The following is a 1153433-nucleotide window of genomic DNA, read 5'->3' as shown; positions in this document are numbered from 1 at the left end:
AATGGATAAATTCCTGGACACTTACACCCTCCCAAGACTAAACCAGGAAAAAGTCGATCCCTGAATAGACCAATAACAAGTTCTGAAATTGAGGCAGTAATTAATAGCCTACCAACCAAAAAAGCCCAGGACCAGATGGATTCACAGCCAAATTCTACCAGAGGTACAAAGAGGAGGTGGTACCATTCCTTCTGAAACTATTCCAAACAGCAGAAAATTAGGGACTCCTCCCTAACTCATTTTATGAGGCCAGCATCATCCTGATACCAAAACCTGGCAGACACACACACACACACACACACACACACACACACACACCAATTCAGGCCAATATCCCTGATGAACATCAATGCAAAAATCCTAATAAAATACTGGCAAACCAAATCCAACAGCAAATCAAAAGCTTATCCATGATGAAGTCGGCTTCATCCCTGGGATGCAAGGCTCATTCAACACATGCAAATCAATAAACATAATCCATCACTTAAACAGAACCAACGACAAAAGCCACATGATTATCTCAATAGTTGCAGAAAAGGCCTTCGATAAAATTCAACATCCCTTCATGCTAAAAACTCTCAACGAAGTAGGTATTATTGGAACATATCTCAAAATAATAGGAGCTATTTATGACAAACCCATAGCCAGTATCATACTGAATGGGCAAAAGCTGGAAGTATTCCCTTTGAAAACTGGCACAAGACAAGGATGCCCTCTCTCACCACTCCTATTCAACATAGTACTGGAAGTTCTGGCCAGAGCAATCAGGCAAGAGAAAGAAATAAAGGGTATTCAAACAGGAAAAGAGGAAGTCAAAATGTCTGTTTGCAGACGACGTGACTGCATATTTAGAAAACCCCATTGTCTCAGCCCAAAAACTCCTTAAGCTGATAAACAATTTCAGCAAAGTCTCAGGATACAAAATCAATGTACAAAAACCACAAGCATTCCTATACAACAAAAAATAGACAAGCAGAGAACCAAATCATGAGTGAACTCTCTCTCATTCACAATTGCTACAAAGAAAACAAAATACCTAGGAATACAACTTACAAGGGACATGAAGGACCTCTTCAAGGAGAATTACAAACCACTGATCAAGGAAATAAGAGAGGACATAAACAAATGGAAAAAAAATCCATGCTCATGGATAGGAAGAATCAATATCATGAAAATGGCCATATTGCCCAAAGTAATTTATAGATTCAATGCTATCCCCATCAAGCTACCATTGACTTTCTTCACAGAACTAGATTAAAAAAAAACTACTTTAAATTTCATATGGAACCAAAATAGAGTCTGTATAGCCAAGACAATTCTAAGCAAAAAGAACAAAGCTGGAGGCATCACACTACCTGACTTCAAACTATACTACAAGGTTACAGTAACCAAAACAGCATGGTACTGGTACCAAAACAGATACACAGACCAACGGAACAGAACAGAGGCCTCAGAAATAACACCACACATCTACAATCACCTGATCTTTGACAAATCTGACAAAAACAAGCAATGGGGAAAGGATTCCCTATTTAATACATAGTGCTGGGAAAACTGGCTACCCATATGCAGAAAACAGAAACTGGACCCCTTCCTTACACCTTATACAAAAATTAACTCAAGATGGATTAAAGACTTAAACGTAAGACCTAAAAATATAAAAACCCTAGAAGAAAACCTAGGCAGTACCATTCAGGACATAGGCATGGGCAAAGACTTAATGAATAAAACACCAAAAGCAATTACAACAAAAGCCAAAATTGACAAATGGGATCTAATTAAACTAAAGAGCTTCTGCTCAGCAAAAGAAACTATCATCAGAGTGTACAGGCAACCTACAGAATGGGAGAAAATTTTTGCAATCTATCCATCTGACAAAGGGCTAATATCCACATTCTACAAGAAACTTAAACAAATTTACAAGAAAAAAACAAACAACCCCATCAAAAAGTGGACGAAGGATATGAACAGACACTTCTCAAAAGAAGACATTTATGTGGCCAACAAATATATGAAAAAAAGCTCATCATCACTGGTCATTAGAGAAATGCAAATCAAAACCACAATAAGATACCATCGCACGCCAGTTAGAATGGCGATCATTAAAAAGTCTGGAAATGACAGATGCTGGAGAGGATGTGGAGAAATAGGAACATTTTTACACTGTTGGTGGGAGTGTAAATTAGTTCAACCATTGTGGAAGACAGTGTGGTGATTCCTCAAGGATCTAGAACCAGAAATACCATTTGACCCAGCAATCCCATTACTGGGTATATACCCAAAGGATTATAAATCATTCTACTATAAAGACACATGCATACATTATGTTTATTGCAGCACTGTTTACAACAGCAAAGACTTGGAACCTAACCAAATGCCCATCAATGATAGACTGGATAAAGAAAATGTGGCACATATACACCATGGAATACTATGCAGCCATAAAAAAAGAATGAGTTTATGTTCTTTGCAGGGACATGGATGAAGCTGGAAACCATCATCCTCAGCAAACTAACACAGAAACAGAAAAACAAACACTGCATGTTCACACTCATAATTTGGAGTTGAACAGTGAGAATACATAGACACAGGGATGGGAACATCACACACCGGGGCCTTTCATGGAGTGGGGGGGAAAAGGGAGGGAGAGCATTAGGACAAATACCTAATACATGTGGGGCTTAAAACCTAGATGACGGGTTGATAGGTGCAGCAAACCAATATGGCACATTCATACCTATGTAACAAACCTGCATGTTCTACACATGTATCCAAGAACTTCAAGTAAAATAAAAAAAAAAGAAGAGTTAGATATAAAAAGAGTACAAAATGCCCAGAATAGTCCAGAAAGACAGCTGATGACCTTTTCCTCTAAAATATCTTAATATCACAGTACCAAATAGCCTAACTATGTCAAGCCAAGCATATAACTACTATTAAACAGGAAAGGAATCAGGTAAAAAACAAACGACGAACAAGAAAAGCTGATGGAACAGTAACAATTTGTGTTCTGAACCACAAATGAGAACACAGAAGACAATTAACTGTTGTATTGTAGTTAGGATTATACCACTGGTAAGGGATTACACCTTAGCCCAAGGTAATAGTCACAAGAAACTCTCAGGGCTATTTCAATCGCAAAGCTGCTATAATTTCTACAGTGATCGCACATGTTATCTTCTGCCTAGGGACTAAATGGATCCTGCTACAATGGCTGTAAATTGCACATCCCTAATTTAAGTCTCCTCTTGGCTGAAGCAGCTCTGGGCTGTGATTTGACCAGGAGACTAGAACAGCGCTACAGTACAGAAGGAATGCAGACCACACCCAGGGAACCCAATCTCATTTCTTTGATTACTATGCACACAGACTTGAGCTACTGCTAAATAATAGATTTAAGAACTATTGAAATGCCTTCCCCCATTTCTCTACTCCTGAAGCAATGGGAAACCATGGCTCACTGAAACGATGGAGTCAGAACCCAAGTTTCCCCAAAATACCATAACATTCAACCACACATCCACTAAATAAGAGTAAAAATTATCTTGGACACTCTTCCCCCTTCTTAAAAAACTGTTGAGGTTACATATCTAAAAGCCATCATAGATACTTAGGCCTCCTAATTAAATGTATAAATGTATGGAAACTTAAGAGAAAAAAGACTACTTGCTCAGTTATAGAGCCAGCATGTATGCACACACACACATACACACCACTTATTTGATCATTTGCTAAATGTGCAAACTCTTCCTCTGTCTACAGTTACACACTAGCATATCTGTCTCATAGAGGAAAAAAAAAAAATCAAAGTCATTGGCTGCCAATTTCCTAAGAGGTGAGGAGAAAGCGAAGCAACTGAGAATGAAAAGACTGCTATGGCTTTGACAAGATGAGCAAATGGCTTCTAACAGCCCACAAACTACAGACACACACACACACACACACACACACACACACACACACACAAAAAGCATCTGCTTGATGAGAGAGTTCTAAAAGCCCAACTAAATCTCTATCTGATGGTAAAAGTGAGCCTAGATATTTGGTAGGAAAAGGAGAAAGCACTAAAGAAAAAAAATGTAAAAGAAAACATTTTGTGAGTTACATGATGAAACCAAGATCATTTATATATTGTCCAAGTTATCATGAACCAATTAAGCACAAAACAAACAACATGTGACACAATCCCAAATAAGACTGCCATCCCCAAGCAGTGCTTTCAGAATTTTAGTACGAATTCCCTAAAATAATGTTTAGTTCACAAAAGACGGTCAGGAGATAGGAAGCCCCAATCCCCACATAATAATCAAAGTGACAAAGACTGCAAAAAGGATACAGAGAAAAAGGCGCAAAGGATAAATCCATAGTAGATGCGTTTCTTTGGGGATGACATTATCTCAGTGGCTACAAATTGCCTACTTACAAACCACTACACTACAGGGTGGAGTGATGATACAGGCAAGCCTGAGTGAATAGCTAACCATACAGTCCCACAGCCTTCCTTGGCCTAATGAAGGGAAGACAGAGATGAAGCTGAACAAGGGGCTCCCACCTCATTCTTGTGCCTGGGTCCATTCAGCCTCAAAAGTGGTATAACCAGACAGCATTCACCACTATCATCCATGAACTCAAGGACCACTGGCACAGAGGAGAGACTAGGGTGTTGCCTGCACTCTTAGGCAAATGAAATTTCATATATTTGCCAGTTGCCAGAACACCTAAGACTGAAAGTATTGCCGTGAGCAGTGGCTCACGCTTGTAATCTCAGCACTGTGGGAGGCCATGGTGGGAAGATCACTTGAAGACAGGAGTTCAAGACCAGCCTTGGCAATGCAACAAGACTCTGTCTCTACAAAAAATTTTAAAACCAGCCGGGCATGGTGGCACACGCCTGTAGTCCCAGCTACTCAGGAGACTGAGGTGGGAGGATCACTTGAGCCCAGAAGCTCAAGGCTGCAGTGAGCAAGGATCGCACCATTGTACCCCAGCCTGGGCAATGAACTGAGACTGTCTTTTTTTTTTAAAAAAAAAAAAAAGGAAAAAAAGTATAATGTATAAAATTACAAATTTCCTTTGTGCAAAATGACCCTATTTTTCCACAAATCTCAGCTCCACTGGTCTCTTGTGAACTAAGTAAACCAGTTCAGACAACCAAGAGTGTCTTCACTGACTCACCCTAGGGAGGGACATGCCAAGGACACAGTGACAAATGTCTCCCTTCATCCTTCCTCTGAGTTTCAGTCTAAGATGAGGCAAGTAGAAAAAATCTTTTCTTGTTAGTATTCACTACACTTAAATTAAAAACCGAAGTCTCGGCCGGGCGCGGCGGCTCATGCCTATAATCCCAGCACCTTGGGAGGCCAAGGCGGGTGGATCATCTGAGGTCAGAATTTCGTAGACCAACCTGACCAACATGGAGAAACCCCATCTCTACTAAAAATACAAAATTATCTGGGCATGGTGGCTCATGCCTGTAATCCCAGCTACTTGGGAGGCTGAGGAAGGAGAATCTCTCGAACCAGGAGGCGGAGGTTGCCGTGAGCCAAGATGGCGTCATTGCACTCCAGCCTGGGCAACAAGAGTGAAACTCTGTCTCAAAAAAAAAAAAAAAAAAAAAGTCTCATATTTTTAAAAAGTGATCTGAAAACTCTCATAAAGTATCAGATACAAATGGGTAACCTTAGTAACAAGAATGAGAAATAAAATGACTATCATTTTTAGTGCTAGGTCTATGTGCCCTGAAGCATAATACTAACACTATTGTAGTCAATTGTTACAGCAGATTTTGGGGGCATCTTAGAGGTGGAGATTTTACCACCCCATTTTACAGATGTGGAAGCTGACCCAGAAAGGTCATGAGACAAGAAAGTGGTGGAATTGTGATCTGAATGCAGAAAGGTCTTAAGGCAAAGCCCACATGCTCACATCCCATATTTGTTTGGGAAAATACATTTTTTCCTAGTTCTATACTTTAAGTTCATTCTTGGCTCAAGATTCATACTTTTAGGGACTGGTTTTTCAAAGCTTCCTTAAAACAAGTTAGGCTTAATGAATTTGTTCAGAAAATTCTTTGAGAGCTCCTTCTGAGTTCAGGCCTGCCTCAATTTTTCTTTCTCTATTCGTCTCCCTAGACACATCGGGTCTCACAAGCTGAGTCTTCCCTGGGGCTCTTACTTTTCCAGGTTCTTGATCTGATTGGTAAGATATCCTGACAGTTTCTATGGGAATCCAGACACATCTCTCTTCTGGATCTATTTCCCCTTCCCCTACATAGTCCCTTCCTGTACCATGCAATCAAAACCCTTCTCTGCCAGGACAATAAGCCTCACCACACCACTCACATATCAGAGAGGGCTTCCACCTGGCCACACCCCACAAGAGTAATCTACAAAAACATCTTCATCTGATCCTGTTGAGTAAGCACCTTGGAACATCACATTGAAGCAGACAAATCACTTGGCTACCTAAAGTTCAACATCAATCCAAAGTGCCACCGAATCAAAATGACTTTAGTCCCTGAACAAACAAAATACGATCATAATGAAAAGATATGCACAACACATTCATAGGAGCACTATTAGTAATATGCCCAAGCAAGAGACTACGTAAATGTCCAGCAACTGTAAAATCGCTATACAATTGAATAGCATTAGAGCAAAGAGAATGCAAAAAAAGTATTGTATACAATATTGTAGATCTCACAAACATAATAAGTAAAACAAGCTAGACACAAAAGAATATTCACTGTATGATTCTATTCATAAAAACAAACTAAACAAAGGCATCACAAGGCAGCATACCGGTTGCTCCTGGAGCATGAGGGGAGGAGGGCTCTGGGGTGCTGGTAATTTTCTACTAATCAAGGTGCTGATTGCAGAAGTGTGTCCATTTTGTAACAACTATTCCATCAAGCTATCCACTTAGCGATGTGTGCACTTTCCTCCATGCATAAGGTCCCTCAGCAAAGAGCTGACTGAGAGACTCTTGAGAGCATCTGGTCCATGCCCCTTGGTTGGCATAAGATCAACTGTTTCCCATGGATGTTAGATAGCTCATGGACACAGAGGAAATTCATTAAAGGACTGGAAGGAACTGGACATCAGATCTCTTAGCTCCCCACACAGGTACCAAAGCTGTGTGACAGGATGTTTCTCTAACTTCCTTGCTTTCTGTGACTCCAGACAAAGTTTAGAAGGATGAGGATCACATTCCTCTTATGAACACAATCCAGGAGGTTCCAATCTCTTATTTACATCCATGCCAGGAAGAGCATCTAAACACGTTTAAGGATATGGCAAATCAGAGAAAGTCAGACAGTTCACATTCACTGGCTAGGTGACCGTCAGCACGCTCCTTACCTCTCTCGTATCCTCATCCAGACCACGGAAGTGTTAACTGTTACCCTGCAAGGGTGCCTTGAAGATAAGGTAATAAGTAGTGTCAGGGCCATGCCTGGTACACGGCAAGCATTCAGAAACACTATTTGTAGAATGAACATGGAATCAAATTAATCAAATGCCTGTCACTTGGTAGAAGCTCAATAAATAGTAGTTATTATTACTGAGCAAGAGAAATAGGGAGAAAGTGGGTAAATATGCCTGTGAGAAACCAACACCTCATATTCTAAGCCTACTGGGTCATTAATGGGTCAACTAGCAATTCTCGCTGGTGTAGATAAGGCAGTGAAATGGTCTGTGAGGTGAAGAGTGATGAAGGACTTGAGAATAGGGCTGTGCTTTTTATTTTATGTTCTACCAAGTCTGTGTTTTCCTTCTCAGTGCCAAATGAAGATTTGCTCACTGTCTGCCACACCACGTCTAAATCCTACAGCCACCTATGTTATTCATACTACTCTTAGAATTTACAGGTTTTAAAAGGGCGAGCAGATACAAACACTCCTAGACTTAATGAGTAGACTCACTAGAGTCAAGTAACTTTACTCCTGGAAAAAAATTCACATACACTGAGAGGTAATTGCAGGCTTTAGAGAGGTCTGAAATGAACCATGGCCAGAAGTTACTTCACTTACATTTTTAAAAAGCAGGTTTAATACTGATTTTGTTTTCAGTTCTTCAAATCTTGGATGTATTTAGCAAGCTAATCCACACAAGTTCTTTTATACTAAAAAGAAACAAATACAAAAACAAGTTAAAACTGATTTCAAATTATAGCACACCAGAAAAAATAAAAGCACCAAATGGCTAATTATTATATTAACAAAGAACATCAAACTAGGTAACATGAGTGTAATTAAAAACAACAAAACATGTGTTAAGGACTGACTTCCATCCATCCTTTCTCTCCTATCCTCCTTCTTCCATTCTTCCCCATCTAGCACTCCACCCTTCTCTGCCTTCCTTCCTCAGTTACTGGACAACCTCAAATATTCCCTGATGACTGATTTTTTCTGCTGAAACCAAGTAGCGCATGGTAGGTACGCTATGAATGTTTGCTGAGTAAATGAATGAACCGTGGTTTTGCAATATTTTGTTGTTAAGATTTAAAAAATAAGAAATGCCCACAATTTATTATTTTGTTATCCAACAGGAACAAGTTGTAGACAATATGTAGAAATACATATATTGTTTCTGAATTGAGTTTCTGATTCTCTTATCTCTTTTAAATAAGTCATGCTTATGGGAAAATCCCCATTAGTATATATGGGCACATACATCTTCACCATGATACAGTAATAAAATATATTTTGGTACTAAAAGAATATTTAAGAAGAGTAAAATTTCCTTTTGAGATGCTCTCTCTTCAAATACCTCAGAACTACCTGCACCCAAAGGAGAAAGCAAGGTGTCTCCAAGTTAAATACAAGAGATATTGCCACATGTGTTTTACAAATGCATACAGAGTCAGGGCCAGTCCTAGACAAAATTATGACGTACGGATGTGGCTGTTTCCTTCCATTTGTCCTTTTGAGGATTCATTAACCCCGGATGTTTAATCAAGTAAGGAAGCAAAAGGATCAACTCCAAGGTTACAACAACTTAATGGATATCCTTCATGAGGATATTTTTATTTAAAAAAAAAAGCTTCACAAAAGGCAGTTGCTTAACAGTGAAATAAAATGCATTACTGACTATGGAACTTCAGGAATGAATGGGGGTGTGGATTTTCATCATGGAATTTCTCAACACCCCATTAAATCACATCAGGTAAGTATCTGTCCATTCTGCTTTCTCCTACCACTGGCTTCATATATGGCCCATATATACACACCAATCCCAGCAAGTTTTAAGCAATTTATTATATACAAACAGGCAAGCTCAATTTTAAGACTAGGGTGTGCTCTGAAAGTAAACAGTCATGTTAATGAGCAGTTTTCAAAGTGAGCTCCTAGGACTCCCACCCTAAGATGCTTCAGAGAGCAGAGGCAGAAGTGAGTGGATGTGCAGCCATGGGCACAGCGATTTCACTTTCATCTGTTTCAGACTTAGACCCAAGATTATTTGGGGAAGTGGTTCCTTAAGCTGCTTATGAAAGAGCTGAAACAATCGATGTAACCAAGTAACAATTAGATTAAAAGCTAGTGCAGAAAATCCCAGTCAGTCCACAACACAGCTGACTAACACCAAAATCCAACCACCACTTGTTATAGGGCCTTTATGGTAAAATACAAGTCCCAGCCTGAGCCCCAGGGCAGAGGTCAGCCCAGGTCTGAGCAGACAGGAGCTGGGCCTTCTCTTCTTCCCTACTCAGCCCCCTCATCTCCTGCCCTGGAACATCATGAACAGAAGGAAGGGCACTTACACTTCCATGAGGACTGAGTCAACAGTAAGAGGGCAAGATTACGGTGCAGGGGGCCTGTGGATGTTCACAAGATGGAGAAGCAGAGGTCTCCAGCAGAGAACAAGACATGGTGGGTTTCTGTAAGTCAGACACTTCCCAGGCCCTATCCCGATCCCTACAGCTTCTTTGCTGGGAATTCCACGTGCAAGGTTTACACACTTCACCTGGATCAGGGCTCTTGGCTAGGAATAAGAAAGGAGAAAATAGAACAGTTTAAAAGGAAGAAAAAAATACCTATGTTCTATGAAATCCAATTCAAAACAATATGTAAAATGAAAAAAAGGGGGAAGATTGGGGGAGCATTATGAGAAAATAAGCATTGCCTAAATGTGCTCCAGAGAAATTCACATTGACTAAGAAGCACTGAGTATATTCAATCCCTCCCTCAGCACAGAGCTCTAATTATTTGGCCCTGCCAGGACTGAATACAAAAAATATTTATAAACATGAACCATTATATTTTTTGAGTTTTCATCATACTAAAAAGTAAGTATAAGTAAAAGTAGCTGTACGTGATGGCCCACTAAGAACAAACGAAAGACTACTGTTGGAGTACAACCTTGGCAGGCTGAGGTGGGAGAATCACTTGAGCCTAGAGTTTGAGTCCAGCCCAGGCAACATAGCAAGAGCACACTTTGAAAGAAAAGATAGAAAGAAAAGAAAAGAAAAGAAAGAGGGAAGGAAGGATGGAAGGAAAAAGAAAGAAACATAAAGAATGAAAGAAAGAAAGAAAGAGGAGGGAAGGGAGGGAGAGAAGAAAAAGAAGAAGGAAGAAGTAGAAGGAGGAAGAAGAAGAAGGAAGAAGAAGAGGAAGAAGAAGAAAAAGAAGAAGCAGCAGAAGCAGCAGCAGGAGGAGGAGGAGGAAGAAGGAAGCAGAAGAAAAAGAAGGAAGAAGGAGAAGGAGAAGAGGAAGAAGAAAGAAGAATAAGAAGAGGAAGAAGAAGGAGGAGGAGGAAGGAAGAAGAGGAAGAAGGAAGAAGAAGAGGAGAAGGAAGAAGAAGAGGAAGAGGAAGAAGGAGGAGAAGGAGGAAGAGGAAGAAGAAGAGAAGGAGAAGAAAGAAGGGGGAAGAAGAAGGAGGAGGAGGAGGAAGAAGAAAGAAGAAGGAGAAAGAAGAAGAGAGAAGGAGAAGAAAGAAGAAGGAAGAGAAAGAAGAAAAGGAGAAAGAAGAAAGAAGGAGGAGAGGAGGAAGAGGAGGAGGAACACAGGAGGAAGAAGGAGAAGAAGAAGAAGAAAGAGGAGGAGGAGGAGAAGGGAAGAAGATTTACAAGTTTACATTTATTTTGGACTTCAATCTTTGTATCTTTGTCTTAAAAAGTTTCTGAGGCCGGGCGCGGTGGCTCACGCCTGTAATCCCAGCACTTTGGGAGGCCGAGGCGGGCGGATCACGAGGTCAGGAGATCGAGACCATCCCGGCTAAAACGGTGAAACCCCGTCTCTACTAAAAATACAAAAAATTAGCCGGGCGTAGCGGCGGGCGCCTGTAGTCCCAGCTACTTGGGAGGCTGAGGCAGGAGAATGGCGTGAACCCGGGAGGCGGAGCTTGCAGTGAGCCGAGATCCCGCCACTGCACTCCAGCCTGGGCGACAGAGCGAGACTCCGTCTCAAAAAAAAAAAAAAAAAAAAAAAAAAAAGTTTCTTAGATGAGCAGTTTCATGCAAAAGGTTCATTGGAGAGTGATCTGGGAAGAGACACCTGTAAGGCAGAAAACAAGGGAGGATGAGGCAGATGGAGAAGTGGGAGGAGTGGTTTTAACTGAGGCCTAGCTGATCCTACAGGTTGCCCTGGGGCTAGAGTGGTTCTTTAGAGTTATCCCAAATTGGGGAAAGGAGCCAGGATATACACACACACACACACACACACACATATATATATATGTGTGTGTATATATATATGTGTATATATATATATGTGTGTGTGTGTGTGATATATATATAATATATATATATAATATAATATATATATATAATATAATATATATATATAATATTATATATATATAATATAATATATATATAATATTATATATATAATATATATATATATAATATTATATATATATATATAATATAATATAATATATATATATATATATATATATATATATTTTTTTTTTTTTTTTTTTTTTTTTTTTTGAGATGAGTCTCGCTCTGTTGCCCAGGCTGGAGTGCAGTGGTGCGATCTCGGCTCACTGCAAGCTCCGCCTCCCAGGTTCATTACATTCTCCTGCCTCAGCCTCCCGAGTAGCTGGGACTACAGGCACCTGCCACCACACCTGGCTAATTTTTTTGTATTTTTAGTAGAGACGGGGTTTCACCGTGTTAGCCAGGATGGTGTCGATCTCCTGACCTCATGATCTGCCCACCTCAGCCTCCCAAAATGCTGGGATTACAGGCGTGAGCCACCACCCCAGCCGGGGCCAGGATTTTTTTATCCTTGCATGAGCCACACCTGGGAGGCATTGTAATCTTGGATCAAGGTGGTCCCCTGCAGCCAAGGGCAGTTTCAAATGAAGGATGAACCTATGAGCCAGCACTTCCAGCAGCTTGGGAATGAGTACATCATCCCTGAAGATGAGATCAAGATGGAGACCATAATACCTACCTTCTCCTTACAGACACATTTAAATTGGGACACATTCTCTTTTCATTCTTCTACTCATTGTATATCAGGGCAGTTTACAGAGCACCTTATTGCAGCCATCCCAGTCTCTTTACATATCTCCCCTACTTCCTTTTCTTTGGGACTATTCACATTTATACAGTCAGATATCATTTTATAATTTTTCCCTTTTTTCTGTTACATACGCTGTATTCATCTGTTCTCACGCTGCTAATAAAGGCATACCCAAGGCTGGGTAATTTATAAAGGAAAGAGGTTTAATGGACTCACAGTTCCACATGGTTGAGGAGGCCTCATGATCATGGTGGAAGGCAAATGAGAAGCAAAGGCACGTCTTACATGGCAGCAGGCAAGAAAGAATGAGAGAGCCAAGAGAAAGGGGAAACCCCTTATAAAGCCATCAGATCTCATGAGACTTATTCACTACCACAAGAACAGTGTGGGGGAAGCTGCCCCCATGATTCAATTATCTCCCACCAGGCCCTTCCCACAACATGTGGGAATTATGCAAGCTACAATTCAAGATGAGATTTGGGTGGGACACAGCCAAACCATATCATATAGTGTTTTTCTGAATCTTTATAAATCTGCTTTTTTAAACCTATACATTCTGTTAGAATGCTATTATTTCATAGTAACTTTCTCCCATATAACCAATCTTTTCTTTCTTGTTGGTTAGAAAAAAATTTTTGAATATTATTTGCCATTTTGGTTTTCTCTACTTTCTAAGAATGTTTTAGTTAGAGTTATTGGTTGCAAACAACAGAAAATAAATCTGGCTCCGTTAAGGAGAAAAATAATTTGGGGAAGGGTTAAAGGTTGCACAATAAGCAAGAAAACTTACCAAACTTAGGCATGAAGCTAGACAGACAAAGCACAGCCAAGATCCTGCCCAAAGAGCCATTGGTGTAGGATGTTCTGCTGGCAATGATCCTGCGGGAGAAACAGCTGTGCTGCTGGTGTCTGCTGCCTCTGGATGCTAACTCTCAGGCCTCTGAACTTACAATGTCTCTGTAGATAAAGTAACTGTACTCATGTTACAGTCCATGCTCTAGCTACCAGAATTAAGGAGAAAGGCTGGGCCAGGCAGGGTGGCTCGTGCCTGTAATCCCAGCACTTTGGGAGGCCAACGCAGGTGGACTGCATAAGATCAGGAGTTCAAGACCTGCCCGACCAACATGGTGAAACCCCATCTCTACTAAAAATACAAAAATTTGCCAGGTGTGGTGTCAGTTGCCTATAATCCCAGCTACTCAGGAGGCTGAGGCAGGAGAATGGCTTGAAGCCAGGAGGCGGAGGTTGCAGTGAGCCAAAGTCGTGCCACTGCACTCTAGAAGACAGAGCAAGACTCTGTCTAAAAAAAAAAAAGGAGAAAGACTATCATTCCCCTGCAGCTTCCATGTAGTAAACAGAGACTGGCATTCCTTATATTTCCCCTTGTGACTCTCCCAAAGAGGAAGGTGGTCATATAATGAGCTACCAAAATAATAAATGACCATTAACACAAGACTCAAAAAATGCAAGAATTTTAGCTGCACAAGGTGGCTCACGCCTGTAATCCCAGCACTTTGGGAGCCCAAGACTGGCAGATCACCTGAGGTCAGGAGTTTGAGACCAGCCTGGCCAACATGGCGAAACCCCGTCTCTATTAAAAATACAAAAATTAGCCGGGTGTGGTGGCAGGCGCCTGTAGTCCCAGCTACTCGAGAGGCTGAGGCAGGAGGGTCTCTGGAACCCAGGAGGTGGAGGCTGCAGTGAGCTGCGATCATGCCACTGCACTCCAGCCTGGGAAAAGAGTAAGAATCTGTCTCCAAAAAAAAAGAAAGAAAGAAAAAAATGTAAGAATTTGTCAATAGTATCCCTTTAAGATAATTAGTTTTCAGAATGTTGGTATATTTGGATTCTTACATGCCACTTTTACTTGCCCCTCTGAAATGTTTATAATTTATGTTAGGAGAGCATCTTTTTAAAAATAATTAATTAATTTGAAAAGTTTTTGTAGACAAGGTCTTGCTGCATTGCCCAGACTGGTCCTGAACAGGGTTCAAGTGATCCTCTCACCTCGGCCTCCCAAAGTGCTCCAATTACAGGTGTGAGCCACTCAGATAAGGAAGCATTTTTTTATATAATCTGCTGTTCTATGTCCTTATTATACTCCAACAACAATAGCATTTTTGTTTGTTTCTGTTTTTATTCTAGTCTGAGGTCTTATCAGATGTTACAAATGTGTTCTGTGGGGGAAAATAATACGTCTTCAATCATATAAAATGAGAAGTGCCATCAACTATAACTCTCTTTTGAACACAGTAGCATATGAAAGGTTTTGAGAAATCCAGAAGTAAAGAGGTAGATGTAGGCTGGGCACACTGGCTCATACCCGTAATCCTGGCACTTTGGGAGGCCGAGGCAGGAGGATCTCTTGAGGCCAGGAGTTCAGCAAAAATGGGACTGTGGCTCCCAGAATCCTGTGCGATCACTGGAATTCCTAGCTTCCTGCAAAACAGCAGTGGCAGTGTGGTGTTAGAAGTCTCAGCAGCACAGCACTCATGGGATCTGAGCAATGTTCCTTTCCCTTTTGCTCCTCCAGCCTTGGGAGTTGGCAGCTTCCAGTACTTACTGATATCTGGGTAGCATCCATTCACCTTTTTGTCTCTTCAGCTCCACTAACACTTTTGCAAACTACCCGCTGTGTTAATGGCTCAGTGTTAGAAATACCTAGAGTGGTTTCTGTTGTTCTGATAGATCACTTAAATATACAAACATGGTATTTTCCCCCAAGAAAACATATTAACATGTTGTATGACTACAGTATTTTGTACACCATATTTTGGGAAATACCTAGAGTTATTTATATTGTTCTGACTAGACACTGAAATATACAAACATGGTACTTTCTCCCCAGAAAACCTATTGACTTTTATGATGATGATATTCTGTATGACATAATTTATTTAGGAAATGCAAATAGCCCAAATCTCCTTCACTTTTGTTTTCTAGTTGTTTTTTCTGCAAATAGGCACTTTGACTACTATACTACTATTATTATTCACATTATATTACCTTTTTTTTTTTTTGAGACAAGTCTCACTCTGTTGCCCAGGCTGGAGTACCGCGATCATGGCTCACTGCAGCCTCAACCTCCTGGGCTCAAGCAGTCCTCCCACATCAGCCTCCTGAGTAGCTGGGAGGATCACTTGAGACCAGGAGTTCAGGACCAGCCTGGGCAATGCAGCAAGACCTTTTTAATTAATTAATTAATTAATTAATTAATTACTTTTTAAAAGATGCTTCCCTAATATAAAAATACAAATACCATTGTATTTTTAGTAGAGACAGGGTTTTGTCATGTTGCCCAGGCTGGTTTCAAACTTCTGAGCTCAAACAATCTGCCTGTCTTGGCCTCCAAAAGTGCTGGGATTACAGGTGTGAGCCACCACACCCAGCATATTACATATTTTTAACCAAAGTTTCACTTAAATTCTATATTCCATATACATGTTCCACCCAAGAATTCTTATTGATACCTATAAAATCAAATATCAAGCTTATTTTATTCACCATCATTCTGTCTACTGATATATGGATATAACTCTCAACCAACCCATTTATTTATTCTTGAGATAACTTATATGCAGAGTAAGGTGCATAAATCTTACATATACAGTTTAATGAATTTTTACATAAGCATCAACTAAAGATACAGACATTTCCAGCATTCCACAAAGCTTCCTCCTGCCATTCCATCAATACTTCATTAAAAATGATGACTATCTGAATTTTACCACAGATTAGTTCTACTTGTTTTTGAACTACATACAAATGAAATCATACAATATATTATTTTTATGTCTATCTTCTTTCAATATTTTGTGTGTGAGTTCATCTATGTTGTTGAATGTGGTTTGTTCATTTTTATTTCTGTATCATTATTATATCACTATCATTCATTCACAATTTATTTATTCATTTGACTCACGATGAACATTTGAATTTTTATCAGGTTAGGGCCATTACTGTAATTGCTATGAACACATTCATCCATGTCTTTTGGTGGATATAAGCACTCACTTCTGTAGTGTTCATACTCAAGAGTGGAATTGCTGGTTCAACGAGTTTGTGTATGTTTGGCTTTGTAGATACTGCCAAAAATTTTTCCAAAGTGGTGTACAAATTTGCATTCCCATGAGCAACGTATGAGAGTTCCATTTGCTCTGTATCCTCACCAAAACTTGGTGTTGACATTCTGGTGGAGGTATAGTGGTATTTCATTATGGCTTATATTTGGCTTCTTGATACCTAAGCATGATGAACAAACATGTTTTACATTTAGTGGCCGTATGGATATTCTCTTTCTTTGAGGTACACACTTCTACTCGTTTAAGAATATTGAGTTGTCTGTCTTTTTATCATTAATTTGCAGGAGTTTCTTACAGGAGGAGCCTTTGAAAAGTTCATGGAAAATGTGTATTATGAAAAAAAACTATGCATGGATTTATTTGTTTTTGCACCAAAATAAACTCATACTAAACTTAATATAGCATGTCTGAACAGGATCTAGTTTAAAGTCCTAAGAAGGATAAGACATCAATTTGAAAAGAGCCCTTATCAGAGCAACATGAATTCAGCTAAAATTGAAGAAATAACAAGACATGAAATTTATGGTGAAGCTTAAGTGGAAGAACAGTGAAACTATTGATGTTTTACAAAAAGTTTATGGGTACAATGCTTCAAAGACATTAGCAGCCTACAAATGGATAACTCATTTTAGGAGGGATGAGGTGATATTGAAGATGAAGCCTGCGACAACACACCATTCACATCAATTTGCAAGAAAAAATGTAATTTTCTTCACGCCCTAATTGAAGAGGACTGACAATTAACAGCAGAAACAATAGCCAACACTACAGATATCTCAATTGGTTCAGCTAACACAATTCTGACTAAAAAATTAAAGTTGAACAAACTTTCCACTGGATGGGTGCCAGAACCATTGTGCCCAGATCAGCTGCAGACAAGAGCAGAGCTTTCAATGGAAATTTTAAACAAGTAGGATCAAGATCCTAAAACATTTAATCGAAGAATTGTAATAGGAGATGAAACATCGTTTACCAGTACAATCCTGAAGACAAAGCACAATCAAAGCAATAGCTACCAAGAGGTGAAAGTGGTCCAGTCAAAGCAAAAGTGGACTGGTCAAGAGTAAAGGAGGGCTGAGCACAGTGGCTCATATCTGTAATCCTAGCACTTTGGGAGACCAAGGCAGGAGGATCACTTCTCAGAAATTCCAGACAAGCCTGACAACATAGTAAGACCTTGTCTCTATAAAAAAACTTAAAAATTAGCCAGCCATGGTGGTATGTGGCTATAGTCCCAGCTACTTGGGTGGCTGAGGTGAGAGGATCGCTTGAGCCCAGGAGGTTGAGGCTGCAGTGAGCCGTGATCGCGCCACTGCACTCCAGCCTGGGTGACAGAGCAAAACCCTGTCTCAGAAAAAAAAACAAAAAACAAAAAAAAACGAGCAAAGGTGATGGCAACATTTTTGGGGGATGCTCAATGCACTTTGCTTATTGACTTTCTGAAGGACCAAAGAATGACAATATTGCCAGGCATGGTGGCTCAATGCCTGTAATCCCAGCTACTTGAGAGGCTGAGGCAGGATAATCGCTTCAATCTGAGAGGCGGACGTTGCAGTGAGATGAGATCACGCCACTGCACATTAGCCTGGGCGACAGAGTGAGACTTTGTCTCAAAAAAAAAATGACAATATTATGACAATGCTTATTATCAGGGTTTTGAGAAAGTTAGCCAGTTAGCAGAAAAATGCCTGGAAAGCTTCACCAGAGAGTTCTTCTCCACCACGACAATGCTCCTGCTCATTCCTCTCATCAGTCAAGGGACATTTGTGAGCATTTTGATGAGAACTCATTATACGTCTACCTTACAATCCTGATTTAGCTCCTTCTTACTTCTTTTTGCCTCAAAAAAATCTTTAAAGGGCACCAATTTTTCTTCAGTTGATAATGTAAAAAAGACTGCATTGACATGGTTAAATTCCCAGGATCCTCAGTTCTTTAGGGGTGGACTGAATGGCTGGTATCACTGCTTACAAAAGTATCTTGAGCCTGATAAAGTATGTTGAGAAACGAAGTTTATGTTTTATCTTTTAATTCCATTTTTCATGAAGTTTTGGAGTCCCCTTGCATAGTCTATGTATGAGTTTTTTATTGGATATATGTATTAAAGATATTTTCTCTCAAGGCCAGGCACAGTGGCTCACACCTGTAATCCCAGCAGTTTGGAAAGCCGAGGTGGGCAGACCACTTGAGGCCAGGAGTTCGAGACCAGCCTGGCCAACATGGCAAAACTGCATCTCAAATGAAAATACAAAAATTAGTGGGTGTGGTGGTGCGACTGCAATCCCAGCTATTCAGGAGGCTGAGGCACAAGAATTGCTTGAACCCAGGAGGCAGAGGTTGCAGTGAGCTGAGACTGCCACTGCACTCCAGCCTGGGCAATAGAGCAAGACTCTATCTCAAAAATATATATCTATGTCTATAACTATCTTCGCTCAGTCCATTGCTTTTCCACTCAATTAATTCTGTCTTTTGATAAATAGAAGTTCTTTATTTTTTCCTTGAGACAGGGTCTCACTCTGTCACCCAGGCTGAAGTGCAGTGGCCCAATCATGGCTCACTGTAGCCTCGACCTCCTGGGCTCAAGCTAATCTCCCACCTCAGCCTCCTGAATAGCTAGGACTACAGGCATGTGCCACCACACCTGGCTAATTTTTTTTAAATGTTTTGTACAGATGGAGTCTTGCCATGTTGCCCAGGCTGGGTCTTGACCTCCTGGGCTCAAGCTATCCGCCCACCTTGGCCTCCTAAAGTGTTGGGATTTCAGGTTTGAGCCAACACACCCAGCCTGAAGTTCTTAATTTTACTGAAGTATAATTTATCAGTCTTTTCTATTACAGATAGTACATTTCTGTCCTGCTTATGATATTTTTCTGTACACTAAGGTCATGAAGATATTTTCTTATATTTTCTTCCAGAGCTTTATTTGGACTGGTCTAAACCTACATCTAGGTATTTGACCATCTCGAATTAATTTTTTATAGTATGCAGTAGGAATGAGGGTTAATTTTTTTCCATATTGAAACCCAGTGGACCTGGCACCATTTATTGAAAAGACCATCCTTTCCCCTGCTGAATTGTAGTGGTGTCTTTCTTATAAATCATGTGACTCTTTTCATGCAGATCTGTCCCAGGATCAGCATTCTGTTCCACTAATCTGTGTGTCTATTCTTGAACCAATATTATACAGTCTTAGTTATTATAGTTTCAAAGTCAATCTTGTTATTTCTTGGCCCTTTGCATTTCAATGTATATATTTTCAAGGAGAATCTTCAGTCTAGTTAAATGTAATTATCAAAAATGCTTGGGTTTAAGTGTACCATCTTTCTACTCGTTTGTCCCATCTGTTTTTTATTCCTTTATTTCACCCTTTGTGCCTTGTTTTGTATCAAACTATTGTTATTTCATTTTTCTCCTCCATCAGCTATTAGAACTACAGGTGTGTGCCACAGTGCCTGGCTTCATTTTTTTTTCTTTTTTTGAGACAGAATCTTGCTCTGACACCTAGGCTGGAATGCAGCGGCATGATCTTGGCTCACTGCAACCTCTGCCTGCCAGGTTCAAGCAATTCTCATGCCTCAGCCTCCCAAGCAGCTGGGATTATAGGCAAGTGCCACCATGCCCTGCTAATTTTTGTATTTTTAGTAGAGATGGGGTTTCACCATGTTGGCCAGGCTGGTCTTGAACTCCTGGCATCTGCCCACCTTGGCCTCCCAAAAGGCTAGGATTACAAGTATGAGCCATGGCGCCTGGGCTGTGCCTGGCTTTCTATTAGCTTTTTCAACAACTTTATTGAAATATAATACGTATATCATGTAATTCACCCATTTACAGTATACAATTCAATGGCTTTTAGTCTATTCAAAAAGTTGTGCATCCATCACCTCAATTGCTTTCACATTTTCATTGCCACAAAAAGAAATCCTGCAGCCCTTAGCTATCATATTCAATTCCCCCATACCCCCAGTCCTAGGTAACCACTAAACTAATTTTCTAACTCTATAGGGTTGCCTATTCTGGACATTTTATATAAACATTTAGAAAAATGTACACAATGGGTATTCGTGTGGTATTATCTGAGTGTGTGTGTATATATAAGAGAGTAAGAAGGAAAAAAGAGAAACTTCTGAATAACACATGGAGTGAGGAAAGAATGGGAAGGGAGAAAAAGTGGGCATAAATTTCTATATTTTCATGGGTGTGGACAATTGTGCACTTAAAGATCAGATTTATGTTTATAAGAAAAAAACAACTCCATTAAAAAGTGGGTAAAGGACATGGGCAGACACTTTTCAAAAGAAGACATATGTGCAGCCAATAAGCATATGAAAAAAAGCTCAACGTCACTAATCAATAGAAAAATGCAAATCAAACCCACAAGGAGATACCATCTCACACCAGTCTGAATGGCTTTTACTAAAAAGTCAAAAAAACAACAGGTGCTGGTGAGGTTGCAGAGAAAAAGGAGCACTTACTCACTGTTGGTAGGAGTGTAAATTAGTTCAACCATTGTGGAAAGCAGTGTGGCGATTCCTCAAAAAACCTAAAACCAAACTGCCATTTGACCCAGCAATCCCATTGATGGGTATATACCCAGAGGACAAATTGTCCTATCATAAAGACATATGCATGCGTACATTCAAGGCAGCACTATTAATAACAGCAAAGACATGAAATCAACCAAAATGCCCATGGATGGTAGACTGGACAAAGAAAATGTGGTACATATACACCATGGAATACTATGCAACCATTAAAAAGAACAAGATCATGCCCTTTGTAGGAATGTGAATGGAGCTGAAGGTCATTATCCTTAGCAAACTAACACAGGAACAAAATGTCAAATACCACATTCTCACTTATACGTGGGAACTAAGTGATGTGAACACATGGACACAGAGAGGGCGACAATAGATACTAGGGCCTGCAGGAGGGTGAAGGGTGGAGGGTGGGAGGAGGGAGAGGATCAGAAAAAATAACTAATGGGTACAAGGCTTAATACCTAGGTGACAAAATAATCTGTACAACAAACTCCCATGACACAAGTTTACCCATGTAACAAACCTGTACATATACCCCATACTTAAAAGTTAAAAAAAAGAAATCAGATTTATAAATTAGGATACTGAATTCCAGGTTCTTGGTAAAGTGTCTTAAAAGAAACTAATGTTGCACAGATGTACCGACAATCCTAAGCATAAAAATTTTGGTTCTCAAATATCCACTGAAGAAAGACTAGCACATATTTTGGCACTGCAATAAGAATCAACAAGCTGAAACCAGTTTTTTCCTTCAAAATACTTCAAAGGAAATGTACACCTCAGCCACTCCTATCCTTTTTTCTAGAAGGTAAATAAAGATGACTGATGCATTTGGTGATTAAAAGCCTGTATTGTTTTTAAATGGACAAAAAAGGCCTTGTAAGGATTTTTAGTTTCATTATTTATAATTAGTTTTTCTTCTTATTTCAAGGAAGTGCCAAGCTTGTTCCTTAGAGTCTTTGCACTTGCTGTTCCCACTGAATGAGTCCTGGTTCTTTGCTCAGTGGTTTCCTCTAATGATCAAAGTATTGAGGGCCAGGTGCAGTGGCTCATGCCTGTAATCCCAGCACTTTGGGAGGCTGAGGTGGGCTGATCATTTGCGGTCAGGAGTTCGAGACCAGGCTGGTCAACACGGCGAAACCCTGTCTCTACAAAAAAATACAAAAATTACCTGGGCATGGTGGCACACGCCTGTAATCCCAGCTGAGGCATGAGAATCGCTTGAACCCAGGAGGCAGAGGTTGCAGAGAGCCAAGATCGTGCCACTGCACTCCAGCCTGGGCAACAGAGGGAGACTCTGACTCAAAAAAAAGAAGTACTGAGCTCATATGCCACCTCCAAAGACAAGCCTTTCCATTTAACTATATCTAAGCCTTCCCCACTTCTCACCATCTCTTCCCATCTCCTGTATCCAATCATCCTGTTTTATTGTTTTCTTAGCTGTTACTTACACTATCTGAAATTGTCTTTTTTATGTATTTATTGATGGAATAAATGTTCTTCTCCTCTCTCTATAATGTCATTTCTATAAGAGCAAGAACCTTGTCTGATGTATCCATTGCTGTATCACAGCAGTGCCTGCATACAATAGGGGCTGCAATAAATATCTGCTGGATAGATTAATATATAAAAGAACTTTTCTAGTATCCTCAATTTTTCAGGCCACTGTGCTGAACTCTCTACAATACTGTCTCTGTCCTATTATCATATTAAGGCAACAAAACAAAATATAGTCAACAGAAAATTAAATAAACTCAACAATTAAATAATGCAGGCTTTGTTCAAGAAGAGTCAAAGTTCAATATCACACACTTTTTAATTAATTTATTTTTTTTTTTTGAGACAGAGTCTCGTTCTGTTGCCCAGACTGGAGTGCAGTGGTGGGATCTTGGCTCACTGCAACCTCCGCTTCCCGGGTTCAAGCAATTCTCCTGCCTCAGCCTCCTGAGTAGCTGGGACTACAGGCATGCACCACCACTACTGGCTAATTTTTGTATTTTTAGTGGAGACAGGGTTTTGCCATGTTGGCCAGGCTGGTCTCAAACTCCTGACCTCAGGTGATCCACCCACCTCGGCCTCCCAAAGTGCTGGGATTACAGGCATGAGCCATTGCGCCCAGCCTCATACACTTATTTATTAATTCTATAAATCTTCTTAATTTGGCGAAGTCTAAGACCACGTAAGAGACTGAGCTTGTATGATGTTTCTGATTTCTACACTTACAAGACATAAATGAAATTTGTAGATTTAGAATGACATATTGGGAAGTGCCTTGTTTGGAATCACAGGAACTGCCACACACAGGCTCTGGGTCAATGGACAATTAACTTCTGAGCCTCAGTTTACTCTCAGAAATAAACTCAATTTACCCTTAGGGATACTGTCTTAGTCTGATTTGTGCTGCTATAACAGAATACTACAGACTGGGTAATTTTAAGGGAATAGAAATTTATGTCCTCATACTTCTGCAGGTGGGAAAGTTCAAGATCAAGGTACCAGCATCTGATGAAGGTCTTCTTGTTATGACATCCCATAGCAGAAGGTGGAAAAGCAAGAGACCTTGAGAGTCAGAGAGAAACAAATGGGGTGCCAAACTCGTCCTTTTATGAGGAACCCTGTCCTGCAATAATGAACCCACTCCCACAATAATGTCGTTAATACATTTATGAGAGCTCTCATGGCCTAATCACCTCTTAAAGGTTCCACCTCTTAGTACTGTTACAATGGCAATTAAATTTCAACATGACTTTTGGAGTGGACATTCAAACCATAGCAGATACCTACCCCACAATAACTACAGGGATGTTGTGAGGCTTAAGAAATAAAGCAAACTGGTCTGGCATGGTGACTCACACCTGTAATCTCCGCACTTTGGGAGGCCAAGGCAGGCAGATCACTTGAGCTCAGGAGTTCAAGAGCAGCCTGGGCAACATGGTGAAACCGTGTGTCTACAAAAAATATTAAAAATTAGCAGGCCAGGTGTGGTGGCTCACGCCTATTATCCCAGCACTTTGGGAGGCCAAGGTGGGCAGATCACAAGATCAAGAGATTGAGACCATCCTGGACAATATGGTGAAACCCCGTCTCTACTAAAAATACAAAAATTAGCTGAACATGGTGGCGCACGCCTGTAGTCCCAGCTACTTGGGAGGCTGAGGCAGGAGAATTGCTTGAACCCAGGAGGTGGAGGTTGCAGTGAGCCGAGATCATGCCACTGCACTCCAGCCTGGTGACAGAGTGAGACTCCATCTCAAAAAAAAAAAAAAAAAATTAGCTGGGCATGGTGGTGTACCTGTGGTCCCTGCTACTTGGGAGGCTGAGGCAGGAGAATCACCTGAGTGCCACTGCACTCCAGCCTAGGCAATGGGAGTGAAACTCTGTCTAAATAAATAAATAATAAAATAAACCAATTATAAATAACATTTACTGGTCATTTAGTACCAGACTAAATCCTTTATATTTATTATTAATATAAGCCACATAGGATCATGTGGTTTATATTCATAATAAATGTAAAGGATTTAGTAAGTATTTAGCAGTATGTTATTGTTATTTTGTATATATGGTAACTGAGACACAGAGTGATGATGGGACTTAACCACGGTCACATGATGTGTAAGTGGTGGTATAGCCAAGGTTCAAACCCAGAGCCTGTGCTCTCACCCATTGTTCTTTACGTTTTCCATATAGTAAAGAGTTTTTCAAGGATGATTTGTCAAGAATGCTTTGACCAAGAAGTTCTTGCAGCAATAATCAGGAGTTTGCTTAGTAAGATTCTGCCTTTCCTAAACTCAACTCATGGCTACTAAACCTAAAGCCAATGCTACTGGTATTCTCGATAGCTGCATCTGATTCCCAGCAAAGTCATGAGACTAAAATGCAATGCTGAGTCATCCTATATGTCCCAGGTTCTGCATAGTGTGCTCTACTTGGCAACAATTCCCTTGCTTTGCTTTAGCCAAACTGAAAAAAGAAAAAAAAACAAAAAAAGCTGACATTGCACTTAAATCTCAAGTCTGAAAAAGCCTTTCTGAATTCCTATGGATCAACTGTTATTAGAATAAGTACAAATCAAGGGAATTAAGTTTAATCCATCTAATAAATAAAGAGAGCCTTAGCCAGGGTTAGGGGGAAATCTGTTCCAGCAGTGTTCTAAGGAAGAATAGGCATTTACTGTACTCTTTGATTACTTGCTGACGCATTTAGAATAAGCCAGTGTCTGAGAGAGCATTCTATGTGAGGATGCAACTTAACTGTCTTCTAAAATTACAATACATATTTAATCTCTTATTGGATTTTTTTTTCTTTGGAAGGGACTTGTTCTCAATAATTTCTTCATTGTGCTGAGAACAATAATTTTAAGATTATGGATATAACCATGGTATCTAGGAGTTTTCTTACATTTTTGGCTCTGGCAGAAGAAAATTGTAATTTAAGAAAAATTCTCCAACTTTTGCCAATTTGGGATCTGAAAAATATAAATATAATTAATGTAAAAAGTCTGGATAACTCTAACAAAAAATGCACCTCTTTTACTCTCAGAAGAGTTATGTGATTTATGAGGGTCACCTATATTGCAAGAATTCTGTTTTTTTGTTTAAGTAGAGATGGAGGTTTCACCATGTTGGCCAGGGTGGTCTTGAACTTCTGGCCTCAAGTAATCTGCCTGCCTCGGCCTCCCAAAGTGCTGGGATTATAGGCATGAGCCACCATGCCCTCCCAAGAAATGTTTTTAAATATGCTTTGTTTTTATAAAATTTGGGTTGGTATTGATGGGTTTCATTAAGCAATATTTCAAAAATAACAATTGTTAATATTATCACTGGTCTCACCATAAATATATCATAAAAGTCTCTAAATATTGGGAAGCTGTCAAGCTCATAGGGAGGATACAAGTTTTCCAAAATTCCAATTTTCACTTGAAAACTCAATTTTTTTTCACTAGTAAACAATACTGTTCAGTTGTGTTCCCAGAAGTGACAGGAATACTTGCTTCATTTTATGAGATAAAATGATATGATGGTCTGGTTATAAGTTTAGTTTACTTCAATATTTGGTGTTAATGGCTCTCAAAGCTAAAAAAGATCCTGCAGAGAAGTATGGATTCAAATGGAAGAGTTAGCTTCACTTACTAAATCAGAGTATTAATTTTTCACTCCATTCACCAATTAAAAAGATATGTTAATTACCCTGATCTAATCACTACAGTATATGTATTGAAACATCGCTATGTACCCCATGAATATGTACAATTATTATCTGTCCAGTTATAAAAACAAAACAAAAAAGAGGAGCTAAAAAGGAAGATTTTTGTTTAAGTAATAAATTTATATTTTCTTCGATGTCAATAAATTACTCTTGGAAGCAATAAAAGGTTTTGCATTTTCATATTTTAAACAAATAGGTTTAAAACTAACTTTTTGAAAATATTTAAAAATAGAGCAGATAAATTTGTTTTAGCAACAGATAGGAGAGTTTTATAGATGGACATACATCATTTTTGACAATAAACTCTTGTAACGATGGAAATATTTCCAAATATCTGTTGTCAAAATGCCTTTTATCTTGGAGTTTTTTTCAAAATGTGGATATATATTTTCTCACTCATTGTAAAGTGCTCCCTTTTCTTGAAGGTGAAACATTAAACATGTTTTGGTATACATTTGTTTTATTTTGTTTCTCATTTTTATTTCCATACAACCACTATGAAACAGTTTTACAGTGTTATAAAAAAAAGTTAAATACTATATACACCTATTATATGATCCAGCCATTCTACTCCTTAGGTATTTACCTAAGAGAAATTAAAGCTTAAGTCCATACAAATACTTGTATGTAAATGTTCATAGCCACTTTATTTGTGTTTGGCAAAAATTAGAAACAACCCAAATGTCTGTCAACAGGTAAACTAATAATGGTTTAGCCATACAGTGAAATATGTCACAGTAACAAAGATGTAAGTAACAAAAAGGTATGACCTATTGATACATATAAAGTACATACTGTAGATTCCACTTGTATAAAACTCTAGAAAATGCAAACTAATGACAGAAGGAAGATTAGTGGTTATCTGGGGTAGGGAATCAGGAGCAAGGAGGGGAGAGAAGATAGAATTTCATAGGGGTATGAGAAAACTTTTGAGGGTGATGAATATATTTATCATCTTGATTGTGTTGGTTTCATTGGTATATACATATGTCAAACTCATCAAATTGTACAGTTTAAATAGGTGCAGTTCATTGCATGTCAATTGTACCTCAATTTAAAAATGAAATGAAAAAACTACAATGAGTTACCATTATACACCCACTAGAATGGCTAAAGTTAAAAGACTTTGCCCACTGCTGGTGAAGGTGTGGGGCAGCTGGAACTCTCCTACACTGCTGATGAGAATGCAAAAGAGTACAATGACTGGAAAATAGATGGGCACTTTCTTGAAAACTTAAAACACTTTTGCCAAATATCCCAGCCATTCCACTTCTACATATTTATTCAAGAAATATGGGAACATGTCCACACAAAGACTTGTATATGAATATTCATAGCAGCTTTATTCATAATAGCCCAAACCTGGAAATAGCCCAAATGTCCATCAACAGATCAATGGATAAACACATTTGATAGATCTATTAAATGGGATACACTATTCAACAATAAAAAGATTGATACACCAACGAGATACATAAATCTCAAAATCATTATACTTAATGAAAGTAGCCAGACCAAAAAAAAAAAAGAATACATGCTGTATTATTCCATTTATATAAAATTCTAGAAAATGCAAACTAACCTATCAGAAAGCAAATCAGGAGTTACCTGGGGATAGAAGGAAGGATAAAACTAAAAGGAGCAGGAGGAAACTTTTGGGGTTGATGAAATGTTTGTTGTCTTGATTTTGATAATGGTTTCATAGATACATGTCAAAACTTACCAAATGTGGAAGGCTGAGGTTGCAGTGAGCTATGACTGTGCCATTGCACTCCAGCCTGTGTGGCAAAGCGAGACCCTGTCTCAAAAACAAAAACAAACAAAAACTTAGCAAATTGTGCACTGCACACACATACATACAAACACATATGTAGTTTATTGTCATCAATTAAACTTCAATAAATCTGTAAACAAAAAAAGTGGAATATGATCATTGCTAAATGCTATCAATGAATACTTTGGGGGGGAAATGAAAGGCTAAGGGTATTAATCATCGACTGAAGGCAAAGTGTGAAAGCTAGAAGGCCTCTTTGGCAGCAGATGCTCATCTCTTGTAGTCTGGAGGCAGAAAAAACTGAGGATCAGATTCAGCCTTTAATTCCAAGAGTAGTGAACAAGCTCTAGAAATATATGATTCTCAACTCAGGCAAGTTGGCTTCATCAAGGTCAGGGAGGGTATTGATGGGAAGGACTGTGATCTTAAGACTTGGAATGGGTCCTCTTGGTTAATATGCTGAAAATCTTGAATCGCACTTCCCCTGATTCCTCCGGGCTGGCACAAGCAGCCTTCTCCTCTCCCTCTCTTAAAGGTTAGCTCTACCCATTTCCTGGAAGATGATGCCAAGTCCTCTACTTTGCAAGATAAATGCCACCCCCCACCCACCCACCTCTGCCCAGGATACACACCTGATATACTTTGGATGTGTGTCCCCACCCAAATCTCATATAAAAAATCCCCAATGTTGGAGGTAGGCCATGGTCAGAGGTGATTGGATCATGGTGGCAGATTTCTCATGAATGGCTTAGCACCATCGTCTTGGTACTGTCATCACAACAGTGAGTGAGCTCTTGTAAGATCTGGTCATTTAAAAGCATCTCCCCCTCATTTTCTTGCTCCTGCTCTGGCCATGTGATATGCCTGCTCCCCCTTCACCTTCTGCCATGGTTGTAAGTTTCCTGAGGCCTCCCCAGAAGCCAAGCACTTGTTAGCACTGTGCTTCCTGTACAGCCTGCAGAAACGTGAGCCAATTAAACCTCTTTTATCAATTACCTAATCGCAGGTATTTCTTTATAGCAATGTGAGAACAGAGTAATGCAACCCCCACCTCACATTCTGGCTACCCAATAAAAAATTAGGATCAATCATGATATAACACAGCTTGGGGGTGCTGGGTCTGTTATGGAGGAAAAGGCGCTGCAGGTCCTAGTTAAGATGTACTGGCAAGAGCTGAGAAAATACACATGAGACTGGAACATGAAAATGCAGTCAAGGAGAATAATGTTGGATAAGGGAGAGTATATCGACATAAGGATGGATCATTCTCCTGTCATATTACATTCAACATCTTGGGTAACAACTGGTTCATAAAACTTCAAAAAATGTAACAATCTTGTGAGAGTTGATGAGAATAAATCCATCTTGTGAGAGCTGGTTCTAGACACCAGTGGCTAAGTCTGATGGTTGATGTTGGTACCAAACTACGCTACATGATGGCAATGGGAATAACAGGATCCCCAAACAAAAGGTGCCTGGTGGCAAATCTAAACCATCAGAACCAAAATAGGCTTAATTACTGTAATAACAGCAAAGTCTGAGTAGCAAGTAATGGAGTTTCCGACCCTCGGAGAGCTATGAAGATTAAGAGAACATGAGTCCCTAAGGGCAAGAGAGACAGGCAGCATTGCAATCAATGGAATCAATTAAATGGGATGCTATTCAAAAATAAAAAGATCGATGCACTAACAATCTGTGTAAATCTCAAAATCATTGTACTTAATGAAAGAAGCCAGACACAAAGAGTACATGCCATATGATACACAACAAAGATAGATGACTAAAATCCTGAGAGCACTTCCCAACAAAAAGTCATGATGTCTTCCCTGTTTCAGAACTTGAGACCTTTTTCAGATTCAGAACCCAATGACTGAACAACAATGAGGATCTTGCGTGAGAAAAACCCTATAATGCAAGTGTTTACAATGATTCTCTCATACCTATCCCAAAGAGACCTGTGGCCATTTACTCAGGTTACTGTATACAAGGGAAAGAGACAAGCCAAGGCATTTTGAGGAGTTTGTTGGTGGCAGAGTCTGTTTTGACATTAATACCTAAGAATTAATGCAGAATTAATTCAAAGGGGCATTATCATGGCCACCTTGTTGGGGAAAAGGGTTATGGTTGCCAGATGATACATGGGGTCCTTGCAAAGATCCCACTCACAGTAGGTTCACTGGTTTCATGACCCATCAGTGATTATTTCCCTGGTCACTGACTTTGTAGTTAGCACAACCCCCACACTGGTTTCTTAACCAATGGTGTAAGAGCTACGGAAGTGGGGAAAGCCAAGTGGAGACTCTGAAACTGTCCCTCTCATCCTGTCTCAGCCAATATAGTAAATTTTAAAAGAATACGGCATTGACAATATTGTACATAAAAGACAAATATTATAAATAATTGTAAAAATGTAAAAAAATTATATTGTAAATTAAAAACAATATTGCCTGGGACTATGGTAGACGTTAAAGTCATCCTTAAAGACCCAAAAGTTGCAGGCACTGTGATCCCCATCAAGTGCCTACTTAATTCACCGGTCTGACCCTATAAAAACCAGATATGTCTTAAAGGATGATACTAGACTCCTGCTCATCTATAAACTGATTTACATTCCATAAAAATACCATGAGGTCTTTTTTTGATTGGTAGGCTATTAATTATTGCCTCAATTTCAGAGCCTGTTATTGGTCTATTCAGGGATTCAACTTCTTCCTGATTTAGTCTTGGGAGGGTGTATGTGTGCAGGAATTTATCCATTTCTTCTAGATTTTCTAGTTTATTTGCACAGAGGTATTTACAGTATTCTCTGATGGTAGTTTGTATTTCTGTGGGATCGGTGGTGATATCCCCTTTATCATTTTTTATTGCATCTGTTTGATTCTTCTCTCTTTTCTTCTTTATTAGACTTGCTAGTGGTCTATCAATTTTGTTGATCTTTTCAAAAAACCAGCTCCTGGATTCATTGATTTTTTGAAGGGTTTTTTGTGTTTCTATTTCCTTCAGTTCTGCTCTGATCTTAGTTATTTCTTGCCTTCTGCTAGCTTTTGAATGTGTTTGCTCTTGCTTCTCTAGTTCTTTTAATTGTGATGTTAGGGTGTCAATTTTAGATCTTTCCTGCTTTCTCTTGTGGGCATTTAGTGCTATAAATTTCCCTCTACACACTGCTTGAAATGTGTCCCAGAGATTCTGGTACGTTGTGTCTTTGTTCTCATTGGTTTCAAAAAACACCTTTATTTCTGCCTTCATTTCGTTATGTACCCAGTAGTCATTCAGGAGCAGGTTGTTCAGTTTCCATGTAGTTGAGTGGTTTTGAGTGAGTTTCTTAATCCTGAGTTCTAATTTGATTGCACTGTGGTCTGAGAGACAGTTTGTTATTTCTGTTCTTCTGCATTTGCTGAGGAGTGCTTTACTTCCAACTATGTGCTCAATTTTGGAATAAGTGCAATGTGGTGCTGAGAAGAATGTATATTCTGTTGATTTGTGGTGGAGAGTTCTGTAGATGTCTATTAGGTCCCCTTGGTGCAGAGGTGAAGTCCTGGATATCCTTGTTAACCTTCTGTCTCCTTGATCTGTCTAATGTTGACAGTGGGGTGTTAAAGTCTCCCATTATTATTGTGTGGGAGTCTAAGTCTCTTTGTAAGTCTCCAAGGACTTGCTTTATGAATCTGGGTGCTCCTGTATTGGGTGCATATATATTTAGGATAGTTAGCTCTTCTTGTTGAATTGATCCATTTACCATTATATAATGGCCTTGTCTCTTTTCATCTTTGTTGGTTTATATTCTGTTTTATCAGAGATAGGATTGCAACCCCTACCTTTTTTTGTTTTCCATTTGCTTGGTAGATCTTCCTCCCTCCCTTTATTTTGAGCCTATGTGTGCCTCTGCACATGAGATGGGTCTCCTGAATACAGCACACTGATGGGTCTTGACTCTTTATCCAATTTGCCAGTCTGTGTCTTTTAATTGGAGCATTTAGCCCATTTACATTTAAGGTTAATACTGTTATGTGGGAATTTGATCCTGTCATTATGATGTTAGCTGGTTACTTTGCTCGTTAGTTAATGCAGTTTCTTTCTAGCATTGATGGTCTTTACATTTTGGCATGTTTTTGCAGTGGCTGGTACTGGTTGTTCCTTTCTATGTTTAGTGCTTCCTTCAGGAGCTCTTGTAGGGCAGGCCTGGTGGTGACAAAGTCTCTCAGATTTGCTTGTCAGTAAAGGATTTTATTTTTCCTTCACTTATGAAGCTTAGTTTGGCTGGATGTAAAATTCTGGGTTGAAAATTCTTTTGTTTAAGAATGTTGAATATTGGCCCCCACTCTCTTCTGGCTTGTAGAGTTTCTGCCGAGAGATCTGCTGTTAGTTTGACGGGCTTCCCTTTGTGGGTAACCCGACCTTTCTCTCTGGCTGCCCTTAACATTTTTTCCTTCATTTCAACTTTGGTGAATCTCACAATTATGTGTCTTGGAGTTGCTCTTCTTGAGGAGTATTTTTGTGGTGTTCTCTGTATTTCCTGAATTTGAATGTTGGCCTGCCTTGCTAGGTTGGGGAAATTCTCTTGGATAATATCCTGCAGAGTGTTTTCCAACTTGGTTCCATTCCTCCCATCACTTTCAGGTACACTAATCAGACATAGATTTGGTCTTTTCACATACTCCCATATTTCTTGGAGGCTTTATTCATTTCTTTTTACTCTTTTTTCTCTAAACTTCTCTTCTCACTTCATTTCATTCGTTTGATCTTCAATCACTGATACCCTTTCTTCCAGTTGATCAAATCGGCTACTGAAGCTTGTGCATTTGTCACGTAGTTCTCGTGCCATCATTTTCAGCTCCATCAGATCATTTAAGGACTTCTCTACACTGGTTATTCCAGTTAGCCATTCATCTAATCTTTTTTCAAGGTTTTTAGCTTCTTTCTGATGGGTTCGAACTTCCTCTTTTAGCTCGGAGAAGTTTATCTCACACCCGTTAGAATGGCAATCATTAAAAAGTCAGGAAACAACAGGTGCTGGAGAGGAAGTGGAGAAACAGGAATACTTTTACACTGTTGGTGGGACTGTAAACTAGTTCAACCATTGTGGAAGACAGTGTGGTGATTCCTCAGGGATCTAGAACTAGAAATACCATTTGACCCAGCCATTCCATTACTGGGTATATACCCAAAGGATTATAAATCATGCTGCTATAAAGACACATGCACACGTATGTTTATTGCGGCACTATTCACAATAGCAAAGACTTGGAACCAACCCAAATGTCCATCAGTGATAGACTGGATTAAGAAAATGTGGCACATATACACCATGGAATACTATGCAGCCATAAAAAAGGATGAGTTCATGTCCTTTGTAGGGACATGGATGAAGCTGGAAACCAACATTCTGAGCAAATTATCGCAAGGACAGAAAACCAAACACTGCATGTTCTCACTCATAGGTGGGAATTGAACAAGGAGAACACTTGGACACAGGAAGGGAAACATCACACACTGGGGCCTGTCGTGGGGTGGGGGGATGGGGGAGGGATAGCATTAAGAGATATACCTAATGTAAATGACGAGTTAATGGGTGCAGAACACCAACATGGCATATGTATACATATGTAACAAACCTGCACGTTGTGCACATGTACCCTAGAACTTAAAGTATAATTAAAAAAAAGAAGAAAAAAAATACCATGAGGTAATTACTAATATTATCCTCATTTTACAGTTGCACTGAAACATAGGTAACTTGCCCAAAGTCACACAATTCAGTGGCAATGCCGGGGCCAGGAGGCACAAAAGCCTATATTATTAATCACACTTTCATATTGCGTTTCCATATAGGACTATCCTTCGGCTATGAAGTGGCAGTTTCTGATGTGTGACCTGTCAACATACACAACACATGCACATGCACATAGAAGATAATTTATCATCCAGAGAAAGTGCTCACATAACTTTCTTTGTGGTTGATGCCAGTGCTTCACTTCTTTACGGTGGGCCTAAATGGACACATACCACGAAGTTGTGTCCATAATCTTTTGTTTTCAGACGAAATAAACATTTGGTCATCATATTCATGTTACTGGCTCCAGGAAGATACTAGCTCAAACTAGAATCATAACACCAGCTTTGACTGGATTCCAGGGTAATCTTAACTTGTGGCCACTGCTATCAAGCTAGTTAATCCCCAGTAGTCTTTTGAGTCACGAAACATCCTTTCCAACCATTTCCTCCAACCACTTCCTGTATAAAATCAAAGTTCACGCCTGTAATCCCAGCACTTTGGGAAGCTGAGGTGGGCAGATCACAAGGTCAGGAGATCAAGGCCATCCTGGCTAACACGGTGAAACCCCGTCTCTACTAAAAACACAAAAAATTAGTCGTTCATGGTGGCACGTGCCTGTAGTCCCAGCTACTCGGGAGGCTGAGGCAGGGTAATCACTTGAATCCGGGAGGTGGAGGGTTGCAGTGAGCCAAGATCACGCCACTGCACTCCAGCCTGGGCAACAGAGCAAGACTCCATCTCAAAACAAACACACACCAAAGTTCAGGGTCAAACTGCCCTCTTGTGGTGAAATATTGCTATCTGTTTGGTCTTCAATACTTGCCCTTTGCATGTTAAGTTTTCAGTCTGTCTGGCATTGATTTTTTTTTTTTTTTTTTTGAGATGGAATTTCGCTCTTGTTGCCCAGGCTGGAGGGCAATGGCGCGTTCTTGGCTCACCACAACCGCCGCCTCCCGGGTTCAAGTGATTATCCTGCTTCAGCCTCGCCAGTAGCTGGGATTACAGGCATGCACCACCACACCCGGCTAATTTTGTACTTTTAGTAGAGACGGGGTTTCTCCATGTTGGTCAGGCTGGTCTCGAACTCCTGACCTCAGGTGATCTGCCACCTCGGCTTCCCAAAGTGCTGGGATTACAGGTGTGAGCCACTGCGCCTGGCCGTCATTGATTTTTTACTTTTTTTTTTTTTTTGAGATGGAATCTCGCTCTGTTGCCCAGGCTGGATGGAGTGCCAGGCGCATCATCTCGGCTCACGGCAGCCTCCGCCTCCAGGGATCAAGCGATTTTCCTGCCTCAGCCACCTGAGTAGCTTAGATTACAGGCACGTGCCACCACGTCTGGCTAATTTTTGTACTTTTAATAGAGATGGGGTTTCAACATGTTGGTCAGGCTGGTCTTGAACTCCTGACCTCATGATCCGCCCGCCTCAGCCTCCCAAAGTGCTGGGATTTTTAAAATATTTTTTATAACAGCTTTATTGAGGTATTATTCACATACCATGCTTTAAAAATATACAATTCAGTGGTTCTTAGTACATTCACAGAGTTGTGCAAACATCACATCTAATTCCAGAACATTTTGATCACTCCTCCCAAACTCCATAGGCATTGACTTTAATGTAATGGCATATAAATATATAGAAATACATATAGAAACCAATTATTCTAGCACCATTTCCATTCTTTCCCCAGGGACTGCAACATCATCTGTCATAAATCAACTTTTCATGTCTGTGTGAATTTGGTTTTGATCTCCCTATTGAGAGACTGGTGTACAGTATTTGTCTATCCCTGCACAAATTATTAAAGCAAGTTTTGCCATTCTGTTATCCTTCCTCATGAATATCTTGATTACTTTTGGCCCTAACTCATCAAGTTCCACAGAAATCCCAATTGGAATCTTAGTTAAAATTGTGTTGTCTATGGACCAGTTGAAGAAAACTGACACATTTATAATACTGACTCTGTTCCATAAAGATGGTATTACTTTCTACTTATTTTGTTTAAAAATGTTTTAAATGAAGCTTTATAATTTTTTTGTTATACGCATCCCTAGATATCTTACATTTTTGTTATATTCGTTGTATTCCTGAATCCTTATTATTTAATGTCACTGAAAATGTACTTTAAAAAAAAAACAACGTGTTTTTCTTACCATTTGTTGCTGGTATGTTACATATTGTTTTTTGGGAAGCCTATCCATGGAATCTTCTTGATTTTCTATGTAATTATATCATCTTTAAGTACTGAGAGTTTTCTTTCCTTTTTATCTTATAATTTTTATTTCTTTCATGCTTAGATGTGTTGGTGAGAATCACCAGCTTAAAGATGAGTAGATGTGGTGGTCTTAATAGGAAGCTCTGTCTTATTCCCAAGCTGAAAGGGAACAAGTTTGATCTTTCAGTAAGATGGTTACTACAGTTTTGTACATACCCTTTATATTTTAAAAATTCTTTGCTGTTTCTCCTCTGCCAAGAGTTTTTTCATAAATGGATTTTGAATATTATCAAATGCTTCTCGCAAATCAAGATAGATGATCATACTGATTCTGATTTTGATCTGTTAGAATGGCAAATTACATTACCATATTTGATCAAATCAAAGATTCTATAAATTTTAAAACACGTCATTATTTTATGTTTCAGCAAGGAAGAAAATAAAACAGCTGCCCTTTGAATATTCCAATTTGTAATATGTTTTTTTAAAAGGGCATCTCTAAATTGATAAAAATACAAAAAATACATTTTCTAAAGACAGAACTGCCATGCATTCCTGAGATTAAACATACATTTATTGTGATATATGCAATTGTTAATACCCACTGTCTCTAATTTGCTATTTTTCCATGTTTACTGAATGGGCAAAAACTGGAAGCATTCCCTTTGAAAACTGGCACAAGACAGGGATGCCCTCTCTCACCACTCCTATTCAACATAGTGTTGGAAGTTCTGGCCAGGGCAATTAGGCAGGATAAGGAAATAAAGGGTATTCAATTAGGAAAAGAGGAAGTCAAATTGTCCCTGTTTGCAGACGACATGACTGTATGTATAGAAAACCCCATTGTCTCAGCCCAAAATCTCCTTAAGCTGATAAGCAACTTCAGCAAAGTCTCAGGATACAAAATCAATGTACAAAAATCACAAGCATTCTTATACACCGATAACAGACAAACAGAGAGCCAAATCATGAGTGAACTCCCATTCACAATTGCTTCAAAGAGAATAAAATACTTAGGAATCCAACTTACAAGGGACGTGAAGGACCTCTTCAAGAAGAACTACAAACCACTGCTCAAGGAAATAAAAGAGGATACAAACAAATGGAAGAACATTCCATGCTCATCGGTAGGAAGAATCAATATTGTGAAAATGGCCATACTGCCCAAGGTAATTTATAGATTCAATGCCATCCCCATCAAGCTACCAATGCCTTTCTTCACAGAATTGGAAAAAAACTACTTTAAAGTTCATATGGAACCAAAAAGGAACCCACATCTCCAAGTCAATCCTAAGCCAAAAGAACAAAGCTGGAGGCATCACACTACCTGACTTCAAACTATACTACAAGGCTACAGTAACCAAAACAGCATGGTACTGGTACCAAAACAGAGATATAAATCAATGGAACAGAACAGAGGCCTCAGAAATAACGCCACATATCTACAACTATCTGATCTTTGACAAACCTGAGAAAAACAAGCAATGGGGAAAGGATTCCCTATTTAATAAACGGTGCTGGGAAAACTGGCTAGCCATATGTAGAAAGCTGAAACTGGATCCCTTCTTTACAGCTTATACAAAAATTAATTCAAGATGGATTAAAGACTTAAACGTTAGACCTAAAACCATAAAAACCCTAGAAGAAAACCTAGACATTACCATTCAGGACATAGGCATGGGCAAGGACTTCATGTCTGAAACACCAAAAGCAATGGCAATAAAAGCCAAAATTGACAAATGGGATCTAATTAAACTAAAGAGCTTCTGCACAGCAAAAGAAACTACCATCAGGGTGAACAGGCAACCTACAGAATGGGAGAAAATTTTCGCAACCTACTCATCTGACAAAGGGCTAATATCCAGAATCTACAGTGAACTCCAACAAATTTACAAGAAAAAACCAAACAACCCCATCAAAAAGTGGGCAAAGGATATGAACAGACACTTCTCAAAAGAAGACATTTATGCAGCCAAAAGACACTGAAAAAATGCTCATCATCACTGGCCATCAGAGAAATGCAAATCAAAACCACAATGGGATATCATCTCACACCAGTTAGAATGGCAATCATTAAGAAGTCAGGAAACAACAGGTGCTGGAGAGGATGTTGAGAAATAGGAATAGTTTTACACTATTGGTGGGACTGTAAACTAGTTTAACCATTGTGGAAGTCAGTGTGGTGATTCCTCAGGGATCTAGAACTACAAATACCATTTGACCCAGCCATCCCACTACTGGGTATACACCCAAAGGACTATAAATCATGCTGCTATAAAGACACATGCACACGTATGTCTATTGCGGCACTATTCACAATAGCAAAGACTTGGAACTAACCCAAATGTCCAACAATGATAGACTGGATTAAGAAAATGTGGCACATATACACCATGGAATACTATGCAGCCATAAACAATGATGAGTTCATGTCCTTTGTAGGGACATGGATGAAATTGGAAATCATCATTCTCAGCAAACTATGGCAAGGACAAAAAACCAAACACCGCATGTTCTCACTCATAGATGGGAATTCAACAGTGAGAACACATGGACACAGGAAGGGGAACATCACACTCTGGGGACTGTTGTGGGGTGGGGGGAGGGGGGAGGGATAGCATTAGGAGATATACCTAATGCTAAATGACGAGTTAACGGGTGCAGCACACCAGCATGGCACATGTATACATATGTAACTAACCTGCACATTGTGCACATGTACCCTAAAACTTAAAGTATAATTAAAAAAAAAAGAAATAACAAATCACCTTAATCCAAAAAAAAAAAAAGAGATTTAGTTATTTTTAATTTTGGTACTGTTACTGTAAAATTTTGACAAGAGCTTTATACTTTCTGTATAAAACTGGAATTCAAAGAAACCGCATATTTAGCAAAACTCACAACTCACTATTCTCATTAATAAAACTCTCTAGGCTTGGTGGCTAGAAGGTTTTATTACTGCCTGTTGTTTTTATTTTGTTTGAGACAGGGTCTGTCAACAAGTCTGTCACCAGGCTGGTGTGTGGTGTCATGATCATGGCTCACCGCAGCCTGTACCTCCCAGGCTTAAGCGATCCTCCCAACTGAGTAGCTGGAACTTCAGGCATGCACTACCAAACCGGGCTAATTAAGAGTTTTGACAGCTGGGCGCAGTTGCTCACGCCTGTAATCCCAGCACTTAGGGAGGCCAGGGGCAGGCGGAGCACCTAAGGTCAGGAATTCAAGACTAGCCTGGTAAACATGGTAAAACCCTGTCTCTACGAAAAATACAAAAATTAGCCAGGCGTGGTGACAGGTGCCTGTAATCCCAGCTACTCAGGAGGCTGAGGCATAAGAAGCACTTGGACCCGGGAGACGGAGGTTGCAGTGAGCCGAGATCACGCCACCGCACTCCAGCCCGGGCGACAAGCGCGAAACTCCGTTTCCAAAAAAGAGTTTTGACTATTGAGTCAAATCGGGTGTGGTGGCTCATGCATGTAATCCCAGCACTTTGGGAGGTCGAAATGGGCAGATCGGTTGAGCCCAGGAGTTTGAGATAAGCCTGGGCAACACTGCAAAACCCCATCTCTACTAAAAATACAAAAATTAGCTGGTGGAATAAGCCTGCCATCCCAGCTACTCGGGAGGCTGAGGTGGGAGGATAGCTTGAGCCCAGGAGGTCAACACTGCAATGAACTGTGATTGTGTCACTGCACTGCAGCCTGGAAGACAAGAGTGAGACCTTGTTTATCTATTTAAATTTATTAAATTATGTATTAAACTTTTTTTTTGAGACGGAGTTTTGCCCTTGTTGCCCAGGCTGGAGTGCAATGGCGTGATCTCGGCTCACTGCAACCTCCGCCTCCCAGGCTGTACCGATTCTCCTGCCTTAGCCTCCCGAGTAGCTGGGATTGGATTACAGGCGCCCACCACCATGCCTGGCTAATTTTTTGTATTTTTAGTAGAGACGGGGTTTCTCCATGTTGGCCAGGCTGGTCTTGAACACCTGACCTCAGGTGATCCACCCACCTTTGCCTCCCAAAGTGCTGGGACTACAGGTGTGAGTCACTGCGTTAGCCAAATTTAAACTTTTTTTGAAGTTTAAAGGATTAAGTTTGAAGGATTTAAAGGACCATTTAAATTTTAAATACATTCAATCAATAGTCAAAACTCTTTTTTCAGCCATACTCTTTTTGAATCTCAACTTTGGGCTTTGTTTTTTCTACAGTATGGTTGTTTTCTTAATTTCTGCTGTTACCTTTATTATTTCTTTCTTTCTCTTTCAGTTAGATACTTAGCTTGTTAATTTTCAACTTTTTATCCTAATACAAGCAAGAAAGGTAATACTTGCATTTTCTCCTACATGCTGTCTTGGCCGAATACCACAAGTTTCTATGCATAGTTTGTTTTCATTACATTCTGAATTATGCTCTAATCTTTCTGATTTCTTCTTTTGACTCCTGAGTTTTATCTCTTAGTATTGGATTTTTACTATTCATCTTTATTAATTTTATCCTGAATTGCACACAAGGTGATCTGAAACAGATTTCTTACCTCACAGTAAATGAGTGCCTCTGCTCTTTTTGCCCCAACCTTACCCCTGGGGCTATCAATGAGAGTCCATGAGATTTTTTTCCTACCCAAGTGAATGAGGTCAAGTAAAACAAACAAAAATCCAGACTAGGTATAGAATGACTCTATTTGAAATGATTATTAAAATAGTGCTATGCTCTGAATGCTTGTATCCCTCCCAACCCCACAAATTTGTACGTTGAAATCCTAACATACGAATGATGATGGGTCGAGCCTTTGAAAAATGACTAGGTCAAGAAGGTAAAGGCCTCATGAGTGGGATTAGTACCTCTAAAGAGGCCCAAGAGTTTCCCTTGCTTCTTCTACCATGTGAGGACAGTGAGAAGGTGCCCCCACCAGACACCAGACCTGCCAGCACTTTGATCTTTGACTTCCCGGGCTTCAGAACTGTGGGAAGTAAATTTATATTGTCTATAAGCTATCAGCTTATGGTATTTTGCTATATATAGCAGCCTGAATGGGTGAATACAAACAGGGAGAGAGGAACTATTGCAATAGGGTCAGGGAGACTATTGCAATAAGGAGAATGCTTCAAAGGTAAGATCTGCAAGCATCTCAAAGATCAGATAGAAATAGGCTTTTCTCTTTTTCTCTTACAGGGAGGAATAAACAGGCTAGAAAAAAACTAACGTGGAGGAGAGGAGCAGGTGACGTTAATGGGACAGCTGAGCAGGGAATGTCCTTCCTGGTGGCTAGTCAATTTTCAGGAGGGGAAAAGGAGGGACTATTCCACAGTCCAGTGCTGGCTCAGGCTGAAGGTGGATCAAAGTCCAGTGGCTTACGGGGAAGGGAGAAGCATAAAATTGGGTCAAGTTAAAGGGCATTTTGTCCAGATTAGTCTATGGGTACAAATAGTTCAACTAATTATTTTGAGGCAAAGAATGGGATTTGGAGGGTCTGAGTCTGGCTTTATCATAGGTAAATGAAGGTGTTACTCACAGTTCTAGTGGTTCTTTGCAATAAGCCATTTCCTGAAATGTAACAAGAAGGAGGGATTTCTTAACTGTCACTGTTTTCCAGAAGCACAGGGCTCAAGTAAAGGTTAATACTGTAGTCAGTGGCCATGTACCACATAAGCAGGAGACAGGGAGACAAGTTGGGGAGTGTTTTCCATGTCATACTACTACCTCTCTACATTTAGCATGTCCTCAATGGGACTATTCTTGCTGGCATTTGTGTATAGGGGAATTACAAGTATAAGGATATCTATTCCAGCAACACATCTGAAGTAGAAGCCATGATCACAATGCATCATCAAGCCAACCTGAAGGGTCTTAGCTACCAAGTTCTATTTATCTCCCCACCTCACTGGTTACCTTGCCCAGCCCCCAAGTTGAAATTCAGATACCCCTTCTCCTTACTGGACCAGTTACGATAGTAACTTAGGCACCTGTATTCAAAGACATCACGAAGCTTTTCATTCCTCCTTTCCCATAGGCTTCCAGAAAATTTCAACAGGGGCGTAGAGTCTGTGGTCCTTCAAGAATAGAGAGAATATGGCTTCAACCTAAGGATTTTTCTCCTTTAAACAACTTAGATATGGGTAAAAGAAGAAAGAGGGACCAGGGAATGCAAGACACATCCGTCGTTTTTGGTCCTCTCAAAGCTGGGTACCAGGCAGTAAGGTCATTGCTGATAAATCCATTTTGGCTTTGAGAACCCCCTAATCCAACAGTCATATCCACACAGCTTTCCAAGTGGGGCCAAGGGGTACGCACGCCTTGGCTGACCTGGACTTAACTGGCACTACAATAACCTCATTTAGCAATAAGGGCTTTAGGGTGATGTGGTTAGTGTTTTCTTTATCCTCTTTCTCCTTTCATTCTTTCACTTCCCTAACTCCTCCCATATTTTGTGTAAATGCTAATTCTTCGATCAAATTCCTTATTCCTGTAATGTTTGTAGTAGCATTTTTTTTTTCATGGCTACATTCCATTGACTCTACCTCACACTGACATGTTTTGCTACCAGAAGTGGTAGCAGAGACACAGAATCTTAAGGATGGAAATCTGGAATTTGTTCTCTGATCTGACTGGATTAAAAAGCAATAATGTTTCCATTGCCAAGGTAATTGACAGTCTATGGTAAAAGTTACTTATCACTTGTAGTCACTTGGTTTGTTAACTAATGCCCAGACACAGGGTTTACTTATATTAAATCAAAGTGAAATGCCAGAATACCCTTCCTTGGTATACAGGGAATGGTATCAAGGACATAGAAATTTTGGGGTGAAATTATTATACATAACTTACTCACTCACATCCTATCTTCTCTGGAAGGATCCAGAGGACACTCTCTTCATTAAGGCTTTAAAAAAAATCATCGGCAGGAGGTACCATTCTTGAAAGGCTCTAATGGCCAATATCACAGGTCAGGAATGATAGTAAAGGATACTCCCATTGAAATTGGCTCCTGGCCGGGTGCAGTGGCTCATGCCTGTAATCCCAGCACTTTGGGAGGCTGAGGCGGGTGGATCACCTAAGGTTGGGAGTTCGAGACCAGCCTGACCAACATGGAGAAACCCCGTCTCTACTAAAAATACAAAATTAGCCAGGCATGGTGGTGCCTGCCTGTAATCCCAGCTATTCGGGAGGCTGAGGCAGGAGAATCACTTAAGCCCGAGAAGCTGAGGTTGCGGTGAGCCAAGATCGTGCCATTGCACTCCAGCCTGGACAAGAGTGAAACTCCATCTCAAAAAAAGAAATTGGCTCCTTAAATTCAATGAAGATGACGGGAGTTAGGATGTAGTTAAGGCACAAGTGGACAGATTTAGCATCCAGAAACAAAGAGAGTTTGGTTACCATAACTGGCAGCAGAGCAAGATGGTAATCAAAATGGTTTCACCCACAGAAATCTTTAGGGTTAACTGATAGTGGTGCCCCTAGAACTGAAATAGAGAAGCAGGATATTAAACTTTTCTTAACATATGAAAAAAGCAAACTGTAGGTCTAGTGAATAAAGGTCTATTTTTAATTACAAGCCACAGCTTCTTATCCAGTTTTTAGATTTAAATCAGCTTAGATCATTGACATTTAATTATTGCTGTATTAATGAAATAAAATAAAATTTAGGTTTACTATTGTTTTATTCTGTTTCTCGTTCCTGGGTTACCTGAATCTTTTTTAGTATTCCACCTTAATTTATTAATGCTTTTGAAAATAATCTGTAGTTTTTTAGGGAAAAATCTGTGTCGCTCTAGGGATGATACAAATACTTAATTTCTTATAGTCTACTGTATAGTATTAATATCTTGAGGTTAGCAGTTTGGCATTAGCCTGGGCAACAGAGTGAGACCCCATCTCTAAAAAAAAAAGAAAAAAAAAATTAGCTGGACGTGGTAGTACATGCCTGTAGTCCCAGTTACTGAAGAGGCTGAAGTGGGAGGATCACCTGAACCCAGGGTGAAGCTGCAGTGAGCCATGATCACAGAACTGCACTTCAGCTTGGGTGACAGAGACTTCACCTTAAAAAAACAGAAACAAGAACAACAAAAAAAAACTGTATATCCTCTACAGAGAATCACATACAACAACGTTAATTTTTTTCTTTCAAATAACAAATGTAATTTTTAAAACCTCAAGAGAAGTCTATTATATTTACCCTATACATTATGCCTTCTTTATTCCTGCCATTCTAAGTTTCCTTCTGCTATAACTTCCCTTCTTTTTAAAAAGCTTCCCTTGAATTCTTTTAGAGCAGGTTTACTAGTGATAAATCCTGTTAGTTTTCCCTCATTTGAAAAATGTCTTGACCTTTTCTCTTTGTACCTTTTTGACTCCTTTATAATACTTAGGTACTTTGAATAAGTTTTCTGACTGAATCTTCTCTCCCCCCAAAACTATAATGAAGAGTACAGATTTATGCCAAATATCTGATAGCAAAGTGTTTTTAATAAACATCAATTAAAATACAGTTAAAAGTTCAAAAATTTTCTATGACTAGCCAATAAATTGCTGCAACTTTTACAGCTAACGCTGGTGTTCCTGAAATTTGAAACATAGTACTTTTCAAGAACTGTGGAAAAGCTTGATTACAACAAAAATAACAGGCAGAGTGTTCTATTGTTCCTGTTTTCTCCTGAAACTTAAACTCTGAATAGCAACAGATTGCAGCAAATGTAGCTCAGCATATTCTGAAAAATACAGCCCCAGGAAATAGCTAGTTAAAATGTGGACCACATTTCAATTCCACCTTTCCAGTGGAGATTATCAGTAGACTCAAAGAGATCCAAGGGTTGGATGAATAACCATAGTTGAAAATGCTGACACAAATTATTATTTGGCAATAATAAACTGAGGTGAAATGATGCCAAGTAACTGATGTAGTGGAAGTATGTTCTGGTCTGACTAGAATACAGCAATAAAAGTTGAGAGGTTAATAAGGGCAAAAGAACCTTCAGATAAATGGAGAATGAGAAAGAATTGATGATTCAAAAAACATACTTCATTGTGATGACAAGCAAATTAAGGATGAAAAAAAGCAAGGTGAAAAGAAATAGGAAAAATAGTTCAGGATGTAGAAAAATTCTTTCACAACAGCCAGGAAATTCTCTTGACAGAGGATCTCTTGGTAAAATAAACGTGGAGATGAACTAGAACAGGTATGAGGTTCTAGCAGAAGAAACATTTGCATAAATGTGACTTTCTTATCCAGCCACACTAACTCTATTTCTTAAAAGCAACACAATTTCCAAAACTTTCTTGCTCAAAGCTCAGATTTACACAATGCCACCTCTAAGAGGCAGGACACTAGCCCAAACTAAAATGTCCCTTATGTCTGTTCTTACTGTCTTCTCCTTTGGCTTGAGAGATGTTTTGATTTGTAAAAGTACTGGCCAATACAACAAAATGGAGACATAAATTATGTCATAACAGAATTTTACATATGTTTCCTTATATTATGTTCATTAATGTATTACATGCCTTAATAATTTCACTCAGTTAAAAAATGATGGTATGATGCTTTAAAGCTGATTCAATCATGATTTTATAAGCTTATCAAGAGTGAAAATAGAAGACTATTAAAAATAGCTAAAAAGGTAATGTGTCATAGTGTTTAATGTTTCTGTAATTGTTGGTAAGGCTTGTATCTAAGTCTGATGCAGAATTCTTAATGGCACTCAAACAGTTCTTTTCTCAGCCACATGGTATCCACTGATGCTATGAGTCTGGAAGAGACTGGCTATGGGTACCACTTCTTGTCTTCAGCTGTGACTGTGCAATATCAGCAAGTGCGCTTTGTATCTTCTCCAGAAGCATGTCTCCTCGATAAACAACATCCTCCAGACATGTAGCAGCTTCATGGTTTTCTTCTTCTAGCTTATACAAGCTAGCAGCCTTTATAAGACACAAATTTTAAAATCTTTAGAGTTTAGAAAGAGAAGCTGTCACAGATGTACTTATTTTTAAATCTGGATGACTTTGCAATCATTGTGATATGTTTTTCAGTAAAGAAATTCTAAAAATCAGACAACTTTTAAGAATTTTCCCCATGTGAATTATTAAAAAGAATGACTTTTCAATTAGAGATCTCTAGATATCTTTAAGTGACTCCCTTACACATTACGTTTAGACACCATTATTCTACTCCAATTGTAGAATGCCACCCTCCTCTCATTCTTCACTAGGAAAAGAGACAAAATTGAGGAAAATAAGAGGTTTCCTTATAATGGAAATTTGAATATTATAACAAAAGGTGCTATGATTTGAATGCATCCCCTCCAAAATTCATACATTAAAATCTAATCCCCAATGTGATGGTATTAAGAGGGAAGGGGCCTTTAAGAGGATATTAAGTCATGAAGGCAGAGATCTCATAGATGGAATTAGTACCCTTAAAATATGGCTTGAGGTTGAAGAGGGAGCTCTTGCTCTTTTGCCCTTCTGCCTTCAGCCATGTGAGGAAACAGGAAGAAGGCCCTCAACATGGCCCTAAACATGGCACCATGTTTAATAAAAATTCATTACTCATGCACAGTGAGTAATAAATGCCTTGATCTTGGACTTCCCAGACTCCAGAACTGTGAGAAAATAAATTTCTGTTCTTTATAAATTACTGTCTCAGGTATGTTGTTATAGCAGCACAAATGGACACAGACAAAAGGTACTAAATCTACCTCCTTTAATTCAAAATTCTCTATTACTGGTAAAATTCTCAAAGGAATAGAGGCTTACCTGTAAAGCAGCTGTAGATTCTTCACTGGGTAAGGAATCTATCAAAACATCAATGTCTTTTGCTGTTCGTGCAATCAGTGCTGCAAAAAGCTGGGCATACTCTAGAGAAAGATACTGCTAGATTAGGATATTAGAAAACCTCAAGTTTTCAGAAACAAATTTTAAGTTAATGAAACCAGAAACTTCATATAGCTTTTTCTGCCCTAAGATTCTAATGATTCGGCCAGGCGTGGTGGCTCACGCCTGTAATCCCAGCACTTTGGGAGGCCAAGGCAGGCGGATCACGAGGTCAGGAGTTTGAGACCAGCCTGACCAACATGGTGAAACCCCATCTCTACTAAAAATACAAAAATTAGCCAGACGTGGTGGCATGAGCCTGTAATCCCAGCTACTCAGGAGGCTGAGGCAGGAGAATTCCTTGAACCCGGGAGGCGAAAGTTGCAGTGAGCCAAGATTGCATCACTGCACTCCAGCCTAGGTGACAGAGCGAGACTCCGTCTCAAAAAAAAAAAGAAGATTCTAATGATTAAAATATACACCAATCCTGTTACACATTTAGCTCAAATTGGGAATTAAGCATAATGTATGTAATTTCATTTATTATGACAATATAGTGGTCACCTGAATAAAGAAATTTATAAATGGGATGCCTTCCTTGTTAAGGTCCCTCACTCAGCTAAATTAATACAAATTCTCCTCTAAAGGAGTAACAATCTATTATCTGACATGAACCAGAATTATGAGATGTTAGGTGAATTGACTGTAAATTTTTTACAACAAACAAAACTTGTAATATTCTCAAACAACAATAATTTTAGAAATAAAATAAGCTGAATTTCTCAAGAAATCTAATTTTAAAGGATTACAAAAAATGTGAGAGTCAAACTAAGAGAAGCTAAGAAAACCTGTTTACCTTCTGTAGGGTTAGCTGGCTGGTCTTTGTTAATTGCTGTCTGAATATTATTGAAAGAGGCAGGAGGACCACATTGCTGCAATACTCCAATGGCATTACAAAACTGATCTGCAAGCTTAGGCCAAAGAAAACATATCAAGGTTAGAAAGGACTTATCAGTTTTAAGGACTTTATTGGTAATGGCAACAACAATAAGTTTCTGTAATGATAATCTCTGAGCAAGGGAATAAAACAGAAAGGAGTGATTGTTGATAAAATAAGCCAGTTATTATTAATGTTGATTAAACGTTTTAATTCTGCAAAGAAACTAAGTTTGGTATCAATCTAGGTAAAGTTAAATTTGATATAAATCTAGTTGAAACAGTTGAAATACAAAATAATCTTTCTTTTCTTGTGATAGTAAAATGATAAGAGAATATTGGCCAATACTTATTGTAAGCCACAAGTAAAGACTTTTTGGGGATAGTGATGGAAAAGAGCAAATTTGACTTGTAAATATCTATGGCACCATGTTTAATAAAAATTTATTTCTCATGCACAAAGTATATGATTCCTTTTCTGAGACTGGAGTAGTTACAAGTGTAAAGAAATAGTGAGGAAGAGGCTGCTCAGAAAAGCACCTTAAGTAAGCAGAAATGTATTTGTTCAAGACTCAATTTGTAAACTCTTGTACTCTAAAAGTATTCCTTAAGTACTTTTAAAGATTGGGAATAGCAATTCCTTACCATCTCCAAATTAAATACACCTATCTTCCCTACCAATTTCTCTCACCTAGTCTTGACCTCTCAAACCTCCTATTTCTAATAAGTATTTCCACTGGGTTTCTCTGCCATTGTTTCAATGACAGAACTCAAAGGCAACTGTTTCCTCTTTTTAATATTTAATTTGTATTGAAAGTCTCCTAGTCAACCAATCTAACTTCAGATTCTTACTTTCCTTTGATCTTCATATTCTGCTAATACTACAAATCTTTCTCTTTTCCTTCTATCACTGTTGCTTAGTTCAACCAATTATCTCACACCAGAATTATTACAATAGTCTTCTTGTTGTTTTCCAGTTCACCAGGTTATTTATTTTAACCTGATCAAAACATTTAAGCTTACTCCACCACTGTCTTCAAGATAAATCTCCAACTCAGGCTGTTTTGAAGCTTTCAATAATCTAAGTCAACTCTACTGACTCGTTTTCCACTACTCCTTCATATTTATCTAACTAGTCATAAAGTCACTTATGACTAAATGGCTTTGCCCAGGTTTTGCTAATTGTAATGGAGCAATAAGTGCTCAGATGCTATACAAACCTAGATCCTGATCCTAGCTCTATTAATCCAAGCAGCATTTTTCATTTTTAAATTGGATACATTCTCCTATTATAGCATTGTTGTAATAGAGGAAACACACACAAAAAAATATTCAACACAGTGTCTATCTTTTCCATCCTTCAAAAGCTTTTAAGATCCATTTAGTCAACAAAAATTTATGGAAAATAACTAAAGTACTGCATATAAACACTACAGAGACATAGTGAATGCGACATAGCTTCTGCACTCACGGTTTTCAGAGGGTAGAACAAATGTTAAAAGTTATACAAATAATTCTGATTAGGATAAATGCTAAGAAGATTCCCCCTATTTTGGTTCACATCACTCCATATTCCAATTTACATCAGAACCTGAAGCTGAAAATACTCAATTCATTATAACTCCCTAACCACATACTGTTTTTCCATCACTTAAATGTCTCCTGAGTATTTGACATTTTTTAACCTCCTTTAGGAGTATCTCTTTGTAAACATGATGGTGCTTACACACAGTAGGCACTCATACTAGTTATCCTAAAGGCTTTTCTCCAAAATCCAATTATCATTATGCCTAACCTGGAGTTAAGGCCATATTCACTCTGTCCTTATTATCCTTCTAGTTACAAGACATGTATGAATATGCAAAATTTTCCCTAAAATAAGATTTCTATCCAGCAGCATCATTACAATTTGATTTCGTAAAACCTCAAAGGAGTAGTTCCCTGAGGAAGGCTGGCTGGCAGCCCAGGCAAGTCCCTGCAGGGTAGAATTTATCTTGGTGAATTCAACACTTAGAGGCTGGTCCTCTCAGCTTAAAAACTAGTGTTATTCACCCAGGGTAGATCAGTTTTATCACAAGTAGATTCACACTCTTCAAGTGTACAAATTCTGATGTATTAAGAAAAATGCCAAGTTATTAGCTTACAGTGAGGAAAAAAAAAACTGGCAAGGAAACCAGGTACTTAGGTTTTCCTATCAGCATGTTTTCTCTCTAGCCCCTTATCTAGGACATTAAATCACAATCAGACAATGAGAAACATAACTATCAATGGAAAACTATTTAGCAGAAAACAATCTAACTCGTAATGGTAATAAGTACACCCATTGCCGCATGGGAATACCCACTGACGTCTTGGTCAACGGGATGCACATATTATGTCAGTCCCCTATGGTTATAATAAAGCTGAAAAATTCTTATTGCCTAGTGACATCGTAGCAGTACTAACGCTGTAGCGCAATGCGTTCCTTAGTGCTTGTGGTGATGCTGCTGTAAATCAACCTACCACACTGCCAGTGTATGAAAGCATAGCACATACAATTATGTGCAGTCCATGACACTTGATAATGATACTAAATGACTTTGTTACTGGTTTATGTATTACTGTTTTATCGTTATTTTACATTGTACTTCTACTTATTAAAACAAAAAAAAAAGTTATCGCCAAAACCATGCATTTCTCAGAACATGACCCCTTCATTAGGGGCCCATGACTGCGCATCCTCTGGCTTTGCTTCTACTTTCCACTCAGGCATAGTGTGGAGGAAAAATAACCAGAAGGAACAAAGCTGGGGAGCTACTTACTAGACTTGGCCTTTAATAGAGAGTAGAATTTGGGGGAGACATTAAAAAGGACTTGTAGGCCGGGCACGGTGGCTCACACCTGTAATCCCAGCACTATGGGAGGCCGAGGCGGGAGGATCGCTTGAGGCCGGGAGTTTGAGACCAGCCTGGACAACATGGTGAAACCCCGTCTCTACTAAAAATACAAACATTAGCCGGGCGTGGTGGAGGGCGCCTGTAATCCCAGCTACTTTGGCTCAGACAGGAGAATCGCTTGAACCCGGGAGGCGGAGGATGCAGTGAGCAGAGATCGCGCCACTGCACTCCAGCCTGGGCGAAAGGCACTGTCTCCAAAGTAAAAAAAAAAAAAAAAAGAAAAGAAAAAAGACTCAAATAAGCGGAAAGACATACGAGGATTAGAAGATTTCCTATCATAAAGATGTCCCCAAACTGATGTATTCTGAGGGATGGCCAAGAGGCAAGAGATGGAAGGATACTCTGGGCCCAAAGGAACGAGCTAAGATGAAAGAAAATCTCTCACCTCACCTCAGCATCGCTCCCGCACCAACCTGAAAGCGCTGGTGAAGGAATACTCTCGGCTGACATTTCATTACAAAAACCCAGTCATCCAGAGCATGAGATCTCCCTTGGTGGATTAAAATTGATGAGGAAAGAAAAAAGCTCCTGCTTCTCCTCCCAACCCCCAAAAGAAAGAGAACCCGTAAGCACCACTGACAAGAAAATAAAACTGTCCTCAGGGAACACGACAGGACCGCGCAGCCCACAAGTCCTGGCGGCCTCACCCGGACAAGAACGATCTTCCCGGTCTCCTCAAGCGAAAGAGTCTGCTCCCTCCCGCACCTTCAAGCACCGCCCGGCAGCCGGCCTCAAACCTCCGAGTTCGCGGTGGCGCCTCCCGAGAGAGCGCTTTATGCCGAAGCCCTGTCTCTCAGTCCGCTCCCCACTTTCAAGTTTTGCCTCTTGGGCCCCTTTCCTCCCTTGCTTTACCTCAAGAAAGAGAAAGACAGAGGCTAATCGAATGAAATTCCTCACCGAATTCACAGCGTCCTGAAGCTGCGTGAGCCGATCCGCCATGTTCCTACCGCAGCAAACAGACGCCAAAACAGCTGCTCTTCCGCGACTGGGCAGCTCTGGCACGCGTCATGGCCAATCACAGGGCTGCGTCCTTGGAACGGGTGGGGTCGGAGAGAACTCCCCGCCCCGTCAGGAGTGGGTGGTACTCCCGAGGCGGCCTTTCTAGAGCGGGCTACACCTGAGGAGAGGCTGGATCTTTTGAGTAACTGGGGGAATGGTCTGGGGTCCAATCGCTTTGAAATACAGTCCAAGAGCCGAAATACTCCCCTTGGGGTTGTTAGGTGTTAAAGGCTTCAGAGATTGTTGGATTCTGCGGGGATTTTTTTTTTTTAAGTAATTTCTCGTACCCTCTCGTGTTTATTTATTGACCAAATTGAAGAGTAAATATATTTATTTTTATTTATTTATTTATTTATTTATTTATTTATTTGAGACGGAGTCTCGTTCTGTCGCCCAGGCTGGAGTGCAGTGGTGCGATCTCGGCTCACTGCCAGCTCCGCCTCCCGGGTTCACGCCATTCTCCTGCCTCAGCCTCCGGAGTAGCTGGGACTACAGGCGTCCGCACCACGCCCGGCATTTTTTTTTTTTTTTTGTACTTTTAGTAGAGACGGGGTTTCACCATGTTAGCCAGGATGGTCTCGATCTCCCGACCTCGTGCTCCGCCCGCCTCGGCCTCTCAAAGTGCTGGGATTACAGGCGTGAGCCACCGTGCTCGGCCAAGAAAAATTAGCTGCACAATTTAGATTTAGAGTTGGGACTTATTGAGAGTTTAAGTGTGAAAAGTGATAATCGAAACTTGGTATTTAAGGAAATTTAGCCTGAGGATAGTCTGGTAAGAAATGAGTTTGGAATCGGCAAATAACAGGTTTGTAGACTTCAAAAAACTCTCATATCCTCTTTCTCAGGCTGATTATCCGTGATTACCTTCCTGTGGCTGCGGGGAAGGTGGAAGACACAGTCCCTGGGGAACTCAGCTTGTTGGATTTATCCCAACACTTACTGTGAAGCACCACTTCTGCTTCACACCAATGCCCCACCCTCAGCCCCAAACAGTCTACAGACTTACTGGAGCCTCATTAAGAACGTGGATGAGGCATGTTCCCCATAATGGGACTAATGAGAAATCACTCTGTAATTTGTTTTCACTGTAACTTGGGGGGATTCTACAACCTTCTCCTCCCACCCTCACTTGAGAGTGTACCTTACGGAATGGCTGCCACATGCCAGGAAGTATATCCAGTGCTCAATTTGCAAAGATGAATAAGCCAAGGACTCACTAAGGAAGGTTTTGCAGTTGTCCAAGATTAAGATGAGCTGGGCCTAGAATAGGGTGTTGACCCTGATAAGCGGGGAAAGAAAGACTAAAATATATTTTTGAGAAAAAAAATTAATATGGATTGGTGACTGATTGGATATAGTTTAGTCCACTCCATAAGAATACTAAGTTTTGCAGCCTGATTGAAGGGAACTTGGGCAGTTGAAGTAGAGAAGCCACTTCAAGACATTCATATTGTGACACAGTTTTTGTCCTGCCATTATCTTCCTAATAGGTCTTCTGTGCCTCCACAGAGACCTCAGGTTGATGTCCAACTATCTCTGCCTGGTTTTCAAGATTTACTATAATCTGGCTCCAGCAAACAGACCCAGCCTCACCTCCTGATAATTTTCTGAGTGAAATAATCTGTTTCAGCCAAGGTCCCTGACCCCTTGGTTTTCCTGGTTCTTCAGCCTCTTTCGGCCACGGATCTTTTTAAGAATCAGATAAAAGCTGTGGACCCTTTCCCCAGACCAGACTCTCAACTTAGCCTACATTTGAAAAGGGGTTTAGGAAGCTCTTGAAGCTGTAGACTTCAAGAATAACCCACCTGCCAAATATAGTCTGTGCATCTAGCTCAGGATTTCTCAATGGCTGCACTCTTGACTTTTCAGGCTAGATTATTCTTTGCTGTGGGATGCTGACCTGTGCACTGTAGGATGTTTAGAGCATCCCTGTCCCTTACCCCTGAGATGCCGGTAGCATCCCCCCAATCCATTTATGCCAACATAAAGTATCTCCAGATAGTCCCAAATGTTGCTGGGGGGCAAAATTGCCCCCAATTGAGAACCACTGGTCTAGCTCTTTCCTCATTCTTTACCTTTCCCAAAGCAATTTCTTTCCTGCTATTTAATCCTTACCCTACCTTTTTAAGCTGTACACTTCTCATATAAATTTTATGAATTGCTAGAGTCCATAGGGACCTCTCCTTTCTTCCTTTCATGATTTGGACACTTTCTCATATGCTTTTCCATTTGCTTCTGTTGCATCGCCAACTGGATTATATGGTTTTAGGAGCAGGAACCCAGTATTACAGATCTCATATTTTAAACACACAATTTTGGTGAGTACTTTCTTTGAAACTTTATATTATTAAAAGTTTCAAAGATATAGAAAAGTAGACAGTATAGTGAACCCTCGCATACCCTTTACAGCTTCAGCAGTGAGCCACTCAGTCAATCTTGTAAATGCTTTGGTTTTTATGACTGTAGCAACTATTTTTTAAGAAAAACACCTTTAGCAATTTTTAAATAACTTTAATACTCACAGTTGCAATTTATTAAATATCTAAACTGTTCTTAGTGCCGGGATGAATAACTATAAATAAGCATTTTTCTATACCACACTCTTTGAAATTCCCTAAACATGTTCTGCTGTTTTACAAAAATGCACACCATATAAAAACACCTATAATTATTTCTTCCTTGTATGAAATGCCTACACTTCCATCCACATCTCCACTTTGCTCCCTTGGTGATTGTCCACACAGTACTCAAACCTTATTTTATTATTTATTTATTTATTTGAGACAGAATCTCACTCTGTTACCCAGGCTGGAATGCAGTGGCACGATCTCAGCTCACTGCAACCTCTGCCCCCAGGGTTCTAGTGATTCTCCTACCTCAGCCTCCAGAGTAGCTGGGATTACAGGTGCCCGCCACCACACCTGGGTAAGTTTTTTGTATTTGTGTAGAGACGGGGTTTTGCTATGTTGGCCAGGCTGGTCTTGAACTCCTGACCTCAGGTGATCCACCCGCCTTGGCCTCCCAAAGTGCTAGAATTACAGGCGTCAGCCACTGTGCCCGGCCTATTATTATTTTTTTTACTTGCCACTATACTAGTGAACAAAATCTTATTTTAAACATCTCTTTATAAAAGCCTTTCCTGAATTCTGAAAGTTAAATGCTCCCAATCTTTAACACAATTGTTCCTTACACTTCTGTTATTGCACTTAGCATACTGTGCTGTAATTATTTGTACATCACGCTAATTCACCCACCAGTCCATGGGCTACTTGCAGGCAGAAAACATATTCTGTTTCCATATTTCCAGTACCTAGCACCTAACTTTTAGCCTGGCACATATTTATCAACCAAATGAATGAGTTTCCTAGCATAATAATTTCCATATAATAGCTACTAAACAAGCATTTACTGAATTTAACTTAATGAACAAAGAATGTAAATTACTACCCACAAAAGAGCATAAGAATTAAAAAATACAGGATGAAGGTGAGATTAGAGTGGGAAAGAATGAATGGGCAAATTTCACAGAGGTTCAATCCTGCCTTTTCCCTGGATCCCCACTCCCAGCTCCATTTAAGGTATTTTAGGTTTTATTTAAAAAGCTAGGGTAAGTTTTTTCCCTTCCTCCTTCTCTCCCTCCTGCCCTTCCTTCCTCTTCTAAATTTTAACAGACTTTTGTTTTATTAGATACAGGGTCTTGCTCTGTCACCCAGGCTGGAGTACAGTGGCATAATCATGGCTCGCTGCAAACTCAAACTCCTAGGCTCGAACAATTCTCCAGCCTCAGCCACCTGTGTATCTAGGACTACAGATGTGCCCCACCATGCCCAGCTAATTTTTTTTTCTGGTTGTGTGTGTGTGTGTGTGTATGTGTGTGTGTAAGAATGGGGATCTCACTATGTTGCCTGGGCTGATCTTGAACTCCTGGTCTCCAGAGATCCTCCTGCCTTGGTCTGCTAAAGTACTGGGATTACAGGTATGAGCCACTGCGCCTGGCCTAAACAGACTTTAAGCCTCTAATGATGCATATCTTGGATTTGGGAATCTTTCAGTTTCTGCATTTCCTTTCAATACATAGGAAAAATGAACTAATCTGCAAAGCTGCTAAGCTTGTTTGCTTCTCAGCTCTCCAATGGAACTCTGACATGAGCATGGAACCCCAGCCAATCATCCTCCCAAGCTGTCACAATACTGTACTTAGAAGCCAAGGTAATGAGGCCCTGTTCTGATTGCTGACACATTTGTCATCAACTGTCATGCATGCACAGGCAACTGCAGGCCTGGGGAACTGCGATGCAAAGGTATGGAGGAGAGAGAATAGGCTCAGTTCAGGAAATTGAAATTAATTCAATGTGGCCAGCATGTAGAGGTCTGATTTTAGTTGCAGCAAGAACCTAGGGAGGTGAGCAGGAGTTGCATCACAAAAAGCATTTATGTGTCATACTCAGGAAGGTGGACTTATATCTTGAATGCTTTTATAAGAAAACCTTTAAAATTATATGTATCTTTTACAAAATCATAATTTCTTATTTAAAAATGATACACTTCAATGTAGAACTTTTACACAGAAATGTGCAAAGGAAATCATTCTTAATTTAACCACCTAAAGATAACTATTTTAAACATTTTGGCATATATTTTTCAACCTTTTTTTCTATGTACATAACCAGGAATGCATACTACAAAGAAAACAAGGCAGGCACAGTGGTGTGAGCCTGTAGTAGTCCCAGTTAGTCTGGAGGCTGAGGTGGCAGGATTGCTTGAGTCTGGTGACAGACCAGGAGCACCGTCATCTCGGACAAACACCGCCACTTTAAGTTCCAGCTCCCTTTCTAGCCTCATGCATTTCAAGGAAATCACTTCTCTTCTAACTATAAGCAGCCAGAAAGAGCAGACAGTAAAACACAGATAAGACAGCTCAGGCACAAAGGGAGGTGGGGGGAAATTCTCTTGGGTAACTGCCAAACTTCACCCTCATACAATGGGCCCCAGTAAAACAGTGGGCCTTAGTAAGTACATTCCTTTCCCTTCAGGTGCACTAAGATAGGGAAGCTAAAAGCAGACTCGGGGGTATGCCTGCAGCTGCAAAAAGATGTATGGGAACAGACACACAACTCTCCCTCCCAGATAAGCACAACAGACACAGAAGCAGTCCAAGCCTCTGATAAACTCTCCCACCCTAAATCCTTAAAAACTCTTATTAGTCCGTAAGAGAGTGTGCCTCTAACCTAACTGGCCAGAAGCCCCTTTCAGGTTTGTTTTCTCTAAAATAAACTTGTCCTTGACTTCTAAGCCACCTTTCCTGTTTCTTTCTTCTTTAATTCTTACATCTGGGAGTTTAAGGCCAGCCTGGGTAACATAGTGAGATCTTGTCTCTTAAAAAAAAATTACAGGCCGGGTGTGGTGGCTCACGCCTGTAATCCCAGCACTTCAGGAGGCCGAGGTGGGCAGATCACAAGGTCAGGATTTCCAAACCAGCCTGGCCAACGTGGTGAAACCCCATCTCTACTAAAAAAAAATACAAAAATTAGCCGGGCATGGTGGTGTGTGCCTGTAATCCCAGCTACTTGGGAGGCGGAGGCAGGAGAATTGCTTGAACCCGGGAGGCAGAGGTTGCAGTGAGCCAAGATTGCACCACTGCACTCTAGCCTGGGGGACAGAACAAGACTCCATTTAAAAAAACAAACAAACAACAAAAGTATCCATTCCTCTGAGTCAATAAAAGATGTATGTTAAAAAAAAAAAAAAGCCACGTACTATATATACTTATTGCATCATAACTTGCCTTTTCATAAAGACTTCAATCAGAATATAAATGAAGGGCTGCACAGGATCCTCTTATAAAGCTCTATCATAGGTTATTTAACTCCTAATTGTTGGGCATTTAGGTTGTTTTAGATGTTTCTGCTACTCTAAATAATACTCTATGAATAGTTCTGTACACTATTTTTTTTTAAGAGATGGGGTCTCACTATGTTGCCCAGGCTGGAGGGCAGTGGCTATTCACAGGTGCAATCATACAGCACTGCCCTCTTGAACTCCTGGGCTCAAGTAATCCTCCTGCCTCAGCCCCCTGAGTATCTGGGACTACAGGCGCATACCACTTCCCCCAGCTTATACTAATTTTTATATGTGTATTTAATTATGTACTTAAATCTAAAAGTGGATTATACCAAATCTACAAAAATAAGATTTTTAAACATTTTTGATGCCGATTACTTTATTAAAGTGTATATTCCCAGTATCCCTACCTAAGAATGCCTCCTTCTTAGCTCTTTTATCCACACTGGATGTTTTATACTTTTAAAATGTTTACATCTTAGTTTGTTAATTTGATTTTTTTATTTGTTTACTAGTGAGATTGAACTTTTTTCATGTATTTACTGGTAATTTGTATTTCTTTTTTGGGGTGAAATTCCCCATTCATGTCCTTTGCTAATTTTTTTTTTTTGGTCAACTTGCCTTTTCATATTGTTTGTGTGTTTACTTTAATAAAATTTAAATATTTATGTAAAAAGCATTTACGTAGCCAAGTCTACCAATCTTTTCCTTTATGGTTGTTTCCTTTGCTGTTTTGCTTCTTAGAAAGCTCCTCCCATTTTGAGATCAATTTATTAAAAAAAAAAAAGAGCGCCCTCTTCTGCTAGCTCTTTTATGGTTTTATTACTTTGGGATTTTGTTTTCACAATTAGTGTGAGATAGAGTTCTGCTTCTCTCTGCCCATAGTGCAGCTAATCAGTTAAGAACACAATTTATTGAATAATCCATCCACTGATTCAGATGCTACCCTTATCATAATTGTCCCTTTCATCTTCCTTGGATTTCATCTACTGAGGGTTATAGGAATAGGGGCATGTGGGAGAGTGAATAAGCACTACAGAAATAGATAGTGCTACCAAAGGTGTGAAAATTTGGACCAGGCAGTGGGAAAGCAGAGAAAGAATTGTGCCTATGACAAAGATTATTTGCTTGGCCAAACTCTAGTACGGCTTCTGAATCTTCTGCTAGGTCCATCTGTGCACTTCTTTGTAAAAATCCAGTTTTAGCAAAGAACCCCCTTTCCTCCATATCTAATCAGTTTTCTCACCCTGCACCATCCCCCAGGTGATGTTATGTCTTCAGAAGTCCTGTTAGGTCAGTTTCACCAAATGCCCCTTACCTCTGATGCTTCCTCTTAGTAATTTTCCATCCACTGAACTCCATACTGCTGGTTGGCTATAAATTCCCTCTTGCCCACGCTGTATTCGGAGTTGAGCCCAGTCCCTCTTCCCCACTGCAAGACCCAGTTGCAGTGGTCCCTATGCCAATTGAGACAGTCCTCAATAGTCTTCGTTCGGTGCTTTAACAAGTATCATTGAATAATTTTGTCTTTAACACTTCTTCACATTATGGTCACAGCTATATATTGTTAGCTTAGTAGTGGACTAACTGAACATGTAATTTCCAAGCTATAAGTTGCTCATCAAAATATATAAGTGAAAAAAATTAAAACCAGGGAAGGAAAGCAAGACAATCCTCCCCAAATAACGTTAAGTCTATGCGTCTAATTCCACATCATCGATGAGCCATCTGTCACATGGACTACTGTCCCTCAAACAGCACTCAGGTATGAGACTTGAGACGAAGTTCAGACCAAGGCCGTGTCTTCGAGGATATTTCGCTTAGAGAAAACGAAACTACTTTTAAATGTAGTGCTTATGACTAGTGCGGTAACCACTACACAAACAGCATTCTCCTGGCATTTTTATGCTAACATAAGCCTCAGCAGCGAAGACAATTGCTACCGGGGGAAATAACCTTCAATTGTGTTTTTAGCAACTGATTCCTCTTTTTTGCTGTTGTAAAGGGCCGTTAAACACGGAAACAGGAGCCTGGCGACGTTAGTCCGCAACAGAAAGTTATTTTGTACTTTCACAGTGGGTTTGCCTACTTGGTGAGATAAAAGTGGGGCAAGACCGGGCCTCAAGCCAGGACTTCCTGGGGGCTCCCGGGAGCACCGCAGGCTGCGCGTTCCCCGCGCGCCGGCAGGAGGCGCGCGCTGCCTGGAAACGCCCCAGCGCCGCCCGCGCCCAGAGACCCGCCGCTGTGACGCAGCGAGAGCCCGGGAGGAGGCGCGGGAACGCGCGTTGGGGGTCAGGTGCCGGAAGAGGAAACCTCTCGCTGGGGCTAGGAGTTCGGCGGGGCGCGCGCCGGCGGCTGCGGAGCTGGCAGGTGCGAAGCGTCTGCACCTGGCGGGCGATGGCGCCCGATGCGGGCGCCCCGGGATAGCGTGGGCGAGGCTGCGGGGCCCCGGCGCGCACGCCCGCACCTCTCCCCAGCCCTGGCGTGGGCCCAGCCCGGCCCAGGCAGCAATGGGGTTCCTGCAGCTGCTGGTCGTAGCGGTGCTGGCATCCGAACACCGGGTGGCTGGTGCAGCCGAGGTCTTCGGGAATTCCAGCGAGGGTAAGGTCGGGGCGCCTGGCTTCTGCAACCCAAAGTTGCTTTTGCATTTCTTGCGAGGTCAAAATCCGCCAGGGGTCTGTCAGCCTAGCAGGGAGATGGTGCTGGGGGCGTTGGTACACGCTGGGTGGTGAGTCCAGAACCGGCACGAATGGTGTTTCCTGCAGCGGAAACACTCATGGCTAAGGAGGTCTTACTATTAACCTCCTCATTTAGCGGAGGAAATGGGAAGAGATAAATAATTCTCTTTTTTTAACACAGTATTATCTCCCTTAGGGAGCAGCCATGTTTGTGGCTTTAATTCAACTTACTAAAGCGCCTCTTTGCTGCCCAGTGGACTGTCTGAGCTTCTGGACAGCAAGACTTGGGGTGGAACTAGCGGCTTAATGACTGATGGCTCTCAAGCTGCATGGAATTTTTACACCCCCAAATCTAGAGGCTTTTCAAACTGGTTATGTTCTACAGAGTTTGAGAGGGAAAATGAACCCATAATGAGGCTTTATTTTTAAAGAGCCTTTACCATCTAATTTATTAATACCATCTGGAGACAGGAAAACATTCCATACTCACAATGAGAAATAAAGGACTTTCTGAATTACAGATACATAGACATACAGATAGAATGTGTATACCCTCAATTCTACAAGTTCAGCCACAAATGAAAAATAAACACAGAAACACAAAAGCTTGCCAGTCCAGGTATCAGAGTTGTTCTCCTTACTTGAGGGCAAGAAATTTCTAATCGATTTGACCTTAAAAAAGACAAATGGACAAAAACTGTGTTCTCTGTTGTCTCATATCCAACAGGAAATAGATCTCTATGAGATATTAATTCGTTTACAGAGATCACAAAATTCCCAATCATTGCAGCTACCAACAGGAAATAACTTGTCATCCATAAATGAACTGTAAAAAATAACAATTTAATAGAGAGTAAAACTAAAATGAGAAAAACAAGAATCAACGAAGTTCTATTGCCACTTCAAATTCACCTGTGGGAGCCAAGAAGCAACATGCCCGGGCTTGGCTCCCTATGAGTACACCATTTTTGATGATTTCAGGTGACTTTTTTTTTTTTTTTTTTTGACGGAGTCTCGCTCTGTCGCCTAGGCTGGAGTGCAGTGGCATGATCTTGGCTGACTGCAACCTCCGACACCCGGGTTCAAGCAATTCTCCTGCCTCAGCCTCCAGAGTAGCTGGGATTACAGGCGCCCGCCACCACACCCAGCTAGTTTTTGTATTTTTAGTACAGGCGGGGTTTCACCATGTTGTTCAGGCTGGTCTCGAACTCCTGACCTCGTGATCTGCCCGCCTTGGCCTCCCAGAGTGCTGGGATTACAGGCATGAGCCACCGCGCCCGGCCGATTTCAGGTAATTCTTGTTCATCTCAGTGAGAACTCAGAATGGGATGTTAGATTGTAAGTCTTGTGCTTGGTGAATGGGTTTGGGCAACAGCTCATGGTTTGTTAATATAAAATGTAAAAGGCACTAGTTGTGCCAGGCAGATCATCATGTGCTTTTCCATGAAACTAAGCACATTCTGTTTTGTTTTGAGGTTAATAGACTAGTTGCAGTTCTGAAACATAATATTTTCTGAATAATGTGATTGTGTTGCTATGCACTTATCTTTGAAAAGCCCTTGTGCAAACTGAATTCTAGGATCTTTGTATATAGGACTGAGGCCAAAGCTGAAAAGGGCAACTTTTTTTTTTGCAGAAAAACCTTGCTTATAATAGGGCACTAACATTCACTCTGTATAGTGTGTGCCAGGTGCTTTCCACGTGCAGTGTTATTTAATCCCCACCACCCTACAATGTAATGATCTTCCTCCCTTGTCAGAGGAACAAATGAACAGCTGCTAGGGTTACAGATAGGACTTGAACCCAGGTGAGTCTCCCTGCAAATTTCATAGTCCTTCCACTTCCGTAAAGCTGTCTTCCAATAAGAATATCTTACATGGCATGGTGCTTTGTACTTAATCCTTCTGTGAATCCTCATTCTTCAAAATAGCCTTATGATGGAGGTAGAAGAGATGCTATCTCTATTTTAACAGGTGAAGAATTTGAGATATTAGAGTTTTTAGTTGATCGAGGCCAGCCCCTGAGTCAGGAGAGCAGGCGTCCAGAACTTTTTCTTTCTACTTGGTGTTAGTATTTAATACCTAGAAATTTTTATACAAAAGTTAAAAAATATGAATAAATTGAGAAATTAATTTTTTTCAGACACTGCTTTTTGCCTCTTTGCTATGATTATAGCACTGATATTCCTCAATGTTATTCTTTTTGCCTTGCATTGGTATTGTCATTCTGTGCAGAAGAGGGACAATGTGGGGACTTAACTGCTGAGTGATAATAAAAGCTGATATTCTCCACATCTATCAGCTAAAAATCAGTATAGAAAGGTAGAAGGACATAGTTCAGGACTTGCATAATCCTCCTAGAAAATGGCTGGATTGATGTTTGATGATGATAATTCTGATAACCATACAAACTGAAGAAATTGAGCATCTGCTGTAATTTAGGAGGATTTACCCATCTTTGGCAGGATGAGCTAACTTGCATGACTTCTGTAGTGGCCTGAATGCTAAATAAATCTTGGAACGTGGCAGATGGAGTTCCTAGAATGTCTGAGGAGGGTGCTTTCTGTGACCAGTAGGCACATGAGATGGATCATACTTTTAAGCAGTTTTCCCTTCTCTTGGAGTCCCAGTTCACTGCTGCCTTTAACATCTTTCATTTGTTTAGATTCATATCCAGTAACTCCCGTGGAATTTCATAGTAATTGGACTTGAGCACAGCATCATTTGGGCCTTTCAGTCTTCTTGCTATTGATGATGCTTTACCAAGGTAGCAGGCTGTTCATGGTTAGTTGCAAGTGCTGTCTTTCTCTAAAAAGTGTGTGAAGCTAATATGTTCATTTTTGTGTTCCCTTTCAACCTTTAGGGCTATTGAACATTTGTAAGAAGATAACAATGAGAAATTGGGAGGGGCGGTTGACTGCTGACCAACTCAAGTAGCTGAACCATTTTTGTTTTTAATGTGAAGAGAATTATGAAGACTAGGCTATGATGGATTTCTCTTAGAATTTGGTTGTTGTGTTGAAACACAAACAGTAGAAGTAAATTTTAGTAAAATAGTAAAAAGGAAGAGTTGGAAATTTTTATGGTTGCCAGATTAGGATCTGATTCGGAAAGAAAAAGGAAAGTATTAGGATTGGGCAGCTCTTTTTAAAGTGGAATTATTGGAAAGAAAAAGTGATTCTGGGTAAGAATGGAAGATGGGTGTGAAAAATTGTTTCAAGTCCCTACTATAGGTCAGATGGCAAAAAAAGCCATTTCTTTTTAGAGGAAAGCTAATGTAAGTGCCCCAACTTGATGTTAGCCATTTGCTTTGTAATATCTTTTGATGTGCTGTCTTTTTTCCTCCTACTCTGCAAGTCATAAGATATAATTATGCCTCATAAAATGCTTCTAATAAATCCTTTTCCATATGCCTTAGAGGTGAAGTTAAATTCCTGTTAGCTTCTTCAGGATATTTTTTGAGTATGTGTCTTCTTTTGCTAAATCTGTTTTTATGAGCAGAAATTAAATGAGTTTCTACCAGACTGAGCTGTTTAAGTTGTCTTGACTTTCAGTATCTTTTGTTGTCACTCTTCGGAAGTCTCTTTCTCAACGTAATGCTTATGATGTGCCTGGAATTTCTGTGAATGCCCTGTACATGTTAGTTCCTTTCTTCCCACTAATTTTTTCGTAGGGCTGCTCTGAGTGCCTGATTGTCTTTCTTTCTTTCTTTTCTTTCAATAAGGAGATGAATGTGTGAAGCACAGGAAAGCTAATGGAAATTAATAAATGATGCTTTATTGTGTAGCCTTGGGCAGTTTAAAAGTTGTTTCCCATTTGTTTGATACTTTCAGCAGCCAACTGATGGCAGCACAGTTACCTCAATTTTACTTTGAGGGAACTGAAGCCCAGAGGAAGTACATTACTTGCCTGAGGTCACATAGTTCAGGCATCATTTAACAAACATTTACTGTATGCCAGTTAGGTGACTATACTGTGTTAGACGTTGGAACATCAAAAATGACAAAATCCTGCACAGCCAGGAATCAAACCACAACTGGTTTGGTTAAAGCAATCTTCTGAAAAAAATTGTACAATGGATGTTAGATTGCCAGGGTTACACTGCCAAAGTATTTTCACACAGATGTTAGGTTAGAGATAACTAAGACTGGGAAAAAAATACATATTTATCCTTTGCTTGTTTATCAAACACTATGTTAGGAGTTCTCAAACCCAGCTAAACATTAGAATTACATGGAGAACTTTTTATAAAAGATATATTGGTGAAGAGACAGCTAGAAATAGACATTTAAAAGAAAAAGCAGGGTCGGGTGCTGTGGTTCCGTCTGTAATCCCAGCACTTTGGAAGACTGAGTGGGGGAGGATCTCTTGGGGCCAAGAGTTCAAGACCAGTCTGATCAATATAGCAAGACCTCATCTCTACAAAACGTTAAGAAATAAAATTAAAGAAAAGAAAAAGTACATTTAAAATAGCCTCAAGAAACATTACGTATTCTGGGATGATAATCATGGGATATGTAAAGACCTCTACAGAGAAAATAACATAATACATCTCAACATTCTTTAGATAAATTGAGAAACTAAAGAAATAGAGGAATATCGGAAATTCATAGATTACAAAATTCTAAAGATAAAGATATTTTAAAGGTATCATTTCTTCCTAAATTAATGTATATATTCAGGGCCATCCCAATCAAAATCCCAGCAGGTTTTTTTGTGTGTGTGTGGATATTGACAGGCTGATTTCTAAAACTTATATGGAAATGTAAAGGATCAGAAATAGTCAAGATAAATTTGAGGAGGAAGAACAAATTTGGAGCAGGAGTTAAGAGAGTTGTAATATTTGTGTTAGGATTGGTGTCTATAGCTAGACAAATAAGCCAGTAGAATGCAATTGAGACTCTAGAAGCAAACACATATGTTCACTTGACTTATGTGAAAGGTGGAACTGCAAAGCAGTAGGGTGGGGAGATGGTGGTATTTTTAAATTATTTTATTTGTATAAACTTATGGAGCACAAGTGTAGGTACAGGATATATTGTGCAGTGAAGTCAGGGCTTTTAGTGTATCCATCACTGGAATTATGTACATTGTACTCATTAAGTAATTTCTCATCTTCAGGCCCCCTCCCACCTTCCTCAGTCTTCAATGTCTATCAGTCCACAGTGTAGGCCCATGTGTACACATTACATAGCTCCCATTTATAAGTGAGAGAACATGGGGTACTACAGGGTGGTATTTTTAGTGAAGGTTGCTGTCAAGTAGATGAACATATGAAACAATGAACTGTGACCTCTATCTTACACCATGTGTAAAAATCAGCATCAGCTTGATTTTTAGCTCTAAATGTGAAAGATAAAACAAACTTCTGGAAGTTAACATGGGAATGTATCTTCATGATCTTGGTATATGTTGACAAAGATTTCTTTAAAATGACACAAAAGGGACTAATCATAAAGGAAAAACCTGAAATTGACTGCTAAAATGAAAACTGTTAATCTAAAGGTAACAGAGTGAAAAGACAAGCAACAAGAGTGGGAGAATATATTCGCAACGTATCTGTCAGAATACTCATATCTATGATGTATTAAAAACTCCTAAAATTGAAGAAGGACAGTTCCATTTTTAATATGTGTAAAAGACTCGAACAGACTGTTTCACAAAGAGGATATCCAAATAGCAAATAAGCAAAGCAAAGGTTTCTTAACACCCATGAGTAATTAGGGAAGTGCGAATTAAAATCACAATGAGATACCACTATATACTCAGCAGATAAATGAATGATACCAGGTGTTGGTGAGACTTCTGGGCAATTGGAACACTTTCCTACAGTAAGTTGATGCGGTATACATTGGCAAAACATTGTTGGAAGACTGGCAGTATCTACTGAAGATGAGAATACCCTATTACCTGATAATTCTACTCACAGGTTCCACCCAACAAAAATGTGTATATGCGTGTACCAAAAGACATGCACAGAAAATGTTTAGAGTTATTTATAACTCTAAACCAGAAATACAGATGTTTATTAACAGTAGAACAGATAATTGTGGCATGTTATTTCATGAAGTATACAATTATGGTAATGAGTTATAGCTACCTATAGCAGCTGGAATGAATTGCACAAACATAATGCTGATTTTAAAGAAGCCAAACACACAAAAATTGTGCTGTAAATTCTATTCAATTGAATTCGTCCAAATAAATTCCTAGTGTTTGAACTTAGGACCCTATTTCCCTCTGGGGAGGAAAGAAGATGTGATTGGGAGGGGCCACAGGGGGACCACTAAGATGCTAGAATGCTGTTTAGGTGCTGGTTAATTCATGGGTGTGTAAACTTTCTGTATTTCTCTGCATAGTATTTAATGGATATTTGTTTTTTAATTGATACCTGGACCTTAGCCCCAGGGATTTTGATTTAACTCATCTGGAGAGGGTCCCAGGCAGCAGTGTTCTGTTTTTTTTTTAATCCCCTCCAGATGATTGTAATGGATAGCCAGGGTGTATAATCACTGTATTATAATTTCTTATGAAAAGGACACCTTATGGTCACTATAGAAATTTAAGAAATAAAGAAATGTGTAATGAAAAGAAAAAAAATCACTTAAAATACACCCCCAGAGATACTTCCTCTTAATACCCCTACCTATTTTGTCAAGTGACCAGGTTTTACATAATGTATACAGTGTCCCTCCCTTTTATTTCCTGGCTTCTGCCTGGTTCGCACTGTAGGCATTTGAGGAAAGGAAGATGATGAGGCATCATTTTCCTGTAGCTTTTGGGAAATCCAGGAAATAACAGATGAAAGTTGTAATTATTCCTGAAATTCAGGTATATTTCTTGAAGAAGAATTCAGAAGCAAAGACTGCAGATTAATTTTTGGTCCTAATCATTGTGTATTCTCACATGGTCTATTTGTTTTTATTTCTGGATATCTTAGACTAGAACAAGACTTTTTAGGTACAGTTTAACCATTTAAGGTCAAAGGTCATCTGTTACACTGTCACAGCAAAAACTCTCTCAAATAGATTTATTGCCTGACACATACGCTTTCTGGAATAGTCTTCCACAAAATCAGAACTATTTTATTTCTTATTAATTTATTATTCATGCTATAATGGTAACAGCCTAGATGTTCATTAATAGGAGATTGGGTGAATAATTATGGTACATACCCAGAATGGAATACTCTGTAGCTTTTAAAATGGTAAAGCTAGCATTATCTGTGTTGCTATGGAAAGATATATAAGACCTGTTAAATGGGCAATATCAAACATATTTATATCTTTTTCCATCTATGCGGAAATATGCATGCTTATATCTGCCTAAGCCCTAAAAGATATATCCCAACTGTTAGCAGTGGTGATTTCTGTACATTGTACTTGCTGGAGGAGTTGACTTTCTGTTTATTTAGCACCTTTTATAAGGATTATATATTTTCTAGAAAAATATTACCATTTTAAGGGAAAGCAAAACAGTGACAGAATGTTGAGAGAATGTCCCATTTTGTCCCTTTTTTTTTCTAGTGTGTGTTCCTATTTTATAAACATTTAAAATGTAGAGTTGGCCTGGCGTGGTGGCTCATGCTTGTAATCCCAACACTTTGGGAGGCCCAGGTGGGCGGATCACGAGGTCAAGAGATTGAGACCAGCCTGGCCAACATAGTGAAACCCAGTCCCTACTAAAAATACAAAAAATTAGCCGAGCGTGGTGGCACATGCCTGTAATCCCAGGTACTCAGGAGGTTGAGGCAGGAGAATTGCTTGAACCTGGAGGTGGAGATTTCAGTGAGCTAAGATTGCGCCACTGCACTCCAGCCTGGCGACAGAGCAAGACTCTGTCTCAAAAAAAAAAAAAAAAAGAAAAAGAAAAAGAAGGACAAGTGTAAAAAAAAGAAAAATCAGCCGGGCAGGGTAGCTCATGCTTGTAATCCCAGCACTTTGGGAGGCTGAGATGGGCGGATCGCTTGAGGTCAGGAGTTCGAGACTAGCCTGGCCAACATAGTGAAACCCCGTCTCTACTAAAAATACAAAAATTAGCCAGGCGTGGTGGCACATGCCTGTAATCCCAGGTACTCAGGAGGTTGAGGCAGGAGAATTGCTTGAACCTGGAGGTGGAAATTTCAGTGAGCTAAGATTGCGCCACTGCACTCCACCTAGGTGTCAGAGTGAGACTCCATCTCAAAAAAAAAAAAAAATCAGTTAAAATATACTCCAAGAGATACCTGCTTTTAATACCCCCCTACTTATTTTGTCAAGTCATCAGTTGTTTAACAATGTATTTTAGTTTCCATGGTTCTGTGTTTCCGTACTGTCTTTCCAAAGTTTTGTTTCTCCAAGTATTTTTGAGTTGTGATTCATCCTCATCCTGGGTGATAGGTTAAGGGAAGGTTAAGAAAAGTTTACCATGAAGGCTTCTCTAGTTGATGGCTTCAGTCTCTTCCAGGGCTTTTAAAGGTTCTGTATACTGTTCTGATGGAAGGCTCATGTCATGGGAGATAGACATGAGGATTATTAGAACATTTTCTAAAATAATATCAAAGGGCAAATTTAAGTGATAATTACAGAAGCCTTGGATAACCTTTATGAATTTGTTTGTGTCAGTTTTGATCATGGTGCCCAACAACTAGAGTGCCTAGTCCATGAGTACCTTATAAATATTGCCAAATAGGGAAAATGAGAACAAAAAGGAAAAACTGAAGATGTAGACTAGAAAAGGCAGGATAGTAAGTGAGTTGAATGCTGTGAACAGTGAAAGGATAGAAATCTGATTAATTTCTAGGAAAGCAGACTGATACTGCCAATACGGGTGGGAATTTTTAAGACTTGGAGGATGCATGATGGATGGGACCAAACTTGAAGGGCAATAAATGAAACATTTTTAGTGTAATTTACTGAAATCCATATAGTTTTATGTATAATTTGCTTTTCTAATAAAATAATCATGATAATGGGAAGGCCTGGAAAATATAAACATGTTTTTCTTGTTTCTTTTTAAAAAGAAAAAACACGTGCACACAAACTTTTTCCAGACTTCCCTACCCAGATTCTATTGGCCATTCCTTAATATTTTAACCTCTGTTCCAGCTGGAGTTTGGTCCATTTAAAATGTAAAATGTCTTTCTGGTACCATAAATAGGAAATATGCTATCTTCATTTGTCATTGTTAAAACTATTACAATTTTCTCTAGAGTTTTAGAAATGAAATTGTAACGTTTTATTCTATCATTTTTTTAAAAAAACATTAAGTTATGAATGTAATGTAGCATCACAGAGCTTAGGGAAAATATATAGAGGTTAAGATTATTCTAGTCTTAACACTATTTGTGTCTTTTTTTTGGCTGTTCTTCCACAGGCTACTCATTCTTGATTTTTTTGGTTCTGTTTGGTTTTAAATCATCCAGTGGAGCTTTCGTATTAAAAAAAAAAGTGTTGAAAATTGACCTTTTTGGGACATGGTATATAAGAATGTGTTATTAAGTTATTTAGTATCTGAAATGTTTTACCGCCCACTGACTCTAATTACCTTCTAAAATAAAACATGACAGTTCCACTATGGGACTCGGGTGAATTATAATCTTTTTTCATCAATTCCTTTTCATCTATATTTAATCTAAATCTTTTGTCTGTTTGTTTAGAATTGAACCCCCAAGACTGCTTATGTGAAACTTGGGATCTTTTCTGCTGTTCATGCAGACAGATACTGACTGTAGGATGGGGGGTGGGGTAGGAATCCAGGACCGCACAGGAGTAAAAGCAACCTAATTAAAGGATTATTTGAGAGTTAGATTGAAAAAAGATGAGCTGGTGTGCAGCTGGCAGAAACACATCACAGAGAAGTGGGGACAGAGTCAGTGAGATGCAGACCATGGAGGCAAGTAGACAGATGGGACAGGCCTGGAGGAGGTGTTGAAAAACTGTTCTTGTTATAACCTATCTTTTTTATGGACTCAGTTTGATCCTTAAGCAAACAAAAGCTCTCTTTTCCAGAATGCCTGTGGTTCACAATTTTATGTGCAGTGCCTGGTGTGGGTGCTCATTGGACATTTTTGTCAGTATTGATTTCACCTTCCTTTGCAGTCTCCATTAGACAGATGAGGAAATTGAGGCTTAAGGGGATTTAAGGAACGTGCCTAAAATCACACAGCTGGTAAACACCGGTATTAAATTGCAGCCACCTGTGTCTCTTCGGGCTACGCTGACTTCAGAATTCACTAGACGGTTATGGTTCTTTAACACCAGCACATTCATGATTGTTAGTAGCCCCACAGGATTGTCATCTTTAAATTCAGGGACTCTGTTCCAGAGATCATTGTTATTGCTGCTACCAGAGGGGAAGTTTCTCTGGGTTCCAGGAGCCTGTCTTCAGCATACCTTTTGAAATACCTCTTGCATTTTAGTTCTGAGCTCTACCATTCACTGGCTGGATGACCCTGGATGGGCTGCATCACTTTTTAAGCCACATTGTCTTTAGCAGTGAAATAGGAGCAATAACCATATTTACCTCAAGGAGTTTTTCTGAGGATTAAATTCCACATTCATTTATGAATATGATTTCTGCAAATTGATATGAGAGTACAAGTGTTGTAATGAAAAGTTTATCTCGTTGTAGGTCTTATTGAATTTTCTGTGGGGAAATTTAGATACTTCGAGCTCAATAGGCCCTTTCCAGAGGAAGCTATTTTGCATGATATTTCAAGCAATGTGACTTTTCTTATTTTCCAAATACACTCACAGTATCAGAATACAACTGTTTCCTTTTCTCCGGTAAGTGCAAAGAATTATTTTAGTAAAAATCATTTCTATATTTTGGGGGTCTGGTATTTAGTATGAGCATTAGAATTTGATATCTCTATCTCTTTTATGTTTATGATCTTATGTCTTAAATTTTAAAAAATCAAGATAGGATGTTTTCAAGTTAGTGACTGAGAGTATCTCAGGCCTTTCTTGAGTGTGGCAGTCTCTGACCTAAAAAGGGGTAATGGAGAGCTGAGCTGGGGAGAAGGGCACCCTGTGACAAATGTCACCACTATGCAGGCAAGTTTTCTTCGTGAATTCCCACCTTTTCATTTTCTTACTTTAGTGGGGCCTTAATAACTTTTACCTGAGAATATATGTTTAATGGGTTTTCATTGTTGTTTAGCTATAGTATTGAACTTTACCAAGAACCCTATAATATCAACTTTATTCTTTGGACTCTGTCACGCAAACAACAAAAAAATTATAGTGCTCAGTTCATCCAGCCCTGTGCTATGCCTCCAGCAGTATTAAGGACTCTATTATAGATGTCATCACTAAACCCCTTAACCTCAACCTCAGCCTTAGAAAGTTTTTAAAATTCTCTGGGTTAGTTTAAGCTATGAAGAGTCTGCCATTTATATAATCTTTTACAATCTATCTGCATTTAGTCTCTATGATGCCCTAGACCAATACATGCATTTCACCTTGTATGAAGTTATACTTCTTTTTATTTGTCCTAAGCCTATATTATAATATTCTGGAATTTGGTAAACAATTCTGTCTTAATCTAATTCATATGTAAATTTTTAAAATTTTTATTTTTTTTTTTAGAGATAAGATCTCACTCCATCACCCACGCCGGAATGTGGTCGTGTGATCATGGCTCAAATTCCTGGTCTTAAGTGATCCTGGAACTACAGGCACATGTCACCACACTTGGCTAATTTTTAACATTTTTTTTTTGTAGAGATGGGGTTTTGCTCTGTTGCCCAGGCTGGTCTTGAACTCCTGGCCTCAAGTGATCCGCCTGTCTGGGCATCCCAAAGTGCTGGGATTGCAGGCATGAGCCACTGCGCCCCAGCCCATATATAATATTAGAGGCATTGGTCACACTATCTTTCTTACTATTTTGTGTATTTTTATTCCTGCCTTCTTTCCCCTACCATAGAGGTTTGGAAATTGTGTGCATGTGGTTGTGCACGTGTGTGCGTGTGTGTTGTGGGGTATGTGTGTAGGGGGGTAGTTAATAGACTAGAAATGGAAGAATTCAGCTTAGGAAAAAAGGAAAGGAATAAATAGTATTAATTACAAGAGATACCGATGTCACACATACGTCGAATTTGCCCAAGTTCTTTGCAGCTAAAGCAGAAGGTAAAGCATGTTAAATTTCATAACTTCCTTAGAAAGGAAGGAGCATGCCAGTTCCTCAGGGGAGGCCAAGTTTTTTATGGCACTGAATTCAAAAGACAGCTTCCTATTCAGACTCTTACATAGGAGACTTAGTAAAATGGCACATAGATGAGTTCTTTCTTCTTCTCTTTTTTAACTAGATCTATTAAAACAATTTTTAATTGACAAACAGTGTGTTTCTTCCTAATGACATTACAGCAAGACAACATTTGAAGGAAAAGAGAGAGGATGGGTGAAATAAGGGTTTATATTTGTTGAACGCCTGCTATGTCCTAGGCCAGTGGTTCTTAAGCTCCTGGAGCCATAGACTGCTCAAGTCTATGGACTCAAATATAAATATAAAATTTCATGGGGCCCTTCAAAAACTCAGACTCTCAGGCCCCCAGTTAGGAACCCCTGTGTTTGGTTTCCATATGGTTAATTCTCATTAAAGCTCAACAAATTAGTAGTGATGCCTATTTCTACATCTGAGGAAGCAGAACTTGGATAAAGAGATGTCAGCATCACCAGTGATAAAACAGACCTAGCTGGCAGCATCTTGGGCCTTGATTTCTATGCAGAAAGGGTCTTAGTTGTCCTTAATTATCATTTTATTTCTTGGACTGCCTTTAGTTCCCACTGTTATATTACTTAGAAGATGATGGCCAGAACTGCACATGGCTCAGGAAGTGAGTGGTCTGTGTAAAGAGAAGTGCTTCTGTTTCCTGTGCCCTTCCTAATAAAGTGTGGCACTTTTGTTTTTTTTGAGTCGTGATGGCAATTGGCTCTTTGAAACTGTTGACTTGATCATTTATCAATTAATATTTGAGTCATTCTTTCTTATGCTTATCAAATTGAAACTACTCTGCTACCTTTTCCTTCCCATTTCCTTAGCTTTGATAGAACCTCTTGAGTCTGTTACCTTTTAGCTTAGCATTTTATTATTCAAAAAACTTTCCAAGCAGATGGGAGTGGGGGATGGTAGAGAGGAAGTGTGTGAGGAAGGATTAGGAAGGGGCACAAGGAAACTTGGGGTGATGCATACATTTGCTATTTTGATTGTGGTAATGGTTTCACAGGTGTCTGTATATCAACACTTAAAAGTATACTTTATGGGCCGGGCACGGTGGCTCACGCCTGTAATCCCAGCACTTTGGGAGGCTGATGCTGGCGGATCACGAGGTCAGGAGATCAAGACCATCCTGGCTAACATGGTGAAACCTCGTCTCTACTAAAAGTACAAAAAATTAGCCAGGTGTGGTGGCAGGCGCCTGTAGTCCCAGCTACTTGGGAGGCTGAGACAGGAGAATGGCGTGAACCCGGGAGGCGGAGCTTGTAGTAAGCTGAGATCGCGCCACTGCACTCTAGCCTGGGTGACAGAGCGAGACTCCATCTCAAAAAAAAAGAAAAATTATACTTTATGTACAGTTTATAGTTTGTCAGTTATAACACAATTTAAAAGGTACCTCGAAAACTGAACTCCTTGGGGCCAGGTCTCATGTTTTTGTCCTAGTGGTCTTAGAAACTAAGATAAAACATTATTTGACATAGTAAATCTTAATTCAAATTAATTGAAACACTTGGGAATTTCACTGTGCATCTGCTATTCCTGATCAAAGATTATTTTTACAGACAGAATGTTTGTGTCTTCACAAAATTCACAGTTGAAATACTCATCCTCAGTGTGTTATATTAGGAAGTGGAGTCTTTGGGAAGTGATTAGGTCATGGGCCCCCATTTAGAGCCCTCATGAATGGGATTAGTGGCCTTATAAAAGGGACCCCAGATATGTTTCTTGCCCTTTCTCTGTCATGTGAGGATACAACAAGAAGTTGGGAGTCTTCAGCCTATAAGACAGCTTTCATCAGAACCCGACTGTGTTGGCACCGCTATCATGAACCACCAGACTCTAGAATTGCGAAAATAAATTTCTGTTGTTTATAACCACCTTACCTGTGGTACTTTGTTATAGCAGCCTTAACTAAGACAATCGTATATTTTTCAAGAATGCTTTTTCCATGTATATGTGTGGGCATGTGAACATAGAGATGAAAAGAATTCCCTGGTTATTTAAGGAAGGTTTTTTTTTTCTATTTGTTTTGGGAAGATTTGGAATAGGACATGCACACTGGATCAGCTCAGTAATTTATGTTTTGGTCGACTTCCTATTCATGACAATGTTTCTTCTGGACTGCAGACTCTCCTTTCCAATTCCTCGGAAACAGGCACTGCCAGTGGACTGGTTTTCATCCTTAGACCAGAGCAGAGTACATGCACTTGGTACTTGGGGACTTCAGGCATACAGCCTGTCCAGAATATGGCTATCCTACTCTCCTACTCAGAAAGAGGTAACCCTTCTGTCTTCTCCTCCCTCTTACTCTTTGGAATATGGAATGTGTTCATGAAACTTTAAGGAAAATTATCCTATTGAGATTGTTTGTTGCAAGTATAATTTATATAATCGGATTTTTTTTTTTTGAGATGGAGTCTCGCACTGTCACCCAGGCTGGAGTGTAGTGGCGCGATCTCGGCTCACTGCAACCTCTGCCTCCCGGGTTCAAGCGATTCTCCTGCCTCAGCCTCCCAAGTAGCTGGGATTACAGGCGCCCGCCACCAGGCCCAGCTAATTTTTTGTATTTTTAGTAGAGATGGCGTTTCACCATGTTGGCCAGGCTGGTCTCGAACTCCTGACCTTGTGATTCGCCCGCCTCAGCCTCCCAAAGTGCTGGGATTGCAGGCATGAGCCACTGCGCCCAGCCTATAATCAGAAATATTTTATAGTAAGAGAATTAGCACGATGACTGAAAGCTCAGGTAGTGACTAGGAGAACATGTTTATTCATTCGAAAAACATTTAGGGAGCCCTTGGAGAAGCAGTAATAGTTAAGGCAAGACATAGTCCTTAACAGTTTAGTTGTTCTAAGCAGAAGCAGTAAGCTCGACGTCATGAAGAAAAATGATTTGGAGAATGGCACGTTGTGAGTGTGGCTGCAGCTGGAGTGTGGAGGGCCTTGCATACAATTTGAGGTTTGTACTTTATTTCGAGGTAGGTTCTAAGGAGGCATAGAGTTTTTAAGCAGAGGAATGGTGTAGTCCATTTCATCTCTTAGAAAGCTAACTCTAGAAGTAGTGTGGGGATGGATTGGAGAGGGCGCAGCAGAGTCAGGACTCAGCACAAAATGAGAAATGAGGATCTGAACAGAGGCCATGAGAGGCGGGATGGAGAAGAGGAGCAGGATTTGAGATATCCAGAAGGTGGAATTGATACAACACAATGACTGGTGGTTATGGAGTATAAGAGGGAAGCATAGGTTTCCTATTTGGGCAGCAGGGAAATAGTGATACAAAATAGGTGTAGGAACAGGGTTATGGTGGTGCTGGATGTTTTGGGAGGTGGGACGGAGTAGGTGATGACTTCAGTTTGGGACACAGTCTGAGATGCTTGTAGGACATTTGGATGGAAATGCAGAGTACATAATTTAAATAAGGGCCTGGAGTGGAGGGGTGAGATTAGATTCCCAACTAAATAGCTGTTAATAAAAGCTGTGGCAGTGAGTGAGATTATCCAGGCATGTACTTGGATATTTAGGGCAAAAAAATCATAGCAAATACTTTACTAGTGCCTACTATGTGTCAGGCACTGTTTCTGGTGGATAATAACTCCTGAGGAATAAGCACAACACTGTGGAGTAGTCAAGAAGGTAGGAAGAAAGCCTGGAGTTTCTGCCTTTAAAAGGGAGCAGGCCGGGCACGGTGGCTCACACCTGTAATCCCAGCACTTTGGGAGGCCGAAGCAGGTTGCAGGTATAATTTATATAATCGGGAGTTTGAGACTAGCCTGGCCAACATGGCGAAACTCTATCTCTACTAAAAATACAAAAATTAGTCAGGTGTGGTGGCAGGTGCCTACAATCCCAGGTACTCAGGAGGCTGCGGCAGGAGAATTGCTTGAACCCGGTGGGCAGAGGTTGCAGTGAGCTGAGATTGCGCCACTTCACTCCAGCTTGGGTGATAGAGCAAGACTCCGTCTCAAAAAAAAAAAAAAAAAAAAGGAAGTGGTAAGTTACAGTCTACGGAGAGGTCAAGAGAACTGACTGAAAGTGTCCGTATGCTAGAGCAAGTAGGAGTCAGCGGTGGCCCTTTATGAGAGTCACTTTAGTGGCACAACAGGGATGGAGGAGTGAAGGTGAGGTGAATAAATTTAGACTACTCTTAAAGCTTGGGGGTAAAGGGAAGGAGAGGGAGCGCTAGTTAGGAAAGGAGGGAGAATCCAGAAGATTACTGGAGTAGAAGATAGGAAATGTTAGCTATAACAAAAGGCTAATTACCTGATAAGAAACCATAGACTTAATTAAGGCTTGCGTCAAGGACAGTGTACAAAGAAAAATTATGAACAGAGGAGCTTCAGCTGGCATACATACCATTTGTGGTGTGGTAAAGATCCATAAGTGCAGAAAAAGGAGAGTATGAAAGAAGAGCATAGAATTTGGAGGAAGATTCCAACATGATATTGAAACATATATACACACTGTGTATCTGCATTCCAAACCTGGCCAGAAGTAGTCAACCAATAGCCGATCTTTTTAACTCTAGAGGAAAGGTTGGCAAACTACAGACCATGAGCCAGATCCAGCTTGCTGCCTGTTTTTGTACATAAAGTTTTACTGAAACACAGCTATGCCTCTTCCTGTACGTATTGCCTGTGGCTGCTTTCCTGCCACAAGGACTGGGGTGGGTAGTTACTGCAGAGACCATCAGACTGACAAAGCCTAAAATACTATTAGGCCTTTTACAGAAAATTTTGGCTCTGCCCTGCTCTAGGGCCCTGAACCTCAGTTAACTCTACCCTCTTTAACCTCAGTTCATGAAATAGTATACGACTAGAAGCTCTACGTTTATATTTAACTTCTATTTGGGAAGTTTTTGTAAGAGTAGATAGAGTTCTGTTTTTCTGAGTATGATTTGGATATGTAGGAATTGTTTGTTTAGTAACTTCCCTATTTCTTATCCAGATCCTGTCCCTGGAGGCTGTAATTTGGAGTTCGATTTAGATATTGATCCCAACATTTACTTGGAGTATAATTTCTTTGAAACGACTATCAAGTTTGCCCCAGCAAACCTAGGCTATGCGAGGTACGTCTGTCTCCCATGTCTGAGAAATGCTTTTAGAATATACATGACGACAGTTGTGTAGATTTGACCAGCTCTCTCAAGTCCCTAATTCTCTGTAGTAAAATTGAGTTAATTTTTGGGGGGAATTGATGTAATTTAAACTTCACTATTAATATTTGGACTGTCATTTACAGTTAATATTTTCCCACTTCATTCTTGTGAACTCTTTTTATTTGAAGAGCCAGATGTGAGTCTATTATGAGCTTGAAAATACATCCTGGTTTTTATAAAGCACTTTAAATATAGATAGCACTCAGTAGCCCTGAAACATCCTTTTATTTTTATAAAGATTCATTGTTTTAATTAAAGCTGTGCCTCAGTTTCTGCTTTAATAGTAATGATAGCTAACATTTGAGAACACTTGAATGCTTCCTGTGCATTGTCCGTGGTGCTGAGTGTTGTTATGTTCTTTGCCATTTAATCCTAACAATTTTATGAAGAAGGGCAATTGCTGTTATTTTACAGAAAGTTTCCCTAGGGGTTATGGAGGTTACCCTACTTGCTAACAAATGACAAATCTGCTATATTCTTCTTCTTTTTTTTTTTTTTAAATCAAAGATGAGGTCTTTCTATGTTGCCCTGGCTGGTCTTGAACTTCTTAGCTCAAGCAATCCTCCTGCTTCAGCCTCCCAAAGTGCTGGGATTACAGGCATAAGCCACTGCACCCAGCTTTTTTTTAAAAAAAATTTTTTTGCCTCCCCAGAGCTGTAGTATTTTACTCTAGGCCTGACTGATATCAGAATCCAGTTATGTAATCACCTTTGCCTGTTGGTGTTTGTCTTAGTTTGTGGTGCTGTAACAAAGTAGCACAGACTGGGTGGCTTATAAACTTCTTTCTCATGGTTCTAGAGGGTAGAAGTCCACGATCAGGATGCCAGCACAGTTGAGTTCTGGTGAAGGTTCTCGTCCAGGTTACAGACTGCTGGGTTGTCATTGTGTCCACACATGACAGAAAGAAGGCTAGAGGGCTCTCTGGGATCTCCTTTATGAGGGCAGTAATTCGATTCATTAGGGCTTCACCTTCATGACCTAATTACCTTCCAAAGGTCCCACCTCCTAATATCATCACACTGGGAGTGAGGGTCTCAGCATATTAATTTTGGGGAGACACAAACATTCAGTCCATAACAGTGCATTACTTTTCTTCAGAATACCAATTGTTGCCACTGCAAAAGGTGAACTGTTAAATTGTAATTATTGTTGCAAGTGTTTGAAATTAGGGCTCTTGGTTCCTTTTTATAGATGGGACTTGCACCACAAGAGACTGATGTTTCATTTTGTTGGTTGACTTTAGAGGCGTAGATCCCCCACCATGTGACGCTGGGACAGACCAGGACTCCAGGTGGAGGTTGCAGTATGATGTCTATCAGTATTTTCTGCCTGAGAATGACCTCACTGAGGAGATGTTGCTGAAGCATCTGCAGAGGATGGTCAGTGTGCCCCAGGTGAAGGCCAGTGCTCTCAAGGTAAATCTGAGTCCCATGATTTGTGTGGCTGGATTGTGACACCTTTGTCAGAGTTGAGAAGGGGAGAAGCTACCAGGATCTTATTTCTTTACTCTTTTCTCCTTTTTGGGGGACACTCACTTTATTCTCTTTTGTTATCATCTTGGGAGTCTTTGCTGGTGATATCTCAAAATGATGTTGGCCTTTGAGGAGATGCATGTAAATTATGTTACGTTTTAGTTGCAGCCACATCTGTGACTTGGTAATCTGAAATGTGAATGGAAGGAGGTGGTAATTTTCTGTGTACTCCCACGACTACTGGGTAAACATTTTTGGCAAGTATGAAGATTACATTGTTTTGAGAAAAAAATAATGAGAAACTGCTTAAGGATATACACATTGGCATTCATATTTGAACCCAAACTCAAAGTCTAACTTGGAGTAAAATTCTTCTCTGAGCTTTTGAATCCATGTAAACCCTTGCTCCCCAGGTGTGGACCATGGACCAGTGGCATTGGCATCACTGGGGAGTTTGTGAGAATTGTAATTCTTAAACTCCACCCTGGAACTACTGAATCAGAATTTGCATTTTATATCCCTCAGGTGATTCTGACTGGGTGCAGTGGCTCACGCCTGTAATCCCAGCACTTTGGGAGGCCGAGGCGGGTGGATCACCTGAGGTCAGGAGTTTGAGACCAGCCTGTCCAACATGGTGAAACCGTGTCTCTACTAAAAATACAAAAATTAGCCAGGCATGTTGGTAGATGCCTGTAATACCAGCTACTTGGGAGGCTGAGGCAGGAGAATTGTTTGAACCCAGGAGGTGGAGGTTGCAATGAGCCCAGATGGTGCTGTTGCACTCCAGCCCTCAGGTGATTTTTATGCATATTAAATTTTGAGACTCACTGCAATAGATCATTTTTGTGGAGGGCAGGATTTTATCTTTATGTCTTGAAAAGTGCCTAACAGCAATATAATATATGAGGTCATCCTTCAGTCTAATGGTTGATGGGTGGAGTTTTTCTAGACAGCGTCATTGTGCTTATTCACAAAATAAGAAGCTCTGTTAGTAAAGTTTATTAGTTGCTTTATTAGATATGACATTTTAATACTATTATTATTTTTATGAAGAATATAAGAACTTGTATAATAGGCTTTTTGTAGGTTACTTTTAAACTTTTAGTTAAAAGAATATTTTGTACCAGAATGTGGGGAAACCCTCAAAGACTAATGAGGGTATGTCAAAGAGATTCAGGAGCCTGTTTGAAGGGGCTTGCACTGCCAAATTTGGGGCAGTTCAAGAATCAAGAAAAAGACTGTGGTTGTCAGCCTTGAATAAATACAAATGAAACCTTCCTCAGTTGCCACCACTGGAGGAGACTCTTACAGCAAATTACTCTAAAAATTGATAAAGAAATTTAGCTTGCCTTTTTAAAGGAGGAACTAATTCTTCCCCAGTTGGTGAGAGAAAGCTCTTTGCAGAAGAGTGCTGGCTAATATATGTAGAAGAAATAATAGAATTAGATGATCACCATTTTGTGACCCTCAATGAAATAATTCCAGCAAGGATCAGCAGGTGAAAGGTTTTTGGGGAACAGGATATTTCTAGGGTGTCTAAGTAGCATCCTTAGATTAATTCTCATTGTAAAAGGAGAACCACTTTAACATGGAGTGACCTTATAGTCTCCACCTATTCCAGGTGGGCAAAGCTAGTTTCACTGAAAATGGATCAGCCTGTATTACGTGCTTATGTAGTGCAGTCTGACATTATCACCATCACCTGTGGTATATTCTAGCAAAAAATGTCTAACCTGAATTTAGTCCATTGGATTCCCTATTTACAGGAAATATGGGGGATAAAAGAATAAGTTAGACACAAAATTGTGGAATACTTTATGAGAATACTGACTTCACATCTTCTACAGTCATTGGGTAGCTGGGAGAGAAAGGTGGGACAGACTGCTCTGGATTACTGAGATTGGCCGTAAACACCATGCATGGAACTTGGTTTGATCTTGGGTAAGAAGGAGAAAAGCTAGAAAAGATGTTAGGAGCCAGGAACAGTGGCACACACCTGTAATCCCAGCACTTTGGGAGGCTAAGGAGGGCAGATCACTTGAGCTCAGGAGTTTGAGACCAGCCTGGGCAACGTGGCAAAACCTCACAGCCACTAAAAAAACCAAAAAGTTCCAGGCGTGGTGGTGCGTGCCTGTAGTCCCAGATATTGAGGAGGCTGAGGTGGGAGGATCGCTTGAGCCTGGGAGAAGTTGCAGTAAGCTGAGATCACGCCACTGCACTGTAGCCTGGGCGACAGAGTGAGACCCTGTCTCAAAAAAAAAAAAAAAAAAAAAAGACATTAGGGAAAATCTGGATCATTTATTAGCTAATAAGAAATTATTCATTTTCGTAGGTGAGCTAAGGTATTGTTATATAGGAGAATATTCTTATACAGATGGTCCCTGACTTATGATGGTTTGACTTATGATCTTTTGATTTTAGTTTTGATAATTTCCTGAGCTAGCAATATACAGTATGATACTCTTGCAACGCTGAGCAGTGGCAGTGAGCCATCGCTCCTGCTTAACCACACGGGTAATAGCTAACATTTTACAGTGTACTGTATTCAATAAATTACATAAGCAATTAAACACTTTATTATAAAATAGCATTTGTGGGCCGGACATGGTGGCTCACGCCTGTAATCCCAGCACTTTGGGAGGCCAAGGCGGGAGGATCACAAGGTCAGGAGATCGAGCCCATCCTGGCTAACAGGGTGAAACCCTGTCTCTACTAAAAATACAAAAAATTAGCTGGGCGTAGTGGTGGTGGCGGGCGCCTGTAGTCCCAGCTACTCAGGAGGCTGAGGCAGGAGAATGGCGTGAACCTGGGAGGCAGAGCTTGCAGTGAGCCGAGATGATCGTGCCACTGCACTCCAGCCTGGGCAACAGAGCGACATTCCGTCTCAATAATAATAATAATAATAATAAAAAAATAAAATAGCCTTTGTGTTAGATGATTTTGTTCAACTGAATCTAATGTAAGTGTTCTGAGCACATTTAAGGTAGGCTAGGGTAAAGCCATAATGTTTGGTGGGTGAGGTACATTAAATGCATTTTGACTTTACGATGGGTTTATCCTGATGTAACCCCCTTGTAAGTCTGTACTTAGACTTACATCTGTACTGAGTAACTTGTTACTCAGAGTGTGGTAGGTGTTTGCATAGCATTGGCATCATCTGAGAGCTTTCTAGAAAGGCACAATTGCTAGTACCACGCTGACCTAAGAATCAGATCTACCTTTTAACAAGACTGCCCCCTGCGATTCACAAGCACGTTAAATTTGAGAAACACTGTGGTAGGACATGCACAGTGAAGTGTTTAGAAGTGAAATGTCATGATATCTGTAACTTACTTTCAGCAGGAAAAAAGTAGAGTTGGGGAGAAACTAGTGATAGAGAAGCAAATGTAAAATATTAACAATTGTTGATATTAGGCAGTATATAGTCTATTTATTGTGTTATTCATTCAACTTTTCTGTCTGGTTTAAACTTTTCATTGTAACTTGGGAGTAATATTAACAGTTTGTTGAACTTTACCAGACCTTTGCCCAGGAAGCAAGTTATTGAAGGCTAAGCAGTATTTTTAAACAATGGTAGTCTGATGTAGGAGGGCTCATAATAATTTTCTCCTAAAACCCTAATATTTATTTTTCTCAAATTAGTAGGAACATAGGTATTATGGTTCTATAAAGCATTTGTTTCTTCTATTTTATAGTTTACAATGGAATTTCTGAAGTTAAGAACTACTGGCCGGGCGCGGTGGCTCACGCCTGTAATCCCAGCACTTTGGGAGGCCGAGGCGGGTGGATCATGAGGTCAGGAGATCGAGACCATCCTGGCTAACAAGGTGAAACCCCGTCTCTACTAAAAATACAAAAAATTAGCCGGGCGCGGTGGCGGGCGCCTGTAGTCCCAGCTACTGGGGAGGCTGAGGCAGGAGAATGGCGTGAACCCGGGAAGCGGAGCTTGCAGTGAGCCGAGATTGCGCCACTGCAGTCCGCAGTCCGGCCTGGGCGACAGAGCGAGACTCCGTCTCAAAAAAAAAAAAAAAAAAAAAAGAACTACTACTACATAACAAAACCTCATGTAATATTTTCTTGTTTCAGAGACTGTTAGACAAAAATAAGTGGGTACTGTCTGCGAGATGTTAACAGACTGTCTGCGTTAGTCTGTGGCTAACATTGGACACATCCTCTGTGTTAGGCATTGGGCTGTACACTGAGGAAAGAGCAGTGCACAAGAGAAATACAGTTCCCATCCTTGTTTATAGTCTAGCAGAGGTGAAAAAACTTTTTTCATGGTCGTAACTAGCATTTATACATTGTTTATATCGCATTTTCCTTAAACTATTAAAAAAAACCTTTGGAAGCATTTTGTGTGAGAGCTTGTTTACATTAGCACATACAAACCATGTAAGATGGCCTTTTGACCATATTAAATGGGTTGGTGTATATTTTAAGCAAGAATTATAATTTATGAATATACCATTTAATATTACACGTAGGTGGGATTATCACAGAATAGCTTAAAAAAATCCCCTAAACACTAATCATGTGTTATTTTTGGCTTCAGGTGGTTACCCTAACAGCTAATGATAAGACAAGTGTTTCCTTCTCCTCCCTCCCGGGACAAGGTGTCATATACAATGTCATTGTTTGGGACCCGTTTCTAAATACATCTGCTGCCTACATTCCTGCTCACACATACGCTTGCAGCTTTGAGGCAGGAGAGGGTAGTTGTGCTTCCCTAGGTGAGTATGTGGCTTTAAACTTTTACAAATTCTCCTTTGGCCTTGCAGATAATGCTTTTGTCTAGTTCTCATTCATTCAACACATACCTTTTGAGCCCCTACGTTATTCCACTCTCTGTTCTAGGCACTGGGACATAGCAGTAAACAAAACAGCAAAAATACTTGTTCTGGAGCTTATATTATAGTGAGGGAGATGAGACAGACAAGATAAATTTATAAAATATGTAATACGTGAGAAAATGGTGAGTGCTAAGAAGATAAATAAAGTAGGAAAGGGAGATAACACATGCCAGTAAGAGGAAAATTTGAGATAGATAGCATGGCCAGGGCAGTCCTTGATGCACCACGCACGTACCTGGGTGTGGCATGTACCAGGCAGAGGGAGCAGCCAGGATGAGGGCCTGCACCTGGGAGCCTGTCTGAGGGTGTGAAGAACTGCAGTGATGACAGGGGTTGCAGGAGAACGAGGAGGGCAAAGGAAGTAGAGGTGAGGTGAGAGGTGCAGGGGCAGGCAGCCTGTGTGTGGCCTTGTAGACTGTAGTATGGGATTTTGCTTCTATTCTGAATGAAAGGGAAAGGCATTGGAAGGTTTTGAGCAAATGGTGCCATGATCTAAGATATTTTAATGAGATCACTGGCTGCTTTTTGAGAAAAGACGGAGGCAAGAGCAGAAATGCAGATTGGTTAGGAGGCCACTGAAGTAATCCAGGGGAGAGATAACTAGGTTAGGTAGAATGGGGGCAGTGAAGGTGTTGTGAGGGGTGTGTGTGTGTGTGTGTGTATTTAGCAGTTTATCTTGAAATGGTTTCTCAGAAAATATGCAAAAATAGTATAAAGAATTTCTGTATAATCTTCATCCAGATTCCTCAAAGCTTAATGTATTAGGCTATTTGCTTTTCATTCTCTCTTCTTCTCTCTCTATATGCAATTGACCTTTGAACAGTGTAGGGGTTGTGGGGGAGCCGACTCCTGTGCAGTTGAAAACCTGTGTATAACTCTTTTCTTTTTTTCTGAGACATAGTTTCACTCCTGTTGCCCAATCTGGAGTGCAGTGGCATGATCTTGGCCCACTGCAACCTCTGCCTCCCAGGTTCAAGTGATTCTCCTGCCTCAGCCTCCTGAGTAGCTGGGATTAACAAGCACACACCACCATCCCTGGCTAATTTTTGTATTTTTAGTAGAGTCGGGGTTTCACCATGTTGGCCAGGCTGGTCTCAAACTCCTGGCCTCAAGTGATCCACCCGCCTTGGCCTCCCAAAGTGCTGGGATTACAGGCATAAGCCACCATACCCCACCCGTGTATAACTTTGACTTCCCCAAAATTAACTACTATTAGCCTAGTGTTGACCAGAGAAGCCTTATTGATTACATAAATACTTGATTAACACATATTTTGTATGTTATATTTATCATAGACTATAGTCTTACAATAAAATGAGCTAGAGAAAAGTAAATGTCATTAAGGAAATCATAAGGAAGAGAAAGTATATTTACTATTCATTAAGTGAGAGTGGATCATCATAAAGGCCTTCATCTTCATCGTCTTCACATTGAATAGGAACAGGAGGAGGAAGAGGAGGGGTTGTTGTTGCTGTCTCAGGGGTGGCAGAGGTGGAAGGGGAGGTAGGAGAGGCAGGCACACTCAGTGTGACTTTTACTGAAAAAAAGTCTGTATGTAAGTGGACCCATGCAGTTCAAACCCGTGTTGTTCAGGGGCCGACTGTGTATGTATAGATACGTACACACACACACACACACACACACACACACACACACAATTTTCTTCTCTGAACCATATGAGAGTAAGTTGCAGACATAAAGACCTTTTTGCCATTAAATACTTCTGTATTTATTTCCTTACATAACCATAGTAAAATTATCAAAATTACGAAGCTAACACTGATACAGTAGTTATTTAATTCACACGTTAGCACATTTACTAGTTGTTCCAATAGTGTCCTTTATAAGTAAAAAAAAATTATTTTTGGCTGGGTGCAGTGTCTCACGCCTGTAATCCCAGCACATTGGGAGGTCAAGATGGGCGGATTGCTTGAGCTCCAGAGTTCAAGACCAGCCTGGGCAACATGGCGAAACTCCGTCTCTACAAAAAATACAAAAATTAGCTGGGTGCGGTGGCACATGCCTGTCGTTCCAGCTACTTGGTAGTCTAAGGTGGGAAGATCACCTGAGCCCAGGAAGGTTGAGGCTGCAGTGAGCCGTGATTGTGCTTCTGCACTCCAGCCTGGGCAACAGAGTGAGACCCCGTCTCCCCGTCAACAAATTTTTTTTTCCCCTGTCCAGGGTTCAGTTTAGGATCCCACATTGCATTTAACCGATGTGTCTCTTTATAGTTGTATAATCTGGAACAAGTCTTTTTTTTTTTTTTTAATTTTAATCTTTTAAGACCTTGACTTTTTTGAGAAGTACAGAATATTTATTTTTTTTAGAATGTCTTCAATTTGGGTTACTTTGATATTTCCTCATAATTAAATTTTGATTATGCTTTTTTGGCAGGAATACAAAGGAAGTGATGTGTCCTTCTCAGGAGACACTTGTCTCTTTATTTATTTGTCTCTTTACTGGTGGTGACATCCTTGATGACTTGGTTATTGGTGTCTTGCCAAGTTTCTCCACTGAAGTAACTGTTCCTTTTTTTAAGTGTCTTTAGGGGAGGTACTTCGAGTGTCAGTAAATATCCCATTCTCAAACTCTCACTTGCTAGTTTTGGCATCCAGTGATCTTTGCCTGAAACATTTATTACTAGGTGGTTGCCAAATGGTGTTTCTCTAATGTATCACTCCTTCTATGTTTATTTGTTGCCATCCTGCTCTGAGGAAGGGTTTTCCCTCCCCTGCCATTTATTTATCCATGTATTTATTTTAAACCTGGACCTGTAGATTCCTATTTTATTCTCTGGATGAAATCCTTTACTATCATTTATTTTCATGTTCAAATTGTTCCAGATTTGGCTCATGAGTGGCTGGATATGTTTGGAGTACAGTGTACTGATGGATTGGATGAGGGGTTTGAGAGAAAGAGGTGTAAAGGACTTTGTAGTTTTTGGCCTGAGCAACTGGAGAGAGAGAGCGACCATTCGCTGAGGTGGGAAGCACTGTTGGAGGAGAAGGTTGGGAGGATACATTAAGAGTTCAGTTTTGGACAAGTTCAGTTTGAGAACCCTATTGAGCATTTATGTGCAGATGTTTAACTGATGGTTGATTATATATATAAGCCTGGAATTCAGAGGAAAGTCTTAGCTGGAGAGCATCTTGGAAATCTTCAGACTGAATATATGGCATTTAAGGCCTCATGCTAAATGGTGTTATCTATAAAGGGGAGGCAGAGGTGGAAGGGGAGGTGGGAGAGGCAGGCACACTCAGTGTGACTTAGAGAAAAGGGAGGGGTCTGAGGACTGAGCCCTGGGTGCTCCAATGTTTAGAGCTTAGGAAATTGAAGATCCTACCAATGGGCTGAGAAGCTGCAGCCAGATTGGTAAAAGGAAAGTGATGTATGTTGAAGCCAAGGGGAGACAGTATTGCATGGAAGAGAGAGTAATCAACTTTGGCAGATGCTGCTGATAGGTCAGCTAAGAAAGAGACTGAAAATGACCCTTGGATTTAGCAACATGGAGGCCATTGGTACCAGTGAGAGCTGTTGCAGTGGAGAGGTGGGGTAGGCGCCTGACTGGAGCATATTCAAGAACAAATAGGAGCTGGGAGCACAGAAACTGGAGAAAGTTCAAGTAGCTCTTTCAAGGAGCTTTGCTCTAAAGAAGAAAGTCTATTAGTTGTGTTCAAGCGAGAGATTATGGTTCTCTACCTCTGCTAGAGCCGTATCCCGCTGTTAAAGAAAAAAAAAATCAGTGACACTAGTTAAAGCACAGTGAGGAAGATTTTATTCAAGGTGGGGGGTAGTATTACAATAGGCATAGGGACCACTGTGATGGAATTTTGCAGTGGGGAAGAGAGATTGGGCCCAACTCTTGAGTACAACATGGGCTACTGGGAATTTGTAGCCAAGCAGTAGGGTGGGAGTCAGTGGATGGAAAATTTCTAAGAGGAAACATGAGGGGCAAGGGGGCATTCTGTCTGCACTGACCTAAGGGGATTCTTACTGAAGACAGACCAGGGTGGTCAGACATCACCTGGGGGATGGATGGTGGAGGATGAAGAACTCGATTAGATATCGAGGGTGATTTGATATCAAGCATAGGGGATTCTTGCTAAGCTGACTTATCAGAGTTCTTGCTGAAGCTGGATTTTACAAAGATGTGCGCAGATGGGCCTAGGAGGGGGTTCAGGAGACTGAAATTTGGCCAAGCAGGCCGGGTGCGGTGGCTCACGCCTGTAATCCCAGCACTTTGGGAGGCCAAGGCGGGCGGATCACGAGGTCAGGAGATCGAGACCATCCTGGCTAACACAGTGAAACCCCGTCTCTACTAAAAAAAAAAACAATACAAAACATTAGCCGGGCATGGTGGTGGGCGCCTGTAGTCCCAGCTACTAGGGAGGCTGAGGCAGAGGCAGGAGAATGGTGTGAACCCGGGAGGCGGAGCTGGCAGTGAGCCAAGATCGCGCCACTGCACTCTAGCCTGGGCGGCAGAGCGAGACTCTGTCTCAAAAAAAAAAAAAAAAAAAAAAAAACGAAAAAGAAATTTGGCCAAGCAAAGGCTCTTTGTCACCACTCAGTCTTCCACTCAAGACAATCTTCCACTCAAGATCCTTGAGGGATACAATGCAAGAGACCTTGGCAGATATGTTTGTGTGTGTGTATATATATATATATATATATATATATTTTTTTTTTTTTTTTTTTTTTTTTTTTTTTTGACAGTCTCACTCTTGTCACCCAGGCTGGAGTGCAGTGGCATGATCTCAGCTCACTGCAACCACTGCCTCTCAGGTTCAAGTAATTCACGTACCTCAGCCTCCAGAGTATCTGGGATTATAGGCGTGTACCACCACACCCTGCTAATTTTTGTATTTTTAGTAGAGACCTGACCAACCATGTTGGCCAGGTTGGTCTTGAACTCCTGACCTCAGGTGATATGCCCGCCTCGGCCTCCCAAAGTCCTACAGGTGTGCGCCACCTTGCCTGACTAATTTTTGTATTTTTAGTTGAGATGGGGTTTCACCATATTGGCCAGGCTGGTCTTGAACTCCTGGCCTCAAGTGATCCACCCGCCTCAGCCTCCCAAAGTGCTGGGATTACAGGCGTGAGCCACTGCGCCTGGCCATATATTTTTAACCGATGGACTGAAGTATGTCTGGGTTCCTCCATTTCTTTCCCTTGAACCCTTCATGCAAAAGCCCCTTCTAAATAGAAAGGCCCCCAGGCCTGTCTCTCTCTGTTAGGCTTAGGAGACAGAGAGCTCTGATCCAGTTGTTCTTCCCGCCCAAAGTTGAACCTTCCTAGTGATGTTAGTTCTATTGTTACTCTCATTTTCAAGATTGATGAGTATTAGAGTGCTTTTCCTGAGCTTGGAGTAGGGAGACTATATCCATATTGCCTCCTAACTAAAACCTTGCCCTGTGGTTCATAACCCTTAGCAATACTGTCATAGTTAAAGACACTTTAACCTTCAACTTGCTCCTGTCCTAGTCTATTCACTCCTTTCATTCCCCCAGAGTGAATGCCTGTTTTATGTCTTGTTTTATCGTAGATTCTGCTTTTGATGGAACCTTCCATACCCTCTCATTTTACTTGTATAATTGTTTCTCTCCCTCCTTCCTGGTATTGTGATAGGGGATTTAGTTCCCCTCTAATGTTATGGAAGAGTATCTAACTGTGTCTTAGTTTTTATTGGGTTGGAAGACCTTGCTGTCTTGGTGATTATACTTGCTGAAAAGTTCACGGGATTTTCATTTGAGAAAATCATCCCAGCAAATTTAATGGTTTTGGTGTAAAAATTAAATTCTAGAATGATAGTCAACCACAGGTCTGAAATAAACAATGTGGTGTTTTTATCTTTCGTTTAATCTTTCTGGGTTTTTTTTTTTTGTTTTTCGTTTTTTGTTTTTGAGATGGAGTCTGGCTGCGACATCCAGGCTGGAGTGCAATGGCCTGATCCTTGGCTCACTGCAACCTCTGCTTCCTGGGTTCAAGCAATTCTCCTGCCTCAGCCTCTGGAGTAGCTGGGACTACAGGCATGTGCCACCAGGCCTGGCTAATTTTTGTATTTTTAGTAGACGGGGTTCTCACCATGTTGGCCAGGCTCATCTCAAACTCCTGACCTCAAGTGATCCGCCCACCTCGGCCTCCCAAAGTGCTGGGATTATAGGCGTGAGCCACTGCACCCGGCTGTTGTTTAATCTTTCTTATGGGCTCCTTATTCTCAGAAAAGCTGATATTTAGGTATTATATCCCCTGTGAATTCTGCTCTTCTGTCTGTGTTTCTTATTTTACTGTATGTCTTCATGGTTTCTCCATTCTGAGCACTCTTAGGCATTTTATGTATTTTGATTTGTGGCAGCCTTGTTTTATTTTAGCATGAGATTGTATAGATGTCTTGTTTTGGGTTTTAGTTCAGGGATTATTTTCTTGGGTTTATCTCATGATGGTGGGTGATGAATTTAGTGAGCATATTTTTCTCTTCAGTAAACTAAATGATACCGTGCTTCATCATTGGTTGTAATGCAACATTTTTCTCCAAGGCAATATGTATAATTGATAAGACTGGTAGTAATTTGTGTATGTGTAATAAATATTATAATAAATAACTTATAAGTGTAATACATGTTTTTAAATTGTGAGTTTCGGTTTAAATTTTTTATTGTGAAAAACTTCAGCGAGCCTCCATACACCAATTATCCAGCCTTAACAATTTTGATTTATGGCCATTATCTTGTTTCAGCTGTGCTGTACCTGCTTCTCTGCCTCTCCACCTCATCACCCTCCTTTATCACTGGATTATTTTAAAGCAAATCCCTGGTCATCATGTTACTCACAAATATTTCAGTATGTATACCTTAAAGATAAGCACTTAAAAAATAGAACCACCGTGTCATTAACATAATTTTCATTTTAAAATATTGAAAATATTTCTTTAATAGCATCAAATTAACAGCCAGAGTTTGCTTCTGGAGTCATCTCAATTGTTTTCCACAGTTTGTTTGAATCAGGTTGCAGATGAGATCTATACACAGTATTTAGTTGATGTGTCTTTTAAATCTCTTTTAACCTGTATTCTCCCTCCACCCACCCCCACCACCTCCCCCCCACTCCCTGCCACCTTTTGTCCATGCAGTTTATTTGTTGAAGAAACAGGATTATTTGTTTTAGGAACACTCTCTCTCTGTTTCTCTCCACTTTACCCAGGAATATGTCATAGGAAGTGTTCCATACCGCTATCAGCAAGCATATATTGTCTGGATTCTCTTTTTGTTATAGCAGCAGTTGTTGATATTGATTGTCTACATAGGTTCATTCATTAGGGGTGGCAAGAGTATTTTAAAGATAAATTTGTAATATACATGTATGGGATAAATTATGTCAGTTCACTTAGCTTTTTTGATGAAGGTTCGTTCTATAAATATTAATACAAAGTATCAAATTGGATGTATTATCCACTAAATTTTCATTATTTTTTAGGAAGAGTGTCTTCCAAAGTGTTCTTCACTCTTTTTGCCCTGCTTGGTTTCTTCATTTGTTTCTTTGGACACAGATTCTGGAAAACAGGTATTATGTCCAATGTAGTTGCTATTTCCATTTTGCAGTCTTTTCAGTGTTGCTGGGGAATGACCTGTGAGGAGAGTAAGCACTTACTTATCTCTACTATCTTCATAGATTTGTAGCTGGGGTCTTGTAGTCGTGAGTCTACTGAGTTGCAATGCATTTTTATTTTTTTCTATTCTCCCTACAGCGGAGTATAACCTTCTCTTATTAACAGGGGAATACAATTATGCAGTGAATTTTATCAGCTGCTAGATCTGTTAGTTGACTAAAGATAACCGAGATTAGACATTGGTTGTCAGGGCCGGGCTCAGTGGCTCATGCCTGTAATCCCAGCACTTTGGGAAGCTGAGGTGAGAGGACTGTGTGAGGCCAGGAGTTTGAAACAAGTCTAGGCAACATAGTGAGATCCCTTCTCTACCAAAAAATTAAAGACAAATTGGGGCTGTGTGTGGTGGCTCACACCTGTAATCCCAGCACTTTGGGAGGCTGAGGCAGGCAGACTGCTTGAGCTCAGGAGTTTGAGACCAACCTGGGTAACTCGGTGAGACCCTGTTTCTCCAAAAAATACAAAAAATTAGCCAGGCTTGATGGTGTGTGCCTGTAGTCCCAGCTACATGGGGAGGCTGAGGTGGGAGGATTGCTTGAGCCCGGGAGGCAGAGGTTGCAGTGAGCCAAGATTGTGCCACTGCACTCCAGCCTGGATGACAGAGTAAGATCCTGTCTCAAGAAAAAAAAAAAAGAAGTTGGTTGTCTTTGTAAAAATATGTGTGGATATTGGTGATGGCGATTGACTTGGTTTCACATGAATCAGGCTATGGGGCTGCAGTGTACAGTGAGTTTGAAATGTCTGCTCAGTCCTGAGAGATTCAGATGCCAAAGGGAATGCCAGCATCAACATCAGTGAAACACACTGAAGAACTGGGATGTAAATCATGCTCACTGAATTGGTTTGAATTATTTGGGCTGCTTTTTATATAAGTGATGTTTTCGATTATTAAAAAATCCTTATTTAATCAACAAGTTGTATAACTGAGCATCAAGGTAGCTCAAATGTAATCCTGATCTAATAAAGCTCTTTAAACTTATGTTAAATTGTTTGAAATAGCAACTCCTTTCCTGCTATTATGACACTTTTTTTATTAATTGGGAAGAGAGTATTGTAAAGAATATATAATATCTCAACATGTAGAATGATTCTGTAACAAAGAACTTAGTTGCTAAGCTGTGGTCTCAAAGTTATCACTAGCTTTTTTTTTTTCTTTTTAAAGAGATGGAGTCTCACTGTGTCTCCTAGGCTGGAGTGCAGTGTAGTGGCTGTTCACAGGTACAATTATAGTGCACTACAGCCTCACATTCCTAGCCTCAAGTGATCCTCCCACCTCAGCCTCCCAAGTAGCTGAGACTACAGGCACAAGCCACCATGCCTCACTCTGGGTTTTTTTGGTGTGTTGATATGTATCATTTTATATTTATTGAAATTGAGATACAGTACAAGTATTACCAAGAACAGCTGTGAAGAATTTAAGAAAATAGGTAGAGCTATGGCCTCCATGATCAGGATTAGGCTTATTTGTGGGAACAAAGTTATCTGTATACTTGCATTACCAGGTGTTTTAATGGATGAAGGTAATGATTGATCATTCTAAACAGGATAGGATGAATTAAAAGAAGATATAAAAGTTATATTTTGCTTTGGGACAGTTTGGGTTTCTTTTACCTTTTACATTTTATTTCTGCTTACAAAACTATTAAAATTTAATGTGTAATTTCGTATCACATACACGTGACAAAGTGCTATTCTTATTTTAAGCAGAAAACATAAATATATTAAAATGAGCTATGAAATGAACAAATAACAATTTAACAATGGAAACTGACCTATATACAAGAAAGTGTATCCTGTAGTTGGTACTTTAATATTGTATCTGTTTAATAATAATTACTCCCATGGCTGCTGAATTTCTTCTGCCTTTTAGATTTTTTTTTTCTTCTGAATGCTGTAACATGTAAATTCCAGGAGCTTAAGCATGTATTTGTAGATTAAATATTTAAATTGCACTGTAAAAAGGGTGCTTAACCATAGCTTTTGTTGTTTTGCTTTTTTCCTTTCCTGGTGGTTTGCCACTTAGAATTATTCTTCATAGGCTTTATCATCATGGGATTCTTCTTTTATATACTGATTACAAGACTGACACCTATCAAGTATGATGGTAAGTGAAAATTATATAGTTTAACTGGGTATTCAAGAAGGCAGGTGCTGTGTTTTACTTCACCTTTCCTTCTACAGTTTGGCCTATATTGTGTGTGACAGCCTATTACTTATGTAAAATAATGGTCCATCTAGTCTCTGAACACCTTTTCTGAACTACTCATTCAGACCTTCTGGGTTTTTAATCTGTATGGTGAATTCCTTGGTACTTAGGGAAAGGAGGGGCCATATTGATTATAGACCTGTGTTCTGGCTATGTGATATGTTGAAGATATGAGATGTACAACAAGCAAAATGTTGAGGTTTTCTTTACCTGAAAACAGATACCTCCCTACCCCATTATGTTTAACAGAATGCTTGTCAACTTTTCCTTCTCAATCCCAATTTATTGACAAGCCAAGCCTGTCACTGGCCCTGTGAGGTTTAGCTCCCTAGCTAATTTCCTTGTCTCAGCCCAGACCCCTCCCTAGAGAGGGTTGCTCTATGCTGGCTTCATGGCACCACTGAAGAGCCCTCAGTGCCTGACCTACAGAAAGCTGAAGCTGGCACTGGTAACGGTATTGTATGTCTAAGGCACGCGGTTGGAAGTACTGCCGGTTATCCAGCAGTTCATCCTCTCTCTTTGTACAGTGAATCTGATTCTGACAGCTGTCACTGGAAGCGTCGGTGGAATGTTCTTGGTAGCTGTGTGGTGGCGATTTGGAATCCTCTCGATCTGCATGCTCTGTGTTGGACTAGTGCTGGGGTTCCTCATCTCGTCAGTGACTTTCTTTACTCCACTGGGTAGGCGATATGTAACAGATGTTTTGTGTGTTCGAGTGACTGTTTGAATACTGCCTAATTGGATTTGCATCCTGGAGTGGTGTTGCATGTCAGTGCTTCTCCTGTGGAGTTCTGGAAATCTGCATTGATGGTGTGACACTTTCAGACAGCACCAGGACTAGTAAAAGTCCCTCCTTCCTCAAAGGCACAGTAGATGAAATATAGAATGTCTTTAGAGGTAGCTTTGTATCTATTTGTTGTGATAAGTGGTATGTGTTTATTAGAAATAATGGAGGTAAAGGAAATAAGGAGGTAAAGGCTCTGATGGCAGCTGAGTCGGGGAACCTGGTACTTTGTTTCTGGTCTTCTGTTGTACCCTCAACCTCCACTCCCATCCGCTGCCAAACCCCAGGTGTCCCTCAGGTACTTAATCACCCTGGGGCAGTAGCACAGGGCTGGTTCTGGGGTTTTTTTGGTGTTTTTAAAAAGTAATTCAATTGCTATCAGTTTTTAAAATCTGGTTAACTTATAAGTTAACTTTCTTTGCCATTGTTTAATAACTTACATTTCCTGATTATTGTCAAAAACAAACAAAAACAGCATCTGTACTCAAAAGTATTCTATTTGGTTGTTTCCTTTCTGTGACAATGTTCTTAAAATACTAGAATAAAGTTGATGGGACTGTTAGACATAAAAATAGCCATTTCATGAGGCTGTCAACTCTATAGAGAATGCAGGATATAATAGAGTACAAGTCATGTGTCCCTTGTCTCTCTGAAGACTTTTTTTTTCTAAGACTACTGGATAGTCTGATGAAAAGCAGTGTTGTGTAGGCTTGGCGAAATGACAGATTCACATGGGGATGTTTTTGAAATACAGATTCAAGGCTCTACCCTACATGTGCTAAATAAAATACTTCCTAATGGCTGAGCATGGTGGCTCATGCCTATAATCCCAGCACTTTGGGAGACCAAGTGGGAGGATTGCTTGAGCTCAAGTTTGAGACCAGCCTGGGCAACATAGTGATTCCCCATCTCTACTGAAAAAAAAAAAAAAAAAATTAGCCAGGTGTTGTAGTGCACACCTGTGGTCTCAGCTACTCTGGGAGGCTGAGGCTAGAGGATTGCTTGAACCCGGGAGGTTGAGGCTGCAGTGAGCTATGATGGTGCCATTGCACTCCAGCCTGGGCGACTGAACAAGACCCTGTCTCAAAAACAAAACAAAAAGACCACAAAAACCAACTACTACTTAATGGGCTTCCCCTCTTTTGTTAATGCTTAGAGGATGGAGGGATGATAGGTTATAATTTCTAGTAATTTAATGTACTTTTCATGAGGAGAATGAGCATAAATTATAAAGTCAGGAAAAAACCTTCTATATGCATTCTGGCTCTGTCACTAGTTCCCTTTCTAGCTTATAACCTTGGACGATGTATTGAAACTTTGTTCCATCATCTGTGAAACTATCTCATAGGATAGATGTGAGGAATGAGAAAACAGAAATAAAGAGGTCTCTTAATTTTCAACTTTATAAAGTAGTCTAGAGCAGTTGTCTCTAAACTTTTTGACATAACTATTCCTATTGGTAAAAATAATTTTAGCATATACCCTTTATATATGTTTGTTTATGAACTATCTCATAGCTCAAGGACCGTTAGAGTGATCATCTCCTCAATGCTAGTGGGTGCAAACCCATATTTTTATTTTTTAGAGACAGGATCTCTTTCTGTCACCCATGCTGGACTGCAGTGACACTATCATAGCTCACTGCAACCTCAAACTCTAAGGCTCAAGCCATCCTCTTACATCAGCCTCCCAAGTAGCTGGGACTACAGGTGTGTGCTGCCATGCCTGGTAAGCTTTTATTTTTAGTAGAGACAGAGTCTCACTGTTGCCTAGGGTGGTCTTAAACTGGGCTCAGGCAGTCCTCCCACCTCGGCCTCCCAAAGTGTTGGGATTACAGGCTTGAGCCACTGCACCTGGCCTACCTATATATGTATACACACACACACATACACACACACACACACACACACACATTATTTTTTTCCTGAGACGGAGTCTCACTCTGTCTCCCAGGCTAGAGTGCAGTCGCGCAGTCTCAGTTCACTGCAACCTCCACCTCCCGAGTTCAAGTGATTTTCCTGCCTCAGCCTCCTGAGTAGCTGGGATTATAGGCACACACTACCATGCTCAGCTCATTTTTATATTTTTAGTAGAGATGGGGTTTCTCCATATTGGCCAGGCTGGTCTCAAACTCCTGACCTCAAGTGATCTGTTCACCTCGGCCTCCCAAAGTGTTGGGATTACAGGCGTGAGCCACCATGCCCGGCCAAGAGGCCTACCCATATTTTTAAGCATTAGCATTTAAAAAATATTTGGCTGACCACTACAATCTGATTAGATTGCTAGTTTTCACCTTATGTGGGAAGCAATGAGCTTATTCTCTGAAAGGGTCCGTTCTTCACATGCATGCATCGTAACTATTTTCAATACTTAGATTTCTTGAAAGCCTTTTACAAGAAAGCCACATATGTATTTTGTGAAGGTTAATATAGTTAAACTAGAGAATAGAATCTATAAGTTCACCTCAATGGCATATTGCTGTTGGCTTCAGAGAATATGGAGTCTCAAGGTCCAGTCCTGTAGCCTAGGGACTCCCAGTCTTCCACTCTGACCTGGATATGTAGGTCTTGAGGTATGGGGCCATTTACAGATGGACTGAATGGTGGTGCCAGTGTCAGTATTAAACAGCAGTCAGCCTATTCTTGCTTTTTAAACTTAATTTATAAAGAGGAGTTCTCATATATTTGTTCTGGGTCGGCCTAAGTTGTGCAGCATTTTAGAGTCCAGCAGCAGGAGAAGGGTTTGGGAAGAGCAGATAGTTGGTTGGTTCCTCTTTCCTGATACATGAGGAAATCACATGTCACAGTGTGCAGTGGCATGACAGGACATGCTTTGACGGTAAAAATCTGTTAAGTGGACTCACTGTTTACATTGGGTTCATGGCTTAACTTTGAATGCCTTTTACTTGTATTTTTTATTTTGCAGTATGAAATCATGAAGTCAGCAATGTAGAGCTAACAGGTGATTTAGAGCTTGGAGATATAATTCAATGTCATTTTGAGGGTTAGGAAACTGAGGCTCAAGTTCACAGAGCTAGTGAATGGAAGAGCTTGGACTATTCCAGTGTCTTCTAAATGATTTTGTTAATAAGTGCAGAGCGTTGACCTGCTTGGTTCCTCCCACCCACCTTCTAGAACACATCCTTCAAAGAAGATTGTATTGACAGTTAAATGAAGAAAATTAGAATTCATTTCTAGTTGCCAACATATTCCCTGGTTGTTACTTTAAGGCTTTGATGTATATCTGTGTTCAGATGTTCCAAGAAACCAACTCTAACTTGGTAAAGCTGTTGTTTACTCTTAGTTTCTTTTTGCTTTTTCAGGAAACCTAAAGATTTTTCATGATGATGGTGTATTCTGGGTCACTTTCTCTTGCATAGCTATCCTCATTCCAGTAGTTTTCATGGGCTGCCTAAGAATAGTAAGTGTTTCATCAAAAGTTAGATTTATTGATTATGTTATCCTGTGTGTTCAGCTGATCACTTATTTCATCATTTTGCATGTTTTATTCACTGGGGAGGGCTGTGTTACCTGTATCAGATGACTGATTCTAAATAGCCTTGTTACTGTGAAAACGAAGTTCTATTTATGATTACCACATGGTGTTTGTTTTTTTCTTTTTTTTCCACCAAATGGAGCATCACAGTCAATATGCTTTTAACAGTGGGAGCAGAGAAGGTAGTGCTTACTCTAGTACACCAACCTGATGGGTCATTAGTTTCAACTGGCTTCAGAAGAGTGATTCTTCCTCTAATTAGATTTTATTGTTGAAGTTCCTTCATATGGAAGATATTTTCCATAGTATTTGGATAAGCTGAACTGTGTTTTAAGAACTCATATGGATGTTGAAGGTTGTTTTCAGTTTATCTTTCCAGGGAACTTCTGTTCAGCTCTGAGTGGGTCTGGTCCTTTTTCATGCCTGAGGGAGCAGATGTGATTGCCTGTGATTGAAGCCAGTGGAGAGTTATAAACTATTTTTGTTCTAACATGGATGATGCCTAAACTCTTCCACTCTTCCACAGCTGAACATACTGACTTGTGGAGTCATTGGCTCCTATTCGGTGGTTTTAGCCATTGACAGTTACTGGTCCACAAGCCTTTCCTACATCACTTTGAACGTACTCAAGAGAGCGCTCAACAAGGATTTCCACAGAGCTTTCACAAATGTGCCTTTTCAAACTAATGGTAAGACTCTTAAATCCAAAAACCAGTGTGACAGCACAGTAGGAGTCTTGACCCACCTATGCTAACCAGAGCACTTGGAAACTAAATTTAAAGAAAGTCAACTGGGACAAAAGGAGGGAACACAGCATACAATGCTGTGAGAACCCTCTGTTATGATAACTCAGGATCATGGGAGTAAAGCATTTAAAATTTTAAGATGAAGATAAAAATCTACTAAATGAATTTCATTAAGAAATTTCCAAGATTATTTAGGTTTACCTGGTCATTCTCAGAGGGGAGAAAAATACTGACAGTAAAGATGTTTGAGACTTATGGGTGGGGATGGAATAAGGGATGAGAATGACAACCTGATTTAATGTTAAGTTATTCCCTTGTTTCCCTCCTTTAATGAAGCATGCAGTTTGCTAGTTGAAAGAGTTTTTAATTAGTAAGCATATAGTTTCCCTCACTTGTAAGATTCTATCCATTACAGATTTTCTATAAATTTTTTGAAGAAAAAAATGACTACCACATGAATTGTTCAGATTGTAAGATATGTTGACTTCAGAAATGTTGACATGTGGAGAGTGAAAAAGCATGTCCTAGAATTGAAGATATATTGCATAAGCACAATTGTGATTGTTGTGATTTTATTTTAGGGCAAATCTTTCCCTTTACTATCCAGAGCTTTCCCTTTGGATAAGAGGTTGATGGTAGAGACCTTGAAATCCTTGAAAACCTTAAAACTCTTGCAAGTTTTAAGTACCAGACAGTGTTTTGCCAAGCTAGAAGCTTTACTAGAAGCTGAGTACGATTGGTTGAATCTTTTCATGCATTCCTATACCTACACTGTGAGTGCAGTAGGGCCCCATGTAGAGTGGAATGGGAAAGAAATGAGCGTGGTGGAATCTGATGTTCCATGATGTACATATGTGAAGTGTAACTAGATCACTGCCTTCCTCCCCGAACCCCCTCTGAAAAAACACACAAACAACTGTGGGTACTTGTTACATAATGTTGGAAGGCCAAGGATCCAAACAACTGATTTTTTTACAACCTGTCTGGACTTTCAAATGCCTGTAATAGAAAATTCCTAGTTTCAAAAATAAGACTGTGGCTTCCCTACTGATTCCTTGGTTTGTAACTGAGGAACTACATATGTGTTTGGACTAACTCACCAGAAAGTCTATTAGAAAGGAATATACAGATTTAGTCCATGAAGGGTTGTATTATTATGTTAGATTTTAAAATACTAGAGTTCAAACTGTACTTTTTCTACTGTTTTTTAGACTTCATTATCCTGGCAGTATGGGGCATGCTGGCTGTAAGTGGAATTACGTTACAGATTCGAAGAGAGAGAGGACGACCGTTCTTCCCTCCCCACCCATACAAGTTATGGAAGCAAGAGAGAGAGCGCCGAGTGACAAACATTCTGGACCCTAGCTACCACATTCCTCCATTGAGAGAGAGGCTCTATGGCCGATTAACCCAGATTAAAGGGCTCTTCCAGAAGGAGCAGCCAGCTGGAGAGAGAACGCCTTTGCTTCTGTAGATGCCCAGGGGCTTGGTCAGTGTGCCTCAGCTTTGGAGTTCATGCCTGGAGTGGTTCAACAGTCTCTGGTGCAAGTCTAATAAGAGATCAGGCATATATATCTGTTCTTTGCATAATATTATGGTGCCCTTATTGATATATGGTAAGGGTGTACTAGGGGATTAGGATGATTGTAAGAGAATGAGAAAGATGACCAAAAGGTTGGTGGTAGGGAGGCTTTTTCTTATTTCCAAATACTTGAGAAATTACCTTTTGGTTTACAAATCTATGATCAACTTATTCCATTAAATAGATACATTAAAAAAATTAAAAACTGATTCTTCTGCAGAGCACTGGTGTTTCTTTTTATAACCCCTTGAAACAAGTCTCTCACCTGAGCCTGTCTAAACTTTCGGAGGGAGTTTATTATTGAGTCTTTATCTGTGACAGTATTTGGAGATTTAGGGATTTGATACTTAGGCCTTTGAATTTTAGAATACAAAAAGAGAAGCAAGCCAGACATGGTGGCTCACACCTGTAATCCCAATACTGGGAAGCCAAGGTGGGAGTATCGCTTGAGCCCAGGAGTTTGAGACCGACATGGGCAACATGACAAGACCCCATCTCTACAAAAAAATTAAAAAATTAGCCAGGCATGGTGGCACATGCCTACTCCCAGCTCCCAAGGAGACTGAGATGGGAGGATCCCTGGAGCCCTGAAGATTGAGGCTACAGTGAGCCTTGATTGTGTCACTGCACTCCAGCTTGGGTGACAGAGACCCTGTCTCGAGAAATTAAAAAAAAAAAAAACTTATTTTCTTACTAAAAGCAGTCTGATTACTTAGTTGCATGCCCTTCTTAGTATCATACATTATCCAAAAGTTACCCTTTGTTTTTTTTTCAGTATTTTTTAAAATTTTTAAGTTGTGATAAAATACACATGAAATTTACCTTCTTATTCATGTTTAAGTGTACAATTCAGTAGGTTCCCTTTGTTTTTGCCTTTTATTGCTTAAAATGGTAATTGAAATAGCTAAATTATTATTTGAAAATAGGCCAATTTATATAGATAATAGAATTTTATAAGGGTGATTTATATTCCAAATAATGGCCCCCTTTTTTTTTTCAAGGCCTTTTCAAATAGTGTCAACAGGTGATCTTTAATTTAACTGCATTAGATGACATATGGATTACTTTTGTTTTTAGGAAATAACCCCCACCTTAATCTATATTGCCGACCAGGTGCGGTGGCTCAAACCTGTAATCCCAGCATTTTGGGAGGTCGAGGCGGGTGGATCACCTGGGGTCAGGAGTTCGAGACCAGCCTGGCCAACATAGTGGTCTCTACTATAGTATAGTAGAATATATACTACTACACCCTGTCTCTACTAAAAATACAAAAATTAGCTGGGTATTGTGGCAGGTGCCTGTAATCCCAGCTACTCGGGAGGCTGAGGCAGGAGAATCGCTTGAACCCAGGAGGCAGAGGTTGCAGTGAGCCAAGATCACGCCACTGCACTCCACCCTGGGCAACAGAGCGAGACTCCGTCTCAAAAAAAAAAAAAGTCTGTATTGCCATTAATAAGAAAACCTTAGAAAAATTTGTACTTCATAGTTCTTTCTGCTCAATTAGCTGTTAGCATTAGTGTAAAATATAGTTTTTAATAATTTCTGTACAAAGCCTTTGTACAGAAAGGCTTCATCCTTAAAGTGATGAGAATGGAGTCAAAAAGGATTCAGGTGTTTAGAGGAGCTGCTTTTCATTAGGACCTTGGAGAGTCCCCTCAGTTTTGACACCCTTGTTTCACCACAAGAAAGCACCCGACACCCTGGGTTGCATACTTACTACTCAGGGGCTTTCCCCCCAGCTTTCAGAGCACTGAATTATTGTGAGCTGGTGACTCTGCAGGCCTGAGTGGTATTAGGGTTGTGGAATGTTGTTGCATACACGTTTATGAGTTAACCACTATTTAAATGATGCTGCTTTTTAAAGTTTTTTCAAAGTACAATAGATTTTTGAAGTTTCAGGTAACTGGAAAAATATTTAACTTTTGCTTTAAGTGTTTGGGGCAGGATAAAACAACATAGAAAATATAAAACAATTTTTGCTTTGAAAAATACAGTGCAGGTGACCATTTACTGCTTATTCTGTAATCCTTACTGTCTATAATTAACTTCAGTAACACTGAAACTTGATGAAAAGTTTTAAAAAATTATTTACTGTAGGGACAAAGTTATATGGAATGTTTGTTATTTTCTATACTATCTGAATGCACTGCCAGTGAAGACTGTAAAGACAGAACACACTATTTTGGAGGGAGGATACTAATTGTTTAAAATTTTTCATCATTTGTGAGTGATAAAAAGTTTGTATAGTTTTTATAATAAATCCCTATTTTGAAAAAAATGCTAAAAAGCCTCATTAAATATTTTCATAAAATTTTTCAGATTATATTTGTACCACAGCAACAAGACATGACGAGTTTCATAGCTATAAAAGTTATTTAATATGGGCAAACAATATAGTTCTTCATTTTTAAAAAATCACAAAGATAATAACAGGAAATGAAATCTGGGGCAATGTGTTAAAAGACTAATTTGGTGTTATTAGCACTTCAGGTGTGTCAGACTAAAGAAAAGTAGTAGTTAACAGGAAACTCTGTTGAACTGTTCTTTAAAATGTTTTCAGAAAGTTCTGATTAATCTGTTATAGGTTAGCTACCAGGTTGCCAAACCATACTAGGTATATTGTACCACAGGCCAGTTGAGTTTTCTGTAGCAGGTGAAATAGAAAACTGATTCCAACAAAGAAATTGCTAGAATATTAAACCTTCAAAGGACTTCAGAGGTCATGTTCACTGACCTCTTTAATACCTGAGGAAATTCTTAAGTTAATGATATGAAGTCAGAGAGTTATCAACTAACAGTGCTCAGACCAAAACTGGGATGCCTGACTCCCTATCCAAATGTGCTTTACACTCATCATGATACAGATGTAAAACCAGGTATTTTCTATTTTCTTCTGCTAACGAATTGATAGGATGTTTCTAATATAAGTATTGCTACGATCGTTCTTTTTGAAAATTATTAATTTTACACAGTGAAAGCATGTTTTTCCAAGTTAATTATCTGAAGTAATGGACCATTTATTTCAAATGATTGGTACATAATATTTAACATTTCCAATATCCATATCTCCACAATAGAAACTTGGTCCGAAGTTCACTCCTAGGTGATGTACTTAATACCTGTTAGTAACATTCATTCAAACCCAGAGTTCTTGGTTCTAATTTCCTGAGAACAGGGCCTTGCCCTAGGGCACAGCCCCTCATTGCATCCCAGCCCTTGTTGGGAGGGCAGCTACCTATGGTTTGCTGATAGACTAAACTGTGCCCCCCAAACAAATTTATATGTTGAAGCCCTAACACCCGGTACCTCAGAATGTGACCTTATTTGGAGACGGGGCCTTTAAAGAGGTTTCAAATTAAATTGAGACTATTAGGGTGGGTCCTAATCCAGTCTGACCAGTGTCTTTGTAAGAAGGGGAGATTAGGACACAGAAACACCAGGTGCATGTGCTCACAGGGGAAAGACCGTGTGAAGAGCAGTAAGAGGGGAGCATCTGCAAGCAGAGGAAACCATCCCTGCTGCACCTTGATCATGGACTTCAGCCTCCAGAACTGTGAGAAATTATTTCTGTTGTTTAAGCCATTCAGTCAGTGGTATTCTGTTATGTCAAAAGAATACACATTACCCTGACTGTTGATTGAAATGCCTCTTGGCAATTTGGCCATTGTATTTGCAAGGACCACTCTTTATGAAATTGACACAAAGAGGGGCTTAAGTTAGTGGGAACTCTGGACTTACCCAGGGACTACCATGTAATCATTACACTGGAGAGGTTGGCAGGTCTGGATCAAGCTTAAGATTTTTTAAAAAATTGTTATACAGGAGTGGCGTGGTGGCTCACGCCTGTAATCCCAGCACTTTGAGAGGCCAAGGTGGGCAGATCACTTGAAGTCAGGAGTTCAAGACCAGCCTGGCCAACATGGTGAAACCCCGTCTCTACTAAAAAATAAAAATAACGAGCCGGGCATGATGGCACATACCTGTCAGCTACTTGGGAGGCTGAGGAGGAAGAATCACTTGAACCCGGGGGGCGGAGGCTGCAGTGAACTGAGATCGCACTATTGCACTCCAGCCTAGGCGACAAAGCAAGACACTGTCTCAAAAAAATAAAAATTATATATATATGATAGTGAGGCTTTGACTTAGATCTCACATTCACTCATTAAATATTTGTTGAGTTCCTGGCCAGGCATTGCCTTGAGCACTAGGAAGATGGAAAACACAGGCATGGTCTTTGCTGTCTGGGACTGGAGTGTGAGACAGATACTAAAATAGTTACACAAGATGTGTAATATGCAATGAAAATGTATAATGGGATAGGGCTAGAAAGTGGGATGCCAAGGAAGGAGTCCTTGAGGAAGTGACATTCCAGCTGAAACTTGGAGGTTGAGTAGGAGTAGCCAAAACCAAGTATGTCATGTGTAGGAAGGGGAGTATTATTAACAGAAGCCTCAAGGCCTCCCCTTCTCATTGTAGAGAGCTGTAAAACCAACACATGCCAATTGTAACCTTGGGTCTGCAACCTAAGTTTAACTCTTAAAACCAAGTTTTGTTAAATCTCACACTGACAATGCTGATAACAAGCTTATCTTCCCAGGTACAGAATAAGGATGAGACAAAATCAACCACTCTTCTGCCTACCCTGAAACAGATGAATAACTGAGTCTTTACTCCCTTTTTTCAGTTTATCTTATATGAAACATAGATTTACTGAGCGTTAATCAGAGCCTCACAAGAATGTAATCATTTGCCTCACTGCCTAACCCCTCTCCCTTTTCCCTCCTCACTCTCTCCCCTAAATAATGAGTTTCCAAAACCCTCTTTAGAAAGCTCAGGTCACAGATGCTCATGTGGCTTGCGTTTTTTCTCTGGCATGTCTTTAAACTTTGGCCCAATAAACCTCTACTGATTTAAGACACTTGCCTCAGTCACTTTTTTTGGTTAACAGGTTTTCTGATTCACAAGAAACTTATAATGACCTCTGGAAAGACAGAGGTTGTAGGAAGAGGTTTACTCTGAATTGTAAATTTTTTAGTATGCTAAGATTTTTAACAGTGTACATTTATTTTTTCATTTAAAAAATAACAAAACATGACCTAACAAACTTCTGGGAATTTGCACGCTAGAAATTACAATAAATAAAGTTATGTATATGGATGTTTACTGCATTATTTTGTATTAAACTTTGCAAACTATCCATCAGTTGGGGGAACTGATGAATAAATTACAACTCCATAATGGTAGCTACAAAAATGCTTGATTTACAGGCATCAGAAACTGACTGGCTAATGCAAACAGTACAATTAGCTGGAAGAATACTGATGCTGTTTGCTTCAGGACATTTCCCCGTATGCATCTGATTTTTACATATTTGTAATTATATGGGTAATTTATGTTAAGCTTTTTAATGCATATTTAGGTACTTTTTTCTTCTTGTTGCTAGCATCTTCAAGCCATAGACTGTAATCAACTGTATTGAGTGAATATTGACATTTAACTATTCCCCTACTGTAGGATATTTAGGTTGAATCCAATTTGTATACTTTAACACTACCATAATGTAGCTTTGACCAGGGGTAGCAGTGGAGGAGAGAAATGGTAGGATTCTGATTTATTTGGAAGGAAGAGCCAACAACAGGATTTGCTGATGAATAGGATGCACGATATGAGAAAGTGGAGTCAAAGTTGCCACCAAGGTTTTTGGCCTTAGCAACTGCAAGGATGGAGTTGTCATCAAGCAGGATGGGAAAGAGTATGGAGGCGTTCTGGGAGGTTTGGAGTTTGGCTTTGGACATCTTAAGCATAAAATTTCTCTTTGACAGTCACAGCTGCATGAATCCGGGGTGAGAGGTCTATGCTGGAACTGTGAATTTAGGAGCCATCAAGCATAGAGGTGGTATTTAGTCATGAGACTGGGTGAGATCACCAGTGAGTAGAGACACTGCACAGAATAGGTATAAGGACTAAGCCCAGTGGCTCTCTAATGTTAAGAGGTCAGCGAGAAGAAACAAAGGAGACTGAGGAGCAGCCAGAGAGGTTAAAGGAAAAAGTGTCTCCTCAAATTCCAATTAGAAATTATCATCTTCATCAGTATTTTACTAAAAAATGTTCTCCTATTTCACTCTGACAATGAAAAAAGGTAGTGACCACCAAAATTATGGATCTACGATTGTCCATTTTTCATTGAAGCAATTTTTTTTTTTTTTTTGAGATGGAGTTTCACTATTATTGCCCAGGCTGGAGTGCAATGGTGAGATCTCGGCTCACTGCAACCTCTGCTTCCCAGGTTCAAGCGATTCTCCTGCCTCGGCCTCCCAAGTAGCTGAGATTACAGGCACCCACCACCATCCCTGGCTAACTTTTTGTATTTTTAGTAGAGACAGGGTTTACCATGTTGGCTAGGCTGGTCTTGAACTCCTGACCTCAACTGATCCACCTGTTTCGGCCTCCCAAAGTGCTGGGATTACAGGGAAGCAATTTATTTCTATAAAATTTTAGAAGTCACCTTGATATTAAAGAATATAAAATTAGAGCAGAAATTGTGAGGTTATAAATTGGTTTTTAAGAACTTTCTTATATAAAATAAAAATATAGTTGATAGATGAAAAACAATAGATGTCTTAGTTTCCTAGGGTTACTCTAACAAATTACCACAGGCTGGGTGAATGAAAACAACAGAAATTTATTTCCTCACAGTTCTGGAGGCCAGAAGTCTGAAATCAAGCAGGCTTGGTCCTTTCTGGAGCCCGTGAAGAACCCATTCCATGCCTCTCTTGCAGCTTCTGGTGGTGGCTAGCAGTCCTTGCGTAACTCATTGCCTCTGTCCTCATGCTGCTATATCTGTGTTTCATATCTCCTCCTCTCTTATTGTAACGACACTAGTCACTGGGTTTGGAGCCCACCCAAAATCCAGGGTAATTATATCCTGAGATCCCCTAATCACATCTGTAAAGACTATTTCCAAATATGGTCACCTTCCCAGGTGTATCAAGTTAGGACTTAGACTTACCTTCTAGGGGACATGATTCAACCTACTACAAATGGTAAGAAGTTCTGCAGGATCCACACTAAGAAGCTGCTAATTCCTAAGGAATACAGATAGAGGTCACTGCTAAGTAGTTTTGCACTAAGAAGAGACAAAAAACCTTAAAATTAAACCATATATAAGAATAAGGGTAAGCACTTTTCAAATTAAATTGGAGACCATACCAATTTTAATCATTCATCTTTAATAATAAAATAGGTTCCTATGCAGTACATACCTCAAACATAAACTTAAGGTTCTGTTTAACAACAACCAAAAAAAAAAAAAAAATAGGATGGAAATGTGTCACTAAATAACAAAGTAAATGTCTTTAAACATGAAGACCTTAAATTCATATCCAAGCAAAAAGACGAAGAATAAGTTAACCCAACTTGTTTACAAAAATAATTATTTATCAAGTAAGCTTTTATAGTAGAGCTGCCTCAATGAACTGCCTCAGACTTAATCTCAATGGTGTAGCTTGAAATAGATTTCCTTTATTAGCAGGGATAAGAAGTATCTGAATGAATGTGTCATTAAATTAAGGAATACTTTCCCAAAAACAATAAAAAGTTTAAAAATAAAAACTGTCATTTATTTATAAAATATCAAATAAGGCCTCTGACTGAAAAAAAGAAATCTATATAATGTTTGGGCCATTAGCCCTTTTCTATTCAATCAGTCTCATCCACCCCATTCACCCCAAACTTAAGATAAAAAAATTCTCAAGTGTAGTTTTGAATTTTACCAATATATGAAATTATACATAAAATTACCATATAAAGTAATATTTAACAAATTATATACTCAAAGTATAATTTTCCATTTGTCTTAATTTTAATACGTATTCAACATAAATGAGTACAATATATTTAACCATGTTTGACACTCTTCTTTTATCCCTTTTTAATACAATCACCACAACATAAGAAAATTTAGGTTTCAACTGATGTTAAAGCACATTTCTGTATCTGGTGGTTTTTAAAAAAATTACATATTATATATTTGACATTTTAAAAGACAACAGAAACAAATCCACAGATTACTCCACCTTTACCCCCACTTTCAGCTGAAAGGTTTTAAGAAAAATCTTGCAGGTTATGAGGACCAGATGGAGCTTAAAAACAGATCCGGAACTTTTTTTTTGAAATTGTATTTACTTTTTTTTTTTGTATCTCAAGAATACTTAAAGGAAAAAAAAAAGGGTTCTATGAGCCAGAGGAATTCCCAATTCACTTTGAAATTACCATACCTATCTTGCCATATCAAACATTTCAATTCTGTTAACTAAATGAACTACATAATATCCTTAAAAATCAGCCAGAGAAGAGAAAAACAAATCTCGTCTTCATTATTGACTTTGAACCAAAACTTATTCTTTCAAAGGAGTAGTTTAACCTACTAAATATGTCTATTATAAGATCTTCTTTCTTAGAAAGTAGTATTCCTTCTTTTTCATTCCTGAAATGGTATTTCTTACACTTAAACAAGTTATGGACAATTGTTAGCTAAGTATCAGTTATGATAAATTGCTAAAATTAAATTATCTGTTTAAGGTACATATAACACATTCCTATAGCCTTTAAAACTGTATTTTCTTTCACAAAAATTTAAATAAATGTGAAAGTAGGCAATCACTAGAAGTCTCATGGTACATAAACTTTGCATCAACTTTGACGCCAAATAAGGATGAAATTTAGCGTACAAATCCTCCGTTCACAAAACAGTGGCAAAAATTTATATTTTTAAATTGGTATAATTTTATGCATTCTCAAACATTTACTGGGAATATTCAAGTTTACCTAATTAATCACCCAGAAAGCCAGCAGTACTGCCAAAAGCTCTTGGTATATTCAGTAGTCACTGTGAAAACTTTTCATTTCTTTACCATTTGGCAATGGCTCAGTTTCTATTTTCCAATTATGTTTTGGAATAAAGTCTATGACCATTAACTATGCATTTTTTGTTGCTATCTCATAGCCCGTGCACTGTACATATTTACAGAGAAAAAAATAAAGGATTGAATTTTCTGTCCATTCATTCATTCACTTATTTGACCATTTGGAGCCATGTAAGAAGCTCACAGACTCAGAAACTCTTCAGCTCTTCCTCAGACTCAAATCACTGTTGGTCACTAATGCTGACAAAGAAGTACTTTCCGACGCATCATCTTTCCTTAGGTTCAAAAATGATTCTCGAGTTATTTGAAGGATCTCTCTCAAGCCTTTGTTTTCTTGCTAAAAGGCAAGCAAAAACAAAGATGCAGTCACTATCTACAAGGTAGCTACAACATCACAAACATATGTTAGGAAAAACTGAACATATGAAGGTATAACAAACAAGCAAGGTCTGTAATTGGCATTAATCTACTCAATGATATATGCAGTTGGCAACTTGAATCTAAAGAACACTTATGCAGCTAGGAATCGTGTTCAACATCTTCCACCACTGCAAAGCCTTCTTACTTAAGCAGCTATAATTGTAAACAGAAGCTCAGAAATTGCCTTATTTTACAATCACATTAGAGATGAAGAAAATAACATCTAGATTTATTTTTATATAAACTCGTAAAGCCAGTGAATAGGCTAGAATCTCCTAGTAATTTTTAGTATTTTTATTACTTTCCATGATAGCATGGAATGTAGGACAAGTTTAGCTCATTGGCATTTGAGAGCAGCAGGGTAGGGGTAGCTGATGATATTTTTCAAGAAGGAAAGTAAGTGACCAAATCTGGCACTGGTAAATAACTTTGCTTTCTGGCCTCCTTTTGGTTAGTTACTGTAAAAAAATTTGTAGACATTTAACAATAACCTTTCATAATTTGTTCTCTATCACTTTATCTTCAGTCTCACTTTCTAAATTTTAGTAGTCTAAAGCAGGTTCCCCGCCGTGATTTCAAAATGAAGCTCTTAAGGCATAAAAGTCTATTGTACTGATTTCAGTTATTCAGAGACTGGTACTTTCACTGTCATAAAATAAAGGACAGATGACAAAGGTTTTTAGAATCCCCAGAAAAATAAGAGTGCCCCTAAATATTTGTGGATTAAAAAAAATTTCCCTGTATCACTATGATCTCTAATAGAATAAACAAAATTTTAAAAATGACTCAATTGAAGAAGTACATTCACTTCATAAGATAAGCAATATAGAATGAAACATCAATTTTCTACATTACTGGTATATTGTAAGTTACTAATAATCCTAGATTCTTGCATCACCACATAAATGGTCTTGCATAATATGCCCACATAGACAGCATCCAGGAGAACATTACCAGTACCCAAGAAGAGTAAATATATATTTAAAAATGGGATATATTTTCTGGCATAAATCTTTATATGGACAGTTTTCATCTACATTTGCAATGTAAAACTTACTTCAAGTTGAAATATTCGTTCTTGTTCCTTGCAACCCTGTTGCTCGTCAATTTCAATGGCTTTCCTCATTACTGCTGCCATTTCAGTTATCTGGTCAACATGTGCTTGCAGTTCCTGAAAAAGAGGGATGGGAGTTGGAAATCAGCAAAATACTTTTTTATTTTTGGATCCTCTCCTTTTTATAAAATCTGCAGTACCACTTAACATGAATATTCTTACATTGTCACTTAATATGAATAAAACAAATATTAACAATGAAGTTGGTTGACCACAGATGTGCTTTTGAAATCAAATTTGTTAGGACTAGAATTAAGAATAAGCAGCACAATATAACTAAACCTAGCAGCAAGAAAAATACTCATATTTTACATTCCTCTCACCACAATGATCAGCAACTTTTTCTTTTTTTTTGCACTTACATACACTATTGTTCAAAGTAACGGGAATGATAAAAATTGCCGACGCATTCAATCTCTTTTCCTCCCTGAAGTCTTCAATGATTTAGAAATCTTTTCTGTATTGTTCAGGCCTATAAAGTTATCTCAATCCAATCTGTAACCTTTTCTAGGTCATAATCCTCTTTGAGAGCAGGAACTGCATCTTTACATCCACCTACTATCTAGTGTATGGTATATGGTAAGTATTGAATAAAATGAGCACAATTCTGCTTTTCAGTATTAAAATATTAAATGGCCTTCTTTGCTAACTATTGAAAATATAGTATCAGTATAATACAGACATCCACATTTGTTAGGCGCAGCAAGTAGCATAAATTCTTCCAATCTCATTTTCTTATCTTGCACACCTATGATGTGCCAGTACTATGCTAAACAACAGGAATACAAAGACTGTCAAGACATGTCCCCTGATCTGAAGAAGCTTACAGTCTAGTGAAAGAGACAGACAAAAAAGGTTTAAAATCAACAGAAACTCGAGAATAATCATTTTCTCAATGAACAGCTTCTATAGACCATTATTCACAGCAACTGAGAGGTATTTTATCATATTAAGCCTAAGACTTAAATATAAAAGTGAATAACTCCCCAAATAAACAGTCTCTTCAGTAGTTGTGTATATATATATTTGTAAAAAGGATTTAACAGTACTCCAAGAAACCCACGGAACTAATAAGCTGGAAGAAATGACAAGGTAGTATCTTTGGCAAAGCACATTTAATAACCTCTTAACCAACAAAAATGTAGGTCCTTTTCATGGGGAAACCTATACACTGCTAGTACTCAGCAAGAAGGTACTCTAAAAGGCTAATCTGTGCTGTCCAAAACAATGTTAAACTTAATTAAAATCAATACATTTTTAAAAATTAACAATTCAGTCCCTCAAACGCATTAGTGACACTGCAAGTGCTCAACAGCCACATGTGGCTACTGGCTTCCACACTGGACAGCACAGATAAAAAACATTCCAATCATTTCAGAAAGTTCTACTGGATAGTTTTGAATTAGATTATGGTAGGAAGAATGATATTAAGACAAGTATCTGTCATATTCTGCAAGTTAACCATTAAAATTCCTCCCATTGTCAAGGAAGCATAATATGTAAAAGCAGGTTAAGTACAGATCATTGCAGCTGCAAACTGAGTAAGGGTAATGAGTAAAAACTTTGAATACCAACAGCATCCTCAATTTATGATTTGGTCAGTCCTATGGCACTGACCTAAGTTAAAAAACTACACAGAAAGCAAGCATTTCTTTTTTTTTAGACAGAGTCTCGCTCTTGTTGGCCAGGCTGGAGTGCAATGGCACGACCTCGGCTCACTGCAACCTCCCACTCCCAGGTTCAAACAATTCTCTTGCTTTAGCCTCCCGAGCAGCTGGGATTACAGGCACCCGCTATCACGCCTGGCTAACTTTTTGTATTTTTAGTAGAGATGGGGTTTCACCATGTTGGCCAGGCTGGTCTCCAATTCCTGACGTCAGGTGATCCACCCACCTCAGCCTCCCAATTACAGGCATGAGCCACCATGCCTAGCTGAAGCAAGCATTTCTTTGCCTTTAAAATAGAAGGAAAAAAACTACTGATTTTTTCAGTACCAAGTCTAACAAAGCTCATCATGAGAAAAAACCCAATACTTCAAATAGGGCAGCACTTTTATAAAAGGTCATGGTAATGGTTCACTTATTTAATTATAAAATCTTCAGAGAAGTATCACAGATTTTTTAACAAGCACAAGAGGCAAGATCTGTGCTTTCAAAACTGTCTGGAAGACAAGAAGTGTCACCAACATAACCCTTGAACTGTCTTGAAATGTCTTTCATTTCTAACTCCCTGTCTAGGTTTATTCCTCCTTTATTCAATAAAGACCTGCCACAAGTGAGTTAAAAAAAAATTAAGACACAATGGAGAGAGCACTACTATACTTAATCCTAACATCTAAACAAAGGCATTTTAATTTCATTTGCAAAATCAAAGGACTACAAACTATCCACAATCTGAATTAAAACATTTAATACTTTGACCTTATGAAATCAGTTTAAAATTAATGCCAAGAAAATATCTTTGATGTCCAGAAAGGAAATGACTGTTTCACAGCAACAACTAACAAGAGCAAATAAATAAAGCGTTGGACTGAATAACCTATAAAACCTGCAAATATCTAACAGGCTGTACATGATACAATACACAGAAAATTAATGAGAGATTTAAAGTTTCTACACTGAACAGCATGGCTATTAAAGACACAACATTCTTTTAATAAATTTCATTTATTTGCTGATCTAATCTGGGAGGGAAATTCAATGTAAAAGCACTTTTAAAATGGACCCCCCTTCCATCCACACCCCAAAAGTTGACTGTTTATTTAGTGTACATTCTGATTTGCTTCCAAGTGCCTTCTCTCCAGTCCATGTTGAGGTGCTTCAAGGATGTGTCGAGATGCATCAAGGAAGAATCCTTCGGACTTGTTACGATGTACCATGTCAATCTGTAGTATAGAGTCATTATAATGTTAATACGGATATCATCCGTAATTTAAAAACTGAATGAGTGTTAGTTCATGCGTGTTAGCCAACTGTTTGAAATGTTTGCTTTTTTAAGATTTCCAAAAAGGCATCTGTTCAAAAATAACATGAAAATTAGTATTTGGGTAAAAATGAGCTCTCAAACTTTCTACTGATTTTTTAAGTATGTGCTCAAAAACTTCTAGTTAAGGGCAAAGTTCTGTATTATAACAGTCTCAAAAGGATCTCTTACTCCAATCCAAAATGCTGTTATGTGTAACTCTGTTTCTTAGCTCTAAATGTGTTGTAAAATTACTTTTGTGTTTAGGCATATCAGAGCACTAGTACCTAAACACACCCTACAATACCATACTTTTTGTGCTTTTATTATACAAGTTTCTCTGCCCACCCACCCACTTCTGCTTGTTTACCTACCTGCCCATAATTAATTCAAGGCTGGACTGAGACAGACTTTCTTCCCTTCCTTGTTACCTTTCCAGATTTTCCTTATGACAGTTAATATTGTTCCCTCTAGCGTTCCAGTAACAATTCATCTACTTTGGGATTCATCACGCCCTACCTTATAGTAGATTGTTATGTTTGTGTCTGTATCTCCCACTATACTGCAAGCTTGTACATTCATCTTATTATTTCCCATAACTAACCCAGTGCCAGTATTAATGTTTGTTTAATTAAGTCGAAGTGTCTCCTTTTTGGGAAAAATCAAAATCACAAACATTAATATGTATTAGTGAAAATTAATAACAAATAACTGAATAGTCATTTTATGGGAGGCAAGGATCATCTGAACTTAGATGAAGAATTCAATCTACATAATAAAAAAGGATGGCTTACAGCTATCTTAGGAAATGTTTAACCTTACTAATTAATAAACCAGCTCTGGTGAATAGTAAAATCTAATATATTTTAGGAAACATTTGCTTCTGTCATAGTTGCTACCAGATGGGACCTGCAAGCTATAGTTATCCTATTCTAAGCACTTTTTTTGTAATGGTATTCTTCGCTTTAGATCTTTAACATTTTATTTTTAGGTTATAAAACATACAAACCTTTTAGAAATTCTCAAGATTATATTTATCTTACAAATAATATTAAGTCAACTCCTTTTAGTGCCTTTAAAAAGTCTTAGTTACTATAGTTATTATTATACCTTTAAATTTAAATGATTTTAGAATGGTCTCATTAACAATAGTTAAATTTTGTATTCAAAAGATCACCACTTAAACATCCCTGGATTGCCATTTGATTAGGAGATGAATAGCATAATTAGAAAACATTAAACACAAATTTTTAATTTAATTTATTATTTTACTGGTTGACACAAGAGGTACCTATCATTAGGTTTTCTAATATAATAAAGGCATATAAAGAGCTATTTGATAGGTATTTAATTCTAATAGAATTAATTACTAATAAGTTAAAAACACGTACAAGCACCAAAATGGAAGAAGTATTTTAAAGAATCTAAAATGTGTTTCAATAATAGATAAATATGAAAATATGTCCTTTCCTATTTCTGTTGTAACAAATGGGGAAAAGAAGGCTCATAATCACTGTTTCTTAAATAATATTGGTAATAATAATAGTCAGCTCACCATTATCTAATACAGGTAACAGTCTAGTTTCCACAATCTAGTTTATTATTTTTATTTCATATCAGCAACTAAAACTCAGTTTAAAATAAATATGTGAGAAAGGATTATTCTACTTGTCTTCATAGCAGTTGCCATAAAATATGCCATAAAATATGGGGACATACCAAAGGGAATAGACACAGGGATGACAAAGGGATGAACAGCAGGTAAAACACTAATTTCTAACTACTTCAGCTTTGTTTCTAAAAAATGATGTCAACTGGTATACAATACTGGGGCAAGGGAGCAAAATTTTACTATGTTGGTTCTTCTCCTGAACCCCATGTTTTTTCCATTATAATAAACAAGATCATTTATAGTCTGGATGAATTAGCCTTATTCAGAAAACAGTCTTAAGAAAAATCTACATTAAACTGCTTTCAGATTTTAAAAAAGGTTTCCATTATTTTTTGTTTTTGCAAGAGAAGTCAATACACAAATTTATTAGAAAAAATGTTTCTTAAAAAAATTTCTGTTTTTTAAGAGACAGGGTCTCACTCGGTTGTCTAGATGGGAGTGCAATGGCATGATCGTAGCTCAATGTAACCTCAAACTCCTGAGCTGAAGTGGTCTATCCACCTCAGCCTCCTGAGAAGCTAGGACTGCAGGCATGTGCTACCACACCCGGCTAATTTTTTTACTTTTTGAAGAGATGGAGTCATGCTATGTTGCCCAGGCTGGTCTTGAACTTCTGGCCTCAAGTGATCCTCCTGCCTTGGCCTCCCAAAGTGCTGGGATTATAGGCGTAAGCCACCATGCCCAGCCCTTTAAGAAATATTTCTTAAAAGTATATAGCCCTACAAAAATAATGTTGAAGAGACCAGACTTACCTTTATATCCAAAATAAAATTTATTTTTCAACGTACAAATTAAAGTTTCTAAGAAACAGTGAGAGTTTATAAATCAAACAGAAAATGATATATAACAAGAAATGGAAAAATAAGAAAAAGGAGAAAATGTCAATTAAAAAGATGAAACATTCAACATCATGTTAAAATGCCATTACTAGATACCTGTGATTTTTTTCAAAAAAAATCTGAACACAGAATAATCAATCGTCTCTCTTTTCCATTTCAGGTCACATTTATAGAATGGATTACCTTGGAGTGCTGCTCTTTTAACTTCATTATTATACCCGGATCATCTTTTTTGCTAGCCATTAGCAATCTAAACATTTGTTCTCGGTACTTGCTCATTATAAGTTCCAAGGCCGACTGATGTTCTTCCAGAGATGTACGTAATTCTATCAAGAATAATATTGTATTTTATTCCAACTTGAGTTAAAAGTACACAAAATATTCTCTTCCACTAAGCAACTTATGAACGGGACATTTTAAAAAGAAAACACAATGCACAAAAATCTAGCCATATAACAATAAGAGACACCAAATGAAGTCCCGTATTAGTTTTTTGAATATTTTAAGCTTGTTTCTTGAGAATCATTTCAACAAAGATGTACTAAACAGCAATTAATATCGGCCAAGGCTCCCTCTATATTAAGGGCCACAGACCTCAAGAGTCTAGTAGAGAAAACAAGCATGTGGTAGGTGGCAGAGTGGAGTGTTAAGTCAAATAGATTTAAGAGATGTCTATGGGAAGAAACTGGTGGAAGCTTTGTAGAAGTACAGTGTGAGTTCCCTCAGTTGAAAAGTGAAGGAATGGACCTTCTAAGCAGGTAGGCATGAAAACAGATGACGTGTTTAGGAAGTGATTGGTGTTGGCAAGAGCAAAGAGTTCACAGTGAAGAAAGCTGTGGGAAGAAGATTTAAAAAAAAGGCTGGGAAATGATTTTTAGGGACCCTGTAAAAGGTAATAAGTATATAATGAAAGTTCTTAGGCAAAAGAATTACATGATCAGACTGATTTTTGAAATATCAATCTGATGGTTATGTTGAAGACAGATTGGAAGGGGGAAGAGAGACTGGAATCAGGGAGATCAGTTTGGACATTTCAGGCAAGAGACTGAGCATCTAATCTGGGGGCCAATGCAGTGGGACTGCAGAGAATGAAGCTGGGTTATTTCATAGCTAACAACAGCAGTGCTAACTGGATATTAAGGGTGAGAATCTAAGAGGATGTCAACCAGGCAGATGTTCATATGTGGGACAGGATAAAGAGCAATAAATACGATTTAGGAATATAGACTAGAAATGGGATTAATGTCAAAAAGTAACGTATCTTACCTTTGTTTTCTTGTTGCAACTCTCTGATTTGTCTGTTTTCTTGCTGGATTCCCATAACTAACGTGGACCGTGGCCGATGTCTCGCGACTTCATTAAGTTCTTGAATTTCTTCCTGATACTAATGGGGGAGAAAAACATGTGGGATGAAAATACCTGCAAATATATATATATATATATATATGATATATAAATATAAATATATCTGAAATATACATATAAAAAATCTGATAAGAGCTTAGTATCCAGAATATATAAAGAACACTTACAACTCAACAATAAAATGAAAATAACCCCATTTTTAAAAGTGGCAAAGGATTTGAATAAACATTTATCTAAAGAAGATATACAAATGGCCAATAAGCACATGAAAAGATACTTAATTAACCTAACTAGTCATTAGGAGAATGCAATTCAATATATCCCACGAGGATGACTGTAATGAAAAAGACAATAACAATTGTTGGAGAGGATGTGAAGAAACTGCAACCTTCCATACATTGTTGATGGAATGTAAAATGATGTAGTTCAGGGGTGTCCAATCTTTTGGCTTCCCTGGGCACATCGGAAGAAGAATTATCACGCTGCACATAAAATACACTAATGCTAACGATAGCTGATGAGCTTTTTTTTAAAAAAAAAAAATCTCATAATGTTTTAAGAAAGTTTGTGAATTTGTGCTGGGCCGCAATCAAAGCCATCCTGGGCCATATGCAGCCAGCAAGTCACAGGTCGGACAAGCTTGGCATAGCTGCTTTGGGAAACAATGTGGCAGATCCTCAAAAAATTTTAACAGAGTTATTATATGACCCATCCATTCTACTTCTACATATATACCCAAGAAAACTGAAAACATATGTCCACACAGAAACTTGTACACAAATATTCATAGCAGCATATTCTTACCAGCCAAAAAAGTAAAATAATCCAAATGCCTATCAGCTGATGAATGGATAAGCACAATGTGCTGTATCCTTACAATGCAATATTATTTGGCAATAAACAGGAATGAAGTACTGATACATGCTATAACATAGATGAACCTTAAAAACATTATGTTAAGAAGCCAATCACAAAAAGCCGCATATTTTATCATTCCATTTATATGAAATGTCCAGAATAGGCAAATTCAAAGAGATAGAAATATTAGTGGTTGCCAGAGACTGAGGAAAGGGGAAACTAGAGAGAGACCACTGATGGATGTAAGGTTTTGTGGTGATGAAAATGTTCTGGAATCAGGTAGTGGTTATACTGCATAACCTGCAAATGTGTACTAAAATCCAATGAACTGTACCCTTCAAAAAAGTAAATTTTATGGTATGTGAATATCTTAATAGAACATGTACAAAAGAAATGCAAAAAGATTTTCCATTAAGAAAATGAGAATCTTATTTTAAAATTGCACTTATTTATTTTCAAGGCATTCTCATGAGACACTTAGTAACATATTCATTATAACACTCCTGGTTCTTAACTTCAGATGTCAAACTCCTTTTTTAACAACTCAATACCAGATATATGTTCACTGAAGTGCCTGAGTCTAGCTGGACAGTTGGTTAGGGATGCAGGTAAATCTGTTTAGGGCAACACAGTTGTAAAACCAAATAACTAAACTTGCTCCACTATTTCCAGTAGCTTTGTTAAAAATACTATCCCAGAATTGCTTCCTTTTACAAAATAGATGAGGAGATTTGGCTGTGAATATACATTTTCCCCCTCTGATTTCCATCATAATGTCAGAGATTTTATAATTTTCTTAAATGACTTGAAAATTTTTATCAGAAGAAGGTTAAAATAGTGTCTAAACTCCGTGGCCCATGGGAATATTCTGTTATACAATAGTAAAAATAGCAAGAAGAAAGCCCTTATGTATTCTTTAATTGGTAGCACTGAATGAAAAATAAGGTAGCAAGTATGGGTACAATAACTGCACAGAGTATAAATCACATATTACCTTGCATCATTTTCAAAAGCTATTTTGTTGTTAAACAGCATCACCTAAGTACTTTTATAAAGAAAAATATGAACATTTCTACATTATACAAGACAGAACAAAATGTGTACCAACATTAGTAAAAGGTATTATCTGGTCTTTGTCAAATGTTTCTAGACCTAACAAATTCATTTATTTTCTAAACTCAAATGTGCAACTCTGTCAGCAAAATAAGTGATCAAATCTAGGGTTTAGAAATATATGTCTAGGTATATCACCTGAACACGACAAAATTAAAGTAAACCTGAAACACACAAGTCAAGCTACTTTAAAATTTTAGAGAATGTTGAAAAAAATTAGATACTAATTAGCCAGCAATACATAAATGTCAATGACTGCTTTTGATAAATGGAATGAACAAGAAAGAAAAATCAAACCTGTTTCATGGCTTCTACTCGCTTGTTGAGAGCTGTGGTTTGCTCAATCAGAGATTCTGCTGCATCGTCATGATCTCTTAATCTTTCAACAAGAGCTTTAGCGTCGGCAAGTGCCTTCTCAATTGTGCAACTCATTTCTAAAGATATATCTATAATTAAAATTAAAATCAAGACTCAAAATAAAGTCAACATATCTCTTTATTTTAGCTTCATGTCAACACAGATATGCTTCTTAAGCCACATTTGTTACAGTATTGTTCACTGTCCAGGGAGGAAAAAACACCTAAGAACACTGTGGTTTTGCTTCTGTTAGGATACTACAAACTTGAAAGTAAATTTATACTATTACAAAAAAATTAGAACACAGTTAAAAGATTTGCAGACAGAACTAGAACGCATTTAAAACACTCTAAATTTACAGTGGGGAAAAAAGTACATGTCCAAGGAATATAATGTTATATAGAAATTTGCCCTTTATGAGGGCATTCCCTATCTTGTCACTTTTGAGGAAGATCATTTGGTTTACTGGTCAGTATTCTGGGGTCAATGACTGTCTGAAAACTTTGACTGTAAGAATGCTTCCTAACCTCTGCTTGGTCAGGTGACTTGACACACTGTTCACAAACACTGCTGACCAGCCGAAGTGGCCTCAATGTGTCATGCTACATTAAAGTCTCAACCTCTTCTTGGAAGAACTTCTGCTTCTTACATAAAGTTGCATTATAATTCTAACTCTTGCATCTTCCTTAAAGTGCAAAAAAAAGTTTTGACTTAGGACAAAACTGGTAATTACAGGAAACTTCTGATATGCTAAAATCAGTAAGCAATATGTTTAAGAGTAGCTGAAAGAAATATGAGACAAAACATGAAACAGTCAATTGTCAGCTTCTTCAACTGGTATGTAGAAACCTCAAACAAAATTTTAATAATTTTAAAGTCTCTTTCCAAAACTTTAAGTTTCTCCTGAAACTTACACTTACCCTCCTTGAAATCTTTTATCTTCCTTTTTTTTTTTTTTTTTTTTTGGAGACACAGTCTCGCTCTGTCGCCCAGGCTGGCTGGAGTGCAGCGGCGTGATCTCGGCTCACTGCAAGCTCCACCTCCCAGGTTCACGCCATTTTCCTGCCTCAGCCTCCCGAGTAGCTGGGACTACAGGCACCTGCCACCACGCCTGGCTCATTTTTTTGTATTTTTAGTAGAGTCGGGGGTTTCACTGTGTTAGCCAGGATGGTCTCGATCTCCTGACCTCATGATCCGCCCGCCTTGGCCTCCCAAAGCGCTGGGATTACACGTGTGAGCCACCGTGCCCAGCTGAAATCTTTTATCTTTCTACTAAGTTTTACCTAACGTTCAATATAAGTCATCCTTTCTTCAGGGTTTCCTCAAAAAATAAAATCACACTAAATTACCAGGCCAGAAGCCACGTCTACAGAAGTTAAATTAAAATTTGGTGTAGATCCAAGTGAAGGGTTATAAACAAAGACTTTCATCAACTTTATTAAAACAGCAATTTGCCACAGAATTCAGGACTTTGTTATATACCACTGCCCTGGACTACAGATCTGTACCAACTAGTCCAATTAATGATTATCCCCTCCAATACAAAAAAAAAAAAAAAGCAACAAGTAGCAAAGAGAAAATTTAAATAACTCAACAGTATAAAATATTTCATAAAACACATCAGGCAATTTCAGAAGACTTTCTCCTGTTATTTAAATCGCCAATTTAGAAAATGTCCAATATATGATCAGACATTTCCAGAGAGCCTTAAGAAGTAAACAAGCTGGAAATTAATATAACTTCTGGCTCTCTAGAGAAAACCACCACAAGATTTGTCTTGTAAGATTCAGGAGGTTTAGATAAGGATGCTTGAAAATATGAGGAGTAAAAGGGCCATTAAAGGAACCAATATTGTCTGATACTGGCTAATACCCAAAAGGACAACTACCCAAAATCTATCCGAAGATGCCGTTCTGAGAGAGGCATTAGTGCCCAACAATACCCTGTACTTCCTCTAAATTTCCAAAGGAAATTATCTAAAACTGTAGACAGACAACTTTCTTATTTGTTAAGAAAGTTAACATAAATAGGTTAAATGGACATCACTATAACTCCCATTAATCCCATTACTATAGAACATCGGATCCTTCTGAGTAAACTTTTAAAGCTGTCTGTAAAGCAAAATTAAAAAAAAAAAAAAAAAAAAGGACGGGCACTGACTTGTACTAAGAAAAATGAAATAACCAAAAAAATTGGTTTTATAGTAAAAATAATAGTTTATAACAGATGGTGAAAGTAATAAAAGACAAATTTGAAACTCTACAACAAATTGTAAAAGATTTGAGAGAAAATAAAGTTTACCTTGGTTTAATAGAACTCAAGTAATAGAACTCTCTAACAGTCCTAATCTGTAAATGATATTGTTGGGACTACTATAAGAAGAACCCTTCTTTACACACTAAAACATAACATCTACAAATGCAATAGACAGGATCTGTTTCCAAATAAAACGCAATAAGGTCCTATATATGATCAGATAGCTAAATAGCCCTCAGTCTAGATAGTCTTCCTACATAATCATAAATCTTTTTGAGTACAAAAATAGTACCCTGTGTCCTGGGAGTATTAACAACACGACATCAAAACCCCACTGTCTATTATATTGTATACCTTGGGCTGGGCGCAGTGGCTCACACCTGTAATCCCAGCACTTTGGGAGGTCGAGGAGGGCAGATCACTTGAATTCAGGAGTTCAAGACCAGCCTGCCCAACATGGTGAAACACCGTCTCTACTAAAAATACAAAAATTAGCTGGGCGTGGTGGCACACACCTGTGATACCAGCTACTCAGGAAGCTGAGGCAAGAGAATTGCTTGAACTTGGGAGGCAGAGGTTGTAGTGAGCCAAAATTGCACCACTGCACTACAGCCTGGGCAACAGGCTGTCTCAATAACTAACTAAATAAATAAATACAAAAATTAGCCGGGCCTGGTCGGGGGGTGCCTGTAATCCCAGCTATTTGGGAGGCTGAGGCAGGAGAATCACTTAAACCCAGTAGGCAGAGGTTGCAGTGAGCCATAGCACCACTGCACTCCAGCCTGGGCCTCAGAGTGAGGCTGCATCTCAAAAAAAGAAAAAAAAAAAATCGTATACCTTAATTCAGCAGCTAAGGTTTAGCTTCCCTGCCTCCGAGCAATTATAAACCTCAACTGAATTAATCAAAGCATCTTCAGAGGTTATTCTAGGTCTTTAAACCTCATGTTACCATGCATAGTAAATCCCTATTGCTAAAGGAAACCATCCAAAATTTCTATCATTTGAGTAATCATGAAATATTGCTACTCTCTCTTTTTCATATTACCATTCACTGTGTAACAGTATTAATCCAGCAACCTTTACCTACTGCAAGGAAAATCTCATGATTGTGATTCCATAACTCAAGAAGTATTCAAGTCCAAAACAAAACTTTTGAATTTTCTAGTACCAAATCCTGACTTTACTGTTTGTTAATGGGTTTTATCTTAAAAACAAAAATCAGCAGTATCAGGCTTGATATGCAACAGGTACATCAGTCACTGTGATAAAATTCAATTTCTTACCAGAAGCCAGACTGATCAAATGACTTAACTGTGCTCCACTAAGATGGAGCAACTTACTGAAAGTAAATATATACATGAATAGGTGATATGCTTTTAGAATAATCCACTTCTCTGAAATGCTGCAAAGAAAAGAGGTTTCTCAGATATCCTTTTAAAAACAATGAATACAGGGCAGGTGCGGTGGCTCACGCCTGTAATCCCAGCACTTTGGGAGGCCGAGGCGGGTGGATCACGAGGTCAGGAGATCGAGACCATCCTGGCTAACACAGTGAAACTCCGTCTCTACTAAAAATACAAAAAAAAAATTAGCCGGGCGTAGTGGCATGCGCCTGTAGTCTCAGCTACGCAGGAGGCTGAGGCAGGAGAATAGCGTGAACCCGGGAGGCGGAGCTTGCAGTGAGCCGAGATTGTGCCACTGCACCTCCAGCCTGGGTGACAGAACGGGACTCTGTCTCAAAAAAAAAAAAAAAAAAAAAAAAAACAACGAATACATTAACTACTTGATGGCTTGATGGTAGCTGCCTAATATAACTGCTATCATAAAGGTAGAAACAATATTGTAGATACCATAGAAATACCTTAAAGTTCGTTACTATAAGCGGGATGCTTTGACTAAATGTCCTTATGCAAAAGCCTCATATGAAACTGTAAAATAAACCCATGAAGAAGTTAAAAGACTCCATGATAGATACACAAAATTTGGCCTGTCAAATTTCAAAAGAACCATTGTGACCATCAAGTTGTAAGATCCATGAAGATAAAAACTGACATAATCAGAATGGCTACTTGATAGTACCACATAACACCTCAAACAGGGCCAGGCACGGTGGCTCACTCCTGTAATCCCAGTACTTTGGGAGGCTGAGGCAGGTGGATCACCTGAGGTCAGGAGTTCGAGACCAGCCTGACCAATAATGATGAAACCTCATCTCTACTAAAAATACAAAAATTAGCTGGGTGTGGTGGCATGCGCCTGTAATCCCAGCTACTCGGGAAGCTGAGACAGGAGAATCGCTTGAACCCGGGAGGCAGAGGTTGCAGCGAGCCAAGATCGCATCATTGCACTCCAGCCTGGGCAACAAGAGCAAAACTCTGTCTCAAACAAAAAAAACCTCAAACAGATACTACTCCATGAAACATTTCATTTAAGTAGAAAAAAATGGCCACAATATTAAACACGAATGGGAAAACTTACCTTGGATAGCATAGGATACTGGTTAATTCATGCTTCATTTGTAAATAAATTAATCTGGAAAAACTGTAGGCCAGGTGTGGTGGTGCACACCTGTAATCCCAGCACTTTGGGAGGCTGAGGTGGGTGGATCACCTGAGGTCAGGAGTTCGCGACCAGCCTAACATGATGAAACCCCATCTCTACTAAATACAAAAAAATTAGCAGGGCGTGGTGGTGCAAGCCTGTAATCTGAGCTACTTGGGAGGCCAAGACAGGAGAATCGCTTGTACCTGGGAGGTGGAGGTTGCAGTGAGCTGAGATCGCGCCATTGCACTCTAGCCTGGGCAACAAAAGCGAAACTCCATCTCAAAATGAAAAAGAAAAACTGTAATGGTGAATCAACGACTAAAACCATTCCTGAACAACTTTCTGAACATCTCTAAGAAGATTTTATGGAGTTGCCTCTCTCCATGGTTTAGAAATATTTATTATTATTTTTTTAAGTTTAGTTATTTTTAGAGGCGAGGTCTTGCCATCACCCAGGCTGGAACTCCTGGACTCCAAAGACCCTCCACTTCAGTCTCCTGAGTAGCTGAGACTATATAGGTGCATGCCACCATGCCAGGCAATATTCTTAAATATTCTAGTATGTTTACGTTATGAATACCTTAGAAGAGTCCCCTACCGAAAAGACACAATATTCACAATGACTAAAATACTGTATTTTGTGTATTCTCCCAAGCGCATTCTAACTTGTCATCCAATAATATAAAAACATATTTAACTTCAATAGTTGAAACTTATACATTTCGATGATGTAACACTTTGCTTCCTTCTAAGAAACCTTGTCTTCATCATTCCCAGTCCTCAGGAAACCCCAGGCAGGAGTTTCCAACAAGATCTAACTCCAGACACGTTGTAGTCACATTTCCAAAAACTAAAGACAAAGAGAAAATCTTGAAAGCAGCCAGAGAAAAATGACATATTACTCATAGAGAACAATTTGAATGACTGTAGGCTTCCCAACAGAAATGAAGGCCAGTAAAAAGTAGAACAACACTTTCAAAATGCTGAAAGAACAGACCTATCAACCCAAAATTCTATATCCAGCAAAAATATGTTTCATATATGAAGGTGAAATAAAAGTCATTCTCAGCTGAAGAGAAAGAAGAACTTATTTCCAGTAGACTTATTATAAAGAATACTCTTCAGTTAGAAGCAAAGTGTTATCAGAAGGAAACTTAGAACATCAGGAACAAAGGAAGACCAACTGAAATTGTAAATATCTGGGTAATTATTTTCCTCTTAGTTCTTTTAAATGTCTAATGTTTAAAAACAAGAATTATAACATTTATCTAATGAGATTTTTAATTTATGCAGGCAAATATATAACTACAAGAAAAAGGGAGGAGGCTAAAAAGGCCTATACATTGATCAGATTTCTACATTTCACTTGAAGTTGTAAAAATATCAATTTTAAGTAGACTTAAAAATTTACATATATTGTAATTCCTAATAAATCCCTAAAATAACTGCACAGAGATAATAGTCAAAACTACAATAGATTAATTGAAATGAATTAAAAAGTGTTCAATAACCCAAAAGACAGAGAAAAGGCAAAACAAAGGAATATCAAAGGAACAAAAAGAAAACAAATGATAAGATGGCAGAACTAAATCCAAACATGTTAATAATTTCACTAAATATAAATGTCCTCGACATTTATATTTAGATAAGATTAAGACAGATGATCAGAATTTTAAAAGAGGACCCAACTATGCATTGTTTATATAAAATTCACTTTAAATATGATATGGGTAGGTTAAAAGTAAAAGGACAGGCCGGGCATAGTGGCTCACACCTGTAATCCCAGCACCTTAAGAGGCCAAAATCGGAGGATTGCTTGAGCCCAGGAATTCAAGACCAGCCTGGGCAACATGGCAAAACCCTGTCTCTACAAAAAATTTAAAAATTAGCTGGGTGTGGTGGCACATGCCTGTAGTCCCAGCTACTCGGAACGGTGAGGGCGCAGTCAACCCTGGCTGTGCCACTGCACTCCTGCCTGGGTGACAAAGTGTGACCCTGCCTCCAAAAAAAAAGTTAAAAGGATGGAAAAGAGGATATACTGTACAAATATTAGTCAAAAGAAAACCAGAGGGCTAATAAGAACATGAAAACATGCTCAACATAACTAGCCATCACTGAAATGCAATTCAAAACCACAATGAGATATACCTACTAGGATGGCTATAATAGAAAAGATAGTAAGTGTTGGCTAGGATATAAAGAATGTGAAATGGTATAGCCACTTTGGAAAAGTCTGACAGTTCTTCAAAAGGTTAAACATGTGATCCAACAATTCCACTCCTAGGTACATACCAGGAAAATGAAAGTATGTCAATGCAAAAAACTGTACATGAATGTTCACAGCAATATTATTCAACTGATAAATGAGTAAATATGATGTGTTCATACAGTGGAATATCTGGCAAAAAAAAAAAAGTAGGGGGGAATGATGCCCTGAAACAGGCTACAACATGGATGAAAACTGAAAAAATTATGCTCAGTGAAAGAAGTCAGTCACAAAGACAATGTATCACGCCATTTATATAGTGTCCAAAAGAGGCAAATCCACAGAGGCTGAAAGTAGATTAGTGGATGTCTAGGACTGAGGGATTAGGAAAAGGAAGGAGGAATGGGAAGTGACTGTTAATGAACATACGGTTTCTTTTTGCGCGGGAAAAATGTTCTAAAATCAATTTTGTTGATGGTTACACAACTCTGAATATACTGAAAACCCTAAAAGTGTACACTTTAAATAGGTGAATAGTATGGTATGTGAATTACATATCTCAATAAAGGTGTTATATTTAAGAAAAGAGCTAGAGTGGCTATATAATATCAGACAAGGTCAGGCGCAGTGGCCCACGCCCATATAATCCCAGCACTTTGGGAGGCCAAGGCTGGCAGATCATGAAGCCAGGGGTTCCAGAACAGCCTGGGAAACATGGCCAAACCCCACCTCTACTAAAAATACAAAAAATTAACCGGGCGTGGTGGTACACACCTGCAGTCGCAGCTAGCTGGGAGGTGGAGGTAGGAGGATCACCTAAGCCCAGGAGGTTGAGGCTGCAGTGAGCCACAATCACGCCACTAAACTTTAGCCTGGGCAACAAAGTGAGACTTGCCTCAAAAAATAAATAAATATCAGACAAAGTAAACTTCAGAGAAAAGAAAATTACCAGGGACAGAGGAACATTACATGATGATAAAATGCCCAATCACCAAGAAGACATAAGCATCCTAAATGTATATACAACTATAATTAAAGAGCTTCAAAATACAAATGCACTAACTCAAACAACTGAAGGGATATATAGGCATATCCACCCTTACTGCTGAAAAATTAAACATTCCTTTCTCAGTAACTGGCAGACTTTGTACACAAAAATCAGCAATATAGGCAAAATGAACAGCATCCACTAACTGGCTTGAATTGATATTTATGAAATGCTACAACCAACAACAGCAGAGTACACATTCTTTTTAAGTGCTCAAGATATTCATGAGGATAGATCACATCCTGGATCACAAAACAAACCTTAACAAATTTAAGAGAACTGTAATCATACAAATTATGCTTTTTTTTTTTTTTTTTTGAGACGGAGTTTCACTCTTGTTGCCCAGGCTGGAGTGCGATGGCACATTCTCGGCTCACTGCAACCTCTGCCTCCTGGGTTCAAGCGGTTCTCCTGCCTCAGCCTCCCGAGTGGCTGGGATTACAGGCTCATGCCACCATGTCCGGCTAATTTTTGTATTTTTAGTAGAGATGCGGTTTCACCACGTTGGCCAGGCTGGTCCTGAACGCCTGACCTCAGGTGATCTGCCCGCCTAGGCCTCCCAAAGTGCTGGTATTACAGGCGTGAGCCACCACGCCTAGCCAGTACAAATTATGCTCTCTGATTATAATGAAATTAAACTAAAGTAAGTAATTAAGAGATAACAAGAAAAATCTCCAAACATCTGGAAGTTAAACAATGTACTTCTATATAATAAGTCAAAAAGGAAGTTTCTGGAAATTAGAAGATACTTTGATCTAAATAAACATGAAAATACAAAATATCAAAAATTTTGGCATGTATGTAAAACTCTACTTTGAAGCAAATTTATAGCATTAAATGTTTATATTAGAAAATTAGAAAGATCTCAAATCAATTATGTAAGCCTCAACCTTTAGGAACCTGGAGAAGAAGAGCAAAATAAACCTAAAGTAAATAGAAAGAAATAATAAAGAGTAGAAATCAACGAAATTGAGAACAAGAAAGCAACAGAGAAAACCTAATGAAATAAAAAGCCAGTCCTTGGAAAAAAATAAAAATTGAAAAACCTCCTGAAAAATTAACCAAGAAAAAAAGTCAGCAGACATAAATTACTAATGGAAAGAAGGGATATCAGGAAAGATGAGACATCACTACAGACCTCTAATTCCTTAAAAGGATAAGTGAACACAATAATAAATTCCATACACATGAATTGGATAATTTAAATGAAATGGACTAATTCCTCAAAAAACACAAACTACATAAAGTCACACAAGATGAAACAGACAACTATGAATAATCCTATTATAATTATTTTAAGAAACTGAATTTGTAATTAGAAATCTTCTGCAAAAAATCTCCAGACCTGGATGGCTTCAAGGACAAATTCTATCACACATTTAAAGAAGAAATAACACCAATTATTATACAATCTCTTAAAAAAATAATAGAAAAGGAAATACTTGTAATTTTAATCTCATAAACTGATGTCAGTATTACTGATACCAAAACCAAAGAGAATACAAGAAAACCACAGACTAATATCCTTCATTAACATAAATAAAAAATCCTTAAGGAAATATTAGTAACTCAAATTCAGCAACTCATAATGAGAGTAATATACCCTGACCAATGGGAGTTTATCCCAGATTCAAGGCTGTCTCCAATGTAATCCACTGAAGAAGAAAATCACTTATGCATACCAACTGGCATATTATTAAAAAATTCCGCATACTTTCATAATAAAAATTTTCTGCAAGCTAGAAGAGGATTTTTTTAAACTGAGAAAGGGCATTTTCAGAAAACTTACAGCAAACGTCATACTTCATAATGAATGACTGACTGCTTTCCCAATAAAATTAGGAACAAGGGAAGGATGTCTGCAGTCACCAGTCCTGTTCAATACATTGGTGTAATAAGGCTAGGAAGGGGGGAAAAACCATACAGGCTGGAAAAGAAGAAATAAAACGGCCCCTTTTCACAACCAACATTGTTGTCTATGTAGAAAACCCCAAAGAATCCAAAAAAGAACTCCTAAAACTACTACATGATTTTAGCAATGTCACAGGATACAAGCATAAGAATCAACTGTTTTTCTATATACTGGCAACAAACAAATGGAAACCAAAACTTTTTTTTTTAAAACACACATTTACAATAGCAAAACAAAACAAAACAACAACAACAAAAAAACACAAAAAACAAACCCTGAGATTCCTGGGCACAAATTAAAACATATGCAAAATTTGTTTGCTGATAACTACAAAATGCTAATGAAAGAAACTAAAGAGGATCTAAAAGAATGGAGAAACATACTGTGTTCATGGACTGGAAGACTCAACATAGTAGGGAAGTTTTCTTTTTCTTTTTTTTGAGACAGAGTCTTAGTCTGTCGCCCAGGCTGCTGGAGTGCAGCGGTACGATCTTGGCTCACTGGAACCTCCGCCTCCTGGGTTCAAGCGATTCTCTTGCCTCAGCCTCCAGAGTAGCTGAGATTACAAGCGTGCGCCACCACGCCCAGCTAATTTTTGTATTTTTAGTAGAGATGGGGTTTCGTCATGTTGGCCAGGATGGACTCGAACTCCTGACCTCAAGTGATCCTCCTGCCTTGACTTCCCAAAGTGCTGGGATTACAGGTGTGAGCCACTGCACCCAGCCGAAATGTCAAGTTTTCTGTAACTGTTGTACAAACAGTGCAATTTCCAGTCAAAGTCCCAGCAAGATTTTTTTAGAGAAATTGACAAGCTAATTCTAAAATTAGCTTGGAAATGCAAAGAAACTAGATAACAACAAAACAACTATGAAAACAAAAAAAGTTGAAGAAACTATTTGTTTTCAGTTTTTTTCACACTACCAAAGTTTAAGACTTACTATAAAGCTACTTCAATCAAGGTGGCATAGAGCTGATAGAAACAGAAAAGGTTTAGAGACAGGGCCATACAAAAATGGCCAATGGATTTTTGAAAAAGGTGCAAAGGCAAGTCAAAGGAGAAAGGTTGGCTTTTTTCAACAAATGGTGTTGGAAGAACTGGACATCTATATGCCAAAAGTTTAATCCCAACATAATTCCTACACTTAATACAAAAATTAACTCAAAATGGACCATAAGTCTAAATATAAAATTAAAAACAATAACACTTTCAGGAAAAAAATAAGAGAAAATCTTTGTGACCTGGGGTTAGGCAAAGGTTTTTGTAAACATGATACTAAAAGCATGATTCATAAAAGAAAAATTTGATAAACTGGACCTCATCAAAATCACAAACTTTTGCTCTGGGAAAGACACTGTTTAGAGAGTTTGAAAAGACAAGCTACAGGCTGGGAGAAAATATTTCAAATCACTTATCCAACTAAGGACTTGTATCTAGAATACAAAAAAGTCTCTCAAAACAATAAGAAAATAACCCAAATAAAAATGAATAAAAGACTTTACTAGTGAACCAAAAAGATATGGACAAATAAGAAACATGAAAAGATGTTCAACATCATTAGCCATTAGAGAAATGCAATTAGAACCATCATGAAACCTGTCCTCTTAAAATGACTATCTATTTCTGCATCAATACCACATTGCCTCAAATGTAACAGCTGTAAAATAAACTCTCCCTATCTAATATGTATAAGTCACTGTTTTCTTCTTTAAAATTGCTTCACCTATTTGCCTTCTCTCTAACCTAATTCTATCCAAATGGATCTCTAGAGTACCCTAGAGGAAAATCAAACTGTTACGTAATAATTTTAATTAATTCAAACTGTTGGTAGCTTTCTGAATCTGAGCAATAACTAACTACCTTATACTGTCATTTGGGCAAGAGGACAAGTGTTATTCCCACTTTACCAATGAGAAAATAGACCCAGGAATTCCAAATCTAAAAAGCTGAGTGGCTCACGCCTGTAATCCCAGCACTTTGGGAGGCCAAGGCGGGTGGATCACGAGGTCAGGAGATCGAGACCAGCCTGACCAACATGGTGAAACCCTGTCTGTACTAAAAATGCAAAAACTAGCTGGGTGTGGTGGCGCACGCCTGTAATCCCAGCTACTCTGGAGGCTGAGGCAGGAGAACTGCTTGAGCCCGGAAGGTGGAGGATGCAGTGAGCCGAGATCGCACCATTGCACTCCAGCCTGGGCGACAGAGCAAGATTCCATCACAAACAAACAAACAAACCAACAAAGCTGAATGACAGCACCACAAAGCAAGGAAAGAGCCAAACTAGTACCAAAAATAGAATTTCTGATCCCCAGTCTAGTGTCCTATTCCTAAGCCACACTGGATTCCCAGGGTCCTGTTTGCTTTTTACCTGTATAGAAATAATCTCAATCTCATCAGGTGGAAAACGAAAAAAAGTAAGTTCTCTGACCCTACCCAACACATGGAACATCCAAGATATTTTTTAAAATTTTCAAGCCAGCCATAGAAAAGAAATGGGAATGTATATGAAGACAGATTTTAAAGAATAAAAAAATTTCAAATATTTTCCAGACATAACAGCCTAGCAACCATTTTAATTAGGTGTCACAGTTAATTACAAGATCAATGAATGTTTACTGATTGGCTTTTTAAAGTTGTAATTAATATCCACTTTATGAAAAACACTCTCTCCTCTCCAGATTGCATAATGAAATACTACTATCAAAATCAACTACATTTAAAATTTGTTAACTATAAAAACCTACCTATTCAGGGAAAGGAATTATAAGCAGCAGGTAGCTCAAAGCATAATTTTTTTTAGCATTTCAGAAACACAGTGACAACAGTTTCTAAGAATTTGCATGTTCATTTCCTGTACGTGAAACCACACACACAAAAGTTTAAAATATTTTATAATATGCATTTACTTTATCACCTTTTTTGAAGACCATTGTGCTTCCCCTCTTTTTTGGCCAGGAAGTGGAGTGGGAGGAAGAAGACTGTTTTCCAAACTCTCTAACAAGTTTCAAATTTTAAAAAACAGACTACAGTAAAAAAGGAATATTCTAAACTTTTCGGCCTATTTTTATAGTGCCTACCTTAACTGGCCATAATACACTTACTTACATTATTTTCTATAGGCGGGTCCAAATTACAGGTGAATCTCTTTTTTTTTTTAGCAAGTTAAAAAATTTTTTTTTCTTTTCTGCATTAGTCACATTCTCGCCCACTTTACCACCCAAAGACTTTTGCAGTCAGACTCCTGGCAGAAGGCTTAGAACATTCTGCTGCTGATAAAAGAGAAACCACCACCCACCCAAGACAGCAACTGCCAGCTGTTTACTTTTAGATTTTGGTTAAGAAAAATTTAAGGAAATTCAAGTCAAAATTTTCAAGCCAACCTCAGAAAATAAATAGGAATATAAATGAAATGTAAGAGAAATTAAAGACGAAAAAAATTTCAAATATTTTCTAGGTAATTAATAAAAGCCTAGCAACCATTTTAATTAGGCATCACATTAATTGTAAGATCAATGAATGTTTACTGATTGGACACTTCTGTTTCCCTTATCTGCAAATCCACTACTCCTACCACTACATCTACACAGAAATATTGTGGCTACTGATACACCACAGATCTGTCTTTAAATGTCAACAATCTAGTTTAAATTTTTTCATGTTCAGGTATGTGTCTCTAATATTAATTAGTACATAATATGAACTGACCCATATGGAAATAAAAAAACCAAAAGGTATAGTTATGGTTTTCATATAAACTTATAATCTTATGAATGCAAGAAAGAACGCATATAAATTACATATAAAAATAAGCATTTATAAAGGCACATCGCTGTATGTGAAAGCAAAGAAAATTTTCACTGTCCTTGAAAATAGTGGAATGAATACATGTTTGGAACTGTATAAAGACACTTTCTGAAGAAAATTAATTTTTAAACTTGGAAGAAAGATTTTGGAAGTAATGACACTGGAGGATTTTTTTAAAATTACACGTTCCCTTAGAATTGTGGCTGAATATAAGTTTCACATACATATGTTCAAAGAGTTGTGACAGTTCAAGAAGGAACTAACCTAATCTAAACCAGTTATTTCTAACCTACAGGCTAAGGAGTCAGTAGAAGAGTTGCCTGAATGCACATACTCCAAGCACTGTCTGTAGTCTAAAACATTTCTGCTCCATTTCTCAAATATAAATAGATACTGTAAAAATAAAATACAAAATCATTTAAAAGCATAGTAGTTTTCTGTCATTATACATAATTTCAACCAACAATTACTAAAAGTCCAATTGCATGTGTATTAGAAGTACAGGGTTTCTCATAATCAAAATAGGTCGGGACCTTTAAGCTAATGTACAGAGTTCCTTCTGGCCCAAAATTCTATGATTTTAAAGGATGAAGAACTCTTACGGTGAATTCCTTAGAACTATTCCATTTCAATAAACATACATATGTATATATAAATAATGCTTGCTATGTGCCAAGTACTGGACTTTTTCTCAGAGATGAGTAAGACATGATTCCAGACAGACCCAGGTTCAAATTGGCAGGAGAGACAGAAACAAATAATACAACCTAATAAATACTGCAGAAGAAAAGTTTCAAATGCGTTGGGAGCACAGCGGTATCAATGTCACCTGGGGGAGTCTGAGAAGACAATGATTTATGAATTGGGTTTTGACAGGTGGTAAAATAGAGGAACAGTAAACATCCTAGACATCCGCACGTACAAAAGTACAGAGCTGTCAAAGCGCATGGCATGTTTGGGGAAATAGCCAGTATAGTCTTGTATGGTAGGATATTAAAGCAGGACTAAAAGGTAAAATGGATTGGGGCAGACTGTAAAAGATCCTGAATGATGATGTGCTTAACAATTAGGATTTGATGCTGTCAGCAATACGGTTACTAAAAAGTTTAAGGAAAGGACAGAGATAAATATGTATTTCAGAATAACTCTATGGAAGGATTATAGTAGGGAAACCAGTGGAGGGCGGGGGGCAGAGGGGGCAACCGCACTAATTCTGGCGAAAAAAAAAATAATACAGTGCAGTGTTAAGTGGAAATGAAGAACCAATGATGATTCCTGGTTTTCTAGTTCGGATAGCAGGACAGATACTGGAACCATTATCAGAGATGGGATAGAGAAGAAAGGCAGGAAGAGAACCAGAAAAGAGTAATACCCCTTGGAGAGCAGTTTCAAGAAACAAGTTATCTTCATTAAACGCTGCAAACAGGTGACTGAAAGGGTCCCCCGTCCGGTGGTGAACTCGCAGGTGGGTAAGGCAGGATGAAAGCAGATACGGAAGGTGTGTCCACAGGGTTAGAGCCAAGGCTTTTCATTGAACTTTCCGCACCGCATCTCCATTAAGAGGAGCTCGGAGTCGGGGGGCGCGGAGAGGAAGTCCGGCTCCCAGGAGCAGGGAGCCCGCGGCGGGAAGCGGACAGGGCCGGGCGCCGGTGGTTCAAGAGGCGCAAGGCACCGGCCCCGGCGAAGGACTGCCCCGGCAAAGGACGCCTCCGACTCGCCCACCCCTGCTCCCGTCCCTGGATTTAGTCCACTTACTCTGCTCTTAGTCCCTCGCAGCCTTCAGCTGTGGCGATGCGGACTCAAACCCTCTACCAACCGGGACCTATGCACTCAAGGGAAGAGACTCCGCGCCCCCCTAATCCGCCTCCTCAGCAAGCAGACGCAGAATCGGACGGAGGCAGCGGACGGAAGGCCGGGAAGCCAGTGGCGTTCAACGCCATCACCGGCGGGGTAGACACCTCCGCCGACCGCCTCCGACCGGCGCTCCCGGAGAACTCCAGCCTCGCGAGATTTCTTTCCTCGCGTTACTGTGGGGCAGAACCGACCACTCTCCGCTTTGCCCCAGAAGGCAGGGCGGGGCCCTTCTATGTCCCTCCCTATTCCTCCCTTCCCAGGCTTTCGCTCGGCCTCTCGCAAAGTCTCGCGAGTTTTTCCAGGGGAAACCGGCCTGGGTGGAGAGACAGAGAAGGGGAGACCGGGTGGGTGGGTCGTACGCTTAGGGGGCCGTGGTTGGTACTTCGCTGTTGGGGAGGCTTTCAGGTCGCCCAGATCCTGCTTCCCAATGGGTGACTGGGAAAATTAGCGGGTGGAAAATCTCGAGGGGTGGAGGCTTTTTTTTTCCTCCTTGGCCCCGCCCTCTTCCTGTTCGGCGACTGGGACGCCTGGCCCTACGAGGGGGAAGGGAGGCTTGGCCGGGCTATCGGAGAGCGCTGTGCGCACGCGCGAGCCCGAGTGCGTGTGTGTGTGTGCACGCGCACGCGCGCTCCTGCTCTTAGGAAGCCTGGGAAGGACCGGTGTGCTAGGAGATGATCGGGGAAAGCATAGTCCCCTGTCTGTGGCACCAGACACTCCCGACTGTGCGCTGACTCTCCCCGCCCAGCCAGCAGCCTTTTCCAGAGAGGCTGTGGTCCATAGCCTCTGTTCGTTTTCACTGCAGGACCAGGCACGAAAGTAAGCGAACCTCGATCCTGAGGTCTTCCCTATCCACTCACCTTGTATTTTCCACCCCCCACCCTCCAGCAAAGTGGGTCTAGAAGGTTTCTCAAAGAGAGTTTTGCATGAAGGGGAGATGCGTCTTGAAAGCAAGAGGTGAAAATAGCTGGATCGTAAGAAATCAGTTCGTTTTGATTTAACACTTTGGCTTTGCTTGCCATGTGCTTTTCGAATGTGGATTGTCTATTCAGTATAAGATTTTGTTAGCGAAGCAGGGGAGTACCGTATGCTCTGTTTTAATAAGAAAAAGTTTTAAAAGTTTTAAATTTCCTTCTACACACCAGTGTGATGGTAACAACTAAGTTTTTCTGCTCTACCTGGTAAATTACTGTGATGTTTCAAAAGCTAAGGGGAGAGTGTGAAGTTGGGGTCCTTATCCTAAGGCGAAGACCTGATGTGCGGTTATCTTAGGAGATGTTTATCTTTGTTTTGGCCTTTTCTTTTGCTGTCACTCCTCTTTCCTGTTAATTCCGCACCCCTACCCGCCAGTCCCCCTTCAAACGTTTTTCTTGGAGGGAAGTGCAAAAATGCTGGCTTGGGGTTTATATGTGACTAATGTCAATTAGCAAGGATCATAAAGTTGTATTTCAAGAGTCTTTGTCACTTATGTTTCGTATATGTAAGGGAATCAAATACAATTAAATGTCAAAATGTTTCCCTCTGACAATTTTAAGTTCATTTTAAAAGCAAAACCAAAAATGCATGCACTGGTATTTTTGTCTGGGCCTGGTAGAGTGACAGCCTAATATGGTGTATTGATACCCTTGCTTTCTGGTCATGACCTCATTAAACTGTCCTTTGTCGGACAGATTTCTTTGAACATATTATTCATGTTCCCTACCAAGTCTTCTTGAGGGAAAGACAATCTTCTTGAGAAAATTAGAAAAAATGTAAGATGTTATGTACAAATATTTGGCTAATATGTTTTTCCCCTTACAGGTTAAAACAAAATGAAGATTTTTTCTGAATCTCATAAAACAGTGTTTGTTGTGGATCACTGCCCTTATATGGCAGAATCTTGCAGGCAGCATGTCGAGTTTGATATGCTGGTGAAGAATAGAACCCAAGGAATCATTCCTTTGGCCCCCATATCTAAATCATTGTGGACTTGCTCAGTAGAATCTTCCATGGAATATTGTAGAATAATGTATGATATATTTCCTTTCAAAAAGCTGGTGAGTGTGAAGTACAAACAAAATCATGATTTTGGGGATGTACTTAACTGCATAAATGAATTTTTATATGAATTTGCTATAGATAATGACTGTGTGTTTATTACTTAAAAATGTGGTACATAACGCTGCCCTTTGGGATTAATATATAATGGATATTTAATTGGGGCCAGTAATAATAACAGCTAACAATTATTGAGCACTTTACATGTGCCAGACATATTTCAAAGTGCTTCATATTTATTAATTTCCGTAATTCTCATAACAGTCATGTTAGGTAGGAACTGTAGTTATTGAAGCAATATTCAAAGTATGTAACAACCAGTATAGAACACAGACTGACCATTGAGAGCTGCTGTCAAACTGTGCTGGCATGTAGCAGCTGACTGTCAGTCTTGTTTGTTGCTTCCCTGTTGCAGATCCGGAAACTGAGGTAAAGAGAAGAAACTTGTCCTGAGTCACATAGTTACGTAGAGGCAGAGCCAGAATTTGAACCTAAGCTGGCTAGCTGCTTGCAATTTTAGCAAATATATACTAAACTGCTGTATTGTTTGGCCATATTAGAAAGAAATACTTTTAAGAATGCTAAGTGGATATGGTTTATCAGTAAGAAGAGAAATGGATGATTGACAGAAATTACAGGTATTAAAGTTTAATCTTAGATTTCAGTATCTTAAATGTCTTATTTTGGGAAAGTCATTTGTTTAGCCACAAGTGGAAGACTTGCTTTCTGTCTTACTCGAAGCGCTGGGACCTAGCCAATTCTTAGACTGAGGAAGGTAGGGCAGTAGAGTAAAGGTGAACATAGTCTGATATTATACATTCACATATATTCCAAATTAAAATATAAGCCCTTCTTAAAATTTGTGTGCATTCTGTGTGTGATAAAAATATATAATGAGAGGGAATGTAACTGATTTGGAGCGCAGGCTTCGGTTCAGACCTTGGCGTGGTTAACTACTAGCTGTGTGACTTTGATCATATTTCTTAATCTCTCCAAGCCTCAGTTTCCTCCCGTGTAAGTATAACACTTACTTCCTCGATGTAAGCTTTAAAAGAGATAAATCTACGTAAAGTGACTTGTAAAATATATCCCTGTCAGATAAGCCTTGGAAGAGAAGACCAATTATCAAACTTCTTGGGGGAGGAAGGAAAACTGGTATTTCATCGATATATAGGGAAAAAGATCATAGATTAGATCGTGTTGTCCAGAGTAAAGAAAGAAATCTAACCCTCTAGCCAAAAAGGAACATGGGTCAGAATCATCATTTGATAAGTTTTCCAAAATGTTCTTTGTCATTATCTTACCTGATAGCAGGTAATTTTAAATTTTCAAATTTGCATTTTACTTTAAAACTTAGCGTAAAGACCATATCCATTATTTTGGCTTTCGGTGCCCTATATGATCCAGCTCCTGCCTCTTTCTCTGAGTTTGTCTCCTCTCCCACTGCCTGCTCTGACTTTCACCCTTTCCAGGGTATATGCTTAGATGCCTTTGCATTTGTTATTTGCCGTACCCAGATTGTCTATCCCTGACTTTACGGTGGCTGGTTTTGGATTGCCTTCAGTTGCCACTTCTATGGAGAGTCCTTCTGTAACCACCTAATCTAAAGTAGCTAATTAACTTATTTTTCATAGCGTTTATCACTCTCTGAAATTATCTTGTTCATTTATTTGTTTGTATTCTTCCCGCAGTGCCTTCTGTCCTAGTAGACTCCCCTCCCCTGACTTTCCCCACATTGTGAGTGACAGAACTTTTTTATTCATCACTCTATTCCCATGTACTCAGTGCCAGCAATAGCACCTGGCATATACTACACATTCTGTAACTATAAAAAGAAGAATGAATGAATCAGTGAAACAGTGTTACAAATTGCATATTACTTGAAAATATGTTGGTGATTGAGTGAAATTAGAGTTGAATACTAATTGTTTCTTTGGAATCTATTAGGTGAATTTTATTGTGAGTGACTCTGGAGCACATGTTTTAAATTCTTGGACTCAAGAAGACCAAAATTTACAGGAGGTATGGTTAGATTTTGAGCTGTGGCCATTTGTAAATTATCTAAATGTGGTAATACTTTTTAAAAAAATGACTAATTTTTTAAATCACTCTAGGATTTGCATATAGTGTTAAAATGCCAAGTCATATGAAAACAGCTATCCCCATTCTAGGCTTTCCCTACACCCAGCACCCCCAAGCAAACTTCCATTTTTTAGTAGTTGTCATATTTACTTCCAGATTTCTAAATAACATGTTTTTATTCCTGTTTATTGAGTTCTCTGTTTATTTATCTACTTATTTATTTATTTTGAGACGGAGTCTTGCTGTCACCCAGACTGGGGTGCATTGCGCCATCTCGGCTCACTGCAACCTCTCCCAGGTTCAATAGATTCACCTGCCTAAGCCTCCCGAGTAGCTGAGACTACAGGTGTGTGCCACCATGCCTGGCTAATTTTTGTATTTTTTAGTAGAAATAGGGTTTAGCCATGTTGGCCAGGCTGGTCTTGAACTTCTGACCTTCATATGTCTAATGCCTGTCCCCTTCCCTTGTGTTCTCAATATTAATATGTCAGAATTGTTGGTTATTTCAAAGTTTCATGTTGGCATTATAACATCTACGTAAAGTATTATTCACTGTTAAGCCAAGTAATATATATGGTTAGTTCCTTATATAGCTTTTTGTTTATTCCTGGAATTATTTATTATCTCCTTTTTCTCCCCTTCATGTGTTTTGTTTTCATAATATCCATTGCTGCTTTTTCTCATGCTTCTACAAAACTGCCCAATATTTTGATCATAAATGTGTTAGATAATTCAGCAGTTTGATTTTGTCCCCTGAGGAACTTCTTGGAGCACAGTCTTCTGCTCCAGTTTGAACTGGCTGCTTTCTAGGCCCACTGCACTCCTATCATCCTTCTCTCCCTATTTTTCAGATCCCATTTTTTTTCCTCTCTTTTTCTTTGTGTAATCTTTTGTTTTGGTAGAACATAACCTCCGGGTTGCCTGTAGTTTACCTTGCCCCTTGCTGATACTTTGGGTGTAGAAATTCCGTGTTGGAAATAACTTTTTCCTCAAAATTTTGAGGGCATTATATACTCCACAAAATTATGTGTTTTATAGCCTCCAATGCTGAGAAGCCTAACACCATTTTTCTTTATAATTTCGCACTGAAAGCTGTTAGAATCTCAGTGGTGTGCCTTGGTGTTGGTCTGTTCTCATCCATTGTGCTAGGCTTTGTATTTTCCAGTACAGGGAAATTTCCCCTGCATTGTTTCATTGATAATGTTCTTGTCTCTGTGTTCTGTGTCTTTCAGGAATATCCATTCCTGGGATGTTAGACCTCCTGCATTAAATTCCTTACTGTTTTTCTCACTGATCATCTCATTGTCAGTCATTCTGCTTTTTTGACGCTTTTAACCCTTGTATAGAACTCTCTATTTGATTGTACTTTTAATTTCCAAGAACTTTGACTTATACTCTTAACTATGTCTGTTTTTGTCATATCCTTTTCTTGTTTTATGGGTGTAATTTTACCTGCAGGTATTAACATTAGTTTATTTGATGTTTTCTTTTGTGCCTTCTGTGTTCTCACAGTTCTTTTTTTATGTTGAGGCTTTTCTTAAATGCCTGCTGATAGTTAGCTAGACAGTCTTATTTAAAAGCAAGGCACTAAATGGCAGATTAGAAAATCTACATGTTATGGAGTAGGTATTGCTGACTATATACTTCATTGTAGTTTTAGCTGATTGTTTGCACTAGGGAACCTCCAAATATTGGAGTTGACAGATGGTCTCTCTGGGACTGTTCTTCTACTCTTTTATCTGTATGACAACTTGGTTGTCAGCTCTCTGGGAGACGGGAGAGGGTAAGTTTATACCATTTCCTCTGTAGCAGTAGCCATATTTCAGATGCACAGTAAGCCTCACATAGATAGTGGCTACTGTATTGGACAGCACAGATAGAGAACATTTCCATCATCGCAGTAAGTTCTATTGCGCAGTAGTGATTTAGTATCTTACCTTTACTCTCTTATGTGCTTTTGGTATCCATATTTGATACCTTTCAGTTTCAGTTCTTCCAAAGAATGTGATTCTGTATCTTGTGGGGTAGGGGAGATGTAGTCACTTACACGGGTAGGGTGTAAGTAAGATCTGGGAGTCAAGTTGTTCCTTAAACTGACTTCAAGCTATTGACGTTTTTAGTATCTTGCCTTTCCCCACTGTGTTTGGTAATTGGTGCCTCTAGTTCTTGAACTTCTCCTGGATTCTCCAGTTCTGAACTTCTCCTGGATTATTTTGCCTTTTAGTTTCCATGGGCACTTAGATTTCTGCATATTCAGTCCTATTAAGTTCATCACCACTCCTTCATCCATTTTTATATATTCTTGTTGATGTCTATCTTGTTCATTGTTGTCTCTTCTTCCACTCACTTCACGCTTGTGGGTTTATGCTTTCTTTTTTGGTTTATGAGTGTTTTTTTTTTTTTTTTTTGAGACTGAGTTTCACTCTTGTTGCCCAGGCTGGAGTGCAGTGGCACGATCTTGGCTCACTGCAACCTCCACCTCCCAGGTTCAAGCAATTCTCCGGCCTCAGCTTCCCAAGCAGCTGGAATTACAGGCGCCTGCCACCACGTCCGGCTGATTTTTGTATTTTTAGTACAGATGAGGTTTCACCATGTTGGCCAGGCTGGTCTTGAACTCCTGACGTCAGGTGATCCACCCGCCTCAGCCACCCAAAGTGCTGGGATTACAGGTGTGAGCCACCACGCACAGCCCGGGTTTATGTTTTTTAGTAAGTAAAATCTTTTACTTCGATTTTAGTGGAGGAAGCAGAAATCAACTCATGCTCAACTAGTTAGGTTTATGTTTTAACATTATTTGTCTAAAGATACTGAGTTACTAGTAGCTTATGTTCTTTGCCATCATTTAGTTGGATAGAAGACTTCAGTCTACAAGGTCCTTCCCTGATGAATGTGAACAACATGAGAAACAAGGCTTTAGTGAAATAATTGAATACATTATTTGAATTATTTAATGCCAAAATTTTTTTGTTAACGGGTGCTATGCAGTGGTAACAATCCCATCCAAGGTGTTTTTATTATTTTTTGTTTGTTTTCTTTTTCTTTTATTTATTTTGAGACAGAGTCTCGCTCTGTTGCCCAGGCTGGAGTGCAGTGGCGCAATCTTGGCTCACTGCAACCTCTGCCTCCCGGGTTCAAGTGATTCTCCTGTCTCAGTCTCCCAAGTAACTGGGACTACAGGTGTGTGCCACCATGCCTGGCTAATTTTTTGTATTTTTCGTAGAGATGGGGTTTCACTGTGTTAGCCAGGATGGTCTTGATCTCCTAACCTCAAGCGATCTGCCTGCCTCGGCCTCCCAAAGGGCTGGGATTACAGGCATGAGCCACCGTGCCCGGCTTCTTTTTCTGTTTTTTTTTTTAATTTAATTTTATTTTATTGTTCTCCGAGGTTAGTTTTAAATAGAATGCTTTTAAAGAAAATGTGTTTTATCATACTGTTTGGTCTTAAAATGTTTGTGATTAGTATTATAATATATGTAAACAAAGCTAACCTTTCATTCTTTTGAGGTAATTCACTCAGTAGGCTTTGATTGGCTTGGCTTTGCACTAATATCATTCCAGAATGTTCTTAATATACTATTACCTGAAAAAACAATTTTAAGAATTCCATACGTTTCCACCTTACTTTTTTAAATACTGTGAAAGAAGTGTTTACCTTTTTCAAGAGGTACTGTGAAAGAAGTGTGAAGGCTTTCTAGTAGTGTATGAATAAAAATAAGTACATATCTGTGTAGATTTGTACCTACTGACTGCACCTCTGCAGTGCAGTAAAAGTGTGCATTTGATGGATAGGTATGCTAGTCATAAAGGAATTATTACTTCTTTTGCTTTCCCAAGGTGAAGGTACACGATATCCCATTCATTGCTTTTAAATTTTGAATGGAGGGGGAATCTCCAGTTGTGAAAGCAACTATATAGCAAATCACTGGTGTTCAAGAATGTATAAAAGAATGTACATTTTGTATAAATTGTGTATAATCTTGTCTATATTTAATGTTTAGCTTTGGTTATCCATGTCACACCTTTTCCCTATGTTAAACCTTTCTGTGTCTCTATGTCTATCTTGTGCCAGTACCGTACTATCTTGGTTACCATTGTTTTGTAGTAAGTTTTAAAAATAGGAAGTGTGACTCTTCTTACCTTGTTCTTTTTGAAGATTGTTTTGGCCAGTCTGGGTCCCTTGCAATTCCATATGAATTTTAGAATCACGTTATCAATTACTACAAAGAAGTTGGGGATTATGTTGACACTGTAGGTCAGTTTGGATAATATGGCCATCTTAACAATATTAACTCTTCCAATCCATGAGCATGGTATGTTTTTTCATTTTTTAGATCTTTAATTTCTTCAACAATGTTTTGTTGTTTTCAGAGTATAAGTTTTATAGTTCTTGTTAAATTTATTTCTAAGTATTTTATTTTTGATGCTGTTTTAAGTGGGATTTTAAAAAATTTAGTCTTCAGATTATTGTAAGTATATAGAAATACAATTGATTTTTGTGTATTAATCTTGTATACTACAGGTTTGCTGAACTTGTATATTAGTTATAATAGTTTTTTAGTGGATACCTTGGGATTTCGTAAATTCAGGATCATGTCATCTGCAACATAGAGTTTTACCTCTTTCTTTCCAATCTGGATTCTGTCCATCCTCTCTCTCTCTCTTCCTTCCTTCCCTTTTTCCTTCTTTCTTCCTTTCTCTTTCTTCCTTTCTTTCTTCCCTTTCTCTCTCCTTCCTTCCTTTCTTTCTTCTTTCCTTCCTTCCTTTCTTCCTTTCTGTCTTTCTGTCTTTCTTGTCTCTGTTTATCACCTAGGCCAGAGTTCAGTGGCTGAACTCCTGGGCTCAAGCGATCCTTCTGCCTCAGTCTTCTAAGTAGCTAGGACTATGGGTGTACATCACCCCACCTAGCTGATTTTTTAGTTTTTTTTTTTTTTTCTTTTTATAGAAACGGTGTCTTGCTTTGTTGCCCAGCCTGGTCTTGAACTCTTGGCCTCGAGCAATTGTCCTGCCTTGGCTTCCCAAAGTACTGGGATTACAGGCATGAGCCGCTGGGCTTGGCATGAATTTCTTTTATTTCTTTTTCTTTCCTATCACCTTGGCTAGAACTTCCAGTACAGTGTTGAATGGAAGTGATGAGAGTAAACATCTTTGTTACTGATAAGTAGGGAGAATTCATCCAATCTTTCACCATTAAGTATGATGTTATCAGTAGGTTTTTCATAGGTGTCCTTTATCTTCTTGAGGAAATTCCCTTCTGTTGCTAATTTTTTTAATTATGAAAAGGTTTTGGATCTTGTCAAGTGCTGTTTCTGTGTTTATTGAGATGATCATGTGATTTTTATTTTATTGATATATGATGTATTGTAATAATTGATATTTGCATATTAAATAAACTTTGCATTCCTAGAATAAATCCCACTTGTTCATGGTGTATAATTCTTTGTGTGTTACTGGATTTGGTTTGCTACTATTTTTTTAAGAATGTTCATGTCCATATATGTAAGATACATTGGTGTGTAGTTTTCTTTCTTGTGATATTTTTATCTGAATTGCACATACTCTTGTCAACATAATTGTTTTCCCTTTTACTTAGCTAATGGCAGCATTAGCCGCTGTTGGGCCTCCTAATCCTCGGGCAGATCCAGAGTGCTGCAGTATTCTGCATGGCCTTGTTGCAGCAGTGGAAACTCTCTGCAAAATTACTGAATACCAACATGAGGCTCGTACTCTACTCATGGAGAATGCAGAACGTGTTGGAAATAGAGGACGAATAATCTGTATTACTAATGCAAAAAGGTGAGGTGTTGATTATAGCAATTCTTTCACTGTGGGAATTTTAAAATCCTGTTGTAGTTTTTCAGAATAGTAGAGACAGCATGTTTACATGTTTACGTTTAAGCATATTACAAGTGGCCTTTCTGATTTTTTTCTTTTTTTTTTTTTTGCCTTTTAATATTGAGGCTGTGTTCCATTCTAAAATAAAGACTTATCTCATTGAAAACTGTTTAGATTGCCATCATGTAGGTAAATTTAACATTTTTTCTCACTGGTTTTTCAGCTAGTTGTTTAGTGGTATGACTTAGCACACTAAAGATAGTCCTTAGTGAAGTAACTTTAAATGTCTATAACACCATATTAAAGCGGAAGAGTGTTTTGAATTTTTTCTGTTACTGTTTATTCCTTTAAATTTGCTATATCTTTTTTATGCCATAGTGATAGTCATGTGCGAATGCTTGAAGACTGTGTCCAGGAAACGATTCATGAACATAACAAGCTTGCTGCAAATTCAGATCAGTGAGTATAATTCATAAATGAAATAAATATGTTCATGTGGATAGATATATGTTATAATTATTTCCAATAACTTGACTGGTAGCGTTTCCCTGAATTCTCTATTGACTCAACAAATTAGTCAAAAAATGTATGTTTGATCAGAAACTTTTTTTTCCATTTTCCCTTTCACTTTAATTTACTTTTCTCCCACAAGAAAGGTGATCAAAAGGATAAAATAATACATAAATTTATAATGTGTATTTGTTTTGATGGTTTTTTTCTCATAGTTGTGTTTCGAATTTGTAAAATGTGTTGGGTGTAGTGGCTTATGCCTGTTATCCCAGCACTTTGCGGGGCCGAAGTGGAGAGATAACCTGAGCTCAGGAGTTCAAGACCAGCCTGGGCAACATGGCAAAACCCCGTCTCTACAAAAAATATAAAAATTAGCCGGGCCTGGTGGCATGTGCCTGTAGTCCCAGCTACTCAGGCAGCTGAGGCAGGAAAATTGCTTGAGCCTGGGAGGCAGAGGTTGCATTGAACCGAGACTGTGCCACTACACTCCAGCCTGGGCGACAGAGCAAGACCATGTCTCAAAAAAAATTTAATTTAATTTAATTTAAATTTAAATTTTTAAAAAATTGTTAAATGTGCAAGTTGTTAGTGGCGTTATTCAGTATGTACCACATCTAAACATAAGTAGTTGCATTGTGTGACTTTTTAAAAAAACTTTTTCTGTTTCTGAAAAGGAAAACAGTTTTTTTTCCTCTATACTCACACTAGTACTTTTGATCAAATGTGTGGGTTTTTCTTCCGCACCAATTCTCCAACTCTGTGAATACCAACTGTGTGTCCTACAATTCAATTATGACAATCCTTGGAGTTAATACAGACCCCACAGATTAGTTATTGCAGACTCAGTTCCACAAGACTGTAACCCACTTAGACACAAATCTCGACTAGTGGTTCCCCACACTTTCGTCTGACTTGGCTACAAGTTAGGTGTTTCCACAACCCCCTCCTCATGTTCAATACTTTGTTCTGATGGGCTCACAGAACTCAGGGAAACACTTCAGTTTTCTGATTTATTATGAAGGATACAGATGCACAGACACATGAAGTGGGTGAGGTTGGAAGGATCCCAAGTGCATCAGGTTCTGTCCCTGTGGAGTTGGGGTGTACCACCCTCCCAGCACATGGATGTGTTTACCAACCTAGAAGCTCTCTGAGCCCCATACTTTAGGGATTTTTATGGAGGCTTCATGTAGGTGTGATTGATTATTAACTCAGTATCTAGCTTCTGTCCCCTCTCTGGAGGATAGCAGAGTGGGGCTGAATGCTGCTGAGCTTCTAATCATTGCTTGTTCTTTCTGGTGACCAGACCCCATTGGGGAGCTGTCCAGGATCCCACTAAAGTTGCCTCAGTAGAAGAAAAGATGCTCCTGTCATCCAGGAAATTCCAATGAACTTAAGAGCTATGTGTCAAGAACTGGGGTCAGAAACCAAATATTAGAGCAAAAGATGCTCCTAGCACCCCTGTCATTTAGGAAGTTACAAGGATTTTGGGAGCTCTGTGCCAGGAAGCATGAGCAGAGACCAATATGTATATTTGTGATTGTGTCACAGCTAGTAAAGACATGTTTGGAACTATTGCAATGTGGACTTTTTTAGAGTGATTATTAGTTTTCTTAGGTGCGGTCATAGTGTTATTGTTATGAGTAGGATTGTTCTCACTAGGCGAAGCAGGCTGAAGTGTTCAGGACTACACGTCAAGCCCTCTGCAACTTACTCTCAAATGGTTTAATTAAAAAGTGTACATCTACCTAAGTATAGTATATAGAGAAAGCAAATATAGCTAACAGTGACTCTAGGTGAAGGACATACGTTGTTCATTGAATAGTACTTTTCTTTCAACTTTCCTGTGGGTCTGGAAATTTCAAAATAAAAAGTTGGGGGAAATTTTTAGCATTACCAATCCTATAACTTGGAAATAACTAATTATAGCTAATGGTTAGTATTGCCTGATTTTATCCTTAAGAAATATTAGTATAAGGGAAATTAATACACAATATATTCATTTTCGCTGTTGCAGTTATCTATTGAAAATTAGACTTAATTATAAGAGTTTTCTCTTTATCCTTCAGACACTCACAATTATTATTTTTTGCATTTAAATTAAATTTGTATACTCATTAAGTGTTCATACAGGTATAGCAATTACATATACTGCCTTTCTAATATTTAGCTTTTGGGTTAACAGTAATATCTAATTGTAGCAATATGATGTTTTAATATGTTAAGGTTTTAGTAGTTTACCTGCTTGAATTCTTTACATACTATGTATTCTTAAATTTTAAGTCAAAAATTTCTCTTTAAGTCTCATGCAGATTCAAAAATGTGAGTTGGTCTTGATCCACACCTACCCAGTTGGTGAAGACAGCCTTGTATCTGATCGTTCTAAAAAAGAGGTGAGTGTTGAAATAATGAAAGAAAAGACTATTGTGGTTAATAATAATAAATACTGAGAAGGGTTATCATTAAAATGATCCATTGCCAATATTTTCTGCCAAGAAAATATTTTGAGTTTTCAAAGTAAACCTCTATGTCAAGACATCTAGGTTGGTTCTTTATGGTATAATTGTGGATTTTAAAGTGTTTCCTATTCTGCCTGCCTTTTCATGTTTGTTTATTTTATCAAAATGTGTTACAAACCATACATAGTTTGTATTGTTCCTAAAATTTTATTTTAGTGATTATTTTTATTCTGTAAAAATCTTTTTCCTTATTAGAAAAGCAATACACTCTTTAACAAAAAATATTCCAATAAAAAATTAATTTTACACATTCAGAGGGAAAAATCTTATTTTCCAACCTTGGTTTTACTTTTTAAATAAATTTGAATAATTTTAAAGGAATAGATGATCCTGTTGATTGTCAAATAGATCCACATCATAATATTCTCTATCAGTAATTTATGTTTAGAAATATAGATATATGTCCTGGTTTTTCATTTTGCATTATTTAATATAAACATCGCTAGTATTACTTTTGTCCATGAATTTTTGTAGTTAAGTGGTATTTTTAGTCATTATTGCCATCATTGTGTTTTTAAGTGGTTTCCAGCATAAGCCTCTTTTTTATTAACTTTTTTCTGCCTCTTTTGATAATGTGGCAATGTTAGTTTTATTTTATGATAATGAAAACTTATTTGTAATTAATATTATTGCCCTGGAATGAGTAAGATTTTGTGTTATCTTGTTGTACACTACTTCTAGCTGCCTTATTTATTGGTGACAGAATGAAATTTTTGTGGCGATTTCCACATTCATTCTTTTAGTTTTATCTGCAGGGTTTTGTCCTCTCAACAAAATAAATTATTTTTTCTGCAGTGTACTTCAAATCATTTTTGCATATAGATAAAAAGACGTAAAAATTGTAAAGAAATATATTTAAATATTTCACTCTAAATTTCAGGAGGACAGGGATTATGTCTGTTCACTGCTGTGTTCTGTATACTCACAGTTTCTGGTATCTAGCAAACTGATTAATACATATGTGGTGAGTGAATGAATGCATGAAAATGTATTGCTAAAATAATTGTCATGGTTAATTTATGGATCCTTTTTTTCCAACTTCTAAAAAGTTAAAAATACTTAATTTTAATGGATTTATACTAAAATATTTAGCAGTAGGTCACAATGAATTAATATTTTGTGGATTATTTTTCTTGTATGTTTTTCTGTAGTTGTCCCCGGTTTTAACCAGTGAAGTTCATAGTGTTCGTGCAGGACGGCATCTTGCTACCAAATTGAATATTTTAGTACAGCAACATTTTGACTTGGCTTCAACTACTATTACAAATATTCCAATGAAGGTAGGCAGTTCTTTTTCCTGCTATTTTGAAAGCACTGCTTTGCTTTTTAAATATTTGTTTGAGGCCAGGCGTGGTAGCTCATGCCTGTAATCCCAGCACTTTGGGAGGCTGAGATGGGAGGATCACTTGAGGCCAGGAGTTTGAGACCAGTCTGGTCAACATAGTACGATCCCATCTCAATATTAAAAAAATAAATAAATAAATAATTGTTGGACATGTATTATTTATTTTAATTGAACCTTTACCTTTTCTCCCCATATCGTATTTTCTGTTTTGCTAGCCCACATTCAATGTCTTTGACCAGGTCAGTAAATACTGAAAAGCAACCAGAAAGGATCACAGAATAAAATGCTATATTTTTGTTTTCTAATAAGAACACGTTATGTGAGCTCTCTTAAAAAAAAATGCTGTCATTGTTTTCATCAAAATATAATTTCTATTTTAAATTATTATTCTGTGATTCTTTTCTTGACAGCTGTGTTATTAGATTTTGCTTACTTTGTGTATTCTAGTGGATCTTTTATTCTCTATGTTTTTGTTGTTGCCCACCCAGTATAAAGGTGTTTATAGCTAATAGGTCTAACTAGGGGAAAATAGCTCATAGTTTTAAATCAGTTTATTACTCTCTAACTGAAAGACCATAGATGTGAGCTCTGTGATTTTACTGGTGGATTTTTTAAGGAATCTATTGCTAGCTGTTCATTTTCATTATATTAACATTATCATTAAGTTGTTTTAGGGCTAGCACAGTGCCCGGCCCATAGTAAGCTTCAAATGGGTTTTTACTGAGTGGAATGGAATTTAATTGTATTGATTATGTTTACAAATATAAGGTAGCCACTATATCTCAAAATTCAAATTTTTCTTACATTCCAGTTTCTATTTTCTGCCACTATATTATGAACAATAAATTGCATGAGAATTATAATCTTTTCATTGTTAATTTCTTAATGCCATTGGCCGGTTTTTCACTACAAATGTTAGGCTTACCCTGTAGAACCTTTTGGATGCAGAAGTAAATAACATAATAGGTACACTTTAATATATATAATGTCATGTGTTATAAGAAAAATACTCTGATAGCTTGCCTGTTAATTTTGATCATATTTGTGTGCTACTGGTGTGACTCTTCAATCTTTGTGTTTTTTGGTAAACAGATAATGTTGAAATTCCTATTTCCTATTACTGAAAACAAGTTACTAAACTTGTTTATTAGTTTATATTTTATATAATTGATATTTGGTAATTCACTGTAGGTATTTAAAGATGCTATTTCCTCTTTTTAACAATGATTTCGCTTTAAATTTATGTAAATTATTTCAATTACATTATATTTGTATATTAAAAATATTGGCAAGACTGCATTTGGAGTAAAAAAAATTCAAAATTTCTGAGTTAGTCATCTTTGTTAATTCTGACATAATGTAAAAAAATCATTAAATACTTTATTACCTGTATATTGCCAGTTGTTTTTTAATGGAGTTTATGTTGCATGGAACACTTGCATCTTTAAATAGATTATCCCATTATTTTAGCTAATTATTATTGAATGTATTTGCCCTCATTTTAAACAAAAAGCAAATGAATAATTAATAATTTTATTATTTTGAAAGCAAAACCAAGTTTTTTAAAATGTTTGAAATTTTACTTCAAGGAAGAACAGCATGCTAACACATCTGCCAATTATGATGTGGAGCTACTTCATCACAAAGATGCACATGTAGATTTCCTGAAAAGTGGTAAGAGACATTTGAAAGTATTATTTTGTATGATCTAACATATGAAAGCATATTACAGTAGCCCCCACATCCTCAGGGAAGACATTCCAAGACCCCCAGTGGATGCCTGAAATCTCAGATGGTCTCGAACCCTATACTGTATACACTGTTTTCTCCTATACGTACATACCTATGATAAAGTTTAATATATAAATTAGGCAAAGCAGGAGATCAATAACAATAAGAATGAAATTGAACAATTATAACAATATATTATAATGAAAGTTATATGAATGTAGTCTCTTGGTCTCTCTCCCTCTTTCTCAAAATATCTTATTGTACTGTACTCATCGTTTTTGGGATGATGTGAGATGATAAAATACCTACATGATGAGATAAACTGAGATGAATGATACAGGTATTGTGACATAGCATTAGGCTACTATGGACCTTAAACACAAGCACTATGATACCTCGACAGTGGATCTGATAACCAAGAAGGCTGCTAATGGACTTGTAGTGTTTATAGCATATATATGCTGGACAAAGGAATGATTCACATCCCAGGCAGGACACAGTGGCATAGTGTGAGACTTCATCATGCTACTCAGAACAGCATGCAGTGTAAAACTTATGAATTGTTTATTTCTGGAATTTTGTATTTAATGTTTTTGGGCTGCAGGCCGGGGGTAGTGGCTCACACCAGTAATCCTAGCACTTTGGGAGGCCAAGGTGGGCAGATCACTTGAGGTCAGGAGTTCGAGACAAGCGTGGCCAACATGGCGAAGGCCCGTCTCTACTAAAAATTAAAAAATTAGCCAGGTGTGGTGGCGTGTACCTGTAGTCCTGGTTACGTGTGAGGCTCAAGCAGGAGAATCTCTTGAACCTGGGAGGCGGAGGTTGCAGTGAGCTGAGATCATGCCACTACACCCCAACCTGGGCAACAGGGTGAGACTCCATCTCAAAAAATACATATATATCTTGGGGCTGCAGTTGACCACAGGTACTGAAACCACGGAAAGCGACACAGCAAAGTCGGGGGACTACTGTAACAGCTTTGAGAAGTTCTTCAGTACAAACCAGACTGACTAGTTCATCCCTGTGCAAACTTATCTGTCAGTATCACCTATTAATGGCAATGGAACTAGTGTCCTGTGGAATTTACTTCGGAAAAGACTGGGCTAATAGAACAAATACTGAGAAAGATAGCCATGGCTTTCTCAAACTCATTACAGTTTCATTTGCAGGCAAACAACCTTGAGGAAGGGAAAAGAATAGGAGCAAACTCGAAAGAGTGATAGACTTTCAACTTGGCCTAGAAATTAAATTTTGAAATTTAAGTTAGTTTTTTTTCCTCTAAAAATTATTTCAATCCATAGATCTCATCTCCCAAACTGATTTCTGCAACTGTATTGGCTTGGTTTAGGGGAGAAGACTCTGGAGTTAGGAGATAAGTTTTAGCTAAAGCTTTGCCACCAACTGGCAAGACCCATATGTTTCTAGATGTATGTTTGCATGCTTATGAATGAAAGATGCTGGATTAGATGAGCTGTAGTATTCCATTCAATTCTAAAATACAATGAAAATTTTAAGATGTTGAAGGTCATTTTAAAAGCCTTTAAGCTTTGACATTTGGTTAAATTCTTTAGAATGTTTTCTAGTAAATTGATGCTGCCAGAGAAACGGTTGACTTTGATTATGTTGTATGCATCTTCTGAAGCATAATCATGAGCCAATTGTGACATTTGTTACATGTCTGAGGAATCTTAGAATAAACCTAATGAACTGCTAACATGAAAGAAACTATTATGATGCAGGGATATATAAACGTTTACCAAAGGAATATAGAGAACTTGTTTTTGAAAATATATTACATGGAAATTGCTACGAACCTGTGATGTGATATCAATTTTTAAAATGTTATTTTAAAAACTTACAAAAATGGGCCAGGCGCAGTGGCTCACACCTGTAATCCCAGCACTTTGGGAGGCTAAGGCAGGTGGATGACGAGGTCAAGAGATTATCCTGGCCAACATGGTGAAACCCCGTCTCTACTAGAAAATACAAAAAATTAGCCGGGCATGGTGGCGTGCGCCTGTAGTCCCAGCTACTCGGGATGCTGAGGCAGGGGAATCGCTTGAACCCGGGAGGCAGAAGTTGCAGTGAGCTGAGATCATGCCACTGCACTCCAGCCTGGCGACAGAGCGAGACTCTGTCTCAAAAAAAAAAAAAAGTGTCAAAAATATCCTTTGTAACACAAAATAGTTCTTTAAAATAGTTGTTGACTTGGCCTGTAGTTATATGCATTACATGTGGACACTATGTGTCAAAAGTTATTTTAACAATAGGAACAGAGTGCTGTGGGAGCACGGAGGAGGCTGCCTGTGGTTGTGCCAGTAAGAGTTAGGCAGGTTTTACTGAGGTGGTAACAGTGTAGCTAGGTCTTGGTGAGTAGGCTTATACTTTAGCCCAGATACCTTCCCTAAGTTCCAGATCTTTTTTTTTTTTTGAGACAGAGTCTCGCTCTGTCGCCCAGGCTGGAGTGCAGTGACGCGATCTTGGCTCACTGCAAGCTCTGCCTCCTGGGTTCACGCCATTTTCCTGCCTCAGCCTCCCGAGTAGTTGGGACTACAGGTGTCCACCACCATGCCTGGCTAATATTTTGTGTTTTTAATAGAGACGGGGTTTCACCGTGTTAGCCAGGATGGTCTTGATCTCCTGACCTCGTGATCCGCCCCCTCAGCCTCCCAAAGTGCTGGGATTACAGGTGTGAGTCACCGTGCCCGGCCCCTAAATTCCAGATCTTTATATTCTACTTCCTAATTGTATCTCTTAGATGTCTCTCAGTCACCTACACTTCAACATGCCCAAAACAACTTAGGAGCTTTGCCACCTGAACTAGTCTGTTTCCTTTTTCAGTGAATGGCCCTGTTGTCTGTTCATTTATGTAAGGCAGAAAACCTCAGAATCGTTTTTGAGACATCTAATCCATCATCACATTTTCTTGATTTTGTCTACTAATTTTTCTCTCGTACATCAAAATCTCCATCTTAGCTACCAATAACATTTCCCTAATCCAGCCTTTTATTTCCTTACCTAGTATCTCACAGTAGCCTACTAAATGGCCTGTCCCTATCTACTCTTTACCCTCTAGCTACAGTAACTTTCAGAATGCTAATCCTGACCATGTTCTCATGACCTTAAACCCGCCCCGTGCCTATGCTTTTCTGTTGCCCTTAGGAAACAACAGAGCTGTTTAAATGTCTTACAAGGCCCTTCATTGTCTGGCCCCCTCCCCCTTTTTATTCTCATCTCAAAGCATACTAATCTTCTCTGTTTCAGCCACACAGATCTAATATTTTTCATGCTTCCTCCTGCCACAGTATCTTGGTATCCATTGTTCTTTTGCCTGAATAGTCTTTCCTCTATTTCTTCTTCTTTTTTTTTTTCTTTTTTTCTTTTTTTAATCTGAGACAGAGTCTCACTTTGTGACTCAGACTGGAGTACAGTAGTGTGATCATAGCTCACTGCAGCATCGACCCCTCGGGCTACAAGCAGTCCTTCCACCTCAGCCTCCGGAGTAGCTGGGACTGCAGGTGCATACCACGAAGCCTGGCTAATTTTTGTATTTTTTCCATAGAGACAGGGTCTCACTATGTTGCCCAGGCTAGTTTCCTGACCTCCTAGCAATCCTCCCACTTAGGACTCACAAAGCACTGAGATTTTAGATGTGAGACACTGCATCTGTTCCATTTCTTTACTTAATTTCTACTCATACCCTTATAACTCAGACCAGTCTTCACTTCTCAAGGAAACTTCTCCTGGTGTTTTGGAATAGGACAGATCTCCCTCTACAGGCACTCATAGCACTGTAGATTTTCCTTCAAAGCCTTGTCAGCTTTATGGTTGCACATTTGTTCATTATTATTAGATTAATATCTTCTTACGTATTTACTTTCCAGATCCCTTGGTTTGTGTTTCTTCTAACTAAACTTATTAGAATTCAGTATGGTTGTGCATTTTAGATTCCTTAAGCTTTTTCTGAGTACTTAACCATGTCATTTTATCATTTAATAGTGTGGGCAGGGAAGAGCAGTTGTAGATGCTTGAGATTTTTTAAATTCTTGCTATTGACTTTCAGTGCAATGACCTAAATGATTGATTAATGATGAATGTGGAGGAAAATTACTATTTATTTTAATCATAGATAATATCTTTGGTATTTGTCCAGGGGACCTGATAAAAAGATGTTGTCTCAGAGATATTTTCCCTTGGAGAGTTTAAACTCATTTGGAAATCTTGGTAAATAATTTGAAGCTTGTGATCTACTTGATAATGTTAGTGTTTCTCTGACATTTTTTTCATTGTTGTTTTTAAGTGAACTTTTAATTTTAGAGTAGTTTCAGATTTACAGAAAAATTGTGAAGACAGTACAGAGTTCCGGTTACTCCATACCCAGTTTGCTCTATTATTATTTTTTGCTTTTATTATTATTATTATTTTATTTATTTTTTTGATACAGAGTCTCACTCTGTTGCCTAGGCTGGAGTGCAGTGTCGTGATCGCAGCTCACCGCAACCTCTGCCGCCCAGGTTCAAGCGATTCTTCTGTCTCAGCCTCCCGAATAGCTGGGATTACAGGCACCTGCCACTGCGCCTGGCACATTTCTGTAGTTTTAGTAGGGACAGGGTTTCGCCATCTTGGTCAGGCTGGTCTTGAACTCCTGACCTCGTGATCCACCTGCCTCAGCCTCCCAAAGTGCTGGGATTACAGGCATGAGCCACTGCACCCGGCCGCTTTTATTATTTTTTAAATTAAAACATAATTGTACATATTTATGGGATACAGTGTGATGTTTTGATACATGTATACAATGTGTAATGTCTCTGACATATTTTTAAAGGTGATTCGCATCTAGGTGGCGGCAGTCGAGAAGGCTCGTTTAAAGAAACAATAACATTAAAGTGGTGTACACCAAGGACAAATAACATTGGTAGGTATTTAAGAATAACTGAAAAAGACGAAATCAAAAGGTTCTTAAGGTATTATATGGGGGTCAATTTATTCTGTTTTGCATTTTCGTTTTTCATTGTTTCAGGACTCAATGAACTCAGTGAAGAAGTTTTTTTTTCTTTCTTTTAATTGTGGGAATATTTCTTTATATTCTTTCAAATCAGTGTTTTCTTCTATTTCAGAATTACACTATTGTACTGGAGCTTATCGGATTTCACCTGTAGATGTAAATAGTAGACCTTCCTCCTGCCTTACTAATTTTCTTCTAAATGGTAACTTTAATTATTTAATGGTTTTGACTGAAATTATTTATATTATTTGAATTATTTATTATTAAATTATTATTTGAGTGAAATTATTATTAAGAATATGAACTCTGGAAAGCTATATTCATCACTGTAGCTTTGCCATTTATTTGCCAAAGCTGTTTTAAACTTATGTAATTTGAAATACCCTTTAACAGTTTTTACTAACATTTAAAAGATGACTTTAGGTTTGGCTTTCAGGCTATTGCATCTAAGCAGGTTTTATTTAATAAAATTGTGAGTATTTTTATTTAAAAAATTTGACCTTCAGAGTCTAAATTGATTTGTTTTAGAAGCTATAATTAGAAAATAGATTTGAAGAATTAAATAGAAGCTAGAATAATATAGACCATTTATCTTGGCCCATTGAATTTTAAATCAAATCAAAGGTGGACTTACTTATATTTGAACATGATACCTTTATCATAAATAAATATTATGTTTTTAGTATTATACCATATGATTCTTACCTGTGACCTTAAATCTCTGGTTTCATTGTGTGAAAATTTTTTACAAGTCTTAATTATTTGATTCCAAATTAAAAGCTTCTCTGGTAATTCTTATGATCATCTCAGGTTTTGGAACTAGTGATCTAAAGAGTCAGTCTGTCTTTATCATAAGGTTATGTCATTCTTAGTTAAGCATAATTTGATTATCAGACTAGGTGAAATTCAGATTAACATTTGGACATGTAGAATAGAAAGTAGTTATGATTACAGTGTGGATGAGGAACTGTTGTGTAAGTGAACTGAGACTGTGCCTTCTCCCCAAATGTTCTGTAGCATTAATAACCTGAGGATTATGGAGCAGTTGTCTCACTTTTCTTCTTGAGGTCCAGGAGAAAAATTCAATATGTACATGTAATTGGATGAACCATATAGCCAAACGTATTATGCCAGAGACCACTATAGTTGTTGTGAGAAACTGTATTAACTATGTAACCTTGGAGTAACTGAGATAAAGTTAAGGCTAGAATTCAGATTTTTAGGCATGGAAGAGTAGATACACTAAATTAGCAATGCTGGTTAAAATACGGGGATCAATAAATAAAATGAAAAAATCTAGACATAAATCTCAAGGAAATAAATGAGAGCCCATTTGAGTTTCATTACTGATAGTGTAATCTTGTTTTTGACAGGTCGTTCTGTTTTATTGGAACAACCACGAAAGTCAGGTTCTAAAGTCATTAGTCATATGCTTAGTAGCCATGGAGGAGAGATTTTTTTGCACGTCCTTAGCAGTTCTCGATCCATTCTAGAAGATCCACCTTCAATTAGTGAAGGATGTGGAGGAAGAGTTACAGACTACCGGATTACAGTAAGACTCTAATATCTATAAATTTTAAGTTTTGAATCTGTCATCATTCAGCAAGTAGTTATCGAGTGCTCGTTAAATGCTAAGGTCTGTGGAAAAAAAGAGACTGGAAGAAGTTGATTATTATTTTAATTAGGTGAATTTCCTGCAATATTTGCTCAAAAATTCTATTTATCATTGTTTAATCTTATTGTATATTCAGTATATACTGAGATGTATCTGAATTGCAATGACACGCTGGAATTGTAGGAAATAATAAATTGATTTGAACTAATATTTTAGGTGAAACTTAATTTCTAGTAATTTAAATGGCAAACAGAAACCTGGAATATTTGGATTGCTGCTACTTAGAAATAACATAAACTTTTGTATTATTGGGAGGAACATAAAAGGAAATTTATGTCCATTTTTGGTAGAAATTCTGTTCTAATCTTGATTTTTCATTCTCCCTCCTCTCTTTCCTATTTGGTATTTCATAGCTATTTACTTCTTGAGGTGGTTGTAAAAACTAAGTGTGATTTATATATATGAATATGCTTTGTAAACCACAAACTGTTATATACTGTAAGTAACTTTTTAATTAGGATTTTTTTAAAAAACATAATATTTAAATAAGGAGAAGCCTAATCAATATTTATTGTAGAAAATTTAGAGAATATAGATATCGTAAAAAAACACCCACACCTGTAAATTACCTATAATTTCATCATTCACAGATAACTATTGTTGACATGTTTATGTTATGTCAAGGTAGTTTTTTTGTTTGTTTGTTTGTTTTGAGACAGAGTTTCGCTCTTGTTGCCCAGGTTAGAGTGCAGTGGCGCAATCTTGGCTCACTGCAACCTCTGCCTCCTGGGTTTAGGCGATTCTCCTGCCTCAGCTTCCCGAGTAGCTAAGATTATAGGCGCCTGCCACCATGCCCAGCTAATTTTTGTATTTTAGTAAAGATGGGGTTTCACCATGTTGGCCAGGCTGGTCTCGAACTCCTGACCTCAGGTGATCCACCTGTCTTGGCCTCCTGAAGTGTTGGGATTACAGGTGTGAGCCACCGTGCCCAACCTCAAGGTAGTTTTTAAATAAGCAAATGGGTCTTCTAATGTGATTAACTGACTCTTTTATCTGTGTGTGATAGAAAAGTTAAATTACAGAAGGGGAAAAAAAGTGTTCCTTGGTTTTTACAAAAGGTGGGGAAAACATACCATGAATGCATTTATGTTTGAGGCTTTCTTCATTTTCATCATATAAAGGCTGATAGGTTTCAAGTTCAGAAAGGATAAAAAAGTAGTGGAGTTAAGGGATACTGTTAGAAAAAATGTTTTGTTGCACATCACAGGACAGAAGACATCAGGGAAACAGACTAGTACATGTAATCCATACTGAAACATTAGACATAGTTTCTAATTTTATCTTATTTGGTTATCATTAGGATTTTGGTGAATTTATGAGGGAAAACAGATTAACTCCTTTTCTAGACCCCAGATATAAAATCGATGGAAGTCTTGAGGTCCCTTTGGAACGAGCAAAAGATCAGTTAGAAAAACATACCCGTTACTGGCCTATGATCATTTCACAAACCACCATTTTTAACATGCAAGCGGTAAGTGTTAAGTAGCTTCAACTTTTCTTATAGATTAGTTATATATTCTTTATAGAAATCAATTAGACAATTTGTAATTTATACCATTTCTTAAGCAAAGAATGAAATATATGAGCTTGCTAAAGTTAAAGAATTAATAATTAAAAATTGAAGTGATAGTTATAGATTCCTTCACCATGATAATCTTTAAAATCCTTTCGAAAATCAAGTTCTGCCTAGATGTTTTGATATTTATTTTTCAAGACAGATTTTCTTTTTTCTTTAAAAAAAATCTAACAGGTAGTTCCATTAGCCAGTGTTATTGTGAAAGAATCTCTGACAGAAGAAGATGTGTTAAACTGTCAAAAAACAATATACAACTTAGTTGATATGGAAAGAAAAAATGATCCTCTACCTATTTCCACAGTTGGTACAAGAGGAAAGGGCCCTAAAAGGTACATTTTTTTTTCTTTCTTACTTTATAGATCACATTTACTTGATACATATTGTTTCTCAAGATAACTTATTCCATATGTAAATTCTATTTGAGGACATGTTTATATATATATTTGAGATGAAATAATACAAAATCATAGAAATGGATATATTGTAGCCTAGAATTTCACTATTAAGTACCAAGTAAGAGGAAGGAAGTCCACATTTCATTATTTGTTTTTACTTTACCACTAGAAAGTGACACTTCAATATTATTTAAAGAGTATTTCCAAATCTTTGCTGCAGAGATGAACAATACCGTATCATGTGGAATGAATTAGAAACCCTTGTCAGAGCCCATATCAACAACTCAGAGAAACATCAAAGAGTCTTGGAATGTCTGATGGCATGCAGGAGCAAACCCCCAGAAGAGGAAGAACGAAAGAAACGAGGAAGAAAGAGGGAAGACAAAGAGGACAAGTCAGAGAAAGCAGTGAAAGATTATGAACAGGAAAAGTCTTGGCAAGACTCAGAGAGGTGACTTCCTGGCATTGATATAGCACCATGGTGCCTTTTGTTATATCACATTCTGCATAGAACACTTTCATACATTCAAACCTGATTTAATAGTAGTTCATTTAATACATGTTTATTCATTTTCATTACTGTAATTTTATCATTCTTAAAATCTAGAGGATCTTTCTTGGGCACAAAAAAGTATGAATTTTTACTGTTGGGGCAAAGTTAGTGTTAGTTTTTCCTAATTAACTTCTGAAAATCATAATGCATGATGTTTGGTATCAGTATGTGCTTTATGTGTTGTGAACTTCACAGACATAATTTTATTCCTCTGTTCACTAAATATTTACTGAATGCTTATGATGTGCCAGGCATTTGGCACAAGATCCCTACCCTTGAAGAACATACAGTGTGATGCTAGAGACAGACAAATTAGTGATTGCAGGCTGGGTGCAGTGGTTCACACCTGTAATCCCAGCACTTTGGGAGGCCGAGGCGGGTGGATCACTTGAGGTCAGGAGTTTGAGACCAGCCTGGCCAACATGGCAAAATCCTGTCTCTACTTAAAAAAATACAAAAATCAGCTGGGTATGGGGGTGCATGCCTGTAATCTCAGCTACTCAAGGGGCTGAGGCACGAGAATCACGTGAACCTGGGAGGCAGAGGTTGCTGTGAGCCGAGATTCCTCCACTGCACTCCAGCCTGGGCAATAGAGTAAGACTTTGTCTCAAAAAAAAAAAAAAGTGATTGCAGCAAAGTGTGGAAGGTGCTATTATAAAAATAGGCATAGGATGTCCTTGGAAGCACAGAAGAAGGGCATACAGTCTATTCTGAAAATGTTTCTTAATAGTATACTCTTTTCCTTTAGTTTGTGATTTATATTATGATGTCAGCGTTAAATCTGAAAAACATAAAAGTAATAAAGGCTTATAAATAGAAATAGCGTATCCTCTGGCTATATCCTCTATCCACTTGCCAGAAATCAGACCAACACCAGGTCACTTTTTTTAAAATTAATTAATTTTTATTTATTTTTTTGAGACAGAGTCTCGCTCTATCACCCAGGCTGGAATGCAGTGGCATGATCTCGACTCACTGCAGCCTCTGCCTCCTGGGTTCAAGTGATTCTCATGCCTTAGCCTCTCAGGTAGCTGGGATTATAGGTATGTGCCACCATGCCTGGCCAATTTTTTGTATTTGTAGTAGAGATGGAGTTTCACCATGTTGCCCAGGCTGGTCTCGATCTCCTGACCTCAGGCGATCTGCCCATCTTGGTCTCCCAAAGTGCTTGGGATTACAGGCATGAGCCACTGCGACTGACGAAAAACACATCTTTTTATGATGGAAAATTTCAAACATATGTAGCAAAAGAACAGATAGTTACTCATCATCTACCTTCAATGATTAACAATTCATGGCAGATCTCATTTCATATATATCTTCATCCACTACCTTTACCACTACACCCATAGGAATATTTTGAAGCTAATTCTGGAAATCCTGTAATTGTATCCATTAATAATAGAATACTTTTATTCTCTTTGACTTTAGAAGCTCATGTTTTCCTTAGGGCTGCTGAGCTTCTGAAACACTACTGGCTCACTGTAAGAGGGAAAAAGTACTATCATTTAGGTCCCACTGAGCTTCAAGTACACTCTTGTATATTTTGCAAGTGTTTTTGTTCTCTGATGAAACTCTAAAAGTTTAGAGTTAAGTTTCTGATTTGCAGAACATAAATACATCTACACAATACATAGACTAGAGAATAAATGGGAATAAACTTATTAATCTTATTTGTAATTTGAAATTCAGTGTTATTTTGTTCCTATCTTTAAAAATCAGAATTGTGCAATTTCTTCTGAAGATCACATCATTTCCTACCTTTTAAATTTTAATTTAAGTATCTTCTTTTTTTTTATATTTTACAGCTAATTCCTGAATCATTGCATTATTATTATGAAGGAAAAGGGAAACTTGTATTTAATTCATTAATTTCTGTTACCTGGTTTTAGATTGAGATTTTTGATTAGTCCCTAGGTTTATTTTATGAGATTAGCCATCTTTTATAAAGGTTGATATGCAAAGTTAGTTTAATTATTAGACCATTAGACTTCTAAAAATTTGAACTTTACATTTCATTATTTGTCCCTCTAAAAGATTAAAAGGAATCTTAGAGCGTGGAAAAGAAGAATTGGCTGAAGCTGAGATTATAAAAGATTCGCCTGATTCCCCAGAACCTCCAAACAAAAAACCCCTTGTTGAAATGGATGAAACTCCACAAGTGGAAAAATCAAAAGGTAAGGTACAGCTGTGGTAACTAGGTTTATAAAAAGTTTTCCAGGCCGGGTGTGGTGGCTTACCCCTGTAATCCCAGCACTTTGGGAGGCTGAGGCAAGCAGATCACCTGAGGTCAGGAATTCAAGACCAGCCTGGCCAGCATGGTGAAACCCCACCTCTAATAAAAATACAAAATTAGGCGGGCATGGTGACACACACCTGTAATCCCAGCTACTTGGGAGGCTGAGGCTAGAGAGTCGCTTGCACCTGGGAGGCGGAGGTTGCAGTGAGCCAAGATCGCACCATTGCACTTCAGCCTGGGCGACAGAGCAAGACTCTGTTTCAGAAAAAAAAAAAATTTTCCAATGAAGCTCTGTTTTGTACAGTGTTATTTAATATTGTTGTGTATGTGAGGAAGAGTTCTTAAGTATTTGTGGGTGTTGTTTAGGACATTCTCTGTTTACAACCTGTATTAGTCCAGTCTTATGCTGCTAATAAAGATAAAAATACCCAAGACTGGGTAATTTTTAAAGGAAAGAGGTTTAATTGACTCACAGTTCCAGCATGGCTGGGAGGCCTCAGGAAACTTACAGGCATGGCAGAAGGAGAAGCAAACATGTCCTTCTTCACATGGCAGCAGCCAGGGGAAGGGCAGAGCAAAGGGAGAGGAAGCCCCTTATAAAACTATCAGATCTAGTGAGAACTCACTCACTATCACGAGAACAGCATGGAAATTTGGGTGGGGACACAGCCAAACCGTATCACAGCCTTAGAGAATACAGGCAGTAAATATATTTGTCAGTGTTAAAAACAAAAACAAGTAGTGTTATACTTTCATTAATGAAGCCTTTGGAAAATAAGCATATAAAGTTTGTGTTTTAAGAAATTTTAAATATGTAAACTTGAATCTGTTTATGTTCCTGATACTATAGTAAGAGCTGAGATATTGAATACAAACTCTTTTGACCCTAAACTCTTACGAAACCTAGAAATATGTAATATCACTCATTTATTGCTATATTAAAATGTGTTTGAGTTTCAGTGTAGTTATTATTATAAACAATATTTTCACTGTAAAGCCTCTTAATCTCTTATAGGCTAAAAAGTTTAGTTTCCTCTTGAAGGAATTCTAGGCACCAAGGATATGATTTGGGATTGGCAGCTCCTGAAATCGTTCTAGGCTTTAGTTATCTTGAAGGCAAACTAGATTTAGTCTTTTTAGGATACATGTGTAATGGTATGCCGTCATTAGACTACCTGATGTCCTGCCACTATGCCTCTCCTAAGGCAGTAGAACCAGCTTATGAATATTGGCAGCTCATCCTAGGGAGAAGGTAGGCTTGTTTGCTTTTTATATGCTTGTTATAGTGTATGTATATAGTGATACATGTTATATTCTTCAGTTCACTAGTTTCTTTGAAGCCAGAGATCACCCTTGAGGTGATCTTATTATATTTGCCTTTCAGGCATTTGCTAGAGGGCCCAGAAAATAATAGGATTTAAATAGATGTTTTTTGATAAATTATTTCTCATATGACAAAATATACCACTCTTCATTAGGATGAGAAATTTAGGTCTACTCTAAACAGTGTTTCAGCATTGCTTGGTAAATAGAACTCTAAGGAGTATTACTGAGGCAGAGATTGCAGTGAGCCAAGATGCCACTGCACTCCAGCCCAGGCGACAGAGTAAGACTCCATCTCTAAAAAAAAAAAAAAAAAAAAAGAGTATTATCTATACTGGCAAAAATTGCAAGCACCTAAAAGCCATATTAGTAGGAAAATGACTGAATAATGGTGTGTCCATAGGGTGGTATGTATGTATTTATTTATTTATTGAGATGGAGTCCACTCTTGTTGCCCAGGGTGGAGTGCAATGGCACGATCTCAGCCCAGTGCAGCCTCTGCCTCTTGGGTTCAAGTGATTCTCCTGCCTCAGCATCCCGAGTAGCTGGGATTATAGGTGCCTGCCACCACACCCAGCTAATTTTTATATTTTTAGTAGAGACAGGGTTTCACCATGTTGGTCAGGCTGGTCTCGAACTCCTGACCTCAGGTGATTCGCCTGCCTTAGCCTCCCAAAGTGCTGGGATTACAGGCATGAGTCCCTGCGCCCAGCCCCCACAGGGTGGTATTTATATAACCCAAGAATAATTATTGAATGAATGTGTAAATAAGTTTTTTTAAAGCAGGTTACATAAACATATGTACTGTGATCTCAATTTTAAGTTTTCATACACATATGTACTAGCTTGTCACTTAGATGAAATATCAGCTATCATTAAATTAAATGGATCCCTGATGTTTTTCGCCCTGGAAATATTATATGAAATAGCTCATATGAGAAGCAACTTGATTGCATATTACTGCCTTTCCTTGTAACTTTCTATTTGAGGCTGATATTTGAAAAGTGTTTGTTTTTTCCTTCATTCTATTTTATGACCTAAATTGCATGTCTCTTCTGATCAGCAACTGATCTGGGCCTTTTATTATACCTCAGTTTTATCTGCTTTGGAAAATGACTTTCCAGGCCTCCCCAAAGTGAATTTTGTGCCTGCTGTATACACTGTACTTAAGGCTAGGCTATTCCAAATGTGCCATCTAGATTTGGCAAACGTCTATTCAACTCTCTTTGTATGATGCAGTAACAAAAAAAAAAAACCAAAATAACCATTTGTTGATATAGATTGGCACTGAAAAAAAGACTAAAATTTTTAGTTGTTAGAGCAGTGGCATTAGGATGATTTTATTTCCTCCTTTATGTGTTTTATTGTTTTCTAAATTTGTTCTCATGAACATGCATTAGTTTTATAATAAGAAAACTAAGAATTTTAAAATATATATGACAATATTAGCTCTTTTTGATGTACAGTTCTGTGAGTTTAGACAATGCATACCGCCATCACAATCAGGGTACACAACAGTCTGTCACCCCAAAAGATTTCCTCATATTGACCCTTTGTAGTCATCTTTCACTCTCCTCCTCAATCCCTGTAGTCATCCTTCACTCTCCTCCTCAATCCCTGGTAACTACTGATATGTTTTCTCTTCCTATAATTGTGCTCCCTGTAATTTTTCGGAATGTCTTATAAATGAAAGAAAATGTCATGCCACCTTTTGAGATTGGCTTTTTTCACATAGTATTATAATGACTAATTTTATAAGAAACTGCCAGCTTATTTTTCCAAAGTGGTGGCACCATTTTGCATTCCCACCACCAGTATGTGAGAGTTCTGGGTGTTCTGCATCCTTGTCCAGTTGCTGTTGTCAGGGTTACTGTTTGTTTTGTTTTTGTTTTTCATCCTATAAGGTATGTAGTGGTATTTCATTGGTGTTTTAATTTACATTTCTCTCATGATTAATGATGGTAAAACTCTTTTCCTTTGCTTATTTGTTGTCTGTCTTCTTGGGTGAAAGGTCCATTAAAATATTTTGTACATTATAAAATTGGATTGTTTCTTATTAGTGGATTTTGAGAGTTGTTTATTTATCTGGATACAAGTTCTGTGTTGGACAGGTGATTTGCAAGTATTTTCACCCAGTCTGTGGGTTGTTCTTCTCTTATAAATGACTTTTGCACAACAGAAGCTTTTTATTTTGATGAAGTCAAGTACATCCATTTTTGCTTTTATGATTATGCTTTAGGTGTTACATGTTAGAAATCTAACCCAGGGTCACAAAGGCTGATTTTCTTTTAGGAGTTCTGTAATTTTAGATTTACATTTAGGTCATGATCAATTTTTGAGTTATTTTCTATAAGGTACAAAGTATGGGTCAATATTAATCCTTTTGCCTACGATGTCCTAATGTTCCAGCAGCATTTATTGAAAAGACTATCCTTTCTTCATTGAAATATTGTACATTTATCAGAAATTAGTTGACTATGTATGTGGGATCTGCTTCTGGATTCTCTTTTATATTCTGTTGGTTTATGTGGCCGTCCTTTCACCAATCCAGTACTGTCACAGTCACTTCAAATTAAGTCTTGTAATGAGGAAGTAAGAATCTTCTAACTTTTGTCTTCTTTTTCAAAATTGTTTTGGCTATTGTAATTCTTTTGCCTTATCATATTGTGCAGGAAAGAGTTAACATAGCAGGCCTGAGACTATTATAATTAGAAAAGCCTGCTTGCAGGTTTGGCTGTTGGCTGGCATCTGGGAACTTGGCTTTTGAGATATTGCCTAGATAATGAACTGAACACCTGCTTCCCTTCTGAAAGTCTGGAACTTTGGTCATTGTGGTTAGGCAGAGAATACCTACCTGATCAGCCCCCAGTAAAAACCCTGGACTCTACTCAAACAGGCTTTACTGGCAGAAATATTGTGCACATGTGGCTGCATGTTTGCCTATGGAGGTAGTATGCACTCTGCATAAACCTCATTGGAGAGAGTGAGCATGGGAAGCCTGCAAATGGATTCTGCCAGTCTCCACCTCATGTGTTCCTTCTGCTTACCGATCTGGCTGTGTCTCCTTACTGTAATGCTGTAATCATTCTTAACCAGGAGTGTAACTTTACATTTAGTCATTTGAGTCCTTCCATCAGTCACTGAACTAGTGGTTGCTCTTGGGGACCCTGAAACACATAAATTTTAGAGTAAGAGGAAAATGATTGCCTTAATCGTGTAAAATGAACTACAGAATTAACTGCCTTAATTGTGTAAAATGAACAACAGAATTAAAGGTAAGTTTGGAAATTTGGAAATTTGGAAATAATAAATTATTCTATCTTTTTTTTCTCTCTCCTTTTAAATATAACACTAGGGCCAGTGTCGTTATTATCCTTGTGGAGTAATAGAATCAATACTGCCAATTCCAGAAAACATCAGGAATTTGCTGGACGTTTGAACTCTGTTAATAACAGAGCTGAACTATATCAACATCTTAAAGAGGAAAATGGGTTTGTGTTACTTATTGTCAAAATTGGTTTTGTCAATTGCCTGTATAGTACCTTAACAATCATTGCTTATTTGTAATAATCAGCAGTTTTTTATTACTAATATTATGAACTAATACATGTTCCCCATAAGCAGAAAAAATTAACCTCTTTGATTCTTGCTTCTAAAAGGCTTAGTTATATTGATTGTAACCCTGAAAGTATTTACTCCTTAGAGCATTTCTTTTTAATGCTTAATAAACATTACAGAGGGAAAAATCATACCACTTAGGATATAATGCCAGTCTCTGTAAAATAACAGAGGAAAATGTTTTCCTATTAAGGAATACAATATTAAGAATATTGATTATAGTAAAATAAATCTCAGATCTGATTATTTTGATTTTTTTAGAAGAAATCCTCTTAATTTGTTGGTGGAAATACATTTATTTAGTGGGGAAGGAAATAAATTCTTGATGAAATTGTAGAGATTTTTTCCTTAGTTTTGCTTGGAAAGGGAGAGTGTGGTATAGTCAAACAAACAAACAAAAAACAGTGGCCTTTGACTTGTAACCTTGGGAAAGTCACTTAGTCTCTCAAGGCCTCAATTTTCACTGTAAAATGAAGAAATTGGCCTAGCTAGAGGAACCCTGATGTTAGTCCTTTCCTAAAATGCTGATGTTCTGTTCTGTGAATATATTATTTTAATTTTCATGTGAAAGGTAGATAAGGAGACAAAATGTTAATGAATATTTATTTTATCAACTCGTTTTTTTCTTCCTATTTCAGGATGGAGACAACAGAAAATGGAAAAGCCAGCCGGCAGTGAAGAGTGACTTGAAGAACTAAATTTAGCATATTGCAAAAATATTTTGTGCGGAATTCGATATAAGTACTTTTACAGCAAGATGGTATAGTTATGTTGCCTGGACTGGTTTTTACATTTTTAAAATATTTCAGCTGTCATTTTTGTACTAATTATAAAATTGGCACATAATTCAAAAATATACATTTGAGATGATTTGTCCTCCCAAATTATACAAGTTTATTTTATGGTATAAAGTGTTCTCTCTGGAAATGTTTTTAAAAAAATTCTTAGGCTTCTCTTTGCGAAATAAAACTATTAAAATATTTGAAATGCAAAACATTGGAGAATTACTTTAGAAGATACTTTAGTTACTTAATGACTGAAAACAACCTATAGGAATTTTTAAAAATTTGATGAGAGTTTAAGATTTGCAATACTTAATATAAAATTTTGCCTATTAAGCTGCATCATATATTGTGCTTTTCTAAAAAAGAACATTGTTTTTATCTTGTTTTAAGTTATTTTGCATATGTGTTCTTACCCATTTAAAAGTAGAGCTTTCAGGTAGGTTGTATAATTTTATATTTACTAGTATTGGGTAGTTTTACTCTTTATATTTTTCTGCAAAATATTTTCCATCCATTTGCTTTTCTTATTGAAAGAGAAGCGTAAAGGAAATTACTTCACAGATTTAGAAGAAAGAAAAGTTACTAGGTTGATTTTATCTCTGGATAGAATCTTAGTCTCATTTCTCAGAGATGTCATGGTTACATGTTATATGTTTCTTGGGCCTTTTTCCTGTGCTGCTTCATCTAGAAGTTTATAACATGTTACAAAAGGTAGGTTATTTCAATGTTAAATGCTAATTGTAAGTTTGCCATTTTTTTCCTTGAGTGTTTATTAGAGAAAGGAAGCTCTTTATACAGACTCAGTATTTTCTTTTTTTTTTTTTTTTGAGACGAAGTCTCGCACTGTCGCCCAGGCTGGAGTGCAGTGGCGCGATATTGGCTCACTGCAACTTCTGCCTCCCGGGTTCACACCATTCTCCTGCCTCAGCCTCCCAAGTAGCTGGGACCACAGGCGCCCACCACCACGCCTGGCTAATTTTTTGTATTTTTAGTAGAGACAGGGTTTCACCGTGTTAGCCAGGATAGTCTCAATCTCCTGACCTCATGATCTGCCTGCCTCGGCCTCCCAAAGTGCTGGGATTACAGGCCTGAGCCACTGCACCCGGCCCTCAGTATTTTCTATTGAAAAAAAAAAAAAAACAACTGGTCTTTACACAGGGGTTCAGCAGCCTTCCAGGTCAGCCTGGTGAAATTGACATTGCTCTCCTTTATCAACTCCTGTCTCATTCTCAGTCCTCTTCCCTCAGATAGAGCTACTTTTACTCCATTCCACTGTGTTTAGATATACATTGACACAAACCATACACAGGCAGGGCCAGGCCTAATTAACATCTTAGACTTTCGGGGTTTAAGGAACCATAACCCAATAGCTAATTAATAGATCATATTTACTTTTCAGTGGGCTCTGACCTTTTATTTATTTATTTTTAAATTATACTTTAAGTTCTGGGATACATGTACAGAACGTGCAGGTTTGTTACATAGCTATACGTGTGCCATGGTGGTTTGCTGCACCCATCAACTCATCATCTACATTAGGTATTTCTCCTTATCTTATCCTTCCCCTTGTTCCCCCACCCCCCCGACAGGCCCCAGTGTGTGATGTTCCCCTTTCTGTGCCCATATGTTCTCATTGTTCAGCTCCTACTTATGAGTGAGAACATGCAGTATTTGGTTTTCTGTTCCTGTGTTAGTTTACTGAGAATGATGGTTTCCGGCTTCATCCATGTCCCTGCAAAGGACATGAACTCATCCTTTTTTATGGCTGCATAGTATTCCATGGTGTATATGTGCCACATTTTCTTTATCCAGTCTAACATTGATGAGCATTTGTATTGGTTCCAAGTCTTTGCTATTGTGAACAGTGCTGCAACGAACATACGTGTGCATGTGTCTTTATGGTAGAATGATATGTAATCCTTTGGGTATATACCCAGTAATGGGATTGCTGAGTCAAATGGTATTTCTGGTTCTAGATCCTTGAGGAATTGCCACACCGTCTTCCACAATGGTTGAACTAATTTACCCTCCCACCAACAGTGTAAAAGCGTTCCTATTTCTTCACATCCTCTCCAACATCTGTTGTTTCCTGACTTTTTAATGATTGCCATTCTAACTGGCATGAGATGTGATCTCATTGTGGTTTTGATTTGCATTTCTCTAATGACCAGTGATGATGAGCTTTTTTTCGTATGTTTGTTGGCCACAAATGTCTTCTTTTGTGAAGTGTCTATTCATATTCTTCGCCCACTTTTTGATGGGGTTGTTTTTTTCTTGTAAATTTGTTTTAAGTTCCTTGTAGATTCTGTATATTAGCCCTTTGTTCGATGGATAGATTGCAAAAACTTTCTCCCATTCTGTAGGTTGCCTGTTCACTCTGATGATAGTTTCTTTTGCTGTGCAGAAGCTCTTTAGTTTAACTAGATCCCATTTGTCAATTTTGACTTTTGTTTCCATTGCTTTTGATGTTTTAGTCATGAAGTCTTTGCCCATGCCTGTGTCCTGAATAGTATTGCCTTGGTTTTCCTCTTGGGTTTTTATGGTTTTAGTTCTTACATTTAAATCTTTAATCCATCTTGAGTTCATTTTTTTTTAAGGTGTAAGGAAGGGATCCAGTTTCAGTTTTCTGCATATGGCTTGCTGGTTTTCCCAACATCATTTATTAAATAGGGAATCCTTTCCTCATTGTTTGTTTGTGTCAGGTTTGTCAATGATCAGATGGTTGTAGATGTGTGGTGTTATTTTGGAGGCCTCTGTTCTATTTTGTTTGTCTATATATCTGTTTCGGTACCAGTACCATGCTGTTTTGGTTACTGTAGCCTTGTAATATAGTTTGAAGTCACATAGCATGATGCCTCCAGCTTTGTTCCTTTTACTTAGGATTGTCTTGGCTATACGGGCTCTTTTTTGGTTCCATATGAAATTTAAAGTAGTTTTTTTTCTAATTCTGTGAAGAAAATCAATCGTAGCTTGATGGGAATAGCATTGAATCTATAAATTACTTTGGGCAGTATGGCCATTTTCACGATATTGATTCTTCCTATCCATGAGCATGTAATGTTTTTCCATTTGTTTGTGTCCTCTCTTATTTCCTTGAGCAGTAGTTTGTAGTTCTTCTTGAAGAGGTCCTTCATGTCCCTTGTAAGTTGTATTCATAGGTAATTTATTCTCTTTGTAGAAATTGTGAATGGGAGTTTGCTCATGATTTGGCTTTCTATTTGTCTGTTATTGGTGTATAGGAATGTTTGTGATTTTCGCAACATTTATTTTGTATCCTGAGAGTTTGCTGAAGTTGCCTATCAGCTTAAGGAGTTTTTGGGCTGAGACGATGGGGTTTTTTAAATATACAATGATGTCATCTGCAAACAGAGATAATTTGACTTTCTCTCTTCCTATTTGAATACGCTTTATTTCTTTCTCTTGCCTGATTGCCCTGCCAGAACTTCTAATACTTTGTTGAATAGGAGTGGTGAGAGAGGGCATCCTTGTCTTGTGCCGGATTTCAAAGGGAATGCTTTCAGCTTTTGCCCATTCAGTATGACATGGGCTGTGGGTTTGTCATAAATAGCTGTTATTACTTTGAGATAGGTTCCATCAATACCTACTTTATTGAGTGTTTTTAGCATGAAGGGGTGCTAAATTTTATCAAAGGCCTTCTCTGCATCTGTTGAAATAATCATGTGGTTTTTGTCATTGGTTCTGTTCATGTGATGGATTACATTTATTGATATGCGTATGTTGAACCAGCCTTGCATCCCAGGGATGAAGCCGACTTGATTATGGTGAATAAGCTTTTTAATGTGCTGCTGGATTCAGTTTGCCAGTGTTTTATTGAGGATTTTCACATCGATGCTTATCAGGGATATTGGCCTGAAATTTTCTTTTTTTGTTGTGTCCCTGCTGGGTTTTGGAATCAGGATGATGCTGGCCTCATAAAATGAGTTAGGGAGGATTCCCTCTTTTACTGTTGTTTGGAATAGTTTCAGAAGGAATGGTACCAGCTCCTCTCTGTACCTCTGGTAGGATTCAGCTGTGAATCCATCTGGTCCTGGGCTTTTTTTGGTTGGTAGGCTATTCATTACTGCCTTAATTTCAGAACTTATTATTGGTCTATTCAGGGATTCGACTTCTTCCTGGTTTAGTCTTGGGAGGGTGTATGTGTCTAGGAATTTTTCCAGTTTTTCTAGATTTTCTAGTTTATTTGGGTAGAGGTGTTTATAGTATTCTCTGATGGTAGTTTGTATTTCTGTAGGATCAGTGGTTCTTCTTTATCATTTTTTATTGTGTCTATTGGATTCTTCTCTCTTTTCTTCTTTATTAGTCTGGCTAGCGGTTTATTTTGTTAATCTTTTCCAAAAACCACCTCCTGGATTCACTGATTTTTTTGAAGGGTTTTTCGTGTCTCTATCTCCTTCAGTTCTGCTCTGATCTTAGTTACTTCTTGTCTTCTGCTAGCTTTTGAATTTGTTTGCTCTTGCTTCTATAGTTCTTTTAATTGTGATGTTAGGGTGTCAATTTTAGATCTTTCCCGCTTTCTCTTGTGGGCATTTAGTGCTTTAAATTTCCTTCCGAACACTGCTTTAGCTGTGTCCCGGAGATTCTGGTACATTGTGTCTTCATTCTCATTGGTTTCAAAGAACTTATTTATTTCTGCCTTAATTTTGTTATGTACCCAGTAGTCATTCAGGAGCAAGTTGTTCAGTTTCCATGTAGCTGTGTGGTTTTGAGTGAGTTTCTTAATCCTGAGTTCTAATTTGCTTGCACTGTGGTCTGAGAGACTGTTATGATTTCCATTCTTTTGCATTTGCTGAGGAGTGTTTTACTTCCAATTATGTGGTCAGTTTTAGAATAAGTGTGATGTGGTGCTGAGAATAATGTATATTCTGTTGATTTGAGGTGGAGAGTCCTGTAGATGTCCATTAGGTCCACTTGGTCCAGAGCTGAGTTCAAGTCCTGAATATCCTTGTTAATTTTCTGTCTTGTTGATCTGTCTAATATTGACAGTGGGATGTTAAAGTCTCCAACTATTATTGTGTGGGAGTCTAAGTCTCTTTGTAGGTCTCTAAGAACTTGCTTTATAAATCTGAGTGCTCCTGTATTAGGTGCATATATATTTAGGATAGTTAGCCCTTCTTGTTGCATTGATCCCTTTACCACCATTATGTAGTGCCCTTCTTTTTCTTTGATCTTTGTTGGTTTGAAGTCTATTTTATCAGAGACTAGGATTGCAACCCCTGCTCTTTTTTTGCTTTCCATTTGCTTGGTAAATCTTCCTCCATCCCTTTATTTTGAGCCTATGTGTGTCTTTGCATGTGAGATAGGTCTCCTGAATACAGCACACTGATGGGTCCTGACTGTTTGTCCAATTTGCCAGTCTTTGCCTTTTAATTGGGACAGTTAGCCCATTTACTTTTAAGGTTAATATTGTTATATGTGAATTTGATCTTGTCTTTATGATGCTAGCTGGTTATTTTGCCCATTAGTTGATGCAGTTTCTTCATAATGTTCATGGTCTTTACAATTTGGTTTGTTTTTACAGTGGCTGGTACTGGTTTTTCCTTTCCATATTTAGTGCTTCCTTCAGGATCTCTTGTAAGGCAGGCGTGCTCTACCAACTGGGAGACAATTTCTATGGCTGGATTTTGAACTGTGCCAGTAGCTTTCTATATTACTCCATGTTGTTGATTGTTAGGCTCTCCAACTAACAATTTTTTTTTTTTTTTTTTTTTTTTTTTGTGATGGAGTCTTGCTTTGTCGCCCAGGCTGGATTGCAGTGGCGCAATCTTAGCTCACTGCAAGCTCCACCTCCCAGGTTCACGCCATTCTCTTGCCTCAGCCTCCCGAGTAGCTGGGACTAGAGGCACCCACCACCGTGCCCGGCTAATTTTTTGTATTTTTAGTAGAGACAGGGTTTCACTGTGTTAGCCAGGATGGTCCCGATCTCCTGACCTCGTGATCCGCCCGCCTCGGCCTCCCAAAGTGCTGGGATTACAGGCGTGAGCCACCACATCTGGCCTCTCCAGCTAACAATTCTACAGGCTTAACTAGATGTTCTTTGGGCACCCACTTCACCCTCCAGAGATGGTTCATATTGAGGATTTAACTAATCAAGAGACGTGGACGAAATGTAAATTAAAAAATATTTATCACTCATGGTTTTATTCCATTTTTTGCTGCTATAACAATATCACAGACTGGGTAAATTATAAAGGAAATAAATTTATTTAGCTAAAAGTTCTAGAGGCTGGGAAGTCCAATATCATGGGGCCACTCCTGGTCAAGTCACTTGTGCTGTATCATAACATGGCAGATGGGCAGGTGAGCATGAGAGACAGAGGAAATTGGGCCAAACTCCATTCTTTTATCAGGAACCCACCCCTGCAACAATTAACCCAGTCCTGTGATAATGGCATTCATGTATCCATGAATGGGGGCTCTCATTGACTAATCATCTCTTAAAGATCCCACCTCTTCATACTGTTACAGTGGCCATGAAGTTTCCACATGAGTTTTGATAAGAACATGGAAACCATAGCACTCATCTATACTGGAATCTTAAGTCCAGACTTAATGATTGTGGGAATCAAAGTTACACTAACAGAGAATATATGTACTTTCAATTATATTAAAACATTCTACTGACTAAAAGTTATTTTTATAATGTAAGGCAAAATTTTTACAGCACGCTTATTATCACATGGTATGTGTGACAAACGATTACACACAATCATAAATACAATGAGATTTTACTCCAGAAAGTTCCAGTGTATTGGAATATTGTTCAAAATCACCATATGGACATGTGTAGCCATCATTACAACTTGCACAGAATTATTAATACATACATTGACATTAATGCTTTGGGTAATAATTAAGAATCAGCTTGAACAATACACAGCTTGGTTTTGGAGGACTATCAATCATTTGAATTCTTCAGTACTGGCATTTACCGTGAACTAAGGTGCTCTTATCTGAGAGCAAAACAATTTACAGTACTTTAAGATTGTTTTATGAAGCAGTGAGTTATTTGCTTTGTTATTTCTGGCACATTTCAATTAAAATCATTAGTGTAATTTCACGTATGTGGAGAACAAAAGCTTCCAAATGGTAATTTTGTTACAGAGGTGCTGCTAGATGTGAGCAAATCTAAAAATTTCCATATCATAAAGATGGGAAGCATTAGACTTAGGAAATTCCAGGATCTGAATTTATTCTTAAGAAGTTTGATTTCATTGAGATCTCTATTTCAGTGATTAAAATGAACATCTTAGATTGAATCATGAAATTACCATTTTTATATGCAAAGTATATTGAATATTTGCAATTTGTTATGGTACAATATGTATGTTTGTCTTTATATCCTGTCTGAATATTCAATAGAAACTACATTTAGCAGCTGGTGTATATTGAAACAAGTTCCCCCTAGAGAAAGGTACAAATTTAATTTAGTGTTTAGTTAGAAATTTTCTTATTTGTAACATTTTAAATGAATTCCACAGCTGTTTTGAATCAGTTGAAAGTGAAAAGGCCCAAAGGAGAAAAGGCGATATTAAGTGCCCCTATAATTTCTTAGTAAGAAATAGGGGAGTAAACAATAAACTCTTTAGAAGATTAAAAAGAAAGTAGTGTCTTATTTTAAAATAGATAATCACCTTAAGTTTATGTACTTACCAAGTTCAAGAACAGGCCTTGAGGATCAAGTTTAAAGGGACAGAAGAGAAAAAAAAAGGTCAAAGAGGTAGGCATAAAGTGCCACGGGAGCTGCAGAGATGTTCAGAAGCAGAATTAAAACAATGCATTTGGATATGCCAACCAAGATGCTGGTAATGACTTCCAAAAAGCCATTTCCATGGAATGGTGGGAATAGAAACAACTGCAGCAATTAAAATGTTACATGAATGAAGTTAAAAGTAGAGGATGGTGAATGTTGTCAGCTGTTTCAGAAATATGGTAACAAAAAATGCTCTTGCTTATAGCTTGGTAGAAGAGAAATGAGAGAAGTTTTGTTATTTTTTGGTAGTCTTTTTATATCATCCAGTGTGTGGATTTTTAGAACAGTGGCATGAGCTTGTTTGTAAGTGAAAGGTAAAATACAACGAAGAGGTAAAGATTCCATAATTCTTTGCCCATACATAGTAGAACATCAACCTATTTGTGTATTTATTATTGTTAAATTAATCATGCCTTTATGTGGAGGGTTGTAATGAATGCCTTGAATTGGTGGTTTATAGCACTTCTCACATTTGGAGATGGGCTTGTCAGTGGTGGAATTGCTGACTGTAATGGATGAATCATTACATGAATTGTTTATGGTAGTGGTGGCCTGGTTGACAAATTTATAATTGACTATCCAGGCTTTCAAGGGGAAATAACTGATGTAATTGATTATCTAGGCTTTCAAGGGGAAATAACTGATTAGAATTCACTGGGAGTATATTAATACAATTAACACAGAGGACAAATTATCGCTAATCTTTTGACAATCTGATGGTTGATTTTACCTAATTTCCATATTGATTAGTCCTATTTCTTGAACAGTAGTTGATGCATTTAGATTTCTGATGACATTATTTACTCTTCCTCTGACTAATGAGATCCATTTCATAATGAAATAGGGGTTGATATTTTGGAGGTAGGAAAAATATCTGCTCTTGTTTCCATGCCAGGGATCACATTTTCTCTGTAAGCTTGATGTTGAGAAGACAGTGGTAACCCTCTCCATAACTGAGGGGAAGGTGGAACTTCACATTCCAGGATGGGTGGCTTTCAGGGCCTTAGCACATCCATTTCTTGGTCAGTGTTACTTGTTAGGGTTCTTCCTTGAAACACCAGGGACTGAGGAACAAGGAAAGTCTGACGACTCTTACAGAAATGCTAAGCTACACTTGCTGCTGCTGCTACCACAACTAGTAGACACGTACTTGCCAGCAAGGCCGGAATAACATTTCTAATCCAGGGACTATTTTCTGTGTTCGATGAGGTTAGAATGCTGTTTCCAATTAACCCATTGTCTAGCTCCAGAGTAAGACAGATTCCACTATATGTGATGTTCTCAACTGTGCCAATTTTGTATTCCGGCAGCATAGCATATACAAAGTTTGGATGGACATTTCCGTCAGGCCTCCTTAGTTTAAACATTATTTCCTGGATTTCTTTGTTAGGACACCATTTCAGAGAACTGCTGTTGACTAAACATAAGGCCCTATTATACCAGGATATGATAGTAGACCCTGGTCTCAGGGTAATTAATACGATCTGTTCAGGGTTACTAGAGTTTAGATAGTCAGTGAGTTTAGCAAAAAATAAACCAATTCTCTCTCTCCTTTTAATGAATGAGTAGAAACTGTTTTTTGTGCGCAGAGTGTAAGTGTGGCAGGGACTACTTCTGGGTAGCTTCAGTTCAATGGTCAAAGGCATCTGAGCAACCAGACCCCCGGAATCAGTGGCACAGAGAATAAATTCCTGAGGGGAATATTGGAAATCCAGTTCTAGGGGATACCCATACAATATTTGATGAGTCATGTTAAATTGCAGCCAGCTTTCTGGGCCCGAAGGATACTCATTTACTGATTTTATTTCAAGTGTCAAGTGAGTTGAGTTGCCATCTTCCTGGTCATAAAATGTGTCAGGAGGGATCGGGAAATGAAATGTGTGCCCAACAGTTGCTGTTATCAATTGGATTGAATTAACAACTGTTGGAAATGTGTTGGGTTGACCTAGAAGAAGCAAACAAGAAATAAATTTCAACAAATACTACTCTTTATTTAAATGCTTAAGGTTGTCTTGATGGTTAACTTGTTTCCTCCCTTAGTTTTGCATAGGGCAGTAGGAACACTTCTATTGATCTCCTCTCTGTCTCCCTCTCTCTGTCTCTCTCTCTCTATATATATATACACACACACAAATATATATATATACAAAGATATATATATACACACAAAGATGTATATATACACACACATATACACAAAGATATTAGTATTACTAACTAATCAAATCTGGTTTAGGGGACTTCAGAAAAACAATATTTTGGCAAACAGCCTAAATTCTTAAACTGATTTTTTTGTTTTTTGGTTGAAAGTTGAACAGGAAAAGTTTTTTGTTTTTTTTTTTGAGATGGAGTCTCGCTCTGTCACCCAGGCTGGAGTGCAGTGGCATGATCTCGGTCACTGCAAGCTCTGCCTCCCGAGTTCACGCCATTCTCCTGCCTCAGCCTCCCGAGTAGTTGGGACTACAGGTGCCCGCCACCACGCCCAGCTAATTTTTTTTTTTTTTTTTTGTATTTTTAGTAGAGACGGGGTTTCACCGTGTTAGCCAGGATGGTCTCGATCTCCTGACCTCGTGATCTGCCCACCTCGGCCTCCCAAAGTGCTGGGATTACAGGCGTGAGCCACCGCACCCGGCCCAGGAAAAGTTTTAAGATCAGTACATATAAGTTAGATAATGGTACACGTAAGTTACATAATTGAACAGAATCATAGCAACAAACTAGTACTCCAATTTCAATTAACATTTAAATCTCAAACTACAAAACATTTCAAGCTCTGCATAGATACATTTTGGTGTTTTCTGAGGAAGATGAGATAACATCACAAAAATGGGGCTATGGTGCAATATAACAAAGGCAGGTGGCTTTAGATATTGTGGGGAGCATTAAGTTGGAAAGAAGAGTATCACGCTACTGAAAAAAACTCAATGAATCAAGAAGATAGAGTAGTGCAGTCACTTGATAAATAGACTATTTGAAAGTGACATCTAAGTACTGTTGCATATTTAATGGGATTGATTAACAATGTAAGTCGTAACTACTAGGGAGATCTGTTTCTACTGAATTTCAAACAGCATCAAGGTCCATCAGCCTTACCATTCCATGATGATAGAATTGCTTACCTGGGTGTGACGTGGTCTCAGGTTTCTGAGATTCAGAATGCAGAGCACATGTTCTCAGCATCTATGTTACTTGAAGCCAGTCATATTTAGTGACAGGCAAACTGGTTGTACCTTGTCTAATATTTCTGTAAACTTTGTAGTTACTCCAAAGGAACCCCTTTGTTGTTGTTGTTGTTTTGTTTTTGTTTTTTGAGACAGGGTCTCACTCTGTTGCCCAGGCTGGAGTGCAGTGGCACAGTCATGGCTCACTGCAGCCTCAACCTCCCAGGCTCAAGTGATCCTCCCCCTCAGCCTCCTGAGTAGTTGGGACTACAGTCATGCGCCACTACGCCTGCTATTTTTTTTAATTTTTAAATTTTTGTTTGTTTTTGTAGAGACAGGCTCTCACTATGTTGCCCAGGCTGGTCGCAGTTTCATGGGCTCAAGCAATCTTCCTGCCTCAGCCTCCCAAAGTGCTAGGATTCAGGTGTGTGCCACCACACCTGGCCCTTAATTTAGACATTTAATTTAAACAAGGAAATCTCCCCCAAATTAAAGATCAATGAAAATTTCCATGGAAATTACCATACAAGTATGTTTTGATTTGAAACAAATTCTAAAGCAATCACTCTGATATGAGTTAGCTAGTTCAGAGAAGAGAAGATGAGCAGAGATGATAGCTTGCATTTAATGAACCATGTGCCAGGCACTGTGCTAAGTACATACTTCATTTTATCTTCACAACAAATATATTGGAATAATTATCCTCAGTTTATAAATGATAGAAGTAATATACTAATGTGAATACCTAATATTACACATATAGTAAATTATACAGCTAGATTTCAAACCCGTTTCACTATAGATACTGAGTTATTAATCATCATACTGCCTGTTTGCAGTATATCATGAGATAAATAAACTAAATGAAAGAGGATGGTTTTAACTTTAGTTATAGAGTTTGAATCTGTTAGCAAGCATTTTTCTAACTCTGGTGGTCTGTAAGACTGCAACAGGGCCAGGCACGGTGGCTCACGCCATAATCCCAGCACTCTGGGAGGCCGAGGCAGATGGATCACCTGAGGTCAGGAGTTTGAGACCACCCTGGCCAACATGGTGAAACCCCATCTCTACTAATAATACAAAAAAAATTAGCCAGGCTTGGTGGTGGATGCCTGTAATTCCAGCTACTCGGGAAGCTGAGGCAGGAGAATTGTTTGAACCCGGGAGGCAGAGGTTGCAGTGAGCCAAGATCACACCATTGCACTCCAGCCTGGGCAACAAGAGCGAAACTCCGTCTCAAAAATAAAATAAAGACTGCAACAGATGAATGATTTAGGAATAATAATAACTGGACAGAGTAATGGCTTGAAGCTCCTTCCAGGTTTGTGAGTCTTTGATCAATCTATTGTAAACACAATACACATTAAATAATGTGTATAAGGCATAAGATGGGTACTGTATTTTGTTATTGACTTTTCTTTTTTTTTTTTTTGAGATGGAGTTTCGCACTTGTTGCCCAGGTTAGAGTGCAATGGCGCGATCTCAGCTCACTGCAACCTCTGCCTCCCGGGTTCAAGCGATTCTCTTGCCTGATCCTCCGGAGTAGCTGGGATTACAGGCACCTGCCACCACGCCTGGCTAATTTTTTGTACTTTTAGTAGAGACGGGGTTTCACCATGTTGGCCGGGCTGGTCTCAAACTCCTGACCTCAGGTGATCCTCCTGCCTTGGCCTCCCAGAGTGCTGGGATTACAGGTATGAAACACCACACCCGGCCTGTTGTTGACTTTTCTTACATGATATATTCTTAAAGTTTTTTCTTCCTAAAAACAACTCTATTCCTTGAAAAAGTTGGAAAATATAGACAAATGTAGAGAAGAAAATCAAGCACATGTAATTTCATCACACGGTTACCACTAGGTTACTCTGTTTTAATTATTTAGTTGGTTGCTGCTTGTTAGTATAAATATTCTCTGAAAAATATGGCAAAGAGAAAGCTCAACAACTCCCACAATCTTACCTTGTACCTTATTAAAGTCAGAGATAGTCCTGTATCTTGCTGTTAATACGTTTTTGGAGGTATGTGGGTAACTTATAAACATGTCAGTAGAATCCAAGTTAAGTACTGTATTGCCTGGCAAAATCTGGCTAGTTCTTGAGAATCCACTGAAAGCTAAATGTTCTGTGCCTCAGAACCAGTCACTAAGAATATGCATCATAGTTTTTGAGCCCATATTTTCAGGTAACTCAAATGCATTTGAAAATTTAGACACCTCAGAAAGGGACAGTTCAGATAAGTCATGTAATTGAGTAAATGATGGGGTCTCCTTAGAATATGACTGAGTTTTGATAATCACATCACCATCACACAATGAGCCTTCATCTACGAGTTTGCTGATGAAACAATCAGTTTCCATGGGCAAAAGAGTTGAGTCAGATGTACTATTCCATACAAATTTTGTATTTATGCTCATGCCAGGAGCTGAAATTATTTCTGTAGGAATGATGAATGAATGAATCTGTTGAGAAACTTCAGGAGTGTCAGATGTGTGATTATGCTCATGAAGGTGCTGTTGACTTAGCTGATTTGACAGGAGTACTTGACTGAACTCAAGGGGAAAATGGGAGGCTGCCAGTGTCTCCCTTGCTGATGCTGTAGGTGTCAAGAGACTGTCAGGTGAATGTACAGATTTTTCCCAGTCGACTGGAACAGAGCCACTCCATTTGCTGAGAAATGTTGTCATTGAAGACAGTACTTCTGAAGGCATGGCTATATCCTGCATTACTGAGGGCTTAAGAAAATGAGAGTACTTGGATAATGAAAGGAGAGCTTGTGAATACCCGGCTTGACTAATTGATTCTGAGACAAGGTCGGGTAAAATAGTGTGCTTTTGTATTTCTGTCCCGTGGATTAGGGTGTGTCCTTTTAGTTCCCACTCTGGAGAGTCTAGATTTTCTACTGACATTGACACTGTAGAAGTTCTACCCTGAAGGAAGTCAAAATCTGTGAATGCAGTAGCCATTAGTACCATCGAAGGAGTGACTTCAGCAAAAGCAGCAGAATATTCAAGGTTTGTAGTCAAGGACATTTCCTGTAGCGAATTCTGTGACACTGCTGTATGCTGTGGCCTTTTAGTCTTTGTGCACTTTTGGAATAAACTCCTTGCAGTATTTGGAATAAAGTTGGGATCAGGGATAGGAGTGATCTGTCTCAAGGCAGCACATAAGCTGGGAATTGGCGATGCCTCATCTTTGGGCATCCAGTGAGTCACTGAGGTGGGTAACAAAACAGAGAAAGGTTTGCTTAGCTTTGTAATGAGTTCAGTTGGCCCCATCGTTGAAGTGGGGATTGAGCTTAACTGCCTGGGTCTTCTTGTTTGAGATTTTTGAAGTAATCTCCAACCTTCAATTGTATATCCTAAAACTTGGGCAAGATACTTAGAGGAAGCTTGCTGTTGAAACACTTGCATTAGCTCTGGCAGTACTGTGGAAACCTTATATCCCATAGGCCAGTGGAATTGTACAAGGTCACCTTGTAAAGTGATGACATGCCTAGGATCTTCAGCCATCACTGGAAGATTCCACAGATGCTTGTTTATCTTGCTTCTGAATGGGCTCATCGTCACTGAAGAAGGATCTAAGTGGAAATAGTCGGCCAGCGTGTATACCAAAAAGAGACGCTCTTGGACACCAAGAGCTTCAGCAGCTGCTTTAAGAGTAATTTCAGCTATAATGGCAGAAAATTCCTTTGAACCTCCTTCGGCCCTAATGCTGAAGATTTAAAACAAAAACACAGCATGGATTACTGCTTGACTAGCAATCCCTTATTTTTATGTATTCCTTCAGAGTTTATGTGGTATTCTCACATACATCCTCTCATTGCTACATCCAACAACTAGGAGGGAAGAGAGGGCAACTATTATTTTTCTTAGTTTATAGTTGAAGAAGCTAAGTTTCAAAGTAGCTAAGTACCCAAAGACGTAGAGTAAGCACCTGATCTAAATCCAGTTATTCTAACTTCAGATGGGAAAGTAGGGGATTTCAATGGAACAGCTGTGGGTTTTGGAGTTTAAAAGTTTAAACTCCAATTTGTCGGTTAGACTGGCTACATTATTTTGAGGTATTTAACTGATCTGAGTCTCGGTTTCTTCAAATAAAAAAGAGGAATAGCACTTAACTTGCAGGGATGTTCTGAATCTTAATTGAGGTAAGACACTTTGCGAGTGAGCTGGCACACTGATGAGCCTTTCACTACCCTGGGCCTTTACTGTTCCTTTCTTTCCCTTCTCTTTCCCTCCCTCTGGCCTTCTCTATCCTTCCTTTCCTCATGTTCCTCCCTCTGTCCTTCCCTTCATTATTCCTTTTGTCCTTTCCTTCTCCATATCCCATATCCTTCCCTTCCTTTCAATTTTCTTTATCTCTCCCTCTGCTTTGCTTGTTATATTTCCTTTTTTTTTTTTTTTTTCCAGAGTCTGGCTCTGTCTCAAGGCTGGAGTGCAATAAGTGGTGCGATCTCGGCTCACTGCAATCTCCACCTCCCAGGTTCAAGCGATTCTCCTGCCTCAGCCTCTGGAGTAGCTGGGACTACAGGCACGCATCACAACGCCCAGCTAATTTTTGTAATTTTAGTAGAGATGGGGTTTCACCATATTGGTCAGGCTGGTCTTGAACTCCTGACCTCAGGTGATCCACCCACCTTGGCCTCCCAAAGTGCTGGGATTACAGGCACGAGCCACTGCTTTGTTACATTTCTTTATCTCTCATCTTTTTTGCAGCTAGACCAACAGCGGGTCCCCTCTCAGATACAAGTACTGGTCAGTGGCCCCTGCAGTTATTGAATGTGCTCTTTTCAGTAACAGCCCATGGTGAGGCTGCAGTTCAGAGCTGGCGTTGGAAGCCAGCGGCTCTAGAAGAGTGTGGTTTGCTGAATGGAAACCAAAGTAGTAATTCTCACAGGACCAGAAAGGCTCTGAGGGTGGGACAGCCCGGTTGAAATGAGCAGTCATTTCAACCTATAATGCATTTCTGGCTAGCTAACTTTTTCAACTTTAGAAATCCATTATGGGCTGGGTGCAGTGGCTCACACCTGTAATCCCAGCACTTTGGGAGGCCAAGGCGGGTGGGTCGCTTGAGGTCAGGAGTTCAAGGCAAGCCTGACCAACATGGTGAAACCCTGTCTCTACTAAAAATACAAACAAATTAGCCGGGCATGGTGGCAGGCGCCTGTAATCCCAGCTACTTGGGAGGCTGAGGCAGGAGAATCACTTGAACCTGGGAGGTGGAGGTAGCAGTGAGCCGAGATCACGCTACTGCACTCCAGCCTGGGTGACAAAGCTAGGCTCCCTCTCAAAAAAAAAAGAAAGAAATCTATTATGGACATTACTTCATCCAGTTTTTGCCAACATCCTCCATCCAAATTAAAACAACTAAATTAGTTAAAGCTACTAATTTAGTCTCTATATGTTATATATGGTTCTGTTATTGCAGTCATACTTTTAAATATTTTTCATATTTTTTAAAATTTTTATTTATAAAATAAATTTATTAAAAATATTTAAAATGTTATTATAAATGATAAAATATAATAAAATAAAAAGGAATAGTAAAAATTTAAAATTTGTTACAAAAATTTATAAAAATAAAATCCTTTCTTAATTTTTATATTTTACATTTCTGTGTACCCTACTGGAATACTACACTATGAGTTGCTTGACAGCAGCTTATTCATATTATCTTCAACTCCTATCTCAGGAGTCTTGTATAAGACGCTTAGGCACTCACCAAATTCTTATTGAATGAATGAGTGAGTCAATGAACAAAAGAACGAAAACAGATGGAATGACATATATGAAAGTACTTTATAAATTGTGAATTGCTGTGTGGGAGTTAGTTATTATTGGCCTGATCTATAATTTTCACAATTTTGCATAAAAATTCTTTTAGAAGATAGAGGTAACTTTCTAGAGAGAAAACTTCAAAGTTTAGGTTGAAAGAGAGAGTAAATGACATGGTTATGTCTACATTTGAAAATAATTTGAGGAAGATAAAAATACTTGAATGTGAATTGTTAGGCTATGTAGAACTGCCTTTTAACCTTTTAAAAATAGATAATACATGAACACAATATAAAAATTCAAAAGGTAAAATAGGAGATTCATTGCCCAATCTCCTAGTTTCTTTCACTTACGTTACCAGAATATTCAGATACGTTCTATGTTTTTATAGACGAATATGTATACAAGAAGCTGCCTTTCAAAAGAGAAAAAGAGAAAGGACTGTTTTCAGCTAGTACGTGGTCGATGAGTATAAAATAAAATGATATGAGAAATAAAAACTTAGTTCTCCAATTTTCATTTACTTGGGAGTTGTTTTCCCATTCAAGGGATTATTGTAATAAGCTTTGTTTTAAGGTTTTATTGTTTAGCAACATTGTGAAAACATCTCTATGTCTTCTGTTCCTCATTCTTTTTTAAATACAAGATTTTATTTCTTCAAATCCTATCCTTGCTTTTTGACTACACTCATAAACTGAGCACTACACACAGCTACTCTGGTACTTACCCATTGGGAGAAGGAACCAAGCTTCCCCTCACCTCATTCCCAGCCAGCACATGAAGGGTAAAGATGAAAGCTGTTTGTGTTTGCTGAAAACAGAGAACCCCAGATACAAGCACCATGATTTGGTAATTTCCTCCCTCATCTTCTAAGGGCAGTCCTTGCAAGGTCTTGGTGGGAGAATGATATTCCAGCCATCTTGGCAGTTTGACATCATGAACTAGGGTAACCTGTTCAGGTATACACGAAACATAAAGTCTGAACTTGCCTTTAGGAAGAGGTTTGAAACTTGCTTGCTCTGTCTCTGTGGCAGCGCATTAATACTAAGAGTTAGCCAGGGCATGGTGGCTCACGCCTCTAATCCCAGCAGTTTGGGAGGCCGAGGCAGGCAGATCACAAGGTCAGGAGTTTGAGACCAGCCTGACCAACATGGTGAAACCCTGTCTCTACTAAAAATACAAAAATTAGCTGGGTGTGGTGGCATGCGCCTGTAATCCCAGCTACTCAGGAGGCTGAGGCAGGAAAATTGCTTGAACCCGGGAGGCGGAGGTTGCAGTGAGCCGAGATCATGCCACTACACTCCAGCCTGGGCGACAGAGCAAGACTCCATCTCAAAACAAACAAACAACAACAAGAAAACAAAAACAAACAAAAAAACCTAAGCGTTAAAGACCTCTGCTGAGGTACGAATGTCAAGTTTCCTCACAAACCCGTTTTTTTTTGTTGCTGTTGTTTGTTTTTTAAATCCCTAGAAACAGATATCTTTTTTCGTCTCAGGTTTATAAAGTCCTTATAAAAAAAATACAAACTTTTACTAGAAACCAGAAAATATCATTAGGCTCATTAAAATATTTGGCTAAGTATTTCTCTAAAAATTTTTTTTACCAAAACCTAACAACTACCTAATATAACTGACGATTAAGGTCTGTCTTAAAAATGCTATATTCTATTAAAGTATTAAGTTGCTCTTCCCAAACTGGGTTCCCCGTAATCAATTATTATTTATGAGCCTTTAAAAATACTTTTATTTTCTCAGTTAATGCTCTGAGACACCAACATAAAAATTATTATGGGAGTCACTTGGAAAATTTGGGTTCTATTTATTTTAATATCTATAAGAACACAATGCTGAACAGATAGGTTAGAGATACATAGATGCTTGCCTGAAACTGACTTATTTTCCCATGGAAGGCATAGGGAGATATTGGATAAGAGAATAATTTTCCAATAATAGCAACCGTGTCTGGCACACCATGATGAACTTGGATCTCTTCACATGAGTAGTGGGTAGTCACAGCTAGCATATTCACAAAGAAAGATGTCAGCACCAGCACAAGGTATGGTATTGCTGAAACTCTTCTGATCCATTTCAGGGGCAAATGGGTGCCAGTGATGTCTGCCCCCATGCTTTTCCTACCAGTATCCATTGCCTCAGTATAGTTAGCTCTGCCTGGGTAACTGGATATCACTTTACTGAACCTTACACTGTTTAAAAACAAAAGCAAAAACATTTGAGCTCAATTAGCACTTCTTGGGAGGAGGAAATAGATTTTATCTATCTTTGGAGCAATATTTAAAGTTTAGAATTCTTTTGTTTTCATATATCATTTGCATCAACTAATGGAGAGTTAAAATGAAAACCCCTACTACCTGCCAACATCACTGCTCTGTGGTGACTATGAAACGAGTAAGAGAAACCATAGATGCATTTTGACCTTGTGTCTGCCTTGCACTGCTCCTGTATCCAGCTCTACTTGGAGTTTAATATTGACTCTTAAGAGGACAAATTAATTAATGTAATAGTACATTGAAAATGTAAAACAAACAACAACAAACAAAAGCCTTCTCAGCATTGGCCTTATTCCCATTTTTCCTCTGTGACCCTGTGATAGACATTAGAGGTTTCTGCCTTTCAGAAGCTTTTTTTTTTTTTTTTTTGAGATGGAGTCTCACTTTGTTGCCCAGGCTGGAGTGCAGTGGTGTGATCTCGGCTCACTGCAACCACCGCCTCCCAGGTTCAAGCAATTCTCCTGTCTTAGCCTCCCGAGTAGCTGGGACTACAGGCACACGCCACCACGCCCAGCTAATTTTTGTATTTTTAGTAGAGATGGCATTTCACCATATTGGTCAGGCTGGTCTTGGACTCCTGACCTCAGGTGATCCACCTGCCTTGGCCTCCCAAAGTGCTGGGATTACAGGTGTGAGCCACCACACCTGGCCTAGAACCTTTTCATCTATGTTCCCTTTTCAGTAGTAACAGCCTTTCTTTGGGAAAATTTCCCTCTCCTACCTCATGATGAGCTGATAGCTGCCAATCAGTCACCCATCTCTTTGGTCAAAGGAGTAAGCAAATGATTCAGGCCTGCTCAATCATAATACTCAGCATCTCTTGCTAGGGGAAAAGACCCATTTGAGTAGGAGACCTGGGCTCAGCTCACCAGAGTCTTTTACTGTTTTCTGTGATTTTATATGGAGACGCTGGGGCACAAAATCTCTCACTTTCTCTCTGGTTGCTCTGATGTTGCCATGTTAACCTACACCATCACTACTACTATTACTACAATGATGACTATCACTACTGTCAGTACCTCTCTTTATTTCCTCTGTCCACTCTTTCCTAGCCCTCTCTCAGTCCACCAAGTCCAGCTTCGCTGATTTCTGTTACTTGCTCTGAAAAAGCTCAGCGATACACAGGTACCCTTGAAAATGTCGAATAACCACTTGTTTCAATTGTCAATTTATTTCCTCTTAGCTCCTGTATCCTCTATCAATAGGCTAAAAGCATTTGTCCCTCGTAGTGAGCACAATTTTCAGACTTGCCAGCAGAGGGCGATAAAGAGACACTGCGGGAGGAAAGAGGCGCTCTTGGTTTCAGCCCACGTTGTGTGAACCGGTATATCCAGTGGCACTCCGCTGCAGCCACTCCGCTCCCTTGGTGATTTGTATGCAGCCCAGCCCAGGCCTAGTGAACCACTTCATCATGACGCTCCTGACAAGGACACTGGCATGTTCCAGACCTCACGTTGGCAGTGACACCCCAACTCTCTCTGTGCACCTGCCCACCGGCCTTGGCTCATCTGTGCCCTGGAGGGCTGTTTCCTGCTGCCTGGTGGCTGTGGACCAGCTCTGGCGCAGGCAGCCCAGCTGACTTCTCTGCATAAAGTGGGCTGCATCCATACTTTCTCTAATGAAGTCTAAACCTCACCCGTGTGGGTGGACTTACCTCCAGGTTTTCCTTTCCTTGGGTACTCTCTTTCTCTCTTTTTTTCTTTCTTTTTTTTTTTTGAGACGGAGTCTTGCTCTGTCTCCCAGGCTAGAGTGCAGTGGCGCCATCTCGGCTCACTGCAAGCTCCGCCTCCCAGGTTCACGCCATTCTCCTGGCTCAGCCTCCCGAGTAGCTGGGACTACAGGCGCCCGCCACCACGCCCGGCTAATTTTTTGTATTTTTAGCAGAGACGGGGTTTCACCATGTTAGCCAGGATACTCTCGATGTCCTGACCTCGTGATCCGCCCGCCTTGGCCTCCCAAAGTGCTGGGATTACAGGCGTGAGCCACTGAGCCCGGCCTCCTTGGGTACTCTCTATTACCCCTAAGACACGCTTTCCAGTTTCTTTCCTTCCTTTCTTTCTCTCTTTCTCTCTCTCTCTCTTTCTTTCTTTCTCCCTTTCCCTTTTTCTCTTTCTCTTTCCCCTTCCTTCCCTCTCTCGTTCTTTCTTTCCTTCCTTCCTTCTTTCTTTCTTTCTTTCTTTCTTTCTTTCTTTCTTTCTTTCTTTCTTCTTTCTTTCTCTCTTTCTTTCTTCCTTTCTTCTCTTTCACCGGGTCTCACTCTGTCACCCAGGGTTGAATGCAGTGACTGTGATCATGGCTCACTGGAACCTCCACATCCCAGGCCCAAGAGATCCTCCCACCTCAGCCTCCTGAGTAGCTGGCCCAGGAGATCCCAGGCCCAAGAGATCCTCCGACCACAGCCTCTTGAGTAGCTGGGACCACAGCCACCACACTTGGCTAATTTTTTAATTTTTGTAGAGACAGGGTCTTGCCATGTTGCCCAGACTGGTCTTGAACTCCTGGGCTCAAGTGATTCTCCCACCTTGGCCTCCCAAAACGCTGGGATTATAGGTGTGAGCCACTATGCCCAGCCACCAGTCCTCTTTCCATCTTTTTTAGTTACTCCTCTGTCCTAGTTTAGCAATTTATATTCAACTTCTTCTGTTCAAATTACTGAGTGGTTTCTGTCTCCTGATTGGACCCAGACAGATTAACCCTTATTCTTACCATTTCTTGACTCCTAGTTTCTGTGACCAGCTTGATTTTTGTCTTACTTTTATATCATCATCATCATCATCATCATCATCATCATCATCATCATCATATCTCTGAAGTGTGCAAAATGGGAGAAACAATGCCTGTCTTACCCAATGCTGCATATATGGGAGAGTTTGTAAATTATAGGGTGATATTTTATGTTTGCTGTATATATTCCCGAACAACACTTCCTTATCTTTGCTGGATTTTCTTCCATCCCATCCTCTCTCTAAACATTCCCAGGAGGTTGGTGCTTGGCTTTTGCCTTCTCTCTGTACCTTGGCTTTCCCAATCTATTGCTTCATCCTAATCTCTTGCTTGAACTCTCCCCCTACTCCACCCTGCCCCCGTCTCTCCTACTGTCATCACTTATTCTCCATGGTCTTCATGCTGGAAGATAAGGACCTACATTTTTAACTTTACGGTCAAACTTTATTCATTCAACACACATGAGGGCCTATCATGGGCAAGACACAGTTGTAGGTGCTGAGCACAAAGGACTGAACAAGACAGGCAAAGCCCCTGCTCTTACGGAGTTTACATTCCACAATTTAACCCTACTCTGATCTTCCAGACTTCTCTCTCTACATTAACTTGTGCTCCAGGGGAAAGTGAATGTCTCAATGTTATTTTTCTGCCTTTCTACCAATTATCCCACCTGCAGTGACATCCAGCCCCTCTGTCTACCCAAACCCTGTGTGTTTTCCAAGACCTAGTTTATATCCATCCATGAATCCTCAGTAGAAAACTCCAAAGCACTTCTTACAGCAGTGATTCACAACTATTTCCAGTAGCAACATATCTGAGAGATAACACATGTTCTTTTTTTTTTTGAGACTGAGTCTCGCTCCGTCGCCCAGGCTGGAGTGCAGTGGCACGATCTCGGCTCACTGCAAGCTTCACCTTCCGGGTTCACGCCATTCTCCTGCCTCAGCCTCCCAAGTAGCTGGGACTACAGGCACCTGCCACCACGCCCAGCTAATTTTTTTGTATTTTTAGTAGAGACGGGGCTTCACTGTGTTAGCCAGGACGGTCTCGATCTCCTGACCTCGTGATCCACCCACCTCAGCCTCCCAAAGTGCTGGGATTACAGGTGTGAGCCACCACGCCCAGCCAACACATGTTCTTTTGTAACAGTGGCTCCATATGCATTGATTCTCAATGAATAAAGGGAGATTTTTTACCAGAATCTCAGCACTTAGGCATGGAGAGCATGTATAGTTTCAAAGAATTGCTCCAGTGATTCTGGTATGTCTCCATAGAGGGTGTCCTTCCCTCTATGGAGTTCCTTCCTTCTTCTCCACACCCTGTTGAGAATCACTGGTATTGGTTATAGGTGTCAGAAACATGAGTCAATTGAACCATTCTTCCTGGTGGCAATTGCAGGAGAATTAACAGAAGTAACTACCCTTGCTTGCTTGGCTTTCAAGAGGGAAACTGTTTTAGTACATTGGGGCTGCTATAACAAATTACCATAGACTAATTGGCTTATTAACAACAGAAGTTTTGTTTGTTTTGTTTTGTTTTGTTTTTGAAACAGGTTCTGACTCCGTTGCCCAGGCTGGAGTGCAGTGGCATGATCTCAGCTCACTGTAACCTCCACCCCCCATGTTCAAGCGATTCTCCTGCCTCAGCCTCCTGAGTAGCTGGGATTACAGGCACGTGCCACCACGCCCAGCGGAATTATTATATCTTTTATTCTTACACTGATGACGTAGCCTTTTGGGACCCCAGTTTAGATTCTTCCCTTTTGTGGGGACCTTAGGCTTTGTTTCTTGTCCCCCGTGTACCATGCAGCCATTTAAGTAGGGATGCAGTCTTCAAGGTCACTCAGGAAGTCTCAAGGACAAAGCTTGCTTACCTCTTAAGGTGCCTGCCTTTGCTGGGTTTGGAGAGCTAAGTATTCTTGCTTTCTGCTGTCTCAAGAGTTTAAAAAGATACTTTTATCCAGCGTTTTATTTGTTTCTATTGGGAAAGTCATTTAGGGTATCTAATCTGCATTACTACTGAAAATGGAGAAGTCTGGTAAAATTCCAACTTGAATGCAATTATTTTTATCAATAGGGTTTCTTTTTTGACACAAAGAACCCAGTGACTAGAAAGCCTCCCAATTTGGATTCAGTTTAGCAGAGAGAGCAGAGGAGAATCTATTACAAGGTAGAGGGACTGTAGTTCTAGCTATTTTCTTTAGGTCTTTGTGGCTGCCAGGGCACCTGGAACCTGATTATTTGCTGGCTTTCAGAATTGACTACTCCAGATCTGTATCATTGACACTGAAATGTGAAATGTGAGTTTTGAAAGAGATTTGGATGAAACTCCCCCTAGTAACTTACTGTTTATAAACAAGTTATATGGAGTTAAGTGAGAGATCCACTCTGGGAGTGGTGAGTACTTGATACTAGATAGGATAATGTAAACTCCACTGATAGGTGTAGCCAGGTGTGCTGTACTAACACCCAGAGAAAACAGTTCTCCTTGCCTTACCTTTTTTCTTTTGACTTGCTCAGTTGTCTTGAGATCAGTACAGATACTGTTTTCTGAGAACATTTCTGAAAAATAGTTTACTTTTTAAATTCATTTGAGCAAACTACTCTCAACGGCAATAGCAAGATGATAAACGCTGTGTTCTCAGAAAAAGGCAAATGACTATCTTCCTCTTTCTTCCACTCTAGGGACAATGAAGCCTGGTGTAGTGAGAGTTCCTGGAGCAAACCAACAAAATGAGGCACACTCCATGCTCTGCTTCTGCTGCCTGGAGCCCACATTGACCCAAGATTTCTTCCAGCTTAAAAATGCTACCATTTTAAAGAAAATGTGGCACATATACACCATGGAATACTATGCAGCCATAAAAAAGGATGAGTTGATGTCCTTTGCAGGGACATGGATGAAGCTGGAAACCATCATCTGCAGCAAACTAACACAGGAACAGAAAACCCAGCACTGCATGTTCTCACTCATAAGTGAGTTGAACAATGAGAACACATAGCCACAGGGAGGGGAACGTCACACTCCGGGACCTGTTGGGGGGTAGGGGGGAAAAGGGAGGGAGAGCATTAGGACAACTGCCTAATGTATGCAGGGCTTAAAACCTAGATGGTGGGTTGATAGGTACAACAAACAAACTGCCATGGCATATGTATACCTGTGTAACAAACCTGCATGTTCAGCACGTGTATCCCAGAACTTAAAGTTAAAAAAAAAAAAAAAAGCTATCATTTCTCTGATGTACTGCAGGCTGCTAATAGAAACTTCCATGATCGCTCGGAAAGCAGTTAGGTGAATGTGGCTTCTCAATATATGGTAAGCAGCTCATGGCCAGTGACAAGACCATCTGCTTCCCCTACAAGTCTTGTTCAAGTAGGCAATCCACGATACTGGCCAAAAAGACACCGGTAAGCAGTTTAGAATGCCTGAGTAAAAGCTCCCACAAACAGCAGATTTTTCAACAATTTTATAAACACTTCTTGGCCGGGTACAGTGGCTCACGCCTGTAATCCCAACACTTTGGGAGACTGAGAGGCGGATGGATCAACTGAGGTCGGGAGCTCGAGACCAGCCTGACTAAGATGGAGAAACCCTGTCTCTACTAAAAATACAAAATTAGCCGGGTGTGGTGGTGCACGCTTGTAATCCCAGCTACTCAGGAGGCTGAGGCAGGAAAATCGCTCGAATCTGGGAGGCAGATGTTGCAGTGAGCTGAGATCACGCCATTGCACTCCAGCCTGCGCCACAGAGCATGACTCCATCTCAAAACCAACCAACAAACTAACCAACCAACCAAACAAACAAAATTTCTTGAGTGCCTACTATGGTCTGGTTTTGTGTTGAGTGTTAGAGATAAAACAGTGGACGAGACCAATCCCCTCCCCACTTGCGCAGCTCATAATCCTCTAGTGGAGGACGTAGACAAGAAAAGAGGCGATTCTGTTAGAGTTTGGCGAGTGCCAGGATAGGGGTGGTAGATGCTGCTACCTAAACCATCTCTGTGTCTACTTTACTGAAAGGATTACTGGCTGTCCACTGAGCTTTTTAGTCAAAATTATAATACACATCATAACAGCACATATAATATGGTATGCTGGAAATGAACCGCCATACATAAAAGAGGAGATTTGGAGGATGGGGGAGGGTGGCAAGAAATGATGTTGGAAAATTATAATTATTTGACTTTTTTTTAACCTTTCAGAGGGTTTTCAAACACATTATATCAAGAGAAGTTGTTTAATAAATGATACATTGGTACATTTTCCTGGCATGCAGAACACATAGAAAAGAGTAGGGAAAGGAAATAAAGAACATTTTTCATTTGGAACTAAGAAATCAAATTTTAGTATTTTTTCATGGCCACGAAAGTCTTATTTTTAAAATTAAAATCCTTATGTAGAGAATATTTGACATCTTCATTGTGAGCTCTGAACATATCCCTTTTCTAATGCAGCCACGTAAGCGAATCAGACATTAATGGACCAAAAAGTTCATCAACACACAGGCTTGTCAATGAACAGGAATGGCACGAGCACCAGAATGTGTTGGTGTTTTCTCAGGAATAAGAGTTAAATAAAGCTCGACTCTGTCAGTGGCACACGGCGCCAGCACCCTGGCCCACAGACACTTCACGGTTTGGTAGTTCCTGCTTGTCAGCACCTGTGCTTCTCTATGCTTCTTTGCTTGAGCTCTGGGCACAAAAGTGGAGTTTGATAGTTAAGTATTTTAGCAACTGTCTCCATGGTGACTGGGCCAGGAAATGAGCTTTGACCTGACTCTATTTTATGTATTGGGAGCCCGGCTCCAGGCCCTGAGCCTTCTTCTGCACCTTGCCTGGAGAAGCTGCAGCTGGCATCCTTCCCCTTGGGCCCTGGCCATCTGGCCCACTTGCCAGGGATTGTTTTCTCCACATCAGGAGATCTGGGCAACCACTCCCTTCTGAGAGGCAGCTGCGAGGGAGGGTGTGGGAGTGGAAAGCCTATTTTAAGTAGGGAATAATGGGAGACACAAGGCTTCCCAGGACAGCTTGGTGTGAAAAGAAAATTTTATTTCAGTTGTTTGATATCTTCAATGATATTCTTCTGTGCAGTATGTCTTTGTCAGTACTAGTTCTACCTGGAATGTTTATACTTATTCCCTCTTTTTGAGAAAAACATCTTGATTCAGTTAAAAACATTCCATTATTTTAGAGGGCTAAGTTTTCAGTACTGGGCTCTTTGCCTCACATTGACAGGTCACAAAGAGAAGTTGTCTTAGTGAATGGGACATTAAAGACTGTGTTTTGATGCGTTCCAGGAAAATGAAATGCCATCTCCTGGGACATAGTCTGTGGGTGGGATGCTGTGTGGGAACCCTGAGCGCCAGTGACTGTTAGTATTGGTGGGAGTGAGTTAGGCATCCGGAGGGAGGAGGGATAGAACAGAAAAGAAGGTTAACTTGCCCTACCTTATTCATTTTGCTTAGGGCATAATCAGTACCATAGCAGATTCATCCAGAAGTAATTTTCCTAATCACCAGAAGGGGGACCTGGCTGACTATAGTCAGGTGATTGCATTTTTTTTTTTTTTGGGAGACTGAGGCAGGAGAATCGCTTGAACCTGGGAAACAAAGGCTGCAGTGAGCTGAGATCATACTGCTGCACTCAGCCTGAGCAGCAGAGTGAGACTCTGTCTCAAAAAAAAAAAAAAAAAAATATGTTCTTAGTGGCATCTGGAATGGTGAATCCTTTCCAGAAGGATTTCAATTTGCTTTGTCCAGATCCATCAGAGAAATCACTATCTGTGGCAGCAATCGCCGTACAAAATGCATTTCTTAAATAATAAGACTTGAAATTCAAAATGCCTTCTTAATCCAAGGGCCGCAGAGTGAATGTTGCGTCAGCAGGCAAGAAAATAACATTAATCTGCTTGTGCACCTCCAACACAGTTCTTGGGTGACCAGGTGCATTGTCAATAAGCAGTAATATTTTGAGAGTAATCTTATTTTTTTCTGAGCAGTAGGTCTCAATAGTGGGCTTAAAATATTCCATAAACCATGCTGCAGAAGATGTGCTGTTATCCAGGCTTTCTTGTTCCATTATTCAGAAATCACAGGCAGAATACATTTAGCATACTTCTTAAGGGCCCTAGCATGTTCAAAATGGTAAATGAGCATTGGCTTCAATTTAAAGTCACTAGCTGCATTAGCATCTAACAAGACAATCTGCCTGTCCTTTGAAGCTTTGAAACTTTGAAGCCAGGCATTGACTTCTCCTCTCTAGCTCTGAAAGTCCCGGGATGGCATCTTCTTCCAATAGAAGGCTGTTTAATCTACATTGAAAATGTGTTATTTAGTGTAGCCATCTTCCAACAATGATCTTAACTAGACTTTTTTTTTTTTTTTTTTGAGACAGGGTCTTGCTCTGTCGCCCAGGCTGGAGTGCAGTGGCACGATCTTGGCTCGCTGCAACCTCTGCTAACCAAGTTCAAGCGATTCTCCTGCCTCAGCCTCCTGAGTAGCTGGAATTACAGATGCCAGCCACTATGCCCAGCTAATTTTTGTATTTTTAGTAGAGAAGGGGTTTCGCCATGTTGGCCAGGGTGGTCTGGAACTCCTGACCTCAGGTGATCCACCTGCCTCGGCCTCCCAAAGTGCTGGGATTACAGGCGTGAGCCACCGTGCCTGGCTTAACTAGATCTTCTGGATAAATTGCTACAGCCTCTCCATCAGCACTTGCTGCTTCAGCTCGCACTTTTACGTTATGGAGACAGCTTCTTTCCGTAAACCTCATAAATCAACAGCTGCCAGCTTCAGACTTTTCTTCTGCAGCTTCTTCACCTCTCTCAGCCTTTATAGAATTGAAAAGAATTAAGACCTTCACCTGAATTAGGCTTTGGCTTAAGGAAATGTGTTGGTTGGTTTGATCTTCTATCCAGACCACTAAAACTTTCTTCATATCAGCAATGAGGCGGCTGTATTGCTTTCTTATCATCGGTGTGTTCACTGGAGTAGAACGTTTAATTTCCATCAAGAACTTATTCTTTGCATTCACACCTTGGCTAACTGTCTAGCACAAGAGTCCTGGGTTATTATTATTATTTTTAAATCTATCTTAGCTTTCCACATGCCTTCCTCACTAAGCTTAATCATTTTTAGCTTTTGATTTAAAGTGAGAGACTTGAGACTCTTCCTTTCCTTTGAACACTGATAGGCCATTGTAGGGTTATTAATTGGCCTAATGTCAATATTGCTATGCCTCAGGAAACAGGGAAGCTAGAGGAGAGGGAGAGAAATGAGAGAATGGCTGATCAATGGAGCAGTCAGAATACACACAACATTCACTGATTAAGCTCACCGTCGTATAGGGGTCTCGTTCATGGCACCACAAAGCAATTCCAATAGTAACCATCAAAGATCACTGATCACACATCACCACAACAGATACAATAATTTTAAAGTTTGGGCCAGTTCAGTGGCTCATGCCTGTCATCCCAGCACTCTGGGAGGCCTAGGGAAGAGGGCTGCTTGAGCCCAGGAGTTCGAAACCAGACTGGGCTATGTAGTGAGACAGCTCTAAAAATATATATTTTTTAGTTTGAAATATTATGAGACTTACTAAAATGTCAAACAGAGATAGAAAGTGAGCACATGCTGTCAGAAAAATGGTGCAGATAGATTTGCTTGATTGAGTTTGCCATAAACCTTCAATTTTTTTTAAAACACAGTATCTGTGAAGTGTAATAAAGAGAGGTGACAATAGAAGTAGGTACACCTGTACAACGTATTTGCTCCTGACTGCCTTAACCTAAGTTAGAAAATCATCTAACATGGCCAGTGCAGTGGCTCATGCCTGTAATCCCAGCACTTTGGGAGGCCGAGGCGGGCAGATCACCTGAGGTCAGGAGCTCAAGACCAGCCTGGCCAACAAGGTGAAACCCCATCTCTACTAAAAATACAAAACTAGCTGGGTGTGGTGGCAGGTACCTGCAGTCCCAGCTACTTGGGAAGCTGAGGCACAAGAATTGCTTGAACCCAGGAGGTTGCAGTGAGCTGGGATTGCACCACTGCATTCCAGTCTGGGGGACGAAGCAAGACTCCATCACCAAAAAATAAAAAAAGAAAATCATCTAAGACTCTCCTTTCCCCAAGTCACACACCTCTATCTTTCCCTCCTTTGGGCCCAGGGATCATATCAGCTGTCTTCTATTCTTCCACCTGGGCCTATTTTCTCTTGGGCCTTCTGCTGAACTGAATTCAGCTCTTCAACTTCTCTTCACATCTCTTCATTCCCTTTTCAGACACCCCCAAAAAACTCTTGACTTTAGAAAAATATTTGTAGTCTTTAGGAACTATATTGAAGTAAACACATGAGGGTAAAAATGAAAAAATGAAACCAAACATCAGAAAGTTACTAAATTTAAGAAAAGAAGGATGAAAGCGGAAAAGTATGTATCTGCAGTTCCCAAATGGGTGTGCAGTGAAATTTGTTTTGCTGGGCAGCAGTAAGCAGGCAGGAAACTGTTTTGTATTCAAAGCTTGGAAACTCTGGCTTAAACCAAGTTGTGTCAGTTTATTTGTTGCAGACCTTCTTTGATCCTTTAACATGCCAAAATAATTTTGAGTTTGCATGAGGAATTTTAGGCCTTGGTGTTCCCAACTTCTCTGACCATGTTATGGCATGGTGATAATATTTCTTGCAGCGATAGCTGTCCTTGGCCAATTGTAGATGAGGTGGAACCTGGTCTGTCCTACGTGCAATTGTCTTCCACTTATACTCATAGTATAGGAAATTCTTCTTCTAGGAATTGGCGCTATTCACACTCCTCTCCCAATCCACTCCCCATTTCTGAGACTGGTTTTCCCTGCTTGTGTCAGCAAAACTTGTCCTTGGTCCCTTTCTCCTTTTGCCTGACAACATAAGTCAAAGAGGTGGAACAACAGCTGTTGTTAGGCCGCTGAGTCTCTAGTGGTTCAAGTGACAACATTTCCTCAAAGAAATTGGCTGTGTGGTCAATTTGTTTTTGTCTCTTCGGCGAGGGTCATCTCTGGGTCATTCCTGCAGAGGTGATATATGGGGAACTGGAAACTATTAAGTAAGACTGAAAGAGCTGCTGTGGAGTGTGCTGCACAGAGAAGAGCCATACACATACTATAACTTGTGTTGGACAGGAGGACTCTTGCAAAGGATTCAACCAATAAATGACGCTCATCGAAAAAACTTCTGCTTCAAACTAAACAAATCCCAGGGTGAAAGTTTATGATCAGAGACTCTGAAGAGTATAAGCAGGGAAGTCCCATTAACTCACCAGGAATAAGGTGCAGGCATTTTCAATCAAAGGTAAATTTGGGGTTCTCCAAATAGGATGACCTCAGTGAATATGATGGCTTTAAAAGCAGGGGACAAACCGAAAGGGACATATTGTCCGTAATGAGTTTCTTTTTTCCTCTGGATTTCCATTTGTAAGCCTCACATACTGTTCCTTCCTTGGACTATTCTATCTGAAGTAGGACTGTCTACTGCAGGTACAACTGTAGTGATATGAACACCAGGTCACATATGTAACTGTATAAAAAATCTATGTTTATTTTCCTATAACGCAATCTAATTTTTGTTTGAGCCTCCATCCCTTCAATGTAGCAGAAATGCACCTCTGTCAATTTGGGGAGGTCCCCCACCCTTCCCAGGTTGCACCTAACTTCTGGAGGATGCAGAATTTTTGTCCCAGTGACAAAAAGTGGCACATGGGGGTATAGGGTTTGAGTCTGGTCTCTGGTCATTTTCCGGTCTAGGGCATTCACTGTGACGGCCAACACTAGAGTCACAAAAAAATCCCCCAACACTCCAGCTCCCACGGGGCCCACCCCCTCAATATTAATCTCTGGATGCACCTCAAAATCATTTCTCTTCCGGGATATTCTTGCTTTATCTCTTTGATCTGGGAATCCACAGACCTGTCTGAAGCTTGAGTAATCCCCCCTTCTCATCTGACACTTGAATGGGTGAGGGAGGAAGGGAAGGGCCCTTCTCAGTGGTCACCTTCACATCCCTGTGCTCCTGACTTCTAACCCCTTCCTTCCCCCACAGCTGGGAAATCTCTGTGTAATCTTGCATGAGATTTCTTTCTCTCGCTTAACAAATAGGCTTCTAAATCTTACGTACGCCTGTATCTTTCCCATTCCCCATGGGGACTTGAGTTTTGGAGACTCAAAAGTCAAAAGAATCTCATTTGTTTCTCTACTTTCTGTTAACTTACACTGCCTGGGGGTAGTGGAACTCAGAATAGTCTATCTGAGAGACTTGAAAGATGGTAAGAACGAGATCAGAGAAAATATTACAGGAAAACAGTGACTAATGCTTCAAAAGTATGTCCTACCCCATAATTATTGATTAATTCCCTAAGAGAAGTGGCTGGGATGGCATTTGGAACAAAGACGAAACCTTTTGATATGTGCTAAATGGCATATAGAAGCTGTAATATAACACATGGGAGATCTTAAGAAAAAATATTATTTGTAACAAATAGAAATTATTTAGGATATGCGCTAGATTATATGGAGGTCCCTCTCTCTCTACTGTGACTTGGCTGTAGAACCTGAGGCTCCTTGCTTCTCCTTCTAAGTACCGGCTTTCTCATTTGTTAAGTGGTGATAATAACCCTGACTTCACAAGATTTTTGTGAGAATTAAATTCAATTAAATCATCAAGGAGATGCATGATAGCCATTTAGCAAATGCTTGTTTGTCCTTTTGCTCTTTCATCCATTCACATGTTTATCTTTTCTCATCAGATATGCACACCCTACTTCTCCATAGCAAGACCACAGCCACTGTTAATGAACCTTGTGTAATATGTATAATAGGTGGTTGGGTGGGTGTGGCTCCATCCTACCCACTTATCTCATCCGTTACAAATGTACACCCTAAGTAAAATCCATAAAGGTAAGCCTTGGGTTCACTATTCCTATAGAGCTGATGAAACAAATGCTTATGACTAAGACCTCCCCATGGCCCTTAGTGGTTCCTAATGAATGAGTTTTGAGTAGAAACATTATCTTTAATGACAGCCTTTAAGCATGCACAGCACCTGCCTCCGCATCTCTTTAAGTGAACATTATCAGTGATGTTTTCTAGGCTTCACATACAGCATTGGAGGAGATAAAATCTTAGATCTAGAGTGGAATTCATAACTGCTATTTTTCTTTTTAAAATTGAGGTACAATTTTCACACAATAAAGTGCACAGGTCTTAAGTGTTCAATTTAGTGAGTTTTGACAATTCCACACAGCCATGTAACTGCTATCCAAAACAAAAATTTAACATTTTCATTACCCCAGACATTTCCTTATGCTCCTTTCCAGTCAACTGTCCCCCCAGCATGGCAGCATTTTTCAGTATGACAGCTCCCACATATTCTTAGGGGTGCTTTCTATTTTATTTAACATTGAAACTCTCACAACTGCCTTCTGTTGGAAGTAGGCTAATAATGAGAGCCAACACTTGCTAAGAAGAGATTTCATGCATCATCGCACTTAATATTCATAACTATCCTGTGAGGTAGGAACTATTATTTCTTCATTTTACAGATAAGGAAACTGAAGCTTAATGAGATAAAGTTGCTCACGGGTCAATGAGCTCTTCAGTAGCAGAGCTGGGATTTGAACTCAGATTGGTCTGATTCCAGACCTTGACTTTGTAACCAATATGCTACTGTGCTAAGGAGCAGAGGTGCCTCACGGTTTAGATAATGAGTGCGATTTTTCCCAGGTCTGGATTTTGTAAGAAAGGAAAAAAAGTATAAGTTGTTTATATATATATGTGTATATATATACACATATATATATACATATTCACAGTATAATCCCATTTCATTTAATATACTTATGAGACTTGTTCCCCTTTCATTAAATTGTGCCAGCAAGATTTTTACTAGTTGACTGTTAAGAACTGGTAATAGTAATAATGATCATCATAATGATGACTTTTATGAGAGCAACCATTTTTTAATACTTAACTATGTGTCAGGTGCTGTGTGAAACACTGCACCTAAATTTCCTTATTTAGTTCTCGTAATCACTATAATGGTAGTGTCTGTTACTAACATTTTTTTTTTTTTTTTTGAGACACAGTCTTGCTCTGTCACCCAGGCTGGAGTGCAGTGGCACAATCATGGCTCACTGCAACCTTGACCTCCTGGGCTCAAGTGATTCTCCCACCTTAGCCTCCCGAGTAGCTGGAACCCACCATGCCCAGCTAATTTTTTAGTTTTGTAGAGATGGGGTCTCGCCATGTTGCCCAGGCTGATCTTGCACTCCGGGGCTCAAGCATTCCTCCCACCTCAGCCTCCCAAACTGCTGGGATTACAGGTGTGAGTCACTACGCCCAGCCCATTTTTACAGGCTAAAAATGTGAGGCTTAGAGAGTCTGAGTGACTTGCGAAAGCTGCACAGCTAGAAAGTAGTGGAGCCGATTTTGAATCTTGGCAGTCTACCCAGAGAGCCTTTACTTTCAACCACTACATCCTCTTGATCCTCTGCATATGCCCTCGGTCCTGTTGATAAAGAATGGTCTTGGTTCCTGCCTGAAACAGCTTTCATCAGAATTAAATATGTGTGTGTGAATTCTGCCAGCTGGCTCTTTTTTAGATAAGATCATTTTAGTTCCAAACACTTAGGTCCACCTGGGCTTTAGAACGTGGGAAATAGCCAGGCTGGCCCTGGGCCAAGTTGTGAAGTAAAGGAAGTGTGTCTGGGACATTTTATCCTCCTCTGCACGTTGCCATACCCTCTAAAGATCCTATCAACCAAAGACTGCTCACCTTTCAATTCCTGGAGCCCAAGTCTTGCCAGAGGAACTGAGTCCTTCAGCTGTGGGCTTGTTGAGAGCCCTGCTTTTGCCCCTCCCTTGCCCCAGCCTGGGGTGGCTTTTCCCATTTATATCGAAGCCAGTTTCACTCTAGCTTTCCTGTCCAAGCCTGTGCTGATACCCTTAGGTAGGGAGGCTGGTAGAGGCTCTCCGGACATCCGAGGCTCTCTAGAAATAGGGCCTTTATCTATTTTTGGCAATCTCAGAGGTGTGTCTTCCAGTACTGATAGGAAAGGCAGGCAGGGCAACCTTACTGATAACAACAGCTCATCTGCAGATAGCATTGAATCTGTGTGCTGTGCTGTTCTGAGTGCTTTATAATACATATTAGTTTATTTAATCCTCAGTACAGCTCCAGGCAGTGTGTTTGTCAAGGCAAGAGACAGGGGTCACACAGGTGGAATTCTGAAGAGAATTTAAGGAAGGGACTATTTACAGATGAGTAGGTAGATTTAAGTGAATCCATGAGGGATGGGGAGGCATCCAGGAAACCAGCAGCAGTGGGCAGCTGTTCCCAGCCCTGGGCAGAAGGGGCAAGCCAAGGACCTCGTGTAACCGGAGCCTGATGAGGAGCTGCTGTAGGAAGGGCAGCTCTGCGGAGCTGTCTGTGTCTAGAGGGATGTGGCCAGAGCCCCAGTGGTGTGTGGGCAGGTGAGGAGTGAGGGAAACGCTGACTGCTCTCTCTTTCCTGTTTCCTTCCCGTTTCCCATTGGCTGAAACAACCAAAAGCCTGAGGTCAAGGGGTCAGTCCAGGTGATACAGGCTTGATGTGTCAGTCCCCAGAGGGCTCAGTACAGGGCCTAAAGGCACACCGAGAATAATCAGCCCATGAAGGAAGTGAGGCACAGAGAGGCTGAGCCATGGGCCCACATTCAAGGAGCTGGGAAGTGGCAGAACCAGGATCTGAACTGAGGCTGATAAATCTGCTCTTAACCACTCCACCACACTGGCTCTAGCATTTTCTTTCACACTTACGTAGTGTCTTACAGTTTTCAGAGAGATACTGGTGCCAAAAGACCTGAGAAACTACTTTGGAAGGTGCCCCAGTCGTATTATTCCCATCGAATTGATTCTAGTCTGACTCTAGGATCAGACTTTTGGTGTCACTATTAGGTAGAACTACTGGGATGAATGTAGTCCAATCTATGTAAGTTGTAAATTAAAAATAATATCATAAGTCCCCCACCGAGTGGAACTGTTTTGGCCAAGGGGACCCCAGAAAAACCTTAAAAACTGAGTTGCCAGGCCAGGCTCAGTGGCTCACATCTATAATCCCAGCACTTTAGGAGGCTGTGGCAGGCGAATTGCTTGAGCTCAGGAGTTCGACACCAGCCTAGGCAACAAAGTGAGACCCCGTCTCTACAAAAAACACAAAAATTAGTTGGGCGTGTTAGCACATGCCTATGGTCCTAGCTACTCGAGAGGCTGAGGTGGGAGGATAGCCTGAGCCTGGGAGACAGAGGTTGTAGTGAGCTGAAATCATGCCACTCACTCCACTGGGCAACAGAGCCAGACCCCCTCTCAACAAACAAACAAACAAACCAACAAAGTTGCCAGCCATGATGGGACAGGCGGTCAGACACGCCTTGTTATGTCCCCTCTTTTTTGGAGGTTAAACAAAACAACTGACCAGCATTAATGTTAAAATAGAGATCGTAAGACTGACAGAACAGACTGTGGCAAGAAGATATTAAATTATAAACAAGACCTTAGGCCATGCCAGGCAAAGGTGAAGTCAGACACCACTACATTTAAAGAACAGACTATGTTCTAACTGCCACAGAGCTTTTTTCTTTTTCTCTAGCAGCTATACAAGCACTAGCCTCCAGATAAGCATTATTAAAACTATCAGTAGCTCCACCAGATGCTGACTAACTAACCCCTGGTCACTGTTCCACCAGCCATCACTGCAGCTCTGACTGGACAAGAGATTGATTTCAGTCAGTGATCTCCTGATAAGAAGACCACTGACCATGAACTTGGTCCTGGTTGGTTTACAGGGACCGTGCACTTGAATGCCTTCATGTCCTGAAATAACCTTTTGACATATAGAACCTGATTATATACATTTAAATGTTAAGTCTCCACCCAAAGTAAACATGAGTTGAATGTTATATGTGTGTTTGTTCAATAGGCATGCCTCAGGACCAACTTCATGAATATTCATAGCTCCTCGTGTGACCTGTTGAATATGTGTGTTTAGTCAATGGTTCAGCATAAAGCTTCTACTCCAACCCCTCCTTCTTTGAAGCGCCTGTCTCTGGTCTTGGCCTAAGGCACATTTCCCAGCCTGTGGGATGGCCAGCCACCTTGCAGGCTGTAATTCTTTCTTTTCTTTTCTTTTCTTTTTTAAATTATACTTTAAGTTCTGGGGTACATGTGTGGAACGTGCAGGTTTGTTACATAGGTATACATGTGCCATGGTGGTTTGCTGTACCCATCAACCCGTCATCTACATTAGGTATTTCTCCTAATGCTATCCCTCCCCTAGTCCCCTACACCCCAACAGGCCCCAGTGTGTGATGTTCCCCTCCCTGTGTCCATGTGTTCTCATTGTTCAGCTCCCACTTATGAGTGAGAACATACAGTGTTTGGTTTTCTGTTCTTGTGTTTGTTTGCTGAGAATGATGGTTTCCAGCTTCATTCATGTCCCTGCAAAGGACATGAACTCATCCTTTTTTATGGCTGCATAGTATTACATGGTGTATATGTGCCACATTTTCTTTATCCAGTCTATCATTGATGAGCATTTGGGTTGGTTCCAAGTCTTTGCTATTGTGAACAGTGCTGCAATGAACATATGTGTGCATGTGTCTTTATAGTAGAATGATTTGTAATCCTGTGGGTATATACCCAGTAATGGAATTGCTGGGTCAAATGGTATTTCTGGTTCTAGATCCTTGAGGAATTGCCACACTGTCTTCCACAAGTTGAACTAATTTACACTCCCACCAACAGTGTAAAAGCGTTCCTATTTCTCCACATCCTCTCCAGCACCTGTTGTTTCCTGACTTTTAATGATTGCCATTCTAACTGGCATGAGATGGTATCTCATTGTGGTTTTGATTTGCATTTCTCTAATGACCAGTGATGATGAGCTTTTTTTCATATGTTTGTTGGCTGCATAAATTATCTTCTTTTGAAAAGTGTCTGTTCACATCCTTCACCCACTTTTTGATGGGGTTGTTTTTTTTTTTCTTGTAAATTTGTTTAAGTTCTTTGTAGATTCCGGATATTAGCAGGCTGTAATTCTTTACAAGAAATAGTCTCCTTTCTAAATTATAAATTACATGTTTTTTTAAGTTAACAAAACACATGTGTGTCTTAAAATTTTTCCCACCGGTGACAGAGATCCTAGTGATAGAGAAAAAGGCTTTATTCATCTGTTTAAAAGGTCCCTGTAAATAGTAGGCCCTAAACAGAAATTACTCATGATAGACACAGGTGACATTGGTAGGGCTTGGCCAGTTCAGTCAGTTGATAACTAAGATGGTCAAGTTTATGAAACAGAAAGATCACAAACTAGCAAGTGTTGGAAAACTGCTGGTAAGACGGGGAGAATAATTTTGTTTCAAGTTAAGAAAAACTGACACTTGTGGTTTCCGTGTGAGAGGAGTCAGTACTCAGTTTGAGCAACTTCTGCAAAAAAAAAAAAAAAGGTACCCTCCTGGGTTGAATCCAATTGAGGCAAGCCAACTGATAAAAAATACAAGCATTGTGTGGAAAGGAGATACTAAAAAACACTCTTTTGTGAAAAAGATACAAACTTCAATCAAGATAAATAAAACCATTGGAATAAGCTCTTCTTATATTAAAGAAGTAAAGTCTTAAGATAGTCTTTTATGGTTTATTATTTTATTTCTAATTAAGTTTTATTGTAATAAAACTTTATTTCTAAATAAAATCTTAATTAGAAATTAATGCTTAGCAAGCTTACTAAAGTACACTTTTTTTCCTCCTTTTTGAGACAGGGTCTTGCTCAGTTTCCCAAGCTGGAGTGCAATGGTATGAACATAGCTCACTGCAGCCTCAACCTCCCAGGCTCAAACAATCCTCCCACTCCGGCCTCCTGAGTAGCTGGGACCATAGGCGTGTGCCACCCCACCTGGCTAATTAAAATTTTTTTTTTTTTTTATATAGAGACAGGAGCCTCACTAAGTTGCCCAGGCTGGTTTCAAACTCCTGGGCTCAAGCAGTCCTACCACCTCAGCCTACCAAAGTGTTGGAATTACAGATATCAGCCACCACACCCAGCTAAAGTACACCTTTAATGTTAGGCAGACAACAGTTTCTATGAAGAAAAAGGGTGAGAGAGCTGCATGTGGTGGCTCATGCCTGTAATCCCAGCTACTGGGGAGGCTGAAGTGGGAGGGTTGCTGGAGTCCAGGAATTTGAGGTTGCAGTGAGCTATGATAGTGCCACTGCACTCCAGCCTGGGCAACAGAGTGAGACCTTGTCTTTAAAAAAATAAAAAGAAAAAGGGTGAACTTGGGAAGGAGAGTAGGATAGAGGAGATAGAAAAAAGAGATTAAAAGTATGCATTGTCTCTACTCTCTTACCTTGGGAGGTAAGGAAAAAAAACATGTCTGTTGGGGTCTGACAATACATTATCACCATTTACATTTTAGTTGTCCCTGAGTTCTGGTGGAAAGGCAAAGTTATCCTTAATGGGGGGATTACTTCTAAATTGCAGGCTGTAATTTTACAACAGTTCTCCCCTGTAGACTCATGTGCCTGCCAGAAAAGTAGGGCTTCCGTGAGGTATTCACCCAATTGCCCTTCTCTGGAATCTGGGGCCCACCTTTGGGAACTACATGTCTCCTGGCATCAATTCATCCTCAACAGGTAGCTACCCTCCCACCCCTGCAGCCCACACTCTTTCCTGTACTTTTCTTGATCTAATTGCCTGGACCCTCCCTGCCCTAGATAACTGGTGTCTCTTAGAGTGTCTCCAAATGTAAGAAACACACCTAGGCAGACAATTTTAAAGTAAGGGAGGTTTAGATTAGATTTTTAAAAAACAAGTATTTTTTAAAATTAATATTTGAATTTTTTGATTTAATATTAATTTCTCCTTGATCTCTGCAAATCATGAAATGCATGAAGGTAACTTCAACCAAGCCAGTGTGATGAGAAACTGACATCTTTACCAGAGAAGAAAATGTTGAAAGTAGTTTCAGGGCTGTCATATACCGAGTCATATCTTTTTAACAAAAATATTGTAATTATATTGTGAGAGTCATTGTATTTTATCTCATTTCATAATCTTATTGCTCTTACTCTCCCTCTCATCTCCAAAATCTCTCAAAAAATAACAAGTACTTTCATTGAATCATTACTATATGCCAGAAGCAATGTAACTTCTTCACATGCATTGACTCATTAAATAATCATAAAAATCCTATGAGATAATAACCCTTTTCTTTCCAATTTATGGATGATAGAGGCTGGGTGTGGTGGCTCACACCTGTAATCCCAGCACTTTGGGAGTCCGAGGTGGGAGGATCACTTGAGCTCAGGAGTTTGAGACCAGCCTGGGCAAAATAGTGAGACCCTGTCTCTACAAAAAAAAATGTTTTAAAAATTAGCCAGACGTGGTGGTGCACACCTATAGTCCCAGCTACCCAGGAGGCTGAGGTGGGAGGGTCATTTGAACCCAGGAGTTTGAGGCTGCAGTGAGCTGTGATTGCCCTGCTGCACTCCAGCCTAGGTGACAGAGTAAGACTCTGTCAAAAAAAAAAAAAAAAATATATATATATATATATATATATATATATTTATATATATGTGTGGTATAGTTATATATTATATATAAATATATATAGAGAGAGATGATGGAAATAAGGCTCAGAGATGTTAACATTCCCAATAATAGACAAACTAGTAAGAGGAGAACAGGGATTAGATCCCAGAGGGTTATGCTGCTGGGCCCAAACACCCAACCACTAACTTCAACTGTCTCTGCAGATTTTTGATGAGTTACACTGCAGAAATGGTCAGCCTACTTCTCATCTTTGTTCTGATTCATGCTGCTTATAAACATGGCTGGCAACCTAAGGCTTCATACACATGTCCTCTTCACTCCTGCCCTGTGTCCTAATTTCCTGTCATCTGTGTTCCTTATGTTCTCCTTGAGGTCCTCTCATGTGATGCCATAGTACTCTGAGCACTATGTCCAGGGAAGCTTACTTCTCAGCTGGTTGGTGGATGCACTGCTGATCATCCTCCCTGTCTAGATATCTGAATCTTTAGGAAATCTCATGTCAACCAGAGATAGAGGAAAATGGGAAGACTGGGTCTCCTGGATCTGATTATTCCCTGTAGATACTGGAAAAGGGACTAGCCTTCTAAGAAGAGCCACTTTGGATTTCTTATGAAGCTGTGGCCCTCAAAATTCTTGAACACTACCGTAAGAAATAGATTTCTGTTGCAACTTACAACACATATATTTACATACAGAGAATTGAAAATAACATGTCATAAAACAACACTTACTTACTATGTAGAATGTGCTCTGAAAGTTTCTATTCTGTTCTATTCTTTCTTTAAAAAAAATACTGGTCGAAATCCAGTAAATTGACTTCACAATTCACTGATGAGTCATGATTGGCAGCTTAAAAACACCATCATAGGCCAGGTGCGGTGGTTCATGCCTGTAATCCCAGTACTTTGGGAGGCCAAGGCAGGAGGATCACCTGAGGTCAGGAGTTCGAGACCAGCCTGGCCAACATGGTGAAACCCCATCTCTACAAAAAATACAAAAATTAGCCAGGTGTAGTGGCACATGCCTGTAATCCCAGCTACTCGGGAGGCTGAGGCAGCAGAATCACTTGAACCTGGGTGGGGAAGGTTGCAGTGAGCCAAGACTGTGCCACTGCACTCCAGCCTAGGCAACAGAGTGAGACTCTGTCTCAAACAAACCAAAAAAAAAAAAAAAAAAGAAACCCAAAAAACACAGCCATAAATAATTATTTCTAACTCAACGTATGATGGTTTTTCATGAATAATAGATTTAGCGCAAAATATGAATTCATTTATTACATTTGAAAAGCTTTTTCAAATGATTAGTGCTTTCCTCTGTTCCATGTACTTGCTAGAGATCAGCATGGCCATCAGGGGGAGCAGCACGTGGGAAAGATGTTAATTAAGATTAGACATAAAGGCTGAGGTTGTGTTCTTATGTGAACACGTGATTATGACCTTTACTTACATGTCAGCTAAGGTTACCCCTACAGTACTGCTATAATCCTTTAAAACATGAAGATTTGGTTCCTTACATCTTGGGGTCAATAGGAACAATTTGCATATGGTCTGGGTTTTGGAGAATTGGTGTTTATTGGGTTAGGTATTATAATAGTATTGTGGTTATGGGTGATATTTAATGATGTCTGTAATTTAACTTAAAGATGAGGACAGGCAGGTAGAGAAGCAGCACAATAGCTTAGCAAGTGGTGGCTGCTGCAGATGCCGTGTCATCCCTCTCCTGCTTCACCAGTCCGCTCTTAACTAAAACTCCAGTTTCTGGGGATGGGTAAGACAGGGGAGGGGAGAAACTTCCACTGACTCACTGAGAGTTAGATGTCCAAAAAGCTGGTGTCAACGGTTCTGGTTCCAGGATAGATGGAGTAAGCGCACTGCTCCCTGTCTCTCCTATGGTGTGCAGCTATAAAATCTGAAAAGAACACTGGAACTAGCTCTCTGAGGACTCTGAAAAGTAAATAGAATCAGGCAGGTTGGGAACAAAGACTAGAATTTGAAGTAACATGAGACTGGCAGTGAGTTTACTTTTTTTTTGTTTTTGAGACAGAGTCTCACTCTGTTGCCCAGGCTGGAGTGCAATGGCACCATCTCAGCTCATTGCAACCTCTGCCTCCCAGGTTCAAGTAATTCTCATGTCTCAGCCTCAGCCTCCCAAGCAGCTGAGATTACAGGTGTGCACCACCATGCCCAGCTAATTGTTGTTGTTGTTATATTTTTAGTAGAGACAAGGTTTTGTCACGTTGGCCAGGCTGGTCTCGAACTCCCGGCCTCAAGTGATCCACCCACCTCAGCCTTCCAAAGTGCTGGGATTATAGTCGTGAGCCACGGCACTTGGATGAGTTTACCTTTTTTTAAAAGAAAAAATTTTAATATTACCCAGCCTAGATTCAAGGCTGCCTGCAATCTGGAATTGAACATCAGTGTGGCCAGAGAGAGAGAGAGCTCCACGAGAAGCCTCTAATTCAAGTTTGATGAGCAGGAAACAGGTTAGACAAAGGCAGAATCTGTAAAAGAAAACATTCGTCAATTAGACTCCATTACACTTAAAACTTTTGCTCTGTAAAGACATTACTAAGAGAATGGAAAGACAAAGTTCAAACAGTGAAAAATTTTATAAATCACACATTCAACAAAGGCTTTATATTCAGAAAATTGTAAAAACAAATAACCCAATTCCAAAACACGAGCAAGGCCGGGCGCAGTGGCTCACACCTGTAATCCCAGCACTTCGGGAGGCTGAGGCGGGCAGATCACTTGAGGTATGGAGTTCGAGACCAGCCTGGCCAACATGGCGAAACCCCGTCTCTACTAAAAATACAAAAATTAGCCAGGTGTGGTGGTATGCGCGTGTAATCCCAGCTATTTAAGAGGAAGAGGCAGGAGAATCGCTTGAACCCAGCACGCGGATGCTGCAGTGAGCCTAGATCGTGCCACTGCACTCCAGCCTGGGTGACGGAGAGAGACTCTAATAACAACAACAACAAACCATGAGCAAAAGACTTGAACAGATCTACTTAAGAGGATATGCAGAAGACAAATAAGCACATGAAAAATGTCCATCTTTAGCCCTTAGGGAAATGCAAATTAGAACCACAATGAGGTATGACTATACACATATGAGAATGGCTGAAATAAAAAAAAATAGTAATAATACCAAGTGCTGGCAAAGAGGTGGGGCAATTAAAACTCTCAAACATTGCTAGTGAGAATGTAACATAGTATCCCCACTCTGGGTTTTCAGTTTCTTATACAGTTAAGCAGTTACCATATGACACGGAAACACTGCTAATGGGTATATGGGTATATACCCTAGAAGAATACAACTATGTTCACATAAAAACTTACACATGAATGTTTATATCTGTTCCATTTATAATTGCCCCAAACTGGAAACAGGCCAACTATCTTTCAGTGGGTGAATGGAAAAACTGTGTGGCGTTTGTATTTTGGAATACCAGTTCTGCGATACCTTGGAGAGATCTCAAAGGCATTACTCTGTGTAAAAGATACCAGTCTTGGCTGGGCATAGTGGCTCACACCTGTAATCCCAGCACTTTGGGAGGCTGAGGAGGGTGGATCACCTGAGGTCAGGAGTTCAAGACCAGCCTGACCAACATGGTTAAACCTCGTCTCTACAAAAATACAAAAATTAGCCGGGCATGTTGGTGGGTGCCTGAAATCCCAGCTACTCGGGAGGCTGAGGTGGGAGAACCGCTTGAACTCGGGAGGCAGAGGTTGTAGTGAGCCGAGATTGTGCCACTGCACTACAGCCTGGATGACACAGCAAGACTCCATCTCAAAAAAAAAGAAAAAAAGAAAAAAAAGATGCCAGTCTTAATAGGCTACATATTATATGATTGCATTTATAGCACATTCTCAAAAAGACAAACTTATAGTGACAGAGACCAATTCAGTGGTTTCCAGGAGTTACAGGTGCGAGGAGAGTGTGATTACACAGGGATTCTGTGAGAAAATTTTTTAGGGGCAATGGAACTATTGTATCCTGATTGTGATGGTGGTTACATGAATCTATACATGTATTAAAATTCATGGAACTGTATACCAAAAATATGAGTTTTATTGTATGTTGATTGAAAAATCAAAGTTTTAAAAGATGAGTCAAAATTGCTAAAATGTTAACAATTTTTAAATATAGAAAATGGGTAAAAGAATATTCATTGTACTCCTGCCTCTACTTTTCTGTATGTTTGAAATTTTTCAAAATGAAAAGTTAATTTTAAAAAGTTTAGTCAGAATAGTAGTTTACAGCACAGCGTGACACATCAGACAGCTTCGATTTTTTTATTATTTAGGTTTAAGTTCTGCCTCTGCACCTAACTAGTTATACTAGCAAGTTAGTAAACCATCTAAGACCTCAGTTTCTGAGTCTGTCAAATGGGGATAGCAATAGTATCTACCTCTTATGGCTTTTGTAAGGATTGAGTGACTAAATAGTTACTACATACATATAGTAGGTACTGATACATGTTATCCGTTATTGTTTTATTATCTTCAACTGTTGATATAGATTGGAGGTTTAAACATTAATTCTTTGACAGATTTAATAAAAGTCTGTCTGATTCTTATTCTAGAACATAAGTCAAATATGACATAGAACATCACTGTTTTTCCACTATTATAGAAATTCTTTACTTGATTTCCTTCCAGTCTCAGAAAAAGGAAAAGTTGATTAAGAAAGTACTTGGATACTACGTTGGGAATTGTTGTTTTCTAAGATCATTATTAGTACGCTAGTATTCTAGAAAATCTTCAAGAGAAGAGAAGGTAGATTAAAATTAGTTTTAATATAATTTTAATTAATTCATTAAGTAATTTTTGAGATGAAATCTTGCTCTGTCACCCAAGCTAGAATGCAGTGGCACAATCTTGGCTCCCTGCAACCTCTGCCTCCCAGGTTTAGGCACATCCAACCTCAGCCTCCTGGGTAACTGGGGCCACAGGCACTTGCCACCACGCCTGGCTAATTTTTGCATTCTTTGTAGAGATGGGTTTTGCCGTGTAGCCCAGGCTGGTATTAAACTCCTGGGCTCAAGTGATCCACCTGCCTCAGCTACCCAAAGTTCTGAGATTACAGGCATGAGCCACCATGCCCTGCCTTAACATAATTTTTAACAAGGATAAACAATATACACATATTCTAATAGCTCCTGAATATTATGTAATCATTCTGTTTTTTATAAGAAAAAAATTATTTATACTCATCAAACTGAAGCCTATGAATCCATTATTGGTCCTGTGCAAGTTTCTAGATCAGATTAGTAAAGTAATGGTTTATGAATGACTAGAAAAGAAAGCTGTGATCATCAGAAACCAGCACAGATTAACAAAGAGCAAGTTCATTGTATTAATTTCATTCCCTTCTTTGAGGGAGTTACTACCTGGAAAGTGTGGACTAGTTCAAGGCATTTTGTGAAAGTCTTATGATATTCTTTTGGATATAATTGAAAAATATAGGCTGGTGCGGTGGCTTACGCCTGTAATCCCAGCACTTTGGGAGGGCAAGACGAGAGGATCACCTGAGGTCAGGAGTTTGAGACCAGCCTGACCAACATGGTGAAACCTCATCTCTACTAAAAATACAAAAATTAGCCAGGCATGGTGCCATGTGCCTGTAAGTCCCAGCTACTCAGGAGGCTGAGGTAGGAAAATTGCTTGAGCCTGGGAAGCGGAGGTTTCAGTGAGCTGAGACCACATCACTGCACTCCAGCCTGGACAACAGAGCCAGACTCTGTCTCCAAAAAAAAAAAAAAAAGAAAAATTGAAAAATATAGACTAAATGAAATATAAGATCACGAATAAATGATGGTTCCCCAAACCAAGAGGGTTTCTTGGTTTTTCCCTTTGTCCTCCCCTATTCAACAATTTGATGATTTAATTAATTACACAGGAAGACACGCTTATAAAAATATCGGAAGATTCCATGAAGACCAAAGGACTGTGCACAGTTGGATATCAGAAGCAGTTTTAAATTAATTCTTCGTAACTGAAGGGTGAGATGAAGCAAGCAAAATAAAATTAATGAGAATAATCATTAAGATTTTGTTCTTATGTCCAGAAAATCAACTATATACATGTAATATGTAGTTTAACTACAATATATGTAAGTAAGACTTTGCAACTTTAGCTAAATATGAGTGTATTAGCTTCTTATTTCTGCTGTAACAAATAACCACACCCTTAGTGGCTTAAAGGAACATAAATTTATTCTCTGACAGTCCTGGAGGTCAGAGGCTAAATGGGCCAGCAGGGCTGCGTTCCCTCTGGAGGCTCTGGGGAGAACTGGTTTCCTTGCCTTTTCCAAATTCTAGAGACTGCTCACATTCCTTGGCCCATGGTCCTGCATTACTTCAGTGACCACTTCGATGGTCACATGTCCTTCTCTGACTCTGACCTTCTTGCCTCCTTCTTGTAAGAATCCTTGTGATTATATTGACCCACCTAGATAATCCAGGATAATTTCCCCTTCTCAAGATACTTGATTTAACCACATCTGCGAGGTCTTTTTTTGCCATGTAAGTCAACATATTCACAGGCTCTAGGGATTAAGACGTGGACCTTAATAATGGTCCTTTGGGGAACCATTATTCAGCCTACTATAGTGAGTCAATAGTGTGATTGCCATGAAAGTTGTGGAATCATTAAATGCATTGATATTTTCAATGAAATATTATTTTGATAATATGTAATAAATAATATAGCAAACAATAAATATATTTATATAACATATATTTATAATAAATACAACATATTTATATAACATAATATTTTTATAACATATAGTATATATTATATGTAATAAATATTACATATACAAATACAGTACTCAAATTATATATATATATAAATATAATACTCAAATAAGAGATTATAATTTCACTCTACCCTTCCTTATCAGAGAATACTGAGATAATTATCTTCAGCTCTGGGCACTACACTTTAAATTATAATCATACTGAGATACAATCAGAGAAATATTATAAAAGGACATAAGAAGGTGAAAAGAAAGGAAGTTGAGATGTGCACTGGAGAAAAAAGTTGCGTAAGTGTATGATAGCTACCTTCTTTCTTTGAAGGGTGAGCATATGGAATAAACATTAGCTTTGTTGTGACAAATTTTGATGGGGGTAAATCCGGAATTGCTGGAAACAGCAGGCAGATGATTTCAGCGGAATGGAAGAAAGTGCCGTCCAACCTGCAATGGGTTCTCTTGACAGCTATTGAGTTCTCTGTCACTGGAGACTCTGCACAGACTCCTTGTGATTTATTTTTAAAAAGTGAAAACACATGGAGAGTACTAAGCCAGATCAAGGTCAATACCCCTCCCACATTTCAGGTTTTGTGATTCTAATGACTAAATGTTCCTGCTTCAGGGAAGGCAAGAGAAACAACCAGAGCAGCAGAGCCAGGCAGCAGATAAGGCCTTTGTAATGGGCTGAATGGGCTGTTTTGACGACTGACAGTTTTACGATGGAATAACTTCCTCTGTTTGTCCTATAATGAGTGTTTGTACCTTGAGTTTGCAGCAAACTCCTTGCCCTGTGAACATTTCCAGATGGATTTCAAAGAAAGGAAATGGTTTTGCTTAAGTGACAAACTAACAGAATTCCTGCTGATTAATTTTTTTTCCTTATTGTCTTTATCACAGGCAATAGGTAGCTATTTGTTTCAGGGCACTAAATCTAAAGTCTTATGATTTCAAGATAAAAGTTCACATTAATTTTATTTACACAGTCTGTGATTTCCTTCATGCCTAAACTTTATGTGAATTCTTTTATTTTGAATACAGAAATATGAACGTTATTATTCCAAAAACATCTTAACACCTTCTCATAGCAAGTGTTACTTTCCGAGGAAGTTGTCAATCTACTCACTTTCTATTTTACAAATAAGAATTTTCCTCTCACTCTTTTTGGTTATTTTGCACATTTCCCTCTCTTTCTTAACCCTACCACTTTCTCTTACTGTTCCCTTTGCTTTGTCCTAGTTCATTGCGAACAAAAGGCATTAGACTGAGCGCTCAGATATTTTCCACAGCAATCCTGTGAACATTCCCACTTCTGCACCTATCATCTTCCTGCTCCTTCTATTTTAATGAAAGAAGTGTCCCTCCTTCTTGAAGGGTCAGTCCCATCATTTGCTCTCTGGATCCTCTTCCATTTCCAAGGACTTCACCAAAACTGTTCTTGGCAAGCTCATTAGTGACCTCCAAATTGCCTAATTCAAAGGACACTTTTCAGTTCTTATCTTAATTTATTGCTCAGTAGCATTTGATACAGTTTTATATTTTTAATCTCATCCTGTCTAGTGAGTTTCAGTTCTATATATCCCAGTTAATTTACAAACATTACCAATTGGATGTGTCAAGCATCTGGAACTTCAGTCGTTCAAAACTGGACTTTTATCTTCCGACTCTTCCGAGAAGAGCCAAACCTATTTCCCTCCTGTTTTCCACACCTCATTTAGTAGCCCTATCATTTTCCCCATTGTCCAACCCATATGCTGGAAGCCATCTTTGATTTTTTCTCTTCCTTCCCACCTCCATCCAATCCATCATTAAATCTTTTGATTCCACCTAATTTTAAGCAAGTCAACTTCTTTTTCTACCACCACAGGCATTCATACCAATATTATTTCTTGCCTAGACTACTACATTAGCCTTCTCACTTGTGCACCTACATTAATTCTTGTTCTTTTGGGGTCCCTTCTTCACACAGCAGACAAAGCAATCTTGTGTCATATGTTGCTGAGCAGTAGGCCTGCAAGGTGTCCATTAGACAAACAAGTACAGATGTCTAGGCAGTTGGATATAGACTTTGGGGTTCAAGTTGGAGTGGAAAATTTGTGAGTGAAGGTAGACTGAGAAGAGAGAGGTCCAATGTCTGAGCCCTGGGGCACTCTATTGTTTAAATGTTGAAAATATAAAAAAAGAACTAGCAAAAGAGACTGAGAAGTAGTGCAGTACAAGGAAAACCAGTAAGTGTGGTGTCCGTGGAAGCCAAGAAAATGTATCAAAGAGGAGGGAGCCATCAGCTGTACAAAATGCTGCCAGTAGGTCAAGTAAGATGAAGACACATAAATAACTGATCATTCCTTTAGCATCATGAAAGTCACAGGTGACCTTGACAAGAGCAGCTTCAGTGGATTAATGGGGCAGAGCCACAGAGTTTAAAAGAAAATGGGAGGGGAAAAACTAGAGACAGTAAATATACACAGTTCTTTGTGAGAGATTTTCTGTAAGGGGATTAGCTGGGGTTGGGGTGAGTTCATAACAGCAGGATGAGAGGCATAGAAAATGGCACAGATGCATTGGCAGGTGCTTGTGGAAATTCCGTTTTGATTGCTTCTATTTTTTCCTTGAAACAGGAAGCAAGACTATCAGCAGGTTGAGAGTAAGGATTGGGGAGAAGGTGTTGGCATTTGAGGAGGGGAGGGAGAAGGCATGAAGTAGTCATCTAACAGAAAGAATGGATTAAGAGAATGTATTATGACTCCCACACTCACTTGAGGTTCAGTAGTTATGAATTCAGAATGAGACTGGCCAGTGTGGTTTCACATTTTTCTCTAGTCATATGAGTTGGGGGTGCAGGAATAGAGTAGGCTGAACATTGGATTTAACCAGGGTTGGAGTTTATCAGGTGAATAATACAAAGAAGAAAAGGACAAAGAGAGTTGAAGATAGTGCATGGGAATGATTGTAATAATTAACTGTAATCCAACTGAGTTAGAAGGGAAAATAGGGCATGTGAGAGGCTGGTTACCACGTAATAGTGGTGAATCAATGGGATTATGGGGTTGAAGGCTGCTGGAGTTAGGGTATTTAGGGGGTGCAAGTAGAAAGATAGGATGTAGATGCTAGTAAGGGAGTAAGCTGCTTGAAAATGATATTGGGCCAGGTGCAATGGCTCATGCCTGTAATTCTGGCACTTTGGGAAGCTGAGGTGGGTGGATGGCTTGAACCTGGGAACTCAAGACCACCTGGGCAATACATGTACACTTCATCTCTACAAAAAATTAGAAAAAAATTAGCCAGGCATGGTGGAGTGCACCTGTGGTCCCAGCTACTTGGGAGTCTGAGGTGAGAGGATCACCTGAACTCAGAAAGAGGAGGCTGCAGTGAGCTGTGATAGTGCCACTGTACTCCAGCCTGGATGAGAGAGTGAGCCCCTGTCTCACAAAAAGAAAGGAAGGAAGGAAGGGAGGGAAGGAAGGAAGGAAAAAGAAAAGAAAGAAAGAAAGAAAAGAGAAGAAAAGAAAGAAAGAGAAAGAAAGAAGAGAGGGGAAAATATATATTATGGGTTGTAACTATTGGTAATTGGTAATGATGGATCAACCACATGCTTATAGAGTGACGGGCTAAAGCAGAGAGGAGGAATTGGGATTAAGCGAAAGACCAGGTAGGTCATTTATATAGATATTGAAAGTATTATGAGTTGTGACCAGAAACGTGTTGGCAAGAGTAACAGTTAGCTAGGAGCTAAATCTGCAAGGAATTGAGGATGATTCAGGGGTCCATAGGTAACTGTGGCAAGGATGAACAATGTATATTTATAGTCTGATTACATCAAATATTCAAACCTGGGAGCCACAGGGCAGTAAAACTAAAAAAAAAAAATAATGCTAGAATGTAATAGATCTCATAGAATAGTACAAAGTGCTCTCAGAATACTTGTTAAATGGTTTGTTAAAATATGTATTGCTGGGCCTCACCCCTCAGAGTTTCTGCTACAGTAGTTCTGGGATGGGATCTGATAATTTGCATTTCTAACATATTCCCAGCTGACGCTCTGATGATGGTCCAGGAACCACACTTTGAGAGCCTGTGTGCTAGGAACATTCAGAAGGGGAAGGGGTTGCTTCTGGTTGGAGAGATCAAGGAAAGTTCCTGGAGAATATTTTTTATTTATTTCTCTGCATGTGGTTAGAAACAGTGGCTTGACATAATCAAATACCATACATTGACTAATTAGAAGAAAAGTTGTACTTTTATGTTGGGTTACATATTTCCCGGCTCTGCAAGTCAGAAGCATAGAGGAAATGTAGTTCCTTCATTTGTCTAAAACCTCACTGTCTGCTGCTGATCTGATCAACGCACGGCTCCACCTGCTGGATGGCCAGGAAACGGCCACTTCAGTCACTTCTTTAAAATTTGATCCAGTGACAAAAAATGTAAACAATCTCTTGAGGTAAATGTCTACTCTCTTTTGAAGAAAATGTGTGATCTTTCAGATTTCACCTGGCGGTATGTGGTTTTGTGACCTTGTGGCTGTGGGGGGCTGGGGTTCCGAGGTCCACGTGATGTCCTCGTTCTGTGCTCAGGCCTCTCTGGCGCAATGTCTCTTGTCAGGTTGCTGCCCGTTCTGTTGGCACTCCTGGCTGAGGTCCACCAGAGGTTTAACCTATGTCTGGGTCACTTTCTCAGTTTGATGGAGCCCAGTGGTTCTCCTTGACTGACTTGGCAGTACCTTGCTCATTGTGGTCCTTTCTGAGTTTCTGCCCTGTTCTCTATCTGGCCCCTGGCCCAGTGGATGATGGGATCATCTCACCCTTTGCCACAGAATTGGGAGGGATTTGCTGCAGTGGCCCTGCGGCAACCCCACTGGGTCTCAGTTCATGTGCCTTCACATTCTCACTCTCGGGACCAGCACTTTGGCTCCTATCTGAACCATATAGGAGTAGAGGTAAACCTGGGGACCTGGCTTTAACCTCCCTTTCTGCCCCATTACACCGAGTCACAGCTTTTTCTCTGACATGGCACCCCACTTGTCCGCATTAGTGTGAGGAGTGCCCAAGAGGCAGCCTCCCCTCCAAACCCTACTGGAAGCAGGGCAAGACCCCTGTCCCCAGCATGGGCCTCAGCTGAGCTTTAAAGACCCAGCGTGAGCAGGTCAGAGCATCGCACTTGGCCTCCTTGCTTCCTCTCTTGTCCTTTCTTTTACTCTATTTCATGCATTCTAAGATGCACTCTCCAACCCCCTCCATATTTTCACATCTTTGAAATGGGGTCTTAGAATTCCTGTCATGTTCTAGTTTAATTAGCAGAATGTTTTTCTTTCTTGGTGGTATGGTGGTGCACCTTGTAATCAATGCTGTCTTAGACTCTATCAAATGCAGCATGTCTTCATTTCTCCTGTATCACATTTTCCTACCTTTCACTTTAGCCGCAGTGCTGAGTGCATTAATGGCACCAAAGGCACCTTCCCTACCCTGTGGCAGATGGTCTTTGTTAAGTGGGAGACAAAGAATTTAGTAAATTCTTTTGCCACCAGCCTGGATTTCTAGCTTACTGTCTTGATCAAGAAGCCCCCAAAAGTCCATTCTAGCCATTGTACAATAAGCCTGCAGGCTTGATATCTGAGGTAGAAACCTGATTTAAGGGGTTGGGAGGTATAAAATGGCTCCATTTAATACTTGCAAAATGAATACGATACCTGTTACACATTTAAAAATCAGAGCAAAAAATACTTTCATAAGGGTATTTGCTGATAGTGATGGCAACAGTTTCAAATATGTGGTCATCTCAATAAATTTTAATTGCTAATAATAACTAAATTTCTAAAATTAATTGGAAAGTATTAATATAGATTGAACTATCTTTAAATTCCTTATAATTGAAGTAAGCATTTGAAAAACAAAGCACATAAAATGTATTCATAATGGAAATATCTATTGCTTAGATATTCCAAATTCCATTTGGAAACCAGCTTTTCTCACTAAGGAATAGATATTATCTAGGATTGTCCCATTTTTATAAAATATATTATCTGTATAAATATACATAAATAACAAATGCTAAAAGGGGCCAGGCGCAGTGGCTCATGCCTGTAAATCCAGCACTTTGAAAAGCTGAGGCAGGTGGGCCACTTGAGGTCAGGAGTTCAAGACCAGCCTTGCCAATATAGTGAAACCCCATCTCTACTAAAAATACAAAAGTTAGCCAAGTGTGGTGGCACACACCTGTTGTCCCAGCTACTCAGGAGGCTGATGTAGGAGAATCACTTGAACCCGGGAGATGGAGGTTGCAGTGAGCCAAGATCACACCACTGCACTCCAGCCTGGGCAACAGAGCGAGACTCCGTCTCAAATAATAATAATAATAATAAATGCTAAAAGAGTACACCGTGATGATTAGAGCACTTATCTCTGGAAGGATAAATGGGAGTTTTTTCCCTCTAATTAATCTTTATTTTCTATTTTTCTACTAAAGCATGATTTATTTGTACATTATTTAAAAATTAGGCATAGTTACTACAATTAGGATTAACAATGAAAAGATAGATTTGAAAAAGAAAATTATGATTTAATTTCTGATTTATGGATGAGTCACCCAATTTGTTTGGTCCTTAGTTTTTTCATTTCCACATTGGGAAAAAGATGATATTCATCTAGGTGTGGAGATGTTACCAAGTCTGGGAGTGTCCTGTTTGCAAAATCAATAGGAAAATTGAGTTCAAACAAAACAACAAAATAGAAAGGAAAGCACATACCTAAGCTTAAACTCAAGAAATTGGCTATTTCATAGGGCATGAATCATCCAGAGAGCTGCTTCAGTTCTCCACCTTGTTTTGCATTGTTAGTAAACACCAACAGAAACATCCACAAAACTAAGTGTTTTCATTTACCTACAAAATCTTAAATAATTTAAAAATATTAACTGAAGGTTATCTATAGAAATAGTCACCTTATTATTGCTATTTTAGGGACATTAAAGATAATTAATTTTGTTCATTCAGTCAGTTCTCATACTAGGATTGAGTAATATAAAGTTCATGATCATTGATTCCTTTCACTTCTCTCAGGCACACCCTCTACTCCTATAATACATCTTGGACTATGCAGTATGTTGAACAAACCGATGAATAAGGAATTTCCTGTTCGTCTGGAATAGTCAAGTGTTATAGTGACATACAAGAATTTTCATTTTAAAGTTAATGGTGACATTACAGAATGTCTTCCAGGAATATAGATTTGATCTTTAAACATAATTTGTTGCAAATTTACATGGTAATTTCCTCTAGATTACATGGAATTTGGCAATATAAACTTTGGCATTGTCCCACATAGAGAACAGTTACATTTTCTGCTAATAAAGTCCAATTTGAGAAATTCCTCTGTTAACTCAGAATGAAGATAAAAAATCCAATGGTGGACAAGCTAAGTACACAGCTGGAAGCTCTTAGGGTGTTTTTCATTACAAATTAGGAGATTGATAATAATTGAGAAAATACTCTTTATTTTCTTTGCCCAGAAATGTCACCAAAGAAACAAATTCTAGTAATTTAATTATATACCTCTCAGTCTTGCTTGCATTTACTCTTATCCTTCTTATTTTCAGACCTATAATGACAGCATTTCCCCCCTTTCTTCACTGTACCTATTTGAGTACAGTTCAACTGAGTACGAAAGTAATTCTGAAAATTCTAAAAATTATTAAAATATGTGATAAGTGGCAAAGTTGTTCTAAGCAGTCCTTATTAGGTTAGGCTGATAATTTTGTTATTAGAATTTATGTTTAATATTAATATTTACACAAGTCTGTGTCTTTATACATAGACCATGTTATTGAGAAGGGATTGTGATACGGAGGTTTTTTTCCTTGCTGGGCTTCAATGAGTGCAGGTGAGTTGAACATTGCCAATGAACAATAGGTAGTTGATGATAAGTGACATATGCTGATTTGATAATTACTACAATTTTCTGCTTTGGTTTGGCTTTGCAAACATTTCTTTATTATCCACATTACTACAGACTAACTTTAAAAAGGCATAAGACCAACTGTGTACCCTCAACGGCAATTTTTGCAAATATGACATGAACCCAAAATATACCATATATCTGATTAAAATTAATATGCAAATTTTAAGTCTGTAAAACTTTTTAGAAATTCATAATTTTGCCTTCTTTAGAAGTCATAAAACACATTTGCAAGTGTCATTATATTAAAAATACACTTCCAAAATAATATTCGATTATAAGATGTTCACACACACGAAGCAAACACTATGCATCTATTTCAATTTGGGATGAATAATGAAAACAGATAATAAAAAAATTGGCTTTTATAAGTAGAAAATACTGTTTACAGAAATGCTGAACCTTATTGCTTAGCTATTTTGTTGAGCTAATATATATATATATATATACATATATATATTTTGGAGAGAGGATCTTGCTCTGTCAGCACCCAGTCTGGAGTGCAGTGGTGCCTGGTCCCATCAAAGCCCACTGCAGCCTCAAACACCTGGGCTCAAGCAATCCTTCTGCCCCTGCCCCCTGAGTAGCTGGGACTACAGGCACACGCCACCATGCCTGTCTAATTGAAAGAAAATTTTTTGTAGAGACAGGGTCTTGCTATGTTGCCCAGGCTGTTAATATATTTTGTGATTGAAAATATTTAACATTCTTCTATTTAATACAAATAACTCACCTACCTTTTCTGTAATTGATAGTCTCTACAATTAATAATTTTCTTAAAATATTACGTTTTGAGGGTTTTTTTTGGCATGTATGACTTGGAGGACGTGTGTCATTATACTTATTGTTTATAAATGACCATGTATGGTTTGATTCTTTTTTTTCCCCCTCAGAGTATTGGTTTTCTAAACTCTTATTTCCTCCACCCCACCACGTGCTTTTTAACAACATATATGACCATATCTCCCTGTTACTGGAATGTGGCAGCTCAAGAAATTCAGGGGCTTAATTTTTATTGTGAAGTTGAAGCACAGTCCAGTTTAATTCGGCTTAACATTTTGTTTAGAAAATAAAGAGGAAAATAACCATTTTAGTAGTGGAGGAGATTTTGCCTGCTTCTCACTAGGGTTAGCTCCTGGAAAGAACATGAGAAGGGAGTTGTTCATTTGCTATTTTGTCTCAGTAGGCACCATGCCTTTGGGAGTGTGAGTACCTGACGGTTCTTGATGAGATTCTAATGCTTAAAAGGTAATTTTTTCAGCCTGGGCAACATAATTAGACTCCGTCTCTACAAAATATATAAAAAAAATAGCCAGGCATGGTGGTGCACACCTGTGGTCCCAGCTACTCAGGAGGCTGTGGTGGGAAGATCACTTGAGCCAGGGATGTTGAGGCTGCAGTGAGCCGTGATGGCACCACTGCATGCTAGCCTGTATGAAAAGTGAGACTCTCAAAAAAAATAAAAAAGTTTTGTTCTTTAGTTAATTCAGTTTTTACTTTAATTCTGATTTTAGATGTCAATCATCAAACAAGATGTAACTGGACTGTGTAATTCATAAAAAATTAATATTAATTTTTCCTTTTCCCCTTAGACCATTCTACATGGCTTACAAAAATGGTCTGATGTTTTATAAGGGATAGTTAAGTCCAACTCCTTGCAGGATCATGTATAACTACCACTTAACATAATGATTGCCACACAGTAGTTGCTCAATAAATATTTGCTGCATGAGTAAAATGACTGCCAGTATATCCCATTAACTTTCAATAAACAGGTACTAATTATTCAATTTATTTTTGAGACAGGGTTTGGCTGTATCCCTCACGCTGGAGTGCAGCGGTGCGATCTCCTGAATAGCTGGGACTATAGGTGCGCAACACCATGCCAAGCTTATTTTGTTTATTTTTTGTAAAGACAAGGTTTCACTATGTTGCCCAAGGCTTGGGATTACAGATGTAAGCCACCACAGACCAGTTACATTTTAAAGCATTAAAATGTTCATATCTGCTTGCTTTATGAATAGAACATTGTCAGATGATAACATAGTTTTTTCCCCCCCAAATCCTGTACCTGATTGGCTACAAGTTGACCCAGTCATGGTGCACACCAGTTTAGAGAAAAATGAAAGCTGATATTTTTATTAGTGTGGGGGAAGAAACGGGTGAATATTAAGAAGTGGAGGCTGGACGTGGTGGCTTACATTTATAGTACCAGCATTTTGGGAGGCTGAGGTGGGAGGATTGCTCAAGCCCAGGAGCTTGAGACCAGCCTGGGCAACATGGTGAGACCCTGCCTCTACAAAAAATAAACAAAGTTAGTCGGGTGTGGTGGTGTTATGCTCGTGTTCCCAGCTATTTAGGAAGCTGAGGTAGGAGAATTGCTTGAGCCCAGGAGGTTGAGACTGCAGTGAGTCTTGATCACACCAGCCTTGGCAACAGAGGGAGACCCTGTCTCAAAAAAAAAAAAAAAAGAAAAGAAAAAAAGAAAAAGTGGACTAAGGTGAAAGCATCTAATGCAACACTGACTTAGACAAAAGCTATATTATTAGGTTAGTGCAAAAGTTATTGCAGTTTTGCTATTAAAAGTAACTTTTGCACCAACCCAATAGAAACAACCACGATGGCTGGGAATAGTGGTGTGCACCCGTAGTCCCAGCTACTCAGGAGGCTGAGGCACAGGATCGCTTGAGCGCAGGAATTCAAGGCTGCAGTGAACTGTGATTGGGCCACTGCATTCCAGCCTGGGCAACAGAGTGAGACCTTGTTTTTAAAAACAAAAAACAAACCAAAACCATGAATGGTGCCTGATGACTGATGCTGTTTGGATTGATGGGATGTGTCTTAGCAGGGTGAGAGTAGAGAGAAAGAGATCTCTCTCCCAAAATATTCATCTTTGGTCGAAGAATAGGCTGACAAGAAGAAAATCTATAAGGAAAAAAAAAAGTTAGATAAACATCAAGTTAGAAGAAAATACTAATGACTAACAACCAGATGATAATTTTAAACTTTAAGAGTGAAAGTAAAGTTAATATAGAATTTTTTTTTTTTTTTTTTGAGACAGAGTCTCGCTCTTTCGCCCAGGCCTGACTGCAGTGGCGCTATCTCGGCTCACTGCAAGCTCCGCCTCCCACGTTCACGCCATTCTCCTGCCTCAGTCTCCCGAGTAGCTGGGACTGCAGGCGCCCACCACTGCACCCGGCTAATTTTTTTTTTTATTATTTTTAGTAGAGACAGGGTTTCACCGTGTTAGCCACGATGGTCTCGATCTCATGACCTCGTGATCCGCCCGCCTCGGCCTCCCAAAGTGCTGGGATTACAGGCGTGAGCCACCGCGTCCGGCCCAATGTAGATTTTTAATATAGTTGCTGAAAAACCAATATAATAGAACTTTATATGGATGTGTGTATGCCTGTGTGTTGGAGGAATGACATATATTAAGAATCCTTAGTATCAGAGACATAGGCAATTATGGAACAACTCTAGGAGAAAATATCCTGGACAACTGGGAATGGAGAAACTGTGGCCTGTGGGTAAAATAGCATGCTTTTCGGAAGCAAACAGAACAGTTACTGCTGGCTTAATCTACTGCTTAATCTACCTGCCTACCCTTTAGTTCCACACATTGCCATTTACACTTTCTTTCAGAAATTCCACAATACAGATGCTTAAATAGTCTCAAGGAAGTGAGCACATATTCAAAACCTGGTGTCCTGTTATCTCAGTTTACATACAAATATGGGTAGGAAGTGACGTATGGAGCAGGTGTCTATCATTTCAGGGAAATGAAAGTCCGTGTGAAGCAGCTGTGATGGGTATATTCGTACTATTTGAAAAAAATTTCGAGTTTTCTCTAGTGTAAACCTATTTCAATGGAAAAATACTGGATTAGATTCACACCTGTCTTAGAACATTCTTCAGAGTAGATGGAAGCTGATTTGGAAGAGCTTGGGGAGCTAAGTTTAGGTCCATATATTTGACTTATCTCTAAAAAGCTCCTATTGAAAAGAGTTTAGCATCTTACCTCTCTGTCAGTGTCTCTGTATCATTTATTGCAAGCTTTATTCAATGCAAAGCCTGCTCCAGTTTGATAAGCAGAGATTGTAACGGTGAGCGAGGCCACATCTGTGCTTAGCCGGGAGCTCATAGCTACCGCAAAAATGGTAACAAGTTTAGTTGCAACACTTTCCTGGAACATGGTACTCAGAAATAAGCAGACACCAGACACTGATAAGGTTGTCATGGAGAACTACATTCCAATCTTCAGAAATCTGTTTCTGCCAGGAAGGGTGGATTCAAATTCTACTGGCTTCTTGAATTTCCACATGTACTTTTTTCCTCTGAGATATTCTGAAAGATGCCAGGAGATACTGGCCCAGGAAAAATGAATTGCTAAAACGCCACGAAGCTGTATGTGCTGTCCTTATGATTTCATTACAAAGAACATGATAATCATTTTCTTAAAAATATGCACCTATAGGAAAAGATCAATTAAAACACCGAGAGGGAATTTCCCATCATGTCTTCTGCGCAGCGGAAACTAATGATTCCCTCTTTTACTGCTCTGCCCTCACTCTACTGTGCCATTATCAGATTTTGCTGGAAAAAGCCTTCCTTATAATTTTGGGGGGAATTTTTTTTTCTTAAAAGCAAATGCCATTTATTGTGGAACAGTTTATATTTTTCTTTAAAAAATAGATCCTCTCTAAAAGAAGAAAGGAGAAAAAATTACCATAGTTTTATTATAGTAGTATTTTTTGTTGATTATTGTTTTTTCCCTAGTGATTCAATCTTGCTTTTAAAGTCATCATATAGGCAGGGCGAGATGGCTCACACCTTTAATCCCAGCACTTTGGGAGGCTGAGGTGGGTGGATCACCTGAGGTCAGGAGCTCGAGACCAGCCTGGCTAACGTGAAACCCTGTCTGTCTCTACTAAAAATACAAAAATTAGCTGGGCGTGGTGGTGGGTGCCTGTAATCCCAGCTACTCAGGAGGCTGAGTATATGACATATATTAAGAATCCCTAGTATCAGAGACACAGGCAATTATGGAACAACTCTAGGAGAAAATATCCCGGACAACTGGGAATGGAGAAATTGTGGCCTCCAGGGGGCGGAGGTTGCAGTGAGTCAAGACCGTGCCACTGCACTCCAGCCGGGGCGACGAGCAAAACTTCGTTTCAAAAAAATAAAAAAAAATAAAAAAATAAAAATAAAGTCATCATATAAATCATTTTACATATTATTACATATTCTTAGTAAGAATTGCTTACTATACTCCCTGGCAGCTGCTACAGTGTAATCACTAATTTGCTACTGTTCAATATTTATTTTCTTCTCCATGCTTATTATTATTACTATGATAAACATAATTGTGAATAAAGCACTTTTCATACATAGGATTATTTCTTTAGGTTATATTCCATATGTCCACATTGCCATTAAAATGGTTGTACAAAATATGATATTGGCTGTTTGACTAACAGCATTGGTTACAATAACTAAAAACTTTTATTTTGCTAATCTAATGCATGAGAAATGATATCTCACTATTATATTACTTTTATTTTTTTGCCTATAACCAACCTTTTGCCTATAATATTTGTTGCAAACTATTCCCACTTTGTTGTTTTACTTTCAGTTGAGTTTTTTGTTACATTTTAAAAATAGAAGAAAAAATACATATATAATTTACCATCTTTACCATTTTAAGTATGCAGTTCAGTGGTAGTAAACACATTTATATCGCTTTTTGTTCCCTTCACTCACCCTTTCCCCTTCCCTTACTGGTGTTAGAATTTTTACATAAAAATTTAAAGTTGTAAGAATTAAACTTACTTCATAATTTGCTTTATGTTTTTATATTAATGCATATGTATTTCTAAGCATAGGTATCCCCTGTTCTTAAGATGGTAAATATTCAATTCCCTTTATTTTGGTGAATTTTGAATTCAGATGAATACATTAAGTCATTAAATATAAAATTAATTAATTTATTTTTGAGACAAGGTCTCACTGTGTCACCCAGGCTGGAGTGCAGTGGCACCATCATGTCTCACTGAAGCCTCAAACTCCTGAGCTAAAGAGATCTTCCTGTCTCAGCCTCTGAGTAACTGGGACTATGGATGTAGTTTTTAAAATTTTTTAAATTAAATTTTTTTTTTTTTAAGATGGGGTCTGGCTATGTTGCCTAGACTGGTCTCAAACTCCTGACCTCAAGTGATCCTTCCACCTTGGCCTCCCAAAGTGCTGGGGTTACAGGCGTGAGTCACTGCACCTGGCCCTGGATTTATTTTTAAGATACGTGATAGCTTAAAACTGCTAAACTAGTATTCTCCATGTAAGTAAATAACATCATTTCTTGTATAATCTCATGCTTTCCCATTGATTTCTTATACTTTCTTTTTTATATATTGAGTTCTTACAAATAATCAGGACTGTAGACTGTGGTACTGTGCCTATAGGTACAAAAAACAGGTACAAAACAGCTTCCTTCACATCTAGGTGTTCACTCTGAAACAAAAAGTACAACTCAGAGTTCTTGCCTTAAACAAATTGATGCTAATTAGTTGGGTAATCAGGATGTATACATCCGAAATAATGCACTAAAGTAGACCCACATTACTGCATTTCAAACTAGATTCATAAATGAGAGAAAACAAAGGTAAACTTGGGGGAATCACAGGGGTGAGAAAAAGGACTCCAGGAAGTTTTCCCTGGATTTATTCTCCCTGGTTTTGCCCAACCAAAGTATTATGTCTTCCCAAAAATCAGGAACCACAAGCATGGCAGCATTCTCTGGTGTTAGATGGCAGTTTTCTCTGTGGGTTTTATCCGCTACCTTCTTTGAAGAGATAAAAAGCTGTCAGCTTGTGGAAAGCAGAGTTCTCATGTGACAATTGTGGGTGGTTTTATAGCACCAGGCTGGAAATTTAGCCATTTTGTTTCTTTTGTCTCAAAATTTGCTTTTCCCTGATGTCTGAAACGTGTCTGTTAAAAAAATTGATTTCTTTCTCTTACACATATTTTTTAAAAAATTCAAATTCCTTGAAAAAGAAAAATTTAATAATTATCAAGAATTTTGCCCTGGCTCAGTGTGGCTCATGCTTGTAATCCCAGAACTTTGGGAGGCAGAGGCGGGTAGATCACTTGAGGCCAGGAGTGCAAGACCAGCCTGACCAACATGCAATACCTGGTCTCTACTAAAAATACAAAAAATAGCTGGGTATGGTGGTGGGGGCCTGTAATCCCAGCTATTCCAGAGGCTGAGGCAGGAGAATCACTTTAACCTGGGAGGCGGAGGTTGCAGTGAGCTGAGATGGCACCACTACCCTCCAGCCTAGGCGACAGAGCAAGACTCATCTTAAAACAAAAAACAAAAAACAAAAACAAAAAACAACAAAAAAAGAATTCGCTACAGTTGATGGAAGGGATTGATCTGTAAATGGCAGAGCTGGTGGCCCAGAGGCTCTGGAGACAGCTCTGGTGTGGGCTCAGTCACTGGCATGTCTTATTGCATAGACAGAAACACCTCTGATGCTTGGTTTTCTTATGACATTTCATGCTGCTTTTCTCACAGATAATCATAATCATAATAATAGCTAATATTTATTGAAGTTGGATGTGGTGGTTTATGCCTTGTAGTCCTAGCTCCTTGAGAGGCTGAAGCCAAAGGATTGCTTGACCCTGGAATTCTGGGATGCAGTGAGCTATGACTGCACCACTGCACTTCAGCCTGGATGACAGAGTGAGATCCTCTCTCTAAAAAACAGCAAAACAAAACAAAAAACATGAAAGGTTATTAAGCACTTTATGCCAGGCACCACATCAAGCCCCTTAAATGTAACTTCTAATTTAAACCTCACAAAGACCACATGAGATAGATACCATTATTGTCCTCATTTTACAGATAAGTAAAACGAGGCCCCAGAGGTTATGTATTTGCATAAAGCCTGGTAGAGAGTAAATTGTGAATTAGTAACTCATCCCAGGTCTATGCAATACTTGTGTCCTTAACTATTGTGGCATACAGGTATGGGATTCATTTAAGTGCCTGATAAATGCTTTCTGACATCTACATGGGAACATTAAATTGTATTTGGGGAAGAATCACTGCAAATTGAAGTAGGCAAGATTTTAGATATGCATACTTTTTTTTGAGACAGGGTCTTACTCTGCCGTCCAGTCTGGAGCACAGAGGCGTGATTTTGGCTCACTGCAATCTCTGTCTCCCGGGTTCACGCCTCAGCCTCCTGAGTAGCTGGGACTATAGGCATGCACCACCACGCCTGGCTAATTTTTGTATTTTTGGTGGAGATGGGGTTTCGCCATGCAGCCCAGGTTGGTCTCCTGGGCTCAAGCAATCCGCCTACTTTGGCCTCCCAGAGAACTGGAATTACAGGTGTGAACCACAGTGACTGGCTCATTTTTTTCTTAAAACTCCCCATTCTTTTCTGTTATAGAGACTGGGCCATTTTCTCTTTTCTTCAATATTTTGATGATTCTCAGCTCTAATTGATCATGGTTCTTAGAACCAAATGGTATCAGTTGTATCAGTTCTTCATAAAATACTTCTAATTACAACACCTCTCCTCTTTTTCATTTCCAAGCCCTTACAGAATTATGACATTAGGGTCAGATCAAGCCATAAGCGATTCAGCAGCAAGTAGTGTAAATACTTCTAAGAACTGTGACCCTCAAATAATATATATATATAATATTCACCATATGATTATGGTGAATATATATAATATTCAGAAGAATATTTTAATGGGATGTGAAGTTGGGAGTTTCAGTGGAGGCATCGAAATACCATCAGTAAGACCAAGATGCAAATTTTGAAAGGAAATATTTGACCACAAGGGATACAATGCTTAAAAATCTTTCTCCCAGACCAAGGATATGAAACAGTTGGGCTGTTGGAGATGTGAGTGTTTTGGAATGAGCTACTGCTCTGTTGCGTCTCACGCCGTACATACCCAGTGCAGGAGAGAAGAACGTGTGCATGCATGTGTGTGTGCGTGTGTGTGTGTGTCAGTCATGGGGAGGGAAGTCTTTGACTCTCAGATCTAATCTAGTGAGAAGAACTTCAAAGGCACCACATGGAAAGCTTATATTTGTCTCCTGCAGGTAGGGAAACACAGTAGATTGATGTCAAACTCTGGCTTTGGAAACAGAGAGGTTAAGGGTCAAAAGATGTGATAGACAATATTTTTGAGATGAATGTCAGACTTTTTGTTGCCTGGAGATTGGCCTGCATTTCCAGAGTTTTCCCAGGCTAAGATTGTTTCTTCTGGGCCACATCTTCAAAACAGATCTGGTTTGGGATTATTCTTAAATTCCTGTCCACTAGACAACACTCTGAGAGTGATCAAAACTGACACTGTCAACAAAGAGCAGATATAGCTATACATCGTGTGCCTAAGGTTAGGGTGCCCTGGGAAGAACACAAAATCACTTTTGTAGTATTCTGGCTAGAAATGCTTCATCAAATCTAAGTGTGAAATACAAGACAAATCCAATTATGGAACAGCCTATAAGTAAATGACTTGTATTCTTTTTTCTGTTTTTTTTTTCTGTTTTTTTTTTTTTTTTTTGAGACAGAGTCTTGCACTGTCATCCAGGCTGAGTGCAGTGGCGCGATCTCAGCTCACTGCAACCTCCACCTCCTGGGTTCAAGCAATTCTCCTGCCTCAGTCTCTTCAGTAGCTGGGACTACAGGTGCCTGCCACCACGCCCAGCTAATTTTTGTATTTTTAGTAGAGACGGGGATTCACCATGTTGGCCAGGATGATCTCAAACTCCTGACCTCCAGTGACCTGCCCGCCTCGACTTCCCAAAGTGCTGGGATTACAGGCGTGAGTCACTGTGCCTGGCCAGATGGCTTGTATTCTTAAAAAATGTCAATGTCACTGAAGCCAAAGTGTGGCTAAGGAATTGTTATAGATTAAAAGAGACAAAAAAAACATGAAAACTGAATGCTATATGTAATTCTAAATAGGATTCTGTCCTGGAAGAAAAAAATGATGTAAAAGACACTATTGAGACAGTGGTATATCAGAGTTAAATTTCCTGAACTCGATGGTTGTTCTGTGGCTATATCTTTGTTCTTAGGTATACATGAAGTATTAAAAGGCAATAGGGCATGATGTATGCAACCTACACTCAAATGGTTCTGAAAATAAATTGCATGCGTACGTGTGTAAAGGCAGTGATAAAACAAATGTGGCAAATTATAAAAATTACTGAATTTAGGTCACAGGTATTCTTATAACTTTTCTGTAAATTGGAGATTATTTCTGTAAGTTTGAGGTTATTTCAAAATAAAAATTAAAAACAGATCATTTTCTGAGCCACTAGCCAAGGTTTGTTTCAACCTCTTCTCCCCAACCCCTACCGACATACAATCACCCCCTTCAGGAATGTTAGTAAGTCCCCACCAAGACAAGCTAAATCAGAATCTCAGGAGCTAAGGCCCAAGGATTTGTGTTTTAACAAGTTCTCCAGGCGGTTCTTATGTGTACTAAAGCTTGAGAAACACTGGTTTAGCCTAGTTAAGAACCATGCTTGGAGTTGGGGGTGGGGTTAACCCCATTGGGCTGTTACACTATGGGGGAAAGGTGGCTGGGGATAGGGGAAATGGCCACAGGATCTGTCTCACATGACTGTTAAGATGATAGTGGCTGAGATGGTTACATTCTCCCCTATCCCGCCCACCTTTTTCCTTTTAGCTTTGACCCAGAGGCCTTAAGGACACATTTTTAGTCCAACATTTCACAACAGGAGGTATACGTGACTAATGTATATTTATTAGAGAGCAAATTCACAAAACTCTCCACACTGAATACAAATTGATTATGGTGAATTAGCAGAGTTGTTCATTTTTGGCCTAGTGAGGAGTAGCAGAGATTTTTCCTTGGGCATGGTGGGCTGCAGGTCCCAAGCCCTGCCCCACAGGGAGGCAGCTGAGGCCCGGTGAGAATTCGAGCACAGAGCTGGCAGGCTGGCACTGCTGGGGGACCCGGCGCACCCTCCGCAGCTGCTGGCCCAGGTGCTAAGACCCTCATTGCCCGGGGCCGGAGCTGGCCGGCTGCTCCGGGTGCGGGTCCGCCCAGCCCATGCCCACTCGGAACTCGAGCTGGCCCACAAGTGCACTGCAGCCGCGGTTGCCGCCCGCGCCTCTCCCTCCACACCCCACAGCAAGCAGAGGGAGCTGGCTCCGGCCTCGGCCAGCCCAGAGAGGGGCTCCCACAGTGCAGCGGCTGGCTGAAGGGCTCCTCAAGCGCAGCCAGAGTGGGCGCTGAGAGCGAGCTAGGGCTGCCAGCACACTGTCACCTCTCACCTACAAGAGCCTGGCCTTGGATGTTCTAATTGGAAGTGATTTGGTATGTCAGATTTGTTGATCTGTCTGAGTAGGGAAAAAGGAATTGGAGATTGATAGAAACATTGATGGAATGAGGGGGATCAGTGGAGCCGTTTACATGCCCAGTCTTTGGCATGGTAAGGATGCCTGTATCCAGAACTACCTACATAAATTTTCATGGCTCAGTGAAAAATAAAATTGTGGGGCCTCTTGTTAAAAAATAATCAAGAATTTCAGGATAGCACCAACAAAACATCAAACCAATCATGGGGCCCTGTGCTATTGCACAGGTTGCAACACCATGAAGCAGACCCTGCCTAAATCTCATGTGGTCAAAAGGAGGCCAGACTTGCTAGAACCCACCCAAGAGGTTTGTTGGCCTGTGGATAATAGTGTCAGGGGTGGAGCTGAAGGGGTTGGGAAGAAGTCAGGCTGGGGCAAGCTCTCCCACTTCGAAGAACTGTGCACTGCGAGGTCTTTCAGAGCTTTTAAAATCTTCATCCACATGCCCAGCATAGAACTGCTATTTGACAACCACCTGACAAGAAGGCCTCTGCAACCAGTCAGAGTTTACTAGATGAGCAGTGGAGTCGTGAGGACTGAAATTGCAAACCCAGGTCAGAATGATATGTTTGCTCATTTCATCCTGATCCTGCATTCCCTTCCCAACACCCAAGAAGCTAAAATGTGAAGATGTAAGGGAAGGAGTAAAAGAGAAGACCACATCCCTCCCTGATGCTGGCCTATTGATCTAAGGAAGTCTGGAATGTGTGTGTGTGTGTGTGTGTGTGTGTGTGTGTGTGTGTGTTTTGAGACAGAGTCTCGCTCTGTCACTCAGGCTGGAGTGCAGTGGCATGATCTCGGCTCACTGCGACCTCCACCTCGTGGGTTAAAGTGATTCTCGTGCCTCAGCCTCCAGAGTAGCTGGGATTACAGGCATGCACCACCAGGCCCCGCTAATTTTTGTATTTTTAGAAGAGATGGGGTTTCACCATGTTGGCCAGGCTGGTCTCGAACTCCCTACCTCAGGTGATCTGCCCGCCTTGGCCTCCCAAATTGCTGGGATTACAGGCGTGAGCCACCGCACCCGGTCATGTGTGTGTATTTTTAATAACCAAAAATGACAATGACTCTAAATCTAAGAGCTCTCCTTGAAATATTATTAAAAGACAGAACATGTAGATTTGATAGAACATTTCCCTTTGTTGAAAGGGAATGATTTAAAACCCCATATTTTATTTGCACCTCATGAAGCAGACTGCTCAATAAACCAGTTACTATTAAAAATTATATTTAGGCCAGGCGCAGTGGCTCATGTCTGTAATCCCAGCACTTTGGGAGGCTGAGGTGGGCAAATCACCTGAGGTCAGGAGTTCGAGACCAGCCTGGCCAACATGATGAAACCCCATCTCTACTAAAAATACAAAAATTAGCCAGGCGTGGTGGCAGGTGCCTGTAATCCCAGCTACTCAGGAGGCTGAGGTAGGAGAATTGCTTGAACCCAGGAGGCAGAGGTTGCAGTGAGCCGAGATCGTGCCACTGCACTCCAGCCTCGGTAACAAAGAGCAAAACTCCATCTCAAAAAAAGATTATATTTATTACAAGGCAGGGAATAAGAAAAGGGATTCACAAAACACTCAGTTGACAGATAATAGATTGCAAACCCTTTCACTTCTAGTGTTGATCTGAGGATATCCAAGTGAACACTGAATGTAAATTACCCTGAAAACATCTCCGCTAGAAGAACTTGTTACTGAAACCTTATTTTTAATATAGGCAATCCTTTGGGAGTAAACATTTCAAATATTACATCCTGCTCTATTTATTATCTCTCCCTATGGGTTTTTTAGGGCATGATAACTTGGGCTTTTGCTGAAGTGACTCATAGTCTCAGCACAGGAGACTTTTTGAATATCATTTGGTGGACTGTTCTCATCATCCAAAGTAATAAACATATTTAAGCATTCAAAAATTCTAAATTATTTATTATTTCATTTATCTACCAAATATTTATTGAAGTCATAAATGGGTACTGCTAGTCCCCATGAGGGGTAAAACATGAATTAGACACTGTTCTCATTTTCAGGATGTTTCTAGTTTGGTAAGACTCAAGATGTACAGATATAACAAGAAGGCAAGGTGGAAAGTGTTGAGAGGTACCTTAAAAGGTATGTGCCCTTAGACCAGGCAACTGAGTCCCTGACCTGGGCTCTGAGTTTTACAGGATCTTCTGGATTAAGGGGACACGCTCACCAGAAGCCTGAACTTCCTCCTCTAGCTTCTAAACTGTGTCCTGAGTGTCCAAGATCCCAGAATCTCATACATAAATTCATTTCCCCAAGTATAGAGACAGAAGCTGGAAACGTGGGCCAACTCTCTCTACACTACACCACCTTTTACAGTTTATTAGTTAATTAGCAACCTTTAATATTTAGACTACGTAATAAGGGCCTCTGATACTCTCGGCATGGAAACCCACAAATGTTAGGGGGCAAGTTGGCCTGGCTATGGGAATTCAGGAGGAGGCAGAACTTTGCCTTGGCAGTATATAGGAAGTTCCACTGGGGAAGGAGAACTTGGGCATGCAGAGGTGGGAGAAGGGAGAAGAGGAACTTCTGGAAGAGGGAACATCACACTCAAAGACATGAGACTAAAAGTGCCAGGTTACATGTGAAAAGTCTGGCTTTCCTGGATACCAGGAATGGAAGGGCAGAAACTCAGGTTGTAAAAGGAGAAGGAGACCAGATCATGGATGGTGTGGAATACAGGACATGGTGAGTGAGGGTTTGGCAAACTGTCTCATATTCTTAGTATAGGAGAGTCTATTTAGAGTGACTGACGTTCACATCTAACACTCACATCAGCAGGTAGGCCTTACTGTAGACAATAAGCTGTCATTGGAGGTTTGAGCAGTTTTGATGAGATCAACTTTGTAAGTATAAAGCTCTGGCTTGCTATGGGATAGCAAGTGGGAGAGACTGGAAGGGTGGAAACAGGCAACTGTGTAGAAGAGGGCAATGATATAGGAGAAGGTGAAAAAGAGACATATTTGAGATAATAGAAAGGAAGAACTAGGTAGAGAAACAAATAAAAAGTGATCCCAAGACTTTGTATGAATCCCTTGGCCACCCCTTAGGCCACCTCTCTGTGGCCAGCTAACCATCTTTGCCATGCCAACACAGAAGAGTGACCAGCTCCAGTCCCCAGACTATATTGGATACCTCTGTGGGTGTTGAGTGGTGGGTGGTAGGGACAGGGTGAAGAGGAAGGAAGACATTGGATTTGGGTACATGGTTTGAAGTTTGCACCTGTTCATTAGCATAAACAACCACTACTTATTTTGTGTGTGTTGTCCGCAGATAGTTTGTGACTTGAAACAAAGATTATTCACAATTTTGATCAATAATTTGGGTACACGGTTTGAAGTTTGCACCTGTTCATTAGCATAAACAACCACTACTCATTTTGTTTTGTTTTTCGAGATGGAGTTTCGCTCTTGTTGCCCAGGCTGGAATGCAATGGCGCGATCTCGGCTCACTGCAACTTCCACCTCCCAGAATCAAGCAATTCTCCTGCCTCAGCCTCCCAAGTAGCTGGGATTACAGGCACCCACCACCACACCCAGCTAACGTTTTTGTATTTTTAGTAGAGACGGGGTTTCACCATGTTGGCCAGGCTGGTCTCAAACTCCTGAGCTCAGGTGATCCCCCCACCTCTGCCTCCCAAAGTGCTTGGATTACAGGCGTGAGCCACCGTGCCTGGCCAACCACTACTCATTTTGTATGTGTTGGCCACAGATAGTTTGTGACTTAAAACAAAGATCATTCATGACTTTGATCAATAATTGAGCATCCACTGGATGTATAGCACAGTAGTGCCGTGCAATATGGGGAACAATACAATGTAATGCACAGATCTCTTGGATAAACAGAAACTTCCATTTCCAGGGTCACTATGTTGTTCTGTCTCAGCTTTTTAATAACTCCTATGCCCAATGTCTTGGTGGCCCCCAACAGTGATATAATGTGTGTAGACAGAGAAGGGCTGGATTATGTAACAGGCATTTCTAAGTTGTCAAGTAACTTTTTACAAAGAAGGACACATAAAAGGAGATCTGTCAGCTGCATGCTATTACAATGACTGGGTCCAGTTTATCTCAACACACACAGGCTTTGCACTGGTGTTTCCTGGATTCAGTGTCTATTCCCTTCTATCTAGCAGGCTTTTTAAACACAAACTTTTGTTTTTTTGAGACGGAGTCTTGCTCTGTCGCCCAGGTTGGAGTGCAGTGGCGCCATCTCTGCTCACTGCAACCTCTGCCTCCCAGCTTCAAGCAATTCTCCTGCCTCAGCCTCCAGAGTAGCTGGGATTATAGGCCTGTGCCACCACGTCCGGCTAATTTTTGTATTTTTAGTAGAGATGGGGTTTCGCCATGTTGGCCAAGCTGGTCTTGAACTCCTGACCCCAAGTGATCCTCCCGCCTCAGTCTCTCAAAGTGCTGGGATTACAGGCGTGAGTCGCTGCGCCTGGCCTTTTGAATTCTGGGCTAATTCTTTCATTTTCTATTATGTGATTATAAGTCTCAATCTAAACCATCTTTGAACTGTAAGACATGTAAGACATCTGACTGTAAGTTACATTTTGGTCAGTTGCACAATTTGACACAACATGCTTCTGCACACCCCAAGTTCCTCTGCCTTTCTACAAACTTTGCTCTGTGGGGATTACTTATGTAGCACTTTTAAATTAGGTGGCTGGTATCAAAACCGCCATACAGTTTGCCTCCACTGTGTCTTCTAGAAGGGAAGAGCAAAAGGCTTTTAAAATCATGTTCTAAGAAGAGGGCTACAGAAGCAACAGAGAAGGCGTGGAAAAGTGTCTAGCTGCGTTTTGCTTATAACGGCTGGAGCTTTAAGAGTCAGCAGCTTTAAACGTAAACAAGCCAGGGTTGTCTTGAGCCGGGGACCTTGGGCTGATGGGGGTGGAAGGTTAACCTCGGCTTGGAGTTAACGAAGCGCAGGAGGCGCGGCCTCGGAGGCTTAAAGCTCAGCTCCACTGAGCCCTCACCGCTGAAGGTTGGCTACAAAAACTGGCTTGGCCAAGTGACGTTTACCTCCTTGGAGGCTCGCGTCCACCTGGACATCAGCGGACGGGTCGAGTTTCATTAACGCCGCGTACTTGAGAAAAGAAGAGGAAAAAGACCACCCAAACTACATAACGAAATCGAGATCATCCTCCTTCCCTCACTCTCTTCCTTCCTCTCTTCTACTTTCTTCATCATGCATTTATTTTTTATTTGTATTTTTTTCCTTTACTTCAACGCCTACCTCTTCCTTGGCCAGCAAATTACCCACCCCGCTGGGGCTCCACCTTTTCATCTCCAGCAGTTCGGGGGCTCTCTCCATTGTGCTCGGGTCCTACAGTGCGCTCGCCCGGCCGCCACCTCTCACCCTCCCTGCCCCCATCAAGCTTCTTCGAGTTCCCAGGCAGCGACTGTCGCGCCCCAGGTCCGGCCTCTCCAGGGCGGCCGCACGCGCCCGCTCCCCCGCCGGGGTCCCCCGCCGCCCCTCCAGCGCCGCCCAGCGTCGCGTCCCCGCGCGGGCCGGTGCGGCGGCAGCAGAGGCTTCCCGGGTGGCCCGGCCTCCCGAGGGTCGCCCCGCCCCGGCCCAGCTCCGCCCCCGGCCGCTGCTCCCTGATTGGCCGCCCCCCCACCTCTCCAGGGCTCCTCTCCTCCTCCTCGCCCAATGGGCACCGGCACCTGGTCCAAAAATTCCCCTGAGGGGACCGAGGGGGCTCGGCCACTTCCAGCTCCCGCCGGGCGGCTGTGACGGCCGCAGCGGGTCGCAGAGCAGGGAGTGGACACGGAGTGGGGAGCGGAGAGGGAAGGAGGAGGAGGAGGAGCAAAGGTGTTGGAGAGAAAACTTCAGAAAGGAACAGGAAACCTGCCGGGGAGGCGGCGGCGGCTGCGGCTTCTCTGGGCGCCTGGGCTGCGCTCTTCGCGGGGTGTCCGCAGCTGCGGCTTGGCCCCGGTCTGGCTTCCCCGGCGCGCACGCACGGCTGAGCCGCGACGCTCAGTGGCTCGGGCCGTGCCCTCCGCCGCGGCTCTTGGCCGCTGTAGTCCCGCGATCCGATCCGCTTCTGCCGCGGCGGCTCCCTGGAGAGAGGGCGGCGAGGGCGCAGGGAAGAAGAGGGACGTCCACTGTGGAACATGAAGCAGCATGACTGAGAAAATGTCCAGCTTCCTCTACATAGGGGACATCGTGTCCCTGTACGCGGAGGGCTCGGTCAACGGCTTCATCAGCACCTTGGGGTAAGCGGGAGACGAGGGCTGGGCAGCGCTCGCGCTCCGGGTCCTGGGAACCAGTCCCTGTCCCTCCTCCGCCGCCCGGTCCTCCCGCTGCCGCGCGTGGTGGCCCGGCCGGGCAGGGTCGGCGCCCGCGGACAGCGCCGTGCGCTCCGCTCTCTCGCTCGCCCGCTCGCAGGAAGCTGCCCTGAGAGGCAAGACTTTCTCAGCAACTTCGTAATCTCAAGCTCAGAGACACATCAGAAAGGAGGAAGTGATTCAGAAGCCCGGAGACGGGCCCGGCGAAGAGGTCTTCGCTGGCTTCTCCCTGGGTTGTTTTGATTAAAATGTGTGCTTGTTTTCCCTGGAAGGTAAAACAAAACACCCCCCTTTTCCACCGTTTCTCGCTACCGTCCTCAGCCCCTGGTCTCTCAGTGCCGGGTTTGAAAGAGCAGTCGATAAAAGTCCGTGGCCTTGGACATGAAACTCAAGCGATGTGGTGAGCCAAAGTGTGGCGTTGTCCTGCGGGAGGAGCTCACCGTCCCCTCTTCGCTGGAGCAGTTTCCTTTTGGCCTTGCCGAACCAGGACTCGCCCCACTGGCCTGGGCAGCCCTAGGGGCATCTGCAGCGCTGTGGCCCTTGGACGTCTCTGAGGGCTTCCTGGGTTCTAGAACTCAGACCTGCTATCTCTCCTTCCCAGGCCTTGGCCCACTGAAATGCTGAGCCTCTCTTGGAATTTAGCCAAGTGAAGAGTTCTTGAGATTCGAGTTGAATGGGGGGAAAAATATATATATATATACACATATATGTATATATGTTTATGAATGAGGGAAATATATATTAATATATTTATATATTTTATGTATAATATATATTTATATATTTTATGTATAATATATATTTATATATTTTATGTATAATATATATTTATATATTTTATGTAGAATATATATTTATATATTTTATGTAGAATATATATTTATATATTTTATGTAGAATATATATTTATATATTTTATGTAGAATATATATATATATTTATATATAAAACAGTGTGCCAAATGGTTAAATAGGACTTCCTTGTTTTCTCTGTTCTGATTGGGAATAGCAGTGTGCAGTTTAATTGCACGCTGCAGTATATTTTGATGCACAGGAAATTTTTTGTTACCTCGTTGTTTCAACACTTAGGTCCCCCCGCCCTACATTTCAGGCTGTGGAACTGGTGTTTCCACTCCTGTCTGGCTACTGTTTTCAGCTGTTAGGCTTTGGGGCAGATGACTTAACCTGCAACGACCCGGGACAGTGACTTCGAGCTGTGTTATAACGGACTGCTGCCTACCAAGCACTGGGACGTGGAAGTCACCAGTACTTCCACAGTTCCTGTTACTTGTGCATTCCCCCTAATGAGTGAAAGAAGGGAGGTAGATTTAATTCAATCCCTTTTCCATCAGTGTTACTTTCTTATGCAACTAAAGCGTGGTAGGAAAAACACGTTAGTGCCAAGCGCTTCTGCTGGGTTTGTGAATCATGAGCTACCACTGTTTTTGAGATCATTCATGATACAAGTTCAGTTTCTGGGCCTCCAGCAACATTTTGCAGGTGGACTCTGCTGCTCTTCACCCTCCGTAGACTCTCCAGGTGTGTGTGTGTGATGTAGTAGTTAAGCAGAGGGGGTTCCATGGACAGAATACTTGGGGTTTGAATTCTGGCGCTTCCACTTGTAAACCTTATGACCTTGGGAAAGTTACATAAACTCTGTGCCCCTGTCTCCTCAGTTCTACAAATGGGAATAGGCATGGTTTCTACCTCATAGGGTTGTGGTGAGGAAGAAGAGATTAATATATGTAAAGTGAGTAGCATGGTACCTGGCACAGTATAAGCACTGATGTGTTAGCTATTGTAGTAATTATCATTGCCTTGGTGACGGTGAGCCATAGTTATATTTGTGGACAAAATAATAACAAGGACTAGGAATAGAGTATAAAACCTAGACAAAGAAAAGAACTTTTTTTTAGTGTCTAATTCAGCAAATGTATGCTTATGGATAACTTATAAAACAAATACCAGAAGGACTATATAGATGGCATATCAGGAAGCTACAAGTTTGACAGTTGTGGAGTCGACCCTGATCATTTTAGAGATTAGGAATTGAGGTTAAGAGAAATGAAGTGACTAACCCAGGAAACAGAGGGCATTAATGCCAAAACCTGGAACCTAATCCTGTCTCCAGATTCCCAGCCAAGAGTGCTTTTCTTTGGTTATACATAATAATCTTTAAACCTTGAGAAAAATAAGCTAGACTAACCTTTAATGTACAATATACATTTGTGTAAATATCTCTGATTTGTATTCAACTTTTTTGTTGGTGTTTTGAAGGTTGAGCTTCCTTAGTATGCATTTGTGCAATATATTGTTTTTCTATTAATGAACTGAGTCTTGTTGAAGTTAATATGACAAAGCCTTCGTGCTGCTAGATTCTAAGGTGAAGAAGGGTCTTTAGAAATGCTGCCATTGGGCTGGGCACAGTGGCTCATGCCTGTAATCCCAGCACTTTGGGAGGCCAAGGCGGGCAGATCACTTGAGGTCAGCAGTTTGAGACCAGCCTGGCCAACATGGGGAAACCCCATCTCTATTAAAAATACAAAAATTAGCTGGGCGTGGTGGCGGACGCCTGTAGTCCCAGCTACTCGGGAGGCTGAGGCAGGAGAATCACTTGAACCTGGGAGGCGGAGGTTGCAGTGAGCTGAGATTGCGCCACTGCACTCCAGCCTGGGGGACAGAGCGAGACTCTGCCTCAAAAAAAACAAACAAAACAAAACAAAAAGAAATGCTGCTATTGGTGAAACCTGGTGCTTTGATTGGATATTCTTTTTCTGAGATAGACTGCTCAGAGTTTCAGATAACTTTGTAGTACTTCAGAAGTCAGAGGTTGGATATGACCATGCCTCCCTCCTGGTACTTGCTTCTGAACATCTTTTCAAAGGACAGTTGTAGTAAAAGTCATTGCTGATGTGCCCTGGTGCAGTTTCCTGGCCTTCACTGGAATAGTGTCCAAAGGATACTCAAGGGAAGCATGGTGAGCCTAGGACTTAAATGGGTCCTGGGTGAAGTGAATCTCTTTATAGAATAAGACAAACTGTAAAATTAAGAATGCCGTGATCCAGCCTGGGCAACAGACGGAGACCCTGTCTGTACAAAAAATATAAAAAATTAGCCAGGTGTGGTGGTGCACGCCTGTGGTCCCAGCTGGTCTCAGCCACTTGGGAGGCTGAGGTGGGATGGTCACTTGAGCTTGGGAGGTCAAGGCTGCAGGGAGCAACAGTCACACCATTGCACTCCAGCCTGGGTGACAGAGAGAGCCCCTGTCTAAAAAAAAAAGGTGCTATGAAATCTCATTTGACAAATGTGCATCAAATTTTTATGATGCATAAAAATATAGCAGTTTTCTACTTTGAAAACAGGGCAGTGCAGAAAGCGTTAATTTTTTTTATAATAAAAAATTGGGAATATCAAAAAATTAAACCTGAAATCATTATCTTATTAATGAACATTTCCAAATTCTGCTGTATGTGGGATATGCAAATAATGTTGCAAACACTTGAAAGTTGCTTTCAGAAAGCATCTGGCACGTCATTGAAAAAGGCTCATTTAATTTCTAAAGAAACCATGCTGTTCATTTGCTATTCTTCTAAGAATTACATTTAAAATTCATATAAGAGAGAAGAGGAAACTTAGGAAGAAAGAAGTGAATTTATTTTCCTGACCATAGGTCTTCCATCTCAACAAAACTATGTGGCTCTTGTGCCCAGGGCTGTAGGTTTGCCCACGGCTCCTTGCGGTCCTCTACTCTGTACCTCCAGCCATCAGAGTATGTATTTCTGTGGCAGTTGTTAGATAAGATGCTAAAACTGACTTTTGGCTTTGATAAGTAAACCAAGCTACTTTATCCTAATTTAAACTGATGTATTTTGCACTCATCTCATCGATTTTTATTAACATGTGGGTGGTTTTCAAGGTTGGGAATCCATAAATAAAATAATTTCCTAAAATTCGGGGTGAAAAAGTTTCAGCTATTGAGAAATAATCCCATTTAATTTCATAATGGCTTAATTAAGGCCATGGAATATAACATCTGATGCTTTTATCCTGAGAAGTCAGACTGATTCATGATTTTGTTCCCTCTGCTTTCTGTCTGTGACATTGCAGTTTTTTAATGGTCCGTCATGCTTGGTTTTAGTACTTTCTTAAGGCTGTGGAATCACATTGGGCTCAGATTTTTAGGAATTATAAAACTCATGGGAACATATGTCTGTGCCACGTGAAATCTTATCTAGGTACATGTAGGGGTAGCACTCCCTATTTTTTACCTCGGAGTACAATTGGTAGATATTTTATTTTGCAAGTTGGTTTTAGGGCTATGAAACCAAAGCAGAGTGGTAGTTGTGATTTCTCATTGTCTTGTTGTGGGGTCATTATTTGTACACTTTCTGCTTCAAAGACAGAGTGCATCTCTCTAGTTGAATTTTCTTTCTCTTCTGTTAGTTGGAGGTCTGTTGCTCCAGGTCTGCTGCTAATTAGCCATATGGCCTTGTTCCTATCGTTTATTCTTTTTTCATGTCAGTATGTCTTCCTGAAAACTAAGAAGGAGAGAAGATGCTGTGGCCCATCCCCCTGGGGGTATTATAAAAACAAGTGATAGAGACAGAAAGAAAAGATTTCTTTTTTAGAAAATTGCTAGGAAAATCTACATTATGCTTATATTTTTGCATGTCAAATTGCACATTTTCTTCAAAGGCGTACGAATTGTTAAAGTGAATCAGATTGGAGACATTGACACTGTATATATTTAGTGACAATTTATTCCACTGTCATATTAAAAACGCAACGGGGGAGCTAAAAATTAGACTAAAAGTTTTTGATTTCCATTTTAGCTCTTCAGCCATGCATGATGGCTAGTAGCATGATGTTTTTTCAAAGTCAGCTTAGCAAGGTGTTTAATGAGAACTGAGTTTACACAGTATTTCAAGATAATGAATAGACATTTATTTGCAAATAAATCTTGTTTGATTTCAATGTTTAGCATGTAAATAAGTTTTGGATGATATACATTGTTATTGTGTAGTTGCTGGGAATTTCTGCCATAAGGTAATGAATTTTTCAGCTGGAAAAGTCATGGAGTTTCACTATATTTGAGTTTACCGGACCTCTCTTGGAGGCCCCTCTGACTGGAGATGTGGGAGGATTTTCTTAGGCTTAGTGGCCCAGCTTCTCAGGTTGATTTATCAGTCTGTTTGTGCAAAATTTGAATGCCCTAGTTGCAAAGATTGGCATTTCTCCTTTTTTTCCCCATTATCCTTTACCTGTATTTACTAGATGTTTCTGAATCTTGAATTGTTGCAAGCCGAGTTACAGTTATTGTTCTTTTCTCCGAGTTTATTGTTCTTTTCTCCGTGTAAGTGCAAAGGGGCCTGCTTTGTATTTCCTAATTTAAATTTTCATCTAAAGAATCAATTTAAGAAATACTTGTATTGACTTATGGACAATTGCTTTAAATCCTATTGGACGAAGATGGTGAATCTATTTTAAATAAACTATTTTTATTTTCTACTGGCATGTCTTAAGGTTATAGTTTTTGTGTCTCTTTTAAAGGTGAAGGAGGGAGTCTTGGGATGTGCTGTCCACTTTCAAATGTAGTGTTGATTGTCCCTTTCTCCTCCTTCCATTTTTTCTATACTAGGATTTGTCTTTCTTGTTGCTGCCACATCTGATGACAACAGATATTCACATTTCTGTGTACGTCAACTTGACCAATGGTCAGGTACCACAGAGTAGGGACTGAGCATAGCAGAATTCTTGGGATAGTGGGATAGTAGAATCAGTGTAAGGTGCATCGGTCCTTCCTTGGCTGTTCTCGGCATGGTTGAGGGGTTCGTAAATGAAAAGTGTGTATATGTGTGTGTGTGTGTACATCTGTATATGTATGTTTAAGTGATAGCCACCTTTGCCTTGAGGTTTCTTCTCAGGATCGCCTCAGAACCAACACCTAGAAGTTAAGGTCTCAGTAACTATCAGGTGACTACCAATTGATGCGCTGACTTCAAAGCATCATAAGCATCATCATCATAGTCTCTTAGTCAGAGTGACAGAGGATTGGAGCCCTTATTTTTACTTCCTGCTTGATTTTGGCCAATGCAATTAACTTTTCCATTCCTTTGTTTCCATGTTCAGGGATGGATGTCTGGTAGGGTGATAGGGAGGGGGTCACACAGTTTATAATTCTGACTTAATTCCTTAGAAGAATGAGACTGTGTAACTGTTTACATTTTACTATTCCCAATTATAGTCCCTCAAATTTCTCTTCCTGATCTTTTTTCCTGCTAAACATTTTGATGTTTAAATAGTTGTAGATTTGATTTATCTTATTTAATTATGCTGTTCTTATTACAGTTTTAAAAATATTTTCCTCAATAGGACTTTTTTTTTTTTTCTTGAGGCTTGACCACAGCTCACTGCAACCCTGAACTCCTGGGCTCAAGCGATCCCTCCACCTCAGCCTCCCAAAGTTCTAGGATTACAGGTGTGAGCCATGACACCCAGCCTCAATAGGACTTTTTGATCAGTGGGGAGTTTGTACATGAAGCTTGGAATGGTTATAGTTAACTTTTATTTTTGTATAAGATGTTTAGTATCTTCCAAACAGAACTCTTCCAAATGATGGCTGTTGTTTCCTGCCATAACCAGGCATATAAGCTTAGCTTTGTTTTGGCTAAGGCATATGATAATGTGATAAATATATCTAAAAGTCCATTGGACATTTGCATGTGTGTTCACTGTGGAGGAAGAAGATGACAGAAGCTTGAATACTGAGTTGTTTTGGAAAGTCTAAGTGTTAGAAGTGTGATGTTGTGGAACTTGAAATTAAGTACAAAGAGAGTTTCTGAAGTGGTGAACATAAAGTATATTTTAAGCTGAAAGGGTGACTATTTCTTAAACCTAAAAGTCATTCTATAAATACCATAACAGCTTTTCAGCCCCCTCTGGCAATGAGAGCTCAGTCAAGTAAACAACCACCCCTCCTCAAGAGCCCTGATGGCTTGGCTTTGATAGAAGTCAGAGGTAACTGCTTGGCTTTATTCTAGGTGGAACAGAGCCATTTTCTTTGTGCACAGGTAGCGCTTTTCACAATGACACTTTTTTTTTTGTAACTGTTCTCATGCAGATAGTGTGTAGATAACTTAGAGAATATAGACAGAATACTATAGACTCAAACTTTAAAACTTAAATTCCAGGCAGAGGGTCTTCATATATAAATATAAAAGAATTAACAGTGGACTTTTATGACCGATTTATGCTATAATAACAGTGAATTTTATGGTTTTTAAAATATCAGAACTTGGTAATAGATCACTGCGTTATAACCAGACATGAAATTTTAATGATCGTTCATTTGTTCATTCACTTATTTTTATTTTTTAATTTTCTTCAGAGACAGGGTCTTGCTCTATCGTCCAGGTTGGAGTGCAGTGGCGTGATCTTGGCTCACTGCAACCTCTGCCTCCTGGGTTCAAGCCATTCCTGTGCCTCAATTTTCGGAGTAGCTGGGACTGCAGGTGTGCGCCACCACATTCGGCTAATTTATTGTATTTTTAGTAGAGATAGGGTGTTGCCATGTTGGCCAGGCTGGTCTCAAACTCCTAACCTCAGGTGATCTACCTGCCTTGGCTTCCCAAAGTGTTGGGATTACAGGTGTGAGCCACTGCGCCCAGCCCATTCACTTATTTAATGAATAAAACTGTGCCTTTTGAATGTATTGATGGCATTTTTTGGTGTCATGTTTCTACTCCCATGATGACTTTGATGGGAATGTTTAAAAATATATAGCTTTAGAAAACCACAATTTTAATAAAAAATATTCAAAACAATATATATGGAAAATAGAACAGCATATTAGCAGTGGTTGACCCTTTATGGTGAGTATGTAGATGATTTTAATTTCAATTTTTATTTCTTCTGTATTTCCCAGTTTTATGTATGGTTTTAAATTAAACATCTATTACTTTTATAGCCAGGAAAGTTAACTAAAATGGTTTTTAAGGACTCTTCAATTTCTTATTACTGTTAATCAACAATATTTACATTAAAAAGCATAAATAAATTATTTTCCTAGTTATGGTCAGTGGAGGAAAACCACAAACTGAGAAACTGTTATTACTGAAATAGACAGTCATATAATTACCATGAAATTTTTTTTCCTGGTTATTATTGATATTTTAAGGTGTATTGTGGAAAAAATGTTTGTCTGACCAGTAATGCTGAGCAATTAAGTTGGTTGATTTAACTCATGTAGTAAATGTATACAGATGATAACCAATTTACAATGGTTTGATGGTTTGATTTACAATTTTTCAACTTGATGATGGTGCAAAAGTAATACTCATTCAGTAGAAACCATATTAGAGTACTCAAATAACCATTCTGTTTTCAACTTTCAGTATAGTATTCAATAAATTACATGAGATATTCAACACTTTTATTACAAAATAGGCTTTGTATTTGCCCAGTGTAGGCTAACGTAAGTGTTCTGAGAACACGTAAAGAAGGTTAGGCTAAGCTATGTTGTTTGGTAGGTTAGGTGTATTAAATGAATTTTTGACTAAGAATATTTTCAACTTACAATGGGTTTATTGGGATGTTACCCCATTGTAAGTTGAAGAGTATTGGTAGTCTTTTAATTTAGAAGTCTATTGACACATGTTAAGAAGTATGCATTTTAGCATGGCTGACTTGTTCATTTTAGTAATCTTAGTACTCACTATGAAACTTTTATTGCTTGAGTCAACTTCTATAGTGTTAGTTTTTGAGGAGATTTGTGTGTGTGTGTGTAATTGAAATTTAATCAACTGTTTTTATTGACTATCTTTGAAATAGATGGATTAGCTCTCTCAAAATTCAAATCAATAATGGGTTACCATAGTTTATACCAACCTATCCAAAGATTTCCAACCTTGAATTAAGAATAAGTTAAAATATCAGGTTCTTTAGACAAAACTTTAATCATACAATTGAAAATGTGTCCATATTAAGACACATGTGACTATCCTGGAGATGTGGTTTATGCTGAAGCATGCTTCAGAATGACTCATTAATTCATTTAGTAGATATTTCTTGAGCCCTTTCTGTGTGCCGGGCAATATGTGTAAAGAGATGCCAGATATTAAGCTGTTTTTAATTATTATCTCAATGGATTAATTGTTACTTTAATTGTTATCTGAAAAACTTAATCTTCCTTTGCGAATTTGTAGTATGACTCTTGGCTAGGATCTGTGGGAGACATCAAGGCATTTGACACTTTTTTTGCTCTCAGTGTTGCAAATGTTGCAAGGTCAGGAATGGATACTGTCTTCTTAATCCTGTATGCTCAGCACCTGACAAAATTGCTGGTATATAGTAGGTGTTTAATAAATATTTGTGCAATTATTGTAGTAATTTTTTAGCAATGGAGGTAACACTGGCATTGAGTAACTGCAATGTCAGGCAATTTTTGTTTTTTTCCAAGTGCCCAAAAGATGATTAAAACAGTACCACAGAAAGTCAGAAGAGTCAGATTCTTTCTCTCCTGATTGGGATGACCTGGCGGGAGCTTCAAGGAGGAGGTGGCATTTTCGCTGAACTTGGAAGGATCATTAGAATATTTGTCTCAAATCTATGCCCATGATTGATTATGTATTCTTGGTACTTTTTTCTTTCATTTAAAAAAATTGGTAAAATTTTACTGTCCATTTTAATAGCTCCAAAAAACTAAAGCAAACAATTCAATATTGTTGAGATATGCAAAGACAGAAGAAATAATCTGAGAACCTATTTTATGCTTATTTTCCATAAGGTTTAAGCTTGGTTCATATCCTCTGAGAATAAGATGGCATTCCATCCTTGTCACATGCGGTGAATTTACTGAGACCTGAGATAATGAGGCTAGTACTATAAAGCCCAGTCAGGAAGAAACTTGGCAGTTGCTTGGGAGAAATTTATGCGAAGTACCCAGTGCCTTTGGCTATTATATTTTTACCTCCTTTCCCTGTATTTGTTTCCATCCCTAGTATTTCATAGTAGTTTTTCTTCATGAATCATGAACTTAATTAGAATTTTATAAATGCCTGGAAACATTGGCAATATGGACAACTTTTCATCAGATATTAAGAACTATTAAGAACTATTTTAATGAACTATTAAGAACTATTTTAATAGTTCTTAATATAGCACACACATACACGAGTCTCCCACTTGGTATAGAGTACCCTTCTGGTATATATGGAGTCCATCACGCTCTCTTTTCCTTTTGGTGTTTTAACATGTTAAAAAAGCCATAGATAGATTCCCATGAATGCAGGGAAGACTAAAGGAAGTGAACAATGCATAATCTGAATTCTTAGAATTCAACTATGTGTTAATGAGGTTCTATCTATCACTGAGATGTTTGAGTCACTGTACAAATATCATCATAAAAATTTCTTTGTGCAGATTACAAAATGCTGGACTTTTATTATATATTGATTATCCCAGAGATTTCCTCGACAGAGTCCTAGAGAAAACTTAGATTTTTAGTGAAGTAATGTCTAGTTCTCTAGCTCTCTGAGATCCTGTAATGACTAATTATGAAATAATCACTAAGGAAAAGAGGATTCTTCACATTATGTAGGAAACTTACATGGATCATCAGAACTAAAGATGAGAGCTCAAATGACCAGATAAGCAAACAAAACCTGACAAAAACCCAAAACAAAACTGGTTTAAAAGTTGTTAATTTTCTAATGGCAAATCAAAGTGTATTATTTGTAAAAATTTCAGAGAATAGAGTACTCACCAACTCAAGTTGCAGCTCACATTTAATTAAATTATTTGCAAACCTTGTAGTGAATTGCCCTGGAACTCTTGAAAATAATTTATAGGCATCCCTTGCTATCCTCATTCTTACTATTTGATCTCAAAAGCTCTAAAGATTTGGAAAGCAGGGGATACTTGGATATCACTTTGCCCACATGGATGAAGTTTAAGAATTGAAAAACTGTGTTAGAAGTAACGTTCTTTGTTGGTGAGGAACAGAAACCATCTCTGACCAGCTTACGGAAAGAAGGAAATTTACTGTGAGAATACTGGAGGAGCTCCAAGAAATAAAATGATGAGCTCAACAACTGAGCATCAGGAGAGGCAGGAACCTAGGGCTGCTTTGGGAATCTCAATAGCAGGACCTACTCTTTGGGTCCCATCATTTACATGACTTGAATGGAGCAATTTCTGTATTCAGTGTCCCTCTTGTTAAACTTCAGATTATGAGGTGATGGAATTTGGCCCCCTTGGATCAGGATTAATCATTTATATCCATGACGGCAAGTGGCAATGCCCAGATCTGGCTACCGGGGAAATCACTGTGAGCAGGGCTCCAATTTCTGCCTGCTGCTGGGGCAGTGTGGTATGGGAGAAAGAGAACAAAGATGCTGGGTGTGAGCTGGATTTCACTGCTTAGTAGGCATCTTAATAGTCAGATTTTAGTGCCTTTTAAAGTAAATTGCGATAAAATATACATAAAATTTATCATTTTGACCGTTTAAAAAGATATAATTCAGTGATATTAAGGACATTCACAATGTTGAGCAACCATCACTGCTCTGCATTTCCAGAACTTTTTTTTACTATCCCAGACAGAAACTCTGTATCCTTTAGAAAATAAATTCCCATTCTCTCCTTACCCCAGCCCCTGGTAACCTCTAGTCTACTTTCTGTCTCTATGAATTTGCCTATTCTAGGTACCATGTATAAGTGAAAACATGCAATATTCATCTGTCCTTTTGTGTGTCTGGCTTGTTTTACTTAATGTTTTCAAGGTTCATCCATGTTGCAGCACATGTTAGTACTTCATTCCTGTTTATTGAGAATACTATTCCATTGTAGACATATGATCCATTGTGTTTATCCATTCATCAGTTGATAGGCATTTGGATTGTTTCCACTTTTTGGCTATTATGAATAATGCAGCTGTGAATATTTATGTACAAGATTTTGTATAGATATATATTTTTAAAAATTCTTTTAGGTATATACTTAGCAATGGAATTTCTGGGTCATATGGTAATGCTATGTTTAGCATTTCACCTTGGTCTTTCCTATGTGCTTTACCCTGTGTTACTTTTCCTTCCTCCATATAATCTTATTACATACAATATAATTTATTATCTATTGTATCCATTGTGTATCATCTGTCTACCCCGATAGACTGTAAGTTCTTTGAAGGCAGGGATCTTTTTGTTTTGCCACTGAATATCTCAAAGCGCTTGGCTCCATAAATATTAATAAATATTTGTTGCATTACCATATACGTATTTAATTTTAAAATCTCTAAGTAGCTGTTAACATCAGTTCCTCTCTGGAAAAAAGTCAATATAATGTCTCATATTTCTTAAATACCTTGAGATCCATGGGCAATTCTTTTAAAATGGATGGGAGTTGTCACTGGGTTTATGGTGTCATTAAATCTTGCCATCATCAGTCTTTTAATAATCTGTTGTGTCATCTCTCTCTACACACTCAGATCAATATGTGGTAAAGCTTACACTCTGAAAAAGTAATGTACATGGCCTTTTCTTTTTTTTGAGACTGAGTCTCACTCTGCTGTCACCCAGGCTGGAGTGCAGTGGCATGATCTTGACTCACTGCAACCTCTGCCTCCTGGGTTCAAGCAATTCTCCTGCCTCAGCCTCTGGAGTAGCTGCGACTACAGGCTCGTGCCACCATGCCCAGCTAATTTTTTTGGGTATTTTTAGTAGAGATGGGGTTTTGCCATGTTGTCCAGGCAGGTCTCAACCTACTGGCCTCAAGTGATCCGCCTGCCTCGGCCTCCCAAAGTGCTGGGATTACAGGCGTGAGCTACCACACCTGACTTACATGGCCTTTTTTTTTTAATGATTTGCATGCTATAGCCACATTAAAGAAAGGTTAATATTTCTGTAAATTCAGTTTGTTTTTACGTGTTCAAAGAGTGAATTTGTAAGCATTTTGTGAAGCCATTTCTTAATTTAGGTGGGCCTTTTCTCTTAGTGGGTAGTACATTATACATCCAGGGAGACATTTTATACTTTAACTGCTATTGACAGAAAAATTTATTTAAAAAGAATTTGCTGATAAAAATGCAGCGAGTAGTTGGGGAATTTATAGTACTTTAGAAAGATAGAATAGGGCATATGACACCTTGTAATTTTCTTTTTAAAATTCAAGAATAAGTGTTTGGAAAATGATAAGCATTTAAACACAGATTAAGGAGAACAAATGGGCAGAATTTTGTTCCTCGTTAATTTATATCATATCTATTGACTAAGTCTGTTGTAATGAGCTTTGCCTTAAGCCAATTCCAAAAGATACAATATCCAGCCAATTTCTTCAAGAATTTGAAATTCTCCAGTGTTATTATTGACTTATGCTAGGAATCTTCATTGGTAACAGTGTTACAAATGAGGACTTGTTTGAGAGTTATTTGCATATAGGACAGAGAAATAAAGTGAGAAATATAGATATGTACAAATTACAAAATAACTTGAAAAATAAAACACATATTTTGATTTCTTCTGGTTCTAACATCCTATAATGCTCTTTGCTAGATATTTAAAAATGTAATATCTTTAGAAAAGCAATTTTGAGGTGAAGATACCAAGTATTATCAGAGTTTTGTTTCATTTCTATAACATCCAAACTAATCCAGTTTAAGTATATCATACCAATAAAGATAGTGACTTAAAACAAAATTCTATTACCCAAATCACCAAACACAGTTACATTAGGAATCCAAAGTAAGTTAATGATTTAAGGAACAGTTACTGTGTTTGGCTAAAGTGTTCAAGGTCATTGCTAATATCGGGGACATAACTACTTAAACATTTGCATTTCGGGTAGATCTTTGACTTCAACCATATTTTCAAAGATGATGATTTCAGTTCTGGTTCTTTACATTAGTAGGGAAGGTAAAAAAAAAAAGGAATTTTGTTGTACTCAGAGTCCTATACTTGTGGCTAGGAATGATAAATATTAAGTGACCTTTTAAGTCAAATCAAGATTCACTGTCAGTGAAAATGTTATTAAAAACCTGACTACACTAATCCATGTGCAGGAATATTAATAAATGAGAAAAGGACTTTTATTTACCTTTCTTCCTTTATTTACCTGACAGGTCATGATTTAATAGCTGAGTTCCAATTTAAAACCCATGCGAAGAATGAGCCTCCTTTCCTGGTCAGTACAACGAAGTCATTGTTATCTGTTAGGGGAGAAACCAAATGGATCCTTTCAAAAAGTCTCAGTGGCTAAAGAATCTCTCAGAAGGTCTTTTAAAGTATTATCACATTGCAAATGTAAAAGCACTTTCTTAAGAATTGGAGAATCTGAATGAAGAACTGTTTGGGTAAGTTGTCGCATAGGAGTTCTGAGAGGCAGTAATTTCTTTGGCAATGGATACCCATGAAGTGATTCTATAAACATTTCTAAAGATTAGATCAATATTTGTATTACACATTTTTTTCAAAATGGAAGTTATAATTAATCCAATAAATTCTAAACAATAACCACATTATTTAGTTTTAAACATATTTAATTGAACAAAATGCATGCTAATTTCAGTTTTTGTATCATAGACTACTAGTGATTTCTCCAAATTCATTTTTCCCTTCTTCCATACTAATAGAAGTAATTGAGTTTGTGGGTACCCAGAATAAAGACCACATTTTCTAGCCTCCTTTGTAGCCAGGTGTGACCACAGGCTATACTTTGCAGTCAGGTATTTTAAGGAAGGATTTACTGCCTCCCCCACCCTCCCTCTGCCCCTACCCCATTCAACTGTTTGAAATATGGACATGGGAAAATGGCATCTTGGACCATACAGATGAGGTCAGTCACTAGGGATAATAGAGCATCAAGAAATGAAACAGTTCTCCAGATGTCCTCAAATGCTGGCTCTACTGTATATGGTCTAAAAAGATGAAACTAGGTGGGTAGACAAGAGCCAGATTATGTATTCCCTATTAGGTAATGGGAAGCTATTGAAGGATTTTGAAGCAGGAGAATGAAATAATCAGACTTTGCTCTAGAAAAATCAGTCAGTGGTAAAAAGGAGGAATAGAAAAAGGCTGAAAATGGCAGGCAGAGGAGGAATTGATACACAGCAGCCTGCACCAAACAGCTGTAGTGGGGCTGAAAAGCAGCTTGTCAGCAGAAGCACTGAAGGGACAGTATCTTTGTTTAGTGTTTCACTTTAGGCCTAGAAAAGATGTATGAATTAAGATAGTCACCACTGCTATTGAGGCTTTATTAGTTTTGAAACTGAGCATACAGATTTGAAGTTTCTCTTTTGTTTGCTCACATTTGAATAACATGTCATTACACCCAGCATTATCGCAGGCTTTTCAGGTTTCTGAGATACAAACGTCATCTTGTGTCGTTTCTCCTTCCTCTAGCTCTGTGCTTTGTTCGTACTGCCCTTTTTTTTTTTTTTTTTTTTTTGAAAGAGACTCTCGGTCTGTCGCCCAGGCTGGAGTGCAGTGGCGTGATCTCGGCTCACTGCAACCTCTGCCTCCCGGGTTCAAGTGATTCTCCTGCCTCAGCTTCCCCAGTAGCTGGGACTACAGGTGCATGCCACCATGCCCGGCTAATTTTTTTGTATTTTTTAGTAGAGATGGGGTTTCACCGTGTTAGCCAGGATGGTCTTGATCTCCTGACCTCGTGATCCGCCCACCTTGGCCTCCCAAAGTGACCTTTTTCACCTTTATAGTTACACAGACATTCTGAGTTCCCTTTCGCCACCGAGCCTTTTTATGTGCTTTTCCCTCTGTCTGGTCAATTTCCCATCTTACCTGCACACCTCTCACCTGTTTATTATGTGGATTTCCAGCTTTCTGACTCATCTATAGTGAACTGTTCCTGATCTCCCAGACTATGTGAGGCCCCTTTACTATATACTCAGATAGCACCATATTCTTTTCCTTCACAAAACTTACCGCAATTATAGTTTTAATTTTGCTTCTATTTTTGTGAATATTGGATTATGTTTGTTTCACCCACTATACTTTAAACTCTGTAAGGGCTGTGACTATGTCTGGCTTTGCTAATAATCATGTCCTCAGGTCTTTCACGATGTCTGTCACATAGTAGATACTCAAGAAGTATGTTGAGGGAATGAAAAATGCTTTAGCATATAGTTAACATGGGCTTTTGGTTCCGACAAACCTGGTTTTATATGATGACTCCACTCTCTCATGGTGTGATCTTCAGAAGTTATTTAATACTGAACACCTCAGTTTCCTTATCTGTAAAGCAGGATTATTGTCCAGTTTATAGTATCACCATGACGTTAATGGCAACTAACATATGTAAAACACTTAGTAAGTGTCAGGCTCATAGCATCAGATACCTAAAGTATTAAATACATGGAAGCTATTATTATTTATATTATTAGTAGTATATCTGAAAAATCAGCATGAGTTTCTTTTTGGAAGCTTGGCTAAGTTAATATTACATTGATGTTAAAAAGTTCTGCTGTATTATGTTTATATCATTTTGCAGTACACCTTTTTTTTTTTTTTTTTTTTTTTGAGACGGAGTCTTGCTCTGTCACCCAGGCTGGAGTGCAGTGGCGCGATCTCAGCTCACTGCAAGCTCTGCCTCCTGGGTTCACACCATTCTCCTGCCTCAGCCTCCCGAGTAGCTGGGACTACAGGCGTGTGCCACCACGCCCGGCTAATTTTTTGTATTTTTAGTGGAGGTGGGGTTTCACCGTGTTAGCCAGGATGGTCTCGATCTCCTGACCTCGTGATCCACCTGCCTCAGCCTCCCAAAGTGCTGGGTTTACAGATGTAAGCCACCGCGCCGGCCACAGTACACCTGTTTTTAAGCTGTTATTTGTTTAGTAGGCTGTTCAAAGGCATATTGCCTTATCTATTATTTATTTTGGTTTTGGACTTTTTTTTTCTCCCTTACTTTGATAATGCACGCTACTCAATTGCAGGTAGTTATATTTATCTTTTGTTACTGGTTTGATGCATGCTATCCTTTTGATGTAATGCAAACACCTGAACTACATCAACATTAATAATAACCTTAGAATTGCTTAGCATATATTTACAATATCTTCCTTGACTAGAATTTTCAACTTTTTAAATGTTTTAAAACCAACATGTTATTTTAGTTGCTAATATTTCATCCCGATTAGAACATAGTAATAGAAAGAAACAATTTAGTTTTATTTTTTGAGATTAAAAACAAGTGTTTGTTTTGGAACCATTAGAATATCTTTTGCATGTTTTCATTGGACAGCTGGTGCTACTATCCCTTCTCTGAGATTTCCTTTTTTTTTGAGACTGAGTCTTACCGTGTCACCCAGGCTAGAGTGCAGTGGCACAATCTTGGCTTACTGAAACTTCTGCCTCCCAGGTTCAAGTGATTCTCCTGCCTCAGCCTCCTGAGTAGCTGGGGACTAGAGGCGTGCACCATCATGCCTGGCTAATTTTTGGTGGAGATGAGGTTTCACCATGTTGGCCAGGATGGTCTCAAACTCCTGACCTCAACTGATTCACCCGTCTCGGCCTCCCAGAGTGCTGGGATTACAGGCATGAGCTACTGTGCTTAGAGTCCCATTCTATTGGCTAAGAATTCTGATTAAACTTCTGTGACTGTTAGAGGAATTGGCAAAAACACTTATCTAGTTTGGATAATTAACCATTTTACAGATAAACAAATTTGTTTAGGAAAATCTTGTCAAATTTTAAATAGTAACTAATCAAATTATCATGCTTCTCTTGTAAGTATTAATGATTTTTACACAAGTCATTGGGATTGAAAAGGTATAAAGAGTGTATTTTATTTCTGCTTCTTAGATTTACCTAATGAATAAAAATTATTCAGGCCCTACCCTTCTTTTAATTGTGCCATAAAAGGAGATTTTACTGTTTATTGGAAACTTAGTATATACGTGTATACAAATTATTGGAAAACCTTTTAAAAAATTAAAGCATTAAAAAACACTTTGAAGAATAAACCACTTTATAAACTCTTATTTGAAAATTTCTCTGTGAGAAAATATTTCTTTTTAGCTAACATAAATTCTTGATGGTGAAGTCTGAGCTAGTTTGCTATTTCTAGGGATTCTGGAGTACCTGGTGGTGGAGAAGAGCTTGCAAAGTGCCACACTCCTGGATGTGATAAAGAACTGGTGTATCTATTTTGTAATTTTTAATTTATTTTTATTTTTAATTTTGAAATTCATTCCTTCAACAGAACTGGTGTAACTGAAGACACTAGTTTTATTTCTAAGTTTATTACACTTAGTTTTATTAGTTAGGGTGCTTTTTGGTTGCAAAAGTGAGAAAACCCAACCCAAGCAATTTTCACCCCAAAAGAGAACCTTGTGATTAAGGTAACTGAGAAATCTTGGCATAATCTCCTGGGTTCCTTCATTCTGCGGCGTCATCAGCATTAGTCCTGCCCTTGCGCAGGTGTTTTGTTTATGGCATGGCTGCTATCTGCCGCAGCCTTACCTCTGTCCTCTTACACCAGAGCTGAAAAGAGTGCCTCATTCCCCTAAACTCCAGAAAAAAACACTATGGTTATTACTGTTGCAATGGCTGGCTCGATGATGGTCCAGCTGCTCTGATGGCAAAGGTGACGTCATCACGAGTAGGAGAAGAGCAGTTCTCCATTCTTCATGTAGGGCTCTGTTGCCAGAGGAAGGACAGTGGATGATGGATAGGCGGAGACAACACATGTACACTGTGGCCAAATAAAATCACCCCTTTACCTTCACGAAGCCACATTTCCTAAGTCCTTACAAGCAGGATATAAAAATTGGAAGCCTTTAATGATTTTGGTATTTATACTATTCTTATTTCCAGTTCATTGTTCTGGGGCTTTATTTTAGGACTCTTTCAGGTGGCGTACACTTCCTGATGGAAAGGAGAATTATCCGAGTCCTTTTACATGCCACAAAGCCTCAAAGCTCTGGTCTGGTCTAAACTTCACCTTGACATCAGCTAATGAAAAAAAGGATTCTAAGGAAATCAAGGATGGGGGTAATGGTGAGGGGTCAAAGAGGAAAGGCAGCAGTTTGGTGTGGCTAAATTATACCTCAGTAATGCTGCTACGAGATTTAAAAAGGGAGGGGAGTTTCTGAAACAAACTTCCCAAATAAGCACATTATTCAGAATCACAGAACTTTGATAAATGAATCTCATTCATGAAAGCATATGTTTATGAATATTTCTCACAGTAAATTTGTGAATATTCCCACTTTTAGCTTAGATGCAAGTAGCTTATCTTGTGTCTATGAATAATTGTGGCTCTTTATGTGTACACAACAAGCATGAATTAATAATTATTGTGATAGAGATGAACACAAAGCAAGGTGTTATATAAGCAGGGTTTAAAATTTTCAAAATTTAAAATGTAAAATTTAAAAGTAAGGAATTGTTAATTTAGATCTCAGAAATTAGAAAATCTTACTGCTAAAATGCTTTTTATTAAAAATTCCCCAGTAAAACAAATATAATTTATTTTATGCTACAACTAAATATGAATTATAATTAATAATTAACATAATATTTGAAATGTGATCTTTATGTAACTTTTTTGAAAAGTCAAAGTAAGCTTTTTGCATTCTTAAAAGTCAGTATCTTCAACCATTTTTGTTTCTTCTGTTTTAAGTATTTAAAACTCAGGTCCATGTTGTACTATTGAAGACGTTGGTTGGTTATGACATGACTATCTAGAAAATCAAATTTAATTTCAAAGTTAAAGTCAAATCATTGAATAAATAGATGTTTGATAGTGGCTTTTTAAAGGCAGTGTTGTTTGCAGAGAGAGCTGCTCAAGCCCTTGGGTCTGAATTCTGTTCTGTCCTGAAGAAATTCTGAGAAATTGAAAACATCATTTAACGTCTGAATTAAATTCTTCATCTTTATATTGGGAGTACTGATAACACTTCTCTTGTGTTCCTCAGTGGTCCTTTGGAGTTAAGAAATGACATTATACCTGTTTGAGTATCTGGAAAGCTGTAAGCTGTAAGCTGTACTGGTACAGCTAGACATTTAAAAATTAGTATTAGGTTTTTTTTTTGAGACGGAGTCTCGCTCTGTCGCCCAGGCTGGAGTGCAGTGGTGCAATCTCAGCTCACTGCAAGCTCCGCCTCACGGGTTCACGCCATTCTCCTGCCTCAGCCTCCCGAGTAGCTGGGAGTACAGGCGCCTGCCACCACGCCCGGCTAATTTGTTTGTATTTTTAGTAGAGATGAGGTTTCACTGTGTTAGCCAGGATGGTCTCGATCTCTTGTCCTCGTGATCTGCCCACCTCGGCCTCCCAGAGTGCTTGGGATTACAGGCATGAGCCACCGCATCCGGCCGTATTAGGTTTTTTTTAAAATGGTAAAATCATAAGGTTACCTAAACCTATTTATTAGCAGGAATTGAATCATATGACACATTTTAGTGCCAACGGATTATTTTTCTATATTTCTTTACTTTTTTTTTTTTTTTGAGATGGAGTCTTGCTCTGTTGCCCAGGCTAGAGTGCAGTGGGATGAGCTCGGCTCACTGCAACCTCCGCCTCCCGGGATGAAGTGATTCTCCTGCCTCAGCCTCCCGAGTAGCAGGGACTACAGGTGTGTGCCACCATGCCCAGCTAATTTTTTGTATTTTTAGTAGAGATGGGGATTCGCCATGTTGGCCAGGCTGGTCTTGAACTCCTGGCCTCAAGTGATCTGCCCCTTGGCCTCCCAAAGTGCTGGGATTACAGGTTTGAGCCACCACGCCCGGCCCTAGATTTCTTTTTTTTTTTTTTTTTTTCAGACGGAGTCTTGCTGTGTCGCCCAGGCTGGAGTGCAGTGGTGCGATCTCGGCTCACTGCAAGCTCCGCCTCCGGGGTTCGCGCCATTCTCCTGCCTCAGCCTCCTGAGCAGCTGGGACTACAGGTACCCGCCACCACGCCCGGCTAATTTTTTTTTTTTTTTTTTTTGAGACAGAGTCTCGCTGTCCCCCAGGCTGGAGTGCAGTGGCGTCATCTCGGCTCACTGCAGGCTCTGCCCCCCGGGTTCATGCCATTCTCCTGCCTCACCCTCCCGAGTAGCTGGGAGTACAGGCGCCCGCCAGGGTGGTCTCGATCTCCTGACCTCGTGATCCGCCCGCCTCGGCCTCCCAAAGTGCTGGGATTACAGGCGTGAGCCACCGCGCCCAACCAATTTTTTGTATTTTTTAGTAGAGATGGGGTTTCACCGCGTTAGCCAGGATGGTCTCGATCTCCTGACCTCGTGATCCGCCTGCCTCAGCCTCCCAAAGTGCTGGGATTACAGGCATGAGCCACCAGGCCCTAGGTTTCTATACTTTGAAAAGCAGAACAACGTTTCCTCTTCAGCAGTGATGCAAATAGGAAGAAAATGTTGAATTAGTTTCATATCCGGGTATTTTCTTGATTTTATTTTGTGTTTATTAATGAAGAAACATATTTGGAAAATAGAAATAAGTTCTATACAAAATTAAACATCTTGTTTTAGGCAGTCATTTTAAAACTACACTCCAAATATCTGACTACAATTCAGCAGGTCTGTCATGATATTTGGAGTGTCATTAGAGTATCTTTCTGTTTTTTTTTTTTTTTTTTTTTTTTGTAACTTAAAACACAAGAGAGGAGATGAGACATGGATTTAAACTTCATTGTTTGTTTAAAAAAACAGAACAGACCAGGTGTGGTGGCTCATGCCTGTAATGCCAGCATTTTGGGAGGCTGAGGCAGGAGGATTGCTTGCGCCCAGGAGTTTGAGACCAGCCTGGGAAGCATAGTGAGATCCTGTCTATAAAAATAAATAAATAAATGAAACCAAACAAAAAATGAAACTGGTCTAGCTGTTTCTTCAAACTCCAGCAGCATTCAGGGAAGTTAAAGGGTGAAATACTAAACACAGTTATGTGTCTAAGTCAAGATGTCCATACATGAAAGGAATGTAACATTAAGGGAGAGAAAATAAAACAGTTCCTATCACATCCTTTTTGTTCCTGTTTTTAAATCCCAAGTCCTTTAAAGAAAACTTCTGCTGCTTAGCAAGTCTTTAGGCAACGCTTGGAATGCTCATGCAGAGACTGGCCCAGCGACAGCCCTGGACTGCCAAGTTCTTGGAATCGAGTCAGTCAGGGAAGAGGCTTTTGATTGGTGTGTGAAAGGAAGGGAGGCTGAATGTCTGAGCCGGGCTGTGCTGAGCAGAAGGGAAGTAGGAAAAAGGTTGGGCACAGGGATAATAGTGAGTCCCCACTTTATGGCTTTTTTTACATTTCAAACATTGAATAAAGCAGGTAACTGATGAGATGTCATTTCACTGATTTAACACTGAAATATAGGACACTATGAAAAAAAAGCTATAAGGATTTGAGGCAACCATTCACTGTAGGAACTATCCACAAAATTACTTTATAAGAAAACTAAAAAAGGAATGGGGTAGTTCTACTGGCAATACTAAATCTCCTTCCAGAGTGAACCTTTCAGTCATGTGCCCATCACAGACCTTCTTCAGACTAGACAAAAGCAAGGGCAAAGTGAGATTGCGAAAGTTATTTTATTCTTTTATGATTTAGGATAAGTCTTACTTCCCCTGGCAGGAGATGCCATCATCTTGCGTGGATGTGGCCTTTCAGTGACAAAGCCCTTAGTGTACAATCCAGAAACAACACACAGTTGAAGAATTGTTTGTCTTCTAATGGATGTATTTTTCCATGTAATTTATAATTATGAATGGCATTATGACTTAATGTGCAAAGCTAAGAAAACTGAAAAAAGAAAAGCTGAAATCTGTATTGGAGTGTGGGAAAGAGGGAGTCTATTATTAAATCTACGCTCGTTATTTATAGCATGCCCAACAGGATGAGGTAACTATGGAGGTTTGTCTCTTTCATGATTAGGTTTGGTTGGAAATCATCAGATTAGCAAGGCCATCAAGCCGTAAGAACAGCTGCTAAACTACTCCCCCAACCCCCGCCAAGCCCCTGAAAACCAGTTGAAAATATTTTGGGTAAGTTTTACTCAAAATATCTTTAAAACCTGACATTATAAAAGAGAGTGAGAAAGGCAGATATGGATAGAAGGTCATACACACTTGGGGAGAATTGGTAAAATCTTACCAAAATGTCAAATGAGATTGCCTGTTCCTAGGGAGATATTTCATAGGGAAGAGTGAGGTAGTGGGTACCTGGAGAATATGGATCAGTGAATTATTTGGGCAGGTTAAAAAAATTCATTGTGTACATTTGATTACATAACCTTCAGTTTCATTCCACAGAATAGCTGAAGGTTGAGAAATAAGTTGTTTTGCATTGAAAAGGAATCTACTTTTGGGAGTCTATAAGTAGGAACAGCCAGACCATAAGCCACTGAGTCACATTCTTAGGGGACGTTTAGGGACAAAATAATTATAATGAAATTAGCTGCTGTTTAGACATCTCTGGAAGGCATTTTTTGAATAAGGAAAAGCAGCATCCCTGGTTCCTGTTTTTCCTTTTAACCAGAGAGGAATCTGATCAGTATCAGTTTAGAAGAAAACTATTTTGCAGATGAGAGGAGATGCCTTTCCTTTTGGGTCCAGGAAGTGCAGGGATGAAACATATGCTTCAAAAGGAATCAGAAAGTAGAGACTGAGATGTTCACCACCCACTCAAATGAAGGGCAGAATACAGGTGGTTAAGACTCCAGTTGTTAGCTGTTAGTTTTGTTTTCATAGGAAAAAGGATTATTAAAGGAGTTAACCTCATAACGTATTGTAAAGGCGTGTAGTATTTCTGTGAAATGCCTGTTGAATAGAGTGTGTTCTCTTTGAACACACCTCTGTGTTAGAGTTAAGAGATCAGAATTTCCATAATCATTTTGAGACATATTGATGCCAAGTTATGCTTATGCTTTAAGAGTTTTTCTTAATGTTTTCTGGGGTCATAGGTGCCTTTAAGAGTCTGAGAAAATTTTTTGTGCAGCTTTCCATTACTATGCCTAACCGCAAGATTTTACATATATTTGAGGGTCTTCAAGATTCCTTGAAGGCTATCCCTTGGACCCAAGCTTGGACCCAAGCTTGGGAGTACTTGTGCTAACATGCAATAATGGCTCTAACATTAAAATTTAAGCTGTAGATTTGGTCTGTCATGTACACTGCTTTATCCCCAGTGCCTAGAACAGTGCGTGGTTCATAATCAACACTCAATAAATATTTGTTGAATGAATAAATCAATGACAAAATGAACATTTTATTTTTTAGTATGTGGCAGGTATGGATTTTTTTGGTTACTTGTACTTTATTAGTTCTTTACTAGCTGTGTGACCTTCATGGCTACATTTACTTCTACTGAAAGGAACAGAAACCCAAATAAGCAAAATAGAAGCTGGATGGTTTGCATTGCTGGGAAGTTCAAGAGAGGGATCTGGCTTTAGGTACAACTGGAACCAAGGGCTCCATTGATGACACCAGGATTTTGCCTCTCTTTCTTGGCTTCTCTCCTTCTTGTAGGCTTTGTTCTCTGGCAGATTTTTTCCCAGCCATGGTGGTGAAGAATGGTTTCTAGGCCTACACTTTTCCTCATGATGCTTGATTTTAGAAGGAAGTAGAACCTGTGTGGCATATGTGCCTTTGTAAAAGCACTTTGGCCCTGCTTGGGTTAAGTACTTGTTCTTTGGATCAAGAACTGTGTCTGGGGGTAATGGGAGAGAAAGAAGCCAGCTTAGTTAGGTCTCATACCTTTCCTTGGGTGGTGGAGGACTTCCTTTGGTTCTTCATGCCATGTTTAAGAGTTGTACTTGGGAAAGAGAAATCTCTAAAAGGGAAAGAAAAAGACTAAACTGTAACTGATATCCATGGCACCTTTCGTGAATAGTTTAATTTGGGGTTGATATTATGGTCTTAAGATGTCAGCAGGTCCATTGAATGTCCCTTACCAAGCAACTGGTTTTCTGGGTGGTATCACCAAATGCACTTACATTCTGAAAGTAAAGACTATCTTTCTTGCAGAATTTTTAATAATTAGGAGAATAAATACCAACATATGTACAAAAAAGACAACAACTAGGAGAGCATTATAGGAATCTTGTGAAACCTGCTGTAAATCACGGAGAGCTGCTGTCTTCAGACTGCAGAGGCAGTGATTTGGATTCCCCACATATGACATTGTGTTCCAGCTTTGACTTCTCACCTACCCTCTGATGCCTGCAGCAGGACATTGGCATGGACTGAACACATTGTGCTTGGCTGGGTTCATAAGTAGAATCAGTGCAGGTTGATTCTGGGTGGGAAAGGAAATACTTTGCAATGTATGGGTATTGTTGAAATCCTTTCCTATGTGTTTTGTTTTATTACAGTGGAACATAGAATCAATGACTAAGATTTCAAATGACTACAATTTCAATTATTATTTTTTGACATATATTTCATTTAACATGGATTTTCGAACAATGAATATATATATATCTTCTTTTTTGTTTTTTTTGAGACAGAGTCTTGCTCTGTTACCCAGGCCGGAGTGCAGTGGTGTAATCTCGGCTCACTGCAACCTCCACCTCCCAGGTTCAAGTGATTCTCAGGCCTTAGCCTCCTGAGTAGCTAAGATTACAGGTGTGCACCACCATGCCTGGCTAATTTTTGTATTTTTAGTAGAGATGAGGTTTCACCGTGTTGGCCAGGCTGGTCTAATAGTGCATATATATATATTTCTTAAAGAGAAGAGGGATATTTTCTTTGTATAATATTTGTGAAATTTTGAGAATAACACCCTTAGGGTGATTCAAATGCATTTAAATCTTTCACATGTATTTTGATAAATTAAGATGGTTGCAATGGGCTGGGCATGGTGGCTCATACCTGTAATCCCAGCACTTTGGGAGCCCGAGGCAAGAGGATTGCTTGAGCAAACGTGCTTGAGACCAGAGTGGGAAACGTGGCGAAACCCTGTCTCTACAAAAAGACAAAAATTACCCAGGCATGGTGGCAAGTGCCTGTAGTCCCAGCTACTACCACTCAGTAGTTCCAGATCCTTATCCTGAAATTCTTTTCATGTTTAGTAACGAAATGTGAACTTACCCAGAATATTCCCACACATTTATTCTTCTCTTTCCCCTTAAGACGTAGTGAAGGGATTCAACTAGAAGGTAATGTGGTACTTGACACACAGTGGGTGGTCAGTTATACTTGTTTAAAAAAGGATGAGTGAATATAAATTAATGTGTAACAAACAGTGTACTGTAAGAGTAGAGGGTAACCACAGTCTCTTGTTTTTTTTTCAAGGCTTTTTCTATGTCTTATTTTTTCCTATTAAAAATCATGTTTGGATAACATTTTCCACCAAGAAGTTGAGTACATTCATATTTACTGAACTCAGTAAGTGAATATTCAGTGTTTACTCCGTGCCAGGCAGGGTCTAGTTTTCGGGCTCTGAAGTACTTAACTGCACTATATTTATGGTCATTACTATATTGCCATATATAATTCCACTCCAAAATCAATATAACAGCTCTCAAAAAAGAGCAACTGTTTGTATCTCCTCTGAAATTTCCTGCTGTGCTCCCTAGTTGGGAGATTGATAGCTTTTGAGAAACATATTTATGGACCCTCACTTTTCTTACCTGGATTGCTGTGCTAGTTTCCAAAGTGGTCTTCCCACTTCTGTCTCTCTCTTCCCCACCAGTCTATCTATTCTCAACCCAGCAGCCAGAGGGATCTTTTTAGAAATAAACCAGATCACGTTGAGCTACCTGTGCTCCCAATGCTCCCATCTCACTCAGAATGGAAACCAGAGTGTTTCCTATGACTTGGGAGGCCCTGCAGGTCTGGCCTTCCATTCCTTAATGGTTCAGATGTCCTTGCCAATCACTTACCTCCTTCCTGGCTCCTGCCAGCCATATTAGCTTCCTTGCAGGTCTTGGAACATAGTGAACACGGTCCCACTGTAGAGCCGTGTTTTATGTTTCCTTTTTTCTATAGTGTTTATCCCTTAGCGTGCTATGTAATTTATGGATTTACTATGCTTATTGCTTGTGATTTGTCTCCTCCCCATTCCCTCCTGGAAGAGTATTAGTTTTGTTTGCTCTTAGATCAAGCCTGGCACAAAGTAGCTGGTCAGTAAATATTTGTGGAATGAATACATTTCTTTGTGAAGATATTTAAATTCATTTTTTTCTGAAGTGACTATCTTACTGGTGAACTTCTTTCAACAATTAAGCAGTAATAAATAATGATGATGAAAATGGCGATAGCCAATCATTACTGAGTATGTACTTGGTGTCAGGTGTTGAATAAATAACATTAATAATGATGATAATGATGGCTAACCTTTATTGCATATAACTTTGTACTGAGCATTTTGCTTTATTAAATCAGTTAATTTTAAAATAAACCCTATGAGGTTAGTACTATTATTATCTCAATTTTGTAGTTAGGCCAGAGAAACGACTTTCCCAACATCACAGATTTAGTATGGAAAAGATACAATTGTGATATTAGACTCTTAAATAGAAAAATATATTGTTAAATTTATATTTTCCCATTTTAGTCCTATTAGGTTACAAACCAGTATGTCTCTTTACGAATTTTTATTTGTGGTCATGATCACTGTCTGAAGGATTAGGGATTAGAATTAGGGATCTCTGGCCTGGTGCGGTGGTTCACGCCTGCATTCCCAGCACTTTGGGAGGCTGAGGTGGGTGGATCTCTTGAGCCCAGGAGTTCAAGACCAGCCTAGGCAACATGGCAAAACCCCGTCTCTACTAAAAATACAAAAATTAGCCAGGTGTGGTGGTGCACGCCTGTAGTCTCAACTGATAGGGAGGCTGAAGTGGGATGATTGCTTGAACAGGGAGGTCAAGGTTGTAGTGAGCCAGGATTGCAGCACTGCATTCCAGCCTGGGTGACAGAGAGAGACCTTGTCTCAAAATAAATAAATAAATAAAAATAAAATAAATAAGAGTCTGTTTTATTTAGAGATAAATTCATTATCTATTATTAATTATAAATTCTACTTTAAGAGTACTACTATTTCTGCCTCCAGGGGTTGGAAAAAATATCCAGCCTATAAGCGAGGGAAATGATTTAATTTAATGCATACAGATGTAGCTCTTTTCAGCCATCAGACTTTTCTGCTTGTTTTTATTTCCTTTTGATTTTACCCTTGGTTTGCTCAGCTTTCAGAGGTCATGTGGGTTGCTTCATTATTTTCGGGTAAGGACTTACTCACTCCCTCCCAGAAAGAGAGGTCTCTGCACTTTAATTAAAATTCTCCAGAAGAAGGTATATCTGTCATTCTAGCCACAATTAGTCCCTTGCCAGTAACCTAAATAAATCTGAGAATATTTTCTTTGTGCACAGAAATGTCTTAAAAGAGGGATTGTATGCCCATTGATTCCATCCATACCAATTAAAAGTGTGAATTTGGAATGACAACTGTATTTTTTTTCTAAAACCCATGTTTATTCACATTTAGCCAATGTTAAACGTTGGAAGCTCTGTCTGAAGGAATTACCTGGGAATGGGAAGTTGTTTTGTTTTTTAGCTTTTCCCTTTTCTGGTAGTTCTCAGAAAGATTCTATTTACTAGTTGACTCAGAAACAACAGTCATCTGCTTGGAAATTTCACAAGGTAACTTAAAATTATTTCTTTATTTTTTATTTATATATAATAGTTGCACATATTTTGGGAGTACATGTGATATTTTGTTACCTGTATATAATGTGTAATGATCAGATTTACAGCCTCCAAGTTTCTGGTAGTATGAGTCTAGTTTCTCATGCTGTAATGATTGTGGGAATTGGTCTACAGTTGCCCGAGGTTTTTCTGGCCAGGGAAGTTCTCTTGCCAACTATTTCCTCCTAGGAATGTTTCTCTTTTATGTCTGATCAGTCAGGAAGTGGTAGTTGGTTCTCATGTTCATCTCTTTTTGAAGAAGGAGGCATAAAGGAACAGGGAAGAGGCAGGTCCTTAGGCTACAGAACGAATCACTGACTGCATTGTAGTGTGAAGATTTCAAAGGAAAAAAATGTTTTGGCTAACTGATGTTCTGTTCTGTCTAGGAGCTCTTACTAACTGGATTATTTTCAGAGGTCTCCTCTAGCCATCCACTTGTAGAATATGTAATTAAATGTTACTTTATGGTTTGCTGAGGGTATGAGCCAAGGACAAACAGCTATATCATTATTACATACTTGCTCCATCTTTCCTACCTATAATCTTTCTTTCTGCTATATCATCACTTACCTCATTTTGTCTTCTGCAGTTTGTTTTCTTTACCTTTAAAATATCAATGGATTCATTTAACATTTTTTTTTTTTGCACTTACTATATGCCAGTCACTGTGCTGGGTATTGAGGAGATAAAGATTAAAAATATACTGTACTGTCCCCAAGGAGCTCATTGTTTATTGGAGACATGTAGTTAGAGGTATCATACAATAAGATAACAGCTTGAAGTATAATACAATACAATAATAGCATGTCAAATATGGTGGGATCATAGGAGACCCTAAGCCTCTGGAGGATGGGTGAGTGTGGGGTTTTTAGTTAAACATAAGTTCAGTGTAAGCCAAGATAATAATAGTTTTTTAAAAGCCAAAACTGTAAATTTAGGCTATATTTTAGAAACAGAATGGGGATATGAAAACCATATAATCTGAAAACAGTTGAGGAAACTGGTATGTTAATATTCCATATATGCTCAAAAAGAATATATTTTCTATTTTATGTATGTCTATTAGATCAGGCTTGTTGATTACAGGTTTCAAAACTTATATCCTTACAAATTTTGTCAGTTTGCCCTTTCAGTAATTAAGCAGTGTGTTGAAATCTCCCACTAAGATAGTGTATTGTTAATTTCTCCCTGTAGTTTTGTAAATTATGTTTATTTTGAGGCTGTTACATATACATTTAGAATTTGTATATCTTAAAGCAGTGAAACACTTCTCATGATGTAATGGCTCTCTTTATTCTGAATAAAGCTTTTTTCTCTTTTTTTGATTTTTCTGATATGTATATATAGATATCTATCTATATCTATCTGTATATCTATATCTATATCTATATATATCTATATCTATATCTATATATAGATATATCTATATCTATATCTATATATAGATATATATATATCTCCTCTGCAGTTTGTTGAGAAACATTCCTAGGAGGAAATAGTTGGATATGTATATTAATTTAAAGAGACAGAGTCTCACTATGTGGCCCAGGCTGGTCTTGAACTCCTGAGCTCAAATGCTCCTCCTGCCTCGGCCTCGCAAAGTGCTAGCATTACAGGCATGAGCCAACATACCTGCCCTATTTGTCTGATATTATCACTGCTACTATACTTTTCTTTTTTAAAAATTATTTTTATTTTTTTTTTAGAGACAGGGTCTTGTTCTGTTGCCCAGGCTGGAGTGCAGTGACATGATCATAGCTGCTTATAGCCTCCACTTCCCAGGCTCAACTGATCCTCCCTCCTCAGCCTTTGAGTAGCTGGGACCACAGGTGCATGCAATATGCCAGGCTAATTTTTAAATTTTTTGTAGAGACAGGGTCTTGCAATGTTGCCCAAGGCTGATCTTTAACTCCTTGCCTCAAGTGATCCTCTCACCTCACCTTCCCAAAGCACTGGGATTACAGGCATAAGCTACTACCCCTGGCCCATACCTTCCTTTGGCTAGTATTTTCCTGCTTTGTTTTGTTCTGTCCTTATATTCTAGGTATGACTCTTGTAAATAGCCTATGGCTGGATTTTTTAATCCAACTACAAAATCTAGCTTTTTTTTTTTTTAACATGAAGTATTTTTATTTTGTTAAATCCTTACAGCAGTTTCATTTTGCAGATGAGAATGCTGAGGCCCAGAGTTTAAACAATTTGTCCAAAGTTATACAGTGAGTAACTGGCAAAGAACTGGCATCTGCAGTCTGACTTTTGGCACATGTACAACCAATACCAGAGTTTATTATCTCTATTGTCCAGAGGAAAAAACTAGGGGTATCTTAAAATCTCTTGACATCTCTAGTTAGCGCCTGATGACTGAGAGAGAGGTCAGGGCCTGAGAACCAATGATACAAAGACCCAGAGGGATCTATTTTAATTCTTCTTCATTTGAGTAGAGAGAGACAGGCATCCTCCAAAGCAAACCCAACCCTAGGGTGACATCAAGGAAGGTAGCAGTAGGTGGTATGGTCAGCATCTTGGTTCCAGGCATAATGCCAATCATATCATATCTATCATCATCCTTATGGAGGAACCGAAGCCCAGAGAGATGAAATGATGAGGGCAGTCCTGATGCAAATTTTCCTTCTGGATCCTGTTGTTTCAAGGTGTGTATCTCCCATGCTGAAGGTTAAATGGGGATCATTTGCCAACAAATTTTGGGGGTTGGTTCTCTCTGCCATGTTTCCAGCCAGTCCCAGGTTGGAATGTTCTGGGCATAAAATATCCCTTCAGTGGCCATCCCTGATGCAATGTCCACGTCCATGCCTTGGTCAGTGGCTACTTTGCCCAGCTGCATGGCAATGGGGACCTGGGGCAGGACCTCCTGGGCCAGTGCTTGTGCCCAGTGGTAGGTGACATCACCCTCCTCGTTTTAGGCCACAGCATGATTCACCAACCCCAGTGCCCACTCAGTCGTCAGCCTGTGAAGATGAGCTCCTTCACCAGGGCCACCCCCAGGCAGTGTGGCAGCCTCTGAGTACCTCCTGTCCCTGGGAGGAGCCCTCGAGTGGTCTCTCAATCAGTTCCATGACTTTCGAGGAAGCTGCCACTTGGAGGTCGCAGGCCAGGGCAAGCTCCAGGCCTCCACCCAAGGCGAACCCATCCATAGCCACAATGGCTATGGATGCTAACTATATATGCATGGTAACCTTCTCATCCAGCCCTTTATATACCTTAACCTTCTTTTGTATCTTCTCTATCCTTGTTGTCCTCTGCTTCATTCCAAGAAATTATTAAAACCTTTCTTCTAAGATATTAATTAGCTGTGTCTGATTTACTGTCTTCAGTCCACTTACTTATTCAATAATTATTTTTCATTCCTAGGAATTCTTTACTAAATCTATCTGGCCATATTTTTTAAAATGATAGGGTCTTGCTATGTTGCCCAGGCTCAACTCAGACTCCTGGGCTCAAGAAATCCCCCTGCCTCAGCCTCCCAAGTAGCTGGGACTACAGGGGTGTACCACCATGCCAAGCTATCTGACCATTTTTGATGTGTTCTTCCTCCTTGCCCTGTTTATAAAATTTATCTTCCATTTCTTTAAACATTTCATAATAGTTATTTTATATTTTTTAGTTGATAATTACAATATTTGTTGTTGTTTTTGGTGACTCATGCATAGTAACTTGTTTCCTTGTGTTATTAGTAATTTTTAAAATATTTGAGTTCATATTTCTTTGAATTTAATCTGTAGTATATCAAGTATAAAACTTTTTTTGGTCTTTTTTTTTTGAATGGAAAGTTTTTTCTTGATCACAACTGTAAATTCTGGACAAAATATAAAAAACAGCTATGTGTAGCCACTGGAGAGTGACCAAAAGCAGACAGAAACCTGGGGTGGGGGAGGTGTCTGTACTTGGAAGAAGAGAGTGAGACTAGGTGGGTTTCTGATTTGTATGGCCTTTTTTCCTGAGAGCACCTGCAAATTGGTGTCAACCAGGTGGTGAAAACTCAGATAGGAATGACAGTGTGATGGTGGTAAAGATCTGGACCTGAACTTGTCTAGTGAGTCACTTTTTCTAGCACCAATGATTTTCTGGCTCTTTGCAGGTGATTGAGAACTGGTAGTAGTTAAGGTCAGCTCAGCCACCACTAAATAATTGATCTCAACTGGTAGAGATGCCTGTTTATATTCTGAGAAAAGTACTTTGCAGATGCTTTGACTTTCATGAGAACTGTAATGGACAAGCTCAGACAAAATGCTTCACAAACTGACTTGCAATAACACTGGGTTCAAAGAGGTTGAGGAGGCAGGGTCAAGAGGATCAAGAAAAGGAAGTTATTTTAGATGGAGAAAGAGAAGCCCAGAAGAAAAAGTCACGATGATTTTTCTTTGGCTGGATTAGGACTGTAAGCTTTCAAAATATACGGGCAAATCCTCTCTGAAATCATTGTCAGATAGATGTGTTTCTCTTTGAAAGGCTATGTGTAACTCTTTTAGTTGTTTTTCCCCTTAGTTTCACCAGTACTGATACTCTGAAGATAATCGCTTCACAAGATGATGGCTTCTTGCAGTGCTTTATGAAAAGATTAATATGTTGGAAATAGCATTCTCCTTGTAGTCATGTGATACCCATATTTTAAAAAGGTAGTTAATAGTTAAATTAAATCATTTGGTCAGGGTGATAGCATTCATCAAAACATTTTAAATGTATGGATTCATCCAGTATTTTTAGTAGTACTTCAAAGTTTAGTGTTTATACTGTAATTTATGTGTGGGTATAGGTTAATTATGTCTTTCATGGAAAAATAAGTGGGAATATTTTGAATACCTAAGAGCAAGCACAATTCTAACTCTGAGTGAAACCAGTTTTAGAAATATTGGCAGCAACAAACCTATGCTTGATTGAAAACTTATATATGGAATTAAACATACTTTTAATATTTAAACCAAAATATATGTTTGTCAACATTATTGAAATTAGACATGTCTAAAAATAGGAGATAATGCTAAATTTATTTGTTTAAATTTAAAAATCAATAAAACCACACATTTCAAATGGCAAACAAAGGTGCACTTAACTCCTCTTGTCATCATAGACAGGCAAAATATGAGTGTAGCCATGAATGAATGTGGCATGTTGCATCTGTTTTGCATTTATAAGTTAGAAAACATTTTGGCAGAAAGTTTTGCAATGAAATTACTTCCTTCTTTGAATGATTTGAATTATTTATGGCCTTGTACAGGAGTGGCCATAGGACCTGTCAGATATAAGGTGGAAAACTGGACATTTGTAGAAACTTCTATTTCTGTTTAAGTTATTCTGGATTATGAGAAAAATTAATTACCATACAAACATGAATTAACATCCTTGGGATCTACTTCTTATTTGGGCAACTTGAGTGTTGGCTAAGTTAAAAAATGTGCATATTACTAAATAGCAAGATATTACATTTTAAAAATAATGTGTTCTAAGACTACGGTGAATGAATGGAACAAAACCACTTAGTGCTGGTATTTAGCTTGTAATGATAAAATAATTTGTAAGCTTCAAAAAAATAGATGCTAAACACTTAAACTTTCAAACTACAGTGTATAAATTATGATACATGTCAGAGGGCGCTAGTGAAGGATGACAAGCCAACTCTAGTCACAAAACAGGAGCAGAGAAACAAGAAACCACAGAAATACGAGGAACGTGTGGGAACACAGCTGCCCCATTTCAAAAATGCGGCACAGTGAAGTTCAGTAACTAGCATAAACACAGCTGGTCAAGGATGAGAAGTCAGGTTTTTTTCTTCTCTTCTACTGCTGCTTCTAAGTGCAGGTGAAAGAGGGAGTTGAATGACGTGCCAGGGTTGTGGGGGCCTGTGATAGATTGATGGGGTGGAGGGACAGTTTAGGTGAGAAGCCAGAAGATTGCAGCTGAGGGAGAAATTCATGTAGTCAAGCAGAGTGAAAATCCCAGCGTTGGGGGATCAAGTTATTTGTGATAAAGTTCTGAAAGTTCTTTTAAAGACAATTCTGCTGGGCGCAGTGGCTCACACCTGTAATCCCAGCACTTTGGGAGGCCGAGGTGGGCGGATCACCAGAGGTCAGGAGTTTGAGACCAGCCTGACCAACGAGATGAAACCCCATCTCTACTAAAAATACAAAAATTAGCCGGGTGTGGTAGTGTGCACCTGTAATCCCAGCTACTCGGGAGGCTGAGACAGGAGAGTCATGTGAATCTGGGAGGCAGGGGTTGCAGTGAGCCAAGATTGCACCATTGCACTCCAGCCTGGGCAACAAGAACAAAACTCCATCTCAAAAAAAAAAAAAAAAAAAAAAAAAAGACAATTCCATGATGCTTATGAATCTATCCACCATCTTAACCCCCTCTCTAGTAAAAGCTTTTAGTAATGTCAATTGTGGATGCCCCACCTTCTCTCTTTCCCCAAATTCATTTTATTTAAATGCATTTCAGAGCCATTTTGTTAGAAATGAACTATATCACTTAGTGGTAAATGAATCAGATATATGTGGTAAACAAACATCAGGAAAATAATATGCTGATTTTATAATATATTCCAGATGGAAATAGCATTTATGGCTTCATCAGAGAAAAGATACAACTAATATTTTATCAGTTATGTGGCATTTTCTTTGTAGTTGTTGGAATAATGAGGGACTGGAGACAAAGGAATTATTTGCTTTCTTTTAGAAATCTATTTAAAAATCTGATAGCCACATATTTTATACATTAATTTTTTATACCCCATGTGTATTCCTAAAATATATGCTGTTTAGTGTAGCCTATATATGCATCTATATAATGGAATTATATAACATTTGTTGTTTTTGGATTCGCTTTTTTTAAAGCTCAACTTTATGTTTTTGAGATTTTTAGTGTTGTTGCATGCAGTACAATTTATTCATTTTTTTGGTAGTTTTCTACTGTATGAAATTATTCATTTAGTCATACCTTTTGATTTTTTTTTGAGACAGAGTCTCATTCTGTCGCCCGGACTAGAGGGCAGTGGCGTGATATCAGCTCACTGCAACCTCCACCTCCTTGGTTCAAGCAATTCCCCTGCCTCAGCCTCCCGAGTAGCTGGGATTACAGGTGCGTACCACCATGCCCAGCTGATTGTTTTTGTATTTTTAGTAGAGACGGGGGTGGTTTCACCATGTTGGCCAGACTGGTCTCGAACTCCTGACCTCAGGCAATCCACCCGCCTCAGCCTCCCAAAGTGCTGGGATTACAGGTGTGAGCTGCCACGCCTGGCCTAGTCATAACTTCTTTATCCATGTTACTGTTAATGAAAATTTTGTTTTTTTTCAGTTGTTGCTATCATAAACAGTTTTGCCGTGAACACTCTTGTTCGTACATGTCTTCAGATGCAAGTTTGTAAGATTTCTGTAGAGCATATATGTGTCTAGAAATAGAAATGGTGAATGGAAGGGCATGCCCGTGTTCAACTTTTAAATGTCACATTTTTTCCAAATTGCTTGTTCTAATTTCTACTCTCTATAGCAGTGAATGAAAATTTGCATTCATTCAAAACCTTACTAACATTTCAATTTTTTTCTTACCTTACTTTTTACCAATTTGTTGGATATGTAGTAAGATTTTCATTTGACTTAAATTTTTTTCTGATTACAAATGAAGTTGAACATTTTATCGGACTTCTAAAAGATATTAGTGGTTCCTCAGGCTTATTCCTGGGTTATTTTGCATTTTTCTGTTTGGTTGTCTTTTTCTTATTGATTCATAGACATTCCTTATAAATTTCTGATACTAAGCCTTTGTAGCAAATATATTCTAGTTTGTAACTTGTGTGTTAAGGGATGCCATTAGTATTTATGGCTTCTTTGTATGAATGAGAAAAAAGGCCTCTGTTGGCTGCACAGGCTGTTCTCTTGTGCAAACATACCATTATTTCTGGGCAGGTGCAGCTTGTGCCACTGTATATGGCTTCAACAGTGGAACATAGACCACATTTCAGAACTGATTTTGTGTGTTGCCCCCCCCCCCTTTTTTTTTGTTTTTGGAAACAGAGTCTCGCTCTGTTGCGCAAGCTGGGGTGCAGTGGCGTGATCTGGGCTCACTGCAACCTCTGCCTCCTGGGTTTAAGCGATTCTCCCGCCTCAGTCTCCAGAGTAGCTGGGATTACAGGTCGTGCCACCACGCCCTGCTAATTTTTGTATTTTTTTGTAGCGATAGGGTTTTGCTATATTGACCATGCTGGTCTTGAACTCCTGACCTCGGATGATCTGCCCACCTCAGCCTCCCAAAGTGCTGGGATTGCAGGCCTGAACCACCATGCCTGGATGCTACCACCCTTTTTATAATATGCTTCTACAAATGCACAAGCATAGCAGTGGCCTTGTGACTCTTCTGTCTCTTTATATTGTCCTTGGGTGGATGGAAGTCTTACTTTTAATGTAGACAAACTTATCGGTCTTTTACGTTTTGTCCTTTATATTGTCTATATTGTCCTTAGGTGGATGGAAGTCTTACTTTTAATGTAGACAAACTTATCGGTCTTTTACGTTTTGTCCTTTATATTGTCTATATTGTCCTTAGGTGGATGGAAGTCTTACTTTTAATGTAGACAAACTTATCGGTCTTTTATGTTTTGTCCTTTTTGTTTAGTCTGGCTTAAATAATTTTTTCTACTCTCCGATTCATAAATATCATCATCCATGTATTCTACACGTTTTATAGTTTTACTTATCACATTTGAGGCTTTAATTCATGTGGTATTAACTTCTTATGTGAAGAAGGGATTATGTCATTTTTCCCCAAATAGACAACTAATTATCCTAACATCATTTAATAGTTCATCCTTTCCTTACCTTAATGTGTTTTGGTGTTGAGTTTCTAGATATGGCACAAATCAGGAAGGCATTATGCAAATTAATGATGTTTATAAAATACTTCAGTATACAATTGTGCTTTCTAATTTTAGATACTATAAAAATGGAATTATAGAATTATGAGATGCTAAAGCTGGAATAGACATCGACAAAAGTCAGTTAGCATTTCAGTAAAAAATATTGGAGTGTCTACTACATCTCCATTATTTTACCATGCATGTATACTTGGAAAGCAGAGTATGTGGATATGTAAGAGAATACAAGTTCAGCCTGGTAGAACAGAAGGAGGGAGCCAAGTCTTTGGTCTTGTAGATCTGGGTCCAAATCTTGGCTTTGCTCTTGAGCTGTCATCTCCACCATATCATTTGATCTCTCTAATCTGCAAGAGAAAAATATTTTGCAAAATTGTTTGGAAATTAGTAATTATGTTTATAAACATATAGAGCAGTATGTGGCATGCAATCAGTGATTGATAGATTATAGTTGTCATTTGGTTGGGAAGATAAGACTAATGTGTATGTCATACTTATATCTTGTAAACTAGAAGATACTTAAAATTGCTCTGGGAATTCACAGAAGAATATCTCATCACGGGGAATATAGCTTCAGTGAAGAAATGAAACTTGAAGATGTGTTCAAAGGATGGATTTCAGTTAATTTCTATAGATTGAAGCCAGGTTGGATGGATGGATTTCATTTATATTTCTGGACATGGACAGCAATAAAGTGTCTTAAACAATAAAAACGTAGAAAATAGATAAGAAAACGATGCATTTTCTCTTGACTGTTGGCATTTGTGAAAATAATTAATAGTATACTTTATTTTTGACAAAGTATCAGTGGACTTGAATTTAATGCATAAACGTAACTTTTTCATGTAGATATTACACTTCTCACAGAATTTTTAAGACTCTTGTTATGTCCAGTTAAAATTCCATTCACATTTACAAAATTCATACTTATGTATAAAATCAAAGTAGCTATTAAATTTTCCTTATACTTTCGAAGATCTAATTGTTGAGTGATTTTTTTCTTGTAAGTAAATTTGAACAAATAATTTACAGTTATGACCTTATGAAGAGAAGATAGGTAGGAAAAACAACAGGTTTTATGTTAGATGAGTTTTAGTAAAAAAATTGAGAATTTTAGGCTATTGCTATAATTGCCTGTTTGGCTTACTCACTAGTTAGTTCTAAGAAAAATAAATGTAGCCCATTAAGATGTGCACTGATGGATTGGATTGAAAGGTGCTACCTGAGATATTGTTTTTTAGGGCAGGCTCTCTTGGCCTTTTTCAGGATATGATATTTTTGATAATTTTCTGGGACATACCTACATAGGGAATATTTCCAAATCTCTCTTTCGTCTCCTATTAGTTGACTGTTTATTGCTTCTAGTTATTTTATTGTTTATGTTAACTACCAAAAATAGCATCACTGATTTTAAATGTCACTTTAATCATTCATCAATTAATTATTTAGCACCATCTATATTTTAAGCATAATGCTTAAAGATGGCCCTATAATGGTGAGTAAGACAGAAATGGACTGACTCTCTTGGAGCTTATAATGATGTTGCATATATATATACATGAAATTATAAAATTATACTGGGCTGTGATACAGTCTATTGGTAGAGGATAGCCTAGAGTATTGTGGGAGTGCAGAGCAGATCCTCCTACTCAATTTAAAGAGGGTTAGAAAGCTTTTTAAAACACACAGTCCTCGTCCCCAGAAAGTTTTATTCTAATAGGTCTGGACAAAGGAAGGTTTTTTTTTGGTTATCCTTATTATTTTTAACTCCCCAAATGATTCAGCCAAATTTGGGGAACACTGATCATGAGTGGTTAAAATGGGCAAAATTATGACATGGTCTAAATGAGTTAACTAGGGATGGAATAGATCAATGTTTTTCAGATGATTTTCTTCTCATAGACCAAAGGTCAATCTTTGTATTTATCCCTATTTGGTTGTAAATTCTGGTCCTTAGCTTATAAAAGTTAACTGCCCTACTGGTGGGTGGGAGAACCTGGCTTATCAGTGGTACACATGAAAAGGATCTGGAATTATTGTTTACTATAAACCCAATGAAAGTCAGAGGGGAACCTTAACTGCCACAGGAGCTACTAAAATTGTAGGTTGCATTTCTGTAAGTTTAGTATCAGAAAGAAGGAGGTAATAGTCCTCTGTACTCTGCCCTCGTTGGGGCACATCTAGACTCATGTGGATAGTCTCTAGGATCACAGGTGAGAGGATGCTGGCACTTGGGGTGTATGAAGGATGTTGAACTCCTGGTAAATATCCACATGGAGAAGCACTGGAGAGAAATCAGCTTGCCCATCTCAGAAAAAGAAAACTTAGTCTATATAGTCCCAGAAGAAAGAACTGGGAACAAAGAGGGAGAGTTAATTGGGAAGCCAACATCATTTATTCACTGACTCATTTATTTATTTAACAAATATTTATTTAGTATCTATTGCACCTCATTCTAGTAGATGCCAAGGATATAATGGTAAACAAGATGGATTCAATCTCTGACTTCATGGAGCTTAAAATTTATTGGAAGACTCAAGACAATTAGGCAAGTAGATAGAAGAAAATGTAGTAAGTACTATTTTACCTCCATATAAAACACATTTCTAATATTAGGGCTGTCAGAATGATGGTAAATGGTAGATGAGTTGGCCTTGGAAGTATTCAAGAAGAGGTTGTTGGGGATATTGTAGAAGTTGTTCCAGGATTTTGGCATTAAAAGTCAAACAGGATTCCAATTACCATTAAAATCCTGTTTGACTTTTAATGCCAGTGATCATATATGTCTTGTAACAGATTCAGACTCCTTGCTTCTTCTTGTCGTTTCCTTCCTTCCATTATCTTCAAATTCAGTTCCAATTCTTTAAGTCTTCAGGATGAAATGACTGCCTTAGTGATTTTCACAGATGTTTTTGTGTAAGGAATAGGACAAATTTTTAGAACTGAAGTCACTCTTAATTATTATGTTTTTATCTGGGCTATCAGATAATTGAGGATAGATATTAGTGTTCACATAAATACACTGTCATCTGATTTATAGCTTCAGTTCTCATTCCTCTTGATGGCTGGTCCACACAGGCGGGGACTCAGTGACATTCATAAAAGTCTGTATTTTTGTGGGAATGCACAGGTACAAGGAATGAATAGAATGTCAGTGTCATTTGTAATTTTTACATTATGTAATTTTTATGTGCTGTAAATAAGACTATGATTTTTTGACCATTGTATTTGAATTCTTAACATGTCTTAACCAATTAGAAAAGCTGACCTTTCCCTCACAGCACTTTTATTTACATCTTACGTTGTAATATTATCACAACTATTGGAGCCTTTCAGATTCAATGTTACAGGCTGAAGTTGGACATTGTGGAAGTTTGGGTTTGCTTTCTCTTGACCCAATGTGACTTCCTGTTTCTAATAAATCAGTTTCTAGAGACTCTTAAAAGGAATTTCTTGCATGCCTGGCAGCTCTTGTAAAACCACATTTTAGTAAACCAGTGTGAATGAAGGGTATATTAAAAAAATCAAGGAACTGTATTTCTTGACCAAATCAGCATTTTGTTTTGTGGAAATTGGATTCCACAGAAAAATCTGTTGATTTAGGAAGTGTCTGCTTCCAGTAACTAGATAAACTAGGAACCAAAAGTTTCATTTTGATTAAGTCAGTCATCCTAGTTCAACTCCTGTGCTGGAGTTGATGCATGCTAGTGAGTCTGGTTAATACTTCCTCTTCTTCTTTTTTTTTTTTAAACCACAAGGTTGCAATTTGGGCATCTCCCTTTAAATGAATTCATATACATGTAATTAATTAACATGCATTCTCACAATATTCTGGAAAAAAACCTGGGTATTCACACCACGTAACCAATGGAGAAATGAATGTTAGTGAGTCTGGTATTAAGAGATCTTTCTCTTTGAACAGGGGATTCATGTCTCCTGGCTCTCGGTTCAGAGATTCAGCTTCTCTGTCTTGAAATTGTCCTACAAATTGTCTTCTCATAAATATTTTAATAGAGATTAAACATGTTGTTGTAGCTACAAAGGCAGTTTATTCATTTTACTTATATTTGTTGAGCACTTGTAGTGTGTCAGGCACTCTTCTAGAAGCAGAGAATATGTGAAGACACAAGATTCTTGATTTTATTTGTCCATTAAATGGAAACTGCCAGAAGTTGTACTAGGTACTTTAAAAATACTAAGTCATTTAATCTTTCTAACAATACTGTGAGGTAGATATTTTTATCCTTATTGTTTAGGTATAAAGAAGGAGGCCTGAAGTCACCTAGCTAGGAAGTGGCCAAGCCAGAGATTGAATGCAGGCCAGGAAGGCATAACCACCTACTCTATGGGCACTCCAGAAGCCTGATCTCATAAGCTTACACATTCCCTGTAAAACATACATACACACCGGGAAAAATAAAAGACAGGAAAATAAAAACTATGGGTAATCTGACCACTCTTAATGTTTTGCTGTGTTCCATTCCTTATATATGTATGTGTAGAAGTGTGTGTGTGTGTGTGTGTGTGTGTGTGTGTAAGCATATATGTATCTTATTGATTGGTTACCACTACATTCACTACATACTGTAAACATTTTGCAGGCCAGTGCATTTTGTTTAATGTAGTTTTAAACAGCTCCGCAGTGTTCCATGTCATGAGTTATCTAACTAGTTTCCTACCTCTTAACAATGTTTCCAATGTTTCAATTTCATAAACCAGGCTTTAATTAACATCTCTACAACCAAATCTTTTTACAGACCCATGATTGTTAAAAAGTTACTTAGTGAAGAAAGGTATTAAAACTTTTGGTAAATATTTATGCAATATCCATGTGCAGTCTGTGGTTTATGAATATGACAAGGATGTTAACAATGTAAACATGCTTTTCCTTCTAGGTTAGTGGATGACAGATGTGTGGTGCACCCAGAGGCCGGGGACCTTGCCAACCCTCCCAAGAAGTTCAGAGGTAAGAAATACATATATTTTTTTAATTGTGTGAGCTAAGAGGGAGGATTATTTTTATGTCTCAAAGTAAGTAATGTTAAAACTTTATTCAATGTGAAACTTTCAGATATAAATATGTTCACTGAAAATTCTTTCAACAATTTTTCCATTGTTTTTCTTTTACATATTGAGGGATTTACAATGAAAGAATAGTTTTGATTTTTGTTTTGCCAGACAATGGTCTATCTGTTAAAAGGAAATCTTGGTAATTAACTGTGAAAGGCTACTTGTCAAGCCAGTAAATGCAGCTGAACAGTATTTATTTATATACTTCTCTGACAGTTATAAATGTTATAGTGTTGCATTGTTAGATTTTTAATTTATCTTTGTAAACTCTCCAGGAGTGTGGCAATGATGTGTTAGCTTACTTTTTAAAATAGCAATTTTATGGTGTGTAATAACTGACAATTGTCTTAGAACTCCTAAGTATAATTTTTGAAATAGCTTGATAATTTCCTCAAATGAGAAATTGATCCTAGTAAGAGATTGATTATAACTCAACTCTTACAAAAGAAGGATTAATGGAATCTATAGAGAATCACAGAAAGCTAAAACTAGTCATTAAAAGCTTGCCCAAATCAATTTCATAATTGGTACATAATTATAATAATAAAAATAATTTTAAAATGGCATTTATTTTGAACAATGTATAACCATTCATTCTCATAATGGTGAAAAACGGCCTTAATAAAGGATTAAAAGCTGGAGAGAGACGGAGGGATTCTCAGAGCACCAGCCCAAGTGAAGATTGCTGCTTACTGCAATGGAAAAGGGAGACAGTTAGCATTGGGTTAATATTTACCATGTTTTACTCTCTGGGATAGGCATTTTATTTACAATATCTCTTATGGGAATGTTTTATTTATTTCATTTTCTCTAGACTGAGATCCTTGCAGAGAAACTGACATGCACAAAAAAATGTCCTTTGAGTTAAATTGGTCACTTTATAAGAGATCCAGATTTCTCCCCAAGTAGAGAAATTTGCGCAGAATGTGGAAGACAAACTACCCATTGGAAACACATGCAAAATCACTCAGTAGGGATACTCTCCTAACCCTGGGCAAGTGAGGTCTTCTTGCAGTAAATAGTTTCCACTGAGGATGGACTTAGAATGAAGCTACCTTGAGGGGACACGTAGGCTACTAGTATTCAGGAACAACCTGCCAGAGACAATGCAGGAAGTGTGTGTGAAATGACCCAAAAGATAAGAGGGTAGAGAAACCCTAATGGAAGGACAGATAGTGTGAATAAAGGTAGATTCTGAAAAGAATGAGCTAGCACATTGTGTAAAGATGAGGAGAGAATTAGGGCTCTGGAGGAGAGATCTGAGGAAACCACCCAGAATATAGCACAGAGAGATACAAAGAAGAAGAATTTGGATGAGTCATGAAAAGCTTGGAGGACAGGCTGAGAAGGTCCCGCAGTGTCTAACTGAATTCTAGAAGGAAAGGCTAGGGAGACTGGAATAGAGGCCATATGTGGAGGAATGTGGGTGAGAACTTGCTAAACTGAGGAAAAACACTCTTCCCCAGGTGGAAGAGGCACACTGAGTTCAGAGTAGTGATGGTAAATAACAACCACATCCACCACTAGACACTCTTTGGTGAACTATAGGGTATTAAAGACAAAGAGAAAAATTCTAAAAGCAGACTGGGACAACAAATCTGTATTTGTAGCAGGAAAAAGCATGAGGTTCAGGTTTTGACTGTACTGCTTGCTGCCTGTGTCATCTTAAGTAGGTCACCTACCTGCTTCGAGCCTCAGAGGACATCTGTCATTGGCTAATGGGAGTAGAAGTGGCTAATAACAAGAACAATGACTACCACACGAGGTTTTGTGAGCCCTGAAATATTTCCAGAGAATAAATGTAAAAGCATTTTAAGTCATTAAACAAATGGGCCGGGCATGGTGGCTCACACCTGTAATCCCAGCACTTTGGGAGGCCAAGGCGGGTGGATCACCTGAGGTCGGGAGTTCGAGACCAGTCTGACCAACATGGAGAAACCCTGTCTCTACTAAAAATGCAAAATTAGCCGGGCATGGTGGCTCATGCCTGTAATCCCAGCCACTCAGGAGGCTGAGGCAGGAGAATCACCTGAATGGGAGGCAGAGGTTGCAGTGAGCCGAGATCGCGCCATTGCACTCCAACCTGGGCAACAAAAGCGAAACTTCATCTCAAAAAAAAAAAAAAAAAAAGGATAGTCACCTTATGATAGAAAGGCATAATGCATTTCTATTAAACATATTTGACTCAACCCTTACATCATTGCCTCTTCAAGAGCAGGATTTTATTTTCTTCTTTTTGTGTTTTCCAGGCATAGTGCTCTGCCCATAGTCTCATAGTCTGTATCCCCCAAAATAGCCATTAGGTGCTTTTGGATGAGACACTCAAACTTTTTCTGGGATCATGTGATAAAACTTGGTTTCCAGGGGTGCCCACGTTTCACAGGCATGAGCCTGGGCAGCCTTACTCCTCTGTTGGTCAGGAAGAATTAATCTTTCAAAGATAAACATTTACGCTTCATGGGTGCCTTTCCTCTTTCCCTCTTTCAATCCACAGTGAAGTAAATTGTTTTAAATTTGCAAAGATTATTTTAGAGTATCTAAGGGAACCTGGGGTAACAGCTCTGTACCCACTAGGTAATTATATGCTGATACTTGGTCTCATATTATTCACTGGGCACTGGTTCAGAGCATGAATCACTTTTTCAGACACTCCATCCTTCTGGTGAAAGGCTGGCTTTTCCTGTAATCCAGTCATTGAGGTCATTATCCTTGCTGGTTTACTCTCATTTTCTACCTCCAGTTTTAGATTAAATCATTTATCTTACTACAATCATCACTGGAAAAGGAGGGTTCTTTCCTATTGGGAACTCAGGGTTCTGTCTTATCTTAAAGCTCCAGCCTTTCTCCCATGATGCATTGTTTATGCAGCTGGAGTCCCAGAGAATTCCCTGAGCTGGGCTTGCCTCTGCCCTGGCCTTCTTAACAGCCAGGAGCAGACAGTGCCTGACCAAGTGCCTCATCCTTTTGCATAGCTTGTCTTTACGGCTCTTGCCTTAGGCCATTCTCTGCATGAATATATTTCCCCCATTTTTTTTTGGCTTTAAAAGCCATTGCTGTTTCGTAGATTTGCCTCCCAGAATCACCATCCCAGCATTTCCAGACTGCCCTGCCAAGTTTCCAGAGCACCCTCCCTTATTGTTACTTTTTAGATAAGGTGAAGAAACAATAGCATATCAACAGTTCAGCTGCACCTCAGTTCCTCTTGCCTCAGCCAGACAAATGATATTCTCAAATTAATTTTAAAAGATTTTTGTTTTTCATACTCATGGTATGATTTGTTCAAGTGAATCATAACATTTTAGAGCGGGTAGGCAATTAAAAGTAAATCTAGTACAACTCCTCCAATGTTTTTGACTGTGGCAACCAAGTTCCACAGTGAAATGTTCTTTTGACTGTGTCTCATTACCTCACTTGTGAACAGAGGAAACTAAGTTTTACCAAATAAACAATTTCCAAAGGGTTATTTCAAACCTGATGGACAGCCATTTTTCGATAGAAACCATACAATAGATTGATATTAACAGAAACATAGTAGCTTTTTCTTATGCGAATAAAATTTCTTTAATGATCAAATATTCTCCATTTTTTTTTTTTTTTTTTTTTATTGATCATTCTTGGGTGTTTCTCGCAGAGGGGGATTTGGCAGGGTCATAGGACAATAGTGGAGGGAAGGTCAGCAGATAAACAAGTGAACAAAGGTCTCTGGTTTTCCTAGGCAGAGGACCCTGCGGCCTTCCGCAGTGTTTGTGTCCCTGGGTACTTAAGATTAGGGAGTGGTGATGACTCTTAAGGAGCACGCTGCCTTCAAGCATCTGTTTAACAAAGCACATCTTGCACCGCACTTAATCCATTTAACCCTGAGTGGACACAGCACATGTTTCAGAGAGCACAGGGTTGGGGATAAGGTCACAGATCAACAGGATCCCAAGGCAGAAGAATTTTTCTTAGTACAGAACAAAATGAAAAGTCTCCCATGTCTACTTCTATCCACACAGACCCGGCAACCATCCGATTTCTCAATTTTTTCCCCACCCTTCCCGCCTTTCTATTCCACAAAACCGCCATTGTCATCATGGCCCATCCCCAATGAGCCGCTGGGCACACCTCCCAGACGGGGTCCTGGCCGGGCAGAGGGGCTCCTCACTTCCCAGTAGGGGCGGCCGGGCAGAGGCGCCCCTCACCTCCTGGATAGGGCGGCTGGCCGGGCGGGGGGCTGACCCCCCCACCTCCCTCCCGGACGGGGCGGCTGGCCGGGCAGAGGGGTCCTCACTTCCCAGTAGGGGCGGCCGGGCAGAGGCGCCCCTCACCTCCCGGACGGGGCGGCTGGCCAGGCGGGGGACTGATCCCCCCACCTCCCTCCCGGACGGGGCGGCTGGCCGGGCGGGGGGCTGACCCCCCCACCTCCCTCCCGGACGGGGCGGCTGGCTGGGCAGGGGGCTGACCCCCCCACCTCCCTCCCGGACGGGGCGGCTGGCCGGGCGGGGGGCTGACCCCCCCCACCTCCCTCCTGGACGGGGCGGCTGGCCGGGCAGAGGGGTCCTCACTTCCCAGTAGGGGCGGCCGGGCAGAGGCGCCCCTCACCTCCCGGACGGGGCGGCCGGCCGGGCAGGGGGCTGACCCCCCCACCTCCCTCCTGGACGGGGCGGCTGGCCGGGCAGAGGGGCTCCTCACTTCCCAGTAGGGGCGGCCGGGCAGAGGCGCCCCTCACCTCCCGGACGGGGCGGCTGGCCGGGCGGGGGGCTGACCCCCACCACCTCCCTCTCGGACGGGGCGGCTGGCCGGGCAGAGGGGCTCCTCACTTCCCAGTAGGGGCGGCCGGGCAGAGGAGCCCCTCACCTCCCGGACGGGGCGGCTGGCCGGGCGGGGGGCTGACCCCCCCCCACCTCCCTCCCGGACGGGGTGGCTGCCGGGCGGAGACGCTCCTCACTTCCCAGACGGGGTGGCTGCCGGACGGAGGGGCTCCTCACTTCTCAGACGGGGCGGTTGCCAGGCAGAGGGTTTCCTCACTTCTCAGACGGGGCGGCCGGGCAGAGACGCTCCTCACCTCCCAGACAGGGTTGCGGCCCAGCAGAGGCGCTCCTCACATCCCAGACAGGGCGGCGGGGCAGAGACGCTCCTCACTTCCTAGATGGGATGGCGGCGGGGAAGAGGTGCTCCTCGCTTCCTAGATGGGATGGCGGCCGGGCAGAGACGCTCCTCACCTTCCAGACTGGGCAGCCAGGCAGAGAGGCTCCCCGTATCCCAGACGATGGGGGGCCAGGCAGAGACGCTCCCCACTTCCCAGACGGGGTGGTGGCTGGGCAGAGGCTGCAATCTCGGCACTTTGGGGGGCCAAGGCAGGCGGTTGGGAGGTGGAGGCTGTAGCGAGCCGAGATCACGCCACTGCACTCCAGCCTGGGCACCATTGAGCACCGAGTGAACAAGACTCCGTCTGCAATCCCGGCACCTCGGGAGGCCGAGGCTGGCGGATCACTCGCGGTTAGGAGCTGGAGACCAGCCCGGCCAACACAGCAAAACCCCGTCTCCACCAAAAAAAAACCGAAAACCAGTCAGGCGTGGCGGCGTGCGCAGGCACCCGGCAGGCTGAGGCAGGAGAATCAGGCAGGGAGGCTGCAGCGAGCCGAGATGGCAGCAGCACCGTCCAGCCTTGGCTCGGCATCAGAGGGAGACCGTGGAAGGAGACCGTGGAGGGAGAGGGAGAGGGAGAGGGAGAGGGAGAGGGAGAGGGAGAGGCAGAGGGAGAGGGAGAGGGAGAGGGAGAGGGAGAGGGAGAGGGAGAGGGAGAGGGAGAGGGAGATTCTCCATTTTTAAAAGAGAAACTGTAAACATTGGAATAAATGTAGCTGTACTGAAGAGTTGTGAAAACGTACATAGAATTCTCTTCCACTCTGTTTCCCCTGTTATTTGCATCTCACTGGGGACATTAGTTTAAACTAAGAATTTACCATTTGTACATTACTACTGACTGCATTCCAGACTTCAGTCATATTTCACCAGCTTTTCCACTAAAGTCCTTTTGACTGCATTCCAGACTTCAGTCATATTTCACCAGCTTTTCCACTAAAGTCCTTTTCCTGTTCCTGAACCCATCCATGATCCTGAGTTGCATCTAGTCATTGTGTCTCCTTAGTTTGCTCTATTCTGTGACCCGGTCTTAGTCTTCCCTGGCTTTTCATGATCTTGATACTTTTGAAGAGTACTAGCTAGGTATTTTATAGAATATGCCTTGTGTGTCTGTCTGATGCTTTTGTCATGGTTGGACTGGAGTTAAAATTTTGAGACTACCACAGACGTTATGTACTCATATAATACCTCATAATGAGGGTATTATGCCCTCATATGATACCAACAGAGTTCATCATGGGTCTTATTTTTTTGTGTACAATTTAATCGTCTTCCCTTTAATAAAGGCAGTTATTTTAATTGATTTTATATTCTTTTGCTTTTTCCTGTTCCTTTCCACCCTTCTCCCCCTTCTCTAGAAAACTCTTCTTAGTATCATTTTTCTAAAAGTCTGCATATTGATATATGTGCCATTTCTATTAGGAGAAGTCCACTTAAATCAACTTAAAGAGAGGTTTATGTCCTTCTCTTACCATCAGGGTGATAAAACACGGAAGTAATGGAGAACCCAGGGACCATTTCCTGGAGGGTGGAGGGAAGAGAAGACAGCCACTTCTCTTGGTTGATTAGGTATTTCCCAGTGTTGGGCCATTTGGTCTTGAAGGTTCCAGTTCTGAGATTCTCTGAACATTTGTCACTTGACTATTTCATAATGTACCATGCCTACCATGGGGCCACTTCTGGCAAGCAACAATCAGTTGTTTTGAAGTAATAAGTCAGAATGCTTCAGGAATTGGAACTAATATAGAGAATTTCATTGCTGTGCAATGAACACTAAAGCAGGTAGTAATTAGGGACTTGGGGGAAAATGGAGAAAATCTCTTCTTTAACTCAGTTCCTTTTCTTCAAGTAATTCAGGGAAGTCCTTTTGAAAGCTGGGCCTAACCTTTTGCCTCTGCTCATGGAGGTTACACACTCATGTGTATAAATGAAAGTGTGTTCTTGCTAGGCAGTTGCTTTGACTTTTTATGCAGTCGAACATGTCAAGCTTGTCTAACAGTGATTCTGCACTCTCAGCCCATGATGAATACTTGCTCCACCCGCTTAACAATTGCTATATTGAATTTCTTCAGGTTTGGTGTTAGAATACTTTCAGTTGTTGTTGTTGAAGACTGAAACTATTTCAGATTTGAAATCAACTAAGATTTATTGAACATGTAATACATGCTACACTGTACTTGAGGCTTCCTGTGCATTATTATTTGGTCATCACATGAAGTAGAAATTATTGCTATCCTGATTTTGCAGTGGAGAAAGTAAGTATAAGAAGTTATGCAACCATCTTAAAGTTGCTGAGCTCCTTAGTGTTAAGACTGGGACTTAAACCAAGTTCTATGACTCTAGAGCTGTTTGTTTTTAACCACTGTGCCATACTATCTATTGAATTAGTCCCACCTATAAATTCTACCTGTTAGTCGTATAAAGCCACATTGATTGAATCTAATCCTTTTCCTACACAATAGCCCTTTAACTATTTGTTTAGAATGACCATATTCCTGTGGATCTTTTCTTCTAGTCTTACTTTTTTTTTTTTAGTTCTTTTAACTGTTGCCAGGTACAAATTCTTTAGGGATTTTTCTGTCTTCATTATACTACTTTGTTTGTTTTATGGTTAGGCTCCTGTTTGTCAATTTAATTCTGAGCTGTGTATAAAGAACTGAACATAGTGCATTTGAGTTTTGTCTAATGAGAACTCCTCTCATTTTTGGATGCCACACTTGCAACCTCTGTTAGTCAGCGTTCTCTAATAGGGACAGAACTAATACAATATAGTTCTGTATAATAGGATAATAGGATGTAAAGGAGAGTTTATGTTATATACATGAGTTTATTAAGAACTAATAGGATCTCTCTCGCTCTCTCTCTCTCTCTCTCTCTCTCTCTCTCTCTCTATACATATATATATATATATATATATATATATATATATATATATACAGGGGAGTTTATTAAGTAGTATTAACTCACATGATCACAAGGTCCCACAATAGGCCATCTGAGTCCCAAAGCTGAAGAACTTTGAGGGCAGGAAGCATCCGGCACAGAAGAAAGATGTAGGCTGGGAGGCTAAGCCAGTCTAGCCTTTTCACATTTTTCTGCTGCTTTATATTCTGGCCGTGCTGGCAGCTGATTAGATGGTGCCCACCCAGATTAAGGGTAGGTCAGCCTTTCCCAGCCCACTGACTCAGATGTTAATCTCCTTTGGCAACACCCTCACAGACACATCCAGGATCAATACTTTGCAATCAAGTTGATCACTTTAATCCAATCAAGTTGACACTCAGTATTAACCATCACAAGTCCACCCCTTGTCAACTTGAACCCATAAACATCTCCTGAGCTCATACATAATCTTCAAATAAAGACAATAATAAGGTCATAATTATGCCTAACATGATACAACTGTCCTTTGTACAACCGGAAATGTACCAATCCCCAGCCCAAATACTATTACATAAAGTTAAGAATACTTAAATGCTGATATGAGGTCAATAAATCTTATGTCACATAATAAAGGAAAAAGAGAATAAAATGAAAATATTTTCTTAGTACAAGTTTATGCATATATGTACATGCTAAAATATGTTTTTAGCAAAAGGAGGAGGAAATAATCATGACACAGTCCTCGTTTTTGCAACTGATCATCTGGTCATAGCTGGTACTAATGACTACCTTCTTCTACTACCCATTCTATATTCCTTCTGCCTTCAGCAAACACCTCAGCATGTCGTGATGTTTTCCCTGGTGGAGTAACCCAAACCTTCATTCCTGAAGGGTCTGGGCCATTTGTAGTCCTGCCGGGATTGGGCTGTTTTAGTTTCTCATTGACCTTAATCACAAGGCATGGTAATACTAAGAGATGCCCCAAGGATCTCCTGTATTTCATGCATACTCTTACTTACTTCCATTGTGGAGTCATAGACTGATTTCATCTTGATAGTCTGGGTCAGTCACCCCAGCCAACACTGTAACTCCCTTCTTAGCCTGTTGACTTAAAGGTAGGAGGAACCCAAAGTGTCCAGGTGGCAATCTTAACTTCCAGTTTAATGTAATTGTGCCTCCTGGTGGCAGCATTCCTTCCTCTGGAACTAAGACCTCTAGGCCAGCAGAACATAATGTTCGAATGAACTGAAAGCAAAAATTTTGTTAGTGGATCACTAGGGGTGATGGTGAGTGGTGCCACTTCCATTTCCACCCCTTGATTCCTGGACCCGTGAATCCTGGCTATGGGAGGAACAGTGCCATATATTGGATGCTGATTCAGAACATACACAGCTTTCTGGATAACTTTGCCCCAACCCTGCAAAGTATCGTCACCTAGTTGGCATTGTAATTGTGACTTCAAAAGGCCATTCCACTGTTCTGTCAATCCAGCTGCTTCAGGATGATGGGGAACATGGTAAGTCCAGTAAATTCCATGAGCATGAGCCCACTGCTGCACTTCTTTAGCTATAAAGTGAGTGCCTTGGTCAGTGGCAATGTTGTGTGGAATACCATGATGGTAGATAAGGCCTTCTGTGAGTCCACAGATGGTAGTCTTGGCAGAAGCATTGCGTGCAGGATAGGCAAACCCATATCTGGAGTAAGTGTCTATTTCAGTGAGGACAAAAACCTCTGCCCTTTCTATGATGAAAGAGTTCCAGTATAATCAACCTGCCACCAGGGAGCTGGCCGATCACCCCAAGGAATGGTGCCATATCGAAGGCTCAGTGTTGGTCTCTGCTGCTGTCAAGTTGGGCACTCAGCAGTGGCTGTAGCCAGGTCAGCCTTGGCGAGTGGAAGTCCATATTACTGAGCCCATGAGTAACCTCTATCCCTGCCACCATAGCCACTTTGTTCATGGGCCCATTGGTGATGACAGCGGTGGCTGGGGAAAGAGGCTGAGTGGTGTCCACAGAATGGGTCATCCTATCCACTTGATTATTAAAATCCTCCTCTGCTGAGGTCACCTGTTGGTGAGCACTCACATGGGATACAAACGTCTTCACAGTTTTTGACCACTCAGAGAGGCCCGTCTACATACCTCTTCCCCAAATTCCTTTGTCACCAATTTTCCAATCATGCTTCTTCCAAGCCCCTGACCATCCAGCCAAACCATTGGCTACAGCCCATGAATCAGTGTATAATCGCACATCTGGCCATTTCTCCTTCCATGCAAAGTGCACAACCAAGTGCACTGCTTGAAGTTCTGCCCCCTGGGAAGATTTCCCTTCACTGCTCTCCTTCATGGATGTCCTAGAAAGGGGCTGTAGTGCTACAGCTGTCCACTTTTGGGTGATGCCTGCATATTGGGCATAACTATCTGCGAACCAGGCCCTAGTCTTCTCTTCCTTTGTCAGCTGATCATAGGGAACTCCTCATGAGGCCATCGATGCAGGCTGGGAGAGAGAAGGCCTGGTGGCAGGAGTAGAGACTATGGGCATTTGAGCCACTTTCTCATGTAACTGACTTGTGCCTTCAGGACCTGCTAGAGCCCAGTCACATTTATACTACTTCCATTCGATGATAGAATGCTGCTATGCATGACCCACTTTATGGCTAGATGGGTCAGAAAGCACCCAGTTCATGATAGGGAGTTCAGGTCACATGGTGACTTGATGACCCATAGTTAAATGTTCAGTTTCCACCAAAGCCCAGTACCAGACCAAGAGCTGTCTCTCCAAAGGAGAGTAGTTATCTGCAGAAGATGGCAGGGCCTTGCTCCAAAATCCTAGAGGCCTCCACTGTGATTCACCTATGGAGGCCTGCCAAAGGCTCCAAACAGCATCCCTATCTGTCACTGACACCCCAGGCATCATTGGATCTGTTGGGTCACATGGCCCAAGTGGCAGAGCAGCTTGCACAGCAGGCTGGACCTGTTGCAGAGCTTTCTGCTGTTCTGGACCCCCTCAAAACTGGCAGCTTTTCGGGTCACTCAATAAATGAGTTGGAGTAACACACCCAAATGACGAATGTGTTGCCTCCAAAATCCAAATAGGCCCACTAGATGTTGTGCCTCTTTCTGGGTTGTAGGAGGGGCCAAATGCAGCAATTTACCCTTCACATTAGAAGGAGTATCTTGACAGGCCCCACACCACTGGACCTCTAGAAATTTTACTGAGGTAGAAGGTCCCTGAACTGTAATTGGATGTATTTCTCATTCTCTGGCACGCAAATGTCTCACAAATAAGTCCAGTGTGTTTGCTACTTCTTGCTCACTGGATCCAGTCAACATAGTGTCATCAATGTAATGGACCAGTGTGATATCTTGTGGAAGCAAAAAGCAATCAAGGTCTCTCTGAATAAGATTATGGAACAAAGTGGAGAGTTGATATACCCCTGTAGTAGGACAGTGAAGGTATATTGCTGGCCTTGCCAGCCGAAGGCAAATTGCTTCTGGTGGGCCTTATGGACAGGAATGGAGAAAAAGGCATTTGCCAAGTCAATGGCTGCATGCTAGGTACCAGGAGATGTGTTAATTTGCTGAAGAAGTGAAACCACATCTGGTACAGCAGCTGCAATTGGAGTCACAACTTCGTTAAGCTTATGATAATCCACTGTCATTCTCTAAGATCCATCTGTCTTCTGCACAGGCCAGATAGGGGAGTTGAACGGGGATGTGATGTGAATCATCACCCCTGTGTCTTTCAAGTCCTCGATGGTGGCACTAATCTCCGCAATCCCTCCAGGGTTGCAATATTGTTTTTGATTTACTATTTTTCTAGGTAGAAGTAGCTTCAGTGGCTTCCATTTGGCCTTTCCCACCACAGTAGTCCTCACTCTACCAGTCAGGGAGCCAATGTGGGGGTTCTGCCAGCTGCTAAGTATGTCTATGGCAATTATGCATTCTGGCAGTGGGAAAATGACCATAGGATGACTCCTGGGACTCACTGGACCCACTGTAAGTTGAACCTGAGCTAAAACTCCACTAATTGCCTGACCTCCATAAGCCCTTACTTTGACTGGAGGACTGCCTGACATTTTGGGTCCCCTGGAATCAATGTCAGCTCAGAGCCAGTGTCCAGCAGTCCCTAAAATATCTGATCATTTCCCTTTCTCCAGTGCACAGTTACCCAGGTAAAAGGCCAAAGGTCTCCTTGGGGAAGGATGGGAGAAAGATTAACAGTATAAATTGTCAGTAGTGTAGTGGGGTCCTTCATCAAGGGGAAGGACCTCCCCTTCATTCAAGTGGTTCTAGGTCTGTAAACTGGCTCAAGTCTGAAAATTGATTGAAGGGCCATGAATCTCTGTTTTATAATTCAAATTAGTCTTTTGTCCATTCGACCTGGAAGTTTTCTGCTTCTATAAATTAAGTAGGAATGCATTTATCAATTTTACTTCTGGGAATACCGTGATTAATTAGCCAATGTCAGAGCTCTACACGAGTCAGACTATTCTGATGGTTGCTTTGCCTCTGCTTTCCATTATGGTAGTTACACCCACCGTGCCTCTGACAGTTGAATGTTACCACTTGGCCCCTACCACCTTGGGATCCAATTATTCCCATTGTATTTAAATTTTGTAGTTGAGTGACTGTTGTTCCTACTATTAGATCTGACATACAGAGAAGAGCAGTTACAGACCTCTTCAAAGATGCAGGTGCTGCCCTCACAAATCTGTTTCACAAAGCATTGGTCAAGGGTAGATCTTCTGGACCCTCCCAGCTGGGATGAGTAAAGTGACTAATCCACTCTAGGATCCCAATCTCCCTAAGCCTTTGAATTCCTTCCTCCACATTAAACCAAGGGAGATCAGGCATTTCCCGCTTGCTCACAGTGGGCCATCTTTTAACTTATATTTCAGCTAACCAAGTAAATAAACTATTTGAACCTTTTTTTAACTCTCTGAGCTGCAACATTAAATGCAGAGTCCCTATTTAGTGGGCCCAAATCAATAAATTCAGCCTGATCCAACTCTGTGTTCCTTCCACCATTATTCCATACCCTTAATATCTATTCCCATGTCTGTTTTTCAGATTTCTGCTAATATAAATTAGAAAACTCAAGCAATTCTTTTTTAGTGTAGTGCACCTCCTCATGGGTCACACTGTGAACCTCACCTCTGGGGCCTGCTAGGACTTTAGTCTAGTTATAGGTCTAGAAGCAAACAGGGGTGTTGAGGATGGCTCCTGAGGAGAATCAACATTATCTTGCCTGGCAACTGCCTAAGGGGTCCTTCCCTGTTGCTTCAGGCAGTGCAGGGTTTATCTACTCAGACAAAGGTGGAAAGGTTGATGGCAACATGAGTTGGGGAAGGGATGTTGCCACTACTGGGGATGGGGAAGATGTTTCTTCTGGCAAAAATGGTTCATCAGAGTTTACAAGCTCAGTGTCCCCAGCTTCATCAGGGTCCTCCCATACATCCCCATTCCTAGTTGCAGGGTCCCATTCTTTTCCAATCAATGCCCTCACTTTAGCAGTAGACATCTGGCAAGGCTGTGCATGCACTTTTTGTTGCAGGTCAGCCACTTGCATAAGAGCTTGTGTCTATTTTTCTACAATTTCAGCTCTTTCTCTACAGGAGATAAGACTCTCACTCAGGGCAGTCTTAGCAGATTTGAGGCTCCGTAGCTGCTTCTGAAGCCAGGAGTTAGAATCCCTGAGTTCCTCATTTTCTTTCATCACTTTGTCCAGTGAACTTAGGAGCAACCAACCAACTTCATTAGGTTCCTTGGTTCTCCACATATAATCAAAGGTATTATATATAGAGTCACTAAATTCCTTGCCTCTCATGAGTGGTGAGTCAGGAGTGTCAAATGCGTTTATTTTGCGTAACTCTTTAAACAGCTCATGCTAAGGACTATCAGTGTTCTCCATACTGTTAGAAGTAGAGTCCTTAGCATTTTTGGGTCTAATCATATTAAGCAGCCAGCTCCAGAAATCCCAAAACCAAAGAAAGAACTCCATCCTTAATATTCTGTTCCTCTAGAACCACTCCTGGTACCAAAATCTGTATTAGTCAGGGTTCTTTAGAGAGACAGAACTAATAGGATATACATATACATATATATATATATGTAAAGGGGAGTTTATTAAGTGGTATTGACTGACACGATCACAAGGTTCTGCAATAGGCCATCAGCAAGCTGAGGAGCAAGGAAGCCAGTCCGAGTCCCATAGCTGAAGAACTTAGAGTCCAATGTTCAATGGCAGGAAGCATCCAGCACAGGAGAAAGATGTAAGCTGGAAGGCTAATCCAGTGTAGCCTTTTCAAGTTTTTCTACTTGCTTTATATTCTAGCTGTGCTGGCAGCTGAGTAGATGGTGCCTGCCCAGATTAAGGGTGGATCTACTTTTCCCAGCCCACTGACTCAAATGTTAATCTCCTTTGGCAACACCCTCACAGATACACCCAAGATCAATACTTCAATCCAATCAAGTTGACACTTAATATTAACCATAACACAGCCCAATAATCTTGGGCCAGAGTCCCTGACTCTCCTCCTGCTTTTAGTCAATGGAAACTCCTGATGCTTTTTCATTTGCATCTCTGGATTCTGTTTCGTCCTTCCTGTGCTGTGTAACTGGTTCTTTGGAATCAAGTGGAGAACCTGTTACTTTTTACCTTGTTGCATTGGCTCATTGTTCTAGGTTTGTTTTAGCCTAATAAACTTGTGTTTTGTTCTTTTTCTTTTTTTTTTAAATCTTAACTCTCATTCAAATTATTTATTCTAATTCCCAACCTCATGACATCTTGAAATTTGTAAAGTTAATAAAAGGTATGTATTGTGATAATCTCATTTCATGTTATTCTGTTGTTATTGAATATATCTGAGGAGCAATAGATTAGGATAGTATAAGTTGGGGTACCTGTGGATCAGACCCTGGAAGACTTGGTAGAGGTAATCTATTTGGGAGGTGATCCCAGGAAACACAGATGAGGACTTGGGGGAAAATGGGGTGAAAGGAAGAAAAGGCAGGACAGCGTGCATTAGTGAAGCTCAATCCTGGTGGAAGCAACTGAAGCTCAGTCCTGCCAGGGCCACTGGGAAACCATGCAGAACATGCCTTGGAACCTCCTACGAAGGACAGGAAGGCTGGGGCCAACTTCCATCCACTAAGGGTTTTTGTTTGCACCAGACGGTGTTGTCATTTCGTTCCACAATACACTTCTGCACTGTTCCTGCTGTTTCTCCATGTGGCAGGGAGAGCTCTCATGCAGAGAAAAAGAGAGATCCAGGAAGTTGAGGTGGGAAGCTGTTCGCATGTTGGAAATTGTCTACTGCACTTGTTGGTGAACTTGGGCCTGAGGACACATGTTCACATTCTTGTGGATCGTCAGAATTTTATCTGTTTCTTTAATTGAAAGACCTGTGATTAGACTATAAACTGTATGAGGGTCAGGACTGTGTTAGCCTTGCGCTCTGCTCAGTCACCAAGATCAAACACAGTGTTTAGCATATTGTTGGTGCTGACTTAATTTTTGTTGAATTAATGAATACATCTCTAGAAAAGAATTATTTAATTAACTTTTCTATAAAAACAAGGTTTCACTATGTTGACCAGGCTGGTTTCGAACTCCTGGCCTCAAATGATCCTCTTACCTCAGCCTTCCAAAGTGCTGGAATTAGAGGCATGAGCCACCACACCCAGGCTAAGAACCATAATTTTTAAAGGCAATATAGTTTCAGTTCTGTCTCCAGATGCTTTTTCAGTGTCTTACCACTACCGAGCATGTAACATAGTTGTTTGATTAGTTGTTTTATGTTAAAGCAACCTGTAGACCTATTAGTTTGTTATAGTCTTAAATTCTACACCTTTAAATTTAAGTTCACAGGTGTCAGTATGGATTCTAACAAATCTTTAGTTTAAATAACAGAAGACAAAAACTTCTCCATGTATTAAGTGAAGATGTTTTTAGTAGTTTGTAATTCGCTGCTACTCAAAGAAGTTCAGAAAATTGCAGTGGATTTCCAAGTCAGGAGTTACATGCTTTATACTAAAAAAAAAAAAAAAAAAAAAAAAAAAAATTCTCCAGTTGAATGTTGTTTCTATGTTTATCCTGTGTGTTTGTGGTGAGTCATCCTGTTTATAACCCTTACTGCTAATGCCATATTATTAACCTCTTAAGTGGCAGTGGAAATTGGATAATAAGTTTACTCTCCTCCATGAGGTTTCAGAGAAGGGCCAAAGGATGAAATGAGAACACCACATTGCTTTGCCTCTTTGCCTCTCCTGTCAAAGCTAGTCAGGATTGTAAAAGTGCTTATACTTTAAAATACTTGAGCCTCTGTATTGGGAAGAGGGAAGTTGCTGTGGTTCTGAGTGATAAAGTAGGACTGTTTTGGAAGTCTCATGAACCACTGTTTAAGGCAGCACTCACACAATTAATTGTGTCTCTGAGTTATGAACAGTGTGTGAATTTTGAGTGATTCGTGGCTTTGGTTGTGAGATTCAATTGTCTCCCTTCAGAATAGGAACCAATGGGCAGAAAAGGAACAATCGTGGTGCATGTGGTATAGTGGGGTAAGAACAGCTCTCCAGCTCCCTCACTTACCCATCCTGTGTTCTGGGGTTAATTTTCATGAGCTGCAGGCTCATGTGTAAAAATCTTCCTTCCCATGGTGTATATGAAGTGAGTTGTGTGTCTAAATTCTTAGTGAGTGCTGAATAAATATGTATTTTTTCTGTATTTTAACAGCCAAGACTATTTAAGAATAGAAAGTCCTAAATATTAAAATTCTTAATTTTGAGTGCTTATAACGGCCTTTCTCCATGTTAGCCTACTTAATCCTGAATAGCCTTGTTTTACAAATGTGGAAACCACACTTTAGAGAAGCAGCATGCTCAAATCACATAGATGGTAGGTGGGAAGGTAGGCTTGTTTTTCAACACTGTAAGATCTTGGGCAGCCATAAAAAAGAATGAGTTCATGTCCTTTGCAGGGACATGGCTGAAGCTGGAAGCTATCATTCTAAGCAAACTAATACAGGAAGAGAAAACCAAACACCACATGTTCTCACTCATAAGTGGGAGTTGAACAATGAGAACACATGGACACACGGAGGGGAAAATCACATACTGGGGCCTCTCGATGGGTGGAGGACAAGGGGAAGAAGACTATTAGGACAAATACCTAATGCATGCGGGGCTTAAAATGTAGATGATGGGTCAATAGGCGCAGCAAACCACCATGACACATGTACACCTATATAACAAACCTGCATGTTCTGCTCGTGTATCCCAGAAGTTAAAGTAAAAAAAGAAAAAGAAAAAAAAAGATATTGGATACATTTAGCAGATTTATCGAATATACACCATGTGCACATACGGTACCATGTGCAATTCAGTGTATGAAGTAGTTGCTACAGTTCAGACCAGTCAGAAATGAATGCTGCTCTCAAGGAATTTATAATCTAATGAAGAAGATAAGATACATATATATATATAATACATGTATTATATATATAATACATGTATTATATATAATAATGTATTATATATAATACATGTATTATATGTATTATATATATTATATATAATACATGTATTATATATATAATATATATAATACATGTATTATATATAATATATATAAATGTGTATATTATATATATATAATATAACACAAGGTAGAAAGTGATAAGGGCTAAATCAAAAGATATGGTGACATGTTGTGGGAGGATGAAGATTTTAATTTCCTGTTTCGAGTGATGAGGAAAGCTTCTTAATTGAGATGGCATTTGGCCTGAGAGATTTGTGCCTGTAGGGAAGGACATGTAGACTTGTTGGGCCCAATATGCACCTTTATGATAAATTAGTTCCTAGGATAATGTTTGATGTGCCAAGTTCAGTTGCATTTCTTCTTTAAACAGTAATGGAATGTTTAGTATTCTTTCGAGTATAATACTGAGATGAAAGTGCCAAGCCTTTACCCCAATCCGTTCGGTCTTCTGCAGCTGTTACACGGTAAATCAATGACAACTAAATGTGACAAGAGTACCACTGCTGTAAATAACTAATATTTATTTAGTTCTTACTATATGTCAGGTAATGTTCCAACTGCTTTATATTCTATTAATGCATTTAATATTTTACAGCAATATGAGGTATATATTATTATTAAATATTATTGTCCCCATATATTAGATAAAGTGCTGTGACATAAATCCCCCCAAAGCCCAAAAAACAAACAAACAGGCCAGGCACGGTGGCTTATGCCTGTAATCCCAGCACTTTGGGAGGCCAAGATGGGCGGATCACGAGATCAGGAGATCAAGACCATCCTGCTAACACAGTGAAACCCTGTCTCTACAAAAAATACAAAAAATTAGCCAGGCGTGGTGTTGGGCACCTGTAGTCCCAGCTGCTCAGGAGGCTGAGGCAGGAGAATGGTGTGAACCCGGGAGGCAGAGCTTGCAGTGAGCCGAGATCGCACCGCTGCACTCCAGCCTGGGCGACAGAGGGAGACTCCGTTTCAAAAAAACAAAACAAAAACAATAATAATAACAACAACAAAAAACAAACAACCCACAATGACTTCTATATATAGTAGAAATGTATTTCTCTTTCACCTAATAGTCCCTAGGTGAGTGGTCCGGGACCATCTTGGCAGCTCTGTCATTCGCAGCACGTGGCTTCCAAGGTTGTTCCAGTAGTCAGCATTTCCTAGTTGGTAGAAAGGGGGTAAAAGGAATACAAGGAAAGTAGATTCTTCCTTCAGGAGGGCTCCTGGAATTTTATAAATTAGTCTCACTCATATCTCATAGTCATATAGCTTATTGAATCAAATGGTGGCCCTGCAAACTACATGTCCAAGTCTTTATGTATAATGTCTTTTTATATAACGTCTGGGCACTATAAGTGTGACATTATTAGGAAAAATGGTCTATGCAAATTAAATTAAGGATCTTGAGATGAGATCGCCTTGGATTACCCAGGTGGGTCCTAAATCTTATATATCCTTGTACAAGACATACGAATAGAAGGCGCACACAGAAGACCACATAAAGACACAGTCAGAAAATGGACTTTTGCTGCCATAAGCCGAGGAGGACTTTGAGCCACCAGAAGCTGGAAGAGGCAAAAGATTTTCTCCTAGAGCTTTCAGAGGGAACATGGCTCTACCCACACCTTGACTTTGGACTTTTGGCCTCCAGAACTATGAGAGTGTAAATTGCTGTTGTTTTAAGCCACCAATTTTGTGTTGATTTGTTGTAGCAGTCACAGGAAACTAATAAACTTGACTCCATGTTGCTGCAAGGAGCCTGAGGAACATGGTGGTTAGTGGGCTGGCCATGCGCCAACCTAAAACTACCTAAAGGAAGAAAAGAATGGATATGGGATGGGGGAGGAGTAACATTCTCTATCATATCTCATTTTATAGATGAGGAAGTTGAGGCACAGAGAAGTTAAGTAACTTGCTCCTTGTCATACATCTAGGAGGAAGCAAGCAAAGCTGTGATTGAAATCTAGACCCTTAGCTACCAACTATACTGCCTTTAAACTCAAGAGACTGTAGAAGCACAGAGAAGAGAATTGTGATTGGCTTTGGAATGCAGAGGAAGAATGGCCAGTTGTTAACCAGGCAGAGAGGAGGGGATGATGGAGAAAGAGGCATTTCTGGCTGAGGCACAGAGGTATGAAATAGCATGACCAGTTTGTGGGGGTAGTTAGAAGCTCAGTCGACCCAGAAATACTCTCTTGACTTCACTGAAAAAAGAATAAGCCTCCCCAGTCTACAGTTCTGTGACTTTTTTCACCTCTAAGGCTGCCTGTGTGGGAAGATGGAGAAAGACCTTATTTATTCAATCCTTTGCCTCTCTCAACCCATATAGGAAGGTCCTTGGTGAAGTCTTCAGATATTTATATGATACAGATCTACTTTTGGAGAAAAGGATGATCCTTATAACAGTACAACAGAGTACATTTTAATCATTTTTATAGGATGTTGCTCTCCTAAATGATGTGGAGGTTATAGGGTTAGAGTATTTCTATCTATGCTATATTCATTATTAAGTTTGTATTCTTTAGGAAGTTATTCCCAATCGTGTTACACCAGTAGAATTTCCCTTGGAAAATGCATTCTTTTGATAATGTATTTCTAGGAACGTGATGTGGTAAGAAACATGGACTGTTTGTGGAAATGAAACTTTGGCTCAGTCAAAATACTTTCCATGAATTAAATATAGCTGTTTTTAAGTAAGCCACTCCCCCCATCCGGTCTTCTCTTGTGTCATGTATTAGGCATATTAATATATCAAATCAGTTCCCTTTTTACCTATTCTCTAGTATAAAGTGTCTCCACTGAGAAGGAGGGTATTATATAAATATTTATTATTTTATGTGGAAATATGTGTGCATTAATATTGTGCTTCTATGGTTTATGGTAGGTGAGTCTTACTTGTTTTTCTCTCTTCTGAGTATTAAACAGATTAACAAAAGTTATATTTTGTTTATGGAAGTCTCTGTGTTGCTCCATAAGCTTAATAATCATTAACTTATTCAAGCTACCACCAAGAGTTTTAGATAAAAGATTGATTTGTACACTGTGTATTCAAGCCGAAGTCAACTGCCTTTCCTTCCCAGGTGTTGATTTAGTGAGTGAGCAGTTTGAAGATCTTCTCTGAACAGGTGCCCTGTTTACAGTTTGTGGTTTTCAAGGTAAATACAGCAATTTCAGAATAAAGCAAACATTGCTGGTGGGTGGCAATGTTTGTTTTACAAATGCTTGGAAGTGGTTTAGAAATTGTCTTTTAAAGAATAAGGTGGATAATAACCCAATAGAGCAGCCCACATGAATGGAGATCCAGTCTCAGTTGGCAAGGCACCATTGACTCACCCTTGTTCTCCTGGAACCTTGCTTGCCCTTCAGCTGGAACCCCTGCAAAGAGAGACTTATGCCTGAAAATGAAAGTGATGGCTCCCCAGGAACCCACTGAGTCCTGGTGCTTCTGTAATGTTTTACTATGTGGCTGAGATTGGGGTGTGTGTGTGTGTGTGTGTGTGTGTGTGTGTTCTACTGGATGACTTGGAGGTGGTCAAACTTACAGAGACTCTGAAGGGCCATGAAGAACTGGAGGATAACATGCTTATCTAGAGAGTGTCCTATCTTGGAAGTACCCTAAAAATGGTTTTTACTAGCATTTTTGAAAGGGCAGAAGCTTCAGCTCTGTTTAGAAATAGGGCTGTGGACATTTGTCCTTCTGGTTCTATTTAGACAGGCTGCATGAAACACAAGTGCAGTTACAAATTGTTGTAGGAAGCCTCACAGTTATGCAACTTGAACTCTGATTATATCTGCATAATTAAGGACCCAGATGTGGGTCCTTAATAATTTTTAAGAGTGTGAAGGGGTCCTGTGACCAAAAAGTTTGAGAAATGCTTGCTAGAGGAACAGTCAGGAAACAGGAGGTTTTTTTTTTTTTTTTTTTTTTTTTTATATATATTTGTATTCATCCATTTGACATTCTCTTACTTTACTAACTAATACCTTTAGATCTGAATTTCAATTTTCTTTTTTTTTTTTTGAGTTGCACAAAATTTTTATTTTTTTATTTTTTATTTTTTATTTTTTATTTTTTTTTAATTTTTTTTTATTATACTTTAAGTTTTAGGGTACATGTGCACATTGTGCAGGTTAGTTACATATGTATACATGTGCCATGCTGGTGCGCTGCACCCACCAACGTGTCATCTATCATTAGGTATATCTCCCACTGCTATCCCTCCCCCTTCCCCCGACCCCACCACCGTCCCCAGAGTGTGATATTCCCCTTCCTGTGTCCTGGGATACATGTGCATAATATGCAGGTTTGTTACATAGGTATGTGCCATGTAACATGTGCCATGCTGGTTTGCTGCACACATCAACCTGTCATCTACATTAGGTATCCATAAGCTTAGTTCAGCTATGGGGAAAAAGCACATGTTAAAAGCAGTAGATAGGCAAGGATTAGGTAAGAATCATGGTCAGGGAAAGTAATTAGAAATCAGGAAGTCAGCGGGTATACCAAGGAGGCGGCATGAAATAAGGGAGCAAGAGAAAGCCTATTTTCTGTGAGCTTTCTGAGGACCCACATTGTATCTCTACCACAGCTTATAAAGCAGGATGTTTGTCAATGATCGAATTGATAAGTATAAATAATGTTGAATCAAACATATGTTGAGAAACAGATGAGATGTTTATCGCAGGATTATTTATAATGGAAGAAACAAATATATAAAAAGAAGAAAAAGATTTAATACATCGTAATTTATTCTAGGAGGGAATTAATGTTTTCAGGTAATATTTAATGACATTACAAAATGTGAAATGGAAAAGAGACTTCATGTGAAACTGTGTATATAATACGTTTCTGGTTATCTAAAATATATATGCATGTACAAGTGTACACTTTGGCAAATTTGTCTGTCTCTCTAAAGATACATAACAAAATGATAATCATGTCTAACTCTGGGACATGAAAAGAGGTGTGATATTTTCTTTATAGTCTTTTGATTTTCCAAAATGTTTTCAGTGGTGACACATCAATTTTACAGTTAGAAAAAAGTCCAAGTTTTTCACACATACATACATGCTTTTTCTAAGCCACTAGAGAAAGGTTCAGGTCAAGTTTCATATTGAAAGAGCTTCCTGCCCTAGGCTCAGAACTTTATTTATTTGCTGCCTGTGTGAAGCTGCTCTGAACCTCTGGAGGGAGCAGAGGCAGGTGAGAGCTCCAGGCAGAGGTGGGCATTGGCAGCCAGATATTGCCTACACTAGAGGAAAGACACAAGTACAAGAAGTTGCTTTAATTTGAACTGCAGTACTTGATGCTCCATGTGAAGAACTTTAACAAACTCCAGGCTCAGAAGGAGGCCGGCCTGCTGCAGGGCCATCAAGGAAAGCACAAGAAAGCTTGTAGCAGTAAGAACAACAAAGGAAAGAAGGAATGACTGGGGGACTGGCAGCCTTGTTTTCCCTTTGCCATTTGGAAGGAAAAAAACCTAGGCTTATTATAGGAGGAAAAAATAATAATTAAAAGTATGTATGATGTATTATATATATACGCACACATGCACCTGCATATATACATCGTACTAGCTAATGTTTTCAGTGGTTTCCATTTTCTAGTGCTGTAGAACACAAATTGTCCTATATTGCCTCAATTTTACCTTTTTTCTTCTCTCTTTAGAATATAGGAAATCTGTGACATTTAAAAGTGAAAGGACCCTACAAAAAATTAACTCAAAGTGGATCATAGACCTCAGCGTAAGAACTAAAACTATATAACAATTAGAAGCAAACACAGGAGTAAATCTGTATGACCTTGGGTTAGGCAGTGATTTCTTAGATACAACACCAAACCATAGGTGACAAAAGAAAAAAATGGATAAACTGGACTTCATAAAAATTAAAAACTCTTGTGCTTCAAAGGACACCATCAAGAAAGTGAAAATGCAGTCCAAAGAAAGGGAGAAGATATTTCCAAATAATTTATCTGGTAAGGGACTTGAATCTAGAATATATAAGGAACTCTTATAAATCGATAATAAAAAGACAACCCAATTGAAAAATGGACAGAGGATCTGAATAGATATTTCTCAAAAAAATACGTAAAAATGGTTAGTAAACGCATGGAAAGATGTTGTCATTAAACATCAGGAAAAATGCAAATAAAAACCACAATGAGATATCACTTGAAACCTGGAATTATAGTTACAAAAAAAAAACAGATAATAAAAAGTATTATCCAGGATGTGGAGATATTGAGACCCTCATAAACTGCTGGTGGGAATTTAAAATGGTGTAGGACCTTGAAAAACAATCTGGAAGTTCCTCAGAAAGCTATAATAAAATTACCATTTGGTCCAGCAATTTTACCCCTAGTTGAAAATGTATGTCCACACAAAAATTTGTACCCAAATGTTCATAGCAGCATTGTTCATAATAGCTCGAAGTGGAAACAACCCAAATGCTTAGCAGCTGGTGAATGGACAAACACAATACGATATATCCCTACAGTGGAACATTATTTAGCCATAAGATGTAATGAACTACTGATACATGCTACAACATAGATCAGCCTTGGAAATATTATGCTAAGTGAAATAATCCAGTTATAAAATGCTACATATTGCATGATTCCATTTATATGGAATGTCAAGAATAGGCAAATCTGTAGAGACAGAAATTAGATTAATGATTGCCGAGGGCTGGTGGAAGAGGAGGTAAAGAGAGGCAGTAAGTACAAGATTTCCTTTTGAATTGATAAAAATGTTCTAAAATTAGTTGAGATGTTTGCACAACTCAACTGTGAATATAGTAAAAATCATTGAAATTACACACTTTAAATAAGTGAGCTTAATGGTATGTAACTTATATATTAATAAAGCTGTTAAAAAACCAAAAGGTATGTAGCCAACATAGATAAAATGTTAAAACTCACAAATAATAAATTACAAGTTTAAACAACTGTTGTATGTTATTACATCCATCCAATCAGCAGAAATATGTAAAAATTACAGTCTTTAAGAGAAGGTAAGGGCAATAGGCACTGTCACATTGAAGGAAAGAGTATACATTGGTACACTTTCTAGAGAGCTGTCAGATGAACCAGACATATTTATAAGGCCTTGGCTCAGAAAGGAAAATATAAACTAACCAGCAAGCAAAGAATTCTGATCTTAAACAATAAATAACAAAATTGTATCTCCATTTACTCATGAGTACACACATTCAATGATACACTTTCTTGCTTGTAAAATTTATAATTAACATAGGTTGTTGAGTCAACATGGGATGGGCAAAATTCAAGGCAAATAAGAGTATCATTAGTTGTTTTGATGCATGTCCCATAGAAAATACGGGCTATTTTGTTGACTTTTCATACAAAATTCTGTGGGTATTGTTCAAGTTCTACTTATACAAAATATGTTGTAGGTTATGCCACTTAGAGCTTCCTTGTTGTCTGACAACAGATTTAGATGGAAGGGCCTGATAATCTTATCAGTTAATGTCTTCATTCCAGTTGAGTTTTAGGGTAGCCCAAATGTGGGTAAAAAATTTGCAGAAATATTGTTTTTCATTAGCTGTGTTCCTTAGCTAAAGAAGAGAAAACAATAACAATATTCAACAATTTAGGAATGGTTAAGTAAAATATGAAATATAAGTGTCATTAAAAAGAAATGTGGGCTTTTCCAGTATACATTCTCAATATCTTTTTATTTGTTCATTTGTTTTATTGGTTTATTTGCCATCTATATAATTTCTCTGGTAAGGTGTCTGTTCAGGTCTTTTGTACAGTTTTTTTGTTGTTGTTGTTTATGGGCTTTATTTAGAAATCCACATTAGTGATTCTGATAGTTAGGATATTAACCCAATAATTCCTTTTCTTTGTGGTTTATTTATTTATTATACTTTAAGTTCTGGGATACATGTGCAGAACATGCAGGTTTGTTACATAAGTATACTTGTTGCACAGTTTTTAATTAGGTTGTTTATTTTCTTGTTGTTGAGCGTTAAAGTTTCTTTGTATATTTTGGATAATAATATACAAAGACATAGCCTTTATCAGGTATGTCTTTTGCATATATTTTTCCCAGTTGGTGCCTTATCTTGTCATTCTATTGACACTGTCTTTTGCAGAACAGAAGTTTTTAAATTTCATGAAGTCCAGCTTATCATTTGATTCTTTCACGGATTGTGCCTTTGGTATTGTATCTAAAAAGTCATTGCCACACTTGAGGTCATCTAGATTTTTTTCCTATGTTATTTTCTAGGAGTTTTATGGTTTTGCACTTCACATTTAGGTCTATGATCCATTTTTAGTTAATTTTTGTGAAGGGTGAAAAGTCTTTGTCTAGATTTAGTTTCTTGCATGTGGATGTCCAGTTGTTCTAGCATAATTTGTTCAAAGACTACCTTTACTTAATTTTATTGCCTTTGTTCCTTAGTCAAAGATCTGTTGATATTTTTATGTAAGTCTATTTCTGGGCTATCTGTTCTGTTCCTTTGATCTGTTTGTCTGTTCTTTCACAAACATGACAGTGTCTTGATTACTGTAGCTTTATAGCAGGTTTTGAAGTTAAATAGACCTGTTCGTTTCACTAAAGAAAGGTTGAGGAGGAGGGTAGGGAAGATGGATACCAAATTTCCACCTTTTATGTAATAGAGGCTAGATGTAAAGATCTGGCTTTAGGTATTTTGGCCAAGTGGGTGTGCCAATTCTGAACCTGTAATTTTACCCAGTCTTAGCATTCAGGTAATCATATAAGTCCCTTCACTTCTTTAGGGCTGTGCAAGTAAAAGAATGGAGAAATGCCACAGTTTCACTCTCCAAATTCCCATTACCAGAAGGAAACAATGGAAGTGGGGAAGAAATTCCCCACTAATAGAACTTCTAAAAGAAATAAAAATTACACAAGTGCCTCTCATTTAGCTTAAGAAAGAGCACTTGCAAGTAACTTAGAAGCCCCCGTTTCACCACAAAGATAACTACTATCCTGAGTTTTGTGTTAACCATCCCCTTTATTTTCTTTAGTTTTATCATTTATCACATGTGTATGTATCCCTAAATTAAATATACATCTCATCGTTTTTTGGATTCATAAACTTCGATGGGAAAAAAAGTCATACCTTTATTTTCACTAGCTTGTTTTCACAATTTTCATTATTTTCACTATTTCATTGCCTTTGATTACATTTATTTATTTATTTATTTATTGAACTGGTAGGTTTAATTTTTTCCTCCAGCTTTATTAAACTATAATTGGCAAAGAAAAAATGTATATATTTATGGTGTATAACATGAAGAGTTAATATATGTATACATTATGAATTGATTAAATGAAGCATATATGCCCCAGAACACGCATCCATCACCACACAAATGTATTTATTGTAGTGAGAACATTTAAGATATACTCTCTTAGATATTTTAAAGTATAAAATGCATTTCATTAATTATAGTCATAATGTACAATAGATCTCTAGAATCTATTCATCCTGTCTAACTGAAACTTTGTGCTCTGTAACCTAAAATGTCTTGTAGTTATAACAGTTTATTTTAAGCTGATAGCAGTGTGACTTCAACTGCATACAAAAACTCTACACTAACTTCTCCTCCCAGGATAAGTTAAAGTGTAGAGTTCTACATCGCTTCTAATTTTGTTGAACTTCTAATTTTGTATAATTGTTTTTATAATAATTTTATGTTATTGATGCCACAATTTATATATATTTATATATTGTATATCCATTAACAAGTTATTATAGCTACACTTATTTTTAATGCTTTTGTCTTTTAACTTTTATACTAGAATTAAAAGCGATTTATCCATCACCATTACAGTAGATGATTCTGAATTTGACTATAATCTTACCTTTAAAGTGAATTTTATACTTCTACATGTTTTCATGTTGTTAATTAGTGTCCTTTCACTTCAACTTTAGGAAATGCCTTCAGCATTTCTTGTTAGGCAGGTCTCATGGTGATAAACTCCCCTAGCTTTTATTTTTCTGGGAAAGTCCTTATCGTTCCCTCATTTCTGAGTGTAATAGTCTTGGTTGGCAGTCCTTTCTTTCACCACTTTGAATATGTCATCCCACTGTCTCCTGGCCTGCAAGGTTTCTGCTGAGAAATCTGCTGATAGTCTTATGTAAGTTTTCTTGTTTGTGATGAGTTGCTTCTCTGTTGCTGCTTTCAAAATTCACTTTGACTTTTGAGAATGATTTAATGTGTTTCAGTGATGATCTCTTTATAGTTAATCTATTTAGTGTTATTTGGAATTCATGAATCTGGATGTTCATTTCCTGTCCAAATTAGGGAAGTATTCTGTTATTATTTCTTTAAATAACTGTTATGCCCCTTTTTCTTTCTCTATTCCTTCTGGGACCCCGTAATTCCTATATCAGTTCTCTTGATGATATCCTATACTCATGTAGGCTTTTTTCAGTCTTTTTAAATTCTTTTTTTCTCATGTTTCTTTGACTGAGTAGTTTCAAATGACCTGCCTTTGAGCTCACCTTCTATAGTTTGATCAAATCTGCTGTTAAAGCCCTTTATGGAATTTTTCAGTTAAGACATTGTATTCTTTAGCTCCAGAATTTCTGTTTAGTTCTTTTTATGGTTTCTGTCTCTTTGTTGAACTTCTAATTTTGTGTAATTGTTTTCCTGGTTTTTGTTTGGTGGTCAATCTGAGATCTCTTGTAGTTTACTGAACTTCTTTTTTAGAGACAGGATCTCGCTCTGTCGCCCAGGCTGAAGTGTGTTGGCATGATCATAGTTCAGTACAGCCTTGAATCCCCGGACTAAAGTGATCCTCCTGCCTCAGTCTCCTGAGTAGCTGGAACTACAGGCATGTGCCACTATGCCTGGCTAATTTTTAAAAAGTTTTTTGTAGAAATGTGTTCTCACTATGTTGCCCAGGCTGGTCTCAAACTTGTGGCCTCAAGCGATTCTCTCACCTCCACTTCCAAAGTGTTGGGAATTACAGGCACAAGGCACCATGCCCACCTCACTGAACTTTTTAAAGATGATTATTTTGACCTCTTTATCAGAAAATGTATAGATCTCCATTTCTTTAGGGCCAGTCACTGTTGCTTTGTTTTGTTCTTTGTTGGTGGTTTTGTGTTTCCCTGATTATTTGTGATTTTTGTGACCTTGTGTTGGTGTCTGCACATTTTAAGAATTAGGCATCTAGTCTAGTCTTAACTAACTTCAGCAAGGAAAGTCCTTCACCAATCAGCCCGTCCAGAGATTCTTGATGGGCTGTCTGGTGGATTTCTCAGGCAGGATTGCTGATACAGTCCTTGAGCAGGCTGGCCTGGTGCCTGGGTCAGTAGGTATATGAGTCTGGTGCTTGAATCTATGGGGTTGGGCCTGAAGCCTTGGTCCACTGGGCTTGCTTGGCACTTAGGTCCATGGGGGCGGACTTGAAACCTGTAACCATGGGCCTGGCCTGAAGCCTGGCTCTACAGAACTTGGCCAGGTGCTGGGGTGGCCCTTAAGCCTGAACCTATGGGAGCCAGGTTAGAACCTGGGTCCACAGGGGTGTTCCTGAAGGCTGGGTCTGTGGATGCCAGCCTGGTGCCTGGGACCATGGAGGCTAGCTTATTGCCTTCAATTATGAATGTAGATTATAAATCATTGTTCTGGGAAAGGTTCCATGAGCTTTACCAGACTACCATGGCACATTCCTAATAGAGTATTTTCCTAGGAGTAGCTTTGCTGGATCATCTCAGGGAATGTGTTTTCACACTATTAATAGGAAACTATCATACTCTCCATTCTAGTCTTTCTCGCCAGGATTCCTCATCTACCACAGAACACAGATAATAATATGCATAACTGTTTTCTTAGTTTTCCAAAGGATGATATATAACCATCCTTTTCATTTTAGATGGGTAGGAGAGAAGTTCATTTGTTATAGACAAGGGATTTGTTAGGGCATTAGGGCTTACTTCTCTCCAGAATCACACACAGTTTTGGCATTAAGTTCTTTGTTGGTGCTATGAAACTTCTCTTTCCTGCCTTGGGGTTTGTACTTAGACCATGGCACTGCCACTTACTGGGAGTATGACTTTGAGTGGTTATTTAAACCTATTTCATTTTCAGTGTACATACTGTAAAATGATGGTGATGTAGACATCTTGGGTTTATTTAGAAATTAAATAAAATAATTTTTGTAAAGTAACTAGCACATTTATTGGCACAAAATAGAATGGTACTCCCATTCTCTGTAAGAAATCAGAGATGTGTATGTTAATATATACAGTAGTATCCATAGGTTCTACATCTATGAATTCAGCCAACTGCAGATTGAAAATATTTGAAAAAAATTCTGCCAAGTTCCAGAAAGCAAAACTTGAATTTGCTGCACCCTGAGTACTACATTGAATCTACATGAATAAAGTGATGGATAGGGAGTATTAGGTATTATAAGTAATCTAGAGATGGTTTAAAGTGTACAGAAGAATGTGCATAGGCTATATGCAAATACTATAGCATTTTATATCAGGGACTTGAGCTTCTGTAGATTTTGGTATCTGCAGAGGGTCCTGGAATCCATTCCCCAGCAGATACCTAGGGATGACTAATTACATTTTCCATCTCTTTCTTTCTTCCTTGAAATGCTGAGAGTTGTTTTTAATTTTATCTTTGTTACTCCAGTGAAATCATATTTGATTCTGGCTTCCATATTGCTGTTAGTTTTTTTAGTTCAGACTTTGCTTGGGCTTAGCCGAAGAGTTGTCACTAATCACTAGAAGCTTTAGAAAAGATGATGTGGAGGTCATAAGGAGCCCTTGTTGTCGGGCTTGTCAAAAGCTGCTATTTCAGTGTCATTATTGCACCCTGCTTTAGTTGTGCTCTGCACCTCTAATTGCTCTTTAGTCTTTGAAGTAATTCTTGTCACTTTGCCTTAGTAAGATTGTGTGTTCCAGCTCTTAGTATAAGTAACTCTGTATTTAATTTGGCTAGATTTACTTGGTATTTGCCAAATTAGTGCAATTTCCTTAGGTAAGATATAATTTACAACAGGATGACACCTCATAATTTAAATAGCAGCTGTTGAGGGGAGGCAAACAGTTACGAATTACTCTTTCTCTTCCTTTGAAAAAGAGCTGTGCTATGGTGCTGTGAGGAAATGAACAAAGTGTTTTAGGACATTCTTGGTCATATGTTGTTTGATTTACATGGACAAAGGAAAAAAAACCTACTCATTTGAATTTGCTTTGAAATGTTAACATAATTTAGATTCCTGTAAGATAATTTTGAAAGAACAACTCTCTTGTTACTAAAAGAAATTCTTCCTGTTTGCTAGTTCATGTAATGGGTAATGGCCCAGTTCACCTACATCTGGGGAGGGGGTGTTTCTTTTTTGAAACGGTGAGAATTTATGTGCATGTATCATTCATTTATTTCTGAAGTATTTACTGAACACTTTTTATGTGTTAGGTACTGTGATAGACACTGGAGATATAATTGTAGGCAATATGGGTACTGTTTCTGCTTTCCTGGTGCAAATGGACCATGATGTCCAGAAGGTTTAAGTTTGGTCTCTTGATCTCAGTCATGGAAGAGACTGTATGCAGGAGGATGTGATCCATAGAGGATCAATAACCTGTTGTTTGAAAAACTATAAGTTTTTTATATATTTCCATTTATATTTCCTTTGGCAATTAAGAACATTTAAAAGAAAGTGCTGGTGGATTTCATTTGAGCTAAGTAGAATGTAGGAAATTCTTCTGCCATCCATATACCTCGTTCTATGTAGGCAGCCACAGACCAATGAGGGAAGAGTATGTAAGTTGCAGCAAGTAAAACAGCCTTGCTGGAGATGGACACTTATTAAGACAATCTGGCTGCTGGGTCAGATGCCCTGTCCTACCTGGAGCTTCTCATTCCAGTGCCTAATCTGTGAAGACTTGAACATCCTGTGTTCTAATAAGAGGCCTTATATACTAGACATGCAACTTTTAACAGTAACATTATAAAGTTGGAATTTTTGGGGACCATTATGGCTAGAAAGACCATGGAATGGAGAAAGGCTAGCGTTAAGATGGGGAATCCTGTTTTCTCCCCATTAATCCTGCCATTGATCCTGACAAAATTAATCAAGGGCCAATTGTAAGGCAAAAATATACAACAAATAAACTAAATGGGGAAATGAGTGAACATTAACACACATCTATTATGTACTAGGTAGTATTTTGTTATTTCTAAATTTTCATATTCAACTAATCTTTTATAACTTAGAAAAGGAGACATCAATGTATATTAAATGAATACTTAAAATATGCTTTTATGTATACTATCTCTAAGGAAGTAAGAAGGTTAGAAATGGGGGGATGGAGAGTGAGAAAGGTAAGAGAAAAGGGGATGGGGATGACACTGACTCTGGTGAGATTGAGAGATAGAGACAGGAGAAGCTACATGGAGGGAATAGAAAGCAGGTGGAGAGGTTCTCACCTCGATTAGTAATTTGGACAGTTACTTCAGAATCAAATTTTAGTAACTACTACTATTCCTTAGAATTCAAATTAATGCTTAAGCAATTACTTTTTAATGCTCTAGAAATAATCAAACAGGAGAGTCACAGCAGCCCTTTCCACCCTTACTTTCCCATCTTCCACATCCCCAAGAGGATATTTTGCTAAGGACTCTGCCTAAAGCACTATCACAGTATGGGATATTTCCTGAGAGTCCAATAAAATTAAACAGAGATGGACTTGGATCAGAGAGAGAAAGAATAACGGTTGAATTAAGTATTTTCATGTATTTCAAAAGTCATGCAAAGTGTGAGAACCAACCACAGTTGTCCCTTGAATTACAATGGGGACATGTCCTGATAAACCTATCACAAATTGAAAATATCGTAAGTCAAGCTGTTACAGGAAAAGGGTCCCAATCCAGACCCCAAGAGAGGGTTCTTGGACTTCAAGCATGAAAGAATTCAGGGTGAGCCCATAGAGTAAAGTGAAAGCAAATTTATTAAGAAATTAAATGAATAAGACCGGGTGTGGTGGCTCATGCCTGTAATCCTAGCACTTTGGGAGGCCAAGGAGGGCGGATCCCCTGAGGTCGGGAGTTCGAGACCAGCCTGAGCAACATGGCAAAGCCCTGTCTGTCCTAAAAATACAAAAATTAGCCAGGCATGGTGGTGGGCACCTATAATCCCAGCTACTCGGGAGGCTGAGGCAGGAGAATCACTTAAACCCAGGAGGCGGAGGTTGCAGTGAGCTAAGATTGCACCATTGCACTCTAGCCTAGGTGACAGAGTGAGACTCCATCTCAAAAAAAAAAAAAAGAAAGTAAAGGAATAGAAGAATGGCTACCCCATAGACAGAGCAGCCCTGTGGGCTGTTGCTTGCCCATTTTTATGGTTATTTCTTGATAATATGCTAAACAAGAGGTGGATCATTCATGCCTCCCCTTTTTAGACCATATAGGGTAATTCCTGACATTGCCATGGCATTTGTAAACTGTCACGGCACTGGTGGAAATGTAGCAGTGAGGATGACCAGAGTTCACTCTTGTGGCTATCTTGGTAAAGGCTTCTTTATTACAACTTGTTTTATCAACAAGATCTTTATGACCTGTATCTTCTGCTGACCTCCTATCTCATCCTGTGATTTAGAATGCCTGAACCATCTGGGTATGCAGCCCAATAGGTCTCAGCCTCATTTAACCCAGCTCCTATTCAAGATGGAGTTGCTCTGGTTTAAACACCTCTGACATTTCCCCCCTCCCTTCTATAAGAGAACCTTTAATCCTAAGGGTTGCAGAGGGATAAATATCCATCTTCTGTAACTTCTTCAGGCTGAAAGGGGTGATGGTATTTCTGCCTATTAGCATCTCTTGTGTTCAGGGTAGGGAGGAGCTCAGTCAGAAAGCATCAGTATGGTGAGGGCTATCCGTGACTCTTGAGTTCCGACAAGAGGCAATATCTGGAAGATTAATAAGTGTTTAGTTTAAGAAAACATTCAGAAAGCTTGTCCTGCATTTCTACAAAAAGACTACAACAGCAATACATTACACAACAGTAAAGCAACATAAGTAAAAATATCTCAAGAAAACCAAGTAAGAAGGCTTTCCATGAACTGGGCAACTGTTGGAACCAAGCTGATATGGGTTTGCTAGCCAATTCCAATATATGCACAGAATTAGAATACTGATCCAGATTTTTACATTACCCATCCATTTTGTTTTTTTTCTGAGCAGCAGTCAGAGATTACTGGTTGGTTCACAGGAATAAGCAGCGTTAGCCTAAGTTACAGAAACAAACTTAAAAACAACTGATGAGACTATAATCTAATAACAGATGTACCATAGTTCTTGAAATATAATTTTTCTCTCTCCCGTTTCCCATTTTTACTAAAGACAAATCATGGTAAGACTGATTTGCTTTATTATACTTGGCCTGTTTATTTGTATAAGTGCAGCAAGAATAATTATAATAATTATTTTTCACATAAGCTCTTTCAAATTGGCTTTGATGGAACTCTGTTCCATAGAAGGATTCTTAGATAAGACTTTTTTAGAGCTGAGCCCTGCTGTGGGTTTGTACTCTCTAATACCTATGAATTGGGTAAATTCCTTTCCTTTTGAGGTCCCAAGATAACTTGGGGTTCCTGGACTTGTTAGAAAGTCACATTCTTTACTTACTACAGGTCAGAAACTCTGTATAGGGACTGTCATAGACAAGGTCTAAGGCTAGTTCCTCAAGCGGCTTTTATTGGCTTTACAAGTCAAGTTTGAGTCCTTAAAGGAAAGCACACCATTCCAGTCAAAGCCTCGGTAAAATAACCGGTTTCTTCAATTGTGTCTTAGTATTGCAAAAGAAAACAGATTTGTATTGCACTTATGCAAGTAACTATATTGCCATAAATTAAGAATACTTACAACTACTTTCCAAATTCTGGAGAAATCAGGTAGAGAGAAACAAATATGCTCCAAATTTTGTTCACAGGAGTTTGTTCAATTGTTACAAGCCTTAAATAACTCAAAAGAAAAGTTTTCTTGACTCTGAAAAACAAAGGATCAGCAACATTTTAAGCAAAGTTAAAAAGATTACTTTAGACTTCTATTGGTTCAGTCAATTCAGTTAATTCGTTTTGCTTGATATTCATGAACATTTCAGCTCTCCATGAGTCCTGAAAGTTTTTCCCTTTTTTTCTGATGTCACAATCTCCAAAGTTATCAGAAACCTGCATTCAAGAACACCTGCTAGAATTTTATAGTTAATTATAAATCAACTTCTAAAGAGGACCAAAACAAGATAACAGTTGTTTGTGGATGACAAAATATCTTGGGACAACCACAGTCAAAAAACACGATTGATAAAGAAATTTGGTTAGCTTTGTGGCATACAATGATTTTATGTAACAATTATTAAAAACATACACTAAGTCATATTAGAATTATAGGAGTTTCCCATAATTTTGGAACATATACCAAAAACACATTTATGCAAATACAGCCCAAAGGAAACCAAACACCATTTTATATTTGACAATGCTTCCTGTAGGATTTTAATATCAAGTAAGCCAGATATCACTGTTGCATTAGTGCACTACTGATGTTAAACCCAATTTTTAATGAAACCTTACAGACAAATGTATTCAATCTTAATCAGTTTGATCATAAGGTAAAATTTTAATAAACCTTTTATAACCCTGTACAATTTTTGTTAAAGAGCAGATCATAAGCAGGTTTTTGCTCTAAGAAAAACCTATTGTGCTTTTATTCCAATGTTTAATTTACAGAAAAACTGAATAATACCCCTTTAACTTTAGCCAATATGTTCACAGACAGAATTTGTTTTACAAGATTAATTTTTCACAAACTTTCCACAACTTGCTTAAAACTTCAGCTTTTCCTATCTTACTTAAAACAATCCTGTAGCTCTCTAAACTTAGGCAAAAAAAATCCACATTCCCATGGCTTCTTATAATCTTTTACCAAAAACACATTTCACTTTCTTTATACACCTCGCATGTAAAACTGTTCCTTCAGTAGTCTCAATTACATGTAACAATGTTAACTCTTAGCAACTTTTACTTTTGATGAAAACCTTGGTAAGTTCGGGATTTTAATTATGTACCATGCGTGGAGCCTAGGACAGCAGACAGAAGTGCAGATAAGAGCTGACTTTTTCCAGCATAGTTAGGGGGTGTGGCTAACTCCACATGTCCCCAGCTGTATCTAGAATCTAATGCTCCAAAATCAATTGAACAGTTTTCAAAAGTCAAAGAAGCAGTTTATTACCCTAAAGCATTTAGCAAACTTAATATCTGACCAGCATAATTTAGACTAAATGTTTACATTTCTGAAGATATTTTATTTTACCAATAATCCTTTACAATTACCTTTATTTCCCAAAGATTATTTAAATCACGTGAACTAAATAAAAGGCATTATACCTTTTACTTTTCTCACAAAATATTTGATTTAACCTCTTATTATTAAACCAATTAATCAAAGCTCTTTCATATATAAACATCACACACACAATACATATAAATACACAGACAGAAGAAGATAAAGGACTTATCCCCTAAGCTTGGAATCAAACCCTGAACCTAGGCTGCCATTGTGACAAGAGAAAGCATGGCCACACGGTTACAAGGTCAAGCTCCCAAGGACATACAAGACAAGAGGGAAACCTCATCCATTTTTTTCAGGGACCTGCAGCAAAGTTTGTAACTGGCCAGTTTGCTGGGTCGTCTTGAACAGCAGGCTTATAGGTGTCCAAAGCCTGTGTTTTGTCCTAATGTACCTCTCTTGATGACAGAACAATACAGAAAGACATGCAAAGCAGACCGGATTTGTTACAGCTTAAGACTAGCCTCACAAATCCTTTTTCCCATGAATCAAAACTTTACAGAAGATAAACAGTGATTTTTACCATTCATTCAACCAGTTTGCACAGAATGAGCGAGAGAGAGGAAAGCATTGCCTGAAGCAGGGTGGGGAAGGCGAGTTACTTAGAGAGGCCAGGGAAAGATCCACACACTGCAGTGACACTGAAAAGTTCAGGTGACCGCTTGTCGGTAATGAAGGGATCTTTTCCAGCAGTCCCATCAGCTCTCAAGTTTCCCCTTTTAGGGTGAAAAAAGCTCCCCATGTCCCACGATCCTGTACATGCCTAATTCTGTCACCCATAGCGGTCAGCAAAGAGTACAAGGCAGATTATTCCAAACAGAATAGCAGTTAACATCCCATAGTGTCAAATCCGTTCTTAGGCAAAAGGGACTTTACCAAGAGGGACTTTACTGAGAGAGGCCTTTAACCCCCTAAGTCTTAGAAGGGACTCTAACCATCCTAAGTTAGGCCTTTAACCCAAGGTCAGTCAAGTGTCCTTGCCTTTTATTAAGTGGGGCCTCTAATCCACTCTGTCTTAGGAGAGACTCTAATTCCCCTAAGTTGGGCCTCTAACCCAATCCCATTCGTTACCCAGCTACCCCACCACCACTTACCCAGAGTTATTGAATCAGTGCTGCAGTCTATTTCCTTTGGGTGGGGGGTCACCTCAGTATCATCCATTCTGTGGTTCGCCAGAAAGATGTTACTGGACCCCACCACTTACCCAAAGTTAGCTTTTGGGTTGGGGGTTTCTGCACTATAGTTGCTTCCGTGGTCACCAGAAAGATGTTATAGGACACCACCACTTACCCTAAAGTTAGCTTTTGGGTCAGGGGTTTCCTCACTCTAGTCCCTTGGTGGTCTCCAGAATGATGTTACAGGAAAGGGGTCCTGATCCAGACCCCAAGAGAGGGTTCTTGGATCTTGTGCATGAAAGAATTCAGGGCGAGTCCGTAAAGTGAAAGCAAGTTTATAAAGAAAGTAAAGGCATAAAACAATGGCTACCCCATAGACAGAGCAGCCCCAAGTGCAGCAGCTTGCCCTTTTTTATGGTTATTTCTTGATCATATGCTAAACAACGAGTGGATTATTCATGCCTCCCCTTTTTAGACCATATAGGGTAATTCCTGACGTTGCCATGGCATTTGTAAACTACCATGGCACTGGTGGAAGTATAGCAGTGAGGATGACCAGAGGTCACTCTTGTGGCTATCTTGGTTTTGGTGGGTTTTAGCCAGCTTCTTTACTGCAACTTGTTTTATCAGCAAGGTCTTTACGACCTGTATCTTCTGTTGATCTCCTCTCTCATCCTGTGACTTAGAATGCCTTAACCATCTTGGAATGCAGCCCAGTAGGTCTCAGCCTCATTTTACCCAGCTCCTTTTCAAGATGGAGTTGCTCTGGTTTAAATGCCTCTGACAAAACCATTGTAAGTCAGGGACTGTGTGTATAGTCATTATCTGAACTGAGAATGCAATAGGAGAAACAAACTCAAGTAAGTATTCTGAGGAACTTAGCATAGACAATAAGAACTTAATTACTAACAAAGAGGGCTGTTAAAATTAAGGTGGGTTTTTAGATGTCTAATGTGAAAATTTAACAAATTTTTGGAAAAGGAGACTGTTTACCCATGAAAATTAATTGTTAATTTTGTATATGCATTGACCCACTCAAGACTATAGACATATCTCTATAATTCTGGGATTATGCATGTGGTAAAAATTTGTGTCTGGGTTCGAAATGATGTGGTTTTACAGTGTGGGTTTTAGGGCCTGTAAAACTGTTTTTTTTTTTTTTTAGATAGAGTCTTGCTCTGTCGCCCAGGCTGGAGTGCAGTGGCACCATCTTGGCTCATTGCAACCTCTGCCTCCCAGGTTCAAGCGATTCTCCTGCCTCAGCCTCCCAAGTAGCTGGGACTACAGGCGCCCACCACCACGCCTGGCTAATTTTTGTATTTTTAGTTGAGACGGGGTTTCACCATATTGCTAGGCTGGTCTCGAACTTCTGACCTTGTGATCCGCCCCCTCAGCCTCCCAAAGTGCTGGGATTACAGGCATCAGCCACTGCACCTGGCCTGTAAAACTTTTTATATAAGATGATTTTTTGATATTTCAAGCACAGATGATTTGAGTTGATGGGAGTTCATTGTCAGAATATATAGAGTAATAAAAAGAATATGAATTGATCTCGTTCCCCCTGACCTGGGCCTCAAGGCTACAACGCTGGTTCTAGTAGTTTGAGATTAGTCCTGTTTATGCCACAGTAACTGTAAAAGTAGTTCTGAACTCTAGGACAATGACCTTTCAACTTTTTTTTTAACATTTATTTTAGGTTCGTGGGTACATGTGTAGGTTTGTTATTAGGTAAACTCACTGTGACATGATCTTTCAACTTTTTGGATCATATGTCCCATCAGAAAAAAAGTAAGCATAATCGATACACACTTATTTATAAGTTACATATATGTATTACTATAGTACTGAGTTGCCCACATTATTGAACATAAGCAGAAGAAAGTTCTAAAATAGGGGATAAATAAAAGTAAATCTGATTTCTGGAATTTTCCTCCACATCCTAGTAGATTGTTTGGGTACTCCCCTGAAATGTGCACACCCTTTTTGAACCCCCTGCCCTGGTCTTTTGCCAGTGTGGTGACTCAGCCGTTTTCGTTGCTTGGGCGGTGTTAACTAGCTGCGTGATCTTGAGCAGATATCTTTATTTAACTGATTTGTAAAATGACGGTAATTGTACATATCTCATTGGATTGCTTTGGAGATTAAATGCCACCTGATCTCTAAAGTTTTTAGCACAGTGTATGAAACATTAGCTATTTTTTCCCTTTGGTGAGTTTCTCTTTATTTTCCTCTATTTCACGACTTCTGTTCATTCATATACCTACTTCCTTTTCTTCTGCGTCAGGACTTTGCTTAGAGCCTTCTGTCTGTGTGTTTCTTCTGGTTTCCTTTCTAAGTCTCATGTACAGAGAGGGGATCTGTTTGGCCTAATTGGTTATAGCCATATGACCCATTTTGCCTGGAGCAATACTGGTTTCCACCTGTTGTCCCAGTACAACTATGGTGGTTCTTTTACCTTTTCCAGGTGTCCTGAGTTGGAAATAAAGCACAGGGTGAACTTCTTAACAAGTCACCATCAAGTATAGACGACCTGTTTGGGGGGCAGATGTCTTCTATGAAGGATGACTCCTTGTCATTGCACAGCTTAGAGATGGCTCTCTGGCTATCTTCAGATGATGTGTTAACCAGAAGAGGAGGGTCCCATCTATAAGGACATGATGGGGTGGCATGGTGAGTGTGACATGACCTCAGAGAGATGTCTAGTACAAGAGGTCACTATTAATCCACAGAACAATAGATGACTTTAGGAGAGGGCTGGACAGTTGGAGTCTATAACCATGGTGGCTGTCTACCCACATTGCAACAATGAAAATCCAGAATTTACTGGGCATTGAACTTGGAAATCCGAACCTGCAATCTGAGGCTCAGCATCATGGTGAATATTTTCTAAGTTGAGAAAATGTTCTTTTGATTTGGAATAAAATGTGCTACTCTTATGCAAGGTTACACTCACACTCATAGCAGGAGTTAGAAATAGGTCTTCTTGTTCTGCACCAGGTGCTCTAGAAAGAGCAGTATAGTTTCTTGTTCCCCTAATGTTTACTAAAAACTTGTTGCTACTTGTCTTGTGGGTTTTTCAATTCTGGCTTCATGTTTTAACCCTACTAGACACTCAGCAAATATGAATTAGCAATTGTGAAGTTTATTCTAACAGTGTCAGCAAAAAAAAGAAAAAGAAACCCATACATGATTACTGAATAATGCACATTTTCTTCACTTTCAAGTAATTTCTATAACTGTGTTCTTGAGGCATAGTACTTAAAATTACTACTTTACTTAGGAAGTCATAGATAGGGGACACATGCCACTATGAAGAAAATGGAATATTAAGGTGTTTTGATTTTTAATCCTATTTCATGACCTTTATTGGAAATGGTAACATAAGAAACTAATGGATAAGTTAACTTTTATATTTCCTGAGGTCTGTAGGCTTGGATTTTTAAAGCGAACATAATCCTGTGATCATCACCCTGAAATTTTACAACCCTGACACAATACTCGAAAACAATGTTATTTATTTCCTCTCTTAGAATCAGGAGCTGGTGGTGAATGTATTGGACCACATCAGTATTTCATTGTTTCTTCAGGAGAAAAAAAATAGTGATTGAAACCTTATGATTACTAGAGTTAAAAAAATCAGTTATGACTTAAAAGATAACTGCAGCTCAGACTTTTCCACTAATGCTTGACATTTTACATTATAGAATAAGCAGTAACTTTTCTTCCAGAAATGTATGAGTCATATGTCCGAGTGGTTGTTGCTTTGGATCAGAGTTCATATTTAATTACCTGGCTTGGACATTTAAAAGTCAGTCCTAACTAATCATAACCATGAGTTCAATTTCTTCCTCTAGTTTCCATCTTGAACTTTCAAACTGCAGAGTAGAGATAATAACCCACAAATGGTTAATAGGGAAATCAAGCTAATACCTTTGAAGAAAGACTGCAGGTATTTGAGTATACCTGATATCACGTAGTCAAATCTGAGTAATGAATCTCACTTCGTTTAGTCATTTAACACATACATAAAAGGTATGATTTCCCCAGGTTTTGCCCATTTCCTTCACGCTCTTTAGACTTTCATTTTTAAATGTTATCTATTTCTGTGGCTTAAATTACTAAAAACTTGTTGCTACTTGTCTTGTGGGTTTTTCAATTCTGGCTTCATGTTTTAACCCTGCTAGACATCTTTGTACTGATGGGCTGCAAAATTTACATTTTAAGTTCCTTCTAACTCTCCCAGTCTCTCCAGTGACTCATCACCCATGGGTTTCCTGAAGGAAATGGTATTTTAGAATCCCACCTACTGTTTCACAGTTTAAAAAATAACTTAAGCAAGTATCAAGGATAACCATCATAATTCTCACTAAGACTAAAATGCAAGTCTGTCTCACATGAAAAATGAGACACCCAGTGGATATGTTCTGCAGACAATTTAGAAGTCATTGTAGTGAAGCTCTTGTGAGAAGGTGATTTAAAGATACATATCTGAAATTCAGATAGGAGCAATCGTCAAAACTATTAGGTTGGTGCAAACATAATTGTAGTTTTTACTATTACTTTTAACGGCAAAAATTGCAATTACATTTGCACCAACCTAATATTAGAAAGAATGATTTCTTGGTAATAGTATAGGATTAAGTGTAATAAAATTAATTAGGAAAGCCTCGGCTGGGTGCTGTGGCTCACACCTGTAACCTCAGCACTTTGGGAGGCTGAGGTGGGTGGATCATCTGAGGTCAGGAGTTTGAGACCAGCCTGGCCAACACGATGAAACCCTGTCTCTACTAAACATATAAAAGTTAGTCGAGTGTGGTGGCAGGTTCCTGTAATCCCAGTTACTTGGGAGGCTGAGGCAGGAGAATCACTTGAACCCAGGAGGCGGAGGTGGCAGTGAGCCGAGATCACACCATTGCACTCCAGCCTGGGTGACAGAGTGAGACTCCATCTCAAAAAAACAAAACAAACAAACAAAAAGCTCTTAGGAAAGCCTTCCTGGAAAAATGATTTCTTCAGGGTTTTGAAGTTAGAAGGGACTTGCATTGGTGGAAGTTGATAGACTGAATTATTCGGACACTGGAGTAGCACACAGAAGTCCCTTAGGAAGGAATAACAAGCTATTGAGTTGGGGCAGCGAATTTTGTCTCAAATAGAAATCTGTTGGAGAATAATGAAAAAAGGTTAATGAAATAATGACGTGAGACTGGTGACATGTTGTAGGATGCTCAAGAAGAGAAACATTTGCATTTGATATGGAAGAATTCTTGAACAGGGAAATAAAAGCATTGTTGGAAGAACCTGAACCATTGGTCTCAAGATTGTATTGGAAGGGGAGAGTCAAGCAAGGACATATTCTCAGTTCTTCTGCTGAGAGGTGATGAGCCATGAGCTTCAGTGATGTTTAGGAAGTGGAGAAGTGTAGCAGTAAAAACAGAACAAGAGACATATAGGAAAGACCTTATGGATTTGATTAGATAAAGTTTTATAACATTTGCATGAGTAACATGAAGAGGCGTCGAAGATGTTGATAAACCTACATTAGGGTTGACCTATATGAAGTTACCAGTATTTGACTTTTTAAACCTACAAAAGTGGTAGTTTTAAATAGTTCTTTGTAATAGACACCTGGCTTGGGTTGGAGATGACTACTCTTCAAAATGGACAATGGCATCAGTGAAGAACCAAGAATTGCAAAGATACTGCAATTCTGCCAGTTAAGTGAGGACAAAAGCCTTAAGTGATTACCGGCATTTTCAGAGCTCTTAGCTGGTAGCATAGTGAATTGTAGTATTGAGAACAAAGGGAAGGAAGGAAGGAAAGAAGGAGAAAGCAAGGAAGCAAATTTCATGAATACTTTTTCTTTGAAATTTTAAACGTGTCTGTTTTTATGTACAATGGAAAGTCTCAGATAAAAGAATAGAGGCTTTGACTAAGTGGCGTTTAACCAGTGTAGAGAAATTTTGGGAGATTGATTACTTCATCAGAAAGTTTGGCCTTGATCTGGTCAATTGCTCAATTTGGAGTTACTTGAATATTTAGCAAGAGAAAAAGTATTTTTGTGAATTTGAAAAGGAAGCATGTTTTTGCTTACTTTTCTAGTCACTTTTAGGTAGCCACTAAGAGGATCAGACCCAAGTTAGTTAAGAAAGTAAACAAAATAACACTCCCTAACATGCTTACACACACACACACACACACACACACATGCATGCACCCCTGATAAGAGAACACTTGTGCTCTTTGGAAAGAAAGGTAGGTACATGCAACACACATTGTTTTAAGATACCTAGTTTGGCTGCATTACCTTGAAAATTCTCTCCACTGCTTCATGCAGATCTGATTGGTGAGCATAAATTAGTCACAAATGGCACATGTGTGCATCAGTAATAAGGAAGATAACAGCACTACTACACTAAGTTTGTGATGCTCTCAACAAGCCAGGGGTGGTATGAATCTACAGATGAAATCTCCCACAGATTCCTTTGAGAAAGACATGAGTCATGAGATCAGATCGCTAAGAGGCAGGACACACTCAGTTAGGACCAAGCTGCAGCTAAAGAAAGTTTACATGTTTTAGAGTGGCAAATTGTCAGGTTGTTTCTGCTCATTTTCTATTCAAACTCACGTCCAGGGCTTCCTGAGTACCGCAGCAAACACTAGCTCTGTCTTCTCTAAGCTCAGTGAATGTGGGACATGGGGCAAAACAGAATGGGCTCATTCTCCAGGTTCCCTCCATTTGCATGCATATTTTATTAGGTCTTCGTCTAAGAAGCAGCTCATGAAGAGGCATGCAGGAACATTTGTGTGTGTGTATGTGTGTGTGTGTGTGTGTGTGTTGTAGGAATACACAGCTATTTGTGCTCACTTGGGATGAATGGGGTGATATGTTTCATATTTATCCTACTCTGTGCCTCCAACCCCTATTCTTCTGGGTAATTTAGAAGAAATTTAATGTGTAGTCTTTGAATTTGAGGGATTCACAGTCTAGGTGGGGAGATGAGGATCTATACAAAAAATAATTAAAGAACAACAAGAACAGTTTATAATCATTGTTGGATAGTAAGTATTATAGGAGTCTGAGAAGTGGGTTTCTTGTGAGCTGATATAATCAGGGAAGACTTCTTGGAAAAATGAGGTTTCAATTTTAAATCTCATTAAATTTCAATTAAATTGGCATTTATTGAATATCTATTATGCCAGTGTGCTCAATCATGGGACTAAAATTTGAGTTATGAGTGAGAAACCATTCTGGTGTAATCCTCTTTGTATTAGGTGGAGCCATGTAAATGCTTTTTGATAATTGTGTTCCACAAAAAACACGTTATAACTACCTTTCTGTCTCTCTGTCTCTCTGAAACCAAGTATTTTCTAATTTTTGCTTGGTTAAATTGTAATTCCCCTATAGACTTATATGCCTTTGGTAAGTGAGGAATTTGTTAGGGAATTTCTTCTCCTTTCTTGAGGCTGTGATTCTAAGGAAGGAGTTCAAGCGTGCTTCTTCAAACAATGAAAGTCAGCTGTCTTGGTAGCAATTGTCCTCACAAGCAGATAGTTCAACTTTGCAGTTTGGGCTATAGAAAAATAATCCTGTAATCGGATTGTTAGAATATTCAGAACTTATGCCTCAAATAAACTTTTATGTCTGTGGTGCAAAGGGTTGCTTTTGTCTTTTGCCTGGATTCAGTCCCACAGAGTGGGAACATCACCATGTGCAATCATTAGAAGTGCAATAGAAACTCAGCATCAGTTGAACCAGCTCATATTTAGTGAGGTCACATCTGCTGTATGTCTGTGTTTGTTCAAGGATAAAAGGAAAGAAGCACCAGGGCTTCTTTATGTTCTCATGTTTTCATCTAGCGGGCAAGGAGCACAGGAGGTCTGTTGTTCGTCATTCCTGGATAACATCAAAGCCCGTTCTGGCAAAGCCGTTGCTAATCTGTGGGCAGGATGACCCTGAGAACACTTATAATGCTGCTACCTGGGAAATAGTTCTCATTTTTGCAAAACATTTTATCTGAAAAAGGTTGCACCTACCATCGTTTGCCTAACTTTTAACAGAAAACTTCTGACAATCTGTACGTGCATAACAGTTTGCCTGCAAAATTGTTGTCCTCCATACTCACATTTTCCTTTTAAAATCTCATAGTAGCCTCTTTCTTTATAAGGCTATGTATTTGATGAGGCAAACAAGAAAAGAGAGTATATTTCCTTTTGCTTTATGGGTTTTTGTTGTTCTTTATAGGCAGATCATGAATAGAATCCAGTGAAATTACAGGCTGCTATGACTGTGTTCTCTACTTCCTGTTTGCGATCCAAAATAATCCACATTTGTGATAAAAATTCAAATTGTACCAAAGGTTATGGGATTTCATTCCATATTCAGGAATTAATATAACTAATGTTTTTTTTATTCGTATGTTCATGTCTGTGTTCATTGATTCAGGAAACATTCATTGAGCACCTACTAAGTGCTAGGCATTTATCAGATGGTGACATGCTATGTAGAGAAATAAAGCAAGGTGACCAAGAGTGCTAGCTTGGGAAGGGTTGCTGTGTTTGCAGTGCCAGGGCAGGCCTCACTGATACTTGAGCGGAGGCCTGAGTCGGGGCAGAGTTACCTGTGCAGAAATCTTGGGGAACAGGCAGAGGTGGAGAGAGCATCCAGGGCAAAGTCCCTGAAGTGGAAGTGTCCTAGATAAGTTGCAGTAATGGCAAGTAGGATGGTGTGGCTGGGGTGGAGCCAGTGAGTGGCCAGGTAGTGGTGGGGAGGTCGGGCTGGTCACTAGGAGTGGCAGAACCAGAGAGCAGCTCATATAGGGCCTTGTGGGCCACAGGGAGGCCTTTGGCTTTTGCTTTGAGTAAGGTGGAGGCATTGAAGGGTTTTGAGCAGAGGCTGTTGGGCCCTGACTTCTGTTTAACAGGCTTACAGTGCTTGCTGCATGAAGAATCCACAGTCGGGCATGGGCAGAAGCAGAGACTTGTTAGTAGACTGTTGCTGCAGCCAGGAGAGAAATTATGGTGATTTAGATTAGGATGATGAGTTGGTAAGAAATCGGTTGCTAGATCTATTTTAAAGGTAGAACCTATAGAGGTGTCATTGTTTTGGACATGAGGTTTTGTTTTGTTTTGTTTTTTTGAGATGGAGTTTTGCTCTTGTTGCCCAGGCTGGAGTGCAATGGCACAATCTCGGCTCACCTCAACCTCCGCCTCCCGGGTTCAAGTGATTCTCCTGCCTCAGCCTCCCGAGTAGCTGGGACTACAGGCATGTGCCACCATGCCCAGCTAATTTTGTATTTTTAGTAGAGACGGGGTTTCTCCATGTTGGTAGGCTGGTTTTGAACTCCTGACCTCAGGTGATCCCCCCGCCTCGGCCTCCCAAAGTGCTGGGATTACAGGCATGAGCCACTGCACCTGGCCTGGACATGAGGTTTTTAATGTAGGCAACTGGTAGGGTAAAATTGCTTCACTGAACATATTATATGTTCTAAACTTGGTTCTAGGGATTTACATCTAATAATGCATTGATCCTTATCACAATGCTATGGAAAAAATATTTTTTTCTAAAATATCTGCTGAAATACATTCAACAAAACACATAAATCTTAAGTGCGAGCTCAAATGTATTAAATGTAAGCTTGATAAATTTTTATATGTGTGTATGTATATATAAACATATATAAATAAATGTAAATATAAATATTTATGTAAGCAGCACCTAGATCATGATATAAAACATTTACAGCCCTGCAGAGGTTCCTCTGCCAAAGGTAACCACTGTTTTTACCCTCACACCATAGATTGTTTTTGTCTGTTTTCAAACTTCATATAAATGAAACCATACTATACCTATTATTTCTTTAACTGGTTTTTATTGACATGATTTATACATCATAAAATTCATCTTTTAAAGTGTACAATTCAGTAGTTTTAGTGTATTCACAAGTTTGTGCAACCATTGTCACTTTCTATTCTAGAACCTTTTCATCACCTCCAAAAGATACAGCCATTAGCAGTCACTCCCAATTTCCCCCTCCTCCCAGCCCTGGCGAAGCTCCTTTCCATCTGTATACATTTGCCTATTCTGAACATTTCATGTAAATGGAACCATACCTTATGTGGCCTTTTGTGACTGGCTTCTTTCATTTAGATAATGTTTTCAAAGTTTGTCCATGTTTTAGCATGAATCAGTACATCATTCCTTTTTTTTTTTTTCCCAAGACAGAGTCTTGTTCTGTCACCCAGGCTGGAGTGCGGTGGTATGATCTCGGCTCACTGCAACCTCTGCTTCCGGGTTCAAGGGATTCTCCTGACTCAGCCTCCTGAGTAGCTGGGATTACAGGCACCCGCCACCACTCCCGGCTAATTTTTGTATTTTTAGTAAGACAGGGTTTCACCATGTTGGCCAGGCTGGTCTCAAACTCCTGACCTCAGGCGATCCATCTGCCTCAGCCTCCCAAAGTGCTGGGATTACAGGTATGAGCCACTGCACCTGGCCACATCATTCCTTTTTAAGGCTGGATAATATTCCAAGATGTGGATATATCATATTTTGTTTGTCCATCTATCAGTTAATGGACATTTAGGTTTTTCTCTTTTTTGACTATTATGAATAATGCTGCTCCTAACATTAGGTTTTGTGTGGACATGGACAGGTTTTCCGTCATACTCTGTTGTGGCTGTTTCTTTGTTCAACATGACATCTATGTAATTCATTAATGTTATTGCATGCAGCAGTTCATTCTTTCTTGTTACTTTTTACAATTCCATTCTGTGACCATACCACTATTTATTTATCGCTTATCCAATCAATGGGCTGTGATGAATCCTGTGACATGCTTTGTGTGTCTTTTGGTGGGCAAAAGCACTCATTTCTCTTTGGTAAATACCTGGCCATGGAATTGCTGGCTCATTCATCTTTTTCTTTATCTGTCCTCTCAGAGCATTCTGTCATGCTTGTTCTTGTTGGTGTGGGCACTCCCTTGCAGAGGAAATGTGCTTCCTGTAGACCTGGTCCAGGGATCTCCCTTCCCTGCCTGGGCCCACATTTAGGACTGACTTATCTTCTTTCTACTTCTCTAAAGCATCTTTTAGGAACCCTCTCCTTCCCAATGTATTTCCTCTTCCATTGTTTAACAAAGCAGAGTTTAGCTCATGCCTGCTTGCAACTGACTGTGTTCGTTTAGTTACTGGCTTGAGAGCCTAAGATGATTTATAATGGTACACTCCCTTTCAGGAGTGATTACTATGGGTTTCTGAGGGGACTAGAGCCCTCTCAGAATTTCATAACAGCTATGTGTCCTCCCATAGAGAAATGAATCTGTGAATGCACACACACACACGCACACACAGACACACATGCAGGTTTTCTTACACGTTCAGGGGATTTGTCGACCTCCATGAATCCCATCCGCTGTAGGCTCGTGGTTCCCACATTAAGAATCCTTCTTTTCTACTTTGTAATGCCTTGACTTTTTTTTTTCAAACAAAACTTCCCCTGTGTCAACTGACATGGTAAAATGGAAGGACTATATTTCCAGAGATGTGTATAAAACATGTTTATAAAACATGTGTATAAAACTGGCTAAAACAGAGGTCCTGACTTGTACCCAGCTGGCAAAGGAGGTAAGAATTATCAGCACTTAGAAAAGTAATTTTAATTGTTATGGAATCCTCATTCTTTTCAATTCTGCTAGCAGTTGAGAACGTTTCTAATTATATCCTTTGCTACTCCTGTTAAACTTCTTAACTAGAGATTAAAATGAAGGCACTGCCATTGAGCTGGGCCCTCCCAGGCCTGGAAGGCGCCACCTCTGCCGCAGGGACAGCTGGCATCAGAGTGGGATGTGCTCACCCCAAGCTCTCCCCCTCAATGGGAGCCTCCTCTCCTCAGCCTGAGTTTCCTGTCTCACATGTTTAATGGATGAATAATTGGGTGCCACTCAATTGCAGAGTTCCTCGGAAAAGAGCAGGTGTGGACTAAATGAAGTAGAAAATTAAATAGATCTTTTCTAAATGATTTTTAAAATAATTTGATGACAGTGGTAGCAGAAGTGGAATCATGGTGGCCCATTCTCATTCTCTGGTCCATTTCTCCAAAGACAGAAAGAGAAACAGCAACATTAGAGTAAGCTTTTCTTATTTACATCTTTTGAAACTTTTATTTGATACTTTTCCCTCTAAGAACAAATTTGGGCTTCATCCAGTAGGCAGTGCAGCATCATTACAAGGCTTTAACATATAGTCCATAATAAATTAGACTTTTTTCCCCTGGGAAGACAAAAAAGTTTTGTCTAGAAATTTGTTGCTTTAAAATTTTTACCGAAGTAATAAAACATACAAAGTGAAAATCTTTTTTCCTCCTCCACAACATCCATTTCCGTATCTCAGGGGTAACCACAGTAAATAGTTTATCTTCCTTGAGTTTTTATTGAAGTCTATAAAAGCATTGTATAGATTTGTTGAATTTTATAACATTGGGATCACCTTATACGGCGGAATGAAGCTTACTCTTTCTACTGTGTGACGTATCGCAGATGTCCTTCAGTGTTTATGTTGATCTGCCTTCCTCTTTTCTTGCTTTTATAGCGTATTTCCCTTTATCTTCCAGTTTTTAGAATAATGAGTTGGTACTCTGACCTCCAAAGATGACTAATATGTGTTTTCAAAAATAATTATGAGCTCACGGATTTTAACATATTTGGTGTGTTTCAATCCAATGTGGCCATTCATCTCAATGCTCAGTAGTCTCAATTTTGTTCGTTGGGACCCTCAAGTATTTTTGGCATGACTCAATAGTCTCTTCCTCACTTTCAGGTATGACAGGATATTCCAGGCTATTCTTTTCTTCAAATTGAAATTAAATTGTGGATTAAATCTTAATTTTATTGTGTGCTGTGTTAAGAAAAATTTATCTCACTAGATTTAATTAGATGTACCTGCTGTACCCCTGGGTGTGCCTTATCAGTCAATCACCAAATGATTTTGAGAGCTGCCGTGTGCGGGGAAGTCAAGCTAGATCCTGTGATTTAGCAAACAAGTCAACCCAGTGTTCCTCTTCCCACATGCCAAGCAAACCAAACCACAACAACTATTAATAAAACAAATCCTTATTATGTCTTTAAAGTTTATCTTTTTTCTTAAAAATATTTATGAGAAACAATTGATCCATAGAAAAGTGAACAATTGAGGACTATATACAACTGTAGTAATTTTATTTTCAACTTGATTGAATAGTAACTTATATACCATAAAATTTACTCCTTTTAAATATTCAGCTTAATGAGTTTTGTTAAATATATACAGTTGTGCAGCCAATACTTAAATCACTTACATCATCTCAAAAAGTTCTTTTTTGTCCTTTTGCAGTCAATCCTTGCTTCCACCCCACTTCCAGGTAACCCCTGACCTTCTTTTGGATGCTATAGTTTTGCCTTTTCTAGAATTCATATAAATGGCCTCATGTGGTGTGTAGTCTTTTGTGTCTGGCTTCTTTCACTTAGTAAGATGTGTTTGAGATTCATCCATGTTCAGGATCAGTACTGCATGTGTCAGTATTTGTTCTTTTGTTTTTGGTAGTAGTATTCTATTGTATGGATATACCACTACATTTGGAGTTGGACATTTGGTTTGTTTTCCCCCATTTTTGGGAAACTGTGAATAATGTAGGTGGACATTTGCATACAATGCTTTGTGTGGACATATGTTCTAATTCTCTTGGGTAGACATCTTGGAATGGGATTACTGGATCATATAATAAGTATCTTTTAACTTTTCAAGAAACTACCAAAATGTTCTCCAAAGTAGGGAACCATTTGTGTTCATACCATCAGTGTATGAGCATTCCAGTTGCTCCACATCCTCATAACACATGACATTGTCATTCTTTTTAATTGTAGCCATTCTAGTGGTTTTGTAGTGGTATCTAATTATGGTCATAGTTTGCATTTCTCTAATGACCAGTGGTATTGAGTGTATTTTTATGTACTTGTTAGCCTTCCCTTTTTTGTGAAACATCTGTTTAAATCTTATTGGATTGTATGTCTTCTTTTATTGAGTTGTAAAAGCACTTTCTGTATTCTGGATCCAAGTCCTCTGTTAGAAATGTGCTTGCTTTTGCAACTTACTTTCAGGTTGAGTTTTGATAAGAAAATGTTCAACTCATCTAAATTTTTATTTGAAATAGAAAAGACCTAATCTTATCCAAAGGACATGATACATTTTTAAAGAATAATTTTATAATCATGTAAGGAAGAGAAAGAAAAGAAAAAGTTTGGGGAATTGATAAAGGAAATATTGGAGAGAGAGTGAAATAAGAGACTGTAAAAGGAAGAAAATAATTAGGGAAAGAGAAGGAGATAAAACTACAAAGAGACCCAAGCTCATTCTTGTTGGTAAAAAGAAAAAACAAAAACAACCCCCTTCTCAAAAACCGACAAAAAGAGATGTAATGAGAGAGAGAAGCTAAAAAATAGAGGAAGAGAACAACAAACAAATTTACAGTTATGGAGAATAAAAGAATAGGTAGGAAAGGAGGAGACAAAAAAATGCCAAGAGAAGAACACACCACCACCATTGCTTTCATTTCCCATGGCCTGTCCACCATGTTGTCTCCTCTCTACTCTGTTACCTCATCTCTCTGTTCCCCACTTCTCATGTCCACTTTCTGGAAGTCCTACCTTTCCTCCCACATCCCAATTCTTTAATATTTTACTGTTCTACTTTCCAAACATACAAAATAGCTGGGTTATGTCCTTTCTATCTTTAGTGTATAAAAGAACAGACTCTGAAGTTAGTTGTTTGGGTTTGAATCCTACCTCTGTGACCCTGGGCAGAACCTAACCTTTAAAATTTCCAGTTTCATGATCTGTAACATGGGAACAATAGTAATACTGGTCTCAAAGTTTTCTACAGAGATTAAAGAATCTGTGTAAAGCTTCTATCATTGTACTTGGCATAGAGTGCTCAGTCATTAAGTATTATAGCTGCTATTTGTGTAGTGTATGTGTGTGCGTGTGTGTGTGTGTTGTGGGGAAAGCGTGTTTCTTTGTTATTATTCCTTCTACCTTTGACTCTCTGTTAATCTTATTTTAATCTGGGAGTATCTTACCAAACTAAAAACTTAAGTGACAAAATACCACAGCGAGCATCATGCTTCCGATACTGCAAAATATAAACACAACTGTATTTGTTCATGTGGAATGTAAAGTTGGAAGTAATAATAATACATATTTACATAGTGCTTTAACTTTGAGCATTTTGATGTAGCACTGACAGATATTTAGTAGTAGAAGACTTATGGGGTCCGGGTGCTGAAATTTCCGGTTTCTGTAATACCGAGATGCCAAACCAACCACAGTTTGATAAATACAGCTGAAGCAGGTGAGGTGTCTGAGCTTTTTATGTAAATGCACAACATGAACTCCTTCCCTTTTTGCCAGTCACCTCCACCACAGTTTCCATTGAAAAATAGAAGGTAGGCCAGGTGCGGTGGCTTATGCCTGTAATCCCAGAACTTTAGGAGGCCGAGGTGGGCAGATCACGAGGTCAGGAGTTTGAGACCAGCCTGTCCAACATGGTGAAACCCATCTCTACTAAAAATACAAAAATTAGCTGGGCGTCGTAGGGCGTGCCTGTAATCCCAGCTACTCAGGAGGCTGAGACAGGAGAATCGCTTGAACCTGGAAGGTGGAGGTTGCAGTGAGCTGAGATAGCGCCGTTCTCCAGCCTGGGTGACAGAGCGAGGCTCCGTATTAAAAAAAAGAAAGAAAGAAAGAAACGAAAAGGAAAAAAAAAAGAAAAATAGAAGGTAGTATTTGGGAAAGACCTCCCCAAGGCAAGATTCCTGCTGCACTGCATCTGCCTCTGCCTCAACATGATGAGTACAAGTTTACTTGCCTCTGAGTAATTTGTATTTTTTGGATTTTTTCCAATTGCTGGCGAGTTTCCCCTTGCATGGAACTGAAATTTTCTTTGATCCTGGATCAATATAGGGAAAAACTTTCCTCCCTCGTTTACATGTAGAAGTTTAGCTACACAAAGTGGGATTATGCCAACTCTTTGTTTTCTCTCTGTTAGGCAACATTTCCCAGTTTGAACTATCGTTGCTCAAATAACAAGACTTGTGTATTTTGCTTGCTTTCCCCCTTGCTGAACTTTGGATACTGGCTAATTTGTTAGGATGCTGCTTAAAATGTGCCATCTATAGAACTGGACCCAACATGGATGTGTTCCTTCTTCCTCTGTTTGAGGAATCAGTCTAATATGAATCAGCCTAAAATGGCGGCATCAGCTTTTCCGCCGGTTCAGCACAGTATTCACTTATTTATATTTGGAGTGATAATATACTTATCACCCAAACCAGGACATTCTTGAGAGTGAAAGGGGGACGTGGCTAATAATTAAGCTCAGGCAACAGGCATAAACCAGAATTGTCCTGGGCACACAGGGCTATAGGGCATTCTAATTATGTTAAGTTGAACTCAAGCCTAAGGTCTAGGCAATTTTCAGTTTTTAAAATACTAATTGCTAATAGCCTTGGTGCTCCTCTCTATCATGTACCAAAGTAGTTGACTTTTTTCTGACCTTATATTTATGTTTGTATAAAGTTAATTGCATTGATGTTTGGATTTAAAAAAAATCTAGATTTTAATCTGCCTAATTAGCTACTCCTCTTCACTCTGCATCATCTGCAAATTTGATCAACAACTTTCCTGTGTATTTTTCCCAGTCGTTGGTAAGCTAAAAGGTGCCTTTCCCAGATGCTCAGTACCAATCACTTCACCCTCATGGACCTCTCAGGCAGCAGGAGTCAACTGAGAACCAAGATCTTAGGGTATTCCCTTCTCAGGTGTTTGTATTTTGATAGGAGACCTCCCCCCACCCCGCAAAAAAGATGGTAAAACCCTTCAGAGCAGAAAGAATAGATATCTAATGATTGTTTCTCAGGTAACTTGGCAGGAACTTTCTTTTGCAAACAGATTTTGAGCATCTTCCTTATAGTAGCTAATAGGGGCTGAATATAGAGTTACATGTAAACATGTTATCTAATAGGAAGCACTATCTGATAGATGGGTGCTATAGTAAAGGTAGAGGCCAACCAGCGTGGGGCTAAAAAGAGGAAGACATTTTTAAAAGGGCATCTTCCCATTCCATTGTAATGGTCTATATACAAATTTGACAGGGCAGTTAATTTAAAAATATAGTTTTTATGTATTTCAGAAGTCATTCATAGAGCAAAGGAAAGTTTCCTGGTCTCAGTTTCCTTTCCTCTTGACCACAGGATATGTTTATATAAATTTGAAGTTCATTTAACCCTAACCTGTACACATGTGCAGACTTCCAGAAGTATGGCTTTTGAATACTTTTAGTTGCAACTCTCAGTAAGAAATACATTATACATTGTAATCCCACATGTGCATATGTGTGTGTGCACATGCACAAACCCACACATGACCAGAAACAGAAGTTTCTTGAAAGAATACTTGCTACTTTGCAATGTCCTCTTCTTCCCTCCTCTTCTTCTCCCTTCCCCCTCTCCCTCTCCTCTCTTCTCCTTCCCTGTCCTCTTCCCTACCCTTCCCCTTCCCTTACTCTTTTCCTTCCCATTTTGTTTCCCTTGTCCTTCCCTTCTCTTTCCCTTTCCCTTTCTCTTCCTGTTCCATTCAATTCAATTTCATTCCATTCAGAAGGCTGGTTGAGACCAAATAATTTGATTTCAAGCCTGGCTAGGCCAGGCACAGTACCTCACGTCTGTAATCCCAGCACTTTGGGAGGCCAAGGCAGGCAGATAACCTGAGGTCAGGAGTTCGAGACCAGCCTGGCTAACATGGTGAAACCCCGTTTCTACTAAAGATACAAAAAATTAGCTGGGTGTGGTGATGCATGCCTGTAATCCCAGCTTCTCAGGAGGCTGAGACAGGAGAATCGTTTGAACCCAGGAGGCGGAGGTTGTGGTGAGCCGAGATCGTGCCATTGCACTCTGGCTTGGTCAACAAGAGCGAAACTCCATCTCAAAAAAAAAAAAAAAAAAAAAGACTGGCTTGCACAATTACACAATTACAGTTTGTTAAACTTTGCTCTGGAGTTGTCCATTGACTCCTAAATTATCTGTAGATGCTTTTTGGTAGTAATAATAATCAAAAGAAAGCTAGTCTTATTGGAGTATAAATATGTAATAATAATGATGAATAAGACTCCATGATCTTTTTGTTATTATGAATAAATCTCTGCTTACGGAGGAACTAGCATAACAAACTGATTTTGTTTTAGGTCACCCATATGAGAACAGCAATTAATTCAGTACCAGGACAATGAACAGCAAGCAGTTCTTTACTCTAAATATTGCTATTACATAACTGTGACTTGGCATAAAATACCCTGTGTTAGACTTTTTTTTTTTTTTAATTTAGGACAGGAGTTGTTACAGTCATGCTCAAATTGGTTTAAAAAGGCAAGCTTACCTCTATAAAGTTAATTTACCTGTATTAATAGTTTAATTGTTCACCTATTAGAAAATTATTGCTTTCTGAGTGGAGGGCTTGAAGCCGTGAACTTCTCTGGCTTGCTACTGTGCTCTTCTGTCGTATTGATAGTTACAGGTGTTTGGATTGTCTCTTTTAACACATTTTTGGGCCCTTGTAGGATAATTTCAGCAAGGAATCTGGGAATTTGAAACCAGAGAACGTGGACTGTCACATTATGTGTTTTAATTTCAGTGAATGTACCTCAATGTATTTGTTAAAGTTTTAATTTCATGAATATAGAGCATCTTCTATTGAATTATGAAGATGGGCTTTGGAGGCAGGTTGATCTGGACTAAATTTAAAAACAATTTTTGAAATTTTAGGTTAGAGCTCTAAAACATTCTGAGTTTCTCTTTCCTCATTTATAGAACTAATACTTCAAAGCATTTGTGAAAGAATTAAATGAGATAATGTATGTGACAAGACCTGATGTAAAAGGAGACGCTATGGAAGTACATACTCATATGTAAATATACATAAAATATATTATGCATCTATACATATTATATATGTGTGTATCTTGTCTGCATGTATGTGTGTAGAAACATAAATATATGTAAAAAATCACTTCCTTTTTCAAATCTGACACTTATGTAATGAAATTTGGAGGCTTGCATTTTGATTTCTGAATCAGTCAGCTTATTACATTTTTTTTATTATCAGTGTTAACATGGCACATTGAGAATGGGAAAAATGATTGAAAAATTATACATTATGATTTTTCTGGTAGCAGATTTCACTTACATCTAGTGTAGTGGCTTGCTCAATCAATGCTGAAATTCAAACCTTGACAAGAATACAAATTAGCATTAATGCATTTGAATTTTACTTTTCCTCCCCACTCCAAATTAGGCAAAGGATAAAGCTTCATTTGTTCTTGAGTGTTTACCTATTAGTGTATGAATCAGGCAATTAATCTCTTTGAGACTAAGATTTCATAATATTTTTATTTATGTTTTAGCATTTAATTATATATACACATAGTATATTTCCCATTGAAAACCACTCATTAGTTTCTTTTTAAGTATTATAACTGTGGCACATATGTATATGTATCTTGATAATATTTTTCTAGAGGTTGTGTTGTGTTGCAAGACTGTGGTAGGGATGAGAACTGAGGCATATGCATATTTCACTTTCTGGCCAGTGGTTTTCTTTTTTCTTTTCTTTTCTTTTCTTTTTTTTTTTTTTTTGAGATGGAGTCTTGCTCTGTCACCTAGGCTGGAGTGCAGTGGCATGATCTTGGCTCACTGCAACCTCTGCTTCCTGGTTTCAAACGATTCTGCTGCCTCAGCCTCTTGAGTGGCTGGGATTACAGGCACACGCCACTGCGCCTGGCTAATTTTTGTATTTTTAGTAGAGATGGGGTTTTGCCATGTTGGCCAGGCTGGTCTTGAACTCCTGACCCCAGCCTCCCAAAGTGCTGGGATTACAGGCATGAGCCACCGTGCCTGGCCTGGCCAGTGGTTTTCTTACCATCTGTATTTGCTAAATACATTAATAGATGCTTTAACAATTCAGTCTTTAATTGACTAAAATCACATCTATTATGGGAAAGAGGCAGTTAGTATTTGGTAATAAAAATGATAACTTTTTGAGGAGATCTTGCCACGATGATCAAATCAAAGTTGGGGTGGAGAAGTCAGAAGGATGCTGTCTGAGGATATTTAGGGCTGTTAAGTAGAAGCCAGATTAGATTTGTTCTAAATGGCCTTGAGGTACATGTAGAATTACGAACAGCATTTAAACAGAGACAGATTATGCCTCAACATGACAACCTGCTCCCAGTGGCATCTCTGCATGGCTACAGTACACTACGTAGGGTTCAGAGGATCTTGGTTCATATTTCATCTCAATTCCTCATGAAGAAAAGTCTCAGTTTCCTTCTCTGTAACATGGAGAAAATAACCCTGGCTAACTCTTGAGAGTCTTGTGAAGATCCAGTGATCTTTATTATCAATGTGTAGTGCTGTTTATAGTTTACAAAGCGCTCCATGGTAGTAAACTGTATTGAACAAACCAAGTGTGGCATTGGTGTCCCTACCACTAAGAGGTCAGGCAGTCACTTGTCAGGGCATTCAAGCATCCTATGTGTGGTTGAACTTCTTCATATTTATAATATTCTAATCTGGAAATACTATCCTGAAGGATCTAGGGAATTCACTTTTTGAGTTTTTGCTTCTTTGCTTCAAGGAAGGGAAAGATTGGATTTTATCTGAGGCTTCTTTGAGTGCTAACATTTTATCAGTCTACAAGCCTGTAATGACAAAATGCTATTTCTCTTCCTCTTTCGTAGTATAATAATTGACTTTCAGCTAGAGGAAGTTACATTGCGATCTTTGTGGTTGCTAACCCATGTGTTGTGATTAATTTTCATGTTTGCTAACACATGCAATACATTTCCCTGAGCCTTCATAGCATTCTAGAGGACACTTTCCCTCTTAGATCCTCTCTTTACAGTTGCCTTAGGCAAGGCAGGTGGGGGGATAGATGTTTGGTTTGAAATTTGTGTTCTTAAAACACATTCCTTTTTAAAACTTCTAAAAATAAAGAGTTTTATACAAACACTGTATTTCAGGATGCATTTCTTAGGGAAACTGAAAAACGAAAACAACCTAGAGTTGTATTTTCAGCTAATGAATGCATTCCTCTCCCTGCATCAACTCTGAATTCTATTATATTTAATTTTTTAAAATTTGTATTTTGTAAGAGACAAGGTCTTGCTTTGTCCTCCAGGCTGGAGTGCAGTGGTGTGATCATAGCTCATTGCAGCCTTGAACTCCTAGGCTCAAGTGATCCTCTTGTCTCAGCCTCCTGAGTAGCTCGGACTTGTAGTCCACTGCCCCCAGCTGATTTTTTAAAAAAATTTTTTCGTAGAGACAGGGTCTCAATTTGTTGCCCAGGCTGGCCTTGAACTCTTGGCTTCAAGCAATCCCCCTTTATCAGCCTCCCAGAGTGCTGGGATTATAGGCATGAGCCACTGTGTCTGACCTGAATTCTAATTTCTAGTGGCTAATGGCCCCTTGTCTGCCTGCCCCTTATCCTAAGGAGAGTTTCTTTTTTAACCACTTTCCATTTTATCATTGGGAAGGTTCTAGCTTGCTCTTCTGTTTCAGAGACCATTGTCTTCATTGAACTCTTCTGGATCCACTTTGTGTCATAAAGAGAGAAACAAAAGTCCCCGAGGCTTTCCCTCCCCACCTTTCTCCACGTAGGGAGAATAAAGCCCTTGGTAACCATGTTCCCTATGGTTATGAGGTGTTTTTTACAGGCTACCGTGAAAGAGCCATTTGTTGAATGCCTGCCTTGTGACAGGCACTTGCCTCATTTAAATCTTAAGACATCTTTAGGAGGAAGGAGAAATTAAAAACCAATTTTTTTTTTCCACCATTGCCAAAGGATACTGCTGGCCAAGACATAGCTTGAACTTTACATATGATAGCCCTAAATAGAGTCCTAAAGTCAGTTTCTGGGGTTCAGGAGTGGCCTCCTGATACAAATATTGTAGAAAGTACCTCCACAGGTTCAAAGCAAAACATTTCAAAACTATTTATACAGCTATTGTAAGTGGAGGTTTAGACTGATTTCCTGCCAGATTTCCATGGACTCATGTGTGAAGGTTGGCTCTTTGACTTACAGTGTTAACGTGCTGTGGGTTACGTGCTCCATACCATTTGAGTGGCTTTCGTATTTCTTCCCTCTGCTAGCATTTGTAAGTAAGCAGGCTAAAATGCCACCAATGCTATCAGTTTAAAATGAACACTTCTGAGTGGCTTAATTTCCTTCCATAACTGTTCAAAAAATAAATAAATAAAAGTTGTAATTCTAAGCCATTGTTCTTATAATATTGTCTGACTGAACATATGTCTGGTTGGATTACTAACATTTCCTGAACTTCTGTAATTCTGCAAATTGTTGGCTTCAGGTCTTAAGGTTAAGCTTTTAAAAAAATTAAACAAAAATAACTTCCTTTTATTTGTGCTGTTGATGCTCGCTCTATGAGATAAACCTTTCCTTTTTTTATTCCTTGAGTCTTGAAATGTTGAAGAGATTGTTGTTAGAATTAAAAAATGACGCTGAGTCAATTTCTGATTGAACTCCATAAAACATTTTTCTTAACAGTATTACACCTCTACAGATCAAGGAATACTAGAGAGTTTAGAAGCAGGATGAGGAGGGCAGGTGAGACCGGGTTGCTCTGAAATAGCTGTAATCCTGCACACTGAAAAAAAGTAGGCTTGTCAAAGGTTTTGCCCTTACTGATGTTAGTGATGGCGTCTGCATTTCTAAAAAGATATTACATGGTAATGAAGATCTAATCCTCTTCTTACTGTCATTTTGTTCCAAGGAATTTGAGAAGTGTATACAAAGACACATCGTGGCATCTTAAACCAAAGGGGTGGACACCTTGTCATTAACTGGGCACTCTTGGTGTGTCTTCAGGTTTCATCTGAGAACTTTTCTTTTCTTTTTCTTTCTTTTTTTGGTTTATTTCAGCTTCCCAGTTGCATGCCTAACTTCTCTCTCTCCCCTTTTTAAAAAACTTTTATTTTAACTTCAGGGTTACAAGTGCAGTTTTGTTCCATAGGTAAACTTGTGTCATGGGGGTTTGTTGTACAGATTATTTCATCACCCAAGTTTAAGCCTTGTACTCATTAGTTATTTTTCTTGATCCTCTCCCTCCTCTCATCCTCCATCCTCCAAAAGGCTCCAGTGTGTGTTGTTCCCCTCTATGTGTCCATGTGTTCTCATCTTTTAGCTCCCACTTATAAGTGGGAGCTAAATATAACTTATTTGATTTTCTGTTCCTGCACTAGCTTGCTAGGGATAATGGCCTCCAGCTCCATTCATGTCCTTGCAAAAGACATGATCTCATTCTTTTATGGCTGCATAGTATTCCATGGTGTATATGTACCATGTTTTCTTTATCCAGTCTATGATTGATGGGCATTTAGGTTGATTCCATGTCTTTGCTATTGTGAATGGTGCTGCAGTGAATGTATGTGTGCATGTGTCTTCATAACAGAATGATTTATATTCCTTTGGGCATATACCCAGTAATGAAATTGCTGGGTCTGATGGTATTTCTGTCTTTTGGCCTTTGAGAAATTGTCTTCCACAATGACTGGACTATTTTACACTCCCACCAACAGTGTAGAAGTGTTAATTTTTCTTCATAACCTCACTAGCATCTGTTATTTTTGACTCTTTAGTAGTAGCCATTCTGACTGATGTGAGATAGTATCTCATTGTGGTTTTGATTTGCATTTCTCTAATGATCAGTGATGCTGAGCTTTTTTTTCATGTGATTGTTGGCCGCATGTATGTTTTCTTTTGAAAAGTGTCTGTTCATGTCCTTTGCCCACTTTTTAATGGGGTTGTTTATTTTTTACTTGTAAATTTGTTTAAGTTCCAAAAGCAATTGCAACAAAAGCAAAAATTGACAACTGGGATCTAATTAAACTGAAGAGCTTCTGCACAGCAAAAGAAGCTGTCAACAAAGTAAACAGACAACCTACAGAATGGGAGAAAATTTTTGCAAACTATGCATCCAACAAAGGTCTAATATCCAGCATGTGTAAGGAACTTAAACTACTTTTCATTACTCTTTGCTGAGAGCTCTGTAAGGATTTAGTCATCTCTTCATCTTAGTGAGGCTATTGCTGAAAGAATGAAGCAATATCAATAATAATGCCTTACATTCATAATAGGACTTTAAAGTTCACAAAGAACTTTCACACAGATTTTCTTTTTGCTCATCTCAGCAACCCTGTGAATTAGGTGTGGCAGGTATTAGCACTTTTATTATGCAGTAAATTTAGAATCCGACAAAATGTGTGACCAGCCCAAGAACAGTAGATTTTTAAAAATGTGTTCTAAAGGAGGCAGAGAGAGAATTAAGCATGCACACACCCTACTGCCACCAATGAAAGCTTTTTAACAGAAGTCTGTGTGTGCCCCACCTTCTCTCCTATTATCCAGAACAGTCCTGCAAGATTAGTTCCCATGCAGAAACAGATCAATTATTTACTGTAATATAAAATGAGATGTCCCCTGTGGGAGGCTGCTGAAAGGGACTGTAAAACTAAGGCCCTGAAATGGAAAGGGCTTTTGAAACCCAAGACTTTGTACTTCAGATAGAGTGGGTGGAAGCTTGTTCATTTGGCTATTTTCACTTACCCCTCCTTGACCTTTTCCCGCCCCCACATCTAGTCGATTATTAAGCCTCTGGTTTGGCTGCTTTATTTTACATCTACGGCTACCCAAAACTACCGTAGGGCCCCAGTTCCATCCCTACTGTCTTTTCACAACAGCAGCGGGTTTCGGGGATGGCCTTCCTGCCCCTTGCTCATGCCATCTTTCACATGCCCTAAGAGCTTAAAAGTCTGTAAGAGTTCAGCGTTTTCCATGGGGTATAGTCCATCCTCCTTAGCCTAGAACATAACACTGTAGATCTTGACCTCAGCCTACCATTCCATTTTTATCTTGCCGCTTCAGTGGTGGTTTTCCTGAATGGTTAGGGGTCCCTTAGCATTCTTCGCTGCCTTCATACCAGCCAGTGGCTCTGTTTGGAACGCCCCTCCCCTTAGCATGGGAGCCCTCTTGCCCCTGTGCTGAATGAGTATTGGTTCTTTAAAATTTGGCTGTGTTTTCTCCTTTCTTCTCCGTGGGGAAGTCTTTTCTGACCTCCGTTGCCTGTGAAATTGGCCACGTGCATCGTTGTGGCTCTTAGCATCTCCTCCAGAGCTCCCTTGTGAAGCTTCAAGTAGACCGTGAGCTTTCTGAGGACAGGGTCTGAGGCTTAACCCCTGTTCGTGCAGGGCATGACCCCCTGTAGGGGGATTACAGTAAACACAGTTTGGCTGAAAGTTTGGCTTCACTTCACAGTGACCTCAGCCACCACTCAGGAGCATTTGGCCTGACAGCCAGTTTGCTGACTCCCCAAAGATATCGCTAATTAGGAGTGCTGTTGAGGTGGTCTGGGATTTACAAAAATATTTTTTCTGTTAAAGGATCATTTCCAATTGACCTTAATTAGGAATCTGTAATAATGAAGAGAAACACAATTTTTTCTCTTTCCTTTTTATACATGAAGAAAGTCAGAAGCATAAATTCCAGATTATGGAGTTCAGTTCCCCTTGATCATGGATTTGTGCTTTTGCTGAGTGCAGACAGTATAGAGTTTTGCCACTTGCCTAATATAGGATAGTCAAAAGAGTCTGCTGTATTAAATTGGGAGCACTCTTATGGAAATATCTGTAAACAACTTGTGGATTTGTGCTTCAAGAAATTTGTAAAATTCTCTTTGTAGTTGCTAAGATACAGGAAATAACTTTTAGGGCTAGTATGATACACTGCCAAGGAAAACATTTTCCAGGCTGTCCGTCTTTGGTCACACACGTGCTAGGTGTTGATTCCTGTATCATACTGTAATTGTGGTGGCCTCTAAGCCTACTTTTAGCAGTTTGAAGGTATCTGTTTTCTACTACCTATGAGATATTTACTTATCCATATCAGTACCCTTTAAACTAGAAATTAAGATTAGTTTACTATTACCTTGTCTGTATATGGGGGGTGGGGCAATCACATGGGGAATATGTGTTCTTATAGAAAAAAATCATCATTGTCTTGTTTTTCCTACATTCCTTACAAATTTTACAGCCATATTTCTTGATCATTTATGCCATTAGAACCATGAAAAAGTGATATTTGAAAAGGTATCATCTTTTTAAATACAATTAATTTTAAGGAAAATAGTGGAACAAGCATATTATATAATGTAGTCAATAATGTGGCTAAAGTGGATATTTGAGTTGACTGAATTTTATTTTTGTGATAGTTATTTGTCGAATGAGAATGACTCTAAATATCAACACATCAGTCAAAATAAAGTAAATTTGTTATGTTGAACTCACAGTTTTTTATGAGAAAAATGAAAATAAGGTTTGAATTTTCTGTATTACTACTCTTTTATGATAGAATACTGAGAATTTACCTTTATTCTAGATTGTAATCTATTCCACAAGCATACAAAATCATTAGCATGTGGCGAAACTGTTGAGTTCTTCCATTCTCCTCATTGAAAATAAAACGTATATTTTGCTTCTTGACTTAGAGATATCACAACTATAATATTCCTCTATGATTTTCTATCTTGATGTTTAGCAATAGAGTCAGGACTGTAATCTTGGTTTAGGTGTTTTGTTTTGCTTTATGTTTCCATCATATCATATTGTCTTTCAGATTTTCACATCATATTCACCCAGGTATTTGGAAACTTGGGGAGTGGATGACTCTAATGGTCAGCTGGGATCTACTTCCTGGATCACTTTGGCTGTCAAATATACACAGCACCAATGTGTATTAATTGTGCAAAGTCAGATAAGGCAGTGAAAGTCACTAATCTCATTCTATTTGCTTTCTAAGACCAGGTGCCCCATTATAATTAATCCATGCCTTATAATACCACAATTACATGGGTTTGATTTCTTTATACACTGGCTATCGTAGTCTTTAAAAAACTTAAATTAATGAAGAAGTGGATATTTTAACTGAGTCTAGATAATTATTTGAAAAGGATGTTATAGAGTGAATGGAGAGTTGGCTGGAGGACGGACTATATGACTTTTAACTGTTCTGTATAATCAGGGATTCCAAGATTCAAAAGCTGAGCTATAAGGGAAATCTAAGAAATGCTAGTAGCCTTAGTTACAGTGTTTTTGTATGTTGGTTTGTCACAGACTGCCTTTTCAAGGTGTGCCCTATGAACAGATATTCTGCCCAGAAGCAATATTGGAAAGCAAAGCAAGCCAAACAAGGGAACCACACCGAGGCAGCCTTGCTGAAGAAACTACAGGTAAGGACCAGGATTCCAATTGTCTGGCTTAGGCTAACCAAGTACAGCAATAATAAAAATGTATTTAGAGCTTTCTAGCTTTGTCCTTTCACCCAAAACACAGAGATTTAGAATACATATAGCAACACATTGAAAGTAGAAGGGCTTTTCAAGTAATAGGGTGTGACCATCTATTTCCTGGCATGTAGGTAGCACATTACTGCTGCTGTTTTTTAGGGTGTGCCAGACTAATTCAAAGCTTCCCATCAAAATGAAAACCAATTCAGAATCTCTGTAAGAATATTAAATCCAGTTATATTTTACTTGACATAATCCTTGATATTTTTCCTGAAAGAAACTATGGAGAAAAATAATTGAAAGACCATTGTTTATGGTTTGTCTGAGTGTAAATTCGATAGAACTTAATTTTGCCTCATTAAAATTCCTGGTACTTTCAGAATTAAGAACTTTTATTTTTGAGACTTTGGAAATTCTACTATTATCCTGGTTGGTTTTTCTAGCAATATACCTTCTTAAAGTAATTTTAAAAGAACAAAGAGCCTAGTACTTTTCTGAAATGTCCAACATAAAAGTGGCCCAAGACATGTTGGAGGGCATTTCAGCATACATTGACAAATCATCACACTATATTATAATCATTTATTTAATTACTGCTCCCTTTGGGGAGTCATCCACTCCCCAAGTTTCCAAATACTTGGATGAATATGACGTGAAAATCTGAAAGACAATATGATATGATGGAAACATAAAGCAAAACAAAACACCTAAACTAAGATTACAGTCCTGACTCTACTACTAGCCTATTTTATTCCTGGCTATAGTCTTGTTCCTAAAAAAAATTTCTTTGTCAGTTATTACACTCTGTTTACTATATTTCTACACTGAATATTTGATAATCATCTTATAGCACGCTGCAGAACTGGAACAAAAACAAAATGAATCGGAGAATAAGAAACTGTTGGGAGAAATTGTAAAATACAGTAATGTTATACAAGTAAGTATTTTCTCTTAAACGAGGTGAGTATTTTATGTGGAGTTTGTCAGTAAGTTGGCAGGAAAGCCAAACTGCGTTAAAATTTTGAGATACAGGAAGTTTGTTCTTTGATGGGAATTATCGATGTTGTGACGTATTGTGATGTATTCATTTGATATGTGCTGCACTATTCTGTATGTTTAAGAATAAATCTGATTTTACACATAAAGAAGTGATCTTATCTGGATGTATACACAAGTTATTACATCAAAAAGAAGAGGGTCAGGAAACAATTTCTAAAGGCCTGTTCTGAAATAGTCCTTTAGATTAATGGGACTGTGTTTAACATATGGAGCTTAGCTTTTCATTTTGTGAAGAGAGAAAAGTTTTCACTTTCAGTTGGAAGTCATCCTTGAATTGTTATTAGAAGGTCTTCTATTTCTATTAGTATGCACACACTGTTTTATCTCAGCTGCATTCCTTTCCTGTGTTTCACTTAGATCTTTTTAGCTTCTTACTTGGTTATTTGTTAATATATGCCCCACCTTTTTCAAAAAAGAATGTAAGGCACTTTCCAAAATACAGAGCTACATAGTGAGATAAAATACAAATAAATAAAGCAATTGGTCACAGGGAAAATCATGGTTGGATGAATAAATTGAAATCGGGGTAAGGCATGTTTATAAAAACCATGTTGTAAAGTCTGGTAAATTTTGACTTGAAGGCTTTTTCTTGCCCTCTTAGCCATAGGGAAGCATAGTCTGTTACATCGTTGGCTAGGAGATCCGCAGCACAGAGCCAAATCAGAGGTCTAGAAGCACAACTGTTCCCAGGAATAGGACCAGGGAAGTGTTTCTCCTATGTGTGCTCATAAAGAGGACACTGTGTAATATAGTAAACAATAGCCTTGACAGCTTCCTTACAGTAAATGCTACAATGAGGCATTTCATAGAGCTGTCTTTTAAAATAATATCCCTGATATTTTGTTACTGGCCAATGGCAAAATGCCAGAACACAGGGCAGTCAAAGCAGTGCACTGTTGGGATAAGATGAGAGAAGCTGGGTCGGCAGCTCCCTGAATGTATGACTTAATCGAATGATGGATAATGTGAAACCTGCAACCTGAGTGGGCTGGATGTCCCTGGGGCAATCCTTCATAAATAGAGTTTCTCTTAACCAAGTTTCGGTTAAATGTCAGCAAGTGGAACTTATGTTTCTTGTCAAGTACCCGAAGCGCAGGTGTTAGCTTGGTCATTGAGGGGCTGAGCCATGTTCTTGAACATGGTGGATCCCAAAGTCCAGCCCATGAGGGTTTCCATTGCTTTGTGGTAACATAAGGACCCAAGAGTATGATAATGAGCATTTTAAAATGCTGATTTTTTTTCAATTAAAGAACCGTACTTTATTTTGAGATAATTTCTTACTTATATTGTGAGTACTAAAATGACCATTGTTTTTTGAAATGATTGTAATAATAGATGGAAAGGTTATTTTGTTTTGGTTTTGCTACTCAGTAGAATCATGTTTTTGTAAGATTTTGTTCACAAAGTCCAAAAAAATCTGAGAAGTGATGCTTTTACACTCATCTGGGAGGGGGTAGGGTCAGCATCCCCTGGCAGAAGGTGTAGAAGCCTATTTAGGATGAGCAGCTGCCTCCTTACAGAGGAAGAATCAGGGCTGACTGTGGGCAGGGCTGGTTAATAATAGTAAGTGGGTTGGTGCATTATTTGAGTTTCTTGGCCTTTCTTTAGTATATTCTGTTTTTGTGGCTATGCAGGCATTGAGAAAGGATGTGGTTTTGGGGAAACTCAAGGTCTCCTTTGGAAAACCTAGTTTTAGCCATTATTTATCAGTAGATGAAAATCACTCGGAGGGGTCCCCTGTTTTTTTTTCCCTATTATGCCGACTTCATTATGAAGCAGAATTGGGGTGAAGGGGAGGAAGAACCCAAAGAAAGTCAAGTAGGAAAGATGGTGAGTGTGGAGGCTGAAAATACTCCTTTGTTTAATTTTCATCTCAAGCCATGTTAGATGAATATATGATACATGTATAAAACATATGAATGTAATTAACAGAGGAGAACAAAGAATAAAGGTGGTAATCTATGTCTTTTCCCTATAGCTACTGCATATAAAAAGCAACAAATATCTTACTGTCAACAAGAGATTACCTGCTTTACTGGAGAAGAATGCCATGCGTGTGTCCTTGGATGCTGCAGGAAATGAAGGGTCTTGGTTTTATATTCATCCGTTCTGGAAACTGAGAAGCGAGGGTGACAATGTATGTAATATACAATTAAGAGGGAAATAGTGGGTTCATAAAGAAAATGATTCCTAATAAGTAAGATAATCCAGAAAGTACAAAAAAGAAAATATAGTTTTTACTCAATACCTGATTTTTATGTTAGTATCTACTAGGTTAAACATGTTTATTTATAGTACAAATTGTGCTCAGAAGTCATAAGACAAAGTTCAGATTAATTTAAAATCTTCCAGCTAGAATTTGTATGAAAGAACTTAAGCAACCTTAATATTGGCTGAGACTTTTAAAAGAGAAGGAGAATTTACTTTTTTGCCTAATTAGGAGGAAGCTTGGTCATAAGGAAAAAGAGCTGTGTTTAGGAAATAGTGTGTGCCCTTTGAATTAATGGAGTGACACCGTGATTCATGACAGGATTCCATTTACTGGCTGTATGCCAGCTGCTGACAGTCTATAAGTCTTAATAGAGATGGAGTAGAGGAGCTGAAGGTTGGCATCTGCTCATTGATGACAACTATGTTTACAATATGTTGTGGACTAGTTGGGGCACTGAGGCAGGAGAATCACTTGAGCCCACGGGTTCAAGACCAGCCTGGGCAACATAGCAAGACCTTGTTTCTAAAAAAAAAATTTTTTTAATGTTGTGGAATATGTGTGTATTGCACATAAATTTTAGTAGTTGCTGAAATATTTTCTGCTACTTTATAAAATAGAGAATAAATTATGAGAAATAGTCAATAGGATCTAGAGTGTGATATTTTTGCATGTAATAAATAAAATACTGCGTGATAGTCCTTAGCACATGGACGATGCTCAGGAAATGCTGCTAGACACTGAGCGCTGAATAAGTTTCATAAATACCTGCAAGTATTGCATCAGGGGATCAATAGTTAAGATTTAAAAAAATTAACATGAATTCGAAGCAATATAAAAGTATAATTATTCTGAGAGAGTTTTTTCAGTTGAAACTTTGATTACATTTTAAATGTGTTTTGGATATTTCTTGTCTTAGGAATGTCTTTATCGTGAATCTAATTTTTCCAGTGAATTTTGAAATACAAATTCAATTCCACAGGATGCAAGCTTCTGGATTTAATTTGGTTAATAAATTATCTGGTGATATCTTCCTTTGGTAAGGTTTGGTAGAAGCATGGCATGCAGGAATGTGATGCACTTTAAGTCTTGTGTTGGTTGGATTTCTTAAAAAAAAAACCCTACTTTTTTTTCTTTTGACATCAGGTGATGTGTGCTGTGAGCATGATACACATTTTAGTTTCATTAAATAGTTCATTACAATCAACTCTCAATTGTTCAGGGACTGATTATGTAGTTTATGAACAACCTGTGCCTTTGAGGCTCTTTCTTGCAATGCTTGTTCCCATCCCCAGCCCTCCACTGAATAGTATCCCTGTCTACAGGAGGTCCATGAAAATTAAATATGAAAACAAACAAAACCTGAGCTCAAGCTCGGAAGGAATGTGATGAAATAATTGAATGAATTGGAGTTTTTAAATTAGCCGTGGATTATATTAATTCATCCTATCTGCTTATTTATTCATTTTATCTATTCTTTTCCTTGCTGCCTTTACACAGTCAACAGAGAGTTGAATGTAATGAACTATTTCAAATAATTAGTTGTACTGGAAAACCAAAACAAAACAAAACCTACCACCCAAACACTCAATCTTGGTGAAAATGGACAATGTAATTGTTAAGTGCAATACAGGAGTTCTTATCTGGATGTGCTTCAGAAAGCATGGCTGAAACAACTTTCCACACTGCTTTTTGCTGAAACAGCTCACCGTTTTTGTTTGCCACTGTGTAGCTTTTGTGTGTAATTAAGGTTGCTGAAAGCATAAGCACACCCACAACCCTATATTGGTCACATAAATAATTGTATTGTAATACTCGTTTTTTTCCCTAAAATAGGTAGCGTATTTCTAAAATATAAACCGACTGTGTGGAAGGCAATTGGAAATACGGTCACTTCATAACCAGTGGTTCAACTACTACTGATTTTCTTTAAAAACACATTAAATTAGAAAAAGGAAATTGCAATGTTTAGAGGACTTTTAAAATGATATTTTACTATTTAACAATAGATGAGGTTTTAAGATGATATTTTAAGATGAGGTTTTAACATCCAACAAGATGTTCTGTTACCCAAATGAAATGCAATAAATAGGCTGACGATAGTCTGGGAGAAAGGAAACCCTATCTTCAAAAGGTAATAGTTCCTATTACTTAAGGGCAACTTTATGATATAGCTTATGGAATTGTGGGATGGATGGTTTTGGGGAAGAAATAGACTCATGGATCCCTGTACTTTCAGCTGTATACAAAGCCCTTGGTTGCAGTTGAACTGCAAAGTCACTAGGGACAGCTATGAGCAGAGAACATAAATATTTCATTTTTCTTTCCTTATTTTTTTATCTTTATGTATCTTCCCATGGTTGAATAGTTAATTTTTCATTTTCAATTTTGATCTAAGAAAACTTGGGTTCTTTACTTTTATGGTAGATTTTAAAAGGGAATAAAGGTCAGATATTCTTTAAATGAAGAGAAAATTTTAACTCTTGAAAAAAGAAACTCTTCAAACAGCAAGTAGACTTTGCGTTTTAGAAAAAGTGTGTGCCCACCAGGGACTGTTGTGGGGTGGGGAGAGCGGGGAGGGATAGCATTAGGAGATATACCTAATGCTAAATGACGAGTTAATGGGTGCAGCACACCAACATGACACATGTATACATATGTAACAAACCTGCACGTTGTGCACATGTACCCTAAAACTTAAAGTGTAATAAAAAAAAGTGTTGAATTTCTAGCTGCGGTGGAACTAGAACCCTGGCGTTTAGATTCCTATTGTGATGTTCTTTTCACCATACCAGGTGCCACTTCAAAAGAAGGGTAGCTGCTAGTGATGTTATATCCCTCTTTATTTTCAGCGAAATCTCAGCTTGAATCTTACATGGCTCTTACATAGAATCAACAGAAGTGCTTTTGGAATTGCAATTTATAAAAAACATGTTTGTGTACTAGAGTGAATGTGATGGCTTATCCTAGGATGTGGCAGAAAATGACTTCACCCTCAAGTTCTATATTAAATACATAGCTTCTCAGAAAGCACCTGACCCCATCTGTGAATCACGTCCTGAGCTTCACTATTTTGAAAATATTACCATATTTCATATTTGCTAAGTTATCTAATTAGGTATGAATTCTGTGAGAATAGGGACTATTTCTTAGACCTTTTTGTTTTCTCCCTGGAACTTCTTAATATTCTTTTTATTTCACATGATTGGTAGTTTATCCATTTCACTTGCAAGTTTTATTCAGCTTGGTTAGGCAAGGTAATCATTGTCAAGAATAAGAATGAGGATCTGAAAATTACTGAATTAATGTTAGATTCTACTTATGAATACCATTTTTTAATGAACCACTGGAAGCTGTTTCACAGATACCAAGGAACATTTTGGCTATATGATTGGTCTCTTAATATATACAATGTTAGGCTGGGCACAGTGGTTCACGCCTATGTAATCCTTTGGGAGGCTGAGGCAGGTGAATCACCTGAGGTTAGGAGTTCGAAACCAGCCTGACCAACGTAGTGAAACCCCGTATCTACTAAAAATACAAAAATTAGCTGGGTGTGATGGTGCACACACGTGTGATCCCAGCTACTTGGGAGGCTGAGGCAAGAGAATCGCTTGAACCTGGGAAGCAGAGGTTGCAGTGAGTTGAGATTGTGCCACTGTACTCCAGCCTGGGTGACAGAGCGAGACCCCATCTCAAAAAACAGAAAAAACTATATATATATACACACACACATATATATATACTATATATATGCACATATTTGTATATATTATATATTTAAGTCTATATATATATTTAAAACCTTATATATATATACAGTTTTATGGGTGGTATTTTGAAGTAAATATACGGATTGACCCAAAGCTTACAGACAACTATAGTAAAATAGCAAGACTTAGAGCAGCGAATGTAGGTGCAACCAAAAGTATTCTTGAATTGGAAGGACATAGTTAAAATATGTCATTATATTTAGTAACTTATTGGCTAGGATTTATATGGCACAGATGAGAATCAAATAGTAAACCAAATCCAGTTGTTCTTTAAGAAATTGGAAGTTGAGAACACATGGACACAGAGAGGGGAACAACACACACCAGAGCCTGTCAGGGGGTGGGGGGTGAGGGGAGGGAACTTAGAGGACGGGTCAATAGGTGCAGTAAGCCATCAGGGCACATGTATACCTATGTAACAAACCTGCACGTTCTGCACATGTATTCTGTTTTGTTTTTTTGTTTTTGTTTTTGTTTTTTAGAAGAAATAAAGAAAAAAATGTAATTGGAAGAACAGATGCAGCACTGGCAAAATGTGGCATCAAGCTCCCAGTACTTTAGAGTATGGATGATGACTCAGGCCTCTACATGGCTCTGTGACTTGGAGCTGCCTTGCTGTCATGTGCAACAGCACGTGTTTTCCTAGGGAGAATGGGGATTGGGAATATGCTTATGTCATGTTGACTTTCATTTGTTTTTGCTCATAATTTAATTTTTAAAAGGGATACCAATTCATGGTTCAAAGATAGAAAACAATGTAAAGATATATTGTGAAAAATCTCTCTTCTACTCTTTTTATTCCATCTGTCCGATTTCTACTCTTCTTCTTCCTCAGGTATGCACTGGAGAGATTTATTTATGCAGATCCTCCTATTCCCTCCCTCACATTTGTACACGAATGATAGCATACTACATGCCTTGCTCTGCCTATTCATCTTTTCACTTAATACTGCTCCTTAATGATCTTTCCTTAACTGTATATAGAGAGCTTCTATGATGAATCTTTGTGAGTTACAGCATCTGACTTCTTATGGACGTGATGAGTAGAGACCAGTCCTGTAAACAGCAGGAGTTGTTTCCACAAACCAAAGCACAACCTTTCTTTGTTTGGTTGGTGAGCTTGAGGCTTCTCTATTATATTTCAATCGCCAGATATAGTTTGTGACAACAGTACCATATGTGAGCATGGACTCCTCCGTATCATCCATATGAGGATATCTGATATTGAAAATATGAAATTATGTTTTTTAAAGTTTGGGCTTAGATTAAGATACACTACATGGAGAAGTTCTGTTTATTCATATCGACTGAATCCTGATTTGTTTTATCATTTATCTATCAAACTAATTTATTCTAATATTTACTTGGTATAAAATATACAAAGGGAGGGTTTTGGTTTTCATTTTTGAGACAGTGATCAATTCTTTAAGTGAGATTTTATTTACTATAATAATATGTCTTCTAAATAAATTCAGCAATGTAAGTAACTTTAATAATGGAAATTAAACTGTTCATTGTTATCATGAAGAAAGGATAACTTTGATTCCCCACAATTTGAGTTATGAATAAAAATACTTAAAGAGAAGGTGGATATTGCTACAATAACATACATTAAAAAATCAATTAGAGTTACTTCTGTAGAGCACTTTTCCAAGAATCAATTTTAGTTTTTATTTAAAAATGAACATCAGGTTTAAGGAGCAATATTAGTTTAATATATTTAAGATATGAGTGAATCGGATGCCCAAGGCTCAAACACAAAACATATTTCTACAAGGTCATACCTAATTCTGCATTTCCTGAATCGAGCTGACATTAGAATTTTTAATACACTTCTGAGACTATGGGAAGATCAAATTTACTCATCTCTTATAAAAGATAATACAAGTGTATAACATTTTCTGCTTGCTTTTGCAGTGGTTCTAATATTTGGATAGATTACTTTTTTGTGGTGACAGATGCATTTACTCTTTCTGTTGTGCTTATGGCATAAGACCTCGTGGGGAGGGATAATGGCCTATTTATTGACTTTAAGGAAGCTCTAACTGAAATGGGAGATGAATATGAAAAAGATCCACACTAGCTTTATGAATCCAGACTGATAGGCACTATGGGACATGGTTATATGATCATTTATTAGAAGATATTTTACCTCAAAGAGAAAAAGGATTGTATGAAAATTTGTGTGAAGGATAAAAGGACCAGATGTCAGATCAATAATGGGGACTCCTGTGCAGTTATTTCTAGCTTCGAATATAGCACCAAAGATCCATGCAGTGTCTCAATTGTGATTTATTTCTGCTTCCTAGATTGTTGTAGGAGATAAAGTTGTTTTGATGCCTGTGAATGCAGGGCAGCCACTACATGCCAGCAACATAGAGCTTCTTGATAACCCAGGGTGTAAAGAGGTAAGTTCAAGTGGAAAAGGAATGAATGTGTTCATTTTTCTCATGAGACAGAGGGAGAAAAAAGTAATATAGTTTCTTTCATTGTTTTCATGAGCATAATCCCAGTTATTCTAATTAATATCCCTAAGGTACATATAGCTGTGATTAGTTATTGCTATTTTTGGATGGTCTCTCAAAGATACTTGTATTGAGCTATATACTTCATTATCCAAAATTGTCTTTAATTTCCTTTTACTAGTTGAACTAATAATTTCTGGTAGAGAATGGAATCTGTAGTCTTATAACTTTGAACGTTTCTTCATTAATAGGTGAATGCTGTCAATTGCAACACCAGCTGGAAAATCACTTTATTCATGAAATATAGTTCCTATCGAGAGGATGTATTAAAAGGAGTAAGTATGTGCTACACAGGACATTTGCTGGGAGAAATGATGGTAGTCTTACTGAAATTCTAGATGCAAAACCTATGTATTCACTGGTGTTCATAATTTAGAATGTGACTACACATGTTAATACTTACTCTAAGTGTTTTACTGAATTTCCCCCCCACATTTTTAAATGTTTAAATAAGCATTAAATAAATTTAAATAAGCTTTAAAAGTCAAATAGCTAGTAGAAGGGCCCAGAGTAGCAAAACCAGAAAGAGACACCTGCTTCTCACATCTGTTTGTTCAGATGTCTCTTGACCTTTTTGCTAGGGGGACGTTGTTAGATTATTTCATGCGGAACAAGAGAAGTTTTTGACTTGTGATGAATATGAGAAAAAACAGCACATTTTCCTTCGTACGACCTTGCGCCAATCAGCTACTTCTGCTACTAGTTCTAAAGCACTCTGGGAAATAGAGGTATGTAAATGTTTTTTGGCACTTAATAAATATTTAGATCAAAAAGAGAAGATTCACTGGGCTTGTTGTTTTATTGTTATAGGCATCATTTATGATAGAATCATAAAATAGAATAATTTTTGTGAACCAACTTGTGCCTATTCATTGCTGTGACCAATTTGAAAGGAAACTGTTTCCTAAGCCTGTCTTCTCTGTGGTAGCTCTCATTTTCTCTCTCTCCTTCTCTGTCAAGTGCACACACACACACACATTTACAAAAGGTACATTACGATCTTACTTTTAACAAATCAATTGTGAAATGTCAAGACTAGTTAGACTGAAGACCATGTGACTCAAATGGCACTGGAGTCAAGATGGAGTAGGATGCCTCACTTTGAGGAAGGTTGAGGCCAGAACTACTCAGTCCCTGAGGAGAACAATGTTTATTTCTTCTGTAGATGCCATTTCTATTGGAATCAGGAGACCCATAGTTAAGAATTCATTCATCTTTTTAAAAGTATCACTTAAATGTGGAACATGGTAGAGTAATTAAGGAAATGTAATCTATGGATTTTTCCTTAAAGGATCTTTTTATATGTGGAGGAGATAAGATCTACAGAATTGCCTATGAACAAGAGATTTACTAAACATCTAAACCACTAGCGGTGATTCTCAACCATTTCAAATTCTTCACCTGCCCCCAATTTTAAAACATATATTTTGTGACACTCCCTTTAATATTCTAAAATGAAATTTATAGGTAATATTATTTATATACTAATAGGTAGAATTAGTATAATGCTCAAATTCTAACATAAAGAATAAATAAAAGGAAAATACTTTATAATAAAATAATATGTATTTCAACATGAGAATGACTATCTAAAAGATACAATATTTATGCCCATCTTGGATGGATATGTTTGGATTTGAGAGAAGTGGTTAAAGAAGTGGATCAGAAGACAGCCCATACAAGTACAGGAAAATGAAAAAGCAAAGGTAAATGTGGGCCCTTGAATGATAACCAGTGTTAGGAGACGTAATAACGGAACAAACTGAAAAACGGAGAGATAACCATAATCAAAGTAGGGATAATACTTTAGGCAAATTACCGACGAGATGCAGAAAATGAGGAAGTAAGATGCCTCTGCAAATGAGCTGAGCCTTATTTATAAATATGACACTAAAAAAGAACTAAGTTTATGACATGGTTTAGAATCGAGATGAAATAGTACAAAAGAACTTATCTTCTATCTTGAAACTCCACAACATATTGAGGAATAATTTCAGTCGCTAGCATGCAGATGGACTTTGGAGACCACAACCATCAACAGGTGATGGAACTGAGAAGCTCTGGGGAAAACAGCTATGACTAAAGCTAATAATACACGAGGCTGCATGAAACACCTCCCAGAAGTCTACCTCATTCATAAGAGCAAAACTGAAAAATAACAGGCAATCCTAAAATAAATACATAATTAAAGCATGCATTTTCACACCATAAAGTTCTTAATATTTTGCTGTTTTTAAAAATTAAAAAAATATAGAGGTAGCAATAAGATGAGATATTATTTAAAACTCTGTTAATGAAATACAGTGAGTTACCTGCATTTGATGTGTCTCTGCTTATTTAATATTGGTTCTGAGTCTGTTAAAAGGAGTTTTGAAAATTCTCTCATATTTTTGCTTTTAGTTTTATAGCTTTTGCTGTAACTGTACTACTGCAGTGAACCCTTTCCATCAAAATGCATAGTTGGAAATGCTGTGACACATTGACCAGAATAGGGAGCGAATAAATTGTTTAATAATTTTGAGATGTCTTTACTTCATTTAAACGTCCCTCACCGTAATGAATTTCATATAACTTGATGTAAAATGTTTTTATCTGCTGATGTACTAAAGTATTGCCAGTTTATATCGGTGGTAGGCTTATTTCTATTTGAGATTTGAGGGACTTTTCTCTATTGTGTGCTGTCACAGTTGGGCTTTGTGAGGAAGCCTGAGGACTGTGCTTACCCAGCATGGGCATCAGGTGTTTCAAGGAAGAGGGAAATTACGTTCAACATGATTGGAAGGGCTGGGGAGGAAATGTGGAGTGGGGGACATGGGCTTATCTGAATGCAGATAAGCAATGCAATGACTGCTCCTCCTCTGAGCCTGCAGGCCTCTGCTCACATGCTGAGGGGTCCTTACCCACGCACCTTGTAGGAGCGGGCACTAGTCAGCTGCTCCCACTGTTACTGCAGCCCAAAGAGGAGTCTCTCTTCTACTGTCCTCTGCTTTCCATTCTAACGGGAATGTCCTCAGAGCCCCGCTGGGTGAGGCTTTCAGCCCCTGTGATGCAGGGGAGCACTTAGCAGGGTGGGGCTGGTCCTGAGGGCCACACACAGTGTTGATCACATTCTGGAATTCCCTGTAAATTGCAGCATAGATAATATCTTGGTCACTGCATATTAAATGCCAATAGCATCCCTCCAAAATCATTGTGATAAACAAAAACACCCTCCCTTCCAAATCTCTAGAATATCCCCTCTAGGGAGCCGTACTGCCCTTGCCAGACCCACTGATGTATAGGAGAGTAGTTCTTAGTCTGGGATCTTCAGATCATTTGTTAACCTTAGCATTTATATACAAACCACAAAATTGTGTGTGTGTGTGTGTGTGTGTGTGTGTGTGTGTGTGTGTATTTGAGACAAACATTAGATTTTATCACATTCTCGCAGATATCTCTGCCTCCCTCAAAGGTTTAAGAGTTCAAACACTGACAAGATCACAGTGGCCAGTGTGATTAGCAAAGGATTTGTGGAAGAAATGTGATGTGAGAATTTGAAGGATAGGTGGGCTTTTGGCCACAGAGGGAGTGTTTTGTAAGACCTCAAGGACTTTGAAGTATTTTCATAATTATTATCTTATCTGAGTTATGAGAGTATGGGAAGACAGTTGCTGGAGTCTAGCAAAAGGCATTAGCAAGTGAAGTATGTTAACACACAGAATTCGTGGTTGCAGCAGGAGCCAAAGGGTGGTCAGTACTAGCAAAAAGAACGTAATGTGCTGAGGGAGAGTCATGAAAGTTATCCTAGCATTGTGATATGCCTTATGATATTTCATCTTCACAACAATCCTGTGAATCAACCCATTTTGTACACGAAGAAATAAGGCTCAAAGATGTTAAATTCCTTTCTGTGGTCATACCCCAGTAATTGGTGGACCTGAGACTCACATGCCTGAATTGGAGTGTAAAACCCGAGCTTTTCTGCTGCCCATCCCGCCTGTCATAACCAGGTGTGTCAGAGCTTCTACTGCATTCATTCCCAGTGAGCCTAGGGGCTCAGCATCTGGGCAAGGTCAATTCAGAGACAGGTATCAAAAGACATGCTGTCAATAAAAAGCATGCATGGAAAGGGCTAAGAATTAAGTAGTTTAGACCTTAGGCCTTGACGTTTGTGATTCTCTCTTCCAATCTACGTGGCTGTCTTTCTCATCCTCCAGGTTTCAGCTCACATGACATCTCAAAGTGGCCCATACTCATGATGGTCATATCTAAAGTTGCCTTCCCTAGTTACTCAATCATGTACTTCCCCTGTGTTGTTTCTGGCACTTGTCAAATCTTACTTATTTCTTTGTTCGCTGGCTCTCTCTTTTCCATTAGAATGGAAGCTCTAGCTTTATCCACTGCTGTGTTTCTCTTCTCTTGAAGGTACTTGGCACATAGTGGGCTCTTAATGCAAGCTGCCAAGTAAATGTTTGAAAAACAAAGGGAAGAAAATCTCAGTATTTCCACTTTGGTCTTGGAAACATGTCTTTCTGAGTAAAGCTGTGTTTGCAGATGTAAGGCACAAGTGTCATGCATGCACGAGTTAACAACTGTTATAACATTTCTCTTGCTCATTTATGGGGAATTTTGTTTTTCTGCCACATTATGCTCTCATGGAAACATATATTAGGTTTGACAGATCAGTATTAACAGGAGGGCAGGCATGTAAACTGTTGGTGTTTGCTTGCCAGGAACATAAATATTGTTTTGCCATTACTATCGTTGCTCTCTTTGTAGGTGGTTCATCATGACCCATGCCGTGGGGGTGCAGGACAGTGGAACAGCTTGTTCAGATTTAAGCATCTTGCAACTGGAAACTATTTAGCTGCAGAGGTAAGACTAATGGATAAAGTGGTATTAAGTTTCTGACTCTGAATTAGTGAAAGAGGCAGTTGGGTTCGCCACAAGACATCGTATTTGCAGGAACAGTCATTACACAAATTTGATTGTTGCCTCTAGTATTCTGGATTGGCATATAAATTATTTTTAAAATGTAAATGTTAGTCAAAGTATTACAAATTAAGACAACAACGATAATAACAACAAAAACTCTGCAGTTGTTTTACTGGAAGGCCAACTGGAATGGGGCATCTGATTTGCATATGTATGTGATGTGGCCTAAAATTTTCTATTTAGCTTCACCCTTTCAGAATGTCCGCATCATAGATATGATCAGTTCATTGCCCGTGTCATATAGCCTAGCTAGCTTTGGGTTCATCTGCAGTGGCCTCTTTCACTGTGGGTGGCTTTTATTATTCAAATCATTGGGAAGGAAAATGTTTTCTTCGTAAAACTGTCAATAAAATGGTAAAAACGTACAAAAGCTTTTTCTTTATCCACTAAAAGTATGTTGACAGACAGATATGAAGGATGTCAGAAGATATGAAGGATAGGTAGAAATAACATCATGGAAGTTTTACAAATGTTTTAATTAAAGTTTGGTTATCTAATTGAAAAATAATTTTGAAGCTAGTCTTTTCCAGATGTATGAAAATTTCCATTCATGGAACTGTGCTGGGCACTTAGCATTTGATGACTATTTTGTGAATGGATAGAGGATGGGGAGAAGGAGATTTCAGGATTTGTATATGAGATGCATTTGGAGACATATTGGGCAAATTAATCACACTACACTCCAATTTCTTCTTCTGGAAAATGGGGATAATCAAATATATTTCTAATTCTCTTAACTTATTAGAATTAAATTAGGCAAAGTGCTTGCAGAAGTTGTGGTTTATGGTAAGCACAGGGTAAGTGATGCTGGCATGACTAATTTTTGTTTTTGAGACAGATTCTTGCCCTGTTGCCCAGGCTGGAGTGCCGTGATGCACTCAACCTATGCCTCCCAGGTTCAAGCAATCCTCTTGCTTCAGCCTCCTGAGTAGCTGGGACTACAGGTTCACACCACCATGCCTGGCTATGTTTTATATTTTCAGTAGAGAAGGGGTTTTGCCATGTTGGCCAGGCTGGTCTCAGACTCCTGGACTCAAGCGCCTGCCTCGGCCTCCCAAAGCCCTGGGATTATAGGCATGAGCCACTGTGCCCTGCCTAATTTTATGTGATAAACAGGGATTATTTTTACTTTTTTAAGTATCTAACACATTATTTAGTGCTCAACTAGATGAAATACAGCTTTGCAATTTACAGTCTGTTTATAGCGTAAATGTTTTAAAGTAACCCTTTTGAAAAGCAACTCATTGAAGCAAAAATCATTAGTAAGGTAGAGAATCTTGTCTAAAATAAAAATTACAAAAGCCTAACTAGATATCCTATAAAAGATAAGAAATTAGGATTAAAATTCTCTTATGTTAGTGGCTCTTTTCCCCTGTTCACTTTTCAAGCAAATCTACTGATGTGCTGTAGAAAACTGACATGATGTACATGTATATTACTAGTTTTCTTTGTTAATTTCTATAATTAAAACATGTACCATTTGATGCATTCAAATGATTAGATTTTTAAGAATTAAATTGTTCATTAACCTTAGTGAGGATCCAAGACTTCAATATATACACGAATTAATTAAAAATGGAGAAGTAGAAAGCAAATCATTCCTTGAAAAGATTTGAAAGACTCTCTTTCATCCTGTCTCTAGAGAATGCAGCTTTAAATGCCAGGTGCCGTCTCATCCATTAAAGAGTCTGGTGTATTTAGAGGACCTTTTCTTTGACCTTTAATACTTTAGATAACATCTTTTTTATGGTCTAGTGGGAGGAGGAAAATTAAGTATTAAGCACATATCTGAAAACTGAAAGTTACGAATTTATTTTCTACTGATTTTAACTAGTGTAACAGAATGGGTGCTCTGTGTAGTGTTCTAATATCAAAATAGCAATCATAGCCTCAAAATCCTGGCATCCATACATTGGTGTTTTGTATTTTCTATGTCAGTTGGGACAAAATCCTGGTGTGCTCATGTCTCAGGATGCTTGTCCTTACTGGTGTGAAAGTGTCTAGAGGTGTGGCCAAATCACAATGATTTCTAGTCCAGGAACAGCTGGTAACTAGCCTCTGACAGCAGTTGAGAAGCAATGATTACACGTTTATCATTTTGCTTTCTAAAAATGCCCAGGTCTTTATTTCTTTCTTAAACTTTTTAATTTTTATGGACACATAGTATACGTATACACTTATGGGGCACGTGTGATGTCTTGATGCAGGCATACAATGTGTAATAATCACATAGGGTATTTGGGATATTGGTCACCTCAGGCATTTATCATTTCTTTGTATTAGGAACATTCCAATTCTACTCTTTTAGTTATTTTAAAATATACAATAAATTGTTGTTAACTGTGTATTACCCTGTTGGGCTATCAAATTCTAGATCTTACTCCTTCTGTCGAACTATATTTTTGTACCCATTAATCACCTCCACCTTTTCTCTCCCTCCCTGTCACCCTTCCTAGCCTCTGGTAACTATCCTTCTACTCCCTAGCTTCATAAGTTCAATTGTTTTAATTTTTAGCTCCCACATATGAGTGAGAACATGTGAAATTTGTCATTCTGTGCCTGGCTTATTTCACTTAACATAATGTCCTCCAGTTTTATCCATATTGTTGCAAATGACAGGATCTCGTTCTTTTTTATGGCTGAATAATATTCCACTGTGAACAGGTACTACATTTTCTTTATCCATTCATCTGTTGATGTATACTTAGGTTGATTCCAAATCTTGGCTATTGTGTGTAGTGCTGTAATAAACATGGGAATGCAGGTACCTCTTCCATATACTGATTTCCTTCCTTTTGGGTGTATACCTAGCAGTAGGATTGCCGGATCATATGGTAGCTCTATTTTTAGTTTTTTGAGGAACCGCCATACTGTTCTCTATAGTGGCTGCACTAATTTACATTCCTACCAACCATGTGAGGGTTCCCCTTTCTCCACATCTTCATCAGCATTTGTTATTGCCTTTCTTTTGGATAATAGTCATTTTAAACGGGGTGAGATGATATCTTATTGTAGTTTTGGTTGGCATTTCTCTGATGATTAATGATGTTAAGCATTTTTTTATATATTTGTTTGCCATTTGTATGTCTTCTTTTGAGAAATTTGTATTCAGATCTTTTACTCATTTTTAAATCAGATTATTAATTTTTTTTTTTGTCTGTTGAGTTGTTTTAGCTCCTTATATATTCTGGTTATTAATCTCTTGTCAAAAAATGCCCAGGTTGGCCAGGCGCGGTGGCTCACATCTGTATTCCCAGCACTTTAGGAGGCTGAGGCGGGTGGATCACCTGAGGTCAGGAGTTCAAGACTAGCCTGGCCAACATGGTGCCCTGTCTCTACAAAAATACAATAATTAGCCAGGCATGATGGCGGGTGCCTGTAATCCCAGCTACTTGGGAGGCAGATGTGGGAGAGAATTGCTTGAACCTGGGAGGTGGAGGTTGCAGTGAGCCAAGATCGTGCCATTGCACTTCAGCGTGGGCAAAAGAACAAGACTCTGTCTCAAAAAATAAAATAAAATAAAATAGCCCAGGTTTTTTATTTCAAAGCATTAGTCATGTCGTTCAAGTAGGACGGGGGTTCTCTATATTTTGAGTGACAACCTCCTAGAATTATTTGTTTTATTACCCTGTACCCTTATTCTTAGGCGATAGAGGCTCCATGGCACAGATTTATTTTACTTGTTCAGTTTTCTCTTTAATATCTAGATATTATTTTTAAAAAGACACATATTGGGATGTGGGGAATGCAAGAATTGGGAATGATTATTTTTGGAATTCATAAAATTGCAAACATAGTCTTTAAGATTTCATGCAACCTTCAATATATGTTTCTTCAGTGCCTGGTAAATGCACAGCATGGTAGAATGCTGCAGGTACGGCAAAGGAAGCTGAGGACTCAGTCTTTGCCTTCAAAGAATGGAGCTTCTAGTTCGGAAGACAGCGCGGCACAATCAGGGAGGGCTAATTATATGTGCAGGTAGAATTGGGTCATATTCCAGTGAGAGAATCTGGTGTGAGGTTAGTTGAAGATTCTTGCTTGGGGCAAACTGGTTCTCAAAGAAAATAATAGACATGGACTGTTAGAGAAATAAAAGGGCGGTCCTGTGTAAGTTGCTAAGAAGGCGCATCAGAGATACAGAATGTCCAAATCATACATAGACAATATTAAAACTGAGGCCCAGCCCAAGGAAGGTGTTGTGAAAGGAATGACTGACAGGTCTCCTTGCTTTAAGATTTTGAATGAAGGGTTTGACTTTTATCCAGTTTGTAATAGGAATGAAGTTTGAGGAAGTTTAACTTGGTAGCTACCTCGAGGCTGGGACTGATCAGCTATTAGCAGGCCTTTGGTAGAGATCAGTGATGTCATTAAAAAAATCCCAGTACAGTGTGATACATTTATGATAGCAATATGAATAGTGGCCCACACTTTTCTCAGGGGGTCTCAAGGATGTGCAAGAAATGGTCAGGGGGTCAGAGAGGTTGCTGCTTAATGAATGAGTAAGGCACATGGGGAAGAGGGAGAAAGGGCGTTCAGACAGTGAGGGCAGCTTGTACACAAGGAAGGAGGTGTGTGGCACCATACAAACTCGTTTCATATGTAGGACTTGTGAGTTAGGAAGTAATGTTAGAAGGTGAGAGGGAAGCGATGGGGCCAGAAGTGTAGTGCAGCTGATCAGTTCAGGCCATATATATCAAGGAGAATGGGTTTTATCTTTAAAGTACAGAGGAGTATAATAAATAGATTTGTGATTAAAGAAGACCACTCCAGAGTTGTACTGTGTAATATAGTAGTTTCTAGCCACATGTTGGCTATTAAATTAAAATTAATATTATCAAAATAAAATTAAAAAGTCAGTTTCTCATTCACAACAGCCACATTTCAAGTTGCTCAACAGCCACGCCACACGAAATAATGCACATTTCCAAAGAGACAGTTGTGGTGGGCAGCACTGCTCTGGAGCCTTGGTGAAGTGACTAGAAGAAATTGAATCTAGAGGCAGTGAGGCCAGATAAGAGTCTGAATGATCTGCTTTCTACATTTTCTTTCTTTGCCATCTGGTGGAAGTTTTGCCTATCTACAAACAAATAAGGTAGTTGTCTTTAAAAGGGCTATATTACAATCTTTAACAAAGAAAATTATTTTGCATTACTTGACCTATATTGCTTTGGAAAGGTCATCAACAGTTTTTGCTTTAGTAATTTTGAGCACTTGAACCAAGGGAGAGGCTTCAGTAATGGTGAGGAAGGGAAGGGTTGAAGGCATTCTTGGGAGACAGAACTGATGCAGTGGTAAGCCGTCAGGTGTTAAGGGTTAAGGAATAGGATTCTGGCTTTGGAGAACTAGCGATGTCATTCACCAAATTAGGGAAAATGAGAAGAGGTGCCAAATTGATGAGGGAAATAATCCATTCAAATTTGATTATGCTTATAAAATGTCTGGATGAAATTGTCCACTAGGGAAGATTTCAAAACGTCTGGAAGTTTGGGGATTGACCAGTGTTAGATTTGGGTTTTCAGAGCGCAGGTAAGATCATTAGGGAGTAGAAAGAGAGTGGGAGGGTGTTTGAAGGTAGAATCATGAGGAAATTATCTTTAAAGGATGAGGGAGAGACTGGGAGCCTGAGAAGCCAGAAGCACCTGGAAAATCAAATGGGCTGAATTACAAATACCAAGCAAGGAAGGAGAGAACTTCGCAAAGGAGGAAGTGCTACTAAACAGGCCAGAAACAAATCTGCTTACATCAGCTGGCAAGAATGCAATCATTTGTTACTTTATGGGGAAAATTTTTAGTGGAAACCAGAATGCAGGAGTGGAGGAATGACCAGGAAGCCAGGAAGCAGAAGTGGGTGCAGACTGAGTTTTCATAGCACTGCTGTGAAAAGGGGAAGCAGAGTTGCAGGCCAGGGAAAATTAAGAGCCCTATTAGATGATTTTTATAAAATGTATTTTTAAAAATGAGGTGGTTGAGGATGCTGCTGTTTTTGCATTAAAGGGAAGTACCTAGCAGTGCGGCTAGATATTGCAGAGTATTAACCTTTTTTCCCATGACCTTTCCAACTTTAACAGACATATTTATAATTTAAAATATTACTTTCATGTGCTGTAGGCATTCCTGGTAAATTGGATTATGTAATTCTTGAATTGCCTTTGAGTTTATGGTGTTTATATTGGCCAGTGTGACAGAGCCTAGCATAGTGGGAAAAAAATCCCATGCATACTGTTTACAATCTGTCTGACTTTAAGCAAATATTTAACCCCTCTGGACCTGAGTTCCTTTGTGTGTAAAAAAAGTTAAGAATGTATATTATATAGTATTATTCTGGAATTAAAGAAGATAGGGGATGTACAGCACCTTGTACATGAGAGGTATGCAATAAATATTAAGTCTGTTTGCTTTCTTGGGGAGGAAACAGAGAGAAAATGCAGAGTAGTGTTTTATTATTATCATTATTAATAACTAGCATGTCTTAGATAAGTTAAGGAGGGTAAGTATATAGGGGCAAAGTTTAGTTATTTAATATGTTTATCTGGAAAAGATTACTACAATGCTTTGACATAGGAAACACTGCCTCATGGAGCCACTGAAAATCCTTCCAATAATATCTCATGATCTGTTGTGCAGTTCCTATGTCAGGTATAACACACAGCCAGCCAGTCACTTCCGTGATTTATAAATAGACATTTTGGGTGACATTACTCTTAATCAACTGGGCAAAGTATGCTGAGTGCTTATCTAGGAGAACAGCTGAAAAGACTATCCATGACCTGGATTATTAGAATATTTTAACATATATTGCTTTTATTTCTCTGAATTCTTTAGATAAATTTTTCTAAAGCAGAAATGAAGTTTCTTTTGAATAACTTGAAATAGTTTTTTTATGGTCTATACATTTGAGTTTAACTCACGCTATTGTGTAGCAACTTAAATTGTGGTCTTTTAAATAATATAGCGCAGTTAGAGTTCATTGAGCATTTTAGAATTTTAAAAGCCTTTGATTCTGGATAATGCCACAGTTACTCTCCATAAACCTGTTGAGATATTTCAGAAATCCCCCACTTAGGGAGGAAATGTTTATAGCATTTCTTTGGGCTTATCACAGTTCACAGTTAGCTATGCATTTGTTTGTTACCTGTTGTATGTATTGTGTATATCTATTCAATGGCTATTTTGTTCCCTGCAATGAAAGGCCTGTATCTGTTTTGCTCATTGCTGGATGCCTTGTGCCTAGAAGAGTGCCTGACACTTAATTTGCCTTCAGTAACTGTTGGATGATTGAATGAATGAATCACAGGGACTATGACTGTTGTTATAAATCCAATAATTTTAGTTTACAGAAAAAGAAATCCAGGCTCACAGAGGTGATTTATTTTGTTAAAATCAAAAAACCGATATAATGAAAGTATTAGGAATGAATGCTTTCAACTGAGGGTAACGATGGCAATGTCTAGAGACATTTTTATTTTCACAGTTGGGGAATGGGAGCTGCTATTTATTGTCACAGTTAGGGAATGGGATGTAGCTAAACATCCTACTATACACAGGACAGCCCCTCCCAACAAAGAATTATCGGGTTCAAGATACCAGTAATGCTAAGGGTTGAGAAACTCTGATCTGTATTATACTGAAAGTATACATTTATTGAATGCCTACTAGGTAGAAGTACTACTTTGACATTGTGAAGAAAACAGAGATGATTAACACATGGTCCTTGTCCTCTAAGAGTTTGCAATTTAGATTAACTCAATCTCTGGGACATTGAGATCTCTTTTGCCATTGTTTCCACTATACATGCACATCTGAGAGAAATGGTTCTATGTAATGTCTAATTGTTAACATCTGTAGGTGACCATGCTAAGTCTCACAGTAAGTTTAAAGGACTGCAACCTTAAATCTAAGCACAAATTAGATAAGAAGATCTAAAATTTACTTATAGATACAGTGCCCAAGTATGATACTCTATTTTAACCAGCACTTAACTGGATTGTTTAGGTATTCAGAAAAATGTAATAAGCCTAATTATTTATGTGGAAGTGAAGGGGGCACTATCCAAAGGAAATCAGACCATTTGATATGCTGGAAATTCCGTAGTTGAATCACATAGAGAAAACACATATGTTGCAAGCTATTTAAGAATAGCATCTTTTTTTTGGTGAATTGCGGAAAACACCTAGGAACTAGGATAATGATACAAGATTTAACACGGTTTAAGTTTTATCCTGCAAGATAGTAAAGCTAACCAAGGGTTAGAAATGGTCCCTTATTCAATGTAAAGATATCCAACAGGATAGTTTAGGGATTCGGATTAATTTTAAAGAAATAACTCAGTGCTAGACTGTAATCCCAGCACTTTGGGAGGCCAAGGTGGGCAGATCACTTGAGGTCAGGAGTTCAAGACTAGCCTGGCCAATATGGTGAAACCCCCCTCTCTACTAAAAATACAAAAATAAACCGGGCATGGTGGCACACGCCTGTAGCCCCAGCTACTCAGGAGGCTGAGGCAGGAGAATCACTTGAACCCAGGAGGTGGAGGTTGCAGTGAGCCGAGATCGCACCACTGCACTACAGCCTGGGCGACAGAGTGAGAGTCTGTCTCAAAATAAAAGGAGAAAAAAAAAAAAGAAAAAAAAAACACCAACCCCCCACCCCCGCCCCCAAAAACCAAACCAAACCAAAAACCTCAATGCTAGAAACCTATGGATAAAATGTGGAACAAAGTAATTATGAACAAGATAAAGATTTTTGATCTCATGAAGTAATACAGAGCATATTATTAGACCCTTTCTCTTGCAATGTTGGTTTCTGTGGGGCATATATGTAGTTAGGTGGCATGAGGGGAAGGTAAATATACACTGATATTTTTGACACAGCTGTCCACACACTCATCGACACTTTGTCATAGATATTTTACTTGTATTATTATTGTAGTGGTTCAGGTAAGTTCACAACTATGTCTGTGAGGGAGAAAGTAATTTTACCATATTTTGCATAGGAAAATATGGGGACCTCAGTAAATGGGTCTTCCACAGATGTGGGAAGAATTATAAATCAGCCTTCACAGTTTATGATCTGATGCTTTCTGCATTTTCTTTCTTTGGATCTTACTAAAGCAAAAACTTTTGATGATCTTTCCAAAGCAATATAGATCAAGTACTGCATAATAATGTCATTTATTCAAGATTGGAATAAAAGCCCTTTTAAAGATCACTAGCTTATTTGTTTGTAGATAGGCAAAACTTCCACCAGATGGCAGTAAACACTTATTTCCTGACTATTCAATAGCCTGTGGATTTAATTAATTAGCTAAAAACCCAGTACTCAAGAAACTCTATAATAGCATAGGATTTTATGACTATTGGGGCTGTAGTTTTAAATGTCTCTATGTTTAGTTCTCTCTCAAATGTATCAGCCATAGTATGTGAAAAGGGCCTGGTTTGTATGCATGTATATGTATACATAAATACAGCAGACTAACATACAGACCAGACCCTATACATACGAATAAAATGTTACATATCAAAATATAGAAATTGTACCTGACACACATATACACCCAGTAAAGGTTATTTTCTCTCCTTTCTTTTCTAGGCTTATCAATCACAATAATAGATTTGTCCTGAAATGCCAGTCGTTGGAAAGAGAAACATATAAATATAATCATTTAAAAATACACACATGATGTTTATGATTTCAGTGTTATATATAATAAAAATTGATCAAAACACATTTCATTGTAAAAAAAAGTAAAGCTTCTCTTTTAAGAAAATAAGTAGGTATTATGGACTTAAAAACTTACGGTCTGCTTCTTGCTTTTGTGTTAGATGGAGGGGTGCAGTTGTTTTTTAATTGATTGCGGTACAAGCATGACTTTCACTGCCCAGGTATTTATGATGTTTCTCTCTCTCTATCATTTTGCACCATACCTGACTTCTTTATATTCTTCTTTGGCCAGTTAATTGAAGACTGTCTTCAAAGATTAGTAATGGGTCTCTGTATTCTCTCTCTGTTACTCACTGCCATGGCTGCAGTGGACCCTGCCTTTGATCTTGGATATGCCATTGCCATACAAAATCAATAAATTTATCTAAAATTTAATTGTTTCCTTGCAAAATAGTGATTTTTCTTAGTTCATAGTTAAAGACTTGAGAGTCATGATAAACGGTTTTCTCTCTCAGTTTACACATTCAGATTCTACTGATTCTGTCTCTGCAAAATCTTTCACATCCACTTTGTCCTTTTTATTCCAGCATTATTATCTTCATTTGGGTCCACCCACCTCTTCCTTGGACCACTGCCCTTAGTTACTTTCCCTTTTTCATCCTCTGTCCCCTTGCATCATCTGAATATGGATGCAAACTCTCTAGCCTGCGGTTTAAAGGCCTGGATGATCTGGGCTGACCCTCCTTCCCAGCTTGCATCACACCACTCTGCTTTATGGAGGCAGGAGGGAAGCAGCGTGCTACAGGAACTGAAAGACGTGGCTCTGGAGCCCTCAGACCTGTGCTTGCCCACCCTGCCACTCCCCAGCGGTGTGACTTTGCATAAAGCACTTCAGTTGATGTACTCCAAGTGCCTTGTCTGTAAACTGTGTTAAGAATCTTGTCTTATAGTATAATTGTAAGGTTAAATGAATTAACCTGTAAAAGCATATAAAAAAGTATTTCGTAAGTGACACTGGTGGGTCTTCTTTAAAGAAGTCTCATTTTTCTCACCCATGTGGCAGTGGCCCCTCCAGCCTTGCTGCCTTCTTCACTCCCTGGTTCCTGCCCTGCCAGTTAAAATTCTACCCATCCTTCAAGGCTTATCTCAAATGCTACCTTCTCCATGAATAATTTGTGAATAAATTTGCCCACCACAGATCCCTCCTTCCTCTGACCTATATTATTTATAAATTATTCATTCCTGTCTTATGTCCCTTGTCACATTTTATTTTGTATTTCAGCTGACTGTATTTATGTCTTATTTTCCCTCCTAGGTTGTAATGTCTTATGGTCAGGGACCATATTCTCTTTGTCTTTGCTAAAATACCATATGCCGCAATGCTTTGCCCATTATAGATGCTCTATTAATATTTATTGAATAAATGATTGAATGGCATATTAGCTCTCCAATGCCAGATTTATAATTTATTTTTTTAACATAAAGACATTAAGTCCTAAAAGACCTCCATATGACCATGTCTTTTTCCTCCTTCTTTAAAAAATAATTTTTTTCTATTCATTTTTACTCTCTTACTTTAAGAATTACTGCTATTATTCAATTTAGAGATGGGAAACAGCAGTATAATTTAAAGCATATATTTATTTGGCCTTTAATAGTTAACGTTGGTAAATTTATATGGCCCTGGATTTATTTGGGTGGCTTTTTGTCCTTCTTTCCCTTCTCCTCTTCCTTTTCTTCCACATCATTATTGTTATTATTATACTTTATTGAGTTTACTGAGGTAATCTCTCTATGTTAATTATTTAAAAAATCATATTGCAGCCTGAGAGACACAGATGAGGCAAAATCTAACTGATTGGCACCATCTGTAGTTTTGCTGCCAAAGATATGAATATGTAAAATTTATTGACATAGAGTCATGGTTTAGTCATAGTCTTTTTCTCATTTTGCAGATGAGGACACTGAGTTCCATGGGCATTAGGCCACCTTTCCTAAAGATGCTGGTGTTTCCTTATAGAGCAGAGACTGGAATCCACTTCCCCAGACAGCCAGTCAGGGACGGGTAATCCTAAGCAGGGGAAATACGTAAAGACTGATTGTAGAAGGTAACATTGTCTTTGGGGTAGAATATATGATCTAAGTTTCAGAGGGCATAAATTATTTTATTTTGTGTTTGACTTAGGTACATTAATTCCTGTTTTTGTGCATGTTTTAGTGGGGGATATGTCATGGTTTCCAGCATTGAATTTCAAGTGTCTGTAATAACCATTCTAATGTGTATTGAGTGAAAACTTGGGCCATAAGGTACATCCTTGGTCGAACATGTTGCATATCATTTGGATATAATTTAGCTAAAATTTTAGGATGGATTTTTTTTAATTTAAAAGAAAAGTTGAAATTTTTCAAGCAGAAGACAAATAAATTTTTAAAAAAGCTATGGTGAAACTTGACTAAAATAGATGAATAAATTTCTTCTGGACACCGTGCTAGAATTTTCTTTACTAACAAGTGAAAATGTGTTTCTTTAATCAGAAGAAAGGAGGCCAGTTAACTCACTCTTTGCTCTCTACCTTTCACTCTTGGATTCTAAAAGCAGGATTAAATCCCGTTTTGAAACTAATTCTGTTACTCATAATTCAAGGGAACTTAAGGAATCTGAGGGAAAGTCTGGGTCTCTGTAGACAGAGGCCAGCCTCAAGTCCCCTCAGTGGCTGTCCCAGCATTAACAGGTGACCTGTATCTTCTTACCCTCCTTGTGTGTCAGTTCTGAAAACTGAAAGACTGCTGTCATGAAACTCTTGGTCTGGGTAATGCTTTCCATCCATACTCCCTTCCCTCACACTCCTACTCATTTTCTGATTTGTTTCACCATAATGTAGTTTTGTTTGTTCGTTTATTTCATTTAAATGGAATCATGCAGTACATTGTGTTTTGTGTGTGCCTTCATCCACTTAATGTCTTTGAGATTCATTCTTGGTTGTCGCTTGCATGAGAAGCTCGTCATGTTCATTGCCGAGTAGTACTCCATTGTTTGAATATGCCACATTTAGTTTATCATTCTTCTCTTACATGACATGCTTTTAAAATCTTAGCCTAATTTCTGGCTCTGTTTTACACCCCTACCACTGTTTTCTCTGCCTTTTCCCCTTATCATCTTCAAATGAATGTGTCAATCTTTTGTGGTTGATTTCAATGGATAGAGTAACCTCTGCATACACAATTCTTTCTTCAGCTGAGGAAAATTTTATCTTCTATTATCTTTGATTATTGTTTGTGTTCCACTTATTCTCTCTTCCATTTGAGAGCTCTGGTCCCTCATTAGTTGGTTGTCTCTTCTCTGGTTGTCTGTGACCATTTTCTTTTTCTAATTATCATTTCTGGATACCTTCCTTCTGTATGGAGGGATAGCTGCTAAGCTGCTCATCCTCTGCATTGCTGATTTTCTGTAACTGTGCTGTTGGTGCTAATGTGGACTTTAATTTTGTATTTATGTTTTCATGTATATTGAAATATGAAGAAATTCCATAACTTCTCTTATATTGTATTATTTATATTGTTATTTTAGTATTTATATATTATTATTATTATAATTATTTTGAGACAGAGTCTCACTTCGTCATCCAGGCTGGAGTGCAGTCACTGCAACCTCTGCCTCCTGGGTTCAAGCAAGTCTCATGCTCAGCTTCCCAAGTAGCTGGAATTACAAGTGCGTGCCACCATGCCCAGCTAATTTTTGAATTTTTAGTAGAGACGGGGTCTTACCATGTTGGCCAGGATGATCTCGAACTCCTGATCTTAGGTGATCCACCCACCTTGGCCTCCCAAAGTGCTGGGATTAAATGCATGAGCCACCACACCCGGCCACATATTGTTTCTATACTATCATTTTAGCTCTTTATGTTATTTCGTTGCCTTTATGTAGAGGTCATGTTTACTTGTACTTTCCTGAGAATGCCAAACCATTTCCTGAAAATTCATTTTGCATCATATCATAGGAAATGTTGAGAAAGACTCTGAGAAGGAATCTCCCTTGTTCTAACTCAGTGTTCCATCAGTCCTATTTTCTTTTTTCCTTCCTTTGTTCTTTCCTTGTTATCCTCAGATGAGTGAGCTCTGTGCAGAACCAGAGGGTTGAGTGGATTGTCCTTTTGTTCAATTTTTAAATTCTCTAGTATGAAAATTCAGTCCTCTTTCTAAATGTTCAGCTGCAGGGCTGGCTGATGGGTGCATTTGCAGCGCAGTTCCCAGATTTGAGCAGACATCGACTCTATGGATTCTATGGACTCTACACACCTGGGTTTAACTAAGGCAGTTGCTTCTGTGTCCTACCCCTTTGCTATTTCTGCATCATCATGCAATGTCATTCCAGCATACGGCATTCCTTTTCTCTCTTCACACCATGCTTCTCAGAAAGGCCTTGGCCATCATCTTTTCCCTCCACTTTCTGCCCACTTGTTTTCTGAGCATCTGTTTGGTCATGTAAAGTCAGAGACAGGTAGCAGACTAGGGAAGCAGTTTTCTGCGTAATTTCATGGCAGCTTGCCAGTGATAGAGAAACTCTTCTCTATAGGTTTTTGGTCGGTAAATTCTCTGGGTTTCTACGTCAGCGTTCAAACTGACTCACTATCTTCTTATCTTTGTTTACGTGGCCACTAGCTTAAAGAGACGTTGAAGTTTGCCACATGATAAAAACTGGGTCATTACCTGCCTGTCCCCAAGAACTATCTACTTTATAATTAGCATCAGTTCATTGAAGATTTGGAATTTATGTTGTTTTTTCAGCCTTAGTTCTTAATGAGATTGGGATTTTTTTTGCTTTCATTTTGCTTTGCTTTTGTTTTTTTCAGAACCCTCATTGGTATTTAGTGATGAGTTGGAAGGGGCAATTCTCAGAGCTGCTAGATAAGTGGTATTATGAGAAAGACTCCTAACCTTACATTTTAAATGATAACTTTACTGGGATTGTGCATTGTATACACCAGTTGATTCACATTAAAATGATTAAATTCAATTGGACAACTTGATGTTTCAAGAAACACACCTCATACATCTATTGCTTTACGAGTGATCAACTATTTCAGAACAACTAAGAATCGCTTTGAGACTGTAAGGACAAGTGGGAGTGAGGAGTCATGGATTTCAACCAGCCAGATGATGCAAGGGTCTGTACTCAGCACATCCAGAACTCATCTTTGTCATCAGATTGGCCCCAAAATGCCACTCTCCAAGCCCGAAGACATGTGTTTGTTTGTTTCAGTAGTCCTCATGTATTTGCTCACATATCTTATATGTAGCTCCTTTTTTGCTCTGTTTTGTTTTTCTTTTCCTTGTGTACATAACATGTAAAACATGATCTCAAATCATCAATGTCCCACTGGTTTTTTTTGTTTAATTTGTGTCTGAGTTATTGGTAAATGGCAGTTTTTGCAGAGGGTAAAATGGTGAACTCTATTGAATATTTTTCCAGAGGAGGTGATATTGTCAATTCTTACTTCTTCAAAGATGTCAACAGTTCTGATATAAACCAAGGCAATGAACTTGGCATGTCAGCTTTTGTCTCCTGCAACTAGGGTTTGATGGTAGTATTTTAAATTGTCATATTTACTAATAGTTTCTTTCTTAGCATCTTTTTATATTAAACTTAGTTGAGGATAGAATATTAATTGAATTGAAGATCAATGGTCTTGTTAGTGTGCTTTTCATAGCAATGAAAAACTAAATTTTCCTTTGTTTTTCTAGCTTAATCCTGATTATCGAGATGCCCAAAATGAAGGAAAAAATGTGGTGAGTAGAACTGGCTTTTCTCCAACAAATCTCAGCATATTGTTATTATTTTATATGGATAGATTGGAATTTTAATAGCAAATTTGAAGACTAGGGGCTCAGAGAGATTTTCTGAGTAGAGCCTATGGTTCACAGGTAAAAGATGATATGGCTTAGATTATGAGAAGATGTTCAATTATGGGTGCTTGGGAAGAGTTCTGCAACTTGGAGGCCATTGTTGGTGGAGTGCTAAAGGCAGCTGGCATCTGAGAGATATGGTGGGTCTAGGTTTAGTTTTATTTACCCTTTTTTCTTCTGTAAAGAAGAAAGCTTCATGGTGACAACATGGCTTCTTTATTCAATCAAAAATTCAGAAATTCAGGACAATTTGATGTGATGCAGACAAAATCTCTGGATGTTGGGCTAGATTTTTAAAAAGTTTTAAAGAGCAATTTAACTAGATATTTTGGCGTAATCTAGATACGGTCTGTAATTCAATTTTCTTAGGAGTTTAGCAATTCCTTTTGAAATTGGTAGGTATTATTACTCCATCATTCAAAATTTTACCCTTTGACAGAAAGAATTGGAATGTTTAATTAACATGGCCAGTATCTTTGCATTGATACATAGCTTTAGGATTTGTGAGGATATTGACATGGGGGAGGTGAAACCAATCAGAATTTATGTACCTCATTCAACCCTGTTTGACCCCCTTCTCTGTCTGACTGCCAGGCTTACGATAGAAATAAAGCTGTGAAGTATCAGGTAATTGGCCCAATGAAACCTTTAACATATCAAAATGTCTCTAAACGTAGAGGTAGGTTTATTCGATTAATTGGATCTCCTATTTATAATTCAATTTTAGCGCACTGGGTGGGCTCTTCTCTTGTTGGTTTTCACATGGCTGCCCCAGGATTGTTGGGTTCTTACTTTTGTATGATTTAGGAAAATGCTGTCAGTAACCAGGTTTAAAAAGCAAAGTGTGAATCATGGCTTCTTTGGTTCTTACTATAAGCTTGTCAATGGCCTCCACCCAAAGACCATCAGGAACACATGGGTAGTTGAACAAGTTGGGTTTATTACTTATGCAGTGAGAAAGGAACATGCCATGAGGAGCTGTGGGGCATCTCAGAGCATGTTAGAAAGAACTTACTAGAGGATTTGTGTTTGTGTAAGGTGATTTGGGGAGGATTTAAGGAAGTGAGGCTTTGCTGTGGAGAGAATGTTGTCAGGAAGAGGAATTCTATAATTGGTATCTTAATAAATTTTACCTATAGGGAGGACAGGCTTCTAAGGAAGCAACAGTCACTCGTATTAGTTGGGGGAGAGGGATATTTAGTCATTTTTGTGGCTTGGACAATATTCATATTTTGTCTGTGTTTAGACATGATTAGGGAATGGTCTTGTTTTGTCTTGATCCATCACAGTCACAGAGTGGCCTTGTCTGATGACATTCTGTGAAATTGTTCAACAGAGAACAGTATGGCCTTGCTAAGAGGACCAGACCACCTATTGGATGTCAGGGGCTGCTGCTTTTCTCTTTCACAAGGTTTATTTTTGTAATATTCTGTGTGACTTCTTCAGCATCGTGTAGGGCCAAGAGAGTCTTGTTCTAGCACCACCATTAACTTGTGTGGCCTTGGACAAGTGAGATAGCTTTCTTGAGACTCAGTTTCCCCACCTGTGTAATGGGATGAAGATGTTCGTCTTATGTACTTCACCTGCATGCCATGAGGATAAAATAAGATCAGACAGATGGAAACTCTTTGAATTTGTAAGTTGTTTCTAGTAAAAGAGCATCATATCAAAATTTCAAATTGTACAAATTAATTAAATCTCTGTGCGCATCTCCTTTCTACTACATAATATTCGGTGATACAGCTGATGATTTTGGCCTGAGCAGAGTGGGAGAATACAGTCTTCCTCCCTATCCAGTGGTTTTGCATCTGTGTATTCAAACATCCACAGATCAAAAACACCAAAATATAATAATACAAATTAAAAAACAATACAGTATAACAAGTATTTACCTGGCACTTAGATTGTATTAGATATTATGACTAATCTACAGGTAATTTAAAGTATATAGGAGGATATGTATAGGTTATATGCAAATACTATGCAATTTTATATGAGAAACTTGAGCAGATTTTTGTATTTGCAGGGGGTCCTGGAACCAATCCTCTGCAGATACCGAGGGTTGACTACATAGGGTATGGAGGTTCTATGGAACAGCACAAACTGTATAAATGATCATATATCCATGGTGAAGTTCACTCTTTCTGTTAATCAAGCTTTTAGTTAGACTTGATAGCTTTTCTTCTTTTTATTCGAAAAAACAACTTCTTCATTGACCTCTAAAGGTGAGAAAGAGTGCTCTTCTGTTTAAGCCGTTGTTACTGGCAATACTTTAATTGCATTCAACACAGATGGGTCTGCTTTTGCTGTAGATGTTTATGACTGAGTCTCATCTGTCATCTCAGGGAGACATCCAACTGCAGACAGTTGATTTAATTTTTTTTCCTCTCCAGAATACCTAGCTTGAGAGCAAAGAAAATTGAGAATGTGGAGCCATAAAGCTAACAATATGGCTTCCTATTTTATAGAACATTTGCCACAGAGCAATAATTATTTTTCTGTCTAAAGAAGAAAACAAAGGAGCTGTTAGAGTTTATCTCCAGCCTGTGAAATATGCAATCAGTTTCCCAAAACAGAATACTGTTTCACCTCAGATCTGGGTTCCAGTAACACTGACTTTATTATGACCATGCTAATTTTTTCTTTCCTAGTTTTCCTGACGTTGTCTATGTAATGCCCAGTTAATATTTTTTTTTTGTAATTTAGAAACATTTATCAAAATGTTGCCTTCCGTATTTGAAGTTTCAAAGGTTCATGCATGGTGCCACTGAAATGAGGCGGTGTGTGTCAGAGCTCCCATTAAGACACAAATTGCTGTATTTATTCTACAAAGGAGTCTATTATTTCCAATATTACAAATGTACAGCATCCACAGGGACCCTGTAAACATTGGAACCGTGTCAAGCCCAGCTGGGAACCTGACAGTCATTAGTTTCTTCTCCTTGAAAAGCTGCATCTTTTCAGATGGCTCTTTGAAGGGGAATTTTTTGGAATTAACGCTACCCATCTTAACATTACCATATTTATGTGGAATATGATCTGATTTTTCTTGGGAATGTCTGTTTTAGATATTGGAATTTCTGGCCATATTGGGCCAGATAATTCTCTGTTGTGGTGCAATGGCTTTTGCCTGTAGGATGTTTAGCAGCATCCACACCCTCTACTCACCAGGTGCCAATAGCAGGTCCCTGATTGTGGCAACTAACAATGTGCCCAGAAATTGCCAATGCCCCCTGGGGGCAAATATCATTCCCTGTTGAGAACCACCGGTCTATGTGCATTTATATACATCAACAGAAATGTTCCAGGAACCAGGGAACTTTGTGGAAATATAACTGAAAATCCTGTGTCCATAGAATTTGGCGGGGGGGCGGTGTACCAGCTTCTGACAGACCCTCAAATTTTCCTGAGTACCAGATTCTGACCCCCGAATTTCCTTGTTTTACTATATATTCATCAGTGACAAGGTGATAAGGAAAACACAGAAACAAAGGTTCTATCAGAAATTAATTGGAGAGTAGCAGTTTGTTAAGGAACCTCGGCAAGAGAAGTATTTGCAGCTGTAAATGGCAGTGTTGTGTGCGGTTACATAAAGTCAGTAGTGAGAGCCCTGGAGGATGTGAACAAAAACACACGTGCATGCACATCGTTATGCTGCTGTGGCCGCTCACAGGTCTGAACCAACTCTGCAAATGCAGACGTTTCTTACAGAATGTCTCTGGCTCCCAACAACAGAATTGCAACGTGATGTCTGTGCTAAAAATTTGATGACTCACAAATGAGTCAGCAGAGAAGGTGTTCTAGGGGCTGACTGCTGTGCGGATGCCTGCAGGCCCCAGGACGGCAGGAGAAGCAAGGAGAGCCATTAGTTGAGTTGACTCAGCTGGCTTTTCGTAGGGGCATTTTCTCCATGTACAACTTGAGAGGCTATGTGGCTTTCTTTCTGAGTGAAAAATGCTCGTTTGATTAAGAGCTCAGTAGACCAGGTTAACATTCCAAGGCCCTGTGTTACCCTAAATTGAGAATGTTTTGGAGAGCTAGCTGAGGTTAAATTTAATACCTGTTTAAGTTCTGTCGTACCTTAATGTATTTTCATGCTGAAGAGAGAGGGCGTTGCGCTTCTGTGATTCGGTGTGGGGAACTAGTGTTTCTGTGTCTTTTTTCTTAAAAAAATCAATGTGAGTTTATAAACAAAAGCCACAAGGACACAATTTTAAACTGAATTGTCTTCATGTTATAAAGATATATTGACTTTTTTCTATATTGAGGCTTGAATCATACATTAAAAATTGTATACTTATCACACGTTATTCAGATGTCATTAGAGGCTGGCTTGAGGGGCACATTCCAAGGAGTGGGCTTGAAGTTTACTGTCAGACTGTCTACCAAGAGAGTTTATTAAGCAAATTAACAGAGTGCAAAAGAGTGAAAGCAGAATGCTTAAGGCTACAGCACTGTTTTAAAAAACTTCTAAACATGTTTGAAGCTCTTATTCACACATAAGCAATTGTTATATGCTCTTTATAAATGGAGATTTTCTTTTCATTAAAGCTATTTTCCAAGAACCTAAGTGAACTATTTAAGGGTGGAATAGCGTATTCTACTTATCCTATGTAATTAAAATAAAACCACAGGTCTTAAACAGTATGAGTAATTCAGAGTGACCTCTTTTAATTAACCCTAACTGGTGAGTTTTTTCTGTGTTTGGAAGACAGTCTAATTGTTGCAGTGTGAGAATGTCAAAATAGAGAGGTCCCTGACTACTCTTGTTGGGCCTTTACAGGGAGACATTACCAAGGAGTGTAGGGTAGGAGGGCATTCTGTAGGAACCTGGGTCTGATCTTTTCTTATAAGTCTAGAAAATTTATTTCATTAGCATTTTAAAAGAGGGATAAATGCAGGAGGATTAACTCCTTCTAAATAAACTCACAAAAGACTGATGAATAAACCACAATGCCAACTTTCAATTGCCAAATAGACCTAAATATTTGGCTCAATTGGTGCATTTTCCTTGAAGGAGAATATGTATCAAAGGCTAAATTAGAATATTGGGGTGCAGGAGACTCAGGAAATTAGATGACACATACTCCTTTTAAGGATATGCTATTTTTCCAAGAAGACTGGCGCTTGCCATTTATTGCTTCTACACTAGGCAATGGTGAGAGAAACTGTTTTATTCTCCATTTATTTGGGTTACATGCTGATCTTCTGTTAATAAGCCTTTATTCAAACATGGTTCAATATGACTGATAACATTTTATCTTCCTTAGTTAATATTATGTTTTATTTGTGCCTTCCCAATATTCCACTTAAGCCACTTGTGCCCAAATCCCATTGCCGTAATAGTCACAAAAATCCTTTAGGTTATTTGTATAACTGACTGATCTTGTTCATAACTTCTGTGTCCTTATATTCCGAGGCAGTCTTCTCTCACATGTATTTACAACACTCAGTGTGCTTGTGGCTCTTTCTTTTGGCTACAATAGGGTTCCAAAATCCAGGAAAAAAAGCTCTTTTCCAATATTTCTTTGTGACTATAATTCTCCTGGTCTATTTCTCCCCAAGTTTTCATGTTACTGGGGATATCATTAAAAACAAACATCCTTTGTTTTCTTTTAGAATTATCACATCCTCTTCTAAACCTCCTCCTTCCTTCCTTTTGTATGCCGTGTTCTTCATAATCATTGTCCTCTTCAGTATCAGATGTCACTACAGTTTTTAACCTTGACAAGGAATTCCTACTTGCACATGGTCTTCTACTGGGCCCTGTAAAAGAGGATTGCATAGACCTTGTTCAGGCCTTCTTGCGTCAGCTGTTTGCAGTTGGACAGCAGTGTGGCTTTAGTGTCACCATCAGATTTCAGAGCCTTCAGGGAAAACTGCGTCTTTGCCATCCATATCTTATTATAACACCTAGATTTTCATGTTGAGGTACATGATGTAGATCAATGAACCAACACACTTTTGAGTTTGCCCTTCCCTCCATCCTTCCCTCCCTCCCTTCCTTCCCTTTCTTTCCCACCTGCCTCCCTCCCTCTCTTTTTTTCTTTTTTCTTTTCTCCTTTTTATCTTTTTGAGACAGTTTTGCTCTGTCACCCAGGCTGGAGTGCAGTGATGCAATCTTGGCTCACTGTGGCCTCGACCTCCGGGCTCAGGTGATCCTCCCACTACAGGCTCCTGAGTAGCTGAGACCATAGGCGTGTGCCATCATGCCTAACTAATTATTGTATTTTTTGTAGAGATGGGGTTTCGCCATGTTGCCCAGGCTGGTCTTGAACTCCTGAGCTCAGGTGATCCACCTGCCTTGGCCTCCCAAAGTGCTAGGATTATAGGCATGAGCCACTGTGCCTGGCCTCTTTTTCATTTTAAAACTGTATATAGTTAAGGTATATAACATGATGTTTTGATACACATATGTATAGTAAAATGTTACTCTAGTCAAGCAAATTAACGTATCCATCATGTCACATAGTTAACTTTTATTTTTGTGATAAAAATACCTAAAATTGACTCTCTTAGCAAATTTCCAGTATACAGTTATTCATGTATATTATTGAGTTATTTAAAGACATTTAGACTTTCTTCTTGAGGGATGAGAGGGTGGTTTTCCCCCTCATATATTTTGTCTTCAATTCTTAGGCTTCCTCATCCTTCATGCAAATCACCGTGAAAGTGGGTCCCAAGACCCAAGATAACTTTTTCAGAAGACTTGGGGGAGGGTCTTAGCCATGAGTTTTTATTTACTCTTAGAGGAGTGACTCATACAGTATTTAAGGGCCTCAGGCCTGGCCTCTGGCTTGGGTTGGCTTGGATTCAGGCCCTGGTCAGTTGAATTTGGGGCTGAGCATTCATTACCACCATCTACTGCTCCCCTCTTGTTCTCTATTCTTTCTCCCCACCTCCTCTCCTTCCTTCTTTCCCTCTTTTCCCTTCTCCTTCTTCTTCCTCTGCTTCTCCTTCTTCCTCCCCTTTCTTTTTCCCCTTCCCTCATCTTTCATCTTTTTTAGGTAACTGCACTCATCTCTTTGCTCAATGGAAATTATAATGCTTACCTTTCTCTCTCTTAAATTTTTTGTTGTGGGATTAATGAGAACAACCAAAGGAATGGCTTTGGTATTGTGAGAAGCTTTGTATAAATTCAGAAATATCAGCCAGGTGCAGTGGCCCACGCCTGTAATCCCAGCCTTTGGGAGGCCAAGCAGGGAGGATCGCTTGAGCTCAAGAGTTCGAGACCAGCCTCAGCAACATACTGAGGTCCAGTTAGTACAACAATTATAAAAATTGTTGATGTGGTGTGTGGTGGCACACGTCTGTAGTCGCAGCTACCCAGGAGGCCGAGGTGGGAGGATCTCTTGAGCCCTGGAGAGCGAGACTATAGTGAGCCTTGATTGTGCCACTGCACTCCAGCCTGGGCAACAGAGTGAGACCTTGTCTTAAAAAAAAAATTCAGAAGTATTATTTGCTAACTGTTTCTGCATTTTCTTCCTTCCTACATGCCCATACTCCCTTATGATGTATAGTATGCTAAGTATGCCCTTTTCTAGTCAATAAACAGAGTTTATATTTACAAATAAGAAACTACTGTTATGAGGGTCACCCTTTGTGGAGAGTTTGCTGAACCCCTGCTTTCATTTAACTCTGAATTTTGGTCTCTGTGGAAGACACAGAAGTCAAAGATGACGGGAGCTACCTGGTGCTGTGAGGCTGTGAGGGCTTTAGCAGATAACAATCCTGCTCCTGTTTAGGAACGCTGGCAGTTCCCTCTGCCCATTCCCATTTCAACGGTGCTACCATTTGTGCACCATTTACAGAAGAGGCCAAAAAGCAAGGCTTTTTGATCCAAGTAAAATGATATTAACAATCTCTGGGAGGGGGTAGGGACTCCAAGTGAATGTTCTGGGATGATCAGGGGTAATATCTTGTTGTCGCAGCAGCCATTGAAGAAACGCTTGTCCATGGATATAGGCTGCTTGCATTTGCCTTTTGAGCATCCCTTCCTTCCCTCAGTTTCATTCACCTTCCTGTGATAGTGCAGTGACAGTGTTTCTGTCTGTCTTTCTTCCACTCTCATTTTCAGATTTCACCTGTTTTAATAAATATGTGTAAGTCACTATTTTTATCTACTAACTACCAAGCTTATATTGCATCCCTTGTTTTGGTTTCTCGTGCAACCAGTTCTTCCATGGGGTACTGGGACTTGGGGAAGTTCTAGTAAAAACACATACTCATTAATCTCTTGTTGGTTTCTGCTTAAAATGGTAGGGTGTGCTGGAAGCATTGACCAAGTTCCACATCACTATGAAGGCTTCTGTGTGTGGAGATCTCCTTTTATTTTATTTCTTATGCAATTATAGTATGTTCTTGAATCTAGGGGAGCAAGCAGGTGGTGAAAGGGAATGTTGCTGTTGATTCTGCTCCTCTCCAAGTATTATTATGCCTGGGGAGTTAGGTATGAACTCCTGCACACTGCCATGCTTACTTTAACTTCAGAAATCTAGATGATTCAACACACGGGCTCTTCTCTGTGTTTGTTTTAACTGTGGAATGGTCAAAATTACTACTTTGTAAATAGGTTTAAGAGAACGAGGGAAGGGTCCATAACTATTGGTACCGTTAGTGCCTTAATGATGTGGGCAGATCAAGCCACCCCGCCCTAGGAGTGTGGGACTCATCATTGTTGACAGTAATTACCTCAATGGCTGTCGGGCTAGAGCTAGTGTTTCTGGATGATGTGAAATAGACACCTCTTCAATCCAAGGAAGAAATAACATGCACATTTAAACCTTATCACCTGATTAATTGGAGAGTTTAGCAAGAAACGTGATAAAAGTAAATAAACTTGTACTTCCTCAACAGAGAGATGGAGTCCCTCCAACTTCAAAGAAAAAACGCCAGGCAGGGGAGAAGATCATGTATACTTTGGTTTCAGTCCCGCATGGCAATGACATTGCATCCCTTTTTGAACTAGATGCCACAACTCTTCAGAGAGCTGACTGCCTGGTTCCAAGGTAAAAAAAATTATGGTTAAAAGATGTTTCTTTGAATAATTATACCAGTAGGTGAGGAATGAAAATAATAATATTAATATATTTTTATGATATCAAGGGAGCAAACATAAATGAAGAAAAATGTGTAAAACATTGTATCTCTTCTGTGAGGAGGTTAACATAGTTTGTTTTATTCTTATTAATAATTAAAATGTGCAGGACCAAAGAAACTCTGAAAAATTTATAAGAATCATTTATTCTTATTACTTGTATGGCCTTTGGTTACTAAAATGAAAAATAATATAAAAGTATTTCTATTTATATATTTATCATTTATTTTTATTATGTCAGATTTCCCATTTCATTCATCCATTTGTTCATTTATGTAGTCAATCAGTCAAGAAATATCTATTGAACATCCATTACATTCCAGGCATTGCCCTTGGCATTGGGAAGACAACAGTGAACAAACTGGTTATATTCTCACATTCAAATGGGGGAGACAGGCAGTAAACAAAACAATAGACATAAAATATTAATATAAGGTCAGGTAATAAAAGTGCTTTGAAGAAAAAATGGAGGGTATGGAGAGTTCTATTAGGTAGGAGTGTTCAACTGTGGCCTCTCTGAGTTAGTACATTTGAATAACGATCTGAATGAATTAAGGAATCAAGTCCTCTCTTCCTAGGAGGAACATTTCAAGCAGCAGGAACACGAAATGAAAAATGTTGAAATTTACTGGGTGTTTTTAAGGACCAGTGAGAAGGCAGAGTAATTAGACATAAATGAGGGAGGGGTTGTGGGATTGGAAATGAGATTGCCAGAACTTAAGGTAAGACAATATCTTACATTCTTTTGCTTGAATTTGACCATTTTATTTTACTTTTCATTTATTTATCTTTTTTGAGACAGGATCTCACTCTGTTGTCCAGGGTGTAGTGCAGAGGCACAATCATGGCTCACTGCATCCTCTACCTCTGGTACTCAGGTGATCCTCCCACCTCAGTCTCCTGAGTAGCTGGGACTATAGGCATGCACCACCATGCTCTGCTAATTTTTGTATATTTTTGTAGAGATGGTATTTTGCCATATTGCGCAGGCTGGTCTTGAACTCCTGGGCTCGAGGGATCCACCCACCTCAGCTTCTCAAAATGCCGAGATTACAGGCATGAGCCACCACGCCCAGGCTGAATTTGACTAGTTTAGTTAAGCTTTTTTGTCTACAACTGTCCATCTTTCAACCATAAGGCTATGATGCACTCTCTAGATGCATCGAGGAGTCTTGCCCATATTATTAGGGTTAGTGGGATGGCTCTAAATTGGCCTTGATGGAGCAGTATTGTGCTTGGCCTTGGCAGATGGCAGTGGTGAAGCTGAAGGCACCTATGCAGAAAGGCAGGCATTGTGTGGGTTTCCTCCAGGGAGGGTAAAAAGTTACTATAATAACACTATTGAGAAACATTGCTGGTAGAGCTTCCCAGGGTGTTTTATGGCTATTCTCATTCATGAGAAATGTTGCTGAATTTCATACCTTATATGAGTCCATCTCTCACTCTTTTTTTTTTCCATCAATATAAGCCTGTAAAGAGATCCTCTCTGGTTTTACCTGACCCAGGTCTCTGGCTTTCTCCTCCCAGGACTGGGACCTTAATCAATCCTTACTATGACTTTACTTATTTTAGATTTAAGTCAGCAAAAAGGGAGTCCTTCTTGAACTCTAACCAAGAGAATTTGCTTAAGGAAATGATAAAAGGGTCTTACTAGAAAGTGTATAGAACCACGATGAGGGCCACTGAGCCTCACTTTATATAGAATAATTAATCTATTACTTTTCAGAACTGTGGAAGCCCTATTCAGTGTAGTGCAGAATTTTGTATTAACATCGATTCATCTGTCATTAATTGTATTCAAGCCAACATTAATTAATGCTTAATAACTACTATTATAATATAACTCTTGAAGCACTTTTTATGTATTAAGTCCTGTGTCAAGTTCTTAATAAATATTGTCTTATTGCATACTGGCAGTAACTCTTACAGATCAGGAACTAGAGACTGAGTTGGAACAGTGGTTCTCAAGCTGACTGTAAATTAGAACCACCTGGGTATTGTTGACACCTCACCATGCCCTGGCCACACTGAGACCAATGAAATCAGAGTCTTACAGGTGGGGTGCAGGCTTTACTCTTTTTGAAGCATTTATTACCCAAGTGATTCCACTGTGGAGTCCAGTGTTTCTCAGACTTTATGGTCCAATGCTGCTTAAACTTTATTCTATACTAAATCACCAGGGGACCTGATGACAACTGAGTACAAATTACATCTCCTGTGTAATTCAATGCAGAAGATGCCAAGTGATAAAACAGAGGCATTTCAGAATTTCTAGTTATTTGAACAAAGATTGGAGAACTGCTATTTTAGATATTTGAAGCTCAGTTTGTATTTTATCTACTTTTATAAAGGAGCAGAACCAGGTTGTTGAATGAATCTCTTTGCCTGAGTCCCTTGGCATTTTATTTGGTTTTCTTTTCTTGGCCCTAATGCTTTTTACCTTATGTTTTAAGACGTATTTATGCCTTATCTTTACACTGATCTGTAAGCAACTTGAAGGCAGAGTACTTACTGTGCTTTTCTTTTAATAGACACTATACACATATTTGTTAAAGAAATAACAAAAGATTATAAAAGATTTACTAAAAACGGTAATACTTGAGTAGGATGAAGTTCTAGGTGTCCTTTCTTAGGCATTCTCTCACAGTTCATATCTAGTCAATCTTTAAAATTCATGGTACATGGAATTAGCAAATACTGAACCATTGTTCCTAGGGGAAATATAGAGTTAGGTTCCTGTGAGCTTCTGGTCGCAACATTTTTGTTGACGAATACATAGCCTTGTTCTATGTGTGCTTCTGTTTAAATACACCTTATTTAATGTACGTTGCTGATTCATTAACATTGAACTTGTGGTCAACAGCACTATAATTCATGCATGAACGAAGCTCATCTAGCACAAGTATTTTCTTTGTAAGGCACATCACAACCTTCTTGTGCTTTAGGAACACTAGATGGCACTTCTACACCTCATGTGGGGGCCATCTTATTGTGAAATATGAAAAACATGGCACTAAATGGGCCACAAAAAGGACACTTGTTTATAGCATGAGAGCTGAGACAAGAAGGCAGAGCATCACCTTGTTCCACTTCAGCTTGGAAATGTGCCTACTGGGCCACTTAAATTTTTGCCACTCTATGTATGTTCTGGAATGACCACAAAAGCTCCTTGAATATTGATTTGGGGGCTACAAATAAATTTTACCGAACAGGAGAATTCACAAGTACAGAAGCCACAAATAATGAGGATTGATTGTACATTAATACTTTCACATGCAGACAATTAAACTACACAAACTACACTACTGTCTGCCAGCAGTGTTAGCTGAGTTGGCTATTTGATCAATGTTCTTAGTTTAGCATGCATCAGAACTGCCTGGAGAACCTATTAAACCACTCATTGTTGGGCCACACCCCCAAAGTTTCTGATTCAGTCGATGGGGATGAAGTTTCAGAATTTGTATTTCTAACAAGCTCCCAGGCAATGCTGATGCCACTGGTCTAGGGACCACACTTTGAGAACTACTACCTAGGTAAAAATGCTGCATGCTTTGAAATAGTCTATAATTCCGAATTTCCCCTTAAAGCAGAGGGATCTTGAGTCAATTACTAGTTAATATGTATTTATGTTCATATAATATATGAAACTGTTAAAGATGTTAATATGTAAGTGTGCTAATTTTTTATAATTTGTTTTTTTATATTGTTTTGCTTTTAGGAACTCATATGTTCGGTTAAGGCATTTATGCACCAACACATGGGTAACCAGTACTAGTATCCCCATAGACACAGATGAAGAGAGGCCTGTTATGTTAAAGGTAAATGTCACTGAAGATGGTTTAATTTTCAGCCAAATGCCATGAGAATAGGATTAGGATAGGAATGCTGTGTGACACATGTTCCTTATACTCCATCTTCACCAATATTACAGATCATTGCAATTAATTTCATCAAGCATGCATGTCTGCCAGTTGCTTAGGTAGCTGATCTAAATGGGTTGGAGGCAGCAAAGCTGTGATTCAGAAGGATGCTACAGAGACACCAGAAAGAATGGTAGCAGCATATGGATGGAGGAGTAGAATCCAGGAGTGCCTTTTCTCTACTCTGTCGAAACTGAAGCAGAGGGCAAGTGTGAAAGGGAGAAGTTTCCAGTGGGGCTTTGGGAACAGGGCAGGAAGTGGGCACAGGAAATCTCTGTGTCCCTGCAGCCTTTCATAGTGGATGATGCATGTGGGAGTTACTGTGTTCGGATGATCTATTCTTGTCTTATATTTCTTAAACAGTACTAGATGTGTTAGTCTTCAAAGAATATTGTATAGTTGTTTATAAAACTAAGCTTAATGGAAAAACATTTCAGATTGGAACCTGCCAAACCAAAGAAGATAAAGAAGCGTTCGCAATCGTGTCTGTTCCACTGTCTGAAGTTCGAGACTTAGACTTTGCCAATGATGCCAATAAAGTACTAGCGACCACAGTTAAAAAGCTAGAAAACGGCACAATAACTCAGAATGAAAGGAGGTAACTCTTTAAATTGGTCTTAAATAATCACGAGTCAGTTGTCAATTGTTATAGTAAGCCTGATATGAATGAATGACTCTAAGGGAATATTCAGAACATTCTCGATAGCACACTTGCTTCTGAATGAGATGGGAACTTATTCCTCTTGATCATAGTGAGTGAGTGAAATTTGTCAGATTTAAATCTGTTGGAATATTTACTTGTCCCATTTTAGCTTTGCTTGAAAATAGTTGTTTTAAGTTACTTTCTGGTCATTCTTTTTTAAATCCTTTGTGAGAGATTTGCAATACCTTTTGCTGCGCATGATTTGATATTTGGATTTAGAGTTCTAAAGGACCTAAAGGAAGGTTTGTGTTTCTCTGATCTTATTTATTCAAGATGCATTTCTCAGCTCTGGTACCACAAAATAAACAGATATGTAAAACCAGAAAAAAAAAATCTGCAGGGTGTAGTTCTCTGCCCTCATACCTTGTTCAGAGAAACTGGAACCTTGATTCTTCAGCTCTGGTTTTGGAAATAAGTAAGAAAGAGAATGATATTGACAGCTAACGATTATTGCATGCCTGCTTTGTGTCACTTACTAGGTTGGGCACTGTAAATATATTTTATGTAATCCTTCAAATAGCCTTGAAATAGGTATTCCTGTTTTACATAAAGGAAAACTGACGAGGGTAAGCAAACAAGGTAAAGCTGCATAGTTAATACTAAGGGAGGATTCAGTCATGTATGGTTTAAAGTCCATATGCTTTGCAGTATGCCTAAGCACAAGCATCCTCTGTATTTCCTCTCTTCATGATCTACTACATGCCTTTTAATTTAAACAAGAAAAAGCTGTTTGCCAATTTCCCAGGCATTCAGACATTGGAGCTCTCATACACAGCTGGTGAGATGATAATTGATGTATGCACCTTGGAAAATAGTTTGGCAGTAACTAGCAAAATTAAAGAAGCAAACACCCCGTGACTCACCAATTCCACTCCCAGGCTGAACATTCTTGAACATCTGTCCAAAAGACTCTCCTCCACATGTGTACCAGGACACATGTTCAAGAATGTTCAGCTTTGTTTGAAATAACCCCAAATGGAAAACCATCCAAATGTCCATCACCAGTTGAATAGAGGATGAAAATTATGTTATTTTCATACAACAGAATACAGTTTTGCGATGAAAATAAATGAACTACATCTATGTGCAATGGCGTGGCTAAATTTAACAAATGGATTGGGTGAAAACTAGACACAACATTCTCTGATAAATCAGGTAACAAAATGTATTTGATTGATAGAATTTTGAAGTAAATGTGATTTTATCTATCAGTTTCTGAGTAACAAAGAGCACCAAGTTTTAATTTAAATAGGGGATTTAACACTAGGGATCAGGGAGTTTAGTTATGAAGAGTTAAAAAAATTTAAAAAACAGTGTAAGCTGTTGAAATGGCAAGTGAATTATTTTAATGATGTAATAAAATATTTTTAAATTTTGACATAGTGATCATTTAATGAAAAAACTCACCAAAATGTCTCCATTTGAATTGTATTGATAATGTGGGACATATGTGTAATTCAATATATACATATACCCATATGTATATACAGAAAATTATTTTTAATACTTTCCTACTGATATGAAATTTAAAATTGGAAATTTTGTGAGTGTTTTTCTTGTCCAATAGAGCCTGTTTCCTTTTTTTTTGGTGATTTAACAATCTCTTGAGGGCTGCACCTTTAAATTCCCAGATTGTCAATAGACATGTATAGTATATGGGATAAGGTGGACACAAGTGCACATATAAATAAAATCTTCTTAAGACTTTTAACTATTCATTTACAGTAGGAGAGTATGTAGAAATCATCATCCACAAGTCATAATTAGGTTGTGTGCCTACTGTAGTTTTTTCCATTTCTGTATTATATAAACATTTGCATATTAAAATTTGATTTTTCCCAGAGACAAGTATTATATACTGTATCTATATTTAAATCAAACTGTGGTAATATATTTCTCAGAAAATAATGTTGGGGACTATAGCCTGAACATTTGGACTTGAAGCGACATGGAGGAGGAGGTTGATCCCGTTGTGTATAAGTTAATATGTGATAACTATTGAATCTTGTACAAAAACAAAAATTGAAAAAGAAAAAAGAAAAGCAAAAATACAGTTTTTATTTTGAAATACAAAAAAATAAAAATAAAAAAGAAAACTAGACACAACAAAGACATTCACTGTAGTACTATGTGTGACATTCAAAAACAAGCAAAAACAAACTCCATTTCTTTGGGGGTGTTTAAGCAATTAGAAGAACCATAAAGAAATGCAAGGAAGTCATTGTGACAAAAAACAGGATGGTGTTTCTTCTTAGAGGGGAGGGAGGAATTATGCTCCCTGAAGGTTTGAAAGGCTCCTGCAGGGTCCCATTTCCTGCTCTTGGTGATGGCTTCATGGGATTCACTTTTCAGTAGTCCTTAGCTATATGTTTTAAAACCTTTTAGATATACATCTTACAATACAAAAGAACAAAAAATCCAAGTTTGCTTCCCTCCATCCCTGTCAATTAGAAAAAAATCCTAAATATGCAAACAAATGGAATAGCTGTTTCTCAGCTTCCTCTCTATTCTTACCTCTATTTTTTTCCCTGGCAAACTTACATTTCAAAACAACTATTGTATATTCAGTCGCACCTCCAACCCTGTTAGGGGAAATGAATAAAGGCCGGAAGCAGAAACAACTGGCCCACTTTTATGGGCTATAGACAAGTAAATATCAGAGCTAAATTATGGCAGGAAATGGATTCTGATGTGCAGATAGGAATTTTTATTTGCCTGTTATTGATCTAACTTTTCCTTTTGTGAATCTATTTCTTTGTTTCTAACACTCTTAGATATGCACAGCAATTTACTTGGCTTCACTTAAAAAGTCTCCCTTGCTAAGCATTAAGATATTCCTTGAAGAAAAGGACAGATAAAAATTCAGATTATGGTCTCTCCACCATTGCTGGCTGGAATCCTGTGCGAGTCACTCTTCTTCAGTCACAGCTGGAGATTATCTTAACCTCTCAAGATGATTCTAAGGAAGGTGGTGGACTAGGACTGACTAGAGAGCATGCATTTTTATTTCCTTTGCTTCTTTCCCTGCTGTTTTGGAGTGAAAAACGTTGTATTAATAGCAAAGAGAAGGCTTTGCCTAAGAAATATGAAGGTACAATTATTGATCTTAATTTAGTAATTTCAGAAAAGCCACCTCCCATCAAAATTCATTCAAAGCTGCCTGTCAGTAAGGTAGAGCTTATTGGCAGAGTTGAATGCATTTATATTATTTTCTCAGTTTTGGAATTGAATATAAAATTATTTCTGAAAATAACTGACAACTCTGACTTTTTTCCCCCTATGGAAAATGAAGTGATTATTATCTGTCTCAAAAAGCCTGTGTTGTTGGAATTTTTTTTTTCTCTCTCTCTCTCTCTGTCTTCCCTTTTTACTTATCCCAGGAATGAACATGAACCCTGGAAGTACAGTTCCTGTGTTATGCTTCAAGACCCTCAACATTAGATATTTTTCAATGGAATTTTCTAATCTTATTCTACATAATTGCACCCACAAAATAGAGAGGACTGGGAACATATTGTCAGGGATGGAGGAGGGAAGATGGAGGGGTGTTAACTGCCATCCAGAACTTGAGGAAGTGACACAGGCAGTCCCTGACCAGCATTTCTGCACTATGTTTACCTCTGAGGGTACACAAAATACTGGGGTTACTCTCAAACAGTGAGAGTTCAGAGATGTGATTAATTCAGTATTACTGAACTCCTGGTATGTGCCAGGCACTTGGCCATGCAGCATGGCTATATGTAGTGCTAATGTGGTGGTGAAGGCCACAGACTATCCCATGTCTCTGTGAAACTTACCCTCTCGAGGGATGGTTCTCATTCCCCATGATAGGAGCCCAGGATCTAGAATAGGGGTCATCCACCATGTGATCACCAGATCAGATGTCATTCTGATGTTGCTTCTCTGAGCAACATCATTTTCTCTTAAATTTTATTTGCCAGGTATGACTATCCTGACACCAGCAATCTTTTGTTTAATATTTGAAATGCCTGATGTCTCTTTTTCCATATCTTTTTAATTCAGATTTCCTGGTCATTTTGTTTTAGTTGTGTCTCTTATGAGCAGCAGAAGGTTGATTTGAAACAATCTAATCTGATAGTCTATTTTATTTATTTTTAAGGTTGATTGTAACAATCCAATCTGATAGTCTATTTTATTTATTTTTTTTTGAGAGAGGGTCTTGCTCTGTTGCCCAGGCTGGAGTGCAGTGGTATGATCATGGCTCACTGCAGCTTCAACCTCCTGTGCTCAGGTGATCCTCCCACCTCAGACTCCCGAGTAGCTGGGAACACAGGCACGTGCCACCACACCCAGCTAATTTTTTGGATTTTTCTAGAGACAGGGTTTCGCCGTGTTGCCCAGGCTAATCTGAAACTCCTGAGCTTAAGCAATCTACCTTTGTTGGCCTCCCAAAGTGCTGAGATTACAGACGTGAGCCACCGTGCCTGGCTGATAGTCTATTTTCATTTGCAAGTTTAATGACTTTGTATTTGACAAATTTATTTGAATGCATTTTTATTTTTGTTTTCTTTCTTTAGTGTAGCTTGTTTTCATTTCCTTTTACTTCTTTCTTGCTTTCTGCTAGATTAATAAAGTTTATATTCCCCTCCCACCCAATTTACTGTTTTCTCTACTGATTTAGAAGCTTTAGGTCATATTTTCATTCATTAGCAATTACCCTTGAATTCTTATCGTACATTTTGACCATATATTCTTCCTGATAAACTTGAAGTTACTATTATTTTCCCCCTCCCATGAAAGAAAAGTGCCGCGGCATGCTTTGGTTTTGCTCTGACATTCTCCCTCCCTTCTTTCTTGTAGTAGTTGTTTAGAACCTTAGTTCTGTGTTTATTCTCTTCATTTGTAAAATTTTAATTTGATAAATACAAAAGAATAAATGTGTCAATATAAATCATGATGCACCACCTTTTGTTTTTACTGATAAATTTTGTTCCTTTTTTTAAGACAAAGAAACATCTTTTTTTTACTTAAAACATTTATTTTATTTTTTTAATCTTATTTCACTAGTTTTTGAGGAGATAAATTTAGTTTCTAAAGTTTTTTTAGTGATTAATTATATTTTTTAAACAATTTTACCTCTTCTTCTGCCCCTTTCTTTACGTCTTCCTCCTGCCTTTATTACTTGTATCTCACTTGTTCTTTCTCTTTTCATCTTGCTGAAATTTATTCTTTAGTCCATTCAGTGGAGAGGCCTATGGGTTATAATCTTTTTAGGTTTTATGTATATGAAAATATCTTTATTTTGCCTTTACTCTTTTTTTTTTTTTTTTAGAGACAGAGTCTCACTCTGTCACCCAGGCTGGAATGCAGTGGCGTGATCTTGGCTCACTGCAACCTCCGCCTCGCAGGCTCAAGTGATTCTTTTGCCTCAGCCTCCCGAGTAGTTGGGATTATAGGCACCTGCCACCACATCTGGCTAATTTTTGTATTTTTAGTAGATACAGGGTTTCACCATGTTAGCCAGGATGGTCTCGAACTCCCGACCTCAGGTAATCTGCCTGCCTTAGCCTCCCAAAGTGCTGGGATTACAGGTATGAGCCACCATGCCCAGCCAGAATTTACTCTCAACATATTTCTTTTTTATTTTTTTGAGATAGAGTCTTGCTCTGTCGCCCAGGCTGGAGTGCAGTGGCACGATCTTGGCTCACTGCAATCTCCACCTCCTGGGTTCAAGCGATTCTCCTGCCTCAGCCTCCTGAGTAGCTGGGATTACAGGTGTGTGCCACCACACCTAGCTAATTTTTGTATTTTTGGTAGAGATGGGGTTTCACCATGTTGGCCAGGCTGGTGTTGAACTCCTGACCTCAGGTGATCTGCCCGCCTCTGCCTCCCAAAGTGCTGGGATTACAGGCGTGAGCCACTGCACTCTTGCCATTACTCTTAAGTGATACTTTATAGAGATGTTAGATTGATAATTACTTTCTATCTGTATTTTAAAGCTAAAATTTAATTATTTTCTAGCATCTCTTGTTGCTGTTAAGAAATCTGCTGTCAATAGACTTGTTATTCTTCACTGGTAATTTTTCTTGACTTGGTAATTTTTTTTTTATTATTATACTTTAAGTTTTAGGGTACATGTGCACAATGTGCAGGTTAGTTACATATGTATACATGTGCCATGCTGGTGCGCTGTACCCACTAACTCGTCATCTAGCATTAGGTATATCTCCCAATGCTATCCCTCCCCCCTTCCCCCACCCCACAACAGTCCCCAGAGTGTGATGTTCCCCTTCCTGTGAACATATGTTCTTATTGTTCAATTCCCACCTATGAGTAGAACATGTGGTGTTTGGTTTTTTGTTCTTGCGATAGTTTACTGAGAATGATGATTTCCAATTTCATCCATGTCCCTACAAAGGACATGAACTCATCATTTTTTATGGCTACATAGTATTCCATGGTGTATATGTGCCACATTTTCTTAATCCAGTCTATCATTGTTGGACATTTGGGTTGGTTCCAAGTCTTTGCTATTGTGAATAGTGCCGCAATAAACATGCATGTGCATGTGTCTTTATAACAGCATGATTTATAGTCCTTTGGGTATATACCCAGTAATGGGATGGCTGGGTCAAATGGTATTTGTAGTTCTAGATCCCTGAGGAATTGCCACACTGACTTCCACAATGGTTGAACTAGTTTACAGTCCCACCAACAGTGTAAAAGTGTTCCTATTTCTCCACATCCTCTCCAGCACCTGTTGTTTCTTGACTTTTTAATGATTGCCATTCTAACTGGTGTGAGATGATATCTCATTGTGGTTTTGATTTGCATTTCTCTGATGGCCAGTGATGGTGAGCATTTTTTCATGTGTTTTTTGGCTGCATAAATGTCTTCTTTTGAGAAGTGTCTATTCATGTCCTTTGCCCACTTTTTGATGGGGTTGTTTGTTTTTTTCTTGTAAATTTGTTGGAGTTCATTGTAGATTCTGGATATTAGCCCTTTGTCAGATGAGTAGGTTGCGAAAATTTTCTCCCATTTTGTGGGTTGCCTGTTCACTCTGATGGTAGTTTCTTTTGTTGTGCAGAAGCTCTTTAGTTGAATTAGATCCCATTTGTCAGTTTTGGCTTTTGTTGCCATTGCTTTTGGTGTTTTAGACATGAAGTCCTTGCCCATGCCTATGTCCTGAATGGTAATGCCTAGGTTTTCTTCTAGGGTTTTTATGATTTTAGGTCTAACGTTTATGTCTTTAATCCATTTTGAATTGATTTTTATATAAGGTGTAAGGAAGGGATCCAGTTTCAGCTTTCTACATATGGCTAGCCAGTTTTCCCAGCACCATTTATTAAATAGGGAATCCTTTTCCCATTGCTTGTTTCTCTCAGGTTTGTCAAAGATCAGATAGTTGTAGATATGCGGTGTTATTTCTGAGGGCTCTGTTCTGTTCCATTGGTCTATATCTCTGTTTTGGTACCAGTACCATGCTGTTTTGGTTACTATAGCCTTGTAGTATAGTTTGAAGTCAGGTAGCGTGATGCCTCCAGCTTTGTTCTTTTGGCTTAGGATTGACTTGGCGATGCAGGCTCTTTTTTGGTTCCATATGAACTTTAAAGTAGTTTTTTCCAATTCTGTGAAGAAAGTCATTGGTAGCTTGATGGGGATGGCATTGAATCTATAAATTACCTTGGGCAGTATGGCCATTTTCACGATATTGATTCTTCCTACCCATGAGCATGGAATGTTCTTCCATTTGTTTGTGTCCTCTTTTATTTCATTGAGCAGTGGTTTGTAGTTCTCCTTGAAGAGGTCCTTCACATCCCTTGTAAGGTGGATTCCTAGGTATTTTATTCTCTTTGAAGCAATTGTGAATGGGAGTTCACTCATGATTTGGCTCTCTGTTTGTCTGTTATTGTTGTATAAGAATGCTTGTGATTTTTGTACATTGATTTTGTATCCTGAGACTTTGCTGAAGTTGCTTATCAGCTTAAGGAGATTTTGGGCTGAGACAATGGGGTTTTCTAGATATACAATCATGTCATCTGCAAACAGGGACAATTTGACTTCCTCTTTTCCTAATTGAATACCCTTTATTTTCTTCTCCTGCCTAATTGCCCTGGCCAGAACTTCCAACACTATGTTGAATAGGAGTGGTGAGAGAGGGCATCCCTGTCTTGTGCCAGTTTTCAAAGGGAATGCTTCCAGTTTTTGCCCATTCAGTATGACATTGGCTGTGGGTTTGTCATAGATAGCTCTTATTATTTTGAGATACGTCCCATCAATACCTAATTTATTGAGAGTTTTTAGCATGAAGGGTTGTTGAATTTTGTCAAAGGCCTTTTCTGCATCTATTGAGATAGTCATGTGGTTTTTGTCTTTGGTTCTGTTTATATGCTGGATTACATTTAGTGATTTGCGTATATTGAACCAGCCTTGCATCCCAGGGATGAAGCCCACTTAATCATGGTGGATAAGCTTTTTGATGTGCTGCTGGATTTGGTTTGCCAGTATTTTATTGAGGATTTTTGCATCAATGTTCATCAAGGATATTGGTCTAAAATTCTCTTTTTTGGTTGTGTCTCTGCCCAGCTTTGGTATCAGGATGATGCTGGCCTCATAAAATGAGTTAGGGAGGATTCCCTCTTTTTCTATTGATTGGAATAGTTTCAGAAGGAATGATACCAGTTCCTCCTTGTATCTCTGGTAGAATTCGGCTGTGAATCCATCTGGTCCTGGACTCTTTTTGGTTGGTAAGCTATTGATTATTGCCACAATTTCAGCTCCTGTTATTGGTCTATTCAGAGCTTCTTCCTGGTTTAGTCTTGGGAGAGTGTATGTGTCAAGGAATTTATCCATTTCTTCTAGATTTTCTAGTTTATTTGCATAGAGGTGTTTGTAGTAATCTCTGATGGTAGTTTGTATTTCTGTGGGATCGGTGGTGATATCCCCTTTATCATTTTTTATTGCGTCTATTTGATTCTTCTCTCTTTTTTTCTTTATTAGTCTTGCTAGCAGTCTATCAATTTTGTTGATCCTTTCAAAAAACCAGCTCCTGGATTCATTGATTTTTTTGAAGGGTTTTTTGTGTCTATTTCCTTCAGTTCTGCTCTGATTTTAGTTATTTCTTGCCTTCTGCTAGCTTTTGAATGTGTTTGCTCTTGCTTTTCTAGTTCTTTTAATTGTGATGTTAGGGTGTCAATTTTGGATCTTTCCTGCTTTCTCTTGTGGGCATTTAGTGCTATAAATTTCCCTCTACACACTGCTTTGAATGTGTCCCAGAGATTCTGGTATGTTGTGTCTTTGTTCTCGTTGGTTTCAAAGAACATCTTTATTTCTGCCTTCATTTCGTTATGTACCCAGTAGTCATTCAGGAGCAGGTTTTTCAGTTTCCATGTAGTTGAGTGGTTTTGAGTGAGTTTCTTAATCCTGAGTTCTAGTTCGATTGCACTGTAGTCTGAGAGATAGTTTGTTATAATTTCTGCTCTTTTACATTTGCTGAGGAGAGCTTTACTTCCAACTATGTGGTCAATTTTGGAATAGGTGTGGTGTGGTGCTGAAAACAATGTATATTCTGTTGATTTGGGGTGGAGAGTTCTGTAGATGTCTATTAGGTCTGCTTGGTGCAGAGCTGAGTTCAATTCCTGGGTATCCTTGTTAACTTTCTGTGTCATTGATCTGTCTAATGTTGACAGTGGGGTGTTAACATCTCCCATTATTAATGTGTGGGAGTCTAAGTCTCTTTGTAGGTCACTCAGGACTTGCTTTATGAATCTGGGTGCTCCTGTATTGGGTGCATATATATTTAGGATAGTTAGCTCTTCTTGTTGAATTGATCCCTTTACCATTATGTAATGGCCTTCTTTGTCTGTTTTGATCTTTGTTGGTTTAAAGTCTGTTTTATCAGAGACTAGGATTGCAACCCCTGCCTTTTTTCGTTTTCCATTTGCTTGGTAGATCTTCCTCCATCCTTTTATTTTGAGCCTATGTGTGTCTCTGCACGTGAGATAGGTTGCCTGAATACAGCACACTGATGAGTCTTGACTCTTTATCCAATTTGCCAGTCTGTGTCTTTTAATTGGAGCATTTAGTCCATTTACATTTAAAGTTAATATTGTTATGTGTGAATTTGATCCTGTCATTATGATGTTAGCTAGTTATTTTGCTCGTTAGTTGATGCAGTTTCTTCCTAGTCTCGATGGTCTTTACATTTTGACATGATTTTGCAGCGGCTGGTACCAGTTGTTCCTTTCCATGTTTAGTGCTTCCTTCAGGACCTCTTTTAGGGCAGGCCTGGTGGTGACAAAATCTCTCAGCATTTGCTTGTCTGTAAAGTATTTTATTTCTCCTTCACTTATGAAGCTTAGTTTGGCTGGATATGAAATTCTGGGTTGAAAATTCTTTTCTTTAAGAATGTTGAATATTGGCCCCCACTGTCTTCTGGCTTGTAGAGTTTCTGCTGAGAGATCTGCTGTTAGTCTGATGGGCTTCCCTTTGTGGGTAACCCAACCTTTCTCTCTGGCTGCCCTTAACATTTTTTCCTTCATTTCAACTTTGGTGAATCTGATAATTATGTGTCTTGGAGTTGCTCTTCTTGAGGAGTATCTTTGTGGCGTTCTCTGTATTTCCTGAATCTGAATGTTGTCCTGCTTTGCTAGATTGGGGAAGTTCTCCTGGATAATATCCTGCAGAGTGTTTTCCAACTTGGTTCCATTCTCCCCGTCACTTTCAGGTACACCAATCAGACGTAGATTTGGTCTTTTCACATAGTCCCATATTTCTTGGAGGCTTTGTTCATTTCTTTTTATTCTTTTTTCTCTAAACTTCCCTTCTCGCTTCATTTCATTCATTTCATCTTCCATTGCTGATACCCTTTCTTCCAGTTGATCGCATTGGCTCCTGAGGCTTCTGCATTCTTCAGGTAGTTCTCGAGCCTTGGCTTTCAGCTCCATCGCTCCTTTAAGCACTTCTCTGTATTGGTTATTCTAGTTATACATTCGTCTAAATTTTTTTCAAAGTTTTTAACTTCTTTGCCTTTGGTTTGAATTTCCTCCTGTAGCTCGGAGTAGTTTGATCGTCTGAAGCCTTCTTCTCTCAACTCGTAAAAGTCATTATCCGTCCAGCTTTGTTCCATTGCTGGTGAGGAACTGCGTTCCTTTGGAGGAGGAGAGGTGCTCTGCTTTTTAGAGTTTCCAGTTTTTCTGCTCTGTTTTTTCCCCATCTTTGTGGTTTTATCTACTTTTGGTCTTTGATGATGGTGATGTACAGATGGGTTTTTGGTGTGGATGTCCTTTCCGTTTGTTAGTTTTCCTTCTAACAGACAGGACCCTCAGCTGCAGGTCTGTTGGAGTTTGCTAGAGGTCCACTCCAGACCCTGTTTGCCTGGGTATCAGCAGCGGTGTTTGTATAACAGCAGTTTTTCGTGAACCGTGAGTGCTGCTGTCTGATCGTTCCTCTGGAAGTTTTGTCTCAGAGGAGTACCCGGCCGTGTGAAGTGTCAGTCTGCCCCTACTGGGGGGTGCCTCCCAGTTAGGCTGCTCAGGGGTCAGGGGTCAGGGACCCACTTGAGGAGGCAGTCTGCCCGTTCTCAGATCTCCAGCTGCATGCTGGGAGAACCAATGCTCTCTTCAAAGCTGTCAGACAGGGACATTTAAGTCTGCAGAGGTTACTGCTGTCTTTTTGTTTGTCTGTGCCCTGCCCCCAGAGGTGGAGCCTACAGAGGCAGGCAGGCCTCCTTGAGCTGTGGTGGGCTTCACCCAGTTCGAGCTTCAGGCTGCTTTGTTTACCTAAGCAAGCCTGGGCAATGGCGGGCACCCCTCCCCCAGCCTCGCTGCCGCCTTGCAGTTTGATCTCAGACTGCTGCGTTAGCAATCAGCGAGACCCCATGGGCGTAGGACCCTCCCAGCCATGTGTGGGATGTAATCTCCTGGTGCGCCGTTTTTTAAGCCCGTCGGAAAAGCGCAGTACTCGGGTGGGAGTGACCCGATTTTCCAGGTGCTATCTTTCACCTCTTTCTTTGACTAGGAAAGGGAACTCCCTGACCCCTTGCGCTTCCTGAGTGAGGCAATGCCTCGCACTGCTTCGGCTCGCGCATGGTGCGCTGCACCCACTGACCTGCGCCCACTGTCTGGCACTCCCTAGTGAGATGAACCCGGTACCTCAGATGGAAATGCAGAAATCACCGGTCTTCTGCTTCACTCACGCTGGGAGCTGTAGACCCGAGCTGTTCCTATTCGGCCATCTTGGCTCCTCCCCCGACTTGGTAATTTTATAGATTATTTTTCTTTGCTTTTGATGTCTTAAGTTTCACCATGATGTGTTTACAAAGGAGTTTTATTTTTGTTTTTTCTCATTTGACACTTAAGGTATACTTTTAATCTGAATACTTATTTCTGCCTTCAATTCTTGGAAATTTTCAGCCGTTTTCCTGCAAATATTGCTTCTTTGTCTTTTTCCTCCTTTCTGTCTTTTGGAACTTTTATGAGATATATGTTGGATCCTCTTAATTCCTCTTCTTTCTCTCTTAACTTCCCTTTTATTATTTGCCTTTTAATAGTTCTCTTTGCTAGTATCTGGATCAATTTTTGATACTGCCTTATAGATTAATAATATTTTTAGAATGTATGTAGAATAATTTTCCTTCTTCAGTTAAATTTTTATTTAAATAATTATAATAATAATAATTTTTTTTTTGAGACAGGATCTTGCCCTGTCACCCAAGCTGGAATGCAGTGGTGCAATCACACAGCTCACTGCAGCCTTGACCTCCCAGGTTTCAGCAATTCCTCTTGCCTCAGCTGCCTGAGTAGCTGGGACCATAGGCGCATGCCACCTCACCAACTAATTTTTTAATTGTTTTGTGCAAACGGGTTTCACTATGTTGCCCTGGCTGATTTTGAACTCGGGCTCAAGCAATCCCCCTGCCTCAACCTCCCAAAATGCTGGGATTACAGGCATGAGCCACTGTGCTCAGCCTATAATTTTTATCTCTCAGATTTTTTTTTTTGGTATATCCACCTATTTTTCATTTATATTGGCCTTTTTAAAATACGTTGTCTTTTTAATATATTGCTTTGTTTATCTCTTTGAAGACTGAATACACACTCATTTAAAACTTATTTTGAAACTGTTTTGTTACTCGGATTTTGTTGATGGTGGAGTAGCCTCCTGATACTGTATGGTGGCTATCTTCCTCAATGTCAGCTTTCCTTATGTGCTTTGGACTTTTACTATGCATGATTTTCTTAGGTGGGAGATTTTTGTTTTTCCTTTCTCTACATTCACTTGTCTTCTCTATCAGTTTTATGCTTGCTTCTACCTGGCTTCCCTCAACTAGGCCAGAGCCAGATCTGATATCGAGAGCTGAGAGTCCATGTTCTCTGGTAATTTGAGACTTTAATCATGGAGATTGCTGGTGGCTGGGTCCAGCCCTATCCATGTGTATCTGTTGTTTCCTGCTACCACTGCACAGCCAAAGCCCAAATAAGGGCCACTGAACTTTAAGTTTTCTTTAAGAGGTTAGAGAAGCCATATGTTTGTCTCTGTTTTATATGTTTAGTTTATTTCCCTATCATGTGTTTTTGGTCCCTCTTACCTTGCAAGAGTTGAAATCATCCCTGTTCCTCACTGTGTTTTTCTTATTTTGTTCATTTTCCATAAAGCTTAAAAAGCAAATGCGTGAGCTAGTAGGAGCTACCCACTGCCCAGTATAGAATCAGAGTTTGATCTAAACTGAAAACAAACCAGCTTTTTTGTTTTGCCACAAAGGGGATGCTTGAGGTGCAAGGTCAAAAAAAGGTTTCAGCAGTTTCAGAGGTCAAAAGAGAAGGTTGCTTTTCCTGGCTTCCATGGCCTTGTCATGAAGAGGTGGGCTTTACATGTAGGGTTGACATGTGATTTGCAATCAAGACTGTTAATGTTCGTCGTCATCATTCCATTAACCGTCACCAATTTTCAGGGCATTTGAATGACTTTGAAACAGAGCGATCTGTAGTTGCTCACAAAATTTTACTTTCTTAGATATCTAAATATTTGATTATAGTTATTGAAACAGCAAGAGAAAAGGAATCTTACTAATTTAAAAAATAAAATACAAATATTTATGCTCAAACTGGACTTGCATTGGGCATATAGAAACTTAAGTTCAACTTTTTTTCATTTTGCTGAAGTAACCTCCGCTCCAAATTTGTTTTGTTTTGTTTTAAGAGCAACAGAATGATTTGGAGGACATTAAATCACAATTTCAAAAGAAGTTCACACCACATTTTGATGCACATGAAACGGGTTTTACGTTTCTGTGGCTGCCTTCAGAGATTACACGTAACTATGTCAGTGAATCCTGTCAGTTAGACACAATTTTCCAAAAGAAACAGACTGGGTTACAATTTAAAATAGGCATACCAAGAAAACATAGAATCCCAGGAATTTTGGAATGGAGTTTATGATCCCTGGAAGTATACTGAAATTTCTCTGGGTGACTAAATTATGGATTCTAGGTGTGTCCACTTGGCTGCAGGAAGTGCATTCTCTTTCAAGACATAAATCGGGAGATAGGATCAGGATGTTTTCTTACCAAAGGTATTGAAAGAGAAGAAAAGAGATGTTTTCCAACTGAATACATTCTATACTTTCCTGGAATTGTTGAAGCTCTTAAAATGTAGTTTTCTTATGAATGTATTCATGATTAGCATCATTGTATTCACATGCTAATAACAGTGAATAAAGATGCTAACACTATATGGATGAAGCTAATTTAACTGTTTATTGGTCAGCTTTTGTCTATACCAAAAAAAGTATGTGTTTATTGAGTAATTAAGTTGTACTTTACCATTAATACAATTTAAAAAATGCCTTGACCCTTCCAATACAGATTCCTCATCTGTTTACCCATTTTTGCAATAGCTTGAACCCCTGCCCCCTCCCTCAATCGACTAACACAAATGGAAAATGATAAAGAGCAGGCAGAGGAAGGAGGAGGAGAAAAGTGAAGAGAGGAAGGCTTTCAAGACATTTCCTGTACTACATGCCACTGAAGTTCAAGTAATAGTTGTAATAATAACCAAAATATAGATTTAAAAGTGAACATTGGTGTATGGTTTTAGAATTTCACGATTTTGATAGGTCATTTAATACTTCCAGTATTTTGAGTGTCAGATTGCTTACTCTGTCTCTATTCATAGGTCATTTAAGTTTTTCCTGTTCTGTACATTGGGCAAGTTGAAATGTGGCGAGGATTAGGAAATGTAGTTTAACAGTAAAAAAAGAAAGAAAAAGGATTGGAATTTAGGAATTTAGTATAGCTGTTTTCCCTTAAGCAGAAGTATGCTGCTTTGCTAGTCAGTTGTGGAAAGGCATCTGGTGGTGTCATCCTACCAACTCGTGTGCAGTTGCGACTCACATGGCTTTATTTGATAATAGTCTGCAAACGCTTGATGAGAACTGGAGGCGCAAGTAGAGATTGGAGATGCTGGAGAAGGAATTTTCTTTGTAAAGGCTTAGGTAAACAGTAACTGCCTTAGAGATTATCTTTTGTCAATTAAATACTTTTTTATTATAAAACACCTTGTTTTCAAGTGTTTCAGTTCTTATTATTTAATAAAAAGAAATTTCCATGGATTTGAGTTCCACTCCTGAAGAAAAAGTAAAAAAAAATCTATCTATCTATCTATCTATCTATCTCTACCTACCTACCTATCATCTATCTATACATTTTCCAAAATTAAGCACACTGTAAAGTAAAATTTCCTTTTCATTTTGTAATAGGTTTGTAACCAAATTATTGGAAGATCTCATATTCTTTGTTGCTGATGTGCCTAATAATGGACAAGAAGTTCTGGATGTGGTTATCACTAAGCCAAACCGAGAGCGTCAAAAATTGATGAGGGAACAAAACATACTGGCACAGGTGAATTTTTTCATGTACTAAATTTGTATATTTTATTTTCTGAATTACAGTATCAGGAAAGGCCTTGTATTAGTTATCTATTACTATGAAGCAAATGATCCCAAAACTTAGTGGCTGAAAACAAGATACTTCTTGTCTCACAGTTTCTGTGGAGTAGTGATCTAGGCGTGGCTTACATGGGCAGATCTCACTCAGGGTCTCTCACCAGGCTGCAGTCAAGGTGTTTGCTGGGGCTGCAGGCATCTCAAGGTTCAACTGAGAGAGGACTTGCCTTCCAGCCCTCTCACATAGGCATCTCTCAGGAGTGCCTCAAGACAAGGCAGCTTGCTTTCTTAGAACTGAGGGATCCAAGAGAGAACTAGAGAGGACGCTCAGGTAGAAGCTACCATCTTTGTAGAACGTAATCTTAGAAGTAACATCAGTTCTACTGTGTTCTATTAGTTAGAAATGGGTTAATAAATCTAACCCGTAGTTAAGGAGAGAGGATTCGATGAGGCTATGAATATCAGGAGGCAGGAATATCAGAGACCATTGTAGAGACAGCCTACCATGGACCTCCAAAAACCCTGCATAGTCAGACTATCTCCAGAAAATATGTTGGAAAAATTCCTAGGTAGAATTTCCAGGTGAACTTGGAAAGTGCCATCTCCATCTGCTTCCTACTTCTTTCCTTCTCTTCCCTGGGAAAGTAGGGCAGTCTGTTCATCAGCTCACGAGTGCTCTGTACAATATTCTAGTTTTCTTCCCTGAAAGTACAGAACTGCTCCTGTATTACATCTTCTTGAAATTGTTCATAACACGTCAGTAAATTGATTCACTTCCTAATGATATGCACATATGGACATGCCTACGTTTATGTATTATTTTTATTCTATTAATTGCTATTTAAATTAATGAGTTTCTTCATTAATGAAGTATAGACTCAAGGAAGATACTTAAAACATAAAAATCATGTTCTTGATACACATATTCTTATTGATTTGGGAAAGGAAAATAGTAGACATAATGTTAGTTATTATATGTAGCTGATTGTCTGAAAATACAAAATCAACTTTTTTCTCAAATAAAATAAAGGTTGCAAATCTAATAGGACTTTTTTCGAGTAATTATTATATAAAAAATTTGATTTCAAAGACTTTTAGGACCTTGGATAATTAATTAATAATATTTTAACCAACATATGTCAAATATTTTATTTTTGTTTGATAAATATAAAATTAAAGGCTTAGTGAATACAAAATTATTAAAGAAACTTTAGTTCATATCATATTTCATGAATTCCAAAGAATAATTCCTTTCTATTTTGTTTTCATGTATTAATGTTCATGCCCTTGACCGCTCTTTCATAGACAATTTCCTCATTCTAGCAGCTCATCTCCAGGTGATCCCTCCTGCTGTCTTGCTGCCGAAAAGAGTTATATTCCTCAATGCTTTTTAAATGCTTCCTAACTGCTAACCTTCTTACAAGAATCTGGCTTACTGGGAGCCACCAGCTGCCCATGTGGCTCCTAATTTGTCACATTTGAATGCTGATATGTTCATCGATTTGGCCACATCTTTGTATACAAAAACAGTAAATTAACTCTTTTATAAAGCAGTTTAGAAGCAATGTTTGGAAGTCATTTTCTGATGTCAGTTTTAAAGAAAAGTAAATGTTTTCTTTATATTATTTTGATTTTGAAAGGTTATAGAAAATAATAGAAGAAACTTATTATAAAGCCCCTAGAAATCAAGCTACATTTTAGTTCATCTGAATATGTTCATGTAACTTGGTGAAATTGAACATCTTCATATTTCTTATTTTATAAAATATGATTTCTAAACAAAATTAAGCATTTTATTTAAAGAATGTTTTTGTCACTCAATGTAGGTGACCCTTTTGGCAGTACTTTTCTGATCCTTGATATGTTGGTCCTGTAACGTAAATCCTTTTGTTTTTCCCGTTTACTCTAATACTCAAATTTATATAAGTGTTTTTTGAATCAATGTTCTTATTTGTTAAAAAAAAAAGGTTGCAAAACATTTTATTCATCAGAATAGGTGGCTGTTTTTATTCCTGATAGGTATTTGGAATTCTTAAAGCACCCTTTAAAGAGAAAGCAGGAGAAGGCTCGATGCTGAGACTTGAAGATCTGGGGGATCAAAGATATGCACCCTACAAGTACATGCTGCGGCTCTGTTACCGCGTCCTGAGACACTCGCAGCAGGATTACCGGAAAAATCAGGTCAGAGGGTAGCCCCCATTTTAAACTGTTTCATATGTAAAGTATGGGCAAGGTTCTTTGGTTATAATTCTACAGCATAGAAAGTAGGAATGGGAAATTTCACTTTGAAATGAAATATTTTATGTTGGGCAATACATAAAAATGATTTGTAAGTATTTTTGAGTTGTATTGAACATGGCTTTATTCTTCCATATGAAATTAGAATCACTGGGGGAGGATGTCCTGAGTACTAATATGTGCCTGTTATTGGTTCCTGGTGGCCAGGACATCCTGGATCTATTATGTAAGGAGGAATGGAACATTTTTGGCTTGAGGAACATGTGAGGTACAGCATCACCGTGTATGGACCAAAGAGGTTATAGTTTAGTGGAAAAGATATGATGGGAGACAAAGAAAAGACACAGAGAGAAAAGATAGAGTTATGGGAATTCACCAGAGGGAGAGCCCAGTGGTGGCTTTGGGAACCAAGGAAGAATACTTGGAGAAGGAAGCCTTTGGGTAGGATGAGAATCATTTTCATAAATTGTATGGGAAGAGGTATTTGTGAAGAGAGATCTATGAAGTGAGAATGATAGATGCTAGAAAGGACACGTTTCCCCTAAGATATTTGCAACTGCTGAGGTCAGGGAACCCAGATGGATCTAGGGGTACAGCTAACAGTTGCCAGTTGCAAGTGAAATTTCTCTTAAGTCTCATTTTTATCTTAAAAATACAAACCAGGTGGCGTGGCTCAAGCCTGTAATCCCAACACTTTAGGAGGCCAAGGTGGGGGGATTACTCAAGGCCAGGAGTTCTAGACCAGCCTAGGCAATATAGCGAGGCCCCCATCTCTACAAAAACGAAAAATACCTGGGTGTGGTGGTGTGTGTCTGTAGTTCCAGCTACTAAGGAGGCTAAGGCTGGAGGATCACTTCAGCCTAGGAGTTCGAGGCTGTAGTGAGTTATGATCACACTAGTACACTCCAGCCTGAGCAACAGAATGAGACCCTGCCTCATAAAAAACAAAACAAAACACAAGCTTAATATTTTGCAATGTGTTCAATAATGTAAATGTCTAACATACAATTGTATAAAATTAATTATTGTTTGATAAATTAGGGTTTCTCTTAATCCATTTGAGGGCAGAGTGCATCACTGTAAGTTTCATTGATGAGTTTGGTCCATGAAGAAGGATGGTGTGGGAGAGGGCTGGAAGGGCAGGGTGGGCTAAGCCACTAGGGCCTAGGATGTCAATCCTAGAAGGTGGAGGTTATTTGGGAAGAGTTAGTAGTATTTATTGTGTGCTTACTTTGTACCAGGCTCAGTTGTAAATACTTGTCATGAATTAATTCAGTTAACACTGAATTAAGATGAAGGATAGAGGCACAGAGAGGTTAAGTAATTTGTCCAAGGTGATAGTTTAAGAATGGAACCAGTATGCAAACCCAGGCTCTGAATCATCACACTATTGCATCTTGGTAGTTTGAACATTTTTGGGGAAGAAAAAAAGATTTGCTTGAGGAAGACTGTGTTAAAATGTTTTGGCTTCACAATTCTGTTTGAAGAGTAAGAAAGGTCTGAAAAGAGTATATAAAAACATTAGCTAGAAGATAAATAATATGGCAAGGAATAGGAGTAAGAGCTAGGGGTGATATAAACAAATCCTTAAATATTGTCTAATATAATCCTAGTTATAAACACCCTTCTTGCTGATCCAAATGCTGTCACTAGAATTATTTTTCCGGACTTCATTGGGTTCCTTTAAGATGGCAAGATGAAGTAGATAGTGTTGTTCATATTTTTTTGGAAGAAGAATTAAGTAGCAGGACATTAAATGGCCTTCCTTCAAGCACTTGGAGGCAGTGTTAGGGGATGCTCCCAGTATCGGACCCTGAGTTTTTAGTGGAGGTCTGGAGTGGGGAAGGGAAATGAGAGGCTGCTCAATGTTTTCTCCTTGCTCTGGTTTTTCTTCTTGGGTTTGGAGAAATACACTTGTGAGACTGGTCACCACTTCACCCGTACGAGCAGTGCTGTATTATAGAGATTGACATTAACAGAAAAAATACCTAACAGGTCTATAGAGGCTACCCAGGGCCCTCAGGCCCATCAGGTCCCATGATGTGCACCCTCCTTGATGGCTGTCAGCCTTTGGAAGAGTACTTGGGGCCCCTTCCCTTTTCTATAGCCCTGTGCTTTGGGATGGCAGGGAGCCAGCTCACTTTGGATTTGGTTATTCTGCTAGTCAGTAGTAGGTTCCCTGGGCGACATGTCTTACCTGGTGTCAGTTCTGTCTCTCAAGGTCTGGCACACATGGTTCTTTCTCACTCCCCTCTCAGTCTTGGCCAGGGATCAGTGTGTGCGTACACACACACAAACACACACACGTGTGCGCTCGTGCACGTGCCCGTTCCCTCCCACCCCCCCCCCCCCACACACACACCCCTACCTAGTCATATCACTCCTTTCAGGTACATGTTTATGCACTTTAGGGACCTGCCTTCTGGGTTTCTTTGGAGCATAGAGTTAGAGCATAGATGATAAAGGAATAAAGAATCCCCAGCATTTGTTAAGGGTTATATTTTATTTTTCTTCCCTTTCTGTTGTGTGTTCTAATTGAATCTCAGTGATAGCTGGGAAATGTTTTTCTCATTTCTATTGAGTTAAGAATGCTTGGTAGTAAGCATAAAGCAGCTTTCTGATTTTTTAGAACATTTAAAAATGTTCTATATTATTATTATTATGTAGTATATATTATATAGCATTATGGCTATAATTACTTTGTTTTTCTTTATCTTCACCTATATGTTGTAGTCCTAATAGGAAGTTCATTTGTGACTTAACACTCACCCATATATTTAATATTGAAGATCTATTTATTACTATTTATAAAATTTGATACCACCTCTAATTTCATTTAGTTATTTATTAACATTTTTGGATGTTTGCCTTGTACCAGAGTATGACTACAGTAGTCATGAAAGTGTATAAATCAATATGTATCCTTAAAATGATATAATAACAGAAGACATTTACTTTACTTAACTGGCTCCCCAATACACAAAGCCATCATTCTGAAGGGCCACAAAAATGCTGCTTAGCATATAATTAGATTTGTGCAACCAATATCATTTTCAAGGAATAGGTACATTCCAGTAAATTTTACCTAAGGCAAAACCACTTTCTAATCTATCAGTTGTCTTGTCAGAGAAACAAAGACACATTTCCAGGGAGAATCCCAAGGAATCAAAGTAAGAACCTTTCATGGTGGAAGGGGGAGAAGCTCACCAGTCCCATGGCAGTGTGAGATGTGCTGCTTGTAGATAGAACGTGGGAGATGAACAATAGTGGTTTGGGATATAGGAAAATTAGTGTGATGAATAAGGAGTAGATCAAACAATAACATGATTGAACCTCCCCAGTGGCTTTCTCTTACTTTTAGCACAATCTCTTTGCCCTTTACCATGGCTCACAAGGATTCTTTTGACCTACCTCTCAAACTTCGACTTTGCTTTCTGCCCCTTACCACTGCCTAGCTACAATGGCCACCTTCTGTTGATAGAACATAAGCTTGGTTCTACTACCTCAGGGCCTTTGCACTGGCTATTCCCACTGCCTAGATGGCTTCCCTTTAGGTCTTCCAATGGCTGCCTCGTTCTCTTCATTCCCATCCTAGCTCAAATGTCACTTCTTCAGCATAGGCCTTCAAGAAACATTTATTGGGCAAATGGATCTAATCAATAAAGTGATTAATCACATTGCCCTGTTTGGTGGCTTTTTAAAGATAAAAAGTATATGACATTTTACCATTATTTTAAAGAAAAGATCTTACAGATCATTCCAGCCTATTCACAGAAAAGGAATCAATCCAAGTCCATCTAGGATCTTCAGGTAACAACCCAGATCTCATGTCTCATGAATGAAATATCAGGCAGTCATTTTCTTTTCTATAATTATGCCCAAATCATTGGCTATGACTTTAAGTAAGAGATAGAAGAAAAGCCTCTGTTAGACTGATGAAATCCAAAGTTATTGTGTCATAAAAGCTTATTTTAATTAGATTTATTTTTCCCACTTAGCCTCTGTTAGACTGATGAAATCCAAAGTTATTGTGTCATAAAAACTTACTTTAATTAGATTTATTTTTCCCACTTTGGAAATAGGTATTTCCAAAATACCTATACTGATAATTATTTCTAGGTGTATAATTTTTTAGTAGAAGTTCAAAAACGTATATGCCAGTATGTTTTCATGTCTTTCCTCAAAAAGCTCTATTTATTGAAAAATTTACTTGCTTTTCTTTTGAGAAAATTTTTAGTGAACCTTCTGTTGTGAATAAATTAATCAATGTTGTTGACCCTAATAGAACCTGTTATTTGTAAGCTGTTTGGCAGTGCATTCTGACAGCCTTTCTTCTTTGCAGGAATATATTGCTAAGAATTTCTGTGTCATGCAGTCCCAGATTGGCTATGATATTTTGGCAGAAGATACTATCACAGCTTTGTTGCACAACAACAGAAAACTACTAGAGAAACATATCACAGCAAAAGAAATAGAAACATTTGTCAGTTTACTCAGGAGAAATCGGGAGCCAAGGTTTGAAATGATTCATGCGGTATTCTTTTCTAGTGGAGATTGCGGCTTTATGTTTTATTTTTAGAACTTTTAAAAGTTAGAGTTCTTTCACATCACTAACTTTTATGGACGAACTATGTTGGGCTTATTGCTATAATAATTGTATATAATAAAGAGTTATTACCTCATAAGAGATCAGAGCCCTTTATAGACATACTTAAGTGTGATTGATTTTCACTCTGAATCCTCATGATTTTATAGAACTTTATGGTTTCTCAAAATACATTCATATACATTATCTCATTTAGATCCTTGCACACTTGTATGAGATACACTGGTTGTATATTATTATCCCCATTTTAGAGATGAGAAAATAGAAGCCGAGTGAGCAACTTGCCCAAGCGTACCCTGATAGGAATAGAATACGAGGTAAATCAAGGGCTTCTGACTCCACATCAAGCTCTTTTTCTGTTGTACCATGCTGCCTTATCTTGAAGAAATGAGTGCAGACAAGTCAAGCCAATTGGCAATGTTTCCTTAGCTAATTAGCACAGCAAATAAATGCTAGAAGGTAGAAATGGGCCTCTGACTTGACCAGGTCATAGTAATTTTCATTAGGCGTGTGCTCTATTTCTCTTTTGTTCAGTACAGCATTAGCTTTGATCTGCCTTTGTTTTGATATTCAGCTCTGGGGAGACTCACTTTAGGGGAGATGAATGATTTTCTAAACATAAGTCACGGTGCTGTGGGTGGAATATCATAAAATAAATAGAAGCAAACACATCCTTTTTGAAACAAGACTTATATTAAATAAAAAGAATTGTATGTTTAATTTGTTTCTAATGATGCAGTAGATAAACAACACATTAGACAAATGTTGTGTGGAAATAATATTAAAACATATAATAAGTTTATTTTATTATATTCCAAATTATGTCTTTATTGTGATGCTTTTATAAAATGCTTTGTCTTCATATTCCATTTAATTTTTTTCTTTTGCCAGGTTTTTGGATTATTTGTCAGATCTGTGTGTGTCTAATACCACTGCTATCCCTGTAACTCAAGAACTCATCTGTAAATTTATGTTGAGTCCAGGCAATGCAGACATTCTCATTCAAACTAAGTAAGCCCAGATAATGGATGCATCATTTTCCTGTTGATTATTTGTAAGCACTGTAATTCTTTGTCATATTTACAAGTGTACTTTTTAGTAGATTTTTGTATGTGCTATTTATTTGAAGGGTGGTCTCAATGCAAGCAGACAACCCCATGGAGAGCTCCATCCTTTCAGATGACATTGATGATGAAGAAGTTTGGCTCTATTGGATTGACAGCAACAAGGAACCTCATGGCAAAGCTATCAGGCACCTTGCTCAAGAGGCAAAAGAAGGCACCAAAGCTGACTTAGAAGTTCTTACCTATTACAGGTTAAGTATTATAGACAATCTTACAATAATTCCCAGTCTCACATATTAATTGAGAACTGGTTCTCTGTAGCCACTAGTTAGGTATCTATGAAGAGGCAATTTTAAAAGTCATGTCAGAACTAGGGTAGCTGAAATATTTAGTATTGTTTAAAATATTCAAAATAAAAGTTAACATTTATATTTTCTGCATACACCACTTGTAATTTCCTGGTTTCTCACTAGCTTGGAATTATTGTGCAGCCAAAGGCTTTGTCCTCATATTGAGTAGAGTGGAGGCAGATGAGAGGCATGTTAGGACCTAGGTGATGGAGTTGAGAGGGATATAGACATGGAGCTAAGGAAATTGATCTGGCTACAAGGGTAGCTCAGAGCAAGTAAGCCAGTAGTTTAGTATAGAGTGGATTATGAATATGTGGTGACCTAGAGCCTAAGAGAAACTGGTGCCTGTAGTTAACGAAAGTTCAGCCCCGGAATATGGCAGCGGAAGTACTGAAGGCAGTTCCTGGTGGTCAATATATTGGGAGCAAGAACCTAGCTGGCATCTTTGAGTTGCAGGTATAGAAACCCAAGGCAGAAGCCTTGGGGCCAAGTTGGGCCCAAATGGCAAGAATCAGACAAAGACAGATGACGCTTTGTGCTCCCTGGTTTCTACAGCTATAGCAACCAAATCAAAGGCTAATTCTTAATCTCAAAACTGGGCTGATAAGCCAAGTGACTCATGCCATTTGGACTGATCACTTTTGGTTTGGGAACTGAGTGGGGCAAAACCTGGAGTGTAGACACTAGAGCTAGAAGCTGAGTGAGGCTGGCGAAGGTGGAGAGAGATGGTTTCATGTGAGCTGTTACCCATAGCCTTCAGCCTGAGTGCAGTATTTGTCATTCTAGGAAACCCAGAATGGAGTGCCTAGTGACACTCTCCAGCAGACACATTTTGCTGAAACAAGTAAGAGGTATTGTAACTGAAGGGACATAGAGACAGTTTCATATATGTCTTGTCATTTGATCTTAATGGTTAACATACTACAGTCAAGAGTTTGACTCCAATATCATGAATGCTTGGAAATACAGGTGTCTTAAACATAGATACTGATTGGTACTATGACGTTTAAAGATTTCCTTGAGATAAGACAATAATGTAATATGTTTACCATTTTTAAGGTACCAGCTAAACCTCTTTGCAAGGATGTGCTTGGATCGCCAGTATCTGGCCATAAACCAGATTTCTACACAGCTGTCTGTAGACCTGATCCTGCGGTGTGTGTCGGATGAGAGCCTGCCGTTCGACCTCCGAGCGTCCTTCTGTCGCCTCATGCTCCACATGCACGTTGACCGGGATCCCCAGGAGTCCGTGGTGCCTGTTCGCTATGCCAGGCTCTGGACAGAAATCCCCACAAAGATCACAATTCATGAGTATGTTTGGAAAAAGGTCTTGAGGCTTTGGAATTCATCAGATGAACTCCACGTCAAATGTCTACAGTTTTGAAATGAAACATGTGGAAAGGCATTTGTGTATCCTGTCTTGGGTTGTTAATCTTCTAAATGCAAATAAGATACTCGTTTTGAAGGGTGAAATGATAACTCTCAGTGGTAATAAAGGCACTTTCTAGAAAACAGTAAATAATATTGATGTAATGAGCAAGAATTGTAAGTACTTAATATTGTGGTAGACTGATATAACTGCTTTACACGTGCTAACTCATTTCACAATAGCCCCATTTTACAGATGAGGACCCAGCCTCTAGGAAAGCTAACTAATTTATCCAAGATTATGCACCCAGGAAACTACGTGTGTTTTCCTATTTTTAAATGATTGCAATCAGTTTAACTTGCGTTATCTTCTTTCTCTATTTCCAGATATGATTCTATAACAGACTCTTCCAGAAATGATATGAAGAGGAAATTTGCCCTGACAATGGAATTTGTTGAAGAATATTTGAAAGAAGTTGTAAACCAGCCCTTTCCTTTTGGGGATAAAGAAAAAAATAAACTGACATTTGAGGTACTTTGTCCCTCTAATATTTAGGATGTTTTGGTAACTGGGTAGTTTAGTTCATGAAGGTATTATTTTCTCTGCTTTTTTTTTTTTTTTTTTTGAGACAGAGTCTCACTCGGTCGCCCAGGCTGGAGTGCAGTGGCATGATCTCGGCTCACTGCAAGCTCCGCCTCCCGGGTTCACGCCATTCTCCTGCCTCAGCCTCCCGAGTAGCTGGGACTACAGGCGCCTGCCACCACGCCCGGCTAATTTTTTGTATTTTTAGTAGAGACGGGGTTTCACCATGTTAGCTGGGATGGTCTCGATGTCCTGACCTCGTGATCCACCTGCCCCGGCCTCCCAAAGTGCTGGGATTACAGGTGTGAGCCACCACCCCCGGCCTTCTCTGCCATTTTTAGAAGATAGATTTGGTGCTTTGATGTCCAGTACAAAACATTTTATTTATAATTGTCTATTAATTACTATTTCCCTTGATTTTTTGTTTCATTTGTGTAAGATTTTTTGCATGTAATAAAGAAAGGCAGTTTTGCATATTTTGTAAAATGTTTGGATACTTTTTTTTATCTCTATGGAGATGTTTTTATTTTCACCAAACTGAATTGAAATACTTTCAGTTTGGGGATGTAGTGACAAAACTAGAGAAAGGATGCTGTTACTTGATAACTGGTGTATTAGCTACCTACTGGTGTATAACAAATTACTCCAAAACTTGCAGCCTGAAGCAACAAACATTATCATAGCTTCTATGGGTCAGGAACCTGGGAATAGCTTAGCTGGGTGGTTCTGGCTCAGGGTCTGTGATGGGGTAGCCAGCAAGCTGTTGACTGGGATTGCAGCCATCTAGGGCTGGACAGTCTGTTTCTAAGGTCACTGGAGGGGTTGTTGGTGGCCACACCTCCTTGCTGGCTGTTGGCACCTCAGCTTCCTGCCATGTGGGCCTTTCTGTAGGCTGCCTGGGTGTCCTCATGACATGGTACCTGGCTTCCTCAGAGCAAGCCATCTGAGAGAGAGAGAGAGAGAGTACAAGATGGAAGTTGCAGTCTTCTGTAATCTAATCTTGGAAGTGACATGTCATCACTTCTGTTGGTTACTTGGACCAACTCTGATACAGTGTGGTAGGGGGAGACTGTGCACTGGGGCCACATCTTGGAGGTAGACTCTCGCACTTGGAATGTCCTGTGCGATCCACAAGACCACAAAGCAGCATAGGGAACATAGATTTCTGGGCAAATTTCTTGGATAATAGCCATTTATTAAGGTAATTAATTGATGCAACCATTTATTAAGTGGCATCCTGCTGACTTAAATTACTTAATGTTTAATTAGGATGTAAATAATTCTAGTGTAAATTTTGTTAAGTACCTTAAAGCACTCTGAGTCTTGCTTGGATTTAGTTCTAGACTTGAATAAATCAAAGTTCAAGTGGTTGCTTTTGCAAGTATTTTAATTCCTAGGTGTTAAAGAATTAGGAAGTTTAGAAATTGCTGTGCTAATTTAGATAATAAAAAAGCCAATGTTTATTTCAGTACCCAATTTTTTTTTCCACTCTTTCACCCTCCCCCTCCCCGCTTTTTTTTTTTTATTAAGGTGGTCCACTTGGCTCGGAATCTTATATACTTTGGATTTTATAGTTTCAGTGAGTTATTAAGGCTAACAAGAACACTTCTGGCTATTTTAGACATTGTACAGGCCCCCATGTCATCATACTTTGAAAGATTAAGCAAATTTCAAGATGGAGGTAAGAATTTTGGGAAATGTGATAATATCATTGTTATTACTTGGAAGTAAGATAAAAAACAAAACTACAGAGAAGGGGTTGCTATTGTGTACCTGCTAATATATGTGTGCATATGAACACAATTCCTATGACAGGGCTGAGTGATAATAAGGTGGATTTACAAACATGCATCTCTGTTTATAATGCTAAAGCTTTGAAAGATGAATTCATAAGGTCAGATTCCATCTTTAGCAACTAACATTATAGCCAAGCCACTTGTGAAAATATTCTGTGTTAAAAAATGAAAACATCTTGATGTTTGTGGTCATGTGGTTCAAGCAATTCTCCTGCCTCAGCCTCTTTTATTTTTACAAATACAGATGAAATTATAAGGTGTCAAAGAGAGAATAGATTTGAAGGCTGTGCTCCACAGCAGAGCTTAGACGGATGCAAGGAAGGCCAGGCACGGTGGCTCACGCCTGTAATCCTAGCACTTTGGGAGGCCAAGGTGGGCAGATCATGAGGTCAGGAGATCGAGACCATCCTGGCCAACATGGTGAAAACCCGTCTCTGCTAAAAATGCAAAAATTAGCTGGGCATGGTGGCGTGTGCCTGTAATTCCAGCTACTCGGGAGGCTGAGGTAGAATTGCTTGAACCAGGGAGTCGGATGTTGCAGTGAGCTGACATCGTGCCACTGTACTCCAGCCTGACGACAGAGTGAGACTCCATCTCAAAAAAAAAAAAAAAAAAAAAAGAAAGATTCAAGGAAAGGGCTGCCAAAGTATCACGCCAGAGAAGGAGTGAATGCCACGCCAGTGTGGGAACCTGTGGAGTGAAGTGGATAAGAGAATGGGTTTTCAAGTTAGAGTATCTGTATTCAAATCCTGCCTTGACCATTTATAAGGTACTTGTCTTCTCTATGATTTTTCTTTTCTCATCTGAGATATGAAGATGGTAATAACAATATCCTTCTCACAGTTTCCTTGCAAGAATTGAGGGAATGTATACAATATATTCAATGGACTTTCAACAGTGCCTGTCTCATAAGTCAATACAAAGTTTTTATGACGATTGTCTTGGGTTGGATACCCTAAAAACACCCTGATCTAGAGGCTTGTTTGCAGAAGGTATATCGAAGAGTGCACTTGGATATGTACCTGTAAGGAAGTGAGGAAGGTAGGACTGTGCAGGCAGAGCTCATCTGCAATGCAGTTATGACTGAGACCTCAGCTCATCCTGTAGGGAGTTTTGGAGCTGGGATGCTCTTTGGAATTGTCACAAATTAAGGCAAAGGGGGCCACCCTTTGTGTCTTTGTATCAGCCAGCTATTAGCTACTTGGCTTCATCCTGGAGGGGGCTGTGTAACATTGGGTAAGAGTCTGGCCTAGTGAGAGGTACAGCTGTAAATAGTTAGCAACAAGAATGCCCAGCAGCTGGGGCAATAAGAGCCTCAGCCCTGAAAAGGGGACATGGGTGGAGCACAATAGTATCCACTACAACATCCACTACAGTATTAAAAGGGCAAAACCAGAAACCTAATTTCAGACATAAAGAAGAAATACCTAGTTAAGAATTATAAATGAGCAACTTACAGTAAGCTGAAGTAATTAATTGCTGCTGCCCAAATCTCAATTCCTTTTATAGCTTTCAAAAAACTGTACAAATCAATAAGAAGCCAATTGAACCACAGAAATCCCTCACCTTCAGCATAACTAGAAGCGAGGGGACAGTGCAAATGCTAGTTACTGTAAGTAGAAAAATAAACATTCATTTTTAGTACAGCTGCCTGGTGAGCTCCCATTGCAAGCTTTGAGGATGGTGAGTGGTTTTTGGAGAAACTGGGGAAGAGAAAAGGGATCGTGTGCAAAGGGAATGAAATGAAATTGTATGAAAATCACCCTTAGAAAGAGAAAGTTTATCTAGGTGTGAAAATATGGAAAAAGTATCCAGGTAGATAAGAGCACCAACTTAAAAGGAAGGGACTTGAAATAGCACAGGGAGCAGCTGTGGAAAAGCAGTGCTTCTAGGGATGAACAAGGTTGCAGGTAAGGGAAGGGCACCCCTTCGAGTCTTTTGGTGAAAGAAAAAGAGGCAAGATGGGGAGATCTAGAATACCACAAGACAAAAGAAACCTGAAACATCGATGGACATACCACTCCTCCACCGACCTCTACCAAAAGCCAAATTTTAAAGAAACTGCACTTCATGACTCTGACAGGAGGGGGCGATGTTGAACAAGAGATCCTATAAACCCGCTCCTTGTGGATCCTGTCTGCTGAATGTGTAAATGTCATCGGTATCACTATGTGAAACCACTGTAAGACCAAAACAGAATGGAAAAATCTAAACACCTCAGTGGATGGAAATTCCTCTCTGAAGAGTAACTGTGAAGCAGAAGAATATTGTAACATGGTACTCTAAATGGAATTAAGTAGCTTCAAGCACAGTGGACTATGGAAAACAGTTTGATTCATAAATTCAAAAACTAAGATCAGAAATGGACCAAAACCCAAGAAGAAATGAAATGAAAATTGATTGAACTTAGGAAAGAAATAGAATAAAATGGTTGGCTTTATTTATTCATTTATTTTTTACCAATACAGATTAAATTATAAGGTGTCAAAGAGAGAATAGATTTGAAGGAAAATCAAATAGGTGACACTGAAGAAAGGCAGGAGAACAATGAAGAGAATGACAATGATCCAAAGAAACAAGTGATGAGGGTGAGAGGGAAAGAGGCTGAAATGGAAGAAAGGCAAAGAAGAGCCACCATATGAATAACTGGAGTCCCTGAAGAAGAAAAACAAGAAAATGGAACAGAATGAGTATTTAAAATTGCAATCCAAGAGAACATTTGGAAATAAAAGACAACCTGAATCTACATGGTGTAATTATCCAGAATGGTAATCTCTAAGAGCATAATAAGATGATTATATATAGTATACATTCAGAAAGAGAATAATAAGGGTTTCAGAGAGGAACCACGAAAGCAAATGGAGAAAAAAGGAAAGCGTATATGAATATTCTTTACTATTATTGCATCTTTAATGTAAATTGAACATTTTATAAAAATAAATCTATGAGCAACATATGAATGAGAAAAAGCAAAGACCAAGAACCGTAGTTGTTAATCAAAGAGCAGGGACATGCAGGGGTCTATATTAATTCCGCTGCCTGAATCTCACTAGTGAGACTCCTTTTACCACTCCCAGAGGGTACATAACACTTGAAATGTCCATACTAAAGCTGCTTGTTATGCTTTTACAATCTTCAATCTAAACTAAATTATTCTTAGAAAGCTAGAAGTTGATCCTGACTTTTGATCTCACTGCTTACAATCTGCCTTCAGTGTTTCACCATGAAGAGTATTTTATTAAAGACATTTTTTTTTAGAGCAGTTTTAGGTTCATGGCAACATTAAGAGGAAGATACAGAGATTTTTTATTTATCACCTGCCCCCCAACATGCATAGCGTCCCCATATCAACATCCTCCACTAGAGGGGTACATTTATTACAACTAGTGAACCAACATTGACATCATTATTCCCAAAGTTCATCGTTGACATTGGGGTTCACTCTTGGTGTTGCACATTCTATGTATTTGGACAAATGTATAATGACACGTATCTAACATTATAGTATCGTACAGCATCTTTTCACTGCCCTAAAAATTCTCTGTGCTCTGCATATTCAACCCTTCTCCCACCTCCTCACCATCCCCTGGCAACTGCTGATCTTTTTCTCTTTCCATAGTTTTGCCTAAGGAAAGTACTTTTTTTCTTGGAAAAGTTGTTACCTTGTTTGCTCTCTCCACCGTCCTGTTTATATCTGCCCTCAAAGACACATAAATTTAATTTCTATAATTCTCATATTTTTTAGTGAATTCCACTGACTTCTAGATACCTTAATTATTCTTTCAGCAATCTGATAATAATTTATTAATTTATTTAACAAGAATGTATTGAAGAATTACTACATGCCAGACACAGTTCTAGTCACTGGTAATAAGTAATGAACAAGATAAACAAAGTTGTTAGCCACAGGGAAGACAATTAATAAATAAATGGGCAAAATTTCTCCTTTCTCCTATTGGGAGAAATAGTCAGATTATCTATCTGTCTATCTATCTATAATAGGAGAAACAGCCAGGTTATCTATCTGTCTGTCTGTCTATCTATCTATCTATCTATCTATCTATCTATCTATCTATCTATCTATCTAGTCTATCTATCCTGTAACATCTGATAATGCTGTGAAGAAAAATAAAGTAGGTCAATGATATGGAGACTGATGGAGTGAGGGAGGGTAGAATTTTGTTTTAAGTTTGGTGGGCAATCTCTGGAGGGATTTGAGAAGGGATTGATATGATCTGATCATGTTGACTGCTGAATGGAGAATAGAGAATATCTATGTGGGCAAAAATGTCGAAGGCTGAGAAACTGTTTCAGATTAAAGGAGATTAAAGAGACATGACAACTAAATGCAATATGCAATTCAGTACTGGATCCTGGATTAGGAGAAATATTATCTATAGAAGATATTATTGGCACAAGTGATACAATTTGAAAATGGATTGTAGAAATATGGATTGCAGGTTATATTTGAATATTGATTATGTCAGTTAGATTTCTTGACTTTTGTAATTGCACTGTGCTTAGCTAAGCTAATGTACTTGTTTTTAGCAAATACATGCTGAAGAATTGAAAGTTGAAAGGGCATGATGTCTAGAACCAACTTTCAAATAGAGCAGGAAAGATGTGTGTGTGTGAGTGTGTGTGTGTGTGTGTGTGTGGGTGTGTGTGGAGACAGATGCAAATGTGGCAGGATTTGTGAATCTAATCAATCTGAGCAAAGTCTATGTGGGAGTTCTTTGTACTATTCTTGCAACTCTTTCTATAAATTTGAAAGTTTTTTAAAACAAAAAAGTTAAGAACTTAAATAATTAATCTGGTAGGAAAACGATTTATGTTATGCAAGGTGACAATTCAAACTTCAAGAATGATCTTACAACTCTACTAGGAGATGTGTTATTAATATTATAGCTGGGTTCTCTCTTAGACTATAAATTCCTAACAAAAGTTCTGTTAGACTGTATAAATTCTTAACAGAAGAAGCAAGAAGAAACACTTTTCTGGAATCTCCAAATATGGAGATAGGATTGTCAAGCATGGGAAAAATTCCTGTGGTGCAGGGTGAGACAAAGGTCGATGCCAGAGAGGAAATCCCAGATTGTGGAAAGTACCTAGAGAAAAAAAAAGAAATATTATTTTAAAGATCAACTGTTAGGAGTCATAGCAATGTTACCACATTACAATACTCTGTATCATCATCTTGGCTCTTTGATATCTAAATGATTTGGATTGTATTTTCTTCTTTTTTTTTTCATATGGACTCCTCTCATACTGTAAGTATTTTTCTCTTTTAATGAAACTTTATCTTCAATGGGAAGTCATTTGCAAAGTACAATTAAAAAAAAAAAAAAAAGAAAGTGGTTTTATAAACATTGTTGCTAGATAGACCAGTTCCTTTAAGTAAATGATACAGTTCTGTATGCTCATATCATGTCAGGAAAATTTTGTGTACTAGAACTACATCTTTTTTATCCTTACTTCCCACTTACTAATTTTTCTCCAGCACAGTTGGGGTTGGACATGCAGAAAAATGTGTTTGGCAGGTCAGACGCAGGAGAGCAGAAGAGGAGGCATATCTAGAAGGAAAAGGCTTTACAGTTCCTGGAGTTCCATTTTTTGCCAGCCTCAGTGGCGCCAGGCTTAAATAGGATGTGCACGCACAGCATTCATTTGTTTTTTCTGGGAAATCCTGTAGCTTTAGATGCCAGTGATGAGTGTTTGAGGTTGTAGAGATGGCTGGCTTGGAAAGTGGCAATTACAGAAGTTTTTTTCTTCTGCATCCTTGGTCACACAGCAGCCCACCTCAGTGTCATTGTAAGTTGTCCTCATCCTAGATCTGGTTGGGGGTCTGCGTCTAGCTTCCAGGCTGTGGCTGCTCCCTGTCACAATGGCTTATAGTTGGCACGCTCAGCAGAAATTGCTAGGCTCAGAAGCAGCTTTTTATCTTTGTACCCTAAAGGTGGTCCGTTCAGAAAATGATTGAGGCTTGCTCATATGGAGACACAGGGAGCTGGCACTGCTGTGGCCTTCACTGTAGTGAAATAGAAGATCAGATCTTCAGGACTATCAATCCAATACCTTTCATTGGCTATACATTTACTTAAGAAATATTGTTTTCAAACAAATGTACTTGCTCCCAGGAGGCTGTGTGGTTGAGTCAATTTGCTTTGCCTAATACTTACGATTTGCTCTCAGTGATTTTAAATGCACAGGCACCATTCAGTGTAATTGATCTTTTGAGTAGAAGGATTATGGCAAGCCATGTTCTTCTTTGTCACTTATAGAAGTTAAAAGCAAATGCACATACAAGCTGATGAACTGGATATTTTCCATATTCTTTGCAAACATTTCACTTTTAGAAGCATACATCTGTTTTATACTTGCTAAAGGATATACAACCCAAAGCTTTCTATTTCTACTAATAATTAAGAGCCCTTTTTTCTTTTACAACAGCATGGGTATATTTTATTCTACTGGAGAGTCACTTAAATAGTTGAGGACAAATGTGAATCCCACTTACACATCTTCTGTGGAACAGCATGATATGTGTATAACTCTGAATCATTCGAGTATCATCTCCATGTGAATATGCATGTGGTTAGAATAGAGGAGTGGACACAGTCTGGAAATGGTTTGGGTCTGGTTTGTTATTTAGTTATCCTGTTAATATCCTTCTACCTATCTGTGCTTGCTGTTTGAACGGGACTGGGGTTCAACTTTGGATCTCCAACATGGAACAATAAAGTCTACATCGTTCAGTGAACTTTGGGCATAATTACTGTGTCTAGGACACCACTACAATTTCTTTTCACTGTTGTCTTCCTGCCCATCCTTGAACTCACCATAATTTGAAAAGGCAGTAGATCATAGAAAACTACCAAAAGACCAACCAAGAGCTAAATAGTTTCTTCATAGCTTCTCTCATTTTGCTTTTGCTCAATTTCAAATTCTTGGGAGTTTCCATAGCTAAGCACTGAAATGTGGGCCTATTCCCAGTCAGGAACCAGATAATCCTTTTTGTTGGTATATATGTTATGATGTAGAAAATGAGGAGTCACTTAAAAAAAATTCAATGGAGAATTCCATTTATTTGTAGGATTTCTTTTTCTTTGAGGATTCAGAGTTGGAAATGAAGTGCCTTTGGCCTTAGAGAATAAGATACAGGCAACCACAACAGCCTGGAATTATCCTCCTTTCCTAAAATAATTCTGCTGTCCCGAGTGACTTACAGCCCTGTGGACCCAACCCAGGGTAGGGCGGAGACAGGAGGCAGGGTAGTGAGATGTGCTTTGAATCTATCTATGTCCAGGAGTACCCCTTGCCCTAGGAGATTTGGGGAACAAAGTAAGAGGATGTCAACTCTCCATCTCCTGGCAAAGAGCCACTTGCTTGTGCAGTTTAATTTTTTGTTTGTTTGTTTGCCTTTATAGGGACTGCACATTATCTACCTTGAAGTGCTTTTTCTGGCAGCATAGTTACTGTTAAAAAGGAGAAGGGAAATTGAGATGAGAGGGGCGGGGCAGAAACATTTTTAAATATTGCTTTATGGGTGAGAAAGGAAGAAAATATTTGCAGACAAAAAAAAAATCTGCCAGGAAATAATTTCTTCTTTTATAAAACTACGAGGTTAGTCTAAATATGATCTTTGCAATCTCTTTTAGTTCAAAACTGATTATTTGAAGATTAGTATGTAATCTTCCTCGTTCATTGAATGGCGTTCTTCTTTTATGTGTGTTGCAAAACAACCTTTTTAGAAAATATCTGTGAAGCTTATCTTCTGATTAATAGCTATGATTGTTCTTTGTAAGACACCAGCTTGAATGTCCTGAAACCAGAAGCCCTAGTCCACTGGATATACTCAGAGTATCTTACCAAAAAAAAAAAAAAAAAAAAGGAAAGAAAGAAAGGGAGAAAAATAAAGACTTAACCGAGTGTGAGGTGAGACCATGAAAAAGTGTGTATGTGGAAATGGGGGATCAGAAAGAATAGAAAAGGGTTTAGTATAAGGATCAAAACCAAAGAACACATACGTACAAGCTAGTGTCCTATTACAGACTCTTCCCAGTGTTCATCTCTTTTGAATTTTTCACCTGACTGAGCTCTTTTCAGGTCTCTGCAAAGCAGTTAAGTTTGCAGTAGAGTTCACAGTGCTAAGAAGTGTTAGCAAAGTTTACATGCAAAGGGAAGGCACAACCAATTACCGTTTATCACTTGAAAAACTCGATTTCTGGACTTAGCACTTCCCAGCACCATGCTGCCTCTGGGCATTCAAGCTTATTCTTCTTGAGATGGCTCGATTCTGTCTGTCCTCCCTCTGTCCATGCTCTGCTTTCAGTGAAGTCCCTTTGTTTCTGAAAGAACTATCTTATCTCCATTATGTACCATGTTCCCCACACTTACCCATCTTCCATATGTGGTTCCTTTCTCCCTACACCTTCTGGCCATCCAAATCACACACTCAAGTCAAGGGAAGCTTTAGACTCTAAGAAAAGGCAGGAACATGGGTATAATCCCATCCACAGTGGTAGGTTTCCTTCTTGTCCCTTTGTGTCTGTGTGTATTGTATCAGATGAGCATGTACTTCTCATAACATCTTGAAATCCTTGCACTGATTTTTAAATAACAGCAGCAATGACCACAATTCTCGGCAACTCTAGAATTACGTATTGCCAGTTGTGTTCCTCAGGAAGCAGACTCTGGGAGAGGATTAGCATGAAGAAGACTTATTAGGGAGAGCTCTTAGGATCAACACCAGTAGAATGGGAGGGAAAGCAAGATTGAGAAAGGGAGAAGTTGGGTTGTGATGCAGTTTAGTGGAGGCTTCTGGGAGGTTGAAGTTGGGATGTCTTCAGGGCTGTCTCCATTAGGGTGAGGGGGCTGAGCCTTTATGTCCCCGTAGGCAGCTCTGGAATGGGTGAGTGACCGTGCTTGAAGTACCTGTCTTCAGACTAGTTGTCTTAGTCGGCCTGGGCTACTGTAACAAAAATACCATAGACTGGGTGGCTTGTAAACAACAAGCAATTATTTCTCACAGTTCAGGAGGCTAGGAGGTCCAAGATCATGGTTGATATGGTTTGGCTGTGTCCTCACCTGAATCTCATCTTGAATTGTAGCTCCCATAATTCCCACGTGTCATGGGAGGGGCCTGGTGGGAGGGAATTGAATCATGGGGGCAGTTTCTTCCTGTGCTGTTCTTGTGTTAGTGAGTAAGTCTCATGAGATCTGATGGTTTTATAAAGGGGAGTTCCCTTGCACATGCTCTTTGCCTGCTGCCATGTAAGATATGACTTTGCCCCTCCTTTGCCTTCAGCCATGATTGTGAGGCCTCCCCAGCCATGTGGAATTGTGAGTCAATTAAACCTCTTTCCTTTATAAGTTACCGAGTATCGGGTGTGTCTTTATTAGCAGTGTGAGAATAGACTAATATAATGGTGCCAGCAGATTCAGTGTCTGGTGAGAGCCTGCTTCTGGTTGATAGATGGTGCTTTCTATTGCCTGGGCCCCACAGCTCACCAGGGCATCCTTTGAAATCCAGGTGGAGGCAGCAGCTCCTCCCCACTCAACTCCCCCACAGCTTTGCTGGACACAGTGCATGCTGTAATGGGGTCCACTGGAGCCATACCTGGGGCAGCCTAGGAGCCCAGTCACAGGGTATGGGAAAGTGAAGCTCATGATGTGAGGTGGCACCCCCTCCTTTGAAATCTTTTTGGCCGCTAGCTCCTTATATTCTGGGCCTGTGATGGGAGGGGCATCCCTGATAATCTCCTAAATCTGCTGGGGTCATTCTTCCATTGTTTTGGACAGTAGGTCCTGGCTTCTCTTTAGGTGGCTAATTCATCTCCCCATTGTCATGATAAATAGCATCTGGCTTCCCTTGAGATGCCTGATCCCTAGTAAACTCTTTACGAATGGTCACTTGGCCACACTTCCAAACAGACTTTTTCATGTTTTTCAATATGGATAGGCTGAGGATTTTCCAAAAATTCAAGTTCCGTTTCCTTTTTAATTAGCAATTCCATCTTTAAGGCATTTCTCTTTTCTCATATTTTACTGTAAGCAGTCAGGAGGAACCAGACGTTCTGTCAACACTTTGCTTACATATTTTTCACCCAAATATTCAATTTCATCTCTGGCAAGTTCTACCTTCCATAAATCAGTAGGGCATGAATACAACTCAGCCAAGTTTATTGCTACTTTATACAATGATGGCTCTTCTGTAGTTTCCAGTAAGATGTTCCTCATTTCTATCTGATACCTCCTCTGAATGACCTTTACCATCCATATTTCTACCAATGTTCTGTTTGTGACCTTCTATGAAGTCTTTAAGAATACTCTTAGAGAATTCAAAAAGTATTAGAGCTACATGCTTTCTCTGTAGCTCTCCTCCTCTCCTCTGAGACTTCACAGAATCATCCTTAAGGATCTGTTTATGGCAATGTTGGCTTTTTCTTGGATGCACATGAAAACTCTTCCAGCCTCTACCCACTACCCAGTTTCAAAGCACTTCTACATTTTAGATATTTGTTATAGCAGCATCCCACTTCTTCGTAAGACAATTTTCTGTCTTAGACTATTTGGACTGCTATAACAACAGCAACAAAAATACCATAAACTAGGTAGCTTCAAAACAACAAACATTTATTTCTCACAGTTCTGGAGGCTGGGAAGTCCAGGATTATGGTGCCTGCAGATTTGGTGTCCAGTGGGGGTCTGCTTTTTGGATCACAGATGGCACCTTCTTACTGTGTCCTGACTTGGGGAAAGGGGCAAGGGGAATTTTTCTTGGGCATCTTTCGAAAGAGCCCTGGTCCCATTCATGAGGACTCCTCCTCCATGACCTAATCACCTCCCAAAGGTTCTACTTCTAACACCATCACCTTGGGAGAGAGTATCTCAATGCATGAATTTCGGGGGGACACAAACACAGGGGCTGGCAGTTGAGTGCTGTCTTCTGAGTAGCACTCCAGCAGCTTGGGGAGTAGACCTTCACTTCTGAAAGGGAATCTGGGCAGGAGCATCACAGCATCCACCACAATTATCTTCCTAGAAAATGCCCTGATTGGAAACATTTTGGGTCAAGACTAAGATCTTGTCTTGGTCCATTTTGCACAGCAGGCCTTTTTTGGAATGCTGTTTTTCAGATGCTGAGGAACATTTCTGTGCCATTGTCATGTTCTGAGTCTGGTTCTCTTGTCAGCTTTGTGCTATGCTGGCTGCACCTCTAAGTCCTTTCTGGATTAATGAGTAATATCTTTTGCAGAATGCCTGAGACTGGGTAATGTATAAGGAACAGAAATTTATTGCTCACAGCTCCGGAGGCTGGGAAGCCAAGGGTTGAGAGGCCAGCATCTGGCAAAGATCTCCTTGCTGTGTCATCTCTTAGTGGGAGGGCAAAGAGAAAGCAAGAGTGTGAGAGAGCAAGATAGCGCTAAACTTATTCTTTCACAAAAAACCCACTCCTGGGATAATGCCATTAATCCATTCATAAGGGTGGTGCTCTCATGACTTCAATACCCTTTAAAGGTCCCACCTCCCAACTTCACAACATTGGAGATCTAGTTTCCAACATGTGAGCTTTGGGGGACACATTCAAGTCATAGCAGGTGTCATAGGAAATAGAGATTATGGAGAAAAATAAAAATAAATTATAACATTTAAACATGTAATAAAATTCTAGACATGAAAACAATGGCTAGAAGCTTCCTATTTCCAGGTGCCCCAGAATCACTGGCATCAGAAACCTGCTCTAGGCAGCAAGCCTTTTGCAGGATGCTGTTCCTCAGGAGCTGAGAAAGATTTTTCTGTGCCATTTTGAAGTCCTGAGGCTGGTTCTCTCACCAGCTTTGTGCTATGCTGGCTGTGCCTCTAAGCCCTTTCTGGCTTAATGTGTAATGTCTTTTACTTTTCTGTTTGTTTGTTTGTTTTTTCCTTCTAAGCTTTTATAAGTTTTATAAAAAGTATCTGTATGACTATTGGACTTTCTTTTAGTTGTCAACGGTGCCTAAAAGGACTCTCCTCATTCCACCTCCCAGCTTTTCTCTGTGTCAAGAGGGTGTCAAACACATGCTCTACACTAGATCATGTTCCTTTTAAAAATCAAATGCACATAGTAAAGTAGGGGGAGAATAACTATGTAACGGATGCCAGGCTACACATCAGGCAAGGGATTTCTATGTAAAGGTATCTATTACTTATATAGAATACCTAGCACACCTCTAGGTCTTTTGCATATTTTTATTGTTAATCCTTATTGCAGTCCAGCGTGTCGGATATTATGGTCCTGATTGTGTCCAGGAAATAAGCTTTTCAACAGCTTATATACTTTGCCTAAGATCATACAGCTTGTATGTAGCTTGCTGGAAATTTTGAATTCAGGTTTCTTTTCTTTTTCTTTTTCTCTCTTCTTTAAAAAAAAAACCTACAGCTTTACAGTTGATATTCTTTCTATTATTATTTTATTGCTTTCTTTATACACAGTTGACTTCCTCATGTGCAAAGACTCTTTTCTACTTTTTCCAAGTTTCCCAAGAAAGTTCAGCACAATGTAGTACATATCTACGAAAGAGTTTTGATTTGGCTGGAAGTTATTTTTCAGGTCATATTAAAGAGAGATTTTTTTTTTTTTTAAACAAAGAATCACTCCTTTGTGAATGGTTGTTTGGCTTGTCTCAGAAAAGTTTCAATTGCAAGTCTTAAAAGTTTTACCAGCTAAAGATCTCTTGAAGCTAAGTATTCCTCTTCCTTTCCTGAAATAAATTTGATTGTTCTCTCTGACTCTGTGTTTTGACTCTTTCTCCACATTCCAACGTAAGGATCTTTCTAAATCACATACTCTACTTCTTTATTTAGCTCTCATCATCTCCAGAGAATAATAACTCAGCTCTTTAAATTGGTGCCCAAGGGTCTTCATAATCTGAGTTAGACATCTCCAGCTCTGTCTCCTGCTGTTTCCCCAGTAATACTAAGCAATTGTATCTCCTTCGACACCTTTCTGTGAGCTACTCATATGAGTATCTCAGATATACTTTCATATCTCACTGTCGTTAGGATGAATGTGTGTGACATGCCTTATAAAGCATTTATGCATTTGAAGCACAAAAAATATTTAGAGACCCTAATATTTCAAATATATACTTGTGTCTTTCTTAATTTTATGATTATTTTTCATAAGGTTGTCTTTTCCAATAGACTTATAGAAGACTCTATGGTTCTTAGAGTTACTACATAGATGATTCAATAACAGAGATTCAGATTTATTGACTGAGAGTATCATACTGGGGGGAAAATTATCAAAATAGATTCTATTTCTGGTTCTATGGGGGACTTGTACCATGTCTAATATATTACTATATACCTAATAGGTTTTCAAAAATATTTATTGAGTGAAATGAATTTAATATATGTAAATTATATGCTTTATACAAATATGTTTGAATCAAAACAATATTACTAGATTGTAACATTCTAAGTATATGTTTTTTTTTAATTAAATTTTTTTTTAAGTTCTGGGATAAATGTTTAGGACGTAGCGGTTTGTTACATAGGTAAACATGTGCCATGGTGGTTTGCTGATTGTTTTTCTACTCACATTGCCTAACTGAGTTAATAGGGCAGGATCAATCCCTAAGAATGACTTTACAAATAATGAGAATGACTGAAGAGGGTCATGTTGTTCTAAGCTGTCTACTACAGTTATTTTTCTGTAGTTATAAATATTGCTTGAGCCTCAGCATCTGATGTCTTCAAGTGTTAATACACTTGCATAGGCTCCCCAGTTCTCACAATCTCTGGTGACCTATGATAAGGCTTATTGTTAGAACCCAACACAAACTTATCGAATGCTGGCATAGACCCATTTGACTCAGCAATCCCATTACTGGGTATATACCCAAAGGATTATAAATCATGCTGCTTTAAAGACACATGCACATGTATGTTTATTGTGGCACTATTCACAGTAGCAAAGACTTGGAACCAACCCAAATGTCCAACAACGATAGACTGGATTAAGAAAATGTGGCACATATACACCATGGAATACTATGCAGCCATAAAAAATGATGAGTTCATGTCCTTTGTAGGGACATGGATGAAGCTGGAAACCATCATTCTCAGCAAACTATCACAAGGACAAAAAACCAAACACCGCATATTCTCACTCATAGGTGGGAATTGAACAATGAGAACACATGGACACAGGAAGGGGAACATCACACTCTGGGGACTGTCGTGGGGTGGGGGGAGCGGGGAGGGATAGCATCAGGAGATATACCTAATGTTAAATGACGAGTTACTGGGTGCAGCACACCAACATGGCACATGTATACATATGTAACTAACCAGCACGTTGTGCACATGTACCCTAAAACTTAAAGTATAATTTAAAAAAAAAAGAATGCTGGCATAGAAAGGAACCATATAAATTATCTATATAATATATGAGCTTCATATCTTCATGCAACACCCATTACAAATGGTCACATAGGATCTCCTTGAACACCTAGAGTGACCAAGATTTTACTTCCGCAAAGGGTAGGCCTTTCTTATTTTTCATAGCTCTAATTATTAGGTCTTTTTTGTTTGGTTATCCTATATGTAGACTTCCCTCTCACTTCCAGCAAGCAGCCTTACTTCTGTTGCTTGTTGAGCTGCACAGAAATACAACATCCCTTCCACATGTCAGGTCTTTCTGTGCTTGAAAATGGCTAGCACATCACCTGCGTCCCCCCTCCTCTCTGTATAGTCCTATGCAATTCCTGTAGCAGTTCCTCTTATGACTCAATCTAATTTATCACTGATTTGACTGGCACAGAAGCAAAGATGGCTACATTCGCCTCATTCTGAACCCTTTTATAATGTAGCCTAGGTGAAAATGAGTGTTTTGTTAACAATGACATAGTATTGATTCCTACTAAACTTGAACTCAACTAAAATTCTAATTTGTTTTCTTTTACATCACATTTTCCCACATCATGTACTTGAGTTGGTTTTCTTTGGCCCTAAGCATGTAGCACCTTTTATATTTTGAATTTACCATGTTGGATTTAACCTGTTATTTTCTTCCTATTTGTGTAGTTTTGGAATTTGGTAGAGTCATTCACTATATTAGCCATCCTCCCTTGTTTCATGTTATCTTTGCATTTGAGAAACATGCTATCTCTGACTTCACCCAAGTCAATGACGAAAATACTGATCTAGTCAAGGCAAGAACAAAGCAGCAAAGAACTAAAGGCCCTTCTGTGCTTTAACATTGATCAGTTACCCAGTATTCTTTGGCATAATCACTTAACCAAACTCATACCTATGAAACTCTACATTAGCCAATACATGTGTCTGTGGTGTGAGAAATCAAGAGCATCGTTGCCTTTGGTCGTGGGGCTGGGGAGAAATTTGGGGGGAATTGACTGTGAAAGGGCACAAGAGAGCTTTCTAGGGTGATGGAAATTTTCAGTAACTGGTTTGCATGTGGTTCGTATGGTATATGCCTTTATGAGAACTGCTCAAACCTTTCATTTATGATCAGTGCATTTCACTGTAAGTAAATTACATTTCACTTATGAAAACAGCATGTACATTCATTTATTACTTCCATTACCAACTATTAATCATTGAAGATCAGTTTTGCAAATTGAAATCTTGAGATTTGGAATATTGAAATGACTTTGTCAATATTTGACAGTGATGAAATCCAAAATAAGATGCAGAACACAGCCACTATTTTATATGAATTGCTTTTTCAGTTAATCCTTTGAATAACACTTCTTTAGTGTGTGGGATGTAAAACAGTTTTCTTCTAAGTAGTCTACTTGATATTCAATAAAAGATGGATAATAACATTACTACACTTTGGTTACATGCTTTTGGTTGGTTTTTGTTTTGTTCTATTTCTAAGCCCTTGTAAAGTTGGAATCTGTAAGCAGTCTATTAATACACTGTATTCAGTGGTGTTTTATTTAGAATGAAGAAAATTAGGTATCATATTATCTGCTTCTTCCATTAAGTATTCTTTATTAAACACTCTTCTGAAGGACATCTCCATTTAGAGTCAATATTGTGTTTTGATCATGCCGTATTATAAGACATTATGAACTATAATTATATGATGAAACCACATATTCATTAGTAAGGTGGTGACCACTATAATGGAACATAATTAAATGGAGAAGAGTTGTTTTTCAGAGGTGTAGCGAAAGCATGCAGATGTCCTCTACTTTTCATTTTTGAAATAATACCTTACAATTATATGGTACTTTTTTATTGTTCATGGCTTTTTTTGCACATATTATATAATTTTATTCTTACAAGAAGGCCCAACCTATTTTATAGGATTAAGATTTTGAACATAGGATGATGACATGATTTGACAAATATCACACTTCTGTAATCTAAATCTTTCACTTCGTTCAAAACCTCGTTAAAAATTGTATATCCTTTGTGAAACTGTCTTTCACTGCCCTCACTCTAAGATAATTTCCCAGTTAAAAAAAATTCCTAAGCAATTTTGTGTGCTGTCCATGCTATACTACTACCATCATATCTGTCTTGTACTTGTTCTTAATTTTTTTATGGGCACATTTTATGTTTTCCTGACCATATTGTAAATTCTTCTTCCTTTCTTATATCTTCCCACCTGAGATGTCCCTGGTATAGAGCCAGATGAACATTAGGTACTTTATGAATACTTTCTGAACAAGGGCTGCTTCTAAAATTAAATTGTATAATATAAGCAAAATACCACTGGTAGTATGTGGCACATGATATGTAATAAAAGCTGGTTGGGTAAGATCACTTCAGAATAATGTGAGCAAATTTATCATATGATTAATGGAAATTCTACATTTTCAGTACACAGTTTTAATTGGAATCTTTTCTTCTGTAATTGCATTAGGGCTTTCTGAATTCTAGTATAAAAATTTTGGAACTTTGTAAAGTCTGTTAGTGAACCAACCTGGTGTGGGAAAACATGATTCATGCTGAGATCAGTTGATGTGTACTTGAGACTCTGCCACTTCCTAGCTATGTAAACTGGAATTCGTCTCCCAACCCCCACCGTGCTGTGAGGATCCAATGAGGTGAAGGGTATATGTGGCCTGTGGTCTAGCAAGGTACACACAATATGATAAGCCCCTGATAAAGACAGGTTTCATTATTTTCCCTTATCTCATTGGTATCTATTTTATTAATTTTTTCCTTTTAATAAATTTTTAAGTAATGTGAAATTATGTATGCTTTTTGAAAAAAGGGAGAAGTATAAAGGAAAGTAAGCAAAAACTCAACTTGATGAAAGATGAAGTACCTTTAATGAGACCCAACTTTTTATATAAACCTTATTACAATAAGTCATTCTCATTTTTAATAGTTCATTTTGTTATCCAATCTTTGTTATTCATGCGTTACTTTGACAAACATTTATTAAATAAGAGTTGGGCATCGGACACTATTCCAGGTGTTAGAAAAAGGTAGACTCCCTGTCCTCATGGAACTCGTGTTTTATGTTGTTGGAGAGGGGGACTGCAATAAACACACAGACAAATATATGATATGATATGAGACAGTGTTAATGCCATGACCGAAATTTAAAGGGGGTGCATGGATTGAGAGTGATGGAAGTTCTTCAGAGAGGGTGGCCAGAAGAGGTCTACCTATGGAGGTGACATTGCACCACAAATCAGAAAGGAGTGAGGGAGCAAGTTGTGTGACCGTCTGGACACAAGAACACAAGGCAAAGTTATAGCAAGTTCCCTGTAGGTTCGGCACATGGAATAAAAACCATGCATGTATGTACTACGTAGAACTAGCTATCCAGCTTTCCAAAATACTGTGATCTTACTTGGAATTGGGACTGCTGGTTAGATAAAATTGCTTTCTCTGGCTGTTTAATCTTGATCTTCCCCTTAACCCAGGTTGCTACCATATTACCTACTGCTCTGTGGTTACTAGCTTAATTAAGGCTTTGATCTTATGCTAATGTTTTTGTTTTCTTTGCATACAGAAAAGTCCTTTTATAACCCAGACCCTCAGCCACTGGGAGGAAGTACTGCTCCAGGGAATGTTTGAAATAGAAAACTGCTCTAGTTCTAGAAAGTAAAGATATTTTCCAGCAAGGGCAGGTTTATAAGGAGCTGCTAAGCTGGGATGGGAAATAGGAAGACTTCCAGAATCATGTCTTCATGGTTGAACATCATTCGGTTTCAGATGAGTTATTATAACAGCAGATGCATTTATTCAAATCCAACTATTAAAAATATGTTTCAGGGAAAATAATAGTTTTTGGATTATCCATTTTTGGCCTCTATTATGATAAAACATTGAGCTGATTTTAGTAGTCATAGAACAATTAAATGACTGTGAACAATTATTCACAAAACTCTTAGAATCAAATGTGTCTGTTATCTCTTATAAATGCTGAGAATGTTTCAGAAATGTCTGATATCTAAACAACAAGAAAATTCAAATTATCATTTTCTTATGTGTTCATAAGAGAAAAGCATTTCTAATAAAAAGAGAGAATAAATATAACTTTAAATAAAATAAATACCAGCAGACTTAAGTAAATTTCAATCAATATTCTGTTAAATCTCTTACACCTGCTATAAATTCATGTAGCTGCTAGTGGTTGTTGAACCCAATAGTGTGATCACCACAGTAAAATTATTTCTGAATAGGGCAAAATTAAATTATGGTCAGCACAGCTGTAGTGTTAGGTTGGTTAATTCCTTATTGCTTTTCACTTTCCTGAAATGGGCAGTAGGAGCTTGGCTCACTGGAACAATCAAAGAACAAAGCAATGTATTCCCCAAGCATTCCCAGTTACCGCTCTCAGTATGCATTTGCTATACCTGTCTTTTAGATTTTTTTTCTTGAGGGAATTAAGGTTACTAAAAATATCTATGTAATCATATAATGAAAGAACCTGAAAAGTTGACCCGTCATTCTTTCTAAGCAGTCCCTTCCTTTTTTTTTTTTTTTTTTTTTTTTTGAGATGAAGTCTTGCTCTGTTGCCTGGGCTGGAGTGCGGTGGTGCAGTCTCAACTCACTAGTACCTCTGCCTTCCAGCTTCAAGCAATACTCCTGCCTCAGCCTCCCGAGTAGCTGAAATTACCAGTGCCCACAAGCACGCCCGGCTAGTTTTTGTATTTTTAACAGAGACAGGGTTTCACCATGTTGATCAGGCTGGTCTCATCTCCTGGCCTCAAGTGATCCACCCGCCTTGGCCTCCCAAAGTGCTAGGATTACAGGCATGAGCCACCGTGCCTGGCGTTTCCTTCCTTCTTACTTTGTACTTAGCAAAGATGACTTCCATATTTTCAAATTATCTCATTACACTTTGTACACAAATGCCAATTCTGGCTGCTGGGTTTATATAAAAGACACAGAAAAGCTGAATTTGTAAGCATTAGGTTGTTCAGAGAATTTATATTATAGTAGGCTTTTTCACTGAAAACTTTCCAGTCAATATTAACTAATTATGGTTGAGAAGTAGTACAATTTCTTTTTTTGCAATGTTGAGGATTAATCACCTCTGATTTATCTCAACAGTTTAGAATTAGAAGTTTTTCTCTGGAGGAATGGATATTAGAAGCTTTGCATGGCTGTGATTTATGCAGTGTCTGACTTCATGTTTTTCAAGCTGTAATGGTTCACAATTTTAGCACTTCTCATCACCACCAACCAAATCCAGAAAATGTAGCATTTTTAATTTGAGGCCTCTGAGCTGGCCATACATGGAAATGTCAAGTGAGGTTTGTGGCGACCACGTGCCACAGGCATCTGAGAATGTGGTATGACTGAGTGAACCCTCCCATTTCATTGACGACATGTGTTACAAATTACTATGGATCTGGCCTCTGGATTTTAATTCCTTGGTGACAGGATCTATATTTGGGGGAAAGAATTGTCTGGGCTAACTTTCTGTGTAGTAATCATTTGGATTAAAGGATTATTTTCCATGCAAATCTAAATAAGATGCAGACACTGTGGGTGCCAAGGATTTGTGTGTGAATCAGGGGTAAGAATAACAAAGGAGCCTGTTCTGTATTAGTAGTGAGAAAGCATCTCTTGGAGGCAAACACGTATACATACTTGAATCAAGTCTCAGATAAAGGTAGTGGTTAAATATCGATGGCTCAAAATCATTGCCAACAACCAGATGTGCCTCCCTGCAGTCCATGTAGCAAGCAGGGGGAGGGATGTTGAAATACTCAATTGCTATGATTGTTTGAGAACCACAGACAATGAAGCATTCTGCCTCAAGGCTATTCTGATAGAAAAGAGGGGCTGGCTCAAATCCTTTTGCCTCAATTTTGTCCGAACTTGGAAATTACACTTATATATACATTTTGTCGTGTTTTTTGGCTTATGCAAGTAGCAGTGTAATAAAAGGTCTCAGACCTTCAAAATGAAAACTTCTGCCTGGACTATGCCACTTTAGGAAAAATGTAACTTCTTTGTGTACTCTAAGATGTATTACTGAAGCACTACCCTCTTACACTTAAATTGATTCCATATACAGATAAGATAATGAATTTTCAAAGGCATTTTACCTTTTCACAATGTACAGATAATAGTCTTTACCAGTGGCTTAATGGTAATTGTGGTCTGGACCATTCAGATTCTCTTGTCATCTTTTACATATTTTCTTTTTATTTGTTTGCCTTTCGATCCTGTAGGTATTACCATGGTTTACATTCTTCTCTTAGAGCTCAGAGTTTTTTTTTTTTTAATAAAAATCTCATCCCATCTTATTTCCATTTCTCTTTCTCTTGGTTTACGCCCTGAGACACTGAGGGAAAGGAAAATTCTTAGCCAGATTCTTAGGCCTTTGCTTAAGGCAGAGCTCCATGAACACCCACGAAGCAAAGACCACTGTTTGGAAAGGAATGGAGACAGCCATTCTTTTGCATCCTTATTGCTTCCTGTGGGAACTTAGAAGTGAGAAGCAGCATTCAGGCTGGAGAACATAAATTGTCATAGTGTTAAGGAGGATCCTTGGATACAGCTATTTGTGGTCAGTGTAAGGAACGTGTGCATGATACGAATGATGACATTTTATCAGCAAATAAAGGAGAAGCCAAATTCAGAAAGAGACGGAAAGAGCGTGATCCCTCCCTCATTGAAAATGATCATGTTTGTCACTAGCTTGTTTCCATAATCACCTCAAACATTATTGCTTTCTGTGGATTTTGAGTAATGGTTTTCTATTCAAATTGGATGAAGGAATGGGAAGTGTATTGGCTAATGCATATGTCTTCCCCAGATGAGACTATTTTTTCTTAAAATAAAGGTAACAGTCCTCCTCACAAGCTCTTTTTATAAGTGTTATGAAAGGAAAGCTAAAAAATCCCTGGTTTGAGGATCAGATTATGATGCTGGAATTCAATATCTAAATGTTTTTAGGCAGTCTTTGTATCCCCACTTGCAACTCACTTTATCTTGGCGATTAGTAATCTTCTTTTGCATTATTGTAAAAGCAAGGGCCTATTGGTATGACAGTTAGTAGGACATACTGTGTTACAGAAGGACCTGATTTGGATGTTAGAGCAACCTGCTCACCTTTGTTACATGATTTGAAAGCATTTTCTGAAAAAGGAAAATTTCCATTTTTAAAAGTTGTCATTTTGAAACATGTCTGCAATATCTTAATTTTATCTGTAAAGAAAGAGCCCAAACAATGCTTATGCTATTCTGTCTTATCCTGAATCCTTTTCCTGGCTGCTTTTCAGTGTGGTTGTGACTAACTGAGTTTTATAGTTACATGATCTCCAGGGGTTGTGTGTGTTGACTTACGGCATTTTCTCATGCCAGGAAACAATGTGATGAGAACCATTCATGGGGTGGGAGAGATGATGACCCAGATGGTACTCAGTAGAGGCTCCATCTTCCCCATGAGCGTGCCGGATGTGCCACCCAGCATCCACCCGAGCAAGCAAGGGAGCCCCACCGAGCACGAGGATGTGACTGTGATGGACACCAAGCTGAAGATCATTGAGATTTTGCAGGTGTGTTGCCTAACAGAAGCTAGGTGACAAAGATGTAATTTTGCTTATTGATTTAACTTCTTACCCTTTTTGTTCCAAATCACTGTGTAAATATTCTGAAATGCTATCAATATAATTTTATTTTTTTAAGTTAATGACAAACCTGGTAAAAAATATCACACAGACGCTATTTAACATATGAATCACATTTGTCCATTCCCATTAAATATACTAATGATCATATCTAACAATTGTGGGGTGCTTTGAGGTTGATAAACTGCTTTCATGTGTATTAAAAAAAATTAGTATTGTCCCTGATGGAACTTTACCTTCATTTGAGAAGGATTTCAGAGCAAGCAAAGTTATTGATTAGTTTCCAGCTCTTTTCCTATTTTTAATTGAATTGAACATGTGATTCCATATATCTAGATTTATTGTTTTAGCAAGAAAGACAAATAAAATTTTATTTCTTATTAACAAAAATTATTAATCATTGGTTTTGGTATTTTATATGTGACAATCCCTCTCTGTTTTTGTTTCTAAAGGACAAAGGAATAACTAGAAAAAATAACCTAGTCTAATGCCTAATTTTAAGAATTTAAAGGAGATAAATTATTATTTCATGCCCATTGGTTTAGTGAATAGACTTCCCATTACGAGAGCTATAAATTCTTAGCAGTTTTTAAGTTTGAAAATACCTTTTGTGATACCTTAATTATAGCATTTATTCCAGATTTGGAGAATGGAGTTTGAAGTTTTCAAGTACCTATTAGGAATCTAGGTACAGTTTACTGTGTCTTTCATCATAATTTAATATAGACTGAGCTACCAGAAGTGGGTTAGTAGTCCTTTAAGGGTCTGTACATTGTTCATTTAAAGTAATTAGATTTATAATCATAAAAGGTTTCACAGTTCCTCTAGGAATTCCAAAGGCTGAATCCTGAGAAATATTGGCAGGCCTCCCAATGCTGTGTTCATGACCCTGAAAAATCGTTTAAAGTTTTCCTGTTCTTAAACTGAGAAAGATAGCGATCACCTGACCCATGGACCTACTGATCCCCAGCTTACCATCACCTGACTCATGGGACAAACTCTAAAATACGTGACCTCATTTTAGCCCACATTTACAGAAAAAAAGCATTAGAAAAACAATCTCCAACAGCTAAAAAAGGATGAGATGGAGCTTCTACGGCTCAGCAGTCCGGGGCTGATTCATTTCTGCAGCGTCTCCTTGAACCGCTATTCACTCTGATTTTCTATCCCTGTGTCTGGGCCGGCTCCACCGTGCGTATGTGTCTGAGTACTGTTTCTGAATGTGTCTTTCTTGGAATGGCTCTTCAGGAATTTCTTTGTAGCCCTACTCCTTGGTGCTACAAGGACTTCAAGGTCCTGTGCCTTGTGCCAGCTCCTCTCTTCCCCCTGGGTCTTCTTTTTTTTTTTCCCCCCCATCACTTTGTGTATCTCTCTCAGCCTCTCTCTTTTCATTTCTCTCTCATTCTCTCTCTCTCTTCCTGGCCCTCTCTTAATTCTTTTTCTCTGCCTTTGTTTTTATCCTTCCCTTTCCTCCTTTCTTTCTACTTTCCACTTGTTTTTCCTGATTAGGCGTATTAGAGAAATGAAAGTTTTAATTTTGATTGTATTTATGGAATACAATGCTGCATGTAAACATTGTCAACTGAAAGTTAGTTTCATTTGTTTATGATTTATCCTTTACTTTAAAAAATAGGATTTTAAACACCCTTCCATGTGAAGCATCTGCAGTCCAGCTCTGCCCCCTGCCTTCTGCTCATGGTTACCAAATCCCATGCCCTTTCTCAGTCCTCTTTTCCCATGAGCTGTCTCCTGCCCTGCAAATCCCTTTGCTACCAAGAATCAGTTCAATCAATATGTGTTCCAGCCCTCACCACACGTTCTTAAGAGTCTCTGGTGTTTGTTTTCCCCTCTAGACTGTAAGTTCTTCAAAGGCAGGATTGAGATCCTTGGCACCTTTTTATGCCCTTAGTGCCTTCCTCAATGCCTTGTTTAACGCATGTCTGGTGAATTAACCAGCTGAGTACAGCTGACATGGAGGATGTGTCCATAAAAAGCATAAAAGTCTAGCAAAGGCTGGGTGGGTCGGGGGAGGAGAGAGAGAGAGAGAGAAAAAGAGAAAGAGAAAGAGAGAGACTGAGACAGACGAGGACAGAGAAAGGGAGGGAGGGAGGAAAGGAGGGAGATTGATTCAGATTGTGACTGGGGAACCAGTGAAAGCTGCGTTAAAAAAGAATTTAAACTGGAACTTGGAGGATTTTTTTTTTTTTTGAGACAGGGTCTTGCTGTGTCACCCAGGCAGAAATGCAGTGGCACAGTCTTGGCTCACTGCAGCCTTGAGGTCGTGGGTTCAAATGTTCTCCCACCTCAGCATCCATGGTAGCTGGGATTACAGGCACGCACCACCATGCCTGGCTAATTTGTTGTGTTTTTGTAGAGATGGGACTTCGCCATGTTGCCCAGGCTGGTCTTGAATTCGTGAGGTCAAGCGATCCCTTTGTCTCAGCCTCCCAAAGTGCTGGGATTACAGCCATGAGCCACTGCCCCTGAGAGAGGATATCTTAAAATGTAATTATTATGAAGTGGAGGAGAATATTCAAAGTAAAGTGGACACTGTGAGCACCTGTGCGGAGGCAAGAGCGGAAGTGCAGGCACTCCAGTGCTGTTAGAACCGGAGAGAGGATGAGAGAAGGGGCGTAGGAGGAGGGAGGGATGGGACACAGGTGGTATAGATAGAGATGAAGTTAGATGATACCATGAAATGCCAATCTTCCTAAAACTTGGGTGACCACATTGTTTACTGTCCAAATACGACACTTTTGAGAATGTAGGGGCACCATTAATAATTATGCTGAAACAAAAGGTTAAACAGGGCCTCTCTCAGGCAGACAGGGACAGATGGTACCTATGTAAAAACCTCTCCTTTGATCTGCAGCACATCCCAGCTTTTTCTTCTTTGATTTCTGTTGTATTTAGACCACATGATTTAGCTCTCAATAGTTTCCTAATTATGCTAACAGTGCTATATTTTTTTCCCAACTCGACTATTGGCTTTTTGAGGGCAGTAGGCTTCACGTGTTTGCATTCCCTGTGGCACCTAGCACAGTCTGGAGCCTTGCTAGGTACTTAGTTTCTGTCCGTGCATCCATGAATGAGAACAATGACAGCAACCCAAACTCAAGGAAACACAAACACCAGTGAGGAAAATCCATGGTGTATAGATGCTGTTACTTAAACTGTCCTTTTAGAACCTGGCTTTAGGACTGATCATGGTATAGTCACAGTCATACTATTGTAGCTGAATTATTGCCCTACTGTGTAAGAATGAGGGTCACACCTCCAACAGTCTCCTCCCAGAGACAATGGCACTCTGTAAAATGTTCAGTAAAATGACGTCATCATTACCTCTTCATCCAGACCCCCACGATGCCTCTAGCTGGAATATTCAGAGAGCAGTCATAGGGAGTCAAATGTTCTTTCCAAAAATTGCTTTGGGATTTTACTGACATTAGCTAGTAGAAATGAATTCCCTTGCTTAGTCATTGCTGACAAACATGTGGCAACTGGTGTTAAAAGCTTCTAACTAGTTCCTTTGAAAGGTTGGTACTTCCACTGTTATTGGTGTGTTGTGAATTGCATTTTTAAATACTATGCTAATGAAAGAAATTTATGTTGTTCTTAATGTTTCTTATAGTTTATCCTGAGTGTCAGACTGGATTATAGGATCTCATATATGCTGTCAATATATAAGAAGGAGTTTGGAGAGGACAATGACAATGCGGAGACATCTGCCAGTGGATCTCCAGACACTTTACTACCATCAGGTATCTTTTTGTGACAGTATTTACTCTTTTTATTTTATTTTTCTGAGAACTTGAAAGTACCTATCATATTTTAAAACATAATTATATTTTTTGTGCTTTTTAAATTTTTTTATTATACTTTAAGTTCTGGGATACATGTGCAGAACGTGCAGATTTGTTACATAGGTATACACGTGCCATGTTGGTTTGCTGCACCCATCAACCCGTCATCTACATTTGGTATTTCTCCTAATGCTGTCACTCCCCTAGCCCGCCACCCACCGACAGGCCCTGGTGTGTGATGTTCCCCTCCCTGTGTCCATGTGTTCTTATTGTTGAACTCCCACTTATGAATGAGAACATGCAGTGTTTGGTTTTCTGTTCCTGTGTTAGTTTGCTGAGAATGATGGTTTCCTCATATTTTTACGAGACAAAAATGTAGATGTAATCTCCACTAACGACATCAAAGAACTGAGACAGATTGTGAAATAACTCTCCTAGAATGGTGTGGAGGGTGTTTGCTGTCGTTTGTTGCTAACTCCTATGAATGCCTTTTCCTTTGTAATCTTCAGGACTGGGACATACTGTTTACTGTGCCATTTTACAGAGGAGAAAACCAAGGTCAGAAAGGTTAAGTTACTTGCCAAAGGTCCTGAAAGTAGTGGCACAAGGATTCTCTCTGAGGTCTCTCCAGCTCGAGAGTCCAAATCTTTTCAGCATCATGATGTTTTGGTGAAAATCCAAGAGAAGTTTTTCTGCCTGGATCAAAGAGCAGTGCGAAATGTAGTTATCAGAAGGATAGGTGTTTTGAAGAGAAGCCGTTGCCTGATCCAGAATAAAGACGTGGCATTCCCCAAAGACTTGAATGTGGTTGTTGGTCTCATTTTGTGTGTGTGGATTTTTTTTAAAAAAATTTACTTTGTATAGTTATAAACTGGAACTATATTTCAATTTTCATATTTAAAAAGTGTAAAAATGAAGCTAATTTATCTCTGAGCACTGGAGCATAACAAAAGAGCACAGTTATGATTGTAAAAATTTTGTGACTATTGAAAGAACTTTAGAAAAACTAAGAAATATTAAATTACCATTTTTTTTTTTGGACAGGTCAGGCCAAGTCATTATAGGCTGAAAAGTATGTCTTATTGAAGATTTAGCCGGCTAATGGAATTCTTTTCGTGAGAATAGGATTTGTACACAGATGTGAAACTTCCTTCTAACTGCCACCACTGTGACATTAGGAACTCTCCCCTCTTCTTCGTCCATCAATCAGTTAGGAATGATTCAGTGATTACAAGCATGTAGTTAAAATGGATACTAGACCAACTGTCCTGCTGTCTGAATCATTAGTCCCATCAAAAGGCAGCATGCCGCTGCAGAAGGACTTGAGCTTGTCTAAGCAAGACTTCTCTTCTGGCACCTTTGCAATGGTGTTGTTTTTCTGCTTCTCAGAAGTGTAGAACCCCAAAGGGCTATTTCCAGGAATGATATGGCAGAACCAGGAAGTCTTGCTGGCGGTTGCATTGACAGTAGCATAAAAATTATTGACTCCCAGAGGCCTGGCTTCTGGAAACATGAGTTTTAAGTGTCAGTAAAGTACCAGAGGGAAAGTCTAGGGGCACCCCAGAAAACCCTTTCTCTCTACCTGATCTCTTTCCTTTTTTTGTACCAGTAAGGGATACCTTTCTGGGGAGAATTATTTTTCCACTTTTATATCTTACTGTGTTTCTTTTTACGCTTTGGAGATGAGAAATAAGTGGTGTATTTTATCATTTAAACATGTTACCTTGGCCAGGTATGGTGGCTCACGCCTGTAATCCCAACACTTTGGGAGGCCGAAGGGGGCGGATTGGTTGAGCCCAGGAGTTTGAGACCAGACTGGGCAACATGGCGAAACCCTGTCTCTACAAAAAAATACAAAAAAATTAGCCAGTAGTGGAGGCGCGTGCCTTTGGTCCCAGCTACTCAGGAGGCTGAGGCAGGAGGATTGCTTGAGCCTGGAAGGTCGACGCTGCAGTGAGTTGAAGTTGTGCCACTGCACTCCAGCCTGGGCAACAGAACAAGACCCTGTTTCAATAACAAACAAACACACAAAAAGCCCCATGTTATCTTAGTAAAGTTATCTTCAAAATGTTAGTGGTGTGGGACAGTAAGGAATCATGATTGGTTCACGTAGAAAAAAAAATGCCCTTTCCCACAAGAAAAAGGGACGGAATTTTAGTAATAGTAAGCTTAGGTAAAAAGACCATGGTGTTTGGAAATAACCATATAATAACAAGGCTAATTGTATGTATATTTTGATTCTTTAAAGAATTATCCTCCCATTTATCACTCATTTAAATTATATGTAAGTATGTGCATATGTATGTATATATGATCTATATATACACACACACTTCTCTAGATAAGAGGCACCTTTGTAACTGGTGCTTTCTGATCTTTTAGACATATTTTTGATTACAGCAATACATTAGTTTAAAACATAGTTTACATTAAAAAATTACATTGATGTCTTAGTGGAACTATATTGTGATTTTTTTCAAACTGTTAATTGACTTAAATTTTTTTAATTTTTAATTTTTGTGGGTACATAGTTGATGTATATATTTGTGGGGTATATGGAGTATTTTGATGCAGGTATACAATGTGTAATAATCATATCAGGATAAATGAGGTATGCATCACCTCAAGCATTTATCTTTTGTGTTACAAATAATCCAATTATAGTCATTTAGTTATTAAAAAATGTACAACAAATTATTATTGACTATAGTCACTCTGTATACTAGATCTTACTCATTCTGTCATACTATATTTTTGTAACCATTAATCATCCCCACTCCGCCCACCCCACTACCTTTCCCAGCCTCTGGTAACTCTTATTCTACTGTCTATCGCCATGAGTTCAATTGTTTTAATTTTTAGCTTCCACAAATGAGTGAGAACATGAGAAGTTTGTCTTTCTGTGCCTGGCTAATTTCATTTAACATAATGACCTCCAGTTCCATCCATGTTGTTGCAGATGACAGGATCTCATTCTTTTTTTTAATGGCTGAATAGTACTCCATTGTGTCTGTGTACCACACTTCTTTATCCATTTGTCTGTTGATGGACACTTAGGTTGATTCCAAATCTTAGCTATTGTAAATAGTGCCTCCATAAAAATGGAAATGCAGATATCTCTTTGACATACAAATTTCCTTTCTTTTTCATATACACCCAGAAGTAGAATTACTGGATCATATGGTAGCTCAATTTTTAGTTTTTTTTTTTTTTTGAGAAACCTCGAAACTGTTCTCCATAGCAGTTGTACTAATTTACATTCCCACCAACAGTGTATGAGGGTTCCCTTGTCTCCAAATTCTCACCAGCATTTATTATTGCCTGTTTGTTGGATAAAAGTCATTTTAACTGGGGTGAGATGATATCTCATTGTAGTTTTGATTTGCATTTCTCTGATGATCAGTGATGTTGAGCACCTTTTCATAAACCTGTTTGCCATTTGTATGTTTTCTTTTAAGAAATGTCTATTCAGATCTTTTGCCCATTTTAAAATCAGATTATTAGTGTTAATTGACTTTTGGTCGAATAAAGAAATGAAGACAAAAATATTTTCACATCAATTGATATTAATATGACTATTATGGCTCCTAATTAAAATAGGATAAAGAAGAGATTTTACCATTTATCTTTGCAGCTATTGTTCCTGATATAGATGAAATTGCAGCTCAGGCAGAAACTATGTTTGCGGGAAGGTATAGTAACATTTATATATCTTTATCTTACTTGTGAATAACATTTTACTTAGAATTCTATTGATACTTTGATATTGTTCACTCTATATCTATTTATTTTTAGACCCTCTATTGTTGCTAACATAATTTCTGCCAGAAATGAAGCTGCTAATTTACTCTGGAGGAGAAAGCATAGCTTTTCTTTAGGTCAGGTAAAAAAAAGGACAAGAGAGATGAGATCAGTGTATTGAACTTTCCTCTGAATTCTTTGCTTTTCTTTCCTCAAATAATGACAGCCCAAGAATGCCCTTTAACTCCCCTGGTATAAATATCACTGAGTCTTGTAAAACATTGCTTCCCTGAATCTTAGATATTTGAGGCAAGAAAGTAACTTCTTTAATGTTATCATTAACTTTATATGTAAGAAATAAAGCCATTTTCTGCCAATTGGAAATACCCATGATTAAATAAAACAAGACACCTTTGACATGACTAGCCTCCTTTGCCATCAGGAATCCTGCCGTTTATTGTTTTAATATTGTTTGTTCTTCAGAAATGAAGTTAATAGTGATCAAAAAGAAAAATTAAAATGTTTAAGCTACAAATTATTAAGCTTCTGGTGCTCATTTATATTACAGACTTGACATGAGACCCTAAAAACAGTCTGTACAGTAGTCTTTCCTTATCTGCTACGGTTACATTCCAAGACCCCCAGTGGATGCCTGAAACCACAGCTAGTACCAAACCCTGTATACACTGTGTTTTTTCCTATATATACATGCGTATGATAAAATTTAATATATAAATTAGGCATACTAAGAGATTAACAACATAACTAATAATAAAACAATTATAACAATATGCCAGCATCACCACTCTTGCACTTTGGGGCCATTATTAAGTAAAGTAAGGGTTACCTGAACAAGCTCTGTGACCCTGCAGCAGTCACCTGATGACTGATACGGCTACTAAGTGACTAATGATGGGGGAACACGTACAGCGTGGAGATGCTGGCAAAGGGATGATTCATGTCCCAAATGGGACAGGCAGGATGACACAAAATTTAGAACTCGTGAATTATTTATTTCTGAAGTTTTCCATTTCATATTTTAGGACCATGGTTGACCATGGGCAACTGAAACCACAAAAAGTAAAACCACAGATAGAGTTGGGTAGGGTAGTGGGGACGACTACACTAAGCATCTTATTGCAGTTTTTGTTGTTGTCATTGGAAAGACAAACAAGAATCAAGAATTAGGGGCACAAAAAGAGGATTTTTATCTCTAGTGAACATTTAGTTTAGTTTTTATATTATAGTACTAGTTTGTGGTGTTGTATTTTCCTATTGAAGAATTTCATTATTCCCTAGGAGAAATGAACCAGTATATGATTTCATCTTGAAACAGATGGACCTTTTGTTCCAGTGGAACCTCACCCAGAGTCCTCATACGCCACACCTGTGGCCACTCTGGTGCTGGTTCACGCACATGTGCGCTGGCCTCCCCCACTCCTCCCCATCTGTCATGTAGGGGTCTGTAGGGCCCCAGGGGAAATCAGTCATCGGTGTACATCCAGCCTAGCACAGCTCCTCCCATAAATGCTTTTGGATTGATGCAGATGCCCATCTTTTGTCTATGCCAAGGTGACCAACTCATCCCAGTTTCCCTAGGAACCCCTGAGTCTTGGATAAACCGGGATGTTTGATCACCCCTGCTTTCATGGACAGACACAAGCTTTTCTTTATGATTGTTTCCTCATCAGTTACATGAGGAAAACAAAGAAAATGTTTTCCTGTTCACTTCCTAATTTGGTAAAACAAATGATATACCTCTGAGAATACGTATACAATTCTAATACTGAAGTGTAGATGTTATATAAATAGGAGTCACTTTAGAAATGTTTTTGGTTTTATAGAAAAGAAAAAAATCCAGTTCAACTTGACGATGAAGGAGGCAGGACGTTTTTACGGGTCCTCATTCATCTGATCATGCACGACTACCCGCCTTTGCTGTCTGGAGCCCTGCAGCTGTTGTTTAAGCACTTCAGCCAGAGGGCAGAGGTTTTACAGGCATTTAAGCAGGTAAGATTGAAGAGCCCTCAATGCATCCACAGCAAAAGCTCTGAAAGTGTTAATAACATCCAACCTGACTTCATGGCTGCAGAGGTAATGACACTGTGTGGCTTTTCCTGGAGACACTTTCTATTTTTAAACAGAGACATGGCCTTGTCTATGCCAGGACGTGATCTATTTAGAAGGTATTCCCCACAAGTGATTTTTTAGTTAATGTCTTTAAAACAAATGAAAGGCACCAAGATTTGGGAAGGCACTGGGAGATAATAACATGTTAGGAATTTTGTTACCACTGCTATTATTTTATCCTTAAATTTTACTGATGAATTTGGGTAGGAGCACCAATAGCCCTGAAATAATTATTTTATGATTGAAAACTGCATAAATCCAAAAAAACGAACTGTTATGGATCTAATCTTTTTCTTTGTGGTCTTTGAATAAGACATCAATCTTGAGATTATTAATTAGTAATACGTAAGTGCTTACATATGTTTCACTATTTATTTAACATAATAGGGTATTGATCATTTAGGCAGTTTTACAGGAATATGTTAAAAGAATATGAAATAAAAGGGTAGTTATACATCAAATACGTATATGTATATGTCATATAATACATGTAAATTATAAGAAAATAAAAACTTGTATGATGAGGTTTAGATTGTATCTATTGATATTTTCTCCCAGTTGTTTTTGTTTCTGCCTCTTTTCAAACAGAGTCTCAGAAAAATTAACTTCAGCAGTGAAATTAAAGTTAGGGTATCTTTTAATCTTAAATCACTTTGAAAAGTTTTGCTAGGGCTCACTTAAAAAAATTATAATGTGTGAAAATACTGGTTAAGTGTTCACACTTACTTCTAGGTAGGTTTTCATGGTCAATATACATCTAAAATATTCATAAATATTCTAGAAATAGTGAACTTCAACTAAGATTGAAATTCTTCTGTTTTAGGTGCAATTACTGGTGTCTAATCAAGACGTAGATAACTACAAGCAAATCAAGGCAGATCTAGACCAGCTTCGACTGACAGTAGAAAAGTCTGAGCTATGGGTGGAGAAGAGCAGCAACTATGAGAATGGAGAAATAGGGGAAAGTCAAGTGAAAGGTGGTGAAGAGCCAATTGAGGTTCGTTTCAAGATCTATTTCGAAATACTCCCAATGATGTCTTTTAAGTCAGATATATAACCACATGCTCTACAATCAAAATTGTTCATAAAGAAAAATTCTGTTCTGAGCAACAGAGCACAAAATTTTCATTTGCTAAGTTGTCAATTAACTCCGTAAACTGGCACTTTGTTTAGCTCTTATCAATTTCTACCACTTCTTACCTCATCTATCTAGTGTTTCACTCTTTGTCATTTCCACGGTAAATTCTATAATTCAGCAATCAAGAAAATAGGAAGGAGTGGAAGGAGAAAAAAGGAGTGGACCCTAAACTGAGACCTGTAGGGAGAGGTGAATTTTTGTGGACCCTTTTGCTGTGGCCATTTTTTTGCCAAGCAGTAATTCATTCCTATCATTATGCATATCCTTATATAATATATAAAAGTATCTAAATGGAAGACCAATATGCTTTATTGCCAGTATGAAAATACCAAAAATCTAAAGAGTGACTGTCATCTTCTGTTGTATTGGCTTTTTTAGTGTGTTAATTAGTTGCTGTTTTCACATTTCACTAAGTACCTATAACCACTTAAAAAATGTTAAATACTGCTTTAGTAGTCATGCTTAGATAAAGCACACTAGTACCAACATCATAATTGTTAATACAAAAAGTTTTGTAAATGCCTGTCTGGTGTTTTATATAGTTGTTTTTTAATCTGCAGGCATATAAGCCGTTTTGATGGGTTTACCTGCCTTAGCTTTTGTTATTTGTTGGAGTACCCAAAATATTGTGAAGTGAAACGTGAAAACAGAGCAAGAGATAATTAATCAAAATGCTTCTGAAATGCTTTGGAAGTTTGGGACAAAATACTGGAACGTGGGCTTCATTGCACACTGACGTCTACTGGGATTTCCTTTGCGGCCCTCGCAGCCACAAGTAGATGCCCTTTATTTCCCTTTTGGCTTTTAAGTTCCACATGAGTTTATCTCATTGGCAGAAGTTGAATTGAATTTAGAACTTCAGCTATAGGGGAATTTGAGAAACCAGCTCTGTGATACAGAGGGACCGTGAGGGGTGGGAATGCTTGCTGAATGCCAGGTAATAAAGTGCATCATAGGAAGGACAATGTGTAGGTTATTAGCATGGGTTTTGGAATCAGACACCCCAGAATTTGCCACTTGGTATATGTGTGACTTCGAGCAACTTATTTTCATTCTCTAAGTTTTATTTTTATTGACTATCAAATGGACATCATCCTGGTACTTAGCTCCTGGAATTGCTGTAAAGATTAAATGAGGAAACCCTATGCACGTGGTAAGTGTGTCAGTTAATATGGCTTCAGTGGGAAAATATGAACAACATGAAAATATATACAATAAAATGACATATTACTTACCAACAAGTCAAGAAGTAAGACTCCAGCTTTAATTCCTTGCCTCAGTGTTGTCATCATGGATCAGCTGGCTTAGTTTTGAAACCAGTCTTTCTCCTGACGGCATCATGGCAGTAGCATTCTAGATATCACATCTGTGCACGACAACATCAAGAAGGAGTATCTATTTCTGGGTCTCCTGTTTAGGGGCAAGGAAACCTTTCCTAGACATCCCTCACCTTATTTCATGTCTCTTTGGCCAGAACAGGGCCAGATGTTAAAACTCTACACCAGTGGAGTACAGGATTAGTTTAGATTAAGTAAAAGATGTCGCCCAAGCTAGGATACACCACCCTGAATTACCTGGGAGAACGATAGATGGCCGAACAAAACTGGATTCTTCTAGCAGGGAAGAATAAGAAAGAATGTTGGTTAGCAACCAACAGTGTTTTTCAACATTAGCATTCAGTCAGTGTTTGTTGTAATTATTGTTTTTATGTGTAACACACTGTGTTGTTTACTATGGTGGATATGGAATTATGAAATTTTAGAGTTACAAGATAATTGTAGGGATAATCACCTCCAGTTCCCTATGTGATATATGTGTTCTCTATCTCTAAATATCTCACCTGAGTGACATTATTTCTTTAAACAAAGCAAACTTCTGTAGCTGGAAATTCAGTACCACCTGAGGTAGCATATTCTGTTGATATTAAGGTACAGCTTAAGAAATAGAGTATTGCCAGTAAGAAGTTGATGTGCTCCCTCCCTATATAACAGAGGAAACCACTATCATGAATTTATTTTAACATTTTCCTTGCTTAGTAGTTTTACCATGTGTCTGTATTTCTAAAACATAAGAAATATATGAGGTATATTTATTTAGCCTATTTTGTACATGTTTTCATTGTTCATCCTTGTTGATGTATAACTGCAACTCATTCATTTTCTCTAACATATATTATTACATTTATGCACATGTTTATCCAGTTAGCTGTGGATGGACATTTGGGCTCTTCCCGGTTTTGGTGTTTTAAAAGAAAATTTGCTACTACAAGCAGTGCTGCTGTGAAAGCTGTTGTATGTCACCTGGTGCACATGTTTGGGAGATTTTTTGGGATATCTACATAGGAGTAACACATGCAGTATGTTCCCCTCTACCAGACAATGCCAGTTGTTTTCCCTCCACTAGTGTATGAGTGTTCTTCTAGCTCCCTATCCTTATGATGGGTGTTTTTCTCACTTTCCCACTTTTGATGATTGAGTACACTTGATATATTATCTCCGCTGTGATTTTCATTTTGCTGAATTAGTTATGAGGTTGAGTTTTTTAATGTTTATTTGCCATTTTACTTCCTATTCCAGTTTAGATAAAGCTAAATTCTACACAGGCAAATAGTTAAGTCCTACCGATTCATGTGTACTTACTAATAAGGTTAAAAATATTCATTCACTTCAAGTCAGGTAATGCTATAAGTTCAAACTTGAACATGATATTTTATTTCTTTTTTTTCTTGCTTTACTGTGTTTGTAGTATTTTCAAGTACAAGGTAAAATAGAAGTGGTAATAATGGGCATCCCTGTCTTATTTCTGATTTTAAAGGGAATGGTTCTAATATTTCACTATTGAACATAATGTTTACTGTACATTCTTTTATAGATACCCTTTATGGAGGAGCACATTCTCTTCCTAGTTTACTTTTTAAAAACTACAAATGGTTATTGACTTTAATTAAATGTAATTTACACATCTATTAAGATTATATTATTTTTTATTTAATCTGTTCACCTAAATGACATAAATCTTAAATAGAGCTTCTACCGTAGTAACTTTGCATTCTAGATTTAAAATATCTTGGTGATTTGTTTTTACATTGCTAGATTCTGTTTACTAATACTTTCTGTAGAATTTTACATCTCTGTTGCCAGTGAAATTAGCCTGTAATTTTTCCTTCCTTCCTTCCTTCCCTCCTTCCTTTCCTCTTTCCTTCCCTCCTTCCTTCCCTCCCTCCCTCCTTCTGTCCTTCCTTCCCTCCCTCCCTCCCTTCCTCCTTCCCTCCTTCCTTCTCTCCTTCCTTCCCTCCTTCCTTCCCTCCTTCCTTCCCTCCCTCCGTCCCTCCTTTCTTTTCTTTTTTCTTTCCTTTTCTTCTTTTCTTTCCTCTTTTCTTTTCTTTCTTTCTTTCACTGTTCCTATCAAGCAGTAGTATTGAGGTTACACTAGTCCCATAAAATGAGCTATAGAATATTCCTTTTTCTTTGTGTAACATTAGAAGGATCTGTTCATAAATGTTTGGTAAAACCTGTCTGCAAAACTGTCTGGACATGATATTTACATTGGGGAAAGACTTTGACTACTGATTCAATTTTTTAATGGTTATAAATTCATTCAAATTTTCCATTTTGAGTTAATTTGTTGTGCATTTTTCTAGCCATATATTGAAATCTTCGAATTTATTGGCATAAATTTGTTCATATTCTTTTGCTATCTTTTAAATTTCTGCTGTATTCATAGCTTTGTATCCCTTTTTCATTCTTTGTATGTTTTGCTATGGCTCTCTTCTTTTCTCTAGCTCTATCCAGCTCAATCTTTCCAGAGTTTTATGTACAGTTTACCCTTGAACAGTGTTTGGGGGATGGTCAGGGGTGCTACCCTCCCGCACAGTTGAAAATTTGTTTATAACTTCTGACTCCCTCAAAACTTAAGTACTAATAGCCTACTGTTGACTGGAAGCCTTACTGATAACACAGACAGTCAATTAACATATATTTTCTGTGTTGTGTGAATTATGTAGTGTATTTTTACAATAAAATAAGCTAGAGAAAAGAAAATGTTAAGAAAATCGTAAGGAAAAGAAAATATATTTACTCTCTATTAAATGGAATTGGATCATCATAAAGGTCTTCATCCTCATCATCTTCATGTTGAGTAGATTCAGGAGGAGGAGGAAGAGGGAGGGTTGGTCTTGCTGTCTGAAGGGGGGCAGAGGTAAAAGAAAATCTGTGTATAAGTGGACCTGCACAGTTCAAATTCATGTTGTTCAAGGTCACCTGAATTTTACTCATCTCTTAAATATAGTCTGTTTTGGGTTTGTTGAGATTCTGGATTTGTTTGCTATTTTATTATACTTATCCTACTATACTCTATCGTTTTATGTTGACAGACTTTTCGATTTAAAAAAAATTGGTGGTATAATTTTCTTCAAAGGAGCTGCATTCCCTGAGTTTTGACAAATGATATTTTTATTATTTTTCAATATTAGATACTAAAAATTTTTCCATTGTGAGTTCTTTCTCTTAGAATTACTTGGAAGTGAGTTTTTAAATTTCCACATGCGGCCGGGCACGGTGGCTCATGCCTGTAATCCCTGCACTTTGGGAGGCTGAGGTGGGTGGATCACAAGGTCAGGAGATCGAGACCATCCTGGCTAACACAGTGAAACCCCATCTCTACTAAAAATACAAAAAATTAGCTGGGTGTGGTGGTGGGTGCCTGTAGTCCCAGCTACTCGGGAGGCTGAGGCAGGAGAATGGCGTGAACCCGGGAGGCGGAGCTTGCAGTGAGCCGAGATTGCACCACTGCACTCCAGCTTGGGCAACAGAGTGAGACTCTGTCTCAAATAAAATAAAATAAAATAAAATAAAAATAAATAAATAAATTTCCACATGCATAGGCAAAATTTACCTTTTTTGTTAATTGAATTCTTAATTAACTTGTGACCAGATAATTTAGTTATTATGATATCATTTCTCCAAAATTCATTGAGGTTTGCTTTTTGACCTATTGTACATCCAGGTTTTGTAATTGTCCATTGTGGCTTGAGAAGAATGTGAATGGGTGTAGGATTCTTAATAGATGACTGGCAAATCAAGCTTATTAATTCTGTTTAAATACTATATTTAATAATATTTTTATTTTCTTGACATATCAATAAGTGAGAGAGATTTGTTGACATTTTCCACTACAATGGTATGTTTATCAATTTCCCCTTGCATTTCTATTAGTTTTTACTCCATGTGTTTTGAGACTATGTCATTAGATGCCTGTAAATTTGAAATTATTATATTTTTACTGCAGAACAAAAGAATTTATTAACTGTGAATTATTTCCCCTCACTTCTGATTATTTTATCCCATGTCTTCTGGCTTCCATTGCTGCTGTTGAGAAGTTTGCTCTGTTAAATAGTGGTACTTTAACTTTGAAACTCCAATTAAGTTCATGTTAAACTTTATTAGTGAATATATTACTATATAGTACATATCTGTTCATTTCCTTTTTACATTTTCTCTACCTATGACTTTGTATGGCATATGGATAATTTTTTTAGACTCATCTGAGTCTCTCTTCAAGTCTGTCTTCTTTGCAGTTTTCTCTACCAATTTACTTTTAAACTTCAGCCACTATATTTTTTTATACCTGAAATTTCATTTTTTTCAAACCTGAAATTTGAGTTTTTTCAAATATATTTGGTCATTTTTTATCATGCTTTGTTGTTTTCTAATTTTTGTGATTCCCTATGGCTGTTTTATGGTCTGTATGTGGTAACTCGGAGATCCGATGTACTTGAGATTTTCTTGTTATTCTCACTCATGTTGTGTTTCATTATATTTTTGATCATCTTTGATTATGCGCTCATATCTTTTTTCAAATTGACTTCATTTTTAGAGCAGTTTTAGGTTTAGAGAAAAATTACACAGAAAGCATAGAGTTCCCATATAGTCCCTCTTCTCCTCTCTCTTTCTCCGATTGTTAACATCTAGAATAAGTGTGGTACATTCATTATAATTGATAAGCCAATATTGACACAGTATTTTTAAACTAAAATCCATAATTTATTAAGGTTCATTCTTTATGTTGTTTAACTATGGGTTTTGACAAATGCATAATGTCATGTATCCACCATTGCAGTGTCAAACAGAATAGCTTCATTGCCCTAAAAATTCTCTGTGCTTCACCTATTTGTCTCTCCTTCTGGACCCCTGAGTCCCTGCCAACCACTGATTTTTTTTCTCTGTAGGTTTGCCTTCTCCAGAATTTCATATAATTGGAATTATATAACATGTAGCTTTTCCAGACTGGTTTCTTTTACTTAGCAGTATATGTTTAAGTTCTTCCATGTCCTTTTGCAGTTTAATGCCTCATTTTTTGTTATTGCTGAATAATAGTCCCTTGTATTGTTTATCCATTCACCTATTGAAGGACATCTTGGTTGCTTCTAAATTTTGGCAATTATGAATAAAGCTGCTATAAACATTTGGGTGCAGGTTTTGAGCTCGTATCTTTTGACCTTAGTTCTGGGGTTGACATAGGGTATGTTTTCCTGCTTAGAGTATTTGTGATTGCCTTTGCCTGTTGGCAGGGGGCGCTGCTAGCCTGAGACCACATTACTCCCATCCTATATACCTATTTTAAGGCAGGAGTTTTGGGTTTAGCTCCCCAAACTAGACACTTGCTCAGAGTTCCCTTAGTCTTTGGGTTGCAGATCTAGTATTGTCATTTGCCTTCAGGGAAACTTATCTTGTGCCCTTGTTGCTTGGAGCTCTCTGGTCAGGTTTCAGGTTACATTTTTCCCTTAGAAGATGGAGGGTGGGGTCTCTGGGAGTTGTCCTTTCTTTTCTATGGGCCCAGAAATGTACTTAAAATAGGTTTATATCTAAGATCTAGTTGTTTTGTAATAGGAGGGTTCTTTGCAGTTTTAAGTTGGCCATTCTTGCCAAAGTCTTTGGGTTGTATTTACTTCAGGTGTTCCGTGATTTTTTATTGTCATGAACCCACATGCTTTGGAACTTTGTATGTGGAATTTCTCTGAGGTCTGTAGTTAAGGCCTTATTGAGATTTTATTTGCCTCTGTGAAGCACTGTGGGACACTACATTCTGTAACCATATTGAACATACCTTTTGGCTTGGGTCTTTTGGGACCCCTTTAGATTGGACATTCTGGTCCCCAGTCTTGAGTGAAAGTGAGCTTGTCTTGTATATGGGAGCCTCAAGAGAATTTTTTCCCCTCTTTTGCTTTTGATGAGCACCAAGGCCAAGATAGGTGCCCTTTTGCTCTTCTGTGGGCCATGTCTTTCCCTGGTTTATCATTGTGGGTATCACCCTTAGGTATTCCTGACTCTATGCCAGGGTCTCTGATCAGACCTTCCATCTTGCATGGGATCTGGATTTTGTTTCCTTTTTGCCGTGTGTGTGTGTGTGTGTGTGTGTGTCTGTGTATGATATAGCAAAACTCAGAATCCAGCTTATTAGGTATGGACTGATGCCGTCAGAGCCAACAATGAGTCTAGTGCTTGATTATTGCTCTGAAAATTTTATGTATTTTCAGGGTTTCTGGCCTTGCTACTATAAAGAGATGTTTTAAATATTTTATCAATCATTTTTAGATTTTATACAGGAGGGATTTCTCTGCACTTTGTCATTTTCTGTTTGACCATTCTTAACAAGAGACAGCTCTTTGTTTTGAGCCTGTGTATTTGTCTCAATAATACCTGTTCAAACCTATGCTGGGTTTGGGGCAACATGAATGGTCACACTTAATGAACTGTCATGTTTCTCCAGAGTAAAATCTTTCTTTCAAATGCTGTGTAAAGTGTACATTTCAGTCCCGTTGTTTTCATGCTAACTTGCCTTTGTGCACACTTGAATTTCTCCTTTCCGTTCTTAAAGTTAGATATCTGGACTCAAATCTCATATTCTACTTGCCCTCAACGAACGAACACACTTCATGAACACCCAAAAAATAGGGTGACAAAGTAGTTGATTAAATACTGAACTATGTAGTACAGAAAAAGGAGAGGCCAGCGTGGGCCTGATGACTGAAAGAAGGCCTCACTCCAGATTCTGCGCATAGGCCTATTCTGAAGGACTGGGAGGAGTTAGCATGTATTCAAGAATAATAAGAGAAGTAAAGTTCAAGAATAAGCGATTTGTATTTGCAATGACTGGAAACTGGGAGCCTGTGAAGATTCTTGGGTAGAGAGGTGAGCATACTATTTTGGAAAATTTAGTCTGACAGAATCCGGAATGCTTCAGAAGAGCAAGAGGCTGGGTTGGGACACCCGTTAAGAGGCTGTTGTACGAATTCAGGTGTGAGCTTCTGAAAGCATGGACTAGTGAGGTAGCAGTAGAAATGTATGCAAATGGGTGGATTGGGAAGCTGGGAGAATGGTACCTATATAATGAATTAATATAAGGGGAACAAAAATGAGAAACTGTGAAGTTACTAATTTATATACAGCCAAATAATCTGTATTATGCAATAACCCAGCAGCCAAAGATAGTGGCAATGTATTGTAAACAGGATGAAATATATCACAGTATCAATGGAAACAGCCAGTAGCAGGCAGCACACACACTAGCAGGCCAATACGAACAATACTCCTTTGTTGTTTAGTAAATCTTACAAAGGCTGTAAACACAGCACCATCAGCATTGTTCTAAAACAGCTCATAATGGTCTAACTTTGTGCCTGCTTAGATATCAGAAGACCAGATAACTTTAATGTGATTCTTCATTTTGAGAATAAAAAATATCTCCAATAACATAAAAGCGTGAGGGGAAAAAAAGTTTTTTCCCTCAGTGGTAAATTTGGTATACTCTGTTGACAATAAATGTGAATTGATGGTCTGTCTGCTAACACTAACAAATCTCAGTTTATAATCCAAAATTATACCATTACCATACTTGATCTCTTATAAATAAGGAGAAGGGGATGGATTTGGTTGTCTATTAAGCCCATTGCGTCCCTCGAGCCTAGCAGCTTTATTATCTATTGTATATTATAGTGTTTCCCTTTATTAAACCTATCGTCCCCAGCATTAAAAGACTGTACCATCATTTCTGAAAGCTTAAAGGCTAAAATATAACAAGTTGACAATATCAGTAGCATTAGGAGCAATTACTAATTCATCACTTTCAAATATGCATTGCCTTCTAAATATAGGAAGGAGAGATTAACTCAGGAAACCGTATCCGAGTAGGTTAAGTCAGGATTACCCTTTACGTTCATCCACCGCTTTATTTAGGGTTGAGATGCAGGTCACGTGGGCATTGCAGTGCTTCAGAGGAAAGTTCCTCATGTTGTTTATTTTGATTGTTAATTTTTCTTACAGTGATTTTGTTTCTCTATTTGTGTGTATACCTATATTTATCTCTATATCTATCTACTCACCTATATATGGTTGCCAGCTTCTTTTTCTTTACTTTTTTTTAGAGATGGGTCTCGCTCTGTCACCCAGCTGGAGTACGGTGGCCCTTTTTAAAAATTTGACTTAGACTCTCACTGATGTAAAGTCTCATGCTTAAACTCTCTATCTAGTTTTTACTTCAAGGACTATATAGTTCATTTTCAGGTTATTTAATTGGTTCTTTTTCATATCCATCTATTCTAGATTCATATCTGCCTGTTTTTACTTCATAATTATTTTTGTTCTTTTAATGGATGTGTGATGTAAGGAACAGAATTAACTAAAAAATGTCCCTAGGGGCTCACTCTGGGTTGTCTGGACAACGAGGTGGCTGGGACTGTTTTTGCAGATGAGGAGTCCCTTTCTTCCAAGGGGCTGTGTACTGATTTTGGCTTCTCATAGGACCCGTGGCTTCTTCCCCTCAGCAGAGACAGTCCAATTTCTATGGGCCATGGGCTAGTGTTCGAAAGATTCCTGTAAACAACAGGCACTGCCTGGTGCCGGAACAGTTTGTGTGTCCCTTTATTGAGACGGTTACGCTCCAGCTTGCCCCATAGGTAGTTACTGTGGTGTTGCGGGGAGTGGTTGCTTGGAAATCTAGACCCATACTATCCAGCGGGGCACCCAGCACTCCTGTGCGGGGAGATGGGAGGAGGGGGCACCTGTGCCTTCTCTTCTCTTGCTGTTGCTTGGCTTGTAGCCTGTCCTTTCCCTGAAAAGGCTATCCTTCATTATCCATGCTGAGCGATGCTGTGACATAATCCTGAACACTATTGCATGGCACATGGCAACCACAGAGGTACCCACTGGGCATGAGGGATGCTATTCCTCACTATCTCTATGATTATTTTAAACATACCTACTTACAAAGCCTGTCAGAAAAGCTCTTGATTGATTATATTTCACTGGACATGATATATTATTATTATTGAGTTTTTTGGTTGACATTTTTAGTATTAATGTTCCTCATAGGAGTTTGAATTATAGTTTGCAGATTTATCTTTATTTATTAATTATATTACTTTATTAATTATGAATTAATTCCTTCCTTCCCTCCCTTCCTTCTCTTTCCTTTTCTTTGCTGATTTTTCTCTAGTTCTCCCTAGGTACACCTTCCCTATCTGATAGTTTTTCTATTACCTCCACATCTCATTACTTTTTGAAAGCAAAAACTGTATTCCATTCTTTGCCTGCCGCTTCTGATCTTTTTTCCTTTGATGAAGCAAGCAAAGTTGCAAATCCCTGTAGAAGGATATATATTAAGAAGGTTCTCCTTTTCCAAGTGTTGGTATGAGATTCTGTGCAGTGGGAAAATAGTTCTACATAAACTTGTTTCTTCAGCCAAACTTGTGATCGATTAGCTGACTTTTGACAGAATCTGGTAGAATGTCTAACCCTGATGGCCTGGGACAGAAGCAGTCCATGTGTTCTAGACAGAATCTTGCAGCTTGACCTGACCAATCAGAGACACAGTGGTAATTTCATGCAGAGCTTTTATTCATTAGTTTTGGACAGTGCTTTTCTGAATTTTCCTTTTATGGAATCTGTTTTCTTGTCTCCAGTTTCTATTTTTGCCTCAGACCTCATTGTATATTTATTTGTTTATATCATTATACATATTCCCATACTTATGTCTGAGCTCATTCCACTGAAGGTGATTGTGACAGATGAGTTTCAATAAATAAGCCCCTTCACATGACATACATGTGAAAAATAACTTTTGGTTTATAATAAAATGCTTGTTTTACACATTCTTATCCTATTTGGTTATAATATAAATTCTTAAATGTAACAATTATACTTCCAGAATGTGTTATTTGAATTACTTGGTTATTTTATCTTTTTCTATGAGAATTTGTTCCCTTCTCATTTTCTAACCACATTTAAATTGATACTGTTTGAGTATAAACTTAGTATTTCCCTTCATGCTATAAATAAGTTACTATCTTTTTTTTTTAACTTTTCCATTTGTTCTTTTTGTTGTAGACAGGGTCTTGCTCTGTCATTCAGGCTGGAGTGCAGTGGTGCAATCACAGCTCACTGCAGACTCCACTTCCTAGGCTCCAGCGATCCTCCCTTAGCTTCCTGAGTAGCTGGGACCATATGTGTGCACCACCACGCCTGGCTGATTTTTGTATTTTTTGTAGGCATGGGGTTTCACCATATGGCCCAGGCTGGTCTTGAACTCTTGAGCTCAAGCAACCCACCTACTTTAGCCTCCCAAAGTGCTGGGATTACAGGTGTGAGCCCCTGCGCCTGTCCTCCACTTGTTCTTAATTCAATACAAGTTGTTAGTGAAGATTCTATGTACCCATATGGTTTCTTTTATTCAGCAAGTGGCTAACGAGGAAATAATAGTGATTGATTCATTCAAATCAGAGAATACATTTGTTTTAGATCAGGCAACAACATTTCTGTAATGATTTCTTGGGGAACAAGTGAGTGTAAAAGGCAGTGCTGATTCGTCCCTCTCACACATTTTATACATACACCCCCCTTCTTACAACCATGTCCGTCTGGGTGAGCTATAACCCTATTGTGACTAGGGGAGCTTCCTTCATACAATGTATCAGTATCAAAGTCAGTCTCTAAGGGTTCTATTATGTTGCTGTTTTCACTTCCTGTACAGTGCTTTTCTGTTGACCAAATGCCATTCTGTTGACCAAAAGGTTCCCCATGCTTTCTACATTTTACATAATACTGTTGAGTTTTTAGCCATCCCTGGAGTTACATCAGAAAATTTCTGGGACATATTGCTGTATGATAATAGGTTCCTGATGTGTTTTTTTTTTTTTTTTTTAATTTAAAAGTAAACTTTAGTGTCAAAAATGCAAACTTGGGGAGCGCAGAAAGATCACACACAAGGCTGCCACTTCACACACTTGGAGGGGTTGCACAGCAGCCGGGCAGAGGGGCCCCTCACTTCACAGACTGTGGGGCGGGCCAGGCAGAGGCCCTCCTCTCTTCCCAGACAGTGGGGCGGCCAAGCAGAGGAGCTCCTCAATTAATAGACTGTGGGGCAGCCAGGCAGAGGCGCTCCTCTCTTCCCAGCGAGTGGGGCGGCCAAGCAGAGGGGTTCCTCACTTCACAGACTGTGGGGCGGCCAGGCAGAGGCGCACCTCACTTCACAGACAGTGGGGCTGCCGGGCAGAGGTGCTCCTCACTTCCCAGACGGTGGGGGGCCCGGGGAGAGGCGCTCCTCACTAGGTTCCTGATGTGTTCTTATGAAAGCAGTTACTAGTTACATTAAACATTTCCAGTTTTTCCTAATACCTGTCTAAGCAAAGATGCTGCACCCCAGTGGCACGAACTTTTTTTATTAACTTATGTATTATCAGAGATGCAGATTGTAAAGGAGATTTGGGTTTTGTACTAGAACATCAGGTTAAACATTATCAAATACTAACTAAAACGACATCAAATGAGTCAAAAAATGCCATTATTTTATTTATTTATTTATTTTTTTGAAACAGAGTCTCACTCTGTCGCCCAGGCTGGAGTGCAGTGGCACGATCTCGGCTCACTGCAAGCTCCACCTCCCGGATTCACGCCATTCTCCTGCCTCAGCCTCCCGAGTAGCCGGGACTACAGGTGCCCGCCACCACTCCTGGCTAATTTTTTTTGTATTTTTTTAGTAGAAACGCCCGGCTAATTTTTTTTGTATTTTTTTAGTAGAGACAGGGTTTCACTGTGTTAGCCAGGATGGTCTCGATCTCCTGACCTTGTGATCCGCCTGCCTCGGCCTCCCAAAGTGCTGGGATTACGGGTGTGAGCCACTGCGCCCGGCCGCCATTATTTTATTTGTCTTGGGACGGAGCAAAAGGAAAAAAGGTTTGGGGTACGGTTATGGATATGTATGTATTCTCTAGAAGGGTAGAGCTTTGCTCCTGACTTGAGGAAACATCTGGAAGGAACTTATCTGCAAGTAATGCTGGTCAGAGCCTCTTCTGCCCATTGTGGATTTTGAATCAAGCCTTCAAGCAGCCTTAGGTGCTTCCCAGGGAAGCAGAAACCGACAACCATGATACCAAGATCGTGCAAAGTAGCTTTCCAGGCAAGGTCATAGAAGTTGATCTAGGGTGATATCTTCCTAAATGACTAGTACATGATGTTATCATTAGATGGGAGGGAGAAAAAAATACCTCCTTATCCCACAGAGGGTTATTCAGTTATCTGAAAGAGGCAATATTTATTCTGAACAGCTTCAACTACATTATAATCTATAATCTGATTGGCGAATCAAATATAAAAGACCGGTTATTAAAATTTTTTTTTGCATGTTTTGAAGGGAGGTGAGGATAGAAGAAGGAAAGCATTTGGCACCTGAAGTTAGGGGGTGGGTGGCTGGTTTATGGTGTCACTGACTGGTTTAAAGAATGGTTGCACCAGAGAAGGCTACCAGTACAGATGGTGAGCAGAAGGCCTTGCAGTCTTGCTAACTTGGCAACTTTGCTGAGGATGGACCTCCTTAAACTTCAGTGGGATAGGGATAAATAGAAGGCATGCACCAAGTTATTTTAATCATGCAGCTGCAGATGTAGGCAGCTCTACATTGTAGGATTTGGAAAATTCTATTTTTAAAAGCATGATTGCCCTTGGTTAAATTAAGGAGCTGGATTCCCATTAATCAGTGCCAGTATTTATTTATTTATTGAGATGGGTCTCACTCTGTTGCCCAGGCTGGAGTGATTAGCACAATCATAGCTCACTACAGCCTCAAACTCTTGGCTCAAATGATCCTCCTGCCTCAGCTTCCTGAGTAGCCAGGGCTATAGGTGAGCCCACCATGCCCAACTAATAATTTTTTTTTTATTTTTTATAGAGACAGAGTCTTTCTATGTGGCCTACGCTAACCTCAAACTCTTGGCCTCAAGCAGTCCTCCCACCTTGGCCTCCCAAAGTATAGGGGTTATAGGCATGAGTTATCATACCTAGCCAGTGCTAAAATTTAGTTTACCCTATAGTTCATATAATATTACTTTCTTATATAATTTTTGCTATTGATGTAAAAGTTTCCTTGCCTGATGCAAAAAAAAAAAAAAGGGAGGAACTATCTTTAGAACCAATATTCACTCTTTGTTTCTCTGCCTAGAACCCTGATGCCACCCAATTTCTAGACTATTCTTGGTCTCTTGTTTTTGAACCTACTGTTTTATGTTATGGTATATACTATGCAATTAAAAATACAGCTACCGCTAAGATCACTGCACTAAGCTGTTTCCCATATTCTATTAGGGGGAATAAATTTAGGTTCTCTAGATGATAAGAAGCAGTTACAATAAAATGCAAGGACGTTTGGAGCATCGTATTTATTTTTCATCACTATTGTCAAAAGGATCATTTGGAGATGTGCTACGAGCCTTTTACTGTTCTAAGTGTCACACTTTTTTTTTTTTCTAGGCCCATTCAGCTCTGGGATGCTGCATAAGTCATACTTCTACATTTTGCACTTTTCTAATATTTTGTCATTAGAATAGATTCAGGGTTTTGTAGATTAGGCCAGTGATGTAGGGCTAAAGTTTATAGAATGTAAAGCATTGTATAAGACATGAAGAATACAGCCAATTTCAGCTCTTTCAGAAGGAAAACTTTTGGAGCACCTTTATTTAGACCATTTTGGCATCAGAATTAGAAAACAAAACCTAATTGTAGTTATATAGTTTACATATTTCTCAAATTACCCTGATGACTGCTTTGGAATCATCCAGATGTTCCATGGGTTTTTGTTCAATTTAATTAAATTGAATTATTTTCTGAAATTAAAAGGGGTTGTTTGTTGAATTTTCCAATGTCGCTGCCTTTTGTTGACTGCTAGCAATTTTAAATTAAAATCATTATTTTTCACCAATTCCCACACATACAGAGTTTAGCATTGTCTATGTGCTTCACCTGGGCTGAACTAAAGAGTATGACTTTTTGTAATGTAGTACATTTTACCTAAGATTACTTTTCTTAAAACAAGACAGTTGCTTTTTCTTCAGATTATTGCTTGAAAAACAGGCTTAAAGATATCGACCAAAGCTTCACCTGCCTTTTTAACAGCTTTCTTTAAAGTTGACATACATAAAAAATATCTCTTTTCTAACTAAGAAGCTTTGTCAATCTTTAGAGCTGGTAATGTCTTAATCCTGGTTTGTGGTACAAGTGTGTGTGTTTGTGTGTATATGTTTTAGTATTTCTTCTCTTACAGAAAAAAAATGAAATGGCCTTTTAAAAATCCAGCCTTCACCTTTGTGATCAGAAAAAGGAAATCTAATTATATTTTTAGCTTTTGCAGTTTCTACTTCTCATCAATTAACTATTTTTGCTATCAAATGGAAAATCTGTTTTATACTCTGACCTCTAGCCTCTTTCCATCTAAATAGTTTTCATTCATCTTAGCCACTGGGTTGTGTTTTCTCTTCTACATTGGCTTTACTTTCATGTATAGTTTAACACTTTCTCATATATATATATATATTTTTATTTTTTATTTTTTATTTTTATTTTTTTTTTTTTTGAGACTGAGTCATGCTCTGTCGCCCAGGCTGCAGTGCTGTGGTGCAATCTTGGCTCACTGCCACCTCCGCCTCTCAGGTTCAAGCGATTCTCCTGCCTCAGCCTCCTGAGTAGCTGGGATTACAGGCATCCACCACCACATCCAGCTAATTTTTGTATTTTTAGTAGAGATGGGCCAGACTGGCCAGACTGGTCTCGAACTCCTGACCTTGTGATCCACCTGCCTTGGCCTCCCAAAGTGCCGGGATTACAGGTGTGAGCCACTGCGTCCGGCCTCTCCTATAATTTTTAAGATTCACTTCATGATTAATGTCTTGCAGGTAATATCCTGCATTCTTTTCTCTCTTTTATTTACCTGGAGTGGTGGTTGGACTGCTTTCATTTCTGTCCAAATATTCATTATGATAGCTAGGCGATATAGCTCTGGAGTCTAACTTAGTAATGTTTTGAAGGCTTTCAGTGTTTTGATCTTTTACTTTTTGCATTTCCAATTCTAGTGAGTATGAGTGACAAGTGGTCAGCAAGGTAGAAGCTAACAGATGAGAAAGAGTCATTAAAGGGTAGAAACTGCTGTTTTACAAGAAACAGGGATGAAGCAGGGAGAAGAGGAAGAAGAGATGGAATTTTTGAATTCATGCATCAAAAATTTTGTTCTTGGAGACACAGTGGGGAAGATAGACAGGTTTGTGGATATCACTGGAAATTTTTGAATGGAAAAGAGAAAGTGTCTTTGTAGAGGCATTTCTGTCTATACAGTAAAATGGGAGGAGGGGGTCACTTGTTAAAGTGAAGTTGAGACTGGGAGCCTCAGGACAATATTTGCCAGAAAAGAAGCAAAAGAAAAATATAAAGCTGAGTGAGGAGTGTTTTGGCTCAACGTGGATTAAGTTGCTCTGCTGCTTGAAGCCTTTCATCAGCACTGTTTGATTAGCAAGGAAAGTATTTTTTTCTTTCTTGATGTTTATTAATTTTGTGATTTGTCCTGGAGCACAGTAGGAGAAACAACTTGGGACAAATAAATCATATCAATTGGCCTCATGTATCTTTGTAACTTTTTCCTGAGCTTAAACTAGGGTCCCCTTTAACTGCAAGCGCCTAACACCATCATTATAGTCAGGAGTTTAGGGTGTTCTGGACCCACATTGAACTTGACATGCCTCCCAAGTGCAATTTTGAATAGATCGTAAATAAGGGAGGCCATCAGACCCCACTCTGATTGCCCAATCTTTGCGATGGACCCTGTCAGTTCTTGCCGTTTTCCATATAACTAGTGTGCTTGTTCTTGCTGCAGTACCTTTGGCTAAGGTGACTTCTTCTTCACCTGGCAAGGCTTTTCCCTGCTCATTTAAACATCCTTTATGCCTAAGTAGACAGTTTTCATCGTTCTAGACCTTGCCTTAAACTTGACCTCCTTCGTAAACTTGTCTAAAGCTGCAGCTGTTCTCTTTCTCTCTCTTTCTGAATAGTGAATTCTGCCCAGTTCAAATCTTTATTGATATATTTCTCCCTGTTTTCTTAGGCAGACTGTAATTTTCTTGTGAGAAGGACCATATCTTCTTTGTATCCCTTTTAGATCCATTCACCATAGTCTAGTGCCAGGTGTGCATGACGTCTTCATAAATGTTCAGAGTGGAATTTTTTGTCACTGGTGTTTGATTTTCATAAGGTGACGCCAGTAGTTGATGTTTCAAATATGTCCACTCCCCATATTTGTGATACTACAGATAATAGTTATTATAATTAAGTATCTTTGGTGTTTCAGGTTTTCTTAATAAGCTTTATTAATTTGGTAATTTAAACATTTTATTTTAATTTGCTTTTTATTTTTCTCTCTTCATTTTCATGGTTCTGTATGTTGGCCCGGAGTCGTGACTCTTAAGGATGCCATGGTAACCTGTCAGAGAATTGTTGTGTTAAGTTGTTCTTTGCTCCCTTCTCTGAGATGTGCTCAGCTATGATGATCTGCTCCATCACTCTTTTTTTCTTGCAGTTCATTCCTAGTGATTAAATTATCTTTTATGCCCTGTATTTTCACTATTTCTTCTCATATAGGCAATATAAAGCCACAGCATGTCTGAGATATATATGTCTCATATGGATATGCACTAATAATATGTATGAAAACTTTACAATTTAACTCATATAATTATAGGTCATTCCAGTTAACTTGTCATTGGGTTCTCACTGGGTAGCGGTAATTTGCATGGCTCAGTCAAGCCAAGGAACTTTTTATGCAATAAAAAAGTACAAAAGAAACATTTAAGTTGAATAATAGATTTATTACAAAATAATTACAAAATATATTTATTATTTAATACAAAAGAAATAAATGTAACACAAAGCTACAAATGGCATAAAAGTACATATTTGTGTTCCTTTTAGGAATCAAACATTTTAAGTCCAGTGCAGGATGGAACAAAGAAACCTCAGATTGACAGCAACAAGAGCAATAACTACCGGATTGTAAAGGAGGTCGGCAGATACAAAATATTCTTATATAGGTTTATATTTGCATGCCAAATAAGTTTTGCTTATATATTATACTTAATATTGTTATTTATTATATTTGATGCTTTCCCTCTTCCTTTTAAAGATTTTGATCAGGCTAAGTAAACTCTGTGTGCAGAATAAAAAGTGTCGGAATCAACATCAACGATTACTGAAAAATATGGGGGCGCATTCGGTGGTGTTGGATCTTCTGCAGATACCCTATGAAAAGGTTAGTCCTGGTTATTTTTTGTTCTTTAGCTTTTTATTTTGATACAATTTCAAATGTTTTGCAAAGTTCCAAGAAATTTTTTCTTTCTTAATTATTTTAGAATAAATCACCCACCAGGTGCCCCATCACCCCTGAGCCCTTTTGTGTATGTTTTCTACAAACAAGGGTACACTACCATGTCACCACACTAGAGTCTTCCATATCAGGAAAGAGCAAGGCACTTTACTGCCACCTAGTCCCTACACGCTACTCAGATTTCTCCCTTTGTCCCAATTGTTTTCGACTTGAAAAAAAGATCCACTTCAGAATCATGCGCTATTCGGTTGTCATGTTTATTTAAATCTCTTCATGTGGGAACTCCCATGACATTGACACTCTTGAAAATAACCAGTTATTTTGAAGGATGTCCTTTAATGTGGATCATCTGATGTTTCCTCGTGATTAATACAGTTAGGCATCTTTGGCAGGGACATAACCGGAGTGATGCTGTGTTCGTCTCATTGCTTCCTATTTGTTGGTGCACGATTTTGATTTGTCCCATGACTGATGATGTTCACTTTGATCAATTGATTGAGGTTGTGTCTGCCAGGTTTCTCTGATTTTTCCCTTTGTAATTCCCTTGTAATTAATAGGTATTTTGTGGAGCAGTTCTGTGAAACTAAGTAAATATCCCATTCTTCATCAAACTTTCAACTTATTCATTTATTGTGTTTATTTTTATCAGTATGGGTTTGTATATATTCATTTTATTCAATAGGTTATAAAGGGTTCTATCATTATTTATTTTGATTTCCAGATTGTCTCAGATTTGACCAGTGGAGTTCCTTTGAGCTAGACTATCTGTCTTCTAACATCACCCCCACCATTCTTTGATTACTTCCTTGCTTTCTGGCACAATAAAATGTTCCAGGTTCATCTTGTATTCTCCTTGCTTCGACTCTAGAATCAGCCATTTCTTCAAGAGGCCCCATTTCCATTTGGTGGGAAATGGTATTTAGGAGCAAAGTTCTGAGAACTGAGTTCTCAGTTCTTATTGCTTTGGGGTGTTGCCCCCATAGGCCCTCTAAATAGGCAAAGCTAGGGAATATGCATATGTATGGGTGCATGTAGAAATTTATTTAATATTAATATAAAATACCACTGAAAACATGAGTCCATCTGAATTCGTAACAATGCCCACATGACAAATGGTACAATCAACTACATGGGGAAATTTTAGGTAGTTTCACTGATGTTGTCACAAGACCACTTTTAAGAAGACAAATTTGCTTCTCTGTGAATTTTGAGACTTAAGTTTCTTGTTAAGATTCTTATAATCAAATGATAGTAGCTTAGTATAGGACTTTGGAAAATGGCAATGAATAAGGATATTCACTATTAAGAGTGTTAAGAAAGAGGGGGACAAAAAGGAGGAGAAAATAGAAGAGAAAGCAAAGAGGAAAAGAAAAAGAAATAGGTGGAAATAAGAGACAAGGTAAATAGCAAAAGGAAGGGACAGAGAGATTGGAGAGAGGAAGAACTGAGATGAGTGAGTAATAAATATATATACAGAGAAGATTGACAGAGTGGAGGAAGAGAGGAAGTTTGAATAGAGAGGAAATAGAGTGAGAGCAGAGCAGGAGAAAAGGGGATGGGAGCAGAAGAAATAATAGATAGGAAAAGAGGAAAAGAAGAGAGGAGATGGAATAGATGTGGGAGAAAGAGTAGGAAAGGAAGATGTATGAGAAAGAGAGTGAAATAGAGTAGGGAAAGAGAGACAAGAATAGAAGCAGCATGATGGAGATATAGGCATACTGCAAAATGAGACATTTAAAGGAAGGGAAGAATTATGGGGACTGGGGAGTACAGCAGAGAAGGGAGGAGAAACAGAGAAAGATAGGGACAGAGAGGAAAGGAGGACAGAGGAGGTGTGGAGATAAAGCAGAGGAGGAAAAGGTGGCTATGTACAGAGATGAGGAAACGTGGTGGACAGTTGGAAAGATTGGGGAGAAAGAGAAGGGCTGTGAAATGAAGGGGGCATTGGAAAAGTAGAGCAGAATAGAATCAGGAGGAATAACCAAGAGAAGGTGAGAAAGATCTAGAAAACAGAGAAGAGGGACAGGAGGGGAAACTGGGAGAGGTGTGAAACATAAAGGACACAGAGAAAGGAGATCAAAGATGGGCAGAGAGAAAAATGGTATGTGGGTGAAGGAGAGATTTTTGCATAACATTTGCTGTCTCCTATGTTTGTTTCTATCATGTGCTATTCTTTAACTTACAGAATGATGAAAAGATGAATGAAGTAATGAATCTAGCCCATACATTTCTGCAGAATTTCTGTCGAGGAAATCCACAGAATCAAGTTCTTCTTCATAAACATCTGAATTTGTTTTTAACTCCAGGTGTAAGTATTTTAGTGGCTTCTAGTATTTCTAGTAAAGTGTGCATCAAATTTGTCTCAGTAACATTCATGAAGAGAATTTTGTTACACTTCCTTGCTTCATTTTTTTTTCCTTGTGGAAATTCTCTCTCCAGAAGTGAATATCTTTTTTTTTTCATTAAGGAAACTTTTAAAGAAACTTGAAAAATTGCACAAGTTTTACATGCAAATGACAATGTATTTTATACGTATATAGTTAAATGTTAGGGAAAAGATATGGTAGAACAAAGAACTAACTCACAATACCATGAGTAAGGTAAATATGGAAAACTCAGAGGTGGAGTTTGCCCTTGTCTGTAAAATGTGTTTGAGCAGATTTTATGGAAGACCTAATTTTGAATTCATAATTAGTCTCAAGAATACTGTTGCCAATATGTTGCACTTTATGATAATAAGCTCATTTCTCCAACTAAATTCCTCTGTGAGCTCAGTTTTCTTTTAATGGTTAATGATCTCATCGCATTTTTTGAAAGACATGCACAGAAAATTCACTGTGGCTTCGTATAAAATATAAAACTGATCACAAGCAGGGCAATTAGTCTAAGTACTGTAGAATAGAAAATTGATCTTGTCAGAATTACAAGGGCATGTTCCTCTGTGTTTAGCTCCTTGAAGCAGAAACCATGCGGCACATCTTCATGAACAATTACCATCTGTGCAACGAAATTAGCGAGAGAGTTGTACAACACTTTGTGCACTGCATTGAGACACATGGCCGCCACGTGGAGTACCTGAGGTTTTTGCAAACAATTGTAAAAGCAGATGGTAAATATGTGAAGAAATGCCAGGATATGGTAATGACAGAGGTATGTTCTCAGTTTGCCTTTTATCAGCTTCACCTAAACAGTATGTTCAAATATGCATTTTCTATTACAGTGAAAAAGCCCCCAACAACATAGGTTTGGAAAATTATTTAATTTAATCATGACTACTCAAGTGCAAATATATTTTGCTTTAATTTAGTGAAGCAACATATCTTAAGTTGGTTTTATGATTTTTCTAAGTTTGTTTTTCTTTTTGACCTATAATGAATTTGTGTATTTTAAAAAATGGGTAAAATCCTATGAAATGTTGTCGATTGTTTGGAATGAAAGTGACAAAATTTTATATTTTTAAGTTTCCAATGATATAAGAAAGACAGATTAAACTGTGCTTTTCCAGTGCCTTTATTGCTCTGTTTCTGAAACATAGAATGGGTGTTCTCTGCTGCTATTTGCAGAAAGCTTTGAAGAGAATCAAACTAAGTAATACAAACTACCTAACAGTGATTTTTTTTACAACATGTGGAAACTTACTACTTAGAGTAAGTTACAAATTTCAGCAAATGAATAGATGAAGGTACTTCATTTCTTTATTTGCCTTTTTCATGTTTATGTTTGACATTGAGTGATATTTATGTAATGAGTAAGTTACTAGGAAGCAAGTATGATACATTGGAGAAGTAGCAGCTTAAAGAGCCCGTTGATTAAATCACCGCTCTGTGACCAAATGGTTCTCTAGTGGCCCATTTGGGTTAAGGGAGCTTCCACCCATGGCTACCAAACAGTTACATGGTAGATTTTTATTGGTTTCTGGGCATTTTCATTATGACATACCTTAAATTTGGGAATGGAGGAGATTTCCATAATGATTCAAGGAGTCCCTCCTGCCACTTAGAAATCTTAAAATTAATTTAGCTTAAAGCCTTGAATTTTTTTAAATGTAAATTATTGTTATTAAACATTTTAAGGAACATTTTAAGCTTGTAAAATGCACCTTTTTCTTATCTGCATTTGCCTACACATTAGCTCTTCATTGTCTGGAAATGTGAGAACTAAAGGATTTTGTGTTATGATCAGCAAGGAAAGAATTAGAATGGGGAAGCAGCAACAGTGAAACCATCCCTATGATACTGTTGGGTGAAGTGTTTCTGTGCACAAAGAAGTATTTGTAATATTATGTTAATATATAATACATATTTTTGATACACATACATTCTCTTTCAACAACACTTTCAAAGTAAGCCAATGAATCGGCTTATAGATTTAAATATATTGTCACTTTAAATATAATACCTAGAGAAAAAAATTGTATGTCCTTAGTTACCCACCAATGTATCTCACACTGGGGTTAGAAAATTGGTACTGATAATAGACAATAAGATACTATGGAGCTTGAACAATAAAACTGCCACCTGATGGAATTTTCTACTAAAATTATATAAACAAAATGTGAAGGAAAATTTATGTCTTAAAAGACCCTACCTATTCATATCTTTGTTTCTCTCGGTTTTTTGGTTTTAGTTTTCTACTTATTTCTCTTAACTCTGCTTTTACCTTCATTCTCTGCTGATGCCTTCTTATGACACATGGAATTTTGTAGACTTTTGTAGAGCTGTAATTAGCTCAATGTACTTGCTTCCTTATGTAGTCATTATTGCAATGGATGAGGATATTTTACTCTGCTTTAGTAAAATTATGAGATTTCTTGTGCTTTGGCCATGGAGTCTCCCAAAAAAAAGTAGAGGAAAATAACTTTATTTTTTTACAGGTTTAATTTCAGTGTGATGAACAATTTACTTTCATCCATGTTGTTTCATTCTTGCCCTATCTGCTGCTTCCACATCGCCTCAACTGGTTTTGATAGCGTTCATAGCTGGTTCCTTGGCATGGGACCATAATCTTGTCACCACCCTCCCCAAGCATAGCTCTGTCTTTGCCGTATTATATATGTTTTTACGAAGAGATATACGTGTTTCCAGATATATCAAGCCTTTGGAAATAACTGCAAGGATGAATGTTCGGACTGCTACATAGACTCTCTTATTATCATTTCAGTTGATAAATGGGGGTGAAGACGTGCTGATATTTTACAATGATAGAGCATCATTTCCAATCCTTCTCCATATGATGTGTTCAGAGAGAGACCGAGGGGATGAGAGTGGCCCCTTAGCCTACCACATCACCCTGGTGGAGTTGCTGGCAGCATGCACAGAGGGGAAAAATGTCTACACTGAAATCAAGTGTAATTCCCTTCTCCCGCTGGACGACATAGTGAGGGTGGTGACCCATGACGACTGCATCCCTGAGGTAAGCCTGGCAAAAGCTTAGCAGCTCTAATAGAATCATTATTAATTTTTGAAGTTTATCTAGGTGCCAGAAGTCCCCCATACTAATATTTATAATGAGATCATATATTTAGTCAGGGAATTGTATTTAACTATATAATTTGGAAAATGTAAAAGAGCATAGAAGGTCTACTTTTTAATAAGAAGTTCTATAAGAAGTTCTGCAAGATGATAAACTTTTTTTTTTTTTTTTTTTTTGAGACAGAGTTTTGCTCTGTTGCCCAGGCTGGAGTGCGATGGCAAGATTTCGACTCACTGCAGCCTCCACCTCTTGGGTTCAAGCGATTCTCCTGCCTCAGCCTCCCGAGTGGCTGGGATTACAGGCATGTGCCACCATGCTCAGCTAATTTTTGTATTTTTAGTAGAAATGGGGTTTCACCATGTTGGCCAGGCTGGTCTCGAACTCCTGACCTCAGGTGATTCACCTGCCTCGGCCTCCCAAAGTGTTGGATTTACAGGCGTGAGCCACCACAGCCAGCCTATGAGAAACTTTTAAGAACTATAGCCACTGCTAGTTTAGTGGAAGCTACTAGACAGCTCTCTTCAATTCTAAACATGGCCATATGATCAAACTGAAAGGTTTACTTGAAACTTTAGTATGTACTTGAGCATAAAACAGGTGCTTCAAAAATTATTCATAACCATTGATTGGAGAGGCTAGGATAGTGCTGCAGGACCACATAAAAGACTCTGCAGGTTTACCTGGCTTTATGGAATAGATGCATTCTTGAAAATATGCACACACAGTTTGCTTTATTCCCACATCATTTACCCTCTGTCCTAGTTTGTTTCTGATGATAGAAAAAGTCTCAGTAGCAGCTGGTTGTCTGCCAATAGGCTTCTATTAATGAGGCATCCAGGAATGTACATTGCGATAATGTCTTTCTTTTCTACTGTTGGGAGGGGATTGGAGGGGAGGGAAGGAGAGGGGAAGAAGAAAGAAAGGGAAAAGGAGAGGAAGGAGAGGTTGCTTTTGACTCCTTGTATCTCAAATATGATAGGCTTGTTTTGCATAAAGTTCTTTCTCACAGCAATGGTTGGCCCAGGGGGATGGAGTACTAGGCCCCGTGTTTTCACCCTTAGGTCAGTGGACTGTTAGCAAAAGAAGAGAAATGAGAATACTTTCTGGATAGACAAAACTATGCTATGATCTACCATAAAAACTAACAGATTTTATGTTAACCTTTCATAATTGATATTTGAAAGTCATCAATAAAGAAAACTAACTTTCTTTTGTATTTGAAACTTGCACAGGTTAAAATTGCTTATGTGAACTTTGTTAATCACTGTTATGTTGACACTGAAGTGGAAATGAAAGAAATCTATACAAGTAACCACATTTGGAAATTATTTGAGAACTTCTTGGTGGATATGGCAAGGGTAAGTTAGATTTTGACTACTGAAGGGTGTCAATAGATATTTCGACTAAATAGTATTAAGCATCTGGATGAAAACTTGCAGTTAAATTCACTACCTTTTGATTTGTTGCATTCATTCATAAAGTTGTGAATAAATTTCAGAAGATTGTGAGTGAGATTTAATGAGTTAATATATACACAAAATACTTAGTACATTGTAGATGACAATAGGTAAAGTGTTCATTTTTACCTTTATGAGTGACTGTGTTTGTCTGTTATTAAATGGAATCTTAGTGGCCTCTTTATATTGGTTAGAGAAGATATTTGGCAGAGGTCAATTTGCATTTAATCTCTTATTCTAAGTGCAATTACAAAGCACAGATCAAGAGACCTAAAGAGGTCTTGACTACTGCTTTCAGGCAGATAGGTACTTGACCAGCCGACTGAGGACTTGGCCTTGCTCGCTGTTGCCTATTCAAAATCTTCTTTGGAAGTGTACTCCAGTAATTTAATCATCTGGCATTTTCACTCGTGTCCACCAAATTATATTCGCTTATTACTGTTTGTTTTGTTGGGGGCTGTTGGGGAGGACATGTGGAGCTGGTTGGCATTTTCTAGATACTGCCTGACATATGTTTTTGCTCTGTTAATATTGAGTAAATGAATGAGTGAAGAAATATAAGAAAGAAGGAATATCTTTGATGGACAACACAATTTTCTTTAGCACATCTTAGCCTTTTTTTTTTGCATACTGAATTATCATAACAGCCAGTGTCTAAAAAAAAATCTAATTTTCCCTTTAAAGTTATGGGACTTGAAGTTCAAATAAAGTTTCACTAAAGAAGACAGTATATAGATAACTCCTTAGACCTATTATGAATGATGGTGGCTGGACTCAGCCCCTTTGGCCTTCCAACATTCCTGAGTGCTAGTAGCTTTGTATAGGCCTTATATAGATGTATTTGGAGGAGAAAGATTAGTGAAGTCCATATTTTCATTATCTCAATTACAAGAACAGATGCTGTTATCTGTTAGCTCACTGCCTCTCTATACCTTTTTCTGAAAGGAGGGATGACAAGGTACATCCTTGTCATCCCTCCTTTCACTGCCTGTAGACTCAGACATGTAAGAGCACCCTTGGATAATACAATGAATCATACGTTATTCCAGACCACGGACTCTTTTTATTTAGCCAGGGTTTCCAAGTGAAATGTGCTTAGTTTACCTTTGGTGTGGTGTAGTGTGGTGAGTGAGGTAGTTCCTGTTTTACTTCATTTCCATACAGCTAAAAGCCACTTATTGCCTATCTCAGGTAAATATGCACCTGTAGAGAAATCGTCCTGTTTTATGCAGCATTTAACATAGTACTCATATGTGTCCCCATTGACCTTGTGAAAACTTTGTTTCTGACCAGCTATAGTATCTCCAGAGACCTTCAAGTAAGGAGTGACTTCCATGCCAATGACTAAGCTTTAAAACTGCACGTGCAGGAGGATATTAAAGAGATTATAGACTGATTTGCGGAGTTGCACAGTGCTACTGACTAAAGATAAGCTTGAAACAGATCAAGGTCACATTGTAGGCAGCATGAGCTATAAAGCTGAAAGGATTTTTATTTTTTAAACCAAAGAAAGCCAATGATAACTTCCATTGATTATGCCACCTGAGAAATACCGTTTTCACCGATGTATTTGCAAGGCAAAGGTGTACAGATTTACATTCTTTTTTTGAAAAACACAAAAAAAAAAACAAAAAAATAGCAATGATTTTAACTATTGCTTAATTGGATAATTAATGTTATTTATTATATTAAAGCTCTAGGGGAATTTCAATATCTTCTTGATCTATTTATTATTTATGTCTAACCACAATAACTTAGCTATACTGCAAAAAGGTTTTTAAAAATATTTCCCTCTTGTTTATATTTTAAAACAGTAGCTCTCTAATCCCTTCACCAGGGTTGACAGGAATCACCTTTCCTTTTTCAGGGAAGGAAATAGAAACCTGACTTTTTCATATCTGGGATTTCTTTCTCTCCCCATGAAGAAAGATCAGAGTCACCAGAAACTTTCAAATTCAAGTTATAAAACTAAGTGTGGTTAAATGAATAGAATGTGGCCTTCTAGGTAAATTTTCAGTTCAGTTGAGCAGTTTTTAAGCTTTAGTGAGCATCAGGCCTAGCTGGAGGGCTTGGTGAAATACAGATTGCTGGTCCTTGTCCCCAGAATTTCTAATTTCCATAAATGAAAGACTTTACATTTTTAACAAATTCCTAAGTGGTGCTGCAGGTGCTGGTCCAGGGACCACACTTTGAGAATCACTGTAGTAGACAGAGCATGGTAGCTAAGAGTAGGGATTTCAAAAGATTTAGCCAGACCAGAGTTCGAGTCCAGACTGTGCCTCTCAGTAGCTCAGTTTATCTTGGGCAAAGTACTTAACCCCTCTGGGCCCTGAGTTTCCTGATTTGTAAAATGAATACAATAAATTCACATTCCCCATAGGGTTAGTGGGAGAATCCAATGAGATAATGTGTATAAAATTCTTAGCACATATTAGCATCAGTAAGAGAGTTGGTAACATCATCCATATCATTGTATCCAGAGGACCATTCAGCATAGGGAAAAACTAGAAATTATGTCCATAAAGCTGGACATCCACAACAGTAGTTGACATGAATAGCCACGTATGAGATAAACCAAATCCAGATGTTCCAACAAAGTTATGACATTCTGGAAGAACTGATTTATATCCATGAGAAATGATGAAGGTAATCTGGAGGAAAGGAATTTGGTAAGTTGAACCTAAAGAATCATAGCATCTTAGGGTTGGAAGAGACTAGTAGTCAAATTTATATACAGTTCATAGTCTTCAGCACTTACTCAAATATCTGATTAACAATGAGCTTACTACTTTTTTCTTTTTCTTTTTAAATTTTGTGGATAAATAGTAGCTGTATATATTTATGAGGTACAGGAGATATTTTGATACAGCCATATAATGTGTAATGAACACATCAAGGTAAATGGGATATCCATCACCTGAAGCATTTATCCTTTCTTTCTGTTACAAACAATCCAGTTATATTTCTTTAGTTATTTTAAAATGTACAAGAAATTATTGTTGACTGTAGTCACTCTGTTGTGCTATCAAATATTAGATTTTATTCATTGTTTTCAACTGTATATTTGTACCCATTAACCATCCCCACTTCCCCTCTGCCCCACTACCCTTCCTAGCCTCTAGTAACCATCCTTTTATTCTCTATCTCCATGAATTTAGTTGTTGCAATTTTTTTAGTGCCCACAAATAAGTGAGAACAGGCAAAATTTATCTTTGTGTGCCCGGCTTATTTCACTTAACATAATGACCTCCAGTTCCGTCTATGTTGTTGCAGATGACTGGATCACATTCTTTTTTACTGGCTGAATAGTACTCTGTTGTGTATATGTACCACATTTTCTTTATCCATTCATCTGTTGATGGGCACTTAAGGTGCTTCCAAATTTTGGCTATTGTGAACTGTGCTGCAACAAACATGGGAGTGCAGATATCTCTTCAATGTACAATTTCCTTTCTTGTGGGAATATATCCAGAAGTGAGATTGTTGGATCATATGGTAGCTCTATTTTTAGTTGTTGCTTTTTTTTTTTTGAGATAGAGTCTGGTTCTGTCACCCAGGCTGGAGTACAGTGGTGTGATCTCAGCTCACTGCAACCTCTGCCTCCGGGGTTCAACCATCTCCTGCCTCAGCCTCTCGAGTAGCTGGGACTACAGGCATGCACCACCATGCCTGGCTAATTTTCGTATTTTTTTTTTTTTAGTAGAGATGGGGTTTCACCATGTTGGCCAGGCTGGTCTTGAACTCCTGACCTCAAGTGATCCACCCATCTCGGCCTCCCAAAGTACTGGGATTACAGGCGTGAGCCTCTGCGCCCGGCTATTTTTAGTTTTTTGAGGAAACTCCAAAATGTTTTCCCTTGTGATTGTCCAAATTTACATTCCCACTAATGTGTACAAGGGTTTCCATTTCTCTACATGCTCTTCAGCATTTGTTATTGCCTGTCTTTTGGATAAAAGCCACTTTAACTGGGGTGAGATGATATCTCATTGTAGTTTCGATTTGCATTTCTCTTGTGATCAATGATGTTGAACACCTTTTCATATACCTGTTTGCCATTTGTATGTCTTCTTTTGAGAAATATCTATTCAGATCTTTTGCCCATTTTTGAATCGGATTATTCTATTTTTTCCTATAGAGTTGTTTGAGGTCCTTATAGATTCTGGTTATTAATCCCTTGCCAGATGGACAGTTTGTAAATATTCTCTCTCATTCTGTGGATTATCTCTTTACTTTGTTGATTGTTTCCTTTGCTGCACAAAAGGCTTTTTTTTTTTTTTTTTTTTTTTGAGATGGAGTCTCACTCTGTCACCCAGGCTGGAGTGCGGTGGTGCTATCTCAGGTCACTGCAACACCTGCCTCCTGGGTTCCAGTGATTCTCTTGCTTCAGCCTCCCGAGTAGCTGGGACTACAGGCACCTGCCACCACTCCCGTTTAATTTTTGTATTTTTAGTAGAGACGGGGTTTCACCATGTTGGCCAGGCTGGTCTTGAACTCCTGACCTCAAGTGATCTGCCCACCTCAGCCTCACAAAGTGCTAAGATTACAGGCGTGAGCCACTGTGCCCGACCTGAAGCCTTTTAACTTAACGTCATCCCATTTTTCCGTTTTTGCTTTGGTTGCCTGTGCTTGTTGGGTGTTACTCTAGAAATTTTTGCCCAGACCAATGTCCTGGACAGTTTCCCTGATGTTTTCTTGTAGTGGTTTCAAGGTTTGAGATCTCAGATTTAAGTCTTTAATCCATTTTGATTTGATTTTTGTATATCATGAGAGATAGGGGTATAGTTTCATTTCTTCTGCTTATGGATATTCAGTTTTCCTCGCACTATTTATTGAAGAGACTGTCTTTTCCCCAGTGTATGTTTTTGGCACCTTTGTGGAAAATGAGTTCATTGTAGGTGTGTGGATTTGTTTCTGAGTCCTCTTTTCTGTTCCATTGGTCTATGTGTCTTTTTATGCCAGAACCTTGCTATCAAGTTTTTCCTTATTACATTTTTTGCCTAGTTATTTTTTCTCCAGCAACACAAAATAATTCAGTTAAAGATGTGTTTACTATAAACACCTCCTCACTATTCTTGCTAGTGACCTATTTTGAAACGACAAAATTATATAACTTGAAGAAAATGAAGATCATCTTAGTTGGTCTCATAATTTTGCCTGTGGCTTCTACAGAGAGAATTTTCTGGGTGACTCTCCTAGCTAGATATAGAGTGGGAGGGCTGCTGTAGCATCATTCAGTGCTTTTCCCCAACAGCTGGTCAGATATTTTCTGATAGCCTTCATATCTCCCATCATTTTCTCCATGTCTTTCAGTTATTCCTCTTCTGATATAGTTTCTGGGATTCTAGTTTCAACATACTTTTGAGATCCCTCTAGTTTCTGTGTTTTGTTGAAAGGTATGACATTCAGGATGGAACCCAGTACTTCAGGCAGCAGATGACCCAGCACAGTTTATTTTAGTAGACATTTGGAGAAATGTATATGTGTGTGTGTGTGTGTGTGTGTGTGTGTGTGTATATATATATATATATATATGTTTATTTATTTATTTATTTATTTTTTATTTATTTATTTTTTTTTTTGAAACAGAGTTTCGTTCTTTCACTCAGGCTGGAGTGCAGTGGGGCGATCTTGGCTCACTGCAACCTCTGTCTTCCAGTTTCAAGTGATTCTCCTGCCTCAGCCTCCCGAGTAGCTGGGAGTATAGGCCCCCGCCACCACGCCTGACTAATTTTTCTATTTTAAGTAGAGACAGGGTTTCACCATGTTGGCCACCCTGGTCTCGAACCCCTGACCTCGTGATCTGCCCGCCTCGGCCTCCCAAAGTGCTGGGATTCCAGGTGTGAGCCACTGCACCTGACCTGACAACAATATTTTTTAAAATGCAAATGAAATTACTAATAGTAATGAAATTAGCACTCATACCACCTTCCATCATTCTTCTCTTGTGTTTCTGGAGTCAGCACTACCAGGGTCTTTTTGTCTGTCCTTGAGTAAAGCTGTCTAAAGTCACCTTTTTTTAGTATTTTTCATTTTCCTATTGGCATTTCCTTGTCTCTTATCTTGTTAAGACCCATACAAGAAAATCTTTCCCAAAAGATTATTTTTAATAAACTGGTGCTAGATTGTTTCACATTCTTATTCCATTCTAATATCCTGACAGAGACAGTATCCATGTCCTGTAAGCACACCAGATCTAGGCAGGCAGCGATGCTATTAGACCCATGGAAAGTTGTTACACTGTCTTTCAGAGCATTTAATGACAGCCCACTTTGATCTATGTTCCAGTGCAGCTAAAACTGGTGTTTGTAGGGCAGAAAAGCTTTTCTTTGGCTTTATAACTGATTGTTGTTGATAGTCAGGGGATTTGAGTCATTATTAGAAGGCACGTAAAGAGGGTAGACTATGGTCAATGTTAGCCTCAGACTATATTTTTTCTTTGAAGATGTTTCCAATTTTGCTATCAATGTCAGGATCCTATAAGGACCAACAGTACTCTAAGTGATGTACTAGCAGAATGAAATTAGACCAAGAAATAATTTAGGAGGCTCACCTAACTCTCTGTCATGTCAGTATCCCATCAGTCACTGGTTAACAAGACAAACTTGTGTATTTCACTTTCAGGTAGATAACTTGAGCCATTTTTTTGATATAATTGGTTTTATTATTCTACAACTTTGTTAACAACTCTTATATTGAGTCAAGTTTTTACTTAAAATTTTTGCTCCCTTAACTTACCAAATAAATATGTAAGAGGTTGGAGTAAAGATATAATTTATATGCACATTGAAACACACTTTCCTAGTTCTTTAATTTGGTGACATTAAGTCAATTTAAAAAAATAATTTTCTTGAATTTCTTAAGTTGAATGAGCTATTAAAAAATCTCATTCAAAAGGGCTCATTTTATATGGTCTTTTAACTAATATTTCAGGGAAGTGAAGAAGTATAAAGTATTCTATAACTTATACAAGGCTTCTTCCCTTGGACCCCAGGATGTCAATTCCACTCTATTTGCCACCCACCACACTGTCCACTCCTCAGTCTCTTGTCTGTTTTCTCTGCACCTTCCCAACTTCTAAATATTGGAGTGTGCCAGGCTCAGACTTTGGAATGGATCCCTTCTCTGTCTATAGTCACTGTTTGCTAATCTCATTTACTCTCATAACTTTCTATGGTTCTCCTGATGTCTAGTTTCACATATTCAACTGTCTACATGACACCTCCACTTGGCTGTCTAACCTCAAACTCTTTATTCATTCCCATGCCTCACTCTAAAATAACCCCTTTTCAAGACTGTAGCATCTCTATAAATGGCAATTCTATTACTCACTCTAGGCATTCAGGCAAACCATTTTGGTGCCATCTGTAAATCTTATTTTCTTCTACCCAAAATCCAGTCCTTCCACAAATTCTGCAAGTTCTAACCATAAAATATTCCAAATTTGACTACTCCTGAACACTCCCATCACAACTACGCTACCCCAAGTACCATTCTCTCTCATTTGGATGATTGCAATAGCCTCATAACCTGTTTCCAAGCTTCTGCTCTTGTCCCTCTCTCCATCTATTCTTTATCTAGCAGCCATCATGATTGAAGGAGGTGGAAGAGGAGGTGGAGGAGATGGAGGAGAAAGGGATGAAGGGGAAAGAGAGGGAGAAGAAGGAGAAGATGATCGTCACTCCTCTGCTCAGATTCCTCCAGTGACTTCCTGTCTTGCTCAGAATAAAACCCCTGTGTGACTTAGCCTCTGCCCTATGACCACCCTTCTTCCCCTTGTCCTCTTATTCTCCCCCTAGCTAGCTATCTGTTCCATACTGTGGCCTCCTTGCTACTCCTCAGGTATGCCAAATGCATTCCTATCTCAGCAACTGTACATTTTCCAGGGATGCTGGACTTCCCTGTATCTGCATAACTTCTTCCTTTTCCTTTAGGTTTTTCCTTCAAAGTCACTCCTTCAGAGAGGGCTTTGCCAACCACCCTATATAAAATAACAGGCTCTTTTCTTTATCCTTCTTAACACTTGCTTCATTTTTCTCCATAGAATTTATTACCACCTGACATTTACATATATATATATATATATATTTATTTGTATTTCAGTAGGAACAAATGAAAGACAGGAATTTTATCTCTGTTCACTGCTGCATACCTGACCTAGAACAATGTCTCACACATAATAGATACTCAGTAAATATTTGTGAAATAAATAAATGTCATATGAAGCTAAAAATATTTTAAAAGTGGATTTGAAAACAAAGAAAATGTGGTCTGAGCATAGAATTAAGTAGGCAAACCAATGGAATGAAATGAATAGCCAGAAATAGACTTTTGCATATATAATATATTAATATATAATAAATTATCACCTATTAGTGGAAAGGGATTGGATATTTCCAGGGATTGGTGAACTTTTTCTGTAAACAGCAAAACAGTAAATATTTCAACTTTGTAGACTCCTATTGCCACTATTATGACAATTACTATAGAGAAAGGAGTCCTAGGCAATACAAACATGAATGGATCTGGCTAGATTTGATGCATGTGCTGTATTTTACCCACCCTTGGATTATTAGTAATAGAAACTCTATTAGAATAGTGGTTTTTATATATTTTGTTTACTGATGGATCTCAAGTATGTAGAATATTCTTGGCATGGAATAGACACTCAATAAAAATTGTTGATTTGAAGTAAAAATGACTGTTGATGACACTGACTATTTAGGGTGAAATGAACTCACATAATAGCAATAATTGAAATGGATTTCATGGCTAAATAGAAAAAAACCTGAACCAGTAAAAATGGATGGAAATGTAGATAATATTTATCTGTCTTTAGATGAAAGCAATAGATGAAATTAGCTAAGGAAAATCATAGCCATTTCAGTGTTTGAAAATTTAATACTTAAGTACATAAAAACATCATAAATAAAAATGAAAAATATCCTCACACTTGTAAACCCAGTGTTTTGGGAGGCCCAGTTCAGGGACTGCTTAAGGCCAGAAGCTTGAGACCCAGCCTGGGCAACATAGAGGGAGCCTGTCTCTACAAAAAAATAAGCTCGGCATGGTGGTATATGCCTGTAGTCCCAGCTACTAGGGACACCGAGGGAAGAGGATCCCCTGAGCCCAGGAGTTTGAGGCTGTAGTGAGCCGAGATCATGCCCCTGCACTCCAGCCTGGGCAACAGAGCAAGACCCTGTCTCTGAAAATAAATGAATAAATAAAACACATCAAAATTTAAATAGCTATGGTACAGTTTTAAAAAGGGTAATAACCATCACATGAAGAACTTATATGTATTTATAAGAAAAACTCTTAACAATTTAATAAGAAAATGGGAAAAACCAAACATTCATGATTTATAGAACAGGAAATACAAAAAGTTAATAAACCTCTGAAAAATGTTCAAATATTAATAATTTTTAAAATAACACAAAAAATAAGATCCAATTTTCAACCATCTAAGTTGCAAGCTTGGAAAGATAATATTAAATGTTGGTGATGGTTCAGCGTATGTATTTGCATATCCTGCTGATGAGAGTATAATTTCATGCAGCCTTTCTAAAAAGCGTTTAGAAAAACCCTTCATACTTTTCTAATGTGTCAAGTAATTTACCCTCCAAAAATCTGTCCTTGGGAAATAATTAGAAATGCTATAAAGGGTCGGGTGTAGTGGCTCAGACCTGTAATCCCAGTACTTTGGGAGGCTGAGGCAGCCGGATTGCTTGAGCCCAGGAGTTCGAGACCAGCCTGGGAAACATGGCGAAACCCTGTCTCTACAAAAAATACAAAAATTAGTCGGGTGTTGTGGCATGCGCCTGTAGTCCCTGCTACTTGGGAGGCTGAGGTAGGAGGATCCCTTAAACCTGGGAGGCGGAGGTTGCAATGAGCTGATTGCACCGCTGCACTCCAACCTGGGTGACAGAGCGAGACTCCGTACTTTTATGATAATACGATAATATGTAGTAGGAAATAGCTTAAATATTTAATATTTGACAAACGGTTAAATAAATTATTATATATCTATATGATGGATGTTAAAGTCACTGAGATTATTTTTTGAGAATTTTTAATAATGTAAAATGCTTAAGCATGAAGTATAAAAGGGAAGATGTGAAACACATAATCTAGAATGGTTTCAATTATGTAAAATATATATGGCAGAACAAAAATATTAGAAGAAAAAATTCCAACATGTTAATCATAGTCTTATCTGAATTATAGGATTATAAGTAATTTTCATTTTTCCATTTTATATTTTCTGTATTTTTCAGAGTTCCTACAATTAATATGTATTGGTATTATGAAAATGTTGTCTGTTTAAAAAAAGAATTTCGAATTCTAAGAAAGCCAGTTGAGTGTATGAGCTGATGATTCACATAAAAAGGAGATATAGAAAGCAAATGCTTGCAAAAGTTTTGGCCTCACAAATAACGGAATGCAAATTAAAATAAATATGAGATATCACCTCAGATATTTAGAGGAACATTTTTACTGTTTATGTAAAATACTAAAGTGATCTTAGGATTTGTATTCCTTATGATCAAAAGTATGTGACTGGCTCTAGAGGTGCCCTGCCCTGTAGAGTAGCCGCTTCCCAACTGTGGCTATTTAAATGTAAATTTTAATTCAGATAAGTTAAAAAAATGTAGAAATTCAGTTCCTCAGTTGCACTAGTCACATTTCAAATGTTCAGTAGGCACCTGTGTCTAATGGCTACCATATTGGACATCACAGATATAGATGATTTCCATCATTATAGGAAGTTCTGTAGGACCGTGCTGCTCAACATATGGTAACTTATTTACCATAGACGATCATCCTTGGAAGGGTAGCAGTCACTTTTAGAGCAGAAGAGAGGAAGGACATCATATATGCAAGGGGAGAAAATCAGACACAATTGTATCTAGAAATTTCACTTAACATCTGCTTGTTCAACAAATAATTTTAGAATATCTGTTATATGCTGAGGTGCTGCATGTCCAGTGGTGAACAAGACAGAGTTGTTCCTGGTGTCCAGGAGCATATATCCTAATGGCAGAGACAACATTTTACTTGCTCTTCCCACAGAAACGTTGATGGCTGCTTCCAACTTCAGTTCTTTGTGAAATGTTGCCTTATACAGAGATACCACCAAGCTGTTTAAATAAACAGGAATCCTTGACCATCCCCACCCTGCCTGCTACATTCCCTGTACCACTTGCCCTGCTTTATTTTTCTCTAGTCTGTTATTTTCTTTATTTTTACTACTTAGCATGTTATATATTTATTAATTTGTCTATTGTGTGTCTCTCTTGATTGGGAGAAAGGGTCTAATAGAGTAGGGACGTTGTTCTGTTTGATTCATTGTTCTAACTTCTAGTCTAATATGTAGCTTCAATTTAATAATTTGTGTCCTTATTACGTCTGACAAATATATAGTAAAATTCATCTGGAAGTAGAAGAAGACAAATATTTCAAAAGATGGATTTTTTTTTCTTGGAAAAGACAGTGATGGTCGACTTGGTTGTTTCAAGTTGTGAAACATATTACAGATTGGGAATCATTTCATTCTGTGGAGTTAGGTTAAAATATATTTTTTAAAAATCCATGGAGTATATTAGAGATTTGGGGAGAGATTTAGGTACTCATTAGTGACACACTATAAGACAAACCTCAGGTAACCTAGGAATGAAACAGGAATTAATATTTAATAAATGTTTTGAGGACAATTGAATATCCGTATGGAGAAAAATTAATCAGAATTCATAAATTAGGTCACCTTCATCAACAAATTGCAGATATTTTAAAGAGTTAAAAACTAGAATAAAAATGTATGGACTATTCTTTTTAAGAGGGAGTTTTTTTCTTCTTTATATTAAATATTAATAAATAGTAATGAACAAAATAAATAACAGTGCCTGAATGTTGAAAAGTAGTTTACACAATGAAATATAATGAAATATTTTAAATAGAATGCAAAAATACATATGAAATGACAATTGAAAAGAGCTCATAAAAATATGTTAAACTCATACTAAATGTGCAGTCATTAGGTTTTTGGAAAATGGTTTACAGGGCTTGAACTGTTGGTGTATGACAGAAGATAGAAATGAAATGATTCCATGAAAAAGAGGCCAACCTTGTTAACAGCAAGGGAAATGAAAAATAACTTTTAGGTATAATTAAATTGATAAAAACAATTATAATTTACTGGTATAGCAGTCAGTTCTCGTAGGAAACACATGGCACATTTCAAGAAACGAGGGCAGATTTAAGAAGGGATAGGAGAGTACTGAGGGATTTTACCACCTCTAGACCCTGAAGGCACATGGAGCAGGCATTATTACTAGATCCTGGGGAAAGCCTGGAGACATGGAGGAAGGGCTTCAGTAGCAGCTGTATCCAGAGAACACAGAAGCCCCTACAAGGAGAGGGAGATGGGGATGGAGGCAGAGGTAGAGTAGGTGCCTGACTTCTTTCTCTTCCACTCTGTAATCTCCTGCAAGAGCCTCACATTAGCTGAATACAACCAGAGCCCCAAAGCAAAAGCTATTTGGTGGTAATAAGGGACCATCCTGTGTATCTGTGGATAGTTTGTTGATAGTATTGTAAATTTATTATTTTAGAGGATCAGCCCAGCAAGCAGTATAAAACTGTCTACATACCCTCATCTGGTGATTCCTCTTTTGGTGAAATATGCCAAAAAAATCTGAAAGTGAAAACAGTAACTTTGCACAATTCTTTATAATAGCAAAAAAAAATCACATCATAAAAGATGAGCAAGAAGGAAATAACTAAGAAGATAAGAAAATGATTTGTAATATTGGTAATGTGTACCTCAACTCATTCCAAAAATGGCTTAAAGCATGATGGTGCATTAGAATTATGGAATAAATATAGCTTTTTAAAGTAAGTGTTTAGATAATGGCAGTACATAAAAGTGTTTTATAGGAAAGAATGTTATGTGAATAATATGTGCAAATGGATTAAAACTTTTAAACTATATGTATTGCACATAAAAAGATCATTTGATATGATGTAATTTTACTTGAGCCATGGCCAATCTATTGTAAAGAGAAAATAAATTAAAATAAAAGAAAATAAAGAAATATTCATATGTATGAGGATCATTTTCCTGAAAAATTTTAAAATATTTTAATAAGTGCTTCCTACATTTCTTGGCTGTCCATGATATTATAATATAAGATGCAAGGTGAAATGTTATCATTCATAGGGGACAGGAAAAACATCTTGAAAAATTATTTGAATTTCTTGTTTAAATGAACTGAGGACTAGGTTCCACATAGCTTTGTAAAACACAGACTTTTCATAACCCTGGATTTTGAAGAAAGTCTTGATCCAGAAATAGATTATTTTCATTAATCCACTGACTAAAAAGCAAATTTCTGGGTGGTTTTTTGGCAAGTGCCCAGTTGCAGAAGATGCAGTGTGGTATACTCTGATGACTCCAGAGAGCCCCACGCAATTGCATGAAATGTCACTGAATGAGGGAGGTCGTTTGTTTTGGTTATGATGGAATTGGTCTGCTACCTCTTCAACTTTATTATATTTTTAACCTATGTATCAGGAAGGTTCACTGTAAAGCCAGTGTTAGGAAGATACTAAAAGAAGTAAATCCTAATTCTTATCCATCATAGGAAGATCAATTTTATATTAGATCTGGGACCATGTAAATTAAATTAAATTTTAATCCTAGGTTAGATGTTCCAGGAATATAGCCCAACCTAAAGTTAACCTAAAACAAAATAAGAGTCCTTAATCCCTCTTTCATTTAAAAATTTACTAAATTATTAATTCATTTCACAAACGTTTGTTGAACATCTTGTGTATGCCAGGCACCATGTTATATGCTGGAACAATAACTAGAAGGTTACATAATTTGACATAATTTATTTCCGTTAATTGCACTGTTCCTGCAGTTATCCTATGAAATTAGATACCCTAAAAATCTTTAAAAACAAAGTCAGGTAGGGGTCAATTAATAGATGAGGAAAAAGTGAACTGCTCAGATGGGAAGTGACTTAGATGCAAAACAAACCCTGTTCTCTTTCTCCCGCCTCCATTTGGCAAATGCTGGCATTAGTGCTCCCAGATCTCAAAACAAAAGCCCCAGGACACATGGTTTGAGAAGGAAAATGTTCTCTTTTATGAATTTGTGTGAAAGCTTTTAAAACAATATCAGATTAAGTGACATTGACTTATTCTTTTGGTTAAGCACCTTATTGAAAATTTTTAAAAATTACATAAAAATTTGGATGGTCTAAGAACATCTGGAACATCTGGCCACCATATTACCAACCACAATTTTGTGAAAATTTAAACTTTCTTTCTCTGCTGCAGTTTTTCAGTCTTTTCTAACATTCTCTGCCCACCACTCCCACTTCTTTTTCTTTTTATCTCTATGTTTTTCTGTCTTTTCACCAGCCAACTTTTTTTCATGTGTTTTTAATTAGGTATCTTAGCTTTTGCAATTTGTTCATGCTGACATTGAAATTTACAGCAAAATGCAAAATGACCAATTACTGCCTCATTTCATCAGATGTAAAGATCAGAGCACGAGCCAGGGATGCTCTTTTCTGGTCTTTCTCCAGCTTCAGCATTGTCTCTTTGGCTGAGACCACTCTGAGAAGAATGCACGCAAACCTATACTTCCATGCTTCTTAGATAATCCATGGATGATAACATCAAAATTATTGGGAAGGGTTTGATTTATCTTCTCCTACCTTTCTGTTTTCCTCTCCAGATGCTTTCTGTGTTTGTGTCCTCCAATTTGAGTGAGGGTTGGGAGTGAAAATGTTTGGAGTTACTAACTACCATTAATCACCTTTCTTACACTTAGAATGACTGTTTCGTCTTTGGTCTCTTACATTGAGTGGAAAAGTGTTCTCCAGCAAAGCCAAGCTTGGAGGCTGAGGGAGAGGTTGGTGTGCAAGAGAAGGGAGAAGCAAATTAAAAAGAAGAGGCTGGGGGTCTGTGAAAGAATTCTGGTTTCAAGGCTGAAATGACAGGCTAACTTGATGGAGCAGCTACTGAAGATTGATACAATTATCATGATTTCAGGCTGAAATGCTTCTCTTCTCAGCAACTTTAAAAAGCAGAAGAAATGTTACTGACAACTATTTCAGGACAATTTTTAGGTGGTTCCAATACTGAATTGTGGTTTAAAAATGTGATAAAACATATTGAGTTGTTTTATTTTCTCTCCAGGTTTGCAACACAACTACAGACAGGAAACATGCAGACATCTTTTTGGAAAAGTGTGTTACTGAGTCAATAATGAATATTGTGAGCGGCTTCTTTAATTCTCCCTTTTCAGACAATAGTACCAGCCTCCAGGTAAGTTAAACAATTGCAAAGCATTCTGTTGCAAAGAGTTTCTCTTATTTGAGTAGGAGAAATTTTTTCTGGTCAGGAAGTCATCTCCTACACTTCAGATGTTTATTCTTCTCTTATATTATTTACTATTATGCCTCTTTCTGAGTTTACCAAACTTTACTTTAAATAAAGAGACCTCATCTTTAAATTGAATTATTTTTCCTTTTTCTCTAAGCAGACTAAGAACTTCATATCTGTATGTTGATTGCCAGGTGTTGAAATAACTGCACAATTAATTCTTTAAATGATAGACATTTTGCCCCTAAAGTTTTACTTTAGTAACTTATCCTAAAAGAATTAACAAAGATTTATGTACTAAAACTTCTAATTCAAATATTTGTAATACTAAAAATTTAATCAATTAAACATCCTTAAAAGGAGGAAAAGCTAAATAAATTATGATATATCTGTAGGATGGTTTATTATATAGTAATTAAAAATCATGTTTTAAAGGGAAAATTGATGACCAAGAAAATAAACATGAAGTAATATTAGGCCACTGAATTCCATTATAGTATTATCCAAATTTGTTTGTGTACAGAATATATAAACATACATGCATAAAAAAACTCAGGGAGTAAATATCTTCAAATATTGATACTATATCTCTATGTTGTAGCATTCTTGATGATTTTCATTTCTGTGGTCCACAAATATTCTACAGTGATTGTGTATAACTCTTCTAAAAATATCATTTCAATTATGCTTTCTTTAGGGAAAAATTTTAAACTATTAGATAGAACCATAGGAAATTGTTTCTGTAGTTCAAAATGGTTGTCTCCTCTACTTGCCCATCATATGAAACCAAAACAAACCAACCAACCCAGAAACACCTGCTTATTTGCTCATGGGAATAAACCATGGATTATAAAAGATATTCATGTCATTGGCTTCAGGAAATGGCATATTTTTTTCTGATTAAGAATATAATTAAAATGAAAATAATCAATCCCCTATAGTGTGTAGCATCTTGCCTCTCATGAAGAGAGTATCTAATAAATGTTTCATGAATGAGATATTTATTAACTAGCACTGAAACTTGAAAGATTGTATTTTATTTTATTTTGATGAACCTTTCTGAGAATGCATAGATGCTACATCAGGGCTGTTAATGGTTTAGCATCTCTTTTTGCCTACCTTCTTTCTGGTTTTAGACACATCAGCCAGTTTTTATTCAGCTACTGCAATCTGCCTTCAGAATTTACAATTGCACCTGGCCAAACCCAGCGCAGAAAGCCTCAGTGGAATCCTGTATCAGAACTTTGGCTGAAGTGGGTAAGTCATAGTTTGAGTTTTACTTATTTTTACATTTCTTGAAGAAATTAGGTTTTTGGCTAATGGGCAACACAAGCAGCTTCCCAATTTACAACTTAAGAAAACCAGTATGTTTTCTGTTAAACTGAAGAGCAGCCATCAGCAAATGATTCTGAATGTTGCATACTTTTTGGGAGGAGGATATAATCATTATATTAAAAATCTTAAATTTAATATTATTGCATATGGAACTTTAATATGGCTCAGTCAGATTTTAGAGGATTTTAGTTAATTGTTACCTCAGATTTCATTATGGAATTGTCTTGTCTATTAAGTGGCCTGACTTGCTAATACCTTCATATGACATAGGACTTTTTGAGGGTCTTGTAGTTTTCCAATTTTGTTTGAAGTGTGTCAATATTCAAGGCTTCAGAAATTACAAATGAAATTGAAGGCAAGGGAATTACAGCTAAAGGAAGGTGAGTAGATTCTAGAAGAGTTTCTCATAGATTCTTCTCTGTGTATGGGGGTGGGGTGTCGAGAGAGAGAGAGAGAGAGAAAGTTAATAAGTTAATTAGGGCCATTCCCCCAATGGTGGAGGGGAGAGGAGAGAAGAAATGCACACTTGGCTGTACTGAACAAAAAAGGAAGAGCTTGATCATCCTTTCAACTAATGGTGGCTCTGCAGACATTGGGAAAGGCAGTTTGTAGCGTATTTCATTATCAGTCTTCATCACTGTTAACATTTGTTGGGTACTTACCATGTGCAATGCCAGCCATTTACATGCATTATCTCATTTAATCCTTAGATAGGTTTTAAATTATTTACATTTGATAGTTAAGAAAACAGAGAGTTTTATAGGTTATGCAATTTGGCCAGGGTTATAGCATACCTCAACAAATATGTGAGAAATGAATAAATGACTTAACTAATTAATGACCATTTAAAATGTTTTTAGTCATTTCTCCCTGTTTGCAATTTGACCTAGGTTATTTTATATTAACAAAATTTAGTGACAGCCCTGATTTTGATTTGAATACAATGAAAGGCAGTTATAACCCAAGAGGCTTAATTGAAAATTAGTGGAACTAATAGACTAATAATACAGTTGACTTAAGTAATTAATTATAAATGAGTATTATACTTAACAGACTTTCTGTATACCACAAAAGAGAATGTAATATGAAAAAGACGTCATTATCAATAGCAACAAAAACATTAAACATCTAAGGGTAAACAATATGAGAGAATAAAATTTTACTATATTGAAGGATATAAAATATTTTAATAAATAGAGAAACATAATTTCTTGATTGGAAAATTCAACTGATAAAGATGCCAGTTCTCCTCAGATAAACTAATAACTTTAATGTTTCCACACCTGGAACCATTCTTTGCACATACCCTCCTCACCTCAGAGCCCACATGAGCTGGGATCCCCCTTGGTGGGCCACACCCCACAAGGATGCTGTCCTTTTGCAGCTTGGCCTCTGCTACCCTCCTATGGAGGGACATTGCCCTCATCTCTGGTCTTAGTCTGTTTTGTGCTTACTCTGTTTTGCACTGCTATAACAGATTACCTGTGACTGAGTAATTTATCAAGAATAGAGATTTATTTCTAACAGTTCTGGAGGCTGGGAAGTCCAGGATGGAGAGGCGTGCATCTGGTGAGGGCCATCTTGCTGCATCATCCCATGGGGGAAGGCAGAAGGTGGAAGGCAAGAGAGGAAAAGAGAGAGAGAGAGAGTGAAAGGAAGGGGGCTAAACTCATATTTTTATTAGAAACCCACTCCCAGGATAATTAATCCACTCATAACAGCATCAATTCATTTATGAGGGCTCTGTCCTCCTAAAAGTCCCACCTCTCACCTCTGTTTTATTGAGGATTAAGTTTCTAACACACGAACTTCGAGGGACACAATAAAGCCATAGCACCTCCCTTGGGCTGGTGCTAGGTCAGGCTGCTGCTCTGCAGGGGATCCCCTTCACCTGGCTTGGCCTCTACCTCTCTATCCTGGGCCACTCCTTTGCATGGATACACTCCTTGACTGTAACCCCCAACCCAGGCTGCTCCTCGCATGGACACCCTCCTCACTCCACTTGAGTTCTGATTCTCTGCAGGCAGTCCTCCTACATAGACCTTCCACTCCCTTTTGGGTCCCCACATTCTGGAGCGCCATGGCTCTTTTGCACATCTTACCCAGCACGGACACTTACTGCGCTGCGCTCCTCCTAAAGATTTTAGAACTGAATGGTGTGGGAGGGGAAGTGAAGAGGTACAGGAAGAGGAAGTGGTCACAATATGTATCATATCAAGAATAAAGAAGGACACACAAAAATAAAGAAGGAGAAATAAAGAAAGAGAACGTAATTTTTATTTTAAAAGGATGCACAGAAGAAAGTGTTCAGAGAGATAAATAAAATTTTAATATTGATTATCTCTGAGTGGTGGATGGATGATGTGTGGATCTGGTTTTCTTCTTCACACTTTTATGTAATTTCTGCTAATATATTACTTTCAAGTTATAATGAAACAGCAGTAAATGTATTTTTATTTGGGCCAAATCGGTTAGGAAACACACTAACCAATAAAAGATAAAATCAAAGGAAAAGCAAAGAAATATGATGGTGTTAATTTTTACATAGGAATACATTGTCTTAGCTGCTAAGTATTTTTCTTTCAGTATTTCACATATTAAGGTAGTCTCTTCTCTTTTTCCTTCTTTCTCTCTCCTCTTGTTCCTCCTCCTCTACCCCTCAATATTTAGCAAACGCAAGGCAGGGAAATACCAGTTGGCCCTACACAGGGCGTAGCGGGCATGTTGTTGATCACATGTATACATTGAGAGAAAAAGAACTTGGAGCCACAAGTGAAATTCCATGTTGTGACTGCTTTCTGAATTCTGACTTCAGTGATACTCATTGTGTAATCCAATCAGTTCATGCATAGAATTGCAGAGATTTGGGGGCTTAATATAGTTACTGAAACTATATTAGTCTAAATACATCTTTTATTTCTAAGTAATAAGACTTCATTTCCTACCATGTCCATACTGGCCAAAGCATTATAATTTAAGAGGAAATTTTAGTTCCTTTTCGTATGCTATAAAGACATGTGTGATAAGTCTAAAAAATAATTATATCGAAGGGTATAATCAAGATAGGTGAAGAGTGAGGTTTCCATATCAATCTCAGTTTTCTCTTTGTGAGAAGGCATGCCTTCTTCGTTTTCCTTGTTGGTCCCTTCCATCTGAACAGTTAAGGCTCTGGAAATTCTGTCCCCACTCTCCTTCTGCATTTGTTCTTCCCCTCCCCTTCCCCGCATCGTGGCCTCATTAACCCTTCATTACTTTCTTCTTGGACCACTGCAGGAAATTAATGTTATCTCCTTCTGTCTTTCCTTATTTAGATAAGCCTGATACCAGAGTAATCTTTCTGAAGTGAAATTCTTTGTCGGTTTAAAAAATCAACACTACATCCCCAACCTTCAGCAACATCCCTTTGCCTAACAACCTAAGGCTAGATTCCTCACTGTTACATCTAGGATGCCCCCACATGGCTCACACTAGCTTTCTCGAGTTTCCACCATTGCCACTCCTCAGCATCTTTCCCATTACTCGACTTTTTTTCTGCTCAAATTCCTCCATAGCCACCCTTGGCTCCTACATCCAAATCTGAACTCACCCCATTCGTCCACGTATGCCTTTCTTAGTGTCTGTGATATGGTTTAGACGTCTGTCCCCTCCAGATCTCATGTGGAAATGGGATTCCGACGTTGGAGGTGGGGTCTGGTGGGAGGTGGCTGGATCGTGGGGACAGATCTGTCATGAATGGTCTAGCACCATCCCCTCGGTGATAAGTGAGTTCTTGCTTGGTGAGTTCCCGTGAGATCTGGTTGTTTAAAAGTTTGGGACTTGCCCCGACTCCTTGCTCCTGCCCTCGCCACATGACCCCGTCTGCTCTCCCTGTGCCTTCCACCACGAGTGGAAGCTTCCTGAGGCCTCACCAGAAGCTGAATAGGTGCAAAGGCCATGCTTGTATGGCCCGCAGAACGACGAGTCAGTTAAAACTCTTTTCTTTATCAATTATCCAGCGCCAGGTATTTCTTTTTAGCAACACAAGAACAGCCTGATACAGTCTAATTTCATTCTAACTTACATCATCACAAGTACTATTCTTGTCTCCCATATTAGATTTTGATGGGCAACTATAAAGCAGCTGTCAAAAAGAAATTAATAGAAAGTTGTTACCTAGGATGAAGGTGAAAAGCAGATTCTGCTTAATGATGATTAGACTGTATGCTTTTTGGTTGTTTTTGGACGCTGGTCATAGAAACAGAGAACCAAAGTGGAACACATTCAGAAGTGAACCCTCAGTCGTCAAGGGATCTAAAATCACCTCACTTTAGTGATTGAAAACATTTGAAATATTTAGACAAAGAAAAGAAATCTGAGGAGGAACACAATAATTATTTTTAAACTTTTGAAGGTTAGAATAGGCTGTTTTTTTTTTTTTTTAACAGGTTCCCAAAGACAGAATTATAACTCATATATGGCAGCTGCAAGAGGCAGATTTCTGTGCTACTTGAAAAAGTAACTCTTTTGCAGTTAGTACTCTTTTAAAACCTTAGGGGTCACAGTGGATTCTTCCCTTTTGTTTACTCTCATTAAACACAGCAGCAAATTCTGTCAGACCCATTTCCAGAATCTCTCTTTTTCTTTCTCTTGTGTCACCCTTGTCCAAATCTACCATCATCGGACATGGATGACAGAAGAGTGTCCTTACTAAATGTGCCCCTGCAATCCACTGCCTGCACAGTTGTTAGAGGATCTTAACATGTAAACCTGAGCATGTCACTCACCCACTGACAACTCCCCACTGCACTTACAAAAGCCCTTCCTCATCTGAGCTGGTCTAGTCTGACCTTTTCCCATCACCCTCCATCTCCTCCAACTCTGCTCCATCCACACTGACCTTCTTTCGGAGTCTCATCTGCTTCAGGCATTTCCTCACCTGAGGACATTTGCATATGCCATTCCCTCTGTTTGGATCCTCTTCCTGGAGAATGTCACTTGCTGGTTTCCTCTGTCAGTCAGATCTCAGTTCAAAATATAAGGGCTCAGTGAAGTATTCCAGAACACCCCCCATGCAGTGTCTCAGCTTCTTCCTGCTCCTTATCATCTTAGACCATTTCATTTTCCTCTTAGCTCTTGTCACTATTTGAAAGCAGCTTGTTTGTTTATTTATTGCTTCTTTGTTGTCTGCCCCACCCCCCTTTAGCATGTAAATGATAAAAAGAGGAACTTTCCTTTCTTCACCACTGGAGCCTGAAAGTGTTTGTTCTTGACTAAGCAGATTAATAAGTGTTTGTTGACTGACAATAATCCATAGGCTGGGAGTTTCACAGAGTGAAAGTTAGGCTTAGAAAGGTTAAGTAACTTGTCCAATTAATAAGTATTTGAGTTGGGTTTGAAATCCAAGTTTCAGCCAGGCAGGATAGCTCATGCCTACAATCCCAGCACTTTGGGAGGCCAAAAACAAAATTAGCTGGGCATGGTGGTGCATACCTGTAGTCCTAGCTACTTAGGAGCTTAAGTGGGAGATCTTTACTGCCCAGGAGTTCGCAGCTTCAATGAGCTATGTTCGCACCACTACACTCCAGCCTGGGTGACAGAGCCAGACCCTGTTTCTAAAATAAATAAATAAATAAATAAATAAATAAATAAATAAATAAATGAAATCCAAGTTTCTTTTGAGTACGAATTTTATGCTTTATCATGTTGCCCCAAAAGTCCTGTCTTAGAAAGTCCTGACATATAAACTAGAACTATGGACATTTGGCTTACTGGAGTCAAAAGACAAAATTACAACAAATTTTATTTAAAGATCTAATTGCCTTTTATTTGCCACTATTACCATGTCAACCCTGTTTCTACTACTCTCACCAATACTTTCAACATGAAACTAGAAATTTAGGTTAAGTCAGACCAAGAACCTTCAAAGCCCCAAGTAAGGAAACCATACTTAATTTCTGTTAACCAAAAATAAGGACTGCAAGATCTTATCTTACATCAACTGAATGCAAATCAATCACTTTAATTGAGCTAACTCCTTCCTAGATTGGTGGGATCCAACCCCACGAAAATTTAGCCAACAGCTAAATACCCTAGTCAACTGGCTTCAGTCTACTTAACGATTCCATTCTAGAATCAAGCAGCACCTCAGTTGCTTTTTAGACAGAAAAGGGCTGAAGAAAGTAGAAACAAGGAACAAGAAGCAAATTGGCCTTTTCAAAGTTCCCTTCCTTAAAGGGTTAAAAAACATCGTGCCAAACTAGGCCCCTTTTAATGGATTGCCATGAATCTCCTGTTTTCTTGGATAAGGCCCATTTCAGAGTTCTGCTTGATTATGTGGCACTTAGCATGAATGACTTCATTCTGGCCTGGTCTGCTGGGGCCTAGTGCAGGAGGCTAGATCAAAACAATGGCCTCCCATAAAACTTTGTTGGGTGGGGATCTGTCTGACATTTTACAACTCAGGTGCAAAATTATTTTTGTGTTTCAGCAATTCTTTAAAAACACACAGAGGCACTAAAGTTTAGCAGAATTCAAATATGCAAGAATTTTTAATATTAAACAGAACAAGGGATATGCATATTTAAAATGCAACAAAGTCAAGAGAGTACTTTGTTTATAAGGCAGATTTTCAGTGCATTTCCAAGTTGGTAAACACATTGCTGTCAATGTAAAGATCAATTATAGTCATATTTATATAACATTTTATGATTTGTAAATTGCTCTCAAGTACAGTAGCTCAACTCATCTAGCATCAAAAATACTTCATTCTTTTTCTTAGTTGTACATGGAATACAAAAGGTAGTAAAAATCAGCAGAAGCACTCTCTAAGTCAGTGTTTGCTTTGCTGAGAGCAGCAAGCATTTACTGAGTGTTGGAAAATCTAGTGAAATCTATGATGTGGACATAATTCTTAGCTCCATTTTATAGATGGGGAAATGACGTTATCAGGGTTTGGCAGCTTTCTGAAGGTCACACAGGTAGGCAGGGCCTGAGCCAGGATCTGAATCCCTTCTGCACTGACGTGCTAGCGGCATTAACCTCTCCTATCACAAATCTCTGCTCTGCTATCACAAATCAGTTTAAGCAGATGTGTTACCTGTTTTATACCGTGTGCATTGTGGATCAAGGTGGTAATTTAAGCTATACATGAGACAAATATATAGAGTTTTCAAATAAAGTAAAAAGAAGGTGAGGAGCTAGTGAACTGAGTTATAAGGGTTTTGGGAAAGTCCTTTATAGAAAAAGAATACTTCCTATCATCTATTGCTTTTCCTCCTTTCCCTTGATTGCTCCAGAAGTTTGCTGTAACTTTATCTATTGCCATTAATGTTTTGAGGCTATGATCCTCTGTGAGTTTACTATGTCATGTCGAATTTTTCTGATAAAACTTCAGAAGTTTTTAAAACTGAAGCCACGATCAATTGTGAATATACCATGTATATCATGTTAGATTTTTCTGATAAAATGTTTTAAACTTTTAAAGGCTAAAGTGCTTTTGAATGTCTTTTTATATGTAGAAATTACTGATATTTACCTCCATTGTTACGCTGTCTTCTAAGATGTAGGACTTGAAATTGATAAGAAGATACAAGCTTTTAAGTGATCATAAATGCAAATTCCCCAGCAAAGTCATTACATGCAGGGGGCCTAACTGGAATGTAAGGTATAAACATCTTTATCATCCTCTGCCCTCAATGAGCTAAATTAAGGGTGATGGTGGGAGCAAGTAAGGATGGAGAGCTCTGCAGTAAATGTACACCATGGTGTTCACAGAGATTTGAGAAACGTTCAGGGCATTAAGGCTATGCGAATTTTTTTAATGCACTTGGTCAATTGCTGTTCCTCAGTTGATTCGTTTATTTGAAGTAAAATAGCACATGGTAGAAGTATAGGACTTTGAGAAAAAGTATCCAAGAATTACTTCCATATTATTCCTCTTAAAAAAGAATTTTGTTCCATGTGTTTCATAATCTTCAAATGATTTGGGGGAATTAATGCTGGGTACTTTGTTGGCAACATAATCTATTTTCCAAGTGGAAATTCCATAAAATATCTTTTACAAATGTTTTGAATAATAAACATCAATTTACAAGCCAACTTGTCCCAAAAAATTGTACATGTAGAAAATATTAACTCTTTCAGAAGAGAAATTCAGTCTCTATTAAATAAACATTATATCTATTTTAATCTATCTAAGGTGTTGTGGTTGATTTTAGAAGGAGCTTGACATCATATATCCCTGTGATCACAGTTTTTAAAAACTCAATTATTACTAAAAAAATTAAATCTGAGTAAGTTATAAAATAGGACAATATCATACAATTTTTCACATATTTATTAACTCAACTGATTTATAATGATTCCTCATTATCTGAAATGCATTATTCTAATTTTGGGGGAAATGCAATATGTCAAACCATGTTTTCTACCCTCGATTAATTTCCAGTATATTAGGGGTAGATATAACATGTACAGAAATAACAAAGCAGAATAAAAGTAAGTCCCCTACCTGTTATAAAATTCTAGAGCCTGACCTTGTCTATAGCACAGTAGGTACTCAATGTATATTTATCACATGAATAAAATAAATGAATACAAATAAATGGGTGAGTATCTCATTCTTCTCTTTGGCTGCATAACATCCCATTTCATGACTATTAAAATAGATTTAACCTCACTATTGGATATTTATGTTGTTTTCAATCATTTTGCACATGTGAATAAGGTAAATACCTAGGAATAGACTTTTTGGGTTATTTCACTTCTGACGGATGCTGCCCTCTGTAGAGATTGTTCAATTTACACTCCACCAGCAATGTAGGAGAATGTCTTTCTTCTTCAGTGCGTTAGATTTTTGCCAACCTTGTAAGTAAAAATATTTTTGTAGTTTTAATGTGTGTTTCTCTTTTTTATGAGTGAGGAAAAAAACATTAAATGATTGATATTTCCTTTTCTGTGAACTGTCACTTCTTGTGCTTTCCTTATTTCTCCTAATAGGTTTTTTTCTTAATAATTTGTGTAACCATTTTTAAGAAAATGATCTCTTTGCCTATAAGTAACAATTTTTTTCTCTTTTTTTCTTTTCTGATTTTTTTTTTTTTGAGACAGAGTCTTGCTCTGTCGCCCAGGGTGGAGTGCAGTGGCATGAACATGGCTGGCTACAGCCCCGACTCCCCTGGGTTCAAGTAATCCTCCCATCTCAGTCTCCCGAGTAGCTGGGACTATAGGCACGTGCTGCCACACCCGGCTAATTTTTGTATTTTTTTGTATAAAGAGTTTTTACCATGTTACCCAGGGTGGTCTCAAATTTCTGGGCTCAATCAATCCACCCGCCTTGACCTCCCTAATTGTTGGGATTACAGGTATGAACCACCGTGCCCACCATATTTTTTTTCTTGCCATTTGTCATTTGAACTTTTATTTATTTTTTGGCATGCAATATTTTTAAATTTTCTTTTAGGCTTTTAAGGTTTTCTTTCATCTTCGGAATAGCCCTTATCAGTCTAAGATGTTTTTTGAATTCTCATGGAGAATTTTCATAGTTTTGGTTTGTCTCTTTGTGTTTTGGGAGTTGCTGTTTAAAATTGTGAGCTATCTGGGATACATTTAGTTGTGAGGTATAAGGTGTGGAACCAACTTTATTTTTTCCAGATGACTAATCAAGTGTGCCAATACTAGTTCTTCAATAACCCATAAAAATTACGTGCATTATTCAATGTAAGGATTAATTGAGGATTCACTCAGTATAATTTGAGTGCCAAACAGGAAAGATGAATTTAATATATTTGATGTTCTTCCTGTTTATGTATACTGGTGCTTCAGTACAGATTTATTCTGGGTCCTTTGACATGATACAGGAAATGTGCCATTCTCTGTCCCTGCCATTCCACTTTCCTGTGCTCCACCTGGGCTATACAGTAGAACTTGACAACCAACCAGGTTTTCTAATTAATGCTTACACTTTCTGTTGCCTTTCCCCCCTACCTGTCAGTTTATCTAGCTAAGCATTTTTCTCCATGGCACCTATCACTGCATTGTTTGTATTCTCAGAGATTTTGGTCTGGCAGATACCATCAGTAATTCCATCTAATTAAAATTTTTTTATATAATAAGCAATATTTAATAATAATAATTAGAAATAGATTTTGATTACATCTTAAAATCACTGCAAAGACTTGTCATATCCAGAGAACTTCCGAGGTTTATAAGCCTAATTAGACAGTTGCCTAAAAATAAAAAAAATTGTGAATAAAGATAGCCTATTTTAGAGAACTGTTATCTCTAGGCAGAGCTCTACAAAAGATAAATGCATTGATAACAACCCATCCTCTCTCTTATTAGTTTTTTAAGGGATCCATGTACTTACTTGCTGACAGTGTATCCTTAACAAGGTGTATCTCAATTGCGTTCCAACTTAGAAGTGAACTAGGAACAAGTATTTTAAAAAATATTTTAAACTTTAAAGTGACCCTTTGTATTAAAGTACATAGTTGGAGTTAATGCTATAGGCCAGAAGAATGGCTAACTGTAGTAAATTTATTAGCTCTTCCTTATTGAGAGACAGATGGGGCAGAGAATAACTGCTAATCCCAAGAATACATTCTAGTTCACATTTTGACATTTTATATATATATATATATATATATATAATATATATAATATATATATATATATATAATATATATAATATATATATATATATATAATATATATATATACCAGAATTTTTCTAGCTTAGTAAAAGTAAGCTAACTTTGGATTGTGTTTTTGATTGCATTTGAAAAATATTGTTCTATTTATTAATGTCCTTGTAAGTGAAATGATAAATTAATATTTTCATTTTTTAGACATAATTTTCTTTTTTGTTTTTTCTGCTTTAATTTTTAAACAATGGACAGCTAAATTGGCATTGTTAATTTTGGTTTTGGATTAGTATTTATACTATTTGGACAGTGCAGCGAATTTATTTCCGACCATATCTTTAGAAATACTTGTGTTTTTACAATTGTTTGAAAAAACTTTGTCTACAAAGCAGACTGATTTTGACTCAAAAAATCTTTTTCTCAATTGCATAGTTAATTTTCTATTATTGCCTAAAAATTGTCATTTAGCTCTGTTCAAAGTTTACCTACAGTTGTGGAAAGTAGTATATTTTACCTTGCTAATTTTCATTGTACAGTTCATGTGAAGACAGGAGACTAGATAATATCAATCGAAATGGGATGGTTTGAGGGAAACAAAAAAACCTTTCAACAGAGTTTGGGATCGTGGAGTCTCCCCAGCCTGGTTTGTCCATGGTGCTGGCTATAGAAGAATGTGTTCCATCAGCAGCTTACAAGAGATTCTGGAGGTGGATGAGATTTCCCTGAAGTCACTAATAAAAAGGCTGCATTGTTAATAACAGAGGTGCTGCCATTGAACTAAATTTTCACTGGTGTCATTAGAAAAATATTCATTGAGCACTTCTTTGTGTAAGTCATAGTCATAGCAGCAACACTTATTTGATGGTCAATTTCACCTAATGTACCTGATTCCTAAAGGGCAGATAAATCCCAATCTCCTCCCCAATTTGTTTAAATGTCAGTGGAAACTTGTTTGTAACATGTTTTGAGAAACATTTTATTTTCGTTGCTTAGAAAATAACATAGAAGCAGTATTGTCTTCTGTTTGATTTTTGAATGTTTAGAGCAAACCCAGTTTATGTGTGAAGCAGCCAGAAAAGGATGAAAATCTTGCCAGGATTTGATCATGGTGCAGGATTAAGTATTTATAAAACTATGTGCTGTTTGGCAGAGTTGAGGCCATCTGTCCTTCAGATGAGACAGAAGTGCAGTTGCACTGCTGTGTGTGAAAGACATAAACAGAGATATTGCATGCTTTGGGAAAGGGAAGCGTATCATGAATATTAGGAAAACATTTACTAAGGAAATTTAAGCAGTGGTGAAATTGATTGTTTAAGGTTGCCTTATAGCTGTTATTATTTCTATAAAACTTCAGAGTGAGTTTTTGTCTACATTAGTACATGTTTTTGGTGTGGCTAGTGAAAATTATCTATTTTCTTTCTTCCTTTCTTTTTCCTTTCCTTTTCCTCTCCTCTCCTCCTTATCCTTCTCCTCTCTTCTTTCCTCTCCTCCTCCTCTTCCTCCTCTTCCTCCTCTCCCTCCTCTCCCTCCTCTCCCTCCTCCTCCTCTCCTCTCCTCCTCCCCTCTTTCCTCTCCTTCTCCTCTTACCTCTCCTTCTCCTTCTCTTCTCCTTTCCTTCTCCTCTCCCTCTGCCTCTCCTCTCCTCTCCTTCTCTTTCCTCTTCCCCTTCTCCTTCTCCTCTCCCTCTCCTCTCACTCTTCTTTTCCCTCTCCCTCTCCTCTCCTCCCTTCTCCTCTCCTCTCCTTCTCCTCTCCCTCTCCTCTCACCTCTCCTCTTTCCTCCTCCTTCTTCTCCTCTCCTCTCCTCCTCTCACTCTCATCTCCCTCTCCCTCTCCTCTCCCCTCTCCTCTTTCCTCTCCTTCTCCTTTCCTCTCCTCCTCTCCCTCTCCTCCTCTCCTTCTCCTTTCCTCACCTTCTCCTCTCCATCTCCTCTCCTTCTCCTTTCCTCTCCTTCTCCTCTCCATCTCCTCTCCTTCTCCTTTCCTCTCCTCCTTTCCTTCTCCTCTTCTTCACCTCTCCTTCTCCCCTCCCCTCCCCTCCCCTCCCCTCTCCTCTCCTCCCCTCTCCTCTCCTCCCCTCTCCTCTCCTCCCCTCTCCTCTCCTCCCCTCCCCTCTCCTCTCCTCCCCTCCCCTCTCCTCTCCTCCCCTCCCCTCTCCTCTCCTCTCCTCTCTACTCTCCTCTCCTCTCTTCTTTTCTTTCCTTTTTAGAGACAGGGTTTTGCTGTGTTGCCTAGGCTAGATGCAGTGGCTATTCGCATCACAGTGTACTACAACCTCAAACTCCTGGACTCAAGTGATCCACCTGACTCAGCCTCCTGAATAGCTGAGGCTACCATTGCATCCAGCAAATTGTCTATTTTCAAACAAGTTTTTGAGTATCTTTAAGCTTCAGAGAATTTCCACCAGCTGGTAATATTATCTACTATTTGCTTTCCTTTCATTATATGAAGCAAGCCAGATTATCTATCTATCTGTCTGTCTGTCTATCTATCTATCTATCTATCTATCTATCTATCTATCTATCTATCATCTGTCTATCTATTCATCCAATTTTTTTTTATCCCTTCCTTCCTATTTTCATTCATTTAAAGTAAGCCTTCTGGGGACTATCATTATAATTTTAAATATGATCTTTATAGTTCTGCTATAACCATTTAGGACAAAAAATGTAGCACTATGATATTAAAACTTTTCCAAGTAGAAGAGAATTTCCTAACCATGGAAATAGCTGATGGATCTTTTTTCATTTGTTTCTAACTTAATTTTCTTCTTCAGATTCATACTTAGTTGCCATAGTTTCTCATATCCATGTGGACATGTAAAAATTATTTGCTCTTTTTTTAGAGTAATTTTTTCATAGGGGGTTCATTGAAGAATTTCTGAGCCTTTACGTATTTTGAAATGTTTTTGTTTGGGAATTACATTTGATTTTTAGTTTAGATGGACATAAAGTCCGTGTTTCAAAATTTTTCATCTATAAAGGTATTGGATCTTTTAGCATTCAATGCTGATGATGATAAGTCTGATGCTAGTCAGACTCTTTTTAGGAATCATCTTTTCTCTCTGGAAGTACTTGATATTTTCTCCATACTATTGACATTTGTATATTTTTCTACGGCTGGCCATAAATTAGCATAACTGTGTAGCTTAAAACAACAGAAATTTTAGTGTCTCACAATTTGGAGACTAGGAGTCTGGAATCAAGGGTTCATCAGTACCATGCTCTCTCTGAAGGCTCCAGGGAAGAATTCGTTCCATGCCTTTCTCTTAGCTTCTGAGGTTTGCTGACAATCTTTGGCATTCTTTGGCTTGCAGCTGCATAAATCCATTCTCTTCCTCCATCTTCACATCGTGTGTGTCCCTCAGGTATTTCTCTGTGTCTCTCCTTCCCTTCTTATAAGGACACCAGTTGAATTGGATTGGGGCCCACCATGATTCAGTATGACCTCAACTTAACGTGATTACATCTGCAAAGACCGTATTTCCAAATAAGGTCACATTCAGGGGGAGTGATGATTAATACTTCAACATATACTTTTTGGGGATGCAGTTCAACCCAAAACAGCATTCTAAAATTCTACCAGAATACGGCCAATATGCTTACTTAATCCTGTTTAACATATTGTGGACCTTTTTAATTTGGAGATGTACATGTGTCTTAAGCTCAAGGAAGTTGTCTTATATTGTTTTCTTAATAATTTCTTCTCTCACATTGTATCTGCTATTTCTTTCTGGAACTTATATTTGTTAGATATTTAAATTCCTGGGTTTACCCTCTTTATTTCACAGTCTCTCTGTTTTATTCTGCTTTTTGATCTTTTATGCTTAATTTTTAGAAGATTCCTTGACTTCCTTTCCAGATTACCAATTGTGTTTCTATCAGTTATTTTTCAGCCAATTTTTCACATGTTTATGTATGCAAGGACATTTTAATTTCTAAGATGTCATTCTTCTTTCTGATTTTCTAATTTTTTGGATGCAGTATATACTCAAATTCTCTGAGGACAATAATTAGGATTATTTAAATATTTCTTGCTTTTCCTTGAGTCATCCCTGTTTTCACTAGGATTGGTTATTCTTAATGGTATTGGTTTTCCTTGTGATCCTAGGTGGTGTGTTCGTAATTAGGAAAGTCCGTAATGACTGGCATAGGTTTCCACTGCAGTTTTAAAGGCCTGTTTCCTTCCTAGAATTCTTGTATAAATGACAGGGCTGACCTGGAATTCTGTATGAGAGGCCAAAGGCTGACCAAATGATACTCAGGCTTTCCTTTAGGCTGTGTTTGTGTTTGTGTGCGTGCATGCATATGTGCATGTGTGTGTATAGCAGAGGCAGACTGGGAACACCAGTAAATGTTAAGTAAGGAGGGCTTTGCGCAGGAGTTGGAGAATTTAATATATTTCCTCTCTCTGCTGGTGCTGCCTCTTCTCTCTCCCCACATTCTATCTTTTTTTTTTTTAGATGGAGTCTAGTTCTCTCACCAGGCTGCAGTGCAGTGGTGTGCAACCTCTGCCTACTGGGTTCAAGCGATTCTCCTGCCTCAGCTTCCTGAGTAGCTGGGATTACAGGCATGCACCACCACACCCAGCTAGTTTTCGTATTTTTAGTAGAGATGGGGTTTCACCATGTTGGCCAGGATGGTCTCGATCTCCTGACCTTGTGATCCGCCTGCCTCGGCCTCCCAAAGTGCTGGGATTACAGGCGTGAGCCAACACACCCAGCCCACGTTTTACCTCTTACTTGATGGTCTCTGCCATTACTTCAAGCTCCATTTTGCTTCTCTATCAAGTTCTAACACCTGCATTTGGCATTCTGTCCAGTCAGGTATTCTACTTTCTTGAGAGAACATTTCTTCATTTCTCTGACTTTGTCCTCCAGGTAAAAACTGCTTCTGCCAACTGCTATGTCTATGCTAATCAGAGGGAGGAGGGCCTTAGCTTCCCAGCTCTTCAGCTGTTATTATTTTTTTTAATCCGTTGTCATTGATTTAATTTGGATAAAATATAGAAAAATATATCCTTTGTATCTTACCTTTGTCTTTTTTTTTTGCTATACAAGTTTTTCTTCATGTTTTGTGTTATTTCTTTTTTTTTTTAATTATACTTTAAGTTCTAGGGTACATGTGCACAACGTGCAGGTTTGTTACATATGTATACATGTGCCATGTTGGTGTGCTGCACCCATTAACTTGTCATTTACATTAGGTATATCTCCTAATGCTATCCCTCCCCCCCTTCCCCCACCCCTCAACAGGCCCTGGTGTGTGATGTTCCCCTTCCTGTGTCCAAGTGTTCTCATTGTTCAGCTGTTATTCTTTAATGAGTTGCCCCATATCCCTGCTGCACTTTGTTTTGGTTGACTGCACACCTGGGAAGACCTTTTCTAACTCTAATCTCTTGTGGGGCAGTTTCTTCTCTTCTTTCGCTGATGGACTAATCCCATCTTCATTTTGCCTTGCAAAAATGCTTCAACATTACTGCTTTCTTTGTGACAAGCATTCTCAATTTTCAGTATTGTTGTGATGTAAACTTGTTAAAATATAAATTTCAGCAGATCTTGGGAAGAGAGCAGATCTCGGGAAGAGTGCCCTCTTCCAATGCAGATGTTTTACACTCTTCAACTTGTTATTTCTATTCTCAGATGTTTCATCACATACAATTTTGTGTGCACACAAACACTACTTAAATTAATGAATGGAGTGGAAGAATTATATCGTGTGTTTTATGTCTGCTTTCTTATTTATGTTGGCATCTGGGAAGGTACAAATATGCTGGTTGTTATACAGTGTGTTTCTGTATTGATGCTGTATAAAGTACATTTCAAGCATGAATCATTAAGAAATCAAATAAGTTCTTGAATGTTTCATGAACCCACTTTACTAATTGGTCTTAAGAATTGAAATACATTCAGGTTAGAAGCTTTTACAGTTATATAAAACAAGTTAATGGCAGAGTTTAAAGATTTAATATTTTTTCTTTTATGTTTATAAGATTGTATGGATAATATGTAAGAAACTTTAGTCAAATTAAGAGGGAAATATTTTAAATCTTTCTTTTTCAGCAAAAAATCGTGGAATTGCCATTCCAGTGGATTTGGACAGCCAAGTTAATACTCTTTTCATGAAGAGCCATTCAAATATGGTGCAGAGAGCAGCAATGGGTTGGAGACTATCAGCTCGCTCTGGGCCACGCTTTAAGGAAGCTCTTGGAGGGCCTGCTTGGGATTACAGAAATATTATTGAAAAGTTACAGGTACATGAAAGCGTGAAATAGCATTAATATTTTCTAAATTATATTTTTTAAAAATATGTAGTCACATAAATAAAATATGGTTTAAAATATCAAGTTCTATTTGGGGACCAGGCCTTGCTTTACAACTCTCTACTACCACTGCTCTTTTTAAACATATAGCTTCCATATGTCGTGAGTTATTTTTTAATGAGTGTATATTAATAACTCTGTTTTGATAGTATAGTAGTGAATAGTGGGTCTTAATATCAAAATAATGATCATAATAGCAATGATAACACTGGTAAATCAACTAAATATTCATAATCTTGCTTCAACTTATGTTTTAGTATTCCCTTCTAATCCTTTGGTCAGAATGATCCAAGCACCTTGCTCCCAAATTACTTGTATAGTATCTCACTCCTGATTTAGGCCTGGAAATTGTATTAGTTTGCCAGGGCTGCTGTTGCAGAATGTCACAGACTTGGTGGCTTAAACAACAGAAATTTATTTTCTCATAGTTTTGGAGGCTAGAAGTCCAAGATCAAGGTATCAGCAGGTATGCTTTCTCCTGAGGCTTCTCTCCTGGGCTTGCACATGGTGGACTTCCTGCTGTGTCCTCATAGGCTCTTTCCTCTGTGTTTGCACATGTCTGTGTCCTAATCCCTTCTTCTTATAAGGATACCAGTTATGTTGGATTAGGGCCCGCTCATATGAACTCATTTTATCTTAATTACACTTTTGAAAGCCCTAGCTCTAAAGACAGTCACATTCTGAGGTACTGTGAGTTAGGCCTTCAACATATGAAATTTGGGGGAGTTCTAATTCAGCCCATAATAGACATCTTCCCATTCACATAATTAGTAGAATATTGCATGGAGTTGAATTGGGGTATAGTTTGAAGAAGTTTTTTTTCTACAAAATGGCCAAGACATTAACTGAAATAAATATTATGAGAGGTAACATGTAGATGAGTGTTATACGGGATTAGAAGGACAAGTTAGATTCAGAGAGTATGAGAAACCTAAATGGTGTGAGACATTAAAAATTTTGGGGAAAATGCCATTATAAGTGGTTCTTGATTTGTAGGATAGGGTTATCTAAAAGAGACTAGAGGAAGAGGGACTAGTGAGAAGTTACTTAAGGTCTAAGCCAGGTGGTGATATGGATGAAATGAAGAAATAGGTGTTGCAGATAATAATGAAGGCAGGGTCAGCAGACCTGGGGCTCTTAGGTGGAAGTAGAGACAGGGCATGAGAGGAGTTTAAGAGGCCCCGATGATTAGAGACTAGGTAGTATCATTAAGACTGTTTATTTTAAGAGCAGAGGAGAAGAGAATGCAATAGGAGGGCAATGGAAAATACAGTGAACTAGGGTAGCAGGCTACTGAGTATATTGGAAGTTAAGTCTATATTTGAAGATAATAGTTGGAGCAAGGATAGTGGTTGGTATTGCTAAAAGAGAAAATACAGTGATAGGAGAAAAAAAAAGAACGCCCTATGAGAGGCTAAGGGTAGCAGAATGGCCACATAAAGAGTGCAAGAAAAAAAAGTGGGTCAGAAAGGAGGAGGATCAGGAGAGCAAAGGGAGTGGAACATTTCAGAGGAGAGGTATATAGTAGTGCCAACCAGCACAGAGAGGGTGTGCCTTAAACTTCTTTTAGTAAACTTCTTTTAATAGATTGATATCCATTAAGTAAGTATTTATTTAGTGAAAATTCTATGCTAGCCACTGTGTGAAGTGCTAAAGAGAGAGCCATGGGGTCTATGCTCTTCTGGGACATGCATTCTAACTCATTAAATAAATGATAAATTGTTGGATAATTAAAACTGCAATGTAAAAAATAGAACAGAGTAACAGCATGGTGGAGAATTACTGGGAGGGTGGCCCTGTAATTGTGAAGTTCCTCTCTGCCAGAGTAACAGTTGTGTTGAGATATGAATAATGAAGATGAATAATCTATTCCAAGATTTAGGTTCAGATAGTTTTATGGGAAGGAAATAGGAAATGCAAAGGTGCTTAGACAGGAGGTTGATGGGTTTGAAGATCCAAGAAAAGCCCACTGGGGCAGGAGTTTAGTGAGTAAAGGAAGAAAATATTATGAGATAAGGGGCCAAATCATGTAGAGACTTACATGGTGCTATGGCTGTGCCCTGAGTGTTTGTGTCCTCCCCCACCCCAAATTCATATGCTGAAATTCTAACCCCCAAGGGGATAGTATTAGTATTAGTATTAGGAGGTGATGTCTTCTGGGAGTTGCGATTAGAGTCCCTATAAAATAGGCCCGTGCAAGCTCATTCAGCCCTTCTACCATGTGAGGACACAGCAAGAGAAGTACCCTCTATGAACCAGGAAGTGCATCCTCACCAGACAACAAATCTGCTGGTGCCTGATCTTGGACTTTGCAGCCTCCAGAACTATGAGAAATAATTTCTGTTGTTCATAAGCTACTCAGTTTAAGCTATTTTGTTATAGCAGCCTGAACAGATTAAGGCACATATTAAGGCATTTTAATTGTATTCTATGTGTGATGACAACTCATTGAAGATTTTCAGCAGAGGAGAGGCTGACCTGGTTTACTTTTTAAAAGATCACTGTGAATTCTGAGTGTATTATAAGATCCAGACATGGAAGCAGTGAATCTAGTTAGGTAGCTTTGCATTAATTCAGGCAAAAGGTGATGGTAGCTTGGCTTAAGGAGGTAACAATAGTAATGCAGAGAAGTGTATTAATTTTGTATGTATTTAGTTGTAGAACTAATAGAACTTGGTGGATGAATCGATGTGTTGTAGGATAATGGAAAGAAGAATCAAGGATGACTCTGGTTTTGATATGATTGTGTTATTTACTAAGATAGGAAGTAATGGGAGAGAAAGAATTTGAGGCTGAGTTGAAATTAGGAGTTCTATTTGGGGAATTTTAAAGTTGAGATGCCTATTTAGATACCTAAGTGAGTGTGTCAACTAGGCTGTTAGATAAGTGAGTCTGAAGTGGTTTAGAAAGATGTCCATGCTGGAAATATAAATGTGGGAGTTCCAACATACAGATGTTATTAAAACCATAGAATTGGATGAGATTTCTCGGAAGAAAATGTAGATAGCAAAGAGAAAAGGAGCAGGAGCTATCAAGAGTTGATGAAGAAATAGTAAGGACGTAGGTGGAAAATAAAGTGTGATGTCATAGAAGTCAAGAGCAGAAAGTGTTTCAAAGAGCAGAAACCAGTGTGTAAAATGGTTAGGAGTGATTAAGATGAAGACAGGCAAGTAAACCACTGAGTTTGGGTGATGATCACAGCTAACTGGTGCTCAATAATAAAGATTACTAGCATTTATATGGAATAAGTGGCCTGTATGTGTTAGAGGATGTTCTATGCACTTACCTTTAATCCTTGCAGCAAACTCACGTGATTGTTAGTATCATTATCCTAAGCTTTCAAGTGGGGAAACAATGACTTAGGGAGGTTGCATAGTTGCCTCATGACCAAAATAAGAGTTAAAGACAGAATTCACATCACAGCAGCCTGAGTGCTATTTGTTTAATAGATGAAACAAAGAAGAGGTAATCTAAACAACAGGGACATTTAATTAAATATTGTCATATTTGATAAACATGCTCTCCCCACTTTTATATAATATCTAGTTTTCCCCTTTATGCTAGTTCCCATTAGTCTCTTTTAATTGTTTTCAGACATTTCTCAGAAAGCTTATTTAGAGTGGTTGAAGTAGAAATGATCACTTTTTCAGAAAGAGAAAGAATTAAAACATGAATTAACATAATTTATAAGAAATCAAGAGGGTGACATCCCCATCTGTGCTTCTGTAGCTAAGAGTGACAATAAGCAATTGGCAATGTTCTGCTTGATAAAAATATGCCATAGCTATGGGTGAATAAATTGTTCCTTTATGTAAGAAGTTAGTTTTTTTTTCTTCTAATGTAGTTTAAAAATAAAATGGGGGTGCTTTAACCATTAAAGAATGTTTAGGAAATTATGATTACCTGCAGTTCATTTTAGAAACATATCAGTTAAGATGCTTTCAGCTTTAAATAACACAACATTCAACTAAAAGTGACTTAAATAATAAAGACCATATCATTTCACATAGCAAGAAACCTGGAGCTGTGGCTTTCCTTGAGTTTGCTAATTGTAGGCCTGGGCCCCTAAAACCAAAGGTCTGTAGGCATTCAGCTTGATGCTGGTCTCCCAGGGTCACACGAGGGCTGTCTCAGATTTCGGATTCACACCCTCAAGCTGCCTTGAGAGCAGTAGGTGGTTTTGAAAGAACCTCCCCACACACCACATGTACCCTGCTCTCTCAGCTGACTTCACCTGATGTCTCATTGACTGGGACTGTGTCGCATAATCATACCTGGACAGATTGCTACAGGCGGAAATGGGATAACCATGCCTCTGCTTAGAGTAATCAATCTTGACCCTAAGCTGAGGGGGCTCATCCCCTGAGAATGTTGTGGCCTGACTCAGAAATGACATTGAGATTCTGTTAGCAAGGAAGAGAGTGAAGAAAGGCTGTTGGGTAGGTGACCAATAGGGTCTCTCAAAAAATATAATTTGAAATTCTGTTGAATGTCACTGAACCCATGTATAGTACTAATATTGCTTCAAATAATATTTCAGTGACTTTCCCCATTGGATGAAATGATTCATTCTGAATGACCAATGACACATGGGAATTTTTTTTTTTTCAATTTGAGACAGGGTTTGGCTCTGTCACCCAGGCTGGAGTGCAATGGTGCTATATTGCGTCACTGCAACCTCCGCCTCCCAGGCTCAGGTGATTCTCCCACCTCAGCCTCCTGAGTAGCTGGGACCACACGCGCATGCCACCATGCCTGGCTGATTTTTGTATTTTTAGTAGAGACATGGTTTCACCATGTTGACCAGGCTGGTCCCCAAATCCTGGCCTCATGCAATCCACCTGCCTTGGCCTCCCAAAGTGCTGGGATTACATGCGTGAGGCACCGCACCTGGCTGGAATTTTTTTTTTTTTTTTTTTTAAGCTGTTCCCTGGGTATTCCCCTAATTTATTGCAAAGTAATGAGTACCTCTCATGTCTCCATTATAATCCTAGGCACTGCAGGGCACATACAGTGGCTTAACTGACTTTTCCTCTATAGGTGTATATCCTTAGAAGTCTTATAGCTACCTGTCCGTCCCTTATCTTATAAACAAAAACACACACACACACACACACACACACACAAAAAAAAAAATAGAGACCCAGGCAATATTCTTACATAAAACCAGACTATAATTATGGCACAGACATTTGCTGCTATGGAAATAGAGGGGCATCTATAAAATTCCCATTAGTATTCTTGAGCTTGTCTTATCTTCGAAAGATGAAATCTGACTTACGCCTTCATGTGGGTTCTCTTGTGTTTCATTCCCTAGGATGTAGTGGCCTCCTTGGAGCACCAGTTCAGCCCAATGATGCAGGCTGAATTCTCAGTGTTGGTTGATGTATTGTACAGTCCAGAACTGCTGTTCCCTGAGGGAAGCGATGCAAGAATAAGATGTGGCGCTTTCATGTCGAAGTAAGTGGATCCAATCTGAGATTCTGCTAGTGTCGTCAAACTGACATGGCCTCTAACATTTCCGCTTTATACTTCACTGATATAAAATGACAGTCCGCAAAGTATGCGAAAGGTCTAAAATCCATGTTAAAATATACTGCCAGAATAATTAAATTGATTCATTTGAAATTTTATTTTGGTGAAGGTCAAGTTATCATATTTTACTAAATTTACTGAAAATAAAGTGTGTCATTATGGGGCACAAAGTATCATGCAAAATAATATTTTGGTCCTAATTCCTTTCCATAATTATATGGTGTGACCTTTAAAAAAATTCTTGTTTAAAGTCACTTATTTTCATTAACATAGGGAGAAAGGAAAAAGAGCTAGCTTTTATTGAGGTCTTACTATTGTCATATGTGTTTAACTATTATTTTATCTAATCTGCATAAACACCCAGAGACTGGGAGGTCAGCCTGATTCAGAGAGGAGATTGCTGAGGACCACGTGTGCTTCAGGTGCAGGGTTAGTAAGACTCAGACCCCGCACATGGCCATGCTGCCTGGATGATCCTCATCTGCCGCTCTTCCGTTTACTGATGTTTCTTAGCGTTTGTGGTATTGCAGATCTATTATAGCTGATATGTTTACCCTAGAGTATCTTCATCTTAATGATAAGTGAAAAATTCTCAAGGGAGATGTGCAAGGATAAGCAGTTGTGAGAAAAAGCATAACTAGTTCCAGAAAGAAGAGACTTGTCTTTATGTGGAGGGCACGTTATTGAGGGGGATCCGCAGGTCGTCACATGTAGACCCTAGATGGCCAGTCAGAAAGAGGGTGCTTGGTCTTCCTGGGAAGAGTATCTGGATGGAGAGTCAGTGAGATGAGCTTGCCAAGCCCCTTGACCATGACTCATCCCAGCTAATTCCTGTGTGGTAGAGGGTATTACCAAAATAGATCTGGAAACCTCTTCTATCAACTGTGATATATCGAGGCAGAGATTAAAGGACTAGGGCACACAAGAAGTGTGTTCCTTTCTTTCACCATTTAAGCTGGAACCTTGGGAGTGAAAACAAGGTATGGGATGAGAAAAACTGACTACAGGGATCATGTTGAAGAATAGGTGGGGTTTTTATACTATGGCCAGAATCAGGTATTTTTGGCTTTAGACTCATTGCGTCTTAGGGAGATTGGGAAGAGTGTATTTGTCCAGACACCTGCCAGTCTTGTGAGTAAGGATTTTAAAGTGAAGAGGCCCTGAGTGTACAACTGATGACTGCTGAGAACAGTAGAAAGAAAATTTTAAGTGGAGGTATTGCCTAGTAATTCACTATAAAAATAGGGTGTTGAGCGCAGTTCATTATTCAGATGATGGGTACGTTGAAAGCCCAGACTTCACCACTGCACATACATGCATGTGAGAACTCTGCACCTGTACCCATTACAGATCTAAACATAAGAACTAAATGAAAAAAAAAAGCAAAGATAATAGGATCTTTGATAAATACCCTTCATCTCCTATAAATATATGTCAGTGTATGGAATATGGGTTAAAAGTTAGGCGATAAACCTGTTAAATTCAGTAAATTAACATAATACAATAGCTATATCCCCGAGATGTGACAGCCTGGAACGGGTTGGCAAGCTCTGGCCCTCAGGCTAAATTGGTCCTGCTACTCATTTCTGTAAATAAAGTTTTACTGAAATACAGTAGTGCTCATTCATTTCTGGATTGTCTGTGGCTGCTTTCATGCCACTGTGGCAGAATCAGTTAGTTGCCACAGAGACTGTGTACCCCACAAAGCCTAAAATATTTACTGTCTGATCCTTTAGAGAAAAGGTTTCCTGACTCCTTGTCGAGAACTAGGGTGCCAGTATGGTAGCTACTAGCCACACATGGTTATTTAAATTATAGTTTAAATGAATTAAAATGAAATAAAAATCCACTTCCTCAGTCATATCTGCAACATTTCAAGTGCTCAGTAGCCACATGTGGCTAATGGCTACCAAATTTGGCAGCACAAATATGGAACACGTGTATTTTTGCAGAGAGTTCTGTTAGACAGCACTGGTCTAGAACTTGGAGATACTGGTCTATGAGAAAGTGTTATGAAGTAACTCATGATATCAAGCAAATATTGAGCTGTGCTGCAGATGGAGACAAGCCTGTGGCATCATTAGGTAACCTGAAAGGAGAGAAGCAGAAGTGATGTGATAATAGGAATACATTGCAGATCCCACACGCACATGAAGTAAAATGATGTTGTGTTTACATGAGTAGTTCTAGAAGGGATTTTTGTGCTATTGCAATTATATTACAGCCAGAGCCTCAGGATTGTCTGTTTTCTGCCTTACTGCTCACCCTACCACTTCCCCAACTCTGTGAAGAACTAAGGGTTTCCTTTGTAAGAATATCTTACAAAATTAAAATCCAACTTTATGAATAGCTTTGCCAGGGGTCTTTTTTTTTGAGACGGAGTCTTGCTCTGTCACCCAGGCTGGAGTGCAGTGGCGCAATCTTGGCTCACTGCAAGCTCTGCCTCCCTGGTTCACGCCATTATCCTGCCTCAGCCTCCCGAGTAGCTGGGACTAGAGGCAACCGCCACCAAGCCCAGCTAATTTTTTCTGTTTTTTAAGAGACAGGGTTTCACCGTGTTAGCCAGGATGGTCTCAATCTCCTGACCTCATGATCCACCCACATCGGCCTCCCAAAGTGCTGGGATTACAGGCGTGAGCTACCATGCCTGGCTGCCAGGGGTCTTGTATTGCTGTGCATACCATCCTGGTAAAGCTTAGCTGGAGAATATAAATTTAGGGCCAAGCCCTAAGTAGGGCTTCCTGCTTTCTCAAATAAATCTAATTCTTGGAATCTGTTGACTCAGATGAGTCTGCAGGAGAATATGAGGATAGACCCCAGGACAGGAGTCTACTTAACACATAGAGTGAAAGAGAAGAGAATAGGTCAATGATACTGTTAACCTTTAAGGCGGCTGATTAGAGTCCATTCAAATCAACACCTACTTCTCCCTTGTGAAGGAGAATCTCAGTGTTTTTCAAACCGTGGGGTGTGATCCATTTATAGATTTTTAAACTGACTTAGGTAGACGCAACCAGCTAATTTAAAAAATGAATTAGAGAAGATACAAATTATCAGAGTGCATCTCATAGTGAGGGTGACATTTGTGTGAGTTTATACACACACTCCCACACAGGTACTTCTTTACTGGGTTGTTTTGTGAAATATATTTCTTACTTTGATCATAGAAAAATATTTGAAAGTCACCGACCTAACTCAACCAAACATTATGTGGCCTTTGAATACCTTTTATAAATCTGTAGCAAGTGGTCATTCAACCTTATGGTTGATATTTTCAATATGGTTTATCTAAGGAAGAGTTAAAGAAAATGGAAATACTTAGCCTGAGAGAGCGAAAAACAAAATCAAAAGAAATTTATCATGTCCACCGAAACGATTTTCCCATATTTAAAGACTATTATGTGAATGTATATGCCTACTATGTATCCACAAAAATTAAAAATTAAAAAAAAAGTGTTGCGTGAAAGAAAGAATCGAATAGTAGAAGTTTTAGAAAGGCAGGCTTCACTTTCCTTGCCAGGAGAACTTTTGAAATTCTTCTGCCTGCTAGGCCTGACCGCATGGATATAACACCTTTTCTAGACTCAACATGTCTAAAAGGACATCAGTGTTACTTTCATTGTGTGTTTGCTACTTCTTCACCATGTAACAGTGTCATTTTAAACTGTCACCATTGAGCTGGGTGTGATGGCTCACACTTCTAATCCCAGCACTTTGGGAGGCTGAAGCAGGGGGATCCCTTGAGTTTGAAACCAGCCTGGGCCACAAAGCAAGACCCTATCTCTGCAAAAAGTAAAAAAATTTAGCCAGGCATGGTGGCATATACCTGTGGTCCCAGCTACTCAGGAGGCTGAGGTGGGAGGATAGCTTGAGCCCAGGAGGTCTAGGCTGCAATGAGCTATGATCACATCACCGCACTCCAGCCTGGGTGACAGAGACCCTGTCTCATTAAATAAATTAAAAAAAAACTGATCACCATCCACACATTAGCCTAGTCTATACATTTCAGGGGTCTCTAATCTGCCCTGCTTCCTCTTCCACTTCCCACATGTCATCATTTACAAGTCTCTGCTGTGGGTCTTCTCTGTTGCTTCGTACGTCCTCACCCAACCTCTGCCACTGCTCACTCGCCTTGCTCCGTCTCCTCTGCTTCATCTTTCCCGCTGCCATCATTGGTCTCTTTCTCACAATGGGAAGAGGCATTCAGGTGCTTTAGAACAGTGGTTCCCTATTTTCTCTAGAAAACATTCCAGACTCTTGAGGTTAATATTCCAGTCCCTTCTTTCCAAACCACATCTCTTACACTTTCCTCTTCCAGGTCTTTAAGTGTCAGCGGGCAGTTGTCATGCTTCTCATTTCCTGGACATGCCGGCCAGGTTTCTGCCTCTGTCCTGTGTTCATACCATTCCCTTTGCAGGGATGTCTTCTCTCCCGAGCCTTCCTTGCCAGGTGAAATCTTCATTAGTAGCATGCTATCTCTTCACTGAAACCTTCTCTGATCAGCCCTAGGTAATTCCCCCCAGCAGAATGAAGTGGTTTCATGTCTGGTTCACAGCATTTGCCAATGCCTCTGTTGTGGCACTTGCTCATTCAGGGGGCTGTGTGCAGCCTAGCATGTGTGGGGACTCTGCACAAGACCCCTGAGACTCAGGAGATCAGTGACCTGAGTCCTGTCACCACAGAGTCGTTCTTAAGAATTTTCGCTCTGAGGTCAGATGGACCTGAATGCATTTGCAGGTCTCACCACTTAACAATTTAGGTAACCAGAGGCAAGTTGCCCTATCTCCCTGGGCCTCTGTTCTGTCATGAGCAAAATTAGTCTGAACCTGTCTCATAGGCTTGGTGTGAGGGTAAATTGGGAGTCCCTGGGAAGCCCTTACACTTGACCCTGACACCTGATAAGCACTTGGTAGCCATTAACCAGTGAAAGTTCACTTTTTCCCCAGGGTTATATCCCACAGTATTCATGTTATGTCACTGAAATTGGATCATTTAAGGAAGACATCTTACAGGGTCATTTTGAGGATCAGCTTTTTAACAACATGAGCTATATAGGCGATATATATAGCTATATAAGCTAAATTCTGTTAATGAACATTTTATTTGATTTTAAGTTCTTGGGGATGGTGATCTTGAAACTCTTCTCCTAACGGAGCACCAGTGCACAGTGTACCACTTGATGAAAATTGATTGGAGTTTTTGCCCAAATTATACCCAAACTAGTAAATGGTTAGACTGTCTTGATGTCACTTTTGTTTTGTTTTGTTTTTTGCTCTTAATACAAAAACTGCTTGTTCCTACCAAACCCTGGCAGTGAAAAATATCATATTATTATGAATGGAAACTGGAAAGCAGCCTGTTATATTAAGGTTGCAGAGTTGTATACAGCCACTGCTACTGTATGCTTAATGTAATACAGTATATAAAAATAATATAGTATAACATAATAAAATGTAATATAATATAAATATTTGTATTTCTCTAATAAATTTGTTTTAGTTCATATATTGGGGTGAGAATATTAGTATTTCATTGTTTCTCAGAGTATTGTATCCCACTAAAAGAATGCCACCTGAGTAAGTTTGAGAAGCCCTGAGATATTTTGTTGTAAGACAAAAATAATGTGTTGTAATACAAAATTTATAAGCTGAAGTGTGATCTTAAAACTTTTGAAAACATGTACCTGGTTTGCTTCATATTCTCAAATAATTGTGTAAATTTTTTCCCCTATGGCCTTTGATGTTTGTATATAGCTTGAAGAGAAATCACTGTCTTTCTAAAGGTCTCATGTTTTGCTTTAAGGTTGATTAATCATACAAAGAAACTAATGGAGAAAGAAGAAAAACTGTGCATTAAAATTCTTCAGACATTACGAGAAATGTTAGAGAAGAAAGACAGCTTTGTGGAAGAGGTATTTTTTTAAAAAACTTTATTATTTAAAAATAAAGTAGGATTTCCCCAATACTGTAACCTATGAATTACAATAGGCTATTACGTGATTACTTGCATTATATCTTAATGATGCATGTACTTAGATGAATTATATAATTTGAGTTTTTATGATATTCATCTCTCATGCCTTGTTTTAAACTGGGAAATAACTAAAATTAGAGTTTCCTAGATATTTGTTTTATTATATTCTTATATTATATTCTTGGATCTGTGTTTTTTCCTCTTATGGCTTTAGTGGACCAAATGACCTTTTTAAACAATGAGTAACTGAGATGCATTATTTAGATTTTGTGTAAAGTTCTGCCACATACTGAGAATGTCTATGCATTTTGGCATATGTTGATTTTTTTATTATAAATATATATTCATGTTATTTTTTATAATATTCTGCCAAGTTTTATAAAATAATACTATTTTAGTAAGTGGAATAGTCAGTTTCTATTCTTAACTATATTAACTTGAGATTCACAAGTGATTTTCAGGGAAATATCAACCTATAGATAATAATTGTCAGTCTGTTATTAAAAATGACAGCTCAGGTGCTCATTAAGAGATAGCTAGCAGCATGTTTGATACCCAAGGTGATACACTTAAATATAAAGTATAAATCTAGAGAATTTTTTTTAGCTAGCTGTCTGTACTTTTATGTTAGATATTAAACAAAATTTGTACCATGTTCCTCAATAACTTTTTGGTCTGTTTCGGTAAATACTAATCATCTGATATTTTAAAACTGGAAGGATTTTATGTATTACTTTATGTATATGCTAAATTCCAGAAAGATTGTAGTGGTTGGGTTTTTTAAAGTGCATTCCCATCTTAGAAAAAAATGCAATGGAAACTTAGATATTAATAGAAAGAGCATTGCTTCAAAATATTCCATGTGAATCAATGTTTGTTTCAGTAATCAAAATGCCTTCTACTTTGCATTAGTTCTCTGCATCACTTAAATTATATTTGGAAAACAAATGATCAAAATAAAGGTGGTCAATGCAATTTTAGCAAATATTTCTCTAAGATAGGACTCAAAAACGTGCTTTCATATTTAAAAAATGATAAAGAGAATTCCTTGGGACTTTTGGTTGTCTTTCTCTTAAAATATTGCTGTAGATTGTGGGATATTGACTGAAGTACCAGATTCTGAAGTAGAAAAATGAGGTCAATATCCTTTTCTGGCAAAGGACGAGGTTCACAATAAAAGTGACTTGCACTTAACAGGAGGTACATGGCAAGTCTTCCATTTTTATGTAACAGATTTTTATTGAATTACTCCAAAGGAAAATCGGAAAGAAATCAGGTTAAATTTTTACTTTGGCTAGTCAAGAGTATTTTTATGTGTCTCCCAAACCACTCTAAAATAAATCACTTGTTTTCTCCTTTCCATTCCCACTGCTATCACTAGTTCAGGCTTTTATTACCTCCTGTTGAGAAAATTCCAGGAGTGCAGTTTCCTGAGACAGAACTGCTCCCTTGGGTGGAGGCAGGGCTGCTGTTTTCCTAACTCCAAGGGTCCCCATTTATGCAAGATGTGATGTAAAGGACACCCCCAGCACATAGCCCTCACAGAAGAGTTGAGATGGGAAAGGCTAATTGCAAGTTCTTCATTCAGTCACCCAACACATATGTTGTCAGCAAACTATTAAATGGTGATTATTGTGCCTGGGAACTGGGGATACTGATATGAATGACACAGCTTGCCAAGGGCCATGAATGGATACAATTCCTGTGCTAGTGGACTCCCTTAATAGTGTAGGGAAGAGATCACTAGAGCCCTTCAGAAACCATCAGGGGCTCTGCACAGCGTCAGTGTTCCAGGCCCTCCATTTGTCCTCTCCACTTCACACCCCCATCTGTCTTCATCCATTAGCCTCCGGAAATCTGTGTTACTCAATGTACCTATAATGTACCTCAGGCTTTTCCTGCCCTGACCTTTGCTTCATCTGGAATCATAGATTGCAAAAATCCAATCAAGCCTCAATGCCACCGGCTATCTTTGTGGAGGAGCTACTGGGTAGTACTTATCAATTGTTCCAGCAAGTGGTGATTACTTTCTCAATAGAATTACCAAAATACTTCATGCTTCTCTTTTAGGACACTTTAGGCTGTATCTGGAAATTTAGTCCAAGCTCCTTATTTTATAGATGATGCCACAGAGTCCCAGAGAGGTGATGTGATTTGACTGAGGTTACACAGCAAGAGCTAGAACCAAAGTTTAAATTGGAACTCCTTCCTCTTTGTTTAATCTTCTTACTCCTTTGATCATAGCCAAGTTTTACAAATTTTTTGCATTGCTATTAAGAAAGGTTAGTATACTTTGTCTAGCAGGTTTATGGCGCCAAATTTTAAGACATAGGCAGACAGAATATAAGACAGGAATAACATCCAAAATAGGTAAAGATTCAGATAAACTTCTAAGAAAATAGTAAATATGGGGGAAATGAAGTCATTTAACTAAGAAAGAAAAACCTGATTTCATTTTTTTATGGCTGAATAAAATTCCATTGCACATATATTCATCACATTTTCTTTACCCATTCATCCGTCAAGGGACATTTGGGTTGATTCCATGTCTTTGCTGTGGTGAATAATGTTGCAGTAAACATGTGAGTGCAGGTATCCCTTTGATATGTTCATTTCTTTTCCTTGGATAAATACTCAGTAGTGGGATTGCTGAATCCAATGATAATTCTGTTTTTCATTTTTTGAGAAATCTCTGTACTGTTTTTCACAGTGGCTCTACTAGTTTACATTCCCACCAGTAAGGTTTGAGTTTCCTTTTCTCCACATCCTCATCAACGTCTGTTATTTTTTTGTCTTTTTAATAATAGCCATTCTGGCTGGGGAAAGATAATACCCTGTTGTCATTTTGAGTTGCATTGCTCTGATGATAAGTGATGTTGAGGAGTTTTTCATATGCTTCTCGGCCATTTCTCTGTCTTCCTTTGAGAAATATCTAGTCATGTCTTTTGCCCACTTTCTAATGAGGTTATTTGCTTTTGTCCTGTTGAGTTGTTTGAGTTTCTTGTATATTTTGGTTACTAGTCTCCAGTCAGATAAATAATTTGCAAATATTTTCTCCCATTCAACAGGTTGTCTCTTCACTCTGTTGAGTGTTTCCTCTGCTGTGCAGAAGCTTTTTAGTTTAAGATAGTCCCATTTGTCTATTTTTGTTTCTGTTGCCTGTGCTTTTCAGATCTTAGCCATAAATTATTTGCCTAGACCAATTTCCAAGAGAGTTTTCCCTAGGTTTTCTTCCAGTATTTTTATCGTTTCAAGTTTTATATTTAAGTCTTTAATCCATTTTGAGTTGATTTTTGTATATGGTGAGAGATAGGGATCCAGTTTCTTCTGCATGTGACTGTCCAATTTTCCCAGTGTCATTTATTGGAGAGGGTGTTCTTTCCCCAGTGTAAGTTCTTATCTGCTTTGTTGAAGATCAGTTGGCTGTAAATATATGGCTTTGTTCCTGAATTCTTCATTCTGTTCCATTGGTCTGTGTGTCTATTTTTATACCAATACCGTGCTGCTTTGGTTAGTGTAGTGTAGCCCTGCAATATATTATAAGTTAGATAATTTGATGCCTCCAGCTTTGTTCTTTTCACTCAGGATTGCTTTGGCTATTCCAACTCTTTTTTGGTTCCATATGAATTTTAAGATTCTTCCAAAAGAATATGATATCATGTCATTTGCAGCAACGTGGATGCTGCATGGAACTGAAGGTCATTATCTTAAGGGAAATAAGCCAGGTACAAAAAGACAAATACTACATGTTCTCACTTATATGTGGGAGCTAACACATTTGATCATATGAAGGTAAGAGAGTGGAAAGATAGGTAACAGAGACTGGGAAGGGTGGGAGTGGGAAAATGAAGGGAACTGGGTTAAAGGCCACAAACATACAGTATGACAGAAGGAATAAATTCAATGTTTGATAGCAGAGTAGGGTGACTATACTTAACAAAATATGTTGTATTTGAGTGATGGACACATCAAATACACTGACTTGATCACTACACATTTATATACATGTAACAAAATGTCTCATTTATCCTGTAAATTTATAAGAACAAAAAAGAAAAAGGAAAAGCCTTATAAAAAGCATACATATCTTATTTCTTAATTTTATTGTTTCTTAATTTTCATGTTTACTAAGGACAGAATAAAAAATTATAGCTAAAGCAATTCTAGCTCTTAGACAACTTTTTAATTCTAAGTGTTTTGAAATGAGAAGTATTTCTATCAGTGGAAGCAGAAGACATCTCATTCCCCTCTCAGGAAATCTTAAAGATAAGCATATTGGATCTAGAAGGATTCAAACAACCAGTTTGGGAATGAGTTGGGACTCCATGATCTCTGTATTTTGTCCATTGGTCCTTCTGAAACAGCTGGTGCTCAGTGATCCATGCCAGTGGAGGGGAGCTAAATGGCTCACCCATTTGGGTGAAATGGCCTTGGATGATAGATTCAAAAAGTAGCAAAAGATACTATTGTACAACCAATGGTGGGCTCTAATAACAAGCCCTAATTATCAATAGTGGGATAAGGGGTGGCTGTGTTTCCATGACTGTATTTTTTCCTACTGACCAGAAACTTTGTGGTGTGTAAAACCACACAAATTTATTATCTTACAGTTTTGAAAGTCAAGAGCTTAAAATCAAGGTGTGAGCAGTAGTGTGTTCCTTCTGCAGACTCTAGGGGAGAGTTCATTTCCTTGCCTTTTCTGGATTCTGGAGGCCACCTGCATTCCTTGGCTCGTGGCCCCATCCCCTATCTTTAAAGCCGGTAGTGTAGTACCTTTCAATCTCCACTCCCTATTTCCCGCCCCCCTTCCCACAATTGTCACATCTCGTCCTACTCTGATGCTCCTGTCTCCTTCCTATAAGAACACCTGTGATTACATTGGAACCACCTGGATAATCTGGTATAATTTTCCCATCTCAAGAGCCTTAACTCAAATCACACCTGCCGAATCCCTTTTGGCATGTGAGGTAACATGTTTACAGGTTCTGGTGACTAGGAAAGGGATCATGAGGACATGTGCATCTTTGGGGAGGGCCATTATTCTGCCTATCACAATGACCCTTTTATTGACAGTGAGAAATAACATCTAGAATGTAGATGTAGTATTTACTTGTGGCTGATTAATATTACTGTGTAGGGCAATTTAAATGCAAATGAATAGAACAAAAATGCTTGGAATCTATAGCACTTTGCTGTTTTCAAAATATTTTAGAATATTTTGCTACCTTTCAACAATTCTAACACATACACAGAACAGGCAGTGTTACCTCCACATTGCAAATGTGAAAAGAGAGACTCAGAAAAGTGAATTGCGTTAAGTCACATAGGTTACCCAATACCTGCCCTGTAATGCCTAACCAGCTGGATTTCGACTGTGTATTGAAGCATTCCCAGGAGATTTATCAGAATTAAATCAAAACAGAAAACTCAAACCAGGGTTTTTCACACGAGCTATTCTAATATTACATTTGAGACTCCACTTATTTGAATTTAAAATGTCAACTTAAAAGAAAATTACTATTTTTATTTCCTTGGTTCCTGACACCAGAAGTGGTGTATGTGTGTGTGTGTGTGTGTGTCTGTGTGTCTCTGTGTGTTTGTCTGTGTGTGTGTGTGTCTATGTGTGAAACTGGTAAAAATTTAAAAATAGGGCAATGAAGCATAAATTTGCTTCATGGTTGAACCAAATGTCCTTTAAAGCAATTCTCAACCCTGGGATTCTAAATTTCCCGAGTTTGTTAGCCTTCTCTGTATGATGTATTAAGGAATTACATTAAGGATATTTAATGTAACTAAATGTAATTAGATTTTACCTACTGGTCAATTATTTATTAAAAGCTTATAATTTAGAATACCCTTGAGTACAATTTCTAAATTAATTATACTTAGGGATATTCTTCCTTGACCCATGTTTCTTAGTTTGTGCCTAAGACACTGAGAAATAAGATACGGGTGGGCAACATCTTAAAGATTCTTGAAAGAATAAAATAAATAAAGGAAAATTTAATTTTCTGTGAAGTGTGCCTATATGTGAAATCATCTAGGGATCATATAGTTAGTTAAGCTATAGTATTTATTTTTAATGGAAGGATAAAATGTGAAAATTTTTTATAGAAAGTCTTTAAGGGGAAAATTACCTGAGTTTTAAAAAATTCCCCCTTAAAATACTGTTTGTTTAGGTGACTGTGATAGAAAAGCAAGAGTTTACAAAGGATGTAACTAACAACCCTAACAAGTCTGAGAGCTTAGTTTTCCTTTGGGGTTGGCATATTTAGAAGGCTTTTTAAACGTAACAACAGCAGGCATATTTATTTGTACTTTAAAAAAATATGTATGTTGGAACATTGGGGTAGGGAAAGAGAAGAGAAGGAATGCTTCAAAATGGCTGGAGGGCAGTGTGATTTCTCTTTTTCTTTGAGACAGAGTCTTGCTCTGCCACCCAGGCTGGAGTGCAGTGATGCTATCTTGGCTCACTGCGATCTCCACCTCCTGGGTTCAAGTGATTCTCCTGCCTCAGCCTTCCGAGTAGCTGGGATTACAGGCACCTGCCACCCAGCTAATTTTTGTATTTTTAGTAGAAACAGGGTTTCACCATCTTGGTCAGGCTGGTCTTGAACTCCTGACCTCAAGCAATCCACCTGCTTCAGCCTCCCAAAGTGCTGTGAGCTACCGTGCCCAGCCTGAGGGCAATGTGATTTCTAAAATTCTCTATCCTTAAAGCCATTTTGTTCTACTCTTATTTCCATGACACTCTCTTTCTCTCTCCCTCTCTCTCCTCTCTCTCTCTCTCTTCCCCTGTCTCTGTCACACACACACACAAACACACACAATATCTGATAGTATGTGTGTGCTGATGAAGAGAATAGCTTTATTAAAGTACTGTGCCTTCGTTCTGTGTATTTAAAGATACTTTAGAGGTCCAAATCTGTGTAGTGGTGAGTTGCTAATGGAGACAGAAAGAGCTTACGTGGATTGGATAGAGGTGGGCTGATGAGGTTGGAGCAGGAAATAAGGACTGCACTCAGAGGAATGGTTTGGTTTGGTTTGGTTTTAAGGATTTTGGGGGTCAATTTCCCGCATCTTGTACTCTTTAGTATACATTTTCATCAAGATTTATAGAGCATTACAAGTTATTTCTCTCATAAAAAGGGAAAAACATATATAAATCATGAAAGTAGAGATGTCTGTCAACTCCAATCCTAAGTATATAAAATTCATAGCTTCTGTACTTTAGAATTGGAGAAGAGAACGAGCATTGAAAATATTCATGGATCGCCTGTGGAAATGGTAATTTACAGTTATTCTCTTTACATTCTAGTCAAAGAAGTTGACCTATTTAGAATGACAGTTACAATTTCCCCATGACTATATTCCTATCTGTTAATGTTACACTGACATACATATAATCTATAGGGCAACAGAGATGTTTTTATAGTAAAGTTCAATATTCTTAAAATGATCAGATTTAAAATACCATCTATCCTTGGAATATTGTTGCAAAAATATTGAGAGCTGCCTCTGCAATAGCTATGGTACAGTTTTAAGCAACGGTTTTAAAAATTAATAGCTAGCATTTATTAAGAGCTTACCGTGTGACATTGTTATTATCAGACAGTACTGTCAGACACTGTTCCTAATCACTTATATATGTTACCTTATTTATTCTTCAACCCTATGTCATAGTTTTATTATCTCCCTTTTACTGGTTAGGAAACTGAGGTATAGAAAGTTTTTAAGGTCACACATCTTAGGAGAAAGAGACCTGGGATTCCAACCTAAACAGTTGCGCTTCTGAGCTCACACACTTCATTGGCATGTTAGATCCAAACAGGTTATAGGACTTATAATCACAACTCATTTATTTTCTCAGTTACAAAACTAAATAACATGAAAAGTTCTTCAATTTTATTCTTGATAAAATTTGCCTAAGTGTGTACTGGAAAGCATAATCCATTTATTCAGTGAGCTGCCCAGGAAAGGCTTGACACCCACCTTGTGATCACGGTCTGAGTCGTTATTAACTAGAATATTAGTTATAAAAGTTCTAAACAATATTTTGTAAGATGACTACTGGAGATAGCCCCTTGTTGAAGTGTGGCTTTCAACAAATAGCATAGCATCTAATTGAGAGCTGTGATCTTTACAAATGCCCAGGTTGGGTAGGTGATATTTAGACATTGAATAGTGGTAGCAGACAATGGATTCTTGATTTGAAAGTTGATATCCGGAGTGATATGGAATAAAGATCTTTAAGAAATGATGCCTGAATTATTTTTAAGATGTCCTCTTTTTTTTTTTTAACTCTAAAATATACTGACTCCTGAGTTAACAAGAAATTTATTCTTATCCTCAGCAGGAAAAAATATTGTAACTAATCTTTTATTTCTAATTTTGAGAAGTCACAAAAAGAATGTCATAATTATACCAAGCAACTTAACTCCTACATCAAATATGCATGTGTCAGTCCCAGCAATAATTGCATTGTTGCAAATTTGTAAATTGTATCAAGCTCCTCTTATTGTATCAATCTGTATAGAATCATTCACATCTATGCATATACTCATTTCAGTTTCTAGCAGGCAAATGAATGAATTTAAATAGAAATGCTACATAGACTGCATTGTAGCTTAAAAATTGGATAATAACTTTTGCTGAGAGAAACACATTTTAGTTTTATTATCAGCTGTATTTTATAATATTTCTTATTAAATACATTTTAGAGGTGAGTACATTTGTTTTGTAATATAAGTGCTCTAATGTTGTTTTAAATCAAATATTAGTGATGCTGCAACTGTGTACCATCTTAGTCATTCCCATGTATATTGTGGTTGTGTGCACCTGCATGTGTTATTTTATTTTATTTTTTTGAGATGGAGTTTCACTCTTGTCACCCATGCTGGAGTGCAATGGCGTGATCTCAGCTCACTGCAACCTCTGCCTCCCGGGTTCAAGTGATTCTCCTGTCTCAGCCTCCCGAGTAGCTGGGATTACAGGCGGCTGCCACCATGTCCAGCTAATTTTTTTTTTTTTTTTTTTTTAAGCAGAGATGGGGTTTCACCATGTTGACCAGGCTGGTCTTGAACTCCTGACCTAAGGTGATCCACCTGCCTCGGCCTCCCAAAGTGCTGGGATTATAGGTTTGAGCCACCACGCCCAGCTGTGTTATGTTTTAACACATGTGCTATGTCGCTAAGTGGTTGGAAATATGAAAATGAGTTGATGTGTTCTTATAATAAGACATCTGCTTTAGTATACATTATTAGCATGCTCTTCCACTTTGGAATTTTTATTTTATATTTTCACTTAGGCAAAAATACTTTCAACCATTAAAGTGGGTATAAAAGCAACAGTTGCTTTTAGAAATTTACTCTTTTCAGTTGCTGGGCTGGTTTGGTCACTTGTTAGACTATAAAAGTGATAAATTTACTGGATGAATTATATTCATTTTAACCTCATTATTACAAAAAAATTACAAAGTTCTTAACTGTGCCTCACATTTACTTTACTCTTTCAAAATCTCACATAATAGCACTCATTGCTTCAAGGGTTTTTGAGATATGCTACCACTCTTTAGAGATCTATGACTAAAAAGTCATATTGAAAATATTGCCTGTACTCAGAAGGTAACCACCATTCATTGCCTCTAGTAAGTATAGGACATTTGGTAGCTAATGATTGTAGGTGAAAAATGGCATTGTGATTAAAAAACAAACTTGGATAGCATTAAAAGAAAAAAAAGGAGAAGAGAATAAGGAACTAAAAGGAGAATCACTAAAATCAATGTATTATTAAGTTATCATGTTCATCATTTCCACCTAAATCTAAACCTAAAACCTTTTCCAGGAAGTATTTCCCATTTAGTTTAATTCCATATCATTCTAATTTGTAATCATTTCAGCACTTATCAAATTATATTTATCTTATTAGTGTAGACCTTTTCATATCATGCCTTATGAAGGTTTTCTTTGGTGTATGTACTGCCATTTTAAATAAGTTAGAAACTCCTTGGGGATAGGGCTGATGCATAATGTAAGGGGAAAGAATGCCTAAAAGGCCTTTCAGTGCTGAGAATCTAGGAGGGTAGAGTACTGGATTTCTCTCCAGTTCCAGCCCACCCTCCACAAAATGGTATACTATTTGAAAGCAGAGACTGTTGATCTTATTCACTGAAGTATTTCTATGTCTAGAATTGTGCCCTGCACTTAGTTGCTACTCAATAAATGTTTGCAGAGGGACAGATTGACACATAGTAGATGTAAATGTTACCAGCTCTCTGCAATGCAGCACATTGACCTTCCCTAGTCCTATCCAAGAAGTAGATTCTAGACATATCATGTCATGTTATACTTTGCATATCTCTGTTACCCAGGTAACAGCAGGTTTCTTTGTATTTGACATCCCTGCAAACTTGGGTGGGCAGCAGAGAACCACAGCATAGAGGGCTGAGGAAGAAGACGTCTCGCAGAAGGCACTGGGACCAGGGGACTGCTGTTGTCTTTTGCTCACTGTGTGGCTTAGAAAGCAAAAGAGGATCCCAGACACTGTGCACAGTTATGGTGTGAGCTCAGCCAAGGGGGATTGGAGCAGATGATGACCAAATCTGAAGGCCAGCCAGTGGGGAGGGGGTTCCAGCCATGGGGCTTCTGTCCCAGGAAGGGCGCTCGTCCTGGATCCAGTAGGAACAAGCAAGAGAGCCAGGCTACAAAAAGAAACCATGTAGGTTTTCAAAAAGAAAAACCATGTAGGCTTTGAACCAGGAAAAAAAAAAACTTACTATAAAACCAGGAGAACATGGCAGCATTTGGGACTTATGGGGAGAGGCCAAGGTCCAGTCACATGAACTGGGACACTGAGTTAGATTAATGAGAGCAACTAGCTGCAGAGTCCAAGAACTGTTGATCTCAAGCAGCATCAGGCTCTCCTGCCACAGGATGAAATTGGTGTTCTGAACTGCTCAATGGTGTTACGGTTGAGAGGAGAAGGAATAGAAAGGCTCTGGATAAGACTGGGCCTGATACATTTCACCTTTTCTATCAAATACACTAATTTCGGGATACTGTTTGAACAGGTCCTCACAGAGAATATTTGCAACCTGGTATATGAGGCACCAAAACCACACTATTATTGTTGTTATTATTTAACTGCTGTTGACTAGGCATATCTAGAGAAGCTGTTTGCAAGGTAACAATGTGTCTGTGTCTGCTTGGATCTTCACACTAACTCTCTGAGGAAAGAAAGTATTTTAATCTCCATTTTATAGATAAAAAGAAAGGCACAGTAGGTAAAATGACCTGGTAAGAATCACAGGCTGTCCGGGCGCAGTGGCTCACGCCTGTAATCCTAGCACTTTGGGAGGTGGAGGCAGGCGGATCACGAGGTCAGGAGTTCGAGACCAGCCTGGCCAGCACGGTGAAACCCTGTATCTACTAAAAACACAAAAATTAGCCTGGCATGGTGGTGCACACCTGTAGTCCCAGCTACTCTGGAGGGTGAGGCAGAAGAATTGCTTGTACCCAGAAGGCGGAGGTTGCAGTGAGCTGAGATCATGCCACTGCATTCCAGCCTCGGTGACAGAGTGAGATTCTGTCTCAAAAAAAAAGAAAAAAAGAAAAAAAGAAAAAAAAATCACAGGCTTTGTAAATGGCAGAGCAGGAATATGAATCAAGGTTTTCTGATTCTGCTTTCTTTGATGCTTCTCCACATAGTAGGGAATTAAATAATGCTGGTGAAAGTAAATGATAATTTGAATTTGATTTCAGTTTTTCAAGCCACTTCTTTCAGACTTATTTCCTTTGCTAGTTCTAGCAACCTGAAGGTTAAGCAAATCTTTTTTTTTTTCAAAAAGGTGTGTTTGTGGGGGATATATTCTTATCTAACTTTCAGGTACATGCCCCAAATAATAGTAACAGCTTAAACTTTTATGGGGTTTACTCTGTTGTTAGTTTAACAATCATAACACATTGAAGACCTGTAGCACAGAAAGGTTAAGAAACTTGCCCAAGATCACACAACAAAAGATGACACAACCAGGAGGAAAATCCAGCCAATCTGGCCCTAGAGCCCATGTTTCCAATCACTACATGATACTGTCTCTCATTCTATGATGATATCAATTTGCAAAGCTGTAGGAATTTCACACATGGCTGCCAGAGGCAACTGTTTTTTTACGTTAAATAACAGAAGCCAACTTAAGATATTTTTTATGTATAATGATTTTGAGTATCTACCATTTACTGATTTCTTCAGAGTAGGCCTGGTTCCTGCATATTCCATCTGGTGCTTGAACATCTTAAACATTTTTGGATAAATCTTAGTTGCTTAAAACAAAACAACACAGAACATTATGAATATTTGCAGATTGCTCGGTGAAGTTGTTAGGTCTATCTTATCTCAGTTATCGCTGGCTTTTGGCTGGGTTTTTAATTAAAACTCAATATAGACTATATTACTTATACAGTCATGGAATACAGAAAACAAATGTGATATGTAAATGAGCACAGCATGGCAGCTTGATAAAATGAGTCTGTGGCACAAAATAATTTAAATGAGGACTCATGGACAATTAAAATCTAATCAAATGCTTATAATTAATATCACATAGCTGGAATGATGTTGAAGATACTGACTCAGAGACATGTACTTATATAACTCCATCCCAGGTATTGAGTTGATTTTATTTTCTCTGACAGTGCCAGAGTATAGTAATCAGGGAAACATTCACCAGAAGGTAAGCAATAACCGGGCAGTAATCTCATACTTGGGTGCACCTTTGAGGATGCTTCTTTAGGCTTCTTGCCATCTACCACCCTGGTGTATGCAGCCATTTATTCATTCAACAAATAGACTGCAGCATATATACAATTGGCAAAGAGTCCCCCATCCTCTTGGCTGAGTTAGGCAAGACCTCTGGTTACTAGGCCCACTGCCCACTCTCTTGAAATAAACTGTTGGTATCAACTCCACCATGCTTGGATTAGTTAATGCACAAAATGTACAGACCAAACCCTTCCTATCACCACCATGACATTGCCTTGCCATTTCTCAACACTTCCTCTCCCGCTCCAGAACTGCCACTCAGCAAGCTCTCCTCTATCCTTGTCCTCTTCTCTAAGCGGTCCCTCCAGCTTCTTGCTTTATTTGAAGACTCCCTGGCCCCCAAGGTCAGCCCACTTTCTGAGCAGCTGTGTGAAGTGCTGTCTCTTTTCTCCTTCATCCTCCAGGGGAAGAAGCTTTTTGTCCCTGTGGTTTCCCATTGTTATTTCAAGACAGATTCCTCTGCCTTCTTTTAAAATTCTTAGCTCCTTTGAAGTTAAGACCCTCCAACTATATCACGACCACATCAGCCCACATCCCAGTCAATTGCTCTCATCCATCTAAGACTTTGGAACCTTGATCTTGGCCCTCAGCACTGCCATCATCAGGGGTGACCCCAGTCAATCTCGGCTGTGTAGCCAACACTGGCCTGGTGGATCCTGCCAACACTGGCCTGGTGTATCTGCACTGACCATCTCTCTTCCAGAGTCCACCACCCAGTTCTTGCTGCTACTCCATGATTGCTAACTCAGGCAGTAATTGCTGCTACTCCATGATTGCTAATTCAGGCATCCCAATGCTCTGACATTTACTCCTTTCCATTCAGTTTCCTTGTTCACTTACATCCATTTCAACTGTCCTTCAACCTGATGAAAACCACTGACCCCTCAAATTTCCCGGTTCTTCAGCTTGCCCCCTTCCTCTTCTTATTCACCTCAGATTTCATAGTCTCGAGTTCTACTGTTGAGCAGCTGTTTAAGACAGGGGACTAACAAACTGTCCTAATAAAATAGCATAGAAGAGGGAAGGGGCTGTTCCTCCTGAGAAAATTGCAGTATTGTTGCCAACAGATGGGAACAGGGATGGCAGGCAGGCCAGAATAACCAGTGACCACCCTGAGTTCTTCGGGAAAATCTTGACAGATTGAGTTATTTGGATTATTTAAGTTATTTGGCTGCTTTTCTTTTAATATTCCACCTAAATGTATATGCCACCTCTTTCCAAATGAAGCCAGAAATCTTGGCTCAAAGTTCTTGTACAAAAAAAGCTTCTACTTTGCTATATACACAGGCACTCTGTGTTCTCCAAAATTCAAATGACTGAGGATATTCTTTCTTAAGGCTGAGAAAACATATGGACGAAAGTATGCTGCTTCTCATCGTCTGTAGCCTCTTGACAAGACATCTGCTGCAACAGTTTTTGTTCTTCGATCATGGACGGTTGTTTGCCAATTGTTTTCATAAATATTAATCTTTGAAATCTTGACTGACATATAAGTTGTTCTTTTTGGATTCCTTTCTTCTTTTCTTATTTATGTGCACCATCTTTAAATGATTGTGCCACAGTACAACAAAAAAAGATTTTCTTATGAAAAATTCTTATTTTAAAAGTGGAAGCCATATAATGTCTAATTTGAAAGCTTGTGATTTTTTTCTTTACATTTGAAATCTCCTTTTTCTTTTGCTCAACTAAATTTATTCCATTGGAATAATGTTTTTACTTCAGCTCTTTGAAGTACCCAAGGAAGACATCTAAGCTCAACTTCCCCAAGTACTTGACTGATTTAGTCCCAAGGTAGATAACTGTTTCTTCTTTCTGTGAAGCTATAAACTTTAGAACCAAATAATTATTTTGAATTGGACAGTGATAGCCAAGGTGTTCTCCAGTGATATTTGATGCATCTTAATTTCTAATCATACTTTTTCATGGGAAGATAATTGGAAAATCTTTAATGGAACATAACAACACTGTCTACCAATGGGTGTTATTTAATGACATTGATAAAGTTTTATTGGTCTTCTGTGACCTCGACCGTACACTAAATAGAACATATGAAGCATTTTAAATGCCATATGTAGCTTTTTTGGAATCATTTTTATTGTGTATAGTAGTTCCTGATTTATTTTAATGTTACCTCTAGGGATAAGTAATTCAGCATATTTTAAATTGTTCCAATTATTGCTCAATTAGTAGAACAACTTTTATGGACACAATTGTACATATTTATGGGGTACTGTGTGATATTTTGATACATGTTTATGTTACATAAAAATCAAATTAAGGTATTCAGCATATCCACCACCTCATACACATATCATTTATTTATGGTGAGAACTCAAAAAATCCTGTCTTGTAGTTATTTTGAAATATACAGTAGAGTTAACCATAGTCACCTTGCTGTGCAGTAGAACACCAGAACTTATTTCTCTTAATAAAACAATTTTTAACCTTAAGAATGAAAAATGCTTCACACAGATATTGATCCTAACCCTGTTAGCAAAGAATCCTCAGTTCATGTGAAGCTAATGATGCAAAATACAGCAAGTGACTAATTTTGAAAGACTGTTTGATTACAGTGCCATAGTATCTTTTCTTTCTTAGTAAACCACCTGTTCAGCATCTAAACTAGGGACAATTCCTTAAGTGTTCAACATTTAAACTGAAATGTTCGATATTCCTTAAATCTAGCTGTTCAACATCTTTTTTAAAAATTTACATCATAAAATCTTGAGAGAGAAGCTCCATTCTCTGGTTTTCATAAAGCTTTGGGTTTTCTTTTGCTTTTTCTTTATTTTTTTGAAGTGAGAATACTCCGTTGTTAAATGAGAGTTAATAAATTGGAAAATATACTAACTCATTGATAAGTGATGAAATTTCTATTTCTTCAGTTTTATCTAGATCATGTGAAATTTATATTTAGAATAGAAGAGATTTCTTTACATCTTTTGCTCTCTTCAAGGGCCGTATCAGGGATTAGGAATTTATCTTAGTTGAGATCAAACCATTTCCTCTGAGATCTATTGGCAAGTGTCATCTCTCTTCCACATCTGCCATTTTCTGAAAGCAAAATGAAATTCACATGTTTGCATACAATTTTGCTGATTCTTGCCAGGAATACTTCCTGGGAAAAGCATGCTGAATATTTCTGCAATGCTTCAATTTTAGGGAGAAAAGGGAATATTACAAAAATTTGGAACTATCCCATGACAGAGCCAGGAGCTGAGGAGCAGATGAAGGACCTACTTCTGGAAGGCCACTGACGTGATGGCTGGTGTCTCCACGGGGTTAGGAGAATGGACATGTCAAGCAGTGGCCCTCTGGATCAGGGATTAGATGCCAGGGAGAGAATTACTTGGAGAAAAGGCTGGGCTGACTTGTATAGTTCTAGTCAGATAACTGACACCTAGGGGGAATCTGCCTTGTATTGTATCATCTTCTGTGGGAAGACACAGAGGAAGAAATGATGCCACCTGTATTAGTTTGTAGGGCTGCCATCACAAAGTCCCACAGATCGAGTGGCTTAAACAACAGAAATTTGTTTTCTTATAGCTCTGGAGGCTGGAAGTCAGAGATTCAGGGGTCAACAGGTGGTTTCCTTCCAAGGGCCAGGAGAGAAGGAACTGTCCCAGGTGTTTCTCCTTGGCTTGTAGATGGCCACCCTCTCCTTGTGTCTTCATATTATTTTCCTTCTGTATGTGTGTCTGTGTCCAAATTTCCTCTTCTTATAGGGCCACTAGTAATATTGAATTAGGGTCCACCCTAATGACCTCATTTTAATGTAATTACCTCTTCAAAGATCTTATTTCTGAATATGGTTATATTCTAAGGTGTTGCAGGTTAAGGCATAATTCAGCCCATAACATATCTAAGTCTTTAATCTTTTCATAGATGAGATGTGCAAAGGTTTTCTGTGTATGCTTCTCTTGTGCGCATTTTGCTGACAGCAGCCAAAATGCACCGAGCAGCTTGCGGGCATCTACAAACAGATTTAAGAAGTGATTTCTAAACATTATTGTTTAAGTTGGTTTAAACCCATGGAAGAAACAGAAAAGAGGTTTTTCTCTTGTTTCCTATCTTAGGTTAAGGTTGAAAAAAACCAGTTGATTGGAATAAAAACTCAAGTGACAATGACTACCAGATACATAGGTTTTTTAGCAGAAAGTCAAAACATCATATAGACTGGTTCCAAGATAAGTGGGAAAATTTGAAAATTTGATAGCACTGTGTTTGTGGCAGTTTTTAGCTTTGGGCTGACTCAAATATAGAGTCCAGTTTCTTACCAAGCACTTTTCGACTGTGTTTCAGCATGATCATGAAGAATGCACATTTTAGATAGGATCTTTGGGGTTTTCTATTTGCTACAAATTAAATTAAAGAATTATTCTGGGCCGGGCACGGTGGCTCACGCCTGTAATCCCAGCTGTTTGGGATGCCGAGGTGGGTGGATCACCTGAGATCAGGAGTTCGAGACCAGCCTGGTCAACATGGCGAGACCCTGTCTCTACTAAAAATACAAAAATTAGCTGGGCGTGGTGGTGCATGCCTGTAATCCTGGCTACTCAGGGGGCTGAGATAGAGAATCGCTTGAACCCAGGAGGTGAAGGTTGCAGTGAGCCAAGATTGCGCCACTGTACTCCAGCCTGGGCAACATCGAAAACTCCGTCTCCAAAAAAACAAAAAGAATTATTTTGGAATATCATTTCATCAATTCATCATTACAGTCCATTGTGTGCAAAATACATGCTTAAAGTCTTTTACCGGGGGCTGGGCACAGTGGCTCATGCCTGTGATCCCAACACTTTACAAAAAGTTACTTTAAAAAAATTAGCTGGGCATAGTGGCACACACCTGTAGCCCCAGCTACTTAGCAGGCTGAGGTGGGAAGACTGCTTGAGCCTGGGAGATTGAGGATGCAGTGAGTCATGATTGTGCCATTGCACTCCAGCCTGTGCAACAAAGTGAGACCCTGTCTCAAAAAAAGAAAAAATATTTCATTGAAAAATGTCCCTTTTCTGGAGGAGTGTTTTATACTGTTCACAAGTTTGTGTAAACCACACATACACAATTTTGCTATTTGTTTTGGCAAGTGGTCAGTTTTTAAAATGTTGGTGGTTGCTTTTAATATCTACCTAAAGATAGAGTGAATTTTACGGAACATAACACAAACAAGAACACTGCTTTTAGCTCGTGATATAGCCAAGCCTCAATGACTTATTCCTTGCACCTGTATGTGGGAGATAACAATGAAATAATAAATTGTCATGATTTTAAGGAAGAAAATGACTCATGTCATAGTATTACTTTTGTAAATATCCTTTCACAAATATCCTATAATTTTAAGCTTTGTTTTTAAATCTTAAAAATATTTATAAAATACTTTTCTGATATTTTAAGACAGCATTACCGTATTTTCTTGTGTGTAAAGTTTTCCTGCTTCTAGTATATTTTAACCAGTTCTCTTATGCCAATCAAAGGAGAATATGCAATTTCAGAAAAATAAACTTCAAGATAGACTCACAGTAATTCCTTCTGTCCTCAAGCAAGTATCTATTCCATATCTAAATCAAGATGATTGATCATTTTTTGTTTTGGTGTTGGTATAATCTTTCCTATGAGGTTCTAAGTGGTGGGGTACTTCACTGACTGTACAGGAAAAGAGAATTGTCTTGAATCATTCAGATACACACTTGTGTGTGTGTGTGTGTGTGTGTGTGTGTAAATACAGTAAACATGAAGCTTAGAACATGGTAGAAAATCAAAGGTGTATGTGAGAAAATATCACCTTTTAAAAATCTGAGATACATTATTCTGGAAGTGAAGAGGCAATCTAATCTGCACAAGAATAACAATTGTCAGAGCATTGCTTTAGATGGGTCACAAAGCTAAGACGAATGAAAAAATCAAGGAGCATTTTAAGAAGCCACTATTTATACTTGTCTGCTGCTGAATTTCTCTACAATTCGTTTCTGCTCCAGTTTATTACACATGACCAGTGTATGTGATAAATGAATGGTTAAAAATGAGTTATAGACTTTAATGTGAAAATCTTTTGTCTGATTTTACTGTTCACTGCTGTTACCCTCAGTACATTTATTGAAATGTCTTACACACTTTAATGCTGTAGTGTGTTATGCGTGTTTGTACTTCTCACTGCCTCCGATATTTCAGTGGGCAGAATACAGTGAGGTGCATTAGGAAAGCCCAATGAATATTTATGGTAATCCAAGGGAACCAGACACAGAAATGGACTTGCTTGGTTCCCAGACCTCTATCTTTTATCTTATTCTTAAGGGTATTTAAGATAAAAACAATGTACTGTAATTGATTTATTTTACCAAATCTACTTAGCATTCAGTGGCTATATCCAAATCTAAAAATATTGATAGTTCAGCACTAAAAGTGGGTTTAAATTTAATCATAGAAGAGTTTAACTCTGAAAAAATTTATGATTTATTTTGGGCTTTTATCTATTGTCACCTCTTCTTTGCTGAATGTAATTTTTATGACTTCAGATTTATAAATTAGACAGTTGCATTAAGACAACTCAAAATGAGAAAAGAAAATAGTTCTGGAAAGAATTATTTCTTTTTTTTCTGAATTTATTGGTACAGTCCTATGTAGATATACTACAGTGTTTGAGAAAGCTACATAAACATGGCCTTTCTACCCACAACCACATCCATAGTATTTAAGAACCCAGTAGGGGAGAATTGAAGGCTGAGGCTGACTTCAGAGAATCCTACACGAGGCAGAGTTCCTGGAATCAGAAGTCCAAAGCAGGATAGCTTATGTATAGAAATATTAGCTGTCTTGATTCTAGTAGTTCATAGCCCCAACTGGGGAGCCAGAGAACAATGGTCTTCTTCCTACATTTACTTCTGACCATCAAGAAAGTAAAAATCTCCAGGATTCACGGGAAATATGATCCTCAGTGAACAGTATCATCTGAAGATGATGACTGTTGGCAACACAAACAATGAACTTTCCAAAATACAGACACAGACACAAGAGAGTAATCCAGATAATTTCAAGTATTCTGTGGCTTCTGGGCCTGTCTTTGTGGACTTCAGGTGTAGAAAATTCCAGAATAAGTGTTTGAGATGTTAGCTGGTTTTCTGACCACATTAAGTGTGCTGGTCTGGGACATTGGGGCCCTTGCTACATCACTTATTGGCTGTGGGATCCTAGGACCCTTGGCTCTAACCTGCATCATCTGTTAAATTAAATTAAAATCCCAGTTGAGCCAGGTGAGCTTTTGAGGTCTGTATCCTGATTCTCTGATCTCCTTCTCTCTTATGGATTTAGATTCTTAATGGGACTACAAAGCATATAAATTCCTTTTCAGAAATATTGGAGGTAGACTTAAACTGCAAAAATAAAAATTTAATTAAATGCCTACCATGTGCCAGGAGCTGAACCAGTTACTGAAGATACAGTTGTGAAAGAAAACAAAACAATGAAATGGCATGGTCCATTCTTATATTGGAGCTTACATTCTGGAGGGGGAGCAGATGATACATAAATAGATAAACAAATACACAGTGTGCTGTGATGAAAAATGGACTAGCCATCATGTATTGAATCTTCATAGGTACCAGGAATCATTTTAAGGATGTTAGAGGTGCTTTATATGGAGATTTAATCCTCACATTCCAGTGTCCATTTTACAGATGGAAAAACTGAAGTTTAGAGACGTTTGGTTATTTTACTTGTTCCAGGTTCCACAGACAGAACCAGCCCATGACCCAGCTGGCATTAGAACCCAGGCAGCGTGATTATAGGATCTTTAATAGGAAATTATTCTGCTACCTGTCTCAGGATAAAAGGAGAGCAAGAACAGTGAAGAGAAATGGGTTTGTGTTTTCTATGGGGTGTTAAGAGAATGCATCTTTGACAGGGTCCTGTGTGGCAGAGACTGAGGAAGGCCATGCAGCCATCCTGGGCAGAGGAAACAGCACACACCCAAAGATCTGCATTAGCAGCTGGATTCCTGGTTTGAGAACCATCAAGGAAGCCAGTGTGGCTAGAAAGGGCTCAGTGACAGGTAGCACTAGGTCATGAGATCAGAGCAGTGGGAGAAGGGGCTGGATCATGTAGGCCCTTTGTAGGAGATGGTAAGGACTTTGATGTTGTCTGAGTTTCTCAGCATTAGACAGAAAGCCATTGGAAGGTTTGAGTATAGGAGTAAGTGAAATCTGATCTATGATTGACAGAGACTACTGTGTCAGCTTAAGTGTAGAGTACGCTTAAGAGGGCAAGAGTGAAAGCAGAGATAATTTTTAAGAAGTGATTGCAGTTATCTAGCTGAGACATGATGGAGGCTTAGAGTAGGGTGACAGTGGAGGCAAGAAGTTGTAGGATTCTGGATGTGGAGTGAAGTTTGAGTGGATAGCTTTTGAATGTGAGGCTGAATGTGCAATAAAAGACAAAGAGGAGTTCAAAATGTCTGTAAGGATTGCGGCATGAGTAACTGGAAGAATGGAAGTGCCATTTGTTGTAAAGGGGAAGATGAAAGGAGGAACCTCACCCACCCTGTGCCTCCAGTGCACAACACAGCACAGCAAATGGGTTCAGTACAGAACTGAATTAGTTAGCCATGGAATTACTCCTATTCCTGCCAGGTGTCCTCAAACAAATACCAAAATCCATGACAGTGAAGTTTAGTGGAGAAACATGTCCCCCTTTGCATGATATTCTGAGCTTCTTGATGACAGCAATATCAAAAGGGAAAATGTAGTTTTAATTTGGAGGGAGATGGAATCTCATTTACGATAAACCTGGACATAAGATGTAATCAACATTTCATTCTTGTACAATGTAAAGAGTTATTTTGAGCAGGTTTTCAGTGACCTGTGAAGAAATGGCATTTCAGTACAACTTCTTCCTTCAGGTTTTCATACAGATGAGCATTGTTATAAGTGGCTAAGAAAGATATGGAAGAGGACATGATAGGATAGAAACTATTTTTCTGGGATAGATGCAGTGTTCCTCAAACATACAAGTGCATTGAATCTTATATTTACTTTTGTAGCTCTAAACAAAAATCCAACATCCTTTGTGGTTCTATTTCGAACAGTTTGTTAGTGTTAGGGCTTGCAGAGGCCCCGAAGTAACATCCCTCTCTCAGGAGCTGGAACCATTGAAAGTCATAGGAATCTTTCAGGTTGAGATCAGAATGTCAGGTTCATAACTGGAATATGCAACTGGAAAACATGGCTTGAGATCTGTGGGTGTGTTTGCTAATATTTCCCCCCAACCTAACGGCAAACCCAGACTCTCCAAAGGGGCAAGCCGCTTAGAATATGGCAGAGAGCAGTCCAGGAGTCTCCTGCTCTTGGGGTCAGGCAGAACTTGGGGAGGACTTTGCTAACATCTGTTATTCCTTCTTTCCAAACCACCAGTCACATAAGGCGCTTCCCTTTTTCAAAGGAGGCATGAGTGAGTGGGCAGAGAGAGGCCAAAGGTATCACTAGCGGAAGTTCCTCCACCTGGGGCACATGAGGTAAGGAGAAGGGCACTTCCCTATTGACCTTTCTCCATTGGGAGCTTTATCTCATTACGTAGTAAATTGTCATTACCTTTATCCTTGTCAGGTTCATGTTTCTGTGGGAGATATTGTAGGACTCCTTGCTTTATAGTATAGAAGAAGTATGTCTCAACTTGTTTTCCCACAGAAACATATCTGATGAATAACAAACCATTAGTATTGGTATCTCATTAGCTGCTACCACTAAACTATGCATTACTCCCAGTTTCACTGGTGCCAAATCCATTCTTTTCTCTGTGAGTTTGAGAACTATTAATGTAGATACGTTTCAGTCAAGACTAAGGAATATTTCTATAAAATGAATATTTGGAATTGATTATCTCAGTAAGTCTACCAGTATACCTGAACTGAAAGGGATTCCCCAAAATGCCAAATATTCAGCTATACCAGAACTATACTGATTGGTGGTGTAATGTTTGTAGAATTTTCAGAATTTGATGACACTTTTAGGCATTCTATCATCATCAACAACAGCAAACATTTCTCAAAGGCATTCTTCCTACAAAGTGCAATGCCAAGTCTGAGGACACACCAAGAAGTATAAGTTGTCTGGACACAAGAAGTTTGTACTCCAGTATAGAATGTGTGCCACATGAGTACATGTGAAAAGTGAATAATATAAATGTACCCTATACTACCTGCTAAGTGGATTACATGAGCATTACAGGCAGAATGTTAAGCCATGCACCAAAGACACTTTTGACAGGTTTGGGATGATTGTAAACCATTTCCTAGGAATTGTTCATAAAGCTTAAGACACTAGAAGTGAGTGTTAACTTTGCAGGAATAGATCATTAGGGGCTGTTTGGTACTAGGATATTTCATAAAGAAGGTAGAAATTGAGCCAGGCTTCAAATATCCCAGGACTGAGTGTTTGGTTCCCTTGTCCACTCCATCTGCATTCCTCTTATTAATAAATAATATCACCATCCACCAAGCTGCTCACCAAAATTTTAGGTGTCATTCTTGATTTCTTCTTATCTCTCGCCCCTTATGGCAAATGCATCAGCTAGTCTTGTTGATTTTACCTATAAGTGTTTCTTGAATACACCCAGCTGCCTATCTGCCCTGCCACCCCCTTGTCTAAACCCGTTATCCTGGTCCAAGAAACCGTCATCTCCTGCCTGGACTACCACATGACCTCCTAACTCTTCTCCCTGCTTTCAGTATTTGTAACCTCCAATCTTTTTTTTTCATAGAGTAACAGTTGTAAATGATAAATCAGATAATGTCATTCTCTTTTTAAAAACCCTTTGATGTTTTTCTGTTTCTCTTTAAAAGAAAATGTACATTTCTTACCAAAATTAGTAGGACCCTGCACAACACAACTTGGGCCATCTTTTCAACCTCTTTCCCTTATTTTATTATAGTGTAGCCACAGTGGTGTCCTTTCTGTTCCTCAAACAGAATCACCTCTTTCTGTTTAGAGGTTTTGCATTTGCTATTCCTTCTGCCTGGAATACCATTCCCTTGGCTATTCATGTGCCTGACTCCTTTTATATTTTTCAGGTCTCAGTCCTAATGTCACATTCTCAGCACAAATGCCTTTCTTGACAACTCTATCTAAAATAACTTCCCCCAGTTCTTCTCTATTACAACATTTATTCATTTTTTTCATAGCAAATTTCAGAAAATGTACATTTTTTCTTATTTCCATGAGTCTATTATTACTCTAGCTGCAGTGCATATCACAGTGTCTTGGACTACCCAATAAACACATGAATAAATAGTGCAGCTGATATAAGCAGAGGAGAAAGAAAGGGGACCTTCTCGTCTGGGTGAGAGTGTGAGCAAAGAGCTGGAGATAAAGTGTGCATAGTATTGTAGGGAGCAACACCTGAGTGCTGCTCAAAGGACTGGAGGAGCCTAGCAGGAATGCTGGCAGTGGTGACTTGGATTGGAGGTTGGGGCTTAGGGTTGAATTATAGTGGCTGAAAGTGAGACAGTCTAATGGGTAGATACAAATTGTGTTCAAAGAAGGAAACAGGAGAAGTATCATATTAAGCAGTAGGTCTGATAGGGTGAGCCCAAGGTTGTAGAGAGAAGAGATTAAATACCAAACAACATCAGGAAGGAACAGGGCATAGTAGGGAGAACAAGGGTAAGTGAAAAATATTTTGTTCAGGATGTGGTTTGTGAACAAATCATCTAGAATACTGTTCTTATTGAGAGCAATCCTATTTATATGGTGTAAAGTTTTGTTTCAGTAGTACTGATATATGAATTTGGAGAATAAAAACAAACATATAGAGAGGGTCTCAAAGTCAAAGCTGTATGGATGGAATTCACCTTACAGTCAGTCAACTTGATGTTACTGAGGAAATATTTTTGATCAAGGAGTGACTCTATAAGATTAATCCTGCTGTGATATTATTGGTTACAAATGCTGTAGGTAGAGATGCCAGTAGGAAAGGATTGTAGCTGTCTAGGTGAGCGCTTTTGAAATGTGTTTCTAAGTCTGTTTACTTAACAAGGATATACTTTATATGTCTGTCATAAATCCCATACTAAAAAGTATTCAAAGGAAGTTGTTATAGAATGAAAGACATGAAGACCTGAACTTTGGGAAGCTTTAGCAACAGAAAGTTTGGCAGGGATATTAGAGTAGCTCTACTTTGCCATCCCCTGCCTTCCATGCCCACACTCTCCTCATGGTAGTGATATCCATATTTTACAGTAAAATCTTTGGAAATTTCTTTATCCTGCCTCTTCCCTGAGATGGTGAATGGACGGCCTGTAGAGCTGGGCTGCAATATCACAGCTCATCACTAGGTGTCATCCTCTCACCAATGACTTATTCCACTCAGTGTTTCTCAGGTTTAGTTTTAAATTATAGAAATGTTTTATTTTTATTCCATCTATATTTTGAGTTCTCACTCCATAATTATAAATAATTTTTTGAGTCACATGAAATCAAAGAAAACATTTTCTAAATCTTGTTACAGTAACAGTCACATTTTGTTTAGAATACTCTTTTAGTGATATTTTTATACAATTGATAACCTGCTTAATTTTAACTGCTGTAGTATTATGCTATTTATTTTGATAATATTGTAATGTTGGTGGAGATATAAACAAGTCATGGAATCTGAAAATATCTGGTTTGTGTACTTTGTTTTCAGCCCTTGTATAGATTAAACCAATCTTTTTTATTTTTTTGAAAAAATCTGCAGACATTGCCATGTACTTGAGTTCAAGATCCTGTACATAGACCTGTTTTTTAAAAATTTAAAAACAAAATATGTGTAGGAATTTGTTTAGCATGTATTGTATTTCATTATCAATTTTAGAGATATTTTTACATTTGGGCAAAAAATTAGCAGTGTAATAATAATAAGGCAAGGGTAAATATTTATATACAAATATAATGGTTCATTATTTATAAATCCAATGGCATTACTTAAAAACCAGATGTACATAATATTTCATAGTTGTGCATATTTTTTGATTAATCCCTGCAAATAAAATGATGAGTATATGAGGTTTAGAATGTATAGTACCCCCTGTGGCTCATGTTCAGGAATATCTAGCTCATATTTGTCAGTTGGTTATACTCTATGTAGTATCTGAAATGTATCATTCCCACACCTTCCCAATTTGAAAACTCCTTTGAAATGGCAGAGATACTATTAGATAGCCTTATTCGTTTGAAAAATGGAGTATTTGAAATTTGCTTTCTCTGTTGCTTGGTTAGAAGCATGTGTGTTACATATGCCTTCTATCCCGTTATAATCTTGTGTACTGTGTGACTGGTTTTAATGAACTGTTTCTACCAGTAGGGAAATGGTCCCTGTTTTATTTGCTGCTATGAAAGTCCCAAAGCATGTGACAGTACATGTGCACACTCCGTGCAGATTAAAGCTGCGGGGCATGATTGGAGGAGACACAGACTGCCAAGCCACTGAGGCGGCTCTGCCAACAACAGCATGTGATTATGTAACGCCTGCAGTGTCTGGCACTGTGCTCCACTGGAGACACGTCACGTGTTGTGCAATGCTCTTGGCCCTGAAATTCAATTAGATTGCTTTGAACGATCCGTGAGTCTGCATGAGATAAGCTTTTACTGCTCTACAGTAGAAAGCAAATGGGTTGATTAGCTGCACATAAATTGATAAATTGCCTTTGTAATTCCAGCAAGGATATTTGCATTATGTATACATCATCATGCCCCTGAAGAGCTGAGTTTAAGCATTATATAACCTGGATAAATAATGTAGGGGTGGGGGAGTACCAACCTTCACAAGTAGAGAAAAATGTTTTCTTACAGACAGTTAGCAGTAGGCTTTTTAAAAAAAAAAAAAAGATTTTGCCATTGTTTTTGAGAATCTGCTTAAAAGGCTGCCAGTATTTTATTTTTCAATGCAATTATCTATGAGTGAGAATAAAGAAATTGATACAGTGATAATTTGGTGGGGGGAAGGAAGATTAGCGAGAAAAAGTGTCAAATCGTGAGTTCAATTAAATTAAAACTAAGTTGTGAGCTCAGATGGCCTTTTAATGTTGAACAAATTAATTTTTTGTGAGATTATAGCTGATCAATTTAAGGAACCGTCAGAAATTAACCCTATATTTGGTTGAGGCTTCTAGTTATCTTTTTACGAAAAGAGATGTGGGATAAAAGAAGGAAGGTAATAGAAGTTGAGAAATTGGGGCTTGGTAAAGAAGTTGAGGATTATTATCATACTAGAGGCTTAAGAGCCTCTGGGGAACAACCAAAATCAATGATGTGAGCTTGGCTATCCCAGCTCCCTCTACTTCTATTTTACTCCAAATAGGATTTATGTTTTTAACCAAAAGACCTTGTGAGACAATGCTCGTTAGAATTGTTCAGACACTGAGCTGAAACCCAAGGCATCGAAATGTTATGCAGAATGCTTCCATTTTGTTATATCAACAGGGATTAGGTGTACAGTTCTTTTGCGATTTTAGGTAAAACAGTCTTGAACTGTAGCAAAACCGGTGTTGTTGTGGGGTTCCCCCCCCGCCGTGGAAGCATGGCTTTTTTTCTTCTATTCTTTGAAAATCTTCTCAAGAATTTGCTTAAGGTAAATTCTTATATCCTGATTTTGATGTGAGTAGATTATTTTCTAATATGTACTAAAACCCAGAATTTAACAATTTTTCAATTTAATAGATTATCTAAATGACGTGTGAGATTTAACTTGCACATGTACTTTCCCATTCATTCAATTTCCATAACTATCTGCAGTAGGTATTATTCCATTTAACCAAAGGGAAAATGGATGCATCAAGAAGCATAATGAACTGCTTGGGGTCGCACTGCTCAGAGGTGACTGGATAGGGGTTCCAAAGCAGATCTTAGATGTTTTCTTCCACTGTAATAATGGTCCCCAAACACTGACCCACAAACTGGGCCAAGTTGGACCATATTTCAAGGAAATCCTGATTTATTATGTGTAAAGCGTAAACCTGGGAATATATAGTTTTAAAATAACTTCCCAGGTGATTGTGATTTAAGATCAGGATTGGTGGCTACTTCATGTCTAATAGTCTAAGCTACAGAGATAGCATTAGAACATCTCTATGCTGTACTTCTGATGTGTGTGTGTGTATAAACAGGATGAACACTATATAATATCTAAAAAATCTTCAGGGAATTAAATCAGCATTATACAGGTTGGTTAACTGAAAGTTTCGAGTATTTATACTATATAGTGTTCATCCTGTTTATTCAAATCAAATTGTAAAAACATAGTTTATTCTTTTTGGTTCTTAGTAAAACTTTAATAGAAAATATATCTTGCTAGAATAGACATAAAATATTCTGTGTCTGACGCTGTAGTATTTTATAGTAGTCAAAAGAATATAGTGGGAAATGTAATTCAGTAAATGGCATCTGCTATAAAAAGGCTAGCCTCCAGGTCTTAAATTGATGCTAGCTGGAGTAACTTTGTTAATGAGTGAATTCAGAGTTGGTTTAATGAGTTAGTGATGTAGGGATAGCTCATTATCATCAGGGAATATAACTCGCTGCTGCATCTTTGCAAAATAATAAAAAGGGACCAGCTAATCCCTTACCCTGACATAATTGAGTCTGGCTTTGTTGTTGTTGTTGTTTCCTTTCCTATCTGCGTCTTTAAAAGATGAGATATGATCCATTACTGTTGGGGATGGGACTCCCTGAGCATCTCTCCTTTCTTCATTCCTCCCTCCCACTCTTTTTACGAAGATCGTCTTGTTTTGTACCACAGATATTTGTTTTAAAGGAAAGTGTTTGAAAAGGCCAAATTAAGTCTGTAAACCTACATGCTTGATGACCAAAGCATCCTGGCTGAAGCTTTGGAAAGACTCGAGGGGCCCCTGACTGCATATAATGAATCTGAAAAATATTGACAGTTAATAACAGGGTACATGCAACTTTGCAGAACATGTATTTTCTAGAAACGCATTCTTAATTGTTCAGCTGTCATAGTGCATTACCAAGTATATGATTGACAGCTATTAAGGTATTTTTATCTTAAATTTTACTCTTTATATTACATAATTAATAGAAATTATTTTTCATGCGCTGCACTTATAAAAATAAATAATAATACAGTATCATGGTTTTCTGAACTTCAGTTAAGAGTGTGTGAACTTTTCTTTGCAAATGAACTAAATATTAATGTCAGTTTTGTATAACTATTGAAAATGCACCACCTCCCAAAAAATATCTTCAGGTAATAAAATAAATCAGCATTATACAGGTTGGTTAACTGGAGTTTCTATTTGAGTATTTATACCATAGAAAGGAAGCTACTTAGGGGCAAAATCTGAGTCTTTAATGTACTTTCTTTCACAGTGACTCATATTGCTACTTCAATGTGATGTTTGGTTCAGGAAATAATTTATCCAGATGCTCTAAAAAGGAGCATGTTATATTCCTTACATAAACTAATTCTACTTGATTCCTGACTTGTTCTGCTATAATTTTTCAAAGTTATATCAGCCTATAGAAGATCCATACCCCATAAATATCTAATCAATCAAATTCATATATAGATATAGTATGTGCTTAAAAAATAAAGAGAAAGATTTTCTTGGTTGGTCTATCAATCAGGTTTGAATCAGGAGACAAAAATCCACAAATTATTTTAACAAAAAATTTAATATGAAGAATTGATAGCTAGGAATGAAGAAATGAAAGATGAAAAGAAAGACACTAAAGTGTCACAAAGATAGCCATTTCATGAAGCAGATCTCACCCCTACATCAGGAGCAAAGAGAAGTAACTTAAAACTTAGATGAGAGGTCCCATGTGGCTGGAACTCAGACCTTGGGGACCACTGGCAAAGACCAGGAGCCGCTATTTCTGAGGGAAAGGCGTGTTGGAAAAACTACAGACTGGGTTAGTTGTGGCTTTGAGCAGGAAACACCCTTGCCAGAATAAAGTGTGTTTGGAATGACACTCACAAGAACAGGAAGCAAAAACAGGAAGTCAACAGGAAGCCCATAGGAAGCAGAGAAGAGGAACAAGTCTCTTCTTCCTTCCTGGAGTCTGTTCTTCCTCCCAGATTGCCTGCAATCTCCCTCTCATACTTCCTGCTGGCAAAGCCTATCCTAGATGTAGCCAGCAAAGTAGAAATGTGATCCATAAAATTTCAGTCCCAAATCACAAGGGGGAGTTTGGAGCTGAGAGGCAACAGCTCAATAACTGGTATGTTTCTCTGAAAACCTTAAGAAAACTATCTCAATTAAAAGTTATTTTACATTTAATTTTTGAATAGGTAATATACTGCATAGTACCAAAATGTAACAAGAATAGTTTCTTTCCCACCTTCATTGCCCTTGCACCGTGTTCCCATCCTCCCACCTACCTCCCAGCCAGGTAATCACTATTATTGGTTTCTTATGTATGTTTTCAGAGTTTCTTTATGTATATACAAGCAAACACAGTATGTATGTTTGTTTCTGTCATATCACTTATCATACCACTATTTCACACCTTTCTCTTTTTACTTAATATATCTCGTTGATTTTGCCATATAAGTTCATAGAGAACCTCTTTATGTTTTAAACCTCATTACCTTAATAAATTCTCTTACTGTTTTCAGTAGTTTTTCATTTTATTGTCTTTGGCGTTCACAGGACAAAATGACATCATCTGCAAATATTGATGGTTTCTAAATATTTTGTCTCTACATCATTTATCTCTGCCAATTGTTTTGGCTTGTGCATCCAGCACATGTTAAATATTAATGGTAATGAACATCTTTGTCTCTATCCGGCCTTATTGAGAATGCCTTTAATATTTCTCAGTAAGCATGATACTGGCTTTTGGGACAAGATAAATATATTTTATTTTGTTAAAGAAGCATCTATTTATTATACTTACTTTTAAAATCAGAAATGAAATTAAATTTTGTCAAATGGTTCTTCAGCATCTGTAAAGCATAATCATAGGACTTTTGCTGTTTTATGTAAGTACTATATTTCTATAAGCTTTCTATTTTGTTAAGCAGTTTCCTAATGTTTCTAACATTGAGCCATCTTTGCATTCCTGGAACAAATTCCACTGGGTCATGGAATTCACCAACACACAAACACACCCACACACGTGTGTGTTTGTACACAATGATATTTATAAAAATATTGTAGGTTTTATTTATTGTTGATTACTATTTGTTAGTTTTTTATTTATTTCATAGGAAGAATTTGGAAGTTTTTCTTATTTTCTTCTGCTCTGAAACAGTTAAAAAGTGCTGGATTGATCTTCTCTTTGGGAGAAGTTCCCTGTGAAACTATCTGGGCTTGGTGCTTTTTGAGCTGTTTGCTCTTTGACAATTTCCTTTATTTATTACATGAAAATGGTCCCTTTAGATTTTCTGTCTCTTTTGGGTTCAATTTTGATAAATTTTATTTTTCTAGAAATTTATTCGTTTTATGCAGTCTTTCAAAAAAGTTTACGTGTAGTTGAAAAATCTTGTTGATCATAGAAAATCTTGTGATCATTTAATTTTTTTCTGTTTCTTTAGTTATTTCCTTCTTGCAATGTTTTACTTAGTATTTCAGGCTTTCCTTCTTTCTTTACTAGGGTTTCTGCTGGTTAATTTTCTCAGAAAGCAAGTTTTTAAAAAATTGTTAAATTTTAAAAATTTAAAAATTAGTTCTGTTTGTATTTCTTTTCAACCTCGTTACACCATGCTTCTATATTTAATGAGTTGGTTTAAAATTTTGCTATTTTTTATTTTTGGGTATGACATTTATTTTTATTTCTATGGATGTTTTGAGGATACAGATTTTTCTCTTAGCACTACTTTATTTTTTATTTGTATTTATTCCCGCCCCCCCTTCCCCGACAACATTTATTTTAGGTTCGGGGGTACATGTGTTTGTTATATAGGTAAATTGCATGTCACAGGGGTTTGATGTATAGATTATTTTGTCACCCTGGTAATAAGCATAGTTCCTGATAGCTAGTTTTTAGGTTGTCACCCTTCTTCCACCCTCCACCCTCAAGTAGGACCTGGTGTCTGTTATTCCCTTCTTTGTGTTCATATGTACTCAATGTTTAGCTCCTCCTTATAAGTGAGAACATGGGGTACTTGGTTTTCTGTTCCTGTGTTAGTTTGCTTAGGATAATGGCCTCCAGCTCCATCCATGTTGCTGCAAAGGACATGATCTCATTCTTTTTTAGGGCTGTGTAGTATTTCCATGGTATGTGTGTGCCACATTTTCTTTATCCATTCCACTGTTGATGGGTTTAAGTTGATTCCATGTCTGTGCAATTGTGAATGGTGTTGTGATGAACATTGTGTATATGTGACTTTATATTAAAATAATTTATATTCCTTTGGGCATATACCCAGTAACAGGATTGCTGGGTCAAATGGTAGTTCTGTTTTAAGTTCTCTGAGAAATCTCCAAACTGCTTTCCACAGTGGCTGAACTAGTTTACATTATCCCCAGCAGTATGTAAGTGTTCTCTTTTCTCTGCAACTTCTTCATCATCTGTTAGTTTTTGTTTTGTTTTGTTTTGTTTTGTTTGATACAGAGTCTTGCCCTGTTGCCCAGGCTGGAGTGCAGTGGCGTGACCTCAACTCACTGCAATCTCTGCCTCCTGGGTTCAAGTGATTCTCCTGCCTCAACCTCCCGAGTAGCTGGGATTACAGGCAGGCACCACCATGTCTGGCTAATTTTTGTATTTTTAGGAGAGATGTGGTTTTGCCATGTTGGCCAGGCTGGTCTCGAGCTTCTGACCTCTGGTGATCCACCTGCCTTGGCCTCCCAAAGTGCTAGGATTACAGGTGTGAGCCATCACGCCCGGTCAGCATCTGTTAGTTTTTCACTTTTTAATAATAGCCTTTCTGACTGGTGTAATTGTTATCTCATTGTGGTTTTGATTTACATTTCTCTAGTGATTAGTAATATTGAGCATTTTTTCATATGCTTGTTGGCCACATGTATGTGTTCTTTTGAGAAGTGTCTGTTCATGTCCTTTGGCCATTTTTCAATGGGGTTGTTTGCTTTTTGCTTGTTAATTTTGTTTAAAATCCTTATAGATTCTGGATATTATACTTTCATTGGATGCAGAGTGTGCAAATATTTTCTCCCATTCTGTAGGTTGTCTGTTAAGTCAGTTGATAGTTTCTTTTGGCTGTTATCACTACTTTAGTTGCATCCCATAGCATCTCCCTATATATAGTATTTTAATTATTGTTGTTTTTCAGAAATTCTCTTTAGAATTTTTCTCTTCTAAAAGTTGTTTAAGGAGAGTTTATTTTCTAGATGCAAGGGATCTTTTGAAGTTTAAAAAACTAGTTCCTAGTTTTCTTACTTGTCATCAATGTTATACTCTTCAAATATTCTTACATTTAAGATAATTCTATTACATTATATATTTTAAAACTATTTGTTAACTTCCATTTCTTTTGTTTCCTTCTTCAGATCTCCAATTATGTATATGCTGAGTCTTCCATTCACTGTCTTTTTTTTCTTTTACGTTCTCTTTTAACTTTTGAAGAGATTTTTGAAATACCCATTTTATTTTTTTCTCATATCTATCCTCTCCATCCCTTTGTTTGCTGTAGTGTCGAGCTTATTTGTGTCCCTTCCAATTATTTATTCATTTCCAAAGAAATACTTTTTAAATGTTCATCTCCTATTTTTTCCACAATTTCTTCCTGAATTTCTTATCTTTTTGCTATGCAGCATTCCTTTATAGAGGTGATTTCATCATGTTAAAAAGTGCATATAAAAATTTTTTTATAATGATTTTAATTTGTTTGTATAATCCATGAGTGCTATTTATTGATAAACTTTGCTCTTGCATCTCTCACCTTTCCTTTCCCCTTTATATTCCTTATATATATTCTTTCAGTTGATACAACCAGTAATTTATGGGAAGTCTTTGAAGACCCCAAAGCCCTTTTCTTTTCTGCTATCACAAAGCTGGAGCACATCCTAAAAATATGGCCACTCTGATGGTATCTTTCATAACAGTAGTTCCTCAGCTTAGCTTTCCTTTCCTTTCCTTTCCTTTCCTTTCCTTTCCTTTCCTTTCCTTTCCTTTCCTTTCCTTTCCTTTCCTTTCCTTTCCCTTCCCTTCCCTTCCTTTCCTTTCCTTTCCTTTCCTTTCCTTTCCTTTCCTTTCCTTTCCTTTCCTTTCCTTCCTGTCCTCCCCTTCCCTCCCCCGCCTCCCCTCCCCTCCCCTCTCCTCTCCCCTTCTCTTTTCTTCGTCTTTTCTTTTCTTTTTTCTTTTGAGACAGGGTCTCACTCTGTCACCCAGGCTAGAGTTCAGTGGTGCAATCATGGCTCACTGCAACCTCTGCCTTCAGGGCTCAAGCAGTCCTCCTGCCTCAGCCTCCTAAGTAGATGGGATTACATGCTCATGACACCACACCACCACACCCAGCTTTTTTCTTTTTCTTTTTTTTTTGTAGAGATGGAATTTTTCCATGTTGCTCAGGCTGGTCTTGAACTCCTGGGCTCAAGCAGTCTGCCTGCCTCAGCCTCCCAAAGTGCTGGGATTACAGGCATGAGCCACCATACCCGGGCCCTCTACATTTCTGACCTTGCCTTTTCTCCCCCTAATTCTGACTTCTATGGATACAAATATGAACTGCGGCTTTGGTGTTTCTTGGTGGGCTCCTTCACTTCAGGAGATAGATTTTTGCCTTAACTTCTTGGGGATGCGGCTCGGCCATGTGGCCACTCTCAGTGCTTCTCTGTACTTTCTCCTGCTTGGCTTCTGCCTGATGGCTGCTGATATGGGCAGCTCTTATGTGTCTTCTGTAGTTTGTGGATTATATCTGTCTCTTTCTTTTGCTGAAAATGGAGTTTTCAGGCTTTTATTTTCTTCTCCTTCTTTTTGTTGATTTCCACAGCAGTATAATGATACTAAATTCATTAGCCATGCACATGCTGGAAGTCAGTGTGGGCCTTAAGGAATAGCAGTTTAATATCAGGGCTTTGATAGTTTACACAGGCAATACAATAATTACAGCAGGTGCTGTTCAAATATGGAAGTAAAATAATGTTCACACTTGCCCCAGAAAATCACTGTAGAAAATGAGAGACATGCTGCTTTTCTCTTTCTTGCCTTTCATTTATTTTAAAGAAAAACTTTAGTATTAGAATTTGGTGCTAATATTTGAGCATTCCAAGAAAACTACTTTCTTTGATAAATGATGCAAAGCTCCTATTTTCTCCCTATATCTTTTGATTTATAGATTGTTCTTTCTTGTTATTTTGCTGATACTGGAGTAAACTGGTTCAATCTGAGTAAGATCTTGTGGACCCTGTTTTTCACTATTCTGTTGGTATTTTGCTACTGAGGTAGAAATTACTCTGTATATTTGTTAAACTACCTGGAATTTAGGAGGATAATTTTCCATCATCTTACTTTTAACTGATGAGAAAATACATAGATACTATTCTGATCAAAGGCTGATTTCTTGGTCTTTTGTTATAGTTCCAGACAGTAGAAATAATTATGTTTTGCCTGGATAATTAGTCATAGCTACAATACAAATTTTAATTGATAAATTAAAATAGGAACTATTTTATAGTCAGCTCTTCATTAAATCTTATTTATTTTTTATTATTGTGCGTAACCAAATTGAAAATGGTGTGAATTTAGATTAAAGGTGAAGCTTTATACTTAATTTTCCTTTTAACATACGGTTCTTGGCAACAGGCAGAAAATAAATGCAATGAAGTCAGTGTTTCAGTAGTGAAACTGTACAAACAGTAGCAAGTTACTGGAGCTGACAGTTTTCAAATGATAGTAGCGGGTTATGTAAGTCACCCAAGATGGCTCAATGTACTATTATTTCCAGACAGAGTTGGAAATAGCACGTGCCAAGGCAACAGGCAGTCAGACAAAAACATAACAATTTACTTTCCAATAATTATCATCACTTCTTGCCAGGCTGGAACTCAATTGATCTGATACAGCAGAATATCTTTTTGTATGGATTTCTTTCAAGCTTAGAAACATCATGACTGCAGTAAATACTCCTGTAAATCATTTTCGGGACTTCATTAAAGGAAACAGCAATACTGTAATCGCTTTGTTTTTTGCATTTAAAACATAAATTGATACAAATCCCAGCCAGTGCTATCCTTCAATTCATTTACCCTTTCTTCTTTTCCCTCCCTTTTTCTAAACTCTTTCTTTTTTTAAAAAAACATCGTAGTTAGTTGGAAGCTTTTAACAAAAGAGCTGATTACGTTAAGGAATTTAGCTCACTCTTCTTCCATAGCTGATAAAATATTAAAAAATAAGACTAAAATTATGCAGTCTATGGTTTATAAGTATCACATTGTTCTTAAGATACAGATTTAATTGACAGATTTCTAAGGAGGCTTATTAATCCTTCAGCCATCATTGTGAAAGGGAAATATTTTCAGAAGTTCAAACATGGGACAAACGGACAAATGACAAATTTGGTGGAAACACAACAAGTGGATGTTAGAGATCATTTTGAAATAGTTGATGACATACATGTGGCCTGAAGTCAGTTGATTTTCCTCCTGGGTAGCTTTTATGTATGAGACTTTTGTTCAGGGACTACCACGGCGGGGGAAAAATGTAGGGTTGCATGTGTGTGTGTGTGTGTGTGTGTGTGTGTGATAATTGGCAATAAAGGAAATTTGGAGACAGTGGAAAAATTGGATAGAAGACATAAGGCAAAGGTGCTGGAAACAGGGAGTGCTGAGACAAGAGAAACCTGGAAAACTTGGGTGTAGATGAAATTATATTCCCAGATGACTTTTCATGGCAGCTTCATGGCTGGCTTATGCTCAAAGTCAGGGTTTCTGCAGAGAGAGAGAGAGAGGTCTGAACAAAGTATCCGAGGAAGAGTAACAGCTGGAGCTGCCCAGGACAGGAAGTAATTGCCCATTCAGAGTGACCCAAACTGGCCTATATTATTTAAGGTAAAACTAGCTAATGAGTCTTTGACACTGGATCTTTAGAAAACTTTTTACATTTTCCAGAATAAAAAGAATATTAATATTCTTTTTTCACTGGGTTAAAATGTTAGTATCATGGCAAAAGCATAATGAATCTTAATTCGAATTTAAGCAAGGGCTTTTAAAATGCAGGATGGAAATGGCTTTCATAAATCTGTGAAATCCCCTGGGCATACAGGCAGCATTCTGTGTTTCACAATGGTAACTGCAGAGTGTCTTATAGTAAGGTATCTGCTCATATGCTTTAGAGTTAAAAATTGTTTCCCGGCCGGGCGCGGTGGCTCACACCGGTAATCCCAGCACTTTGGGAGGCCTAGGCGGGTGGATCACGAGGTCAGGAGTTCAAGATCAGCCTGGCCAAGATGGTGAAACCCCGTCTCTACTAAAAATACAAAATGTTACCCGGGCACCTGTAATCCCAGCTACTCGAGTTGGTGGGCACCTGTAATCCCAGCTACTTGGGAGGCTGAGGCAGAGAATTGCTTGAACCTGGGAGGCGGAGGTTGTGGTGAGCCGAAATCGCGCCACTGCACTCTAGCCTGGGTGACGGAGCAAAACTCTGTCTCAAAAAAAAAAAAAAAAAAATTGTTTCCCTTCCCTGTCCGTTGAGAGGTGTGAACCCAAAAGTATCTGAGACAGGTCTCAGTCAATGTAAGAAGTTTATTTTGCCAAGGTTAAGGATGCACCCATGACACAGCCTTAGGAGATCCTGACGACATGTGCCCAAGGTGGTCAGGGCACAGCTTACTCTTCTACATTTTTGGGAGACATGAGACATCAATCAATATGTGTAAGATGTACTTTGGCTAGGTCCAGAAAGGTGAGACAACTCAAAGCAGGGGCTTCCAGGTTATAGGTAGATAAGAGACAAAAGGTTGCATTCTTTTGAGTCTTTGATCAGCCTTTCACTCGATACACGATTTACATGTGGGGGGTGGGTAGAGAAATAATCACTTATGCCTTAGTCTGGCCCAGTGAATCTGCATTTTTACATAAGCAATAGGGCAGAGGAAGCAATCAGGTATGCATTTATCTCAGGTGAACAGAGAGATGACTTTGAGTTTTGTCCTTTGTCCCGCACCTGTGAAGATAAGCTATCAATTTACATTGCCAGAGTGAAATTCAACAGACTTGTTTTAGGGTAAAGATCTGGAGGCCCACAAGGAATCTTCTTGTGGGCAAATTGTGAGGGAGATCTGCAGCTTTTTTTTTTTTTTTTTTTATCTTTGTAGCTATCTTATTTAGGAATAAAATGGGAGGCAGGTTTGCCTGACACAGTTCCCAGCTTGATTTTCCCGTTGGCTTAGTCATTTTGGGGTCCTGGGATTTATTTTCCTTTCACAGAGGTAAAGCAAGAGCAAAAGATGTTTTTGACTGAGGGTGGAAATGAGATGAAGAGTAGATGAGGCAGAGAGGTACTGGGAGGTTGTTTAGGATGACAGATGTTTCAGAGAAGGAGATTTTAGTGTCAGGAATAGTAAGATGGTGTGGAAAGACGTTGAGGAGGACAGAACTAAAGAAACTGATGGGGCCTGAGGGCGAAAATGGTGGACAGAGATGGCTTAGACTTCAAGACTTGATTTGTAGCTATGTTCTACCAGCCTCCAGCTGTCTATGCGTTGGCCTCACGCATGTCCCAAACGTGGTCCCACACATGTTTACACATTGGTCCCACATATGCTGAGAGTAATTACTTTCTATTCATCAGAGGTCAGAATAGAATAAAGAATGTTTATGTCATAGTATGACTTTTTAGGTGATTTTGAAAAGCAAGAATATGAATTCTATGAAAAAAATCTATTAGGAAATTATGGAAATGACAGAATGCAGAGGTATTTGGAAATAGAAAAAAAATGGGTGAGACAGTAAATACTTACAAAAAAAGTTATTGAATGTCTGCTCAGCCCTGGAAAGGCACTGATGAACAATCACTCTACCTTCTTGGCGTTTAGTGAGAAAATCATACCAACCAAATAGTTGGACAGGGATTAATTAATTTCTGTTTTAAATTTACTCTGAAGGAGAAGTCCAGAGTACTGTATGAGTGTGCAACCAGAGGGCACAAACTGGGCTAGGGGAGGGGTGTCAGAAACAGCTTCTCCAAGACAGTGACATTAAACAGACCAGAAGAGCAAGGAGGATTTGGTGGAAAAGGCCCTGGGAGCAGTGGAACACACACACAGGTGTGAAGGATGCTCCTGTTCCACTGATGGGATGATACTTGTGGAGCACTCTTTTACTTTTAAACAATTAGACACCCAGAAGAAGCAAGAAGGATTGCAGGGAAACGATTGGTTACAGCTCAGGAAAAAAGAGACTGAGAAAACAGAATTTGGGGAAGTCAAGATGATAGTGAATTTGAAATAGGGGAGAAGAGTTGATAATAGCATAGAAAATGTTATTAGAGCAGAGATATACTTAATGTATTTTTTGGTACAGTTCTTTTTGTGATTTTTTACCAACAACTTCTGCCCCCAACACGTCTAGTGAACATTTTATAATTTTTCAAAAAGCTGTCTTTATTTTGCTTTAAATTAAAACAAATGCACACTCCTCAAAAATATTTCGGAAGAGCAAATAATGCAGTTGACTCTTGCTGCTAAGCTAGGTGTTAGTTTGCTATGAGCACCAAATGAGATGACATTTGTGAAACTGCCCTGATACGTAATCAAATATTAGTTTAATTCAAATTGAATTTACTGATTCATTTGTCTCCATTATTAAAACAATTTGTGTTCTTCACCTTACTCCTGCGGGTCCTCCTGTAATGACTAGATTAAGTGGTCCAAAGAAAATGACTGCATTTCTGTGCATGCTGATTGTCTTTGGCATTCTGCGACCTGACTGCTTAACAGTGGAAGTGATTTGGGGACATGGAAAAAGCTGACATTGTGATCTTCTCACTCCTCCTTCTCTAGCCTGCTAAAGCTGTAAGTAAACAGGTGTGTGGTCAGGTCTTGTCAACAAAGTCTGTGGGAAGCATCTTCTTTTCTTATGGAAGCTACATGTCTTCTTCTCATCCTTTATTATGTTTAATTCTGAAATGGTTGGCAAATACCACTATGGCTTTTCTGTCACATCTGGAAGATGTGTAGTCTTATTTTATGAGAAGGAGTAAAAGGATGGTGGGTGGAGTAGCCTGGTTGTAATTATAGTGTACGTTTATTTGGAAAGACTAGCATATTAGTATGCAGTGGCTAGATTAATTAAACTCAGCTGGCATAATTCAATATGGTTAGTTCCTGTAAAAGCAAACTGTCTTTAAACTCTTGAGGTTTGCTATAAAGCTTATGATGAGAGCAACATTTTGAATGTCTCTTCCTCCCATATGAATTACAAAGGCACTTAAAAGCTGTCCTTTTAAAAATTTGTTTCCCTTCTCTCCCCACCCCCACCCCCCACCACACACACACACACACACACACACACACACACACACACACACACAAAACCCTTATCTACTTGTTAACAAAATAAATTCTGGGATCTTTTTTTAGGAAGATGAGGGCTTTTTTAACTAACATATTTTGTGAACCATAATTTCCATGAAGTTGTTTATAATTTTGAGTTTCTACACATCAAGTAGTGTGAGGTATCCATGGAAACTGTCTAGCCTATATTCAGTGCACTGGACCGCCTTCCCACACAGGTCAAGACTCAAACAGTTCCAGATACTAGCTTGATTTATTGTGCCCTAAACATTAGACAGTTTTAAAAGGAAATTGGCTCCTAATTGACACATACAATTTCATGTTTAATTAGCAATTTGAGCCTGTCTACATTTTACTAACAGATGTAACATTCAAAACGTGCCATTCTAATATATCTGTTGCACAGATGCACCTAAATGCAGAACTTTATGAAATAGCAGCTCAGCTGCTTAGCAAAAATTTGGACAGAACTGACATTATTTTCCTTAAGAGATGTACTTTAATGTTATTTAAGGAGTGATTTTCCTTAACCAATCTAATGGATTTATTTTATATTTTGGTAACAGCTTTATTGAGATATTCACATACTATAAAATTCACCCTACAAAAGTGTACAATTTAGTGTTTTTTGGTTTATTTACAGATTTACAACCAATACTGCTGTTTAATTTTAGAACATTTTCATCACCCCTAAAAGAAACCCCATGCCTCTTAGCAGTCACTCTTCATTCTTCCCAGCCCCAGCCCTTGGCTATCTATTTTCTGTCTCTTTTTGTCTCTATGAATTTGCCTCTTCTGGACATTTCATATAAATGGAATCATACAATATGTGGTCTTTTGTGACTGCCTCCCTTCACTTGGCATAATGTTTTCAAGGCTCATACATGTTCTAGCAGGTGTCAGCACTTCAGTCCCATTTTATTGCCAAATAATATTCTATTATGTGCATATACCACATTGTGTTTATCCAGTCATCATTTGGTGGACATTTGGATTGTCTCTACTATTATGGATCATGCCACAATGAACATTCTGTACAAGTTCTTGTGTGGACCTCTGTTTTAATTTCTTTAGGGTAAATACTTAGGAGTGGAATTGCCGGAATGTATGGTAACTCTACGTTTAATTTTTTGGAACTGCCAAGTGGCTGCACCATTTTCTATTCCCATTAGCAGTGTATGAGGGTCCCAATTTCTCCACATCCTCACCAACATGTGTTATTGTTCAGATCACAATGTCAGCTTTTTCCGTGTCCCCAGATCACTTATTTTAGCCATTCTAGTGGGTGTGAGATGGTATCAAGGGGCAACTTTTTTTAAAAGGAGAGAAATTTAATATTGTCCATGGTTCATAAATTAGTTCAATGTGTGTCTCTTACTTGTTTGCTTTTCCATTACTCTTGATTTGTAAGATAAATATACCTCTCATCTCTATCAATATTGTCACTTTCCTTACTAATTTTAATGTAGGGGCCTATGATATCAAAATTTACAGTAGTGAATTGGGCTACATATAGAAAATGTATCATGAAAAAGGGAAAACACTGAAATAACTGTTCGATTGCAAAGGTTAAATCTCTAAATTTCTGTATGTTTTCATCTTACTTGACTTTAACTAGAAAACAGGTATAATAGTGATGCCACATACTGGGAAGCAATGAGTATTTGATACAATGCCAGATTAAAAGGTGTACTTATTTTTTCGTTCAATATAGTTCATCAATCATAAAATACCATCAATCATAAATAAGGCATACCATAATTTTATGTATCCCTAAAAATAAATAAATGCTGCCAATTAAACTAAAGCACACCATGGATTTTAAAGTGACCTGTAATTTAGAAATGTTAAAACATGCAGGAGAGAAATGGGTGTGTTAGAATCAATGAAATAAAGCAGAAAAGAGATGTGCTTGCTCAGTGTTTTTTGAAGGCAACCCAGTCATTTATGCTTACCAACACCCAGGGGAGATAGCAAGAATCTTCATACTTCAAAGACCTAATTCATTTTACAAATATGCATCAATATCCATGAGTACAAAAATAGATATACGTATATATTACACACATACACACTGACATACACACACACACACACACACACACACACACAGAGACAGAGAGAGAAGAGTAGAGAGATATTCATTGACTCATTCTTCCACACCTTAGGAGTATTAGATCAGCATCAGCAACCTGTAGTTCACTGAAATGATTCTTCCTCTCTTCAATTCACTGATTCAGAAAAGCTGGTTTACCTCAAATAATGTTTATTAAATACTTTAAGCTTTCTTTTCAGCCTGAGAATGTTTCATCTTGTTTTTTCCAGAAGCTAATTTCAATAGGTGAATCACAAACCTGTGAAAATCCACATTTATAATTCAGAGGCTAGCACCACAGTACTACCAAGCGGCTATGCTTCCTTACCAGCAAATGTGCTTTGCATGTTATTAAAAATAAACGTTTACTTTCTTAGTGCCCCGGATTATAGTTACAGTTCTAAATGCATTAAAGTAGTGAAATATCTATCACGGTGTATGCCACAGGGAATCAAACTGATTTCCAAAATAACATTCATAAGACCATAATAAGTCTAATAAAGCCTTTCTTAAAAAGACCCTTTCTAAGGTAAGCATTTGGTACTTGGCCCCTTTAATTAGCTCAGGCATCTCTAGGTTTGTTTGAACTGAGACCTCATTTTCTTTTAGTAATAATTGTGTTACTGCTTTGAAATGTTGATGAAAATTTAAAGGATTTCTATTTTTCATTAGTTCTAAATCATTGTCTCATAGTTTTCTCTCTGCAAAATTCTTTGAAAATTGTGGTTTACATGTAGAACACAATTAGGAGCTCATGGGAGCAGATAATTGCTCATATTAAAGTAGGCCAAATATGTGGCCTCCTGGACAAATAGATGCAAGAAATGATTAAGATTAGATTTATATAATTTTTAATGTAGCAATGAACACTAAAGAAATGAAATGATTTATTTCATGAGGAAAAATGAGGTAAAAGAATTATCTTTATCTTCTATTATAAATTATGACACATTCAAACATATTTTAAAAGAGAATAGTGAATTTGTATCTCTTCAAATTGACATATTCACATAATATTAGGAATTATGTTGCTGAGTCAGATCCTTGTATGACGTGCAGCCTTAAGGTGGTTTCTTTGTTTTTTAGTAAAATACGAAAATCCTATTGCAGTAGACATATTGTAGCAGGGGGATAACCTGGACTGGACTTTTGGGATATTAGTGTGTTCTCTTGCATTAGGCTACATTTGTGATCATTAATTAGTATTTTACCTTCTAATCTTTCAGGCTAAATATTGAAATTGTCTGTCTTTTAAGTTTTATAACATTTTGCTTGCTGGATTTCAACACAATTTCCTTCTTTCAGCCGACCATAGGTAATGAGTTTTGTGTGCTAATTTTTTTTTTTTTTTTTTTTTTTTGAGACAGGATTCCTACTCCCAGGCTGGACAGGGTCTCCCAGGCTGGAGTGCAGTGTGCAATCATGCCTCACTGCAGCCTTGATTTCCCAGGCTCAAGCGATCCTCCCACCTCAGCCTCCTAGTAGTTGGGACCACAGGCGTATGTCACCACACCCAGATTATTTTCCTATTTTTATTAGAGATGAAGTCTTGCTAAGTTTCCCAGGCCAGTCGTAAACTCCTGAGCTCAAGTGATCCTCCTGCCTGGGCCTCCTGAGTAACTGGGACCATAGGTGTATGTTATCACACCAGGCTAATTTTTTTTTTTTTAATTTGGTAGAGAAGAGGTCTCCCTATATTGCCTAGGCTGGTCTTGAACTCCTGGGCTCAAGAAATCCTTCTGCCTTGGCCTCCTAAAGTGCTGGGATTACAGGCATGAGCCAGTAATACAATGTAATATTTACATATTAAGTATTTTTAGTACAAGGCTGGGCATCTTGTATTTTTAGTACTATGCTAAATATTTGAATATTTTTAGTACAAGGCTGAGTGCCTTGTAGTTTTAGTATTAATACAAGGCACCCAGCCTTGTACTAAAAATATGTAATATGCAAGTAACATTGAATAAATCTCAAATGTTTTCCAAAGTTATCAGACATGATATACAACAAATATCAGCCATCCTTGAATAGGTTGGCACTCAGCATCAAATTTTGTTGATAAATTGAGTGATCTCTCATTCAAAATCATTGATTCATACATTCAGTCAAAAATATTTATTGAGTACTTAGTTTGCTAGCTTTGGGGCTAGGTGTTGGAATCAATGGTCAGCCAAAAAGGAAAAAAAGAAAGGTATAGTTCCTGTCCTCATGGTACTTATAATCTAATAGAGGGTGATAGAAATCATTGAAAGATTGGTATAAATAAATATACAGCTAAAGCACATGGTGATATACATGCTATTATAAGAGGACTTAATGAGAATTGACTTGGTGCGGTTAGAGAGGATGACTCTGAGGAAGATATGGTTGAGCTGAGATCTAAAGGTTAAGTAGGAATTAAGTAAAGCCAGGAGGACTCAGGGTCGGGGGACAGAAAGCATGGCTGGTGAAAGAGAACATCATCTGTTAATGTCTTGAAGCAGAAGGGAGCATGATAAGACACTAAGAAGCTGTGTGGCAGAAGGAAGATGTGGATTGTTCAGAAGACAATGAGACAGTGGCTCAAATCTGTAGGTGTTGCATTGTGTATCATCCCCTAAAGTAATGCTATGGATTTTAGCCAGGATTCAAAGAGAGCTGGAAAGTAACAGAACATCCTATGTAGGAAGCTGTCATCATGATGTCTAATAGTTCTTGAGCATTTTCTTTTCCTATAATATTGAATTTTTATGAAGAAATATATACAACATAAATTTTAGCTATAAAGCATTAAATATAATAAAGACTCATGACCTCAGCCAAATGAAGAATGAGAACATTACCTGTAACTTGTGTCTACATATGTGTTCTGGCCTCCCCTTCCAGAGGTAGCTCACGTTTTGAATACCATACTGCATATCTTCTAGGACTTCCCTTTTTTTCCCTGTCATCATTCTATTTCTAACATTCATGAAAGTAGTTGTGTGTTACGGTGAGGCTCTGTTTAATCCATGTTTACTACTCTATAATATTCCAGTTTGGGAATATTCTATAATTTATTTGTCAATTTTCCTGTCACTTGTTATTTGGGTTGATTCCAGGTGATGTTTTGCTTGTTGTTTGTTTTGCTATTGCTATCATGCAGATATAAATGTCTAGGATGGGATACTATTTGTTTCCTTGAGCATGTTTCCCCTGGGAGTGAAATTGGTGGCTGAGAGCATACATTGATGTGATTTCCAAAGTAGTTGTACCAATTTGCATCCCACATTCTCTTGATCCATGTCCTCTTCAACACTTGATTTTGTAAGACTTCTTAATTTTTGTCAATTTATTGGGTATAAAATGGTGTCTCCACCATTTTATTAGCATTTCTTTGATTACCAATGAAGGTGAGCATTTTTTTTCATGTTTATTGGCTGTATGTGTTTCTTATATGAAATGCCAGTTCAGTTCTTCTGTCAGCTTTTCTACAAGATTCTTAATGATTTATAAACACTCTTTGTATAGTCATGTATTCTGAATACCAGTCATCTGTTGTTTTGCAAGCCTCTGAATGTTAAGTGAGCAATGACTTAGAGGGGCATCCTGTGGATATGGAGAGACATATGGATATGTGTTAGGAAGCACAGCCTTTCCACTAATGAACAATTGTTGCTGATAATAACTTTATAAATATACTTAATACATTTCTTGTGTTAAAACTAAATAGGAGGGAAAATAGCTCTTTTCCCACAGAACATGGAATATTGGTTTTCCATTTAACACTACTTCAAGGAAAGGCTGTCTAAATTATCTTCTGAAGAATTCTGCTTTGTACATGTAATAGGGGTGATTGAAACCTATCCACAAGTAAGTGTTATTTTTAAGAAATTGTAGCATACTGATCAAATTGGCTTCAAAGTAGTCTTTCACAAAATGAATGCTGTTTTTCATTTGCCTTCTCTTGAAAAATTATAGAAGGTTGGAGCTGGATATTGATGTCAGCTGTGAAAACCATGGCTGTCTTGTGGCACTGGGCATTGTAATGTCCTCTTTATGTCATCAATTGTACAAGTCTTCCCCAGATTGAAACTTATTAATGCTTTCCTTTAAACATAAAATAAAATATTACAGTAGCTGTTTATTCAGTACTTGCTATGGGCCAAGAACATAAAGCTTCTCCTATTTAATTTCCTAATCCTTAAATAGCCTTGCAGTGTAAATATTATTATCCACAGATGGGGAAACTGAGCCTTGGGGCAGTTAATTAAAATTCTTTAGATCACAAAGCCAATAAGTGGAAGAACCCAGACTCAAACCAATCACATTACTCTCTGAGACATCATTTCCACTAAGGTCCACTAACGTGCATTGTCATTGCCAATGCCGGGAGCATTCATAAACTGAACTTCTTATGTATTAAAGTGTGTATAGATATTATCTCATTTAATTCTCAAGGTTTCCCTTTGGAGTTGTGCCATGTAGAACTCCTCTATTCCATGGATTCCATAGACTGTCCTATCTGAGGAACTTCTAAATGTATTCTGAATTTATTAAAATTTAGCTTCATACATATTTTGTCAAATATTGCATTGATTGATAAGTAATACCAGTGCCAGTTTTCTTCCTCTCTTTTAAGAATAATCTATTTCTAGTATTTTGGGGAAAAATAATGAGGTCTTTGTCTCTCACTTAATCCGTGTGTGTGTGTGTGTGTGTGTGTGTGTGTTGGTGGGGGGCAGTGGGTCTTCTACCCCATTGTTTCCTTGCCAGCTCTTCGGAGCCATGCACTCGTCTCACTGCCCTGTGAACCAGCCACACTCTCTTGTTTGTGGGTCAGGAGGTCACAGCTTGAAGATCAAGGACTGCACTACTGTTGAGAATGCAAGAAACTCCATAGAAACAGGAAGGCCAATATAGAGCAGGATAGTGCTGGTGATATGTCCCCGTATGTATTGTTCCTCATCTCCTGTGACACCACCTTCCAAAGTTGTGCCTGTCTTCACTAAATGATTATGGAAATATAACAGACATCACAGAATCTGGGGATAGAACTTTAAAACAGCAAACTAGTTATGACTTTCCCCATTGTCTAGGAGGAAGACCTTTCTCCCACTGAAGTTCATATTGCTATTCAGATCAGTGTCAGTCTTCTCATTTATTTAAATCTCATTCCATCTCCTGCTCTTTCCTCTTGTACTCTCTGGGATGCACTGTAAGCTGAGTCCATTACTGAGTTACATACTTTGCCTTACCCCCCACTCAGCAACATAGTCTTTGCAGAAGCTTTGAAATTACCTCTTGAAGTTCCATTTTCCCCAGTCTTTGGTGAGCATGCACACGCCTGCACTGACAGCACTGATTTCATTCTTTTCAGTAACAAACAGTACTCTAGTAGGTTTTTATACTGTGTACCAGGGACTATGGGCTTCACTTTAATGATTGTGTGCCACTGTCTTTGAGTGTGATTTTATGAGGCACTGATTTATGTTATGTGAATACAGTCATTTTCCTTCATTAAGGAGATGGTATCTAAAGCTTGTCTGCTCACTTCTTGCTTACTTACCCTCCTCTCAGCTTAAAGTCAGAAGACTGCTTATTCTGAAAACTAAACAATTACAAGCAGTAAAATCCATTCTTAAGTCCTATTGGTGAGGGATTGCATAAGTTCTCAAACTCTGAATTTCAGCAAACCCTGTATTTAAAATGGTTGAGGTAGAAGGGTCTGTTGGGTTTCATGTTAGTTAGTATGCTTCCTGGAATTCAAATACTGGGAGGTTTTAATTAATGCCCCAAGGAAAACAAATACAGTTTGCTTTATTCCTTGCTATCTATGGAGTATAGAATCATCTCCTAACAAAACCTTCTCAGCAACCCTGTTTGTCTTGAGGCTAGGATATTTGATAAACTCAGAGTGGTTATTGAAGTCACTCTTTCATTCAGCAGCAGCATCAAATATTTAAACCTCATCATTTACTGTTTAAACATTTAATTTTCACCAATGGAATCAAATGGTCTGGTGAGGATTATTTATATTGGAAAACAGTGCCATATGTTTCAACTCCACATATCTGAAAATTCTTTCAGCATATGCTGCAGAATTGCTTTTTGCATCCACTTTTCTACTTCCTGACACATGGTAGAAATGTAATAAATGTCTTTACAATCAATAAAAACAAGGAAAGAAGAAATTTGGAAGTAGGTTGCCATTATGGTGAATGAATATTTGGATCTAACATTTTCCACAGTCTTGTTTTTTCACAAGGCTCTTTACTAGAATCATTGAGACATCATATATTTTTCAAGATTGTAATGAGTATGTCATTGTGTTGATGAGAAGAGCATCTTCTGAGTGCACATAACTAGTCCTGTTGAAATTTGTGTTTCCTGTCTTAAGAAAGCTAGGCAAAGGCAACAGGGAGAGAAATTGACTTACAACTTCTTGGACAGGGAGACTAAGATGTTCAAATGATTAAACAGCTAGATTATAGGAGATTGACCATATTCTCCCGAAGGAGTTATCTGAAAATATAGTTGATTATAACGATGGACAGAATATCACTCCACAAAGATACAGTTGTTACATTAATGTATTGAAATGAGAAATGTACCTTTTTACCCCTGGCAATTCAAATGAGGAAAAATACCTAATCAGACGTATTGTTACTAAGCCAAAAGGTTACAGAAACACAAATTATGCTAATACCAAGTTTAATGTTAAAATGGGACTATGGGGAGACTAACAGGTACCTATCATCACCTCCTTGTAGATCTTGTCTCAGCTGATTGGTAGCTTATCATGAATCTTTGAGGATAAGTCTTAAATTGGGCATCCTTAGTTTGCAGTTTTTATTACATTTTGAATTTCTAGTTGAGGACTTAGTTTTCTAGGATGCTGGTTGTGTTTTTTCATGATATCTTGATTATATTTTACATAATGAAAAAATATTACTTTAGTAAATTGTTTTTCTAAGGGGATGGGAATGAATGTGGGTAGCTATACCTCAAATATCACACATCCTTGAAGTCTTCATTCCTAAGGCTATTAACTCCCCATTAAGGCAAACAGAGTTGTGCTTTCTCAAAAATGAAACAAAATTTTAGTCCTTTCTAGGATGCATAAATTTGATTATCCTTTCTATCCATGAAAGGCAATGATTTCTGAACTTTTTAATTTTTGATGCATTGGACTCGGTGTAACAGGGAGTGGGTGGGAAAAACCCAATCCTCCCAGATATTCACAAACCATCAGCAGGACTTCTCTGGCCACAAAAGATGTCTTTTTATGGAGATATTTTGTTGTAATTTCAGAAGGTGGTTGTTAGTTTTCTTGGCTACATTACATTTAGCACATCTGGGATGTGTTCACATGAAGACATTGGCTAAAAGTAGTGTCTTGTGGCCTGGAATTGACTCTGATATTGAAAAGGCTGTAAAGGACATTCCTTGCTTGTCCTCACTCAGCAAAGAGACCTTCCATGGGAGGTGCATCAGGAATGCATTTTGGATTTGAAGAACCAGCACAGAAGTCAAACTTCTCAACTGTGGTGAAATTCTTTTCATAATGGCCTAATGTGCTTTTAGTTCTTCCCTCATTTCTGCCATGGCAATTATAGCTCTGAGACAATTATTTGCAACCCTGGCACCAGAATTTCTGACAATGATTCTGCAGTTACTTTTGAATTAAAGTAATTTGGGGAAATGACTCACATTTAAGCTACCACCACTGCACAGATAGTGCAAACTATCAAGAATGCCCCAAAAGCAAATTGGGACACAGTACATGTCTCTCACCGCTTAAGTCAGAACTGGATAGTTGACAAGAGAAGTCAGTTTCTGCTGAACTTGTGATGTAGCAATATCTGAATTTTTTTATTCTTAAATGAAGATTACTAAGACATAACAGAATCTTGTTCTGTTTATACCTATTCATTAATCATTTTTAGCACCAGAGTTTGTCTTAGCACAAAACTCTGAAGTTTGAACCAAGACAGAATTTGTTCCAACTTTAGTTGAAGTTGTAAGGGTACATTTTATATAGTGAAGTATATTCATGCTTTAGGGTGACTTTGCCATGTTAGCTAATAAGTATATAATTCTAAGGACTGATTAATAGTTAAAAAGCTAGGATTTAGGGGCAGTTTATCATTTATTATTTTTCACATTTTCTTAATATACTGGAAATTTATTTCACTTTTGTGGGAAGGTTTGGTATAACATAAGAAAGTGTCTGCAAAAGCACTTTGCAAGTTGTAGACTGTTCCCATGATCTGGATAATATTAATACTAGCAGGGATAACATCAACAATGTACAACTTTTATAGCACTTACTATGTGTTTGGAACTGTTCCAAGTACTTTCAGTAAATTTTAACTATTTAATTATCACAGAAATCCTCTGAGAGTAGATATTAACAATTTCATTTGACAATTGAGGGACTGAGGCCCAGAGTGATGAAGTAACTTGTTTAAGATCCCCAGTTAGTATATGGCATAGAGGGGATTTAAACCCAGGCAGAGTGGCTTCAGAGTTGACAACAGAAAAATAGGAAGCCCCTGCCTTTTCTATGGCAGTCTGAATATTACATGGTGAGGAAATAGATGCTTCTAATGGGGCTATAATTGAATAAGAAGAGTGTTACTCGTTTGATTTTGATGTCTATGAATCTGATAGGCACTGTGATTATATCTGCCGAAGAGAATTTAAAAATAATCACAAATATGATGCTTATTTTTATTTGGTGTGACATAATTCTACTCTTTGGTTGGTTTTCAATAGTTTCATTATTCTAGCAGTATAAACGGCATTTTAAAAAGTAAATGGTAAAAAAGTTTTCTATTTCATCTTTAAAAAAATTTATTTGTTTATCTGTTGGTTGGGTTCTTGTAGCAGTGTGATAAATGGTGTGATTAAAAGATTCTTCCAGGGCCAGGTTCATGTCTGTAATCCCAGAACTTTGGGAGGCCAAGGTGAGAGGGTTGCTTGAGGCCAGGAGTGTGAGGTTGCAATGAGCTATGATTGTGCCACTGTACTCCAGCCTGGGCAACACAACAAGACCCTATCTCTAAATAATAATAGAAATAATAATACATAAAAGGTTCTTGCAGAGACTAAAAGGGGAGCTAGTTCTCAAGGGTTCAGTCCTCTTCACAATAGGTTCCCTTTCAGACAGTGATGCTGACTTGTGCAATTTCAAGAAAAAGTCCTGGATTTTCACACTGTCAGCTTTAGTTATTACAGGTGGGCCAACTGTCTTCTACAGGGTTAGAGTGAGTGGTCTGTAGAGGTGAGATCCATGAATAGTACAACAAACTGAGCTACTCTTTAAAAAAATGAGTGCTTCAGTTAATGTGACCTCATATTTTTCTCCCCAACTTATAACTTCAACCCTGTAGTTTATGGGTCTAAAAGATTTTTCATAGCATCTCCTTCTACTATAATGAGAGTCGCAGTAATTACCCAAAGGCGTTGACTCCAAAGAAAAGCTTTGTTTTGTTTTTCCTTTCCTTTTGGAAGAAATTTTCTTTGGCCAGGTGAATTTAATTCAACTCAAAGGACTTTCTCTTAAAAAAAGAAACAGTAAGGACGATTTTCATGTCTTATGTTTCTTCTAGGTGCTGCACTTAAGTGTTATCAGGAATAGTAAATAGTAGAGTTGTATTCCTTGGTAGAATAAGCTGTTATACTTCACTGTTTCTTTTGAGACTAGTCACCACCTTTACTTACTACACCCCATTATGAAGAGGTCTTAAAGAAAGAAAACATGAAATAGGAAGCAATAATAACTGTCTATGTTCTAAGAATTTAAGTACCAATAAATAAAAGTTGTTACAAGGATAAACAAACTCCAGACACTCTGAGTGTCTATTAGAATTCTTGGCACTGACCGGGCACGGTGGCTCATGCCTGTAATCCCAGCACTTTGGGAGGCTGAGGCCGGCAGATTGCCTGAGGTCAGGAGTTCGAGACCAGCTCTGGCCAACATGGTGAAATCCAGTCTGTACTAAAAATACAAAAAACAAAACAAAACAAACAAAAAAAATTAGCCAGGCGTGGTGGTGTGTGCCTGTAATCCCAGCTACTCGGGAGGCTGAGGCAGGGGAATTGCTTGAACCAGGGAGGTGGAGGTTGCAGTGAGCTGAGATTGTACCACTGCACTCCAGCCTGGGCAACAGAGTGAGACTCCGTTTCAAAAAAAAAAAAAAAAAAAATTCTTGGCACTATGACATTTAGGACATGTTAGTTGAGTGTTAACTGTGCACAAGGCAGGTCTGTCTGATGATCACATAAGTTAGTAGACAGGCTATGCCATGTAGAGCCTCCTCAGAGTCGACAGCTCCTCTTATGCTTCCAGAATATTGCATTCATCTCATTGTAACTCTTGAGGGTGGGTTATATCTTATTGACTTAAAATGGTGCCTAAAACAATTGAATATCATAGGAGTAAAGGTAAGACATAGAAGGCTTTGTGGGCACGGTGGCTCATGCCTGTAATCCCAGCACTTTGGGAGGCCGAGGCAGGCGGATCAGGAGGTCAGGAGATCGAGACCATCCTGGCCAACACGGTGAAACCACGTCTCTACTAAAAATACAAAAAAATTAGCTGGGTGTGGTGGCGGGCACCTGTTGTCCCAGCTACTCTGGAGGCTGAGGCAGGAGAATGGCATGAACCCAGGAGGCGGAGCTTGCAGTGAGCCGAGATTGTGCCACTGCACTCCAGCCTGGGCCACAGAGCGAGACTCCGTCTCAAAAAAAAAAAAAAAAGAGAGAGAAATGATCACATGGTTCAATTTGGTTAAAATATAATGTAGGAAGACTCTATTGGAAGCTACAGCTGAAAGGTAGAATGGGCAGGATTTCATGTCATTTGACATTTCAAATCATTATCAAGTTGGGGTGGGGGCGGGTAGTAGGTGATCCCTTAAATTTGGAGCTTAAATGATGAAAATGGGTGTGATCTTCTTTTTTTTTTTTTTGAGATGGAGTCTCGCTCTGTCGCCCAGGCTGGAGTGCAGTGTCACAATCTCGGCTCACTGCAAGCTCCGCTTCCTGGGTTCACGCCATTCTCCTGCCTCAGCCTCCCAAGTAGCTGGGACTACAGGCGCCCACCACCACGCCTGGCTAATTTTTTCGTATTTTTAGTACAGACGGGGTTTCACTGTGTTAGCCAGGATAGTCTCTATCTCCTGACCTCGTGATCTGCCCGCCTCGGCCTCCCAAAGTGCTGGGATTATGAGAATGGGTGTGATCTTCTTAAAAGAAATTAAAATTAAGGGGAAAACATTTGAAAGAGAAGGAATATTCTGTTCTGAAAAATTGAGTTTGAGATGCCAGTGGAACCTCAAGACACAGGTAAGGAAATCTAAGTGGAAACAGAATAAGAAGCTTAGGAAAGCAAGGTTCAGGCTGGAGGAAACAGATTTGGCAGGCAGACCAGCAGAAGTGATTGTGCAACTAAGGAGAAGATGAAATTGCCAGCCAGGAGAGGAGCACAACAAAAGAACTGAGGATAATACCTAAAGAACTTGAGAAAGAATAGCCAAAATATGAGAAAGTGAATGAGCAATGAGAGCTACATGTCACAGCATGAAGGTTGGGTGCAGCGGGACATGAAGAAATGGCTGGATTTTGTAGCCAAGAGTTGAATCAGGTGTTGCTCAATCACCTGTTAACTGCATGATCTGCAGCCAATTACTTAAGCTCTTGGGCCACAGTTTCCTTACCTGCAAGATGGAAATAACACCTCTGTAGTTATGTTAATTTAAATAGTTTAAACAAGTATTCCTTAAATAATGCTTTTAAATCACTCTTTTTATTAAAATAATAATCACCAATAAAAGATTTGGAGTTATCTGTGTTTCTTATGTACATGCAAGCAATTATATTACAAAATGTATTATTTTAAAAATGTCCTGTAGTCAGTACAAAATTGAAGACTTAGGAAGTTTTGGATTATGTAATTTGTAAAGGAATACACTGTCTTTTGCCCACAGTCTTCTGAATAAAGCATTTTGGAGTTTAAATATAATTCAGTCTGTTTTATCAAGGTTAATTTTTTGAGTACCTGCTCTGTTCCCCACTCTTTTTCTGGCTATTTTGACTAAATTCCTCTACCTAAGCCCTTTGCTTTCCAATTCTTAGGGTGTTTATTATTCTGAGTCTTCTTTAGGCAACTGATACTCCCCAACTCTGGAAACTTCAGCTTTTGAAGCAATCTTAAATTTTTAGCATTTGTGATTTTTCTAGTACATTCTATTGAACACACTCTTTTATTTTTGACAGAATAAAGTTATATTTAAAACTCTTTATTGAGTTATGATTAATTGACATTCAAAAAGCTGTACATATTTAATGTCTTCAACTTGATGAGTTTGGAGATAAGTATACACTGTGAAACCACCACCACAATATCTGCCATAAACCTGTTCGTCACCTCCAAAAAGCTTCTCCCACCCTCTTTATTTATTATGAGAAGCAAAATGATTATTTTATTGGGATGCATTTGTAAATTTTTGCCTCAGAAAATATTATCTGATAGAAAGTTAATTTTTCCATGCCTCAACATCATTCACAAAATGCATTTAAAGCATTTAACATACTGACATTTTTCACTTTTATTAGAAAAGGGAACAGTAACTCTTTGTTATCCTTCTTATTAGGGTAACACATTAAGAAAGATACTTCTGAATCGATACTTTAAAGGTGATTATAGTATTGGTGTGAATGGACACCTATCAGGAGCCTACTCCAAAACTGCACAGGTGGGAGGTAAGTCCTGTCATTTGTTTTCTCATTTTAGGATTCTCATGATACATCTTCATGTCAGTGTTACTCTAGTATTTTACTGAAATGGCAGATATATAAAAGAGTCATTTAAAAATCACTGTTAAAAACTTTCATACAATTTGGGGCTCATAAAACAACAGATTTGAACATCAGAATTGATTTTGCTTTTTGACCTTGGAAAAATAGTTAAACTAAGTTATAATCTCTTAATGTATAAATTAAGGACAAAATAAAGCTAGTTTTCTCTTTCTGTTTTTAAGAAAAACATTTAATCACATGTGTCAAACATTTAATAAAGAGTTCTATTTTTACAAACTTTGATATTTTTAAACTCAAGCTTTTTTTTTTTTTTTTTTTTTTTTCTGAGGCAGAGTCTCACTCTGTCACCCAGCCCAGAGTGCAGTGGCGCAATCTTGGCTCACTGCAACCTCTGCCTCTGAGGTTCAAGCAATTCTCCTGCCTCAGCCTCCCAAGTAGCTGTGATTACAGTCATGTGCCACCACGCCTGGCTAATTTTTGTATTTTTAGTAGAATTGGGGTTTCACTCTGTTGGCCAGGCTGGTCTCAGACTCCTGACCTCAAGTGATCTGCCTGCCTTAGCTTCCCAAAGTGCTGGGATTACAGGCGTGAGCCACCATGCCCAGCCTCAAGCTTCTATTATATTTAACTTTGTAGGGAAAAAATCTCAATGATTAATATTTTTATTAAAATAATAAAATTTAAGAATTTGAAAACCTTACATATTAATAATGTCTACAATTAAGGTTTATTTATTTATTTTTCCCAATCACAGGAAGCTTTTCTGGACAAGATTCAGATAAGATGGGGATATCAATGTCAGACATTCAGTGTCTGCTGGATAAAGAAGGTGCATCAGAACTTGTCATCGATGTTATAGTGAACACCAAAAATGACAGAATTTTTTCAGAAGGCATTTTCCTCGGCATTGCCTTGCTTGAAGGAGGAAATACACAAACACAGGTACTTGTTCATCAATCATGGGGATTACATTTATTATTGGTATTTCTTGTTTACTTGTCACAGAAACCAAGGAAAAGTAATGTGTTTCTTTTAGCTCTTATTACTATCTAAAAAAAAAAAAATCCATGTATCACACTTTTCTTAAATTTGTTTGCTGTAGAAACTACAGAGCTTCACAATTTATTCAGTCAAGCAGAACATTCCTCTGAAACTTCCTTCTGACATTATTCCAGGAATTCCACAACAGTGAGCAATATGCTCACCTGCACACAGGAGATTAGGCCACTATTTCCAGAAGGCACATGTTTTCTTTTGAAACTTCTGCCAAGTGGCCCGTAGGGTTGACGACACCCAAAAGCAAAACATGCTGCATGAGCCCGAGTGCTGGGGAGTGTTCCCAGATGACAGACATTGTCCTCCAGTCTTTTTTTTTCATTTATCATTATGGTTAAATAATAATAATTGTACATATTTATAGGGTACAGTGTGATATTTTGATACATGTGTACAATATGTAATGATCAAATCAAGGTAATTAGCACATCTTTCACCTCAAATGTTTATCATTTCTTTGTGTTGGGAACACTCAAAATTCACTTTTCTAGCTGTTTGAAAATATACAATAAATGGTTAATTATGGCCACCCTACTGAGGATTAGAACACAGGAATTTATTCCTCCTATGTAGCTGTCTGTTTTGCTGCTCGGTAGCCTGCTCTTTCTAGGTTTGCCTTGGTCAGTAAAGAAAACTGTCTACTTACTACTAAGTATATAATTAGAAATTCCAAAAGCCATTTTCTCGACTCAAGGCCAGCAGAAGCCATGTCTAATTTGAAACTGGGATATTGTGCTTCATTTAACCATCAAATACATTGAACAATAGGAACATTACCATCTAACACATCCAATCACAGTGGCTTTAGGAGTAAAGGCCTCACGAGCAGCAAGTGGCATGGTGACAAAAACAACGCTAAATCAATAGTACTTAGTTGAGAAAAGAAAGTGTTTAAAATTCTCATGATGCTGTAGCTGCAGCATAGATTTCCTCTGAGGGAATTTGAGGAAGGAGGTGATGGAGGAAATTGAGTGAGTTTTTTTGGAAATTATCTTATCTGAACCAGGTATTCAGTTGGGACTTTTTAAAATTTAATTTAATTTTTAATTGACAAATAATCATTGTGTATATTTATGGGGTACAATCTGATGCTTTTATATATATATATATATATATATACACACACACACATACACACACACATATCGTGCAATGATCAAATCAGGATAATTAGCATATCCATCACCTCAAATATTTATCATTTACTTGTAGTGAGAGCATTTAAAATTCTTTCAGCTATTTGGAAATATATAGCATATTATTGTTATTAAGTATCATTGCCTTGCTTTACAGTAGAACACCAAAACTTACTCCTCCTGTTTAACTGAAACTGGACTCTTTGACCAATGTTCCACTGTCTACGTCTATGACTTCAACATTTTTAGATTCCACTATTTCACTTATCAATGGATGAATGATTTTTAAAAATGTGATATATAAACATGACAGAATACTATTCAGACTTAAACCAGGAAGTTCTGTCAATTGGGACTTTCTAGAGAAAGTGTCCAGTCAACCACATAACATTAGATAAAGGCTTGTTCAGTGGATAGAAGTGAAGGATTTTTTTTTTTTTTTTGGTGGGGGGCATCTCTAGAAGATATCCTCAGGATTACAGTCTTTTGTAGATTTCTGTTTCTAGGCCACTAAGGGTCACCAGATGGGATCATCCTTCATCCTTCGCACTTATTTATGCTTACTTATATCCTCATATTGCTGGGGAATAAGCCAGCTCCCATTGGAAACTGCACCTTCTACTTATAAATTCCTGGCAAGTTGTTCCCCTAGATCTCTTCACAACCGAAATATTTTTCAGTCCTTCTTTACATGATTTTCTGTGGCATTTGCCACTAGTGACTTTTTCTTTCTTCTTGAAACCTTTTCTGCCTGGGTCTTGGGATACCACCCTCTCCAGCTTGTCTTCTACCTCCTACCATTTCTTCTTAGCCTTCTGCAAAGGTTTTTCTCCCTCTACTTAACTCCCAAGTTTCTTTGGACTCTCTGTTCTCACTCTGTGTGTTCCCCACCCTGACCTCCTTCATTTCCACACCTTTAACGTTTACTGTGTTTGGATGCTTCTGAACTTACTGACGTTCTAGACTATGTATCCAGCTGTCTTCCAGAATATTTAGTGGGATGTGCACAAATGCCTTAAACTCAACATGTCTCACATGGAGTCTGCTGTTGCTCTCCATACACGCACTGCTCCTTTTGCCATTGCCTCTCTCAGTGACTGGCACTCCATCTACCCAGTTGTCTGACCAGAAAATGATAGTCATCCTTGACCTTAACTTGTCCACCCTTACTTACTCTCTTCCTGAACATCCCACTGATGACCAACTTCTGTGATTCTGCCCCCTTAATATCCCTCATATCCATACTCTATTATTTTCAATTCCTGCTTTTCCAGCTCTCACTACAGATTCTCCTTATCTTTTCCTAGACAGTGACAAGTAGTCTTCTAAGAGGTGTCCCTGCTTCCAGTTTTGCCCTTCTCCAAATCATTCTCCGTGTTGCCTTCAAAGATGCCTTTTTTTTTTTTTTTTTTTTTTTTTTGAGATGGAGTCTTGCTCTGTGGCCCAGGCTGGAGTGCAGTGGTGTAATCTCGGCTCACTGCAAACTCCGCCTCCTGGGTTCACGCCATTCTCCTTCCTCAGCCTCCCGAGTAGCTGGGACTACAGGTGCCCACCACCACGCCCGGCTAATTTTTTGTATTTTTAGTAGAGACGGGGTTTCACTGTGTTAGCCAGGATGGTCTTGATCTCCTGACCTCGTGATCCACCTGCCTCAGCCTCCCAAAGTGCTGGGATTACAGGTGTGAGCCACCACACCCAGCCAAAGATGCCTTTCCAAAAACATGCTATTCTTCTGCTTAAAATATGTCACCTGCCCTATAAAGACAAACTCCCTGCTACAGTCCATAAGATACTTCATGATCTCTTCAAATTTTCCAACTTTCCCTTGTTCTTCCACCCTCTTGCCTCCTCCATCCTTCCTCTTATGCATCAGCTACACTTAGCTCTTTGCCATTCCTCAAATGCGTTGTGTTATTTCTCATGCTGCTTTCTCCTCTTTGAGGATTCAACTCAATACATTTCTCCTAGAAGCCTAGGCTCCATATCTCACTGGGTAGAATTGATTACTGCTTACTATGTGCCCCTGTTATAACCTGTGGATGTCTTTAATGACATTTCTACCACTTTGTTTGCTTGTTTGTTTGTTCTTGAGATGGAGTTTCACTCTTGTCACCCAGGCTGGAGTGCAATGGCGCGATAGCGGCTCACTTCAACTTCTGCCTCCTGGGTTCAAGTGATTCTCCTGCTTCAGCCTCCTGAGTAGCTGGGATTACAGGCACCCACTACCATGCCTGACTAATTTTTTGTACTTTTAGTAGAGACAGGGTTTCATCCTGTGGCCAGGCTGGTCTCCAACTCCTGACCTCAGGTGATCCACCTGCCTCGGCCTCCCAAAGTGCTGGGATTACAGGCATGAGCCACTGCGCCCGGCCATTTCTGCCGCTTTATTTTGCCTCTTCATGTGTGCATCAGGCTTCGTCTAGTAAATTATAAGTCCTTAAAGGTTGAAACTACGTTTTATTCATCTTTGTACCCCTTGTGTCTGGACCAATCTTGGGGTTCAGTCAATGTGCAGAAGTGAATGGTTCTGTGAATGAATGGTCCTAATTAAATTCTTTCTTCTTCACAAAGTCTTTCCTAGCTGTCTGGGACATTTGGTGTCCATTCCCTTATCTCAGCTTCCATGCACTTGTTTCTTTAATACCACTTGGCATTTTGCATGTGCTACTTTGTTTGGTTGTAATTTGTATTATACCCTGCCTCTCCAATTGAATTTCAACTTCTTCAGTATAGGGGATCATATCCTATTCTTTATGTCTACAGTGCTTTATAGCCATTCAACAAATATTTTTTGATGAAACAGCATTAAATTACTCTTATATATGAAAACCTTCTTTTAAGATGGATTATGACAATAAGGACCAGCCTTCCTCTACTCGGATGTCTCACATTGTATAACCCAGATGGCAACTATGTTTTCCTGGCTCTAAGAGGTCTAGTTGAGATTAGCTCAAATCTTATTCCTTGCCCTATAGCAGTCTAAAGCGCACTCCTCCCCAAGACACTTGCCAGTTCCATGGGGGTTTTACATTCTCACTGTCTCCTTAGCCAAAAAAGTCTTGCTTTCTCAGCACATAAATTCTTAACACCCCTGCTTCTGTCATACTGAGAACTGCAGCCCCTTCCTTTATTTCTTCCTTTCTAACTACATTAAGTCAATGTGTGTATGTTCTATACTTTGTTAAAGATCAACTGAAGGAGAAGGTATAGGAGGTACTTATATTACAATTTCAAATGGAACCTAATGATAGCAATAAGGAAAATTATACCTACTAAATATAAGGCGCTGTTCTTTGTGATTTGTATGTATTAACTTGGCTAATATTCAAACAACCTGTGAGGTAAGTGGTATGTTATCCTACCTTACTGAAGAAGAAACTGAGATAGACCCAAGCTTACATCGCTAGTTAGAGATAGAGATAGGTTTCAAACCGATGCAGTCTGGCTCCAGATTCTGTGCTCTTAGATGCAATAAGCATCTCTTTTCTAGAAATAGCCATCTCCATCCTCACCACTAGGATATTTCACTTGAGGATTCTCCCTGCATCATGCTCTTGTCTTTCTCCATTCTCACTTCCCTTCCCTTCTCTGCCTCTTCCAGTCTCCTGTCACACATATCTGTTGATCCATCCCCCTTAGCTCCAAAACACTTGGAGTTTCTTTCCCCTTACACTCTATGCAGCTAATGGAGGTAGTTTCCTAAGCAAAAATCATGTCTTTAGTGAAAGGAATACTTATGCTACTTGTTGAGATTATATAAATATATATGAAACCTACTTTTCCTTTTTAAAATCGTGTTGTTCAGCATTGTAGATACCTCGTTCTTAAAAGGTGTTATCTATGTAAATAATCTAGCATTTTCATCGTAAGAGGTTGTTTTATACATTTAGTGATTTAGAGTCCGAAAATCTAGATTTAAATCCTAGCTCTACCCCTTACTAGTTATATAATGTTGGGCAAGTCACTCATCTTTACTAAACCTCATTTTATGAATCTATAAAATGGAACTAAGAGCACTCTATTCATCACACTGTTGAATTGAAAGTATCTATGAAGTAATATATATAGAAGAACTACATAAATTATGAAGCTTTGTTTTAATAGAGCCACAAAGTTCTCATAACTCCTCATTAATATACTGGAAACTCCTTCCACCTTCTAACCCCATTATATTGAAAAGATTTGGGCTTTATCATCTGCTTAATTCATGGGATTGTAGAGGTCTGTGGATGCTGCATTTGTTGTTTGAATTAACAAAACCAGCTTGACTGTTTTACTGTGGTTGCTATGGTTACCGTGACTTTTTGGCCTTCTTTCTTGAGGGTTGCTTGCCCTCTGTGTAGGAGCTTACCCTTGTAGGTGTGCAGCTGACATCTAAGGCTTCATAAGACACTCTGTGTATATACATTGCCCACAGAGAAAATTGCAGAGTAGGCAACCATTTCAAGACCTGATGTCATTAGAGTCTCAGTTACAGATCCCAAGACCTGTGGGTCATGTTTCCAGGAATTCCTAAAGGAAAGCATATCCTGGGGCAAACTCCCCCAAACTGGCTGTTTAAATGTTCTTATATTGGAGTAGGGCCAGTTCTGCTTGATCTGGAAATTATTTTTTCTTATGTTTTCTTCATACTATCTCTCCTCAAGCTTATATAACTCTTTTATTCACTACAGTTAGGGAGTTATTATCTTTATTAATTTACAAATGATATTTATCTTGTTTGTCTTGTATCTATCTCATAATCTTGGTAGTAATAAGTTATAATTCCCCCACCCACTTCAAATTCTGTCTTCTCTGGAATGTGTTATCTTTCCTACCTCCTACTGCTTCTCCTGGACACTTCCATAAGGCATTGAGCAGGCAAGAATTAGGGTAAATCTTCCCAAGGTTGAATATTTCCACATCTTACAAAGATACATTTTATCATACTTTTGTTTCTGAACCATTTCTACATCATTATTGACTATATTTATTTTAAGGTGGATTTGTCTGAGACCCCATGCAAAGCAATGTAGCTAATGAGGAACCAAAAGAAGTTGGTACCTGTTTATCAGTGAGATCCCATGAGTGAGGCTACCATGGTAACACTTTCCAAATTAAATGTGCTGTAATTTAGATAAAGAGAAAAATAGTCCTTTGTAACTTTCCATAAACTCATGTTTATACAGGATGATCTTTGGATTGATGGCTATTTTCCACTTTAGATTACAAACTCATGAGAACAAGGATTGTTGTTGGTTTCCATTTTTGTTCTATCCCTATTAACAGAGGGCTTGACGCATAGTAGGCACTCAATACATACATGTTGAATCAATGCATGACTTTATAATAATATAAAAATCAAAGAATTCTTTCCATACAACTTCTTACAATGTCCCTGTAAGTTTTTAAAAATATATAACCAGTAAGGATAAATTAAACAGCATCTGAAAATATGTTGGAGTTTAGTGGAAAATGCTAAGTAAATACCAACTATTATTAGTACACATTAAATAGTACAAGAAACTGGCAAAGGCTGTCAATTTATGAAATAGTAATGGGTGGTGCATTAAGTGTGTGCTTTTGCCTATAATGCTTATGTTTAGTTCAAGCATAAAAACACCATTTGTCTCCCCTTGGGTATTGATGTCTTAAAATATGTTTTCTTGCAGTATTCTTTCTACCAGCAGTTGCATGAACAAAAAAAGTCAGAAAAATTCTTTAAAGTTCTCTATGATCGAATGAAGGCTGCTCAGAAAGAAATAAGATCAACAGTGACAGTTAATACCATAGATTTAGGTAACAAAAAAAGGGACGATGACAATGAATTGATGACATCTGGTCCACGAATGAGAGGTAAAGAAGTATTTGAGTATTTGGGAGAACAGAGTGAGAGAAAAGAGGGGAATAGCGTTTAAATCTCATTAACATTTTTCGTCTCTCTTCTCTTGGTTTAATTATCCCCACTGTGGCTCTGATCATCCATAAAGAATTTTGGTCATGGGGTGACCCTAAAACGGCTCTGCAGGACTAAACTTAAATGAGACATAATCAGTGCAAAGCAACCAACGGCATGAAAGATGTTTGATTTCATTGTGGCATGCATGGTAAATAGTAACTGCCCCAAATCTTTTAAGTGACCATGAAAATGAAACTTTAAAAACAGAAATTACCACACCAAACTCCAATGAAAGATTCTTGGTATTCAGAATGACAAAATCATCCATGTATTAAATACAAATCATAAAGACATTAACATTTTGAAGTTTGTCACATTTTCTTACCTCCTTGAATATGAAACTCATATACATGAATATATATATGTATATATCAGAAAGACATGAGTGCTTTTAAAATTTGCTAAGCATTGAGATCTTTTTTATGACCCACTGCAAATTTAATTTTTAAGTGCTCTCTCAAATCCTTTTTGGAAATTGTTGCACCTTTTGTCAGATTATTTTTAATTCAATTGTTAGAGAATTTGGGTACCTGGTTTGTTTTTTTTTTTTTAATTAGTAAAAGCAAATTGGTTCAGAAATATAAAAGTACTGCTTTGTTTTCAGTAAGAGATTCAACACTACATTTAAAAGAGGGAATGAAAGGGCAATTAACAGAAGCTTCTTCAGCAACATCCAAAGCATATTGTGTATACAGAAGAGAAATGGATCCAGAAATAGACATTATGTGCACAGGACCAGAAGCGGGAAACACTGAGGAAAAATCCGCAGAGGAAGTAACAATGAGTCCCGCAATTGCCATCATGCAGCCAATACTGAGATTTCTTCAGTTACTGTGTGAGAATCACAACCGGGAATTGCAGGTATTTGTTCTGTTTTGTGTGAAAGCTGAGAATACAACCTATGTTTATCAGTAATTAAATTCAAATAAAACCAACAAGTAGTTTCGGAGAGCATTTTAGAAAGATAATCAATAAAAGCAATAGTGCTCCTCTGAAATGGGAAGAAACTTTGGTATCAGTGAAGAAAAGGAAGAAGAAAATCCTTTTATGCAAGAAAAAAAAATCAGGCTCATACAGTGTCATCCTCCTCAATATTTTTAGCCTCAAATATTTTTAGCCTCAGTGGGCATCCTGTCTTCCTAGTATTCTCTGGTAAGGTTATATTGTTGAGAGAGATCACATTTGTCTCATCTATATCTTTCATGATTTTATATTCTTAAGGGGCTTTCATTATTTTCAAGCCAATTCATATTTCTTGAGTGAGAGTACTGAGTATATTTGTATGTCTTCATTTGAAACAGAATTAACATAGAAGAGGATGTTTTTAACCAGAGTGAAGGTGGATACATTCAAAAATGAATGTAGTCAGTGTCATATCTTCTTTCCTGCATTTTCCTTTGTTAGATAAATGAACTTAGGATTGCCTATGAATTTCTGAATTTTGGCCTCTTTTTTGCATTGTTTGTACACAGGCAGGCCAAGGCCAGAAACATTGCTTCCAGAGGGACAATACTGGATCAGTGCCCATGGGCCTATCCTAACCCATTTCGTCTGGCAGTGTAGGAAATAGATGTATAGGGTGTATAATACATTAGATAGTATCTGATTGAACAGTTTACTGGTAGGAGTGTGGGATCAGTATAGAAAATACTACTTTTAAAGTTGTCTTAAGAAGAATAAATGGTAGATATAAATTCAAATAAACACGTTAAATAATAAATTAATAGAAATAAATACTAAATTAAAATATAAAACATGTTTCCTTCCCTGCTTACCCTTTTACTAGGTTTACTCCCCAGAGAAAACCACTGTTAACAGGTGATTAATCTAGAGAACTTGACTGAATATTGTCAGGGCCCAGGTTTTTTCTTCTAGAAATTTTTATGCATGCATAAGCATATCGAACTGTGCAGGTAAACATTTTTTAAAAATCATATTCTATGGTATTCCGGCCGGGCACAGTGGCTCACGCCTGTAATCCCAGCACTTTGGGAGGCCAAGATGGGCGGATCACAAGGCCAGGAGATCGAGACCATCCTGGCCAACCCAGTGAAACCCCGTCTCTACTAAAAAAAAATACAAAAAATTAGCTGGGCGTGGTGGCTGGCACCTGTAGTCCCAGCTACTCCGGAGGCTGAGGCAGGAGAATGGCGTGAACCCGGGAGGCGGAGCTTGCAGTGAGCGGAGATGATGCCACTGCACTCCAGCCTGGGTGATAGAGTGAGACTCTGTCTCGAGAAAAAAAAAATCGTATTTTATGGTATTCCTCAACTTACATTTTTCATTTAGTAATTTCGGTTATTAGTCAATTACTTATTGCCAGGTTATGTTTATTGGTACATGTTGAAGTACCTAATTTTTATAGTTTTACAGTATTCTAATGTTTGGATGTACTATTATTCATTAAGCCAGTCACATTACCATACATATGATATGGTTTCTGGTGTTCGTATAACAAGCAGTATGCAGAGAACCTGTTGGTGTACTTATGTACATATATCTAGAAAAACTTTTTTAGAAGTGGAGCTGTATGTTAACTTAAAATATTGATAGATACTTCCAGTTGCCCTTCATAATGATTATATCATTTATAATTAATGAACAATGAAGTTGCACTGTTCATATGAGATTATTTATAATTGAAAATTTGCTTCTCTCCCTAATGAACTTCTTTCTACCTAGTTTTTTTTTCTCTTTTTCCGACTTCCCATTACTCTTTCCCTCTCTGTGTAGTTTGATGATAATGACACTGAGAAATGTTTATTATGAACTATCTTGATATATATATACACATATATGTATATATACATATATACATATATACACACATATACACACATATATATGTACATGTATACATATATATGTGTGTGTGTATATATATATATAGATGCTTGGGGAAAAACCTAAGGGCGTTTCTCCCTCCTTAAGTGGAGGACAGTTTTAATAAATGCGAATACTTTTCTTACAAAGAAAAGTTAGAAAAGCACACATATGGGAAGAACAGCAAACAATCAGCACAGTGAATTTTTGTAACCCTTCAATTTTATTTTCTTTTGCCTTCAGAACTTCTTGAGGAATCAAAACAACAAAACAAATTACAACCTAGTCTGTGAGACCCTTCAGTTTCTGGACTGCATTTGTGGAAGTACAACCGGTGGCCTGGGCCTGTTGGGTCTCTACATCAATGAGAAGAATGTAGCGCTGGTCAACCAGAACCTGGAGAGCTTGACTGAGTATTGCCAGGGCCCTTGCCATGAAAATCAGGTAACCAGAAGTATCCATGACTAATTAGTAAAGGGATTAATTTGGGGAAGGAGCCAATCTTTGTGTGCACTTGAAAGATCTTTCTTCTTGCTTTGCCAGACATTTTTACTTTCCTAATAAAACATACAAAGACTGAATTATAGACAAGGAAATACTATGCTGTATTTGTAGATAATTTCATTGTAAAAACAAGTCCCATGAAAATGTTCAAGATAAAAATCAACTTACTGAAAAAAGTGAAATATGTGTCATGACCACCACCCAGTTTTCATCTTTAGTGAACTTTTCCAGGATTTGTGGAATAAACTTTCTTTGGCTCCTTTGGCATCCCTACAAGGAGTAGTATATGTTATTTCTTTTATATGCACAATAAACTTATGAATAGGTATCATTATTTCTAGTTTGCTGATGAATAGGTTCTAACCCAAAGATTAAGTGACTTTCCAGAGTTTCAGAGTGACAGAATCAATAAGTTGTAGAGCCATTCTTACAACTAAGGACTTTTGATTCTGAGTCTAAATCGAGTGCTCTTTTGACTATATTACATTTTGGAGGGCACAGTTTCAAGTCTCTTTTCCAGAATGTTTGTCTCTGATTTTGTTTTCTGGGATATCAAGGATATATTGTGGGAGTAGAAGGCAGGACACTTGGGTCAATCAAGGTAAGGGATGCCACCTGAAAGTTTGCCAGTTGACTGTTTCACCTCCTCTCAGGCATCATGGAGCTACCATCGTAAGCATGGATCAGTCCAGAAGACAGAGTTTTCAAGTCATAAACATTTCTGGATATAAATATTAAAAAAGTCATTGAGAGCAAACATCAACGATTGACATAGAAAATTGTGAAAAAGAAATTTGCTTTTTTAAACATTGCAGTTTACATGAGATACGCACACATACACACGGTGTCTATGCACACACACATACATTTATGAATCTATACACACATGTGTACATGCATAGGTGTGTACAATGAAAACAGGACAGTTTTGGCATAAACAATTTGTTATGGGGGTATTTTCCCTTTCTGTACTGTACATATGAAATACCGAAAGAGTTTGTGGATTTTTCCCTGCATTTTTCTGGGTTATATTTCAGTCTCCCAGAGCAATGATACAAGAAAACCTAAATGTTGATTTAAAGTTAAGGAAAAACATACAAATTCAGAGATTTGGTTTTGTTGTTGATAAAAACTTGTACATCTATAATAGAAAATAATTATACCATTTGTCTCTTCTGCTGTTTCCAGGAAAGCTTGTAAGAATGTTCCCCAGTTTTGGTCTCATAAGAGAATGGAATAGAGCTTTGAAAGTAATTTACTAAAACCAAATAAGTTCTAAAAGTAAAAGCTAATTTTCAAATAACATGAACCCCACATATAATTCCCCATTGCTCTGAAAATGTGTGGGAGGAAAGATTGCTGGCAAATTCTGGAGATGATCTGCAAAAAGATTCTCTTTAAGTTTGGGAAATATTTTAATGAGCAGAAGAACCTCAGGACAGGTAGGAGATGGGTAGAAAACACCTTTCCTCTGTGTCAGAGGAATAAAAACTCCGTTGTATGAAGGGAGAAATAAGGCCCATGCTGAAAAAGCAGTCATTTTGAAGTTGTCTTGATTTTGGTCTTTCTCATTTAACTCACCAGGATTTCAGTTTTTCATACCTCTTGACAAGGTGCTACATTGTTAACACATAGTCCTACAAATCTGGCTCGCAAGTTCCTGATTTAAGACCTGTAAAATTAAATTCAGAACCCCAGCATGGTCGATCTTAACCTTCAAAATGTGGATATTTATCTCACAGGATGTTTCATAAATTTTCCCCAATCAAGATTCCCTCATGTAAGTTTAAGAAATCCAGTAAATTTTTCCTTCAGCCATCATTATTGACAGCATGTCCCCAAACATCAGGAGAGTCTCATATTACTTGTCTTCACTTCCACCTGGCTTGGACAGCAGCATCTCTTGTCATCAGTTTAGCATTAAGTAGCAACGAAATTAAAATGCTTCATTGGTACCATAAAATTTGCCTACAAATCTCAGGTATGAGGGACACATGTCTTTCATAAATGGGAAAATTCTTTTATTGAGGATAATTCAGATCTTAAAATTCTGACCTTAAAGATCTCCTCTGTTGATTGGTATATTAAAGTTTATTGAATGGAAGGATATTTAACTTAACCAGTATTCTCTGAAATTCTATAAACACAGTTCATTTTAAAAGATACGTGCTTCATGCAGTGTCTCGCTCAGTGTTCTGCATACAAAACCATTTGATCAATACTAATCAATTAATTGCCAGACCCTATACAAAAGAATAAGTCAAATGCTCAAAGGTAAATCTTACCTATTTTTTAAAGGTCAAAAATTAAGGTGATTATGTTGTTTTATATCCTGTTAGTTCTAGTGCTATTCTGTTGTGAATAAAATGATATTTTACAAATATTTTGTTTTCTAGACCTGTATCGCTACACATGAGTCTAATGGGATTGATATCATCATTGCTTTGATTCTGAATGACATAAACCCTCTTGGTAAATACCGAATGGACCTGGTGCTCCAGCTAAAGGTAGAGCGATTCCACTGTTCAGGCCAGAAAAGCTACAGTCTCTATAGTACAATCTTCAAGCAGCTCTTGTCAAAAGCATATTATCATGTTTTCAACTAATCAATTGACAGAAAGGGATAGTGAAAGTACAATGCTTACTAAACTCCAGATGCAATGTGAAGTTAGCTTTGAGGTAATATTCCATGGCAAGGTCCTTTCCTGGAAGTTTTCCAAGCAGCCACTGTGTTTCATGACTTCCCTTTTGTTTTTATTTTTATTTTATTTTTTATTTTATTTTTAACTTTACTTTTTGAGATGAAGTCTAGCTCTGCCGCCCAAGCTGGAGTGCAGTGGCACGATCTCGGCTCACTGCAACCTCCTCCTCCCAGGTTCAAGTGATTCTCCTGCCTCAGCCTCCTGAGTAGCTGGGATTACAGGCGCCCGCCACCATGCCTGGCTAATTTTTGTATTTTTAGTAGAGACGGGGTTTCACTGTGTTGGCCAGGCTGGTCTGGAACTCCTGACCTCGTGATCTGCCCACCTCGGCCTCCCAAAGTGCTGGGATTACAAGTGTGAGCCATCGTGCCCGGCTTTGTTTTTAATTTTATATTTTTCATTATAGGGAGAAGCAAAAGGTGCTGATGTATTTTTAAAACACATTGACTACAGAATTCCACCCAGAAAGACACAAGGAATTAGACAAAGTCAAAGGAGTGCTGCATTTTATTTTTATGGTTCTCTTCTTTCTAAAAGTTGTTCTCTTTTACATTAAAATTTAGTTTTTCCCCAAAATACTTTCAGTGATATCCACACTGTCTTTAAGAGGTTTCTTTAGTTTAAGCCTTGTGCACAGCTCCCAGCAGTTTCATTTATAAGAGCTCAGGAGCAGAAATTAATATACACACTAAATTATATAAAGCCCAAATACTAAGGCATGATATTCAATTGAGATGAGCTAGTAAAGACCACATTATTGTGTTTAGGGTTAAACAGGAAAAAATAATTCTTGCTTAAATTACAATTTATCTGTGAAGCCCTGTCTATCCAAGACTATTAAGAATGTATAATTAAATTTAACTTTGTATGGGTAAATTTATAGCCAAGAAGAATAGGAATGATATTTTTCTAATCCTGTTTCTAAATTTAGGTTTGGGTAGTACAATGGAAAGTACATATGTTTACGTGAAGATTGTGCTAAAGGCTCTTAGTAAGCATGTGCTTCTTTATCTTTATTTTATTTTTTTGAGTCAGGGTCTCACTATGTTGCCCAGGCTGATATTGAACTCCTGGGCCCATGTGATCCTCCAGCATCTGCCTCCTGATAAGCTGGGATTACAGGTGCATGCCACCACACCCAGCTTAAATGCTTTTTTAATAGAAGAGATTAGTTTGTATTTTTTCATGTTTTCAGTTGTAATGTGTATAAGCTTCTGCTCTTTCTATTCATAGATTAGCAAAGACGATTCTTACATAGATGTACTTGTGCCCCTCGATTCATTACCATCATGTTTCAGTTAATGAAACCAGCCTAGGCCTGTAAGATAGTCAGCTTAAATTCAAGTTATTAGAAAAATTTTTGTTGTTTTATCTTAAATTCATATTTAACCATAATTCATTAAGAAACAACATAGAGAGGTCTTGATCTTTGGCTTTTAAAATCCTTCATTAGTCTAAAGACTATACCTTTAAATTTCATTTGTAATTAATTAAACTTAATGGACAGAAATACTGAATGGCTCATCCATTTAAAATAAAGTATAAGCATATAGATTATTTACAAATCAAAGCCTATGTAAAAAAATTAAGTGAGAGGGCATCACTTAACAGCACAAAGATATTATTAACTATTCAAATGAAAATGCTTTTTAAAAAATATATATTATTTAAATTTTTATTGATTTTAGTATGTACAATTGCTACCTTTTAAAAATATGACAGTTGAATAAGTCAAAATACCAAATATAGATTTGGCTTGAAATATTTAAAGTATAGTTTTTTTTTTTTTTTCTTAGTGAATGAGGTGTGTGTAGTTTTCTAAACAATCTTTGAGGGTTTGTACACATTGGCCAATATAAGAACAATGTTTGTAAGACAGAATAATATATATTAGTAAATTTAAGGGACTTCCTTGCATAGGGTACTTTAAATAATAAATTATCTTTAACATTAAAAAGATACCATATTAAAAATTATTAAGGTTTTATTTTATGTCATTCATTCCTGAATTTAATTGCTTAATCATCCCTAATTTTAAGTATACTTAGCTTTATGTACTCATTTAGTATGAGATTCTATTACTTTTTCATATTTGTTGTCCTTTACTTTTTATTTTCATTTGCAAAACTGAGCTGTAAATATGAAGTGCTTCATTTGTAAATAGGTAAAGATTTGTTTTGTTTTGTTTTTTCAAAGAATCTGGCTTCTTTAAGAAGAAACTCCTGCACTAACACTGATATTTCATTTGATTTTGTGGTATATATAGACTCTTATACTATCAATTCAATTCATATTTCATTAGGCCGTTTATAAGATTTCTATTCTTCTGACATAATATAGAAAAGAAGATTGGCTAGAAAAAATACCATATTGCCAATAGCGTTCTGAAATTGGATGTATTTTTAAGCTATCATGTATTGGGCCTGCTGAGGGTAGGTTCATTAGATAGCACTGTCAGTGTTGCCAAGGTTTTAGCTTTGAATTCCATGGAGGTCTGTTCAGATTACTCCTAGGATTTAAGCTCTCCACTAATCCTAGAACCTTACTCTTTTAGGTATGTTATTTATGTGGGATACTAGATTGTCGAAGTGGATTTTAGGATTGGTTCAAGTCCGCAAAAAAATGAAAATGGAGCAGAAAAAGATAATACTCCCTTTCCTCCAAAATACTGACGTCTTTTCATAATGAGTCAGTGACATTAGTGTCAATCATCATCTTCATCATCGTCACTATTATTGGTCACTTAAGATGATCTTTAGGCTGTACTTCTGGGGGGAAAATAGTTGGATAGAATTTGATGTTAAAACTACCCAGGAGAATTAATTTGCACAACCTTAACAAAATTTGCATGGTCATTATTTGTTTAGACCAAACACAATTCAGTTTAATTTTCATTCTATGATATGTTAACTTTGAGTCACTTAGAAGCATCTTAAAGCCATGTTAACTCCAATTCTTTTGTACTTCTATCAAAGATTGTGTGTGGAGGTTAAGATTTTTATCTAAATGAATATTATGAGCACACTGTAGAAATAAATCCTGGATATTTAATTTCATATTGCAATTTGCCAAAATTCTATGCCAGCACTGTTAAAAACACAGCATGAAGTAACATCTTTCAAAATGTTTAGGATATTGTGCTTTCTTGGCTAAGATTTTCTGTAACTCTGAGTATCTATTTTGGATTATAAATTGTATCAGAAATATTTTTGATATCTGTATGTAGAAATGGTTGAGATAATATACTTATAAAACAAATTAGAACACTTCAAAGACAACATAAGCTATTTTCATTCTTTGTTAAGCAAAAATAGAAGATATTCTTTCACAACCCAAAGGTAAACAAAGTTGCATATCGCCTGCCATATAGTGAGACTAGGAAGCCGTTATCAATAAGTTTATATTATATTTCTAACACATGGAATTTGTAATTTTATAGATTAATTCTAATTATTGCTTAAATTTATTTTAGGTTTCGATTTGCTAATATATATTAATATTTCATTTTAACAATTGTGCTAAATTCTTTAAATTGTATACCATTTCTGTAAAATATGTTACTGATACCTGTTCACCTTTTTTTTTATTAAAACATCATTATGAAATGCCTATTTAGGAAACAGTGAGGGAAAATATGATTATATTTTAGTGTGGTATATAGTAAGTCACTTTTGCATTTGAAGTACCTTTTCACCAATATTTAAAATATCTCTTGTAACATAGCTCTCATGATTCATTAGTTATATTTTGTGTTGACAATGGAGTAAGATGTTCTATTTTAGAATGTTAACAAGACAAATGAAATTAGCAGTTTTAAATTCCGTTTGATTAAAAAAGGTCCTAGTAATCTCAATTAAAACAAATGCAGAGAAATCGTTAATCCATGAAATAGACTTTGCATGCACATTAACTCAATCTGTGTCTCTAGAACAATGCATCTAAACTTTTGCTGGCCATTATGGAAAGCAGACATGACAGTGAGAATGCAGAAAGAATTCTTTTTAACATGAGACCCAGAGAACTGGTAAGAAAACTTTTAAAAGCTTGGTCAATATTGGGTAGCCTAAAAGGAAAAAATTTAGAGAATGCATGTCAGAAAAAAAAGTTGATTGATTTTCATTGCTCTACCAAGACAAATGGAACATCATGACCTACCATTACCAATACCTCAGAAGGCCCTGTGGTGACAAAGGCCTGTGTGATTTGGGCCTTATGACTTCAGTAGTTTTATCCACTCTAAGCACTTTTCTTAGCCAACTTATCACACTATACTAAACTATATGCAAATGTGTATTGCCAGAAAAAAGTTGGCTTTGGTTTAATGGTGTATTGGAGCATATGAGGAAGGGATGTAAAAAAAATGTTTGTACTCTTCAAAAATTTTATTTATACTTCTTTCTGAAAAATAAAAATAAAATTAATATTTTTTGTAGCTGTTCTTCTCAGTGATATGTTGTACAATGCTTGGCCTCAAGGAAACTGTGCATACTCTAGTAGAGATTCCACAGAGATCATTAGTGTGTCTTCCTATTGTAGAAGTTATCTTTTCTTTCTCACTCGTGGCATGCACATTATGAAATAATGCAGGTGTATTTTAAAAGCATTGGGTTCCAAAAGCATTGAGAATGTACTCACATAATATAGCTCAGTGCCCTGATGATTAAGCCCCACTCACATCAGGGCCATTGTTGGTGCTATGGGCAACTCCTACGAAAGTCTGGCACAACATTCTTTTGCTCTCACTTTATTAGTAAAGAATGGAGTTGAGGAGGGCAGACAAAAAGAGAGACAAAGTGAAGTTTGATTTAATATATATTTAATGAGAGCATAATGTCTATCTGCAAACAGTGAGTTACAAGGACCAACACATTTCCTATCCTATGGTTAAATGTGGCAGTGAATCATATATTTATTCAACAATGGCACTGTGCAATAGCCCTTTGAAAATACTAGTTCCTCTGTGAACAACACCTTTATTCTGTCATCCCCTTCCTCCTTGTGGCCCACCCTCCACCTCTTGCTTGAGTATATGCCCCTGCTCTGCGCTTCCTCAGAAACATACATAGCCCTGGATTAGGACCGATGGCACCGCACTGTGTTTGCCTCCTTGCTTGCTGACTCTCCCACTGGAGAGTAAGTTCCATGAGGGTACTCTCTCCCATCCACTGTTGGGGTCCTCACTTCCCAGGGCAATTTCTAGCACCATGTCTGCCTGTTACTTAGTGGGCACTTAGTAAATAATGGATGTTTATTGGGGTTCTCGATTCTCCTAATTCATGGGAACTTCGGCACTATCAACATTCAAATATCAAACAAAAATTTCCAAGGAAAAGGGGAATATTGTAGGAAGATACTTCCATGTTCATTGAAATAAGGATGGTTTCCAAGGCCATTTTCATTTAGAGTCCTTTTATACTTTTGAGGCTTATGAAGCTGCCCAATTTTTAATTAAATCTCATAAAAATATAAAGCAGATGTTGTTTCTGGCATTTCAATATTCTTTTTTTTTTTGGATAGGTGGATGTGATGAAGAATGCCTATAACCAAGGATTGGAATGTGACCATGGGGATGATGAGGGTGGAGATGATGGTGTTTCTCCAAAAGATGTTGGACACAATATCTATATTCTGGCCCATCAGGTGTCACATTTTATATCTTTACATTATTTTGCTCATCCTATCAATCGTGTTTTGTATCCATGGCTTGTCATATTTTCAAGTTCTGGTCCCTTCATTTATTCAGCACTTACCATCCTAGGTTTGGGCTAAAGAGAGGAACAGCCTCCCAGAATGCCTGACTATGCACCCCAAGGTATGCTAAGGGACAGTCTTCAGGAAAAGAGTGCTTGGTACCCAAAACTACTGGACCAGAAGGGAGGAGACATTCCCATGTCAGCCTGAGCCATGGATAAACCATGGCAAAAAATGAGGGTCCTGAAGGAGAGGGGAAGAGAGGCTACTGGGGAGACAGAGTGTGAAGTGAGGGGGTGCATTCAGTCCTAATCAGGACAAATTCGGCAGGTAGTTTCTGGCCTCCTTGAATTGTAGGTTGACATGCTTTCTGTAGAAGCCATAAACTGGCAGCCTCTGATTGGAAGTGTGAGGCTAAACTTTAAATTCTTTTTTTTTTTTTTTTTTTTTTGAGACGGAGTCTCGCTCTGTCGCCCAGGCTGGAGTGCAGTGGCGGGATCTCGGCTCACTGCAAGCTCCGCCTCCCGGGTTCACGCCATTCTCCTGCCTCAGCCTCCCAAGTAGCTGGGACTACAGGCGCCCGCCACTACGCCCGGCTAATTTTTTTGTATTTTTAGTAGAGACGGGGTTTCACCGCTTTAGCCGGGATGGTCTCGATCTCCTGACCTCGTGATCCGCCCGCCTCGGCCTCCCAAAGTGCTGGGATTACAGGCGTGAGCCACCGCGCCCGGCCTTTAAATTCTTTTGAAGGAACTGTTTCCATTTTATAACTTAAACAGGTGCCTGATGAGTACTATTCATAAATTTAATACAATTAACATGAAGATCAACTTTAAATTGGCATCTTTGAATGCAAATTTGTTTAGAAGTTAAACATTTTAAATGTGCATTTGCCAATTTGATTTTGTCTATGATAGCTCCTTTGTTTTTACAAAATGAAGTTCAAACTTTAGAGACTTGCTCTATCTTTCTTTCTCATCATTTTCTCCCATTGGCAATCATTCCCTTCTGTTTCCCTGTACGTTTTATCAGTTGATTGAATAAACATTGATAGATATAAAGTCAGATTCTCGGAAGATTTATTTTTAAGGTTGCTCTTTAGACATTTCTTATGCCCTTTTCTACCCTTTGTATAACTGTCTAATATATGTGAACTTGACTATAATTTTTCCAAAACCTTCCAGGAAGGAGTCAGATTCTAAAAGATACTAACAAAAGACACCACTATTGTTTTATAATATATCTGGCTCATTGAAAATATTTTAAGGTCTCTCATAATGTATCAAAATACCTATGTAGAACAGAAAGAGGTAAGGGCAGATGACTTATAGCTAGACAGATGAGCATTTTAGCTGCTGAGCAACTGAAAGCCAGGATGATGGACAAGTGGAAGGAAGCAGAAAGTGGAGATTTAGGATGTGGAAAAGGTGTCGTTTTAGAGAGAAAGAGAAGCCATGTGACACAAAGTGAGTCAAGCTAGCAAAGGAATGGCTAGAGATTGAATGTGAGTAGAAAGGAAAAAATCCCAGGCTGAGAATTAAAATCATATTGGCTACTAGAATGAACACAGAAACATGCTGACCCATATGTGTACAGGGTCAAGGAGTTACTTTAGAGGCTGTAGCACTGTGGAGGGAAGAAGGCAAGGAAGACAAGCAAGGTCAAAAAGGCAAGGTCAAAATGAGCAGTAATAAGTTTCAGAAGAAGAAAGTAGGGAAGTAGAACCACTTCTGTTTTCTTGACTGCAAGATAGTCTTGCTTTGTATGGGGGAGGTTGTCTTCTTGCACGAGTGAGCAGCTGCATGAGTAAAACCTGACTGTGTAGCTGTTGAGTGGGGAATGAACAACCAGATGAGCTAAGCTTGCCCTGGAGCCAGCAGAGTGACAGATTGGCCAGCAGACAATGAATGAACCACCTGACATCCATTAAGAAATTTAATAAAGCAGTCTCAGATGACCAGTGTCTTAGGGGTAACAGTGAAAATATCAAGGTAAAGAAAAGACTTATGTTAGGTAACTTCAGTTTGAAGCAGACTAAGCATAAAAGTAGAGGATACAGGCCAGGTGCAATGGCTCACGCCTGTAATCCCAAGACTTTGGGAGGCTGAGGTGGGTGGATCACTTGAAGTCAGGAGTTCAAGAGCAGCCTGGCTAACATGGTGAAACCTCATCTGTACTAAAAATACAAAAATTAGTTGGGTGTGGTGGTGCATGACTGTAATCCAAGCTGCTTAGGAGGCTGAGGCACGAGAATCACTTGAACCTGGAAGGTGGAGGTTGCAGTGAGCCTAGATCACTCCACTGCACTCCATCCTGGGCGATAGAGCAAGACTCTGTCTCAAAACGAACAAACAAACAAACAAAAAACAAAAAAAAACAGAGTACAGAATACAAATTTTTAAAAAGACGATGATACATGTTGAGAAGAATGGACAAAGAGGGTAAAGAATGCAAGCAGTGCTCAGAGATGGAAAGATGATAGAAAACATAAAGCAACCTATATATGAAATAAATTCAAAATGAAGATGGCATAAAGGCCAATTATTTTAATGAATTTGAGTTTATTACAGCGCTTGAAGAGGAGAATAGACATATGCAAAGATGATGGTGGAATTGCCCAAAAAGTGGAAATTTAGAAGTAGTAAAAAAAATGTTACAAGGCGTTAAAACAACTTGTTGAAAGGAAGATAAATCAATGATATCAATGATGTGAAAATGATTGGGGTGGATATATCGAAGTTGTTTTTTTTTTTAAACTTCCCAGAAGCAAAATGTTGGAAAAGCAATGATTTGTAGAGCAACGAAGGTCCAATATAGAAGTAGAGAAACAAAGGCAGACTCGAGAAGAGAGAGAACAAACATCAAAACAAAAGAAAGTAAAGAGAAAAGGAGATTCTGAATTGCTGAATACTTTAAGCCTCATGATTACACTGTAAGAGATTAAATATTAAATAAGAGTCCTCATGAGTCCCTCTTAGAACCCAAAGAGGGCATAGGTATGGAAGAAAAGTAGGCCAGTTGTATGTAACTGACAGTGTAGAGTTAAGCAATTGTCCGCTTATTCTATTATAGTGACACAAGGAGTCATTTCCTTGCCACCATATAAATGTATTCTTTATGGGGTAACCCCGTCACCAGTTTTTCATGAAAAATTATGAGCTTTCACTCACAGAAGAGAGACCATTGTGCTCTGCTGATCTTTCTGCAGGTGACTCCTTGGCTTTCTCTAGGCTAGGATGTCATATTTGGTTTCTTAGCAGGCCAATCCCTAAGATTGTTTCCAAGTTCCTCATGAATCTATTGTCCTCCACAAACTCACAAGGAGTGGTTGCTTGTAAGCACTGCTTCAGAAGTGGCCATGTGGCTGTGCTATAGGAATTTGGTAGAGTCCAGTTTCCACTGTTTTCATTGTGGATATGCAGTCACTGGGCTCCTGCAGGCAAATGACTGTGCAAATTGGTTTCTGGCTTTGTACAGTTTAGTAATTCCAAAACCAAGATGCAACTTCCTCTTTGTTTTACTATAATCATCTTTTGTGCAGACAGTTTATTCTGGTGCTCTCAGACTTTCAATTTTTGTTGTTGTTCTTTTCATGGTAGTAAGGTAGTTCTGCTTTTTCTGCCATGACATCTCTTTTGGCCTTTCCTGTGGTTGGTGTTACAAGAAACAAATAATGCTTCTTGTAAGTGTCTTGTCTGATCTACATAAAACTATAAGTACCTCAAAAAGGGAATTTCTTAACTTCTAATACTATAGTGTTGTGCAGAGAATTTCCTTAAAATCCAACTATGTGCACTTTTTGACTTTCTATCTTCTGCGTGTTTACCTTATGTCTCTCTGCCCCATCTCTCTGCTTTGCTCTTGGTCTTTTATATTCTTTTCTTGCTTTCTGTAGAGACAGTCACTATACACAGTCCAGAGCACTGTTCAGTACTTTGTGTATGTCCAATATATATTAAACCATGTCCAATATATATTAAACCATGTTGTTTCATTCTCTCCTGAAGCAATTTCTGTTCCTCTGTCTGAGACCCTGCATTTAATGCCTACCTGAAGTAAGAAGCATATGGAGAAATGTTATATGCTTTTCAGGTTGGGGAGAAGTATTAGATAGCAAGCTGTAGGAAGCAAAAATAACTCCTGGATCATAAGGCAAGAGAGAATGGGTCACTCTGATTGGTTATATTTAATTCTTTTCAAAATGCAGGCTTGAAAATTTTTCATGAGCTTTTCCCATATCACTAAATGGTCTTTGAAAACATAATTTTAATGTCTACATAATTGTTCTTCATTTGAATGTACCATGATTCATGTAATCACTCCTTATTGTTAGACATTTAGGTTTCTAATGTACTTGATATTATAAATTACGCTATGATTAACATCCTCATACATTAATCTTTGTCTGCCACACTGATTATTTCTCTAGGATAAATTCCAAGAAGTTTAATTACTGGGTCACAGGGTAGTAACTATTTTATGGTTCCTGATGCATATTGTAAAATTGTTTTCCACAGTTTATGATGGTGCTTGTCTTACTGAATCCTAAAATTATGACCATTTAAAAAAATATTGGCCAAACTGATAGTATTTGGAACAACAATGTTTGCTGAGTGAATTAACATATGATAGATGAAAGGAGAATCACATTTTGATTTATATCTTTTGGATTACTGGTAAAATGGACTATCTTTTAATATGTTCTTTGGTCATTTGTATTTCTTCTGTGAATTACTAGAAAGTATTTATCTCTTATTTTATAAGGTTCATTTTAATGAAGTTTAATTAGGGATAATAACTCTTTGTCAGTCATATTAGTTATATTTATTTCTTACTGATTTACTGGCTTTTATGTTTTCAGAATAATTTTCTTTCAGCACCTCGAGATCATTTAAACACTCACCTAGATTTTCTTCTGGTGTGTAATGAATTCAGTTTTTGTATCTAATTATATAATCTTTCCATGTCATAATGCAAAAATAATAAGAAGAAAAGTTCTGATGCTTCATCTGTAAAGACATATTCCAAAATTTAGTGTAACAGCAATCCATGAGGGCAGGATTTGCAGGAATTATAGGAGGGTGCTGTAGAGCATGGGTCACAGAGAAAGTTTTAGTAGAAGAGATTAGGGCCAAAATCTAGCCATCTTCAAGGCCAGATGGGGTATGTGAATGAGTGATCTAGGGGCTGGTGAGGTTGGGACAGTCTGACGTTCCTCTTCCAAAGCAGGGAGCCATTACTCACTTCCGCTGACTTGCCAGTTGGGCTTGCAGGCCCTGGATTTCCACTTCTTCCAATATTTCAAAAGAAGCCTATATTTTGAAATTTTGTGAAAATGTGGAATCTCCTAACTTTTAAAAGTTGGCAGATCATTCAAGATTTTTACAAACACTGAACAGGCCAAAGAAAACTCAGCAGCAAGCTGAATGCAGCCCTCGATCCATCAGTTTACCACTGTGGAGGAAAGGATTTACATTTCTTGTTCTTTCTTTCATTGAGTTTCACAGATGCATTGAGTGCTTACTAGATGCCAAGCGCTGTGCCAGATACTAGGAATGCAGTGGTAAAGAAGATCCGCAACAGATCAGCTCTCAGGGAATTTGCATTCTGGCTGGGAGCAATGAAGAGTAGACAATGAACCAGAAAGATACCAGATGGTGATATAAGCTACGCAGTGAATAAGAATAGATCCTGGTGAAAGACAGTTACTAGAGGCTATTAGAGATTGGTTGATCTGGAGGGTTTTCTGGGGAGCAATTTAGACTAGATCTAAGTCAAAAATCAAAAGCCAGCAGGATACCATGGGGGTGGGGGGTTTGCAGGGGAACATCCCAGTGGCTTGAAAGTGGCAATGAACTTGGCATATTTAAAGGAACAAAAGAAGGCCTGGGTAGCTTGAACCTACCCCCAGCCAGCTATTAGTACTTGACTATTACACTAATCACCTACAGTTCACCTCAGGCTTATTTATTATAAGATAGTCTTTCAACAACATTTATTGAACACCTCTTATGTCAGGCATTGTGCTAGTTTCTAAGATGGAAAGATGACTAAAAATGCAATCAAGAAGCTCACAATGAAGTGTATATAAAAGGAAGAGCGAGAGAGATAAATCATTATAATTGAATGTGTTTGTCTTAACATGGAGGTTATGTACAAGATCTACTTCCCCTAGGAGTCAAGAGAGCTTCTTGGAAGAGGTGACATTTGAACTAAATCTTGAAAGAGAGGGATAGAGGAAGACAGTCCAGGCAAGCAGAACAACTTCTGCAAAGAGCCAAAAATATTTTAGGGAGAGGAGCCAAAAATATTTTAAGGAGAGAAACTTCTTTTGGTCATATTGGTAGGGATCTTGTATGGTATCTACATATGTTTTTATATGAAATAAACTACAATAATTTGAATTGTGTAAACATCTTTGATAACTGTAATGACTCTGTAGGCACTTAACAAATGTTGCACAAATGAGTGAATAATTGAGGGATGAATGAATGACTGACTAGGACATGATATATTCTAAAGCTTTGATAATTTATAGTTTAAGTATTATAATTTAAAAAACTGAATAAAGATATTTTTCTGTTACTATCATTACCATGATAAAAGTTAATGATAATTTCTGCCACTGGAGCTTACGTTTCTTGTGTACAGATGCAATTATCTTTTTTTTTTTTTTCTGTTTCTATATTTGTTCAGTGCCTAGAATATAGCAGGCACTCTAGAAGAGTTTGAAGGAATAACTTCTGGCAAAAATGCATGCATGCTGATAATATTTCTAGATAATACATCCACTATGTAAGATTAATAGACTCCTACAATGCTTATAATAGCATTCTGGCAGTCCATAATCTTATTCAACTGCTCTTAACTTTCTTTTTAATTTTATACATTACTCTTTGCCAATATTGTTAGTAAACTCTGTATCAACAGGCCCTATAATATCTTCTTTCTTGCTAGGCACTTTTCTTATTTTTGTTCATGATACCATCTCTCTCTTTTACTAATAGAATATCTCCTTCTGTTGTTACAATTCATCTTAGTGTTACCTTCATACCCTTAAGATCCAAACTGAGAGCTACCTAACACATTTCCTAGATAAAATACAGCCAGCAACTATTCTTTGTTTTGAATTCTTACATTTGTTATGTCCAACTAGAACCACATACTTACTTTTACACTAGGTTGTGCTATATATCATCCTGGAATTGTTCTTTGTGTCATGTATGTCGGACCTGGCTACTAAATTAGTAGTGGATCTACAAAATCTGGGCACCCAGGAGGCCTTATTTTTACAAAAGAAACTTTCCACAAAGAAAAAGTATAATGGGAAAAAAATGCCTGGGTATTATAGAATAGATTTAAATCCTCTAATAGGCACTTACGTGTCTTTCACTGAGCAACTAAGAATCTTTGGGTTATGGCCATTTAAATGACCTCTCAAATTGATGGTTAATGGGTACAATAAAAAATGCAATCTAGGAAATGGATTGAAATGGGACTCACTAATTATTAGTTTGATATAAAGATCATGAAGTGGAAGCAATTATTTGTTTGCTTAACATCCCATGTTTGTTAGTTACGTATTTATTTCTGAGTGACATAATTATTAGAGCATCAGTCTGAATTCTAGCAATGTAAAATGCCATTGCTGTGTCTTTGACTCCTCCTTCTGCCTGCTTTTACTATCCACTGAATTCAAAGTCTAATAGGATAGCTGGAGATATCAGGCAAGGCTTTTATGATTAGTTTTTCCAGGAAAAGGAAAATGCATAGCACTTCCTAGTATATTTCAGACCCTTGAATTTTTAGCTTATCCCTAATCAAAGTCAATAACTCTTTCTTAACTTTCAGGAGAGAGAGAGAAAGAGAAAGAGAGAGAGAGAGAGATAGAGAAAGAGAATGGCAGGAACAGCCATGGCATTTTAAGGACAGGGATTTTTTATGTCATGCTAAAGAAATTTTTTGGATTTCCTGATAGTCTTCATTAATCCACTTTTTTCTTTAAAAATTCTGTTTCTAATAACTAACTACAATTGCTTGAGCTATATTCATTTTAAGGGATATGCATGTAAATTACTCCAAATAGCTAAAGTTTAATTTATACTGAAACCATATGAAATGTATCTATCACTCAGACTACTTACAGTGTTTTCCTTAGAGATTTATGCTCTTCACCTCTTTGCAGCTTCCATTTTCTTATGCTAATATGTAGTAATCAGCATTGCTTCATTTACTTTATTTGTAGATGCAGAAGGATGGTTTGTAATTGGATACATAACTTCCATCTCTAATATCTTTGAAGGGTTTTAAGTAACGTACAATTACCTCATCTTTATTATTGCTTGTAGTGCAGAACGTAGAAAACACAGCTGGGTTTTTCAACTCACAGAGGCACTTGTAGCTCAGTAATATGTTGGCTAGAATGTTGTACCAAGAATATTATGCAAACAGTTTAGCTATTATTCCACCCCTGCACCCTGTGTTTTCTCTGTGAGCTATTTACATCACTTAACTTCTCTGGCTTCAACCTTCTCATCTATAAAAATGTGATGGCTGTCAGTGAGCTGCATTTGCAAAGTAAACTTTCAGAGACTTATGAACTCCAGAAAGTAGTTGGACTGTGATAGCTCTTTTACTGGATTCAATTATGTTTTAAATAATGTAACAATAACTAATCAGCTACTAGATATTTATGTATTTATTTATATATCATCATTATAAACAGAATTTGAGGTTGAATGAGAAATGCATGTGTATAATTAGCTTGTTAGAATACAAGATCAAAAGCCATGAGAAGGAAAGAGGATCTAAGTATACCCGAGGCCTTGGCTAACATTCTTACAGTTTATCAGTGGTAGCTCTGAGCTTCTTGGTAACCAAGAGTATAATTGATACCTATAGTATTCATTAATGACCAACTTTTTACTGGCATTTAATTCAGGAAGGAGTTTATGCAAGGATATAGTACAACACAGTGGACAGAACCATTCTGCAGAACGCAACAGATGAAATAATGCACATAGCTGTTTTTTGGTCCTCAGGGACAATGATCAACACTTCTGATTTGTTAGCAGGAGTGAATGTAATTAATGTTGAAGTGTGTTTAATTCAACAGCCATTATGAAAATAGATATTATATTCACCTTATAGACAGACTTTGATAATGTAGGACCTTTCTAATATGTGAACTTAGTTGAAAAAAAACTTTTGTAAACATGAAGAGATTATCATATTAAATCACAGAAAATAGACTTATCCTACTTGCCCAGGTATGTGAAAATCCTGCTGCTCTCAGTGCTGGGGATAAAGTAGTGAGCAGACACACCCAAATCCCTTTCCTCTGTGAGCTTACATGCTAGCAGGAATGTCTCCCTCCTTGAGACCACATGATTCCTTTTGGGGCATGTGCTTTATAGATGCAGTTGTGGGGTGGGTAGGGAATGCACGGGATACGGAAAGGAGGCATCATCTCTACCCCCATGGAGTATACCTTTATTACAGGAGGGAGACACAAAAACAACCACATTGCATCAAGTCCTAGGAAAAATGCGTATCTGAGGTGCTCTGGGATCTTAGGTTAGGAGTGTGCTTAGGAAAGTGAGTATGGCAGAGCAAGAGAGAGAGAGAGGGCGCCAGAGGGAGCAAGAGGAACAGAGAGATACCACTTTCCCTCTGTTCTCCCTCGTTTGATCATTTGCTCAGCATTCGTGCATGCAAATCTGCTTCTTTAAAAAAACCTCTAGCCCACTGGCTCATAACTTGCTGTCTTTTATAGCAAAAGTGCTCAAAAGATTGTATATAATTGCTATCTCCAATTCCTCTCTTTCTATTCTCTCTCTAACCCATTTCTGCCAGGCTTTCATTTTCACCGTTCCACCTAAACCACTCTTGGTGAGGCCACCAGTCACTGCCTCTTTGACCAATCTAAAGGTTGCCCCCATTCCGCATCTTTTGTCCTGTCACTAACATTTGACACAATTGGCCACTCTCCTTTCTGTGAAATATTTCTTCACTTAGTTTTTGCCCAGCGCAATCTCCTGATCTTTCGTTCTGCTTCACTGGCTCCTATTTCTTTCTCTGGCTTCTGTTAGAGGTCTTCTAGTCAGAACCATTCCATGGATCTCTGGTCTTCTTAATCGACGCTCACTCCCTGAATGTCACTTAGTCACATGACTTTAAACACCAGCTGTACCATGATAAATTCCAAATGCACATCTTCAGCGTGGGCCTGTCTTCTGCACACCAGGCTTGTTCCTCCAACTGCTTGCTCAGGATCTGCATTTGAATGTCTTTTTAGGCATCTCACACTTAACATTATCCATAATAGAACTCTTGGTCCTCCCACCCTGTGTACAACTCAGATACCCCAGACACTCAGACTCCATAGCCTCAGCTCCTTAGCATTCCTGTAGCCCAAGCCTGGGTGGATGTCCCTCCTGTGTGTGCCCATGGCACACCACGCCTGCTGTGATCATAGAACATATATCACCAAATTCACATGGCCTGTGTTGACTTGTCTCCTCCACCAGACTCCAAACTTCATAAAGGCAGGAGTTAGGTTTTACTCATGAATGTCACCCAGTGCATAGTGCTGTGTTTGATATAGTAAATTGTTTTGATTCATTGAGTGAGAGAGTAAGTAAATGAGTGGCTGTGATAGTCAACAAGTGCTGTAGATCAGGGGTCCCCAACCCCCGGGCTCCAGACAGGTACCAGTCTGTGGCCTGTTAGGAACGGGGCCACACAGCAGGAGGTGAGTGGCAGGCAAGCAAGCATGACCACCTGAGCTCTGCCTCCTCTTAGATCAGTGGCGCTATTAGATTCTCATAAGAGTGTGAACCTTGTCGTGAACTGTATTTGTGAGGGATCTAGGTAACGTCCTCCTTATGAGAATCTAATGCATGATGATCTGTTACTGTCTCCTGTTCACCCCCAGATGGGACCGCCTAGTTGCAGTAAAACAAGCTCAGGGCTCCCACTGATTCTATATTATGGTGAGTACGTAATAATAGTAGAAATAATGTGCGCAATAAATATAATGTGGTTGATTCATCCCAAAACCATTCCCCCCCACGCCCCAGTCCATGGAAAAATTGCTTTCCACAAAACTGATCCCTGGTGCCAAAAAGGTTGGGGACTGCTGCTACAGATGGCTAGAAAGGAAATAGGTGAAATAGGTTAATATTAGCTGGAGTTACTGTATAAGGCTTTGTGGTGGGGCTTGCATTTTAGATGAATCTTATGGATTGATAAGATTTAGATAAACCGAGAAAAGCATTTTCATCATAGGGAAAATATGCACAGAGATGGGGGCAATATTTAGCGTGCTGTGCGTGTGTGAGAGCAGCTTCTCTGGGACCTTACATCAAGAAGAGAGAAAGCCCTGTGTTGCAACTGTGGGAGGTAGTTAGGGAGGGACACAACCTATTGAATTCTGAAGGACTTTAAGTACCAAAGACTAATTACGTATAAATATTTATTGAAATGTGATATAGTATACATTTCTGCTAAACTGTTCCTTAGAGTACTTAATTTGTTTTTTTTTTGTTTGTTTGTTTGTTTTTTGTGTTTTGTTTTTTGAGATGGAGTTTCGCCCTTGTTGCCCAGGCTGGAGTGCAGTGGTGCGATCTCAGCTCAGTGCAATCTCTGCCTCCCTGGTTCAAGCAATTCTCCTGCCTCAGCCTCCCGAGTAGCTGGGATTGCAGGTGCATGCCACCACGACCGGCTAATTTTGTGTTTTTAGTAGAGACGGGTTTCTCCATGTTTGTCAGGCTGGTCTCAAACTCTTGACCTCAGATAATCCGCCCACCTCAGCCTCCCAAAGTGCTGGGATTACAGGCGTGAGCCACCGAGCCCGGCCAGAGTACTCAGTTCTTACCTCTGTTGCCATAAAATGAATGAGACTGTAATGATTCTGTAAAATGCTGAACAGAATAATGCAGAGACAAATAGCACAGAAGTCTGCTTTAGAAAATATCCACTAACCCCAAAGCAATGTTATAAGTCTTAAAATGATTATTTAATGATTGTACTGTTACTCATTTATAACCTGACATTATTAGGCAAGTATTTACAGATAAATCAATTATAAGTGAACCCATGAGAAAATGTAATTAGTAAACACATAAGCCAATATAAAAATACTTAGGTCAGATCACTAAGTAATATTCTGTATATATGGGTTTATGTGTGTACTTGCATGTATCTGCATATAATATTTATTGATTAACTTATTTTTCCTGCTCAGACATAAACGAAGAAAGCTTAACTATAGCTCAGGCACCGTGGCTTACACCTGTAATCCCAGCACTTTGAGAGGCTGAGGCAGGTAGATCATTTGAGGTCAGGAGTTTGAGACCAGCCTGGCCAACATGGTGAAACCCCATCTCTACTAAATATACAAAAATTAGCCAGGCATGGTGGCAGGCACCTGTAATCCCAGCTACTCAGGAGGCTAAGGCAGGAGAATTGCTTGAACCCGGGAGGCGGAGGTTGCCGTGAGCTGGGATGGCGCCATTGCACTCCAGCCTGGGCGACAGAGCAAAACTCTGTCTCAAAAAAAAAAAAAAAAGAAAGAAAGCTTAACTATATAGCTGACATTTTATCCTGAAGGCATGTTGAGGAAGTATGAGCTAGGACAGAATGTCAGGACAGAGAGAGCCAACTAATTCTCATTTAGTCAATAGATCCAGTACTATAATATCAAAGTGATGTATGAAAATAGTTTTTCCCGCCAGGCACAGTGGCTCACGCCTATAATCCCAACACTTTGGGAGGCTGAGGTGGGCAGATCACTTGAGGTCAGGAGTTCCAGACCAGCCTGGCCAACATGATGAAACAACATCTCTACTATTTTTACCAGTGGCAAAAACCGCAATCACTTTTGCACCAACCTAATAAAAATACAAAAATTAGTTTGGTGTGGTGGCACTTGCCTGTAGTCCCAGCTACTCAGGAAGCTGAGGCACGAGAATCACTTGAACCTGAGAGGCGGAGGTTGCAGTGAGCCGAGATGGCACCACTGCACTCCAGTCTGGGCAGCAGAGGAATACTTTGTCTCAAAAACAAAACAAAACAAAACAAAACAAAAGTTTTCCTTGTGTAGTAGCCCATGGAATCATGTAGGTATGTGAGTCTCATTATTATGTGATGAGATTGCTCAGCTTTTCTGTTTTATGGCTGTTGGTGCATTTTGAGTTTCAGAATTACTTACAGAGGCACAGAAAAGTGGCAGACCATTGTGACAAACTAATGCTGAAAGACAAAATAGTTGATCTAAAAAAAAAAAAAAAAGTCAGGCTTCGGAAAGGGAAATAGTTACCCTTAGCCAGACCAAAAAAAAAGTCCCCTTCTGTCACAACCAAGTGATTATTTGAAATTATATGGTAGGGGAAAATTCTGAAAAGTCCCTTGTCAGGATTTATATTATTGACTAAATGTGATCAATTTTAGAGATGTGAAATCAGCTGGTCTCAGAAAACTTCTAGAAATGTATCCCTATACACATATATGTAACTTTATATGTATGTGTGTGTGTGTGTGTGTGTGTGTGTATATATATATGTATGTGTGCATATATATATATATATATATATATATATATATATATATATATATTTATATGCTTTTCTTTTTCTTATTGTCAGCTTTGTGAGACCTGAAAATGATTTGCAGGTTTCTGTTACTATACCAGAGATTTGCAAAGTACTACATAGTAAATATTTTAGGCTTTTCAGGTTATACTGTCTCTGTTGCAGATACTCAACTCTGCCATTCTAGAGAAAAAACAGCCATAGACAATATGTAAACAAATAAGTCTGGCTGTGTTCAAATAAATCTTTATTTTAAAAAACAGGTGGCATGCTGAATTTGACCTAGGAGCTGTATGTAGTTGGCCAAACCCTTCTGTAGATTATTTTTATAATCTTCACAGTTGAGAAGTTGCCTGTGTCCCATATCTGAAATATCCTTGTGAAAACTGAGTCATTTATTTTTAAATATTTTTCATGCTTATATTTATAGTGTTTAATTCACTTTGTATGTGAGTGTAACTAACACACACATACACACATACCCATAGACAGAGTGACATACATGTAGAGGTTCTGACTGCATAAAAAAGAACACTCCAGAGGTTCTTTCTCCGATTGCTGTGGTTCTGTGATTTAAGCATTCTATGGACAGTGGAAGCCTGCTCATAAATTAGAATTGACTAACCAATTGACAGAGCAGGCACATGTTCATTCAGTGGATTCAGGATAGGAATGAATCAAGTATGAACCAGGTGTGTGGATGAATCGAGTAGAATAGAGGGAGAAGTGGGGGAAATGGAGGCAGAAGTCATTGAAATGAGACAGATCTAGGCATCCAGGTCGGAGGGCAAACAAAGAACCCTAGCTGGGGGCAAAGGTAGTCTTCTGCTTCCTTCTGATACACAACTTGGGAAACACTGTGTATTAGAGTTGAGCTCTAAAGCAGTGGTTCTCAAGTTGTAGTGCATCAAATTCCGGGACCCCGACCCCAGAGACTCTGAGAATATCTGGAGTAGGGCCTGCAATTGCTTTTTACCGTATATCCTGGATATTTTTATTCAAGTTGTCTGCAGACCACAGTTTCAAAAAAAGCTGCTCCAGACTTTTCACCTTCTCAGCTTCCTTCCCTATTTGTCTGATAGGCTGATCATCTGATCCAGAGACAGCCTCTTCTCATTTCCTTCCCTTCCTTTTTTTGTGCTTTCCACTTTCCTGGTACCAACCTAAGCTGATTGTTACTAATTTCGTTTCTGTTAACTCCGCTTCTCAGAAATTAAAGACATTAACCTCTGCCACTTATACACATGAAAATATATGTTGAAAAATAGCTTGCACCAAAACAAACGAATAAAAACCACAACACTCTCCTCCATGGGCGTGCACTTCTTGTCCCCGTAAGGCCATGTGAGAATCTGGAGTCTCTTACTGCTTTATATGCAAAGTCCCTAATGACCAAACAATAAGAAATGGCCAGAATAGCTAGGGTGCCATAAGACAGAGGACCAGAGGTGAGACACAGGATGGAGGCAGGGTCGGATCAGGAGGACATGCAGATCTTGCTAAGGGTTTTGGCCTGTATCCCAGGGGCAGGGAGAATCCATCACCACTGCCCTTTCCTAAGTCCAAGAACCACTTCATCTGTAGCTGATTGAATGTCTGGGAATGCCATAAGTTGAGAGAAAATGAAGTGAGAGTCTTGGATGGTTCTAGGTATAGAGTTGGCTAGTTGGCAGATGATGGTGCATTTCAAAAGACTGGAGATAGAGGAGGCTTGTGGTGAAATGGAAAGAGGAGCAGCTTAGTTCTAGACTGTTGGTAGTTAAGGAACTGATGGGACACTGGGTTGGAGGTGTACAACAGGCAGTTGATACTATGTCCTTGATTCTCAGAAGGGAGAGCTAGGCTTGGAGCATAGATGTACGGAGACATTGGTATATAGATGCTGTTTGAAATTGCAGATGTAGATGAGATTTCCTGGGAAAATCAATTGGAATGAGAGGAGTAAAAGTTCAAGAGTTGAATCCTGAGAAATGGCAAACTTTAACAGAAAGAAGGAGGAATTGAAACCCACAGAAAATTGAGGGAATGTGATATAAAAGCAAGAGAGGAGAGAGATTCACAAAAGAGGGTGGGGCCAAAGGCCCTCAAGAACTCAATAAACGAGGTGCAGCTGTAAACCAGACCCATGGCTTTGGCCCCCAGCAGGTCACCAGCAGCCTTCCAAGAACAATCTATTGATGGAGGGGAAGTAAGAGACACAAACTGGACTGCAGTGAACAGAGAACGCTGTGGGATTTACTACCTGCAAAGCAGACACACGCCAGAATGCACAGTAGAGTCAGAATAGCAATGACTCAAAGCAGCTCAGCCATCTCTATCTTAAGCAGAATGAGGGCAAAATATCAGTTCTAAAACCTGGAGAAGAGGGGAGAATGAGAGAAACACTGGTGGCATTACAGCACAGATTGTCTTGCTGTCACTGAGCAAGTGTGTTATTTGTTCCCTAAATATATGCAATTGCTCTTCAGCAGAAGTGTGTGTACATTTAAAATGTCCACCCTCCTAGATTTCCTGAGGCTCCTCATATTTGTATGTGTTTCCCCTTAGCACAGCAGCATTGCCTAAAAGCAGTACCAGGAAAGGACTGATAGGAAATATTCACAGGGTCCAGTTTGCAAAAGCAGCTCTTTATCTACCAGACTAGGAATTTAGCTTGTGTTGTGCCCACTCTGTGCGGTGCTTTGTAGTTCTCATCGGGGAAGGCCCGCTATGGGATCACAGCAACTGTGCTAATTAAATGTCAGTGGGGTCGGGAGCTGTGGCGAGGCCTTCACGCTCAGCTCACCAAGACCCAAGCAAGAAGGAGAGGCACATCAGCCTTCCTGAAGCTCATTAGGTAGGAAGTACTCGGATTCAGACAGCTTCAGTGTTCAGATCCTAAATGGATGCTGCAAGTGGGCTCACAAATGAGCTCCAAAAGGAATAAACAAACTCATGTCTTTGTAGTTTTAACAGAAAACAATTTTTATTTGGGCAAGTTTTCCTTGAAAATGTTCCCCTCCGTCACCCCTCATTTTATTAACTGTATCATTGATTCTAGAAGTGTCTCGTGTTTATCTTGTTTTTATCGTTGATGACGCCCTCGTGTTTAACATTGACACAAAGTAAGGGAGAACAAAGTAATAAACACACATATCAAGAAAATATCAGTGCTTTGGGTGCAGGTGGTGACAGGCAGCCAGGCCCTTTCTGGCTTCCCCTGGAAGGCCCTGGTATTTTCCTTTCTTGATTGTTCCGATCTGAGTGTGCTATGTTGCAGGGAAACTGAGTCTTGATGTCGTCAGCAGCCTCTCCTTAAAATAACTCAGAGCCCCTTTTCTCCATGAGTGGCACAGTTCTCTAAGCGGCTACCAACTAGAAGTGGCATTCACCTGGGCCCCCGTACCGCCCTCACCTGGACAGCCTGGCAGAGCTGCTCACTCCTCTCCACTCATACTGCCAGTTTCTTCCTGCTGCCATCTTCATTTTGTGCCTGGACAGCTGCAGTAGCCTCCTGTCTCCATCTCTGGTTAAGTCCCTTTTCAATTCACTTTCCACAGGGAAGCTAAAATGATTAATTATACTGAAAGGTCAGCTGATCCTGTCTGTCTCCTCACCAAACATTTCCATAGCTTCTGATAAAGCAGTATGTACGTGCTCACCAACATGCTCAGGTGACCCTTAGTGAGCATGCTCCTGGTTACTCTTATTTTTTTCTGTTATTTTAGTTCATATTTATTGAGCACAATACGTACTTACTTTGTATCGGTGCTGTGTCTCATCTAAATATCACAGTAACTCTCTGAGGTAAATATTCATAAAGTACCCTTAGGAGCCTCACTTGCAGAAGGAGAAAGTGAAGCTTAGAGAAGCTAAGTGATTTGCCTGTGGCTGTTCAGTTAACAAGGAGGATATAATGCAGTTGAACCCAGGTCTGTCCAGAGTCCGTGATGCTAACCACTGTACAGTCCCACCCTCTAGCCACGTCTGTGACTGCCCTCTTCATTGCACCGTATGTTACAGAATCTGCCCACATCCTTCAATACCACCTGGTCCAAACCAGCACCATCTTTCACCTGGATTATTTGCAGTAGGCTTCTGACTCTTCGTGCTTCTGTTCATCCACGCGTTCTGTAGAGTGTTCTCTAACACAGTAGCAACAATGAACCCTTAAAAATATAACACAGATTATGTCACCTCTCTGCTCAACACCTTCTAATACTTCCAGTTTCACAGCAAAAGTCAACTCTCCTGTTGGCTTCACAAGTCTCCCAATATGACCTGGCCTTCTTCCCCATCTCCCCTCTCTCTGGCCACTTTCGTCTTTACTTATTCTGCTCAAGCCACACTGGCCTCCTGGCTGTGCCTTGGAGTCAAGAACCTACTTTGTGTCTATAAGTTTCTGTTTCATAATCCTGCTTTGTATCTAAAAGTTTCTGTTAAAATGGTCTCTAACCATTTGATTTAAAATGGCAACCTCCATCCCCCAGTGCTCATTGCTTCCGTCCTCCGCTTTATTTTCTCCTTAGCACTTGCACATTTTGATAGATGATATATTTGTTTATGTCTCCTCCACCAACAGAAAGTCAGCTCTAGGAGGGCAGGAGCTTTGGTCTGTTTTGTTCACTATTATAACCCCAAAGCCTAGAGCATTATTTGGTATACATCAGAGGTTCATTAACAATTATAGAATTGTTACTAGAGGCTGGGATGGTGGCTCGCACCTGTAATCCCAGCACTTTGGGAGGCCGAGGCAGGCAGATCATGATGTCAGGAGTTTGAGACCAGCCTGGCCAACAAGGTGAAACCCTGTCTCTAGTAAAAAATACAAAAATTAGCCGGGCGTGATGGCAAGTGCCTGTAATCCCAGCTACTCGAGAGGCTGAGGCAAGAGAATCGCTTGAACCCGGGTGGTGGAGGTTGCAGTGAGCGGAGATCATGCCATTGCACTCCAGCCTGGGTGACAGAGTGAGACTCTGTCTTAAAAGAAAAAAAATTGTTACTAGAAAGGGGTCCTGATCCAGACCCCATTAGAGGGTTCTTGGACCTCATGCAAGAAAGAATTTGGGGCAAGTCCATAGAGTAAAGTGGAAGCAAGTTTATTAAGAAAGTAATGGAATAAAGAATGGCTACTCCATAAACAGAGCAGCACCGAGGGCAGCTGGTTGGCTGTTTTTATGGTTATTTCTTGATTATATGCTAAACAAAGGGTGGATTATTTGTGAGTTTTCTAGAAAAGGGCTGGGCAATTCCTGGAAGTGAAGGTTCCTCCCCTTTTTAGACCACATAGGGTAAGTTCCTGACATTGCCCTGGCATGTGTAAACTGTCATGGCGCTGCTAGGAGTGTCTTTAAGCATGCCAATGCAATATAATTAGTGTATAATGAGCAGTAAGGACAACCAGAGGTCACTTTCATTGCCATCTTGGTTTTGGTGGGTTTTGGCCAGCTTCTTTACTGCAGCCTGTTTTATCAGCAAGGTCTTTGTGACCTGTACCTTGTGCCAACCTCCTATCTCATCCTGTGACTAAGAATGCCTAATCTCCTGGGAATGTAGCCCAGTAGATCTCAGTCTCATTTTATCCAGCCCCCGTTTAAGATGGAGTTACTCTGGTTCAAATGCCTCTGAAAGAATGAACATACAAGGCATATATTAATTATTGTATTTAGCTCATGATGGCTTAGGTCATAGGAGAATTCTGTCTTAGTATTGAATAAGAGAAGTGGGTCTTTATGTTATGTTAATATTGCATATAAAGCACTTCATGTATCTGAAACTATTAATAACATTGTTTTACTTATAGATAATTCATGACCTCATTATATAATCCCCAAGACACTTACATTGCAGGCAGTAACTTTGTTCATATACCTATATGTTTATGTTCAATACCTTGATCTTTAAATGGCTTCTTTACCAGTAGGTTATATATTTCTTAAGAAAGGACAATAAGTTTTTCCAAATGAGTTTTTCTTTAAATTTTCTCTTTCTTCCCTTCCTCTCCTTACTTTTCATGCCCTCTCTTTGTCTTTTCATTTGCAACCTGGGTTATTTAACTTCTGAATGACTAGATAACATTTAAAAGGGTGTTGGATGTCACAGAATGAACAAGTAACAAAATATATCTGCTCAAAGTTCTTTGTCTCTTTTCAGTTTAATTCAACAGATCTGAATCCCTACTTAGACTTGAAATTCACCTTGCCACCTCATTTCCTTCTTTATTAGGTTTGCCTTTGAAACACAGTTCATTTGAGCAGTAATTCTCTCACTTTTAAGAACCACTCTATCTCACAAAAGCTGACCTTTTTTTTTTTTTTTTTTTTTTTTTTAGCAGCTGTTGATTAGACAGTTAAACAGAGAGACAGCAATGGCATATTTCTTAGTCTGATGTAACTCAGAAATAGAAAGCTGAAGAAACCTGAAGTTGAAATGCTTTCAAGCAATCGAGCTTAAAGTTCCTGAAAATTATCTCGTAGTGCTTCTTCTCAACTCTTCATATTCCACCCCCGATTTTACATCTGGCTAATTTGCGCACTTCAGATTGGATTCCTGAGCACACACTGGCAGTGTGAGAACTGTTGCGGAACTCATCATTATAATTTCAAGCCTCTAATTAACCCACTTTAAAGTGGCTTTGTCAAGACTATGAGAAACAGAAAAGCAATTGACTCATTCTTGGAATAGGTATATCATAGAGAAAAGTAGAATAGTAAGATTGTGCTCTTCACTCAGCCTCATTGGTTCAGGAACTTAAGGAGCATTAGGAGCACAGATCCTGCAGTAATTCTCTTTGGTATATTATTGCAGATGTTGTTATTTCACAGTTAGGTAAATTAGACATAAAAAGGTCAAACGACTTGAACGTGCTACCATAAAAGGTCAGTGATAAAGCCAGAAGTCATTTCTCAGTGTCCATCATAAGCCACCCCCACCCCCGCAGCAATTACTTTGAGAACAAGAGCTCTCTAAGTTTTCCCAGTCAACCACAGGTACTATTTTAACATGGTCCAACATCTCAAAAAGATGACTTTCTTCACCTTTTGATGTTTGCCTTAAAAAAAAAATCACCAGAAACAGTGAAAGAATCAGAATGCTTTTAAAAGAAAAGTGTTGCTATCATTCCCATTTTTCTTGTTGTATATAAATGATTAGGAATTAAAACATTTCTGGCCCGGCATGGTGGCTTACGCCTGTAATCCCAGCACTTTGGGAGGCCGAGGTGGGCAGATCACAAGGTCAAGAGATCTCGAGACCATCCTGGCCAATATGGTGAAACCCCATCTCTACTAAAAATACAAAAAATTAGCTGGTCATGGTGGTGCGTGCTTGTAGTCTCAGCTACTCAGGAGGCTGAGGCAGGAGACTCACTTGAACCCGGGAGGCAGAGGTTGCCATCAGCTGAGATTGCGCCACTGCACTCCACCTTGGTGACAGAGCAAGACTCTGTCTCAAAAAACAAACAAACAAGCAAACAAACAAAAAACACCACATTTCTCATATTTACATATAATATTGTAATTCATCATTTTCTAAAAACTCAATTTATTTCAGAAAATTAAACACATATGCCATTAAAATTGAACTAATAAATAAGCAAAAAATACTGTATGCCATCCATCCATCCATCCGTCCATCCATCCATCCATCCATCCATTCACCCATCCATCTATCCATCCAAAAAATATTTATTAAGCAACTCTTGTGTGCCAGACACTGTTCTAGATGATGAATACAACAGTAAACAAAACAAAATCCCTGTCCTTCTGGAAACTACATTCTAGATGGAGGACATATTAAAATCAAGTGAAGAATATTTCATACTCGCATATTATCTGAATTATCATGGAGAAAGATTCTTCTGTTCTGCTAGTTTTTCCCAAACCACACTTGAAATATGTGGGAGGGGACGTGGATGGGAAATATCCAGCAAATTCATTTCTGGATGCTGGAAGAAGCAACTCAAGTAATATTACCTGGTCATCTCTGGATCTGAGGAAAACATATTATTTCTTGTGTGGGAATAGTGAGACCCAGAAATTTCAAAGACTTGCGTTTAGTTACATCAAAAAGAAATAAGGTCAAAGAGATGTCTGTTTTCCATCAGTTCTATATAACGAAAGCAAAAACTCCTAGTGTACATCATTTCAGGGTTTCCCAGAAATCAGTTTCTATGTTTTTCTTATTAATGTCTATCTGTGTTTTAGATAACCCCACTACACATGTAGAATTAGTTTCTTTTCTTGCTTCCTCACCCTGAAATGTTTTAACTCTTTTGACTAGGACACTACAATAATGATTACTTTAGAATATTTTTGGTGAAATACTGATTTCAGATAAGATGATCTACATAGATAGTATTTAGTTTCATTTCATTTTAGTCGCTCAGAAAATATTGATGTATATTCTTACATGGATAGCAAAACCAATTAAGATTATACCTCAGTAAATTTCACATGAAAAATACAAAATAGCAAGCATTTTCCGTTAAAGTAATGAATTCTTTATAAAATCTTAAGTATCTTCTGAAGTATTGAAGTAGAAGTAGGAGAAGGTATAACCTGTTTTAGTTGAAAATGGAACTAAAGAATCAATTTGTCTTAAATAATTGTAGGGAAAAAGCTTGTTTTAGAAGATAATTTTTTATCTCTTTTCATGAAAATAAACATATAAATTAATTCATAAACTAATATATTTGTTATATATTACATATAATTATACAAACCTCCTGGGATTAAAGTAGTTTTTACTCTTTTAGTACATGTCTTAGTCTATTTTCTGTTGCTGTAAGAGAGTACCCGAGACTGGGTAATTAATAAAGACAAGAGATTTATCTAGTGGCTGGGAAGTCCAAGATTAGGCATCTGCATTTGGTCGCCTTCTGGTGAGGGCATCGTGCTGCATCATCACATGGTGGAGAAAGGAAAAGGAAGCAGGCGTGTGCTACCATGGCAAAGCCCGAAGCAGCCTTCCTGCATAACAACCTGCTCTCAAGATACCAAATCCGGTTCCTTGAGAGTGAGAATGCACTCACTTCCTCTGAAAATTAACCCAGTCCCCTCAGGAGCAGCATTAATCCCTCTTAATGACCTAATCACTTCCCAAAGGCCCTACCTCCCAACACCACCACACTGGGGACAAAATTTCCAACACATGCATTATGGGTGACACACTCCATGCAAAGCAGTATAGAAATTCATGAGCCTAGAAATTAGAAGCTATGAGTGACAAATAACCAATTGTTTAAAATTAAGTGGAGCATATTTTATATTTCTGATCCTAATCTCATTTTTTTGAAAATGTGTTCAGTAAATGTACTGTTATTAAGAGTATCTACATGTTAACATTTCTCTTGTATGCTTTTAAAGGAAAAAAAAATTCTTTAAAAACACTTCATTCTTTTATGTTTAATTTTGGTTTAAAAAAAAAAACTGGTGGATTTTCAGAAGGGAATCCAAATTGCTTATGGTGATAACATCTACTATCTATTAGAACAGTGGTTTACAAATGTTGGCAGGATTGAAATCACTTGGAGGGCTTGTTAAAACAGATGGTGGGGTGCAGGGGGAGAGGGGTGTACTCCTTCATAGTTTCTGATTTGGGAGGCTTGAGGTCGGGCCAGAGAACTTGCATTTCTAACATGCTTCCAGGCGATGCTATATAGCTGTCCCAGAAACCCCATTTTGAGAAGCATTCTATTAGGATGAGTGTTAGCAGTCTGTAGGAAAGTTAGCTTCATCAATCGTCACAACACTTTGCAATGCTTGATGATAAAATCGTAGTACAAAGATAGCATGCTTACTAAAAACTGCCCTAAGTCATTTTAAAGTGCATTTTTTGTGGGCTGTTTTCTTCCTTTTTTTCTCTCCTGCTTTGCCCTGCTTCAAGGGTTGAGCTGTCATGAATCATTTGTTTATTATAATCAGTAGGGTCTTTTATCAATTTTACTATAGTTTAAGACAGACCCTAATGAGTAGGAGTCTAGATCATTTGAAATTAGGAGAAGTTTGTTTCATTTTTTAATTCTGGCAAATTTCTTGTTATTTTGTACCTATCTTTGTCTTAGTTTGGCTACCATTATAAAGGAAATAATAAACTGATCTCTAAGAACCATAGTGGATTTTTAAAAAGATAATAGATAAATATAACTTACAATATTTTTAGAACTCCTTGGGTGAAGTTTGTATAGTGCAGAGTGATGCTGGTGGCATTCTAGGGTCGCTCCTTCAGTACTGCTGGGGAGGGAAGGCATCAGTTCCTTACTTTCCGTGTGTGTGTGTGTGTGTGTGTGTGTGTGTGTGTGTGTGTGTGATATGAGAGAAAGCTGTCTTGAGATCTCATGATTTCCCTTAGGTCTGTGGTCCTTTGGTCTGGTTGTCCATGAATCCTCCAGAGCTGTCTTGCAGGGTACTCAAGAGTCTGTGTTGTCTCTTCCCCAGGTTTGTCTGTATTCTTTGGAATGATCACCCCTGTTCTCCTTTCTGTCCACTGCCACATTTTCCTCTTGGTTGTGCTTTCTTTAAGGCTTTCTCTTTAGATTCTCAAAAACCTATTTTGAAAGTTCAGAAACATGAACATTGCTTCTTTCTTTTTCCATTCCAGTTATATACCAAAATCTGCTCAAGATAATATGGACAACTCTGTTTGACTAGGGAACAAGGGTGTCTTGGAAAGAAAGAAGGACAAGAATTAACTTTCCAAGAAACACAGATTTGTTAGCTTTTCTAACTAATCCATTCCACTGTACTATTTGGTGGGGTATAAGGGCTTTCATCTGCTTCCCATGGCCCATCTCATACTCTTTCCCATTTTCCCTCCTGACTTTCCCCTCCCCCTCCACTCTAAGGTTCTCAACCCCTCTGGAAACAACTATCTCCTCTTTGAGAAAAGAGTGCGTACAGCCCTTCACGTGTCTTCTGGATTGTTTAGCTTGAGACTTATGCTGGATATTCCTGGTGGTTCTGGCTGCCTCAGTTCTGCTGACTAAAGTGGGGAAAATGTGCTTCTCCCTACTAGGAATTCCTGAAGCTGATCTTCTTCTAAAGTGGTCTAAGTACCAAATATTCACCTGCCGTAGTGAGTATTTTCTGGCTGAGACCACACAGTTGAGTCTCATGTGGGAAAGCCTTTTCTTCTTTCTCACAGGACTCTGACCCTACTAACAGGGTAGTAATTCTGGCATCAGTATTCGGGAAGACCAGTTATTTCTTCTTTGGTCTGTGTTCTTATGAAGGACCTCACAGTACTGCAAGGAACCCTGGACAGATGGCACCATGCCCAAATGGATCCTGTCTTATCCCCAAATTCCTTTTTTAAGAGAAGGGAAGAAAGAGATGAATAGAATCTGAGTTTATCTTGCCACAGTCAAGAGAAAAGTTCCTTGGTGGATTTGTGTTAACTTCCTAGGGCTGCCATAACAAATGTCCACAACTTGGAAGTTCACAATGACAGACATTTCTTGTCCCACGGTTCTGGAAGCCGAAAGTCCTAAGCCAAGGTGTTGGCAGGGCCATGCTCTCTCTGAAGGCCCTCGAGGAGGATCCTTCCTTGCCTCTTTTCAGTGTCTGGTGTTTGTCAGCAGTTCTTGGCATATGTTGGCTTATATCACCCAGTCTCTCCTGTGTCATTACATGGCATTCTCCTTGTCTGTCTGATTGTGCCCGTATTTCCCTGTTCTTGTACGGACTCTAGTCATAGGATTAAGGCCCACCCTAATCCAGTGTGACCTCATTTAACTTCATCACATCTGCAAATTCCTGTTTCTGAATAAGATCACATTCATAGGTACCAGGAGATAAGATTTGAACATGTATATCTTTTTGGCTTGATTTGGACACAATTCAGCCCACCACAGTATTCTGTATTTGAACTCCTCACACTGGCATTTAGTGTGGCTCCCAATTACCTTCTAGTCCTCTTCTCATTGCACATCCTCCATGGCTTGGCTCATGGGATCCCTCTCTCTATGCAGAATCACTTCCTCATGCCATCCTTTCTTCCTCCTTTCTACCTGGACATTTCATCCATTCTTTAAAACCTTTATCAGATGCACTTCTTACATGGTTCCTTTCCTAGTGCCACCAAATCTAATGTGATTCCTTGTAATTCTGCCCTCATTTTTCCTTGTATTAATTACATGTCTATCATTGTTTTAATTCCTCCAACTAGAAAGTAGGTTGCTTGAAAGAAGAAAATAAGTCTTGCTCATCTCTATCATCCCACAGTAGCTAAAACCGTGCTTTGCACTTTGCAGGGTCACAGAATCAGAGAAAAAAGTAGATGTTTTGAAAATAGGAGGCTTCCATATTTTGCACATTAGAATACGTAAAGCCTTAGTTTTTGCCCCCTTCTGCTGATTTCTCTCTGCTTCAAATAGGAGTAGTGTTTGACATGAAGGCATTGTATTGTAATACAATTGCCTAAATATACAAGGCAGTTATTCTGACTTCAGGCTCCAGCTCACTTTGCGATCTTGGGAAAGCCAATTGCTATGTCACAGTTTTACCAATTAATAAAATTGGAACTCACATTAAAAAAATACAGATGAAAAGTACTAGGGAATAATTATTATTGAATGTCATTGAAATATAGTTTCTTGATTTTTTTTTCTCCATCCTTACTTGGACTCAAACTGAAATGAAGATTAAAATCCTAGTGATAAGAAGATAAATGTGAAATGGATAATAAAGGGTGCCACTAAAAATGAAAAGCCCAACTCTGTCATCTTTATTCCCTAATCTTGGTTTCAAAAAATGCATGGTGTTGCTCAAAGACCCTGCTGCAGGTTATATATGTTTATGTATAAGGTTTGCACTTATGTGCTGTCTATATTTTATGAATATATACATATACATGTTCTTATTCCTATTTAGTGATGCATCTGTATTTAAATTACAAGTGTGTCATGATTGATAATGATATGCATGATTTTCCTTTTGTCTTCAACATATAATGAATCTCTTGGTAGTCTTTCCTGTGGGGATGTCTTTATTCTTTCTTAAGACTGACTATCCACCAATGCTTTGGATCCCCTCCTCACTAATCTGTATGCTTGCACTGTATCTACCCATGTATTCATTGCATTGTTATGAGACTTTAATATTATGATATGTAATAAATTATCTCAGGCCTAGTTTTTCTATTTGCAATAATGACCTAATAAGTGTTCCTTGTTGCTAAAATTCTTTTGAAACTGCATACTAACTGGGTAGGCATCATTTGCACACCATATATAAAACAATTGCTGCTATTTTGGCTCATATTGTTGTGGAATACAAGTATTTCTAAGACCCAGAGATTTCCCCCCCATGGCATTTCCCCCTTTTAACATTCAATGCAGTTGCCCAAATTCAGACTCTCATTATCATTAATATTGATTGTTGGTTAGTTTTCTGGAACACGTTTGTATAGTGACATCAGCTGATTTCAAGTCCTGTTGGGAGCATCTTTGTCAATAGTAAAGTTGGATATCGTAAGACGGCTGTCCTTGAATATCTTCATTAGCAGTTTTTCAGTTTTTAATTAGTATCTAAATTAGATTTCTTATTGTTACAACTCACCACAGATGTGCCATACTTGTGCAGAAACTTACCAGGTATTTTTACCTTTGGTTTCCAAAGCACATAATACTAAATGGTGTGATTGCTGCTTTGGATGCTGGGTTTTTTTTTTTTTAAAAAAAAGTCATGTAAAAGGGTACATGGCATATAAAACTGTGGAGTAGATAAATGTGGCTAGAGTCCATCACTAAGACAATCGAATATCTTTGGTTGGCAGTGCATTCATTCTATAGAATATTTTAAATCAGATTGCATTTATAGGGGACTAAACCCTTTAAAAACTATTAAGTATATGTTAATTGGTCTCTAAGACATTGTATTGTGCTTTTAGTAAACTGTTAATTTGGACCAGGAAAGCACTGTATTGATATCAGTCATTTTTATGCATTTCACAATCATTGAGATATTCCTTAATCCTTTTGCATTTTGTCTATATAATAGGAATGCTATCCTTGCTTTATCATCCAGTGTTCCTTTCAACATTGACTGGGTACCCAATAAAAGTGAAACTCACATTAAAAAAACACAGATGAAAAATACGAAGAAATAATTATTATTGAATGTCATCAAAGCATATTTCTTGATTTTTTTTTTTACTCTGTCCTTACTTGGACCCATACTGAAGTGAACATTAAAATCTCAGCGGTAAAAAGATAAATGTGAAATGGATAATAAAGGATGCCACTAAAAATGGTTATTTCCTTCCTCCTAATAGCTTACAATCTATCAGAATACATATGAGTACATAAATAACTATCAAACAAGAAAAAATATTAAAATATTTTCTTTCTACAAATACTGGAATTTGTACCATCATCTGATTTCTAATCAGATTTATTTGCCCTTCTTCTTTACAGAGGATGAAACAGAGAGATAATTCATTGAGGCTTAAGAGTTGTTGTCCACTTAAACGCATAAATATATGTTATTAACTAGCCCATTTCTTCATTGATTTCAACAAATATTTATTGAGTCTATTTTATGTATCAAATTCTGTTTTTAGTGCTGAGAACAAAGAGATGAGTAAGACCAGGCCCTTTATTTGAGGATGTCACAGACCACTGGAGAGAAATAATAGTTACTCAGATACAATATGAGAAATTTCGTAATATAGATATGTGCAGGGCACTATCAGAACACAGAACAGGGAGGAGAAAATAAGCCTCATGAGTCAAGACCCTCTATTACAAAGAATATGAAAGATTTCCAGGTAGAAAAAAACAGTGAAGTTATCTCTGTTTTGTTTTTATTGTTCTTTTTCAATTATATATTTCAAATTTTCAAAGATATGTATAGATGGCTTATCTAATCATGAATGAAAATATTGTTCTAATACTTTGAACATGTGAAGGGAGGCCTAGGTGGGTGTTTTTTTTTTTTTTTTTGAGTCCCTTTTAGAATGCCTCTTCTCTGCAGTAAAACTAGACAAATGCAGAATCATGTCATTAAGTCAATGGGAGGGAGAAAGGCCTGCAAATGTTTCTGTGTTTCTGTTAAGCTGTATATATTAACTGAAAATGATTTGTATAGGTTTGTTCACTATTAATTATGTCACATTAAATAACATTATTGGTTTCTTAAAATAACTGTAGCAATTTTTGACCCTATAAAGTGATCATAAAGAAGTAAAAGCTTTTTAATAAATAAACTTAGGAGAAATTATTCAAATTACTGTCTCACCTTGGGAGACTATCAGTTATGTAAGATTTAAAGAGTTCCAGTATTTAAGTATCTCTTTTGTGTGTGTTGTTGACCTTACCCAACAAAACTACGTATCTCATTATTTACAACTCTCTACTCCATGCGTATACCCATACAGCTGAATACTGCTGGAGAAAAACACACAAATATGGTTCCTGGCCTCCCTTTGACCATAACATAAGGGAGACCCTTAAGGCTTCCTGGCAGTACTACTATATTTCCCAAGTCCGTGTACTTTCCCTAGCTATTTTATAGCTGCTTTTCATCAGTTATCCAACACCTCCTCTCTCGTCCTCATTATCAGCTTCCTACTTCACTGAGAAAAAAAGTAACCAGAAAAGAACTTGTCAGTGTTCCCATCATCACAACCACCCAACCTCCTGAATCTGTGCCCATATTCCCTGCTGTCTCTAAGGGTGAATTTTTTCCTATCTAAGGCAAACCCCTCTACAAATGTTCTAGATCATTCCACTCTCACCTAGTCAAGATGTTGCTCTAGTGAATAGTCCCTTTCAAAACCAAACAAACACTATGTTCTATTTTCCGTATTTAAAAAATCCACCTTTATCCCTGCCCTTTTGTCTAGCTGCCATCTATTTCTTGGGTCTCCCTTACACCTGCAGTCCTCAAGAGCTGCCTCTACTCACACTCCTTGTTTATACTTCCTCACCTCCCATTCTTTTTTAAACTCACTACAATTAAGCTTTGGTATCCACCACTTCCTAAAACGGCTGCTGTGAAGCTTTTTGGTAATTTCTGAGTTGCTAAACCAAATGACATTTCTCTGTCCTCATTTGATTGGACTTACCTGCTACATTTGATGCAGATAATCAATCCCTCCTTCTTGAAATTATTTCTTCACTTGGCTGCAAGACACCTGGCTGCGTGGGGTTTTGTTCCTACCTTTCTTAACCAACTTTCTCAGTCTAATTTGCTGATGTCTTTTCTCTTCCTAACCTATATTGGAGTTCCATGGAGCTCTTTTCTCTGTTTAAGCTCACTTTTAGGTGATCTCACTAAGGCTCATGATTTTAAATATCAGTCATATACTGACGACCCCTCCATGCACAGCTCCAGCACTGACCTCTGCCCAGAATTCCTGACAGACAAATCCAACAGCCCGCTCCTCGTCTAAAGCTTCATATGTCCAAAACCAAAGTCCTGATTTTATCCTGCTAAATGTACTCCTCCTACATTTTTTCTTAGTAAATGACGTTTCTAAACTATTAGTCGCTCAGGTCAATAACTTTGGAATCATCCTTAATTCTCTTTCTTTCATGCCCCAGATCCAGTCAGCAAACAAATCATGCCAGTTTTGCCTTCAAGAACTGGCCACTTCTTAAAACATGCTAAGGTACCTAAAGATTACAGTAATTTTATGCTTTCAAACTGATTGAGATTTTTAGAAACCCCTGTAAGTCACAACAAGTTTCATGACTGTGGTTTGTAATAAAAATGTGTATAATTCAAATTTAGTTAAAAAAATGTAAATAGAAAATAGGAAATAGTTTTCTTGAGTGATTGATTAGTGACCCAGAAAACCAATTCTGAAATAACAGTTTTCAAAATGATTTGCTCTAGAGCAGCATCAATGTAATGAACATTTAACTTACCAAATTATCACTTATAAGGATAATGTTCATTTGGTCTTCTAGTTTCTGAATTATTTAAAATTCATCTCCATGATTATAATAATAATTGGTATTAAGATCTCATGAATAATAGGAAAACTTATTGCTCCGTAATGTCGATAAAATACTGGCTCTACCATTTTCTAGCTATGTTATCACAAACAAGTTCCTTACACTCTCTGTGCTTCAGTTTCCTCATCTGTCAATGGCAATAATAAGAGTGCTTACCACTGGATTTCTTAGTAGATTCAAATAAGATCATGTACTTGAAGTGCTTAGAATTAGTGCCTGGCATGGAGTTGGAGGCAGGCATTGTGCTGGGAGTGAAAGAGTTCTGTGGTAGAGTCTCTGTTAGTAGAAGCCCTCAGGGAATTTAAGCATTAATAAGATATTTGATAAGTGAAAGATATTGCAAGGTTTCAGGAATTGCTCGAGACAACCATAAAAGAGACATCTGAAGGCAACATGTATTACTAATCTACAAAGTGAGAGAACTAGCCAACACATGCTGTAGACATTCAAATGGGAGAGAAAGATCACTTCCACTACAAGCAGTTTAAAATAATTTATGGTGAAATTTTTGCTTTTTTAAATGCCTGATTTCAATGACAATAAAATCAAGATCTATACCCAGAAAGCACTCATTTTGGCTTACAAACATGAAGCAACATAGGACTTTATACCAACTACTAATGTAGAGCTTAGATTACATGCTATAAGAGAAACTCTTCTGAAATACAGATACCTATTTATGTGTGTATAGGAAAAACACACATTTATATTGTTCCCACCACTCACTGATTTATTGCACTGTTGATCACTTTGTTTTTATTTGCATGTAGTTTAAATTTACTATAGACAGTGTCAATTATGTATCACTGGGAACATTTCTTCTTCCTGGTACAATCGTACATTTATTGAAGACATAAATTTAATCAACAAATATTAATGGCTGATCATTGTGATTTCATTATCTCTGCCTTTCAAATACAGACATGCTTTCCTGAAGTGTAACTAATTGTCCTTAACCCTAGGACTCTGAAGCTATGTGTACAAGTAGACAAAGATATTGCAAAGTTTGACCCTAGGAAAGGGGAAAAGAAGACCTAAAACCTTTATTTTTTCCCTACTCTAGTTGGCCCGCCACAATAAACTGTTGCAGCAGATGCTCAAACCAGGATCGGATCCAGATGAAGGAGATGAAGCCTTAAAGTATTATGCCAACCACACTGCACAGATTGAGGTAACCATCTATTATTTATTGAAAGAGACCAACTGTGAAAAGTTATGCTTACTTCCTATTTTAGACCATTTTCATATTTTTTTCTAGAGCAATGATGCAGAAGTGAGTGGTTTAAACTGAAAAATGTATAGTAAAAGGATGAGTGAGGAGTGATTTATAGGAAACTGAGGTGTACATCTTTCAAAGTTGTCTTTTTTTACTAAAACTATATGTAAAATTTTTTTTTGTAATTAATAGATGTTTTTTAACTGTAGAAGCAATCAATCATTGCAGAGCAATAGCGTTTGAGAGATGGGATTATTATAATAGAAGCCATCATTCAGGAAAAGGTTTCTTTTTTAAAATTGTGGAAAGCTTATTAAAATAGAGATCTCCAGCAATTCACAAGTGGAGTAAACATGAAAGAAACTAATACAGTTTTCATATTGATAGCATAGCCTTGGAAAGGTTTAACAGTTTCCATTTTCAGTATGCAGCACTTGACCCCTCCACCACCCTCATAAATGAGACATTATTTAATGGTTGGTGGCAGTCCAGGAGGTGTGGGTCAAAATGGACTTACCATTATGTGTTCTGAGACCCATCTGGCTGTCATTTACTAGCTATGGTATCATTTTGACACTGGCTGGCAGAGCTAATCAGGCAGAAGTGAGCAGAGTAGTTGACGCTTGTCACTCCTATAATTTACATTTATACATTCATTCATTTTGGCAGATATTTTTTACTTTTCAGCAGAGTGCATGATGGGCATCACTGTATTCACTCTCAAGATATATAACCCCTACACTGTATTGTTTACTATTGTCAAACCTTTGTGTCACAGAAACGGATACCTTGCTCACATTTGTAAACATTAATAGTACCATAGCTTTGGTGTTGGACTTGACTTAGTGGAACCCATGAGCTGGACTAGCAGCAAAAACATTTCTATACAAATAGAAATAGGTCATCAAACCATGAAGGTCTTGAGGAAGATCCCAGAAGTCAAAGTACAAAGCTAGGAGATCAGAAGAGACCAGGGAATAGCAAATAGAGTGAGCAGGCCATGGGAGAAGTTTGGTTAATGCGGGTGAGAGATGGGAGCTGTTGTTTGATGTTGTTTTATTGATTCCAGTAGTGAGGAGAGATTTAGCTATAAATACACACATTCAGTACATGTTTACTGAGCACTTACTCTCTACCAATTCACACATATAGAAGATAATTCTATGTTATAAGTATATAAACAAAGGGCCAAGGAAATGTAGAGAAAATAATAATTAGTGGTGCCTGAGCGATTTCAGGATAGATTTCACTGAGAAGGTTGCCTTTAAGAATGTATTAAAGATTGAGTACGAGTTTCTCCTTCAGGATGGGGATTTCAGAAAGGAGAAAGTAAGTGAAGGGAAGGTATTAAAAAACATGGGAAGGAGATGACTATTTTCAAAAGATCAATCTGGTTGCCGTTTGGAGACAGGACTGGAAAAGAGAGTGGGATAGAAAACACATAGAACAGATAGGAAGATATTATAATGGCAAAAGTGAGAGGTGATATCGAAGATGGCTGGACTGGAAAATACATAGATACATAGATGCAGATACATACATACATATAGATCTCTATATAGTTATATATATATTATAAATACACACATATACATATACATACTGACAGGGCTTTGAAGTTGAAGTTGAATTGCACATGTTAGGAAAATGGTGTGGAAAAGGATGTCCTCTGGGCTACTGGTTTGAATAAATGAGCAGAAGTTGGTGCCATGTATGAGAATGCTAGGAGAGAGTGAAGTTTGGCAGCTAAAAGGTAGAAGAAGATTATTTGTTCATTATTGGATAGATTGAATTTGAGGTGACTTTGAGTCATCCATGGAGTTGGATATACAAGTCCAGGTTTCAAAGGAGTGGTCCAGGCTGATGAACTCGTTGATCAGCTCTTGCACTCATCTGAAGCCAGCTCACATGACCTACTCAGAGAGTCCTTCCTCCCTTCTCCAGGCTTTCATTAATTTCATCTCACTGTGTATGCTTCCACAGCAGTTTGGTTATTCTGTTAGTTTAATATTTATCACATTGGAATATTGTTAGCTTCATATATGTCACTTCTCCTTTACTTGAGGCAGGGACTGGTCTTGGTCATCTTTGTATTTCCAAAACTGAACCCTGTGCCTTGAACATAACCACAACAATTCATGTTATTGAGAATAATAGTTTGTCTGCAAGTTATAGACTTAAAGACCCTGGGAAATAGGAAGAGCCTTGTGTCTAATCACCCATCTAAGAAGGAATTGCCCTCTAATGATCTGCTTCTGCTTTAAATTCTTCCTGCGATAGAGTTCTCACTACATCAGGAAGAAACTGATCCGATTTTGAATGTCTAGTAATTAGAAACTTTTTTTAAAATGAAGAGTTAACATTAGCCCATTTTAATGTTTACATTCAGAACATTTTTTTCTCCCTCAACATGATAGCTTGACTCTAACATCTGAAGAGCCATCATGATTACTAAACTACAAGCTCTTACCTGTTGGGGTTCATGTTGTTTTTTTCTCCAACATGCCTCACCTAAAGACTGAATAAGCATTTGTTGAATAAACGTATTGAAAAATTATCCATCTCTGGCTTTTTGCGGTTAACACACCTCCATTTCCTTCAGTAATCCCTCCAGTTTGTCCATGCTGCTTGTAAAATGTGACAACCATAATCAAACATAACATTTCATAAAAGGACTGAAGAGCTTGGCTTATAATAATCTAGACATGATTTCTTTGATGCACCCTGAGATTTTTTAAAAATATTTGACACTATTGAATCAAGTAAACCTTTTTTCCCTATATGGTTGCCTGTCATATCAAATATGTCCAATTATTTTGTACAATTGATTTTTGTAACCTATATGCAAGAATTTTTATTTACCCTACTAAATTTCATGTAGTTTGCTTTATGACAGTATTCTAGTATGTAATTGAATATATCACATATCATTTAGGATACCTTCAGTTACAAGATTAATAGAATACCACAGTGACAATTGTTTAAACAGTAAAATTTTATCTTATGGGAAGTCTGGAGTACCAGTAGTTCTGTAATTGATTCAGTGATTCAGTGATGTCTTAAAATATGCAGACTCTTCACATCTTTATACTAGGTTCCTTATCATGCTGACACTATCTCACCTCATGGTTGCAAAATGGCTGCTAGCATTCTAAGCATCATGCCCTTAGACCCTTTTGTTCTAAGCAAGAAGAAAGAGGGTACAGGCAAACCAAAACAACAACAACAACAAAAAACTTTTGTTTTCGTGTATTTGGTTGTTGTTGTTGTTGTTGTTGTTTTGTGTGTCTCTTATGGCTCTCTGCCTTTACCAAGAAGCAAAATCTCTCCTGGAAGCCCTTTCAGGATATTTCTCTTTATGCCTCACTTTCCAGAGGTACAGTCCATGACCACCACCACACCAGTCAGTGGCAAAGGGAAGCAGAATTACTCGTTTGGGTTAAGCCAATCCTTATTCATTCCTGAGAACTGGGCACTGTACATAAATATGAACCTTGAAATTTAGGCTACATAAGCCCTTGTTACATAGTAAAGCTGTATGAAAATATTCAGCCTTTTTTTAGTCTAAAGTTAAACAGTCACAAATAACAAATAAGGGAGGCTAAAAATGATGAGTATTTAAATGTGGGTATATGTTTACATGGATGTTGTAGCTACAAAAATATGTTTTACCATGAATAAGAGAACATTTTAATGATATAAAGCGCTTTTCTCTGTAGAGTTCAGACACATAATGCTGAATATGTCATTTGTTACCTGGCAGCCCCTTTTAGGATGAAGAGGCTAAGAACAAGATACAAATAACATAAGCGCTATGTTTAAGGCTACCCAGCCAATCACTTTCTAATTAAGACTGTCTTAGTTTTAGGATGTACTTCACAAAAATAAAAATGGGTGGCAGAAGTGTAATGCTAACCCAGAAAGAATAAAAGGTTTTAGTTTTTGTTATTTTAAGCAAAGTATAGTGTTCATGATATATTAGTCAATTAATTTCTCTTTTTTAAAGAGAAAAATACAAAGTAGTATAGTAAAAAGGGTTCTTTCAGATACTTCAAGTTGGCACATTTTTTCACAACTGAATTCATAAAACATTCTCAGTAAACTCATGTTAAAAACAAAAGCAAGTCTAAGACTGAGGTGTCCGAAAGGCTAAAAACAATGCAAATTAATGTTTTCAGATTGTCCGGCATGATAGGACCATGGAACAAATAGTTTTTCCTGTCCCCAATATATGTGAATACCTCACTCGAGAATCCAAGTGCCGTGTGTTCAATACAACTGAAAGGGATGAACAAGGAAGTAAAGTGAATGACTTTTTCCAGCAAACAGAAGATCTCTACAATGAAATGAAGTGGCAGAAGAAAATCAGGAGTAAGTACAGTAAACTGAAATGGTTAGTTTTGTGCATAGTGGTAGATAATTTGGTACTTTGGGACACATGATGCAGCTCATTTAAATTGTTTTTTTAATTTCTTGCTGGTCTGATATTACTGAAATCACTTGCAGTCTTAAGAGTGTCCGCTTAGTCTACCACTGGAGCCGAGACACCCGCAGCTTAAGGAAAACAGAAAGCCCTAACTAATTACATCGACTCTTCATGATGATCCTATTTTTAAATAAATGTTATGAAATGCAGGGTTGAAGCTGTACATTTCAAATGTTGAACAGCCACAGGTTTGAAGTCCGTGAATGGGCCCTGACTGGCCTATCAGTGAATAGGATTGAGAGACATCAGCTCCTGCGCACTCTTCCTCTGTTGTCCTGTGATTGAGGGGATTGTTTCGTGTTTTGCTGAGAGTAATTCTTTCTTTGAACATATCTTTACCTCCCCAAATCAAACAAGTTATACATATGATAACACTTGTATTTAAACAGAGCAATGTTATAATATTCCAGTTAAAAATCAGCTTAGTACAGTTCCCATGACCTATCTCTTAGGTCCCACGTCTATTAGGAAACACTGACTTTTAAAATTTAAAATTTTAGAATTTTTAAATAAACTTTATTTTCCAAAATAAGGGATCTCATGAGTTTTTCACGAAAGTCAATGGGGGAAACTCTTGAGTAGGTCTTTTTCAGTCTCTTGGAGTTTTCTAGACAAACAGGATATGTTCTCAATACTTCTATTCAACAGTATTTCATTATGGTAGTTTTCAGCAACTTTAGTGGGTATGATTTATGAATTTGAGTGGTGCTTGAGAAATATCATCTTTAGATATAGGGGTGTGGTATGCATTTTCAGGCTTTTAAAACAGAATGCTTTTAAAAAAATCAAAATTATTCTCCCTTAGCATTTTACCATGTAGAGCCTTATGGAATTCAGTGAAAATTTTGGGTGTCTAAAATACATATGAAGACACAATTTTATTTGGAGCATTTAAAAAACATATATTTTCTGGCCAGGCGTGGTGGCTCATGCCTGTAATCCCTGCACTTTGGGAGGCCGAGGCAGGCAGATCATGAGGTCAGGAGATCGAGACCATCCTGGCTAACGCAGTGAAACCCTGTCTCTACCAAAAATACAAAAAATTAGCCGGGCGTGGTGGCAGGCACCTGTAGTCCCAGCTACTCGGGAGGCTGAGGCAGGAGAATCACTTGAACCCAGGAGGCAGAGGTTGCAGTGAGCCGAGGTTGCAACACTGCACTCCAGCCTGGGCGACAGAGTGAGACACCATCTCAATAAAACAAACAAACAAAAACCAAAACAAAACAAAAAAACATATATTTTCTCCTTGACAATAAATTGAATACTGAACTAGTGCTTTGGGGAGGTCTGTGCTTTTAAAAAAATAAGTATTTTATCATTTACCAAAAATTAAATCTTAAAATAATTTTCAATGTACATTTTACTTTAAAATTTGGAAGCAGCTTATTATGAGGCTATAGGCAGAGTCTAATTCATTTGGTGGATTCAATAGTGAGAATTTGTTATTACAAATACATGCATCAACATCTTCTAATTTTGTCTTAATAGTCTACCTTTAAAAATGAGGACTCCTAATTCAGGAATGATGGAGATGCAGATGTTTATAGTTTATGATACATTAGTCAATTGAATGGCATAGCTGATCATAGCATATTTCGGCATTGGAATGTTCCCTTCCAAGAGAAGGAAAACAAGATGTACTAAAGAGAAGTACAGTTTGTAAGTAGGCAATAGGCACTAGGTTGAAATTCACAGGATATATCTACAAAGTTAATCATTTCCATTTGAAAATCGATGTGCCTTTCCCCCTTGATTAACTTCAATTTTTTAATCCTGGTGTTAAGTTTTTAAAAGTTAGAGAATGGACAAGGCCTATAGGAGCCATGTGAGTGCCCAGGGCAGGCTAGTAGATTTGGCTGTCATTCAAACTTACATGCATTACCAATCCGTTCAGTTATTTAACAGAGGTGGAAAGAACTGATTTTTGGTTAATGTAAACTGTATTCGATTGATGTATTTACTAATTCATTTGTGATAACAGACACAGAGTCCTTTGTTGAATATATGCAGCAAAGCGTGTTCCACTTATTAACAGTTTTTATTATAGTGCTCATTTTCTTCTGCTGTTTCAAACCCAACAAGTTCTTAGGAAGATTTAAGGTTTAAAATGTAGATAATATTATAAATCACTAGTTCCCCATCAGGAATACTATGTCACATGATTAGGTTTCATACTTTCAGGTAACTGTGACTGTCATAGGAATTTTCATTAGAAATATATCTGTGCTATGGGTTTGAGTTTTTTTATTTGACTTTAAGGCATGGGAATGGGACCAATTTATCAATATTACCAAATTATACAATGAAGTATATCATTTCATTAAAAGGGACCCCAGGCAACTGCTAAACTGCTCTGCAGATAGATTACAGAGAGTTATTACAGAATCACCTTTTCTGACCACCTTTAGCAATTGCAAAATTCCTCACCCTTCTACAGTAGTTTAGGCCTAAACTGGCTGAAGGATGAAAGAAGAAATCAAATTTCACTCCTTTATGGTTCTGATTGTTTTTAATAAACTTACTCAAGTCAAATATTTATTTAAATAGGTTTTTATAATAGTTTACAAAAATGATGCATTTAGTAAAATATTGTTTTGGTAAGCTTCATGTGTTGAAACCAAAATGTATTTTCCTGTTCAGTTCCTTTACATTTCTCACTTCCTAGATAACCCTGCACTGTTCTGGTTCTCGAGGCACATCTCTCTCTGGGGGAGCATTTCCTTCAACCTGGCTGTGTTCATCAATTTAGCTGTTGCTCTCTTCTACCCATTTGGGGATGATGGAGATGAAGGCAAGTGCTCGTTTTTCCTTAAAATATAAATATTTTAAAGTTCCCACTTAACTATTTAAAGCTTCAAAATAAGAATAATTTCATTCCTGTTAAATGGATTTTTCTATACTTGTTGGAAGTAGAGTATGATAGTAAATAGAACAGGCAGAAAAGTGTGGTCAACAGAACTGTTATTTTTTAAAAAGCTCATATACACAATTGTTATTAGAGCTATATTATATCTTGGCAAATAAAGCAATGAAAAGATTTGTCATTTCTACCTAATTATTATGACCCCATTTTTATACTGTATCATCTAAATTATGCAAATGACAGTTCTGTGCCCAATATTAATTGTTGTTACCTAAATACTGGCGTTTATATTTTACTCTCTTTGTTTTCTGTCTTGTCTAAGGTTTCTATAGTGAGCATACATGTAATCTAGAAATAATTTTTAATTCTATACTAAAGTCAGGGATTCTTAAGATAATTAAATGTTTATCATCTGAGGTTTCAAAAGTGAACAGCATAAGACAATATAATAATAGGAAATAAAGGATACTGAATATGAAACTATTATTAAACTAATAATACAAAAGCAAAAATGAGAAATTATACCATTTTAGGTGGAAATGAGAAATATAGGAGAAATATACTGAATCGTGAGATTTTTGGGAAGTAAGTTTTGTATAAGTTTGGTGGAGAGCATGGGAAGTATGTTACAGGCTTGGGCTACAATCTGGTAAATAACTTTGGAATGGGCATGGAAAGAATGGCTTGAAAGAAAAGATGGAGAAATCAGCTAATAATAACCATGCAGTGCTTTTGCATCTCATCATTTCATGGGATTACTGTGAGAATTTAATGAGATACTATAGGTAAAGCATTTAGAATAGTACCTGATAAACCTTCAATAAAGTTCAATGGTGGTGGTTGCTGTTTAAAAGGTACATATTTGTACTACATAAGGAAGCGTAGTGGAAAGAGAGTATGATAAGAGCAACAGGTATTTCAGCCTATTTCAGATGAACTGGGGGTGGGCAGAAAAGGAAATGGGAGTCCAAGGGTCATTTGCTATTTTACAGGTTCATTACAGGTAACATAGATATCAAAGTTCTAAACTTTAGCTGTAATCTGAGTAGTCATGAATAACCACTGTTTTTGGAAGGCATACCCGTAATAAAAGAAGAATATTAAGCAATGGAGTGGATGTATGAGTTAAATAGCAGTGAAAATGTAGCAAATATTTGGCCATCCATTATAGAGCAACTGCAAATACACCAGGAAGTAAAAACGGCATTCTCTTCATTGTGTTTGGTCTCCTTTGGTGATAAACTCTTAGCATAGAGGAATATAACTCTTGGGAGGAAAGAAGTCCAGCATGAATGATAAATCAATATCATCTTCACACAGAATGCTGAGAAGATTATAGAGTCCCAGTTATTAGAAGCATAAAGTCTTAGAAATGGAAGCAATTCTGGAAATCATCTAATATCAAACACTCATTTGACAGATGAACAGATGGAAGCCCAGAAAGCCTAAAAAATGACATATCTTAGAGTAGAAGGCTAACCCTTTTGTTTCCAATCTAGGACCCTTCTCCGTGGATTGGAAGCATGTCAATAACAAGAAGCATGTCCCTTCTTCATACAAGACCTAATTTCCCTTGAGTTCCATTCCATGATATCCCTTTCTTGACCACCAGAGCCAATGTATGTAGGCTCTGCTGCCACCTATTGTACATGAAATGTAGTGATGGGAAATGCCACCCCTCTGGGCAGTTGCTCTTTACTCATTCAGGAGAAGCAGAATACATGGTATTTGTAATACTTGCCTGGCCAATAATAGTTATAATAGTAATACTGATAATAATAACAGCAGCGGATGTTGTTCACCACTTAGATTGGGTCAGGCAAAATGCTAAGCACTTCACATACATTTCACTTAATCTTCCTGACAAATCTGTATTCTTATGGAGGAAGAATATCCTTATGGATGAAGAAACTGAGGCTGAAGATTTGCCTTGTAATTAGAGTCCAAAAATATGTATTTTTTAATAAGCTCACCAGGTATTGCTGGTGCAACTGGTCGTTAAAAAAGGACTTGAAATAACGGATTTTTCAAAGCCATTCTTTACCCATTAATGGTGGGAAGGGAGGAGCATTTTCTCTCCTTAATACTTTATATATGTATCCATTTTCTATAATAAGCATGATATTATTTTAATAATACAAATGTTTTTTAATTTACCCTATATATTTTTAAATCTTAGAAAGTATGAAGTTTATCTTTTATAAAAGAAAATTCAGAAAGCAAAATTGCAAACTTCAATCCAGTTCACATAATGAAGCTCTGCTATCTACCTCATGCAGACTCTATAGTTTCCTGTACAGAACATGCTGCTTCTTACTTCCCTGTTTCTCTCCATCCCTCTGCCTCCCAAGTAGCCTCATGAGATCTTTCTGTTTCCTCTACCTCAGTCCAGCTAAATAGATACCCACTCAGAATTCCCTGGGTCGTCTTTACTATTGTGCCTTATTCATTTCTTGGTCCCTTAACTGGACTGTGAACTCTCTGAGGACAAGGACAAGTTTACTAATCTTTGTATTTTTTAAAATACAAAGATTGTAAAATCTTTATATTTAACAGTGCGGCACTCCATCAACAGTTAAGTTGAAGGAATTGAAATCACCATGAAGAACTCATTTTCTTTAACACAAAGCACTTGATGGAAAAAAACAATTACACTACAAATTTTAATATAATTTTTAAAAATCACATACTATCTTGGTATAAGACATTCCCATGGCATCAATTTTCTCCTAGTTATGGGAGGTATAAGTTTGTTAGTCCCAGAAATAGGACTAACGAACACAAGGCTGGAAGACATGGTGCACTATCATCAGGTGCAGATGCAGACTTTACTTCTGGGAAAGGACTGGATAGCAGTTAACAGTAGTAACCAATGTAGAGGCTCAGCTTAGGATATCCAAGTGGATGGGGTGCTTAGAGGGAAGGGAAGGCATGAGCTGCCATTTTGGCAATATCAAACCCCAAGGTTATGTCTGGGTCATCTGGTTATAGTTCTGGATGAGTTATTTAATTATAGCCCCATGAATAAGGTTAACATTTTGGTCAGGATTAGCTTAGTCTTAATCTGTTGCACACTGCATAGCTAGGAATGCTGAGGAAACAGAGCTAAGACTGTTACACATACTTGGCCATCAGAATTGTCTGGAGAAGGAAAGCTCTGTGCTGGTGGTGAAGGTTCTCTGATGCTGGATTTGGTCAAACAGGCTGAACGACTGTATGCTAGGGCCACTGTGAAGTGATTTAGAGGTGGGTGAGATTAAAGATGGATGAAAATTCCTTCAAGAAGTGCTTAAAAATGATGGAGACATGTCAGAAAACCCAGGATCCAACTTGAAAGGTCTCCAGATGGTCAAATATGAGAAAATTTAGAGAAAAAGATTATTGACAGTGACACATCATCTCCTATAGAATAAAATAAGAATCCAGGAGTTCATGTTGATAGTGGGAAGATAAAGCTCTTTTTTAGTAATTGTATTCCAATTAATAAAATGTAGACAGAATGACGGAAATAAATGTCACCATTTGGCAAACATCACAGTAGTAAAAATTATCCATGGCTGCTAAAATTAATGGGTGACTATATGATGAAAAGTATATAACCTATATATAATGTACAATTCTGTCCCCACAGTATACTTAATTATGAAAGGAAAAATAATAACTTTAAAGTGATCACTTTAGCTAAGTGATCAGTATTAATGGCACCTGTAATGAGACCCAGCAACATCACATGCCTCCTGATACAATCACCGACAAGGACATAACATCATTTTCCAAAAATAAATTAACTGATAAAATTTCAGACAAACCCCAAATGAGGGATATACTACAACATAATTGGCCAGTACTCTTCAAGGTGTCAAGCTTATGAAAGACAAAGAAAGACTGAGCAACTATCCAAATTAAAAGATACTAAAGAGACGTGACAACTGAATCCCATGTGTGACCCTGGTTCAGAAGAAGGACATAAATTGGGAAATTGACTAACTTTGACTAGATAGATGGTAAAAGTGGTCTATCAATGTTAATTTCCTGATATTGATCATTTTCATGTAGTTATATGAGGTGTTGACATTTGGGGAATCTAGGTAAAGGATAAAGTTAAAAAGAAAAAAAAATAATAAATGTAAGGAGTCTGTCCAACCCTGAAGTTCCTTGACTCGGTATAGAAGCTGATTATGAAATCACCTGGTAAGTCTTGGACCACAAAAAGAGCTCTGGTTAAAATATGCCACCTTCCAACCCCAGATCCTAATACATGCTGGTACCAATGTGGTGGTGAGAACAGAGGGACTGGCAGAGGGAATGAGCCGTGTATGCTTCCTCCAATTATATTTCCCAGTCTGAACACCTGGACTACTAGGAGTTTCTTGTGCTCAAATATTTGGTTCACACTTGGGTTATGATATTAACTGAGAGAGTAGTTGCCCTCTTCAACCAGGTAGTGGGGTACAATGACTAAATGGAGACATTTAAGGGAGAGGGAATTCTCAGAGGACCAGCCTGTTGGGCACTCTTCACCCTCTACTGCAGATAGAGAATCTCCTTTAATTGCCAGGCTTTGAAGAGTTTGGTTTCAATTTGTTCAGGAGTACAGGGCTGATGTTTTATGGCTAAACGTTTTGGTTGGGTTTCTTTGTTTGGCTGATTGGTTTTTGTGGCTGTTTGTTTGTTTAAGGTATGCTTCTCTAAAAAAGAAACATGCCAATGTTGAGGAATGAGGCTACACTGGTTGCGGCTGAAGCAGCAGCTGCTGATGCTGGGAATAGCCTGGAAGTCCACTCAGAAGCTGACAGCTGCCACGCCAGATATCCCTACCCAGGATTTCATTTGGCAAAGGCAGACTAGTTAGTGGAGAAAATTGATGCCATGAGAATGTCTTATACCAAGATAGTATGTGATTTTAAAAAATTATATTAGAATTTGTAGTGTAATTCTTTTTTTCCATCAAGTGCTTTGTGTTAAAGAAAATGAGTTCTTCATGGTGATTTCAATTCCTTCAATTTAACTGTTGGTGGAGCGCCGCTATGTGCTAGGCACTGTTAAATATAAAAGATTTTACAATCTTTGTATTTTAAAAAATACAAAGATTAGTAAACTTGTCCTTGTCCTCAGAGAGTTCACAGTCCAGTTAAGGGACCAAGAAATGAATAAGGCACAATAGTAAAGACCACCCAGGGATTTCTGAGTGGATGTCTACTTTAGCTGGACTGAGGCAGAGGAAACAGAAAGATCTCATGAGGCTACTTGGGAGGCAGAGGGATGGAGAGAAACAGGGAAGTAAGAAGCAGCATGTTCTGTACAGGAAACTATAGAGTCTGCATGAGGTAGATAGCAGAGCTCCATTATGTGAACTGGATTGAAGTTTGCAATTTTGCTTTCTGAATTTTCTTTTACAAAAGATAAACTTCATACTTTCTAAGATTTAAAAATGTATAGGGTAAATTATAAAACTTTTTGTATTATTAAAATAATATCATGTTTATTATAGAAAATGGATACATATATAAAGTATTAAGGAGAGAAAATGCTCCTCCCTTCCCACCATTAATGGGTAAAGAATGGCTTTGAAAATCTGTACTGTCAGCTCAGCGAGGTGGCTCATGCCCGTAATCCCAGCACTTTGGGAGGCCAAGGCAGGTGGATCACCTGAGGTCAGGAGTTCGAGACCAGCCTGGCCAACAGGGTGAAACCTAGACTCTACTGACAATACAAAATTTAGCCAGACGTGGTGGCAGGCACCTGTACTGACAGCTACTCGGGAGGCTGAGGCAGGAGAATCACTTGAACCTGGGAGGCAGAGGTTGCAGTGAGCCGAGATCACGCCACTGCACTCCAGCCTGGGTGACAGAGCAAGACTCAAAGAAAATCTGTACTGTCTTCTCTAGAGTTTGTCAGAGAGACTTCAGTTCTTTTTTAGCATTGAATCTTCAGATAGAAACCAATATGATCATTCTTAGAGAAGTTAATTATAAACATTGGCAATAGCTGTTTTAAATAACTTTTGAGTTTATTCCACAAATATATATTTAGTATGAACCTATGTGCAAGCTACTATACTAGACACTCTTTGAGTTCTTTTCACAAAGGGATCAAACACCCAATTTTAAGTGCCTGACTATAATTTCTGTTTGATCAAGGGGATATCTCAGCAAACCAGATATGGTCTTGGAAAGAATAGTGAAGAGGTGAATAGTTTATCAGAAATTAGTGACAATGCACAATGTGACTATCTATGCCAAATTATTCTAGAATAAGAGTGTCACCAAGACATTGCTTATGAATTATGCTGAAAAGTCAAATAACTGGCTGACAGCTGTAAATGTGCCTTGAAGATATTGTCAGTTTTAGTGAACTTAAAAGCTAAGCTGTATGACTTGGGGAGTTGATAACTGGAGACTTAGTTATTTATTCAAAACAAACTCACAGAATATATTTTTGTTTATTTACTCAATCAACAAATTTTTATTTGTTGTTGTGTAACAGGCATGGCGATAGGTCTAGAGATGGCCCTCATCCTTTTAGATTGTACATCCTGGTGGAGTCTCAAGTCCCAGTAAGAAAGAGAGAAAATTGAAGACATTATTTACTCTATGGCTCTTTGAGATCTGTGAGGTCAGGGCAGTTGGTGGTCAGCCTGTATTTTGGTAGATGTGGAGTGCTTACAAGCCAACATCATCATAAACACGAGTAGGGTACCTGTATGTTAGCATTGCCAGAGGACAAGAATTGAAGGTAACTTTCAGAGCAGTTTACCCTTTTTCTTTCCCCATCTCCAAATTAATCTTATCAGATTATAAATTTGGTGAGGGAGAATATCACATCTGTCTTCCCAAGCTCCTTTCATCATTGTTTGCTTTCAGAGACAGCATGATAAGAACAAACCTTGCAAAAGTAAACATGTCTAAATGAATGCTGTTCATTATCTGATTTTTTGTTTGTCTTTTAACAGTTGACAGGATCTTCCTGCCTATTTCTGAGATGTTAGCACACACTATGAACTAAGAGTTTATACAGAATTCATTAAAGGAGTCAGATAATCCCAGGGTTTTGATGACAGTACAAAAGCTATGCATATCAAGCCCTTGAGGTGTTTTGCATGCGGTAGCAAATTTTATAAATAAAGATAAGAGGTGTGGCCAAAAGATTAAGACTGTTATTGAATATTTACCAGTGGAAAGTCTCCATTTTGTTGTTTCCTTTCTATGTCAGCCTATAGACATGCATTTGAGGCCCCAGAGCTGATCCAATCAGCCCAAGAATGTTGCCTCTTAATTTACTTCTGCAAATGCAGCACCACATGACCTTCAGGGAAAGATTCCTTGAATGCACATGTCAGTGCAAATGTCAATGAATTGTACTACTTATTAAAGAAAAAATATTTTTGAACCTCTCTTTTGGGGAGTTCCTAAGAAATCTTATGTGTAACAGAGTTCGTTTTTTAAGACATTTGGAATGTGAATTTTCTGATGAGTAAATAGCTAAAAATTTTATTTAGCAGTAGAGTTGGCCTTCAAATACACACACTCATGCACGTACTCATACACATATCTATGTATGTGTATTTAGCAGTTAAAGCATGTGTCTATTTTATAAAGGTTATTCTACTAGATTCTTCAGAGGAATCTAGACTATGGAAACTTGATACTGATAGGACAAGACAAGGTATGAATTCAATTTTTTAATGATTTAGCTATATATCTAATGGTCATTAATCATAAATTTTGGATTAAGGTTCCCGAGAGAGATGTCTATCAAAAGTATTTAGCAAATCACCCTCATATGACAGAAAGATGAACAATTGTCAGACTTAATAAAAGGAACATTAACTAGTGAGTATTTAAGTAGCTTGAAAGTAATCACAAATTTTCTGGAAATGTAATAATGAGTAATGCTTTCAAAGACATTTCCTTGAAATATAAAGAACGTAGATGGGGTCATTTTGAAATTTACTGGATTATGGCTTTGACTTAATGATACCATATAAAGTAGAGCAGCAAATATTTTAGCATTTTTTAGTTTTATTCTTAGTAGCAATAAATTTCTTCCACATTTTACAGGTACACTTTCTCCATTGTTCTCGGTTCTTCTTTGGATAGCAGTTGCGATCTGCACATCTATGCTGTTTTTCTTCTCCAAGCCTGTGGGTATTCGGCCGTTTCTTGTATCAATAATGCTCAGATCAATATATACAATAGGTCTTGGGCCTACATTAATACTTCTTGGTGCAGCTAATGTAAGTACTTTACTTAGCTTTGTACTGTTACAGAATTAGTTTAAAAGTGTATGAAATATAAAAATATAACTATAAGCTTTTAATTCATGTATGCATGGTGAATTCTAATTTATTATAAATCTAAATTAACCAGAGCATAATTTGTACTTTTTTAATTTAATTTTGAGTGAAAGAAAAAATGATAGGTAAAAGATTGCTATATTTAAGAAGTAACATTTGGGGAATGACCCAGTTCTGCCATCAATTTAATCCAATCCAATTTTAATGCATTCTGCATCCTATACCCACAGCTATTGACAAAAATGACTGAGCCATTGTTAATATTCCAAAGTGACATCGTAAATCATCCAAAAAAGATTAAATTATGTTCAATAGAATTTTGAAAGTGGGCACCTTTCATCAAATGACCTAAGAAAAAGGATTTCTATATGAGAAAATATTAAATTGGGTTCTTTTTATGTGAACAAATTTTATAAACTGATGAAAGTCATAGATAGGATTAATTTTTTGACCGAATTTTGAAATATTAGAATAAGGAAGCACAGAGTAGTAGTATTTCAAAAAGCAAGTGATACATTTATAGAAATAATTTTACCCGAGAAATACAATTTTAAAGGGACTAGCCAACGTTATGCATGGCACAGCCATACAGAGATATTAAAAGGTAAAACCATCAGGCTAATGAAATAACAAATGGCCAGGTAAGAAAATAAGTATTGCTGATCTATGTGTTGAATACCTAGACACTTTCGATCTTTTCCTGGGTTTCTAACATAATGTCCTACATTCTGGTATCTGTAATTAGGACTAGTCTCCCCTACTACATTTTACTATGCTTAAGGATTGATCATTCAGTATCAAGAACATTATAGGTACTCAGTAAATATTTCCTAAATAAATAAATTAATAAGTGAGTGAATGAATGAGTGAACAATTATCTTTGTATTCTTATATATTTACAGGGGCTTGCACATAAAATATATAGCAAATATTTATTTAGTAATAAATATTTAATATTTAGCAAATATTTAATAATAACTAATATTTAACAAATATTTACTTAATAAATAAAATGTATTTATTTTATTTATTTATTAAAATGAATTAATAAAATAGTCAACCAAACTTTCAAGAATTATAAAGCTGAGCTAATATGGCCAATTCTGTATTTCTGTGTTTCTGACCTCTATTTTATTACAATTCTTCGAAAATTAGACATGATGTATTTGACAGCTCCCAATTAGCTAGAACATTCAGGCAACCAAATTACCAATTATCCTCAATCATTGTCAATAAAGGGAAGTGTACTATACCTACAAAGAAGTCTATCAGTAAAGAATTTTGTAAAATACCAAATATATTATTCTGTAAGTTTCTTGAGGGCAGAAGTTGTCACATTTATAAATTTAGCCCTACCTGCCTCACTCCTTCCCAGCTCCATGTTTCTCTACTTTAACAGCTGGCATTGAAACATTCAGAAAATGTTTACATGAACTGAATGTGTACTTTCAATGCCTTGGAAATAAGCTGATTTTACAGTATTACCAACCAAGCAAATTAGAAAATCTTCATGAATTTGTCTAAATTTTTCTAAGCCTATGTGTTTGACTTTTTTTCTTTAAAAACATAAATTGCATATTGAACTATATTATTTGAAGAAGCAAATAATATTTATAAACTGGTAACTGGCCCTCAAGAAGACATGAATCCAAGTGAAAAAAAAATCCAAGTCTGACAAAGTGAAATAATAGCTAGAGATGGGCCAAAAATAATAATCATTTACTGGGCCTCTGTTATATAATAGACACTAAAAATACCAAGACGATAAAGGAAATGGTTCTTGCCATCCAGAAGCTGATGTGTCACACTCACCGATTTGCATTTCCTTTGTTTTTGGACCAAGAATATATAAAGAGATAAGGAATAACATTCTAATGTCTACTGGGGGAAACCAAAGACATTTGGAGCATTTTTTCCCCTCATGGGAGAGGATAAGAAGATAGCTTTTGCCTGGTTTGGTGAAAATAATTCCACTATAGCAAATGACTCTTCATAGAAGAGGCAAGTTTTATATTTCACTTTCTTTATGAGAAAGAATATACATGTAGATATGCAACATCTCTCCTTTATTAACTGTAGAAATCTGTGGGGACTGTAATTGCTTTCACAGCATAGAACATCTGTTTGTACAGTCAAATGATACATTGTGGTCTACCAGCTCAGAGCGTTTTTTTTTTTTTTCTTTTTTAGACAGGGTCTCACTCTGTCGCCCACTGGAGTGCAGTGGCGTGATCTCGGCTCACTGCAACCTCCACCTCCCAGGTTCAAGCGGTTTTCCTGCCTCAGGCTCCTGAGTAGCTGGGGCTATGGGCGCGTGCCACCATGCCTGGCTAATTTTTTGTATTTTTAGTGGAGATGAGGTTTCACCATGTTAGCCAGGATGGTCTTGATCTCCTGACCTCATGATCCACCCGCCTTGGCCTCCCAAAGTGCTGGGATTACATGCGTGAGCCACTGCGCCTGGCCGCTCAGAGCATTTTGACCAAAAAAAAATCAACTTTAATTTGGGACAAACACATTCAGTGGAATAATTGTCATTTTGATATTGTAGATATTGACAAAAAATTTTATCTATAATTTTAATAATATGTGGATTAATAAACATGTTTTAGGTTGGATGCTATGTCATGCCTGTAATCCCAATACTTTGGGAGGCTGAGGCAGGATGATTGCTTGAGGACAGGAGTTTGAGGCCAGTCTGGTCAACATAGTGAGACCTCATCTCTACAAAAAATAAAAAAAAATATTTTAGCGAATATCATCTACCTTCATTTTTAACATAACAAGTTCACTGCTGGGTGCAGTGACTGATGCCTGTAATCCCAGCACTTTGAGAGGCTGAGGTGGGCGGATCACACTAGATCAGGAGTTTGTGACCAGCCTGGTCAACATGGTGAAAACCCTGTCTCTACTAAAAATATAAAAATTAGTATGGCATGATGGTGCGTACCTGTAGTCCCAGCTACTCCAGAGGCTGAGGCCAGAGAATCGCTTGAACCCAGGAGGTAGAGGTTGCACTGAGCTGACATCAGGCCACTGCACTACTGCCTGGGTGACAAAATGGGATTCTGTTTCAAAAACAAAACAAAACAAAAATTAGCTGGTCATGGTGGCTCGTGCCTGTAATCCCAGCTACTCAGGAGGCTGAGGCAGGAGAATCGCTTCAACCCAGGAGGTGGAGGTTGCAGTGAGCCGAGATCGTGCCACTGCACTCCAGCCTGGGTGACAGAGCGAGACTCCATCTCAAAAAAAAAAAAAAAAAAAAACACAAAACGAAAACAAAAACCAAAAAACAAGTTCACTACAAAGCTATCTATGGTTTATCATTACCCAGGAGGTAGGAAATAAATACATGAAAATATCAATTAGTCATATCTTGTACCTTAAGTTTTAGTACATTTATTAACTTAATTTACACTTAAAAGTTTGCATTGTGTAAGAGGTGAAACTATAAGTGCTAAAACTATAGGTATCAGAAATAAGAAAAACAAAAGAAGACATCTACCTGACAATTTTGCCTTAATGACCATCAGAGTTCTACACTTTAGGCAAATCAACAAGACTTTGAATTTCATTCTTCTCATTAGTGAAAGGAAGATACTAAAGCCTGATCTGTCTTCGCTAGGATAGTTGAAAAGATTTAGAAAAGATTAATAATGGTGATAATGATAGGATAGTAACAATGGCAGCTGTTTACCAACTATCTGTAATAATACATGAAGCACCCTTTAATTGTAAAACATTCTTTTTATGGTTGTAAAAATATTTGTGTTTTGGTTCTTGGGGAGTTGTTTCTGGACTCTGTTTTTCACAATGTTAAGCCACTGCAGAAAGTCTTATTTTTGGAAAAGGAATCAAGTGGGAGGAACAGCCTCAACCTGTGTTATAACAACTTAGTACTGGTTTCTGTTTACTATGGTGCTTCTTTTTTATTGTCTTTATTCATTTCTAAAACTAGGAGTTGGTCTAGATTTCAACTAGTTTGCCTTGTCACAGAAGTGATCGCAATATTTGAGATATTTCAAAAAATTCAAGTGTTTTTTTCTCATTATAAAGCACATCTTATAACCCAGTCTAGTTTTCTTCCCTCTGCAATGCACTGTTAGTTTGCATTGGTAATAGAAATTAATATATTATTCTGACAAATATAAGCACATATTTTATAAATTTGGGGTCACTTAATATTCTTTCATACCATTAAAATTATTTGTAAACCTCATTTTAATAACTGTATTATTTCCAGTCATATGGGCGTTATAACCACTCCATTAACTTTTGTTGTTCAGATTTTTAAATAAATAACAATGTAGTAAAATATTACAAAAAGATCTTTTAAACTTCTTACCTACAATGATTTTTCCTTTCTAATAGTACCTGGAAATGTGTAATTCATTTAATAAGTTGGTCTCACCATTTGCAGAGAGAAGGAGCAAATGGAGTTTAGCAGATAGCTAGTCTACTAACAATGAGCCACTGTGTTCAAATTTAATAGGGTAATGTCCCTAGTTACTTACTTGTAGATAGCTTTCTGGGAGGTCTTATGTTACTGCTAATTCGTAAGGTCGAGTTCCACCATATGTTCATTTAACATACACAAATTCAGTGATATATTTGGAGTAAACAACTTTCATTTTCTCTCTCTCTCTCTCCACACACACAGACCTACCCTTTTTCATATAATGTGGTCACTGAATGCTCCTAACTACTTCTAGTTGCAGAAACAGAAAACTGCTCCAACGCTGGGGTTAAAGTATGATGAGATGAATTTAGTAAGAGACACTACCATTTACATGACCTGTGCTTACTGTTCTGTTTTGTCAGCAATTTAAGAGATTTCCAGGGTGATTTTGACTGCATGCAAATTTTGCCTTACACATTGATCTTAGAACCTTGTCCTGCTGTAGATGTAATGCCCCTGAAATGGAGATTTTTGAATCAAACCATCTCATGTTTAGTAAGAAGTTTAACTTACATGGTTGATGAAAATATGGTAATGGAGTTGAAAATCACAAATTCCATTTTACTTTTCAATAAATAAGTAGACAGTCTTTTTTTCTTTATACAATTTATTCCTGTAAAATAGGTCATGTTTTCCCATAGGAACAATGTAAGATGGGGATAGAATTCTTGATCAGGAACAGAGTACCAAATAAGATGAAATGAATAATGTAAAGACAAAGATAAAGCAGCTATAAATGTCTGTGATCAAATAAAATTGTAACATTTAAAGGTATCACACAGAATTCTACAGCTATGAGGGAGCTTAAGGATTGTTCACTTCTAGGCATTTCATTTTATATGTGAGAAAACAAAGTCCTGTAGACACCAGGAGGGTTTACCAAAGCAAGAAATTAGTAGCATAGCCAAGATTGAAACCAGATGACCCGCCTTCTAATTCAGTGTCTTTCTGCTACACTGTACTGTTAAATGTCCTGCAAAGACAGATCAATAACTATAAAGTATATATGAAAACACTACTTTCTTAAATAACTTATTTAACTAATAAATTATCTAATTAAATAGTTAAATTATTCAATAAAGTATTATTATTATTCAATAATAATTATTCAATAATTCAATAATAATTATTGGTTAAATAATTAAGTAGTATTTTCATATATACTTCATAGTTTAACTAATTAGTTAAATTATTTACTAGTTATTTACTAAATTATTAACTAATAAATTAAATATATTAATTAATCATTTAGTAAATAATTAGTAAATAATTTAGTTATTTAGTAATTAGTAATAATTTCATAAATAATTAGCAAATAGATAATTTAATTAAATAAACTTAAGTAAATGTAATGAACTTTAGTATACACTAATTAACAAACAAACATTAATTTTGCTTTTTTTTTTAGAAGACCTATTGGTAAATCATTTGGATGGTGTATTATCATTTTTTAAAGACTGTCCCAAAGCTTGCACTGATGCTGTTTCAATTCCATCCCTTTCCCCACTGTCACACAGTTCACCTCATCCCCAACAAAAACTGTATCAGGGATGGCTTTGAATAATAGACAGAGTAAGAAAAAAATATATAGGACAGTTATGGTCCTTGAAATTGAAATTTGTGTGTTGACTTGAGGAACCTCTTAGCACCAGCTCAGAAGAGCCTTGTGACCATCTTGCCCAGTTTCCTGGGCACACCATCCACTTTTTGTCACCCACATGGACCCTTGCTATAATGGCACTGACAAATGAAGGACTGGTTAGACGATGTCAACTTTTTTATGACATGAAAAGGGAGACTGTTTTAGCAACTTGCTCATTCTTGGCATAAATATTCCAAACTTTCATGGAAAATGCTATATGAAAACAATTTGTAAGTTTCATGAAGAAAGGAGAATTCACAGCTCAACTTCTTTCCCACCCGAATCATTTATTCTTGCACATATTTCCCCTTCATATGAACACTTTAAAACAAAAGCACACCAAGTTCCCTGTTTTTTATCTCAACAGAAATAGGTAGACGCCACTGTCAGTTATCAACTCCACTCCACGTCAAGACTTAGTGAAGAGAACAGGAATCTATTCATCAAGCTCTAGATCAAGGTTCAAAAATGAAACAAAAACCAAAACCTGAAAACAAAGAAGGCAAATCTTTATTTTTCAAGTGAAAATGGCGGAGTCTCTTTTAGGAAGAAATGTGGCCTTGTTTTTGCATTATTTGAGAAATTAAATGTATTATTCTTTTTGAGAATTTAAATTCAGTGTATTTTTTTTCCTCAGTATATGGAGCTTATAAATAGTTTTTCTGCGTAATTTTTATGATTTCATTTGGAGAATTAGAAATCATATAAACAATGTGTCTTAAACATATCATTCGTCTTTCTGAAAACTCACGACTCCAATTATTTATTTTATTTTTATACAACTTATTTCTAATTCATATTGATGAACTCTGGTGGATGAATCAAGGTAAATAGTACACATTTAAATAATGGCATTCAAAACAATTTAAATAATTACTGAATATGACTTCTGGACACTCTCTTTTTCACCATTTTTAGGGGTGTTTATTGTTAAATATGTCATATAGATTAGTATTCTTATATATTTCCTGGGTTTTTAAATAATAATTTCTTACAATATTAAACCTGCTCTTGGGCAGAAAATATAAATACATTCATTATGCTACAGCTATACTTAATAATAGCATAAGATATTGATGATGAAACACTAAACAGTGAAATAAGACATGAATGAAGTGATAACATTGATTATTGAGAGGATACTTAATCAGCAGGGGAGAAATTTAGGAAAGGTTTGGCCTTTTTAGTTGCTATGTTGTTAATTTGGTTGGCTCTTCAAAACATGTAATAGTAACCCATTTCTCACTTCATCTGTATTGATTTGAACTTCAGAAATTGAAAGGAAAAGGTTTTCCAATCCCTCCAATTTTACATCTACTTCAAAGTGTTATGGTCCTTCTTATGTTATTTAAAAATCATTCGATAATTTGTTAATATATATTGAACAAATCAACAATGTTGCAAAGAGCAACCTGTTTTTACAAAGTTAAGATTGGACATTTAAGGACAAATATGGTTCCAGTAGATAACCTAAAGAACTCGGAACAATTAGGAAGAGCAAACTGTAAACCCTTGAAATCTGTAATTCTTTCCTTGATGACTAAGACACAAAATTGGCTCTTTGGTTTGTAATTACTGCAGTGATTCTAGAACTAAATAGATGGTGCTAAGTTTATAAATCAGTGCACACACATCGTTATTATTGCCAAAGGATCTCAGTATAAATTTCTACATTCCAAAATTATGCCACAAAAGGCAGTATGAAATGTGGGTTGAATATAAATACTGTACATAGTCAGAAGCATAATAAACACTCCAAAATGTTTATTGAATTATTATCACACATAGGGCTTAGAAAATACATACATACATTATATTTATTTTAACTCAGGTATATAAGTACATTTATATTTTCTATGTATATAAAATAAATTAAATGCAAAAATAATTTTAATCACTTACTTGTTTAAAATAGTACTCAGTAGACAAAGTCCATGATAAAAACACAAAATCAAGAACAGATCTCTGGACATTTCCTGAAAAGATATTTTCTGTTATATTTACAGCATAATAAAAACATTTTACATATTTACTATAAAAAATATAATAAAAGTAATATTTTTAGGAGTCATTGTATTAAGGACTTCATATGTATTATATCATTTAATCCTCTGAGGGGTTCTATGAGATGGAAATTCTTTTATTCCGGTTTTTCAGAATAAACCATCAAGGCCCTCAGCTGCATGAACTAGGTCACACAACAGTAATGGAAGAGCCAAGATTTAAATCCAGACCTGTCTTGATTGCATAGTCTCTTACCATTCTCTCTCTTCCTGGAACTGCAAAGGATGCAAGTTTTGCATGTATTATGTTTACGTGCCAGTTTGTAAGCAATGCTGAAGACCTACAAAATGAGAAATTATGAAAAAAGTCATGAACTTTATGAATAATAGTTTTCATCCATGTCAAAAAGTCATAGATTTTAATGAATAATTGTTTCATCCATGTCAAAAAGTCATGGACTATGAATAGTAGTTTTCATCCATGTGGGTTTCAGGATAAATAAGACAGTAATCTGTAACCCTTTCCTCCCTTTAGCTTTGTAATAAAATTGTTTTTCTGGTGAGTTTTGTTGGAAATCGTGGCACGTTCACCCGTGGGTACCGAGCAGTCATCCTGGATATGGCCTTTCTCTATCACGTGGCGTATGTCCTGGTTTGCATGCTGGGCCTTTTTGTCCATGAATTCTTCTATAGCTTCCTGGTGAGTACATCTCTATGTGGACAATCACTGCTGAAAAAGTACACAATGCTGCTGCTTCTTATGCCTCTTCCTTTGATTTTTTTTTTTAAGCAAAGCCTGACATTTAGGACAAATTATGTTATTTTTAGAATTTCCTAGGAAAAGCGTGAATTATTATCATTTGTAATCTTTTTTCTTTGGGAAACCACACAGGTGGTGGAGTTCTTTATTTCCTCTTTGAGAAGCAACCAGTCACCCCACCTCTTGACCCAGGCTTCACATGACAAGGGCTGCTTTTGCTTTCAGCCAACTAATATTTCCCTTTACATTTAAAGATTCTCTACAGTGTGGGAGACAAAATAGGGGTATATTTTCTTAGGTACTGAAATCATTGTATTTTATTTATAATATCAAAAATTATGTGTACCTTTAGAATAGCATATAAGTAAAATGAGGGGGATTTAAAAAAACCATCATAGCAAAGAGACAGTTGTTTTAAGAACAGTCTTATAGTTTTTGGTTTAATATGTCCTTGCTGTTAAACTTATCTACATATATTTAACTCATTAAGTGGCTCTTTCAAATTTTTTTCTAAAGGTTACTTTTTAAAAAAATTCTGATTTACCTTCCTATATATGTACTGGTTTATAGCCATAAACCAGGAGAGGAGTCAATATAAATATGTGATAATGTTTTGAAGCTTAAAAAGCACTACCAGGTTACCATCATGATGCCATAGGAACAATTTATTTATCTTTCCAGTTCATAGTTGGCATGCAGTGGAGAGCATTGTCCAATAAGATGATCCCTGAAAACAAGTTAAACATCTAAAAACATTTTGTTGAGGAATTTGCCTGAGTCATGAGGGACAAATCCAGCACCTCCTGCCTCCCTATTATCTAGCACACCGATTTGAGAAGACTGAAATGAGGCCAATTTTCCATATACCCTCAAACATTTGAAAGAGCCACAGTGAAGAGTAGATTTGTCTATTATGTTTTCATATAAACTTATAGGCAGTTAAGTTAGATTATTCAGCAACAGATATTTTTTCCGTTCTAACAATCTAAATGAATTCTTTTTGCCCTGATTCACCAGAAAAAGTTCATTTTTTAACCAGTCAGTGATACATAAAGTCCTATTATACCCAGCACTTTTACCTGACTGACATGTAATATTCTATAATTTTTAAACCACTTTACTGAAGTATAGCTGACATACAGAAAGCTATACCCATTTAATGTATGCAATTTGATGAGTTTATAATACTTTTGTGCTCAACTTTCTTGTTTATAAAATGGATAGGAATATCAAGATCCATTAAACAGATGTGTTAGTCCGTTCTCACACTGCTATGAATATACTACCTGAGACTGAGTAATTTATAAACAAAAGAGGTTTAATTGATTCACAGTTCCACATGGCTGGGGAGGCCTAAGGAAACTTACAATCATGGTGGAAGGTGAAGGGGAAGCAAGGCATGTCTTACATGGTGGCAGAAGAGAGAGAGGAGAGCACGGGGGAAACTGCCACTTTTAAAACCATCAGATCTCCAGAGAACTCCCTCACCGTCTCAAGAACAGCATGAGGGAAACCACCCCCATGATCCAATCACCTCCCACCAGGTCCTTCCCTTGACACATGGCGATTACAATTCGAGATGAAATTTGGGTGGAGACACAGAGCCAAACCATATCAGATAATATGAAAAACATGTGAAATGATGTACACATGTTTATGTTTTTATTAACCCCATTTTCTAATTGTATTTTCCTCTGGTCTTTTATCTTTCAAATCTTACAATATTGATGGTAGTTTGTTTTTAGTGGGTTGGTTCTGAAAAGGATATAGTCCATTTTGATGTTTAGAGGACTAGAAGAAAATTGTGGTATACATGATATCAAAAATCGTATGTAAGTATATTTTTAAAAGATTTTTTATATTTGAAAAAATATTTGAATATTCCCTGTTGTACCCACAATTGTCAGTCTTTTATCCAGAATAATAAAAACCACACTCTAGATTTTGTTTTCAGAAATAAATGGAAAGAACAATCAGCTTGCCCAATGTCAACAGCTTTTGTAAGATTCTGATTCCATGGGCCTAGAACGGAACCCAGGCATATGCATTTTTAGCAAGCATCCCAGGAGCTCCTGAAAGCTGTAAACGTTCTCTAGAGCTGACCTACAGCACATTGCCAGATTTTTTTTTCTTTAAACCTCAGCTGAGTTGACTTAAAGAAAAATCTCGACTATGTCAACTTACTGCTTAAATAAATTTAATAAGCCACAGTGTTGACAATTTGGAAGTTGAATGTGCATTAGTTAATTTGTCTGTACTGAAGAATATTGACTTCATTTCTAAAGCTGGCTGCTCCTTCCAGGAGGTAAATAGATTGCAAAATAGACTTTTAAAAAATTTAACCATCGTAAAATAGCAGTTTCCATAGGTGAGCAAACAAGTTAATATCTAGTCAGCAATTATTTGCAAGACTACAATTAAATTGGACAGTAACTGTATAACCCTCAGTACTCAGAAAAAAAATAGACAAGGTCCTGAAAGGGTATATGACACATAATTGATCATTTCAGCCAGTTCAGAAACTCTAATTACTGCCCACAGATAGAAGACAAACCTCAATTATTCCAATTTTAAAAATACTATTCATTTCCAAACAGATATTTATACCTTTCTAAAAGTGAATGTGATTTTATTGCATTTAACCAGATTTTAATAATAAAACACATACTTTCTAATGTATAATTTCAACTTTATAATGTAGCAATAAATAAAATTGTCCTTAGTGTCTACACAGATTGCAAACACATAGCTTGACTAGTGCATAGATTTTCTACTACTGAAGACAAAATAGGTAGTAACCTATTAGAGAAAATCAATTAGCAATGTACATATTATATTTTTGTTTATACTTCCATTTCCAAAAGTATATACTAAAGTAATAGGTTTTTTTCCTCATTATACCCTGTTACTAAGGAAGGATGTTTGCATTTCCCAAATAGTTTTATATTTCATACTTTTCCGGCTGCATCAGACTCATGAAACTGTTCTTACAATTTCACCTCTAATCCCTTGATTAAGTAATACATTTAATGAATTTGTCAATTGTTCATCACTCAGGAGGACCTAATTCAGCATTCTCACTTAAGCCATTTTACATATTCCAGAAGTAACTGCAGAATATCAGTAAGACCAAAAATAAAGAATAAGTGAATAAGTAGCTAAGCTGGTAAAGTACAATGTAACTTTTCTGAATTCAAATGTAAAACTAAGCTATTTCTGTAATGTTTTAGTAAATTGATATTATGTTGGTTTTGAAACCAACAGATGCACATTATATGTTGTGCTAGATGTATCTTTATAGAAAAACAATTTATTAATATATTCCAGCTGGAGAAGAAATAAATACTTTGGTTCATTTTAAGGTGGTTTAGGTTATTTCTTTATATATAAACTAGAATGGCTTGCATTTGTATTTGTAATTATATTTTTGTTTGTTCACCTTTTCCTCCAATGCCTTCTTTTCTTATTAGTGTTTTCTTTATCTTTGTAGCTTTTTGATTTGGTGTACAGGGAAGAGACTTTGCTGAATGTCATAAAAAGTGTCACACGAAATGGCCGCTCTATTATTCTAACTGCAGTCCTGGCTCTCATCCTCGTCTACCTGTTTTCCATTATTGGGTTCCTTTTTTTGAAGGATGACTTCACTATGGAAGTTGATAGGCTGAAAAACCGAACTCCTGTTACAGGTATTGCTATTACCACTAAATGAGGTTTCTCTGATGGCAGATATGACTTGTGTGTAGCTTGTTAACAGGATCATAGATAAACACGAATAGAGGAAATGTTTTCTTTTATTCCTTTGAGAATATGTTTTGTTTACTACTAAGAGTCAGGAATGTGAAGTACTCTTAGGCTGTATATTAGCTGTCAATGTGTATAGGGAAATACTTACATGAGAAACACCATCCCAGCTCAGTCTCGGTAAGAAAGTTTCAATAAAGCTGACTATATTCCAAAAGATAGTCAACAACTTCAGTGCAGGATAATAACTTTAAAAATCTTTTCCTCCTCTTTTTCCCTGTCTCCCCAAAAATAACAGCTAGCATCATTCACAATCATTATTCCATACATGTTTGATCATAGTGTATCATATTATACTTAAATAACTGAAAATGATAAATGCTTTGATTTGAAACCACCAGATCATAAGAAATTTGCTCAAAATATTGAGCAAAAGAAGGAAGACATGCTCAAAATATTGGGATTAATGGACCAAATCTATCAGTGTGTGACTTTCAGAATTTCTATACTCTATTTTTGTCGTGACTGGTTAGGCACCGTCCATTTATAATCAGTGTGATTCCTGTGGTGTTAGGCTTTATTCTCTCCATGTTATTTTGATTTTTTTATTTATTAAGCTTTCTAAAGTGTTTTTCTCCCTTTCCTACCTTGTGTTGTTTTGGTTAAGCTTCTGAAGTTTATTATTCTTTTTCCTCCTCCCCTGCTTTGCTGGGTAGAAATCATAGTTCTGCACTTTGCTAATGGTTTCTCTGGGTGATTCTGCCGACTATGGGTTGTAGAGAATGGAAACCAAAATATGACACTCTTTCTCCTCAAACCGTTAAATGTAAAACTAGGATTTAATTAGTGATGCCTTGCAAATGGTATTCTGTCTTGCCTTTAACAAACATTTCTTAATTACTAAATTGACGATATATGGTAGTACTTAGATTATGGCACTTAAGTCTATTAGTAAGTCTCAGTCATCAAAGCACAGAATGGAAACATCATATATGTGGACTGGAAGTTATTAAACTTGAGACTGTCCTGAATTTTATACCTAGGTATTAGTCTTTATTCACAGGAACATAGAGTATTTTCTGTTACTGTCTTTCTTGTTCTTCTTCCTTAAATGTTACTTTTCCCAGAGTTTTACAGGTATAAATATGGGGACTTGTGTTTGTGTGTGTGTGTGTGTGTGTGTGTGTGTGTGTGTGTACATATATACATGTAGACTATCTGCTTCCCAAAACCTCCACATTAATTACTTACTAGATTTGAGGCATGATGACACTGAGTAACTCAGTACAGATTGAGTCTAAAGCTGAATCGTAATTTATGAATTCAAAATGTGTGCAGTAGTTATTGTCTTACAAATCAAGTGGTAAATATTTTGTGCTATTTAAAAAGTAACTTGGTTATCATTGTGTTATGAACATAAATATTTTCTTTGGAAAAATGCCTTTTTTCTTTTTTTGTTTTTTACAAAATGGGCAGCAGTAGACCAGAAGTTTCAAGCTCTTTACTTAAAAATATTTATACACATTCATATAGAATGCTGTTCAATAAAGCTTTTATAAATACTATGAAAACCCAGCATATGGGGACAGTTAACAAAGTTAAACCCTTGATTATTCATATATTAAGAGTGTTTGTTTCATAGACTGAGATTATACATGACATGATGCCCTAGGAAAAACACCCTTGTTTTCATAATATTTCAAATTTCATTTCTAATGCCGCATATTGTCTCTATTGATACATAGTGCTAAGTTTATTCTTTCATGTATTGGACACTATTTACTTGCAAAGTTGACTATGTATATTGAGTGACATTATTGAGGACACCCCTGGGTAGCCAGTGAAATTTGGAGTGCAGAGAAATATGCAACTCTGTAGCGAATGAGAAGAAAAGATCAGAAAATCAGTTGGTGGGAGCAATGAGGGGAGGTTGAGTTCTAAAGCTGAATGGTAAAGCCATCACAGGGCCCTGTGAGAATAGAGGACGGGTAATTGGCAAATGCCATTGCAAACGCAGATCCTGCCTGCAGGACCAGAGGAATCTGGGTTGATAGATGAAGTAGCTGCCACTTGAGCAATGTTCAGAAAATTGGTGTCTTAGAAAAGTCTGTGAACTTAGAGAGAAGGATCTGTTGAGAAGTGGAGGTGACAGTTTCTCTCACCCACACCTGTCCCTCTTCCCCATTTTCAGCGCCATCCTCCTGTTTCTCACCCTTCTGTTTCTCACCTTCATTTCCACTCACCCAGAATTCTGCTGGAGCCACCTATGTGGCTTCCCCACCTATAGCCTCTCTTCTGCCTGCCCAAATTACTCATTCCAACCATAGCTCTCACTGTCTCTCATTGGTTCACAGCCTTTAGATCTGCACTGGATGTGGGGTTCTTGGTTTAAAGTAGTGGCTGGTAGCTCTGGTCACTCTGACTGGTCCATGCCTTCATTGGCCTCTGCGCCTTTTGTCAGACAAATTGTACCTGGAATCACCCCCTTTGCTCCCTGCCTTACCTTGATGAATCTAAGTCCTATGACTCCTTTAGATGGACCCTTTTCCAAAAAGCTTTCTGGGTTTTTTTCCCCCTCCTAGAATTCACTTCTTCCTCCTCTAATGTATTACATTAAAAAAGAAATCTGTACTTCACTCTCTCCAGTCAATTATAATTGTGTCTATATCTCTCTATGTCCTCTAGCTAACTGTTGTTCTTCCAGGCCTCAGCTCTGGGCCTGGGGGGCCTAGCAGGATGCTTCAGTAAGTATTAAGTAAGGGAATGGCCACAGGGCACACTCTTCTCTCACTTTCTGACCCCCCACACCCGCACACCCTCAACTCAGGATTAATGGGGATGTGCCCACCCTCAGGGGATGGAGGTAAATCTGTGTCTGGGGAGGACACTAGCTCTCTCAGCTCCAGTGTTTGTGTGGCTGGCAACCCCAGCCTCACTCTGCCTCCTCCTCCTCATGTTTCCTTCAAACTCCAGCTTTCCTTTGCCATTTCTACCCCATCTCAGCTGATTAGTCACAGTCAGGGTAATCATGGTGTGGCATTGCTGGGAAATGCACTTCAATACTGCTACAGCCTTTGTAGCTACAACTGGACCTACCCTTGTCTCTCCATCATGAAGACTTCCCTCGATGGCTCTATGGGAAAAATAGGTTTGAGAGGAACCTCTTTACTTCATATGTGTTACTAACAAAAACAACATTTAAAAAAATAAAACGTTGTTTCATACAAATAGGAGGGTTACTATTTTCTATTCTATTCTGTGTCAGGGAAATAGGTGGTGAGCCAGGAAGCAGATGGATTCCTGGGGACTATGGAAGAATAGAAGATCCTGAACACAGATCTGGCAGAAGATTTTTGCTCCCCAAGGCATATGATGCCCTTAGTTCCCTAGAGCCTGTACCTGACTGTTAGAACCACTACCAGCAGCAGTCCCTGCCTCAGTTGTAGGGACGAGTGGCTTAGGGCTCAGGGACTGCCAACTGCACTGAGGGGAATATGTTCCTGGCATCCCAAGTCAGAACCCTGAATGAGTTTGCCCATGGAAACATTATTACACATGGATGTAAAGGTCTACAGTATTAATACTTTATCTCAACCACTTAAAAAAGGTATAAAAGGCTTTTAGTGGGTTGGCCTATGAAGCTATTCTCCATTTATAAAATTGCTTCAATAGGCAAAACTGTGTTCAGAATTCCATACTAACTTCCTAGGACTTTAGGAACACAGCTAAGTTGGAGTATGAATGCCTTTAATTTACATATCTTTAGAACTGTAGGTTCAGTTTTCATCATGTGCATATTTGACTCTATATTATATACTACTTTGTATTTTCTTAGGCAGTCATCAAGTGCCTACTATGACTTTAACTACCATGATGGAAGCATGTGCCAAGGAGAACTGTTCACCCACAATTCCAGCTTCAAATACAGGTTTGTAGAAAGGACTCTGGGTCAGTATGAACTTGATATCTTTGAAGTTTTATTTAGTAAATATTATTACCTCTTAGGGAATTGCTCTACAAATTTCATGATGGATTGAAATAGAAGAATAGAGAGTAAAAGAACCAAGATGATTTGAACAGGAGAAAGGATTCCCACATTGGTCATTTTGTACCCCTCTCCTGTTCGTTATATTGTTTCTATTCAGGAGGATTTAGCACATTTACCCTGTGGTATGTGCTGCTGAAGATTCTATTACCATATTGCAAACCACACTAAGTGAGTCCCTTTTAGCTGTGTAGCCTTTCACACAGGATCGGGAAGAGTATGGGCTTATAATTCAAAAGACTTGGTAATAATCCTGGACTTGACAGTCTCTAGCTCTATGTCTTGGACAAGTTATGCAAATTTCCTGGACTTTGTTCAGATGACTTGCCTGCCTATCTCTCTCTCTCTAGAGAGAGAATGAGAATGAAACTTTCCCTGCCTCCACAGGATCAAATGGAACCATACATATAAAAATAATAATTCTTTAAACTCTGAATTGATCTCATAGGATGTGGCAGGCTGGAAACTATGGCATGTGTCATATATAAGGAACTGTAGAAGAAATTAGTGACCTGTTTCCTGAAGCAGCAAAGATTTAGGGAGTGTATGTCTTCAAATATCTTAAGGGTTGTCATATACAAAAAGGAGCAGATTTAGTAGGAGTTGATGTGTTGTATCTACAGAGGGCAAAGTTAGACTTAGGACAGATAAGGGAAGAAAGAGTTAAGCATAGTGTAGGTGCGGAGTTCCCCAGTTTCCATCTGGGACCACACTGTTTGTCTGGTCATAATGATAGTGCTTTCTTTCCTAAACGGCCTTTTCCTTGAGATGTTGGACTATTGCTTGAGGAATAATGAATAGACCCTTCTACTGACTAAATATTTTATGCTTCTTGACCTAAAGAGAGAATTAAGCACATGAATACATTCCATCCAGTGTCCCAGCAGCCATAGGCACTGTGGGCAGCCGTCACCAGCACTTCTCTCCCCTGCCGCCTGCTCTCCCAGTCAAGGCTCACAATAAGAACCAGCTCATTCTTGACTCGTATAGCATTATTGTGCTCTGCAGTTTCTAAAATCCTGCTATTTGCATCCTCCAATCTAAACACCTCCGATTTCTTCAGCTTTCCTCACATACTATAACAGTGAGTACTGCCATGACACTCCAGGGCAAGCAGTTGAAAAGTGCTGTCTTGTTCTGGATACTGGAGTTTAGAACCACATCACACTCTTGATCCATATTTGGCTGACTCTTGGCTAAAATGCCATTCTTCACTGGTTCAGCTGTCATGTCATAAACAGCCACCCTGTTCTCATATAATTAGGAGTTTGGGATTTCAAATAGAAGCCCATGCATTTTTTTTCTACATATTTCTGCCAGCCCATAATCCCAGGTCGTCGCAATTTGACCAGTGAATAGACAGGAGGTCTTTGCCCGGAAGATCTCTCGGTTTCAGGTCCCTTCCAGTTCTAATGTGCCATGAGCCTCATGGTGTCCGTATGGATCCTGATTCTGTCAAGCAATATATTTATTCTCCTTCATGTCCTCAAGTTTGATACACCCTTGAACAGAGGGTGGCAAACTATGTCCCATGGGAAAATATGACTTGCTCTAGTTTTATACAGCCGTTGAGCTAAGAATGATTGTAAATTTTTTTTTTCAAGAAAAACATGTGATGGAAACTGTATGTAAGCCTAAGATAGTTGGCATCTGGCTACAGAAATTTTTTTTTTGCCAACCTCTGTTCTAGAAGATTTCCATTAAGGGTGCCAGAAATGCATAGGACAGCAATGCAGTGCTAAGCACTAGAACATGCTCTCACATGGACATGGTTGCATTTTGTGCAATTCTTCAGTTGCATAGAAATCTCTCTTAAAGAAACTGTTAACATCATTCCGCCCATGTTGCTCTATCTTTTTTCAAAGGATATCATGAGACTTTTTATCAAAGACTTTTTGCCAAAGCCCAGATACATGATGTCTGCTACTTTTCTAATTTGAGGTTAGTCTGAACGTGTACTGAATGCACTGATAGTGTGGGTTAGTCCTAACTCACACTGTCTCTTTAGTGATCCACTTTAGTATCTTGTCTTGGTGTCAAACAGCATTTTTCAGCAGCTTGCAGAGTCTGTCACAGTCTCAAATTCAGGTCTACAGGTGTCCCTCATTTTCCATCATTATCCATGACTTTTTAAAAAATCACTTTTTAAAAAGAGACATTTTGAAAACTTGAACATAGTTGAAATAGCTGGGTAAAATTAAATGACTCCTGGGATCTCTTTGGCCACCTCAAAGTTCAGATTATTGTCATCAGTATTTATTTCTCTTTTAATTCAACATTTCCCCCCTTAACAGAGTATGAAAAATAATATGTTAAAAAGTTTATTATTAACACAAATATTTTATTGTAACAACATGGTTCCAAGTATCAGTGGCCCTATGCTTGCATTGGTCTTCTATCTCTGAATATTTCTTTAATATTGTTTCCTTTATTTTAAAGCAAATATACTTTAACTGTGGTTTGATTTCAAGACAAAATATTGCTTTGCTAGTGAACCAGCAACAAAGCTAGTACTTGTTGTTCCAGAGTATACAAAGAGGGCTGACTCAGTGGGCCCAGAAGAGGATCTGAGTCTCACCCACAGCGTGGTAGCCAGGGCTCCCAAGGCACAGAGAGAGAGAACTGCCAGGGCCACTCTCCTAGAATGAGGTCTTCCAGGTCATTCATAGTGTGAGACTCTCCCAGGATGGTTGGCTGCCCAGCTCTGTGTAATCCTGTAAATGTTAGGCTTTATACAACTCCCCAGGCATGATTGTTGATGCTCAACCAAATGGTCTATTGTAATTATTTCATACGTTATTACTATTGTGACATTTTGATCTTAAAATTTAAAAAGTAAATATTTTTAGAAAACGGGAGAGTAGTTAAGTCTATTCAGTACAAACCTTGATGATGAGGATGATAATATAATAAAAGCCTTGTGTATTCATTCCTTCATTCATTTTTTCACATAGTTATATTTGTTGAGCCTCTACTCTGGGCCAGTCACCATGCTAGCTGTTGAGGACACAGTGTTGAATAAACAAACATGATTCTGGCCTTTATAGAACTTACAGTAAGGGAAACATAAAAAGTTATAAGATAAGGTGAGTATTACTAACAGTGGTATGACTGATCATCACAATAGAGATTGGCTGTTGGGAGATTAGACAGAGAGACCTTTCTAAGAGGAATTACTTAAGTTGAGACTTGGAGGATGAGAAGGAGCTAGTCAGGCCGAGAGGAGGGAGAAGTGTGTTCTGGCCACATGGAACATCTGAGAGTGAACGCCCTGAGACATGTTCAAGGACCTGGAGAAGGCTTACTCATTTCAGGTACTGTGCTGAGCGCATTGTGTGCATTATGTCACTTAATTATCACAACAACCCTGTGAGATAGATAGATACTACTAGTTATCCTTACATTTTCGGTAGGGACCCTAAGGAAAGAGGCATTAAATAAGTTGCCAAGATCACAGCTAGTCAGTCAATGTATATCAACATAGATTTCAAAGCTTATATTCCAACCTTCTGTCTTATTGCCTCCTAATTAAAAGATCACTATAAATTATTTCTTCCCTAACCAAAATTTGAGATCATTTCATTTCACTGAGTATGTTTGGATAGATTTTTTTAAGCCTTTCTTTATACCTACTAAAGACAATTTCTTGAATATAAATATTCTCTGTTACGTATTTATGAACTGGAGTTGATTTTGTCCCCACCCCTACCCCAACCCCCCAGGGACATCTGACAATGTCTAGAGACATGTCTGTTGTCACAACTGGGATGGGGTGCTACTAGCATCTAGTGGGTAGAGGACAGGGATGCTACTAAGCATCCCACATTGCACAGGACAGTCCACAACAAAGAATCATCTAGCCCAAAATATTAATAATGTTAAGCTTGATAAACTGTTCTGTTTGGATGTTATTCATGACCCTGAATACAAACTCTTATAAAAGGCTTCCCAGGAAAACCTCTATAACCTGCACTTCACCTAATATATTACACAAAGAACATCATTTCTCCTTCCTATGAACAAATGGTGATTTGTTCCTCCCAGGCACATTGGGGGAAAGTCTCCATCTTTTAGGCTGCAGCAGAGCTAGGAGTTGGGGGAAGAGGTGGAGATGATTTTGTAAGGATAGCTGCCAGAGTAGGGAGGAAAGCGAGGATTCCATCTGGAGAGTGGAGGAGTTTCATCTCTGGAGATGTGTCACAGATACTGCTGGAAGCCAGAGATGGTGGCAATAGCTTTTCACAATTAGGGAGTATTCCTACATTAGTAATAAAAATACAGGAATGCCTGTATTAATCTACTGTTTCTTCCATACACTTTTTGTATTTGACATTGTAAGTGATAAAATTCATCTGTTTGAAAATGTTATGGATTTGATCTGCTAGCGTTTGGCACTTTTAAATTTTGACTGCATGTAGTTAACTGCAAAAGTAGAGTGAAAGCTAGAACCTGGGGTTTGTTGTGCAGCATGTGTCACTTAAATTTAAAAATAACTTCTATGTCTAAGACCAGGATTAAATTTTAACTTGCAAACCCTAGTGTGCATCCATGACAGCCTTAGTTTGTTACCTTGTGGACAGCAGGTCCATGTTACAAAAGGTACAGACATACACAGTAGCTTAATAACAAGCCTCACGGTGACTAGGAGGCAGAGTGGCCAGCTCCCTCAGAGGGCTCCTGTGGATGCAGGGAAGGTCATTGTCCCAGCGCCAGAAAATTCACGCAGTAACTGGCAACCAACTGTGTTTAAAAAAAAAAAAAAAAAAAAAAAAAACTTCATATTTCATTTGCTGCAGACCTCCCTGGTTCCTGAACAAAAATATTCACCTTAAAAAAAGCAAGGCCTTTTTGCAACAATTTACAAAATACAATTACAATTATTTTATAAGTAAAAATCATTCGAATGTACAGAAAAAAGGACAAAGTTCACAGACACTTAACATTTATGAATAATTCAAATTTAATATGTTTGGATATTTTACTTTAATAGAAAAGATTGATGAATACCAGAAACCAGTCAGCCTTAATGCATTCTACATTTTGGCTTCCCACTGGGTCCCCAGTGTTTTAAATTTTTTTTCTCGTTAAAATTTTTATTTCTTATTATTTATTTATTTTTCCAGCAGTACTGACATTTTGGATATAGTTGAAATTTTTAAAATCAGCATTTCCACCAATGAATTGATTATAATTAAAGCTTAAGACTGACAGGCAAGAGGTTTTTTTGTTTTGTTTTTTCTTTTTTGTGATGGAGTCTTGCTCTGTCATCCAGGCTGGAGTGCAATGGCACAATCTCAGCTCATTGCAACCTGCACTTCCCAGGTTCAAGTGATTCTCCTGCCTTAGCCTCCTGAGTATCTGGGATTACAGGCATGCACCACCACGCCTGGCTAGTTTTTGTATTTTTAGTAGAGAAGGTGTTTCACCATGTTGGCCAGGCTGGTCTTGAGCTCCTGACCTCAGGTGTTCCACCCACAAGAGGTGTTCATTTGCACTCATACTTTCAAACGTGTCTCAGTGACAATCCCTTGTTTTCTAAGAAACCATAACAAACACTGAATTTAATTATTAAAGCAGAAAAATGGCATTATTAAATACCGTTATTCAAGCATGGCCAATATTTTTTAAAATTTATAGATTAACACCTCAGATTAGAGGGAACTATTTCAGAGCCACTAAAATATGTTTGTATTCCTTCCCTCATATAAAACATTTTATTTGCATTATAAATTAAGAAAAAATACTGTATTTTACTAGTCAACTGAGAATGAGGATTATTTAACCTCATAGAATTCAAGATTAGAATTTGTTTATTGTTTTAAAACCAAAACTTTTCATGAGATTTAACCACTATCTCTCAGTAATGATAATTATGATAGCTAGAATGTATTGAGTCCTAACTATACGCCAAGCACTGTTCTAAGTTCTTCATAGGTATATATTTAGTTCTTTTAAATGTCTCCACATTAAAAGTCTATTTTCACTAATTCTTTACTTTTGTTTATAAGCAACATGTTCTCTCCCTCCTCCTCCTCCTTCTTTCTTCTTCTTCTTCTTTTTTTTTTTTTGAGACAGAGTTTTGCTCTTGTTGCCCAGGCTAGAGTGCAATGGCACGGTCTTGGCTCACTGCAACCTCTGCCTCCTGGGTTCAAGTGATTCTCCTGCCTCAGCCTCCTGAGTAGCTGGGATTACAGGCTTGTGCCACCATGCTCAGCTAATTTTTGAATTTTTAGTAGAGACAGTGTTTCACCATGTTGGCCAGGCTGATCTTGAACTCCTGACCTCAGGTAGTCTGCCCACTTCAGCCTCCCAAAGTGCTGGGATTACAGGCATAAGCCACCGCACCTGGCCCTCTCCCTTCTTTTATAACTACCCCTGTGTTTATCATTACTTCCTGGCCACCATCAGCTGGACCATTGTTCTTACATCTGAAATCTTTTCCTTGTCATCATCTGTTCTCTCTCTTTCTTCCTACACACATCTTAGGTCCCAATTCAACCTTCCTCTGGGTTTTCTTATTCCCTGAAACTCCCAGGAAACTACTAGTCTCCTTCCTTCAGTACCAAATTTCCCTATAAAACAGTTGACCGACCCTCTCTCCTTTAATTTCTGCACTGCTTTTTCTCTACCATTTGCCTTCTTCCTACTGTTTCCTGATGACCCTATTGTTTAATCCAGTGACTATTTTTTTGCTTCTCATTGCCTTTGACTATTCTGCAATTTTGACATCTTTAAAATTATTGTCTTCCTTAATTTGGATCACAGTATCCTCTGAACTCTCTTGTCCTCTCTGACTTTTAAAAATGTTTTATTGTCTTCTCATTCTATAAACATACAAATCATCTGAGATGCTTTGCTTGCCTTCATCAAAACACCCTACAACCAGTTCTTCCTTCTAAATGGTCTATTTCTATGGTCTAATGGGACGATCCTTTTCCTAAGTCACCCATGGCTGGGAGGCCTCAGAGTTGTATTTAATGCTGCCTTCCCCCTTCTGCCTACAGTTCTGTCAGCTTCCTTTCATTCATCCTTTGCCTCTTCTCTCCCATTACCCTGGTTGAGGCTCATAGAACATCATGCCTGAATTATTGCAACTGCCTCCTAAGTGGTCTTTCCACCTCCAGTCATTCTTTCCTCTTCAATTCACCCAGTATATCACCACTAGACTATTTGTCAGAAATCGCTGCCTTGAATATTTCCTCCCCTACCCCAACTCAGGCTTTCCATGATGCTCCATTTCCCGCCCAATAAAATCCAAACTCCCTACAGCTTCACAGAGAGCTCCCAGTTTATCGCTCCAGCTTCGTCTTCCACTCCTCTCACCCATACTTACTGGTTTATTTGCTGTTCATCGTACAAGCATACATTTTTCTACCTCTGGGGCTTTCTGTCCCTGGCACTTGAGATGCCTTTCTACTCAAGTCTTAGTACATTGATGAGTCAAGGCAAACTCGATTCTACTACTTAATATAGAGTCTACATTAATTAGAGGGACTCCCCTCTATCTCTGTACAGTTTATCTCCCTATTTCTGTCTCTTTGCATCACTGCTACTTCTGCATTGTTGTTTGTTTGCTTGTTTTTTTTAGAGACAGAGTCTCTCTGTCACCCAGGCTGGAGTGCAGTGGTGTGATTATAGCTCACTGCAGTCTCCAACTTTTGGGCTCACATGACATTCCCCCTTCAGCCTCCTGAGTAGCGGGGCCTACACACGTGTATCACCATGCCTGGCTTCCACTTCTGTGTCTTTTACCACATGCTAATTTGTCTTCTACATGTTTTATCTTGTACTATTTCACCAACTGGCTGGATAGCCAACTTACCCTGTTGAAAGTCTTCCAGTGCCTCCCCCTAATTTCAAGATTAAGTTTAAATTCTTCAGCTTGATGTGTGAGTCTCCTTATGACCTGGTACCCTCTTGCGTTTCTTCTCTCACCTCCCACACCCTTCTGTGTTTACCAAAGTCTAAATCATTCCCATCTTCCTGAGTTTCCCAAAACACCCCGCATGCTTTTGTGCCTGTTTGCCTTTGCTCATCCTGTGTTATCTGCCTGGAATGTCTTCCCTCATTGGTTTTACTGGCCAATCATGACCCTCTTTCAAAATCCAACTCAGGTGATACCCCCTTCAGGATACTGAAGCCCTCATCTGTGAGATATGCATCTGTTTTGCCTCCGCAGCATCCTGTGATACTGCACTGCCCTTGTTCAGCTGCTGACCCACCTTTCCTAGGGACCATAAATTTTCTACAGATGGGACACTTCCATCCTTCTCTCATATATTCCTAGCACCTCGTCCAGCGGCTGTTGGAGTAGTGAAAGGAGGCAGGTGTGGCATGGGCAAGGCCAGCTGATTACACAGGTAACCACAAGGTGGCATTTACTAGATGAATTTACCATGACTCAGAGCCTGACTTTCAGGCTGGATGCCTGGGAACTTGGCTTACCATATTGAGAGTGGCTGCATCTCACGAAGGTAGAACCTTATTAACTGAGGGCATAGAGGCTTCTGTATAAAATCAGCATGCATGTGTACTGATTATCTTGAGCAGGATGATTGCTGGCATTGACCTGACCAGGGTGTTCTCCTCCCATTTACATGACACTCAGAAAACCAATTCTCTCATTATAGATTTTTCAGCCAATTCGTTTTATTCCACAACAGCTAATCACATGAATTGTGTGTGGATTTTACTGAGCTCACCTGTTAGAGAACAAACAATCTTATTTCTAAATTCTCGGAGAGAGGTAGAAGCCCTCTCCTGTAGCGTTTATGTGCTGATTAATCAGCATTTACTAAGCCTTTAACAAACACCTGTGACATGACCAGGTAGTTCCTGAATGAATAAATGAATGCAGATCGTGACGCTAGATAGACGGTAGTGATGGGAAGTCCAGTTGTGGCAAAGTAGCATGTAGACATGCTCCACATGACCTGATTATTGGAAAATGATTTTTCCCCTTAAAAGCCCCTTTTGCTCTCTTACACATTTCTGACTGTTTTTCCTCATATTCTTCTCAGCCATCATGTTGGCATCTACTGCCATGTATGGGGGGACCTCACTAGCACATTCCAGACTGAGCTTCCCCCACCCTTGGTCTGGCTTCCTTGTCTGCACTGCTGCTCTGATTGCTCTCACCACAGGCCCTACCTCTTCCCTATTTCTCCTTCCTCCAAAGGAGTTCTAGTTCTCCTACTTTTTAAATCAGAATGTGCCTTGGACTCAGCGCTAAGGTAAGTGACCAAGCACAGATTCTGCCAATGTCTTTGATGCTGCATTTTGCACTTGCACCTTCATCTCTGACTTCAGCCCTCCTCTCAAGGTGTATCCCAGCATGTTTTAAAAGGAAACAGCTCCAAAGAAAGTAAAAATATCAGGATCCCTTATCCATAGAATGTTAAAATAAAGTCGGCTCAGAAGAGGAAAATTAGCCTTTTCTTAACGAAGTATCAAAGGCACTGTAGGCATGAAGCACGTAGATAAAGTTGGACTGAATTGTTCTTCTTGTTTTTATACGCATGCCTTGACGGGCATATTGTGGCTGCATAATCCCAAAATTTATCACCCCTGTGGTTCTTTAACCTTGTAGTGAGAAAAATACATTTCTGGTCATTTGCCAGTGTTAGGAATTTCTGATTCTAATATCCAACTTAGTATTAATTTTTCACTACTTTAAATGGCTAAGAAATTATGTTTCAAGTTGGATCCCAATACCTTTAAACAAAATAAGAATAGGAATTTTTCTGTCACATTATGTCTTTTTCTCTTTCCTCCTTTATCCCTAAATAGAATTTTTCACATAAATACATTGTGCTTCTTATCAAGAGCTCCAGGTTGGTCCTCGAGAAAGCTTAGACACTTAACCGCAGTAATGAAATAATATCTGCCCCAATTTTTAAGCAACTATTGTGTGTATGCCAATCTCTGTGCAAAGTATAATATTTTACATACCCTAAATGTATTTTTTTTTTTTAAAGACAGAGTCTTGCTCTGTTACCCAGGCTGGAATGCAGTGGTGTGATCTTGGCTCACTGCAATCTCTACCTCCTGAGTTCAAGTGATTCTCCTGCCTCAGCTTCCCTAGTAGCTAGGATTACAGGCACACACCACCATGCCTGGCTAATTTTTGATTTTTAGTAGAGATAGGGTTTCTCCATGTTGGCCAGGCTGGTCTCAAACTCCTGACCTCAAGTGATCCACCCGCCTCGGCTTCCCAAAGTGCTGGGATTACAGGCATTAGCTACTGCCCCAGGACGGCTAAAGGTAATTCTTAAACAACCCTCTGAAGAGTGTAACCCCCAAACGGCCCTCCCCATTTTACAGATGAGGATCCTAAGGTTCAGCAACTTGCCTGAGTCCCAGTGTGGGAACGGAGCAGAATTGGAAGCCAGGCAAGCTTCCTTGTTCACGCTCTCTCCCCTGCAGTCCTTTTGCCTCCTGGGTAACGTGGCTGTGTTTCCAGGTTTTGCCACAATCTCTTCCTACCATAACAAGCACAACGAATGTGAGCCTTATGTTTTGTGCTTTTTGTCCTGTTATTTTCTACCTATAGAAGAAACAAAATATTTGAGGACATTACATATGTGGCTTCATCATTATGTGTCAGTCATGTGCTGCCACATATGGAACAGATGCTGTGTGACTTCCAAAAGTTGTGTCACGGCACAATTAGAAATAGCCCTTTGGAAGGAGGTAATGGTATTTTTTTAAAACGTAAGTTTGCTACACTTTTTAATATTATATTCATATACATTTGTATGTATCTTTTATTTTATGTATATTTAGGTATATTTATTTATTGTATGTATATTTACATATGTGTATAAATTTACATACTTATGTATATGTATGTATATTTATTGTATGTATATTTCATTTTATGTGTATTTTATTTTATATATTTTTACATAATTTTATATCATATATTTGTATGTGTTTTTATAGCTGATGAAGAGTATGAAGATGGAATTGAAAGGACGTGTGACACTCTCCTTATGTGCATTGTCACCGTGCTGAACCAGGGCCTCAGGAATGGCGGTGGTGTGGGGGATGTGCTAAGAAGGCCATCGAAAGATGTAAGCCAGAGTAAAAGTATTTTTTCAAGGAGCACATCTTTTTTTTAAACCTTTCTTCACAGCATTTATAATTTAGTTTTGGTTTTCAGGAAAATATATTGTACCATTTGCTTTAAAAGTATAACCATGGCTGTTAAAGCCAATTAATTGTTTGCTAGGATTACATAGCTAATGTACTACAACTCTTTGTGTGTTCGTAGAGTGGTGAAATGTTTCCAAGTTAATCTGTGTATTGTATTACAGCAATGAAATCATGACTGCGAACTTTATATAGGAGTTGATTGTTACACAAATAACATAAACGAGGTTGCCTCTTGCCTATCAGGTTTCTTGAGCATGAAGATTTACTCTTTGCTTCTGCATAGGAATAGCCTCCATCATTTATCTATGATAAATATAACATTTGAGCAAATTCTAACAGGATTTCATATATTAAAATGGCAAAGTGGAAACATTTCTCACTAGCTGCAAAATCTCAAGTGCCAGGCTGGGAGCTTGAAGAATCTTAGCTCTGCTCCGGCCAGTTGTATCATATTGTCAAATCATCTAACCTCTTAACCTCAGGTTCCTCTTCTGTTAAAAAACTGGATTGCCTGGTCTCTAATTTGCATTTTAACACTGTTCATCAGGAAGAAATAAGAAGGAGCTATATATACTTGACCCTGTATGGCCAAGAATAAAGCCTACTCCAGAAATTGACAAGTCATTAGGTCCTCCTTAGCTCCCCAATCACTGACTTTTGGAATTGACATTTAACTACCTTTTCTGTAATGTCTGGGATAGGAGACCACTGTGCCAAAATGCATTTAGCAGAATGGCATAATAAAGTCCTTTCTAAAGAAAGTGAAGTCCCACCATTGTGGGAAAGACATGTGTCAGTCCTAGAGAAATGTAAGTGGTTCTGGAAATAGGCTAGGAAGTTTTTCTTACAACACTTAAAGTAGAGATGGAAAGTGAGCCTTATTTTTCCAACTTGGGATACTATTTATATTCATTTCACAAACATTTATTGAATATACTCTCTATGCTAGACAGTGTGCTCAATCACTATGCCTAGTGTGATTTTTTTAAATATTTTTATTTCAGGAGCCCTTGTTTGCTGCCCGAGTGGTTTATGACCTTCTTTTTTATTTCATTGTTATCATTATTGTTCTGAACTTGATTTTTGGTGTTATCATCGATACTTTTGCTGATCTCAGAAGCGAAAAACAGAAAAAAGAAGAAATTCTAAAGACAACTTGTTTCATCTGTGGTAAGTGTTCGGCAGATGCTAAAATAATAGATGAATAGACTGTTTGCAGGAAAGAGGGGCTAGAGGGATTTTTATTTTTCATGCTTTCGGAAAAATTATTTCAAAATGAAGGTTGGATAAAATTCAGATTATGTAACTGAGCATTAGACTGGAATTCTCTGCTTCTATAAATAGAGAGAGGAATTATACCCCAAAGCTATCCTGTCATTATTTCTGTGATTTACATGATTCTCTGACTATAGAAATGTGATGCAAAATGCCAAAAGGTTTCACCAACTGGCAAACAGATTTTTAATCACAGTAACATATTTATTATGCAACAGAATCACATTTAATTTTGTTAGAATATGAATCCAAATATGATTTTTCAGCATCTTGAACTTCTACTCACTGACATCACTATGTTTTGGATTCTGAACTGAGCCTTCTCTCTGTTTGTTTGTTTGTTATTTTGAGATGGAGTCTCGCTCTGTTACCCAGGCTGGAGTGCAGTGGCACGATCTCAGCTCAGTGCAACCTCTGCCTCCCGGGTTCAAGTGATTCTTCTACCTCAGCCTCCCTAGTAGCTGGGACTGCAGGCATGTACCACCACACCTGGCTAATTTTTGTATTTTCAGTAGAGCCGGGGTTTTGCCATGTTGGCCAGGCTGGTCTCGAACTCCTGACCTCAGGTGATCCACCCGCCTTGGCCTCCCAAAGTGCTGGGATTGCAGGTGTAAGCCACCGCACCCGGCCCTTCTCTCAGTTTTTAATTTCTCTCTCTCTCTCTGTCTCTCTTACACACACACACACACACACACACACACACACACACACACCACTCCCCTCCCCTTCTCCTGTCATCATCTCTCCTAGTGCACACAGCCTTCTCCTTCCTTCTCATTGCCCTCATCATCCCCCTCAGCTCTGCCCTCTTCTCTGTACCCATCACCTCTTTCTGGCTTCAGTTGTCTTTGTAGCTGGTCTCTCGGCACCCTAGAATCTATCCTCTTCTTTGGGTGATCACCCACTCTAGGTTTCATTCACCCTCCTTGTTGCCACATTAGGCTGAAAAAAATCTTTTGGTGATAGTCACAAAACAAGCCTAAGGGTTCACTACAACGTTACTGTATGTAACAAATTGGGTCCTCAATACATTTCATTCTCTCCTTGCTTCAACTTTTGTTGAGTGTTTCGTTCACCTCAATGTCTCTCCAAACCTTTTCTACCTTCCTCCAACAGTTGTAGGTGTATCAGGTAATAATGTGTAATATTATGCTATATTCAGTGGAAACAAATAGAAAGCAGTCATTCCCTGTTTTGGGGTGTTCACGATCTATTTTGGGATACAAACACAATAAATAGCCTTGATATCTCATGCATTGAAGGAAATGGTAGAGAAGTTTACAGGAAGCTGCAGGTACCCAGAGGAGGGATACCTCTCCAGCATGGGGTAGGGAGTGAGAAAGAAGAGTCAGGAAAGCCTTTAGAAGAGATGGTGACTGAGCTGGTGGTAAAAGATGAAAGGGAGAGGTTGCCAGATCAAAGTGAGTACAAGCAGAAAGGCCAGGATAAGCAAAGTCATGGAGGTGGAAGAACAGTACAAGGGTCTTCACTTACTCTAAAGCAGCTCAGTGTTGCTGACGTAAAGTTCAGAGCAGGGCGTGCTAAGAGATGAGGTTGGCCAGACCACGCATGGCCTTTTATATTAGGCAGTTTGGACTTTATCATCTGGACTTACAGTGGAAGATGAACCATTAAAGAATTTTAAGTAGAACACTGCAGGGTCTATTTTTTTTTTTTGCTTTAGAGCACCATGGCAGCTTTGGGAGGTCATTCATCAGGAAACAGTACCAGAAGCAGAGTCATCAGGTAGGAGGTCATTACCACAGTCCAAGTGAAAGGTAATGAAAGCAGGAGAGTTAGTGGTGGCAGTATTAAGGATAGAAGGCAGAGTCAAGAAATATTTAGGAGATAAAATCTTTAAATCTTGATGCTTAGGAAAGGATATGAAAGATAGCTGGGATGCCCAAGTGGATGGTAATACTAACAAGTGATTGAGCTTGAGAATAGATGAAAAAAACAATTTAGGTAGGAATATGCTGAGTTTAACTTTGAGAATCCTGAAATTGAGTGTGTACTGACCCACCCCAGTGGGATACAGCACAGATCAATTCATGAGTCTGAGCCTCAGAGATTGAGTCTTCGCTGGAGACTATAACTGGGGAATCCTCAGCCTATGTGTGATAGTGAAATCTGGAGTGTGGAGGAGGGTGTCCGAGTGAGAAGAGAAGCAGAGAGACTACAAGTGGAAAGCCCCAGCTTTGAAGACTTAGGAGAGAAAGAGGAGCACACACCAACAACTCAGAGTACCAAGTCAGAATGGTGTGAGGAGAAGCAGGAAGGGGTGGCCTGTGGAAGAGAGGGGAGAAAACAGCTTTGGAAAGAAATGAATTCGTTATCAACTCTGCCCAAGCAGAGAAGGCCAGTAACATGACCTAAAAAGCCTACTGGTTTCTCATTTAGGAGGCTTTGGTGAATTTAGGTAGAGTGGATTGTGCAGTGCTGAGTAGAGATTTGCTAGAAGGAAACTGAGAGAGATCAGGAAGAGGCTGAGAGGACACTCCATCAACCTTGGAAGATAAATATACCTCCTCCTACCTTTATAGAAAAATAACCCACACCCTGTATTTTTTTTTCTATTTTTCTCTTTATGTGACAGCTATCACCACCTCCATTTCTTCACAATAGATGTATGTGTGTCTCCTTTCTTTTCTTCTCAGCAGATCCTTCAGGCTTTCCAAGGATGATTCTTTCTTCCCTTGGGTCACCTCACCTGGAGCTCTGTCCTCTTTCAGCCTTATCATAAAAAAATTTTTAAATGATTATTTATTGAATACTTACTACATGTCTGGCTTTTCACTTAGGTATTTCTTTTCATTTTATTCTTAAAAAATGAATACTATGTATGATGTATATTACCACTCCTTTACAAACATGGAAACAGAGACTTGGCTCCCGTCAACATCCAGTTAGTAAGCAGAAGAGCCAAGATTTGAGCGGAGGACTACCTAACTCAAAAGTCCACTCAGCTATCCTATTCTAAAATGACAAAGTGACAGGTTCTCATTCAAGCATAACCAAGCCTGAGAACAGATCCTGGTGGAAGGGTATAGCGTTATGGGGCCAAGCTGTTGTTTAGAAGGGTGAGTCCCATACAGGAGAATGATGCTGCCCTCAGAAACCTCTCTGTGTATCTCGTGGTCTTTCTTTTGCACTGCTTCTTCCTCCATGCCCTTTTTTTCACGGTCATAATCATCATCATGTTGGTACACTACCTCTGAAAGAGATGCTCTTTGGAAGAATGGACCAGAGGCTGGAAGCCTCATTCTAAGACATGATATTGTCTCCTATATTTTAACCAAAAACATGAACAGCAACGTAAGCCCATTGCTTACCCAAGATTCCTGCTCCTCTAAGCTTTCCCTTCTCGGTCAGAATTCTCTTTGGCTTTTCACAGTTATTAAAAAGCCAGTCACCTATAAATTCCTTTAAACATCACAATAACTGTCATCAACAAATTGAAGTGTTCTTGAATCTCACTGTTAACTTCCCGCTGACCTTTTATTCTCCCTCTGCTTGCTTTCTCTGGGTCACAGGGTCCTATTCCGTCTCCCAAAACCCCTTAATAGAAGGTTTTGATTTTGCCCTTGACTCCTTGTCTCCTCTCTGTCCTCCTCTTTGACATCACTTTTATGTAGATTATTGCCAAGTATGCATGCTCAGCTCCAACCTTTCCCCAGGCTTTCCCCTCTGTTTTCAGTCACTCACTGGACAGTTAGACAGGCATGTCTTCCCGGCAGCCAAACCGGCCATGTCTGAAGCCAGTCCATCATCCCTTTCTGTCTCCCTCCTCTAGCCTAGCTCTTTTTCCTGACATCCATATTGCTATTAGTAATATCCCACAGTGCCTTCAGTTATCTGAGGGAACCACACCATCATGTTTAGCATCTCCTTTTTTCTCTTCCAGGTGCCCTAGCTACCATGCGCTAATGAACCCACCTTCACAATCTCACCCACATCCTTCCACACATTCCCACAGCCACATCTTAGTTTTTCAGGCTAACCCGGGCTCACAACCCCAAATGGTCTGCTCGGTGTTGCCAGACTAATTTTTCCACTCTGAATTAATCATTTCCTTACTCAAAAAGCCATCAATAACATTGCACAGTCTATAACTCTGTAACTTGAATTTTCCTGGCATCTAAGCTACCCCCACAATCTGGCCCCTTCTTTTTTTGCCTACCTTCTCCCCTGTTGTTCTCCCATTTATAGCTCAAGTTCCAGGGCAACTACATTACTTACCTTTAACTTCCCAGACTCTCCATGTATTCTTAGTTGTGGGAGAACAATTTCATTTGGAATGCCCCAATTCCTACGCTGTTGAACTCCTGCCCTCTCTCTGAGGCCCAGCTCTAATGCCATTGTTCTAGAAGTCTTCTCCGATCTCACACATCGGACCCTAAATTCCTCACATCACACTTAGCTATATAGCACTGTACATATTTCTGTTGTCTGATCACCTCTGCTGGATGCCATGCATTCTCATATCAAAGAAAATGCATGAACTTTATAGACAAGTAGTCATAGGTCTACACTGGTTCTGCATCCTTGCTATGTGATCTTGGCCAAGTTTCTAATCATCCTGAGCTATTGTTCCCTCACCTGGAAAATGAGGAATATAATGCCACGGTTTGGTGTTGTGATGAGTATAAATGAGATCATGTATATCAAAATCTCTAGCACGAGGCTTAACTGAGGGTCTGCCCTCAACACATGTTAATTTCTCTTCTTTAAGAGAACCAGATCCATGTCTTATCCATTTTTTTTTGCTTTCATAATGTGCATTGGTGAATATCCATAAATATTTGCTTAATGAATGACTATCCAATAAGTCAGCCTCAGGCTGATATTGTCTCTATACTTGTCTGACTTATAATCTACAAAAGGCAGATAAAATATTGAGATTGTATATACTGCAGACAACAGGTGTGCTGATTCCAGGTTGCTCCAGATTTTGTTACATGCAGGGTATTGTTTCTGTGGAGTGCTGCCCACAGGAATGTAGGGTGACATTGCAGGATGCACAAAGAGATGTAAGATCAATATTGTCTGTTTTCTAGAAGCTTCATGTTTATTCAGAAATCTGAGGAAACACTTAAGTAATTTAAACTAAGTGTAAATTTAAATAGTATTTTTATATTAGAACAAATAGAATATTGTAAAATAGAACAAATTCAGCGTGAATATTTAAAATAAAATAGAAACTTTTTTAAAAAATGAATAATTGGCTTCAGGTACTTTTTGCTGCTACTTTCTGTAACCTCAGTAACAGAAAGGTATACATTTTCTGCTCCCTTCCCTTAAAGGACCTTGAGCAGAAACACATAAGAAGCATTATGATAATGTATATCTAGATATGCATTCATTCCCAGAAGCTCCAACCACACAAATGATATAATTCATCTCATATATGTTAGGAGAACTTAGTTACAAGAATGATTTAAATGGTTGGGATATTTGGGGGTTGTGCTAGTAGGCTATAAAATAGTGACTGGTCTAGACATGGTTCCTGGTAAAGTTGGATGTGAAGTTGTGATCCAAAGAAGGACATAGTACCAAATAACAAAGGAGAGAATCTCCATAGTAAGAGAGAACTGGCTCCAGGTGTGTGCCAAGGGACACCCAGAGTAGGACAAGAGGATGTAGATTCTGTGACAGGCAATGGACCTAGTTGGAACTTTCCCAGCCTTGAAGACAATGTCCAGATGTTTGGAAGTGAAACATGACTCAGAAAACAATAGCTAGTGATCCAGAAGGTGGCCCTGGAGGGTGAGGATTAGCAGATGACAGAGCTGAGCAGGAAGCAGAGACACAGATTAGCTCTTGCATCCATATTAATTATGAACATTGAGTTACTAGAGGCTGAAGATCCAGTAAGAAAGAGATGTCGAAAGACCAGGTGTGACAAAACAACAGAATGGAGAAAGGATTTGATGATAGGTCAGAATTCCTATTCTAAGGATAGGGTATCTTGCTGTGGCGATATTATCATAAACTCAGTCATTCAAGTATCATAAACTCAAGTTATTCAAGTCAGAAAATTCAGAGTCATTACTGATTTCTCCTTCTTCTAAATCTATATCTCTAATTGGACATCAAGCCCGTTCAAGTTTTCATTCCAAAATGCCTCTTCAGTCTCTCTTATTCATTTATTTAATTATTCTGTCAAATTTAGTTGCATGCCTACTGTTCTCCAGACACTGCCAGGTGCTGGTAATGCAAAAATGAGTCAGACAGTAAAATGGTAGAGGCTAAGATGGAAACAGGCACATTTTCATAGTGAAGTGTTGTGGGCCCAGAAGATCAAACAGCTGGTTGTGTCTGTGGGAGTCGGTGGTGGAAGTGGGGAAGCTTGAAGAAGGAATACTTGGAAGGCAGAAAAGAGAGTAGATGAAGGTGTCTTGGTGTATTTGGCGAATGATGAGAAAGTCAGCATGACTACAAGAACTGTGCTGAGTGGAATGTCAGTGCATGAGTCTAAGAATGACTTCAAGTTCCCTGGTCAACAAGGACTTCATTAACAGAGACGAAGAAGAGGGCTCAAGAAACACATTTTTGACGAGTTAAGTTTGACATCCCCACAAGCTATCCAGGTGGATATATACAGCAGGCAGCTGGAAAAAGGAGTGGAAATTGAGAAGAAAGGTCAGTACTGGGGATAAAGATTGAGAAAACATCAGCAAGATGATGGTAAAACCGTGAGAATGGATGATGAAGCTTAGAGAGCAAGAACTTACGAAGATGAAAGACAACCAGTTTCCCTCTTTTACATTTCCCCCTCCACTGCCCTGGTGCCTGGGTCTTGCATCCTTAGTCTCTTATCCCAATCTTCCCCTGAATCCTGCCACAGGAACGACTTGAAGTATAGCTCTGAATACACTAGTTTCTACTCAGAAGCTTTCAGAATAGGCCGGGCACGGTGGCTCATGCCTGTAATCTCAGCAACTTTGGGAGGCCGAGGCGAGCATATAAGCTGAAGTCAGGAGTTTAAGACCAGCCTGGCCAACATGGTGAAACCCCATCTCTACTAAAAATACAAAAATTAATTGGGCGTGGTGGCACATTCCTGTAACCCCAGCTACTCGGGAGGCTGAGGCAGGAGAATCGCTTAAACCTGGAAGGTCGAGGTTGCAGTGAGCTGAGATCGCACCACTGCGCTCCAGCCTGGGTGACAGAGCAAGACTCTGTCAAAAAAAAAAAAAAAAAAAAAAAAAAAAGGAAAAGAAGAAGAAGAAGAAGAAGCTTTCAGAATAAAATACAGATGCCTTAGCTTTGAGTTTAAAGCTTGCCGTTGTTTCTGCCAGATGTACCATTTCATCTGCATCTCCAAATGTTCCCTTTCTGCCACACCAGAGTAACTGACATTCCCTAAACAGGTCATGTACCTTCATCTCTGGCTTTTCCATGCCATTTTTCCTGCCCAGATGGCAAAAGAACATGGGCTTTAGAGTCAGAAATATTTTTATTTAAATACTAATTGACTCTTCCGCTAAATAGGGATATTAACTTGAGCAATTTATTGAATCATTCTGAATCTATTTCCTCACATGCTAAAAGGTCAGATTGGATTATTGTAATTATAATAGCATATTTAGACATCTTTATAGTTGTCAGCATCAATAGATGCTCAATAAAAATTAAGTACCTTTTATTACCATTCACTTCTTCTCCACTTACCATAATCATGTACTGAGGCTGGATTTTTCAAGCTTTGCACCTCTTGGAAACCTTTTAAAATGACCCTCATCAGAGTTCATTTTGCCCTTCTTTATGCTCCCTTGGCAGTTTATACCTCTTCAGAATATAACGCAACGTGCCTGTTTCCTCTACCGTATTACAGATTAATTGATAGTAAGAACCTAATTTTTATAGCCCCATTACCTTGCAACTGGTAGATGTTTGAATTGAATTCTGGGAAAATCTACTTTAACATTTTCTCTCTTTTGTTTGTTTTGTTTAGTTTGTTTTTCTCTCTTTTGTTTTTTAGTGTTTTGTTGTTGTTGTTGTTAATAGCTCTATTGAGATATAATTCACACATCATATAATTCACCCATTTAATATGTACAATTCAGTGGTTTTTAGTATATTCAGAGTTGTGCATCCATCACCATAATTGATTTTAGAACATTTTCATTGTCCCAGAAAGAAACCCCATACCCTTTAGCCATCATCTGATCCCTAACCTTCCATCTCTGCCTCGGCTCTACTTTTTGCCTCTGTGGATTTGCCTATATTGGACATTTTATATAAATGGGATCATAATATGTGGGCTTTTGCACCTAGCTTCTTTCACTTAGTAGGATGTTTTAAAGGTTCATGTTGTAGCAGGTATCAGTACTTCGTTCCTTTTTATTGTAAAAAATTATCCTGTCATATGGATATACCATATTTTATCCTTTCATCAATTAATTGACATTGGGGTTGTTTCCACTTTTAGCTATTATGAATAATGCTGCTATGAACATGTACAAGTTTTTATGTGAACATACATTTTCAGTTCTCTTGAATATATACCCAGGAGTGGGTTATGCTTAGTTATATGGTAACTCTCTGTTTAACCATTTGAGGAATTGCCAAACTGTTTTCCAAAGTAGCTGCTGCACCATTTTACATTTCTGTTAGCAGTGCATGAGGATTCTAATTTCTCTACATCTTCACCAACACTTATTATTATCTGGTTTTGGTTATAGGCATTCTAGTGGAACAATATTTTAGTAGTGAAATATTATTAATTCAATCAATCAGTATTTAATTGAGTGCCAACTATGTGCCAAATATCATTCCGAGCTTTTGGGACCGTTGGTGAAGAAAAGAAATATATCTGCCCAGGTGGCTCTTATACTCTAGTGGGAGGACAAACACAATACATAATAAATGTAATAAATTTTTATCCAAGTTGCTGGATGAAATAACATTTCTTTCTCCTTTGCTGAGTATCAGACAGGCTTTTTCTTACACAATCATTTTACCTCTTTATCTTAGAGATATAATCCAATTTAATTTAATAACTTCGATTTGGCTATATTCAGTCTATAAGGAGGTGGTAAGCACTATAAGAAAAAGAGAGGAAAAGGGAAAAGGTGATCAAGAAGGTCAGCAGAAGGGTTATATTTTTAAACAGGATGATCAGGTTAAACCACATTGAGATGGTGAGATTTCAGCAAAAATTTGAAGGTGAATGAGTTACTTAAAGAGATGTCAGTGAGAAGAGTTTTGTAACCAGAGGAAACAACCGTTCCAAAGGTCCTGAAGTCCAAAGGCCCTGTGTTCCAAAAAAAAAAAAAAGCAAAGAGGCCAGTGTGGTTGCATGGGAGGTAGCAAGGGAGAGAACAGTGAGAGGTAAGGTTAGTGTGGCTGTGAGGCCAAGTCACATAGGATTTAGCAAATACATATTGCATGGGACTCATACTAAAGAATTATTTATTATTTATCTGAAATTCAAACATAACTGACCATGCTGTTGCTTATCTAGCAACTCTACTTGTAGGTCCTTGTAAGGACTTTGACCTTTATCTTGAGGAGGTGGAGGAGCCATTGTTGGGTTTACAACAGAAGAGAGACACCATTTCTCTTAGGTTTTTAAAGGATTGCTCTGGCTGCTGTGTTGAGAATGGGCTGTGGAGAGTAAAGATGGAAACAGGGGGGCCTGGGAGTCTATTGCAGTAATCCACATGAGGGATGACAATGGCCCAGACCAGAGTGTAGCAGCAGAGCGGGTGAGAAGTGGTCAGATTCTGGATATGTTTTGAAGGTAGAGCCAAAAGCATTTCAACATGGATTGGATGTGCTGTGTGAGAGGCGGAGAGGATTCAAGAATGACGTCCAGGCTTTTGGCTTGAACAACTAGAACAGAGCTGCCATCGAATAAAAGGGGAGGACTGTGGGTGAAGCAGGTTTAGGGAAGAAAATTGTAGTTTATTTGGGCATGCTGAGCTGATTATAGGTCAAATAAGATGAGGCCTAGCCATCAGCCAGCAGAATCTTATAGTATTTTCCATACAGATATCCAATAATGTAAGTAAAAAGTCACCCCTTCAATGGGGACAGATTTTTTACTTATTGTGCTTTATATCTTATTATTTAAAAAAGGTCTTCAGGCTGGGCAACATTGTGAAGCTCCATCTCTACAGAGAAAAAAAAAAAGATACAAAAATTAGCCGGGCATGGTGGTGCATGCCTGTAGTCCCAGGTACTTAGGAGGCTGAAGTAGGAGGATCAATTGAACCTGGGAGGTTGAGTCTGCATTGAGCCACTGCACTCCAGCCTGGGAAACAGAGTGAGACTCTGTCTCAAAAAAATAAATAAATAAAAGGGTCTTCTACATCCCTGAGTGAACTTACAAAAAATGCTTAGAGAAAGAATAGCCAGGGTTGGATTTCAGTTTCCTGGTTTCTTCTTCAGTATCTGAGCTGTAACAACCTAACTGAATCCCAACATCCCACTTCACTTGGCACTCAAATTCATGTTTCCATAGATGTTTTTCTTCATCTCTATTCATTTCTTTTCATCTATTCTCTAACTTTGAGAGAAAAGAATTTTATTATCTAGGTGCTTTCTTTACTGTACTTCCAAAGGCTTAAAAATGTGCCCTGGAAATGGAACAGATCACCCCCTGCCCAAAATGCCTGGAACACGGTACCCTAGAGGGCTGGCATAGTCTGAGCACTTGCTGTCCTCAGCGTGTGGACGGCCATCTTCTTTGTGTTCCTTTCACTGATTCCAAGTGGTTTTGAACAGATGACTGTCTCAATTCTTTCCCTCTTTTAATCCAAGTTTCTGGGTAAAATGACATTTTTTTTTTCTGTCCTGATTAGCAAGCATACCTTTTCCTGCATGATCATTTTTACCTCTTTTTCTCAGACTTGTGGTACAGTTTAATTTGAAAATTTTGATATGGCTGTATTTAAAATTATCTGCAACTTTTTCATCTATTACAGGACTGTGCATTTCCAAGGATCCATGGGGAAAAATAAATGTTAGTTGGGAAAAAATCTATAAACGATGGCCTCTTTTCTGGAGGTCTTGTGTACTGTGTTGTTTTTAATCATAGCATTTTAAATTGGCACACTCTTACTGAAAGCATTTTTTTCACAATAATTATTGTGTTTTGTTTTTATGCTAAGAAGCAAGTACTGATTAAATGACGAATTACATATATTGTGTTGCCTGTGTTTTTCAGGACTTGAGAGAGACAAGTTTGATAATAAAACGGTTTCATTTGAGGAGCACATTAAGTCAGAACACAATATGTGGCATTATTTGTACTTCATAGTCCTGGTGAAAGTTAAAGACCCAACAGAATACACTGGACCTGAAAGTTATGTGGCTCAAATGATTGTGGTGAGTGACCAGAAGGTTTTAATTTGTGACTATATTGTATCTTTTAGGCTTTCATCTTCTCTACCCTACCATCCTCCCAAAATATGAAGATTGTAGCAATCATTTTTTGTTAACATTTAAATAGGCCTGTCAATCACTGAAGAACATCTACACTGACTAAGTCATTGGTTCCCAGTAGACTCCTTGGTTATTCAAACCAAATTTGAGTCTCCAGTGCACAGATGATATTTCCTGGATTCTCTTTGCAATGACTAGCACCATCTCAGTTATGTTCATCACCTTCTGACATCATACCTTTTATCATTGCTGATGTCCCACTTCCTGAAATCTGGAACTTTCCCATTGTTAAATATGAACAGAAGATTCATACCTTAAGGAATCCCTTGAATTTCAAAAATCAAGAGTTTAAGAAATTGAATTGTGTTTGGGGATAGTATGATGTTCAGTCCTAATGGGAGAGCACTGATTTTCCATCAACACATACTTCGGATTGATTTACCAATGTTGCTGATGAATTTGCACTGATCCTGCCACATCTAGTTGCTTATAACTCCTCAGCAAGATTAGGACAGAGGATGTGGTTGTCCATGATTTGAAGTTTCTTCTGTCTCATAGAAAATTAAAACAAATTGGCCCGAAAGGGAAATTAAAGTTACAACTTCAGTGTATATGTGTACACATTTAGTGAGTATCGTTACATCTGATATAAATGTTTGCATTTTTATAATTAAATATAGCTATAGATTGGATATTCCCCCCACCCCCCAAAAAAATCTGACAAAATTGTGTTCACCATTTGAGAAAGAGGCCTTAGATGACTCATGATCCTCCTTGCTACTTGGTCCTAAGGAAAACACTTAATAAGCACCAATATTTGCACCAATGCTGAAATGTCAGCAAACTTATCATCTGCTTAGGAAGAGACTGTAGTTAGGGAGCAACCAAAGAACATTTTTGGAGGATAACATATTAATAATTATAAGTTCATATAGTCATAGTTTACCTTACCTGTCAATATTTACATGTCACAAAAGAGCTACATGTAAATTGGATTTATATATTTCAGCATTTTTCATGCTTTGTTATTAATGACTTGCATTCTACTCTAAGTTGTTTTCTCTGCATTCTTCATTGGACAATGGACAGAACCTAACATTGTTTGTCTTCTCCACTTTTGCCTTTCTGCCTCCTCCTCCTTTTAAATCAGAGGAAAAAGGTAATCATTTTAAGGATATATATTCATGGTCATCATTTATACTTTCTTGATCTCACTTGTGAAAAACATTTTGTTTCTGCTTGCTGAGGGTAAAAACATGTAAAACATTATATTTAAAATGGGACCTCACATTGCTGTCTTTTTTCAAAGTTTGAGTAAGTTTCATCAATATACATTTATTAGACTCCTGTTATATGCCTTGGATGAATAGATGTTTGGGTATACTATACACTAAAGAGTATGATATATTTCCCCTCTGCCAAGGAACATAGAGCTTAGTAAGAGGAAGGGGGGAATAACAAACCCAAAGTAGAATATGCCAGGTTCTACAAGAGAAGTCCAAATGAAAACCTGCGAAGGCTTCAAGATGGAGAGTGGCATCCAATGAGAGCAGGTGAAAGGAATTGATGGGGGGTGGGGTGGCAATATGCCCGAGAGAGGAGGATTTCTGTAGATGGGGAGTGTCTGTCTATAAGAGGGAGTAGCCTGAATAAAAGCATAAACATGAGACACTTGGACACTCAGGGGATCGTGAGTTGCCCAGTTTCACTGGCACATGGTCCACTTATAGGGAAACTCTGAGAGATCTGACAGGAACTGTAGATTGGAACTTTGAATAAAAAAGGTAGAGGCATTTGGATGTTATTTCATCAACGAGGGGAAACCTCTAAAGGTTATAACTAAGGGAATAATGTGACCTAGGCAAAAAGGCAGGCAGCAGTGTGCAGGCTGGTTTGGAGAGGAGAAAGGAAGTTAAAGATGGAATTTGGCAGCAGATGAGATTAGGGGTGAGGATATGTGAGGAGCAGGGGAAGTCAAAGAGAGCAAGATGAGCCTGAGATGCCAGCCAGTGTGTGCCTGGTCATTGGGAGAAAGGCGGTGGGTCATTTCAGAAGGTATCTTTGTTAGGGAGGCAAGCTGGTCAGAGAAGAATTCTTGTTGATTTTGAGGTGAGACTGGAGGCCAGGAGTCATGGGTAGGAGGAGCAGTGTTGGGGCAACAGCTTGAGCCTTGGAGCCAGGAGTATCAAACCAGTGCTCTGTCTCTTATCTGCTGGGTGGTCTTGGATTTCATGGATGAGTCTTGAAACCTGCCTGAGCTTCTGCCTCCTCATCTAAAGGGAGGAACTGCTGCATTGCCCACAGGAGGGTTGTGCACTCAGTGAGATGATGTGTAGAAAGTGCCTCATAGAGTGCAGAGATCCTCTCTGTAAATGATGGTTCTCACTGTGACAGTTCACATAGAATGACCATAGAAGCTGTCAGATTAGAGAATGGTGGGGAAAGGGAAAGAGTATAAAGACAGAAGAGAAAACTTGAGACAGAACCCAGGGGATCCCCCATTCAGGAAAAAGAAGAAAGACAAGTAAAGAAGCAAGAAAGGAGACAATAAAGAAGGCATAAGGAGAGCCAGGAACAGGAGTATATCTAAAGCCAAGAGTTGAGGATTTCAGTGTCAGAGTCCAACAGCATCAATTGCTGCAAAGAGGCCAGAAAGAAGAAACAGGTCAAAGCCTTTGGATTTTATGACCTAGAAATCACCGGGTGACTTTTTTACCTTAAGAGAAGACTGCTGTGAAAATGTTGACCCATCTCTGGCCTTAACATTAAAAGCAGCATTTTACCAGGCACTTGTACTTGAATTTTTAAGTATCCAAGTACTTATCCATGTTTCTCCCCAGCCTCTTCTGTCAGAGCTTTCTCCAGAGCCATGACAAGAGGGATAAGAACTCCCAAGCTTATTCCAACATGAAACGTTTCATTTTCATCCAAGCAGTGCACATCCAAGAGAACAAGCTCCATTCCTGAATTTTAATGGCCAGGAGAAGGAAGAGTGATATTAACTCAGGTCTGATGGAAATGAAAAGTTGTTTGCATGGAAGGTTACTTATGGAAATAGCCTCTTTGGAAAACATCTAAAAATCTGTAGCTAAAAAACCCATTTCAGAAAATCTGTTACTCCAAGCTCTGTGGAAATGATGGCCTTCTGACTATCCTCCTAGAGAGAGAGAAGATTTTGTAGCACGTGGAAAGTTGAAGCACATCTACAGTTCAGTTCAAAGACTGTTCTTTCTCTTCTCTTTCTCTGCTCCTGAGGTAGCTACTCTTCAAACTTTGGTAGGAAATCTTCCAGACATTTTCTGCCACTCTTATTTTTGTTCTTTAAAAATAGGTTCACTTAACAAGTTGATTTAGGTGCTTATCAATAGGGCTTTGGAAGAAGTTTCAAATTCTTTATAATTGATGTTGCTTTTACTTTCATGGATTTATGCAAAGGAAAATGTGAAAAGTCCTTCCTCATATTAGTTCACAAAACAACTCATCTGAATCCTGCTACACTGTTTATGTAAATCTGATTTGTACCTTGGGACCCTTAGAAAATGCCTCCTACCTTTCGGAGAAATGGGAAAAACAAGAATAGAGGTTGGGTGTGGTGGCTCACGCCTGTAATCCCAGCACTTTGGGAGACTGAGGCGGGAAGATCATGAGGTCAGGAGATTGAGACCATCCTGGCTAATGCGGTGAAACCCCATCTCTATTAAAAATACCAAAAAAAAAAAAAAAAAATTAGCCAGGCGTGGTGGTGGGCACATGTAGTCCCAGCTACTCGGGAGGCTGAGGCAGGAGAATGGTGAGAACCTGGGAGGTGGAGCTTGTAGTAAGCCGAGATCACGCCACTGCCCTCCAGCCTGGGCAACAGAGCAAGACTCCATCTCAAAAAAACAAACAAACAAACAAACAAACAAACAAAAAAACATAGAATAAGTTCTGGGAATGTTCCTCCCTCTGTATATTTTTTCACCTCCAATGCTTCAGCTTTGTTACCATGTCAGTAAGGAATATTTATACTAATATCCATTAAAGCACTGTGTTAGTCTGTTTTGCATTGCTGTAAAGGAATACCTAAGGCTGGGTAATTTACAAAGAAAAGAGGTTTATTTGGCTCACAGTTCTGCAGGCTGTACAAACATGGAACTGGCATCTGCTCAGCTTCTGGTGAGGCCTCAGGAAGCTTTCACTCATGGCAGAAGGTGAAGTGGGAGTAGGTGTGTCACATGCAAGAGAGAGAACGAGAGAGAGGGGAGGGAAGTCTTTAACAACTAAGTCCAGAGTGAACTAATAGAGTGAGAAATCACTCCTTACTGTAGGGAGGGTACCAAACAATTCATAAAAGATCTGCCCCCATGACCCAAAAGCCTCCCACTAAGCCCCACCTCCAACACCAGGGATCAAATTTCAACATGAGGTTTGGAGGAGACAAACCATATCCAAGCCATAGCACCTCAGTTTCTTCATTTGTAAAATTCAGATAATAGAGAATATTGTATCTATTGATGACATTTTAATATGAAGTTTGGAGGGGACAGATATCCATACTATATCAAACATACATTGTAAATAAAGTAATACATTGCTTCTAAGGGTTAGAATCGCAGGAAACACATATGTGTCTTTGTATCCATCCAATAATAGGATCGGGGTCTGAAATATTAATCAAAACTTAAAACTTTCTTACCTCTGTTTTCAAATTCTTTTTTTTTGTGTGTGTGTGTGTGACAAATTCTTGCTCTTTTGCTCAGGCTGGAGTGCAGTGGCACAATCTTGGCTCACTGCAACCTCTGCCTCCCAGGTTCAAGAGATCCTCCTGCCTTAGCCTCCCAAGTAGCTGGGACTACAGTCATGCACCACCACACCTTGCTAATTTTTGTATTTTTAGTGGAGACAGGGTTTCACCACATTGGCCAGGCTGGTCTCAAACTCCTGACCTCAAGTGATCCACCTGCTTCGATCTCCCAAAGTGCTAGGATTACAGGTGTGAGCCACAGCACCTAGCCTTACCTTCAAATTCTAAACCAAGCTATTTAAATAGCCACTGTTTGATTATTTGAATTAACATGGAGCATCTTCTGGGATATTGTTCAGGGAAATATGAGTAGATCAAGGTATTTTGGGGATGTAAACCCTCATGTTTGATAAAATAAATGATATTTTGAGCTAGTGTTTGCTGGGAACAGAAAGTAAGAAGGGAAAAGGAGCGACCATACAGGAAAGTAAAAATAATAAAAGAAAATTTAGAAAACTAGAGGAAAAGGTATGAAAGGATAAATCCTCCATCCCATACTGATAATGGCCTTTGAGCATCACTAAGCCCCTTTGCTTCTCCCATTAAGCAAAGGATGATGACTGAGGAGGAACAAACAAAAATAGACATCATTAGAAAAAATACCCAAGACTTTTAGATGTTTCTCTAACATTTTGGGGTCATTTTCAGATTACCAGTGTTCATTTGCTGAGGTATATTAACGGATATTTGTACTTAATTTGAAAAATAGCAGGATCCAAACCAGAGGTCTGTATAAGAGCAGGCGGCATGCGTGTCTGGAGAGCTGCTGCCTCCACAAGTATTCTGACAGCACTGGGCTGCTAGTGAGACCTGGATGGCCACCCTCCCCATGTCATGGCCATGGGTTTTCGGGAACCGTTTCCTCCTTTTACTGCATCACAGTTGCAAACTCGTCTATTTATTTTTCTCTTGATTAACAACTGCACTCTGACATTGCAGCAGTGTTGATGAAGACAATTTAACTCATGTTTTTGTTAACATAATAATTGTCTGTCGTAACTAAAATATAAGTTTCTTGAAAGCTATAATCAGGTATAGAGAAAATCTTTGTTATGCACAATACCAGGGCAGGTAATATCTGTAATATGTATTAACAGCAATTCACTAAACATTGAATGTCTCTGTATGCTGGCACCTGTGCTAAAGATTTGCTGTATAAAGATAAATAGGAAATTGCCTCTTCTCCCACGAAACTCAAAACATTTATTGAATGAATAAATAATAGGTGAATTAATAAATAAATGAATGGTTTCTTTTTAGCCCTCTGGGAGTTGGACATAATTTACAGAAAGATATACCAAGATAGATGTGAGACATTGCAACACAAATTTCTCATTAGTCAAATGCTATCTGTCCCTTCTTTTGAAAACTGAAGGATAAAAATACAGCAGGAAGGGTTATGTCCCTTGACCCAAATCAGAGGGCTGATTTGAAAGATGAGGCTGTAGGCACATTAATCCATCTGTGGCCTCTCTCATCGTGTCTCTCCAACCCAGCCTCTCCCTCCCACAGGAGTAGGCCTTCCCCTGCTCTCCTAGCAGAGGGGTGGGGATGCACACTGGTGGGGTTTTCAGCATAACTCACCCTTAAGAATGAATTCCTCCTTGCCATGATCTGTTAAGACCTTAAAAAGAAAGGTCATACTTTAATGAGATAGGAAATAAATCTACCCATCTAGTCACCCAGTACTTTAGCCACATAAGGAGGGGAAAGAACTAGCAATTTCCCAAATGTTGTTTTCTGAGTCTGGAAATCAAAATCAGTCTTGTTTAGTTAAAACATATTTTTGAGCAGTAACTGTTGGAGGGGAGATGTTTGGGCTCATGAAAGCCATCGAGTCTTCTAAGATTTCTATGCACCCCTCCTGCTTTAGCACCACTGGCCAACTTAATTTCTGCATTATTGTTATGTGTCATAATTATGAAATTATATGTTCTGTTCTATTACTTCTAGTTTACACTAATTTTGTAATTGGATCTCATTAAGCCAATTATGTAACTGCTTAATCTTTAACTAAACACTATTTTAAAGACTTCAGAACTTAATTTTAAATGTTTACATTTCAAGGAAAGCCAAGGGGGTCTTTGCAGCTCAGAATGCACAATTAAAAAGTAAATTTGAGCGTTCAGGGAGATACCACCCTCACTTCCCACATGTTAAGTCCAGACATGTGTCTGTAATTTAAGATGGATCTTTTAAAATGCCCCTCTCTGGATTTTTATTGTCACTATGGGATCTGTCCCCTATGTTATTCTCATTTTCTCTTTAGTATTCATGTGTAAGACCATGAATTACCTCATTTTTGCACAGATGTTAACATCTTTCTATTCCTCTTATTAGTTTGTGAAACAGAGACAGAAGTAATAGGTACTTAACAGTGTGGCTGAATGCTGTTAAGATGAAGATGAAGAAGAAGACTTCATCTTAAGGATTCTGGTCCAGTGCTTAGGTTGTTAGACTTTGGTGCTGGAAGTGAGGATAAAAGGATTTGGACCAACTAGTGTTTAAATGATTTTCATGGGTAGAATTGCCATGGAGAATAAGAATGAGGGAAGGCAGGTAAGACACTGAACCTGAGATGTTCTAGGTTACTTCCTGAATTGATCAGAAACTGTAGATCTGCTAGTGTTCGGGTGATTGGCCACAGAGTTACAGAACCCAAGTGGCTTTTGTTAGCTTTTCTAATCAGTGTTTAAGGAGAAGTTCCGTGTGAAGGAACAAACCTGAGCATATGAATCTGAAGTTTGATTTCTTAGGATTTCCATTTACAAGATTAGTGACTTTACTTATCTCCTCTGTACTTCAATGTACCCATTGATAAAATATGTATAATGGGCCAGTTAGAACTCAAAATAGAAGCCAACTGAAGTGAGCTAGGACTCTGGAGGCCTCTGGCTGTATCAGGCATTAACCCTTCAGTTGTTGGATCATGCAGAGGAGGCGTGGTGGGGATCCCAGAGGCAGACTAGGGCAGATAAATCTGCAGGGGTATAGGGGGAGGGCGTATTTGGAGGGCTTATGAGAGGGGCTTACTTGACAATCAGGAGATATTGCAGTACAGCCATATCTTTGCATACCAGCTAAATATTGGTACTGGGTATAACTGCACTTTTTTTGCAGAGCTGCTATGAGGATTCAATAAAATCATGCCACTAACAACACTACAACTAACATAACTGACATGGATAAGTATTGACTGTGGATAATAGCCACTAATCATGCCACTAACAACACTACCACTAATATAACTGACATGGGTAAGTGTTGACTACTTATCCAGCTGACATTAGATAAGTGCCTGTGCTATGCTAAGTGCTTTACATGCATGATCTCCTTTAAAGCCTCGTGACAACTCTAGGAGGCAGATCCTATTGTTCTTATTATCCCCATTGTACACATGAGGAAACTGAGGCTCCGAGAGGATTGGTAGCTTGCCCAAAGTGGCACAGCTTGCACAAACGGATGCCATGCCCATAATGTGCCAGGTGCATGCAAGTGGTCAATAAATGTCTATTAGTATTCGATCCCATACAATGTGTAAAGCTAGAAGTTGTGATTCCTTTGGGAACAAGCAAGGCCAGCTGTACCCAACCCTCTCGGCAGCGCACATGGCACTTTACAGAAGGACTATAAAAATTCAGTCCACAGGGCAGGGAGTAGACCTGGCTAGGAGACAGGAAGTCAGATGACAATCCTACAATGGCAGGAAGGCCTGAGAGGAATTCAAATAGGAAAAAAAGAGAACTCGTTCAGAGCTGGTTGGCAACTGCATACTTCCTACAAAGATTAGAAGTATTACAATTACAATTATTACAATTGCAGGCGAGAAAGAAAAAGAGGCTGCAGGATGTTTCAATTTAATTTGACGAGTATTTACTGAGGAGAACTATGCATGAGGCACTGATAAGAATAAGAATAAAATATCATTGCCCTCCCAGGACCACACTATAACTAGAAGGACAGCTTTATTCACCAGAAATGACTGTGCAAATCAGAACGAACTCTGGTACAGACATTCAGCGGCCAGAGAAACCTTAAGTCAAATCACACCACTGCACCCCTGCTTAAAACCTGTCCATGGCACTTAGATTAAAATCCAGAATCCTTCACAGACTGCTTATATAGTCTGGCCCCATTCTATATTACCAGTCTCATTTCATCCCACGTCCCTTAGCCAACAACAGTCAGCCACATTGGCCCTTCTTTTCTCAAAAATGCCATGCTTTTCCCTGATGGGAGCCTCGGCCCACGTGTGCCTTCTGCTTGTGGTCATGGTCCTCTGGCTCTTTGCAGTCATGGTCCTCTGGCTCTTTGCATGTCTGTGCCTTCCCTGACATCCCCATTCCCGTTACTTCCTAGCCCACCACCCTTTATTTCCTTTAGCTTTATATTGATCTGACCTTAAATTGTTTTTATATTTATTGGAGTGTTTATTCTTCATCAGTACCATATGCACCCCATTAAGGCATTTACACTTCTGCTTTGTTCTCTTCTGTATTCCCAGCACCTAAATTAATGCCCAGTATATAGTAGGCACTCAGCATAAATTCGTTGAACAAAATAAATAAGATATAGAGCCACTGGAGCACAGAGGACAGGTTCTTTCTGGTCGAAGGCACTAAGGACAGTTTCACCGAGAAGATTTTGAGGAGAGTCGAGCTAAAAATGAGGAGGATTTTGATAGAAGGATGGAGGGGAATATGTTCCAGGCAAAGTGTGTATCTTAAAAGAAAAGTGTGAGAACAAGAAAGGAAACGAATTAAGGATATGATATGTGTTAGCAACTTTGCGTGTTATCTTATTTATACCCATTTTATGTGAATTGAGGCTCAGAAAAATGTTAGTCATCCCAGGTGCTCTGTAAATAAGTACTTGAACTAGGATGCAAATCCAGATTTTCCTGGGACCGATGTCTATGATTTTACCTTTAGCTATGCCTTCTTCTAGTGAATAATCAGGTAAAATTTGACAAAGGCTAAATATATGTAAATCAAGTATTGGAGAACAGGTAGGGAAAACCTCAAAACCAAAAGCCAAAAGACATCCTTTAGAAGGAAGAAAGCTGTTTCTGTTTCTCCAATATTTTTAGGAGTTAGAATTTTTAATCTCTAAGCTGCATTCGTGGAGGTGTGATCTAAAATGCCTTGAAAATGCAGGACAATGAATCATTTTTTATTTTTTAAAGATGTGTTTATTCAACAAATGCAGATTGAGTGTTATTGTGTTCGAGGTGCTAGGCTTGGTTTAGAGATGCAGAGTTGAGGCAGATTCTCTAACTTCCCTTGGGAAGCTTTGGTAAAATAAAGGAAATAGATAAAGGAGTGATGATAACACACGGCAGCAGTGGAGTCTGCCAGAGCCTAGGGCTTGGGAAGGGAGGCTTCATGGAGGTCATGCCTGGATGCTTGAGGCTGATCGGGTAAATGAAGATGGAACACGTAGAGGGAGCAGGTAGGTATGTCTAGAAAAACAGTGAGGACATTTGGGAGGGCAGGAGGCTAAAGTAGTAACCAGGAGCCAGGTTGCAAAGGGCCTTGTGTGCTTACAAATTTTTACTTTATCCTGGGCCGGGCATGGTGGCTCATGCCTGTAATCCCAGCACTTTGGGAGGCTGGGACAGGTGGATCACCTGAGGTCAGGAGTTGGAGACCAACCTGATCAACATGGTGAAACCCTGTCTCTATTAAAAATACAAAAATTAGCTGGGCATGGTTGCACACTCCTGTAGTCCCAGCTACTAAGGAGGCTGAGGCAGGAGGATTGCCTGAGAACAGGAAGTGGAGGTTGCAGTCAGCCACTGTACTCAGGCCTGCGTGACCAAGTGAGACTTAGTCAAGAAAAAGAAAGAAAGAGAGAGAAAGAGAAAGAAAGGAAAGAAAGAAAGAAAGAAAAAAAAAGAAAGAATTGATTTACTTTATCCTGAAAGTTAAGGGAAGCCCTGCAGAGATATTAAACCAAAGAGACAGGAGCAGATTTACATTTTAGAAAGCATGCTCTATAGCAGTATACGAAATGGATTCAAGGGAGCCATCCTGGAAGAAAAAAAAATAAACAGGCAGAAAGATTTTATTACCCAGCAACAATAATGAGATCTGGTACTAAGGAAATGCCACTGGAAATTGAAAAGAAATGATGGCTATGAAAAAATTAAGGTAGAAGTTTTAATGAAGGTAAGGGGAAGACTGTTTAGGTCCCTGACCTCAGAGAGTCAGGGGAGGGAGGGTTGAGCACTGGGGAGAGGGAAAGGGTTCCACAGGAATAAGTTGAGGAGATGTGATCATCTCAGTTTGGCTTATAGTGCCTAAGTGCATATGTGGACTTGGACATTTTCAAGGCATTTTCATTTTCGAGATATTTTAGATGATACCTCCACAATTGTAAGTTAGAAATTAAGAATTCTAATACAAAACTGAGTATATAGGTCTGTAATTCGGATGAGAAATCTAAAATGGACAATCTACTAAAAAAGGTTAATTACCACAAGGATAAGATTTTAGTGTCTTTTTTGAGACCGGGTCTCGCCCTTTTGCTCAGACATGATCCTGGCTCACTGCAGCATCGGCCTCCCAAGGCTCAGGTGATCCTCCTGCCTCAGTGCCCCCAAGTAGCTGGGACTACAGGCACACGCCACCATGCCTGGCTAATTTTTCTATTTTTAGTTGAGGCGGGGTTTTTCCATGTTGCCCAGGCTGGTCTCGAGCTCCTGAGCTCAAGTGATCTGCCCACATTGGCCTTCCAAAGTGCTGCCAGATTTTATTTTATGCACTAGGGCATCCCAGGAGAATAGAAAAGTGCCTGGTATATATTAGATACTCAGTAAAGATTTCTTAAATGATCACAAAGATTTGTAAGTTGCTGGAGTATACTTGATAGCTGAAATCACAGATTTAGGTAAGGCTATGCAAAGGAAACTATATAGACTGAGAAATTCAGAAAAAGCATGCCCTCAGACTTGGAATAGCACAGACCTATCCCTGTTATTTAATAATAATGATGATAATAATGTCAAAAGTCTACTACTCAGATTTTACTCATCAAAAAGTAGAACCAGGAGAAAAACAGTTTTCATGGTGGGGCTCTGAAAGAGGATGTTGACTTTTCATTAGCCAGTGAACCTAGAGGTGGTGTGGTCAGTTTGTGGATATCATGTGATCTGACATTGATTACATTTTAGTATGAAATTATGCTGCAAACCCAAATGTTTAGAGCAAAGTAACTTGGACATGTTCAGTATATGGAAGCTTTTTTGAAATGATAACCCATCCTAAGTCATTTATTTTAGACTTATGAAGGGATGTTCACTTCTCTGATTCTCATAACCTTAATAAAAAGATTTCCTCCTGCTGTGCTGAAGAAAATTCTTGTTTCCCAGTTCTAGTCATTACGGTAAGATCTTGTTCAATTCTCAGTTGGCTTTCTGGAATAATAATGTCCACATTGTTAGGACTGATACATTTTACTTAGAAACTCTGGCTTTCTTCCAGGGAGTAACAGATGCCATCAAAATGTAAGTTGTGGGAATAAGAACTATATACTGTAAAGCCACACGAATTCTGTCTAATGGTTTTTAATAGGCTAGCATAGCCCATGCCATATTGTAAGTAATTAGTTAAGATGGCAATTAAGCTGAAATACTACTCTTGTTTTAGATAAGGTTATCAGGCAACCGCATGTCCATAGGATTTGGGACTAATTTTATCTAAGGGAATTTCTGAAAAATAATTGCTGAATTTTACAAAAGTGATTCAGCACTTGGATTTCAGAGATTAGTCATTTAATATCAGGTTAGTGGAGTCAGCTACTTTGATGGGATTTAGAGATCAAGATGTTTTGGAAATAATAGCATCTGAGGTAAGTTACCGCAGCTCTCTGAGTCTGTTTCCTCCTCTGTACTCCCCTTTACTAGGATTCCTGTGTGGATTAAACACAATCACATCTATCCTAGCACCTAACATGGTGTCTGGCTCACAGTTACTGTTCAACAAATGTTTAATCTCCCACATCTACTTAAAATATTTGGCTAAATAAATAATATGGCTAACTTTAAATACTATTTTGTGGATTCAAAACATTCTTAAACCATTCAATGTTCAAAGTCTTCACTGATTCTACATAGTGTTTCTTTTATAGGTTAGGCAAAGGTCAACTTCCATATGTTCAATAAATACATAGCACCTATAATGTCCTAGATGCTGCGCCCACATCTGGAAAGGGACGCAGAGGAGATAAAGACAGCCATGGCCTGTTGCACAGTTACCTGTTTAGAGCTGAAGGCAGATCCTAGACAAGTCACCACAGGTTTTACATAGCTAAATAGTGAGTATTACCATCAAGCGAAGGTCAGGCAGAGGGGCTTCCTATATTGTTGTCTGACACAAACCTGTTTGGCATTTGTTCCTTTGTCTAACCAAAAGTTGGGAGCTTCCATAAATATTTGCATTGCTGGAACCATTGAATCCATTTGAGTTTACAAGTGATGTTAAGACAGATCTTACCACAAAGAGGTGTGGTATGACACCATCCGGAGTGCCGCAGAGAGGACATGAGGACAGACATACTGTGAACAGGAGTGGTAGGAGCTAATTCTGAGTCAGAACCCAAATTACATAAGAAGAAATGTCATCTAGTTTACTTCTATCCTTACCCTGGGAGGCTAGGGGCAAGCTCTGCCTGCTTCTAGGTTATATCATGAAAGCAACAAAGGATGTTTATTTCATTTTCCAAAGAATACATTTTGGGCTCCTTCAAGTGAAGAACTTGAGGCATTTTTCACACATGTAATCAGCTTTTTCATTTTTTCCAACATTTGAAAAAGTTCCAGTATAAAGCACATATTTTTTGCTTTAGAAATAATATTCTGGTCTGTGTCCATACCACTCTGAATGCAACCGATCTCCTCTGATCTCAGAAGCTAAGCAGAGTTGGGCCTGGTTAGTACTTGGAGAAATAATATTCCGGCCCTCCAAGTTTCCTTCTGAATTGGGGTTCTACTGTGATTGTTAACTCTTAAGAAAGATTTCAAGTGTTTTTGCCATTGTGTGAGGTTATTGATAAGCATTCCAAATACAAATGACATAAAAAGCACCAGTTCACCAGAACCTGAAATTCAAAAATGGCCAAATTCAGAGGTGGTTTATTTGCAAAGGTACCTGTAACTTTTCAGAGGTAATTACTCAGGGATTTCTTTTGACTCTCTTGGCAACAGGTTGTGATATAAAGGCCCTGGGTCCTGGATGCACTAGGTAGGCCTATGACGTTGAGAAGAGACTTGATTGCCACAGATGTGGATTCTTCATTCATAATGAGAATCCAAGTGACTTCCATTATCTCTTCTGTCCTGGTTCTAAAATTCTGATAACTCTAAAATATTTAAAATATTTCTTTACATGAAGTTGTGGGTATATTAATGTTTATTTTATCTTACAAACCAGAAGCAACTGGGACAGGAGTTTTAGAGTGGTCCAGATTTGACTATTTCCATTGTATTCCTTGGGGGGATCATATGTGGATCAGCTTTCCCCGGCTGTTGTCTGGCTGTTAAGTTCTGATGTTATGCAGTCCACATGATTACACCCTTGTGCTGCGGCCTTTTCAGTAGGACAACACTGATTATGGACAGACAGTGAATTTTCTTCGAAGACATGGATCCAGACCCTCTAAGAGAAAATTAAATGGTGATTCTGGCTGGGGTCGGGGGGCAGTGGGAGGCGCGAGGAATTTCCACTGTCTCAGGCTACACCTATGCTGAAGGGCCTGTGAGAATTTCTGTTTCCCAAGCTTAGGACCCAGTACCATTTGGAAGCACTAAACCCAGTTTGAAAATGCTGTTTTAGAAAACAAAGACATACTGCCAACAGATATATAATAAGATAACCCATTTTATTGGGGTGATAAAAGTTATTCTTACTTGAGAGTATCACAGTTGCCTCACTTTATTTTCTGATGTATAACTCACTTGTGTCCAAGAATAAATGAAATAAGAGTCTGGATTGTAGAAAGAGCGTTAATGGAAGGGGTGCTGTTGTGTGTTAGACACAGTGCGATGTGGTGGTTTAGACAGACTCAGGGACTTTGGAAGCCTTGGGCAGGCATTTAACCTCCCTGTACCTCAGTATCTTCATCTGTAAAATGCGTAAACATCCCTACATTCAGCGTTTCCTAAGGATTAAACAATTTAATGTTTTTGCATTATCTAACAGACAGTACATTTTAAATTAAACTGTAAAATATGTATGAGTGTTAGAATAGCATTTCAGGGCTCAATAAATTATTATTTATTCAACAACTTTTGCTTAGTGCCTACCATGATCTAGGGCAATGGATAAGATCCTGCAGGAGAGCACAAATAAAGGATGAATAAATTCCCTGCTTCAGGAATCTTGGGCCTAATGAGAAATAATAATATATGGTCATAAAGATGAGTTAATAACAGGCAGCAATATTTGATGAGCTAAGATGAGGAGCTGTCCTCTAGCATGGGAAGAGGACCTTGTGTATAAAGGAAAATAGGCAGATCTGAATAATTGAAGCTCAGAGAGTAGGTGAACCCACCTGGATTAGGTTGGAGCTAAAGGGAAACAGGAATTAATTCTCAGGGTAAGGAGTTCCTGTTTGATCCTTCAAACACAGGAGAGGCATTGATGACTTTTATGTAGAGGAATTATGTGATTTTTTTAAAAATCCGATTTTAAGGAAGTATCAAAGAGTCTATAGCAGGATTTCATGAAGGGGCAAGAGTCTGGCAGAAGGAAAATCAGTGACCATCACACTGATGAAAAATGTGATAGAAGGAACTGGAAATAGGAAGGGATGGGTGTGGTGGAAAGAAGATTTGACCAAGAGTGACAATCCATAAACCAAGAGGGCTCGGTTCCCGTACACCCAACCCCGTACCTGCCTCTCTCACTAGGCTCAGCCTTCCTGATCTTCTTTATGAGGCTTTCAATTCTGCCAACCTTGGCTTCTGCTGTTCCCTTCACCTGGAATGCTTATCTTCAGAAAATAAAATCTTCCTTTTGTGGCCAATCCACCTAAAGACCTCAGGCCCTCTATAAGAGCACTTCGTCATAGTCTATCCAAAGCGTTTACCACTATCTCAAATTACTTGCCTGTGGAGTTGTTACCTGTTTTTCACTGTCTTTGTTTCCTTGTGAACTGGACTCTTGATGTCTTGGTAACTGTTTCCCCAGTACCTAGAACTATTTCTGAAACCCAAAGGGTCTTAATAAATATTTATTGAGTAAATGAATGAAATAATTGATCTCTAAGGTCCTTTCTAGCACCAGTTTTCTGACTTCCTGACTTTAGGTGAAAGAGAACTTAAGAAAACTGCTTGCTGACAGAGTATTTAGGAGAAAGGGAAAAAGAAGACTAAGGTTTTGAGTTTGGGTGACTTGAAGAATACTTTTAATGACTGAAATATCAGTTTTTATCCTCTCTCCTCAAACATTCAGGCACACTGATTTTGGTTGCCAGCTCATTCCATGTATGGTGTCAATGGGCCATCCAGAGGGCAATGATATCCTGGTCCCTGGAGACAACAAAACTGGGATGTTTCAGGAGAGAAAACAGAATGAAATTGAAGATGGGAGTTTTGGAAATCATACATAAGACTCGTGTTTGGCCGGACGCAGTGGCTCACGCCTGTAATCCCAGCACTTTGGGAGGCCGAGGCAGGCGGATCACGGGGTCAGGAGTTCGAGACCAGCTTAGCTAACATGGTGAAACCCTGTCTCTACTAAAAACACAAAAATTAGCCGGTGGTGGTGGCAGGCGCCTGTAATCCCAGCTACTGGGGAGGCTGAGGCAGGAGAATCACTTGAACCTGGGAGGCAGAGGTTGCAGTGAGCCAAGATCACACCACTGCACTTCAGCCTGGGCAACAGAGCAAGACTCCATCAAAACAAACAAACAAACAACAAACAACAACAACAACAAAAATAAATTCGTGTTTGCCAACTAGTAGTAACAGACTGATTTATTTGAAACTGTTAGTGGAGCTAGTTATATTTTAGTGAAAATTCCGCATGGGGGAAAATAACCCAAAAGAAAATGGTAAGAGATTTTAGCAGGTAAGTCCATTTTATCATGTAATATTTACATGGATTTGCTCATTGTTTAGGAGAGAGTGGCAGTGGAACTAAAACACTCCCTTCTCATTAGGACCTGGCTGTGGATAAAAATTTCTCCCCAGGTCCATCCCATCTTATGCAGTGACAATGACCTGTAATGCTATCCTGACACCAACTGGTAACATACTGCAGTATAATTCCCGGGCTAACCACCCAGAGTCAGCACAGACCACACAAGTTCCAGGGCATAGTCCTCAAAAAGATGCCCTTACTTCATACGCCAACTGCTTTTTGGGTGACCCCAGGCCACTCATACTTTGGACCAAATAGGTACAAATTCAGGGGTTACCATCATCCCTTCAGTTTGATAATTCACTAGAATGACTCACAGAATTCACAGGAGCACAGTACTTGCCATTACAGTTTTATTATAAAGGACACAGATCAGCAACAGCCAAATGAAGAGACACATGGGGCAAGATCTGAGTGGGTTTTGAACACAGGGCTTCTGTGCCCTGTCTTTGTGGAATCTGGGTACATCACCCTTCTGGTACGGTGATGTGTTTACCAACCAGGAAGCTCCACTGAGCTTCAATGTCCAAAGTTTTCACAGGGGTTTCATTACGTAGGCATGATTGACCTAATCATCTGCCGTATAATTGAGCTCAGTCTCAGCCCCCTTGTACTCTCCAGAGCCGGGCTGACTCAAAGCTCTCTAATCATGCAGTTGGTCTTTCTGGTGACCAGCCTCTCTCCTGCTGAGTCATCCCATCTCTTAGCCTAAACTCAGATGTGATCCAAGGGCTCATGAATAACACAGAAACTTCTGTCATTTGGGAAACTCCAGGGGTTTTAGAATCTCCCTCCCAAGAATCAGGGACAAAACTAGTATAAGTCTTTATTATACATCAGGTGTACTGCATTTTTCTGCACATTCATTTGTTGCTTTTTAATTTAAGCACTTAATTGGAAAGAAATTTTAAATCTTAACTGAAAGTTAGCCCTTCTCATTCCTCTATCCCTCTTATACACGATGTACATTCATTCCATCAAAATATCTCTTCACATTATTTAATAAAACTGATATTAATCCACTACTTTCTAAAACTTCCATCATTCTAATTCAGATAGCCTTCAACTGTCACCTAGACCATGACAGGTGCCACTAAACTGGTCTTTTTTCTTCCATACTTGCCCCTCTACTGACTATGCCTCAAAGAAAAAAATGAAAAAAATCTAAAACATAAATCAGAATATGTCACCTGCCACCTGCTCCAAACCTTCCACTGGCTTTCTACTCTACATAGAATAAACCCGAACCTTCTTGTCCAGTCCTACAAGCTCTGGCACCTGCTATGCTCTGCCCTTTCCTCCCATTCATAGGCTCCAGCTACATGGACTTTGCTGTTTCCATAATATGCCAAGCTTGTTTCTACCTAAGGGCCTTTGCAAATGTTCTTCTTTCAGCCTGCAGCACTCTACTTGTTCCTTTACATCCTGCACATCTCTCCTTAAATGTCATCAACTCAGAGAGGCTTTCTCTGGTCACCTTTTCTAAAGAGGTCCCATCTCCCCACTATGTCATTCTTTATCCTCTTACCCTGATTTTTCATTTCCCCAAAACAGCTATCATAATCTGACATCATGTTGCATATTTGTTTTTTATTGTATGTCTCCTTCATTTGAATGTAACCTGCATTAGGGCAACAACTTTGTTTTTTTCATTGTTGTATTATCGGGACTTAGAGCAGTGGCTGGCACATAGTGGGCGCTTAGTAAATATTTGCTGAATGAATAAATGACTGAATAAACAAATGAATGAACAAGAAATAAGTAATGATATATCTTTAGTGACTTAGCCTAGATTCTTAATAATGCAAGTGATAGCTAGAGTAAAAATGTATGGCAGCTGAAAGCACAGGTATTAGTCTGTCTCAGTTCACATGCCAGCTTGGCCATTTCCTAGCTGTGTGACCTTGGGGAATTTGCTTAACCTCTCTGAGCCTTATTTTGTCTCTTTAAAAAAAGAAAATGTAGTAATATTATCTACCTTTACATTTAAAACTGTATTCAGAGACCTTTTATAAAAAGGAATATACTCTCTCCCAATACCTATAATTCTTCAATCTACACATATTCAATGGAACCTGTGATTAAAGGATCCAACAGATCTAAGATAGACCTTTTATATATACAAGACTAGATTAGAAACTAAGAAATATAAAAGAGTTTGGCCAAGTTACTGCTTCTTGCTTCCTTTTTTGAAAAACAAGGATGTTGAATTAAATCTATCCAAAGACTCTTTGAGTGCTGATATTTTGTGGTGTTGTAATTAAAACCACAAGTCTGGACAAACTTGGAAGCCAGAGAATGATAGGGAAATCATATACCAAGCTCGAAGAAAAGCAGTGGGCTCTCTTCTTTATTATAAGGTTCTGCTCATTTAAATAGTCCCCAAAGAGTCTTCCAATGTCAAATAAACTACTTTGCAGAACATAATCAGAAGAGCATGGTTCAGTTGGCTGTGATTAGGTTGCCAGCTCTGGTCTGCAGGGGAAAATCACAAAGAAAATGTAGTCGAGGCTCGAGTTGGATTTAGTCAACAACCCATGTCAGCCATCTCTTTCTCCAATGAAGTACTATCTAAGAAGGACTAGAAATTTGTTGATATCATTAGTGAAATATAGTGCACTGTGTAAGAAGAACTAGAAACAAACAGTGGTAGAAACATGGGCTAATACACATGAATACAATTTCTCTATCTGGCAACCCATGCAAATTATTTGATCTTTTCAAATCGTAATAACACAGAAAGTCTTCCCAGAAGAAATAATTTGTTCCTACTGCCCATTCTTATTTGTTCTAAGTTTGTGTATTAGTTTGGCTGTATTGCCAGATTACTTCTCTTCATATAACTTCATTTTTCATTTAGTTTCCCTATCTGCGTTAAAGGTTTTTTCAGATTTTTATATTTGATTGCTAACCTGCTTTGTGAAATCTTATCCTTTACTATCTTCATCTTGCATCTCTGGTTTTTTTTTCCTCAGTGATTTGGTGGATGTGAAAATGATAGAAGCTAAGATTACATCATCTTTAATAAAGAAAAAAATATAGGGTATGTGGAATGCAGGTGAGCCATGGAGAAAGAAATCAATCAGGTTGGCAAATTGCATCAATGGGACAAGGTGCAAAATGCTTGTTTCATGCAGTATTTATTGAACAAGCTTGTTGAAATATAGTTAAAATGTATATGGAAAAGTAAGGAGCCATTTTGTTCAATTTAAATGACATTGATATATTTTTTTACATCATAAAGTCTTTCAATATTTCCAACAACAATCTTTGGCACAGTACTTTATACAATTTTCTCAAAGGCCCTTCAGAGATAAAAGTATATATCTAAGGTTATAAATTGGGTATATCCAATCTACATATAATGGAAGCCACTACAGTCACTCTGTAGAATTCAATAGATCAAGAATTATATTCAGGTATTACATAGATAAAGTATTCTTGAGAATTTGGGAGAAGTTGAGGTTTTGAATAATCCTCAAAGCCCTCAGTTGACTGTCATTTTTTTTAATCGCTCCCAGTTCTAATGGCATCTGGATGATTTTTTGTAGGACCAAGTAATCAGCTCATGCTCTCTTCTCTTCACTGTGGAAAGGAAGTCTTAATGTTGTTTTTAGAGAACCAGAAAAATGTATTCTTCCAAAATTGGCAGAAAGGGAAAAATGACTTTTCTTTTTTTATGGTTTTGGAACTACCAAATAGGCATCCTTTCGAGAAGTGACTGCTCTACAGGTTGCTTTTATTGCTGTTTCTCAAAAGGGAACATTTGCTTAAAGTACACCCTCCCAGATCAAGGGGGTCCTTCCCTCCTGTGGCAGAGGTAAATAGGGGTTTACAACGGGAAGAGGAGTATTCTCTTTAAAACTTACATTCTCTTTAGTCTTCCCATCCTAAAAGAAATCATAAAACAACAGTGGCGAAGAACTTGGTAGATTGTATTTGAGTTATTTCAACAAAAAGAAAATGTATTTTATTTTGAAGATAGAGGAGAAATAGGACCACAGTTGGGTGATTCTTGGTAAAGACGTCCCTGAAAAATACAAACACAATCTGAAGCTACTTTCTGGAAAACAGATAACTATACACATCAAAATATCAAACTAAAATTAGCAGAAAGAATTGTTGGCAAAGGTTTTGTAAAAGAACAGTTGCACAGGGCATGAAATTGTAGTGAAAGTTCACATAGCCTTTCATTACTTATTTGTCATTTAGTTGGATTTTCTTATTTGTCCCTCCTGTTGCTATCATTAGCCATTAAGCTAGCAGAAACAACATTTTCCACATCACATGGGCAATGTCTTTAGAGTTTGCAAAGAGAACAAGGAAAGCAGGCTACACTGTTTCATGAAAAGACCAACCGATGTAGGAAAATAAGAATATTTGTTGTATAATCACTGAAAACCTGTCAGCAAGCAGAAGAGGTTTAACTGGTAATTACTTTAAAATAGATTTCTCTTCTGGTGCCTTTTTAAAGATATTCTACGTGTTATTTTTATTTTGTAGTTTAAAATAATTTATAGTTTTCATGGTAAATTTGACAGTGTGCAAGAATAATACTGAAATAAATAATATTCAAAAAGAAATGGTTTCTAAGCAGGCAGCAGCTGTGGGATCAGTGTTTGTGTAAGACTTTTCCTTTGCACGCTCATTGGCTTTTGTGTTTAAACACGTTGGCTGCCCTCTTCATTGACATTGTCTTAGTCAGATAGAATTGTTTTAAACAAGCATTCTATTTAAACTCCTTAAGTGATAGATTTGCCTTTTAATTAAAACATTATTCCTTTAGCTAGTATGCAAGTATTATCCACAGTTTATTTTCCAAAGAAAACACCTTCTCTTTCCTACTTCCTAACTTCTAGAATAAATGCACAGATGAGCAAATTTATTTCAGGATTTAAAATGGTAAACTTACTTATATAATGGTAAACAAGCATGAACAATTTAACATTTCTAGGGTGTCATGTGTACTTAATGAAAATTCTGATCTATTACTTCTGAACTCCTGTGTCATGAGTCTGGGGATACAGTACGCCAAGGAGAAAAAAATACAGTTTCAGGAAAAAGAAAAAAAGAGTCATGTAATTAAAGTTGCAGGAGCCATTTCTTGAATCCTGGAATGTTTGGGAAATATACAATGCCCTACTCTTACGTTAAAAATTTTGTTAGGTACCCAGGTTTCAGGAATCACTAAGCTTCAAATTACATTTTCATTCTTTGTAGTGACACCGTTCATTTTCCTTTCCTCAGGTCCTCTGTGTTCAGGCATGAAAACTGTCTGACTTGCCTAGAGTTTCCAGTTTAACCTTGCTAGTAAACCCTAAAATAAAACTATGACTCCCTTCTGTGTTCTACCTGGGCCAGTGTGATACCAATGAGTCTCGCTTCGCAATTCATGTTCATTATCGTTATTCCCTGATTATACCAGATAACTGTAGTCAGAATACTGCTTTGCTTAAAATAGAACGCAGTGATATTGGGTTACCACATGGGGAGGCCGACCTGAAGATCATCAGATGGTCTCTCAGGACAGTGCTCCAGACAGTCTCTCTCTTAGGGGACAAAGGTCCAGGCCCAGTGCTAACCTTTACAGACTCATCCTAGAGGCCGTCAGGGTACACAGAACAAATTGGGGGTAGTAACACACTAACCGGAGTCAAAAGACAGAAATGTGGATAAATCAGAATACCTATGCATTGATTTAACAAGATAAATTGATTTTCAAGCAGGACAGACACACATGATGGCAGGTCAGTGTATTTTTCCCTGAGACGCCAGATTATAATGAGAAGGTTGGTTGCTGAATGAGCAGAGGTTGGGAGCAAAGGGAGTTAGTTGGTTTTATGATTTGAATAGTTGACCAGACCGAGATAAACAGATGTAACCTCATTGCTGCATCCAGCTGGAGACTAGAGTTTAGACAAGGGCTTGCTTAAATCCTGTGTGTGAGTCCTGGCTTTCCCACTTACCAGCTCTGTGACCTTGGGAAACACTGACTAGTATCTACCTTAGGGTTATTGTGAATGTTCATTCATTTATTCATTTATACTATGTATAAAGCACTTATTTTGTGCCAGGAATTATTTTAGGCCCATATCCCAGAATGGCAGTGAACAAAACAGATAAAAATCCCTACCTTCATGATGTTTACATTCTAACACACAAGCCATCAATACGATTGATAAATAATATAGTCTGCCTGATGGTAATGGGTGCTACAGAGAAAAATAAAGCAGAGGAGGGAAAATCCCCAGGACAGGTGGATTCACTGTTAAATAAAATCAAATCTTAAATGTAAAGATGATGGTATCTGACCCGCCATATTTTTTATTCTAGTGTGGTGTTATTATTATGACTTTCATTTTATCTTCTCTGAGGAACAGGCAGAGCCTAGCCAAATATCCACGGGAGAGTGCCAGACACATAAGCTAGTTCAGCCTCATTCCACCCCATTTGTTCCAAGCTCAGTGCAGTCTTCCTAATTGCCAGTGTTGCCTTTAGATTTGTAAATTCCATTGATTAGTTAACAGTTGGGTCTTTCTTTGTTTTAGAAGACATTTTATACATAAAGGTGTCATTATACACTTTTCATTTCCTTTATCATGAGTCGAGATTTTAGGTCTAACTTCAAGCATTTTAGAAGTATCTCCATACTTAGTGCAATTTGTAGGACTCTTTTTTTTTTCTTTTAAGTTCTGGGATACATGTGCTGGGATACATGTGCAGGTTTGTTACATAGGTACCTGTGTGCCATGGTGGTTTGCTGCACCTATCAATCCGTCATCTAGGTTTTAAGCCCCACCTTTTCTAAGATCAGATCACGAAAATGGTATCAGTGCATTGTGATCTGGAGAGAAAGTCTTAGAGTCTGGAAATCAAAAATCTGTATTCTAGTTTTGCTTTCTCATTATCTAGATCAGCAGTCCCCAACCTTTTTGGCACCAGTGACCAGTTTCATGGAAGACAATTTTTCCAGGCACTGGGATCGGGGGTGAGGGGGTGGAGGTGGGAATGGTTTGGGGATGATTCAAGTGCATTACATTTATTGTGCACACTTTATTTGTTATTACATTGTAGCATATAATGAAATATTATACAACTCACTATAATGTACAATCAGTGGGAGCCATGTGCTTATTTTCCTGCAACTAGACAGTCCCATCTGGGGGTGATGGGAGACAGTGACAGATCAGCAGGCATTAGATTCTTAAAAGGAGCATATAACCTAGATCCCTCAAATGCACAGTTCACAATAGGAGGTTCACACTTCTATGAGAATCTAATACCACCGTTGCTGTGACCGGAGGTGGAGCTCAGGCGGTAATGCAGGCGATGGGGTAAATACAGATGAAGCTTCACTCACTCATCTACCACTCACTTCCTGCTATGCAGCCCAGTTCCTAACAGGCCACAGACTGGTACTGGTCCATGGCCCAGGGTTTGGGGGCCCTGATCTACGTGACTCGTGATGCTGCCATAACTGTGTAGCTTAGTTTTTCTTCCTGTGTCTTGGGGAGCATTGGGGCTGCCTTTCATAGGGTTCATGAGAGAATAAAATAAGACTTGCCCAAGATCACCCATCAGTAGGTTCCCCATCTTTTATTCCCCAGTTATGCTTTCTTTCAGCTACACTAGGAAGAGGTGATGAGGGAGTGTGAAGGTTCTAGGATAGGAGAGAAAATACCTGTGAATAGTTTGGGTAACTCGATAATGGTTGGGCTCTAATGTTATTATTGCAAGAGACCAAGAACGTCAGATTTGATAGGTTAGAAAATGGTGGTGTTTGAGCAGAAGAGCAGTTTATGAGGACGGTGTTAAAGGAGTCCCAGCAGTACTGTATTAGAGAAAAGGGATCTGATTTGAGAGTCATAAGAAAAATATGACTGTAAGTAATCAGTGACTAACTGAAAGTAGCAGTGAGGAAGAGATAGACAGTAAAAGTCTATCCGTATTCTTGCATGTATGCATCTACCTCCACATATTTGAGCACTTGCTGGGCTTGTGGGCTAGGCACTAAGAGAAAAATCTGAGTGGCCCTCAGATGCATGTGACCCAGGGAATGGTGGAAAGATGTTTTCTAAAATGTTCTGCTGGTGCTTAGGTCTCAGAAGGCCTATGGAAGTTTTAATTTTGGTAAGAAACATCCTTGCTAGTTCTGGGTTTGACCTTAAGCTCAGGCTGGAAGTAAATTGCTAGTGCCCACCTCTGAGGAAGTGCAGGTTGAACTAGGGCAGGTGACACACTGCCTTGTGGAATGTCAATCTGCAAGTGATTCCATCCTGCTTAACGGAGCTTTAGCACTTTGACCCCAGCTTGAAGCCTGGGAATACAGCACCCTCCAGCCCCTGAACCACAAGCCACTTGCAAGCTGGGCATATCACAAAATTACTTTGATCCAGTCATCATAAGTGTATTTATTGCAATGGGATTCTACACAATAAGGTGGTGTTATTGTGAATTAGAGAATAACAGAAGACTTATGTATTCAAAGTGGGATTTGGTGGGTAGAAAATTTACACCATACATTGCATCAGCTACTATCATTCTACAAAATTTGACTGTGCAATAAAATGATAGTCAGTATAAATAAGATCTTTCTAAATTGCTGCCTAAACTGATAGTGCACATGGAAATAATTTCAACCTCACGTTATACATTAGGCATGTTATTGAAATGTTGCTTATAAATGTATTTTGTGTTGAAAGTTTAAATCACGTTTTCAATGTTCCTTTGGAAAATTGTTAGTTAAAGAAATCTGGTGATTATTCCTTTAGGAGAGAATCCTTTGGAAATTAATAGTAGATAATCTGTTTTTCATGGATTTTGTAAACTTCATTTTTATATATCACGTTACCCTAAAGCCACCTGTATCTTAGGTTAAAATAATTAGGTTACCTTTATTCTTGAAGTGGTTGGTAATTGTGCACAGTCTAAACCAATACAAGCTGGATTGTATAATTGTATTGCCAAATCTTCACCCATTTTTTTAGCAAATTAAAAAAGAATTATGATGCAATGGGGTGGGGTGGAGGGTGAACAAAGATTACTCTGAGCAACAGGAATGAGAGGATATTGTGATAAATCTTATATGATATATAAACCATGACCAGGGATTAAATCATAGCTAGACCACATAAATAATGCTGTGTAGATCTTGCTATGATTTCAATAGATAACATAATTCAAAACCCAACTTCCAGCACAATTAAACATGAAGCTATTGGTAACATTTTTTTTTTTTTTGGAGTTTTGCTCTTGTTGCCCAGGCTGGAGTGCAGTGGTGCCATCTCGGCTCACTGCAACCTCCGCCTCCTGGGTTCAAGTGATTCTCCTGCCCCAGCCTCCCGAGTAGCTGGGATTACAGGCGCTCGCTACCATGCCCAGCTAATTTTTTGTATTTTTAGTAGAGATGGGGTTTCACTATGTTGGCCAGGCTGGTCTCAAACTCCTGACCTCAGGTGATCCACTGCCCTCGGCGTCCCAAAGTTTTGGGATTACAGGCGTGAGCCATGGCGCCTGGCTGCTAACATTGTTGTTAGTTCTCAATAAGTACCCCAATTGCAGAAAAAAAAAATTGGTAAACTTAGAGGTGGTGATTACAATGTATTTTTAAAATACTTATAATGACCATGCAAAGATGTCATCAAACTACATTAACATCTTAGTGATAGAAAGGAAAAAAGAAATTTTTTGGTGAAATTTACAGGAAGTAACAGAACATCTATTGAAGAGCTAGGGATAAATTTGAGTTCAACAAGACCTTGGAAATCTTGGCTACTAACGTTGGCAAGACCATCCATTTTCCATTTCTGGTGATAAATTTTAAATCCAAATAAATTCTGTTTGTTAGGGCACTAAAAAGCCTTGTCAGCTCTGAAGTTAAGTAGGCATGTATTCACTGGCAGTATGTGGAAGCCACAAACTGGGCCAAGCTGTAGACACCTCCTGTAATCTAATTTTCAAGCACAAAGTATGGCAAAGCCAAAAACGGCTCTCAGGGCAAGGCTTCCTGGGCTCAATTCATGACCATGGGCTTTGGGACCAGGGGAAGCTAAAGATCATCATCACTTCTGCAAAACAGCGGACCTCGAAGACGGGAAACAACAAGGCCAGAATAGGAGCGAGAAGAGATGAACTTCCCTCTCGAAGTGGTTCTCTGAGCCCCCCGGTAAGAGAAATAATGAAGGAGGAAGCGAGAGAGGATTCGTGGTGTGTTTAGTAAAACAAGGAAGGGCTACAGATACGCTGGAACAAAGCCTCAGAGCTTGCTTTCCAAGTAGCAGTCCAGATACACAAATGGGTCAGCTCTGACTGTGTAGGCATCACCCCTTAGGAAACCTGACCACAGAATGCCCTTGCAAAGAAACGGAGACAAAAATAGAGTCCTTCCATCCTGCAGTGGCCTCCTTCTTCTCTTTGTGTGTCAGTGATTTTCAATCAGTAGATTGCGAGAGCCATGGCAACTTGAGGAATTTACATTTTAAATTTTAAAAAGTGGGCACGTAGAGGCGAAAGTGGTATTTGGGATACAGAACAGAAGAATGGGTTCCTCATTCCCACAAGGTTACCAAGCAGTAGGGTGGGGCAGAGTGGATGGAAACTCCCAAATTGCAATTGACATGGGAAGGTTTGAAAACTCACATCCGGGTGACGCCATGTGCTTGTCCCTGAAAATGTGTTAACTCTGGGGATGTCATCATCCCATGAGGCCAATCACAGATCATTCCTCCCACTCTCCTTTTGCTTTGCCCCAAACCATATGTTCCCTCATGACACACCTACGCTTCCCCACCCTGACCCCCTGCCATCTCCTCCCACCAAAAGCATGTTCTAAATATTAGCTTTTTTTTTCCCCACAAGAGAAAAGCATTGCACTAGTTTCTCTACATCATTTTATGAAACCCTTACAGAAATCCTAAAAGATAGGCATTCTTATCCCTATTTTCAGAAGAAGAAACTTTAATACTAATCTGATCACATGCATAATGAGAGGTGAGGCTGGGATTCAGACTGAGATTGCCCTGCCTCCAAAACCTCTGACTTTTAAATCATAGCCTGCTTTCTTGGTTCCCTGTATATCTGAGCATCCTCTCATTTGGATGATGCCAAGACTGGTTTCATCCTAGTTAGCATTAATATGGTGCACAGACCTTTCCAGCACGGGACAGGTCACTTTACCTTGTACCTGAATATTTCTCACCTCCAGACCTTGGAAAAAATGAAGTAGCAGTGGCGGGACACTTTCTTCCATTTTGACCTCTGTATTTCTTCACTTATTCAGCTAGCATTTAAAGAAAGCCTGCTATGCGCCTGACACTGTTCTAGGCTCTAGAAACAAAGGAAGTAAAGCCCTGCCCTCCTAGAACTTGCATTCTACTATTGGAGACAAATGACTATATGATGTAGGCAATGTCAGCTAATGATGGAAAGCAAAGCAAGTTGAAGGAGCAGAAAGGGATGAAAGTGTGCTGGGTAGGGTTGTCAATGGTAGCCTCTCTGAGGAGGAACACTGGGGCAGAGCCCTCTATGGAGTAAGTGAGTGAACCATGGAGAGGTCTAGGAATCAGCAGGAGCCAACCCCTGGTGGGAACAGATTGGACATGGCAGAAAACCAGCAGCACAGCTCATGTGGCCAGAGTCAGTGAGGGTGGCAGGTGGCAGCCACAGATGGGGGAGGGGAGGGGGACAGAGACTGGATCACTTAAGGCCCCCTGGGCTAGGAAAGGAGTTAAGAATTTATGCCAGGAAAATATTAAAAACATATCAGTGCCTTTTTTTTTTGTTCTGAGATGTGCCCAACATCATCAATTATTTGTAATACACAGAATTCACTCCTGACAAGGAAATGGGTAGAACATATGAGAATAAGTAGTTTAATCCACAAAACACAGCCGGGATGATGGATTTCAAATTGTTGCCAGCTCTTCAGGCAGAATGGGTAAGAAATAAAGAGAGAATGTATGTAAGATCACAGTCCAGCAGCACACTTTTCATGCTCAAGGCTCAAGGGAAAACAAGAACGACTTTATTCTTTTTTTTTTTTTTTTTTTTTTTTTTTTTTTTTTTTTGAGACGGAGTCTCGCTCTGTCGCCCAGGCTGGAGTGCAGTGGCGCGATCTCGGCTCACTGCAAGCTCCGCCTCCCAGGTTCACGCCATTCTCCTGCCTCAGCCTCCCGAGTAGCTGGGACTACAGGCGCCCGCTACCACGCCCGGCTAATTTTTTGTATTTTTAGTAGAGACGGGGTTTCACCGTGTTAGCCAGGATGGACTCGATCTCCTGACCTCGTGATCCGCCCGCCTCGGCCTCCCAAAGTGCTGGGATTACAGGCGTGAGCCACCGCGCCCGGCCGAACGACTTTATTCTTTATCCATAGACCCCAGATAAATCTTTTCTGCCTTGCATGATCATATCCTAAATATGTACATAGCTGCAGGTTTCTGGGTGTATTCTAGCTTCTGTAGCTCTCTTTGTAATAGTTCAACCAAATGTCCACTATTTATAGGTCTCTGAGCAGCAACAGTTAGCAAATGTAAACCCAGCAACCCGAGCTAGCCGCCCTGCAGCTTCCTCACCTTTGCCACCAAGGTCACCCTTCCCCTCTGGCCATGGGCAGCAGCTGATGGCCACATGGGCCACAACCAGAGGTGGTGTGTAGGGTGGGTGCCTGGTCTGACACCAGCTATTTAGTTTCATTCCCAACTGGGTGCACTGCAACTCAATTTTGGCACTGCCCACTCAGGCTTAGTGCAGACCGCACAAGTTAGAAAGCATGATCTCCAACAATACTGCCCTATGTCCGATGCCAGCCACACTTTGGGAGTCCCCAGGCTACAGCATTTATGACAGGCTGGATATAAATCTGGCGGTTCCCGCAACCCTCTTTGGTCAATAATTTGCTATAACAGAACACAGAAGTCAGAAAAACACTAATGATGACAGTTTTATTATTATATAAAGCATACAAATCAAGAGAATCTGCCAAATGAAGTGACACAAGGGGTGAGGTCTGAGAGGGAACATGGAGTTTCTATGGCCTCTCCACATGGAGCCAGGGCAGATCACCCTCCCTACACATTAGTGTGTCCACCAACAAAATTCAACCAAGCCCCAGTATCCAGAGGTTTTTTTAGGGCTTCATTACATAGGCCTGATTGATTGAATCATTGGCCATGTGAATGAACTCGATCTCCAGCATCCTTCCTTCCCTTTCCAGAGGTGGGGCTGACTTGAAACCCCAACCCTGCAATCATGTGTGCTTGGTCTCTCTGGTAACCAACCCCCTTCCCCCAACGCCATAACCTCCCAACACTATGTAGGGGCCCACCAAGAGTCACCTCATTAGCATAAACCCAGGTGCGCTCTGGCAGCCCATGAATAAAAAAGACACTCTGTCACTCGGGAAATACCAAGTGATATGATTGGCCAATCATAAAACATTATGTTATTTCATCAGACTGGCTTCATCATGTATTAGAAACAAGTTTTACATGTAGGAATTGCTTCAATATCTATTTCAGTATCTTAAAGTCTTTTTCTATCAGATTGATACCCCATAAAAACAAATAATCAGTGAAATGTTTCAAAAATAGAAAAAATGTATAAAATGAGCTGGGCACAGTGGCTCACACCTGTAATCCTAGAACTTTGGGAAGCCAAAGCAAGAGGATCACTTGAGGCCAGGAGTTGGAGACCAGCCTGGGCAATGTAGCAAGACCCCACCCTACAATCAATCAATCAATGAGAAAAATGTATAAAGTTCATATAACCTAAATAGCCTCAGTTTAAAACATGGGGAATTTATTCATGAAATTGCACAAAAAATTAGAAATGCAGCACCTACTGCATGATCAACAGTTGTTTCCACACTCCATTTGTGTAAAACTGATCTATGGCTCATGGCTGTAATTCCTGTTCACCAACACCTTGTGCCTTTTGTGTCTACGCATCTTATAATTATGATCAGACAGAGCCATTATTTGAAAAGAGCCAGGATCCTCTGGAATTAGAGCATACCGTATTCTTTCGGTCTCACTTGTCTCCTGGGAATTCCATGGCTGGGCTTCATCATTTTAAGTTTCTTATGCTCACCCTACTTGGCATTACTTCATTTCTTCTCACCATGTAACATCTGCTTGGCAGAGCAGGTGAAGACCTATGGCTGCCAAGTAAAGGTGGAGGTGAAGGTGTGTGCAGGACCACGTGGTCTGGGACCCATCTAGCCAGCTGTCAATTCATTGGTGGTGACAGTGAAATGCCTTTCCAGCTGTGCACCACCCTGTACTGGGTCCAGTTCCCAGAGTCAGCAAGACAGTTGTCATTGCTATATTCTGCAAAGCTATAATCTAACTTAGAGTTGAATGCCATTTTGACATCACACCGTGTTTGCCTCACCTCCCAGAATAACATATTGGTCTGTACTCAATTCAGATTTTTAAATTCACCATCCCTCATGCCACATGATGCCCTGTTTGAAAAATCTAGTGAAGAATGTTTAGGTCTCTGATGCTAATGGGAAAGTTTAGTCTGAATGCAAGGTCTCTTCAGTGCAACCTGGCACATCACCTTCATCCAACTTTGAATTTTTTGTTAGGCCTCTGTGTTGTGCTGACCCCCAAAAGCCATTCAAGATCTTTAACCTGAGTGTGCCCCAGCCTGTTGGCAGTGGATTTTTGGAAAGCTCAGAGACCAGTAGAGAGACCAGGGATGAAAGACTGAGGGGAAAAAATAGGGATTTTCTAGAAAAAGGTATTTGGAATCAAAGAGGAATTTCAAGGGAGTATTAGCATCTGTCTATTTTATAAGAGTTAAAGGAGAGAATGGGTAATAATGAAATGGGAGTGGCCAGTACGGACCACTCTCACAAAAGAAATATGTTAAAACCCATTGTTATAGGCATTTTTTGAGTGACCAGAATGCTTATGACTTCCCAGTAGATAATATCTCAAAGTCATGCTCTCACAATTTTACACATGTAAATGGGACTTTCTAATCTAGAGAAGCTGCCCAAATACTGTCACAGAATTATTTCATTCTTAGTTGGTCCAGATCCAATAAATGATAGTCTAGGTTTTAATGGAACCCAGAGAGGAACCATAGTTTTGACTGGAGCAGTCTTTCACCTAATGTCCTTGTCTCTACATAATTATTAGTAGCACTCCTTTTATGCTCCAATGTGTACCTATTTAGCCAATAAATTGTTTGATTACCAAATCAGCATGTACGATGAGTATGGTTAAGAATTTTCTTTATAGTTCATCCAATGAGTAGTGATGTTAGGAAATCATTGGTTAGACCTTAAGTTATCTACAGTGGTCATTCTCAAACTTTAGCATGCATCACAACCACCTAGAGGTCTCATTAAAACACCAATTACTGGGCCTTCAACCCCGGAGTTTCTGATTCTGTAGATCTGGAGTAAGGCCTAAAAATTTGTATTTCTAACCATTTCCCAGGTGATCTAGGGAAGACAGACTTTGAGAACCACCAACTTGCCAGGTACGGTGGCTCACACCTGTAATCCCAGCACTTTGGGAGGCCAAAGCAGGCAGATCGTCTGAGGTCAGGAGTTCGAGACCAACATGGAGAAACCCTGTCTCTACTAAAAATACAAAAATTAGCTGGGCGTGTTAGATGGCATGTGTCTGTCATCCCAGCTACTTGGGAGGCTGAGGCAGGAGAATCACTTGAACCCGGGAGGCAGAGGTTGCAGTGAGCTGAGACCCCACCATTGCACTCCAGCCTGGGCAACAAGAGCAAAACTCCATCTCAAAAACAAACAAACAAAAAAGAGAACCACCAACTCTCTTCCTCTTGCTGGGTAGAATTTTGAAGACAATGGAAAAGACTTAAAGAGAGACTTCACAGTTTAAAGAACAACTAAATAAAATGGCAATGTCAGGGACTAGTGAAAGAACATTAGCTGGTGAGCTGGCCGGCTGCAAACACAGTACAATCAGATGACAGCAGGTAACGCTCTGTGACTATGACCATGTGGTGGACCCTTCCTTGAGCTACTCTGTAATTTTAAGGTTTCATCATCACTTGTTAAATATTTTTTTTTCAAAAGGAGCAGTAGACTTTTAGCAGATTTACCCATTTATTTGTGTGAGACAAACCTAAAAATATACTATCAAAAGGTAACAGATGCATTTACCAAAACGGATTTTATTATTTATTTTTTTGAGGGAGTCTGGCTCTGTTGCCCAGGCTGGAGTGCAGTGGCGCAATCTCGGCTCACTGCAACCTCCACCTCCCGGGTTCAAGAGATTCTCCTGCCTCAGTCTCCTGAGTAGCTGGGATTACAGACACCTGCCACCATGCCTGGCTAATTTTTGTATTTTTAGTAGAGACGGGGTTTCACCATGTTGGCCGGGCTGGTCTTGAACTCCTGACCTCAGGTGATCCACCTGCCTCGGCCTCCCAAAGTGCTAGGATTACATGCATGAGCCACTGCACCTGGCCCAAAACAGTTTTTAATTCTATTTTTGCATTTTTGTTGTTGCATTTGGTTATGGTGCTAAACAATTTCTGGGGATGGTTTTTCTTTAGGTTCTCAGGTATAGTATTTTCTGTATAGTCATTGTATATAGAGGTGTGTGTGTGTGTGTATAGTTTTCCTTGAGTTCTGCATATGAGTACTTATTCCTAATTCTCCCTCTAATAAGTCATCTACAGTGAAAATAAATATAATGATCATATCTGAGGAATTTCAGTGACATCCTGTCAAAGTATTAGGCAAGACTGACAGAAAAGCTATTTTGATTTACATTTTAGGAAGAAATTTATTGAGTTGTGGATTAACTGAAACAATTATGGAGCCAAATTATTATTGTTTATGACTAAAGCACAAAATGGTTGTATTATTTGAACCTCAGCATAACTGGAAAATCCTGAATCCTGTCTTCAGGTTGCTCTTAAAAGATGAGCAGAGGAGAGATACTCAGACTGTCATGGAAAATTTGGGCAGACCCCTCTGTAAGAGTCTACCTAAAAGACTCAGATCTAGTCTTTCTGTAGGCCACCTTGAGTCTGGTGCCATCACTGGCTATTCAGCATTTTCTGAGTAGTATTTGAAAAATAAACTGCCTTTTTGTTTTGTTTTGTTGTTGACCTTTTTGGATTTTAAGGAGCAAGATGATCTTGATGTAACAGGCTTTTCATTATCATGATCGAGGACTTTGATCACCAAAATACACTTGTAAATACAAAATAACTGAAAGACTCAGAAAGACAATGACTGAACCATGAGCCCAGTAAACTAAAAATTCCAATGGTAACATGTTCAAAGGTAAAGAGGCTTTTAAGGTCAGAAGCATCTTTGTTGTATTAGGAGACCTTCATTGTCCTGGTTCTGCTATGATCTTCTGATGTGTAACTTTGGGTCAGTCATTTAATTTAACCTATCCTTTATGGTCTCCTCCATCTCCGCTAGTAAGGGACATTGTTCAGTGGTGTGCTAGTTGGTGTTTAACAACCAATTTGAGTAAGCCTCAATTATAGCATCTGCCTATGTCCATGGTGCAAATACTCCCACCAGGGTTGATTTCAAACTGCCAACACAGTGTCACTGGATGCAGAGGTGGAAAGAGATGTGCACCATTGGTCCTTACAAATGGCGCAACCCAGTTCTCTTCTCTGAGAGAACAGCTGTGGGATTTTGGCCTAATAATCCACTTTAGGGGCTGAATTATCCAGTCTGTCTGTTCACATTAATCATGCTAACCAACTATTTTGAGCTCTGTGAATGCGTTCTTATCCTCCAGGGGAAAACTGTTGTCTGTCAAGTGTGCATTTTCAAGCACCCAGTTTTTGACTTCAAAGCCCCCTTGGCAGACATTACTGTGGTATCACCTCCCTGTGTCCCACTCTTGCCACCCCTTCTGAAGCCACCGTCAGTGCCCACATGGACTCCTGCAGTGGTTCTATGTTGCAAACAACAGCAACTGACTCTCGTTATCTTAGGGAGAGAATGAATTTGTGGAAAGGATTACAACATTCAGAGGAAAGCAGAAACCAGACTCAGTATGAGCAGATTCCAAGAGAAAATCCAAGAGCTGGCCAGAGGTCCCACCTGGGGACAGCCTGGTTAGAGGAAGAGTGCCATTGTTGAGTGCTGGAAGCTGGCTCCAGCACAGAGGGCATCACCACGGCCAGAAGCCACCTCTCCAACTACCGTGAATGGAAAGAATTCTGTACTGTTTTGCTTCTTGGCATCTGTTGTTCCATATGAAAATCTCAGGCAAGAGCATCTGATGGGTCGCCCTTTGGTCATATGACTGAGCTCTAGCTGCCACAGGGAGGGCAGACAGAGTATCAGCCTTTTCAGCTTCTGTCACAGAAGACTGGACCCAACCTTCCATCAGGACCCCACAGTAATGATTTCCTCAGATACAGGAAGGAGCTTCAGATTGTGGGCAGCCACACATTGGACGAATGCCCCCTTGAGTATTCAATACCCTATTCCAAATGTTTTCCCTTAATCTCACCATGAAGAAATCTCTAGTTTTTGTCTATCTCAGCGAGATTTGCAAATGTTTCTACTTCATATTATTTGCAGAAGAAATAAACATTTATGTTCTTTTCAAAGGAGGACAGGAGATGATAACTCAGATTAAAATATGGAAATTAATAAGTAATAAGATTAAGAAAGGCTTAAAGTCCCAAGGAGATTCAGTAGAATTCAGAATTGACAGGAAAAGAAAAACACAGGAAAAAGCAGGAAGAGACATGACTGGCCCTGAGGAAGTCCACTGGTAGGACCTTGGGTTGCTGGTGTCCCCAACAGTCTCTTCCTTTTTTGAGACAGGGTCTCACCGTGTCACCCAGGCTGGAGTATAGTGGCACAATCACAGCTCAGTGCAGCATTGACCTCCCAGAGCTCAAGCAGTCCTCCTACCTCAATCTCCTGAGTAGCTGGTACTACATGTGTGTGCTGCCACTCCTGGCTGATTTGTCTCTTCTGATGCCAAAGCTTTACCTAATTATGTTTCCTTTATGGGCAGAATGTTTCCCGCTTGACATTTCTGTAGGAAAAACAGCAATAGGGATCCGGGAGAATGCTGGGCAGGCCCCTTGCTCAGACCAGCTTCCCCATCATTTCATCATCAAATGCATCTCCAGATTCCTAGAGACCTTTGACAGATTGGGCCCCAGTCCCTGAGTCTGATGCCACTACAGCATCTAGGAATCAGCTGGCTGATGGCTGAGAGCAGTTCTGGGAGCTGGACTCCACCTCCCCTCTCTGAGTGTTTCTCACCCTCATGTTGGGTCAGCATTGGGACCAGTGCCCGTCCCCAGAGCCTCCCAGCAAGTCACTCATCAGAGGTGGTCACTCATCCTAGAGTCCTGCTTCTTCATGTTCCCGGTTACTGCCCTAGCAGTGCTGCTAAAGTTATTGATAAGAGGCCTTGTAGCTTGCCAGCCGTCTAAGCTGCCACTGGATCTGAGCCTTCTTAGACCTCCCCAGTCCTGGGTCACTCCCTCTTCTCTCTGTGGCTCTATCCCTCGGTGCCCTGTTGGCTGGGAATGGGCAGGACCCCACCATGAGCAGATGTAGCTGATGCATTCTGTAGACAGCTAAGGCTTATGGTTGGCTGGATTGAGGATGAGAAGTCTGGGACCAAAAGAGAAGACACAAGTAATTGCACTTCTTTATGCAGCCTCTGCCCTCCTGCTCATGGGGGTCAGAAAGTTTCTAAGAGGGAGAGTTGGGAAGGAGGAAGGAGGAGGAATGGGCCAGGTGGGTTCTCGGGGGCTGTGGTCTCTATTCATAGTCCAGGCTGTTGTCTGGGGGGTGAGACCCACCACTTGCCACCACAGGAACAAAGCTAAGCTCAAGGGTCCTCATCACACTTGGTATCCACACCTGTTTTCCCAAGTCACTGCCCAGAGCCCTGCTTTCAGACTTGGTGCTATTTCAGGCCACCTGGGAGAGGTAGGTCTTGAAGATCACAGCTCTCTCAATGCCCTCAAGCAATTAAGAGCCACCATCTGGCATGCAGCCCATCCCAGAGGATGATTTGCAGATGAGGGCTAGTACATACAGTGCCTCTCGCCCCCAGGATGCCCGCTGCAGAAGTTTTTACTGCCATCTGTCTTTACCCATACCAACTCCCCCGCTGGTCTGGAAACAGTCTAAGGATGGAAATTCTGACCCATGAGTCTTTGAAACTCCAGAGCCCAGTGTTCTTCCTGACACCTTTTAGCATTTTTTGAAATGTTGGTTGAACTATTTTGATCCTTTTTTTGGCAGAGGGGGTCCTCACTTACCTGCTTCCCTCCGCCTCCCTAAAGTCAGGAAGCCAGTAGGGATAGGGGCCTTCAGGCTCACACCTACAGAAGCTTAGAGCCCGCAGGACCATCCATAACATGGTAGTGGACAGTCCTGTCCTCCTGCAAGCCCTGTGCTGGGCATGGGTCACACCCCCTCCCATCATGGCTGTGCTGCCTATAAAGCCAGGGGTTATAGAATCAGCCCATCTCTCAGTACCTTCCAGCTGTAGCTTTTTTATTGTATACCTGGGCCCTGCTGAGATTAGGAGTCCCGTGAAGTCATTTTCATCCCAGAACTCTCCTCCTTCATGGGCACTTTCATGGAGACTCTTTTTCCCTCTGCCATTGGGAGCAATGACTAGATTAAATAGGCTCGTCCCTGGAAGGCTCCTAGGCCAGGATCCCCTTCCCACCAGCACACTGAAAGTGGTGCCATGAAAAAGGGGCCAGGCAGGAACACGGCAGTGACACCAGCCTTTGCTGGGTGCCATGCACGTCTCTAAGGCGTGGGCTTCAGCCACTCTGCATATGGCCTCAGCTAACCAAGGATGCTTTCTGTTTGTCATATTGCTTTATAATTTTGTAAAAATTCACAAATTTATAATATGTGAGTATATAATGTAAATCTGATATTTGAGCATTTAGATTTGAGCAATATTTCAAGGTATGATGATAATACTCTGAAGGGATTTGTTGCTTTGCAAAATCTTTCAATCCTGTTTTGCTTTGTGTAACTAACACATTTCAAATTTCTCAATCCACACAAATTTGGTACTGCACCACATTTACAGGAATCTAACAGTTCACAAGGAAGATCCAGGGAGATCCAGACAGAATAGACAGGGAGACACAGAAAGAAGGATCTGGTTAATACAAGCTTGAAAATGAATCTTCAAGTCCTGTCACGTGTTTTTCTAATGGAGCAAAATTCACTCTTACTCTTCTTCCCTAACCCTAACCCTGTTTTTAGAATGAATTGTCAAGGTTTTCATTTATTTGTCAGTCCAAGAATAGTTTTTGTTGTTGTTGTTTTAGAGACAGGGACTCTGTGTGTTGCCCAGACTGGAGTGCAGTGGCATGATCATAGCTCACTACAGTCTCTACCTTCTAGGCTCGAATGATCCTTCCACCTCAGCCTCCCAAGTAGCTTGGACTATAGGTGTGCGCCACCACACACAGTTAATTGTTTAATTTTTAGTAGAGATGAGGTCTTGCTCTGTTGACCAAGATGGACTATAGGTGTACACCACCACACCCAGTTAATTTTTAAATTTTTAGTAGCGATGAGGTCTTGGTATGTTGACCAAGATGGACTATAGGTGTGCACCACCACACCCAGTTAATTTTTTAATTTTTAGTAGAGATGAGGTCTTGCTATGTTGACCAAGATGGTCTCAAACTCCCAGGCTCAAGCAGTCCTCCCACCTTGGCTCCCAAAGTTCTGGGATTATAGGCATGCACCATCATGCCTAGCCTTAGTGTTTTAATTTCAAAGAACACAACTGTATCCTTTCTCTGTCACCTGCAGTCCCTGACACTTGTCAAACAAGACTGTGTTTTCTAGCCCATCCTTCCTCCCTCATGAATGCAAGGCCCACATCTGAGCCTCTGTGAGAACCAGTTGTTTTGTTGCCCACCTTGAGCAGTAGTTGTATATAGGTGGGTGTTCACTAGAAACTGGATGAGGAATCCCAATGCCAATGTCATGGGTATCTCCTAATTTTTTGAGATAATGCCTAATCTGCCCTCAAGGCCACCATGTTGGTGCAAAGGTGAGAAACTCATCATGCCCTTACTGAAATCGAGCAGAGGTGCTGGGGTACATGAGACACGCCCCCATAACCACGCCCCATAACCAAATGATTAATTCTTGTTCCAGATTATTTTCTAAGTCTAAAGTTCTAGGAAAGAAGAAATGCTGTCTTTCCCTGAGGGATCTTCCAGTAAGTAGGCAGTAGCAGCGTGACTTGTGTGGCTTTTGAGAGCCATTTCTGCTGATGTCTTCAGACAAAAAGTGCAAAGAGAGGAATGCAATAGGTCATGCTGAGGCTCTGGGGGAAATGCTTAATGCTCCTCAGCCTAGAAGGCTTTGTGAATGAATTTTAGAATGGAAAATGCAGTATAAACATAAAGCTCAGGAAAGGATGGTAACCAAGAAAAACCTTAGGAAATGGTCTTGTGATAGCACATTCTAAGCATAGCCATCAAGTCTGTATGCACAGGTGAAGGTACATATTAAATGGTTTACCAATACTCCATTACAAGACATAGTATATTTCATGGGTTGTTCTTTATTAGCAGTGTTTCAGAGCATTCTACAAAATCACAGTGAATGTCAACTGTTGCTGCATTTCTATCAGTACCTGCACTTGCATCCGTGATACCATACCTAGAGGGTTTGTGTTTCTGATTTTTAATAAATCAATCGTTAGCATACCCCAGAAGAAGAAATCAAGGGGGCCCAAGGTATAGTAGCTTCTGTTTGGAGATTCACTGTAGTCTTTGTTTTCCTTAGCAAGTTCAGAAGCTAAGCATAGATATCTCCATTAGACATGCAGAGTGATCTGGTGCAGTGACAGAATACAAGCTTTTCAATCAAACAGGGTGGAGGTCAAAGCCTGGTTTAGCCACTAACACCACCTATATGACCTTGGGCAAGTAACTAATCCCCTTGCCTCAGTATTGTCATCTGCAAAATGGGATGGAAATAGTCCCTACCTTATGGAATTGTGGGTATCGGTCATAGCATGATTAAAAAGTGCCTGCCATTTGGTAGGCAGCCCACAAGTAGGATACATTACTATGATGTAGAACCACAGTTCTTGCTTTTTATAGCTTACCCACAGTCAACTTTTAATATGTACCTAATAGAGCTAAAAAGACCAAGACAATTTCTCCAATGTTCGCCTAACATAAGCCAATCACATTATTTCTTAATCTCATTCTGTTATGGAGAAAAATTATTACATTCTTTATATTTTCTTGAGCCAGTGGACAATTAAGTAAGAATAGGGATAGATTATATAAGAGCTATTCCACTATGTAATATGGAAGAACTTGCCCAGAAGTGGAAGTCAGGTGCAGGGACATTTGCTGCTATTGTGCCTTGAGACCTCAAGGAAACCTAAACTTTCTAGGTTTCAGGCTGGGCATTTGCAGTATACTGGGTGTGGGCTGTATGGTTTTGAGGCTGCTTCTAGCCAAAATGCCGTGTTTCTGTTTGCTCACTTGGCAAGCTCAATCTTCTCTCAACAATTTGTTTTTTTAAGCTGTCTTTACATCATAGCTCACAGAATGACGAGCTGGAAGAGACACAGACACCACCTAGGGTAACATTCTGATTTTACAGATAAGGAAACTGGGACTCAGAGAATAAGGCTTTCTTCCTCCTTATATCTTATAGCTAGTTTTTTGGTAAGCTAAAACAAGAACCGGGGTGTCCTGACTCATAGATTGGTGCTCTTTCCGTTATACTCCCATTTTCCTTTTCCCACAGATCAGATATCACATTTAAGAACTAAATATGAAAACATAGCACAGCTGATTTTTTTTTTTTTTGAGAAAGTCTTTACTCTTGTAGCCCAGGCTGCAGTGCTGTGTTAATGATCTCAGCTCACTGCAACCTCCACCTCCTGGGTTCAAGCGATTCTCCTGCCTCAGCTTCTCGAGTAGCTGGGATTACAGGTGCCCGCTACCACACCTGGCTAATTTTTGTAATTTTAGCAGAGGCAGGGTTTCACCATGATGGCCAGGCTGGTCTCGAACTCCTGACCTCAGGTGATCTGCCCACCTCGGCCTCCCAAAGTGCTGGGATTATAGGCATGAGCCACCGTGCCTGGCCCAGCGCAGCTGACTTTTGACACTTGCAACCTAATCATTTTATTGAATGACTACAAGGTTTCTACACTTCTATCTAATGGTCTTTTAATTGCCCAGAGAAATAGATAACTGTTAGAATTTAGGGATAAAAGGGTATGGTTGACATGGTGTGTGAGCCCTAAAGGGACTTCTCAGGGACATGATGGTTCATCTTGGAGTTTTGCATTTTAGAATCTTTGAGAAGCTCTGGATTTCCACTCACCCACTTACTAGGACCATACATTATAGCCTCAGAATCTAACAGTTAACCTACATCTTCCCTGACTTTATACTACCCTGTGGTCAAATATGTTTATTCCTGGTGAAGTAAGGAGATTATTTCATTTTGACCAAAGTCATCCTGGGAATCTAATAATCATATGCATGATCGCAAGATGTACATAGCATGCATGAGTAAACCAAGAAATAACAAACTAAATCAAACTGCTTTGTTAGATGGCATACATATTACAAGTCGACATGGAGAGGAAGTGGTGTCCTGTTAACTAGTATCTTCTCTGTGTGTCTGTCCTGTGGTTCTGGCTTAGGTTAAAGTCTGGGGTTTACCTTCCTCTTCCCCTGCTCAGATTGAGCCTTCTGTGGAAGCCATAAGAGCAGAGAGAGAAACCTCTGAGTATTTAATTGGCAGCTACTTTCAATGGAAAAGCATATTCACTGTGTAAGAATGCTGCTATATTGGAGTTAATTTTCATGAAAAGAATGTACAGTAATCCCCCTTCTCCATGGCTTTGTTTTCTGTGCTTCCAGTTACCCACAGTCAACTACAGTCCAAAAATGGTAAGATATTTTGAGAGAGAGAAACAGAAGCCACTTTTATCACAGTATATTGTCTTAATTGTACTATTTTGTTATTAGTTATTGTTAATCTCTTACTGTGCCTAATTTATAAATTATCCTTCATCATAGATATGTATATATAGGAAAAAATGTAGTATATCTAGGATTCAGTACTCTCCACAGTTTCAGACATCCACTAGGGGTTTTGAAATGTATCCACTTCAAATAAGGGGGACTACTGTACTTTCTGCAGTAATTTTGAAGAAAAATCAGTTGTGGAACTGATTTTTACAAGACTGCTTTCTTCAAAAAAGAGAACAGAAAGCAATCAATTTAAGTTGTTTTTTTTTTCCATTGCAGTGAGAAATGTAAAGCATTCAACTCAGGTCTCTTAAAAATTAAGAAAAGGAACCCTAAAATATTCAATATTAAAATGATTTTTAGTTGTACATTATATATTTGTCTCAGATTAAGACCAGCAGATACACAAGGGAAGGGAGGAGTGGAACAAGAAGCAGAAAGGTAGGAGAGAAAAGGCTGAGAAACAAACAAACCAAAACACAGACAGATACAAGGAGTGAAAGAAAGATTAGAAAAACCAGAAGAGGGTTGGAAGACAGAATAATATTTAGGAACGAAGAGAAAAGATGACAGGACTGTGTAGCTTTTGCACTTAAGCACAGCTTCTCATTACTTTTGTCATCCTTTGTTTGAAGTCTTACTCTCCACCTATGAACTATATGTTCCATAAGCACGAGAATTGTGCTGGATTTTGCTTACTATTGTTTTCCCAGTGCCTAACAGAGACATAGTAAACACAAGCAAGGATTATTAAGTGAATGGATGAACAAAGAAACAAATGAAAAAAGAGAGTGTAGGGAAAGGGAGTTCTGTGGCTCAAATGGCACCAGCTATGGTCCACTGAGAGCTGCCATTGTTTCCTCAAAAGCAAGAGGCCATGGACTTGGCTGATCCTGGCCCCTGAGATGCTTGCAATAGTGTTTCTTTGGAGGCAACTTTACAAATGCTCACACACTATCTGTGAGAGTTGCAGTCTACTGTTAGAACAAGGTTTTGCATCTGTTTCTTTTGGAACCTTTTTGCAGGTTGATGTTTTCACCATCCCTCACATTCCTGGTACCTTCTTACCCCAAGCCCAGTCTGTGATGCTCCCAAATCCCCCTGCCCCAACAACCCCTCTGGAATCCTTGTGCTGTTATATGTTGAAAAAATCTCTCCCAGAATGCTGCTTTCTTGGCTCTCCCAAGAGGAGCCCTGTCTTAGTCTGTTTTGTGTTGCTGTAACAGAATACGTGAGACTGGGTGGTTTATAATGAACAGAAATTTATTGGCTCACAGTTCTGGAGGCTGAGAAGTCTGTTTTCAAGGTGCCCACGTCTGGTGAGGGCCTTCTTGCTGCATCATCATAGGATGGAAAGTGAGAGGGTGAGAGAGAGCAAGAAAGGACCAAACTTGCCCTTTTGTTACAGCACCAATCCCCACCCCCATGAGGTGGAAGCCTCATAGTCTAATCACATCTTAAAGGTCGCACATCTTAATACTGTTACAACGCCAATTAAATTTAAAAATTAAATTGAATTTTGGAGGGGACAAGCATTCAAACCATGGTGACCCCCTTCTCCTTTAGCCCCTTGGTGGCAGCTGCCTATTTTCTCACCCTGTCTGTATTAAGAGCCCTAGAAAAGGGTCAGCACTCTGGGCTCCTCATCACCAAGAAATCAACACACCTCAAACCTCCCATAAAAATGCACTTTTCTAATCCTTCCCATCCTATCCTTTAATACCTCCTGGTCACTTTTGTTCATTCATACAGATTTTGGCCCTTGGCCACCCACAGCCTCCTCATCTACCCCAACTACTGACTTGCAGGATGACTTCAGGAGTTTAGTGCACAATTCATCTAAAAGATTAGCCTCTGCAAATTCTGTGATTTTTTTTAAATGGTGGTAAAATATATATAACACAAAACTTACCATTTTACCATTAAAGTGTACAGTTTTGTGGCGTGAAGCACATTCACATTGTTCTGCAACCATCACTAATCTATCTCCAGAAATTTCTCATCTTCTCCAGCTAATAGTCTGCATCCATTAAACACTAACTTCCCAAGTTCAGTGATATTTACTTTTACCAGACTTAAGGCACTCTCACCCCAAAATTTTCATTTCCTGAAGTTGTTCTACCTTCGGAATTTTAAATTTTGTTATTCTATTTTCTGTCCACAATCTCCTGTCTTGCCAACAGACTTTGATGCAGACAGATCTGAGTTGGGATCCCAGCTAATCCAGTTACTAGCTTCATTTCTTAATCTGTTTTGTGTTGCTGTGAAGGAATACCTGGGACTGGGTAATTTATAAAGAAAAGAAAGTTATTCAGGTCATGGTTCTGAAAGCTACACAAGAAGCGTGGCACCAGCATCTGCTTGGTTTCTGGTGAGGGCTTTTGTGCTGCGTCAAAATATGGCAGAGAAAGGCCAAAGGGGAAGTGGGCATGTGCAAAAAGACACCAAACCAAGCATCCTGGCTTATAACATCGCACTCTCATGGGAACTAATCCACTCCCCCGAGAACCCATCCAGGCTCCTAAGAGTGAGAACTCACCGGACGTGGTGGCTCACGCCTGTAATCCCAGAACTTTGGGAAGCCGAGGCAGGCGGATCACTTGAGGTCAGGAGTTCAAGACTAGCCTGACCAACATGAAGAAACCCCATCTCTACTAAAAATTCAAAATCAGCCGGGCATGGTGGCGCACACCTATAATCCCAGCTACTCGGGAGGCTGAGGCGGGAGAATCACTTGAATCCAGGGGGCGGAGGTTGTGGTGAGCTGAGATTGTGCCATTGCACTTCAGCCTGGACAACAACAAGAGTGAAACTCAGTCTTAAAAACAAACAAACAAACAAAAAACAAAAACAAACAAACAAAAAAGAATGATAGCTCACTTACTACTGTGAGAATGGCACCAAGCCAATTCCTGAGGGATCTGACCCCCGCCCCCCCCCCCCCCCCACCGCCGTGACCCAAACACCTCCCATTCGGTCCACTTCCAAAACTGGAGATCAAATTTCAACAGGAGGTTTGGAGAACGCAGACAAACCATATCTAAACCATGGCACCTCACTTTCTTCATTTGTAAAATTCAGATAATACGTAATATAAATACTGGATAGATAACAGAACCTAAGTTCACAGAATTGTTGAAAGGAATAAGTGCTTAAAGAGCATTTAGCACAGGTCTGTTCTCCTCCCTCCTTCCTACCAGTTCACACATTAACATGCATCACATCAACCACCACTCTATTGATCTTCCCAGCTCCCTTAAACCTTGATCTTCCTGATGCTCATCCCAGAGAGACACAGCATGCTGTGTCAGTCCAGCTTTCTGCCTCATCTGCACATCCACTTGGGCTGTGTGTGAGCAGCTGGCCCAGCCACACTACCGTGCAAGCATTTCATGGGCCCCTGTTAGGTTTCCTCTGCTCTTCCCCCACATGCCTATTTCAGATCTTTCCCTTTTGCTCTGTCTCCCTACCCAGCCACTGTCTTCTCTGTTTCTGTAAACCAGAGTCCTTAACACTTTAATGATATTAGAACCACACACATTCCCTGAGGTCCTGATTTGGTAAGAGGTGGTGGGGTGGGAATCTGCAGTTTTAACAAGCAACCAGGGGATTTTGATACACACAGTGTGCAGCCCACTCTTTGTGGAGGGCTGTCCTGAGCCATAAGCTCCTTGAGAGCAGACACACAGTCTTATCTGACTTTCACCCCTAAATACCTAACAATAGATGCTGAAGGATTGACTGAATGAATGAATCTGTCACTCTGCACTTTAGAGTAAGTTACTGTTCACCTTTGAAATGCTAATTAGCTACAGCTGTTTAAATGCAGTTTAAAACTCTTCAATATATTTTATCTTTAGTTCTTTATCATCCCTTTTCACTGCCATTGGGGGTAGGGAACTATAAAGAACTTGTTATTCTCTGATGCAACAACAACAAAAAGCCAACCCAAGGGCCAGGTAAGATTGAGCCTGCAGTCTAGAGATACACAAATTGGGCCTTGCCACTGTCACTTAGGGAAGAACACTCCAGTGACTCTCATTCTAGGGATCCCACAGGCAGAGGTTGTTGTAGCCATTTCAGTGGACTTCTCTGGAATGGAAAGAGTTTCAAGCATGATGCTCACTGCTAGGGATGTTGGGAGAAGGTGATTTAGAGAAATAGGTGAGTAGACAGAGACAAAGACTGGCACACCCCATCAATGCTGCAGAGGCTTCAAATCCCAGCTTTGCCATTTACTAGCTTGTGACAAGAGTAATGAAACTTAGAGCCTCTTGTTTCCTTATCTGTAAAATGGGGACCACATGATTTACCTTGCAGAGCTTTGGGGAGGATGGAAAAATGTCATATAAGTAATGCATAGTGATTCTATGATGTTAGACAATCGAGCAGAGTCTTGAAGAAAGCATCTGTCAGTCTGCCACGATTGGAGGAAAAACACACACACACACAAAACACCTACATACACCCAGGCTGCCTACAAAAACAGAAGTGGAACCAGCTATTGCCCTGTGGGGAAGTCTAACTCTCACCCATTGCAATAAAATCTTTCCAAAGGGAGCAGACAGAGTAACCTCAGGCCATGCCCTCCCACTTCCCTCTTCCTCAAGTGGAGCTCTGAGGGAGGCAGAGCTGGTGGGGAGCCTTTACAGAGGAAGTGGGAGGTAAAGTAGTGTGGGTGGCTGAGGCTGAAACATTTCTTTTACCACTTTCCTATACCATCCCCCCACTTCTCTTGTGTGCCAGGGGGAAAGAGAAACAGTGCATGCCTATGCTGTACCCACACACACTTGGATCTGCTCCCCCAGCCTCCAGACCCCACCTCATCATTCACCATCATTCACTGAATGCCTGCAGCCTTCACGGTGCTTTCTAAATGTCTCAGCCGGAACCTCCCTGGAAGCCCGTATAAAGTTTGCTTCAATATTTGGGGTCTTCCCCCAGCCCGTGAAGACCAGTGTCTAAGCCCTACTTCAGCCCCTCCCTATGCCAGGTTTTCTCTCTCCAATTTGAGTGCTAAGAGACTTTGGTTTAAATGTTAGTAATAATAAACAGCTATAGACATTCTCCCCTTCCATACTTATTCCCTTGTTCGCACACATTTATTTGCTTTCAGGAGAAGAATTTGGATTGGTTTCCTCGGATGCGAGCCATGTCCCTCGTTAGCAATGAAGGCGACAGTGAGCAAAATGAAATTCGGAGCCTTCAGGAGAAGTTGGAATCGACCATGAGTCTGGTCAAACAGCTGTCGGGTCAGCTGGCGGAGCTCAAGGAGCAGGTGGGTGCATTCAGGGAGATGGGGCTGGGTGGGATAAAGTCATTCACCACTTCCGGTGAGGGGAGACAGAGGGTCCAGGGAGCCAGGTCATTATCCACAGAGAATTGCAAACTCCGAGAAAGAAACCTCACGTTGTACTGTAGAACCACATCCCAGCAAACGGGGACTTCTACTTATCCCATCTCCCTGAGCCTCACACGACACTTCTCCTTCTATGGAAGGGGGAAAGGATAAAATGCCAAAATACAAGCACCTCTTTGCATTTAAAAAAAAATCATTTTCTGCCATGATAGTAATTACTAAGCCCATGGGAAAGGCAAATCCTCATTAGTATCTGCCATTTCAATGCTATAATGAACCCCTTTATCATATAAAATTGTTAGTAAAAATATCAACAGTAACCATGGTAGCTATTAAAATGACTGTGGTGATGGTGACAGCTATGTGACAGGCAAGATCTGTTTTCTAAAATGGCTCCTGCTTCCTAACCACACAGAGGGGTTTGCTCTTTTTCTCTGTTTATGGAAATTCACTTTTAAAAAAATCCCTTTTTTGATAAATATATTCTATATGATGCTGGACAGTAGGTAGTTGGGGAATATTAACTCAAAACGGTTGTGGCCCACCAGCACTGGGTAAGAGTGAGAAAATCCGCTGAACACACACTCTCTCTTTTCCCCCAGATGACAGAACAAAGGAAGAATAAGCAGAGACTGGGCTTCCTCGGATCAAACACACCCCATGTGAATCATCACATGCCACCACACTGATACCATGGGGGGAAGCCGTGACTAGCCTTTCATCAGTGTCCTGCCTGATCACTGAATAAAGAACTGAGATGGAGGGGAGTGAACAGTGCCTATTGTTGAAAAGTTAAAAACAACCAAGTGCCAAGATGTTGAGTGGGTTAGCTCCGAGAACAATTTATAACTGTGTTTTCATGGTTGCGAAGACCTAACCTCAAATGCATCTGCTAGAAAGCGTACATCACACATTCGCAATGCATCAGGAAGAAAAGGCTTGCCCAAAAGGCTGGAGAGGGCAGGGAGCGGCAGGATGGAAGGAGACACGGGGCAGGGAGAACTCTCTTCTGCTAAATCGATAGGAGTCAGTTTTGTCTTAAATGCTGACTACAGCCACTGACATGGTTGGCTGGAATTTCTTTCTTTTAATTGTGGCATATAGGTTTGTGACACAAGAAGTCATACTTTGGTGGCTAAGTTTTACTAAGGAAAATAACTGAAAAGATTAAAAGTGAGAGCTGAAAAGAGAAATGATAATGCTTCCAAACTGTAGCTGTCACAGGGCAATTTCTTTATTTATAACATGAAGCACAATGGATTTACAGCTCTAGGAACTTAGTACTTTGGAGCTTTTGCCTCTCACACTGACAACATAACAGGATGTGATTGCCTTCTCTGGGATTCAGACAGGCTCTGTCAATGTGGAGCACAAAAGGAGATTTTCATATAACTTGTTAAAAACATGTTCTAAGTCATGTATAGGCTAAGATTTTAAGAAGATCTGGGGGAATAAAAAGCCAACAGTAAGCCCCAGGAAAGGGTTTTTTGAGACCATATGTATGCTATTAAAATATATTGAGATTAATACATGAAAATGCTTAAAAGTGATAGGAATTATTGAGAAACTTATGATGGTGGCATTGCCTTTTATAAACATGGAGTGAAAGCCATTTGACTCAACGTTTGCTGTGCTTAAAGAATTGCTTCAGGACCCGAGCGTTTTTATGTATGCTGTTCCTGCAGTTAGGAAAAAAAAATCCAAGAAATGTATTGAATACTCAAGAAAATGCCACATTTCAATTACATATTTAAAACTGTATCTGTAAGGGCTTTTCAAAATGTAGCAAGATAAAAATCTCTTATTCAAATTGTTTTTGTATTAAATCATGCACTCAGAATTTGTCGAGGGAGAGAATAACCTGGTGTGTTCAGGTTATTCTTAGAGACTACACATTTGGAATAGCAGAGCAAAATATGGATAATGAAAGTGTTGGGAAAAAAGTGATGTGACAGGGAGTGAAGACACTTGATACCAGACTCTGGGAGATACTCTGCAAGTTGACCTGGCCTCTCCCCCACAGGAACAAAACACTGCCTCCAGAGTCTTTAAATTCTCAGTTATCAACGCCAAGGTTTAAGGTCTAGATAGGGTTTGCTATAGGGTTTGCTCTGACAATTTTTAAAGCTTTTGGATTGTTCTAACATAGCTTAAGCTATTGGTTCCTAAAAATCCCAAATCAAGATCTATGTAGAATATAAAGGAAGCCTGAACCAATCCTTCCACATACTGTTAAGATGTAGACTTGGAACAAAGCTGTTGGGACCCAGAGCAATGAATTTTTGAACTGAAGCTACTGGTACTCCCCAGCACCACCTCATACTAAGAATTCCTCACTCTGACATGACAGTATTTTTTCTGACCAGGAGCTGAAAGACCCTGACATTCATGATCCAAAGATATAAGAAATTTTGATATGTCTGCATGCAGCACAGAACTTTGAACCTAGGAGGCAGTCAATAAATACATGAGAAATTCAGCTGTCATTCAGTTACTCTTAATTCTTTATAAAACTTTAAATGATACCACATATTTGTTTGTTTAAAATGGCTTTCCCAAAATCAAAGTAGACTAAAGCAGCCATCTTTAAAATCCAGGATCATCAATGCTATTAACAGTATCAGGTAAAAAGTACACTTTAAAATATTTTAATCAGGCAGAGTTTTATGGATAGAGAATAGAAGAGAAAGGTAGTAAATATTGAACATATTCCAATATAGGAACCTATCTCTGTTTTAGTACAAAATATTTCTGACATCTGAACTAGAGGTCAAGAGAATAAATTCATTTGTATACATCTGAGCAACCTGTCTTTCAGATGATAAAGTATCTAGCCTTTTCTGACACCATAATAGTTCATTTTGTAGGGAATAAGCCATTAGGTGTATATAATTGCTTTCTAGAAATGACCTAATGTCCCCAACCACTTTGTAGTGGCAGATCACTGTTTCACAGCATATTTTCTCCCAAGGAAAGTATTCAAAAGAGACTGCAACTAACAAGACTCTTATTTCATCAAAATTTAAATATTTCTGAGTTGTATTTTTAATGCCTCTTTCTTTTCTGCCTAAATGCTTAGAAATTATAAAGCAAAAAAAAAAAAAACAGCAACAAAAAATCGAAGCAGACAAAAAAGGCACTTTTCAGAACATCAAATTCCTAATGAAGAAGAGGAGAAGATAATGGGGAAATTTGACATTTGATATAAATTTATATTTGTTATGTGTATGTTTGTTAATGCAACTGGAATATTTGACTTAGGTGAGTATCAGTTAACATCCTTGTATTTATATAGTGACATCAAAATAAATGCAATCATCTTGAACTTTGATGTTAAGGGAGATTTTGAAAAAATATTTAGTTATTTCAAATTCATATTGGTTCAAAAGTATCAGTTTCTGCTGAATAATATTTTTAATTTCAAAAGGGTTTTGTTCCCTCTGTGCTCCATTCTGAGGCTCAAGAGCTTAATGCCAGTATGTTTTCTGAGTTAAAATAACACTTTTAGATGAGAAAATGCTTGTATCATACAGGGCTATAATATAAATAAATAAATTGTATGTATGCAAAATTTATCATATTTTCTACCCCTTAAAAAATTAAGTTAGAAATAAGCTTATTTTCTTGCACATCAATATTTTTCTGTTGGTAAAGAGGACACAATTTCTAGTAGATTGTTAATAACATCAGGAAGATATTTCTTTCGTCAGAACTAATTGTGTGCTTATTCCCATATTCTCAGCTCATAACTCCCTGTTTTGGCTGCTCTCTTTATTTTACAATTGTTTCATTGCAAACAGCAAGGCAGTATAGCCCACACTCAGCCACTAGCCCCCAGTCCCCAGGACTGAGAATGAGTGGGGAGGCTGGGGAGTTGGTGAGAGAAGGTGGAGATAGGGATTTCTGCTTCCCAGTACTCTATCATTAGAGAAAAGGAGGGGTAAATATTAGCTAAGAAGAAGAAAAAAGCTTATTCTTCAGGGACCCAGTAGATTGGACGTAAGCAAGTAAATATTGCACAGGCATCATGATGTAATAGTTGATGGACCCCAGAGATACCCCTCACCCATGCAGAGAACAAAGCTGTGTGGAAGAGCAACTACCATAAGATGGTGTGTTCCTTCCAGCGGCTGTTAAAGCCATCCTGAATAACAAATCAGCTATTCCTACCTACAGACCCATTCCAATATGCTGTGATACACGACACGGTGCACCGCAGAGGAGACAGACATCTTCAGCACAAACACAGATGCCTGCAGGAGCTTGGCAAGTCACTAAATTGCATGAAATTGTGAGGTGCACACCAAATGCAGGGATGGGGGAGGCCGTGGGAAGCTCTGTATTCTCAAAATTTGACAGCTAATTCCGGTTTTTAGAAAATGCCTGAGGCCAGTAGAGGCCCTCTAGTCACTCACTGCTGCTGTTTCTGATATAATTATTGAGAAAGCTATCTCACTTAATAGAAGAAAACACGCACTATCAAAACCAGATAGCCTAACGTGCATGTGAAAATCGAGAAAGCTGAAAACAAATCCAGGTACCCTTCTCTGAACTGGAGTGTTTCCACAGACTTGAATAATTTATGAAATTATCACACCAGTATTTCTCATATCACCAAGAAGACTTTCTCTCCTGCAGTAGAGGATTGTTATATTTGCCTAAAAAACACGATTCCAATATATGACAAGGGCAGATAATTTATAAGTGAATGTTAATAAAATTGGATGTGTATAACTTTTTTGTTTGCAATACTTTAAAGTGCTTTATTCATTTCTTGCCATGTTTCTAAGTAATATCTGCATTGGTATGAAAAGGCATTATGATTGCTATTTTACATAGCAAGACATGAGGTATAAAAAATTTGGTGACTTGAACCACACCGATGAGCTAATCCAGATGGACTAGTGTGCCTAAGGCTTATTGGGATTTGGTCAATTCCCCAATGTACCAACTAGTACTGGTGCATCACATGGTGTCTGATGCCCTGCTTGAGCTCAGTGGGCACAGACCATTGGGTGGCTTAGGATTTCCTGATTCTTAACACGCACAGCTTTAAATGATAGTTCCCCTCAGAAAAGAACTGAGTGTGCAACAGCTGAAGTCAACATGGGTGGCACGAATCACATGCAATCTGGAAATAGAATTCTTTGTTCATCTGGGTATTTTCCAGTGTGCCACAGTTCCTTGAAGTAGTGTGGAAACATTTGTTTGTTTTGTTTGTAATCAGAGGAAAGGTTGGGGGAGGGCAATTGGATAGGGAGTTCCTCTTCCGGTGAGAGTAATTGGCACGAAGAGCGGGCAGTAGTGTGCATGTGGGGGCAGTGTGGTGGAAGTCCACAAGTCACCCTTCCTTTGCCTGGTCAACTGGGGTGCTTTGAGGGAGCCCTAGGAAGGCCTAATGTTCAGAGAACAACTCCAAGCCAGAATGTGTGTACTTCAGCCTCACCTATGTTCCTCGCCCACATCAGAGGTGCTGGCACCTCACACAGAGCCGCATGGCAAACAAAAACAGTTACCAAATGTGATGCTGGGAGAAAATGTATAGAAACAGAGATAAGTTGTTAAACTCCGTTTGACTCTGTTTCCCAGAAAATGATGGCTTTTACTGCTTCAGTGTGGATTTCCCCCCAGATTAGCCTTTTCCCCTTTAACTCTGGTCCTTGGGGCAAGATCAGCTCCAGGTAGAGTGGCCCTACTCACAGCTGTGGAAATGTGGCCACAGGCATGGATTTCCTCTACGATCCCCACCCCAGCACATCCTTGCAAAGCTCCCCTCCCCTCAGGTCTACTTGCATAGGACAGAGCTGCTTTGAAGGCTGCTCCCTGCTCTAATGACTGTGCTTTCTGGTTTTTTTGGTAATAATTATCTTCACTTTGGACAATTGTATCCTCCTTTCTCTATACCATAACTCACTCCCTCTTCCCCTTCAACGTGGGTCAGGTGTATCTTTGTGATCTTGGACTTCTAAGCACTAAATTCGAATAAAAAGTCTGTAACCACAATACCTTAAAATTAGGCCCTGCAAACTATCTGATCTTTGACAAACCTGACAAAAACAAGAAATGGGGAAAGGATTCCCTATTTAACAAGTGGTGCTGGGAAAACTGGCTAGCCATATGTAGAAAGCTGAAACTGGATCCCTTCCTTACACCTTATACAAAAATTAATTCAAGTTGGCTTAAAGACTTAAATGTTAGACCAAAAACCATAAAAACCCTAGAAGAAAACCAAGGCGATACCATTCAGGACATAGGCATGGGCAAGGACTTCAGGTCTAAAACACCAAAAGCAATGGCAACAAAAGCCAAAATTGACAAATGGGCTCTAATTAAACTAAAGAGCTTCTGCACAGCAAAAGAAACTACCATCAGAGTGAACAAGCAACCTACAGAATGGCAGAAAATTTTTGCAATCTACTCATCTGGCAAAGAGCTAATATCCAGAATCTACAAAGAACTCAAACAAATTTACAAGAAAAAAACAACCCCATCAAAAAGTGGGTGAAAGATGTGAACAGACACTTCTCAAAAGAAGTCATTTATGCAACCAACAGACACATGAAAAAATGCTCACCATCACTGGCCATCAGAGAAATGCAAATCAAAACCACAATGAGATATCATCTCACACCAGTTAGAATGGTGATCATTAAAAAGTCAGGAAACAACAGGTGCTGGAGAGGATGTGGAGAAATAGGAACACTTTTACACTGTTGGTGGGACTGTAAACTAGTTCAACCATTGTGGAAGACAGTGCGGCGATTCCTCAGGGATGTATAACTAGAAATACCATTTGACCCAGCCATCCCATTACTGGGTATATACCCAAAGGAATATAAATCGTGCTACTATAAAGACACATGCACATGTATGTTTATTGCGGCACTGCTCACAAGACTTGGAACCAACTCAAATGTCCAACAATGATAGACTGGATTAAGAAAATGTGGCACATATATACCATGGAATACTATGCAGCCTTAAAAAAAATGATGAGTTCATGTCCTTTGTAGGAACATGGATGAAGCTGGAAACCATCATTCTCAGCAAACTATCGCAAGGACAAAAAACCAAACATCACATGTTCTCACTCATAGGTGGGAATTGAACAATGAGAAAACTTGGACACAGGAAGGGGGATATCACACACCAGGGCCTGTTGTGGGGTGGGCGGGGGGGGGATAGCATTAGGAGATATACCTAATGTAAATGACGACTTAATGGGTGCAGCACACCAACATGGCACATGTATACATATGTAACAAACCTGCACGTTGTGCACATGTACCCTAGAACTTAAAGTATAATAAAAATATATATATATTAAAAATTAGGCCCTATGGTGTTAAAAATATGAATGTACAACTATCAATTAGGGTCTATCAGGGAAACAAAATCAGTATGGGTATCCTGGGCTGAAAATTTTATTTTAGGCATTAGATACCATGCAGTTATGGTAAAGACCTCTCCGGAAAGCTAATGCTTCTGTGTCTGGTGGTAGGCCTTAAGTCACTGTGAGTCAGTTGGGCTGGCAGTCAGGAAGGAAAGCTGGGTATGAAGCGGGAGAGAGCGAAGACAAGCCGGACTCATGAAGACAAGCTGGACTCATGAAGACTCATGAAGACAAACCAAAATTTGCATCTAGCTCTCACCACCTCCAAACTCCATAGTGTGGGTGACCTAAAAACAAAGCTGGCACCCTTCCTCATGGCATTGCATGTGCATCTGACCCAGGACTCAGATGAGCTGAAGGAAGAGATCTCATGGGAGCTGGAGGACTGTGGGCTAGCTACTGCCCACACCAACAGAGTGAGCCAGGAGATGAGGCTGGGAGCTGCAGCGGCACCTGTTGCCTGCTCCTTCTGAGCTTAGTGACTGTGCATCACTTCCACTTTCCAAATCTCGTGAAAATATCTCCTGTGGTCATATCTAATGTGTAACTCTATGAGTAAGGGAATTCTAAGAAATTCTGTAGTTCCGGGTTAGCTAGTTATATAGTTCAGAACCTCTCCACTGGAGTAGACCTCAGTAGTGATACCCCTTTGCCTAGTTTATGCACAGAAGTCACGCTTCTCAGCACCCATTGCAACTGAGTGGCAACACATGGCTACTTCTCACCAATGGATTGTGAGGCCAGCTGACAATCTGAGGCTTCAAAAGCCCCTATACAGCTCTCAGTTCTTTTCCTGCCACATCAATCATGGAGGCCAAGACGGAACCACCCTAAATCCCTGAGATTTAAATCTCTGAATCTTTGAAGGGAACTACCCTGGAGAACCTTGAGACCCACAGCAGAATTGGTGAGAAATAAACTTTTATGTGTTAAGCCATTAAAATTTAAGGATTTTTATTTCTTTTTGGTGTTGTTAAATAAATGTATGTGATAACTTGTTACTGCAACATAACCCAGCCACCTGACTAACACAGACATATGTATTAGGCATCAGGATGTTACTAGTGGAAGAGATCTGAGTTACCCCGAGTTACTGGTAGCCAATCTGTACAGATCTGCAGCAACCTCAACTCTTGCCTTCTTGGAAGAAATAATTCAACTGAGGGGCATAAAGCATAAAAAGAGACTGAGGCAAGTTTCAGAGCAGGAGTGAAAAAGCTTTAGAACAGCAAGGAAAGGAAGGAAAGGAAAGAAGGGAAGTATAACTTGAAGAGGGCCAAGTGAATGACTTGAGAAACCAAGTGCGTAGCTTGACCTCTTGACTCGGGCCTACTTCCAGGATTTGCCTTACTTCCCCCAACTCCTGAGATCTTACTGGGAAGCTGCTGATCAGTTTCAGGTGTTTTCTGCCTGTTGGGAAACTGCCTTTCTCTGGTGCCAGCTGTGACCAATTACTACTTTAGAGAAACAGTTAACAAATGCCTGACCATCACCTGATGGTCGCCCAATGCTCTTGGTGTGTGTGTCAGGCTGGGGGTCCTCTCCTGCCCTGCTCATACATGACTAGCTACCTACTGTCATGAGAAAATTGACTCAAATACCTAACTTCTGGGATTTATCCAAGAAAAATATAAACTAAGAAAAAGATCTGTACAGTTGTACCTTGGTATTTGGGGAGTACTGGTTCCAGGACCTCCCCCACCCACAGATATTGATATTGAATTCCACAGATTTTCAAGTCCCTGATATAAAATGACATAGTATTTTTATATAACCAACAAACCTCCTTCTGTGTACTTTAAATCATCTCTAAGTTACTTACAACACCTAATACAATGTAAATGCTATATAAGTTGCTATTATGCTGTATTGTTTAGGAGATAATGACAAGAAAAAAAGTCTGTACATGTTCAGTACAGATGTAAACATTAATTTCTTTTCCCAAATATCTTTTATCTGCAGTTGATTGACTCCACAGATGCAGGACCTACAGATACAGAGGGCCAGCTGTGTATACAAAATACTCATCATATTATTATTTATAATTTAAAAATTGAACATAGTCCAAATGTCCAGCGACTTGGGTGTGTTTAAAATTTTATAATTGAGACATAGGTTGGAATGTTATGAAACCTATGAGAAGTATATACATTGAGGCAATACTGGTAAATAGGCAGAATAAATGTTTTAAATGGCTACAAAATTGTATATACACTATTATCTTCACGATATAAAAAAGCCAACTTCTCCAAAAAACTTGAACAGAATATAGTACAATGATATTCATTGTAAAATAGCTGTAGGGTATACATTATTTTCCTTTTTCTTTACTTTCTAAACTTTTTATCATTTTAAAAGTTGCTTTTATAGTGTAATAATAACATTTTTAAAAAGAAATGAAGATCCTAATGACTAAAATCCAGCAAGTATTTCCTAAGAACAAGTTCTTCCAAACTCATTTGCATTTTGATAGGATCACTAGAATTGTAGATTAAGTGAACACCATAGCCACAGTTTAAATTGATTTCAACAAGACATTTAAGAAAAGTTTCCATGATGTTCCTGTTGACAAGATAGAGAAATTTGTCCTGGATGAGAATGGAGCTTACCAATTTGCATGCAAGTGAACAATTTCACTTAATATGAGACTAGAGTAAAATATCCTTGGCCTGCTGTTAGATCTCTGTCCTTGGCTTTTCCCAACCAACATTTATTTAAATGTCTGGAAGAAAGAAATAACAAAATTATAAAATGTGGAAATGACATAAAGTTGGAAAGTAGATTTAACATGATTGATGACAGAGTAACAATAATATCAGAAAACTGGAACAATGAACAAAGCTATTTTGAATAACTTTAACTGAAAAATGCAAAGTTTAGCTCCAAAAAGCTCAGTTTCATAAATATAGGATAGAACAGATAGCCATTCATGTGAAAAACAAACAAATATTGAGATTTTTGAATAGCCTCTACCTCCATGCCTATATATTTATTTGTCTCAACAAATATTTATTTAGTACTTGTTATATTTAAGGAATTTTTCAGTGGTCCAGGCAAGACAGGATAGTGGTTTTATCTTAAGGAGTTGGCTCTAGGGACAGAAAAAGGAGTTGGTTACAAAAAGTATTCAAAATGATGAGCTTATCCTTGAATATGTGAGTTTTAGTTATTTTAGAGACACCCAGGAAGAAATATTTGTTTGACCATTGGATATATAGGTCTAGACTCTGAAAAAAAGCTAGGGCTAGAAATAAAAGATGACAGAGTCATCGGGACATACATGGTAATGAGATCAAAGGAACGAATGAATGCTGAAAGAGAGAGTAGATATTAAGAAGAGAAGTTTGAGGACACAGCCCCGAAGAAAATCTAGCAAAAAATATTAAAATAAGAAAGAAAACCAGTGAGCTAGTGAGAGAACAAAAAGAAATGAAGAAATGATGTTTCAGAAGTTAAGAGAAGAGTTTCAAAAAGATGTAGAACTTCCAGGCAAGTATGCAGGTAGACCATCAGAGCCTGATTAGCTCTTCCGAACTCTGTATTCACAAGCATAGAGAAACCAGAAAGGAAACCATACCTCATAGTACAACATAAAAACAAAATATCTTAATCATTCGTTGACTAAATAACATAATACCATTACTGAAGCTAAGAAAAGTCTGTTAAGGAACTTTTCTAACTGTGTCTTGTACAACACACTAGACATTCCATTCTGAGAATTAGTTCATGGATAGCTGAAAGAAAGAAATTAGGAGAAAACTTTGACTGATTCCCACAATTTGTCACTGATTTCAGGACATGGGCCACACTCATCTGGATAGGTGGCCATCCCATTTATTTATTTATTTATTTATTTATTTATTTATTTATTTATTTTTAATTTTTGTTTTTTTGAGACAGCATCTTGCTATGTCACCCAGGCTGTAGTGCAGTGGCAAGATCTTGGCTCACTGCAGCCACCGCCTCCCGGGCTCAAACAATTCTCCTGCGTCAGCCTCCTGAGTAGCTGGGATTACAGATGTGTGCCACCACGCCTGGCTAATTTTTGTATTTTTAGTAGAGATGGGATTCACCATGTTAGCCAGGCTGATCTCAAACTCCTGACCTCATGACCCACCCGCCTTGGCCTCCCAAAGTGCTGAGATTACAGGCCACCACCTCCCGACCAGCCATCCCTTTTAACACGAGAACTATTTCTGAGTTCTTCAGTTCCAGTGTCAACTTCCCCTTTCTCTCTTGCATTTCCATCAGATCTTCTCATTCCACCTCTAAAGATAAACTTCCTGTGCTTGACACTACAGGAAGTAGAACAGGCTAGGAGAGAAGCTAAGTGCATCTTGGCATATTTAATCAATGAAGGAAAGTGTTAGGAGCCTGGGTAGGAAGATTTCTGGGACTAGTACTTGCTGCGGCACTGTAGGTCTGTGTATATATATTAGTGGAAAATAATGCACTGACTCTGACTTTAAGAGAAGCTAGAATCAGTGTGGGAGGATGCACTTTGGCTCTCTAAGGGTTGCTTATTGGGCACTGCAATTTGGGCTGCCAGCCATGCCTATCAACCTGCCTCAAGCAAGAAGAGCAAAGAGGAAGTGAGGAAAATGTTCTACTAAAAGGAACTCTGCATTCTTCTTCCTTCAGCATTGCTGATTGAGAGCACCTGGAAAGGTGGTGCAGAATTGCTTCAGTGTAGCAGGAGATGCCCTAGAGAAGCCAGCCTTGCCAAACTTTCAAGTCAGCCTTCACACAGTAGGGATGCCACTGAATATCGAACTAAAGGAAGTGGTGGCAGAAGAGCCTTCTCTGCATTTCAATTTTTTAATACCCCTCTAAATTTGATTACAGGAAAAACTATAAATAGTATGATTGATAGAAGATTTTAAGTGAGAAGCACATTACTATTAGTTCAAACTCACCTGTAATAGGCTCCAATGTTCTGGCTTCAAGATACACAGCAGGTGGCAATTTGCCTGTGCTACTCAACAATTTCAACATAGTTCTACTGCTTCGATACATACATTGTAGCATGTCCCTTTCTTGGCTTAAAATAACGCAGCAGGGCTGTGTGTGGGCATGCACACAGATAAACACAAGTAATAAATGCACTATATTACAAAGTATTGAGACTGATTTTGTTTGCACCCTTCACGATCTCATTATTCTTTAACCCCCGGGCTGGCTCAGTGAATGAACTATGAAGGCAGCCAACACACACAGCATGATGGTCAATTCTGGGAGGGCCATGCCCCTCCCTGCTTGGCCAGACTCCACTGTCTCCTATCTGATTTGAATTGTCCATTATTCATTAGTCACTTTTTAAAATTTAATATAATTGTGGAAGAATTGGGTATAAAGTGGGTAAATGGCTTTAGAAGACACTCTATTGAAAAAGCACTGTTGGGAGGAGAGTGATGACTGTGATAGCCTGTCACTTTTCCATTAGATCATATTGGCTAATAGTCGATGATGTACCCCTAAATGTGGTAATTTGTTGAGTGCCAACTCTGTGCCTATATCTTCTAGGGGAGAGTGGCAGGCAGGGAGTGAATCAAAATAAAAAGATATGGCATGTCTTAAAATGACTTAACAGCTACTGAGAAGTACAGGTGCACAGACAATTTTGAAGCCAGGTGGCAGGTGAGATAAGAGAGGTAGACTGTGGGACCCAGAGGAAGGCGCTTGGAGGAGAGGAGAGAGAGGATCACAGATGGAGAATTCACATTCTTGTAAAACTAGTAACAGCTAACATTCCCTGTATGCGTCCTCAGGGTCAGGTCCTCTTCTAAGTTTGAACTTATTTAATGCTCATACAACTCCATGAAATAAGTATATAATTATCTCTAGTTTAAAGATGAGGAAACTGAGGCATGGGGTGGTTGAGCAATTTGCCAAAAGTTTCACAACAGGTAAGTGGTGATGAGAATAGAGGCAGTGTCATTCCAGAATCCATCCTTTTAGCCTACATTCTGTGCCCTAAAGACAAATAGAGATGTGGGATGAATAAGGTTCAAGGAGGAATGGGACTGTAGCTATTAAGACTGCATGTTCTTGGCCCTACACACCAAATTCATATGCTGAAATCCTAACCTGCAGTATGATGGTATTAGGAGAAGGGTCCTTTGAGGAGTAATTAAGTAGAGGCCTCATGTGTGGAATGAGTGCCTTTACCAGAGGAACCCACAGAGCTCTCTCTCTTTCCATCCTGTGATGATACAGTGAGAAGTCATCAGCCTGCAACCCAGAAGAGGACCTTCACCAGGAACCGTATCAGCTGACACCGTGATCTTGGACTTCTCAGCCTCCAGAACTGTGAGATATAAATTTCTGTTGTTTAAGCCATCCAGTATACGGTATTCTGTTATGGCAGCCCAAACAACTAAGACCACCGCAGTGTTTTTTAATATTTAAAGTAAGGTAAAAGCAGGAGGAAAGCTAGGCAACTCTTGGAACAGGAACATTCAGGATAAACACCTGAAAGAAGCGAAGTAATGAAGCCAAGCTCTACCTCTTCCTACCTTTATTAACAAACATCCATCAGGCCCAGGATCATCCCAGGCACTGAGCAAGGCACTGGGGATACAAAGATAAATAAAACAAGCATTGTTTTGGGGGAGCTCACATTTCAAGGATGTGATAAGCCAAAAATAGATTTTAATACAATGTAGTAAATCTATTGGCAGGGTATAGAAGGTGCTGTGGGCGCTCAAAAGAAGAAGTTGCTACGTCCAAAGTGTTGAGAGAGACTGTGAAGAATTGAATGGGAATTTAGAAGTGGCCAAGGAAAGGGCTCAGGGAGAGGGACACTGAAGTCGCAGGAAGCGTGAAAGCAAACTGAGAGAGCGGAGAGAAAGAAACAGGCTTCATGGAACAGCCAGTCAAAAGGGCCTTTGTGTCATGGAGAGGTAGCTGTGAAATTGTTCTAGATTATTATCCCAAGGAATAATGGGGGAAGCCCCAAAGCTTTTATACAGGAAGCAGAACCCAATCATGTTTAGTTTTAGGGATATGACTGGAGGAAGAAGGAAGGAAGGATGGTGTATTAGGGTTCTCTAAAGGGACAGAACAAATAGGATATTCATTAGGATATATATACATATACATATTAGTATATATGTATATATGTATGTATATATGTATGTATATAAAGGGGAGTTTATTAAGTATTAAATCACATGATCACACGGTCTCACAATAGGCTGTCTGCAAACTGAGAAGCAAGGAAAGCCAGTTCAAGTCCCAAAACTGAAGAACTTGGAGTCCGATGTTCGAGGGCAGGAGGGATACAGCATGGGAGAAAGATGTAGGCCAAGCTAGCCTTTTCACATTTTTCTGTCTGCTTTATATTCCAGCTGGGCTGGCAGCTGATTAGATTGTACCCACCCAGATTAAGGGTGGGTCTGCCTTTCCCAGCCCACTGACTCAAATGTTAGTCTCCTTTGGCAACACCCTCACAGACACACCCAAGATCAATACTTTGCATCCTTCAATCCAGTCAAGTTGATGCTCAATATTAACCATCACAGATGGGTTAGAGAGGAAGAAGCCATTGACAGGAAGCTCAGCTCGATTGAAGGTTGTTACAAAGATCCACCCAAGAGAACAGAAGGCCTGTCCCAGAGCAGTGGTTGTCTGATGAATAAACAAGAACAGACCCAAGAGACATGAATGAGGTAGAGGTCCAGGATTTTAGATCAATAATAAGTCAGGAAGGAAGAGTTTTTCAGGATTAGCTGAAAGTTCTAATTTGGGAGACAGAGTAAATGTCATTAGCAGGGAGAGAAAATTCTGAAGAGTGATTATGTTAGTGACCTGTTGAGCTTGAGGAATCTACAAGGCATCCAGATGAATATTATAGTACACTCTCTAATTGCTGTGGCAAAATAATATCATCATTTTGTTTTCCTAACACCTTATTTGGAACGCCAGACAGCTTCACTGAAAAAATACGACAGATAGTAGATATTAGGTAGTTGAATCAGTTCCTTGGATATTCTAGATAGAGAAGCAATGATCACAAAGTACTTTGAGTTCAGTTAAGAAGAACCAAGGTTTGTGTTGAGTTTTATAGTGCTTTGACATATGTTGTTTCTTTTAATCCTTCCAGCAGTCCTAAAGGCAGGCAATATTTAATATCTTTCCATTTTTATAGATGAGGAATCTGAGTCCAATTCAGTTGTCTTAGTTACCACATAATGAGTAGCAGAGCTCCAGCATGACCACCTCTTTCCTCCTTTGCCTCTAGAGAGAGATCATCCTCATGAGACTGCAAACCCAGTGAGGGCAGGAGGGTGATCTTGTGACCCTGACACCAGGCACAATGCCTAGTGTTTGGTAGCATGGAATCATCTGATTGTGGAATGAATGAATGGATGCCACACATCTAACATTATAGAATTATTTACCTTATCAAATAACATGACTACATCCTGAGTAAATATTTCTGGTGGAAATGAAAAATTAAGAACACTAGCCAGGCAGGTTCTACTTGATGTGAAATAGCGGGGAGAGTGAGTAGATTCTATTGGTAAAAATAACAAATATGGAGAATTAACATTTTAAAAATGAATATATAAAAAGAGATGTTTCTATGTAATATAATTAATTTCCCAAACTACTGGCAGGAAGACCCTTTCCTGAATCCCACCTGAACAAGTGTTTTTGTTGCTTGCTTTCCAAGGGTGTGTCTGCACATCGACTCTCATCACCTTCTCTGTCTGCCTCTCTCTGTTTTATCGCATGACATTTTCATTGAGCTATTGAAATTGGATGTGTCAGACACATTAAAAGCAATGGCAGCTGTGGCAAGTTAGTTGATATATTTTAAAATAAACCAAGAGGGCCATGCAGATGTCAGGGGAATAAATTGCTCTGTTTAGCAACAAGTGATTTATTTAACCACTGTAGACAGGGTCCAAAGGAATGCCAAGCTGCATACATTTTGGTTGGGAAAAGCTGAGCTATTTTCTCAGAAATCTCTCCTGTGGGATCAAAATAAGAGTGGGAGAAGTTTATGAGAAGATTAATTAAATTCTTGATTTGGGAATGACCCTGAAGAATGAGTTTTATTTCCCATGTGCTTCAAAATTGACCTCTCAGTGTTTCTGCAGGTGAGACACATTCTGGAAGCATCAGGTATTGGCAATAACCCTGACTTCATGGGCATCACTCAAACTGCAGCAGCAGCATTTCTCTCTAGCTTGTCTTTGAGGGCAAAGTGTGATGTTTCCAAGAGAGTGATAAAAAAAAAAAAGGCCCGAGGCTGGGATTTCACTCTTTCTTCCTCTCGCCATTCAACCTTGGCTAGTGACTGCTAGATACAAAGTAATCAATAAATGTGAATTGATGGGAATTTAAAGTTGCAGACGTGTGGCACAGCAGTGAAAGCACAGGCTCTGGAAACAGAAGGTCCAGATTTGCATCCTGGTTCTGTCGCTTAATCACCATGTGCCCATGAACCAGTTTCTGACCTTTCTTTGCTTCATTTTTCTCATCCATAGATGAAGATAGGAACACTACTCACCACATACAATGGATGTGAAGTTAAGTAAGTTACTGCAGTCATAGAAGAGGTACCACCTGCAATGATGACTTCACCTATCCACATCATCAGTTCTCCTGTCTATTGGTTCATTCCCCCTAGCATACATATGTTGTACTCGCCCCTTTAAAAAGAATCTGCGATCCTACATCCTCCTTCAGTTGTGACCTTATTCTCTTTCTCTCATTTACGTCAAAACTCCTGGAAAACAGAGAGTAGAAGGATGATTACCAGAGGCTGGGAAGGGTAGTTGGGGATTGGGGGAAGGTGGGGATGGTTAATAGGTATGAAAAAAATAGAAAAAAATGAATAAGACCTACTGTTTGATAGAACAATAGGGTGACTATAGCCAATGGTAACTTAATTATATATTTAAAAATAACATAGAGAATGTAATTGGATTGTTTGTAACTTAAAGGATAAATGCTTGAGGAGATGGACACCTCATTCTTCATGATGTGCTTATTTAACATTGCATGTCTGTATCAAAACATCTAATGTACCCCATAAATATATACACCTACTATGTACCTACACAAATTTTTTAACATAATTAAAAATTAAAAATACGTAAATAAATTGCTTTTTTTTTTTTTTGAGACACAGTCTGGCTCTGTCGCCTAGGCTGGAGTGTAGTGGCATGATCTCGGCTCTCTGCAACCTCCACTTCCCAGGTTCAAGCGATTCTCCTGCCTCAGCCTCCTGAGTTGCTGGCATTATAGGCACCCACCACCACACCCAGCTAATTTTTGTATTATTAGTAGAGATGGGGTTTGTTTCACCATGTTGGCCAGGCTGCTCTCGAACTCCTGACCTCATGTGATCCCCCATCTCAACCTCCCAAAGTGCTGGGGTTACAGGCATGAGCCACTGCACCTGGCCCGATAAACTGCATTTTTGAAACAATAAAAGAAACTCATGGAAAGAATTGTGCATTTGCTCTTTGATCCACTCAGGCTTTTACCTCCAGTGTTCAAATGAAACTATTCATCCAAATCACCTGTGCCCTTCATCTTGCCTAATCTAAAGGTTCATTCTTACATCTCATGAGACTCGACTTTTCAGCAGCATTGACCCATTCCTGACTCCCTTCATCATTCTTAAAACACGACTCTTTCCTGGTTTTTTTCTTACTCTACTATTTGCTCTTTCTCAGCATCCTTTGCAGGCACCTTCTTGCTGTAATGCCCCTGGATCCAGTTTCTGGAACTCTCCTATTACTTTTCTACACTCCTAAGATGGTTTCATCCAGTTTCATGCAGGATATAGAGATTTAGATACATTGCAATAACTCCCAGATCTGTGCCTCTACCTCCAACTTTCTTCTCATTTATCATATCTCCACTTACATGAATAATAGGCCTCTCACCCTTCAGACAGTTCAGTCCTCATTATTCATAAATTCCATATTTGCAAATTTTCTTATTCACTAAACTCTATTTGTGACCCCAAGATCAGTACTCATGGCACTTTCATAATCATTGCAGTCACGTGCAGGCCTATAAAAATTTTGAGTCACCCGACATGTACGTTCCAGCTGGGATGAGACAAGACATTCTACCTTCTTGTTTCAACTCTCATGATGCAAATAAGCATCCTTTTCATTATCTATTTAATGCCACTTTTTTACACTTTTGTGCTTTTTGTTAGTGACCTTGCTCTTTAAAATGGCACCCAAGTCTTCCTTTGAAATTGCTCCACTTCCTACACCTTCATTATTTCAAGCCTGGTCCCAACCATGATTGCCTTGATTATGGCAATTGCGTCCTAGCTGGTTACCCTCCTCTCATCTGTGACCGTGCCCGCTCCCAGCACACATAAGGCAGATCGTGTCCCTCCTCTGCTGAGAACCCTTCAAAGATGAGAGTCTTATCTGAAGCCACAGTGTCATCTTTGCTGATTCTCTAATATATCATGACGTGCTCTCACCTCAAGGCCTTGCATTTGCTCTTTTCTCTGTGTCACTTTTTCTGTTTTTTCTTTTCTTTTTCTTTTTTTTTAATATATATATTTTTTGAGACAGAGTCTCACTCTGTTTTGCAGGCTGGAGTGCAGTGGCATGATCTTGGCTCACTGCAACCTCCGCTTCCTGGGTTCCAGCGATTCTCCTGCCTCAGCTTCCCGAGTAGCTGGGATTACAGGCGCATGCCACTACACCCAGCTAGTTTTTGTATTTTTAGTAGAAACAGGCTTTCTCCATGTTGGCCAGGCTGATCTCCAACTCTTGACTTCAGGTGATCTGCCTGCTTTGGCCTCCCAAAATGCTGGGATTACAGGTGTGAGCCATCGCACCCAGCCTTCTTTTCTCTATTTCAAACATTTGTCCTGCAAGGATGCAAGTGGCTCACTTCCTCCCTGCCTTTTTGTCTCTGCTCAAACATCAGTTTATCAGAAAAAACTCCCCTAGTTACTCTATATAGAATTGCACTTCCTTTATTCTCTATCCTCTTACTCAGCCTTACTTTTCTTCATATTGATTATCACCCAGTATATTAAAACTCTGCTTATTGTTTACTCTCAAAAGAATGTAAACTTTTTGAGGGCAAAGACTTGATCTATTTTGTTCACTGCTGTTTTCCCAGTGCCTGAAACGTTACCAGACACAAAGTATGTGCTCAATAAAATGTATTTTGATGAGGATTCATACTTTGGTTTCTTCTGTGTGAAATGGAGATAATATGACTCTCTTTCACACTGGGACTTATCTGTTACAATGTTAGATTGTACTTCAGACTGCCTGCCAGGCCCTTGGGCCATCTTCAATAAGTCAGCTCAGGGAAGGCTGGTGTCCACTATTGACCTAAGCAAGCCAATGACAGCCTACACCTGAAGCAGAGAGCAGAAATGTTGAGATTATCGACTGCCCCTTGGCTTTGGTAAGAGGAATAAAAAATGGCTATGTTGTTTTAGAAAATATCACCTTGAAAGCTCCATGATGATGTACCAATTTGCTCTGATTGTCTCATAAAGCACCATTTTCCTTCCCCATATATTATGGAGCAGATGGCTCTCTTCTCAAAGGAAGCTGTGCCATTTTAAAACTTTTCTTCCCATGCAGGATGAGCCACTGGCTAAAATGGTGAGATCACCACCCATCCAGCCATGCTATTATAACCCAGGACACTCATGTAGGATTGAGGCCTGGAAAGTTAACTGCATGATTCCCAGGTGTTAGGGCTACTTACCAAGAATGCCTGCTTAACTTTGAAAGGAAGGTTTCCCTGGGAACATACATCCTGGTGAACAGGATCAGGTGTTGCTTAATAGATATTATGTAGATACAGAGTAAATGTCAGGCTTACATAGAGGAGTTGGCTGCTGAGGCAAATTTGTTCTTCAGCCTTGGCCAGCAACCCAGAATTTAAGGGAGGAGTCAAGGCCGGAAGCCACGTGCATTGAGGATCTAGGAAACCACCCACAGAGTCATCCTTCTTCCAGACTCAGCCTCCTCAGACAAAAAATCCCACTCTGTTCCCAGGCCGGAGAGCCTCCTGGGCTGGAATTGCTCAAGCCTCAGCTCACAGATGAGTCACTGTATTCATTTGCTCCACAGGTAGGCGTGTAGTTTGGCCCCATATGCAACAGACAGGCCAAGTTAACAGCAACTCGGGGAATTTCAAAATTGATTTTTATGGCAAAAAGAACACATGACCATTGTGATAGAAAATATTGGAACATACAGGCAAGCACCATAAATTTTAAAAAGAGCTGATAATCCCCAAACGCAGAGATTAAACATCATTAATAATTTCTTGTCTCACCTTCCAGGCTTTTGTCTATCCACCTGGGAGTACATATAGTGTAAAACAAATTGGATTATTCTAACAATGTTGTTTTACGGTCCTTCTCTATATACTATCCTACGGTGGACATTTTCCCAGGTCATTGATTATTCTGTTCTAGTGATTTTTTAATGGCCATACAACCTTCCAAAATAAAAATGTACCATAGTTTGTTGTACAATGCTTTACAGTTGAACATTTAGATAATTTTCAGTTTTTCGTTACTAAAGTTAACACTATGATGAGCATGATTGAACATACATATTTGTGTACGCCTCTGATTCCTGACTAAGAATAAATTCATTCAAATGAAATCATGCAACCAAAACATATGAGTATTTTCAAGGCTTAAAAAAGGTTTTACTTACTTATACTCCTACACTTGCGGCATGAAACAGGCCCTTTCCCAAAGGTGGCTTTTAGGTAAGGCTGCTTTGGTGGCCCAGACTAGGGTCCCCCTGCCTCTGATAGAGCTAAACTGTGCCGCAGGAAGCTGCCCCAGGGCAGCTGTGTGCAGAAGGCTGTTTTTGCCCCTTGGGGCCTTCCGGCTGCATTTTCTCATCTCTACAGCCGGGCCAGCTGAAGCATGTGGAGGTCAGGTGATGTGTGTGGGGTCATGCAGCCAGTGGTGACTCAGCCAAACCCACTCCAGCTCCTGAACCTTGCTCAGATCACAAGGCTGAGAGCACTCGCTTTCCCTGCAGCCCACAGTTTCCAAATAATTAAAAGAGGCTCCTTGTGCTTGAGTTTGTAGATATTAAGTTTTTGGAATGAGTGGTTCAGCCCCATGACCTTGTTAATTGGTGACACTAAATGCTGTATAATCCTGCCTTCCTTTTTCTTTCTGGAAACAATCAGAATAATTTGTTGAGCTTCCCTGCACTGTATAATTTGCAATGAAGCTTTGTGATGAGTCTATTCAGGTGCCCATCTGAGACTCAGATTCAAAGACATAACTGCTGAGCTGAATCAAAACAACAACTCTGGTACATCTGATTCATTATGACTCATGCATCAAACTCAAGCTGCCTATTAAGGTACTAGAACACTCTCACCAACATAAGAAAACCCCTGATGACAAAGATTGGCCAACTCTTGGGGATTATTGTCTCCTTCATCCATAATTCAGTAAGCCAAATTAAATTCAGGTGACCAATAGTTAAGTCAACCTAACAAGACTGTCTCTTCTCAGGTGGCTGGGCCAGCATGGGGGATGACTGCAGCTATTCCACAGGGAGTCTTTGCTTCCAGTGGTTTACTATCCCTGTATTACTCTCTGGAATGGAGCCTGTGAGCTCAAGGTCCTCTGTGGACATCATACTTTGTTCTGATTCTTAGCCATACACAGTGGGAGTTGAATCCCAGATGTCCTCTTATGGCCCAGCACCATTTGCACAGGGTTAAGAGAAAATGGAAGAGCATCAACCCATCCCCTCAGCTGGGAAATGACTCCTGACTCTTTTGCCAGGAGAATATATCAGTTACATCCTCTTTTGGGCATTCAGAGATGAGCCTAATATGTAAAAATTAAAGTAAACAGGCTGAAGAGACACCTACTTGTAGTATAGCTGCTGTATTATTTATCTGCATATATAAATGCACAGGCACGTAACCTAGCTGATTCTAAACTGCGTAGGTGAGTGTTTGCAGAACTAGGGGCTAGGAAGTTTTCTCAGTACCTATTTGCATGAGGCTGTGTTTCAGGAAGGCTTTTGGTTGTTAGCTGAAGGATGATGATGGAATTTAATGAGGAGTCCTTGGGACAGAGACTGAAATGGCGGGATGGCCTGGTATTTGGTTCCTATCAGGATATTGAGGGTGATTTGAGCTAGGAGGAATAAGGGATGACAGCCATGTCCTGGGCTTCGGCACTGCTCTGACACTCTGAAGGTCAGCAGAGTTGAAAGCCTTGCAGGTGAGCTGTTGGCATGGATGCCGGCGATGCTCGTGATAGGTTCTGCCAGTCATGGCAGGACTGAGGCTCCTTCAGAAGGTGTTGTGAGTAGAGGATGCTGAGGAGGGAGAGGGGGAGAAAGAGAAAGAATAAGGCAAATTCCACATGTGATTATATCTAATAGTCTGACTTATGAGTTCCTGTGGGAGAACTTAGAGGAAGTCCAGAAATACTTGGGGAGGCCTTACAGGGGTCTGCAGGGCAGGTTAGGCTAGAGCAGGAAACTCAGTTGTAAATGCTAATGCATCCATCACACCAAAGGCCCCTGTTTTTATACATCAGTCTTTTATTTCTTGGCATTTAGGTAATGGCTGGATTATTTGTTGTTGTTTTTGAGACAGGGTCTCACTCTGTTGCCCAGGATGGAGTACAGTGGCATGATCTCAGCTCACTGAAATCTTGACCTCCCAGGCTCAAGCAATTCTCGCACCTCAGCCTCCCAAGTAGCTAGGACTATAGGTGCACTACTGCCCCCAGCAAATTTTTGTATTTTCAGTAGAGATGGAGTTTCACTATGTTGCCCAGTCTGGTCTCAAACTCCTGACCTCAAGCAATCCACCGGCCTCAGCCTCCCAGAGTGTTGGGATTACAGGCAGGAGCCACCACCCAGCCAATTTCTGTTTTTTCATTATTAAAAATAACAGTGAGGAGGAGGGGGCAACATGGCCAAATAGGAACAGCTCTGGTCTGCAGCTCCCAGGTAGACCAACGCAGAGGGTGGGTGATTTCTGCATTTACAACTGAGGTACCCAGTTCATCTTGCTGGGACTGGTTAGACAGTGGGTGCAGCCCACAGAGGGCAAGCCAAAGCAGGGTGGGGCGTCGCCTCACCTGGGAAGCACAGAGGGTCAGGGAACTCCCTCCCCTAGCTAAGGGAAGCCATGAGGGACTGTGCCGTGAGGAAGTGTGCACTCTGGCCCGGATACTTCGCTTTTCCCATGGTCTTCCCAACCTGCAGACCACGAGATTCCCTCCAGTGCCTTTGCCACCAGGGCCCTAGGTTTCAAGCACAAAACTGGGTGGCCATTTGGGCAGACATCAAGCTAGCTGCAGGAGGTTTTTTTTTGTACCCCAGTGGTACTTGGAAGCCCAGTGAGACAACCATTCACTCCCCTGGAAAGAGGGCTGAAGCCAGGGAGCCAAGTGGTCTTGCTCAGTAGGTCCCACCACCACGGAGCCCAGCAAGCTAAGATCCACCAGCTTGAAATTGTTGCTGCCAGCACAGCAGTCTGAAGTCAGCTTGAGACGCTCGAGCTTGGTTGGGGGAGGGATGTCCACCATTACTGAGGCTTGAGTAGCTGGTTTTCCCCTACTCAAACAAAGCCGCCAGGAAGTTTGGACTGGGCGGAGCCCACCACAGCGTGGCAAAGCTGCTGTATCCAGACTGCCTCTCTAGATTCCTCCTCTCTTGGCGGGGCATCTCTAAAAGAAAGGCAGCAGCCCCAGTCAGGGGATTATAGGTAAAAATCCCATCTTCCTGGGACAGAGCACCTGGGGGAAGGGGCAGCTGCAGGCACAGCTTCAGCAGACTTAAACATTCCTGCCTGCCAGCTCTGAAGAGAGCAGCAGATCTCCCAGCACAGCCCTTGAGCTCTGGTAAGGGACAGACTGCCTCCTCAAATGGGTCCCTGACCCCCATGCCTCCTGACTAAGAGACAGCTCCCAGCAGGGTCGACAGACACCTCATACAGGAGAGCACCAGCTTGCATCTGGAGGGTGCCCCTCTGGGATGAAGCTTCCAGAGGAAGGAACAGGCAGCAATCCTTGCTGTTCTGCAGGCTCCACTGGTGATACCCAGGCAAACAGGGTCTGGAGTGGACCTCCAGCAAACTCCAGCAGACCTGCAGAAGAGGGGCCTGACTGTTAGAAGGAAAAATAACAAACAGAAAGCAATAGCATTAACATCAACAAAAAGGATGCCCACACAAAAACCCCATCCAAAGGTCATCAGCATCAAAGATCAAAGGTAGATAAATCCATGAAGATGAGGAAAAACCAGTGCAAAAATGTTAAAAATTTCAAACACCAGAATGCCTCTTCTCCTTCAAAGTATCACAGCTCCTTGCCAGCAAGGGAACAAAACTGGATGGAGAATGACTTTGACAAATTGACGGGAGTAGGCTTCAGAAGGTGGGTAATAACAAACTCCTCCAAGCTAAAGGAACAAGGTTCTAAGGAAGCTAAGAACCTTGATAAAAGGTTACAGAAAGTGCTAACTAGAATAACCCATTTACAGAAGAACATAAATGACCCGACAGAGCTGAAAAACACAGCATGAGAACTTCGTGAAGCACACACAAGTATCAATAGCTGAATCAATCAAGTGGAAGAAAGGATATCAGAGATTGAAGATCAACTTAATGAAATCAAGTGTGAAGACAAGATTAGAGAAAAAAGAATGAAAAGGAATGAACAAAGCCTCCAAGAAATATAGGACTATGTGAAAAGACCAAACCTACGATTTATTGGTGTACCTGAAAGTGATGGGGAGAATGGAACCAAGTTGGAAAACACACTTCAGGATGTTATCTAGGAGACCTTCTCCAACCTAGCAAGGCAGGCCAAAATCCAAATTCAGGAAATACAGAGAACACCACTAAGATACTCCTCAAGAAGAACAACCCCAAGACACATAATCATCAGATTCACCAAGGTGGAAATGAAGGAAAAAATGTTAAAGGCAGCCAAAGAGAAAGGTCAGATTACCTAGAAAGGGAAGCCCATCAGACTAACAGTGGATCTCTCTGCAGAAACCTTACAAGCCAGAAGAGAGTGGGGGCCAATATTCAACATTCTGAAAGAAAAGAATTTTCAGCCCAGAATTTCATATCCAGCCAAACTAAGCTTCATTAGCAAAGGAGAAATAAAATCCTTTCCAGACAAGCAAATGCTCAGGGATTTTTGTCACTACCAGGCCTGCTTTACAAGAGCTCCCAAAGGAAGCACTAAATATAAAAAGGAAAAACTGATACCAGCCACTGCAAAAACATACCAAAATATAAGGCCAATGACACTATGAAGAAACTACATCAACTACTGGCAAAACAACCAGCTAGCATCATGGTGACAGGATCAAATTCACAAATAAAAATATTAACCTTAAATGTAAATGGGCTAAATGCCCCAATTAAAAGAAACAGACTGTGGATAAAGAGTCAAGATCCATTGTTGTGCTGTATTCAGGAGACCTATCTCATGTGCAAAGACATACATAGGCTCAAAATAAAGGAATGGAGGAAGATTTACCAAGCAAATGGAAAGTGAAAAAAAAAGCAGGGGTTCCAATCCTAGTCTCTAATAAAACAGACATTAAACCAACAAAGATCAAAAAAGACAAAGAAGGGCATTACATAATGGTAAAGGGATCAATACAATAAGAAGAGCTAACTATCCTAAATATATATGCACCCAATACAGGAGTACCCAGCTTCACAAAGCAAGTTCTTAGAGACCTACAAAAAGACTTAGACTCCCATACAATAATAGTGGGAGACTTTAACACCCCACTGTCAATATTAGACAGATCGATGAGACAGAAAATTAACAAGGATATTCAGGACTTGAACTTGGCTCTGGACCAAGCAGACCTAATAGACATCTACAGAACTCTCCACCCCAAATCAACGGAATATACATTCTTCTCAGCACCACATCACACTTATTCTAAAATCAACCACATAATTGGAAGTAAAACACTCCTCAGCAAATGCAAAAGAATGGAAAGCATAACAGTCTCTCAGACCACAGTGCAATCAAATTAGAACTCAGGATTAAGAAACACACTCAAAACCATGCAGCTACATGAAAACTGAACAACCTGCTCCTGAATGACTACTGGGTAAATAACAAAATTAAGGCAGAAATAAATAAGTTCTTTGAAACCAATGAGAACAAAGGCACAACATACCAGAATCTCTGGGACACAGCTAAAGCAGTGTTTCGAGGAAAATTTATAGCTGTGAATGACCAAAGAAGAAAGTAGGAAAGATCCAAAATTGACACCCTAACTTCACAATTAAAAGAACTAGGAAAGCAAGAGCAAACAAATTCAAAAACTAGCAGAAGATAAGAAATATCTAAGATCAGAGCAGAACTGAAGGAGATAGAGACACCAAAAAAACCCTTCAAAATATCAATGAATCCAGAAGCTGGGTTTTTTAAAAGATTAACAAAATAGATAGACCACTAGCCAGGCTAATAAAGAAGAAAAGAGAGAATAATCAAATAGACACAATAAAAAATGACAAAGGGGAGATCATCACCGATGCCACAGAAATACAAACTACCATCAGAGAATACTATAAACACCTGTACAAAAATAAACTAGAAACTCTAGAAGAAATGGATAAATTCCTGGTCACATACACCCTCCCAAGGTTAAGCCAGAAATAAGTCCAATCCCTCAATTGACCAATAACAAGTTCTGAAATTGACGTAGTAATTAATAGCCTACCAACAAAAAAAAAAGCCCAGGATCAGACAGATTCACGGCCAAATTCTACCAGAGGTACAAAGAGGAGCTGGTACCATTCCTTCTGAAGCTATTCCAAACAATAGAAAAACAGGGACTCCTCCCTAACTTATTTTATGAGGCCGCCATCATCCTGATACCAAAACCTGGCAGAGACACAACAACAACAACAAAAATTTCAGGCCAATGTCCCTGATGAACATCAATGCAAAAATCCTCCATAAAATATTGGCAAACTGAATCCAGCAGCACATCAAAAAGCTTATACACCACAATCAAGTCAGCTTCATCCATGGGATGCAAGGCTGGTCCAGCATATGCAAATCAATAAATGTAATCCATCACATAAACAGAACCAATGACAAAAAACACCCGATTATCTCAATAGATGCAGAAAAGGCCTTTGATAAAATTCAACACCCCTTCATGGTAAAAACGCTCAATAAACTAGGTATTGATGGAACATATCTCAAGATAATAAGAGCTATTTATGACAAATTCACAGCCAATATCATACTGAGTGGGCAAAAGCTGGAAGCATTCCTTTTGAAAACTGGCACAAGACAAGGATATCCTCTCTCACCACTCCTATTCAACATAGTATTGGAATTTCTGGCCAGGGCAATCAGGCAAGAGCAAAAAATAAAGCGTATTCAAATAGGAAGTCAAATTGTCTCTGTTTGTAGATGACATGACTGTATATTTAGAAAACCCCATTGCCTCAGCCCCAAAACTTTTTAAGCTGGTAAGCAACTTCAGCAAAGTCAATGTGCAAAAATCACAAGCATTCCTATACACCAATAATGGACAAACAGAGAGCCAAATCATGAGTGAACTGCCATTCGCAATTGCTACAAAGAGAATAAAACACCTAGGAATACAACTTACAAGGGATGTGAAGGACCTCTTCAAGGAGAACTACAAACCACTGCTCAAGAAAATAAGAGAGGACACAAACAAATAGGAAGAATCGATATCGTGAAAATAGCCATACTGCCCAAAGTAATTTGTAGATTCAATGCCATTTTCATCAAGCTACTGTTGACTTTCTTCATACAATTAGAAAAAACTACTTTAAATTTCATATGGAACAACAAAAAAAGTCCGCATAGCAAGACAATCCTAGGCAAAAAGAACAAAGCTGGAGGCATCACATTTCCTGACTTCAAACTATACTGAAAGGCTACAGTAACCAAAACTGCATGGTACTCTTACCAAAACAGATATATATACCAATGGAACAGAACAGAAGCCTCAGAAATAACACCGCACATCTACAACCATCTGATCTTTGACAAACCTGACAAAAACAAGAAATGGGGAAAGGATTTCCTGTTTAATAAAAGGTGTTGGGAAAACTGGCTAGCCATATACAGAAAACTGAAACTGGACCCCTTCATTACACCTTATACAAAAGTTAACTCAAGATGGATTAAAGACTTAAACATAAGACCTAAAACCATAAAAACCCTAGAAGAAAACCTAGGCAATGCCATTCAAGAAATAGGCATGGGGAAAGACTTCATGACTAAAACACCAAAAGCAAGTTGCAACAAAAGCCAAAATTGACAAATGGGATCTAATTAAACTAAAGAGCTTCAGCACAGCAAAATAAACTATCATCAGAGTGAACAGGCAACCTACAGAATGGGAGAAAATTTTTACAATCTACCAATCTGACAAAGGTCTAATATCCAGAATCTACAAGGAACTTAAACAAATTTACCCGAACAAACAAACAACCCCATTAAAAAGTGGGCAAAGGATATTAACAGACACTTCTCAAAAGAGGACATTTATGCAGCCAACAAACACCTGAAAAAAGGCTCATCATCACTGGTCATTAGAGAAATGCAATCAAAACTACAATGAGATACCATCTCACACCAGTTAGAATGGTAATCATTAAAAAGTCAGGAAACAACAGATGCTGGTGAGCATGTGAAGAAACAGTAACACTTTTACACTGTTGATGGGAGTATAAATTAGTTCAACCATTGTGGAAGACAGTGTGGTGATTCCTGAAGGACTAGAGCTGGAATTACCATTTGACCTAGCAATCCCATTACTGGGTATATACCCAAAGCATTATAAATCATTCTACTATAAAGACATGTGCACACGTATGTTTATTGCAGCGCTGTTTACAATAGCAAAGACTTGGAACCAACCCAAATGCCCATCGATGATAGACTGGACAAAGAAAATGTGGCATATATACACCATGGAATACTATGCGGCCATAAAAAAGGATAACATGTCTTTTGCAGGGACACGGATGAAGCTGGAAACCATCATTCTCATCAAACTAACACAGGAACAGAAAACCAAACACTGCATGTTCTCACTCCTAAGTGGGAGTTGAACAATAAGAACACATGGACACAGGGAGGGGAACATCACACACCAGGGCCTATCGGGGTGGGGGGCAAAGGAAGGGATAGCAGTAGGAGAAATACCTAATGCATGCAGGGCTTAAAACCTAGATGATGGGTTGATGGGTGCAGCAAACCACTGTGCCACATGTATATCTATGAAACAAACCAGCAGGATCTGCACATGTATCTGAAAACTTAAAGTATAATAATAAAAAAATAGCAGTGAGAAACATCCTTGAACATAATTCTTAAGTTAATCTCTGATTAAGTTCATATACATATGTCAACACATTTAATATTGTGTCTATCCATATAAAAATCAAATTTACTGAATTATGTTATATACAATAGTGTTTACATATGTAAGTATACAATTTGATGACTTTTTTATTATCTTAACCTTTATTATCATTCATGCTGGTAAAATCATCCTAAAATGTGTAGACTGACAGAACCCATGTTATGTTTTTATGATAATTATTCCAAAGAGCAACTTCATAATGAAGTAATATAATTGATTAATTAATTAAATCAGTATCAAAAGCATCCCAAATATTTTTTGAGGGAATAAAAAGACTACGTTCTTTACAGGGAAAATGATTTATTGTAGTCAAGAGTACCAGAGAAGGAGTGGGAAGCGAAATGGGACCGTGAAGGAAACCAATAAATTGTGAATTATTGTGATTATCCTAGGGGAAAAAGGCTTAATCCCATTTCAGAACACTGGGAGACAGTGTAGACCATACTACAGAATTACCCCAGCTGATTGATAGATGAGGAAACTGGGGTATTTATTTATCTACCGCCTTTTTATCATTGGTGTTGTTTTCATTTTTTTTTATTGTGATGAGAACACTTGGCATGAAATCTGCCCTCTTAATAGACTTTTAAATGTAAAATACAGTAATGCTATCTATAGACACAAAGTTGTGTATCCTGTATAATTGAAATATTGTGGCCAGGCTCAGTGGCTCACTCCTGTAATCCCAGCACTTTGGGAGCCCGAGGCGGGAGGATCATTTGAGATCTGGAGTTCGAGACCAGTCTGACCAACACGGTGAAACCCCGTCTCTATTAAAAATACAAAAAATATTAGCTGGGTGTGGTGGTGCACACCTGTAGTCCCAGCTACTCAGGAGGCTAAGGCAGGAGAATCACTTGAACCCAGAAGGTGGAGGTTGCAGTGAGCTAAGATCGTGCCACTGGACTCCAATCTGGGTGACAGAGTGAGACTCCATCTCAAAAAAATAAAAATAAAAATAAAAATATTTTGCCTATTGATTAGCAACTTTCCATTTTCCCCATCCCCCCGCCCCTGACAATAACTATTCACCCTCTGTTTCTATGAGTTTGCCTATTTTAGACGCTTCATATAAGTGCAATTATGCAGTATTTGTCCTTTTCTGACTGGCTCATTTCACTTACTATAATGTCCTCAACATTTATACATGTTGTTCCATGTTGCAGGCTTTCCTTCTTTTGTATAACTAAATAGTATTCTATTACATGTCTATATGACATTGTTAAAAATCCATTAATCTGTCAGTGAACACTTAGTTTTTATTTCCACAGCTTGGCGATTATAAATAGTGCTGCAATGAATATGGGAATGGTAATATCTCTTTGACATCCTGACTTCAGTTCTTTTGGACAAATACCCAGAAGTGGGTTTGCTGAATCCTATGCTAGTTCTATTTTTAATATTTTGAAAAATCTCCATGCTGTTTGTCATAGTGGCAGCATCATTTTGCATTCCCCTCCAACACTGTATAAGGATTCAAATTTCTTTACATTTTATCAACATGTGTTGTCTTTGTGTGTGTGTGTGTGTGTGTGTATTTTTATAATAGCCATCCTAACAAGTGTGAGGTGATATCTCATGGTGGTTTATATTTGCATTTCCCTGATGACTAGTGACTGGGCATCTTTTCATAAACTTGTTGGCCATTTGTATGTCCACTTTGGAAAAATGTGTATTCAAGTCTTTAGCCCAATTATTTAAGCAGGTTACTAGTTTTTTTACTGTTGTGTTATAGGAGTTTCTTATATATAAGTCTTCTTACATATTTTGGAAATTAACCCTTTATCAGAAATATGGTTTGCAAATATTTCCCCATTTTATAGGATGTCTTTTCACTCTGTTGATTGTTTCTTTTCTGGTAGAAGCTTTTTAGTTTGAGGCAGTCCCACTTGTCTATTTTGCTTTGTTACCTATGCTTTTTTTGGTGTCATATCCACAAAATCATTGTCAAGGCCAACGTCATGAAGATTTCTCCCTATGTTTTCCTCTAGGGGTTTTATAGTTCCAGGTCTTACCTTTAAGGCTTTAATCCATTTTGAGTTGATTTTTGTGTATGGTATAAAATAAAGGTCCAATTTTATTATTTTGCATGTGGATATCCAGTTTTCTCAACACCACTTGTTGAAGAGACTATCCTTTCCCCATTGTGTATTGTTGACATCATTGTTAAAGATCAGTTGACCATATATGTGTGGGTTTACTTCTGGGTAACTCGTCTATATTTCTGTCTTTATCCCACCACCACACTGTTTTGATTACTATAACTTTGTGTTATATTTTGAAATCAGAAACTGTGATGCCTCCACCTTTGTTAGTTTTCAAGATTGCATTGACTGTTCAGGTTCTTTTGTGGCTCCATGTGAATTGTGGAATTGGGTATTTTTTTCTATTTCTATAAAAAATGCCATTGGGATTTTGACAGGAATTGCATTGATCTATAGATCGTTTGGGGACATTTTAACAATATTAAGTCTTCAAATCCATGAATGTAGGATGTCTTTCCATTTGTTTGGTCTTCTTTAATTTCTTTTATCAATGTTTTGTAGTTTTCAGGATATACTTCCCTAGTTAATTTCATTCCTAAAAATATTTTTTATGTTATTGTAAATGAGATTGCTAATTTCTCAGACAGTTCATTATTAGTGTATAGAAATGTAATTGATTTTTGTATGTTAATTTTGTATTTTACAACTTTACTCAATTTATTAGTTGTAACAGTTTTTTAGTGGAGTCTTTGGGCTTTTCTATATAAAATCATGTCATCTGCAAATAGGGACAATTTTACTTATTCCTTTCTAATTTGGTTACCTTTTGTTTCTTTTTCTTGCCTGGTTGCTCTGGCTAGGACTTCCAGTACTCTGTTGAATAGAAAGGACTGGGTATCCATGCCTTGTTTCTGATCTTAGTGGAAAAGCTTTCAGTTTTCACCACTGAATATGATGTTAGCTATGAGCTTTCTGTATGTAACATTTATTATGTTGAGGTACTTACTTCCTATTCCTAGTTTGTTGAGAGTTTTTATCATGAAAATGTGTTGAATTTTATCGAATTCTTCTGCATCTATTGAGATAGTCATGTGATTTTATCCTTTATTCTGTTAATGTGATGTATCGCATTAATTAATTTTCATATATTTATCCATCCTTGCATCCCAGGGATAAATCCCACTTGGACATGGTGTGTGACACTTTTAATATGCTGTTGAATTAGTTTGCTGGCATTTTGTTGAAGATTTTTGTATGTATGTTCATCAGGACTATTAGCCTATAGTTTTCGTATAGTGTCTTTGTTTAGCTTTGGTATCGAGGTTTTGCTGGGTTCATAAAAATGAGTTTGGAAGTGTTCCTTCCTTTTCAATTTTTGAAAAGAGTTTGAGAAAAATTGGCATCAATTCTTCTTTAAATGTTTGGTAGAATTCACCAGTGAAGCCATCTGGACCTGGAATTTTCTTTGTTGGGAGGTTTTTGATTACTGACTGCTATGGCTTGAGTGTGTACCCCAAAGTTCATGTGTTAGAAACTTAATCCCCAATGCAACAATGTTGAGAGGTAGGGCCTTTAAGGGGTGATTAGGGCATGAAGGCTCTGCCTTCATGAATGGGATAAAGGCATCAGCTTTATCACAGGAATGGGTTATTTATCATAGAAGTTGGTTCCTGATAAAGGGATGAGTTTGGCTTCTTTCTATTTACTTTCACCCTCTTACCCTTCTGAGTTCCACCATGGGATAATGCAGCACTAAGGCCCTCCAAGATGCCAACAGCATGCTCTTGGACTTCCCAGCCTCCAGAATTGTGAGCCAAATAAATTTCTTTTCTTTATAAATTACCCAGTTTCAGGTATTCTGTTGTAGCAACACAAAATGGACTAGGATGCCGATTCAATCTCCTTATTAGTTATGGCCTGTTCAGACTTTATACTTCTTCGTGATGCACGTTTGGTAGGTTATATGTCTAGGAATTTATCCATTTCTTCAAGATTATCCAGTTTGTTGGCATTCATAATAGTCCCTTATGATCCTTTTTATTCCTGTGGCATCAGTTGTAATGTTTCCTCTTTTACTTCTGATTTTATTTGAATTCTGTCTCTTTTTTCTTAGTCTAGCTAAAGGTTTGTCAACTTAAAAAAATCCAACTCTTGGTTATGATTATTTTTCTGTTGCTTTTCTATTATATATTTCATTAATTTCTGCTGTAATATTTATTATTTACTCCTTCTGTTAACTTTGGGCTTAGTTTGTTCTTCTTCTAGTTTGTTGAGGTGTAAAGTTAGAGATATTTTTTCTTTTTTAATGTAGGTATTTATTAGAAATGCTTTTGCTGCATCTAATTAGTTTGGTATATTGTGTTTTCGGTTTGTCTCAAGATGTTTTCTAATTTTCCTTTTGATTTCTTCTTTGACCCATTAGTTGCTCAAAAGCTATTGTATTGCAGTCTTATAAGTTAAGAACTTTTGACACACACACACACACACACACACACACATACATACACACACAGACACACACACACACACACACACACACACACACATATATATATACACACACATATAACAAACTTCCCATTTAAGATGTAGACTATTTTCATCTCTTCAGAAAATTATTTTGTGTCCCTTTATGATCTCCTGTCCCCTCTTCACAGCTCTCAGGCAACCACTGATCTGATTTCAGCCAATCACTGATCTGATTTCTATCATCATAGATTAGTTTTGCCAGTTCTATAAATTCTTAGAAATGCAATCATATGTATATAATCTCTTATATATGGACTATTTTGCGTAGAATAATGTATTTGATGTTTATCCATGTTGTTCTATGTATCAGTAGTTTGTTTCTTTCTACTGCTAAGAATTTCATTACATGGAAATACCCCAATGTATTTGTTTATTTATTTGTAGTTGGTGATTTGTGTTGTTTTCCAAGCTTTTTACAAATAAAGTTGCTATAAATATTTGTCTATAAGTTATTTATTTATTTATTTTTACATGCACTTTTTGTCTTGTGAGTAGATATCTAGGAACAGAATTGCTGAGTGGTTTGGAAAGTTTATATTTAACATTTAGAAATTTGCCAAACTGTTTTCCAAAGTTGCTGTACTATTTTGCAAGAGTGCCAGTTGTTCCAAATTCTCCAACAGTTGGAATTTTCAGTCCTTTTACTTTTAGCAATTATAATGGGTATACAATATTTCATGGTATTTATTTTCATTTCTCTGATGATTAATGATGTTGAAGATCTTTTCATGTGATTATTTGCCATTTAGCTCTTCTTTCATGAACTCTTTATTCACATTTTGCCTATTTTTGTTTTATCTTCTTACTGCTGAGTTGTAAGAGCTTTTACTATACTCTGGTTACAAGTTCTTTTCCAGATATGTGCATTGAAAATATTTTCTCCTGTTTGTGGCTTGTGTTTTATTTTCTTTTTTGAAGAACAGGTTTTAATTTTATATAAAGTCCAATTTATAATTTTTTGTAGCTAATAAAGTTAATATTTGTGTAAATCACGAAGTATAGATATCCATTTGTTTTTAAGACTCTAAATAGCTTAGTATTTATAATTGGTCATAGTTCAGATAATAACAAGCACAGGACAAAAGCCAACAAATGTGCATTTCAAAAGCTTAATTACAAAACAACATATCTTAAACCAAGAGTTTTGAGGTTTAGTAAATGGGTCACAGGTGCAAAGTAATCATTTTCTAAAGCAGAAGATGGCACGATATATCCATGTGTCCTATCCACATTGTTTTGCATTTAAAGCCTTGAGAAGGAGTCTTCTAGATGGTTTGCTTAGCATTTGTTTTTCCACCTGTTGACTCCTTCCCAGGAAGAGATTTGAAACACATGCTGCTCTAGTAATCTGCTTACATGTGACTAAGGCTGTAGGATAGCAAAGTAACTACAGGCTAACAAAAGTAATTTTGTTGATATTTATTTGAAAACGCAGATGAATGGCAGTTTTGAAAATAATGTAGAAACATGCAGAAAAGTGACCTTCTAACCCTGTTATGTTGGACAGAAGCATGGTGCTTCTCTACACCTTGCTAATGTATAGGCAGATTAGGGACAGACAGCGTAAGAGATTTCATAAACTCAGCTGGTCATGAACATCATCAGTCTGTGCCCTGGGTGTTAGAGGACCTATGTTTGAATTCATCTCACTTTGACTTTCAGTGAATAAATTACCCTTTCTGAGTATCTGTGTTTTACTTTGTAAAGTAGGGATGCTACCTTTGATGTTTGTTGTAATCACTAAATGATATAACACATGAGGAAACATCTAATACATGGCCTTGTCTTATCTGCAGAGGGTAAATACTCGATAGATGTTTGTTGAATCTGAATAAGTTGGATGTTCAAGGTTGTTATTTAAACCAGAATATTCTATTAAAGCTACCACAGGCTGTTAGTACCTTATCTCAAGGTAGCCTTTCAGACTTCTCTGTTACCTGGCCAGGATCCTCTGGGAATGTACTACCAGATAGTCACTTTTGAGCAGGAAAAAAAAAGTCCTATCAAAAAATGAAGAAGAAAATATCAGACATAAGGTATTTCCCAAAGTGGTTTTCATCTCTTGGTGGGGTTTCACCTCTGGAGTAGGTTTCACACTAGGCTTCACACTTGGGCAGGCAGAGTAGATTATTTTGGCTGGGTGACCTTGGAGGGAGAGAAAAAAAAGCCATAAGGGAAACATTAATGAGAAAGAAGCAGAATGCAAGGTCAGAAAGTCAATGTTTTCTTATTTCACATTTAGCCCTTATCTTAGATCATTAATGTTTCAACAGATTTTTCCACGTCACAGCTGGAAGACCTAACATTCTGCTGGATACTATAGACAATTCAGAAACCAGTGTCTATTCTCTGCAAAGAGTAAGCCAGATAGATATAAAATAGTGATTCAGGACCAAAATGATTGACAGACCATGAGCATTTTAGAGTTCAAAAGGAAGCGATATGGAGAATGGGGCTGCCCATGAAGGGCTTCAAAACAAGGGTTAGAAATATGATAGATGTGCTCTCAGGGATGGTGAAGGGGAAGGATTAAACCTGGAAGGACACAAAGGAAACAAGTTTTCCCTGGGTCTTTAGGCCTTCATAAGTCTCTGTTCTAGTGTTACTCTACCGCTGTTACCCTTCTTGCTCTAATAAGTTGCTTTCTCCAAAACAAAATGGGTAAACTTGACATTCAACATTATGCTCCACTCTGATATCTCCAGCTATCATGTGGGTTCTTAAACTTAAAAAAAAAGTGCTATATTATTTTTCAAGTTCTCCTTTCCCCTACAGCCCTGGCATGAGTAACTGGGTGTGTGGGGCTGGAGGTAAGATTGAAGGGGTGAATAGGCATGACATGATTTCAGCAACAAAGACTTCGCTTCACTGAAAATTGTGTCTCTCCTGTGACACTGACCCTGTGCTTTCGATAAAGTTTATGGGTTTGTCTTCCAAAACTGATCATTTACCAGAGCCTCTCTCATCTCCAAATCCATAAACACATTGAAACTTTAAGATTGGACTCCACTTAGACTAATAACCTAGACCTCCTAACCCACAGGACTTCTAATAAGTAGCACATCAGCTCCTTCAATATCTACCTAGTGGGATCAAAGTAGAGGTTGTAGTGGAGCCATTGTGGGAACATAGTGGGGGTGGGGAATAAAAACACAGGCTTGTATCATCTGAAAAGACTAAGCCCAAAGAAGGAATGGAGGAAAAAAGAGAGTGTGAACATGAAGGAAGGTTCACTAAAGATACAGACAAAAAGAGCATTTTTAAGACAAGAGAATGAAATCTTACTGTTGGCAATACCCGTTCCTCATAGACAGGCTCTATCAATTTGCCCACTTTAGGGTAGCATTTGGTTGACTAGCCCCTCGTCTATGCAATACTTTCTTGTTGCTGGTATAAATCACTACTCTGGGTATATTATCTTTTGTTAGTTTCCATCCCCACTGTAGAACCTGAGGGGACAGATAGAGAACAGCAGCATAGGTAATGGTGTAGAGTTGAGATTAACCATGGCTTTGGTTGAGAGATCAGGTTTATCAATGTGGAAGACTCATGGGGAGAAACAATGGAAGACTCATTCATTAAGCTGATACTTGCAAAGCCCTCACTCTGTGGTAATACTACATGGAAAGACAGATAATAGAGAGAAAAAACTGAAGACACTGAAAAGTCAAAAAGAAGATAGAAGTGAATACATTTCCCTCTGGATCTAGGTAGTAAAGATGAAAGTATACATGTTAAGGAGGCCAGGTGCGGTGGCTCATGCCTGTAATCCCAGCACTTTGGGAGGCCGAGGTGGGTGGATCACGAGGTCAGGAGATCAAGACCATCCTGGCTAACAAGGTGAAACCCCGTCTCTACTAAAAATACAAAAAATTAGCCAGGCATGGTGGCGGGCACCTGTAGTCCCAGCTACTCGGGAGGCTGAGGCAGGAGAATGGCATGAGCCCAGGAGGTGGAGCTTGCAGTGAGCCAAGATTACACCACCACACTCCAACCTGTGTGAGAGAGCGAGACTCCATCTCAAAAAAAAAAAAAAATTGTATACATATTAAGGAATAAGTAATCTCAGGCAAACACTGGAGAGTCATTCATGAAAACTTGTACTGAGAATTCACTACCTGTCAAGCAGCTTTCTATGAGCTACAGAGGGGCTGTGCGATGAAGGAGAGGGGAGTGGGAGACAACAAGGAGTAAAATATAAAACCGACAGTCAAAGGGTTAAAAGCCTATGGGAGAATCAGATAAATAAATAAGAAAGTACCCTAAAACTTAAAGTATAATAATAATAATAAATAAATAAATTAAAGAAAAAAAAGTGAGTAAGGCTGACTTAGCTCCTGAGAGCTGGGAATTCAGAGACACTAAAGTCCTGGTATTCTAAAAAATAAAGTGATCCCTCTTGCTTCCAAAAAAAAAAAAAAAGAAAATAAAAAAGAAAAGTATAATGTTCCAAATGCCGTAGTAAAAATATATAAATCCACCCAGAATTCCCCTTCCCATTTCCCCCCAATCAGGGTCCTGATGTTGGCATGAGACCTGCTTTGGCTGAAAGTTTAACCACCTTTGAAGTTCAGTCCTCAGATTATCAGGCTGGGCTCTGTCTCTTCTTGCAGCTTCAGGAGATGAGGACTTCTGCATGAAAACAACAAAACCACTGGCTCTTCCACTTAGCATTCAATTATCTGTTACTCAGATATTTGTTGTGTTTCTGCAGGGCATCAATGGCCTTAGCAATCAGTATTGAGGAATATCATTATCCTTTTAGCTATAATTTCCTTTGTATGCCTCAGAAACCTGATACATCATACCCTCTAGAGCATTCTTTGCTATCAGTACACCTTCCCAGTTCACCACCAGTAAAAGTTTAACCATCAGATCAACACACTGGGCCAGGGGCTATCTGTGATCCACCTTCCACCAGCAATGGTATCCAGTACCCTCACTGCCAGCTGGAAATGAAACTCTAACTTACTGTGTATTTCCTAGGACTACTCTTAGATTGGGTTCTCTAGAAGGAGACACTAAGACACATTTTGGGGTCAAGCCACATATTATGGATGAACACGCATAAAGGAAGAACAAAGAAACAGGATTAAACAGAGAAAGCTGAAGATGACAGGTAGCTCAAGGGCTAAGATTCCAAGTCAACAATCCTGCAGTGGCTGAAACAACCAGGCCTTTAGACCCACTTTTCTCTGGCATGGATGTAGACCACTCCTGCAAGGATGCAAGGCAAGGCAACTGAGGCAGACCCTGAAGAAGATGACAGCTGGACAATATCAGCTGATCACACTGTCCACAATTGGGTGGCAGGTCATTCCTTGAAGGGGGATCTGGACAACGTACCATAGGCCTGAGCTAAGACAGAACGCAATCAGGAGATGATAGTTGATAGACAGACAGATTGACAAATGGATATAGAGATGTGTGTATGCATATATATATACACACACATATGTATACTTGCAGACCAGAGAGAAGAGGAAGGAGGAGGGGGAGAAGGAGAAAAGAAATTATGGAATAACATTAATATTACTTATAAATCTAGAAGATTAATTTGCAAAGATCAAGGATTATGTGGCTGGATATTTGAAGAAAACAAAGTATTTGGACATACTGGCCAGGAGAAATGTTTTAAGCCTTCTGACAGAATTTTAAAATCTCCCTAATGTTGCAGATCAGTTGGACTTTATAGTGTAAATTTACAGAAGGCCAGTCCCATAAGATTTTGGTCTTTATCTCACAGCCTCATATTGTCAAAGGCAGGTCCAGAGAACATAGTGGGTGCACACCATGGTTTGGGGGTGGCATGATAGATGTGGCTAAGTGCCAAATGGATAAATGTGTCTAGGATGATGGGGACATTGTTGTAATTGCTGACCACGGACTTTAAGTTGAATGGGGCATTGAATGGAGTCAGAAGGGCTCCTATGTCCTGGTGTGACAGAAAGAAATGATAAGTGATTTAATCTAGCAGAAGGGTAGAAGAGGATTTTTAGTTCTTATGAGTGAGTGGAAGAGAGAACAGATGGGGAGGTTTCAAGAGAAAGATGAAAGGACAAATTTGAGATCTTGATTGGGACATCTCCCATGAAAAGACCCAGGATAAAGCTATGCAGGTGGAAAGTTGGTATAGATCCGAGATGAAAGCTGTTAAAATTACATAAGGCAAGAGAATGTGAGGAATGTCACCATCATTGTCATCAAGATGCTTTTAGTAAAGCCTGGAATAATCAGATTTGAATTTCAGGTTCTGCACAGAGCAAGGTAGTAGATGCTATATCTGGCCACTAGGAATTTACAATCTGCCCCCTCTGGGAGGAGATGAAAACCAGTCTCCCCATTCCTGGAAAAAAGACCTCACTTGTTTTTTGCAAACTGAGAGGAACCAGGAAAACATTTTGGTTACAAGTATTAGCCTAAAATGCTAAAATATGTTGAAACCTACTTTGGCGGACTGAGGGACAGAACACATTTTTAAAAACAGACGTCGAATGGCTTCTTCCTCTTTCACTTTCTGCCACAGTGTCTGCTAGGCAAGGAAAATGACTCATTAATAAATTTAGCCCTGGAGGCCTGACTCAGACTCATTCAGAAACCTCTTAACAACCACCTCACCCAATCTTACTCTACTTTAGCTAATGATATTCTCCAGCTTAGGCTGTCAGAATTATGCCTTACACATGGGTAATGGGTTTTATAGCTTGTACTAGAAGTACGCTAATAGTATGAATTCACATTTTAGTGATGTTAAAGCTGAATGAAGTGAATCACCTTAGGCTAAACATCGAAGAGAAGATGAGATCATACTTCTTATCCCCAAAATAGCAAGTGTCCACAGCAAAGCACTTAGCTCTAGAGCAGACACTCCAGTTGATAGGTTAAGGTCTGAACCCAGTGACCTCACAGAAATAACTACTACCAAATTTGAAGAAGTGGTAGCAGCTCTTTTAATGAGCAATTGAAGGGTAGAAATCATTTCTTATGAAATTTTGTATTTTCTGTTCCTAGCACAGAACTTGGTAATAGATATTCAAAGCAGATGTTTGTTAAATGATTGAATAAATGAAGTATCTTAAATAACAATTTTTTGGTGATCACTGTCATCCCAGAGAGGAAATAAGAAAATGCACACTTTCTAGTTAAGGCAAACTGTGCAGTTCTCAACAGTGAACTGTGCTCAGATCTAAGTATCAAGGATAAAGAAATCTATTGCATTGCAGCTCTTCAGTATCCTTGATCTTATTCTTTTGATTAGTGTTGATGCTAATATCCATGTAGTTTCTGGAGCAGAGGTAGGGGAGGAGCTCAACAGGATTTCAAACAGACCTCCAGCTTCCTGGCTTGGGCTCCCCAAAGCTTCAACTTTTTATATTTATCATCGAAATCTCAGAAGTTTCTATGGCATCCTCTGTGGTGTTAGTCCAGGTAGAGAATCATTGTGTATCATTGAGAAGTCAAATCCAACCAATTCATATTTACTGGCACATCTATAAGAAAGTAATTGAAGAGTTACAAGGTATAGGCTTTGCCTCACGTGTTTTAATCTACCTGGGAGGAACAGATATGAAAAATATGAAAAGATGACAATAAAAGCTGTTAATAGCAATTCAAGCTAATAAATACTTGTCACAGGGCAACATATGACATTCATCTCCCCTTTTCTTGATTCCTACCAGACCCCAACTTTATTAAAGTATCCACTCCTCCTAGGTGATGTGGGGGAGGTTCAGGTGTAGGTCCTAATTAGTATAAGACTTAGCATGTTCATTCTGATTGAGCCAACATTGGTGACATGCCCACTGCTGGACCAGTAACGGTTGCAATGCTACTGCCAGCAATGGGCATGCGACTGATGTTGGCTCAATCAGACTGAAAGGAGAGACTGAGTCACTGCCTGGGGAGAGAGTTCCTGCTCTCTGCCACTAGGTATAAACAAAGAAGTATGTTGCCCTAGCTGCTTTTGACAGCCATCTTATGCCCATGAAGAAAGCAGACATAGGATGGCAGTGTGGAGAAAACATGGAGCATGTCCTAACTCAAATCAACCTCGGAGCATGTCCTAACTCAGAGCTCTTGCTGTGCGAGATAATAAATTTCCCTTCTTGCTTAAGGTGGTTTGGTGGGGGATTTGTTTCCAGTAGGATCTTGAGGAGACAATGACCAATTGCCAAATGCGTGGGCAGATAATAATTACTGTGAGAGTCCAGAATGAGAAGAGTTCACATCAGGCTAGAGTGGTCAGGACAGCATTCAGAGAAACAGACGCGTTAAGAATGAATAGGGTTTGTACAGAGGAAGCGGCAGGAGAAAAGCATTCCAGTCAAAAATCAGAAGATGGAGGGAGTTTTAGGAGCAGAAAAGGAGTAGGGAGTGCAGAGCTGGGAAGGCAGTGTCAGAAAAGACCTTGAACTCTTACCACATGAAAGTACCTGGAACCTTTCTATTTAGGCAGGAAGGCTTTAGGGGATCAAATTTTAACATGAGGTTTGAGGGGACAAACACCCAAACTTCAGCAATGGCTATACCCCATGGTTAGCACTGAGGTTGTTTTAAGGGAAGTCAAATAAGAGGTTGATATATATGCTATACAAAGAGCTGTTTGAAGTTGACAAGAAAAATGCAAGCAACCCAATAGAAAAATGGAGTAAATGGTTAACCATCATGAAAGGGTGCTTGAATTCCCTAAAATTATGGAGCTGCAAATTAAAGAATCAGTGAGGCCGGGCATGGTGGCTCACGCCTGTAATCCCAGCACTTTGGGAGGCTGAGGAGGGCAGATCACAAGGTCAAGAGATCAAGACCATTCTGGCCAACATGGTGAAACCCCGTCTCTATTAAAAATACAAAAATTAGCTGAGCGTGGTGGTGCACGCCTGTAGTCCCAGCTACTCAGGAGGCTGAGGCAGGAGAATTGTTTGAACCCGGGGGGCAGAGGTTGCAGTGAGCCGAGATCGTGGCACTGTACTCCAGCTTGGCAACAGAGCAAGACTCCATCTAAAAAAAAAAAAAAAAAAAAAAAATTAGTGAAATGTCAATTTCTATGGCAAAAGTTAAAAAGAACTCTACTACCTAGTATTGGTGAGCATGTAGGGAAAACTGTACTTTTATATATTACTGGAGAAAATATGAAGACTTACTTGCAGCCTTATTTAGTGGAGGCAAAATGACAACGTTTCTTAAAATTAAAAATACATATAGCCTTCACGCCAACCATCCACCTCGGTTTTAATGTTATAGAAATCAAACAGCAATACAACAAGACATAAGTACACAGATATATATTGCAATGCTGCCTGTATGAGGGGGAAGAAATGGGGAAAAAAGAGAAAACTCTTCAAAAGAAGAGAGACTGAATAAATTACAGAATATTATACGCCATCACAGTCATTTGGTGCTGTTGTCAGTTGACATGGAAAGATTTACATGGGGAATAATGATGGCTTAGATTTGTCTAGTGCTTACTGGGTGATAGGTGTGATTTCAAGTTCTTTACATATATAGGCATACCTCATCTTATTGCACACCACTTTACTTGCTTCACAAGTACCACATTTTCCCAAGTGGAAGATGTGTGGCAGCCCTGCATGGAGCAAGTCTATCAGCACCATTTTTCCAGCCATGTGCTCACTTCCTGTCTCTGTGTCATATTTTGGTAATTCTCACAATATTTCAAACTTTTCATTATTATTATATTTGTTATGGTGATCTGTGATCTATGATTTTTTTAAAAAAAATTTTTACTATTGCAGTTGTTTTGGGGCATCACAAACTGGACCCATTTAAGACAGCAAACTTAATAAATGTTGTGTGTGTTCTGCCTACTCCACCAACCGGCTGTTCTCCCATTTCTCTACCTTTCCCTCTATTCCCTGAGACACAAAAATATTGAAATTAGGTCAATTAATGACCCTGCAATGGCCTCTAGCTGTTAAAGTGAAAGGAAGAGTCACACATCTCTTACTTTAAATCAAAACCAGAAACAACGAAATTTGGTGAGGAAAGCATGTCAAAAATCAAGATGGGTCAAAAGCTAGGCTTCTTATATCAAACATTTAGCCAATATGTGAATGCAGAAGAAAGGTTCTTGAAGGAAATTAAAAGTGCTACTCCAGCGAACACACAAATTATGATAAATTGAAACAGCCCTATTGCTGATATGGAGAATATTGGAGTGGTCTGGAGAGAAGATCAAAGCAGCCACAACGTTCCTTTAAACCAAAGCCTAATCCAGAGCAAGGCCCTAACTCACTTCAATTCTGTGAAGGCTGAGAAGAATGAGGAAGCTACAGAAGAAAACGTTGAATTTTGCAGAGGTTTGCTCATGAGGTTTAAGGAAAGAAGCCCTCTCCATAAACTCACAGAGCCCAGAGTTATAGGGACAAGAAGCAGAGGTCTCCCAAGTGGGTCACTGGGAGTGATGGGAAGCAAGGCCATTCTTACAGCCACACTGTGTTTCCCAGATCCATTTATTCTACCTACTGGGGCCACAGCACAATACGATGGTCATTGATTTATGGCTGCTATTCTTAGCAAGGATTCTCCAAGATGATTAATCCCGAATGCCCTAAGGCATCCACTCTACAAAACGGATTAACTTTCTGCCTAAGAGTCTAGGGTAGTATTAGCTGTGGACCATCCTTGGAAGAAATAGGATAATGGAGAAAACAGTTATGCAAATCATTTTCGGTATGCCTTAAATCTCTCATGGAATTCTGATTTAAAAAGATAGAAGTTGTATCCCATATCCTACAAGGCAGCATCTCATCTATACAAGGTAATATCTCCAAGCAGGTACTATGCTTCTGAAAGACCATTTCACCATTCTACCTGGCTAGTAACTAACTTCTTGATGATGCGTTATGTGATAAGGCCAGGAGATTTTATGATTGTATGTCCACTGTCACATCTTCTTTGCTATAAAACAGTCATTCTCTAGCATTGGTGTAAGAAGGACTGAGTGGGGATAGGGGGCATGGTTAATGGGTACAGAAAAATATATACAGTTAAAAAGAATGAATAAGACCTAGTATTTGATAACACAACAGGGTGACTATAATCAATAATTATTTAATCGTACATTTTAAAATAAAGAGTACAATTGGGTTGTTTATAACACAAAGGATAAATGCTTGAGAGAATGGATACCCCATTTTCCATGATGTGATTATTGCTTGTTGTATGCCTATATCAAAGTATCTCATGTAACCCATTAATATATATACCTACTATGTACCCACAATTTTTTTTTAAATCAACTGATGGGCTTGTTAAAAAAAGATTTCTGGGCTCTGCCTCAGAGTCTCATTCAGTAAGTCTGGGGTGGGACCCAAGAACTTGCATTTCTAAAAAGTTCCCAAGTGATGCTGATGCCACTGGTCCAGAGACCACACTTTGAGAACCACTGCTTGGGTTCCTTTGTCCAATGCATTATTACACAAGATGCTAAGTCAATGCATCAGACACTCTATAAGCCTTTGGACAGTACTGCAGGCTATAGCCCTGCAGGCAGGAAAGACAAACCCATACCCAGAATATATGCCACTGTTCCTTCCAAGTGGAGGGGATCAAATGTAATCAACTTACCATCAAGTGATTGGTTGAACTCCTGGAAGGACTGGGTCATATCAGGGGCCTGGCGATGGCAGACTGACAATTGTCAGTGGGAGTATCTAGATCAGCTTTTGTGGGTGGCAGCCTATGCTGTTGAACCCATGAGTAGCTTCCAATCATGCTACTACAGTACTTCATTCACACACCCATTGTGCCAGCACTCTCACCAATGAGAGAGGCTTGCTGGTGTCAACTGGCTAAGTCATTCTGTCTGCTTGATATTTTAGTGCTTTGTTTGTGGTTAATGCTCTCTGGTAGGTGGATAGTATGGATACAATGATTTTCACATTGTGTGCATTCCAATAAGACCATTCACATGCCTCTTTCTCAGATTTCATTGTCCAATCTTTCAATCTTTCTCTTTCCAGACCCTTGACCAACCAGCTGAACCGTTTACTAGTGTCTATAAACCCACTTGTATTCTTACTGCAGGCCACTTCCTTTTCCACATGAAGTAGCTGGCGAGGTATACCACCTGAGGCTCTGCCTGTTGGGAGGATTTCTATTTACTGCTGTCTTTCAAGGTGTTCTCTGAGTAAGGTAGCAGCATTCACTTTTGGCTCGCATCCACAAGCTCAGCCTTTTTTTTTTTTCCCTCCATCACTTGGTTATAAGGGACTCTCATGCAGCCACAGGTGTGAGCTGAGAGAAGATGTGGCCAGACAGTGGGGGGTGACATGGGAGTCCAAGTCACCTGCTTGTGTGGCTTCCTTGTTCCTTCTGGCCTTGCTTGTGACCTATCCTGGATGTGCTATTTCCATCTTACAATGGACTGTGGCTGATCCACCTGACTTTATGACTTGGTGAGTCTGTTAGGAACCAGATCATGGGCAATTCTGACCACATGTTCACTTGCTGTTCCATTGTCAGGGATTTCATCTCTACCAAGGGCGAGTAGCATTCAAGTTGTTATCTTTTGAAAGGTGTATGATTCTCTGCTGTACATGGTAGGCCTCGATCTAAAACCCTTGGAGTCTATATTGTGATTCTCCTACTAGTCTTGCCTTAAACACCACATGACAGCTTTTCTTACCATGGATGTCTCTGATATTATAAAGTCTGCTGGGTCATATTGTCCAAAAAGCAGGGTGGCCTGGACCACAGTCTGGACCTGCTACAGAGCTCTTACTTGCTCTGGGCCTGTCTCAGAGCTGGAAGCCTATGTCACCCATTAAATGAGTTGTATTAGCATTCTCCCATCCTCACAATGCCTAGTTAATCCTTTCTCCAGTGCATGGCTACCAGAGTAAGTGATGGTAGGACCCTTTTGGGAAGGACTGCGTGACTCATTACCAACTGTTTGCTGTGGTGTTGCAGTGTCCTGTCTCCCAGGAAAGCATCTCCTTCTTATAATGGGATCTGTGTCTGAAAACTAGTTCAGACCAGAAACTGAGTCATGAACTTACCTTCTTTGTTCCCTTCAGTCTTTACTTCCAATCTTTCAGCAAGTCTGTTGGCTTCATCTCCAAGGTGTTCATTTAGCCTTTCTTTCTTTTTTTTTTTAGACAGAGTTTTGCTCTTGTTGCCCAGGCTGGAGTGCAGTGGCGCGATCTCGGCTCACTGCAACCTCTGCTTTCTGGTTTCAAGCAATTCTCCTGCCTCAGCTTCCAAAGTAGCTGGGATTACAGGCGCCCACCACCACACCCAGATCATTTTTGTATTTTTAGTAGAGACGGGGTTTCACCATGTTGGTCAGGCTGGTCTCGAACTCCTTACCTTATGATCCACCTGCCTTGGCCTCCCTAAGTGCTGGGATTACAAGCGTGAGCCACCATGCCTGGCCCACTTAGCCTTTCTATTCTAGGTGCTTAGGATTACAGAAGTAAAGAGAAAAACCCCAGGCTCCATGTTGCATATATTTTAGTGAGTTATGCAGACCACATATATGAATAGGTAAACATGTAACACAATATCAGATGACAAGCACCATGAAGGAGAATAAATTGGGATAAGAGGCTGGAGCATGATCGGGGGCAGGGAGTGGCAGTGGAGTGGAGTGGGGTTTGCTTTTGTAGATAGGGTGGCCAGGACAGGTCTCTTTGAAAAGGTGACATTTAGGTAGAGACATACCTCAGGTGGAGAACTAAGGCATGTGAGTGAATGGAGGAAGTGTATTCCAAACTCTGCCTAGTTATCTCCATCTACATTCCTGCCATCCTAGCTCCTGGTGCCACTGTCAGCAACCTCCTAACTAGTGCTCCTGTTTCGATCTTCCCATTTGCACAATCCATTCAACATGCAGCAAATGATCTTTCCAAAGCATAAGTTTAATTCAAGCCACTCATCTGCTGAAAACCTTCCAATGCCTTCCTGTTGCACTTAGAAAGAAATCCAAACTCTCACTGTTACTTTCAAGTTTCCACATCATCTGGCCCTGTCTACCTTTCTAACCTTATTTCTTCCCACCTCCCTTTCACTGACCACCCTCCCGTCACTCTGGCTTACTTCCTATTTGAAACAGTGGAGGTAGGGTTCTCCCTCAGTGCCATCATGTGTGGCTCCCTCTGCTTGGATAATTTCTGCCCCCCGCCCCCCAACCCCCAATCCCTTAACACTGTGGATTCATCTTACAATTCGGAACTCACCTCCTATGTCACCTTCTCAGAGGTGCCTGCCCTGACAACCTCCCCATCTAAGATTGACTGCACTTGCCTCCACTGTCAGTCCACCTTATCACTTTTTTTCACAGCACATATCACTACATGAAATGTTATGTATTTAAATTGCTATTCTGTTTCTATTTTGTCTCTCCCTCTCCCATTTCTCAGTGAGCTCCATCGCTGAAAGGCTCTTGCCTCTCTCAATCAGTGCTCTATCCTCTGCACCCCAATAAAATAGTCACTCAATTCATATTTGTAGAGTAAAGAAATGAGTCAATAAGAAACCCCTTCACCTGGTGCTTGAGCCTCTCTCCACCAAAATTTTATTGCTACGTGTGAAATTAAACCCAATAATGTGTTTATGGCCCAGTCCTGAGCCTTTTAAGAAGCCACGCTCGACTCACCACCTCCCACTCTCATACATTAGCCAGTTCTCAATAACCCCTGGCAACCTGGAGAAGATCTCAGCTTCCTTCTTGAATGTAATCAATGCAAACCACTCTGGGACCAATTTCATAACCTGTTCCTGCCTGTCAGCCTCCTGGCCTCCTGCTTTATTCCCCCACATAGGGCATGCCCTTGCTTTGAAGTTTCCTCAGGCATCAGTAACAGAGGACCAGGTGCCTGCATCATCATCCCATCTCCGCTTGTGAATTTTCCATACAATGTGCACTGATACTGAAGACAGTTTCAGTATCACTTTCACTTGTGACTTTTCCACTCAATTTCTTCTTTCCATGTTTTTATCTGCCATGCTCTATGGCAACTGTGTTCCCAGATTTATCTGACTGTTTTCCTCCCCACAACACACTATGTTGAGTTTAAAGTCTAGCCTCTCCCCAGGCACATTCTTTCTGTGCATGCAAAATGTAAACCACCCATGGCCAAGAACCTAGTATTCCAGGATTTTAAGCCAATGGGCCCCAAATCCAAATCCAGTTTGTCAACACCACCTGGGCAGGCAGTCATCGATCTCCCAGCTCTTTCCCTTTCATCTCAAATCCAGATTCTCAGTAGTATTAAGTGATAGAAAACAGCACCTGTGCCCCAAGTCATTTGGTGTTTTTATTCAAGAGTTAATATTCTCCAAAGATACTTTCCTGAGGGCCTCTAATTGTCTGATTTCAGACCCAAATACTGGTTCTGTTTTCCCTCTGCAACAATCAGGTTTCCTGTGGACAGGTCGGGGTTTTGAAGGTCTCTTTACAATCATTTCTGATATCAGCCAATAATCTCTTTGTTCTCATATTTCCGTATACCTAGAGCTCTTTCTATTAGATATATTGAAACTATTCGTGCCTTAAAAATATAGTTCCATATGGAGATGAAATCCCAGAGTCAAGAGATCTGTGTGTCCCACATGAAAAAGAATGGGTAGCTGAAAACAAAAAGGAGATAGTAGAGGAAAAATGGACTCAGTTCCTGGCAAGAACTATGATGCCCACGGATACATGAGAACTTCTAAAACCTGCCAATGGAAAAGGAGGAGTTGATGAGGTCACCTTATGTTGCAATTTTTTGCCTCTCATCATGGGCCATAAACTTTGTAGAATAATCAGAATTTTTGCTGGAGTACCTTCCACATTTAAGTTATAGATCCAATATTAAACAACAATAACTACCGGAAAATGAGAACATAAAGCTCTTTTCCAAATGGATTGCCCAGTTTATTTATGTAATTATGAATGTAGCTAATGCTTCAAGTTGCAAAGCTGGAGCACGAAGTGGTCGAAGAAACAGGTAGTTCAAAACAGCCACCACCAAGAGGACAGAATCCAGCAGGGCAATCCAGAATCCCCATGGTTTAGAATGAAACCTAGGTTCCAATGTCAGCTCTCTCAGATATGCGCTCTATAACATTTAATCTCTGGATGTTACCATAATCCTATGTAAAAATGGGAGTGAAGATTCCTTTCCAGGTTATTCTAAGGATGTAATGACATAGTACACAGGATAGCACCAGCATGGTGCTTGGCACCTGAGTACTCAAGAAGTGTGAGTTTACTGTTCTTTTTACTAGGTGGCCATCCCAAACTCTGAGATTTTAGACCCCATACAAACATTAGACACTCCTTGCTGTGCCCCTTTAAAAAGTAAGAGGAAATAGCTTTGTTCAACCTTCTTAAAAGGCCATTGGCCAGAACAACATCCTTCCATACCTACTTAATAACGGTTAGAAAGGAAAACCTCAAGCTTTGCTACCAAAGGGATGTTTGATATTGGAATGCAGGGAGTGTCATGGTATCCATGTTTCAGCCCAGTGGGAATTTCAACATAGACTTCAAACCAGAGAAATCTTAATTCTATCAAAAAGTGTATACATGGAAGAGGAACAATAGAAGTTGGTAAGTCAAAACTCGATGAGAACAGAATAATCTGGTGCACTGAAGAAGAGCACCTGATTTGTTTAGTGATGAAGACCCGGACTTCTGTGTCTTAATTTGCTGTGGACAATTTTGTTGTCTAAATTAACGTAGAGCAAGGTTTTAAAACTATGGTTCTCATTTCAAATTATGACCTCAGTCATTCCCAACAAAACATTTAATTGTCTTTGTGAAGTTAAAGAAATCTCCAAGTTAAGCAAAACCTCAGGAAGAGCAAAACCCTGGCCACTGCCAGTGTGCCCTAACTCTCCTCTTCCTGTTTCTGTGGCAAACTCACCCCACGGCGCTCATTCCCACTCACATGGGCTGTGCTGTCAGATTTGCAGTTAAGATTTTGGGGCCCAGAACAAGTAAAGGCAGGTGAGAACTCTGATGACAGGGCTCCATTTGTCTAGGGCTACTGCGTGCTGTGTTGGCCATGGGCAGAGCTCCCTTCACAAGGAGGAGGAGGAATGTGTTCTCTTAGATAATGCCAATGGATATTGACCACTGATTGGCCCCAACTAGCCTCTCTGTTTCTACTCTCTGCTCTTTGTATATTACTAGCTTTGTTCCTGCTTTTCTGAATACCAGGCCTGCTTCCATGTAGCACACAGCTCTGCTTCCTCCCTGGTACCCAGTTAGATTTAAGCCTCACTTCAGATCCTCACCGCTATTGTTCACTGAACACAGGTCTCTAGGTCTTGCCTAGCAATCAGCTGTTTTTTGTTACTCCTCCTGGGCAGAGCCTGCGTGGCCTTAGCAGGCAGCCATTCTCAGTTGTCTTTACCTGGTCTGGTTAACCTAGGTCTGGCAAGCTGCCCGTAGGGTCCAGCCTGGCCTGCCCTGGCCTTGTCTGGCCTTGGCACTTGGTGTTGGGGGTGTCCCACAGCTTTCCTCAAGGGACAGCCTGTACCTGAGTTGGCCCAAGCCGAAAAGGAGGCCTCCTCTTCCTTTTCTGGATTTGTGGTTCGCTAGTTATTCCCCAACCCTACCACAGTTGCCTTGGCAGCAACACACCCTGGGGCCTGCTGGGAAAATTCCACACTCTGATTTGGCACCTGTTCCTGGTAGCAGACCGGCCTGAGCTGCTGGGGAAGAACACAGGCATGATGAGTTAGATATTGAACTGATCAGGGCAGCAGGGGAGTTCCTTTCCATGAGAGTGGCCTGCAAAGCAGAATTAAGGAAATGGTTTCTTTTCTTTCCTCTGTTAGCAATAAATCTCTGTGCCCCAGGACGGCCTCAGCTTGGCAGGTTGATACTCAGATGATTGCTGATGGCCTACGTGCCAACCGCAAGGCAAGCTTGAGCACTGCCAACTCAGCCTCCACAGAGAATCCCTTCTCTGGGAATGAGAGGTGCCGTTCCAAACCCCAGCGAGCTGGAATGTGTCCACTCCTACCCCTTGCACGTCGCTACAGTGCACAGTGGTCAGCTGAATCAGAAGGGCAGCGGAGCGGCCTGTCTGTACGGGAAATATTAGGCCATGCTCTGAAACCTGAGACATAAAGAGAAATTTGGCCATGGAGGAGCTGTGGTTCCAAAACTGATAAAAATGTTCCAAAATCTTGCTGTCATATGCTTGATTGCACCAATCCTCAGAATGGCAAATGAGCTTCCATCTTAATTATAGCTTGGGAAGGACGTGTAGACAGCTCTTTGACTTCTGTTTCATTCTGTCCATTCCAAATGGCTGCTTCCAAAAGGGGGAAAAAGAAGAAGAAAAGAAGAGACATAAATAACACTCCATGGACTGTCTCATTTGCCCTGGAAACTCTCCTAAAAGGTTAATGTTGCTCCTCATGCTTCTGGACATGTGCGGGTAGCTTGCTGGGGGCTGGGAAGTCTCTCCAGACTCCTGCTGCTATAATGCCCGACCAGGCGGAGAGGGACGGGTACCAGGCAGCACAGAAACAAGTTCTGGTAAACCATTGTTGCCATCAGGGTTATGTGTGTAACAAGAAATCTCATGAGGAGAGAAATCTCAGTTTCCTTCCCTGAGAAAAGAAAGGAGCAAGAAAGGGAAGGGAAGAGTGGTTATAATGCCTTCAGGGTGCCCAGAAGAAAGAGAAGCCCTTGGACAATGAGGAAATCAAATCTCCATCTGCCTCAGATGATGCTGGTAACATCCGGAGCCCCAAGGAAAGGGGCCCTTCACTTCCTGCTTGAAACATGATAGATTTCCAGTGCCAAGTGTCCTGACCAAGTATTTTGTGGCAAAGATAAAAGACAGGAGGAAATGGGTCAAAAACCCCAGTGTAGACTGTCTTTGGGGAAAGAGCCAAAGAGCCGAGTTATTCTATCTTCATGTAGTCTGAATCCTTAAAGTACAAAGCAGGGAGCCCCAGCCTCACCCAACTGAATAGGCCATAAGGTGCCAGAAGATGTGGCCAGAATGTAGCTCTGCTGTAAGGGAGAAACTTCCCAGGGTCCTGCTGGAAGGTGTGGGGCTCCTTTTGGTGAAGAGAAGGTATCCATGGGGAAGGTATAGAAGTCACCCAAAAGAGGCAGAGATTCAGGATGCCTGTGAAAGTGAGGCAGGAATTCAGCTAGTACAAGTTGAAGGCAAATAGGGCTATAAACACGGCTGCCCTAAGTAGGCTAATGGAGAAATGGACCAAAGGCCACAGAGGGCAAAAGCAAGATGCAATGAGTTTCGCCACTGGATTCCCTGGGCCATGAGAATAGCCCCTTTCTCCTGCTGCCTCCCAGCCTCATGTGATTCTCATGTGCTGAGTGCAGGCTAGCGGAGGGCTTTGAAATCAGCTCCCACTGGTGCTGGAGGTGGGCCGCGTGCCCAGATGCCCTATGAATCACCTGCAGCAGGAGGAGCTCGTCACTCTCCCATCTGCCATCCCTGCTCTCAGCATCCAAATCGAGTTGGAAGCAGGAAATGGGCCCAGGGACCTCAGCCTTCTCCCTCTTTCCTGCCCCACTCACTGGGAAGGGAGTCAGCCTTAAGTCATTAACCTTGAGACTCCCTGGCTGTCCAGGGTGGGCCTGTTGTAGCTGTGGGGCCCAACCCCCAGCCTGCTAGAGACCTCTGTATTGGCCGGCTTGGGCTGCCATATGAAATACTGCAGATGGAGTGGCTCAAATAACAGAAATGTATTTCCTCACTGTTCTGGAGGCTAGAGGTCCAAGTTCAAGTGCCAACAGGCTTGGTTTCTAGTGAGACCCCTCTTCATGGCTTGCAGACACTCATCTTCTGGCTGTGTCCTCACATAATTTTTCCTCTGTGCAAAGTACCCCTGGTACCTCTCTTCTTATAAGGCCACCCATCATATTGGATGAGGGACCCATCCTTGTGACCTCATTTAACCTTAATTACCTCTTAAAGGTCCTGTCTCCAAATACAGTCACATTTAGAGTTAGGGCTTCAACATATGAATTTGGGGAGGAGGACACTATTTGCTCCCTTATGGTGCCCCAGCAAGTGTAATTGCTTATGAGGGGTGCTGGAATGGATTCCTTGGAATCAGGAAGCAAACAGTTTGTCTGGGAACTTCAGAACTAGCACCTCAGCCCTGTCAGCACATAAGGCATCCAGTGTGCCTCATCTGCTCTTGTGATCTGGCTGGGGATGGGGCATCGGCATGGCCATCTGAAAGAGCCTTTATTGTTGGCTTGCTTATTTTTCTACTTGGTGGTTGGGGGGGAGGGTTAGAGGCAAATTCCTGTTGTGCTTCTACTTCTATTAATATTCTTCAACCACACACATTTATTTAGGAAATCACATAATCTTAAAGATGCTAGGGACCTTGAGGGGTCTTCTGGCGTGGTCGCTTGCTTCTGGGTAGCTCTGTGCCATGAAATCATTCAAGGCAGAAGAAGAATGATCCTAGCTGCAAAGATCCATTTTCCTCCCACCTCCAGCATCTGCCAGATGCTCTGAAAATTTCACAGACGAAAGAAATGGCTCCATTAACAATGATAAGTACTCAAACTAAACAAAATTTATAGAGCAGGCTAGGATTGATTTCCTTAAAAAAGTATTGATTGCTTAGTATATATCAGTCACCAGTGAAACTGAGGGTTGGAGGGATTTAGTAACTCCCCATAGACCTAGCTAATACATAGGAGGATCAGGGTTAGGACACACATCTTCTCCACTCCCACTTCAGTACCCTTACTATAATGCCATAAGGAAGGGAAGGAAACAGGAAATCTGATTTAAACAATAAAAACTTTAATTATGGAATTTCTTTTAAACAGTACATTTTCAAGAAAACGTATTTGTGACTCGGCAAAAATATCTTTGCTGGCAAAATTCAAGAGGGACCCAAATCCTATATAATCAGGTGATTCTAAGATTTATGAGGAGCCAGGCTTGGTTGCTCATACCTGTAATCCCAGCTACTTGGGAGACTGAGGCAGGAGGATTGCTTGAGCCCTGGAGTTCAAGACAAGCTTGGACAAGACAGTGAGACCCCATCTCTTTAGAAAAAAAAAACACTACTTATGAAAGCAAGGTTTTCACTAGCAGGGTAAGCATGGCCCTGATAATTTGATTTCTGACACCATGCTTAGCAAAACCCTTCCTTTTGGCCGCCCCCATCTTAATGAGTACAAAGTCAAATAAGTGAGGCCCCAAGCAAGGAGCAGGCTTAGAGAATGAGGGCCATGACTCTCCTAAGGTGAGGCAGGCTCACCATGTGGCCATTTGGTCCCCTCACAAACTTTCTTTAAAAGCCAGAGAGCACTTAAAACTTCTCCTGTTGCTACTTCTGTCAGATGAGATCAAATTGTTCCTTCTCGGCACACCTGCTCCCTCAAGGATGGCAAATTGGGGAAGATGTGTTAGGGCTCTCCAGGGGGACAAAACCAATAGGATATATATATATATATAATATGTGTGTGTGTGTGTGTATGTATGAGTTTACTATGTGTATGTGTATATATATATGAGTTTACTATGTATATATGAGTTTAATATATATAGATGAGTTTACTCTTTCTATATATGAGTTTACTATATATATATGAGTTTACTAGGGAGAATTGGCTCACATGATTACAAGATGACATCTCACTATAGGCTGTCTGCAAGCTAGGGAAAGAGAGAAGTCAGTAGTGGCTTAGTCCAAGTCCGAAAGCCTTAAAACCAGGGAAGGCAACAGTGCAGCCTTCAGTCTGTGGCTGAAGGTGCAGGAGTCCCTGCGAAGCTGCTGGGGCAAGTCCCAGAATCCAAAAGCAGAGGAACCTGGAGTCTGATGTCCAAGGGCAGGAGGGGAGGAAGCAAGCCTCTGGCATAGGAAGATAAAGAGAGTCAGAAGACTGAGCAAGCAAACTTTTGCCTGCTTCTGCCTGCTTTGTTCTAGCCGCACTGCCACCCACATTGAGGGTGGGTCTTCCTCCTCCAGTCCACCAACTCAAATGTGAGTCTTCTCAGGAAGCATCCACACAGACACACCCAGAAACAACACTTTACAAGCCATCTAGGCATCCTTCAATCTGATCAAGCTGACACTTCATATTAACCATCACAGAAGGTATGATGGGAGTCTCCCATCCCTCACCAATGCAGTCATAGCTAACCTGGCATGTGTGGCCTCTTTCCCACTGATCTTTGATGTGATTCAGAATCCCTCTCAACACAGCACTCAAGAGGGAGTTGACATGTGAACCAACACCCAGTTGCCAGCTTGTTTTTTTTTTTTCACCTGCTGCTTTCGATTCAGAAGGGTGCTGGAAGCTTTCACCCATCTCTTCAGTTTGCTCTTTATTTACATTCAACCATGGCAGGGTCACAAATTAACTTCAGGCCACGAAGATGTCTAGATAAAGTACTTTGGTATTGCCCCATAACTGCTCTCTGTTGCCCTTACTGGACAATGGGGAGGGGACAAGGAAGGGTTCTGTACTTTAGATCAGCACTGCTCAAACCTGAATGTGACTGTGAACCCCCTAGGGGCCTGGTCAATATGCAGATTCTGTTTCCTTAGGTCTGGAGTCTCAGGTCTGGGACCTCAGAGTCTGTTTCTAATGAGCTTCCACCTGAAGCTGTTGGTTTGGGGCTCATACTTTGAGTAGTAAGGCTTTTAGACACTATGAGAAGCCTAGTCTGGTATCATAATTTAAATAGTCTCCTTATGAAACTCTTTAGTCTCTCTTACATACAATACTTAGTTGTTCAGAGTTCTGTTCCCTCCCCTTGCTCCTCTCAGGGATGGTGTCTGGGTATATGAGGAAGGAGTGTGTCTTCAGTACCTCCGTGGCAGAATGGGGAGAGGGTATCCATGAGTCTACATGGAGTCTCCAGGGTCACCCCGTGGCAGGTCTGGGCTGCTTCGTGGTCTGGTGACCACTAAGTTACCACCAGGCTCCTCTCTGGGCCTGTGTCCAGACTAGGAAGTTAATCTGAAAGAGTGATCTTGTGAAGATATTAATAAATGACATTGACTTCTCGTGTCAACACAGAAAATCTATGAGCATCCAGAGAATTCTAAGCACAATGGCAGCCTGGTATTTGGGGACAGGGGATTTCCAGTGACTCTCACATCACATGAAGCTGTGTATTCCATCCAGGGGTAAGGTTGAGCTAAGATGCTTGGCATCTCCAGACCTCAGTTTCTTTTTCTGTAAGCCATATCTCATGGTAGTACTTTTTACTGTCCTCCCTTAGCTGCAGAGAAGTACAGTGAATCTACTTTCGGTTTTGCCTCAATCCAAATGCAACCTGAACCCTTCTGAAGTAAAAGAGGATGGATGGAAGTTAATATCAAGTATGCCTGAGAATCCTGAACCCCAAATGGTGAGAATTCCAGAGCTAGGGGAAAACTTAACAATTGGTGACTTTTTACTAACTATGATTTAGCCCCCCATTCATCCATCTACCTGGCCACCAATGTTTGTTAAGCATTTAAATGGATCACAGAGCAATGCACTAGGCAACAGTCAGTCATTTGAGATAAATGAACATATAAAGTTCAAGGCCACACTTCAAAGCACAAATTTCCTGTTGCCTTAATTTTCAACAGGAATGGAGCATAATTTCATTTCTGTGTAAAACTTGCTTCATGGGAGTCTTGAAGTGAGTCCTGTTGAAAGCCCCTTTAAGGAACACTGTCAAGAATCCCTGACATTTTCTCTGGATAATGCAAACCAGGGGCTTTTAGAATGCTCCACAGATTGTCACCAGAGCTCCCATTTACTTGCAAATCCACTTGACTACCAAAAGTGAAATGAGGAGAGCAGCCATTCTTGTAAATAGAAAGAGGTCATTATTGCACTGATGGAAACAAGTGGCCCAGACCCTTCCACCAAACTAATGCATTCTCCCAGCCCCTTTTCAGTTTGTTTCACATTTTGGAAAGAAGGAGCAGACAGATTGGGTGACTTGCCCAAGGCCACAAAATATGCCACAACCAAGGTTTGGAATGAGACATGTCGTTCCTGGCTCGCAGTACCTTTTCCTCACAGTCCTACCTCTCTTTGACTACACGGGTACCGGGGCTGCCATGAAGACAAAAAGGAACAAATTAGAAAGTGTCATGCAGCTGTATTATTTTTATAGTCCTATTGTATGTGACATCTGCCTGTTGTGAATTTGCTCTGTAGATGAAGAAAGCTAAGGATTTCATCATTTGGACAGCGAATAAGGTCTGGTCACCAGTCCTGGAATTTATGGGAGGGCAGCCAGTCCTTGAGACTTTGAAAAGGGAATGCTGATGGGCTTCGCCTCCAGCCCTGCCTCAGCTTGAGCCAACCATGTCAAAGGCAAGCAACTTAGCCGTGTACTATAGAGCAGGAAATTAACTCAAGGTCAGCAGTCCCAAGAGTGGAGATGTGAACGATGCACTGTGAATGCTCAAATGTATCTCAGCCTCAGTACCCTCACCATCCCAAAATACTGACCAACTTCAGGAAATGAATATGAATTGTCTTACCTAGCACTCTTGTAATTCACTAATATGGGAAGGCAGCCCTGAGCCTCAAGTTCCTTAACCAACTCTTGCTAACTCCCAACCTTTGGGGTCACAGGGCACTGGACGGATCCTGTGCTTCAGCTGGTCAGTACCTGGCTGGATCCAAGCCTTGAACGAACAGACCAACAGAAGCTATGCTTCTCTACACTTCCCTGCACACCACTCATGTCTGGAATTCCCATCTTGACCACAGCCTGGGGGGTGGCCTCTCCCCAGCACCTATGAAAACCACACCTGATGTTCGAACACACATCAGATGCCCATTGGAACCTGTCCTCAGATCTTCTGGCTAACCTGGCTGAAGTAGCCTCTGCAACTGGGGTTTTCATCTCACCTAAGTCTGTATCTCAGATTTTTTCTTCTTCCCACCAGTATAAGTTTTGGCAAGTGCAGCAAGGGTGCCAACTCCCATTATGACATACATGGTCAGGGTGGAGTTAGGTGCGGGACCATGTATTAGAAACTGTAGAAGTAGTAAGGGATCTTTTTTTTCGGTATAAATGCATGGGGTACAAGTGTAATTTTGTTACATGAATATATTGAGTAATGGGAAAGTCAGGGCTTTTAGTATATCCATCACCTGAATAACATACATTGTATCCATTAAGGAATATCTCATCGTTCACCTCCCTCCCTTATCCTTCCAAGTCTCCAGTGTCTATCCTTCTACACCCTACATCCCTGTGTACACATTATTTAGCTCCCACTCATAAATGAGAACATGTAGTATTTGTCACCCTGTTTATGAGCTGTTTCACTTAAAATAATGACCTCCAGTTCCATCCATGTTTTTGCAAAAGACATGATTTTATTCTCTTTATGGTTTAATAGTATGCCATTGTGTATATATGCCATATTTTCTTTATCTGGTCATCCATTGATGGACATTTAGGTTGATTTCATGACTTTGCTATTGAGAATAGTGCTATGATAAACACACGAGTGCAGCCATCTTTCTGGTATAATTATTTCTTTTTCAAGACAAGAAGTAGATACCCAGTAGTGGGATTTCTGGATCAAATGTAGTTCTACGCTTAGTTCTTTGGGTAATCTGTAGCAGTAGTCTAGGGATTGGCAGGGCGAGTTACACACACTCCCTTCCTAGGGCCTGTACCTCAGCTTCCTGGAGAAATGGCCTTGATTACTCTGATAACTACAACCAGCGCAGTACCTCCCTTAGATCTGGCAGCCAGGGCCCTGCCCCGTGTCTCATGCTTTGGAGGTTTCTGCCCTGACCTGGCCTGCTCTGATCCTAGCCAGATGAGTGAGGAGCCCACAGGTTTGAGGGGCACGCTTGCCCAGTCTACACACTCTCTCTTCTAGACCACTCTTTGGAGTCCTGGGGCCCTGTAATTTCCACCCAAAAAGCTCAAGGCCAAATTCTAGGACTTGCCTGATGCCTTTTCCCATGTTCGTCCTGGGGTAATAGCCAATGAGTGCTTTGTGAGAGGCAGGTGGTAGGGGTTGGGGGCTGTGTACCAGTGGGCTGAAGTGTCCAACATCTGTGCATGAGGCCCCCATGATGTGGGTTACAGCCTCTGTGTGTACTCCTGCCCAGATGCCCATGCAGGTCACAGGGTGAGAAACCCCACATATTTCTTTTCTGGAATGCTTTTCTCTTCCCATCAGCTAGGTCAGCTCATCAGTTCTCATGGTTTCAAATACCAGCTTCATACTTATTGGAACCCTTCCTTTACTCCCTGATATCAAACCCATCAGCAAATTCTCCTGATTCAAGCTCAAATGTCTTTTCTCTCCCTCTCTGCTGCTATCCCTTTGACTCAAGCCACCATTGTCTCTTGCCTGGACAACTGAGATAACCTATTCAGTGGTTGCTCTGCTTCCACTATTGGCCTCCTACAATCCATCCTCCTCATAGTGGCAAAGTGCTTTTCTGTTCATGTGAGCTGGATCATGCCCTTCCCCTGCATGAAAGGGAGAAATGACTTCTCACAGCCTTGTGAGCATGGCCCTTGCCTGCCTCCCCCTCCTCCTGTCATGCACTCTTCCTTCTTCTGCATACCTCTTCAGGCTGGCCCTTCAGTTCCTGCAGCACAGAGGCCTTTCCACACCTTGCACAGTCACCAGCATCTCACATGGGTTCTTTGCTGAAACACTGACTCCAAGAGCCTTCCCTGAGCCATCTAGCTAAAGATCACTCATTCCCTGCATTCATTCTCCTCAGCCCCTTGTGTGTCCCCAGCATAGCACTTAACGTATTTGAAATTATTACATTGTTTTGTTTTTTGTTTTTTTTTTGAGACAGAACCTCACTCTGTCACCCAGGCTAGAGTGCAGTGGCATAATCACGGCTTCAAATTCTTGGCTTCAGGCAATCCTCCCACCTCAGCCTTCCGAGTAGCTGGGATCACAGGTGCATGGCACCACGCCCAGCTAATTTTTCATTTTTTGTAGAGACAATGTTCCACTCTGTTGCCCAGGCTGGTCTCAAACTCCTGAGCTCAAGCGATCCTCTCACTTCAGCCTCTCAAAATGCTGGGATTACAGGCATGAGCCATTGTGCCCAGCCAAAATTAGTATTTCAAATCATGTGTTTTAAATTGCCTATGCTATTAGGATATAAGCTCTTTAAAGGCAAGGGCTCTGACTGTCTTGTTCATAGTTCTCTCCCCTGTGCCCAAAGCAGTGCAAGGCATGTAGCTGGCACTGGATAAACATTTATTATGTGTGCAATGAATACCAGGGAAGGATTTTTGGGTGTGGCAGACAGATAAGTGAGAATGCCATCTTCTATGTCCCTCGGGGACTCAGGCCCACTCATTTTTCCACACACCAGAGTCAACCACTGATGTTTCAATTTCCCTTTTCTCCTGATCACTCATGTTGGTTTCTAGATCCTCTGAATGTGCCCTCAGAGGGTCCTTGCTAATCTGTGTCTAAAGAAAGAATGTAAGACCCTGGCTAAAGCTTACCCTAAGAAATTCCACTAGGCCTTAGCTATTGAAGGAAACAGATTCCCACCCAAGAGTGACAGGTTACAGCTCTGCTCACAGGGAGACCCGTCCTCAGAGAGCCCCGTGGGGTTGCTGAGGCACAAAATTTACAGAAAGCCTTTCTGTTTGGGGTGGTGGGTTTTCACTGCTTTGTTTTCTTGTGTGCTCAGTGGCTTGTTCCTAACTCGCGGCCAATCACCACACTGCCAGATGGTGCGAAAGATTTACCGGAATTTCGTTTTCAAATAAACCACAAGCTTGGATGAGCTAATGTTGTTCCACATAAAAAAGCCACAAAACTGGACAAATTAACGTTGTTTCAAGAAAGGAAACTTGTCCGGGCCATCAGGTCTGCCCTCTCAGGGGGCACCAATATCTGCACCAAGACACTGGGGACGCCCCTGCCTCCCTTACCGCTGACTCCACAAAATAACTTAGGGGGAATTATATTTTCCTGTGGAACCAAATCATTTCTGTCAAGTTCATCTCAGTTGCACCAAGAGTCTGAGGATGGCAATGCCTCTTCCGGCCTGTCAGCAATGGTTGCAGTCTCTCCCAACACTGCCTGTGAGCGCTCCCGGGACAGGGCCACTAGCCCAGCAGGTCAGCTTGGGCTGCTTAGCAGGGACATTTAGCATGATTTATAAACCACAATGGCATGGGTGAGAGTGGCTTCCGGGAAGGCCCCACCCTCAGCAGCAGTGGCCATAAAGCCTAATGGAAAAAGCTTCCATGATTGGGATCCTGGATTCTCACCCCTGCTGTACCACTTAGCGGCAGAACCATGAACAGATTGAAAGACTCTAAAGAACATGATTTTCTCATTCTTAGGATGGAAACAGCCTGGGTGCGGTGGCTCACACCTGTAATCCCAGCACTTTGGGAGGCCGATGCAGGAGGATAACTTAAGGCCAGGAGTTTGAGACAAGCCTGGGCAACATAGCAAGAACCCCCCACTGCCCTTCTCAACAACAAAAAAGAGCCAGATGTGGTGGCACATGCCTATTGTCCTAGCTCAGGAGAATGAGGCAGGTGGATTGCTTGAGCCAAGGAGTTCAAGGCTACAGTGAGCTATGATCATGCCAGTGCACTCCAGCCTGGGTGACAGAATGAGACCCTGTCTCTAAATAGATAAATAAATAAATAAAAATAAAAAAGATAGAGATAATAATATTAAGCCAACAAGGTTGTTGTAAGGATAAAACTGAGTTAATATGTAAAGTCCTTTAGTGCTGTGCTCAACACACAAGAAGTGCTCCTCCCTACATGTGGACACTACATGGGATGATATGATGATGATGATGATGATGATGACGATGACGATGTCAGCCATGTGGCTGCCCCTCATCTTATAGCACTTATCTTGTCCATCTGGTGCTAAAGAGCCAGTCTCAGAGGAGGTATGTCATCTGCTTCCTATGGTCAGCTGAGTTGAACAAAATACCATGAAGTGATTCAAGCCAGGAAGTCAATCAATATAACTCAAGCTGAAAGAGCCCTTCTTTAAAGAATCTAAAGAATTGCCTCATCTTTCCTCCTTCCTTTTCTCAACCAAACAACAAAATGTTTTGCCTTAAGAATTAGATGCCTTAAGGATTTTGTTTTAAATTAGAATTTTATGAATGTCCTTCCTCTCTGAAATTTTATATTATAAATATGTGTAGAAATACTCTAAAGGGATGTCTGTGATCTGGGTGTTGGGATTTCATCTTGCTACATGGGATAATGAAATACGGAACTTATTTGAGCAGAGATTCAGGTCTATTGAGAATTATAACCAAAGTACCGCTTATTGAGCACTTTCTAAGCTAAACGACTTTATATACTTTATCGAATCCTTACTATAAATTTATATTTTCTCCATTTTGCAAATGAAAATTCTAAAGAAAAATTTTACTAGTTGTAAAAAGGCCATATCTGCTTGGCCATAAGACCTGTTTATGCTATTCTGTCTCACTAACAAATTTTTAGATAGAAGTCACTAGAGATGAACATTAGGCTAACCTTAAAAGATAATGATGGAGAAAAAGAAAAACACTCAAAATGCTTTACAAGTTTTACTTTAGTCTTCACAACCACCCTACGAGGTAGCAGCTTTTGTTGCCTTCATTTTACAGATGAGGGATCCAAGCAGAGAAATCAGTTGTGTGCCAGACTCACATAGCTGGTGGCCCGTAGCAGAGCTGGGATTCAAACCCAGGCAGTTTGACCTTGAGCTTTGTGTTATGCTGTCATAGGCAGGGGTCAGTCTCCTGAAGCCTTGCACAGGGAAGGAAATGTTCCCTTCCTTGTGCATTAGGCAAGCTGCCCTGAACTTCCTGCAGCACCCACCATAGAATAACCCACCAACTCCATAGGAAACCTCGCTTATGCACCCAGATCTGGTCTGTGATTTGCTACAGAAAGACAAGAAATGGCCTGTGGCTTCTTGCTAGGTATGTTGAAAAGCATGGTGGGGTGGGAGTGCAAGCCATGATTAATTGTTTGCTGATGTGGAAAGTCTATAAAGTTTGAACCACATTTCTCAGAAACATGAAGAGGAACAAATAATTTCTGGTCCATTAAGCCTTTTCTTACAGGGCTTCATATTGTTTTCTCAGGGGTTTTGTTTGTTTGTTTGACCTCAGAATGTGAGCAATAATGTGTCTTTTTTTTCCCTTTCTGGCTAAAACCAAACCTTTTGACTTCTCAGTTGATATAAACGTGCCCTTTCTCCCGCCCCTCAGACTTGTTCTTTCTTTTTTTTTTTTTTTAAGATGGAGTCTCACCCTGTCACCCAGGCTGGAGTGCAATGGCGCAATCTTGACTCACTGCAACCTCCGCCTCCTGGGTTCAAGTGATTCTCCTGCCTCAGCCTACGGAGTAGCTGGGATTATAGGCGCTCGCCACCATGCCTGGCTAATTTTTTTGTATCTTTAGTAGAGATGGTGTTTCACCATGTTGGCCAGTCTGGTCTCAAACTCCTGACCTCGTGATCCGCCCGCCTCAGCCTCCCAAAATGCTGGGATTACAGCAGGGCCACCGTGTACGGCTGACTTGTTTCATTTCTTAGAGCTAAAATGAGGTTTGGAGAAAGCTCTGTTCATTTTGAAGCCTCAGTCTTCACCCCAACACTCCTGGATCCTGGCTGGAGGAGCTGTGATTACCCGAGATAGGAAAACCCTGGCAGCTCAGCTACAGGCCTAAATAAACAGTGAATCTTCTTGCAAGCAGCCCATCTGGGCTTCAAATGCCCCCAGAGTCTCCTTCAGCCTGGTGCGTGGGCTCTGTGGGGCCTGCATTTCAGAGCCTCCTGTGGTGCTTCCCCTTCCAGGGCAGGCCCCACTGGGCACTGACTCAGGGCTTATCATTCTTTACTAGAAGTTCCGGATGAAGCAATGCAGGGGAGAGAGTCACTGTTTCTGCTCCCTAACTCTGACCATGACTCATTATTCAGCAAACACAAAACGGTTCCACATCCTCCTCCCGAGAAGGAGGCGCAGAGCCCATTACATAAGCAGCAGTCTACAGCTGCTCTTGGGTAATTGAAAGTGAAGCCCTCAACTGGAGGTCCTGCTGGGATGGCATGACTCCCTCCTCACCCCTTGATACCAATCTTTATGAGCAGAGAAACCCTCTCCAGGAGAGGGCCCCCAAAGCCAGGGGGTTTGTTTTTTGCACAGTAGGCCTCATGTTTGGAATAGCTTGTATTTTCTGCCTTGTTAAAACCTGGCCCTTCCGTAGTGTCTCTGATCTTATCTCCTGATGAGCCAGAGCTGAGCTGCGGGAGGCAGAATCTGCCCAGCGTGCTGAGCAGAGGAGGAAACGTGGCCTGGGGTTTCTGTGCCCAGGGACCCACCCAAGAAGGACCACCCAGGAACGATCATCTTAGGGAGAGGATTCACAAGAGCTGCTTTTGTTTAATAAGCTCAGCACTGCAATCATAGAAAATAGAGTTGAATTGCAAAGCCCAGAGTAAAGGGGATGGTTGTTGATCTGGTTCAGGGGTAGGAAAAGTAACTTTAAATTGATCTGAAAAAAAAAAACAGAGGGGTTAAAAGAGATCATCTCTGGGCTCAGTAATCCTGTCTTCTTTCCCAGCCTGCACTACCAGGCAATTACTTTTCAGGAGTGGTGGGAAGCCAAACAAATTCTGAACATCCTTATCTGGAACCTGTTTCATGCAGAGAAGGCCTGCTTGTAAACACAACAGGACGTACAAGCTGATGAGGAGAAGGCTATCTTTTTGAACGTTGCCCCTGGGGGACTGGGAGGTCTGCTAGCCCTGGCTCCTCGGGCAAGACCACAACCCTCTAACTGGGCCTCACTTTCTGCTTTGGCTGAGCTGGGAACGGCCAGCAAGGGAGGAGTCGCGGGTGAGGGAGCACATTGGCCTCCACCTTGGCAATGCTGCTGTCCCCAAGGGAAATGTTCCAGGGAATGTCCTCAGCACCACAGAGAACTGAAATCCTGGAGAAAACTGGCCTAAGGAGCTCAGAAAGGCCAATAAAACTGGGGCATTTGGGGAAGAAGAGGAAATGGAATGGCATTATTGGATGATTTAAATGTGGTGTGTTGCTATGGTTCCCAGCCTTCTTGAAAGTCACAGACATGGTGTATGGGCTGAATTGTGTCTTCCCAAAACTCACATGTTGAGTACAGTACTACAAAATATATTTGAAGAGATTTGAGTTACAGCACTACACATTTGAGTTACAGTACTACAAAATGTATTTGAAGACGGAGCCTTTGAAGGGGTAATTGAGTTAAAATGAGGTCATAAGGTGGTCCCTAATCCAAGGCGATTGGTGTCCTTATAAAGAGAGAAGATACCATAGAAGGAAGACCCTGCGAAGATAAAGGGAAGAGACAACCATCTGCAAGCAGAGGAGAGAGGCTTCAAAAGAAACCAACTCTGCCAGCACCTTGATCTTGGACTTCTAACATCTAGAACCATGAGAAAATAAATTTCTGCTGTTTAAGCCACCCAGTCTATTGTATTAATACTTTGTTACGGCAGTCCAAGTTGAGTAATGTACAAGGTGACCCTGCAATTCCCTAGATTTGGAGTGCTTGGCTTTTGTTTGTAGCTCAAAGCCTGTCTCTTTTACAGGTAGCTCTCAGAAGACAAGTGAGGGGACACGCAGAAAGGGAGGTCCTTCTTCCCCCACTACAATCCCTGAGCATGGATGGAGATGGGAGGGCTGGGATCCTCAGTTCTGTGAGAAAAATACAAAGGACCATAAGCCCTGGTGAGAAGGGAGAGTCTCCCTGAGGCACTAGTAAGGAAGTGACCTGGACCTGGACCTCCCACTCCAGGACATTTTAACCAGCCCTGTGTCAACAGAGCATGCGCAACCCAGAGGACATTTTCTTTGAGCCCCACTTTACAGTCTCATTTACCTGGAGCCTGGCTGGGCTCCATCAGCCCCCATTCAGTTAAGAAACTGCCAAAGGAGCAGTTTATCCATATGCCTGCAGGATATTAAGGGAAATGAATTTTGTGTTCTGGCTGAGAGGGCCTCAGTGGACACTTCCAAAAGGAACCCTGATTCACAGTATTTGATACTTGGTTATTGGCTTTGGTAGAGCTTGGTTTTGTGTTCTGTCTTCTGAGAGGCAGGTACTGGACACCAGAAGCAGCAGGATAATGGCCCTGAAGGAGTCCTGACTGCAACCCCCTGACCACCACCACCGGAGAATTTGCTCCAGCTTTACTCTCTTCTGATTTTCCAGAAATCTGGCATTTTAAATAGCTATTTTGTGTTGGCCTCTTTTCTTCCTTTCTAAAAAGTATGTTTTAATTAAATGTTCTTTGGTTGCTGGCTAAGCTAACCCCAAAGGTTGGTGTCCCTGGTGTGGGCGGGAGAGGTTGAGTTCACACTGCCTTTCAAAGCAGTGCCAGTCCCTTCTGCCCTCTGCGAAGCCCACGTGAAGGGAAGACAATGGGTTACTGTGGGCCACAGAGCCATGTCCCCTCACACTGCTCTCCCCTCAGGGCTGCCAGGTGTGGTTGGGGCCTGAGACAAGCTTCTCGCCTCATCATTCCTTTCGAGGCAACACTTAAAACAGAGAGGGCTTCAGAAGGAAACAGCACAACCAGCGTCTCAGCACATGCGGCAATTCAGAGAGGAAGTACGTTCTAGAACAAAAATTAAACCCTAAACCTATAGGTACCAGCTCCATCCTGCCATAAATGCATCATACGCTTGGAACTTCCAACACAACCCCGAGAATGCTGCTCGCTCCCACGAGCTGACGGCAGGCCTGGCCCTCCGCCAGGGAGTTCACTTGCAAAGCTGGAAACTCCCTAACTTAAAACAATGTCTGGGTGTTTTCTGCTTCATAGGGGCTCAGAAGGAAGGTAAAAAGCTCAGTAAATTTGTTGTTTGACATCTCACTCTGAGTACTGTGTGTTTCATCTGCCTTCACTCTCACAATTATTATCAACTTGCTGGCTATAAAAGGCAGGGGCTACAAACTCAGTGAGCCAAATGCAGTGCTTGCTTCCTATCTGTGGTCCATTGCATAGCAGTGTGCTTGGGTGCTGCGTAAGACAATTCCCCCCAACGCCTCCAAAAAATAGGACATGGTCCACTGCAGGAGTTCATAATCTAGGAGTCCAGAGAGTCCAGGCTCATCATCCCTTCAGGTATGCATTGCTAAAACCCATTTTCTTCTTATTTCTTCATCTTTTTCCTCTTCTTTCCCCATCTCTCTGCTTCCTCCCCCTTCATTCCCTCCTTGCCGTCTTCCTCCTCCTGGTCCTCCTTTACTGAGCTAGAGGTAAGAGCACACAGCTCATCTTTCACTGCTGTTGGGGTCAAGAGTAAAGAGGAGTGACTTGCAGTTGTCTTCGAAATAATCTTCCCTTCCCAATCCTACTTATCTTAGCTGAAGTTGGGTTTTAGGAGAAGAGGGTGATCAAGAAGTTAAAAGAAATAAATGCAGGAACACTATATCAAAAAGTATTTGCTAGCACTGAAGAATATGGGTGAAGACAAAAATGGTGAGTCATGGAATTCCAGAGCTGAAGACGACTTTGGGTGCTGTGAACTTATCTCCTCACTTTACAGATAAGAAAAATGAGACCCAGGAAGTCTAGTGACTTACGCAAGGAGAGAGAGTAATTGTCAAAGGCTCTAGACTCAGCCCTTCTTGTTTCTAAGTTGGTGCTTCTAAGTCAATGCTCTAGATAACAAAAGTCATTAGGAAGATCATCCATGGGCCTAATCCTACCCCACCTTTACCTTTGTCTGCAAGTTCTTTCCTCTTATCCCATTAAATTAAAGGAAACTCCCCAAGGATGTTAATGTAAGCTTCTATCTGTCAATTACCTCTCCATGTAAATGAATCATGTGGGGATGGTGGAAAGGAGAGAGCACTTAGTTAGGAGTTCTGACCTGTCTCCAATGATCCAGATAGCCTTGAAAAGGCATTTAGCAAAACAATAGAAACCATTGCTGTTCAATACAATTATAATTTAGAAAGTCATGAATGTACGCCACTGCGTAATTCTGAATTTTCTTATAGTCATATTTTAAAAAGTAAAACAAAACAAATGGGATTACTTTTAATAGTATTTTTTATTGGACCTGATCTATCCAAACTATTATTACTTCAGCATGCCCTCAATAAAAAATGTATTAATGAGATTTTTTACATTCTTTTTTTTTTGGTACCAAGTCTTTGAAATCCTGCATGTGTTTTACAACCACAGCACACCCCGGTTCAGACTAGCCATTCAAATGCTCAGTGGCTACCTGGGACTAGTAGCTTCTACATTAGGCAGGAAAGACCTAGAGTTGCTTTCTCATCTATAAAAATGAAAAAAATGGCACTATCAGGGGTTTTCTAACTGCCTCTGCTTAGAGTCCTAAGAATTCTATAGAGGTAACTCAATGAGTGTCTGTGAGTGTGTGTGTGTGTGTGTGTGTGTGTGTAGTGAATTTTGGTGTGGCAGAGATAGCCAGCTTTGGTTCATCTACTACCACTTCATGCCAAATACTTCCAGAACTAACTGTTTTTATATATCCGGCTTTGGCCTGAGAGTTTGTTGGGAGATGAGATTCCATGGCTAAATAAAGAAACTAAAAACCCTTGCACAGCATAACCTGCAACCTGCACTGATAGTCCCAGATTCTGGAGGGCCTACAAGAGGAATCAGCAGTCACTTGCCAGGGAAGAAAAGGGCCAGGTGACAAGCATGGGATCAGCCTGACACTCCAGCTGGCTGTAAAAGACATATGGCCTCATGGCTGTGGCCTATAAACTACACACACTGACTCCCTCCCGCCTGGTCAGGTTCACGGATAACAGTTTGAGTTATCGGCTCGTGCTTTGCCCAGTGGGCCTATCCTGGGGCCCTATCCAGGACAGAGTGTCTAGAATCTGGGCTGATTGATACACAGAGGTCACAGAAGCCCAGGCTTTCTGCATAACACAGAGCCTTGGCTCTCTTGCTTCCGGAACATCCCAGTTTGAGGACTCTGCCCATGGGGGTTCTATATGTGGCCCCAAGAGTTTTTCCTGCTATCCTCATTTTAAACAGTGACATATAAGCAAGAGCACAACAGCTGCAAGATTGAAACAGCTGTATCAGCAAAGGATGCAGTTGTTGGAGGGTATCATTAAAACCAGCTTCAAGTGCAGCCGCCAGCACACCCACTCACTTCCCGGGGCCAAGCCATGTGAGATGGACCTTGTGGCTGCAGTCCTTTGAAACCCAACTGCTGAGGACAGGCACACATTTTTTTTTATTATTATCCTTTCATTTAATGAGTTATTAAGCAGCTTTACTGAGTTCAGTTAGACACATGGTCCCCACCCTTCTGGAACTTTTACAATATTATGGTAAAACAAAGATGTCCTCCTCATCTACTGGCTAAGGATTCCCAGAGTCTTAGGCCAGCTAGAGATGAGCAAAATATACAGCAGTCTCTGACGTGTTTATATTACCAAGGAGATAATTAAAAACATAGCCTGTACATTCCCCACTTTCCAACTCTTCTTTTATTTCCCTGTTTTAGTGGTATGTGGGTCTTTGGGTTGTGTATTGTAATATTATGATGTAATAGGAAATATATATTTTGATCTTCATATCTGGTTTCTGGCCAGGAATCTTGATAATAGCAATAAAGATATTTTGTTATTCATAACAAGCTCCTTTCAAACACACCTGAGTTTAATAATGAGATGACTTTTGGAAAGCCCTGAAGGATGGGAGGCTGGTTGCCAGGGAAACCAACCTTGTGATTAGAGGATTGCAACTTTCAGCCCCACCTCTCAACCTCTGGGGAGGGAAAAGGGGTGGGAGATTGAGTTAATCATTAATGATCAACGATCAATCATGCTTATGTAATGAGGCCTCCAGAAAAACTCAAAGGGTTGGGGTTCACAGAGCTTCCTGGTTGCTGAACACTTGGAGGTGCTGGGAGGGCTGTCCACCCAGAGAGGGCATGTAGCTCCATGCCACATCTCCCATACCTTGCTCTATGTATCTGGCTGTTCAGTTGTATCCTTTAATATAGCCTTTGTAATCAACCAGTAATCTAGTAAGTAAACTGTTTTCTTGGGTCTGTGAGCAAGCAGCTGTAGCAAATTATTGAACCCAAGAGGAGGATCATGAGAACTTCTGATTTGTAGCCAAGTGGAACAGAAGTTGTGGGTAACATAGGGACCTACTTCTTATGACTGGCATCTGAAGTGGGGGGCAGTCTGGTGGGACTGAACCCTTAACCTGTGGTGTCTGTGCTAACTTGGATTGGTATCAGGATTGTATTGAACTATAGGACACCCAGTTGGTATCTGCAGAGAATTAGAGAATTGCTTGATGTGGGAAAAAAAAGCCCATACATTTTAATGGTCAGAAATGAAGTACTGAGTGTTTTGAGTGACAGTATAGTGAAAAACTGTGTGTGTGTGTGTGTGTGTGTATATATATATATATGTATATATAAAATGTGTGTGTGTGTATAAAGCTGGATTTCCCAATACAAGTTTAAGCAGAAATCTTCAGAGGGAGCTCTAGATGCTTCTCCAGGTATAAGGGAAGATAACACCTAAGTGTCTAGCAACACGCAATTCATAATGATAGCCCTTTCAATATGCCAGACACAGGCCTGCACACTTACTATGACATGTTGTTTCATTGAATTTCATAACAACCTTCATCAGTAGCCTGTGATTTAGAGAAGAGGAAAGTGTCTCAGTGAGATTAGGACATTTTCCCAGTATCACAAAGTTAGAATGCAAGAGAACTTGGATTCTAAAGCAAGCTTCAGCGATATGCCAGAGCCCATGTGCCTTATGTCAAGCATTTTTTTGCTATCCTAGAGGTAAGAAAACACACTTTTTAAAAAAGAAAATTCTGGGCTGGGCACGATGGCTCATGCCTGTAATCCCAGCACTTTGGGAGGCCAAGGCGGGTGGATCACTTTGAGGTCAGGAGTTCGAGACCAGCCTGGTCAACATGGTGAAACCCTGTCTCTACTGAAAATACAAAAATTAGCCAGGCGTGGTGGCGGACACCTGTAATCCCAGCTACTCGGGAGGCTGAGGCAGGAGAATTGCTTGAATCCAGGAGGTGGAGGGTGCAGTGAGCCGAAACAGTGCCACCGCACTCCAGCCTGGGAGATAGAACAAGACTCCATCTCAATAAATAAATAAATAAATAAATAAATAAATAAATAAATTAATTAATTTAATTTAATTTAAAAAAGAAAAAAAGAAAATTCTGTAGAAATTCTTTGGCCCTAATAGTAGAAGACAGGACAAGTTAGTATGTTCCTGCTCAGTATTTGTTAATTTGGGATGGGGTATTAATTCAATGATGCTTAGCTTTGACAGACACAGAGAAAATCTCCATAATTGTAAAGTAACTATTAGTCTGAAACAATGCCTCTCCTTCAGTAGGAGACCCCTTTCCTCCTTTGTAAGAATAGATGTCTCTCCTACCACCACTTACTTGATGCTCACCAAAGGCTTGGTCTTACGTCTGATTTCTACAGGAAAAAATTGGGAAAAATGGCTTGATAAATTATTTTTCTGATATGTGGATTTCACTATATTAAATCTTGCAAATCTTTTCAAATGAATTACATTCAGTTTACATTTAATAAATTACTTTCCTTGAAATAGATAAGAGAAGGTGAAATTTAGATTTCCTAGGAACAATCAAGTAAAACCATCAGGACCTGAGGGATCTGACTCACACTGCCTCACAGCTCAGACATCCTCTGACACAAATGTGTTAATCAAGAAAATCAGCTGAAGAACACCTGGGTTCCCAAATATTTGCATTCTAATAGGGACCCCTTGAAAACCAAACTTTTCCAGACCCAAGTACTGAGACTGGAAGGATGGAGTGACCTGTGGTTGGGCAAATGCTTTGGCTGACAGTCATCATTTTTCTGGATATTCATTTCACACCTCTCTTCTCAAAATTCCAATGCTTCCTCTGATCTTCATTCTCAACTTATGACCTTTTTTCTAGTCCACTGAAAAATAGAAACAATCTGGAGGGAGTCCCAGTGTCAGCCACATCTCCCTCCAAAGAGGCATCTGTCTCCATACATCCTACTTTCTCTCCACGAACTGAGGATGACTTGTCTCTGCTTCTATCCAAGTCTAAGCCCTCTACTTGATCATCCTCTCTCAGTTTCTCATTCACATCCTTTAATTTTCTCTCTCCTGTATCAATATTTTTTTTCCTTTTCTACTGGACCATTTCCACCAGCATGCAAATGTGCCATTTTACTCATCCTTAAAACAAAATAAAAAAAGAACAACCCTCCTGCTCCTATATTATTCTCTGGCTGCTGCCATATTTCTCTACTTCTTTTTACAGAAAATGCCTCAAAAGAGTTATCTTCACTCCCATCTTCTATTCTCCTCCTCCTGTTTCTTGAAGTAACCAATATATAAATTCCCAATTCTTTCTTATGTGACCAATTATGGCATTTAACACAGTTGCCCACTTCCTCCTCCTTCAAACAGTTTCTTTACTTGGCTTTCAGGATGTCAAGCTCTTTGGCCATTTCTCTGTCTTTGCTGATAGTTTGTCTCCATATTTAAATATTGCATGGCCTCAAGCTTGGTCATTGGTCCTCTCCTCTTCTGTATCTGTTCTCGCTTGGAGATCTCATCAGTTTCATCTTCAAATACCATCTTTACATAGATGACCACTGAATGTATGTCTCCAGCCAAGACCACACTCCTTAACTCCAGACTTCTTTAACCAACTGCCCACTTGACATCTCCATGAAGTTGTTTCAGCCATCTCAACATTAACATCAGCCTTAACATATCACCTTGAACCTCTTCTTTATACTGTCTTCTCTAAGTAAATGACAACTCCATCCTCCTAGCTTCTCAGAGCCAAAACCTTGAAGGCAGGAAAATGAGGATAAAGAAATAGTACCTATTGCATAGGGCTATTGCAAAGATTGAGTCAATATTTGTCAAGAACCTGGAACAGTGCCTGGCATATAATTAGTATTAGATAAACTTTTGTTAAATGACTAAAGTAAGTACTAATTTTTGACCCTTCTCTTTCTTTCTCACACCCTGTATCTAATCATCAGCTACTCTTGTTGGCTCTTCCTTAAAAACATATACAAAACATGGTCACTTCTCACTGCTAACACCCTGATCTAAGCCACAACCACCTCTCACCTGGATTACTGCAATAGCATCTTAACTGGTCTCCCCACTTCTACCTCTACCCTACTATAGCCAACCTCAACACAGTAGCCAGAGTAATCCCTTTATTTAAAAAGTCAGATTATGTCACTTCTTTGCTCAAAGTCCTTCAATAGCTCCTTCTTCACTCAGACTAAAATCCAAAGGCCTTAAAATGCCCTGCAAGGTCCTTCATGATCTACAAGCCACATCACCTCTGCTTCTTTGAACTTATCTCTACCATGTACCCCTTATATTCTGTGCTACAGCTACATGCATTTCCTCCTTTTTCATGCTTGAATATGCCGAGAATCCTCCTGCCTACAATCCTTTGTATTTCCTGTTCTCTCTGCCTGGGTTGCTTTTTTCCAAGTTAGCTGCACAGTTCCCTCCCTCATTTCCTTCAGACACATTCAAATGTCATCTTGTTAGGAAGGCCTTGGCTGGCCACTCCTATCCAATTGTAACTGCCACTTCCACATTCCCACATTCTCCTTTTCTCTTTTCAAGGCTTTCCAAAACTCTCACAGCTTAAATATCAGTGTCTCTTTGCTTATTGTTTGTTTCTCTCCCAATACAATGTATGCCCCATGAGGGCAGAGACTTGGTTTTGTACAGTGCTGGGTCTCCAATACCCAGATCAGCACTTGGGACAGAGCAGACACTGAATAAATATTGGTTGAAGAATTAATACATGAAGCCCCATTGCCTGTGTACCTACCCACTTGCTCCCTCATAAGGTTGGCTTTTGTGTGCACACAGCCCAAGGAACACACATTTCAGAAAAATTCTGAGCCATAAGATACTTCATACTCAATTTTTGCCGAGAAAGAGAGAGAGAGAGAGAAAAGATCTATCCTATGAGTGTGAGTTAAAGTTGTCTAATTGTTTCTGATAAAGACCGTTGCCAGCTTTTGACTTACCCATCTAACATTGTTCACATCTTGTGTCTCCCTCTCTTAAACTACCCTGAAGTCATTCTGGACAGCAACCAGGCTACACAGGCCAAAAGCACCATGTAGTGGCTGAAGGGTACAGTGTATGCAAAGGCACAGAGATGAGAAAGCAGGTACAAAAAGCTGCTTTTAGGAAAAAAAAAAAAAAGAGTAGTTAAAAGATAATTAGTATGGCAAGGACATGTAGCTACTTGAATGTCATAGTCCATGGAACATGATTAGTTTTTTAAAGCTCAGTTGAGTAATTGACTAAAAAATGATTGAGCAATCCTAATGAGCTGTGCTCCAAAGAGAACATAATAAAGATCTACTTCTTGCTCATAACAGCTCCTACTGATAAGAATGAGGAAATTTAGCCATGTTTAATTTTTTGAATAGCTATACAGATGTGTAATTTACATATAATAAAATGTACCCATTGTAAATCTAAACTTAAATTATTGTAGTAAATTTAGAGAATTGTACAAAAGCCACCAAATCCACAAGTTGAAGAAGTTCCCTTCTACTCTTTTGTTTTTTCTTTTAATTTTTCTTTTAAGTTCTAGGGCACATGTGCAGGATGTGCAGATTTTTTACTTAGCTAAACATGTGCCATGGTGATTTGCTGCACCTATCAACCCATCACCTAGGTATTAAGCCCAGCATGCATTAGCTATTTTTCCTAATGCTCTCCTTCCCTGCAACCCACCCGCCAACAGGACCCAGTGTGTGTTGTTCCCCTTCCCATGTGTTCTCATTGTTCAGCTCCCACTTATAAGTGAGAACATAGGGTGTCTTGTTTTCTGTTCCTGCGTTAGTTTGCTAAGGACAATGGTTTCCAGCTCCACCCATGTCCCTGCAAAGGACATGATCTCATTCCTTTTTATGGCTGCATACTATGTCATGGTGTATATGTACCACATTTTCTTTATCCAGTCTGTCATTGATGGGCATTTGGGTTGATTCCATGTCTTTGCTATTGTGAATAGTGCTGCAATGAACATATGTGCCCATATATCTTTGTAATAGAATGATTTATATTCCTTTGGGTATATCCCCAGTAATGGGATTGCTGGGTCAAATGGTATTTCTGGTTTTAGTTCCTTGAGGAATCACCATGCCATCTTCCACAATGGCTGAACTAATTTACATTCCCACAAACAGTGTAAAAGCATTCCTATTTCTCTGCAACCTTGCCAGCATCTGTTGTTTCTTGACTTTTTAATAATCGCCATTCTGACTGGTGTGAGATGGTATCTCACTGGTTTTGATTTGCAATCAAATGATCAGTGATGTTGAGCTTTTTTCATATGTTTGTTGGCTGCATGAATGTCTTCTTTTGAGAAGTGCCTGTTCATGTCCTTTTCCCACTTTTTAATGGGGTTGTTTTGTTTTTCATGGAATTGTTTGTTTTTTCTTGTTTATTCTTAATTTGTTGAGAGTTTTTAATCATAAATGGATATTAGATTTTGTCAAATGCTTTTTATGTATCTATCGAGATGGGCATTGTGGTATTTGTCCTTCCTGTTTTAGGTTGATTTTCAGATCAGAAAGCAACTTTGCATTCCTGGGATAAACTTTTGATAACTCTGGGATACTTTGTCTTGGTGTATAATTCATTTTATATGTTGCTGGATTTAATTTGATAATATTGTGGTAGTAATTATTATGTCTGTGTTCATGAAGGCTATTTGTCTATAGTTTCCTTTTCTTGTGAGGTCTTTGTTTGGCTTTGGTACTAGGGAAATACTGGTCTCATAGAATGAATTAGGAAGTGTTCCCTCCTTTACTTCCTAAACAAATTTGTTAAGGACTGACAATACGTCTTTAAATATTAGATAGAATTCACCAGTAAAGCTATCTGGGCCTGGGTTTGTCTTTGTGGGAGGATTTTTAATAACTAATTTACTTTATTTATTTATTATATGCCTACTCAAATTTTCTATTTCTTCCTGGGTCAAATGTGTTAATTGCGACTTTTTGGAAATGTGTTCTTTTCATATAAGTTTCCTAAGTTATTGGAATAAAGTTATTAATAATATCCCTTACAATCCTTTGATTTTTTATTTTGGTAATTTGTGTCTTTTTAAATTTTTTTCTTTATTTATTCTAAAAAAAAAAGGATACATGGGCAGAATGTGCAGGTTTGTTACATAGGTATATGTGAGCCTTGGTGGTTTACTGCACCTATTGACCCATCCTCTAAGTTCCTTCCCCTCACACCTTACCCCCCACCCCCCAATAGGCCCTGGTGTGTGTTGTTCCCCTCTCTGTGCCCATGTGTTCTATGTTCAACTCCCACTTATGAGTGAGAGCATGCAGTGTTTGGTTTTCTGTTCCTGTGTTAGTTTGCTAAGGATGATGGCTTCCAGCTTCATCCATATCCCTGCAAAGGCCATGATCTCATTCCTTTTTATGGCTGCATAGTATGCCATGGTATATCTGTACCATATTTTCTTTATCCAGTCTATCATTGATGGGCATTTGGGTTGGCTCCATGTCTTTGCTGTTGTAAATAGTGCTGCAATAAACATATGTGTGCATGTGTCTTTATAGCAGAATGATTTATATTCCTTTGGGTATATCCCCAGTAATGGGATTGCTGGGTCAAGTGGTATTTCTGGTTCTAGATCCTTAAGGAATCTCCATACTGTCTTCCACAATGATTGAACTAATTTACATTCCCACCAACAGTGTAAAAGCGTTCCTATTTCTCCATAGCCTCACCAGCATTTATTATTTCCTGACGTTTTAATAATCATCATTCTGACTGGTGTGATTTGGTATCTCATTGTGGTTTTTATTTACATTTCTGTGATTATCCGTGATGTTGAGCTTTTTTTCATGCTTATTAGCTGCATAAATGTCTTCTTTTAAGAAGTGTCTGTTCATATCTTTTGCCTGCTTTTTGATGGGGTTGTTTGTCTTTTTCTTGTAAATATATTTAAGTTCCTTGTAAATTCTGGATATTAGACCCTTCTCAGATGGGTAGATTGCCAAAATTTTCTCCCATTCTGTAGGTTGCCTGTTCACTCTAATGATAGTTTATTTTGCTGTGCAGAAGCTTTTTAGTTTAATTAGATCCGATTTGTCAATTTTGGCTTTTTTTGCAATTGCTTTTCACATTTTTCTCATGAAGTCTTTGCCTATAGCTGTGTCCTGAATGGTATTGCCTAGGTTTTCTTCTAGGGTTTTTTATGGTTTTGGGGTTTACATATAACTCTTTAATCCATCTTGAGTTAATGTATAGGGTGTAAGGAAAGGGTCCAGTTTCTATTTTCTGCATATAGCTAGCCAGTTTTCCCAGCACCATTTACTGAATAGGAGATCCTTTCCCCATTGCTTGTTTTTGTCAGGTTTGTTGAAGATTAGATGGTTGTAGATGTGTGCTGTTATTTCTGAGGTGTCTGTTCTACTCCATTGGTCTATATGTCTGTTTTGGTACCAGTATCATGCTATTTTGGTTACTGTCGCCTTGTAGTATAGTCTGAAGTCAGGTAGCATGATGCCTCCAGCTTTGTTCTTTTTGCTTAGAATTGTCTTGGCTATACAGGGTCTTCTTTGATTCCATATGAAATTTAAAGTAGTTTTTTCTAATTCTGTGAAGAATGTCAACGGTAGTTTGATGGGTATAGCATTGAATCTATAAATTACTTTGGGCAGTATGGCAATTTTCATAATTTTGATTTTTCCTATCCATGAGGATGGAATGTTTTTCCATTTGTTTGTGTCCTCTCTTATTTCCTTGAGCAGTAGTTTGTTGTTCTCCTTGAAGAGGTCCTTCACATCCCTTGTTAGGTGTATTCCTAGGTATTTTATTGTCTTTGTAGTGATTGTGAATGGGAGTTCATTATGATTTGGCTCTGTGCGTCTCTATTGTTGGTATATAGGAATGCTTGTGATTTTTGCACATTGATTTTGTATCCTGAGACTTTGCTAAATTTGCTTATCAGCTTAAGGAGTTTTTGGGCCGAGACAATGGGGTTTTCTAGATATAGGATCATGTTGTCTGCAAACAGACAGTTTTACTTCCTCTATTCCTATTTGAATATGCTTTATTTCTTTCTCTTGCCTGATTACCCTGGCCAGAACTTCCAATACTATGATGTTGAATAGGTGTGGTGAGAGAGGGCATCCTTGTCTTATACCAGTTTCAAAGGGAATGCCCCCAGCTTTTGCCCACTCAATATGATATTGGCTGTGGGTTTGTCATCAATAGCTCTTATTATTTTGAGATATGTTCCATCAATACCTAGTTTATTGAGAGTTTTTAACAGGAAGGGATGCTGAAGTTTATCAAAGGCCTTTTGTGCATCTATTGAGATAATCATGTGGTTTTTGTCATTGGTTCCATTTATGTGATGGATTACTTTTATTGATGTGCCTAAGTTGAACCAGCCTTGAATCCCAGGGATGAAGCTGACTTGATCATGGTGGATAAGTTTTTTGATGTGCTGCTGGATTCAGTTTGCCAGTATTTTATTGAGGATTTTTGCATCAATGTTCATCAGGGATATTGCCCTGAAGTTTTCTTTTTTTGTTGTGTCTCTTCCCAATTTTGGTATCAGGATGATGCTGTCTTCATAAAATGAGTTAGGGAGAAGCCCCTCCTTTTCAATTGTTTGGAATAGTTTCAGAAGGAATGTTACCAGCTCCTCTTTGTATTCCTGGTAGAATTCAGCTGTGAATCCATCTGGTCCTGGGCTTTCTTTGGTTGGTAGGCTATTAATTACTGCCTCAATTTCAGAGATTGTTATTATTCTGTTCAGGGATTCAGCTACTTCCTGGTTTAGTCTTGGTAGGGCGTATGCGTCCAGGAGTTTATCCATTTGTTCTAGATTTTCTAATTTATTTACATAGAGGTGTTTATAGTATTCTCTGATGGTAGTTTGTATTTCTGTGGGGTCAGTGTGATATCCCCTTTATCATTTTTTATTGTTTCTGTTTGATTCTTCTCCTTCTTCCTCTTTATTAGTCTAGCTAATGGTCTATTTTGTTAATTAAAAAAAAAACAAAAACAAAGAACAGCCAGGCGCGGTGGCTCATGCCTGTAATCCCAGCATTTTGGGAGGCCAAGGCGGGCAGATCACGAGATCAGGAGATTGAGACCATCCTGGCTAACACAGTGAAACCCTGTCTCTACTAAAAATACAAAAAAATTAGCTGGGCATGGTGGCTTGCGCCTGTAGTCCCAGCTACTCGGGAGGCTGAGGCAGGAGAATCGCTTGAACTCAGGAGGCGAGGTTGCGGTAAGCCAAGATCATGCTACTACACTCCAGCCTGGGTGACAGAATGAGACTCCGTCTCAAACAAACAAACAAACATGTTTGTTAACAAACAACCCAGCTCCTGGATTCGTTGATTTTTTGGAGGATTTTTCGTGTTTCTATCTCCTTCAATTATTCTCTGATCTTAGCTTATTTCTTCTCTTCTGCTAGCTTTTGGATTCATTTGTTCTTGCCTTTCTAGGTCTTTTAATAGTGATGTTAGGGTGTCAGTTTGAGATCTTTCTAGCTTTCTGATGTAGGCATTTAGTGCTATAAATTTCCCTCTTAACACTGCTTTACCTGTGTCCCAGAGATTCTGGTACTTGTCTCTTTGTTTTCATTGGTTTCAAAGAACTTCTTGATTTCTGCCTTAATTTCATTATTTACCCAGGAGTCATTCAGGAGCAGGTTGCTCAATTTCCATGAAATTATGTGGTTTTGAGTGAGTGTCTTAATCCTGAATTCTAATTTGATTGCACTGTGGTCCGAGAGACTGATTGTTATTATTTCAGTTCTTTTGCATTTGCTGAGGAGTGTTTTACTTCCAATTATGTGGTCTATTTTAGAATAAGTGTCATGTGGCACTGAGAAGAATGTATATTCTGTTGATTTGGGGTAGAGAGTTCTGTAGACATCTAGTAGGTCCACATGATCCAGAGCGACATTCAAGTCCTGAATATCCTTGTTAATTTCCTGTCTCATTGATCTAATACTGACAGTGGGGTGTTAAAGTCTCCCACTATTATTGTGTGGGAGTCTGTCTCTTTGTTGGTCTCTAAGAACCTGTTTTATGAATCTGGGTGCTGCTGTATTGGATGCATTTATATTCAGAATAGTTAGCTCTTCTTGTTGCATTGATCCCTTTACCATTACGTAATGCCCTTCTTCGTCTTTTTTGATCTTTGTTGGTTTAAAGTCTGTTTTGTCAGAGACTAGGATTGCAACCCCTGCTTTTTTTGCTTTCCATTTGCTTGTTAAATTTTCCTCCCTCCCTTTATTTTGAGCCTGTGTGAGTCTTTGCATGTAAGATGGGTCTGCTGAATACAGCACACTGATGGGTCTTGACTCTTTAATCCAATTTGCCAGTCTGTGTCTTTAATTTGGGCATTTAGCCCATTTACATTTAAGGTTGATATTGTTATGTGTGAATTTGATCGTGTCGTCATGATGTTGTTTGGTTATTTTGCACACTAGTTGATGCAGCTTCTTCATAGTGTCATTGGTCTTTATATTTTGTGTTTTTGCAGTGGCTAATACCAGCTTTTCCTTTCCATATTTAGTGCTTCTTTCAGGAGCTCTTGCAAGGCAGGCCTGGTGGTAACAAAATCCTCAGCATTTGCTTGTCTGGAAAGGATTTTATTTCTCCTTTGCTTATGAAGCTTAGTTTGGCTGGATATGAAATTCTGGGTTGTAAATTCTTTTCTTTAAGAATGTTGAATATTGATACCCCAATCTCTTATGGCTTGAGGGTTTCTGCTGAGAGGTCCACTGTTTGTTTGTTGGGCTTCCCTTTGTAGGTGGCCTGGCCTTTCCCTCTGGCTGCCCTTAGTTTTTCCCTCATTTTGACCTTGGAGAATCTCATTATTATGTGTCTCGTGGAGTATCTCAATGGTGTTCTCTGTATTTCCTGAATTTGCATTTTGGCCTGTGTTGCTAGGTTGGGGAAGTTCTCCAGGGTAATATCCTGAAGTGTGTTTTCCAGCTTGTTTCCATTCCTCCCATCTCCTCTGGTACTCCAACCAATCGTAGGTTCAGTCTTTTTATAAAGTCCCATGTTTCTTGGAGGCTTTCTCCATTCCTTTTAATTCTTTTTTCTCTATTCTTGTCTGCATGTCTTATTTCAGTAAGGTTGTCTTCAAACTCTGATATCCTTTCTTCCACTTAGTGGATTCGGCTGTTGATACTTGTGTAAGCTTCACGAAGTTCTCATGCTGTGTTTTTCAGCTCCATCAGATCATTTATGTTTCTCTCTAAACTGGTTATTCTTGTTAGCAATTCCTCTAAACTTTCATCAAGGTTCTTACCTTCTTTGTATTGGGTTAGAACATGCTCCTTTAGTTCATCATAGTTTTTTATTACTCATCTTCTGAGGCCTACATCTGTCAATTCATCCATCTGATCCTCCGTCCAGTTCTGCACCCTTGATGGAGAGATACTGCAATCATTTGGAGGAGAAGAGGCAGTCTGGCCTTTTGGGTTTTCAGAATTTTTATGTTGATTCTTTCTCAGCTTCGTGAGTTTGTCTAGTTTCAGTCTTTGAGGCTGCTGACCCTTGGATGGGATTTTTGTGGGGGCCTTTTTGTTGTTGTTGTTGTTGCTGCTGCTGTTGTCACCTTCTGCTTGTTTGTTTTTCTTTCAATAGTCAGGTCCGTCTTCTGTAGGGCTGCTGCAGTTTACTGGGGGTTCACTTCAGGCCTTATTCATCTGATTCACTCCCATGCCTGGAGATGTTACTCAAGGAGGCTGGAGAGCAGCAAAGGTGAGTGCCTTCTCCTTCTTCTGGGACCTCTGACCTCGAGGGACCCCAATCTGATGCCAGTAGGATCACTCCTATATAGGGTGTCTGAAAACCCCTGTTGGAGGGTCTCATCCAGTTGGGTGGCATGGGGACCAGGACCCATTTAACAAAGCTCTTTGTCCCTTGGTGGAGAGGGTGTGTTTTGCTGGGGGGGAGCCCACTCATTTGGGCTGCCCAGATTCCTCAGAACTACCAGGAGGAGAGGCTAAGTCAGCTGGTCCACAAAGACTTTGGCCACCCCTTTCCAGGTCCAACCCACAGACCTTGGCCGAATGACAGATGAACAGAGCACTCAGACATAGATATCCAGTGAAAGAGTGGGCTAGGGGACCTGGCCACCCACAGACCCTGATGAGGGTGCTGTAAACAGTCAGCAGCCGCATCTCAACCAGCTGGCGCTGCGGGCATTTATTCAGTATAGATTTAATGACAAAGGCCTTGAGTCAACACACTTGTGGGCAATTCACATGGTCACCCCTGCCCCCAGAGAGTAGTCAGTTCTGAGGCCTGAGGCCTAAGTAAACTAACTTATCTAGATCAAGTCCCTTACACTTCCTTGTTATCTACTCTGAGATAATTCAGCTGCCTTCAGCCAAACCCTCTTCTGAAGCTTTTGCAAAACCTTCCAGCCTTCCAAGAAGGTTTGCATCTTTCTACAATTTTCCCACCACCCTGACCGATCTACAACCCCTCCCGCTAGGGATTCAGGCCTAGGGAGATCTGAATTCTGTCCCTGAGCCTCTGGCTAGAGTTATTGGAGATCTTGCAGGGAAGCCCCACCCACTGAGAAAGGATGGGTTAAGGTTAGACCTGAAGAGGCACTCTGGCCACAGACTGCCACAGTCCATGTGTTGGACTGTAGGGACAAGTCCTGGGAACAAGCCATCCAGCCTCCCTGGCTCCAGCAGGAGAAAAGCGCAGCCTGGAGCTATAGAAATGGGTGCTGCCCTTCACCTGCCCAGGGAGCTTAGCATGTTAGGCAGTTCCCAGTCCCAGTGCTGGTTGTTGCTCCTCCCCCAAGCTCAAAGGGCTTAGACAGCAGGCAGCCCCATCTGGTGATGGTCACCCCTTCCCCTGGGAATTTGGTAGGCTTAAGCAGATTCCAGCTGAGAAGCTGTAAGAATCTGTGCATTCCAGGGTTGGGACACTAGGCCCCAAAGGTGTGGGTTTGCAAGTGGGATCTTCCAATCTGTGGGTTGTGCAGCTCCATGGAAAAAGCAGTTTCCCCAGCTGGGTATGAGCTCTCTTGCCACCTCCCTTGACTAGGGTTGGGGGTTCCTCTTCCCCATGTGGGTCTCAAGTGGCACCACACTGCTCCTCCTTCTCTCCATGGGTCATGCCAGCCTTGTAGTCAATTTTGATGAGAGAACCTGGATACCTCGGTTGCTGGTGAAGGATTCACATGCTTATCATGTTTTTTTTTTTTTATGGGAACCTCCAAGCGGCGCTAATTCTAGTCAGCCATCTTGGCCTCACCTGTTAATTTGTGTCTTCTCTCTTTTTTTCTTGTTCAGTCTAGCTGATAGTTTGTCAGTTTTCTTGATTACTAAAAGAAAACACAACTGCCTTTCATTTTTTAGTTTCTTTAAGTGAAAACTTAGGTTATTGATTTGCAGCTTTCTTCTTTCTTGATACAGGCATTTAAAACTATAAATTTGCCTCTAAGCACTGCTTTAATTTTGGCATATTTTGGCTAAAATATTTTCTAATTTTCGTTGTGATTTCTTCTTTGAACCATGAGTTATTTAGAAGCATGTTATGTAATTTTCCAATATTTAGGAATTTCTGAGATTTCTTTTTGTTGTTGATTTCTAATTTTGTTGTGATTGGAGAGCATACTTTGTATAATCTTAATTCTCTTAAGTTTATTGAGACTTGTTTTAGGGCCAAGCATATGGCCTATTATGGTCTAACCATGTGTGCTTGAAAAGAATGTGTATTCGCAGTTGTTGGATAGAATGTTTCTATATGCCACTTGGGTTGAGTTAGTTGATAGTATAAGGTTTTCTATATTTCTGATAATTTTTTGTTCAACATTTCTATTAATTATTGAGAATGGTATTGAAATCTCCAACTATAATTGTTGAGTTTTCTAATTCTATTTTAATTCTATTAGATTTTTTTCATGCATGTTGGGGCTCTATTGTTAGGTGCATTTACATTTATAATTATTATACTTTTCTGATGTAGTGACATGGAGGTCTCACCAATTACCATTACCATTTTTAAGATTGTATTGTATCAACTTTCTATTCATTATCTCAATTTCCTCACAAGTTAAATAGGGTTAATGATATTGGTGGGGTTCAGGACACATGACCCCAAAATATGACTGTAGCCCCCAAAATATGCCTATTTGGAAAATTGATTATTTTGAGCTGGTTATTTAGAGAAACTAAAGACACAGGAGTAGTCTCTTTCTTTGAGATCTACTCTAGAGATTTATTTACTCATTTATCTGGATTTCTCCAATGTATATATGAGATATACATGTTAGTAAGCTTCTGTTTGTTTTTGTCTTGTTAATCTGTATATTTTGTTATGGAGAGTTCCAGTTAAGAATTATTAAGGGTAGAGAGAAACCTATTTTTTTCTCCTTTATCATATCCACCGTATTAGATGGTTGTTAACAAACAAGTAAAATGGAAAAAAACTTTAGCACATTGCTGAGCATGTAGCAGGTACTAAATAAATGTTAAGCCCCTTTCCATTTCCCTCTCTCTTCATGCCATGGGATGTGAGCACAAAGTTGGCTTTGAAAACAGTTCTAAAAAGAACAATTTCTAATCGTACTTTTGCTTTCAGTAAATATTGGTATGCTCCATAAGAAAATGTCATAAAAGGGAATCAGACAAGCTGGAAACAGAGCATGGCTTTATTTTTCATCACTATAAGCTGCTGAAGAGCAAACAGTATATCACTTTATTAGTTTCTGTGCAGTTTTTGCACACTATGTCCCTCAATAAATATGAAATCAATACACCAAACTTTCTTAGGCAACTCATAAGTCATCTATGGCTTATCTTTAGGTAATAAAACTAAAAACATAGCATGGAAGTATTTACCATATAAGTTTAAGAAAATCAGAATTAAATAACTGTCACTCTTAAGGTACAAGGAAGTATTTCTGATGGGGAAGAAGTAAAGGGTTGGGAGGTAGTGAGGGATGATAGCAATGGATTTTTTAAACCTGTTTATTTGTCATCTATGTGTTCATTTTACTATTATTGGTTAAACAGAATGTTTGCATTTTGTATGCTTTTTCTTTTGTGTTTTATATTCCAGTTAAAAATAAATAATTCTTATTGAATGGGTTAAGTAAATGCTGAAAGGGTGATTAGCTTCAGTCATTGACTAATAATGATTATAGCTCCCATTTAGTAAGCATTTACTATGTACCAGGTACCATGCACAGGGCTTACATTCACTATCTCATTTAATTTGCCATCTTCAGAATTATCAGCCATGTGCTGTTATCATCATTCTAAAGATGACACTGAGGCTCTGAAAAGTTCATTATTTGCCTAAGATCTCCTGGTGAGGAAATGATGAGGTGGGGTTAGAACTCAGGAGTGTTTGACCTCAAAGCTGGTCCACTTCCTCATGAGACTATTCCAATCTGTGATTATCATACTGACAGAAGTTTTCAGGAAAATGTACTTTATACCACTATCTTTTTTTTTTTTTTTCTGATCACTAGAAAAAAAGTGTTCAAGTATTTACCAGAATATCTCAGGTTGGCTGCCATTTCACAGCTTAGAGAACTAGTCCAGATTGGAGCTGAGGGATATTTCCGGAGAGAGAGGAGATTCCTGGAATTTTTTGAATTCTTAAAAGACTGGATGATTTTTAAGCATTATAAAATAATTTTTTGTTAGGAAGATAAAATTTTAAATCTGTACACAAAAGTTATTGTTCTATCTGAAATAAGCTAAAATATGGCAAATTTTTGAGGATTGATGAAGTATAAGAAAAAAATAGTATCCATTTTACCTTGATTCTGAGAACATTCTCTTTCAAACAGCTCAGAAGTCATGACAATGGATCTGCAGATAAAGATACTAAATATGAGCACACCATTTGGCACTGCTATAAAGAAATTTACTTAGTCTCATTTAAGTAAACGCAATTTATTACTTTTTAAGTTTTAGAATAAACTAATAGTCCAATCATGAAAAGCATAAACATAATCTTAAGTTACTATTAATATTATGGGCTAGTCACTCTTCTAACCACTTTACATGCATGGACTCATTTGTTTCTCACAACAACACCATGAAGTAGGACCTATTTTTCTTCATCTGTAAAATACAGATGAACAAACTGAGCTACAGATAGAGTATCTTGCTTGACCAAATTTAATCAGCTAAAGTGAGTAGAACCAGGTTCAAACAAAGCCAGTCTGCTACAGACCCTTCTCATAACCATGGCACTATCATATCTTAGAACAGAATGTAAATTTTTTTTTTTTTGAGACGGAGTCTTGCTATGTCGCCCAGGCTGGAGTGCAGTGGTATGATCTCTGCTCACTGCAACCTCCACCTCCCAGGTTCAAGAGATTCTCCTGCCTCAGCCTCCCTAGTAGCTGGGATTACAGTTGCCCACCACCACGCCCTGCTAACTTTTTTGTATTTTTAGTAGACACAGGGCTTCACCATGTTGGCTAGGCTGGTTTCGAACTCCTGACCTTAAGTGAACCGCCTGCCTTGGCCTCCCAATGTGCTGGGATTATAGGTGTGAGACACCGCATCCGGCTAATGTAAATATTATTATCCTTGAAAATATAAAAATAAACGTGTAGTGGATAGAAACTAGGATTCAGGAAACAGAGAAGTGATATTAAGGGAACAGTAAGAGTCACGATATCTTCATCTTGTTTGGCTAGTATTTTAGCTTTCTCTTGCTACATAACAAATTACCACAAACTTAGCAGCCTAAAACAACACTCATTATCTCCTAGTTTTCGTGGGTCAGACGTCTTGGCATGAACCAGCTGGGTTTTCTGCTCAATGTCTTGCCAAGCTGCAATCAAGGAGTCAGCCAGGGCTGCACTCTAATCGTAGGTGGGGGCCCTCTTCCCAGCCCACTGACTGTGGTAGATTTTCAGCTCCTTGTTGTTGTAAGATTGGTGTTCCTCATGGAATATTCCAGAGGCAGTTCATGACATGGCTGTTTGCTTTCTTCCAGGCCAGCTGGAAAGCATCTCTGTTGCTTCACTTTCTTTTAAATGACTCGCCTGATTAGGTCAGGCCCACCCAGGACACCTCCCGTTGATTAACTCAAACTTAATTGATTAGTAACGGACCCTGCCCACACTTAAAGGAAAAGGATTACACAAGGTATGCACATCAAGGGATAGAAACTTGGGGGATCATCTTAGAATTCTGCCTACTACAGTTAGGAATCAGGAAAATGGCATCCAAGGTTTACAGACAAGAAATAGATATTTAATGATATTCTTTTTTTTTTTTTGAGACAGAGTATCACTCTGTCGCCAGGCTGGAGTGCAGTGGCGCGATCTCAGCTCACTGCAACCTCCACCTCCTGAATTCAAGCAATTCTCCTGCTTCAGCCTCCCGAGTAGCTGGGACTACAGGTGCGCACCACCATGCCCAGCTAATTTTTGTATTTTTAGTAAAGACAGGGTTTCACCATTTTGGCCAGGATGGTCTCAATCTCCTGACCTCAAGTGATCTGCCTGCCTCGGCCTCCCAAAGTGCTGGGATTACAGGCATAAGCCACCGCACCCAGCCTATATTTCTAAAATAAAGATTAATTGAATAAAGATTAATACCATAAAAACACCTACTTGTAAGAATGACAAAAAAAGAAGAAAGTATGTAATACTAGTAAATGTTAGGAGGAAGGAAGGAAGGAATTCAGGGGTTGAATGCGAGCCAAGTTAGTTCTCAGCCTTGATTTCACAGCAGAATCATCTGAATATCTTGAAAAATGACTAATAACTTAGAACCCGCCCAAGACAAAATAAGTCAGAATTTATAGGGGTGGGGACAAGTTATAGATATGTTTTAAAAGCTCTTCAGGTGATTTTAATCTGCATCCAGCTAGAAAACCTCAGAGCTGAATCTTCATCTTTCTTAATAGAGAGGTCATTGGAATTCCCCCCAACCTAAAGTTGATAATAGAGATATAATCATGTTATTTGGAATTGTGAAAACAACCATCAGAAGCACTACCTCCAATGAAGAGTGGGGCTGGGAAGTTTGGGAGCGTAGAATTAGCCAATTAGTGCTCAGTCCAAATCTGCCTGCACTATTTTTTTTTAATCATCTGCATGTATTATGTTGACTTATTTAAAAAATATTTCAGGTGGGTGCAGTGGCTCATGCCTATAATTCTAGTACTTTGGGAGGCTGAGGTGGTCAGATTGCTTGACTTCATGAGTTCAAGACCAGCCTGGGCAACATGGCAAGACCTCATCTCTACAAAAAAATACAGAAGTTAGCCTGGCATCATGACACGCACCTGTAGTCCCAGCTACTCGAGAGGCTGAGGTGGGAAGACAGCTTGAGCCAAGGAGGTTGAGGCTGCAGTGAGCCATGATTGCACTACTGCACTACAGCCTGGCAAGAGAGCGAGACCCTGCCTCAAAAAAAAAAAAAAAAAAAAAGGAAAAAGAAAAAAAAGGTTTCAGAGCTTGTAGTCCCTTCAACAAGTGAAAAGTCAACACTTCCTATATGATTAGCACTAAAACCTTACCAGCCAATATGACCTAGCTATTATGTGCTTTTCTTTAAAAACACATGCCCTAAACCTAATGAAACAAGTACTGGGGTTTGTTCCTTTGGTGTAGAAATGCACATAATTTTCATGCTATCTCATTTTTTAAAAATTCTGCCCCCTCGCCACCCTTTTCACTTCCTGTGTCAGTAAGCATTAATTCAGAATAGCTTTTGTATGCATTTCCTATTGCTGTAACAAATACCACAAACTGGATGTCCAAAAACAACAGAAATTATCTGTAGTAGTTTGATAGTCCACAAATCTGAAATTCATTTCACCACCCTGAAAACCAGGTGTGAGTTGACAGGGCTGCAGATCTTCCAAAGCCTCTAGGGGTAAATCCACTTCTTGCCCCTTCCAGCTCCTGGTGGCTGCCAGCATTCCTTGGTTGGTGGCCACATCACACCAATCTCTGGTCAGATTGCCTTCTCCTCTTCTGCGTCAAACTCCCTCTGTGTCTCTCTTATGAGGATACATGTGATTGCACTTAGAGCCCTCCTGGGTAGTCCAGGATAACCTCCCCACTTCAAGATCCTTCACTTAATCATGTCTGCAAAGTCCCTTTTTTCCATATAAGGTAACATTTACAGCATAAGGTAACATTACAGGTGCCCCTAACCCCCAGACCACAAACCAGTACAGGTCCTAGGCCTGTTAGGAACCAGGCCACATAGAAGGAGGTGAGCGGCAGTCAAGCTAGCAAAGCTTCGTCTGTATTTACAGCTGCTACCCATTGCTCACATTACTGCCTGAGCTCTGCCTCATGTCAGATCAGTGGCACCATTAGATTCTCATAGGAGCGCCAACCTTATGGTGAACTGTGCATGTGAGGGATCTAGGTTGTGTGCTCCTTTTGAGAATCTAATGCCTGATGATCTGTCACTCTCTCCCATCACCCCCAGGTGGGACCATCTAGTTGCAGGAAAACAAGCTCAGCACTCTCACTGATTCTACATTATGCTGAGTGGTATAATTATTTCATTATCTATTATAGTGTAATAACAATAGAAATAAAGTGCACAATAAATATAGTATGTTAGAATCATCCCAAAACCATGACCCTTCTACCCCCTCCATGGAAAAACTGTCTTCCACAAAACTGATCCCTGGTGCCAAAAAGGTTGGGGCCCACTGATTTACAGGATCCTAAGGATTGGAACACGGATATTGTTGTAGGACTTCAGTCTACCATTATTTTTTACATTTTTAATCATTGAGCTAGCTTCCAATGTCTGTTCAGATGAAGGAAATATATCTGAGGTGAAAATGAAATTTTAAAATCTAATTTATTTGGAGCTCTGGAAACACTATGAAAGGAAAATACATGATAATGGGAAGTGTCCGTATTTTTCAGAGTTAAGTATTTTATTTGTCTTGTTTATAGTAGATTCTCCTATTTTATGTAGATCTCCCTATTTTATTTACTATTTGACTTCTGTTTTTTACTCTTAAAATATTTTGTTTCATTATATCTTTCTTTTAAGTTGGTAAAGAGCAAATAAGATGAACTGAATATACCTACAAGTAATTCATGTTTTCATGTATTCTTTGCTAATAACTACTCTGTTCAAGACCATCATAATTTTCTTCAACATTAACTTTGGTTTTTTAAAAAAGATATTTGTTTGCCTTCTGTACATATTTGCTTTCAACAACAAGAAGCTCTGTGGCTATGAAGTCTGTTTACTTGTAGTCTCAGAGAATACCAGGTTTTTAAAACTCCATCCTTTCAGAAGAACAGTATTATGTAATTTTAGCCATATTGGATATACTCACAGTTTGTAATAAAAATAATCCTCCCTTTTCTTTCAGATTTGTCCGCCTCTCCTGTTTAAAGTTTTTGAAAGAAAATAAAGATGGAAGGAAGGAAGAGAGGGAGGGTGGGAGGGAGGAAAGAAGGAAGGAAGGAAGGAAGGAAGGAAGTCAGTCAGTCAAAATAAAAGAAGTATTTGAAGGAATTTCATAGGTCAACACCCCAAAACGTTTACTTGCTCCAAGAACTTTCATTGACTGTGTCTTCCAGGGTGGTGCAATGTCTTTGGACAAAGAGAGACCACTGTGGTTAAGCACGAGGGTAAAACTGAAAGTTCTCCTCTGGGTCTCAGAGGGAGGCTTGGTGCTCTGAGTAAATATGGATAAACCACGCCACTTGTAAATTACTGGTTTTTTGTTCCTTAAACCAAGTTGTGCCTTCTCTTAATGGATATGTAAGTCCAAGGGGCTTAGTGAAAAAGCCATCCAGCTTTTTCTTCCCTATTGTGACCCTGTTCTGGTCACGAAGAAATGTCTTAAATGTTGGCTTTCAAAAGTCAATGTCCAGCATGACTTCTGTGTGAATGGTGCTGTTTCATTTCAGGTATTAATTTTATAAAACGGTTTCCAAGAAATACTTAACTTATTTTCTAATCTAGCCCTTCCTTTTATACTTCTGAGAAATTGTTCATCTTTCTAAATATCCAATTTGTAGTAACAGTCAATTATAAAAACATAAAATATTTTGACAACTCAAACTGTGTCTCTGCCCACTCATATATCTTCCCTGTGTTTATGTCTGGGTATATATGTGTGTGTCACATGTGTGAGTGGGAAACACAGGTGATAAACTTCATGTCACTCTACTGCTTGCAAACACTCCAATGGCTCCCAACTTCCTTACAGTGGCTTGTAAGCCCCTCTGCAATCTGACAGCAACTGACCACTTCATTCCCGTGCGGTAGTAGCTGGCCCCACAGACACTCTGATCAAGGGACCCATGTCTTCTTTCTGTTGCTCTGATTGCCCAGCCTCATTCCTGGGATTGGCATTTGCCGTTCCTTCTACCTATAATGCTTTTTCCCCATATTGTTGGCTGGCTATCATTTATTATTCAGGTTAAGGATCAAATGGCATGTCCTTCCCTCACCATCCTTCCCAATATTGCCCTACCTCTTTTCTCTCTTCTGTAAGAGCACCCTCTTCATAGCACTTGCCCACTATCTAAAATGTTCTATTTATTTGTCTTTTCATTGTCTGTCTCTCCTTCTGGATGTAGTGAGCTTGTCTGTTTTATTGGTCCTATATATCCAGCTCCTAGAACAATGACTAGCACAAAATAGGTATATTAAAGCTTTTACATTTCCTTTCCCTCTTGCCCTCATTTCTTATCCTGTGACCAAGAGGAGAAGCTCAGATGACTCAAAGATCTATAGATCCAGTGATAATAAAATATACCTCATGGCAGAAGATCAAGGAAGGGCTTGGAGTGCTAGGATCTTGACAAAGGCTTGGGGGTTGGTGACGCAAACACCTCCTCCTCTACCCACCACGTTCCCACTCTACCACTCCAACCTCAGCTGACCAAGCAACATCTTGGTCACCTCTTCCCCCAATTCCACTTGGACTATGGAGCACATCAATGATTTAATGATCCAGGAGGTACTGGGCATTTCTAACAGAGGCCCTTCAGGCACAGGTGATTAAGGAAGCTGGAGAGATGGTGCACATTCCTCCAGCTTTGGTACACAAGCCCTGCCCTCGCTCACACCCTGGGCTGATGTGGTGAGTCACTCCAGGTAAGGGGTAACACAGGGCCAGAGGCGACAGCAGTGAGGCCTGTGTTTTTCTTGCTTCAGAGCAGGAGAGTTGAAATGGAAACTCCTAGCCACACAGAACTGGGAGGCAGGGAGCTGTGAAAGTGGTGGTCCAGTCTTTGCACAGGCAGAATTACTTTCATTATTGCTCAATTTGAATTAGGTTAAAAGCAGATAGATTATTTTTAAGTCTCTTTTCTCTTTTCAGTAGATATCGCAAAGTCTAGAAATTGATATAATTTAAAGGTAATGAAAAGAAAGTTCAGCAGCTGCATCATGTTTCATGCTGTCCTTTCCTTCTCCTGGGGTGGGCCTCGCCCCCTTCCTCCAGTCTTCTGTTGTGTTGCCAAGGGCACTGCTCAGAGTGCAGGAGATGGTTCTGAGGCCATGGAAGGCTTCCCCGAGCTCACTTCACATTAGCCACTTACCAAGATAAGCTGGAGCCGGGTCCTTTTTTCAGGTTGAGCAGGTGAAGAATGTTTCTAACTGTTCCGGCGGCATGGCCGATGATGGTGCTTATTTCTGTTGTACCTACGGACTCCCACGTCCAATGTGTGTTAGCTTTAAGTTGCATATTTGGTCGCTCTCTCAAATGCAGTGGGGAGGGCTAAGACCTGATTGTTTTGGAAGGAGTTTACACAATTAACCAGGTTCTCCATTCATTATGGGTGTTGTGTGTTTGCACTGGTGGTTGTAGGAAAGACAAAGAAAAAAAAATCAGAAACATGGGAAGGTTTTCCTGCCGCATGATTTCATTAGCAGGATCAGGGACTCCCAGATCACTCTTTTTCTTTCCAGCATAAAACGGCCTTCAGAAGGTTTTGGCGTCAAGCCAATTAATTGCCATTGGAAATTGTCTTTAGATTCCCTCTCTACTTTCCACTTCTTCCTTGTGTGCTAGTAATTATGTGATATCTCCTGAGACTTCCACTGCAAACTCACTGAAGGCAAAAGCACTGACACGGAACCGGAAGGACTGAGGATCTGATGGAAAACAGAAAGTCCCATTACTTGCCCACTATCCCTTTTCATGCATCATAGTGGGGCTGGCTCTGAAATCCTGGGGCTTTTTAGAAGTCCCAGCATGTATCTCCCCTGGAGGACCAGCCCATCTTTGAGAAGGGCATCACCAATGGCACAAGAAGAAGGCTAAGCAGAAATATTGAATGCTTATTGGCAATAGGGGCATTAGCAACAGAGTCTAAAACCCAATTCCACTGCTGAAGACTTGGTGGCAGGAGCGCCACTTCCTGTTGTAGATCTGATGACACAATGAGAAAGCACAGTGCATACTAGGCTAGTTTCAGAGAGGACTCATTATATTAGCCAGAAACTAGACTTTAATGTAAAAGTCTGAAGCCTATCAGGGATTTCTCTAGGAAAGCACACTCTGGAAACTGCTCTCTATTTCAGTGTTAACTGCAAGCATGCATGCCTTCATGGTTACAGCTGAGTTTAGGTACAGGAAAAAGGATTCCTCGCGCTCTCATCAAGCTGTAACTCTAGTGTTCCTGAGCACCTAGTCAAGTATAATAAAATAATTCCCCTCCTCTTCCATCTCTAGCCCATATTTTCAGATTCAAAGATGAGCTGGGAAACAGGGTTGATAACAGGTAATGATAATGATAAGCACAGATTGCGCCCTTAGAATGTTCCAGGCACTCTTCCCAGCGCATTACAGAGACAAACCCATGTATGCCTCACAATGACCCTATGAGATGGGTGCTCTTATTACCCCCGTTTTATGGATGAGGGAACGAACTTGGGTATAGAGTAGTTGAGGAATTTGTCCACGTATATATATAGCTAGTAAATGGTAGCAAAACCTAGGCTTGGACACGAGGCAATATGACTGGTCTCAAGTCTGTTTTTAACCACTGAACCACACTGTGGCAGGCGGGCAGCTTCCTCGGGGATTGCAGTCGCCAGTGTTACATAATCAACACCAAGGGCTCATTCTTAAGGAAAGAGGCTGTTTGGTCTGCCCCTTACTGTTTTCTAGTCACGCTTACAGCTACCCTTCTTCAAATAGGTCTTGGGTCCCCCACATCACCTTTTCCCTTTCTTCATTCTCGGAGAATATGAGTAACTTCCATTTTATTTACTTCTTTTATTCTAAAAAATAAATATAGAAGAAAAATCCTGGGTATATTAGCAAAATAAATGTCAACATTTTGCCCTGTCCCAGAAAAAAAGAAAAAATAATGAGTTATTGCCTAATATCCTTGAGAATACTGGGCAGGGGTTTCAAACCTGTTGAAATTAGGGTTTATACATTTGCAGATCCCAATCAAATAGGAAAAAGAAGATAAATCATAAGACAAAGAGTAAAGGGGGGAAAAGGAGGGGGAGAAAAACATATGCCAGTTTTAAGCCAAGAGTTTATGTTAATAAGAAAAAGAGTTGAGGTGAGTGAGCCTAAACGAGTCATCTAACCTCATCTGGCCTCAGTTTGCTTTTCTGTAAAATACACAAGCTGGACTGGAAGGAATCTGTCCAGCCCTAACATAGTGATTTTAAGATAAGAAGTAACTGCAAAGGTGATCGAATTGGGAGTAAACTAAAAGAGGTTGTAATGATATTTCCTTTTCCCTTTTCATACTTTTCCTTATTACAGGAAAACAAGTATAATAGATAACTTTTGACTACAAGTAACAAGACCTAAAATTAAGGGCAGAAGATTTTAATATATTATAATAAATAGGTAACATTTGACTCTAAGTAACAAGACCTAAACTAAAGAGCAGAAGATTTCTCACCTTTGCTAATGTCAAGGGCCATGACTGCACTGGGACAACAATGCCCAGAGGTAGAGTGTGGATGAGGGTATAATCTGGGGGTGGAAGAAGAGAAGTATCCCTCAAAAGTACACTAAAATCCAGTAATTTCATAAAAACCCCACCTGAAGCCTAATTCCTCTTACAAAAGAGTCCATGACCTTCAATAAATCCTAAGTTTGCCAGAACACAGCGTGAAAACCTTAGTGCCTATCTTTAAGTACCTCACATGTTCATTCACTCTGACCTTCAACTCTTTTTCATCCAGAAACTCTTTTGTGTTATACGAGGAATGAATGCAAAGCTCTGTGGGCAGCTATCCAAGGGTTTCCATGCTGACGTCTCCTTGGTCCCTCACCCTAGTTTTGTTTCTTCTTCCTCTGCATGAAAGAAAAGCAGAGAAAGAGTGAACTTGGAGTAGGAGGGGAGGTGGCTTGGGGTCAAGCGTCGTGTTGGCTATGCCCTTCTTTTGACCTCATAGATCCACTACTTTTGGAGCAATGACTGTGGCTTGGAGTGTTTGTTCATGGTCTGATCAGATCCTGTGACATTTCTCCCAAAGGCAGGAAGGCATCTCTCCCCCAGCAAGATTGTTTGGTCCTGTCTATATTTCATGTCTATTTTTAATTCACCAGGAGGCTACAAATCTAAATCTCATCTATCTTAGCTCTTAAGGGTACCCAAAATGACAATTTATAGAACTCTACATTTAGGTTTGAACAGAATAGCCTTGCATTTTAAGCCCACTTCTGACACCACCCCATGGAGCCTGGGGCAGGCAATGTGGCCTGGTAAGAACAGCTTTGGAAAAGGCCCCTGAAGGTGTTGTTTCTTGGATTCCAGGGCTGACCTTGACTGTCTGGACATGAATCTATAAAATTTGAGGAAACCAGTTTGCTCTGCACCTTCCTACTGTCACACAAAAGTCCCTACCAGGGCTTTGCCAAAGTCCAGCTCTTATATGGAACCTGAGTTACTACTGGTGCTGGGCAGGGCTCAGGGACAGAGCTTAATGGAGGGGCAGGAAGAAAATAACTTGGCCAGCTGCATTGAAGAAAGTAGTCATATATATCTGTGCAAACACTTAATTCATAAAACCTACCAGAGTCTCAAAAACAAAGATGGTGGGATTTTCCTTTCCAAAGTACACTGCTCATTACCCTAAGCTTTTGTTACTTTTTTACTCCCTGAAAGGTTGTATAAGGTATTTCTTATAATCTAAAGTTACCTGCAGTTATGGAAGTAGGGGAGTGGCCAATGGGATGGCTCTGGGCTCTAAAAGTCTTATTCTGTCCCTAGCATCATTCTCCCAGGTCAGTGAGCCTCAGGATTCCTAGATGCCAGGACTTGGAAGCCTGACCCAGTTTGCCCATGGAGTACAGATTATGGCTTGGGAACAAACACAAGAAAATCTTCTCTGTTGCACTTTCTAATGTTTGCAGAGGGCAGAGGGATTGCTGTTTTGTACTTAGGCTCCAGCGGATACAAACTATTGTCTTATGTTTCTGCAAAGTGTTTTGCTATAGGAATTTTAGGTGCTACAGTTATTTTCCTGATTTCCTGATATTCCTATGAATTTCTATTTATTGACAGTTTCTCACCATCACCATCATCATCACCACCATCATCAAACACTTGCATAGCATTGTTCTATATCTATTATATAAAATAATTATCATTCATTCTTCACAAGCCCCTGTTTATTATCCTTCAGATGAGGAAACTGAGGCAAGGAGGCACAAACAGATTTGGTGGCTTGTCTGAGGCCTCACTGGAATTCAAACACAGGCAAACTTGTTCCAGAACTATTCTCTTAGTGACCATAATATGTGGCCTCTCCGATACATATAAATACTAATTCAAGAGCTCTTTAAAATATTACTCCGTGGGATTTCTCAAGTCTAGTTAAAGAGCATGGTTTGCATGTTATTTTTATGTACTTAAACTATGTAGACGATTCTTAAGGAGTTTTTGCTTTAAGTTTTATTGTTATTGTGATCTTGAAGTGATAATGTATTGATATTTCAATTCTACTCCTTGCTTCAGTCCTTTAACTTCCCCATTTTTGATCTTGTCTCTAAAATTTCCTAAACTAGAAGTATTTTTAGAGCCAGAAGAGGCCAGGGGACAAATAAGAAGGGAAAATGACTCTATTAGAAGTCTCTATTGGCTTGGTAAATTCCCATAATTTCCAGTTGGAAAACTTTTTTCCTTATAATTTTTGGGTAGCATTTGAATGAAGACACTCTAGAAAGAGTGTTTTATACTATTTTATTAATAATCTTCAGAGAAGATTTACTTAATATACTGCAGAAATAGGGCTTATACAAAGATCCCTTGGTAATTTCTTCCATTTCTTACAGATTCATAGTTAGGACTTTCATCCTAATGTCTATTCTAAATTATTCCTAGTCAGTTAGTGTTGAAAAAGAAAATGGATTTGTAATGACACTTCCATGAGCATTTCGAGCACTGCCTTTTGAGTTCTTGTCCTTGCAGTATAGGTAGCCCCACCCATTTTGGATGCAGATTGTATTCACATAAAACGGAAGCAATTTCATTTTCTTATCTGAGGTGGACTTGAACTTCACCTTGTCTCCTGGGGATAATAAATCAAAAGGAATTGATTTTTTTTTTTTCACATTAAAGTTGGTGGGGTTTTCAAATTATGTGTTCTAAAATTTTGCCCTGTAAAGTAGGCAAGTAGCTCCTTCAAGAAGCTTGGGCCCAAAGACTGAAGAGGTGTGATCCTTGGGGAAATCTCTCTTTTAAAGCCAGAATGAGAAACGCTTTCTACTCTCAGCATTTTGAAATGTGATGAGCTGAAGATGATGAGACCTGAGCCACATGTATACACAAAACTGAGTGTAGCACAATTTCTGGAACTCTCAGTTTTGCAACTGCTGTCCAAAGATGCACGCAGTGAACCTGGTGGACTGGCGCCTGACGTGGAGGCTTTAAGGGAGGTGGGAGGGACAGCCACAGCACGGGTAGGCAGCCTCTCACCTCTCCTCTGCATGCTGCCCAGGGATGCTCCACAAGGCAGTTGGAGAGGGCTGTGCCTCACCAAGTTCAGGAATCCCTTCTGAAAGCTTGTCGAGGACTCACATGTCACTGAGCAGGGAAAGAAATGTGCCTCCACCTGAAACAAGTCACATAGCTGGTCCCAGATGAGAAAATGTCTGCTGCAGAAAGAAAGAAGCAAAGGACTTGCAGGATCCTTGAAAGACCATGAGGTCCATGGGGAGGAGAGAGCAGGCTGGAGCAGGCTGTCCCCTCTCTTTCTCCTGCTCCTCTCCCCAGGGCTGCTCTGGCAGCAGAACCAGATGGAAATGTCACCTAGTGCAGAGTGTTTTATTCTTCCTGGTCTACACCCCACCTTAAACAGTGAAAGCTCCTTGGCAACATCATGCAGAGGTTCTTTTCATTTTTAATTAAATCCTAAGAGATATATTTTTTTTCCTAAAGGTGCCAGCTTAAAATAATTACTAGAATTCCCAACAGGGCTAATCAGAGACTTATAGAAAATAAAAATGAAGGAGAATGCCCTACCCAATGGGTTTCTGTCATTTTGCTCAGAAGGCTCTTGCAGTCCAGGGCAGCGATCACAGTTCTTGGCATTAGGGGCTATTAATAGGAGCCTTGAAATAAATCCCTATCCAGTGAGATAAGGAAAACTTATTTCACTGCCTGAGTATCTCTCCTCTGATGACCAGACACCTTCCATTTTCATCAGCTGTTTATCAAAATCAGATTAGTAAAAGAATAATCAGATCAGAATTGTTTATGCCTGTCTCAATCTTGAATTACAAATGACTTTCATGTGCTGCCTGGGCGAAGTACCGTGACCTATAGATGAACTAGCCTTTGTATTTCCTGCACCTTGTACTGAACTTATAATTTCCCAAAGACCACAAGTCATTAAGTCTCATTGTTGATTATTGATCTAAGTAAGATAGGTGAGGCTAGCTCCATGGGGGCTGTGGATATGTGGGCAATAGATTCTCTTTGTGATAAGTCATAAGTCACTAATGGGTTGTTTTGAGCTCTCCCAAGTGGAAGACAATGGAGCCTTTAGAAGGTTGTGGAGTTACGTAAGACATCTCTTTCCAAACAAAGAGGAGGCAGGACACCCAGCCAAAGGGTTGAGCACAGGAGGCTGTGTGGTCTGGTGGTTCCAGGGAGAGACGTGGGGCCAGGGCTTCCTGGGTTCAGCTACCAGCCGAGACTCTGAGTCAGGGGGGAGCAGAGCCAAGTCTCTTGGCTTGAGGCAGATAGACTGTAAAACCAGGAGAGAGAAAACCGCAGGTCTGTGCTCAAGGACTCTAGGGGAAAAACACATTCTGGAAATTAAAAAAAAAAAGAGAGAGAGAGAGTGAGAGAGAGATCACCCTGTTAAGTTACAATTTGGGACTTTTTCAACAAGAAATGAGCATCTTTCCTGCTGATTGGCTGACATGTCCTCCTCTGGGCAGCACTGTGAAGCCCAGCCAGTATCTGAGGGTGTTCTGTGTGGAATGAATAGAGAAGCTCAGGGGTCTGAGCAAAGCCAGTCAACCTTGGTGAGTTGTCACAAGGAATGCTTAGGGAGCCGGGCCCTGGGAGCAAAGAGGTTCTGCATGAATTCTTCCCTTTCACTCATCCTGTCTTCCACAGTAAAATGTCCTCTGAAATCATGGGAGGAAAAATCCCTTCCTGCCAGCTTCTTCTGGATACCTCCCTTCCACCAGTCTGAGCACAGAGTTGTAACCAGCAACCTGTTTAGCCACAGATCCACACAGGTTTCCAAGCCACAGCCAGGGCTGGGGCTGATGGTCCATGTTCTCCAAGTCCCATGAGCCCTGAAAGTCTGATAATTCTGGTCAGACAGAGTGGGTGGCCACCTACATGGTGAGTTTGAAGGATGACTGGGTGGGTCTCCACTCCTTGGCAGGGTGCCGCATTTCTCTGGATCTGAAAGTTTTTCTGATTGTTAGAAATAGCCTGTTAAAATGAAAACCATATTTATGAAGAAATCTCTGTATTCAGCATGAGCACTTGAGTCAATAATATCTTAATAGAGTCCCATAGAAATGGGACAGGAAATGAAGGAGGGGCAGATTTTGCTGTGGAATAAGGTTGGGGGAGGAAGTTTCTTATCTGGAGGAGCAGAGGGATCCCAGGAGGGGACAGAGAGATGAATCAGGTGGAGAGAGCCTTTCTAATAGTTTCTCCCGGAATGTCTGGAACAATATTAAAATCTAGTGGTGGGTGGGCGTGAATTGTACCAGGAGCAATGCTTTTACTTGTAATTCAAGCCAGGCCAAATGGAATCCACGTTTTCACTTGTGGGCACCTTGTCCAGCCACCAAGTACACTCATGATGTCACTCCTCCCTGCATTTGCCAGAGTGCACATTCCCTGCCACTGGTTAAATAGCCATGCTCAATGTCCCAAGTCCTAAGCTTCCCCATATTAAAATGAAGCAGTGATCTCTCCTTTTACAATCTTATAACCATCCTTTTGTCACTTTGTTGCAATCTAGGGAAAAATTAATAAAAAATTAAGTCTACTCTTGCGAGCAAAAGTATCTGAGGAAGGAACGTTATCTATTTTGTAAAAATACCTGAGTGAAAGAATGAAAACTAATCCACTGAGGTTAGTGACAGCTTTAATCACATAATTTTCAGACTCTGCTTCCTCTGCTTATGATAATTCACTATGGCTGGCGCACCACTTTCAGGCCCTCCCTGGGTAACCGTGCTCTAACAAACACATGTCTAGGAAAACGTAGAGAGACCACTTGGGGGTGGATTTCACAAGATTATTCTCATCTTCTCTGGTCACAGTGCCACTGTCCCCTGTGGTCCTTGAGAGTCCTCCTCCTGCTCTCTACAATCACACCTGGCCAAGCAAAGACAACACAGTGAGAATTTCTGGGGGGAAATGTCTGGGTAGGAAATCAAACAGAGTAAACAAGGCACCCTGCCTAGAGAGAGGTGCTGTCCAAAGTCTCTAGGTTTGGGGTCTCTAAAGCGCCCACTGACCTCTCCTTGTTCAGTTGCCTCGTTGGGTATTGTCTAAGTCTCCTCCACAATTCCTGGCAGCACCAGGTGGGTCTCAGTCCCATTCTGGGCCCTGCCTTCCTCTCCAGCAGGCTTTCCTGTGGGAGAGGAAGGACCAGCCCTTGTCCCACAAAAGTGACTCCAGGCTTCCTCATCCCTCAGTCAGAGAGTCTTGTTAAACAGAAGACTTCATGTCTCAGATAAAATCTGTGTTTTAGTATTACTGTTGTAGTATGTTTTAATATTATGTTATAGTATGTTCATGTAGACATGAATATATCTCCCCCATCCCTTTGATTAAAGGACCTGTCTAATGACACCCTCAAACAACAACAAAAAAACTTCCTCTAAGTACCCATGCTTTGGAAGGGATCAATAAACATATATAAATAAATGTTTGCTGGAAATAATGAGTTGTTGTCTCTGAGCTGGCATCCCCATATATTAGTTTTATTTTCACTTACAATATGAATTTTAAAATATATAATATCTAATATTAGTCTTATGCTTTACAAAGTTTAACTTATAAAATATATGAATGTGCTAAGTGAAAAATAAAATAACATATCATGAACTATTAAGATAGATAGGCTCTATCAAGGGAAAAGGTCAATTAATGGCTGTTTAATTTCAATAACTAAATCTGCCACAAATTTGAAGGTTCATGTAAATGTTTTCATATCCAGTTTGCAGAATGAAGCTCCATTTGGTATTTTCTGATTGTGCTCAAAAGTAAACCTTGTATGATTCTTAAATGAGAATCAGTGACCCACAGGGTCAAGCATACCAAAGGTGCTTAATGGTTGCTTTTAAAATAAATGAGGAATTGTACATTATAACCTAATATATGGTGGACTGATAATGTACAAAAGATTGGTTTCTAAAAGTTGGGGGAAAATACGCTTCTATTACATTAAGTTAGAAGTTATATGAAACACAGGAGAAATATCTCCAGTTCTACTTCTTCCTGGGAGAAGAATTGAGAGAAGACAGTCACATTCAAGACACATCCAAATATGTAAAACAACAAAGGGATCCAACCAATACATAATTTTGTGTGCTATATGTCTAGCTACAAAAGTTGGTGCTATCTTATTTTAAAAGCAGGATTTCTGTTTGAGGCCCATTTCATGTTTCTGGTTTACAACAAGGAAGTCACACAGTAAAGCAGCGCTCCTTTTCTACTTTGATGTGCGGACAGGAGCCTGCAGTAATGAGGAGACAAGTCCCAGGCTATGTGGAACTGGGCTAAGGTAGGAAGAAACCAAATGTGTATTAAGCAGCATCTAGAAGCCAGTTGCTTTGCTAAGTGCTGTTTCATTGAACCTTCCCCATGTTGCTGTGAGGTAGTTATATTTTTCTCCACTTTACACATGAGGAAACTGCAGATGGAATGCTTTGCCCAAAGTCACACAGCAGTAAGTGGCAGCCAGACTTGCAACTCGAGGCCCTACCACCTTAACATGAATGATAGAAAGTCCAGATCATTGAGAAGTGTCTGTTCATATCCTTCATCCACTTTTTGATGGGGTTGTTTTTTTCTTGTAAATTTGTTTAAGTTCCTTGTAGATTCTGGATATTAGCCCTTTGTCAGACGGATAGATTGCAAAAATTTTCTCCCATTCTGTAGGTTGCCTGTTCACTCTAATAATAGTTTCTTTTGCTGTGCAGATGCTTTTTAGTTTAATTAGATCCCATTTGTCAATTTATACAGCCAAAAAACATATGAAAAAAAGCTCATCATGCAAATCAAAACAACAATGAGATACCATCTTACACCAGTTAGAATGGCGATCATTAAAAAGTCAGGAAACAACAGATGCTGGAGAGGATGTGGAGAAATAGGAACGCTTTTACAATGTTGGTGGAAGTGTAAATTAGTTAAACCATTGTGGAAGGCAGTGTGTCAATTCCCCAAGGATCTAGAACCAGAAATATCATTTCACCCAGCAATCCCATTACTGGGTATATACCCAAAGAGTTATGAATCATTCTACTATAAAGACACATGCACATGTATGTTTATTGCAGCACTACTCACAATAGCAAAGACTTGGAACCAACCCAAATGCCCATCAATGATAGACTGGATAAAGCAAATGTGGCACATAGACACCATGGAATACTATGCAGCCATTAAAAAGGATGAGTTCATGTCCTTTGCAGGGACATGGATGAAACTGGAAACCATCATTCTCAGCAAACTAACACAGGAACAGAAAACCAAACACCACATGTTCTCACTAATAAATGGGAGTTGAACAATGAGAACACATGGACACAGAGAGGGGAACATCACACACCGGGGACTGTCGGGGAGTGGGGGGCTAGGGGAGGGATAGCATTAAGAGAAACACCTAATGTAGATGACGGGTTGATCGGTGCAGCAAACCACCATGGCATGTGTACACCTATGTAACAAACCTGAACATTCTGCACATGTATCCCAGAACTTAAAGTATAATTAAAAAAAAAAAAAAAAAAGAAAGAAAGAAAGAAAAAGAAAAGAAAAGAAAATTTAGATCAGAGAGTGTGTTCTGGGCTTGTGAGTCCTGGGCTTTACTAAGAACATAAAAAGAACCACTGTATTTTACAGTATAATCAACTGTTTAAATTGCCTCAGACTTGGGTTCTGATCTGAAATGGAAAAGGCTGTCTGTTTTTCTTTATAATAAAATAGAGAATATGACTTGTGAATCCCATTCTTCAGGACAAACTTTAGTTGCTATTGGTAGATATAAAGTAAGAATCAGCATTCCAGGTACGTTTTACAAGACTTTTTCCAGCCAGACTCTCTTTGCCTTGGGAACAATTACAACCTTGACTTCTACGATGGATACAGAGTAGCAAAGCAGAGACAGTCACTGGAACAAAGGAGTCACAGTGAATATTGGTTTTTGTCTTTCCAAAAACAGATTTTTGAAATAAACACTAACTTGAGAGATTTTATGTGTACCAGTTCATCTGTAACATAAGTTACTTTAAAGCACGTCCAAACAGTGTTTTCAGAGATTATGAAAATTTTATTAATAAAGAAAATCTGCATTACACATATCCCCTTTAAAAACAACCACCTCAAACATGTAGAAATGCTTTATTTTGTATTTGCTATTTGATCAATGCCAGAAAAATGAATCCACAACACCAAAGTACAGACCAGTATTTTTGAAGGGGATAATAATCATTTGAGATAATAAACTACTAGAAAATCAGAAGAAATGATTCAAGGTATTCATTTCAAAGGCTAAACCACTAATTCTTCATCCAAATGAATGTTTCCACTGTGAGTCAATACATTTGCCATCAGTTCTTTTTAATGCTATCCTGAATACACAATATACACCTAAAAACATGATAGAGTGCTCTGAGAATAGCAAGAACTGATAGCCAACATGATTTACAGAAATTTATGGCTATGTAGCAACGGTTCAGAGACAATCTCTAGAAAATATGAAGGTACTCTTCATGATAGGAAAGGATTGGTTTTGCAGGGCAGCTTTTAAGTTCATTTCTGATTGTCTTTAAATAACCACTCTACCTTTGTCCCTTGATCTCACCCCTTGCTAAAATTTTATAAACATATTCCAGACATACTGCATGCAAAAAGGGAAGTATAAGAATATTAAGATTCTCATGCCCTGGACATGAATAGAAAACATGTACATAATGTGTTCTCACTGTCAGAACAACCTATAGAAGTGTAAAGCTGGAAACCCCTCAGTAGAGAGATATACACTTTTAATCCAAAGAAAAAAAACAGTGAGGCCTGTTACTTGACTACAGTTTCCAGGGCTCTGGTGTAGCTATATTTTAGGCATAGCTCCAAGGAGCAGCCTACACAAATTTGGATGGAGCGAGGGAGGCACAGATGGTGGTCACGTGAAGGCACAGACCGATCGAGTGGGCTCGGCTACAAAGTCTGTACATTTAGGCTGGTGTATTCCTCCTGTTTCAAGTACTGCCAAGTCCCGGCTCTTCCCCGTCTTTCCAAAGTCTTGATTCATTTAATTCTCCTGAAGGAGGTGGAAGAGGAGGAGGGTTGCACAAATCTTACTCTTTCGTGGTTTAGAGGAGACAGTCACCATCTTGGCGCCTTGTCAGATTTTAAATGTAACATTCTGCTAAGTGTAAAGCTGTGTATCTGTTCCTTTTCTGTTGCCATTATTGTAACTTCAATATTTGCAAAACACAACATCAAAATACTTCAAATCCAGCCCAAAGCGGTTATTCATGCAACACAATTCTTACACTTATCAATATACAGCGAGCTCATAGCAAAGGGATCTTTTCTTTCTTTCTTTTCTGTTTAGTTCTTTCTATTTGTTTATGATTTTTTTTCCTTGGGGACTTAAGAATGATTTAATCATACAATAGTAATATCCCCATTTTATATATGTATAGTATATATGTGTGTGTGTGTGTGTATGTGTATATATATATATATATATCTCCTGACGGTTATACTATTATAAAGCTTATTACAATGTCAACTCTTACAAGTTGCATTATTTAGAAAAAGGAAGCACAGAAGCTAAAATGATTCTACCATTTGAAATACCCTGTGAATTACTGGTAAAGCATAGAGCACCTTAAGGATATACAGAGTCTTAATTTTTAAATATAAAAACTTGTAGTGTTCACTATAAAATGTTGTTGTTAAAGAAATTCGGGATGTGCTTTCAGTGGTGCCTAATTCACGGTTACTAGCATTAACTGCTACTTTCTTACTCTTTAAAGGATGGACTACAACATTCCAGATTCTCAGTTATTTTCTTCTTTGTGTAGGAAACTCAACCAAAAATCAAAATGGATTCAGTTACTGGCTTTTTTTTTTTTTTTTTTTTTAATAGGGCACAAGGTATTTTACAGGTCCTCATCATTCTGCTTGGTATTCTGTTGGTGTAACTTTTGTGTGTGATAAATTCTGCTCCAGAGACTTATCCTCTAAGCTCTCCAATGTGTCTTTTTAGCTGGAGCTAATGTGTAGGAAGGCCATTTTTAAAGCAAATCAAAACATTAAAAGGTTTAACATCTGTTAATCGGGTGTTTTATCTAGAGGACATAAAAGATATTTACAATCCTCTAGCTTACCGACTTAACGCTTTCCTTTATACTGGATATTTATATTGTGTAGAAATTGAAACCATTATCACAATCAGTGGAATTATTCCACTTTCTTCTAAGACAAGCAGGAAAATGTTTTCCTTTTAGGTTAGAATTTCATGATTAGTAAAGTGTATCAATAGGCAATGCGGAGAGGCGAATTGAACTCAATTATTATCTTAATTTCTGCTTTCAACAAAGCATACTGATAAAGTTCTTGATACCATTTATGTTTCATGAATTTCCATTTTTAGCTCCTTCCTTAAAATATGGATACAGTTCAGAATTTAATAGCAACAATAATCACAGAGAGAAGTCTCCCCACCTTGGGGCATTTGTGCTTTAAACCACAGTCACTTAAAAACAAAACAACTAAAACTACCCTCCAAGTCAAGGCCATATTGCTCAAATAAGAACTTCAAAACATTATTTTGATTTCCTAGGTTGACTAAGCATACGAATTAATAATAGGATTATGTATCAAATACAGTTTCATGAATGGAACACATCAGCATTACCCAATCTTCCTCAAACATAGATTGGTTGCCAAGAGAGATGCTTTTCAACATATCACAAATGTGCTGTTTGTATAAACACTTCCTATTACAAATGCTCTTGTTTTTGTTTAAATGGGTGTTTTTAACCTGAGCTATTAATAATTTTTTTTTTCCTTGTGGTGCTTGGCTTTCAGAAGAAAGAATCTTCAGGCCTCTGCTCTTGTGAGAGTAATTTCTCTTAACACCGACAGTGCAGCGTAAGTACAGTCAGAGCTCATTAAATAGACTTCTGAGCATAATTATAATTAACAATTAGCTAGAAATTAGTTTTAATGATTTGTTTTAGATGATAGAATAGAAGCATAATGTAATTATTTTTAAACCTTCTACATCATTTAGAATACAACTACCACCACCTTTCAATTATTGAGAGGCAATCATCTAAAGCATTTGGCAAGTGATCCACTTACGGAGCCAAGCTAAGGGAGCTGAAGAGAAGAGGCCGCCGCCCCAACCCAGGTGTTGTTAGTTATCTAGCCTTTTGCAAAGCCTCTTCCGTTTCTACTCTGCTCTTTAAGCTATTTCATGCCTTGAAGATGTCTCTACCAGGGAAAATAAAGAGATTCAGCTCTTCCCCCACCTCCTGCCTGTCTCCAAGACAGAGTGGGGCTGATGACTGGAGGTGGGAAGGACTAGAGGAAGATGCCACAAAATTTAGCAACTGGGCCTGAAATTCACCATTCACACCATCAAACTGGACTAACAGGAAAGAAGATTATGTAAGGAATGGATAAAATGAGTTAACAGGAATTAACTCCAGACTGTAAAGATAGATCTATGCCATTCTTTCCTTGTTCAGTGTTCTGTTAACTTTTAATATCCCAAAATCAATTTGGATCTTGCTTTCTCTGCAAGAATGTTAAAAAAAATACAATAGAAACCTGAAGAAATGCTCTTTTGTTTCATAAAAATATAAAAATATTCAATTAGAAGAGTGACTTTTATTGTCAATTTTTTTCCTTTCTTTGTTTAAAATTTTTTTTTGTTTGTTTAACCTCAGCTACTCCATGTGCTACTTTCTCTCGCAACTTTGAGCAAGAATGTTAGATCTTTTGCTGGGGGCCTTCGGAAGCCGTGAGGGAGCATATCCTGACACCCACATAGAAGACCTGGTACCTATGTTTCCACATCACAAAGCAGGCCAACAAGCACACAAGGCCGCAGACCAAATTAAGAATCATCTGGATGAGTAAGAACAGTTTGAAAGTGCCAGTGACGCTGGTACAGTCCGTCACATCCCGGTAAACAAAGGTCCTGCTGAGCGGCTCCGAGGAGGGCAGTTTGCACTGGCAAGAGTCGAGTGTGGTCTCACAGGTAAACTGTGTGAGCTGCGAATAGTGGTGGGCGGCAAAGGCCACGGCCAGCACACAGACCGTCAGGCCCAGGGCACTCAGCAGAAAGTATAACAGCTGCAAGAAAGCAGAAGAAAACCTTTCTGGTTACAAAGAACATTGGATGATGATTTGCAAAGCGAATTCATCAAAACTGTTCTTTTTCTTCCCTCCCAGAAATTTTCTGATGGAAAGGCTGTCTCTTCTTAGAAACACAACACCCAAGACATGGAAATAGCTCCATGTTTATTTATTAGTGGGTAGTTCTTAAACCCTGATCACATTTTCACTTGCCATCCAGATGTTGGGCCCTTTTCAAGAGTTGTGACAACCATATTAGCTGGACTGTGGAATGTTTTTGTCTAGATATTGCCAGCAGTTTAGATGAATCCCAAACAAGCTAGCCATCCCTGGATGACATGTTGTGCTTATTTTGAACTCAAGAACTTCTGATATTAAGACTGAAACAAGACTAGGAAGTAAAGAACAGGTTTTTGTAATGCAAACACTGTGTGGGCCAAAATTAGCAATGATGGGTCAACTAATAGCATAAGTTAATTTTTTTAAAAGACTACATTCAATGTAGTGATTGCCAAACTGTATCCATAAACATGAGAATCCCCAGTAGGAGGTTGCTGGGAGAAAATAAATTATGGCTCCAGAAGTCAAGTGACTCAACGTCAGCTTCATCGCCTGTGAAACTTACCCCAAGCCCAACAACGACCATGTGATTCCTGAGCCTGAAAAAACTCTAAATGGTTCCTCAGTCACCAAGGTTTTGAACACTGTTGGCCTCCAGATTAGCTTTGGGATTGAAAAAGTCTGGTTAAAGTTCTCGCTCTGCTGCTACAGGGCTGTGGGAACTCTGAACAATTTAGGGATTTAGCTTACACCTAAAATATTCTGAGCAAAACTTGTGGGTGTTCACTGACATGGCCACAATAAAATCTATGGAACAAGAAATATTTTTGTGATTGAACTCACCTACTAGAAATGTTAATCTTAATGGTCCACCTGCTGAGACTCTAGGTAAGGCTCAGAGTCCCCAGCTTTTGAGACTAGTACACATAGTTCTTAGTGCAAGAATTACATTACCACAGTCAAAAGTTGCTCTCTACAGAGAACAATTCTGGTAAATGGACACTTCACAAAGTAATATTAGTTCCAGTCATTTCCAGGTTCAGAGGAAAGTAGCTCTGAGAAGATGATGCCCTTCCCCCACCTTCCCTTATATATAATTCAAAATTAAAACATATATGTGACACTACAAAATATGTGTACAAAAGTCCTCCAAATGAGTGTGTTCCACACAGTGATGATTTCAAGTGTTTTCAAGTCTTAAATTTGGAATGCTGTATTTACATTTTTACTTTTTCTTTTTCTTGAGTGGTATGTGTGCATGTATGTGTGGGTGTGGGTGTACATACTGGTTGCTGGTGCCCTAAGCTTATCTCTGGTTTGCCTGTAAGGGAATCCATCAGGGATTACATACAGCTTGACTGTCTATCTAAGGTCACTGGAAGAGCGTAGAATTAGTTAAAGCCATTTTTTTCTTAATACATCTTAATTAGTATCATGGATTCTTTAGATCTTTTCATCAAAGAGATCTTAAACACACATTCTTTTTCCTCTTCAAATCATTTAAAGGATTGTCAGATGTAACCTAAGTATCTTCATCTGTGAAACAGTTTATAGAAACATCTTATATCTCAGGGACATAACAATGATTATACTCAATATTAGTGTTCCTTGGAGGAAGGGAACCAGATATATACAAAGTGGTACCATCATAAAAAAAATTTTTTTTAAGAGATGGAGTCTTGCTATGTGGCCCAGGCTGGTCTCAAACTCCAAGCCTCAAGTGATCCTCCCACCTCAGCCTCCCAAAGTATTGAGATTAGAGCCGTGAACCACTTCGTCTGGCCCTCAATATTTTCAGTGACTACATTTTATGCAAAAATTGGAGTTTTTAGCCTAAAAATATGGATTTATTTTGTAGAACCAATGGGGAAGAATATTTGAACAATTCTGGGTTGTTCTGAAATATTCAGGCTTGATTACTGACTTCAAACTCTTGGTGCCAAGAGCCAAATTAAACTGTCTTGACCATGTTCTGTGTGTGTGTGTGTGTGTGTACCCATCGTAGCTGTATTCCCAGTACAGCCAGCAGAGAACTGGGAACAGTTTGCTCTGGGAACAATGGTATATCTATGATTTTAACCAGGGAAGGCCCAGGTTAAAGTGATCATTTCCCACCTGGTAGTCATCTGCTTAGTAGAATGGCCCCAAATGGAGTTTTCTCTACCTGTTTTATCACCAACAATGGATGGAAGTTGGGGGCGGGGGTCTTGTGATAACCTTCCTACCTCTAACATACATACATCCTTAAATAGCAATTTCTTTTTTTTTTTTTTTGAGACAGAGTGCAGTGGCTTGATCTCAGCTCACTGCAACTTCTGCCTCCTGGGTTGAAGCGATTCTCATGCCTCAGCCTCCTGAGTAACTGGGACTACAGGTGTGTGCCACCACACCCAGCTAATTTTTGTATTTTTTTTGATAGAGACAGGGTTTCACCATTTTGCCCAGGCTGGTCTTGAACTCCTGACCTCAAGTGATCCTCCTGACTCAGCCTCCCAAAGTGCTGAGATTACAGGCATGAGCCACCGCACCAAGCTCCTTAGATAGCAATTTTCTGTAACATTTGTTGGGCAATATCTTGAAGCAATGACAATAATCCCTCATTCTCAATCTGCAAATAATTCAAATAGTTGAAAAAGATTTTACTCATTCATGATAGTCACAAAAATCCATTTGCTGAAAATGGGAATTTTGTCTATTTTTAAAAGATGACTTTTTGGCTCAGAGATTAAAAGATGTGCCCAAGACCATTTAACAAGTGCGCAGCAGTACTGGCTGATGATTAACAGCGTGAACCAGGGAGTCAGGTTCTCCCCTCACTAGCCATGGTCCCTGGGCAAATTCATCAATCCCTGTGCACCTGTACTTCTTCATCTGTAAACTTGGCATGATGATCATAATAGCACCTACTTCACAGGATAATTACAAGGATCAAAAGAGTTGATGTCTGTAAAGAACTTAGAACAGCGTCTGGTATACAGGAGCCTATTTAAGTATTTGTGAAATAATAAGCAAATTAGTAGGGATGGAAAGAGCTGCCAGTTCTGAGGACTGAGGATATTAATTCGACTGCTTTTGTCTTATTTTGTCATGTGGGAGTAACAATGCATTCTTGGCTTGTAGGAAGGATGTAAACATTTACACAAACACAGTGGTTGCTCAATTTTAATTAAACCGTTTATGCTAGAACCCAAAGAGAACATAAAGAAAAACCATGCCCCTTAGCTTCTCTGAGTATGAATAAATTTATATCGTGCGTATCTATCTCACACTTTAGTGACTCGGCTTCTCCCACTCCGGAAAGCATCAGGCCAAGTAAACTAGAGAAAGCCACGGAATCAAGTTTCTTATCCATTTTAAGACATAAATATATACTCGATCCCCCCTAAAGCCTGCAGGCTTTATCTGCAGCGCTGTGGCATTTTTCCTTCATGGCTTTTAACTCATCTGACAGCAACAAGCTTCTGGGTTAGAATCTGTAATTTAAAATCAAGTGGCTTGTTTTACCTACATGGCACGAATACACTATAAGGAAGAGTGTTTACGATGACCTTGAGAATCCGAGCAAATATATCTTGATAAAAGCCCGGCGCGGGAGGCATCTGTCTTGCGGGTGTCAGCCCATCAGCCCGGCGCTGCGCAGCGGGCGGAGGCGCGGTGGCCCCGGGCGCTTATGTAACAGCAGCGCCCGGGCGCGTCTCCGCTCGCTCGCTGCCTTTAATTGGTACCCGGCCTGCAGCTTTCACGTTCGGTGACCTCGGGAGGAGGGTGTTTCTGCTCCAATTTAATTACCTTCCCCGGTGGCCTGAACGGGAAGGGCCCTTCTGCAGCGCACTGCTCGGGAGGAGGCTGCCGCAAGCAGCCCAGGGGCCTCCTGGATGTGGGCAGGAGGGAACGTGCCCTGGAATGTTTCCGCAGGCACATGCCCCCGACACGTTTCCGAACCTCCAGGGGAGCCCTGAGAAAGTCAGGCCACTAGGAAAGGCAGGAAGCGCGACCTGCAGCCGATGCCCAGCCAAGCCCAGAGGCAGAGAGGCAAAGCCCAGGGAGGAAAAAGGAACGCGCTGGTGGCATCGAGGGCCTGCGAAGGGACCCTACCCCCAATCCCCGAACCCCCAGAGGGCTGTCCCAGCTTGAGAAAAAAAAAAGAGCCCGTGGCTATTTTCTCTAAGCGAAAGGGAGGGTGCGTGTGTGTGCACGTGTGGACTACAATGAGACTGTCATCATGGCCCGTTTGCTTGTCCTGGCTATCTGGGCATTCAACAGGAGGAAATAAATCCTCTAACAAAGCTTAGGCCAGGGTCCCGAGATGGGGGCACCAAAATGCGGCTATGCTGATGAGAAACGCCCTATGAAGATGCATGTTATGCCTTCGCCCCCCCAGTAGTGTGAGAAGCATAAGGGAAGTCAGCTGTCCCCTGTTGTGTCATTGGAAAATCTGGAGATGGGCTGAAGCTCACTTTCAACCTGAAGATAATGTAGCATGCAACCTTAGAGAGCTAGCAGCAAGCATCAAGAAAGGTCACGTTCAGGAGAAGAGGAAAGTGCCTCAGTATTTGCCAATGCCTGTCACGGGTGGAAAAAAAGAGGTAGCTAATGAGATCTTCCTAGTGGGGAATCCTCAACCTGGCTGACATTGGCAGTGACTTTTTTTTTTTTCTATTTTTTTTCTCTTACTCCCTATTTTAACTAAGGTGCAGATGCTGAGATGGCATTGGGGTCTCTCTTAAGCTGATGCTTTTGACTCTGCTGTTTTCTGGGATCATCTGGGGGGAAAATGAGGGTATTTCACATAAACTAATAAAAACCTAGTTTGGGGTGTTCTTCAGCTACTGGATGAAGTTCTTGTAATTTAACAGGCCATTTCTTACTAAGCTTTCTGGCTTTTTTTTTTTTTTTTTTTTTAATCACCAAGCCTTGCTGTTTAGTCAAACCTCTCCAAACAAATAGTAAACATAGACTGATGTCTACTCTATCTGGCCTTCTTTCAAGGAAAGTCCTCAGACAGAAAAGTATAATTTCCAAATGAAGGCATATCCACCAAAATTCTAACTTCATCATTTAAAAAAGTAGTATCTATTAACTGTTTACTTAGAAAAGTTATAACTATTGGAGAACATTTCAAAATTAGAGAAAAACTGCAAAATGCAAATATAATCCCACCACTCATAGATAATTGTATTTTCTATGCTCATTAAGAGCTTTTATTTTTTCTGTAGGATAATATCATACATTTTGTGTAACCAGCTTTTTAAAATTAGTTATTATAATGTAAATGTTTGTATCTATTAATTACTTTTTATAGCATGATTTTAAAAGATATCATCCCTTTGCTTTTTTATGTCAACAGCTTCAATTATACTGGAATCTTCCAACACACCTTATTTTTTTCACCTTAGTAACTTTCAAATAATGTCATTCACTTACTTTTATGTCTGATGTTTTCTCATTGTAGTGAACAAAAAAATCCAGTTTTTATATGTTTTCTTGTAGAAGAAAAAACAATGTTAGTGGACCAAATTAAAAAAAAAAAGATTAAAGATAGCTTTGTATTATTTGCTATAGTAGTTGAGAGAAAATGAAGGAATTTGCTTTCTACTAGCTCTGATTGCTAAGTTCTATGTCTATGTCCTTATACTCTGAAAGGTAGTGTCTTTGCTTCCCTTTGGAGTAGATTCTGTTGTGCAGTGAAAATGCTGTGTACTTGAATTGGCTCCAGCCAAATGCACTGTCCCTAACAGAAAAAAGATACACACAAATGAAAGACACACACGCTTGCCAAACCACGCATATCCCATCACCCGTCCCCCACTTTGCCCTGAGAGTCTTGGCACAGAGCATTTGGATGCGCCCAATGTACTTTTTCTGTCTCAGTGATCCCACCTACAAGAGGAAATACACTTAGACTGCTTCATTATTAAAATATCCCAAATAACCCCCGAGATATGGAAGTGGGCACTGAAAGAGATACCTTTTTTCTGGCCAAGTGTTTTGTTGAACTGATGAATTTTCAATATTCCTTTTAAGGGCACTGAAGGACAGACTTCATATCCTCCAGGCCAACCCAGTTCATGGAAATTAAGACTTAAAAAAAAAATCAGCATTACCTTTGAGGTCTGGATCAATGCCCTCTTAAAACATTTTTTGGCCTGCCTAAAAATGCAATTTCTAGACTAATCAGATATGCAACCCCTTAAGAAGGCACTCCTTTATTTTGTACTTGGATTTCTTTCTATGTGATGATAAAAGAGAAAGAACAATCACAACTTACTTTCATAGAAAATTGAATACATGTCCGTTCGTCAACCTGATATGAGACACAAAGCATAAACAAGCCAAGATAGGCCACTAAGCAGACCTGCAAGGGAGAACACAGAAGAAAGGATGTTATCAGGGTACGTTGTGCGTTCAAATGACATCAGTCTCAGTATCTTCCTGCAGTCACATCCATGTTATAAAGCTGTCCGTTTCTTTTACTTATCTTTATGTACTGTGTTTTTCTTTCAACTGGTGGAAAACCACTTTAAAATTAGTAAAAATCAATTGATTTCCACTTAGCCAGCATTTACTAAGTTCTTTTGATATGCCAGGTGCTATACAAGATCCTTCAGAGTATATGACGATGAATAAAGTTTACTCAGTGTTCATCAGTTTACAATCCGGTGAAAGCCAAAATGAATGCACACCAAATTCTAAGGCAGGACATTTCATGTTAAATATTATTCAAAGAAGTACAAAAAGAGGAAGAAATTACATTGAGTTGGGCGATATAAAAGGCTTCCATTACGACACGGATTTGAAATGGTCCTTGAAAGAAATGAAACATGATTACTAACATTAGCTGAATATTTACTACATGCTAGAGCTCTTCTAAGGGCTTTATATTGTATTCCTCCTGTAATTGTTTTATATTGTATTCCCTCCTATAATTGCTACAAAATCCTATAAGGTAGGTGATATTATGATTCTCATATTGTAAGTAAGAAAGAAAAGGCACAAAGCCTTTTCTTTGGAACCCGGATTCAAATCAGGTAGCTTGGGATAAAGCAGCACCATAAGCAATAGCACAGAGGAAGGGCTGCACAAAGAATGTGCTGAAAGAACAGCAAATGCACACCCATAGTTTAAAACAATGACATATAAGCGGGTGCGGTGCCTCATGCCTGTCATCCCAACACTTCGGGAGGCCGAGGCGGGTGGATCACCTGAGGTCAGGAGTTTGAGACCAGCCTGGCCAACATGGTGAAACCCGTCTTTACTGAAAATACAAAAATTAGCCAGGCGTGGTGGTGCACACCTGTAATCCCAGGTACTCGGGAGGCTGAGGCAGGAGAATCGCTTGAATCTGGGAGGCAGAGGTTGCAGTGAGCTGAGATTGTGCCATTGCACTCCAGTCTGGGTAACAAGAGCGAAACTCCATCTCAAAAAAACAAAAAACATATAGAGCAAAAAGGGTAGGATGAATATCTGGGGATACGGGATGGATTTAGTAAGTAGCGGTACTCCCTTGAAAATTTCTGAGCAGGGAATGACATGATTTGAGAGACACATTTCAGGAAAATTAGCAGTGATGTTGGGTGGGTTGGCAGTGAGAACATCAGGGTATTATTTTGCTAATCTGAGCAAGATCAATATATCAGGTGAACCAGAGCTCAGATAGTAGCATGCAAATTCAGAGAAAGAGATGGGGAGGACAGGCATAGTAAAAGCTGAATCTATACATCTTGGCTATTGCATAACTGATGGGAGGACCTGGAGAGGGAGAAACCAGAAGTGACCTCCAAGCTTTGGTGTATCAGTGACAAAAAGACGGTGGACATGCCTGCTGAAAGAAGGCTGGCCAGAGAAACAGCAGCTTTGAGGCAAAATATACTCAACCTGTTATTTAAACCGCATTTTATTTTTCATGAACTAGACTTTTTAGAACTAGGATTTAGAGTTTCTAATCAAAGTATATCTATTCACATTCAATTTTGGAAAGCTTAAAACATTGATAAAGTTCCACACTTTCAAAATAGAAAACATAAGCAACAGAATTGCATTTCCTGATAAGCACAATTATCCTAGAGACAGAAGTTGAAAGAGCAGCTGAGAGTCACCTAGCAAGTCATTAAACAACTGGTTTGCACATATTCATAGTTCCTACCCCAGGGCCAGCTTCAAACCATAGGCCAGATTCAAACCATATTTCCTACCCCAGGGCCAGCTTCAAACCCTGTTAGGGTGGAGAAACTGTTTGCAAAGGCAACATGGCATTTTCAGGTAAAACTTCTATCCTCTTCTCCCTTCGGTTACATAATCAATAAGCTGCCTATGCCCTCATCCACTGCCAAGTTGTAGGTTGTTCAGATTTCTACTGGACCATGAAGTCAAAAGCCAAGCCTTCTCTTACTATAGACTGTTTCCAGGGTTTTCCATCATTGAATGGAAATGGCTGCCTGGTTTAATAGCAGGATGGAATATTTGCAGTGGAGAGACACAGCATTAAAACATGTGAGCATGGCATGGACTGGAGAGATCTGGAGAGAAAAGAAAACAGATAGGACCCAGGGAGGCAGCTTTTCAGCAGAAGACTGGCACATACAAAAGTAAAGATACTGAAGTTATTCATGTAGCCCCTAACATGGCATTTTCAAGTCAGGATGAAGCTTTTTTGTAAAGCTCATTTGTAAAAAATACTAAATTGAAGGATAAGTTTGATAAGAACTGTAGGGGTTTACTATTTATTCTCACATTAAGAATTTATAAAACTTGAAACAATCAAAGAAAGACCTACTTTTTGTTTATTGGTGACACACCAGATTGAGGTTTGTAATCCTGCTTATATCCCTAGGCACATGCCTGTGAGTTTCTGTCTGTAGGTGCACAGGGTCAGGCTCTCCCACGTAACTGCCTTCTTCGCTAGAGACTACCAGCTGAAGTTGGCAATTACCAAGACTTTCCTCTTTGTCTCCATAAGAGACACATTCCAGTAATAAGGCCTAACTAGCACCTTAAAAATCTGATTCAGTGCGTCTACTTGAACAAAATTTCTAATTTCAGCAGTAGCTACTTCTTTGTAGCCTTCATTTACCCTGGCTTCCAGAAAGAAGTTGCATAGGAACACATGACCTCATTCTAGAGCATTTGACTTATTCAATTCACAGAATTTTATGGAGGACATACAATAAGCAGGCCCTGTGTTATTGTATGATCCTGGGAAATGAGAGATGGCAAAACAGGCCCTTACACCAAGGACTATCCAGCATCTAAGGATCTCCCAGTCCAGTGGGAAAAGAGAGGATAATGAGTTGGAATATTGTAAAAGTACTAGGACTACATCTGCTATAGGAATACCCAGAAGGAATGACTACCCTGATGAAAACTTCCTGGAGAAAGATGAGTTTTGAGGATATGCAGAAAGTGGCTAAAAGGAGAGTGTGAGGAAAGGTATTCTGTGCAGAGAGAGTAATAGTACGTGCAAAGGCATGAAGAAAGGCAGAGTAAACATTTGAGGATTCCTCTAGGTCCAGTGCAGAGAAAAAAAATAAAAGGCAAAAGATGTGTTTGCAGCAATAGGCAGGAAGTAGATCACAAAGGACTTTGATTTCAACTAGGACATTTTCAGCAGCAGAAGGGCATGGCTGACTTTGCCTTTTAGAATGGTCCTTCTGGCTATGAAGAATGGATTGGATGGGAGCAATTCTTGGGAAGAGAAGATCACCTAGAGGCCATTCTTCACCTGAGAAATGATAAGTGTCTGAGCTCAGGTAGAGGTAGGGATAGGGAGTGGGTGTGTTTGAGTGACAGTAAAAAAGCTGAATCCATAGGCTTTGAAGACTGATTAAGGTAAAGATGTAAGAGCTGAAGAGAGGGAGAGATCAGGAAGGTGCTGCCAGGTGGGTGGTGTGGACATTTAATGAGATAAGATAGAAAAGGAGGGGCAGAATGGGAGTGGGGAATGATGATCCCACGTGGACACAAATCACAACTATATGGGCTTAGAGCTCAGGAACGAGGCCTGGGTTGGAGACAAGGATTTGTTAGTCATCACCATATGTGAAGCAATTGACACCATAGGAAACAGTGGCCCATCCAGAGAGAGTCTGAAAACAGAAAAGGGCCCAGTTATGTTAGTTAGTTACCCAGTTATGAAGAATCTTTGAATTTTTTGAACAGAAAGCATCTCGGGTATATTTCTTATAATTATAGTTCTATGTCATGTCATATCTAAAAATCATGAAATGGATTATCCTTTTAGATTTGTCCTTTTAGATTTTTGAAAGCTTCAATTTAGGTTCTTGTACAGGGTATTTGCTATAAAGCTTAAATGTATTCAACATATTTTAATTTCTTGGCCTTCTGATAGGGCTTGATATGTTCTAAGGTGAGAGGGGACTGTCATTTTTTTTTTTTTTTTTTTTGCCTACAGCTTTGCATGTTGTAACAAGACTTCTTTATCAAAGAGTTTATTGATGTTCAGTGTAAGCATGTTTTAGAAGGGTAGGCTTTACTGGTACTGAAAACTGAAGGTTTTCTGGCCATGGAGAGAAAACCAGATTTCTCATGGTAGACTAATGGTTTTGTCTCCTGAGTTGGCAGGACGTGGACGTGCCAGGAAGACACGGCATTCTGGCTTCCCAGCAGGGAAGGGGGAGCTCATGTTAATGGGCAGTGAGACCCGTCAGGCCTATCTGGAATGACATTCCTAGAGTCCAGGCCAGAGCTCCCATTAGATATGGTGAGGTGAAGCCCATGGCACAGGAAAAGGGGAGTTATGTAAGGTTTTCAAGAAGGCGCTTGTTGGACCAGACACCCAGATGGTGGTGTCACAGAGCACAAAGGCAAATGGCACGTGTGTGGCACTGGGAAGGCTAGTGCTGAGAGGCAACAGGGCAACTAGCATTTAAGAGCTTGTTAAGATTTAGTCAATGTGCATGTAAATAATTAAGTCGATAAGAAAAGCTTAAAGTGATTTTTAATGGAAAAAAGAAAGACGGTAATCATCACTTTATTTTTGGATGTGTGTTTCTACAATTGGTTTAGCGTGAAGAGAAAACTGAAGTCCTAAATTCCACATTCTGCCTGAAGATATCTTTTTGTCCATGCAGAGTGAAGTCTGCATTCTCTCTTGTGAGCTAGAAAGTTAGACAGGGCTGAAATGGTCTCTGAATGTTAAATCCATTTTTTGTGGATGTGCGAGTCCTGAGTCTTGTCACACATTGTCTTTGTCTTTGTTATTTGGCCTATTATAACTGCAGTGGTGTCTTTTGAGGGTTTGTATTATGAATAAAAGGTAGATACTGGACCAGTGTCTCGGAGATTTACCTGCTTATTATTTTTTTTCCCTTTTGGTCTTGTCATAGCTGGAAGGTATCATCCTAAAACATTTTGTGAGAATGAGAATTATTGGTATTTACTCTCTCCATGTCATATGTATTTATATTCTGGTCTTGTGACATTCACACAACCTCCAATTTATTTGTTTTCTTCTTTTTGTTGTCAACAGAGCTGCTTGACAGGGTTGTCTGGGGAATACAACCTTACCCTGTCAAATGCCTTTCAATGTTTTTCTTCTCCTTCCTTACCCCCGTTTCATCGTGTACCTGCAATGGGACTCTATTTCTGTAAGTTAATCAACTTTCACCTTTGTATTTAAAGTGCTTTAATCCAATCAATATAGTAACAAGATGAACTCTCTTCTCATGTTTACAAAATCAATTGATCACCAAGAGAAGTAGCAGAACTGTAAATGTTTCTCCAGATATTTCTTAAGAGAATTTCTATGGATTGTCATCTATTTAATATACATTAAGATAAAGTATTAGAAGTGATTTTCAACAAATGATAAATATGTTACAGTCTGTTAATTGAGGATAGTCTTAGGAGGACTGTTAACACATAATAGACCAGAAAATTAAATGACATGCAACAGAACATTTCACACGGATCAATTAAAGGCTGCTTATCCAATCAAGATTCCAGAAAGACTGGAGAGAATATTTTAGCATGACTTAAACATTTTTACTGGATTCTCATTGCCACTGCCTTATGGTAAGACAAAGCCTAAGAGTGGTTCAGGATCACTTGAAAAGGTGGGTAAATATTGGTCTTATCCTCAGAATTTTTGATCCAATAGGTCTGGGGTGAGGACTGACAATTTGCATTTCTTTTTTTTTTTTAATTATACTTTAAGTTTTAGGGTACATGTGCACATTGTGCAGGTTAGTTACATATGTATACAGGTGCCATGCTGGTGCGCTGCACCCACTAACTCGTCATCTAGCATTAGGTATATCTCCCGATGCTATCCCTCCCCCCTCCCCCCTCCCCCCTCCCCCCTCCCCCCACCCCACAACAGTCCCCAGAGTGTGATATTCCCCTTCCTGTGTCCATGTGATCTCATTGTTCAATTCCCACCTATGAGTGAGAATATGCGGTGTTTGGTTTTTTGTTCTTGCGATAGTTTACTGAGAATGATGATTTCCAATTTCATCCATGTCCCTACAAAGGACATGAACTCATCATTTTTAATGGCTGCATAGTATTCCATGGTGTATATGTGCCACATTTTCTTAATCCAGTCTATCATTGTTGGACATTTGGGTTGGTTCCAAGTCTTTGCTATTGTGAATAATGCCACAATAAACATACGTGTGCATGTGTCTTTATAGCAGCATGATTTATAGTCCTTTGAGTATATACCCAGTAATGGGATGGCTGGGTCAAATGGTATTTCCAGTTCTAGATCCCTGAGGAATCGCCATACTGACTTCCACAATGGTTGAACTAGTTTACAGTCCCACCAACAGTGTAAAAGTTCCTATTTCTCCACATGATTATCTCAATAGATGCAGAAAAAGCCTTTGGCAAAATTCAACAACCTTTCATGCTAAAAACTCTCAATAAATTAGGTATTGATGGGACGCATTTCAAAATAATAAGAGCTATCTATGACAAACCCACAGCCAATATCATACTGAATGGGCAAAAACTGGAAGCATTCCCTTTGAAAACTGGCACAAGACAGGGATGCCCTCTCTCACCACTCCTATTCAACATAGTGTTGGAAGTTCTGGCCAGGGCAATTAGGCAGGAGAAGGAAATAAAGGGTATTCAATTAGGAAAAGAGGAAGTCAAATTGTCCCTGTTTGCAGACGACATGATTGTATATCTAGAAAACCCCATTGTCTCAGCCCAAAATCTCCTTAAGCTGATAAGCAACTTCAGCAAAGTCTCAGGATACAAAATCAATGTACAAAAATCACAAGCATTCTTATACACCAACAACAGACAAACAGAGAGCCAAATCATGAGTGAACTCCCATTCACAATTGCTTCAAAGAGAATAAAATACCTAGGAATCCAACTTATAAGGGACGTGAAGGACCTCTTCAAGGAGAACTACAAACCACTGCTCAAGGAAATAAAAGAGGATACAAACAAATGGAAGAACATTCCATGCTCATGGGTAGGAAGAATCAATATCGTGAAAATGGCCATACTGCCCAAGGTAATTTACAGATTCAATGCCATCCCCATCAAGCTACCAATGCCTTTCTTCACAGAATTGGAAAAAACTACTTTAAAGTTCATATGGAACCAAAAAAGAGCTCGCATCACCAAGTCAATCCTAAGCCAAAAGAACAAAGCTGGAGGCATCACACTACCTGACTTCAAACTATACTACAAGGCTACAGTAACCAAAACAGCATGGTACTGGTACCAAAACAGAGATATAGATCAATGGAACAGAACAGAGCCCTCAGAAATAACGCCGCATATCTACAACTATCTGATCTTTGACAAACCTGAGAAAAACAAGCAATGGGGAAAGGATTCCCTATTTAATAAATGGTGCTGGGAAAACTGGCTAGCCATATGTAGAAAGCTGAAGCTGGATCCCTTCCTTACACCTTATACAAAAATCAATTCAAGATGGATTAAAGACTTAAATGTTAGACCTAAAACCATAAAAACCCTAGAAGAAAACCTAGGCATTACCATTCAGGACATAGGCATGGGCAAGGACTTCATGTCTAAAACACCAAAAGCAATGGCAACAAAAGCCAAAATTGACAAATGGGATCTAATTAAACTAAAGAGCTTCTGCACAGCAAAAGAAACTACCATCAGAGTGAACAGGCAACCTACAGAATGGGAGAAAATTTTTGCAAGCTACTCATCTGACAAAGGGCTAATATCCAGAATCTACAATGAACTCAAACAAATTTATAAGAAAAAAACAAACAACCCCATCAAAAAGTGGGCGAAGGACATGAACAGACACTTCTCAAAAGAAGACATTTATGCAGCCAAAAAACACATGAAAAAATGCTCATCATCACTGACAATTCGCATTTCTAACAAATTCCCAGGAAATGCTGATGCTGCCGGTGCTGGGATGAACCTTTTGAGAACCACTAGGCTAAGCTGTAAGCCCAGTGTTCTAAATGCTGATGTCTGGTGTAGGGTTTATCGAAATGGTTAGGGGTCCAGAGTGACACACTGACTAGTAGAATTTCTTATAGAGAGTCATTTATTATAAACAATAATATACTACTACTACTAATATACCATTTATGAATATTTACAGAGTGTTAAGCCCCGTGCTGAACACTTGACATGTATTCTTGCATTTAATCATCTCAAGAATGCATTTTTCAAGGGAGAGAAAACTGATGTTTTAGAAATGTAAAAGGCTAGATATACATTCATTGCCCCTGAATTGTTTGTATTACTATTGTGTTATAAAGGTGTTGGCTCCATTTGTTTCCCCATAAAGAAATTTAGTCTCTGCTATCATAGGAGTCCTTCAAATTGGGGGAGAAATCCCCATGTCTTCATTGCTATTTAAATATGACCTCATTGCAGAGCCTGTTTCCTCAATGTATCTGACTGGTGGTTTGAGGAACATCTCTAAATCATTCAGTGTGATGTGGCATTCTGCTATTGTTAAGGGGCATCAGCCACTCTAACCCAAAGCAAAACAATCACCTCTAAAATTGCACCACCTCTCCAGTGGTGTGATGGTAAATGTCTAACAACCAGTTAGAGAAAGGCTATTTGTAGCATTTGCTAATTTCCATGGTGTGACTACTTCTACCATGGCTGATTTCAAGATAACCAACACAAAGTCACTGAGCAAAGTTGTGAAGAGATGCATGCAATCAGCTGTCACAAGTCCATCAGCAATGCTCCAGCATGCTTCTGCACCTCCACCCCATTTCTGCCTTTTCTGGGTCCCTCTTTTGACAGAAGTATCTCATTAACAAGTGAGATTGGTTTGTATCTAAGTTTGGCACATTACTCATTACTAATTGCTTGGAATCCCTACAATCAGCCTACAGAATCTGTATAAAGATACAGAGGAGAGTGCCAAGGAGAAATCATAGTACTTATTTCCTGATTTGTGGGAATAGAGGAAGAATGGTTACAGCATAATCTTTGAGATCTTGCTATCAATGGCCACCCTAATCTAGGTATCACTCTCCAACAGAATTTAGCTCAACCTTTACTGTGGTAGGGACCGGGAGTATAAAGAAGAAGATATGGTCTTTGCCCTTTAGAAAATCACAGTTTAATCCCCAGAGGAACTGAGGCACAGGAAAATGTATTGCCAAGGGTAATGTCATTTGACCAGTCCATGCCAGATGTGAATATGAGCAGCTGACAGCAGCTTATACAACCCCCACCTTGCTGATCACTTATCAAAATCCCTCATCCATTTTATAATGTAAGAAGCATTGAATCAGCTTCCCCCAATGTGTTTTTTTTTAAAGGCAAAATTTTTGGTGTTAATCACATAGGGCTTAAATATGGTAGAATTATGAATGATATCCCCTTCCTATATTTGTTATTATTATTATTAATTCTTTTTCATTATATTTTTAGGTAAAAGCAAGATAAAGGAACACAAAATGTACTCTTTCCCTAATTGGATAAAGTGAGAAAGGTGAAAATGGCGCAAAGCATGAAACATCAAGTAACAGTTCATTCAATAAATGATAACTGCTTATTTGATTCTGTAAAATCAAGTATAGAACTATACACATAATTAAGGAGACAGGGTTACACAGTGGTAAGAACATGGGCATTAAAGTTTGCATCTTGACTCAAATTACTTTGCTAGCTAAATGATCTTGGACAAAGCTGTTTAATTGTTTTTAGCCTCAGTTTCCCTACCTATAAAATGGAGACAATAATGTCATGGTCACATAGCAAATATACTGTATATCACAGAATTGATGGCTGTGCTGTCAGAGTGCAGAGCCTGGCTCTTAGCCACTGCATGGTACAGCCACCTGCCTGAAGGAATCCTGACAGCACTATAAGCAAGAACTGCAGAGATCTGAAGAACATTCTACCATCTGCTCCTCTCCTGAATTGCTGAAGCACCAATCCTAAGGCAGTGTGAAAAAGAAAGTCTTTGAGGTCCAAATGACCATGCAGGCTGGGGGACCGTGACTTAGTCATTGAGACTCAGTCTTATCACATACAAAATGGAGAAAATGACAGTTAATAATTGGCTTTTAAATATCATAAATAACGTGCCTGGAATTGTAGTAGGTGTTTTCCCCCATCTCACAGGAACTCAAACTGTGCTCAAATTCAAGCTGAAAATGAATAACAGATGTAAATATAAGCACTCAGTCACAACTTAGAAATCGTCTCATTCTGCTCATTTAACAAATATTCCTTGTGTAACTACCATGTGCCAGGTACTCTTTGAGGCTTGGAGATACTACAGTGAAAAGAAGAGAGAAAAATCCCTACCTTGATGGGGCTAAAGTGGAGAGGCAGACCATAAACAAATAAGTAGATAGATAACCTGTCAGCTGTTGAGAAGAGCTATGGAGAATGTAGCAATTATCATCATAGCTTCTTTTCCCAACAAACATGACATACAGTGATTAGTAAAATACAAATAATAAATCCTTAAAGTGATATGTTCTCCCTTAAAAAATGAATTGGTAATGCCCAGCAACCCTTTAAAAAAAAGTAGATGTTTGAGAGCCTTGCTGGCTCTGTTATTTCAACAACATGCATCCACTATAAGTATCTAAGAATTCACAGGATTCATAGACAACCTATGAATGCCCCCGAGAAAGGACAACAAAAGGGAACTGTGAAGTATTACAGCAAAATGGGCCACATACCTAAAGACAGAGAACAAGGTGGTGCATGCATGTTAGCTCTGGGTCTAGTGAAATGGTTCAAAACCCACCTCCACCACTTTCTAGCTGACTGATGAAGTTAACCCTTGGAGCCTCGGTTTCATCATCTCTAGGATGATATTTTGCTTTCATAGCAAGGACCCACTTTTCAAAAATCTTTCCAACAATGTTAACATAGTTTGCAAATACCTAAGAGTTATAAAACTTCTTTTCCTGACTCTTTTTATTTCTGTTACAAACCTATATATAATCTACTACCCAGGAAATGCCAATCTTAGGAACTATGTCCCATGCCCAGCTGCATGTTTCTCTGATTACACTACTGTGGTTTTACAATGACAATCATTTAATTTCTGGAAAAAAAAATGCTTTTCAATTAAAACTATTTTTCTGGCCATATGAGATCCTCAAGTTAATATTACTTTTTTAAAAAACACAATTGTTTCAGCCAAACTTAGTGTGCAGATATCCATGGCGAATTCCAGAAGTAATAGGGGCGCAAATATAAAGCGAAGAGTTTACGGCAGAACTGACCACCAAGAGGAGGGAAGCATTGTAACAATCTGTCTCTAAACACTAACATTAGTGGACCAGCGTTAAAACTCAGAGCACTAATTATAACCTTGAAAAAAAAGTTTTTTCTTCATTTTATCTAACCAAGCTCAAAATAGAAGCTTCTTTTTCACTGTGAACAAAATCGTAGCTAGCAACAACTTTTTATGTCTAGGAAGCTTTGCGAATGACTACTTTATTTGGCCTATGATATATCTGGAAGATTTTCAATGCCTTTTCATTTGTCTTAGGTATTGCCAACCCCAGAGCTTCACTGATTTTACTTTTTTTTTTTCATTAGAGTAAAAGTTGCCGATGAAAAGCTCTAGTGTAGAAATCCTATTTATGGAAGAACTAAGTTCTGCCTGCCCACGAGGGGTTTGGGTTTCGACACAGAGCCTCATCTGGTCATTTCCACATCTTTCCAGGGAGTTGGGGGAAACAATTTGTAATACTGACTTTGCAAAGATGACATGCGAGATTATTTTTAAAAGAAGATGGTAAAAATCCAGGTCAAAATTTCTCAGGGAAAAGTCAATTCTAGACAAGAAATTCTATCACAGAAAAGTATTTCCTTTCAGGATCTAAAGAGAAAAGACACTTGCTCAATCACACCTAAGTCTAGCTCATGTTTAACATCCACCCCTTTATTATTTTAACTGTCATTCTACCTGAGGAGTTGATATCTGACAGGTCTACATCTGAATTATTGTAAATGTATGTATTTTCATATGAGCATGCAAAGACATTCAAAGTAAACAAAAATAAATGCTAATTAATTAAATTATAATGCAAAAGCAGGGCTTCCTCACCTACAACTTTGTTAAATTTAGATCTCTTTGGAAAACACATTGTAAAAACAAAATATCTAAGAATTTATGGGCAATTTTCTTAAGAAAATTTTGCTCATGCATTTGCCAGAAATGAGAATGGATTCACCAGTACTTTGTGATAAAAGTTCTGATTGGTTGGTAAAGAAGTATGGAATACTTATGTGCCAAGCCAAAGCGCTTTGTATGGCTAGATACATGCTTTCTAATTCAAAGTGGTAGGTTTTGTCATTGTTTGAAACTACTTGATAACTAGAATTTTATATAATTTTTCCCACCAAAGTTACATTGTAATTTGCATTGCTGTGTAGTTTAGCCAGATCTGTTGTCCAAGCACAGAAAGAGTGGGAAGAAAAATGTGCTTGTTAAGTGACTGCCCTGTTTCTCAGCACACACTGTGCTTTGCAGATGTTCACTTGTATCTCCTATGTTGCTTTATAGGATATTAGAAAACCACCCAATGGAACTGATAAAAATGAGTTGGAACTTGTGACCAGCAGCTGGATGAGAGGAGTGTGAATCCCCCAAATCTTATGGATATAGTGTGCTTTCTTTGATGTTCCTGCCAAAGTGAGGCTGGAAAGCTAGGAAGATCTGTAAGACGTGTGCCAGCACAAAGTGACTACAATTCAAAAGTTCCAAAAACCTTGCTTGAAACAATTGCAAATAGCTCATCATTTTAAACCAGTGAACCCAAGGCTGAGTGTTTCATCAATTTACAGAAAACCAAGAAGAGAAATCTGACAGCTATCCCAGTGTATGACTTACCATGGAGATCTTCAAATAGAATCACTTTGGTTTGGGTCTCATTTTCATATTATAACACAAATTTGTGTATGTGGGTTAAGATTCATATTTGATAGGAACTGCTGGGAATTCTTGCAGTTATATCCTCAAAAGACAAAATAAGCATAACCAACAGAATTGTGAAGCAATAAAGTTGATTATGGATGAAAACTGGGCTGAACAGTCATAGGACATGACTTGTTCCTTTGACCTAAAATGTGCTTTTCTTTCCTTATCTACCCAGTGTAATGGTACTACTCTTTCAACCATCTTGAATTCACTCACACTTATTCGTCAAATCCTGCTCAGCTATTCCCACTACCCACAAAGTGTACCTTTTTCGTATTCCTTACTTTTTATACATTAGCTCATTTTCCCCCAAACAATGCAATAAAGTAAAAAATATTACTCTATTTTATAGAAACTTGCAGCTCAGAAAGGATAAGAAACTTGCAAGTTGATCCAAAATAAATTTCTAAAAAGCATCAAAAGGTTTCATTTCTGCATAATATTAAGGACTAAATTATAGGAAAACTCTCTCCCTATAAAACACTGTAAAATGCTGGATAAAACGTAGCATCCCTTATAAAATGAAAAAACAATTAGCCCACTAGCACTGGAAGTCATCAAGAAAATTGTTCTGTCTCAACAGATGCAGGGGGGCAGTTTGAGGTTTTTCTACTACTTTCCTAGTCCTGGAACCTATTAAGATGAGAAAGTAACATGAAAGTGATCCTGAAAAAATAAACCAAAACCTGGCTATTTCAATAAATAAATTGTAAGGGGGAGAGAGACAGAGACAGAGAGAGAGAGACACAGAGAGAGAGAATAGAAAGGAGAGACAAAGGGTAAATTTTTGAGTAAAGGAAATGTTAGAAATATATGAGTCAACTGCAGTGTATAGATCTTATTGAGATCCTGATTTTGACAAATCTAGGAGGAACTATTAATGAGTTAATCATGGATATTTAAACAGTGGTTTGATTCTATTAAGAAATTAACTTGTTAGGTGTATTATTAGTATATTGATTATTTTTTAGTCTTCATCTTTCGACTTACATAGCAAAATATTTATAAATAAAATGATATAAAGTCTGGGATTTAGTGCAAAATAATCCACTGTGTAGTGTGTGTAGTGTGTGGGTGTGGAGGAAATATAGGAGCATACAGATAAGACAAGATTGAGCATGAGTTGATAGTTATCAAGGCTCGGTGATGAGAATATAGAGGTTCATTATACAATTGTATCTACTCTTGTGTATGCTTGAAATTTTTCATAATAAGTAAGTTAAGGAAACAAAGTGGTTCTAGGCCTGTAACATCACTGGGACATATGGCAAGACAAACCCATCTGGAAGGGTTGTACTCTCAAATAGGCTATATCAAGTTATCATACATAAAGCCTCTTGGAAGATGAACTCACAAACCAAAATTAGCAAACACTTGAAGAATTAATTATTAGTGAAGGCTAGCTCTTACATGCATGTACACACACACACACACACACACACACACACACACACACACACACGCTCTAAGAATCAGAGCTATAAGAATTCCAAATAATGGAAGTAATGAGCAGAGCCTATAAAAAGTACATTCAAAACAAACACATGAAGGAAGGAACTGAAAACATAAAGAACAGGACAGTTTTTAAAGCACCAGGGATATGTGAAAATAACATCAGTAACAACATCAGTGAGTTCTAGAATGAAAAATTAAAATTGCTGGCAGTAAAAACTCAAAGGACAAGTAAAAGGCAGATTAAACCTAAATGAAGAAGGGAAAAGTGAACCAGAAAATCTGAGAAAATAACCCAAGATACAGCACAGAGAGATAAAGAGAGATGAAACATACTAGACAGGATAAGAAATATGGAGGGAGAATAAGAAGATTCTAAATATACATCTGACAGCAATTCCAGGCAAAGGGAACAAACTTAATTTTAAAATTGAGTATAGAACCCTAAACCCCAAAATGAGAGAATCCACATTTTTCCCAAGCATTCAAGAACTGTTTATGAAGATTGGTCACAAAATAAGTCTAATCAAATATCAAATAATTGATATGAAAAACACATGAACTGAGCACAAAGCAACTAAAGTGAACTCAATAATCAAAAGACCAGATAAAAGACATTAGAGAAGACTCAAATAAATGGTGAGATCATCTTTGGTCATGTATAGAAAGTACAAATCCCAGGAAATTACCAAAAGTATTTTTCTTGGAACTTGAAAAGCCTATTCTAAAGTGTATATGCAAGAGAAAATGGCTAAGATTCACTGAGAAAATTTTGAAGAAGAATAAAATGAAGGAGGGTGGGTTGGGGGTGGGCTGCTTATCCATCATCTTTATAACAAGATGCATTATAGCATCATTTTAATTTAGACAATGGTATTGGCATAGTGATAGCCAAATAAAACAATAGAACTAAGGAAAATCACAAAGCAAATCTAATATGGAAACTTGACAGATGATAAATGGGTGTAACAGATCACTATGAAAGGGACCGATTATTTATTAAACGGTGCTAAAACAATTATCAATCCATGTGAGAAAAAATGTATGGACCCTTCACATCATTGCAAAAAGAAACCACTTATAATAAAGATATGAATACCCAAAAGCAAACCTTTAACATTTTTAGAAAATGGTATAGAAAAATATTTTTATGGCCTTGGAGTAGGGAAAAATTTCTTTAAACTACATCAAATCCATAAAAAAAAGAACTGATAAATATAAATATATGAAGATTAAATCTTTTTTCATAACAAAACACCATAAATAAAAGATATGATACCAACCAGAAAAAGATATTTGTAGTACCTAAAACCATAAAGATTAAGTAACAAAAGTAACAAATCCTATAAATAAATAAGAAACGAACAACCCATAGAAAATATTTTTTGAATAAATAAATGATAGAACACAAAATAAAATGGCCAATCAACATAAAATATGTTCAATTCCAGTAGCAACACCAAAATGCAAATTAAAACAAGATACCATTGCACACAAATAAGATAGGTAAAGAACTCTGATTTACCACTGGTGGAGGTGAGGTGTAAGTTAGTCCAATTTGGATTTGTGGTAGTGACTTGGCAATAGCTAGTAATTTGACGATGTCTATATCTTATGACCCAACAATTTGACTTCTAGGAATATGCCTTAACAAGACTTTATGTGCACAGGGAGTTATAGACAAGAATATCCACTGTAACACCGTAAATGCAAAATAAAAAATCATTTTTGAAAACAAATTTTCTTCAACAAGAGAATGAATTAACTGTTATATATCCCCCCCCCCCACCACCACCACTTTCTTTTGAGACAGGGTCTTGCTCTGTTGCCCAGGCTGAAGTGCGGTGGTGCGATCATGGCTCACCACTGTCTCAACCTCCCAGGTTCAAATGATCCTCCCACCTCAGCCTCCTGAGTAGCTGGAACAACAGGCATCTGCCACCACACCCAGCTAATTTCTCTACAAAAAGTATTTTTTGTAGAGACGGGGTTTTGCCATGTTGCCCAGGCTTGAACTCCTAGGCTCAAGCAATCCTCCCGCCTTGGCCTCCCAAAGTGCTGGGATTACAGGTGTGAGCCACTGTACCTGGCCAATGTTGTATATTCCTAACAGTGAAATTCAGTATAGCAAACATGAATGAATGATATCTGTGTACTATTATAAATAAATCTCAAAAACGATGTTGAGCAGAAATGATATGATACCATCTGTATAAAAATTAAAATATGACATGTTGGTTATGGATATATACAAATTTTCAAAGTATGAAAACAGGCTTATGCATAAAAAATACCAAATTCAGGATAGTACATATCTCTGGGGAAGATGGGAGGGGTAGGGGAATTTGATTAAGAAATGAAACATGGGAGACTTCAATACAATGTAATGTTTCCTTTCTTAAAAAATAATAAAAAAGCAATTATTACAAAATACTAAAATTTAGCAAAGCTAGGAATGGATAAGTGGGCATTTTTTTCTATGTTATTATGCATTATTTTCTATGTTATTATGCAATTGAAATGTTTATAATTTTAAAAAGCATAGAATTGCACAGAATTACTGACATTTGTTCAAATTCACATAGAAATGAAAATTTAAAAATCATTACCAAATATTTTTTGGAAAATGATTCTACATTAGTAGAGCCAGAATTCTACCCTTACTCCAAAGCTGGAGTCATTCCTCAAATTTCAGACCCCCTCTCCTTTCTTTTTCTGATCTTACCCTGAGGGTTCATCATGTTCTTCTCTGCGCTAGCACGGTACATTGTTTAAGGCACCACCTTGGCATTTTGTTTTTAAAACTAAATTGCAGTTAGTTGTACCTGTGTTTCCTCACCCAGAGACTAAGCTCTTGGGGGCACCATACCTGGTATATGAAAATACAGAGGGAGAGTGGCTAGGGTGTGGCTTCTACTCCTAACTAACTCTTGTGATGACTTACCAAAAACTAATCACCAAGTTCTATAAATACTTATTCTTGCAAAATAATCAATTTCCAAAGAATGTAAGAGAATCAAAGATTGTGTTCCAGCCTTTCTCATGAATCAACAGGAGGGGCAGAATTGTTACAAACAGTATTTGTGGGAAGAAATAAACAACCTATAGTTTATTTGTTTCACTTGGGGATTTTCAAGCCCTCAGAAGAGGGAAAGGAATCTTGCTGATGTGGATTGAGCCTACTCCGGTGGTATAGTCATGGGCTGGATTTCATTACTTAGCCATAATTAAGTCAGTTCTCAAATTAGGTCCCATTCTAGAAATGACTGCAGAGATAATTCTATATTAAACTCCTGGGTTCATATATGTTGAATAGTACAATAAATATAAACATATTAAATAGCACAGTGCATAGAAATTATACAGTAAATCAATATAAATTGAATTATGTAACATTGGAATGGGATTGTAAATGAGAGAACCATCTTGTTCAACCTTTAAAAATATTATCAAGTGGCTTTTCTAATTGAGAGTACTTTATGAAAAACAGTATGAGGGAACATAAAGTAATATATATTATAATATTACTTCTCCTTTGAAAGTGTTTTGTCCTTTTCAACATGAGGAGGTCAGTGTCCCCAAGCAGCCTGCAGCCTCTCCTACATTTCCCCCTCGCCTCCCATGGCAACACGGGTTAGCCAGACACTGAGCTTTTTGTGATGTGTGTGTGAGGACAGAGAGAAGGGGAGCAAAGCTTCAGGGAGGTCTTGAGGTGGAAAAATTTGTGACGCACACGATTTGGTGACTGAAGAAGAATTCTTTCTTGAGGGTTCTATAACACAATAGTTACGGTCACCCTATGTGCATTTAAAAATTCCTAGTTGGTCTCAAGCCCTTAATGCACACCGAAGCCCTTTAAGAGGCTTCTCAAACTACTTGTTCATGGAAAGATTATGAGACAAAGCCAACCTGTGTGGGTTTGGTCCTTCTGTTTCAGAACCTGACTACCAAAGAGCCTGGGAGAAGTACATAAACTTATTGAACATGTAACTCATAAACTAAAAGATTCAAACTCTGTACACAGAATTCTGTATGCGGTCATGAAGAAATCCCTTCTCATTTATGATCATACATTTGCCTTAGGGAGTCCGAGTTTGCCCTCTTCACTGCCTTGGGTGCCCCACTATCTTCCTGAGGTAGGCACAGTCCTCCTGCAAGTTTCTCCCTGAGAGAAGAGCACCTCCAACCTCCAACAGAATTGATGAGGACTGAAATGCTGTTGCCCTTGTCTTAGAAAATGCCTCCTTCATAGCTTTCCTGGCATAGCTAAATGTGAGATAGGGCTAAGCCTGTGAGATCAGGCTAATGGCCTGATATGCATGCCACACCTGATACTTTAGAAGGAAGCCAGCCAAGGAAGTGTTTTTTCCCCCACTTAGTAATAAAGCTAAAATTCTCTCGCTCGTCAAAGTCTAGTTAACACATTAGCAGCCCCCTCCCCCTTTTCTGGTCTCCTGTCATTATCTTCCATACAAGAGAGAGGGCTTGATAATAACATATCTTAAAGGGGTTTTTAATTGCTCCTTACAGTGAATGCTGAATCTAACGCTTTAAAAACAACTGAGTAGAATGCCACTTAAAAGCGCTTCCTCCAGGTTTCTCACCACCTCTCTCAGTACCACGGCACTCCCAGCCAGGGGAGAGTTGCTCATTTCTGCAAAGATTAGAAGCAGGTCCAACAGAACTTCTTCAGCAGAATCTGAGAATGCTCATTTGTGAACAAACTGTCTGCTTTCCAACGTCCCGTCACTTACTGGACTTTTGCCAGCCCCAGGAAACACCATAATGAAACACTCACATTTATGAAATTCACAATTAGGGACCGTGGCTCTAGCAACATTAGCTCAGAGAGCATCAACTTTAAATATGCTCAAAAATCAAACTGGAGAGCTTACAGTATCCCATCGTGGCCATCCCTTTTCGTTTTGGAACTGAGATTGGACCAATTGTTATGAAAGGCTGCATGTTTTAGTCTTCCCTGGTCTTTCCCTCTTGGGTGGCTTGGGTTTGTGCAATACAGTACTTAGTGAAGGAAAAGCAGAGCCCAGCTCAGGACTTCTTAAGTGAGGGAACAGAATCCAATGAGAAGCCCTTAAATGTGTGTCAAAATGAAGATCTACCAAAGAGTGAAGGCACCTACTAAAGGCTATTACCTCATAAGGCTCAAAGGGCGGGTGGGGGGTGCCCACAGTATGCAATCACCACCCCCCACAGGACAGCAGGCTTGGTCAATGGCTGAACATATAAGCATTCCCCAATGGTACCACTCAGCCAGCCACCTTTGCATCAGAAGCCAAAGTATCCTTGAGCTACATCTTGACATCAGGATACTCCCTGGAGCATAAAGAAATGCAGGAATTTACAGCGTGGAGGTTCCTAAGCCTTAAAGAGTTAATGCAGCAAAGGAAATGCCTAAGTTAACCTTAGAATTGTATTCACTAGCTAGATTTACTTGATTTTATTTTTACAGAAATTTGACAAAAGAAGCAATCTGTAAATGCAATGAAAACAGCTTCCTCCATATGTCTCACTACTGGCATGAGCACGGAGCCGCGCCACCCCATCGTACCTCCGTGTGTCAGATTACGGGCTCAGAATACCCCTCGGAAACACTCAGACTTCTAGCTGTTCCAAGAAAGCCGTAGGGCTTTCAATAATAAGCTGTAAAACGAGCTTAAGAGTCACTGAGGTTGCTGTGCAAATGTATAACCCTCACCGGAAATGCTATGGACTGAATTGTGTCCCCGTAAGTCATATGTTGAAGCTGTAACCTCAAAAGTAACTATATTTGGAGATAGGGCTTTTAGGAGGTAATTAAGGTTAAATAAGATCCTAAGCATGGGGTCCTAATCCAACAGGACTGGAGGATTCATGAGAAGAGGAAGAGAAAGAGATCTCTTCTTCTCTTCACATGCATGAACTGAGAAAAGACCATGTGAGCACACAGCAAGAAGGCAGCCGCCTGCAAGCCAGGAAGAGAACCCTCCCTAGCCCCTGACCATGTTGACACCCTGATCTTGGACTTCCCGTCTCCAGAACTGTGAGAAAATGAATGTTTGCTGTTTAAGTCACCCAGTCTACGGTATTTTGTTATAGCAGCCTGAGCCGACTAAGACAGAAAGAAAAATGTATTTTAGTTAATGCCATATGTGTAGGTGTACACATATGAATTTTAAAATTAACCAGGGTGATGGAGTGAGCTGCTTCACTCAGGCATCTGACAGTTACTCTTGCCAAGTTTTATCTCAATACACAGAGATCTGAGACTGCATCCAAAGCATCTGAAAGAGGGTGTGCCTATGGAATAGGTTTTTATATAGCTTATGCTGTAAAGCCTGTTCCTAGCATCTATTTTTTTAAAAGAAGTTCACTGTAAGCTTATGAACTCATCGTGATAAACCTAGACTTGAACATTTACAGCAAATAATAACTGGAAGGTTAAACTATGACATCATGAGGTCCCATCCAGCTCTGGATTTTGATGGACATTTTTTGACCAGTACTTCCTTAGTTTGCCAGGATGGAAGACCTAAAAATGAACTGCATTTTGCAGTGAATTATACCTAATTAAAGTTTAATGACTAGATTACATTCCTGTCTGATATGGTTTGATTCTGTGTCCCCACCCAAATCTCTCTTGAATTGTAATCCCCATGTGTTGAGGGGGAAACCTGGTGGAAGGTGGTTTGATCATGGGGGTGGTTCCCCCTATGCTCTTCTCATGAGAAGATGAGATAGTGAGTTCTCATGAGATCTGATGGCTTATAAGTGGCAGTTTCCCCAGTGCTCTCTCTCCTGCAGCCCTGTAAGATATGATTTGCTTCTCCTTTGCCTTCTGCCATGATTGTAAGTTTCCTGAGGCCTCCTCAGCCATGTGGAATTGTCAGTCAATTAAACCTCCTTTCTTTATAAATTAGTCTCACGTAGTATCTTTATAGCAGCGTGAGAACAGACTAATACACTATCCTACAGTAACATAGAAACATATATGCTGAACTCTTCAACATAACCTTATGTGTTTCCTTTTAATGTTATCATTAACCCTTCAGGCCACAATACAACCAAGTGGATCCAGTGAAAGACCATCCTTAATAGAAATGTCTCAGATACAGCTAAAGGCAAGAGCAAATCTAGAAAACACCCATTTTCTCAGACCACACTGAAAGAGGGCATCATATTGGCAATCTATCTATTCAACTGTTAGACCAAACATTAGAGAAACCTATGCCATTGTTTTCTTCGTAAAAGGTTAAGAGTGGTAATATCAACATCTAGCATTCAGCCACATCAATCCTAATATGTCCTATTCTAGTTAGGAGAGTGCATATAAGTCAAATGACCTTCCTGAGTCCTGCCATTTTATAACATGAAATAAAAAATCTAAGTAATGTTAAGTTAATATGTTCTGAATTCTTCTAGAATCCAGAAGCCAAAATGGAGTAATAACACATTCCTTACTATTACCTCATAGTTGTCTTAAATGTCATAAATAAATTTGTCTGTGTTTGAATATACAACTACAGTCAGCCCTCTGTATCAATGGGTTCCATATCCATGAATATAATCAACCACGGATCAAAAACATTTGGATAAAAAAAGGATGGTTGTGTCTGTACTGAACATGTACAGACCTTTTCATGTCATTATTCCCTCAATAATATAGTGTGTCAACTGTTTACATAGTATTTATATTGTATTAGGTATTATAAGTAATCTAGAAATGATTTAAAGCATATGTAGGATGTGCATAAATTATATGCAAATACTACACCATTTTATAGCAGGGACTTGAGTATCTGTGAATTTTGGTATCAGGAGTCCCAGTACCAATCCCCTGCAGATACTAAGGGATGACTGAATATAGCTTAAAAATGGGCATATGCATGTTCAAACAGAAGCTCTGATAATGGCAAGTATGGAATAAATAGATTTCAGTTCAACATTTATTAATTATCCATTATGTGTCAGGGGATATATAGTGGCCCTGAGAATATTACTTAAAGTAAGAGAATAAATTATTTTATTTTTCATTTGATTATCCCAAAATTCTATGTACCAGTATTTCTATCAAAAAATTAAATCCAAAATGATGACTGACATCTCAAAAGCTTCCAGAGACTAACTTTCTGAGTTGAATATATCCACAATACAGGATTAAAAAAAATATTAGAACCTGCTGCTTCTCCTCATTTTTTTTTTTAAAAAAGAAGATTTAGGGACAATTTCCTCATTATATAAACACTCTCTTGGCCTTTGCACATCAGGCTTAGTAGAAGGCTGTAAGTAGAGGCGAAAACACATTTCTCCTGCTGATTCTGAACATCTAATGATTTTGTTCAATCTTAACCTATCTTATTCTTTATTCTATTACTGAAATTATTTCAGGAAACATTTCGCCAAATTCGCCAAATTCTTTTTTTTTTTTTCTGTTATGGGGTCTCACTCTGTTGCCCAGGCTGGAGTGCAGTGGTGCAATCTCAGCTCACTGCAACCTCTGCCTCCCAGGCTGAAGTGATCCTCCCACCTCAGCCTCCCGAGTAGCTGGGACTACAGGTGGGTGCCACCACACCCAGCTAAATTTTTGTATTTTTGGTAGAGATGGGATATTGCCATGTTGACCAGGCTGGTCTCAAAATCCTGAGCTCATGCAATTTGCCTGCCTTGGCCTCCCAAAGTGCCAGGATTACAGGTGTAAGACACCATGCCCGGCCTCACCAAATTCTTGAATATTCCATTTTATTTCCAAATATATATATATAATATATATATATATATATATATATATATATATATACACAAATTAACTTCTTTTGCCAGAATAATTCAATTGCATTCCATTTTTATACTTACTATGAGAACTTCCTATGCCTATACAATAATTTTCCTGTCATTATTGTTCTATGTATTCAGTGGAGATTGAGTTGGGCCATGTAATTATCTCTCCTCAGTTCCTAACAATCCTGTGGCAGTTGCCATAATAAAAATTATTTCCCAGGGATACCAGGGATGCGACATTATATTTTGGAAGCATATTAAAGTCCCAATATGATGAATAATGTATTACTATGCAGTATACTCCTAAAAGTATAATTCCAGATTAAAATTTTCAAATGTCAATACAACTCTATAGAAAGTTAACACCACATTTAGCTTCTTGACTTGAGGGTTTATCCTATACCCTAATGCCAAACCTTTCTCTCTTCCAGTTACTTTTCATAACCATGATCAAACCATTTAGCTAAATTATTATCTTACTTTCCCTACTTATAAATTCTGAATAACAACTATATTTGTTCCTTATTTGCTATATGTGATATGTCTGCTTGTGAGTTTCATGGTATATTCTGCTTTAAAATAAATAACCACCCAATTTTCCCTTCCATTAAGGCAAGACTTAAAATCGGTTTTTAAAACCTGAATAAACCTGCAACTTGAATTTCTTAGGATAAGTTAACATACGAAAACTGTTACTGAAATTTTTGACATGACTTTTAATCATTACAGATTCATGTGATGAGTTTTACAAATGACATTAAATAAAGGAAATATTCTTCCCTTTCTTTTAAGCCCTTGCCTTAAACTTTCCAATGTGATTAATGCAGTATTTATCTCAGGGTTTTTACTCCACTGAGTGGGGTATGGGAGCAATGGAGGGAGAGTGGGGGAAGCTAAAAAGCATAATAAGGCAAAGAAATTCTCACTTTCCATGGGAATATTCCCTACAAGGGCCAGGAGAATATCGAATACTAAACATATTCACTGGGGATGAGAAGCAAGAGTTTGCACTTAAATTGACTTCAGAGTAGAGATGCCAAAGCAAATAAATCACTGCAAGTGGAATACTTTGAAAGGTAAATGGATCTTAAAAATATTTGTGTACGTTAAATTTTCTAATCGGAAGTATTCATTACTGTCAGATATAATAAGGGCACATGTCCATCAGGATCTGGAGATCTCCTCCAGGTAGTTGATTCATTATTTTTAGGCCAATGCGTAGCACAGCAGACACCCTCCACAGATGTTACTGAATGAGGAAGGGAAAACCAAACGTTAAGCATGCAATGCTTTACCTAAACTAAACCTGTATTCATTTGAGTGAGAAGTAAAATCCCCAAAGTCCTTAGATTACTTCAATCCTTACACATTTTTCATCAATAAGAATTCCAGAAAAATGAGCAAGCTTGAATTCCCATCTGACTTAGCTACTAAAGCCATTAACAGAATAAAATGCAGAACACACTTCTCTGTCCTAGGATCCTCTGTACCCAGCCAAGTGCATCCTCAAAAGTTGCTATTTCACTTTGTTTTGTCATTGCGGTATGACTTACAACCCTCAAACCATCTATAAAGAATTATAATACATGAACAGCACTTTTACAGGTTACGTAGTCTCCACAGTGACTCCATTCTGGGTTTTTTTCCCCCCTTACAGGAATCTTTTGTAATCAAAGTAAAAAGACTTCAATCATCTTTTGATTGGGGATTGGAGTCACATTTATGGATAGATAAAAAATGACCTATTTGTTTTCCTAAAATCCCACTGGACATAAATTTCTGATCATAGATCACCAAGGGCCTCTTTAGTCTGTAACCACACCTTGAATATTCATCAAGTCACCCAGGCATTGGTCAAAGAGAAGTCACCTAAGTGGATTTACCCATATATCCAGGTTCTGTTAAGGAAATGGCAATCCCCAAATTCCAAGTTAATGGGATAGTGGCCCCTGTAAAATGAAGTGATGACCACATGAGAAGAGGCAACCAGAATAAAGGGAAACAGAAGAATGAAGCATGGAAAGTTGTAGACAGCGTGGGTGCCTCACTCAGCTTGGCTTCAGCCTATATCCCGGAGCCAGTGTGACTCAGCCTCAGCCCCAGGGATGGGCCTGGATTGCTTCGGTTTGGTGGGGCTCCTGAACAGGGAAAACTGATATAACCCGGCAGGATATACCAGCCCTGAATCACTGCATATCCCAAAGGAAAAATGACCTTGGGGAGGCCACTCTCCTCCAAGTTCATTTTTATAAACCTCCAGAAAGATTCAGAAAGTACTGGACCAATCAAATACCACTGTGATTGCTAAAGAGTAACTTGGCTGAGAACAGAGAAAGGTGAGACGGCAAAACTGATATTTTCTTCAGGGTTCAAACTAGTCTTGGAAATGTAGCGAGTCAAAAATGATAGTTTTGCAAGTCTAGAGATGAAATAAAGCCACCTTTCCTCTGAAGAGTGACACTGCCTGTGACTGCTTCCCAAGCAGCTAATAAGTAAAGCTAACTCATTGAATCATGCCATTCGTTGGCACTATTTTAAGTGCTTTACATGTATTAATTTATTTCATCCTCAGGGCAACCCGAAAAGGTAGGAATTATTATCATTCTGATTTTGTTAGTAAAGAAATGGAAACCTAGAGAAGTTAAGTAACTTGTCCAAAGTTATTCGGCACACAAGTTAGCATACAAGTTATTTGGCACACAAGTTAGGTGTGGCGGTGCACGCCTGTAATTCCAGCTACTTAGGAGGCTGAGGCACGAGAACGTCTTGAACCTGGGAGGGGGAGGTTGCAGTGAACCAAAATCGTGCCACTGCATTCTAGCCTGGGCGACAGAGCAAGTCTCTGTCTCCAAAAACCCCCCCCCAAAACTCAAAGTTATTCAGCACACAGTGGCTGAGCTGGTGCTCAACACCAGGTGTGGTGTGTACACATCTGCACTTTGCCATCTGCCTCGTTATCTTTTCCCTTCCCTGAAAGCTTGGAAGAGTGCCCTGTGACCAACCACAGACAGAGTAGTGAGGACAAGCAGAGCATGGTGTCTGTGTGAGACAGTGACACATGCCCAAATTCTGGCCCTGCTAGGATGAGAGTTGTTCCTGGCCTGGCTCCTCAGAGACCCTCCTCACTAGTCTCAGGACATCTCTACTAGCTGCTCTCCTCTACATAGATTCTCAGTTGAAAGAAAATCTAAGATGACAGATTTCATCAGGGCTATGTACTGAGAGCAAACTTCAAATGAATCCTAGATGATAAAAAAGAAAACCAGAAAGAGCAGAGACCTGGCTGTATATAATGCCCTTTGTGCAACACCCAGGGAGCTTCCAGGGCAATTAGGAACATCATCTCCCACAGGAGCTTTAGTTCATAAAATTTCTGAGTTGCATGGTTTTTATGTTCATGCCTTAAACCCTAAAATAAGTTTTTTCTCCATCTAATTTGCCTCTTTGGTGCTGAGCTTTTGAAGCTGCAATAAAGGAAGGATGGGGAACACATTTGCAAATGATATTTAAAAACACTGAATGAAAGAGCTTCATTCTTTGTTTGTTTTAATTCCCCTGGCATTAAAGGACAGACATATTTTCCCCCTGGGTATGTGGATCGTCATTGAGGTGCCTGAAATACCCAGTATATCTTACTGAAAAGCTATTTTTAAAATCACTTGATTTAGAAAACTCCAATCATGGTAATTTCATGGGAATTCTTAGTACAAAAATTAAAGTTTTAAATTACTATGCAAAAATTGTGTATTCAAATAATCTTAATTAGGAAATACCTCCATCGATGCATATATATCAGGTCTCTCTAATGTCTGTCCCTGATACAAAATTATTTTGAGGGACGTTTTGTGAGTTACAGTTCCTGTGGTCAGTAATAGCAGTAAGGATGCAATATGAGACAAGGAGTCAAAAATGTCATTTCTAGTCTCTCTTGATTCGACCACATTCAATCTCTGGGCTTGAGAATGTCATCTAACTTCTCTTAGCCTATTTCCTCACATCCAAAAGGAATAACAGTTCCCACTTCAAAGTGTTGTTTCGTGGCTCAAATGAAATAATGCATGTGAAAGAGTTTAATATGCTACAAGACACTGTAATATAACATAATATTAAAGTTACAAACCAAATGTGGTGGCAGTGTGGTTCAATGAGGAAAACGCAGATATAGTCTAGCATAAAGAGGAATCAGCATGGCTGAATGCTTTACCCACTCATGACCCTGGGTGAGTCTGGCCTGGGTTCCCTCATTTGAGAAGTGAGAATGATTAAAACGATCCCATCAGGACGATGTGGGGATTAGAAATAATATGTGTCAGGCCTCTAGCAGGGCGAGCACACAGTAGGTATTCAGTAAGTGGCACCCGTTTTACATTAAAGAATTCATTTAATCAAGCCAAGTATGCTACATGTTTCAACACTCACAACAGCTGAGTACTGTTCAACTTAGAACAGTACATCCATCGGTGGAGTCCCAAATATACTTCTGCCATGGCCAGCGCCCTGGGTTTATCCCACTTTAGACTCCAGTGGATTAAGGCTGTGCTTGCTGTATTCGCATTTCCTGCCTTAGCCCATCATTTCAGGAAACTTACTAATGGAGCCTCAGTTTAAAACATAAAATGAATGCTACTCAATGTGGCAACTCCAAGTACAGGCTTTCTCCTCTCCTGCTTTCACTAGATGAACTTAATTCACTTTTTGCCACTTGTTTAAGGACAGGGGTGGGGTCTGGGTAACAGGATAAGGAAAAAGCCCGAATGAATCCGCTGTTGTTATTGAGGCTGTTCAGTCTGACCAAAATAAGCAGCTTTTGAAATGAACTCCCCAGCTCCAGAGCGTCAGAGTCAGGCCCCGTGGAGGCGCTGGGAGCCGCGAGCAGGAGAGGGGCAGGAGCCCTATCGCGTCCAGCCCTGCCCCGCCCGGGAAAACCCAGTGCCCCACGCATCAGTCACCGAGCAGAGCGCGAGTTAGAAGAGTGAACCCGGGGAAGGGCACATGCAGCTGGGTTAGTCTCAACTCGACCATGCGACTTCGCATTCCTGTTTGGCAAACGCGCTTAGGCAAAACAGACTTGATGCTTACAATGATCCCAGCCCAAAATGGAGTGTCCCTGACTAGCAGGGAGGAGCTGATGCTCGCCATGAGGAAGCCCACCACGGTCACGGCGATGCCCAGGGCCAGCTGCAGCAGGGCGAGCAGCAGCGGGAACCGGCAGCCGCAGCAGGTCCGGGGCTCCTCCTCCCCGCACTCCTTGGGGGCCCCCGTGCCCTTCTTCGGCTCCATGTCGTCGGGCCCAGCGGCGTCCGCGGCCGGCGGGCCCCCCTGCCTCTGCTGGCCGCGTGGCTGCTTGTTCTTGCCCATGGCGCTGCGAGGCTGGGTGGGTGGGTGGGTGCGTGTGCGGCGCCCTGGGCCCTGGAGCGCGGCGCACGGCTGGCTCGGCCTGCCCTGGTATTCGAATTATGGAGGCTGAACAAATATGGAAAACATTTGGAGCCGACTCACCGAGCCTCCAAAGGCCACGGGGAGCCCGCAGCAGAGGGGGGATTCGAGGGGGGTCGCCAACTGCCAACGCGCCGGGACGCAGCGCCTGCCGGGCCCCGGGCAGGATTTGCAGGTCGCCCGCGGAAACCGGCGCGGGTCCCTTGGCCGCCTGAACCTCTGCACTTCAGACAGGCTGCGAGTGCGCGCGTGTGCGAGTGCGGGGCGTCTGTTTTCCTCACTCAAAACTCCAGGATTGTTTTGGTTTTGCTTTCTGTGAAGTGCAATGCAAGGTGATGAATGTTGAAATCGTTTGAGCTTAATTAATACACAGTTTAATCCAAAATAGGCACTGCTGGGCTCTAAGCTGCGAAGTCATTTCCAGAAGTTAAGTCGTTGTTACTTTCCTACAGAGGCACAGGCTCTTTTCTTCCTACTTTCTGTAATCCAGCTGACAAATGAATAAAGGCATTTTTCGCATTTAGGTGTTTTTGAATCTTTCTAAAGATATTGGACTAATTGTGAACTCTCTTTCACATATGTTATTAATTATTATTATTATTTTCCAAACAGGGGCTCACTGTGTTGCCCAGGCTGGAGTGCATTGTCACCATCCTAGCTCACTGCAGCCTCAGACTCCTGGACTCAACAGCTTCTCTCTCCTCAGTCTCCAAGTGGCTGGGACTACAGGCAATCACCACCACATCTGGCTAATTTTTTAAAATTTTTTTCATAGAGATGGGATCTCATTATGTTGTCCAAACTGGTCTTGAACTCCTGGCTTCAAGGGATCCTGCTGCTTCAGCTTCCCAAAGTGCTGGAATTACAGGCGTGAGCCACCATGCACCCGGCCTCTCACGTGTATTTGTTTTTAAAAGCTCTGTTGGCTCACGCCTGTAATCCCAACACTTTGGGAGGCCGAGGTGGGCGGATCACAAGGTCAGGAGTTCAAGACTAGCCTGGCCAACATGGTGAAACCCCGTCTCCACTAAAACTACAAAAATTAGACAGGCGTGGTGGCACGCACCTGTAGTCTCAGCTACTCGGGAGGCTGAGGCAGGAGAATCGCTTGAACCTGGGAGGCAGAGGTTGTAGTGAGCCGTGATCATGGCACTGCACTCCAGCCTGGGCGACAGAGCAAGACTCCTAGTTAGTCTTCACTCATCTCCACAACAGTGCTTAGGGGGATTGGATTGACCATCTTAGAGATAGACGCTTTTACTCAGTCAATATTTAAGAGTTATTTTTAAAGCACCTACAATGTGCTAGGATATAAAGATGTTCAAAATAGACTTGGTCCTGGCCCAGAGTCACAGAAGAAATCAATAAAACTGATTATTCTTATTCCCGCATACCTCTACTCAGTAGCACTTAGAGCAAATTTCAGCGAAACCACTAAAAAATGATCCCATCACTTTGGGGGTATTTATATCTCCTTTGGTATGGTCATTGTAACATTCAGAAAGCTATATTCAAAAATAAGTGATGTTGCCAAGATGTTAGGATAAAGGCTACTCCTAGCTTGTTTGCTATTGGAAAATTTAAAGAAAATCCAATTCCCTGCTGTTTGCTTTAGAATTAGAAACTAATCATCATCAGCTCTTTTTGTAAACTGCCAAGTCCCCACAAAAGTAACTTTGAAGACAAAAAGTATGTACTTCACCCTTACTTATTTTATGAACTTAGGTGTTCTCCTTATGCCTTCCATCTGGACCAGTGAGAAAAATAATGGTTCAGGGAACAAATACATTTGCTTAGAAAACAGAATCTAAACCACACATCCCAGTTCCATGCAGAGGCAGTAGAAATAGCACTCACTCTTACCAGAAAAACAGAGTGGCTGAGGCAAGTTTATGGTCAGCTTTGGGGCCATCACACCACAAGGGCTTTCTATTGTGAACAGACAAATAAAAACTGGCGTTATACCAGGACACCCACCTGACTTGGGCCTGACTGAGAAGAACCCAAATGACAAAACAACAAAATGCTTGGTTTTCCTATGGAAATATGGTAAATATTTATAGAAAGTCAATTGACTACCTGGAATCAAGTATGTATTGTTATTAACAATATAGCTACCTATTACTGAGTATTCTGTAACAAACACATGACAGGTGCTTTACATATTTTATTGTCACCCCTTATAACCACCTTATAATTATAGTTTCCACTTTTAAAGATGAAAAAATTTGAGTATCAGAATTATTAAGTAATTGGATTAAAGTCACTAGCCTACTTATGAATGGGGGTAAGTGGAACCAGATGTGAACTCCAAAGCCAATGGTCTAAAGGATTAACTGCTTTATTAATTACTTCCTGTATGTATATTGCCTATAGGCAAACAAGTGGCTAGACTGTTTAAATTGTGATTTTAAACAATTTAATTATCATGGGTAGCATAGTATCTATAATACAGTGAATTACAAACTTAGACCTAGAGATGAGTACTTTACAAAAATATCTTGATTCATCACCATAGTATATATTTAATAGTCAGTGGAGACCATTATTCCTATTAGTACTAGTTTATAACTAGATACAAGTTCTATTTGCTGACCATACTGCCAAATTGTCATGCAATTAAAAGTGAAACATTTTTAGCCTTTTCCTCAAAACCTTAAATTATATGTAAGTTTAAATAGTCAAACAAGATAGTAGGATATTGCTATACATTTGTCTTCTGAGTTTCAGACTAGTGGCTTACAGTTGTAAAACAGTTGTACATATATACTTTTTAAAAAAGCTTACTTTTGATTGCCTCACTGAGACACATTACAAATGAAAGCAATGTAAATGAACAACATCCCAGACGCACTGAAATTCTTCTAGTCTGATTACAACTGCAGACTACAATTTTCAGCCTTTGGTGGTCTAGGGAAACTCACACCTGCTCAGCTTCCCAACAGCATGGTTGAATCTGTGTTTGAGGAGGCCTGGTCTTTGGTAATAACATAAGATGATAGTGACGAGGATGTCATTTTCACTTAATTGATATTTGAAAGTAGAAACAAAGAAAAGTTACTGTCAAATAGTGATAGAGAGTAATCAAGGCTAAAATAGATAAGACTGTCATTAAGGATACAACAAAGAAAACTCTTCCTTTTACATGTCCTTTCCACTGAGAAAAAATCATCACGTCTAGCTCATCATAGAGTTTAACAGAAATGAACTGGGTTTTTCAGTATTCATAAATTATGATGTCACTATTTTATAGGTTAAGCAATAACCTCTTCAGATATTTATATTACCGGGAAAAAAGGCGCAGTAGAAACAAAATGTTTTTGGATACTCTTGGCTGCTTCCATAATTCAAAACTGACAAAGATTGTAAATTAGAAATTGCAGGACAGTAGTTAATATATGGTTTAGATTATTTTGATCCTCTTGGGGGAGAAAACAAAATCAAGCCAGTATCTCTATCTTTGCAGACTATCTCAAACTTAACATTATTTTGAAGTATTTATGCATCAGAAGTTCAGAACGGGGAAGATGATAACTCTTTAAAACTAGTGTGATTAACAAAATGTCTTAGGAAACCCAACTAGAAATAATCTTTAAACCAACATATTCTCAAACACATGATCTTACATTCCCCAAGAACAAAAAAGGATTTCAGAAAAAAATTATTACATTTCCAAGGTCTATATCAAGTCTTTTTCATATGTAACTAAATCTATCTGAAATGTTCAATTAGATTTGATTTAAAGAAGTATCAAATACTCTGCAGAAAACAATTGGGAATTCATTTGTGATATGCAGGACCACTGCCCCCATATGCCTTGCTGGCCGCCATACCTAAAATGACTCTAGGGATATTGCTGACCTCTGTGTGTGTATTTGTGTGTGTGTGTGTGTGTGTGTGTGTGTGTGTGTGTGTGTAGAACAAATTAAAGCAACTCCTATTTTTTTTATTTTCTTTATTCCTATGTCATTAATTCTAAATGTGCCTTTGGGCTTAATTTTTTTCTCAGCAGAATTGACCCATTTATAATTTTTGCTTGCAAGTTTGTATTTTCAAGTTAAATATCATATGGACAATGCAATCTTTATGGTCAACAAAGGGCTTATGACTTTCTCATTCTCTCTCTCTCTCTTTCTTCCCTGGAGATGGGGTCTCACTATGTTGCACAGGCTGGACTCAAACCTGTGCTCAAACAAACCTCCCAGCTCAGCTTCCTGAGCAGCTAGGACTATAGGCACATGCCACCATACCTGGCTTAACTTTTTCATTCTCTGGAGGGCTATAGAGGTGATAAATTTCAATCATTTAATCATGCATTTCACCTATTTTTAAGGTGCTTTTTATAATACCAAATTTTTCTACATGTAATTTTGATTTTTCCACTGCATATGATACTGTAGAAATAACTAAATTTATTTTAATTGAGAAATACAGGAGAAGAATGGATAAACAAATTGTGGCATATCCATACAGTGGAATACCACTTGCTAATAAGAAAAGGGGTGAACTATTGATGCAGGCAATGACTTGGATAAATCTCATTAACAGTGTGCTGAGTGAAAGAAACCAGACACAAAATAATACATACTGCATAATTCCATTTGTATAAAAGTTTTAGAAGGCAAAATGAATCTATGGTAATTTAAAAAGTGATTGAGGAGTTGGGATGAGAGAATTGTCTCGAAAGGAGTAAGAGGTGACTTTCTGGGTGATGGAAGTAAGTCTTCTGTATCTTTGGTGATCATATGGGTCTTAGTTGTCAAAAGTCATTGAACAACACTTATGATCTGTGCATGTTATTGTATACAATGACATCTCAATTTTTAAAAGTGTAATAAAAAGAGAAATACAGGGAGTCACTGGATGTCCCTCAGTAATTAATAATAGAACAAGTAGGTTTTTTATAAATTCATCTCACCAAACTCTCCTAATGCCTCTACTGCCATTCTAGATCCTCTGTTTTAATTATCTATTGCTACAATAACAAATCACCCCAACATTCAGTGATTTGAAACAGTAATTATTATTTCATGGTTTCTGTGGGTCAAATATTCAAACAGCACACAGCAGGGATGGTTTGTTTCTTCCTGTTATCTCTCGACTCTCAGCTGAAAGACTTAAAGACTGGAGGCCTGGGATCAGGAGGTTCCAGTCTTAGCTGAAGCAGGAAGATCTGCTTCCCAGGCGGCTAATGCATCTTGAAAGCGTGTTGTTTCCTTTCCAGATGGCCTATCCACAGGGCTGCTTGAGTATCCTCACAACATGGTGGCTGGCTTTAGACTAACTGATTCTGAGATTGAGAAAGCAAGGCAAATGCAATTCTTTACATGTACAGCCCCTGAAGTCACTTAGCAACACTTGAGTTATTCAGCTGTTTAAAATCAAGTCACAAAGTCCAGCCCACATGCAAGGGGAGAGTAAGATCCATCTATTGAAAGGAAGCATACCAAAATATCAAAGGGTATTAAAGGTGTATTTTTAAATCATCATATCCTCCTTCTCAAGTTTGTTCATGGATTGTTCTTCCTTTGCTGATCTCTTAAACGTTGGTAAACCTCATGATTCCTTTCTTCAGCCTTTTTCTTCTTGTACTACATGTTCCATGGCTTCACTGAAGACTCCCAAATCTATCTATCTTAGGAGGCCAGACTTCTCTTCTTAGCTCTAGGTCTGCAAATGCAAATACCTATCCACATCTCCATATAAAAGTTCCAAAAGTGCCTCAAATTCACTCTGTCCTTGAACTCCACAGAGAAATCACATGAAGTAAATATAAGGTATCCACAGACTTTAATGACAAGGTGGTCATTGGTTACCTTTTCCAGAATAATCTGGCAGTTTCAAGATTTTGATGAGTTTAAGAATGAACAGGAGGTGAAAAAGGAGGAGAATATACGTAAAGGAATCTATCGAGACACTTAGCTGTGAAGGGAAGGAAAGAGAAAAAGCTGCAGCTAAAGGGACAATATAAAGTCAAGGAATGGTTTGCCTTTTTTTTTATTTAATGGAAGACACTTGAGTATGCTTGTGTGCTGAGGCAGAAAGTGATAGGGATGCCTGAAGGAGGGGACATTTGATCAGATAAGTTCCTTGAGATGGGAAAGTTTTAGAGGAAAGTCCTTCATAGGCTGAGGTAGGAGGAAAGAATGTAAGACTATAAAGAATGCAGTTGAGTTTGCAGGGTGGGAGAAAGACAGCTGAGAGTTCCTAGATATGTACGTATGAATGTAGGATCAGTATTTTTTCTTCTTAATAATGCAGTTTTGGGATATAGAGACATTCTACTTCCATATCCTATCCCACAGCGTATTTTACTGCTATATCTTGAAAGCACAGGTGAGTTTTAATAAAACATTTTCTGAACAATTCCTTTAAAATAGGCAAAAACATATTTTCTGTAAATTATAATTAAAATGACAACTTATTTACAGAAAGGTTTATGTATCTTTATAGGCTATGAAGTACTCTTACATATTATCTCTTTAAATCTGACCAAAACCATGTGAAGTTAGAATTTCTTCAGAGTGGCTAAGTAACCTTTTCAGGTTACATTAAAAAAAACAAAAACAAAAACAAAAAAACACCTAGATCTTCTTTCTCTAAAGTCAGTGCCCTTTCCACTTACATTTTATCTTAGCTGAATGACTTAGATTTTTTTATTGTTCAAAAAAATTGCATAAGTACATTGCACTTATAGGCAATCAGACAGGTTACGAGAATACAGTGCTGTGTGGACAGACATCCCCGCCACATACCAGGTTAGTGAGAACAAAGGCTGTCTAGAGTCCTGACCATAAGTCCCATGAGTGCAGAAACAATGCTTCCTTAATCACCATTGGTCCTACAGTGCCTAGCACAGTGCAAAGGTTATAATATGGCTTTAATAAATATTTATAAATCCTAAATAGTCATGGTGTGATCTGGATTCAGATATTTCTGATACAAACAACATTTCTTTAAAATCCTTGAACTGCATATTTTGTCTGTCCATTTTTATTTTGTTTGGAGAGTTGTCTTTAGGAATAACTCAACCAGGACACAGGGATGAATTATAATTAGGTTTTCTAAGTAATAACATTAAACACCCTGTGTCATACATAAACTATAAGATTTTCATTTTGACCAGTAATCCTCTTCTTTAGTTAGAACAGCTGAGTCATTGTCTGACTGCAAGCCAGACTGACATCTTTGATCATTTGTATAATATGCATGTTTCCATGGACTTACCTCCCTGTATTTGGTTCCATATCTAGTCATCACCACCTTTAAAGACATCTTTGGCCCTATGACAAAGCCTTGTGGGTCGTGTTCTTTTTCCCCTACACTTCTATGAATTCTTTCATTTTTATGTGGTTATGAGTACAGATGCTGAGCCCAGACTGCCTGAGTCCCAATCTCAGCTCTAATTCTTACCAGCTGTGTGACTGTGGACATGTTCCTTAACCTCTCTAAGCCTTGGCTTCCTCTCTGCAAAATGTGAATATTACAAATACCTACCTCAGAAGGTTGCTATGAACTATAAGTACAATAGTTGATGCAAACATGGAGAACATTTCCTGGTGTGGATCAATAATCAGTCACTGTTAGCCAGTATCCTAGCCCTGTCGTCTTTTCCTATTCAGTTTTCCCTTCCCATGCATTATCTTTCTGTGCAATTTCTCTTCGGCAATCTTGTCCTCATTCTTTCTCTTCTTATACCCTTCACAAAAACTATCATCCTCCCTGTTCTTCTCTTACACTCACTGCCTGGTATCACTGAAGTTTCAACTGCTGAATTAGTGCTTTGCTTCACAATATCATTTTATTTTTCCTCACCACCACTCTCTGCACTCACACCTAGTTCTGTAATTGAGACTTTTCCAGAATGACCCCTAGAGGAATCAGTGCAGTGCTTTTTCTTCTATAAGTGCATTGTTTTAGCCCATTCCCCTCCTTCTACCTCTGACCCCACCTGCTGGTGCAGAGAAGTGACTATACTCAAATGCTACGTTGCTCACCCCAGCCAATCATAAAAAGTCTGCCGTTCTATTTCTGATCTTTTGCCGTGCACCTCGTGACGGTTACATCAAAATAAGTAGGAAATTCACACTGGATTTCCCCAACTGATTTCAAATTATCTCATAGAAGTTACTGAATTCCTGGTGTATCAAAAACAATGTTTCAATAATCTAACATTAAGCTACATTTAGTCAGATCTTGGCAAGAAAATGTTCACATTTCCCTAACGTTTTCCTCCCTAAAATCTCACACATGGTGTATTGGACATCATTTTGGGGGCCTAAAACTCTCTCTTTATATTGTGGAAAGATCCCTCACCCACACCAACATGGTCTGTGGGACTGCTGCCCACTTCATGACCGTAAGTGGGGCCCTGGGGCGTGGCCTGGCCAAGCTTGGCATCTCTGCCCTGGGGTTAAGGGTTGGGCACAGGGAGGACTAAGCCAGAGCAGGATGAATCAGAACCCTTCCACTAGGCATGAGACAAGGATTCTGGGGTGAAGGGTGCAGACCTTTCTTCCTTTTGGAAGGGGAGCTACCAGTGGGGGGCTTCCTTTCCCACTACTTGAAGACAGTCTTTCTAGGACAGGAGAGAATAAGGCCAATGTACGAAGAGAAACAGAGGCTAAAAGAACCAAAAAGATGGAGTGGGGAAGGGGGAAGAAAGAGAGAGAGAGGCTTGATAACATTATTTAGCCTCAGAAAACAATTACAGCTGAAGCAAGGTCATCCTGAACATCCCAAGGCAGGAGACTGTCTTGTTTACCACTGCATCACCATAGCTGACACACACTTAGAGGCTCAATCCATACTTGTTGAATGGTTAATACATAACCAAGCCAGTAAATATTCCTTTTCTTTAAGTGAGTTATTTCTATCTCTTAAAAGTGAAGGTTCCCTGACTTAGGCAGTAACCCAGGTGAATCTCACTCAGCGCAGCCTATGGGCATCCTCATCTCTACAATAACAGACCTGCAGAAGCAAAAGAAAGTGTGTTGAAATGACAAGTGAGCAGTGAGTTCATTTCCAAAAAGACAAGAAAACTGAATAACAGAATGTTTTTGTCAACTTGTGTGGGAAGACATGAAGCCATTCTAGGGCAGGAGAGATATTTTATATGGTGTCTATTTATAATGCTTTTGCAATTTGGCATATGAGGAAATGCCAGGTGCCTTTTAAGAATCGGTACCACTTTTAGCTGAGGTGTATTTGTATCAGTTAAGTGTCATGCTCAACTATTTAATTATACCTGGAAATTTTGTTGCTCTTTTATTAACCTAAATCATAAAATTAAGTGGTATGTTAATAGATACGTATAGGCACCAGTTTTTAGCCAGGGATGCAGGTCACAAGCACCTGCAAAGCACTTAAAATGGTTGTTGTTTTTTTTTTAACATTCCTGATGCAGTTATGTTTGGGGTGTACCCTCATGATTAAGTCCTCTAAAAACCTGCCAGGACACATCCCAAGCTAAGCTCAACACTTGCCGTCCCTTAAGGCAAAAGGAAGCATTCATTTTCTAAAGACTAACTTTTGCCTTTTCATTTTATTTCTTCTCAGTAGTAGACTGCTTACAAAGCATTCTTTCTTTAGTTCATTCAAGAAACATTTATGGAGTGCCTGATATTGCCAAGCAACCTAGGAGGCACTGGTGATAAAAAGGCAGGTTCCTGCCCTCAAGGAGCTCACATTCAACTGAAGGGAGACAGACACATAATCAGGGAAGTGTCATAAAGGATGACACACGCTGGGACAGAATTGTGTGTAAGGCACAGACAGGCACACAGGGCAAAGTCGCTCTACTACAGCATGTCAATCTCAGGCACAGTCTGTGTTAGGAAATGTGCCGGGAACTGATCACTCACAGACTTGGCACGGCAGGTGGTCACTCATGGCTTGTGGTCATTTATCTCTGAGGTAACTCTGGTATGTGTCAGGGTGGGCCTACTGGTTCGGTCAGGTCATTATCTCAGACTGACCTCAACTTTTCACCCAGCCTACAGCCCCTTCCCTATTCCTAGTCCCTGGAAACAATGCTTCCTAGTGTCACTTCTTTTCTCCCCTGCCCAGGGGGGTAGAGGTATAATCAGACCAGTACAAGGTGCTGTGTGAGTGGGGGAAGAGCTGACCGACTAAATACCCAACCCTTTTTTTGGCCCCTGAGAAGACAGCAGACCTCAATACTAAAGAAGCAAAGTCTGGCCAGAGTTTAGGAATCCCATGCCTGTCAATCATTTGCAATCTTCCTCAACAACTATTTTTTACTTAACATGTTTTTTTGTCCATAAGCAAGTTGCTCCTCACGGGCAGGAACCTGCCTTTTCATCACCAGTGCCTACCAGGTTGCTTGGCAATATTAGGCACTCAATAAATGTTTATTGAATGAACTAAAGAAAGAATGCTATACAGGCAGCCCATACTGAGATATTGACTACATCATGTAAATTTTGGAGAGGAGTATTTTTTTCAGTATCATGGATTATTTTCAGTTCAAGCATTAGCTTAAGTTCTGTTTCTAAGACCTAAGCAATCCATATTTTAAATCTAAAATAATTTAATCTTAGTGTACATTCTGTTTAGAGACAGCAGGGGAAGTATCACAAGAGAAGAAAAGGAAGGATATGTGAAATGTTTATTGAAGCAAGCTGCTTGAGGTTTCCAGCACCTAGAAAAAAACTCACTGAGATGTAAAAATGGTTGCTCATGGGACATGGATATTTTCCTTTTCTCCCTATTTTTGTTGTCTTCTCATGAGCATATTACATTATGATGTAAAAAAAACCCCTTAGTTTTGAAAACTAAGTTTTTACTCCCTTCCTCTCTATGAGAGAAGTTTTTTTCACTTTATTTACCATTTTCTGTAATAGTCTTTCCTCTGTGGATGCTCATCTAGAAGAGAAATTAATTATGCCACTAAGTGGTCTATATATTGACTATATAGACCACTAAAGTTCTCTGGACAGATTTCCAATTTATGTTAATTTTCAAAGTGTCAGTTGATTTTCACTTTCCTCCAACATCCAAAAAGGGAGTCCACAGTCCAGGTCAGATGTATGTAAATAAAAAGTTTACTCTGCCTAAGGGTCTATCCCAAGCCCACTTTCTCTGTGAAGATTTTCCTAACTATTGAGGCCATTGAACTGTGTCTTTCTTGAACTTCTATAAAGTGGCATGTGTCACATCAGTTATTATTTATATAGTTTTGGATTCTGTAATTGTTTTATATGATAGTTTTCATTCATTTATAAGGCATTATGGTTACTGCATGCTAGGAACTGTGTTAGCACTAAGGAAAATGAGTAGGAGGGATTGCAGAAAACAGACACTTAAAATATGTTGTTGTAAATAACTTCAATGTATAAATATACACAGTGCTTTGCAAATCCCAAAAAGGAATTCCTTACTCTTTGCCCATTCAGATTGTCATCTGCAGGCTTTAGAGTAGGAATGTTCCATTTTCCACCCCACACCTTGACTGCCACCCCTCACAAGTGACTGTGGGCTTATTGGATTCCAGCATACCCTCTAGCTCATTGGTTGGAAGCTGGGTGAGCTTGCTTGCTCCTTTTCTCCTCAGGTGTCCACGCAGAACCAAAGGCAGCTGGCTGAGTCAGGGGCTGCTCCCTTAGAAGGCTTATGGCTCTCTGGAGCTCTTATTCACTGACAATTTCCTTTTTTTCTGGTTTCTTCCTTTCATGTTGCCATCGAAAGTGCAGTACAATTTGGGGTGATGACCAGGAACTGTGAAGAGGCTCACTATGAGTGTCTAGCCCAGGCTTTGTGATCCAGTTCAGAATCACCCTCCGACTGGCAGTGGTGTCCAGCTACAAAGCCCAGCCAGCAACTTGCGGCATTCCCTGTTTATATCCTCAGGGATTCATGAGGAAGGGTGGCTGTGGCTTGCAGAAGATCTCAGTATTCTGAATGCCCCTTTCATAATACTATCAACATCTTCCCTAATTTCTAAAATTGGTCATTTTGGCTAGAGATTGAATTCTAATTTTCTTTTATAGTCAGTCACCCAAACAACAAACACAGAATTAATTACATAATAAATGCTCAATTAAAGAGATGTTACAACTCAGTAGATGGAGAAATTCTCTCTGGATCAGATTTCCATATATTCATTGAATTTAGTTTTGATAACATGTGCTAAGATAAAATTTTTTAAAGGGAAGTTTGGGACCGGGCGCAGTGGCTCATGCCAGTAATCCTAACACTTTGAGAGGCTGAGGAGGGCCAATTGTTTGAATCTAGGAGTTCAAGACCAGCCTGGGAAAAATAGCAAAACCCCATTTCTACAAGAAAGTTTTATGAGAAAAGGTAGGTATGATATACTAATATAAAGGTAGAAATTTCTAAAAGTACAAGGGGTTATCATAAATGCGGTTCTTATTCTGAATTGTGTGTCCAAATCACCCATGTTTCTCTTTTTAAATACCTATGACTTAGACCTTCTTCAGGAAATTGTAAGTCAGGAAGAGGGTTGGCATATAGCACCTGTATGTACTTTTTAAAGTATGTACTTTTAGGCTGGGCACAGTGGCTCACGCCTGTAATCCAAGCACTTTGGGAGGCTGAGGCAGGCGGATCACTTGGGGTCAAGAGTTTGAGACTAGCCTGGCCAACAAGGTAAAATTCTGTCTCTACTAAAAAAAATACGAAAATTAGCCGGCCGTGGTGGCGTGTGCCTGTAATCCCAGCTACTCGGGAGGCTGAGGCTGGAGAATCACTTGAACCTGGGAGGCGGAGGTTGTAGTGAGCACAGATTGCCCTACTTCACTTCAGCCTGGGTGACTGAGAGGATCCATCTCAAAAAAAAAAAAAAAAGTATGTACTTTTAAAAGACTCCACATATTTAAAAGCCTCTACATATTTTTCAGTACTTTTCAAAGATGCCATAGATTATTTTGCTGCATGACTAGGATTGCAAGCCACTGGAGGGGAGGGAAGGGAAGGGAAGGGAAGGGAAGGGAAGGGAAGGGAAGGGAAGGGAAGGGAAGGGAAGGGAAGGGGAAGGGGAAGGGGAAGGGAGACGGGGTCCAGATACCAAACTAATGCACCTGAAATGAGCCTGGTCCTTCACCTTTGTCAATTAAAAAAGTTGAATTTTTACTTACTAAAACTATAGTCGCTCAAAACATTTTCTTTGGAAAATGTCATCAATGATGATTTAAAAACCATCCAAAATAATATCATTCTTATTACTTAATGCTAGTGTAAACTTAGTCTGTTATTTTTATTTTTAAAAAAGATTAATCACCAACCTAGGACAGAAATTTGGAGTCAGAGGTAATCACTCCATCCCTCATCTTCTGTTATCCACTCCCCATAGTGAATGCTCAGTACACCTCTATGGAATGACTGAGTGACTGACTGAATGAGTGAGTAACGACTCCAGTGAGGCTCACATCAGTTGTTTGACTAACCCGTGGTCTTACTACGAGTAGAGGACAGTGCTGGACTCAAATCCAGGAGAGCCCATTCCCAGTTCTAAACTCTTCTGATCCTGACACGTGATTTACTCACCTCTAAACAACTGTCAATTGTTCCAAAGCCTAAAGCCATCCTTCAAGAATACTATTGGCTCCCATATAGACTATTCAAAATAACGTGTCACACAGAGTTTAAAAGCAATGCTAAAAAAAATAACTAACAAAAATACATGGAGAAATAGCAAGACTGTATGAGTGGAAGGTCTTCCAAAGCAACTATCAATACTTTGAAAAGGACAACATTTATTTCTACATATACGTTTCCATTTCTTAAAAAGCAATCTTTGACCTCCTGTTTTTAAGTTGCACAGTGCTATCCTCCACTCACAGGTGTTCTAATGACAGGCATCAACGTGCTGCATTTAGTTTACTGGTTTCTGTCAGTCGATTTATCTCACTAGACAAGCTCAGCTAAGATTATTCTACAAAGCCAAAAAAAGAAAAGAAAGAAAAAGACAAAAGTGCCTAAACTTTGATTCATAATTGGTGTCTGTTTTCACAGTCATATGTTTTTAGATAACATTGCCTACAGAACTGCCTTTTGTAAACTGATCTATAGCACCAAGAGAAATTGTGGTTTTAGAATGAGTTCTTACCGTGCTCCCTTTTTAAGCCACCACTGAGAAAACAACTATAATATTACATGTTCTTAAAAATAAGACAGTGGAAAACAGCTAACATTGTTGACCAATCTCCCTTCAACAATCAGAAAGTTAACTGATTTTGTTCCTAAATAATAATTTTGTTTTACAGTAGTATTTTTGCTGTTCAAGGAGAAGAAAACGCAGAATTCTGATAAAGACAGAAGTGGATCAAATGACAGTTTTTCCAACTGTATTGAGTAACTTTATTCAGAACAGCTTCTTTGAACAAAAAAAAATGAGTAGTAAACTTTAAAAATAAGGAAAAAGATTTCCACAGAGATCGCAGTTTATCTACTGATACGACCTCAGTGAGAAAGAAAATAGATCTCCTTATATACATAGCACAAAAGTAAAACTTGTTTGAGATTCCATGCAGTCTAAGGGCATTATTCTACTTTCTTTCCAGCCTGCTTCTTGTCCTCTAACACTGTCTTCCCTGGAGCACAACCGAACTGGGGAGAACTGGAGTGGCCAGTCTAGTGAATCTCCTGGACAGACTGGCAGACAGTAGGAATTGTTGCCTCCTTGGAAATTTTTTATTCTTCCTTTCCAGAGCTATCACCTCTCTGAATACCCCTCCACTTTTTTGCTTCCCTCCATATGCTCTATTTATGTAAATAACATTTGATAGATGCTTTAGCTTGGAGATTCAACATTCTTGAGTCCCTAGCTATGTAGAAGATGCTGTATGAGTCTACAGAAGATGAAAAGGCAAATATCTGATTTCTTGCTCATTCCTCTCAAAAGATCTCAAGTACTGTTCAAGTTTTTGTGTATCTTAAACCAGCATATATCTCTTGACTAAAAAACTGCTTAGTTCCTTAACAGTGAACTTTAAAGCTAAATTTTAAGATTAGGGAAAAATATGCTATGTGCTCAGAAAGCACAGGGGACAGTTAAGGGGGAGAAATCGAATTTCTTAAATGTAGTGGTTGGTTTATATTTTGTGGCATGAGATTGTGTATGTAATTTTGCACGATGGTAGGGCTTTTTGGAGTGGTGTGGAGGTGAAGGGCAAGTCCCTTCCCTTGTCACCTCACACTATGTTCTGCAAGCACCTAATGTCTCAAGGTGTCAGGACACTCTGTTCATCGTGACAAGAAAAAAAATCTCGCTGCTGCTATGAGCACGACCGTGTGAATGAGTATTCAGCACCTCCAACTCAGATTTGCAGCTAATGATCTAGATCTTGAATTTGCAAGGTCCAATTGTGCAGCCTCCTTCTTTCATGCTGCCTTTCTCCTTAGCAGTTTCATTATTCGTTCACACCTCCAGGAGAAGAAGTAGAGATGGAAGATGAAACATAAATTCATCAACTTTTTTCAATTCCATCCTTAGTCCTGCTGGTTCTCTGGTTTCAAGATGGGTTGTGGAAGAGAAGGAAGTGCTTGGAGGAACAGTCCTCTACAGTGCCATGAGCAAACAACACAGAGCACATCCTCAAGCCAGGGCAAACCGTATCCTGTTCACACAAAAAGACAGCAGGCTAAGTAAATATTTCACTATGGCCCTGCAAAAAAAAAAAAAAAAAAAAAAAAGCCTAGCTAAATAAAAAGCCAATCATTTATCATTTGAGCGTTTCAATTACCAAGTGATGTGCATCATCAGAGATACTGCAACACCGTATACATATGTGAGGGTTGTAGAGAAACTACTCAGTTGTGTCTGTTGCCTCTTCAAGAGGTAGCCTGAAACTAAGAGAAACATGAAATTGTGTTTGCTTCATTTTAATGACTTTCAGGTAGTCCACTGGCATCATTCTGTAGGGCCTATTAGGAGGCACTTGGAACTAAGGTGGGACAGTAAAATAGAGATTTCTGAGGCTGTATGGGGTGCAGTTGTGAAAAACTGAAAACACATCCATGCAGAGCTTTGGTTTCCTGGTGGTGGTTTAAGGAATACAAGGCCCCTAAGCAAAATTGTGAAGTTCAAGAAGTTGCTCTTGATACAGACCCACCTTGCTCTTGAATTCTCCTCTGCCCTGATGGTACCGTGACCCCTACTCCCCCTTCAGAGTGCCTGGCTCCTGTCCCCAGCAAAACAGGAGAGGTCAAATCCATCAGTTTGAGTGAGATCCAGTCATCCAGTCTGCGGGTGACAAGCTCAGTCTCATTGCCCAAAGTATAAAAGCACCAGCCTCTCAGCATGGCCCTGCTGGCCCCTCCGCCCTCACCTTCTCCTGTCCAGCCACACTAGGATCCTTTCATTCCTCAAGCACTGCTCTCCTTCTTGCTGTCAGGCCTTTGAACACACAGTTCTCTGTGCCTGAGATGCTCTTCTCCCCTCTTCCCGTCCCAGTGTTCCTCCACTCAGCCTTTGTAGTTTCCTCCAGGAAGCCTACCTTGATTGACCCATAGCCTAGGTCAGCTCTGCTCCTTCAGCCCTTTCCCAGGGCTTCAACTTTGCTTCTCCTTTGCAAGTCTTCCCGTCATTGTCCATCCTTCATGGGATATTATGTTCCCTCCTACACTGTAAGCTGTGGGGTGCTGAGCTCTGTTTATTGCTGTACCCCCCAGCATAGACTGGCCCATGGTGAGTGCCAAATGACTACTCTATAAGTGAATGATTTAATGAATTAATCTAGTCTAGATATCTACAGTAACATCATATCTCAAGAGAATATATCTTTAAACTCCTCAGGAAGCTTTCAGGTTTTTATCCTAGACCAGCTGCTCTTGCTGGGGGAACAGACCAGGGGCCAGAGTTGCTGAAGACCCATTTAGAAGATGCTGTGACCACAAGGGCATATCCAAGCTTCTTGTGTCTGTGCTGCTGAGGCACGTGTCTGCACCTAAGCCAGACCCACTCTGTTCCTTTTTGCTCTCCTATGTCCCTAACCCCTCCCATATCTCTGCCCCCCAAATTTCAACTGATGAATTCTGAATTCATTCTTACTGTGTTCACATATTTGCTTTTGTTCCCCACCCCTCTCTACTTTAGCTGAATTTCACCCTCTATCCAGGCAGCTATTATACAACCAGTCATCTACAACCCTTCTTAATTTACCTTATTCTGTGCTTCAGATTTCCATCCCTATAATGATTACTAGCACTTATATATATTTTTTACTAAACATGAAGGGCTTACACACATACACACACACACACACATACATTTAGTCCTTATAATAACACTATGAGATGGGTACTATTATAATCTCCATTCAACAGATGAGGAAACCAAAGCACACGGAGAAGTTAAATAATTTACCCAAGGTTACCTGGTGAAGCCAAGTCTGAACAACGTGGTCTGGCTTCAGAGTCTACGCTTTTCAGTGCTACACTCTGTTGCTTCTCAGTTATTAGGGATGTGAATTATGGTTGCCCTAGTCACATTGCTTTCTTGAAGAATTCTCACTCTAGTGCCTACTAAGTGAGCATCAAAACACATGACCTTGTATTTTGCGGCCTCAAGTAATTGGGTAGCTGGTGAATACCTAACCCAGGTGACCTGACCCATAGGCCAGTCAGTGAGCTTAGACTTGGGGGCCTTAGTCAAATGACAATTTGGACCATTCATATGAGAATATATGGAATTGGAAATGAACAACTAGGGCTGTCGTTAGTGGACGTTAGAGATGAGCAGTCATGATACACGTGAGAGATATAGAACTGGAGGGTGCCATGCAGGGTCCTGTGCATGATGAGTGTGTAAAGAGCCAGCCGGCACAGAAGATCAGAGCACTCTGTCAGATGCAGATGTCAGACAGATCATATGACACTTAGGATCTCCAGACTAGCTCCAGCTGCTGATTTTTCTAGTTCCCAGTTTCTAGGATTTCTGTTCCTTGCATTCAAAGGATTCACGAGTAGAACCTATCGCCTCAAGACTTCTGGTCCTCAAAGGCTTCCACGGCCCTCCACAGTAAGTACAACAAGAGGAGGCAAAAATAAGGAGCTCCTTGATGGGAGGGGAAGCTACGGGTGGGGCAGAATGGGTCTGAGTCATGTGTGATGCCTGGGGAACTTCCGCCACCTTCACAGTTCCTCTCCCAGAATGACCCTGACTTACTGAACACTGGGCAGCATGACTGTTCAAGGTTACACCTCTAAGCACTGGGGATGCAGACGAAGGTGTCCAGGGGTCCAAGATTTATCTGAGTGTCTAGAGCCATGTAGCAACCAGCACCATGTCCGAGGGTTTCAGGAGCCTAGGCTGGAATAACACAACACTTAAAAGTGAAATTCTGGTATTCAGTAATCCTCAGAGATTCACTGAGAGACAGGTGGGAATAATAATATAATAGTAGCCTTAAAATAGTGTTTTATGTCTCACAAATCCCTTTTAATTAAATCATCTCATTGGATCCTCACCACAACCCTATATCCATTCAATCATTCAGCTTTGCTCATTTTGTATTCTGAACTTTTTTTCTTTCTATCTCCCTCTCTTCTCGTATTGTTATTACCTTAAGAATAAAGTCCAACAAGGAAAACCTTGCAAAGTCCCACTAAAAAATTTGGACTTTATTCTTAAGGTAATAAAAAGCTATGGCAAATATTTGATCAGGAAAGTAATGTGTTTGGATTTATATTTTGAAAATATCACTTGGCAACAGTGTGAATAATGGACTGATGGAGGAAGAGAACGGAGGCAGGTACATCAAGAGGGAGGTTGCTGTACTCAACCAGCAGAGGCACGATGATGGCTTGAAATGGGGGTAGAATTGGGAATGAGAGAAGAAAGAAAACTGTGCCCAAGTATCTATCTGACTTCAGCAACTGGGGGAGACGATGTTCCCATGTTAGAGGACAAAGTCGCTACTTCCAAAGAATATCTAGAACATGTAAATCTCAACTATTTTTGGAAGAATATTTTTAATTGGTGCAAGCACTTGAGAAGAGAAGAAATAAGGGAGAAGATTTTTGATAAAGAAGTTAGTGAGTGGAGCTGTACAGTGACGCACAGCCTCCCATTGACTGCAGAAAAGGCATAAGCAAGTCTAGGGTGCTTGCTGGCTTTAACACACAGTGTTTGAACATCTTTATTTAGAGTTTGTCTTAATTCCAGAAGTAAATTTAGCAGACTTTTGATACCGCTTTAAGGATTTAGAGGGCCTTGTAAAAGGTTTAGGGCCATCTCTCATAGTCTCCCCTTTCATTACTACTGAATGTGACTCACATAATCAAATATTCTATGGCAATCTGATGATTATGAGTCTTCTATCTATAAAAGGTTGAAAGATAGCGTGGCTGAATAAATTATTTCATTAGAATAATTCAGGCTAAAATATCTACGTGAAGAGAGACAGACAGAAACCGAGAGAGCTAAAAGAAATACTACATTTGAAATATTTTTTGCAATTTAAGAAACTCAGAATAGGCCAGGCACTGAGGCTCACGCCTGTAATCCCAGCACTTTAGGAGGCCAAGGTGGGCAGATTGCTCGAGGTCAAGGGTTTGAGACCAGCCTGGTCAACATGGTGAAACCCCGTCTCTACTAAAATTACAAAAATTAGCCAGACGTGGTGGCATATGTCTGTAATATCGGCTACATGGGAGGCTGAGGCAGGAGAATTGCTTGCACCTTGGAGGCAGAGGTTGCAGTGAGCCAAGATCATGCTACTGCACTCCAGCCTGGGTGACAGAGCAAAACTTTGTCTCAAAAAAAAAAAAAAACTCAAAATAAATTTTTTATACTCGGAATTGAATTTGCTTTTTAAGCCCATTAGAATTACAGTTTTTGTAATTTTTTTTATTTTTAACAAGTAAGCTCTGTGAATTCCATAGAATTGTATTTCCCATTATAGATTCATATCTCACAGTTGAAGTGAACTGCTTTTTTCAAATGTTGGTTTATTGAGCTAAAATTTTGGCATCACCTCAGCTTTTCTGTATAGCTCTTTAAAACAAATAGATTCCTGAATATGCTAATTATAAATATGACTATTATCATTGTTTAAAACATAAAAATTCCCATAAAAATCACAAAAAAATAAAATTAGCTACCTGGCAAGAGAATGAAATGGTGATCTATAGACTGGGAGAAAATATTTACAAATCACATATTGATAAAGAACTTGTATCCAGAATATATAAAGAACTCTCCAACTCAGTAATCAAAACACAAATAATCCAATAAAAAATGGAAAAGATTTGGACAGACACTTCACAAGAGAAGATACATGGCAAATAAGCACCTGAGAAAATGTTCAGTATCATTGGTCATTAGGAAAATGCAAATTAAATCACAACGAGGTGTCACTTCATAGGTATGGGAATAGCTAAAATTGAAAAGACTGGGCATTTCAAGTGTTGGTGAGGATGTAGAGAAACTGCAGTTGTCACACGCTGCTAGTAGGCATACAAAATGCTACACCCACTTCGGAAAAGAGTTTGGTAATTTCTTAAAAAGTTAAAGACGTCTATCATATGACCTCGCCCAGGATAAGTAAAAGCCTACACCCACAAATGAAGATTTGTAGGCAAATGTTCATAGCAACTTTATTTGTAATATCCCTAACATGGAAACAAACCCATGGCTGGATTGCAAAATAATCATTCTGAGGGAAAAAAGCCAGACCAAAAACAAACAAAAAAATACATCTAGTGATTCCATTTGTATAAAATCCTAGAAAACGCAAACTAATCTATAGAGGCAGAAAGTAGATCAATGGTTTCTAGAAATGGTAGGGGGAGGCCGGGCACGGTGGCTCACGCCTGTAATCCCAGCACTTTGGGAGGTCGAGGTGGGTGGACCACCTGAGATCAGGAGTTCGAAACCAGCCTGGCCAACATGGTGAAACCCCGTCTCTACTAAAAATACAAAAATGAGCCGGGTGTGGTGGCATGCACCTGTAGTCCTAGCTACTTGGGAGGCTGAGGCAGGAGAATCAGTTGAACCTGGGAGGCGGAGGTTGCAGCGAGCTGGGATTTTGTCACTGCACTCCAGCATGGGCAATAGAGTGAGATTCTGTCAAAAAAAGAAAGGAAGGAAGGAAGGAAGGAAGGAAGGGAAGGAAGGAAGGAAGGAAGGAAGGAAGCGTGGGTAGCAGGATGGGGAAGGAGGTAGGGATTACTAAGGGACACAAGAAAATTTTAGAAGGTGATGGGAAAACTTACCAAACTTTACACTTTAAATATGTGCAGTGTATTACATGACAATCATACTTCAATAAAGCTGATAATGAGAAAAATAGGTAGATGTGGTCAGTATTTGCAGTTTAAGTGGAGCTTGAAGCATGATCAATATTTAACCAAGATAGTCTTTAGAGATCAGGCTTGTATAAGTTAGTGATGATGCCTTGAAAGTGTGAGTTTGACCTTCAAATAATGCCTAACATTTCTCATGGCTACCGCAAAGAAGTTTCCTGATTTATTTTTCACCTTTACTGGGTTTAAGCAGGGTGTATTTATCTTCTTGGTGACTGACGAAACCCTGGCCATTTCCTCCCTGGGATGCTTTTAGCCAGGCAAGCTTGCCTTCCATGTCATAGGATGGTTCACTTAAAAAATTTATAAACTTAATATAGAAATCTCATGTATCACATATTTCTTTGAGTTTTGGAGATGGCTGCAAATGAATTTTTCCTTGTCTAGTAGTTTTATGGTATTGTTTAAATAAATCTTCATTGCTTCATTCATCCTTGAAGACACTATTTAAGTTTAATCATCCACGTAAGCCACAGTTGACGTAATAAACGAAATAAGAAAAATGGTAAGGGCAATATATTTTAATGCATAGAGATTTACTTTCCAAATTCCTTGAAATATAAAATTTGAAGATACAATGGCTTGTCAATCAATGATTAAAATAGCTTTCTAAGAGAAATACCACAGGCTTCTTATAAAAGACGATGATTGAACATATGTATTTGCCTACCTTCCTTCCTGAAACCCTATAGAAATGGTCATAAAGTAGTAAAACAGGAAGAGAAAAAAGAAGAAACCTATAAGAGTAAGGAGAAAGCAAAGAAGATATCAGCATATGAAAGAGATCAGCAAATATCTGGACAATGGAAAAAGAAAAAGAGCATGATAGCAGAAGAGGCCCTGGATATCCCCAAAAAGAAAGGCTCCAGAGTAGGGATGCACCAGGGTTCCCAGGAGTGGCTGAATCTGTAGTTACAGAGGGCAAAGTTCAAAGGTGGACCTGAAACCTGGGGACTTCATTAGAGATCTATTTAGAGAACAGTTGCACCCACCACCACTACTTCCACTCTTAAATGCAGAACGACACCCTTACAGGCCACCCTGACATTTGTCCCCACGCTCTTTTCTAAAGAAAGGAAACACACAGACACTCCTAGAATGGCAGTTCACACCCCAGAGTAAAGTTTCCCAGTTCTGGAAGTTGGAAATCACCCAGAAGCCCGTCAGCCATTATATCCTGTCCCTGTGTCTAAGTACAAATAGGCAGTGAAGGGTCACGAAATGTATAAATCAAATCAACAGCACAAAACAGAAGGATCAAAACAAAGAGCCCTCAAAGGGAATGGGGAGAATTCAGCAAACAGAAGAGAGCTAGTTAAAAAATTGTCTTTACTCTCCTCAGGGCTGTTGATAAAGATATTGTATCTATAAAATAAAAATTGGAAGCTAATCAACATAGGAGATTGGAACAATAGATAGATGATTCATGGGGAAAGACAGACAGAGAGAGAGAGAGATCTGTAAAGAAAGTGGATTCTAATCGCGCCACTGCACTCCAGCCTGGCGACAGAGCAAGACTCCGTTTCAAAAAAAAAAAAAGAGAGAGAAAGTGGATTCCATGTAACAGAATGATTAAAAACAAGTGTTTTTGAGGATATTCTGAAAACACATTTGTATTTTATGTGGGAAACCGTCTCCAAGTGGCACAAAGATTAATCTTGGCGTAGAGCCAATAGAGAAGAACATGCAGGCTACATTATTTACAAAGTCACAGCAATGCAAATGCCGTTTATTGAAAATTACTTTATTTCTATTAAAAATCATAGATTAGCATCTAATAGGAGATAATATAATACAAATGAGTTATATCCTCATCTTTCGCATCAGAGACTTGTTAGACACAGTCTAAAAATGCTCATCGAGAAACAGAGAAATGAGCCTATTATGCAGAGTTGTGATGGTAACTACCTAAGGAACTGAAAACAGCAGTGAGCAAGGGTGGATATTTACCTCCAGGGAGCGGGAGTGACGGGGTAAAGGCTAGGAGACTTTTCCACAAAAAGTCCTTCTGGAATATTCAACATTTTTACCATATGCTTGAATTATTTTCATACACATTTAAAAAATTCTAAGGTGAATGTATACTTTACGCTGAATAAGCAGAATCTATTACCCATCAAATATTATATCCATTCGAGAGGCTGAGGCAGGAGGATGGTTTGAAGCCAGGAGTTCAATACCAGCCTGAGCAACAATAGTGAGACCCCCATTTCAAAAAATAATAACAAAAATAAAATGAAATTATAAGAGACTCTCATGAATGGGGTGACTTTGCACACATTATTGCATATGGTCTACACCTAGGAGGCAGGTATGTGCTACTATCCTCTCACTGCTATCAGTGAGAAAATTAAGGTTGGCATGTTTAGATGGCTTCCCCTACATCACAGAGGCGACAAATGGTAGAGGTGAAGCCTTGGCTTCTGATGCCAATTCCAGGATTCCTTCCTCTATTCCAACAGTCCCAAAAAGTTAGGTTTTAGGAACTCTTTATGTTCTTAAGAATTACTAAGGAGCTCAAAGATATTTTGTTTATGTGAATTATATCTATTGATACTTATTGTATTAAAAGTTAAAACTGAGATCTTTTAAAATATTTATTAATTCATTTAAAAACAAAATTATAAACCCACATAAATACTTTGATGAAAAATAACTATAGTTCTTTGACAAAAAAAAAAATAGGGAAAACAGGGGCATTATTCTAAATATTTGTAAATCTCTAGAATGATTAGAAGATAGCTAGATTCTCATAACTCCTTCAGTATTCATTGTGTTTAGTAGAACATATCAAGCAGTCTCTGGAAAAATTCCACTGTACACATTAAAAAGGGCAAACAATTTTTAGTATTATTAAGAATACAGTTTTGCCTTTGTAAACCCCCTAGAAGGGTCTCAGGGACCTCCAGGGGTCACCAAACTATTGTTTGAGAACGGTTGTTCAACAGGACAGCTGCCTGATGAAGTTTGAAGTAACTAGAAATTAATGAACCAAAACTATTAGGAAAATGTCAGCAGTGTTATAGCTATTACAATGGCAAATTCAAAAATGTATACACACACACATTTATTTATATACATACTCATTTACTGAGTAACCCACCTCTGCTTCTGATTTGACCTTACTTTCTAGACCTAAACTCAGGCTAAAAGTGACCTCTGTATTCTAGAGGACATGAAGGAGAGCCCACAGCATCATCCCAAAATAGCAGAGGGAGGCAAAGAACCCTGTTAAAGGGAAGGGTTTGAATCTCATCACTATCACTTACTAACTATATGATTTTTGACCAATTTACTTAATCTCTCTAAGTCTCAGTTTTCTCATTCATAAAATGAGGATTAAAACAATCCCTATTTGTAGAGTTACTATGATGGTGAAATGTGATAATTTATACAAAGTAATTATAATTACATACCATGCTTGACAAATGATGAGCACTTACATTTATTATTACTTGCATTATTGAATGGGCAAAGCTGTTCCTCTCAATCTCCCCCATTCAACTGCTAAGCAGGGTTATGGATGGGGAGAGAAATACCTAACTGGGAAGAAGAACTTGCTCAGTAAGTATTTATTCAATGAATTCCAAAACACAAAATATCAGATTCTGAATTAATGCAAATTTCCTCTAGCTTACTTAGAATTAGCAAATCATATACCACAGGGAAAAATTAGAGTAATGACAATAGATGATTAAAGAACAAGAGGTGAAGCATATAATTCAAGGATGTTTGTATAGATTTTCTTTATAATGCTTTGTTACTTGAAACGATTTCAATAGTGGCAATCAATCCAATTGTTTGGATCTCAGAAAATACATGAAGACTCTTAAAATAGCACTATATTATGAAGTCTACTTTAATATCATTGGAGGAAGATGTTCTATTAAGGGCTTAGGACAGTTCTTACTTAGAGCCATCGGAATTAATGCCATAGATCTGAAGACAAGTTTCTTAGTTCCGCTTTATTCTAGATCTAGAGTTACACTGAGAAACAGAATAATTTATTGTAGTCAATCCTCATTTAATTCCTAATTTTAACTTTGTATAGTACAAAGAATATTCACTCACATTGTATACACTTAGGTGTACAAATAAATGCAGGTTTTTAATTTCACTATAGCTTTTCAGATTTCCTCATGAGTCCCCGTAATTGTTGAGAATTGGGGGAATGCAGGGAGTCCACTGGGTTATATTTTGTTTAATCTACAGAGGAGGTTAGTCCTGTCCATTCCTTTGCACTGTCTCTTCAGATGATTTTTGCTTGAATCCTTGGTGCTCAGAAGTCACCTCTCTACAAGTTCTCTCTCCACCTCTGGAACCCCTCAATAGGGAATTTGTGTCTTTAAGGTCAAATCCGTGGGAGGAGGAACCAGTTGCTCAAAGGCTAGAGCATTTTCTAGGGTCCACAGCCTGCTCTGCAACCCTCAGAAAAGGAAGGCATGAGTCCAATATCCTTCTGCTTCCACATAACTACCTAAATATTTCTAAAACCTTACCTGCTGAATTTTCAAACTTGCATAGGAAAGAGGGGTGAGAACTTTGATATTTGACATCCTCAAACTCCTTGTCTTCTTTTCCTTGGATCAGAAGGGCCAGGCTTAGACCTACTCCTTCCTCTATGTCATATCCTCTTCTCTCCTTCATTAGCCACCCCCATAGCCTGGCTGTCCTGAAAGGAAGAGCTATTCTCTCTGCACTAAGAAAAAAAAATATATATATATATATGATTTGAATCCTCCTAGCTTACTCTTGGTAGCTGATGGTAAAGAGATTTAGAAAACTCTTTCTCAGCAAAATCTGGCTTACATGACTGTTGTCTGTTTGAAAATCCTATTTTGATATCAGAGGCTAAATACTAAGCCTCCTATCCCTTTGTATTCCTTCTATAATGTTCCTAAATCTTCTCAAGGCAAATGAGTGCTTCTGGAAAAATAAAGAAAATATAACAGAGACAATCTCATTAGGATATTTCAAAAATATCCCCCATTATGAGTGGCTGTCATTACTCCAAATTCAGGCAATTTGTATGGACAACATTAATTTGGATACTAACTGAGAGCCTTCCAACTGCTTTTGAAAGAGTGAAGCAAAGACAGAACAAAAAAAAAAGTTAGTAGAAAACAGAATCAATTCTTTGGGAGTTTCAAAACTAAAGAAATAAAGAAATACTCACTGAATACAGGAATGCTTTTCAAGCACTCCCCAGAATTTCAGTCAGCTAGCTAGATAATTAATGTTGGATGACCATCATTACCTTAAGTGTTTTTTTTTTCAAAATGAGGCCCATAATCTTCCTTTAAAAAAATAAAAAAAAATCACTACCATTATGTCTTTACCCTGTAATCTTATTAATAGTACCACATTTCTCCCAGCATAACAATCATCTTTAACTCAATTTCATTCAAAGCACATTGGCTACAAACATGGTAGGTACCACATTAACCATTGTGGCATGTCAAGGGCACAGACTCTGCCCCCAGGGAATGTCTAATAATGCCCTCCATCTAACCAATCACTAAGTCGTATGGATTTTTCCTTTGAAATGTGTCTCGTGTTTTCCTCTTGGCTCTCTTTTGTGCTGTCACCATCTCATATCTGAATCACAACCGTGGTGGCATTATGGCCATCCCCTCCACGAAACCTTCTTCCTGCTGCCCAGAATGCAACAATGTCTTCCATTATTTCTTGACCCCACTATTGTTGGTGCTCAATAAATACTTATTAGATTTAATCAAGTTCTTCAATCCCCACAGTTGTCTCTGAACAGCCTAACTGTATCCAGAAGTGAGAGGATGTCTGTAAAGTCAATGCAATTTTATTCATACGGAGCAACAGTTGATGCTTGCACGCTTGCCCCATCCCCCATCCCCAACCGGGGGTTATCCCTGCCTTGCAACCTCCGAACACTGGGCGGGGTGGATTGCCCGTTTGATCATTTTAGCATTTTTAAAACTTCTTTTGTTCATCTTTCCTTAGATGCCCTATGTGCATAACAATTTCTTAGTGCCCTTCCCTTTAGTGTCTGTGCCAATCACATATGTAATCTTACAAATATGTTGCCCTTGTTATTCCTTTTTTTTTTTTTTTTTCTGAGACAGGGTCTCACTCTGTTGCCCAGGCTGGGGTGCAGTGGTGTGATCACAGCTCACTGCAGACTCAACCTCCCTGGCTCAAGTGATCCTCCCACCTCAGCCTCTCGAGTAGGTGGGACTGCAAGCCTGCGCCATCACATCCTGCTAATTTTGTATTTTTTGTAGAGATGGGGTTTCACCACATTGCCCAGGCTGGTCTCAAACTACCAGACTCAAGCTGTCCTCCCACCTCAGCCTCCCAAAATGCTGGGATTACAGCTGTAAGCCACCATGCCCAGCTGCCCTTGTTATTAATTTCATCCTTCTATGTCTTAAAATATTCAAAAGCAAGGTAAGTGAGTGGCAAGTAAAAGTAGTACTTTTATTTTAAAGACTGCAATGTAATGTAACAGATGGCATTTTCCTGACTGGGGAGGAACAGGGTGTTCAGTATCTAGGCTCTAGAACCAATTCTACTTCAGAAAAACTCCCACTTCAACCTTGCTCAGGTATGAGTTACTAAGTCACATGAAGGACATGGAATACCATTTAAATCTCTTCAGAGAGAGAGAGAGTTGCGGTCTACGCAGATGGTAAACTGACGGTAAATAAGCTTGTTTATATTTATTCAATGGAGGGAAAGTTTTTCATGCCTGCTGGCTCCCTGGGTTGGTGGGGGAAGAAAGCAGGAGAGATTGTAAAGGGAAGCCTGCTCTTCTCTTTCATAAAGATAAATGTTGTAAAGGAGGAGACAGAAATTGCTGGGGCAGAACAAGCTGCTATCCTCAGTGTCAGGAATCCTCGGCAAACCCCACCAGACAGTTTCAGTCTTATAGAGAGCTGCTTATTGTCCTTTTATACACTCTGCTGCTTTTTCCAATCTTTGTCCATAAGGTTTTTAATATGTAGGTAGCATAAACATCACAAGAGGGAAAAAAATAAAATTGAGATGAAAAAAATCAACAAAATATATGACTTTTAAGCAATCACTATAAATATTTCCTAGGCTTTTTTAAAAAACCTCACGTATGTGGTGTATGCCTCAATAATATTCTAGTTCTCAATAATTGTTTGTTGGATAACCGAATTAATTGACTAATTAAAGGCTATCATCATACAGTTACACAGGTTGGTGCTCTGATTTATTTTTCCACTTTAATTAACATAACTATTTTATTTTTCAATATTGGTAGCTAGTTATTGCCCTCAGTTTTATTGGTTTTGAAAAGCTCCATTGAGTGGATATTCCAAAATTGATTCAAAAATATCTATATAGTTGGAAAACCTTTAATGTTTTTCTAATTCTTCCATAATAGATAACACTACATTTACACTCTTTCGCCATATTGCTTATTCCACAGTTCATGAGCCACTTGCTTTGGATAGATTCTCAAGATCAAGATCAGAGATCAGCAAACTTTTCCTATAAAGGGGCAGAGAGTAAATACTTTTGGCTTTGCAGGCTATATGGTCTCTGTCTCAGTTACTCAGCTCTACTGATGGATTATGAAAGCAGACACAAACAGTACATAAATGAACAGGCATGTCTATGTTCAAATAAAATTTGGTATATGTGCAATGAAATTTGAATTTGTTTAGTTTCCAATGTGTCATGAAATATAATTCGTTTTCATTTTATTTCAACCATTTAAAAACGTAAAAACCACTCTTAGAGATGTAAAAATAGGCAACAGGGCAGATGTCTGCAGTTTGCCGACCCCTACTCTGGGCCAAAGGTCATGAGCAGTCTATGGCTCTCAATGTACAATGTACAATCAGCCAGTTTTTTAGCTGGTAATTTTGATGGTTCCTTTCAACCATATCTCTTGGTTGCTACATTTCCGAGTTCAGGCATTTATATAGTGTTTTGATTACTAGACCACATAATTATTAAGGGACTATGCAAAAGAACTACCCTTGCTGTTACCTTTGGCCAGTAACCATATACTTTTTTTTATTATTATTATACTTTAAGTTCTGGGATACATGTGCAGAACATGCAGGTTTGTTACATAGGTATACACGTGCCATGGTGGTTTGCTACACTCATCAACCGTCATCTACATTAGGTATTTCTCCTAGTGCTATCCCTCCCCTAGCTCCCCAATCCCTGACAGGCCCTGGTGTGTGATGTTCCCCTCCCTGTGTTCATGTGTTCTCATTGTTCAACTCCCACTTAGGAGTGAGAACATGCGGTGTTTGCGATAACCATATTCTTAAAATCAGTTTAGAGTGACAGGGCTGTACAAGAGGTGATCTGGTACAACCTTCTGTCATGGCCATCTGAAGCGAGAGCCTAGTTAAAAGCTGTTCAGAAGGGGCTCTCCAGAATTTCTTCATCTAACCTTAGTCCTTCCCAGTCAAACACATTTCATTCTAATTCTTCATGTGAGCCTGAGAACAACTGGCCAGCTGCCACCTTCAAACACAAAGACAATTATTACGTTAATCCCTCTGCATTTCTTTCTCTATCCTAGGTTGATAATGATGAACAAAAATGATTTCCTTTTGTGGACTGTAAAACTAAAGTATAAAAGTGCCTCATCTCTGATTGGATGGTGACTAGAGAAAAGGAAAACTAACTCAAAATTTCATGTTCCCTGCCCCTAGGGCTGCCTGTCACAATCATAAATTAATATTTGTTAAGCATCTATTGGTTGCATGCCACTGTGTGAGGCACAATAGCAATTAATCCCACTCATTACTGAACACTTTTCATACTTCTTCAATGTATTAAATTGTATCCTGGATGATTAAATTGCTCCAGGCCATAAGTGCAAAATCGAAAATATTCAATTAGGACACACAGAACAAAGCAGCAGCAGTTAAAACACGGTGCATTAAAATATCAGCTTCACAGCTAGCAATCTTAAAATCTGGAAGGCTTAGATTTTACCAGAAGTTCTGATGGCCAGAGAACTTGAACCAGGAAGGGCAGTGAACTCCTTATAAAGAGGAAAATACTTTCCCCAGCTCTGTATAGACGGAATTTGAGACCCGAGCCTTGCATGTGGCTCATATCATCTGCCAGAGTTTTTCTAAATTATTTCTTAATTTTAGGATATGAAAAAGGTATACTTCCTGTTCTTATTCCATCTAGAAGTTCAGAATTTTTCGATTAAAAATACTAGTTCAAAAATTCTTCTTTATATCCCACCATTAAAAAATGCTCTAAGCATTTTTAAATGAGATGTTTGTATAAACCAAACAATATACTATATACAAAGAAAATAGTCATTTCTCTTTATGAGACTGTCCTACAAGCTAACGCCAATGCTATTCACGGCTGAGAGTCATTAATGGGTAGAGTAGAAATCAGTCTGAAGAGGAGGATTGAGAGGAGGTTTACTTGTCATTATCTTTACAGACGTGGGTTCAGTAAATGTGTGACTGGTTCTAATTACATGGGGCTGTTAATACTGCAGAGAAAAGAGGTAAATTCAAAATAGCTTTGACCAGGTTTTTTAATTGTTTTACAAAAACAGGGTAAAATTTAATAGCTACAAATATAAAATGGTATAACTAGAAGGAAAAGAAAAGTCAGCCAAGAATACAAATGCAATATAGAAAAGGGCTGGCTTATATTTGACAATGAAGTAAATAAATCAATAATAAAAATGTCACTGGAATATAAGCCAATATAAATTTAGGATATTTTGTTGTCTGTCATCACGTCATAGGTTTATTTGTTTAGAGAAAGAGTCTGGCTCTGTCGCCTAGGCTGGAATACAGTGACATGATCATAGCTCACTGCAGCCTAGAACACATGGCCTCAAGCAATCCTTCCACCTCGGCCTCCCAAAGTGCTGGGATTATGTCATAGGTTTAGATGTATGAAAGTCATTCTGTGTCAGACCCAAACAGCATGGTGCTGAAACAGACTAAGAATCACCTGGTGAGATTCTTTAAAACAAAGACTCTAGCACCCAACACTGTAAATATGACATAATAAGTTCTTGGGAAGGATCCTGAGAATCCATTTTAAACAAGCTTGCGCCATGATTCATATGCAGGTTGGTCTCTGAAGCATGCTTTGAGAAACACTGCTCTCGAGAATGATCAATTCTTTTTAGTCACTCTGTCTGCAGTTCAGGTGATTATCAGTGGTATGTGATGCTGCAATGACTTTCAGTTGAGTGATCTGCTTACGGGGCTTTGCACAGACCTGAGATTTAAGATTAACTACATTAATGTGCAGGCCATCTACTTCTGAGTTTTATTTCTTTATTAAGATAAACATTCAAATGATATATACTATGATTGAACATTCCTCTGTCCTCTAAGCTTCTTGACAGCAGGGACTGCTTTTGCTCACCTTGGTGGCCTTACTGTTTAGCACAGTGGAGTTCACTAGTAATTTAAATTTGTTGAATACTAGACATAATGTTATTGATTTGTAATCTAAATTATATAAGATATAACATATCAGTATTTAAAGAATTATAAACCCATGGTTTGAATGTCTTTATCTCTTCCAAAATTCATGTTGAAACTTAATTTACTCTAAAATTCAGGTATTGCCAATGTGATAATATTAAGAGGTGGGGCCTTTAAGAGGTGAATAAGCCATGACTGCTGCTCCCTCTTAATGAGATTAATGTCCTTTTAAAGGAGGCTTCAGGATGCATTCAGCTACCTAACTACCTTACTCTTCTGTTCTCACTTGCCTTTTTGCCTTCTGCCATGTGACGACACAGCAAGAAGGCCCTCAGAAGATGCTGGCACCTTGATCTTGGACTTCTCAGCCTCTAGAACTGTGAGAAATAAATTTCTATTCTTTATAAATTACCCAATCTTAGGTAATCTGTTAGAGCAGCACAAACAGACTAAAACAAATGGAAAATGTTTACTCACTTATTCTTGTGCTAGACATTCACCCAATTTTACCTGTTCTGGTTCTGAGGCTTCAGAGACATTTCAGATTACCTTAACAATTGATTAGTACTTATTATAGAGAAGGTATTAATTGCCTTCTTAAGAAAAACATTGTGTCTTACTCCCCACGCCACATTTAACTCTTAGTCCATTCAGGTCTACACCTTCCCTCTTTCAAGAAAGGACTGCTTTCAGTTCTTCATGGTGTGAGCTGTGGCCATATTTGCATGCAAAGTTCTGAGGTCTCAAACCCCATGCTTTCTTGTTCTCTTCATTAGCAGACACACACACACACATACACACACACACACACACACACACACACGTCTTGAAGCACACACGTCTTGAAGCACACTGTGTTTGAATCTGCCTAATCCTCTTCTCCTAACTTCTCGTCAGGTCTAGTTAAACATCCTTCTACCAATTCATCAACTTAATTTGGGTATTACTCTATATTCATATACTTTTTCAGGCAACATATTAACTTATCTTCCCAAGCTTTCAGATTGTTTCGAAGTTGTATCTTAATGGGATTTCTCCTTCTGTCATGAAAATTTTACTCCTTTAACCAAACAAAACTCTTTAAACCAAGTTATATTATGGTTTCCTTATAAAGGCAATCCTTGCTCACCACTTTAAATTTGAGCTTTAGTAAATTGTTTCATTCATTAAATTGTTGTAGTACACATTTGCATGCCGTGTTTTGAAGTTTACTCACTAAAGTTACAGGTTTCAAAATAAAAAGTATGTCCCCTGGTGAAAATGATATTGGAGCGGTTTCATTCATAGACCAAAATGCTGAAGGTTAGCTTTACTTTCCTCAGCTCCATGAAGGGCTACTGGGGAAGAGATCTCTAGTAACCAGTTATCCATGTCTAGACAGAATAAATAAGGGCTTAAGTTAAAGCAGGAGAGCCACAAATTTATCAGCAGAAGGAGCTCATGTTATTAACAGTCTACTGAGGATAAGAATAGCAAATGTGTCAGAAAGTTTGGAACTTCATTGACCTAAAAGAAAGACTGGCTCAGGGGCTATCTTGAAGCCCTGTTGAGCTGGATGAACTACAAAAAGAAAAATGTTTAACTGCATAGGTGAATCTGGTAATAATTTTTCTCAAGTTAAAACAAAAAAAGGAGTTTTGATATTATTTGCATATAAAATGATCAAATTCGATAGCAACAGGTACCCAAAGAATAAATGAGGAGTTGACCAAATGGACTGGCCAGTGATATGTTTCACAGATTAATGATAAAGGTTTGGATGACAAAATATGCACCAAAAACATTCATTTATTCACTTCCTCATTCAATAATATGGACTAGGTACCTATTAAGTGCCAGATGCTATTCTAGACCACTGGTCCCCAACCCCCGGGCCACGGACTGGTACCCATCCATGGCCAGTTAGGAACTGGGCCGCACAGCATGGGGTGAGCGGCTGGTGAGTGAGCATTACTGCCTGAGCTCCCACTTCTGTCAAATCAGTGGTGGCATTAGATTCTCATAGGACCATGAACCCTATTGTGAACTGCGCATGCGAGGAATCTAGGTTGTGCTCTTTATGAAAATCTAACTAATACCTCATGATGGGAGTTGGAACAGTTTCATCCCAAAACCATCCCCCACACCATGTCTTTGGAAAAATTGTCTTCCATGAAACTGGTCCCTGGTACCAAAAAGATTGGGGAACCACTGTTCTAGGCACCTGAGCAAAAGAGAGACCCTGACCTTGTGTAGTTTACATTTAATTTGGGGATGCTAACAATAAATAATAAATGTAATAAATAAGTAAATCATAAAGCATGTTAAGAAATGATAAGCAATGAGGAAGAAGGAAAAAAGTAGAGCCAATTAATGGGGATCAGGAGTACAGTGGTGGGCGCTAAATTGCAGAATTCGATGGGGCAGGGCAGGGAAAGAGTTGAGCAAAGACTTGAAGAGATGGAGTGAACCCAGAGGATGCCATTGGGAAGACTGCTCCAGGCAGAGAGCTAAAGCCAAGACCCTCGGGCATAGGTACCTGGTGGGTTCAAGAAACAGCAAGCAGGCCATATGGGTAGAATGGAGTGAGGGTAAAGAAACAGAGGAGGAGATTATAGGTAAGAGGGGTAGAAACTGATCATGAAGGGCTGTGTAGACCTCAGTCAATACTCTGAATTTTACTGTCAGTAAAACGGAAGCCATGCAAGGTTTTAAGCAGAGGGAAGACAGGCAAGACATGACTTTGATTTTTTTTTTTTTTTTTTTTTTGAGACAGAGTCTTTCTCTGTCACCCAGGCTGGAGTGCAGTGGCACAGTCTCAGCTCACTGCAACCTCTGCCTCCTGGGTTCAAACGATTCTCCTGCCTAGACCTCCTGAGTAGCTAAGACTACAGATGAATGCCACCATGCCCAGCTAATTTTTGTATTTTTAGTAGAGACAGGGTTTCACCATGCTGGCCAGGCTGGTCTCGAACTCCTGACCTCAAGTGATCTGCCCCCCTTGGCCTCCCAAAGTGCTGGGATTGCAGGCGTGAGCCACCATGCCCAGTCGACTTTGATTTTTTTAAATGCTCACTCACACTGCTGTGTTAGGAATAGGCTGAAGAAGGAAAGAGGGCTTCATGAGGCTCATAGGATAAGATGAAAGATAATAGTGGTTCTGACATGGGTGGTAGCAGTCAAGATAGTAGATAAGGGAGACTAGGGTGATAGCAGGCTATGAGTAAGGAAGAAAAATGGTTCAAGAACTACCAGAGACAAATTGTATCCTACAAAGGAAAAATTCACACACTCCACGTATATTGATATTGTTTATATTGAATATTGCTGCTTGCATAATTTTTCAAAGTGACTGACAGCATTTGATGTAAAGATAAGTTTGCCCTGGCTGTTACTGTAAAATAGCAGAGTGATTTCTCTTGAAACCTAACACACTGATGTTATTTGTGTGTTCAGATTGCAGTGATTACTTTGACCTGCAAAGAAAAAATGCAAATTGACTTTAAAAATAAATTGGAAGCCCATTTAAGAGCAAAAGGCCATTTGGAGGGACAGGGGTAAATGAGGAATATAAAATAAGTGTTCATTTGTACACAAGGGCATTTTCCTGTTTTCTTTATCTTGATCAAATATTAAATATCATAGACAGAGTCACCCTATGTTATTGGATTCTCGCTTTGAAAATAGAGTTCTACCTATCTCTTGTAGCCTGGACCAAACAGTGCAGTGCCTGCTCCAACCAGGACAGATCTGGTTCCAGCTTCTCACCCCTTCTCCACTCCCCAGACCTTTGTGCTGAAATTTCCCAGTCTTGCCCTCAGTGGCTGATAGTGCTTCAAGGAACAGGTTCACCCAGACCTGCAGAATCATCTACAAATGCTCATCAAGAGGCAGATGTCACAGCCAATCCCCTTCATGGTCCAGACTCTTACAGAGAGGATCCCTTCTCTAACAAGGGATCCTGATCAAGGGCCATCCATTCATTTACCCATTCAATGAATGGATACTGTCTCCCAGGCACTGGGCTTGGTACTCAGGATGCCACTCAGGGAGCATTTGCTGCCGCTCGAATGCTAGAGGTGGGCTTTTTGTTTTTATTTTTATTTTTTTTCATTCAGCCAACATCTGCCTCTTTGTAGGTCCTGCTTCCATTTGGGATTCTGTCCTCTGGAGACGAATATTAAAAAATCATACCTATTCCTGCATTCACACATCAGCCCTTCTGCCTTTGAAAACATAACCATTCTCATGAATGGGTGCAGATTGAATTCTACTTCTTAAAACATGAGCCACCCTGGAACAGCTTCTGCCATCATCCAGAAAGACAGAATCAGTGATGGCTCAGTGGGGCATCCCCCTTGCACTGTTCTACCTGCCCCACCTGTGGGATCTTCATCTGAGTGCACACAACCCATCTTTCCAGACCTCCAGGACACTATGGGCTCTCCTGATGTTCTTCTGGTGGCCAATCTTTAGTCTGGTCATGCTGCCTAGGCATCTTCCCTGCCTGTTCCAGTTTACTCGTTTTTCCCACCATTGTTTCTAGGGTATTAACCAAACTCCTGCCTGCATGACTAAATTAATTTGCTGGGCAGAGAGTTTGCCTTGGGGCCCCTCTGTGGCCTTAGATGACCCCTTCTTCTGCCCAGGACATGTCCCAGCAGGGTCACACCTCTCAGCCCTTCACCCTCTGTCAATCTGTCACAACCCATGGCTGGTTCTGCACTCCAGGCAGCTCCACCTCCTCTCCCCATCCAGCCTGGCCAGGGCTGAGTAGAGCCAGGCTCCAGCCATGGGCAGAGGTCCCTTTCCTGACCCCAGAGCTGGTCACATGGCTGCTGTGCCCATGAGGAGTCTTAATGAAAAGCAACAGGGCAAAGGAGAGCATGGCCTAACCTAGCTCCTGACCAGCTGTCTCTGCTGCTGTCAGTCGCATTGGAAGGTATCCTGACCCCAGATCTCCTCCTCTGTGCTTCTGAGCTTGACCACACAATGGGCTCTACTGGCAAGAGCAGGTAGCCAATGTCCTGCCCATGGTATGAGGCCAACCTTGTACTAGCATTCAGCTGAGACTCACAACACCTTGCTTTAAAGGAACCACTGTGTGCAGCTGGCAAGCCAGAGACTCTTAGACACAAAGCTAAAAGGGGTTCCAGGGGTCTGCTGCAGGAGCAGCCCTGCCCTGAGGCACCTCAGCTGTGTGTGTGCAGCAACCCTCTACCCAGCCTTCCCCAGCCAGGACTCATCTGCCTCTTCTGGTTTTCAAAAGAATTGCTGCAGACTATTCAGAGTCGACCAGCAAAATCAGAGGGACTTCCTGCAGATCCTGTAATGCAGGTGGTAGGAGTTCCCGTCACTCAGAGCCTGAGGTGCCATGACCAAGCAGTCAAGCCTTCTCAGTTCCTACCAGGTTGTTGTCTGGGGAGATGGATGTGGCTAGGAAGGTTGAGTCTGTTTACAGAACTTGGGCAGGCTAGGCCCCTACGCTGACATATTATGGGGAGGAAATGCCCATAGTGGGAAGTAAGGATTCACAAATTCAAATGAATCAGAAAGAAAGGAAAAGGAAAGAAGGGAGGAGGAAAGGAAGACAGAGAAAGAAAAGAAAGGAAGGAAGGATGGGAGGGAGGAAAAGAAAGAAAGAAGGAAGGAAAAAGGAAAAACAGAAAAAAAGAAAAATACATGATGAAGTGGGAAAGAGCTGAACAATGCATAGGAGTTAGCATTTAAGATCATCACATCAAGCTACATGAATTAATATCCTACTTGTGTCTTTTGAAATAATTAAAATCAACATATTTTCTGCCTCCTAAAACAAAACCTATTCGCCATTTCTAGTTGCCTTGGATTTGGTAATCTAAGGAAAAAAAAAAGACAAAAGTAATTGCTTCTTTATGATTACTTTACCACAGGTCATAAGGTAGATAATGAGATTTGTGGGGTTTTCCCTATAAAAATACTTTGAATCCTAAATAAAATGTTAAAAGGAGAAATGAGCACATTGCCCATCTGGAACCAAGAAATAGCTGATTTCTTCATAAAGAGGCCATATAATGGTCAAGACATTGATTTTTGTCCCATAGTTTAGGGTTGCCATAGTATCACTGAGTCACTTAAATCTAATCAAAAGCTGGGAAATATTAATTTTGTCAGAGCAGAATGAAGCAGGGGTATAGAATATAGCCATGAAGTGTCTAGACACAATTAACAGGAACTTCAAAGTCACCTTGACCATTATTTCTAGTGTTTTCAGCCTAGCGCAAAAGTCTGGGTATGTGTGAGAATTCTCCCAGATTTTTTTTTAAAAGAAGCAAAATTTAGTCATCTGAACATCCTGAGAGTGTCAGTGTGGCATTGATAATTGTGAGTACAGTATATCCAGTGTGAATTTTTGTAGGCCTGAGGATGAGTTGACCCAATTTAAATGGACCAAAGTTAATTCACTCCAATTTACTCAGAAATGCTTATGTATAAAACCAAGACTCCAGGGTCCAAGAATGAGAATGTATTTCCCAGTAGTCAGTTTACTTTATTAATGGTATAGAATTAGCCATCAAAGAACTGCCTTCCACATGATCATTGTATCCTAGACAGTTGCAAACAAAAGAACTTGCAGTAAAATCTGCAATCACTTAGTGAAGTCAGCAGCCGCTTTTGTTAATTATTAGCCAATACAAAGTTAAGGTGCTATGAATCTGCACCCGGAAAACCCTACCACAAACAAAACAGCACTAACAAGACGGAGCTGAATGCCATTCATCTGGAGACCAGAGTTGTTTTTACTAAACATGAAAAAACATCTGAAAAGAGCTACCTGTATAGAACAAAGTAAAGATCCCTGCTCTAAACCTTTTCCCCCAATACATGATACCTCAAATTTACCATTAGAAATGTATTTGTTTAAATGAAAATGGTACAGTGTTCCACACACTAGATTTGGAGTCAGACACCTGGATTCTAAAACTCAGGCACCACAGGCAAGTCCTCAAATGCTACGGGCCAGTTTCCTCATATGCAAAAGGGTGATACACAAACCTATGCTATAAGCCTCACAGGGTTGTTTTTCACGTCCAGCTATGTCTCGCTGTGTCCTCTACAGCAACCGTACTTCCTGCCAACCACCTTTACAGAGTGTGTCTTCCTGAGCTGCTCTCTATATTTGTCCCTTCTAAAAATCATTTTCTATGAAACTTCCGTCGCAGTCAGCAATGTGTCAATTGTCTGGAATCTTTCTTGTCATTGTCAGGGGTTTCTCCACATCACGTTTCACTGTCAGTGAACATTCCAGGCGATGACCAGTGGAAGAATCCGCGGGCCTTTCTGAGCTACTCGGTTGCTTTGTTTGTTACTCAGCCTTGATGAGGGACCTCTTCAGCCAAAGCAAAAACAGGTGGTGTGAGGCTAATTATCACTCTGTGGTCCTCCCTTTCTCATTTCCCCTTTTTGTCTTTCTAGTCATGCTTTATTTGCATCTTTACCCCACCATTCGAGGTAGATGCCATCTCTGCTCCCTCACACCCAGGCTTAGCACTTCCTTTCCCAAGTTCGAATGAAAATACTGTGGGCTTTCTAACGCTGCAGACAGCGGTTCTAATCCTGGCTCTGGTATTTGTGAGCTACGTGATTAACGGTGACTTCTCTGAACTTGTATCTCCTCATCTGTGTAAACGGAAGTCATGTCTACTTCACGGAGTTCTGGTGTGAACTAAAGGAGATTATATTTGTGCATCTTAATCACATAAGGTGGCCAAAAAATATTAATTTTCTTACTCCTTTAGATATGCTTTCTTCCTTTTGTTCTTTGTCATGTCTTACTTTCATTCTAAGATTCTTTACCATCAAAGTTCTTTGAACTTTTCTTTCTCAATCCCCTCCCAATCTTCTTCATCATCTTTTCTCAGCCCTTTGAGCAAGCACTTCAGCTGAATGGTTACACACAGGAGCTTTTGTCTGAGAGAGGTGAGATTCAGAACTCAGATCCTCTACCTGCCAGCTCTATCACAAGGAAACTTCTGACTTGCCCTGTTCACTGGGGCTAACAACAGGGCTCACCGCACAGGTTGCTGTGGTAACAATGCAATGGTACCTGGGAAAAGCTTAGCAAAGTGGGCTTCATGTGCAATAAGTGGCCATTAATGTTAGCTCTATTTTTTGTCCCCCTGATTCATTATTAAATCTTGCTCTTTCCTTCACATTTATCATGAATGATTTGCCTTCATGTTCTTCTAACTTCAAATTTCCTCTTTCAGATTAACTCTTCCTCTTTCCGCCAAATTACTCTCTGGCCTACACACATATTAACAAAACCAACCAGTGGTCATCAGTCTATTACTGAGGTGCCTAAAGACTCTTTTTTAAATGTTAATATACCTATTGCTTTTGAGGCTTTCAGGTTGTGTGCCATTACCATTTAAGGGTAACGTGAGGGTCACTTTTATGTTGTTGAAGGTTTGATGATCTTTCGCTCTTTTCCTCTGTCCACAACACCATCCCCTTCCATTTTCAGATACGTGCTCCCATCTTTGTCATCTGCGGCCCTCCTTTCTGTGTTGGTAATTGTTTCTTCTTTAATTTTCACCCTCTCATCTTCTAATTCACCTTTCCCTGATTAGTCTGGACAAGTAACTTTAACTTGTGATTCACTATTATTTCATTTACCCAATTTAAGAAGAAAGAGGTGTTACCCAATGGCCTTTCTGTATACCACGAATACACTAGTTGTAACTTTAAAAGCAGCCAACTGACAAGTTCTTCTCATTTGATATTCATAGAACATGGTTTTGCTTTTTTTCCCCTAAAAAGTCGATATTCAATAAAGAATAGATGTCCTCTAGTAGTCTGATAGAGATCTAGATATCACTCCTAATACAGTTTCCCATTATAAAAATTAATCTATCCTGAGCTCCACAGATTGTTTTCTCTGTCATTACACTGTCATGCCCAGCTTCCTCACCATACACTACCATCACCATCCCTCAAACCCTGGGCCCAAACCCCACTACTTTCTCATATAATTCTGGTCCAGGATCTGATGTGGCACCATGTTACTGGGCCCAATTCTACTCTGCCCTAGACCTCTCTGCCCCTTAATCTGCATTCTGATCATACACAAACAGAAAACACTCCAGAAGATTCATATTAACAATAATCGAATGTACAGTAGATACTGGGTTCTCAGCTGAAATGTTTACCTACTTATCTCAGTTAATCTTTATAGGTACCATTTTATTCCCATTTTATAAATTAGAAAGGTTAAGTAACTTCCCCAAAGTCCCTTAATTAGTCATTCCCTAAGTCATTTAACTAGTGCCAGAACCTGAAGCCACATTTGTCTGATTCCAAAGCCTGTCTCCTTTCTGCTTAGTGCCCCTTAAGAGGAATTGGTGAAGGAGGCAGGGAGGATCCCCCTGAAACTCTACAGAGTTTCACCAAGGCCCTGCTGCTAAGATTTCAGGTGTCATACTCTAATGCAGTGTTGATCTGAACATGGAAATCTATCTTGCATCTATAGGTTGTTGCTCAGTGCAAGGCTCTGAGCTAGGTACTCTGTGCAATGGTGAATAACACACATGGTCTGTCCTCAAAAAGCTCACTGTAGAGTAAAGCAGCTTGGTATTCCAGATCAACCGAGGGTGAGTTACAGAAAATCTTCATGAACCCTGTCATCTTTTGACATATCAGGGACCTAAATGAAAAGTGAAAAATATAGAAATGGGCCTTTTCATAGTACCTTTTTGAGCAACTGCTCGGGTTCAAGAGAAATATGCCCAAGATAAGGTTTTTGCCATAGGTTTTTTTGCACATATCTGCTCTAAATGTAACCACTACAAAAGCAAAGGATGAAAGTCTTTCTGAGGCTACTCCAAGTTTTTCCACAAGGGGTACCCCATGACTGAGTTCTTTCATTGAGCAGAACAAATGTTCAGAGGCACTGGACTTCCTTGCCTTTGGCTGCTTCAGGAATCGTAGCTCATAGTTCTGTTTCTGGGCTCATCCATCAGGAGGGACCATAAGGTACTAGTTCTCCCAACTTAGACTTTACTATGAGAGCTAAGCACACCCACAATATTCCTGATGATTGGGACCACTGGGATATCAGCTACTCAGCACTCAAGAAGGACCAGAACCCAGAATTCGTGGAAGACCTTGCAGACATGCAACAAGAGTCCAGAAGTTCCACCACCTACAAAAACGGTTGTGCCCTTCCAACCACACTGACTGCAAGCCTCTGTAATCACATTTTCTAAAAATAAACCAAGGCTCAGAATGGTGTCACCGCCAGTTCTTCTGTTTATTCATTATTCATTTATGCACACATTCATTCAAAAAATATTTAAGTACTTAGTGTGTGGCAGGCACTATTCTAGGTGATGGAACACAGCAGGGCATGAGTCATTCAAGGTCACTGCTCTCATGGAGCTCAAATTCCAGGAGAGGAGAAAGGAAATAAGAAAACAAATAGATAAAATACTCTTAGACAGTGATAGGTACTTTGAATACTCCAATAATAATGAAGATTATAATAATACTTCAATAAAAATGATGATGATAATATTAGCAGCGAAACTTACATAGATAGTGCTTAATAAGATCCAAGTAGGGTTCAAAGTGCTTTACATATATTAACTCGTTTGATCCTCACAACCCTATGAGAAATGTGTACTACAGCACTTCCATTTAACAAATGAGAAAACTGAGGTTTAGAGGCTAAGTAATTTGCCTGAGTTTCTGAGAACAAGGGAATATGACGGAGAGTGGTGATATGGGCAATGGGGCTTACTTTAGATAAAACAGGACAGACTTCTTTTAGGGGATGATACTTCAGCTAGAACCTGAACAATGAGAAGGAGCCAGCCTTGGAATGCTGTGGGGGAAGAGCACTCCTGGCAGAGGGAACAAGTGCTACGGCCCAGAGGCAGCTACACAACAGGTGTGTTTTAGGAAAATAAAGATGGCCAGCATGGCTGGAATGAAGTGCTAAGTCAGACAATGGCAAGATGAAGTTGGAAGGGAGGCTGCAGCCAGATAAGATAGGCCCTTACTGGGCATGGTAAGAGCTTGAGTCTTCTTCTAGGAACAACAGGAAGACGTTGAAGGGTTTAAGATGGGAAGTGATATGGTACATACATTTTAAAAATATGACTGCCTCCTGTGTGGAGAGTGGACTATGAGACACAGATAAGGAATGAACCAGGGAGAACAACTAGAGGCTATTGCAGGGATACAGGTGAGCAGTGAGGGTGATGAGAACAATTGTTGCAGTAGGGAAGTGGTCAAGATATGTTTTGGAGGTAGAGTCTGCATGATTGGCTGTTGGATTAAAATACAGTGATAAGGGAAAGAGAGATGGCATTTATAATTACTATGGTTTTACCCTGACATAGTGACTTCTAAGAGCCAGTTCTTAAATTTTCAGGAATTTTGCAAGACAGTTGCTAAACATAGCCATTATTAAAAATTAAATGTTATAAATTTATAATTAAATAAATTATATTAGGCAAAAGTAACGCATGCCTAAAACTTATCACTTCCTAATTGTTTTACTTATACTACATTTTTATTGTTATCTATGATCTTGAGGTTATTGATGGTTACATATCTGTTTGGTGGAAATATTACATAATGGTAAGCTGCTGCATATCTTTCCTGCAAGCAGTGGCCTCACATCGGTTGCTTTAAATTAGCCACGGTGGGAGTATTTACACCATGGAAAAGAGCAAATGTGACAGATCAGGGCTTCTTCACTTACTGTTTTGTTGATTGCCTAGAATGAAGAAAATGATGAGGGAAATGTCAATAATGCAGATTAGACTTAAAAGTGTATTGTCTTTGTAGTCACTGAATTATGAATAGCACAAAATATTGAGAAATTCTTCTTTCAGGATTCAAAAGTATTATCTGGTGTGACATCTCTTTCCCCTCCTTCTCTCTTTCAATCTAGGGACTAAGCATTATCCAAAAGCAATGGTTAAATTACCGCATTGGATGAGAAAAATTCTAGTTGCTTTGTTTTGTTTTTATTTTCTACCACGCAGGGGCACATGAGGAAGATTAGACCAGGTATGGACAAAATTTTAAGATATATTTTTTTTCTCCACATGTGGCATAGTGTGTTAGTAAATTCTGCAGCCCTGTTACAAAAAATTTGTACTAGATCCTCCTGGACCACGGTAACCTTTATGCATGCTGAGGGTCAGGTCTTGTCATGCATAGGTAAATTAGATCCTCTGCATGAGCTAAACTGCAAGCTCCATGGGGGCAGGGAGCTTTGTCTGTTTGTTCACTGATTTACTCCCAAGAACTCTGAATAGTGCCTGACACACACTAGGTATTTAGTGTTGAATGAATAAATGATTTGTTTTTCATTGCAATAGCAAAAAATGTATGTGAAAGGGTGCCTCAGAAAAGCTTAGGACCCAATTGAGGATTTTAAGGGGGCAGTTGTGCTGGGTAACAGCAAGAGAAAAATAACACAATGCATGTGATTTTTTTTTTATGGTTGAGAAGAGATCTAAATAGGGAAATAATGCCAGTTCTAATCTAAATATTTTGGAATGAACTGTAACTTCCTTCAGTTTCTCTCTAGCCTCTCCAAAAGGATTTAGCAATGTTTGGTGGTTTTGCCTGGGTATTTTAACAAAAGCTGATCTCATGCTGGCATTATAGCACAATTTTTTTTTTCCAAGAAAACCTGCTCAAAAGACTAACAGGGCACTCAAGAGTTCTCTGAGAGAAGGAACAGTCATAGAAATATTAAAATATAGACTTGCCCCTTTTTTTCCCTAAGTTCCACCCGAAAATCCCACCAAAATGTGCCATTCCAGTGTCTGAAAAGCAATGCAGAAGAATTTCTGTATCTCAAAAAATTCTGGAAATGATTGTTACAGCAAGTCATTTCTCAACCACTGTTCACACTGGCCGATGAATAGCATTCTTGAGTTCTCCAGTGAGCAGAGCCAAACAAGTGACTTCAGACTTCAAAATCCCAGGAGTGATTCTGGCCTGGCTCTGACTTTCCCAGAGGCAAAATTATCCTCCTGCAGAATACATCACAAATCCCAGTAAGGACTGTCCCTTTCCAGGTCTTAAGAGAGGGCTAAAAAAATCAAAAGCCTTATGCCTCCTTCCAAAATCCACTAGCACTCACAGCATTTGGCTTTATGCTGGTTTATGACAAAATATTCTCAACTGTGGGGTCTCAAAGGTTTCCCTTAAAATATTTTTTAGTAAGTGAATACATTATAATGATGCAGATGACTCCCCAAATTAAAAATGTACAAGGATTTGCACAAAAAATTTTAAAATGCTTTTCATTTGGCTTCTGTTTTAAAAGCATACTTGTAAATGAGCTCTTTTTGAAGGATATATAAATTGTATGTACAGGACAAAGAAACAATGTAGTCATTCCAGGGAAAATAAAATCATTAGCTTAAATGAAAAAAATAATTAAACCAGTTTATAGCATCAGTCTGTGAAACTCTAACTGGGTAAGAGACTGAAATGTGAGGATGCCATACTTGGGAGGGCATCGCATACACATTAGCGAAACCTTTTACTGAACTTTGCTCTCAGTGTCAAAATACCCAGCTGTGTGATGGTGCTACCAGGTTTTGTGGAAAGCCTGATGTGTGAGACCTGGGAGGCAAAATAAAGCACCCCCAAGCTGCTCCGGAGTCAAACCCATTTCTGCTTTCTCCAAAGTGCTTCCTTTCTTGTGGCTAATGTCGGCTTGGCCTTGAGCACTTCCTGACACAATCAACAAGAAGCTATAAACCATGGGTGCCCTAGGTTAGGATGGTGTTCAGTCGGCCAGAAACATCTGCAAGTTTGAGACAGTACCCCATATAGCAAAGTTATGTGCCCATGTTTCTTCCTACCTTTCAGAAGATGTGAGGAAGTATTGACCTTGCGAGTATATGTGTACATGTACAAAAGGATTTAAATTCTAGAACCTCTCCTTAAAAATTTCAGGTGCATCATGGTTCACTTAAAGGCTCTAAAAAATTAAAATTAAAAAAAAAATTTCAGGTGCAGTATGTGTGGATGTGTGTATGCACATGTGTGCTAATCTACATATGTTAACTGTATAATAAAAGGTGTAGTGATTGAGTAATGGGTTTTCCCATTATTTGGCTAACAAAAATTACAGCACATGCTCCATGCAGACTATTTCCAAGGTATTATTATTGTTTTCATTGCTGTTGTGGATAGCAGGCAACAGGTACTGAGTACAAATTATGCACCAGACATGTACATTTATTTCTTGTTCAACTCTCACAAGAAATCTATAAGCTGGATATGATTATTGATAAGAGAAAGATGGGTAGAATGAAGCTGAGAAAGGTGAAGTCACTTGCCACAGGGGAGCACTAGGGAAAGGGGAAGCTGGGCTTCAAGTCTGGCATTTGGCTGCTCTGAAGCTGATTTTTTGCCCCCAAATAAAGTGAGCTAAATATGGAAATCATTAGGGACAGAATTTGACCTTTCTTTGATAATTTTAAAAATAATTCTTGCTCTCACAGTGCCCCTAAATCACCAGTATGGTAGATGTATACAAATACAAGGAATTGTAGATGTATACAAATACAAGGTAGATGTATACAAATACAAGGAATTAAGCATTTCTAATCCCAAGAGTTATAGACAAGTAGACTTTTATTGAATGTTTACAAACGCAGCAACACAAGCAAAAAGCCATAGTGATGTTGAGTTGGAATATAGAAACTTCATCAAATCTATTGCATCAGGTAAAGGGAGTAAGCTCTGTATTCACCAATTTACAGTAAGTGCTTCTCCACATAAGATAAATGTTCCAGAAGAAAAATCTACCATTACTTTAAAATCCAAGATGGCTTGAAGTTTTTCAAGTTGAAAACCTTAAACAGGAATAATGTGTGATGGAGAACAAAGAGAATTTCTGATTTTAAAAAATCCAGGCATTTGTGTGTGTGCCGTGGGGAGGTTGGGGGAGGCACCTAGCACATCTGAGAGTGTGATAATACAGATGAGATCAGTAATTGGGCTAGATTAGCCAGTCAGGATGGGTCAGATGCAGCATTTTGTCCACTGTAATTCTCGTAACATCTTCATTTATTTTCAAGACATTTCTGAATGGAAATGTCACCTAGAAGCACAACTGAGAGAATTTCATCATAAAGCAAGCTTTTTTAAAAAGAAAAATGCACCATGTTACAGTCTTTAGAGTTCATGTTTTCACCTGATATAGACATAGTTTTAGAAAACCATGCCTGAAACGAGATGAAACTGGGTTAAAATATTATAGAATGCAAGATGCCAAAATCGTAAAACGTTAAGTAGAGGAATCACGGCCTGCTCCAAGCCTTGAATTTTTCACTTACATCCACTCTGTAAAGCAGCACATCATGTTGGCCCGTTCTTTATCATCACACAAGCCTGCCTTGTTCATCTTTATCTCAAAAATTCAGTTCTAAAGCATTCAACAGGATTATTCACTGTCTAGATTTTATTCAAATCGATTTAAGATCTCCTCCCCATCGGTGCCCAGAACTAAAATACAAAATGCAGCATCTTCATTTCCTTCAGAGTAACATAACTCCAGGCCAATCACCCAATTCAGATCTCGGGAAGAAGCTAGTCACCCCAAAATAGCCTCCATGTAAGGCTGCACGCAGCCATGGAGATGACCTGGCACTCAGCTGGCAGGAGGATGGGAAGACAGCAGGGCCTGTGCAGATAGGTCCTCAATAAGAGCCCTACGTTAATTCATGGGTTGCTAGACACAGATGAGTTATTTGAGTCCCTCCCTTGACAGAAATTTATAAAACAGAATTCCAGACTATAGAATAAGCTTACCAATTGTCTTAAAAATCCCCGGCCATGTCTGTTTTATAAAATTAAGCATTAAATTCATTAAATAAATATTAAGATATATTCTAGAATTCCAAAAAGTTGTCTTAACTACAATATTTCTAACAAGAAGATTCTATTAGTGCAAACGCAGAGGTACAAACATGCAGCTGCCCCCTCCCACATGTATTTTGAGAGCCTTGCTGTTGCCCCCAAACTACACCAACCTAACCACCTACCCATAGAACCTGTGGCTCTGCACACATTCACTTGACGATAGACAGGGGCTGATAATTGAAAAGCAAGCACTTGCTCCCTTAAAAGTCTTCTATTGTCAGGCTTGCAGAGGAAGAGTGGGGAGAAAAAAGTTCTGCATCTTTCATAGTTGTTTCTGCTCACACAGAAATTTCTGGTGTTGCATTAAGTAGTAATCAAAAAATACCTCCATGCCTTTTTTCATGTGTAAATATTATTGCTGGGCTGGGCGTGGTGGCTCACGCTGGTAATCTCAGCACTTTGGGAGGCCAAGACGGGTGGAACACCTGAGGTCAGGAGTTCAAGACCAACCTGGCCAACATGGTAAAACCCCATCTCTACAAAAATACAAAAATTAGCCGGGCATGATGGCAGGTGCCTGCAATCCCAGCTACTCAGGAGGCTGAGGCAGGGGAATCACTTGAACCGGGAGGCGGAGGTTGCAGTGAGCCAAGATCATGCCATTGTACTACAGCCTAGGCTACAGAGCAAGACTCTGTCTCAAAAAAAAAAAACACAAAAAAAACCCCAAAAATTATCGTTTTCATTTTCTCAGATCCTAGCTTCATTGCATATTGCTTTATTATATATGTTACAAGATGTCCTGGCTGAGCTAAAGCTCAGATATGGATATTTCCAGAAAGTGGAATTAAGCAAGACTCTTACTTCTACCCATCCACCTGTATTTACCAATTTGCTTTTGTTTTGAAGAGCATCCTTGGAAAAAGAGTCAAACCCTACCAACCTGAAATCTTTGTTCAGGCACCCGAATCCTTGTTATCAGTCATTTTAAAACCTGTGGGATAAACTTGCACTGCACATTGAAGCTTTATTCTTATATTTTAGCCTTGTATGTTTATAAGTAAAAGTATGTAATATACATACTGCTTTTTTGGTTGAATCAATCAAATCTTAAAGTTTAAAGCTTATTGACCTTATTGTTGGGAAATAATGATTTCTTTCTTTTTTTTTTTTAGACAGCCTTGCTCTGTCGCCCAGGCTGGAGTGCAGTGGCCCATCTCGGCTAACTGCAACCTCCTCTTCCCTGGTTCAAGCAATTCTCTTGCTTCAGCCTCCCAAGTAGCTGAAATTACAGGCCTATGCCACCACACCTGGCTAATTTTTGTATTCTTAGTAGAGACTGGATTTTGCTATGTTGGCCAGGCTGGTCTTGAACTCCTGGCCTCAAGTGATCTGCCTGTCTTTGCCTGAAGGCCAAGGTTTGAAGGATCACTCAAACACTGAACTGTTGAGTCCCAGTTGTGGTGTGGAGATGGTATTGTTCCTACTAATGCTAAAGTTTAGGTGAATCTGTATTTTGAGGAATTAGATGACTAAATCAACTGATAGGAAAGAATCACTTCTAGGTGGTACTATTTAACAGCATAAATGTCCCTTACCGCTCTTACATGGAAATGGGCACAACAGGAGTCAGAACGAGGGTGAGACTGAGGGTGCTCCAAGAAATCAGCTTAAGAACATGGGTATCTAGTGTAACCATCCATCTGCACATAACTTGGAAAGTGATGATGAATCCATCCCATCTCAGGCCATCTGCCTCGGCAGGTTGCACACTCTGGAGGAGACTTGATAGGTCTGACTTGGAGAAGGTGAACCACCACCACCTGCCCCACTTTGCTATGCAGGGTGAAAGGCACCACCCTTCTCTTCACTTGTCTCTTGAGGGTGGCAATTGCTTCTCTGGATTTACGGTACAGCACCACTGTTGTCATTTAGCCAACATCAGGAAAGGCTAACTTCCAGCTCCATGGACAGCAAAAGGTCAATGTCAGCTAATGTGAGAGGGCAATGGTCGACATAGGAACAGGAACAGGGTTTCAGCCTCCAAGTGGCCAATGGGTGAACATGTGTACATGGGTCCACAAAGTCCTGACCCAGCCAGCTGTAGCACCAAAGCAGTGAACTGCACCATGAGTTTACGGGGCATGAGGAGTCTTGTTATGCCTTCTCCATCCTAGCTCCTAAGAGAAGCATTACTCAGAGGGGCACGAGGGCGGAATACCAGTTCTGTCTACATGGAATTGTACTCATCTCCACCAGTACCCAATCTGAGGCCATGGTGGTGGCGCCATTCTTGCCTCATAAGCGGAACTGCATGCCCATGTCCAAGACTGCAGGACTCACAGTCGAGAGTGAAAACCAAGACTGAGCCTTGGATCCTTGGAGGCACCTTGAGGATGTCCAGAAGTATTAGTGGCAGAGGCTCTGTATGAGACAGAACGTCCTGCCATCTCCTAACAGGGTACCAATGCTAATGTCCCAGGCATAGCGGACACCACTGTGTTGTCTGCCCTGTACTTTTCCCCAATTCCATTGACACACATTTCACTTCACCCCCAACCATAAGGGTGGGCCCATTCCTGACACTGGATGAATCAGAGCCCCTCACCAGCCCTCCCAGGACACAGTGATTGACCAAGTGCCCCAAGAGGAGCTGCGCAGAGTCGTTTCCCAGCCTTTCTTGAACCGAAGGTGGAAGGATCAACCCTTCTCTCTGGTTACAAAGTGGTGAAGATGGGCCTTAAAGCTGCAGGCCCCCATCCCTGACTTCAGTTAAGTCTTGAGGAAGGAACTGGCTTGAGAAAATAAAGCTCGTTTGCAGAGGGAACCTGACTTGAGAGCTGGAAAGAAAGACAGCTAATGATGTTCACATCTGCAGGTCCAGTCACCTTGCCTCCCTCAGCTGGTTACATAGACCAAAAATCTCTCACTGCTTCAGCTAATGTGAATTTGGTTTTTGCCACTTGTTGTGGGGTGAAGTCGTAATATAACAATGCTATCTGGCCAGTGAAGTCTGAGTTATTTCAGTTACACAAAGGTAGATGTGATAAGAGTTTGACTTAAAAATAAACAGAGTTCATACTGCATTGGCGGAGGAAAGTGACCAACTCATAACTTTTAATATGAATTTAGACTACGAATAATATAATCAGAGACCCTAGAAACAGAAAGATTTAGTAGATAATCCATTCTACTTGTCGGATAATATAAAATCATGCTACAAAACCATCTATTCTTTCAACAAATATTTACCGAGCTCAGTATCTGTCTTGAAGAATCAGAGGTAAACAAAAATGGCAAAGTTCCTACTATCTTGGAGCTCACATCTGCCTTATATTGCAATAATTGCCATAAGTTGTATCCTATTCATTGCCTGCTCTTGTTCTGTGTTTGATACAGAAAAATGGAAAAACTGAGCTCTGTTCTTGAGAGGCTCACAGTCCAAGAGAGACGCAGAATGTATATGTTACATGCTACAATGTTACCATGCCAGGGGGAATGAAAACCACGCCTTACCTTGTTGATAAGCAGGAAAGAATAGGAGGGATGGATATTACTAGGGCTACAGTAACATAAGACATCTTAAAACTCTCCTAGTTTAGGCACCAAACTCTCCTCTGGGTCTTTTACTCCATTCGATTCACTTGTTCCTGCCTTACAGCCTGGTGGCCAGCATTTGATTTTTATGCTATGGTAAACCATGGCAAAGTTCTGCATTCTAAATCACTTGCAGAAAGAATTGATCTTACCCTAGTATTTGTTTAAATCAGCAAGTCTTTGTTTTAAGGCGGCAGTCCCCAACCTTTTTGGCACCAGAGACCAGTTTCATGGAAGACAATTTTTCCATAGACTGGGGTGGTGGCGATGGTTTCAGGATGATTCAAGTGCATTACATTTATTGTGTACTTTATTTCTATTATTATTACATTGTAATATAGAATGAAATAATTATACAACTCACCATAATATAGAATCAGTGGGAGACCTGAGCTTGTTTTCCTGCAACTGGATGGTCCCATGTGGGGGTGATGGGAGACAGTGATGGATCATCAGGCATTAGATTCTCATAAAAAGCACACAACCTAGATCCCTCACATGCGCAGTTCACAATAGGGTTTTGCACTCCCCTGAGAATCTGACAGGAGATGGAGCTCAGGCGGCAATGCAAGCAAAGGGGAGCAGCTGTAAATACAGATGAAGCTTTACTTGCATGTCCACCGCCCACCTCCTGCTGTGGGGGTTAGGGACCCCTGTTTTAAGGTACATCACAAAAATGTAACTATTTGTTTCACATGCCAATATGTCAAGTATTTCTTTCTAACTGTTCAAAATGCCTACCTGATTACTGGCAATTAAATTAGCAAAGTCATTTTACAGGCCCCTGAAGTACCCATTCTGCATCCTACCTGCCTCAGCTCAGGATTTCCCTAATGTCACCTAAGAGGCCCTAGAGAGGCACTTAAAACACCAGCTCTGCAGGCAGGCTGTCTGGGTTTAAATCTTAGCTCTTTACTGACTGTGTAATCTTGCGCAAGTTACTTAGCCTCTCTGAGATTCCTATCTTCCATCTGTGAAATAAGAATAATGATGCCCAGCCATAGGTTACTGTGAATATTAAATGAAATCATGTGTATAAAGCATTCAACAGAACACCTGGAACATAATAAGCACGCTATTAATATTTCTCTATTATGATTACACAGGAGCTTATGATGATCAAGTATATTAAGATGATACACTACCATCATCTTAAAGAAATATTTTGCTTAGCTGTTTGGTACCACTTTATACTTAATCAAATGACTACTGTTTCTTTAAAATATGAATAAAGGCTACTTTCCAAAATATCTGCTATATTCAGTGGCCATATTAATTTGTCATAAATGTAATATGTGTATGATATCCTACTGAGAACTACAAAGAATTATAAGTGAGTCATAGTCCTTGCTTTCAAGAAGTTTACTATCTAGGAGTAGAATAATTAGACCAGTGTAAAAAATAGGTATATACAATGTGACAATCATCATAATACAGGTACAGTAAAGTGAAAAGCAACTGAATCCATTTGAGAGGACCTGGAAGAGGTGACATTGGAAATCTCACTAAATTGCATGTACAGATGAAGGAGCCAGGCATTTCTGTAGATGACAGCACATTCTTTATTCTTTCCTTCTTCTCTGACTATTCCTTCTTGGTCTCACTCTTAGACACACATCTTTCATCCAATGTGTAAAAGTCAGTATTCCCCAGGATTCCATCCTCAACCCACTTCTCTTCTAATCTCCATGTCCTGAAATAGCTCAACCACTCATATCACATATTCCATTCATTCCAGATATAAATCTCTAGCCCTGATCTTTCCCAAGATTCAGACTTAAATCCAGCTTCCTCTGAGATGCCTCTTCCACCCATGGTACGTCACAAACTTGTCACAGTGAAATCTGTCTCATATCCTCCTCCCATATTCCTTATTCTTATTGAAGGTACTACTCTCTGTCCAGTCACCCAAACCAAACCCTGAGTGTCAACTCCTAATACTGTTTCTCTCTCACTCACGCAATAAATTGGTCACCAATCCCATGGAACGCACCTCTAAAATACTTTCCCAGATCTCCCTATCATTCTCCATTTTCACTGTTACTGTCCTACAACCTTTCATCTTGAAAATGGCCATATCGTCCCAACTGGTTTCCCATCTCCAGCATTACCTCCCCTTCAATATACTATCAACAGTGTCATCAGAATACATTTTCTACGATGCAAAACTGGCACTGCTTAAAACCCTTTCATGCCACCTAGACAAATCAAACATTTCTTGGTAAGTCATACAAAGTCCCAGTGATAAGACACCTTCCTAACTTTCATTTTAGGCCCAGCATAACCAAATCACCTGCAGTTGATTTAATACCTGTGTATTCTCTTTCACAACCTCCAACAACCTCTGCCTGAAAATCCACCTGCTCCTTTTTACCAGGCTTTTGCTTTCCTACTTTCTCTTCAAGGTTGTGCCCAATAGTAATTCCTCTGGAGAGCCTGCCAAGGTGCTTTTCCTATGGGTGCCTGTGACTCCCCATATGAGTCCCTTTTATAGCCTTCATTATACTGTTCTGTAATCATTGCTTTACTCATCTTCTCTCCCATAGACTGTGCATATCCTGAGCAAGACATCCTGTTTTCATGCATTTTTTAAAAAACATACATTCACTGAGCGTTTACTGAATGAAAATGATATACTAGGTACCTGACTTCCTGAAGTTCATATGTTAATGATATGTGTCTGGTAAGAAGGTATAAAGACAAAAACAAATTAGTAAGACAATTTCATATTCTCACAGAAGCTATTCAGAAAATAAAGCACAGAGTAAAAAGTGACCAGGTGGTGGTGGTGCCTTTTTGAGGAGATTCTGGTAATCCAAATGATGAATAACCAGCTTTGTGAGGATCTAGAGGAGAAAGTTGTAGGGTCTTGCAGGCTACTGTATTAGTTTTCTGTGGCCATGCTAACAAATTACAATAAATTTACCAGCTTAAACAACACAAATTTATTATCTGAGAGTTCTTTGAGATAGAAGTCTTTCATGGTTCTCATTGGGCTAAACTCAAGATGTTTGCAAGGGAGCACTCCTTTTTGGAGGCTTTGGGGAAGAATCCATTTCCTTACGTTTTCCCGTCTCTGGAGGCACCCACAGTCCTTGGATTTTACCTCCCTTCCTCCATCCCCAAACACAGTAGTGCTGCATCTACCTGGCTGTTCCATTGTTACCTCTCCCTCTAATTCTCTTCTGCCTCCTGCTTCCACTTATAAACATCCTTTTGACTACATTGTTCCCACCTGGATAATCCTGGATAATCTCTCCTTTCCAAGATCCTTAATATAGTCACATTTACAAAGTTTCTTGTGCTATGTAAGGTAATATATTCACAGGTTCCAGGGATTAGGACATGGACATTTATGGAGGCCCATTATTCTGCCTACTATAGATTGGACTTTGATCTAACTGAAATACGTTAACTAGTGGAGAGATTTTAAGCAAAAAAGTGGCAGGAGCTGCTTTATATTTTAAGAGTTCCTGTGTGAAAGATCTGTGTGATGAAAAAGGAAAGGCAGGAAGACCAAATATGAATGTATTCATTCGTACTCACATTGCTATAAAGAACTACCTGAGACTGGGTAATTTATAAAGAAAAGGGGTTTAATTGGTTCACTGTTCTGCAGGCAGTACAAGCAGCATGGCTGGGGAGGCCTCAGGAAATTTACAATCATGACGGAAGGTGAAGAGGAAGAAGTCACGTCCTACATGGCCGTAGCAGGAGGAAGAGAGTGAAGGGGAAGGTGCTACACAATTTTAAACAGCCAGATCTCATGACAACTCACCCAATATCATGAAAACAGCGAGGGGAAAATCCACCCTCGTGATCCAGTCACTTCCCCCGCGGCCCCTTTTCCAATACTGGGGATTACAATTCAACATGAGATTTGGGCGGGGACACAAATCCAAACCAGGTCCACTCTCTCAATAGTCCCAATGAGAGATAGTGGCTTTGACTAGGGTGACAGCACTGAAGATGGTGAGGACTGTCCAGATTTGAGAAGTATTTTGGAATAGAAGAAACAGAACTTGCTGATAGGTTCAATGTAGAAAATTAATAAAAGAAGAGGACAAAGGATGATCCTTAAAATCAGAGCTCAATTAACTGGTACATGGTAGTGTCATTGACTGAGAATGATGAAGACTGGAGGAAGACTACATGGGTTTGGAGCAAAACATGGACATTACGACGTACCAGGCTGGAATGGTCATGATTTCATACAGTTATTTCATAAAAACAACTATATTTCATGAAATAACTACATGAAATCCAAAAGGAGTTATCAGGTAGGAAGTTGAATTTATGAGACTGGAGCTTGCAGTAGAAAAGCAGAGATGGAAACATAAATTTGGGATTATCAGCATAAAGATGATATTGAAGCCATGAGCCTGGATGAGATCATTCAGTGAGGAAAAGGAGACAAGAGAGGAGGGCAAGAGCATATCCAGGAAAACTCAAATCTTGACAGGCCTTATTCATTTTTATAGCCCTAGCACCTAGTGCTGGCAAAGAGTGTCCGCTTCAGAAATTGCTGATAAACACAGGACCAACATTCTGGGACTCCACACTATGACGAATTAAGTTATAAAAATTTACCACTAAGTAAATTATAGTAAAAACAAAGGTAATAAATAATCAAAGCCCATCAGTTCCTAGATATTTTACAACATTTTACTATTATTTTACTGTTTACCACATTTTACTATTATCTTACTATTTACCACATTTTACTATTTGCTTTTCAGATTAGTTATTACATCTATTATACTTTCCTAACTCCACTGTCAGTGATGCCACATTAGTAGTGGTGGGAGTATTTACACCATGGAAATTGGCAAGTGCTACAAATTTATTATTTTGCCAATTGTTGGACTCAAAAAAGAGATAGAGAAAATGTTAATCAGGCAGATTCCATTTAAAAGTGTCACATTTATAGTTATCACATTGTGAATAGCACACAAAAATAGGGAAATATTTTTCCAGTATGTGAAAATTATTACCTGATTTAGTGAAAACATTGCTCATATCAATGATGAATAAATGAGGTTCTAACAAATGTCTTCACTGTATGACTTTCACCTTAATCATTAACATAAAGGAAAATTTCAATCAACATTAATGTCAGAATTACACTTGGGAATTAATTGCACTCATAGGTTGGCAAGAGATAAAAGAATTTAGCAAAAATCAATAAAAGCACTCAGTGAAAATCAGTTGGCTATATGGGATTCACAGGAGTAATATATATTTTATTCTTATGTGTAAGTGTGTGTTTTTGCTACACATCATTTATAACATAGTATATAATAAACCATACACACACATGCACACAGGCACACACCTACATTTTTCATAAAGAACCAGTTAAACATTTACCAGCACACTACTGCTTACATCTAAACCTAACTAATCCCTATATGGTATGATATGCAGAATTGAAATTATTATATTACTATTTATTTATGGGAAGTAACTAAAATATTCATAGCAAATTCATGATCACTGTTTAAAAATATTGATAAGTTATGTCATTTGAGTTCCAGTAAAATTAAAATGGACTATAGTTTATCTTTATTGGCCTGAATTTATGCTCGATCATTGATTTTTTTTTCTTCCCACACGGATTCTGAGCACCATAAGCACCTTAAAAAAAGAACAGGTTAAAAAAATGTCTTGGCTTTTTAAAAATAATTATTTATGGATTGATCAGTATGTGGGCCTAATAAAAGCATCTAGACTTTCCTTGTGCAATGTGATAGTCACTAACATGTGGCTATTTAAAATTAAATGTAAATTAACTAAAATTAAATAAAATTTAAAATTCAGTACCTTAGTTAAACTAAGCAATTTTAACTGCTCAATAACCACATGCGGCTAGCACTACCACATTGGACAGGCCAGATTATAGAATATTTCTTTCACTGCAAAAAGTTCTGTTGGATAGCCCCTATCTAGAAAATGCCTTGCACATAGAAGATACTCTATTATTGTTAACTCAGTGATCAAATTTTACCCTATTTTGGAAAGGTGAAAAGTTTAACAAAATCAAAAATTTGTTTTTCAGGAGAAAATAAACCACCAAAATGATTGCATATTTGGATATCTTTAAATACAGTTGGCCCTCTGTATCCACAGGTTCTACATCCACAGATTCAACCAATCGTGGATCAAAAATATGTGAAACGAAATAAATAAATAACAATACAAATTTAAAAATTCAGTGTTTATATAGTGTTTATGTCATATTAGGTATTATAAGTAATCTAGAGATGATTTCAAATATACGGGAGGATGTGCATAGGTTATAAGCAAATGCTATGCTTTATTTACATGGGACTTGAACATCCACAGATTTTAGTATCATGGGGTCGGGGGAGGTCCTGGAACCAGTCCCCTGTGGATACTGAGGGACAACTGTTAATATTCAACATAGTAGGCCAGACGCGGTGACTCATGCCTATAATCCCAGCACTTTGGGAGGCTGAGGTGGGTAGGTCACTTGAGGACAGGAGTTCGAGACCAGCCTGGCCAACAGGGTGAAACCCGTCTCTACTAAAATACAAAAAAATTAGCCGGGCGTGGTGGTGGGGCCCCTGTAATCCCAGCTACTCGGGAGGCTGAGGTAGGAGAATCGCTTGAAAAGAGGAGGTGGCAGTTGCAATGAGCCAAGATTGCACCACTGTACTCCAGCCTAGGCAACAGAGCAAGACTCCATCTCAAAAAAAAAAAAAAAAAAAAAAAAAATATATATATATATATATATACATACACACACACACACATATATATGTATATGTGTATATATATATTCAAGGTAGTGACATATTTATTGGACATCTTCTATGTGTCAGAAATACTAGTCACCTCACAACAGGCATATAAGATCCTCATTCTATAAGTGCGGACACTGAGGTTTAGGGAAGTTCCAAACTTTGCCTCTCCCAACTAGGCAAACAGGTATTCGTAAAGCTTAACCTTATGCTCACAGTTTCAGACCCCAAAGCCATGCTCTTTCTGGCATAATGAAGCCTCGCTTCTCTAAACAAAAATCATGGAGGTAAATAGAAATGCTGAATTTTTGTCTGGGTTTTTGGGAGGCCATTGTGCACACAGGCAGTCAAGATTATGGGCAATGACTCTGCAGCCGCAGTGTTTTCTTCAAATCCTGGCTCTGCCATTTACTATTTGTGTGACATGGACAAATTACTTAACCTGTGCCGCAGTTTTTTCCTTTTCAGAATGGCATTATCACACTATCTATATCAAAGGGTTGTTGAGCAATTAAATGAGTTAAGACTTGCAAAACAGTAAAAGAGAGCATGGCACAGAGTAACTGCCATAAAAGTCTTGCTTTTATTAGTAGAATGGCTGAAATAAAGAAGAAATAAGTCAAGATGCCTCCCATGGCCAGCTAACAAAGTTTGAAACTTAATTCACCCATGTCATTCATTTAAGACCTGACCAAGGCTTTAACTTACGACAAAGCATGGACTAACAGGATTTCCCCCAATTTGCACATAAATGTGGAACTATGTGACAGCTCTCAGAGGAGCTGTCTAAATAGCATGATTTAAAAGGATAAGGTTGTGACCAGTACTGCCTATTTCCAAGTAGCACACGAAGTACCATGGACTCTTAACTATATCTCATTAATGGAAAATCACGTTGACAGGTCTGGCCTTCTGTTTTATTGTTATTCACCCATTACTAGAGGAAAGAGTAATGGAAAGCAATAGGTTTACCTCTTGAACTTAAAATGTTACTCAATTCATCAATTATTTTCATACACCCATATTTTCTATGACACTCATAATTTTAACCAAGCAGCTCAAATGGGAAAAATAATAGCTATCATTTATTGCTCACCTACTAGGATGGGGGTGTTCTCTGCGCATTGTCATGGACACGCAATAAACAGAGGGAGGTACTGCTATTTCTCTGTAGTTACATTTGAGATAACCGACTCATTCATAATTTGTCCAAGGTCACACAGCTACTCAGGGGAAAACAGCATTTAAACTCAGGTCCTCTTGATCTTAAAGCCTAAGTCCATACCAACTCTGCCACCATACACAGCAACATGAAACACACTTATCCCTTGGTATCTGCAGGGTATTGGTACCAGGACCTCCGGTGGATACCAAAATCCTTGGGTGCTCAAGTCCCCTGATATAAAATGGCATAGTCTTTTACACATAGCCTACACACGTCATCCCATACACTTTAAAACATCTCTAGATTACTTATGACACCTAATACAATGTAAGTGCTATATAAATAAACTGTATTGTTTAGAGAATAATGACAAGGGGAAAATGTCTGTACATGTTCAGTACAGACACAATTTATTTTCAAATATTTATATCCTAAGGTTGGTTGAATCCATGGATGGGAGCCCACAGATATGGAGGGTGGACTGTAATATGAAACAAGGACAGAAATATGAGATATGTCTATTTCATTACCTTTGGTATGTCTGAAGCAGAATTTCTAAAACAGAATAAAAAGCCTAGGAAAAATCAGTAGTGCCATTATCCAATGACAAAATTGACTCAGAATTGTATCTCAGCTGGATCACCACTGGCAATGCAGGAATGTTGAGCAGGTGTGAACTCAGACCCAGGCCTGCTGATGGCTTGTGGTCACCGGGGCTATATTTGGCAAACGTAGTTTGATTTTGCAAGAAGCCCTTGACCAGAAAAATCAAAACTTTCTTTTTGAATACATAATTAGAGAAATGAGAGCTATGTGTTTTTGCAAGTACGAGTGCCAGGAGGAAATGCAAAGTTGGCTTGAGGGTGAGGGTTGATGTGTTTCTGACCCTATTTCCAGCCTATCAAGGGCACGACTGACTGACCACCTCCAGGAGAATTCCTCCACATTCGTAGCGCATCCTCCAGACCTGGTTCCTGCCTCCTGCATCTTGCCCCAGCTCTCTTTTGTCTGTACTGACCCTTTGCTCCTTGCCTCCTCTGTGCCTACCAGCTTGGCATTCTGATGGACTGGCTTCACTGGCTCTCAATCCTCCCACTTTGTTCCGGAGTCTGAGGCTTGACTCCTACATCCTGGCACAGTGCTTGTTTCTTTCTGCACTCTTGGTAACCAAGCTCTTTGGCTCTGCCCCAGGACCCCCTCCTGTGATCCACTCAGCCCAGCAAACCTGTAAACACAGCTTGCCAGGCCAAACTCTGCGCCCCTCCCTACTTCTGGCCTCTGAGAGCCATGCCCTGGATGTTACCTCACCAACCCACGGTCTCTGGAGCACCTGTGGAATTCGACTGGACTGGCTCCAGCTTTTACAGTCTCTCTGATTTGCTAATGCACACTGCGAAAGGAAGTAAAAGTTCTGCAAGTGAGAAACTCAACTTACCAAGGCTGCTAGGGAGCAGAGCTTACTGCCTTCTGGGCACCGAGCACATCAATCCTGGTACAATGACAAACAGCAATTCCACAGCCACAGGCCCTACCCCCTGACAGAACTTCCCACTACTTCACTAAAGACCCTGCCAGACTACTGAGTTTCCTGCAATATCAGGAGCATTTTATGATCCTTCATGGTACCTACTTTCTAATCTCCATGTGCCTGGTAAAGCCAAGAAGTAAATATGCAGTACTCTAAGTATAGTGAGGGTGTCCCTGCCCATAAAAGCCACACCAATATAGGAAAGTCCTAGTGGGGGATGGGAGGGTGGGAACCAACATTATATTCCCCACCCTCAACAGGTACAAGGACACTTCAAATGTTATGTGGCTTGGTTATGACTTGTCATTCAAGTGTTTTCCTGGAACAAAGCCAACTTCAGTGTATAGATGATTTGGTGGAGCACATTTAGGAATCATTCAGAAGAGTTGTGTGTCTGTTCTGTGCTCAACACTGTCCTAGACACTGGGGATACAGCAGTAAACAATTCAGGTGTCTGTCTTCATGGAGCTTACAAACTAGTGGGGAAGACAGATGCTGAAAAGTCATATGAGTCTTTCAGTCAGCAGAAGTTATGAAAGACAGGCACAAAGGGAGCTGATAGAAGGAGACAAATCTGGTCCAGGAACTCAGAGAAGGCTTCTTGGAGACAGTGATGTTTCAGATGACACCCGAAGGTTGAGTAGGAGGAAGAGAAGGGAAAGACATTGGGGAAGTGGGAACAAAACATTCTAATCAATCAAAACAGTGTGAGTGAAGGACCTGAGACAGCAAGAGCAGGGTACATTAAAAAATATTTTTTGAAAGAAAGCTGGTATGCTGGATTCTAGAAAGGGGGGCAGAGAAATGAGTGATGAGACTGAGATGTAGGCAAGAACTAAGTCATATTCAGGCCACTGAAGAGTTTCAAGTTTGATTTTAACTTAATGGAAATAGGAAGCTATTAAAGAGTTTTGATCAAGAGAATGACACGAACAGAAAAATTGCTCTGGCTATAACTTAGTGATTGAATTCAGTGTGGTGGAGGGGGATAGAAGGCATACACAGTGGATACAAGTGTGAGATACCTGATGCCAACTCAGCACCAGCTCCACTGCCTTCTCCACTCTGTCCTCATTGCATAATAAAAACTTGGAACCACATTTTTCCAGAATCCCCTCCCCACCTCTTTCTAACTTAGATTCTGCCTTTGAGAGGCCCTTGTGCAAGATGTGGAAAGTGGCAGAGACACACCATATTTCTCCCCTGGCAGCTGTGTGCAGATGTGAGGTTTACAGTAGCTTCTGGACAAGCTCCTGCAAGTCAGCCTCTTCCACATGGCAGGCAGCTGAGCTCAATGGGATTCAGGTTTCCCTGAACCAATTGTCAAGATTTTCTGGAAGTCAGTAACAGTTTTTCCCAAAACTGATAATCCCAGCCTTTCCAAAGTTTATGATTATGCCTTTAATCTCCTCTGTCAAATTCCTCCTACTTGAAATATCTAGGGTGGTTTTTATCTTCCTTACTAGACCCTAACTGTTAAAAGCAGGGAAGAAGCTCTTGCAACATTTGGGGTGAGAGATTATGGGGGCCTGGTCTGGAGTGTGGGCAGTTAGGATGAAAGGGGGATGGAGTTACAGATATTTAAGAGGTGGAATTCTCAGATATTGTTATTAATTGGATGGGGGAGTGAGGGAGATGAAGGGGTTGAGAATGATCACCGCATTCTTCGTTTAAAGGTCAGGCTGTCTTGCTAAATTTGCCATCCAGTCCCTGCACCTGAAAGTGATGTAGACATTAAGCTGACCAAATTCGCCAGCCCTGTCAGGTCCCTTTCCAGGTTGAACTGCTGAGGTCAAAGAGCTGAGGGAGTCAAGTATATGATGATGAGGAAGTTGTCCTTTTCAGGATGTGAAAATCTATGTGTTGGAGGTTATGGGTCATTGTAATGAGTTATATTCTTGTATGAAACCATTCCAGCCTTCTCTGGAACAAAGGAAATTAGCTAAGTCTAACCCTGTCCTAATCTCCCCCTAAAAGAAACCTGCTAGGGCAATGACCAAGCAACTGGGGTCAGGGTGAGGGCTGAGGGGCTGGGGATGAGAAGAAGCTTCCTAACAGACACTACAGAAGATGTGGAACACCAAGGAGTAGACCAAGTTACAATCCAGAGCAAAGTTAGCTTCAAACACCAAAGAGAGAAAGTTTAAACACTAAGCCATGAGAAGATCATACTTGTCAAGGGAGGTGGGAGAATCCCAGGGGAGGGTGGAGAGCCGAACAGGAGCCATACAGTGAAATTGTATATGCTTGGAAGGGGTGGGTGTTGAACAGGCATCCCCACCATCAGGGAGCTAGGGCAAATTGGGGAGGTAGATATAATGAAGGCCTAGATGGCTCAGGAAAGCAAGGGAGAAAGCATTTTCTTTGCTAGTGGCCTTTACAGGACAAGCCTTACCCACAGACCAAGGCCACTGACTACATTTTCTGGAATGATTTCTAACGTGCAATACTAGAGAAGTAGAGCTGTTTAAGTGTATCTCAAATGTACCAAAAAGCAGGCTTTTTTGGAACATAAAATGGCTTTAGGATAATTATTCCACTTTCTTAGTGATCTTTTCTCTTAAGAGAAATTTAATCCATTAAATTGTAAACTTATTGAAGACAACGTTCACTACTGAATCCCTAAAACCCATCACAGTGCACAGTTCATATAAGCACAGTAAATATTCATTCAGTGGATGAGGATTGGATAGGAGATCCCAAGATGCTAGACACAGGGCAGCTTTATTCAGTGAGCTAACCACACCCTTACCCTTGTGTCTGTCTGTAGGGAAATACATGCAAAATTCCCATTCAAACATCAGAAATTCCAAGTCAGCTAGAATGGGGTTAAGAATTTCCCCTCCTACCATCTTCCTCATCTCTCAACAACTCCTCTAAACATCAACCCTCTGGCAGGGGCTCCCATGACCTGAAGCAGAGCTTCACCAAGGAAGGTGAAATGCTTGGATAGGAGATCCTCTCAGGGGCTGAGGGGAGAAGGTAATTAACTGTTAAAACTCAAGACTCTTGCCAGTGACACCCTGGAGCACACCTAGGTCCCTATTGCCTGGCTTTGCCATTACTACATGACAACAGACAAGTTACCTAAGGTCTCTGAGCCTGAGTTTGTTCATCTGTAAGGTAGAGTTGATGGTGCCTAGTTCTAAGAATTGAGAGCACTGGACATTGTTTATAAGACACCTGCCTTAATACCTGTCCATAGTAAAATGCTCCAAAGATAGATTCTCTTCCAGCATTCACCTCCCAATCCCAGCCTTAGAAATTAGTCCCTCTTCTCCCATTGCACTGCACTCACTTACCTCTTCTTTCCTCCCTCATTTATTCCAGAACCCAACTGGATAGCATAGCCCTCCCACAATCTTCTGACCCTAAAGCAATTGTATGCTACATAAGTGTGGCTAGAAGTGAATGAAGTGCAAAATCCTAGATGCATTCAAGGAACTATCAGAGAATGCCTTTCTCCTGGAAGCTGCTCTCTTCAAGCCAACTGCCAGAGGCAGAAGGCACAGCTGCAGGGACAGGACAACCACAGGACAGGTCTGCTACGTAAAAAGACAGACAATCATTTCCAAGAAAACATGCAGCTGAAATTTGCATTCTACAGGAAGAAGAGCAAACTCTATTAAATTTCCTCCCTAAGGAGATTTCTACAATTATTAGAACTTAAAAATACAGACGTTAAGGACCATGTGCTTAAGGAGTTAGTTAAGTTTGTGCAATTGCAGACAGGAAGATTGACATTTTTCTGAAATTGGAATTAAATACCCTAATACAATAAAATGATGCTGCCAACTCATATGGCATAATAGAGGGGAAGAGACTCACTGATGAAAAAAGAAGAGGACGTGGACAAGCCATTTCCTTTTAGTCACATCACTGCAGAGATGGCTAGTGCCAACCCAGTATCTAGTCTCCACTTCCCCTTTACTAAAAGAACCCCTATATTGCTGTGGAGCCTCAGCTTTGAAAACTACATTTGTAACCTCTTGTAATGGGATTGGACAATGAGATGGGTGGAGCTTGCAAAAAAAAAAAAGCTCCTTAAGAGACCTTGCTCAGTTGGCAGGCACCCTTTCATCCTTCCCTGCAGGAGTTCCTGCAGCCATCTTCTGACCATGGGGTGATCTTGCAGATAGACGCTGGTGGAGAGTGGAAAAGCAGAAGTGTGGGACACTGATGGCACTTTTACCACTTCACGTTACCCCTGGACTGCTTACCTTCAGACTTCTTTTATGTGACCAAAAAAGAACTTCCTAATTTCAGTTGCTGTTATTTTGGCTGAAATGCAGACCTTAACTAATATACACAGCCTGGATTTCAGTCAGTTTCCTTACTAATGATGATTATAAGTTAATACCAGAACCATAGTACTTGTTGGGTAATTGTTATATATGATTTTTCGCTTTAGCTATTAAATAAAAAGTTTTATACCAATAGTTTTGATTGTAAGTCTGGATTTAACCCTCCTTAGCTAGTTTTCTGTTGTTGTTTTTTTAAAGTAGGAGTACCTTTGAAGTCAGAAGAAATATCTGTTACTGACAACTCTCTGCACCAGGAGGACACCATCTGACAATTGATGTAAGGACCGTATGAAGCCCATAGTGGGTGGGTGAGAGAAGTGGACATTTAGTGCATCTTATTTATATTTGAATGTGCTTCACATTGCATAAACATGTTTTTCTTGGAAGATTTTTCCAAGAATTTTCATCAGCAGTAACAAAGGAAACACAGACATTAAAAGGCCCCTCTTCCTGCAGACTTCCACCATCCAACTAGTCCAGACTCCAGAGAAATGGTAGAGAACACTTTGTGAAAGTCCTTAATGGGGTTGTCATCTCCTCCTCATGCTACTTTTCCGGTCTCATTATGGATCCACCTCAATCAGTATGAGAAGCACATGGGCACCATGAGGGACCAGGCAGATACGTAGGGGCAGAAGGGCCAGGGAATCCTCCTATTGTGGTCTTTGGGCTTGGCTCTCTCCTAGTTGTCTTTTGTATGTTAAGAACTCCAGGAATTTTGAGCACACGTGAAATGCAGAACAGCCTGCATGAATGGTTTTGATCATCACATAAATATGAAAATACAAATGATTTCAGCAGAAATAAAATTTATTTCTAATACTCAATATTATCTGCTCCTTGAAGCTATGCAAAGACTAATAAGTGCATAAACTTCTTGAGCAGTGTTACATAAATGTAAAACATGGTTCATAGGTATGTTTATGGCTACAGACACATTAATTGATAGTCTTCAGAAAGACTTAAGGTCCTTTACAAATTAAACGGGGACACGTGTGCTGTTTCTGCTCATTTGCTGAGTATGCAACTGGAAAACCCAATCTTCTATTCTGGCATTTAAAATCCGGTACTTTCAGCAAATAACATCATCAATATTTTAAAGTCATACTGGCTTCTGGTGAGTAGCAGTGGAATTGCCGTCCCTCCTTAAATCCTTCTCTGAGGCACCCTTCTTTCTGTGGTGTGCCTGACAACATTAACTCTTCTCCCTTGAGAGTAGGTGTGCATGCCAAGAGCCGAAATTCCTAGGGAAGCTTTTGTAAGTCCAGATCCCACCCCGCTATCCCCTCCAGGCCTTGATTTTAGCATCAACCCAAAACTTTTTTAGATTGTTTTGGACTCTGCTTAACTTTGATGTAAAACGTCTGCAGATTCTTGTCCGCTCTGTAAAACAGAGGTGATCAAGAATGGCTTCTGCCCTTCAGATGGGCCATTTTCACAGTATCACAGGCAGGAGACTCTACGCCCCTAAGCAGATTTTGGGGCCATCAGAGATGTACAGTTAGTTTGGATCACACTTGGGTTCCTAAAACACCCTGGAGTTAATTCTCCAGAAGGGCAGTAGGGCTTGCAGAACCCTAAAGAGGCAGAAAACCTCTATTCCCCATGGAAACTTTAATCCTTTCAGGCAAGTTCTGTTTCTGTTGGAAATCCAAGACTTTGCAAACAGGATAAGGCCTTCTAAAGTCACAGGGTGAATATAATGAGTGCAGGACTTAGGATATTTAGGCAGGGGGGAGAATTGGCCTAAGTATTTCCTTTCATTAGTGTCTCTATAGGTAATGATTTCCTTACTTAACCAAAGAAAAGCAATGGAAGCAGCTACCCCTCGCCTATTAAAAGGAGAAAGATGGATATCTTTAATTGAAAGCAAAGCATCACAAAATTCTTTAATTATAAGCTCAAAGGGGCTTTGAGCTCATCTTGTATCTTCTTGGCTTTCAGCAGGATAGCATTAAGCTTTCCTAAAAAGATAAGACTCAACCTATTTTAAAACATATCCAAAGATGGCATTCTAGTTTCTGTTCCTTTGTTAGCGTACTTTTTTTCCCTTTCTAACCTCACCACAGGTGAACTTTTCCTATTACTAACCTGAAGTCTTCACATTAGAGCTTGGCTCAGTTTGCTCAGCAGAGCTGGTGAACAGCTGGTCACCATCAGCCTTTTCTAAACTGTACTTCCATCTGTCCATCTGTACAAAATTATAAGAGTTAATTAGGATATTTGGATTTAAATCAATAAATTTGAAGCTAGATGCCAACTGAATGACTCACTGACATGGCAAAAGACTGCCTCTCTTCTTGCCATAGCTTTTCTTATCTCTGTCATCAGCTCCAATGCTAACACCTCTCCCTTTTCCATCTCTCTTGCAAAACTCCCCACACAATTTCATTCACACACACACACAAATGTGCACACTTATACTGGTAAATAGAAAAACATCCCTGAAGCAGCTAGTTAACACTTATACCTTACCACTCACTATTCACATTGAGGTGTAAGAGTCGTCCAGGGTCCAGACTCTCGAACCCACTGTCTGGGCTTAAATCCTGGCTCTGGGACCTTGGAAATATTTTGCAATCTCACTTTGTAAGCATTTTCTCATCTGTAGAATGGAAACAATAATAGTATCTACCTTAGAGGGTTGTGGAAATGATTAATGACTTAATACATAAAAAGCTCTTTGAATGCAGTCTGGTACTCTAATCTTAAAGGCTATATAGTTGTTAGCTATTGTTACACCCTTCTTGCGCAAAGGGATATTCAGAGGCATCAAACTATGCCCAATATTCCAGAAGCCAAGAGTTTGAGAAAGAACAGGAATGGGATTCAAGTTTAAGGGAAGTGGGTAACCAAGAAGAGTCACCAGGGTGAAAGATCAAAGAAAAAAAAGGGCAAAAAGCAAACAGGAGATTGACAGAACTACAGAGAAATGGCAAAAGCTGGCATTTAACAGGGAAAAGGTAGACAGAGAACATAAGGGAAAGGAAGATAAAGAAGAAATGAAAAAGGGAAACATGAGTTAAAAGGTGAATATGTAAAGGAAAGACAGAAAAGAAGAGGAAAAGGGGATCAAGAACAACAAAGGAGATAAAAATTGGGAAAAGACCCCATTTGCAGTTTGAGTAGGTATCACGGGAAAAGGGTACGGAAGTGGGGAAGCTTGGGGCAGAAAGGATGGGGGGAGAGAGGAGCCTCAAAGAGATAACAGAAAAAAGCTTCATGTGTCATTTGCAGCTTTTTGTCCCTTTAAATTATGGGGTGCTGCAAGCTTATTTAACCCACCTTTGAGCCTCAAGGCTCCTGATCGTGTTCCTCCTATTTCAACTTGCATTTAATCTCTGCCCCAGACTTAGCTTCTAAGGTTTGCCCTGGTCAGATGTCTGCCTTGTGTTTTTAGCCCGACGAGGCCAAAATGCAATGATCTTGTCTTTATTTCATTTTCCCTAACCAGTCATCCTTTTCAAGTGAAATTTAGCTCTGGAGCAAATATTTACATCCCCTTTCTACTCCAAACATTCAGAAATCTAGAAGGGGACCTGGTGTTTTAATTTTTAAATTATTCACCTAACGGCATTCCCATTTTTAGTCAATTAAAAAGAGGTAAAAATGATACAGTACTGCAGGAATAGGTCGCTTTTAGGGCTCCAACGTGCCCTCCCCATCGAAGGGTCTTAATTACCTAACCTTTTGGAAATAGGAGAGAGGTCGGACCGAGATTTAAAATAAAGTCAGCATTTTAAAAATACTTTTTAAATTAAGAACCATCGTGATTAAATTGCCTGTTTGGTGCAAAATACGTTCCTCTATTTGAGGAAGTCGAGAGACCTTAAAAGGCCCTCTAAACAGATGAACTGAACGGACCGCGAGCGTCTCCTCACGCCGGGGTGATCCTGGGCCGCCGCCGCCGCCCGAGTCACGAAGCCAGACGCAGTGCGCGTCTCCGCCCAGGACTCCGGAGACTGCAGCAGCGCGAGCGGCCGCCGCGGCCCGGGCTGCTCCTGGAGTCGGGGAGGAGACGCGACTCCCGCAGACACGTGACCTCCTCCCAGCCGCCGCTTCCCGCGACCCAGATCCGTCCCCGGAACCCGTGCCCGGCGGGGCGGGCCGGGGGACACGTAGCGGGCGCCCCAGTCCCTGCTGCGCCCTGGTGCATGTACCTTTGGCGTTCTTCTCCCCTCGGTTCACTTATCACCGGCAATAATCAACGTTTCAGAGATCACCCCGGGGAGAATGTAAATATCCCTCTCTGTGCAGGAAAAACCTTGGTTTTTTTCTCTATGTCTTTATGTATATCTAGAGAAATATATATATAGCCTCCATCCCACCCCTGGGAGTCCCTCAGGACATGCCTTCCCCTGGGCTGGCAGGGCGGCGTGGGCAGTGCGCATCCCCGGGCACCTCCCGGTAACTCTCACTAGCAGTGAGTCATGCTCCCAGGGTGGCTCTGGGGAAAGGTAACCCGGCTCTTGCTGGCCTGTGATTCCCGGCGCCGAGCGCCGCGGCTGCAGGGCGAGCGCGCGCGCGCACGGGTTCCCCGAGCAGTGATGTGGCAGCAGCGGCAGGTCGGATCACGTTGCTGGCCCTGTGCTGGTACCCGTTTGAGACCGGATTAAGGAGGGAGGCTTTGGAGGTGCCAGCGGTAGTAAACGTGGGCTCTGCACACTCCGGGCGTCTCTTATCGCGCGGGGGGGCGGGGGGATGGGGAAAGCACGTAGCGTCACCGGAGGCTCAGAACGCGGCAGAGTTGAGCGGGCGGGTGATAAATGCTGCATAGCTTTTCTGTGGTAGCCCCTCTCGTGCCACCCCCTCTCGTGCCACCCCCTTCTCCCTTCCCAGCCCCCACTCAACCCCGGCTCGCTCCCCGCCGCGTTCCTCCAGGAGCACACGCGGCCCCAAACGTCGTCATCTGCTGCTGTGATTAGTGGCACCGCAATTCCGGCTGCTGCGGGGAAGTTTAGTTGGCCCAGGGACGCCGTGTCACCGAAAGACACTTGGATTGCGACATTCGGACCCAGTGACAACGTTTTCATGTATCTTAAATCCTTCAAGGAGCGGATTGCAAGTTGCTTCTTCTCGAGGCAACCTCTCCACCCAGCGCCAAGGAGTCCCTCCAGGCCACTGATCAGTGAGCAAACAAGTCTCCAAAATTTCCTTTGGGACTCAAGTTTACCCACCGCGAATTCTCTTTTCACTTCCTTTCTATGGTTCAAACCAACAGCACAATCGGTGGAAAAGCAAAAAGCCACGTTCACATTCCTGCACCGTAACAACGGACGAACCCAGGGAGTCGCATTTTGGAGCCAAGGAAGCTCAGGCTGCCCCGCACCCCTGCACCCCCACTCCCCCCTCCTCCTGCCGACTGCATCGCCTTTGGGAAGATGAATAGCTTGGCCGAAGTTGTTTTTCCTTTCCGGTGGCCCTGATCAGGTGTCCCCGCCCCCTCCTGCCGTTCGCCTTCTCTCGCCGCCTTCTCCCGACGCCCCCGCCCGGCCCGGCCCCTCCTCCCCCGCCCCCCTCCGGGCTGGACCGCGGATGGTACGTTCCGCACGTGAGCTGGGTGCTGGTCTGGCCGGCGACGCGCGTGCCCTGTGGCCAAACACTGCCTGGAGTGAGAGCAAACTACCAGCGCAGTGGGGCCGGCGCGAGTGTGCGTGTGTGTGCGTGTGTGTGTGCGAGCGCGGTGGAGGGGGGGGACCAACTGCTTCACACTTTCAACACTGCACTGAAGAGGGAGAGCGAGAGAGAGACTGGAGACGCACAGATCCCCCCAAGGTCTCCCAAGCCTACCGTCCCACAGATTATTGTACAGAGCCCCAAAAATCGAAACAGAGGAAACGAACAGCAGTTGAACATGGACGAAGGAATTCCTCATTTGCAAGAGAGACAGTTACTGGAACATAGAGATTTTATAGGGTAAGGTGCACGCACCCTTGCGAATATCTGTCTAGGCTTTGGTTTGATTTTTTTCTTCTCCAGAAAGTGGTATGGAGCTGGCGAGGGCAGAGCCCCTCCCCGAATGGGTGCCTGATGCTGATTTCTGTTTTGCAGACTGGACTATTCCTCTTTGTATATGTGTAAACCCAAAAGGAGCATGAAACGAGACGACACCAAGGTAAGTGTAAGTTCCCGATATTCCTCATAACCTGCATGGGTAGTTAATTAGAGCCATTGATTTCACAGTGAAGCTCTGCCCGCAAATATATTCCAGCCCCTGAGCTTCCCCAACTGTGAATTTTAAGTGGCTTGCTGGGTACTCTCAGGGGGATATTAAACATCATACCTGAATTTAAATTGCATTGCAGAACAGTCCAGAGGAAAGAGGTTTCTTGGGTGTAGTTTATCACATAGTATGTTTTATGGTGGGGGGGCGGGGGGGGCAGACGAGGGTAATATCCAATAAGTGAATGTTTCGCTTACTGTTTTCTCTTTTCCATGACTCTCATATATTAAGGATACCTACAAATTACCGCACAGATTAATAGAAAAGAAAAGAAGAGACCGAATTAATGAATGCATTGCTCAGCTGAAAGATTTACTGCCTGAACATCTGAAATTGACAGTAAGATGCACATTTTCATTCTTTGCTGCTCTCCAAGGGCGTGTTAATAGTCTGGTGCGACTCCCAGAAAATATAAGAATAAATGTAAATATAAGTTCCTGACTTAAAACTTGTGCTATACCGTACAGAGTTTCCCGCAAACTGGAGTAGGTGCTCCCAGCTGAAGGCAAGAAATCATTTATAACCTGTCTTGTGGAAAGCTCAAGAAGTAAAAGAACAGTACTTCTTTCAAAGTGTTTGCTTAAATTGCTGTGCTGAATGGACAGCCAATTAAGCCAAATGTGTGTTTTTAAGTAACCAAGTGCCCGTTTCTTTTTTGCACCACTGCAGACTCTGGGACATCTGGAGAAAGCTGTAGTCTTGGAATTAACTTTGAAACACTTAAAAGCTTTAACCGCCTTAACCGAGCAACAGCATCAGAAGATAATTGCTTTACAGAATGGTAAGTCAGTTCAGGGAGGCCAGCCTACCCTGATGAAGCGGGGCAGCCCACAGGGGAGCAGTGTCAGGACTCCCTCACCCGCACCCCATCTCTTTCCGTGGGCTCATGGGTTCCCTCTCATTTGTTAAATTGCTTATACTTTCCCTTCATTGGAACGAGCCCATTTCCCGAAGCATCCTAGAGGCTTTCAGCAGAACTCGGAGGAATCAGGATTTAAAGTGGCGGTTGCACCCGCTCCACTTTGGTTTTCAGCTGGGAGGAGAGCGCCCTCTCCCCGCTCCGCACCTCCGCCACCCCGCTTCTCTCGTCAACTGGTGGATTATATCACTTGAATACTGGGGAAAAACCGAGATCACTTTAGTCGATGCAGGGCCCACGTGATAAGCAGATGTTTTAACGTGGGTATGTTTCTTCTTGCCTCCACTCCTCCGTCCCCCACCCCCATCCCTTCCTCATCCTAGGGGAGCGATCTCTGAAATCGCCCATTCAGTCCGACTTGGATGCGTTCCACTCGGGATTTCAAACATGCGCCAAAGAAGTCTTGCAATACCTCTCCCGGTTTGAGAGCTGGACACCCAGGGAGCCGCGGTGTGTCCAGCTGATCAACCACTTGCACGCCGTGGCCACCCAGTTCTTGCCCACCCCGCAGCTGTTGACTCAACAGGTCCCTCTGAGCAAAGGCACCGGCGCTCCCTCGGCCGCCGGGTCCGCGGCCGCCCCCTGCCTGGAGCGCGCGGGGCAGAAGCTGGAGCCCCTCGCCTACTGCGTGCCCGTCATCCAGCGGACTCAGCCCAGCGCCGAGCTCGCCGCCGAGAACGACACGGACACCGACAGCGGCTACGGCGGCGAAGCCGAGGCCCGGCCGGACCGCGAGAAAGGCAAAGGCGCGGGGGCGAGCCGCGTCACCATCAAGCAGGAGCCTCCCGGGGAGGACTCGCCGGCGCCCAAGAGGATGAAGCTGGATTCCCGCGGCGGCGGCAGCGGCGGCGGCCCGGGGGGCGGCGCGGCGGCGGCGGCAGCCGCGCTTCTGGGGCCCGACCCTGCCGCCGCGGCCGCGCTGCTGAGACCCGACGCCGCCCTGCTCAGCTCGCTGGTGGCGTTCGGCGGAGGCGGAGGCGCGCCCTTCCCGCAGCCCGCGGCCGCCGCGGCCCCCTTCTGCCTGCCCTTCTGCTTCCTCTCGCCTTCTGCAGCTGCCGCCTACGTGCAGCCCTTCCTGGACAAGAGCGGCCTGGAGAAGTATCTGTACCCGGCGGCGGCTGCCGCCCCGTTCCCGCTGCTATACCCCGGCATCCCCGCCCCGGCGGCAGCCGCGGCAGCCGCCGCCGCCGCTGCCGCCGCCGCCGCCGCGTTCCCCTGCCTGTCCTCGGTGTTGTCGCCCCCTCCCGAGAAGGCGGGCGCCGCCGCCGCGACCCTCCTGCCGCACGAGGTGGCGCCCCTTGGGGCGCCGCACCCCCAGCACCCGCACGGCCGCACCCACCTGCCCTTCGCCGGGCCCCGCGAGCCGGGGAACCCGGAGAGCTCTGCTCAGGAAGATCCCTCGCAGCCAGGAAAGGAAGCTCCCTGAATCCTTGCGTCCCGAAGGACGGAGGTTCAAGCAGAGTGAGAAGTTAAAATACCCTTAAGGAGGTTCAAGCAGAGTGAGAAGTTAAAATACCCTTAAGGTCTTTAAGGGAGGAAGTGTAATAGATGCACGACAGGCATAAACAAGAACAACAAAACAGGTGTTATGTGTACATTCGGAGTTCCTGTTTTGCTCATCCCGCACCACCCCACCCTCCACACACTAACATCCCTTTCTTCCCCCCACCAGCTGTAAAAGATCCTATGCGAAAGACACTGGCTCTTTTTTTTAATCCCCCAAATAAATTTTGCCCCCTTTTAGGCCATGTTCCATTATCTCTTAAAATTGGAACCTAATTCGAGAGGAAGTAAGAAGGGTCTGTTCTGTGGCTGAGCTAGGTGAACCCCGGGGTAGGGGAAAGATGTTAACACCTTTGACGTCTTTGGAGTTGACATGGAACAGCAGGTAGTTGTTATGTAGAGCTAGTTCTCAAAGCTGCCCTGCCTGTTTTAGGAGGCGTTCCACAAACAGATTGAGGCTCTTTTAGAATTGAATTTACTCTTCAGTATTTTCTAATGTTCAGCTTTCTAAAAGGCATATATTTTTCAAAGAAGTGAGGATGCAGTTTCTCACGTTGCAACCTATTCTGAAGTGGTTTAAATGGTATCTCTTAGTAACTTGCACTCGTTAAAGAAACACGGAGCTGGGCCATCGTCAGAACTAAGTCAGGGAAGGAGATGGATGAGAAGGCCAGAATCATTCCTAGTACATTTGCTAACACTTTATTGAGAAATTGACCATGAATTAATGGACTCATCTTAATTTCTTCTAAGTCCATATATAGATAGATATCTATCTGTACAGATTTCTATTTATCCATAGATAGGTATCTATACATACACATCTCAAGTGCATCTATTCCCACTCTCATTAATCCATCATGTTCCTAAATTTTTGTAATCTTACTGTAAAAAAAAGTGCACTGAACTTCAAAACAAAACAAAAAACAACAACAACAAAAAACAAGTCCAAACTGATATATCCTATATTCTGTTAAAATTCAAAAGTGAACGAAAGCATTTAACTGGCCAGTTTTGATTGCAAATGCTGTAAAGATATAGAATGAAGTCCTGTGAGGCCTTCCTATCTCCAAGTCTATGTATTTTCTGGAGACCAAACCAGATACCAGATAATCACAAAGAAAGCTTTTTTAATAAGGCTTAAACCAAGACCTTGTCTAGATATTTTTAGTTTGTTGCCAAGGTAGCACTGTGAGAAATCTCACTTGGATGTTATGTAAGGGGTGAGACACAACAGTCTGACTATGAGTGAGGAAAATATCTGGGTCTTTTCGTCAGTTTGGTGCATTTGCTGCTGCTGTTGCTACTGTTTGCCTCAAACGCTGTGTTTAAACAACGTTAAACTCTTAGCCTACAAGGTGGCTCTTATGTACATAGTTGTTAATACATCCAATTAATGATGTCTGACATGCTATTTTTGTAGGGAGAAAATATGTGCTAATGATATTTTGAGTTAAAATATCTTTTGGGGAGGATTTGCTGAAAAGTTGCACTTTTGTTACAATGCTTATGCTTGGTACAAGCTTATGCTGTCTTAAATTATTTTAAAAAAATAAATACTGTCTGTGAGAAACCAGCTGGTTTAGAAAAGTTTAGTATGTGACGATAAACTAGAAATTACCTTTATATTCTAGTATTTTCAGCACTCCATAAATTCTATTACCTAAATATTGCCACACTATTTTGTGATTTAAAAATTCTTACTAAGGAATAAAAACTTTAATATACGATATGATATTGTCTAATAATTAAAAAAGACATAATGGATGCTCAATTAGTTTTAAGATATCTATAACTATAGGGATACAAATCACTACAGTTCTCAGATTTACAGCTTTTTTTTGTCATTGGCTTGATGTCACACATTTCCAATCTCTTGCAAGCCTCCAGGCTCTGGCTTTGTCTACCTGCTCGTTCCCAATGTATCTTAATGAAAAGTGCAAAAGAAAAACCTACCAATTAACTTGTGTGGTTTGTTTATGTTAGACCCAATTTTCTATTGTTTTAATGATTGACAAGTTTTTCAGTTTTCGTCTGTGACATCACATAGCCTCTCTAGTATGGTCAGGTGTTCCTCTTTCACTGGGTCTTGTATAAATAGATGATCACAAAGGGGTGCTTAATATGAGAGTGTTTTGGCTTCTTTTTATAAAATAATTCTGTCATGGGACTTTATCATGGAATTCCAGGATCAGAAATAATTTCTAGACTTTTCTCAAATTTCCATTCAAATCTGTGATATGATACAAACAGTGAAGGATTGTCAGCTTTTAGTTTCAGGAATGTTCTTCACAAACCCCTTGATTTTTGAAAATGTTTAAATGAGAGTCAGATTGTATAAGATGTAGAAAAAGTGCTCCCTCTGCTGACTTTATGGCAACTGAACTGCAAGTCATAACAGTATGAAGCCAGAAGGAGCCACAGCTCATCCAGTCCCCTGCATTTCGTGATAGGAAAAAAAGAAAGGAAGCCCAGAGATATTAAGTATCTTCCCAAGGTCACAGAGCTACCTAGAGTCAGCACTAGCACTAGTGGCCAGCTCTATTATATCCCTCAGTCACTCAACTACTTCCCATTGCAGTATCTTGGACCAAGTAAGCTGAACTTGATTGAGCAGCCCCCATGAAGCTTCGTAACAAACCATAGAACAAAGGAAATTGAAATCAACACTAGAAAACTATGTAGGATTTTTCAGCATTGTTAATTTATTGAACTTTAGAAAAATTATCTGAATCAGAATAATGGGAAAAACAGCATTTCAAATATTTTGAGCTATATTTTGATGCCACTACTGTAGTAATATTAGTTTCATAACCAAAAAGGATTAAAAGTGAATCAGAGGATAATACAGTGTTTTTAGCATGTGTATAATTTTGGTATAATGAGATAAAAAAATCTTCAGAGTTGGGCCAGATTTTACAAGTCAGTTATTTAGTCCAAGTGCCCATATGGTAACATGGTAAGATAAAGTTAGAACAGAAATGCAAAAATAATATTGTCTATATTGTATCTGAAAATCTGAAAAAACTTTATTTTAGTCATTGATTTATTTTAATGAATTAAAAGGCTGAAGTCATAATTCACTAAAGAGGCTTCTATACTTGTAGTGGTGAAATTTCAGCTAAAATGATTTTCCAACTTCAGGCAAATATGAATCTTGAGTCAATGTTTTTATGAGTATAGTATTATACTCATAAAAATTTAATTTTACATACATATATTTTACATAATCTTTAAAAAGATTAATTTTATATAACACATTTCTTAGCAAACTTTATATTGAATTGAAAAAAAATGGCCCTTCCCTCCCCTCCAAAGAGCTAACCTTAAGCACGTTTTCAAGGCACTAGAAACAACACTTTAATAGCTATGTAAAATTTGGAGTTTTAGTTCCTATCATTGTGAAACTATTTTTCATTTAGTTCCCTGTTTCTGGCCATCCAGGCGATGACTTTGGTTATTGCCCACCACCCGAGATTTGTTCAAAAGTTATGTAAAAGGAGGCTCAGCCTACTCCTTTCTATGTCACAGGTCAATTCTTAACCTTTCCATGGAAAGTGATTGCCAGTGGAGCCTCTGGAGAGACATGGCTGGGCAAACACACGAAGGACTTTTACATTAGCTAGAAATGAACAGAGCTCTCATGAATGACTTAAGACCATTATATTGCCAAAAGCTGGCTGTACTGTTGTGATCATGGTATTTTACTTCAGGTAGCAACCTGATATTTTTCATTAAACAAAAATTCTTAACCTATTGGACCCTCAGCTCAATATATTTAGACCCACCCATTGTTCTCACTGTTATTTTAAACAAGTTCAAGATGGATTTACAGTGCATGCTAAAGTCCCATGGAAGTTCTAGTTTTTCATAGAAGAATTTAAGTAAGGGATTGACGTGGGAAATTATCACATATTTTGTGTGATTAAGATGGGATTTATACTAGAAAACATGCGCAGCATGTACTTTAAAAATATGCTATTCTAGGAGTTGTACGTTTGTCTTAAAATCGGGTTTCTTATGCTCGTTCAGAGATTCCATATTGAAAACTCCAAACAAATATAAAACCACCTTTTTTAAATGTTGATATTTTAAAATTCTAAATTCAGTGATGCCTAGTTTGTCCGACAGGAGGGACAGTCAGTGGTTTAGAAAACTAAAACTTCTATGTTCAAATGCCAGTGCTGTTTTTCATTTTTGAATTTTTAGTGGAAAGCATACTAAAATGTATTACACATATCCTCTAAATGTCTTAACCTGGACATACTTAACCTTTCTCAATAATTCAGGGTCATCATTGTAAACATCATTTTTGCACTATGCATGACATCTGGGAGTAATTGCACCTGCACCAAATTTTTTTTTGAGTTCTACCTGCTTTTTATAGGGTTTTTCAGTCTCTTTACGCACAGCTAGCCTGTCAGCTGTCACTTCTTGAAGCCTCAGAGTGCTTCCTCCATCTCTTATCTAATTTGCTACCTCTGACTTACTGTGGGCTGGGAAACCATTTAAACACTACCACGCCCATTTGAAATGTGCTAAAATTAGAGTAAATAGGCTCTGACAGAGGACCTGAGGGTTTGTTCTACAAGTAAGTTGTGTGAATTTGTAGAATCTGTGACCTTTTTTATTTCCTTTAACTTCCAGATAGATTCTCAGCTTTTTTATTTCCTTTAACTTCCAGATTCTCAGCGATGCTTCTTATGCAAATGCCTTCAAGATTACTTATGCAAATGCCTTCAAATACGTTATATATTTTGCCATCATTTTATTACATAAAAATAAAAGCAACTTGCTAATGGTTTTAGCCCACAACTAACCACAAAATAAACAAATTTGCATGTCAGGAATAAGTTATTTGATTAGATGAACACCTCTCTCTAGTTGCTAAGAATAGGGGAGGGAGGGCCACTAGTGAAACTGACTCAGCATTTTGATTTAAGGATGACTCTGGCTCCTGCTTCTAGTATGTAACCTCCCCTGCCTCTGGGTATTGGACTTCTTGGGCAGCCGGCAGAATGCAAAAGTATTCTGGGGAACTGGCAGGATGGGTGTGTAGGTCCAGATGCTGCCTCTGAATTTAGACACACCCATGGTGAGAGGTTTCAGACTCCTCATCGATTACAGCATATTCCTTTTCTTCTTGAGTTTATGGATTCAATAAATGGTGTGGGGATTCAGATATTTGTTTTGCTTGCTGTATGTGAGGTGCCATGGTAAGTGCTAGAGAATCAAAGATTAACCTCTGAAGATCTCAGAGTCTAGTGTGGGTGATAGACCTATACTAAAATAAATTACATTGCAACACAGTAAGTGTTATCCAGGGATGGATACACTGCTGTGGTGGGGGTGGGAGCTACTAATTACATCCAAGTGAGGAGGCCTAGGTGAGAAGTAGCTGGGTTTTACAGAAGGAACGGCAGCACAATAAGGGCATGAGGCCATCTCCAAAGAGAAGGTTCTGGCCGACCCTGCTCCCGTGCTAAGCTGCACTACACTTTATTTACGTTTTTATAGTAAAATTTTCTTTATTTAGAGATGACATTATCAGGTACATAAATCATAGGGAATCAATCTACCAAAAAAAAATCCTACTAGAACAAATACAAGAATTTAGAAAAGCTACAGAAGAAAACATCAATAAACAAATATACATTGTATTTTTATACACTAGCAATGAACAACTGGAAATTAAACTTTAAAAAGTGCCATTTACAATAAGCTGCAGTACAGTTTAATTGGCTATATTTGACTTGAGGTCTAAGCAAGGATTTCCTAACTTGCCAGTCTCTTTAGAGCGTGACTGCTATGCTGGCTCTCACCAAAATCGCCTCCTGAGGATTTGAACCATGGGCTGGGACTAGGGAGTCACGATATTTCCTGCTGCGAAGTGAGATATGATAGTATTCAGAGCATGATCATATCTCATGTGGTAGGGGAACGAAAGCAGTACCTCATGAGCAGCTCTTTGTCTCACCTCCTCCATCTATCTGTTTTACAAAAGAAACTAATGGTGACTTCTTTCCCTTCGAGTAAGGGAGTGAGAGAGACTGAGCAGTTCTAGAGGGAAACATGGCATCCTAAGGCCTGATTTTCAAAAACCTTTGGGAGGAAGCTGAGGCAAAGAACTAGTCCAAGGTCATAGAGCTCAGTAAGAGAACCAGGATTTTTGGTTCTGAGTCTAGTGCTCTTTATACTTTTATGCCATAGTTTTAGTAATGGGGAGGGACAGGCTAAGGTTTTCTCATGGAATGAGTTGAGCTAGCCCATGTGCGATCCTCAAAGGCAGAGTATACTTGCTGGTGGAGAAGGAAAGATTATCACCATAATAATCTTGCTAAATTATGGCATAGAGCATGCAATAATTTTGAGAGAGATGAAATTCTAGGGAAATAATTTTCAAAGTCTCCTACAAATAACCATACTATTCCATCATCCACTCACTTTGGAGACATCCAGAAATGTGCCTTTCCTAGTTTGGAAGTCTCCACATAACGGTGGGCTTTCTGCCCCTCTATACCTGTGTGGTCCTGGTTGTGCCCTAGAGGTTCTCTATAACAGAAGGGATCTAGGACCAAAATAACCTATGAAGCTGGTCAGAGAGAACCTCTAGAATCCAGCAAGCTGGAGAGAGGGCCATGTGCTACAGTTTTTATATAGAGTATTTTTAGGGCACTGTGAACTTTAGCTAAGGTTTCAATTTTGGAGCCTTTTCCATATGGGTGTGCACACAGAATATTATGTGCTGCACAACAGAGATATTGAGTATCTGCCAGATAGTTTAATACATGTTGCTTCCATATGCGGCCTTGCGGCTTCCTCACTGTGATTCGAAAATTAGCTGTAACAGGGGGACTTCAGTCTGACCCAACTCCTGGCGACCTGTAACTCAGAGCAACCAGAAAAACCCTTATAGTATTATAAAGACACAGGATTCTAAGACACCTTAAGCAGGACTTAGTTTTCAAATACATATTATCTTGAACAAGGCTTATCTATCTGCCTAGCCATATCGTGGTTGTGTAAACCGCGTATGACCAGAGAGGCACCTGACTGCAGGCACCCCCGAAGGCCTCTGCAGACCCAAGTGGGCGCGATAATGGATCGATTTCTGAACTGTGCCTGCTAAGATCCTCATTTTAAAACTAGTAAACCAACCCTTGCTCCTTGAATCACCGTTTGAGCGCTGCATGGGGGGTTGGAGGGAAAGGAGGGGGGAATAATGTCATCAGCCTTGAGCTCTTCAAGGGGCTCTAGGATTGGAGAGAGAGGAAAAGCATTCTTAGGTTGCCTAGCGATAAAGCTGCAGATGATATCATTCTCCCCGAGGCCGGCCTCCCCGCCTGGTTTTCCTTCCTCCCTTCCCTGCTCCAGTCTCCCACGCCTGGGTTCAAAGTACAGCCGCGCGGGGTTAGGGAACCGGGGCCGGACGCGGCGCTGTCACGTGTGCCCGCACATGTCTGGGCGCACGCTGAGCAGCACGTGAGAGGGGGCCGGGGAGGGGCGGGGCCTGCTCGCCGTCCTACGCGCGTGCGCGTCCACAGTTCTCCAGACGCTGGCCCCGGGGCGCTGGCGGGCGGCGGGATGGGGGACCGTGGGGCCGAGGGCGGAGCCGAGGCGGCCGGGCCCGGGCGCGCTCTCCCGACAGCTGCACCACACCCTTCCCGGCTGCGTCTCCGCGGGCCAGCCCTGGGTAGTCATCCCTCCCGAATTAAAGCTGGCTCTGACTCGGGACTCCTCAAACCATTCTGACACAGCAGTTTCCGAGCGGCCCTCCTGGGCGCGGGTTACGCGAAGGTCGACACCCGCCTCAGAAGGGCCTTGGGGCGGGAACTCCGGTCTAGAGCGGGCCGCGGCCGGGCGGGACCTCAGCAGGTCCAGGCCCCGGGCCAGGACTTGCGGGGAAAACCCCAGGTGGTGGGTGGGGGTGGGGAGAAAGTGCCAGAGGAGAGTTCTGGGCAAACGAGGTGTCGCAGTACCGGCTGTCTGAGGCATTACATCTTTTCACTGGGCTCACGTGGAGTTTTGCAAATTGAATTCCCACTAATTAAGTACTAGGCGATTTGTTTAATTGTGATGAAATACACTGGGACTTTCCGTTCAAGGTGTAAAGTAAGAGAAGTGATTTTATGGCACGAACGGATTTTGCATGGTGCAGTAAAATGAAGGAAACTAATGTAGCCAGGGGCCGGGGGATGGATTTGTTGTTTTTTTTTTGTTTGTTTGTTTGGTTGGGTTTTTTTTGGTAAATTACCATCTAGTTATTTACAAACCCCTTTTGGGCAAATTGGTCATCTAACACTTTCACTCTTGGAAGTGACCACGTTGATTTTGTAACACTTTCTGAAACATGCCTGTTTATAAACAGCCTAAAATGAACAATTACTTTGGAGTAATTTGGAGTTCATGGTGTCTTTTAGATAACTGAGTATACCCAAGGGTGTTGCAAAAGTAGAGAAGTACCACTACCCTCTGCAAATATGGCTTTGGTCATGTGATGGAAAAAGATCTCAGACGTTGCCAGAAATATCTGGACAGGTCAGGTGCCAGTATTTGCTAAGACATTACAGAATGGTTGTAATCTCTCCAGTCTAAATGGCACAGTGAGTGCCACCCTGGAGACAGGCTGCTGGAAGCTAACAGACATTAACAAAGCACAAGGCATCCTTTGTTTGTTGTTTGTCTGTTAATGATATGTATGCATAATGTCCTATAGGTTGAGTTTCAATTGCACTTCCTCCCCGCGGCCCCCCACCACGTTAGACCGTTTGCACGAGACAGTTTAGTCATTAATATTCTGAAAGGTTGAAAAAGCAAAGATAAACTTCAAACATTCACTCAAATATATATTGAGCTTCTATATGTGCCAGGCGTTGGAGATACAGCAGCGATCATACAGGCAAGTTCATCACCGCTCGTGATGTTTACGACTCCTAGCAAAGTCTCAAAGCTTCCCAGGCATTTGCCAACACAATGATTATTTACGACAATTAGTCATCCTCTCCCTCAGCATGAAATTTTTTCAGTTGGCCCTTAGGAAGAATGTCAGGTGAAAGGGCTGGATCTCTAATCCTATCAATTCCTACTCACGGTCTCCTCTTTCTTCTCCCCTTTCCTCACTCCTTTCATACTAGCCTCCCTGCTGGTCTTCCAGCAGGACAGGCTTGATTCTTTACCAGAATGTTTGCATTTTTTCCTTCTTCTGCCTGCAAGACTGGGTCCCCAGATATCTGGAAAGCCAATTCCGTCACCTTTTCTCTCCATGTTTTGTAAGTCTCTTTTCAAATACCGTTCTTTAGAAAGGCCTTCCCCGAGCAACCCATAGGCAATGTATAAAATGCTTCCTCCCCACCAACATCATCCTTTATTTTTACTGTTTTGTTTTTCTAAATAGCAGGTATCACCTGTCATTACAACGATGTACTGTGTGTGTATACACACTCATAATCTGTTTATTGCTTGTCCACCTCACTAGGATAAGCAGGGACTTAGTTTGGTTCGTTGCTTTGTGCAATGCAAGAATGGTGTCTGGCAATAAATAAGTAAATAAACATGGCCTTTTGTAAATAAATATGTATGACTCTCAATAAATATTTTCTGGATGAATGAACATTTCTAGCAACTAGTTCAGTTTGATCGCCTCCAAAGATAACAGCGCACAACTTTTCAAAGCATCACATTGCGTGTTACGAACCCATGTCCTCCACTCTTACTGAACACCTATGTCCCAGGCACTGTGTGATCCAAAGAATAAACTACATAGAGAAGTCAGCAAGTGGTAAGGAGGCAAAGGCAGTGAACATCTTATACCTGCAAGTGGGAAAAGATTCAGCCTGATTCGGAAGCTTATTGGAAACAGTGATGAAGCATTAATGGAGTTCCCTTAACAATAGAGTTAATTCAATTTCACCTTAGTCCAAATGATTGCAAGTTACCATGTCTAAAAAATTGCTCATCTAGAGAAGTTCCTTCTGTAAAATTGAAAATTAAAGGAGATTTTGATCATTTGATCCCTTTAGTCAGCAAGAATAGCTGTAATAGCCCTGTAGAGGAAGAAATGAGTTTCAAAACTTGCAAGGTAGGTTGTATCTCACCTCTTAGATGGCCCCAACCCCTGTGTGGAAACAGACCCTCAGAATGTGACCCATGATGGAATGTACAACACATGAGACTAAGGCTTGACAGTCTCAGCTGCTTCAGCTCTAGGCTGGCTCTACCAGGTGTGGTCATCTTTGTCCCTTAATCAATGAGCTTCTTCAAAGCAAGGCTCAGTATTTATTTGTGTAATCTCAGCACCTAGCACAATGCCTGGCACACAGTAAGTACTCAATAAATGACTATTGAAATCCAAACCCGCCTTTCCATTCCCACAGTGACTATTCAAACCCTTATCAACTCTCACCTGGACTGTTGCAAGAGCCTACTTAACGGCCTTTGTCCAATCTCCCTTTCCCCAAGCATTGAACACACAGCCAGCACAATTAACTTTGTTTCTTTTTTTTTCCCCCAAGATGGAGTCTTGCTCAGTCCCACAGAGCTGGAGTGCAGTGGCACGATCTCGGCTCACTGCAACCTCCGCCTCCCGGGTTCAAGGGTTCAAGCAATTCCTCCTGCCTCAGCCTCCCGAGTAGCTGGGATTACAGGCGCTGCCACCATGCCCAGCTAATTTTTGTATTTTTAGTAGAGACAGGGTTTCACCATGTTGGGCAGACTGGTCTCGAACTTCTGACCTTGTGGTCCATTCGCCTTGGCCTCCCAAAGTGCTGGGATTACAGACGTGAGCCACCGCGCCCAGTCAATTAACTTTCTAAACACAGAAGGTATACTAAAGCATAGTATACTTCATACAGTCATGAAGAATGTGTGAAGGCTTAAACCTTCCCTTCTGGTTTCACTCTCTTCCATTTCCTTCCTTGTCCTGTTTTCCCCCACCGAAAGATGAGCATCTAATGGCCTAGTTGCACGGAACTACTGCAAGTTCCCTGAATATGCTTTGCACTCTCAAATGTTTGTCTTTAGGTAGATTAACTTACATTTGGATACCTCCTACTCATCCTTCAAAACTCAGCTCAAATTGCACCTCCTCTGTGAAAACTTCCATAACTATTTTAGTCAAAACTTAACCTCACCCACTTCTTTACTCTTAGCCCTTTCTTTAAATCTCCATTTTGATGTTTAACATCTTATTCCACAAACGTGCATGTACAAGAAGTGATGGATATTCTTATTTTCTCTCATTAAGTCTGACTTCACGCTACTTCCCCAAGGGCTGTTGGAAAATGATCTCAGTCATTGTGGACTCTCCTGTCCCCCTCCCCTCCCCAAACTCTCTAGGATTTTCACAAGGACTCGGGATTTCAGGAACCAGGGGAAGGACCCCTTCTTTCTCAGACTGCCCTAGATAATTGTCAGTGTCAGAGCCTGCTGTTTGGTATCCTTGCCTTCTCTGTCACTTTCTAGGTAGGAGTCTTTGCTGATGCTGGAAGTCCTAGGCCTTTGGGGCATTGTGTCCCTATTCCCCTCCTGGGCTTTGCCACGCCCAAGGAGCTGCACACCTGTGCCCCACTGCTTATTGCTTCTGCCTCCACTCCTTCCCCCTAACATAATTTCCAGCTTTATTTAGAGAGGGCTGCAGAGACCAGGCAGCTAACCTGAATGAATGGTATTGGCAGAGAAAATGGTAGGGACCAGAGTGAACTGGAGGTTGCGCCTCCTTTAAAAGGGACAGACATTACTCAGCTCCAAGCAATTGCAGCCTGGTGAAAACGTAGGCCCAGTATTGCGAGATCATCCAATTTTTCCAGGAAAAGCTGAAATCTAGATTTTATGTGAAATCTACTTTCAAAATGTTGGCAATTATTTTTGAAAACTTCAAAACACTATTCATTACAAATGAAATCTATCTGTTAAAGTATTATTCAATCTGGAGAAGGCTGCTTTGAGACCTCTGCTATAAAAAAGAAAAAAATAAAGGGCCTGGTAGGAGGTTTGCTTCAAAACTCCCCTGATGTAACTAGCCCCAGAGCCATTCTTGAAAATGGTTGAGGGGGGAAATGCAAGGAGAACAGACAGAGAGTAACGTCTCAGTAAATCATCCTGTCACATTGAGACTCTTCACATTGTATTGTAATTAATTGTGTATGTCTCCAGCACCTGGACGCCCTAACAGTCCTGTCAGGCAGATTGGCACCACCTCCAGCCTTCGCTTGGCCTGCACTGCTGTCTGTCAGACTGTTTACTTGTTCTTAGCTCCTTCTCGAATTTCCTTATGACCCTCCCAGACCTCTCTCTCCCACTTACCCAAGACCTCGGCTTATTTCCAGACTCCTCTCTCTCAGGAAAACCCCTATTTCACCAAGAAAATTCTGCCAATGGTCATGCTTTCCCCAGCTTTCAGCCCTCCCTGCTTTCCTCCTCCCGTGTCCTCACTTTCCTTCCAGCTGCAGAGGAAATGTGACCCTCCTCCTGCTCAAAGCCAAGGCTTCCACTTGTGCCGTTGGTGATGCATTGAAACTACCTGTTAAAACTTCCCTATCCGCCGCATGTAACAAGTCTGGACCTCTGTTAAGAGAGATCTGTTGTTCATTCATCATCGCATTCCTGGAGTCTAGTACGCTGCCTGGGACAGGGAAGAGGCTCAATAAACATTTATTGAATAAATACCTTTTTAAAAACTCTGGAGGCTGGGCCAGTCCTTAAACTTTCTAGAGACACGAGACAACTGTTGAAACCTGAGTTTTCATAGGTTATTGATCTCGAGAGGGTAGTTCCCCTGACTCTGTGCATGGGCTAAATTTGGAGGAGATAATCCAGGAGGGAATGTAGCTGGCAGGCCAGGGAGTTTCTCCTGGGTCAGGTTGGTGCCATCCAGCTGTGAGTTTGCTGTATGAAACCTCCTGTCTGTCTTCTCTGGTTACTGCTGGTGAGGCTGGCATTCTGGTACTTGCTGAGGGGAGCAAAGGGGAGCCTCCATGACCAAGGTGTCACATTGCTCTCTGTCCTCTTGGGTTTTTACCCCATTAAGACACCACTACTCCATTAAAAGATTATTTTGGGGGAAAAGACAGATAAGCTCCAAGCCCTCTTACTCCTTGTATGTTTTCTCTTCTTTTTACTTCTAACTTAAACTTTTTTTTTATGTTTGATGATATCTTAACATCCATATAAATCATCTGATTATTTTTATCTTTAATCCTACTCTCATGAAGGATTAAAGTATCTCATGTCCTATTTTAAATCTTACCTTATTACCCTGTTGGCTTTCAACCTTTACTTACTTAGAATATCTGCTTTAAATTATTTCATAACTGACCTCATTTTTAACTTTGACCTTAGTTATTTTAACCTTCTAATTTTCTTTTTAAATTTATCTTCTTGCTCCAACCTTTATTCCATTTATCTTATAGCTCATACTTCTGTTTTATTAGGGCTTTTAAAAATAGTTTTCTTGGTTTAAAATTTGGCTTGTTACTCGTTTAAAATTTTTTATTCTTATTTCTTAATTTACAGCTTTTACTTGGTTTAAAGTATTCTAGCATCATTTAGCATCACATTCTAATCTTTTATTTTTTCTTCCTCTCTTTTTTGGCACCATAACTTTTTTTTTAACCCTTTTCTCTTATTTACAAGTCTGTCATTCAACCTAGCTCAAATAATGACTTGTAAGAAGCCCATTGAATACAGGAATCTTCTTTGCCCTTGCCCTTCTTTCTGCCAGTCACCACTATAACTAAATTTTTTTTGCATTAATGTTGCTTTTTGCCACAGCATTCTATGCAGTCTTTATTTTTACATTGTCTGGTTTAAAATCCATAGTCTTTAATTTTTTTTGGTTGCAAAGAACAAACCCATTTGATTGTAACAAATGCATAAATAAGGAAACCAGAATCTCAGTCACTAGGTAGGCCAGGCATCCTGTCAATCCTATGAAAAGTCCTCAGGAAGAGCTGAAAGTCTTGTGGAGTTAGGCCTCACAGGCACAAGAACAAAAAAGGGTTCAGAGGCAAATGCAATATCAATGTGGGAATCGTTATTTTATGGCTTAACACATGTAACCTAACTATATCTGAATTTCAAAGATAAGAAGAAAATCATATTAACATCCAAGGAAAAAGAAGCAAGCCACTCAAGAGGGAAACAATGGCCATGTTCAGGTATCCCCAGATTCCTCCAAAGCAATTCTTATTACAGAAGGCAGAGGAGCAGGATTTATACCATTGCTACTCAAAAGTGTGGTCCATGAACCAGCAGCATTGGCATCGCCTGTGAGCTTATTAGAAATGCAGAATCTCAGTTGCCATTCCAGATCTACTGAATCAGAATCTGCATTTTGACCAGATGCAAAGATGATTCCAATGGACCAAAGCACATTAAAATTTGAAATGCACCAGCCTATATAGTTGTGAGAGAAAGAAAAAAGTGATGCATTTTTTAAAAAAATCCAAGGAGTTCCTTTAGTATAAAGGCAACAAACCAACATTCTCAAATCAACCCTGTGTTTTTGAACTTCACTTGCAACTTTCTTTGGTTTTTCTTTGCCCCACTAAGAGAGCCTGTTTGTGTAATTTATTTGAGATTGGAGATATTCATTTGCATATTAGACTCACTAGAGGAATTTTTTTTTAAAATACTGTTGCATGGATCTTACCCTCAGAGAACCTGACTGAATTGGTCTGGGATGATGCCCAAAAGTCAGTAGTTTTTCAAAAGTTTTCAAGTTCATTACGATATGTGGCCAAGGTGATAATCATGGAACCAAGGGAGACCAAATCCACGAAGCTTTCTTGAAAAAAGTTACTGAAAGATGGACACCAGACAATAAAGAAAGGAATCAAAATACAGTACTCAGAAAGGAAGGAGCTGTGGTAAGCAGTAATAAGTGAGTCAATTTAAAAAAACTACAACTAAATAACTGGGAATTTTTGTTAAAGAATATCACAACTGGGGCTTTAGATGGCAAATATGCTGTTCTCTACCCCCTACATTTCTATTTATGTTTGGTGCACCCTTACTAAATCTGTTATTCTCTGAGTTTTACGTCATCAGTTCTCTGGGTTTCAAACCAATGACTCTTGGGCCACATCCCTCATTTTACGCACCTTATCACTGGCAGGTTTTCCCTTGGCTAGGAAACTGGACAGTGGAAATGGTGACTTTGCCTGTCTGCTCTCAAACCGGGCTTCTGAAAGGGAGCCAGAAATATGGGCTGGGGGAAGGCTAGGGAAAGCCTAGTGCAATTATATTGGAAGTAGAGGTATTAGTATGAACTCATAATTTTATTTCTGTAACCTGCACAGCTCCCATCTCCCTGGGACCTTGCCTTGCAGATTCTGGCACTTCAGCTGCCCCAACCTCTGATCTCTTCCTCCTCAGTTCAGAGGGACTGCTGTGCTCTGCGTGCATTCTGGATCACTACTCTGCAGTTAGGAAAATTTCCCCAGGCAGGGAGCCAGGCTCATCATGACGTTCACCTCTTAGGTTTCCCTGCCTTCAGGGATTGATTGCAGTCTTGCATTGCCTACTCTGCCTCGTATTGCTTGTTCGCCAATGTCTGAAAACACTTGCCTTTGATATTTCATCCAGTTTTACAGTTAAGGCAAGAGGACTAGTCCCAGATACTCCATCAGAGACAGAAGTGGAAGTGCTGGTCTCTATATTGGATAATAGCATTATATTAATATTAAATTTCCTGAAATTGGTCATTGTACTATGAAGATGAAAGAATTGCTTGTTCTTAGGGTATACATGATGAAGTATATGGGACAAAAGGTTATGATGTCTTCAATTTACTCTCAAATGTTTCAGTTCAAATAGTCATATGAATAGCAATAATATGTATATTTGTAGAGGGAGCAGGAGAGATCTTGATAAACCACATATGGAAAATGTTATCAGTGGTGAATCTAGATGAAGTGTATATGGGAATTCATTGTAGGATTTTTGTAACTTTTCTGTAAGTTAAAAAAAATTTTTTCAAATAAGGAATAAATAAAGCATCCCCTTCAGTGTGGACTGGACTTAATGATTCATTTCTAAAGATTAGAGTAGGGAAAAAAATAGTAACTTTACGGTGGAGAAAGTTGACAGACACCACCTTAAACAAGTGATATTAACCAAGTGATCATGGTTAATATCACTAGTGATAAGTCAGGTGGATATCATGTACCCATTTATATTAAGTGATGCAAGGGCATGTCACCTCTGTGATTTTCTCACTCACAATTTATAACCCAAATTGGCCAGGTGCTGTGGCTCACGCCTGTAATCCCAGCACTTTGAGAGGCCAAGGCGGGCGGATCACTTGAGGTCAGGAGTTCGAGACCAGCCTGGCCAACGTCGTGAAACCCCATCTTTACTAAAAATACAAAAATTAGCTGGGCGTGATGGTGAGCACCTGTAATCCCAGCTACTCAGGAGGCTGAGGCAGGAGAATCACTTGAACCCGGGAGGCAGAGGTTGCAGTGAGCCAAGATCGCGCCACTTCACTCCATCCTGGGTGACAGAACAAGACTCTGTCTCAAAAAACAAAAAAAAATTATAGCCCAAATTAAAAACTGAGTGTCCTTAATATACCTTTCCTTAGATACCCTTTAAAACTGGGTACATATTAGCCATTTCATTTTCTTTCTACCTACATAAGACGCATCCATCTCTAGAGAAATGAGGATATGTGTTTATGAATTTTATTTCAATTTTAGAGTCCAGAGAAATTTATGACATTTTTATAATACAGTGATTTTTTTAAATGTGTAGTCCCATTTTAATACCAATGTCAGTGTTACTAAATAAATGCCATTCATAACATTTAAAGAAGGAAGAAGAACTCCACATATCTGGCTTTGAAGGTGGAGGCCGGGGGCCAGCACTAAGGAATGCAGGAAGTCTCCAGAAGCCAGGAGCAGCCTTCAGCTGACAGCAAGGAAACAGGGACCTCCGTCCTACAAGGGAGCCTCCCCTAGAGCCCTTAGAAGGGAACACAGACTGTCCTCTTCGATTTTAGAATCATCTTGATTTTAGTTTGATATGACTCACTTTGACTCTCTGACCTACAGAATTATAAGAAAATGAATCTGTATTGTCTTATGCCACATGAAGTGTATATGGGAATTCACCCTATATATACTAAGCCAGTAAGTTGTGATTGTTATGGCTGCAATAAAAAATGAATACACTAGGCCTCACTGAGATAGTAGGAAAGTCTTGAAGGAGGTGAGAAAGGGGGCCATGAGGAAATCAGGGGGAAGAGTGTGCCAGGCACAGAGAACAGCAAGTGCAAAGGCCCTTGCTAGGAGCATGCACAGCACAACCAAGGGACAGTCAGGAGGCCAGTGTGCCTATGATAGAGTGAGCAAGGAATAGATTTTAGGAGAAGACATCAGCATAGGAGGATTTGCCTTCTCTGTTGTGAAATCGGACTGATTGCACTTCCTACCCAAGCTGGGAGGAGGAGAACCACCTTGCCCTTTATCTGATTGAGAAATTAGGTGCTCAGCCCTAAATCCTGTCCCCCACTGCCCAACTCCGTTCACTCGAATGGTAGTTTTGAAGCATCCTCATTTGTTTGGCTACTTCACCAATAAGGCCAACTCTTATATAGTTGGCCCTACCAGCCATCTCCAAATCACCCATTTCCAGGACATGGTTATCAGACCTGATGAGGTGGCTTGCTGTGGCTCTGCCCACTTTGAAGGTCAGCATGGCCATACTCCTTTATAAACAGTAATCTTTCTTATACCTGCCTCTCGGAGATTAGGATTCCTTTCCTGAAAGTTGGTTACAAGAGCCCCGATGTGCTGGTTTTTCTCATAGGATTTAGCATCAACCTGCAAAACATATGGAATTTTCAATATTCAACTCTTCACATTGTGGTTTTAGGCGTTTTATCTTTCTGGCTTTGGAGAATAGATATTTTGGCAGATGTAAAGGTGATTGGCTGTCTCTACATCTGTCAAGCTCCAAAGCACTGTTACCAAGCATCAGAGACCATATTTCAGGGAATATTTTCCTTCTATTTTAACTGAGTCTGTGATAAACTGGATGTGATTTGCCTTAATATTGACAGTTTCTGCCCAAAGCACATGTGATTGGTTTGGGTTGAATGACCGCCACCCTTTCTCTCATGATGGGAGAATATGTGCTCTCCAGCTTGTACAGAGAACAAAGTAATTGAACCAGAATAGGATGAAAAGAATGTCTCCTTATTTCTATTTTTGTATTCTCCTGAAAGTCCCCAAGTTGAATACTTCTGATGTATTTACATTTATTGTTCCTGTTCTTGAAATTGATGTAGGGTGGGCATTGGGTCCTGGCTAATTATTAATTTAAGTACCCCCAGTACCTACCACCGTGTCTAGCATCCAGTAAATATTTTTAAAATTAATTCACTCAACCATCCCCTCATAAAATGAACAGCCTTTCTACATTTTTTATGTCTCTAATATTGGAAATTGGTAACATTTGGTGGCATTGACCATTTATTATGTACCCGATAAAAGCATTCCATTATCCTTTAATTCATTGGTTGAAAATAGTTTGGAGGAAGTGTTAGCTCATGAGAATAATATACTCTTAATTTATTAAACATTTATAGTAAATTAACAGAAAAACTTAAACAAAATTTAAAAGTGAGCCCAAAGGGATGAATTGATGAAACATTTTATCATGTTTTATAACTGAAAATACAGTCTCCTAGATAGATACATTCAGTACCCTGTGGGTGAGGAGATGTGGTAAAATGGGTGTGAAGTAACTGATCTCAGTAACACTCCTCTTTCTTTAGTAACTGAGGCCTCCGTGTGACTGCAGACATCAACCGAGTGCTCATAGCTTCCTCGTGATGCCTGGCCAGTGTTATGATACTAGGCAACCCAGTGTCTCAGGACCAACAGCGGAATAAACTTTGGCAGAGATCTATACGAGTTATTTCCTTTCTTACACTGCACAATTTCCTAGACATTCAGCCACCCTCTCATCATCAGACCTGCTGAAATCCATAATAAGCAACAGGCTATTAGATAAAAATAGTGGAATAAAACTGCAAATAACATTCTCCCCAAAATGCAGAGATGTCTGTCCTCCGGGAATATTTTATTCAGCTCTGGCGGCTATAGCGAAATACCATAAACTGGATGGCTTAAACAACGAATACTTATTTTTCACAGTTCCAGAGTTTGGAAGTCCAAAATGAGAGTGTCAGCTGGCTGGGGTTCTTCGTGAAGGCCCTCTTCCAGTTGCAGACAGCTGACTTCTCACTGTATCCTCATATGGCAATAAGAGGGTTCACTAGCTCTCTGGGGCTTCTTATCAGAGCACGAATCCCATTCATGAGGGTTCTACCCTTATGACCTTATTAGCTCCCAAAGGACCCACGTCCAAATACCATCACATTGGGGATTTGATTTCAATATATGAATTTGGGGGTAGGGGGCACAAACATTCAGTCTATAACATAAAGGATGGAAGATTCTCATCCTGTGATCTCCTCTTTGGACCAGTAGTATTTGCTTATTAAACCTGGACGGATTTCCAAGTGCAGCTAAGTACACTTGACATGTTAATTTAAGGATATTGCTTAAATCCAATTGTGCTATCTCCAATATTCATCTTCAACAGAGAAGACATATCTAGGTTATACAAATCCTACATGTCATCTAGAGAAAGGTAATGTATCCAGAATGTACAAATTGCAAGTTATCATCAGATAATTGTCTGGGCAGACAAAGCAAAGGCAAAAAACAGCTAAGGTCCTGACCACAGAACTCTGCTCTCTTAAGCTTTGTGCTCAGCATAACTCACCCCATTCTGCTTGAGTGTTCCTCTTGTAAATTCTGCTTAGATTCAAAAGACCAGGGGTTCAAATCCTGGCTCTACCACCTAATTGCATAAACATGGGAAAACCACTTATACATCTTTTTGTCTGTTTCCTTATCTATAGAATGGGGATGGTGATAAGATAAGGTCCACCTTACAGCATGCTGGGGTTCTGAGCTCGTTGAATGTTAAAGTCCTAAACAAACATTAGTTGTAATTGGTTCCTAGAGGGCAATCTCATCGACAGCATGAAATCAGAAATGAGACAGCTTCGCTCATGAGTCTCACTCATCAGCTTTGTGACATTAAGCAACTTACTTCTCAAAATTTATGTTTCGTCATCTGTAAAGAGGATGATTTTAATGAGAGTAGCATCTCTGTAGGACAGTTACAAGCATTAAATGACATAATCTAAGACCTCCTGCATGTCTTTTTGGGGGAGTTCAGTGGTCATGCAATACACTATGGAGAGACTAGAAGGAAGGCAGACAGGTGCAGTTTCCATTTGGCATCATGGGTCAGCATGCCCCAGTGGCATCAGGGTTCTTTCTTTGGCTGCAGAGCTGCATTCCCATGCTATGCTAATAACCTCTGCAAAACACAGTCGACCTGATCTTCCTGCTCTTTCCAGATAATGTGACCAACCTTTAGCCACCACTTGCTCACTTACCCGATAGGTTGTAAAACCAGTTTTTTTGGCATCTTGCCACCTCATCAGTGCTCACCTGCATATTTTTTTTCTGGGTTAGAGGATCATGAGTTCTTGGGTTCGCTGTGGTCAGAGTCAATAGCTGTCTATCAGGAAGTTGCTTTATTAATGAGATAATTCAGAATTTCTTCCGGAACTTCAATCTGTTGCTGGGTAACAACCTGTACCTAAAATCTACACAGATCTTCAATTATCGCTTAGTTAGGAACATGCTAGGATTGCCCGGCTGTCAAACACTCTTAATTGCACTAGGACCGGTTAGTATCTCATGCATTTGGAGCACAAAAGCACTGAGCAAAGCATATGACTGTCTGGTCAAGTCAAGCCCGCCGTTCCAACATTAGGCAATTGTTTCCATGAACAGTTTTCACGCTTCTGATATGGAAAAGAGATATGATCATGGCTATTATTTGCTTTGTGTTTCTAATATGCTGAGCAGTGTTTTAAGCATATAACAACTGCTAATTCATTTAATTTATGAGGTAAATGTTATCATATAAAGAAACCTATGTGCTCAGAGGTTAAGCAACATGCTCCTAGTCATACAGCCACCCTTCACTAGGCTATTTTGCCTACTGTTATTTCAAAAGCTGGGGACAGGGGAAATAACATTAATTTGTTTCTCATAATGGCAGAAGACCGTTTCTTTCTGTTACTAAATTTACTATGAAGAATTTCATTGCAAATAGTTATGCAAGAGACCTTTTACAGCTATACTAATTTAACAGTGATGTAATCTTGATTCTAAAAAATATATATTTGGGTCAGAAAGAGTCTCACCATTTCCTTTATTGTATTTTCCCCCAATATGAAAATTGTTTTGTAAAGTTTTAGCATTTTTTCCCTTTCATATCTACTCTGATTGGCTTTCGGGACCAATACGAGTTACAAATTAGATGCTTCCAAAATATCTAGTTGAACATTTCACTCAGTCAATTGTTTTGTTGCCTAATGTAATATCCATTTGTTCCCCCAGAGAGAGATTTTCTTCAGTGTAGCAATGATTTTGGTGCTTTTCAGACACGATCAATTTAATAGCAAAATGCCTTACACCTCACAGGTACATAGTAATACTTAACAAATGAAATAATGAATGAGTTAATATGAACTTTTGACAATCCTATATTTATATCCACATCACATAGGAATGCTCAGCTTACAACTGTCTTTTAAAGAACATTATTAATCAGAATAAAACTTACTTCATGGGCCTAGCTACTAATAATTTCTTATTACTGACCATTTCCTTCTTTTAAGTGGTAGGATGGATAGGAAAGAGGGAGGAATAGTGAGGAATTCACAAATGAAAGAGAGACCCTTAGAATCTTGGTTCTCAAGCTTATGAGAACTAAAGGTCCCCTTTTATAACAAATATTTTCTTATGCTCCTTTACTAGCTTAAAATGAAATTTATAGAAAATATAGTCTGTAATGCACATTAATTTTAAAAAATATAACTATCATATATCAATAATATTATTAAAATAATGTAATGCCTTAACTTTGATATAAAGGAGAAATAAAAGAAATTATATATATAATTATATATAATAATATATAAATATATATATATTTAAGTATGGAAAGGCACAGATGGTAGCTATGCTACAAAATGTAATGAAGTAGTCAGGTGCTTATACTGTTAATATATTGATGCCAATATATTACCTTCAAGTTGACTCTTCTTTTCATATTTGACATTTTGAATAAAGAATAAAAAGTATATTTAAATGTATACTTAGAACCACCTTGAATCAAGAGCTACAAACACAGATTGTTATCAGTTTATTCTATTGGTGACTCAGTTCCAGAAGTTAAGATGCTCCTGTGAAATGAACTTCAAAGATGGTTAACAAACCTGGGTAAAGTTCTGAGTTAAATAAAGCATAATCTCTCCTCAACTCAACTGGTAGTTGTATTCTTGGAACACTCAATTTTATTAAAATGATGCTAGGGCTGTGAATGGTGGCCTGCATCTGTAATTCCAGCACTTTGGGAGGCTGAGGTGGGAGATTGCTTAAGCCCAGGAGATCAAGGCTGCAGTGTGCCATGATCTTGCCACTGCACTCCAGCCTGGGCATGAGATCTTGTCTCTAAAAACAAAAAGAGAGGAAAAAAAACCATGCTAAAAACAATTTATGCTTATATGTAAAACAGATAGGGCATTAAACATTGTGAGAGATAGGACAATAATTTTTCATTGTCAAGGGTTGACCTATGCTCTGTAATATGTTTAACATCCCTGGCTCTCTCACGCATATTTTTAAAAATTAACATTATTTTAATTGACAAATGATAATTTTATACATTTATGGGGTACAATGTGATGTTTTGATATAGGTATACAATGTGGAATGATTAAAACAGGCTAATTAACATATCAATTACCTCACTTACCATTTTTTGTTGGGAGATATTCTAAATTTATTCTCTTAGCTACTTTGAAATATACGTTATTATTAACCATATCACCCTGATATGCAATAGATCTCGAAAGATTATTACTTCTGTCTAACTGAAACTTTGTGCCCTTTGACCAACATCTCCCCATACCCTCTCACTCCTTCTCCCTTAGCCTTTGGTAGCCCCCACTTTACTTGTATGAGTTCGACTTTTTTAGATTCTACATGTCAGTGAGATCATGTGGTATTTGCCTTTCTGTGCCTGGCTTATCTCACTTAGTATAATGTCCTCCATGTTCATTCATGTTGTCACAAATGGCAGAATTTCCTTCTTTTTTAAGGCTGAATAGTATTTCCCTGTGTCTATGTACCACGTTTCTTTATCCACTCATCTGTCGATGAACGCTTAGGTTGCTTCCGTAGTTTGGCATTCACATTCTTGTGAATAATGCTGCAGTGAACATGGGAATGCAGATATCTCTTTTGCATGTTGATTTCAACACTTTTGAATACATACCCAGAGGTGGGATTGCTTGATCATATGGTAGTTCTATTTTTAGTTTTATGAGGACCCCCATACCATTTTCCATAATGGCTGTACTAATTTACATTCTCACTAACAGTGTAAAGGGTTCCCTTTTCTCCACATCCTTGCTAACATGTGTTATCTTTTGTATGTGATGTAGTATCTCATTGTGGCTTTAATTTGCATTTTCCTAATGATGAGTGCTGTTGAGCATTTTTTTCATGAACTTATTGGCCATTTGTGTGTCATCTTTTGAGAAATGTCTGTTCAGGTTCTTGGCCCATTGGTAAACTTCTTTGTTTGTTTTCTTGCTACCGTTTTTCCACCATCTTAAAAGGAAGTAGTTCCTGTAATCACTGAGACCACCAAAAACACCCCTGCAAAATTTCAAATACTATCTAGTAGATGGAACTGTCTCAATTGAGAACCACCACCCTGAAGGTTTATAGTAAGCTGGGATAAAAAGAACTTCTTTATGAAATATTGCCAGAGAATTTGGAATTCACAATAGTGGTTTCTTAGCATGTTATTTAATGGGACTTTCAATCTACATTTTCATTAAATTTGTATTTGGAAAATTGTGTTGGAACAAATGAATGCTATATTGCAAACTATATTTGAGCCAACTCAGTTGTAGGACAATGCTATTCTTATTTTAGCACAAACTGAATAACTCTCCACATCTTTGCAAATATACCCATCTTCACACATTCTGGTTTTTTTTTTTTTAAATAAAGTCTGGACTTCTGGATTCTTGTTCATAGTTAGGACAACCTGATTCTTTAATAATTCAAGCCAAGCTGAGTGAGTGTGGATTTGTAAAGACTGAGTAATCCCTTGACTCAGCAGTTTCCCTCTAAAATCTGTACTCTTCATGAATTACAAAATTAACACTTGGTATCACTCGATAGCTTAGTGTTCTCAGTGCAATGAGTTGTTCCTTTTGATCAAATCCATAGTAGATAAAAATTACCAATTACTACTAGGCTGTACAGAGAAACTAAGTTTAAAAAGATCTTTCAGACCATGTTACTTTGTCACTTCAGAAATGAGCCATGGAGTGTGAGCAGATAAAATATGTTCAATTGCTATTTCTTTATTGGCAAAGAAACACCTTAAATCTTCAGAACGAGCGGCCCATTCTCTTTCAGAAACACTGCAGCAAAGCAAATTAATATAAAGATAAAAAGAAAACTTCTTTAGTAATGTGTTTTCCTTCATTTTTTCAGGATCTCTTCAAGTAAGGATTCACCTAAGGCGCAGCTTTGGAGCCCTGGAAGGTGGCTGGACGGTAGCTGCTGCCCCCTAGTGTAAGACTCGTTGTTACTGCAGACATTGGATTCTTGAAATAACCAGGGACTCTCCCTACCCCCAGGGCCAAGTGAATGGGAAGTAAATTAATGTGCTTTGTTTAAATGATAGAGGTAATTGAGAAAGTTATAGTATATTATTCTTTCAGAATGAATAGTTAGAACACTTTTTGCTGACTCCCTGCAGAAATAGTCGTTTAATGTTTTTCTGTCATTGCTTCAAGTTTAATTTTCTCATCATTTTCTGCTTTTCTCACCTACAAGGTGGCTACAAAATTTGCAGGACCCAGCACTAAATGAAAAATGTGATGCCCTTTGTTCAACAAACAGGAAAAAATGCCACTAAAGGTACTAAAATACCTTTTCTTTTCTTCCATAGTCTCTCTCCTGACTAGTTATGGGGTTTTAAAATTTGCCATTTAATGCCAAATGGAAAATTGGCATTAAATGCCATTAAATGCCAAAGAAAAATGGAAAATTTTCATGATTAGCATAAATGTTACCATTTATCTTTATGATGTGTCCTTTAAGCACAAATATAAGAGCAAATGTAACTTCCATTATGTACAAATATACCTTGTGCTTTTGTATTACCAAAATTACACAATTTGAATTTTGTAGCTCACACATGCATGTATATTTGATTCTTACCAAAATAGTGAAAATGCTGGACAAAACTACTTTGTTTTTATGTCACTTCTTGATTCGTGCATATTCAACCAACACTGTCTGCCTTTGGTGTGCTGATGAGTAAGGAAGGACTGAAACGTAAAGGGACTCTGGGTTGCCCTATCTTTTGCTTTCCTTTCTTGTCAAAATTTTCAGCCTAAGTGCTGGCTGAAGAAGAAAGGATGTGATATAATTTCTGAGAATGCCATTATTTTTATCTGTGTTAGAAGCAAGTTGTGGTTCAAAAGGAAAGAGTGGCCTCTCAGTGTTCTCTCTTGCTCAGCTATAGATATAACACGCCTCCTTTATGAACTTTGAGTCTTGCACTGTGGGCCCCCTGGAATTCTGTGCTCTGGGACACTATGAATTCTGTATGCAGGTGAGGAGGGAAAGCATAGTACGTAGGCATGTTGCATGCATCTCTTCTGCTCACACATGCTCCATTGTCCTATCAGGATTCACTTACAAAACACAAGTTCAAAAATAAAATTGTTAAGCATTTCATGATGCTGAGAGCAGAGCAGTGAACTAAGCACAGGGCCTTTCTGAGTTCTATGCCCTGTACAACCATGCAGGTTACATACCCATGAAGTTGGCCCTAACTTGAATCAATTTCACAAAAGTACAGCCAAAATTAGTTTTTGCTTGTTTGGGCTTCCATTAACTCCCAATAGGAATGTATAATTCAGGCTCTTTGGAAGAATGTGGAGGAACTTTTAGTGAACTGGTCAGCAGTTACTCTCAGGCAGGAACAGCTGAAATGGGATTCTGATGGTAGAACCATGTGCTTGTTTCCTGGCCTCATAGCACCTTGACTTGCACACTGTTTTGAGTTTAGAGCCATCATTTTGAGGTGGGGATAAAGATTATTAATGTGGTTATTATAAGATGTTTTCTATATCTAATGAGATATGTTTTAAATGACTAAAATACTGAAGGATATTTGCTATAAAGAAACCTGCATAAATATGTGACTTCTGAAGCAAAATCAAGTTCACATTTAAAACTCAGTAGTACTTAAGCATAGACAAGTACTAGGATTTCTTCAGCTCAACTTTTCAAAAAGTGTGACTGTGCTTGCTAGGAGGAGTCATTTTAAATTGAAAATTTATAATTTACGAAAGATTCGGTAAAAATGCACTTGTTCTATGAGTACCAGCCTTGGGGAATGTGCTGAGTGAGCATGGGAAGAGGAAGTCCAAAGGTAGAAGGCAAAGTTCCTGCTTTCCAGGACCCACCTGGTTTGGAAGATCAGGACAGTATCTCTGAAATAATAATAATAATAATAATAATAATAATAATAATAATAATAATACAGTAGAAAATCCAATTTAAATTTTTTACTAGGCTGATAGTAAAATTTCATTTTACTCCATTTAGACAACAATCTTTTAAACACATATCTCAGCTCCCTCCCTGTGCCTTCTCAAATGGTATACTGAACTTCGTTTGGTCTTTGCTTGATGACTGATTGACATTAGCCTATTAGAATTTTTAAATGATTTCTCTTCTCCTCCCTTCTTTGTCCTCCTTCTCTGTGGTTAATTTTATGTGCCAGTTTACTGGATTACGGGTACCCAAATATAGGCTACATGTGATTTCTGGGAATGTCTGTAGGGTGTGTCTAGGTAAGGTTAGCATTTGGATGGGCTGAGTAGAGTAGTTTGTCCTCCCTCTGTGGGCAGGCATTATCCAATCTGTTGAGGGCCTGAATAGAACAAAAAGACAGAGAAAGGGAGAATTCGTGCTATCTGCTTGACCACTTAAGCTGAGACATTGGTTTTCTCCTGTCTTCAAACTGGGACTTAAACCAACAGTACTTCTGATTCTCAGACCTCCAGAGGTACATTGGACTATATACTGCCAGCTTTTCTGGATCTCCACCTTGCAGACAGCAGATTGTGGGGAGGTCTCAGCAATTCCTTGTAATAGGTCACTTTCTGGAGATAGAGATACAAATATTTATCTCTGTCTATGTATCTATCTATGTATCTATCTGTCTATCTATCTATCTATCTATCATCTATCTATCATCTATCTATCCATCCATCGTATTGGTTCTGTTTCTCTGGAGAACCCTTACTAATAAATCTTGCAATAAATTTTATCTTTCTGGTTCTCTTCCCTGAGTGTAGAGTTGGCAGCTGTTCCTTCTCTGAATGATCAATCCATCTGTTTCTACCAGATCTCTCTTCTTCATTTCTTCATTTGCTGCCTCAGACCTGCTAATGAAATCTGCAAATGAAATATGCATCTTTGTGGTTATCATTTCTGGAGCTCTTTATTCCTTTGTGTAGATACATATTTCTAAGTGATATCATTTTCTTCCTGCCTGAAGAAATTTCTTTAACATTTCTTATAGTTCAGGTCTGTGGTGAATTCATTCAACTTTATTTCACCATGGTTTTTGAAAGATAATGATGATCTTCACAGCCAGATATGAGATTCATTTTTGAATGCATGTGCCCATTTTAATGAAGTGAGTTTTCTTTCCACTGATTTTGTGGCCTCAAACAGTTAGTAGTCAGTCTCCCACTATGGATCTAAAACAGACATGGCTGGGCATGTAAATACATTTTCCTTTGATGAAGCTTTAGTAGATTTTGCTTCATTCCTACTGGTCCTTATAAAGAAATAAAATTCTACCTCTTAACAACTATTAAAAGCACTATATAATTGGACTATAATCCCAAACCACAGATGTGTTAGAGTTAGAAAGCATCCTGGAATTGTGTGGCCCAATCCCTGCCCACCTCTGCACATGCAGCTTACATGAAGCTGAGATAATCATGTTAAGAATTAAGTTCATTTGCCACATGTACATAACAGAAGACACATTTTATGTACAAAGGTCATGTTCTTTGCCTTAGGTTATTTGTTCATATCAGTGAATATAGATTCAGTGTTTTGGGATAGAGAAGGCATAAAAAGGAGGGAGCTGCTCATTAACTTATTTTTTATTTTTACTTATTTTTATTTATTTTTTGAGACAGGGTCTCACTCTTGTCACCCAGACTGGAGTGCAGTGGTGCAATCTCTGCTCACTGCAACCTCTGCCTCCCGGGTTCCAGCAATTCTCCTGCCTCAGCCTCCCAAGTAGCTGAGATTACAGATGCACGCCGCCACGCCAGTCTAATCTTTTGTATTTTAGTACAGACGGGATTTCACCATGTTGCCCAGGCAGGTCTAGAACTCCTGAGCTCAGGCAATCCATCTGCCTCGGCCTCCCAAGGTGCTGGGATTACAGGTGTGAGACACCGTGCCTGGCTGCACATCAACTTCTACAGGAACATGTCCCCTTAGCCTTAGTTGACAAGGTCAAGGGTTTGTCTGTCTTTGTAATCATAGCAACTAGCAGAATTTCCAACACACAGTAAGTACTCAATAAATGTTTTCATTGTTAGATGATGAATAGCATTAACTATTATCCCTGTTAAGAGACTAATGCTGAATTTGAAAAAAAAAATCTACAGAGTGAAAACACTGTTTATATAAGTTATAAATAATTTGGGAAGGGGACAGTGAAAAAACTCCTTTTCTGAAATTTAAAAATAGAACCATAATAACTATGTCATTGTCTTTCATGAGCGATCTCTATGTAAAAGCATTGATCTCTGTGTAGGAGAATAAAGCAAATACAACAGAGCCATCCATGTGACCATCAAAAACCACAAAAGACATGGTAGGAAATACCCCTGACGTGTAAGACTCCTTCAAAAAAAAAAAAAAAAAAAAAAAAAGCAGTGTATCTTCTGGGCCTGTTTCAGAAAAAAAGAAAAAGAAAATACACATTAAAAAAAAAAAAAGGCAGTAAATACTAACCGGGAGGGGTGACCTAGGAGTAAGCATGAAGTGATACTATTCAGAACTGGAAGAAATTTTAGGTATCATCATGGCCAGCCTCTTTATTTTACAGATCATGCTAATTTTCTGCTACTTATTGTGTGGCCTTGAAAAATCATGTCATGAGCAGGCTAGCTGAAAACATAGAAAGAGCTGTGGGGAAAATAAACCAGGTTGTAGCCTAATTTCTGCTGCAGTAAGTAGCTACAATAAGTAGCAGAAAATTAGGCCTACAATCTGGTTTATTTTCCTCACAGCTCTTTCTATGCTTTCATCTAGCCTGCTCCAAATGTTTTCTTTTCAATACGGGGGATCAAATAAACATACAGACTTGGGATGAAGATCTAGAACAAAAGAAAAACAAGAAGGTAACTAATTATGTATACCAATAATTTTTCTTAAAGTAAATTAAAATCAGAATATTAATATTCCTATCAGAACTTCCCCCCCAAATTTGACAGTCTCCCAAGCACCAGAGTTTCTTAGTAGAGAGAGACTTTTTTTTAGTGATAGTTAGTGGCATGAAAACAAATCCTAAACTTTAAACAGATGGGAATTTTGGGGCTAATGACAGCTAATATTAACAGTGTCGCAAGATCAGGTTCTGATTTTGTAAAGATTGAAAGAGCATAACTTCAGGTAGCTCTCGATACAGTAGAGCCAAATCGGAGTCCTCCTGCAGAGGGCATAGGATGACCAGGCGCTGAGGAGAGCCCACACTGCGGTGCAGTGTGTAATCCTGGGAGAGACCCTCTTTAATCCTGCTCTGTTAGAAAACTGGAGAATGCCATAGCAGTTTGAGCAGAAGGAATGATTTTCTCCACACGGGCAAACTTTCCAGCTCTTTCTACAGTCTCTGCACTGCAAGCTGGTTTAGAGAATGTTGAGCTTTTTCTAAATAAATGGTAAATGGAGGTTGAGGAAACACTATTGGGAATGCATTTTCTCTGAGTTATGATGAACAGAACAAATCAGGAAAAGAATCATTACGAAGTACTTTGAGCCACTCAGTCTTTGAGAATTTGCTTTGATGACATTGTAAGGTGAAGAAAGGCAGCTAAGCTAATTTTTGTTTGGACAAAAAAATGTGTTTATTCTGTTTATCTTAAATGAGAGATATTATGCTTTATGGATTTTTGAAAAAAAATTAAATAAGAAGGAGCTGTGGCCATGGAAGAGAGATGGAGGTAAGCAGATGCAGCAGATGGAGTGTGCGTGTTGAGGAATGTAGCTCCAGGCAAGAGAGAGGAAATGGAGGCAAAGGACACCTGGGCTTTGGAAATGGACCTGCAGCTTCACATGGGCGGATCAAAGGCTGGCCACAGGTTACGTAGCCCAAGTATCTGGGACAGAGATGGAATTGCTGCCTTAGGAATGAGAAGTGATTCTGAATTGAGTCCACTGGAGAAATACACATACCACATATCTCCAGCATGAGTGTTCATGCGCTGGAATCCATGGTATGCATGAAAGTAGATGACAGGTGAGAAGTCATAGTTCTGAAAGCTTCAATACCTCATTCCCCAAATGGGAAAAGGCCATGGAGCCGTATGTTAAGACCTTCTGCAAATAGGCAGTCTTCTTCCAAGTAGATCCGAGTGCATACTCATGAAGCGTATACTAAGCACTGGCGAACAAACAGAGGAAGGACATGTTAGAAGGGACCAGGTCACATCAGTGTGTCCTTGTCTCTATTCCTGCTTCTCCCTCTCAGCCTCCCCTAGCACCAGTGCTGTTGCCAGGAGACCGAAGTCTAGGAGACAGAAGAGGAGGCCACCAGGAATGGAGAATGGATAGGCTGCGGAGCCAGTGAGAACAGATTCGTGTTCCTGTTGTCTCACTTGTGAGTAATTTGACTTGGGCAAAGAGTTTTTGTCTTCTTATATGCAAGATGGGACTCATACATTCGCCTTTTCATTGAATTCAAATTTTCTGAAGGCATATTATATGCCAGGGCCTGTAATAGGTTCTAGGAATTGAGCAGTGAACAAAACAAACATGGTCCCTGCCCTTGTGCTGCTTACAGATAGGTATCAAATAACCAGAAAAATCACTGTATAATTACATAACTGTGTGACAGAAAGCAAAGAATGCTATTAGCATTTAATAGGTGAACCTAATCTGGTGGGAAGGGAAGGGAGGTTGTTAGGTAAGACTTTTTTTTTTTTTTTTTTTTTTTAAGACAGAGTCTTGCTCTGTCGCCAGGCTGGAGTGCAGTGGTGCAATCTCAGCTCACTGCAACCTCCACCTCCTGGGTTCAAGTGATTCTCCTGCCTCAGCCTCCTGAGTAGCTGGGACTACAGGTGCCTGCCACCACGCCTGGCTAATTTTTGAATTTTTGTACAAAAATGATGATCTCGATCGCTTGACCTCGTGATCCACCTGCCTCGGCCTCCCACAGTGCTGGGATTACAGGAGTTAGCCACTGTGTCCGGCCCAGGTAAGACTTTTTAGCTAAAACCAGTAGGACAGGCTGACGATTGGAGACACAGAGGCCTCTCCATGCAGGATCAGTCCTTAAGAGCAACAGGCAGCCCGATGTGCAAGAGCACCCTGCCACCATGAAAGAAGCCTGAGGGGAGGAGGCCAGTCCAGCTACACAGTGGGGACACTGGATCCCCACACTAGGGAGCTGTGTTCGGAGTTATTGACCTTCTTCCATCTGTTACCTCTTCATTGTTCTCTGTTTCCCTGGCTGCCCATACTGTGGACAATGCTTAGTAAAAAACTTTGAAGAAATTGAATTGACTGACAAATTTAAGTTGCAGCCATGTTTGTTATTTCTGTTCTTCATCTGCGTGATTTTCAAACCTTTCTGTATTCATTGTCCTTAATACATATCAGAGAATTGTGGAGTGCTAGTGCTGGAAAAGACAGAAATGAACTCACCTTAGCTCTTTATTTTACAAAAGTAGGAACTAAGGCCCAGAGAGACTCAGTGCCTTGCCCAGTGTTTGATGGCTATTATGGAATAAAGATGATTTGGAACTGCTGGGCCTCCAGACTCCTTTCTACTTTCTAATTTACTATTTGCTTTCTCTTAAAGTGCCTGATAGAGTCAGGAAATGGGGAGTTTAAACAAACATGAAGTCAACCTATTGGAAACTACTTCCAATAAAAATCTATCAGAAATGAAGCAACTCTGGCAATAAAGGGTATGCCAGAAGCTAAATGAAACAGGCATATATCTCTCCACAACACTCAAACTTAAATATTATAAATATTATATTTATTTTTTTCTTAATTAAATACAATATCAGTTAATTTTTGGCACTTTCCCTATTCTTCTTATGTCCTTATCTTTGGATGGCATAAGAACCCCTGAGCTAATATAATTCAGGGACAAAGGCAAGGGGTCTGGTTCTCAGCCCCTGTTGAGGGAGAAGCATTCAAAGGTAGCTGACTAAGCCAGCAGCTCTGCTCCCCTTCCTTCACACACAAACGAATGCACATACACATGCATGCATACACACACATACTCCAGGCAAGCTCAGCATGGGAAATTCCCCAGGCTGCCATGATGCTTCAGAAGCACTGTGCAAACAGCTTTGCAACCCTCATCCACTTTCAGTCTTGAGCAATACTGTCTCCAGGTGGTGTCTTACTTCCCTATTTAACCTCACTCCTCAGGTCCAGTGCAGCTTATTCCGTTCACTGTGTTGGCTTATTATCTTTAAAACATAAGCATTATCTTCAGGGCATTCTACTCCTATCTCAAAATTATCTTCACATACGCAAAACCACTCGCATACAAAAAGCAATTTACTACCCTAAGAGGTAAGAAGAGCCGAGATACTTGACTCCCTAATAATCTTATTTCTTTTCTGGGCATGGGGGCTGGAGAGCAAAGAAAGGTAATGTTGATAGTCTCTAGAAAATCTAGAGTTGCTAAAACCAAAACAAAAGAAACTAAAAACTAAAAAAGACATTGGTTAAATTTGTCCTTATATGATCCTGTTACCGAAGTACAATTCGGTTTAGACAAACGTCCCATCCACCTGTTGTTAGATAGTGACTGCTATGGTCTGAATGTTTGTGTCACCCAAAATTCATCTGTTGAAATCCTAGCCCCGTAGGTGATGGTGTTAAGAGGGGAGGCCTTTTCGGAGGTGGTTATGTCATGGGGGGTGGCCCAAGGGAGCTTGTTTGCCCCTTTCATCGTGTGAGGCCACAGCAAGAAGGTGACGTCTAAGATGAATGGGCCGTCACCAGACACCAAATCTGCTGGCACTTTGATCTTGAATTTCCCAGCCTCCAGAACTGTGAGAAATAAATTTCAGTTGTTTATAAGCTACCCGATTAATGGCATTTTTTGTTATAGCAGTCCAAACAGATGAAGACACTAACTCTTCTCCCAGTGCTTTTAGCTTCTAATTCCTCCTGGTCTCCTTCTCTGGCCTCTTCTACCTGTGGGTGTCATAATTGTAGATATTCCATCTATGTAATTGTAGATGCTCCTGTCCTTGGCCCTCTTCTTGGATGACACCAGCACTTCTGCAACTTGAATGTGCATGTAAGTAACATGGAATCTCACTAAAATATATATTCTAGCTCAGTAAGTGGGGCCTGAGGCTCTACATTTCCAACCAACCCCCAGGCAACACCAAGGCTGCTGGTCCTATGACCATCCTGGGTAATAAATGCTTAGATTTCTGAGAAAGTTTACCTCGTCTTCATTTTTAAATATATTTGTATGTATTTGAGGACTGGGCGAGGTGGCTCGCACCTGTAATCCCAGCACTTTGGGAGGCCGAGGCAGGCGGATCACAAGGTCACGAGATCGAAACCAGCCTGACCAACATGGTGAAACCCCATCTCTACTAAAAATACAAAAATTAGCTGGGCGTAGTGGCACATGCCTGTAATGCCAGCTACTCAGGAGGCTGAAGCAGGAGAATTGCTTGAACTAAGGAAGCAGAGGTTGCAGTGAGCTGAGATCGCGCCACTGCACTCCAGCCTGGTGACGGAGCGAGACTCCATCTCAAAATAAAAATAAAAATAAAAAATTACAAGATTAGCTGGGCATGGTGGCTTATACCTGTAATCCCAGCTACTCAGGAGGCCGATGCAGGAGAATTGCTTGAACCTGGGAGGCGGAGGTTGCAGTGAGCTGAGATCATGCCATTGCACTCCAGCCTGGGCAACAAGAGTGAAACTCCGTCTCAAAATCAATCAATCAATAAATAAAATTTTAAAAATAAAGAATACATATACATATATATTTGTATGCATTTGGGATGGTGTTGGCGGGGTGCGGGGAGTTCTACATTTTCAACTATTGTCTCTGTGCAGTTAGTTTCTATATGTCTGTCTTCAGCTTTGTTTCTTTGTCAAAGTTCAGATATGCAAATTCAAACCCTTTCTGGAGATCTCAATGCAGATCCTACCAGCATCTCAACAGGACAAGTGTAAAACTTTACTCATCTTGTAAATATCTTCTTTCCTAGTAGATCCCATGTCCACTAAAGCTATCACGAAGTGGTAGAATTTCAGAGTTGGTGAGGACAGAGGAAGTCTTCCTCCATTTACAGTTGATGAGGACAGAGGGCTTCCTCCATTTACAGATAGGGAAGCAGAAAATGAGAGCAGTTACATGGCCTTTCCCAAATTACACCATGAATAGATGGCAGAGCTAGAATCAGAACTAGGCTATGCCAGATATTTCCCCACTAGAGCAGATTGAATCTTCCTGATTACCTTGCTTGAAACTCATGACTAGTCTCCCTTCATCCCCTTAGATAGTTGGACAAAAATTCTGTCAATATTACCCCTAAAACTGTCTCTTGAATATATTCAGCAATTTACATTTCTCTGTCCCTGTTAGTTCATCCCTATCCACTCTTGAGTTACTGTTAAAATAATTTTTAAGCCAGTCTCCTCATATCCCCTTCTTCTTTCTCAATCCTACACAGAAGCCTCTGGGTTTCTTTTCTAAAAGTGGTATCACTTCTATCTGCTGATTTTTCTCCAACCTCATCTCCCATCACATTTACCCATTCATCTTAAAATTTCAGACACACTAGATTATGAAAGGTTCATCTCACTTTTCCGTCTCTGCTGATTATTTTTTGTAGTCTCCATAACTGATGAAATCTTTTAAAACATGTTATGACCTAACTCAAAGGCTACTTCCTCTGTGAAGTGTTTTCTTTTTTCCAGTAAAAGTTAAACTAGTTAAAAAAAGTTACTCTTGGCCAGTCGCAGTGGCTCACGCCTGTAATCCCAGCACTTTGGGAGGCAGAGGCAGGCAGATCACAAGGTCAGGAGTTCAAGACCAGTCTAGCCAACATAGTGAAACTCTCTCTCTACTAAGAATACAAAAAACTAGCTGGGTGTGGTGATGTGCGCCTGTAATCCCAGCTACTTGGGAGGTTGAGGCAGGAGAATTGCGTCATGAACCCGGGAGGCGGAGGTTGCAGTGAGCCATGATCACACCATTGCACTCCAGCCCAGGCGACAGTGCAAGACTCTATCTCAAAAAAAAAAAAAAAAAAAAAAGTTACTGTAACCCCAGAATACTGTTTGACCAAATATCTGGGCACCCTGTGGCTCAGTCAAGTTGACACATAAAGCTAATCATCACAGTATATATGTATATGTAAATATTCCTATATAGATATATACATAATATTTAGATTACAATACATATAATAGCAACCAGATAAAACCTTTCTTCTAGGCCTGGCATGGTGGCTCATGCCTGTAATCCCAGCACTTTGGGAGTCTGAAGCAAGAGGATTGCTTGAGCCCAGCAATTTGAGAACAAACTGGGCAACATAGCAAGACTCCATCTCTACAAAAAATGAAAAACTTACCCAAGTGTGGTGGCACACAACTGTAGTCCCAGCTACTTTGGGAGGCTGAGGCAGGAGGATTTGATTGAGCCCAGGAGTTTGAGGCTCCAGTAAGCTATGATCACACCACTGAACTCCAGCCTGGGTGTCAGAGTGAGAGTCTGTCTTTTTTTTTTTTTTTTTTTGAGACGGAGTCTCGCTGTGTCATCCAGGCTGGAGTGCAGTGGCGTGATCTCAGCTCACTGCAACCTCTGCCTCCCAGGTTCAAGCAATTCTCATGCCTCAGCCTCCTGAGTAGCTATGATTACAGGCACGTGCCACCACGCCCAGCTAATTTTTGTATTTTTAGTAGAGACGGGATTTCACCATGTTGGTCAGGCTGGTCTCGATCCCCTGACCTTGTGATCCACCCTCCTCGGCCTCCCAAAGTGCTGAGATTACAGGTGTGAGCCACTGCGCCCGGCCGAGATTCTGTCTTGATATGGTTTGGCTCTGGGTCCCCATCCAAATCTCATCTCGAATTGTAATCCCCATATGTCAAGGGAGGGACCTGGTGGGAAGTGATTGGATCATGAGGACAGTTTTCCCCATGCTATTCTTGTGATAGTGGGGGAGTTGTCATGAGATCTGATGTGGCACTTCTCCCTTTGCGCTCCCTCTGTCTCTCTCTCTCCCTCCCTCCTGCCACCTTGTAAAGACTGTGCCTGCTTCCCCTTCACCTTCCACCATGATTTTAAGTTTCCTGAGGCCTCCCCAGCCATGTGGAACTGTAGTCAATTAAACCTCTATTGTTTATAAATTTCCTAGTCTCAGGTAGTATCTTTATTTTATTTTATTTCAGTCAATTTAGCAAGTTTATTTTGCCAAAGTTAAGGACGTGCGCCTGTAACACAGCCTCAGGAGGTCCTGAAGACATGTGCCCAAGGTGGTCTGAGCACAGCTTGGTTGTATACATTTTAGGGAGATATGACACATCAATCAATATACGTAAGATGAACATTGGTTTTGGTCTGGAAAGGTGGGACAACTTGAAACAAAGGCGAGACAACTGGAAGTAGGGAGGGAGCTTCCAGGTCATAGGTAGATAAGAGACAAATGGTTGCATTCTTTTGAGTTTCTGATTGGCCTCTCCAAAGTAGGCAATCAGATATGTATTTATCTCAGTGAGCAGAGGGGTGACTTTGAGTAGCATGGGAGGCGGTAGGGCACGGTGGCTCACGCCTGTAATCCCACCGCTTTGCGAGGCTGAGGCGGGTGGATCATTTGAGGTCAGGAGTTCGAGACCAGCCTGGCTAACATGGTGAAACCCCGTCTCTACTAAAAATACAAAAATTAGCCAGGCAGTAGTGGTGCACACCTGTAGTCCCAGCTGCTCGGGAGGCTGAGGCAGGAGAATCGCTTGAGCCTGGGAGGCGGAGGTTGTGGTGAGCCAAGATCAGGCCATTGCACTCCAGCCTGGGTGAGAGAGTGAGACCCTGTCTCAAAAAAAAAAAAAAAAAAAAAAAAAATAGGAGGCAGTTTGCCCCAAGCAGTTCCCAGCTTCACTTTTTTTCTTTAGCTTAGTGATTTTGGGGCCCCAAGATTTATTTTTCCTTTCACAGTAGTAAGCAAGGACTGGAACTCATGTCTCCCTGGCATTTTATTCCTTCTGTTTCTTTTTCTTTTCATTGCTATATATTTTTATTATTATTATTTTATTATTATTATTATTTTTTAATTATACTTTAAGTTCTAGGGTACATGTGCACAACGTGCAGGTTACATATGTATACATGTGCCATATTGGTGTGCTGCACCCATTAACTCGTCATTTGCATTAGGATAGCTCCTAATGCTTTCCCTCCCCCCTCCCCCAACCCTATGACAGGCCCCAGTGTTTGATGTTCCTCACCCTGTGTCCAGGTGTTCTCATTGTTGAATTCCCACCTGTGAGTGAGAACATGAGGTGTTTTGTTTTCTGTCCTTGAGATATTTGGTTTTTTGTCCTTGCAATAGTTTGCTCAGAATGATGGTTTCCAGCTTCATGCATGTCCCTGCGAAGGACATCAACTCATCCTTTTTTGTGGCTGCATAGTATTCCATGGTGTATATGTGCCACATTTTCTTAATCCAGTCTATCATTGATGGACATTTGGGTTGGTTCCAAGTCTTTGCTATTGTGAATAGTGTCACAATAAACATACATGTAGATGTGTCTTTATAGCAGCATGATTTATAATCCTTTGGGTATATACCCAGTAATGGGATGGCTGGGTCAAATGGTATTTCTAGTTCTGGATCCTTGAGGAATCGCCACACTGTCTTCCACAATGGTTGAACTAGTTTACAGTCCCACCAACAGTGTAAAAGTGTTCCTATTTCTCCACATCCTCTCCAGCACCTGTTGTTTCTTGACTTTTTAATGATCACCATTCTAACTGGTGTGAGATGGTATCTCATTGTGGTTTTGATTTGCATTTCTCTGATGGACAGTGATGATGAGCATTTTTTCATGTGTCTGTTGGCTGCATAAATGTCTTCTTTTGAGAAGTGTCTGCTCATATCCTTTGCCCACTTTTTGATGGGGTTGTTTGTTTTTTTCTTGTAAATTTGTTTGAGCTCTTTGTAGATTCTGGATAGTAGCCCTTTGTCAGATGAGTAGATTGCAAAAATTTTCTCCCATTCTGTAGGTTGCCGGTTCACTCTGATGGTAGTTTCTTTTGCTGTGCAGACACTCTTTAGTTTAATTAGATCCCATTTGTCTATTTTGGCTTTTGTTGCCATTGCTTTTGGTGTTTTAGACATGAAGTCCTTGCCCATGCCTATGTCCTGAATGGTATTGCCTAGGTTTTCTTCTAGGGTTTTATGGTTTTAAGTCTAACATTTAAGTCTTTAATCCATGTTGAATTAATTTTTGTATAAGGTATAAGGAAGGGATCCAGTTTCAGCTTTCTACATATTGCTAGCCAGTTTTCCCAGCATCAGGTAGTATCTTTATAACAGTGTGAAAATGGACTAATGCAGAGAATTGGTACTGGGAGTGGGGCACTGCTATAAAGATAACCTGAAAATGTGGAAGCAACTTTGGAGCTGGGTAATAAGCAGAACAGTTTGGAGGGCTCAGAAGAAGACAGGAAGATGTGGGAGACTTTGGAACTTCCTAGAGACTTTTTGAACAGTTTTGACCAAAATGCTGCTAGGGATATGGACAATGAAGTCTAGGCTGAGGTGGTCTCAGATGGAGATGAGGAACTTATTGGAAACTGGAGTAAAGGTCACATATGCTATGCTTTAGCAAAGAGACTGGTGGCATTTTGCCCCTGCCCTAGAGATCTGCAGAACTTTGAACTTAAAAAAACATAATTTAGGATATCTGCTTAGAAGAAATTTCTAAGTAGCAACGCATTCAAGAGGTAACCTGGCTTTTCCTGAAAGTGTTGTCATATGCATTCACAAAGAGATGGTTTCAAATTGGAACTTATTTTTAAAAGGGAAGAGAGCATAAAGGAAAATTTGTAGCATGACCATGTGGTAGAAAAGAAAAACCAATTTTCTGGGAGAAAATCAAGCCGCAGGAATTTGCATAAGTAACAAGAAGCCAAACGTTAATAGCCAAGAGAATGGGGAAAATGTCTCCAGGCCATGTCAGAGATCTTCATGGCAGCCCCTCCCATCACAGGCCTGGAGGCCTAGGAGGGAAAAATAGTTTTGTTGGCCAGGCCCAGGACCTGGCTACTCTGTGCAGCCCCAGGGCTTGGTGCCTTGCATCCCAGCCACTGCAGCTCCAGCTGCGGCTAAAAGGGGCCAAGGTACAGCTCAGGCTGTAGCTTCAAAGGGTGTAAGCCCCAAGCCTTGGTGGCTTCCATGTGGTGCTGGGACTGTGGGTGCACAGAAGACAAGAATTGAGCTTTGGGAGCCTCTGCCTAGATTTCAGAGGATGTATCAAAAGGCCTGAATGTCCAAGCAGAAGTCTGTTGCAGGAGCAGAGCCCTCATGGAGAACCTCTTCTAGGCAATGCAGCAGGGAAATGTGTGGTTGGAGCCCTCTCAGAGTCCCCACTGGGGCACTGCCTAGTAGAGCTGTGAGAAAAGGGCCACTGTCCTCCAGCCCCCAGGATGGTAGATACACCAACAGCTTGCACTGTGTGCTTGGAAAAGTTGCAGGCACTCAACACCAAAACATGAAAGTAGCTGTGAAGGCTGTGCCCTGCAGAACCATGGGGGTGGAGCTTCCCAAGGCCCTGGGAGATTACTCCTTGCATCAGCATGCCCTGGAAGTAAGACATGGAGTCAAAGAAGATTATTTTTGAGCTTTAAGATTTAATGAGTGCCCTGCTGGGTTTTGGACTTACATGGGGCCTCTGGCCCCTTTGCTTTGGCCAATTTCTCCCATTTGGAATAGGAACATTTAGCCAATGCCTGAACCCCCACTGTATCTTGGAAGTATCAAACTTGTTTTTCATGTTACAGGCTCATAGGCAGAAGGGACTTGCCTTGTCTCAGATGAGACTTTAGACTTGGACTTTTGAGTTAATGCTGGAATGAGTTAAGACTTTGGGGACTGTTGGGGAGGCATGATTGGTTTTGAAATGTGAAAAAGACATGAGATTTGGGAGGGGCCAAGGGTGGAATAATATGGTTTGGCTCTATGTCCCCACGCAAATCTCATCTCAAATTGTAATCCCCATGGATCAAGGGAGGCACTGGTGGGAGGTGGTTGGATCATGGGCTCAGTTTCCCCATGATGTTCTTGTGATAGTGAAGGAGTTGTTATGAGATCTGATGGCTTAAAAGTGGCACTTCTCCCTTTGCTCTCTGTCTCTCCTGCTTCCTTGTGAAGAAAGTGCCTACTTCCCCTTTGCCTTTTGCCATGATGTAAGTTTTCTGAGGCCCCACCAGCCATATGGAACTGTGTCAATTAAATCTCTTTTGTTTATAAATTACTCAGTCTCAGACAGTATCTTTATAGCAGTGTGAAAGCAGACTAATACATGTCTCAAAAGCAAAATAAATCCTTTTTTTCTTATTGAATATCACCAGATTCTCCAATTTGACTCTCAAGTAAACCACTCGAATTGCTATATTGCTATTGCTGTATGACCTTATCTCTCTTGCCAGGACCTCTGGCACCAAATAAATTTAGAAGATTTGGAGAAAACATAGTGGATAAACTCTTTACAGGGTCCTCTCTAAGCAAATACTCCTAGAGGGTTTGCTTCTGCCATGTGGCAAATGGAGCTTCCAATGGAAGTCCGGGCAAGTTCTTGGAAGCTTGTTTTATGGGAACCAATTTGTTCTTATTTAACCATCATTATACACCATAAGTGACTTGTCTTGATAATTTCTTCTTTTTCTAAAAAAAAAAGTGTATATATTTAAGGTGTGAAACATGATGTTTTGATATACATAGCGCAAGTATTACTTATAGGTAAGCAAATTAACATATATATCACCTTCCAGAGTTACGTTTGTGTGTGTGTGTGTGTGTGTGTGTGTGTGTGTGTGTGGTAAGATCACCTAAAACCTACCCCCTTAGCAAATTGTCAATGTGTAATACAATATTATTAACTACAGTCCTCCTGCAGTGCGTTAGATCTCTAGACTTATTCATCCTACATAACGGCAAGTTCGTACCCTTTGCCCTATGGCTCCCTATCCTCCCACCCCTTCAGCCCTGGTAACCACTGTTCTACTCTCTGTTCCTATGTATTTGACTTAAAAATTCCACATATAAGTGAGACCATGCGGTATTTATTTTTCTGTGTCTGGCTTATTTCACTTAGCATAATATTCTCCAGGGTTATCCATGTTGTCACAAATGGCAGTATCTCCTTTTTTAAGGCTGAATAATGTGTATATATGTGTATGTGTGTGTGTGTGTATATATATATATAATATTATATATATACATATACAATTTCTTTATTCATCCATCCATTAATGGTCACTGAGGTTGAATCTTGGCTATTGTGAATAATTCTTCAATGAACATGGAGTGCAGATATCTCTACAAGATGTTGATTCCATTTCCTTTGGGTATCTATTCAGCACAGGGACTGCTGGGTTGTATGATAGTTTTAATTTTTTGAGAAACCTCTACACTGTTTTCCACAATAGCTGTACTGATTTACATTCCCACCAACAGTATACAAAAATTCCCTTTTCTCCAGACCCTTGCTGACACTTGCTATCTCTTATCTTTTTGACAATAGCAGATGTAACCTAACAGGTGTGAGGTGGTATCTCATTGTGGCTTTGATTTGCATTTCCCTGCTGATCAGTGATGTTGAGCACTTTTTCATATACCTGTTGGCTGTTTTTATGTCTTCTTTGGAAAAATATCTATTTTTTTTTTTTTTGAGATGGAGTCTCACTCTGTTACCCAGGCTGGAGTGCAGTAATGCGATCTCGGCTCACTGCAACCTCCACCTCCCGGGTTCAAACAATCCTTCTGCCTCAGCCTCCCGAGTAGCTGGGATTACAGGCGCGTGCCACCACACCTGGCTAATGTTTCATATTTTTAGTAGAGATGGGTGTTAGCCCATCATGGTGTTAGCCAGGATGGTCTCAGTCTCCTGACCTTGTGATTCTCCCACCTCGGCCTCCCAAAGTGCTGAGATTACAGGCGTGAGCCACCATGCCCAGCCCCTTTGACCATTTTTAATTGGATTATTTGTTTTCTTTAAGTTCTGTGAGTTCCTTATATAGTTTGGATATTAAACCCTTACCAGATAACGGTTTGCAAATATTTTCTCCCAATCTACAGTCCACCTTTTCATTTTGGTGATCGTTTCCTTTGTTGTGCAGGAGTTTTGGGTTTAATGTAGTCCCACTTGTTCATTTTTGCTTTTCTTGCCTGAGCTTTTGGTGTGATATCTAATCTTTACACTCCTGCTTATCAGAAAGAATGATGATCCCTAGATAAAACAGAAGAAACACACAACAACAAAAAAGAGTTAAGGTTGGTGAATTTGTTTTTGTATACATAATCATGATCTCAATTACTAGCTTTAGTTTGGGTCTTTGTCTTTTCGGTTAGCGCCTTTTTTTTTGAGAACCTTCTAGAAATATTCATTTAAGTTTACAAGAGTACTTGACAATGAATTATTTTTGTTTAATGTCCTGAATTTTAAAAATACATATCTTTAGGTTATAAAGCTGTATTATATTTGGAGGAGGATATGTAGCAAAAGAAGGCACCATTAAATCCAATGGTTATTCCTTACTACTATTTTGGGAAATAGACTAAACCAAGTTTGTGTCTATTCATAGAAGGACATCTTACCTGTGAATTTAATTTTAATTTGGGAAGAATTAAGGGTAATTCAATTCAGATTTTAAACATGTGTTTATATTTAAAATATCTTCTTCCTGCATTATATTAGATCTGAGAATGATCAAGTGAGTACTTGGAAGGGGTTACTGGCTCACAGCCAGGAAAAGGCCTATATATTCCAAATCTGTTGCTTACAAACAGAAAGCTGGACTCCAGAGGCCTCCCAGGCTTCTCAGACCTCTCTCACTGAAGCCTGATGTGGGTTATGTGGCCCAGATTACTCCTTTTCATTTCTGCATGGCCTGCCCACACTTCCTTCACCTTTACTCCAAGGCCATCTTTTAAGAGAGGACTTCTCAAGCCACTGTATAAAATCACAAGCACTTCCTATCCCTCTTTGCTGCTTTTATTTTTCTCATTAATTCTAATCACAATTGAAGATACTAATTTTTTGCTTCTTTGTTCAACATCTGTCTTCCTCTTTAAGGTATGAATTCCACATGGGCAGGGATTTGGTTTTTGTGATTCACTGCTATATCTCCAGTGTCTACTACACAGTAGGCATTCAATAAATATGACTCAGTGAAAACTTGTTTACTCTTCAAAAGCCTAATTCACCTCCTCATCAGAGTCTTCCCGGATTTACTCAGTTATCACCTGCTTATGCTTCTGTAGAACTCTGCCTTCAACAAAATTAACCTCGATTTTGACCTGACATTAAAGCCCACATCTTCCCTCTTTATTATTTCAGAGGTTTTAGAGATAAGTATTTTAACAAAGTATGATCCTGCATATGCACTCTGAAACTCAATTACATACATACAAGTTATGGAAGATTTCCCAGTAGAAAAATGTGAAAAACTGGATTTTAATGAACTGTCAGTTCAATGATTCAGTAAGATGAAGTTCCAAAAAAACCAGCCAACCAAACCAGTTTAGCTTTAGCCTGACTCCTAACAATGAGCCAGGTTCCTAATTTAAAGAGAGTTTTCAAACTATACTACAAGTCTACAGTAACCAAAATAGCATGGTACTGGTACCAAATCAGAGATATAGACCAATGGAACAGAACAGAGGCCTCAGAAATAACACCACACATCTACAACCATCTGATCTTTGACAAACCTGACAAAAAAAAGAAATGGGGAAAGGATTCCCTATTTAATAAATGGTGCTGGGAAAACTGGCTAGCCATATGTAGAAAGCTGAAACTGGATCCCTTCCTTACACCTTACACAAAAATTAATTCAAGATGGATTAAGGACTTAAGTGTTAGACCTAAAAACCATAAAAACCCTAGTAGAAAACCCAGGCAATACTATTGAGGACCTAGGCATGGGCAAGGAGTTCATGACTAAAATACCAAAAGCAATGGCAACAAAAGCCAAAATAGACAAATGAGATCTAATTAAACTAAAGAGCTTCTGCACAGCGAAAGAAACTACTATCAGAGTGAACAGGCAACCTTCAGAATGGGAGAAAATTTTTGCAATCTACCCATCTGACAAAGGGCTAATATCCAGAATCTACAAAGAACTCAAACAAATTTACAAGAAAAAAGCAACCCCATCAAAAAGTGGGCAAAGGATATGAGCAGACACTTCTCAAAAGAAGACATTTATGCAGCCAACAGACACATGAAAAAATGTTCATCATCACTGGTCATCAGAGAAATGCAAATCAAAACCACAATGAGATACCATCTCACACCAGTTAGAATGGCAATCATTAAAAAGTCAGGAAACAACAGATGCTGGAGAGGATGTGGAGAAATAGGAACACTTTTACACTGTTGGTGGGAGTGTAAACTAGTTCGACCATTGTGGAAGACAGTGTGGCGATTCCTTAAGGATCTAGAACTAGAAATACCATCTGACCCAGCAATCCCATTACTGGGTATATACCCAAAGGATTATAAATCATGCTACTATAAAGACACATGCACTTGTATGTTTATTGTGGCACTATTCACAATAGCAAAGACTTGGAACCAACCCAAATGTCCATCAATGATAGACAATTAAGAAAATGTGGCACATATACACCATGGAATACTATGCAGCCATAAAAAAAGGATGAGTTGATGTCCTTTGCAGGGACATGGATGAAGCTGGAAACCATCATTCTGAGCAAACTATCACAAGGACAGAAAACCAAACACCACATGTTCTCACTCATAGGTGGGAACTGAACAATGAGAATACTTGGACACAGGGTGGGGAACATCACACACTGGGGCCTGTGATAGGGTGGGGAGCTGGGGGAGGGATAGCATTAGGAGAAATGCCCAATGTAAATGACGAGTTAATGGGTGCAGCAAACTAACAGGGCACATGTATACCTATGTAACAAACCTGCACGTTGTGCACATGTACCCTAGAACTTAAAGTAAAGTATAATTAAAAAAAAAAAAAGATTTTTGTGATCAGTCCTGGCAGTCACAGTCACGATTGGTGTAGAGTGTGTTCAGGAGAGAGGAGACTGAAGACTGCACTATTTGCAAGAATCGGGAATATGTAGCCTGGGAAAGAGAAGACTAGGGGGCATCATAGATGCCCCCCAAATACCTGAAGTGCTGTCATATTGATGGGAAATTGTTTCTTCTATGTGGCCTTAAAGAATGTTGAAATTACAAGGTAATCTACTTTGCCTCAATAAAAAGACCTTTTTAGCTTGTCGAGATGGGCTGGGATGGTGTGGCCCTCAAAGGATTCAGATGTAGGCTGGCGTTGGTGGGGTGATGTAGGAGCAGTTTGTGGCTGTGCCCAATGACTGTCACAGTGGCTTCTCTGGTGAGCCCCTCCCTTGCCTGAGTGAGTTGTTCCTGGTGTACATGCCGCACTCCTCCCTGTCTCCCCAGCCTCCCTTTGTGTGGTGACTGTTGCTGATTGTTTCTTGTTTAAAGTGCCTATGATTTGCTTTATGCCTAAAAATATTTTGTTACTAAGTATTTCAATTTGTTTATTTGATCTTCACACTTCCAGCATTGCAGGAGACTTGTAAATATTGACTTTGTGTACACGGAATTTGTACTGTCCACCTTCTTCACTTCTTTCATTCTGGACCATGTCAGACCCTCTATCACCTTGGACACAAACACATGGCAGATAAAAGAGAGTGGTGGATATAGAACATGCAGTCAAGTATAACGCTGGGAAAACAGGATTCCAACATACTGGATGATGAGACTTGTGGATGGCTAAATTTGGTGCAGAGAAGAGCACTTCTTCCAAATCCATGTCATTCTCACAGGGAACACTGCAAAAACACTCTATAAAAAGGAAGCCCATTTGAAGGCCCACCTCTTGAATACATATTCTATTCTCCATGTTTTTATTCTTTTTCCTTGCTCCTGTGCCAACCCCTTGCCCAACAGCACAAAGAACAGATTATCTGTGACTACTCACTGAGAGACCCACAGCCATCATTTCCACCACCCTTTAAGGCTGTGGGTAAGTGGTAAACACCTGGAGTATCTTTGATTCTTATTGTCTACTTAGAATATCTATAACTTGTTTGGTTCATTTCCTGGCTCAGAGAAGGTGCCCAATAAAAATTTGTTACGTGCACAAACTGCTTTCTTAGTTTGAGTTACCATCACCTCTGGCCTGGACTCCTACAGGCCTCTTAAGTAGTCTTTCTGGCCTCTAGTCTTGACCCTTCTTTAGTCAGTTCTTCACATATCCAGTCAGAATTATCTTCCTAACATGCTAATCATTTAATTTCCACGCTTAAAATTTGCTTGTGCCTGTCAGGATAAAGTCCAAACTCCTTACCATGGCAACCAAGGCCCCTCATGATCAGATGCCTACTTCCCATCTCTCTTGGACCTCCCGGGCTCTTCACTGTCTGGCTACAGCTCCACCAGACAGCCCTTCTTGTTTATATCACCTTCCAGGATCTTCCAACACACTGGGTTGGGGTAAGTATCTCCTAATGTGTTTGTCTCCGTGACACCCTATCCTTGCCCCTCTAGTGGTTCTTAACATGTTGTACTGAAGTTGTCATCTCTATCATCAAGACTGTAAACCGGCCAGGTGCAGTGGCTCACTGCTGTAATCCCAGCATTTTGGGAGGACGAGGCGGGTGGAACACGAGGTCAGGAGTTCAAGACCAGCCTGGTCAACATAGTGAAAGCCCGTCTCTACTAAAAAAAAAAAAAATTTGGCTGGGCATGGTGGCGGACGCCTGTAATCCCAGCTACTCAGGAGGCTGAGGCAGGAGAATTGCTTGAACCCAGGAAGGGGAGGTTGCAGTGAGCCGAGATCAGGCCATTGCCGTCCAGCCTGGGCGACAATGGGAGACTCCACCTCAAAAAAAACCTCCTGAAGGTAGAGAACAAATATATGCATCTCACTCCAGTGTCCGGACAAAAACAGGGGCTCACTAAATGTCTGTAGAAAGTATAAACGCATCCAGCATATTTATGCCCATTTTATAGGACTCCACTGGTCTTTCCTAATAGACACAGCACACGTATGTGGAGAGGGTAGTGGGTGAAGAGTTAACAGTAGTTCCTGTTTCTTGCTCTGCCATTAACAAAACATGATTTTAGAGGACAGGGTGGATAATTAACATTTTAAAAGTCCCCCAAACTAGGACTTATTGGTATTTTGAATGACTTTAAGTTTCTCATTTCATCTTTGCTTTTATAACGTACTATTATTCTCATATATATACTTTTTTTTTAGAGTGAGACTCTCTCTCTCTCTCTATATATATAGATGGGAAATTGTTTCTTCTATGTGGCCCTAAAGAAAGTTGAAATTACTAGGAAATTTACTTTGGCTCAATAAATACTACTTTGGCTAAATATATATATATGTGTGTGTGTGTGTGTGTGTGTGTGTGTATGTGTATATATATGTGTGTGTATACATAATGTGTATATATATATGTGTGTGTGTGTGTGTGTGTGTGTGTGTATAGAGAGAGAGAGAGAGTCTCGCTTTTGTTGTTCAGGCTGGAATGCAGTGGTGCGATCTCGGCTCACTCCAACCTCCGCCTCCCGGGTTCAAGTGGTTCTCCCACCTCAGCCTCCTGAGTAGCTGGGACTACAGGTGCCCGCCACCACGCCCAGCTATTTTGTTTTTACTTTTCGTACAGACGGGGTTTCGCCACGTTGGCCAGGCTGGTCTCGAACTCCTGACCTCAAGTCATCTGCCCACCTTGGCCTCCCAAAGTGCTGGGATTATAGGCGTGAGCCACTGCGCCCGGCCCTCATGTATAATTTCTAAGTAAAGGTTTAACTTCTTATAAAAATATTCCTATAAAAATGACAATTTATATACTTCCACATTAAAAAGTGGTTAAAATGCAGAAACTGGGCACCGTAAAGCTCATGCATCTCTACCATGGAATACAGAAAAGTGCCTTGAGGTCTGAAACATCTAAGTTCAAATGCTATGTCAGTTACTTAGGGGTTGTGTGATTTAGGAGCAGTTCCTTGGATGGCTGTGAATGTTTAAAGTGTGACCGGTGCCCCATATTGCACTTGGCACGTAGTAGGGACTGAAATGTTAGTTCTCTTCCTCTCACTTATGGTTTTAGGGAAATCTGGGAATACAGAGATTCATTAAGATATCATTTCTTCTTTCACTTTTGAAATAAAAGGCATAGTAGTTTCTTAATTCAGTTTTACTTTGATGAAGCCATCTTTGGAGCAGTAGATGATTCTTTAAGTATATATGAAAAATGTAATTATGTGTAGTGATATGTGCCACTATTCTCTTTGGTATCTTTTAAAGGAAGTAAAATTGTATTTAAAAATATAAAGGATGTAAGAAACAAACTGACAACTGTAATGCCCCAATGAATCCTGAAAATTTATTATTTGGGAGAATATCCAATATTGATTCTTTGTTTTACAGCTCATAATGATCAGAAAATATACATTTAAAATGAAAGTCAAAGAAAAGGATAATTACATATAATACATATTACAGATTTATTTGTACATAAGCAAAGCAGTACTAAAAGCATATTTATGTGCTCACAATTAGTGAACATGGCAATTTTCTGTTTAAAGCTGCAGCAACTCAAATCCTCCTAGGGTCAATAAAGAAAAACATATTGAGAAATACATTTAGGGCTATCACCATGTCTGGCTGTAAATCTATTTTTTAATCTTTCCCCTCCCCCCATATATATGTATATACTTTATTGCCTTTATATTTCTGCTGGTTTAATATAATTAGTATACGAAATAGTTTTCTGCATTTATTTGGTTTCTAAAAATATATAAAATGCATTGAAAAGAGCTCCTGCAGCTTTCAGGCAGTCACTGTCCTGGCATCGAAAGCTTATTCTGGAGATGTAAAGCAGCAATACTGAATAAATAGTGATTGTTTTGTCTTTTTGATACAGCTGATGGCCTTCACCCCAAACTTAAAAATACTGTAGCAAATAGTATAAACATGCAACTTAAAAAACTGAACACAATACAAAAGTAATAATTATAAGCTAATTTTAACACAATATAAACCAATAAAGACAACTTTAGGTAGGAGAGGGATGTGAACACAGCATCGTTATATAAATTAAGGCCAAATTTATCAAAGGCAATGCACAATGGGAACTGTCCATCTGCCCAAGCACTTTGCATGCCTGAAATCAAAAGTTTTTGTCTTTTCTGTGTTATTTCCTCAATCCATTACAGTTCTATCTTGGAAGATGTTTACAGAAATGGCTTCAAATGAACAGTCTGTTTCTCTGAAGACCATTTTGCTCTTATTCACAGAGAAAATTATCCTTTAATGCAGATGTAAATTACATTTATGCTGTGGAAGCAAGTGCTTACATGTTCTTGTTATATATTGCTATACTTCATATTTCACACCATAAATTCTATTTTTTTTTTACTGTATTTATATAGTTTTTACTCTATCAGTCTTGCTGTAGCTCTTGTTTATGACTAATTTGAACTATAGGAATTGATGATTACCTCATTGATGACTGGGAGAATTAAATAGGTAACTCCTATTAATACCAACTGAAGTCTCATATTATAAAAAAGTCCCTGTGCATCAAGACAAAAAACAAAATGTTATCAAACCAAAATATCTCAGAAGGACAAGAAAGGGACTATGGACACTATGTCCACAGGCAACACACTATGGGCCATTCTCTGAGGATGACAGACACTCAAAAGGTCAAATATACCAATGCTATTCCAAATTATTTCTTGGTAAGATAAAAAGATCTTTAAATGTATTTAATACTTGTAGAAAATCACAATAAAACAAGTTGCAATATGATTTTTTTAAAAAAAACACAAAACATTGAAATCTAATTTAGTATTTAGAACCTGAACATTCCCCCAGATGAAAATTTTATATTTGGTATTTTTGTATACCATTGCCCACTACCCCTCCGAAATGTATCCAGGATGTGGCACTTATCTAATTCATTTGTATTTGCAATAGATAAAAATGATCACAAATATACTAAAGTATCTTCAGATGATCCTATGAAAACGAGTTTTTTTCCCTCTGAGTCTTAGAAAATATTCCTTAGATATGTGCTTCCAGAAGTAATATAACTAATTAAAAAGTACAGCTTCTCAATGTATTCAACATATTCACATTTCTATACTTTCGTCGCCTAGGAAATTTTTTTAAATCTGTAATTAGGTCTATGAAGATTATTTGGCAGCTTGGAAATTCTGATGAAGTTGTCAGAGAGGTTAACTGTGATACTCTGCTGGGAACCCAAGACTACTACAAGTTGCTAGGATGCTGCTTGTCCTTACTTAAAGTTATTAGGTTAATTCTGATAACAATTTATAATGAGTTGGATATTGACAGTGTTTTTCGTGGTATGCCAAGGCATCTCTGAAACTCCTAATTGCAAAGTTTAATACTGCCTCCAGTTTAACATTTTGACTTAAAGAAAATGCGATCAATTTATAAAATGTTTTTCTTTGTGAATAAGATCTTGATTTCTCTGAACAACAACAAAATGACTTTATACAGAATGACTTATTTAAAAATAAGGCATATATTGGGCATATGTAAATCATTACTGTCACAAAATCTATAAATTATTTTTTAATCATCCTAATTTTAAATATAGGTAGATAGAAAATAACTACTATAAATTGTGAGCAAATGTGTACAGGTTGTGGTTATTTAGGTAAGAATCATTTACTTCAGTTATTTGCAAAGTAACATAATGGCAAGATCAATTTGATAACTCCAAGAACCCAAAGAAACTCATATCTTCAGTTGAGGTCCGCCACTTAGCTGCACTAGAAAAGGCAACTCTGCATTATGACTTTCAGTTCTCTAGAAGCTTCTATACAGTCTCATAGCCATTCTTAAAAATTTCATAGGAAACCTAAGTAGAGCAGCATTGTCAGCATTCACTAAACCAAAGTCAGTCAAATGTGTTAAAACATCCAAAGTTGCCTTCATGCATAAGACATAGCTCTATTGTTACCATGGCATTACTATATTAATCCACTTTTATTTTGTTGCATGTAAATAATACAGAGGATGTAACTTCTTCAGAATTAAAACTACTTTAAATTTCAGATTAAAGTCTTAATTATACTGTACCAAATCTAACCAGAGGGAATGTAAAAATGGCTAAGTGGTGTCTGACTGAATCTGTCTAAATATTACTTGTAAATCTTAGTTAAGTCACTACTCATCAAAAAGGTGTTGAGTCATATTTGGTTTTACAAATAAAATAACATATGTACAAATGGAGATTAATGTCTTGTAAAAGTCAAGCCTAAAAATAAAAACATATGCTGAATTTGACTTTATATCCTTGCTAAAAAGTACCTAGGTTTAACCTCCTTTCCATCTAAGTGACTGGAAGAAACCACAATGGTCCATAATATGCAGAGCAAATTATGTGCAAGCAATACCTTACCCATGGTGTGTACACCAACAGATCATACATATGAAGCGGGTTATTTTAAAATACATCACTTAAAGCAATGTTCCTGAAGTAGACCAACCCAGCTTTCAGGTATCTATAACTTCCATGTTAGATTAATTCTGAAGATCCATGAGTGTAAATGATAAGACAGGGCAGAAACAAAACACATAATGTATCAGGAAACCCCATGCCTGTTTGGATACATACTTACCAATTACATTTTTGTTCAACAGTGTCTGAAACACTGCAAATGTTTTATACATACAATTTAGCTTATGAAAAATATCTGTTATGCTCTGTGGCCACACGTATATTTGGAAATATTGTAAAGGAACGACTAAATTCCAGATTTAAAAAACCCTGAATTATTTCACCTAATTAAGCAATGGCTAGGACAGTTTCACAAAACAAATGCAAGTGGCTTCCTGTGGAGTTAGCTTCGATGGTGGAGCACCCTAGGACACTTGTGTAGTGTAAATCAGCAATGCATGGATGGAGTCTGGCAACATGCACACGGTCATAATCACACAATATGTAACGTAAGTCAGTCACAGGATAAGTCAATAAAAATATTAAAACATCAACATTCACACATTGATTACATGAAATAAATTAAACTAAGCCAGTCACAAATTTCTCTTCACTCTTACTTAAGTCACGGCTTATTTATGTATACACACTATATAATACTTTCCTAAAGCTCTCAAAATGCTACAAATAAAAACGAAGGCTTTGCATTATAGCTGCTGGACAAAAATATCAACACTGTTGATGTGTGAAAACACAGTTTCTTTGTTCTTTAGCATCAGTGCACAGGGTATGGCTCCAAGTGGTATGCAATTTAGGAGAGAAAAAACATACAGCGTCTTGTGGAATAGATCCTCTGTTCATCATTGGCACAAATCAAAAAGGAAGTTTACTGTCCTTGGTACCTCTGTTGGGTCTCCTCCCTAAAGACAGATAATGTCATACATATATGCCTTCAGGATTAAAACCAGATGAGATAGGATTCTGCAGAATGCGGAGATTACTGGGGAGCTGCCGAGATGAACCAGGTCGCTTCAGGGACCCAGACTGGAATGGTGCCTCTAAACAGGAAACAAAGAGAGCCACCTGATGAGCTCGTCAACTTGGAGTACTTAGCAATATAAAAAATCAGACTGCTTCCTACCCCAAAAGGGAAAACTGCATAGAGCAATAATTGCAATCCCCTGTGTGCCCTGGGCTGGGGGAGAAGGCTAAAACCTTCTCAGGTCTCTTTGATAAACTAGTTTTTGTTGATTTGAACAGTGAATGATCTTTACAAAAGGTGAATATTCTGCTTCTTTTTTTGGTTGTTCACACCATATGCATACACAGATTTGGAATTGTCTTTTAAATATCAGCACAAATTAATAATAACTTTTAGAAGAAAAAGAAGGAAAAGGGGGGCATAAGGAACAGAGAAGCCAAAATTCAAATTAATAGACTATAACTCATATATACTTCAGAAAAAAGTTTTAATAAAGAAGTAGTTTCAAACTAATGATATGACATTTGGTGATTACATGCTCACCTAAGTAAATAAATAACCTAAATGTTACTGGTTTTCCTCTAGAAATGGGAAATATTTTTTTAAAAAAAGAATTTTTAAGTGTCCCACTTAAAAATTAGCTATGAATGTTAGGGTAATATTTTAACTGAATACAAGTAGTTTATTCAAAGTTAAGCAGATGGTCGGGCATGCTGGTTCATGCCTGTCATCCCAGCACTTTGGGAAGCTGAGGCAGGCATATCACTTGAGCTCAGGAGTTTGAGACTAGTCTGGGCAATATGATGAAACCTCATCTCTACAAGAAATACAAAAAAAGAAAATCAGCCAGGTATGGTGGCATGCACCTGTAGCCCCGGCTACAGGAGGCTGAGGTAGGAGGGTCACCTGAGCCCAGGAGGTCGAGGCTGCAGTAAGCCGTGGTAATACCCCTGGCATTCCAGCCTGGGCGATACAGTGATACTATCTCAAAAAACAAAAACAAAAAAAGTTAAGCAGTGAGAATAAAGGGAAAATAAACCATATTTATCAACATCTTACCCCTTTCAATGTCTGCATGTGAGGCCTCTATTTCAATGGGCTCCGCTGGCAAAACGGTAACTTTTGTCCCTGTCTGCTGGATGAACTGCTGGAGATTGACTTGCCGCAACTCCTTAGTCAACTGCTCCAGTTCCTGTTCTTTGTCCTAGATGGAAATTATTATTTTTTTAAATTTGAGGATTCACTACTGGACAGTGCAAGACATCTTTGTGAGGATCCATCTGCTACAGGGGTTAAATGTGCAACATCTGCTTTCATAAAAGCACATTTAACAAATCTGGTTTATATTGACACAATGGGCTAAAGAGGTCACTTTCACTCTGTGGTGTAGGCCAAGAAATAAGCCAAGGGAAGACAACAGTTTCATTAGTCTGTCCTCTTAAATGTGATGCTTTCCTCTGGAAAACCATTATGCACCCTTCTGAAATAAATATGTCTATAAACTTTCATTAAAAAACAAAAACAAAAATGGGTTTCTCAGTCTGTAAACTCATTGGTGGAAAATAAAAAGAAAAAACCCCACAGGTTTTTACCCATCTCTGTGTTGCAGCAATCTTGCTAAGCTGGTCACAAATTTACATATTAACCACTTCATATTAACTTATAACTACAAAGTTAATTGTAATTTGTTCCATGGATTTAGAGTTCTTGTTTTTGTAAGCTGTTTCAATTTTCATGGGATACATTATTGAGATTTATCTTACAGCATGAGGAAAGCAAGATTCCCACAAGATTCTCACTATGGAATTCCTAAATCCTTGACAAAGATCTGAGAACTACAGAGTCCTACAGAAGGAGATCAAGTTTGGATAGCTGGAAAGCTGTAAAAGCAAGGAGGGGCATCCTATTATTTAAACAGCTTTTCATTTCTTTCTTTCCTCTACTGTATATAAGAAAAAGTACCCTGGCTCTACCCAGGCTGGGTGGGTCCCAAGGATTTGGTAGGGGTTGGGAAGAGATTAGAAGTGAATGGTTGTTTTCTCCACTTATTTGAGTGTAGGGGGTACTTGGGGATATATCAATATTTGATTATCAGACACTTTTCAGTGGGTAGAGGGATTTGCTAGTAATGACTGTGATAAGTTAGTGTTTTCTGTGATATCAAAAGCAACACAACTTCCACTTGTACCTTTTTTTAAATGTCAAAATGAATCCCAATAGTAAAATACTGACAAATTAGAGGCTGACAAGCTTCTACTGCATGAGAAATTCTTGATTTTCAAAATTTGGGTGGTAGTTTTATCTCTTACTACAGATAATGACGGAGAAAGGAGATCACATCAGTTCTTCCTAAAACCTCAGCTTTCTCTGATTGTGGAACTAACTGTTGATGTTCTAAAGCAGCTCTTCTCAAACCTCACTGTACACAGGTATTACTTGGGCATCCTGTTTCAATGTAGATTCTGAATTTCTTACAAGTAGTACCCTGGAGCTGCCTGGCATGGACTACACTTTGAATCGTAAGCTCTAAACCAGCACAGTCCAACAGAACCTCCTTCAATGGTGGAAATGTTCTGTGTCTGCACGGCCCGTACAGCAGCTACTGGGCACTTGAAATGTGACCATGTGTGACTAAAAACAGAATTTTAAATTATTTAATAATTTAACTGCCTTATTATTTAATCTTAATTTAAATTTAAGTAGCCATATTGTAATCAATTGTGTCTCTTTCTCGTCCCATCTGATACAGACTGTTTGATACATCTTTGCAACTTCCGCAACATAATCACAGGGTCTTTTCAAGAATGGGTATCCAAGAAATGTAAGTTGAGTGATTAGGGTTTAAGTGGCAAAATAGAACTTCTCGTATGTGAACTAGAAAGGGGGAAAATCAGACAGAAATCTTTGTGCCTCTCTCAGGAAAGCAAAGGAGGGTACTGTGGAGAGGGGAGAAGGGACGGGGGCTGTTTATGTGTCAGGAAAGAAGCTGGGATTGGCTGGCAACAATGGAGAAGTGACAGATAAGCAGTCAGCTAGCCACAACAATCCCTGGCCAACCAATCCATGGACAGCTCTTTCAGCTCTAGTTTCCCTATCTCTGAAAGGAGAAGGTGAGATTCACTATCTCATCATTAGTGTCCATTCCATCCCATTATCTAACGCTACAACTGTCACAGTAAGACAAGGCTCTTCCATGGAGAAGGATCCGCAAGGCTACTGCTCCCATCTAAGCTGTCGTAAGTCACAAGAGTTCGACAAAAGTTTTAAACAAGGCTGGGTTTCTAATTCTTTGAATATAAGGAAAAATTGACAATGATGAAAAGGAGATTCCAAGAAGATACTATTTTACATGGGCCAAACATTCTATTTATCAAAGTGTCCCTACCTGTAAGCGTTTGGTGGCTTGTCCAAGAGATCTTTCCACAGCTTTGATGCCATTTTCCAACCTCAGACTCTGCTGGCCTTGAATGTCAATCTCCCCTTTGACCTTACCGATCTTTCCTTTAACCTCTTCCTCATTGACCTGTGCCTCTTGAACTTCCCGTTGCAATTTTTCTGCTTCAAGACCACTTTCCATAGTCCGGATCTGTGCCAAATAGTCCTTTAATTTGTTTTCACATTCTGTTATTTTCTGTCTTATTTCTTGAAGTTGATCCTTCAGCTGTTTTTCATTTTCCTGTTCAATCTGTAATTCATTTTCCCAGAATTCTTCCTCCTCAATTTCTACATCGTTTCTTTTGATCTTTTGCTCTAGACGGACAATTTCCTCTTCAAGGTTGGAATTATACTTTTGCTCCCAAAATCTTATTTCTATTTCATTAGATTCCAGCTGTTTCTCAATGGATTGAAGCTTCTCTGTCTGCAGACGGATTAGCTTCTTCAACTCATCTGCTGTTGTTTTGCAGTTATTCAGCACCTTTTGCTTAAACTCAGTTTCTTTACCTTTTCCAAAAATGTCCATTAATCCTTTGGCACCTCCTGTAAATGTCAGTGATTTCCTTTTCGGTTCCCTCCTTTTGATTGATTTGTCAATCTGAGGCCTCAGTTTAGCTAAGGGGGGCAGACTCTGCCTGTATAAAGTTCTTTCAGGAATTCGAGCCACACTGTCTGAAGTGGGTCGCTCACTGAGAGACGGCCCAGTTCGTCGTAGAATGAGCTGCACATCACTAGCATACTGCCCCCATTTGTTTAAGGATATGATAGGATTTTCATGAGGTGCTAAGTGTCTTTCAGTATCTCTCCATTTCTCTATAAGGGTGTACCTTCCAGTTCGACCTATGTAAAAAAGGTAAGAATAACTTGTCAAAATGGGATATGTAATAGTTAAAAAATGGAGTAAGAATGCCATTTGATGATTGTGTATTTTCGATTAGCATCAGAGGGTCAAGTTTGAGTCTAGTTCAGGTTCCTTTAAAACCTTTACTTGAAGATACCAAACCCCTCACGACATGTAACAACATAAAATCAGAAGATGTGTATTGCACATACTCTTTAGGCTTGCTTAGAAATTCAACTTTATACTTTAAACCTTGGTGGGACTCTTATACTCTTGCCAAATACCTGGCTGCCTAGAACTTCTCATTTGGGGCAAGACTGAACAAAGTTTATTTTCTAGCTGAAACAAAGGACAACAGAATCGCCATGTGAAACATGAGGGGCTGGTCCAGGAACTAGGTGGAACTTCAAAACTCAAATACATTTCCACTGTGGAAATCCCTCGGCTTTTTTCCACATCAGAACTTGGGAGGGCTGGAGGCCCCACTTCTCCTCCTGAAAGGAGACATGGGGACCAGTGGAGAACTGTGACTCAGCCACAGGAGGTGCCCAGGTCTCCTCTCCATCTCCACCTGAGTGCTCCACCAACCCATCGCTCACACAGCTGACATCTTCCTGGACACCCATGACAAACAAAAAACCAGCTCAATGAAAAAAACTCTTCAAAACAAATTCATATAAAAAGAGGGGCCTGAAGAGAAGACTTGTTCAGTTTTGGTAATATGATAGTATCAGAGATTCTTCTTCTAAAAAAAAAAAAAAAACTCAAAGCAAAATATTGTTAAAAACAAACCAGCAGGCTGGGTGCAGTGGCTCACACCTGTAATCCCAGTATTTTGGGAGGCAAAGGTGGGCAGACTTCTTGAGCCCAGGAGTTTGAGACCAGCCTGGGCAACATGGCAGAACCCTGTCTCTACAAATAAAATATGAAAAAGTTAGCCGGGAATGGTGCTGTGCACCGTAGTCCTAGCTACTTGAGAGGCTGAAATAGGAGAATCGCCTGATCCTGGGAGATCAAGGCTGCAGTGAGCTGTATTGTGTCACTGCACTCCAGCCTGGGTGACAGAGTAAGACTCTGTCTCAAAAAAAAAACAAAACAAACAAACACCAGAATACAATCACATATACATTGAAAAATATACTGAATCTAATCATTATGAAAGTAAGATAAAGTTTCAGAAGAATATGATTGTAATGCCATAAGCTTGAACATGCTTTTTAAATATTTTCATTTGAGTGGGTCAGATAGATTATTTAAATTTTGTGAAAAGTGTACATAAATAATTACAAAGAAAAAAAACCAACGCTGCCATCCAGCAATTATACTTGTATAAACAGCTATTGATTGATTTACCTTCCTGGCTTTCTTTTTTAAATTTCATGAGCTTCTGAGCCAATAGTAGTATTTTTGCAATTACTGCATCAATAAATGGAAATCTAGATGTGTAAATATCAACACCCATGTATGTAATTCATGAGGAGCACATTAAAAAATGATTTTGCTATAAGCATATGAGTGTGTTCTCCTTTAGGGAAACCTGAATTTGGGGTATAGCTGGAAGTTGGGGTTTTGGAGGCAAACAATCCTACGTGAGTTACTTACTAGATAAGCAGCACAACTTCCCTTCTAAAACGCTTCGCAGATTCTGAGGGTTAGCACCTACCACACTGCCTGGCCCACAGCAGGCATTCAACACGTGGTAGCTAGTAAGACATTTTTCCTATAACAAAAGGGCTGACCACAGAATTCCTTTAAATAGTGATGTGTCATCACAATGATCTTTTATTTATTTATTTATTTTTTCCCCTCCCTTGCCCAACAATCTGACTTTTAAAAAGCAACTTCCAACTATGTAAACTAGACAGAGATGGGACAAAGGTTCTGGAGTAGAAAGGTCTGGGTTCAAATGTGGCTCTGCCTCCTACTGTGCTTACCTACATGATCTGAACAATTAAATTTCCTTTAGCCTCAGTCTCCTCATCTGTGGGATAAGAGTAGTATTGCCTTATCTGACAAGGTGGTTCTGAGACTCAAGTGAGAATGTAAAATATAAATATGTTTGTGAAATTGAAAAGTGCTAGATAATATTAGTTACATTTATCAAAATGCCCAGGCTAATAAGGGGGATGAAAAAGAAAACCTTAGCACAATAGATTAGCTTCTTGAAATAAAAAATGTTTCCAATGATTTTCAGGTTAAAAATTACTCTAATTGCTCCCAAAGAAAAACCACATGACACATCTGCAATGTTAAAACTGTCCCATGTGTACAAACTGCTTCAAAGGTCATAGCACTATGCCTATCAACTGCTTTTAGGAATCTTACTCTTCTCTGAACCTCTGTGTCCTCCTTCGGTAACAGGAGGGGTTAGATAAACCGGTAGAGTTCTTTCCAATTCTATCAGCCCAATGAAGTATCTTTAGAAGGAAAACCGAATCATCACATTATATGAACTAAACAAAATATTTTAAAGACCCTAATTTATTCATAATTAAAAATAAAACTAATTTTCCAGTGCTTACTGGTACTGCTACCCTCTGAGAATGTCTTGGAAGGTTATTTAGAATTGCTTTTACTGCCAGTATTGGCTTTTGTTAAATAATGCACATTTAGTACCACTGGGTCAAAAAATTCCATCCAGCAATATAAAAAAGCTTTTTTTAAAAAAGGCAAATGAATTAATAGATTTGATTTTATTATATAAATTGGGTTTTAAATATTTTATATAGGAATTAAATTCCACAATCGCTGTTTTTAATATCCATAACTTGGCAGCACTCTACAGATTCTATTTCCTTCATTTACACAGATTCTGATTCCTCCTGCAAAACTCCTTTTAGCGTATTTGACCACATGGATACATTCAGTTAAACCTTCTGTACTATTTTGATGTAATCTTAAAATGAATAAAAAGGAATATCTATCTGTCTGTCTGTCTATCTATGGCATTTGTAGTTTAAGCTGTTTTTGCATTGTAGGACTGTGTGACACTATCAAATAATTTCGATCCAATTTAGTGGGGTAAAAAATATTAATTATACTTTTAAATATTGAAGCAACTGAGACTAATCCCAAGAATCATTAAATTTATATACTGAAGAAACTTACATACAGATTTTAATGCATTAATGAGATCTTATTGAATGACTGATTGACATAAATTAAAAGAAAACAGGATAACAGCTTACTTTCACTTAAGAAAGCAGAATACACAACTATAAAGTAACATAACATTTTGAAAATACACACCAAAACTCAAACAAGGGTCACTCAGAAATTTATGCCCTGAATTCAACCATTTTTTAATACTCCAACAATTTTTATAATTTTAGGAAATTTCTCCTTACAGTCATAAATCAAAATCATGATTTAAAAGTTACATCTTGCTATTTAGTTAACAAATGTATATTGAACACCACATATGTGTCAGAAACAGTGCCAGGCTCTAGAGAAATAGATTCTACTAAACATCTTCATCACCAACCCTCTGGAGTCTTCATTTTAACTGACATTTGATATTTTCTTCAGTACCAAATCCTCCACACCCCAAAGATGAATATTGGACATTATTCAAAAGAACATGACAAAGAAATGGCACTAATCTCTTATGAATTTAATGCTAACATATCTTCAGGTTTCTGGACATATGAGAAATAATGTCAGTAACACCTGACTTATTCTTTATCTATGGAGGATAAGCTATCCAACAGCACTGAATTTTTCTGATAGTAGATATTTTGCTTCTTGAGCTATAAATATTTTAATGAAAATTTTGTAAAATACATTACACAGTCCAGGACTCTTATGCAAACTCTAGTGAACACAACTAGCTTTTTCCGTAATGACTTAGAATTCTTACAGTAAGCGTTGATCTCTGTAACAGAACTTACACTTTATTATCTTATAGCCTGTAAAATGCTTTTGATGCTTTTATATATATCATCTTAGTTAGTTCTGTGAGTTAAGCAGTATAGATATTACGATCCTCATCTTATCAGTGAAGAAATAAAAGCTTAAAGAATTTTAAGTAATTTTCTGATGACATTTAGTTATTTTTTTACTATACTATTTAAGTTCTGAGTGAAACTACTAAAATAACTCTTACCCCACAGTATATCTTAGAATAACAGTGATACAATAAAAAATTATCTCTGAATATACCTGTCAGCCAGTTGTGCATTCAAACCATAGTTACATCATCCACAGTGTATCTTCCCAGTGTATATCATGTAATCACAGAATTACTGTCTACTTAGAATTATATGATAAGCTCACTACTACTAAACATAATAAAAATAGTGGTCAGGCACGGTGGCTCACATCTGTAATCCCAGCACTTTGGGAGGCCGAGGCGGGCAGATCACGAGGTCAGGAGATCGAGACCATCCTGGCTAACACGGTGAAACCCCGTCTCTACTAAAAATAGCAAAAATTAGCTGGGCGTGGTGGTGGGTGCCTGTAGTCCCAGCTACTCGGGAGGCTGAGGCAGGAGAATGGTGTGAACCTGGGAGGCGGAGCTTGCAGTGAGCGGAGATCACACCACTGCACTACAGCCTGGGTGACAGAGTGAGACTCCGTCTCAAAAAAACAGTTACAGAGTACCTGTGATTTACTGGGCATTGTGCTGGTTACGTTAAAAAAATATAAACCAAAATAAGTAGAAAACACTACAAACCAGAAGATTTTGGGAGCTGTTCGTTAACACAGCATAATCTAACCCATCTTGACTGATGCATGCTATGAATTAACATGTATTAACATTCATTAAAATAATATTCTACAGATGTGGAAAATACAGAAGCTAATTAAAATAAAAAATTAGACTATTGTTATAAATATTAAAATTGCAAATGAATATGTGGAAAATTAATTCACAATACAGTAAATGAAAAATGAGACAATGAGACTCAAAACTACAAAAAGCATATGAAGAGTATAATTTTTTAAAAGCTCATCTATGGGTACACAAAAAACATTGTTTATTGCTAGGAAGTAGAATCATGAGTGATTCTCTTACCTTCTTTGTGTTTTCTAAATTTCAAGATAATCTACAATAAATAATATTACTTTATAAATGTAGAAAAGTAATCAATTTTTAAATTTCTGAAATTGATATTTTACATGTGAAGCTAAGAGTTAAATATGACAAAGTACATATTTCTTTCCTTGTCTTCTCAATGACACCAAGTATCAAAGTACCGTGGATCAGAAATCCTTTTCCTCAATCTCCTTGATTTCCTTCTCTTCCTTCTTTCCTCTCTCATCTTTTGTTAGCTGGACTTTTATTTCTGTGTTAAGCTCTAAGCTGCCTGAGGGCAGAAATACATCCTTGTCATATTTTTGGTTTGAGATAAAAGCAAATGCATTTTCTCCATTATAACTTGAGATAGATGATCTGTCAAAGGCTTTCTGTTTCACTTAGATTTGAGAAGCAGTTTAGACTCTGAAAAAAATGCATTTCTGAGATATTTTACAGGGGAAACAAAGTAGAACATTTAAATTGGGAATGTTTCAGAAAGTTCAGGGTGTACAGTGACAAACTCCGAGTGCACTCTTGCAGGACAGTTGAACCACTTCATGCCAAGAAGAGGTTTCAACTAAGGTTTCACTTTTAGTTATTCTGTCATCATTTGAGCATGTGTCCTACATCCATCACCTAAATCTAATCTGTCAAGATTGTCAGATTAGTGTAGAAAAGATTTCTTCCTATAGATTCAACATCTTTCATCAAACTATGTTGTTTCTAGCTCTTTGCTAATTCAATTTGATTGATTAGTAGCATGAAGAAAACCTTAGCTGTCATATATATATTTGCAGGTTGACAACTTGTGTGCATATTTTCATAGTAAGTCATTTTGATAGTTTCTATGGTTTCCTAAAAATAATTTTAACTATCCAGAAAAAAACCTGTAACTCCTAATCAAGAATACACTCTGTGTGTGTGTGTGTGTGTGTGTGCGCGCGCGCGTGCGCATGTGTGTAGTGCCCCCATGAGGCAAAGACGCGCACTTAAACCTAAGAAACCAGTCTACAAATTGCTTCACTATACATTCTTGACAGCCACCTGTGGTTCTGGTCATCAGTCCATGCTCTACTAATAATCTAGCTAGCCACTTACTGTGTTAGGCCTTGGAAGTTCTGGGGTTGCTTTTCAGAGCAGCAATTTTCTCTAATTAATAAACTCTCACCACAGAAATCAGGATCCACAGCTCTCGGCTACTTGCCAGTGGAGTCATCTCCAGATGAATTCTGAGTTCAATGAAGTATTTACGATACAGAAAGAGTTGTTTGGCCAAGTTTGGAGGAATATCATAAAACATTTGTATTGAAGTTGTCAACTTTTCAAAACAGCTCTTGGATTGAGTTATTGAGAAAGTAAAAATAGGAGGGCAGATTTAGTTAAAATGTGTTTTTGGCTTGTTCACAAATAAGTATACTCTGTAGTCCAAGTGGGCAAGCACATACATGGTACCTCCGGGCATTTTCCCCTTGAAATTCTGTGTAAAAAGTGTGATTATGCAAACAACCCCATAAAAGTGGGCAAAGGATATGAACAGACACTTCTCAAAAGAAGACATTTATGCAGCCAACAGACACATGAAAAAATGCTCACCATCACTGTCCATCAGAGAAATGCAAATCAAAACCACAATGAGATACCATCTCACACCAGTTGGAATGGCGATCATTAAAAAGTCAGGAAACAACAGATGCTGGAGAGGACGTGGAGAAATAGGAACATTTTTACACTGTTGGTGGGACTGTAAACTAGTTCAACCATTGTGGAAGACAGTGTGGCGATTCCTCAAGGATCTAGAACTAGAAATACCATTTGACCCAGCCATCCCATTATTGCGTATATACCCAAAGGATTATAAATCACGCTGCTATAAAGACACACGCACACGTATGTTTATTGCAGCACTATTCACAATAGCAAAGACTTGGAACCAACCCAAGTGTCCATCAATGATAGACTGGATTAAGAAAATGTGGCACATATACACCATGGAATACTATGCAGCCATAAAAAAGGATGAGTCCATGTCCTTTGTAAGGATATGGATGAAGCTGGAAACCATCATTCTGAGCAAACTATCACAAGGACAGAAAACCAAACACCACATGTTCTCACTCATAGGTGGGAACTGAACAATGAGAACACTTGGACACAGGGTGGAGAACACCACACACCGGGCCTGTTGTGGGGCGGGGGGATGGGGTAGGGATAGCATTAGGAGAAATATCCAATGTAAATGACTTAATGGGTGCAGCACACCAACATGGCACATATATACATATGTAACAAACCTGCATGTTGTGCACATGTACCCTAGAACTTAAAGTGTAATTTTAAAAAAATGGAACTTCACACACACACACACACACACACACAAAAGTGTCATTATGGACAGATGCAGCTTATAGCACTACTCAACTACCTTGACTTTTGTAAAAACTACTTTTTTTTTTCTTTTTTAGCACTGTCCATGGCTTAATTCCCAAATATAACAAGGAAAGCCAGGTTTGACAATTAATAAACGTAGTCTTCACTAAGAAAAAAAAAGCTGTATATTTTAATTCACATAAATTAAGTGAAGCTCTTAATAGTGACAATTACTAAATAAGCTCATAGAAAGAATATGAAAAAATTAAATGCCTTAATTTTCTCCTCTTTAATAATTAAACTTAAGTCTACATATATAAGATTCTCAAATGCAAAAAGAGTTTCACCGGATGTGAAAGCCCAGAATTTTCAGCATTGCTGCAATATATTCTTGTGCAATAGTGTTTAAGGAAAAATCAAAAGATGTCAATATTACCAGAAAGTCTCTGTCTTGTATAGGGCACTGTAAACCTCTAACAGTGCATCTGCCACATCACAGGTGGCACAATCATCTCTACCAAATGCTAAAGTGCCTTGGCAACAGTATGACTCATTTCAATGCTGAGCTAATTGACATGCTTCCAATATAAACTGGCGAGACATAAAATCAACTTTTGATAAGGAGCTCAAAGACAAAGAGGCCCTGAACACTTAGCATGGTGCTGGCCACACAGCTTCCTCTTAGTACATGTTTGTTAAATGAAAGACTTAAGATGCAAATATAAACTTGGACCCATATTGCTGGTTTTTCTGATGCAGGTGTTTATGCCCTCATCATTTAAGGCAACTAAATATACATAAACTATGATGAAGATAAGCTTAAAATAAATAAGAAGAAAGGGTAAAACATGGTGGGAGAATAACATGAAGCCAAGAGCTGTGCTTCATTTTCACTGTATAATAAGATTTTATTTTATTTTATTTATTGAGACCGAGTTTCGCTGTCACCCAAGCTGTAGTGCAGTGGCATGATCTTGGCTCACTGCAACCTCTGTCTCCTGGGTTGAAGCCATTCTCCTTCCTCAGCCTCCATAGTAGCTGGGATTACAGGTGCGCACCACCACGCCCGGCTAATTTTTGTAGTTTTATTAAAGACGGGTTTGACCATGTTTGCCAGGCTGGTCTCGAACTCCTGACCTCAAGTGATCTGCCTGCCTCAGCCTCCCAAAGTGCTGGGATTACAGGCGTGAGCCACCATGCCCAGCCAATCATAAGATTTTAAAAGTATACATTATCTTTCCAGTGAAGAACGATGTTATTTCATTTGTTGTATTTTCTGAAAGTATGGAGAAATAAACAATAGGTGGGATTTTTCCTAATGAGGGATTCTGGGAACTAAGAATCTAAATTCTTAATCTGGGTCTAAATTTTGGCTCATGGAAACATCTTTAGTTTCAGAAGTCACTGTTTAGGCTGAACAACAGGAGAGGAGAAGGCAGTGTAGATGTTAACTCAGGGTTAGTAAAATCTAGGGGTGTCAGAGAACAAGCATCATCACAGATGTACCTAAACACAGGCAAACTGTAATAAGTACAAGAGTGCCTGTGAGACTTATTATGGAACCAAATGAACAAAATCCCCTAGAAATCTATATTTAAAACAAACACATACAACGAAAGAAAGCACAATGTACTTTTCTCAGATACCCACAGAGTTCACTCACCTATTGCTTGAGCTAAGGCTATGACAACCTCCTGGCAAGTTGTGACTTCAGTGACTCCACAAACAATCCTCTGAACTCCATCCACCCATACTTTAAGTTCCATGGTGCACCGGCCAGTCACTCAAGGTCCCTGAGAGTGGTCATCAGGGTGTTAGGTCATGTCTCTAGCTGCAGGAACACGGAGTGGAGAAGACTAAGTCTGTGTAGTCAGCTAAAAAAGGGCAAAAAATCACTTGTAATAAAATGAATCAACATTTCTTCTAGTAAGTATGTAAGTATTACACAAAACAAATTTTAACATATCATAATCTTACTGAAGTACACAGGCTTATTTTACAGAAATGAATTAAGCAACACAAATGCAACTACAGTCACCTATCATGACAGTGTTTCATGTTACAACTATTTTTATCATAATTTTAATCATGAACTCATGCTCCATTACATTAAAAATTCCTATTTAGTTGCCAAGCCCTATTCAATATATGCGCTGTTTTTCTGTCCTGTTTTTTTTCTTTTTGGATTATTTCATTAGGATAATTTCTGAGGCAAAACTAAAGAAAAAAAGTTTGTCATTTTAGGAATTATCAATAAAATTGAACCACTTTGCAGTGTGCAGTGTTTTGCCAATACTATTAACAAATTTAAGAACAGTTGTCAAAGTATCTTACTCAGCTCACATTCCTGATTTAAAACAAACAAACAAACAAAAAAACTGCTACCTGTCTGCCTTCCTAATATTTTTTTCCCTTATTATTTCATTCTCTCTTCTCATGTATGATGTCTTGACAACTGTTTTAAATGTGTCCCTTGCCTCCCTCTCCCCACAGGACAAAGAGTGTCTTCCCGCTGAAATGCCAACACCAGGCACAGCATGAGGGCAGGTGGGTAAAAAATCTTAGTCAAAGGAAACGAATTCCTTTGACGACCAACAGTTTCCTCATGTGTGAACTGTTTATCCTTTTCTCATTTAACTGGGTTTGATAGTTTTCTTAAATTACAAGAGTTATTCAAAAAATATAAACATTAACCGTTTGTTCTACTTGCTGTGTTTACCCAGTGTTTGATTTTGTATTTGGCTGCATTATAAGCAAAGCAGAAATTTTTACTTTGTCATATAGTCAAACCAAATATTCTTTATTTCCTGTATCGATAAGAATGTTACTAGCCTGCTAAAAATGATCACAATTCTTTTTCCTGTGGGTTTAAAAAAACTCTCAACTCTTCCTATGTAAATTCTCTAATCAATCTGATTTTTTGTTTGTCCATTGTTTTGTGGTCTTCCCACGTCTTTGTTGTTAAAATTCATGAGATATAATAAACATTGATTTAATTAAGAGAACATTTGGATTTGTTTATAGGTTTACAGTGGCACTGGTATTTCAGAATTAATGGCTTATTTAAAAGCTTATTTTAAAAACACTAGAAATTTTTCTTGTAAAACAGTAGTTACTACAAACAGTGGCTTAGTCCCTTGCACATTCTTTTAAAAGACCTAAGACAGTTCTAGGCCATCTGGTCACCTGGATAGGTAAGTCAGAACACATGCAAGGGGAAGGAGAATAAACCTAATTATTTTCTCCAGAGAAGGTACACAAATCCTTTTTGTCATCCTAAAAACAAGAAAGGCCTGGCTGAACATTAATCTCCTAGCACTTTGCTTTAGCTCTCTGCATATGACACAGCATAGGTTTCATTATCCCCTGTATGAAGAAAGAAGGGGCCACCTTGGCAATGACAAGCTGATTCCATAACTGTGCTCCTCAGTTATGAGGGCCTGTGAGATGTTAAAGTTCCTGGGGATAAAGGCTTCCAAAGTTAAAGAAATGTTAAGAAAGCCAGTAAATAAAGTTAAACAAGTTCCTTTACAGCTAGACTTCTCTGAGACTTTAATAGGCTGGTGTGCACTCTAAATTTCAAAGGAGAGTTTTATATGCTGCCCAATCTAGAGAACATTTAAGAAAACAGAAAAGTTCTGACTTGTTTCCTCTTCTGCGAGGCACTCTACTTACTAAAAATAGAATATGTTTTATTCTTTCTTGGGATAAAATTAAGGTATCAAAAATGGCCTAAGATTAATATATTGCTTTATTAAATTTTTGTAAAAGCTGGATTAAAGTCTATTTAAAGTGCCTTCTTATTCATTAAAATATCTTAAACTTGGGAAATCAAGCAAGAAAGGGTACAGATCTCATTAAAGCCCCCCTGCCACCAAGAAACCCATCATTTCAAATGATTCTATAGGACTTTTTTTTTTTTCAATTGTGGAAGAAAACATAAGATCTATCCATTTAACACATTTTTAAGTACATGATACAGTATTATTAACTACAGGCATCATGTTGGACAGCAGATCTCTAGAACTTACTCATAATTGTGTAACTGAAACTTTATACCCCTTCTACAAGCAACTGCCCATTTCGCCCTGTCCGCAGCCCCCAACAACCTACATTCTATTCTGTTTCTATAAATCTGATGTTAGGTATCTCACAGACGTTTTATATTCCTTTTTAGACTTTAGCATACTGCCACATATTTTCCTATCTGAATTATCATTGTTTCACTTTGAACTTTTAGTCATATATTGAGTCATTAATTCAACATAGTATTGGAAATTCAGGCCAGGGCAATCAGGCAAGAGAAAGAAATAAAGTGTAGTCAAATGGGAGGAGAGGAAGTCAAGTTGTCTTTCTTTGCAGATGACATGATCCAATATCTGGAAAACCCCATCGTCTCAGCCCAAAATACTCCACTCTAGGAGCTGTAACCCTGATCTTTATATCAACTCCAACAGTTCTATGCCCAGCCCCAGAACCAGACTAGAGAGTAAAATGGAAGACCTACACTGTAGGTGCGTGTGGTGGATTGGTCATCGTTCAGACTAAAGACCTAGGAAGCAAAAGGACACTCCAATTGGAATTTGGAATATATTTTTCCATGGAAACAGTGATGCAGATAGAAGGCTCTACTGCAAAGGTTTTAATATAGTTCAGTTATTGTCTTCATTATGAGGTTTCCAGATGCAAATCACTATTATTTTAATAGTTTTTACAATGAAGCACTAGGCTTATTCACTAACATGCTACCAGGGAACAAGTATTCTTTAGCTAAGAACCATTTATTGTCATAATATCCTCCTGGAATTGAGCATTTGCATTTGTGGAAACATATTACCTCAAGATCAATGCTTTCTTAAAGGAATTACAGCCAATCTTCATTATTTGCAGATTCCATATTTGTGAAACCTACCTAGTTGCTAAAAATTTGTTTGTAATCCCAAAAATCACTATTTGTGGTGCTTTCAGGGTTATTTGTGGATACGCACAGGGTGTGAAAGTTTTTAGCTGACACACACGCTCCCAGCTGAGACTGAACAAGGTGACATTGCCTTTGTGTTTCAGCTCTCATACTGTCAACATGTGTCCTTTCTCAGTCTACTTGGTGCCATGTTTTTTGTGAGTTTTGTTGGTGGGATTTCACCATTTAAAATGGCCCCCAAGCATAGTGCTGAAGTGGTGTCCAGGGTTTCTGAGGCAAGAAGGCTGTGAGGTGACCCATGGGGAAAACATATATATTATGTAAACTTTGTTTAGGCATGAGTTATAGTGCTGTTGGGTGTGGGTTCAACGTTAATGAATCAGTAAGCACTCAGTTGAGTTTCTTATTCAAAGCCCACCTCCAGATAGTTTATTGACAATTATATTTTTCTCAACCATATGCAATGTTAAAGCTCTGTCTGTGACTTTGAAATAGAGACTTCTCTCATACCCAGAGGTTTTAATCAGCAGTGCATAAAACAGTACCGGAAATCTTTTGGGAGTACAATATTTTGTAGAATAACTAAAGAATAGCACTTATTTCTGAATTAACGATTTGGGTAAATTTTGGTCTGCCAATATTTATACTTATTGCATATTAAATATAAATGTTTATATTTAATGTTTATTAAATAAGTTATCTTTAAACAGAAAAAAACACATAAAGCAAGGTTATGTATTGATGGGTTCTAAAAATGTTGTGACCAGAAACTCCCCAAAAACTAACAGGAATATTCATTATTAAATTGAATAAGCTCATGCTCTTTCTTCTACTATTCATTACCTTCAGGTGCCAGCATTCACACATGCCCAGTGATTTAACACTCTCAAATATTACACACTTAAGTATTTGGCAATTGTGGAAATAAATGGCACAAGTACTTATTACATGTTAGGCACCATGCACCATGTTTCATTTATTCCTCACAACATAATTCATCAAGTTAGATATGATTAGTCTCATTTCAATATGAGAAAAGTGAGTCTCGGAGAGTTTAAATAACTTTTCCAGTGTCAAAAAAATCTAGTAATTTGGGACACATATTTGAAATTTGGCTGAATACAGAAACTAAAGAATAAATAAGGCTAGGGTTCCCAAAAGGATTCACTGTACCCAATAAATGTTTTTTTAAAATGTCCTAAACCACCCTAAGAAATCTTATCTTTAATCACCTGGAAACTGGTTTTTGTCAATAAACAACGATCAGATAATATATACAAACTTGCCATTTCAAAACAAAGAAAAGAGGTGCTAAATCATGCTAAGAAACTGCAAAGAATTAATTAATTCAAAGAATCTATGAAAAACACATGCCAGCAAAATGAGCATCTGATGCTCAGGTTCCTTTTTCAGCATCAATGAATTATTCCTTCAGTTTTGGAAAATCACATCCAGCTTTATTTCTACAGAATCCTAAATAAAATATGTCTGAACATACACATTAATTTTAACTCCTGTCTTAAATACAAAGCAAAATTTCTTGGAGATTTTCTGCATTTTCTTTAAATTCACACTATTAAAATATACTTTCTGGAATAAGTCATTTTGTTTGAGACAATGTTGATTAGTGGAAACAAGATGCACCAAGGTTCAAATCCCGAGTCTACTACCTCTTGTGTGATTTGAGTCAAGACGCATATTTTTCCAAGCAGCATTTGTAAGAAATGGCATGAAATAATGTCTTTTCAAATTGTACCTTATCTAGTACAGGGCTCGGCACACAGTTTGAATTCAAGAGTTAGGTCTGGGACAGAAGTGAAAGTTCTAACTTAAAAAGTATAAACTTCTTTTTTATGGAAGGACAAATCAATAGCAATGCAAATTTTCAGAAACATTTATACTAATAAGAGCATCTGAAAATAAAGACATTTTAGGTTACTAATCCACATACCTAGAGCAGCAGCACATTCAAAAATTGTAAGCAGATATTAGAAATTGTAATTCATATTTTAAAATTTCAGTCACATCTAGTATAAAACATGCTATGAATCAAGTTAAAGTTATTGGTATGAGAATACTGATCCTTCTATTAAGAATTATGTCTTTGGCTGGGCGTGGTGGCTCACGCCTGTAATTCCAGCACTTTGGGAGGCCGAGGCGGGCAGATCACGAGGTCTGGAGATCAAGACCATCCTGACTAACACACGAAACCCTGTCTCTACTAAAAATACAAAAAATTAGCCGGGCGTGGTGGCGGGCACCTGTAGTCCCAGCTACTTGGGAGGCTGAGGCCAGGAGAATGGTGTGAACCTGGGAGGCGGAGCTTGCAGTGAGCAGATATCACACTATTGCACTCCAGCCTGGGTGACAGAGCGAGACTCCGTCTCAAAAAACAAAAAAAAGAATTCCGTCTTTTCCTTAGGATAAACTTTTCAAATGAATATAACTAGTAACTTTAGTTTTTCATTGAGCATCAAATTTACACTGAGTGCTACAAGGGCACTCAGTTGAGTTTCTTATTAAAAGCCCAGCTCCAGATAGCTTACTGACAATTATATTTTTTCGACCATATACAATGTTAAAGCTCTATGACTTTGAAGTAGAGACTTCTCTCATACCCAGCAGGGTTAATCAACGGTGCATAAAACAGCATTGGAAATCTTTTGGGAGTACAATATGCTGCAGAATAACTGAAGGATGGCACTTATTTCTAAATTAACAATTTGGGTTAATTTTTGCCAGTCAATTAAAGTTCACAGTGGAAATGTAAGATTTTTATGTAGTAATTGTAATTCAAGGAAAAACAAAATCTTTATGTAAAATTACCTGTTTTAGAAAACTAAGAGATATGTTTTCAATAATCAAAGGCTCATCTCAAAAATTAGCCCAGCTTCAGAATAATTCCTCTTACTAATCTAATTTACTAGCCAACACCACTAAAAAGTCATTTCTTCCCATCCCTTCCAAGTTATGTTTTGTAAAATCATTCTAATACCCCATGGAAACACAAGAACATGCTTATTAGACTGAATTCTTCTGTGACATCTATCTGACAGAAGTGCACTTACAAGGCAAGTATTTAGCTTGGGATTTTAAGCCCAGAACACCATACCTTAAAAAAGATGAAGGAGGGCTGGGCACAGTGGTTCACGCCTGTAATCCCAGCACTTTGGGAGGCCAAGGTAGGCGGATCACCTGAGGTCAGGAGTTCGAGACCGGCCTGGCCAATATGGTGAAACCCCGTCTCTACTAAAAATACAAAAAAAAATTAGCTGGGTATGGTGGTGGGCACCTGTAATCCCAGCTACTAGGGAGGCTGAGGCAGGAGAATCGCTTTAACATGAGAGGTGGAGGTTGCGGTGAGCCAAGAATGCACCATTGCACTCCAGCCTGGGCGACAAGAGTGAAACTCCGTCTGAAAAAAACAAAACAAAACAAAACAAACAAACAAAAAACAAAACAAAAACAAAAAGGTGAGAGAGGAAGAAGGCACAGAGAGGCTAGAGAGAGCCATGAGTGGCATGAAAAAATAGCCACTTGGGAGGTATGAAAAATGAAAATAGTGCAAAGGAATGAATGGAGAGCAACACACAGAAATGTACAATTCAGTCTTGGTCAGGGCTTCCAATGGCCCTGTAGCCCTCATTACAAGACAATTCCTGATGGGCCCAATCTCTCCAGTACTAGTAGCCCTGAGTCACCTCTAACTGGAATCCACCATTCCACACAAATGCCATTATTCTCAGCATATGCATCTTTCTTTTCTTTTTTTCCCCCTCCTCTCTACCACTCCAGCCTTGCTATATTCTTCTTCCCAAGTCATAAGCCTACCAGCAACACTCAAAAATACATTTGGTTCTACCTGGTGAAGGCTCTAAAGAAGCTGTCAGCTTCTCATACCTAGAGATGTCAGGGATGGGTGAATGATGGTACTTTCTCCAGGCATGTAAAAGGTTATGCATTTCAGAGTTCCCGGAAACCAAATGGATCAGCACAGTGCACAGTGAGTGCTTTTAATTTTATGCTGCCTCAGCATCCATTTTTAAATATAAGTCAACCCGGCTCAATTGCCCTTGACATAGTTTCCAGTACTACAGCCTACCCAAATGGTTCCAGCCAGTGGCCAGGAATAAAAACTTGGAGGTATCTCTCCTGCCTCATGGACTGGGCTTCCTGCTTTCTAGCCGCTTCCTTTAAATGGACCCTTACGGCATCTGCCTGTGACTCACATTTCATTACCCAAAATAGAATGCTACTTGCCAGCTCCCTTTCTCTCTACCTGCTTGCAACCTGACCTACCTACATGTGGCCTCCAGGCGTGCTGTGTACCCCCCAGGGTCAGTAAGTACTACAAACTCTTAAACTTTCACAGTGTGGCTGTCTTTGAAGCCATGCCTACAATCTGACCCCTGATGGCAGGGCAGCCCTGAAGGGACCCAGGCAGGTGGATCTCCTGCTGGTGCTCTTTTGTCCAGGCCTCTCTGCTGCTAGAGACGGTAGTTACCAGCTAAGTCGACATAGTTTCATTCAAAGCATTAATATGTCTCGCCTTTCATAGCTGGCAGCCCACTGGTCATCAACTAGTACAGTCATTTCACTGAACATAGAAGGCTGAGGCCTGGCCAGGTTATACACAGGATCAAGGTCCCATGCACAGGTGACGGCAGAGCCAGTCTTTGCACAAAACTACTTTAGATTATTCAGAAAACTGAAATTAAATGATTAAGTTTTACATATATTAAAGGGCCCAGTACAGAAGATGTTGAGGGAGTTGCCCCTCTCAAGAATTCTAGTTAAAAGAGATCATAAAATGAGTTATTATTGATATAAGAACATTAGCAAGAAAAAACTGTGTGTGGTCTGTTCTTGCTAATTTTCTTAAATGTTTATGGAAGGTGGAACAATATGGGACCTTACAATTTGACCTTCCTGGCACAAAATCTCATAAATAAGAAATATAAAAATAATATACCATTGGGCTCCATTTCTTGCTGCAGTATTATAAAAAGGAACATAAAAAGCCATCTGTTTTGCAATTATACTTTCTGTTAGGTTCCCAGACTACTTTGCAACCCTCCAGAGATGATCTGAGGCATGTGTGCAGTGCCAAGTTCTATGATGGTTTAACTCCCGTTAAAGCTCTCAGAACTGGGATTAGAGACCACACTCTCAAAGTCTTCATGTGAAAATCCCTGAACTCTGCCATCAATTAAATTATGCTTTCTACTACATGTGCTATTTCATGGCTTTCTTTCACAAATCATGAGAAAACTGACAGTGAGTATAATACACTCCTATGGAAAAACAAAATTAGTGAAAACTTGGTGATATTTTAAGGTAGATTTAAGTATAACTATATCTGTGATATTTCTCCTTAAGCAGGTACACATTGGTACCTTCATTGAAAACTAACTAGCCAAATGGTAACACCTTGCTTTTACTGAATCTAGCAACAAGAATTCTTACTATGTGAAAGACGCAATGTTGACTGTTTTATATAAATACTATTTTTTTTTAAAGAGATGGGGTCTCCTTATGTTGCCCAGCTGGTCTTGAACTTCTGGTCTCAAGTGATTCTCCTACCTCGATCTCCCAAAGTGCTGGGATTATAGCCCTGAGCCACTGTGCCCAGGCACCCTTTTATTTAATCCTTTAAAAAATTTTTTAAATCTTTTTGGCTGTCACCAAGGCAGAACAGATATTTAATCCTTTTAATACTCATCTGTTGCTCTATGTGACATGAATTATTAAACAAAAGAGGAAATGCAGGCATAGAGAATCAGTAACTTACTCAGGGTTACCCACCCAGTAAGTGGCAGATGCAAATCTAACACTCAGAACCACTAGTGACACAGTTACTTCTATTCATGAAATAAAGTTATTAGCAAAGTTTGCAAGGACATTTGTAATCACTAATTCTGGCTTAGGAGAGAAAGTAATCAAGTAAATGTGACCATGGGAATTATAATTTCCAACACTACTAAACCAAATGATATAAATTTAGTCAATTGTTGCCACAGAAATAAGGAGAAGAAAGAGGTGGTGTTCAAATCAGACTTAGGAATATACAACCCCTGAGGTTCCTGGTGAAAACTGCTCCTTCCAGTCTCTCTCATCTCAGTAAAGCAGGAATAGAGCTCCAGTCTGAATCCAGATGTTATCTGATCGCCCAAATCTATGTCCTTTCCATTAAAATCTGTCTGCCAAAAATAGAATCACTTTTCTTCTGCACACCTGAATAGGTATGGGCCACCTGATTAGGGACTTTTTGTCTACGTAAGAGATGGCAAATTAAGTTCGTTACCTTCCAGTCACCATTCAGGTATAATGAATCTAATTCCTTAATTTAATATTTAAAAATCAAACTACTTGAATTATTTACATATTTAATATTTAACATTTTGCAATGAAATCCACCATTCTACTTAATAGGGGATAAAAAGACATTTATTTTTTATCCATGAAACCAAGATGACTATGGACTTCTCATTTATGGTATTGTAAATATTGAGCCCATAAATCCTGACAAACAAGAACATTTCTATAGTTACAATAAAGTAAATGTGAAAACTTTTCAACAAAACATTGTCCATTGTGAGGACTACAGTGGTGGCTTCAAAGAGCCAAATGTCACATATCAAAGCATATTCCTTTGCAGGTATACATTTTTAAAGCTAAGTTGGTATGGAAATACTTCAAAGACAAAATAAAATAATTTTGTGAGGAAACGGTAATAAAACAAATATGTAAGATTAAGGAAAATTTGAGCCCCTGACTCATGAGTCAGAGTGGCTGCTAGACTACAAAACTTCTATTGGACTTCAATGTTAAAATTTAATGAGCACAGCAGGCAAAGCAGAAAACTTTAATGTTTCTTAAAATTTCTTTACTATACTTATTCAGTTGATAAAATATTAAATGCTTTAAGGATATGGAAGCCAAAAATAATATTTGGTAAAACCAATCATGCATGATCCCTATGAGTCTTTGTTAAATTAAGGCTATTTCAGTTCATAGAGAACAAAAAAAGTGTCCATTCAAACAATTTGAAAAGGCAGTTAGTTTTTTCCTAATCTCTAAGGGTTAAGAATAATTTTGATTGTTCTATTTGTTTTCTGAAGAAAATCTAAGCCAATTAAATAATTAAGTCCCTAGATGAAATGCAAAAATAGGTACATCCTTTGGTGATATTTCAAAGTAACAGGTATCTTTCAGTGTAGCCAAATTTGAAGAGAGGCTCATTATTCACTGTAATAAAACAAATAATGCTTTTGTTCCAAACAGCTATACTTTATTCTTCATACTCTCTATAGTTGTCATTCTCTTTAAAGAGATACTGTGTGCTGCTCTGCAATTAATTGGGAAAGTTTTGGGCTTTAAATAATCCAGGAGGCGCTATACTGTTTAATGAGTGTTTCATACTACTGGAGAAGACAGATACTAAGTTTAAGATGTGCATTGTGAAATTCCAGGGCAAAATACCTGATATTTATTGTAAATTTCAGTGATACTGATTAAAGTGGTACTCTATTTTACAGTATTCTACATATAGAATTGAGCTTAGGCCTGGTCTCTGTCCTTTATTGAAAGTACATCACCAGGTGTAGATGAATGTGACATAGTCATCAGCAGTCAGAATGAATGAGCTATACAACCTAACCTACAGTACATTGATAATATAAACAGCTCAACTGTAGGGTACAGCTACTGAATCAATTAACTGTATAAAATTCTAACATACTTTCCAAAATAAACTTCATGCTTAAGGAGGGAAAAACCCTAGTTTTTGCTATGCTTACATAAATATATTTGCATTTCATTAATATATCTGACTTCCACTATGTGTTTATATTTAAGTCCTACAATTTCACAGTAAAAACCAAAACTCAAGCACTGCTACAAGCAGTCATCCTGGCAGAGATTGCTTGTGGAATCTCTGCCAGGAAACTCATGGAATGAAATGGGTTAAGCAAACTGGCAAAAATCACTCCAGCAGTCACAAAAATCTCCAGCCTGCCTTAGTGAGCTGCAAAGTGGGAGGAAGTAGCAGCATGGCAATAGTGACTATTTAGATAGAAGAGGACTGGGAATAGTATTGGGACAGTGTTCATGCCTAGCAGTTGAGATAACTAGGTTTTTAAAGAAACATTTTAATTGCAGTATAACATACAGAAAAATTCAGAAATCTTAAGTTATGAATTTTCACAAAGTGAACACACTCGTCTAATCACCTCGAAGATCAAGAAAAGCCCCTCTCCTAGTCCCAACACCCTCCCTCAAAGGCAACTATTATTATGATCTTTATCATCACAGACTAGTTTTGCCTGTTTTTGGACTCTATAAACGGACTGCATCATATGTAATGTTGTCTGGTTTCTTTGGCGTTACATTATGTTTGCTGAGTTTCATCTGCGTTGCCGTGCATAGCAATCGTCCATTCTTTCTCTCTGCAGTAGAGATTTCCATTGAATAAACAAACCACAATTTATTCATCTATTCTACTGCTGATAGGCAATTGGATTTCCAGTTTTTTGTCTATTACAAATAACGCTGCTTTGAGCACTTGTACTTAGGAACAAAACTGCTGCATGCTGCAATTGCCTGCTAACTGATCTCCCTGCCTTCCCATCCTGTCTCCCTCCTTGCACATCCACTTTGCAGATTACTGCTAGAGGTAAATGTTTTTCAAATAAAACTGGATTCCATTCCCCTGGTCAGAATCCTCCAACGGCTCTCCACTGCCTTCAGGATAAAATCCAAACTCTGCGCAGGTTACTGATGTGCTACCCCTTAATCATCTTGCAACTCTCCCAGTTCCCCTCTACCCTTATGCCAAGACATTTCTGTTCTCTCAATCTATCACTCTCCCAAGCATCTCTGAGCTGCATATGCTGCTCTCCTTCCTTGGTAAATGCTTTGCATTCTTCTCTGCTAATTTTTGCACATCCTTCAACAGGCAGCTTTCCCCAGTTTTTTGGTGTGGAGGTGGCCACTCTCCCTGTGCTTTCAAAGCATTAGGTAGTTTTGTTTCATATCAAAGTGGTTATCTGGCTACTCCTCTGATTGTCCTATTACCTCTGGAACCCCTCAGCATAGTGGCTGGCACAGAATGGGTGAACCATGTGTGTTTGTCGAATAATATAGGCACTAATTGTACAGGACGGAAACAAACAGAGTTTATGCTTAACTAGGGGGGGAATGGGCACAATACTAATGAGAAAATGTCAGTGTGATCCCAGAGGCAATAAAATTGGCATTCGAGTATTTTAAGCAGTACTGCAGAAAAGCCCTGCAGTATTGATTTAAACTCCTGAAATAAATCTTACCACTAATTGATGCTACTGTGAATATGATATCACACTGTAAAACCCTTAAATATATCCCAACACACTATCTCAAGAAAAAATGCTATTGTTCTAACCTACAATTTGTGGTTTCATAAAACAATTAATTGAAATAATTTATAAATATTTTAAAAATGCTCAGGGACAGCAAATGCTCAAGTAAATCATACTTATAAAAGAGGCAGAAAATTGCAAAGAAAATATCTAATGTAGCTTAGAAATGAAAAAAAAATCAGCACAGTATAAAATTATCCTGACACATTTCTTAACACCTTATCACTTAAGCAAAGCCTTTTACTCCCTAAAAACAAGTTAATCAAAATAGACTGAATCTCATCAGGAAAGAAGACATGCTCCACCCTACAAACTCAGGTTTTAATAAAAAGAATGTAAGGAATCTAACAAAACCAAAACGAAGGAATTCATAAAGTAAACAATGCAGACTTTTCAAGCCATTTTCAGATTCTGGTTTATAAATTATCTATCTGAATAACTTGTCTTAGATTATGGAAAAAAACAAAACAAAACAAAATAAAACAAAACAACCCAGACCCATAGATAGGCCTGAATAGGCTGTGATTAACATTATCTCCCACTCCTAGGCTTGGGAATATACAGAGTGAACACAACACAGCAGGTGCTCTTTTTCTAACCCTTCCTTCAAATGTGTTATTTTCTCAGTTGACAAATCCTTAAATTGCCATGCTCTCCCCTTTAACTGGATAAATAATAAACCAAACCTTTCTGATTTATAACTATATTTCAGAAAAGAATTATATTAAACAAATATATACCTCGTTTCATTTTTAAATTCAGATTGAAAAGTCCAAAACATTTACAATCATCAGCAATTCATCCTCTCAGTATGATTCTGCCATAAATAAAACAATTGTTAGGTTTTGGGTATTTTGAATTTGTAAGGACAATACATATTTCTGTAGAGCTATCCAGCAAAATTTGAAATTTGCATCTAAAACTAAGACAGGTACAATATATCAAATTATCAGAGATGTGACATAAAGCTATAAAACTCATTTAAGTATACTTTATACTTTAAATGGCATCTCCTTAGCATTATTATACAAATTCGTGTCATATTGTCCTATGTTTCCATTTTAAGACTGATCTAGGCTTGGAATTTAGTATTTTACTATGTGTGTATATATATATGTTTATGTATGTAGATATATGTGTATGTGTGTGTATATATATATATTTATGTATGTAGATATATATGGGTGTGTACACCCCCCCACTCTGCTTCTTTAGGTATCACTTAAGCTAGAAATCAGAGTTTTCCCCACTTCTTTACAATTCCTAGTCTTGTGAACATAGTACATACTCATTAAATTAACTGTATTATCCAGTTGATAAACTGTTCAAGTTATACAATCACTCAGTGTCAAAGCCAAGGAGATTCATGCATTTCTGATTACCTAAAATTCTACAAATTGGAAATAATATTAATCCAACTGAGCTCCTGAAGAAGCAAAATAGTACAGACCTCTAAGAAAGAATGAAAATCTCTAAAAGCTGTATATATTAAAACATAAGAAATCCTCAAAAACTCAGCTTGTGTTTCAACATGATAGATAACAACATATTCAGCAGAAAGGACAGATTAAATAAACTATTAAGAATACTATGTATACTGGCCAGGCACGGTGGCTCACGCCTGTAATCCCCGCACTTTGGGAGGCTGAGGTGGGAGGATCATGAGGTCAGGAGATCGAGACCATCCTGGCTAACAAGGTGAAACCCCGTCTCTACTAAAAATACAAAAAAAAAAATTAACCAGGCGCGGTGGCGGGCACCCGTAGTCCCAATTACTCGGGAGGCTGAGGCAGGAGAATGGCGTGAACCTGGGAGGCAGCGCTTGCAGTGAGCTGAGATCACGCCACTGCTCTCCAGCCTGGGAGACAGAGCAAGACTCTGTCTCAAAAAAAAAAAAAACTATGTATAATTGTTAGTATAAGAATACTAACAAAAAATAAGAATAAACTACGCAAAAATCATAGTCTAACAAACTGAACTCAAATATTCATGTTAGTCCTATATGAATATATTCAATGCCCAGAAAACAGGAAAAAGCCACAGTTCAAGAAAGGGTCAGCAGTTACCTTGCTATTAAAATGGGAAGCAAGGATTCAAGGACTAAGTAAGTTACCACTGAGGAGGCCAGGTAAAGTGGGGTGTTAGGAAAGATGTCAGCAGTGTGGCATGGGACAGATGTTTTCAGAGTCAAGAGGTATCTATCTGTAACTATTCAACTGAAGCACTAGCAGGAGCTGCAGGTTCTACTGACCTGGTTCTCAAACTTTGTGGCACAAGCCCGTCAGAAAAAACATTTCCTACCCTTTCCTGCCTCTTCCAAACTTTAGAACAAAATACTTTTCCTCCTCCGGGTAAGATGCCACTTCACCACTCCCCTCGGCCACTATTACCCCCCAGTAACCTTCACCGCATGTCCTACCTCACTGATATTAGCCCACTTTGGAAGTCTTTCCACTGCTCAAAATTTACTTACTAGTGGCAGAATGATAAGGGAATGAAGTTGGGAAATTTTCTGGTTCCAACCCAAGGAGCCAATTATTTGCGTTTAGCTATCACACTAAAAATCTTATGTTAAGGAGATAAACAATTTCCTAATTTCTTTTTTAAAAGTCAATAATACTAATATATTTAAAGTTATGATTCAACCATTAAAAAGGCAAAAAAAGATTATTAAAAATAAAACAAAAGAACCACAGTTTAAGTGAATCTTAATGCTCAAATAAATGGCGCTGAGAGATTAATCAAAGTCAAGAAAATGAAGTCATAATTTAATTTTAAATACATGATATGATTCATAAGCTCTATGTTAATTACAGTATTACCAGGGTCAGACATTCAGTAACATACATGATTATGTAGAAAAGACAAAAAAGACAAACATTATTTCTCTGTCTAAAGTTATTTATTCATTAAATCCAGGCAAATCAATTAATTTCTTTACATTAAGCCATTAGTTATACCTTTTATTTAAACAGATCCACTCAAAAAGTAAATAACAAGTAAAAGCAAAAGTTTTCGCCTCAACTCCCAGGTCACAGGGTGATTCTTTCAGAAGAAACATGGCAAAAACATTGAATGAAAATTCATATTATTAGAAAAATCAATGGAAGACGACATGGGAATCACCAACTACTGGTACTGTTAATGTACCACGAAGTTTATGCAATAGGCAACAGGTTAATTACAACTCTGAGATAACACCTTCTGGGTTTTTTTTCTCTGAAAAATTCAAATAGTGTTGATAAGTCTTAGATAACTTACAAAGTTAGGCAAGGCATTTAACACTATCATTTTGCAACACCGACCCCCGCCCCCACCAAAACAGCAAACAGCTAAGATTAACTGATCTACTCAAGAGTTAAGTTACAAGAACTGAATAAAGAACTCAAGTCCCAAGCCCTCCACCCTCTAACACCCAGCCTCAATAGGAGTCTACCACTGAAATCAGAACTCTGCCCACCTGGACCTGCTATTATCCCCCCCAGTCTCACAAGGGAACTATGAGCAGCAGACAGAGAGATCACGTTCCACCTGCCTAAGAAAAAAACAGAATGAAGACTGTCGTATCTACTTAGCAAAAGCTAATTCTTCTGGCAATGCTGTGAAAGTTACCTTAAGAATTCACCTTCTGAACCTGACCTGAGCAGTATGCCAAATTTCATAGGAGTAGGATCCCCAATGAAACTCACTGCCGTGGATCATTCCTTTCCCAATCACAAGGAACATCCATGATGTTCCTTACAGTTCTGTGATTCTAATGCTTCACACTGTGAAACAATTAAAATAGCTTTTTAAAAAAAGAATTCAAAAGCAAACTTTAGAAATATAAACATTTTCTAGAAAAATAAGGGAAAAAGTCCTACACTTATGTAGAAAGAATAAATATCTGTGCATGTACCACAAAGCTCTAAGTAGAAAAGACTGACACAGACCTGAATGATAGGAAGGATTTGTCTTTGAAAACAAAGGAGTAATTTATCAGGGCAATAAAATTCATTGTGAGGACACTAAAGTCAAATTAAATAAAACCAACAAAAACAATGTCCTAGTTTTGTGCACTGGGAGCTAGGGCTTCACTGAGCACTACTTATATCTGTTGGAAACCAAGCAAATTAAATATGTTCCCTTTTAAAAGTGTGTGTGTGTGTGTGTGTGTGTGTGTGTGTGTGTGTGTGTGTGTGTTTTAATAAGAACATTTTAAAAAACAAAGCATTTATTTTCCCAAATTAATCTTGGGAATTAAAGAGTAGGTTATACAAGGTTTTTGGAGTTTTTCAAATGTGCCCTGGGTAACAGTGACGAATATGTATGCTGAAGATACATTTAAAAGCCAAATATCTAGTTTTGTAGTTTTGGCCTTTCCAGTATGCCTCAGAAGCTGAGGTTCTAAACACAAAGTATAAAAACACACAAGTACATTTGCAGGATCTACGGTGCTCATAAATGAAAATGCAAAATACTTTCAAGGAAACAGTCAAAACTACAGTTTTTAGCTTATTTTTGTGGTCTTCATTGTATTTCATCTAGTCAGTTCTATTTCCAAAGGGACTGAGGTTCTCTGAGACCGTGATCATGAAACAAAGCTTCACTCTAAGAATAAAAGTACAAAACAGTAGGGTCTGAGAGCAAACTATTTTATCACAGTGCCATTAGTTCATCCAAAGCATACACAACACGTGCAACCTGTGTGTTGACTCCAGAAGTTTATAATCCCAACTCAATATGACTGTGATGGGGGTGTGTACAGGGTAGAAAGACAACACACCAAAGAGGAGGGGATGCCGTGCAAATACACACAGCACAGGCACTCAGCCCAGTCCCAGAATTGAGCTGGCCTTGGTTAATACATACCTGCTTTTCTCCCTCTCTCCACCTTTAAATTGTTTCACACTCAGGCTAGCTGGCTAGGGCACAATTTTCCTTTAGTCTCTGACTGAGAAAACAAGCTTGCTGTGGTGACCCTTTAGGGGAAGCTCTTGGTTTCAGGACACAGCCACTCCTCTGAAGCTTCCCCCTGCATCTCATACAAGTATCTCTTTAGCACCCACCTCCTAACAAAAGTGTCATGAAGGCCCACCAGCCACATAAAGGCTATCCATGCAATGAAATATATTTGCTTGTGAAAATAACTACCTGAATTCACTGTGCTAAGCTTGTTGTTTCTATGCCAATCTCATTGCTAGTTATAAACATCAAATAATAAAAACAAAAATATTATTAACTAAACACAATTTGGTAATAAAATGTTTAAAAATGGAATGAAGATTTTGGTAAAAGTATAATAAAATGGGATCTTGGTAGTAAAATAATTATAAACTCTACCCCCTTTCTAAATATGCCCTAAAAAGTATACAAAATACAAAAACTATATGAAATACCTTGTAAGAAAATTTAAACTTATTTGTATAGCGTTTACTTTTTAAAGAGTGTACCAAAGGGAGTGAGGGTGGTGTTTGGCAGTGACAAAGATCCACGGAGGTGACAAAAGAGTATCTTATCACTGATATTGCTTAAAATATCTGGACCATGGTGATAAGGAAGGTCAGCTTTCAGGACTCTTAATTTTATTGTTTTCAAATTCTGTACAGACACTGTTTCCCACCCTGCCTCTTCCTACTGCCCCGCCCTGGGTACAGCACTGTCAAGCAATTATCCGAATTTAATCTTTACGGCTTTTATAGTCCCTGGGTAGACTTTTTCACACAATAAAAGAAGGGGATTTCAAACAAATTATTAGGCAACCAACCAATACTGTTAATAGTAAAATTAGATAAACTCTGAGATATAAAAGGAAAACACCAACTTCCTATCACTTAGATACTACTTTATCCTAGGGTAATACACATACAGTTTTTTGTTTTTTTTTTATTTTTTTGTGATGGAGTCTTGCTCTGTCGCCCAGGCTGGAGTGCAGTGGTGTTATCTCGGCTCACTTCAACCTCTGCCTCCTGGGTTCAAGTGATTCTCCTGCCTCAGCTTCCCTAATAGCTGGGCGTGTGCCACCAAGCCTGGCTAATTTTTTATTTTTTTATTTTTTATTTTTTTAGTAGAGACAGGGTTTCACCATGTTGGCCAGGCTAGTCTTGAACTCCTGACCTCAGGTGATCCACCTGCTTTAGCCTCCCAAAGTGTTGGGATTATAGGCGTGAGCCACTGCGCTCGACCAGACATACACTTTTTAAAAAATTCAAGTTACCAGTCTTCTGGGCTATATTAAATATTAAATATTAGTCTCAAAGTCATCTTGGCTCTTTTAAAATAAAAATTAGGACATCTTACATTAAAATTTAAAAAATGAAACTGTTCCAAATGGCCCATATATAAAAATAACTTTCTAAAAAATAATAAATATTGAAATAAGTATCAAAATTTTAAGAATAGCTTAAATTTTTGTTAAATGCTTTTCTATTTATTCCTTGGTAAGAATTTTTCAGTTCAAGAAACAGAAGCCTTCTCTTTTTCTTGAAGGGATGGATGAAACAAAACAAAACGAAACAGAAACAGAAGCCATTGGTTTCCCCCGATGTGCCCTCCAATTATAAAGATATGATTCACAAAAAATATTCAGAGCGTCTCTGCCATTGCTGATCTTATCCAGAAGTTAGCGAGGAACATGGATTTAAGCAAGAGAGGCCCAGATGTAGATTAATATTAAAGAGATGAATGAGTGATCACTGGGAGTAAACTAGGTTGTTCTTGAATGGATTTGAGCTGAAGAAAAAAGCTAAAATGAAGAAGCTGTCATGGTATCTGCCCTTTAGACTGAGTTTGGGCCCTTATGCTCAGAGGAGTGAAATCATGGATGGCTTTATATATATATAAATTATAAATATATAATATATAAAAATATATGAAATATATGATATATATCATATATATGAAATCATATATGATTATAATTATATATAATATATAATATATAATTTTATTATATTTTATATAATACATAATTATATGAAATTATATTATATATAATTTCATATATTGTATATCTAGTGATGTATATCATATATATCAGATATATAGTGATATATGTATTATATGCTACTTGGGCTAGAAATGGAAGAACTTCACACAGTTAACATTTCTTTAAAAAAAAACAAGTGTTTATTGTAAGAGAAAAAATTTTAAGCCCAGAAAATACTGAAAAGGTGAAATTATATAATTATATAAAATTATATATATAATTATGTATACAATATAAAATTATATATACAATATATAATATAAAATATATACACTATATATAATTTTTATATATAATTTCATATAATTATATTATATAATTATATAATTTCATATAATTATATAATTATATAATATAATTATATAATTTCATATACTTATATTATATAATTATATAATTTCATATACTTATATAATTATATAATTTCATATAATTATATTATATGATTATATAATTTCATCTTTTCAGTATTTTCTGGGCTTAAAATTTTTTCTCTTACAATAAACACTTTCATTTTGTTTAAAGAAATATTAACTGTGTGAAGAAGTTCTTCTGTTTCTAGCCGAAGTAGCATTCTTCTCAGCCAACTTTGAAGACAGGGACTAGCTATCACTAAACCCTACAACTTATCATACAAGAGTAAAACTGGTTGGAAAGCCATTTCCACAGAGTAGGGGTCAGTGCCTTAGTACAGCCTAGAAGAGAAGTTCATTAACTAACCTTACTTCTAGGGATTAATAATTTTTACCAGTAGTATTGGACAACTGGAAAAACGTCTATTAAAGTTTATAGGGCAACACCAGAGTAATCACCATAATACCAAAAATAGGATAGTTCATAGTGACTAATTCACACAGAAATTAAAAACCAAATGCTATGACAAACAGTACCTAGAAAGGTAAAAGCAGTCTACAACAAACCAATGAGAATGCATCTACACTTGGTGAATCTGCTGTATGGTGTTTTTTAGTTAGATGTTTTTTTTTAATGTAGCTTAAATATCATGAATTTTAATAGGCACATTACATGGAAAAGATGTAATAAATAATTTTGCTGTGTTTGGATCTTATCCCACCCTTGTTTGATTTCCCCTCATGCATTCTAGCTAGGATGTAAAAAGTAGGAGGTTCCTTAATTTCGAAATATGGGAAATAAATGCTGGAGGAAAAGGAATAGGAGTTACTTAGCCTGTCAGAAAGAATAATGATCTTTTTCTCCCCCCTAAGATTATTTGCTTAGTCATTCCCACTGAAAAGAATGAGTTTAATTTTGGAAGTGGTAGGAATGATAGAAATCCTAGATCAAGCTTGTCCAACATGTGGCCTGCGGGCTGCATGCGGCCCAGATGGCTTTAAATGCGGCCCAACATAAATGCATAATCTTTCTTAAAACATCATGAGATTTTTTTTTTTTTTTTACTTCATCTGCTATTGTTAGTGTATTTTATGTGTTGCCCAAGTCAATTCTTCTTCCAATGTGGCCCAGGGAAGCCAAAAGATTGAACACCTCTGTCCTAGACAGACCATAGGGCTATTTTGTCCTGCCCCTGTGGACTTAGGGACATTGACACATCTCCCCTCACTCCTACTCCTTCACCCCCAAATCCCAGCTAATGCTGTGATTATCTTAGTTGAACAGTGTGCCACGTGCTTACCATTTGCCCACCTCACTCCAGCCCGTTCTTCAACTACTCCCCACCTTTGTGAGGCAGCCACATCTCCCTGCCCTGCCATGTATTGCTTCCTCTGCTTGGAACATCTTTCTCCCCACTCCACCACCACCTCCCTGCTAGCTTGCTGGGGTCTGGTCGACATGATGGTGGTGGGGAGAAGGCACCAGCAGATCCAAGTGCTTCCTCTTTGCTAGGCACATACAACGACTCAGAATAATCCACTGAGGTCATGTTTTTATTCTCATCCCCATTTTACAAATGAGGCCCTGGAGGCTCAGAAAGGTGAACTAGTTGGAGACAATACAACTGGTAGGAGATGGGAGCTGAGATCTGAGTGGAGGCTGATTTGAGAGTCCTGGCATTCAACCTTTATCTGGAAGGTGGCAAACTTGACAGGGACAAGGCAGATGTGCATATTAAATGCAAAGAAACAGTTTTCACCTCCACAAAGAAATATGCCATTAAAAAATTTCAATACTTGGCTCTACGTTTCTTTCTTTCTATGAAGATGGATACTATTCATCTTATGCCTCTATCATTAAAAAAAAGAAACCCAACAGTGTTTGCAGAACTTATTTCCTTTTTCCCTCCAAAATAACAATCTGGATAATCATATTAATATCATTTTTCTAGCAAAACCACTTACATTCTAGAAAATGCTAATGTGCTTTTAGCATGAAAGAATGAAAATAATACCTAAGCTTTAACACAAATATAGTGGAAAAATATAAAAAGATGTGGAAGATCTCATTATTCTTGTCATTTTATATTGTGAAATCAAAAACATGCTATAAAACAATTTGTGGGTTTTCTGTTATGACCTGAAAGATCACAATTTTTACTTAGTGCTTCAATACATACATGAGAAAATACCAAATTCTTTTGCTCAAAGGAACTCCAGCATACCTTGAAATGGCCTGAGAGCTGAGCCTCAGTTTTGGTAAGAATGTGGTCTCCCACTGATCAACTTGATCCCCTCTGGTCTCATTACAGAGTATTTATGATTCAGCTGAACCATTTAGCAACATTTAAACCATCCTTAGTATTTACCTCAGGGGAAAAGTCACATTTCAAGGATAGTTGAAGTATCTAATATATTTAGTTGCTACTCTAAAGAAGACAGGCCTGCTTGAAAACAAGATCACAGCATACATTGCTCTCTGCAGGACCTCTGTGGGTAGGAAGCTCTTTCTTTTAACTGATTATGTAATATTTTAGCTTTGGTAGTAAAAGATTCCAGATGTTTACTCTAACAGCTTTGTAGACACATGGGGATTGATGTTAGACACATAATCACTGGTTTTGGAGCAGGGCCAATTGTGTACATACGCTGTTTAATTATGTTGACACTCCAGACATTTCAAACATCAACAGAATTTCTCAGCTCATATTCCCATTATGATTCCTGCTTTAAATGATTATAGATGGGTATGGAAACTGGGCATTACGCATGCTAATGAAATCTATCTAGCTCTTTTCACTTTTAATAGATTTGGAGGTTTCATGGGTTAAAACTCCCTTAAGCTATAAATTGCAGGTAAATATAATAAAAAAACTGCCAGGAAACATTTCCCTCAGAATTTTTTGTTGCATGCTAATGTAGCAATTTCAAAAAAATTTGTCATTGTTCTCCTTCCTAAAAATTCACATGTCACAAGGGAACCTTTGACTCAGCCATGAAACAGTCCCAAGAGTCCTAGAACTTGACTTTGGGAAATACTTCTCCATACAAACAGTGCTAGAAGTTTGTTTTCTATCAACATTCCAAAGTTTGTTACCTAGATGATTTGGAACAACCTGCTATGAGTACGAAAAACATACACAGAATTTTAATGTATATTAATGACTCAAATTTCTCCCACTTCCTTTCGGGGAAAATGAAGCAATAACATACACAATATTCCCATAAACTTTTTAAAAGACATTTCAAAGTTTTATATGTGAAAATGCAAAATGACTAGCTCATCACAAGAAAGGATAAACTGGGCTAACAAACTGCTACAAACTGAAGGACCTTTTCAAAAAAGCAAGCTCAATGGAAAATTCCCTGATTGGTAAATTTTCCAGATACAAAATTTCCAAGCATCTCAAGACCATAGTTCTCCTAAGTCACTACTTCTGGGATATGGGAAGTTTCCTTCATGTACTGTAAGCTGCTGACATCATGCACATAAATGTAAACCAAAACATGTATTTCATCAAAGTAACTAACATGATGATGAGAAACAGGATATTTTGAAACATATTTATAAGCAAAACATATAGGTCAGATTAAGCCATTGAAGCATCTCCTCAGATTTTTTAGATTACTCTGAATAAGAAATATTTTCAAAAATGATGGAAATATCTGTAGTTTTACATGTGTGGCTGCTATTGAAATCTCTATTAACCCTCTTTTTCTCAAGTTCTCCCATTCCCACTCTGATCCCGCAGACCCTACCTAACAAGTGCCTTTAGAAGCAGGCAAGCATTTTCTAGTCCTCTATTTTAAGTCTCTCAGACCACCAACTACTTACCATTCTTACTGCCAACAGCAATAGTTCCAAACCTTTATCATCTCAGGTCCTTATAATTTTATAGTTGCTTACACCTCTCTGTGATCCACCTGGCACACTGCCACCAAATCTGACCCTGCCCTCAGTTGGGCTCAAATCCTGTTAGTAACTCTACTGGGCCTGTGGCAGAAGCTTAACAAAGGGCTGCTGATTGAGTTCAAGAACTCTACACTGATTTCACACCATCATGATGAGGATGGATGGGTCTCACGTGTAACGATGAGCCAAAATATACTTTGAGAATCCAAGTTAAATGGCAGTGTTTAGAAAAAAAAATACTGAAACAATCTAGCATCTTGGGGTGTTGGAATTTTAAAGGTTTGACAATTGGCAAAATCAAAGTAATCCAGAAATCTAACCCAATGTACTGGCAGAGTATCACAAACCCTCATAATACCTCAAAAAAAAATGGGGCAGGGGGAGTCTACAAGTTAAATTTGGCACCAAGTTACTAGTTGTAAAATAAAGCTTATTTGATTGTTGTCTCAGGCATTACGTAACTGTAAAGAGTCTTCATTTATACTGAAAGCTGCAGCAGTAAAAGCTGCAGACATATTTAAGAAGAAATATCATATTTCCTACTGCTTCAACTCACTGTTCCTGACCATCTTGAAGGGGTCTGCAAGTTATGGCCCGCTACCTGGTTTGTAAATAAAGTTGAATTGAAAACAGTCGGGTTCATTCATTTACGTACTGTCTATGGCTGCTCATGTGCTACAATGAAGTTGAGTAGTAACAACAGGGACCATATTGCCTGCAAAGCCTAAAATATTTATTTACCTAGCCCCAAAACCAGGCACTTGTCTGGTACAGTATGGGTGAGGAAATACTTTTTAAGTCCTAACTTTGTTCCAGAAGTTAATCTGGGCTGCTTATCTACTAAAATCTAAGTTTAGGAAAAAAAAAAAAGATAACTTCGGGGATGTCTATTTGGTTTGAAAAGAAAGAAGTTAAATATTATTCACTTGACTAACATGTATTTCTAAGTGGGAATTTCTGTTGCACTGCAACATCTCAGCATTTTTACTATGGCATTAGTAACAGCACTGCAGAGCATCACAGGCTGTAAAAACATTTCCATGTGTGATAGACAAAAACCCAATACCGGAATAAAAGGAATAGAATCCATCTTATCCGGACAAGTGGTTTTAAAAAGTCATCCTACAGAGCCCTGCAGAACTTTCATTGAAAACAAGCACAATTACATGGAATGAATTTGTTTCTGCTTCTTGTAGCCCCTCTACCTGGGCTTATAAACCATGAGAAAGAAGGAAGATTTACACTGTCACAGAAAATACTTAAAAACCAAGGCTTTTGAATAAAATGAGTTTTTATTTTCTCCTGAATAAAACATTATTTGGATCATGGGGGGAAAAAAACCTACTAAGAATTATTTTATCACTAAGTGTAATTAATACAAGTCACTATAATGTTTATCAATTATATACTAGAAAACAAATGAACTGAAATCAACTTTGAGACAATTTAGACATACGGTATCATAATCAAAATCCCAAGAGAAAGATACTTTATCTTTTTGCCACATTTTATTTCAAAATTTATTTTTACAAAAAATAAATTAGTTGCCCTAAACTCTTTTTAAATAAAGTGATGCACAAATAAGCAAACCAGCAAAGACTGTAATAAAAACAAAACTGACGATTTGGTGGTCATTTACTGGCAGACTAAACAAGTTAAGAATAAATATCTCTGAGGAAGCAAGCCAATTAAATGTTGGTTAGATGGCTGATTCAAAGATAAATAGTAGCCAGGAGTATAACTCGGACGTCATAGTTTGAGATTGATTTTTTTTTCCTTTAACCAGTGGGTAAAACTGTTTTTCTGTTATAATAATAATGGTCAACATTTAAACCAACAGAGAAGTTTTAAGTTTTAATAACAAAAGAGTGCCAAGGAAATGATCTTGTTCCTCAGAACAAAAAATAATCTGTTAAGGAAATATTTTGGATCTCAAATTAAGGCCAATCATGAGTACAGAGCACAGCTGATGATTAACAGAAGATGCCGCATTTAAACACGGTGGCAGAAGACACTGATTTACTTCTAATGAATATATAGTACATTATAAAAAGTGACAAAACATAAACATATGAATATAATGTAAACAACAGTAAAAAGAAATCTTTTTGTTTCTTGAAATTGGGGCTTATGGTTTTAGCCACCAGAGGTCACCCTTCCCCAGACAGATTAAAAAGCAGGGCTTCTGAAGCACTGTCACTTACTGTGTATTTGTTAAAGGAATACAATAAAAAATAACATGGGTTGTCAATGTTCTTCTTTCCCCAGCTAAAACATATGTGAGGCTAGACCTGCCCCACACCTCTCCCTAATGCAGACATGCTGGTAATGGAGAAGAGGAGAGCTGCAAACAGCCTGAGAGGCTAAAGTGATCTACATGATAGACATGAGAAAAATCACTGAGGGGCGAGGGACAGGATGCAGTTCCCTGGTAGAAGAGAGACTTGTGGAATAGCACCATGCTAATGAGGGATAATGGAGAAAACTGGAAGAGGTTTCCAGAATTCTTACTGTTATCATAAACACAACCACTCCTGGACATTCTTCAACTAACACTGCAGTAAAATTTTATACGGCTTTTTTCAATTAGTTTTGCATGTCAAACCTAAGTATCGTGCACCAAATTTGGCTTTTTTTAAAAAAGCAAATTAGCCAGGGTTCCTCCAGAATTCAACATATACTTTTACAATAGAATTGGAGAGAAAGAGATCTTTAATCTATCCTAGTGCCTTGTACAAAATATACTCAGCAAATACTCTTCCTCATTCATCCCTCCTTACATATAATAAAGAGACCTTTAATTCATCATAGCACCTTATACAAAATATACCCAGTACACTCTTCCTCATTCACCCCTCCTTACATATAATACAAGAAGGAGCTGACAACCAAAAGTTTCAACCTCTTTTGTTTCAATTCTGTTAGTTAAGAGGGCCCAATTCTATTTATTGTCACTTACCGTAGCTGCAAGAAGTAAAATTCAAAGGTTAGAGTGGTTTTTAATAATTTCATGTACGTGGCCAAGGAACATGTAGACATTTATGATTACCAAGAAATTACAACCTTCCAAAGCACAGTATTTATTCCATGTAGCACCAAAGGAAATCCCAAAGAAAAGGTACTTAGCAGCCTAGTAGAAGTCCTTAGCAATTTCTTTGTGAAATACTTGGTTAGAATTCATTGTCTCACATTCCAACACACTGGCAAATAAGGTTATCACACATCATCATATCTTTTGATACCTAACAACTTTTTTCTCTAACTACATAGGAAAAGTACGCTCATTAAAAGATATTCAGAAAATGAAAAAGGCTTTTAGAAAATAAAATCACCTATACTTCCAAAGAGTACAGGGAAAGAAAATGAAGTTCTGAGTGAAACACTTTTAAAACACACAAATTAAATTTATACAGTCTCAAATTCTTTTAATTATAATTCATCCACATTATTCCCAAATCAACTATAATCTGTCCCCTGCTTTACCAATGACATAGTTCCAACAGGTTCACCAAGACCCCGATGCTGCATGGGCTTTCTTCATACTGTTTCCTATTTCCTTGCACCATCTTTGATGTCCCCAGAGCATCTGCACAGCTGACGTTCCTCACAGCCACTCCTTTGTCCTGACTTCTACATCCCGTTTTCCATGGCTTCTCCCACCCATCTGGTCATTCCCCTCTGTCATCTTCTGGGCTGTTCTTTTTCAGGCTAACATTATTGAATTTCTGGCTCAGTCCTCTATGCTTCTCATTCTATCCCCTCTCTCCCTAGGTGACCAAAGTAACACTCATGGCTTCAACAACTGAAACTACATGTTGATGTGCCTAACACATAATAGGTGCTTAATAAATGTTTAATCTTATCAATGGCTTAATGATTAGTAACTTTCCAATCTAATCTCCAGGAAATTCTCAGCTCCAAGGCCACAACCACACAGCAGAAGTCTCTTAGCACAGTTGAGACTGGTAACTGGCTGGTTAATCATAAAAGCAGGTTAAAGCAGTGAATCATGAAAACATGAAAGCATTTTGTACACTTAACTTTAACCAGATAAATACCCATTCATCTGCCAATATTTTTATAGTCAGGCCAACTCTTAAGTGAGGGCCTGCTGACCCTTCAGTGTCTTTCTTGCCTAAATCATACCCATGGTGAATTATCGGTGCTATCCAGCTTCTGTTTGTTTGTTTAAACAACAGCTTTACTGAGATATCATTAACATGCCATACAATTCACTTTAAGGCATACAGCTTGATAGTTTAAATATATTCACAAAATTATGGAACTATCACCAGTTACTTTTGGGACATTCTCATTACCCAAAAAATAACCCACATACCTATTAGCATTCACTGCCCATTTCCCATCAAATCCCCAGCCATAGGCGATCATTTACTTCCTTTCAGTCTCTATGGATTTGCCTACTCTGGATATTTCATATAAATAAAATCATACATGTGGTCAAGAATCATCCATATTGTAGTAAATATCTGTATTTCATTTTTTTATTGCCAAATAATATTTCATTGTATTGTTATATCACATCTATTAATTCAGATCATTTGGGTTGTTTCTATTTTTGGCTATTATGAATAATGCTGCTATGAACATTCATGTACAACTTTTTGCATGGACATATATTTTAACTTCACTTGGGTATGTAATTAGGAGCAGAATTGCTGGGTCATATGATAACTCTATGTGTAACATTTTCAAGAACTGCCAGACTGTTTTTCAAGGTAGCTGTAATATTTTACATTCCCACCAACAGTGTATGAGAGTTCTTATTCTTCACAATCTCACTCACACTCCTTATTAGCTGCCTTTTAAAATTAATATTACGCCTATAATCCCAGCACTTTGGGGGGCCGAGGTGGGCGGATCACTTGAGGTCAAGAGTTCAAGACCAGCCTGGGCAACATGGTGAAACCCTGTCCCAACTAAAAATATAAAAATTAGCCGGGCATGGTGGTGTGTGCCTGTAATCCTAGCTACTTGGGAGGCTGAGGCAGGAAAGTCACTTGAACCCGGGAGGTGGAGGTTGCAGTGAGCTGAGATCACGCCACTGCACTCCAACCTGAGCAACAAAGCGAGACTCCATCTCAAAAAATAAAAAATAAACTAACTAATATTACAGCCAACTTAGTATGAAATCATATCTTATTTTCATTTTCATTTCTCTGAAGGCTAATAACGTCAAACATCTTTTCATTTGCTGATTGGCCATTTGTACATAGATATTTGTCTACTGAGATACTTTGTCAATTTTCTAATGGGACTATTTGTCTTTTTTACGATGAAGTTCTTATATACTCTAAAAACAAGCTCCTTATCAAATTATTTGCAAATATTTTCCCATTAAAGTTGTCTTTTCACTTTTGATGGTGTCATGTGAACACAAATCTTTAATTCTGATGATGTCCTGTTTACCTATCTTTTCTTTTGTTGCTTGCACATTTGATGTCATTTCTAAGCAACTACTATTTAATTCAGGATCAAGAGGATTTATGCCTAAGTTTACGTCTATGAGTTTTATAGTTTTTCTTCTTACATTTAAGTCTTTGATCTACTTAATTTTTATATACGTGTATATAGGGGGCTAACTTCACTCTTTTGCACTTGGATATCCAACAGATCCATGAACATGAGATGTCTTTTTTTTTATTTTGGTCTTTAATTTCTTTCAACAATGTATTATAGTTTTCAGTGTATAACTTTTGCAATTTTTTGTGAAATTTATTCCTAAGCATTTTATTCTTTTTGATATTATAAATAGAAATATTTTCTGAATTTCATTTTTCAATTGTTTACTGATAGTATATAGAAATGCAATTAAATTTTGCATACTGATCTTGTATCCAGCAATCTTGTTGAATAGTTCTAATAGGTTTTTAATGAATTCCTTAAGATTTTTCCATATGCAAGGTAGTATTCTCTGCAAACAGAGTTAGTTCTTTTTCCTTTCCAATCTGAATGCTTTTTTTTTTTTTTTTTTGAGACAGAGTCTCACTCTGTCGCCCAGGGCTAGAGTGCAGCGGTGCGATCTCGGCTCACTGCCAGCTCCATCTCCCGGGTTCACGCCATTCTCCTGCCTCAGCCTGCCGTCCCGAGTACCTGGGAATACAGGCGCCCGCCAACACGCCTGGCTAATTTTTTGTATTTTTAGTAGAGACGGGGTTTCACTGTGTTAGCCAGGATGGTCTCGATCTCCTGACCTCGTGATCTGCCCGCCTCGGCTTCCCAAAGTGCTGGGATTACAGGCGTGAGCCACCACGCCTGGCCCTGAATGCCTCTTATCTCATGTTCTTGCCTAAGTGTCTCGCCTAAAACCTCCATCACAATGTTGAATAGAAATGGCAAGGGTGGAAATCCTTCTTTCTGATCTTCAGGAGAAAGCATTCAGTCTTTTGGCTGCGTGTGTGCGTGTGTTTATATGCCATTCATCAGGTTGACAAAGTTCCCTTCTATTCCTAGTTTGTTGAATGTTTTTTATCATAAAGAGGTGTTGAATTTTGTCAAATGCTTTTTTTATTGAAATAATCATGTAGTTTTTGTTCTTTATTCTATTGATGTAGTGTATTAAATTGACTTTTTTTTTTGAGACGGAGTCTCGCTCTGTTGCCCAGGCTTTGGAGTGCAGTGGCACAATCTTGGCTCACTGCAAGCTCCGCCTCCCAGATTCATGCTGTTCTCCTGCCTCAGCCTCCCAAGTAGCTGGGGCTACAGGCGCCCGCCACCACGCCCGGCTAATTTTTTGTATTTTTTAGTAGAGACAAGGTTTCACCATGTTAGCCAGGATGGTCTTGATCTCCCGAACTAGTGATCCACCTGCCTCAGCCTCCCAAAGTGCTGGTATTACGGGCGTGAGCCACAGCGCCCGGCCTAAATTGACCTTTTATATGTCTAACCAACCCTTGCATTCCTAGGAAAAATCTCACTTGGTTACAGTGTACAGTCATTTTTATACACTGCTAAATTTAGTTTGCAAGTGTTTTTTGAGAATTTTTGCATCTGTATTTATTTAAAAATTGCTGTGTAGTTTTCTTGTAAAGTTTTGTCTGGTCTTGGTATCAGGGTAATTCTGGCCTCGCAGAATGAGCTGAGACATGTTCTATCCTACTTTTGGAAGAGTTCATGAAGAATTGGTATTAACTCTTGCTAAAATGTTTGGCAGAATTTACCAGTGAAGCCATTTGGACGGAGACTTTTCTTTGTGAGGAGATCTTTATTCCAATGAGATACAGAAATGTTACTCCAGGCTGGGCGTGGTGGCTCATATCTGTAATCCTAGCATTTGGGGAGGCTGGGGTGGGAAGATTGCTTGAGGCCAGGAGTTCAAGACCAGCCTGGGCAACAGAGCAAGACCTCATCTCAATTCAAAATTTAAAAAAAGAAAATAATGAATTGTTATTCCAGTACAAGTATTTCCTCTTCCCAGTTTTTGTGTCTTTATTGTGATACATACTATGTAAGACAATATCTATGTACCTTACAAACCCCAAAATAAGCCATTACACTTATTACTTTGTAGAATTATTTGACTATCAAATAAATGAGCTGAGGTAAGTAAGAATGGCAAGCATATAGACAGAATTTGCTATGTTAATCTTATTTACCATTCCTCGTTCTCTTCATTTCTTCCTGTGGATTTATCATGTGGTATAATTTCCTTATTCCAATACATCTTTGCATCACCTATCATCTCCTTTGTGTTGGTGTTATGAAATATATTACATCTCCATCTTTTGAAAACTCAACAATCAAATCTATACTTTTTTTATAATTTCTTTTAAAATCAGTTACTAGAATAAAAAAAGAACAAACACACATCTATACTATCTTTTGTAATTAACTAATTACCTTTCCTGTTTTTTTTTGTTTTTTGTTTTTTTTGTTTTTAATGCGGATTCAAATTACCGTCTGGAGTTACTTGCTTTTATCCCAAATAACTTCCTTTAGTATTTCTTGTTAAGATGGATCTGTTAACAACAAATTCTCTCAAGTTCAGTTGATCTGGAAATGTGTTCATTTTGCATAAAATTGTTAGTTAAAAATTCTTTTTCAGCTTTTTGAAAGTGATCCCACTCACTGACTTCTGATTTTCATTGTTTCCGATGAGAAGTCAGCTATTAATCTTAATGTTTCCTTTTAAGCAATAACACTTTTCTATTGCTGCTTTTTAAGATTTTCTCTTTATCTTTCAGCATTTTTACTATGATGTGTCTCTTTGTGTTTATCTTACTTGGAAATTGTTGAGCTTTTTGAGTGTATAATGTTTTCTATCAAATCTCAGAAGTTTTCAGCTACTTCTTTTAATTTTTTTATTCCTTTTTCTTCCCTCTCTCCTTGTAGTACTCCCATTACATAGGTCAGTGCCCTTAATGATGTCCATATTTTTCTCTGAGGCTGTGTTCATTTTTCTTCATTCCTTTTTCTGTCTTTTGAATTGCATAATCTTTACCTATCTATCTTCAGGCTCATTAGTTATTTCTTCTACCAGTTGAAATCTACTGGCCAGGCATGGTGGCTCACACCTGTAATCCCAGCACTTTGGGAGGCCGAGGTGGGTGATCACCTGAGGTCGCGAGTTTGAGACCAGCCTGACCAACATGGAAAAACCCCGTCTCTACTAAAAATACAAAATTCAAAATTACAGGCTGTGAAGGCACATGCCTGTAATCCCAGCTACTCGGGAGGCTGAGGCAGGAGAACTGCTTGAACCCGGGAGGCGGAAGTTGCAGTGAGCCGAGATCGCGCCATTGCACTCCAACCTGGGCAACAAGAGCATAAAACTCTGTCTCAAAAAAAAAAGAAAGAAAGAAATCAACTGTGGAGCCCCTTTAGTAAATTTTTTTTGTTATTATACTTTTTACTCTAGAATTTCAATTTGATTCTTTTTTATAATTTTTTTATAATTTCTATCTATTTACCAATATTCTCAATTTGATGAGGCAGTGTATCATATCTTCCTTTACTTCTACAAGGATGGTTTCCTCTGACCTTTAAGTTTTTTCTGTTAAATTTCACATCTGGGTCCTTTCATAATTTGTTGTTTACTGTTTTTCTTGTGTATGGGGCACACTTTCCTGTTTCTTTGCATGTGTCAGATTTTTGCTCAAACCTGGACATTTTAGGTAATGTATTTAATCAACTGAATTTACTGAGACCTCTCCTCCCTCTCTGGGCTTGTCTTTGTTGCTTTATTTGTTGAGTAACTTGACTATTTTGGGAAGTCTATTTCTCCTGCAGCGTGAAGCCTTTGGTGCTACTCCTCGGAGGGTCAGCACTGGGCATGCACACAGTTACCAGCAATGACAGTGTCATGTTAGCAGGACTCTGTCTCTTTCCCTTATCTCTCTTTTGCCTCATCTGGTATCCCGCTCAGCTTTGTAGCTCAACCAATTCCCAGCTGATTGCTCTATTGTTTTCAACAATGTTCTAGAGTATAAATTGTTTCACAGTCTCATCCAAATAAACTAGGGGGTGGGGTTCTTTGGCCAGTCTTTGAGGTTTGATCTGACCCCTCAAGAGGGAGCGCTCTTCTTAGCTCCTTCTCTGATTCTCTTTTGTGAATTAGTTGGCCTATGTTTAGCCTACTGCTCTTAAAAGAAGCTAGCAGTGGGCTCTTATTTGCTTACCACCAAAGCCTCTCGTTTCTGAAAGCATCCTTAGGCTTGAAGTTCCCCACACTGTGCTTCAAATAAAATCAATTCCTTTGGGGAGGGTTTTTGGAGTTCTCTGTTCTTACAGACTGCTTCTCTCAGTGGGCAAAATCTCTCAGCCACTGCTCTGGGGGCTGGGTAGGGGGAGCAGTCTTTGGTATTCTTGGCTTGCCTTTCTCAGTGTTGAACTTCTCTCCCTTACAAGCAAGGTAATGGCAGCTTGAGAAGCTGCACAGACCTGCACCTTACAAGCAAGGTGGGGTGAGGGCAATTAGAGCCCCAGTATTCTAGGCTTGCCACACCTGGGGTAGAAACTCTGCCCTATGCGTAGGGGCTGGGTGGAGGAAGAGAACCTCTGACCACATTGGCACACTCACCAGGAGTTTAGCCTCTGTAACTTAAAGCTGGAGGGGATGATAAATGCTAGCAGTTTGCTCTCCCAGTGAAATATGGTTTCCCCTCATTGGGATCTGTAGAGCCCTTAAGACCTGATCACCTCATAAAGGTCTCACCTCTTAATACTGTTGCAATGGCAACTAAATTTCCATGTGAGTTTTGCAGGGGACAAACATTCAAACCATAGCAGAGTGGGTCATAGCTCAAGTGCAGGACTTGCTGTTCTGACCAAGTTTTAGATTTTCTTAAATATATGTTTCTTCATTTGTTGAGTGTCTGTAGGACAATTTCCAGTAATTTTATTATTTTTTTTTTGAAAATAGTTTTTACCAATTATGTTTGTTTTGCTGTGGAGCAGGTCTGTGCAACTTCTCAAGCTGCCATTTTCAAAGGGGAGCTCCAGTTTCTATATTTTAGGTATAGAAAGAAGGAAAAGATTTTCGAAGTAATTGGAGTAAAGAATTCTCCTAGATTTTTACATTTTATTCCAATAGTTATGATAAACAAAAAACAAATACTGCAACTTTACAAAGTGCTAGACATTGCCCTGAGTGCTTAGAAAATATTAATATATTTAGTCCTTCGTAAGATACACATGTTGTTTTACTTTCCTCATCTTATAGATGAGAACATAGGCCCCAAAAGCTTCAGAAATTTTCTCAGGTCACACAGCTAAGTGGAAAAGCAAGGTTTAAACAAAGGAAAATTAACTTCACAGACTGTATTTTTTTATTTCACTTTTTTCCCTAGAAATAGATACTTAAAATTTGGTTCACAATGTAAGTAAATTTTTAAGTCTGTGTATTAAATGGTAGTCTTTTTTTTAAACTTAAATATTGTTTAAATATAATTTCCAACGGCTGCATAATTTTGTTCCATATTGGCAATTTAGTTTTCACTTTCACAGCAGATAGCTCAGCTCATGTCTCATTACCTCCTCACCCGCACTGAAAACAATATTCTTTTAAAAAAAAAGTTTCAATCTCTTTGTAAAGTGTTTTCTCTTATGGTTGGTTTATTTTATATTTACAATCTATTTTTACATTTGTTTCAGTACAAAGTGCAGTAGTTTCCTGGAGATGCAGTAGCAAATTACCACAAACTGGGGGAGCATAAAAACAACAAAAATTTTCCTCTCATAGTTCTGGGGGTCAGAAGCTCAAAATCACTTTCACTGGGCTGAAATCAAAGTGCCAGCTGGGCCAGGGTCCCTCCAATGGTTGCAGGAGAGAAAGCTTTCCTTGTTTTTCAAGCTGTTGGTGGCTTCAGGTGTTCCTTGGCTTGTGACCACGTCACTCTAATCTATGCCTCCACAGTTCAACAGCCTCATCATCTTCTGTGCCTCTACCACTCTCCTGTAAGGACCCACCAAGATAATTCAGGGTAAGTCCCTCTTCTCCAGATTTTTAACTGATTTATTTTGCTATATACAGTAATATTCTCTATTTTGCCATAAAAGGTGACAAGAATTTACTTGAGATATACACCAAATGTGATCCTTAACACATTCATTTTCTTCCTGTTACATCCTAGACAAATGCCATAAAGCTGCAAATTTTAAGCTGTAGCTCTGAGGTACCTCAGAGACACATAGTTTAAAAATAATTATCAACCAATCAATATCCAGAAAAATTAATTCCCCCTTATAAGAGAATTATCTAAGTCACAGTTTAAAATACAGCATTAAAATCCATGTTTTTGCCTAATCCAAACATTCCTTTAAAGGAAAAATAACTCCTACTGGGGCTACAATATGACATAATAAAAAATAGTAATAATTTTTAAAAATAACATGGTACCCTTCTGCAAAGTGATAAATCTTCTACAACCAGGAATCCTTTTAAATTTCAAGATTTCTTTTAAGTCAATTTAGTTATACACACAGACACACACAGACACACACACACACACACACACACACACACACACACACACAGTGTATGCCCGAACTTCCACACAAGCCTGTGCCTGAAGAACATTTATGTTATTTAGTCTGTTCTGGGAGCCATAAGAAAGTTTAGATTTTGTTGCACCACAGTTATTTTAATGGCTGTAATGTAATGAGACTACATTTTTATTTAATATATAATTTCATGCGTGCAGATGGGTGCTGTACCTATTAAGGCAGGCGATTTGGGAAATATATACTTATTTATTTTTTGCTCCTTCTCAAAATATATTTGAACTCCTCTTTTAGAAATTGCTTCTATATTATTTTTTATAGTCATATGGTCTTTAAAAACAGCATTCCTAAACTCACTCATGAGCAAAACTTACCTCATGTGACATGCTTTTGCTATTACTAAGATTATTTTGAAAGAATATAGCGCAATAGAGTATACTCTGTACTGCTCATAATAGAGACACTCTCCAAGGGACAGCTACGATCACTCCATAATAACCTGAGCCAACTAACTACTCAGTCACCTTTGTGCAATCCATCCCCATGCCACCTATGACCCAAAAGACCTCCTCTAAATGTCTGTTTGATTAAAAGACAGCATACCACACCACTTCACCACTATGGCTGAACCAAGCCAGGTGGAAGTCAATAATCTCACTTAGCCATGATGCATGGGAGGACCAGATTTACCAGAATTTAGTCCAGCTCTTGAGAAAGGCTTACTGGGCAAGTTTGGATGCATCAACTCAAGCAACTCATGAAGCAGTTATTCTAAATAACTTATCTGATTGCCAAGAGGCCAACATCAGACACTGGGTCTGGGGCCGTATCAAATCTGCCAATTTACTTCCTCATTGTAATGACTCCTGTGGTGGGCAGGTAATTATCCCTGGTTTGACCCAGTATTCATCCTCTTTCCTCTGAGAGTGGCATGGGGTACAACAAGAACAACATAGGGTCACCTACACCCCCTTTCTGCTGGTTCTCGCAACTATGTAATTGCTGGTCAGTGATTCCAAGTTGTAAGTGTTGTTTCCTGACAACTTTATCATCCTCTAAGAAATTAAAATCACATTCTATGGTTACTAATGCTGTGATCCACATTTGGTTTTATAAAAATTCCTATTTTTAGTTTAGTTTTTTTAGTACATAAATTTTATCTGTCAATAAAAAAATGTTAAAGTGACATGTTAGAAAATTTTAGTCTAGTTATATAATGTAAAGAATTTTTAAATTTAAAAAATTGATTTATTAAAAAAAGGTTCTAGAGCTATTTCAAAAATAGTTTAAGAATAAAATCTTCATAGGCAGCTCCAAATTTGCTAAATTTGCTACACAAATTTAAATGACTTGCATAGCATTTAAATTTATATTCTAATGGATATAGCTAAGAAACATGATTAAATGAAGCAATCCTTTAAAAAAAGTAAACAAAAACTGGTGTTTATAGTGACACAGAAATTCTCAAAGATTCATCTCAAGAATACAGATATCCTCCAATGAAAAATATTAATAAATGTTAACAAAAGTTAATAAATCAGTATGTCTAACAATCCATATAACTCTTACAGACATTTCAGTAGAAATGAAATCACGTGATCTCACAAACTATCATAGCCAATGGGAAAGGGAAAGGGTTTTTCACCATGAAAGACTTTTCGGGTTGTGTGGGCTGTTAATGATTGCCTCTGTTCCAACTTCAACCTTTTTGCTTGTTTTATGAAAATGGATCTGGACCCTTAAAATACTTTTTCCTAGATAGTCACTCCATGTGAAGTTTTGCCAAGAGAGGGCACTAGTGAGACACAGGAAAGGGCAAGAGGAGCGGCTTTTGCTTTCTGGGGTCCTCCTGTGGCATGGGGGCTTCCCCAGTCTGCAGGTCCTGCAGCAAATGCAGCTTCTCCTGTGACCAGCTCCTACAGTGTACAAGAGCCAGCAGCAACCAGCAGGTTCCCTCAACACTCACCTTGGGTGCGTTTTTGGTAGACTGCCCCTGGCAAGACACCTCCCTAGTAAAGTGGATTACTGGTAAGTTCCATCAACAAGGTGACTTCTCTGCTTTCCAGTGAGCCTGAGCCAGGCCCTCTCCAACATGATATGGATCACAGTCCCAGGGGGCCTCTTCTTTGGGCATTCTATCTCAGCCTTAGTAGTAGTAGCTCTTAAGTTCATATTATATAATATTACATCTGCTAGTCTTACATTCTTGAGAGTCTCTTCACCTCTTATCAATCTCTAACTTCCAATCCCTGGTTATATTTATAGGCTTTTACATTAAACTTTCCCTATTCAAATTATCATGCAGTTTCTCTCTCCTGATTGGACAAAGATTGATATCCAATTCCAGCAAATGAATGTGCAACAGAAAGCACTGTTTTCTAATTCTTCTTTGTGTAACTTAGGATAAATATTCCTACTTATAATTAACAATATTGATATAAAGACAAAAGCAACCAAAAATTTTTTTAAAAAAATATTTCATTTACTTATGGCTAAATAGCTTTTTATTCCCATATGAAAAATCAAAGAAAACCAAGTAAGAATGTTTCCTCATTTAATATTATTCACACATAGGAAAAAAAATTCCAGTGGAAAGTACTAAAAACATGAAGCAAATAAATTTGTGGAAAAAAATACTTGTCTAGTTTGTACACAGCAGATAAATGAAAGAATTAGGTCAATTTTACAAACCACTAGAAATGAAAAGAAAAAGATCTCAACTAATGAATGAACTTCAGATGATATTTTCATTATCTATCCTGTTTTGTTAATGTGAGTAGAAAATCACAAAAATAAACAACTATTCAACAGGATAGATGAAAATCAAGTAACATTAGGCAAGAAAAAGAGGAAGAAGAAAATATTTTCACACCTTATGAAATGGACTGACGTGGATAACTGCCAACAAACTAATTTTATAAGCAACTTAAACTCTGAAGGAAGTCTGTTGATTTTTAGAAATTTTATATTTTATAGTTAGAATTACCTAAAAACAGTTTGCCCACTCAATATAAAATCTGCAATTTATAAAGCTCTTTCGCACAGATTCTTACATGTAGATAACAATATCAACAAAAAGATCACTCCCCTTCCTGTACCCCAGGTTCCAAATTGTGAACTTCCAGAACAGGCAGCAAAAATGTGCATATTAAGGTAACACGGCAAGAAAACATCTGGACATGAGGGCTACAGTTAAAGATTATTGGGAAGATCTTAAAATCTCAGGCCAAAGGAGAAGCTAACTCTTTATTTAAAGGACCACTATAACCAAAGCAAAAACAGCAAAGCAAAAGCACTGGTTATTAGACTTTAAAACCAGGGAGATTCATTTTATATAATCCAGAAGCAAAACAAAAACCAACCAAACAAACAAATAAAAAAAAAAAAAAACCCAAAAACAGCCCTTAATAACTCCAGATTTTTAAAAGTTTAAAACAAACAAAAATGAATGAATTTTCCATGCATTTCAAGGGAAAATCAGCTCTTCCTGCCTCTAGTTAAACAAACTCTTTATAGTTGAAGGTTCTGAGTCTCCAATTTTAGAGATTATGACTGCTCGACAGGCAAAATACAGGTTAAAAATAAAGATAATTAGTGATTTGGTAACAAATTATAAACTCCAACTGGCCACAAGCACTTGAAAGTAACCATTAGTTAGTTAGTGGGGTCTGTGATCATGTGATCACAGAGTTATAGAGAAGTGCCGCCTTGTGTTCTTAAAGTATGCACAGCTTTATTCTTATCAATAAAGAAAAAAGAGAAATTGTACCACTGAACAGGCAAAGCAAACCTGAAAAAAAACATTGCTAATGAGTTATTTTCTTTAATTTCGTTTATTTTTCCAAAGCACATCCAAATCAGCATTTCTTACAACACAATAGGTCCGCTAACTTTAGGTATTGTTTTCTTATTCTAACAACATCACTAAAAAATAAGTAGGTATAATTTCTGTTTCTTTGCAAACTGAGATAAGTAACTTCAAGTATAATCTTACTTAACTTTAAAGACGTACACAAAACATAAGCAGTTTTCCACGGCCTCACACATTAATTTGGATGAGATTTCACCTCAATCTCTTTGCTTGTCAGGTGGCCTATCAACGGAAAAATATTTTGACATAAACTATTTTCTATTTCTCGGCTCTGTGTCTCAGATTTCAGAGGAGAAAACTGAAGAGAGCATTTTCTAGAAACGTAAACGCTAAGCAGCAGGCAGGAACGATAATTGATTACTGTCAGTTTTTTGTGGTCTTTGGCTCAAACATTCCAACCCTGATCTCCATGACAAAGTGCTCCTCAATAATCTTGCAGTAGGTGCAGCATCTTTTACCAAGGGATCAGTAGAGAGCCTAAAATACCTTTTGACCATATATGGATTTTTTTTTTTTTTTGAGACGGGATCTCATTCTGTCACCCAGGCTGGAGTACGATGGCACGATCTCAGCTCACTGAAGCCTCGACTTCCCAGGCTTATGATCCTCCCACCTCTGCTTCCCAAGTAGCTGGGACTACAGGCGCACACAATGATGCCTGGCTAATTTCTATTTTTTTTTTTGGACAGACGGGGTCTCACTATGTTGCCCAGGCTGGTCTCAAACTCCTGGGCTCAAGCGATCCTCCCACCTTGGCCTCCCAAAGTGCTGGGATTACAGGCGTGAGCCACCATGCCCAGCCTGTATGGAATATTTTTTTTTTAATGCTGTTTTCCACTGAAGTATAGTAAGGTCTCAAAGGAAAAAGGACCAAATAAACAAAAGCTATAATCCTAATCTTAACAAGTTTTTATTTCCACAATTACAGCCATATCACAGAGTTTTAAATTCAATTCTCAAAGGATTAGCATTTTTGTTCTATGATTAGAATTTAATGAAAACTTCAAAGTTTCTGCTAATTATATAAAAAGATCTAATTTCATCATGGCAAACTATGAGTATTGTCAAAATTTGTTTCTTATTTCAAATATCTATTTGAAAAATAATTTTCAAATAAATACATACTATGAATCAGTAATCAACCTGAAAAAAAATTTGACATGGAGACTTTTACATGCTATTAAAAATGAAAATGACCTGTATTAAGTGCAACTGTCCAAACCAATCAAGACATACAGAAAAATGCTGTGTGTCTGTTCTTCCTATAAAACACCGCAATAATTTATCGTATTTATTATTTCCCAAAACATATTGGGAGAAAGTTAACACAGACACATTTAGAGCCAAGGATAGCACATACGTTTTATCTTGCCTACTAAGCTTGAGTGTCTGACTGTACATGCCAAGAATGTGATGCTTAAAAGGATGATCAGGCTCAGCATGAACACATACCATGATCAACTAATTATGTCTGCCATGGGCATAGGAAACACATACATATGTTTTCATCGCTAGTATGAACGTTATTAGTTAAAACACATTTGCTGAAGTTTGCTGCTGTAGTGAGTGAGCACCCACTTGGCAAGTCACCGGGCACAAGGCACCAGCTGGCTGTGCCTATACCTGCTGTACAAAGGCACTGGCAGCTCAGGCAGGGCACAAGAACACAATTTCACAAAGCAACAAAGGTCCACACTCTCATATTCCTCAAACCAATACCACAGGTCTGAGTTTTGTCCACAAAATATAAAAATGTGCCATTTACTCAGATGGGGTTTAGAAAAATAATGGTTACAAAATAGAACTATTTCATTCTTCCCAGGACCACTCACCTACCTGCCAAGTATAGAATAAAAACTGGTAATTACACTACGAAGAATTTCAGAGTCTTAATTTAGACCTATTCAACAATAGCCACATTAAAGGAAAAAGGATTTTTTTATCAACATGAAACTTAATAACAAAGTATACATATATTAGAAAAACATCTTTAAAAATTTAAAGCTAGTTAGAAAATGCTTATGATATATAACCAGTTTGAATAAACAACATAGGTAAAAGTAAACTTGGTCCTTTTATTATTAAAAAAAAAAAGTGAAGTTTTCAACAGCAAACAAGTTGTACAATATTATTGGAATTATAACTCCATGATTATGATTTCTAATGAAGAGGCCTGGCTACTACTCCAGGTGTTATTACTATGATTTTACCAGGCCTGAGTGAATTTGATGGAAAATAGTAAAACTAGAAGGACACAGGATTTAAAGAATCAGCGGACTTGAGTTCACAGCACCATATAATCCTGAACTCCCTTAAGCTCATGGAGGCTCATTTCTTCATCTATAAGGATATCTCTATGGGTTTGCTATAAGCAATTAAAATATACTCACTACTTAAAAGTGTCTTATGAATTTTAAAGTACTGTCCCACCAGGTGGCTATCACTAGAGAAGCCACATTTTCTTATGGTTTTACTGGATTACTAGACTTGAATTACTAGAAATGAGAAAGAGCTGGCAAGGCAGTCTTGCAGACACACCACACAGCGAGAATACAGGCCTTTTTATTGTTATTGGGCAGGACTGCCAATAACAAAGGATCCTGTGGAAAACATGCTGCTGATTACATGAAAACCTGATCAGTTTTTAGCTCCGGGAGATATACTCTCCTTTATTTTGATTCTATAAATTTGAATGTAGGAACAGAGCAAGAAGACAGAGCAAACTGGCACAGCTCTTAAAACTCACGTGAGGCCAGGTGCAGTGGCTCATGCCTGTAGTCCCAGCATTTTGGGAGGATGAGGCAGAAGGATTGCTTCAGCCCAGCAGTTCGAGACCAGCCTGGGCAACAAAGTGAGACTCCGTCTTTACAAAAAAATTTAAAAATTACGTGGGCATGGTGGCCTGTGGTCCCAACTACATGGAAGGCTGAGACAGGAGGACTGATGGAGCCCAGGAGTTCAAGGCTCCAGTGAGCTATGTTCATACCACTGCACTCTAGCCTGGGCAACAGAGTGAGACCCTATCTCAAAAAAAAAAAAAAAAGAAAAAAGGCCTCACATGGAAGGAACATCACGCCCAGAAAAAACAAATCTGGATACTAATCATAGGCCCACATATTTTAAAAATTCAACTCACATAATTAACAATGATATAAATAATATATGGATATAGTTATGTTTAGGTGTCATGAGTGATACACTGGTATGAGACTGGATGAGGAGATGATGTCTATTCCTCCTTTTTCAGAAACACAGGAAGCTGTTTATAGCCACTGAAAAAAGGCTAAATAATGACAGTTCACACAATCAATACTCAAATATTCATTGCCAGTTACACTGCTATTTGAGGAAAAAGAGGAGATTTGGTTTTCTCACTTTTTAAATATTAAATGCCTGAGAGCTTTTGTTATATCTGTTAAATTCTTACTATATATGCCGGGAGATGTTCTAAGTGCTTTGAATGTGTCAATTTATTTAAGTCTCATAATAATCTTGTAAGGTAGGTATTATTGTTTCTGCTTTTCAGAAGAGGAACTCAGCACAGAGCAGTTATAAAACTTGCCCAAGATCACACACTTCATTAGAGGAAAAGCCGAGACTTCAATTCAGGCATTCTGGAACCAGAACTTTAACTAATATACTCTACTGCCTAATAAGATAAAGAAAAACAATACACATTGTACCTAATTGTTTCAAAAAACATTCACTACAGGCCTACTATATGCCATGGATATGTTATTATATGTTATACATATATCACAGATATGATACGCATAAAATAACAAAGCTTTAAAGACACTAGATTTAAACTGAAGTTCATGAGTCACTGTGTTAGTCCATTTGGGCTAATATAATAAATACCATAAACTGGGTGGCTTATGAACAACACAAATTTTCTTCTCACTTTTCTGGAAGCTGGAAAGTCCAAGGTCAAGTCACCGTCAGACTCAGCGTCGGGTGAGAGCCTGCTTTCTGGTTCGCTGATAGTGATGGTGCCTTCTAGCTGTGTCCTCCCATGGCGGAGGGGGCAAGACAGCTCTCCAGGGCCTTTTATGAAGGCACTAATCCCATTTATGATGGCCCTACTTTCATGACTCCCCATGACCTAATCACCACCCAAAGGTCACAGCTCCTAACGGTGATTAGGTTTCAACATTTGAATTCGGGGGGAATGGGGGAGATACACAAACATTCAAACCACAGCACTCAATTAATTAATTATGTCAAGTTATCATAGTTACTTGACTCAGGTGTTTTTGGGACTGCAGGCAGGGAGGAAGCAAGGCTTAGAAGAGTCATCTACCACTCTCAAAAATAATACTGCTCGTCAGGAAGAGGAAAGTTCTTCTGGGAAGCATCTGGCTAATCTTTTTGGAAAGGTTCTGAGGAAATTCTTAAAGAGGACCTATTATGCAATCCTGGCTACAGTCAGTACCTACTATTTTCAATGGGGATTTCTTTCCATGGACACATGACTGACTCAGTTCTTAGGCAGAACTGGGGCTAACACAAACCAAAATAGCAGCAGGCCTCATCCCAAAGAAACTGCAATATAAACTTATGCCTTGAGAATTATTTTCCAGATGCTGTAGACGTTCCTGTAAGGGTTCCTGTGGTTTCTAATGTACAAAGATGGACAATTCCTCAGATGGCCTCAGGAGAATGCTTTTAGATCTGCACTGGGCAGAACCCTGGGATTAATTAACAAGGTGAGTGATATCTATCACTTTTGGATTCCAAGGAAGGAAAGATAAAGTGGTATGAGGGCCCTTACAACACTTAAAAACGACAAGGGTACTTAGGTGGAGAGGAGCTGTTTTTTTTTCTGGTCTTTGTGACCAGGATTGACCCTCTTTTATCTCCTTTCTATCCCCCAGGTCCCCCTCGCCTGCATCTTAGGTATACAGAAGTCTCTCACGTTGTCCCTCAGTTGTGCAAAGGCCCAGAATCAATCATTCCCCGCCCTCTCCTATCACCAACAATAGAATTGTTCAGCCCAGAAGCATTCCTTTCCCTCCTCACCACATCCTCCTCCTATTCCTTAAAGTGACTGAAGTCAACTAAATATAAAGGGGGAAAGGAAATATCAGATTAAACTAAAGCACATTCAATTAATCTCCAGCTGGTAATATGAGAAGAGATAATTAAGGAAAGAGCTTTCCCACTGTTTCCCTTAAACCACAGTGCCCTCCCCAGGGCCGGGGTAATCAGGAGGGGCAGGTTAGGCAGCTGGGGCACAAATATATGGGAGTTCCGTTCTCATGTGCTGGCACTGGGCCTGCATGACCCTGGGCAATGCCTCCTTCTACTTCGTGCCCTCCTGCATGACTCACTTGCTTTATTCTACAGGCTCTGTGCCATCTTGGTAAAGATGGTCCCCCAGGGGACAAGAAGGAAAAACTTCAGCTGCTCTCAAGTCATTGCCTACGGAGAAAAAGCCATTGGTTCTACCTTCCCTTCTAATTTCTAATTTCTAATTTAATTTCGACTTAAAACTCAAACCCTTTGCTGGTGCCTGACTAACTCTCCTAAATGAAAGAGGAACAAATGTTGGACAGTAAGGAAGCCTTCTGGTCCCAAGGCCTCAGAATGGATTAGGCATTGGTTAGCCATTCCTGGGCCATGGCACGTGGGGGGCCTGGAGACCAGTACTACTGCAGGGGCAGGACCCTGTGGGCATCAGGATGCCACCCCCTCACCCTCACTCCAGGACCACCACTCTCTCCATCAGTTTTTCTTTTCAATCAAAGAATAAATGGCTATTTTACCCATCTTAAACACAACAGCCTTCTTCTGATCTCTCTCCTCCCACTGATTACTTTCCTTTTGCAGCAAAACTCCTTTCAAGAATTGTCTACACTTGCTTTCATTTTCTCACTTTCCATTCTCTATCAAGCTCATTCCTGCCATGCTTTTGCCCCTACCATCTAACCAAACTACTCTTATCGAGGTCACCAATCACCTTCACCTTGCTAAATATAAGGGTCAGTTTGTCACTCCTTCCTCCTGATCTACTTTCTTCACTCTCTTCCAGGACACAGCACTTTCTTGGTTTTCCTCTTGCTTTACTGGGGTTCCTTCTCAGTCTGCTCTGCTCTAGGAATTTTTAATATTTGAGTATCCCAGGTCTCAATCATTAGTCCTCTCCTCCTCTCTATTTCTATCCACTCCCTTGGGGATCTCATCCAGTCTCATGACTTGGAAATACCAACGTGGGTCATTTGGAAGTTGTTATGTGGGACAGTCCTGTGCACTACAGGATGCCCAGCATCTCCGCCACCACCCATCCACTAAATGCCAGTAACAGCCTTCCCATCATTGTGACAACCAAAAATTCCCTCACCAATTTCCCAAACACCCCTGATGGCAGAATCACTCCTGCCTAGAAACACTACTTAGAAATAAGGTCTGTGCTCCTGTAGGTATAGCTTTATTCTATAGTTTGATCAGTAGAAGTGTTAACAACATATTGAAAAGCACAAAATTCCATCATGAGTGTGGAATTAAAATTTATTCAAGAACATCCTCATATATCCATTGGTTCTCAGCCCAGATAGTCCCTTATCCTAACACGTCGGTGAGCTTGGATTTCTTGTGAGAAAAGGATGGTGTTATGATAGCTGGCAGCTAAGCATCATATAACTTGAAACTTGGGAATGCTGCTACAGAAATCCATTTTGTGGTACACAGGGGACTACCAGTGTGCAAGAAAAAACACTGGACTGATCTGGAAGTCAAAAGATCTGGGTTGTAATTCAGGCTCTGTGAATATACAGATATATCTGCTCATTTGGCAGAGCTTTATCTACTGGCTATGCACCAGGACCACCAAGATGAATAAAAGAGTGACCTGACCTAGAAGGGAAGGCTAGAGGGAGCATATCAGTCTCTGTGTCTTGATTTCGTCAACCTCAAATCTGAATCTCCAAAGTACCTTCCAAGTAAAAAAGAAAATTAAGATTCTATGCAGATGCTTGCAATATGCCTAAACAGAAGCAGACACTATGGTACTAGAGAGCTGAGGTCAAGCCACCCATATGACATTATTTTATGTTCAAATGAGAACACAAATATTACTATAAGAAATTACTCTGTTATTAATGTAAAAATCACTATATTTCTACTTCTTAACATAAGAAAGATTTAGAGTATACACTCAAATGATCCTTGGAGCAAAATGGAATACAAATGACAATATCAGCCTGTGTTTCTGAAAGCATTATTTGTTGTACCAAAAATATTGTGATCTTTAATCACTGTATCCCTTACATAATTCCCACTCCAGTAAGGCAAATTTGCAAAGAATTTACACAGTAAAATTGTCTAGTAGCTATAGCAGCTCACAGGAGAACATGCTAAAGGGGATGGAACAACATTACATCAACTGGCTGGAAACAGTATAGCTTCTAATATTATCTATCTATATCTAACATTTAAGTGATAATTTTTTTTTTTTAAACGGAGTCTCGCTGTGTTGCCCAGGCTGGAATTCAGTGGCTTTCTCGGCTCACTGCAAGCTCCGCCTCCCGGGTTCACATCATTCTCTTGCCTTAGCCTCCAGAGTAGCTGGGACTACAGGCGCCCGCCACCACACCTGACTAATTTTGTGTATTTTTAGTACAGACAGGGTTTCACCATGTTAGCCAGGATGGTCTCGGTCTCCTGACCTTGAGATCTGCCCGCCTCGGCCTCCCAAAGTGCTGGGATTACAGGCGTGAGCCACCGCACCTGATGTGAGAACATTTTAAAGTAATATCCTTTTGAAGAATGAGGATGCATTAAATATTTAATGTCTTGAGATGATAAAGAAATGATCAGGAATAAAAAATGTAATTTTTCTACTTACACAGATGTGAGGTTTAGGTTATTCCAAATTGTTACTACTTCTGCTTATCCTCCAACTAGAACTTTATGTACTTATGTAAATAATTTTGATCCTTTCAATTACCATATGGCCCAATGCCACTAAAAGGCTGTTTCTGTTAAACTAGAGTAAGAATGCTGCTTTTAAGTCAGCCATCCCCTGCCCACACTCGGCTGTACTTGCTTTTCCCAAAAACACTATGCCCCTGTTCCTTTCTGGGCTTTGCAGAGGCTACTTCCTGTGAGAGTAGGCCTCTCTAAAGACCCACTCACCTTTACAAACTCAGCTACACTGACATCAAACAAGAAGCCCTCCTTCACCTCTGCACAGTTGAAGGAGCTCCTTCTGTGCTCCCAGGCACCTTCTTCATTCTGCTCTTGCAGTATATACAACATGACTATTACCACTTACTACCTACCTGTCCTTCCAGTAGATGCTGTAAGCCTCAAGTCTAGGTAATGCCAGGTCTGAGAGACAGATTTGCTAGTGAGGAGAACAACTATGAAAGACAATGGTGAAAAGGCTTTGTTCCTTTTACAAAAGATTCAAACTTTGACACCTATAACTTCCTCCAGTCTGGTGTTATGTTGAAATTTGATCCCCAGTGTGGCAGTGGGGACGTGGGGCCTAGTGGGAGGTGTCAGGGTCATGGGGGCGGATTCTTCATAAATAGGTTAATGCCCTCCCCTGATGGTGAGTGAGTTCTCACTATGAGCTCTGCCAGAGCTGGTTGCTGAAAAGAGCCTGGCACCTCCTCCCTCCGGCCAACCCCTCACTTGCCACCCCTAAAGCACTTCCTCTCTCCCCATGTGATCTCTGCACACGCTGGCTCCCCTTCACTTTCCACCATGAGTGGAAGCAGCCTGAGGCCCTCACCAGATGCCCAATCTTGAACTTTTTGAGACATCAGAATTGTAAGCCAAATAAACCTTTTTTCTTTACAAATTACCTAGTCTCAGGTATTCCTCTATAGCAACCCAAAATGAACTAAGTATTGTTAAACTCGATTTTAGTGAGTAAGAACTAAAGCTAAGAAAGATGAATGTGACCTCGTTTCATCCCATGTTCCACTATTCCAACACTGTCCCACTCAATGGACAAGGGCCCTTGTTCTCTGAGCACGCACCATGAGTCAGAAACGAAGCGTGTATCTAGAGTGACTATGGGTCCTGGTTTACCTGGAACAGCAATGGTTTAAACTGTTATTCTGGTGTAATTATCAATAGTGCCCTAGTTCCCTCTCCAAAGTGTCTGGTTTAAACAACTACCCCTAAGTATAAAAGACTGAAAGTCCACTTGTATAAACATATATGTAGTCCACGTCTAGAGCGAGACAAGCATTTGGGAAAAACAGTACTATTTTAATAAAAAGGATGACAGTTATCATTCACTGAATTGCTTACATGCTAAGTCCTTTACATATATAATTTAGTCTTCAAACATCCACTAAAGCAGATATCATTATATCCAATATTCAAGTAAGGAGACTGGAGGTTTTAGAGACCTAAAAGAGATCTTAGAGAAACCAAGTACTCAAGGGCATACAATTAATTAACATGAGAAGCTGACTTGCACCCAGATTAATCACTCTAGATGATATATGGCAATTTCTGAAACTACAGAACACAGACACAGTTCCTTGGGACATCCTGAAGGGAAGGGAAGAAGAAAAGGATAGAGATAAGGATGAAGCCAGAGACCAGGAAGAAATCAAGGCTGCCCTTCCTACAATATGAGTATCTTTTTTCTAACTCCTGGGTCTTTGGTAGGTCTACTAAGCAGGGTGTGTGTGTGTGTGTGTCTGTGCACATATGCACCCATATTTGTCTTTTAACAGAAACCAACGGAAGAGAAAGGTTTAACGTTTAAAGCTTTAAAGGGCAAAACCGAAGACTACACATTGAAGTAGATGACAAAGACAGATGAAAAACCATTCAACTGATACAGAACTCTGGACTTAGGAAGATCACAGGGAAACTGTCACAAGTATTGAAATTGGAGGTTCAAGACAAGTTTTTCTAAAATTTCTAAGGAGCAAGTATAGCCTAGCTGAAATCTGGGAGAAAGTAAAAGAAAGTAGGGGAGAAACAGACAGGGCATTAGCTGATATAATATGGTATTATGTGGCAATAAAAGCTGTATTTTTCCCATCTGATATGAACCTTAACATGGTGAGACTATATGTTCCTCAAAGGCAGAAACGATGGGTTTCATCCTATTCTAGTATTATAACTTTCACAAAGCTCACTTTAGATAAAAGAAATAGCCTTTGCAAAATTATCTTAGTAGAGCTTAAAAACAACAACCAAAAAAAAGATTTTATATTCTAACCTTGTCTTATTTTTACATTTTCTCTACTGCATTCAGGTTAATATAGGCACGGTCTCAATATTCACGTATTAAAACTAGGTCACAGAGAATGACTTGATTAAGATGACAGTCACCGGTGCAATGAGGAGTAGAATCAGTTGCAGTTTCACACCTGTCAGGTAATTACATACTGACCCCATTTTTACAAACTCAGCCAAATGAAAGAATGCAAACCAATAATAAATGGTCACCAAACTCTCACCAATTCAACCTGCAAACTATTATCCTATCTGCCTTTAAGATTAATCTGGCAATTAAACAAATCAATCTGTAAAACAAAACAAAACAAAAACCTAGTGTAAAACACACACACACACACACACACACCCCATCCGTAAAAATTTAAAAAGACACAAATACACGTTATATGTACACATTTCTTTTTCTGCAGAGAAACCCAAGAAACTGCTAATGAGGATTACCTTTGGATAGAGGAAAAACAATGAGAAAGAATGAAACCTTATTTTTCATTTCATAACTTCCATTTTTTTTTAACTTTTTGTAAAGACAGGGTCTCCCTTTGTTGCCCAGACTGGCCTCAAACCCATGGCCTCAGGTGACCCTTCTGCTCTGGCCTCCCAAAGTGCTGGGATTATAAGCATGAACCACCTCATTTTATACCTTTCACTTATTGTATTACTTTTTTTCAATGAACAATTTAAATGTACAATGACTAATAATTTCATTTTGCTAAAAACCTATTTTCCAGAATTTCAGAAAAGTAGAAGGTACCAGTCATGTCATGTCAGAAGAGCTCCCCTTCCTCCTCCTCCTCTTCCTCAGCCTACTCAACATGAAGACCTTTCTGATGATCCACTTCCACTTACTGTATAGTAAATATATTTTCTCTTCCTTAAGATTTTCTTAATAACACTGTCTTTTCTCTTACTTCATTGTACAAATACAGTATATAATACATATAACATACAAAATATGTGTTAATTGACAGTGTATGTTATTGGTAAGCCTTCTGGTCAACAATAGGCTATTAGTAGTTAAGTTCTGGGGTAGTCAAGAGTTATATGCAGAGTTCTGACTCCACAAGAGGCTGGCACTCCCTAACCCCCATGTTGTGTGCAAGGTCAACTGTAGACTAAGACAGGAACACACTGCTCTTTCTCATTCCCAAAGATGCTGAGCCCCACACCTCCAGGAAGCATGATACTGACAATGTAGGCATAAATCTCAGTCAAATCATTCATTAATAACAGCTCAGGAGTTCAGTATATTCATCCCTGCCTAGAGACTGTGATATGCCCCTTGTTATTCAATTCTGTGTATAGTCCAGTCTCAAGAAGTTTTGTTTTTTATGTTTGAGACAGGGTCTCAGTCTGTCACCCAGTCTTGAGTGCAGTGGCACAATCACAACTCACTGCAGCCTTGACCTCCCAGGCTCAAACAATCCTTTCACCTCAGCCTCCCCAGTAGCTGGGACTATAGGCATATGTCACAACACCTGTCTAATTTTTGTATTTTTTGTAGAGATAGGGTTTCACCATGTTGCCCTGTCTGGTCTCAAACTCCTGGGTTCAAGTGATCCTCCCACCTCAGCCTCCTAAAGTGCTAGGATTACATGCATGAGCCACCGCACCTGGCCCCTTGATACATTTATCCTTATGGAAAATGTATTTTTTACTATAAATACATATATGTATTTTTAAAGGCATATAATGAAATCATAGACATCAGGTCAACCTTAGATTTTTTTAAAAATATAATCTATATATAAAATTTCTGATTATTAATACTTGCTTTACATAATCTGTGTTTTAAATGAACACAGTAATTATTTTCCTATAGTTCTACCACTTGGAGAAAAATCATCATTAACACTTTAGTATGTTTCCTTCTAGGTTTTTATTCCCCCTATACAGTTATTTTTTGAAGGTTATAATATATTATGTCCTGATATTGTCACTTTTCAGGTTATCATTTTTCCATTTCATTAAAGAGTTAAAAAAAATCTATAGATAAGCAGATAAACTCTTTTATTGGCTGCATAATAGTCTGCCTTCTAGTTGCACTGTATGAGCATTCTTACCTTACTTCTCCCACTGCCAGAATTGGGAATTACAGAGACAAAGGTCTGCAATATTCATGATGAACACAGATGCAAAAATCTTCAACAAAACACGAGCCCACTGAACTCAACAGCACATCAAAAAGATAATCCATTATGATCAAATGGGTTTTATATCAGGCATGCAAGGATGGTTCAACATATGCAAATCAATAAATGTGATACATCACCTAAACAAAATCAAGGATAAAAACCATATGATCATCTCAATAGACACAGAAACAGCATTTGATAAAATTCAACATCCCTTCATGATAAAAACACTCAACAAACTAGGCACAGAAGGAACATACCATACATGAGGAAAGGACACCCTCTTCAATATATGGTGCTGGGAAATTAATTAGCTGAATGTAGATGAATGAAACTGGATCCATGTCACCATATATAAAAATTAACTCTAGATGAATGAGTTACATTTATGTATAGGTTATTTATATGTGTGTCATGTATATGTTTTTGAATCTTCAATAATACAATGTGCTAAAATAATAAACATCATGTACTATAAACCCACAGCTAACATCATACTAAATGAGGAAAATTGAAAGCATTTCCTCCAAAAACTGGAACAAGACAAGGATGCCTACTTTCACCACTCCGATTCAACACAGCACTGGAGGTCCTAGCCAGAGAAATAAGGCAAGAGAAAGAAATAAAAGACATCCAAGAGATCAAGCATGATCTCTGCTCACTGCAACCTCTGCCTCCTGGGTTCAAGTGATTCTCCTGTGTCAGCCTCCTGAGTAGCTGAAATTACAGGTGTGCGCCACCACGCTTGGCTAATTTTTTTCTATTTTTAGTAGGAAGGGGTTTCACCATGTTGGTCAGGCTGGTCTCAAACTCCTGACCTCGTGATCTGCCCGCCTTGGCCTCCCAAAGTGCTGGGATTACAAGCGTGAGCCACTGTGCCTGGCCAATAATTTTTTATATAATACAGGTATTAACTCTATTTGTTTTTTTTTGTTTGTTTGTTTTTGAGATGGAGTTTTGCTCTTTCACCCAGGCTGGAGTGCAGTGACGCAATCTCGGCTCACTGCACCCTCCACCCTCTGGGTTCAAGCGATTCTCCTGCCTCAGCCTCTCGATTAGCTGGGATTATAGGCACCTGCTACCAAGCCCGACTAATTTTTGTATTTTTAGTAGAGACAGGGTTTTGCCATGTTGGCCAGGCTGGTCTCAAACTGCTAATCTCAGGTGATCCACCCGCCTTGGCCTCCCAAAGTGCTGGGATTACAGGCATAAGCCACTGTGCCCAACCAACTCTATTTGTTATATATTGTAATTATATACTATGTCATACAGTCATGCTCTACATAACAATGTTTTAGTCAACGATGGACCACATATAGCCCCATTAGATTACACTGGATCTGAAAAATTCCTACTGGCCTAGTGACGGCGTAGCCATCATAGCATTGTAGCACAATGCATTCATTACTCAAGTGTCTGTGCTGATGCTGGTGTAAGCAAACTCACTGCACTGCCAGTCTTAGAAACAGCACTTACAATTATTTACAATGCATAATATTTGAAAATGATAATAAATGACTATGTCACCAGTTTGTGTATTTACTATACTCTTAATCCACACTTTAAAGGGTATTCCTTCCTTTTTTTTTTTAAGTTAACTGTAAAACAGCCTCAGGCAGGTCCTTCAGGAGGTATTCCAGCAGAAGGCACTGTTATCATAGGAGATGACAGCTCTATGTGTGTTATAGCCCCTGAAGACCTTCCAGTACGACAGGATGTGGAGGTGAAAAGTGATATTGGTAATCTCAACCCTGTGTAGACCTAGGCTAAAATGTGTGTTTGTGTCTTAGTTTTTAACAAAAAAGTTCGAAAATAAATAATTTTAAAAATAGAAAAAAGCTTATAGAATAGGAATATAAACAAAACATATTTGCACAGCTGTACAATGTATTTGTATTTTAAGCAAAGTGTTATCACAAAAGAATCAAAAAGTTAAAATTAAAAAGTTCATAAAGTAAAAAAGTTATATAGTAAGCTAAGGTTAATTTCATATTGAAGAATAAAAATTGTTAATAGGCAAAACACAGTGGATAAAAATTTTTAATTTTTAAAACTTAAAAATAGGCCTGTAATCCCACCTATTTCAGAGGCTGAGGTGGTTGGACTGCTTGAGCCCAGGAGTTCAACTCCAGCCTGGGCAACATAGTGAGACCTTGTTTCTACAAAAAAAAAAAAAAAATTAAAAATTAGCCGGGTATGATGGAATGCACTTTTAAAAAATTAAAAATTAGCTGGGTGTGGTGAAATGCACTTGTAGTCCCAGCTACTCGATAGGCTGAAGCGGGAGGATCACTTGACCCCAGGAGGTCAAGGCTTCAGTGAGCTGTGACAATGCCACTGCACTCCAGCCTGGGTGACAGAGACCCTAGTCTCAAAAAAAAAAAAAAAAAAAAAAAGGAAATTTTAAAATACATGTGCAGCTTAAGTACACAGTGTTTACAAAGTTTACAGAAGAGTGCAATAATGTCCTCGGCCCTCACATTCACTAAACAATCACTGCCTCACCCAGAGCAACTTCCAGACCTGCAAGCTCCATTCTAGGCAATACCCCATACAGGTGTACCACTTTTAAATCTTTTATACAGTATTTCTACCATACCTTTTCTATGTTTAGATACGTTTAGATACACAAATATCTACCACTGTATTACAATTGCCTACCGTATTCAGTACAGTCACATGCTGTAAAGGTTTGTGGCCTAGGAGCCATGGGGTATCATATGGCCTGGGTGTGTAGGAGGCTATACCATCTAGGTTTGTAGAAGTACACTCTATAATTTTCGCACCCCAACAACAATCACCTAGACACATTTCTCAATGTGTATTCCCGTTAAGTGACAGATGACTGTATATTACCAATGTAATTATATATTAATAATGTAATTACATATTATAGAAAGAAAAAAATTTGAATACATGACTTGAATATTTTCCCCAGGTGACTGCCTTTTTGTACATGATATAAGCAAAATTAAATTATTTTAATTTTTAGTATCATTACACATAGGAATTATTCCATTTAACATTTGCTTCTATGTTTTAGTAGCTTCTTTCTCCCAAGCCCAAGATAGATATTCATATACACTCTTTTCTAGTATATGTATTACTACATTTTTACATTCATTATTTGCAGTGGCACTTTTATCAACACAACATTCTTCTGAGCTTTCCATTCTGCTCCAAATATTTGTCTATTTTATCAAAATCATACCATTTTCAAATTAATGTCTAGCATTACAACTTTTCCTTCATTATTCTTCTTTACCGTATAAACATTTCTTGGCTCTTATTTATTCTATAAAAATGTAAAATAATTCAGAATCACTGATCTATGAGAAATTCCTGAGATTTTGCTTGGAGTTATATTCAACTTACAAATCAATATAAAATATTAAAACTAACTAAAGAATTGTCTTCCTATCCAGAAACATAAGTCTCCTCATTATCTTCAGAGCAAAGTTCACTAGTTTCCTTTCTACAGGCCAATTGCATTTCTTACCGAGTTTAATCCCTGGCATATTTTTTGTTGCTACTATGAATGGGCTTTTTTCCTCATACTTTTAAACTGGTTATTATTATCATACACAAAAGATCATGATATTTACATGATTTACAGTGGAACCCTACTAAACTACATTTTAGTTGATTGCCTTGGGAACTTTTTATTATCTGCAAATAATTTTTAGTCTCCTTTTCAATAGTACTCTCTGTCACCCAGGGTGGAGCACAGTGGTGTAATCCTCCCACCTCAGCCTCCGGAGTAGCTGGAACTACAGGTTGCAATCCTGTGCCCAGCTGATTTTTAAAAATTTTTTTTGTAGAGACAGGGTCTTGAACTCCTGAACTCAAGTGATCCTCCTGCCTCAGCCTCCCAAAATGCTGGGATTACAGTTGTGAGCCACCATGCCTGGCCCATCAGTGCTATTTTAGACACTACTGATAACAGCAAGTATGTTGCAAATTCTAATAATTTTAGGTCAAATTCACTGTTTTAGTATTTTGGCTGAGCTTGATCTCAATGTTGTTTACAAAATTATAGATACTTCCCATAGAAAGTGCTATATAAATATTAGTCATTGTTATCAATATCACAGAGCATGGTTTGGTGGAAAAAGTTTCTCTTGATTTCACTGTGAATCAGGAAACTAATTTGGGTTTGAAATTATTGAGCCCTCTAAAGGTTAACCTGATCACTTCTCCTCCATGACCCAGGCTAGTTTAGGTAGGTAAACCTCACTCATCTCTCCCTCCATCAGAAGACTCACCTACCATACTGCTGTGTCATTTTCTTATTTACTTGTCCCAGAGCCTGTAAAAACCATGATGGTAAGGTCTTTGTCTTGTTTATTGTTTAAGCCTACCTGGCAAATAACAGATCCTCAATAAATTATATACTGACTAGAAAAAAAAATTATAGATACTTCCCATAAAATATTAACAGTAAATATCTCTAAACATTGAGAGGAGTGATGTTATTTTCCTTCACATTTTCCCGGTAAACTGATTTCTGATTTTGTTTTTTTATTAATTAGACTAGCCATGAACTCTCCCTATTTATTTTCCAAGTTTCCTTAAATGAATGGACACACATACACGCCCACACATACTCACTCTTACCACCTTATTTCTCCTAGTATTCTTTCTTTGAGAATTTTTAACTTCAAATAATCTTAGCTAGCATTCAATATCTTGCAGAAGGCAAGAGAGAATCAAACCTTAAGAAAAGCTTTCTTGCCAGGCGCGGTGGCTCACGCCTGTAATCCCAGCACTTTGGGAGGCTGAGGTGGGCGGAACATGAGGTCAAGAGATCGAGACCATCCTGGCCAAAATGGTGTAACCCCGTCTGTAATAAAAATACAAAATTAGCCAGGAGTGGTGATGCATGCCTGTAATCCCAGCTACTCCAGAGGCTGAGGCAGGAAAATCGCTTGAACCCAGGAGGCGGAGGTTGCGGCGAGCCAAGATCACGCCATTGCACTCCAGCCTGGGCAACAAGAGTGAAACTCCATCTCAAAAAAAAAAAAAAAAAGCTTTGTCTTCAGAAACAATATTCTACAGTCCTTTGTGAAAGATATCTAAAAATGATGTCTGGATACAAATTTCTCAAAGTAAGCTGATTCCACTAATAAAAACGATGCCTCATCCTTTTTACTAAAATACATTTGTACCCAATTAAGACTGCAGTACAAAATGCCATCAAATAAAAATATTAGCAAACTGATAATAGGGAAGTCATAACATTCTCGAATCAGAGCTTCATGAAAACCAAATTCCAATATTCTTAATATTAGACTTGCACGTTAACCAATGGATATGGCAATTTCTTCAATCAGTATCAAATCCTGTTTCTTTCATATTTCATTAAGTAATCATCACACCAAACCTGTCTCAAAATCTGAAATAACTAGTTTGCGATACATTATCAGAAAATGTCAATCTCAAATATAAACAGCTGAACTTTTTTCATTTTTATTCTACTAGGGAAGTTTCAAAGCACTGAAACATGCAAATTATTACTCATCTTCTAAAAACGGAAATAAAATAATTAGGTCACAATGGATGGCTCCTTTCTTGGCCAAAAAAAGGATGATGAATGCAATTGGAATGTTTATTGTCACTGAAATTCTTCAGGCCTGGATTCCAAGTATGCGTCTTGATGCAGGTTACTATGACAACTTAAATTACAGAAAATGTCACCCCCCTCCTACCAAGTAGTTTTCTCTGCAAGATCATTTCAAGCCTTCTAAAACTTGCATGCACAAATTATCTGTAACAATAAACACCTCGTTACAAGTTTTATTCAAAAATGCCCCTATGTAAACCCGTAAAAACAGGTATAAGCATATAAAAATAATTCCATTAAATCTACATGGGATAGAAAAACCTGAAAACACATACACTCACACACACACATACACACACCCTTTAAAATATAAAATATTGAGAGTATTTTTAAACTACTTTCCATTACCAGAGGCACAGTACATTACTGCCATATGTTTCATTCCAGAAAGTATGGAAAATTACTTGGAAGGCAGTTTTGAACTATTATAGAACTAAGTCCTGTTTATCATTATTTTCCCTTCACTAACGTATTTTATGGGAAGGTACTAGAAAGGGGGGATGAGGGAAGATTACGGTCCTATCTAGAACAGAAAGACAAGCAAATAAATAATCTGTAAAATTTATTGTTTTACCCAATCTGTCTTTTTACACAAAATATGGGCTTTAAACTTTCTTTTCACACAGCCTAACAAAGGTATCTCGTGATAAACTGTAAATTATTCTCTAATATCACATGCTGTAAAAGAAAAATGGCTCAAGAGAAACTGCATCATTATGGGGAAAAAAATGTAATTTAGTAGAAAGCTATTCTGATTGCAAGAAATTAAAAATTTTAAGTAGCTCCATGAAAAAAACTTAAGATAGTTTTACAGTGTAGCAATACTGAGACTTCAAGGCTGGTTTTGCTGACCACCAAAGTTAACATGACTAGAACTGGATGTTTCATTCAGAAAGGTTTAGGGAAGTCCCTCTCCTGTAAACCAGGTTCAGTAGCCAACAGAGGCAAACAAGTTTTCTAAGTTTCAGGTACAAATGTACCTCAATGCTAGGTAAACCCTTCATTTATTTAAAACCTTTTTAAATAACACTTCATTCAAAAAAGGGAAACAAAGCAGTAAGCTAAAGGCGTCTCTTTGTACTGTAAGTCAAGGATCAAAATTAAAGGCTGCTGACCTAGAGAATATTGAATGTTTGAGAAGAAACCGCAAAAAATGAAAACTCTTCAGCAGCAATCCCCAATCAATCAAACTCATACAATCCCCACCTGTATTAGTGGATAACTACTAGTGATCCAGAGAAACAAAACAACTAAAATGTTCAAACCCAAATACACAAAATCCCCAAACATTAAGCCTCAACCACAGTTCCTCTTGGTATAACTTACACATAGATCCTCCTTAATAAAAAATAATTAATGTATAAAAGAAAGCTTTATAGCACAGCTTCATCAGTAATGGTAGTCAAAACTAAAATTTAAGTGACAATCAGAGAGAACTTTAGTCAATTGTACTACATAGCACATTACTTTTTTCTTATGCTTTTCCTTTTTAGGCCATATTACAAATGGCAAGGCCTTAAAAATAGGGTCTGAATAGGCTTTTTTGACTCTCACGTGGATATAACAAAATTGCCTTATTAGAATCAGGCTATCTTTTGACTCTCAACATTTGCAGCCTTCTAGTCATGGTTTTTGCTAATGCTGTAAGCAACATACCAGGGTCTACAAAAGGGCAACTGAACTGGTGAGGATGTGGATTTGTGGTTTTAGGAGTCCAGTCTCTCCATATAATCTAGCAATTATTAGAAGGCTGTGAAGTTAAAGTTTTTTATTTCAGGGGGAAATCAGTTTATGTGAGACCTTCGAGATCCAGCATCTAGTTAAAAATGCACACACATAACTTTTGCAAATGAGAGATTAAGGAATTTATGAGACAGCACGCTGGCTGGTGCCCTTACAGAGTTTATTTACCTGTAAAGTGTGAAGAATTTATTCATAAGTGATTTACCTACTACAAACAAGGTCAAATTATTTTCCCTCCTGGGACGAATAAGTCATTTAAATGCTCAAGAGACAAGAGATGATATACAGCAAGCATACTAAAACTGAGATGTAATTTAGTTGAATATCCTTACCTAAGGAGATTTTTATGCCCCCCCTTGACTTAATGAAGCCAATAATAGACATTATTTAAAAAATGGAAACACAAGCTAAAGGATTTTCCAGACTTACCAAGATTATTATAGAGAAAAGTCTGAAAAACTAGTTAGCCATCAAGATTTTCTAGCCTTTCATTATTAGAAATACTTCTCTGCTTTAAAAGAGGTTGCCAATTTATAGCATTAGTAGAATAGTGCTCAGAAAGCCCAAGAGTGGTGACACACAGCTTTGAAATATTTTGCTTCAGACTCCAAACTTGAAACCTAAGGCATATTTTATGATGCTTTTAGTGTCGACCCAAATTTGGACCTAGGAATTATACTGCAGTGGTAACAGATACTATCACCACCTATACTTAGTCCTTCTCTAAATAAATGGCTTACAAATGATGATTCTTAAGACTTTACTAATGAACATGATCTATAAAAGTCTCCCAAAACTTTGAAAGGTTTTTTTAAAAGTCATTGAAAGTGCTACTCTTCTAGGATATAATGCATGTAAGGAGTACACCTCAGCACCACTCACCTCAGCAGGCAGGAGTCTCCGAGCCAGTGAGAATGAGGTAGTCTTGAGGAAGGACAGCACCACACAGGTATTCTAGGATGATCTACACAGGCACCTGCAAAGGTACATAGGGTTCTTACAGTCCTGGCTAATTTGTATCTTAAAAATACTAAATCATTCCATTTTAACATACAATCACCAAAGAGCAAAACACAAGTGTATGGCTTCAGATAATTTTCCTAAGAATTTTCCTCCCCTGTCCCCACTCTTCCCCCTTAGCCATTTGAATTGCAGTCCTTGTGGGGTGGGTTTGTTTGGTTTGGTTTCAATTAGCATTTTTGTGCTTTTGAAAAAGGAATTTCAGTTGTTTCTATAAAAGGTCATTTGATTGGCCTATGGAGTTCTAGGAGAGACTTTGTGTCTTCTTTTTCTACTGACCCCAGCTCCCTGTGATACCACACTGATTTCTTGAAAGTAGCTTTACATTTGGAAAATTGCCTAAAGCCAGGGCTAAAACTGAAGTTGAAGGAGACCTCTCAGGTCTTCAGTCCTAAAAAATAAAAACAAAAATACACTGCACTTTTCCTTGGTAAGTACAAATTCCTACTACTGACTAACCTAAGAAAGAGGGTAACTTGGCACCATTTCTTTTGACCATTTTACTGCCTAATGCTGTGAGAATGTGAAACTTTGCCACAACATTAGCTATAAAGAAAGCCCAAGGAAGAAATCTTGGCCGCAAGATGGGAATTGACGCAATTCATATGTCTGCCACATTCAGACTATGCCCTTCACAGATGTTTCTGCATTTATTTATAGAAAGATTTACTTTAGCAACAAGACCAGCTTCCATCAACCATTTTTTTTTTTTTTAAAAATCTATCCAGACATCAAACTACTTTTATTATGAATAGAAAATACCGCCCCCAAATGTTAAAATCCTTAAATTTCCTAGTCATGAAATAATATGAAATATCAAATTAGAGCATAAGAAGAAAGAACTGGCAGACCCCAAATCTGATGCAAATGTAAGAAAACATACACATTTCAAACACCACTGAGGAAGGGGAAAGTTAGTCCAAAGTTTCCCCTTTCATAGCTGGGCTCTCCCTGCACAGCTGCTATAGCCCTGAATGAAGACTTTGTCTCCAAAGCTGGTTACTACACTCACACTTCATATAACTTAATAGTTGTTATAAAAATGCCAATGGCTTCCTGATTATTTTTTACATAGTGTTACAGTTGTAACAAAAAGGTGCACTAGTGCCCGCTTCCAAATCTTAAAAAGAAAGTAGCAGTCACATTATTTTTTTTTTCTAATAAAAATACATAGGTTTAAGCTAGCTGGATACACAGAATTTCTACTGCATCTTCTTATACCAGATGTTGAGTTAGAGTCTTCTGGCTTCAAGTAGACCTACCTACCTCCTAAAGAAGATAAAAGAAATATACACATGTGAGGGTGACAGGACTTGGCAAAAGAGCCTGTCTGTGGACGGTGCCATCCAAAAAGCAATGAAGGGTCAACCCTGCTGCGAAAGACGACTGGATAGCAAATTGAAAACCAAGTGAGAAGAGGCTAAATAGACTAACAACTACCCTCATTCCCATCCTTGGGCCTGGGAGCTGTCTGAAGTCTAGCCTGGTTTCTAAACTATTCTTATTTACCTAAATCAAAATCTCTTCCTAACCAACTTTTCTTCAGTAAAGCCTCATCTCATCTCTCTTTTTAGTTGTGTTTTCAAGAAAAACTTTTAAGAGTGGGAAGTAGATAGCTGAGAATGAGTTTCTAAAACTGACATAATTGTTATCTTCTTCATCCATAAAATAAGGTTGTCACTAGAGCCAGAGATTTAAAGGCCAAAAAGATTATGGTGCTTATTCTCCCATATGTAATTCAAACTGACACTAACATATATGCAGAGATTAAAATCTCTCTTTCTTAAACTTTTATAATTGCAAAATTCACTATGAGATGAGATGAGCGGTGCAGGGAGCGGGGGCAGTTCTGTGGGTACCCTGGGAATGTAATGTGCTCAGGGTGTCTCTGGGAAATGCCAAGCTTGACAAAAGTCAGGGCTTGGGCTCTTGTGAACCTGCCCCCCACCCTCAGCTCCCCATTGATTCCTACAACCTCCTAACTACTCAATCCATTGTTCACTCTTCACCAGGTCACTTTACAAAAACTAACAAACCAAAAGATCCAATCCTATTATCCTACTGCTTTTGAAAGTCTCCACAAAAAAGTTCAACCTTCTTTTGTCAGGTAACTGCAGTGACAAAATGTTCCTAACCATAAATACAAACATGAGCTCTGGCAGGTGTGCGAGTACCTAGGAAGGCAATGAGAAACAAGAGGCTTAAGTGAAAACGGTCTCAGGAAACTGCAGGCACTGTGTTTTTTCCACAAACCCCTTCACATCCCTTCCCGTGGCTGTCCAGGCCCACCTCCAGTGCCTCCCCTGAAGCCACCATGTAGCATGCATTACCTCACCCCACTTCAGTTTCCCTGCCTCTCCTTCAAGTTGGCATCCCAGGTGCGGGCCTTACCAAATTTTTGTGCTGGCCAAACTCCAACTCACTCTCCAAGACTCCACTCAAATATGATCTCATCACTCCCTGGAAACTCCCCTTATCAAAACTAGTCACTCCAGGTATTCTCAAGTGGCTGACACTTAGTACTCACTGGTACTGTTCATCGAATTCTCACAACAACCCTGTGAGGCAGGTAATATGTAATAAGGGAATAATTAGAAAAGAATCAAAAGGTTAAATAACTGGCCCAGGGTCATAGAGCTAAACAGGAGAGGCAAGAACTGAACTCAAGCAAATTGACCTCAGAGCCCATGTTCTTCAACAACTGTTTGAAATGTTTGCCTCTTCTTGAGGGCAGAGACACTTTGCACTGACACCTGCATTCACATTGCCTAACACATAAGTGGTACTCAATAAATGTCTGCTGAAGGCTTGATGAATTCAGAGGGTTTTACAGAATGGCAGCAGATTGTACAGTGGTTCTGAGCTTATCCTCAGTGAAAGTCCTGCTCACCTAAATGATTCCTTTTACCTAGATATAATACTCCTATTACCACATGTCTGAAAAACAGTTATCTATTATACAAATATTTGAAATGACCATAAATCAATGAACACCAACATGTAATTATGGGGAAAAGGAGAGGATAAAAATTGGGGCAGCCCCACCAATAATTATATTATTTTTGGTAAAACTTAACGTGATTCAAACATTAATTGGACACTTATAAAAATGTGCTAAAGATTAAGCATTCTTTTATTTTGGTAGCTGGCCTCCACAATGGCCCCCAATGGTTTTCACACCCTTGTGTATTCTTCTCCTACAATGAACAGAGATAACCTGTACAGCCAACAGGATATTGTGGAATGATGACATAAAGACATGGTAGCTTCCATCTTGCTCTCTCTGATCACTTGTCCTGATATAAGCCAGACATTCAAGCAGCCCTATGGAGAGGTCCACATGGTGAGGAGCTGAGGCCTTCTGCCAACAACCAGCGCAAATTTGTGAGGCATGTGAGTGAACCACCTTGGAAGTAGATTTTCCAGCCCCAGTCAAACCTTCATGTAGACTACGTACAAAATGGACTGTCACCTAGGTTGCAACCTTATTAAAGATCCAGAATTAAAACCATTCACCCAAGCCATTCCTGGATCCCTGATCCAAAGAAACTAGGTGAGAGTTCAAAAAAAGAAAAAAAAAAAAGTTACGTCTGTAGGCATGGGGCAACTTGTTATGCAGTAATAAGTAATTTATTTAAATTAAATAGTTTATAGCAATGCAAATAGAAGTTATTGATGTTAACACAATATCAGGTTATTGTAATTTCTAAACACTGAACAAAAGCAAAATAGAATGCTCAAGAATAACTCAAGAGCAAAATAAATTCCAGTTTCCAAGAGGCTCTACCTTTTTTTTTTAAACAACAGAAGAATGCAAACCCTTCATTTCCTTGTATATTTCTTTTAATGACAGCTGATTAATTGTTGGGTGTGCTCCCTTCCTCCAAACTAGGCCCACCAGGACAGATAATCAATGGACAATATTGACATTTCTATTACTGTAAAAATGAGAAGAGTTTATTGCTCTGGTTATTTAAGTATTATAGATCAGCTAAAAAGTCTAAAAGTTTTGGAGGAAACCAGCTACTCTCTACTCTGTGACTCCAAGATCCCCAAAATGTTTTCTGTGTGTGTGTGTGTGTATTTTTTTAGGCACATTTCTTTTTATTGAAAAGAGAAAACCCGTTTGAAATTGTAAATATTCAACTACAAATAAACTATGGTAGCACATTTTCATAAGTGATATCCCTGTGTATCCACAAAATAAACTATAAATACTACAGAATTCTAAACTATTCCTAAATTTTTGTTGTCTAATAAAAGAGTGGGAACATTCAAGGTGGTTTTTTCACCTTGTCATCAAAATACAAAGACTTACATCTCCAAATATAATTCAGTTTTGCTAAACGCAATACACAATGTTAGTAAGGAAGGTATCTTAGGTTTTACATAGTCCATATGAAATGTTAATAAGATGATCACAGAAACAATAAGGTAGATATTCTATGGAAATAAATCCATTATGATGCTATTAAGCTATATTAGTTTGCAAAGCAGAGAAAAATGGTAATACCAAAATTAATTATTTATATAATAAACCTTTACCAAGCTCTTATCATATTTAAAATACCACAGGGATTACAATGATGAAGATATGGGTTTCATTCCACTAACTACAGTACTTGTGAAATGTAACTAATGCCTAGTAACAATAGTATCAAATAAATGTTTGATAAACACCAAAGAGATTTGGAAAAAAGCTACAGCAGAGTTCATACAAGAGAAATCACTAATGGCTGGTGGATATCCAGGAAGCCTTCATGAAATAAGCCCCTTATGCTTATATATGGCTGTAATTTTTTTTACTTTTTTCACATTAATTTATCAATATTCCCATTATACAGGTTATACAAAGTTGAGGTTAAGATTAGGTGACTTGATCAGGATGCATTTCCTTGCTTTAAAAAGTAATAATAGGCACTCAACAAATAAGTCCCAGGCACCACTCTGCCCAGTTCAGACACTGTTCACAACCTTGTCAAGGTCAATCCTACAGTCTCCATTTTGCACATGAAGAAACTAAGATTTCAGATTTAGTACCTTCCCGGGTTCAGGTGACTAGTAAACGGTGGAGCCCTGATTTGAACTCAGATGTACTTGATTTTAAAACTTCTGCCAGACTCCCATACTGGGTAAATTCACCTATCCCATGCTGCTCTTAGCAAATGTTCATACTCTCTACCATAATTCCTCCACCCCCATGCCCCACCACACCCTTGACCTAATAAACTGATCCATAAACCATAAGGAATTGAAATGCATCCTTGTTAGTCTTATGATTTGTTATTAAATGTTATGCAAGAAATCAGAAGAGTGGCAGAGGAGAAGGGATAAGACAAGAAAGAGATATGATCAATTGTTTTTTAAATAGCTAAGTAATCATTTTTGTTTAAACCAGTTTGGAAAATGAATTTCATCAACTTTAGTAGACAAGCTATAAGATGACTATTTGAATAAAGTCTCCTTCTCCTGGATAACACTTCAATATTTCACACAACAGAGAGCTTTTTTCAGAAAACCAACTTCGCCGTTTTGATAAGTATTCATCATATTATTTAGGTGTCTTCTATCATTCCAATTTGAATCAGAAAGAAAGAGGGGGTGGGGGGAAAGAAAGACACTGTTAAATGCCTATAGATTAAGACAAATATAAAACACACTAGTAGTAGAAACTGTGTTTCACTATAGAACACACATCAGAAAATGTGAAATCAGGACATACTAAAGGTTTACATCAAGGAAGCCCCCAGAAAAGAACAGTATGGCTGTGGGTGTGACCCAGTGATTATGAGAAAACATATGGTTGGGCCTTAGTTTTAAGAGAAAACATTCTGACAGGCAGAAATGTTGGGAGGGAAAGAAACCTGAAGAACAGACAAGTAGAATCACTCTGCAAAGGAGACATTGTAAATCTGTCTTTACTACCGCTTGGTAAGTACAAGGCTCTGTTGGAGGCACAGTGAGTTTGCAGAATTCCAGCAAGATAGGCATACCCCTCAGAGATGCTTTCTAAAATCAAGAAAAATTCAAAAAGCTAACTAGTTTTTAAGTTAAGTGAAGAAAATTACAAAGGTAATTAAACAGATGTTGTGAACCATCCTCCAGGAGACAGTTTCTCTAAACATACTATAGGAATTCTCGGGAGGTTTCCACACTGTTTTGTTACTTGTTTAGACCCATTTCCCTACCATACCATGGAATCCCATCCCATTTCTTCTTTATGGTCCCACCACCTAGCACAGGATCTGGCAAACTCAATAAATGAGAACCAGAGGAAGGCCAGGAGGGGTTCCTGATAAAGCAGGAATTTCACATACTATTTCCTGAACTGGCAGTGCAGGTGGCTGATACAAATCTCTCTTCTTCTCCCCTACAAATGATTGTTTAGTCATGAGGGAGAGGGCTATTTTCTAAATGAAAGAAATTTTTTTTATTAAATTGTGACTTTAAGTTCTATTTTTGTACTAACAGAAACGAATCCCAAATAATGACTGCAGTCACCATTCCCCAATCACCCTGGAAATTTTTCTAAATACTACAGATTGCTCTAGTTAACCCCATCTTAGCTCATCGGATTTGATTATCCAGCTTATTGTGTGAATTAACCATCTGTTCAATAATAGGACTGCTACCAGACAAAAAGAAAAGTTCCAAGATTGCTTTTAAAGACCTGACAGTTTTGAGTTGAAGGCTGTCTGCATGGATGTTTTATACTTTTTCCCACTGTGTTCCCTTTATGGTCTCAAAAAAACTTATTTTAAAAAGAGCCTACTAAAAAAGCAAGCTCAAATGCTAGGAAGGAATTCATTTTTTAAAAAATAACATTAATTTCGACCAGGCGTGGTGGCTCACACCTGTAATCCCAGCACTTTGGGAGGCCGAGGCAGGCAGATCACGAGGTCAGGAGTTTGAGACCAGCCTGGCCAGCATGGTGAAACCTTGTCTCTACTAAAAGTACAAAAAAAAAAAAAAAATTAGCCAGGCATGGTAGTGCATGCCTGTAGTCCCAGCTACTCAGGAGGCTGAGGCAGGAGAATCGCTTGAACCCGGGAGGCAGAGGTTGCAGTGAGACGAGATCACGCCACTGCACTCCAGCCTGGGTGACAGAGTGAGATTCCATTTCGAAAAAATAAATAAATAAATAATAAAAAACCAAAAATTAATTTCAAGCAACAATGACCTTCATTCTCTTTTTAAAAAAGAGCTGGTAGAAATTTTTGGCATATATTTTAAAAGGCAAAAAATATAGAAAGTGAATAATATTCTACTGTTGGATAGAAAATGAATACAATGTGTTGGCATGTTCAAGTATGTTTTAAACAACTATTTAATTTCCTAAATTGAGCTGTTGCATAATGTATGTTAATTCTGAATATTGTCCTTATTTCAGTGCAAAGAAAAGCATAAACAATAAAGCCACTTCAAGCTGAAGAAAAAATTATCCTTAGGTTTAAACACCACTTAAACCGGGCACTTGTACAGATTATACTTTACCTGTTTCTGAAACCTTATCATTTCCTGCCTTAGTATGGAATTAAAGCATCCCAGTTTTTGGCTCAATTTTGGTATACTCTCCTTGATGAAAGCTTATATTGGCTGTAATGCTGTGTTAATAATGTTCAATTTGGCTCCAGGCTAGTCAAAAAAATCTAAGAGGCATGACCGCATAGCTCACAAGATGTACTGTGGATTTTGGTCAGTTCATATCATGAACACTCACTGCCTAGCAACGGCTCCAAATGTCAAGAGTTCAATCCTGGGCCAGGCGTGGTAGCTCATGCCTGTAATCCCAGCACTTTGGGAGGCCGAGGCAGGTGGATCACCTGAGGTTGGGAGTTCGAGACCAGCCTGACCAATATGGAGAAACCCTGTCTCTACTAAAAATACAAAATTAGCTGGGCATGGTGGCACATGCCTATAATCCCAGCTACTCAGGAGGCTGAGGCACGAGAATCGCTTGAACCCGGGAGGCGAGGTTGCGGTGAGCTGAGATTGCGCCATTGCACTCCAGCCTGGGCGACGAGCGAAACTCCGTTGCAAAACAAACAAACAAACAAACAAACAAAAAAAAAAAACGGTAGTTCAATCCTGCCCCAAGTTACAAAAAAAATGGTAGCAATACACAAGTGACAGTGTGTACGAATCCATAAGAGGGGAGAAGTGGATAACGAAAGGAAATTAAAGCAAAGAGAAGAGGCAGCAAAAGAAGAGAAAGGCAGCAGTAAGTAACTAGGAGCCTTGTCAGGGTTATGAGAAGCCAATGGCCACTGGAAAGAATAGGTGAGACTACAAGAAACACATGGAAGGAGTCAATGAATGTCTAGTCCCTACACAATTTAGAGGGAAACTGGGTTAAGAGGAGCAGCTGAAAGAGGTGCTCTAAGAAGAAGTAAGCTGCTCTTGTGGGGCTTGAAAGCTGGGAGCAGCCTGCACATCATAGGCCTCAAAAGGGCACAGAGAACCTACAAGTCCTGATAGTCCAGTGGACCAAGATATGTGAGGTCATCCACCTTGTATGAAATTAAGGCTTCAAAGAGAAAACTGCCCTTCTCCTCTGTACATTCTAGAGGTAACACAGATAACAGCAAACATTCTAATATTAGCTCTGCTGTCATGTGAACTTGGGACAGTTATAACCTCCCTGAGCTTCAGTTTCCTCATCTGCAGAGCAAGTTCTTGGGAATAAGTACACCTGGTGTGTCTTTTAAAAATTGTCACTGGCAGGTTTCTATAGCCCTGTGAAGTGCAGGAGCCTGGAGGAAGAAGATCTAATTAATGTAAATCAAGGCCACACCTATCCTCTGGGTACATCTGAACCCAACTTGGGATGCTGGGAAGCTCGACTGGATATAAAAATCTCACCCCTTTAAGACTGAGGACAGACTCTGCTACAGGGTCACTGAGACCAAGAGAATCACTTGCTACAAGCCAGCATAGAAAAAAACTTCACCAAACACTTCACTTTTATAGCCCTGTGGGCCAAGCCACTGTTCAAAGTACTTTATGTATGTTAATTCATTTAATTATCTTAACAATCTCATGAAATAGGGGTTTTCCTTGTTTTCTGATGATACGAGAGGCACAGGTAGTTAAAGAACATATGTCCCAGGTGTCCCTGCTAGTAAATGACAGTCAGCATACGAATCCAGCCCTGTCTGCTGCAATCTGTGCTCCTAACCACACCACACACTGCCTTTAGCCAGGACTCCACAGCCCTAGCACTGCACTGCTGAAAGCATGCTCTCCTCCCCTTTTTCTCTCCCCCAAATATTAATTTTGGCGACCCCTCCCTAAATTCCACATCTGTAAGATGGGGATAAGACCACTTCCTTCCCTATGAAGTGGAATATTTTTATGAGAAAACACCTAACAACACTTGCCACATTGCAGATCCTCGATAATTGCCGATTTACTCATTTACCTCAAGTAATTATTATCCAGACAAATGCTGCCATCTGCCTACCCCTCCTTGTTTACACAGAGCTAAGGCCCTGGCCAGATGAACTGGACCCCTGCACTGCCATAGACAGAAAACCATACGATAGTCTCTGAAAGGCACCAAACTAAATTATCCTTATGTATTTCCCTTCGGTGGATACTACCTGAATCTAGTGATGCCTTCAGGAGCTGTGGACAGCAGAGGGTTTGTCTGATCCCAGCAATGAAAGATCCCTTGTTTGAGCTATAATTTGGTATAATACAGTAACAACATGACATAGGGTCTATAGTTACAGCATTAGATGCCTCCCTCCCACACACACACAAAAAACCTTTAGCAAACCATCACACTACAGAACATTTGTGGAACTTCTTGGAACTCATTTCTGATTGGTGCGGCAAAAAGTGCAATAACCTGGGAGTTAACAAAAGGTTTGCATTAAGCACTAGCAGGCCAATCCAGGGGAGTCAAAACCACCAATAATGAGAATGCGTGTGAATCTGCATCTGAAAAATGAAAGGCTCAAGACCAGGGTGGTGGTTTATATCACCACCCTGGATGCTTTCCTCTGGACACATTTCAGTTTGTTAATGTCCATAAAATTTGGCACCCAAAACTAAAAACAACTTTCCAAAAATGGTCTGATCAGCATAAATGATTTATTGCCTGTGTTAATCCTGCCTTGACTTTTTAAAATTAATTTTACTAAATGTTGAACAGGCAAAAGAGTACTCATAAAATGAGTAAGGTATAAACAAAAGGAAACATTCATGCACTCACAATTTTAAGAAGAAAAAGTTACCTTGAAGCTCCTTTTGTGACCCTTCTTAATCCAACCTCTTGTCCTCCACTAAAAGGTAACAACAATTCTCCTTAATTTTGTGTGTACCCTTGCCTTTTAAAAAATAGTTTAGGCTGGGTGCAGTGGCTCACGCCTGTAGTCCCAACACTTTGGGAGGCCAAGGTTGGCAGATCATGAGGTCAAGAGGTCGAGACCATCCTGGCCAACATGGTGAAACCCTGTATCTACTAAAAATGCAAAAATTAACTGGGCATAGCGGTGTGCGCCTGTAGTACCAGCTACTCAGGAGGCTGAGGCCAGAGAATTGCCTGAACCGGGGAGGAAGAGGTTGCAGTGAGCCGAGATCGTGCCACTATACTGCAGCCTGGGTGACAGAGCAGAACTCCATCTCACACCTGTAATCCCACCACTTTGGAAGGCTGAAGCAGGAGGATGGCTTGAGCCCAGGGGTTTGAGGTCAGTCTGGGCAACATAACAAGACCCCATCTCTACAAAAGAACTAAAAAAAAAAAAAAAAAAAAAAAAAAGCTACGTGTAGCAGTGCACATCTGTAGTCCCAGCTACTGAGGAGGCTGAGGCAGGAGGATTGCTCGAGTCCAAGAGTTAGAGGGTGAGTGAGCTATAATCATGCGACTGCACTCCAGCCTTGGTGACTGGGCCAGACCCTATCTCCAGAAATAAATAAATAAATACATGATTGTATCCTTAAACAATGTACTACTTCAGTTTTGTGCAAATTTCTGAAGCTCATATGAATGGAATCATACTACATAAAATCTTTTAGAACTTGTTTTTCTGTTGTTGATGCACGAACTGGTAGTTCATTCATTTTCAAAGGTACAGAAAGGGCTGTCAACAGGCTGGCACACACGGGTATGGGTTGAGGCTCGCTGTTTATGGGCAGCAGCCACACTGACTGCATGGTGTCTACACTGTACTGGTTGTTCACTATTTTTAGTATCACCCCTGTCCTACGGTAATCCACTGTACAGATAAAAAATGCCTTATGCTTTCTACAATCCATGTTTTTTCTCCAGCTTTTTTGTTTTTTTTCTTTTTTTGGTACCACACAAAGTGCTCTGAACTATGCTGGACATGTGCTGGGTTGTAGGGTATACACATATTCAATTTTATTAAAATCAGTTTCCTTCGAAACTATGGTCGTAACCCATTGCAGTTTATAAAATTTCCTGGGTTGGTCCCAACATTTTTAATGAAAAAGAATAAATGAGAAAAGCCAATAGTAGAGAACATTACCTTTAGTAGAGAACTGATAAGATCAGTTTCTAGATACTTTGGCTTAAATCATACACATGTATCATATGCATACACATGTGTCAGTAAGTGAATTTCTTTCTGTGGGTCACAGTCAAAAAGCTCAGAACTATCTTCCAGTTGCTTAATTCTTGCTCTGGCTATGTCTAGTTTGCCATTAAACCTATTTGCTGGTTTTTAAATTCCAATTATATGTTTATTTCTCAAAGAACTATTTAGTTTCAGATTTTTTTTGTCATTTTTATATTCACTTGCAATTTACTCATATTTTTAACCTTTCCATTTCTTTAAAAGTTATTTTACATTCTTTCTGACAACTATAATATCTGAGATTATTACACACCTAATTCTGTTATCTACTATTTTGGCTGGTTCTATCGATGATGCCTTGTTTACTTTGTTTTGTGATTCCTGACTGTCATTAAAATTTCTTAAAACTTTTTAAACTCTTCAAGGCTTGCCCTGAAGAAAGATTCCTCCAAAAAGGACCTGCACTAGCTTCTGCCTTGTGCTACTATGGTGGAACCACTCTACAACTATATAATTTGCCTTTTCTTTGGACCACCTATAGGTCTAAATTAGAACTGAAAACCTCCATGAATGCTGATTATTATTGGTTATAAAATATTAGGCAGTTTTTCTGAGATTTTCTGCGGACTGGGAGGTGGTCAAAGGAAGTTATATTTCTAGTTCTACAATACACTATGAAAGTAGTCTTTAGGGGTCCCAGCTCTATGTGGAGACATTGTCTACTAAACTTTTTTCCCCATAGGAGGCTCTGGGCTTTGTCTCTTGTCTCCAGTGCAACAAGGGACCAAGAAAATTCAAGCTCAACGGGACTCAGCAAGTGCTCTCTAACCAGGTGTTCCCCTTATCTCTCTGATTTCTTGCTTTCACTTTCAGGCCAATGTTTGGTCTTTTATTTTCATGTTTTCTTGCCATTTAGGGATACATCTTACATAATTTATCCAGCATTTTTATTTATATTCATTTTTACTAGAGGAGTAATTCAGAGTATCTAGTCTCACATGCCATCAGAAACCAAAGTACACTGACATTCTAAACAGCCATTATACTGAGCTTCTGTTCAACTAAAACCATTATGTCTTTTTCATATGAACTATGTTGTTTCCTTATTTCTGCACTTGCATAACTACTATTTGTAATCTAAATGCAGAAATTCATATTCTGACCTATTCAACTTAGTCTATATTTTAGTCATTGTTTTAAGCTATTAAAGAATTCTCAATCTCTCATTTAAAAATATTATTTACAACTTCAAACTTTTTCATTCACAAACTTGATTAACATGCCTTCTATATTTTATTCTAAGTTGAAAAAGATGTGGAACACTGTATCATTCAGCATATAAATCACTTTAAGTTTCTAAAAAAAAAGATCCACCTGCAAAGTGGTACCCCGTATCTTCGATTTCATACCCCAAAAACGTTTGTCTGAAAACGTGCTTTTTAAAAATTCATGTTATATTATCTCTACTTCAGTATCATTTGAGGACGATTATTAAGAAACATATCCTTGAAATAGGGATTCCTATACCTCCCTCACACACCACAAATTAAATTTGATATAGACCTAAGAGCAGGTTAAAGTTAACAGGGAGGATGGCTTTGAACGCTGTAATACAGAAATAATCAATCATGCTTTCGATAGTGCTGACAAGTTAAAGCCCTGACAGCAACAGTAAAGATCATTCAGGGAAGGCTGAGAGTCATTCTAAGGTTTAGCCTTTGCTTTGGTGATTAATTTTACAAGAAACAGCAAGGTCATTCAGCATACCTGCCTCATTCCACCTCTATGAGAAAGGGACCAGCAACTACAAATCATATTAACATTATGCAGGGTGACCATACAATTTATCAGTGCATGGTAAATGCATCTGATAGCAATAACTTAAGCATACCCTGAGAATAACCCTGTATGGCAGAAGCACCTGAATATTCCAAGTTAGGGAATCCTGGAGTTGCCAACCAGGAGATTCGTTCTTTGTCTACGAGGAACATCAGAACCCCCAACTGCACAACCTCTGAGGTCTGGTGGAATGCAGGCCAGACAGAGGATCATGGCCCTTAGTTTTGGGTTGAGGGAAGGTTACCATATGGAGACTGTTGAGCAGGGGGACACTAAGTGAAAATGCTATATAAACTGCATGCTTTTGGGGCTGGTTCTCCTGCCCAGCCCACTGCCACTAGACTCTCTTCCCTGGATATAGGCCCCCAATAAAACCCCACGTCATCTCGTTTCCTGGCTCTGGGTCCCTTCTTTGGCCTCAGGAACCTGGTACCATCCCTGGTGGAGTCAAAGGGGTTCAACAAAACAATCATCCAGAATGAAAGGTCCTGTTATTATGCCAGAACAACAGGAGTGAGCCAGGACCAATCCAGCAAACCAGGACGCATCCGACCCTGATCATACACTTCCCTCTTTTAATAAAGCAACTGCCTCAGTATCTCCTTATACTGCCCATAAAAAGTACCCACCCATTGCCTATTTTCTACTGGACAACAACCATAGTTTCAGGATAATATGCTAATAATGCCCCTCAATCCCCCAAAATATGTTTTGTTAAAGGAGACAGGATGATATACTTTTTCTTAAGAGGAAAGTGTTTAAGAAACTTATCTAAAACAATTACTGAATTGAAATATCTCATTCCATGAATTTTTTTTAATTAGAGTGATTTTTAAATTATTCTTGCAATGACTCTCTCAACAGCCTTTCTGATATCCACATCCCTTCTATGGCTTCACCTGCTCATAGCTGGCTGAAATCCCTTCTCATAGGACTTAGAACTTAGTACTACCCCCACCCCACTCCCACCAGCTAACGGGAAGATACTGATACAACTGTAAAGCACAAATCCAGCTTCCATAAGTGTTTTGTTTGGCCAACATAGTGTTTTGATGCTTTTAAAAAATGGAAATCATCCCCAAAAATCTCAATCCCCGAAAAAAATCAAACCCTGTTTGGAAGACGCAGTCTCTGGAATTCCAGTGTTTGGTGAAGGCACAGAAATGATTACGGAGGAAGGGTCTTTCCTACCCCATGCAGAAAACATAGCAGTTACTGCATTTACTCTTTAATCTCTTTTTAAAATTAAAGATAATGACCATTTTGTTGTATATATGGCATTTATCTTAGAATAGATTACGGAAAGAGTCATATTACCCAACTCTAAAGCAAATATACAATCAAATTATGAGTATTACAGTATAATGGCCCACCTAGCCAAAGAACAACAACAGAAAGTTCTCGTTTGTGGGTTAAGTACCCTGTTAAGATAAACCCACTGGAGACTTAAAGACAAGGTATATTTGCTTAAATTGGTTTTTAACCATGGAGGTCGGTACTTAGAAAACCTGATGAAAGCAGAAGGAAGTAGTCCTTAAGGATAGGAGCTAGTTTCTCATGCCTAAATTTTCGTAACTACCACTCTGAATTTTGTCACTGTGAACCTCTATTTAAGAGTCACCTTTTCCAAGAAACCTTTCCTGATGCCTCCCTTCCTCTTCCAACAGTAAAAGCTGGCAGCTGCCTTCCCTACCTGCTACATCCTTCACCCGCTCCAGCAACTGAAACACTCCCTGTGCTGCTGATCCAGCTCCCCTACTGCTAGTAAAAATTGCTCAAGGGTATTGTCTCTGTTTCCCCAACACTTACACAGCACCAACAGGAACATGGGTACTCAACCTCTCTCCTCTACAGTGAAGCATCAGCATGGAATGTTAGTTAAAACCAATAATGGTGGAGCTGCCCTTGGCCTCGAATCCTAGCTCTGCTCCACTTCTTACCTATGTGAGTTTGGGCAAATTATTCTGTCTCAGTTTTTGCAGAAGTAAAATGGGGAATAAAAAAGCACAGACTTTCATGGGGTTATTGTGAGATTTAAATAAGTTAATACATGTGAAGTGCTTGGGACCTAGCACATCACACTCAAATATAGATTATAAATTATCTTTTTTTTTTAAGTCTCCAATTCTTCACAATCCTCAACTCAGTGCTAACCTCACTGTTCTTCAGAAAATCCTCAATGATTTCCTCGTTGCCAAAAATCAAGCCCTTATCTACACGATTTCCATCTCAGCTTTGATACTGCTGGCCAACTCTTTGTTCTTGAGGCTCTTTTCCCCTTTGTTTCTAGGGAGGGCACTGATCTCATTTTCTCTCTCTCAGCTTCTCTTCTTGCCTGGGGCCAGCTGCTAGAGCTCCCTGCTGCTTGATTCTCTCTTTATACTGCCTGGTGCAGGACAAGCTTATCTACTAGTTGGTCTTCAACTACCAACGTGTCCAATCTGTCTTAGGACTCATCATGTCGAATAAGTGATTGGAAGAATGATTGGGAATATCACTATTTCCAGCCCAAGCTTCTTTTTGAGCTTCTAATCTTTATTTCTTACTGCCTTCTAGGTAATATCCATCTAGAAGTGAACATACTACCGTATCTTTTTCTACTCCCTCAAATGTGCTACATTTAACTAGCATGAAGTACTGTGACTGCTGTCTCTCCAGATCTGGTATTCTATTAGCTATTAAATCCTACCTATTCTAACATCCAATAGTGGGCAAGAAACATCCTCTCTTCCCTATTACCATAATGAAATCCTTTCATTAAGGTTTTCATGCTCTCATTTTTATTACTGTGCTACCTTCTGGTCTCTCAGCTTCCAGTGTTGCTGGAGAGGCAGGGAAATAGGCACCTCATAAATAATGCCACCAGAATGACCAGCCTATAATGATCTGATCCCATCGTGCCCCTGGTTAAAAAAAAAAAAAATTAACCTACATGTACACATTTGAATACAATCTATTTACTAGCATATATTTAATGAGTGCCTCCCATGCTGAATAAAGCCCTGAGTCCCAAAGAGTTCTAATAAGAAACTGCTCCTGCCTCTAAGGACCTAGTTTGGCAAAAACTATTTTGTTGCTTATAAGGTGCACAAGCACATGCTTCTGTCTAACATCTAAAACACTCTGGACTGGAAATGAGATAAGCAATACTTATTAACATATTTATATGTAGTACATATATAATTAACACAATATCAAAAATTAATAAAGATAGGAATGAGGGAATGTGGCGGTTTGTGACTGCCACTGCAGGTGCTCTTCTTAGACGCAGCTGGCCAGTCTCACTTCCAGAATATATAAGGATGTTATATTTAGGCCCAGTCCTAGTCATTTAGGCGCTTAAAAATAACTTGATTTGACCTGAATTAAACAGTGTTCCAGATCGGCTTTCTGCATCAGAATCTCAGAAGCTTCTACATACTCAGCTAGAATGTACTGTATGGTTTTTTAAAAAATTGTGTTAGAAGAGTTCATCTTTGTTTCCACGACAGGACTGAATCCACTGTCATTAATAAAATGCCATCAAAGTGCATTCGCTCAGCACAGATAAGCAAGTGGGTAGAAGGGCCAGGCCAAGGAGTGACCCTCTCAGCAACAGGCAGCCACTGAGGATTTGAAAAGAGGAGTGTCACAAGCCCTATGCCCCATTTTACCACTAACTATGATTTTCCACTTCTACTCTTCAGTGACTGCTCTTTTGAAAGATGGTACAATGACCTTCCAAGTGTCTCTCAGTGTCAATCCCACCTGTCACTAGGAATTCCACAGACTGTTTGGTGTCAGTGGTCCTTAATGATAAAAACTAGTTATCTTTGCCCTTACTGTAGCTGCCTTACAACCGTGTTGTTCTCAATGGTAATTTTTAAAAGGCCAACTTGGTAACTGTTGGCAAAATCAAAGTATACTTGTAAAGCAAGATTCTTATTTTTTTTTTTTGCCTTACAAATATTTTAACTTGTATACTAAAGTTGGCAAATCATATTGCCAACTAAATTCACTAAATTAGTTACACTTAACTCTGTTAGCTTGCTGAATATCTGAAAAATGGAAAACAATTTTCCTGTTAAATACATGAGGTCAAGAACAAGAACTGCAATGATCTGGGTTATTTCCAGAAAAAAAAAATCAAAATAATCATATAAATGAAAGAGACTTAGTAGGAAGTTGGGTTGTTCCTTAAATAGAAGAAAAATGAATAAGATGGTTATGGGCAAACTACCATATAAGCCAGTTAGTTTCTCTCTGTGTAATGGTCACGGTTATAGCCCATAATCTCAGCCATTTCAAAATACTTAAGTCACAGCCCAACAAGGATGAATCCATGCAAACTTCTCAGTGATGCCATAACGACGTGGCTGGCGTGCATTCACTGGTAATAAGTCAGAATCAGTCAGGTGGAAGGCTGTGGTGTAATGACTTAATGGAAGGAAGCCTGAAACAAACAGGGTCATAATGACAATGTTGCTAATCTCATCTGCAGCTATTCGCTTAGGCTTTCTGAGCTTAATTTTCCTACCTATAAATTGCCAGACCTGATTATTTCCAATGACTGTTAATAATCAAATTAGATAATGGATACAAAAGTGGCTGAAAGACTACATTGTGCTCTGTAAAAATCTAAGGTGAGGAGAACCAACAATGAGGGGATAAACTGTGGACCAGGGAAACGTCTTAGAATTATAGGCTAAATTCACAACTTTCGTGCAAAACCAGGAGGTCCCAAGCATGTGGTGTTAGGCTTTGGGAGTAACACACTGGGCTTGTTCTTAACGCAGCAGGGGGAAGAGAGGCTGGAGAAAGTCATGTCACCGGTAGAGGGTCGTGACTCCAAGTTGTCCAGGTTCTTGGCATTTTGAAAAAAGAACTGGACAAAACGCCCAGCAAAGCAAAGAAAGAATAAAGCACAAAAGAACGAAGGCAGGGATTTACTGAAAACGAAAGTACACTCCACAGTGTGGGAGCAGACCCAAGCAGCAGCTCAATGGCCCAGATACTGAATCTTCTTGGGTCCAAATACCCACTAGAAGTTTCCCATTGGCCACTTCAGGCTCATCTCATGTAACCGAAGTGGTAGCCCACAATCAGTCTGATTCGTTGCAGAAAGCTGCCAACCAGAGGCTGAAGTGAAGTTACAAATGTCACATGCAAAAGAAGAAGCAACCAATCAGAGGCTAAGGTGAAGTTACAAAGTTATACTTCTGTGCAAACCAAGACTCCGCTGGTGTGGACAGCAACCACTCTGAGGCTGGAATGAAGTTACAAAGTTGCAAATGAAGACTCCACCTGCACTCAGTATGATTTGTTGCAGACAGCCAATTTCCCATCCTCCAGACAGAAAAGGTCAAATGGAGTAGCCTCTGGTCCTCTTGTTCCTTAAGCGGAGGGTTACAGTTTTCCTTTCAATTTAGTCCTAGGAAGTCGATCTGATGGGTTTTCCTTTCAATTTAGTTCTAGGAAGTTGGCATGAAACAGCCTTAGGTTCCCTGCCTCCAGACCCTATTCTCCTGCCTCACTGGCAGCCTGGGTGAGGAGAGGAGACCAGGAGACCTGTTCATAAAAGCCTACTGGCTTGGAATAAGGTCCAAAATTTCTGGGTGCGGCTCCTCTACACCTGGTTCCAATCACATTATGGGCCCCATTTCTGTCTAGTCTCATCCCAAGCTGACTGAGTCTAGACACTGTGCTGCTTCCCAAAGGTACTCTGTACATCCATGCTCCAGGGTCAGCCACCACCACAGTTTTCTGGCTGTGGTGGCCTCTCCCTAGGGCACCCCATCACCTCTCATCCACCTTTATGCCACTGTCCCCAGGTATTATTTCTTCTGGTCCTTTGGTCCTTGATCAGCGTGTACTACCTTCTAAATAGCTTCCTCTGTTTCTCCTCTTTCCTTTGCATTTATCTCTATTTCTAAAATAAGTCTTCTTAAAGTTCAACTTTTGCTTTGCTAGATTGCAAGCTTTTTAAAAGGCAGAGGCCATTTCTTATCTTTGTAACATCAACCACTACAAGTATTGTTCCTTTAACTTAATTCACATAAATCTTTGTAGAGTGAATATAAACACAGCAATCTCAATACACTACACTGGAAGACACTGAGCAGTATGCTGAACCCAGGTTATTCTAAAGCAATCCCAACATTCTCTAATCTAAAATCTGAATATGTCAAAATCTTAATTCAGGACAAAGACCGGAAAAGCTGCTTCTCATAACCAAGCTTGCTACCAACTGAAAGCTAAACAAACTCTAGTACAGCATGAACATCCTTTACCCTGGTGGGGTGGGTAAGTATTCCTAACCTCAGCTCCAGCCACTCCCCCAGCCCACTGTGCACATCTAACTTTAATGATATCGAGACTATTTGTTCTCCGGCAGACCACATTCTCCCTTATATCCTGTGCTTTTGGACCTGTTGTCCTGTTTGTATGGAGTGTCCTCCCAGAAAAAATGCCTTTCATCCTCAAGTCTTAGCTCAAACTGAACTTTCCTCTTTAACATTCCCTGATTTCCTCAGGTGGACTTAGGAAGATCTTTCCAGAAGCACTCACTCCCAACCCCACCCTGGGAACCCACATCTCTATTTTATCCATTATCACACTTCACAAATTATTTGTTTAAAGGCCCCTCTTTTAACAAAGTGTCTCAAAGATAAGATTGGTTCTTATTGTTTTTGCATAGCCAGCTTGCAAACACTCCACAGATATTGAATGAATGAATCACTGATGAATAAAGGCACCACCCAATCCACCGACATCAATTATCTACCAATAGCTACCCTACCCACGCTACATTCAGGGTTGAGTGCTCACTGGTCAATATGTCTGGAAGAGGCAGACAAACTCAGAGTGCAGCCCCAACACTTTTCACCTACCTGAGCAATATTCCCATAGAAACAATACTACCATAAATGTATAGGTTTGCAAGCTGGTACATCAAGCCCTATTCAATTTGAAAAATCTAAAATAGTTAAAGCTGTATTGAGGAAAATTAAGATTTCTACTTATTCAGATTCTACATTAGGAAATGCTGGGATTGCTTTAGAACTAACTTGGGCTTAGAGTATTGCTCTGTGTCTGCTAGTATAGTGCTATGGCTTAAAAAAAAAAAAAAAAGGTATTTTAGTAAAAGTCCCTGTCTGTTTTGTAGACTCTCATGGATTAAACAAAAAACCTAGCCATCCCTTGTAGGATAAATACCTTTGGAAAAACATGTTCCAATTCAATGTGGACTTCCACATTGCTCACATTTAAAATCAGAGGTTTCCTTTAAACAGAATCTCCATTCTCTTTGCAGATTAGCTGTGGCACTTCTCGCGTATTGGCTGGGCTTTCCACCTCCCTCCCTCTTCTTTCTTTCACCTCCTCCGCTTGTATGATCAGGAAAAATCAGTTTAATATTAGCCAAAATAAAACAATAATAAATAAATCTTCTAGGGGAAAAAAATTACACTCCATTTACATTGCTCCAACCTCAGTGGGGGCCTCAACACTGCTGAGCCCCGCTGCTTTCTCCCTGGACCACCGAGCTCACTGAGACCTTAGCCAACACTTGCCCCAAACTTCTCTGTTTTGCTCAAACTGCAACCTCAAAGCCATCTGTTTTCACTTCCTAATAACACCCTTCTCTCATCCCTCACTTCATAGAGAAATTTACAGCAGCCGGACACGGGTTCTTACTCCATTTGGGCTGCTTTAACAAAATACTATAAACTGGGTAGCTTACCAATAACAGAAACTTGTATTTCTCACAGTTCTGGAGACTGGGAAGTTCATGATTATGGCACCAGCGGATCAGGTGTCTGGCAAGGGCTCACTTTTTGGTTCACGGATGGCACCTTCTTGCTGTGTCCTCACATGGTAGAAGGGAACAGATAGTTCTCTTTTATAAGGGCACTAATCCCATTCATGAAAGCTCCACCTCCACGAGCTAATCACCTTCCAAAGGCCCCACCTCCAAATGCCATCACCTTGGAGGTTAGGATGTCAACATATGGACTTGAGGGAGACACAAACATTCAGACCATAGCAGGCTCCCTAATTTTTAAATGAAGGACCTCACTGTCTGGCAGTCTGTCTCACAAACTCAGCATCTCAAGTTAAGCCTCATGGTCAGTTTATAAGGAAGATAGATACCATCACATCCAGCTGACGGATGGATGATGAGCAAACTGAGGATCAAAGGGATTAAATGATGTGTCCATGGTCCCATGACTACTAAGTGACAAACAGAACCTGGTTATCCTAACCCTCAGTTCACACTGCATGCACCACATCTGTTTCAGTACAGTGCCAATTTATCTTCTCAATTCCCCTTCATATGTCCCACAGTCTAGCCAAACTGGCCAAATGAACCTACCCAAGCATTTTAACAAATAAACTAGCCTTTGCTTCTAAAAAAAAAAAAAATAGCGATCTTTTTATGATTACAGAATATTTGCTTATTCTGGGGAGACTGAGGAGGGAGGATCACTTGAACCCAGGAGTTCAAGCATGCAGTGGGCTATGATCTTGCCAATGCACTCCAGCCTGGACAACAGAGTGAGACCCTGTCTCAAAACAAAAAAAGTCATCCATAAAAAAAAGAATGAACAAGCTACAGTTATACGCAATATGAATGAATCACACAGCCTTGGGTGCCAGAAACCAAGACACCAAAGAGTACATGTTGTATGATTTCATTTATACAAGGAAAAAAAACAGTCAAAACTATGAGATGCCATTAGAAGTGAGGAACACAGGGCCTATGGAGATGCTGATAATGCTGTATTCTCGATCTGTGCACTTGATGCATGGATTTGTTCAGTGTATGAAAATCCAATAAACTGCATATGCATGTGCATATACATGTACACACAGACATAACATACTTGAAGTCAAAAAATTATGTTAATATTTTGGTATGTCTTCATTCTGGTGTTTTTTCCTTTTGGTATTACTGTTTTTAAAAAATACAAAAATTCTTATCACCTTCTGTGTACAATCTTGTATTCTCTCATTTTAACCTTATAAAAAGAAAAGGATTTACCCAAAGTACTGTAAATTCTTCATAAATACTTTTAATGGCTGTATAACAGTTCATCTGGAGCCTATACAATAATTTACTTAACCAGTGCCCTGATATTAACCATTAGATGTTTCTAATGTTTATTACTATAAATACTGCTGGAGTAAATGCCCTTACTCTTTTAGTTTTTTAGCCACTCTCTCCTCTTACTCAGCTTTATATATTTATAATATTACATATTATAGCTTATATAATATTTATGTACTTACTGTATCCTCAATGGTTGATAATAAACTTCCCCAAATCAAAGACCACTTCATTCTTCCTCATAACCTTATGTCAGTCTCCTGAATATGGTCAGTACTTACTATTTGTTGAAGTGTTTTCAGAAGCCAAGTAAAACTTCCACTCCTATTAATCTAGATTTCAGTATCACCTAAGTCATCCATGTAATATGAATGATTAAGTCAGTTATATTTCAAATTATTCGTTTGGTCTTCACACTTAGTGTCTACCGGCAGTTTGGCATGGTCCTGTTTTAGGGTATAAATTCACTCAACGACTAGCTGTGCTGGGCCCAAGGATCCAGTGGGAATCAGTAAGAGTCAGACAAGTGCCTGCCATTAAAGAGTCAGTGGATAACTAAATATGGATCCTGCTTTCCAGGAGACCCAAAGTCTAGCAGGGAAAGCAATACTAAACCAATCTGGACTTCTCACTCTCGTGATTGAAATCACAAGTGCTCAGATGGCAACAAATACCAGTTCCAGAGCCAAACTCTGAAAACTTCTCCTGGGTGGTTACTTTCATGTTTGTTAGTCTGTGGATGAATGTGTCTGCTGTATCTACAATACATTTTTAAGTGTTTTACAAACATTACTAATGCCATTGCATCTGCCAATGCAAAAGCACAGTACATTTTTTAAGCGCTAATAAAAAGAGACACACATCATAACAGAAACAAAAAGAAAGCTCATTGGAAACAGTTGAGAGTGGTGAAAAAATACTTTTCTTCTTCTTTTTTTTTCTTTTTTTTCCATATGAAATGAAAACTAGGAAGACTCCTGGAGGGCAAAGGATGAAGTACAAGCATTAATGACCGACCAGAACACAGAAGAGAGATCATCAGAAGTTTTTCCATTCTGAATATGCAACAGGATGATCAGTGCCAAAGGTGGGAACTTGGCCCAATGTTAGTTCAGGAGGCCAAAAAATTGTTCCACAACAGAAAGGCTGTGCATAACCAAGGCTCCTTACAATTCAAGAGGTAAGGAGTGAACTTGGAGATCAAGGGCTACTGAGGGGCTCCCCAGGGCCCCACGAAAATCATTAAGAAGCCATGTGTTTCCAGAGAGTTTTAATGCAGACAAAGCTGCTCCATTTTAGAAAAAGATAACCCTAGAACATCCAGCAGCAAGGACATAATCAGTTATAATGCTTCAAAGAACCAACTTGCATTCCTTGAACTGCATCGAGGGCTACAAGCTTAAAGACCTCTTAGTCACTTGAAACTCGTGAAGAAATGAGCTTAAGAAGAGCCTCTCAGAAGCTTAGTTGTTTAAAGTAGAGGGCTTCTAAAATTACAGCAAAGGAATAAGAACTATGTATGCATATGATATAGAAGGAAGGCACGATCACCTCCTAAGGGAGTGAGATCCTCCTTCAAGAGAAAGGGACAGCCAGGCTGGTTTTAATACCGTCAAGTGTTCTGGCAGGCAAAAAAGAGGATGAACCATTTCTTCATGTCATCAAATAGCATGTTCAGATGTTTCAGCATCAATGCATGGGAAGTCTTATTAATGTAGTCCTGTTGGCACCTGGTGCCCAGTGCCTGAGAACAGTCAAGGGATGGGAGGGCAGACAAGCAGTAAGGCAGGACAGCCATCTGACCAGCCCAGGGTGTGAGACCAGAGCCAGATGTCCGAGGTCCTGTGTATCGTAACAGTCTGAACTCAATCCTGTGGGCACTGAGGGTTGGGCTTTTAGCAGGTCAGTGACACAGTGAGATTTCTGTGTCCAAGAGCTCATCCGGCAACATGGAGGATGGGTTTCAGGCGGGGAGACCAGTTAAGAGGAAACAATCTAAATGAGAGATGATAAATTAGGATAGTGAATGATGGAAGATGGAGAAAATTTCCTCAGCTGTCCAGGAGGTAAAATCAGAACTAGATGAATTACTCAAGGTGAGGTGGCATAGGAAAGACAATATTAAGAGTAAGATGGATAATGGTCCCACAAATCCCGGCAGGAAATTAAGGAGGAAGTTAGGTGACACACTGATCCCGAGAAACTGACACATAGTTCAGTGGGCAGGGGCCCAGAAATCAGGGCACAGAGCACTGCAGGAGCACAGATCCGGACATTCAGCACCATAAAGGTTGGAGTAAAAACAATGAAGGTGGGTGACGGGTGAGATCACTCATAACAGAAATTCTTACATTCTTAGGATGTGAACTCCTTTCAGAACTTGATGAAAAATTCTGCAACCTCTCACCAAAAAAAAAAAAAAGTGGGGTCGTACAGGAAGAAAGAGAGTTTAAAAGCACATGAACATTTTGAGAAAAAATATCAGGGAGCTCGTGGGCTTCCCTGCTGCCCACACAGGGACTATAGGTTAAGAAATCTTGAGGAGGCAGGTGAGCGAGCAGAGACGGGAGGTGAGTGGGGGTCGGGGAAATAAAGGTCTAAAGCAGCATTTCTCATCCAGGATGCCACTGGCACATTTCAAGGAACAAGTCTTCACCAGATAGGATGCTGAGTACCCCTGGCCCAGCCCCTGGCCACTAAATACCAGAAATACCCATCTCTCCAGTCTGCAACAACCAAAACATGCACCCACATATTCCGGAATGGCACCACCCCACTGGAGAACCCCTGTTCAAGAGGGAGCAGACAAGGCAGCAAAGAAAACTTGGAAAGTTCCAGGATGGAAAGAAAAGCAGATCCAATCCTCCAGCCACCCCGCCAAAATATACCCAGGATGTGACCCTTCTCCTCACTTCCCCACCTCCACCATCAGCACCTCATCTAAGCCATCCCTTGCACGGATTGTTGCAATTATCTCCTAACTGGTCTTTCTACTTCTAGCCTTACTTCCCCTTGGCAAACACTTTCCATATAACAGCAGAGTGAACCTTTTCAATTTTACTAATTCTATTTAACAAACACTTTTATAATACTATCTGCCATGCTCTGTTCTTCACAAATATTAACTCTTCTAATCCTTACGACACTGTGAGACAGGTATCATTACTATCTCCATTTTACCGATAAGGCACAGAGAAGTTATGGAACTAATCCATGGTCCTACAGCCAGCAGGCAGACGGTTGGGTTTTTACCGCAGTAGCCAGCTCCGGAGTCTGTGCTCCTGCCTGCTACTCAGGCTGCAGTCCAGTTTATTCATTCCTCTATTCAAGACTCTCAACTGTCTTCTCACTCAGAGTCAAAACCAAGATCCTTGTCATAGCCAATAAGGCCTAAGGTATAGGGACCCCCACTACCTCCTCTGCCTCATCTCCAGCCCTTTGCTCCCCCCAGCCTTACCCGCATGGTGGCTGGGATGTGGGTACACATGTGAGCACTGGCTCCAGGGCCTCTGCACTGTGCCCTCTATCTGGAGCGTTCTTCCTGTAGGCAGCCAGAGAGCTGGCTCCTTCATTTCATTAAGGTCTCTACTCAAATGTGCTTACATTAGCAAGGGCTTCCTATCCATCCAATATCAAATAACACCTCTACTCCCACCCCTAGCATTTTCAATCCCCCCACCTTATTTTTTTCTCTAAAGCATTTATCACCAAATAAATAAAGTGAAAATATTTGTTCATTTATTATCTCTCTCCCCCTAGTACAGTGTGCTCTCCATGCAAACAGGAGCTTTGTGTGTTTTACTCTCTGCTATATCCTCATTCATGGAGGGGCATGCAGTTTGGCTTTGAATGAACAACTAAAAGGATGAACAAACAGGCTGGGTGCGATGGCTCATGCCTGTAATCCCAGCACTTTGGGAGGCTGAGGCGGGTGGATTACCTGAGGTCAGGAGTTTCAGACCAGCCTGGCCAACATGGTAAAACCCCCATCTCTACTAAAAATACAAAAATTAGCTGGGTGTGGTGGTACATGCCTATAATCCCAGCTACTCGGGAGGCTGAGGCAGGAGAATTGGTTGAGCCCGGGAGGCGGGGGCTGCAGTGAGCCGAGATCGTGCCACTGCACTCCAGCCTGGGCGACAGAGCGAGACTCTGTCTCAAAAAAATAAATAAATAAATAAAAAATAAAGAACAAAGAAAGAGTGATGCCAAGGAAGCAACGTTTCAAGATGGAGGGAGACAGCCCAACAGTGTAAACATGCTGCAAACAACTTCAGTTATATTAGGGCTGAAAAGTTTCCACTGGTTTAGGCAATTAAGATATGGATGCCTGTGGCATGAAACGTTTCTAAGAAATGGTACCTGGCTGGGGAGTGAGTTGGCAGGTGAAGTAGTAGAAGCAATAAGCACAGACAACCCCTGTAAGAAGCTGGCTGAGAAAGGAGACAGCTAGAAGCAGCACCAGGGTCAATGGACTTGACATATTGTTTCCAGGCCCAAAGCAAAAAGTCAAGGAAAGGCGAGACTGAATTCGGGAGAGAGGATGGATTACTGATAGAGAAGGGCCCCGAAGACAGCGGGATCCAGGGTGTGCATGGTGAGGAGCTCTTCTCCCATCCTTGCATGACTTGAACAGACAGGGTTGTCTCTAACTCCAGTTCTCTTCAGAGCTACTTGCCTGGATAGACTGCAGAGGGGTCAGTGCCTGTCCTCCCCAGAGAGCAGAGGCCTGTCCTGCCTCCCAGTTCAAACAAAATGATTATTCAGAGTTCATGGAGTTGGGTAAGGGGAAGGCACTAACTCTCCACTGAGGTACTTCATATCCATTTGTTTCTGTATGTGGACATACATAAACATCTCCTTTATTTCAAAACAACCCAGAGTGAAGAATCAGTGGCCCCATTTAGACATTAGAAACTTGAGGCTCGATAAGGCTCACAACTTCTTCAAGGCTACACCTGTGTAGCCAGGCTTTAACTTAAGTGGGCACTCTTTCCAATCATGCCATTACTCAGCAGAATACAACAGGGGAAGAAACACATAATCAAGAATAGAAAAATTAAAATTAAGTGAATGATCTAGGTTGGGAGGTTTTCAAAGAAAAGTAATATAATTATCAATAGGAAACATTTTTTAAAAAGTGTATTTGAGATTAGTTAAAAGGGATAAGGTATGTATGTACCCTCATCACCAGACTTTATTATTATAACAGAGAGCAAATAACAAAAAAAGAAAGGAAAAGAGGGAGAAGGAATGTCTGAGTAGGAAAGCCTTCCACAAAGGCTATTGTAAGGAAACTAGAAATGTGATTAAACGTGACAAAAACACATTATCAAGTACTGGCTTGGAGATAGCTGCTTTTCATTTAGTTGGTCATCCAGCTGTGATAATTAACAATACTGTGTAATACCATGTGTATATCAACTGATACAATAAAAAAGGATATAACAGACAACTGATTTTTGACAAGGGTGCAAAGGCAATTCAATGGAGAAAGAATAGTCGTTTCAACAGTGTTGGAACAACTGAATTTCCATATGCAGAAAATTAACTTCCATCCATAACTCACACCATGTAAGAAATACAAAATGCATCACAGATCTAAATCTAAAACATAAAACTTCTAGAAGAAAACATAGGAGAAAATCTTTATGACCTTAGGCTAGGCAAAGATTTCTTAAATACCACACCAAAAGCCCAATCTATAAAAAACAAATTTATAAGTTGAACCTCATCAAAATTAAAACCTTCTGCTTTTCAAAAGTCACTGTTAAGAAAACGATGAGACACAAACTGGGAGAAATTCTTTGCAAAGCATATATTTGATGAAACACTTGTATTCAAAATATATAAGAATTCTCAAAATTTAATAATAAGAAAACAACCCAATAAAAACATCAGCAAAAGACTAGGACACTTCACCAAAGAAGATACAAAGATAGCATAAAAAACACATGAAAAGATTCTTTACATCACTAGTTGTTAGGGAAATGCAAATTAAAACCACAATGATGGCTGGACACATGGCTCATGCCTGTGATCTCAACACCGGGAGGCCAAGGTGGGAGGACTGCTTGAGGCCAGGAGTTCAAGACCAGCCTGGGCAACATAGCAAGACCTCATCTCTACAAAATAAAATATTTTAAAAAACAGCCGGGCATGGTGGCACATGTGTGTGGTCCTAGCTACTTGGGAACTATGACTGTACTACTGTACTCCAGCCTCGGCAACAGAGCAAGACCCTGTCTTTAAAATTAAAAAAATAAAAATTTTAAAAACCCACAATAAAATACCACAAATGTCTAAAAAAGACCAACTATGCCAAGTGTTGACAAGGATGCAAAGGAAACAGCATGTTTACCTGCTGGTGGTTAAGAATGTAAAATGGTACAATCACTTGGGAAAACAGTTTGGCAGTTTCTTAAAAAGCTAAGCATACACCTACCATAAGATCCAGCCATTCCACTCCTGGGTACTTACCCAAGATAAATGAAAGTATATGTCTATACAATACTTGTATGCAAGTATTCATAACAGCTTTATTTGTAATAGCCAAAAATTAGCAACAAATCTAATGTTCATCAATAGGTAGATAAATGAATTGCTGTGTACTCACACAATGAAATACTACTCAGCAATGAAGAGGAATAAACTACTACTACATAAATCAACATGAATGAATCTCCAAACCATTATTCTGAGTTTAAGAAGCCTCAACAACAAAAAAAAGTATATTACTGCATAATTCCATTAATCTAAAATTCCAGAAAATTTGAACTACTCTATAGTGACAGCAGACCAGTGGTTTAGAGGAAACGGGAGAATGAAAGGAAGATAAATTACAAAGGAGAATGAGAAAATTTGGGGTGGGCATGGTGGCTCTCGCCTGTAATCCCAGTACTTTGGGAGGCTAAGGTGGGCGGATCATTTGAGGTGGAGAGATAAGCCTGGCCAACATGGCAAAACCCAGTCTCTACTAAAAATACATAACTTAGCCAGCCATGGTGGCACAAGCCTGTAGTCCCAGCTACTCGGGAAGCTGAGGCAGAATTGACTGAACCTAGGAGGCAGTGGTTGAGTGAGCCAAGATCATGCCACTGTACTCCAGCCTGGGCAACAGAGCAAGACCCTGTCTCAAAAAAAAAAAAAAAAAAAAGAAATTTGGGAAAGTGATGTGGGAATGATTTCATGTGTATACATAGATCAAATCTTGTAAAATTGTACAGTTAGGTATGTGCAGTTTATTGTGTGTCAATGATATCTCAATAAAGCTGTTTAAGGCTGGGCACGGTGGCTCATGCCTGTAATCCCAGCACTTTGGGAGGCCGAGGCAGGCGGATCACGAGGTCAGGAAATCAAGACCATCCTGGCTAACATGGTAAATCCTGTCTCTAATAAAAATGTAAAAAATTAGCTGGGCGTGGTGGCGGGGACCTGTAGTCCCAGCTACTCAGGAGGCTGAGGCGGGAGAATGGCATGAACCCGGGAGGCGGAGCTTGCAGTGAGCCAAGATCGTGCCACTGCACTCCAGCCTGGACGACAGAGCAAGACTCCGTCTCAAAAAATATATAAATTAATTAATTAAATAAAGCTGTTTAAAAAAAGAAATATAAGGGAAGTCATTATACACTAAAAAGAAAAAATACAGCACAAATAAACTACTATAAGATATTCTGACATTTAACGTATTAGAACTTCCCATAGAAATGAACAAATTTTACCTTCAACATTACAAAACATCCCTATTTCTCACTGGTATTTTTACAGTAGAGTTTCATCGATTATAAATCCACTCAAATATTTTAAGCAAAAATAAGGGTAAAACCTTACTTTCTGCCCAATATCTATCCATTAAAGAGAATCCCAATTTCTTTTAAACATATATACTTGTATCTGGAAGAATAATTTAGTCTTAAGCGATTTTCCAATAGTAAAATTACTATAAGGATAAACATGATTTAGCACTCACGAGCCAATGATAGCTAACAACAGTGACCAAATATAACAACAGTGACAAAATATATTACCTACATAAAACCTGGTAGCAAACCATCACAGCTCTCCTCTTGTTATAACCTGCATTTACATCTGATTTCTTTTTAAAACAAAGAGTAAAACATATGCTAATGAGTAAGAAAATATTTTGCTGCATACATAAAATTTGGACAGCCCTACAGTTCACTGCAATATTTTGTGATATATCTGAATGTGATTTAAAAAAAAAAAAAAACACTTGCTAAGAATAGCTTTCTAAATCCTATAGCAAGTCTGTGAAATAAATGGGTAATAAATATTATTGGTGTTAAAAAGCTCAAGGCAACTTGTTCAAGGTCACCCAAGTAACCAGTGGACATATATACATGGTGGAAAAAAAATAACAAGGGTTCCCAACCATAACTTTCCTCTCCTCCACAGTGGCAGCTACTCGTGATGCGAATGTCCTGCAGGCACAGAGGGCCTACACGAGGCAAATCACCTGGTGTGCCCCTCTCAGGGCTTGCTCTCAACATTTTTAAAATCAGGTCTAAATAAGCACCAGGGTAAGGGTCTGGCTTGCAGGGGCATCTCTCTCTTCTCATGCCTTCCTGACTAGAAAATCAGGAGTGGGGAAATGTAGGAACAAAAGGAACAATTTTCTTTTGTGAAGCAAATATATGGAAAGAAAGCCTAAGCTTCACTTTTCCAATTCTGACCAGATAAACTACTCACTCCTCCTCTTCGAGAGCACCCAACAGGGGCTCAAAAATGCTGCTTTCATCCTCCTTGCTCTCCCAACCCAAGAGCACCCAGGCTACGGAAACCTCAGGGTCCAGACCACTCAAAGGATCACAGTTTGGGAACCCCCGAGGTGGACTGCAGAGGAGTACGTTCTGAAGGACTTGAATCAGCTCCAAAGTGCCCCCACACACTCAGTGATCTATAAGATACAAAACTAGAAAGAACTAGAACTACACTCTAAGGGTGTGAGGAAATGATTTTTAAGGAATACTAAAGTCCTAAAAAACAAGTCAAGAGAAAAATGCAGAATTATGTAAGAAGTAGAGATTACAAACATCAATAACAGACATAAGTACTTCAGAGTTAGAGGACATCAAGCTAATATTTCGTAAAGAGCAACCACATGACAAAAATACTCAAAGCTGTAAGCCTTCCTTGGCCTTGGAAGGTCATGAGACTTTTTTTTTTTTTTTTTTTTTTGGCTAAAACAAGGAATGCTTTAGTGAGAGAGAAGAAAAGAACTTCCAGACTTCTAGGTGGCTCCCACTTTTTTTAAAAAAAACTCCTCCTCTCTCTTAAGTGTATGGTCCAGTGATGTCTGGTTACCATGCAAGTCACATCAACAGCTGGACAGCACTGAGCATCCTTAGAACTCTAGGTCTTGTTTTTCTACTAAAGTTTTCCCAATCTTCCTTTGATGTCTGGCACCACCAGCCGACAGCAGCTGACTAACGTGTTATCATGTGACGCTCTGTAAAATAGTAAGGCACAGTAAGATTTTTTTTCCTTTCAGTAAGCTTATGCTGATAAAAAAATAATTATTTTAATGATGTATTTAGAAAAAGGATTATGTACAACAGAAAGTCACAAGGGTAACACTAATTAAAAGGTGTCTCAATTTATTACTACGAATATTTCACAGAACCTACATGCATTTTTACCTGATATTTGCAAAGGCCGTTTCATATTATACATATAACCAGCAAAGAAGGAATATAGAAAAGTGTGGGTCTGGCTTTTCTATCATGAAAAGCAAATTTAACAGTGATAAAGAAGGCAATCAAGATACAAATACAGAAGCCAGGCATGGTGGCACACACCTGTAGTCCCAGCTACTCAGGAGGCTGAGGCAGGAGGATCACTTGAGGCCAGGAGTTTAAGACCAACTGGGCAACATAGTAAGACTCCATTTCAAAAAAAAAAGATAAAGATACAAACTGATATTACGATCTTACTCATTATATCAACATATTTATTGAGCACCTACTACATATACTGGGCACTGGTGATTAAACCAGGTATTATCAACTTCATATTAACCTAAAGGGCAAGAAAAGGACCCTAAGTGATTAAATAATATATAAATTGTGGTAAATATTCAGAAGCAAAAGTGATTACGCTATGAGGGAGAAAATAAAGGACATTTAATTCGCATGACGATAAGGGTGGGCTTGTCAGAGAAGACCTTTATGAGAAAGGACATTTGAGCTAGCACCCAAGGATGATAAGTTACTCAAGGAGATGATCCTAAAATAGGGAGACCAACAGCATGAGCCACAGGCCTGAGGCTAGTCTGCTGGAGAACTGGCCAAGATGACAGCAAGAGATGCAAGTGGATGTAGAGATCAAATCATGCAGGATCCTGAAGTAATGTCAAGGATTTGGTATCTTATCCCAAAAATAAATAAATGTGTTTCCTGAGAGCCCTGACAACTTTAAGACGGCAAATACTTTTTCTTTTTTTTTTCAGGCTGCTGGTAGTAAAACAGACTGCAAGGGGTGCAGAGTGTGTGCAGGAGGCACCGCACCAAGGAAAAAGATAATACAGTACAGTGGCTTGCATTAGGATGGCAGAATAGTGGGGACTGAAAATCAGACCGGTTTGAAAGAGATTTTGCAATAAAAATGGACAGCAGGACTTTATGATGGACTGGTTTGCTAGGGCTGATAGAAGAAAAGAGAGAGTGGAGTGAGCTACTCCTTGGATGGATGAGATGAAAAATGGAGGGGGAACAGTTTGAAAGTTTGAGTGACCAAGAGCTCAATTCTGAAGGAGTTTGAGATGTTGTCATTTATTGGCTGAAATGTGCCAGGCACATCTAATATATATTAGATGTTCTACTCACCATAGCATCCCTTTAAGTAGTGGTATCCCCATTTTCCAGAAATGCAACTGTAGATCACAGAGGCTGAAGTGGCATGGCCGAGCTCACTCACCTCGGGAGTGACAAAGTCACACGTGCAACCCAAGTCTGGCTGGCAGTGGGGTAAACATTCTTTCCACTATACAGAATACTTGGAAACTCTCTCTACACTTTGAATTTTTAAGTCTATTTAGGGTTAGAGCAAGTTAGCATCAAAGAAGAGTAAATAAACGTTATATTATTTTGTAATCCAAATCTTTAATTTATGATGCATGTTTTTCTATCCAACTCCCATTCCCACTCCACTTTTACTTGCAAAGAGTTTTGTAATGTTTTGAACACTAGCAAGATATCTAAGATCTTAATGTTTTATAATAAAGGAGCAAAGCCATTATGCCAGGAATTAACCATAAGAAAAAGACAACAATATCCCACGGCAAACAATATTTTTACTTCCAAGTCATTATATACATCAACATAAAACAGATCAATTAATGAGTCAGAAACCCTGAAGAACTAATCATTTCTCAAAACACAAGGCAGTCAGGTCAAAAACTGACGTAAGTCACCACGTATAGAAGCCTACAAGAGCCAAACACTGAAGATTCAGGTTAAAAGGTTGCAACCTTAAAAAAATAAATAAAAGGCAAAACAAATTATACAACCATGTCGAATTTTAAATCTGTAATTACCAAATATCTGAACCAAATGCCAAATTCAGGAAACATGCATCCTATAAACAACTTAAACACTCTCTGTTCTTTGTAACTGTTTTTTCCAGAAGCACACTGACACTTCTGCAAAGTGAAGTGCCTTTCCTGCCTGCACAGCCCCATGATTTGCTCCCTCTCAGGGCCCTCTAATGCACCCCTAAGCTACTAAAGCCCAGACATAAGATTTGATCAATAAACCTAGAAAGAACTCAGTGCATTACTGCCAATTGTGTCCATCACAGAAAGTACCACCTGGAGACTCTTGAGGAAAAAAATGAGGAAGGGGGAGATTTTTGAAAGGTTTTATCATCTGTATTACAAATTATATTTTGTTGTACTTGATCCTTGAATAGAATAATCATCAAACTATGTTCAGTCTTCTTCAAGTGGGGGATGGTCATGTGTAATTTTATGGTTTGGGGAGTGTGCCTCATAGAGATAAATAAAATTAAAAGTACCATTAGTATGCCCGCTAAAAGATAAAACTCACACAAACCACTTCCCCAAATGATAGTGCTGTCTCCTGCGTCCTGATTTTTGCGTCCACCCTGCACCTCTCCCTGCAGAAAGCTGGCTGGCATTCACTACCGCCTCACTCTGGCAAAGGACAGGATGTCGAAAACCCATTAAGAAAGCTTCTCATTTTCTGTTCCTTCATAACATGATGGCAACTCCTGGCAACTCCAAGATGAAAGGCAAAAAAGAAAATAAAAACTACCTGGGGCCCCCTACCAGAATGAGTGGTTAATCTAATGGAGAGAAAAGCAGAGATTTATACATATTTTAAAATGCTTCCTGGGGACAAAGCAGATCTAATGAATTGCTGAGCCACAATCTACTGGAAAATCCATAAATGTTCGTCCCTGCTGTCACAGGGCTAGAGGATTTTTTTTTTTAATGAAATGCTTTAATGCTAACCTGACAGGGCTAACCTGACAGGTTTAAGTCAGCTATGAGACGTGATTTGCATTCATTTCGCTTCTAAATCCCTAAAGATCAGCAACAATATTGACCCGCAATTATATATCCTACGTTGCACTGTTCAAGATGCCATTTGAGGCTGGGAAAGTAGTGGTTTAGCAACACCAGGCGGCTCTATGATGCTAAAATAACAACGCAACACTGGATTCCGAACCCAAGTACTCATCTTTTAAAACCCAGTGCCGCACCAGGACCCACATTCAAAGCTCGCGTCCCTTCAAGTTGAATCTTCCGGCTTTGTGCGATTTACCCTCTCAAACTTTCTAGTTTGCAAGTCAGAATTACTTTGAACGTCCCCTCTTCTGGACTCCCCTCCCCAAAGGGACTGGCGGCAAAGGAGAATAGAATGCAGATGGTTAATAGTTCAAATGAAATTTAAAAACCTATAAACCAATATTTTTTTAGAGGAGAAAAGCGTTCACCAAACCGCCACCCGGCAAGCGAGCATCCGATTTCCATCCGGAGGAAAAAATATTTTAAAAACCAGACATAAAATTCCCTTTGCAAGAAAAGTGGCCTCTAAACTCCCTTGCCAAGGACACTGGGAGGAAGCAGAAAAGCAAAGACCAAGCTCGTACTTTTCAGTCCGCGGCTTGTGTGCCGCGAGGAGAGGCGCAAAGGGTGACACACCAGGAAAGGTGAACGCAGAGGGAGCGGGAGCCCGCGGCGGGGCAGGGTGGGGGCGGAACGGACGAGGTACCCAAGGTGCGGAGAGAGGGGCAACCGGGCGGAGGGCAGCTCCGAGGCTGCAGGCGGGACGGGCGGGGTCCCCGGCGCAGCCCGGATCGCCGCCGCTAAGTAAAGTTAATACTTACTCAGTTTCGCAACTGCGCCGCCCCCGCAGGCCGCCCAGAGGGGCCGGCCGGGGCGCTGGGGACGCGGCGGCACCCGGAGCTCCGCGGCCGCCCAGCGCCCGTCCCCGCGCCGCACTCCCCGGCACTCCCCGGCGCTCCCCGCGCCGCGCGCCCCGCACCGGCTGGAGGCCCCGGCCCCCCGGCGTTCCCTCTCCGCGCACCTCCCGGCCCGCGCTAGGTGAGTGTGGACGCCACTGGCGGGGGTGCCGCGGTGCGCGAGCGCTCGGCCAGCGGCAGAGACGCCGCGGGAGCCGCCCCCAGCGCCAACGCCGCCGCGGGCGGGAAGGGCGAGGCTCGGCGAGGCTGGGCGAGGAGCTGGGCGGCAGACGCTGAGCGGGGCGCGGCGCGGGGCGCCGGACGAGCGCGGGCGTAGGAGGAGCGCGGGCGTAGGAGTCGGCGACCCGCTCGCTCCCGCGGCCGGTGCCTCTGGGCTGGGGGCCGGGCTGGGGGCCGGGCCGGGCCGGGCCGGGCCGGGCGGCCAGGCGGCTCCGCCCCTTCGCCGGGCAGCGGCTGAGCGCGCGAGAGGAGCGGCGCGGGGGCGCCCCCCTCGGCCGGGCGCTCGGGTTTCAGCCGCCGCTCCTCCGCGCCCCGCCCGCGCCTGGCCCGCTCGCCGGCGCCGGGAGAGACCTCGTAACGGAACTGGGACGCCAGCGCTGCATTGTGGGAGCTTTTAAAGCGGCGGGGAGCTCGGCGCGACCCTCGGGCCCACCGGGCCACGCTCGCCCGGCCCGCGACGCCCCCCCGCTGTCGCCTGGCCCGCGACGCACCGAGGCCTGAGGACCCGAAAGCCGGGCGCGGGGAGATGACCGGTGGCTCGTGACGGTCCCACGGGCAAAATCTTCCATCGCCCGGGGCTGAGACTTGTCAAACTGCCCTCTACGGTCACCCGGAAAGTAGGAGGCTTTTTCTGCAGAGGGGAAAAAAATCAAAAAGAGCCGTTCCATCCCCCCTCCAAGGACTGGGTTTGAATTGCTTTTCATCTGCAGTGGCTGTGATTCAGCGTCCCTCTTAGCAGCAGGCAATGACAGAGGCAGGAGAGGGGAAAAAAAAAAAGAAAGAAAGAAAAAACACAGCAAATGAATCAAACGGACGTGAGTAACAAAAGTTTAGAAAGAGCTGGGCTCGTATTCAGAAAAAACGCCTCATCCCCCCGCCCCGCTGCACTCCCAACCCCTTTAAAAATAGCAGATAATCAAGAAAGGAAACGGGTGCTTTCATATGGAAATACAGATGTGTATGTTGTTTTCAATATTCTACTGTTTTTTTGTGTGTGGCATGCAATTACTCAGGCACTGGGCAAAATTCAGCCTTTGGATTTTGTGGTCACACATACCCCAACTCCGCAACAGCTATTAATTTGCAGGGCGATGGGGTGCGGATAGTGGATGAGATACAAGAAAGCATTCCAATTAAAATGCCCCCCCCCACCCCGCCTTTTAATTTTCCAGACACTTGCTTTTATTTTTCTTTTTTTAAACATCATCAAAACAAGAATATTAAACTTGAAGCAGAATTTGTTACAGCGTATCTGACTCAGGACCTGATTTAAGGTTTGGGGTTTTTTGGCCCTTTGTTTCTTCCTCTTGTTTTTTGACCTTTAGTTACTCCACACCTCATTAGTTCCTTGACCTGCAGGTGGACTGAGAAGAGAGCCATGGTAAGACTCAAATTTGTCAAATCAACATTTGGAGAGGAGAAAGTTCACTGTGATTCAAATGCAAAACCAAAGGGAATATGATTTAAAAGTCAACCTGGAGGGCATGGATCCTCCCTTAACCCTACTTGACTCTTTTCAAAGGAGTTGCCTAGCCTTAAGGTGAATGTTTCCTAACCTCTCATTCCCTTCTCAGCCTTTCACTCCACTGAACAACATCAGCCATTGCTTAATTGCCAAATCTAATGGAAAAATTTAATTCCCATCTTGTGCCCTTTGTGGCATTTGCCAATGTTGACCTCTCCTTCTTAGAACTTTCTGCCTTTTGGCCGGGCGCGGTGGCTCATGCCTATAACCCCAGCACTTTGGGAGGCCAAGGCTGGCAGATTGCCTGAGGTTGGGAGTTCGAGACCAGCCTGACCAACATGGAGAAACCCCGTCTCTACTAAAAATACAAAATTAGCCGGGCATGGTGGCACATGCCTGCAATCCCAGCAACTGGGAGGCTGAGGCAGGAGAATCGCTTGAACCTGGGAGGCAGAGGTTGCAGTGAGCCGAGATCACGCCATTGCACCCCAGCCTGGGCAACAAGAGCGAAACTCCATCTCAAAAAAAAAAAAAAAAAAAAAAAAAAAACTTTCCTCCTTTCTTTGGCTGTGGTAGTGATCCCTCTTTTGTGTACTTCTTGAAGCAGGTAGCAGGCAAGAGTGTGGTTATCGTTGGACCAGGATTCAGGATCTGACTGAGTAGCTGACTCTTAATCCAGTTTGTGTTGATCACCAGGAGGATCTGGACCTCAGTATTACCACATCTAGAGGTGAGCAAGTTGACTGACTCTTGATAACTAACTCTTATATGATGAGCATTTATATCAGGACAGAACTTCCTGATTGGATAACAATACCTACTATTTAGGAAAAACCCTTCCTAAAAATCCAGGTATCCTCACCTCCAGTCTTACTGATGGCTGCCAAAGTCAGTGAATTTGCCTCCATTCAGTGCTGGATAAGTGCAGAAAAATCTTTACCCTACCTAGCCCATTTGGTTAATGCGTTCTTTCTTCAGAGTGTAGTACAATTTGTTTTAAGCTTTTTTTTTTTTTTGGTAGCTATAATCACATCCCTGTTAAGCCTTCCTGAGATCACACCAAATGTCCTTGATGGGAATTGTAAACAACCCTTACTTCTGGTTTCTAATGATATTCCAGGAAAGGAGCCTAACTAGAGTCAGTGAGTATTCATGCACTTCAAACCCTGTGACATAATAAGATTTGATTTTTAAGAAAACAACTTGAGAGGATGGATTCAGAAAAGAGGCAGATCCAAGGGAGAGTCTAAACTGGAGAGCAGTGGCAATGAACAGGAGGAGGCCATATCGAGAGATGAATTGATCATCTTATAGACCTGGAGGTCAGAAATCTAAAATCAAAGTGTGGGCTGTGTTCCTTCTGGAGGATCGAGGGGAGAATCCATTTCCTTGCCCTTTTCAGCCTCTAGATGCCACCTGCATTCCTTGGCTTATAGTCCCTTTCTCTATGTTTAAGGCCAACTGCATAGCATCTTCCCCCATTTCTTTGTAACTTCTGCTTCATGGTGATGGGGACATCTCTCTCTCTGATCGTAGGAATTGATTTAGATGCTTTTCTAGCCATATGTATTATGAACTAAATGCAGTTGAATTACTTATGGGAGGAAATGGCAGGTGACCTCATTACTTGTCAAATCATCGTTAGATAACTGACTTGACTGTTAAGATTGCTGAAGCAGTGATTTATTACCTCAGCTAAATCTGTATCAATCTGGTGACCCGTGTAACTGAAACCAAGATGTTAACACTGTAAGAAAACCTAGCTTATGTTTGCAGCTCCTGAGAATAAATCCCTTTATCTTGAAATACCTGGAAATCCCTTTTTAATGTCCAGTGGAGTCATATTGCCAAGTTTGAGAAATGTGTCTAGACCAGTATTTCCCAAACAGCCCACCAGACAACACCAGCCTGTAAGATGGTGATATTGTTTGGATGTTTTTTCCCTCCAAATTTCGTGTTGAAATGTGACCGCCATGTTGGAGTTGGACCTAGTGGAAGGTATTTGGGTGATGGGGAATCTCTTGTGTGGCTATGTACCTTCCCTGCAGTAATGAGTTCATGAAAGATCTGGATGTTTAAAAGAGTCTGTGATCTTCCTCCTCTCTCTCTTGCTCCTGTTCTTGCCAGGTGATATGCCAACTCCACCTTTGCCTTCCACCATGTTTGGAAGCTCCCTGAGGCCTCACCAGGAGCAGATGCTCGTCCCATGCTTCCTATAAGCCTGCAGAACTGTGAGCCATAATAAACTGTGAATTATAAATTGCCTTTATAGCAATGCAAATGGACCAGTACAGATGGGATGCTGGGAAGACAGTTGTTTCCACCTTCAGTAAAGTCCGTGGAACACAGTTGTGACTATATTCTAGGCCAGCCAAGATGCTTGTACTCAGAAAGGAGTGGTCTCAGGACCATAAGAAAGTGAAAAAATAAAAATAAGAAAATAAAGAAGGGATTGTCAATGAATCAGAATTCATCAAGGTCAAAGTCTTAGGAAATTCCTTCATGAGGAAGTCTAGGGGGGCTATGGAAATGAAATTTTTAAACAAATAGGTATGTGGTGCTGGCAGGAATAAATTATGGACTTATGAATATAACATAAGATTCTTTATTACCTGGTCTCACCCGTCTTTCCACCTCTGCCCCCCTTCTTGCCCGACTCTGTGTATCACCCATAATAAACTACTTACAGCTTCCTAGTGTTAAATTTACCCTAAAGCTGCCTCCTTCAATATTTTAAGTTTAACCTAAAGGTTCTTCATACATAGTGAACTATAACCCAATGATTAAACAGATTGTAACCTACTCTTGTACCAGTCACCAAGTTTCAGCCAATCAGAGGTGGCCAACTGTTCAAACCATGCTCAAATAAGGGAAATGTCATGGTGTAACTAATCCAGCTGTTTCTATACCTTACTTCTGTTTTCTTAGGTCACTTTCCTTTTTTGTCCATAAATTCTCTCCAACCACTCAGCAGCACTGGAGTCACTCCAAAGCTATCCTGGTTCAGGGGTCTGTCTGATTCACAAGTCATTCTTTGTTCAATTGAGCTCTGCTAAATTTAATTTGTCTGAAGTTTTTCTTTTAACAGATGGTGTCAGAAATGGACCCCAAAGTAGAGCTCCCAGTGATCCCCCAGGAGCACTGAGTGACCACAAGGGGTACCTGCTGGGCCCGTCCTCTCGCAGTGTCCACTGCTCTCTTACAGCAACTGGAGATTGTGGCTGCATTCTCTCTCAGATTCTGAAGCTCCATACATTGCCGTTTTCAGCTGTTCAAGCTTGCTTGAGCAAATTTTTGATCTTAGCTGAGTTTGGAAGTCGATAGACATTGGACTGGGTCCAGGATTTGATTGGATCTGATAATTAACTGGCTTGGATCCAGTTAGATGCCTCGGTTATCTGACTGGGTCAGATAGAAACCGCCAGTAAATATTTTAATAACAATACTGCAGGGGTATGAACTCTGGCTTTAAGAAACTCACAAGGAATTTTATGTTCTATACCCTTTGTTTCTTTTTCTTGTGTGCTTCGGTCAGGAAAAATCATTAGTCAAGTTAATCAAGGGGATCTGAGAGCCAAATACAAGATTCAACGTAAAAATGGAATCCTTGGGCTAGGCGTGGTGGCTCAGGCCTGTAATCCCAGGACTTTGGGAGGCTGAGGCAGGCGGATCACCTGACCTTAGGAGTTCGAGACCAGTCTGGCCAACATGGTGAAACCCCGTCTCCACTAAAAATACAAAAATTAGCCAGGCGTGGTGGTGGGCACCTGTAATCCCAGCTACTTTGGAGGCTGAGGCAGGATAATCACTTGAACCCAGGAGGCAGAGGTTGCAGTGATCTGAGATTGCACCACTGCACTCCAGCCTGGGCAAAAGAGCGAGACTCCATCTCATAAATAAATACATAAATAAATAAAGAAATCCTTAATTTCTGCGGAACTGAGTGCTCTACCTTCTGGCTACACCTACGTATACCTGTATGAGGTATAGGCCCTGGAAGCAGCAAACACTTACAGAAATGGTGAAATCTTACTAAAGGTAATCTAAAGTTATGGTGGAACATCCCAAATGAACAACACTGCACTTTAGGAAGTACATATAAAAATGAAGTCTCCCAATTTAGTATTATTCAGGGATGGCTGTTGAAGTTCAGAAGCTTCTAAAAAGATTCCAATAATTTTACAGATTCTTTTAAAAGATTCTTTGTAAAAGGCAAATAAAAAGCTTAAGTGACTAATCAGAAAAATTAGGTCTTCTAACCTTTTGTCATTGTTACTGTCTTGCCCTGAAAGGGAAAAGAAAGCTGGATAAAGTATTTATAGAAGATAGAGGACCTGTGGTGGCTCATGCCTGTAATCCAAGGTGGAAGGATTGCTTGAGGCCAGAAGTTCAAGACCAGTCCAAGCAACATAGCAAGGCCCCATCTCTACAAAAAATGAAAATAAAATTAGCCGAGCGTGATGGCTCATGCCTGTAGTTCTAGCTTCTAGAGAGGCTGAGGCAGGAGGATTGCTTGAGTCCAGGAGTTCAAGATTACAGTGAGCTATGGTCACACCACTGCACTCCAGCCTGGGTGATGGAGTGAGACTGTCTCAATAAAAAGACAAAAAGGTAAGCCCTTAGGTAAAGTAAGCTTGCTTCTTTGTTAGAGCTATCCATGCTGAGTCCAGGCAAAGAAAATGCTTTCTTTGGCCTGGTGCGGTGGCTCATGCCTGTAATCCCAACACTTTTGGAGGCCAAGGTGGGCAGATCACAAGGTCAAGAGTTCAAGATGAGCCTGACCAACATGGTGAAGCCCCATCTCTACTAAAAATACAAAAATTAGCCAGGTGTGGTGGTGCGCACCTGTAATCCCAGCTATTCAGGAGGCTGAGGCAAGAGAATCACTTGAACCCAGGAGGCAGAGGTTGCAGTGAGCTGAGATTGCACCTTTGCACTCTCACTCTGGCCTGGGCAATAGAGCAAGACTCCATCTCAAAAAAAAAAAAAAAAGAAAAAAGAAAATGCTTTCTTTGCACAGTTCAGTAATGAGCTCTGCCCCGAACTCAGTAATTTTAGCAAAGAAACAGTAGCTAAGTTAAGAAGACCGCCTATTGAACTAAGTTGGTCTCCAAAATGTACCTTTCTGGCATTTAGATGGCTACTTTGAAACCCTTTTGTAAATGAAATTTACATCTATAAAGGAAATCGCCATCTGTAAGGGCATCTACACTGAGAAGAGGGTGGACTGGGTCACTAGAAACTCTTACCACTGATCTAACATAAATCTTACCATTGTTTAAGGTGCTTTTCCTTGCCATCTTGTCTTAACCGGGCCTTTACCGACACTTTTCTTCCTTGGTTTAGGGAACCAGTGGTACAGTATTTAGGCCCAAAGTCTCAGCTCTGTGCTTTTGAGATATGAATTTTTCACCGTGTTCCACCTAATAGCATCCCTTTAGAAGTACAAATTTAGGGCCGGGCGCGGTGGCTCACGCCTGTAATCCCAGCACTTTGGGAGGCCGAGGCGGGTGGATCATGAGGTCAGGAGATCGAGACCATCCTGGCTAACAAGGTGAAACCCCGTCTCTACTAAAAATACAAAAAATTAGCCGGGCGCGGTGGCGGGCGCCTGTAGTCCCAGCTACTCGGGAGGCTGAGGCAGGAGAATGGCGTGAACCCGGGAAGCGGAGCTTGCAGTGAGCCGAGATTGCGCCACTGCAGTCCACAGTCTGACCTGGGCGACAGAGCGAGACTCCGTCTCAAAAAAAAAAAAAAAAAGTACAAATTTAGGATTCCTAACAATTTCTTAGGGCAATGAATTAGGTAGTTGGAAGATTTATAGTCTAAATAGGGAAAAGAGACTATTTGAAAGCCAGCAAATGGGAATTGTTTATGAAAGTTATTAGATCTGCTTCTGTCTTTAAGTCTGTATGTCTATGTGTGTTATGTGTATGTGATAATATTTGGTAACTAAATATAGCATTTAAATGGTTAGCAAAATATAATAGGATTGAAACCACCTTTGCAAAATTATGACAGTAAGAAAAATCTGACATAGTTGACTCCATCTTGCTTCTGACCCCTAAACTGTCCTTAGTCATTTCATAGGCCTTGCTAACTTTCTGAGGAATTTAGTTTATAGTTGAACTTGAAACCAAGGATAATAGTCCCTCCCTAAAACTAATCCCCTCGTTGCTCAGGGACCAAAAACCACCTTTGTGAGACTAAGGAAAGGCCACAAGAATAGGATTATGGGAGGGCCTGAACTCCACTAACATGTAGGCATAGTTTCTATAATCCCATACTGCTCAGGGGTCTTGTTTCCAGAGGTCATAAGATTTGTGGCTTCCCTGATTGCTCTTATAGATAACATTCTATTGTAGAAACTAAGATGGTTTTTTTGAGATGTTTTACAGACTGACCCCACCCAGATCCATAACTCATGACTCACCTGGTCCTATGGCCCCACCCAGAAGTGTTATAGACTCAGGGGATGAGTACTGTTTTCCAAACCCCTATGATTCATCTCCAACCAATCAGCAGTATCCATTCCCTAGGCCCCTGCACACCAAATTGTCCACAAAAAACCCTAGCCTCCCAGCCTTCATGGAGACTGGTTTGAATGCTAACTCCAGTTCTCCTGTATGGGCTGGCCTCACGTCAGTTAAACTTTTTCTTTACTACAATGCCACGGTTTCAATGAATTGAGTTTGGGCATCGGGCAGAAAGAACCCATCAGGCAGTTACAGAAATAGCTTCAGAATTGTCAGTTAAATATAATTCAGGCATTTTTGCTTTAGTCTACTGGTCAGACAGGTCTATGCTGTCTCTGATAGATGTTTTAAGGTCACAAAACTGCTGATTCTGCTTTTTTTATTATTTTTTTTAGAGACAAAGTTTTCCTGTGTTACCCAGGCTGGAGTGCAGTAGTGTGATCATATCTTACTGCAATCTTGAGCCTCATGGGCTCAAGCAACCCTCCCACCTCAGTTTCCCATGTAGCTGGAACCACAGGCACGTGCCACCACACTCAGCTCGCTCGCTCTCTCTCTCTCTCTCTCTCTCTCTCTCTATATATATATATATATATATATTTTTTTTTTTTTTTTTTTTTTTTTTTTAAAGACAGGGTTTCACTATGTTGCCCAGGCTGGTCTTGAGCTTGTGACCTCGAGATCTTCAGAGTGCTGGGATTACAGGCATGAGCCACCATTCCTGGCCTTGATTCTGTAATATTTTTAACACTTATTTGATTTGCTCCCCCAAGCCTTGCACACATTTTACTGTGAGCTGGTCTTTGTTTTTTGTTTGTTTTGTTTTGTTTTGTTTTTGAAACAGAGTCTCACTCTTATTGCCCAGGCTCGAGTGCAGTGGAGCAATCTTGGCTCACCGTAACCTCCGCCTCCTGGGTTCAAGCAATTCTCTTGCCTCAGCCTCCTAAGCAGCTGGGATTACAAGCACGTGCCACCATGCCCAGCTACTTTTTGTACTTTTAGTAGAGATGGGGTTTTGCCATGTTGGCCAGGCTGGTCTCGAACTCCTGACCTCAGGTGATCTGCCCACCTTGGCCAGTGCTGAGATTAAAGGCATAAGCCACCATGCCCAGCCTGTGAGCTTGTGTTTGGTTTTGAGCTTCTGGAGTCTGGACAGGTGGCCATGGTGAGGCTTAGGGTCATGTCCTCACTGCCTAGACCAGTAACTTCAAAGCAGAGTCACGCCCAAGAGTCACCCCTTCTTGGTCATCCTGGGAGTGATCAGATCCTCCAGGCATCCTCTTTAAAACTGTGTACTGTGTCCTGAGTTGTATACCTGGAGCGTAATTTCAGGACTCAGAATGGTCCAGCCCTCGTAGCTGTCCTAGGTACCATGTGAGTACTCAGAACCCAGGACTGCTAGGGAAGACATTAGGGAATATACCTGTGTTAGTTTCTAAATTATTTTAAGTAATTTAAAATCTTAAAATTATGTTATATTACAATAAGTAATAGATGATTATGAGATAACCGAGTGATTTCTAAATAAGTTAAAAATCTGAAAGATTATTAAACATAAGTTTATATATGTTGGCATCTTATTTTTGTGTGGCATAGAAAAGCTAGTTATATTCAGATTTGTTAATAAACAAAAAATTAAAACATCTTTCTAAAATATTATGAAATTATTTTCATCAATAAATACTTATAGGCCAGGTGTGGTGGCTCATGCCTGTAATCCCAGGATTTTGGGAAGCCAAGGCAGGTGAATTGCTTGAGCCCAGGATTTCAAGACCAGCCTGGGCAACATGGTAAAATCCTCTCTCTACAAAACATACAGAAAATTAGCTGGGAGTGGTGCGCATGCCTGTCCCAGCTACTCAGGAGGCTGAGGTTGGGGGATTGCTGGAGCCCAGGAGGTCAAGGCTGCAGTGAGCTGTGACTGCGCCACTGCATTCTAGCCCAGGCAACAGAATGAGACCCTGTCTCAAAAAACAAACCCAAAAACCTTACGTGAAACAGTTCAAAATTACTTACTTCCTAAGTTTTCACAAGAAATCAGGGTTAACAATTCTGCATATGGGGTTTATAAAGAAAAGCAAGATACTTTTTTGGTAAGGAAAGTGGTAAAGGCATAAAAAGGTGTGTGGCCAGGCCGCGGTGGTTCACGCTTGTAATCCCAGCACTTTGGGAGGCTGAGGCAGGTGAATCACCTGAGGTCAGGAGTTCAAGACAAGCCTGGCCAGCGTGGTGAAACCCCATCTCTACTAAAAATACAAAAATTAGCAGGGTGTGGTGGTGCAGGTCTGTAAACCCAGCTACTCAGGAAACTGAGGCAGAAGAATCTGTTGAACCTGGGAGGCAGAGGTTGCAGTGAGCCGAGATCGCGCCACTGCACTCCAGCCTGGGGAACAGAGCAAGATTCCGTCTCAAAAAAAAAAGTGTGTTGAAAAAACTTTGTGAAGTTACTTAAAGGTTGTTTTAAATGAAAGAAATAAAAAAGGCATAGATAAAACTAAGTATAAACAGTTCAGAAAATAGAAGAAAAAGTTTTGTCAGATTATAAAAGGTTTATGGAAATCTTGTGTGGTCAAAAGCTGACTGAGATTAAATGGATTTGTTTATAAGGTTTTATTAAAATTGACTATAGTGTTTGTAATACGTTAATACAAAAGTAAAACTGGTTATCTTTTGCATAAGATTTTAATGTAGAATTAATAAGAGTTAGTAAAAGATTTTTATTCGACTTTTACATAAACTGTAAAAAGAGAGAGAGAGAGAAGAGAGGAGAGACCAATTCTGTCAAAATTCTGCCTCTTGCTGTCTCTAGTGGGTCTTTTGGTTATTTAAATTGAGTCTCCTCTCTATCAAAGGATAAAGGTTTTTGCTTTTTAAAACCTTTTAATTATCACTTTGGCTAAATGAATGACTATTATTTTAAAGTGACCTCTGTTCCTATTTTGGTTAAGTGTTTTAAACCTTTGATGTATTTGACAGGCTTTTCAAAATTAAATTTCAAGTTCAAAATTAAGTCTTTTTGACCTCAAACCAACTTTGGGATGTTACAGAGGGCCCTTGCAGCATCCAAAAGAGAGATAATAAACAAGATTATTTGATATATTAAATTATATGGGAAACATTGTCAAATAAGAAATGATGTTTAACTTCCTTCGAGTTATATTTTTATGGATACATTATTTTGTATTCCAAAGTTGTATGAGATTCCTAAAAATCTGGTATGTCTTGCTGTATGTTATTAGTCATAATTACAATTATGTTAAATTGTTATAGGCTGGCCAGGGGCAGTGGTTCATGCCTGTAAACCCAGCACTTTGGGAGGCAAAGGCAGGAGGATTGCTTAAGCCCAGGAATTTGAGATCAGCCTGGACAACATGGTGAGACCCCCATCTCTACAAAAATTTTTTTTAAAAGTTACCCAGGCATGGTGTTGCACATCTGTGTTCCCAGCTACTGGGGAGGCTGAGACGGGAGGATCACTTGAGTCCAGGAAGTTGAGAGGTTGAGGCTGCTGTGAGCTGTGATTGTGCCACTGCACTTTAGCCTGGACAACAGAGGGAGACCCTGTCAACAACAACAACAACAACAAAAAAGCAAAACATCATAGGCTGCAGAAATAAACTTTCTTGTCAATTGTGTCTTTAACCATGACCATTTTGAGTCATTTCCACAGTGAGTTGCCTAATTTTGATGCATTTCTGAAAACTCTTTATAAGCAAGTAAAATCCTAGAGAATTGTGCCTTCAAGGAGACTCATGGAAAGGATGGAAAGAACTCTTGAATACATGTTTCTGATAGCTTTATGATCATATCATTTGGACTGGGTAAGAATTCCCAGAACTCATGAAGAGACTGACTATTTATTAATCCAAGCAGGAAAAGAATTAATTGAATACCAAGGAAATACTGTGCCAGAGATTTTCATGCTAAATCAGTCAGCACCGAAATCGTTAAGATGTGTAGTTTGAATGAACTCCATGATCCTAGTCAAATTTCCTATGATGACCCATTTAATAAACAGTGCTATGCACCTGAATTGGAGAAACAGAATTGATACTTAAATCCAATGTTAATCATAGATTCATGGAAAGCCTAAATGGCTGCTTGGGTCTTCCTGAGCCCTTAAAGCTTCCATTATTAAAGGCTCTGCACTTTATAAGTTATCACTGAAGAGAGAAAATGATCCAGATTTAAAATACACATATTGGTGTGGTGAATGTTCTAAATTGCGAAAATGGTTTATGACCAACATTTGGTTTGTCATGCTCACAATCCTGGAAATACATTCAAAACTTCAGGTACATTTCTGCTACCTGATGGGCTATTTGAATATATAGAGAGGGATTTCATTCAATTGCCATTTTCATTGCATGTTTTTTGGTTGTATAGAAGCTTTCCCATGCAAGGAGGCTGATGCTGTTATTACAGTAGCTAAAAGGTTAGTAGGAAATGTGTTTTCCCCCATGGGGCATTCCTGGAGAAATCTCTAGCAATAAAGGTACTTGTTTGACTGGACAAGTTGTAAAACAGTTTAATAAGGTTTTTTTTAGGTGTCATAGCATTAGGCAAAGCTAACTGAATTGACTGGATTGTCATAGTCAAACATATTGCAGATCCGCTTCCAATAGAAGACAATGAAATAGTCACTGGAAAGCCTGTGCTCCTAATTTTAGAACCTCATGTATCTTCTGCTCCTAAACTCTGATAGGACTAAATGCTGTGAGGCCTCAATGCATTATGTTAATGTGTATTTTCACCAGGTCAAGGAAGCTTTTCCTGATCCACTAACTAAGGACAATCAAACCCTTCATGATCTAGAATCTGGAGACTGTGTCTTCTGGGAATAGTATCAGAGAAAGACTGCCCTTACTGCCCACATGTAGCAAAACTTTGAGACGTTGAATTATGGGTCCATAATCTCACAACTCAGAGGGGCACCTCTAGACTCTTGGAACTGTATATCTATTGGAGACTTTAAGGTAAAGCTGAACAGAGAGACGTTTTTCTCCAGAAGCAGACAGCACCATAGTCATGGACAGCTTTCCCAAGATCACAGATCAAGACTTCTCTGCCGTCATGAGACTCATAACCTCTTAATTTTTTCTTGCTTATGCTTCTGTGAACAATAGAATTGGAAAAGGGGTGGTCCCGCGTGCACCCATAGGGTATACTTTTATTTGTGGAGGATTTTGCTGCCAACCTTATACATGGGCAAACTTATGCCTTCATGGATGGAAGATAAAGGGCTAATATGGGTTAGAAATTTTAATGGTACCTTTGTTTCTCCATAATCATTCAGAAACAGAACACTGGTCCACTCTTGTTAACCTACATCATAGGTTGAAGAGAACATTGCCAGGAGGCCTTCATCCTTCCAGATGGGCACCATTTGTTGGGTCTTTTTCCGTGGTATGAAGAAAATGAAGCAATGATTAGAAATTGGTCCCTCGGCCGGGCACAATGGCTCATGCCTGTAATCCCATCACTTTGGCAGGCCGAGGCGGGTGGATCACCTGAGGTCAGGAGTTTGAGACCAGCCTGACCAATGTGGTGAAACGCCATCTCTACTAAAAATACAAAAATTAGCTGGGTGTGATGGTGCACACCTGTAATCCAGCTACTCGGGAGGCTGAGACAGGAGAATTGCTTGAACCTGGGAGGCAGAGGTTGCAGTGAGCCAAGATCACCCCACTGCATTCCAGGTTGGGCAACAGAGCAAGACTCTGTCTCAAAAAAAAAAGAAGAAAGAAAGAAATTGATCCCTCATAATAGGCTGTATAGCAGATTCTACTGCAAAGGCTATGGTTGCACAACAGACTTCTTTGAATTTGCTTGCTAAACTTTTACTGGATAATACTGGGATTACAGGTGTGAGCCACTGTGCCCAGCCTCTCCTGTTTAACTGTATTCATTCTAATGTTTACTTACTTCTTTAATTTGTAAAATTGGGTCACTTAGAGTTTTTTTAGCCTATCTTGCCATTTAGCCACTGTTACTGATAATTTGGATGGAAAAGAAAAATAAATTATATCACCTCTCATCTTCAGTGTATATATGTGTTAACTTAGTAAATATAGTATTCTTTCTCGTTCCTAATGAAAATTTAGTTTACGTACTGAAACACTGCAAACTTTTATAAATATTGTGATGTATTTGACCAATACAAAGGATCTTTTTAGAAACAGCAAACAGTTCTCAGATTATAGGAATTACTCATTTAATGATAGTTTCTTCTTAAAAAAAAAAAAGAAAAATGTTTAGTTACCGAATCATAAACAACCCCTTAAAAGACACTCAGATAATCTCATGGGTCAGGAAGATGATGATCAGTATATTTGGTTAATAAAATATAGCATAGAAAGCATAAACCATAAATGGAAAATATAACAGATTGTACCAAAGAGAATACATTGAAATACATTAAGAAATCGGATTTAAACTATGATTGGATCCTTCTTTAGGTGGAAGTTATTTGAGAGAATAATTCCATGAAAATTAAAAATTCATGATTCTTTCATTGTAGGCTAGAAAAATGGATTTAGTCAGCTGAGATTAAGTATGGGGGACTCTACAAGAACCTATGCTAGGATAAGAATATTGGAGGAAAAACAGTGGATGAGGTACCAGATGTTATGGCATTCCATCTTTGTAAATACATGCAATAAAATCTGGTCTATCTAGCTTTCTTTCAACCTAAATGCCACTCACCAATCTCACTACATTTCTGCAGTACTGTAATTGAGGTTTATAATGATGACCCTGACATGACTTGTGAATCATAGCAGAAGATTAAATTATGTTCTGCTTTTTCCTTCATGTATTTAATTATATTTATATTAGTTGCAAACTGGAAATCTGATCTGTTTTAAAACCCTGCTAGATTAACCAGAGCCTCTTTATCAGGGACCCAACCATCCTTAATAGCAGAGTTTATAGTTCATGGGGGGGAAAAAAAACCACCCAGGAACTGATTTTAAAATGTGACATTTGTACTTTCATAGCAAGAATAATTATTACGAGATAATTTGGAATCATCCAGCCACATTTTAAATAACTATAACAAATGTGTTAATAATAAATTCTATATAGCTACTTCTTTTTAATAAGTATACTTCATATTCTGTAGTGAGAAAAAATTTACCTTTGAATAAATAAATCTTCATCTCGGATCTGATAGAATGTGGTTAGTGTCAACAAGATAACAGATATTAGGCATATTTTCAGTTGAATTGGTTTGTATGTAAAAGTTTGGTTTGAGGGTCCCATCAAGCTGCTTCCCATCTCACCTTTGGTTTACCCAGTGATGTATCGTGACCGTGGTGACGAAAAAGGTCTTCTAATAAACGTGAATAAGCATGTGTTATAGGTCAGATTTCCTGCAAGAGGAGCCTGAGACAGAGATTCTTGTTCAAATGTCTTATTGAGAATGGTCTCTCAGGAGAGGGGAATGTGGGAGGTAGAATGGAGCAAGAGGATAAAGCTAAAAAAAAAAAAAAAAGGTGTGGCCCCAGCTGGAGACTGGCTTTGATCTGATCCTGTGGGGAACCTGCTATAGTTTGGATGTTTGTCCTCCCAAACCTCAAGTTGAAATTTGATCCCCAGTGTTGGAAGTAAGGCCTAATGGGCAGTGTTTGGGTTATGGGATAGATGTCTCATGAACAGGTGAATGCCCTCCCTGGGTAGTGGGAAGAAGTGAGTTCTTCCTCTGTTAGTACCTGAGAGAGCTGATTGTTAAAAAGAGCCTGATGCGCTCCACCCCTTTACTGACTCCCCACTGCTGGCTTTCTCTCTCACATGTAATCTCTGTACACATGGGCTCCTCTTCACCTTTGGCCATGAGTGGAAGCAGCCTGAGGTCCCAACCAGCAGCAAGTGCTGGTGCCACGCTTCTTGTACAGTTTGCAGAACCATGAGCCAAATAAACCTCTTTATAAATTACCCAGCCTTGGGCATTCCTTTATAGCAACACAAAACATTCTTTATAAATTCTTTATAAATTACCCATTCTTTATAAATTACTCAGCTTCGAGCATTCCTTTTTAGCAACACAAAACAGACTAAGACAGAACCCTAGAGCAAGAGTGGCACCATAGAGTTGGTCCCCTTGAGGCAAGGAGCCTGGCCTTTTGTACCCCCATTGTCAGTCACTCACTGGCAGTGGGTCAGTGATAACCCCCAGGGAAGGAACTTCTGTTCCCTGAAGGGCAAGGGTAACCTGCCAAGAGCAACTAATCCCACAGCTAGGGATGTGTACCACCCCAAGAAGGGGATCTGGGCAGCGCATCACTTATTCACTACACATGGGAACACTCTCATATATGGGTTAACAGCTGCAGACCAACCCCTAATAATCCTATAACAAGCAAAGCATACTATGGAAAGTACTGCAGCAGCCAAACAACATCCATGACCTTGTTTGTAAAAGAATATATATTCAAAGAATAACTAGGAAAAAAAAAACACAGCTACAGATGGAAAGAATACATCTCCTAACTGGGCTTAGGAACCCTGTCTCCCCTCACCCACCCTTTGTGCCATGGAGTGGCAGCTGGTGGTGGCTTCTGGGACTGAGACAAGGTGCCCAATAGGGGAAGAACTGAGGATGTTAGGAAAATTTAGGATAGGTCTAGACAGTCTGGGATGGGACAAGAGGAGCCTTGGGTTAAGGTTTATGTCTGAGGCCTACTTGCCTGTCTCCTTCTTTCTTGCCTCCCACTAGCCCTAGAAATATGCTTGCCTGCTTATCTTTCCTCTGCCAATACCTGCTGCCTACTAGGACTGCTATCTTCCCTAGCCTCCTCTGCAGTCACCTCTGTCCCTCTTCAGACAGTTTTTCCACCACTTTTCATATAACAACATTCAACTTCAATTTCCCTGACATTTTCTGGTAGTTTGACAGTTAAATAATATAGGGAGGGGGAAGAGAGTAGACATCCTTCCCATGCTCTTCCCCTTCTTAAATCAATTTTTAAAATTTATTTTATTTTAAAATTTTTATTTATTTTGAGACTGAGTTATGAGTGGCTAATTTTTGTATTTTTGGTAGAGAAGGGGTTTTGCCGTGTTGCTCAGACTGATCTTGAATTCCTGGCATCAAGCGATCCACCTGCCTCAGCCTCCCAAAGTGCTGGGATTATAGGCATGAGCTATCACGCCTGGCCCTCCTTCCTAAATTTAGCTTGATGAGCTATACCCAGCAAGGATACTTCGGATGGTTTTTTTTGGGAAAAACGAAGACCATGTACTTGATTCACCTGAATTTCACAGGAGTGCCTAGAGGTTGTCCTGGGAGGTGCTGGGTGAAGGCTTCAGGTGCAGAGAGGGAGTGGAGGAGGTGGACAGGAAGCTCCAGAGGTGGGACAGGAGCTTGGCATACCTCCAACAACCTCAGTACCCCCTTCTCTTCCCTCCCCAGGCCCTTCACCAGCCCCAGACCTTCTGCTGAAGACACCATTTCAGACATTGACAACAGGATGGGTGGGTGTGGGGCAAGAGTGGCAAGATAATCGGCTACTGTGGGCTCTGAAGGAACAGAGAAAAATCATATTTTTTTCTTTTTTTTTTTTTTTTTGCTCTGGGAAAGGAAAAGAAATTCCCTTTACTCCAAGGCTGGGGTAGAATTAAATGACTCCAAGAACTACTGATACAGAAATGAGAAATGCTACCACTTTGGCTGGAATCAGAGCATCTGATACTGTAATTGGCTAAGCAAGGGACCTGGGTTGGCCCCCAGCAGCACAGTCTGCATGGGCACCATGTGGCATGGTGGAAGGCAGGGGGTGAGCTAGTTAAGACATTTACGGGGTCATCATCTCACCCCTACCACCTTCCAAGAGAAAGCTTTCACTTCCTGTTGCTCTTCAGTCTCTGCAGAGAGCCCAGCCTTCCTGACCTGTATGGGAAGTGAGACAACTGATTTATAAAAAGAACTCTAAGACCCTTTTCTGGAGAGATTGGAAAGATACCAAGACAGATCCTAGTTCAGACCCTGGCTCTGCTTCTTTCTACCCAAGTGATCATGAGCAAGTTGTTTAAGTTCTCTGGTGTTAATTTTCTGCCCCCCTTTTTTTGCACTGATAAAGAAAAGAGGTTTAATTGGTTTATCACAGTTCTGCAGTCTATACAGGAAATGTGGCGCCAGCATCTGCTTAGCGTCTGCTGAGAGCCTCAGGAAGCTTCCAGTTCTGGTGGAAGGAAAGGGGAGCCAGCCGTCACACGGTAGGAGTGTAAGAAAGAGAGGGAGAGGGGGCCGGGCGCAGTGGCTCATGCCTGTAATCCCAGCACTTTGGGAGGCCGAGGTGGGTGGATCAAGAGGACAGGAGATCGAGACCATCCTGGCTAACACGGTGAAACCCTGTCTCTACTAAAAATATAAAAAATTAGCTGGGCGTGGTGGTGGGCGCCTGTAGTCCCATCTACACGGGAGGTGGAGGCAGGAGAATCGCTTGAACCTGGGAGGTGGAGGTTGTGGTGAGCCGAGATTGCGCTACCACACTCCAGCCTGGGTGACAGAGCAAGACTCCGTCTCAAAAAAAAAAAAGAGAGAGAGAGGGAGATGGAGCAGGAGAGAGGAGGATGAGAGAGAAGGAGAGAGAATGGCCTTGACTTTCTTATCTGCAAAAACAGAAGGGGGTGGCAGGAAGGGGAAGATGATATTAGTGGCACACGCAGAGTTATTGTGAGGATCAATCAGAATATGTGTAAAGTACAGTGCCGGGTATATAAGTATTGTTATAACATCATCATCGTAATAATTGTTATTATCTGTGGGCTCTTTGGTAAACATATACTTTCATCAAAGCAAATAGTTTTCTATTTTAGTATATTCTGTGCCAGGCACTGTTCTAAGTGCTCACGTATTAACTTTTTTAATCCTCATAATAACTCTTATAAATTAGGTACTATTATTATATCTATGTTGTAGATTCAGAAGCCAAGGCACAGAGAGATTAAGTAATTTGCCCACAATTTCATCCTTAGATAGTGGCAGGGCTAAGATTCAAACCCAGGAAGTCTGGCTTCAAAGCCTGCATCTGCCACTGCAATAGATAGTTAAAGAGTGATGCAATAATCAAAGATAACTGATAGAATTGGCACCAGCTCAAGGTGAAAAGATCAGAGTGGAATTGTAAATTGAGAGTCTGGATTAGGCAGGTTCCTTTCGCCTGGTGCCCAGAGTGTGCTGAGGGTGAGAAGTCAGTGAGGATTGGGCGGGTCCCACAACATCAAAGCCTCACCATGGACTGTTCACCTTGCAAAGTAAGTTAATCTACTTTATTTTAGAGTGACTGGTAAGTTTCCAAGTCTCTTTCCAAGCAAACTGGGAAAATAACCCATGGATGACTATGACTAAGATAACTATATGCATTTTACTCTTTTCTTTTACCAGGTAGAAGGCCATCCTAGGAAACAATCCCATGAGTGATGTTTCATGAATTATCTTCGTGAACCGGAGCAAGTCGCTTTGCCTTCCTGAACCTTCTCTGAGATGGAAGGGTGATCTGAAAATATGCCTCCCGGGTAAACCTCAGCCCTGGCTGGCAGATCTGGCTGGCTAATGGGACTCCCCTTTTCCTCTCCATGGCTCCTGTGCCTCCCCCTCAAGACTGTGTGTATTCCAAGAGGACTACATTCCCAGGTGGGGTCGTATTGTTCTTATAATGAAGGCTTACAGAATTTCCTCGAATGTTGCATCTAGTTTTAGCGTTCTGAATCTGTGAATCACAAATTAGAATTGGTGCCTTTGGAAGAGGAGATGGGACATGAAGCCTGCTCCACCTTCTGATAATGCCCTAAAGAGCAGCTCAAAATACAGCTAAAAGAACCCAGAAAACAAAATAGGTAAGTCTTGAAGAGAGATCAACATTAGGAACACAATATTCACTGAATATAATTCTGTGGTCTGTTTTATACTTTATTTTATGCATTCACTCCTAGTATTTAATTTATGTATCAATTTCTGAGAATTGGTTTCCAAAAAAGTCATTATCCAGTGAACTCTATTAGTCACTAAAGCTTTATAACAAATAAATTAACAAAACATTGTTACCCTAAGAAGGAATAGCCTCTTGTCACTTGTTGCCCCTTGGCTCTCAAAACTGGAAAGTCCACATGCTTATAGTGGTTATGATAGTTTATCAAACTGAAGAAGAAGCCTGAACAACACTCCAGTGATTCCAGACACAAGTAGATAATCTATTCAGCCCCATGTAGTTTCAGAGAGTAAACGAAGATAAGGAAATTTTTTTCTTCTCCTCAGGGCAGAGATGTTTTTCAGTTCTTCTTCTTTTTTTTTTTTAATCTTAGCACTTGATATTCCCTTGGGAAGTGTTGGTTACAACAAAACACTATTTATTAGAATCCAAGTATCTGAAATTAATCAAAGATAGATTAGCATGCCAGTGTCCCCTTTCCTCTTTTGTTATAAAAGAGCAATAGTCATTTTACTATTGCTAAATGTCATTTACATTTAGTCATTTACTAAAAATTAGTAAAAAATTTCTTAATATAAGCATAAAGTTACAAAGGCAAAGAGAAGATGTACTGGAAGGTAAATAGGCGTGGCAGAGGTTTGAAAGGCTGTTAGGCACTGGATTATAATCCTTCTAGGGTATGGACAACATCTGGGTGTTATTTTCTCTTTCATAGTCAGTTCAGTACTCACTGTGCATGAGAGGTGCTTGAGTGAGTCTTTGTTAGATAAATGAAAAGCAAATTAATCCACTTTTCAGAGCTCTCTTCGGAGACCTGAGCCTGAACAAGACAATTCTCTAAAAGACAGAATATTTGGGAATGAAAAATAGGACATTAGAAGATGCTGTTTGTTACTTTTTAAATCCCTTTTCATCCTGGCTACGCTAACTCTACCCTCAAGGGCAGGAGAACAGAGGACCAGAGATGGCTCCAGGCAAGTTGTGAGCTGTGTGGCATCAGCATCTGTCTATAGTGGTGATGCTGGTGCTGACATGTGGTGGTTTATTTAATCTATTTGGGCCCCAATATCTGCATGTGTAAAAGGGAATGATGATAATGAGTATTTTCCAAAAAATATGGTTGAAGGATTAACTGTATTTGAGATAGAGTAGGCCTCAGTTCGTGTCAGCTATTAGCCTTAGTCTGTCTACAGGAACCAGAAGTTTCAGGTTGGGAGAAGCCTGGCCTTTTAGTGAGAAGCTTTCTTGTGGTGGGACAAGATGTTGGTGTGAGACCAGAAACTCAGCCTCTCAGGAGCAGAAAAAGAGGGGACTCGATGTTCTGCTGGTGATTCTGAGATGAGTGTTAACATCAGATGTGGCTGTTAGTCCCCAGAAGGACAAATATAAATGTTTCCTTCATGCTCTTCTTTGTTTTTGTTTTTGGTTTTTGTTCCTTCTGCTGATAAATATTCTTACTCAGAGGTTATTACTGCAAATAATAATAAAAAATACTGGTAAACCAGGCCTCTGATGTGTTATTGTTAAAAAAAAATCAATGTTTTATTCACAGTCTGAGTACAGACTTGGCTTTATTGTTCTGAAAGAATTCTGCATGGCAGGGCAGGGGCTGAGCAAAAGATTAATGTTCAAAGGATTTATTAGTGTTGACTGTGAGTATCTGTTTGTGTTTGTCTGTAAAGTTGGCTTGGTAGTCAGAATGTATGGGAAAACCTTCTAAGAGTCATATGGCAGCTTTTCAAAAACTCTGTAGAGCTGGGTACACAATTTCCCTGGACTCACTCCCATCTAAGCAGCCTCTATCAGAGGGACCAGAGCAGCTGTAAGATACCTGTTCAGGACAGATGTGCATAGGCCTGAAGCAGGATACTGCATCCCAAGCAACCACAGACTGCCAAGAAAGTTTCCTGTCATGGCACAACTTAAGCTGAAAAAATAGCATCACAGCCTGAGCTGGAAGGGGTCCGAGAGCTGCTATCATCCAATCATCCAATCCCTTCATTTTCTAGTTGAGGAATCAAATCTACACATCTCTAGCGACCTGCCCAAGATAATGCAGCTAATTAGGGTCAGAGTTAAGATTTGAGACAGAATACAGAAATTTTTTTTTAAAGCCTTCTGTACTGACATTTGTTTTCATTAAATTTGATACCACTTCTATCCTTTGTCAACTTTTATCGCTGAGAAATAATTAATGTTGCAATAAGCTGGAATCAAAGAAATTGGTGAGAGAAATTGTGCTGACATGTTTGGGGTTGTCTTTGTATTCTCTGAAACCACAGAAAACATTTGATTAAACAGTTTGCAGCCAATGTGACAATTTATGTTTATTTTCAAAGGGGACTGTCATTTTCAGAAGTTAAAGAAATCTTTGTTTCCTGTTTGGGCTTTACAGTCTGGGCTCGTGATACTCATGGTGATGGGTTATTGTTGCTTGTGCCACTGTTAAACCAAGTACTGCTTTGAAAACAATTCAAGGCCATTTTAGAGGAACCCAAATGTCAGGTCTGTCTGATTATAGTACACGCAGTTGTCAAGCTAGAAAAACCAGCATCCGTTGGTGAGCTTTGCTGTCCATGAGCTGTGAGGAGTCAGTCAGGTTCCTAGGGAACAGCCCTCCACTGTATTTAAGACATAGGGCTCACTCCCAGATCGAGCTGCTCCAAATTGCCATTTTACTCAAGATCAAGCATATCAGAAGTCATGTTGTAAGCAGTAGGGGAACTATTAAATTGAGCTGAAATAGAACAGCTAGAAAGAAGAAAATAAATGTGTACTTAAAAGATGCAAGGAGGCTGGGCCTATTCACCAGGGTCCTCCTGTGCAGAGGTAGTAGCTTTTTGTTTGCCCTGGACTAGTTTAAGAATCCTCTGCCACGAAGATTCTTTTAGTTTGCATTTTAAGATGTTATCCTTGTCATAATTTTAAACCATGAACTTTCCTTGTGCCAATTAAAGAAAAATGAAATAGAGGTCAGCCTCTCCCTGAATTCCTTTCAGCGCGTGAACATTCTTTCTCTACACATGGTCACTTGCACACTGCCTCCCCAGCCCGAGACCCACACTGCAGGCACTAATTGAATTCCTGATGGTTGGGCCAGGGAAAACTCAGTTCCAAATTGCTCTACTCCTTTCCCCTAAGAGATCACGCATATGTCAGTCTTTGTCCCTTGCCCTAACCCTCAACGTTGTCCTTCCTCTGCCATCGCTTTCTTTACATGCACATGTAGACATAGAGACTTGTACTTGGAAGCCTTTTCCTCCTTTCTGCTGCCTCCCAGCTCTTTCCTGTTTCCTTACAGAATCCTCTCCTCCTACACTTCCATTCATTATTTTCTCCCTCCCATTTTGTTCCCCAGATCTACCTCTAACACAAAGCTGATAAGCATATGAATTTTGCTTGTGATAAACCTTGAAGGAAGAAATAGCAAAGTCATGCATTTTGGTGTGTGTTCAAATAAAGAACCACTGCCACAATGCTTTTGAGAATTTACTTTATATTGAAGCCTTCATTTCCTACTCCCTGTTCCCTACCATATGCTTCTCTAGTTGCACTTAATTTCCTTATTAAAAATGTACTGGCCGGGCACAGTGGCTCGTGCCTGTAATCCCAGCACTTTGGGAGGCCGAGGTGGGCAGATCACGAGGTCAAGAGATCGAGACCATCCTGGCCAACATGGTGAAACCCCGTCTCTACTAAAAATACAAAAATTAGCTGGGCATGGTGGCGCACACCTGTAGTCCCAGCTGCTTGGGAGGCTGAGGCGGGAGAATCGCTTGAACCTAGAAGGCAGAGGTTGCAGTGAGCTGAGATCGCACCACCGCACTCCAGCCTGGTGACAGAGCAAGACTCCGTCTCAAAAAAAAAAAAAAAAAAAAAAAAAATGTATTTTATGGCCAGGCATGGTGGCTCACACCTGTAATCCCAGCACTTTGGGAGGCCTAGGCAGGAGGATTGCTTGAGCCCATCTCTACCAAAAATTAAAAAATAAAAACAAAACAAAACAGCTGGGCGTGGTGGTGCATACCTGTAGTTCCAGCTACTGGGGAGGCTGAGGTGGGAGAATTGCTTGAGCCTGGGAGATCGAGGCTGCAGTGAGCTGTGATTGTGTGATGCGCTCCAGCCTGAACAATAAAATGAGACCCTGTCACACACACACATAAAAAGTACTTTAAAATTTTTTCTAGTTAACAGTTTTTCCGTTTTGAGTGCTATAGTATAGTATTGTCTTCCACTACTTTTCATTGCCGATGTAACGCATAAAATAAATAAGCCCTTTTGAAATAATTTTGGAACCTGGCCATTTTTAGAACATTGTTTCAAAGAGAAAATGAATTTCCAGCTTTTAGAACATGATTTATTTTAAGTTGGCTATTTCCTCTGTGTGTTTGGTAACAAAAATATGTTTGATGTGGTGACATAAAATCAGAGAGGCCTGCCTTGATTTTTACCTTGTTAAATATGTTCATAATAGAAAAAAATTAACCTTTTATTTCTTATATTTATTTGTGTTTGTATAGCATTCTTAGAGACTGTATTAGTCTGTTTTCATTGCTATAAAGACATGCCTGAGACTAGGTAATTTCTGGAGAAAAGAGGCTTAATCGACTCACAGTTCCACAGGCTATACAGAAGGCATGGCTGGGGAGGCCTCGGGAAACTTATAATCATGGCAGAAGGTGAAAGCGAAGCAGACACAATCTTCACATGGTGGAGCAGGAGAGAGAGAGCAAAGAGGGAAGTGCTACACACTTTTCAACCATCAGATCCCATGAGAACTCACTCACTATCATGAAAACAGCAAAGGGGAAATCCACCCCCATGATCCAGTCACCTCCCACCAGGTCCCTCCCCCAACATTGGGAATTACAATTCAATATGAGATTTGGGTGGAGACAGAGATCCAAACCGTATCAGAGACTTTGCAATGCATGTTGCTAATTATTTATAATTTTTCATAATCAAAGAGTATATGGAGACTGCAGCTTTCCACTATTTTTGTTCTTCCCCTCTTCCTGGGCATATGGAGAGACTTTATTTTCCAGTCTCCCTTGTAGTGAGGTGTAGCCATGTGACTGGATATTTGCCAATGGAATATGAGTGTGGGAGACTTGAGGAACTTCTGCCTCATCTGCATGAGAGGAAACCTCTGGCCAGGGACTCCTCTTTACCCCATTCCGCCAGCTGGAATGCCCATGGCCAGAGCACCCTGGAAGCTGACTGTTGGTGACAGAGCCTCTGCCAGCCTGGTCTCCAGTGACTGATGGGCGCAGAGCTGCCCACCACGCTGAGACACTTACCTGGGTTGTTACCTGGGACACCAATAAACTTGGCTGTTCTTTGAGCCACTGAATTTTGGAGGTTCTCTTTCATACAGCAGCTTAGCTTACTCTATAATACTATGACAAAAGAGAGTTTACAAGTTGTCCTGTTGGAAACGATTTTACCCCAATATACTGAAAAATCAAAATATATAAGCAAAAAGTAATTTTCTTCAGAAAATAAAGACCTAGACATTTGTAACTATTTTACTTCGTTTTGATCATGAATTTCTTTAAACATTAAGAAATTTATAAGGCTAATTTAATCTTCCATTCAAACATAAAAATTTACCAAAGCCAGACATATTTCCCAAAGAGCTGTTATTTGAAAGGGGCAATTTGTTCTGGCCTTCGTTATGTCTATTAAAGGAAAATGAGTAACAGACTACCCACCTCAGAAGCACATTTCTTGGATCTAGTATCCTGTGATAATCCCATTTTAATTAGGACCAAATTCTGTTGTGATGAACTGCCCTCTCAAGAAACAAAACCCTTCACGGGTCACTTGGTAATAAAATAACGAAGCATAAAGCAAGGTTAACATCATTAAAATTTTTAAAAAGAAGTGTAAATTGGAATAAGGGTAAAATCATACCCGCTCATGATTTGTTTCTTATTTCCACAATTTCCACCACAACTGGTGTCATACTTCTTACAAATTGCTGAATATTTTTGTTTGTACATTTGTCGGTTTGCTTTGTTTTTCCTCACAAAGCAAAATATCATCTAAAGTTTAAGTTTTTTTGTAAAGTTATTTAATCAAAATATGTATTATCAAAATAATATAAAGTATGAAAGTTAAAATACACAGTGCCAAATTGGCCCATGGCTAAAAAACAAACATGTAGGCTCCGAATGAAGTCAAGATAAATTCATTTCTCACAGTCCTAAAATTTAAGATGTAGGGAAAGGGGTTACAGAAGAATCCGTAGCCTTGATCACCTCATAAAAACTAAGTGAATATTATGATATTCTTCATGGAACTCAAAATTCTGAATGAGGTCTGAGAAAATACATTTAAAAGGATAAGATGGGCTACAGGAAAATAATTCATTCTTGTTTAACATATTTGGAACTCATAGCAAACTCATTGTACCTTTTTATTTTTTAATGTAATAATGGACTTTAACTCTCTCTTCCTGTACTAGAATGAGTATGGTAATTGTTAAGTAGATCTTTATTACTCATATGAAGCTTTCTACTGTAGTCTTAAACTGACACCTGTGAGACTTTGTGTCTCAGTAAACATTGGATCCCCTCTTCTACCCACTCCTGGCTGCCCAACTAAGCTAAATAGGAGCACCATAACTAGGCACCAGAATGACAAGAGAGCGCATGGGTAGCAGGCGGGGTGCAAGATGATATGGAATGTAGATCTGAAAAGAATCTTGATGAGTTTTCTAACCATTTTCTTTCTTTTTGTGTTGAAATATATAAGCAACACATTATAGGCAATTGACTGCTGTGTGGCAGTCCATCTAGAGTCTTGTGCTGAAAAGTCCAGAAAATTGAGTTACAATGTTGGCTTCAGTACGACTTAACTCCTTGACAAATCCCAGGCTGAATCTCAACATCCTTATATGAAAATGGGAATGCTGTATTCACACTTGTTTTCCCCAAGTCCACTTTAGACAAATCTGTACCTGTAGGAAATAACACAAAACACAACTCTGTTTTAAAATAAAAAGAGGCTGGGTGTGATGGCTCATGCCTGTAATTCCAGCACTTTGGGAAGTCAAGGTGGGAAGATTGCTTGAAGATAGGAGTTCAAGACCAGCCTGGACAACATAGTGAGAACCTGCCTCTAAATAACTAGATAGATAGATAGATAGATAGATAGATAGATAGATAGATAGATAGTCCTAAAGAAAAAGCAAAATCCCAGCAGGGAGGGGGAGTAAATGGCTGAAGAGCATGAGTGCTGTGGGAATCTATAGAACAGGGGTCTGCAAACCACCTGAGGGCCAAATCCAGCCTGCCATATGTTTGCAAGAGCTAAGAATGATTTTTACATTTGTAAAGATTTTTTTTAAAAAAAATTCAGATAAGACTATTTTGTGGTACATGAAAATTATATGAAATTCAAATATCAGGCTGGGCGCAGTGGCTCACGCCTATAATCCCAGCACTTTGGGAGGCTGAGACAGGTGGATCACTGGAGCCCAGGAGTTTGATACCAGCCTGGGCAACATAGCTAGACTCTGTCTCAATAAAAAAATAAAAATAAAAAAAATTCAAATAGCAGTGTCATGACAGAGACCATAGGGCCTTCAGAGCCCAAAAGAGTTACTAACTGTTCTTCATAGATAAAGGTTGCCAGTCTTTTCTCTAGAATATTCAAGGTGGAAATGTCCAATTGGCAGTTAGAATTTAGATTTTGGAACTATTCACAAAAGCAATAGTTTAAAATGTGGGAATCGACGAAGTCAAGGAGGAGATTAGAGAACAGAGGTCTGGAGAAAGCACCTGGTGGGAGATGTCTTCTGAGAAGTTGGGAGAGGAGAGAATAGAGAAGGCACAGGAAGAGCGTGATAGGCTCCCAAAAGCCAAACCAGGGGTGAGTTCCTGATGAGCTGATACATAAAAACAGACATCTCAGAGAGATCAGGTAAATTGAATCCCTTTTTAGTTCATTGGATTTGGCGGTGGTTAGAGGTCATTGGTTACCTCTGAGAACGTTTCCATTTCTGTGAAACAGTGGCGCATTAGCCAGTTTTCAAGAGCTTCTGGAGTGAACAGGTTTACCCTGGAAAGGAAACTAGGAAGATAATAATCTGAAGGGATTACAAAACCAAGGGAAATTGACTTTTGTTTGCTTACTTGTTTGTTGCCTTTTGTAAGAGAGTACTGAGAGTGTTTATTGGCCTAGCAAAAGCATTCAAGAGATGGAGGTGAAAAGAGGAGACAGAGCAGAGTAAAGGTGAGGGAAAGAAATGGAGAAAAGATTGATGAGATGACCAAGTTGCAAGCAATACCACTCCCTCTGAAGCGAAATGAAGGAAAAATGTGAACATACAAAGAAAACTTGAGACGGAATGCGGGAAAGGTGTAATGGCAGTAAGTGGCAAGGCCGCCTGCATAGAATAAGAGAGCCGGGAGTATGATGAGGCGTGCCATCCTGCAGGAAGCTGCAGACGGCCCACTGGAGAGTATGAAGACTGATGAGGAGAAGCATTTGAAATACGTTCGTAACCTTTCCCTAAAATCTGGATGCTTAGGTGTGGAGATGGAAAAGAAAGTTGAGATGATCAGGGCTGTAATTAATGTGGAAGCATCAAGAAAAGTTACAGGTTGGAATGAGGCTTCACGAAGACAGTGTTGAAATAACTTGTCCTGTCAGGTGCAGTGGTTCATGCCAGTAACTCTAGCACTTTGGAAGGCCGAGATAGGCAGATTACTTAGGGCCAGGAGTTCGAGACCAGGCTGGAAAATATGGCGAAAACCTCCCTCTACCAAAAAAAAAAACAAAAACAAAAATTAGCTGGGCGTGGTGGTGCACAGCTGTACTTTCAGCTACTTGGGAGACTGAGGCATGAGAATCACTTGAGCCTGGGAGATGGAGGTTGCAGGGACCTGATAGCATACCGCTGCATTCCAATCCAGCCTGGGCGACAGAGAGAGATCCTGTCTCAAAAAAAAAAAAAAAAAAAAAAGGAAAGAAATCACTTGACTTGACCTGGAGTCCAGACTCCTTGGTGAAGCAAGGGAAACTAAAAGAATGTGATTAGCTAGGATTAGAAAAAACAAACAAACAAACGAAGAGCCAGGCATGGTGGTGTGCACCTGCAGTCCTAGAGACCCAGGACATGGGAGAATTGCTTGAGCCCAGGAGTTTGAGGCTGCCATGAGCTATAATTGTGCCACCATAGTCCAGTCCATGAGGCCAAAGTGCCACTTCTTTAAGGTGAAGGGATGTACAAAAGATAGAAATTAATGAAGATGAAATCAGAAAGGATCATCATCACGACCACCAAATTTAAAATCTTAGAGTATTGATCATAAGGTACAAGGCTGGCCATTCTGGTGGGTTCTGTGGATCTCAGAAGTAATCGGAAGATGCCACTCCGGGAATGTCTGCTTGACCCTGGGAGGCTATTGCTCCTCAGGAAGCTTCCAGGGATCCTCCCAAGGTCCTGCAGGTGGAAGACAAATAGAGAACAGACAGGCGATGTCTGCTGTTGTCAATGGCAATAAATCACAAAGGAAAGCCTTTGCCAGGAATCTTAAATTGAACCTAAGGGGTTTAGTTGAAACTGAGTAGTCCTTTGGAAGGGAACTGAACAATGACTCAACTCATTGACTTTGGCTCACTGGGTCCCCTTTCCCTCCCTCCCAGGGTAACTGAGATTGAATGAATAATAGCTGTGAAATACTCCCTTGAGAACAAGACTCCTACACACTAATAAAAACTAAATGCTTTCATTACAATTTAAGTGAATGACTTGCTACCCTAAAAAATGCCTCATAGTGAATGGCATAAGAGTGACACTTCCCCAAAATGTTACACATTAATATTAATTTATAGCAGAATCATGAATGTCTACACATTTTATTGATTGAAAATTAATTTGTGTAAACATTTGGGGAATGTTGGGAGGGAAGTCAATAAATACATGAAGTATTCAATTATTTGAACTACTTAGGTATAAGCAAACATTTACTATAGTATCATGGAAGAGTACATTCAGCACATTGAATAACTACTGATATTTTGGAGTCATTTGAAATGAAAAACATCTTTGTTCTCTCAGATCCCATTTCACCTCTCCTTTTCCTTCCCCTTGCCCCAATCCTTCCAATCCCTACTGTCTTTAAATATTTATTTCAGAGATATGGCAAAGATGGGAAGGAAAAAATTCACTTATTCCAGAAAGCAGCTAATTTCCTGGTCTTCATGACATAAGCATACTAGCTCTCCCGCACTGAAACAAATTGGATGACAATTTTAGGATAATTGAATTGCTTGATGCTTTTCAAGTTGTTAGGGAATCAGTGCTGTGAAAACCAATTTTTTTCAGTGCTACCTATACTGTCCTGTGATAGGAGATTTTCTATTTACCCATTCAAAACAAAACACAGAGCAAAGATTTATAGATTTGTGAGTGATTTGTGTTATATATACAATGGCAGTGAAAATGAACACCTGGTAAACTAAATTAAAACAAACTAAGTTGTCCGAATTTTCAATTAATCAGATATCATAATTAGGAAGTGACAAAAATCTGCACAAAAGAGATGTGTATATCCTAATTTAAAATGATTTCAGGGCCAAATAGCAACCTGTTTTGTTTTTTTGTTTGTTTGTTTTATGAGACAGGGTCTTGCTCTGTTACCCAGGCTGCAGTGCAACGGTATGATCATGGCTTACTGCAGGCCCAACCTCCTGACTCAAGCAATCCTCCCATCTCAGGCTCCCAAGCAGCTGAGACCACAGACAGGTACCACCACGCCTGGCTTTTTTTTTTTTTTTTTGGTATAGACAGAGTCTCGCCCCTATATCGCCCAGGCTCGTCTCAAACTCTTAGGCTCAAGTGACTCACTTGCCTTTGCCTCCCAAAGTGTTAGAATTACAGATGTGAGGCCAGACATGGTGGTTCACACCTGTATTTCCAGCATTTTGGGAGGTGGAGGAGGGTGGATCACTTGAGGTCAGGAGTTCGAAACAAGCCTGGCCAACATGTCAAAAGCTCATCTCTATTAAAAATACAAAAATTAGCCGGGTGTGGTGGCGGATGCCTGTACTACTCGGGAGGCTACTCGGGAGGCTGAGGCAGGAGAATCACTTGAACCCTGGAGGCGAAAGTTGCAGTGAGCCAAGATCATGAGATTGCACTCCCTCCTGAGCGACAGATCAAGACTCCGTCTCAAAAAACAAACTAAAGGATTAAAGATGTGAGCCCAGCCAGCAGCCAGTTTTGGATGGAGATGGGGATAGTAGGGTTCTGAGTTATGAAACAATTGATAATGTTACCAAACAAAATGGTTAGTAATCATAGAAGAGACTAAGTCATGAAAAGAAAATTTAAGGGGCAGAGACAAGCCATGAATCTGAACAGAAATGGAATGATTTAGGTCTCTGGCTCTCACACTTGAACATGAATCAGAATCACCTGGAGGACTTTTTAAACCACCAATTGCTGGTTCCACTCCCAAAGTTTCTGATGCAGTAGATCTGGGGTGGGGCCTGAGAATTTCCATTTCTTTTTTTTTTTTTTAATATGAGATGGGGTCTCACTATGTTGTCCAGCCTGATCTCAAACTCCTGAGTTCAAGTGATCTTCTCACGTCAGCCTCCCAAAGTGCTGAGATTACAGGCATGAGTTACCATGCCTGGCTAAGAATTTCCATTTCTAAGTTCTCAGAAAATGCTAATGCTGCTGGTTCTGGGACCACACTTTAAGAACCATTAACTCAGAGCAATATCTAGAGGCAGAAACATTTAATAAGAAAGTGTTGAAGACAGTGAGGGGAGATAGAAGAAAACTTATTGGAGGGAACTAAAGGGAAGAAGAAACTAGGATAATGGAGTGATCACTAAATTAAAATAATAGAAAAGGTAAATTTTAATTGAATGCCAAGCCTTGTGCTAGACACTTTATATATTCCCAACCTTGCCAGGTTGATAAAATAATGATAAACTCCAGAAGAGGAACCAGAAGATGCACAAAAACTTGACAAATATGTGTGGAAATGGTGGCTATTGTAAAATAACTATCCGAGGTCAACATGGTTAAAAAGGCGTCTTGAGTTCTAAGCCACTTAAGAGAAAGACAAGGAATAGGACAGATGGAGATCAAAACACCATACAGTACTTACTACTGATTAAGGCTGGGAGGGATAATAAGGCTTACGATTGCAACAACTGTGAGCTTCCTAATTCTGTATCTCAGAAATAGTCAGACTTATCCATCAATCCCAGCCAGATGACACATGCTTCCTCCTGTGGGGGCCTCCCCTTGTAAAACTTCGAGTGTGGAAGAGAAGATATGAACATCTGCTTTTTATTCTTTTTCTCTTTTTTTGTGACAGACTCTCACTCTGTTTCCCAGGCTGGAATGCCGTGGCACAATTTTGGCTCACTGCAACCTCCACCTCCCAGGTTCAAGTGATTCTCCTGCCTCAGCCTCCTGAGTAGCTGGAACTACAGGCACATGCTACCATGCTAATTTTTATGTTTTTAATAGAGAGTTTCGCCGTGTTGGCCAGGCTGGTCTCGAACTCCTGACCCCAGCTGATCCTCCTGCCTTGGCCTCCCAAAGTGCTGGGATTACAGGTGTTAGCCACTACGCCCGGCCAAACATCTGCTTTATTGTGGCCATTCCTCAAGCAAGGAGAGTATGTCAAGGGCTGGGCTCTGCAAGCCCTACTGACTCTTCTCAAATGTACCAACCAAATAACCGGCTCCTCATTTCCTGAGGCAGAGTGGTAAGGGAGTGAAGAAGCCAGGAGTGTTACACTAAGTGAGGTCTCCAGATAACAAAGAAACATCAGGAGCTGGGAATAAAAACCTTACAGGTGGGAGAATCTAAGTGAAAAGCAGGCTGCTTCACTCTAAAGCCTCCTTTCGTTCAATGATTCTGTTGCTCTCAAAGGAAAACACACCTGAGATTGAGGAGTGGGGAATGGCATTTACTGTATTATTTTATTTTATTGTTTTATTTACGTTTGAGAAGGAGTCTTACTCTGTTCCCCAGGCTAGAGTGCAGTGGTGCGATCTCAGCTCACTGCAACCTCTACCTCCTGGGTTCAAGTGATTCTCCTGCCTCAGCCTCCAAAGTAGCTGGGATTACAGGCACCCACCACCAAACCCAGGTAATTTTTTGTATTTTTAGTACAGATGGGATTTCACCATGTTGGCCAGGCTAGTCTGGAACTCCTGACTTCAAGTAATCTGCCTGCCTCGGTCTCCCAAATTGCTGAGATTACAGGCGTGAGCCACCGCACCTGGCCTATTTTATGTTTTATTTTTAAAATTTCTTCTTTTGTCCTTCCTTCCTTCCTTCCTTCCTTCCTTCCTTCCTTCCTTCCTTCCTTCCTTCCTTCCTTCCTTTTTTCTGAGACAGAGTCTCACTCTGTTACCTAGGCTGTAGTGCACTGGCACGATCTTGGCTCATTGTAGCCTTGACCTCCGAGGCTCAAGCAGTCCTCCTACTTCAGCCTTCCAAAATGTTGAGATTACAAGTGTGAACCACTGTGCCCAGCTGGGAATGGTATTTTAAAAAGTGAGAATTCTTTACCAGGAAGATGCGGATGAAAGAACCACATACTGTCTCAGTAGCATGGTAACTTGACTAGCTGGTACTCAACAAGTGTTCATTGCTAGCAAGATTGAACATTGGAAATGGGCCTGGCTGGTGGCTGGGTCGATGTCCCAAGTAGAGGCTGAATGGTCTACATTTTATATATGGCTTCTCAGTATGCTTCCTCTTTTTTTTTTTTTGAGACGGAGTCTCACTATGTCACCCAGGCTGGAGTGCAATGGTGCAATCTGGGCTCACTGCAACTTTCGCCTCCTGGGTTCAAGCGATTCTCTTGCCTCGGTTTCCCAAGTAGCTGGGATTACAGGCACGCCCCACCACACCCAGCTAATTTTTGTATTCTTAGTAGAGACAGGGTTTCACCATGTTCGCCAGGCTGATCTCAAACTCCTGACCTCAGGTGATCCACCAGCCTCAGCCTCGTAAAGTTTTGGGATTACAGGCGTGAGTCACCGTGCCTGGCCTATGCTTCCTCTTTAATTGTGAATATTTTGTAGCCAGAGGGCATAATGACTAGTTTTCATTTTCTATATACTGATGTCTGTTAGTTTATTTCTTAGGAACATGGCTTAAATTGGCATTTGGACACATTCATGAAAGGAAAAAGGAAATGATAGAGCAGAACCCTTCTGTTTAAACAGGATGTGTAGTCAGGCTAATATTTCCCCTGGTCTAGCCTGCTGTCCAGCCGTGAGTCCCAACGCATCCCATCATCAAAGGTTTGTGCTCCTGGCCCCATAGAAGTTGAGAGCCTCTGCAGTCTCCTGCAGGCCTGCCGTGACAGTGCTGGATTTTGCTCCAGGACTTCCACTTACAATGGCATGCAGAGCAGGCTTACCTCATGGCGAGATCTCAGCAGTTGATTTTTCAATCTACTAAGGCTCAATAGAACACCTCCTTGGCACAGTGAAAATTCTTTAAATTGGACTTTGTTAAAATGTCCCCGGAGGTACATTTTAAAGTTGATATTTTAATTACATACCATTAACTACTGCTGCTTCTTGAGTGCTTTATATTTAGTTCTAAAGATTTTATCCCAACAGATGAAGTTTTACATTTATAGTGGGCTTTGGTTGCTGTTATTATAGTTTAAGGAAAAATGTTTGAATTCTGATATTCTTTGCCAAGAACGCAGAAGATGAACCAGAAGATGCCCAGGAGCTCAGTGAATAAGAGTGGATGAAGATGGGTACGGGAGAAATAGCAAGAAAATGGTTGAATTGACTGAAGCACCAGAAGTCCTAGAACCTTCACATTTCTAAAAAAAAAAATGCTACTCAAAGAGGCCATCATGGTAGCTCACGCCTGCAATCCCAACACTTTGGGAGGCTTTTGACAGAAGGATTGCTTGAGTCCAGAAGTTTGAGACCAGCCTGGGCAAGAGTGAGACCTCATACCTACAAAAAACAAAATTAGCTGGGCGTGATGGTGCATGCCTGTAGTCCTAGCTACTTAGGAGGCTGAGTTGGAAGGATTGCTTGGTCCCAGGAAGTCGAGGCTGCAGTGAGCTGAGATCATGCCACTGCATTCCAGCCTGGGCAACAGAGCAAGGCCCTGTCTCAAACAAACAAACAAACAAACAAACAAAACCTCGAAAAATTCTAGTTTTATTTAGCAAGCCAGAACGGTTTATTTGAGTATATTATCTTACAGTTGAGATGATCAGAAAATTTGAACTTCAACTCAAACCTGAACCTGAACCCAAAGCTGTCGTTTGGTCAAAACTTTTAGATAAAAAGAGAAGAGAAACTATTTTAATATCTCCTCTTGAAGTTGTAAAGACATACGAAATTCTTAGGCCAGGCGCGGTGGCTCATGCCTGTAATCCCAGCATTTTGGGAGGCCGAGGTGGGTGGATCACTTGAGGTCAGGAGTTCAAGACCAGCCTGGCCAACATGGTGAAACCCCGTCTCTACTAAAAATACAAAAAATTAGCCATGTGTTGTGTTAAGCGCCTGTAATCCTAGTTACTGGGAGACTGAGGCAGGAGAATGCTTGAACCCAGGAGGCAGAGGTTGCAGTGAGCTGAGATCGCGCCACTGCATTCCAGCCTGGGTGACAGTGAGGCTCAGTCTCAAATAAATAAGTAAATAAATAAATAAATAAATGAATAAATAATTGACACTTGGAAACATTCAGAAATGTATGTTACCATAAATGTGTTTTCTTGATGTTTTCTAGGTATTAGTGGAATGCCTTCAAAATTTCCTTCTTTTAAATATTCACTACATTTATTGTTCAGTCTAGTTTATAAATTCTCATTTAAGAACAAAGATAGGAAGAAAGTGAAGAGATCAAGCTTCTAGTCTATATTCTGTCATAAACCAGGTGTATGATCTTGAGCAAGTTAAGTTTTAAAATACCTGTTGTATAGCATTCAGAGATTTATTATAAAGGTAAAATGAGATAATGTACATAAAGCACTGAAAAAAAATGTAAAGTGTTACCTGACTTTTAAGATGATTCATCATCATTTAAATGAATTAATAACATATACTGAAGATGTTTAGCTTAGTAAAATAAGGCAGAAGTGGAATCAAAGGTGTCGTCTGATATTTGAAGGTTTGTTCAATTGATCTGCAGGACAGACTTTAAAAGCTGGTGGAAATTACAGTCCAGTAGTTTTCAGCATAACAAAAAAATCTGTTATCAATAGTGGAACAGATGGCCTTGTGACAGAGTGATCCTGCTGTGTGTCATGGTATACAAACCAAGTTCCTACACCGACTGTCAGAAATGCCTTTTATGATATTTACTGCAATCCTTTAGTCATTTATTACTGGACCAGGAGATCTCTAACATCTTTTCCAACTTTCAGAGTCTTTAGCTCTAAGTTTATCCAACAAACCAATCAATGAATTTCATGGCAATTGATTCTATTGACTGACATGATATAATCAAGTGAAAAAATATATTCACTTAGGTATACCTTGGAGAGCATAATGTGTTTTCCACAGTAGTATTCCTAGAGCACAGGAAGGCTAGATGGTTAATGAACATTCCATAAACCCCAGACTTACCTTCACGGAGTTGTACATTAATATTATGTGCTTGCCTTAGGCAATCATATTGACGTTAGCAATAAAAATCCACTTAAGGATAATATATACTATGTTACATTATATAGTATTCTTTTCTCTACATGAGAAATATCTTTTCAAATTTAAAATCAAGAAAAGCCCCTCCTTTTCTGAAGAACTATAATATTTTCTATTTCTTTTCTCTTCTTCTTCTTCTTTTTTTTTTTTTTTTTGAGATGAAGTTTCGCTCTTGTCGCCCAGGCTGGAGTGCATTGGCGTGATCTCGGCTCACTTCCACCTTTTCCTCCCAGGTTAAGCAATTCTCCTGCCTCAGCCTCCTGAGTAGCTGGGATTACAGGCCCATGCCACTAAGCCCAGCTAATTTTTGTATTTTTAGAAGAAACAGGGTTTCACGATATTGGCCAGTCTGGTCTCGAACTCCCCACCTCAGGTGATTTGTCCACCTTGGCCTCCCAAAGTGCTAGGATTACAGGTGTAAGCCATTGCACTCGACAACTAGAATATTTTATTTCTTTTCTTTTCTTTTTTTTTTGAGATGGAGTCTCACTCTGTCATCCAGGCTGGAGTGCAACCTCCACCTCCCAGGTTCAAATGATTCCCCTGCCTCAGTCTCCTGAGTAGCTGGGATTACAGGTGCCCACCACCACGCCCAGCTAATTTTTGTATTTTCAGTAGAGATGGGATTTCACCATGTTAGCCAGGCTGGTCTCAAACTGCTGACCTCAAGTTAACTGCCTGCCTCGGCCTCCCAAAGTGCTGGGATTATAGGCGTGAACCACTGCGCCTGGCCAACTAGAGTATTTTCTTATTCCAATAACAAATCTTTTTTTTTTTAGATCGTCTCGCTGTGTTGCCCAGGTTGTAGTGCAATGGCATGATCTCTGCTCACTGCAACCTCTGCCTTCCCAGCTCAAGCTATTCTCCTGCCTCAGTCTCCCCAGTAGCTGGGATTACAGGCGCCCGCCACTGTGCCCGGTTAATTTTTGTATTCTTAGTAGAGACGGGGTTTCACCATGTTGGCCAGGCTTGTCTCAAACTCCTGACCTCAGGTGATCTTCCCGTCTCAGCATCCTAAAGTGCTGGGGGTTACAGGCGTGAGCCACTGGGCCTGGCCAGCTTTCAATGCTATGACATTCTTTTGCTTCTTCAGAAAACTCTGGAAAGCAGGCATCTTCCTCTTCACATGCAAATCTGCCATGGACCTAACATGGAAGGTTTTTATATTCCATTTTGAATAATCTATATTCCCTCTGTCATAAGCAACTTAAATCTTTTGAAAACAGATTATCTTATAAACACATCTATAAATAATAAATAAATTCATTAATAAACTAATAAATAAATTCCCTGATCCTCTTCTTTTTAATTAAAGAACTTTTGGGATGTGACCGAAATGTAAAGTTTTGGGCTAAATATCATGTAATTGCTGACAACTTGTTACTTGATTTAAATTGTTCTGTCTCAAAATGTGTACACAGGTAATGGCACTATTGTTTTTTAATGTAGAAATTATTTAGCTG

At 39.2% G+C, this 1153433-nt stretch overlaps 8 protein-coding genes, 10 long non-coding RNA genes and 2 pseudogenes across 95 annotated transcripts, besides 55 other annotated features; 12 read left to right on the top strand and 8 right to left on the bottom strand.

Moving 5' to 3' along the window:
• Nucleotides 17954–18154: a silencer, noted in NCBI's record as "peak1625 fragment used in MPRA reporter construct". NCBI's record gives its function as "represses an SCP1 promoter by STARR-seq MPRAs in K562 erythroleukemia cells {active_cell/tissue: K562}" and the evidence as "EXISTENCE:reporter gene assay evidence [ECO:0000049][PMID:32103011]".
• MED21 (mediator complex subunit 21) lies at nt 35305–51698 on the bottom strand. 8 transcript variants are annotated; one of them, XM_047429904.1, is made up of 8 exons: nt 51635–51698; nt 47722–47836; nt 46809–46909; nt 43984–45971; nt 43437–43522; nt 42026–42112; nt 41575–41606; nt 35305–36222 (listed from the first exon to the last, which is right to left on the bottom strand). In XM_047429904.1, the coding sequence occupies exons 1-4, from the start codon at nt 51674–51676 to the stop codon at nt 45795–45797; spliced, it is 435 nt and encodes a 144-aa protein (XP_047285860.1). In that variant the 5' UTR covers nt 51677–51698; the 3' UTR covers nt 35305–36222; nt 41575–41606; nt 42026–42112; nt 43437–43522; nt 43984–45794. The 8 variants fall into 8 exon arrangements, 6 of the variants coding, with proteins under 6 accessions (XP_047285860.1, XP_047285862.1, XP_047285861.1 ...); XM_047429906.1 differs by lacking the exon at nt 41575–41606; XM_047429905.1 differs by having other exon boundaries at nt 42026–45971.
• Nucleotides 51377–51666: an enhancer, noted in NCBI's record as "active region_6131". NCBI's record gives its function as "activates an Ori minimal core promoter by ATAC-STARR-seq in GM12878 lymphoblastoid cells {active_cell/tissue: GM12878}" and the evidence as "EXISTENCE:reporter gene assay evidence [ECO:0000049][PMID:35858748]".
• Nucleotides 59680–60179: a silencer, noted in NCBI's record as "silent region_4308". NCBI's record gives its function as "represses an Ori minimal core promoter by ATAC-STARR-seq in GM12878 lymphoblastoid cells {active_cell/tissue: GM12878}" and the evidence as "EXISTENCE:reporter gene assay evidence [ECO:0000049][PMID:35858748]".
• Nucleotides 59872–102677, top strand: TM7SF3 (transmembrane 7 superfamily member 3). 12 transcript variants are annotated; one of them, NM_016551.3, is made up of 12 exons: nt 59872–60178; nt 70866–71020; nt 74580–74730; nt 77394–77514; nt 78848–79019; nt 83629–83806; nt 91397–91483; nt 93610–93690; nt 94320–94472; nt 97899–97996; nt 98598–98760; nt 100029–102677. In NM_016551.3, exons 1-12 carry the CDS (start codon nt 60088–60090, stop codon nt 100289–100291), a joined length of 1713 nt encoding a protein of 570 aa, NP_057635.1. In that variant the 5' UTR covers nt 59872–60087; the 3' UTR covers nt 100292–102677. The 12 variants fall into 12 exon arrangements, with proteins under 12 accessions (NP_057635.1, XP_016874952.1, XP_005253448.1 ...); XM_017019463.3 differs by having other exon boundaries at nt 74490–74730; XM_005253391.5 differs by lacking the exon at nt 94320–94472.
• Nucleotides 102180–102239: a silencer, noted in NCBI's record as "silent region_4307". NCBI's record gives its function as "represses an Ori minimal core promoter by ATAC-STARR-seq in GM12878 lymphoblastoid cells {active_cell/tissue: GM12878}" and the evidence as "EXISTENCE:reporter gene assay evidence [ECO:0000049][PMID:35858748]".
• Nucleotides 102678–107607: 4930 nt separating the features above from the next.
• Nucleotides 107608–135786, bottom strand: FGFR1OP2 (FGFR1 oncogene partner 2). 3 transcript variants are annotated; one of them, NM_015633.3, is made up of 7 exons: nt 135546–135786; nt 119963–120111; nt 117596–117713; nt 116513–116655; nt 113628–113741; nt 110801–110914; nt 107608–109660 (listed from the first exon to the last, which is right to left on the bottom strand). In NM_015633.3, the coding sequence occupies exons 2-7, from the start codon at nt 120095–120097 to the stop codon at nt 109523–109525; spliced, it is 762 nt and encodes a 253-aa protein (NP_056448.1). In that variant the 5' UTR covers nt 120098–120111; nt 135546–135786; the 3' UTR covers nt 107608–109522. The 3 variants fall into 3 exon arrangements, with proteins under 3 accessions (NP_056448.1, NP_001165358.1, NP_001165359.1); NM_001171887.2 differs by lacking the exon at nt 113628–113741; NM_001171888.2 differs by lacking the exons at nt 107608–109660; nt 110801–110914 and having other exon boundaries at nt 113505–113741.
• Nucleotides 134952–135460: an enhancer, noted in NCBI's record as "H3K27ac hESC enhancer chr12:27091729-27092237 (GRCh37/hg19 assembly coordinates)". NCBI's record gives its function as "activates a minimal SCP1, AML or CMV promoter by ChIP-STARR-seq in primed H9 embryonic stem cells {active_cell/tissue: H9 hESC(primed)}" and the evidence as "EXISTENCE:reporter gene assay evidence [ECO:0000049][PMID:30033119]".
• Nucleotides 135353–135422: a silencer, noted in NCBI's record as "silent region_4306". NCBI's record gives its function as "represses an Ori minimal core promoter by ATAC-STARR-seq in GM12878 lymphoblastoid cells {active_cell/tissue: GM12878}" and the evidence as "EXISTENCE:reporter gene assay evidence [ECO:0000049][PMID:35858748]".
• Nucleotides 135461–135970: an enhancer, noted in NCBI's record as "H3K27ac hESC enhancer chr12:27091219-27091728 (GRCh37/hg19 assembly coordinates)". NCBI's record gives its function as "activates a minimal SCP1, AML or CMV promoter by ChIP-STARR-seq in naive and primed H9 embryonic stem cells {active_cell/tissue: H9 hESC(naive and primed)}" and the evidence as "EXISTENCE:reporter gene assay evidence [ECO:0000049][PMID:30033119]".
• Nucleotides 135683–135732: an enhancer, noted in NCBI's record as "active region_6130". NCBI's record gives its function as "activates an Ori minimal core promoter by ATAC-STARR-seq in GM12878 lymphoblastoid cells {active_cell/tissue: GM12878}" and the evidence as "EXISTENCE:reporter gene assay evidence [ECO:0000049][PMID:35858748]".
• On the top strand, nt 135924–169075 carry INTS13 (integrator complex subunit 13). Of its 17 annotated transcripts, none has more exons than XM_017019632.2 (17): nt 135924–135988; nt 137442–137677; nt 139626–139700; nt 145351–145553; nt 145971–146051; nt 148405–148495; nt 149773–149901; nt 151556–151640; nt 156523–156612; nt 156815–156904; nt 158076–158254; nt 159678–159848; nt 160128–160282; nt 160569–160799; nt 162939–163078; nt 167819–167954; nt 168720–169075. In XM_017019632.2, exons 2-17 carry the CDS (start codon nt 137453–137455, stop codon nt 168757–168759), a joined length of 2121 nt encoding a protein of 706 aa, XP_016875121.1. In that variant the 5' UTR covers nt 135924–135988; nt 137442–137452; the 3' UTR covers nt 168760–169075. The 17 variants fall into 17 exon arrangements, 16 of the variants coding, with proteins under 16 accessions (XP_016875121.1, XP_011519052.1, XP_047285101.1 ...); XM_011520750.3 differs by having other exon boundaries at nt 156797–156904; NM_018164.3 differs by lacking the exon at nt 135924–135988 and adding an exon at nt 136275–136460.
• Nucleotides 189066–189240: a silencer, noted in NCBI's record as "fragment chr12:27037949-27038123 (GRCh37/hg19 assembly coordinates)". NCBI's record gives its function as "represses an EF-1alpha promoter that drives an FKBP-Casp9 reporter gene in an ReSE screen in HepG2 liver carcinoma cells {active_cell/tissue: HepG2}" and the evidence as "EXISTENCE:reporter gene assay evidence [ECO:0000049][PMID:32094911]".
• Nucleotides 199474–199674: a silencer, noted in NCBI's record as "peak1624 fragment used in MPRA reporter construct". NCBI's record gives its function as "represses an SCP1 promoter by STARR-seq MPRAs in K562 erythroleukemia cells {active_cell/tissue: K562}" and the evidence as "EXISTENCE:reporter gene assay evidence [ECO:0000049][PMID:32103011]".
• Nucleotides 199474–199730: a biological region, named in NCBI's record as "MPRA-validated peak1624 silencer".
• Nucleotides 199561–199730: an enhancer, noted in NCBI's record as "active region_6129". NCBI's record gives its function as "activates an Ori minimal core promoter by ATAC-STARR-seq in GM12878 lymphoblastoid cells {active_cell/tissue: GM12878}" and the evidence as "EXISTENCE:reporter gene assay evidence [ECO:0000049][PMID:35858748]".
• Nucleotides 228886–229180: a silencer, noted in NCBI's record as "tiled region #14818; HepG2 Repressive non-DNase unmatched - State 12:CtcfO". NCBI's record gives its function as "represses a minimal TATA promoter and a strong SV40 promoter by Sharpr-MPRA in HepG2 cells {active_cell/tissue: HepG2}" and the evidence as "EXISTENCE:reporter gene assay evidence [ECO:0000049][PMID:27701403]".
• Nucleotides 240717–241086: a silencer, noted in NCBI's record as "silent region_4305". NCBI's record gives its function as "represses an Ori minimal core promoter by ATAC-STARR-seq in GM12878 lymphoblastoid cells {active_cell/tissue: GM12878}" and the evidence as "EXISTENCE:reporter gene assay evidence [ECO:0000049][PMID:35858748]".
• Nucleotides 241062–738904, top strand: ITPR2 (inositol 1,4,5-trisphosphate receptor type 2). 8 transcript variants are annotated; one of them, XM_047428801.1, is made up of 59 exons: nt 241062–241566; nt 255751–255812; nt 284029–284099; nt 348491–348606; nt 349514–349600; nt 351701–351859; nt 358014–358112; nt 358421–358504; nt 358811–358957; nt 362988–363083; nt 373025–373084; nt 378606–378650; nt 387624–387775; nt 391583–391682; nt 392222–392382; nt 408205–408346; nt 410410–410571; nt 414971–415143; nt 416126–416245; nt 416364–416549; nt 417708–417959; nt 418404–418548; nt 420130–420280; nt 442197–442390; nt 446094–446223; nt 449900–449957; nt 451851–452016; nt 452960–453133; nt 471550–471639; nt 471761–471886; nt 474147–474269; nt 474911–475111; nt 477122–477373; nt 478666–478791; nt 494101–494229; nt 495423–495543; nt 512304–512494; nt 517881–518023; nt 523901–524009; nt 578996–579104; nt 579916–580103; nt 587005–587188; nt 587896–588152; nt 590358–590558; nt 593015–593125; nt 597249–597344; nt 598838–598960; nt 630606–630713; nt 634937–635129; nt 637910–638035; nt 646168–646343; nt 655043–655207; nt 658758–658953; nt 662844–662936; nt 673998–674128; nt 675215–675380; nt 686662–686822; nt 733928–734089; nt 734773–738904. In XM_047428801.1, the coding sequence occupies exons 2-59, from the start codon at nt 255787–255789 to the stop codon at nt 734857–734859; spliced, it is 8100 nt and encodes a 2699-aa protein (XP_047284757.1). In that variant the 5' UTR covers nt 241062–241566; nt 255751–255786; the 3' UTR covers nt 734860–738904. The 8 variants fall into 8 exon arrangements, 6 of the variants coding, with proteins under 6 accessions (XP_047284757.1, XP_016874755.1, NP_001401103.1 ...); XM_017019266.2 differs by lacking the exon at nt 255751–255812; NM_001414174.1 differs by lacking the exons at nt 255751–255812; nt 373025–373084 and having other exon boundaries at nt 378606–378647.
• Nucleotides 241247–241346: a silencer, noted in NCBI's record as "silent region_4304". NCBI's record gives its function as "represses an Ori minimal core promoter by ATAC-STARR-seq in GM12878 lymphoblastoid cells {active_cell/tissue: GM12878}" and the evidence as "EXISTENCE:reporter gene assay evidence [ECO:0000049][PMID:35858748]".
• Nucleotides 241627–241736: a silencer, noted in NCBI's record as "silent region_4303". NCBI's record gives its function as "represses an Ori minimal core promoter by ATAC-STARR-seq in GM12878 lymphoblastoid cells {active_cell/tissue: GM12878}" and the evidence as "EXISTENCE:reporter gene assay evidence [ECO:0000049][PMID:35858748]".
• Nucleotides 241957–242086: an enhancer, noted in NCBI's record as "active region_6128". NCBI's record gives its function as "activates an Ori minimal core promoter by ATAC-STARR-seq in GM12878 lymphoblastoid cells {active_cell/tissue: GM12878}" and the evidence as "EXISTENCE:reporter gene assay evidence [ECO:0000049][PMID:35858748]".
• Nucleotides 272135–272304: an enhancer, noted in NCBI's record as "experimental_27003 CRE fragment used in MPRA reporter constructs". NCBI's record gives its function as "activates a minimal promoter by MPRAs in K562 erythroleukemia cells, with activity observed for both the introgressed and non-introgressed 12:26954970 variant alleles {active_cell/tissue: K562}" and the evidence as "EXISTENCE:reporter gene assay evidence [ECO:0000049][PMID:34662402]".
• LOC101929091 (enoyl-CoA hydratase domain containing 2 pseudogene) lies at nt 272371–273415 on the bottom strand (annotated as a pseudogene).
• On the top strand, nt 278485–280108 carry LOC124902902 (uncharacterized). Its single transcript, XR_007063252.1, has 2 exons — nt 278485–278642; nt 278726–280108. It is a non-coding gene; the product is annotated as an uncharacterized LOC124902902 (long non-coding RNA).
• LOC124902903 (uncharacterized) lies at nt 284754–287224 on the bottom strand. Its single transcript, XR_007063253.1, has 2 exons — nt 286233–287224; nt 284754–284895 (listed from the first exon to the last, which is right to left on the bottom strand). It is a non-coding gene; the product is annotated as an uncharacterized LOC124902903 (long non-coding RNA).
• Nucleotides 286939–287650: an enhancer, noted in NCBI's record as "NANOG-H3K27ac hESC enhancer chr12:26939539-26940250 (GRCh37/hg19 assembly coordinates)". NCBI's record gives its function as "activates a minimal SCP1, AML or CMV promoter by ChIP-STARR-seq in primed H9 embryonic stem cells {active_cell/tissue: H9 hESC(primed)}" and the evidence as "EXISTENCE:reporter gene assay evidence [ECO:0000049][PMID:30033119]".
• Nucleotides 289079–289792: an enhancer, noted in NCBI's record as "H3K27ac-H3K4me1 hESC enhancer chr12:26937397-26938110 (GRCh37/hg19 assembly coordinates)". NCBI's record gives its function as "activates a minimal SCP1, AML or CMV promoter by ChIP-STARR-seq in naive H9 embryonic stem cells {active_cell/tissue: H9 hESC(naive)}" and the evidence as "EXISTENCE:reporter gene assay evidence [ECO:0000049][PMID:30033119]".
• Nucleotides 323294–323343: an enhancer, noted in NCBI's record as "active region_6127". NCBI's record gives its function as "activates an Ori minimal core promoter by ATAC-STARR-seq in GM12878 lymphoblastoid cells {active_cell/tissue: GM12878}" and the evidence as "EXISTENCE:reporter gene assay evidence [ECO:0000049][PMID:35858748]".
• Nucleotides 324184–324463: an enhancer, noted in NCBI's record as "active region_6126". NCBI's record gives its function as "activates an Ori minimal core promoter by ATAC-STARR-seq in GM12878 lymphoblastoid cells {active_cell/tissue: GM12878}" and the evidence as "EXISTENCE:reporter gene assay evidence [ECO:0000049][PMID:35858748]".
• Nucleotides 330001–330502: an enhancer, noted in NCBI's record as "H3K27ac hESC enhancer chr12:26896687-26897188 (GRCh37/hg19 assembly coordinates)". NCBI's record gives its function as "activates a minimal SCP1, AML or CMV promoter by ChIP-STARR-seq in primed H9 embryonic stem cells {active_cell/tissue: H9 hESC(primed)}" and the evidence as "EXISTENCE:reporter gene assay evidence [ECO:0000049][PMID:30033119]".
• Nucleotides 342126–342205: a silencer, noted in NCBI's record as "silent region_4302". NCBI's record gives its function as "represses an Ori minimal core promoter by ATAC-STARR-seq in GM12878 lymphoblastoid cells {active_cell/tissue: GM12878}" and the evidence as "EXISTENCE:reporter gene assay evidence [ECO:0000049][PMID:35858748]".
• Nucleotides 345799–346028: a silencer, noted in NCBI's record as "fragment chr12:26881161-26881390 (GRCh37/hg19 assembly coordinates)". NCBI's record gives its function as "represses an EF-1alpha promoter that drives an FKBP-Casp9 reporter gene in an ReSE screen in HepG2 liver carcinoma cells {active_cell/tissue: HepG2}" and the evidence as "EXISTENCE:reporter gene assay evidence [ECO:0000049][PMID:32094911]".
• Nucleotides 346320–346389: an enhancer, noted in NCBI's record as "active region_6125". NCBI's record gives its function as "activates an Ori minimal core promoter by ATAC-STARR-seq in GM12878 lymphoblastoid cells {active_cell/tissue: GM12878}" and the evidence as "EXISTENCE:reporter gene assay evidence [ECO:0000049][PMID:35858748]".
• Nucleotides 346410–346539: an enhancer, noted in NCBI's record as "active region_6124". NCBI's record gives its function as "activates an Ori minimal core promoter by ATAC-STARR-seq in GM12878 lymphoblastoid cells {active_cell/tissue: GM12878}" and the evidence as "EXISTENCE:reporter gene assay evidence [ECO:0000049][PMID:35858748]".
• Nucleotides 425306–426505: an enhancer, noted in NCBI's record as "BRD4-independent group 4 enhancer chr12:26800684-26801883 (GRCh37/hg19 assembly coordinates)". NCBI's record gives its function as "activates an origin of replication core promoter dependent on BRD2, P300/CBP, MED14 and CDK7 cofactors, and independent of BRD4, by STARR-seq in HCT116 cells {active_cell/tissue: HCT116}" and the evidence as "EXISTENCE:reporter gene assay evidence [ECO:0000049][PMID:35650434]".
• Nucleotides 429853–430544: an enhancer, noted in NCBI's record as "OCT4-NANOG-H3K27ac-H3K4me1 hESC enhancer chr12:26796645-26797336 (GRCh37/hg19 assembly coordinates)". NCBI's record gives its function as "activates a minimal SCP1, AML or CMV promoter by ChIP-STARR-seq in naive and primed H9 embryonic stem cells {active_cell/tissue: H9 hESC(naive and primed)}" and the evidence as "EXISTENCE:reporter gene assay evidence [ECO:0000049][PMID:30033119]".
• Nucleotides 500587–501088: an enhancer, noted in NCBI's record as "NANOG hESC enhancer chr12:26726101-26726602 (GRCh37/hg19 assembly coordinates)". NCBI's record gives its function as "activates a minimal SCP1, AML or CMV promoter by ChIP-STARR-seq in naive H9 embryonic stem cells {active_cell/tissue: H9 hESC(naive)}" and the evidence as "EXISTENCE:reporter gene assay evidence [ECO:0000049][PMID:30033119]".
• Nucleotides 525999–526168: an enhancer, noted in NCBI's record as "experimental_26967 CRE fragment used in MPRA reporter constructs". NCBI's record gives its function as "activates a minimal promoter by MPRAs in K562 erythroleukemia cells, with activity observed for both the introgressed and non-introgressed 12:26701106 variant alleles {active_cell/tissue: K562}" and the evidence as "EXISTENCE:reporter gene assay evidence [ECO:0000049][PMID:34662402]".
• Nucleotides 546613–546782: an enhancer, noted in NCBI's record as "experimental_26952 CRE fragment used in MPRA reporter constructs". NCBI's record gives its function as "activates a minimal promoter by MPRAs in K562 erythroleukemia cells, with activity observed for both the introgressed and non-introgressed 12:26680492 variant alleles {active_cell/tissue: K562}" and the evidence as "EXISTENCE:reporter gene assay evidence [ECO:0000049][PMID:34662402]".
• Nucleotides 563521–564292: an enhancer, noted in NCBI's record as "OCT4-NANOG hESC enhancer chr12:26662897-26663668 (GRCh37/hg19 assembly coordinates)". NCBI's record gives its function as "activates a minimal SCP1, AML or CMV promoter by ChIP-STARR-seq in primed H9 embryonic stem cells {active_cell/tissue: H9 hESC(primed)}" and the evidence as "EXISTENCE:reporter gene assay evidence [ECO:0000049][PMID:30033119]".
• On the bottom strand, nt 651452–755332 carry ITPR2-AS2 (ITPR2 antisense RNA 2). The gene is made up of 6 exons (NR_199072.1): nt 755252–755332; nt 673405–673599; nt 667623–667793; nt 654764–654848; nt 654407–654480; nt 651452–652991 (listed from the first exon to the last, which is right to left on the bottom strand). It is a non-coding gene; the product is annotated as an ITPR2 antisense RNA 2 (long non-coding RNA).
• On the top strand, nt 700523–700658 carry RNA5SP354 (RNA, 5S ribosomal pseudogene 354; annotated as a pseudogene).
• Nucleotides 713706–714905: an enhancer, noted in NCBI's record as "BRD4-independent group 4 enhancer chr12:26512284-26513483 (GRCh37/hg19 assembly coordinates)". NCBI's record gives its function as "activates an origin of replication core promoter dependent on BRD2, P300/CBP, MED14 and CDK7 cofactors, and independent of BRD4, by STARR-seq in HCT116 cells {active_cell/tissue: HCT116}" and the evidence as "EXISTENCE:reporter gene assay evidence [ECO:0000049][PMID:35650434]".
• Nucleotides 733597–733646: an enhancer, noted in NCBI's record as "active region_6123". NCBI's record gives its function as "activates an Ori minimal core promoter by ATAC-STARR-seq in GM12878 lymphoblastoid cells {active_cell/tissue: GM12878}" and the evidence as "EXISTENCE:reporter gene assay evidence [ECO:0000049][PMID:35858748]".
• LOC107984482 (uncharacterized) lies at nt 742191–751336 on the top strand. Its single transcript, XR_001749054.2, has 3 exons — nt 742191–742470; nt 747780–747872; nt 751061–751336. It is a non-coding gene; the product is annotated as an uncharacterized LOC107984482 (long non-coding RNA).
• Nucleotides 755590–755639: an enhancer, noted in NCBI's record as "active region_6122". NCBI's record gives its function as "activates an Ori minimal core promoter by ATAC-STARR-seq in GM12878 lymphoblastoid cells {active_cell/tissue: GM12878}" and the evidence as "EXISTENCE:reporter gene assay evidence [ECO:0000049][PMID:35858748]".
• Nucleotides 763801–821384, bottom strand: LOC105369705 (uncharacterized). Of its 3 annotated transcripts, XR_007063249.1 has the most exons (6): nt 821336–821384; nt 785994–786773; nt 775831–775991; nt 773063–773133; nt 770403–770646; nt 763801–763880 (listed from the first exon to the last, which is right to left on the bottom strand). It is a non-coding gene; the product is annotated as an uncharacterized LOC105369705 (long non-coding RNA). The 3 variants fall into 3 exon arrangements; XR_931451.3 differs by lacking the exon at nt 763801–763880 and having other exon boundaries at nt 769906–770646; XR_931452.3 differs by lacking the exons at nt 763801–763880; nt 773063–773133 and having other exon boundaries at nt 769906–770646.
• LOC105369704 (uncharacterized) lies at nt 798201–800927 on the top strand. Its single transcript, NR_188068.1, has 2 exons — nt 798201–798397; nt 800764–800927. It is a non-coding gene; the product is annotated as an uncharacterized LOC105369704 (long non-coding RNA).
• Nucleotides 799019–799068: an enhancer, noted in NCBI's record as "active region_6121". NCBI's record gives its function as "activates an Ori minimal core promoter by ATAC-STARR-seq in GM12878 lymphoblastoid cells {active_cell/tissue: GM12878}" and the evidence as "EXISTENCE:reporter gene assay evidence [ECO:0000049][PMID:35858748]".
• Nucleotides 799089–799528: an enhancer, noted in NCBI's record as "active region_6120". NCBI's record gives its function as "activates an Ori minimal core promoter by ATAC-STARR-seq in GM12878 lymphoblastoid cells {active_cell/tissue: GM12878}" and the evidence as "EXISTENCE:reporter gene assay evidence [ECO:0000049][PMID:35858748]".
• Nucleotides 802068–802287: an enhancer, noted in NCBI's record as "active region_6119". NCBI's record gives its function as "activates an Ori minimal core promoter by ATAC-STARR-seq in GM12878 lymphoblastoid cells {active_cell/tissue: GM12878}" and the evidence as "EXISTENCE:reporter gene assay evidence [ECO:0000049][PMID:35858748]".
• On the top strand, nt 802429–863100 carry SSPN-AS1 (SSPN antisense RNA 1). Of its 6 annotated transcripts, none has more exons than NR_187469.1 (4): nt 802429–802593; nt 855094–855211; nt 859479–859539; nt 862585–863100. It is a non-coding gene; the product is annotated as an SSPN antisense RNA 1 (long non-coding RNA). The 6 variants fall into 6 exon arrangements; NR_187466.1 differs by lacking the exons at nt 855094–855211; nt 859479–859539; nt 862585–863100 and adding exons at nt 842271–842333; nt 842476–842595; nt 843137–845578; NR_187464.1 differs by lacking the exons at nt 855094–855211; nt 859479–859539; nt 862585–863100 and adding exons at nt 842271–842333; nt 843137–845578.
• Nucleotides 823491–823660: an enhancer, noted in NCBI's record as "experimental_26902 CRE fragment used in MPRA reporter constructs". NCBI's record gives its function as "activates a minimal promoter by MPRAs in K562 erythroleukemia cells, with activity observed for both the introgressed and non-introgressed 12:26403614 variant alleles {active_cell/tissue: K562}" and the evidence as "EXISTENCE:reporter gene assay evidence [ECO:0000049][PMID:34662402]".
• Nucleotides 826995–828194: an enhancer, noted in NCBI's record as "MED14-independent group 3 enhancer chr12:26398995-26400194 (GRCh37/hg19 assembly coordinates)". NCBI's record gives its function as "activates an origin of replication core promoter dependent on BRD2, BRD4, P300/CBP and CDK7 cofactors, and independent of MED14, by STARR-seq in HCT116 cells {active_cell/tissue: HCT116}" and the evidence as "EXISTENCE:reporter gene assay evidence [ECO:0000049][PMID:35650434]".
• Nucleotides 828810–828989: an enhancer, noted in NCBI's record as "active region_6118". NCBI's record gives its function as "activates an Ori minimal core promoter by ATAC-STARR-seq in GM12878 lymphoblastoid cells {active_cell/tissue: GM12878}" and the evidence as "EXISTENCE:reporter gene assay evidence [ECO:0000049][PMID:35858748]".
• On the bottom strand, nt 839479–952265 carry SSPN (sarcospan). 5 transcript variants are annotated; one of them, XM_011520853.4, is made up of 3 exons: nt 952104–952265; nt 849877–849963; nt 839479–843545 (listed from the first exon to the last, which is right to left on the bottom strand). In XM_011520853.4, exons 2-3 carry the CDS (start codon nt 849931–849933, stop codon nt 843180–843182), a joined length of 423 nt encoding a protein of 140 aa, XP_011519155.1. In that variant the 5' UTR covers nt 849934–849963; nt 952104–952265; the 3' UTR covers nt 839479–843179.
• Nucleotides 847373–848008: an enhancer, noted in NCBI's record as "H3K4me1 hESC enhancer chr12:26379181-26379816 (GRCh37/hg19 assembly coordinates)". NCBI's record gives its function as "activates a minimal SCP1, AML or CMV promoter by ChIP-STARR-seq in naive H9 embryonic stem cells {active_cell/tissue: H9 hESC(naive)}" and the evidence as "EXISTENCE:reporter gene assay evidence [ECO:0000049][PMID:30033119]".
• Nucleotides 859094–859263: an enhancer, noted in NCBI's record as "experimental_26866 CRE fragment used in MPRA reporter constructs". NCBI's record gives its function as "activates a minimal promoter by MPRAs in K562 erythroleukemia cells, with activity observed for the non-introgressed 12:26368011 variant allele {active_cell/tissue: K562}" and the evidence as "EXISTENCE:reporter gene assay evidence [ECO:0000049][PMID:34662402]".
• Nucleotides 947638–947807: a silencer, noted in NCBI's record as "silent region_4301". NCBI's record gives its function as "represses an Ori minimal core promoter by ATAC-STARR-seq in GM12878 lymphoblastoid cells {active_cell/tissue: GM12878}" and the evidence as "EXISTENCE:reporter gene assay evidence [ECO:0000049][PMID:35858748]".
• BHLHE41 (basic helix-loop-helix family member e41) lies at nt 949219–954226 on the top strand. Its single transcript, NM_030762.3, has 5 exons — nt 949219–949538; nt 949674–949737; nt 950077–950184; nt 950515–950626; nt 951088–954226. Exons 1-5 carry the CDS (start codon nt 949477–949479, stop codon nt 952188–952190), a joined length of 1449 nt encoding a protein of 482 aa, NP_110389.1. The 5' UTR covers nt 949219–949476; the 3' UTR covers nt 952191–954226.
• Nucleotides 959747–960096: a silencer, noted in NCBI's record as "silent region_4300". NCBI's record gives its function as "represses an Ori minimal core promoter by ATAC-STARR-seq in GM12878 lymphoblastoid cells {active_cell/tissue: GM12878}" and the evidence as "EXISTENCE:reporter gene assay evidence [ECO:0000049][PMID:35858748]".
• Nucleotides 977061–977130: a silencer, noted in NCBI's record as "silent region_4299". NCBI's record gives its function as "represses an Ori minimal core promoter by ATAC-STARR-seq in GM12878 lymphoblastoid cells {active_cell/tissue: GM12878}" and the evidence as "EXISTENCE:reporter gene assay evidence [ECO:0000049][PMID:35858748]".
• RASSF8 (Ras association domain family member 8) lies at nt 994367–1116024 on the bottom strand. 23 transcript variants are annotated; one of them, XM_047428189.1, is made up of 8 exons: nt 1115108–1115574; nt 1079126–1079219; nt 1070806–1071014; nt 1039153–1039156; nt 1018810–1019020; nt 1008869–1009758; nt 1006543–1006687; nt 1001387–1005559 (listed from the first exon to the last, which is right to left on the bottom strand). In XM_047428189.1, the coding sequence occupies exons 5-8, from the start codon at nt 1018910–1018912 to the stop codon at nt 1005438–1005440; spliced, it is 1260 nt and encodes a 419-aa protein (XP_047284145.1). In that variant the 5' UTR covers nt 1018913–1019020; nt 1039153–1039156; nt 1070806–1071014; nt 1079126–1079219; nt 1115108–1115574; the 3' UTR covers nt 1001387–1005437. The 23 variants fall into 23 exon arrangements, with proteins under 23 accessions (NP_009142.2, XP_047284145.1, XP_047284144.1 ...); XM_047428188.1 differs by lacking the exon at nt 1039153–1039156; NM_007211.5 differs by lacking the exons at nt 1001387–1005559; nt 1039153–1039156; nt 1070806–1071014 and adding an exon at nt 994367–995223.
• Nucleotides 1026214–1026813: an enhancer, noted in NCBI's record as "OCT4-NANOG hESC enhancer chr12:26200376-26200975 (GRCh37/hg19 assembly coordinates)". NCBI's record gives its function as "activates a minimal SCP1, AML or CMV promoter by ChIP-STARR-seq in naive H9 embryonic stem cells {active_cell/tissue: H9 hESC(naive)}" and the evidence as "EXISTENCE:reporter gene assay evidence [ECO:0000049][PMID:30033119]".
• Nucleotides 1062868–1064308, top strand: LOC124902901 (uncharacterized). Its single transcript, XR_007063248.1, has 3 exons — nt 1062868–1062957; nt 1063114–1063239; nt 1063880–1064308. It is a non-coding gene; the product is annotated as an uncharacterized LOC124902901 (long non-coding RNA).
• Nucleotides 1068308–1069534, top strand: LOC107984501 (uncharacterized). The gene is made up of 3 exons (XR_001749051.2): nt 1068308–1068395; nt 1068762–1068883; nt 1069474–1069534. It is a non-coding gene; the product is annotated as an uncharacterized LOC107984501 (long non-coding RNA).
• Nucleotides 1075168–1075924: an enhancer, noted in NCBI's record as "NANOG-H3K27ac-H3K4me1 hESC enhancer chr12:26151265-26152021 (GRCh37/hg19 assembly coordinates)". NCBI's record gives its function as "activates a minimal SCP1, AML or CMV promoter by ChIP-STARR-seq in primed H9 embryonic stem cells {active_cell/tissue: H9 hESC(primed)}" and the evidence as "EXISTENCE:reporter gene assay evidence [ECO:0000049][PMID:30033119]".
• Nucleotides 1075925–1076681: an enhancer, noted in NCBI's record as "NANOG-H3K27ac-H3K4me1 hESC enhancer chr12:26150508-26151264 (GRCh37/hg19 assembly coordinates)". NCBI's record gives its function as "activates a minimal SCP1, AML or CMV promoter by ChIP-STARR-seq in primed H9 embryonic stem cells {active_cell/tissue: H9 hESC(primed)}" and the evidence as "EXISTENCE:reporter gene assay evidence [ECO:0000049][PMID:30033119]".
• Nucleotides 1076306–1076600: a silencer, noted in NCBI's record as "tiled region #880; HepG2 Repressive non-DNase unmatched - State 24:Quies, and K562 Repressive non-DNase unmatched - State 24:Quies". NCBI's record gives its function as "represses a minimal TATA promoter and a strong SV40 promoter by Sharpr-MPRA in HepG2 and K562 cells {active_cell/tissue: HepG2 | K562}" and the evidence as "EXISTENCE:reporter gene assay evidence [ECO:0000049][PMID:27701403]".
• RASSF8-AS1 (RASSF8 antisense RNA 1) lies at nt 1114814–1119602 on the top strand. 2 transcript variants are annotated; one of them, NR_038228.1, is made up of 4 exons: nt 1114814–1114930; nt 1117492–1117617; nt 1117909–1118029; nt 1119015–1119602. It is a non-coding gene; the product is annotated as an RASSF8 antisense RNA 1 (long non-coding RNA). The 2 variants fall into 2 exon arrangements; NR_038227.1 differs by lacking the exon at nt 1114814–1114930 and adding an exon at nt 1116671–1116803 and having other exon boundaries at nt 1117495–1117617.
• Nucleotides 1114963–1115012: a silencer, noted in NCBI's record as "silent region_4298". NCBI's record gives its function as "represses an Ori minimal core promoter by ATAC-STARR-seq in GM12878 lymphoblastoid cells {active_cell/tissue: GM12878}" and the evidence as "EXISTENCE:reporter gene assay evidence [ECO:0000049][PMID:35858748]".
• Nucleotides 1115153–1115202: a silencer, noted in NCBI's record as "silent region_4297". NCBI's record gives its function as "represses an Ori minimal core promoter by ATAC-STARR-seq in GM12878 lymphoblastoid cells {active_cell/tissue: GM12878}" and the evidence as "EXISTENCE:reporter gene assay evidence [ECO:0000049][PMID:35858748]".
• Nucleotides 1115273–1115372: a silencer, noted in NCBI's record as "silent region_4296". NCBI's record gives its function as "represses an Ori minimal core promoter by ATAC-STARR-seq in GM12878 lymphoblastoid cells {active_cell/tissue: GM12878}" and the evidence as "EXISTENCE:reporter gene assay evidence [ECO:0000049][PMID:35858748]".
• Nucleotides 1115473–1115962: a silencer, noted in NCBI's record as "silent region_4295". NCBI's record gives its function as "represses an Ori minimal core promoter by ATAC-STARR-seq in GM12878 lymphoblastoid cells {active_cell/tissue: GM12878}" and the evidence as "EXISTENCE:reporter gene assay evidence [ECO:0000049][PMID:35858748]".

The sequence above is a fragment of the Homo sapiens genome, chromosome 12, assembly GCF_000001405.40.
Source record: "Homo sapiens chromosome 12, GRCh38.p14 Primary Assembly".
In the NCBI taxonomy this organism is placed as follows: domain Eukaryota; kingdom Metazoa; phylum Chordata; class Mammalia; order Primates; family Hominidae; genus Homo; species Homo sapiens.
Note: the sequence above shows the minus strand (reverse complement) of the source record. Positions and strands in the feature narration are given on the sequence as shown.

What these genes read in the sequence shown, in the direction of transcription:
- TM7SF3 (XM_017019463.3), top strand. Translation starts at nt 60,088, where the DNA reads ATGGGGTTCCTGCAGCTGCTGGTCGTAGCGGTGCTGGCATCCGAACAC. An exon ending in GGGTAGTTGTGCTTCCCTAG is followed by an intron (nt 83,807 to 91,396) that starts GTGAGTATGTGG and finishes ATTATTTTTTAG; the next exon opens with GAAGAGTGTCTTCCAAAGTG. An exon ending in ACACAGATTCTGGAAAACAG is followed by an intron (nt 91,484 to 93,609) that starts GTATTATGTCCA and finishes TTTGCCACTTAG; the next exon opens with AATTATTCTTCATAGGCTTT.
- INTS13 (XM_011520750.3), top strand. Translation starts at nt 137,453, where the DNA reads ATGAAGATTTTTTCTGAATCTCATAAAACAGTGTTTGTTGTGGATCAC. An exon ending in CTGATCGTTCTAAAAAAGAG is followed by an intron (nt 148,496 to 149,772) that starts GTGAGTGTTGAA and finishes GTTTTTCTGTAG; the next exon opens with TTGTCCCCGGTTTTAACCAG. An exon ending in TTACAGACTACCGGATTACA is followed by an intron (nt 158,255 to 159,677) that starts GTAAGACTCTAA and finishes GGTTATCATTAG; the next exon opens with GATTTTGGTGAATTTATGAG.
- MED21 (XM_047429907.1), bottom strand. Translation starts at nt 51,676, where the DNA reads ATGGCGGATCGGCTCACGCAGCTTCAGGACGCTGTGAATTCG. An exon ending in TTCAGGACGCTGTGAATTCG is followed by an intron (nt 47,837 to 51,634) that starts GTGAGGAATTTC and finishes CTTTGGCCTAAG; the next exon opens with CTTGCAGATCAGTTTTGTAA. An exon ending in GCCAGCTAACCCTACAGAAG is followed by an intron (nt 46,910 to 47,721) that starts GTAAACAGGTTT and finishes ATCTTTCTCTAG; the next exon opens with AGTATGCCCAGCTTTTTGCA.
- ITPR2 (XM_017019266.2), top strand. Translation starts at nt 241,475, where the DNA reads ATGACTGAGAAAATGTCCAGCTTCCTCTACATAGGGGACATCGTGTCC. An exon ending in GAAACTATTTAGCTGCAGAG is followed by an intron (nt 363,084 to 373,024) that starts GTAAGACTAATG and finishes CTTTTGTGTTAG; the next exon opens with ATGGAGGGGTGCAGTTGTTT. An exon ending in AGACACTTTACTACCATCAG is followed by an intron (nt 446,224 to 449,899) that starts GTATCTTTTTGT and finishes TTATCTTTGCAG; the next exon opens with CTATTGTTCCTGATATAGAT.
- SSPN (NM_005086.5), bottom strand. Translation starts at nt 878,583, where the DNA reads ATGGGCAAGAACAAGCAGCCACGCGGCCAGCAGAGGCAGGGGGGCCCG. An exon ending in CATTTTGGGCTGGGATCATT is followed by an intron (nt 849,964 to 878,304) that starts GTAAGCATCAAG and finishes TCTCCCTTGCAG; the next exon opens with GTCTGCTTAGTGGCCTATCT. An exon ending in GTATTCAATTTTCTATGAAA is followed by an intron (nt 843,546 to 849,876) that starts GTAAGTTGTGAT and finishes GCTTTCTTGCAG; the next exon opens with CTGTTATACTTTCTGCTGAG.
- RASSF8 (NM_001394094.1), bottom strand. Translation starts at nt 1,018,912, where the DNA reads ATGGAACTTAAAGTATGGGTGGATGGAGTTCAGAGGATTGTTTGTGGA. An exon ending in AAGCCACCAAACGCTTACAG is followed by an intron (nt 1,006,688 to 1,008,868) that starts GTAGGGACACTT and finishes ATTTCCATCTAG; the next exon opens with GACAAAGAACAGGAACTGGA. An exon ending in ACATGCAGACATTGAAAGGG is followed by an intron (nt 1,005,560 to 1,006,542) that starts GTAAGATGTTGA and finishes TTTCCTGTTTAG; the next exon opens with AGGCACCATTCCAGTCTGGG.
- FGFR1OP2 (NM_015633.3), bottom strand. Translation starts at nt 120,097, where the DNA reads ATGAGTTGCACAATTGAGAAGGCACTTGCCGACGCTAAAGCTCTTGTT. An exon ending in GTTGCAACAAGAAAACAAAG is followed by an intron (nt 116,656 to 117,595) that starts GTAAGATACGTT and finishes TATTCTTGATAG; the next exon opens with AATTACGTACATCTCTGGAA. An exon ending in TAAAAGAGCAGCACTCCAAG is followed by an intron (nt 113,742 to 116,512) that starts GTAATCCATTCT and finishes TCTATACTACAG; the next exon opens with ATTGACATGGTACATCGTAA.
- BHLHE41 (NM_030762.3), top strand. Translation starts at nt 949,477, where the DNA reads ATGGACGAAGGAATTCCTCATTTGCAAGAGAGACAGTTACTGGAACAT. An exon ending in CTGAACATCTGAAATTGACA is followed by an intron (nt 950,185 to 950,514) that starts GTAAGATGCACA and finishes GCACCACTGCAG; the next exon opens with ACTCTGGGACATCTGGAGAA. An exon ending in GATAATTGCTTTACAGAATG is followed by an intron (nt 950,627 to 951,087) that starts GTAAGTCAGTTC and finishes TCCTCATCCTAG; the next exon opens with GGGAGCGATCTCTGAAATCG.